This window comes from Rhinolophus sinicus, chromosome 2 (genome assembly GCF_057876585.1).
Source record: "Rhinolophus sinicus isolate RSI-liver-muscle chromosome 2, RSI-T2T, whole genome shotgun sequence".
In the NCBI taxonomy this organism is placed as follows: Eukaryota; Metazoa; Chordata; class Mammalia; order Chiroptera; family Rhinolophidae; genus Rhinolophus; species Rhinolophus sinicus.
Window position 1 is genome coordinate 170,558,261 of NC_142502.1, and position 1,036,740 is coordinate 171,595,000.

The 1,036,740-nt window shown below is 43.5% G+C and overlaps 6 protein-coding genes and 1 long non-coding RNA gene across 12 annotated transcripts in view; 2 read left to right on the top strand and 5 right to left on the bottom strand.

Annotated features, from left to right (window-relative positions):
• Positions 1-16,406: 16,406 nt before the first annotated feature.
• LBH (LBH regulator of Wnt signaling pathway) lies at positions 16,407-40,975 on the bottom strand. Its single transcript, XM_019735332.3, has 3 exons — positions 40,719-40,975; positions 38,029-38,131; positions 16,407-19,054 (listed from the first exon to the last, which is right to left on the bottom strand). Exons 1-3 carry the CDS (start codon positions 40,742-40,744, stop codon positions 18,866-18,868), a joined length of 318 nt encoding a protein of 105 aa, XP_019590891.1. The 5' UTR covers positions 40,745-40,975; the 3' UTR covers positions 16,407-18,865.
• Positions 40,976-91,599: 50,624 nt separating this feature from the next.
• Positions 91,600-106,821, bottom strand: YPEL5 (yippee like 5). Of its 3 annotated transcripts, XM_074331844.2 has the most exons (4): positions 106,650-106,821; positions 105,026-105,270; positions 95,039-95,203; positions 91,600-93,523 (listed from the first exon to the last, which is right to left on the bottom strand). In XM_074331844.2, the coding sequence occupies exons 3-4, from the start codon at positions 95,177-95,179 to the stop codon at positions 93,299-93,301; spliced, it is 366 nt and encodes a 121-aa protein (XP_074187945.1). In that variant the 5' UTR covers positions 95,180-95,203; positions 105,026-105,270; positions 106,650-106,821; the 3' UTR covers positions 91,600-93,298. The 3 variants fall into 3 exon arrangements, with proteins under 3 accessions (XP_074187945.1, XP_074187944.1, XP_074187946.1); XM_074331843.2 differs by lacking the exon at positions 105,026-105,270 and having other exon boundaries at positions 106,650-106,812; XM_074331845.2 differs by lacking the exons at positions 105,026-105,270; positions 106,650-106,821 and adding an exon at positions 105,568-105,706.
• A 165,028-nt stretch (positions 106,822-271,849) lies between these two features.
• Positions 271,850-913,799, top strand: ALK (ALK receptor tyrosine kinase). Its single transcript, XM_074331841.2, has 29 exons — positions 271,850-273,504; positions 458,289-458,408; positions 476,805-476,969; positions 617,056-617,257; positions 753,901-754,028; positions 802,513-802,644; positions 810,036-810,167; positions 811,847-811,947; positions 829,845-830,014; positions 847,069-847,163; positions 847,334-847,462; positions 865,618-865,780; positions 874,857-875,007; positions 880,932-881,063; positions 881,755-881,899; positions 883,539-883,721; positions 884,948-885,046; positions 885,557-885,709; positions 886,712-886,816; positions 888,694-888,880; positions 889,574-889,664; positions 889,779-889,843; positions 891,245-891,374; positions 894,555-894,652; positions 898,378-898,470; positions 900,482-900,583; positions 904,544-904,678; positions 905,369-905,459; positions 907,718-913,799. The coding sequence occupies exons 1-29, from the start codon at positions 272,838-272,840 to the stop codon at positions 908,402-908,404; spliced, it is 4,851 nt and encodes a 1,616-aa protein (XP_074187942.2). The 5' UTR covers positions 271,850-272,837; the 3' UTR covers positions 908,405-913,799.
• On the bottom strand, positions 832,257-832,962 carry LOC148758955 (uncharacterized). The gene is made up of 2 exons (XR_016019861.1): positions 832,861-832,962; positions 832,257-832,381 (listed from the first exon to the last, which is right to left on the bottom strand). It is a non-coding gene; the product is annotated as an uncharacterized LOC148758955 (long non-coding RNA).
• Positions 913,800-916,826: 3,027 nt separating the features above from the next.
• Positions 916,827-973,615, bottom strand: CLIP4 (CAP-Gly domain containing linker protein family member 4). Of its 2 annotated transcripts, none has more exons than XM_074331840.2 (16): positions 973,500-973,615; positions 966,508-966,655; positions 960,312-960,451; positions 959,427-959,520; positions 957,975-958,136; positions 956,097-956,215; positions 952,424-952,660; positions 948,433-948,568; positions 947,190-947,330; positions 942,961-943,050; positions 941,987-942,130; positions 939,678-939,812; positions 935,410-935,533; positions 931,304-931,368; positions 925,785-925,857; positions 916,827-919,686 (listed from the first exon to the last, which is right to left on the bottom strand). In XM_074331840.2, exons 2-16 carry the CDS (start codon positions 966,638-966,640, stop codon positions 919,365-919,367), a joined length of 2,115 nt encoding a protein of 704 aa, XP_074187941.1. In that variant the 5' UTR covers positions 966,641-966,655; positions 973,500-973,615; the 3' UTR covers positions 916,827-919,364. The 2 variants fall into 2 exon arrangements, with proteins under 2 accessions (XP_074187941.1, XP_074187939.1); XM_074331838.2 differs by lacking the exon at positions 973,500-973,615 and adding an exon at positions 971,944-972,172.
• A 19,739-nt stretch (positions 973,616-993,354) lies between these two features.
• Positions 993,355-1,003,135, top strand: PCARE (photoreceptor cilium actin regulator). 2 transcript variants are annotated; one of them, XM_088794602.1, is made up of 2 exons: positions 993,355-997,034; positions 1,002,695-1,003,135. In XM_088794602.1, exons 1-2 carry the CDS (start codon positions 993,355-993,357, stop codon positions 1,002,876-1,002,878), a joined length of 3,864 nt encoding a protein of 1,287 aa, XP_088650728.1. In that variant the 3' UTR covers positions 1,002,879-1,003,135. The 2 variants fall into 2 exon arrangements, with proteins under 2 accessions (XP_088650728.1, XP_019590826.3); XM_019735267.3 differs by having other exon boundaries at positions 1,002,698-1,003,135.
• A 10,398-nt stretch (positions 1,003,136-1,013,533) lies between these two features.
• The window catches only part of TOGARAM2 (TOG array regulator of axonemal microtubules 2), a 48,725-nt gene continuing 25,518 nt past the window's right edge, over positions 1,013,534-1,036,740 (bottom strand). For both annotated transcript variants that reach the window (XM_088796236.1, XM_088796235.1), the window contains 12 exons: positions 1,036,698-1,036,740; positions 1,036,309-1,036,473; positions 1,033,995-1,034,148; positions 1,033,195-1,033,300; positions 1,031,944-1,032,179; positions 1,029,909-1,030,067; positions 1,026,550-1,026,667; positions 1,026,060-1,026,154; positions 1,023,691-1,023,883; positions 1,022,593-1,022,809; positions 1,018,145-1,018,231; positions 1,013,534-1,013,968 (listed from right to left, as the gene is read on the bottom strand). The exon at positions 1,036,698-1,036,740 is cut by the window's right edge and continues 108 nt beyond it. In XM_088796236.1, coding sequence (XP_088652362.1) covers positions 1,013,712-1,013,968; positions 1,018,145-1,018,231; positions 1,022,593-1,022,809; positions 1,023,691-1,023,883; positions 1,026,060-1,026,154; positions 1,026,550-1,026,667; positions 1,029,909-1,030,067; positions 1,031,944-1,032,179; positions 1,033,195-1,033,300; positions 1,033,995-1,034,148; positions 1,036,309-1,036,473; positions 1,036,698-1,036,740 — 1,830 coding nt within the window. In that variant the 3' untranslated portion in view covers positions 1,013,534-1,013,711. The remainder of the gene's footprint in view (positions 1,013,969-1,018,144; positions 1,018,232-1,022,592; positions 1,022,810-1,023,690; positions 1,023,884-1,026,059; positions 1,026,155-1,026,549; positions 1,026,668-1,029,908; positions 1,030,068-1,031,943; positions 1,032,180-1,033,194; positions 1,033,301-1,033,994; positions 1,034,149-1,036,308; positions 1,036,474-1,036,697) is intronic.

Consider the following 1,036,740-nt stretch of genomic DNA (forward strand, 5'->3'; position numbering starts at 1 on the left):
CAGGGAAGGTGGGGATTTTCATAGAGCAAGAGGAGCTTTAGGAAAAAATGCAGATTTTTGAGAAGCCAGTGAAGGGTGGGCTGATTCAGAGTAACCAGCTCAATAGGAAAACTTAAAAGGTAAGAGGAGGAGGAAACAGGAAGCAGAGAGCTGCTGGGTGGAACCCAGGCTGGGTGGGACTGAGGTAGAGGTTCAGCCGCAGAGCTGAGTGACAGGGCACGAGGCCAGGCAAGCCAGCTAAGCCACCGGCTTGTGGTGGGGAGGGGGGCCGCCTGGGGCAGGGTCATAACCACTTGCATTTATAGCATTTGGCAACTGGAGAACTTGTCCACATGGGTTCCCTTGTAATCTCACAAAAGGGTGGAAAGGCAGGCAGGGCGGGGGTTACAGCCTTCACCTGCATGTGAGAGGTAAAGAAAGAGAGGCTCAAGGAATGCAGGTGACACGTTCATGGTTATGCAGCTAGTACAGGGTGGAGTTGGACGGTGAACCTGGGGTACCTTGGTCCAGGCCGGTGTTCTCTCCGCTTCACCGTGCTGCTTAAAATGAGCAGGGTGCAGGCCCGGAAGGCCCCACTCCTCCAGGGATACAGATGGACAATGGAGAGAGTGCCTGCTAGTCTGAAGAAGCAGCAGCAAGGAGAAGAATCCCAGAAGCTGGGCTCTGGAGCTCACTTAGGAGAAACGAAGGCAGATGTGTGAGTCATTATGGAGATACAGAGATAGCTGGTGGCATCAAAGTGTAGGAACGCAGTGGGGCCTCTCCAAGGAGGCATGGGAACCTGGAACCTGAAGCTGTTAGGAACCCCAAAGGCAGTCTCTCTTCCTCTCTCCCAATACCCCATCCCCTAATCTCTCTCCCCGCACCCCCGGCCCATGTCAAGCTCTGTCTCTGTCTCAGGCCTTACCTCCTTCTTTCTCTCTGCACATCTGCTTTACCCACTGTTCCCTTGGCTTCTGTGAGTGTGCGTATGTGGGCTGCACAAACGGGTCCACCCCATGGCTCTAGAGGCCACGTCACAGCTCTACCTGAGAACAGACCAGACCACTAATAGAATCTCCTGGGCAATAGGATCCAATAGGCCGAGGGAGAGCAAACGCAACTGCCACCCATGACTCCTAGAACAGGGCATCACTGTGAGCTGGGGCCTGAGAACTGGAGTCCACAGCACGGAGTATAAGAGACTGATGCTGTACAGAAGAATCAGGGACATGAGGGTGACTCATCTGGCCAGGCCTGCTCCTGGCCTCAGGTCTTTTCACTTGCAGTTTTCACTGTCTGGAATGCACTTCCCAGATGTCCCTATGGCTCTGCTCCCTCAGGTCTTTGCTAAATGTATCTTTTCCTGTGACATCTTTTATGAACACCCAGCCTAGAATTGCACTCCCAACCCCATTCGGCATTCCTTATGCCCTGCCTCATTTTTCCTGTTAAATATCACTATTATTATTATTTTTTTTATTGTCTATTCCCTCCTTCTAGAATGTAAGCACCACGAAGGCAGAGATTTTCAACTGTTCTGTTTACTTTTGTATACCCAGTGCTTAAGCCTACAGTAGGTGCTCAATGAAGTTTTGCTGAATGAATTAATAAATAAAATATCTCTTGTCTTTCCAAACGTCCTCTCCCTGGAAAAGTAAATGTAAAATGACTGTCTTGTGAGTGGGGTTCCCTGAATGAAAAAAATAAGAAAGATTATGAGCCCAGAGACAGATCTTTAGAGAGGAAATCTTTCCTTTTCTGATTCTTATGGGTTGGCAGAATTAGCTAATGGTTTGGGAATGAAAACAAATAGAGACTTTCTAGGTAAAATAAGAATAATTAGAGATGTGACAAACTCCATGAAATGGAAGAAGTGGTGTAAATGTTATCAGTGAGGGCTGCCATGGGGAGGGGATCACCATGGCCCTTGCAGTGACACCCCATAGGCAAACACCTAGCCTTTTTATGACTAACGCTGGCTTCCCTCAGCCCAGACTCCTTCCCTTAGTAACACAAAGCGTGCTACCAGATGAGGAACTCTTGGCCTCAGGTGTCATTGCTCAGATGCCAGAAAGAACCAGGTCAAGACTTGGGCAGGGCCAGGCCTAGGGTGAGGCAAGCCAGGTGCCCAGGACACAAAATTTAAGGAGGCACCTGCTCTGGAGTCAGTAACAGTGCGGGGTCAGTCCTTCCAGGAACCTGAAAATGAGAGCCTCCTTAAATCCTGTGCTCATAATAGGATGCTCACTCTTAGGGCAGGATTCATGATGACTTCCTTAAAAAATATGTATTAAAAATTCTATTTCTGAATTGCATTGATATAGAGACAAATATAATCCAAGCCAGATTATATTCACTTTCTTTCTTCTGATTTTAAAATAAATTAAAACTCTTCATGGCCCCTTACATTGTCCTGGACCCCAGGCACTGTGCTTACTGTGCCCTGGGGAGGGGGTCACACAAATCTGAGAATGAGTCCTCAATTTTGTACCCTAGATGCCTCACTTGCCTCACCTTGGTTCCAGCCCTGAGCACAGGAATATTTACAGTCCTTAAATTAGCAACCTCCATTGGGTGATTTCATTTCCTTTATTTTCTGAGTTTCAGTATCCTCATGGTTAAATTGGTTATAATCGAGTCAAGAGTTATTTGTCGCAACATAAATAGGAGAATGTAATAAAATCACCGTATGACCCAGAAATCACACTCCTAAGTAAAACCCAAAAGAATTGAAAGCAGGAACTCAAACAGATACTTATACACCCATATTCATAGTATCATTATTCACAATGGCCAAAAGGTAGAAATAACCAAAATGTCCAAAAACCAATGAATAGGCAAAATGCAGTACTATATACATACAATGGAATATTATGCAGCCATAAAAGGGAATGAAATTCTGATATAGGCTACAACAGAGATGAATCCGAAAACATTTTGCCAAGTGAAACAAACCATACACAAAAGGACACATACTACATGATTCCACTTATACGAAGCACCTAGACTAGGCAAATTCATAGAGATAGAAAGTAGTTCCGTGTTTCTGATTGGGATGATGAAAAAGTTGCACAGTAGTGATGATGGTTGCACAATATTATGAATGTACTTAATGCCACTGACTCGGACACTTAAAAATCGTGAAAATGGTACATTTTATATATATTTTACCAAGTACAAAAAAGAATATACGCATACGCACTTTACACAGGGTAAAATGTCATGCAAATGTAAGAAATCGTTATTATCATTATTGATAATTACTGTGCTGCTTGGCAGACAAGCGCTTCAAAGTTCCCAGACAGACAGGCGGGGCATAAAACTGCTTCGTCAACACAGACTTCTCCAGCCTAGACCTGTTCCTCACCGCCCGCAGATTTAATGGCCAAGTCAGAGAGTCAATGGACAATAGCCGAGATTCTAGAAGCACTGGGTATCACAGCGTGCACTTTCATCCTGGAAATCTGTCTTTCTTTGCCCTCCATTAGCATTCCCTTTGGGGGACCAGGGATTATGGGCTTGGCCAAGATATCTAAGATAGTCTTGGTGCTGGTGGCACGAGGAATGACCTGTGAGAGGCCAGGCCCTGACAGTGAGCACTTTGTGCTGAGGCTGGCCTGATCCGATTTCCTGGTGTGGAAAGAATGTCCTGGTAGCTGAATGAGCTAAAAGGAGAGCTCTGGGAGCATTATGACCTGGGACAGGGAGGGACCCATAGACCTTAGTGTCGGAGCAGCTTCTCTTTCCACTGGCAAACCCTATTGGCCAAGATGAAATCTTAGAAAACACACAAAAGGGGTGAAGGGGGAGAGGGATCCCCAGGAGAGGAGGACACTTCGCAACAAATCCACCCGGAGTTTTTCAGAAAGCAAGTCTGTCCGGTACAATTTGGGTTCCAGGACACCCCACCTCTCAGCGGAGCCTGTGAATTTCCTGGAATTTGTAAGCAATATGTGGTATTTGACGGGAGAAAGTCTATAGCTTCCCTCAGATTCTCGAAAGAGTGTATGGCCCCCAAAATGCCACTGTTTCTGTGAATTTAAAATGTGACCTTAGAGATCAGTGTGTAACTTCTAGCCAGTTTTCAGGGGGCATATTGAATTTTTCAAATGATGTCTTAGATGCACATATCTGGAGACAGAAGAGGTACAATGCTTGGGGTGGGGGAAGAGACTGCTCAATCCTTCCACTCTCTTCTAAGTGAAGCAACTGGTTTTTAAACAAGCAAGCTTTACATCTGGCACAAATGCTCACCCCAAGGGACAGCACATTTCCTTAACACGATTCCTCCCGACTTTTGTACCTGTGTGTAAATGACACGCCCAAATCACCAATCAGACCAGAGCACTGAGCCCATAAAAGAATGACCCTCCCTGTGCCACTGATCCTGTTCATAACTCTGTGCGGTCTATTTTAAGTTCTCCCAAACAGATCTTAGTTGATCCGTAGGGACTTTTGTCCAGGCTAGCAAGTGCCAGGCAAAAGCCAGCTTGCAGGGCCCTGTACTTTCCTGCACAGGGAGGTGAGGCCATAAGGAGAAGGGTCGTATCGAATGGGTAATGTACAGGCTCTAAAGAGTGACTCAGACATTCCAATGGGGCTTTTATTTTTCCTTTTTGTTAATGTGTGAATGTAATCGTAGTAATTTTTTCCAACAAGTTGAGTTGATAAATAGCGATTATCCACGGCAGCTTGTGAGCGGGAGCCATCATCGTGGATGAGTCCACGGGCCAACATGCTTCTCTCTCCTACCCCCCACACCTAAGAGAACCACCCCAAGCCTGAGGCTAGAAGTTTCTTGGCCCCAGGAATTTTAGCAATGATGCAGGCTGCCAATGTCAGAGGAGGCTCTCTGGGAAGGGTGGCCATAGAGGGGAGTTGGGAGCTTGTGAGCTCAGGCCTGACCTCCAGCACCCCCCCTACACACACACACACACACACACACACACCCCTTTGTTACTAGGAATGAAGGAAAAGCGGATAAATGGCTTGTTCTGCATCACAGAGATGGTCATCAAGAAAGGGACAGGAGACATAACATTTGGTGAGCACGTTCTGTGGGCCAGGAGCTCAGCTAATAGACCATTTTCACATGCATCTTTTCATGTAATCCTCACAGCAGTAAAGAATTGTTTAAACCTGAATGCATACTAGATGCCAAACATTATATATACCTGATCTTTGCAATAATTACCCCACTCAATTATTACCATCTCCCTCTAATTTGCAGACAAGGAAAATGAAACACAGAGAATTAAGTCACATGGCCTGTGAGTGAGTGCTGGGGGAATAGGGATTTGAATCCAGGTCTGTTTAACTCTAAAATCCATCCTCTTGCCATTGCACAAGGCTGGCCCCCCACCTGAGAGCTGGCTTTGCTGGCCCATGATGGCCCTGCATGCCCAGCTGTGGCAATTTGGTAGCACCTTCCAAAGAAGTCATGCCGCGTAGCTGCTCATGGTTCCCTCCTACTAACCACAGAGACACAGACTCCAAAGAGCACCTGCTTTTCTCCTCACTGGTCCTGGTTAGCAGACCTGCTAAGGAATGACAATGGGCAAAACTAGCTGGGGCGTCCTGCAGGGTGGCATTGCTATTTGCTGTCATTTCTCCTGCCCTAGGGGAAGGGGTGAGAGAGCAGTTCCTTAAATTGGTATCACAATGCCAGGGACATAGCCCTCACCTCCATGGAGAAATTCTCTTTGGTGGCAGGACTGTTGAGGGACCCTCGGGCCAGGACTCCACTACTCCAACTAGCCAGTGGTGTGTGTGTGTGGGGGGGGTGCTGTTTAAGGGTATTCTAGCTGGATGGCTCTCTCTAACCTTCTTGGTGAGACGCCCTGCCATACCAGTGGGGTCAGGCTAGTGGTGAGAGATGGAAGGGACATTTGGGAAGGAAGTGTTGGTGAAGGTTTGACTGGGCCAAGCAAGGAATCAGGGGACTCAGAAGTGAACACAAGGTCTGAGGCAGAGATTAGAAAAGTGGCAGGACCTTTGTCTAGTGAAGTTTGTACTAAAGACTGGGTGAGATTTGGACGTCCATGGTCAATTTTTAATTAGATCCAAAAGCTTAACACTCACAATTTTAAACACAGATGGGTAGGGAGGGGCAGGTGATTTAGTCAAGAGAGTCTTGGTGCCTTGGAGTTAAAGCTGGCAGTAGTACTGTGGGTCTCTGCACTGCTGTTTCTCATCATTAAAATGGGGTTACCACTCCTGAAAGGTGGAGTTTTTAGGGGGTCTGGAGGTAGCTCAGGAGTCACTTTAATATTAATTCCACTGAAGTTACTATTTTTTTTTTCTTTCTGGCTGCTTTTAGGATTTCTTCTTTGTCTTAGGTTTTCTATATTATAATTTCTTGTGTCTAGGTTTGTATTTCTCTTTATCTTTCTGAGGAGATTCAGCAGCCTTCTCAAATCTGTGGAGTGTTGTAGCTAACCACGTATGACAAATTCTCATCCACTTTCTTGTTAACTATCGTATCCCTTTCATTCTCTTTCTCATCTCGTTTGGAAGCCCCAGTGGATGTACATTAGATATTCTTTCTCTGCTCTCTGTGTCTATACTCAGTGTTTTCATATTTTTAACCTCTTTATTTCTCTACCCTCAAAGTTGTTGATAATATCTGGCACATGGGAAGCACATGATAAATCATTGTACCCTTTCCTAGTAAAGGTGGGTACATATAAAATTATTTGGGTGGGTGATTGAGCCTTATGTTTGAGACCAAGTGAAAGACGACTCATTGCAAAACATACTTATCTGAAGAAGCTTTGGGGCGGCAGAAGGACAGGGGCAGAACAGTCCTTTGTGTCTTTGTTCCTCAAGGTGTATTTCCTGGACCTCACCAGTAACACTAGCATCTCCAGGCAGGTTTGCAGAAGTGCAGGATCTCAGGCCACATCCCAGACCCTCTGGAATAGATTCTGCATTTGTGACAAGAGCCCCAGAAGATTCCTATGTAAAGTTTGGAGGCGCTTCTGCTTTACAAACTTGGGTAAGAATATTGGAACCTCCCGAGGAGTTTTAAAAACTACTGGCACCTGGGTCTCCCTCCCAGAAACACTGATTCCCCTGGTCTGGGGTGAGGCCGGGGCACTGAGATTGTTTTTAAGCCTGCCTATGATTCTGATATGCAGCAAGTATTGAGAACCACAGCTCTGCCACCCTGTAGTTTCAGGCTCCAAGGGGCATCTGGTGGGGGAGGAAGAGAAAATGCTTGCCAGCCTTTCCCAGGCAAAACCCTCCTGGCCTGAGAGTCCGCCTTGACTTTTGCCCCAAGGAGGCAGCAGGGCTTAAAGGAAGGATGCGGCCCTGGGATTCCGGGTTCTAACTCCAATTCACCTCTCCGAACAGGCTGTGTCCCTGAGCCCAGTCACTACTGGTCAAACGACAGGTCTGAACTGTGCCTCTCTGAAGCCTGGAAATGAAGATTCGGGATTCAAATGAGGCTCACTTGAAAATGAGGCTATTTATTCCCTCCAGCCATGAGGCCTAATGTTTCGCTACATTCTCTGTCCCGTCCTGTGCCATGCTCTTGCTGAAGTGGACTTCTCCCAGCCGGGCTGTCAACACCGAGACCATTAGCAGCTTCTGGCATATTCATATAAATGGACATGATTCCATTTATATGAAGATGGCTGGGGTCAGAACAGTGTTACCCTTCGGAGGAGTAATTGACAGTGAAGGCCCACTTGGAAGCCTTCTGGGGAGGGATAACATTCTATATCTAGACCTGGGTGGTGGTTTTATGGGTGTATAAGCCTTCAGTGAGCTATTCACATGGGAATTGAGCTCTTTATGTAAATGATGCCTCAATTAAAAACAAAGAGCAAGTAGTGCTCTACAGGCACCCAAGAGAATGAAAAGTTCAAATCACTTGAAGGCCAGGAGCTGGAGACTTCGGCTAGCTTGGGAGCTGAAGCAGAAGTTGGGTAAAAGGGGAGAGAGTGAGAGCCAGAGAGAGACCCAGAGAGACGTGTATACACAGAGATGGACAGAGAAGGTGCTTATGGGAATAAGTTGACCCAAATCCTAGGCAGTTGAATTAGTCCTAGGTAAAACAGGCAGGGGGGCTTCCCATGATCCCTAGTTTTACCACCAAAGTCTGGGAAACGTCTCAGGCCAAAGCAGTGGGGACTGCTTATCGCCACAATCCCAGGCCAGGGACTACGGCTGGTAGGGAAATGGAGCAGGCCCAGGGAGAGACCAGCCTACCCAGGGCTCCATGACTGTTCAAGAGAAGCTGTCAAGGGGTTAAGTACCTGGGCTCTTTCCTCCTGGGTCAGAGGTGGCTGTGAATTCACCGAATCTGAAATGAGGTAGTGGCTCCCTGCTTTGTGGCCCTGTCAGGTATTCCCCAACTATGTCTGTCTATAGCTCTCCACCTGCACAGCACCCACCAGGTTAGTTTGCAGTTGTTTATTTGCTCATGGGTTTTTTGACTTGGCTTTGAGCCCCTGGGGGTATGGGTGAGGCTTCCTTGCTTTTGCACTCTCTACTCCAGCTCTGCTCAGGCCCCAGCACCAGTCTCAGGGGGATTTTAGTCTTTTTGTGCAGTGGATCCTTTCAGCAACTTGAAGGAGTTTTAGTCCTCTTCTCAGAACAATGCATTAAATGCATAAAATAAAATGCAGAGCGTTGCAAAGATGATGAGACCCAGCTATCAAAATATTTTTTAAAGAACGCATTTGTGATAACTCATAAGTGTCCTCCTTTATTAATGCTTTACCTAATGCAGCCCAGTAGCAGGTATGATGTGGAGGTAGCAGTGACTGAGTGGCAATTCATGACACCTGCCACAAGCGTACTGGGAAGACGAAAATCGGTGTGGCTCTTATTGGTGACAATCAAAGGTACTACTGACACCACTGTGCTTTGTTCTCTACGTTCCTAATAGCAGGAAATGTTAAATTTCACTTTGTAGTTAATGAAAATATAGGTGTGATTTTTGCTCAACCAGATTCACACACACTCCTCAATTCTACCCATGTGCCAGGTGAAAAAATGCTGTGTAAGCTTTTGCAAACTGGAGCGCAGTGTTCTTGTGAATACGGTGCATCTCCAGGGGTGTGGGTGCTTCTGAGATAGGCGGGGGGTGCTGAAAAGCAGGCTCACACCAGATTACTAGCCTGCAAACTGGGAGGCCAGAAGCAAACAGGGGAGTCGGGGCTCTGTGTTTCCAGCTCTGGCTGCTGATTCTCACTATGCTTTGTTGTGGTAAAAATAATACTTGGTGTGACCCTTGCCTCCTCCCTCTATTCCCCAGTGTGAGGGAGGATGGATGGCTTGCAGAGCTCCAGCACTGAGGGAGCCTGTCTCTTCCTCCTGGAGAGGGGCCTTCGGGGAACAGCTGGAGGTGCTTTGGGGTCAGCCCAGGGTCAGTAGCCAAGGGAGAGGCTTTGAGGGCTACTGGGAAGACCTCCATCCTCACAGTGCCCTGAACATACCCATGTGAGACAAGCTTCGGGTAGGCCCTCCTGGGACCCTCTTTTAGGATGGAAGTCCGTCTGGAAGAGGTGATGCATTCAGAATGTAAGGTCTTAGCATGAATGATTTTTCATATCTCCCTGTGCAAGAGAGCAGAAGAGCAGAAATCCTGGGGGCAAGGGGCCCCACTCCTGGCACCAGCCCAAATGACCGCCAGCTGAAAAACTGCCCTCTAATTAGCAATCAGGAAATCAAGGCATAGCACAGCACCAAGCAGCATGACCCCAGCCATAGCCTGGTGACATTTCGGCTCTCGGGACAGCATACCCCTGCCCCTGCATGGCAGAGCTGCAGACCCCATGGGTTATTTTTATCTAATGGCGCTATTGTTGGTTGTCTGGTACTGCTGTGGTGGGTTCCAGCAGCCGTGAGCTTGCAGCCAGGATTTCCTGTGCAGCTTCCTCCTCCTCCCTCATGCAATGTTCCCTCCCTCCTCCAGTGCTCATGAGGCAACCAAGAGCTGCCTGGAGCCTAACCCTGGCGGTGGGGGAGACCAAGGGCATCATAGTCTTCCATGGCTCGTCCCCCTACCCGCCCACACACACACTGGCCACCCAGGCTCTGCCCTTGGGTGCCCCAGCCCCATTTCCTCTGCAGAGAGGGGTATAAAGTTACTTTTTCTAGTTGCCTCTCCCACCCCACAGCTCTTTACAGTAAAAGCACTGCTTTCTAGAAAGCTAGGTTCACCAAGTCAGTGACTCTCAAACTATTTGGACTGCGACCTATACAGAAAAGTATCTGTTTTTTTCATGACCCAGTACACACATCCATACATATGTAGGAATGAAACAAAGGTTTCAGGGAATAACACATAATCTTTTCATGTCTGCTGTACTCTGATTTTTTTCCTGTTCTATTCTAGTCTTTTCTGTTTGTTTTCTTTCTTTTAAAAATTCTAGTTGCAATCCACAAATAAATCAATTTCACAACCCAGCAAGTACTCATGGTTCATTTTGAAAAAATACGGTACCAGACACTTCTTCCTAGAGGATTTCTCTTTTCTGACTGGAGGAAGGGCACTCGAGTTTATAGAGGCCTCTGAACTAGGCATTGCCCTGGTTCTAGAGTTACATCCATTTTACAGAAAGGGATGTTAAAGCTCAGACAGGCTGAGTAGTTTGCCTATGAAATCAGCCATGGTGGGAGTACTTATACTACAGAAACTGGCAAATGCTACAAATGAGGGCTTACTTTTTTTGTGCCCCTCAGAGAGCCAGCTCTTTCACATTTACCAGCCCTTTCTGGTTCCAAAGTGGGTATATTTTGAAACCCTCTGACCTCAGCTTATTCATCTGTAAAAAAACATTTAAAATGCCAGCTTCATGAGGAAAAATATATTCATTCTGGTAAGAGGGACAGTGACTGGAAGGAAACAAAAATGCAAATAATTGGTTGCTACTGAGATAGGATTTGAAAGATGAAGTCCCCAAATTTCATCATCTTGTATGATTTCCGTCGTTGCTAAATGTAGTTTGTGCAAAAAACAAAAAATTCTATACATGAAAAACCACACTTTGCCAAACTGTTGTAAATTTTTTAAAAAGGAATGTAAACCTACAGCCCAGTGCTCCGTAAATGGTAGCCATGATTTGAAAAGAGTGAATTCACGTTTTTTAATTGGAAACGGCAAAGGAAGTATTGCAAATGAATTGCATTTCCAAGTAGGACCTTCTATCGACGACGTAAACGGAGAGAAGGGAGTATTGTGAGGTATAGACCATCCTGATAAACATATCACATATCAATTATTAATTTTTTAAATTCTAGAATAAGGGCTTTACAGCCTCAAATTTATCCAGTCCCAGTGCCGTAGTTCTCCCTTCATTGACAGATACCTTTGGCTGGTGACACCCAGAGACGAAGCTGAGCTTTAGGAAAGTGTGGGCCCCAGCTGCTGGAAAGTGGCCTCAGCCTGCCTGGAGCCCACTCCCATTCACTGCCACTCTGCTGTCTGAAGCCACACAGGAAAACTCTGTATCATCATCATCAACAACATCACCACAATTATGATAACACTGGTTGTATTCATTTCCTATTTTGTCTGTAACAAATTGCCATCAATTTAATGACTTAAAACAACATAAATGTATTATCTTACCGTTCTCGAAGTTAGAAGTCTGAAATGGGGTCACGGGGATAAAATCAAGGTGTTTTCAGGTTTGCTTCCCTTCTGGGGGCTTTAGGGAGGATTGCTTCCTTGCTTTTTCCAGCTTCTAGGGGTGTCTGCATTCCTTGGCCAGTAGCCCCTTCCTCCATTTTAAAGCCAGCAGTGTCTCATCTTCAAGTCTCTCTGATTCTGACGCTCATTCTTCTGCCTCCCCCTTTCATTATATTGGGCTCACCTGGATAATCCAGGCTCTCCCCAAGCCAAGGTCAGCTGATTGGCAAACTTAATTCCACCTGCAACCTTAATTTCCACTTGCTATGTTATATATCATATTCACATGTTGCTGAGACTAGGATGTGGGCATCTTGGGGAGTGGGGAGCATTATTCTGCCTATTACAATGGCTAACATTACTTGGGCACTTACTATGTGTCTGGTACGGTTCTAAGAATGTTGCTTGTAATAATGCATTTAAACCTCACCACAACTCATGTGGGGACAGAGTCCCAGAGAGCAGTTTCCATGCTCTCGGCCTCATGTGGAAAGATGCTGGCTTGGGTAGTGGATGGACATCGGCTGTGGCTAGTTGGCTGTCAGCTGTAGCCAGTTAGCCAATTGGCCACTGATATAATTGCCGTGGCTGCACTGGTTAGTGAGTTGAGTCGAGGGGAGTCGGTTGGTTGGCAGGCAGCAAAGAGGACAGCAGGTCACACGTCCTGTGAATCCAGCCTCCAGTGAGACCATAGTGGTATGACTCCCCTACCTATGGCTCCGTGGGTGTTCCTTTTTGGCCTAGCCACATTCTGCCTTCTTATGTGGGGAACGGGACCAGAGACCCTGCAGGCCACTCTATACGACAACTCATTTAACAGATGAGGAAAGTGAGATACAAAGAAGAAAAGTAACTGTCATGCAGGGTGGCATGCGGGATCTCTGGTCCCGCTCCCCACATAACACAGGACATGGTGAAGCCAAAAAGGAACACTCCCAGAGCCATAGATAGGGGAGTCATACCACTATATTCTCGCTGGTGGCTGGGTTGGTGACACAGGAAGCAGGAGCCACAGTATCCGCAACTTGCCGTCCACTTCTCTCTGCCACTCTCTTTCTCTGCCAACCTCACTTGCTAGCTGCAATCTGCCATGCTAACTGCACTCTGCTGTCCTAACTGCAATCCGCGCATGCTAGCTCAGCCACCATCTTCTTGCTAGCCCCCATTTGCTGCTAGTGTAGCCACGGCAGTTATATTAGTGGCCAATGGCTCACTGGTTACAGCTGACAGCCAACTAGCCACAGCTGATGGCCATCCAATCACAGTTGATGGCCATCCAATCACAGCACCTTTCCATGTGAGGCCGAGAGCCTGGAAACTGCACTCCTGGCTCTGTCCCCACAGTAACTTTCTCAAGTAACACAACTAGTAAGGGACAGGACTGAGCTACACATTCCAGAGTCTGATCTCAGAACTCATTCTGTTAGCCACAACCACCCTTCGGTAATTGGAGGACAGATGTACAAACAGAACTCTACTTGATTTAATCCTTCTTTGATGACCCAGAAGCCCCTTCAGGATATGACAGTGCATCAGGTCCATCAATGCTAACTGTCATTTGTCAGGAGTCAGACAACTTTGGATGGACTGACCAGTAGACTTCCAGGCGCTGGGATGCTTGATGAGCCTGCTTCTTTCTCCAGAGGGCTTCTCACAATGGGTCATAGTGATTCTCTGTGGTATCTGTCTGCAGCTGCTCCTATTTCCTTGCACTCCAGCCATGCCAGCTTCACAGATATTGCTCAAAAAGGTCAAGTCAATTTCCACCGCAGAGCTTTGCACTGGGTTTCAACCCACCTGGAATCTCTCCCCAATCTACACAAAGCCCAACCATCACCTCCAACTGGTCTCTGCCAAAGGATTACCTCTTTAAAATAGGAGCCAGGCATCTGGCCCACCTTGATGGGAGATATCTTCTTCTTCCCTCTCTAATATTTTAGTGGACAGAAGGCTTTAAAATTCCCTTTTTCTCCCTGCTCTCCACCCCCCAACACCTGCAGTGATGAACAAAATGGGCAGACTAAGGGAGTTGTGTCTGCAGGTAGGGAGGTCTCTTTACCTTGAAGCTCCCCTTGACTCTGGTGTGCACAAAAGACCCAGAGCAAAAGGCAGGGCAGAGACGGCAGGAGTTAGTTCCACAGTCACCAGATCTTCAAGGGAAACAGAACAAACCCTGCCTTGTGGAGCGCCTACTGAGTGTTCAATCTTCACAACCCTGGGCAGGAGGTACTAGTCTTAGCTCTGTTTCATGAAGAACACTGAGGATCCTGGACATTAAGAAATTGGCCCCAAATCACCCATGAAGGGGCAGACCGAGCAGGGGAATGCAAGTCAGACTAAACAACATGGCAAAGTTCACCAGTTGTCACCCAATGCTCCTCCTTTAGGGAGAGAAGAGGTGACCTGGTGTGGAATCAGAACAGTATTAAAGCAATTGGCTAACCAGGAAAAAGGAATTTTTTTCTAAATGAATAATTATTCAATTTAGAAAATCACATGGAGGAAGCCAGTTTGCTCAGTGGTTAGAGAGTGATGTTCATAACACCAAGGTCGCCGGTTCGATTCCCACATGGGCCAGTGAGCTGCACCCCCCCACAACTCGATTGAAAAACAACCACTTGACATGGAGCTGATGGGTCCTGGAAAAACACGCTGTTCCCCAACATTCCCCAATAAAAATTAAAAAGAAAAAAAGAAAATCACATGGAAACAATAGGAGACAGAAGTGAAGACTCATGTTTCCACCCCAGGCATATGGACATCCAATTGTTTCAGCACCATTTGTTGAAAAGAATATCCTTTCTCCACTGACTTGCCTTGCCACCTTTGTCAAAAATCAATTGACCATAGATGTGTGGGTTTATATTTGGACTCTCAATTCTGTCCCATGTATCTATTTGTTTATCTTGATGCCAATACTGCACTGTTTTGATTACTGTAGCTTTGTAATAAGGTTTGAAATTGAGTTCTTTGTTCTTTTTCAAACTTCATTCTTTTTCAAAGTTGTTTTGACTATTTTAGGTCCTTACATTTCCATATAAATTTCAGAATCAGATTGTCAATTTCTACAAAAAAAAGCTTGCTGGGTTTTGATTGTGTTGAATTTATAGTTTGAAAAGAACTGACGTCATAACATCATCTCTTCAGATCCATGAACATGGTATAGCTTTCTGTTTAGTAGGTCTTGTGTAATTTCTCTCCACATGTTTTGTAGTTTTCATTGAAGAGGTTTTGCACTTCTTTTGTCAGATTTATCCCTAAATAGTTTATATTTTTTGATGCAAATGTAAGTGGTATTTTAAATTTCAATTTCCAATTGTTTATTGCTACTACATAGAAATATAGTCAATTTTTGTACATTGATCTTAGATCCTGAGACCATGCCAAACCCACATGTCAGTTCTAATAGCTTTTTTAGAAAGATTTCATAGGATTTTCTACATAGATGATATGATTTATCTGTTAATAAAGACAGTTTTCTGAGGGACTATATTCAAGGACACTGGGTTCTAATAAACTCCATCTTTAGGCTATTGGAGGAAAATAAAGGGACAATCCAAATCGAGGGTAGTCAAAGCCTGCGTTATCCTCAGGGCAGCAGATCCATAGATCTAATGGTTTAAGTTAGGCTAATGTTAGAATAGATTGATATTCTATTAACACTGGGGACACTCTCAGCACAGATCAGTTGATTATCTATACTCACGATGGTCACGAGCCCAGATGTAGGCTGAGTGAAGGCAAAAATATCCAGCCTCAGGTTAGAAAAATGTCCAAAAGCCCCTTGCACGAAGCACCACCTTCATTCTGACCTCCATGAAGCCTCCTTCCTGGTCTCCGGGCTTTCCATCTTGCCCCCTCCAATCCCATCTCCACAGAGCCAGTCTGTGTAAAAATGTAAAATACCATTCTAGGCCCTGGACTTAGAATAAAATCCAAACTGTTCACCCAGGCTTAAGCAGCCCTGCGTGCACTATTTCCTCCTCTCCACCTCCATTAGTCCAGCTCATTCCAAGGCTTCTCTCTGCCAGAAGCACTCTCTCCATGCATCTAGCCCCCCACTTCCACTCTGTCACTTCTTCAGATGCCCTTCCTGACCCCTTCAACAAATACTCACTCTCAGAGCACCCTACTGTCCTTTCTCCTGCTTTGCACTCACCATATTTGTCATTTAATTTTACTCTAAAGCAGTTCATTCAGGGCTGCTATTTTGTTTACCCCAAACTCTTAACAATGCCCGATACGTGGAAGGCACTCATGAAGGGTCTGGATGGGTGCTGAGCTCGCTGTAGCTACATACACACCCCTCTACTCACCCCCAGTCTTTGTGAACAAACTTACAACGTATCTTGGGTATTTCTCTTCCCTTAGAAAAGTAGTTTAAACCATGGCTGTATGTTAACACCTCTCCAGGTGATTCTACAAATATTAATGCTTTCACTTCCCCCCTGCCCATCGAAATCAATTCTTGGGGTGTGGGACTCGGGTATTTGAATATATTTTGGAAGGTCGCTTGGTGATTCTGATGCGTATCCAGAGTTGAGAACAACTGACACAGAAGAAAAGTCTGCTTTCATGTAGCCAAGTGATTAAAAATGAAAAAAAAAAAATTAAAACCACGGGTGGGCTCACCCCGGAAAGGCCAGCAGGTAAGACATGTAAGGAACCTCACATGAGGCTCCCCCTAATGCAGCCTCCTATGAGAGTTACAGCTTGGTTTCTTTTGTGCTCTCTCCATTCTAATGGAGCAGGAAGAAAGAAGGAAGCCAGACCAGAGTGGAAAGCATTTTCAAACTTTATTTACAACTGTCACAGTGACAAAAAGTAGTTTGGAAAAAAAAAAAAAAAATGCTAGATTCTCCCTGAGCCTCAAAAAAGAACAGATAGAAGTTACAGGAGGGTCATCTTACAACAGGCATTTTTACTGAAATACTAAGGGTTTTTTTCCAATACAATCAGTTAGAAATACACACAAGATACTTAAAAAAAAAAAGAGGAGGCCGGACAGGAGGCTCAGCCACTTGTCCAAGAGCAGCTGGGTCCCCCCAACAAGCTCACTGCTGAGGGTCCTGACGTTAGCTGGTCAGCCTCTGGCCTGCTCAGACTCCAAACGGTCATACAAAGGGGTCTAGCGACCAGCAAAAACAATAAACCACCCCCATAAACACACAAATACACAAAATAGATCTGTTATGCAGTTTACAAGCACGTTCCCATCACACGGACAGATGATACAGGGGCGCAGATGAGAGGCGGACACGGAAACACAGAATTTTAAAAGGCAAGACCCCATCCACAAGGGAGGCACAGGATGAGAAATGCTGCTGTGAGGGAATGAGAGTCAGGAGGAAAGGCTCGCTGCAGCCAAAACAGAAGGAAAGGGAGAGCAAGAGAGAGAAACACCCAGCAGTGCAGGCTGCAGGCCTCTCCCACTTCCTCAAGGAGCTGGAAGAAGTTATTGCCATCGGTGTGTGTAACACAAGCAGACAACACAGAGGAAGGGAGCAGTGGGGCAGAAGGGGGGAAGGGGGAGAGGCAACTTCCCAAAAACAAATCCTGCTCATGTGTCAACAGCACACACTGGCCCTACTGCCCAACGTTCCCGAGAGCCACACAAACCTTGAGGTATTAAACACAACTCCACACTCAAGTCCAAAACCAGGGTCAACCTGGACTGACCAGAAACCCAAGGGGGCACGTGGGTGCCTTGGTTGGCCCAGTTCAGCCCCAGGGAGGCTCTCGAACCCACCTCTTGGTGGCATAATCTGTTCTGAGATGGAGATGGTTTGAAGAGTTTGTCCTGCAACCTGCTGCTCCTGGTGGTTCAGAGCTCTGAGAAGCAGCTCTCAGTCCAAGGCTCTCTCTCATGCAACTGTGCCCTTGCAGGGGACAGGTGGGGGAGGTGGGAAGGGAGGAGGACAACTGTTCCATGCTCCCTCACCACAGCGTCCTCCCACCTGCATCCAGAAACACATGGGGAGAAGCCGAGGATCTCATGACGCCCTTCAGTTTTAACCTTGATCCCCAGGCTGCTGCACGTGCGCCTCCTCACCCCCACCTAATAATTCCCAGGCTTTGCCAGCTCTTGGGACCTGCAGTAAAGCTCACCTCCCCACAAGAAACAGAAAAAGCTTCCTCTGGTCTCCACTCAGCTCTCACCAGAAAAGCAGGCCAGGAGCCCCCATGGGAGTGGGTACTGTGGCTGGTCGGGCTGGCTGGAACCCACTGCATGGCTGGGAGCCACCTTTTCCTGATGGCTGTGCCTGGGGGTGGGAAGGAGAAGGAAGGGCCAGCCGAGGATTGCCTGCCAGCTCTGCTAAGACTGAAAGCAAGTCTGGGAGGAATAGTTGGGAAGGAAGCTTCGTGTCCAAGCGTCCACCTCGGTCCTCCAACAAGGGCAGGAAGTATTCTCACTACTCTCCAAAGGGCTAGGGGGCAAAAAGGATAAGTCAGGGGAAAGAAGCTCAAAAACCCTGCCTCTTAAAAGAAAATCTCCAGATTACCTCTGGTATGTGAACCTGCTACAGCCGAGAGCAGAGGGTACGTGGAAAAGGAATGGGAGGCCTTTTCCTTTCCCGAGCCTCTCCTCCAGCTGGCTTTGCAGGCAGCGAGCTTCTACTGCACTGCTTCACCCGCGTCCCCTGAAACAGACAACACACCTGGAATAAAAGCAAAGGCTAGTGGTGGGTGAAGCCCGGGAGAGAGATGAAGATTTTGTTGTCTGATGCCCCAGCAGCCAGAGTGAACGCTCACTGAGTAGGACTTCCTGGCTGTACTTCTCTGCTCAATGTTTTCTTTCAAACGTGTGTTTTCTCTTTCGTCTCATGTTTGTGTTCTTACCTCAAATGTTCCTTGTTCGCTGTGCACATTCCCCCCACCCCGCCCCGCCCCACCCCCAGAGCCCACTGGAATCCCACCACGGCCTCGAGTTGCTTGCGTTCAGATAACGATCTCAAAGACACACAGCTTCCCGCACCCCCCACCCCTGCTCGAAGCAGCTTCCCTTCTCAGAAGGCCTTGCAAAGTGTCCCAGAGGGCTCCACGGCCCGACACAGTTCAAGAAAAGAAAAGAAAAGAAAAGAAGACCAACTCAGTGATTGCAGGTGCAAAAACGAAAGCCATTGTCTGACATTTCAGAACGCTTGTGGCTCACTCTCTTCTTCCATCACAATGGGAAAGAACACAGTTCAGGTACAAATGCTGTCTGCTGTGACCTGCCAGGCGTCCGCGAGGACTCTACTGCTCCTTGTTCTCTGGCGCTGTCTCTTCACAGTTGTCCTGCTCATCCTCCTGGACCAGGAACTCCTCGGGGGGCCATCGGAGCTCCCCACTCTCCACCTCCCCCTCTGTGGGCTCCACCACTATAGAGGGCAGACGGTCCTTCAGTTTGCAGCAACGGTCGAAATCTGACGGGTCGGGAAAGATCTGAAATAAAAGCAGAGCAAGCACCCAGTCACGTACCGGTCTGAAAAGAGAAATTCCATTCCTTCATTTCACACACACACACAGGACTGAGCACCTGCGACGTGTCCCGGACTGTGCTCCTCCTGGGGATCCTGCTCAGGGGCGGAAGGCAGGAGCCAGGGAGCAAATCTGAGGGCAACATGGGAAACCATCCCTCGGGGCAGTGCCATCAAGTCTAAAAGGTGGGGTGGCTCTGTTTGTACTTTTTGTTTCATTTCAGTTTTAGATAAAATGATTCAAAATCATGTCATCCATAGTACCGTGTTTCCCTGAAAATAAGACCAGGTCTTATAGTAAGTTGTGCTCCAAAAGACGCATTAGGGCTTATGCTCAGGGGATGTCATCCAAAATCACGCTAGGGCTTATTTTCCAGTTAGGTCTTATTTTCGGGGAAACACGGTCAGTCACATCTCTATCTGCAGCAAGCATTTAACTGCAGCAGTCCAAAGCATGGCCTGGAAACGGGTGCTGAAAGGAGATTCAGACCCACATGTTTGACTCCCAGGCCCCAACACCACCTGCCCTTCCAGTAGATGGGTCCTCATCTCAGTGCAACTGTAAAGTAAAGGCCAAATAAGGGTTGAGGGTGGCCCCCAATCACAGGCAAGCTGGGAACAAAATCTCAGGCTGTTTCACCTGTAAACAACTCCTGATTCCTTGACAGCTCTACATCTGAGTTTACTTCTCTTTCTAGAGTCCCATCAATGAGGCTTTTTTTCATGCCTACTGTGTGTTCTGCCTGAAGTTGGAAGAAACCTCAAACTCCGGGCCCTCAGGCTATAAAGTCAAGGGCCACATCTGGCTCTGTGGATTCCCTTTGCTCACACTGCCCTGTGACTACAGCTGACCCAGTTCTTTGCCCAGAAGCTTAAGCACTTAATTCAATGGGCTGCTGGTCCCTTGCCATTCACAGCCCTCAGTGACACACCAGAGAGCCAGAAAGAAGAACCTCTGTCTGGGACACTGGGGCTCACAGAATCACAGGGCACCTTCAAGGCCATCTCTTCCAACCTCTCTATTTGATAGATGAGGAAACTGAGGCCCAGAGTGGTCAGGAGACTTGCTCGAGGTCACACAGCTTGTTAATGGTGAAAGAAAGGAAAGCAAAACCCGGAGTGGGTGGAGACGTACATTTGAAGAGATCCTGGGGAGTGCCCATACCTGGCTGAGACCCAGACAAGCCCATGGCAGCAGACAGGTGTCCTCTGTTCCCCAGAGGTAGAAGTGCTCGCCTACAAACTTAGGCCTTCCCAACTTCCGTGGTGTTATGAGGGTGCTTCATCTTACTGCACCCCAACCCCAAGCAGTGCTGTCCCAGTCAAATCACTGACCATGTCACAGGTCACATGGGGCTGCTGGGAATCACGGGCCTCAACAAAACCGCCCCAATTCCTGCAGACAAGTGATTATTAACCATTTATCCAATAAAGCCCTATTGCTGGGGATTAAGTCTTAAGCCAGCTGCACAACCAGGCATCATTAAAGACTTAACAAGCTTTACGAAAAGTACCATAATGGCAGCCAGGAGGAAAACCAGGCAGGGTAGGGGCTTAGGTGAAGGGGGATGAAAAAAGGCATGGGGAAGGTTGACCGCCACTGCGGGCTTTGTCTTCCTACGTGGCCAGTCCTACAGTTCTGCCCTTGGGCTGCGCGGTGCACACAGACCCACATGTACAGAGCAGGGAGAGGGCCGAGTGGCCTCCTTGGGCCCCTCCCCACGACTCCTCATGTGGAGCTGGTGCTCTTCCCTGTAGGTGATGAAACAAGGTGTCCCTCCAAGCATGAGCCTGGGATGTGAGCAAGGGGATCCCCAATGAGTGCAAAGCATGCTACAGTGTATACAGCTCTTTCAGACAGCATCTCCCTTAGGCCTCACCACCCCCTAGGAGCAGTGAGACTCTGAGGCTCTGACAGTCACACGGAAGAGCCAGGATTCAAACCTGGATCTGCTTTTCCAGTGCCAGTGCCTTTTGAAAAATGAATGGATGCTACTGGGTCAACATTCCCATTTCATAGACAAAAAAACTGACCAGAGAGTGTGGACAAGATTCTGGGCTTTAACTGCCTATTCAGCTGCTGGAGGCCCGAGGGTGACCCTCTGAGCAGCCTGGTCCAGAAGCTGAACTTGCCAGTCAGAACAGTTGTTCTAAATCTTCAGCACCTGAGATAAATATCAAGCGGAGATGGACACCTGGCCCAGGACAGACTTGGGCCCCTGTGTCCACCCTCTGACCTCAAGCCCAGGGCTGTGCCTCCCTTGTGACTCCCCAGCTGAAGAAGGTGCCAGCTGGATTCTAACTATCTTGATCACCCAAGCTGAGGAAGAGTGAAAGGGACAAACAGCAGTAAGGCCAACAGGAGGAGGAGGAGGTCGGTAAAGGTGGAAAGCATGGAATTTTGTTTTGACCTAGGAATAGGTCTTTAACTAAAATTGAGGGGCAGGTGGATGTTAAAATATTGATGATAATGGACGATATGTCGGGCATATTTGTTGAGCAGAATCTCAATCTTCACAGTAATCCTATGAAGTGTGGAGTGGTATGATCCCTGTTTTACAGATGAAGACACTGAAGCACAGAGAGGGCAAGTGACTTACTCGAGGCCACAAAGCTAGGAAGTGGCTGGTAGGGAACCCAAACCCAGCCCTAAAGGACTTCAAGTGAGGTGTTCATTTGATAACACATTGTGTCAAGCCACAGACCCCAGATTCTCGCTATGTACTTGACATCACTTATATAACCCTAGCCAAGTCCTCTCAACCACCTGTGCCTCAGTGTCTCCTTTTGAGAAGCATAGTGACCTTCTTAGCTCATTAGATGGGTACAAGGTCTTGGCAAATACAAAGATGATAAAATGCTTTGAGGACATATGCTAAATTTAAATTGGAATGTCCTTTTTGGAACAGTTTCAACAGGACTACGGTAAATATTCAATCTCTAAGCAAGAGGCAGCAATACGAACACAGTAATTAAAATAACTAAACAATGCCTTTTACACCAAGAGCTGCACAATTAAGTCTTTTAAGTCCTTGGGGGAAGTCTGAGCGTTGAACTTCTGATTCTGCTTAGTTGCCAGAGAACTTTGCTCCCTGAATTGTTCAAGGCAAGCACCAGCCAAAAAAAAAAAAAAAAAAAAAAAAAAAAAAATTAACAAAGCTTAATTACTTTTTTTTTAAATCACTATAATAATCTAATGCTTCCACCAGAAATTTTACTTTATTATCAGATAACACCAATTTATGCCTCTGAAAATTTCAGTTCTCTCCAAAGACAAACAAAAGGCACCCAGAAGCAAACAGCTTCTCATTTCCTTACACACAGACAGAAAGCCTTGAAAAGTATTGCTGAGTATTTTGCCAGCACAATCTTATCTACAACAGCTGCTTAAGAGGCTGACCCTAAAGAGGTCAAGATTTTTCCACTAAGTCATGCTTTTTAATCATCTAGGCAGCAGAAAAATGAGAGGTTGCAACTGTAATTTGACAGGGTGGGGAAGGCAGTGGAAAAAAGGACTCAAGTCAGACTTGCCAAGCACATGACAGGTACGGTTGAGGCAGCAGGCCAGCTCGGCATGCTGTTTGCCTGCAGGAACTGGCAGGGAATAAGGAACTGCCCCGTTCCAAAAAGAAACTGCTTCTGCTTCAACCTGTTACCCCAAAGTGCCCCTTCTCTCGGACAAGAAAAAGGAAAAAGAAAAAATCCTTTTCATTCTGCAGCAAAGGCTCTTGTTCAAGAAGTTGAGAAAGGATGATGGGGAGGGTCTGATAGGCATTTCTCACCCTCACCCCTAGGACAGGGCAGACCTAGAAGCATCCATACCCAGCTGTGATTCTTTCAGCTCTGCCCCTTCCTCCCTCTGCCAGCACTGGATTCCACATCCAGCTGTCACATTTGGCGGTCAGGGCTGATGGCCTGGATGAAACTAATAGACAGCAAGTTCCCTCCTTTGTAAATGGAGTGAAGTTTTGAAGATCACACACACCAAGAATATCCCAGGTCCCATATGTCCCACTGTGTAGAAATAGCAGGCATTTGAACTTGGTAATGGTACATTTTATAGGAGACACATTTTCAAAGGTAATGCCAACAAGCCCTGACGTTTTGGGAACTCAAATGGGTTCACTTGAAAGGTCTAGGGAACTTTAGGAACTTCTACGAGAAAGAAACAGCCTGTGAAATGTAGTTTGGATACCAATATACTAGAACCATGTTTCCCTGAGAATAAGACCTAGCCGGACAATCAGCTCTAATGCATCTTTTGGAGCAAAAGTTAATATAAGACCCAGTCTTATATAATATAATATAATGTAATGTAATGTAATATAATATAATATAACATAACATAATATAATACCTGGTCTTATTTTACTATAAGACCCAGTATAATATAATATAATATAATATAATATAATATAATATAATATAATATAATATAATATAATAACGGGTCTTATATTAAGTTTTGCTCCAAAAGACGCATTAGAGCTGATTGTCTAGCTAGGTCTTATTTTCGGGGAAACACGGAATTTCTGGTTGTGTAGATCAGAGCTGTCCAATAGAACTTTCTGAGATAATGGAAATGTTTTCCATCTGTGCTGCCCAACAGTAGCCACTAGCCACATGTGACTATTGAGCAATTGAAATGAGACTTAAAATTTTAATTTTCTTTCATTTTTATTAATATAAATTTAGGATATATGTAAACATAATATAAATTTAAATAGCTACATGTGGCTAGTGGCTGCTGCATTGGACAACACAAACATAAATGTTTAAATATGAGGACAACGAAAGCAGGACTGTCCAGGAAAACTCAGGCTGTTTGGCTGATGGACCAAAACGGGCAGCCTCAAAGCAGAAGTCTGGGGTTGAGGGCGAGCCCCTTGGAGATGAGGAATTAGCAGGTTTTTTGCTGAAGTATAAAAGTTGCCAGTTAGTCAGCTCCCATTCTAGCCATGGAGGGGAACTGAAAGGCAATACCAGGGCTCCAAAGGCCCCAAATTTGGGGGCCTAGCTATCAATTGCCTTCCTCTAAGCCAGGTGACCTAAACCTGGCTATCTGTGGGGTGGGGAGAGGAGAGAGATGTCTGGCACACAGGATGGAAAATGTGAGTGATTCTGGTTGAGCAGCCCTCCCCTGTGTGCGTGCGTCCCTTAGCCATCATCCCTGACAAACAAGCTGAGCTGGCCACAAAGAGGGCGGAGGGCTCAGCAAAGAGCTGAGAGATGCTAATAGGGAAAGCGGACACCAGCAGGTAGAGGAGATGAAAGGTGGTTAACTGGACACAAAGGGCTAATTACCAGGTCTGCAAGCTGAGACTTTGGGAGCTTGGCATCCTGCTCCTCTCTGCTGGGACAGAACAGAGGAAAGAGGCGTGCTGGGGTGGGGTGCACAGGGGAGGTAGGGCAGAGGGCCTGAGATGAATAACCAGGTAGCTCCCCAAGGCACTGAGAGAGGTCTGCTTCAGTGCACAAAACCACACAGTTACCTCCCCCCTCTCTGGTTACAGAGTGGGGAGAAAAATCAACCTCCAGTCTGCTATAGAAAATTGCCACTCCCACAGATAGACCAGGAGTCTGAAAGATCGGGCTCTGACTTGGCCCCCTGTCATATTGTCTCCATGACCACGGTCAACTCAGTTTAAATTCTCTGAGTCTCAGTTGCCTCCTGAGTAAAATGAGGAAGGAATTTCCACTTTACAGTATTGTTGGAAGGATTCTCTGATACTGCATGTTGAGTGGCAGCACAGTCAGGCTCAAAGATGTGGAGGCCCATTCCCCGCCCCTCTACCCCCCATCAGCTATAAATTGGGATTAATGCTCATTTCTACCTTATAGAGATGGGAATTAAATACAGGTATGTGTAAACATGTTCTGTAAACTTTCGATGCCTAGTGATCGTTCTTATTAGGTGAACCTGGGGTCTCCAAGGAGCATTTAGAGTGAGGGACTGGAAAATCAATAGTTATGGCTTGTGACAGGAGCAAGTTAGGAGCTCTCTTGGGCTTGCACGCACCAATTCTAGGAGAAGTGGGTTGACTTCACCACTTCCCTTCCAGTGCCTCTGTTTTCCAAGGGCATGGATTCGGCCAGCTGGAATGTCAGCCACCGCGAGTCCAGACCCTAGTCTTTCAGTGGAAGCCCCTACAGCCCGAGGTCCTCCCATTATGCACCTCGCCCTCAGCCTACTGCAGGGCAAGTCAGACCCCTCCTGCCCCTCAACTTCCCAAAGTCTGGGTTTCTTATTTTTCCTGGAGAACAACAATGAATTGGCCGTGTGTGTTTATTCCTTCTGAGGAGGGGCTGGTTTATAACAATCGGCAGATCTCTACGAGCATCCTGCTTTCCAAGGGCCGAATGAATGAGCAGCAACCAATTCAAATAAAAAGTACACATTGTTTTTTACGCCCCAACAGTAGGTGAAGGCAAGAAATATGTTCTTTGAAATACTTGACTCCTGTCATCTTATCATCATCATCTTTTGCATTTTAATGACTTTTCAAAATGAAATGTGGCTGGTAAAACCAGAAAGAACTGTACAAAGGGGCAGAGTGGCTATTGATTGGATTCAGAGAGAGAATAACATTCTCCAGTCTCAGACCATTCAGATTTGAGTCCCCTAGTTCTTCACCCTGGAGACCCTCATGTCACTCAAACATCCCCTGGACTGGGGCTGTGGAATATCCACCTCGCCATCTCCTGCTCTTCTCTGGTATCTTTAATCCTACAGGAGACTTGAGCAGAGATTTGAGGCTTTGTAACAACTGTTGGATCTCCTTCCTTTAGATTAAAGATTCTTAAGTCTCTGGCCTTGAAACTTAAAAGAAAAGGAAATCCTCTGGATAAGCACATCTTTCATAAACATCTCTCAAACACACACCCATCCTGCAAGTCAAGAGTTCCAAATTCCAATTAATTAGCACTAATTAGTACTGACAATTCTGGGACTGGTCAGCTGATGGGGCTTTTGGAAAGTTAAAGTATGCGTCTCAAAGTTCTCCAGGGTGAGAAAAGACGGCAGTTATCTGGCATAGATGATTCAAATACCTGCACCCTACAACTATATCATCACTGCCCTTGGAAAGAAGACGTGCTTCCCAGCCGCCTCTGGGGATGACAGATCCTCTCTATCCTTCTCCATGGGTGCTACCCAAATGTCCCACAGACACACCTCCTCTCAGAAAGCCCAGACTGACATGCCTGCCATTTTTAACCATTCCCTCATTCTTCATTTTGGCTGAGCAAATGAAGATTCAAGATATTGAATCTTGAATCTTTAGCCTGGTTCCACAGCCATCCCATCCTTGTCTGAAGTTCCCTTCCTAACCCGTACCACATGGCTTCCAAACACATCCCTGCATGGAAACAACTCTTTCAAGTGTCTAGGACTTCCTCACAGCCCTGCCCCATGGCCTTTGCTCAGCCTTCAGTCACCACCACCTCTGCAGCACATGGCCAGGCCAGTGAGCCTGCTTTGGGCCTTACGCTCTCTCCTGATGCTCATGACCTTGCTCAGGTTCACCTGACCTATCTAGACTCGGTGTCATCCTAGGGTTTTCTCCAGACTCAGGCAGCTTCCTGTCTTCACCTGTACACCTCAGGCTGAGAATTCTCTAGTCTACTGTTGCATTTCCACCTTCCCACCATCTGTGAAATATCTCCACTTGGATGAGATCCATCACCTCCCATTCACCTTGTCCCAAAGTGAGGTCATCAGCAAATTTACCTGTCTTTCTTTAAGTTAAAAACTTTTTTCCCTCCCAAACAGGAAGACTTGCTTGATAGTAGGTCCTATAAAAGAGGCCTGGAGATTATAGTTGATCACAACTGCAGTACTGATGCTAAAAAAACTGAAGCAAACAGGGCTATATTCCTAGTGGTCACGCATATCATGGGGGCTGTCTAACAGGGAGATCGGGTCCCTCTGTTTTCTGAAAAGACATGTTCTGGTCAGCCTAGAGCAGTGCTTCTCAAAGCTCAAGTCCCAAGCTCCTTTCAGAGAGGAGGTGTCCATGGAGTTAAATATTTTCTTAATAATACTAAGATGTTATTTGCTTTTTTTCTGTGTGTTGACACTTGCATTAATGTTATAAAAATCAATGGTGGGTAAAATTGCTGGCACCTTTGGTGAAAATTAATGAATGCAGCGGCAGCAGACTATAGTCGTATCATTATTTTCATCCCCACCTCACGCTCAAGGTTGAAAAAAAACACTTAATATTCGTGATGAAGCAGTAAAAAATAATTTTTATAAATAATGACTCTTAAGGGTATGTTGTCTTCAGATGCTTTGTGATGAAATGGAAAGTCAGCAAAAAACACTTGTGTTGCATATCGAAGCACAGTGATTACCTCAAGGAAAATAAAGCACTTACGGGACTGAGTTACAAGCTGAACTAGCCACTTTTTCCATGTAACACCATTTTTACTTAAAAAAATGACCACTAAACAATGGTTATTCAGACTTGGCTATTTGGCAGACATGCTCTCAAAAATGAATAAAACAAGCCTGTCACTTCAAAGAAAATGAGTGACGGTATTTGTTATCAATGATAAAAATAGAGCTTTCAAGCAAAAATCAGAAATTTGGAAAACTTGTATCAACCATGGTAAGCTTGACAATTTCCTAATTCTTGAGGAATTTCTGATGAGACCAGTGGAGATATTAACAAATGTGACCTTTTTAAAAATATTATATAATGAAATGTGTCAACATTTGGAAGATCTGCATAATTCAGTGAACATGTATTTTCCAAATGATCAATGCACCATATTATGAAACCAAGCGTGGGTAAAAGATTTATTCAAAGTGCAAGACAGACTAATAGATTTTAATGCAAGAGTACAGGAAGTTCATTGATAAGGTTTCAGATTCCACATTGCCACTAACCTTTAAGAAACTACTATTTGCTGAGTTTTGGTGAAATACCAAAGAAAATATATGAAAAGGCTATTGAAATACTTCTTCTTTTTTTAACTACCTACCTGCAACAGGCCAGATTTTCTTCATTCCCTTCAACCAACACATACCACAACAGACTGAATGCAGAAGCAAATATGAGAATCTAGCTGTCTTCTTTTAAGACAGATACCAAACAGATTTGCAAAAATGTAAAACAATGCCTTTCTTCTCACTAAACTTTTCTTGTTTTGGAATATAGGATTGTTGTTATTATAAACTGTTATTTATATTAACATGTAATGGTTTTATTATTTTTAAAGGAATTGTAAATAAACATTTTAGAAGGTATAATCCATAAAAGATATAATCAAAAGACATAATCCACATAAACAAATATCTCTGGGGATCCTAAAACATTTTTAAGAATGTAAAAGGGACTGAGACCAAAAAGTTTGAGAACCGCTAGCCTAGAGAAAAAACACCCTCAGGATGATGGTAAGTCAAGGTTGAAGGTCAATATATTTTAAAACTGGAAAAGGTTTGAGGGAAACATAAAAACTGCTGTCAATATCTGAAAGGCTGACATCAGGAAGAGAGATTTTTAAACTCCAGGGGCCAATCTAGGATCAGCATGGAGGATTTCACCTCATTATACAAAGTTCTAACAAAAATGGTACAAGCAACTCTCCCTAACAGACGGGGACATCAAGGCCCAAAGAGGTGATGTGAGTTGCCTGATAATGATAAACCCAGGACTAGAAACCAGTTACTCAAATCCGTGGTCCATAATCCTGCTGTGGTGAGCGGATCTGAGCTCCGTGTCACTGGCAGTGTCCAAAGAACAACTAGGTGACCCAATGCCATGCTACTAGAGGGCATTCTCACATCTGATGGGGGACAATCTCCAAGGTGCCCTTCCATCCTGAGATGCTCTGGTGCCACAGTTTTGATTCCAAGAAAAGTGTGTATGTCCCAGGTCTCCAAACTTTTTGTTTGTGTGCTCCCTAAAGGAATTTTGAAAAACTGTGTCTCCTTTCACATGTTTTTAAACTGATATCCTTCTGCTATATTATAAATATTAACATTTTAAAATAAGACTTTTATACCATTCTTTTCAAAGCACTCAGAGGCTTATCAATGTCATAGTGATTTGATAGCAACATCACCTATTAAAAAAAAAGACGCATAAACAAGCTCTTAAGTCAAATCTGATTTCTTTCTCTATCTGAAACTGTATTTCCAGTGTATTTCCCTATAGGATTTTTCTTCATGTATTTTTATGTTTGAAGGTGTTTAGTCATTATCTTTCCATACTTCTCTGCAATAAAAAGATGTGTGTATGTATGTATGCATGCATGTATATATGTATGTATATAAATTGACATTTAATAGTTTTATGTCTCATGACCCTAAGGCTTGTTAAAACAAACAAACTCTGGATTGGCTTATTGTAGCTATTAGTACATAACCAATCAATAAACATACCACAAATAATTATTAAACACAATGGTCCATTTTTTGAGATTGGTTTCTTAATGTGATCAATGGGTGGGATTTATGGAGCTTTCTAGACAGTAACATCTTGAATGGTCCATTTGATGTCCCCAAAGTTTCTATATCCTGGGAAAAAGCACTTTAAAAGATTCAGGGAGGCAAGAGGCACGTCCTTCTCTGATAAGGGGGAGGAGGGCAATTGTGACAGGAAAGGTAAGAACAGAAAAGTGATGAAGCCTGCCTTCAGGAAATGCAATTTTAGAAAAGCAACAGAAGGAAGTTGAAGATGTGGAAATTGATTTTCCAAAAGTGCTCTCTGCTGTCATATCCCTTGGAAAGTTTCCGTGAACCCTAGGGGCAGCTGTTCTCCGGTTTTAACACTTTGTTAAAACGTGAAGTAGTATATACACAGAACATTATTAAAAAGTAATTTGGCATGAAAACCTTCAATCGTAGGATGCCAAGAATAGACAGGAAGGATGCTCAGCTGCCATATCCAAGTGGGCAAATGACCAAAGAAATACAGATATCGTAACTGAGTACTCGCTAATCTTGAAGAACGCTTCTATCCAAGAGGATACATTCAACTCTTGAAGAAAAAACACTCCTTCATGGTTACAGCAGTGACGTCAGCCTCTGGAAGTCGAACACCACTGTCATCCTTCCTTCACACCCAAGCACACATTATGGCTCAATTATATTTTTCCTTTACTCACTTGCTTGAAACATTTTTTTTTAAATGAAACTTCACTACATAAATGGAAAACCAGTATTATTTATCATAGGTAGTAACCATAAAAACACACTAACGTTTGTAAAGCCTGTCTGTGTAACACCTCAATTCACTTTTTCGTCTGTCAGAAGTATGTGGACCCTCCTGGAACAATGGCCTGGGCTGTTGACTTGTTGTAAAGCACCTGGAGCCTTGCGGAGTTGTTGGGTAGAAGACCCTTGAGCACTGGGCCCAAGACTTCCATCATGTCCAGATCTACTTCAAAGAGGCCTGTAGCCTTGATTTCACGGAAGCAATATTTTTAAACCATGACCATTCCATGAGCCAGACCTGGAACCCCAGGAAAACCAAGATGGCTCAGGGGACTAAACGTGCATCTGTCCAACCTTCATGGGTCTCTAGGCTGAGGCGACTTCATTGGTCTTCTTTAAGGTCACACGGTGCTCCAACGTCATTAATAGAATAAAGGAGATAAGTAGGGAAATATATACATATATGTGTGTGTATATATATATATATATATATATATATATATATATATATAAATGTACATTTGTAATCCACAGAGTATGTCAACATACCCACTGTAGAACAAGAACATGGTCACCAGCTATTTTGTAATGCTGGCTAATTGCCTAAACATCACCAATTGTCATCATCTCAAAATAAGCAATTAACAAACTAGAAGAAGACGTACAACATCTCCTAACCACTTTAAAATAACCCAACACCTTTCTGACTCAATCTACGAGGCTCCTCCATTATTCCATCTCTGTGGGTTTTACACCCCTGAGAGTCTATTTGCTAGAGCTTTCAACGCTGGGAGCTTATATTTTGATACTCTTTTATTTGTTTTCTGTTTTTAAGATAAGAAATAATCAAGAGGCTTAATGAGGTTGAATCTCTTTAAATCAGTAACTCCACTTCCAGTAATTTATTCCAAGGAAACGAAGCAGACCTGTGTGGAGATTTCTATAAAATGAGGCTCAGAGCAGTATTCTTTGTAAGAACAAAATATGCCACATCCTAAATATTCAGCAATAAAAAGTGGTATATAACAAAATGAAACGTCACTTTACAAAGCAAACCAAATGACAGGAACATAGTCACAATATTATAGCAAGTGAAAAAAAGATTCACTATAGCATAGACAGTGTTATCTCAATTTAATTTTTTAAAATATAAATGCATAGAAATACACTGGGAGTAAACATACCAAAATGTTCAGTGATAGGAACATGGGTGTTTTTTTTTTTCTTTGTACTTTTCTGTATTTTCCTGTTTCTAAAAGGAATAAATATTACCATTGTAATTATCACACACACACACACACACACACACACACACACACACACACACACACACACACACCTTTGGGAAAGCCAAGGATGCCTCTCAAATCTAGGCTAAGCAAGTGTTTCCACTCTCCAAAGTAAAGGCAGAGGGTGAATTCAAGGTCTACTATCAATTCTGCCTGGGAACCACCTTCAGATTCAAGTTTGGAGAAAGTCAGACCTAGAGACCAAGCACCTCTGGACTGAGGTTTGTGAATGCCCTCCTTGCTCAGGCCAATTTTACTGTGAGGGAGCGATCCAGAACCTTGATTCCCATTGGCTCCAATAAAATTCCTGATCAAGACGCAAGTAGTCGATGCTGCTTCAGCTAAATGCTTGGGTGCCTCTTCTGTACAGTTTACCCAAAAAAAGCTCCTGACAGAGGCAATTAATTCTAGTGAAGATGGGGCTAAGAGAGCTCCCAAACATCCCTTGAGGTCAAAGTGCTAATTGGACAACAGTCTGGAGAAACTTTTGGCTAATTTTAATATTTTTTCAAAGACAGATCTGTGCGATAAGGGGCCCTTCCCTAGCCGAGGAATGAAGCAGCAGACACAGGATTTGATTTACTGATAAAGAACCCTCCTGAGCTGGGCTCAGGGACAACGAAAGGGCAGGTGGCGAAGTGAGAGGCAGGAGGTGGCACAGCAGCTCAGAGACTAGGAAGGAGTAAAGCCCCGTCAACTCTGAGCTCTGTATGAATGAGTGCCTGTTTTCATATCCTCCGAAGATTATTTCAGGACGCGGGCCTGAAAGATCATTTCAGGACATTCCCCAGACACCCAGGAATAGCTCTTGGCTCCGGTCACAAGATTCACCACCCAAACTCATCCCTTTTCCTAATGGTACAATTCTCCTTTCTATCCAACTTGGGAGACTGGGTTGACATAGAGAAAATGCTGATCCTACAAAAATCTACACCAACGATGGTCAAGGTAGAGGTATCGTTCTCCTCTCCTCAGGTATCCTCTCCTCAGGAAAGGGCGGGAGGAAGGGTCCAACACGTGGCTCAGCACTCCGTCAGCAACTGTTGTGGGACATTGTGTCCAGCATTGTAGGAACAAAGCACAGCCTAAGGCACAGACCCTGCCCTGGGAGTGATGAACACACAAGCATTTCAGAGGCATCAGGCCTAACACAGGCCCTTTGAGAAAAACTCGGGTTGTATGGTCCTAGTGTGTAACGTGTTGGCTTAGAAAGTGAAGAAAGCTTGTTCTGTCCCTGGCGGGGCTACAGACTCACTGCTGTGACCACGGTGTGTGTGCTGGGGGGGAATCCCCATGGGAATAATTCCAGCCCTCTGCAGGCCCTGACCCAGGGGCATTCCAAAATGGTGAACACGATGTTTGTGTCAAGGCTTTGGGCCTGGGAAGGAAGGTGCTGGATCCCTCATACAAAGTAGACTTGACCCGCACAAAGTACACATGGACTCAAAAGGAGGCAGTGTGTGCAGACCAGGCCCAGCGCCACTCAGAGAAACAAACTCCTTGTGCTTCTGAACCACGTGGCCCTAACTGTCTGCTTTGTATCACATGATTATGATTTGCACCAAGGAGGGAGTGGGGTGAAGGGAGAAGGGGCAGGAGAAAGAAAACTTGTGATTCCAGTAACATGTCGTGTCCAGGGCTAGACGTCTCCTGCCAAGTGCTTTGGAATTTTAGTTTTAAGTCTCTCCGGGGACGACTGAGGCTTTTTAAGTCTGATGTTGTGAAAGATGGTTTCCTGGTGACCATGGGACTTCCATGCGGCCGCTCAGCAGAATATGTTGGGTACCACAGCTGGGGGGCAACCAATGAGACAAGGCGCGCGCGAAGGAAGAGACAAAGGTAGTTGATGAGTTATGACCAGAATGGCCTCGTGAGCAGGGGCTTGTGGGAGATGGTGGCAGGGACACAGAGCAGCAACCTCTCTGAGGGCTTAACCCGGGGAAGGAAACTCAAGCCATCACTTATTTCAACACGTGCATTTCCACAGGTGGGAACAGCACAGGGAAACCAGGCTCAGGGCATCTTCGCTGAGGAAGGCTCTGCATAGATGGGAGTGAAGACCAAATGCCGCCTGACTTCAGTGATTAAACCGAGCCTGTTCTTTGACCGAGGAGTTACTACTTCTGATAACGAGTGAGGGCGGGGAGAGAAAGGAGCTGGCTACTGTTGGGCCGGGGAGATAGAAGAAGCTGAGAGATCCTGCCCAGGGAGAGGCTAGCGCTCAGCTAGCACAGTGCTTTGGGCCTGTCCTAGAGCAGAGCTAGGACCAAGACCCTTGTACTGCCAGAAACAAATGGCAGGACTGTGGCAAGCAGCGGTCACCCTCTACTGTCCCTCCTCCCTACTGTATAAAACGCCAGGAGATGCCTCCCTCCTGTCCTGGGAAACGCGGGGGAAGACGCAGGGAAGCTCTGAGCTCTGTGGATCAAAGGCAAGGCACGGGGCATGAGGCACAGTGGCATGTGAAGACCGAGCTCCCTCTGGTTTATAGCACGTCCTCTCTGGCTTTCCTGGGAAGCAGAGCCCGCTGCCTGTGTGACTGGTAGATGAACATCAGATGGTAGGAGTACGTGACCAAGCACAGCAGAAGGAATACAAAGGGCAGCCCATGAGGGACATGTGTGCTGATCAGAAAGGAATTTAAAGAGCCTAGGGAAGGATAAAGTTATCAGATCTTGGTCTAGATGCTTTAGAAAGGACAGTTTTAAACGCAAACCAAGGAGCTGTATCTCTATCTAGAACTTAGCAAGGGCGATAAAACTGCAGAAGCGTCAGCATGCTGTACTGGGGCCCTTGGTTTGTGGCATCATCAGTGTCCCCAGGCAAATAAATGCCCAGAACTCTTCCCCATTCAGGATCCAGGCTAATCAGGGGCAGCATTCAATCAAGGAGACCCAGTCAGAGAGGCATTCCAAATGCCACATTCTTAGAGCCCCTGGAACCAAGGGAGAGCCCTGCAAGGCAGCCACTGACCTGCTTCCTTGAATCAGGAAAAGGAAGAAGTCCTTAGGTGGCAGATATTCCTGTCCCGGGGGCAGGAGAACAGGAGGCCCCCAGGTGCAGTGTGGCGAGAGAGCTGTAGCCATCAGAGCCATAAATGTCCTCAGGGAGACCTCCCACTCAGCTCCAGTGAGCTGGCTGCCACCCACAGCCCGCCCAAAATGTACTCAGACTTTCTAGTAATCATTTACTCACCCACTCGGCGGGTGTTATAATTCATGCCAAGGGAGTGTGCAGACATGGATTTCATGTACTGATTCTCTAAATAAATGTTAAGACAAAACAAGGCATTGGCTCTGTTGATTTTTATACAGGCTCACAAAATGCACTAACTTCCTAAGCACAAGAGACAGGGCTTACCTGAGTCTTTCAGGGAATAAAAAGGCATCTATGTGAAGCTGTGACAGAATGAGCCTAAGGAGGCCCTTCACAGACCCTAAAGCAGAGGTGAAAGTGGGCAGCTTTAGAATCAGGAGACTGGGCTTCGCTGAAAGCACCACCGTCACTTAGGGCCTGCTCTGTGAAGGTCCTGAGCCACCAGGCACACTGGGTTGGGGAGGGGAGCGACAGGGGTGATGGCTGATGGCCACAAAGAGGGTAAGAAGTCATGTCCTGCCCTCAGAGACCTGCGCGGGGAGAAGGTAGGGCAGGACCCATACCCTCCACACCTAGCACAGCATCATTTCAGAGCACAAAATGTCACAGGTGTTGAAAGAGATCACATCTGGGGCAGAGAAATCAGGAAAGCTTCACCCTTGGTAGGTCTGGACGGTGGAGAAATGATCGACAAAGTCCAGTGTGCCTATTTATTTTACGACCTCGTTTCAAGGTCAAATGACAAGCCTGAGATTCTATTTCATCTGCAAAGTTGGGACTGATGTCTCCTTCCCACTTTTGGTTCCTTGGAAAAGCAGGTCTCGGTAAAAAGCCATGTACTATTATTACCCTTGGGCAGAAAGCCAAGAACCGAGCTCTGAGATCTCCCGGCCCCAGATCTGAGCCCAGCCTGAGCATGCACAGCAGACGGGCTCCGGCCAATCCCCCGAGCTTTGGTGGGAATGTGTTTAATTGAATGGCACTAGCTTTGAGTGAATATCAGTCCTATGGCAATTGTCAGGCCAGTTCTCCACAGAGCCCTGCACCTGAGCCAAGAGGTATCTGAAGGAGGTGCCCTGTCAAAGTCCTAATTTTTCTTTCAAGTCCCAGACCCAGTTTGACCTCCTCCCAAGCTTTCTCCTTGCCATCCATACCTGGATTGACCACGGCTTTTGCATTGCTCCACCAGACTGCCTGTGTTCCAGTTGTTACGTACCTGCTGGCTTCCCACGTGAGCCCTGAACCCCATCTGTGCAGACGCCAAGCCAGCACACCACACATAGCAAGTGGCCAATAAATGTTGCTTGGTTAAAGGTTACAGCCTCTCCCCTTTCTCTTCTTCAGGCAACCAGAAGACCTTTCTGAAATCTTGTGACAGATTGCTTTGAAGTTGCAGGTAAGATACTTTGGAATCGGATAGTGGCCCCAAGCCAGGCAGCAGGGACAAGATTCTTGAGGGGCTGTGAGAAGTGGGGGGACCCTCAGGCCAGCACCACAGGGAAGATTTGAGGGCCTCTTTCTCAGGCAGCACTGAGACATTTCAGGAGCCCAGAGGTGATTTTATTTAGCTCCTGCCACTGCAGCCCCCAATCAGCCTTCCTCACCCAGTGCTGCAGCTCCTTCCTCCATTGTCACCCGCCCTCACCCTCAGACTCAGCAAAGCAGCCTTAAGGACTTGGAGGGTTGAGAAAAGTGCTCTGTAGGACCTGGCCCTTTATCCTGGGACATATTCAAAAGGAGAATATAAAAAGCACACATAGCACATACTGACGACTGTGTTTGGAAAGGTTCTGTGATAGAAATCTAAAACTCAGAAGTGAAAGAAAATCTCACCTATAACCACAAAGAGATTCAGTCTGATTCAGTGGCTTGGAAACTGGTATCTAAAAACACCCCAGCTGCTGAGCCAGGAAACTTCTAACCCCCCACAGGCTGTGGAGCCTTCAATTGTCTCGCTCAGACCCACTCTGGGCATGGAGGGAATAAAACTACCAGGAAAGGGTATTCCCCTCTCCCCTGACACCCCCTCAAGCTACCAGAATATTTATTTCCAGCCAGCAAAAGGGGTTTGACTACATTGACACAAAACAAAGGGGCCTTCTTGAACCTCCCAAGCATGTCTGTGGGTGACTCTTTTGTCACCTGCCAAGCTGCCTTACCCAACCTTAGCTTTCATCTAGGCAGTCTTGGATCCCCTCCCTCACTGCACCCACATGGCTTTCTATTTGTTTCTTCCTTTACAAAATAAATGCCTCTGGAATGGGTCTAAAGAATGACTAGCCAGAGCAAGTCTCGATTCTAGCCAAGAACCAACCCAAGGTATAGACACATGATCCATCATAAGAGCAAGGCTTTGTAGTTTGAGACCCAAGTCACCTACTCAGTCTGTCTGTTTCCTCATCCATGGAACAGAGCAAGAATTCCCACCTCAGAGCTATGGTCCAGAGTGAATGCGAACCATCTGTAAAGTGTGTGGCCCACAGCAGACATTCAGTTAACATCTGCAGAATGGGTGCATCACACCCCCATTTTTCTTCCCCAGGCCAGCCACCCTACACAATTTCCTTAGCCCCAACATCTTCCCTAAAGACAAACTCTTTCTTCCCCCAAATGTAATAACCTAGGAACTCTCCTTGGAAACCTTAAACAGTTCAATGACGCACAGGTAACTGAAGGTGTTCTGAAGCCGTCTACAGGCAGTGGAAGAGCAGCATGTCAGTACAGAAAGAGCACAGTGCTAAGAATCTAAAGCTCTTACTTAGGTCACTTTTTTTTTCTTGGTCCTTTATGGATTTGGGATCTACCGCACAGGACAATTTCTAAGCTAGTGGTAGCCTCTCTTTGGGGAAAGCTCTCCTCAACTCTAAGTAGTTTAACGTTAACTGTTGGAATTAGTTGGTCAACTCTCAACGTGAGGAAGAAAGCAGTATTCGAAGGAACTATTCCTCCACCATACCACCCTTCCCCATAAGTCGCCCCGCAGAGCAATGTTCCCACTGTCCAAGTGGCTGGGAAGGGAAGTTATGTCTGAACTGAAAGGACAAATGACTTCCTCCTTAGCGGCCATGAATGGGAGAGTCCACAACCACCAGGATGACTAATTAATAGCAGTGGCTCATGTTTGCTGAATCCTTAATGTGTCCCAGGGACTATGAATACCTTATACACATCCTTTCATCATGTTGAATTTTCACCATGATTCAATGCGGTAAGGAGTATGGTTGCTCCATTTTAAAGATGAGGAAACTGAGGCTTACTGGCATTAAGGGACTTTCCCAAGGTCACACAGCTCTTATAAGGGGCACTGGGACACAGAACCAAGTCTGCCTCCAGCCCCAGCAAAAGCCACTAGGCTGTAAAGGGCCAGAAGGAACCCAATACTGAACTCACCTGATAGGAAAGGCCATCCTTTCGGGGGTTGAGGCCAATCTCTTCCATGGATGGGGTGCTCATCATCACCTCAGTCATCTCGGCCGATCTCAGATAGTCAGGGCTGTCAAGAAAGCCAGACCCAAAGTTAACAAACACATGCACTTTCACATTCCTACTCTTGGTGTGCTCTGCTGTTAGATCAGGGGACTGTCTGGAGGCAGGATGAGAGGTGTTCAAAACAGAACACGCAGAAAAACAAGCTTACACCCGGAGGAAGTGCCTTCTAAGCCCAGAACATAGGGCTGTCAACCTCAATCAACAAAGGCCATTGTCTGAAAACCTCTCTGGCAAACCTCCTCTTCCCTCCTCTCCTGTACTAGTCTGCACTGGCACAGAGTGACTGGATTTTAAGTGACAACTAGAAAAAAAACAAAACAGTAGGTAGCTGAATCCGTCTGTCTATATTAAAACCAATTCAACTCTTCTCAGGGAACTGCATATTATTATTATTACATAATAATAACAGGTCAACCTCAGGGAAACCTATAATAATGCTGCCTTCCTAAATTTCTCTGTCTCTCTAGTGTTCCTTTTTGCAAAATGTCCCACTTAAACGTCCCAAAGGGTCAGCTTTCTACAAGCTTCACATCTGCCATCCAACCCCCTTCTCTAGCTCCAGCCACAGCAGCTGCAAGCTCACAGCTTGAAAAACATCCCCTGGATTAAACGCCTTAAGGATACCCGGACTCTGATTGCAAAGGAAATTTCCAGAGGGGCCAAGCTGGCCCACCAATGGCTGACATGTGAAAGTGCTTTGTACTCTGTAAGCAGGATACAAACGTTCCATTATCCTCACACAAGCCATGGGCACATGCAGGGTCCCAAAAGCATAAAAATGCCAAATGGTACATACCAAAGTCACTGTCCTCACTACACAACACCCAATGTTTTCACCATCATAGCTTTACACATAGTTTTAAAAAAAAAAGTGGGGCAGGCTTTATAAAGACTACGTCTAAGGAAACAGGGGTACCAAACTCTTGTTCATTTTATGCTTACTATAGAATAGAGATGGCATGGGGTTTGGAAATGGAAGCGATAGGTTCTAGTCCAAGCTCTGCAACTCAAGAGCTGTGTGATCTTGAACAAGTCACATAATTTCTCTGAGCCACAGGTGCCCTGTTTGTGGGTTACCATGGTGCTAATAATGCATATGTCACACTTATGCTAAAAAAAGGCTAATGGGGGGGGGCGGCAGAGAAGAAGTGTTACAAACTACGAAGTGCTAATCAACTATAAAATAACCCCCAACCTTAATTTCTCTGGGGATAAGAACCCCGATGGGCTCTAACACCCACCTTGGCAAGTTTTGAGTGGCCAGGAACACAAAGTCTCCAATCCATATGGCACCTGGCTGTACACACACCTCCGGAGGTGGGAGGGAAGGGGCACCCAGAAGGAGAAAGGTATGCAAGCCTCGGGGGTGGGGGAATTTTTACTTTGTTTTTAGAGTTCAGTCTCTTATCTAAACAAAGCCAGGCTGGGATGAGGGGAGGGGAGACTAAGAGAAGATGCTGGGTTTCGGGGCAAGTTTCCGGCCAGGAGCCGGGACTCCAAAGGCAGTTTTCTCCGGGGTCAAGGAAAGGCTGCCGCCGACCCCGCAAAGAATTGGGCCAGAAGAGCGCGCACAGAGCTCTCACCAGGCTCTTCGACTGATGTAGGGGCGCTCGCTCCTCGCTCGGGGCTGTGGCGCGGGCCAGAAAAGTTGAAGCGAGAAGCATTAACTTTCCGGTGCCTGAGCCGAACAGGACCGCGCCGAGCTAGAGCTTGCGGGGACGGGCTCTCGGCGCCCTCACCTGAGAGCGCGCTCCGGAGCCGCCAGCGCTCGCCCCTCGGCCGCTCCTCCTCTTCCCCAGAGCAGGAAGGAAGCAGCTGCCGGCGCGCTATCCTCAGCGGCCTGGGGCCTCGCTCCACAACGAGCCGGGCGCCGTGGCGCATCCCTCTGAGCCCCGATCCCCGCTATGGTGCAAACCCCCTCGGCCCCCTGCCCGGCCCAGGCTCCTTGCAGCCTGGGCCGACGGGGGCGGCTCCACCCGAGCGCAGGCCCCCACAAAGACGCGTCGGTTTTGGAGGGGCTATGGGAAGGGAAGGGGTCGGGAGGGTGCAGCATGTGCCTGTGCCGCTGCTTGTGGCTTCAGACCCGTTACGTGTGGGGAGAGCGTTTTTTCCCCACCCCTTGGAAATCTGTAAACGCCGCCGCTGCACCAGCTCAGCCCCACTGCCTCCGGCCTCCACGCCGAGACATGCATACAAACAAAAAGAAAAAGGGGAGGGGCTCGAGGAGAGCAGGAGTCCGTCCCCCCACCCCCCGGTGGCAAGCAGGGCCCACGCCTCCTGCAGCCCTCCGCATTAGGGGGTCAGAGGGGTTCAGGCGTGACCCCTGGTTCTCCCCCACCCCATCATCATATACCTTCCCAGCGGTCCCTGAAGTGAGGGCTTTGAGTTCACTTCCTTTGTCTGGATGCTCTCAGCACCACCTCCCCCACCCCCACCTTTGCAACCTTGACGTTGACTCCTGCACCGGCTAGGGTTACTGCCCGGCGCCCGTGCTGCCTGCTACCCTCGCACCCAAGCTGGCACGAGCAGGCGCCAGAGTCCCGCAGCCACTGCCGAGAGATGGATGCCCGCCGAGGGCGCAGGATACTCACCAGTGAATGGGGAAATATACAGACATGAAGTCCTAGGGGAGGCTGACCCACGCCCTTGTGATTTAAAAACGGTCACTGAGTCCCGAATAAGGATGTCACGGACGCAGACAGGCGCGGCAGGCAAGGAGCAGGAGTCCGAGTGCCGGCACTGGGCGTTCGCCCGTCCGCCTTCCGGAGACAGCCCCACTGCCAGCTGCGTCCGCAAAACAGACCGAGCTCTTGGTTCTCCACCGAGCTCGCGGCCCCACAAAGAGCCCGGGAAGCCGTATTTATAGGGGCGGGGCGGGGCTCGGCCCCGGGAGGCCCCGCCCTCCCTCGCCCACTCTTGGAATAACGTCACCAAAATCATGAATGGCTTCAACGATCGCAGATCCTGCGGGCGACGGCTCGGGGACGCGCTCAGCTCTGGTACCGGAGAGCCGCGGTTTGTTACAGCTTCTAGCCCGGCCCCCTCCCCACGATTCACACACGCAGGCACGCGCGTGGATTCGCACGCACCGGGGCTGGAGTTCAATGTCAGTGCCGCTTCGCGCTTACAAACCCGCCAGCGTCGGAGCCCCGCTCCCTGCACGCACCTCCGCGGACTCGCGGGTGGAGGACTGTGGGCATGAAGAGGGTACTGGGCCGGTTCCGGACGTGAACGCTTGCCGGCTGCGCTGCGCCGGGGGAGGGCGCCATGCTTCGACCCTAGTCCCTTGGTGCCCGAGCCCTCCTTTGCACCCACTCGCTCTCCCTAGCCCACAACTCGGGACCCCGCTTCATCATTTATCTCTCAAACTAGGCCTCTCCCTGGCATCCTCGCCCGCGGCACCTCGATCGCTGCGCGGGAGGTGCGACCCCTCTATATCCTGCAAGCTGCGTGGAAATGGGAGCATCGCTAAAAAAGAAGCGTTGGGAAGACGGGAGGAGCTGGGAGGACCGAGAGCCTGCGGGGGTCTCCTTAGCTTGCGAGGGGCTAGTCTGCATCCCTGAGATCTATGGAGGGTTTTATTTCTGTGAGAAAGGAAGTGGTGTCGTCTTAGGGTTTTTCCACTGGACACATACACTCCCGCGGAGCAGGACAGGGGTGCGGCTGTGCGCCGCTCATGCACACCCCACCAGCCTTGGCTCCCAGATCTGCTCCAAGGAGAAGAAACAAAGAGCTTCAGCCGAACCCCTCCCACACTGCTCAGGAATTGCAACTTTGGAGGTCTGTCCAGGCGGTCAGGCTGCACAGCCCCCAGAGCCTGGATAGGAGGCTGCCCCTCTGTGGCTGGAGTGCGTTGCTTCACACCTCTGCTTCAAAACTCCTGTGAATTGGCCTTACAACCCTGACCAAAGTGTGTACTGGGGTCGGATGAAGTGTGTGTGGGGGTGGGGAGTGGAGGAGGGTATGAAAAACTTGGCAAAATTGAATGTGCTTTGAAGTCAGTCAGCTCTTTGAAAGGTAGTGAATGTACAGAATCCATTTTTATGTGTTTAAAAGTGGAAATACTTAATCCTATCTTAAGTAAAGGATGGTAAGGTTAATGGTGAGGGTTTAACAGAAGCCCTCATAATTTTCATCAGCATTCCTAAGCCAACCGAAATAAAAATAATCGGTAAGAATTGACAAGGATAATTAAATTTAAAACAATTTTGCTATTTTTACTCATTCATATATACAACCTGAGTAAAAACAGTGTATTTCCTAGGAAAATGCAGCTTCAAGACAAGCCCCTAGTTGCTCCCTACAAGTAGGGAAATTCAGGAGCTTCTCCCCATCCCTGCTCCACAAAATAAATCAGAAATTAATGTGTGCTGCCAAGTACCACCTTCACTCTGCTCCTTTGGAGGTACTGTCCCGAGGGAGGTCAATGCTTCTACAGACAGGAGCTGATAGGGGATACTCCAGGTGTGGGGTTACTGCTAACGTGGGGGCTGTTTGTGCCTTTTGCGTAAGGTAGGAAATCTTCTCAAAGGCTGGCTGTGACATGCTGTCATTTTCGAAGCTAAAGGAGAAGTCAATGCTTCGAAAGCTGGTTTCTAGGCTGGGACATTTAGGGGCCTGAGGTAGGTCCTGGGCAAGCAGAACTGATACCTTCTGCCACTGCTCCCTCAGAGTAATCCCTGGAAAGGCCTGGATGAAAGGACGATCTCACCACTTTTACATGCTAACAGCCCTGCATTTCATATTTGTGATCATTGCTTTGTGAAACTCTCAAAACTCAAATAGCCACCCTTTCACCCCCTCCACACACACCTGAAGTATCAAAATGGCCTCATTTTGGAGAAGAGATGGGACACAAGGCCTCCGAGAGCAGATACCTGGCCTCCAGGAGAACTCTCTACACTGGCCAACACTGAGGTGATTACCTGGGGCCTACTCTTGAGGAAACATATTAATGCCCCTTTTAACTAAATTTCAGCTCTGTCAGTAACTTGGAGTGGAAAGTGAGCCTGGGATGTGACCCCAAATCTACACTTACCGTCTCCTCTCTAGAACTGCAATAATACGTTCATTTCATTTGAAAATATCGGAGGCATGGGGCTAAACTTTGATACAACCATACAAGTATGCCATTGGTCAATCACAACACTTTATATAGTGCCTGGCAGTTTTTGCAAAGCATTTCATTATCTCAGCTTTCAAAAGAATGTAATAAGAGTAACAGCACAACTTACAGTTCCCGGTTAACAAATATGCAAACTGAGGCTGAAAGAAATTAGGGGATTCGCCAAAGTTCACTTAATATGCCTATATTTCTTTCAGATCTCTAAAGACACATAGTATTTGTCATGCAGACTGACCATTTCTTCTTAATATCCTATGAGATAGCTTTCCTTCTGCACTACCTTTGAATAAATGAAGAAACAGAAACACAAGCAAGTGAAGCTACTTAGAGCCCCAGAACCTTAGAGCTGAAAGAGACCTTTCAAATCACCTAGTCCAGTCTCCTCGTTTTACAGGTGAGAAGACACTTAAGAGATTAAATAGCATGTCCAAGGTCATCAGGCTATTAAGTAGTGTAGATGGAACCTGAACACAGTCCTTCAGAGTGATGGTCAAATGTTCTTTCCACTACAACCCTATGTCTTGCACTGCGCTTGCCAAGAAGTCAGCAGCAGAAGTCAAATACCTGACCTGGACTCTCTAAACCACCCCAGTTCACCAATAACATTTATTGAGCATCTACTATGTGCAGATCAGTGATCTAAATACCCGTTCAGAGGCTTCTGTGCTCCCTCCCTTCTCCCACTTTTGTCCCCAGGAACTAAAGGGTTGAATTGCAATTCTGCTTCAATAAAAATCCAAGTGTACCAGAACTGCCTTGCTTTCCAACATTATATAAATCCAGGTTTACAGTTCCTTCTCTCCCTCACCTAAAATAAGGATTAAAAAAAAGAATGAAGGTATTGAGCTTTATATCTTATAGGAGTCACCTCAGGCACCACTGTGCCATGCACGCAGGACATGTAGCTAATTATTCATCAAGTGAAAAAAAGTCTCCACCTAAGTTCATTTAGCAACGCATTCCCACACTTTATCTCCCTTCTGGCTTGCCAACAGGCAGAATTGCATTTAATTTGCCTAGTCATGGTGAAAGTGTTCCTTTGGTTAGCTGTAAGGGACTTCACAAAGTAGCTGTCTGATGAGTGAGGTACGCTCAGATCTGTTGACACACTTATGCCTCATGACAACTTTAAGACATAGGCACTATTGCCCCATTTTACAGATGAAGAAAGAGAGGTTCTCAGAGGTTAAGTAACTTGGGCATGGCCACCTGACTCTCAAATGACTGATCCAGAATTTGACTCTGGGGCTTGTTGGTTCCAAAGCTTATGTTTTCCCCACAATGCTACACTTATCCTGGCCTCTGGTTTTGTTTGTTTGTTTTAACAGCTAAATTATAAACGAAAGACAAAAGCGTTGGTTCCAGTAGCAAAGTCCAGGACTATAAATGTCCATCCAGGGGGGCAGGGCTGGCAGAATAAATAAATTTTCCTCCCTGGGAATCTGGGAGCTTCTTGAAGATATCAGTCAGAGGCTTGGGGTTTAACAAAAAAGAAAAAAATAGTGAGTAGGAGAAAGGGAGTTTCTAGCCAATTTTTTGGTGAAACTCGTTTGAGTACATAAGAAATGTGAAAGGCAAGAATTTGTGTGGGTTGATGTGAGGCTGAAATGAGATAATGTTATGAAAACACTCGGTAAGTTGGAAAGCACTGAGCAGACACATGGCTTGTTTTTAAGGTGTTTGGGGGGAAAAGGGGAGTTTCATCAGAGTTGATTGCATCTGCTTCAGTTTTTCACTCATTTCAACCACAGACTGCCCCATTTTCCCCTGGAGCCCCTTGACTGAAGTTTCCAGCTTTTGGGAGGCAGAGGCAAGCAGTGAAGCTCTGCCTGGTGGGCACGGCTGTGGTTCCAGGGTCCCACCATCTCCCCTCACACCCCGCAGTTCCTCCTGTCTTGGGGGGAACTCCCACAGGCGTCCAGCTGCACACACGACGAATGTGCTACGCCTCAGAGTGTGGTCATGCTTTCCCACCTCAGCAGTTAGGGAATTAGCAGTCCACAACACAAGCAACCCGAACCCACCAGCCAGAAATTCTCTCGGCTTTGATTGGCTACGCTGTAAGTCCTCAGGCAAGTTGCATGACCTCTCTGTGTCTCAGACTCCTGAAGCAATAAAGCAGGCAATAGACGTTCCTTTTTAGCTCTCAGGGTGCTAGTAAGGCTGAGAGAAATTGCTTCTGTAAATGCTCAAGAGGAAAGTGCTTTGCATCCTATCATCAGGGCTCTGCGGCCCAATATAAAGCCTGTGGGTACTCTCACCGTGCGCCATCTCAGCAGAACTCTCCTTCTTACTGCCCAGAGCCCTCTCACCCGCAAAAGAAGCCTGGGATCTGGCGACTCATGAACTCTTCTTCCCTTCCCAAATATCAAAGAGATTCAGCCCTGGCTTTTTCTTTATTTTTATCAAGGGGCCTTTGAACCAAAGGGATTTTTCAGAGAAAGAAAACTCTATGGAATCTTTAGGGTCCAGGCTCTTAAGAGAAAACACGAAAACTGGAAGCAGTCCAAGGGTCTTGTGTCCAATTAAGGAAATACTCACATTCCTGTCCTAGCTCTGACTCTAGCATGCTTTCTCTCTTTCCACAGCTACACAGGAATGCACTTTAACAGCCAGAAAAGAGGTTACTATCACCAGGACACATATCATATAGCAGAGGGCTCCTTGGCAAAGGCTCAGGCAGGCTGATCCCTTCCCCAGATCAGACAAAGAGCATGGGCCACGGAACCGTCCAAATTTCCTTCATAGTACGCTGTCCGCCCCCAACCCCCGTGCCATTTCACCCACAACTCTGGACCAGAGAAACTCCATTGTATCTGTGGGGTCATGAAATAAAAAGAGGAAAACACTTACAGTAGTTTCTTGTGAAGAAAAGCACTTTCAGTTTTCTTTTCAAATATACAGGATGTCTGCTAGCTTCCTCCAGGGGCAGCTGTGTCCCTGCTGATTTCACACCCACTGCCCCTCCTTGGAGGAGCAAGCAGTGAATTATGCACAGAGCCGCAGCTCCTCCTGACCGCCTCTGCCAGCTCAGTAACCCGAGCTCACCAGCTCGCGGGAGTCCCAGGTGTGTTTCACACCCACATGGTGCCCAGCCTTGGGATCAGATACCTGGGTCCATATTACACCTTTCTGCCCTTTCAACAATTGTACCAACAGGTATTAAGGACCTACTATGTGCCAGATGGGGGTGGTTCCGAGGAATCACCTTAGGAGAACTTTGGTTCTCTCCCGTCTCCATCACCCCCAAAACTACCCCAAATAAACACAGTCTAAGTGACAGACCAACACAACTTTAAGACAAATTCCCTAAATTGCTTTAGTGATCCCCTACATAGTCATAAAGCTGAGTGAAAATGGTACACACGCTATACATTGCAGTTTGCCTGGAAGACTCCTAGCCTCTGCCCTTCCCGCCAGATTTGCTTCTCCTGAGTTCTTTTCTAAAGAAATCAGTGGCTGCATCTCGCGCCTGGCATGGTATCCGATACTGCGGACACTGGGAGAACCAGAAGCCAGCCCCCTCTAAGACCATATGATAACTGCTGCAAGTAGAGTCATGTAACCATGGGGGTGATCACTCTTCTCTTGGGGAGAGGAGTGCTGACCACCAGATTAGAAATTCTGGAAAGGTAAGGATTGAGTCTCTTTTCTTTACTGCGGTACCTCCACCACCTGGAAGAGTGCCTCCACATAGTAGGCACTCAAGAAATATTTGTTGAATGTATGAATGAATGAATGAATGAATGGTATCAGGAGAAACTAAAGGGAAAGGATGCTGTTGAGCTGGCCTCGAAGAATGAATAGAAGCCAGAGAAGGGCCATCCTAGCAATAAGCACGCCATAAACAAAGGCTCAGGGGTGAGAAAGTGCCATGGGTGTGTTGGCAACTAAGAGTGAGCAGAAGAATCTAGATCTTGAGATGGGGCACTAGACCCCTCCCCCCTCACACACACACAACTTCAAGTCTGCATGCTAAATGGAATACTTCTTTGTTAGTAAAGGGCCTTGGGCTCTGCTGAATGGATTGTGCACAGAATTCCCAGCAGGAAAAAACAGTTGTCACTTCTGTTTGCAAAACCAATCCAGTTTCCCACCCCTCTACCTCATTTGAGTTAACATCAACATTTCTCCTGCAGTTAGGTGGGGCCTAAGCCGAAGTGTTAAGTAGGTCAAATTGAGGTCATGTGAGATGAGTCTTCTGAGACTGCCCCTTTCCATTCCCTCTTCTTTCACACCTCTCTTTGACCGGGCCCAGACACCCACTGATCTCAAAAAACGGATGCTCCCTGCATAACAGCTTTCTAAACTCCAAAACCAGCCTTTTCTTTTCCATTGAAATGTTCATCCTTCAGCTCCCTCATCTCAGTCAGCTGCCAGGCAAGCAAACTTGATCTGACGAAGAAATTCACAGTATTGTGAGAATGGCATGCTCGCAATACCTCGCAGGCCTCCGTCCAACAGTGGCATTTCAGGCAGGGTAAGTGGGCGAAAGGGAAGCTCTCTGTGGTCACGAAAGCTGATGATGGTTAGTGGTTGATGGTCGAAGTATGAGGGAAAACCAAGCCATGGTAAGACAGAGAAGGGCTGGGGTGGGTGCAGCCAGAGAGCACATAGTATAGAAAATGACTTTCCCCACTGGTCCCAGCCCTTCTGGAGGGATACGATTGGAATCCTTGACCTCAGCGCTAATCTGATGACAACATTTTCATTCATTAACTCCAGTGACCAAGGGGGGTGGCGTGGAAAAAGTCTCAGCAGACCCTTTTCTTCCTTCCTTTTCAGTAAGAAGGGACAGAGCTTCAGACTGAAGGACACTCCTACTAATGGGCCCCGGGCCCCAAGCACCCTTGCCCAGGCCCAGGCCAGGCCGAGCAGCCCAGGTGTGCACCAGGAGAGGTGGCCCTGACCTCACTGCAGAAGTCCTGTGCCACCTGAGTAAAGCTGATGACAGGTCATGATGGCGAGAAAGGCCTAATGCCTTTTCACGTGCTTAATGGGGCCCTACGGGCGGCAGAGGCTTCCAGGAAGGGCTCCTAAGCCTAGTGAGCAGATGTTGTGGCACATCTGGGGCTCGGAGAGAGTCAGTGATGTGACTGCTTGCCAGCTCTGGAGGACAGTGGGGCATCTGGCCGCCTGCACCTCCAGCCCTGACGTCTGAGGCCTGTATGACTGCAGGAAACTTGCCTTGCACTCCCCACCTGCCCTCTCAGCTAGTACCTGGCTGCCTGTTCCTCCTTATCCAGGCCTCATTTTAGGAAAGGAAACCAGAAAGATGGAAGGTGACTCTCCCGAGGCTGTTTTCTAACTTCATTCTTTAAAGCCTCTGATGTTACTATTGAAAAAAGCTAGATCATTATGTGTGTTTGAGTCTTTCTGGACGTTGGGGGCCATGCCCCACTCCTATCCACCCCAATCTTTTTTATTTGGGGGTGGTTGGAGAGTGCACTAGTGAAAGCCCTGACTCATTTTGCTTCCAGTTCCACACTAGAGAGGGTCCCCGTCACACAAACTCCCCAGGTTTATTTTCCTGTTATTGCCTCATCTCCAGGACCCTAACCTTCCACAATGCTTATTCATTTCTCCATTTAAAAAGAAAAAAATATGAAGACTAATGAATCACACACCTGATATGCTGTTTGACATTCTTATTAAGAGAACAAATAGCTCTCTTCACTTGTCTAGCCTCAGTTTACTCTTCTGTAAAGTGGGCCTGATATTCCCAGCCCTCAGCTCATCACACAAGAAGGGAGCAATAGTGGAAAGCACTTGGCTTCCTTGACAGAAAGGTACAGGATTAAATTATCGTCTGTTAGATCTGCTTGAAGATGCACAGTAAAGAAGGGAAGTGAAACCCACATCGATTATTTCATTTTGTTGCTTGTTACAGGAAAACACAGCAGAGGCAGCAACCTTCTCTTGTTTTCTGAGAAAGAACAAGCCAGTTCTCTTAGAAGAGAATGATGCCAGATATAATGGTTGATATCCCATCTCTCCCTCTTCCCGGCACATTTCTTGGAGTGTTTGCCCTGGGTCTCACCCTTGCCAACACATTGGCTGGAAGCACGCAGGTGTGTGACGGTGTGTGACTTGCTGCCTTCCCATGGCAGTCCAGGGTGGTTACACTAGCCCTCGTTGGCAGGCATACAGACTCCCACCTTCACAGCCTGCCCGTCCACATATGGGGACATGGGCATCTTAAAGCTATTTGTTCAACAAGGAACATTAAGAAATACCCTAGTATCGGGTGCCAGCAAATAACCCTACTCTTTTGTTCTTGGGACCTCCACATGTCCACACAAGCACATACACTTGTATGCCAGGGGCATCACGGCAGTTGAACAAGTGCTCTGTTTTCTGGATCTAAGTTAGGGAAATAACTCTGACCTCAATCCCAATGAAAACAGAAACTTCTCGTCCAATTCACATTGCTTTACCACCTTTGTTTGTGTTTGGGTATTTGTCATAAGCAGCAACGAATACCTCCCAGTGACTTCAGGGGAAACAGGTGTGAGAGACTGGTGTGACTCCAGTAGGTCTAGCATTCTCTTCCTTCTGTAGAGCAATGCCAGGGAGCAGCAGGAGGCATCTCTGTGACAGGAGCCCACACTGGGATAACCATCTGACATAAGAAAGGAGGGGGTGACAGGAGAGAGGCAAGTCAGTGAGGGGGCAGCTGCGATGGCCTGAGAGGGAGGTGGTGTTGGTAGGAGGTGCGGGTGATGGTGATTGGCAATGCAAAGATGGAGGCTTCAGAACTTTGCAACTGTTTAGAGGTAGGAGTAGGAGGGAGAGGGAATTGGAAAAGGCTTGGAGTTCTTGAACTTGGGTGACTAGAAAACTGGCACCATTCACGGGGGAAAAAGCAAAGTGTAGAGGGCCTGGTTGGGGGAGAATAGGGTCATGTCTGTTTTAGACGGCTCGGCCTCCATGTGACAACTGCCCGTTGAGTTGCAGCCGTGGCTCCTAGTGCTGTCATACCAGTCATGCTAATTGTTTCTCTTGCTCTTGGGTCCAGGTGGCTAAGGCTTCTGTTCTGAAGGGCATGTGCCTGGCAAGTCTCTGTGCCCTGAGTGCTGGGCCTGTTGCAGATTGGGTTCTTCAGAGGCAGATGCAGAGATAGGGTTTGGGACCAAGATCAATGAAAGGAAGGGGAAGAAGCAGGCTTGGGATGAGAAAGAAGCCTAATTGAGATGTGGGTTCAACAAATCTCAGCCAAACCTGGAGGGAGGGGGGCGGGGGGGCGTGGCAAATATTACCTGTCAGCGTGTCCTGCCTCGTGACAAAATGCCTGGGCCTACCACAGACCCCAAAGTTCACAACGCTCCTTTCTTGCCTTCCTTCTGTTTGCATTGCATTGCGGAGGGCTGTGGCTGGTAGAATCCTCAGGGAAGGGGCAGGCTAGATGCTAGTCCATCTCCTCCATTTTGCAGACAACGGAACTAAAGGCCCCTAGAGAGAAGGTGCCTTTCCTCACTTCTTACAGTCAGTAAGTGGCGAGCTCAAGACCAACACTTGGTCCGCTGGCTCCCTGGCCTGTGCCTCCCCCCAGAAAGGAGACTGCTTCATGCTCAGTGGGTCATGCTGGGAAGATCATTGTTCCGAGCCTGTGGATGGGCTACATGTTGTACCTTTTGGTTTAGCTTTCAATGTCTTCAGGTTGGCTGGGAGCACTACAGACTCACACCCCAAGTCACTGAGTAAGGGTGGAGACTTGGGGAGAAGACTGAATTCACATTCCCAGAGAGGTAGGGTTGGTGGGAATGGGAACTTAGAAATTGGCTCTCCAGATTCCTAAAGCAGTTCCTTACCTTTGATTTTTCTCCTGGGATTAAGTCAGCTCAGCAGGGGTCATGCTGGAGTCTTCCATCATTTTTCTTGATGGAGGGCGTAGGCTTTGGCATGGCCATCAGCCTGCATTGGGGTGTTATAGGAATCAGTCCCATGAAATGACCGACAGGTTTTCCCACAGAGCTGCTGTGAAGGATACTCTTCATGACATGCTATGGTGTCTTCCAATTGACCCTTGATTGTCCCTTATGAGGCTGCACGGGGAGCCCCAGCATCAGGAAGAGATGTTCTTCTCTGAAGCAACTGTTTCATTTTTGGTATCAGGTACAGTGAGCGCCGTACACGATTTTCTTGCACTTTTGCTTTTTAGGTTAGGAAGTCACAGCTAGGTTTGACGGTACATTAGTCCAAATACAAGGACGTTATAGTATTACCTGGTATGGTAGTAACCATACCAGGCTTTGTTCTCTTTTACCTTTTATTTTCCCTTGCCCTATATTCTATTTAAAAAAAAAAAAAAACTTTGCTCTATTTTATGTGGTTTCTGTAAACTCCCTCAAATACTTTCCAGAATGATGTAATATGTAAATAAAAAATTAAAGATACCTTCTTCAGAGGCCTTCAATTTGCCCTGGGACTTGTTGCCCTAAGTGTGTTCTTCCAGGGATGGAGTTGTGATGGAGCCCCAAAAGAGACTGTACAAATCATGGTCTCATCTTGTAACCATGGTGAATGAGGTTCCAATGCTGATGGAGTCCTGGATCAGGCCCAGTTGTGGAGGGGTCACCGGAATTCAGGTCTTCCAAGGGCGTCAGGGGAGTCTCGTAATTTCCCCCCTTGGCCCTGTGTGTAGCGTAGAGCCACGCCCAGCCAGGCAGGCCACTTACTCCTTCCGATCCTGAGGTGATGCAAGTTCATACCTGGAAGCTGTCTGGGTTTTGCAAGGGCCCATCATAGTTCTTCGAGGTACTTAATTATCTCCAGGTGGGTCAGTTGGTTATCATTGCCTTCACTTTGCTGTTGCCACAAGCTGGGGCATTTTTTTTTCCTCTCCTGAAGTCCTGAATGGCCCTTAAGAGGCATTCTTTCCAAGCTGACTCATCAAAGCATCTCCACCTGGTACTAAGGATCCCAAATAGCGTGTCCTGGGGGTGAACACATCCGCACTAGAGGGATTTGAAAACCACACTCGTCCACCTTTCTGACCAACTCTCTCCTCTGTTGAGGCCAGGGCTTACTAGGTCAAACATTGATTCTAGAAGTCCTGAATTCCTGTGCTTGGACCCCAGGATTCTGTACAAAAGGAATTACCCATTCTCGGGTATCAAGAGGCCCAATGGCCATAAGCAGACAATGCCCAGCCCTACCGTGGGGTGTTTATTATCCTTTGTCTTTGGGTTATTTCATATCATTAGGAAAGGGAGGGAAGGTAGCAATAGAAGCTCTTGGAAGTGTCACATATGTAGCACAAATTAACCTCCTTTAGCTTCAATCTCCTTGCCTGCCAAAGAGGGGGCAGGGACAATAACACCCACCTTGCAGAGCTGGTGTGAAGAGTAAAAGAGCGAGGTGACAGAAAACAGCTGGTACAGCACCTGTCACAGAAGCAGATGGAGCCCCTTAGACAGTAACTATTTCGACTGTGTGAAATGGACACGGTCACCTGAACGTTAAGACTCGGCTAGCTCACAGGGTGGCCCTTAGACCAGCACCATCAGTGTCACCGGGCAGCTTGTTAGAAATGCAATTTTTCATCCCTGCCCCAACTTGCTGAATCGGACACTGCGTTTTAATGAGATTCCCCAGGTGACCATGTGCATATTACAGTTTGAGAATCATCAAATTAAGGGATGGCCATTTTACCTGTGAATCCAGTGGACTTGACGGCATTTCTCTTGGCAACCAACAGTCAGTAAATGAGTACGTCCATCAAATCTAGGCAATATTTACCCAACACAGCCTGCTCCCAGGCCTGGCTGGCTCTGCAGTAGCTCTGGCCAGCCCTCAGCTCACCCTGCTCACCTGCCTCCGGTGGTCACCTGCTCAGTGGCCAAGGCTCCAGGGAGATTGAGGGCTCCTTGTTTACTGGGCAAGCACAGATAAGGTTTCTCACAGCCCCACCTGAGCGCCTGTGCCAAGGTAAACTTGCTCTCCAGAATTGCTCCCTGACTGGAAAATGTGTCAGTCTATTTATTTCTCACTCCCACTGGAAAAAAGGTGGGGTCGGGGGGGAGTGCTTGGTCATGATGTCATTCTTTCCACGGAACTTCTCAAAGGCATCACATTTCACGGTAACTTCCAGGCACCTCTTGTGTTTCGCTGCAAAGTACCCAACAGAACTGGCCAAGAGCTTGGAGTTTCTCTTTCTTCTCCCAGCACTCTGACCCCTCCTGCCACCTCTTTCTGGGGTTTTTACTCCCTGAGGGTTTTGCGAGCAGCCTAGGAAAGGAACCTGGAAGCCAAGAGGTGTGGGAAAGTTTTCTTAGCATTTCTTTAAAAAGGTGACTAGGTTAATAGTCACTGGATGGTGGGAATGGAGGGCAGGTGTTGGCTCTAAGACAACAAGGAAGAGACTCCCTGGGGGCAGCCTATTGCTTTCTGATACATCAGAGCATTGGGAACAAAGAGGGAGACATTTTTCTGAAAGGCTTACAAAGAGTCAGCAACAGTTGGAGCCAGTAAATTTATCACAATTCTTGTTTACATTACTCTGGAGAAGAGCTAAGACTTTCTAGTTGGGTTTCTGGCTCTCACATGCTGATGGCTAGCACTGCAGGAAGCCTGGACTTGTGCTGGGAGTGTGAACCCATCATTCATTCCTCTGATGAAGGTGCTCCTGTAGTTCAATTCTGCTTCCATCCCAAGTTTGAAGTAGTTAAGAAAACAAACGTTAATAAAATAAGAGAAGGGCCTTGCACAGACCAGTCAAGATAATGTGCTGTGAACTGAGAAGTATGACTAATCCAGTCCAATTTTAAAACTGTTTTAAATTTTTATTTGTAGTATTTTAACATGTAGATAAAACCAGAGACTAATACAGTGAACCCTTGTGGACCCACTTCCCAGTTGTATCAGTCAGAACAGCCTTGGTTGTGCTGTGGTAACAAACATCACCAAATCTCAGGGATGGAAAGCAACAAGGGTTCACTTCTCACTCATCCACCTGTCCTCCATGGATTGCCTAAGGACAGCATGCCTGCTCAGGGACTGAGGAAGAGTGAAGCTTTGTCTCTGGGCTGCCAAGTCGACTAAAGCTTCTGTGCACTGTTTCGTGGGGCCAGAAACACAAGTCACTTCCACTCCAGTTCATTGGCCAAAGTAAGTCTCTAGGCCATCCCTAACTTCAAGGTGGATGGGAAATGCAATCCTACCAGGGGCCTGGAAAGCAGAGAGTCAGAAATATTTGGTGGACAGCATCAATGATGGCCACATCAGCTTTAGCAAATATTAGCATATTGCCTTATTTGCTTCAGGTCTTTTTACTTCGGAGAAAGTAAATATTAAAGACATAACTGAGTTTGCCCCTGTGCTCCTCCCCATCCCACTCTCCTCCCTCACTTCCCAGAGCTGAGCACTGTTTCGCTGTGTTAATCATTCTCATGCATGTTTTTATGCATTTTTGCTATTTTTATTATTTTTATGTATCATAAACATTTTAAAGTATTACTATGTTAGCTTTTAAGCCGTGTGTGTGTGTGTGTGTGTGTGTGTGTAGTATTATATATACAGAGGGTGCCAAAAAAAGTATACAGATTTTAAGAAAGGAAAACACTATTAAAATTGTAATATTCAATATATACTGATAACAAAAGATGAATACAAGTCACGTATGACTTCTGCAATTACAAGAGGTGCTCATAGTGGTGACCATCAGTGTCCAGACACTTCTGATGACGGCAAACTACTGCTTGAGCTACGTTGACAAAAGTGTCCACTTGTATACAATTTTTTGGCACCCCCAGTATATAGTACAATCTTCTGCAATGTGCAGTTCTCCTTTAGCATTGCAATTGTGAGATTTTAATCTATGCTGACACATGCTGTATTGTATAATACAAGTTTGTCATCTATTCTCTTATGGACGGACGTCTAAGTTGTTTCCATGCTGCAACAAACATCTTAATACACATTTCCTTGTGTACATATACAAGACTATATTCCTAGGAGTGGAATTTCTGGATATGACCACCTACAATTTTACTTTCCAAAGTACTGCTGTCAACTTCCAGTCCCACCAGCAGTGACTGAGGCTCTGTGATTTAACAGATCTTTGCTAACACTTGGCATTGGCTGACATAAATTTTTGCTGATCTGGTGGGTGTGAATGGTATTTCATTATTGCTTTGATTTGTATTTCTGTGATTTACAGTGAGAGCAAGCATCTTTCTGTATTTTTATTGACCTTCTGGGGTTCCTCTTCTACAAATCAATACTTTATGTTCTTTGCCCATTTCATCTCCCCACCCCGTGTTATCTCTTTCTAATTAATTTGAGAGATTTCTTTACATGTTATATTCATTGCAAATATCTTCTCCCAGGCTATGGTTTGTTTTGAGTGTGTGTTGTTGTTTTTTTTTAAGGAGGGCACAGCTCACAGTGACCCATGCAGGGATCGAACCAGCAACCTTGGTGTTATTAGCACCGCACTCTAACCAACTGAGCTAATCAGCCATCCCCTATGGGCTTGTTTTTCACTTTGTTATAGTAACCTTTTGTTGTGCAGAAGTTAATTTTAATGTAATCAAATCATCGGGGTTTTTTTGTGTGTGTTTTTAAAAGAAATCCTTCTTTATCTTAAGATAATGAAGAATTGTCCTATACTTTCATCTTTTGTTTTAAAGTTTTGCCTTTTGCTTTTTGTTGTTTTTTCCCCAAAAAATTTATTGGGGGAATATTGGGGAACGCTGTGTTTCTCCAGGGCCCATCAGCTCTAAGTCGTTGTCCTTCAATCTAGTTGTGGAGGGCGCAGCTCAGCTCCAAGTCCAGTCGCCATTTTCAATCTTTAGTTGCAGGGGGCGCAGCCCACCATCCCATAAGGGAATTGAACTTGTTGTTGAGAGTTTGTGGTCTAACCAATTGAGCCACCCAACTGCGCTGCCGGCAGCTTGTTGTCTTTAATCTAGTCGTGGAGGGTGCAGCTCACTGGCCCACGTGGGAATCGAACTGGCAACTCTGTTGTTCAGAGCTCACACTCTAACCAACTGAGCCATCTAGCTGCCCCTTGCCTTTTGTTTTTAGCTTTTTAATTTACCTGGACTAAATCTATCTGATCTAAGGTAGAAATCTAATTTTGTATTTTCCATATGGATAAAAGTTGTTCCTAGGACTCATTTATTAAATAGACCATCCCTTCCACAGTGCTTTGTAACATCCTCTCTGCCTTGTATTGTTTTCACACATGAGTGAGCCAGTGTCTGGGCTTTATTGTTCTCCATTGGTCTATTCTTTTTCCCAAACTCTATTGTCTTTATTAGTAAATATTTTCATAATAAGTCTTGATAGGGCAAGTTCTTCCACCTTGTACTTTTTCAAAATTGCATCTCAGTTATTCTTGGTCCTTTGCTCTTCCAAATCAAATTTGGGATCAGATTGTCTAGTTCCAAACAAAACAAAACACAACACCCTGTCGGACTTCAATTGAAATTCTATAGATGAAATGGACATCTTTATGATTTCAAATGCTCTGTTGTATTAATTTCCTTTTGTGTGGCATGTGCTTGTAATTTCCAGTCCCTCCACAAGTCCCCTCATTTCCTCCTCTGCTCCCCTCTCCAACCCTCCTTACTTTGACTGAAACATTGCTTGCTTCCTGTTTCTTATTGTAGCGTCAGTTTCTTACAGCAGTTATCTCTTTCAAAGGTCTCCTAATTCTTCCAACGCTTGTCGGTAAAACCCAGACACACAATATAAGGGTATAAGAGATGGTAGAAAAAGCATGAAAAGGTTCTAATAGTCTCCTCTGAGGAGCTATGACAGCATAATTACATATGGGGGGGGGGTGCACAATCATCTTTTCTGAGCTTCAGAAGGTAGTACGAGTAGTGGTTATGAGGCCAGACGGCTGAGTTTGAATACCAGCTCTATCAATTACCAACTCCAATCTTGGGCAAATTACTTAACCTCTCTGTGCTTCAGTTTTCCCTTCTGTAATACAGAGATGAAACTATTAATTAGCTCATAGCATTACTGTGAGAAATTAATAAGCTAATGTGCGTAAAGTACTTGGGACAGTACCTGGTATATTGTGTGTTATCTATTATTGTCATTACTAAGATAGGATTTCCATGGCATACCAGGAATGTGGTTAGTTTGAATGTTCAAACTAGATAATGTCAGAGTAAATCACTCAGCTTAACACCAAAGTATTGCTGTTTAGTGTTGCATCTTGTCATTAAGCAGAAGGGCACCACCCACATAGTTGAAAGTTTAATCATGAGTGATCCTCTGTGGTGCTAGTTTAGTGTTAACCGTGTTGCAAATTTCACAGAATCAATCAGTTCAGGGTTGGATGGGGCCCAAGATAATCCAATTTCCCACCTCATACTTGAAACCTCTTAAAATAATGCTATAAAAAGGAAGACTTTTATGAAAGAAGATCAGAAAGGCAGGAATATTGAAAGGGCATCAGATCTACTTAAAAAATATAAAACTGAGGAGATGGTAGAAAAAGCATGAATTGATAAAGGTTCAAGGGCTGCTGGGAGGGGCCATTAAAAGAAGCTTAAAGTGAGGCGGTGGTTCTAGAGAGCTGATAGCCTAGGTCCAGGAGAATTTCATCCAGAAAAATGTCTGTCTTGGAAACGAAGGCAGTATTTCTCAAGATTCTATATCACTGTCTAAGTGGGCTATTTGAGAGGCTTACAGCATCTTCTTCCCTTCTCCCTGACATCTGACATTTCTACCACTTGCGCCCCTTTGGATTAAGACTTTGGGTGCCCTATTCGAAGAAAATGTATAGAACTTAAGAGGAGTAAGCCTATATCATCTACCATCCAGGAGACACACTGAATTCCTCAGCTTAGGCCTGAGAGCAGGGTCACACAGTATATAGCAAAGGAAGTTCTGTTGGACAGAGGGGAAGAGAAATGCTCAGAGGGTGGGGCTGTCTCACAAACAAGGAAGGCTAACATGGAAGGCTCAATGTAACTAGACGAAGGGATGATGGGGAGGACGGAGCTGGGAAAGATAGTACAAGGGTGTAGGTGAAGGTGGAGGAGAGGGTGAAGGGCGGACAGAATCACCAATACGGAGTTGCTTCTCCATTGGGATAGCAGCTGACTCTGGTTCCCAGAACTTTCTTCCCAATGATATAAAAAGCCACAAACCTACGGCAAGTCTTGCCGGCTTCTAAGGAAGCAGGATTAGATCAAGGACTCCCTATCACCGTGTGGGATCTCCCTTCAGAACTCAGACTCCAGGCTAAAAGTTCTTACACGCACTGTGGTCCATGTCTGATAATAGCAGCACGTGGTTGTGTGCAGCTCTTCCCACTTACAAAGCACTTACACATCTCTTCTGCTGCTTCTTACACCCCTGGAAGCTGGACAGGGGGTGATATTATCCCCAAGTTATGGAAGAGAAGAGTGAGGGAGAAAGAGGAGGACAACTTGCCACAGCTGGACAGGAGGGAGCCAAACAGGCCTGACCTCAGGATCCCACAGCTGTCAGAATGGAGTTTCCGGCCAGATGGAGAGCTGGTTGAGCAAACAGTAGGTACTCACCCTAGGTCATTATCTCAGAGCATGGCTGGGCTGGGCTGTCTGCCTAGGTGCTAACTCCCACAGGGAGGGATGTGCTAAAGGGGCTGCCACCCTGATAGAGGTCATGCACCTGGACACACAGGACTGTCATGCAGCGTGGTTGCTGCCCTGGCCTCATAGCACCTCCTGCTCCAGCCCTGTGGCCACCCCAACTCCTCCATGCTTAGTTCATTCATTCATTCATTCAACATGCAGTGGGCACTGATGCACGAGAAACACAGAGACAAAATAGGACCCTATCACTGCCTTTTACAATGTGGTGGAAGGAGACAGTACCTAAACAGACAAGGGCTATAAAATGTCGATTCTCTTTTTAGAGAGGGAGAATGGTATAGTGGTCAGGATCACAGGCTTTGGAGCCAGAACGAAAATGAATTACAGAGAGAGGATATATTTGAAGGTATAATGACGGAGAATTTCTTAGAAATAAAGAAAATATAAAACTTCAGATTGAAAGGATTCAGTGTTAAATAAGATAGAAAGAAACTCACACCTAGATATAGTGTGGTAAAATTTAAGAACATTAATGACAAAGAGAAAATTCTCTAAACATTTATAAAGAAAAAGAAGATCAACTATAAAGGAAAAAGAATCAGAATGTCATGACACCTCAATAACACAGCTGGATAAGGAGACAATGAAGTTATTATTTAAAGGTTTGATTGAAAAGGATTTCAAACCTAGAGTTTAATATCCAGCCAAACTATCATTTAAATAAAAGTAAAATAAAAATGGTATCAGATATATAAGGTTATATAAGGCTTCAGATGGCTTATCTCCAAACTGTTTTTTAAAACATTCTTGAAGTTAAGTTTTCAATGCAGGAAGAAATCTAGAAAAAAGCTCCAAAATAAACTTAAAAATAAAAGAAAAGCAGAAGATGAAGAAGAAAGGAAAACATATATAAGGTCAGCAGAGAAATAGAGTGCAGCAATAACAAGAAATTAAACAAGCTGGTTTTCTGAAAAGGTTATAAAATATACAAATACATGACAAAATTAAAGGAGAAAAGAAAGAAAATGTAAACGTGCAATTAATACTGAAAGAAACACAAACACACAAAAAAGTCTTAAACTAACAATTATATTATGAAGAATCGTAATTTGGAGACTTAGTAAAATTGATCGAATTCTGGAAAAATATGAAATTCCAAAATTGGAAGAATAGCAAACTGAGTTGTCAAGTATTCAGTTAAGAATTACAATATAATCAAAGACATGCCCCCCCCCACACACACACACACACATACCTACACTCTTCCTGCAAAGCCCTAGGCTCAGGTGGTTTTATAGATAAGTTCACCCACTTGTAAAGATAATTCCCTGACATATATAAATTGTTCCAGAAAATAGAAATCACTTTCTCCTTTGTTATAAAATTGGTCAAAACTTTATTACAAAGTCAGATAAGAATGGTTAAAAAAAACTATCATATTTGACTATGGATATGAAAATTCTAATTAAAATATTACCTAACTATATGAAACAATGTATTTAAAAAGCTGTGACCAGGTAATGCTTATTTCAGAATATGGGATAGTTTAATGTGAGAAAAAAACAATTAATGTAATCTTGACCATTAATGAACTGAAAAAAATTTTTTCATGATTATCTCAAGAATTTTTTTAAAAAGCATTAAATTTTAATTAAAATTAAAATTTAGCTCCTTAGTCACACAAGCCACATTGCAACTGCTCAATAATCACAAATTACTAGTGGCTACCACATTGAGCGCAAAATATATAGAACATTTCCGTTATGTTCTGTAATGGACACCACTGCTCCATCATTCAACTATTAAAGAGTATGTTAAACTTGAAAAAGGATCAAAATGAAAGCAAGAATATCAGTGATTTCTGACAGCCTTATAAGGAATTCACTCAGACTTTTATGGGATGGTTGAGAATTGACTTGAAGTGATTCATTCTGGACAACAGTGTCGCCAACTTGGATGAAGGACTCAAACGCAAGTACAGTGAATAAACAAATAATACAAAACAAGTAGGGAAACAACTCCAAGGTGATAATTAACATCCAGAATAAGATAAAACAAATCAGAAGCCAATAAGAATAAAACAAAGTAAGTAATATATTTAGCAAGTAATATATTTAGGGATGGGAGGAGTGGGGGATGAGTAAAGCATATAAGACGGGGAATTACTTGGAGTATAGCAGAAAAAGGACCAGAGGTTTGAGTCCATGAGTGGTGAACAATAACAAAAATGCTTGTCAAAAGCATTATAAACACAGTATAGGTCAGAAATGTATCTGGCTCAAGCCTTTGAATGAATGAGTGAACGAACCAACCAACCAAATTGAGGGGGTGCTCATTTGTGGGCAAGAAGGGGTACAACAGAGTGGAAACACAAACTGGGGATGATGGGAAAATGAAATAACTAAATCAAGCAGCAGAGGATCTTTGCATAGCTCGATAATGATAACGTGTCCTAAGTTGAAAATGATGGCCTTACATATCTATACCAGAAGTGAAAAGAGAGAGAGAGCGAGAGCTGCTGGAGAGATGGAAGATCTCTGTTGGCGGAAACATTAGTGCAAGGTGGTGATTTTAAGGCCATAGGTCAGGTTCTGAGTTTGTTTTGTTTTGTTTTGTTTTAGCCACTGTGTGACTTTGGGCAAATCGGTTAAGCTTGCTAAGAGTTTCTTCATCTTAAAAAAAATGGAGTTAAAGTCATATTTGTCCTACCTGCCTCTCAGGATTGTCGGCCTGATGAACCAAATCACGAATGGGACAGTGAGTTGTGCTCCTGGGCAGAACTGTAAACTGTTGTTACTGTGACAAGTGGTACGTGTGGGGTACCTGGTCTCTCTTGCTCAGCCTCACCAGCAGCTTTCCAGTTCTGAGCCATCAGGCTGAGAGGGGACTCCAACCACGACCCCTGGGGCTAAGGGAGCTGAGTCACATTGCTGAAACTCAGGCCTCTCAGCTCCTGCCCAGGGAGGTTCAGGGCTCTCCTCTGAGGACACAAGACCCCAGAGATCAGGCAGCCGAGTGAAGCACAGCACATTGGGAGGGAATGTCCTGAGGTCAATATGACTCTGACCAGAGAATGGGGGCAGTAGCATCCCCTTCTCCCTCTGCCTACTACCTGAGTGCCAGCCCCTTCCCCACCCCCAGCCTCCCAGCACAGGTGGCATCTGACCACCTTGTCAGCAGCCCATGTGCTAGTGAGATACTATGGGGAGCACTTTTGAACTTACCTCAACTAACCTTCGGGCACGTTTTATAATTGGCAAAGTGCTTTTACCTAATTATTCCAATACTCCTGGGACATATTTGTTATTATTTTCTTTTCATGGATGCAGAAGCAGACGCAGAGAGGGAAAGGGACACAAGCTAGGCAATGGCAGACTGAGAACCCAAATCTTGTGCTTTCAGCCTTCTGGGTGCAGGCCACAGAGGGGAGGGCTATTCTTCCCATGTCCCTGGCTCTCAGATGCATGCTCCCTGAATCCGGCCTCCACAGCAGTCCACACTGGCGCTTTCTTGCTTTTTCTTTGGGCTCCTCAGTGAAAAGGTCTTAAGACTTACTCCCAGATGGACTTGAAAGGATGTAAGCATCTAGAATGGCAGGCTTCTGCCCCCTCCTGGTGACGCATGAGCACTGCCCTGACAGCTAACCCATCCACCCAATTCTCCCAAACCCGGTCTTCTTCGAGATAATTTTCTTTCTTGAAGATATATATGTACTATGGATATTTTTTTCAGCTCTTACTGTGTCTGAATGGCATACAAATCATGACATCATACTATGAGCATCAGATTGAAAGCCCGGAAACCCGGGCTTAAACCGCTTGTCTTTTGTGGAATATTGGGCAAATCTTCCAGCATCTTTGCGCCTCAGTTTCTTTATTTGTAAAATGTGTATAATGTCTACCCTTTGTGGTTATTGTGAGGGGGAAGTGTAGAATGTATTTGAGCATCACAGAGTGGATTCGAGGAGTGTCCCAGTTAACCTTTGTTCATCGCTCCTCCCAGTTAAGGATTGTCATCGCTCCTCCACTTGAAGGAGACCTCCTGAATTCAATTCAAATACTTCAAAAAATTGTAGAATTGGAAGGCAGTGAAAGGCAGGCCATCAGGGTTTTTAGAGGGTCCCTGTAAGGTATGTGGGGTGGGGGGTGGGAGATGAGGGTAAGGGGGATCAAATATATGGTGATGGAAGGAGAACTGACTCTGGGTGGTGAACACACAATGGGATTTATAGATGATATAATACAGAATTGTACACCTGAAATCTACATAATTTTACTAACAATTGTCACCCCAATAAATTTTTTAAAAAATTAAAAAAAAAAATAGCCAACATCCGACCCATTGTTCAAATAGTCCTGCCCCAAAACATCATCCCATGTCCTCACACAAGGTTTCCAGTGCGGAGAATCACCGTCTCAAAAAGCAGTCCAGATCCTCTTTGGCCAGCGCTGCCTGGGAGCAAGCGCTCCTTTCCTTGTGAAACAGGACCCCACGTGACCTTACTTGCTGAGGCCAAGAAGTGAAGTCAAGGGGCAGCCTGGGGACAGGTGCTATTTTTTGTCTAAATCTATTTGCTTTATTCTGCCGTTGATTAAGTTGGGGCTGCCTGGTGTTGCATTTATTAAACGGTCTCATTCTTGAATCCCCCACACTAGGATGGCTTTTGGAGGAATAGATTCCTATGTTACAGAGCAATATTCTTGAGCCGGTCTTGGCCATTCCTAGCTCGGTATGGAGTCCAGCCCAGCTCACTGACGCCTGCAGCACAGGTCAGAACTATCACTGGTGAGAGGTAATCTGGGGACAGGTAAGCCTGGAGGCGGTGAGGGGCATAGAACAGGGAGCGGACCGGCTGAGGCCCTCTGTGAAGAAGGGCACCCAAAAGGTAGGGGCTGCTAGAAAAAGAGGTGGGAGGATCACAGAGAAGATGATTTTAGTTACTTGACAGTTTTGGCAGAGGAGCTGCTGGTGTGGGAAGGTTTTGTATTTCTGAATTAAGATTCACCTAGTCTGGAAGGCTACACACCTTAGCCTCCCAGTGCCCTGCCCATTCCCCCCCAGAATTCAAATCTGAGAGCCAGGTATCTGCCCTGCAACTTCACTGTGTTTCTACTTGATCTGTTTTCTATTCCCTCTGGGAGGAAGGGAGAGGAGAATTAATATGGCAGGGAAGATAAACACAGGTTAGCCCATTCCTTTTTCTTTTATTTGTATTGGCAGGCAACATTACCCTGTTTCACCCTTTGTGGGGCCTCCAGGTAAAATTAATTCTGCGTGTTTTATCTCCCTTGCTAGACTGTGGGAACCTTCGAGATAGAAACTGGGACTGATGTACTCATATCTCTGAAGCCTCACATGGTTCCTGGCATTCAGAAGCATGCAAAAATGTGGGTTGAATTTAAATGAACAGCAAGTCATCTGAATAGTTTAAAGTTGGAAACTTGACATCATTTAGTCTAGTAGTTCTCAAACCTGGATGTGCCGTAAAATCATCTTGGAAGCTTTGAAAAATAAAATTAGTGCCCCACTCCCTCCTCAGACCAATTAAGTCAGAATCTCTGATGGCAAGATTTTCATAGTTAAATGCCTAGAAAGACTTCATCACCTGAAGACATGCTGCAGTGAAAACTGATTTATAAAACTGATAGCACTTTCTAGTGCACAATAAATATCCATTCTGTTTGTTATCATATAAGGCATGTTCTTAAAGTTGAGCCCCTGTGTACAATTATATATATATATAATTTTTTTTTTTAAGTAACTAGGAAATGTATAAGGGAAAAGGTAGTTTTCACTGGGTATTCAGAGACTTGCCCATTTGTGGAATGGCAAAAAATTCAGCCTAGTATCCTAATGATTGAACTGAATTTCATTAAAAAAAAAAAAAGACAAAGCAAAGGTATGGAACGGAGTGAAAGGAGAAAGACTCCCCCCCTCCCTACTCCCCCCAATAAAATACTTCATGTGACCTGTTGGGACAGATTCTGGTCCGAAGACACCTTCTTTGGGAATCTGTGTATATCTGAATGACCTTCTGTTTAAAGAGAGCAGGAGTGATAAAAGCCTAAGTGTGGGTTTGAATTATTTTCAAGTATCTGCTAAGAGAAGCTCGCTTGGCCAGCATCTTGCCTGCACAGACCCAGCTGCATGAAGCATTTATTAATCACAGCATTTCAGGCCTAGAGCGAGGTAGAGACAGGAAGAAGCTCCACATCGGTTTCTCTGAGCGTGGTCCTGAACCGGCAGAGTGGACCTCATCCGGGAGCTCATTAGACCTACTGAATCTGGGTCTGCATGGGAACAAGGTCCCTGGGCGATTTTCAAACACACGCAAGATTAAGAAACACTGCCTTAAAGGGTGCTCCACTCAGCCCCTTCTGATGACTGCTGCTGGCTCCACGCGGAGAGGGCTACGTCTTTTCCTTCTCAGCCCAGTAGCCAGTATGTAATAACCCTTCCAATATTTTAACAACCTTTCTGAGCCCTCCTGACTTTTTCTCTTTACAGGGAAAAGAAAAAAATAAATAAAAAAGAAATGAAATAGCTGTCATCACTGAGTTGAGGCCCAGAGGGAGAGAGGAAGACATCGAAAGTCAACATCTGTGATTCTGCAAATAGAAAATGAAACGTTTCCCAGGCAGGCTGGGAAGCAGCTCTCAGGGCTTGGCTGGTCCTCCAGGATCCCATTCAAGGTGGCTGTGCTCAATCCAGAGCCTTTAAAGGAAGGCACAGGGCTGACCGTCATGGAGCAGTGGGAGCGCTCAAACTCCCGGGTCTGCAAAGGCCTGGGTACCAGGAGAGCGGGGCACTGTCAGCCCTTCTGCTCAGTGGAGACCTTTACGATGGAGCGGGATGAAACGTGACCTGGATGTGGGACACTGCCCGTTACCCCCCTCCGCACCCCAGCCCTGAGTCAGAGCCTCGTCCTTCCTTTCTCTGGGGACCACGACTATCTGGGAAGCAGAAAAGTGATGCAGAGCCCTGAGCCTTCTCTCTGGTGTTCCTGTTACATTGTTGCTCGGAGAGAAAAGCCAGAGTGTCGCAGAGTAATCAAGCAGCCCCTGTGCTGGGCTGGGGACAGACATGGGGGTGGGGGAGGTTGTTGGGGTGTGAGGAAGTTAGTTCCAGAGACTAATCCCTGTGGTCCATACCTGGATGGGCTTCCCCATCAGGGCTCTCGGAAGAGATGACGGAAGCAAAAGAATGTTATAACAGGCTTTAGTGAGCTTTTCCTGTGGACCAAACATGATGCCAGGTTCTTTGCAACCACCCTCCCCGATAACCCTAACAGGAACCCTAGAAGGCAGGCAGCCCCATTTACAGAAGAGGAAAGCTGAAGTTCCAAGGACATGCGCACCAAGCTCAAGGCACAGCTGAGGCAGAGGCTCACAAGGCAGAGCTGAACGGGAGCCCAAGGCCTGTGATCTTTTCCCTACTGCAACTGCCTCTGTATCCAGGGATTGAAAAGCAGCCAGTTCTCATCCCAGTTCTTTAATTTATTGGCCCCGTAACGTTAAGCAAGGCCTTTTGTTTCTCTTGGCCTTGGTGTGCTCATTTGTAAGAAGGGGAATATTAATAAGCCTCCCATGTATTGTAAAGCGCCTGGCACATAGCGAATCCTCAGTGGATACTGGTTTCCTCCTTCTTCCTTTTAAAATGAAGGGATGGCTTTGGCCCTGAGATGTAAGTCACAGAGGTTTAAGACGCTGTGACTGACCACCCCCAGGCCAAGACAACTAGCTGGGATTGAAGTTCCCGTGTGAGTCAGCCGGCCCTGTATCTCTGCTCTCCTTCACCATCACACCTGGCTGGCAGCTCTGTGTGCCCTTCTCCTCGAAGCCCAGGGACCTCCAACCAGACAGGTTCACCTTGGCCCAGATGCAGTTTCCTTTTCCCTGCTCTGAATTCCAGCCAAGAGCAAACGTCAGATGCACTGGCCTCAGGAACGTTGGTCCAAGGCCCCCTGGCAGTACTCCCAGCCTGGAGGGCTCCTATGAGGAGGGTGCTGGGAGCTAGGTCCAGAGCAGTCCCTGCGCTCTGCCATGAGGTATCATCCCCACCTGCATTTCCTCTCCCTGGTGGGGAGAGCACATGTCGAGCTGGGGAGGGGAGGCCTGGGAGCAATCAGTACGAGGGGCTCTGAGCAGAGTCACCTGGCACTGCTGGGCTCCTGCCTTAATTACTTAAGAAGCAGAGCTGGGTATCACTGAGCAAATATTCATTTCTGACCCAGTACCAGCCAAACAATCAAAATCAGATGCATTACTGGCTTGAAGGTTGAGGGTAGAAAGAATACTTTCTTCCTTCGGATATTTTTTTCTAGATGTTTAGGTTATGGTTTGTTTGGGGGATAAAAGGATAAAACTTTAAATGTTGGTGCTTTTTAACCAATAATTCCATCTTTCTGGGGACATCTTTAGGGATATGAACTATGATGGCCACATACCGGCATGTATACGACACTGCCACTTAAGACGGTGAAAAATTGAAAATAGCATAAATTTTCAACAGGGAAATGGTTAAATAAATTATGATAGAGCTTTATGATGGACGATGATGCCCACTAAAAGTGATATTTTCTAAAAATGTTAATGGTTAGGAATATACAAGAATCACGTTAACTGAGAAAGTGGGATTCGGAACTGTACAAATGCACCTTTGTTCTACAGAAACACGTGTCTCACAGACATTCACAATCCAATTCCATACACATTTATCAATTGTTTAGTACGTGCTGAGCCCGGGGGTGGGAATTAAACACATAGAAGAGAAAGTCTAGGTTTCATCCTTCCAGTTGCTCACATCTTGCTGGGGCACAAGAGCCATGGGTGTGGAACCACAGACTGGAAGGCAGAGCTAGGAGAGGCCTCCCAGAGCTTGTGGACCCTCCCACCCCCGTTACAAAGAGGAAACTGAGGCCCAAAGAGGTCAAGAGTACAAGGTCAAGAGCCAGAGTAGGTGGCATAGAATGTATTAAGTGTTGTAGGTAGAGAAAGGAAAGGGACAGGGTGGGGCTATTTAGAGCCCCGGGGAGATCTAAATAGAGCTTTGAATGTACAGGAGGCAGCCAAGCAAAGGACAAAGGGGGGGGGGGGACCCAGGACACAGGAGAAGAAGCAAACCACCTGGCGACCTTGGTGCTCAGGAAGCGACAAGTCTGGGACCCAACCTCTCTGCTCCTCAATGTTCTCATTATGAACTGGGAAAACTTGAATTCCTCGTATGTCATCGTTGGGCGCTGTGTGTTCGACGAGATGGTGGGTGTTAGAGCACTGGTATGATGGCTGGTGCAGAGCAGACATTCAAATGGTAGCTCTTCATGAAGCCCCTTCAGTTTTGCCCTGAGCCCTACGCAGGGTCTGATCAGCTCTGTTTGCCAGCGCAAGGAAACAAGGGACTGGGAGAGTCAGGAGCTGCACCCGGCGTGCCCACTCGAGGCTGAGCTGCCTCCACTGCCCACACTCTCAGTAACCAGGGAAGGTGCTACTGTCCCCATTTCACACACAGGGACTAAGGCTCAGGGTCCCACAGCTCCATAAAGGAGTGGGGTGATCTTTAGACAAAGTTGACAACCAAGCAATGCATGGGAAGTGCCCAGCATGGCTCCTTGAATGAGGAGGAGGCAGGGAAGATGGGGGTAGCAGGGGGGACAACCCTCTCTCTGCTCCAGCTCCTCCCTCCCCTGGTTTTGCCACCTTCAAGACACATTCATTCAAGGCCACTGTGACTTTCCCCTCCCTCATCTCTGTGTCCCTCTCTGCTGCCCAGCCCTCAGCCCTGGGATTCCTGACCCTTTTACCCTCAGTTTGGGATGAAACTGACTGACACACACATCTGCTAACAGTCAGTTCACGGAGCACACGGTGGTGTGTGCTCATGATAACAAGTGCCCCCTCCTCACACAAGACACGTCTTTGTGTTTTCAAATTAAGAAGCACTGGAATGCAGCCAGCCTTTCTTCTCTCTCACGTGGACATCTCTTTCCCTACCCCTGGCCTCAGTGTAACCCCGCCTGCTGGCCACCGCAAACAAGCAACAGTTTGGTAACTAGAGAGGGGAGAGCTAGGAGAGGCATTTTTCAATTTCCCAAGAGCATCTCATTTTTAAAAAAATAGACTCCAAATTTTATAGTTTAGGTTCACAGCAGACCTGAGCAGAAAGTGCAGAGGTGCCATATACCCTCTGTCCCCACACATGCACACCTCCTGCCACATCAACAGCCCTTCCCAGAGTGGTACATGTGTTACAATTGATGAACTTACACGGGCGTCATTATTACCCAAATCCCACAGTTTACATTAGGGTTCACTCTTGGTGCTGTGCATTTTATGGTTTGGACAATGTATAATGACACATACCCATTGTTATGGCATCACACTGAGTGTTTTCCCTGCCCATTCATCCCACCCCCTAATCCCTGGCAACCACTGATCTTATTACTGTCTCCATCATTTGGCCTTCTCTAGAATGTCATAGAGTTGGAATCATATAGTGTGTAGCCTTTTCAGGATGACTGCTTTCACTCAATAATATGCATTTAAGGTTCCTCCATGTCTTTTCATGGCTTGATAGCTCATTTCTTTCTAGGGCTGAATAACATTACATTGTTTGGATGTACCACTGTTGATCCATTCACCTACAAAAGAACGTTGCGGTTGCTTCCAAGTTTTAGCTATTATGAATAAAACTACTACATACACCCTGTGCAGGTTTTTATGTGGACATAAGTTTTCCAGGCACCTCATTGTTAAGAAAGTACAAGGCAGAGAGAGAAAAAGGTTTTATCATATGTTGTGAGTGAACTGGAGGTGATTCCATAACTTGTGATACCTTTTTCTGGAAATATGGAGACCAAAATTACTTTTTACAAGTGGCAGTGAAAAGATGACATAGATTTCCTCCTCTAAAAGCCTTTCCTTGAACTTCCTTCCGGCCATCCCCAGCTCCAGAACCCTCCAGGTCTTTCTCAGCAGTATCAGCTTCTGACAGCTCTCAGGCCCTCCTGAGCTTACAACACTCCATCGTCCACACCAGACTGAAGGCCTTGAGGACAGAGACTGTGACTTATTCTCTGTGTGTCCCAGATACTAGCAATTGTTCAAAAAAAAATATTTGATGGATACACATAGGAAGGACGGAATTCTGTCTTTCCTCTACTCTAGAAGCTGAATCCCAATTTCCATCTGTCTCTAGAGCTGAATCAGTTTGTGTTTTATTAACTCTGCTCCATGGTTCAAAGGGCCTTTTAAAAACGTATCCAATTTTTTTCATGCCTTTCAAGGTAGAAGGTGATGGTGTTATTCCCGCAAGGATGCAAAATTCAAGGTCGCAGAACAAGTCCCCAAGCCAGGAAGAGACCTGGGTCTTGTGTCTCCAACCAATCCCTTCTCCCCCCAGCTTGAGCCCAATCTTTCTGGAGCATCACTCTCTAGACAAAGAATGAAGTTGTTCTTGACGTCAAGGAGGGCCCAACTTCAGCCAAGAGCATCATTACTCAACAACACGCCAGCCACTACTGTAGCTTAACTGCAGCTGAAAAGATGAAGAACTGGCCAGCACTGCTCCACGTGATACCGAGGTGAAGCGAGAAGAGTAACTCAGAGCCTGCTGCCCTCCCCCAGTCCAGCCTGGGCCATTCCCTTTCCCAGAGTTCAGCCCAGGGGTCCAGACCTCGGAGCTGTACCTGAAGGCCCTGGTTTCATCCTCACAGTAGGCGAGGAACTGCTATTACCCTGGTCTGTAGATAATGGATCCAAGGACCAAAGAAGTAGCTTCACGTGCCTGATATTATCCTTGTAAATAACAGAAATAAGATTTGGCCCCAGAGCTAACAAACTATTCATTTCCTGTGGCTGCCATCACAAAGCACCACAGACTGGGGGGCTTAAAACAATACACAGGTATTCGCTCACAGGTCTGGAGGCCGGAAGGCTGAAATCAAGGTGTCCGCAGGGTCACCTCCCTCTGAAGGCTCTAGGGAAGAATGCTTGCTTTGCCCTTCGCGTGTCTGGTGGTGACCAGCAATTCTTGGCGCTCCTTGGCTTGTAGATACATCACCCCAGTCTCTGCCTCAGGCTTATGTGGACGTCTCCCCTGTGTGTCCGCATCGCTGTGTCCAAATGTTCCTCTTCTTATAAGGACACCAGTCCTATTGGATTTAGGACGCATTCTAATCCTGTATGACTTCATCTTAACTTGATACATCTGTAAGGAACCTGTCTCCAAATAAAGTCACATTCACAGGCTCCAGAACATATTTTTGGGGAGACACAATTCAACCCATAGCACCATGTTTTCCTTATGACATCAGCCACTTCATATCAAAGGACTAAAATGTCAAATGCCTCCCTTTCAGGCACTATTTGTTCTCAGTTCTGCTTGAAGACGTCATCGTATGATGAAAAGAAACAAGACTGGTCCTTGAACTGTGGGTTGTGATCCCAACTCTGCTGTGTACCGGAAGTGACTGCTCTCATCTACTCTCCCTGGTCCTCAGTTTCCACATACGTAAAATATAAATGTCGGACTAGATAGGCAGTAAGGTCCCTTTGGAGCTTGATATGATGGGTTACTATAAAGACAAAATCTCACATAGCCCCTCTCTCTGTCCAAATTATAACTATTTTAACCCAATTCAATAAATATTTACTTAGCATCTCTGTATGTCCTTCTCTAATTAGCCTGCACTTCCCACAACTAGACGTGTTCCTTAGGGCAGTGATTATGCCTGGTGCCTACTGTGGGCGCAGGAAATGGTAGAGTAGTAGGAACGCAGAAAAGAGAGAATTAGAATATCAAATCCTGCTGCCTACCGAGCACTGCAAGGGTTTATGCCTGTTTTCCCAAAGGGTATGTAAGCTCCTGACGGACAGCATCTGCCTCTGTTCTTAACAATGCCTGGAACAGGGCTACAGACAGTAGAAATGCAACACATGGTTTAATACCCTTATTGATTTTTACATAACACATAATTTTGATCATATCATACTTGGCTGGTGTTTTTTTTTTTTTTTTAATTGTCATTCCCTTTTGTTTGGTTCTTCTCTCTTCCACCCTCTTCGGCACCCATCACCACCCAAAATCCTGCTGGAGGTAACTGATATTAACAACCTGGTATGTTTCTTTTCATAGTTTTCTCCATACAGCACATGCAGACTCACATACAGGTACATATACATGTATATAAGTATTCATGGAATTAAATGGGAAGGTTGTTTATCATTATTTTATACGGTAGGACTACAGCTTAGATGCTGTAAGAGCTAAAGTATCTTGTTTTTCTCATTTAATAATACATGATGGAAATCTGTCAATTCCATCGGTGTAACTCTAATTTATACTTTTAGATGGACACACACCTTTTCATGGTGTGGGTGTACTGTAATTTATTCAGCTATTCGATGGCAGATGGGCACTATATGATTAATTGGCCACTTAATCCTGAGGAGGAGAGTGGCTGAGAAGTCTCTGATCTTACAGCCAAATTATGCTGTCCTCATTGACCATCTTCCTCCCCCAGCCCCCAGGTGTCCATACGAGTCTGCTGGTGGTACTCGGAGTTCTGACTTCTCCCATCAAATCTGAATCCACACAGTTCTCAATATGTCATCTTAATGGGATCTGAGACTTTTAAAAATGGAATCCAGACTTTCTGGGCTGTTTCCAAAGGAGATGACTTTTTACTTAATGGTATCAACCCCACTAATCCTGTCTGAAATCTAATCAACACATCAGACAAGGGACGAAAATGCTGTTTCTCCTGTGAAGTGGAAGGAACTTTCCACAATAAAATGTGCCTCCTCTTAATCAGGAGCTCTGACATGATGGAGGGGCAATTTCCAGGGGTTCTAATGGGCTGAGGGGGAGGGGAGGGAGGCGCTCCTTGCAGGGAGGGGCAGCAGAGCCTGACCCGGGTGCTGGCCCCCTGAGCTAAAGCCACTCTGCCTGGGGGTCCTTCCCAGAGCCTGAAATCTTCAGCAGCATCAAGAAAGCAACAACTAAGTTGCCTGTTAGATTGTTTAAAACTTTTTCTTTAAATTGTAAAACATAGCAATATATACCGGGGGTGCCAAAAAAAACGTATACACATTTTAAGAAAGGAAAAAACTGCATTAAAATTGTAACACAATAAATGGCACTACCATTCATTTAATTAACACCGTCTTTTGAGCGAACATCATACTACACATTGCTATGTAATTCAATTCAACTTTGGAAAGTAATACATAGATAAAATCTCTTAAAATGTGTACATTTTTTTGGCACCCCTGGTTTATGTAAGTGTATAAAACATAAGTGTTATGAAGAGTTTAAGGAATTACTACAGGGGACCAGCATGCAAACACCCCTAGGTCAAGAAATAGAATATTACCTGCACTCCAAAATATTCCCCTCCTGCTCTTTCCTAATTACAACCCGTTTCCTCCTCTCTAAAGGCAGCTGTCCTGACTCATGAGAATCAGCTCCTTGCATTTGGGGGGAAAAGAGAAGGGGGCTTCTTTTGCTCAATATTATGGCTTTTTAAAACTTTGGCCTTTTCTTATTGAGTTATAACATACATACAGCAAAATGTACAGGTCTGACTGAATTTTTGCAGATGAATATACCTGTGTAATCACTACCCCACTCAATATAAATATGATCATCCAATCAGTTGAAAGCCTCTGAGCAGAGACTGAGGTTTCCAGAAGAAATTCTCCGTAAGACTTCAATGTAGAAACCCTGCCTGAGTTTCCAGCCCCCTGATCTGCGGCACTCAGACTCAAGACTGTGGCATCAACTCTTAGCCCAACTTGTAGCCTGCTGGCCTGCCCTGTGGATTTGGACTTGCCAGCCCCACAGTCACGTGAGCCAATTCCTGAAAATCAATTAATCTCTCTCTCGATATACATACACAAATATCTATATATACATCCTGTATATAGTCCATTATATATATATATATATATATATATATATATATATATATATAATATATATTATATATATGTATTCTAATATAGTATATATATTGTCTGTTTCTCTGGAGAACCCTGACCAATTAATATATTCGCTTCATCTTTTAAGCCTTAATTTGCTCATCCATAAAATAAGAGATGATACAATCAATCTTGCAAAGTTGTGAGGATCAGATACAATGCATATAAAATTCCTAAAAACAGATATTTAATGGGTATTTAATAAATGGCTGCAACAAAGCAAAACACCTTATTTATGCTCAGTAGGTTGAAAAAGTGGTATCTGCCGAGGTTGAAGAAAAACTTAGTAGAACGAAAGGGTATAAATGAAAAATAGCTTTCTCTCAGTCCAGAGAAAGCTACTGTTAATGGTCATGGGTAATTTCTTCTGGAAATCCCTATGCATAAACATGCATAAACAGAAGCAAACTCTACCAACAGTTCTGGCCCTTAGTTTTAGTTAAAAACATGCAATGCATAAAAAACTGTCTCCACATGGTCCAAATTCTGAGCAGTGTCCCAACCAAAGAAATATCCCCCAAACCAAAAGGTAATTAAAAATAAACTCAGGTTCATAATTGTATTTTTTTGAACCACATGAAAGGTTTGTCTTAGAAAATCCTGCTTTTCTCTGTCATCCACTTGGCTCATACACCTGAGCTTTCCTGAACTTCATTCTTCAAAATTCCCTGAAAAACCACCTCAGCATGAGTCCTGGTTCTTCTTCCTTTCCTCCTGGTCCTCTCCTCTCACATAGGAAAAGCTCACAGAAACTTTTCTAGCAAGGCAGGGCCCCTCAGAGTTTCACCGAGAGGGGGGACCTGAGTTGGTTTTTTTGTAGAGGCAGGGGGAGGGGAAAGGCTAGTGACAGGGTAACACTAACCTGAACACGATGTGCCACAAGTCACGCACTGCGTTACCTGTATCTCTGAACTTAATTCTCACACAGACCTTATGAGCTGTGTTTTGTTCTCATTCACATTTTATGGATGAGGAAACTGAGGCTCATGTCCGCTAAGTGGGCTGTGTTCAGTCACTTGTAATTTAAACAGCTAGCTTATCCAGAGGCAAGAGTCAAAGCCTGGACATTAGACAGGCTCCTGCGCACATGCTAATAGGTTTTGTCCAGTTCCTCTTCCCCTGAGTTGATTTTTTTGTGGACTTTCCTAAAGAGATGTCCAATGTCTAATGATGCCTCCTATTAACTCTCCCTATTGATAGCTAAAACCTCCCTTACCTGATAATCTTCTTAGGACCATATTTAATTCTCCTCCGGGAATTCTTTGGGTAGTTATAGCTGGAGGCTGAATGACTGTCTTATCGCCTTCTCACATGAGTAAATGTCTTAATGATATCTTTCAATCCCTACACTCTTCGAGCTTCAACACCTTAATTATGGTGAGGAAAGGGGAAAGTGGGGAGCAAGCAGCCTTTCCATGCCCGTTTGTCATAATCCATGTAACAAGGAGGCCTGTGGTGGTTCTAAAACAGGTCCACGGATTCTTTGATATTCCTCTCTCCAAAAGATGGAATCTAATCTTCCCCTTAAATATGGGTTCCACTTAGTGACTCCCTTCTAACAAATACAATGTGGCAGAAGTGACACTATGTGACTTCCAAGGTTAGGACATCAAAAGGATATAGTATCTGCTTGGCTCTCTCTTTGGGGACTCTTGTCCTTGGAACCCAGCCACCATATTCTGAGGAGCCCAGGGCCCATGGAGAAGCCACGTCAGTTTTCTGGACGACAGCCCAGCTAGGCCTTCAACCTATAGTGAGCGTCTAGCGTGTGAGGGGATGAGCCTTCTGACCATCCCAGCCCTAGCCTTTCTCCTTCCAGCTAAGGCCCCACACATGGGGGAGCAGAGACAAGCCATCCTCACTGTGCTCTGTTTGAATTTTTGAGCCCGGGAAACTGTGAGTGATAATAAATCCTTATTGTCTTAAGCTACTAAGTATTGGATTAATTTGCTGTGCAGCAATAGACAAGTCATACAAAGCCATCTCGTCAGTTGTTAGGGTTTCCCACTCACTGAAATGTCAGAGGGTGAATGACCGGAGTAGTGTTCTCATTCATTGACGATTCTAGCATATGAACAGCAAATTAGAGACTCGATCCCAGTGCTTGAGAGTCCTGGGCCTGGAACCTACCTGTCTACAGCCCTGAGAACTGGAATGCCAGGGATCTGTCCTCAGAGGGGGGGTCACAACACCCTTGGCTCTGACTGAGGCCTGCCCGTACATCTCAGAGCTGAGCTCCATTTCTGTCCTGCTTCTTGGTGGCTCTTAGAATTACTTCTCCTTCTTCCTCAGTGAACTGGCACTCACATTAGATGGTCACTCAGACTCCACATGAGAGCCAGTACCCTGTGGTTTGCTCATTGCTGGCTGCATGTCATTGCAGCAGGAGCTCAGTGAGAGCATGCATGGACCTGCCAGCCTTGTCCTGTGTGTCCCAGGCAGAAAGCATACGCGTCATTTTGGGAGACATCAGCGCTTCCGTCCCTAGTACCTGCTGTAAGGTTATGAATGTGACATTCCTCCCAGTTGCTACTGACTCTGCCATATGCTCATTTCAGAGCAGAGAGGGTGACCCGCCCAGAAATGCCGGCCTGTCACCTCTCCTCTGGGTGTGGCCTTGGAAACACTCACATGGGCAGCAGCAGCTCGCTGTTCTGGTGCCTCTTTCTCCTTGTGCTGTCTCTGTAGAATGTTCTAACCCCTTCCCAAACCTTTGCTCTGCTCCCAGCAGAGGGCTCCCTGCAAATCTTTCCAGCAGAAAGTCTTCTGTTCCGGGGCTTCCCAGATGTTCAGTCCCCAAGGCTGTGGCCGGCGGGCGAGCAGGTGGCTGGCCCTGGACCAGCCTGAGCAGCCGACTCTGATTCTAGGGAGTCTCAGAGACTTCCTCAATTTACTGACTCACACAATCGTCCTCCACTTGGAACATCCAGTTCTCAGCCAGGTCGTCTCCCAGAAATTGTAATTCCAACCTTGGCCTCTACAATGTCGACAACGTCCCTTCAGCATTCCAGTGGTGTTCCAGGAAATTCGTTTATCCTGGGTCTTTCCTCTCTCCCCTTTCAGGTGGCCAGGATGAAAATGCAATTTTGGCTCCCCTCCAGGGGTGTGATTTTAATTCAACAAGCAGCCGGGCACTGCCTCTTAATTCCAAAATCCTTAACAGCAACTCTCTCCCCCAAATTGTAACACTCGCAAAGCCACCCACACGGTACAGATTTAGAGTGGTATAATGATTAATGAAATACAGTGTATTGTTCTACTTCATTTAATTTAATGGCTGCATCATGTACCATGGCTCTACCATAATTTGTTTAACTAATCCCCCATTGAAGAACATTAAGGTAATTATTATTGTTATTAGACGAGCAGCTGAACCATGGACACACATTCTTTCTGAGGAAAATGAAGACGCGGACTATTTCTTATCAAGCTAACCTTGCCCTCGGAGATTACCATCCCCCAGCCTGAGGTTCACTAGCATTGTCAGAGGTTGGTACCAAAGGAGTGGGCCACTCAGGGACACTGGGGTGGGAAAAGACTGACAACCAGCGCGGCCTTGGAGGAATGAATTTTCAAAGCAAAGAGAATAAAGGGCAAAACTCTAAAACATCCATTGCTGAAAAAGTCACCAAAGCAACCTGTATTCGCTTCTGATTATAGCCCTCTGAACTCGCCTTTACCCAGCCATGGAATGCTTTCTGGATACGCTGGTGGCGGGTGTTGCCTCCGCCTCGATGTTCACAAAGGACTACTTGCTATAAACAAGGGAAGCCTTCCTCGGGGAGGGCAGCTCCTCACCTTTGATGTGCCATGTTTTGTGTCTTGTGACAGTGCTTCGTAGCCAAAGCAGCCAAGAAGAAAGCCAGAGGCCTATGAGAAATCTCCATCTAGAAAGCAAGTACTGAACAGTGACAAAAGACCTCATCAGCGCCCAGGCCCGATGAGGGGACCACAGATAGATGGTGTAGAAGCAGGACAGCTGTCAGCAATGATTGCTATGTGTCAGAAACTCTTCTAAACTCTATGCATGTTCTGACTCCTTTCATTTCATAACACTCCTAGGAGGTAGATGCCATTATCCCCGTTCTATAGATGAAGAGACTGTAGCACCCACACAAAAAGAAAAAGTTACTGTTACATAACCAGCACAAAGTAAGTACCTAATGGCACTTAGCTATGAACCTGGCAGTCTGACTCATGCTTCTACCATGACACTGGCTGTTTTTCAACATAATTGAAGCAGAAAGAGTGGGGAGCCTTTACAAATAGATAAACAGAGTTTTGTGACTGCCAAGGGGACTAGGCTAGAGTCAGGAACTAGGGACACCCATTTCTGAGGGGAAAACAAAATGACTAGGTCACCAGGACAGCTGATGGTCCCCCAAAGACAAGGAGCCCTTGTTCCCTGCTCCAGGGGACGGGTGGGGCATAGCTGTGGTAGTTTCCCAAGCTCCCTCTCAAGGATGAATTAGGCCTCAAGTAAGAGGAGCCAGTCTTTGTTTCCTAGGGCCTCAAAGAGCCTAACTTACTTTATTATGTTAATTGCACAGATAATCATTATGAGAGCTAAATGGACACAGAGAAGAAAAAAAGATTAGGGTAAATAAACCAGGAGCTCCTGGGCCCAGCTGAACAGCAGATCAAAAGACAAAGGAACTGTGGTCTTGGCAACTTTAGGTCAGACAAAGCCGCCTCTGTAACTACAGGAGTCTGTGCATCAACTGTACCGCCAATTTAATTTCCATTGTGTTTCACAGGCTCAATAGTTTTTCATGTCTCCTTTTTATTTGTCACATCAACCCTCTGAGGTCTGCCAGATGGGTATTATGATCTCCATGTGACAGATGAAGAAGCTGATGCCCAAGGAAGGCGGGTGGGAAATGCCCAGTGTCATGCAACCAGAGAGCCGCAGAGCCGAAACTAGAATCTATGGTTTTTCCCAGTGACGTGTGGAAGCCAGGTCCTATCAGCTCTCCAGAGGCGAATGCGTGCCTCTCCTTCCAACTCCACATTTAGTGACATCACTTCGGTAGCTTGAAATCAGTTGTGCTGGGAGTATTTCCTTACACCATGGAAATCAGCAAACACCACAAATCAGGGCTCCCTTACCCCCACTCCACTTGTTAAAATATTTACCAGTACACCAGCGAGAATAACCCCGTAATTTCTCATTGGTGCTAAAGATAACGGAATGGCCCTTAATCTCATAGGTGATGCAAAGTAACCAAAATAGGAAGGGCTGTATTCCGACACCCTTCAAGTTCCCCCATTGTGGCTGCAGGAATCAGAAGAACGGACACTTATTTTGTACTTGGTAAGTGCTAGGCTCTGTGCTGTGTGCTTTACACATTTTCTAATTTATCCCTCATTACAACCCTTTTCAATAGATGAGGACACTGAGAAGTTGCTTAAGGTCACACAACTAGAAAGTGGTGAAACTGGGATTCAAATCTAGGTTTGTCTGAACTTCTTAGTCATGGTGGCACCATCTTAGTTACTATTATTTTATAAGTAGAAGAGACTTTTCTTCTCAGTTCTACGGCACCCCTCGCTTCTCCCACCTTGTAAACATAATGGAATTACAGCTAAAATCAATCAAGACAACTAATTTCTAACACACAGTGAATATTTTAAGGGCCATTTCAAATCTCAATAAAACTCCATAACCTATTAGACCATTTTAGCAATTTATATTCATGGCCTAAAGAAAATGTCAGAATTAATATTCTGCTCTCTTATTATTTCAACGATTGGAGATATCTTACATGATAATTGGCTCTTAGCAGCCACAATCTAGTTTAATTTATTTATGAATACCTTGTATTTATATTTCATGGATATTGTTTTAATTATTAAATCACTACATCTTGGAAAGAAATGTAATTTTGTTACAGAGCAATTATTCTTCATGTCGACAACTGAAATGCCATTTTAAAAGGAGGATAGGGGAGCATTTGAGATCTTGTTCCCCAGCATAATGTCGTCAGTTTGGCTCAGATAAACTCTTATAAAAACTCTGTTTTAAAAAAGGGTATGAGGATAAAAATATTGCCTAGGTTTCAAAGACAAAATTTCTTACATTTTGCTGGAAAATATTTTGTCAGAAAATAAATATTGTACATGCAGAACTACTTAGATATCTAAAGTAATTATCTTGACGATTAAGGAAAAACCCCACCTGCTAATGCCCTTTCACCTATAGTGTCCAGAATTAATAATATCCTAAGTCAGAGAGAAGGGCTGACTTGAATTAGATAATTAAGTCAGGAGGGCAGTATCGCTTAGTCAACAGAGCCTGGACTTGGGACATGGTTTCAAATCCCAGATCTGCTTTTTTCCATCTGTATGATGCTGGGTGTGTTACTGAACCCTCTAAACATCAGCTTCCCATTAGAAAAAGGGAAACATATCTACAAAGCAACGGAGTTGTGGTGAGAGTTGGACTGATTATATAATTTGCAGAGTACCGTGAAAAATGAAAATGCAGGGTCCCCTGCTCAAAAGTGATTAAGAATTTCCAGACAATAGCAGAACAGTAAACCAAGTGTGGACCCTTCTGAGCATGGGGTCTTATGCCCAGGAAGCCGGCCACAGGTAAGGATTACATTAAATGCCACATGTGAACTGCATCCCACCTGGGACGTACCTGAAGAATGCCCACTAGTTGTATTTTGGCTCAGTTTGCCAACTGATTTTTATGCATCATGAAAAAGAAATCTAATAGCCCCCACCCCGCACCCTCCTTTTTTAAGATAGGTGCAGGTCAAGCTTCGCAGAATAGATTCATAGATATCTAGCACTGAAAGGGTTCAAAGACACAACAGTCCAGGGCAGAAGGGGGCACAGAACCCAGGAGAGCCGCACCTATGCCCAGGCTGATGTGCCTACCCTCCTTTAGTTGTCAATTTTTGGAAAAGGAATGGAGAACATGAGATTCTGTTTCCTAGCAGAGGTCTTGAAACCAGAAAGCTAATTTCATTGGGCTCCCTCCATTGAATTAAATTCCTGATTCTAATTTCACCAAATAGGGTTACTGGGAGAATAGGAAGTGAAGCTCGATAACTGAGTTCCACTGTCCAGAGGGAGTCGGGAGAGAACAGAAAATCAATTTCCTTACTGTGGAGAAGTGGGTGAAGCTATTTCGATCTGTGGGGAGCAGCGTGTTTCTTTGTAAGGAGGTAAAGACACTTCTGACCGAGAATTTTCACACAGAGAGGGGCTATAATGATTTTCTAACCATTATTCTTTTGGGATCCTCTTCATTGTGGGCTGGTGGAGCCTTCCCTGATTTTCTTTGTTCTTACCTGCCCTCTAAGTAAAAACACCCTGACTAGACTAGGGATTGGAAAGACAAGTGTCCCTGGGGTGGAGGTATTCACCGTTCTCAACTAGATATTCCAGAAAGTTCCCTTTTGGATCAGTTATTTTAAAAAGTTAGGTGTCTAGCTTTTCAACACCTACCACTTTGATTCACACAGCTCCCCACTTTCTTGCCTGGACCTGAAGGGACTACCCCCAACTTCTCAATGGTTTCAGAGTACTTTCCATTTTGCACACTGCTGTGCATTTGCACCAGCGTAACTAACAACTTAGAAGTGTACTGATCTGAGTACTTTTACATGTGGTATCTTGTGGAGAATGTCTGTTCCTCACTTACTTTAGAATCTTCTACAACACTTAGCACCGTGCCTTATGTTTAGTACTGTGTTTCCCCGAAAATAAGACCTAGCCGGACAATCAGCTCTAATGCGTCTTTTGGAGCAAACATTAATATAAGACCGGGGATTATATTATATTATATTACACCTGGTCTTATATTATAGTAAAATAAGACTGGGTCTTACATTAATGTTTGCTCTAAAAGACGCATTAGAGCTGATTGTCCGGCTCGGTCTTATTTTCGGGGAAAGATGGTAGATGCGCTCAGTCATTATTTGTTGAATGAATATATTCCTAGGATACCATTTCTTTCATTTGTTTAGTTTTATCATGGCCTCTAGACCATAAACCTCTTGAAGCATTCATTTATAAAAATACTTATTGAGTGCTTGCTATGTGACAGAAAAGCATGAGCATGAGTAACCCTATCAAATATTCAAAACAGTCACGGCTGGTGTATCTGGAGAGGGAGAGCCACTTGCTGGGCAGGTGAGAGTGGGTTCAGTCATCTTACGACAGAGCTTGCCAGGGATGAGTTTACCTCACTGCTGAGACTGAGATCTGGGAAGGGCGAGGGTCCCCATGCAAGACACAGGACGGAGATCAGCTTTGGATACTTTGTGACAGTAACCACAGAATCACACTTGTGGGGCGTCCCCAAACAAGGTGTTACCTGGTTCTCTTAGTCCGTTTGAAATGCTAAAACAAAAATACCACAGACCAGGCGGTTTAAACAACAAACATTCATTTCTCAGAGTTCTGCAGGTGGGAAGACCAAGACCAAGGTCCCAGCGGGTCTGGTGTACACACCATATCAGGAGAAAAGAGCTATGTCTTCCCTACATGTCCACAAGCCCCCTGGCGGGGGGGCCTGCCTCCTACCCAGTTCTACTGCCACGGGGAGCAGGTACCAAGGGTCATTCCGGGGGCTGGGATCTTTACCCTCTCACCCCTTCAGATGACCTCCTTCCCCCGACCCCTACCCTGACTTCATACACCAACAAGAAATGGGGTGAAGCATCCAAAGTATGTTCTACCCCTTTCATCCTCCTCTGCAAAGTTCTGCCTCTCGTGGGCCAGGGAGATGTAGCAGAAGGAAGTGGAAGGCCTTTGATGCCGAGTCTCCAGCTCAGAGCAGATGAGGGCCATCAGGACTGTTTTTTCTGGAGGACACAGGAGAGCAGGGAGGTGTGCTCAGCCATCTCACTCACCTCTGTAACCTCCCAGCAGGAACTAGGGCCCCTACTCCTGGAGGCTGGGCCTGGGTCTGCAAGGATGTGGTGAGGGGCCCTAAAGTCTCAGGCCTGAGATGGAAAGTGTCAACTGCCCTCCTGCAGTGGGACTCTCACATGCCAATCATGAGGCAACCACAGGGTGCTTACTGGCAGGGTGGGGGAGGGGGTACACCAGGACAGCAGAGGGAGCAAGACCTGCCACTTGGGCCAGGCTCTCTTTGGCTTTCTTCTCAGGGGCAAATAAGTCACTTACAAGACACACAGGAACCCTTCCCCGAACAGTACCTCATGGCCACAGCACCTCTGATGAGGGTCTTTGCTCAAGCCCCAGAATGGGAGCTTCAGTCAAGCCTGCCCTAAAATTTAAAGCTGTGAAGCAAAGTCTGAGTTGTTATCAGCTTCTTGGTTACAGGGGCAAGGGGCCTGCTCTGATTCTTGGGCCCAACTGTTTCTACGGGACAAACAGCAGCTCTGCCCATGAGCAGGGACCTGACGTGGCTAGCCTTTTCCTGGCGGGTCTGGCACTTCCTCTGGTCCAACCGGGGTGTGTCCACTGCATGGGGAAGAAACCTCACTCACAAACAGACCAGAAAATGGTTCAATGGTGCCCCCTGCTGTTCACTTGCTTGACTGCATGAATTTGCAGCTAGAAATGACAACCTGTTGCTTCTCGTTCAGAAGGGAGAGGAGACTAACATTTTAAGGCACTATAATTAATTATTGATGAATAACAAATGAGCAGCTTAGACTGAAAATACAAATTTATGATCTCGCCCTATTTCTACGGGTCCAGAATTTGGTTTGGCTGGGCAGTTCTAGCTCGGGGTCACCCATGAGGTTGGTATCAGGTGTCATCCACGCCTGCAGTCATCTCAAGGCTTGGCTGGGTCTGAGGATCCACTTCAGGGGTAGAGCCACTCACAGGGCTGGCAAGTCTGTGCTCGCTGCTTGCGGGAGGCCTCAGTGCCTCTCCATGGGGGCCTCTCCCCAGGCTACTTGCGTGATTTCATGGCGTGAAAGCTGACTTCCCCCAGAGCAAGTGGGTCAAAAAGCTAAAGAGGAAGCCGCAATGGCTTTTATGACTTGGTCTTGGAAGTCACACGCTGTCACTTGCACTGTGTGCACACAAACTAGCATGATTCAATGTGGGAGGAAAACTACACGAGGGTATGAATTCCCGAAGGTGAGGCTCCCTGGGGACCACCTTTGGAGGCTGGTTGCAAGCAGTAGGTAGTATACAAGTAACATATAACCTCGTAACACGTAATCGGAAATTATGTCATGCTTACTATGTGTCCAGATGCTAAATACTTCCCCTGAGTTATCTCACTGACCCTCAAAATAACCCTAAAGCTTGGTCCTGTTATCACACATTGAAGAGGTTAGGAAATTGGGGCTTAGGGAGGTTAGGTACTGAGGTCACACTGCTAGTATAAGTGGGTGGTTGAGAATTCAGGCTTTGTTCTATAGTCACTCCGCTTGAGTGTCTCCATAAGCATTTACAGTTAACAACCAAGGAGGTAAGCACAGATGAGAAACTGAAGCTCAAAGGGGTTAAATAACATACATGGTCAAGGTTACAGAATTAGTCAATTGCAGTCCCTAGCAGGATTTGAACAGAGGCCTAACTCCACTGCCCATGCTCTGTCCACCCCACCACATCCTGAACAGAGAAAAAAAGACACAGAAAGGAGAGAACAACACGAAGACTGGTAGCCGGCTCATCCAGCACCTTTGCGCCTGTCAGAAAGCACGCCCCCTTCTGGGCAGCTGAAACTCTGCAGGCTGGCAAGCTCTGTTTCTACTTTCCTCCTCTGCCAGGTGCTCTAAGCCAGAGCAAAATCAGAGTGTGGCAGTCCTGGAGCAGGAAGGGAACAGGTAGACAAATGGGAGAGAATTGGTGGTAAGCATAAGAAGGTGGTTGCAGGGGGGGGGGAAAGAAAGAGGGAAGAAAAAAAATAACCAGGAAAAAACAGAGAACGGAGAGAGAAAAATCATGAGATGAGGAAAGATGGGAAAAGGACAAAAGAAAAACAGACCAAATGTGTGGGGTCTGATTAGTCCTTCCAGGCATACGCGTATTCTTGGGACGTCCTCAGCGTGTGGCTGTGGGTTTCAGCACAGCTTGTGGCCGGCCAGGGAAGCAGGAAGACTAAGTAGGAGGCTGGAGGCCTCCTCCGAAGCCAGTTCACGTTCCTGCCCACCTCCCTCTCATTTCTGTCACTAGTCGGGGGAATGGGGAAAAAGAAAAGATGCCCCAGCACGCAGCTGGCCAGATGACCACCTAGTTTCAGGTAAAATGGGGTGGCAGCAGGGTGAGCAGCCTCCGGGGGGACCTAGGGCGACCCAATCCAGAGGATAATCACTAGAGCATACAAGAGCTGATTAATGGATTAAGAAGGTAAAACTAGAAAGTATAACTGGGTAAAGTACAGCACAGGGAATAGAGTCAATGGTATTGTAACAGCTATATACGATGTCAGAGGGGTAGTAGATTGGGGGGTTATCACTTTGTGAGTGGGGGGTGTAAATGTCTAGTACGTTGTTTGGTACACCTGAAACTAATAATAAAAAGGTATAATTGGTGGCTTCCCCACAGTGCTTCTCTTTGCAGTTTGATCCCCAGAGCTAACTGTTATCACGTTCAGCTTTGATTGTTAGTGGCCACTGATGAATTAATGTCTCCTTGCCTGTGTGTTTGAATCTGCCAAGTTTTATTCTTCACAATAGAATAGGGAGTCAGAAATCACCTGGAGGAGCTGATAATTTCAAGTAAGTATGAAGCGTGATGAGGCTCAGGAGCAGAAAGACTGGATTTGAGTCATTTTACGACCAGCTGTAGACGAGGCTTCCTCACCCCACCCTAACAGCCCCAATGCTCCCAAAATAAATTTTCGCTTGGGCTGCCTCTCCTGAAAGGTTAGCAGTCTCCCAGAAGCCATTCCCTAGGAGAGTGAAGCAGAAAAATTCCTTTTTTCCTGCCTCCAGCCTCTCCCCACTCCAATAAAATCTCCCAGTTGCCAACTGGCTTTCTAAAAAAATACGTTTATTTCACTCTTCTACTTATAATCTTTCAATGCTTTCCATCTACCTATAGCATAAAATTCAAATTCCTGAGCATGGCAAGTCGTTCCCCTCACAACCTTTTTATCTTCGATCAGTTCCTGTGTACCTTGTCATCTCTGGGCTTTTATGTGGTTCTTTTATTGAGAACACCTCTCTCTCTCTTCGTGGTACTCTCCTATTCAAAACTTCAACTGATTATCCATCCATCCATCCATCCATCCATCCATCCATCCATCCATCCATCCATCCACCCACCCACCCATCCATCCATCCTACATCCGGAAACTCTACTTCAGTGCTTCCCAAGCTTGTCCACACATTGCAATCACCTGAGGAAATTTGAAAAAATACTGATGCCCTGTTCCACTTTCAGAGATTGTGACTTAATTGGTCTTGGGTATGGCTTGGGCTTTAGAATTGACCACTGCCTCACTTTGTACCAGATATTGTAATAGCCTCTGATGACTTACAGATAAAAATTGGTTTGGACTAGAAACTGTACTTAGAAAGGGAAATAGATCAGTAAATACATAATTACCCAACAATGTGTGCAAGTGCTACCTAAGAGGTAAGCCAGAAGATTCTTGGGAAGGTAGAGGAGCACATAACCCATACTGGCGGGACAGAGAGACACGTGGTCAGAGCTGCTCAGTCTTCAAGGACAAGGAGGCATATGTCAGGCAAAGAACTGGGTAGGGAGACATCCTAGTCAGAGGGCAAACTGAACAGCGCATTGAGTTAGAGGAAGTATGTCACTTTTCAAGGGTGAACAAGGAACTGTGTGATGAAGCTTTGCAGAGGCAGGTGGGGCCTTGCGGGAAGCAAGGAGTGGGGGGCCAATGATGGGAGGGCCAGGAATGTGACCTGGTAGGACTTTGTGGCCCCGTCTGCAGGGGAGGTAGAGCAGTTGGTGCAGAGGTGTAGCAGCCAGTAGGAAAGCTTCCCTATTCCAGGCAAGCCTCCCTCACGTCTTCTCACCTGCACACAACAGAGACCCTAAATAAAGTTGTATGATCTTGACCTCTAAGCATACATTTTGGGCCAGTCACTGGTCTAAGCACTTTCCACATGTTAACTTATTTTTATCCTCACAACAGCCCTAGGTAGCCATATTATTATCCCCATTTTAGAGGTAATGATGCTGAGGCACCGAAAGGGTAAGAAACTTGCCCCACAGCACAGTGTTAGAGCTGGGATTCAGGCACCGGCCCTCTGGCCTCAGAATCCATGCTTTTAAGGCTGTTCCTTCCAAGGCTGTTTTGAAAACGTGGTAACTGTGAATGGCATTGAGCACACTCAGTTGTGTTGAAATGCCTCACCCCGAAGTCTCTCTGCTATTTACAGTGAGAACTTGGCTCAGTCACTTCCCCTCTCCTGGCCTTCTCGTTTCCAAATGTCTAAAATGAGAGGTTGGCCTAGATGTGGGATATAAACCAGAGCCCTGGGAGCCAAAGAACAAGCTGTGTTTGGCCAGCTATTTTGTTTTAAGTTGAAAGTGACTGTCTTTAAGTGGTCTCTCCCTTTTCACCCTGGAACCACCATTTTCAATCGTCTTACATCAGGCCCACTTTCCTTAATGAACTGTCTGGCATCCGAAAGCATTGCAGTCTGAGATCATGAATCATACAATGCCTAAATCTGAGACCCTATGAATGTACATTTCTTTCACCTTCACTTTTCTTCTCCCTCCCCCACCAAGCCCACTTAAAGAACACTGTACCTGGGATGTTTCTTGTGCAAAGGCTCGGAGCCTTGGCTGCCCACCTCTGTTGTGGAAGTAAGTCCTCTACTTGGCATTGGCTGTCAGAGGTGAGCCAGTGTTCTTTCTTGCTGCCACGTGACCTGAAAATGTTGATTTGTATTTGCTTCTGGAAGGGAGACAGATGAAGCTTGTTTTAGAATATAAGGTTAATCCAATTTCAGAATCCATTGCACGTGGAAAGATGAATTCTGTTATTTTCACGTAATCTGGAAGGTTGCTTCTTTTCAAATTTATAATCAATTGCTGGAAGAATGAAGGCCTTTTATTATGCTTCATGAGCTTATGCACCCCCATGTTGAATGCCTTTCATTTCCTGCAGCAGGAATACATTCAGTATTGATATAGTGGCTCTGAGGATTTTATTGGGCTTTGCAAACATTCTCTCATGGCCGCTGCAAAGCAGGTACCAGGTGTTGCTGACTATTACCATATTGCCTGACACTCTTAAAATGCCCTCAAGCATTGCTGAATAAATGATTGAGCAAATATTTTCTAGCAACTGGAGCCTATGCTAGTTAATAACTCACTGAACTTCACTCATTTTATAGGAATATATTTTTAGAATATTGTATGGTTTATAAGTTTTCACACATTCTCTAAAAATTATTTTGTGTTTTACAGTTGAGGAAATGGGGTTTCAAGAAGTTAACTAACTTCAAAGTTACACTGTGATGTTTAATTTTCTGACCTCAGGGTGTCGGCATCAAAATAAAAGCAAATTATCAAAACACAGTTGTTGGAAAAAAAATTTTGAAGTTGTGTAAGCTAAAGCTTTAGGTACTAAAACAAACATGGCAGAAAAAATGACATCACAAAAACTGGAAGCAGTACTATTATTTGTACTTCGCAGTTTGCATTTTCTCACGATTTCATTTGACCCCCTCCCCGCGACTTTCTCTCTCTCTCTCTCTCTCTCTCTCCCCCTCATTGGAGTAAAATCATCTCACTTCAGGTTAGCCAGCTAACAGCAACAATAACAAACTGCCCCAGATTTTCTTTTCCAACACGGGTCAGGCTGGCAGTTAAGACTGAGTTTCTTGCATACTCATGCCATCTACTGGTACTTTTTTGGTAGCATGGGTTCCAGCTGATTTTATATTAAAAAATATTTTTTCTTCAGTGTAAACTTAAGCAGGACCACTCAAGTGTTTTACTCATTACTCAAGTCCTTAAAAATACCCCTTCCGAATCTTTAAAAGTTGTATTCTAAGGAGCCTCCTCTAAAACAGGACCCAAGACGTACTTAGGATCTGAAATTTTTATTCTCTGGCAGAGTGAAGGTTTTAGAAATGCCTCCGAGCACCTTTCAATTGGCTTAGAACCTGGGGGAAGGGATATGGCTTAGCTAGGGACAGAGGACACTCATGGAATTATCACGCATTCATAGTAAGGCCTCCACTTTGCCCCCTATTTCCTGGGAAGGCTACAGGTAGAGAGTGGGTTAGTTGAGAAGTAGGTAGTGAGGGACTCCATGGTGACTCAACAGTTGGTGGAGGAGGAAATTCTGGAGAACAGATAAGCCAGCCCCCTGACTCGGGCACACTAGAGTGGTTTCTCAAACTGCACCCATCCCTGAAAACCTCTGGCCAATCCTCAGGAACACAAATACCTCTTTTTAAGGCTGGGCTTTGCTCTGGATGTTTTTTTGAATTATTAGGTTACATTTGTCTTTGCTTTAAGTCCAAGGACAAGAGATGACTTGTTCTTCTTTAGGGTAAACCGGCAGAGGATTAAGATGAGATGAATTGGTATATAAACCACTTTTCTCACAATCTTAGAGGATTCTTTGAAAACTAGACTAACAGTATTATAGCAGTGGTGTGAAATAGGCTGAGACAAACACAGGAGAAACGAAATTTAGTATGAAAAGTAACTAGTCAATACATATTAGTGGAAATTCTTGCAGGATTCTTTGGGAGGAAAAGAGGCTTTTTTTTTCTTATTTCCATTATCATTGAGGTTGTAATCAATGAACCTTTTATCTTTCTTCCTTTTGCTCCATGGTAGGAGAAAAATAGGAGCTTTGATGATTTTTGAAAGCAAAGCAAAATGTCTACTGCAGTAGATTATGAAAGATCCTTTACGGCAAAAGGTCAAGATGGTAACATCTGATAAACAGATTTCATGCCCTATCTGCTTAAAGGTTTAACAGTAAATATCAAGACCAGTAAGAATTTAAAGAACTTTGAAAGCATTCTGGTCATTCTCTAGAGCAAAATTTCAGGTTTCTGGATTACTATGAAGGCTATTAGGCTCTATAGACTTGTCAAAATCAACGCAAACTGAGGATAGGCTGAAACAAAACAGGATAGACTGAAAAGCTTTGGAAAGCAGTATTTTTAGATAAACTGCTTCATTTCCCCTTTTAAAACACAGGCTGATGAATTCTGCATGAACACACTGTGAAGGGTTGTTTATCAGGAGTACTGGAACGAGTAAGTATCCCATATATTTGCATAATAATTAACAGGCTTTTAGGCCAAATATTCACTATATTCTAACAATCATTTAAGATAGGGCTTGTTTCTGTAATTCCTACTTGCGCAAACTAGGTTTCAGAGGTTAAATCACACACTTCCTAAAGTCACACAGCCAATCGATCAGTCACCATTGAAGACAGGTCTTTAAAGTCTAGTGATCTGTCTAGAAACTTTCCTAGAGACTTTGCCTCTCTTTAAAAGTGTATCTAACTATTGTATTATACTTATCCATTTTTAAGTCAAGTTTATAAGCAGGTGCAAATCAAATTAATCTGGTTTTCCTTATTTACACTTCTTAGCTGTGGGCCTCTTGTAACAAACACCTACTTTTACCAGGTTGGTTAACACCACAACCATGCAGTATTTTGAATTTGAATAACCTTTTGAATAGTAATTCTCAAGAATTAGCAGATAGGTTATCGTTGCAATTTGGCAAAAAAAATCTGGACTTCTTGGCTCTACCTCAGAGACCAATTCAGTATTAGGAAAAGGAATGGGGGCTTATTCACAAGACTCCCAAGTGGTCAAACTGCAGATGATCTAAAAACCACCTAAATATGTAAAGCAATGCTCAGGACCACACCACCTTCTGGCGTTGTGCTTTTGGAATGTACATTTTATGCCTAAACATAGAAGTTGCAGTATTTTAAAATAAAGAAGCCATACATTTCACACCCAATTTAGGATGTGTACCCACCCTAATTTCTCCTTAGTTCTGCTTTATTTCTATAACAGATCTCTTCATATCAGTGCTAAGTACTAGCCTAACAGTTTTTCGTTTAATCTTGCTCTGTTTCCTATTCACAGCTTCCCTAGATTAGAAGTAAGAGTTTGGGTTTTATATGGCCCCAGTTGGGAAGCTGGTAAGACATGCAATTAGTGGAAATACTTTTAAACTGTGAGATATTTTTATAACTTGTGGAAATGAATCATCATAAACATCTCTTAGTATTTTGTAATCATTAGTTTCCCAATCCTGCCAAATCCAATCCCAAAGCACCCCCTCACAATTGTCACTTAAATCATCACAAAATTGCTAACAAAAATTTAACCCAGAGTATTCATTTTAGGGTCCTTTTAAATAAAAGCACTCATGTTAAGATCAAAACAGCTTACGGTCACTGTCACCTAAAATTACGAGGAAGGATTCTAAAATTTTCGAAGGAGAACACTTAACCTGTACCCCCCGCAGTGACCCACTTCCTATGCAGCATGTTCCCCTGCACTTGGTTCACCTTCCCATCTGAAAGCAAGATCATTTCCATTAGCGGTCTTCCATCTCACATGAACAATGTGTTTGCTTCTGTGTAAAGAATCCAATCTGAATGGATCTTCCATATTGCTTGCTGTGGTACCTGCCGAAGTCACCTCAAAAGTCACCCAAGCAATAGGGTATTTTATTTGTTCATATATACGAAACTGTAGTTGTCAGCATCTGAGGCAAAATCATCTCAGGGAAGTTAATACTGGTAAATTCAATATCTCCAGGTGTAAATTAGGTAGAGTTAACTAAGCCAGAATGTCACCTGGCTGCCAAATGAAGACAAGCTCATAGATAAAAACTAAGACGAGATGATTACTAGACAAGGATCAGTGGAAAATAAGTAGCAGTGTTGCACCAATGCAAGATAAAATATACTTTATTGTGACAGCAAATGCACATAGTGCTATATAGGTAAGGCATGCTACTGGGAATCTGCATATAATCAAAGGCCGGTATGGAAAAGAAATGGAACGAATGCTGTTTCTTAATTAACGCTTAAAGATTTAGACCATGGTGAAAGACAGAGAAGAATTTGTGTCCACTCATCTCAAATGCAGTATTATACACCTACTTAATCAGGTCCCTATACCTCTAACCAAGGGCCCAAAGGCAAATAAGAGAAACTTAACTGAACTTAGAGGAAACTTCTAATATCAACGACAGGAAGATTTTGCTAATTGAGGCAAATTTCCTCTCTAAACATAGACCTAGAAATTGAGAACTCAAACATCCATTCACTCATTTAAATTAGCCGATTTTAATGGTATTTACTCTACTAGAAACATATTAGACTATCTAGAAATAGTTTGGATAAAGAAACATTTCCATTTTAATACTTCATAATGTTGTAAATTTTGGGCTAAAATAACATCCTGAGTCAAATTTGATCCCTGTCTATTTGAAGGGACCAAGTACAGTTTCAATTTCAAAAGCTGAATTTCTTAGGGAAGATCTGAGGAAACAATGCTTATGAGAGCTAGTCCTTTGATGAAACTATTAGGCTCTAAAGACTTGTCAAAATCAACGCAAAACAGAGGATAGCCTGAAACACAAAACTGAGGACAGGCTGAAATGCTTTGCAAAGCAGTATTTTTAGATAAGCTGCTTAATTTCCCCCTTTCTTTTAGAACACATGCAGATGAAAAGCTTTCTGCATGAACGCACATTGACATTCTGTTCAACTGTTTTCTAAATACAATACTGTGGGTTTAAACAGCATGTTTTAATTTAAACAAAGTAATATACAGTCAATTTAGCTTTAAGAGATGAAAAGAAACACTACTACGAAAATTACTTACCAAATATTCTACTCTTTCAAAAGGTGTTTTTAAAAGCAACACAGGACCAAAAACATCCAACTATTACTTTATTTATATTACTATGCTTAAGTTACATGGAAAAGACAACCAAGCAGTTCTGCCCCATTTCAGGACGTTTCCAATCAACACCAATTATGTGGTGACATAACTAGGAATGGTGACATCTCTGGGTCAAGGCTGACAAGGAAGAATGAGCTCTGGTGCTACGGTTCATCTCCAACAAGAATATGGCACAATGGCCAGCACAAGCCATACTGACACTGAACCTTTAGCTCTGGTCACAAATTCGGATCTCTTCTCTGAGGCCAACAAATCAAGTGAAATAACTGGGTTTAAAAAAAAAAAAGTTTTAAAATGAAGCCCAAATAAGTTTAAAAACCATGCTCTTGACACATTTTCCCTTCAAAATGTACATAAAACACACTTTTTCACTCTACTAGCCCAGATTTTTTTCCTCACATAGCCACCATGTAGCTGCAGATAGACTATTCTGCCTCACGATGTAAACAGGGGAAAAAAATTAACGGCATCTGCATAATATTCTCTCTACACACTGCTGTTGGATGGAAAATAGAAAATTTTAAAAAAGAAAGAAAGAAAGGTTCCATCTTAGATGCTCACAACCTCTTGTTCCGCAGTTCATGAATCCGACTCTGATGCTAAGGTGACAGTGTATGTAAGTAGATTTTTGTTTTCAGTGAAGGAGACCTGGGAAAAGATGGCGTTATCTCTTATTCTTCAAGAGTTATCAGATGGTACATGCTCCTCAAACCCCTCACTCTCCCGGACCAGAGCACGTTCCAGGATCACACGGCCTTCCTTATAACGCTGGCTGTCTTCAGTGGCAAACTCATAGATCCATCCCAGTTTGCTATTGCAGTTTTTGCAGCTCACGTCTCGAACCATGTGGCGGCCAGTGAGCATGACCCGGTCTTGAACTTCACTGTACTGCAGGTTAACTACCTAAGAAACATGTGAAAACAAAATTGCAAAAGCATGTCAATTGTTTGCCACAAAGTACACAATATTTGGTTGGTGCAATAACAGCAACTTCAGAAAAGCAAACAGCAGTTACTTTAGTCAATACCCTTCCCCAGAGCTATTTTTTAAAAGCTGCTGGGACAGGTAAACCTCTGGAATCACAACTGGACATCTAATGCGATCACAATCATGCATTATTGTATTTCTCCAAGCCACACTCTATACTATCAGTTCCTTGTCTGCACTACAGTGAAGAGTCCTTGACTTAGAGTCATGAAATGTAGGTTTGTGTCCAACTGCTATTATCTACCATTCAATGATGAGTACAAATAAGGCAACCAATGTAAAAGAACCTAACACACAACAGGTATTACATTAAAAAGTTTGCCAAATTTATTCCTGAAAAATACATTTTATATATATGACTGGGCTAGACTACGCCTATGATAGATCATACATTGCAATATACCGTTTTCAAGTGGGTTCAAAGACTCAGTGAAGAATTTCCAATGATTCTGAACACCAAACAATCCTCTATACTTTACTTTTCCGTAAAGGGCCAGATAGTTAATATTTTTGGCTTTGAGGATTACATGGTCTTTGTTGTAAGTATTTAGCCTGCTGTTGTAGCACAAAAGCAGCCCCAGGTAATACATGAATGAATGAGCATGGCTGTGCTTCATTAAATTTACAAAAGTCAGGCAGCTGGTCTACCGTCCTACCGTAGTATTCCAACCCCTGCTACATACCTAAGTAAAGAGCAAGGGGGTATACACTATCAATTCTTTGACAGAAAAACTTGTTTTGAAATGGAACAGAGGGGTGTCCACTGGGGAAGTCTAGTTGACCTTCTAAGAGCCAATACCCTTGCACTAGTTCTGTTCCTTAGCCTAAAAGATTTGGAAATTCAACTTTGCTACTACACAAACTCCAGAAGGCAGAAATCACATCAATTTCAAAGCAAGGCAGAAATTACACAAGCAGGCAGACTAGACATTTATTTGTAAATCAGGAAACGCTCTTCCCATTGGCAAACCGATGTAATAAACTAAATCATAATCAGAAAGATGATTGGTGAGCAGAAATTAGAGCCAAGGGAAGTTGGTTAGATGATTCTTATTCACTTGCATTGTTAAGCTATAAGAGCTTAATACAACTATCTCTCTATAAAGATAAATCAGTGACATGGGTATGGAGGTGTCTCAGCCCCTTCTTCCATAGTCTGTGAAGTCATCAAATTCTTACAATGAATGTTTTCTGAATGGAGACCACCATTATTATAATAGTCTTTATACTTCCAAGATTAAAAGTCACATTCTAGTAATGTCTTCCTGAGGTCCGATCAAAGACAAGCTAGTGGGCAATTATTTCTATAGATCACAGCTCTCATTCTGACTCTTCCTGGTCTCTCCAAGCTCTGAGGGATATTCTGGCACTGCTGTCAAAAATATCCACCACTGAACCCACTTAAGAAACGAATCTGGTTTTCCCACCAACCTTGTTAAAAAGAAATGCTCTGCCAGTGGCTCCTGTGAACCGAGTAGAGATGAGTTCTGAGCGGTTGGTCAGAATCGTATCACAGTTTGCACAAGAAAACAGACGGGTACCACCAATATGATCAAGGAAAATTCTGCCCATTTTTATAGTTGAAGTTCTAAAAACCTAGAAGCAAATGGAAAGAAATGCATTATGAGTAAAACATTTGGTTAGTTACCTACTTGGCGGGGGTCATAGAGAACCATTTACTCAACATGTGAGATAGCTGGCTCTGAGCAAAAGGGTCCAACGTCCATACACTAAACAACAGGCACACGCAAGCTAAGGACATTTTAGAAGCAGGGAGCCAAGGAAATAAACATGCTTAGGCAGAAAAGGAATGGTAGCACTTCTTTTTTGGTTGGTATGGAAAAAATAGGAAGAAAGTAGAATACCAGAAACTGAACGATGAAAAGCACAAAGAGGTGAGAAAACAGGTTGAGCGTCAGTGTTAAGTATGCCTGCTGAGTATGTGTAATTTGAGAAAAGACTTGTGGGGCATGAGTGAGATGATCAGGCAGGATTAGAAAGGGGGCAATCAGAAAACGAGAGGGTAGTGTGGTTTGAGAGCATGGGGGGAGTGAGTGGGTTTCTGGTCACCAGGTGCATCTACACCACACGGTGATGGCACCAACATCAGTAAGGCTGAGTCTGTGGAGAACTGTACTAGGTGCTGCACTGATTTCAACATCATCGTAACTCTGTGAGGTTGTCACCCCCACTTCAAAGTTAGTAACTGGTCAGAGTTTACACAGCTTTCAAGCACAGAAAGTCCTAAACGGAATACAGTTCACCCAATTCAAAGGCAAACTTCTTCCATTACCCTGCACTGCCTTCTCTAAGAAGGTGGCACACAAGATGGCCCAGGCTGGGCGTAAGGCTAAGAAAACAGGAACACAGAAGAAGGAAAAGCCAAACCATTATTACATATTTAATAAATTGTACTAATGCAGTAAGTCACATAAGTGCTGAAATATTGAGGGGAAAGCTGTGAATCCAACTTCTGAAACAAGGCTAATTAAACTTAATTATTTCAAAAGTGAGAAGACTGAATGTATGTAACTCTTTAAGTTCACAGCAATTAATCCCCTCAAACAGTATTTTTAAAGATCTAGATATAGTCAAGAATGGACTAAAGTTTTCATTTGAAAAAGAATTTATTCCTTTTCAGCTCCTGTGTTTTAAATATTTAATATTACATGTCTTTAAAATGGCATGCAGAGCTGATACAGCTGCCACTATGAAAAAGAAACCTATAATCTATGTTTGTAATAAGAATCCACTGTCATCTTCAATTTGGGGACATCCCATTACAAATTAAAAAGGAAGTTCCATTCCTTTTACATCTGTGAACTTCCTCAGCTATTAGGCAGTCCTAATGCCATCAGAAATGGCATTGTCATGAAGAGTATTATGACTCCCATTAAACCTTATGATATGGAAGTTTAATAAGCAATGAAAAACAAATGGTAACCATAATTACCATTTATAGCTACTAAAAGGAAAACTAGTGCACTAACAAGAACATCAATGAATAAACCCTGGGTAAAAACACAAGACTTAAATTACATTTAGCTTTCTGATTACATTTCTGCAAAATGACAGCAATAGGTAAGACTTACTTAAGCCCATTGTTTCAGCCTTTAAGAGGATAGCATTACTTTTTCCAGATGCTTAAGAACACAATACTGTTACATACATAAAGGTCAGAGATTACAAATTTACAGGCTGAATTCATTTGGTGGCATAGGGATATAGCGGTAAATGAAACAAATAACCCTTCCCTCACAAAACACATGTGGACATGTTTTGTTTGGCCCACACTGTTTATTTTTTATGTATTTTTTAACTTTTTATTATTTAAGTGTGTTCTGCCAGGACCCATCAGCTCCAAGTCAAGCTGTCGTTTCAATTCAGTTGTGGAGGGCGCAGCTCAGCGGCCCATGTGGGGATTGAACTGGCAACCCCGTTAATAGCACCGCACTCCAACCAAACTGGCCACTCCCCAGCTTTTTATTCTTAACAAAAAAATTGAGAGATTTCATTAAAGAGCCTGTATTTGGGGCCTTTTTTTAAACAGTGGGGAGACGTGGCGACATGGAGCATGTATTCTCATATGGCAACAACTGACTAGAGTTGAGTGGTAGCTGAAACTTTCCCCAAAAGGTTTGCTCAGTCTCCACTCTGCAGTTTATGACTCTTGATGTAAATAAATAAAGCATTCAGAGCCCCTATGAGCAATTGATTTGGTCATATTTCTTAATATTTGTTCTTTACAGAAAGGAATCAACAGCAAAGTTTTACAGTCTTGCCTCTTTAAGACACAATCCTCATATTCTGTATTTCTCTGAAAACTAGTATTTGTGCAGTGATTTAGTCTCAGCTTGGGCTTCTGCGACTCATTACCAATTTTCCTTCAAACTTTTAAAATACAATGTTCACATAGTAATTTATTTCAATCACAATGCAGGAGTAACTAGATGTTTGGAACTGACCACTGCAGACACAATGCTACTGTGGAAAATGTGCTCGATTCAAAATGAACTCTCCCTATGCCTTCTGCCTGCAACATTCTAGCTATGACCCTTGCTGCTAGATAAGGTAAGCTCTTTATTCCCAAATGGGGTACATAGATTTAGCATGCTTTCTCTTCCCTCCTTCAAATTCAGTCTATTTTTCCCTCTTTTATCCAAGTATTTTTATTGGATTCAATTACACGATTCATTCAAGACCAAAAATATAAGCGCAGAATCACCATTCCTAGTAGCTGTGGTTGCCATTTACAGAGTACTATATATATGTATATAAAATGTAGTGTTAGCTTTATTTATTAGAACTGAAAAATATAGTTTTTATATGGAAACTCTTATTTGCCAAGAGATAAGCTAGAAATGCCATGGAATCTGGCAAAAGCCAGCAAAACACCACTTGCTGTCAAAGTTCTTCAGGAAGTAGACACCATTGCAGTGTCATTAGTTCCCAGTGGTAAGCCTTTGATTTGCAGGGTTAGAAACACAATCTACTACTGATTTACATTATCCAAACTCTCAAGAGGATGGCATCCATCAGAATGCCACTTTGTTATTTAATGGGGCAGGTCATTAAAAAGCTAAGACATGATACCGGAATCAGGCTTCTCTGAAGCTGGATGATATATAATGAACTCTGCCTCAGGCCTAATAATTATTTAGTGTCTACACTGTATGGAACACTACACTTGGCACTTTACATACCACATTTTATCTTGACAATTTCTAAAGTAGGTATTTATTACCCCACTTTTGTAGAGGAATAAAGATTGTATGACTTCCTGAAACTGGCCGAGCTGGGGTCTGAATTACATCCTGTTCCAGGTGTTTCCACTCCATTCACTCGCTAGTGACCAGAGGGCTGCCCGATTCAGTCTTTCTCCCTCAGATTTACCATGTACCCCTCCTGCCTCTATGCCAATCTTCCTGTATTTTCTATCTTAGCTGGTGGCAATTCCAATCACACACTCTCCTAAACTAGAAAAAGAAACCCCTGGCAATTTCTTAAAAGAAATTGCAAATTTGGCAATACCTCCCGACACCCCATCAACATCTTACTTCAAATTCACACTTCTTGATAAACCTTTTGTGGTCAGGGAGCATGTATAGTATTATTAAACGCAACATACAATCACAGATGCCACTACATTTGTGCTAAATTAGATAGTGCTACAAAAATAAGGTCAAAGGCATGTGCTTAAGCCATCCCTTTGCAAGAGCTCATAGAGACCACAAACTTTGAAACATTTTTCCTGACAGGCTAGAATATTGCTGATTCTTAACCAAAAAAAAAAAAAAAAAAATTTAAAGGAGTAACTTACATACCATACAATTTAGCCACTCTACGTGCACAACTGAATGATTTTTAGTAAATTTATAAAGTTGTGCCACCATAATCACAAACCAACTTTCGGATATTTCCATCTCCTTCCCCAAATTTCCAGAAACCCCTATGCAGTCAATCCCTCCTCCCACCCCCAGCCACAGACAACCTACTTCCTGACAATTTTACATCTAAAATATTTCCTAGATATGCTAAACACCTTGCTTGGACTAAGAATCTAAGTCCCAAATCTGTTCAGCCACAGTTTTTCTAAAACATCTTGAGTGAGCTGACTAATGTTCTCTTTTTGATTCTGAGGGCATCTTACTGTGTCCCTACGTAGTAACGTGCATGTTTTGGTAACAATGTGGAAGTTCAAATTTATAACCAAAATTAAGGCCAAACTTATCACCGTTAAAGCTTTAAGATGTTTTCTTCCTTTTCAACTTTCAAGCAAAAAGTCATTTCATGATCTTAATTTTTATAAGTAGCATTCCCAAATTTTATAAATAAAGCCTCTTTGGTACTAGCTTTTCTTAGTTCTAGGTTATTAAAATCCTCAAAAGGTTGAAATAAGAGAAGTACCAAACTTGGTTGTTTAACTGGCAGCCTATTATTAGCTTATTTGAAATTACTGGAAACAGTGAAGGGCCTGCCAGGTTGAAAACATAAGTGAAATTCACACACGATATATAGATCATATTTTAGTAATTGTTTTCAATTTCCTCCCCCCTTCAACAAATAGCACATTTAGCAACCTAACATTTCCAACTTCTATTTTAATAGGAGATTCTTGTCAAGCAATCACATTTTTAGGACCTCTAGTTTATTACAAAATTAAAAAAAAAAAATAACAGGATCTATGAAAAACACAAAAAGGAAACCCAGATTTTTCTGTTTCAGAAATCCATGAAAAACAAAGTATGTATTCTTTTCAAATTTAGACATTATGGACTATATACTATATAATTCCTGGTTTGAGTCGTGCCTGGTCAATAAAATAATTTTCTAAAAAAGACTTTCTAAAAATTTGAGATTTAATTTTTTTAGAGCAGTTTTAGGTTTACGGCCAACTATTAGGTAGAGCTGTCCCATATGTCCCCCGCCCCCACACATGCACAGCCTAATTATCAACATCCCCCACCAGAGTGCTCCATCTGTTACAATTAATGAACCTATGCCAACACATCATCATCACCCAAAGTCCACAGTTCCCATGAGTGTTCACTCTGTTTACATTCTATGGGTTTGGACACATGGACGCATATAATGACACATATCCACCATTACGGTATCAGAATATTTTCACTGCCTTAAAACTCCTGTGCTCTGCCTATTCATCCTTCTCCCCATCAACCCCTGACCTTTTTAACGTCTCCATAGTTTTCTGCCTTTTCCAGAATGTAGTTGGAATCATACAGACATAGAGTATGTAGCTTTTTCAGATTGGCTTCTTTCACTTATACATTTTAGGTTCCTCCATGCCTTTTAATGGCTTGACAACTCATTTCTTTTTAGTGTTGAATAATATTCAGTTGTCTGGATGTACCAGTTTATTTATCCATTTATCTACTGAAGGACACTGGGGTTGGTTCCAAGTTTTGGCAATTATAAATAAAGCTGCAATTATGATTCAATTATGAATAAAACATCCACGTGCAGATTTTTGTGTGGACAGAAGTCTTCAGCTCCTTTGGGTAAACACCAAGGAGTGCAACTGCTGGATCATATGGTGTGTTACCTTTTGCAAGAAACCACCACACTCTCTACCAGGAATCAGTGAGAACTCCTGTTGCTCTACATTCTCGTCAGCATTTGGTGTTGTCAGTGTTCTGGATTTCAGCCATTCCAATGGGTGTGCAGTGGTATCTCATTGTTTTAATTTGCATTTCCCTGATGACATACTTGTATGATGTGGGGCATCTTTTCATACAGTTTTCCGTATGTGTCTCTTCTTTGGTGAGGTGTCTGTCAAGCTCTGTGGCCCATTTTTTAATTGGGTTGTTTTCATATTGTTGAGTTTTAGGTCTTTGCGTGTTTTGAATCACAGTTCTTTATTAGACATGTCTTTTGCAAGTATTTTCTCCCAGTCTGTAGCTTGTCTTCTTATTCTCTTGATGTCTTCTGCAGAGAAGTTTTTAATTTTAATGAAGTCTAGCTTATCAATTATTTCTTTCACGGATCATGCTGTGGGTGTTGTATTTAAAAAGTCATTGCCATTACCATCTAGATTTTCTCTTCTAGTTTTATAGTTTTGCATTTTAATGTCTGTGACCCATTTTGAGTTAATTTTTGTGAATGGGGTATAAGATCTGTTTCCAGATTCAATTTTTGGCATGTGGATGTACAGTTCTCCCAACACCACTTATTGAGAAGACTATCTTTGCTCCACTGTATTGTCTTTGCTACTCTGCCAAAGATCAGTTGACTATATTTACGTGCATCTATTTCTGGGCTCTCTACTCTGTTCCACTGATCTATTTATCTATTCTTTTGTGAATACCATACTATCTTGATCATTGTAGCTTTACAGTTAACTCTAGAAGTTGAGCAGTGTCAATCTGCCAACTTTATTATTCTCCTTCATATTGTGTTGGCTATTCTGGTTTCTATAACTTTAGAATCAGTTTGTTGATACTCACATGGTAACATGGGATATTGATTGCGAGCTGCATTGAATCTACAGATCAAGTAGATACAGGTCTTCCTAACAACTGACATCTTGACAAAATTGAGTATTCCTATTCACGAACATGAAATCTCTCTCCCCTTATTTAGTTCTTGATTTCATTCGTGTTTTGTATTTTTTCTCATATAGATCTTGTACACATTTTGTTAGGTTTATTCCAAAGTATTTCATTTTTTAGGATGCTAATATAAATGGTATTGTTTTTCATTGCAAATTCCACTTGTTCTTTGCTGGTATTGATATACACGTATTAAATGTTATGGTATCTTGTTCTTTAGTCTGGCTCATTGCTAAATATTTTTCTGAAAAGCAGGGGTCAGTAAACTAGGGCCTTTAGGCAAAATTCAGCTCACCACCTGTTTTTATACTACCCACAAGCTAAGAATTTTACACTTTTAAATTGTAGGGGGAAAAATTTTTAAAGTATTTTATGACACATGTAAATTACATGAAATTCAATGTACAGTGTCCTAAATAAAGTTTTATTGAGACACAGCCACACCTATTTATTTATACTTGGCTGTTCGCTCACTACAAAGGCAGAGTTTGAGCAGTTGCAACTGAAGCCTTATGGCTTGCGAAGTTCACAATATTCACTGTTTGGCTATTGACAGAAAATGTATTGACCCTTACTTAAAAACTCATTTGGTCAGAAAAGAACTTTTCATTTAGAAAGAAAGTCTCAGAAAAAAAAAGTAAACTTGGTTGGCATTCAGGTTCAAGGGTCAAGAGAAGTATTGAAGAAGGTGAATTTAATCCTGCTCCCTTTTTCTTCATGGATTTTCTAGCTAAAATCTTTAACTTTCTGTAATCAGTCCAGCATGTTGAAGATCAACAATGAAAAACTGTAAACATAGATAATCTATACCCAGCTTCAGCTTCCTTCTCTTCTCACTCCCAGAATTTAAACAACGCAGCCCAGGTACTTGAACTTGAGTCAGACTGCCCATGTCCAAATCTCAGCTCTGGCGTAAACTTTGGGTACGGTATCCTCCCCTTCCTCATCAGTATCCATCTGAGTTGTGAGAATTAATTGAAGGTAATACATTCTTAGAACAGTGCCTAGCACACAGTAAGTGCTAAATAAAGGTAAATCTAGTGAAACGGATGACCTTCAACATTCCCCACTCCAACTTCCCTCTCATATTACAGATGAAGAAAGCAAGGCTGAGAAAGGATAAGAAACAAATAACAATTAACCGGCTTCACCTCATGTTAATTACTGCAAAACTACGTGACCAGGTGACAGAAATTACAAGCAAAAGAAAAGTTAGAAAGCTTCTGAAGCTTCTTAGCGTCACAGTTCTAGGTCTTAAAATAGGTACTTGCCCTCCCTGTAATTAATAATCCAGTTCCATTCAACCCTAGCAAGCAGAATTCCCTGAAGGAGGTAACAACACATTTACCAGCCCTAAAAATACAGGAGGAGAGCAGTAGGTATTGATTTGCATCTCTAAGGACCCTCAGTTGGGAAAACACCCAGTTCTCAGACAGACCTTTCCTTGGTAATAATTACCTCAGAGCATTTCCACAGCCCACAAAAAACACACACCACCAATACTGAGAGTTTTTCCAATGTACCAGAAAATGGTGATGGGCAAATGCAAGGTACAAAACCTCCCCTGCTGGCAACTGAGTGTGCAGGAGCCTAGTACAGAAAGGTTTAAAAGAACCTGCCACTCAGGGAAGGCTGTGGTTTGCAATGGTTTCACTAAAACGGGAACATGCGTTGTTAGCATGCTTGTGTATCTCGTTTTCAGTCTCTTCTCTCTCCAAAACAGAGAAAAGAAAACCCAAAGGACTTTTAACAGCATTGGGTTGATTACTATAATCAACATTTAATGCAATGCAAATCGTATCAACTATTTTCATACTGAGTTTTGTGACTAAATTCTATTGAAAATCTACAAAGGAAAATAAATTGAGTTGGAGCCATAAAACCAATTTTCCAATTTTTGTACAAAATATTCATCAAGCCAAGGTTTCAGTGACATAAGAAAACTGTGTTTTATTCTTACTAATTCTTTTGCAGTACCAACGAGTTTTCCTTTGCTATAGCAAATGACGTTCTGGTTGTGGTATCAGGTCATTTGACAGTAACTTTCATATTTTTGTTCTGGACCCTCAAATAATGTCTTTGTTGTTGGTAAATGTTTTCCGAGTTTACTGTATTTCCGGAATACTTTCTGTTTAGTCATCTCTAGAAAATAAGACTAGTCATGTAACTCAGTGAGTCAGCTCAACAATCTGAGTTGGTCATCTTCCCAAAACGTCCTTTGGCAAGACAAATTCAAGATCTCCTGTTTTTTAAGATGCAATACCATGAGTCAAAAAAGCCTCTAACTGAATAGACTGGAGTATACTTTAACTGGTTTCCTGATTCAGATGTCAAGTAGCAAGTTCATGTCATAGCTACTGAGGTCAGTTCCTACATTACCCAGACATTACTACACAGGATTACCAGAGAAGCTGATATTGATTTATATATCCATTTAGGCACTTCAAAACCGAAAATGATATCCTGGGCACAAATAAATTTAGGACTCAAGTTTTTACCATCTCATGAATATTAGTTAAGGACTAGCTTCATGTCTCATGGACTGGTTTTTGGGAGGGTAGCAGCTAATTTAATTTCTTTTTAGACTTAATTTTGGCTTTATTTCCTTTCCCTTTTTATTGTGTCTAAACGTTTCTCTCTCTTCTACCACTTAAGGAGAACAAAATAAAAGGCAAGTAAGTCTAGGAAAAAGTCCTCAATGATCCAACCAGATATTATTTTAGAAAAACCCACATGGATTTTACTTATCTTTTTAGAAAAGTTGTTAAAATCCAATTTATTTAATTCCCCTGTCAAGTTAAATAACTTACTTGAGGACATTTCATCATCTCCCTCTTACAGGTAAGATGGTTCCTAGAAATCTTAAAAAAAAAGAGTCACCCAGTAGGCCTGTACTGGGCACTGACTGAGCTGGGTGAGGACACCCTCTAAAAAGGTAGATATTGGTCCTTTCCAAGGAACTACATTCTACTTGGTCTTCCAGTACATACCCAGAAAGATAATGGGACATGTGGAAAATATTCCATTGTGTGCCAAATTGCACAAGAGCCACCATCTCAGTGTTTGTAAATGCTCCAGGCCTGTTTTTCCTCCTAGGCCTCTGTCTGCTTTTTAGCAACCCAAAGTCTCTTCCATTTGCAAGTCTGATCAATACCAATCCACTTAAGAATGCTTCCAACTTCACCTTCCTTCATTTCTCACTGCCCCATTTTTGAACGCTGATGACACTCATTTCATAACTTACCAACATTTAACTTTGTATTGTTACTCGAATTCATGTCTGTGACTTTTTACTAAGCTGTAAAAGCTTTAAGAGAAAAGATTCAAAATTTTGCAATTTCCTTCTTACCTAAAGAGTACAAGTATGCGATAAATTTTTAGGAAAAGAATCCACCCAGGCACTTCACATCTGGCACAAATATGTACCCTGGAAACACTTCATGTGTTTTGCTTCCTCTGTGTTGAAACGCAGCTACAACACTGTGCAGTTAGCCAACATCCTATTACCGCCAGTGACTTCACTAGCAAGTCTAATTTTCCAGGAACACAAGGTTAGCCTGAGGTTACTTTAGGTTTTCCATCTGTCAAGGAGACCTGGAATAAAAATCCTCAGATTACCAACAGGGCTCTGTAAACAGAAAAAGTTTAAAAATAAATGAGCTGTACACCTTCCCAGACTCTCACTTGAAGGGAGGATTAATAGTGGTGTCAGGATTAAACAGATCTTTGTAGTAGTTCAGTTTTCCAACTCCTGCTGTTCATAATACTCTTTGTCCTGTCCCATCTACCTACACAGGCCCGTAACACTCCTGTCCTACGGTATCTATCTACATAGGCCTGCAGAACCGAGTGCAGAATAAAGGGGTTGCAAGGGCACGCCTACCCTCCCACCTGCCAAGAGAAAGGACGCTGCTCGCCGCCGGGCAGACAGCCGGCCCCGCGACCCTGGCGCCGAGTCAGTTCTGCCCGCAGCCGCCCGCCCCGCGAGCAGGGCCGCTGCGCAGCCCACGGCCACGGCTGGTCCCAGCTGATTGCGGGCACGTGACTGCGCGGGCCAATAGGGAGGGGCCGGGGCGCGGCACCGCCGAGCCTCCTTCGGCACAACAAACATGGGCGGAAACAGCTGAGCGGGTGGCGGCGCGGGGTCCCGGCCCGCCCGCTTCGGCCCGAGGGTCCGGGACGATCCAAGGCCATCCAACAGCTGCACCATGCCCAGTGCCAGGCCAGCGGGGGTCCCCTCCCTCGGTTCAGGGGTCAGCTGGGGAGGAGGGCGGAGAGGCGGACGTTCAACCCGCTGGACAGAAAACAAAAGCCAAGGAAGCTCCCCGCCCGAAGCAAGTGCCAGTCAGCCCGGGATGTGGCCCTTTTTAAGGACCGGCCACGCCAGGGCGTAATCACGGCCCCACAACTCGGAGTTCGCACTTCACTTCGGGGACAGTGGGGCGGCGAAGCGGCGGGGACGGAAGGCCTCCCAGGCGACCGCGGCGGCGCAGAGCCCAGGGCGCGCCCCCGACACTGCGGCGGGGACGCGGCCCGTGGGGGCGGGGCAGCCGACGCGGGGGGGAGTCGCCGGCCAAACTGTCCGCAGAGGGGGCTCCCGAGGCCTCCGAGGCGGCACCGGGGGTACTGGCTAAAACCGGAGGGTGCGACGGGAGGCCGAGGTGAGGGGTCGCGGTTGTGGCAGTCGCGCCGGTCGTCCAGGCTGCGCAGCGGGGGCGGGCAGACGGCAGCCGCCGCGCCCGGGCCTCACAAAGAGGAAACAGCTCTGCGCGTCGGCCTGCAGCCCCGGTCGCCGGGGCCCGCCCAAAGGGGCCGGGGTCGGCCGCGCTAGGACCCCGAAGGGAGCACGACAAGGAAGGGGCATTTCTTGCCTGGGCCCCCGGACCGATTCCCGAGTGCTTCCAGGCTGCCGACCTGGAGGCCTCCCCAGCCCCCAGCGGGCTCCGAGCCCAGCTCCCGCCCGTCTTACTTACCCCTAGCGGCTGTGAGGTCCGTGGCAGCCTGCGGTTCTTGGATCCTCAGCTGGGATGAAGCCCCTCGGCTACCGGAGTCTCCAGGTTTAGTCAGGCCCCGGCCTTGGCCCCGCCTCTCCCTGGATGGGCCTCAACGTCAATCACCCAGCGTAGCCCCGTCCCTCGAGCAGTCGGCTCTTCCGATTGGTCCAGAATGTCCTTCATTTCTAGGCCCCGCCCCTCTCTCAGACACCCTGCCCCTTCCGCTGAGCTCCGCCCCTTCTCTGGTTTACCCTCCCCCCCACTCTAGCCACCCTTTGCGTCGCGACCCACCCCTTCCAGAAGCTGCAGACCCAGGGCAGGCTCCCTGCAGTTCGCCCCGCCCCTGACCCAACACCACGGACTGTTACAGCCAATCAAAGAGGAAAGCTCTACCCCTTCTCCAAAGGTGGCCAATGTGAAGAGACTTAGGATCCACCCCCTTCTCAGCTGAGAGCGCACAACACAGCATCCACGTGAGTCAGCTTCTTAAAGAAGACGGCTCAGCCTTTCTAATTGTGGCAGCTGTGAGATACCACGCGTCACCATCATTATCAGGTGCTGGCTAAGGCCTAGCTTCCTGAGACCCAGTGATGACAAATGAAAACAACAGGCTGTTTTCTAGGCAAAGCAGCTGCCTAGATAGTTAACTTGCACCGTGTACTTAATTTTTGTGAGCTTGCTTACTCTTGCCACTCCTTACTATAAAGGGCTACCTTTTATTTACAAACCCAAAAACCCTTTGAATCTGAGCATATAGGAACTCTTGAAGAACATCTATGGAAAAAAAGGATTTTTCAAGTTTGCCCGACTTTATTTACAACTCCCTGAGTTTTCTCTTTGTAGTGGAAATGAGTATCAAAAAGATGAGAAAATTCGGTCTTAGAGATTTTCTTCTTTAGAGTCTGAAATTTGTTAAAAAGGGTATCTGTTCCTTTAAGCCTCATCAATGCTTGAGATGGAAAATTTTGCGTCTCCATCCCATTAGAATTTCCCAGGTAATTACATTAATGACTTTCAAGATAAAGCATAAATACTTGTTGATGCCTATTTATCGGGTAAAAAATAAAGGCTAACATTTGAAATTAATCTGCAAGGTGTTTAAAGCCACCAGTAGTGGGATAGAGGTTTTGAAGCAAATCCTAGCATTTGATTCCTCATCAAACCCAAATTCACCAGTATTTTCACTTAGTTCAGATAAAAACCTGAATATCAAAGGCAAAAGGACTAATTATCTTTTGATAAGAGAGTTTTCCAAGAGATGAGGAAGTTTTAAACATTTTTAGAAAATGTTTTTCCTCGTAGCTTTAATTACAAAAGTTACACATGCTCATTGTAGGTAGGTCGTTCAGCCTCATTTCAGAATAGAGACCCCTGTCCTCTGCTTACACCTTCATGTTTATCCTTCCATTCTTCCCAAGATGAATGTGCACGAAAGCATAGTGTACCTCTTATTCTTCAACTTGCTTTTTTTCGCTCAGTATGTTACGGCCATCCTTCCACATCAAATTTATATTTTATCTACAAATTTACCTTTGTTTCCATAGTTTTCCATTGTATGACCTCACCATCTTTTATCAAACCTTTTTTCCCTGCTGGTAGACACGTAGATGCCGTTGATCTTTTGCTATGAAAAATACTGCTGTAATGAACACCAGTGTTCATCAATAAAATATTTGTCAAATATTTATGTATATAATCATTTGAAAAGGCATACAATGCCTAAAGCCACGGGAATGAGTTTTTCTCTAACAAAAAACAATGGGGAAATATTTATTTAATCAATACATATAAAGTGCTTTCTGTTCTAAGTGCTTTAAAATTATTAACTGAATTTTATAACAACTCTGTGAGGTAGGTACAATTATGCCCGTTTTACAGATGAGTAAACTGAGGCATTTGTCCAAGGTCATGCAGTAGAGTTTTTGAACACGATATTTTTAAACTTGGAAGAAAATGATGAAAATCATATTTTAGAAAGATTAATCTACATGATGGATGTACAGAGTTAGAATCCAAACATGAGGTAAGGAGAGCAGATAGGAATGGCACTGAAGGAGCAGGTTTAACTGACAAGAATGGCTCACAAGACTGACTAATTGTTTATAGGTAGACAAAGAAGAGAGAACTTTTCTCTCTTCTTTGATAAACCAGAGATTTTTATCCTAGATGACTGGTAGGGTGATGATTTCCCATTGCTAGATATAGGGTGGTTGGGAAGGTTGATTTAAGGGGAAACATGATGGGTCTGAGCTGATGGTGGCATGCCCATTAGAAATAAAGAATATGCATTGAAGATAATATAACTAACATGGAAGAGAAATGAAAAAGAAATGGTAAGAGCTTTGAAAAATATCTTGTTGGGTTTTTTATTACAGTTGTATTATACCTACTCATTTAATTTGGAATAAAGTGGCACTTTAAAATACTGACACTTTCCCACCAAGGACAGTGTATATTTCTCCATGTATTCAAGTGTTATTTTAGGTCTCAGTAAAAATTTCATGGTATAGCTGCCTTCCTTTATGTTGTTCCTGTATCTTCTTCGGGTTATATTTAGGTAACATATATTTTCTGGGCTGAATTGTATCCCCTCACCCAAATTAATATATTGAAATCCTAACCGCCAGTACCTCAGAATGTGACTGTATTTTGAGATAGGTCCTTTAAAGAGGTGAATCAGTTAAAAAGAGGTTGTTAGGGCTCCAAGACAATCTGACTGGTGTCCTTATAAAAAGAAGAGAGAAGGACACACGAAGGAACACTAAGGATGTGTGTGTATGTAGAAAAGACCAGCTGAGGACACAGAAGATGCCTGCAAGCCAAGGTGTGAGGCCTCAGTAGAAACCGGACCTGCTGGCACCTTGATCTTGGACTTCCAGACTCCAGAACTGTGAAAAAAAATTTGTTGTTTAAGCCGCCCAGTCTGTGGTGTCAATTTGCTGTGTCAGCCCCTGCAAACTAACACTGGGAATTACTGTGAATGGGAACTTCTATTATATATATTATAACTCTAGTTGATTGTCATTTTGTAAGAAAGATAATAATTTTGTAGTTTATTTTCCTGAATTCACTGGATAAAAACTGTCTGAAAAATGATCATAACTTTGCACAACAATGAATATGTTTAATAATATTGAACTGGTGTCCTTATAAAAACCTCAAAAATGGTTAAGATGGTAAATGCTTTGTTCTGTGTATTTTACCACAATTAAAAATAAACTAGGTTTTCTAACAAAAAAATAAGCAAAAAATGGAGGTAGGAGAGTCAGAGAAGGAAATGTGATGATGGAAGCAGAGATTGGGGTGGTACATGGCCACGAGCCAGGAATGCAGGCAGCCTTCAGAAGCTACAAAAGGCAAGGAAAGAGATTCTCCCTTAGAGCCTCCAGGGGGAACACAACCTTGCCAACACCTCAGTTTTAGCCTGGTTAAGACCCATTTTGGACTTGTGACCTCCAGAACTGTGAGGTAACAAATCTGTGTTTTTTTAACCCACCAAGTTTGTGGTAATTTGTTACAGCAGCAATAAGGAAATTAATACATCACCTCATTTTTCTAAATTCGTATTTTATGTTGATTTTCTTATTACCTGGTGCTATTTATGATTATTAGAGTTTTAATTTTGTTACAACACATAACTATATTCTTGCTAATGTTTATTGTATCTACAAGTCTGACTCCGCAAATGTTAAAGTGGTCAGGGAACAGAACCTCAGCCCACAAGCCCCTAACCCTTGCACCAGGTGGCACCAATTAAGAGGATCCTATAATATCCTCCCCTAAATTTATTTTAAAACCAACAACAAAAGCTTTAGTAAAATTTCCACGAATTTTCCCAACAATAAGAACTTTTACATCTCATAATCTGAGTTCCAGGGGAAGGGATAGATAAATGTCCCAAGTTAGGTGGGGAGAGTTGGAGAGCAGAATAAACTGGTGAGGAACGTGAACTTTAGAGTTTTTTAATCTGAGGCCAAACTCCAGGACTGCCACTTCCTAGACATCTGACCATGGGTGAGAGCTTCCATTTAATTACTAAAGATAGTGATAATCTTAGAGTTATAGTGAGCATTAAATAATATATTAGGTTGGTGCAAAAGTAATTGCGGTTTTTGGAATTATTTAACCCTTTAAACCACAATTACTTTTGCACCAACCTAATAACTGATATCAAGTGTCCCTGATACCTATTCAGAGCTTAATAAAAGTTGCTATTGTGTTACTTCTTGTTATTATTTCCATGAGTCTGTGAAGCTGAGTCCAAAGAGCAGGTTTTGCTGTTTCTCATGTACTGTCCACATTACAGAATGTTAAGCTCACAGACGGCCAGGCAGATGCCTGATAGCACTCCTGTGTAGTTCAGCCCTGAATGCAGAGAGTACTTCAAATACTGCCAGTCCTCTGACATGATTTATATCACGGAGGTGAAAAATGAGCCATCCGGCTACTTTCAAAATCTGTCTGCACACTAAAAGTCGATAACAAAGGTCTCCAGGTTCTTAGCTAGAATTCCATCAATGAGATAATACTCTAGTCATTTCCACCATTACTAATGATAGTCATTTAGGAGGACACACTTTGGATATAAAATAAACATTTAAAACACCACCAAGCACCAAGCAGATCTATATGAACTGATACATCATGATATCCAAAATACATTAAGTGGAAAATGCAAGCTGTAGGATTCTATGCATAGTCTGACCTAATTTTTGTAAATGACAAGGTCATTATATGTATTCATACACATACAGACAAAAATCTGAAACTTTCATTTTCTACACTGTCCTAGTTTTCATAAACATATTTTAAAATGCATACGTTTAACTTGAGCAATAAGAAAACTGATACCTTTTAGTGCCACAGTCATTTTAAAGTTTAGTTTGCCTTCACCTTTTATTGAGAGCTGATGCAAAAAATGATCATGTGAAGAATTTGCATCTTCTGCAAAACTACTATTATAGTATCAGTCAACATGGTAAGTTGTAAGTAACGGAAATCCAGCTTGAAGCAGCTAAAGCATAAGAAGGAAATTATTGGCCCACACCACCAAAGAACAAGAAGAGCGATTTGATATGGCCTTAGGGAACTTGGAAGCAGCCAAGACTGGCTGATTTTGTTTCCATTTCTGTTTCTCTTTGCAAGCTGACTCTGCACTTCCTTGCCGTGGCCTCAAGTAGCTCCATGCTTACTTACATCATTATGGCTTCCTGAGCAGCAAGGAAAGTCTTTCCCCTGTGATCTCCAGTTAGGAAAGTCCCAGAGAAGGATTCTGATTGCCCTGGATGGATCAGGGACCAGTCACCTGAGCCAGATGTGTGGTCTCATGCAAGGCAGCCCCCAGACCTCACCAGTTGCATAAGGTTGGAGTTGGGGAAATGGCTGGCTTAGTCAGTGTGGGCTACTATAACAAAGTCCCATAGACTAAGTGGATTATAAACAATAGAAATTTGTTTCTCACAGATCTGGAGGCTGGAAGTCCAAGACTTGGGTGCCAGCAGGGTCAGGTTCTAATGAACCATATATAAATGTGTATGTGTATGTTTGTGTGTGTGTGTGTGTGTGTGTGTGTGTGTGTGTATACACATTTATCAATCTCTAAAAACAGATTCATTATAAACTATTGCTCATGACTATGGAGGCTGAGACGTCCCACATTTATCATCTGTAAGCTGGACACCCAGAAAGGCAGGTGGTGTAGTTCAAAGAGCTGAGAGCAAGAGAGATAGATGACAGTGTAGATTTTAGTCCAGGTCTGATGGCCTGAGAACTGGGAGTGCCAAGGACAGAAAAGGATTGCTGCCTCAGCTCAAACAGTAAAGCAGAGAGAGGTTAATTTCAACCTTCCACTGCTTTTTTGTTCTATTCAGGCCCTCAGTGAATTGTATGATGCCTGCCCACAATGGAGAGGGCAATTCGCTTTACTAAGTCTACCAATTTCGTCTAATCTTTTCCAGAAACACCCTCACAGGCACACCCAGAAATAATGTTTAACCAGATATCTGGGCATCTCACGATCCAGTTAAGTTGACACATAAAATTAACTATCATGATACATTTACATTCTTACTGTAATTCTGAATTTTAACTGGTGCTAGCTGGCTAAGCTTTGATCTGAAAAAATTCATCCTTTGTAGTTCATAGAAAGCCCTTTGTTTTGACAAAAGCTATATCAGTAATTTGGGAGGTAGTTCATGGCTAGCATTTTGTTTTGTTTTTTCACCTCTGCAGTTGTGTTCTCTGGCTCCAAAATGGACCTCGGAGAATGAGCAAACTGATCACTTCTGGGGGGGCGGGGGGGGGGGGGAGAGAGAGAGAGAGAGAGAGAGAGAGAATTTCAAAGATACAAAGATAACAACCACATATTAGATAGAAAGTGAAATCACTGCTTGTTTATCAAGTATAAATAGCCTTCTTTTTCCCCAGTGCCACAGCCATGGTGTTCCTGGGAAACCTCACATCTCTTAACATGTACCAGGCAAAGAGGTTTAAGGTACCCACGGTAACAGCTCTGTTTCGCCTAGTGTGGCTTCGCTCAGTCAGAATTCTGCAGCAAGATTCCAAGCAGGGCCGAGCTTTGTCTTTCATGGATGTGCCATCTGAATTTCAAGATGGACACACTGTGAATAATAACCAGTGCCTTTTGGTGATGCCAGTACAATACAGTGGCAACCTTTTTTTTTTTTTTAATTTTCTCAGAGCAGCATTATGTTATTGTGTTTATTTCCTAGAAATCATTAAGAAATATCAGGGTTTTCTTTTTTTATCCAGTTTTTGAGTGACATGTAGAATATAAAGTAGTATTCTGTCTGACATGTGAACAAGTTGAAAAGGATTACAAATTACTAAGGCATGAGAACGCTCAGGTAAAGGGGAAGGAAATGGTGAGAGACAGATGTTTATAATTTATGAAGACGTGAGGACTCTTTTGTAAACCAAAAACAGTATCAAGAAGTATTTCGTTAGCTCTGTTCTTCAGTAATGCTTTATATGCTCCCAAATAAATCACAACAATAATAACAGTAAGAATAGCTGGTACTTACACAGGATTTACTATGGGCTATTCAAGGAAGGGGTAAGCCTGGGATATGGGATGTATTCTCTGGCTACAGAAGGCTAGATTCCAGCAGAGAGAGAATTCTTATCCTGTCCTGTACCATTGTGTCTGGATCCAGCCAACTTTGCTTCCATTTAAACTCCTTCTTCAAGACTGAAAGGCATTATTGTGAATAGTACTAATAATATGACTACTATTTACTGTGCGTCACTATGTTTCCGTCAATTTACATGTTTTACTGAGTGCTCATAACCATTCTGTGTGGTAAGAATTATTATTCCTCATTTTGCAGATGAGCAAACTGAGGCTCAGAGAGATTAAATAACTTGCCCCAAATCTACAAGCTACCGAGAAGCAGAGTCAGAATCAAACTCTTGTGCTTTTGCCACTGTGCTGGACTGGACCATCTGCCTCCCACTCAGTGGGGTCTCACAGCTTAACAGAGTCATTATTATGTCACACACTCACTCTATGCTCTATACAAAATGAGACTGTCACACGCAATTTCTGTTTTAGTAAAGAATTTGGAAGAAAATATTTCAAAATAGCTCCTTGGGTTATTTCTAGATTGTTAGAGTTATAGGTAATTTTGTTTTCTTCTATACTTTTCTGCATTTGCCAACATTTTACAAGAACATATATCACAGTATTAAATAGAAAAGAAAAAACTGTTAAAAAGAGAAAATAAACAGACACAAAAGATTGTTCCAAAGTGAAGTCAGCTGTCAGTGGGCAAAGTGTGAAAAAAACACACAAAAAAACACAACAGAGTCCAAGAATAGACATCAATTATGTACTGTATCCACATTTGCAGAAATAATTCCATTTATGTATTAGATTATGTATTCTTAAATGCTGATTTTCCTAAGTTGAAGATTATTTTCAATAGGCTAGGAAAAGTACTTATATAAATAAGTATTGTAGTAATTCCCTGTGTAAAGTTATAATAACACATTTGTTTGCACTTTACACTTACAAAGCATTTCAATATACTCTTTAGTTTGACTCTCCCAGCATCAATGTGCGAGGCATTGCTTTCTTTCTTTTTACAGGTACTGAACCAGCGTGAGGGTCAGAAATTTTCAGTACGTTGACTGTCAACAGCTAGGGAAAAAAAAATCCATCTAGGACTTAAATTCATGTCTTGTGACTGCTCAACCTGGTCTTCTCCCAGCTTTGAATCTACTTACTTAAAACTAATTTCCAGGTCTGTTTGAAGAGAGTTTGTTTATAAAGCATTTCTTTCCTTAAGTCACTCTAAAGCTATTATGTGCCTATGTGCCAGGCCTCCTCTCTTGCCTAGCGATTCAGCAGTGAACTAAATTGACAAGATCCTAGTCTCTTGGAGTTTAGTGTCTGCGGGCCAGGGGTTGGGGGCCTAGGAGAGAACTAACCGAACAGGATCTTGTCGAGTGGTAGTTAAATACAATAAAGATGTCAAGCATGATGCTAGAGCAGAGAGACTTTCTGGTGTGTGTTTGTAGACGGGTTCGCTTCAGGGTCTTTGGGGGCTCTTTCTGAGGGGGTGGTATTTGCACTGTACCTGGAGGAGGAAGCCAGTAATGATTGATGGGTTAGAGCATTCTAGTAAGAGGGAAACATAACAGCAAATATCCTGAAATGGAGGGAATGGTCTTGGTTTGTTTGAGGAACCAAAGGAAGGTCTGTATGACTGGAGTGAGGTGGGGTGGGGGGTGGGGGGCAATGGCTCTTGTAGGCCCAGTGGTGGCTAAGAATTTGGCTCCTAACTTACTTTTGGCTTCCCACAGAGCAGGGAGGGGTCCCAGGCTTTTCTCAGAGGCTTTTGTGTGAGCAACCGCTGGTGTGGTCTGGTGGGTTCCAGCCTTGGCCTGGCACAGACTCCATCCAGTCTTGGGTAAATAGCTCCCTCCATTCCCAGCCTCAGTTCCCGCATCCATGAAGGACAGACGTTGTCATTGTCCTTCTCTTCTACAGAATTCATTTTTTTTAAGATCCCCTTCCTCACAAGATTATAAGCTCTGGCAAGACAGGAATGAGGTCTCTGTTTTATATCTAATTTCTCCATACCCTCAACCCATCCATCTACCCACACTCAAAAGCATTGAGTCCATTTTTGTTAAATCATGACAAATCAACTGATACAGAAAATAGGGATTTAAGAAAAACACAGGCTAGAATAAACTGGATTTGTTGACCATGTGGGAGAGAAACAAACTTTCCTCTACCCTCAAGGTTCTTCTGGCTGGTCTAATAATCAAATAGACATGAGACCCATTAGCAAGAGAAAACAACCACATTTAATGCATGTGTATGGGAACCCCACATACATGAGAGCGTCAGAGACCCTACATGCACAAGAGGTTCAGAGATAGAAAAAGGGATTGAGGTATATAGGACGTTCTGAGCTAGGGATGAAATAATGCACCTTGGGGGCTTCAACAGGTCATTGCAGGTTAAGAAGAACAGACATTTAATAAGAAGTTTGCCCTGCCCTATGGATAGGTCGAAAGAAGATATCTCTGATTATCTTTTATGGGCAAGGCCCTTAATTCAAATTCTTCTAGGTAGTTAAAGGGAGGGGCAGAAATTTCCCTTGAGCCTCCTGCTAAAGTTGCCTTTAGCTCAAAACAATCCACATGCCACAGAGGCACATCTTGGGGTGGCTCACTCTGAACCCCCACATCCAATTGTAAAAACTAGCAGTAAATTTAGCTATAAAAAGAAAAAGGAAAAAGCTCCAAACTCATTAAAGGAAGGAAAAATGGGACCCTTTGTCTTTCAAGGATTTTATGGTATTTAAAAAGGCAACGTCTGTGGTAAATGAGAGCAGCTAAATTGAGGTCAGACTGCCTTTGGAACTTACAGCTTCCTGTAAGTGGGAGAAGAACCAAGCTGGGCCCATAAGGAATCGCACATGAGATGGCCACATATTTGTGCTGTATCCAGTTTGTTTGGATCTTACTATCATATCGAAAAGATTGCTTCTACCTGGACAGTTGGGTGAGTTTTATCGGGAAGTGATTGGAAAAATGATTTTTCTCCTTGTGAATATGTTTCTGATTAGTAGTTTGGTTCACTAATAATTGTGTAAGGCCTTCATAAAAAAATAAAGAAGGAGGAAGAGGAGGAGGGGGAAGGATGAGGAGGAGCACGAGGAGGAGCCGTGTGTAGGCACACTGCAGCCAGCTTGCTGCTAGCTCCCAGCCAGCCCTGACCAGCTGGGGCTGGTGGGAACAGCCCCATTCTCCAATCCTCTCCCTGGCTCAGGTGATTTGCTGGAAAGAAATGTGCTTTCTTGTCTGATAGGCTATTTAAAAGTTGGGCCTCCTGGTCTGGAAGTCTTTTGGAAATAAGATTTACCTACTTGAAAACCCATTTTTCATGCCTATGGCTCCATCGTAACTACACTTTCACTGAAGAATTTAGTGAAAAAAGGGAGTAGATACTATTGGTTCAGCTTCCTGCTTGGGAATCAAAGGGAGAGCTTTTCAAATTCAAATCTGATCATTCACTCTCAGCTCTCCCGGGGCTTCCATTACTCTCCAATATCCTTATAAAGACCTTTAAGGTTCTGCAGTTCTAGCTTCCGCCTCCCCCCTGAGTGTCACCCTGCACCATTCTGCTCTCTTGTTTTATCTTCCCGCCTTTCCCTTAGTCCCTCATATTGGCCATCCTGACCTCTGTCCCATGACTGGGCATTCCCTCCACCTTTCTCCTTTGCCCCTCTCTTTGGCAGGTGAAGTTGTTCTGTCCTCATCCTTCATGTGTCAGTTTGAAAATGACTGCCTTTCAGAGGTCCTACCTGAGACACAGGTTCTTCTGTGCCATGTTCCCACAGCCCTCCAAGTCTCCCGATGCTGGCTTCTTGTCACAATTTGCCTTTGATGCCCAAACTCTTTGAGGGCAGAGGCTGTGTTTGTTCTGTTCACTTGGTGGCCTTTCTTCCTGCCTTGTTCAGGTCTGGCATAGAGACGACAAATTTTTGCTCAATGGCTGAACAAGCGAACCAGGAAGGCCTTTGATGCTTTTCAGCATTGCTTAGATTTTAAGGTGTAATTTTGGGGATCTCCTAAACTTTTGTTTCTTTGACTCTGGCAGTTGTTAAAATGAACAGGGCTTATGGCTGAAAAGGGGATGGCGAGACAACAGTAACAATGACAACATTTTTAAGCTTTTGCCTTATATTAGACTCTACTCTTGTCTCTTTACATGAATTATCTCGTTTAATCTCCCAAATTGCTGTTATTATCTCCACTCTGCAGCCAGTCCTGAAGGGTGGAATGAAAACCAGGAAGTAAAGCAGGTGCTGGAAACTTTAAAAAGAAAGAAAACCAGGCTCAATCTTGGATCTGTTTGAAGAAACGGAAGGAGCTGGGAAGTGATTCTGGGTTCCTTGGTCAACAATAGACAGGGTTTACCTGGTGCTAGCCAAAGGCTAGGCAGTGGGCTAAGAGTGCTTGATGTGCATGCTTCATCCAAACTGCACAACAGCCCATGGAGAAAAATGCGTTCAGAAAAATGCATTAAGTCACCTGCTCAATGTCACACAGCTGGTTAGTGGCACAGCTGCAAACTTGAGCCCAAATTAACCTCCATGTTAGTCAGCTCAGGTTGCTATAATAATATGCTGTAGGCTGGGTGGCTTAAACAAGACATTTATTTCTCATGGTACTGGAGGCTGAGAAGCTTGAGCTCAGGGTGCCAGCATGACCAGGTTCTGGTGAGAGCCCTTTTCCTGGCTTGTAGACAGCTTAGCTGCTTTCTTCTTGCTGCGTCTTCACATGGGGGGGGGGGGGGGGAGAGAGAGAGAGAGAGAGAGAGAGAGAGAGAGAGAGAGAGAGAGAGAGAGAGAGCTGGTCTCTTTCTCTTCTTATAAGGGCACTAATCCCATCAAGGGGGCTTCACCCTCATGATCTCATCCAGACCTAATCACCTCCCAGAGGCTTTACCTCCAAATATTATCCTATTGGGGATTAGGGCTTCCACATATGAATCTTGAAGGGAACACAAGCATTTGGTCCCTAACAACCCTAAAATCCGCTTGCTCACTGGGGCATCCTAGATGGTCAAGGAAGCACCGAGTTCCGGTTCACTTTTTCAGCATAGTTGAATGCATTTACTGGAAGCACTGAGGCTATATGAGGGATTTATATGAAAAACATACTGCCTAGGTCAGCAAGACCAAGTCTGTAAGGGTAGATGCAGAATGCACTTTTGTCCTAGTAGGAGACAGATGATTTTAACTGAGATCCTTCCGTCTGGAGGCCCCAGAGAATCCCGAGTGTAGCCTGGACTGTTGATCCAAGATATTTTTGGCTATTGCTCCAAGTAATTACTCTGCTCCCTGGTTGAGCCTCCTCCCTCTGATATCCACAAAGCCCAGTCTCTTCTATAAAAGCAAAAGTTCTCTTTCTTAAGCCAAGTCTTCTGCCCCCAGCCAGATGCCTGTGGTCTTTTCTTTCTTAGTTTCTGCTTTCATCTCTCCACATAGGGTGACCAAGTCATCCCTGTTAGTCCAGGTCCTTCCTGGTTTTAGCATTGAAAGTTCTCTGTCCTAGGTTCCCATTCAGTCCCAGGTAAACTGGGATGAGTGGTCACTACACCAGGAAAAGGGAGAGGAATGTTTTTTCTCATCTACACACCATTTCTTTAGCTCTTAATGTATATAGACTGTGTGATTGTGGGACAAGCTTTCATCATCAGTCCCAGAAACTGACAGGATAGGAGCAATGTGCTTTTTAAAAAAATTGTTAACTTTATTGGGGTGACATTGGTTAATATTGGTTTCAAGGGTACAATTTCATAATACATCATCTGTACCCAAAGTCAAATATCCTTTCATTACCATATGTTGACCCCCCTTTACCCTTTGTTTTTTACCTCCCTAACCCTCCTTCCCTCTAGTAACCACCACACTGTTGTCTGTGTCTATGAGTTTGTTTGTCTTGTTCCTTCATTGCTTTCAGTTTTATACCCCACATATGAGTGAAATCATGTGGTTCTTGAGTTTTTCCATCTGACTTATTTCGCTTAGTGTGATATTCTCTAGATCCATCCATGTTGTTGCAAATCGCAGTATTTCATCTTTTCTGATAGCTGAGTAGCATTCCATTGTGTATAGGTACCTTATCTTCTTGATCCCATCATCTATTGAAGGACATTTTGGTTGTTTCCATTTCTTGGCCACCATGAATACTGCTGCAATGAACATAGGGGTACACATATCTTTATGAATAAATGTTTTCAAATTTTTCGGATAGATACCCAGTACAGGGATGGCTGGGTCATATGGTAACTCTATTCTTAATTTTTTGAGGAACCTCCATACTATTTTCCACAGTACCTGTACCAATTTACAGTCCCACCAGCAGTGTTTGAGGATCGCTTTTTCTCTCCAACCTCTCCAACACTTATTACTTGTCTTATTTGGCAATAACCATTCTAACAGGTGTGAGGTGATAGCTCATTGTGGTTTTGTTTTGCATTTCCCTAATAGCTAGTGAAGTTGAGCATCTTTTGATATATCTGTTGGTCGTTTGTATTTCTTCTTGGGAGACATGTCTGTTCATGTCCTCTGCCCGTTTTTTAATTGGTTTGGAGCAATGTGCTTTTGCAGACATAGTTGACTTCTTTCATGCCCGCATTCCCCCTTTTGCACACTAGATGGCAGCCTCTGCCCCCTTATCTGTAGAAAGACCAACTATCACTTAACAGGCCTTTTGGAAAGTGCTAGCCCTCTGGGAAAACCAAGAGCCAGAGGATTACAAGAGAGAAGTGAAATATATATGTTTATGGGACAGACTGGAATAAGCACATTAGTGTGAAACAGCAAATGGTAAAAAGCAAAAATAATCAGATTCAGCTTAAAAAAGCAGTTAGAATTTAGGGTGGGAAGACGCGTGTTATTTCCCTGCAGAGTGGGTCTATTTTCACCAGCTGATCCAAATAACACAGCCATTGCGAATAAATTGTATAAAGGAGGAAAAAAAGCTAACTGGAGTTAGAGAAGCCAAACACAGAGAACAGAACATCTTCTGGGTCGATTTAATCACCGCTTTGGTTCTCTGGGAGAGTGAACAACATAATACAGGAGACATCTCTTCAAATATGTTTACCCCGGCCCCACTGGCTGGCTGAAGACAGGCTGGGACATTGGGAGGAGGTCCCCTCTGGAGGCTGAATGACTCATACCACCTGGAAAGAGCACAGTGGCCATGAGCCTGGCTCATCCTCCTCTAGGAGCTAAATTTATATTCTGAGAAAAGAACACTGGTGTTGCAGCTGGCAGGAGGGAGCAGGGAGGACAAGCGAAAGGACCCTGGCATCATCTTGGGGTGGGTCCCAGTTGCTTTGAAATGGATTCACACTATAAGAGCTTTGTGAGTCAGCCCAAGGGATTTTTCATGGAGAAAGTAGTGTACGAGCAACTCTAGTTTACTCTTTAAGCATCTGCCTCCTTAAAACTCAGGATACCGGGGGTGCCAAAAAAGTGCGTACAAGTGGACACGTTGGTCAATATTGCTCAAGCAGTAGTTCACCATAATTAGAAGTGTCTGGACGCTGATGGTAACCACTTTGAGCACCTCTGGTAATTGCAGAAGTCAAACGTATGACTTGTATTCATCTTTTGTTATCGGTCTATATTGAATATTATAATTTTAATACAGTTTTCCTTTCTTAAAGTATACATTTTTTGGCACCCTCTGTATATTAACATTGAATGGACAAGGCCCCCAAATTATGCTACTGACACCCCCTTCCCATTTCAAAACCTTATTTGAGTTAAGGATTAATATACTACCCCTTATAAACGACACTCACCAATCCAGGAACGATGGAGCTGGGTAGGCCCTCAGTGGCCCAGTGGCCCAGGGGTTCTTCAAACTGTTGGAGAGTACTAACTATCCAGAGTTACTCCGGGGTTTCCTTAAACAGTGATGCATTTGATGATGCCCATAGAATAATTTTAAAATGTCTAAAGAAACTGTTACCACTTTTATTTCTTTTATTGTAGGCTCCGGGGGAAAATTGGTTTGAAAAAAAACCAAAACAATCCCTTATTAAAAATAGAGGTTTGAAGACTAGGTCCGCCAGAACTCTTCTCACTAACCCAACACCTAATCATAGTTCTTTCTCCTTCACTGGTCACTTTTGTTGCGATTGTCTCAGTCAGTTCTGGCTGCTGTAACAAAGGGCCATAGACGGGGTGGTTTACAACAAACTTTTATTTCTCACAGTCCTGGAGGCTAGAAGTCTGAGAGCAGGGTCGAGTCCTGGTGTGAGCCCTCTTCTGGACTGCAGTCACCAATTTATTGTATCCTTGCATGGCGGAAAGAGAAAGCTAGCTAACTCTCTGGTCTCTTCTTATAAGGGCACAAATCTCATTCATGAAGGTTCCACCCTAATAATCTAATTACTCTCCAAAGGCTTCACCTCCTAATACCATCACATTGGGGATTAGATTTCAACATATGAATTTGGGGGGACACAATCATTCAGTCCATTAAACCTATACATTTCTGAGAACAGTCCCTTTCCAGATGTTTTTGTATATATATATATATATATATATATATATATATATATATATATATATATATATATAAAGATAGATATATTTCTATCTATCTATCTATCTATCTATCTATCTATCTATCTATCTATCTATCATCTGTCTTTCTGAACTCTGTGAACACTTCTTGAGTATTATTATAGTTAAGATTGGTGTCCAGAATTGGTGACCAAAACCTGGGAAGTTCTATTTTATAGTGAATGGACATCATGTTGGCTGTTCTCTCTGGGCACCCGCAGAATGAGCCTTGTGCCAGGCTAGACCCATTATTACACTTTACCTCCTTGGCCACGATAATTGGTCAATGGAAGGAGCATTGAGTAAGGCTAGGCGGGCAGAGTTCTTCCCTGGGATGTTTCATACAGTAATTGAGAAAATCTGGTATCTCAGATTATGAGTGAGGTAGATATTTTTCAAAGACCCTCACGATGTCTCCCTGACTACAGCGCTTTTTATGATGTGACTTTTCCACTCCTCCTATTGAGAAGTGGGGTTTATGTTTTCTCTCCTTGAATCTGGGTAAGTTTGGGACTATGGAAATAATGCTTTGTGATATCCGAGGCTATGTAAGAAAGAGCAATGCACTTTTCACCTCATTCTTTTTGGATACTTATCCTTGGAACTGAGCCACCATGCTGGTGGCCTGAGCAGCCACATGGAGAGGCCATGCATAGGTGTTCTGGCTGGTCATCCCAGCTGGGGTCCAGTCAACAGCTAGCATCATCACCAGACAAGTGGATGAGGAACCCCACAGATGATGCCAGGTTCCAGCTGTCAAGTCACCCCTCGTCTTTGAGTCCCAGCAGATGAGAGCCCTGCCCTCAAAATAGATTACAATAATAATAATTATTATATATTTGTGAGCAAAAGAAATTATTGTTGTATTAAGCCACCAAGTTTATTATGGCTTGTAATATAGCAATAAATAACTGAGACATGGAACTTGATAATAAGAATTTGGAATTTTCAGCAACCATGTCTAGTATATGAAGAAAATTTATTTGTAGGAGGGGAAAACAATGCCAAGCCAAGATAAAAGTGAAAAGAGAGAGACAGAGCTCCAATGATGATTGAATCTCTACATTCAGTCCCTGAGGTCCTCTGCTCTTTACCTGCTTCGGTAACTTTTCCACTCACACTGTGAGCTACATACTCTAGTTTCCTTCCAACAAATCCATTTTCTTACTTACGGTGATTTGATTTCTTACTTAAGATGATGTGGGTTTCTACCACCACTTTTACAAAGAGGCCTTTATAACGCTTGTCTTCTTCAGCATGTGTTGAACGTCATTTTTATTCAAGGTGTGGTGCTGAGATCAGCAGCAGCCTGACACGTGAGGTTATGGGAATGCAAATTTCCAGGCACCGGCCCAGACTTACTTACTGGGCCTGTGGGGGAGGGACCTGCAATCATATTTGAACAGGCTCTCCAGGGGATTCTTGCGCATGTTTCAGTTTGGGAAACTCACTCTACATTATAGCAGGGCCCTACTTTTCTTACCCTCATGAAAGTATTGGTTAGAGGATGATGCAAATGACATCCAAAGGTGCTGAGTGAAGCAGAGTCAGAAGTTGAACTTTAGAGTCTGCTGTCATTTGCATCACCTTCTAATCACCACTTATCCTGTAGTGTGGGCTGGGTCCTGACGAGTCTATCTAGGTATTGACACAGCTTCCATGCCCACGCAGTGAAAGTTTAGTTTTAGGAACATGAGCTGAAGGAAATAATTTAATTATGCACTGTATGTAGTTCATGCCAAGATAGGGCCGTGCATCGTGGGTAGCCTCTATAAGCACCATATCAACTGTTTTATTCCCTGGCCCTGTACACTATCAAGATGTCCTCCAAAATCCAATTTTTGAGAATTCAAGCAACATTTCCCAGACTGCCTTTCACATCTGTCAAAAGCATAAAACTCTAGATCCACATGTCCCAATTTTGTGTTTAGAAATATAGCCTCTATAGGTAGGTTTTTAATGAAAGGAAAGATAAATTGTTGTCTGGTGTTGAAGCCAAGAGAGGATTTACAGAGGATGTAAAATTAAGCTGGGTCTAAAAGGATGGGCAGCGCTTGGATTCTAGGGGATGGGGGAAGGGCAACCTAGGGTGGAAATGAACCTTGTAACCTGAAGAGAGCTGGGGAAGTGCGGGGAGAACAGCCAGTGGGCCTGTTAGACTGGATTGTAGAGGAGAACAGCTGGAGAGAAAGAAGATGGGTACTGTATTTGTCCATGAAACAGATGTGGGACGACAGGAAATGGGAGAGTAGGGGCTCGTGATGAAAATGATCCCAAAGAAAGATTATTCGTACAGAGGCACCAAGGATGAGTTAGGAGAGATAGTGAAATAACTCTTAAGGCTTTGCTGTGTCCCATGTCATTTGTGTCTCATTCTGTTGGGGGGATGGCACTTTGCTTTTCAGGGCCTTTAATCCCATAAAAAAATAGTTCCAGGTTTATGTTACCTGCTGTCTTTCCCAAGTGGTTTGTTCCTTTCAACCTGTGCTTCAATTCAAAATGCTGACAATCTCTAACCTGTGCACATTTTATCCTGCACCTTAGGATTTTCCCCCCTCTATGTGTGGCATTCTCTTCTTGGATTAGTGTTTGGCAAACTGTGGCAATTTTGGAGCACATTACAAAAAACTTTATTGAGGTATAATTGATGTACAAAAGATTGCACATTATTTAAAGTGTACAATTATACACACACACACATATATGTAAAATCATCACCACAATCAAGACAATGAACATATACATTACCCCTGGAAGTTTCCTCATTCCAATTAGGGGGCATTTTTAGCTACATTTTGCAGGAAGAGTATCTTCCTGACAGGGAAGAGGTGATCAGAATACAAAATGGATACCCTTTGGTTAGAAACATAGACTCCATGCCATTTCATGAGACATTCCATCTTTCACTCTCTCTCCTTTACCTCCTACGGCCCCCGCAGAATTTAGGAAGTGGTCTGAATAACCATTTGGTATGAGGTTAGCAATAGTGACAATTATACATCGATACAAAATGCACAATGCCTCACCTATGCTTTTTATTTATCTGTATTCTTCTTCCCCACTAAAAATAAAAATACCCATCATTTTTGATTGCCTACCAAAAGCAAGCTCCTGGGCTAAATGCTCTATGTACCATTTTCTACTCAATTCACTCTTCTGAGGTGGGGTTTTGGTTTGCTTTGTGTTGTTCTGTTTTCCCTCAGTATACTCTTTCTGAGGTAGATATTAACAGAGAAGTTAGTGACTTACCTAGGGCCCCACAGTTGTTAAGTAGAGGCGCTTGAATTTTGATGACTGCAAGCTGGGTCTCTGTGTACAGCAGCGCAGGTTGGGCACTGCACATCTCCAGGAGCTCTCATTCAAGGGGACTCCAATAACCTTCATCAAAGTTCTTTCTCTTTATACTCTGTTATTTTGCCTACATAGGGGAAGCTATTGTTTCCTTTTTCTAAATGAGCTAGGTAATAAAGAAGCTGTTGGTGCAGAGGAATATTTCTCAGAAGAAGCTAGTCGGACATTAGACCTCATGCAGTTTTATGTATTGTAGTGAGTTCACCAAGGTCCAGAATCTGGCTCTCAGTTTTGTAGGTCCAAAACTGATCTTTCACTGGGCCAGAATCTTCAGTCTCCAGCATTCTGACCCACCCTGGTTAAGCCACAACACTTAATGTACACCAAGTATACAAAGCTTTCATGTTGGCCAGATCAATGCATTCTTTCCTTAGGGACCATAGGAAACAAGATTATCAGAGGGTGGCTTGGAGAGCAGGGACTGCAGACACAGAGAACTAATTGTATCATTTGAATGCTCGATGATGTTAGGCTGAGATAACCCAATGCACCCATTCCACCACTGCTATGGACTGACTTCATATGCTGAAGTCCTAACCCCAGTGGGACTGTGTCTGGAGACAGGGTCTTCAGGAGGTAATTAAGGATAACTGAGGTCATGGTCATAAGGGTGGATGGGGCCCTAAACCCATAGGACTGTGGCCCTTAAAAAAGAGAAAGATCTCTGTCTCCTTTCTTCTCCTCCTTCTTGCTTCTCCTCCTCTTTCTCCTCCTCTTCTTCCCCCCCTCCCTTTTCCCCCTTTTCCTCTCCCTCTGCTTCCCACTCTTCCCCTGGCATGTGAAGACACAGAAAGAAGGTGGCCACCTATAAGCCAAGAAGAGAACTTTCACCAGACCCTGACGATGCTCTTAGATTTCCAGCCTTCAGAACCGTGAGAAAAAAAAAGTCCGTTGTTTAAGCCACCCAGCCTATGGCATTTTGTTATGGCAGCCCGAGCCCACTAAGACAAGCACAGTTATAATACCTGCAGACCGGATTTTGTTTCTGCCTAAGGTGGGCATATCCTCCTTTGGGCAGTGCTTAAATGGGCCCAGATCCTTCTTGAGCTCCAGACCCAGTGAGCCACTTGGATATCTCGCAAGAACCTCAAAGCCCTCGCGCCTGAATCAGAACTCATCGTCTATACCGCCAACCTCCTCCTCCTCCTGGTTCTCCAACTCAGCAATTGGCATCACCATCTATCTACCTGGGAACGGTGTGTCGGTCCTCCTCACCCACCCCTGTAGCCAGTCAGTCACCAAGGCCCACCATCTCTCCTGCCCACTTCTCACTTCCTTTCTTCCAGTGGTTACTCCCTGAGTTCAGGCTACAGTTATCTGTCTCCTAAATGGTTTTTATGTTTCCTACCTGGTCACCTCTGGTCAATTCTCCTTCCAGTGGTCAGAGTGACTGTTCTGAAAAGTGAATCTGACTGTGTGACTCCGAAGTTCAAGCTTCGTAACCTGGCTTTCCACGCCATGCAAGATCCGGCCCTTGCTTGTACCTCTTGCATCTCCTTGGACCACTTTCCCCTCAGTATAGGCGGCGGTCATGCTAAATTCCCTTCTTGCCATTTTTGAATCTGTTGTGTTTAGTATCAGAAAGTTTGCACACACTGGTCTTCCTGCTTAGAACACCTTTCTTTTATATATATTTCTAGTTTTAAATTGTATTGTGGTAAGAACACTTATTGATAATACGAGATCTACCCTCTTAACAGAGTTTTACGTATACAATACGGTGTTATGAACTCTAGTCTCAATGTTGTACAGCAGATATCTAGAATTTATTCATCTTGCAGAACTGAAACTTTATAACCCCTGAACCTACTCCACCCATCCTGTTAAACTCTAATCCCTTTCTAGCTTCCGGAGCACGAAGTACTTCTGTACTATGGCCAACGTGCTAGTTCATCATATTGGTTTGCTTAGAAGTGAACCGAAAGCACTGTCTTCCCTTTTGGCTGTAAGGCCCCTGGAGGCAGGGGTCCTGAATGTCAACCTCACTGCTCTATCCTTAGCATCTAGTGCTGGGCCAAGTGCCTAAGTGTTTAATGAACATTTGCTGAATGAGTTTAGCTTTCTGACGCTCCTGTCTACGCTCCTCTTTCTGAACACTTCCTTCTCAATTTACGTTCTTTCCTTAATGGAATAAAACAAATGGTAATGCTAATTTTTCTATTTCAGGAGCCATTCTGCCTTTTACGGTGACTGCTTATCTCTGCTCCTATTTATTATGTGTTGGTTTATACTTGAACTTTCAGAGGGGAAGCTTACCACCCTATCCGAGTTCTGAGAAGCTTCACTATTGCCAGAGGGGTATCACTTTCCCAGAGGTGCCATCACACTGCTCCGGTATAGAGCATCCCATGAAAGCACCGTCACCTAATCTTGAACACCAAATGTAACCAGAAAGCATCAAACCCTAAACTGCTAATAAGATAGGAATGCGCTCAGCCAGCCATGTTAAGTACCAGGTAGGATAGGCTGGGTTGTGCTGTGGTTAAGAAAGAAAAAGAACTCAGTGATTTAAAACAAAGGTTTATGTCTTACTTTTGCTACTTGTTCATTGAGGTTGGTGGGGCTTCTGTTCCATGTCACCTCACTCAGGGCCAAGGTGGATGCCGGCTTGACCTTCCAGAGCATCCGCGGTTGCAGCATCCAGGGAGGTAGGAACATGGAGCATTGTGCACCAACTGGTAAATGCTGACACTTAGAGGTGACACACATCCTTTTTATTCACATTTTACTGACCAAAATGAGTCAGATGAGGTGGCAGAGAGGTATAATCCTACTGTGTGCCAGGCAGGAGAACTAGAAATATTGGTAAAAAATACATTGATGTTTATAACGGATACAAAAAGAAGATACACAGAATTTCGAGGTGATGTATATACCCTGCCCACTCCAACGTAGAGGCAGACAGGAAGCACAGACTTCTTAGCAGGGATGCCCCAAGCAGAAGGCAGGGCCAGACGGGGATTGCAGGGAAGGTCAGGTCTGGGTAGCAAGAGCCGCAAAAGGAGTTCACTAGGAGGTTGTAAGAAAGAAGCCAATAATCCAGGGCCGGACAGGCCTCTGCACCCAGGGAGAGCACAGCCAGGTGGGACTACCGTGTTTCCCCAAAAATAAGACCTGGCCGGACATTCAGCTCTAATGTGTCTTTTGGAGCAAAAATTAATATAAGACCTGGTCTTATATTATGTTAGATAAGACCCGGTCTCATATTATAGTAAAATAAGACTGGGTCTTAATTTTTGCTCCAAAAGACGCATTAGAGTCGATTGTTCGGCTAGGTCTTATTTTCAGGGAAACACAGTATTTTCTTTGAAGAAAAAGGGACTGTTCTTCAGGTGGTGAAGCAGATTAAAAAAACACTTAATATTTTCATCCTAGCTCATTCGCAGGCTAATGATTCAGGAGAAAGTTTTGATTGGATTAGGCCAAAGATACTTAATATATATTTTTTTCCCCAGAAGGGAAATATATTTTTTTTCCCCAGAAGGGAAACATTTCAATGTAGGTTGTCTGTTTTATTTTTTAACCTCAAGTTAATCCAAAATCCTTCAGAGTAAGGCAGTTTATTGCTCTGGGTGTCAATTTAGCTCACACAGATATTTGTAAACTTCGCTTGTGAATGAAAAGCGCTACTTCCTTCTCAACCACCTATTATCATAAAAGCAGTGCAAAGGAATAGAGCCATACCCTTTTTCCTGTCAGTTCTTTCCCCAGTGTGAAAGGCTTTTCTTGGTTTTGGTCCTCTATTCAGGCAAAGGCAGCAGACATCGGTTCTAATTCAGCTCAACACTAACTGAGTTTTTATAATGGTTGCTTAAAAATCCTTATTAGACATCTGTGTCATCTTCGTGGTGGTATCTATTGTCTTTTCTCAATCAAGTTGAGATCTTGGTATGTTGAGTAATTTTTGGATTGAAAGTAGGACATTTTGAGTCTTATGTTATGAGACTGGATCTTATTGAAATCTTCTGTTTTAGCAGATCTTTGACTCTGCTTTGGTGGAGAAAAAGGGGAAGCTGCCTTGTTACTACTGCTGGTGGGGACGGATGTCCAGCTTCTCCTCCTGCCTCAGTGGAAACCTGTGGGGGAGACAGATTCCTTGTTACTGCTGGGCAGTGGTGGGAGTTAAGGCTCCACTGAGGCCAGGGGGCTGCGGAGTGGGCGTGGGTTGGCCTCATTATGACTGAGTGGCGGTGTAAGTCCCAAGCTCCATGAGGCCTTCTCTGCTTCTCTAACACCACCCAGCATGGAAAGGGAGGGGTGCTACCTTGTGGAGACAGAAGGCCGGGATCCCCATGTGGTCTCCACTGACCCTCCCACCTGGTCAGAGATGCTTGTTACTGCTCAGCAAGAATGAAAATCCCAGCTGCCCACTTGGTCTTCTCTGATACACACCAGTTGGGGTTAGGGCGAAGCAAGGGAGCTGGGGGTGTCTGGCAGAACCGGAAATCCAGGTTCTCCATTCGGCCTTTACTGGTGAGAGTGGGGGAGGGACTGCAGCTTTTTCTGTGGTATTTGGCTAGAATTGAGTAGTTTGTCTAAAAGTTCTCTCTGTCTGTCTCTCTGTCTCTGTCTCTCTCTGTCTCTCTCTGTCTCTCTGTCTCTCTCTCTTTCTCTCTCTCTCTCTCTCTCTCTCTCTCTCTCTCTCTCTCTCTCTCTCCTCACTCTCTCTCTTTCCGTGCTTAATTGTGTTTCCAGCTTGCCAGTTTCTCTAGTATCCAACCTTGAGGCAAAAAAGAAAACTCAGTGAACTCACCGTTGTGTAGTTTCTTGGGTCCTGAGGTCCCTAGTCTATCCGCCTTCTTCTTTCTCTAACTTTTAGAGTCTTATGTTATTTTATATCTAGGGTTTTTATCCATACTTAGCAGGAAAAATAGGGAAAATTATATCTATTCCATCTTTCTGGAAGTGGTAGTCCTAGGGTCAGTTTTAACTCTAGCGATCTATGAGTCTTTGATCCTGGAGCCTGTGGAATTAGTTACGGATTCAGTGCCCCAGTGGTGCCTCATGGCTGAAAGGTAGTTCAGCCCAAAAGATGACTCTGCCCCGCTGCTTTGTGACCCTGGTCAAGTAACTCTCTGATCCTGATTTGACCTGGGTTCTAGAAACGTAGGGTCTTCAAATTCAGAACATTCTTTTTGCTTTTCTTATCATTAATCCTGGCCCCATTCCTTATTATTATATTTGCCCTTCTTTTTTTGTCTTTCTTTCCTTTTCTTAACCTATTTTCATTCTTTTTTTCTTGTTTTTCTGACTTTACTTGTAATGTGTCAGACCAATTCCTGAGAGCTTACCTTGTTCTTTCCCGGAGTAAGGAGAGTTGAAGGACTCTTTTCTGTGGTGATGCTCATGTTTGTTCTGCCCAGCATATTCAGGGTACATATTAGTGAGTGTCTGTTCTTAAATAAGGTTGAGGGATTAATACCTTCAGGGATCCCGGCTAAATATGTATGAGGTGCTTGCACCTAACTTTGTTGAATATTGCCACCTTGTGGAGTGAGAGAGAAACTCAGATGAGAGGAGACTCAAGGACAGAAGGATATTCAACAGTATGATAAAGATATACCCTGAATAAACTGTCTTTCCTGGATGATAACTTTCTTTTTTTGATGTTGTATACTCATTTTAACCAGTTTGTGATTCTGACTCACATTCATCCTTTTGAAGGAGAGTGCAGTGGGAAGCTTAAAAAGTAGACTTTGGAGTTCCAGAGAACTAGGGCTGAATCTCAGCTAAGCCTTGTAGGAGCTATGTGATCAGGAGAAAGTCCCCTGACATTGCTGAGCCTCTGTGAAAAGGGTAATCACAGGGTGATTCTAAGAAGGGCGGGTAAAGAGAAAGTGGCCTGGCATTGTTCATTTTCTTCCTGCAGTGACGAAGGAAGGAGAGTCCGTATGGGAATCGTTAAGAGAAAGCATTCTGCCTGGGTCTGGGCATCATGGCTGAAACTGGATGCACTGAGTGAAAGGAGGAGGGGAACTGACATTTACCGAGTTATAAAGTGTGCGGTACTTAAATGATTTCCTTTAGTCCTTGAACAACTCTTACTTTATAGGTGCTAAAACAGAAGCTTGAAGACATTAAGCCATATCACATGGCTAATAAGCAGAGTAATTGTGGAGTCAGGTTTTGAATTCACCTGCCTTTTTCTCCCCCTTTGTCACATTCATCTAATGAGTGTTGGCAAGGATAGTATTCTTTTGAATTCTGGTTTACTCCTAGGTTACCCCATAATATCGGGTTTAGAGCCTGATAAAAGGTCAAGGTGGAGGGGCTCATCGTTTGGCTGATGCCCACCAGTTTCACTTCTTCCTCCACCCTCTGCTAGGAGGGGAAGGAGGGGCTGTCTAAAGAAATTCGAGTTGGGGGCTGAAGTGGGAAAGAAAGGCGCTGAGGAGATGGGTTGAGCTGGAAAAGTCGGAGAACGTGAAACTTATCTGCGTGAAACTTGTCTGACTGGGGAGAGCTTTTTTGGGATCAGGCTTGTTAGATATTCCTGGAGATCTGCAGAGAAGAGGATTCTGTGCTAGGGGTGGTTCTAGGAAATCCTGGCAGACTAAAGATTTTGGGAGTACTGTGACTTAGGTGGAGATCTCAGCTGTGCTGGGGGATGGTGGGAGTATGGGTTGGTAGACATATATTCGGGGACATCACACTGTCAGAGGAGGCCTGGGGAAGCTTTTAGGTTGCAGGCACTGCTGGAGCAGTAACATTGTGGGGAAAGGAGGGAGCATGAGTCAGCAAAGGAACACAGATTGTCTTTAACATTTGTGTAGTACTCGTTAGTTTAAAAAAGTTCTTTCACATCATTTGAGCTATTATTTAACCACAATGTGGGTTGAGTTTACTATCAGCCCAGCATTATGCAAGACACAGGGGTTCAAATAAGGAATGAGGTAGACATATCTTCTGCTCTCCTAGAGCTTACGGTCATCATTACAAGTCTGAAATGGGCAGATCAAGTATGAGCCCATTTTCCAGATGGGAAAACAAAGGCTCTGCAAGGTTAGGAGACTTGCGCACTAGTCTATGGCAAGTTGGGACCTGAACTTAGGTTTACTTTCTCAGGGGACTGGTGACCCTTCTAGTACACCATGTAAATGCTATCTGCATTTGGGTCTGCTGTGAATTTTCATTGTGGAAATAGACTTAGCTCAAACAACTACAAAGGAGTCCTCTGCGGTGTGTGTATTAACACTGCAAAGGCAAACACAAATCCATCCCCTCACAACCTAGTTGAGTGAGTTCCTTTTATTTATTTGCTGAATTCTCTTCAACTATGTTTAACTAGCCTTTCTGGAATGCACCAGAGTCCTGCAAATAAACCACCCATTTTCTCTTTTTCATTTCTTTCTTTTGGCATGAGCTGGGAGTATCTTAAGCTTGCAGTTTGGTATAGAAAAGGATTGAAATCATAAGAGAAAAACAACCAATTCATTAACTATATTTATTGAGATTATAATTACAAAATCACCTACATATTTATATATACACTCAGACACACAGTCAACCTTCGCTGACTTACCTTCCTCAGGTCCTTCTCCAAACTTCATGGCCAGCCAGCAGCATCCTTACTCTGCTGCATGCACTCTCAGATATCTTGCCACCCCCTTTTTAATTAATTTTATTTAATTTTACTTTTTTTTTTATTGGAGAAGGGGTACAGGACTTTATTGGGGGGACAGTGTACTTCCAGGAGTTTTTTCCAAGTCAAGTGGTTGTCTTTTCAGTTTTAGTTGTGGAGGGTGCCGTTCAGCTTCAAGTTATTGTCCTTTCAGTCTTAGTTGTGGAGGGCGCAGCTCAGCTCCAGGTCCAGTTGCTGTTGCTAGTTGCAGGGGGCGCAGCCCACCATCCCTTGTGGGAGTCGAACCAGCAACCTTGTGGTTGAGAGGAGGTGCTCCAACCAACTGGGCCATCCGGGAGCTCAGCGGCAGCTCAGCAGCAGCTCAGCGGCAGCTCAGCTCAAGGTGCCATGTTCAATCTTAGTTGCAGGGGGCGCTGCCCACCATCCCTTGCGGGACTTGAAGAATTGAACTGGCAACCTTGTGGTTGAGAGCCCACTGGCCCATGTGGGAATCGAACCGGCAGCCTTCAGAGTTAGGAGCATGGAGCTCTAACCGCCTGAGCCACCGGGCCGGCCATCTCGCCCCCTCTTTTGCTTCGTAGTATTCTCAGAGCAAAACTCTAACCTTGGTTAAATGTAATTCTCTGTCTTCTCTGTGCCTGTACTCATGTAGCTGAAGATAGCTGGAAAAATACACAAAACTATGCTGATTTGTCTTACTCTAAATTCATTACTACAAATTTCAACAGACTGCTGCTCCTGCTCAGCAGTCCTATTATATTTTTTATAGTCCACTTGCTGTCTCCCACTTTCATTGGTGATATCTTGTCCATATTTTCTATTATCATTATTATTTTAAAAGAGTATTCATAGCAGCTCTCTTTGTAATTGCCCCAAACTGGAAACAACCAGAACATCCATCAATAGGTAAATACATAAACAAACTAGCACATCTATTTAATGAAATACTGCTCATCATTAAAAGGAATGAACTATTGATATATGCATAAACATGAATGCACCTCAAAATAATTATGCAGAGTGGCAGAAGCCAGGCAATAAAGAGTAAATACTGTATGATTCTATTTATATAACGTTCTAGAAAATATAAACTAATCTGTAGTGTTAGTGGTTGCCTGAGGGGTGGGGGAAGCCAAAGAGGGCAGCCTGAGGGGTGGGGGAAGCCAAAGAGGGCAGAAGGGAAGTATGATAAAGGGACACAGGAAATTTTGGGGAGTGCTGGGTATATTCACTATCTTGATAGTAGGGATGGTTTCATGGGTGTATACATATCTTAAAACTTATAAAATTGTACACTTGAAATAAGTACAGTTGATTGATTACATGTCAGTTATACCTCAACTAAGCTCTTAAATTTTTTTCAAAAATAAAGAATAATAAATCAAATTAAAAAAATCTGTCTAACCAATGTAAAAACCTTCATTCATGTTGACTCAGAATTTTCCTTTTGACTCTGGACAAATTACTAAAAGACCTCCACAAAATCGGACCTACTGCTTAGGAATATCAAAATACACGTTCAAGTCTTAGGTCTGAGATCCTTGGAATTTTTCTGCAATTTAAATCTGGTACATTGGAAAGAAAACTTCACATGATTTTGATAAAAGACACTAAAAACTGTTTCAAAAGGAAATGGTATAAACGAGGGCACTATGAAAATTATGCTAATATTTCTGGGCCTGCACATAAAATCCATGATTGCTAGTGTACCCATTTCACAGCCTGCTGAGGACGGAGAGTGCTGGGGACTATTGTGTCACAGGCAAGGAGGGGGGCGGGGTAGAGGGGTGGAGGGCTGGGTGCACTCACAGTAAAACCTGCTCCATTAGGCCACAATGAGTCCATATAAAGAAATTTCCCACAGCTTCTCATTTTCCTACCATATTGTGGATCCAAACTCCTTTGGCATGCAGTTTAAATTTGGAGGTTTTCTCCTCCGGCCTTTTCTTGTTCCCCATTTGACCAATGCCATAGATTTATTTCTCCGCGTGATGCTTTCTGTAATGATGTTCACTGCCCACATTGGTCTTAGTTTATAGGCATTGAAGGATTGTAACTGATGACTGGCTCAGGTTTGCTAACAATACACTAAAGCGATGCTCTCAATATCTGAGGAGAGGACCTGTGTTTGAAAAGGAGACAGAGAGACTAGACAGTTGCTACCTACCATGGCCAGGATGCTGGCTACCTAGCGTGTCCAGGACACTTCCTCTGGAGCCCCGGAACTCCTCTTATCGAGGAGCTGTGGGTGCACACGGTGCGCATGCCCACAGGCCCGTGGGCACGTCGGAGGGGAGGGGCGGGTGCGCATTTCCCCTGCGAGCCTGCGTCTCCCTCCGGTGAGCTGAGGTGGTGGGACTCCAAGGATGAGGCAGACCAGCCCTGAGTGACCGACCTGTCGACATTGGAGCCCAGCAGAGGTGAGTTGCTCGGGGTCGCGGAAAGAGCCCTCAATGTCTAACGTACAGGATGCGCCTGGAGGGGCGCAGGTTTCCTTAGAGGAATGTAACCAGAGAACTTTTCCAAGGCACCAACTACTTACTCTCTTTATTGACCAAAGCTGTGTGCGTGGCTTCAGGGTGAACGTCTGACCAAAAGCGCTCATCCTTCAGTTTGGGGGCTGGGGCCCTGGTTTGGGAGGCCGGGGGATCCTGTTCTCTGCTTATAGGGATGGATCTACTCCTTGAATAAGTGGCATGTAGCCTGCAAGCAGCTCTGCCCTTTTCTTTTCATGTCCTTGTTGAGTGATGTCACTTTCCCACAGCTCTAGCTGGGGCTTGGCTTGCGCTGGGCCTGGGCCTGGCCCCGGTGGCGCAGGTGGTGGTGGCTATGCCTCTGCTTAGCCAGGTCACCTTTTCTGTTGTTGTTAGCTCTCTACTATGACCTGCAACATCACTTTCTCACACAGTTGGAGATCTCGCTTCCTATATCTGTGAGACAATTGACGCTACCAGAATACCCACCAATATCCACCACCTCCCCTTATGCTCCCTCATCCCTCCTGTTAGTCTTTCATTCTCAGGGCCCTAAATTTGGCCATCTTTGACGTTCTAGCCTATCCCCTCATGTCTGCTCAGGGGAGCTCCTTCTGTAACTCTCCTTCGTTTCTATTCCACTTCCTTCATTTTTCTCTTCACTGGATCATTCTCATTAGCATATAAGCATGCTGGTTTTCTCCCTCTTACTGTTTTTTTTTTTTTTAAAACCTGCTTTTGATCTCAATTCTCCCTTCAGATTCTGCCCCATTTCTCTGATTCCCTTAACAACGAAACTCTTTGAAGGAATTTCTCTATTAAAGAAATACCTCACTTTGTCCATTTCTTTCTTCCCATTCTTTCCTAAACCAATTACCAAGAAGGCAGAATAAGGAAGTGCTATTTTCTGAATCCTATGGTCGATTTTCATGCTTATCTTACTTAATCTATTATCAGCATCTGCCTTGAAAAGCTTTTTTCCCCCCCCTTGGTTTCCAGAACCCCATCTCTGATTTGCCTCCAGCTTTACGTTCTGTTCCTCAGTGTCTTCTCCCATCAACCTCTTAAGGTTGGAACATCCCAGGCCTCAGTCATTGGACCTCTCATCTTTCCATATACACTTTTTTCATGATTTTCCAGTTCTGTGTAGTATTTAAATACTATCTATAGTATGTCTTACAAATTTTTATCTCCAGCCTAGACCGCTCTCCTGAACTACATATTTATATATCCAAATGTGAACAAAAATATCTCTGCTTGGATGTCTAATAGACATTTTAAATTTAACATGCCCCAAATAATTCTCCTGCCCTAAAACCTGCTTTACTTTCAGTCTTCTGCATCTTAATTAATGACAACTTCAATCTTTCAGTTCCCAGATAAAAATCCTTGGGGGTCACTTTTGATTTCTTTCTGTCTCACACATTCCACATTCAATGTCAGGAAGTTATATTGGCTCTTCTACCTTCGAAATAGCAACAGTCGTTTCTCAACACAGCAGCTTAAATGATCCTTCAAAACATGAGTCAGATGATGTCATTCCTCTTCAATGATTTTTAGACGCCCCCCCAGTCTCCTCAGGGTAAGAGCCCATGTACACAATGGCTGCTGAGGGTCAACACCATCAGCCCAATTTACCTTTCTGGTCTCATCACCTACTGTTTTTTCCCTGAACTCAGCTACACTGGCTTCTTTGCTTTTACTAAAATATGCCAGATAAGCTCCCACATCTGAGTCTTTGCAATGGTTGTTCCCTCTGCTTCGTGTGCTTTTCCTCAGATATCCAGGTATCTCACTTCCTTTCCTCATTTAAATCTTTGTTCAAATGTCACCTTCTCAGCAGGCCTATCCTGACCCAAAATGACCACTCTTTCTTCAAACTTGGTTTCTGGTACTTCTGTCTCCATTGTCTACTTTATTCTTGTTCATATCATTACCACCTTCTAAAATACTAAACACATTCCTTATTTATTTTGTTCATTTTCTGTCTCTATTAGAATATAAGCTCTAGAAGGGCAGGATTTTTGTTTAACTGTTGTGCCCAAGGCATGCGGGCTGTGCATTGCAAAACTGCCGGGGAGCTGTGCTGCTAGACCACCAAGCCTTGTGGCATTGCTATGTGGCATTACTGCCTATGTTCCTGTTAGAACACAATGTGATTGGTTGTCCTCGAACTTGTGCCACTTGGCACCTTGGTTCTATTCCCAGGGCTAGAAAAATGCCAACTCACACATGGTAGGTGCTCAACAAATGCTTGTTGAATGAAAGAATGACTAAATGAATTTATTTATTGAGGTTTCCTTTATGGTCTGATACAAGGTCTGTTTTTGTAAATGTTACCTGTGTGCTACAAAAATTATATTCGCTATAGTTGAGTATAAATTTATAAATGCATCAAATTGCCAGCATGAGCACATAATTTATTGTTCAATATAAGACACACTTTGAGAGTGGAAAGGGGTACTATTTATAATTAGTCCCAGCAACAGGCATTAATTAGTACTATTTGGGGCAAATCAGAGGATAGAGTCATTTTGCTGATTGTTCAAGTTTATTAATTGTATTGTTCTAATGTTGGATATCTTTTCTTATATCTGTCTTCTTGATTTATCAGCTTTTGAGAGGGATATTTAAAATCTGCAATGACAAATGTTAATTCTCTATATTTTGATATTCTTATATTTCACTATAGTGTTTGGTGATCCTTGAGCCCTTTTAAACTTGTTTTATTTTTCTTTCATTATAGGAAACTTATCTCCGTTATTTCTTCAAATATTTCCTCATCTTTTTTTCTCTTTTTCTGGGGCTACTATTTTCCAGATGTTGGCCTTCTACTACTATCTACTTAGTAGATAGTTAAAAAAAAAAAAAATTCTTTATCTCTTTAATCTCTTTATTTTTCCCTGCTTGATTTTGAGACAATTTATCAATCTGATTTTAAAACTCACCAATTCATTTTTTTTGAATTGTATTAATCTTTCAGTTTATTCCATCTATTGTGATTTTTATATCAACTATTGTAATAATCAAATCTAGTACTTCTACTTGGGTTTTTTAAGAATCATTTTCAAAATCTGTTTTGTATTGCTAACATCTTTACTTGTTTTAATGCTTATTTAAAAAAGAAACCCTTGGTTCATCTGTTCTAATATTTCTATTTCGGATAGGTATATGTTTCTTTAGTTTGTTGACTTTCTTTTGAGGTTATTTTAACTCTCAGGTGTCTAGTTATTTTTGCCTCTGAGCTCAAGCTCCTCTGAGGATATTGGCTACTCTGTTTGATAGTGTGCATTTTAAAAGTGGTTTTGTTTGTTTCCTTTGTGTGTTTTTGAATTAATTATATTGTGATCAGAAAACGTGGACTATTTCATGCATAGTCTTTGAACTTTATAGAGACTTGCTGTATGGCCTTCCTAATATGTGGTCAATTTTTGTAATAGTTCAACATGAGATTGAGAAGAATGCATACTCTAATTGTTGATAGAAGGGTTTTATAGCTGTCCATTACAGTAAGCTTGTTAATGTATTGTTCAAGTGTTCTGCAGCTTTATTAATATTTGAGAGTTTGTTTCTTTCAATAACTGTGAAAGGTAGATTAAAAGATTTCACTATGATGTTAAATTTATTAATTCAGTCAATTTTTGATTGGCATACTTTGAAGATAGGCTATTAGTTGCATACAAGTGTAGAATTATTATATCTTCCTGAGAATTGAAACTTTTATCACTAGACAGTGACCTTCTTTATCTCTAATAATGTTTTCTGTTAAATTGTATTTTGTATGATACTACAGTAGAGCTCTCAGTTCTACCAGTTAATGTAGGCCTGATATATCTTTTCCCAATCTTTCACTTTCAAATAGTCTATGTTATATTTTAGGTGTATCTCTTATAAATAGCATTTAGTTGGATTTTGTTTGTCATCCAAAATAACATTGTCTTTATTTTAACAGCTGAGTATAACCAATTTTTCTTTTTTATAATCATTATTATATATTATACTTATGTGTCATCTTTGGACTTTCTATTTGCCCACATTTTCAATGCTTTTCCCTCCTCCTTTCTTAGTGATCTTAGGATTCATTTATTTTTTGTTTAATTCCCTTTTGTCTGTACTGTTTCAGAAATTGTATGCTTTGTTTTTTTTAATTTTTAATGATTTGATTTTTCTGTAGTTACTCTTCACATTTTAATATACATGTTGAACTTAAAATTAAAATTATTAAGCATTTTTAGAATTTTCCTGAGAAATGCAAAGATATTATTTCATCGCAAATCCAATTGTCCTTTCCTATATTAGATGTTTTATGTACTATATTTTTAATCATTTTAAAATTCTACAAATTAGATATTATTACTGTTATTTTACATAAGTAATATTTGTGTAGATTTACCCACATGTTTATCAATTTTTTTCCTTTTTTCTTTTTGCAACACAGGAAGATGTTTTCTTCCTGAAGTATTTTTAGAGGTTTCTTTAGTAAAGATAGTCGATGATAAAAACTCTTAGTATTTATTTATCTGAAAGTGTATATGGTGTGAGACATGGGTTGGATTTTTTTTTTTGTATGTTTGTTTTTGTGTATGGATGTTTAATTGCTCCAGTACCATTTGTTGAAAAGGTTATCTTTTCTCCATTGGATTGCCATGACATCTTTGTTGAAAATCAATTAATCGTATATGTGAAAGTCTGTTATGTTTGTCTGTTTTGTTCCACTCATCTGTATGTCATCCTTTCACTAATACCCAACTATCTTGGTTACTATAACTTTATATCAAGTTTTGAAATCAGGTAGTATGGGTCCTCCAACTTTGTTCTTCCTTTACAAAATTGTTTTGGTTAATTTGATTCCTTTTGCCTTTCTATATAAATTTTAGGATCAGCTTATCAATATCTGGGAAAAAAACCTACTGGGATTTTGTTTGGATTGTATTCAATCTACAGATGAATTTTGGGAGAATTGACTTTTTAACAAAATGAGTCCTTTAATCCTTTACCTCATTTGAAAAGTACCATTTAAAATAGCACCAAAAAATGAAATAATTAGATCTAAATGTATCAAAATATGTGCAAGAGTTGTATACTGTAAAATAGAAAACAAAGAAGAAAGAAATCAAGGAAGACATAATTGATTGGAAATATATACCAGTTATTTTAACAGAGATAATTTAATACAAAGAATTGTTAATGAGGTAGGAATTTGTTGATTTCTGAACACGAACCAAAACAAAAGGGCTCTTAAGTGTTAGAGAGGCAGCAAGTGCAGATACCATTCCTAAAGCTGGGGGAGCAAAGGTCAGAGGTTAGACTGACTGAAACTTACAAGCTTGGAGGGGGGGCCCCATGAAGCCGAAATGTAGACTTTTGGGTAGTGGGTACTGCTGATCTTGTGCCGGTGTCAGTGAGCTCAGAGGAAGGGCTTTACGGGTCTGGGATCCGGCCCTCTGAGGAGGGGCCAAGCTGGCTGGTACTGGTGTCTCTGAGGGTATGTAATGAGGCTTGTTCTGCTAGAGCTGTAAAACCGCAGACTGAATTCATCTGCTGCAGTGGGAAAGCACTCCTGCGTCGGTGAAGAAGAGGCTCACGGGAATAGGGAGCAGATTGGAAGTCAACAGGAGAGTCTTCTTCCTCCTCCATCCTTGTACTCTGCCTCTGGCACCACCTGTTGGCAGAGCTGAACTAGGAGCCATCTGGTAAGACAGAAACGTGGTTTACCGGGTCTCAGCCATAGCATCACAAAGTATAGAAGGTTTAGCTTAATAACTGGACCAATCAGAGAGCAAAGAAAATCACATAGACTGTTTATTGTATAAAAAGTGTGATTCTGCAGCAGTTGAAATACTGACATTAATATTAAATAAAAGCAAGTTTTATGTAACAAGCCAAATAGGAAAGACTCAAGGGAGAATCCATGCATGAGAAAGTTAAGGGGGATTCAGCAAATTTAGAACTTTATACAAATGACAGACATGGAGACATGGCACAAACACAAAGTCTTATGCTAAGTTAATTGTCATTGTATTAGGTTGATGCAAAAGTAATTGTGGTTTAAAAGGTTAAAAACAATTGCAAAAACCACAATTACTTTTGCACCAACCTAATAGTAAGATTAGACATTGCAAGCATTTTCTAGGCAAGTTCTCTCCAAAAGTATCCACTCCTTTTTCAGATGCCATTGGTTGATCTGTACGAGGATACAACATTCTTGGCTTGTGCTCAAACTTTTTGGATAGCATTTTAGCATTCTTTTTGACTATGTTGGATCAGAAGGCAGCTGTTTACTACTGGCCTCACTGATGGCTAGTTGTGTGTACATATTTCTCTTTGGGCTGGCTCCCTGCTTCCCCTGTCCGTTGATGGTGCCTAGTGAGTTCTGAGATGTCACCCCTTCTTTACTTAAGTTCATGGTTGCTGGTTTGACCATTTTTGATGTGTGCAGACTTCTCTAGAACTGTGTACCTCTGAAGGTCATTGTCTGCCTCTGCCCTTGACTTGGCCCAAAGGCAAGTTACTCCCCATCCATGGGCTTTGGGGTTTTAGCTGTTTCCTCGTTTCACAGGAAGTAAATTTTCTTTTCCAGTTTCCATTCCTTTTGGAAAGGAGAGTGGTGTGTGGAGGTGTCCAGTGCACAGGGAGAGCACTCATGGAGCTGCCCGTGGCCGAGGCCTGGTGCCCACGTCTGGACCAGGTGTGCCCTTGGGTCCTCAATCCTACTCGGGAAAGCTGTGCTCCCCAGGCCCCCTGGGCCTGCCTGTCGCAGACCCATCCCATCCCATCTCTTCATGCTTGTCTGCTTCCCTGGCTGGATTAAACATTTCTTCAGGGCAGGGACTGGAGTTTGTTCTTATACATGTACTGCCTGGCACAGAGTTGGTGCTCCAGAAGTATTTGTTTACTGAATGACTTCAGGGTTGCTTGGAGGCTGTGTCACAGCATTTGGGGCTCCAAATGTGGGATTCTAGATACCCACCCCCTTTCCTAAGGCATCTGTGGCTAAGTTCTGATGATGTGATGTTAAGGAATGAGCACTTGTCTTAGGACCGGGAGAGCTACATTTGTAGAAACTTGTTAACTTCTCTGTGGTTTAGTCTTCTTTTCATAAAATGGGGTTATGACAACTTCCTGTGCCTACTTCATAAAGTTGAGTGAGGGTCAAATGAAGAAATAAATATGGAAGTGCTTTAGAGACTGTCACGCTCTCTCTTTACAGGTCTCATCGTGGAAAAGGAAGAACTGGTCACTATGTGTTTCTCAGGGTTTAGTTAATTCACACGCTGCCACTTAATTCTAACTACCCCTTCAGCCTGACTTGCTTTCTTGACCTGGGAAGCCAAAGGGCAGCCCTGGCTGGGTGTTTCCTGGGAATGTCAGCCTTTCTTCTGGGTCCTGCACCGAAAAGAGAAGTTGTTGAATCTGGAGTGATCTCTATGACCAGTAGGTGTCACTCTTGGTCTTAAAATAATGTATTACCCCCGCACCACTACACACATGTCCTGTTAATTTTCCTCTTCTTGTCACCTTTGCTTCTGGGCATTGAGCAGGGGCTCAGATGTCTCCTATATTTCCAGTATGTGTCTCTTATAGTTCTTAAATTCCTGTCATCGACACTTGGAGCCATCACAAGTACACTTAGGCCTGTGCTTTCAGGTAAAGGGTGCTTGTGCAATTCCAATTTATTTTTAATTTTTACCTAACCATCGCATGATCAGAAAGGTATACCCATGGCTAAAATGTTCAGAAATTAGATTTCAGGACCAAAAATTAATAAATTTTTGTAAGCCAGCACATTTGGGATTGGTCATTGCAAGTCTCCTACCCGACCTTCTTCCTTAAGTTTTTGCTGTTAAAACATTGTTTAAAAAAATGCCGCCTCAATGGGACCTAGGAATGCTAAAAGAAAGACAAGGAAGAGAAATCTCTGACTTTACTTCTGCCAAGATTTTCCAGATGGACAAAGCTAATGGATGCTTCAGTTTAGCTTTTATCTTTGTGGAGGTCTCTGAAGGTGTTTACTCTGGTGATTACTCTTCCCTTTTAAAAACTCTCCCTCAACTTTTGTTCACAGTTTTCTCCTGGTGTACTTTCTAGTTCTCCAGTTGTTTCTTCTCAGCTGTCTTTCTGGGCTCCTCTGCACCCAAGATCTCTCACTGTTTCCTGGGGGCGCTGTGTTTGGCTTCTGTTTTTCTCCTTTATACAATCTCCTAACCCATTGGTTCCAAATCCATACTGTATATCCACACCTCTGACTATTGCCATCTCCATGTAGGTGTCCCCAAGGACATTGCTTTAAAAAGTAGGTTTACTGGGATATTTTCATGCAATAAAATTCATTCATTTTAGATGTATAATTTCGTGAATTTCGGTGACTGCCACTTGCATGAAGATATGGGTCTTAGAAAAATGGACTCTCTTTCACTCTGTAAAATTTCTTTCTCACATCTTAGCTTTGGTTTTCAGTGTCCTCTAACCCTAAAAAGTTTCCTTTTGACCCTTTGCAGTTGGTCCCCTGCCCTGACCCTTAATCTCCTGGCTACCATTGATCTGCTTTCTGTCACGATGTGGGTTTGCCTTCTCTAGAAGTTATGAAAATAGAACCAAATGGTACATAGTCTTTTGTATTTGACTTCTTTTGCTTAATCTAGTCATCGCATTTGACAAGTGCAAGAAACAAGCTCATCTCTTGCTCCAAGTTTCTCTTGTGATGGCGATTCTATTTGCCTTGATATCAAAGCCAGAAACCTGGGTGTCATGCTACTGGGGCCTCTTCTCCTTCACCACCCCCCAGCCCCCTGCCATGTGCAATTAATCAGGAAGTCCTGGAGCTTTTTTCTCTTCTCTATCTCTGAGTCTACCCTTCTCTTCATTCTGAAAGTCACTGACTTAATTGAGGTACCATTTACTTCTTGCCTCTCCTAACTAGTCTTCATGCCTCCAGACAGGACCTTTCCAATCTGCTCATCTCACAACTTCCAGTGTGAACTCCAAAACACAAATCTTATCCTACCACTCCCTTCCTTCAATGGCTTCCCATGGCTTCTTAGCTTAGCAAATGCCACCCTCCCTGATTTCATTTATTTCTACCTAAATCTCTACATCTTATTTTCCAGAACTTCTACAAATGCAGCCTATGCTCAACTATTACTTGTGATTTTCTTGCAAGGGCCATGCGTGCTCACGCCTCCCTGCTTTGCACATGCCGTCGTCTAATGTGGATGCCCCTTTCTTCCCTTTCATCTAGCTGACTCGAAATCATTCTTTAAGACACAACCCCTACGACTCCTCCTCTGCAGTGCCTTCCTGGCCCCAGCCCCAGACTGTGTTAGGTGATCCTCCAAAGAGTTTTCTCCATCACCACATTTATCATGAGTCATACCGGATTGTGTCAATCCATTTGTTGAGTTAGTAATCTACCTCTCCCACTGGACTAGTTTTTTTGAAGAGTTTGTGTTCTATTTGACTTTGTAGCCGCTGTTACTAGAAAAGGGCCAGGCACATGGGTGGCATCTAATGAATGTCTTCTGAATGATTAAGGGAGAATGGAGGGAGAGATCTAGAACTTCATGAGGACGCAGCGGTGAGGATCAGGAAGACCTGGGAAAACAAATGCCCCGTTTTGTCTGGTCTCAGTCATAGGTAAACCTGCCTGTTGCGAGAGGAGAAGAGTAAGGGTGGGAATCGTGGGGGAGAATCGATGAAGGGGAATGAGTTTGGGAAGGACGTTCACACGTCTGGATCTCAGGTTCTAGCGGTGAAAGTGTCTGACTGAGGACAAGGGACCACTTTTTCATTTTTTAACCAAAAAGCTTTAAAAGATTTTAAGTGAGGAAAAGTCAAGAGGGAAAGAGACCCTAAGCTATGACAAAAGCAACAAAAATGAGAGACGTAAACATTCTTCAATTCCTGCGTGAGAGAGCAACAGTACCAAGTCCCAGACAGCGTTCTTTTGACCACCTCACACAACTGCATGGGTCACCAATGTCGTTTCTTACTGTGAGCAGTGTGTCGCTGTTTTCACAGTACTTACTTTCCCCAGTGTTGTCTCATTGCATCTGCACACCAGACCCAGGAAGAAGGTGTAGCTGCTATGATGAGTCCTGCTGAGCCAAAGAGGAATGGGAGGCCCAGGCAGTCTGGCTGACTTACTCATGCCACAGACCTGGAACTCTTCCTGTTACAGCTTCTGTCTCTACGGTGAGACCCTGGGCTGAGTTGCCAGTATCAGGTGTGTTTAGAGATGATGTGCCTGAGAAGACCTGTGGCTATTTGCAGACTATAATGAGACAAGAGAGACCTGACAAAGAACATCCTCTGGCGGAAGCTACTGTAGGTTGGAGAGCAATCTCTGAGTCAATGAAATGTTAGAACACTTTAATATTAGATTAACAGGAGAACTGTGAATTCCCCAAAGTCTTAATGTCTTCCAGTTGCACAGCTGGGGCAATTGGCCAAGGAAACTTTTGATTAGCTGGAGCTTTATGGGATGAAACATTTCCTGTGACAGTGCTGTTTTCTTTTTCTTCTTTAAAATGAAAGGGAAAAGAAATGATTCTCAAAAGAGAAAAGGGCTAGTTATAAAAGGAAGTATTTTTCTTTCCCCTCTTTAATAGATGTTTTTGTGTTAAATGGTGTTGAATCTTAATACTCTATTATCAAACTATCACAACATGAAAGTTTTTGTTTTGAGTGTAAGATCAGCATTATTCTTAGTCTGTAGAACCCAGAGCTGAAGAGCACAGCCTCTGGTCTCACAGGGTCTGAATTCAAATCTTGGCTGTACCACTTAAGAGCTAGGACCTCTGGCAATTTGCTTACTCATTCAGTGACTTAGGTCTGTTCCTACCTCGTGGGCTTACTTAAGTATTAACTGATATCAATAGAAAGAACTTAGCATATTATTGATAATACGAGATAGTAATATTGGCTTATATTTGCATGTAACTGGTTTTCACTTTTTAACTTTTTTGCATGTAGCTTATATTTGCATGTAGCTGGTTTTAACTTTTTAAAAGCCCCTCCATTTCATTCTTATAACAGCCCTCTGAAATAGGCAGGATGGGGATTACTGTTGCTCTTTTGACAGAGAAGGAAACTGCAGCCCAGAACGATTAGGTGATTTGTGAAAGGTCATAGCACTAACAAAGGTTAGTGTCCTGGATACCAGCTCAGGCTTTTTACAGAGATGGCAGGATTGGGAATTGTTGCTGGTGAGTGAAAAAATGGGTGTGGTTGGGATCTTAGCCCCTCTCATACTCGCTGGTCTGGAGTTTGTCTTCACTGGGCTCCAGATCTTAAGTAAGTGTTTGAACATCAGCTGAGGCTCTATAAAGTAGATTGTTGTGTGTCAGATCCTACTCATTGATTTTAGAAATGAAGCTTTTTACATTTTCCTTGATTTCTTCTTGGGATTGTTTTGTATACACTTTATTATCAAGTTTTAACTGATTAGAGCTGGAGTCCATTCTAGTCTTTCCATAAATATTCATTGAGTACCTACTATGTGCCAGGAAATGGGCTAAATGATTTCACACATATTTTCTTGTTTAATCCTCACAACAACCCTATACATTATGGTAAATTATCTCCATTTTATAAAAAATGGAAATAGAAGCTCATAGATGTTGAGTAATGTACCCAAACCAATTATGGACCAACACAAGAAATTACAGGAAAATCTCTCCTTGATAATGATGTAAAAAGCCCAACAAAATAATAGCAAACTGGTCCAACAATATACAGAAAAGATAATATATCATGACCAAGTTGGATTTATATAGGAAATCCAGGTTGGTTTAACGTTCAGAAATTAGCCAATGTAATTTACCAAATTAAAACAATAATGGAAAACAGTCATATGACCAATTCAATAGAAGAAGTACAACATTTGATAAAGTTCTATACCCATTCATGGTTTTAAAAAAACAAAAAACCTCATAGCTACTTATTCAGATAAAAGAATTTACAAAAAGTAATATAAATCTACAGTAAACATATTGAATGGTGAATTTTTGAAAGTTTTCCTGATAAAATGAAGAAGGAGACAAAAATACTCCCAACACCATTTCTCTCCAACATTGGACGTGGATGTTGCAGCTGGGAAATAAGTCAAGAAAAAAAGACGAACAGAAAGGAAGAAATAGAACACTCATTATTTGCAGATGACACAACTGTGTTTGCAGAAAGTTCAGAAGATTCCACAGATGTGGGATTTGAATTATTAGGTGAAATTGATCAGGTCACTGGACACAAGGTCAGTGAGTTCAGTGGTCAATAGCAAAAAACAATTAGAAAATGGAAATTAACATACTATTTGCAATAGTGTCCAAAACATCAAATATGTATTAAGAATAAGTTTAAAGAAAGATATGGAAAATCTCTGTCAGGTCTCCCTCTTCAGTGTGTAGAATTTCATTTGTTAACACTGTTTTTACTGAGGTACCTGACTCTTGTTTTCTCCCAAGTCTGGTGTGCTCAGGAAAGCCTCTCTGGTTGTTATATTAGTGGCAAACCTCTGTTTTTCTCTCAAAGTAGTGAGGTGTCGTCACTTGGTTACTTGAAGGGGCGCTCTTAATGGCTTTCAATCCTCTCCTTGTAACCCCCATCCTTTGCCCCAGACATTTGACTTTTCTGATTTTTCCCAATTCAGAGCTTTTCTGTGGTTCCAGGTGCAAATTGGTTTGCTTCTTGGTGACTTCTCTCTCTTCGTGCTTAGTTTTCAGCTTTGCTTAGTTCCAGCTTTCTCTGTATTAAGTTGGCTATCACTTCCATTTTCCAAAGTCTTGTTGATATCTTTGTCAGCTGCCATCCTCTCTCTCTTTTTTGTCCTTATGGACTCACACTGAAAACACACCTCTTTTACTCTTATTTTACTAGCGTTGAAGGAATGTGTGGGTTTACTCTGCCATGTTTAACCGGAAGTTCCATGCCAAGTTAAATAAAGCAAAATTGCTAAGCAGTGTTTGTTATGCTTGAGTCCTATACGAGCCAGTGAACACCTACCACAGTTCACGGAGCTGCTCCCTCTCAGGCATTGACTTGAGTTTGTTGCTGCCGGAAGAGGTGATCTCTGGGGCTCAATCCAGCCTTGAAAGCCTGTCCTGACATCGTGTCCCAGAGGGTGCTCTTAGCCATGAGGATCCGGAGCTGACTGACAGGAAGGGGACTGCGATCCCCGAGTCCCCTATTCCCCACTCTATTCATGAGGTTGTCTTTTGGGGCCTGAAAGAACACAGACCAGCTTGAATAATGTCATTAATTAAAGCATATTCTAATTGATTGGATAATCCCTAGGTAGCTTAAGTTTAGGGAGCAAAGGGATAAAGGAAACCGGAAGAGATGTAGAAACCTAGTTAGAAAACTCTCTTCTCTCAGGCTCATCCCTACTCCAAGCACCTGATAAGAAAGGTCTTATCCTGTTACTTGCTGAGGGAACAGCTCTCCCCCTTACCGTCTCCTGGCCTTTCTTCTGCCCCCAAACAAGTGTAGTGTCTCCTAACTGTGAGGTTGTGGAGTACAGTGAGTGAGTGTGAGAATGAATGTCTGCATTCCAATTATGCTTCCACCCCTTACCAGCTCTGTGACTTTGGGCAAGTTAATTTACCTCACCGTGCCTCAGTTTCCTCATCTTCAAACTGTCAATAATAATGCCCACCTCATATGGTTATTGTGAGAATTAAACATATTCGTATGTAAAAGTACTTAGAACTGTGCCAGGCACATAGTAAGCACTTGATGCATATTAGCTGTTACTATGATGAGTTCTTCTTGGCAAATGAAATTGAAAGACGTCATTACACTCGAGCTCACCATCTACATGAATAGGCAAGATGGACGAGTATTTGAGTGCATAGGATGCTGTGAGGCAAGGAGGGACAGTCACTAACTCATGGCGGACTGGTGACTGGTGGTTGTGGGAGGGGAGTGTGGAGGGGACATTGGGAAATTATCCTAGAGCAGGTAGTGATTCTTGAGTTGAGCTATAGTGGGAGAGTATGAGTTAGCTATCGCCTGAATGTAAGCACTGTGAGGTTGGGAACTTATTCCCAGTACCTAGAACAGTACCTGCCACATGTAGGTGCTCTATAAATATTTGTTGAATGAATAAATGATTGATTACCTGGAAGGGTGGCCTAGGAGAGTAAAGAATTCCGGACAGAAGAAACAGTACATGGGAAAGCACAGGATTCAGAGAGTCCATGACAGGTTGGGGGAAGTGTAAGGGCACAGAATGGTAGGAGCTCAGGGTCTGTGTCAGAAAGTGGAGACCAGAGAGGGTGCAGGCTCAGGATCAGCAAGAATGCAGAAGATGCACTTCATGAGGCACAAAACGAATGAACTCATTTCAGTAGCAGATGGGCCCCAGATTCTCATTTTCTTAGATACAATGTATCCATTGCATTATCAATATCAAATAATATCACTCAAGTTTACATTTTTATAATGCTTTCCACTCTGTAAAGAAATAAAATACTTTCACATGTATTATCTCATTTAAGAATCACAATATCTTGTGAAGTTGGTGATATCCCCATTTTACAGATAGGAAAACTGAGGCTCAGAGAGGTTATTGGATTTACAAACACGTTTTTCAGTTAATAAGTTGCAAACCTGGGATTCAAACTAGGACTATGGAGAGCACAATGCTTCACTGACTTTTCTTGTTGCAGAAACAAGTTCATAATATGCTGAATAGTTTTAAAATGAACACCCGTGTAATTGTCACCTAGGTTAAGCAATAGAAACATAATTAGCAATCCCAGAAGGTCCCCCTGTTCCCCTTCCTTCCTCCAGAAGTAATCACTGTCTTGACTTGTACAGTAATTAATTCATTGCTTTCCTTTCTAGTTGTAGCACCTATTAATGCAGACTTGTTTTTTGATCAATCAAATAGTCATTTATAATCTGGGCATTTTTTTATTAGCTTGTAAATTTCTTGAGGGACCACCTCTGTGGCTTAATGCATAATTATTCTTTTAAAAGATGTTTGGTGAGCATTTCTCAAGAGCCCAACTTCTGGGTTCTGAAGAGCTAGGTATAAAAATAGGCCTGTCTTCAAGTTGGAACAACCTGACGGGCTCTGCTTTAATAATTTGTATGAGTTTTAATTAGAAATGAAGACCAATAACAGCAACAATGACCCCCAAGCCCTCTGGGATGCAACTATCCATTGTCATGTGACTTCACCAGGTGTGCCTTCACCTTGCTGCCTGGATTGGCCTTCTCTGTTCCGCGATGGCGAACAGGGCAACCAGAACACCAGCTCCTTGCTTTGACTATGTAGTATCATGTTGGCAATGGACATTTGTAGGTATTTTTCACCTTTAGATATCCATTTACTGTTCAGTGTTTCTCTAACTTGAAAATTTATAGGCTTCTGAGAATACAGCTGCATATTTCCAGCTTGAGAGATTTTTCATTAAAAGTTAAGTGCTTGTAGTTCTGGGTAATAACTTGGTGTCAATATGATCAATGCCCAGTTACAACAATAACATTGATTCTTGTGGTGGTATTCAGTTATCAGTGACCATCCGTGAGATACAGAATAACTTAGATTAATTTTTTAAAGGTTTTCACAAAAAAATGAAAATAGAAAAAAATTCTTACAGAGAACTTTCAAGTTCCTGAGGGTATTACTACAGACCTCAGTTGGAGAAACACTGATGTACTTTGTCGAAGGAAAGGCATGAACTCCCATGTTGATTGGAATTATAGATAAACCCATGACCAGTCTGCTTTTGGATGCATCTTGATACCTTCAAAGTAGGTCTACCTTCCAGTTATGTTTAAGTTACGTACTTGTAACACCTGTTGACTACAGGGGAAGCTGTGCTGGGGGTAGAGGGTGTATGGCTTAGGGTTGCAAATTGTTCCTGGATAATCTGTGGGCAGTTAATAGCATATTAAGTCAAGAGACCTGTCGTTGGATCCCCAGTGGAATTTTTATTTTAGATTCCCATTGAAGAACTGGGAGGTGATCAATTTTTCCAGTCTGGTTGCCTGGTAAACCAAATGCTTTAGTTTTTGCTTTGTTTGTTATTTCTCTTACCACCAAACAACCTCACGGTGCCAGTTTGACCTATGTCTGTTCTAACATGTGGAGCAGAGTTAATGAGCTTGTCATGACTACTAGAAGGATCCTATCCAGAGTCATGGAGTTTCAGAGTAGGACAGAAAAGAACTAACATTTCTTAACTGGATTATTGCCGCAGCCTCCTAACTTGTTTCCCTGCTGTCATTCTGCACCAGCCTCAGTCCATTTCCATAGGGAGCATAGTTGCTTTCTGTTGGGTTCCCTAGAAGCAGAGCCTATCTGGGCTTTTAGGGATGCTGGTGTGAGTGATTTATTGAAAGAGTGCTCTTGAGGGAAGCAGGACGTGGCAGGGGAAAAAAAGGAAGGACATGCTTCAGTTGAGATTAAATTTTTTGGGGTGCCCTTGTCTTGGTCAGGACTGGCCTGAGGATTGTGTGGGGCTGGGCCTCCAAGGCTGTGTTCAGCAGGGCTTGATGAGGCAGGGCTGATAGGAACTAAGCTGTGAAACACATCTTTAGTAAGAGACAATATTTCCAATTTAAGAAGCTCAGGTGAAGGCTTGGGTTCCCAGGGGAACTGTATTAGTTTGTTACAAACTAGTTGTTGCTTCATTTTGTTGAGAAGTCAGCTTTTTTTCTAAAGTTGCTGAACGGTTTGAAGATCTCCGGAACAATTATAGATGTGATCTGGAAGCTGGTGCCAGATGAAAAGAGCTGTCCCTGTGGTCCGTGTCCCCGTGTGCTTTATTGACTGGCAAATATGGCACAGAGAATTTCAAGCATAATGACTGCTCAGCCAACTAGATCAAATCTTATTTCTGAAAGCTATTTTCTTTCAGAGCGTAATATGTTTGTTCCTGACTCCTTCTGATCAGTGGGGCATCGAGTTGTAAGGAACAGATTGGAAATTATTTTATTGATATTTTTTCTTTTTTCTTTACCAAAGGTGTGAGTGAACTTCTCTTTCCTGAGAAGTGTTGTTTAGATATGAGAACAGCGAGGAACATTAGGAGGTTTGGGAGAGTTGATTTGGAACCATCGCATCCTGACTTTGCTGCCCTGGCACATAAGTACTTGGGAAACTGCCTCGTGGGGCGTTACAGCGACTTCACTCAAACTGTCTAAAGGGCAAAGTCACCTGTTCTTTCTGGCCCAGCTGCAGTGATCTCTGGGAGCTCTGAACCGCCTGTGTCATTAACGGGCACCCCACATAGCCCCAAAGCCTCACTAGCACCCTCAGGTTCTGCATGTGGGATGGCACAGGTGGCTCTCTGGCTCAGGGCCTTTGGATTTGTCTGGTTCGGACTCATTCGCTCCTCCCTGGCCCCCAGTCTTTCATCAGGAGGGAGAATGAGAAGAGTGGATTTCTGTTGAATCCAGAAGAGCTTTCCTCAGTGTTCGGTGAGGAACAGAAAAACATTTTTCCCCCCTCAATTTTGTCTTCCTCAGGGACTCTGGCCATTTCCTCTAAATTTTTAAAAAAATTAACAGTGAACTCCAGTTCAAAAATCTTTATGCACCCCTATGTTTATTGCAGCACTATACACAATAGCCAAGACATGGAAACAACAGAAATGCCCATCGGTAGATGACTAGATTAAAAAACGGGGGTACATTTATACAATGGAGTATTACACAGCCATAAAGAATAAAGAAATCTTACCATTTACAACAACATGGATGGACCTAGAGAACATTATGTTAAGTGAACTAAGTCAGACAGAGAAAGACAAATACCATAGGATCTCACTTATATGCGGAATCTAAAGAAAAGAATAAGTGAATGAACTAATCAGAAACAGTTTTGGAAACATGGAGAAAAAACTGAGGGTTGCCAGACGGGCTGGGGTGTGGGGATAAGGGGGAAGGTGAGGGGTTTAGAAAATAGACGGTAACCACAAGATGGCCATGGGGTTTTGAAAATTAATTTGGGGAACGTAATCAATAATGAAAAGATTTTGTAGGGTATCCGATGGACACGTGTCCCATTTGGGAGACCACCTCAGGGATGATGTAGATGCCTGATCTCTGCACTGTACACCTGAAGCTGAACAATAATGAATGCCAACTATAATTTTATATATATATATGTATATATATATGTATATATATGTATGTATATACTTACAAGAAGCGGAGTACAGCGTTAGGAATAGAGACAGTGGAAATGTAATGGCTCTGTGCGATGTCAGAGGGATAGTGGATGGAGGTAACGGGGCTCACACAGTGTGAGGGATATAAATGATAAACGTCTAAGTATTACTATGTCTCGTGCACCTGAAACTAATAAAATAAAATAAAAAAAATTAACAGTGAAAATCATGTTAAGCATATCTTTACATGGCCCTCTCTAATTTTTCATTCCCCTAAATGATTCCTAAAGTTATGCAAAGCGCAAACTTTCTGTGCACTATAAGCAAACAGTAATTACTTAGCATAGCACTGTGCTAAGTACCTTTCATGCATTACTTCATTTAATCCACAAGAGAACTCTGTAACTGAGGTGAGCATGATTGCCTCTAATTGACACCACTGGGAAGTGTGGAAGCTGGAATTCACAGAGACATACGCCCAGCACGTCACGGTCCACGCCCTTCACCATGACGCTGTCCCACCTCCCAGCTCCCTGAGGGTGAGGACAGACCTCGTTAGTGAGCCTGCTGTGGGGGCCTGGCTTTATGCTACAGCCCCACCGAAGTTCACTTCTAACTATTTATACTACCCCGTGTGGCACACCCCATTCACGGGGAACAGGTGGTACCGTGTTTCCCCGAAAATGAGACCTAGCTGGACCATCAGCCCTAACGCATCTTTTGGAGCAAAAATCATGATAAGACCCGGTCTTCTTTTACTGTAATATAAAACCAGGTCTTATATAACATAATATAATATAAGACCAGGTCATATATTAATTTTTGCTCCAAAAGACACATGAGAGCTGATGGTCCGGCTAGGTCTTATTTTCGGGGAAACACGGTAGAAGCCAACTCTTTAGATGTAAGAGAAGGATGCACACTGGCCTACAAAGAGCACTGCATCATCCTGACAGAAGGAAGACCGTTCATTATCACGGCGGACTTGTGGATTACCTCTTGCTTAGACCTCAGAGTCTCGAAGTGGTAGAGACCCTGGAACTAGTGTTGAAAGAAGTGCTCTGCTTTCCGTTCCCTGGGTGCTCAGACCATGATGAGCCCCACAAGCGCATCTCTTCAATGCTATGAAAATGTTCAGATGTTACAGATGTACTCCATTAAGTTGAATCAGTATCCCATTAACGTGCATGTGTTTGATGCGGCCTGTTAAGTTGATAAGCACCACCTATACGTCATTTATAGGTAGAGACATAAAGATAATAAAGCAGTCGTTCTCAACCCTGGATGCACATCAGAATCACTTGTAAAGCGTAGCAGTGCCTGGGCCCTACCTCAGACCAGTTAAATCAGCATCTCTGGGCGTGAGGTCCAAGCATCGGTATGTTTTCAAAACTCTCCAGGTGATTCTAATGTATCCAAGGCTGAGAACCACTGCACGGAAGCTAAGTCAGCTGTGACACTGTGCTAATAAACTGCCCTAAGGAAAGTCTCATATATGTGTGAGCTTAAGCATTAGTGTGCAATTTCATTGCCCAGCTGAGAGGAGGTGTTGGTAGTAGCAGTCAGGTGACCCATAATGGTAGCTTTGTGGCAGCAACGTAAGGGACAGGTTGAGAAAGAGGTTAAAACGATTGAAGCGGCTTGAACTCGGGGGCAATAACTGGCTGAGACTGTGCAGGGAATGGAGTCAGGTGGCTGTAGTCGCAGCCAGGTGATGGGTAGCATTGGTGGTATGATTGTGTGAAGGTTTGAGGGTGAAGGGGTGCTGGCACATAAGGGTGTAGCAGCTGTTGGCATTATGGCAGTCTCACTGAGCAAGGTCACAGGCCTTGGAGATGGAAGGTAGTGGCAGCAGCCCCAGGCCCAGAGCAACGGAGATGGAGCTGGGAAGATCAGAAATACAGGCCTGGTGGCTTTCCAGGCAGGTCAGACAGGCACGAAGGCTTCTGTCCTACTGGAATCACTGTCTTTTGCTTTTAACTGCTTTAGGAAAGCATCTCTTAGGAACATTTAAAACTGCATGTGCAAGTTTATACAATGATAGCAAATTGAGCACATTGTAGAGGATGTGGTATTATTCAAAATGCTCCTTTGCATATTCTTCGTAATTTATTTATGTGCAACCTCTGTGCTGCCCTCCCCCACCCCCCAACAAGAATAACAATGCATTGTAATTAGCCCAGAATTACAGGCTAGGAGAAGGCAGACTTTTGGAAGACTCCTAGAGGGAAAACAGGAGGAAAAAAAGCTTCTATCTCTGAACCTAGACCTTGTTGTGTCTTATGGAATCTTGACTTGTTCAAGCAGTCACAGATGAAGGAGCTGAAACAGAGTGCAGAGATGTGGCTTGGGCTCCATCTGTGTATGAATGGAGACTGGCCATTGAAGCACTGGCTGTGCTTGGAAAATTCCAGGTCGGAGAGGCCCAGAGAGCATAAGGCAGGCCACATTGTCATTTCATGACATGGTCCCATCTCCCATCACCACATCACTATAGCTCAGTGTCCCTTAAGGGACTCCAGCCCTTCCCCTCAAGGAACCCACAGTGAAATGAAGTGGAGGGAGAATGTATACAACCATCTATAGGACAATGCAAGTTTGTCCAGTAAGGTAATGCTTCCTCGTGGTAATACATCCTCACCATGTTATGAGAATTAGTTAGCTAACATAAGTATAAGGTGCAATAACAGTTAAGGTGTTAGTATTATCAAAAGTCAGGATATTAAGCTATACTTCAGCAGCATTGCCATATTTTTCATGTCAGAATCTGATGTCTAATGCAGAATCACCTACCCTTTAGAAATGAGGTGAAGTCTGCAGGAACAGAAAGTTCTTGAGCACTGTGCCAAGTGGATGCCCTTACAATATTTATACATGTTCTGCTTTAAACTGGCTCCTTAACTATAGTCTTTTTCCATGCCTCCCTCCTCCAAGCAAAATGATGAGACCAACTTTGACATATGGAAGAATTTTTGCAGTGCAAATTATTCTGGAGCAGAAAAACAAAACATGATTTGCAAATGCTGTCAAGGAAATGTTGCTTTACAAAGGCTACGAGCAGAACAGAGTATGTAGCCGTATGTGAGGATTGTCTTGTGGCTGTGCTTGGCTGTGAATGAAAGGGCCATGGTGATGAGTGTGCCAGGTACTCTACCCATGTTTTCCACCTGGATGTTCTTCTGTGATATTCTGTGATAACCCCAGCATTGTCACCTTGAAATCCTCAAGAAATCAAACATTTCAGGACACCAAATCCCTACACCCCTGCCTTTCATCATTTGTAGATAGGATGACCCCTGGGTGTCATTACCCACCTTGGTCATGCTCTCCCAAGAGCTGTCTATTTTTGGATGCCCTCGTGAATAGCCTGGAAAGCATCCTTAGAGGGAATGTTTGAATTATGAAAACCATCTCATTTTCCCCCAGGCTCTTTTCAAGTGAATTGCTTTGGTCTTATGGAATGGGAAATGGAGCAAAGGAGAAACAATGATGCTTTTATCTCCCAGCATGTACAGATAGATGGACAGTGTGTGGGCGAAAGGAATCATTGCCTTGGTGACAACACCTCAACCAGGGTCGTACAACAGCCACCGAAACAGGGACCAGATTCACTGCGGAACAGTTTTGCTATAAACCACACAAGAAGTAGAAGAGTGTAATGGATAGCGGCACAGATTTTGAAGCCTGACAAAATTGGCTGTCACTTACTAATCAGATGATTTGGGGTGAGGTACTTAATTTCTTATGTTGTAGTCTCCTTAGCTGTAAAATGGAGGATAGTAACAGTTTCTACCTCAGAGTTGTTATGAGGACTAAGTGTAATAATGCATGGAAACATCTTTGGCACAGGGCGTGGTGCATTGTAAGCACTTGACAAATGTGAATCGAGTCCTACTGAAGATCTGAAGAGAGTGAGGCTAGAGCATTTGCTTTGCCAACTGATAAAATAAGTACTGTCATGTCTATAGCCAGATGAGAGGTTATAACAGATAAATATTCATGTATGCCTGCCGCAGGGTGTTCAGCTCCTGGTTTGAATGTGTTTCTTTATGACGTGTAGTTGGGAACGCTCCAAATTACGTAATAGACGCACAGAGAATGTTACAAACATGTAGAACTACTGGTCAATCACTTGAAGCTGTCTTCCCAAAGTCAGAGTGAAAACACCATCAAGAGTGAAAAAGTAATAAAAAGTTCTGTTGAACAAACCAATAACTTAGTGGCTTCTTAGAAACGTAATTTTAATTTTTGTCAAATTAGTACATATGTATAATTTAAAAAGTCAACTAATACCACAAAGTTTATGTTGAAAAACTGTAGGTCTCTGTTCACCCACTTACTTTACCATAGGCAAAGACTTTGAACTCTTTACTTTTAGTTTTTCTATATATCTCCTACATCTAGTGACATACAGTATATTGTTCTCAGTGAGTTTTCAATTTATGTATTATTTATTGACATTCATTTCCTCAAATGTCTGATGCTTCTTGGCCAATCATTTATATTGAGTGAGGCCCTAGAGAGTGGATTGGATTTCCCAAGAAGCGGAAGTAAATAAATCCGAAAACCAGGTTAGGATTGAAAGGCAGTTGCTGACTTACTTTTCATCTTCAAAAAACTTTGTTGATACAGTTTTCTTTGTGAACCTATATCCTTTTTATTCTTTTACTGCCATGTTAGTGAGGTTTGAGTTGGAATCAGACATAAATGCCAGGATTCCATCTACCTGCAAAATCTCATCCATGACTCGTCAATAGCCTTTGAGAGGCTACTAAATAACAATTTGAAAGAATAACCTAGCAGTGAAATTTTAATCAGTGGTTTCCTTTGGGAAATGGGAATTCAGTCAGAGTGAGGGGAGTGGATTTTACTTCTCATGCTACATACTTTTTAATATATACACACATAGATATATTTAAATCAAACCATTCATGATAAAAACAAGGACACTTCAAATAATTTAATCATTTTCAGTAGTTGCTCAAAAATTATATTTATACCGGGTGACAAGATTGTGGTTAGGATTGAAATTTCCATTATTTAATTCCCATTTGATTTCTTCAAAGTTCTGAGAAAGAATTTTTTTTTAGGTTATTTTTATGCCAGCTTAAAATGGCTTTTGGGACGTTAAAAAAGATTTTTACTCAATTTGAACAAAAATTGATTAGGCTTCTGAAATGAAAAACAATATTTTGTATGATGATGTCTTCTGGACTCTAACTACATTCTAACTACAGAATGATTGAACAGATATTCCAAATGTACTGAAGACAGTAAAATTAAAGCTTTGAGTAAGGCATGAGAAGCAGTTTTTCTGCTGTAAATGTCCTGAGTCCAGAGTGAAAGGCATAAAGGCAGTAATATCAGCTGCCGTAACTCACTAAAAAACCCACAGAAGGTGAGAGTCAAAGCCACGATTTCGACCCCTGTAGGTCCATCTTGGTTTTAGCCACCACACTAAACACAGGAACCAAGTACCTTGGAACAATTCTGAGTGATCAGAGGATTTCATTCAGCCTGGGATGTGTGTGAAAAGCTTTATCAACATTGTCACCCCAATAAATTTAATAAAATAAAATTAAAAAAAAAAAAAGGGACATCTAGACTGAGTAGCAGTTTACTGCTCTCAGAGACAGGGTTTACTTACGATTATTCACAGGCCTCTGTGCATTTTAGAAGGAATGCATTTGTAGGAGGTAAAGGACTTGCTGGCACTCTTCCTGTTCCTCATTATGCATAAAGATATTCTTGATTTCCATGCAAGGAATGACTCTACTTAGAAACTTAAAATCACTGGACTACAAAGTTATAGTGACCAAGTGAGCATGGTATTGGACTAAGATAGACTTGTAGCTAATTGGCACAGAATTGTGAGTCCTGAAAGAGTCTCCTTATATAGTCAATTGATTTTCAAGAAAGGTGTCAAGGTAATTCAGTGGTGAAAGGACAGCCTTTCATAGGTGGTGCTGGAACAATTGGTTATTCTTGCGGACACTCTTCCTTTTTTTCACTAGTATATGATAATGCTATTCTGGATATCCATAGGAGAAATGACTCTACTTAGAAACTTAAAATTACTGGACCACAATGGAATTAAATTACATTTAATTTAATTTGAAAAACTTCCAAGTATGTGAAAATATAAGTAACACATTTCTAAATAATCTGAGGATTAAAGAAGAAACCACATAGGAAATTAGAATGTATTTTGAACTGAATGAAAAATGAAAATGCAATGTATCAAAATTTGTAAAATTTCGCTAAAGCAGTGATTAGAAGGAAATTAATAGCTTCAAATGCTTCCATTAGAGGAATGGAAAGGTTTAAAATCAATGATCTAAGCTTCCACCTTAAGAAATAACAGGCAAATTAAACCCAAAGAAAAGAAGGAAGAATTAGGGTCAGAGAAATCAATGAAACATAAAACAGATAAGTAATAGTGAAAATAGTTGAAATCAAAATCTCATTCTGTGAAAAGATCAGTAAAATCAATAATACTTAGATTGAGAGAGAAAGAGAGAGGGGGAGATGGAGAAGGAGAGAGAAAGAGAGAGAGAGAGAGAGAGAGAGAGAGAGAGAGAGAGAGAGAGAGAGAGAGTTAAATTAGCAGTATCAGAAATAAAACAGGGACATCACTATAGATTTTACAAACACTGAAAGGATAATGAAATAATAGTATGAAAAATTTTATGGCAGCAAACTTAACAATTTCGATAAAATGGATACATTTCTTAGAAGACATAAATTACCAAAGCTTGTTCATGAAGAAATAAACTGAATTGTTCCATATCTATTGAATACATTGAATTTATAATTAAAAACCACAAAACCTTCAAGCCCAGATAGTTTTATTAGTTAATTTTGTCAGGCATTTAATGAATAAATAATACTAATCCTATACAAACTCAGAAAATTGAAGAGGAAGGACCACTACCCAACTCATTTGATGAGGCCAATATTACCTTGATACCAAACCCAGAAAAGACATCACAAGAACAGAAAATCACAGATTAATATCCCTTATGAACATAGATGTAAAAATCTTAAAGTATTAACAAACTAAATCAGCAGTATGTAAAAATGGTAGTATATCATGACCAGGTAGAGGTTATCCTAGGAATACAAGGTTGATTTAACATTATCAAATCAGTCAATGTATACACCATGTTCTAAAATAAAGGGTAAAACTCATTTAATTATCTAAATAGATACAGAAAATGCCTTTGAGAAAATTCAACACATTTATGACCAAAACTCTCAGCAAACTAGGAAGAGAATGGAATCTCCTCAATTTGAGAAAGGGCATCTATGAAAAACCTACAGTTAACGTGACACTTAATGATGAGTGTGTTCCACCAAAGATCAGGGATAAGGGAAAGAACCTGCTGTTACGACTTCTATTCAGCATTGTAATGGAGGTCTTTGCCAGTTCAGTAAGGCAAGAAAATTAAATAAAAGGCATAGAGATTTGAAAGGAAGAAATAAAACTTTATGTGAAAACATCATTATTATGTTTACAGAATGTTCTAAGGAATATTTTAAAAAGTTACTAAAACTGATAAGTGACTATAGTAAGATTGTATGATGCAAGATTAATGAACCAAAATTAGCTGTATGCATATTTCTATATACTAGCAAATAGCAAACCAGAAGTAAAATTTGACATGTTCCATTCACAATAGCACAAACTACTCAGAAATAAATTTAACAAAAGATTTGCAAGATGTCTACACTGAAAAATATAAAACATTGCTGATAGACATTAGAGAATACCTAAATAAAAGGAGAGCGTTCCAGGTTCTTTGACTGGAATACCCAATATTGTTAAAATGACTGTTCTCCCAAACTTGTTGTGTAATTTCAATGTAATCCCATTCAAAATCCCAACAAACATTTTTAAAATTAGAAATAATTAATGAGCTGATTCTAAAATTTTTATGGAAATACGAAGGATCCAGAAAAACCAAAACAATTAAAAATAAATTGAAGGACTTACATTTTCCGATTTCAAGAATTATCTAAAGTTACAGTGATCAAGTCACTATGTTATCGGCAAAGGATGGACTTGTCGCTCTTCGGCGCAGAACTGAGAGTCCTGGAACAGGTCACTCTTATGTGGTCAATTGATTTTCAATAAAAGTGTCAAGGCAATTCAATGATGAAAGGGTAGTCTTTTCAATACGTGATGCTGGAAGTTTGTTATTTATATGGAAAAAATGAACTTTGACCCTTACTTCAAGCCTTACACAGAACTTAATTAAAAATGAATTAATTGTTAAAATCATAGTATACTTATATGCAAATATAAATCTTTCAGATTTGAGTTAGGCAAAGATTTCTTAGGACAAAAAAGCATAAACCATAAAAGTAAGAAAGTATAAGTTGGATTTTGTCAAAATTAAAAACTTCTGCTCTTATAAAGGCAATTAAGAAAATGAATGAAAAGCTATAGATTGGGAAAAAATATTTGCAAAATATATATCTGATACAGGACTTACATACCAAAGTGCAAAGAATGCTTACAACTCAATAAGAGAAGACAAACAATGTTAAAAATGGGCAAGAGATTCAGACATTTCACAAAAGAACACATAGAAATGGCCAGCAAGTGCATGAAAAGATGCTCAACGTCATTAATTATTACTGAAATGCAAATGAAACCACTATGAGATACCACTCAGACTCCTAAGAGCAGCTAAAAAGATTGTCAATAATAAAGTGTTGAAAATAATATGTAACAACTGAAATTCTTATATTGCTAGTGGAAATGAAAAATGACATAGCTTTCTTCAAAACAGCCTGGCAGTTCTTTTTTTAAATAAATAAATTTTAAATACACACTTACCATATGACCCAACAGTTCTGCTTCCTGTCTATCCAAGGGAAAAAAAATGGCCACACATGGAGGCATTGTTTCTAAAAGCCTATAATTAGAAATAACCTAAGGCCAACTATTGTAACTGATTAATGGATAAACAAAATATGGACCATCCATGCAATGGAATACAACTCAGCAATAAAAATGAAAGGACTATTAACGCACACAGCAACATAGATAAGTCTTAAAACCATCACGGTAAATTAAAGATGCCAGACACACAAGACTCCATATTGTATGATTCCATTAAGATGGAATTCCGGAAAATGCAAAACTGTGGTTGCAGAAAGAAGGTCAGTGGTTGCCTAGTACCCCAGTGCCAGGGATAGACTACAAATAGGTACAAGGGAACTTTCAAAACTACAGACTAAGTGGGTGAATTCAATAAAACATTAAAAAAAATACTGCAGAAAGCCACTTACACAATGGCTGTTTTCTTTTTCTTTTTTTTCAGGACTGTTAAAAGTGTTTTAGGTATGGTGTCAAGTGGGGTACTAGACTTATCAGGGAGAGCACATTGTAAGTTATATATAAGTGTCTAATCACTATGCTGTACACCCGAAACTAGTATAATACTGAATGTCAAGTGTATAAAAAAACATTTTTTGAAAGTGTTTTAGCTCTAATTGCTTTCCTTCCTTCATGGTGGCAGTATGTGGTGGCATGAATTCTCGTGGCTCATTTACAGGACTTTTGATAACTTGTGCATGTGAACTCTTAGGTGGCGTTGAGCAAACCTGTCCTGGTGGTATTGGGGTAAAGTGAGGTAAAAACTTAAATCCAGACTTGATTATTTTAAGAAACATTAAAAAATACACTAGTTTATGTCAGAAAAAAAATTGCCTGAAAGTTTTGGCTAGAGTTCTTTCCAGCAAAAATGTACATGCTTGTTTATCTGAATCTTTGTAGATTCTACAGTGCCCTCCTCTTCCGATGCCCTTGTTTAATGTGCTGGTGAAGAGAATGATTCCCATCTGTCTCCACAAATGGCCACATCTTAAGCTTCTGGAGAACAAATGATGAGAATGTAAATTTTCTTTATTGAATGCTGATATTTTGGCTACTCTGTGGTTAATGATTATTTTTAGAGAATCTCCTAGAGTCCAGGGCTCAACAGTGAGAAGAAATAGTCTTTTTGTGTCTTAGGCAAAGAAGAGTTGGAATAAAACAAGAGTTGGATTAATGCTTATGAGAAATGATAATTTTTGTCTTGATTTCTTTCAGTCTTTTTCTTTCTCTCACTTCCTGCCTTACTCCTTATCTTTCACACACACACACACACACACACACACACACACACACACACACACTTTCAAAACAATTGGAGCCAGAAATGAAGAGAACAAAAAGAAGTTAAAAAAAACCTAAAGCATAACTTTAAGTATTTCCACTTCCAGGATTTTATTCTGAGAAAAAATTAAGTACATGAACACAGGTTAAGCTGTAAGTTTTTCTATCTCACTTTTGTATGTAATAGTGAAAAACTGTAAACAATCTAAATGTCACATAGGGATTTTATTCAATAAACTACTGTAAGTTAATGGAATAGCATGCAACCATTAAAAACCATGCTGTATAGAGACAGTGGAAATGTAATGGCTGTGTGCGATGTCAGAGGGGTAGTGGATGGGGGGAGGGGAGTTGACACAGTGTGAGGGATATAAATGATAAACGTCTAAGTATTACTTTGTTTTGTGCACCTGAAACTAAAAAAAACAAAACGAGACCATGCAGTAGAAGAATATTTACACTACCTGGGTAAATGCTATTCTGCTAAGTATAGCATCGAGTTTGTTTCTGTGACTGTGGTTGGTCCTGGCCAGGTCTACTATGGGACCAATAACCCTCTAAGAAACAGAAGACGACATGCAACAGGAATTGCCTCACATAATTTTAGCATTGACCCATGAGTGCTGGCAACCCCAATGCCAAGTATCACTTGCTTCTTAAAGTGCAGTCCATGGACCAATAGTTTCCTGTCTCCTGAGTCTCGTTAGACAAGAATGATCTCAGTCCCCAGATGTACTGAATCAGAATCTGCATTTTCACAAGAGCTCGTTCCTGGGCACATTTAAGTTTGAGAAGGCTTGCTTTAACCTTGACTCTGTGACGGCGCACACATGACCTAACTTTGGGTACCCATGGAGAGCCACGCTAAGTCACGTGTGCCCTTGGTCTCATGAATAACTTTGCACTGCTTGATTAGCTGCTTCAGAAGTCAATCTCAGTGGAAACAACGTGGATGGAGTTCAAGCCACTATTCTCTCCCATCTTTGAACCAAACTAGCCTTAGTCGTCTAGACTGACTAGTTCCTATATACGATTCTAGATGAACAGTTCCTAAATGTGTCCCCTGGAACACTAGCTCATTCATTTTCTCAGTGACCATTTATTAAACCATGACTGTATACCCAGCTCTAATACAGGCGCTGGGATGACAGCAGGGAACCACGCAAAACCTGTGCTCTCATGGGGCTTATGATCTAGTTGTAAAAGGTATGAACAAATTAAATAAGAGATAGCAGGGATTTGTGACCAGATATATTTATTAACAACAATTTCTCACATGCTTAGATGTATTATTGAACATTATTATCAATTACTACAGGGGTGGAGAGGGTAGGGTGGGCAGAGGTTGAGGATATGCGATGCAGCATTTTAAAAATCGGCTTGACAATGGAGTGGAGCATCTTTATTAAGGAGATTCTGGCAGGATTCATGTTCTGCAGAAAATACTTTGACAAATGTAATTCCAAAATCATTAGAGTGAGAGGGTTTCTCATTGTTATTGTTGCAGGAGCTCATTAGGGTAGAAATCTATTTTTCATAAAATTCAGAGATATTTATTTCTTCTCTCCTTTATTTTCAAGTGATGACACTTTATACTCATTTACCAACTAACTTCACTGATGCTTAAGACACACTGACGTTGCCCCATAATGATGATAAGGCCGAATGAAGTGCGAGAGGCTGGTATCTTCACTCACATGTAATAGATGAGAAAATGGTGAAAGAAGGAGAAACAAATATTGAAAGAATAACTATAATATAATGTGGCAGCCAGAATTCTTAGGTGGGCCCCACAACCTTCACCCCTCATCTTACTGTTGCGATTGTGTATCTTACATGGCCAAAGGGATTTTGCAGCTATAATTAACATTGCTAGTCAGTTTACCTTAAGGTAAGGAGATTTCCAGGGTGGGCCTCGCCTAATCACATGAGCTCTTTTAAAAGCAGAGTTTTCTTTGCCCGGACACCTTGATTTCAGCCTGCGATATCCTGAGCAGGGAACCCAGCCATGCTGGCCTGGACTTCTGACCTGCAGAACTGTGGACCTTGTTTTAAAGATGCTAAGTTTGGCAATTTGTTAACACAGCGATAGAAAACAAAAACACGGAGCTAGAACGCGACCATGCCTGTCACTTGACAAACGTAGGAAGTGAAGCCTGTGGTTTGGCTAATGCGAGTGTCTTAGAGGGTCTCTGAAGCTACTTCTGGAGGCCATTTCCAACTTTAAGATGCAATTGTTTTAACATTCCCTTCTCCTTCTCCTGGGAACTTAAGGAGCAGAGTGTTTTCATTACTCAGACGGTGTGCATTGGACACAGCCGCTCCCTTCAGAGATTCAGGAGTCTGATGAGGGCAACAGCCAGGTACACAGAGCCAGCATGTGTGCAGTGCTGTACAGAGCTGTGCGCAGAGATTGGGGGGCCTCTGCTTCCTTTTCGTGGAAACGTGTACGCTTTCTGTTAGGATCTTGGTGATACGTGACAGTGTGAAATGCTGCTATCACCTGTGAAGACTTCTGGGGGTGAGTTCATGGACTTTAGGCTGGGGACTGTTGCTCTTTTTATTGATGAGGAAACCAACTCCAGGAAAGGGGTTATGATTTGCCCAAAGTCACAATGTGCAGTAGTTCAGAACCGGTTTATGAACTTAGACCCACTGACTCCAGGGCAGAATTTCTTCTGCTACACTTCTCCCCTGCACCCCGCCTCAAAAAAAAAAAAAAAAAAAGAAGGCCAATCTCTCCCCCTCATCTGTAAAACTCTACAAAGGACAGCAGAAGACTGTTAAAAGAAAATTTCCACAGACAATTTCCTGATCTAGTAGGCTTTTATTCAGCAATTCAATGAATGGTCAGCATCCAATGTAGCGGACAGAGAGGAGCTCTGAAGAGCCCTACAAGGTGAGAGGTTTTCATAGTCCCAAGTGAGCAGGAACAAGAAAGTTCCCCTGGTCTGGTCATTTGCTGAGTGGTTACAGCAGGGTGACTTTCCTTCTGTGGGGCAGGGGAAGGCTTAGAGCCGGTCAGATAACTTGTGCTGAGCAGGCAAGCACTGATGGGTGGACCTAGGACTGCCTTTTCTGGGAGGTCCGAGCATAGAAACTTAGTTAAGTTCTGGTTTGCTGACTTGGGGCTTAGCATGAGCAACTCCATTTTGGGCCTAATCTGGCTACAGAACAAAAACCTTTAGTCCAGAATTGTTCCATTTCAAGGAAGAGAAACTTATTCAAACAAGCTCAGATCCTAGGGGAGCTCCTAATAATGGAGCTTGGCTTCTCACTGGGCTCAGAGGAACCTAATGCTGTCGGCCCATTCTATTCTCTGTTCCCAGGGCTGCAGGGGCCACTTTCTCTGTCCTTTTGAACATCTGTTCCTATATCTATTCACCCAGAGTCCATCCTGGCCTTCATGATGTGCAGCCTCTTAACCTAAACAACACCCAGCCGAGTTCCTCAGAGCTGACTGGCTCAGTCTCTGATTGTCCTTATTTGGCATTGCTGGTCATTGGGGGTGGGGGTGGGATTGAGGCACCTGGAACCAGGTGTCTACTCCTGGCCTGTGGGTGGTGCAACTCTTTAAGAAGTTATGGAGATTACTATTGCAAGTGCCTAGTGAGTGTGGCTGTTGGCTGGCTTGGTGCAGCTCTTTTAAGAAACTGCCTCTGCCCTGGTAAGATACACCATCATTATAAAGATCCCATTTTGTTCCCTCTTGTTCTCTATAAACCCTGTTATCCAAAGACCGTTTATGTCATTTCTTTTGTCACTTAATCTATAATTCAGCCTTCACCCTTCAGCTCTTTGTCATTGATGCCTTTGTCTTTCTTTCTTGGATTAGAATATCCGGAGGGCCTTCAGGGACATACATTTATTTCATGGCTCTAAATGGTCCCTGGAACCTTCCCTTTCTTCATGTATCCAAAGAGCAGCCCCAACCTTGGTGTGTCCTGGCTTCCAGGGCAAGGGTCAAACAGCTGTGGCTGGAACAATGGTGACCAGATGGGACGATGCTAGTGATATTTGTTCCAAGGGCCCAACTGCTTGGCGGATGTAAATGCCAGGTGATGGCCATGAACGTGACGACCGCCTGAGCTCCAGGGCCACATTCAGCCCTCTAACTCTTCCTGCCATTCACTCTCACTGGGGGCTATTGAATAACTACAGTCAGGGTAAGGTACTGATACTTGACCCTGAAATTAAAATGCTTTCCCAGCCTAGGCACTTTATGAACTGGAGGGAGAATCAGTGACGGGCTCGTTTTGACCCAGGGCTTCCTGCCTAGTGCTCCTCCCTAGGCCATACCATCCAGGATCAATCGCCTCTGCCATCTTGGAATGGACATAAAAATTGCTTTCTGTTATTATGCATTCCAGATATGTATTCCTCTGCTCTACAACAGAGACCTATATCCTTTACGTCAAGGTGATTGCAATCTGGCCTTTGGAAGATGGGAGAACAATTAATGACAGCGATTTGGGAAAGTCTGACTTTGGTAAGCTAATAGCTGTGATGCTGTTAGACTCCTCATCGGTCTTTAGGGACATAAGTATTGCTATTCTGTGTTCGTTTGCTTAACTGTATCCCTAAGCAACCCTTTTTACTGTGTCAAAATGTTCCTTTGCTTTCTTTGTTTCACATTTGTCTTTAACTTTTCTCAATTCCATCAACTCCTCAAAACATTTCCTGCGAAGAATTCAGTTTGATTACTGTAGATGAAATGTCTGGGTTTGGCTTCAGAAGATCTGGGTTCTAAGCCTGGCTTGGCTGGTGAGCCAGTATGCGCTTGGGCAAGTCACCCTGAGGAGGAGGAAGGCAACGTAGCCCTGCCTCTCACTTGGCATCAAAAGAGAAGACTTAGCAGAAGCCACTTTACTTTTATGAGTCAGTGCCCTCATTTTCAGGAGTTGGCATAGTTGTTACACATACAGTGGCTTTTGAGCAGACAAATGTGGATTCAAATCCCAACAAAAGCCCTGATTAGCCATTGGTCTTGGGCCAGTTTGTAAGTTTCATTTTGCTTTTCATCTGAGAAGTAGGGAGAGTATTACCTTATTCCATTATGTTGGGGTTCAATGAGGTGATTTAGATAAAACATAACATGCATTATATGGCAGCCTCCCCCTGACTTACTAGCACCTCCTGTCCCCATGACTCACCTCTATTTTTTTCATAGCATTTGTTAGTTTTTAGATTTGATATGTTTCTTTCTTTTGTTTCATAGCTGTCTCCTTCCAAAGTACCACAGGGAGAGTTTGTTGTTCACTTTGTTTACTGCTATGTCCCTAGTGCCTCAAACAGTATCTGGCATATATGAGTATAATAAACATTCCATAAAAACTTGTAAAGTGAATGTTAAATGAATGTGATTCTTGTGGAGGAGTAAAAGAAAAGTCAGTAGACATTTTTTTATAAAGAGCCGGATAGTAAATATTTTAAGCTTTGTAGGCCAGACAGTCTCTGTTGTAACAACTCAACTCGGTCGTGTAATATGAAAGCAGCCCCGTAGATAATACATAAACGAATAGGTGCGGCTGTGTTCCTATAAAATTTCATTTACAAAAAAACAGACCTTGTGCGAGATTTGGTCTGCAGGCTATGGTTTGCCTGTCTCTGCCATAGACCCATTTAGTAGCTCTGATTTCTGATTTGTCATTCCTATAAATCTTTATGTCAGGGGCAGCCCTGGTTTGGCCCCCTATGCTGAGGAAACAGGCAAGTCCCACCTGCATAGCCTTCCTTTGCCCACCAGATGCAGTGTCCTTTGTCCATACTGTCTGGTCCTAGGAAGCTGACACCGGATGGCTTTATCCAGTCCCTTTGCCTTCTGGCTTCTGGTTGATTTCAGTGCCTTAGAGACGATGGCAGGAATTCAGAGCATGGGAGGAGAGTTGGGGTGCTTATTCCCACTCCCTCTCTGCTGGCGGTGGTTTGGGGAGATGGAGTTCCTTTCCAACAGCCCCAGCTCTTTGCAGCTTCCAGCCCCACTGTTTGTAGACCCAGGACACTTTCTCATTTTTTGGCACATTCTCTTAGCTCTTTTCATACTTTTGTAAACAGTGTGCCTTCATTAAGCTTGCTTTTCTTACCCTCTTTAGAAGGGGCCATCTGTTTTCTGCCAGGCCCCTGACTCATGCATTGTTCAAAGGAAGAAACACAAAGTGGGAGCCAACTGCGACCTCTTTCATTCCCCATCCGTAACTGCCTGTGAGCCCAGCTCTCCAGCAGCAGCTTCAGAACTCTGGTTTGGTTGAGACTTTGGTTTTTTCTCTTTTACTGACAGGAAGAGCAGATAAAAGAGGAAATGACTTGCCTGAGTGGTAGGTTGACAAAGAAGTGAGAGATTCTAGTTGTTTCTCAAATTCATAAAAAAACTGAGAAATGGTGTCAGAATTTTTCGGTTCTAGACTCAGCCTTTTCACTCAGTAGCCCTGTGTTTTTAGACAAATCATTTAACTTCTTTGAACCTCAGATTATTCATCATTAAAAGAGTATAATAATCCCTACTATGTAAATTTGTATATTTGGTATGATTGCAATATAATAAAGAGGAAAACCTAACAAAACTAATTCATAAAACGTTAAATCCCATTTAAAAATCTTAAGCATGAAACTGTACAGGTAGTTTTTTTCCCTTCCTTTATTTTCCAAATTTAATAAATAAGTGATAATTATTTTTAGTATGAGGAAAAAGGAACAACATACGCTCCGACAACTCTACAAAGTGGCTCGAGAAGTAAAACAAATGTTATATTCAAATGGACTTTGGAAACTGCAATGTGCCATGAGGTTTAGAATTATTGTGAGGAATTTACCCTGTGGGTGTGAACCACTGTGCTTCAGTGGGTTTCCTTTTGCTTGTCCAGAGCTGGCCCTTTTTGCCAGGCCTTTTGTTCTTGGGTCCCCAAAGCTCAAGGAGACAGTGCTGGAGGTTGGCAGAGACCCTGGCACTCTTTCATTTCTGCAGCAGTACTTACTACTCACCCCTCAGGCTGACCCTTTCCCATGGTCTGTCCTGATTTCTGCACCAGTTATTCCACTAACGTCCTAAGGGATTTCCAGAAGCACCTTCCACAGGTCCAGGCTCCAAGGTCTTTTTGCCGTCTGCATGAGCTGAGACCCTGCTAGACAGAAGTAGCAGGTGCCACTGTCCTCGCCACCACATGCCTTTGCCTGAGCAACTCCTGTGCACACACACGCCTCGGCCCTCGAGTTTCTAAGGGACGATGAGAGACTGGGGCACCAGGGGCATTTTTCACTGACCCTTTTTTCTTGTACTTTTGTGGCTGAAACTTCCCCTTTGTGCTGTACTGCACGGTTTTCAGTGTCTGCCCACACTTACACCTCCCAAAGAAATGACTCATATAGATGGCCCTTGGGACGGACGTTTTCATCATACACACCGTGTGGGGAGAGGACAAGTTCCATTTTCCCCTTTTCTTAAAGTCAGCCACTGTCATGGAAGGAATTTGGGTTTATCTTTGATATTCCTGTAATGCTCTGATTTAGAAGTGATAGATCGCATTTGTGTTTGTTTGATTGTTGCCATGAACAATTTAAAATAAAAGGTTTTGTTGACGTGTAGCATACACCCAGAAGTTGCTCAAATGCCAAGTTACAGCTTGACCAATAGTAGTGTGTGAGGGTGGCGGTGGGCGCAGCCTACGGGGCTTCAGGCAAAAGGGGGGTTTCCTGTCTGTAGATAATTTAAAAACTAGAGAATTGCAGTCAGCCTGCTTTTAATTATCATTATGCATTGGATATTCTAAACAATGCCAATGATAAAATAGACATCCTGGCTGGGGCAGACCACTCCCATGGCCCCCTACTTTGGTGTCCCTCTTCAGCTTGATAAACATCACCCAGTGAACACATCCACGAACCACTACCCATATCTAGAAGTGGCCCCGCACCCTGGAAGACTCAGCTGTAAAACCAGTCATTGTACATGTGTTTTCATCTTATGTAAATGGAATCATATAGTACATAGACTTTCGAGTCTGACTTCTTTTGTCCACCATGTTTGTGAAATTCATCCATATTATATATAGCAGTAGTTTGTTCAGATTTCTGTTGTGTACTATTTCATTGTATGAATACACCAAAATGTACTTCTCTGTTCTTTGATTTGTTAAGATTAGGGTTGATTCTGTGTTGGGGATGAGTCTGCTGGGAATGTTTTTTTATGAGTCTTATGGTGCATATGTGTAGGCATTTCTGTTGGGCATATACCTAGAAGTGGAAGTGCTCAGTCATAGAGTATGTGTATGTTCAACTTTAGAAGACATTGTCACTTTCTTAAAATGGTTATGCCAATATACACCCCCACCAGCAATATATAAGAGGTTCAGGAACTTTACATGCTCACCAGCACTTTGTGTGGTGAACTCCTCAAGTTGTAACCATTTGAGAAGTATAGTGATAGCATATTGTAGTTTTAATGCTCATTTCTTTGATCTCTAATGAGTTTAAGAAACTTTTATATGTTTAGTGGCCATTTGGATATTGGCCTTTGTGAAGTGCCTACTCACGTCCTTTGCTCCATTTTCTGAGTTGTCTGTGTAATTGGTTTGCAAAAGTTGTTTATATAGTTTGAAGGAGCTCATTTTTTCCAAGTTATATATAATGCCTTTTCCTCTATTATTCAGTGTTGTGCTTTGAAGCACAGCAGTTTCTAATTTTAATGTAGAACAATATATCATTTTTTTCATTATAGTTAGTGCAATTTGTGTCTTGTTTAAGAAATCTTTACCTACCACTGAGGTTAATGCGCCTATGTTACAGTCTAGAAGCTTTACTGTTTTGCGTTTTGTATTTAAATCTATCATCCACCTGGAATTGATTTCTATGTGTGGTGTGAGATAGGGGTCAATTTTTTTTCCCCATGGGAATATCCAATTTACCCAGTAATGGTAAAGTGATGGTAGTAACCATCCTAATTTTTCTCTGTGTCTCTGAGGAAAAACTGAACAATTCACAATTAAATGCAGTGTTGGTTGTAGGATTTTTGGTAGCCATCCTTTATCAGATAAAGAAAGTTCCCTTCTGCTGTTAGCTAATAAGTTAGTTTTTTTCTTTTAAATCATGAATTGATGTTCCTCAGATGGTTTTTCCTCATTTATTAAACTGATTATACGTTTTCATTATTTTCTATTAAATTAGAAGATGACATTGGTAGGTTTTTCTAAATGTTAAACCAACCTTCCTTTCTGGAATAAAACTAACCTGATCTTAACATCATATATTCTTCTTGTGGATTATATTTTAGTTGTTTCATGCTTGTGGATGTTGTCCCCATCCCCTTGAGGCCAGGGGTTGGACACTCCCAACCCCTCAAGTGCTGAGCCCGGAGGACATGCTCAGTGAATTCTTATGGAGGTGAAGTGCCAATAATCCAAACAGTTATTTTTTCTTCCTGAGATTCTCCCAGTGGCTAATGAGCAGCTCAGGAATGCTAATGAAGGGCTTCCTTTTGCTTGTCTCTTGTGAGTCAGCAAAGGGGCTCTGTAACTTAGAGAGCCAGAAGTTAATTAGTGACCCAGTATAGACAGACACTGATGGAAATAAGGGAATTTTGCTTTGTCAGAACGGAGTACAAAGAAGCTTGGGAGGTAAGGCCAGGATTGGCGATGTGAGGTGCAAAGCGAATGGAGACCAGAGCGAGGGTTTATAAATAAATGTTAATCCTGAAGCTCTGTAAAGGAAACCAGGAGCGGCCAGAACACGTGACATACACAGGAAGAGAAGTGGGTCCAACATCTGGGGATTGCTGACATCAGAGGAGCTGTTGAGTCACGTCTCACTCTTGTGGCAGAATAGATGCGAGACATGCAGGAGATGTGTCCAGTACAAACAGCTGAAGCAGATCACCTGCCAGCAGGTGGTGATGGATGAGGGATGTTAGGTGTCTTATGCTCCTTGTTCATTTTTCTTTGAGACAGGATAGAAAATCGAAAACTGCATCTGCTTACAACTTTACTACAATGATCCAATGGATAAATAATTTGCCTGGCCATACCATGGAGAATGTACTCTCATTGAAGTCGAGTAGACTGTAGACATCAAGCAAAGGTGAAAGATTGGGGCCTTCCTGGTCGAGCTGCATAAGTGATGTCAACCGTGAGTTCTGGACTTGAGTGTGCTGGGCATGCTCATGGTCCCGGAAAGGCAACTTCAGCCAGAAGAAGTAGCGCTCCCTTGGCTTAGGCAGATACCTAATTAGGTTAGGAGAAATGCCAAGAAGCAACCTATTGAAAGCTAAACTATGGCACTGCACCATGAGTGAAATATGCAAAACGTCACTGAGGCAGAAATAAGAAAGCCTGTAGAACAGGTGCGACATAAAACTAACCTGCCAGGGAAATTTAGTTATACTTCCTCTTGAAATGAGTTTAATTTCTGCCCATCCCCTGCCCCCACTGTAGAAGCTCTGACTCCTTTGTCATTTAAGACCCAGAAATAGATCCTCCCATCTTCCCCCCACCCAGATTTTAACAGTAGGCTGTAGGCTGAAGATGGAAAGGGGGCTCCTGATTCTTCCCTGTCCAGGTCAGGGGTTCCAGCCATTCTGTGCTCACCAGGACACGCTGCAGCATGGAATGGCGACATACCAACACTTTGCCCAGTTTAAATCCATTCTTTGGAAGTTTAACTATTTGAATGAATTTGCGATACTCATTTCTCATTGCAGCAATAATCACACAACAGTGACGCCAGCTGGGGCCTTTGTAGCCTGGGGAAGGCCAAGCCTGTAGTCATGGTGTCTGCAGATCCCCAGGGGGGCCCACTGTCATGGCCCTCAGCTGCCCTGGAATAGTCAGATGTGAAGTGTGGCCTCATCACACACTCCACACTCTGCTTAGATGGAGGTGTTTTCTTAGTAGTTTTGCTGCAGATAGGAGGAATAGTGGGGAGGGGGCATTGGGGGCGGGGCCATTGTATTCTGTCACAGCCTCTCTCATGCTCTTCTTTGCCTTTTGTTTTAGAAATCTTTCTTCTTGTCTCATGCAGAGAAGTTTCACCCCCTTCCCTGAGCCCCTGGTACCAGTAATATCCATGCCCTACAGGTAGTACATAATTTGGAAGAGCTTCTCAGGGAAGTTTTCCTACAAGGAGTCCTCTCTAAGACATTTAGTGCCAGTGCTGTTTAGACCCTTTCAAGTGAGTATCATTTAGCCCCATTTTACACTGGAGGAGACTGAGGCTTGGAATGAGTTGCTTCACACAACAGGCCAGGATCCTGAAAGAGTTTGCTTGACTCCAAATCTCGTGCCGTTTCTACTACTCCATGCACTTTTAAGGGCCCCTTACAAGGATTTCAGAGCCCTTTATCTACGTGGTCTCTCTCCTGTGGTCAGTGGGAAGAGGGAACACTTTCTCAGCCTTCATACCATGTTGTTGCATAGTGTTTTTGCCCATTTTATTTTGTTAAAGTTTGACAATAACCCCTGTGAGTAACCCCTCACCTGTGAGTAACCCTATTTTAAAAAAGAGGAAGCTGCAGTTCAGAGACAGAAGTGACTTGGCTGAAGTCCCACCACTGGTAAAGAGTAGACCTGAGTCTCAAACCCAGGCTTCTGCCTCCAAATGGTGGAAACACAAGTGAAGGGTCTGAGGTTTATAGAATCCTGGCAATTTCCACTTGGTTTTTCAAGTTGGGGTTTTAGCCTAGACTGGAAAGGATAATGATCTCAGTCACAGGTGCCAGTTTATCCTGCCCCTGCTCCCCCCACCCCTCAGCCCAGCTCAGGTCTAAGTCTGTCATCTCCAGGAGCAATGGAGAACGCTGAACCTCTCTGGGCAGATCAGAAGAGACCTGAATGGCGGGGCCTTCCCATTTGTTTTCTTCCCTTCCCTTGGTCTTTTGTGGAGCTGAGCCTATCATTGATCAGGCTAGGAAGCAGAGGAAATAAAAAACTGCCTTGGAAAGTACTCATATTTATTTAAAATTAAAAAAACAAAACAAAAACAGCCCGGAAAGGACTGAAACATGTTTCCAATATACTGGATTTGATTATCTTGCTGTGAAGAAGGGGATGTAGTCATTTAAAATTGAAGTTTAGATATTTGGCTTTAGAGTTTGTTTGATGAATCAATTATTCTGGGAGGAGCCCCCACCAGTAGCAATGGTGAGGCTTCCTTTATCTTCTCTCTGTACATTCTGAGGTGCTTGTTAATTGCTCTGATTATTCGATGTCACTGTTTCACAAGGGCAGGGGAAGGGATGGAGTCAGAGAAGTCCAACATCCTCAGCGTATGGGTTTGAACAAAGCTTTTCATCTGAGCAAGGGAGCCCTGGGTTTCTTCCTTAGAAGGGACCATTAGACCACCCTCCCTGCCAATGCTCCAGCCCAGTTGCTTTTGATTTTGGTGGTATCAGTCAGGAACATGACCCTTATTTAACCAGGAACAAACATGAATGCATCGTTCAGACAGTAGAACAGAATGCAGGAAAGTAGGAAGCAGAGGATATTATTATTGTTCTCTAGGGCAGTTCATGGAGGAGAAAACCTGGCAATGAGCGCACAGGAAGCAGTAACTGGCGGATATAATCCTGGCAATATGAACACTGGGACATATTGTGCAGTACTTTCAGTTGAATTGCAAAATGAAATCCCAGAGGACAGGGGACCCCCGTTTCTATGAACTCTTGCCCTCCCCTTCCTTGCACTGCGGTGTTAACAGCAGAGTGCTCTTTCACCCCGCTTCCAAATGAACTTTCCACAGGTACAGTTCTGACTGTGTGTCCCTCTCGTTTAGGAATCAGCAGGGGCTCCCTCTTCTCTACAGAGTAGAATTAACTCACATTCAAGTTTGCTTTACCATCCTCTCCTTGACTTGTCCACTTCTGGTCTTTCCACCTATCACACTTGCTTCCCTTCTTGGACCCTACATTTCAGCCAGATGGAACCACTGTGTTCCCCACACCTGCTTTCCCTCCTTTTTCAGTTCATGCCTTTCCTTTCTTTCCTTCCCGAAAAGCCCTAAATTCCATCTTTGCATGCCACCATTCTTCCCATGATTTTAGAGCCCTGGTGAAATGACACCTCCTTCTTTGATACCTCTCCCCCCACTAGACACCCCTTCTTTCTCCTCTGGGCTCCCACAGTACTGTGTCTTTCTTACCACAACACCCATCACCTTCTACTTTGTATTATAGTTACTTGATGTGTTTCTTTTCTTTTTTTTTTTCTGCATGCCTTACCCTATATGTTCTTGGAAAGCAAGGTTAAGTGATTTCTTGTGTCCACTCTGGGATCAGGCTAGATGCCTTGGGCAGAGTAGGCAATCAGAAATGTTTGACAGATGAATGAATACGAGGTTTACCGAGGCAAGGGGTAGCACTCTTTGGCCCAGGTTGACACCTAATGGTTGCATCTATCCATCTTTTCCTTCCTTCTCTAGTTCCCCCTTTTGCTTTCCCTCTTCTCTCTACTCTGTCCTTTTCCTCTTTTTCATTTCACCTGTCCCCAAGCCTTGCTCTTTAAACAGGTCTGCTGGTCAGACCCTATCTCTCCAGGGGCTGATTCCTGCTACAGAGGAGATTTCCATGGTCCCAAACAACTTTTAAAGAAGAACAACAGAGAAACTGTAAACTCAGTATGACCTGGTATCAGGGAAATGGGACTTTTTTCCATATGATGCTTATTTACTTTGGAGATTTCTATTTGAAAATATGCATTCATGAAGTGTTCCCTTGTCCCCCCCTGGGAAGCAACAATTGCTCTTTCCTGGCCAATGTGTTTGCTTGTCTCCAGTGGAGGGTAAAGCATGGAGGAGGCGCGTGAGCACAGCACTGAAGAGCAGCCAAGCCTCTCTTCTTGCTAAGATCCCTCTATAAACCCCAGCTCCCTGTGTGGCCAGGATTAGTGGACATAGTGGTTTGGTTTACAGAAGCAGGAAATCAGCAAGGCTCTAAGGAGAGAGCAGCAGGGTGGACTTGTCTCTGGCTCTGCCACACACTGGAATCTGCCAGCATCTAGGGGCTCAGTTTCCTCTTCTGCACAGTGGGGGAAGGCGTTGGATGATCTCTGGGGTCTTTTCAAGATCAAATACTCCAGAATGCCTGATTGGAGATTCCAGGTCCCTCTGAAAAGACTGCTGTGGCTTAGCCCGAGCCAGGGCCAGGGCCCGGGGGAGCGGCACCTGCCCTGTTCAGAGCCCACAGCCTCAGCTGCAGCCTCTGGGCTGCCACTGCTGAGGGACTGGGGTGGACATCATGCTGCTCTCTAATTGGGACTCTTTAGTTACGTCCCACTGCAGGTTGTTTGTAATCTGCTGGGTCGTGACTGCCGCAGGACTGCCAAGCCCTGGCACAGGAAGCACTTACTGTTTCCTCTCTGCCCGAAGTCTGACTTCACCTGGTGTGACACATGCAGACCAGGGTACACTCATTCCCAATGAGGCCCCAGTGACCAGCTCATATCCGGGCAGCTCGCTGGAGCTCCTTGACGCAGGCTTGGGTCTCCCCCAGGGCAAGTGAGAGATGCGTCTGTGAGTAAGCGCCTGTGTTCGCCCACTCCTGTCTCTCAGGGACCCCTGTGCTGGTTCTAACAGCTGCCTTTGCTCACGGCAAAAATGGAAATGCCTGATGCCAGGCGTGACTGATCTGAGCCCAGAGAAATTGATTTGGGGGCTGTCCATCAACTTGTGAGGAGCTTTTGCTAAATGGGGCCGGACATAGACACTTGGAATACAATAGGGTGTCTGAATTGCAAGGAACCTGTGAGATAATCTAATTCAGTGGTTCTCAAACCTTGCAGGGCAGCATCCAGGAAGCTTGTTAAAAATACATACTCCTGGGCCCAGCTCCAGTCCCACTGAATAAGAACCTCTGGGGCCGGAACCTAGGAATCTGTATTCCGACAAGCTTCTTAGGTATGTCTAATGTAGCTGGTCTGCAGAGAGGCATTTAGGAGCCACAGTCTAGTCTATAAAAGTACAGTAAGGGAGCTTATTAGAAGTACAAATCTCTGGGGTCGAGGGCAGCACTCTATTTTAACAAGTCTCCCGGTGTAGGGGTGGCCAACTCATCCTGGTTTGCCTGAGACTTCCCTGCTTTTCACACTAAAACTCGATATTCTAGGGCCTCCCTACGTCCTGAGAATACCTGGATTGTTGGTTTCCTTTCGAGGTGACTTTTCTGCCTGCTGACGTTTGAGAGGCACTGGAAACAATTCATTTCCCAGTTGAGGAAATGAATCAAGCCGTTTGCCCATGGACACGCAGTGAGTGAGTGGCAGGGATGGGACAGACTTCAGCCCAGCGTCCTTGCTACTCTTGGGAACATCTTGCTGGAAGCAGCTGCCTCCTTCTTTCCTCCTCCCCACTAGGAGCTAACCCTGGAGGAGCTCATTACGGAGTGGCCGCATTCAGGGTGAATAATCTGTATTCTGTGGCCTCGCTGAATGAGGTGTGCGACAATGACAGGTGCAAGTGCCATCAGACTTTAATGAATTCTTCCAGGACCTCTCTTAGCCCAGGTGGGGAAGGTGGTTTACAATGCAGTGCATTTCCATTTGGCCGTAGTCCCTGGGATAGCAGCGTTGCTGAGATGGAGTCTCCTCGAGAAGGCATCACAACCTAGGGACTATGGTTCAACCAAGTCAGAATCCTTGGCTGCTCTGCTGCCTCCAGACTTCCCCCAGAGGCCCTGGATAAATTCTAGCTTGGCTCCCTCTGTTCTCTCACCGTTGGAGGCCACGACTTGCCATGCTATGCCTGATTATCTACATCAGGTTTGATTTATTTATTCCAGGGTGTTTATTGCATTTACCAATTAGCTAGGAAGGGAGTAACAGGCCGGAAAGCTCTGGTAATACAGTGGTTTTCAAACTGAGACCTGCAGTAGACTCACCGGGAGAGCTGGCTAAAGCTCAGATGGCTGGCCCTATCCCCAGAGTAACCTTAGACTGCTCCATTATGAGCTCCCGAGTGACTTTGTCATGTGACACTCATTGTTGATGTCCCCCGGCTGGCCTGACTGTATAAGGCAGGGCACTAGATTGCTAAGGGCTCTCCTAGCAATAGAAGTTTTACTTACAAACAAAGTAGATAGGGCTTTACATATGATGTACTTTCAGTATCACTCTCCCCCTTACCCTAAGTGACCCTGTGTGGAGGCGAATTCTTAAAATCCCATAAAGAGAGAGTAATTGTTTTGATGTTAAAGGTTTAACTTCATTAACATATAAATTTCTAAGGGTAGGGGAAGAAAGAAAACTAACATTTATTTAGGATCTCTTTTGTTCCAGTTATTACAAGAGCAGAAATGTTAAGACTTACAAGCCATTTGTACTTACAAATCTCTTAATCTTGGTGTCTGTGGTATGAGAGTCTTCTGATTTCCTTCATACCTCCTTGGCCATTCTTCTCAACCCCCTTCACTGGCTTCTGCTCTTCCTGATTTCTTAATATTGGTGTCTCCAGGGCTTGGTCCTGGGGACTCTCTCCCTGGGAGACATCATCTGTCTCCTTAACTTAAAACTCCATTAATATGCTGATGACTCCCAAATTATACCTTCAGTGTGAACCTCTCCTCTCAGTTCTAGCTGCCTGCCTGATGGCTTCACTTGGCTGTCTGCAGACACCCCGCTGAAACATGTTTAAAGCCATATTCTCTATGAAGTCCATCCATTTCTCCACCTCCACGCCTCTTCCCTAGTCGAGGCCACCAGCGTCATCTGTCTTCCGGACAATTCAATGATCTCCTGTTTTTATTCTACAGTGGCCAGACGACGTTCTTAAAATAAAAAGCAGCCAGTTTGTCCATGCTGTAAACTTTTTAGAGACTCCCCATCCACACATCTCACCATGGCCCACAAGACCCGGCGGGATCTAGCTCTGCCTACCCTTCTAGTCTCATCTCACATCGTGTTTCCTAGTAGCCCACACACTTTGTTTTGGTTTCTGGAGCACAGTAGACTTTGTCACATCTTTGTATGTGCTGTTCCCTCTGCTTGGAATGTATGTTCTTTCCTTGTCTTGGTCTAGTTGGCTCTTTTTCATCCTTTAGATTTCAGCTTAAATATCATGATCTGAAAACATCCTTCTCTGACCGTCCCTTTATAGTAGGTGCCCCATGACTTACCGTTTTCTATTTCAGCATCCTGTTTATATTTGTCTTTGACCTTACAATCTACACGTATTTTATGCTTCCAGTTTGATTACTTGTGTCTTGTCTTGCTCCCTCACTGGGTTGTGGGCTCTGTGAAGGGGTTGATGATGGAGAAGAAGCTGACTTCATGCCTGGTGCACAGAGTAGGCCCTTAAGAGAGTGAGTGAATATATCAGATACTATCTAGAGATATAACAATCCTCCTAAGGGCACCAACCATGGGCTAGAAGGAAGGCGATAAACAGAGGAAGGGAAAGAAGATTTCAGATGTGGGAATCATGCACATCGGCAACAAATAATGTGGCCTCACAATTATGATGTAGATTGGCTCGGCTTGTGGTTTCCCAGATTTTCTGGACATTTCCCAACAAGGTCCAGTCGTGAGCCTGCCTGGAACATTTCACAGACCGTCTTCCTGTGGGTCTTACTCGCCCCTGAGCATCTCAATGGCCTCTCTTGGCGTCCTGCATGAATTTAGTTCCTGCTCAGATCTGTGCCTTTCAGAATGGGTTTTGGGGAAGGAGGACCTTACTTGTGGGGAGATATGCTTATGTAGAGTAGGCAACCACTGAGAAGTTCCCATCACTTATCCATTAGTTTGCGTCTCTTATGCCTGGAATACCCACCCAAGAAAAAGCCCCATGTCCCAGCAACTAGAGAGGGCAGCAGATGTGGAAGGCAGTGTTGTATATTTGAGAACTACAGGAAGCGGTTCTATGTGTGAGCAGTAAAAGAGGGTAGTAGATACAGAGAGTTTTGTCTTTGAGGATGACATGTCAGCCTCTTAGCTAGGCGTGGTCCTGGGTATGAGGACCACAAGGTGGTCTTGGTGTCTTCTCATCATTTATTCATTCATGTATTCATTCATGCAGCAAACATTTATCGAGTACTTGGCAATTGGTGCTTTTATACACCTTATGGAGACAAAGATGAATGGCATATAGTCCCTGCTCTCAAGAATCACAAAGATTCTTACCGTTCATTATGATAAGAATAAGAATAGCTCTATGCACAGATCCCTATGGGAGCACAGAAGAGGGGTCCTAACCCAGCCTGAGGGGTCAGAGAAAGCTTCTGGAAGGAATTAACACCTAAACTGAAACTGAAACTTTGAGCAGAAGTTACCTAAATGAAGAATAAGGCAAGTAAGGTGCAGAAATAATTTATTCATTCTACAAACATTGATTGAGCCCTACTCTGTGGTAGGTATTGTGTTACTCATTTATCCTCTTCTTTTGGAGGCTACCCAGGAAATTACAATTGTGTGGGAAGTGCTAAGCTTGGGGGTAAACAGGGAGCTATGGGAGGAGCCTAGAACAGTGATTTAAAGCCTGGATTCTGATCAGACAGAACTGGAATTGGTTTTACATCCAGGCTTTCTCCGCTCACTGTGACCATGAGCAGGTTGCCCAAACTCCCTTCATCTTGGGTTTTTATCTGTACAATGGGGGCAATGATACTACTTGCTATTGTTGTGAAGATACAATGAAAAATTCATATTGATGCATTTAACATGAAGCCAGCATATAGTAAACAGTAAATAAGTGATAAATATTATCACTATCATCATTTTTATTGTAGTGGATTGTATAATTAGCCTCAATTAGTTTCTCCTCCTTTTTCAGTAAGGGATTAAACATCCTTTCCCGTTTCCATGTGATTTAAAAGCAGTGTTTCCCTGTGGGAAGAGCATATAACCCCAGTCCAATGATGGTTAACTTGGCCATGTGATACGCTTTGGTCAGCAGAATGTGAGAGGATGTGATGTGTACGATGTCTGAGTAGTTTTTAGAGGCATACCAAGTTTCCACCCCAAGAATGTCGTGTCAGAGATTAGGATTGTTCCATCAGCCTGGGTCCTAAAATGAGAAGACCCAAGTAGCAGAGCTGATCTGTAGCTACTGGCATGTATATTAAGTGCTGTAAGCCACTGAGATTTTGCAGTTGTTATTGCAACAAAGCTAACTAATAACATTATTATCCTCTCATAGGAGAGGAGAATTAAGGAAGATTCTTTGGAGGAAAGTATTTTCAGGTTAATCCCTGAAGATGAGCTAAATACTACTTAGGTACAGTGGATGTGGATGGAGAACATTCTAGGTTGAGGGGAAAAAACTAAAAATTCTTGAATTCAGGAGAAAATGTTGCTTATTACAATACTGTAAAAAAGAAGTTTACAATAACTGAAGAATGAAAAAGGGAGAGTGGTAATAAGTGCAACTGGAGAAAGAGTGAGGACCACGTCATGAAGGGCCTTGTAAGCCATGATAGGAAATTGGCACTTTATCCTAAAGACAATGGAAGACCATTTCATGATCTGTTTTGTCTTTTAGAAAGATCACTCTGGCTGATTACAAAGGGGCAACGAGACTATAGAGAAGTCTGGCAGAAGTCCAAGTAAAGGATGCTGGGCCGGGGAGTGCAGAGGGAAGTGGACAAGTGTGATGTGTGTTTGGAACAACATGGCAAATTCCTTTGTGAGAGTTGAGGAGTCAATGATGAGGCCCAGGCTTGGGAATTAGGTGGATGGTGTTGATGGAGAGCACAGGAAAGGAGCAGTGTAAGGGAGGAAGATGACGAGTATATTTTGGCCATTTGGGGTTGCAGGTGCCTGAGGAACCCTGTGACATTCCTCCGAACAACAGCAATGTGCCCAGCTAAAAACTACATTGTCCAGCTTCCCTTGCAGCTAAGGAATGGAGAAGTCAGGAGGAGGTGATGGTGCCAATGACATGAAAATAAAAACTTCGTGAGTTCCCTAATAGACTTCAACTTGTCTCTCATTAGCCAGGACAGTGTCAAATGTTTTAAGTTTGGTTTGTATTCCCCACAAACATTTCCCTTGTTTGCATATTTTACAATAGCGTATTTTTAATACAAATGGTATATTACTTGTACCGTGGTTCCCTGAAAATAAGACCTAACCATATACCATCAGCTCTAATGCATCTTTTGGAGCAAGAATTAATATAAGACCCAGTTTTATTTTAATTTAATATAAGATGCAGTATAATATAATATAATATAATATAGTATAAGACTGGGTCTTATATTAATTTTTGCTCCAAAAGATGCATTAGAGCTGATGGTCCAGCTAGGTCTTATTTTTGGGGAAACACGGTATTATTCTGTAACTTGCTGTTTTTAAAACTCAATAAAATATCTTATAATCTATGTTGTCACATACAGACCTCGACCATTTCTTTTAACTGCTGCGTAGTATTCCACTGTGAATGTATTACTGGTTGTCTGATCATTCTCCCACCGATAGATGTATATACAGTTTGATTTGTTTCTTTCCAGGTTTTTGGTACAATGCTATGAGGAACTTATTTGTACTTTCTCCTTCTCTTTCTTCTTCTTTTTGCAAGTGTTTGGAGTTTCTTATAAATATACATCTCACAAATAACGTCTAGGACAAATAATGGAATAAGAAGGGTCAGCACATAGGCATGTTTTTACTTTTAACAGATACTGCCAATTGGGCTCTAATGTGCTTATATTGATTGTTTACTCCCACCAGCAGTGCAAGAAAGTACATTTTTCCCCCATATTCTTGCCACCACCTGATATTATAGTACTTAACTTTTGGATCACCTGATGAGTGAAAAATAGTATTATTTGAGTTTATATTTTCCTATCTATTAGCAAGTTTGAGCATTTTCTATTTATTTATTCATTTATAAATATTCTATGAACTATTTGTTCATATTTCCAGATACTTTTCTATTACATTATTTATTCTTTTCTTATTGACTCCCAGGAATTCTTTGTATATTCTGGATACTAGTTCTTGGTTAATATTTGCAAATATTTTATCTCAGTTTCTTAAAATTGTTTAATGCTATATTTTAGTATTTAATATCTGGAAATGTCACATGTATCTATCTTTATGATTTTTACTTTTAGCATTCTTACCACCAAGGATGTCAAAATATTATATTTTCTTTGACTTCTTTTGTAGCTTTCTGTTTTACGTTTAGGTATTTATTCTATCTAGAAGTTATTTTTCTTACAGCATGACACAGGTATCTAACTATTCTTCCTCCCCAAAGAGAGAGCCTGCTTCGCTAAAACCATTTTTTGAGTAATTCATCTTTCCATTTCTTATTAGAAATGCTACATCTATCATTTATCAAATTCCCATATATACAAAGGTCTGTTTCTGACTATGTGTTCCATTGATCTATTGCTTACAATGACAGATAGGTTCTATTTACTTCTCCAGATCCATTCTTTATCCTTTTTCACCCTTCTCACTGCCCTGGGAAGCTATAACGAATAGATGGTCTGCATCAAGGGGCACTTCTGCATTTGGGCTTCCAACTGTGTTGGGCCAGTGAGGGATCTCCAATAGAAGAGGGAGAAAATGAGGAAGATGAGGTTGGTATATTTATTCCCCTGGCTCTCTTCCTGCAGGGTTGCTTTGGGCTGCCTGTGTCCCACTATAGAAGGTCTCACATCTTCTCAAGATAGCCATCTTCTCCCAACTCCTTTCTGGATTTTGGATTCTAGATTCTCTTTCTTCTCCCAGCTTCTGGATTCTAGTAATTGCGCTCTCTTTTGGCTTCTTCAGGCCTGTGTTGGTAATAGCCTCACTGTTGCTTGCTCTGCGGTATGGCAATTTTCCTTGTGATTTCCCTAGACTGTATCTATATTACCATAGCCCATTTATTAAAATCTGTGTGCAAATAGCCCATTTATTAAAATCTTCTGGAATCATCCTAATCTGAGTGTGCTGTTAGTTTTCTGCTGGGACTCTGAATGATACAGTTACATTGAGATTCTGATGCAGTTACATTGAGATTGAATTGATTGTTTTGGGGAGAAATAAAATAAAGTATTAAATCTCTCCATCCATAAACATGATGGTCTCTCTATTCCCATCTTTAAAAAGAGTCTTTAAATAAGTTTTATGTTTTTTTATCAAATATGATTTTGCATATTTTTATTAAATTTATTTATAGGTAGCTTATAGCTTTCGTTTCTATCATGAATAGGATTTCTTTTCTAAAATATTCTTAATTGATAAATGCTAGTTTATAGTAAAGCCAATTTTTGTGTAGTGATTTTGCATCTGGATTCTTTCTGAACTCTCTAATGAGTTTCAAACATTCTTCTGTTGATTTTCTTCAATTTTCTAGGTATAAAATCTTATCTATATGGATAAGATGGTTAATCTATGTGGATAACGACAGTTTTATTTTCTTTTAAATTTTTAATAACTTTTATTTCTTTCTCTTGTATTTTTTTTTTTTTTTTGGTACTATGTTGAATAATGTTAGTGACAATGGACATTCTTTTTTGAATGATACTGAAAGGTGTATTCACCAAATTAAGGACTTTAACATTTATTGATCATTTACTGAATGTTTTAAGAATAATAAACACGTGTTGAATTGTATCAAATGCCTTTTCAGCAGTGTTGGTGATTATCATATTTTTTATTTTAATTCTTATTGAATTTATACGTGTATACATGTTAAAAAGGAAAACAGTCTGTAAAGCTTCTAATAAAAAAATAACTTTTCCTAACTTTATCCTTCCTGCTTCCCATTTCCCAGAAACAACCATTTGCTGATTTTTTCGGCTGTTTCTTCTGGGTATTTGCCGCCATAGTGTTTAATTATGTGCTTATGCTGCTACTTTTTACTTTTGAAAAATTTCCTCCACTGAATAGGAAGTTATACACTTTATCTTGAGTTTTCCAGGTCTTTCTTCCATTCTGGCATGCTATATAAATGTATATTTTTCTAATGAAGTATAGAATTAATTAGTATTTATATTCTTTCTCTGAATATGACAAAAAAAATCCTTTTTTTTGCCTCTCCATTATCTAAACCCCATGTTGCTATTGACTAGAATTATGGGTTCAGATTTTTATTAAAATTTTTTTCTTTTACAATCAATAGTTACTTAGATTTAACAATAAGCTTTTCTAAATTCTTTCCTTCCTATTTCTTCTTTATAAACATCATTTGAAATTGTTTTATTAAATATAGAGTATATACCATGTTTCCCCGAAAATAAGACCTAGCTGGACAATCAGCTCTAATGTGTCTTTTGGAGCAAAAATTAATATAAGACCCGGTCTTATTGCACTATAATATAAGACCGGGTCATAATATAATATAGTATAATATAATATAATATAATATAATATAATATAATATAATATAATATAATATAATATAATATAATATAATAATATAATACCGGGTCTTATATTAATTTTTGCTCCAAAAGATGCATTAGAGCTGATTGTCCAGCTAGATCTTATTTTCGGGGAAACATGGTACAAAATCATATTTATAAAATATGTATAAGATAGAAAATAAAAATACAATGAGCACATAAGTACCCAAGATCCAGTGTAAGGGAAAGAACATACAAACCCTAGAGTCCAACTATCTTTATTTGAATCCTGGATCTACCATTTATCCAGTGTGTGGCAGTGAGCAAATTATTTGAACTCTTTTGCCTCAGTTTCCTTATCTGTAACATGAGCATAATAATACCTAGCTTATGGGGCTGTTAGGAATGAGCTAAAAATGTAGTAGTGTTTACAGTAGTACCTGATATACTATATAAATATTAGTTATTATTGTTATATAAATATACCATAATTTACGAGTATTTATCCATTATGAACATTTTTTACTGTTTCAAACAGTGGTTCTATGAATATCCATGCCCATGCTCCATGGACCACATGCATAAATCATAGGGCATAAGCATCGTTAACTGTACAATGCCAAATTGTTTTCTGTAGTGGTTATAATAATTTACACCTCAGCTAGCGCTCACAAGTATTCTGTTTGATTCATATCTTCATTACACTTCGAATTAAAAGATTTTTAAATGCTTGTCAACATGGTGTCTATGAAATGGCATCTTTTTGTGGTTTATTTTTCCTTTCTCTGATTAGTATTGTATTTGACCATCTTTTTATTTGTTGGCCATTGTGATCTGCTTTCTTCTATGCAGTGCCTATTTGCTACCTTCCCCAGTTTTCTACTCTTCTTTTTCCTTACTGCTGTTTAGAAGTTTTAAGAAATGTATATGGAATTCTAATCTCTTGTCAGTTATATGTATTATACATTTGAGCCTTATCTTGTCACTTCCTTTATAGTGTTTTGATAATCAAAAGTTATTCAACTTTATGTAGTTGATTTATTAATTTTGTCCTATGATTTTGCTTTTTGTGTCATTTTTAAGAATCTTTCCCTCACCCTGAGAACATACAAATATCCTCTTATATTGCCTTCGAAAAGTTTGTTTTTCATTATTATGTCTTTAATCCATCTAGAAGAATTTTATATGGTGAGAGGTTTGCAGTTCAACTAAATTTTTCCCATATAGATGACCAATTGTCTCAGCAGTCTTTATTGAAAAGTTCAACCTTTTTCTACTGATGTGCAGTTTTATAAATCAATTACTTATCTTGATAGTTTTTGTCTTTTGCTGTAATATTTTGGTCCATTTCATTTACTGTAAACACCAATTTATTTGGATATACTTCTACCATCTCATTTATTGCTATCATCTTATTTGTCTTGACTTTGCTATTTTTTTCTCTTTTTACATTTCTTTTGATAGAATGTAATTTCTCATTCCACTTTTGCTTCTATTTTCTATTTTCAGTAGTTTCCCTAGAAATGTTAACATGTATACCAAACTTATCAAATCTAAAACTTGTCAGTATTTTAAAATCTCATTTAGAACAATAAAAGGACCTTAGAACAGTTTAACTCTGCTCACCTCTTCCCTGACTTATTTCTGTTTTTGTTGTGAATTTTGGTCATTGTTCTTTATTGTTAATATCACAAGATGTTATTATTGTGTCATGCTGACCGTATTTCTTCAAATTTACCTCTATGTTTACCATGTCTGTGCTCTTTGTTCCTTCTTACATCTCAGATCTCTTTTATCTGAAGTATACCTTTTCTAATTCCACTTAGCAATGGTCCATTGTATCAAACTCTCATCTTTTGTTTGTCTTAAAATGTCTGTTTTGCCCTGTTTTTGAAAGATGTTATCCAAGTTGTTTTCTAAATTAACGGGTATTTTCCTTTAGTCTGTTGAAGATATTTATTCGCTGTTTTCAGGTTCCCATCATTGCTATTTGGAAGTGAGCTGTCAGACTAATTACCATTCTTTTCCCACCAATTTGTTTGTCTCTCTGCAGCTTTTAAGATCTCTTTACCTTTGGGAGTTTCCATTTCATTATGATACATCTATTGGTCAAAGCAAGTAATGGGGCCCACCCAGATACAAGGGGTTGAGAAAAAGATTCCACCTTTTGATGGGAGAAATATTATGGCTGTATTTTTTTAATGTGTGCATTTTATTAGTCCACAAGTGCATTTTATATACTTTAGAAAAATATTAGTAAATAAATATAGAAGATACAGTCTATTTAAAGACAATATTTGGTGTGCAGGCGGATTTTCAGATAATTAGCCCACAAGTTAGGAACCATGAATATAGGGAATGTTCTTCAACGTGACTTCCAAAAATAACCATAACAGCAAAAAACATATATTTAGTGTTTACTCTGTATTAGACCACGTCCTAAGTGACTTCTTAAAAACTTGTTATTTTTATATAATTTTAGATATACAGAAAAGTTGCAAAAAATACTACAGAGAATTTTAATATGTGCTTCATCCTGTTTTCTCTGTGTTAACATCTTACACAGCCATGGCACAGTTCTCAAAACCAGGAAACTGACACTGAAGCAAACTAATCTACAGACCTCATTTGAGTTTCATCAGTTTTCCCACTAATGTCCGTTTTCTGGTCCAGGCTCTAATTGAATTCCAGATTGAGTTGGAATGTCTCCCTGACTCCTTCAGTCTCAGTTCCTTAGACTTGGTTTGCCTTTCATGACCTTAACATTTTGGATTGGAGGAATCCATGCCAATTATTTTGTAAGAGTCTCTCAATTTAGGGCTTGTCTGATATTTTCTTTTGAGTAGATTGAAATTAAGCATCTTTGTCAAGAATACCACAGAGGTGATGTGCCCTTCTTATGCATCATATCTGGGGTGCGTTGTGTTGATATGTCTGACTATTGGTAATGCTTTACTTTGACCATGATCAGGATGTGGCTTGTCAGGTTTATCCAAAGTAAAATCCCCATTTCTCCTTTATAATTAATAAGAATTAACTTATTTATTAATCTGTAATTAATAATCTTGTGGGGAGATACTCACCTGTTTCTCATCAAAACTTTTATTCTACCATACTCTTATTTTTCTGAATTCTAGATAATTGTTACAGATTTATCTTCTAGTTCTCTAATTTTCTCTTCAGTTATATCTACTCTGCTACTATACACTTCAATTATATTTTTAATTTCAAACTTTCTAATTGGTTCTATGAAGGAGTTGCTCATTTAAAAAAATCTCTTATTTTTATTTTATTGATAAAATTTTGTATTTCATTTCTATGAGGATTTTAACGGTACTTTTGAAAAGCCCTTTACATTCTTTTCTATTACTATTTCCCCCACATGGAGGTTCTTTGCTTTGTTGAAGACTTACCTGTAATGTTCCCCTTAATCTGACACTTAGTAATTCTTGATTCTGAATTCATTTTCAGTGACAGCATTCTCCCCTGCGATCCTGGGTCATCCTGATTTCTTTTCTGATAGCTGGGATGTCCTCTCAGCTAGTGTCATCAGTTTTTTGGCATGGTAGGTGAGACAACCCCTGTCCTCCCCTATGGTGACCCATCTGTTTACCATGCAGGTCTTGCGTTTTCTTCCCAGGCAGTGTCAGGATATACTGTGGAATCTTAGCTGGTAACAAGCCTTACCATCTACTTCTTTTTTTCCGGTATGTGTCACAACTTCAAACACACCAACATTTCCTCTATTTATATGTACTTATTAAAATAAAGTTTTAGGAGTTTGGAGTGGTAGGATGGGAGAGTTACCACTTATATGACTCTTAACATATGCTATGCACTATTTTAAGTGTTTAACATAGATGAACTTACGTATTACTTACAACATTCCTATGAGGCTATTCTGCGTTCCCATTTTAAACATTAGGAGAATGAGGCACAGAGATATTACTAAGTGGCTTCCCCAAGATCACAGAACCGAGTATTGCTGCACCAAGGTCTTTGAAATCAGTTGTAAACCTTGCCCTTGTGCTATCCTGCGCCTTATCAGCCGTGGGCCCAGCTCTATAGCCCTGACCCCCCAGCATCCCACCACTCACGTTAAAGCCTGCAATCGTACAGGCTGGAATTACAAGAGCTGCAGTTTGTTCTACTAATACAGCCCAGTGACCCTACGGGCACAATGACAGAATGGATTTTGGACCTTGTCTTCCCTACTCCACCTCCCTGCTTCAACCACTGCTCCAGGACTGTGTTGTTGAAGTAAGATTATTGTAGGTATCAATTCCCCGTGAGACCTTAGGCAAATAACCTCTCCTCTGAGCTCGCTTTTCCCACCTGTAAATAAGTAGAGGGCTCAGGGGGAACTGGAAGAGGGTAGGTTTCTTTCTTTTCTAGCTCTGTGGATTCTCTGACTCTATAATTCACACATGCTCATATTTTCATCATTTTCTTTCATTGTATTTTGACTTGTTTGTATCCCCCTTTATTTACTTTCTTTATGTTTTAATCAGTCAAGCATTAAATTAATACACATGGTCAAAAAGTGAATAATACACAAGTGTTCAAAATGAAAACCAGTGTCCTGCTTTCCACATCTTCTCCTCTCAAATATTACTCCCTGAAGATGCCCACTCATGACTGTGTGTGGTTTTAGTTCTGTGGAGGGTATTTCCATACACATTCTGAATAGTGTGTATATTATGGGTACTTGATTTACTAGCCCCACACATCATCCATTGCGCCCTGCTTTGAAAGATGAGGCTATCGCTCAGTATGATGGTCCAGGGCTGAGAGCCCTGGCCCCAGCTCTGTGAGCTCAGCTAAATCCCAGAGGTGGTGCCTCTGCAAGGTGTGAAATTGCCCCAGGATGGCTGCTCGGGTGCTGTGGGCGCCTCATTCATGTTTGTCAAGCTGAAGGTGGCAGCACAGGAGGCAGTGGAGACAGCTCATGACTGCCCTCCAAGTACGGCTTTCTACTCTGGGGAACCATGTCTTGGTTTCTAAAGAAGTTAATCCAGAGGGAGTGCAGTGATTGTCTCAGATCAGCACACAGTTTATGGTTCCCAAGAGGATCAGCGGCATTGGGGAGTCAGGAATAGGAGCTCTTTGACTGTAATTGATGGTCTGCTGTTGTTCTCGGCAGTGGGAAATAGCAAGGTCACCTGAGATAGGAACAGCTGAGCGCCCAGAAGTCCTTTGGCCCTGCCCAGTGACTGGCATGGAAAAACATGGTACGTGACCTACATCATCACAGTGGGCTAAGTTTCCTCCATCTGCTGGTGACCCGGAGAACGTCATTGGGAAGCTTTGGGGCAGAGGCTGTGGATGGGGCTGTAAGCAGATGGCTGTTCTCTGACAATTAGATGCACCACAGCAGGCTGGGGAGGAGTGAGTCACAGAGAGGACAACTTGCAACTCTGATCATCTTTCTTAACGGGTGAGTTTAGTAGTTCACTGTGGGGACAGAGCCCCAGAGAGCAGTTTCCAGGCTCTCGGCCTCATGTGGAAAGGTGCTGGCTCGGGTAGTAGATGGCCGTCAGCTGTGGCGAGTTGGCTGTCAGCTCTAACCATTGAGCCATTGGCCACTAATATAACTGCCGCGGCTATGTTCGGGAGTCGAGTCGAGGGGAGTCGGTCGGTTGGCAGAAAGTGGACAGCAGGTCGCACATCGTGTGACTCCAGCCTCCAGTGAGACCATAGTGGTGTGACTCCCCTACCTATGGCTCCGTGGGTGTTCCTTTTTGGCCTCACCATCTCCTGCATTCTTATGTGGGGAGCGGGAGCAGAGACCCCACAGGCCCCTCCGCACGACATTCACAGAGAACACTGTCACATGCCTGTCCCCTGTGTCAGCCTCTACCCCTTCAAGGCTCACTTTGCCGGTTTCTATGGAGAAAGAGGGAGTGTGACTAACAGCTGCTACCGGATTTCAGTGCCCACTGGCATCCACTTCTCTGCGATGTGAGTGCTCCCCTCCCAGCTCCATCACGAGTCCCCTCGCGTCACTGCTGTCATTACCTAGAACTCAGGGACTGCCATCTCATACACAGTGATGATGGGACAGCCCTGGAGGCCTCAGCAGAGGGGCGGCTTGGGGAAGGCCACGTATCTCTATGCTGCCCTGCCCTGTGTGTCAGGCTGAATGGCTGGTGGCAATAACTGCAGGAATTCTAGAGCTGGAGGAAAAACAGTGAACCAATGTTTTCTTTGACTTTTTTCATAGTCAAGGGGAAAAACACTCAACCAAATAATTAAGCCCTTCACAGACTTCATTGGCTACACCCTGATATCTAGCCTCGCTCCCTGTGAGTCTTCAAATATCCAACATGCAAAACCTCCACCTTTTTAAAAATTAAAACTCACTCCCTCGATCACAGAAGTTGATCTCATCCCAGAATCTATTCTTCTCACTATACCTCAAATCAGGGACTTGAATTGGAGGGGGTACTTGCATGGGGTAGTCCAGTCTGGGCTTTGGCGCTCCAAGGTCAGATGCTCTCTGGCGATCCCTCTCTCAATGTGAAGGTTGGTCCTTCTTTATTTCTATCCTCAAACCTTTGTGTGCGTGTGCACATATGAACGCACACACGCACACATACACACACACACATCTCACAAAGACACACAGTATTTCTCTAAGAAAGTGGTATAAAGGAAAAAGAAACATATTTTCCTGTGTAATATCATCTGCATACATTGTGCTGCCAGGAGCAGAGAGAGGGCCTTGTGAGTTGCTTTTCGTTCATCCTGACATATGTCACAGACCCATTGCTCTAGAGAGAAAGACTGTCAAGGACCCTGGACATTTTTTAAAAAATATTTTTATTAAAAAATATAGCTAACATACGTTATATCAGTTTCAGGTGTACACCAGAATTGTTCAACATTTACATACCTAAAGAACTGATCACCAGAAGTTTAGCAACTATCTGACACTGTACATTTTTCTTTTTTTTAAAATAATCACTTTTCTTTACCTTTGGCTCAAATAAATTCTCAGGCACAGCATCATCCTTCCCTAGTCTACAGCAATCCTCCAGAAATGGTGGTGGTGGTGGCAGCAGTGAGGTTTTCCACTTGCACACGTGAATTCATCTGATGTCAAAACAGTCTCGTGATGCTGGTATATTATCCCATTTTAGAGATCAGGATGTGGAGGCTTTTCTGGTTCTCCCAAGGTCAGGTGTGGCTGAGCTGGAATCAGAGCCCAGATTTGGTAAGTCCAGGCCTAGAGCACTTTCTACCACATTAAAATGGAAGAGAATATTACTGAATGTACATCTTGTTAAAACAGATTATTACACCAGTAAAGAAGAAATTAGTGTGAGAGTGTGCAAAAGACACGGGGAACTAGGCCTCAAAACAGATCAAGATATCACTACATTTTATTTTCCTAGAGAACCTAAGGGAGAGGATCCTATCTGTAATCTTGTCACAGGAGGCCTTGGTTTTACCCTTCAGCCACATTTTCTGTCAGATACTTCAAGGAGACCTTAGTTTCTTCATCTAAAGATAGGAAAGATTGCATTGTGATCTGCCCTTTCCAACCCCAGCATTCTGGGATATAAAAAACTCCTATTAACACATAATATGAAGTAAGGAGAATGACTCCATTGTCATGTGTTGACTCAGCGATGGTCAGTGGAGTCACAGCAGCACAGCTGATCTTATAGCTGTCGTGCATTCAAGGGCATCAGGGGAGCCTGGTTCTGCACCTGCACTACAGTGAAGGTCAGTGCTTTGGATTTCATGCTGGTGGAAGATGATTGGCCATTTTCAAGAGCCAAGGACTCATGTCAAATTCTCTGTGCGATTAAACAAATATTGAAATGAGACAATGGACGTATAAAAGGAAGCTTAAATGGGTCAAGAAGAAGAGCTGTGAGCTGATACTGAAGTATCCACGAAGGTCAGATACACGTGTGAAGAGGGGGACCATCATCTGTGAGACTGATGACAATTTTAAAAGGTCAGAAATTTGGTTTGTACAAATAGACAATTATCTGTGAGAATGATGGTTGAGTACCTAAACTGAGATGAAAGAACAGATTCATTCTGAGAGAACACTCGAGGAGGAAAGTTTCGGTGAGGCTCGTGCTACGCATTTCATTAATGATCAGAAACAGCCAGGACTTGGCATTCGTCTGGATGTCTCAAGGGAAGCTGGACACAGTAAAGGAATTTTTAGGAAAACAGTAACTGGTCAAGCAGTACCTTCTATCCCTGGCTCCCCTTTCTAGTGTGCTTCATAGTCCCAGCCCTTGATCTGGAAGTACTCATCGAACCCCTCTCCCCCAAAAAGTACTCATCAACCCCCCGAAAAAAAAATAAAAACAAAAAACAGGGATAATACTCGTCTCACAGATTGCTGTCAAAATAAAATGAAATGATTTGTATGAAAGGGAACGGCAACTTGAAAAGCCCTTACCTAATGTTATTGCTGTGTTTTAGGGGGACTCACAAGGAGGGGGCGAGGCGGCAGTGTGGTGTTGGTGAGAGCTGGGGCTTTGTCATCAGGCGGCCTGCGTTCTAGTCCTTGCTCTGTCACTCATGGATAAACCACTTAACACCTGGAGTCTCCTATGCCTCATCCATAAAATGGGGATAACAAATCCCACTGGCACAGGTGTGTGGCTTAAAGCCCAAATGAGTAACATATGGGGAGACTTTCCAAATGCTAAAGTACTATATACGCGTAAGTGTGAGGAAGTACACACATGATTATTATCGCGTGGGTCCCCATTTTATGGGATGGAAATTCAGCTGCATCAATGACAGATAAGTGGGAATACATGAATGAGTACCCCCAAAGTATACTTTTTCTCCTTGCCACCTATCACCAGTAAAGATTTGATTTACATTTCAAATCTGGCAACCTTGAAAACCATGAATCCGAATAAATACTCAGCATGCTGCAAAGCAAACTATCGCCCAGTCAGAGCCTCCAGCTGCCCTGTGGCACATACCTTGTGCATGTGTTGACAGACTCCTTCGCTGCTGGTGCTGTCTGTAAGGCCCTGCCCATCAGTCCGTCAGCAGCCTGGCGTAGGAGGCCACCGTGTGTGGAGCAGCTTGCAGCATCCATGGGCCACCACAGGGCAAGGACAAATGGTGTCCTCAAGAGCTAAGAGTTTCTGTCATGGATGATTGTTGTTTCTGCCCATCCAGCCTTTATGTACCATCTTCCGGTAAGAAAACCTCAGTTTTCCTTTTGTTAACCACCCTTCCCCCCACCCTTGCTGGTGTGGTATTTGGGAGAGGCTGCCCTTAGGCCCCTGCTCTAGAAGGGGGCACACAACCCAGGCCTTCTAACTGGAGGGAGCCCTGATGATTGGTTGTGGGAAGGTCAAGTCCATTTGGCCTGTTGAAGGGCAGCTCTTGCTCAAATGTGGAGGAAAAAGTCTTTCCTGAGCCTCAAGATAACCGTCAATAGCTTCTTGGTGACCCTTTTGAGCACCTGACTCTAGCTGGGCCTGAAGCTTGTGTTAGACTTGGAAGCTTACCCTGGACTTTGGAGCTTACCTCAACCAATGAATTCCTTTTATTTTCTTATTCGTTTGTTTGATGTAGTCAGGATTGTGCATCATGGCTGTGTTCAGCCCTCCCGTCTGTATGGGACTTGTTGGCTACAGCCTTGTGTCAGGCCCGGTGCAGGGAGTTTTGAGACCAAGATGGGCTTTCTCCTTATGGAGCTTGAAAACTAGTATGGTAGACGCAGATTATTAAAATACAATATAGTAAATATAGTGAAGGACATATGTATGAGGCATTAAAGAGCATAAAGTAGAGGTCAAGTGTGGAGGATCTGGGAAGGTATTCTACTGTGTTTCCCCCAAAATAAGACTGGGTCTTACATTAACTTTTGCTCCAAAAGACGCGTTAGGGCTTATGTTCAGGGGACGTCATCCTGAAAAATCATGCTAGAGCTTATTTTCTGGTTAGGTCTTATTTTTGGGGAAACATGGTACCTTGAGAAAGTAAACCTTGAGAAGCTACTTAAGGCTTGAATAGGAATTATCGTGGAAGTGATGGAGTGGAAACAAAATACATGCTTGTTCTTACCTCTGAGACACAGAATGTGTGTGTGTGTGTGTGTGTGTGTGTGTGTGTGTGTGTGTGTTAAGGGTTGGGGATGAAACAGGAATTATAAGCAGATCCAAATTTTTGGAATGAAAATGTAAAATCTCACTGGCAGAATAGTGAAAGTGAAGGAATAGTAAAAATGATGGGATAATGGAAGGAACCAGAATGATGAGAGGAGTTCTTTCAGCCATGGGCTTTTCTTGAGTTTTGACTTCATCCTGTAGGTCAGCCTGGAAATGCATTAAGCAGGAAAATGTTTTGAAAGATCATATCAGAAGCTATATGGAGAATGGATTTAAGAAAGACTCTTGGAGGGAAGGAAACCAGTGAATAGACTCTTGCCCTAACCTCAATGAGAAGCCTAATCAAGTGTGAAAACACTAATACAGATTAAAGAAATATTTCACAGGTAAAATTTGTAGTATTGGTGTCTGGATGCAGGGTTGAGAAAGAGCAGAGTCTTTTTTTTTTTTTTCTTGGCTTGTGTGACTAGTGAAGGTATGTGGCCAACTGAGATGATTAGTTTTGTTTTGGACATGCTGAAGTTAGGGTACGTGAGGGAAGACTAGATAGACAAACCCAGGAGGAAGTTGGATATGTGAATCTGGTTTATTACAGAGGTCTACGTTGGAGAGAAACATTTAGGAATTATCGACGGATAGTTTAAAATCATGATATCTAAGGAGAAAAGTGGGGTATACAAAGCAGAGCAGTTTGGAAGAACCCTGGGTATGCCAATACTGAAGCATTGTGCCGGGGTAAAAAGATACCTCAAAAGAGGCCCTGAAAGAATTGTTGGAAAGACAGCAGAAGAACCAGGGCTGTGTGGTTTCCTAGAAGTCAAGGAAATAGAGCTTTAAGACAGAGGGAGCGATCGTCAGTACCACATGAAGTAGAGTATAGATAAACATATGGTACCCAACACTACCTATGGCATTTAAGAGTCCGTAAGTCATGTAGTGGTTGTGGAGTGGGTTCAGTAGAGGACGGATGGGAGTGGGAGCCAAAGCAGAGTGAGCTGAAGTCGACAGAATAACTGACCACTTTGTCAGAAGTTTACCAGGAAAGACAGGAAAAAGATGAGATAGTAAATAGAAGTGGACCCCGTACTGAGGAAAGGAACTGCGTGAACATATTTCCAAGATAGCAGGAAAGAGAGATCTACCAGAAAGGGGAAAGTTCAAAATATAAAATTAGAAGGTTTGGACATGTAGCAAGAGCCTGGAGAGAGTGTGGGGCATATGGACATATTGGCCTTGGAAAGTAGGAGGGTGTCTCGGAATTTTTTTTAGGATGAGTATGGGTTTTAATAATTGGGTGGGGGAATCTTTAGGAAGAACACACATTATGGCTCACAGAAGTAGGAAGTAAGGAGGGACAAGTTTGGAAAGTTAAGGGAGTAATACCAGATAACTTTTTTTCTCTTTAATGTGGCCAGTTTAGTCTCTTTGGCCAGGAGTGGACAATGACAAAAAGACTAAGTAACTGAACGGCACATGACTCAAAGGCCTTTCTTTTAGTGAGATACAATTCACATACCATAAAATTCACCTTTAAAAAGTGGTTTTTAGTATAATCACAGTTATGCATCTATCACCAACTATCTAATTCCAGATCATTTTAATGATCCCCCAGATAAACTCCATACCCATTTTCAGTCACTACCTATCCCCTTCATCCCCAGCCGCTGGCCACTGGTAATCAATCTTCTATCTCTATAGATTTGCCTATTCCGGACATTTCATATGAATGGAATCATACAATATGTGGTCTTCTTGGTTGCTGACTTCATTCACTTAGCATAATGTTTTCAAGGTTCATCCATGTTGTAGCTGAATAAAAAGCCCATTAAATGGATAGTCCCCGTTTTGTTTATCCATTCATCAGTGATGGACATGATTGGTTTCACTTTAGGGCTATTATGAATAGTGCTTCTATGAATAGTCATGTGTAAGTTTCTATGTGGACACATTTTCAGTTTTCTTGGGGATATACCTAGGAGTGGAATTGCTTTGTCGTATGATGTTGATGTTTAACTTTTTGAGGAGCTGCCAAAGTGTTTTCCAAAGCAGCTATACCATCTTATTTTCCTCCCAACAATATAGGGTTCCAATTTCTCCATATTTTCACCAATATTGCTATTACTTTAAAAAATAATTATCTTAGTGGGTATGAAGTGGTAGCTCATTGTGATTTATATTTGTATTTCCTTGAAGTCTCATGATGTTGAACATTTTTTCATGTGCCTATTGGCTTTTACATATCTTTTTAATAGAAATATCTATGCAAATCCTTTTCCTTTTTTTTTTAAAATAGGTTATTTGTCTTTATATTGTTGAGTTTAAGAGTTCTTTATATAGTCTGGATACTAGATCCTTATCATATATAATTTGGAAATATTTTCTCCAGTTCTGTGGATTGTTGTCTTTTCATTTTATTGATATCATCCTTAGAAGCACCAAAGTTATTTATTTTAATGCGGTCCAATTTTTCTATCTTTTCTTTGGTTGCTTATGTTTGGTATCATATCTAAGAAACCATTGCCTAATCCAAGGTCATGAAGATTTACACCCATGTTTTCTTGTAGCAGTTTTATAATTTGGGTTATTACATTTGGATTTTTAAATTCATTTTAAGTTAACTTTTGTATATAGTGTGGGAGAGAGGTGCAACTGCATTTTTTGCATGTTGATATCCAATTGCCCCAGCACCATCTGTTGAGAAGACAAATGGTACTAGCACAATTGAGAAGACTTTCCTGCATTGAATTGTCTTGGCCCCTTATAAAAAAATGAATGAACCATAAATGGTTTATTTCTGGATTCTCAATTCTGTTCCATTAATCCGTTTGTTCTTATGCCAGTAGTGTAATCTTGATTGCTGTAGCTTTTATTAAGTTTTGAAATTGGGAAGTGAGTCTTCCAGCTTTGATCTTTATCAAGATTATTTGGGCTATTTTAAGATCAGCTTTTCAATTTATGTAAAAAGTCAGCTGGGATTTTGATAAGGATTGTGTTAAATCTGTGGATCGCTTTGGGAATTGTTGCTATCTTAGTAATAATAAGTCTCCAGTTCATGAACACAGGATATTCTTCTATTGATTTAGGTTTTTAAAACTTTCTTGCAGTATTTTGTAGTTTTCAGTGTACAAGTCTTCACTCTTTTTGTTAAATTTATTCTTAAGTATTCTACTCTTTTTGGTAATATTGTAAATGAAATTATTTTCTCAATTTCAATTTCAGGTTGTTTTTTGCTAATATACAGAAATACAATTGATATTTACATATCGATCTTGTATCCTGCAACCTTGCTGCATGCACCCTGTTTATTAGTTCTAATAGTGTGTGTGTGTGTATTCCTTAGCATGTTTTTATATACATGATTATGTCATCTATAGATGGAGATGGTTATACTTCTTCCTTCTAATCTGGATGCATTTTATTTATTTTTTGCCTAATTGCCCTGGCTAGAATGTTTAGTACAATGTCAGTGGCAGAGATAAACATCCTTGACTTATTTCATCCTTGACTGATATTAGGAGTAAAGTTATTCTTTCACCATTAAGTATGATGTTAGCTGTGGGTTTTTCATAGATGTCCTTTGTTAGGTTGAGGAGATTCCTTTCTATTTCTTGTTTGTTGAGTGATTTTTATCATGAAAGGATTAGATTTTGTCAAATACTTTTTTCTGTATCTACTGACATAATTGTGCAGTTGTTGTCCTTTACTCTATTAATATGATATATTACATTGATTGATTTGCATTATCAATCGATCTGAATAACCTTGCATACTGGGATAAATTGTACTTGTTAGCTGGATTTTAAAATGTTGGATTTGACTTTCTAGTATTTTGTTGAGGATTTTTATGTCTATATTCATAAGCAATATTGGTCTATAGTTTTCTTTCCTTGTGATATCTTTGTCTGGTTCTGGTATCAGGGTAATATTGGCCTTATAGAAATTGAGAAGTATTCCCTTTTATTCTACTTTTTGGAAGAGTTTGTGAAGCATTGGTACTAATTCATCTCTACATGATTGGTAGAATTCACTGGTGAAACCATCTGGTTCTAGGTTTTCTCTGTGGGAAGATTTTTTTATTACTAATTAAATTTCTTAATTTGTTATAGATCTATTTAGATTTTTTGTTTTGTTTTGAGTTAGTTTCAGTAGATTATATATTTCTAGCAATTTTCCCATTTCATCAAGCTTATATAATTTGTTGGCATACAATATTTCCTTATAATTCTTTTATTTTTATATGGTTGGTAATATTCCCTTTCTCATTCGTGCTTTTAGTAATTTAAGTCTTCTATTTTTCTTTGTCAGTCTAGGTAAAGGCTTGTCAATTTTGTTGCTCTTTGCAAAGAACCATCTTAGTTTTTTTATTGTCTCTATTGTTTTTCTATTTCGTTTATTTCTGCTTTAATCTTTATTACTTTCTTTCTTCTGCTTGCCTTGAGTTTAATTTGCACTTAGTTTTTCAATTTCTTAAGGTGGAAATTAGGTTACTGATTTGAGATCTTTCTTTTTTAGTAAAGGTGTTTAAAGCTATAAATTTCTCTCTAAACATGGCTTTAGCTGTACCTCATAAATTTGGTATATTGTAGTTTCATTTTTATTTATCTCAAATTATTTTCCTGTTTCTCTTGTGGTTTCTTCTTTGATCCATTGGTTACTTAGGAAAGTATTATTCAATTTCCACCTATTTATGAATTTTCCAAATGGATTTCTATAATTATTTTCTGATTTCATTCCATGTCATCAAAGAATATTCTTTGTATGATTTGAATCATTTGAAATTTATTTAGGCCTGTTTTGTGTTCTAATATATGGTCTATTCTGGAGAATACGAGGTCTGCCAATTAAGTTCACGAACTCATCCTAGAAAAAGTGCTACATACCTCATTGCTGAATATCACTACCTTCGAAGTACTCCCCTTGGGAAGCTATGCACTGACACCAGTGCCTAGTCCACCCTTCAAAGCAATTTTGCAACTCTTTTTCTGGAATGGCCATCAGAGCTGTCATCAATGTTGATGTCCTGAATGTTATCCAAATGTCTTTCTTTCAATATTTCCTGTATCTTCAGGTAAAGAAAGAAGTCACTGGGGGCCAGATCAGGTGAATAGGGAGGGTGCTCCAATACAGATATGTTTACTGGCTAAAAACTCCCTCACAGACATTGCCGTGTGAGCTGGTACATTGTCATGATGCAAGAGCCATGAATTGTTGGCGAAAAGTTCAGGTCATTTAACTTTTTCATGCAGCCTTTTCAGCACTTCCAAATAGTAAGCTTGGTTAACTGTTTGTCCAGTTGGTACAAATTCATAATGAATAATCCCTCTGATACCAGAAAAGTTAGCAACATCATTTTGACTCTTGATTTGGACTGACAGAACTTTTTTGGTCGTGGAGAATTGGCTAACTTCCATTGTGCACTTTGATGCTTTGTTTCAGGGTCGTATTGGTACACCCATGTTTCATCACCAGTGATAACACGGCCCAAAACATCGTCTTGCCTCTCCAAAAGGTCTTGGCAAACTTCGACTGTCCTTTGCTTTTGTTCATTGGTGAGCTCCTTCGGGACCATTTTTTGCACACACCTTTTTCATGCCAAGATTTTCAGTTAAGATTTTCCTGTTTGTCTATCAATGTTACTTGATCTGCTATGCTTCTCATAGTCAGCCGGCAATTTTGATGCTCAATTCGACCAATTTTTGCAATGGTTTTGTCAGTTCTGCTCGTTATTGGCTGCCCTGACATCTCTTCATCAGTGACATGTTTTCTCCCCTCAGAAAAACATTTAATCCATTTGTACACTGCCATTTTCTTCATCGCATTATCCCCAGAAACTTGGACTAACATGTCTCTGATTTCACTTCCACTCTTGCCAAGTTTAACAAGAAATTTAATGTCTGTTCATTGCTCTAATTCAGGCTCAGACATTCTCATGATGCCACACAAAAACATGCAACAACAATAATGAACAACACTCAGCAAGACATCGCCACACGTCGACACAAACACAGTGAGAAACTGATATACCAACGTTATGAAACCTTACCAAGCTGTTTGTACAGTGCTGCCAATGTAAGCACATGGTAGCAAGTTTGTGAACTTAATTGTCATACCTCGTATTCTTGTGCATTTGAAAGGAATGTGAATTCTGCTGTTGTTGGGTGAAGTGTTCTATAAATGTCTTTGTTTAGTTGGTTTATAATATTCTTTAAATCTTCTATTTCCTTGATCTTCTGTTTAGTTGCTCTGTCCACTATTGAAAGTGGGATACTGACTGTTATTTTTGCATATTATTTTCTCCTTTCAATTCTGTCAGTTTTTGCTTCTTTTATTTTGAGTCTCTGTTGTTAGATGCAAATGTATTATTGTTATATCCTCTTGATGAATTGACCCTTTTATTGTTATAAAATGTCATTCTTTGTCTTTCGTAACAATTTTTGTCTTATTGTCTATTTATCTGATGTTAGCATAACCACTAGAGTTCTATATTGGTTATTGTTTACATGGTGCACATTTTTTCTTCCTTTCAACTGAGATGTTTCTCTCAATCTAAAGTGTGTTACTTGTAGACAGTATATCCTTGGATCATGTTTTTTTATCCATTCTGTCAAAGTCTTCCCTTTAACTGAGGCATTTATTCCTTTTATATTTAATATAATTACTGATAAGGTAGAATTCACAGTGCCCATTTTGCTATTTATTTTCTAAATGTCTATGTCATTTTTGTTCCTCTATTCTTCCATTACTACTTCTTTGTTAAATAACAATTTTCTAATACACCATTTTAATTTCTTTATCATTTCTTTTCTTTTCTTTTTCTAGTTATTTTCTTAGTGGACACCCTGGGGATTATTATTGGCATATTAATTTATAACAATCTATTTTAGATTAATGCCAACTTCATTTCAATTATATATGAAATCTTTGCTCCTGTTTATCTCCGTTCCCATCTCCCTCCTTTGTGCTATATTGTCATACAAACTGAATCTTTGTATATTGCATGCCCAGCAACACAGATGTATAGGTATTGTTTTATGTAATTGTCTGTTAAATCAGATATGAGAAAACAAGAATTACAAACAAAACACATTTAGGTTTTCTGTCATATTTACCTATGTAGTTTCTTTTACCAATGTTCTTCATTTCCTCTTGTGTATTTGAGTTACACTCTACTGTCTTTCCATTTCAGCTTGAAGGGCTCCCATTAGTATTTCAGGCAGGTTGGCTAGCAACAAATTCTCTGTTTTGTTCACTAATTCTTCAGTGAAATTCAGAACTATTTTCACATTCACGAATTTTTCCTCTGCCTGCTCAAATCTGCTGTTGGGCCCCTCCAGTGAATATTTTCATTTAAAATATTGTACTTTTTGTCTCCAGAAAGTCTATTTGGTCCTTTAAAAAAATGATGTGTATGTACGTATGTATGTATGTATTTATTTTTTGTATCACTTCATTCTCATACTCTTATTAGTTCTTTAGACACAGTCTTTTAATTTTTTGAACATATTTAAAGTAGCATATTGTCTAGTAGCTTTTGTCTAGTAAGCACAAGTCTGAGCTTCCTCAGGTGCAGGGAAACTGAAGCTTAGAAAAATTTTTATTTGTCCAAGGTCATAGAGCTAATAAAAACAAAAGGCAGCCAGGTTGCAATTCTAGGACTGACCAACTTGAAGTTTGTTGTATTTGTTACCTAACGCTTATTTCTTTCTATTACTCTCTGTCTTCAAAGAGCAACTCTATTTCAGGTGTCAGAGATGCAAAGGATGCAAAGATAAATGAGATAAATAAGCCCTGGTCTCAAGGAGCTAACACATTAGTAGAGGGAAAGAGATATGCAAATAAGTGAGACAGAGTAGTACAGTGCAGGCCTAGATGCCTATACGGGGACCCTTGGGGTACAGAAGCAAAGATGAGGTGGGGGCTTATGAAGGGGGGAAATTCATTCACTCTGTTCTCAGGTGCTGTCAATAGCGTCTGGGTTTTGCTACCCTGTTTCCCCAAAAATAAGACCTAGCCGGACAATCAGCTCTAATGCATCTTTTGGAGCAAAAATTAATATAAGACCTGGTATTATATTATATTATTATGTTTATTTTAAAGACCTGGCTTTATATAATAGTAAAATAAGACCAGGTCTTATATTAAGTTTTGCTCCAAAAGATGCATTAGAGCTGATTGTCTGGCTAGGTCTTATTTTCGGGGAAACACGGTAGGTAAATGGGATGCCGGAGGGACCTAGTGGTCATTGTGGCCATGTGGTTTTGATATAATACTCTTCTGTCCCCTCTGTGAGGGTCACAGGCTCCTTTCTTCTTTTTCATTTGGAAAAAGGGAAAAGTATCTTGGGCTCAATTTTTTCTGTCTGTGTGATGGGGGCTTGACACAGAGCACTGCAGTTTCGTTGCTGGAATGGCTGGTGCATTGAGAGAGAGAGAGAGAGAGAGAGGCTTTCAGATTTTCAGAAATAACAGAGGGACTAAGGTGGCAAAAGGGCCTACTGGAGCTGCAGTGATGGGAGGACAGGAGCCCCACCTAAGGTTGGCAGTATTGGCTCAGGCAGCTTGTTGACATACAGTATTGAGGGTTCAGTTTCTCCAAATCTCCTGATTTTTCAAAAGAAGCTGGAAAACTAGATTTTTAAAATGAAATCGCTCAAGTTTTATATGTGGGCATTTTTTTTTTTTTAAGACTAGGTGGGTTATTGATCTTTAGGCCAAATAATAAATCTGCAAATAACTCTCATCAAATCGTTTTGCAACCAGGACCCAACCATTTTTGGCCTTGGGGACCAGCTTTCAAAGCACACAGGAGTCCAGGATACCTTTTTCCCTTAGGGAGCAGAAGCGCACCTCTGCTGGAGTGCGAGTTTTCCCTCCTGCCTGGGGTCTGACTGACTCGCCCTTACTTGCTCTTCTTGGCTTTTGTGGTTTGCTGTGCTTTATGCCTCTGGTTTCCCCAGAGCCCTTTCTTTGCTAGTCGCTTGTGACCTTGAAGCAGGCATCTCTAGAATGACTGGGGGACACAAAAGAGTGTGACTCTTTGGTAATCCCACCAAGACTATGCTATGCAATATAGTGGTAGTATAGCTACTAGGCGCATGTGTCTATTGAACAACCGCAATGTGGCTAGTCCGAATTGAGAGGTGCTGTAAATGTAAAATATATACAGGATTGCAAAGCCCTTGCTATGAAAAAAACAATATAAAAGACCTCAATCATTTTTTATATAACTTACATGTTGAAATGATATTTTGAATATGTTGGCTTAAATAAAGTATTAAAATTAATTTGCCGGTGTTTACGTTTTCTAAAATGCAGCTACTAGAACATTTAAAATTGTGTATGTAGGTCACATTATATTTCCACGGGACAGCATTGCACTGAACTCCTCCCGTTCCCGGGGTAAATTGGGAAAAGATGACGCTCATTCTAGATCATGGGAACAAGCACGGTGAAGCTCATGGGAAAAGATGGGATTGTTGTGAGAGGAGTAACCAGGCCCATCAATGTTGGTATCACTTTAGACAGTTGTGCCTGTGAAACAGGCAAATATCTGCTCTCAGAGTGGCCACTGAGCCCTCAAAGGAAGGAAATGGCACTCTAAGGGGACAACGACAGGATGACTGCCTCTCCACTGATCCAGGACTTGGTATTTCCTTTCACTTTGACCTCTGAACTTGTAGTCTACCTCTCACTGCTCTCTCAGGATCTGGCATATATTTGGGGTTGAGGGAGTGGCCAGGGCCATTTTGAGTAACAGCCCTTTTGTTCTGCAATCAGCCTAGAACTGAGTTTGTGTGAGTAGGTTCAGGGATGAGAGGGTCCACCTATCACCTCGTAGCCAAAGCACCAGCACTGGAGACCCCTGTCCTTGGTGTTGGAGGCTGGTTAGTAGCCTCCAACTACTCTGCCTCTGGATGAGAGATTTACATTCTCTTGGACTCCTGACAGAAGTTAGGAGTCTGTGCAGTAGAAAACCTATGCTACTCTCCACTCCATGGGCCCAGGGGTATCTAGAGGTTACTGACAGAGGCAAGGAAAACCTAGAGCCGAAGCATGCTCTGTCACCCGGGAGTGCTTGCCGAACACACGTGCCGAGCCCTGGGTGTGCCAGCAGGAATTTTAACCAGCAGAGGAATCAAAGCAGTAGGGATGAGGGTACAAGTATTGGATGCAAACATTAGAAATCATTTTTAACAACACTGTGCTGCATACTGCCACCAGCAATATCATAGAAAGGTCCCTTTCCTTTTTCCCTCTTGCCTCCTTGCTTTCTTTTTCCTTTCTTTGTGCTGGGGCACGAACCTGCCAACATGTCTTTGCAATCTATCAGAGCCCTGATTTACACTGCTCAGAAGTTTTGCATGGCTGTCACCTCATTAAGGTATTTATATCCTGGCAGAGCCTGAACTTGAATCTACCTTGAAGGTGTAATTGTGTGTTGCTAATGTAATGGCTGAAATTGCCCATGCAAAGAGCAACATGAGAAAGGTCACTGGGAAGAATGCAAGGTCACAGAGCCACCTGAAGGGTGCTCAGGGTTGATTTGCTCATTTCCTCCAATCCCCAGGAGGAGAAAGCTCATGACAGCAGGTAGGGCTTACAGAGGGGAATGACTGCAGCATGGGCTTGTGCAGATGGGAAAGGAGAGGAGTTTATTGTGCTTTCCAAATGGCTAAAAGCCTCACTGACAATCTGAGCACACACACAGCAATAGCCCCAACCCAGATGCCCATAAATATGTATGAATCAATGGTAAAGGTGGTTGCCTCTCCCCTAAAGATGGCTGGCTATTTCCCTAGCATTAGCAAATTTATCTGCAAAACAATGTAGGAAGATACTTTTATTTTCAGAAATAGATACAAAATCCAGGCTTGCTGTCTTGCATTTGGTTTATTTCCCATATTCATTGGGGTATGTGATGTGAGAGATGCGGCTGGATTGACCACTGTGATGCTTTTCTTCTTCTCCCGTGTTTCCCCGAAAATAAGACTGAGCCGGACAATCAGCTCTAATGTGCCTTTTGGAGAAAAAATTAATATAAGATCCAGTCTTATTATAATATAAGACTGGGTCTATAATATGATATGGCATAATATATAATATAATATAATATAATATAATATAATATAATATAATATAATATAATATAATATAATACCAGGTCTTATATTATTTTTTGCTCCAAAAGATGCATTAGAGCTGTTTGTATGGCTAGGTCTTATTTTCAGGGAAACACGGTACCACACAGGGAGGGGTGGCTGATTGTGCGACAGAGGCCTCTGGCCACCTAGATTATATAAATTTATGAATTCAGCTAATATTTATTAACCACCTGCCATGAGATGTACCAGGTGCTGGGGATACAGAAGGAAACAAGACAAGCATGGAGCCTGTCCCCCCCCCCCCCACCTCCTTGACTAGCCTAGAATGTAGGCAATTGGATTCAATGAGCTAAGTGCTGTCAGGAAGGACACAGCAGGGTGCCAGAGCTGCACAGAGAAGGGGCATCTCATTCATACCAGGTGACACAAGGTAAGCTTCTCAGAGGTAGAAGACCCTGTGAATTGTACATTTTTAGAATCATGGAAGGACCTTAGAATCCCTTTCATCCAATACCTGCAACAATGAAGAAATTAATGATTCAGAGGGCTTTTCCAAATGTACTTTGGAGTGTACAGGTGATAAAAACATTTAGAGAAGAGATTCTTTCCTATAATTATGCTAATTTAACAGTGGCAGCATGATTTACTGAAATAGCACCTGGGCTTTGTGAATGCTATGGAAGTGGCATTTTCCACACCCACCAAGGCCTCTGTTTCCTCACCCCAGGAGCTTCTGCAGGAAGCAGAAGTTCCCAGCTACCCCAGGAAACAATGGCTCTCCTGGCTATTGTTTGCCAGAGTCTATGCTCCAAAGGGGAATATGCAAGAGAAGGGAAGAAGGTAGAGGCAAGTGTGTGGCATCTGAGAGGCTCAAGAAGTTGAGGCTGCCATAAGAAAAAGAAGATTTTAGAACATTCCCTAAGACCTGGGCAGAAAGAAAAGTCTTCAGGTTCATAGGGTAGTAGGCACCAATGTCTGTTCCCTGCAGGTACTGCAGGGAGTGGAAGGATCTCAGGAGAGAATGACTCTTTGGGTGCCCCAAGGAGACTAGACTTGGCATCTTGGACATTCAGTCTTGGCTATGAGCCCAGGACAGAGGAGATGCTCCCCTTTGTTGGATTTTTGGGCTTGTACAATGACCATATTAGGGACCGGCCATGGACCAGAGAGCCATTCCTGAATGGCATACTCTATTGCGGGGCCCTGGGAACTTTGCCAACCCTGAGTGAGGAAAGTCCCCTCCAAGAGTGACTGAAATTCTCTTTGTCACCATCTCAGTGGAATGGGGACTCAGGAAAGAATACATTTTATTTCAAGAGATAAAAATAATGTGAAATGTCTTATGTTCCGTGTTGTAGAATAAAAGTTATACATGCTGCACATGGGGACCTCATCTAGGACTGTTAAGAATCTCAGCGCAGAACATATCTGTCCACAGACTGATGACCACCCTAGCAGTGGGACCAATTGGTCTTGAGAAAATGGCTGTTTCCCTATTGGAAAACTGGTGGGCAGAGATGAGTGTGAACTTGCAGAAGGCACAGCTGATTTGGGGACTACCATGTACAACTGATAAAACTGAGTTTGAAGAGTATTATATTATAGAAGGTTTTAAACATCTGGGTTGGTACAAAGTAGCTTATATAATGTTTAGAAGGAAGAAAACCCAAGTGTAGCTTTGTTAGATTATATTGACAATATTAATTTCTCTGAGATTCCCAAGAGAATCAAAAGACATTTTAGACTCACAGAAGGAGAAATTTAAGGCCCTATCTCTGATATTATTTTTAAAAACAATCAAAATTTAACCTCTTTCCAGGATAGAGAAATATCAGAGACTGATATTATCAGAGTCTCTAGTAAGAGAACTCTTTGTTTCCCAAGGGTCATTTTGGGTGGAGAACAGACATCCATGGATGATTTTAGTGGCAGTCTTTCCAGCTCTGGGCACACGGGATCTTAAAATAGAAGATGTAATGGCAGGGAGAGGAAGAGACCTGCACCCATCTGATGAGGCCATTAAGGAGATGCTGGCTGGGTATGAATACATATGACAGCTACCTCGTGCTTTGCTCCTTAATGGAAGGAGTTGGTTTTAGCCTCAGGCTCCAGGTTCCACCAAAGGGTCCCAGAGAAGTCTAAATTAATATACGAATGCCTCCCCACCCCCAACCCTACACGCAGAAGTTTGGCCTGGAGCCTGGGGCCGAGTAATGACTTAGAAGATGTAGGGTGCGTGGTTGAACACTTGATTGGGAAGACTCATTTATTTATGCAATAAAAATATTTTTTGAGCACCTGTTGAGTGCTAAATGCTCTTCTAGGTTCTGGGGATACAACAGTACACAAAATAGGCAAACATCTCTAGCCTCATGAAGTGTAGCAGATTGTGTTTTCTAAAAAGGACTCAATATTGTTAAGAAATCAGTTCTCCCCAACTTGATCTGTCGGCTCAATGCAGTCCAAATAAAACTCCCAGTAAGTTATTTTACGGATGTTGACAAACTGATTCTAAAGTTTATATGGAGACGCAAAAGACTCAGAATAGGCAAAACAATACTGAAGAAGATCAAAGTCAGAAAACTAGTACTACCAGTTTTAGGTAAAGTAATCAAGACTGTGGTGTTGATGAAATAGAATAGAGTCCAGAAGTAGACCCACACAAATACAGTCAACTGATCTTGGACAAAAGAGCAAAGGCAGTTCTACAGAGAAAGAATTGTCTTTTCAACAAATGATGTTGGAACAACAGGACATCCACATGCAAAAAAAAAAAAAAAAAAAAAAAAAATTGAATCTAGAACTGATCTTACACCTTACAGAAAAATTCATTCAAAATGGATCATAGACCTAAATATAAAATGCAAGAACTATAAAACTTCTAGAAGTTAACATAGGAGAAAATCTAGGTGACCTTGAGTTTGGTGATGAGTTTTTAGACACAACACTAAAAGTACAATCCATGAAAGAAAAAAATGGGTAAATCGAACCTCACTAAAATGTAAAACTTCTGCCTTGTGAAAGACACTGTTAAGAGAATAAAAAGACAAGCTAGACTAGTAAAACACCTATCTTATAACGGATCTGTATCCAAAATATACAAAGAACTCTTTAAACTCAGCAATAAGAAAACAAACAACCAATTAAAAAATGGGCAAAACATTTGAACAAACACTTCACAAAAGAATGTATACATATGGCAAGTAAATATACAAAAAGACACTCGACGTTATGTGTTTAGGGGATTACAAATTAAAACAACAATGAGCTATGAGTATAAACCTATTAGAATGGCTAAAATCTAAAAAACACTGACAACACCAAATGCTGGTGAGGATGTGGGGTAACAGGAACTGATTTATTGCTGGTGGGAATGCAGAATGTCACAGTCACGTTGGAAGACAATTTATTAGTTTCTTACAAAGCTAAACATAGTCTTGCCATACGAGGCAGTAATTGTGCTCTGAGGTATTTACCCAAATGATTTGAATCTTAGGTCCACATGAAAACCTGTACATGAATGTTATTCATAACTTCCCCAAACTGGAAACACTGAAGATGTCCTTAAAAAGTCAATGGATAAACAAATTGTGGTACATCCAGACAATGGAATATTATTTGGTGATAAAAAGAAATGAGCTATCAAGCCATGAAAAGACATGGAAGAAACTTAAATGCATATTGCTTAGCTAAAGAAGCCAGTCTGAAAGGTCATGCATTGTATGATTCCAAATGCATATTTAAAGAAGCCAGTCTGAAAAGGCTATGCATTGTGTGATTCCAGCTGTATGACATTCTGGAAAATTGACCATGCTGTAAGGAAGTCCCAGCTACAGGGATGTATCATGATGACGTTTCAGTGAACAGTGGCAGCTAACGTCCCAGATGACAGCATCAGCTACTAGATATGTGAGTATATGACCTTCAGATAATTCTCCTCCTCAGCTGTCAGGACACCGTCAGTCTTCTAGTCTTCCCGGCACCAGATACGAGCAGAGACAAACCTCCCCACTGTGCCCTGTCTGAACCCCTGACCCCCTGACTCCACGAGCATAAAAAAGGCTTGTTTTCTACCAATAAATGGCAGGATAATTTCTAATAAATAACTGGACTATAGAGCTTAATAGCAGTAGATAACTGGAATACATATCTATTATGGCTACCATTTCAATGGTAGAACATTAATTTTTACATGGTGGCTGTCAAGGAAGACTCAGAGACAAAAACATTTATAAAAGAAAAGAGGCTGACTTGCAAAGAAGTGCAAGATAGTCAGAAAGACTGGTTTTCTAAATTACAAAAAACAAATGAATTGAATTCCTGTATTAGTTCCCTATGGCTGCTGTAACAAATTGTCAAAAACTTAGTGTCTCAAAACAACAGTGATTTATTATCTTGAGTTCCGGAAGTCAGAAATCCAAAATGGGTCTCAGGCTATAATCAAGGTGTCCGCAGGGCTGCGTTCCTTCTGGAGGCACCAGGGGAAACTCGAGACTCTATTTGCTTGTCTTTCTCTAGCTTCTCAAGGCTGCCCACGTTCCTTGGCTCATGGCCCCGTTCTTCCTTAAGGAAAAAGAAGAGGCTCAGCCTCTAATATCATTGTACCAGTGAGTAGAAAATAAGGAAACAGAACAACTTGCCAACAATTGAAAACTGTAAATATTTCAGGATGAAATGAATCTAGAATTGGTCAAAAAGCGTTTGATGAATAGCTTCAGGGATTGAAATCCTTTATCAGCATAGTTACTATTGTTAATGCCCATGTATTGAACAATGGTCATGCTCGGGTCGGGCTACCAATAAGAGTATTTAAAGGCATCCCCTCCCCAAGGTCTGCAATTAAGGAGATTGAAAAACAATCCAAACAGTGCTAAGGGGAGAAGGGGGTGGGATGTGAATTAGAAGACTCCCAGATTTGGAGGCACTACTTAGGCCCTGGGGCTCAAAGTCTGAGAAAAGAGATGAGGAACTGACCCAAAAGAAAGCAGTGAAAATGATCAAATGAGCTCTGAAGGAAAGTTAACTCTTCAGGTTGATTCTACTACAGAAGAAGGGGTTGAGGTTTGTAACACTCCAACTGTCCATTGCACACTCATCCATCCCATCCATCTCCTCTCAGCTATTTCCTCCTCTTCCCCTCTGGACTCTTCCTGGTCAGTTTCCAGTTGTACCAGAGTGCAAGTCCTCTGAGGACAAGAATCCTATCTTGTTTTTATAACTTTACTCGACAATCAGCAGTTAGTTCTCATCCACATTAACTGTTTGTAGATTTTGGAAAGTGGTGACAGGTATGTAGGTAACCACTGTGTGGAGCTTGTTTGGTGCATCTTTACCTTCACGACGTTCTCTGGACAACCGCAGCCAGATGCCATATGCTACGTGCCTCTTCCTTTGGCCCAGAAGCTTTGTTGAGTCTGGTGTCAGCATGTACATGGGGAGTTCCCATGTCCTTCATGGCACATTTCCGCATCTATTTGGGGCACGCTTCTTGAAACCCACTCCATGGATGTGCTTGTGAAGGGTGACGGTGTGTTCTCTGGTCACTGCCTTGTTGGTGGCACAGTAGCCCTTCTACTTCTTGCCCCCCATTCTGCCAGGCCCAAGTCGGAAAAATGCGAATCATATCTTATTTGTCTTGCAATCCACTGGTGCTTGTACAGAGTAAGGTGCTTACTGCATGTTTGCTGGACTATTAAGTGACTAGAAGGGAGGAAGGATGGGGACTGTCCAGGCCACAGCTGGCTCAGAGGAATGAGAAAGTACAGACTAGTTTTTACTACTCAAAAAAGTGTCTTGACACATGGAGGGGGTGGGGGAGAGTGGTTTGGATGTTTCAGTGGCCGTCTGCTGGTTGCTCACCTCGCATCCGCTCCTGCCCTGTCCTCTTTCTAATAGTGCACAGTTTCCTTTCTGTGGCCGAGGTCAGGATTACCCCACCCTCGGCCAATCAGTGTAATCTCTTGTTCTTTCGTATTGTTCTAGGGCCAGGTGATCACCCAGCCTAAGCTAGTCAGCATTTGGACGTACCTTGGCCACTCTGGTTTTTTCAGGTTGGTCCAAATCAGAGAAAAGCTTATTAGTCTGTTCCAAGTGCTGGAGAAGAGGAGGTTCATGTCTCTCTCTTTTCTCTGGGTGATGTCGAGCATGAATGCTGGGTTGGCATCCCTGGAACCACTTTGCTTCAGTCAGAGATGAAGCAAGTACAAGGCTAAGGGCAGAACCAGGGAAACGGAACAAAAGGCCGAATCAAACGGCACTGAAGACAGCGCTACAGTATGCTTTTCTGTACGAATCAGTACATGCCCTTCATGTTTAAGTCAGTTTGAGTTGGAGTTTATACATATTCATAACAATGAATGCTAAGTGATGCAGCAGTAATGTTGCCATCAGAGTTGGAAGCTGAGAGGCAGGGGCACGTGGTTAGGAATTCAGGTCTGGTCCCACTACTCCATCACCAGCGCTGACACTGGGCAAGTTACTTGCGCTTCCTGAGCCTCCTATGCAGGTAGGAATAATAGCCTTGTGAGGGTTACATGAGATAATGTGTGTTCACTGCTAAGTGTATAATGGGACCTCAGAAGAGAGGAGCACGGTAGTACTCACATAACTACACAACCTCGAAGGGTCCTGCCTGGGACTTCACATATCAAATGATATGTCTTGACTTATAATTGAACTTTCTTGTCACATTCCTCTTCCTTAGGGGCTCATTATTAATAACACTGTCCATTTTATTGTGCTTTACTAATTGTATTTTAGTGAGAAATACTAATTGTATTTCTCCAGAGAAACAGAACCAATAGGATGTATATAGAGATAGAAATGGAGATAGAGCTATCTATAGTTAGATATCTGTATCTGTATCTATATATCTATATCTAGCTCAATACATTTATTAGAAGGAATTGGCTAACACAGTTGTTGAGGCTGAGAATTCCCAGGGTCTGCATTCAGCAAACTAAAGACCCATGACAGACAGTGGTATAAGTTCCAGTCCAAGTCTGAAGACCTGACAACCAGGAGAGCTGATGGTATGAGTTCCAGTCTGAGGGCAGGAGAAAAGCAATGTCTCCACTCAAGCCATCAGGCAGGCGAAGTTCCCTCATATTCAATCTTTTTGGTCTATTCAGGTCTTCAACTGATTGGATGAGGCCCACCTACATTGGGGAGGGCAATGTTTTACTCAGTCTATCATTTCAGTGTTAATCTCACCCAAAAACACCCTCACAGATACACCCAGAATAATGTTGAACCTAATATCTGGGCTCCCAGTGGCATAGTCAAGGTGACACAATTAACTGTCACACTCGTTAATCCAATAATATTTATTGACTACCTCCTGTGTGCCAGGTATTGTTCTAAGCACTGGGGATAAGGGAGTGGGAGAGAGAGAGAGAGAGAGAGAGAGAGAGAGAGAGAGAGAGAGAGAGAGAGAGAGCCCTATTTTCATGAAGGTTTTTTTTGGTGAAAGTTTCTTCATGGGTTAACAAGTTTATTTTTCTATATTGTTTCATTTAAATCTCATAATAATCTTGTGAGGCTGTTTCAACAAGTATTATATCTTCACCATACAAAGGAGGAAATAGAGACACAGAGAAATTAATTTGTTGACTTGGTCAAGGTCATGGAACTCTGAAGCAGTAGAAACAAGACTAGAATTGAAATACCTTGAATCAAATGTAATACTATTTTCACTATTCTGGATTTTTTATATACGTGTTTACCTGGAGAGAGCTGCAAAGTTGAGAAGAGTCAATTTACAGAATTACCTATCTCTATTCTGCAATGTGTTTAGGGACAGACAGTGCAATATGAATTGTCAAATCATGTCTAATTACTGTTATTACTCATTCGATAACCCAGTTTAACAGCCTTTCCTGCCTTTTGTCCAATGGGCAACTGCATGTGAGAAATGCAGGCATCAGTTGACCACTTAATTCTCAACCTAAGATGAGATCTGGCTTCATTCTAATGGCTCTCAAAATGTTGACATGCATGAGAGCACAAAACAGCACTCTTTCTTGTTTTTCCCTCCTTCTAAAACCACAAAAAATTATTTAAGGAAGTTTTAATGAAATGTATCTGTCACTTACTAAGATGGATGGCTGGAGTGCAGCTTTCCATTACTGGAAATGGCAGAATCAAATTAGGAAATAACAGTCCTCAGCATCTTCTCCAACTGGCTTTTGCATAATGTGTCGGGAAAAATGCCACCTCGGCAGAAAACTGCTATTGTGAGGAACAAGGTTCTTTCCTCAAAGAGGTTATGTTTACCAGTGAGGTTCCTCTTTCACTTTGGCAGGTGAAATGGCTGGACTTGAGAGTGAAGCTTCCTTGCCCACGACACTTTTTGGTGTCCCGAGGTTGGAGGCTCTGTTTCACAGTCAAAGAGGCTCGAGAAGCGTCTATGCTGTATGTTGCCCTAAGTCGGAAGCCCTGGCTTTTGATTTGCTTTTCTAAGCATCATTTCTTATTGGGCCTCACATCAGTCAGCAGATACTAGATGTCTACATATGGCCAGCGCTCTGTTGAACGGGGGTTTCCAGCAAGGACTAAGCAATGTGCTTGCTTCATGTTGTTATTACACTAATGGGGACACAATAAATAAAGCTTAGATAGTGCTTCATGCCATCATGGTAATAAAGCAAAGCCACAACGTTTAGAGAAGGTGGAGGAGGGGTTCAGAAAATCTCTTTCTGAGCGTTCTGAATAAAATCTCTTTCACAAGGCACGAAAACCAGGACCTCATTTTGGGATAACCATGGATTTTTTTCTGTCTCCAGGGGTAGCTGTGCAGTTAGCATTTTTGTTGTTGTCATTAAAAAGAATTTTTGAAGCCATTTAATTCATCTTCCATCTACACACAGGCGTCTGTTTTTCAATATCCCAGTACATGGTAGTGGACTCGTCACCTTTTCCTAAGTGCATCTAGACTCAAGTTTCATTTCCCCAGGAAGAAGTCAACTCAAGGTGTCCGTTAATCCATACAGTCTTTCAGCAAACCTTTGGTGATCCTCGGCTCTGCACCAGGCATGGGGGGAGGTCCTGGGGGGAGGGGGGGCAAGCGAGCAAGCTGCAGAACCTCACCAGCATGCCACTCATTTCCATAGCATGTTATCACCATGAAGAACTTACACGCACAGCTTTTATCCTTTCAACCAGCCTGCAGAGTAGGCAGGACAAGTATAATCAAGACATTGAGGTTTATGATTGTCATCAGTGCATTTCTCTAAGTATTTCTGCTTTCTTTTATGCAGTTGTGCTGGTGTGACATGCTCTGGCTAATGACAGAGGAGGAGGTAGGATCATGTCATCTATGAACAGAGGCTCTAAGAGGACTTTTCCCTCCCCATGGATGTTTATGTGCCCATCACCGGCTCGCTGAGTAACCACAGTGAGCAGAGATCCCTCCTGCCCCACACGGGATGGGTAGTGTGAGAAGCAAAACGTTTGCCATATGAAGCTACTGAATTTTGTGGTGTTAGAACTAGTACCCCATAACCTGGCCCCAACGAATACAAGATTCCATCTGATCACTTTTCCTCACTGGAAGTTTGCTATCTTGTGAGGGAATTTGACATTTCAGAAGGGGTCCATCTCATTGTTAGAAAGTTCTAATTGTTGGAAAGTTCTTTCTTCAAAATTGAAATAAAATCAGCTTTCCCATAATTCCCTCTTACTCTACTCCTCACACTTCCTTCCGAAATGTCGAGGGAGAAACCTACACCTCCTTCTGCATGAGTGCTCTTCATGTAATATGACAGCTGTCATGTCTTTCCTCAGATCTCTTTCTCCAGGAGAAATATGACAATCCCCTCAGACTGGTTCTTTTGATGACAAGGTTCCCAGATGCCTCATTATTCTTATTTCCAGTCCCTAGATACACTACAAGTTATCAGTGTCGCTTTTAAGTGGGGAAATGATAATTTCAGACATTTTATGACCATATCTGCCATAATGAAACCTCAATTTTTTTTATGCTTGGTACTAAAGTTAAAAAAAATTATTAAAAGATTTCGTAATCTTTTCAGATAAACTCACTCATACACTTCCTGCTTAAAACCCTTCAAAAGCTCCCCATTGTATTGAAGATAAAGCGCTGAAAAGACCCTAAGTGATCCTAAGACAGCCTTCTTTCTGTGTTATCTTTCCCAAGCATCCTTCCCTGTATTAGTCATTTTCCTGTTTGCCCACTGATCCATTCCTTCCCCCTCCTCTGGTTTGTGTGGCAGTGGGACTGAAAGAATGCGTTCCGGGGTTCCTGTATATTGGCTGGATTACACCTACGATTGGCCCACTGAAGACACTGGTGGGAGATGAAGGGTGGGTGGGTATTTCTACTCCCCCACCACTCTGTCTCAGGTGGTATCTCCAGAAGTGGCTACATGTCCTCTGTCTCCTTGTGGCTACAGCTCTGGGCTACAGTCCCCCCACTCCTCTGACTTCCTGCTGTCACTGATCTCTGAGGTGCTTCTCTATCCTTTGTTTATCTTCCCAACTCTTCCATTACAGTTATAAAAAATTCCCTCTATTAAATTTCATCTATTTGAAATACCTTGAGAGATATCTGTTTTCATGACTTACATCTTTCTAGCATTCTGTTCTCATCCACGGTGAACATTTTTCTGTTCTTGGAATAAGTCATGTTCTCTTTTGCATGTCTGAAACCGTTTTATCTTTTCCCTCCTAAACATGACTAACTTTTATTCATTCCAGTTTTCAGTGTAGGTGTTTCCCTCTGGGTTCCCTCAGCACTCTGTGCTCATTTTTATCAGTACATTCATTTACTATTGACTTCACCATTTCCCTTTGGAATTATGAGCTCATGGCAGGCAAAGGCCATGTCTGCCTTATTCTTGTGTAGCAATCTTTTAAGACAAATTCAATCATATACTTCCTGCTTAAAACCCTCAAAAGCTCTCCATTATGTATTTTGAAAGTGAAATGAGTGCCTTGGTAACTGTCAATAATGTCTGGAACTTTGAAGGTGATGAGGAATGTTTTGGCCAGGACTTGTATTGTGGCTTTAGTATGTGCAGAGATATGTGTGACTTTGATTTATATTTTAAATAACTGAGAGGCAAGAAATTTCCTGGGTTTTTTAAAAAAAATTTTTAACCACAAACGGGGTAAGGTGAGATGGTGATGTCTTCATCAAATAATGCCCAGAAATGTTATTGAAGTGGTAGAGCCTTGAATCTTATGGGGAACAATGGCTCAGCCCTAACTGGAAACATTCTATGACAAATGTTTATATATTCTGTGTGACTGTATCCTTTGAATCTCCTCAGAGAAGGGTGTCATCAGTGTGATGTCATACTTGTGTTTCTGGAGAAAATTGAATGCAGTTAAGATCTTGCCTGAAAAGACTGAGTGTGATGGCAGGGCTGCTGAAATAGCCCATGGGAAGCAAATATCATGTTCATTGAAAGGTGAGGGAGGGCAAATTTCAACTGAGATTCTGTCAAAGTAGGCACTGAAAAGACTATATTAGCCAAATCTATAACATCAAAACACTTTCCGATTGCTGATTGAATAGAATCGGTAATGAGGATATCATGGTATTAGAGTTACAGTAAACCACTGTTAGGTATCACTTATTTTCTTCAGGTTTAAACACTGGCCAACTTGGGTCATTAAAGAGGGAGACAGTAGGAGCAATGGCCTCTTCCTTCCATAAGTCTTGTATACGGGCTCTTAATTCCCGCAGGTTCTTGTTTCAGAACAGATTGGGCTATATTAACTATTTTAACCTGGTGGAAGGAGGGCGTGAAGACTGTCTGTGGAATCCCATTTGGCAAAACCTAACTAAGTGCTGAAGACTTAATTTTATTCAGATTTTTCACTCGTTCAGTCAGGGTGTCCATGCACCCAACCAAGGGGATATTTTAGGGCAATGAATGCTCTTACCATGGGGAATTTAGTTAAGATAATAGTGCTGATGGTTAAGGTGAGGCATACCTAGTTGCCCTATATTTTATGTCTTCTCATTCTCCTAAGAGCATAGGGGGTATCTTGTTTAAATTTTGTGGGATCCCAGATATAACTGCAATGTGAGCCCAATATTGTTAAAGGCCATGAAGATTTGCCAGTTGTGGGGAGACCAGTGAACCACTAGAGAGAGATAGGGTCATTGTTCCCAGGTGGTGGCTGGTACCCAGGGGAGATGCTGAGTCTCTAACAGGCTTGTGGTGGTTACCACTGCCTAAGATTAGGATGTTGGGTGGTGGGCCCTTGGGTGGCAAGGCCATGGGAGTCACAGAGGTCTAGAAGCAACTTGCTATATATCTATTGTCGACTGGCATTTGGGGGGACTTGTTGCTTCCCCATAGTCTGCTGTAATAAAGCCTGTAACTCTTCAGGGCTTGTGTTTAAGATGAAATGATTTGGGAAACCCAGATTTTGGAGTCTCCAGTATCAGGCCTTTTGATGAGGATCTTGGTCTTGGGAAGGCTGATTGCCTGGAGGTCCCTTGTGAGGACCATTGCCTCCTTTATAATTCTTATTCTTTTGATTATTTCCTTGATAGGCAAACATTTATTTGTGTTTTATCTTGTTCTTCGGAGGCAACTAATAACTCTAGGCCATCTAATGCTTTCTTAATAGAGGCAGCCTGGCTAATGTGGGAAGGGTGGTGAGGATGCTCTTCATTTGGGGGTGTCCTTCTTTAAAAAAATTGCCTGTATCAGCACCGAAAGCCCCTGCTTGGGGCTAGTAAGAGCCTCTGGTCCATTGGGATGTTCGACAAAATAATAATAAACCTATTGGACCATGTCAATTTCCCCTAGCAGCTGTTGTCCTTCCTCCAAGGTAAGCATGAGCATTTACGATGATGGCAGTGGGATGGGCTATTTTCCATGCCATGAATACCCAGTGGACAAGAGAGACAGGGAGATGGCTCTAGAATGCTGCAGAGTTACAGATTATGAATCATTTCAATAGATTTAAGTGGGTTTCTTAATAAAAGATTACCTTTTACAAGGGATCATGAGATACGCCTGCCAATTGGCACATCTCAACAAATGTTAAAGTTAACTCTGAACTAGTGTTATAGAGGTGTAAGAACCAATTGGTTCCCTTGTCATCTTCCCAATGGATAAATTCTTTTAGTTCATTTTCGATTTCCGATTAGGTCAAATCATAGACCTTTGTGTCAGTTTCTGTTTCCTCCACTTGAAAACTTTTTTGAGTAGTTATGAGGAACACTTCAGGGCAGGTCTTGCCCTTTGCTGCCTTTAAGCTTCTCCATCCAGAAAATCCCAGTTAATGTCCTCAGGGTCAGGAATTCTGTCCCTCGCATCACCTCATCCCATAACCTGTTTTGTAGCCATGGTGGAGTGGGAATGGCCACTTAGCATCCCAGACTGGGTGGTGGCACCCAGACTTTCAATTTTTTCAGTATTTTTCAATTTTCCAATACATTTATAGTTTCCTCTGGGCCCTTTGGGTAAGCTAGGGTGAAACATTCTGGGCCATTTTCATTAGGGTCTGTGCCTTGGGGCATCAGGGAGTTCCCCTCTCTAACACTGAGGCTCAGGATCTTTCTTGTGACAGGTGCAAAGAAGCAACAATAGCACAGGCATTTTCAACCTCACAGATGCCTGAGGAGCCAAGTGCCCCCTGGAACTTGTAGCTCAATGTACCACATACTAGTTGTTTTTCCTCACCTGAGTGACCATCTGATGGCACAGGTGTAACAGTTTGTCCTTGAGTGCTGTCAGACAGGGGTCCACACCTGGGTGCCCCACACAAACAAGTCACGGGCCACAAGTCCCTTGCTGAGCCTGGAGTCCATCTGTCCTGTGGGGCATCCGGCGGGGTCTCTGCTCCCGCTCCCCACGTAAGAACGCAGGACATGGTGAGGCCAAAAAGGAACACCCACAGAGCCATAAGTAGGGGAATCATATCACTATATTCTCGCTGGTGGCTGGGTTGGAGAAACAAGAAACAGGAGACACACAATTCTCAACCCTCACTGCGCTGCTTGCAGGCCCAGCCACCATCTTCTTGCTAACCCCCATTTTTTTGCTAGCGTAGCCATAGCAGTTATATTAGTGGCCAATGGCTCACTGGTTACAGCTGACAGCCAACAAGCCACAGCTGATGGCCATCCAATCACAGTTGATGGCCATTAACTACCTGAGCAAGCACCTGTCTATGTGAGGCCGAGAGCCTGGAAACTACTTTCTGGGGCTCTGTCCCCACACCGTCCTTCAGTCTCAGTTTATGGTGAAATCAAGACACGCGATTTAATCTGAGACACATAGATTGATCTGGGCCATGGCACACTACCCAGGGAGACTTTAAAGAGGGCACCAATCCCACTTAGGGACACCTGTTCCTAATGCCAATTATCAAAGCTGATTTAGGTCAGCTGAATGTATAACAGAGTCTCAGTAGCACTCGGCGTGTGCAGTACGAACTAGCACATTCAGACGGCAAGCTCGTCAGCAGGCAGCAGCACAGCTCAAGGAGCACAGTGCCCAGCAGGCAGCAGAAGTGGTTAGCAAGCCAAGAACAAGAGAAGAAAGACCCTCGGGGGTGGTGGCCATTGCTCAGCCCGTCCTGCTCTCAGTGCCTGCTGTCTCGTGGTTGCCGTGGAGCGTGGGGTCAGCCCCTCCCCCAAAGTGGCTAGGATGTCGAGAGTGATGATGTTCCATAGGCACCAAGAGGGTATGGAGAAATGCATTACTCATGAGGCCTTCTGGAAAGAGCAGGGCGTGCACCCAAGCTGGGCCGAAATGACGTGATGAAACGAGGGGAGAGTGGCTTTGGTTTTTATGGGGTACGAGGTGGGAGCAGGCTGAGTACTCCTGTGCTCCGTCAGGGATTGTGTGGTTGGAGCTTCTTTGTTGACCCTCAGGGAGAGAGCACCAGGGCTTTCTTCTCACCTTCCCCAAATTGGGACAACAGGGAAAGAGAGAGAGGGCAGGGCCATCAGATATTAGGTTGGTGCAAAAGTTATTGCGGTTTTCACAATGATTTTTAACCTTTTAAACCGCAATTACTTTTGCACCAACCTAGTATAAAAAATGGAGTCAGACTTTGTATTACAGACACAAAATGTTTTACAAAATTCTCATTTTGGCTTGACAGCTCAAACTGTATCATTCACAAGTATCGTCAGGTGTTTTCCATGAAGTGACAGTCTTACTTTGTTTGCTTTTGACAAAGTGTCTGCGAAGTACACGAGTCTGAGTAATCATAGTTTGTTAGTCCTTTCAAGTATCACGATGTTCTACGGAAGACGTATCTAGCACAGCTTGCATCTCCGTCACGCCGCGCTTTTCCTCATGACAACTCCTGTGTTTGGATAGGTGGCACGCGTGCGTTAGGCTTACCTCCCTTTCCCTCACACGGCCTTATTGAAAGGGCGTTTACTCAGGCATCAAGATTTAATCCAAGCAGTCCTGAGTAAACACCATGACCTGAGGCTTAGTCTCATCTCTGCCTTCTTCTCTTTAGCCATTCATCCATGCATTCTTTTAGTCTCATTACATTTACATCAAGCACCTACTAGATATTTTTAGAGAGTTGCCTCTTACTCAGGATGGCGGGGCTTAAAAATCTGAAGTGGAGAAGGTAGAAAATTACATGGAGCCACAGTCACCTCTGAAAATGCCTTAGATCACCCATAAAGTCCAATATATATGGTTTTACGATGACATGATGACTTGGTTTGGAGATCCACGTTGCATGTAAGGAAGGACCTTTAAATATCAGCCCTGCTGGGAGATGCTAGACTATGAGAGGCAGGTGGGAGCTGAGACCAGGTGAAGGAATCAGATGCATAGGTTCGTGCTCGCTCTCTGAAACATTAGCACTGAGAGGACTGCAGGCAGAGGAGCCTGCACATTGTAGCTCGTTCTTCCTTTTCTCTCACACGTGCACACATGCTCCATACTTGAATCTGTATATAGAAAATGCAGGTACCATGAGACTCCCTTCTGTTTTGTCCCTGGTCTTATTGGCATCATTTTCTGCCACCTTATTCACCACCCTGCTCTGGCTCCGGGACTGCTATTAGAGTTCTCGATAGCTGGCCTCCTGTTCTGGTCTTTGCGTGCTTCCATCCATTTTTGGCACCAGAGTCAGTGGAAGCTCCTAAAAGTTCCTTGATTTAAAGCCTTTCATAGGGTCCCCCAATGCCAAGTGGACACTCACAAAGACAACTTTGTACTATGCAATTTTCACCTCTCTGACTTCTTTCCCCAACCAGAATGTTAGGTCTCTGCGGGTAAAAATCACCTCTTCTTCCCTCTATCTTCAGACTCTCCCCATAGTGGGACATCCATGAGTTCTGGACTTTTTTGATGATGGGGAAGATGACATTAAAATGTACATTTTGCCCACTGCATGCAAATTGACGTTCACTTGGATTTTTTCCCTTCCTGTGCCCACACAGCTCCTCCTTCCCTCTGCCTTAAGATAATTAATTATCTGACAATGATTACTCACTTTGTGAGCACTCCTTCTAGAAACCTAAAGCTGTCAATCACTTGTCTTTTGCAGATCTTTTTTTCAAACCTGATTCTCTTTAAGTCCCTAAAGCAAGGGCAACTAGTTTGTAAGCATTTATAAGGTTGTTTTCCCCGCATGGGAACAGTCACTCCCTGCTGAGTACATTTTTCCTTCTTCCTGGAGGGACTGTGTGTGGAATGGAACAGTGCTTGCATCAGGGTGACTTTTCCGCGTGCCTCCTCCTGGTGTGTGAAACAGCAGGGGGACCTCCATCTATGCAACACTTCACAGAGTGGAAATGTAACAAATGTTGCTTATTTGTGCCCAACTTCTTTCTAAGAAGAATATAGGGTAGTTTACAAAGAAAAATAAATTAACCATAAAAAAAAAAGCGGCAAAGAGAAAAAAATTTCAACTGTGTAAGGTGATAAAAGGTTGGTGAAAACACGCACACCATGAAAACCTATACACTTGTAAAATGGGTCGTTTATTTGCTCCTGGATTTCTTGCAAGACCCTGCAGTTGGAACTGTCATAGTCATAGAGCCTTGACGTTAAAACAATGCAGTCAGTTGAAAGAAGCAAAATTCCTCTTACTGATCCCAAAGAGAAATTTCTCCCAAGGATTTTCATAAAGAGAATCCCTATAGTATACAATGTCCTCAACAACATCCTTACAATAGAATGTTGATTAAATCAACAGTAGTGGGTTTCTTAGGGCTGTTTCTTATAATGTCCCCAAATATAGCCTTAGAGGGAATAGGGTGTCTTGGAGAAAAGGGACCTCCTCTGAGCCTGGTGGGATGGGGTAGTCCTGCGCTAGGCTGGTCAGGGCAGGGCAGGGCAGGGCATTATGTCCCAGGAGGGTGGGATCCCGGGTATAACTGGGTGGGCAGGGCTGGCTGGGCAGAACAGGACTGGATTGAGCAGAGCTTAGCTGGGTAGGGCAGGACTGGGCAGACGGGGCAGAGAGAAGCATGGCTGTGATGTGCTGGGCAGCTCAGGGCAGAGCTGGGCAGGGCTGCTAGGGCTGGGTGGAGCAGGCAGAGTAAAGCAGGGCGGGGCAGGGCTGGACAGATGGACAGGTCTGTGCAGGGAGAAAGCATAGTAGGACAGGGCCTTGGGCTCTGAAAGGAGCTGCTGCTCCCAGCAGTCCCTAGAAACTGCAACCCCACAATTCATCCTCTCTGATGAGTTGCATAGATGGAGGTCCCCTGCTGTGTCAGGAGGCTGTCTGCCCTGTTCCCATTGAGCCCATTCCATTCTAATGTGTCCTCTGACTGACAGGCCCTTCTTCCCTGGAAAACTCCTTGTTCTTCAAGACCCAGTGCCAATGGCACTTCCTCTGTGTCACTTTCCTGATGCCTCAGCTCTGCAGTCTGACTCTTTACCTGTATCTCCCTTGGAGCACCAATAATTTGTACCTGTGTCATTCCTACTGTTGGGGGGAATTCAATCCTTTTTCTCCTGCTCATTCATTATGAGTGAGAGTGATTTTATTTGAATGGTCTCTAATTTGTCACACCTAATGTTAGTCACAAACTATTTGTAATATGTCTCACAACATGTCGGGACATCTCTACTGGGAGCCACTTTCATAGGCTAAGATTTGACTACAGGCTTAGGGAATAGAGACAGAAGGGTCCTTAAGAGGTCTTATGAGGAAACTGAGGCCCAGAAAGGATAATTGACTTACCGGGAGTCAACCAGAGAATTTGGGGGAGAACCTAGGCCAAACTTATCCTAACTCTTAGTATGATGTTTTCCCTTGCAGGACTTTTCAAAAACGTGTGACTTTACATATCTCTGGGCACTCTGGGTTCATGGCTGTGAAACCCAAGATTCTCTAAATGTGGGTCAGTAACTCCCAGGATTTGGGAATTTGTAGAAATTTCTCTGGGGTGTCACTGCCCAACCTAAACTCATAACCCTTTTCCACTTAATCCAACGGAGTCCCCAGGGGCTTCTTCTCCTCTTAATGGTTTTGCTAAGTTACTCTAGGAGCCCATGGAGTTGAGAGAGAATCAGCAGTAAACACTTCCAGTCAGCCTCGTAGAAGGAGGATGGACACGAGTCAGATAGACCTGGGTTTAGACCCAGGCTTATAACCTGAGTGAATCATTTGCCATCTTTGAGTCTCAGTTTTCTGATCTGTAAACCGGAGTATTTACCTCAGAGGACTGTTAGAGGAATACCAGAGATAATGAATGCAAAATGCCTAACACAAAGTAGGTGCTCAATAGACACGTTTTCTGCCTTTCTCCTGAGAAGAGCCCGCAGATATCACTTAGTAGTGTGTTCACGCCAGAGAGGGAGTTTAGAACAGCAGCTACTTAGGAGTGCAGGCTCTGACGTCAGACCCAGCCCTCGTTCAAAGCTTTGCTGTCTCTTACAGGCTTTGTCAACTTGCATAGGTGAGCTTTAATTTCCTCATTGTCCCTCCTTCATAGAACCATTGTGAAGATTAAATGAAATACTGCGTGAAAATGATTTAGCAGTGTACTGCTTAGTACCAATCAATGCCAGCCACTACTGGCAGCAGTTTCACCCCAGTGAAACACTATAGACAGATGACGGACGGTAAGAGTCTTCCAAAGGCTGGGTCTCCCTGTGGCAGATCAGCAACTGCTCCTTGGATTAGCTCTCTCTCCAGGCCTGGCCGAGCCCCGCATACACCTCCTGCCTTTGGGCTTGATCCTGTAGCCATTACAAAAAGGAAGGAGGCCTCCTGGCGGCTGCTTCTCCCTCTCTAGACACCATGAGCCCCAGATCTGTAAAGCGCTCAGAAGCGTGTCTGAAAACTGTATGTAACAGTAACATGTGGTTAAACCAAATGTAAGCACAGGGTTCCCTTACCTGCCCCTCCCCAACTCTGGACTCTCCCCCACCCAGAAATGCTACAACTCTGTCTTCCCACCTTCCCCCACCAGCTGGGAGGCCCATGATTAGCACTACAGATTTTCCCAGCCAGGACCGGCCTGATCCACGGTTTGGGTTTGAATTTTTACCCAGATGAACACTTAATGAGCACCAGGCTCAGCAGACTGTCTTGAGAAGGTCAGGAGTTGGGGGAGCAGGCCCCAGGGACCTGGAGCTAGAGAAGCAGCTGCTGCTCCCCACCCTCCCCTCTTCCAGTCTTGGCTCCCCCAGCAGGCTCCATGACGGTGCGCCCCGGGCTGGCTTCTGGCACCTCGGAGCTGTGGCTGCAACTCTCATCAAGTCACGATCCCCTCCTGCTGAAGCCGGGGCAAGGGGGAGGACCACATCCGTGATATAATTGGGGGGCCACCGGCAGGGCTGGGCTGACAGGACAGGAGGGCCCCTCCAGGAGCCGCCTCCTTGGCCAATTTCTGAGAAGGTCAGGGCACCAACACTGTACTTTGTCTCCTCAAGATGCTGTGCTTGGCTGGCTCCTAGTTTGGGGTGACTCGGAAGAATGATGAGGTCCCACAACATAAACCTGGAAAGAGGGCATCTCCAGGGACCTATGAAACACAATAAAAGGAAACCACTGCTTTGGAAACCGTTTTCATACCTTATATAATCATGTTGAGTATATAGTATGCCAGAGAAGTAGGCGGGGCACATATATATTCCCTTATGGATGGGGACCCGAGGCCTAGACAAGATGAGTGAAGGGCCTGATGTTGCTAAGTGAGTCAGGCAGGGCCAAGACTAGAACCGGAATTCAGGTCTTCAGCGCTCTTCCTAAGAGAGCTGGCTGCCCCATACAGCTCCACCAGAGGTGTCCTCTGCTCCTGGGGAAGGTCCTCAGAGAGGCTCTAAAATTCAGCTGGGCCAGGATGTTCGTTAGCATCCCTGACATGAGTGCTGGGCGGGCTCAGATGGGAGCAAAACGAGCTCTGATTCCCCACTCAGCCAGGCAGCCTGGGTGGTCATTTACTCCACAAACTCTTTTAGGTCCTCTGAAGAATGGATACATACAGAGCTGTTCCCCGGATAGCCTGGCATTGTTTTGACAATAAAATGAAATGAGATGAGTGTGAAAGTGTTTTGTAAATTATAAACAATCATATAAATGAACAGCATAATTAATACAGAGTCAAAGAACCAGGCTGGGAAACTTATAAAGGAAACAAGTTAAGAAGAAAGGAGAGTATGAAAATAGGGCTGGTTTCCTTTCCTTGTCTCCTTCCATCTTTTATCCAAAGGCTATCCACTCTTTCTTTGCGGAAGGTGCTGACATATTTCATTTGATCCAGAAACCCCAAGACCAGCTTTAAGATGAAAATTATTTCATGAGGCAAAACCACAATATACGAGTATATTCCTAGCTTTCCTTGAACTTTAGATTTTAAGCATGTTATTATACTGGTATTTTTAAAACCACTCTCTCTACTCTCAAGAATAGAAATTAGGTATTTGTTTGACTATGCATTAAAATAAAAGCAATTTAATTTGGAAGTGGTAATGTAATTTGCACACAGGTACCACTTAAAAATCATGTCCTAAAAATGTCAGACTTACTTTGAACAAGTTTTAGTGGGGACATATTACAAAGCAGAGGGAATAAATGCATCATATAGAAAGTTGTAAAATATAGAAACATTAATCAGTTGCAAGTTTAGACTCCAATAAAGGAGAATGATGATATGTGAATGAATAATTATTTGAAATATAGGTATAACTGGGATTCCCTTTTGGCTCACATAAAATATTATAAAACATGCGTTTTATGCAGCAAAGACATTTTGTTATCAGTTCCCACTGTTCCTCATGGAACATTATTGGAGGAAGAATGACCTTTGCTAATGACCGCTTGGAAAGATGTAAGGAAAGATGTAAGGGGATGGGTCCATATCGTTACCTCTTCCCTGAAGAAGGACCGGAAGCCTGGAGAACTTAGGTAAGTTCTCAAGCTCACGCTGCCAATCGATAGCAGAGGCGATTGTGTCGTCGGAGGACCCTGACTTCCCAGCTGGTGCATGGGTCTCTAAAGTTTACATATTGCTTTTCACTATTAGTTTTTGTTAGGAATGTCACCTGGTGCTATAATCTCCTGTTTGTTTTTCTTTTTAAACCTCATTTGTAGAGCTAAATATGGTTTTTGTTAATCCCCCACCCCTCATGAGTTTCAGACTATGTTGCATGGAGACCCAGGGTTCTGTGATGTAACTTCACCCCAGTATGTGACTGTGTGGTTGGTAGAGAGGGCTGGGGGTGGGGAATAGTGATCAATCCGTGGGGGCCTTCATCCCCTTTATCCAGAACTGCTCCCATATTATTTGTCATCTAGCTTGGATTTCAGAAAAATTTTGAATTTGAAAAGAGGATTCCATTGCCAATATATTAATAGGAAAACCACCACCAAAAGGAAACCACGCCCTTTGGATTGTCTCTGGGGTTGTGGGGGGTCAACGGAGGGAAACGAAGGGCAGGTTTCCAACCGAGGGCAGGAGGGGGAGCCCTGCAAAGAATGGGACTGTGAATATTCTCACGTCAGGTGTGAATCTGGAGGAATCCGGAAGCACCTGCCTCTCCCAGCTGCTCTGGGAGGTTCTGTTGGCTCAGGAATCCAGAGTGGCAGCCAAGGGCTGCCTCAGAAACAAACAGGCTGTCTTCAGAAAATAGGACACTTGGTATCTTTAAAGGCAGCATCCCCCCAGCTCCCCGTGTGGTGTGTTCACTTTAAAAGGGAGCAAGATTACAGAGATGTGCAGGGCTGAAGGAAGGGTTCAGAGACACGTGACATCCAGCAGTTCCAAACTCCATGTTTACGGGCCCAAATCCTTTCATCTTAGGATCTCAAAGCACCTTACCTGGCATTAAGGGTGATTACTTCAGCTTCACAAAGAAAAAATAGAGATATGATACAAGAAAGAACAGAGCCTGCGGGATGAGATAGTGAGGGGATGATGAGGCGTGTGAGTAAATCCTGGGGCTGGAGGGGACTTTGAAGAGCTGTTGGAAATTTGATGGGATTTCTCACCTCGCACCCCACTTGTGGAGCTTGAAACTAAGCAAGGTGAGGTTATGTGCTTTTGGATCTGAACTTCATTTCTCTTTCTTCAAAACAGTGCCAGTGAAATAATCCTAAAGTGAGGGTTAGATGATTATTAAGAAACTTGAAAAGCAAGCACATCGCACCCTTTGAATAGTTCCTGATAGAAAATAATGAAAAATATACTTTGCTTCACTGTTTACACACCAATTCTCACCCCACGAATTTATTGATAAAACATCAGCAAGAGACTGAGCCTCTGTAGCTGTGAGGCTAAGCAACGAGTCTGAAATGCAGGCATACCTGGGAGATATTGCAGGTTTGGTTCCAGACCACTGCAATAAAATGAGTATCGCACTAAAGCGAGTCACACGAATGTTGTGTGTTTTCTATACACAACATGCGAAAGTTATGTTTATGCTATACTGAGGTTTATTAAATGTACTATAGCATTGGGTCTAAAAAATGTACATACCTTAATTAAAAACACTGTATTGCTAAAGAATGCTAACCATCGTCTCAGCCTTCAGCGAGTCGCAATCCTTTTGCTGGTGGAGGTCTTGCCTCACTGTTGATGGCAGCTGACTGATGTGGGTGGTCGTTGCTGAAGCTTGGGGTGGCGGTGGCAGTTCTTAAAATAAGACAACAATGAAGTTTGCTGCATCGATTGACTCTTCCTTTCACTTGAACACTTAGAGGCCATTGTAGGGTTATAAATTGGCATAATTTCAATGCCGTTGTATCTTAGGGAATAGCGAGGCCAGAACAAAGGGAAAGAGACAGGAAACAGCCAGTGAGTGGAGCAGCCAGAACACACAGAACATTTATTGATTAAGTTCTCTGTGTTATATGGGTTGGTTCGTGGTGCCCCGCAACAATTATAATAGTGGCATCCAAGTGCGCTGATCACAGACCACCAATAATGAAAAAGTTTGAAATATTGCGAGAATTACCAAAATGTGACCCAGAGACACGAAGTGAGCAAATGCTGTTGGAAAAATGGTGCTGGTAGACTTGCTTGACTCAGATTGCCACAAGCCTTCAATTTGTAAAAAACACAGTATCTGCAAAGCACAATAAAGTGAAGCACAATAAAACAAGGCATGCAAGTACATAAAAATGAAAGCTCGGAGTCCAAGAATCCAGTGATCACAGCATAACAAGAAGGTACTAGTGACAACTTTGTGCCCATTTCATAGCTATGTCGTTTCATCCTCACAATATCCTGTAGAGGTAGGTTTCATCATCTTTATTTTATAGGTGAATAATCTGAGGCTTAGAGAGGTTATAACTTATTTAAGGTCACGTGGTAAAGAAAAGAAAGAGTCAGTATTTGAATCCAGGTTTTGTTGATTCTAAGATCCATGTTTTTTTTTTTTTACCCTGCCATAGATGAGTTTTGGTTTGAGGCTAAAGTTTAATGCTGCTAGACTTTTAAATGTGGTTAGGGCAACAAAAAAGATAAAGTATTTTGAAATAAACTTAACAAGAAATTTGCAAATCTTATTGGAAGGAAACCATAAAACACTCCTAAGAGACACAAAAGTGGACATGAACAAGTAGAAACACATCTCTTGTTCTTGGCTAGGATATCTCAATATCATCAACATGAGGGTTCTCTTTAAGTTAATTTATAAATTTGACATGATCACCATAAAATTGTTACCATGTTGTTTGCAGCTAGACAAGCTAAAAGTTTATGTAAAAAAGTAAACATAAAAGAATAGCTGTGTGTGTGTGTGTGTGTGTGTGTGTGTTGTGGTGATGGGGTGGTGTTGGAGAGAAGGGATCAGGCCTACTAGGTATTAAAACACACTACAAAGTTTCTATAATTAAAATAATGTAGAGAACGTATTGAAATGTAAAGAGATGGACCAATAGAATAAATAGAAAGTCCAGAAACAGACCAAATACATACAGAAATTTAGTGTCTATGATAAAAATGGCATCTAAAAATCACCGAGGAAAAGATAGATATTTTAATAAGTAATGCAAAGCACCTGGATAGCCATATAGTAAAAGATAAAATTAGGTCCATACAGTGTGTAGGAATAAGCTTCAGACGGATCAGAGGAGAGCAGAACTTCTGGCTATGGTGGCATCAAGAATTTGTCATATGCTTCCCCCTCAAAATAAAAAAAATCATAAGAAAAAAATTACTTAAGGGACCTAGAGACTGACCAAAGGCAGGCAAATATTGAGATCATTTATTCATGAAAAACTATTAGAACCTTGGACGAGAACATCAGAGTCTGCAACCCACTTGCTGGGGCTGTATCATCCTCACACCACCATCCTCACCTTCACACATGAATCTTTTGGCAAGAACTGTGGTTTGGTCGTTAAAGAATTGGCCAGGAAAGAAGCAGCATTGCTGCCAAGCAGGTTGGAGTCGATAAGGGGCAGAGGACAAAAATTTAGGGTGTTGTCAGTAAAAGTACAAAACTCACTATAAAATGAGTTGGGGAAAACCTATAGCTCTGCTAACCTGAGATTGTGGTTCAAGAGCAAGTTGAGGCAAGTGGTGGGTCAATCAAATATTTAAGAAGGAAGCCCTGGAAATGACAATTAGAAGGGCTGGATAAGCTCTCCACCTGCTGTTGACCACGAAAGTAGGTGTAGGGTGAGGAGAGACTGAAGAGAGCCCAGTGGAAAGCAGAAGTCAAGGCCGACTTGAGAGCTGGCTGAACTTGGAACGCTTTCTAGCCTATAGATAAATAGATCAGTAGAAGGATGGCTGGAAGCCTGAAGAGATAAAGGTGTTTGAGAACAGTCTTTACTCAAATTGTTGATTATCCGCTAAACTGCATAATCCCTAGAAAGCTAGGTTAAAAAATGAAGGTAAGAATAAGAAAACTGATGAGAGATATCAATGTTTGCTCACCATGGCAGAGAGAGATTCTGTAGCTTACATCCAGGCAAGTTACTGTCTCACTGAAAAACCCCAGAAAAACAAACAAACAAACAAACAAACAAACAAAAACACCACCTCAGGAAAAATCAGAATCTGTAGTTGTTATAAAATATTATCTAAAATGTCATTTTCAACAAAAATTATGACACATGAAAATATTCTACAATTGATTGTGGTGATGTTTGCACAACTCTGTAAATATATTAAAATTATTGAATTGTATACTATAAATGGGTTAATTGTATGGTATGTGAATTATATCTCAGCAAAGCTATTATATTTATATATTAAAAAAAGAGATGTCAGGGGCAGCTTGAAGGGATTCTTACTGGCCAAATCTGGGAAAGTTGAGCATCCAAGTAAATTAGGACAGAATGGATTTTAGCCTATTGAATAAAGCAAGTATCCATGAGTCCATAATGATAATAAATATATAAGTAAATAAATAAATGGGGGAGAAAGAAAAGCTCTTTTTACAGTAAAATGCCAACTATTAAATATAGAAGAAATGATGGTGTTAGAAAAGCAGCATTTTGCAACCATTCTAGTATAAATTGATTCAAGCAGATATCGTCAGTTGTTCTAAATCTGGCAAGGGTGGGGTGGGGAAGTTTTATGGAGCACAGGATACTTATGTAGTCTCAGAATATTTCTCCACAACAACATATTGATTTAAAAGAAAATATGAATGAAAAATGAACAACAAAAGTAACAACAATGAACAACACTTGAAATAAGTGATCAAAATGGACATTGTGAATAAGGGGCAAATAGACATATAGCGCCCGATGTGATGCCTGAGAGTGGCATGTGACTTATATAGTCTTCAGCCAAAAATACATAGCACGGATCTCATCACAAGGAAAGGAAACATCAAACAAACCCAAATCGAGAGAAATTCTATAAAATAACTGACCTGTAATCTTCAAAAAATATCAATGTCATGAATGACAAAGGCCAAGGAACTATTTCAAGTTAAAGGAGACCAAAGAAACACGAGAGCTGAATGCAATATGTGATCCTGGACTGGGTCCTTTCCTGGAAAAAGAAAAATTACTGTAAAGGATATTATTGGGACAATTGATAAAATTAGAAAACAATCTATAGGGAAAATATGTTAATGTTAAATTTCTTGAATTTGTTAACTGTACTATGGTTTTACAAGAGGAGATCTCTGTTCTTAGGAAAGGTACATTGAAATCTTAAGGATGAAGGGATATGATATGTATGACCTCTGCTCACATGGATCAGAAAAAAATTATTCTCTCTCTCTTACTCTCTCTCAATCTGTCTCTTTCTCTCACACACACACACACACACACACACACACACAAATATGGTAACATGTTAAAAAATATGGGTAAATCTCTGGAAGTTTTTGTGCGTCTTTAAGTTCAAAATTATTTGAAAATATATAATTAACAACAAAATTAATGTGGCTAAGAATAATATCTAAAGCTCTGTTAAGGTTTGCACTGAGTTTTGTGTGAATTAGATTGCCCTTTAGTCAAAAATTAGGAATATACCACATTTTTCATGGACTTTGGATTTTTAAGATTTTTAATAACACTTTTTTTTTTAAAGGTTAAAGACCGACAGGTATTTAGTTCTTAAGAGAAATCAGGGATCATTGACAAAAGAGATTTGGCATCAGGAGGAAATGTTTTAACCTCTGACTTACAAACACGGAGGGGATACAGTGGCTTGATGGATTATCTCTGTCCTTCATGCAACCATAACTCAGGTTCTTCTCAGAGGTTTCAGTCATTTGGTTATGCAAAACATCAATATCTCGGCAGCGAAACATATTGAACAAAGTACAATGACACTAAGCAAAACAATTTGCAACCCACACCTTAAAATCGCTCTGAGACCTTTTGGGAGCCCACTGAAAATGTCAAAACATTTTGCAATCCTCACTAGTCATGGACACTAGTAGCAAAACTGGAATGCCCCTGAAGGGATTTGGCAAGTTGAAGGAGTTTGTTAATTTCTGGTTGTACCTGGGAAGAAGTATTGATCGAGGTACAGCAGGAGGTATTGGCTATAATAACATTTCTGAAAATAATCTTTCTTTCCTTTAAAAAAAATAGCAAAACTAGTTGTGTGTGTGTGTGTGTGTGTGTGTGTGTGTGTGTGTGTGTGTGTGTGTAATGAAGCCAACCCCGCTGGTCTACTCCCTGCCCTTCCCATTCTCAACCTCAGCTGTGCTCCTCAGAAGCAATCCCTTTGAACCTTTCCTTGATTTAGTCTGGCTGCTACCATGTGCTACACATACGGCTCACTGACACCACTCTTATCAGTTGACTTCCTCCTATGGTGAAGGAAGATGTAGCTTCTTTATTCTCTCCTCCTCCCCTTTCTGTCCTTCTAGAAGAATGATGTCACTACTTTCCATTCCTTTAGCTTTAACGCCCCATCTTTACTGACATAACTGACATACAACATTGTGTAAACTTAAGGTGTGCAACACGATTTTATACACATATTATGGGATCTATCTATTATATTGCAAATGATCACCACACTAAGGTTGGTTAGCACAACCATCACACCTCTCATAATTACCTTTCTGTGTGTGTGATGAGGACATTTAAGATTTACTGTCTTAGCAACTTTCAAGTGTGAAACACAGTGTTGTTAACTATGGACACCAAGCCATGCGTTAGATTCCCAGAACCTGTTCATTTTATAAACGAACTGTCAGTTTGTCCCCTTTGACCAACATCGCCCTATTTTCCCACCCCCACTCCCTGGAACAGCCATTCTCCTGTCAGTTCCTTTGGCTTTGAAATTTTAAATTTTGTACTTAAACCTCTGAGTCTCCTGATAGCAAGTGAAAGACCATGCTTCTTAACTTCTAGTTTTGTAAAATGAAACATCAAGTCCCCACCCCTCCCTTTACTTCCTCTTCCTTCACCTCTCACTTTCTGTGAGCTGAACCTTGACATATTAGCTTCAGCTGAGAGTATCTATTAGGTTGGTGCAAAAGTAACAGCGGTTTAAAAGGTTAAAAATAATTGCAAAAACCGCAATTACTTTTGCACCAACCTAATACATTATATTTTGGAATTATAATTAAGAGTGTATTTGTCTTGAATATAAGTTGATTCCAGAAGTGGAAACCAACGTAAACCTTTGTGGTTATTACGAAGAGGCTGAAGAGGTGCTGACTATTTATTGTGAAGCCAGGTACTGTACTCTGATTATATTTCTTTCTCTATGGTTGCAATGTCTTTACTCTTTGCAACTCAAAGGAAAAATCCTCAGATGGATTATTTCTTACATTTCACCGTTGCTCAAAATCACGTCTTATATAAGCTGATTTCATATTTGGACTTTGCCTTTATTGTGTAATATTTGCTCCTCCTCACCCGCATCCTGATACTACAGATTGCTTTAACATTTTTCTTGTTAAGGGAAGAAATGTACGACTTTTCACTTTATTCCTTTATCACTCAGTCTTTCTAGTGTTGAGAATCCATTTAACTACTTCTTCAAGAACAATTATCTCCTGTTTTGTGTTAAACCATCTGCTTCATATTTGGACCATAACTTTCTTGAGAGCTTTTCATTTTTCTTGGAGTATCTAGGTGCCTACCTTTATTTACTCGCCGTGTGTGTGTGTGTGTGTGTGTGTGTGTGTGTGTGTGTGCTTTTTTTTAAAAAAATGCTTTTATCATTCCTAATGTATTTTCAAAATTTTCTCTTGAGTCTACATTCCCACCTCTCCTCCAACTCCTTTTTTTTTCTTTAGAATCTTCCTTCTTAGAGGTATCAGTCTCGCTGATGCATTCACTGGTTGCTGGAGCTGTTTCACAGCTATCACACTAGGAGTTTTTATATTGTTATCTGGGGTTGTATCCATTATTTATATCTGGATCCTACAGCTTCCTCTTTCTTTATTTCCATCCCTAATTTGTTGAAGTACCTCCTGAAGTAACTTTTAAGAGAGGATACATGGAATATTACCTTTCTGAAGTTTTGGATGTGTCAAAATACTTTTATTCTTTTTTCATACTTGAATAATCAATTTCCTAGTTACAAAATTCTAGTTTAAAAACATGTTTTTCTCAGCCTTTAAGATATTCTTCCATTATATTCTAGAATCCATTGTTCGTGATGAAAATAATGGTGTCAATTTGAATTGTTTTCTTTTGTAGGTAAACTCCCCCCGCCAACCCCCCCCACACAATAATTTTATTAGCTTCTATTTAGGCTTAGTGGTCATATGTCTGAATGTAGGTCAGTTTATTTCATCCTCCTTGACACTATGTTTTCTCTTTTAGGAACTCTGTCTGTTGAATCTAGATTATCTGAAATGACTACTATGCCTCTTTTTTCTTTCATACATGTGTTTAGTGTTTTGTTCTCCATTCTGAAAGTAGTCCTTGACTTTATCTTCTAATGATTCTATTTATTTTTTTGGGGGGGAAATTATGTTTTTGATTTACAAGAGATCTTTATTTCTCGATATTTTAAACACGACATTCTGATCTTGTTTTATTAGTGCAGTATTTTCTTGAATTCCACTGGGGACATTTTCTTATCTTGATGTTTCTTCATTATGCTGCAAGCTTTGCTTGTCTAATCATTTTGGTTGAGGCTGGGAGAAGGCAGATTGGGAGCTCTCTGTACTTGTCTGGGCTTCTTGACTGGCAGCTTTCCTTAGGGTGCAGAGTCTCGGAAGCCCTTATACTGGGGGCTCCCCAAATACCCAAATACCCACTTTGCTTGGGACACAAACTTTTACAAGAAAGGCTGTAGTCCTCCCCATGTAGTTTGTTCTAATACATTAGAAAAAGAAACTTTCTTTTTTAATTCTTTGCATGTGACGAAGGCCTAGCAGCACCCAGTATTCTGCATATGAGAATGGAGACATATTGTTCCATCAACACACCTGTGGGGACAGAGCCCCAGAAAGCCGTTTCCAGGCTCTCGGCCTCACGTGGAAAGGTGCTGGCTCAGGTAGGAAATGGCCATCAACTATGATTGGATGGCCATCAGCTGTGGCTCCTTGGCTGTCAGCGGTAACCAGTGAGCCATTGGCCACTAATATAACTGCTGTGGTTACGCTAGCAGCAAATGGGGGCTAGCAAGAAGATGGTGGCTGAGCTAGCAAGAGCGGATTGCAGAGAGGCGGATGCCGCCAGTGTTAATATAGTGATATGACTCCCCTACTTATGGCTCCGTGGGTGTTCCTTTTTGGCCTCACCATATCCTGAGTTCTTATGTGGGGAGCGGGAGCTGAGACCCCGCCGGTCGCCCCCCACGACAACACCTTTCCTCTTTGCTCCATTTTGAATTGACTCCAGGTTTCACTGTACTTGCCCCTCGGGAGTTTTTTCTGAAATTTTAACTCCTTCCTAATTTGTAGCCGACTCTAAGAGTATTTTAGGCCGTGGTTTCACCTGTTATCAGTCAGTACTTACCAAGTGATTTCCTTTTCCCTTTGTTGAGTACTCTGGTCTGCTGGTGGCCCCTTCCCTGTTCTGTTTGATCTTTTAAGAGGTCTTGGGAGGAATGAGAAAGTGACTCTGGCATTGGGGCAGTTGGGTGAGTCAGCAGGGTGGAGCTGCGCAGCTCACCAGACCAATCAGATTCACATCTAGCTGTGTGGGGAGCGGGCTCTATGCAGGAAAGATGGCGCCCACCTGCCAGCTGCGGGGAAATAGGACTCACAAAGGGAAAATGCTGACTCTTCTCCAGCCCTTGCCTTAAAAGCAGCACAACTCCATCTGCCTCCCCCAGCGCCCTTATGCCTCCAAGGCCCCCTGAGTTACTGTCCCTCCGCTGGAGCCCAAGGTGAGTGCCTGCGGCGAGCGAGTGAGTCTGTGTGTGGTCCCTTTAAGAGATGTGTGGGTTTCCCGCCACCTTCTGTCCCACCTGGATGGTCAGAATCTTCACTGTTTTTCACAGGCAGAAGTTGTGGGGTTCCTCTTCCTGGTATCAGCACTCCAAGCTGGGGAGGCCCGTGTGGGGGTGGGGTACCTCTGCAGCCGAGATATCCCTCCTCATTCTGAACCTCCACATGGAGGTTTGGGGCCAGCCTGTTTCGTTCGCCTCTATGCTCCTCCTACCAGTCTCGACATGGCTTCTTCTTTATATCATTAGTTATAAAACTTGTGTTCAGCCAGACTTCAGATGATTCTCCAGGTTGATTGTTTTATAATTTAGTTGTAATTTTAATGTGTTCATGGAAGGAAGCAGTCACAGTGTTTATCTACTCTGCTATCTTGGATCTCTTCCCCCCCGCTCTTCTGATTTTAAATTCTCTCTCAAGTGTCGGGTACCTGCCACAGGTAACTGTCTCCCAGAGCTTAATCCTGCTCAGATATAAGATCAGAGGCCAGAAAACATAAGGTTTGATTTAAGATTGTCCTGACTGTAACTAATACCCTTGGGGCCTTTTGGGGAAAACAAACCCATTGCTTATTGGCCTCCCAAGTCTCTGTTAGCCTCAGCAGCTGGCTTCTGTTCTGAGGAGGCCTGGTTTCCTCATCTCGCACCTGGACCAGAGACCCATAAGGCAGGGCCCCAAGTGCTGGGCCCAAAGGGAGGTATATACACAGGCTCTAACCTGCAGCTCACCGGCTGCTTGGGACCTGGGCTTTGTATAATTATCGCAAACCTGCTGAGGTTTTTTTTTTTTTTTTTTTTTTTTTTTTTTTTAAATAGTACTGGATACTTAAGTTCAGCAAGGGGGTGGGAAGAAGGAGAAAAACATTTATTTGTCATTGGCAATGTCATTACCAAAAGCAGTTGGCAGTTTCCAGGCCAAGGTTGTGCTGGAGCAAATCTGGAGCTCCGTCTGGCTCCAGGACAGAGGAAAATGGAGACAGATATATAGTAGGAAGGGAGCTCTGGGCGACCTGAGGGACTGCAGTGCTACCTGTTGCTACGGGTTAACGAGCATCCAAATACCTGGGCATAAGGCAAGGGTCTAGCAGTGGTGGGGAGGGAAACACAGGCCCCAAGTGCCAGTCTAAGGGAACCTGCAAAAATGCCAGCTTTTGCAAAGTGTGGCGTAGGGAGCACAAACACATTATATTGCCCTTGAGCATTGTGTGCCTTTCTTGCTGTACCACGGAGCAGAGAGACCACCTCTGGGAAGGCATAGCTGCCCATATTCTTCCTGACAATTTGCCTTTATGTCCATGTAACCTTCTTGAATCCATCAAATTCGATCCCCAACCCTATTATCTCATAAACTCTGAGTGAGCAATGGGTGAGTGTGTCCCAGGTTGGAAGAAAGAAGCTCATATTACTCCAGGAAGGGCAGAAATGTGTGAAGAGGTTAGGAGCAAGGGCTTGAAAATCAGAACACACACTTTTCCATCTCCATCTCTGTCATTTCCTATCTGTACAAACTTGGGCAAGGAACTTGGTTTCTCAGAGCCCCAGTGATCTATCTATGCAATGGGGCTAATGCTGCCTACCTAGTCATTTCTTGTGAAGTGTAAATTAGATAACATTTAAAGGGCACAAGACATGCGTAAGTACTCACTGAATGGTGGCTATTATTTGAGCAAGGACTCTTGGTCTTGCCCATGAATAGGCTCAAGGGATTCTTTCATCCTCAGTGGGCCCCAGACTGACAGTCCATGCCTATTAGACACTTTCTTCCCCTTCCTGGATTTGGATGGGTCTTAATGATCCTAAAATATTCAACTTAAGAGATTCTCTCTCTGGAACTTTCCTTGACCCCTACCGTGTTTTCCTGAAAATAAGACCTAGCCGGACAATCAGCTCTAATGCGTCTTTTGGAGCAAAAATTAATATAAGACCCAGTATTATATTATACTATATTATACCGGGATATTATATTATATTATATTATATTATATTATATTATATTATATTATATTATATTATATTATATTATATTATATTATTATATTATACCTGGTCTTATATTATATAAGACCGGGTCTTATAATAATTTTTGCTCCAAAATATGCATTAGAGCTGATTGTCCGGCTAGGTCTTATTTTCGGAGAAACACAGTAGTAGGCCGAGCCAAATGCCCCTCCTCTGGGCTTCATAGTTTGCCTTATATACCACATTGTTTTGGAATGAGCTGTTTACATTTCTCCCACTAGGTAGTACACTTCTGGAGGGCAGGGACTACATTTTTCTCTTTGTATCCCAGCGTCACTCATAGTTTGTGGCAGAGAAAGGCCCAATATGAACAGAACTGAATTCAGGGTCCAAGTTTGTCCCTTTCTACAGTGCAGGGCAAGGTGCCTGCTCAAAGAGTTAGGGTGACAGCATTGACTGTGCCTTTAACAGGAGAGATCCACAGGGAAGTAAACCCTTATTTCTGCATGCTTTGTTTGAGCTGGCAACAGTAGTGGGGGCTTTTGGCAGATCGAAGCCATTACAGGGAAGAGAACAAAATGAGAGGAGAGAAAAATAAGAGAAACACGAAGAGGATAAGCAGATCTGTAATTGGTCTATTACAGATCTTTAATGATTGAGCAAAATGATTGTTGCTTGAATGAGCATGAAAGGGGGAGAGAGAAAGAAAAGAGTGTTAGGGAGAGGACGACCAAGTAATGCCTTTATAGACTTACATCCATCTATTTCTGTGCCTTGTAGTAGATAAGCTCCAGTGAAGTTTCAGCGATGGGAGGAGGAGAGTGTGGGGCCGAAGTGCTCCAGCTCTGGAGTCTGATTGTCTGGTTGGGATCCCGCTTCCACCAAATGACCACTCAGCTGGTTCTTAGAACTGTATTTTCTGAGTTATACAGTGTGGATAATGATAATATCTATCTTGTTGTAAGGATTAAATGAGATCGTCAGCATAGAAGCACTTGTCAGAGTGCTTGGTAAATAGTAAGTGCTCGATAGATTATATTAATTATATACATGTTGATAATTTTTTCTCAATGTCTTGGGCCTGACTCTGGGGCCTCAGAGAGTTGGGGCAAAAGTGGGATGAAGGGAAATCCTTCGATAGAGGCTAATACGGCCTAGAAAAGGTCTCCTCTCCAAGTTTATATTCATTAAGACATTTTTACTGTGGATCTAAGGGAATTAGCTATATGGAGAGAGAAAAATAACAGCAACAATAGTGGAAAGAATGATCTTGGAGTCAGGACTCCTGAGTTCTGGTCTGAATCCCACCACTGCTCAGTTTTGCGTCCTTGGGCAAGTTCCATAAGCTCTGGATCTCCGCTCACTCATCTGTTAAATAAAGGAATTGGTCTAGAAGCTCTCTCTCTTCTTTCTCTCTCTCCTCTCCCTCTCTTTCTCTCTCTCATTTTTTTGGTTATAAGAATCATTGATTCTAATATCCAGCCACACTGAGTTGAAACCTTTTTTTCCTGTTTGTCTCTGTTTACTTGCTACCCTACCCAGTTGGCTGGGGCCTATAAACTGATGAATAGGCAAAGCAATCCTCACCAGACAGGATCTTTGCAAAGGGAATTGATGGTGGAATAAATACAAGTTATAGCTAACATTACATGTTTAAGTTATTAAGTTTAAGAACTGGGGCAGATTTCTGGGGCAGAGGTAGCGGAGGGGTGGGGGTGGGCATGAGAAAGACAGAGTTTCCTCAGAATGCAGTGCACGATCAGGCACGTGTGTGCATGCGTCCCCCTGTAAAATACGAGCAGTGACTGAATAAGACAGGAGTTTCCATCTCAGAAGACAGAACCAAGAGCAAACCACAAGGATTGATTATACATAACCAAAGGGTTATCTGATGGAGGAGGGTACGGCCTCCAGGGCACTCCAGGGGAGAATGATGACCACCAGGGCAGATTTCCGATTGCAACGTAATGTAAGAAAACACATCCCTTCCTTTAAAAACGGGTGGGGAAATTTTTCTGTAGAGGGATAGATAGTAGAAATTCTAGGCTTTATGGGCCATACAGTCTTTTGTCAAAATTACTGAACTCTACCATTGTAGTGTGAAAGTAGCCATAGCCAATACATAATAAGCATGGCTGTGTGCCAGTAAAGCATTATATACAAAAGCAGGTGGCAGGCCAGATTTGGCCCATGAGCCATCGTTTGTGGAGCCTTGCATTAGAGGAGCTCCTGTGGGATTGGGTGGCTTTTGGAAGTAAGTGCTTAGTTCCCTCTCCTGGAGGACAGTGTTCCAGAAGAGGGTGACAGATCCTCTTAGTAGTGCCGGGGTGTATACACCTGCGTTGGGCAGGGGTTCTGATTAGAAGGCCTGTGGAGTCTCTTTTAACACTAAATCCCATCATATTTAGAAGGTGGACGGAGGGAGAAACCATGGGGTCCTAAGTGCCTGTGAGGGGGGCAGAGGACCTTGGAAGGAGAAACTGGGGCTTATAAGACAAACTTCACAATTAACCTGGGGCTGCTGCAGTCCACTGTGACACTTTTCCACTTCTGATTCCTCTCTCTTTGGCGGAACATTGTCCTGGAAGGATTTTCTTTTCTTACAAGTTTGGCATACTTGAAGGAGATCTCATGGAGATGGTCAATTACTAATATATCAGATGGGAAAAAAATTCCTTTCTTGTTTCTTTTGATATTTTGGTTCCCCCTCACCCCATTTCCCCGAGACACACACACACACACACACATACACACACACACACACACACACACACACACACACACACACCATGTTTACATGTTCATGCAGACCAGCTGAATATAGAACAGGTACTAGGCACCCCAAAGAAGTGCAGTCTGAGTAGAAGGCTGCCGCTCTGTCTTATCCCCACGGCCTTCTCTCCAAGGTTTGCTCTTTCAAGACATCATGCCCTTTTTGGTTTTCCTTCACAATCCGTTCAGTCTTCTTCAAAAATGTAGCAGGACTTGAAGCAGAAGGAGGGATTTGGGGTCGCTGGAGGGAATGATAATAGTACACACACCAGGCTGCCAGTTACCTGACTGCAGGCGCCAAGCACTGCTGCACGTGGAATGTTAGGACACTGGGCTCTTGCAGGGGCTGCCACAGCTCACTGTGGATCCTGTAATATAAATCGAGTGCTTGTAAAGCCCAGCTCAGATGGAGCCAGGTAGGATTCTAGGTCTTTATCTGGCCATTCCCTCTGATCAAGAGCCAGCTGGGAATCCTTGCAGGCCTGCGTCGCGTTCTCTTTCAGTCTCGTGGGGTGGCTGATTGCAGATTGCTAAGACCTGGCCAGTGAGACACTGGCATTTCTGCTCTTTTAGCATGTGCAGCATTTCACAGTAGAAATATGATGGGAGTAGAAGTCAGACCATTTGGGTTCAAGTCCTGACTCAGTCACGTAGTAGATAGGGGGCCTTGGGCAAGTCTCAGGCTTGTGAGACGTAGGTTCCCCATTTGAGAAATGGAAATTTGAAAGTAAAGAAAAAAGCAAAACCATTTCAAGTACAGTGGATTTTCTTTGTTGAAGGTAGTTATTTTCTATAAAGTTACCATGAGTACTGAATTTATGAATCCTAAACAGTGTTCCTAGAGGAAATGTAGATTTAGGTTCCTATGAACCTCTGGCCATAGCAGGTTAATCAGTCTATCAATACATAACCTTGTTTTATGTGTGCTTCTGGTTAGAGGTATCTTATGTAATATATATTGTTGATTAATTAATATTGAACTCACGGCCAACAGCACAGGAACCCATGCCGGAATGGAGCTAACCTAACATGAGTTTTCTCTGTAAGGCACCTCACAGCCTTCTTGCTGTTTAGGACTCCAGCACTACACCTGGGGACTATTGTAAACAGTGAAATAACCAACACAAAGCATAAAAATGAGAAAAAACGTGGCAGTAAAATAGATGGCAAAAAGGGCACTGGTTTCCAGGATGAGAGCTGAAGCAAATAGGCAGGGCATCGCCCTGTTTGACCTCAGCTGGGAACGTGCACAAGAATCTCCGCTGCTCTATGCATGTGTGTGAATGACAGTGAAAGTGCTGCAGTAATCGATTTTGGGTTACAAAGAAGGTTTAGTGAGTAGGAAGATTCACAGATATCCAGTCTGTGAATAAGGAGGATCGACTGTATTTCAGAGTCATCTTGAGAGTCTATTGTGATAAAGTCCAAAGGACTCCAGCTACTGTGCCAAGCCCTCCAAGATCTATCCTTTGCTTGCTCTTCTAGACCTTTCTCTAGCTGCTCACTTACAATTACCCCATTCTCCAGCTATCCTTGTTGTCCTCTGGTCAGGGAATGCTGTTTCTTGCCTCTGTGCCATTGCACAAACTGTGTTTTCTGACTAAAACCCTTCTTTATCCTCACAAAGGTAAGCTATTATTCTTCTCAAGGGATACCAATACATAGGAAACCTGATCTTCTACACAATTCTAGTGTACAATTCTATAATACATCATCTATATATCACATTGCGTGTTCACCACCCAGAGTCGGTTCTTCCATCACCATATATTTGATCCCGTTTATCCTCATCTACCACCCCCATCCCCCCTCACTCTCTGGTAACCTCTAAACTATTGTCTGTGTCTCTGAGTTTTTATTTCTTTGTTTGTTTGTCTTGTTCCTTTGTTGCACTCAGTTTTATATCCCACATATCAGTGAAATCCTGTGGTTCTAGACTTTTTCTGTTTGACTTATTTCACTTAGCGTAATCTCAAGATCCATCCACGCTGTTGCAAATGGCACTATTTCATCTTTTCTTATGGCAGAATAACATTTCATTGTGTACACATACGACATTTTAACATATATTTTTGGGGCATACATAAATCATGGGAGAAACACATGGAAATTTCTTTTTGTCAGGGACCTGTTTCTTCTGTTTCTCCTAATCATCAGTCCCTGGTGAATGATGCCAGTGTTGGGGCTTGGGGGGAAATTCGCACTCCACTTTTCCAGTCTTTTATACTTGAGATTTGGGGAACCCTCACTCCCATCCTGTGGTTTCCAACAGGATCCAAACTTTTATCACATGAGGCCTGTCAGAATGGTGAGGGTGGAATGAGCATCACCAAACTATCATCAGAAATCAATGCCAACCCTTTATGTCTCAGAATGATAGTCCAGCCCTCAACCCCGGTTACTCCAGGTCAGGGCTGGACTTCATGAAGATGTGGAACCTGTAACTCAGGGAGCCCTATGAGTCTGGATCCCAGGTAACTGCCTCCGAGCAGCTTGGCTAGATGTCACTGCTAGTTGGGTTTGGGCTCCCATCTGTTCTGCCTAACCTTTGGATGTGCCTTAGGGGACAATTGTAATGTTAGTAATTTATCTGCATTTGTCTGGTCCTGGGGCTTGTTTCTGTGTTTGATTCATCTTCATTCCAGCCAGCTAACTTACAGCTGCTCCTGGCTTCTCCCACCTACATAAACTGCATTCTACCACCCTTCCTACCAAGGATCTGATAGTGCCATCTGACTCTAAGAAAAGGTGGTGCTAGATAGTGAAAGAATACTGAGTTGAGAGTTAAGCAGACATGGGTTCTGGTCCTGTTGCCACCTTGTTATCTGGGTGTATATATAAGTCCTTTATTTTTCTGTGCTCCAGTTTCTCCATCTGTTAAGTGAAAGTGTTGACTAGATTGCTAAAGGCTTTCCAGGATTCACATTCTATGATGTTATGAGTCCTCAGAAGGGAGATAGGTAGGATGCACCTTATTTGTCCATAGGTGGATAAACTACCTTTGACTAACTCCAAGGCTAATGAAAAATTGGCTCTGTCATTGTTTGCTTGAAAAATTCAGCCTATGGATATACATCTCCCCAGGCTGGGTGGTGACACCACCTGTGTGAGTGCTGTCGACAAATATGAAAATTAGGCAGAAGCAAAAACAATATGGAGGGTACATTATTTGATTTTCAACGTAATCTCACATTTATTCATTATTCATCTTTTGGAGGAGAAAAACCTCTCAGGGTATCAGAGAGAGCCTTACTATTCACTTTTCTAATGTTGCTTGGTGGTTCAGAGATTGGCTCCAAAAAGAAACACAGTCAAATGTCCATGAATCAAGGGAAGAGAATGTTCACAAATTTGGGGCATTTATAATTTAAAATGAACAACACATGATGATAATGAGGAAGGTGGTGGTAGTGATGATGAGGATGGTGTTGGTGATGGTCAGGAGAGTGATGGTCATGATGAGATGGTGGTGACAGTGGTGATGATGGTAATGATGATGATAATACCCGGTACATACAGAGTGTACAGATTGTGTGCTGGGCCTGTGCTCAGTCTGTGTACATACCATCTCATTTAAGCCTCTGAGCCGCATTGTGTTATCCAAGGTCACACTAATGAATAAACAATGATACTGTATAAAAAACAAACTCAGACTTGCTTAGGGGACAATAGTAATGTTAGTGATAATAGCATTTTACAGTTATTTCTAATTTATAAGCCATTTCTCATCTGTGATACCTCTTCTGTTTTGACTTCGGCAAGAGATGGAAAGGGTGGATGTATCGCATGTTATAGATAAGGGAATTGTGACTCAAAAGGATAAAGTTATGGACCAACACACACCCGAGAAAGAAGTGACAAAAGAGCACTTCAGGGGGATCGCATTGGGGATTCTAGAAGGACAGTCTCCTCATGATTTGCACAACTTTGTTTTCTTTGTGTTGTACACGTAGTTAAAATGGCCGTATTACCCAAAGCAATATACAGATTCAATGCAATCCCCATCAAAATCCCAATGGCGTTTTTTTAAGAAATAGAAAAAAAATCATCAGATTTGCATGGAATCACAAAAGACCCAAATAGCCAAAGCAATCCTGAGAAAAAAGAACAAGGCCAGAGATATCATACTCCTTTACTTCAAATTATACTACAAAATGACAATAATTAAAACAGCACGGTATTGGCAGAAAAACAGACACATAGACCAGTGGAACAGAATTGGGAACCCAGAAATAAATCCACACATATATGGACAAATAGTTTTTGACAAAGGAGCCAAAAACATACAATGGAGGAAAGAAAGCCTCTTTAATAAATGGTGGTGGGAAAATTGGAAATCCACATGCAAAAGAATGAAACTAAACTGCTGTCACCATATACCAAAATTAACTCAAAATGAATCAAAGACCTAAACATAAGACCTGAAACAATAAATTGCATAGAAGAAAGCAAAGGTACTAAATTTATGGACTTTGGGTTTCAGAGAGGATTTTATGAATTTGACCTCAAAGACAAGGGAAGTAAAAGCAAAAATAAATGAATGGGACTATGTCAAACTAAAAAGCTTCTGCACAGCAAAAGAAACCATCAACAAAACAAAGAGGCAACCTATTGAATGGGAGAAGATACTTGCAAACAACAACTTTGATAAGGGGCTAATGTCCAAAATATATAAAGAACTCATACAACTCAACAACAAAAACACAAACAATCCCATTAAAAAAATGGGCAGAAGACCCAAATAGACACGTCTTCCAAGAAGACATACAAATGATGAACAGATATGTGAAAAGATTCTCAACTTCACTAGCTATTAGGGAAATGCAAACCAAAACCACAATGAGGGCCGGGCTGGTGGCTTAGGCGGTTAGAGCTCCATGCTCCTAACTCCGAAGGCTGCCAGTTTGATTCCCACATGGGCGAGTGGGCTCTCAACCACAAGTTTGCTGGTTCTGACTCCCACAAGGGATGGTGGGCTGCGCCCCCTGCAACTAGCAACGGCAACTGGACCTGGAGCTGAGCTGCGCCCTCCACAACTAAGATTGAAAAGACAACAACTTGACTTGGAAAAAAGGCCTGGAAGTACACACTGTTCCCCAATAGAGTCCTGTTCCCTTTCCCCAATAAAATCTTAAAAAACAAAACAAACAACACAATGAGATACCTACCATCTCATACCTGTTAGAATGGTTATCATCCACAAGATAAATAATGAGTGTTGGAGAGGCTGTGGAGAAAAAGGAACCCTCATATACTGCTGCTGGGAATGTAAATTGGTACAGCCACTATGGAAAACAATATGGAGGTTCCTCAAAAAATTAAGAATAGAATTACCATATGACTCAGCAATTTCTCTTCAGGGGATCTGCTCAAAAAATCTGAAAACATTTATCGGTAAAGATATATGAACCCCTATGTTCATTGCAGTATTAGTCATGGTAGTCAGGTCATGGAAACAACCAGTGTCCTTTGATAGATGATTGGATAAATAAGAAATATATATAGTAAGTTTGTGAACTTGTTTGCAACGATGTTGCTAACCTTTTTTGATATCAGAGGGATTATTCATTAGGAATTTGTACCAACTGGACAGTTAACCAAGTTTACTATTTGGAAGTGCTGAAAAGGCTGCGTGAAAAAGTTAGACGACCTGAACTTTTCGCCAATAATTCATGGCTCTTACATCACAACCGTGCACCAGCTCACATGGCACTGTCTGTGAGGGAACCAGTAAAAAAATAACTATTGCAATACCCTCCCTACTCACCTGATCTGGCCCCCAGTGACTTCTTTCTTTACCTGAAGGTAAAGGAAATATTGAAAGGAAGACATTTGGATGAAATTTAGGACATCAAGGGTAATACAACAACAGCTCTGATGGCCATTCCAGAAAAAGAGTTCCAATGCTTTGAAGGGTGGACTAGGTGCTGGTGTCAGTGCATAGCTTCTCAAGGGGAGTATTTTGAAGGTGACCGTAGTGATATTCAGCAGTGAGGTTTGTAGCACTTTTTCTAGGATGAGTTCGTGAACTTAATTGTCTGACCTCGTATTATAGAATTGTGCACTTGAAACCTATATAATTGTACAAACCAATGTCACTCCAATAAACTTAATAAAAACAATAAATATTAATAAATAAAAAACTCAAAGTGTTTACTGTTGTATTGCAAAAGCATTTGCTTAATTGCATGCCCTTTATCTATGTTGAAACCTGATTTGGAAATATTTGAGACTGAAAAGTTCCCAAAATTCTTTATAAAGAAAGTGGTTCCCCTTCCTCTCCATGACCTTTCGTTTATTGTTTTTCTGTCCTGGTGGGACTCTACCCCGCCTGCCCAAAGCTCATTCTTTGGGTTAGCTGAGAGGGGTTTACTATATTATTGCAACTATTGCTCCTCTTCATCCCTCAGTAACGGGTGCTTTTTCTGCTGAGTTTGTCTTTGAAATCACTGACCTCTGAAATTCTAGGCCTGCTTGCTTCCTCTCCAGCTTGTGTTACCTCAGTTGTTGTCCAACCATTAACCCAGGTGCTGTGTGCAATGGAGTAATGGGCAGTGGAATGGTGGAATCTGGGACTGGCGCTTCTGCTCTCCACTCTGCTTTCATTTCCCCCAAGGTCAGCCAGAGGTCGCAGACAGGAATAAAAGATGATCTTAGTGTACTCACTTCCCGCTTCTACATTCAAGAACTTTATGAACTGATTTTTAAAATCTTTCTTCACATTTCTGCCTTGTCTCAGCTTTGTACCTGTGCCCTTCCGAGTAACTTTTCTTATTTCATCTTCTAGGTCATTCATAAGGATATTAATCATTTAGAAGGATGGAAGCGTTCCCTACCTGGAGAATGCTTTTTCCAGAACTCATTGAGAGTCTCTTTGATTTGCCCAAGAACTAAGAAAATAAAATCTAGACTAAGTGGGAAAATATTCTGTGTGAATAACATATTTATAAGCGCTGGGTGTTATTTCAAAATCCCCACATTGTGGAGAGGCCTGTGGGCTGCTCCCCTTTTCTTTCCTCTATAATGTGTTTTAAACTTTGTTAGGAAAAGCTTCCTGCCTCTAGGTGTATTACCTTGGATTTTGCCATGCAGATGCAAAGCTTTTGTAGTGTTAAATATCACCCTGTAACGTTTGTGTGAATAAGGGTGAGAACCTCTTAAAGTCAGAATATTCCTAAGGCTGGTTTCCCGCTAGAATTGTGTTTGCTGGGGGTAACAGAGTCCGGATTGGGTTTCCCCAGGTATAGCAGATGCTGTTAGTGCACTACCCCTGCCTGTCTACGGGTTCTTACTGCTACTGCAAATGTCCCCAACTTGGTCCTAGGGCTTTTTCAGGCTGCAGAGCACCTGTGGCCTATGTGAGGGCAAGCCAGTGTGCTGGATAATTAATGCCCTGCAGAAGCAGCCCTCTCCCAAGGATGGGTGGGATTTCATGGATGCCTACCCCTGCCTCTCCTCTCCCCTTGGTGGGGTGTGACGGGCCAGCCGTCACGAGTCGGTGGGTTCCCGAATGGGGGAGTGGGAATGAATAAAAGACACTCTCACATATGATGATGGCGATCGCGGACTTCAGTGATCCTGAAGACACTAAGTTTATTTTACTGCACCCATATAAGCAGTTTGAGCACGTGCAAGTATGTATTAACATAACAAATGTAAATTCTTTAGCTTTCACATAGAGGATACAAAATTCACCGAAACTCACAAGTAATTATCTTATCAATTGCCCTGATAGGCATCAGCCTTCTGTGTCCGGGAACTGGCCGCTCCCACCAAATTCCTTAGCAGCTTACAAGCTCAAGCTCCCCTCAGGTGCAGGCAGAGACAATTGCCTCAGGGGGAGGAAACAGGTAGCATAAACCGAGCCATTCTGCAAAGCTCAGAGTTTCCTGTAACCATGGCTCCCCACATCTCCCCCTTTTTTATTTTATATGAACAAAATCCATCCAGTCAGGATGGTGAGGTGACGGCGCCTGTCTTAGGCATCCCAGGACGCCTGCCTCAACTTACCCGTCATTGGTACTCATATTTTATCATACAAGCCCTGTCTTAGGTGTTGAAGCGGCTCCCAAGTATTTGCCCGTCCTTGACTAACCCGTCCCTCATAAATGCACAGGGGTGAGAGTCTTAAGACTTGTCTTAAGCTCAAGCTGATGGATGTCTAATGAGGATGGGGAGTAGGCACAGAACCGAACAGACACAGAAGCCCAATAAACCGCTTTGGCCTACTCAAAGCATACTCAATTTCTTTAAAAACCTGGAAACCTTTTTTAGCATACCAAGGTCCAGAAATATTAACAGGAAGCATAACAAAAGATGGTTGTTTAAGCATCATAACATGAGTTCCTGATGGTACCCAAGAAATACAATTTGCTGAAGAACAATTACTACAGGATACACTAAATTGATTTCCTATAAAGTGTACATTAACATTTCCAATCAACAGCGCATAAGGAGAAGGAACACAAGCAGATATATTAACAGTCTTAGCAACAGTCGTCCAACCTCTAGTCCCATCTTTCAAGACACTCACATGACTGCAGGGAGTGCCTGATTTACAGAACTCAACTATTTGAACAACTTTACCTATTACTCCCATAAGTCTCCATAATGAATTTTGCTGATATTGTGTATCAGAAGTCCAAAATCTAGAAATCAGTTCTCGGTCCCATCCTGACTGGTTACTTCTTGACCAGTTAATGATGTATCTGCCTGTTCCAGGAATGTCATAACGAACAGGATCATTGCCAGGACAGTCTCTCCATGGGACAGTCTCAATATTTAATTTCAATCTTTTATTGCAAGATGGATGTGATGGAGGGATGGGCAGATTTATTCTGCGTCCTCCTGACCAATCACCTAGCATATTAAGACGAACAGTCCATCCAACTAAAGAGTCATTAATGTGCATAGTGACAGGAGAACTACGCAAGCACCAAGATGTTGACCTATTATTTGCAATACAAATAGGCAAACCTGTTCCTATACCATTATAAGTAAAATTCTTCTCTAGTTGTTGTTTTATGTGTCCATCAGAGGGCAATCCTAAACGCCTGAGTATCATTAACATAGACTGGAATCTCAGGACCGTCCCACACAGCGAGGTGGAGGATTGGTGGATCAGGTACATAGGCCCAATACGTCTGGTCAGGTTCCGCTTGGCAAAGCATCAGTAGCATCATCAATGGGCTGAGGGTCCACATGTCGCACCAATCTTTCTGGCAGCCACCAAGGGCCTTCTGCATCCTGTGGAAAAACACATACATGTCCTCGTCCCCATATGAGGACTGGATCTGGGCCTTGCCAAGAGCCCGTAAGTGGATCTTTCCCTTTGACCAAAGCCTGAGGAGCAGTGGAAGGATGCCAAAAGCGCTCCGCAGCACTTTTGCCATGGGCATCCAAGGTCAAAAAATTTTGAATAAAGAGAGAATGAGACAAATAATTATGAGGCGTCAGGGGGTATAACTCCCCCTTTTTTATTTTTTGCAAATTAACTTTTAATGTACCATGAGTACGCTCAACAATCCCTTGTCCTTGGGGATTGTAAGGAATGCCAGTAACATGGTTGATTGAAAATTGCTGGCAAAATAGAGCAAATTTTTTGTTGGTATAACCTGAGCCATTATCTGTTTTAAGTTTTTTAGGAGTTTTAATCATGGCAAATGCAGCAAGACAATGTCTAATAACATGAAATGTGGCTCCTTTCCATAATATTTTCGAGCTTCCAAGCGGCTCTCCTGAATTAAACTGGCCACAAATTCATAATAAGGTGTAAGATTTTTTTGTGCAGCCACATGGAGGTGTATCCATCTAAGTGGCCCTTCTTGCCACAACACTGCTGTGGGTGTATGCTTGGTGTCTAAAACATACACATATAGAGGTTTAGAATAATCTAAAAAAGAAACATGCTGTTGCTGAATGGCTTCCTCAACCTTAGAAAGAGCCTTCCGTGCAGGCTCAGTAAGAGACCTGGGCGAGGTCGGATCAGAATCTCCTTTTAAAATTTCAAACAGTGGTTTAAGATCTCCAGTAGTTAGTCCCAAAGAAGGGCGCAGCCAATTAATACCTCCCAACAGTTTCTGAAAATCATTAAGAGACTTAAGATGATCTTTCCTAAGCTCTATTTTTTGTGGAGTGAAATACTGAGCAAATAACTGAAATCCCAAGTAAGAATAAGGCTCACTTCTCTGTACTTTCTCAGGTGCAATAATAAGACCTGAGGCTAGAAGGTTTTTTTTCATATCTGCAAAGCAAGCTAACAACATTCCTTCTTTCTTACAAGCCAATAAGATGTCATCCATATAATGAATGATATACACAGAAGGAAACTGTTTTCTGGTGTTATCAATTGCTTCACTAACAAACTTTTGACATAAAGTGGGGCTGTTTGCCATGCCTTGGGGAAAGGCAAGCATGAGCAATAAGCTTCCAATCCTCTGGAGGGGTGGCTTTAGTAGACAGAACATCCAAAATTGCCATGGTAAAAGGGGCAATAGGTCCATACTGCACACAAGCCTCTTTCAATTCTTTTATCTGCTTCCACTGGAAAGGCCTCCAATCCCTAACCCTACGTCCTGTCTGATCATATCTTTCAAAAATAGGATATACGCCAAACTGCTCTGTAGATTCCCCTTGTTTGTGAGCCTCTTCACAAGCTATTTGAAGAGGGGATAGTACAACAGAGTCCGATCCTGGCTTAACATAACTTGGCGAAGGCTCTGCAGGCATGTCCCAAACCGGGGACTGCGGCGGAGGTCTCCACCTACAGGACTCCTCAGGAGGTGGTGCAGAGGGATCAACTATGGGGGGATCTTTACTCCGAGGACAATTTCCTCCGTCTACAGCAACTTTAAGTTCTATCAACTGTCCCTGAATCTTTTTTATTTGATCTGCAAGAGAAAGTGCAGTATCTGCAAGTTGCTGGTCCTCCCGAGCCACAGCCACTAAAGGAGGGTTTTTGTCTCTATCATATTTGGCTCCCTCATCTTCTAATTTTTCCTGATCCTGAGGTTTTAAATCTTCCCGGTGCTCGACCGGAGTTTCCTGATAAACAGGCTCTTTATTAACCTTAAGAACTCCCTCTAACAACTTTGCGCTCTCTCCCTCCTCATCACCGGCTTGTTTCACTTTCTCTAATTTGCATTCCTCATGTTTAAGGTTCAAACAGTCTCGGATCAAAGTCCACAGTCCAAATGTTTCAATCGGAACCTGCTGAGGCCCGTGGTCAGTGTAAAAATCCTTTAACTGTTTTCCCACTTTCTGCCAGGTTCCCAGACTGACCGTTCCTTCTTCTGGAAACCACGGACAAACTTCTTTTACAAATTCTAAAAACTTATCTAACTGTTCTCTGCTCACCCGACAGCCATGGGTGGCAAGCAATTTCTTAAGTCCTCTAACATACAGGTCCTTGCTGCTAGCGTGACCCATTCTTTTCCCTAACTCGGTCCTTCTTTCAAACAAAGAAACAATCAGGTGCCCTTCTGGATTGGGGCCCAATCAAGCTCCGTGACAAAAAGTCGTGGAACTATCAATCATTCACACATTCATTCGACCGAGGGGATCGTGTCTCACTCACCGTGCATCCACTGATTCAGCTCTAATGAGCCGGGGCCCTTTCCACGCGGTGTTCCTCACTGTTACCCCCGTATTCGAGCCCCACGTTGGGCGCCAAGTGCGACGGGCCAGCCGTCACGAGTCGATGGGTTCCCGAATGGGGGAGTGGGAATGAATAAAAGACACTCTCACATATGATGATGGCGATCGCGGACTTCAGTGATCCTGAAGACACTAAGTTTATTTTACTGCACCCATATAAGCAGTTTGAGCACGTGCAAGTATGTATTAACATAACAAATGTAAATTCTTTAGCTTTCACATAGAGGATACAAAATTCACCGAAACTCACAAGTAATTATCTTATCAATTGCCCTGATAGGCATCAGCCTTCTGTGTCCGGGAACTGGCCGCTCCCACCAAATTCCTTAGCAGCTTACAAGCTCAAGCTCCCCTCAGGTGCAGGCAGAGACAATTGCCTCAGGGGGAGGAAACAGGTAGCATAAACCGAGCCATTCTGCAAAGCTCAGAGTTTCCTGTAACCATGGCTCCCCACAGTGGGGAAGCCTGGTGTGTGTTCTACCGTCTCCCAGACATTCCCTCAAGGACTAAGCTCCAGTTTCCCGCTGTGTGTCCCACATGGCTTGGTGACACACCGTTCTTGGATTCCTTCCCTTCCCTGTGTCTCTTCCTATCTCTCATGATTCCTGGGATTACTTCCCCAATAAACTACAGTTGAATTCTTGTCTCAGGGCTGCTTCTGGGGAAACCCAAACGTAGACACCAGGTAACAGGAATTGGGCACAATCCACGGGGCATAAGGACCCAGGCTACTTCTTCCATGTCTACCACTCGAGTTCGTGATTGTCAGTGTCATGGTAGCAACAGACGCGCTGCCCTCCAGGCATTAGACCTGTATTTTAGACAGGAAAAAGGAGAAAACATCAAAAGCCAACAGCAGCCAAAACCTCCTCCACCAGAGGTCTTGCCATTTTAAACAGGAAGGGGTGCCTTCTTCAGCAAGTTTTGCCCACACCTCTTTTTGTCAGAATTACGTCAGCCCTACTCCCACTACAGTGAAGAGTAAGCAAATGACCTTGCCAAGCAAACCTGAGACTCTCTTGTAAAATAAAAGGAGAATGGATATTGGGCAGGCAAGCAGCAGTATTTGTCACAGAACTTAATGGCCTATTATACCAACACCGAAGTGTGGCACAGGTTTATTAGATCCACGCTACTCAAAGTATCTGACTGGCAGCGGCATTACCTGGGTGCTTGTTAGAAATGCAGGACCACGGGCCCACCCAGACCTACTGAATCAGAATCTGCTTTTAAACAAGACTCTCTCCCCTGCCCGCTCTCAGGAAACAAAACAAAACAAAACCCCAGGAAATGTGTATGCACAATCAAGTTTGATTCAAATTTGTCTTAAATCACTTTCCTTGGTGCCAAGATGAGCAAGGGAATCCCTTGCTCTTGATGTTCTTCCCATGGCCTGTCCAGCACCTTGTCGGTGGTAGTTTCTGCTGAAGGACTGAATGAATCGTGCCAGTGCAGGCTGGGGGAGAAACTTCCTTCCTAGCCCCTCACAATCGAAGTGATCCCCTCCCCTTTGGACAACCCCTGCTCCCCCTCAATGCCCTTTGCATCTCTTTTCTGTATCTCAGTCAATTTTGAACATCTCTCATTGTTCCCGTAGAACAAAAAGCCTAGGATCTTACCTCATTCATCTCCTGTATCCTTCTCACCCCGTCCACTCCCAACAACCAGCTAGGTGCTTTGCTAGGTTAAATTGAGCTGAATTAAACCTCCATACCTAGTTCTGCCTTTGTTTTTTTCATTGCTTTGACTTCATTTCCATGTTCCTTTTCTTAAAATGAAGCAACTCCTACAACTAACAAGGTAGTGTTTTCTTTCCGGATTTTCCTAGCGTTGTTTTAAATGGCTGTGGTATTTGAATAAATAGAAAAGTGTAATGCAGAGATTTCAGACATTTTTTGGTAGCAGGATTCTTTCTGCAAACATAGAAACTCGGTGCTTAGATTGGAGGCAAGCTTTTGTGCTTGGATGAAGTGGTGTGGGGAGCCTGGATCCTCAGCCATGGGTCTCCCCTGCAGCGCCCATCCCGACCCCATAGTCCTTAAATGTTTTTGATTATAGTCCACTTACATGAGGCAAAAGACTCCATGATTCACCGATTCCCTTTCAGTGATGGATAGGAGTTGGTGAGGATAAGAATTGGAGAAAAACAAAGTCAACGAATTGTGGTAAACTTGTTGCTGGTAAGAAATACATATTCCATATTATTCACACTGTGAAAGAAGAAAGTGACCATATACAAGTCTGTGAATCTTGAACACAGACTGCTTTAAACACAGACTGCCCTGTGGTCTTAAAACAACCCAGTGATTTTATTACACTTTCTTTGACAGAAGGATCAGGTTATCCCAATGGCACAAATTCACAGGCAGCACATTACAATTTAAGTGTCCTTATAAAAGCAAATTAGTACAGGGATATAGATGATTAATATTAAGCTTTAATTATTGGCAAAACTATAGTCCTGAAATACTGTTAATGCAACTATATATCACTACACACTATAGGCTTAACCAAATAACTGATAATACTCTAAATTGATAATGAGGCTAAATGAACAGCAATTTATATTAAAAAAAAAAAAATCAAAGTAGCAGCTCTTGAAAACCTCACCAGCTCAAAAGAGTTGTGTTAATCTTGTTGCTAGTAAGAAATGATATGGAGTATTATTTGCGTTATGAGTGCAACTCACAATAACATGGAAGCCCGTGGCTAAGAAAACCAAAATTGTTGCAGCGGGTCAGAGTACAACTACCTGTAAGGAACTGCACGCACGGTGAGCAGGAGCTGGGAAACATGGCCAGGCTTTGCAAGGCATCCTTCCTTTTTAGTGGATACTGAATTAAGCTCCTCAGCAAACTCTAATAATGAGCTGCTTTTAGTTTATGAATGCCAACATTTAATAACTTCCATAACTCAATTTAAGTTGTTACCAAGTAGCCCGTAGGCCCATGTCATGATTAAAATCTACAGAACAGCTCATCATTGCCTGGAAGAAAGGGAGACCTCTTGCATTCACCAGGCTTTGAAAATCACTGCTGTAAAGAAAGCGGAGAGACTGGCTGGAAAAATGCTTTGCTCCCCCCAGAGGAGCCTCCTTCATTATGCCCTGCTGCTGGAGAGAGAAGCCATACTCACCAGATGAGCTCCCTTGATGGGCCAGGCACACGCTCGTGTCCCTGCAAACTTGCCTTGATGTGGTGTGACTTGCCGGGAAGTAACTGGCTGCAGTGCGGAGCATTCATTAACCGAGTCCTCGAAGGCCCCAGGAGGCCTCAGTGGGACAGCTTCTGAGTGAGTGTTCCTTCATGGGCAGAGCTACTTGACTCCTTTGCTCAAAGACCAATTTAAAAGCAGTGCAGCAGTTCTGCCGCTTCTCGCTGCCTTCACCACAGGGGCGGCCTGTGGGTCTCCTCAGTGTTTGAAGGCTACTTCTCGAGTGACCCTGACTTTGCATGTGAGCAGTAGACAGCTTGTAAATATGGCCGTTCGTCTCCAGGGATGCTTGTCCTTATCTGTGGCCGTAACTCAGGCAGGCTGCAGATGAGACCACTTCATCATCAGCTTGTGGGGAAATGAGGAAGCAGGAGGAGGGCAGAGATGGGTACAGGACAGCCAACCTTCTCCCACAAAAATGGGAGCCAGCATATCAGGGGTGGGACAACCAGGGGAGATTCTATTTTGGCTCTTGTTAGCCTTAGTGTCTGAGGCAGTTCGGAATAGGCCTGGGGTTCTGAGACACTGGGAATAGAGACGGACTTGCTCTGTAGATGAGGGGTTACAGAGCCAGCCTTGGGCACATGCTCTCTGTGGCTGGAAAGATGTGCTTGTCATAGGCTTTCACGGCCCATCGCAGGTAAGGCTGATTTCCCTAAAGAAGTTTCCAAGTTACTTCATCTAGTTCTGAGTTTAACCGACATGCCTTGACCACTTCCTTTAGAATGTCCAGTAGATCTATCCAGAGATGATTTGTTTGCAGGCATCTCCATCTTCACATAAATTCATGAGAACCCTCGGTGACTCTGGGTCAAAATAATTTAGAAATAGTGTTGTTCCTTCTAGGTTAGTCAGAGCACACTTAAATAGTTCTAGAGACAGCCTGGTGATTTAACTTGGACCTGGAAGAGTTGAGGAAGAAGGGTGGGACCTTCTAGGCCCTGGGGGGAATTTCATCAGCTCTTGTAACAGTGATGGGACTAGAAGGCAGTGCTTCTCCTCAGAGGTTGGTTTGCTGATCTCTATGGCCCAGGATTCGAAAGTTTTAAGCAAGCGTCCCAGGCTACTCTTATGTTCATTGGGAAATACTGCTGTGAAGTTTGGTTTTACAGCCTACATAGGGGTGGGATTAGCTGTTGTGGTGTCAGGATAGAAAGTGTGTCTGAAATGACTTTTAGGCCAAGGCTGAGATATGTGTTGTAAGTCAGACAGGCAAGGACTTAGGGGGGGCACAGGGGAGAGAGGGAGACTGAGCTCAGATAGATCAATGGTATATAATAGGTCTGGGTTTAAAGATTTTGCAGGAACAGCACCTTTTCCTTAAATGTTCCTTGAAAACTAGTCAGGCCCCAATAGCAACTTCTTACTCAGCACCCTCACCTGAAATTTGTGCAGTGCCTCCTTTTTGGTAATCCCTGTTAGAGTGAAATGTTTAAAAACGTCTTATCCTCGTCCTCAGGCCAGGGTTCCTCACCTGATTATAGACAAGGAACTCTTTTCTCCAGTTTAAGATGTGCACACATTGTCTGGCAGTGCAGGATAGGGGGCCACGGTGATTGATTGGGGGACCTGAAATTTTGATAGGAGCATGGAGTTTGGAAATGTAAGAGTTGTAATTCAATAAAAATGATGTATTTCTCAAGGCCAATCCCAGCATCAGGTTTAATGGTGAGATATTAGAATCATTCCCATAAAGTCAGGAAGAACACAAAGCTCTACGCTACACTCACTGTGATTTACTTCGGTGTTTGGAGGAACTAGCCAATAAAATTTGATAAGAGAAGGAAAGGTGGTATAAAAAGCAGAGGGAATGAAGCAAAATTATCATTGTTTGCAAGTGATGTAGTTGTATTGGAAAATCCAAGAGAATCCAGTGAAAAAGTTTGTGAGCAACAAATGTATCTGGTTTAGAAGGCTGGGCACAAAATGAATACAGAAAAATCAATAGCATCCCAAACAATAACCCCAATAATCAGTTAGAAGCTGTACTTGAGTGAAAAAAATATCCCATTTACAACAGGAAAAGGAACAATAGGAATAAACATTACAAGGAATATACAAGAACTATATGAAAAAATTGGTAACTGTTGCTAAGAACATGGTTAAAAAGAAAAAAGACCTTCTGTGTTCTTGGATAGAAAGACAACATAATAAAGATGCAGATCTTCCTATGTTAATTTGTTGATTTTAAGTGAGCTCAATAAATAAAATAACAGGACTTTTTAAAACGAGTTGAGTCAGTTCTGAAATTCATATGGCAAAATAAGGGAGTGAGGACAGGTCAATTCTGTAAAGGAAGAGTAATTGGAAAGAGGGGACAGCTTTCTGCTTATTGTACTCCTGGGGGGTGGGGGGTGGTAGACAGATGGAGCCATGAACAGAATGGGGGAACCAGAAAGAGATCCAAATACAGGCAAGAAGTTATTTTAAAATAAGGGTGGCATTTCTTATCGGTGAGGAAGAGATATTTTAATGAAATAAATATTGAGTTTATTCAGTGATCTGCATATAGAAAGGAAATAAAAAAAATAAAGTTGGATTCCAATCTAATTCTTTACCAAAAATCCAAATACATTAAAAAGATTAAAACCTAAAAACTCATAAACTACTAGAAGAAAATATGGGGATAAATTTTAAAACATTGTGTGTGTGTGTGTGTGTGTGTTCGTGGTGGTCTTGGTGGGGGAGCTTATAACCCAGAAGCCATAAAAGAGATTATTAATTTGATAATTGCAAAATTATTTTGCAGGGTAAGATAAAATAATCAAAGGGAAAAAGGCAGAAATGGGCTAATTTCCTTAGTATGTAAAGAAATGCTACTCAATAAGGACGCACCAACAAATCAAAAGACAAGTGTGCAAAGCACATAAGCAGAGGCTTTCCAGAAAAGATACAATAGACTTTTCAAAATAGGAAAATATGCTTGATCTACTCTTAATGGAAGAAATGGAATTTAAAACTACAGTAGGATACCATAGTTGTAACTATCAGATATTAATGATCCAAAGATTGATAGCATCCTGTGATGGTGAATATACGAGGAAGCAATCACTCTCAACTATTTTGGGTATAAAAATTGTCATATTCTCCATGGAAGGCAATTGGGCAGTACCTATTTTAAATGTGTACACTCTTTTAGCCAGCAATTCCACCACTATGTATTTACTATAAAGATATACAGTAGTCTTCCCTTATTTGCAGTTTCACTTTTCACGGTTTCAGTTACCCATGGTCAACTGCAGTCTGAAAATACTAAATGGAAAATTCAAGAAATAAACAGTTCATAAGTTTTAAATTGCATGCCATTCTGAGTAGAATGATGAAATCTCACTCTGTCCTGTCCTGTTTTGGGACATGAACCATCTCTTTGTCTAGTGTATCCATGATGTATAATCTCCCCACCCATTAGTCACATAGCAGCTGTCTTGGTGATCAGATTGGTTAGGAGAGAGAGAGAGAGGCAGAGAGAGAGGGAGAGAGGGAGAGACCACAATCACATAACTTTTATTACGGTATATGGTTATAATTGTTCTATTTTGTTATTAGTTATTATTGTTAACTTACTGTGCCTAATTTATAAGTTAAACTTTATTATAGGTATGTATAGGGAAAAACAATATATATGTACAGAGTTCAGTACTATCTGTGATTTCACGCATCCACTGAGGGTCTGGGAGTATATTCCCCAAGGATAAGGGGGACTACTTTACTTGCATTTGAATACAACAAAGAGCATGCAAGGTTATCCCATGCAATATTGTTATATAATAGTACTAAAGAAAGCAAAAATTGGAAAAAAAACTAAATTTCATTGGTTGAGTACTAAAATACAGTTACTTAAAAACACCAATGCTGTTTTATAGCTGCTGAGATAAAATAATCTCAAAGATATATTGTCATATTAAAAAAAGCTACAGTATTTCATGCTACCAGGTGTGTGTGTGTTTTAAGGTCTGTACCAACAGATCTCAAACAGTTTGGTCTCAGGAAGCCTTTACACTCTTAAAAATTATTGAGGACCGCAATCAAAGGTTGTCTTAGAAAATTCTAGAAAACCCAAGAATATACAACCACATGTTCTATTAGCTGTTAAAGTGATGATATCATCATGTCATGCAGCCTCTGGAAAATTCCATTGTATACTTGTGAGAGAATAAAAGTGAAACAAGTGAGTAATGCCCTTGGTATTAGGTAGGTGCAAAAGTAATTCTGGTTTTTGCAAATTTTTTAACCTTTTAAACTGCAATTACTTTTGCACCAACCTAATATTATTATAAGAATACTTTGACCTTATGAACTCCCTGAAAGTCTCTTGAGGATTCCCAGGGGCCTGCGGACCACACTTTGAGAACCCCTGATCCACACATATGTGATTATATATGCATAAAAGAATTCTGCATGAATACCCCAGAATGGTAGTGATTATTGCCTCTGGAGAAAGAAACTGGGAGGGAACTCCAGTGGGAGAAAGATACAGTTTAACTGCGTAACCTTTTTGTAATTTTTCAATTCTATGCATCTGCTAGTTATTAATACATTTTTTTACAAAGAAACTTAAGAATCTAAAGAAATGAAATGCAAACAGATTTACGAGCTATAGAATTAATCAGAGTCATGGACTAAGATTGATGTACATGAATATTTGTCACAGAATTATTTATAACCTCAAAGACTTGAAAACAACTCACATATCCAAAAATAGATATTGGTTAAACAAATCATGGTACATCTATACATTGTAATTCTATGCAGCCATTAAAAATCATAAATCTCTAGAATGTCCTGTGATATGGGAAAATGCTCACAATCTAATGTTAAGTTAAAAAAATATAGCAGTATATAACTGCGAATTGTACTAATTTAAAACAATACTGGAAGGAAATATACCAAAATTTTGATCATTATTTTCGGGTGGTGAGATTCTGGGTTTTTTAAACTTTGTTTAAATATATTTTTGAATTTTCCAAATTTCCTGTAATTAATATGTATCACTTTTATAATCATAAAGAAAATGCTATAAAAGAAAAAAATGGAAAGGATTTATTCCCAGGCCTGTGAGGGATGTGTAGCTTATGTCGCAGGTACTGATAAAACAGTGAAATGTTTTTGATGGGTACCCTGCCTCTGGCTACTGAGTGACCTGGTCTGTAGTGATGAACCCTGCCCTGGGCTGTTTGGGCCTTGGTGGGGCCAGCTGTGGTGGATTGGCCTGCAATGGTATGGCTTGGCTGGGCAAGCAGCTAAAGGGGAGGCAGAGGAAGCTGGTGAATTGGAAGGAGGGGTAGGGTATTCATTATCTATTGCTACACAAAATATTAACCCAAATTTAGCAACCTGAAATAACAATAAGCATTATCATCTCACAGGTTATTGGAGTCAAGAATTTGACTTAGCTGAGTGTTTTTGGCTCAGGGTCTCTTATGACATTACAGTCAAGGTATCAGCTGGAGCTGCAGGCATCTGAAGGCATCTGAAGGCTTGATTGGGGTTGGGGGATCCACTTCCAAGGTGACTTAGTCTCATGCCTAGAAAGTTAGGGCTGGCTATTGGTAGGAGTCCTTTGTTCCTTGCCATGTGGACTTCTCCCTGAGGCTTATTGAATATCCTTATAACATGGCAGCTGGCTTCCCACAGAGCAAATGATCCAAGAAAGCCACAACATCTTTTATGACCAAACTCAAAAGTCATACAGTATCATTTCCACATATCCTATTGGTGATACCAGTCAGTCCTATTCAGTGTGGGAGGGCAAGTCACAAGGGTGCAAATGTAAGGCGATGGGGCCATCTTTGAGGCTGGTTACCACTTGTGGACACTTACTGGTCAAAGTAATGGGCAAGACTCCAGAGCTTGGCTAGTGTCCAATGGCCAAGAATCCTGGACTGGTGGTAGGTTTGAGGGTCCGTTTTGCCGAGTGGGGACTATTTGGGCCTTACTGGGCCTGCTAAGCCACTGGAGCTATCAGGCATGGTTTATGACTTGGAAAGGAGAAGGCGGTGTAGATGAGGCTCTTCCCTCTTGAAAGTAGATGACTCTCCCTGTTTGCAGGACTGCTGTCATGTGTTGAGGACCCAAGTATTGGTCATTGGTATTATAACTTTGCATCTTGGTTGCTTTGGATCAGCGTGATGTAACTTTATTTCTCATGAATCCTTGAAATAGCTGCAAAACAGGAACGTTGCAGATCCAACTTGCTTCTTATTTGGAAACCTACTATACACAGAGATCATATCAGATTACACGTCCAGATTTATGGCTTTGAGAATATCGTTCTTGTAAGCCTAGGTTTCCCTAGTGCTGGCCAACTCCACCTGGGTGCTCCATTCACACTCATCCAATTGAAAGCAGAGGACTCTAGACTTGGTCTTCATGGGATAAAACAAGCCAGTCCTGGACAGCAGGGTGAGTAGTTCTGGGGTCAGAGTCTCCTGAGCTTAGAGAACAGTATGTAGGTAGGGTCTATTCAAGGAGTCAATGCCAGGAAGGACCAGTGAGAGGGAAAGGGCAAGTCCCCAGCTTGTCTCAGTTAGATTTTCCAGGAGCAAAGTCCATCCCAAATTTGCCCAACAACTGAGGTATTCGTTTTAAGGCCACAGATCTGACGAAAACCATCAGTCCTCAGGAAAGGGGGCATTCTAGTGCCCCACTATTACCATGACACAGATGTCAGTTCCACAGGCTCTTTGCTTCCTAGTTGAAATTTTGGAGAAGGAAGCTGATGAGCTCAACCTAGCCTGGGGATTGGCTTCTCTAGAGTCAAATGTTCGTCACTGGTCTAATCAGCCATGGCCCTGGCCTGTGTCTGATGGTAATTAGTGATGCTCCCTCTTGGCTGCGGGCCCAGTCAGAAGGGGAAAAGGAAGAAACACGGGCATCCCTAGTTCACATCCCTGGGAAAGAAGACTGGGAGCTAGTATGTACACACCTAGGCCCACAAGGGATTGGCCTCAGGGAAGCCAGTCAGTGGGAAGCAGACTTCAGAGAAAGGGTGTTGCCTGGAGGGGGTGTCTTGTAAGCACATGGCTAAGCCCAGCCCTTTAAGAAATTAGGGGTAAGGTGTGGCTTGGTCACAGGGGCAAGACAAAAATGGCAGGTGTGTGAAATAGGACTCAAAGTGAGAGGATGTTTAGCCTGAGTCAGCTGATACTGAGCCTTCTGATCTTAATTGTTCCCAAGTAGAATCAAGAACCAAGATTGGTCTCGGAACTGGGTAGGGCTCAGTCAAGGGCTGAGTCAGCTCTGAGTCTGGGTAAGAGAAAGGCAGGGATTGAGGACCAGGCAGGACACAGATGAGAAATGATGGATCAGTAGGACTGGCTAGTGGGAACTGTGTGTCATTTTGATCATTAAGACAACTGGAGCAAGTCAATTAGATGTAATCCATTGCTTAGAGATTGACTTGCCTACTGGCTGTCTGATCTATCACGTAGACATGGCAAGGCTCTCCTCAATGCCACAGGCCAGCGCACTGACCTGAGTTGGCTGAAAGTCAGAAAGAACTGAATGAAATGGATACTGTGCTTTGGTGTGTTGCTCTTTAGGAGGCCTTTCAATAAGATTATATTGATAAACAAATCATCCCAAAGTTTTACTTCCATCTTCCTCAGCTGAAAAGAATATTTAAAAAGACAAGGAAATACTAGGATAGCAGTGGGTGATAAGACCAACACATGGGAGTTACAGTAATAGCCCCTGCCCTTTTCCCTAACGCACGGAGCTTCGCAAACAAACACAGGGATTGCTGTGAAATACATAGTGAACTGTTTGCTTTGATCTCTCTTGTTGTTTCTCTTCTCTTCAGTAAACATGAGATTGTTTATAGTTTCTGGGAGAGAGCTGTCACTGTCTGGTGTTCAAAGGGCTTTTTCTGTGGCTGTGTGGCTTCTCATTTGCCTTGGGGGAATGAAAGTAGGCTGAGCTCTTTCGTTGTTTGCATGATGATATCGTGATGATACAGCACTGACAGACCGTGCTGATGGTATCTGGGCTCCTCACTGGGCTTCCCAGTGGATCCCAGGGAACTAACATTTTCTTCGGGGAACTCCAGTCTTCTAGACCTCTCCTGCTTTAAGTTGTCTACTGCAACGCTTGCACGTTTTCTTCTCCTTTGGGAGTCAGCATGGCTATTTGCTAGATATTTCTGACTGTCTACCTTTTGGGCCCTTTCATGAAAGGTTAGGACCATGTGGATATTTCTAAGCAGAGTTGTGAGTGGAAATAAGACATTTCCAGGCTGGAGTATTTAGTTGTTGGTGTAAGACTCTCCAAGTTCTCAATAGTGGTTGCTCCAGCAGCATGGATCTCTAAATGATTTTGGTGACTAGAGTCCTCTGCTCACCTGAAAATGGATATGGACTGTGAGAAGAATATATTTCATTGTTTTTAAGCTACTGAGATTTGTTTGTTTTTTGTGTGTGTGTGTGTGTGTGTTGTTGTTGTTATTACAACATAACCTGGCTATCCTGACTGATACACTTTCTTTATCAAATTCTATTATTGGAGGAGTCAAATTCTATTATTATTTATTATGCAAAACCATTAGAAGTCATTCATAAAAAAAATTACCCACAATTCTGCCACCCCAATAAGTCTGTTTGTCAATATTTTCCTCCAGGTGTTTATATTTGTAATTTTTGCTTAGTTGTAGCATAGGCAGGAATTCCGTTTTATATCCTGGGTTATTTCATTTAATTTTATCAAGGCCTTATGATGGTAGGAACCTTGACTGTTTTATTCACCACAGTATCTCTCCTTGGCACCTTATGCAAAGCCAAGCACGTAGTAGGTACCTAATAAATAATGGCTGAATTAATAACTTTAACTGCTTTGTTCTTAGCATGATGGTTATTAGAAGATACCTTATGCATGACTGGTTGGCAATTTGCAGGTTATAGATTCTAGGCTCAGGTTTGTTTAGTGCCAGAGACGTATTTTTTTTTAAAGAAGTCTTTGTTGTGTTTTTCCTTTGTCCAGCATTAGATCCATGCTCTTTTCCTGGTTCCAATGGAAGTTCCTTCTCTCCTTCTAGTATCTGTCGACTCTAGTCTCCAGTCTTAGATGAGACCTTTGGCCACTTGGAGAGTCTCTCACAGAATTTCAGAGTGGGCATGTGTCTGAAAGACAATACTTGGCCTTTCTTCTAATTTAATACATGAGCCCAGAGAAATCAAGGGTTTTCCCAAATTCACAGAGCCTCTGAGAAGCAAGCTTGTGATTAAAATCCAGTTTCCTGAACACAAAGCCACGGTTCATTTGCATGTGTCTTCTGGGTCCCAATTCCTGCTCTTGGCTCAGGGTAAGCTACTCAGGTTGTCGATTTCCAAATGTCATAGCAGTGAGTATCTTCTAATGTCTAGCTTCCGCTCAACCTACTGATTTTTCTCCGGCCTTTTTTTTTCTTTCTCCTTCTGCTTCCTCTAATTCTTTCTTTCCCTTTCCGCCAGCTCTTTCTCCTCCTTCTATGTGATCATCAGAATGGCTCACTTAATTAACCCTGTAGGTCTCAGTCAGATTTTGAAGTTGTGGGATGTGTTTTGCCTTATGTCACACTGCCCGAATTTGAAGTGCTGTTTTTATTATTGCTTTCCTCATAGAGACTTCCGATGCCTCCTTAACTGAGCTGTCCACTTCCAGGAATTGGGGCCGTCCTCAGGAGTGTCTTAGTGCTCTCAGTGTCCAACTTGGCCCTTTCCTCTCCTGGGACATTGTCTACTCCCTTCCCCCCTTTCCAACTTAACTGTCCAAGCCGTCGGCAAGGGATCCAGAGCAGCCCACTCACTAACTGTGTCTCCAGTGCTGCCCTCCCTGCCACCCCCGCCCCTATATCTTTCCTTTTGAGCTGGGCTTTGAGTTTCTTCCTCTGTTCACCTTTGCCCACCTCAATCTATTCCACCCACTCAATTATCTCTCGTGAGTTTGCCCAGAATTTGAAAGCATGAAATTCTTAGTCAGATATCCAGGTTCCAGTAATTTAACACATCTTGTTACCTGTGTAGTCTTGTTAGGAAGTTACCCTCTGTGAGCTTCTGTTTGTGATCGGCAAAATAGAGATATTATTACTTCCCCTCATAGTGTTACTGTGACTATTAAATGAGAACATGCATGATAATTATTTTGAACTATGCTGGCCCATAGTAAGTATACAAGACATGTCAGCTATCACTTCTGCTCACACCTTTAAGCTTTCTGTCTCTATTTCACTCACTCGCTCTTGACTGTCCTTTCGCATCTCCCATCCTCTAGATGGCAATGATGCAGGATGGAATTGTTAAAATTATAGCTATCTGCACGAGGAAAAGGCCTCATTTGTTCGAGTGGGATGTGTAAATTTTGGAGGAAAAGAATTCCAACTCTGTGATTACTTGCTGTTTGACCTTGGACAAATTATTTTGTCTCCTTGACCCTTAACTGTTTTGTCTCTGTAATGGAAATAATAACATATTTTCTCCCAAAAGGCTACTGTGTGGTGTGATACACACACACACACACACACACACACACACACACACACACACTTCTACAGATATGTAGAAGATCTACATATGTAGCTCGCATATGTATAGTGATCGATACACTATTAAAGTTCATTCCTGCTTCCTTTTTAAAATTAATAAGCAGAGGACATTTTTGAGATTCGGTGAGATTTAATCTACAGTAAGAAGCACTTGTCCTTCCTTGGGGGAAATTTGAGAGAATTTAGCAAAGCATGAGAATTAACGGAGACCCCTGTGTCCACTAGGTGCAAAGGCCGTGGTCCAGGATGTGATCTGGGAGCATGTGAAACCCTGGCTCATCTGAAGTTTCAGGTCTCTGCCGCCCTCTAGTGGCCACTGATTGTAGCAGAAGATCCATAGTTACTGACAAATTGCTGGAGTCAATTTGACGTTGGACAAGAATTATACAGAGAATAAGGGATGGAGTGGGGATTGAAAGGGCCTACATTTTAGTCTTTTAACCATTTCAGTAGAAAATTGTTCTTCCATCAGTGTGCACGCCAGTGAAATCTGATGAAAATCCAAATATATATGCTCACATACTAGGGAAGTATCAACCTCTATATCCTTTCCTTCCTCTTCGCTTTCTCTCTCTCTCTCTCCATGACTTCCTTGACCTAGGTTGGAGAATCATGTTTTTTCCTTGAGTCATATCATTCTTTGTCCTTCAACTCGTAAAGTCAATGTACCCAGTTTGAGTTCCAAGGAGAGTCTGGTTGCCTGTCCAGTTAAGAGAGTTGCCAAACATGAAGCCAAGAGCAAGCCACTCCGAGAATCAATATTTGTCTGTGATTAGGTCTTCCGGTTGCCAAAGGCAATATGACAATTCTTGAGAAACCCCAGCCTGGAAGAGCAGGGGCCCTGCTTAGCCGCCACGTCCCGCGGGGCGAGGCACGTGTTTACAGCCACCTTCTGCTGCTCAGGGAGTGAGATTCAGCTCCACTCTGTCCTCTGACTCTGAGGCAGCGCCTTTGCTACTTGCCAGAAGCAAGAGGGATTTGTATGAACCAAAGATTGTAGCTTTGTCTGCAGTTCTAGTGAACCACTTGTTATAAACACAGCCATTATCTGAGTTCTGTGTTGACAGTTTGGAGAGAGAAGGGAAAGAGAGACCAGAGGTGCAGTCCTTATTTCACAGGTAAAACAAAACAAAACAAACAACAAACAAACAAACACACGCCTGTGGCTGGGAATTCTCACTCCAAGGCTGTGAGCAAGAGTGATGGATCATTATTCCTTCCAGCTAAGTCACCCCTAGATCTTCTTGACCTGTTACTCCTGGAAGCCAGTGGCAGAGCGGTGCTTAAGAGCGCACGAGGAAGGGCTTGGCAGGCACGTCGTATGATTGTGTGACCCAAGGAAAATTAATTAAGATCTTTGCGACCCAATTTCCTCCTCTCTAAATCTAGAATTTAAAATATTTACCTTGTGGAGACTGAAAGAGGTGACACATGTAAGCACTATTTTGAGAAAACGCTGGGGGACTAGCAGCTCTGAAACGTGTTTGTTGCAGCTGAAGGACTCTGTGAGATCACTGCCACTCCCCACCTTCCACCCAGCCAACTTTCCCTGTGTAGATGGTGGGACCGCAAGCTTCCGAGGAATGCGTGCAAATAATGGAAGGATCAGAGGAGAGTCTGTCTCAGGGCCCTAATCCAAGCTGTCCTCGGATTTGGCAATGTCGTGCTGCCCCTCCTCCCTAACCATCGCCTCCAGTTTTATTCCACAGCCGGATTTTCCGAAATCGGAGCAGTTTAATCTCTTAAATGCATAATTAGGGAGAATGGTTGATTGCAAAGGCCTCTTCCAGTTCTCCCATTTATTTAAAACACACTCCTGTTCACACAGCAGAGAAATAGGGCAGGAAATCTGGGGGAGGGAAAGGCAGGAGAGAGGAGAGGGATGGAGGGAAGGCGGGGCTGGCTCTGTGCTTTTATCAATGAATGCCGAGGCCTCTGCAGATTTGCATAGGAGCCGACATCTCCACGCAGTTGGTTGGCTGATGCAAGCGGGGCGGGGCGGGCCTGCGTGGGTCTGGCAGCCGCGGGGAGTTGGCGTTCGGGCCCCGCCCCCGCCGCGTCCCCACCCCCTCCTGGCGCGCGCTCGCGCCTCCGCCAGCTGCAAGTGGCGGGCGCCCAGGCAGATGCGATCCAGTGGCTCCCGGTTTGGCAAGGGCGGTAGCAGCTGGCACCTCCCGCCGCCCCTGTCGGGAGGGTCGCGGGGCACAGAGGCGCCTTCCGGGCGCCCTCCAACCAGCCACCCGAAGCCCCGGGGGCTGCTGCTGGGTGAGGAGGGGGCAGCCAGATATCCGGCTTTTCTGCCCTGAATGCTTTCACTCCAAAGCTGCCGCCGGGGCCGCTTTGGTGCCTGAGAACTCTGAGGAGACAGGCGCAAGAGGAGAGCAAGGACACTGCAAACTTGCACCGCGGCTGTCTGAGCCTCCGTTTCATAGAGCAGAGGCCCAATTTAAGCCCAGAAGTTTAGCGAGTAGTGCAATCGGAAGACTTCCCGCAGCGGAGGGTCGTAGGAGGGTGAGTAAGAAGGCAGTCCCCGCCCTCCGTTACCCTACACCGCCCCCCCAGACGAGGGCCGAGAGGAGCTCAGAGGAGCTGAAAGGAGGGCAGCAGGCGGCCAGGACAGCAGACCACAGCTCGGAACCAACGTTCCCAGCTGGAAAGTTGCAGAGGATTCGAGGCCGCTCCGGAGCACGCAGACCACAGCTCAGGCCTGGGGGCAGGAGAGGACGGTTACTAATTACCATCTCTGTTCAACTATAGTAGTTTCTCTCTTTCCGGAGCGCAGCGAGCTACAGACGGGAGCGCAGCACTCAGCAAGAAGCACAGGGTCCCATATGCTGAGCCCAATGTGCTTCAGGGTCTCGATACAACCCTGAGCCTCGATTTATTGAGACTCCTGCTCTCCTCCTTGCAGTTGGAGGAAAGCGAGAGAATCGAGTGCATGCACAGTTCTCCAGAGATCAGGTGGAAGGAGCGTTTCAGGACCAAGGACTGTTTGGAGCCCCTTCTCATTGGGGGGAAGCAAAGGGCGAGGCTGGATCTGGGAGAGTCCGGAGACTAGTACAAACAACATTTCTCTGGCGGGATGGGGACCATGGGACTGCTTTGGCTGCTGCTGCCCCTGCTTTCCGCGGCAGCCTCAGGCTCCGGGACCCGGACGGGGGCCGGCCAGCGCGTGGGCTCACTGGCCGGAGGACCAGCGGTGCAGCCCCGAGAGCCGCTGAGCTACTCGCGTCTGCAGAGGAAGAGCCTGGCGGTGGATTTCGTGGTGCCCTCGCTCTTCCGTGTCTATGCCCGGGAGCTGCTGCTGCCGTCGCCGTCTGCGAGGGCTGGCGGGTCGGAGGCACGCGGCTCGCTGGCTCTAGACTGTGCCCCATTGCTTAGGCTGGTTGGGTCACCACCTGGGGTGTCCTGGACACCAAGAGCCAGCTCGCCAGCCCCGGCACAGACGCTGTCCAGGGTGCTGAAGGGTGGCTCGGTTCGCAAGCTCAGGCGCGCCAAACAGTTGGTGCTGGAGCTGGGAGAGGAGGCAATCCTCGAGGGCTGCGTGGGGCCCCCAGAGGAGGCGTCTGCGGGACTGCTCCAGTTCAACCTCAGCGAGCTGTTCAGCTGGTGGATTCGCCAAGGCGAAGGGCGGCTGAGGATCCGCCTGATGCCTGAGAAGAGGGCGTCGGAAGTGGGCAGAGAGGGAAAGCTGTCTGCAGCGATCCGTGCCTCCCAGCCCCGCCTTCTCTTCCAGATCTTCGGAACTGGTGAGCAGCTCCCGCCTGAGCTTGTCGGGATTTGGTTTTTTAGACACATCAATTTGCAACCCATGTCAACTGTGTCCTGTTCCAAAACCTCAGCCTCTGGTTCTTAGCCCTCTTTCCTCCTTCCACAAACCTCCCCCAGTTAGACCATATTTCTTAATTTCTCCACGAATGCAGTTATTCTCCAAGGGTCTTCCTGCTTCTTCAGCAGCCAAGTTGGGAGAAAAGTTTCCTTCTCTTGGCAGAATGCTTCCTTGTACTGACTAACACAGGGTCCCAGCCAAAATTGGATACCCTTCTTTGGGGGTCCCTGGGGCAGCTGAAATGCGCCTATCCCAAGTTTAGTTCTAGATCTCAAAACTATTGCCCTTCGTCCCTTTCCCTTGTTCCTCTTTCTGGCCATCACAGATTTGGATAAATGTGGTACACTTTCTTATGGAATATAGAATTCCTCGCTATATTATTGAATTCCACCCATCTGTTTCCTTCAAATGTTGGGTTACCTAGGGTTATTGCCTCTTCTTCATTAATTCATCCTGTTTTCCCTACCCCCAACCCATCTACTGTCCAGTCTTAGACTCTTGTTCTTCCTCTCAGATGTCATTGGGAGAGTCCCAGAAGAACTAAGGGACAGAGATGTGAAGAGAGGAAGCAAAGTTGCCAAGATGGTCTTTTTTTGGGGGAGTCACAGTGAAGTCAGAGAGAGACAGTAGTTGGTTTCCCTTGCTTCCTCTGCCCCCTGCCTTCCCTCCAATTCTTAGCTTGACTGTCTACAGCAGCAGCTCTGGATAACTCTCTCTGGCAGGCCTGTTTCACTGCAGAGCTCTCTGCTGGAGACTCCTGAAATGAGGTTTCTGTTTCATTTACTCTCTCATTTTCTTCTCATATTCACTGAGTTGTGTGTGTGTGTGTGTGTGTGTGTGTGTGTGTGTGTGTGTGTGTGTGTGGAGGCACTTCCTACTAACTCTTCCCATAGTATCCTTTGACTGGAAAACCAGGTGGTTTTGAATGGATGGTTCTCTTGTAAGACCACTGGGGAAAGACTTGTGAATAAAATATACAATGTAAATGAATGAGAAAGCAGAGAAAAGAAACCATGTCTTTTAAAAGCCTACTCTAATTCCATTGAGCAAACCCAGTATCTGTCATATCATTCTCATCTTCAGAAATAAATGAAATTCTTATGCTCCACTGGTTACTAATGCTGAGTATTAATTGGATGGAAAGCATGGGGAAAGCCCACTGTAGAGACACAAGTATCTCCCCCACATAACCAGTGCTGTCATGCAGCAGAGATATTCAGAAGCTGCAGTTCCCCAGGCATTGCATGGTAAACATACTGGTATGTGGTCCCCAAGGAAAACAGAGTCTGGATGCATATTCCATTGGTGACATTGGCACCTAAAATGACCCCTTTGTGTTCAGTGTTCAGTGTTGGACTATGTATTAATCCATAATAAGAGGCAGGGTCTGATGACTTTCATAGCGCCTTCTGTGAACTGAGATAGGAGACCAATAGTGTTGTCTCTCCACAGATACTTTTGTACAGAACAGCTGTGCTTTAATGTCATCCTGGCTTCTGTGGTTTATACATGCAACATTCTCTTTTAGTGCCTAATGTTTTTGTAATGGATATAAAAATGACTTCTCTGGGAATGCAGATTTTTTCCACTTTGATGTCTAGGAGCATTTCTAGAGCTTTTCCATCACCTCCTGTTAAATGACCATAGGCCCCAGCAATCTAGATCAGCGGTTGTCAGGTAAAAGGCAAAAGTGGTCCTTTCTGCAGCCCTGAACTTGCCTGCTATAAACAGGCAGGTTGCATGAAGCTATCAGTGGGTGTCTTTGTAAGAATCACATGTTTCATGCATTTGAAGAATATCCTCTAGTCGAGCCTTAGATAAGGAGTTGAAGCTGCAGAAGGGGGGGAGTTTCCTGCAGCGAGGAGTGTGCTTTGAGGGAAGCACTGTCAGCATCCCAAGTTCTCCCTCAGCCCCACAGTCCATTTGGCAGCTGGACCAAGCCCTTATGCATCATTTGACACGTCTAGCAATCCTGGTTTCCGAAAGAGCCAGGATTCTGCCATTAAAAGGCTAGAAAATTTGGCCAAGCATTTTTCAGCAGAATGGGGATCAAATGATAATTGATGAGATCAAATAAGACACTAAGTATTACTGGATGAGCTCCCCATGACCTCCGCAGAGACAGACAGCTTATTGAAAAGCACTTCGGGGCTTGTGGTGATCACACTTGGAACAGGCTGGGCTCTCCTGCTTTGAGCCATGTACTGTCTTCAGTGAGGCAGCTAGCCATGCATGACTAGCCTCTGGCCTTCCCACTGCCTCCCCAGCCTCATTCGGATACAGTCTCCACTGCAGACCTCCCCATGGAGGGAGTAGACATACCCTGCTGTATCATGTTTCATGTTTGGGGCAACATATATCATTGTGGTTGCATTCATTTTCTTGTATGAAAATTCAGGCTTAAGTTTTCTCACTTGGATTGATTTTGCTATTTATCGTGTTTGAAGAAATGGGTTTATTCTTTTTTTATATAGGCGGTGATTTATAAAAGAGGCATTTAACTCTTCTGTGGCATAGGATCTTCGAGTACACAAAAGGCAAATAGGCACGACTCAGTGTATTTCTCCCTGCTTCTTCCCAAGTGACTGGTTGCCTGGTCTAGAGGGGCCCACCCATGCTGATGGGTCTACGTGTGGGGAGGAGATCTGGTGATGGGTGATCTGGTGAAGGGCCTAGAGCAGCCCATTTGTCTCACTGAAGATAACTTCCTAAATCTGACTAGAACTATTACTGGGGGCGTGGTAAAAATGGAAAAGTCCCCACTCAGGACAAAGTCATACCTTTGTATTGCTTGTGGTTTGGCTTGTCTGAGAGGACAAAAGGATGTCTGAGAGGCCTGAGAAAGCATGACTTGCTAATGGTTTTTCCCTTGTGGGTTGCTTTCACTCATCAATGGGATCAGCGTTTCAGAGACCGAGGCAGCTCTATAGGGCATCCATTCATGGATACGAGGTAAAGAAGCAATTGCTGGGACTGTGCAAATGGTAGTGCACCATCCTGGGACAGCCCAAACGTCAGAAGAGGTGTCTACGTGGAGGCCACCACATTGCTCACAGCTCCACTTGGCAGCCTGCTTATAGATGTTTTAACGTCTTGCTCTGCCATCTCCCAGGAAGGGGCCTAGAGGATGATGACTTGTGGGATAGGAAGGCATGTTTCCCTGCAAGCGCCCCACCCCTTCCCACTCTAGGGAAGTGGATATATGACTGGGGATTTTACAGGTGCTATGGAGAGGCCTGAGCAATTTACAGTAGATGTATGCAATGCGGTACACTGGAGACTTGACCTCACATACCTGTCAGTCCCTTCCCACTTCATTGCTGGAGAGGGAAAGAGAGTGAAGGAAGATAGAGAAGAAATTGGAGCTCCCAGAAGGGATAGCAGTTATTGGAGGTAAATTGGGAGAATTGGAACAAGTCCAGAGAAGAGCTGATTTAAGAGTTGAAAGGACTGATTTATGGTGAAAGATAAAAGAATGAAATATATATATGGCTGGCGTAAATGGCAATGCCGAGAAGGCTATGGTAACAATCCACAGGTCTCTGAAGAGGGAGAGGGGCAGTAAAGGACGAGTTATTCAGTGTGGTCCATAGAAGTAACAGGATGAAACTTGCAGAAGGAAACTTCAGGTTGGATATCAAGGAAACCTTATTTTCTGAAACTGATACTCCTGGACTATGGAATGGAATTCTAAGGGATCAAGAGTAAGGTGAGATGTGGGTCAGATAAGCCACAGCATTCATAATTAATCAGTTCTGTATTTTCAAATGTTAAGAAGACACAGTTAAGGCAGGAAAGCTGGGATGGGGGGCAGTGGCAGGAATCAGGATATTTAGAGATACAACTCTTTTTCTTTCAGTTTTATTTATTTTTTTAAATCTTTTTATGTTTCAATTATAGTCGATATACAATATTATACTAGTTTCAGATGTACAACATAGTGATTAGACATCTATATAATTTACAAAGATATCACCCCGATGGGATACAGCTCTTGAGAGCCTTTGGGTGTTGATGTTTCCGGGGGAAAAAAGAAAAGAATTGCTTTGAAGTTGGTGGGGCATACTTATAAGAAGATTGTTAATAAAAAAATTATTTTGAAATTACTGGGTTTATTCTTTTCTGCTCCCAAATTAAACACAGAGTATTTCTCTGGGGTGTTGTCTGTATATCCGGGGGGGGGGGGAGGCACACTCCCCAGAGCATTATGCATCGAAGGCACATCTATAGGTCTGTGCATCATCACGTCGTTGGGCGGGCGGAAGGTACCTGGGTCTTGAGAAGATGAGACCAAGTCCAGATGTGGTGGACATATATCCCTATTGTCCTGCCTACGTTTCAGGAAGTTAGACCTTGACCTTGGTTGTCTCGGAAATACCCTGCTTTTCACTACTACTGGTCACACACAGTCAAAGTTGTGTTGGAAATGGGGTGGGGGATGTTATTCTAGAAAAGAGAGCGAGAAAAAAAGGTAGCTGCCTGAAAACACTTTGAAATGCTGGGAATACATATGGCTATTTGAAAGGTGAAGTTCATCTAAACCCAATTGATCCTCTCACAGATTTACAAAAGAGAAAGAAGGAAAATGCATGCGGGGTTTTTATGTGGGGAAGAAAGTGTCATCATTAGTAAAAATGAATGTCTTTCTAAGGACGTTTGTGTGCTGAAGGTCAGGAAGGACTGGCCTGCAGGTTGGAGAAGGGGAGAGGGAGAGAAGGGTCAGCAGAAGTTGCAATCCCTGGCCACTCAGGATTCCTGCCTGATAACCTCACTTCAGAGGCATTTGCCAGCATAAAGGGCATTGTGCCTCTCTTTATAACCATTATTCATGTCCTGCTACAGTTGTATGGAACTTAACAATTTAGAAAGCCCGTTCACGTTTATTATTTTTATCAATCCTATTTGTTTTTGTTTTACTTTATAAATGGAGTAACTGAAGTCTAGATGTTTGCTACTACTTTTACGAGGTCATGCAGGTAGAAAGCGGTCGACATGGAAACTTGCATTTATGTGTTGAGAGGTTATGTGATGCTGGGTACTGGGCTAGGTACTGACTAGGACCACATATCTCCTTTCCTTGAAATCAGGGGGTCATCTCAAGGTGCCAATTACAACTAAGACATGTGAATAGATGAAAAGCTTTACATTATCTTTGTTAGAAGGCCGTGCAACAAATATGTGGGGTTTAATAGCCATGACTTAGAAGCGTTTCTTAAAATCTTTGATGCCCACTTTTATTATTGGAAAAATGGGGATAGTAATATTTCCTATTTTAAGGTGTAGTCATGGAGATTAAATCACATGATACGTGTAGATCCTTAGCCCAGAGCCTGAAACATAATAAAGTCCTCCATCAATATGAACCACATGGTTTTTCCTAGCAGCAGCCACACCCAGCGATGCATATACATTTTAGTCTATTTGAACGGTGCCATCTGGAGTTGCACAGTCCTTATTTGTGCCCATATGTGGCAACCCTGGCAGCAGCAGTTGTGATACTGTGGGCTCCCCTTGCAATTAACTTCTAATTTCTAAGAGATGAGAGGTGGGATTCGGTGGAAATGGAGAGATTGACTAGGGTGGTAATTTGTATTTTCTTGCCACGGGAGGTCTGTCTTTCCAAGAAATGTGGAGGAGAAGCAGGATTGAGGTGTGGCATTTAATTCATATCTATCAACTTATATCTTCTGGTAGGTCTTTTGACTTTGGATTCAATCCAAAGACAGGGACTATTTTCATGGTCCAATTCTTTGTTCTTCTATAGAAAGAAACCAAGCCTTAACTTTATGAAAGTATGAAATCTAATGCTGAGGAAGAGCAAGATAGAGGCATTACAGATGAATAGTTTTCAGATAGTGGATCTTTCCTGAGAGCGATCTGTGCAGTTCAGGCCCCTCCAAGCTCTGAGAGGTGCTGGGCCACAGGCTTCGGGTAACTCCTTTGCTGTAATTAGCTGTGCTCTTTCCTTACATTTCTAGCCTCACCATTCATTGTCAAGTGGAAGTCAGGAGAGAGGTACCAACTCTTTAATGGGCACGAGCTAATTAAGAACAGTTAAACCTTTGAGATTTCATGGAGACACACAGCCCAGGGACTTGAGTGGGAGGCTGTCTCAGGAAAGTGCCTCATCCTGAAGAGGCTGTTAAGCATTTTATAGGTGGTGGTTTTTAATGAGCCATAGCTGAGCGTTGCCGCCAAAAGAAGCACATGGTCATCACCTCTGCTTGGGAGTAGATGAAGAACAGGGCATGTTCACCACCCAGAGTCCGTTCTCCTTCTGTCACCATATACACAGGGCGCCAAAAACATGTATATACATTTTAAGAAAGGAAAAAAGCTGTATTAAAATTGTAATACAATGAATGACGCTAGCATTCATTTGATTAACGCCGTCTTTTGAGCACACATCATACTGCACATTGCTACCGTAATTCAATCCAACTTTGAAAAGTAATACATAAATAACATCTCTTCAAAAGTGTACATTTTTTGGCACCCCCGGTATTTGACCACCTTTCTCCCCTTCTACCCCCCCTCCCCCCTTGTACCCTCGGTAACCACCAAACCGTTGTCTTTGTCTACAAGTTTTTGTTTCTTTGTTTGTTTGTCTTGTTTGTTTGTTGCTTTCAATTTTATATCCCATACACACAATGCAATATGTAGATGATATGTTATAGAAATGTACACTTGAAACCTGTATAATTTTACTAATATCACCCCAATAAATTTAATAAAAATTAATAATTACCCCAAAAAAGAATAGGGCCTGTTGGTGAGGGTGGTTATAGGTGTCCAGGAGTTACATGGACAGAGCTGTGAATAAAGCTGTCAAGCAGCCCTATGAGTGCCTTCTTCTTTCGAGCCACCGCTTTGTCCTCTGGTCTAGGATGCGGTCAGTGATTCTTAACCTAGTGGTGACCGGGCTCTTCCACACAGGTCAAGGTGTGAGGAAGGAACAGTTAAAAAAGAGTGTTGGCCTGAGGTAGTGAGGAGGTGAGGGGTATCCCAGCTCCTTTTTTGGTGACTCAGATTCTTCAAAAGAACTTTTTTTTCTTCAGTGAATCTTGTGATGAATTTTCCAACTGGGCTATTTAGAGCTTGGGTTCTTTCCCTGGAAAATTCTATCAGCATCACTTGATGATATAATGTAAGCATTCCAGAAAGTGGGAGGCCCCAGACTGGACAGAGAGAGAGAGTTCTGAGGGGCAGATATACTCAACCACTTCTTTAGTGGTTGGTATATCTTTAATGATGAGTCCTTTTTCCTTGACCCTTGCCTTTGTGGCTAAGTAACAACAGGTGCATGGAAAGGTAGGCAGTCAGAATTCTCTGGAGTAAGGAAAAGGTTAAAGGGAAGGGATGAACCACAAAGGAAATCTAAGCAAGCTTAAAGGCAAAGGAAGTCAAAAGGAAAATTGAAGCCATTGACTGTGTTTTTGTTTTTCTCTTATTTACCTTTTATTCAGTTTTCATTGGAATATGGCTCATGGGCCTGCGCATGGGCAGGTCTCCTTTATGTATCTTTTCCACATTCTCAGCCCAGATAATTGCGGTTAAGTGTTCTGTGGCAGAAAGGACACTAGGTTAGGAGCCAGAAGACTTAGATTCCATTATATTTGATTTGCCTTTTATTAGCTTTGAAATCTTATGCAGCTCCCTTAACCTTGTTGAGCCTCTGGGTCTTTGTTCTTAAAGGAGATAATATATTATAGAACTTGTGTTGACTACTACTTCATGACATCTCTAGAGCATTGGATGAGATGATCTGTGTGAAAGGCTCCAGTCTGGATTATTCAGAAATGAATAAATAAAGCAGGAGAAGAATGAATATACAAGGTCATGAAAAGTACTGAGATTCTGCTTCATCCACTCATGGTTTCAACCAACCCGTGGCTTTAGGAGCAGCAGTACAAGGTCCCAGATTTTGAGGCAGGTCCTGGGTTCAGTTACAAGCCCAGCAGCCCCGAAAAGGGGTTATGTGGCCCCTCCCCAAGGTTTCTCAAAATGAGTTTTTTTCACTGGGCTCAGTTTTCCTAATTTCAGAATTTTTATGGAAATGAATCTCTGGTAGTGGGACATACCGTGCTTCCCCAAAAATAAGACCTAGCCGGACCATCAGCCCTAATGTGTCTTTTGGAGCAAAAATTAATATAAGACCCATTATTATATGATATGATATGATATGATGTGATATGATATTATTATATTATAAGACCCGGTCTTATAGTAAAATAGGACTGGGTCTTATATTAATTTTTGCTCCGAAAGATGCATTAGAGCCAATGGTCTGGCTAGGTCTTATTTTTGGGGAAACACGGTAGGAACCTGTATTTTAACATCAGAAAATGATTTTTTTTAAAAACATTGAGGGATGACAAATGCAATAAAGTGCATTAACCTTGTTTACAGTTTGATGATAATTCTCACATACAACATCCATATATCACCGTCCAGATAAAAATACAGAACGTTTCTAGTATCCCAGAAAGTTCCCTCCTGTCCTTTTCCAGTCTGTATCCACGACCCACCCAAGGCAACCATCCTTTTGATTTCCTTGTCATCAGTTAGTGTTGCTTATTTTTGAACTTTGTGTAGGTGGAATCATGCCATGTGTACTCTTGTGTCTGGCTTCTTTTATTAAACATGATTTCTGTGGGAGTCATCAACGTCATTGTCTGTACCAGTATTCTTTCCTTCCTTCCTTTCTTTCTTTCTTTCTTTCTTTCTTTCTTTCTTTCTTTCTTTCTTTCTTTCTTTCTTTCTTTCTTTCTTTCTTTCTTTCTTTCTTTTTTATTGCTGTGTTGTGTTCCTTTATGTGAATATGACACAATTTATTTATCTGTTTTCCTTCCAAGGAGTTGGATTTGTGGGAAATCAAAAGTAAAAGAGGCTATTCCAAGTAATGGGAAGCATCAGTCCTAGATAAGGGGTTGAAGCCCTGCTCTACCATTCACTGGCCCAAGGCTATTTATTTTGTGTATTTGAACTTCAGTTTTCTTATTTGTAAAGTGAGAAAAATAATTCCCATCTCCCAGGGTTACTGTGATAATTAAATGGGATAAGGCAGGTAGTAGGCCCGAACACACTTTTGGTACTCAGCAAGTGTTACTTTTTCCCTCAGTTATTGATTATATTTCTTTTCCTTGGTGGCTAGAATGGGTCCTTCAAAAATTTCCTGAAGCAGGGAATGGGAACATTTTTACAAGTAAGGTCATTAACTCACAGAGGGAAACGTAATAGCCAAGGACCATGTAAATTACATATAGTAATAATAATTTTAATTAATACTTTTAATTATAAATAAATAAAATAATTTTAATAAAACACAAATGTTTCTTACACTAAGTTTTAGAATTCACAAAGAAAATAAGCTATTCAATAGATAAATGAAAAATTAAAAAAACTCTTTGGTCTTACATTCAGATCAATTAAAGAAAAGAGAAAAAAGTGTACAGGAGACCGAAAAAGATGGACAGAAATACAACTGTATTTAAGAGAGACAAAAATGACTGAGAATGACAGAGATATAAGTGGAGAAACAGAGAAGAATGTGTAAGAAGAGGCAACCCAGGAAAACAGAAGGCAGGAATTATCTCCTGGACACTGAGATGCAAAGATATAGAAAAAGAGACCAAAAGAGTGACAGAAAGAGAATGGGGGAGAACACTTGATTACATTTTGATCTGGAAGGGTTCTGACCTGGTGTCAAAGTCTGCACTCTGAAACTATGACCAACATTGTTGTTTTTTCAATTTCATTGATATATAATTCACATACAATAAATGCACCTATTTTAAGTGTACAGTTTGATTTGTTTGAGAAATACAAACCTGTGCACCCACCACCCTAATTAGGGTATAGAACATTTTTATCAACTCCCAGAGGTCCTTCCTGACCTTTTGAAATGAACCTCCTGTATATCCTGCTCTAGGCAATTTCTGATCACAATAGATTAGTTTTGTCTGTTCTGGAGGTTCATGTAAATGGAATCAGTATATTCTCATTTGTGTCTGGCTTCTTTCACTTAGAATAACTCTTATGATTTATTTGTGTTGAGTGTATTAGTTTGCTGCTTTTTATTGCTGAATAGTATTTCATTGTATGATTATACCACACTTTTTTATTCTTCCAACCATTCATCTGTTCATGGACATTTAGGTGGTTTCCAGTTTGGGGCTTTCATGAATAAAGCTTTTTGAACATTTTGTGTACAAGTCATTTTGTGGACATATGTTGTCAGTTCTCTTAAATCCATTATGGAATTGCTGGATTGTATGATAAATGTGTGCTTAACTTTATAAGAAATTGATGAACTGTTTTTCCAAGTAGTTTATACCACTTCATCCTCCCAACAGTAATGTATGAAAGTTCTGTTTAATCCATATCCTTGGGAATACTTGGTATTATCAAAATATGGTGGTATCTCATTGTATTTTGAATTTTTCTTTCTTTATATTGGTTATCTAATATTGCATAAGAAATCAGCTTAAACGTTAGTGGCTCAAAATAACAACAACAACAACAATAATGATGATAATAATTTATTACCTTTTATAGTTCCCGTGAGTTACGAATTTAGGAACAGTTTTACTGGGTGTTTTTTACGTGGTCTCTCATGAGATTGCAGTCAGACGTCAGCCATCACTGCAGTCATCTTAAAGCTTGACTGGAGCTGCAGCGTCTACTTATAAGGTGCCTTACTCACATGGTTGGCAAGCTGATGCTGGCTATTTGTGGGAGGTCTCAGTTCTTCTCCAGGTGGTCCTCTCCACAGGGCTGATGGAACATTCTTGTGTCATGGAGTCTGGCTTCCTCTAGAGTGAGCATCTATTGAGATGATTATATGATCTTTCTTTTCTTCTGTCTTTCTTTCTTTTCATCTTTCTTTCTTTCTCTCTCTGCTTTTTTCCCTCCTTCTCTCCTTCCCTCTCTCCCTTCTTTCCTTTTGTAAATATGATGAATGACAGTGTTTGAATTTCCAATGTTGAATTAGCTTTACATTCCCAGGATAAGCGCCACGTGGTCATGATGTATTATCCTTTTTGCATATTGCTGTATCAGCTCACTAATATCTCACTGAGGATTTCTGCATCTTTTATTCATAAGGATTATTGGTCTGTAGTTTTCTTGTCTTTGTCAGGATTTAGGGTCTGGGTAATGCTGGGCTCATAAAATGAGTTGGGAAGTGCTCCGTCTTCTCATTTTCATGGAAGAGAATTGTAATTTTTCTTGAATTTTTGTTTAGTAGAATTTGCCACTGAAGCCAACTTGGCCTGGTATAATCTTTGTTGGAAAGTTTTAAATTACTAATTAGATTTATTTTATAATAATTATAGGATGATTCAGATTATCTGTTTCTTTTTTTAGTGAACTGTAGCAGTTTGTACTCTTCAAGAAGTTGGTTAATTTCATTTAAGTTATTGAATTAAAGCAGGTAAAGTTGTTTGTAATATCTTCTTATTACTTTTTTATGTCTGTAGGGTCCATAATGATGTCTCCTCTTTCATACTTGACATCATTAATTTGCATCATCTATCTCTTTTTATGGTCATTCTGCCTAGAGGTTTACCAATTTTATTGATTTTTTTAAATTAAAGTTTATTGGCTTGACAATTGTTAGTAAAGTTACATAGATTTCAGGTGTACAATTCTGTATTACATCATCTATAAATCCCATTGTGTGTTCACCACCCAGAGTCAGTTAGGATTTTTTTCTTTTTTAAAAACAGCTTTCTGTGGCATCAATTTCTTTTTTCCCCTAATTTCAATTTCATTGATTTCCGCTCTTTTTAAAATTTTTTTTTATTACCTTTCCTTCATTTTGTTTGCCTTGGGTTTAATTTGCACTTCTTGTTTCTAGTTTCTTAAGGTGAAATCATAGATCATTGATTTGATATCTTTCTTCTTTTCTAATACAAGTATGTAATGCAAAAATTTCCTTTAATAACTGCTTTAGCTGCATTGTACACATTTCATTATGTTTTAATGGAATTTCATTTACATTCAACTGAAATGTTTTCTAATTTTTCATTTGGCTTTCTCTTTGACCCTTGGTTATTTATGTGTGTTTTATTTTTGGATATTTGGGCATTTTCCAAATATCTTTCTCATTGATTTCTAGTTTAATTCTGATATCGCCTGAGAACATACTTGGTTTGATTTCAGTTATTTAAAACATTTTAAGGTTTTTTTTATGGTTCAGAATGTGGTCTATCTTGCTGAACATTTCATGCACTCCAAAAATGTTCATGAAAAGAGCATTTTTTCTGATGTTGTTGGGTGGAGTGTTCATTCAGTGTTAAGTTAGGTCAATTTGGTTAATAGTGTTGTTCCGGTCCTTTGTATCCTTATTGATTTTCTGTCTGTTACATGTATTATCAATAGAGGAATGCTAAAGTCTCCACGTTTTTGTTTGGCCTATTTGTCCTTTCAATTCTGTCACATTTTGCTTCATGTATTTTGAATTATTAGGTGCCTACCCATTAGGATTGACTCTTCTCTTGGTGATTTGACTCTCTTATTATTGAGTAATATCTTTTTATCCCTGGTGCTATTCATATTTTGAAGTTTATTTTTATTGATATTAATATATCCACTCAGGTTTCTTTTGATTAGTACTTGCATGGTATATTTGTTCCATCCCTTTACTTTTAATTTATGTTTTTATATTTAAGGTGAGTTCCTTGTAGAAAACATATAATTGGATCTTGTGTGATTTAAAAAAATTCAATCTGATAATCTTTGTCTTTAATTACTTAATCTGTTAGGCCACTTGTATTTAATGTTATAATCAATGTGTTGGATTTTGGTCTACCATTTTATTATTTGTTTCTTTTGTTTGTCTCCCTGGTTTTTGTTCTTTTCTTGCTTCTTTTCTGACATCTTTTGGGTTATTTGAATATTTTTTTACTATTCAGTTTTAATATCTATTGAGGTTTTTTTTTGCTATATCTCTTTGTATTATTATTTTAACTATTGTAGTGGTTGCTCTAGGGATTACACACAAACACAGTTTTACTGTCAACTTTGAGTTGACATTTTAGTACTTCAAGTAAAGTATAGAAACCTTACAACCATATAGGTCCCTTTACCCTTCCCCTTTATATTATAGTTGTCATATGTGTTATAGCTACATAATTAAAAACTGTATTGCTTTCAGCAGTTACACATATTTTAAATAATTTAAGAAGAGAAAAATAGTCCTTTATATTTATCCAAATACATACCATTTTTCTTGTTCTTCCTTCTTTCCTGACGTTTCAGTTTTCCCTATTTTTATTTTTTATTTTTCTTTATATAAATGCAAAAGGGCATTTATTTTAGAGCAGGTCTGCTGGCAACAAATCCTCTTAGTTTTTCTTTATATGAGAACGTCCTTATTTCACCTTTATTTCTGAAGTGTATTTTTTGCTGGACACAGAATTCTGGGTTGAATTTTCTTTCCTTTTCTTTTCTCTGCTTTTCTCTTTTTTCTTTTTCCCTCCCCTCCCCTCCCCTCCCCTCCCCTCCCCTCCCCTCCCCTTCCTCTTCACACTTTAAGAATGCTTTACCTCTGTCCTTCATAGTTTTGGATGAGCATTCTGCCATTAAATTGTTCTTTCCTATATGTAGTTGTTTTCAAGATTTCTTTGTCTTTGGTTCTCAGTAGTTTGATTATGACTAGTCAAGCATGGTTTTGTTTGACTTTATCCTGTTTGCAGTTTATTGAGATTCTTGAATCTGTAAGTTTGTCTTTCATGAAATGTGGGGAGTTTTCAGGCATTCTTTTCTTTTCTTTCCTGCATAGTGTCCTTCTCCCCTCCTCTGGGACTCCAATTATACAACTATTAGACCTTTTTGATATTGTCTCACAAGTTCTTGAGGGTCTGCTAATTTATTTTTTTCAATTTTTTTTCTCTCTGTTCTGCAGATTGGATAGTTTCCATGATCTATCCTCATGTTTACTGATTCCTTTGTTTCTGTTTGCTATAATTTTTGATTTTTGATATATCTTTCAGTTTAAAATTTCTGTTTTCAAAAATAATTTCTATTTACCTTAGAAGTGCCTTTCCATTTTATTTTCCAGAATGTTGACTTTTACCTCATGGAACACAGTTATAATAGGTAGCTTCCTTACAGTCTTTGTCTGACAATCCCAACGTATGAATCAGCTTGTTATTGACGTTTGTTGATTGTCTTTCCCTTAAGAATTGGTCACATTTTGTGTGTGTGTGTGTGTGTGTATGTGTGTGTTTGTTTTTCTTTCTTTCTTTTTTGTATATTGAATAATTTCAGATTGTATGCAGGAATTTTCAAACGTTACTTTGTTTGGTCTCAGACTTGGGTGTGGTTTAAACCTTACTTTTGTTTGTTTGTTTGTTTGTTTGTTTGTTTTTTCTTAAAGCCTTTGTTTGCTGCTTTGAGTCTGTCCATGCATGTGCTGCTCAGAGATGAGCTGGGACCCTGGGTTAGCTTTTTCACAGAATTAGCATATTTCCTGCTATAGCTCTCTCTCTTCTTTGGAATTCTCCCTGAACTCAGTTTTACTACCTGTACATCTTTTGCACAGTTTCTGCCAGGGTTGTTCTCAAGTAAAACAGAGACAGAATAAGGACAAACAAAACAGGGAGTCTCTTCATACTCTTTGGCCTGCGGGGGCCCCTCTTTCCAGTTCTTTGGCCTGAAAGGTATGGTTTCCAACAGAGTTTCTGTAAGAATTTTGGCTGCTGACATTGCCAGCTATGCTGACTCTGTTGAGGACGCACCATCATGAGATAAGAGAAAAAAGAGAAGAAAAAACAAAGGAATGGAGATTTTCCTCCATACTGTGTAGATAACAAGGCTCCTTTTCCTGGTCTTTTTCTCTGGAAAGAAAGGATTTTTCTGGGCATTTTAGCTGTCTCTCTGTGGCCCCACCATCACAGCTTTGCTGGGTGCCTGCATTTGGCTCATTTGCTGTGCAGGAGAAAAGCGGTGAAAATGGAAAACTCACCTACATGTGGGTTGCTTTTCCATGTTTTGACTCTTCCTCAGTATCCCTAGTTTTATTCACTTTGCAGAGTCCCTTCATAGTGGGTTTCTTTTCCTCTTCTTTTTTTGTATTTTGTCCCCAGTTTTTGGTTGTAAGCAGCAGGATAAATAGGATTCAGTGGGTTTACTCCATCTTGCTGCACTGGAAGTCCCTTGGTCCTTTTTTGAATCAGAGTTTCCATCAACAGTATTTTTCTTTCAGTCTTTAATATTTAATGTTGTGCCATTCTTCTGTATTTAAATTCTTTCAGCTCTTGTTTGCTGAAAGTGTCTATATTTTGCTCTCATTTCTGAAGACAGTTTTCACTGGATATACTTTCTGATTGATAACACTTTAATGATGTTGTTATATTGTTACAGGGTTTGCATTGTTTCTGATCAGATGTTGGATGTTTCTTTATTTACGTTTCCCATATGTCTCCCTCCGACTCCCATGACGGCATTAGGATTTTGTCTTTATCCTGGGATTTCAGCAATTTAGTGATGATGTGCCTTGTAGTTGTGTGTGTGCTTCCCATTTGTTGAGAGGTTTTTTGTCCTGTGGGTTTATAATTTTCATCACATTACTAAAATTTTCACATATTTTTTCTGCTTTCCTTTTCTAGATATTGAATTACAATTATATTATACTATTTAACGTGTTCCCCATTTTATTAAGGGTCTGTTAAGTTTTTCAGCCCTCTTTCTCTTTGTACCTCAGTCTGGGTAGTTTTTATTGCTTGTCTTAAAGTTCATTCTCTCTTCTTCTGCAGTGTCTAATCTACTGATAAAACATCCCATCTAATACATTTTTTAGTTTATGTATTGTATTTTTTCACCTGTAGAATTTACACTTCCATTTTGTTTCTCTCCTCATTGTGTTTATGTTTTTAGGCTGCTTTGGAAAAGAACGTTAAAATAGCTTTATTATAAATATGATGAAGGACTTAAAGAAAAACACACAGTTTCTCTCTGTCTCTCTGTCTCTCTGTCTCTCTGTCTCTCTGTCTCTCTCTGTGTCTCTGTCTCCGTCTCCCTCTCTCTCTCTCTCTCTCTCTCTCTCTCTCTCTCTCTCTCTCTCACACACACACACATGCAAATACATGGATACAAGTAGTTATAGTGGTTCGGTGGAGGCTTGGAGAGGTGTGATTGGAGTAGTTTCATTCTATACCTCCGGATCTCAAAAACCCTGTGGACTGGTGGTATTACTGATAAAGAAGATAGTTGGGAAGAGGATCTGCTTTGAGGGGAGAGTGGCTGACATGGTACCAGTTGTCGTGGGCATCCATCTGAAGATGAGGTTATCTGGTAGGCACATGAAGATACAAGATGGAAGCAGGAACAGGTGAGAGGTCCAGAGAGAAGATATGGATGTTGGGAGCTATTTATATGGACCTGGTGGTTTAATTCTTGAGAGTAGATGCATTTTCCTGAGAAGAAGAAAGAGGAATGAGGTCACACCTTGTATTTACAAAGTTTATAATTAGACAGGGGAATGGAATCAAGACATCACCAGAAAGAAGGAAGAGAAGCCATTACATCGTGTCGTGTCATGGAAGTTAAGGGAGGCAGATGTTCCAGAGCTGGAGGGGAAAGGCCATTGTGTTTGGCCTAGAGCCTTCTGGAGAGCAGGCATAGGCAGAAGGAAGTGTAGAGGGAGTGCTGAAGAAAGCAAAGCAAAATGTGATTATGTAATCATTCAATCTGTGAAAGGAAGAAGAGAAAAGAGAGAGAAAGGAATGTCAGTGATGTTAGAGGGTTCAGCAGAATGAAGAAAAGATGTATTAAGGGTAGATGAAAATCAGAATGGAAATGTTGAAAATCAGAAGGGAAAATGCTAAAGAGAAAGGTTTTAGGAATCAGAAAGGGTGGGGATAATTGTAGCAAGATCACTCAATCTGGGCATTGAGTGTATTCCATCTAGGTTCCTGTCTACATTTGCAGTCTCTTCTTAAAACAGAGTCCCTGCCATCTCATCTTTTTAAATAAATCTGGGAGATGGGGATCACTGATTTATGAGGCTGTCCTGTGTTTGCTGAACAGATCTGTTGGGAAGAAATTTAATACTGGCTAAATTCTACACCTTTGTAACAATACTAATGATAACAGCTACCATAGAACCGTTTTAGACAGATTGTTTAATCCTCACTGTAACATGGTAAGGTTGATTTTATTATTATTCTCATTTTTCAGATAAAGAAACTGAGGCTGAGGTAGGTTAAGTAACTGCCCAAGGTCACATAGCTAGTAAGGATCTGGTATTTGAATCGCAGCCTGTTTAACTCTACAGTAACTTATAATCTCTATGTCTTATTGCTCCTATTTGTGACTGTCATTCTGCCTCCAAGTATTGTCCTTTCTTCAACATGAAGGCCCTTTAAATGTTTGGAGTCAGTTACCCCACATATCCTGGATAATTTCCATTGTCTCCTCCTTCTTTTCTTGTTCTTCCTCTTTTTTTTTACCTTGTTTTTCTTTTCTTTTTAATTGTTAATTCAACAAATATTATTATTAAAAAAGTTAAGACTTTTATTAAAAATATAGCTAACATACAATATTGTATTAGTTTCAAGTGTACATCGTAGTTATTCAACATTTATATACCTAAAGAAGTGATCACCATGGTAACTCCAGCAACATCTGACATAGTACTATGTTATCACAGTATTATTGACTATATTCCCTATGCTGTACATTACATCCCCATGACTTATGTGTTTTATACTGGCATTAGGAACTTTTATTCCCCTTCACCTCTCCTTTTAAAAATTTTCAATTACAGTTGACCTACAATATTATTTTATATTAATTTCAGGTGTATAGCATAGTGGTTAGACATTTATATCATTTAAGAAGTGATCCCTGTAACTAGTCTAGTACCCACCTGGCACTATACGTAGTTATTATGATGTTATTGACTATTCCCTGTGCTTTACTTTACTTCCCATGACTATTTTGTAACTAACAATTTGTACTTCTTTATCCACTCTGCCTCTCACCCTGATAAATCTAGTACCCATCTGACACCATACATAGTTTTTACAATATTATTGACTATATTCCTTGTGCGATACCCTATATCCCCATGACTACTTCGTAACAACCAATTTGTACTGTTTAATCTCTTCCCCTTTTTCACCCACCCCTCCAGCACCCCTTCCATCTGGCAACCATCAAAATGTTCTCTGTATTTATGAGTTTGTTTCTGTTCTATTTGTTTGTTTATTTTGTTCTTTAGATTCCACATATAAGCGAAATCACATTGCATCTGTCTTTATCTGACATACTCCACTCAACACAATACCCTCTAGATCCATCCATGCCACTGCAAGGGCAAGAACGCATTCCCTTCCCGCTAAGCAATGTTCCATTGTATCTATGTACCCCCTCTTCTTTACCCATTTATCCATGGATGGACACGCAGGCTGCCTCCACATCTTGGTCATTGTAAACAATGCTGCAATGAACATATGGATGTACACATGCACTCAATTTGGGTTTCTTGGGATAAATACCCCAAAGTGGGATTACTGGCTCCTTCTTTGTCTCCTATTATAGCCTTTGTTTTAAAGTCAGTTTTGTCTGGTGTAAGTACCGCTACCCCAGCTTATTTTGTCATTGCCATTTTCATGAAATATACTTTTTTCATCCCTTTGCTTTCAGGCTGTGTGTGTCTTTCAATTGGAAGTGAGTCTCTTATAAGCAGCATATGTAAGAGGCTTGTTTTCTTATTAATTCAGGCACCGTATCTTTTGATGGGAGCATTTAATCCATTTACATTTAAAGTAATTATTAATAGATATGTAGTTATTGTCATTTAATTACTCATATTTTTCATCTTTTCTTTTTTCATCTTAAAGAAGTCCCTCTAAGATTCCTTGTAATACTGGTTTGGTGGTGATGAACTCCTTTAGCTTTTTTCTTTTCTGGGAAGCTCTTTATCTGTCATTCAAATTTAAATGATGCCTTGCTGGGTAGAATAATCTTGGTTGTAGGTCCTTACTTTTCATCACCTTGAATATTTCGTGCCAGTCCCTTCTGGCCTGCAAAGTTTCTGTTGAGAAATCAGCTGACAGTCTCATGGGAACTCCCTTGTACTAGGTAGCCAACTGCTCTTCTCTTTCTTGCTGCTTTTAGGATTCTTTTTTTGTCTTTAACCTTTGGCATTTTAATTATGATGTGTCTTGGTATGGGCCTCTTTGGGTTCATCTTGTTTGACACTATCTGCACTTCCTGGGCTTATATGTCTATTTCCTTTGCCAGGCTAGGGAAGTTTTCCATCATTATTTCTTCAAATAGGTTTTCAATTCCTTGGTCTCTTCTCCTTCTGGTACCCCTACAATGTGACTGTTGGTACACAAGATGTTGTCCCAGAGCCCCCTTAAACTATCCTCATTGTTTTGGATTCCTTTTTCTTTTTGCTATCCTGATTGGGTGTTTTCTGCTACCTTATCTTCTAAATCACTGATTTGATACTTTGCTTCATCTAATTTATTGTTGAGTCCCTCTAATGTATTTTTCATTTCAGTTATTGTAGTCTTTATTTCTGACTGTTTATTTTTATGTTTTCTATTTCCATTTTTAAGTTTTCTGTCTCTTTGTTGACATTCTCCCTGAGCTCATGGAGCATGCTTGTAACTAGTGTTTTGAACTCTGCATCTGGTAGATTGCTCGTCTCCCTTTTGTTTAGGTCTTTTTCTGGAAATTTGTTCTGTTCTTTCATTTGAGATATATTTCTGTGTCTCCCCATTTTGGCTTCCTCTCTGTGTTTGTTTCTGTGTATTAGATAGGGCTGCTATGTCTCCCAGTCTTAGCAGAGTGACCTTATATAGTAGGTGTCCTGTGGGGCCCAGTGGTGCAGTCTCCCTGGTCACCTGAGCTGAGTGCACCAGGTGTGCCCCTTGTGTAGGTTGTGTGTGCTATCCAATTGTAGTTTAGCCCTGTTTGCAGGTCAGTGGGAGGGATTGGCCCTCAGGATGATTGGTTGTGAGAACTGGCTGTGGCTACAGTGGAGGAGCTGTGGTGCAGGGGCTGCCCTTTCAGAGTGGGATTTGCTTTAGCAGCGCTCTGGTGCCTGCACAGTCTGACCTTTGGGTGTGTTGTCCTTGGAAGTGGCTAGGTGATGCTCTGACTTTGTCTGAAGCTGGCCACTGGACTTGCCAGCCCTGGGACCACCTGGGAGAGGACGTGCTGCCGGCCAAGTTCAGCCATAGCCTGTGTCCTGCCTGGGGCCACCTGGCATGAGCCACAAAGCAGTCTGCAGATGGCCATCACCTGTGCTGGACTTGGAGGTGCCTCAAGAGGCCAACCTGTGAACTGAGGCTGGCTGCCACTAGTACTGGGCCTGGAGCTGCTCAACAAGAGGTACAGGATGTGACAAAGCCAAATGCTACTTGTTCGGGTTTTGCGAACCCTTGAGAGATCTTAGGAAAGTTTGCAGCATGAGCCAAGATAGGCTGTTTTTATGGAAAAGCCACTGGAAGTGCCTTGGGTGTGCAAGTTGAGTGGGGCTAGATCTCAAGGAATCACCAGTGTGGGGGCGGACAAATGGTGTTGGTTGAAACCCAGATATAGTGGCCTCCAGTACCTGCAGGCTGGGAGTAGGGAGGGCTCAACAAAAAAACAATGGAGTCTGCCAGCTCTTCTGTCTGGAGAAAGCTGCCCCTCCAGCCCGCGTCCTGAAGCCAAACAATGCAGTTCTTCCCTATATATCCCTGGTGCCTTTCAAGTTGCTGCCCCAGTGCTGGAGCTCAGAGCAAATGATCCTGTCAATGAATAAGTCCATGCATGGGTCCTTTAAGAGGAGCACTTGGGACTCTAGCCACCCTCTGTCTCACCAAATTACAATCTCTGCTGGTTTCCACCCCAGAAGTTATGGGGACTTCTCTTAGCACTGGAACCCTGGGCCAGGGAGCCTGGTGTGGGGCTGGGACCCCTTGCTCCTCTGGGATATCCCTTCTAATTTTTAACAATCACATGCTGGTGTGAGGCCAGCTTGTTCCCTGTCTTTGTCCCTCCTACCAGTCTTGAGGTGGCTTCTTCTGTATGTCCTTTGTTGTAGGACTTCGGTTCAGCTAGACTTAAGCAATTCTCACTGATGGTTGTTCTGTAGTTTAGTTGTAATTTTGATGTGGTCATGAGAGCAGGTAAGCACAGCATTTACCTACTCTGCCATCATGCTGGAAATCTGAATGAATAATTACTGAGCAGTTTCAGTGTATTAGACACTGTGCTAGGAGCTGCACAGATAGCAATGAACAAAACGAATCAGGGCTTTGCCCTCATGGGATTTACAGACTAGTGAGGGAAGCATATTAAATGAGCAAATAAATACACAATAAGAAATGATGATAAATGCTCTGAAGGAAACAAGCATCTCTAGCCTCCCGTGTCAGTCTTCCTCATACGCTCTGGGTTTCAGAGAGCTCACTACGCTTTCTTCTCTCCTCCCGACATCCTCTCCTTTTAAGGGGTGGACTTCAAATGAAGACAACTTTCCCCCACTCTAATCTGACTGTCCTGGAGCACAGTGAGGCCTTAACTGAGAAAGCTTGTGTTACTGCCGCTTAAAGGTATAGTCACAGCAGGAGTGACTGGAGAGAAGGAAAATAATTCTCTTCTCTGAGACAAGAGCACAAATGTAAAGGGGCCATGCAGAGACAAAAGACAGAGAGTTCAGGAATGGGGCCAGATGGTCTCAATACATTCCATGAAGTATCACCAAAGGTCATATTAAAAAGATCATGAAGCCACGCATCCCTTTCCATTCCACAGATCCTGCCTTTCCCGTCATGCTCCAGCCCTTCTGTATCCACACATATACTTGACAAATGTAGCCGAGGGGGGAAGCACAAAGGTTTACTAAATACAGCGAAGATAGGAAGACCCTCCCCTCCCCACCTTCCCCTCCCCCCTCTTTCTTCCTTCCTTCCTTCCTTCCTTCCTTCCTTCCTTCCTTCCTTCCTTCCTTCCTTCCTTCCTTCCTTCCTCTTTCTCTCTCTCTCTCTCTCTCTCTCTCTCTCTCTCTCTCTCTCTCTCTCATCTCAATACCATAATTTGGAAAAATCTGGTTGAAGAAAAAAATGTCAAGAAGTATTAATGCAGATTTGATACATCTGACCTTTCTTCTCTGTAGAACAATAAATGTCAGCTTAAAATGACAGCCAGGATGGCCAGAGATATTTATGTGCTTAAATAGTTAGGGAAGAAATATAGTTTAGACTTAAGTCTAATTTGCATGAAGGTTCTGACCTATGAGAATCATATGCACTTTTAAGGAACCATCATAAGCAGTGATGTTTACATTTCAGAAAACAGAAATGTGAACAATCAGAATAGAATGAAGTGGTAAATGACTCCTGATAGGTAATGAAGACGTTTGATAACATCAAGAAAGGATTTTGCAACACAAAATTGCGTTTAGGGTTTTCATACCTGCGTGGTGTGGTATGGTGACATTTCATAGAAATACCCGCAATCCAGTTGTCCTATCCTTTGATTAAATACAAAATATTTTATAGTATGCTCATTTTTACATGTATCTCTTGGCCCCATTTTACTGAAGACATTTTATTGTTAAAACAGAAGGAAGGAGAATGATCTTGCTCCAGCTGTGTAAATCCTGATAGAAGTGTAATCCTCCAGCCTGGAGTGTAATTCTCTACTCAGCCTCATACTCAGTTATCATCAAAAGCAGCAGTGTTCCTTTCAGAGTGGAGTCTCTGAAAGGTGTTTTTTTTTTCCTTCTTAAACTGTGAACATTAGTTAACCCATTTACTTCTGAAAGGACACAGTATTGTATTGTGTTAAGAAAATAGAATCTGGAGTTAGTTCTGGGTCAGGTACTCAGCTCCAGAACTTGCTAATTAAAAGTTCTTAAGGTAGTAAGACAATAACTTAATTTTCTGCTCCTGGCATCCTCATCTATGAAATAGAGATTATTATAACACTTGCTTTATAGGATTCTTATGAGAAGTAAATGAGATAATTAAAAAAAACAACAACAAAGAGTGTACTACAGCACCTGCCACATGGTTAAAACACGGAAAATATTACCTATAATCTTCTATTTTATTATTGTTGTTGTTTTATTAATAAAGAGGTTTCTCCTAATTATTTGTTGTGGCTTTTCATATTATCTTTGCTGAAATGAGACTATACTCAAAATTAGTTTATGTTGTAGAAAATAAATGAAACAAAAGAAGGACCCAAAAGAAATGTTTAAATATTGTAGACTAAAGCAACCTATTTGCTCAAAGAACTAATGTAATCAGAAAATCAGTGCCATCCCACTGTGCGTTTCCTAAGAATTCCATATGGAACCAGTATGTCTTCTATTTATTTATTTTTAAATGTCAAATAATTTTAATTAAGTCATGAAGATTATTTCTAAACTGAAGTTATTCATTATAAGATCTTTTACTTTCACAGCAACAAAAAAAAAAGTTCTTTATTTCAATAATGAACTATGAAGTTTGAAAAACTACATGAGCTGTGGCATTGAAAGGACAGAAGAGAGTTCTGAACCTAGAATAGGAGTCATGGCATTGGGTTTTCATTTTAAGATGTGCCAAGTTGTCCTTTTTCAACCTGGGAAAATCACCTAAAAACTGCCTAGCGTCTTCATGTCTGTCATATGAAATAAGTGAGTTCTAATCTCTACTATCCCTTTCATATTAAAATTCTGTGATTGTAACCTGTTAACAGGGCTGGTGTTGAAGCATTACTGGGAAGATGCTGTTTCTATAAACAGTTGGGGGTGGGGGTCATTTAGAATTTCACAGAGCAGTGATAATAATAACCTTCTCCTATTCTTATATGTTTGGTAACAAGCAGGTTCTGATAAGATCTGTTTAGCTCTAACTAATACGGGGAGAGAATATGATAAGATTAAAGGAATTTATTTTCCTTTCCACTCCAAAGGAAAACCCAATTTATTTTGGTGCTCTTCTGGATATATAGTAAACCATCCAAGATGCTTTGTTCTGGTTTTCTGTTTTAATCAATACAATTAGTCAGGAACAAATTGTGTAGATAGAGGCGATAGATGATAGATAGATAGATAGATAGATAGATAGATAGATAGATAGATAGATAGATAGATAGAAATATAGATAGCTATCTACCCACACACATTAAAAGCTGTACTTCTTATTCGTAGGGTTTACGTTAGGGGCAAGGTTGAGGGATAAAAGAATATTTGCCTCATCTATGTCAGTATGAGGGACACAGAAGGTGTTCAGTAAATACTTGCTGAATCAATGAAGCAAAGAACAAAGAATGAATGCGGGATGAAAATATGGTATGTGACAAAGGCTACTTGAGCAAGTTCTTTGCATCTTTAATAGCCCATGTCCCAGTGAACAGTGTGTGTCTTACATGTTCACTTGATTGCTTCTTAATGGCTCATCAACTCTTCCCTTAACTTCAATTTTCCATTTAACATATAATCATAGGGACCTCCTGTGTGTTGAGAACTTTGTAAAGTTCTATATAGTAAAAGAAAATTACAAAATGTGGTCCCTGGCTTTAAAGGACTTATAGTCGAATAAGGAAGTCCAAAAATATGGGATTTGGAGGCAAAAGTTGGAGCTTCAAGATTGGACACCAGCGTCATTTAACTCTGTGATCTTCATTTAGAACACTTTTGACTCATAGTGTCTAAGTGCAGGGAATGATTGCGTCCTCACAGGGTTGTTGAGGAGATTAAATAAGATTATATATGTAGACGAGTGCTCTGTAAAATAGAAAGAACTGTAAGCATTACACAAGTATTTAATTAGAAATAGTACAAGAGAGTATGGTCTTAAAGGCTAAGTGTCTTGGGGCAAAGAACAGTGAGTTCAGGTGATCAGCATGACTTCCTTGTGGAGCGGGTGCTTGATGGGTCCTGGAGGATGAATAGGGTTTGGACAGTCAGCGTGAAAGAAAGAGCATTCCAGGCCGTGAGCAGGGAGCAGGGAGCACAGAGCATGGAGCGGGGACGGAGGGCTGCTCAATTCAGTTTGAGTAAATCGACTGTTTCTCCTGGAGTACCCAATATGAATCTCATGCTCTGCTGGGACCTCTCTATTGGGAGAAGAGATTCTATGTTGGAAACTACAGTTGGATGGGCAGGATGGAATCAGGACATGACAGGAGGACCTTGGCGAGAAAGCAAGCATGTTTGACCTTCTCATAGCAAGAAATAGGCAGCCATCAATAGGTCTGATGTGAATAGCATTTTAGGAAGATGGAATTGGTAATGGTGCAAGGTCTGGATTACTGTGTAGAGACCAGAGTCAGTAATCTGGGATGGAGGGAGAGGGACGATTTGGAAAATGAGATGGCAGAATAAAAAATGGCTCCATGTGCTCGCTTCGGCAGCACATATACTAAAAAAAAAATGGCTCCAGAAAAGCTTCATAGACTTTGGCTTCAGAGGCAGAAGAGGGAAAACTCCAAGTTTTTCTAGAACTTTCTGCCAGCAAGATTAGAATAACAGTGGTTCATTTGATAGGAAAGAAGAATGGGGGAAGCAAAGAACTTCTCGGGAGGAAGAGTTGAGTTTCATTTGCACATGGGGAGCTGAGATGATAGCCAGCTCTGGGCAGCAGCGTCCTGCGGGCAATTGAAAGGGTAGGACTAGGACTCACGTAAGAAGTCTGGGCGGGGCAGGGGGATTTGGGCATCATCGGCTCAGAGACTCCTCATAAATTATGCGCTTTGCTTAGAACTTAATTTCATGTTTTTTTTAGAGGATAAGAGGAATGACAAGCTTTCTGAATTATGGATTATGCAACTGTATTAAAAGTTATTCGCCCTTTCCCCCTCCCCTCTGCCTCCCTGGTGATGTTTGTGTTCTTTCTTCCCTCTGATCCACTCCCACTCCCCCTAATACTTTATAACTGAGGGACACAATAATCTTTATTTCTGTCAGATCAGAAGATTGTCAGTGAAGAGATTAAGGTGATCGGGAATGTTCACCAGAAGATACGAGGGCCCTCAGCAATCCTTCAGAGATCAGAGGGATGCAAGTTTTCTCTAGAGGAAAGCAACCATTTATATTTATAGGAGGCAATGTTTAAAGAGATAAATTCTCAGTTCCCTGGACAGGACGGTTGTTTGATTTGCAGCTTCTCTTTAAAAAAAAGCACTGATTCTCAACAAGAGACAGAGCTGCCCGGCAGATAATGTGATCAGATGAAGTTGAGCTTGCAGATGTGGTGGATGGGCTTGAAGCTGGGCCTCCTTTCCTGGCACCAAGCTTTCAAGCTTTCGTTTGTGGTTTGAACTGAGTTCATACAGCCGGTGCCGCATTCCAAAGTCAAATTTTCTTGAGTTTAAGCCTCTTCTTCCTCCTCTTCAAAGAGAACTTACCCAGCAATTTACTTAGCTCTTCTCAAGCATTACCTGGCACAGACAGTATCAGGCTTAACATTAGATAAGGTAATGATGGGGAGGGGGAGTTGGTGCTAACATTTATTGAACATTATGCCCGGTACTTTACAGACATTCTCTTATTTAACCTTTACAACTGCAAAAGGTGGCTATTTTAATCTCTGGTTTGCAAATGAGGCTCTGAGGGGTTATATGACTTGTCCAGGTCATACTAGTAAGGCGCTGAGCTGGGATTTGGTTCCCCTAACGGGGTTTAGGTTTAAGCACCTGAAGATCCTCTCCTTGTTCTAAGCTTGTGCTTTCTTCCCATCCCTATTACAAGGGAAAAAATATTTTTAAAAGAGACACTTGGTTATAATTTTCCAGAGGCCCACGGAGTAGGACGAGAATCCAGTAGCGCTCATATCCATTTACTCCTCAGCTATGTCACCCATTTCCCTGTTCCCCTCTCCTTCCTGCGTTCTCCTCTTTTACCTCTGCCTATCAGAGTGGGACGCACGCTTTGATTTTTTTCTCTCTCTCTCTCTCAAGGTGGGCGGGGTAAAGGATGAGGGGAGTGGGGAAGCAGCACCGCATCAAGTCCTTCATCTCTGCATCCGGTGCACTTCTCATTGACCTTCTGTGGAGCCTGGTCAAGGGCCGGTGGAAGCTACACTTTGGCTGCATTACAGCTTTTTAAAAATTGAATTTATTGGAGGTGACATTGGTTAGTAAAATTGTATCGGTTTCAAGTATATAATTCTATAATACGTATCTTCATATTGCATTGTGTGTTCACCTCCCAAAGTCAGATCTCCTTTTGTCACCATATATTTGACCCCCTTTACCCTTTCCTATTTCCTCCTTACCCCTTTTCCCTCTGATAATCACAAAACCTTTGTCTGTGTCTGAGTTTCTGTTTGTTTGTTTGTCTTGTTCATTTATTGCTTTCAGTTTTATATCCCACATGATTCTCAAGTTTTTCTATCTGACTTATTTTGCTTAGCATGATATTCTCAAGATCCACCCATGTTGTCACAAATGTCAGTATTTCATCTTTTCTTATGGCCAAGTAATATTCCATTGTATATATGTACTATATCTTTTTTATCCAATCATCTCTTGAAGGATACTTTGGTTGTTTCCATGTCTTGGCCACCATGAATAATGCTGCAATGGACATCAGAGCACATATATCTTTATGGATAAATGTTTTCAGATTTTTTTGGGTAGATGCTCAGAAGATGGATTGCTGGGTCATATAGTAATTCTAGTCTTAATTTTTTGAAGAGCCTCTGTATTATTTTCCATATTGCTGTACCAATTTACATTCCTACAAGCAGTGCATGAGGGTTCCTTTTCCTCCACAACCTCTCCAACAGTTGTATTACTTGTCTTGTTGATGATAGCCATTCTAACAAGTGTGAGGTAGTAACTACAGCTTCTGATTTTAATTTTGACTGTGGTGAGACATTGAAAGAAATACCTACTATGTGCAAGGCACCACAGTAGGTACTAGAAAAAAAATTACTTTGAAGTGATTAAATTGAAATTTCCTTAAAATTAAAAAGAAAGAGTGCTTAAGTTTTTGCATATTAAAGAATTATGGACTAAGGAGAAAGGAGTGGGGAAGAGAGAGGGTGTGGGGACAGAGCCCCAGAAAGTAGTTTCCAGGCTCGCGGCCTCACATAGACAGGTGCCTGGCTCAGGTAGTAAATGGCCAACTGTGATTGCATGGCCATCAGCTGTGGCTAGTTGGCCGTCAGCTGTAACCAGTGAGCCATTGGCCACTAATATAACTGCTGTGGCTACGCTGGAGAAGAAGAGAAAAATGGGGCTAGCAAGAAGATGGCGGCTGGGCTGGCAAGCGTGGATGGCGGTTTGCGGACAGTATGGATCCAGCCTCCAGTGAGAGTATAGTGCCGCCAGAGAGAATATAGTGGTATGACTCCCCTATCTATGGCTCCGTGGGTGTTCCTTTTTGGCCTCACCATATCCTGCGTTCTTGTATGGGGAGCGGGAGCAGAGACCCCGCAGGCCTCCCCGCACGACAAATGGAGCACTCTGCATGACACCCTGCATGACAAATGGCGCAGCGAGCAGGGTCTCCCGCATGACAGAGGGGCAGGCAGCAGCCTTGCTTAGGCTACCAAATACCTGGAGATAAAAGTCAAGGACAGCTTGATGTGTGGCCCTGGCCCACTTCATGGTCACTGCGTGGTCCATACCCTCATGTGTCCAGGGCTACCTATTAGGCAGCCCATTTCCATGGACGTCCCGCAGGTGGCACTCTGCAGATTCTCTACTCCCGTTACATTTTTCTCCTCCTCTGAAATCTAACACATGAATTTCTGGATGAGTTGGCCTAGCCTCAGGGTAGATGTAGCTGTGCTTTCCAAAACCCCTTAATCTGGGCAAAACAGGGAAAATGGAGTGGCCCCGGCCCCTCTCCCCGCACCCTAAGCACTGCCAGGTCAGTCAGTTCGTGTTAACTACAGCCTTCCAGAGAAGCGTTGCTACTATGAGGATTTTAGGTCAGTGAGGAGACAAGGCCGGCTGTGAAGATGAACTGATTGATGCCACGAGCCCCTGTGAGTCACCGCAGCACTTGGCACATGGTAAGTGCATCATAGATGTCATTGCTGCTGTGATTGTGCTTATTCTCATCAAGATCGGCTCAAATGCTTCTGGCTGCAAGTACCAAAGACCCAACTAAAAGTAGCTAAACAGTCTCATATAATTAGAGGTAGAGAGTGTGGCTCCAGGGTTGGTTAATTCAATGGCATATGACAAACTCAAGGACCTAGGTCCTTCCTTGCTGTCCACTCTGCCTTCCTCAGGGTTGGTGGCTGCAGAAACTCCAGGCACCTTCACATACAGCTGACAAGAGGCAAGTGTTTGTCCTTTCTTCCTTCATAAGCAAAAGGAAAACTTTTCCAAAGGCCCCCAGTGGATTTCCTCTTGTGTCCCATGTGCCAGGGCTGCCTCACATGACTTGACCTAAATGAACTGGAAATCTAGAGGAAATAACACACTTCCCTTAGTCTCAAACTTGAATGTGCAACAGAGTCACTGGCAGGGCTTGTTAAAACAGACCTTACTGGGCGCCATCCTCAGTTTCTGATTCAGTAGGTCTGGGGAGGGCCTGAGAATTTGCATTTCTAACAACTGCTCTGTTGGTGTGGGGACTACACGTTGAGAAGCACTGGCTTAAACTAGTCAGCAGTCCTGTCCCAGGTCTGAGGCAGCGCCCTTTCAGAATACAGATGCCCCCACCCTGATCAAAGTCCAGCTTCTGCTAGTGAGAAGGAGGGGAAATGCCTGTTGAGTGGGCACATCATCGTTTTTAATTTTTGGAGTTAGAGAAAGGGCAGCCGGTTCCAAATAAGGTTCTTGGTTTTCTCTGGGATGTATCTTGTAGGGTCCTTTCCCTTCATTTGGGACAAGCGCGGAGAGTATCTGGATGGCAAATCCAACTCAGCTGAAGACAGGAGAACTTTCGCTCTCATTCTGGGTCATCAGCTTCTGGATATCAAACGTTTATTTATTTATTTATTTATTTATTTATTTATTTATTTATTTATTTAAAAAAATATTTTATTGGAGGCAGGGGAACAGGACTTTATTGGGGAACAGTAGTGTGTTTTTCCCAGGACTCATCAGCTCCGTCCAAGTCAAGCTGTTGTCCTTTCAATCTTAGTTGTGGAAGATTCAGCTCAGCTCCAAGTCCAATTGCCATTGTTAGTTGCAGGGGGCACAGCCCACCATCCCTTGCAGGAGTCAAACCGGCAACCCTGAGGTTGAGAGCCCGCACGCTCCAACCAACTGAGCCGTCCGGCCTCCCCTCCAGCAGCAGCTCAGCGGCAGCTCACTGACTTCATTCTAGTTGCGGAGGGTGCAGCTCGCTGGCCCATGTGGGAATCGAAACGGCAGCCCTGTTGCCCAGAGCTCGCGCTCTAACCAACTGAGCCACCCGTCTGCCCCCTGGATATCAAACATTTAGATCAGCAGCCACTGGAGATGTTGGTGGTGGCTTCCTCCCCCCTCCCTCCTCCTTGCCCTCTTCTTCTTCCTGCTTCTTTTTCCTCCCTACAAACTTCAGGGTCATCATATGAAACTTGTACTTTCCATAAGATACACTTTCTCCTTGCCCTGCAGTGGGCACACCCAAAGGCCCCCACTTTGGGGGTGTGCAGCTCCTGTGGCCGCCGAGGCTTGAGGGCCGTTCAGCCGGAAGCGGAGCAGCCACAGGTTCAGTCATCAGGGAGTTTGGTGCTGCGGCTGCTTCTAAATGCAGGCTCGTTATTGATGCTAATTGAACTTGTAGTTAATGAAAAAGGATTATTTTACAGGGCTTAAGTCAAGGCCAAAATTGTTATTACAGGTTAATTATTCTCCTTAAAAGGTACCATTACAGCCATGATTGTTTTTTATCAGCTTTTTCTCTCGTGCTGAAAGAGATTTCTTTGAGAGCAGAGTCCTGATATAATTAGTTACTTCATCTAGTTCTTAACCACCAATCATTTCTCTCCAGATAAAGGTTAATTAAAGGTATATGAGTTGGATATTCTGGCTTAATTGCATTTGATCAGTTTCAGAGAAACCCTTTTCTCTCCCATTTTTGGTTAGGAAATGTGGTCTTTCCCTCTGCTTTTAAACCTAAAATCTGGAAGAAGGACTCAAAATGGGCTGACAGAAGGAATGTACCTGCCCTGCTACTGGTGGCAGCAGGAGATGGACATCTCAGGGTGTGCCGGGGGCTGGGGTGGGGGTGGGAGGGAGATTCTCTTTGTCTCTGTCGTTGGGAATCAGTGACATAGAAACTGGGTCTTCTGTTATCCTTTCCCTTCCTCTCCTCCCTAATTTCTTTCTTTTCATGTGTGTGGAGGGGGAGTGGGGTGGTTAAGGCTTCAATATGAATTTGGGGGCAACACAATTCAGCCCATAGCAACACAATTCATCCTCACAGCTCTGTGCTTTTGTCAAGTGGTTCCCTCTTTTGGGGTGCCCTTTCCATTCCTCTCCATCATGGGAAATGCTCTTTATATCTCAAGTTTCCGCTCAAATGTCAACTCCTCCATGACACAGAGTCTCCGCAGCCCCCTTCCTACCTCCACAAGAGACACCCACTCCCTCCTTTATGTTCCCCAGGAGCCTGAGCACATGCCTTGTGCTGTTTCTGTGGCAGGGTCTGCGTCTTCTTTCACTCCCACTCCCACTGCCACCCTCCCATTGCAGGGAATAGTTTGTGAACTCCAAGGAGACATTCAGTATGTGTCCCATCCTTCAGGATGGAAAGACTTGTGCCAGAATCTTCTGGCACCAAACGCAATACCTGGGAAATGCACTGAAGGCCAGGGTAAGAGATAGACCCATAACCTATAGCCAGCCCCCTTTCTTCACCCTGGGCCATTGAGAGTGCTGGGGAACCATGGGCTCACTCCGGTGGTCCTCCTTTCAAATGCTCATTGGCCAAAAACAAAGACTCCTGGGAGAGCCATACCCTGGCTGGTAAGCCAATGATTGACCAGATTGAGGCTAATAGTTAACTGTTGAATTGAGATGTGAGGGGCCTCCTGAATTAAGCCACTGGAAGGGACTACTAAAATGCAAATATTATCTAGAAGGAATAAAATAAAACTACGGCCAATCATGTAACACTCATTTACAAAGACCATGAATTCTTTTCCACATTATTTAACCAGTCACCCAGTAGGTTTCTGAAAGAACAGTGCAAGAGGTGGACCGTGGTTGAGCTAGGCCGACAGCCACAGCACAGGGATTCCTAGAGCTGCAGCTTCCTGCTTCCATTCTCAGTTTTTGTCTTTCTGCCAAGACTTTCAGTCATATAACTTTCAACTCACAGCCCATTCCCTTTTAGAGAAAAGCTTTGTCTTTTAACCTTTGCTCACTTTCAGTGTCTTTCAGGATGAACAAAAAGGTTTTGTAATGGAATCCTGATTCACTCCAGTGTGGTCTGCTTTCCCAGGTTGTCACCCACTCAGTGCAAAATGCCAAGGAGCAGGCCATCCTGAGTAGTAACTTTCAGAGCTAATTAAGGCTTTAAATCATTCTAGAGAATTAGGACCAACCTGTGGCCCTCGTGTGTGCCACTGGAACATGCCAACCCCAAATCCCACCTTATCTCCAGGCATAAAAGCCGCATTAAGTTTTAAGATCTGACTCAAATATGCATTATGGATAATGATGACACCTTGATATTCAGTCTTCACAAACGGGCCTGGCCATATGATTTGACATATTGCGGTATTACCACTGATAGAAACATTAGGATTTTTATGGTTTGCATTGATTGCTAAGCAAAAATACTACATCTTTCCATAGGAAATATTGACCCCATGAGTGCATTTTAAGAGGGGTATGTGTAAATGGTGTGGTTTGGGGTGAGTTTGTGTGTGTATGTGTGTGTGTGTGTACATGTTTGAAGCGTCACCAGTCTCAGATATTGGCAGTTTCCCCTGTCTTCCTCATAACAGAAAGCAAGATACTTTAGAATTTAAAGGGAGTCGAGGAATATACCGCATTAAAAAAAGTGCTTAGGAGTAAGAATGAAACAGTATATAATTTTGTAGCACCCTGATGTTTTAAAATTTTATTTTTCTGCAGTAGAAGAAAGTATCCTGGCTCGAAGTCATGCTTCTTGGGTTCTCATTGCTCTCCCATTAATTCACTAGGTGATCTTACATAAGTTACTGAGAGTTTTAGGGCTAGCCTTTTATTGTATCTTTGAGTTTGGTTTTGCCTCTGTTTCTCAGGCTTGGAGAGGGTTAGTCACTGGCCAAGTGGCAGAGCTGGGCTCTGGCTCAGGCTTTGCCGGCTCCTGACACTTGCCATTAGCCACCATGAGTGCGACAGTACCACCCACAAGAGCAGCATACACTCAGCGGCCTGCGGTGAGCCAGGAGCCGGGAACGGCATGGAGACAGACGTCGCCCTGCCCTCAGAGCTGGCAGACGAGGACACCTAAGATCTCTCCGGGTTTCTTGATCTTCTACTTAAGAAGAAGAGTTCAGATTCTGGACATCCCTTTCAGTTTGAAGACTCAAGAGTGTTTAAACTCTTTGCAATGACTACCAGTCTTCCATTTCTTTAGTATTATTATTAGTCACGTACTTTCTTGGTTGGCTGTCATGTGTGAGGCACTTTCCTCAGGGTTTGTATAGGACTATTGCATTTAGTTTTTGTACCAGTCCGGAGAGAGACCGCTAATGAGGAACAGGAGACTCAGAAAGGTTATTTCAGCCAAGTTTGTAAATGGCAGAGCGGGGATTTGAATCCAGCGCGGTCAGCCTCATCCTTTCCCCATGTAAGCAACTTCCTGAGCTACTGCTCTTGAAGTTTCACAAACTCCATTCATTTACACGAGCTAATTTCTGTTACTACAGATATCGTGGACACAGACATCTAGGTAACTGAGCAATCCTGGAGCCTGGCAGCCACCCGCTGACTGTAGGCAGTGTTGTACCCCAGAGAACTCAGACCTGGACGGCCTCAACCCTGGTGTGGGGTGTGTTGGAAGCTGAGAATGAATCCAGGTACCATCAGAGCAGGGAGTGTTCACATTTCACCATGGGGAATCGAACGTGGGAAGTTGTTAGTTTTAAAAATAACAACAGCCAAGAACTAGTATTTATACATCTCTATAGTTTCCCAGGTCCTTCCACATCCATTGTCTCATTTGGTTAGAGGAAAAGAATAATGGAATGAGTTGGAAGCCTGCAAATATATAAAATGATATTGAATCTTCCAGGGACTAACTCAGGGCAATGAGAAAAGGGAGCAGGGTCACTCGTCAGAAGGAGACGGGCTTATCTTTAAATACCTGATCAGGAAGGCGGCTGGGCAGTAGATAAATGTAAAAAAGGACCGTGTAGCTGAGAATAAATGGAGTAATCTTTTTCTGAATGGAAAGTAGCTGAGATTCCAGGGCCAGGGATGGGGAGGAGGGACATATTCAGAAGTTATGGCCTGAGAAGAATCCCTAAAGCTGTCAGGCAGCAGAGGATGAGAACAGCCCATCAGGAGTGGCCCAGAGTAGATGGGGCTGTAAATCAAGGGGAAGCGTTATGGCCATCACAAGACACCGCTGTACCCTAATGGGGAATGGGCTGCAGGGCTTTATAAAGCTGGGTCTGCCGGGCTCTGGGCATGATGGAATTGACTGTGTCAACCTTGGGAAGGCTCAAAATTCAGCTTGCTTTCAGAAATGGGCTTGTGGGGTGTTTAGATCATTCTGAAGATCCACAAGTCATTTCCTGCCCCTCTCCCAAGAGCCTATTTAACTTTTTTTTTTAACTTTTATTTATTTAGGTGTGTTTTCCCAGGACCCATCAGCTCCAAGTCAAGTAGTTGTTTCAACTAGTAGAGAGCACAGTTCACTGGCCCATGTGGGAATCGAACCGGTGACCTTGGTGTTATGAGCACCGCGCTCTAACCAACTGAGCTAACCGGCCGTCCCCCCTCCCTGCCCCACCCCAAGAGCCTATTTAAAATAATAAAGGTTGTATTCTGTTGGGAGTAGTATGTTTGTTGGAGCAGGAGAGAGATCCTGGGTGCCCAGGCCCCTGTCTATTCCACTGGTGCCCACAGAAGCAATCTGGAATGGGGTGGTGGGAACCTGGGCTCTGACATGGATGGTCTTGGTTTCAAGTCCCAGATTGGCCACTTACCAGTTATGTGACCAATCGCTTCAGCTCTCAGCCCTCAGATTTTCTCAGCCTCAATTTTATCACCTGTAAAATGGGGGTAATATTATCTCAATTATCGTTCATTGTGAGGACCAAATGAGCTAACGATTGTAAAGCACTTAATACGGTGTGCAGTGCAGAGCAAGTGATCAAAAGCAAATATTAGAGGGGAAAAGAAAACAGGTGTATCTCTTCATTCAGGAGTCACAATCCAACACATGAAAGTGTAGTAGACAGTTTTCTCTGGGTTGTGATACATCCGTTACCTCAAACTCTGGTTGCTTTACAACATTTATTTCTCCGTCATGCCGCTGGTTGGTGACATAGGATGGCTGCTGCTGCTCTGTTCCAGGCTGTCCGTGTGTCCAGATCTGCTCCGTGTGTCTTCTCATTCTGGGATTCAGGATGAAGGGGCACTTTTTCTTTCTTTTCTCAGAGCCTCAGTATTCTAATGGCAGAGGAAATTAGTGCAAGAGAGCTCTGAGAGCCTCTGCGTGGAGCTGCTATCTTGACACTTCTACGTACATTCCAATGGCCAAAGGATATCCTGAGTCCAAGGATATACTTCCCTGAAGAGCAGGGCAGTGTATCCTCCCATGGGGGATGGGGAGGGGAGACAGAGTATTTGTAGGACAATAAGAGTTCCCCTCAAGAGGTATGTTTGGGACCATATCTGTGTGTACAGTCATTTTAGACGTCAGGAGGAGACGGGTTGAACTCAGTCAAACCACTGTTTACCCAAGCAGTGAACGTGTGGTCAGAAAATGGGCTTTTGCCTAACCTTGTTCTTGGCTCTGGCATTGTGTGGAGAGAGGTTGCATGTCAGGAGGGCTGTGCTGGAGTTCTCCCCACCCCTGTTGCCTTTAGTTCCTGCTGCATTTGTGCCTCTACCTGTGACATGGCACACGTCCCTGGCCAACCCCTTCAGCTCTCAGCCCTCAGGTGGCAGTTCCAGGCCTTTGTGAGTTGATGGGGAGCAGTGTCTCCTCAAGCAGCCAGATGTAAATGTCAACACTTGTTTCTAGGCAGCAGCAGGATTCAGCAGTCTCTTATCATTCTCCCCAGAATTATAAAGTGTCCTTCTTTATGGGCCTCAGACTTGTCATTTTTAAATGAGATATGGCAGAGTGATCACTAAGGCCATTTCCAGTTTCTGTGGTCTATGACCATGATGATTTGACACGTGTTTAGGAGGCACATATGAAATACTTGATCTGAAACTTCCTAATGTAAGTTAAGTGTTAATGACAATATTACACTCAATAAAGTTGCATTGCTTCACCCACGTCACTATATAGGGGTGATTGTCAACCAGCATTTTCTCCAGGTCTCCTGTTACTCTGGGGTGCTTGTTTCTTCTACGTCCTCCTCTTTCAAAAAATCTGCTGAGATGCAGGGTGTCACTAAGGTATACATGAGTGATCATTATTTCATTATTCTTAGAGGAGATGAGTCTTTAAAGGAATGACTTCCCAATACCACTATGTGACAGGTATATAGAGGAAGACATTTTAGGGCAGGAAGGTCCCTCTTCCTCCTTTTTTCCAATTTGATAAATATTTATCGAGCACTCATGTGTTCTCACCAAGGTCTGTGCTTTCATTTATGTTGGCTCACTTAATCCTCATACAAACCTCTTGAAGGCACCCCCATTTTATAGATGAGAAAACTGAGTTCCAGAGAGATTAGCTTACCAAAGTCATCCAGCCGGGAATGGCAGATCTGGATTGCAAACTCAGATCTCTCTCACTGTAATTTCCATTCCCCTTTGACTACATGTTGATGAGATGTGCACTGAGCTAAGAGTTGGGGGCGTCTGCCTAAGACCTGCACCTGCTTCTGGCCCATGTGACCTGAGTGTGGAATCGACAGTGTGAGATTGAGGCAAGGGAACATTTAGCTACTAGAAGACTTTTGTTTTAGATCCAGGTTCACAGCTTATCCATTCAATGACTTTAGATTAGTCACATACATAAAACAGGATACTTACCCAACCCAACTCACAGCGATTCTGAGGGAGTCTGAGGAAAGAATAAATGTGAAAATACTTTGTAAACTGTTTAAAATTATTCAAATATATGGCATTGTTGGTGGTTCTCCTTAGAAGGAGATGGGAACAAAGCTCACTGCCACTTCTCCTTTTAAAAGATAAAGGTTCTTCCTGAAAAGGATATCCTACCCCAAAAAATGTTTGTTTTGAATGTTCCAGGACATAGAAGAAGGAGTATCAAATCTGTACCTTCTCTGTAGCAGAGAGTACCAAAGACAGAATTTATTTCTTTTTTGATAATTTTTTAAATTAAATTTATTGGGGTGACAATGGTTAGTAAAATTACATAGGTTTCAAGTGTACAATTCTGTAATATATCATCTATATATCACATTGTGTGTTCACCACCCAGAGTCAGTTCTTCCATCACCAAGTATTTGAGCCCCTTTACCGTCTTCTACCATTCATTCCCTCTCCCCGCTTACCCTCTGGTAACCACTAAACTGTTGTCTGTGTCTACGCATGAGTTTTTGTTTCTTTCTTTGTTTGTCTTGTTCCTTTGTTGCTTTCAGTTTTATATCCCACATATGAAATCATATGGTTCTGAACTTTTTCTGTTTGATTTATTTCACTTAGCATAATAACCTCAAGTTCCATTCATGTTGTCACAAAAGGCAGTATTTCATCTTTTCTTATGGCAGAGTAGTACTCCATTGTGTATATTCCATTGTGTATACCCATCTTCTTTATCCAATCCTCTATTGAAGGATACTTTGGTTGTTTCCATCCAAAGACAGAATTTTAAACTCACTTTTTGAAAACTTAGTGAACGAAAATCCAGATTTTCATCAAAGACATTTGGGGATTCAGGTCCAGGCTTGTTTGACTTTGGGAACTCCCTCTTTTTCATCCTAAAACACTGCTTAGGCTAGGTACTGACAAAGGTTACCAAATATAAGGCATGACCCCTTCATTCTCGTGACATTCAATCTGACTGGAGTGGGAAAAGGCACACTTATGTAGAACATCTAAATTACAGTGCAAAGTGGTGTGAGGTATGGGGTCTACTGCCAAAATGATGGCTGGATAAGAGGAGGGCAGAGCTTCATTTCATCTCTTCTACTTATAGGAGCTCTATGTTCAACTGAAAGTGTAAATGGCCTAGGAATATTTGTTGAGGGGACTGAAATCCTCCAGACGAATACACACTTTGAAGCTTTTCTGTACAATGTAAAGCACCGTTGTCTTGTTTCATCAGCTTACTTCACAATAGAAGCCAGCAATAGCTAGTTACCCAGCTGTTGTTGTTTTCCTTTAACAAGCTGGGTCACAAAGAGGTGAAATGACTGCTCGGTCATCCAGGACTGAAAAAACCCAAGCCCACCTTCATCACCCCCGTTTCACACATTTTCCTAGATAGATAGATAGATAGATAGATAGATAGATAGATAGATAGATAGATAGATATAGATAGATCTCCTGCCTTCTTTTCTCTCTTCCTTCTGCAGAGAAACCATTGTACATCTCTGGAAACACTTTGTTCTATTCAAATGTGCTTTTAAATATTAGCAAAGTAAAAAGAACTTTTAAAGAGAAAGCTGCCAGATTAGTTTTCTATTTAAAGTCACTTATCAGTTTAATTTCTACCCAGTGGTTTCCAAACCGTGTCCAGAGATGGAGATGCCCCTGCTTTTGATTCCACCATAGCTACTCAATTTCATTAGTTTTATGCATCTGGACTTTACTTGACAAAATGTTCTGACACAAATAAACAGCATGCAAATTCCTCTTTTACACTAATAGTGAGTCCCTGGGAGTCAGAAGGAAATGGTATACTGTGTGTTACAGTAAGGTTTTCTTTAAGTGATAAAGGAACCATCTTCAAAATTGGCTTGTAACTTGGTATTTTTTTTCCAAATCTTTTTTGAATGAAAATGTAAAAGATGCAAAAATTATGGGTATAGTAAAAGGAAGTCCTTTTTTTTGGGAAATTAATAGGAAGCCACGCACATGTCTCAAACTTTACTTGGGTAAATTAGAGTGCTCCAGAACTAATATGGTATATTGATAAGAAGCATTAGTGATTTCTTCAGCGTAAATTACAGCATACAAAAGTCTGACAATTAAGTTCACGAACTCAATTGTTCGTGTTAGTGAGGTATGTAGCAATAAAAAAATTGCTACATACCTCATTACTGAATATCACTATGCTCACCTTCGAAGTACCCCCCTTGGGAAGCTACGCACCGATGCCAGTGCCTAGTCCACCCTTCAAAGCAATTTTGGAACTCTTTTTCTGGAATGGCCATCAGAGCTGTCGTCGTATTATCCTTGATGTCCTGAATGTCATCAAATGTCTTCCTTTCAATATTTCCTTTATCTTCGGGTAAAGAAAGAAGTCACTGGGGGCCAGATCAGGTGAGTAGGGAGGGTGTTCCAATACAGTTGTTTGTTTACTGGCTAAAAACTCCCTCACAGACAGTGCTGTGGGAGCTGGTGCATTGTCGTAAGGCAAGAGCCATGAGTTGTTGGAGAAAAGTTCAGGTCGTCTAACTTTTTCATGCAACCTTTTCAGCATTTCCAAATAATAAATTTGGTTAATTGTTTGCCCAGTTGGTACAAATTCATAATGATGTAAAAAAAAGTTAGCAGCATGGCTGCAGCAAGTTCGTAAAGGCACTTTGACAATCTGACCCTCCTAAGCCTAGATTTCCGGCCATCCTTGCCAAAGGGCTAAACATATGAATGAAGCTACCATGGGCCCTCCAGACCAGCCCACCCACCAGCTGAATGCCACCAATCCTAGCTGATGCCACAAGGAGCAGAAGACTCACCTAGCCCAGCCCTGCTTGAATCCCTGAACCACAGAATTTGTGAGATACAATAAAATGGTGTTGATTTCAGCCACTATATTTCCATGGTATTTTGTTAGGCACTTGAACTGTATTGTACCTGTACCAGGTGAACAGTATGCCAAATAAAAATTTGAGGAGCACTAGACAAAATAACAATAATAAATCACGCAGGGAAGTGTTGAGAGAAATGTGCAGAATAGTCGGTTTGCTAGGGTGGGTTAAGATGTTCATGATTTCAAGTCAGAAATGTTTCTCTTCTCATCTTACTGTGTAAACCATGACAAGTCTTATGATAAGAGTTTGAAAACTGACATCTATTAAGTGTCTACTCTGCCAAACGTTGAGCTAAGTCCTTTCCTGTATTATATCAGCTACTCTTCATAGTAACCCTATGAATTAGGTGTAATTATTCCTATGTTATAAATGATGGAACTGAAGCAAAAGATATAATTTGCCCAAGGTAAGCCACCCGGAAGTTAAATGTAGGTCTCTCTGATTTGAACGCCTCTTTCCCCCACATTGTACCATCTCTTGATGGCATAGGGTTTTCCTGCATTTGTCCTCAGGCCAGACAAGTTACTGTCAGCTGAGGGCACTCTTCCTTCTCTTCCCTCCTGGAAAGAAATGGACATGATTGGTACAACCGGCCTGAGTTTTGAGTTTCATCTCTATTTTTTCCGATGCAGGGCTAGCAAAGACCAAGATGCAGTTGACTAGAGAGGTACAGGACCAGGCGCTGGCCACATGTGATGGGCATTTCTTAGGCAGCACTCTCAAATGTAACTAATTGACCTAAGAGAAAATTCTGTGTCACTCTTCAAAGACTGAGTAGGTCTGAGCCTAGTTTTGCCCCATTGAGTATGAGTTACTAAGCTTTTCTGTATTCATGTCTTGGGAGAGAAATGCATTTCAATTCAGCATCTTTTACTGAGTGTCACTGTATGTCTGGTGCAATGCTGGCACTGTTGGTGGGGATACAGTGGTGACAAAGACTTAGTACCTCCCCCACCCACCCCGGACTTCGTCATTATGCATTAATAAATATCACTGGGCAGAGGCCAGAGGACGGACAGCCTGGGAAGGGCAGGGAAGGTTTTCTAGAGAAGGTGGGCCTTTAGGAATGTCACAGGCAGATAGGGTTAAGAGTATTCAGCCAGAGCAAAGGCCTAGAGTAAGGAAAAGATCAGAGGGATTTGGGGAATGGCAAAAGACCTCAATGGCTGGAGTTAGTCCCCGCTTTGTGTGGTGTGTGTAGATGGGGTGGGAGACCCCCATTCTGTTCCTTAACAGGCAAGTAAGGGACTCGCTTTTTCCTTTTTTGAGAAAAAAATTCCCTGTCTATATTAATGGTAAGCTTACTTGTTTTTTTCATTATGACCAAGGGAAAATGTTCGGGTACTTGATAGAGTTTCTAGAGTTAGCAAATAAAAATACAGGATGCCCAGGTAAATTTGAATTTCAGATAAACATATTCCCTACAATATTTGGGATACTCATGAGCTAAACATTTATTTGTTTGTTTTTTATCTGCAATTCACATTTAATTGGACACACTGTATTTTATCAGACAACTCTAGTATTAGGAAAATATAAGCAGCCTCTTTGACTCCTCATGTCTATTCCACAGGTGAGGTGAAACCTACTTGGTATTGTCTAGGTTTTATAAATGAATGAAATTTTAATTTAACCTGGCATAATATTTTATGTCTAGACATCATGTTTTGTTTATATATTATTTTTGTTTCTTTTTTTTTTTTTAACAACCTGTTTGTAATTTGTCACTTGGTTTCTTCCTGTCTGCCTTTATTCTGCTGATTTAACCCTTTCAAGTCTGACAAGCATAGTTCTGGAAGGTGTTCTGCCTCAATCCAAGGTTGCTGTGAGGGGACTCTAACGCTCTCATATTTATAATCCTTCACAAAGTTTTGTATTTCACAACAAACTTGGAAATTACTATGTTTATTTACACAATCTCAAATAGCGTCCCTGTTTCTAGATGGACAGATTGGGTGAGGGCTGCAGTGTGGGTGGGGGTCTTCATCAAGCTGCTGAAGAGCTGACGGTGAGGAAGGGAAGGCTTAACACAGAAGTGCCTGCCCCACTGCTAGGAGCCCTAGGACCTCCGGGATCGAGCAGCCTCTAGTTGATTCTCCCTCCAATTGGATAGCAGTAGGAATTATAGAGAATTTGAGGATGAAAACTAGGGAAAAGGAAGGCGTTACATGCCATGAAGATAATGATGAGAGAGTGATTCATTTTGACCTGGAGAAGGTGAAGGGGGTGCCGGAGGGTGAGGAATTAGGAAAAGTTTCATGGAGGAGGTGGCATTTCAGCTGAGCCTTAAAAAGGTGAGAAGTTTTGCCCCATTCTTGCCTATAGAATCTCATCCACTCTTCCCGTCCCATCCCATCACTTTGTGAAGAGTGTAATGGCCCAAATTGTAACAGCACACAGAGGAGTCAGGGAGACAGCCAGCAGCCTGTTGTGTCTGCATGAGCTGGCAGGGGAGCCTGGCACACAGCACACACGTTTGCTCTGCCCACAATGCCACCGTGCCCTTTGCTCCAGAGTCAGAACAGTTCAGCTCCATCTGTCTTCCTTGCTTCCTGTAAGATACAGAAATGCTGTTCTTTGAAACTTGATGAAAGCATTAACCTGCCAATCAGAAGAGGAAAGATCATAATTAATGATAATAGCCCTGTTTTAATTATAGCTATTTAGCAAGTTAGCAGAACAATACCAGTAACACAGCTCGACACTGAGTAGGTCGGGAGCAGCCTGCGGTTTCTCAGCATTCCCGCCGTGCCCCTGGAACTCTGCAAGGCTCAGCTCCTTGTAGGGAGGGATTGGGAGTGAGAGCTAAGCAGTCTGCATCTCCCCCTTCCCCAGCAAGCCTTTCTTCCATGCTGTCTTCCATACAACTTGCATCTCATGCCACGTGCATCTGGCTTGAGTCTCTCAGGCTACAAGGTTGAACATTCTGTGGGGATCGAGGCCGAGAGCCGGGGCGAGCAGGTCCCAGGGATGCCCTTTCTGAGCTCTTCATCCTCTACTCGTCTCTGTCCTGGCCAGACCTGGGCTCCTACAAAGTTAGCTCTGGAAGGGACCTTAGGAATCCTTTCATGCAAAGACTTTCCAATTTTTTAAGGCCAGAAGAGCTACCGTCTGACTGAAGGGAGGGGTGAGAGAATGTCCATGAAACCCTGCTCCCCAGCCTCCATCTTGCTCTGGCTATAGCCGCCCGATGCTCCATGGAACCCTTAAATCTCCTTGAAGAAATTGTTCATCACCCCTCGTTTTTATGATGGGGTGGGGACTAGAGGAAATGCAGCTTTCCCACACCCAAACAATGAGGTACTAGAAAAATCAAAACCCAGATCTCCTCCCTCCTATGCATATGCGCTTATGATAAACCCACTTAGGTTATTCTTTCAGCGCTTAAAATCCAAACCCATTTATTCATAGATCCCCAGGGACCTATAAAGGAGGAGCCTAGGTAGGCCTTGGGGTGGGGAAGAGCCCCCAAGTCAGTGGCTTTTAAGCTGTTGGAGAATCGTGTATGTGTGCGTGCGCACGTGTGTGTGCATGTAGCACTTACGGGCACTTTTTCCTTTGTTGAGAAGAGGGTACATAGTTTTCATCAGATTTCAGCAGGATTCATGACGCCCAATTTGTAAGAAGCACTGCCCAAGGTTCCTCAGCGAGTCCGTGAAGGGCTCTGCCAACCCCCGAGTTCCTGTTTGCGTTCCAGGTCAAATCAGCACGTCCTCCCGCGCTGGGACACATCGGCCTCCCCAGCTGGTTCTTCCTACTTCACAGCCAATTCCAAATGACCACAGACAGAATCCAGATAGAACCTGACAGGTAGCCAAGGCGTGAAGCACAACGGACAGGAGCAGGTTCTTCCCCCAGGCAGACAGGGAGACATTTGCTCTGAGAGATGACAAAGTGGCCTTGTCATAATGAGGCAGCCATCTCTCCAAGGACGGGTCTGCAGAAAAGATGGCATTTCCACAATCCCTTTTCTGGCAGCATGCGGCCACTAACAGATGCAGAAGAAACCTATAGGATGGGGTTTCTTGGACCTGCCTTTAAATCTGCCATGGGACATAGGCAGTCAGAGAAAATCATCTCAGGTGATAAACAGTTGGATTAACATCAGGTGACTCTGAAGTAATAATTCGTCCCCTTGAAATAATTCAGGCATCCTTTCTTTTCTGTGACAGGTTCAGCCCATGAAGTTTTGGGCTTAATCGTTATCAGATTTACAGGAAACTTACTGGCTGCTTCTTACCAAAGGGAAGATAAATTCCTCTAATAGACTTTGGCCTGGCAATCCTTCCTCTTCTGATTCATAAGTGGGCATGGCCTTTTTTGTTTCCAAGGAACAATAACTCTGTTGCTTTGGAAGCAAAAGGATAGAATAAGATGTTACATTACAGCCACCCCATCTTTTCAGACAAGATGAATAGACCATTGCCTAGGAGGCGAGTACTCAACACCCCAACTTCCCACGTTGCCAGCCTTCTGGGGCACAAGTAGAACTGCAACACTGGTTTGGGAGAGGGAGGAAATTAGTCCAAGTTGCTGCAGCAGACTGGTTTAAAACAGGATGCCTGTTCACACAAACGGAGCAAACTCATTGATGAGATAAGTATCTTGCATCAGACTGTAACTCGTCTTCACCACTAAATTTGAGAGTTAGTTCAGTTGACATGTATTTTTTAATTGCAAGACCTTCTTGAAGGAGGATGTGTGTTGCTGCACGCTCAGTGTATACGCCCTATTTCGTCCTAAGACTCACACTTATAGAAGCACTGGTTGAAAATGAAAATATTGCCATAAGCTTCTTTGTTTAGATGTTGGAAGTTGTCCAGGCCAGATGTTTTCTGAATCTTGGAAAATTGATTGAAGGAGGGATTCTTGCCACTAGGTCAGATCTCTGTGTCCTGGGGACCCCAAGACAGCCCAGGCTACATGTGAACATTTGCCCATTAGGACCCTGCAGGGGAAGCTGAGTGCCCTGGTTCATTGAATTCGGAGGATCCTGTGATTCTGGAGTCTGTTGGTGAAAGATGCCGGTGGAGCTGCCTTCCCCGGGGGCACGAGGGCCCCCCGGGCTCAGCGTCAGCCCTGTTTCTTGCTGCTCACTGCTTGGCCTACCCAGCCCGCCTGCTGTGTTCCCACACAGCTCCTTGCCCTGGCCTCTGTCGCTGCCCATCTACCAGCCCTGTCTCCCTGACTCTGGATTGCTGGCTGGCGTGGTCTCCTGATGCTGCTTCCCTCATAGACCCAGTGACCCTGTACCTCATATGCCTGCCAACTGTAATGCTCCCCAGTTCCTCAACCCACCTCTCTACTGGGCCTGGTGCCACTGTGTTGGCCCATCTCCCCTACTTTGGAGTTAGTTCTCTTTGCTCCCTGTGGCAAGGAAGTTCATCACAGTGATTGGCAACTGGTTCATTCTCCAGTGTGGGCTGGGAATCCCAAGGCCCCAGTAGTGACCTGGGCCTGCTGGTGACATCCCAACCTGAGCTGGACAACATTGTGTTATAAAATGCCACAGCAGGACAGCTCAGCATATTTACTTAGGAACGATGAACAAAATTTAGGTTTGGGATTCAATCCAGTACTGATCGTTTACTAGCTGTTGGAGTTCAGCTAAGTCATGTGACCACTGAAGCTCAGTTTGTCAATCTATAAAATACGGATAATCACAGGAATGTGTGAGGACAATAGTTTCCATTGTAATCACTCAACCGCCTGGAGACCTAAAGACCCATAACTTTGGCCTTTGTCTTTTCTCTCCGATTTCTGCACTCCCGCAATCCTCAGTGGGTGGAATACTGCAGCTCCACACTGATATTTCTCAGAGGCAATCAAGTCCCTTTACAAATGGTAAACAGGTGGTTTCGTGGTAAACAAAAAGCTGTGTACTTGATTTATCCTGTAATCCAACAAAATGAAAGAGACAGCTTTTCATTCTGTACAATAGCAGAAAAGCCATTCTCTCCAAACAACACTCTTCTTAGCTTGTCAGCCAAGTTTGGGTGAGTGGGATAATGGCCCCTACAGACTGCAGTCAGCAGGTGGTCCCCCCACTCTCTGATCTGGTGGTCCTGTCTCCTCACTGGGTCTCGGAAGGAGGCCAGTGTCCTGGTGCTGGGCGGAAGGATGAGGGACTTCCTGCCTGTGCTTCCTTGGGAGCCACATGGCAGCGGGTCATCTCCTGGGAATGCAGCCTCCTGGGCAGCCCCCTGCATTCTCCCACCACCAAGCCAGGGGCAACCACAAGGGGAAGCCCTCGCCCTCGTGCTCCGAGGGCGGTTCCCAGACCATAGCCTCCCAGAGCCTCTGTGTAGGAGGAGTGGGGCAATGGGCATCTTGCCCATAATTTGCCTTTCATTCTATGAAAATCTGAACCAATTATAAATCTGTGGTGGACTGGGGCCTTAGGGCTTCATTCAGTAAACAGCTGACTGACTCACCGACTGAACGAATGAATGAGCACGAGCAATCATTGGTTTAATACCCACCTTGTACGAGGCATCATTCCACACACTAGGAGAACAGCAGTGAACAGAACAGAAAAAGAGTTCCTGCTCTCACGGTGTCTATATTCTAGGAGGGAGAGCAGACAACAAGCCAGGAAATGTATCGCATACCAGGGGGTGACAATGGATGGGGAAGAAGCATAGCCTGGGAAGGTTGGGGACAATGATGGGGGGGGGGGGTGCTCATTTACTTAGGATGGCAGGGCAGGCTCTGTGACAAGTGATGAGAACGATGTGAGGGATGGAGCCAGGAGGATACCTGGAGGAAATGTCTCCACGCAGACGGAACAGCAAGTACAAAGTGTCTGAGGTGGGAGTGTTTTTTGGCCCACATTGGCCTCAAACTTTAGCTTCTAAACAGGCAAAAAAAAGTTCCACACGTATTTCTGATATGTAAGTGTGACCCCAGGAGTCCAAGGAGACACCGATTCTCAAGGAAGTTACTTCATTGGCTCTCTCTGGTTTTGCCTTATCTAGGAACTTCATATCCGTGGACTTGTACAATATCTGTGCTTTTGTGTCTGGCATATTTCACTTACAATATTTTCAAGGTTCATCCGTGTTGGTAGTATGTGTCCGAATTTCATTCATTTAAGGCTGGGTAATATTCCCTGGTATGTATATAGCACATTTTGTTTAGCCAGTCATCTGTTGATGGATGTTTGGGTTGTTTCAAGCTGTTAGCTGTTGTGAACAGGGCTGCCATGTACATCGGGGTACAAGTGTCTGTTCAGGTCCCTGCTTTCAATTCTTTGGGATCTAAATCCAGAAGTAGAATTGCTGGATCTGTGTTTAACTGTTTTCCGGAACTGACCAATGCAGGTATGTTTTTTAAAGCTCCTCGGGTGATTCTGAGGTGCAGCCAGAGTGATGAGGGCCGACTGGCTGAGGCCTGCGGAGGAGGCTCGTCGGTGGACCGGAAGGACAGAGGTAGGAGGCAAGCACCCCACGGTAGTTCAGTCCAAGGTGTCTGTGCGGACTCACCTCCAGTATCGTTGATTACGTTTCCTATCTCCGATGTGAGAATAAACTGTGTGCAAGTCCAGAATCCACTCTTGGCCTCCCATTGGCTTCTCGTAGGATTTTCTGAAATGATTTCCCCACGTCATCCTCAGTTCATCATGTGAAAACCCGTATCCTGCCTGCTCGCTTCTCTCTTCTTGGCGTGTCGAGAAATGACAGTGGTCATACGCAGGCAGAATCTCTGAAGTGTGCTTGCGTAATAGAAACAGTATTTTCTCTGGATGCCTGTGTGGGCCAAGAGGTCCTGTCCATGGTATGGTCACTGCTTTCCAAGGGCTCCAGCAGTGTCTCTTACTTTACACGTCGGAATTTTCTCACTGATTTCTGAGTTCTTCTCAAAAGAGAGGGAAACGTGTGATCTGATGTTTCTAATATTTCACTTAGTCTCTTTGGATTCAGCTCATCATTGCTGAGCTTTCTTTCAAGTATGTCAGCCTTTGTCGCACCGACAGAGCATTTTTTTTGTACTGAGCTTCAGTGGACAGATGTGAAGTGTTGCTTGGTCCTGGATGGGGTGGGGGGGGGATGGGGACTAGTGAAGGAAGCCATCGATAAGGAGATAATCTCACAATATTTTAAAGCCACAAAAGAATCATACCAACAAGTGGTTTGGGATGCACAAATTCTGGGCAGTGGGAGAAGAGTGTTTGTACCTGTCTTTGCATCGGTAGATGTGGTCAGTAGTTGGTGGCTGCTTTGATCACAGAAAAATTTCTACTTATGGTTGGGGAGTCATTGTAAGAATGCCCCTTTATGGGATCTGTATTTCTCTACTGCTAAATTTGGGCCATGCAGAAAGGGAGCTTCCAGAATAAACCAGGTTCCCATGGCACATGGGGAAATATCTTTTTTATTGGCCAGAGGCCATTGCTTTGCTGGGGACATTTAAAGGGTCAGGCTTTTGAGGCCCAACTCCAGAGTGGAAGTGTTTATCTGTGGTCCAGGCAGTGAAGGAACAACAGGGGTTCTGATGGTTCTGGTGGCATTTCCATATCACAGGAGCCCGGGTAAGGTGACTCCAGCTCCATGGGCCACTGCTTTGCCCAGAAAGAGGCTACTGTGAGGCATGTGCTTGTCATCCGCGCTCTCCACCGGATTCTCCGCCTGTGTCTTCTCTGTTCTCACCCCCCAATGGGAAGTGAGGCCACTGCTGTTTGGACAGCTGCACACTCTTCCATCCTCATCAGCTGTCGCTGTGTCATGTTCTTTCACCACACTCCTCACTCACTTGGTCCTCAGGACAACCCTGGGAGGCAGGAAGGCCAAATATGGAGGCCCCCATTTACAGATGAGGAAATTGAAGAGGCTTGCCCATAGTTGCAAAGAACAGCAGCTGGAGTTCAGATGCCTTGACTTGGAGTTGGTGAATTTCCATTTATGGGCCTTAATTTCCTTCCGATGTTGTAACTGTCATTGTGACTCTGGGCTCCTTCTTAGTCTCTTTGTTTCCGTTTCCCCAAAAGGGAATTCCAAAACATCCCAAGTTGCAAGGCAATTATAAGCCTTCAAGTTGTCATGGACAAAACAGTATTGTTGCAATTCATGAGATCTGTTGAATGACATGAATAGAGCAACAAAATGGTTGAATATCTCTTTAGTATAAGTGAACATTGTAATTCGATCAAATTACCTTCCAGAAATACCACTTTGACTATTCTTAATACAGAAGTTACATACTGAGCAAATGGCCATTTTGGGTACGGTCCTTCTACTTCTGCTTTCTATCTTTACTCTGGAGTTTGAATTTTGACAATCTCGCTCTCTTTTTCTTTTCTTTCTTTTTATTTTTTTTAAGGACTAAGGTTCCTTGAAGGAATGTGAGGACACAAGAAAATAACTTAATTTTGTCATCTTTGACGTGCTTGTTTGAGCTCTGGTTCTCTAAATTGGGGACTGTTTTCTACAATGTTCCCCTTCAGCTTGTCGTTCTGCTGTCGTGGATTGGAGTGTCCTGCAGAACGTGGACTGGGCTGGAGATTTTCTTTATGTGAATATATTAATTCTTCTACCACCCTCGAAGCTGTCATCCAGTCCCAGTCAGATAATGAATTTTGCCCTTCAAATATGGAGCCAGTGTATATATTTCAGCCAAAAGGTAGAAACTGGCTTGTTTGTTAAGTGGCAGAAAGACTTAGGAATGTAGTTTTGACAGGTGCCCTGGGTTTCCAGTTCACACCGCTGTCTATGAACCATAGAGCAGAGAGGCCAGGAGCAGACAGCCCCGAGGAGCCTCCTGGGGGTGCCTGGGGCACTTGTGTTGCCCACATGGTTATTGCAAGAATTTCAGCGTTTCAGACAGCTGACTTGTACTCCATGTGACACGTTTTCCATAGGCCTTTGAGGACCTTTCCCTTCAGTCCCTTCTTTGTTTTAGTCTCTCGCAGCCCCTTTAATCATGGATTTGTTTTCATCTGCTCACTCTAATTCCTCCTTATTTAGGTTTTCTCTAGTCTACACTAGGGCCTGGTAAATCTGCATATCATGGTGATTAGCCTGGGGCATAGGGAGGTAGCTCATAAGTTTAGCCTGTAAACAGAACTGGAGTTTAAGCTCCTTATTACCATAGAAATTAAAATTTCTTCCACTCCCATGTAGGTTTGGTCCTTAGACAAGGTCCACTAAACCCGCCAACTCCTAGTGGGCTGTGAGAGCCTGTGCCTGCCACACATTGAGCTGGCATCTCCTTCTGGGAGGCTCAGAGCCGATAGCTCCCACTGTGCAGGGTCCCAGGGCATTATGTAATGTGCTGTCAAAAGTGGCTCTGTAAACACCAGTGGGTTTCACTGCCCTTCCTTTCTCTCCCGTTACCGGTCAGTGGGTGTGAGTTCAATTCCTGGAGCTGAGCTGTAGATGAGAGATAATGTGGGGGAAGAAGAACCTCTCTTCCCAGGAGCGAGGTGGGCTCCTTCCACTTCCTGGGGGATGAGAGGAGCCCCCTCTGCCGCCTCTGGGCAGGTCAGGGTCAGTCTGCAACTTCCCCTTGCTTTCCCCCGTGCCCTTGTCTTTCTCTGCCCTGTAAAGAAAGACACTGATGTTGCTGCGGTTCTAGAAACAGTGGAAACAACTTAGTTAAAAAAATAAATAAATAAATGAAAGAACCCACCCCCTGACAAGCACTGGTCAGATTCCAAGGCTCCGATGCTGAAGACTGGCTCCTGCCTCCAGGGACCCTTGGGCTCCAGGAAAGCCCCTGTGTATCCACAGACCTGATTTTAAGTTCAGTTCTCTCTTACTGGCAATGTGACTTCGGGCAATAATAACAATAGAAGTAACAATAATAACTCCTGTTTTTGAGCACTGTGTGCCAGGCATAATGGTAGGTGATTACACACGCATTCTCTACTTAAGTAACGTGGCCTTTCAATTTTCAATTTCTTCGGATTAGACTTTTTGGCAGCCCAGCTCTTTCGCCATCACAGTACGCACACCCACGTCCCCATGGCCGTGGTCATGTGACCTAGGGATAGATGTCTGAGCAAATATGGACGAATAGTTTCCTTATCTTGGAATTTAGGGACAGGATGACTTATATCGGTGGGGGTCACTGTGGGGGGGAGAAGAAGAATGTGAGTCTGTGAGTCTCTGTGTGTGTGTGTGGATTGTTACACATCAAACTCAGGAGCAGCTGAGGAGCAGAGGGGTCCGTCCATGCATGAGAGACGTGTGGAGCAGACTGGCAGAAAGGTGGAGACAAAAGAAGGAGCGAGAGGCCAGGGAGTCTCCAGCCCAGGTACCAGTGCTCTGGATGTCCCCCTGGTGGCCTGTCCTTGCACTCTGTGAGACAGCCCGAGTCCTAGCAGAATCTTCCCTTCTTGGCTGGAGCTAGTATGAATTGGTTTTCCAGCCATTGTAACAAAAGGTCCTAAGTAACACATTTCTTTTTTGCCAGGGGGAATTGTTGTCAAAGTTAAATGAGACCGTGTGTCTGAAGATGCTTTATAAGCTGAAAGGATTTATTTAAAATGCCAGGAATTGTTGGATGACGATGGGACCATGATGATGACAAGAGTGGTGATGATGAATATCACACAGTGACAGGCGACTTGTGTGTAAGATGTGACATGAGGGGGATTCCCCAGGAGAAGTCAAATGCTGCTGGTGTCATCTGATGTCGGGTGGAGTCACTTTGGATTCGGTGCTGGACCCAGTGACTTCCAGGATGACTTGGTTGCTGATCTAGAAATTTGAGCTCAGTGAGGATGGAGCCTGGGCCATGAAAGCCCCATGAACTATTGCCCTACATCTGCCAGAATGGGTCTCCCTCTCTCCCAAGAAAGGATCTGTCTCCTCCTGCTGCTCCTGACAACCCCTGACCCTAACTCTAATCCCACCATCTTGATCTAGCTCTGACCAGCTGTTCAGTAAGAGTGGGGGCTCAACGGCAGTCCCTGGGAGGGCACGTGCCCTGAGTAGGTCACATTAGGGTGGCGAGGAGGTCATGGCTTTGTTGGGAAGATGTCATTGAGCCAAATCACACCAGCCACCAGCTCTATTATTTTAATTGTCAGCAGCAGAGTTCTGCCTTGGGCTGACAGGGGCAAACCCATTGAACTCAGTAGCGTCAGGCCAGAATATGGCTGAAAGGCTTGGGCTGACACCTCGGCCACCTTTGATGGATATCAGCCCTGCTTGATTTCCAGTGTCCTTCAGGGTTGAGGATGGGAGGTGTTTGTCATCGTGATGTGACTCGCATGTTGAACTGCTAACTTTATACACATCTTTTCTAGGAAAAACATTGCCGTTTCTACAAAGATAGGGAATGTTCTCACAGGCTGCAGTCAATCAATAGCGACACCCTGGCACTGGAGGCCATTTTGGGGATGTGAGGAGGCATCTTTTCCCCCCCTCAATGAATTTAACCTTCCTCTTTTATTTCCTTTGTGTTTTCTTACCCCTGTCATTAAATGAGACAATATTTGTGAGAAAATGCCATGTACACACATTCATTCACCCATTCATTCATTCACTTTATTTATTCAACAAATGTGTACTGACTATGTGTCAGGCACTGTACTAGGATCTGTCAATACAATGGAAAGAGAAAGACACGATTCTTGGCGTCATAGGGACTTACACTCTAGGGGCAGAAACAGAACACTTCAGTAGGAAAAAAAAGGCAATAATCTTATATTGAAGTGAGTGCTGTGAGGGAAATAAACCAGGGGCAGAGAAAGAGAAAAACAGAAAGGATCTACTTAGGGAGGACAAAGAGTACTCCTCTGCCAAGACCTGAAAGAGGAGAAGAAGCCAGCCCTGCAAGAGAAGAACGTTCCAGATAAAAGAAACAGCATGGGCAAAGACTCAGGCAGGAAGAACTAGGTGTGTTCAAGACGTGGCATATGCCCAGAGTGGCTGCAGTGATCTTGAATAAGCACTTCACCATTCTGTACCTCATCTGGAAAATGGGGACAATAGTAATTACATCGTGGGTTATCATAATTATGAAATGGGGTAAAGCATTGTGTTCATTCAGCTTTTCTGAGAAGCAGATGCCAAGACCAGATTAGATATGCAACAGATTAAGTAGGAGACACGTGTTGAAGGATAAAGGTGAGAGGGTCTTCAGACCTTGATGCAGGTCTGACGGCTGTGAAGGAGACAGGGAAGGAAGGTGTTCCAACAGAGATTTGGCAGAGGGGAGTGCTTGAGCCAGCGCTGCTTATTGGAGGAGTCTCACAACTCCACAGGAATGAGCCTATATTGGTATCACTGCTTAGTCATTGGCTGGAAACTTGCTGTGGACTCCATGGCGCCAGAGGGATGGCTGCTGGGGCTCCCACAGTGGGGGACCTGAGCACTGCTGCCAACACTATGGTACATAACAGTTTTTGTTATTGTTATTATTACTAAGACATCTTAATAATTATGGTTGCTACCTTATCTCTGTTTTTATGATTCCTTTTCTGTTTCTTTTTCTCCTGCCTTGGCTGTTCCCTAGCCAGCTGCTAGAACCTCTGAACATTACCCATCCTCATGGCTGAGTACGGGAGTTAGTTCCTGGCAAGAGAGAGAGCAGGCAGTTGTCAGGGTGGGAGCTGAGAGACACCACTACATCTGCCCTTTCTTAAAGAGAAAGCTAGCACACTACCGGAAGTTCCATCATTAAGAATTTCTTTCTTTGGCACGAGCCTAAAAGCACAGCTCCCAAAGGGAAGATTTCAAGGATTTACCCTTGTAAGTCTTTATCTCTGTTCTGGTCAACCATTTGGAAACTCTCAATGTTGCTTAACCTCTCCTTGAAATTCTTAACCTCTCCTCTTCTCTTTCATGGGTCCTGCCATTCCGATGGTCCCGACCCTCCTCACCTTCCTTCGGTCCATATCTATGTTCTTTGCCGATTTCTCTTTTTCCTTCCATCCTTTGGGAACTCTAAGGCTCTCTTAACACCCTTTCCCTCAGAAAAACACTATGACTTCCATTAGCCTCATGACCGCCAAATCAGTGTCTCCAACTTTTACCTCTTCCACGCTTCATACCACATCTCTCAACTTTTCCATCATCACTTCAGCTAGAGAAAGCCCTCCTGGTAACCCAGTCTCAACGTGACCAACCATCTTATCCTCCTTTTCCCTCCTCTGGGCTTTTTGTTCACTCAGGCTGCACATCTGGTCACTTCCATCTTCTTGGTCACTCAGGCTTCAAACCTGGGGTACATGAACGATTTTTCCCTCTCCTTCCCCTCCACTTCCAGTCACTCCTGAGTCTTCTGTCTATTATTTCACAAGTGACCACTCCCTTCCCTCCAGCTTCTCTGCAGTTATTTTAGTTCAGGTTCTCTCCTTCCACCTGTGGTTTCGCTGGGGCCTCCTCACCAGTCTTCTTTCTCCCCGATTCCTCCATTATATTTGGAACTGTGTGTTAATCATTTCATATAGAGGGGTGAAGTCAAAACGGTTTTCAAGTTCTAGAAAATGGTTTGTTCTCAACAACTTCGGCCACTTTCCGCCTCCTTACACCATCACTTGTGCCCAGGTCTGGGCCTCGGGTAAGAGCAGAGGCCACCTCCAGTTCCATGGCCTTTCAGGCCCATCTGGCCCCATCCCAGACTGGACCACTTGCTGACCAACTGTGTCTGCACCTGACCTTTCAGACACCGACTCTTATTGTTGATCCTTCTCCCATCCATGGGGGGGCCCTATTCCCAGTGCCCAGCCCCGCTAGTGGGACATATCCAATTCCTAGCCCCAGTCCCTCTTCTAAATCCTGCCCCACCCACTCAGGTTGTTAAATAAGACAAAGTGGCCATTTCCTGAGCATGTCAGAAAGTCCGACTGTATCAGGTCCATTGTCTGTGTAGCCCACCATCAGTGCATAAGAGATATTTTATGAAAGGGGTAGTTCAACTTTTGGGTCTCAATTTTTGTCTCCAGGGACGTTCCTCATCCTTAATTATGTGCTGTTGCCCATAAAATGTTATTTCTCCTTTGATTCCACTTATACAGCATTATTGAAATGACGAAATTATAGAGCTGAAGAACAGATTAGTGGTTATGGGGATTGGGGATGGGGCGGGAGGGAGGTGGGCGTGGTTATACAAGGGCAGCGTGACACATACTTGTGATGGATGATGGAAAGGTTCTGTATCTTGACTGTGGTGGTGATGGGTACAGGAACTAACATGATAAAATTGCACAGAACTAAACGTGTGCATGCATACACACACACACTCACATAGAAGTACAAATAAAACGGGAAATCTGACTAAGGTGGGTGGATCGTATCACTGTGAGTATCTAGGTTGTGCTAGGGTACTATAATTATGCAAGATGTTACCATTGGGGAAACTGAGTAAAAGATAGACCACCATATCTCTCCGTATTATTTTTTCCAACTGCCTGTGGAGCTACACTTACTTCAAGATAAAAAAGTTTAATTAAAAAAAATGTTAGCACTCCTAGTTCTAATACTCTGTGGTATTTGTTGAATTGAACCATTTATTCTTTCAGCCAGTTCTGCCTCTTGAGAGTAATAGATTTCATGGGATTTCTGTTCTCCTAATGATAGACTGTTTCCACTTTCCAAATGTAGCTCTGGCTTCAGCTTCTCCAGCGTTCTCCTTAATATTATATTCATGATTTTGTAGCCATCACTCACACCTCCCTTGGTTCTCTCGCCTGTGAACTGAAGAATCCTGATTATTTTCGTACATCCTCAGTGTTCCTTTGGTTGTTTAAACTGCTCTTCCGGGGTCCCTCGTCTGTGCATTGTTGCCTTCTGAAGGTCCTGGGGCCAGAAGCCCATGGTGACTGCACTGTGATTTGGCACCGTCAGCATGGGGTCTTCTGTTTGGTTTTTGTTTTCCGTCTTCCTCTTTGTTTTTTTCTTTCCAACATGTTTGGCTACAGAAATGCATTAAATGGAAGTCTGTGGGGTCCAGTGTGGGAAAGACTCTCAGGTGAATTCCATGGGTCTTAACTGAGAGCTCAGAGCTCTGGCTCCATGAAGTTGGAGAAAACTCCCTGCTGCCTTTCCACGCCCGTCCACGAGTCTCACAGGAGCTCGTGGCGTCTTCCCATCAGTTTGCCATTTCAATATCCAGGAAAACTTAGTGTCACCTACAAAACCTGAACATGTGCTGCACATTCCATCCTCTGACTAATTTATAAATAAGGTAAACAAATTGGAGTCCACTTCTAATTCCACAGAGACGTGCGTTTACCCCTTCCAGTGGTTCCTGCCTCGGGGCCGGCATCCTGTATTTGCCAAATCCCATCCCTCCCCACAGTTCGCTGCCCAGTCCATTCAGTTGCACAAGGAAAATGAAGATGACGTGTCTAAAAAGTATAATTAAGAACTTTGGTCTAACTTATAACAAAACCCTAGAGGCAGAGAAGACTGAGGTCATCTAACGTCTGATGCAGCGCGCTACCTAACGTGGGAACTTCAGCTGTTAGACAGTCTTTCTTACGGGGAGTCCACAGCTGTTTGCCTCAGGAGGGACACAGGTCCCTCCACCTACGATACTTCTCTACTAATTGAACCCCGTCTCCTCAGTGTTATGCGTGCTTGTTTTTCCAGCCATTTTGTGCACATCAGGGGGAGTCAGATGACATCATCAGTCCTTCTTTTTATCCACTTACATATGAGTGTCTCCACGGAAGTGTGACTTGGTGAAAGTAGCCTAATGGTAGAGTGACATAGATCTGGGTTTAAATGTCTATTCCTGTACCTTCTAACTGGGTGACGTTGAGCAAATAACTAACTCACCCAACTAACTTTACACGTACTTCTTCACGTGTAAAACTTACCTCAGAAGGTTGAGGTGAGAAGTAAGATCAAGTATGTAAAACACCTGGCACATTATAAGGCTTTCACTGTGATGGCTTACATTACTAGTAGTAGCTGTAGTAATCTATTGAACACTTGCTACATGCTAGATATTGCACCAAGCACTTCACGTGCTATATTTATTTTTATTCCTCACAACAACCTTAAAATAAAGTTGCTATTTTTATTTTCCACCTTATGGATGAGAGAACTGAGGCTGGGTGAAGTCATTTGCCCAAGTCCACATAGCTGGAAAATGGTAGAGCCAAAATTCAACCCAGATTTTTCTGACCCTTGAGGAAGGAGTTGTAACTCAGGATTTCATGTCATTCGTTTTTCCCCTTCCTCCCTCAGAGAACCACAGTCTATTAGGCAGGCAGTCACCTCACATCTTTCTTGGGAAGAGACAGCATATCAGTAAAGGATATGCATACTGTAACTGTAAGGAACCACAATATCTCTCACTCAGTGTTTATGTAATTATCATGAATTTCAAATTACTGTCATCTGAATTAATGGGGTCACACATTAAAGAAACAAAACATGATCTTTAGGGCACTTTTTGGTTTTAAAATTTGACTATTCTATACACATAGAAAATTAAAGGGAGATAAACAACTAAATAATTGAAGAATTAAGAAGATGCAACAGAGGCTAGTTTTGATTAGGGTTGTTTTAGGAACCACAGAACCATGGCTGTACTGAGACAAAATGGACAGGGCCTCCAACTGTCCAATTCTCTCTGATCTGGTGGCTCTAAAGCAAGGACCGTAAAAGACTTACAAATTCCTGTAACTACTTCAGGAGGCATGGAGGCTTTTGTCAGTGTGTTGATTTCTACTAATTAATTTTTAGAAGCTCTTCTGTTAATTTTTCCTAAAGTTCAAGGGTATACTCTTTGGATATTGATCAATTAATTAAAGGTTATGTATGGGCCTATTAATTAAGGTTTTCGTCTTTACATTTCCATGTCCCCAGGTATGTGAGGCAGCAATCTCTTGGTAGAAAGAAGAGGATAACTCGTCTAGTGTCATTCCTAAGAAATGAGCATGACATTGAGTCAAGTGATGGGTCGTTTGTGCATCTAGGCAGCAGCCCTGTGCAGCAGGAAGCCGAGACTCAGACTGACTCAGGTGTGAGTCTCTCGGCCTGTGAGCCTTGGTGCATTCCAGTGTGGAAAGGACATGGTCATGTTACAACAGGGCAGCTGTAGAGATGAAGTGAAATTGTGTATGTATGCTAAGGGCCATGGGGCCTGCTCCTTCACTGGTTCATTCAATAAATATTTATTGAGCCCTCCGTGTGCCAGGCCCGAGCCATATACCGGACTACAGTGGATCACATTGTTTACAGTAGAAAATAAGGCCGGTTGTTCCTCCCCTCAAGGAGCTCACAGTCTATACTTGCTGCATGCTAGATATTACACCAAGCACTTCACGTGCAATATTTATTGTTATTCCTCACAAGAACCTTAAAATAAAGTTGCTGTTTTTATTTTAATAAAATATATTTGTATTTGTAATTATATAGTTTAGTCACAGATAAAATATATAATTACAAAGTGTGATAAAGGACATGGGAAAGAATACAAATATAAAAGAGAATATCTCAGGGGCTGTGGGGATTGGGAAATGGGAAGTTTCTGTTCAGTGGGCGTAAAGTTTCAGTTTTGCAAGATGAATTATGTTCTAGAGATCTACTGTACAACACTGTGACTTAAAAAATTGTTAAAAGGATAGATCTCAGGTTAAGTGTTCTTAGCACAATAAAATAAATATATATTGTAGTGTATTTAACTACCACAATACATCAATGAATTGATACTAGTATTTAGAATATTGACTGGTGCAGAGGAAGTGCTGCATATGTGTTTGTTGACTAAAATAGATAAGTTCAATTATTAGGGCTTTATTCTAAGAAAATAATTGTGGCATGAGCAAAGATTTAATTACAAGGATGTTTAACCCCAGGATTGTTAATATAAAGTTGGAAACAACCTAAATGTCCAACAATGATTGAATAAGTGAATGATACTAATTCATAAAGAATAAATACATACAAGAGAACCCAGGAAGTGTTAATATAGATATTGGAGGCCCCGCAAAGGCCCCTTTGAGGAGGTGACAATTAAACTGATCAACGAAGCATGAGAAAGACCCATCCTGCGTGGGATGTGGGGGGCTTTGGGGCTAGAAGAGAACATACCAGTGGAGGGAACAGTGAATGCAAAACCTGGGAGGTGGGGAGGGGCGTGGCAAGTCTGAAAAATGAGCCCCATGTGAGGAGAAAACTGATGGAAGAAGGTGAGGTATCAGAGAGGCTGGAGAGCCAGGCAGGGTCTGAGCCTGCCAGGTCTCCCAAGCCGTTGGCATGAAGTTAGATTTTATTCCAAGTATGAGGGGAAGCCTTTGAGGAGATTTAAGTTAGAGGATGGCATGATCTGATTCATACGTTAAGAAGACTGCTGAGATGGCTGCCTGGAGAATAGATGGGGAGGAGGGCAGCGGGAGAATCCAGGAGTCCAGTTGAGAGGCTAGATGAGGTGGCAGTTGGACTGGCATGCAAGGTGGGGAGAGTAAGGGGTGGCTCTGAGATACTGGTTGGAGTCAGAACCCACAGGACTCGCTGATAGACTGGTTATCCACATGAGAGATGGTAAAGGATTAAGGACAAAGCCTGGCTTTTTAGTGTTTAAGTATTAGGGAGAATTAAGGTATCATTTGGAAGGCTGGTTTGTGGAGAGAAACAAACAGTTTAGCTCTGGACATGTTGGATTTGAGGTGTATGGTGTATGCGAAATACTCAAATGGGGCTATCAAACAGGCCGTGTACAAGTTGGGATTGGAGTATGAGTTTGGAAGTCACTATATTCCTATTTATTATAACAATAGCAACTTCTAGTGGATGAGTTTTCTCTGTTGTTCTTCAGGTAGAGCTGTCAAACACACCCTAAATTAGGTTGTGTACCATCAGAAGTTGTCACTGAGTGACTTTGCACAGGGTGAGCATTTGTGGAGGAAGATTTCATAACTGTTGGAATTATCTGCTGGCCAGGCTGCTCCTCCAATTCCAACTCCGATGGCTGGGATTTGAGAGATCTGTCCCATGGTGTGAGACTTCCTTGATGTTTCAGAATGCATTAGCATCGACTGTCATACTCCTAGGCCTACCTGGGGTGGCCCGTCTTGGTGAACCTAGGTGATGATGGGTGAGGCTGCGGGCCTGTTTTGTTTGAGTCCGGAGAGGTAGTGAGAGCCACATGGATTTCCCTGCAAAGGACAAGGTTCATAACCTCTGCAGTGACATACCTTGGCTACCTGTCAGATTGTCACATGGCTGTGACAATCGGTCGAAGGCTGTGATGTCCACGGAAAGGACAACATTGTAGGAATTATTGGTCCATTTCTGCCTTAGCAACCTTAGCACACCCCCCTCTAAGGAATCAGACTTTGTGCCATAGGTCATGGGATAAATGCTACAAAATGGCCTGGAGTTCTTATTCCTGTGCGGCCACCTAAGGAAGCGGAAGAGAAAAATCAGTAACAGTTTTTGTTCTGTTCTTTCTCTGCCCCCACAGGCAGATAGGGCCAGAACAGAGTAAGGATATGAAAACGTTCTCTTGGGCTGAAGCGTAAGAAAATGCCAGTTCTAGCTCTCATTCTATTGCTTACTACCTGTCTGACCTTACTTTTGGAAGTCCCCTGAGCTCCAGAATCTCAGCTGGTCCATCTGAGGAATCGGAGCAATCCATGTCTGCTCCTCCCTTTTCTTGGAACTGTTTTAAAGATACAATGAGAGATGTTGAAGGTTTTCCGGTAACATTAAAGTGCTGGCAAGGGCATTTTCAAAAAGCGGGGGATACCTGTATGCCTGTGTTCAGCCACAGCCCTGCCCTCGTGGAAGAGGATAAACACCAAACAATGCAGCGTGGCCATAAAGGGGTGAGAAGAGGTGTCTTTGGAGACTGTAGCAGGCGGGGCACTTGGTCTGGACCAGCAGTTCTCACATGTCCCCACACCAGTGGCAGCATCACCTGGGAACTGGTTCAACATGCAGATTTCCAGGTTCCACCCCACACCTGCTGAGTCAGAAAGGCTGAGGGCTTGTGTTTTAACAAGACTTCCGGGAGATTTTGATTCACGCCCAAGACAGAACCCCTGGTCATTCAGGAAGGCCTTCCTGAGAAAGCGACTTCAACCAAACGGGAGAAGTACTTAGAATTTAGTCAGACAAAGAGGAGGGGCAGCCCTGCTGTTCCAGAGGAAAGTCCTGGCACTGGAGAGAACTCGGGCCTTTTCAGAAACTGAAATAAGTCCGATGTGGTAGGAGCAAAAAAAGAGCAAGTGGAGGAAGGAATGGAAGGAAGCAGCCCAGTGGAAGGGGCCTTGGAACGTTGGGAAAGGTTTTGCAGCTCATGCTCAGGTCAATGGGAAGATGCTAACAGATTCTAACAGGGAAATACTTTTTCTGGTCAATAACATACTATTGTCATTGTAAAACATTTCCTTACAATCCAATAAAGGCAGTTAATTATCCTACTTAGAGCTTACATTCTAATTCAGGAAAAGGCACAATATAACTATGGGGCCAATTCATGAGTATGTATTCACCACTAATTGTGTTTGACACCATGCTAGGCACAGTGAAGGATGAAGAAATGACATTGTTACCTTGCAAAAGGTCTAGCTGCTCACTGCTTGAAAGCCAAAACTTGAGAGGTGAGGGTGGTGGAAAGAAAAGCAGCTTTATTCCCAAATGCCAGCATTAAGGGAAGACAGTGGACTCCCTGTCACAAAGACCGCCTTCCCTCTCTTAGTATCGCCAAAGGTTTATAGACACTCAAGGAGGGCAGAGCAAAGGAAGGAGAAGTTGTCCAGGCAACTTCAGGAAAAAGCGTTTCCTAGAGGCTGGTCTACCCCAGGGTCAGGAGTGAATCCCATACAGATGCAAAAAATCCCTCCCAAGTTACCAGGCCAGGCGTGCACAGTGAGTCGGGCATGCACACTGGCCCGGGCGTGTACACTGAGCCAGGGATGCACACTGAGCCAGGCGTGCACAGTGGCCCGAAATAAACAGAACCATTGAAACTGGTTTGCCTAATAAATGTATAGCAAACAAAGTTATTAGGGTTTGGTAGGAGAGAAGGGCAGCAAAGCAAAAATGTTCAAAAAGTCCCAAGCCAAACCTCAGTCAAATCAAATTGCATCAGAGTTTAAATCTCAAAAACAGAAGATAAAGTGTCACTGTTATAATATGGCTTCTTCTATCATAGGATTGAGACCCTGTGTGAGAAGACAAAAGAACACACACATAACTCCCAGTGAAGGATGCCAGACATCTGTCTTCATGTTAAATTCCTAATGGCCTGCGTTGACAGGATTCCGGAGACCAGACAGATACAGAAGTGCTAGGGCAGTTTGACAAGGCTTCCTGGAGGAGGTGGGACACCAGTGTGGCTTGGCCAAGGAGGAGGACCTGGGAGGAAAGCATAGAGGCAGAGATTTGCAAGGAATTTATCTGTATCCTGGGGAACAGGGTGGACAGGAGTTCACAGATCTCAGTGGGAAGTACTTGAAAATACTTGGGAGCAGTGACTGAGTTCAGACTGTGCATCCAGCCTAGGGAGAGGAAGCTCCCCAACCTGGCTATATAGGCCCGCAGACTAGCCTGACCCCAAATGAAGTCATTCTTGGGGTCATTGGCAAGGGCGCAGATGGGAGGCCTCAAGCAGGGTAATGGGAGCCATTTTCTGTAATCGCTGCTGAGAATGTTTTCTCCACATTTTACCCAGGCTCTTGGCATCCCTGATAGTTGATTGCTCTGCACTTGTTTATAAATCCTTTTGCTGAAATATACTGAGCATAGAAAAAAGTGCACAGATCTTAAGTTAACAGCATAAAGAATTTTCCCAAATGAACACACCTTGGTTAACCCCACCATGAGCAAGAAACAGCCCCCTGAAGTCTCCCCTCCCCCATTTCCCTTCTAGGTGCTCACCTTCTAGAGAATCAGTGTTCTGACTCCCAGGTTGCTTCTTTTTGTACCTTATGGGCTCTCAGTTTCTGGCTTCCTGATGACTAGTTTGTGAGACTATTTTTGCCTGTAGTTGTAGATTATTCCTTCTCATTGCTGCAGGATATTCCACTGTGTGAGTACACGGCAATTTTCTTACCCATTCTTCTGTTGATGGGCATTTAGGTAGTTTCCAGTTTGGGACTATTATTTTCTTGAATTTTAACCTTTGATCTGGGTCTTTCTTTTCAGTCTGGTCGGATTCCCCCTACTGTCACTGAATTCATCTTCTCTAAAACTTTGAATGCTCTCTTGTATGTGTGCTTGGCAAGGCAAATAAATAGAAAATAATTCTAAATAAAAAATGACAGCAAAAGATAGGGGGTTCAAGAAAAGCAAAACTGCTCCCTCCATTCTCTGCCTCCTTCCTCCTCCTCCTCTTCCTCAGGGAACCCAGGTTCAGGGAGGTTGCTGCCACCTGCCCAGTGGTGCGGGCAGCCGGGCGCCCACACACCCAGACCAGGTGGATTGCTCTCAAGAGCCTGCGGAGGGCGGGAAATGTATCTTGTTCATGTTCACAAATGGCTTGGTGTAGACGTTTTGTAAATGTTTTTTGACTGAATGAGTTTCCAACAGAACAAAGCAGACAAGTTGCTGTGAATCTGTGACGTGCCAGGTAGACCCTGAGAATACGAGGTATGAAATCCTGCTACTGAGGATCTTTTGAAAAATGTCTGTCAAGGACTTCTCCCCATGCCAGGCAATGTTCAGGTGCTTTAGATCTCCGGCCTCCTTTAATTCTGACGCAGCTCTGTGGGGTGCTTACTCTTCTTACTCCCATGGGCAGAAAGGCAAGCCGAGGCCCAGCTGGCCCAGGCAGCGTGCACGCAAGGCTCATACTCACACACAGAGTCATAGGTCACATCCATAGCCAGCTGGTGGGGCTCCCATCTGTGCTCTTAGCCGCCATGGCCCGTATCAAATGAGCACAGCCAGCAGCAGGGGTGATCGGAGGAAGGGCAGACAGGGAGCCCTTCCGAGGTGAGGCTGTGGGAGCCCCAGCTTCCCAGGGGAAGTGGGATTTGGGTGGGCCCTTCGAGAAGGGGTGATGCTTGCTCAGGTGGAGAAGAGCAGGAAGGTCCTGTGAGATGGGGAACCAGCCTGAGCAGCCCCGTGAGGTGGGCATGGGGATGAGAAAGCTAGAGGCCCAGGGATGTTAGCAGAGTGCGTGGGACTACGGGGAGAGGAGAGGCTTTTCCTGGTTGTACTTGGAATACTCACTCGTGGAGGACACTGTGGCGATCAACACCAGGTGCTGCCCAGTCATTATTTCCTGCTTCAGTGTCTCTGCGGTTTGGCCGCTGTTTGGCCCTCTGGCTGCCGAATCTCTGTGGCCCTGACTTCTGCATTTCCTGTGAACTCAGCTTCCCAGCCAGTCTCCTAAGGCAGCTGCTGCCCACCGCCCCCAGCACTTGGCCATCTTCGAGGCCGTCACCTGGACCCTTAGGTCTGCCCCATTTCGTCCTCCTACGGTAGCACCCAGCAGGATCCCGGTGTCAGGAAGCTCAGAGTCCAGACCGGCCTGAGCTCCTCCCTTCCCACAGACCTGAGAGCTTACCCGCACTTGCCATTGTCCTGCGGGGCGGCCTGCGGGGTCTCTGCTCCTGCTCCCCACACAAGAACGCAGGATGTGGTGAGGCCAAAAAGGAACACCCACGGAGCCATAGGTAGGGGAGTCAGACCACTATGGTCTCACTGGAGGCTGGGTTCACACAATGTGTAACCTGCTGTCCCCTTTGCTGCCAACCGACCCACTCGATTCTACTCGACTCTCCTCGACTCCCACTCTCCAGCGCAGCCGCGGCAGTTATATTAGTGGACAATGGCTCACTGGCTACAGCTGACGGCCAACTAGCCACAACTGATGGCCATGCACTACCCGAGTCAGCACCCCCCCAGCACCCCCCCACGTGAGGCCAAGAGCCTGGAAACTGCTCTCTGGGGCTCTGTCCCCACACCATTCTGAGGAACCTTGAGGGCAACAAACAAATCCATGAACATTTATTAAGGTTTTAGAGCCCAGGTATTAACACTCTCTGCAGAAACCCTGCAGGCCAGCAGAAACAGTTAGGGTTCTCTACTCATCCCCCTCTCACCACCAGCAATTTCATAGTTATCGTGAAGATTGTATGGTTGGAAAGCCCGTAGAGAGATTCCTTTCCTTCCTCCATTTAAGTCGAGCTCAGTGGTTCTCAAACTAGCTTGTGAAAAAGCTTTCCTGAACCAGGTGGTAAACACGAAGCATGTATGCTGCACTTTATAGGCAGTTTAAAGGATTTTCAAGCATAGTTTTGATTCTATGTGATGCTTACTTTTTGTGCTGACTTTGGAATTCAAACTGTACTGCTGAGTTAGCTGGGAAGAAAAGCCCTACTACCGCCCGAGGGCACTTAGGCACCCTCTGCCCCTGAGCCCGCAGGGGCGCTGGCAGCTGTGTACTCAGCCTCCCCAGCAGCCAAGAGGACACTTCCTGGAGACTTGGAAATCCCTGCCATTTATGGAGGGATTTGAATCCAGTTGGCTCCTGAGCTGAGCCTGTATTTTGGAGCCAGGAGTTTGTCTCCTGCACTAGACAATGAGCTCATCAAAGACAAGACTGGTTCCTCTTCACTTGTCTTCTCCCACACTCCCCCTCCTCTTCCTTCTTCTCCTGCTTTTCCTCCTCTTCCTCCCCCTTCATCCTCCCCACTCTGGATTTCCACCATTGAGCACAGTGCTTCGCACAGAACAGCTGTTCTATAAAGTTTGATCAATGAATGAATGAATGTCATTATTTGGCTTCAGAGGAAAATTCACTGGGGTGCTTGCAACTGGATTGTCATGTTCACCTTTCTGTCTTTTTCATTATTTTCTGAAAGCACAAACTCAATTTAGGCTTTATTGAAAAATGCAGAGCATTAGACCAACCTTTTAGAATTGCTTGGTCAGTACTTCCTGCTGCCTGTACTTCATGATGCTGTCATCACCGGGTAATTAGAACATTAAGTATGTACCTGATCAGCAAGTTGCTTTAATTAAAATCCCCTGTTGGTTTTCTAGCTTCTCAGGGCTCCTAGAGCATTTGTTCAGCTCCTCGGGCTGCTGACCAAGTTGCAGCTGCAGGGGGTACGGGGGAAGACTTCCAGAGCTCCTGGTCAGTGTATCCCCCCAAGTGCCTCCCCCAGCTTTCCCAGTAGTATTTTGCCAGCGGTGTGGTGAGCAGTTCATCGTGTTTACCTCTAGAAGGGAGCTAGCTGTCCATCGACAGGGGAATGCTGAGGCCCCGCAGAGAACGGAGGGACCGCCTGGGACCAGAGCTCTTGGTGATTCCTAAACCACATCCAACCTGCAGTGGGATTCCTCCCTGCGCTTTAGCTGGTGGCCCCTCTTCCCGGGTTTCCATGCAGGGGAGCTGGCAAGTGTGGCAGAGCTAGTTGTCCTATTCCCTTCATGTGTGTTTACAGTTCTTCAGCTCAGCAAGAGTCTGCTTCTAGAGGCAAGCCCATCTGCTTCTAAGTCCCGAGACAAGTGATTGTTTTCTGAGCTTCATTTCCTCATTTGTAAAATGGAAATAATAGTAGAACCTAGCTCCTGGAATTCTTGTGAGGATTAAATGATAAATGTAAAGAGCTTTACATGTTCACATGTTCCTGGCATCTAAACGCTCAAAAAGTGGTGTCTACAACTACTACTACTACCACCACCACTGCTACTACTGCTACTACCACTGCTGCTGCTGCTGCTGCTGCTGCTTCTAACACTACACTGCAACTACCACAACCACTGCTGCTACTACTACAACTACTATTACTGCTACTACTACAATGACTACTGCTACCACTACTACAATGACTACTACGATTGCTACTACTACTACTCTTCCTACTTCTACTACTGCTGCTGCTACTACCACCACCACCACCACCACCACCACCACCATCACCACCACCATCACCATCACCACCATCACCACCACCATCACCATCACCCCCATCACCACCACCACCACCATCACCACCATCACCACCATCACCATCACCATCACCACCATCACCACCACCACCATCACCACCATCACCACCATCACCATCATCACCATCACCACCACCACCATCACCACCATCACCACCATCACCACCATCACCACCACCACCACCACCACCACCATCACCACCATCACCACCATCACCACCACCACCACCACCATCACCACCATCACCACCATCACCATCACCACCATCACCACCATCACCACCATCACCAGCAGCAAGCGGCATTTCCTAACAACTACCCAGTAAGGAGGCTGTGGCTTTTGGCGAGCTCCAGAGGAGGATGGCCTCCCTTTCTTGCAGTGTTGCATGTCCGTCAGTGCCAGGGAGAGGAGGTGGGTGGTGGACCGCTCAGAAGGCTGTGGGTAGAGAAAGGAAAACCTTTGCCAGGGTAGACTCAGAAGGCTGTGGAGCCTGAGAAAGTCTACATATGGAGCAACATCCATCTTTGAACACCAACATACGTGCCAGTAAAATTCACTTAGACCTAAAGTAAATGCCTAGTTCTTTTTGCCAAAGGATGGTACCACCCTCACCCACATAAGCAACACAAGTGATGTGTTACTGTTTTATTTCAATCAGTGTTTGCTGGGCACTCGTATCTAGTAGATATGATAAATATTTATTCGATCGCTGAGTGACGTTTTGAGTGCCTCCCCTGCGTTGGGTGTAGGCGTACAATCATGAGAAGCTGAGCTGCTGCACAGAAGGAGGAAACGAGGCACAGAGAGGTCAAGAGCCTTCTCTAAGGGAACACAGTGGTAGAATTGTGATTGACCCCAATCATAAGCTTCGTTTTGCTCATCGCAGCCCCCTTTCTGCTACACTGCACTGACGACAATAGTCTCTGCCTTCAGGGGGTTGTGATACTTCCTAAGGGACAAAAGTTACACGCAGCAAATCGTTGAGAACATTCATTCATTCACCAAATGTTTATATACCTGCTATGGATGAGGTTCTGGGATGAAGAAAGGAGTCATAGTCTTGTTTTCATGGAGCTTCTATTCTAGAGGGAAACACAGTCAGTAAATACACATATAAATAGGTGAACAAGGAAATTTTACGTAGTGTTAACTACTGTGAGGAACATGAAACAGGGCACTGGAACAGCAGGCAATTTGGAGAAGGGTGCTGTTGAGTTCAGTGGCGGCTGAGAAAGAGGCAGCCAGCATGAACCGGCTCTCATGGGGTAGAGGAGGCGGCAAGGGCCAAGGGCTTAGAAGTGGAGTGAGTCTGACACGTTCAAGAAGCAGACAGGAGTCCAGGTGATTGGCCTAGAGAGGACGATTCCAGGTGAGGTCAGATAGACCGGCAGCGTCAGACCATGGAACATAAGACCTCCCATTCCCGAGTCCTCATTTAAATTTCTTATACTAATGGGCCAGAATGTACAGCCCAGCCTGTAAGCACTAAGTGTGGACTGGACCATCGGAGAAGGCTTCCTTCATCAGGCAGGATTTAATATGAGCCTTGAATGGGAAATAAGGGTTACACCTTGTGCTGAAGAGAACCCCGGCATGAAGCAGGGCATGGAGACTTTTTCGGAGCCTTTGGAGAGTCACATTTCCCTAGATCTGCCTTGGAGCACAGATGCTGCGAGATGCTCCTCACCCAAAGGCTTCTGGGAAATTCTTTAAAAAGTTTAGGAAAATTATAAACTAGATTTCCCTCTCCAGGGTTAAAAAAAAAAAAAAATGCCCTAAAGGGTTGGGGAAGTCTTGCAGCAGGGACACTTGCTTCACCTTTTGTGATACAAAGTATCCCAAGTTTATTTGACCATGAAATTATTTATTTTCTAACATCCCCTAGAATTAAGGTACCAAGGAGCAGCCTTTGGGAATCACTGCTGAAGAAGACGCTGGGGTTTCTGTAGGCCTGAGGGATCATTAGCTTCAGCCCCAGGGTCCCAGGATGAATGAGTCACCACTTGTGCCTACGATTGTTCACGCTGATGATCCCCTCCAGTGACTCAAATCATTGCATGTCAACTGTGCCTGTGTTGGCTCTGATCCACTTGCTTTATTTTCACTTTGCTAGCAGGACAGGGGAGGGCCTGGAGAGAGGCAGTGAGTAGACATGCATTCATAATCCCCCAGACTCAGCGGTGACTGAGCTGATTATGAAAATGCTCTCGGGCCTTAGATGACAGCTCTGTGAACCCCCAGTGCCAATCTTCTGAAAAGGTCAACATCCATTGCCTGTGAGGGGCCACAGCATGAGAGAGAGAGAGAGAGAGAGAGAGAGAGAGAGACAGAGAGAGAGAGACAGAGAGAGAGAGACAGAGAGAGAGAGAGAGAGACAGAGAGAGAGAGACAGAGAGAGAGAGAGAGAGAGAGAGAGAGAGAGAGAGAGAGAGAGAGAGAGAGAGAGAAGGGAGGGAAATCACTAGGAATACTCTGATGCAAGCACTTGAAACCCATGTTTTCTAACTTTGCGCTCTAATGGCCCTGCTGCTGGCAGTGAACCTTAGTTTGTCAACCACTTGCGTGACTCAGGGTTGGTCTTTGGTCCCTTAGAGATGGAAGGGACCCTCGTGAGAAATCACCCAGTCTCCTCTCCCAATAAGAATCAGGACTGTGGTTCTAACCTTGGAGGATCATAGGCCCCTTTGGGACTGTAATGACAGCGATGGACCTTAACCCTGGAGGAAAAGCACAGACACATATTCAAATAGCATTTCACCTACGACATCAGAGGTTTACAAACCGTTTAACGTCTCTTATCTATAATATATTCAGTAACCCTTTCTGAAGCACCTATTTAAATCCCCTTAATTGGCTCCCTTTGCTCTTAGGATAAGGTAAAACCATTCCTTAAAATGGTTCACACAGTGCTGCATGTCGTGCCCCTGCCCCCTCCCCACTGGCACGAGACCTCTGCTCCGTTCGCTGCCCATCTAGCCGCGCTGTGATCCCTCTGAGGGTTCTCCTGCTCATCGTGCTTTTACTTTTACTTTCCACAAGGCCTTGGCATATGTCGTTCCCTCTGCCTAACACGCTTTTCCTTGCCTTGTTGCCCAGACAAATCCTTTTCATCCTTCAGATAGCATTTCAGGGGTTACGTCCTCAAGAAGGTTTCCTTGACTTCTTTCACCAGGGGTCCTATATGTCAGATTCTCCATTCTGTGTTCTCACAGCACTGTGGACACTTCTTTCTAAAGTGCCTGTCACAGTTTGGTTTTTGCTCTCTTTGTGCGAGGAGTGATTGATGTGTGGATCCCCCAGTAGGTGGTAAGCTTCATGAGGGCAGGGGCTGCGTCTTTGGCACATCGCAGCTGCTGGGTAGGGGTGAGGGGTGGTCTTTGGTCACCAGTGTGCACTGTAGCTCAAGGTAACCCACTCCATGTTCCCAGGGCTTCTCTTGGCTTCTGGTTTCCACAAGTGGCAATTTATTGATGATGTCCATTACACGGACAAATGATGAGAGGTTTTGTCCTTCTCTAGGTAAATCAATGAACGCCTCAGTCTTCACAAAGCTGTTGGCTAGATCTCTACAATATAAATTTCCCTCAATGAATAAATCTATAGGCAGAGCTTAGACTTCACTCTGCCCACCCTCAGGCTGCAAGACCATATCACACCCACCTCCATCAGCAGCCGTCCACACAATCACTCCCTTCCTTTCTTTTTCCTTCCTTCCTTTCTTCCTTCCTTCCTTCCTTCCTTCCTTCCTTCCTTCCTTCCTTCCTTCCTTCCTTCCTTTCTTGTCTCCTCTCTTCTAGCAGTTGCATAGGCACCTTCAGAAGTTAAGAAGTTGTACACACACACGCACACACACACACACACACACACACACAACTCTTAGAGGAAATTACGTGTATGTGTGTACCTGGTGGGTGGGAGTGGGTGCAAACATGACGGGCATATTTATGACGGGCATATCTCACCCCCTCCTCCCAGGGGGTGAGAAACCAGCGGCCTCCCCTTTCTCGTGTCCTCTGCCCTGAGTTTAGAACACTTATTAGAATATCCCCTTCCCCTCAGCCTCCTGCCACCCAAATATCTGTGGCCTTTGAGCCCCGTGCTTCCCCAGATGAAACTTACCTCCCCACGTGCAAGAGAGGAGTGCGGCTGGAACTAGGGGTAAAACGCTGTGTTTGCACAGCCCCAGGTGCTCGGAGCACACTGCCTTGTTGCGACTACACAGCCAAGTGCAGCGCTTCTCTGATGAAATGAGCCCGGCTAGCTCAGCGCCTCCCCACCCGCTTCCCTCCCCACGTGGTCCAGTCCCAGTGTTTGGTCCCTGCTGTGGAGGCCTGGAGGCTGGTCCAGAGCCCTTAACCACCGCTGCCCCTAACCCGGAAGCACAAGTGTCTTCCTTGAAGAGTTGAGTGTTAACCGTGTGGTGTAGTGGGTGAGAAAGTCCATTGTTAAGTGAAAAAAAAAAAATCCAGACACATGGGAGCACTAGAACGATGAGTGAGCCCCTAAAACACTCCCCGGTACAGATTCACCCTCCAGTTTCTGCTTTTTCTGAGGTGTGATGGTGGAGCTTTTCCTGTACTCATGTATCCTCCCAAGAAATCCTTATTACTTGAGGTAACTCACTGCAACCCCAAGAGTCTAACTAGCTACAACTTCTCCTGGGGTCCTTCCTATGCTTAAATAGTCATAAATGTCCCTGTCATGTTTTCCCTATCAGATTGTAAACTCCTTCAGGCAGGTTCCAATTCAGACTCATCTTTCTAGCTTCTGAAAAATTTGTTAGAATAAAGAGAGAAAGGGAAGGAGAGGGAAGGAAGGAGGGAAGGAGAGAAGGAGGGAGGAAGAAAGGAGGGAAAGGGGAAAGAAGGAGAGCGGGAAAGAGAGGAAGAGAAGTGAGACTAAGAAGGAAGGAGAAAGACAAGGTTGGAAGTAAAGATACTTTTTAGGAGGTATGTGACCTGTACAACTTGCATGTCACCACACTGTACACCATGGCTGGGGTAAGAGGGGGGGAGGGGTGGGATAAGGGTGCACAACAATTATTGGCTGAATTTTTCACTAAGAAAAGCCAGACAGGCTCTTGATTCAGAGCCAAGTTTTGTTTTTAGAGAAATTAGTTTTGATGGATATTTTTAGAAGCTGAGAAATGGAAGTTTATTTCACCGCCAAGTCTGCTTATTTCAATTTGGCCAACAGATTTCTTTACCCTGCTTTGTTTTGGATGGCACCGAAATGAGCAGCACTGGCTGAGATGGTTGTTCAGTGCGTAGAGCTCCCCGGGACTCACGGAGCGCAGTTCCCAGCGGAGACTGCTTGCCATTCCCCGGACAGCCGATAGAGGGCTCCTGAGAACATTGAGCAAAATTGGGTGGAAGTCACCACGGAGAGGTTCAATTAGGATGGCACTGGTTATTGTGGTTACCCAACACACAAATGGATGGAGCTGGATTCAGATGGTAAAGGGAAAAATGAAGGAATATCTGCCATGAATGTAATAGAAGAAGTTGCTGCATTGAAGGGAGCTCAAATTAGATTCGCTTGTATACAGTATGTATACAATATGCTGGGTATGTTAAAACCTTGGTTCTGTGCACTATGTTATCTTGGAAAAAATCAGTTAATTTCTCTAAGTCTCAGTGTTCCTACTTAAAAGTGATGAAATAATACTGAGACAGTGAGATTCTGGCTTCCTAAAGTCTTTTAAAATGTAACCTTCTAGTACTACTACTTACAGAAACCACATTCAGGAATGGTCTGATAAAATACGGCTTACTCGAAGGGAAGAGTGCTTTTCCTGTCCTCCAGCACAGGCTTGACAAAATGGGTCACTTATGTATTATACACTTAGAATAATAGACTAGGAAATGCAGTCTTTGATGACCAATGAGCTAGATACAGTATGATGTGGGTGAAATATAACATTAATTATAGCCAAATGACTTAGATTGAGATTTTGACTTTATTTACCAGCTAATCACTTTACTTCTATGAGTCTCAGTTTACCCATCTGTAAAGTTGGAATAATCCATATTGCCTTGCCCACTCCAAAGTGTGGAAGTCAGATAAGATAATACAATGGAAGAACTTTGCCTACTGTAATGTCACACAAGTGTTCAGCTATTAATAGATGTACCAAGTTTAGTGACATAGTATGTGTGAATGCCTTAGTCCTTTCTTTCCTGAACTTAAGATTTCTTGAACTACGTTATAGCCATAGGTTTTTGTTTGTTTGTTTGTTTTTTGTAATCTTCTTCTAACAGAAAACAAATTAGAAAAGAGACATAGAAACATTTCTGAGGTACAGAGGAACTGGAACTACTTTTGCAGATCTTATAACTGGAAGGGAATTCAAGAGACTGAGTAAAACTAGGTGATTTATAGCCAATATTGAGACTATGTTTGAAGTAGGAACAAAATTTGTTTGTGTTCATTTATCCATTCAGTCTTTCACTTCAGTTGCTTAAGGTTCTAGGAGTACAAATTTTGGAACTGGGGAAAGAATTAGAGTTTTGCAATGGGCTTGTCTATCTGTCCATTCCTTCGAGCACATGTCGAAATGTACCTATTTTCCAGATACCATGTGAGACGCAGGAAGCAGTACAAAGATAGCAAATCATGATCCTCCCTTGCAGGAACACTGAGCACTCTGCCTGTCACGTAGTAAGTGATACAGAGATAGCAATAGCAATATGTAGATTTTTGTTTTTGTTTGTTTTAGGATAAATGAGACATGGCTGTCAGGAGGTAGAATAGTGGTTAAGAACAAGGCTATGGAATCAGACAGCCTTGGGTCTAATGCTACATCTGCTACGTAGACTAGCTTTGACCTTGAGCAAGGTGTTTGGCTTGTCTAAAGCTTGGTCTTCCTGTCTGTAAGTTGGGTTAATGCCGCTACCTTGAAGAGGGGCTGTAGCGGTTAAATGAGCTGATGTGTGTAGCACAATGAGTAGCGTGTAGTAAGCCCACCATACATGGCGGTGATTATTGGTAGCATCATCACTATTGTAGCGAGCTACAATACCAAGCCATGCTAGGATGTCACAGGACAGGCACTGGGAGCCATGGGAGGTCAGAGGAGGGAACACTCAGTAAAGGCTTTTGTGGGGAATGACCCTGCAGCTACTTAAAAGATGAGAGGGTGTTCCACTGGCATATATAAGGGCAACATCATTGCAGAGGATGAGAGAGGGGGAGAGAGAGAGAGAGAGAGAGAGAGAGAGAGAGAGAGAGAGAGAGAGAGAGAGAGAGAGAGAGAGAGAGAGAGAGAAGCAAAGGAGAGAAGCAAGAGAGAATGGCAAGTGCTCGGAATGGTGAGACCTTCATTCTGCCATGAACAAAAAGCTCATATTGTGATCTACTCGATGTATTCATTCTGACTTCGAAATTTCTGTAAAGATATCTTGCCATCTCTCTCTGCGTAGGAAATTGCCTCAATTATCTTAATGTTTTGCTGGTCTGAATTGGAAAGCAGTTATGTGAAATCTTGAAGATGATGAAATTTGTCTTCTGACATTCTCAGCTACTTTTCCCTCTGCCAGTTTTCCATCTGGCTGAGGCCTCCCACCCTGCCCAGTCATCGAGGATCTCCGTGTACTTAAACAAACAAACAAACAAACTTCATTTTTCTTAATACATAAGTAAATTATGTTTATTGAGGAAAAACTAGAACACACAAGAAAAAACTATCTCCTTTGACCCCCATGGTATTTGACCCAGCCATCTCCCACAACACGTTCTTAGAAAAGGCCCTGATAAACTAATGTATAATAAAGTGAAAATGGTTTTCATTGTGACCTCATTAAGGGTCCTTTGCTTTTTGAACAAGTATAGAGCAAGTCAGATAAATGAATTGGAATTTCAGGCGTACATAGGCTCACGGGAAAGTCATTTTGAATAGTAAAGGTGATACCAGAGTGTACTTTAAAAATGAGGGTGTATTAATGACCATTTATACATAGATGTTGATTTTCTTTTCACTTAAATATGTTTTATTGACAATAATATATATTATTATAAATATATAAAATATTATAAATATTATATATCTATCATGAGATACACATGTTTTTAGTGTGCTGTTGGTTGCATGTACCTGCCTACCCCTCATCCCTGCAAGACATACATGTCCATTACTACAGAAAGCCCCTCATACCCCTTGCCAGTAATGCCCCCTACAAAGGCAACTACTGTTATTTCTTTCAATATAGGTTGGTTTTACCTGTTCTAGAACTTTATATAAAATGGAATAATACAAAATGTGTTCTTTTTGTGTCTGGCTTCTTCTACTTAGCATACTTTTACAAAGTATTTTTTTGTGTCTGCCTGCTTTCACTTAGCATAATAGCTGCGAGATTCATACATGTTGCGTGTATCAGTTTGTTCCTTTTTATTGATGAATAGTATTCCATTATATAATTATATTACAAATTGTTTACACATTCTCTTGTTGATGGATATTTGAGTTATTTCCAGTTAGGAGCGATTATAAATAAAGTCACTGTGCACATTCTTATGCAAATCTTTTATCGCTCTATCATTAGTTTTTTAACAATTTAATTATACTATGCCCTGGTATAGTCTTATTTGTACTTATCTTGCTTAGGATTCATTGAGCTTCTTGGACCTCTGGATTTGTTGTATTTTTCATCACACTTGGGAACACTTTTACCATTATTTCTTCAAAAAAATTTTTTTGACCCAACCTTTACTCTTTTTTCTGTTAGACTTACTACATGTATGTTACATTGCTTATTATTTTTCCCATAAAACCGAGGCTCTGATCATCTTTTCTTGTGATTCTTTTCTTTGTTTCTCCCTATTTTTTAGTCTTGATAGTTCCTATTGACTGGTTCGCAAGTTCTTTGATCTTTTCTTTCAGAGTGTCATCTGTAGTTAAGCCCATGCAGTGAAAATTTCATTTTAGATGTTGCATTTATCTATTCTAGAGTAGCCATTTCATTATTTTTTTTACTTACCATTTCTCTGTTATGATTTATTATTTATTTCCTCATTAAGTTAATATATTTTTTAAATCTTTGAATACAGGTAACCCCTGTATAACATGGCAATTCGCTCTAACACAGTTCTAGAATTGGGGAAAACCCGCATACAACATGGCATCCTAGAACACGGTTTCACTTTAACACGGTTTAAGAATTAGAGAAATCCCCGAACAACACAGAGAGTAATAAAAGCTTTTAAGAGCAAAAAATATCTCATTCAAAATTAGGGAAATCCTCAAACAACACGGAACGTAATAAAAGCTTTTAAGAGCAAAAGCTATCTCATTTGAAATTTTTCATTCGAGCGTGGATGTCGTATCAGATTTGACTGCAGAATTTTAAAATTTATTAGAATTTTAAATCCACTTTATTTGTGGAGTATTAATTTCAGAGGATGAAGGTATCTTGTCAAAAAGAAAACGCCCTCAGTTAATGGTGCTTAGTGGTGATGACAAAGAAAACATTATTGAATACATACTAATATGTTATACTTTTGGTGAAAATTGCTTTAATAAAGATATTTCTCTTAATTGTAAAAATATAATAGTATGTATTTTTAATTTTTGGAACCTAACCTCCTTTTTTGTACTAGTTCTTTGTTTTGTATAACACAGATTTGCATAACACAGCATTTTTTAAGAACCTAACAACCGTGTTATACGGGGGTTACCTGTATAGTTGAAATACCTATTTTAAAGTCATCAACTTGATAATTCATTCTTCTTTATTATTTCCAATATTTCTACTAACTGACTTTTTCCCTGGTAATGGATCACATTTCCTTGCTTCTTTGCATATCTGGTAATTTTTATTTCATGCTAGGCATTATTGTGCTGCTTTGTTGACTGCCTTGACTTTGTTGTCTTGCTTAATAAATTGTTGAATTTTGTTCTGACAAGCAATTAATTTACTTGTGAATCAGTTTAATACTTTTGAGACTTGCTTTTAAACTTTCTTAAAGAATACCTAGAGTAGCCTTTAACTGAGGACTAATTTAGACCAACTCTTAAATCACAGACTTTCTGGCATCTCTACTGAATTAAATGAGGATTTTCCACTGTGGTTGGTGAGAACTCTAATGTCTTCCAGTCCTGTGCAATCTCCAATGGATTGGGACACAACCTCTAGTAGACATAGACATAGTTATCCTCTGGTAATTTTTCTTTCTCTGATAGGTATAGCTATCCTGGCCCTGTGAAGTCTTGTCCCACACATGTGGAGCTAGTGTTCAGCCAAAGACTAAAGGAGACTTATGCAATTTAAGGATCTCCTTCTTTGTACAGCTCCCTTCTTTCTTGTACCATATCCCACAAATTCCTGAACTCAGTAACCACCTCAGTAACCCTGAACCCCAATATCTGTCTCCTGGACTCACCAACATCATGTTTGGGCTCCTTCTTGTTTTGCCACAATCCAACATGTGTCTTCAGATAGAAAACAGAGTCAACTGTGTAGGTAATCTCATGCTTTCCTTTTCTCAGGGATTACAGTTTTTTTGCTGCTTACTGTTCAATGTCTGAAAATAGTAACTTCGTATGGATTTTTCTGGTTTTATAAATGTTTTCATTAGGATGTATAGCTCTGTACCAGTTATTCTATCTTTAACAAAATGAAAGTAGTTCTGTTAGTTTTACCTAAGAAGAAACCAAGGCATTGACCAAGGATTATGTCTGATCACCACATTATCAGCCCATGCCAAGACGGGATAATAGCAACAGTTTCAGCTCTTGGTTTCTTTAACCAACCACACAGTCTCTTGTAGAAAGTGTATGTAAGCAGATTATGAGGATAAATTGATACTCATAGAAATCAAACTGTATTTCATAGAGAGGCAACAGACCTCAGGGTTCTCAGCTCTGATTGAAGCTCTGCAGGGTTCTCAGCTCGGCAGTAGTCATTAGTGAAGTTTGCCCCGGCCCACTTTTACTTGGATGGAGCCATGAAACTTGTACAGGATGATGAGTTGTTAGCAGAAGCGATTTGTGTTAATTCTGAGTGAATACTGGCTGTTGTCTGAGTCTTCCAGCTTTCTTTTCATGACGTCATGGTAACTGCAATGGTCGAGATGATGGCTCTGTTACCCTGGGTCTCTGAGTGATGAAAGTGAGCAGAGATGGCTTCTTAATTCTTATTCTAAATGGACAGGTGGCATGAACAAGAAATAAACCTTTGTTTTAAGACACTTAAATTTCATAGTATAACAGCCTATCCTAAATGATAGAGAGAATTTTGATGACACTTTGTTTTCTTAGGTTTGTTTCCCAGAAGCATTGTTTAGATGAAAATGGATATGCAAGTGACTAATTAAAGAAGCATTACCAGGGGTGATGCTAAAGCAGTGGGGGAAGCAGGATATAGGAGGGAAGAAAGGTGTGTTTCAGACAAAATCCCTCAGAAGGTATGCTGCAGCCTACTACTGCCAGGGAATTCTGGAACTTAAGTTTTGCTTTGGTGTTGTCCCAACTCAAGACAGGAGAATTGGGCTTTCTTATGCCCACATATAGCCAGGTTGTGGAGGGGAGGTGGTATATACAGAATCTCGAGAAGGTGCTAGAGGGGTGTCGGTGAAGTACCAGCATGGCTCACTGCTGAGACCATAGGCGAGGAAGCAAAAGCTCTGTGCCTTAATTTTCAGTTCTGTACAACAGCAAGGCCCGTACTGTCTTATCTCTTATAAAGTGACATGGAATCAATTAACTGCAATATTATTTGAGGGTAGAAATGCTGGTGGTTGCAAGAGTCTCGAATGGAAAGGCCTTTTCCTATGTCAGTATGGCTTGACTGCCAATAAACACTCCGTAGTATAGCCATTGAATTTCCCCCAAAAATATTTGTATTTTTCTTCTACTTTCTTAGCCTATGAATCAACTTAGAGCAAAAGAGAGCTTCAAAATTCACCCTCAAGTCTTGTTATTTATTATTTGCTGGTTGGGTGCTGAGACCCCTTTGCTATACAAACAGACATGGTGCACAACTGCTTGTTTCCTTGTCACCACTTGATTTACCCCCTTATCAGCCTGCAACGTGCATCACTGTTGTGAAAATTAATTGAAATAATTCATGTAAAGCACGTGTGCTGTGCCTGGCACATAGTAATTGCTCCATGAAGGACAACTGTTATTCCAGGTACTGAGTGACCCTTGCTGTGGGGACTCCTTCATTATGTTTAACTTCAGCCTCTTTTATGAGCTCAGAATATTGAATTATTCAACCCAACTAGTGCAAATTCAGACTGTAGAGCATGGGAGACCGTTATGTCCAAAGACTGACCTGATCACATGAAGAGAGCTAGATTTTTTTTCCAATCTCTCTTCCAGATTCAGGGCCAAGCCTCAAGGCTGCTACATTATTGATCAAGAGATAGTTCTCACAAGGTGCTATGAGGGGTGGTGGTGGAAGATGTAGACATAGGAATGCAAGGTGCATTTTCATCACTCTTTCCGTCAGATACCTACAGAGATTCTGGCAAAGGAGAGGAGAATAGGGACCTGGTGCTCACTGGCCTTCTGGGCATGAAGATGCCTAAGTGGCTGAAATCTGGTGGCTGCCCTTTGGTCTTGTCCTCTAACAGACCTCTCTGTCCCTTGCAGTGCGACTCTACCTCTCTGCCTCCAGTGCTCTCTGGGCTCTCCACCCCACCCATGTTGGCCTTCTCTTGGCCCTCTTCCCTTCCCAATCCATTAACTGAAATACTTAAGTGTCCTACTAAAGTGGTCCTACTAAGGAACATGGTTGGTGCAGGAGAGGTAGATGAAGACTTGGAAGTTGAAACCAAGGAAGAGTGTGAAAAATACGGCAAAGTTGGAAAATGTGTGATATTTGAAATTCCTGGTGCCCCTGATGATGAAGCAGTACAAATATTTTTAGAATTTGAGAGGGTTGAATCAGCAATTAAAGCTGTCGTTGATCTGAATGGGAGGTATTTTGGTGGACGGGTAGTAAAAGCATGTTTCTACAATTTGGATAAATTCAGGGTCTTGGATTTGGCAGAACAAGTTTGATTTTAAGAACTAGAGCACGAGCTGCAAGCTGAAGCTGAGCAGAGAAGAAAAAGGCGGCAGCCAGCCCGCTTGGCTGTTGGGTACAGAGACTCGCAGAAGGACTGCTGAGATATATGTTGATTGATCCCTTTTTTATTTTGTGGTTTTTTAATATAGTATAAAAATCCTTTTAAAAAAAAACCTATTGAACACGCTGTTCCTACCCCTTGCCAAGTCAGTTCCTACGTATCCTTCAGAGTTCTGCTCAAATGCCACCTTCTTGGGGGAAGTAAGCCTCTCCTGACTTCTTCAGTACATCAGATTTCCCTTATATGCTCTTGTAATAGAGTGACAATTTTACATTCATTTATGTGCTTACTTGATCTGTGTCAACTAGTCTTTGAGATCCATGAGGGTAAGCACTGCCTCACGCAGAGCCTGGAACATGGTAGGTGCTCTATAAATATTTGTAGGCTGGGTGGATACATGAGTGGATGGGTGAATATTAGGAAGCAGACACAACGGTCTATGGCTGGCCCATTGTGCTGGAGAAGCAAGTGCTCAGCTTTTCTACCAGCTCTCAGAAGCTGAGTTCAGAAACTTTAAGATCCCTGGGCAGAACAGCCACACGTGTCGTGTGATGAGGCATGACAGGGAAAACTAGGGCTTTCGTGTGCACATGCCCTCACTCTCATGTGTATTCTGTGTATGCCACCTCTCCAAAAACAAGTCATTTGGGCTTCTTGGTTGTTGTTCTTTGGTTCATCCCTTTGAGAGATTCACCCCTTTCTCTTTACTTCACCACACGGTTCCCTGGTTCTGACACATGGTCTCTTTGTCTGCCTCTTGGACACACTCCTGCTTGTGAGATCTCCTGCCAGGGACTGATGTGATAGGATGGCCCACTCTCAGCTTTCTGAAAGTGCTACCTGCTTGCCCCATATCCCTGCTTTCTGAGTCCTCCGCCCTCTCCCTTCCTGTCACTGGTCCAGAGTCCTAGGGAATTGGCTTCTGAGTGTCTCCCTTGAGCTGAGTAAGATGTCTCACACTACCTTCCCTTGCTTGTCCATTTCCATAGAGATGACAGCGGGGGGACCTTACCACCCAATACAGTAAAGACTCATCCTTACTCAAGATTCCTTTCCTGTTGGAGACGCTCTTCATACAGTCTGTCAAGTACACTGAGATCTTTGAATGAGAAGATCTTACAGAGTTGGAGAGCATTGTGAAACCCCAGCTTTTCTAACAGTCTCCGAAATAAGCCTGCGATGAAAATGGTTCGCCCGTTCAGAAGAGAGTGGCATTAACCCAGACAGATGCTCACAAGTAATGCCTTGCACTCCCTGTGTAATAATGAGTGCTATTAAATATGGATGACCTCATTTGTCCTCCTGGCGTATGTGTCCCATAGAGTGTGACACAGACATATATCGCCATTTAGCATCTGGGGGAACTGTAGCCAAGACAGGTTAAGTGATTTTTATCAACAACTAAGGCTAACTATTAGGTACTGAACCTTGGGAAGACACTGCATTTGTTGGACTTGTGCCATAAAAGATGCAAATTAGAGTGGGGGTGGGATGAGCAGCCAAAAGTACAGATAGACTGACTTGGGTCAGCAGTGTTGGGACTGGGTCATCATGGGACATAGTGCAAACAGTAAAAACAGGAGAGGAGCTGATTCAGAACTAGGAGCTCAGCCTGTAGTGGAGTCCTCATGCCTAAAGGCTCAGCGGAAAGAAGATCTAAAGCATGCGTCTCAGAGTTTAATGTGTGTACGAGTCTCCCAGGGATCTAGTTAAAAAGCAGATTCTTACTCAAGTCAGAAGTGAGGCCTGGGACTCTGCATTTCTAATACGCTCCCCCGTCATGTTGATGCTATGGGTTACTGGATCACTTTGAGTAGCTAGAGTCCCAGGAGCCCTGGGCTGGAACAGGAGAATACCTCGCACCAATAGGACTCCTCTTAATTGAAGTCTCTTTTGAAAGCCTTGGATCCACTTCCCCAGTCGGGTCGTCCGATGTCCTAGGGGTGGGGAGGTAATGACTGTCCATGGGGCATATTGGTATGTGCACATCCTGGAGATTGACCAGTGATTTTTCTGCGAGGCTACAGTAGCAGCAGCCCTACTTTTGGAAGAGTGTGAATTATTTTCTCCTGTAATGATCAATTCAGTTGAAAGGAAAGAGAGCTCTTTGCCATTGGTGTCTTTGTGAAGGACGGAGAATCATTTGTTCACAGAGATGAGAGAAATGATTGAAAATAAGTTTTCCTAAAGGTATTTACAGCCAAGAGCCTCACTAAAACATCCACTCCACATTGAATAGAGGGGGTGAGAGGCTACACAAACACTTAGTCTTCAAAATTGGAGCCAAGTCAACGTTAAACTCGGCAGCCAGCGGCGCTACTCCACTTGGGTTTGCCAAGGGAGTGAAGAAGGGTGTCCAGATTGGAAAGCAAACACTTGGGAGAGACAGAAAGTTATGGCATCAACTTAATGGAAATCTCACATCTTTACCCAGAGGCTGACAGCTCCTGTGCTCCCACAGCCTGGAGTGTTTGCTGACACTTAGAGCTACTGAGAAGAGAGACCAAAGTCCAGTGAGACAGAGAGAGCCTCACAGATCAGGACCATAGTGGGCTGAGGAAATGCACGCACCCACCGCTTGGGACAACAGGCTTCAGAGCATCTGGGACAGCCTTGCAGCAATCCCAGGTACCCCGGGAGTTTTCTAGCACAGATCTCAGTAGTAATAGCATGGGTTCACTGTTCACTGAGAGTTAATCTAATGAAGAATGTACTTCCTTTTATACTTGGAAATAATCCTAGTAATGGACCCACTTCATTCATACAAGTGAAAACCTATAATTTCATTCTAAGTAAACTGTCCCCCAAGCAACTGTGACAAACCTAAAGCATGCACAACCTTGCTTGGTAATGGTCTTAGGCGGTAGGACTGAGAGTGAGGCATGTTCTGTCTCTCTGTCCCTACAAACAACCACCCAGCTTCCGTGTCTTGGCAGGATCTACAAGCTCCGCTTCAGTTGGCCTCAAAGAGTACAGCTGGGTTAGTGTAACCATATCCACCCTTTATCCCTGGGCCCCTTGCAAAGCCAGCAGTGGGAAGTTTTCTTGGGCTGTGGAACTAGTTTCTCAGTAGGGACACTAAATCATCTCAGATGGGATTTGCGCTTTCCAATGAAGTTCCTGACCCTGCCCTCAGCTAACAGAGCTCACTAAGCAGATTGACTAAGTACTGGAAATAAGGACCAGAAAGCATCTCTAATATGTAAACTCTGCAAAGAACTCATCATAAGCAGAGAACACCTGTGCATGAGAGAACATCAGAGCATTGCAGTGAACCAGAGGGAGCAAGTGTGTTCTTGCTGGCAATTTGGCTTGTCTCTTTTTCTTAGAAGGTCAGTGTGGTTTTGCATTAGACAGTGAACCACAAATTAGGCATTTTGAATAATTCCTTAGCCTCTCGGGACCTTGACTCCTTATATGGAAAATGATCTTGGAGGTCTTCCCTTCCAGCTCTGATGTTCTTATTTTCCTGGGCTTGGCAAAAGCTATGCATCCAGAACTGCTTCTGAACTGTGTGCTGTGCTGAGACCGTTACTTGTTATCTCTAAGCCTTTCTTTCCCTTCTAGTAATATTTGTTCCATCAAATATCTTATGATCATTGGTTGATAGATACTGGATAAAACTGATTTCTCTGTTAGTCTGCAACACTTGGATTTGAGTCCGTATATTTGGAAGTCATTCCCTTGTAAGGGTGCAGGAGCTGAAGGGAAACCTTTCTGAAATGTCCCACCATTAACAAAGAAGCCCCCTTAAATGGGCTTCCAGTTTGACGTCTAGTATTAGTGTACCAGTTGTGTGTAGAATTGCAGCCATACATTTAGATAAAAGCTTTCTGAGTGCCAGTTCAATTCTCTGTTTTTTACAGCAAAGAAAGCAGATGATGCCTTCTCTTCATTGCTCAGTCAGTGCTTGGGGGTCCCAAGGAGGTGGCAGGTAGTGGGGGGGGGGCGGGGGGAGGGAAGGAGATCTGATTTATTGCTCCGAATAATCATGGAGGGCAAGACAGGAATTGCTCTGGTGTCGTACTTTCTCCTGAGAGTGTAAGAGCTTATTCTCCTCAGTCCTTGCACACCAGGAACATTTGCTGCACAGAAAGGGTTGCATAAACATTTTAAAATTGCATGAGGCTTGTATAAGACTGACTGAGTACATGAATGCTAAACCCTGACATATAAAGAGGGAGGAAGAGAAGGAGGGAAAGAGGGAGGGAGGGAAGGAGAGACCTAAGATTTCCTTCCTTCCTTCCTTCCTTCCTTCCTTCCTTCCTTCCTTCCTTCCTTCCTTCCTTCCTTCCTTCTTCCCTGCCTCCCTCCCACCCTCCATCCCTGCCTCCCTCCCACCCTCCATCCCTCCCGCCCTCCCTCCCTTTCTTCCTTCCTTCCTTCTGTCCATCCATCAACTGAGAGGCTCTCTTTAGTAACTCAGAATGTTTTGATGATTGTCATTGTAGAATTTTGTCATGGTGATATATCAAAGCCCATGATACATCAAGCCCAACTGGCCAAAACTATAGGGATAATTCCTGGTTTTGTTTGATTTTACATGCAAAAATGTCTTATAAGATCACAGCTACTCTGTCTTCCTTTTTCTCCAAGAGTTTGGGATTTTACAGTTGGATTTCTACTACCCCAGATGGAGAGGCAGGCTTCCTGTAGATTTCAGAACTGTGGTCTGTTTGTCCTTTCTACAGAACTGTAGGGTCATGGCAGAGCTGCCGAGGAAAGGGAAGTAGGGCAGCATAGGGTAGGCCAGTCCCAGGTGGGTACCTCTCACCTGAAAGGGCCCCAGGGAGAGCAGTTGTGTAGGGAAACTTCGTTTGTTTAGCGCTCAGTGAGTCACAAGATGAAGCCATGGGTTGCAGGCATCCTTATCATTCCTGTGAAGCCTCCAGAACATCTTTCTTACCATCACTCTCCTCCAAGCCCCACCACTGTCACATTTAATTGCTCTTTTTGTTGTTTTGATTCTAGCTTCTAAATTTAATTTCTCAGATGCTTCCATGTTTGTCCATCTCCATCCTAGTCCAAGTTCAAATCATCTCCTGCCTAGAACACTGCACTGGTCTCCTAGCTGGTTTCCTTTATCTTCATCTAACCGATCCCTGCCACACAATAGGATTTTGTCTTGTTTGTTTGTTTGTTTGTTTGTTTGTTTTATACACGAAATGATCTTTTCAAGACAAAAATCTAGTTGCATCACAGCCATGCTTAAAATCACTCAATGATCTTTTTTTAGGATTCCTGTAGATAGAAAACACCATCCTTAAACTTTAGATCTGCCTCCTGCCTACTCCACCTTCAACTGCCACCATTTCCTGCCTATACTTCGGGTCAACCCTATTGACTGCTTTTTTTACATTCCTTAAGGTTCCAAGGTCTCTCGTTCCTCTGGCTCTTCACACACACTTGTGATATTTATTTAATTCTCTGCCTCTCTTCGACCATAGTTAGCACATAGACCAAACCAAGCCCATCTTTCTCATTGTTACATCCCAGTGCCCAACAGAGAACCTGGCCACGTAATAGGCACTCAATACATATGTGACGATTGAATGGACAGACAAGAGAAGAGATGAAACAGAGGGGAGTCAATGTCTGGAACAGACTCTTTCTAGTATAGCACCTTCCATGTGCTGTCACTGAATTCAGAGATAGAGGCAGAACTGGAAGGGAGCTTGGGGAGTGTATGACCAACTGCATCATTTTATACATGAGAAAACCAAGGCTCTGACAAGTTGGGTGATTCACCCAGCATCATACAGCCAGCTAGTGTGCCATATAGAATCCAGGTCTTCCCACGCCTATTCCAACAATCCCGGATCCCGTGCTATAGCTCCAGATATTTCATAGTTAGCAACTCCTAGAACTTTAGAGATGGGAGGAATCTCTGTCATTTCCTGAGTGAGGAATGTCGCTGAGGCTCAGAGAGGCAGAGGGCCTTGCTCCAGGTCAGTGCCTGCAAATTGCCGAAGTCCTAGAGAACACGATGAGCATCAGCCACTCCGCTGCAGTGAGGCAACCCGTGAGCCAACAGCGTCACTTTTGATGACGTAGGAGGCCAGGAGCAAAGGTCAGAATTCATATTCAGCCACACCTGTTTCACTTTTCCTCTGCCCTCCCCCAGCCGAGAGCTGCTTCTGCCTTTGTCTTCCCTCTGCCTACTTGCCTGAGCACTTTAGCTCCCTAGGCGGGTTCTGCACACCACTAGCAGACGCTAGGTGATGGTCCAAGACCAACCAGATGGAATTCCAGGTCTCCCCCTTGCGTAGTGCAGAGATGTGGGACCACTCACCTTTCTGTGCTTTCGCTCCTCCCTCCGCTGCATCAGGAGGCATCCAGAGCCTGTGAGCTGATTTGACTGGATTCCCAGAAAAATGTGGGTAAAATCCCTTGGACTCCTTGGGGAAAAGGACAATGTAAATGCCAGACATTATTTTTATTCCTTCCAACAGAAGAAGGATGGATTTCAGGCTTAGAAGTTAATCAAACAGGGACTGAGAAAGCTTCGTGAGATCCTCTAACTTCCTAACAGGCCACGAAGAGTGTCAGGAAAATGTGTGGAGGGACAGCCACCTGGGAGTGGCCCAAACTGTTCAAGAGAAATGTGTCAAGATGGTGCTTGCCTTCCCTCAGTCATCCTAAGAGGTAGATTCTTGAGCTCCAAATCCCCCGGCTGTGCTCGTTGTTTAGGAGGGAGAATGTGGGGAGGGGCCGCTCATGCAAGATTGATTTTCCTTTGCTGAGCCCTAATCGTGGATGACTGAATCCCTGTCTTCTCCCTGGTCTGATGAGGGGAACACAGAGGGAGGCCAGGACGCTTCGGTTTGTGAAATGCATTCGAGCGGTCTTCCAGTCAGTGCTGTGAAGGTCAGCAGCCTCGTGGGCTGGAGTAATGTCCAGATGCACTTCATCAGGGGTGGTGGCGCGGGCTGGCTGTGGGGCTGGTTCCTTTTCATTCTTATTTGTGAGGCTTGGTCTTGACCCTTTCAGGGCAGGAGGGTTAAGTGACAGGACCAGGACTTCTCACTGGAAGGGCCTCTTGGTCTCGAAGTTCAGGCTCTCTTCATTTTTATCTCCTGTTCAAGAGAAATGTGTCAAGATGGGTGCTTGCCCTCCCTCAGTCTTCCTAAGAGGTAGATTCTTGAGTAAAGAGGAGAGGAAAACCAAGCAGGGTGGGACAGGGTGGAAGGCAGGGGAGGGGAGTTCCTGCCATCACTCATAACCGGCCTCTTCTTTCTCTGGCACCGTGGATGGAAGAACATAGGATGGGTTCCACATGGTTCCACATGGTGCCAGTTTCAGCAAGCACCACCAGACATGCTTGGTTTGATGGCACTCGTGGTCACTGCTCTGGTGGTGGCTTCAGTCAGACCACTCCCCTCGCCGGGCAGGCTCCAGATCGAGTATATGTGCCATCCCTTCCCTCCCCCTTCTTCACAGAGCCTCCGTCTCCCCTCCCCCATCCCATGATAGCAACATTGGTCCCCAAGGCAAGCAAGTGTACTGGGGTTAGGTTAACAGCTGTGTGGGATCTGAAAGTCAGAGAAGAAAGAGGGAGAGGAGAAGCATTGTGTAGGGGTAGCAGCTCCAACCCTCGGAGACCCGTATGTTGGATCTCCGACGTCACATTCTCTCTATTCTTCTGAGAGAGGAAGATCAGTTAAGGGACCCACCCAATGCCACAAAACCAAACGTGACAGAGCCAGGGTCAGACTCAGGACTTTGGGCTCTAAAGTCTGTATCTTTTAAGATTACTCAGAATTCAAGGATTTCACAAGTCCTATCTTCTCTCGTGGCCCAAGTCTTGCTTCTTTTCCAGCTGGGTCCCTATCCGCTTTCATGTCTATGCATTGCTCAGGCTTTCAGAAGACATCCATTTGGCTTGTACCAGGCGAGTGTGTTAGTTATCTCCTGGTGCGGACCAGAGTTCCCCCAAACTTAGTGGCTCGAAACAGCAACAGACTTTTACTGTCTCACGCAGTTTGGGTGGTTCAGTCATCCAGAAGGGCTTACGTAGCTGCTTGGTTTGGGCTCAGGGTCTTTCTTGAGGTGGCCGTCAGGTTGTTGGTGAAGGCCAGTCATCTGAAGCTTGATGCAGGCTGGAGGATGTGCTTCATGATGGCCCACCCGCATGGGCTCAGGTCCTCCCCACGTGGACCTCTCTGCGGAGCTGCTGGACTGAGCTCATGACGTGGTCACTGGCTTCGCTAGAGCAGGAGATGTAAGAGAGCACGGAGGAAGCGGTCCTGCCATCTGTAACTTAATACTCGCAAGTCACATCCTGTCACTTATATCACATTCTGTTCATTAGCAGTGAGTCACTAAGTCTTTGTCACTTTCAGGAGAGGGGAGTTAAGGTCTGTCTTTTGAAGAGAGGAGTAGCAAAGAACTTGTGAACATATTTAAAAACCACTATAGCCTGTTCCCCGAGTCACCCCAGTCACAGGGACGGATGTTTTCCACTCATTCCAAGTGAATTGCCAGCTCCTCCCCTGCAGGGGGCCCAATCCCAAGAAAGAGACATTGCATTATGGTGCCCTGGGGCCGGTGGCATCATGGGTCAGGGGGTGTGCGTGATGGAGAGCAAGCAGTCACTTCTGGTAACATTTTTTAGTGCCCTCCTGTCAGTGAGGAGTCTAGTCTTCAGAATGAAGTCCTTTTAGTGAAGGAGAAAAAGGGTTCATACATTCTGATGCTGAGTCTACTTGTTTTAACCCTTTCCTAATGCCTTAACGTTACCACCTAATTAAGAGCATCAGTTTGTCATGGCAACAGATTTTTCTGTACGTGGCAGGGGGATAGGAAAACACCATGGTGAGTGCAAGTCTAGGGGTTCACCCAGCCATCCTTCTCATGGTAATAATTAATAACACTCAGAGAGCACGTACAGTGAGCCAGCACTGTTTCAAGCAATATTAACTAACTTCCTTCACCCAACAATTCTGTGAAATCAATGCTGTAATTCATTTTATAGATGAGAAAACTGAGACACAGGATGTTGTATAACATACCCAATGTCAAATAAGCAACAGAGTGGTTTTGACCCAGGCAGTGTCTGAAGGCTGAATCTGGGCTCTTAGCCATAATCCTAGTGGCTTTACACATGGCCTTGGATAAAAAAAACAGGAGAATATGACAGTGTTTCCCGGTCTGTCATGTGACTAAAGTTCCCCTGGAGTCCAGGGGAACCTGTTCGAATGAGATTCTTATTCAGGGTTCCTGTTGGGCATTGAGATTCTGCATTTTGAACAGGCTCCCTGGCGACATTGATGGGGTGGGGTGGGGACTACCCCTTGAGTACAAGATGTCCCACCCTCTTCTCCCCATTCTTCTTCTGTTGAAGTTCTCCACCGAGGCTGGAGTATGGAGATGTTAAAGAAAAAAAACAAAAATGAAAACAAAAACAAAAACAAAAAACCAAGAACCTTCTGCCCATGTTCCACCCTCAGATGTTTTGACTCACTTGGTCTGGGGTGTCTTCCTGGGAAAGCAGTATTTTTTAAAGCATTCAAAGTGATTCTCATGTGCAGCTAGTGTGTAGAAGCAAGACCCTAGGGTAGATCTGCAGTCCAGGACATGGCCAGGCTCATTTCCCTTTGCAGAAGCTGTGGGACGGGGGTCTTCTTGACGAGGGCTGACCCACGCTGAGCCAGGCGATACCCAACCTTTATCTGCTGCCTGGCTACTGAAGGGATTAGGGACAGAATAGCTCAGAGCCGTATTACTTGGCAACAGAATATTCTTGGCACACTATTAGGCGGCCTTGCTTTGGGGGAGAACAGCAGGTCCCAGCCTGGAGAACCTGTGCACTGTTCCGGCCAGCGCGTGTTGGAGATGCAGTGCACGTGTGCCCAGCCGGCCTTCCTCTAACATCTCATTTTGCATAACAGTTTTTGTTTTCATTATGCCTAAATTTGGCCTGCCCAGAGAGCGTGATTAAAATGAAAACCTTATTTTAATAGAGCTTTGAAAATGGGAGAAGGAAGCTAAAAATAGGCCACAGAAAAGGGAAAAACTCAAATGGGATAATGACCAAGTTGTTTCGAACACACACACTGGCAGTCGCTTCTCTGGGAGAGAGAAAACAATGGTGACTTCCACACAGGTGTCTGTATAATCCAGGTCAGATCAAAACTGTCTGTTTTACAAATTCAAAACCCTGGGAGAAATGGAAGCAAACAGTAATAGGAGATAATAAGACGAGTAATAAGTCTCCTTCCCTGCCTCTCGCACAGCAGAATTTGGTGAGCCAAGAGGTATCTGTAGTGCACTTTGTTCTCTGCGCAGAAATGCTTAGAGAACATATTGTTAACATGGTCACACAAAGTCTGAGGCGGACTGACCATGGGCACGTGGGTTTTGGTTTCGTTCTTTGCTTTCTCTATAATTAGATAACCCACAATTAAGAGCTCTGCTTAAACTGACCTCCGGCAGAAGGCATCCTCTAGCCCCCTGGCCTAAGGTAAGTTTTCCAGCTCCAATTCCCGGCACCCCTTCCATCTCTCCATTAGGGGATTCCTTTCTCTTTACTACTTTCATTTAATCTGTTTAGCTCAGCCCTACATCTCCCTGGCCTTGTACAATACAAGGCACATAAGACATGCTTAGCATGAATGAATGAATGAATACATGAATGAATGCATGAATAAATCCCTGGGAAAGTCACTTAAGTTCCTTGGGCCTTTGTGTTCAAGTCAGTAAAATGTTGGTGGAGAAGTTTGGCAGATGAGACCTCGAAGTTCCCTTTCTCTTCTTTAAAAGATGCTCCATTAGGAAGGCTTTCATTTTTCTGGTTTAGTGGTCTGTTCTGTGGGGACAGTGGTCAGCTGGGCAGACCAGTAGCGGAAGACATGGCCCTAGCCTTGTTGCTTCGAGGAGCAGAAAAGCCCACTAGAAAAGATGCCATCTCGCAGTCACAGGGCTTACTTACCTCACACCTTGCCCCCCTCCCACATTCCTGCCTGTGATCTATAATTTGTTCTAGTAGTTGTGTGTGGACTGTGTTGGCTCAGGGATCTTCCTGCCTGGGTTTAAAGCTCCTGACTAAGCTGTGTGACTTTGGGCAGATTACTACTTACCCACCCTGTGCCTCTGTCTTATCCCCTGTAAAAGGGGGGGTGATAATTTTTCAACCTTGTAGAGTTGTTGTGAGGATTTAATGAATGAATACAGATAAAGCACTTTAAAACAGGGCCCAAAGTAGGCACTCAATAAATGTCAGCTTTTTTATTACTCCCTCTCTCTGTGCATTCCCGGCTCTGCCTCTGCACCTTTATTCATGAGCTCCTACTCCTCTCCTGAAACCTGATTCAGCTTTCAAGGCCCATCCCCTCCTAGACCATAGATCACTGCCTGTCAAGCTGGGAGGAGCCATGCAGATAATTGAATTCAACCCCCTCATTTTACAGATGAGAAGTCAAAGGCACAGAGAAGCACAGCCAGTTGCTGAAGGTCGCAGAGCCAGCTGGTGCAGCCCCAGCCACAAACCCACGGGGACTGACCTTGCAGCCGTGGTTTTCTTTCCGACACTGAGTAGCCTCCCTCTTTGAAACTCAGAGCTCTTCTTGTTATCGTCTTTCCTTCTGGTGCTTGCTCTCTGATGAAGCCTTTTTACTAGGGTGCGATTGGTGATCACTTGTTTGATTAATCTTACATCCCCATGTGCCGAGCATGTTGTTTTGTCCATATTAAGTATTCCATAATAGTAACAAAGAACTCTATTGGATTAGGCGGTCATTATTTACAAAGTACTTCAGATATATTACTATCTTATTGATGCAACAATGCCAAGAGGCAAGGATTATTTTTATCTCCTCTAGAGAGGAGAAAACAGGTTTAGAGAAAGGAAGAGAATCGCTCAGGGCCACTCAGCCCAGCATGGAGGGGAACCCTCTGTCTGCAAATGGCCCTGCTATTCTTGCTAGCCTGAGTCAATGAATCTGTTACTTAATGTTTCATGTGGATTTGTCTTATTTTCTTCCCTAGAAGGTTTGGACCATGTGTTAAGAATTCTTTGTATTCCCAGTCTACAGTAATCACAGAAGGCTCACAATATGTGTTTGTTGAAGAAATTAGTAACAGTTTTTCACTGCTGCCTCTAACCCCGAAGAGATAGGTTCTGTCCAGACACAAATATCGTTGGCTGTGTGGCCTGAATCCACTTACTTCCCAGTCTGTGTTTTTCTTTCTCTGCACAATATGGTTTAAGCTATTTGTGTCCTTTTAAATTCTTGATGATGCTTTGAGAGCAGGCTGGCAACTAAATGTTTGTGGGCTCCTCAGGCTGTTTCACTACAAAGGGGCAAGAGTATGTTTGGGAGCTTCAGAGGCTCAGTCTTGGCACCAAGTGTTCCAGGAGTACATCAGGAAGCAAAGTTGGGGGTACAGGGACAGGAGGTGGGAGGGAGGCATCTGACTCACCTGTTCCCATGTCGTTTCCTTGATCTTTAATTCCATCCTTATTTCATGAATTAATGATGGTACCACCACTTTAATATTATTCATTAAAGCAGTTGGTTCCATGCAGCTCTGCGTGGCCTTCTCTGAATCCCACCAGAGAGACCTCTCCACAGTCTAACCCAGAGGCTTCAAGAGCAAACCTCTCTTCTCTGGAAAGGTACCAGCACAGAAGGGGCCGACACAGCCTCCAGGTGCCTTCCTCACTTCTGGGTCCCAACAGAGAGAACTGTTTAAGCAGATGGTGGACCAGGAATAGTGGGATTACTCCAAGACTTGAATGAACAGCCCCTATTTTATTTTTAAATAAATTTGGAAGATCTGTAACAGCAGAAAATTTTAATTGAATCCAAAGGGCTCACACATTTAAATGCCCATAGGTGCAGGCGACCTATGCAATGCAATGAAAGCAGGAAGAGAGCCCAGTCTGATTAAATGGGACAAGCTAGTTTGAACGAAAGAGGGCAGGGTAGGCTTAGGCCAACTCTTGCCCTATGGGAATCTGGAACCATAAATGAAAGTTCCCGCTTTTAAGTCTGGCAATTGACTGAACAGAAAACAAAATAAATATCACACACACACACATACACACACACACACACACACCCCACGGGACATGGAGGACTGACTGTGGGGCAGGATGCAGCCGGGCGGCCTACCAGTCTGAGAGATCCAATAGGGGCGACTGCATTCAGGTGGCTGATGCCAAAGGACCTCGCCTTGGGAGGAAGAGAAGTTGTTCAGGAGGCCAGAGAGTGTTGGCTACTTATTGATTTATTACTGTTATTATTTTTTTGAAGTATTCACCTAAGAGGGGTTAGTAGTGACTCTATAAAGAACGCTTTACAAACTTTCCTCTTATCCTCATCATTCCGCAAGTTGGCTGTCTCCCTTTGGCAGCGAAAAAACAAAGGCTCAGAAAGCCTGTGTAATTTAACCAAAGTCACACAATTATTAAGTGACAGAAGTAGGATTTAACCCCAATTAGAGTGCTGCACCAGGACTATCTGAGGGTCTGGGCCCAATGCACAAAACACTAGAGTTTTATGGTTCTCCGTTCACAGCCTGCGACACCCAGCATAGCTGTGTGACATTCTGGGTCTCACACCTTCTCCTTCCTTCAGGTGCCTGTATCCCCCTGGCTAACACCTGGTAGGCACAAGGAGACGTGGAGGACCTGAATTACTACCATTTAACAATGGGGGTTTACCTTGTCATCTTTCAGATTTGTAAGTGTTTTTTTCCCATTTCTGTCTTCTTTCCCCTGGTATCCTCTATTTAATTTTTTTCCAAGCCTTTATTTGTGCCATATCTTTGCCACCTTAGCATCACAGAATCTGGGAACACTGGAACTGGAAGGGACTTAGACATCATCTGGTACCTAGGAAGGCAAATACATGTAATTCCCTGTACCAAATTGAATTCACGGACTGAGGTTTCCTTGTGTTGTTAGTCTGTACCTGAGCTCAGAGGGAATGAAAGCCGGGATCAATTACTTATGTCTGCCAAAGGTGTGGGGTTGGAGAAGCAGGACTGGCTTTGTACATGCCATGTACTTTCACACCCTGAGTTCAATCCACTTCCTGAAATAGGTAAGAAAACAGGATCGAAAGGGTTAAATGGCTTGCCAGTGTCACACAGCTATGTTGGGATTCAAACCCAGTCTTTTCCCAATGGCTTCCTTACCTTGCACTTCATTTACGCAAAGAGTTATGCAGCCTTGAGGGAGGAGAATAGAATCACCAAGAACTTAAACGTTAAATCCAGATCAGAGCCAGGAATGGAGAAGCAGAGAGATTACAGACCTTAACTCACTCTACCATCCTCTGCTTGGTCTTCTTGCTTTTGTGCTTCAGAGTCACCTCCTGGTGTGGATTAGCTTGTGTTGAGAGAAGAACAAGATATTTCCTCTGTAAAGCAAATGATGAGTCCCATCTCTCACCCTGTCAGTGAGTCACACACCTGAAGATTTGAAAGCTCTGCCTATGCATAGCCTTTGGAGTCAGGGAACACCCAGTTTGGAAGGACTGTTATTACATTTGGTCTAACCCTCTTCTCTTGAGAAGTGGTTCAACCTCACGATGACCTAATGTGACTGCTATTTTAAAACATCTCACAGGTTGGTAATCCCCACATCTCCATGTAAGATCTGTACTCTCTCTGCTTTTCTGATCCTCATTCTGATCTGGATTTAAAGTTCAGGTCCTTATGGGAAGGACCTTGACGCCATGCCACCAAATTTCTCTCCACTGTGCTACCTCCTCAAGCTACTCCTCTGTCTCATGTTCTTCAATTCCAAAGCAGGAATCAAAATGTCCCCTCCCTACCTCTTCACTTCCCCCTTGCTCCCTCACGCCCTGGCCTCACACGACATGAATGCTCCTCATTTGTGTGTCACTTTACAACTCTTTTTATACCTTCTCTCTTTGGACTCTGCTCAGCTGCCATAACCAATACCACAGACAGGGTGGTTTAAACAACAGAAATGTACTTTCTTACCGTAATGGAGACTGGAAGTCCAAGATCAAGGGCCTCTTAGGGTCGGTTTCTGGTGAGGCTTCTCTTCCTGGCTTGTGCGTGGCCGCCTTCTCCCTGTATCCTCACATGGCCTTTCCTCTGTGGATGCGTGGAGAGAGGGAGAGATCTCCAGTGTCTCCTCCTCTTCTTATAAGGACACCAGTCCTATCGGATTAGGGCCCCACCCTTATGACCTCATTTAACCTTAATTACCCAGTCTCAAGATACAGTCACATTGGGAATTAGGGCTTCAACCTGAATTCTGGGAGAACACAGTTCAGCCTATAACAGACCCTTAATATAAGGTCCAAGAGGCAGTCAGGACAATTGTGATTGCCATTTTATTAGTACAGAATTGGAGGTTCAGAGTCGACAGTGGAGTCAGTGGACTCGCACAGGGTGCCAGGCTGGTCAAAGGGAAGCTGGGGAGAGAACCTGAGTCTTCTGACTCTGCCTCGACCTCTTCCCATTGTTCTCCCAGGATCTCCAACACAAGTCATCTCCAACTAAAAAGTACAACAGTCTTTTCTTAGTCCTTATCTCCTTGATAACATTTAACAAGATGACTACATACCCATTATTTTTTAATGATGGCATCTCAATTAATTTAAATTGCAAAGAAGACAATTTTACCCAAACACCACTGTGTTGATACCATCACTATTCTCCTTTGCTTGTGTCACTTTTCAAGTTGTATCCATATGTGTTCATTAGCTCAATTGTAATGAATAAGTTGGAGCAGGAAATCCACAGGCCTGTCAAGCTCTTCCAATCGGTGACTTGGGAGGATTCGAAAGCCACAGGCAGGTACCTGCCTATGCAGTAGAAATTGGTTGCACAATGACAGGTCCTTTCCCATGAGGTCAGAATGTCCAGCAGCTACTTTGTTTGCTCTCTTCCCAAATCAGCTGGCCAATACTGGTTGCTTTCTGGAATTTTCGGGCCTTTATGTATGTCTCTAGGAAGTAATAATTTGAATTCAGGGTAGGGCAGCAGAAGACATATCGAAAGCCCCATCCAGCCCACGTTGTGACTGTATCTCCAATGGGAAATGGGTGTCATTGGGATTTCACATGCTTTTCCAAATTTCCTGCACCCCTAACATCAGGATAGGGGGCTGGGAGGACGCAACGCACCAGGCGAACACAAGAAGCGGTAGCCCACCCTGCTCTTAAACCGAGCTTTCTCCCTGAGAGGGAAGTGGTGACATAGAATAGCATGAGAATGGATGGAGTCAGACCAACAGTAGTTCACATCCGTCCTCTGCCATGTGGCCCTTCATTTTTTCATACCCTCTCTTGTTCCAGCAAAAGCAAGGCTTGCCGCCTTGCTACTTGCTATGGGGTGACCCTCGGAAGATGCTTAACTGATTTTGGCTCTCAGTAGAAATGGCAATATTAACAGCCACCTTGCAAGGCTGTTTGGAGGATTAAACAAAATAATGCATGAAATTTCCAAGTACAACATGTGGCAGATTGTAGGTGCCCAATAAACAGTATCCATTATTTAAAAACTGGAAATGTGTGATAGCTTTGTGTTTGCGGAACCTTGTATAAGAAAATGTCCCTCATCCATCGTCTTCTTTAAAACTCATACGCTCTCGGATGCAGTTTAGCTTCTGCTTAACGTTTGTGCTGCTCCGGCATCATCAGTAAGGATTCATTATTTTGTTGGTTTGGTGAAGCAATCCCTGGAAAGGCATCAGGATTTGGGAATGGCAGGTCATTATGGATGGGGCTAAATTATTTACTTCATCAAAGGGTCTCTGGGCTTTATCAGGCAGACCTGTCATAGGAAGCTGTTCATAAAGATGAGTAATAGTCCCTTTAACTCAGGGAGCTCAAAGGTCGCGGGGGCCGTGGCAGACGCACAGAGCTGTGTTCGCTGCATCCATCAAGCTGCAGTTGTGTGTGGATGTGATGCATGGCAGGCAGCATGAGGGTAAACTTCTGGTTTCCACTCTGTATTCCCATCACGCTGGGCTGCCATGTGGCAAAGCAGCGATTAGCTCTCTGGAGGCCCAGAATCCTGTCCTTAGACCATTCTTTGCAGCCACTGCCTCCTAGGGGGAGTATTCAGGGCATTACGGGTTTGGAGAATGGACCAGTGAGTGTAGGGTCATGGATGTCTGTTTTTCCATCTGGTAGATGTCCTGGCGTGAGTTCAATTATTATCTCCCAGGGTCCTAGGAAATTGATAGAAAAGGGAAAGAAAATGAGGCGAAGTGACTAATTCTGTCACTGTTGTGTGACATACCTTAATGGGGGTCAGTTGACTCTTGGTTATTGGTTTCTTGGTCTGAGAAGAAGGGACCAACTCCTGCTGAAGATCTGCGGACCCAGAGCTTTAGAGAACTCATGTGCCTTCTCTGAGCTCCACATGCTTCCTGGGCGAGGCTGGCTTTCACCTCCATTCCTCCTTCATAGGGTTCCAGCAGCAGGAGTGGAAGACACCGACCAAATGTGCCACTGTGGGCACGTACTTTCCTGCTCTGGGCCCAACAATTTTATTCTCCAAACTCCACTCACGTTCGTGCCACCTTCATCATCTGTGTCCTATTTGTGTAACATGTACTTAATATTTTTCCAATGGACTAATATTTTATTTCAATAAATTTATTTTTAAAGAAGAAACCTTATATTGTTATAGGAAGTAGATATAGAAAATATGTGAAGGAATAAATAAAATGAAAACCAAACAATGAGATTAAATTCTTTCTAGATGCTTTGGTCAAAACAAAGTTTCTACACCTGAAGCTTGCTCCCTTTTTGTTAAAAAAGGAGTTGGCAAACGTTAGAAGTGTTAAGGATATAGTCGCACCCAACAGAGACTTCCTCTTTGAGATGCTCAGAAAGGATAAAGGAGAATTGAAACAGGAATAACTTTCTCACAATGTAACTTAATATTATTTAATAACCCATCCTTGTGTCGTTAAGCATTTTCTGGATCATCTGAAATCATATGTCATATTAACAATGGTATGAATCCTACCCTTTGGGGAAAACTATTAGGAATCTTTAGTTCCCTGCAACTCCAAATTTTTATTTCTTTTATCTAGTATCCCTAATGACCACCTAATAACCATTTCTAGTTCTACTTTCATGACTTAGTTATGGCCTGTATCAAGCTGGTATTTATTTGAACTGCCCACCTAGCACTTTGCAACTTCAAAAAACTTTCAAGTCCTAATTAAAAACCATTGGCACTTAAACTCAGCAAGTTACTGGAGCCTGGCAGCAGGCCACGGAAAGAGTCTGAGAATCTCCCTGCCCCCCTCTCCTGGCATGCACTGGGACCATGAGCACAGAGCCCTTCCCAGCGGAAGGAAGCCTCCTTGCGCCCTTCCCAAGGGCTGCCACCATTCCAATGAGTAATGTTTTGAGACAGATGCAAAATCGATAGCACTAGACTCACACTGCTCTGGTTATCTTCCATTGTTTTTCATTCAACCTCCCTTGGCTTCCCGAGATGAGAGTCTGGGGAGAGATTCATCTCCTCCCTTGTTTCTTATTATATCACTGTGGTAGCCACAGGGACGAGAGTGACTGATATTTCTAGGTTGTCAAGGGAGAGATAGGAAAGATGAGCTCCTTGTAGCACCTGCCAACTCACTATGAAGACTCAAAGTGCTATTTGCAGGTTTAAAAAAATTAACATTTTAACTGTCATTTTCAATCTGCACAGATTGTAATCCTTGCTGAGGATTGCTCCCGAGTGAAGTTTGAAAGTACTTTAGGTGGTTGGGTTGTCTGAGATCTCTTTAAGGAGGGTAGGTGCACGTGTGCGCGCGCGCGTGTGTGTGTGTGTGTGTGTGTTTTCCCTGACAGTCGTCGAACACAGACTGTGATCTTTTCCTCCAAGATCCCTGCTTGTTCTTCTTACCACTAACTCCAGACATTCCTCTGTGCCTCCCTCTTTTTGCTTCCTGTCCCTTAGTCACCCAAATGGGGCCCCCTGTCCAGGCCTGGATGCTCCCTGTGAGGTGGGGAGAGCTGTCATGAAGCAGTTATTCCCCCATCTGACCTCCTCATGGTGTCACCAATTCTTCAGCATCCCCCTGGGAAGCTTTAGGTCCTCACTTCTCTTTTTCTCAGTCTCAGAGTTCAAATATTCACATTGCTCAGATAGAAAATCTTGCCAGGAGAGCACATGGGAAAGATGGCCTCAACCAGCCCTTGGTCCCGCCCAACTCTGCCAGCCCACCGCCTGCTCTGCCATCTTCAGGTAGATTTGTGTTTGTCCACATGGCCTTGCCGCTCCTGCTCCTTAAATTCCAATTCTGTACCAGTAGAGTCTACAGCTCTCCTGCCATTTTGCTGAAATGTCCTTAGCTTTCTGTCTCATCTCCTCTTTTCTAAACGGTTTCTTTCCTCTTCCTCTACCCCATGGACCTTTTTCTTCCAATGTTAGCAGGTTAATCTTTCTCCAATGTTGTTAAGAAGCTAGTCTCAGGCTTTCACCATTCCAGACCCCTCCCCCCAACAACAGTCGCAGTGGACACACACACACACACACACACACACACACACACACACACGGCTTTAGGTCTTTTCACTCAACTCTCAGTGACCTTTGTCTTCAGCTTTAAAGCTCCCTAAAGGATTCAGGCGTTTCCATATGGCAGCACAGCTAGGAGACAGTGGAAAAGTATAGCAATGCATTGGGATTTTTAATTGAACATCTGCATGTTTGAAAGGTCCTGGACATTACCTACTGAGGCCTGAGGTTGTATGAAGTCATCTTTAGTTTGCCCACATTGGTACAGTGGACATACGTGTGCATGTGTGTGCGTGTGTGTGTGTGTGTACACACACGCACACTCACACATAGACCCCTCCATTTCACCTCCTCATTACATGTCCATTCCTTGCCCCAAACGCTAAACTCCTTGTGAGTGGGGCTCCGTATGGCCCAGCTGGTATCTTTGTCTACCTAACGCAGCGCAATGAAGAGGGTGTGCAGATAAGGAGAGAAACAGGAGGCGAAGGAGCAGGGATGGGGAGGGGTTGGGTTCGGGAGAAGCTAGTAGCCTGATACACACACACAAATGGCTGGAAGGGGTGCAATGGAAAAATAGTGCTCCCCGGGCCTAATGCCTACGTAGACAGGGTTCCTGTCTTGTAGACCTTGTGTACGTGTGTGAGGCTTCCTTGTCTATTCTCTCAGCTGCTCCCCATGGTCACTCTGTGAGGTTGGGGAGTGGGCAGTATCCTTCCTTCATATTACAGGTGATGGCTCTAAGACAGAGAGAGTAGGCGTATTCTGCGAGGTCATGGGCTGGCCCCCCAAACCCCGGCGAGCGGCTCCCACCCAGTGCTAGCATTCCTCTAGAAAATGGAAAGCAGCAGAGGCATGGTGGGAGCCACGGGCCCTACCTCCAGGTAAGGAGGTTACATTAGCTCGATCACCTGTCTGAACTTCTGTTGCCGCCTGGGCTGAATGCAGACGGTTGTCCTGGCCTTACTTACCGCACGTGGCCGTGGTCCTAAGCGGCATCTGAGGTGAGGGTATGAAAGTCCTTTGTGATCTAAAGGCTCCTGTGCAAATGGAAGGCTTCAGGGACTAATGCGTAACCTGCATCCAGGCCCACTCTGCTTCTCAGATATCGTATTAGTTCCAAATGGAATGAAGTAGCATCAAGGGGTACAGAGTGCTGGCTGCCCTGCCTTGCCCCCCAACCTGTGACCCTCACTTGTCTTTCTGTGGGGCCCTGGGCAGCAGGCAGGCACCTCTAATGTTCACTTGGAAATTTGTAAATGTAATAGTGAGCTCTTGGAAGAGGAGACTACTGTTCTGAAAATGTTCTAACTGCTGGCTTCACAGATAGGCCGTCTTTTACATTTGCAGTGCAGTAATGAGGAAAGAAGAGAGATTTCGTTTTCCTGGTTTGCCTCTGAGTATTGCCTAATTGTCTTGAAAAACAATTGACGTGGTGTTTCTTACTCAGCTTCTAACACTAAGTATACATATATTATGTCTCCCAGCTTACTTATCTACTGTTGCTGTTGCTTGGGGAAGGTTAATTTCTCCTCAGTCTAAGTTGTTTGTTTCCTGAAAATGCCGCCTTTAAGAGACAGGGGGGCTGAGTCCATATGGATGAATGGGGACACGGAGAGCTGGGTGATTTACTGAGGCTCAGAAGTTTCGGACCTCGACCCCCACCCTCGACCTACAAGCTGTGCACAACTGTCTTAAATCTGCATTTCACGATGTAGACAACCCGAGACAATGTTTATTCTACGTGAGTGAATCAACCCCGGTGCAGTTAATTTATTTCTCTTAGTAGGATAAAAAGACAAGTTCCACAGGATGGATCTGATCTAACATGCAGCAATCTAAATTAACGATTAAGGGGGAAGACCGGCTCCCTGACAGCCAATGTTATTTTTCTTTCTAAACAGAACCAGAGACAGTTAAAACTCTCTACTTAATTTTCCACACCACGACTATGAAAAATTCCCCAAACGTGATAGTGGGGGCAGTGGATTTGTGCAAACAAGCAATTACTGTTTTAAAGAAGTTAATAACCAGTTACTGCTTTTTAATTATTATTAAACATCTAGTTCAATTCAAGCAAACAGGGGTTTGCTTGACTATATTCAGCTTTTCCATAATAGCTTATGGGAGCTCGATCACTTCTGGCCCTTTCCCTGCCCAAGTCAGCTGCCTAATGAGCTAAGCTGTTCAGAACCTCATGTTAATAGAGTCATGGTGATGGCAGATTTCTTTGGTCTGAATTATGTGGACAGTTGCCCAAATTACTACTTTGTTTTGCTGGCATGGGCATAGCTCATTGAGAGTGAATACTGTATCTCCCTGAGGTTGGTTTAAAAAAAGATTTGGCATTTAATAAAAGCAATTCCTCACTTGTGTTACAGTCCAAGCCTTTTAGATAATTAAGAAAGAATTCCTTCGAATACCTCTTAACTATTTTTAAAAGTTCTCTCTTTTTTTTTTTTAAACCCCATTTAGGTTATTTGCATGTTCCAGGGGAAATACAGAAATTGGACTTAAGCCAGAATGCGTGGTTTGGGAGTCAGTGTTAATAGGATGGCTAGAACTGGCTAAAATGTGCCTTGGACTTCTTTTTTGGTTTTCAGCCTCCCCTTTCTTTGTCATTGTTGTTACAAACCACAGCTGCTAACCAAACAAATTAGTTTCAGTGTTCTGTTTCTTTTCACCTTTCCAGTATCAATAGGAACAAGGGAATGGAACCATGAGCTAAAAATCATATTGGCAGAAGGAGATGGGAAAAGCAAAATCAAAGATTCAGAATGATCTACCAACTTGACAATCAGCCCCTGAATACAGAATTGACTATAGTGGGTTTTCCTCTCTCTCTCTGTCTCTCCTGTCTCTCTTGTCTTAATTTCTCATTTTCCAGTCTCCCACCTCCCTCCTCCCTCTCCCTGTCCCTGTCCCTGTCCCTCTCTCTTCCTTCCCTCTCTCTTCCCCTTGCCCTATAAGCAAGAGCATGGAGTTGCCCACTGCGACAACCAACTTTTAAGCTTTTCTCTCCACTCATTCAGTTTCCATACTTGACTGAGCTTAACTGGGTGACTATTTGGAGAGATATGTGTGGATTGCTTATGTGACTGAAGAAAACATATTTATCTTAATTAGGTTTGGGAGATTTTATTTTGTTTTGTTTTGACATTTAAACGAAGTAAACATTTAAAGCAGAACCATTTTACTTGATAGTATAGTTTACCTTATAGAACTGGGGTAAGGTTTGATTTGGAATCTATTATGATTATTATTATGATTATTATATTATCATCATCATCGTCATCATCATCATCTATATCCTTCTAGACCTCGGGGTTAAGAAGTTGTTAACTCTGTCACGTCCCAAACCGATTTGCCCTGCAACTGCATTGCAGTGCTGCAGTAGAAAGACCATAGATGAAGGAGCCAAGTAACCTGGATCCCGGAGCTGACTCAGTAAATAACTGGGACTCCAGGCTGTGATTTCTCCACCTTGATTTCCTCACTATGAAATGCTGGGTTACTAGGAGATTTCTAGAGACTCTTTTAACTTTCAAGGCCTGTGTACATTCAAAAAATGGAGCGATGTATTTATTTCATCCTGGAAAAAAAAAAAGTCAGGCAGAAGGAAAGAATAGAAAACGAAGAAGTTAAGGGAAGAAAAGAAGGAAAACAACAAGGAATAGAGGCAAATTTCTATGGAAGTGACTGTGGTTCCTGGGATCCTTGACGGCTGGAGGAAGTGGCAGCATTCACAACCGCAATGCAGGCACGACGTCCGCGCCGTGAAGCCGAACCACAGTCATTAAAAGTACACACAATGGGATTTATAGATGATGTCATACAGAATTGTACACCTGAAATCTATGTAATTTTACTAACAATTGTCACCCCAATAAATTAAAAAAAAGTGAAAAAAATATGAAAAAAAGAAAAAGTACATGAGAAAACTGAAGCATTGCTCAGTACAAGTAGAAACTAGAACACTCTGTGTTTTAAAAAAACAAAAACAAAAAACAGTCTCTGGGACCAAGCGATAGATGACTAGTCATTGAGCTTAAAAAATTCTGTGCCGTTTTCAAATTAGGTGCAATGAAGGGGAACTGCAAATTGGGAAAGCAAATGGGTTATTGTTTCCCATGTTTGTTGTTTCCTTCTCTTACTCATGATGGGAGACATTTTCACACCATCCACTAGGTATTATATACAGTTTTCTTTTTCCATCATCAGCTACGTGGGGGAAGGGTTTGCTGCTTCTGTACTTGTCCCTTCCTGGGGAAGGAGAAGGCAGCACATGCTTTAGGGTGCTCTACCCTTAGCTGTGAGTAGGAGCCACCTGAATCTAGACAGGAGGGGTGGGGGGGGGAAGAGAGAGAGAGAGAGAGAGAGAGAGAGAGAGAGAGAGAGAGAGAGAGAGCGCGCTAGAGAGCCAGTGCATATGGGAGCCAACAGAATGGACGTTCCCAGCTGCCAGGCTCTGCCCTGTCACCACATATCACAGTTTTAAAATGACTGAACTCCCCAAGTTGGCTTGCTCAGGACCTGGGGTCCCCAAGCCCTGGGGAAGTTCCCTTCCGTCCGCATTCCTTGATGGTGGAAAGGGGTCGGGCTAGACTTTGTCCAAAAGGACTCTTTTTGGGTCTCAAAGAGAAGAATCTGCGTGTGGAGGAAGCTGAGTGTCCCGGCCTTTCTCAAAGATCTCTGGTTGCCGGCACTTCCCACTGGAAGCTTCTGGGAGCCCCAGTCCCAACATTTTTTAGGGGGGGAGAGATGATTATAGGGGATTGTAAGCAGTCGTTCCAGTTGACCAGCTGCTCTTAACAGGAACCCTGTTCCCAAACTCCTCCTTCCAACTCACTTTTATGAAACCACGTTAGATTGCTTTTGAAACAAGGGAGGGTATAAATAACAAATAAACCGATGAATGGTTCAGGTTCCATGCCTGAGCGTCAAAAAATGCTAGGAATGATGAAGATACGTGCAAAGATTTATTGTGCTGCCCAGGTGAAGGCTAAGTGCTGATGAAATCTGGGGCCTTTCCTTTGGTCAGCATGGTGGTGGCTCAACCTACCTCAGGTCTTTCTCCTCTGAGAGGCTGATCCTGCTGTCCCTTAGCCACAAATGCCCTGCCCCACCTCTCACCCTTTTTAGACTCAATTTAGTCATCACCTTCTCCAAGGGGGCTTCCGTGGTCCTCCACACCCCTCACGTGTCCCTCCAGCAATGTGGGTGTCCTCATCCTGGTGGCTGTCATTTTTAGGGTACTGATGGCACCATAGTGAATACAGTTGTTCTTTGCATATTTACCTCCCCTATTTGGAGGAAAGGTCTTTGTCCTCTTCTGCAGCCTAATGCCGCACAGCCCAGGCACAGAGAAAAGTCTGCACACAGGTGCACTGAGTTCATAGATGAACGTATAGTCCACTGGCTCCAGCCATGACCATTGGCTTCATGCCTTTTTGGGGTCCACCGTTGCATTCCTTGTGCAGTCAAATGTGATTTGTTAATGATAATACAATAATTTCTTATTTTGAACTATTCTTTTATAATGATTTCTTATCCATTTCTCTATGCCTTTTGCTTTTTGGCCAACTACTCTCTAACATAAAAACAAAACAAAATCCAAATACTAAGGTTCTTAAAGTGATGCATGGTCATTCTTTCCAAACCATCTTTTCCCGATAGCCCCATTCAGAACCACTTACTATCCTCCTCGTCACCCTACTGGATCTTACTGGATCATTCAGGAGGGTTGTTTTTTTTTCTTTTTTCTTTTTTTAAAATCAGACTAGAAGCTTCTGAAAATGCTGCTTCTTTAGTCGAAAGAGAAGTAAACTGAAAAATACACGTATAGAGGAGATCTATGGAAACTGCTGGTTCTGTTGTAATCTGGTTGGTGAGAAATGCCACATCAAAATTAGCTAGCTGGTAAATAATATTGAATGTCAACAAAAAAGAAAATAAATTTAAAAATTTAGCCAGTTGGTGCAGCCATGGGTCAGACATTTTTATATCCCCTCATCTCACTGATAATTCTGTGAGGTAGGTGAAGTAAATATAATATTCCCATTTTAAACTGAAACTCAGAAAGACTTGACAACTTGTTCAAGTTCTCTCTCTCTCTCTCTCTTTCTCTCTCTCTCTTTCAGATAAGCTGCAGAAAAGTCAGCACCCTTTGCTCTCTGAGACCTGAAGCTTTCTGCACATTCTCTTTAGGGGTGGGATAAAGGCTTCTCTACCTAAATGGGGTTTAAAAGATAAATGGAGTTCTTTGAGTTATTATTATTCCAACTTTGGATGTCCCTGGAAGCATGGCATGTTCTCGATATGGTGGCAATTTATAGAACGTGATCAGGAATTGTCCCCTGCTTCTCAGGAGCCTCACTATTCCTTAAATGCACGTGGAAGTACCTTTTCTGGGAAGAGCGGGATGATAGGAGCAGGGGTTTTGTAGTCTGTTATGCGAAAACCAAATTCTACATGTTTTCTATCCAACACAAAATCTTTCTATGTCATGTATAATCTCTCTCTCTCTCTCTCTCTCTCTCTTTCAAAATGAGGGCGCAGCTCGCAGGGATCCAACTGACAAGCTTGGTGCCATCATCACCACGCACCAGCCGAGCTAACAGGCCACCCCTGTCATGTATAATTTCTAAACCCTGACTGATGGCTGTCATCCCAGCAATATTTGAAAACAACCTTCCAACTGCAATCAGATTCCTTTTGATGTGACTTATGTGGATAATTTTGTCCCTCTGTGTGAACCTATGGCTTAGAGCACTGAGCTATTCCAAAATAGAGGGGAGCTAGTGAAGGTACTGATTTAATAATAAAGCACCCACAATACTTTCACACATGAGCAAAGAAAGGGGGGATTTGGCCACGTTGTAATTGCTGAACTGGTGGCAATTATTCCCCTTTTCGATTTAACTTTCTCAGCCTACTTCCTGATTAGCTGTAAAGGGTACTGGCAAGTGTGGGAAATCTATCTACTCACCCTCACCATCCCAGATCAGTGTTTGATGGCAATGCAATGCAATGCTCACCCTCAAGATACCTGGTCATTAACTCTCAGGCAGCTCTACACGCCCCTCCCCCCTCCCCACCATAAGACTTGCTTCTGACCAGGAAGATCAGAAGCTCACTGCCCCAGAGTCTTCTGCAGATGGTCCCACACACTTATTTTTACCTTTCTCTTGTGCCCCTTGGTTGGCTAGGACTAAAGCTTTACTTGGCTCAAACTCTTGGGCCAGTGACTGCATGAATAAACAAGTCTAGTTCTTTGATGAAAGTGAAAAACTCCTCGCATTTCTCTGCTCTTTTTTTAAAAATACATATTCAATTTGACAGTTATTTATTGAGCACCTACTTTGTGCATGGATATGGACATGAGTAAGTTTCACTGAGCTTAAGGAGATTTAAAATCTAAGAATAGACACATAATGCCTGTTCTAGGCATTTGGATATAGTGATGAATGAGATGGAGCCTATTGTCCAGAAAGGGAGAGAGACAATTAAGCAACAATAATAAGGAACAGTGAGTGGCTGGATTGGGGAATGAGAGCGTGGTCTGAGATCTCATACCCAGGGTGATTGCTCTAATCATCTGGGTCTTCAGAGGGACTCAAAGGCAAGAAATCAAATGTAATTGGGGATGGAGAGGCAGACATCAGAGGATGCTTCAAGGAGAAGCATTTGAAAAAAAACTCTTCGGAAGATCAGTGAATAATAGCAGGAGGAGAACATTTTTGGTGGAGGGAATGGCATAAGCAAAGGCAAGGAGGTGGGAAAGCAGAGAATGTGCTCAAGAACTAGAGTTATCACTGTTAGAATATAGCGTGCACACCCAGTCGTGGAAGTAGGACAGTTACAAGAAGTTACAGAACAAATCCTTTTTAAAAATTATTCATTTACTTTTTCAGTTGCAGTTGACATTCAACATTTTTTTTTATTAGTTTCAGGTGTACAGCATAGTGGTTAGACATTTATATAATTTATGCAGTGACTCCCCTCCCCCCCATTAGTCTCATACCAATATACATAGTTGTTGCAGCATTACTGACTATCGTTTCTATGTTGTACTTTACATCCCCATGACTATTCTATAACTACCAATTTGTATTTCTTAATCCTTTCACCTTTTTCACCCAGCTCCCCAACCCCCCTTCCCTCTGGAAACCATCAATTTGTTCTCTGTGTCTATGAGTCTGTTTCTGTTTTGTTTGTTTGTTTGTTTTGTTCTGTAGATTACACATAGAAGAAATCCAAAACACTAATTTGGAAAGGTATATGCACCCCTATGTTCACTGCAGCACTATTCACAATAGCCACGATATGGAAGCAACCCAAGTGCCCATCAGTAGACGACTGGATAAAGATATGGTACATATACTCGTATACAATGGAGTATTACTTGGCCATAAAAAAGAATGAAATCTTACCATTTGCGACAACACGGGTAGACCAAGAGGGTGTTATGCTAAGTGAAATAAGTCAGACTGAGAAAGACAAATACCATATGATCTCACTTATATGTGGAATCTAAACAAATTGTTTTAAAATTTAATTTATTCTAAAAATCTTTTAAAGATGATGCAAATCTAAAGGAAAGTTGCTAGAATAGTATAAATCTCCATATAAACTTCTGTTAGATTTTCCAATTCTTAACATTTTGCTGCATTCTCCCCTTTCTATATGCATCTCTATATGTGTTTGTTATTGTTGTTGTCATTGAACCATTCGATAGTAAGTTGTAGACATCATGACCCTATGTGTATCTCTTTAAAAAAAAGGGTTTTATTTGCACTTTTTCTTTTACATTAAAAAAAACATATATTAAAAGACAGCTCAAGCGTCCTTCCCTCTCCCATGACGTTCATTATATACTGTTTCCACGTCCTCCTTCCTGGCCCTGCAGCCCCAAGTTTCCTTTAAGGTAGTTTCATCTCCACCTGCATCTTTCTGAGCTTGAAATGAACAGCTGCTGAATAGCCAGGTTGATTGGAGAAAGAAACAAGCTTAAACAACTCCAAAATCATTCGCAGTCTCTGCTGGGTTGGAGTAGACAGGGCCATCTGTGCTTTCTGATCATATCTCAGGACCTGAAAGAAAATTGTCTATGAGGCTTAGGAGAAAATAACATAAAATGAATCCGTTCTGCTGTCAAAGATCATAATGAAACTGGAGAAGTGGTACAAAATCAATTCATTCTTTTTATAATTTTCTGATTGCCATCTTCCCGTTTATTCAGATGTGGGTCTGATGGCTCAAATTGGTCTTCGGAATATTTAAGGAGTTTTTTTGGTCCCTTAATATTGGCTTATCAGTTCCAGCAATTTTACCTCCCAGAGTGAAATGGGCTGCTACCATTTGAAGGAAATCCATGCTATATCTTTTTGTAAGTTTTGCTGATCGTTACCCACCAGGCTACAGTAAATGCACTCCTGGCTTATTAGGAAGACAGCCGCGGAGACGGACATTTTATCACAAAAACTCTGGTCATTCCAGGAGCTGTTCCCCAGCAGAGAGAGCCTTTGTCAAGCATTTGTCTATTTTTCTTCCTGCATAATACCTTAGATCTATTGTTTAGAGGAAGTCTTCCCATTTGGCTGCTAGGATAAAACAAGAAAATCAGGCCTGTGACACGTGATCCTTTTATTTCTCTTTTAAGACCGCGTGTGTGGACTTCATAGAGAGAGTTAAGAAGGAAGAGAAGGGTAGAAAGAAAGGGTGACTGAGTTTGAAGACTCAATCCCATTTTTCTTAGGTTGCAAAGTAATAATTGGAATGTATATCTATGTTCTGTTTATAAAACTATTAATTATAAAAATATATGTTAATTTTAAATAATTGGAAAAATAGAAAATAAAATAATTGTGTATAATTCTACCAACCAAAAATAACTGCTTTTAACAATTTACTATTTCCTGTTAGTCTTTACTTTGTGAGTTTTAAACATAGAGTTTAAATATATTCCATATAATATTTCTAAGATGATATTTTCACTTAACATTGCATAAATTCTTAATAAATATATTTTTTAGAGGTTACCTGATGACTTATCTTGTGGATGTCCATAGCTTATTTTATAATTTCTTACTTCAGGCAGCTAATTTGCTTCCTCGTTGTTCTGGTTTGTTTTGTTTTGTTTTTTTTTCCTGTAAAGATTGGAGCAATGAATGAATATACTTACGCCAAAAGCTTTTGTGTGTATATCAGATCACTTTCTTGGGATGGATCTCAGTAAGTTAAATTACTGGGTCAAAAGTAGGCACGTTGTAAAGACCATCTATATTTGCCTTCAGAGAATTTTTTAAAATGCTCTGCTAGAACAATTTTATTCCCACTAGCAGTGTATAAATATGCTTATCTCAGTGAACACTTACCAGAACTGAATATTGCATTTAAAAATATTTTTTAATTTAATAGGTAAAGAAAAACGCCATCATATTTTAAATTGCAATTCGTTTTTTACTAGTGAGGTTGAACAATTTTTTGTGTTTTTTAGCAAGTTGTGTGTGTGTGTGTATATATGAATTTTCTATAATGTTTATAGCATTTTTACCTGATAGTCTTAGTTTTTTTCTAAATTATTTGTGTAATATCAGGAGTAGCCCTCTGTCTACCATGTTTGTTGTACATTTTTCCCAGTTCAAAAACCTTTTATATAATTTGTATGCTGTTTTAAAATTTTACATAGTCAAATTTTCTTCCTTTTTCTTTTTTAGGTTGTTTCTTATTTCTTTTAATCTTTGGAAGTCCTCTCTTACCTAGCGATGCATGAAATACTACTTTGTATTTCCATTGATTTTTGTTATGGATTAAGTTGTTGTTGTTGTTTTTTTAACACTTAGTTTATTTTATCTGCCTTTTATTATGGTGGATGATTTGAATGTAGTTTCCTCAAATAGTTAACCAGTGGTTCCAGCAGTATTTATGGATTAATCCTACCCTCCCTACTAAATTGAAATACTTCATTTATTATACAGAATGTGCCAAAAAAATGTGTATACATTTTAAGAAAGGAAAAAATTGTATTAATTGTAATAATACATACTGATAACAAAAGATGAATAGTCACATTTGACTTCTGCAATTACAAGAGGTACTCAAAGTGGTTACCATCAGTATCCAGACACTTCTGATTACGGCGAACTACTGCTTGACCATAGATAACATCTCTTAAAATGCGTGTACATGTTTTTTTGGCACCCCTGGTATATTAAACTCTTATGTAGACCTGAGTCTGTTTCTGGGGTCTCCATTCAGTTCCACTGATCTATTTTTGTGTCAGCACCAACTTTTTAAGAATTAAAACTTTATAAACTATCCTAATTATGGTAAGAGAATTCCCCATCTCTTCATTAATTTATTTTCCAAAAAAGGTTTAAACCATTTAAAACTATTTTTCATAACAGGAATTTTAGAATCATTTTCCCAAGTTCCAAAGAAAACCTATTGGTGTTTTGGTTAGAAATGTTAAACCTGTACGTGAATCTAACCTTTAAGGTTCCAAGTTAACTTTTATTTCATCACTCATGTTAGGATCAGAATTGCTGACTCCTAAACATAGAACACTAAATACTGATTTTCAGATAACTTGGTGTATCTCTATCACCCTGATTACTTGGCAAGAACTCTGGATGGAATGTTTCAAATTCCCTAAATTTCAATTATTAATTGATCATTAGTGACAAAGTCTGTCTCTGGGACTATATTGGTCAAAACATAAAAACTAGTTGAAAGCAAGTCAATAAATGAATGAGATTACAGATGGGCTGTGGAAAAATAAAAAATAAAAAAGACCTGGCTTACCAGCGGGCTTCAGTGCCAGCTGGGCAGAGTGACTGTTACTTTGAAATCCCTGTTATCAAGTCTGATAATATCAACCAATGGTTCCTCATTTATGTACCGAGATCAGAAACTAAATATTTATTGAGCTATGCTAGACATTTTGCTAGGTGCTTTTCATGTGTTATTTAATAAAAGAAAATAAGGTACAAGAAAGGAAGAGACTTGCCTCGAGGACCTGGAGGTTGTAAGAGGAGAAGTCAGATACGAATTCCTAACTCTTGGTCTCCAGAATCTTTGTGATCCATTCCAGGTCCTATCACTTGTGCATGAGCAGGTCTCATGTACAGGTTCTTAAAGAAAGAAGATTGTTTCACCTGTTCCAATTTCAGTGTATCAGAAGTAGCATAGGTTTGTGTTTTTTTAGAAATAGAATCCAACTGATGATTATTTACTCTTGGAAAAGACGCACAAGATTCATGTTTTGTCTCTGTTATATGGAAGTAGGTCCACAAAGACTTGGGCCACAAAGGAGTCTACTGGTGTGTGCTAGAGGACCAGAGGGTTCTGCATAGATTAACATTTTTTAAGTTCAGCCCACGTCAATTGTGATTGCATAGACATGTCTCATGAAGGCTTAACTGGCAGCTAGTCTTAACAAGAGCAGACCTGCTTTAATCTACTTTCTACCCTGCTGCTCTCCATCGAGGCTAGATAGTCTAATTATGGCAGATGCAGGGTTGTGAACTGTGGTTTATTCTTCCTAAAACAAATGACATTCACGTTGCTGTAGTCATTCTTTAACTGCACACATTAGAGATTCCTTCCCCAGAGCCCAAAACGCTTTGCAAATTTGATCTCATTAACCCACATGCCAACCTTCTGTGGTAGGTCAGCTGTCCTGGTGGCATTTGGGAATTGAATTACTCAAAGAGAAAGTGGTCTTGTCAGCGCTGCCCGCCAACTGGGGATGGGATCAAGATTGACAGGGAATCTTAGAACTGTGCAGGGCCCTAGATATCACCTGGTTCAACATCCTCATTAAATAAAGGGGAAACTGAGGCCCAGAGGGGCCATATTGCTAAACTTCTCAGTCATGGCTATAGGTTGTTATCACCTGGAAAACTTGAAAAATATATACCATTGTCCAGGTTCAACCCTAGACCAAATTAATCAGTGTTTCTGGGACCTCCCTCCATCAGTGATTTTAAAAGCTTCATAGATGATTCTAATGAGTAGCCATAGTTGAAATTTAGCCGGACAAAGCAGACTAAGAGGGCAGTCTGTACACTCCAGTTCAGGATTTGTCCATGGTTTCCCTTTGTCATTTGATGTCATACAGTTTAGCTTATGGCAAAAGTTCTTGAGGTTTTAACAATCTAGGCTGGTACTTTCGATATAGGAATATTTTGAGTAATTTCATAGCTTTTCACTTCATTTCACCAACAGAGGCACATTGCAAAGCTGTGGCAACACGATGCTGAAGTAACTTTTATTCTGCGAAGCTGGTCAATCAGTGAGTCATTTGTCTGGAAAAAAATCAGTCATATCAGTTTGTTGGCTGACTCAGCCATTTCAGGTAGAATGGTCTGGTTAGTTGTCTAAGTCTCCATTCAGTAATTCAGTGGAACTGAATTACTTTTCTAGACTTTGCCTTTTATAGGGAGTGTTATGATACTTATTTTCTGACATGAACTCAGTGACAGGGAACTCTGGAGAGTCTCCACATTAGCCCTCTACAAAAAGGAGTGAAATCTGATCCTTTGGCCCTGTAAGAATGAAAGATTCAGGCGTTCATCGTGGTGGCCGTAGTAGGTATGAGATACATGGTAATAGTTACTACAGTCTTACTGTCTCGGGATATCACCAGATCCAGACAGGCACTTCTACGCGCGTGCACGTGCACATACACACACACACACACACACACACACAGTGTACCGGTATGGAACATGTTTTTAGACTTGACTATTTGCAAAACTTTGCTAAAGTTGAGGGTAGGAGGAAGAAACAACCAGAAAAAAAGTAGCAGTATAGAAAGTGTAATTGGTGGGGGAACTGGAAACACAAACAATAAGCACAAAGCTCTGTCTGAATAAGAAAATGCAGTTACTCTTTTTAGCTTTACATGAGGTACAGTGTAGTGGACCTCTTGGCTCCTGAAGCTAAAGGCCTTTGACCCTGGAATCCGGGATCACTTCTGCCCCCCAGCTCAGGAGCTCTGCTTGTCCCTTTGAGTTTTATTAGTTTTGACAGTAAGCCAGTGTCATTGAGGGCCTGCCTGGACCTGTGCTCTGTTCCCAGTCACTTGACTCTCACTTGATTCCTGTGAACCTTCTCCTCTCTCTTACTCAGGAACTGGGCCCTTGTCTAGTTCCCTCCCTTTCCCTTTCTGAGGAGCCCAAGTCCCTATATAACCTCTTAGTTCTTCTGGGGCCAGGAATCCTGCCTCTGCATCACACAAGCAACAACAATGGAAAGAAAGTGATCTATGCTCCCGGTCTCCAGGGCAGGCTGTTGAGGAGACCTCTCTGGTTTCATCAGCTACATCTCTTCCTTCCCAGATGAAGGATGTTATGTTAGTTAATTTGTCCACCGAAACGTCCCCTCACTGCCTACTTCCCATGACACTCTCTAGTCCTTGTTGTGACAGGAGCTGTGGCTTTGTGGCCAAGTTGTGAACCACATCACTGAGGCCCTTGACAAGTTATCACTAGGCCCGTTAATCTAAGCAGCTGTTTCACCATCAGATGGCCGAGGAGCTAAGACAAATCCATTCCTTGTCTCTAAAGACAGGTCGCAGCCTAACGACCAGGCAGAGGCTACGAACCAGGTCAGTGATCAACTACAGTCACTACTTGCTTTTAAAACTCTTCTGCCTCCATAGAAATCCTTAACATCTGCAGCAAATGAGGATGTGTTTCCATTTGCACAACTGTGCTGACATGCCGCAACTAACCAATATTTTCGTGTACCAACACTTTCATTAAAGGCTTAGATTCTAATCTTGCTTTAATGGGATTCATGCTTACAGATGACTGGTGAATTTGATACCATTCTTCTTTGACATGGGGCATGGTCGGTTATTTATTCCCACGCAACTTTTCAGCATCATTTCCTGCCGTTCCTTCAGAGAACCACTTAAGTGTTCTCCCTTATGGAACCCACCCTGCTCTCTCACAACTCCATATTTTGATACTTGCTGCTCCCTGTCTCTGGACTGTCCTTTTCCCATTCTTTTCCTGGCTAATTCTTACTCATCTTTCAAACCTCAGTCTACACGTCAGCGCGCCTGTGAAGCCTTCCCCAAGCTCTCCTCGCTGTCCCCATGTGAGTGCCTCTCGTGTGCATACATCCATGGACCACCTATCATATTTCTTTGAGATCTTTCAGGAGAAGCCTGGGTATCATTTGGTTTCACATACAGGATATACACAGTATGAGCACAAACAGTGTTTTGACTCAAGTGAGTACATTTAACTGCAAAGTAACAAACACTGGACTTTATGTTGCCATCTGTTACTTCTGGCTCAATCATGGAAAAATGCTAAGTGGCTTGAGGAGTGAGACCCTGATTCATTTGTCTTTGTATCCTTCACCCAACACCTAGCACTGTGTCTAGTACATAGTAGGTGCACAATACATGTTTTCTTAGGAGTGGATGCTGGACAAGGGTGTAAGGGAGTCGTTGTTTGGAAGATGAATGAACCATCGCCAGATAGATTACTGTGGTGCCACTGTGCCCTACCTAAAAAATGATGTTGGCTTGGGTTAGATTGAACCTCATAGGGAACATACAGGAAACTGGACTTCAGGAGACTTTCCTTTCTGTTGAGGGGATTTCCATCCCCTTTCAAAAGCTCCCAGGGCAATCCTTAGGAATTCCTCTGGGCAAAGTTAAGATGCAGAGGGAAGGAAAGGTAGCTTCATTTGCATTTAGTTTTCACCTGGACTTTGGGCTCCACCATGGAGACTCTGACCCTCCTCCAGTCTTGGGACTGTGTGTTATTTCCCATGAAGTTTAATTTCCTAGCCCTGTGCCTGGTACACACTTGGTGCTTTATAAATGTCTACCAAAGGAATGTGCTCTACGTTACTTGGAGAAACCTTCAAGGACCGTCTGTCCTAGCATACATTTTGGTTTAACATTGATCATTGTGGATGCCATTTCCTCTCCAGGTGAAGTTATATGTTCAAGTGCAACTCACTGGCCTTTGGATTGTCTTCAGAAAAGAATCTCTGATGGTTGTGCTGATGCTTTAGTTGAATGGAATGAAGTGGTTTCCATTTTCAGATTATTGGAATCTGCCGCTTGTGTTGGTTCGCGGGTAATGGTCAGAGCTGGCGGCAGCCCTGTCGTTTTAGGGCTCTATAGAAGTTTCAGAGAATGTGAGGGAAAGAGAGAAAAGATTGGACAGAAGAAGGGGGAGAAAACTAAGCTAGGTAAAGCAAACGAATATGAAAAAAAGTCACCAAAGGACATAGAACTTGGTGGCAATCATTATTAAAACGAGGCGCATCAATCATTCCCAGTCTCATTTTATCTTCATTGTATGTGTGAGTGAAGGCGCAAGTAGAAATGACAATGGTGAATAACTTTTAAAAGCCACTTTCTCCTGGAACAGTGAATAAAAAAGATATTTAGTTCCAACCTTGCACGTAGGGTAAAAAAGAAATCTATCAACTCTAAAACATTATCCCCAGGGTGGATGAAATTCCTCTGAATCGTTCCTGTGCTTTCTAATATCAAGTAGTCGGAACCCATAGGAAAGTGCCCAGGGGGATCCAGGGTGGGGGCCCGTGGTGGTTCATGGCTGTAGTTCATACTAAACTCTTTTTCCTGCTGCAATATTCATTTTTAGTCTCATCTGCTTTCTTTCTGGGTCTTAGCCTCGTGGCCTGCACAAATTTGCATGCTGTGCTTCTTGTTTTACACATTTTCCCAAATCACACGGGCTTATAACCATGTAACTCTCCTTTGTTAACGCAAGGCTGTGTGAAAGCTTGTGGACAAATGGAACTTTTGTAAATCTAATCATCTTTCAAATGTACTCGGGAGCTTTCTGTTTAACAGAAGCCAGGCTTGAGTCTCGCACAGAGAAAGGCTTTAACAATCCCACTCACATACCAGTTTGTCTGCTCTGAAAGGTTGCTTTTTTAAAAAAAAAATCACCAATTTTCTCCCAACTGCGTCTGACTTTGCTGAAGAAATGAATAGGGGTCTGCCGTTTGCAGGGTGTCAGTGTCCTCTGCTGAAACAGTTCTGATCTCCCCTCTCCCTTCACTTACTGCCAGGAAGTGCCTGGGACAGAATACCTTATACCTATTAGCACGTGTGCACCCAGGTTTTCTGCAGTGCTTGGAGGTAGGGCGAGCAGGACCCATGGAGAGCCATGGAGGAGTCTAGACCAGGCTCTCCAGGTATCTAACTAGTGCTTGTCCCTCCTTTTGTCATGAAAACATAATAGGTTTCATCCAAAAATGTGGTCCTTCTTATCAATGCGTTAGGACTTGTTCACCTTTATCATCCTCTACATCAAGGGCACAGTCAAAACTGCTGAGGGATGAAGATGCTGCCTTTATGAATTTTTGACAAATCCTGTACTTGAACTAGGCTTTATCAACTCAAGCAGAAGAGAGCACTGGTCTCTTGCTAAACAGTTGGGAAAATGGTTTAGGAGGCAGTATAACATTGTGGAAAGACTGACTTGGGTTTTTGGGTTCGACCATGGTTTAATTAATTATTAGCAGTGTGAACTTGGACCAGTTTCTTAACCTCTCTGAACCTCATCTTACAGATAGATATATTAATACTCACCTCAGAAAGCTGTGGGTGTTAGAGAAAATGTATATACAGCATGGTAGGTGCTGAATAAATAGAAGCTATCATCACTAGTGTCCATTAGCACGAAAGTTATTTGGACCTCGTCTTTGTCTTCTCCTTACCTCCCCACTTTGTCTGTTCGTTGACTTCTCATGTGCTTGCCTATAGACATTTTCTGTTTTATGTCTCCTCACTCCCTAATTTCTTCCTGTCCCTTTCTTACTTTCACTCTTGCTGTCTCACACATCTAATGTATTCCCTTTCCCTCTGCCATCTAAGAATCATGACATTTTCTTTCTTTCTTTTTTTTTTTTTGTAAACATATTTTTTATTTGTCACACTGAAGAATTTGGACTCTATCATCATAGAGTAATTAATGTTTTTGATTTCCTTAATACTAATTTTTTAAAATTTATTGGGGTGACAATTGTTAGTAAAATCACATAGATTTCAGGTGTACAATTCTGTATGACATCATCTATAAATCCCATTGTGTGTTCACCACGCAGAGTCAGTTCTCCTTCCATCACCATATATTTGGACATTTTCAAAGCTAACATGGCCCTCAGAGGTTTCGGGATCCAGCTCCTGTGTGTCAGATGAGACAACTGAAGCCCAAGGAAATTGACATCTATACAAAGTCACCAAGTAGTGGAATCCCGGAGAAGTCAAGTGTATGCTCAGTGTACCTGCATGAGTCTCTGTCCCTGGGGATGACCGTGTGAAGGACGTCTGTCCCCAAGGAGCCCGGTGAGGACAGTTTTCAGTCTCCCTAAGGGATGATGTTTTTCCTCTTTTCTTTCTAATCCCTCAGGAGCATTTTATATTTCAAAGCTCTTTGATAAGACAGCTAAACCAGCTCATTTCCTGGGGCAGCACAACTCATCTGAGATTTCTTATGATATTCTCTTGTTGGACTGGGGGTATTTATATTTTTTTCCTGCAGAAAAATCTGCAGTTGCTCAGCATGAATAATACGTCATGAATGAACAGGAGTGGGCCTTTGATGTAATTGATGTGTGTGTCTGCTTTCTCAATAATAAATGGGCTTTTGTTATGAGATAGGTTGACACTTACTGAGTTTGCTTTTCATTGGTCTGTGGTGAGATGGGAGCAACTGAAGATGTATTCTCTTTTCTTAGTCCTATAGCAAAACTGTGCCTTGACACATAATTGGACATTGTTGCTTAGGCCCTTTCAATATTCTGGGCATTGAAGAAAGAGAAAATTGTGTTCCATCTGGGAGAATAGCATCCAAACTAAATGTCAGGTGACAATTTAGCATAGCAGTGCCTGATATGATCCATCACAAAGGAGAGAAGAACTATTGATTATGATGCTGAAAAGAGAAAAACACATCCTGGAGAAAAAGAGCAAAAAATATAATGTAGCCTTCTATCTTTAAGTCACTGCCCTTGAGTAATGACAAATGCCTTTCACTGACTCAGATTTCTTTGAATCAGCCTGGAAATGGAGCCCAACACCTCTACCATCAAAGGCAGCAAGATGATGTTAAAGAAAGCTATTCTGAGTAATGATAATGAACAGCAGAATGGCTCAGACAACAGGACAGCCATCTAGAATGTGGTTGGAGGGCACGCTGCAAAAAAACCTGAGAATGAGGACCAGGGGAGAGGACCTGGCGTGAACATATGGAGGATGCTCATTTGGCTGTGCTCTTGAACGGGCGAGGTGGGAGGCAAAGCCGGAGGCTGGCTCTGGGGAGTTTTAATGGTGTTTGGGCCCTTTCACTTTGGTGCAGGTCACTGGTTCAATTCAAACCCTAACTGCTGGAAATTGTTACAGCTTGATGGCTGATGGGAAATTAGGTCCTGCCTTTCGGTTGGCTTCCTAAATGTATTCGCTGTAATTGGTCTCCCTTCCTGGAAGACTGCTGAAGGGCTGGGAAGGGCGACAGGTACAGAAGTGTTCTGACGCCAGGAGAGGATTCTGCTGGGATGGGGAGGCAGACAAATGCTGGGCAGGCACAGAGATGAGAGGCAGTGCAGTGGAGGGAGGAAACCAGTGTATTCCTCTCGCCCCTGAAAGTGTGAGTGCTGCAGGAATCCTGAGGCCAGCCCATAGGCAGACCAGCTTGGGGGCTGGACTGAGTCCCATGAAGGAACTCATGCCTGACCTACAGGCTTCTTTGCCTCTCTCTGGTTCACCTCTCTTCGTCCTTCCACCTCTCCAGACTTCAGAGTTCTAATCTAATTTAGTGGTAGGGGAGCATTATTTGGGAACTGACTTCTGATCTCTTTTTTAAGCCTTCAGCCCTTCAGGTCTTAGGCTATTGCAAAGCCCAGACTCTTGTATGGGAAAAACTTAGCTCTTAGATTTCAACCACTTTTTTTTACTATTGTCACCCCTCCCTTGATGCAGTGAATGGAGACTAGGGAGTGTCGATAGGTAAGAGGAAATATATGGAATAAAAAGCCCGTTAGTTATTATCTTCAACTGTCACCCTGTTCCACTTCGTTACATGTATTTCTTTCAACACTTACCTTATTTATGGGCTTTCAAAGCTTGCATCCAGGTCAGCTAGTGGACCCGTCTGTGAGTACATCAGCGTCTTGACAAGAAGGAATTCTTTCTGTGGGCAATTCACAAATCCAAAAATCCTGCAAAGGTCTATTTTGTAGAGTGAGATCGGAGATAAAAGACAGGAGATAGAGGAAAGAGCCCATGAAAAAACTGGCTGCATCTAATATTGTAGGCTTACAATTTTTTGGTCACAAGCATGGGAGATGAGAGGGAAAAAAACTCAATACAGCTCATCACCCATCATAAAAAGTAGGCAGTGTCATTTTTATATAAGTGAGATAATTTATTGACTTGCTTTGGTTTCATGTCTCTTTGTAGATAACCTATTTCTAAAAAGTGCCTAGAATTTCACGCATGACTGTGAGCGTGTTCTCTCTCCTCCGGGAGGCAGGGTGGGGACACTGATGTGCTGTCACTACCCATAAACTTGGGAGAAGCCCAGAGAGTGGTTTCCACTCATCTCTGGAACACAGCATTTGTGTAAAAGCTTCAATGCTGGGGCACAGCTCTGTGAGGGGATAGCCCTGCCAAGGCAGAAGGTGGGATGGAAAACAAAGATGGTGCTTCCCAAAACTCACTGCTGCATTTGCCCTCAGTCTCAGAAGGAGGCAGGTATGTTTGAAATATCTGTGTGTAAGTGTCTCCTTCATTCCATCTTGAACTACATGGCAGCAGTATCTGAGTCATTTCTGTTCCCTTCATTCCTAGCAGCTGCCAGGCACATAGTGGGTGCACAGAAAACACTTGTTATAAGAATAAGTGAATGGGAAGAACAGAACTTGGGGTCGTGCTGTCTTTTCTGAAGATGATACTTGGCTGCCTTGACAGATTTTCAGTCAGTTCCTATTTGGCCTGCTCTTCAAACTACTCTTAAGCATCCAGAACGTTATTCAAAAACATTTTGCTGAATAGGCAAGAAACAGATCTGAAAAATTAGAACTTAGGCTTCCATATGATGATAATAAGGCCAAAGCTTAACCGACAGAAAAGATGTTGGAGGTATTTGGGGAGACTTCTGTCAGATCACCTTCCTCAAGGAACAGAAGCTCTTCCTTGTGGTTTTAGTTCCCGCCTATAAGCCACCGGCTGTGCTACGTGGCCCCTCATCTTCAGCAGAGGATGCTGCTCAGATCATCCTCAAGTGTCCAGGGTTTAGCTTCCCCCCACACCTGGTTTCCTTCTGCACACCGGTGACCCCAAGTGGCCCTGTCATGTTACAGTTAGGCCAGATCGATAGTCTTTTTAAATAAGCTTTGCCCTTTGAAAACCAGCCCCAAGCATTTTGCATTCCTTTCCTGTTTGAAAAGTTCAGTTTTGGTCTATGATCAGGTCTAAAAATACCCAAGTGAGCAGGAGGCCCAAGCCAGTGCAGTTCAAAGCCGTTTCAGTAGGTGAGGGTGTCCAGGGCTTGACGGTGAACTCGTTGGGGTGAATTCATCACCTTTAGGAATGGTCCTTGTGGAAGAGTAGGAACGTGAGCATTGTCACCTGGCGATCTCAGTTCCATGTAAGGCAGCAGGGCACCAAGATCCTGAAAGTTGTTGAAATGCCTGAGTTGAAAATGACTGTGACACGTCTCAAATTTTTTTTTCTTCTCAAGATGGATGCAGTGTGTGGACCGTATTGACTGCAAGTCGATTGATGATCTTCAGTCTGTGTTTCTGAGTGTGGAGATCAGGAGTCGATACCCATTGTTCTCAGGGCTAGGATGCTTGATCCACAATTGATGCTGTTATTTGGTTCTCAGCATTCACGAGATCAAGGAGTCTTATCCAAAAGCCCCGTAAATGAAAGACTGTTGATGGGTGTGAGTGAAATAATACACTTGTCCCCTTTGCTTATAACTGTCCCAAAGTGGATGGCAGAGGACTAATCTCTGTTTTGATTCCATGTCATTGGAGAATAAAGATGCAAGGAGATATATGCGGTTGAAACACTAAGCTTTTTGCACTCTGTTTGTCTGATTCTTCTGTCTAATTAAAGTTACCTTCTATTAATATATACTTGGTTGGTTTTAAAAGCCTAATATTTGGCAATTAAACCTTCTTTATTCTAACAACGGGGTGGTAGTTCCCTGAGTGACTTAGCACCTGATGTATTATCTGGAGAACCACGGACCGACTTTCTTGGAGACCTTCTCTTGCAGAATTTAATGTCTGGGTGGCCACTCTGAACACCCAATCCAAAAATCTGCAGAATAGAATTCTGTGGATTCATGTCAGGAATGCATGGGGCTGGTGTGGGGAGAGCCTTGGCTTGAATTAGGAATCAGGAGACCTGATTTACTGCCCAGTGAGGTTGTTCTTCTAGAGCTCCTTGGGTCTTGGAAGGTATACTGTATCCATGTCTACCAGTCATAGCCAGAGAAGCATGGCGGGTGCTGGTAGAGATGCCACCCTGCCCCCACCGTCACAGTGGGCACTTAGCCCAGGCAGTCTGGGTCTGTACTAAGCATCCCTACTGTACAGAGCATTGGATGATGGGATACCAGAGGATCTCGGGATCCCAGGGCTGGCAAATTGGACTTGTTAAGACTCTCGGGGTAAATCATCTCCACTTGGTCCTTCCTGGGAGCCCAGGCAAACCACTACAGGGATTTGCTTTATTCCATGTTTTCTCAGACAGGAAAACCTAGAGCAGGATATTCAGGGAGGGGGTGGGTACCAAGACCATCATCATAACCCCTCCCCTGACCTCCTATTCAAATTTGTTAGATTTTTGAAGGACAGAGTTTTAGTGTCATCTTTTCTCGGGAAATAAAGAAGAGTGGTTACCTTTCAAGTGGCATAGAAAGGTGGATAAGAAAATGACAGCCATTTTATAGAGCGAGAATTACTGTTTGCCTCTTTCTCCCCGCCTTGCTCCTGTTGCCCTCCCAACACACACACACACACACACACACACACACACACGCACACGCGCACACATTCCTGTGCACGCACACACACATGTACGCACACACACATGTACGCACACACACATGCACAGAGCCTGGTGTCTGCAAAGATGGCAGATCTGAGCTGTCTAAGAATGCATGGTACTGTCATTCTGGTCTATTCTTGCTCTGGTGGGAAGACATCTTCTCCGACTCTGGCATTTGAACTGAAGTTTACTCAGTGACAATGGCCCTTCCTGGGATCCTGGTCCAACCATATGTCCCAGGTGTTTTTTATTTGTTTGAGCATGTTTTCAGTCTCTTTTCCTCACGTGAGTCCAGAGCGATGCTTAAAGGAGGCTAAATTATTGCCACCAACCCGATCTAGTTCAGTGTGAGGTGATTAGCTCTGCCACCTGCCACCAAGGACGGTGGAGAGCACCGTAATGTGTTTGTATTTCCTGTCCTGTGAATGCAAATGATTTAGGGGGTTTCTTCTAGACTCTTTCTCCTTTCCCGAGGACTCCCCTGGGGAGGGTAACTGGAGCTATTGAAGACCTGCTGTAGTCATTCTGGCAGGTTTGTCAGCTTCCTCAGCCACACCGCCTGCCTGGCGCTGGTGTCGTCCTTCCCCTGGAGTCCTTCCACATCTGAGCTCATTGTTTTCACCACATGGAAGACTGGGCTGGTGTGTGGGGACAGCACAGAAAGCAAGTGGCTTGTAGGGTGACCCCTGAGACTGTATTGTTCTGGGAACTTCTGGCTGGGATGGTTCTGCCTCACAGGCTTGGGGCACTCAGAACTGACAGGGTCTCGAGTTCCTTCCTACACTCTTATGGCCTGAGGCTCAGAGACGTCAATGTCATCCGGGAGCTTGGCGTCATGCAGATTCTCAGACCCCGATCAAGACATGCTGAGTCAGAATCTGCACTTTAACAAGAGCCCCAGGTGGTCTGTAGGCGTGTTAGAGAAAACAGTCCGTCAGCTCACTCATCGTACAGGCTAGTCTTTTTAATAACTGCCCCTCTGAGACGTACTGTACTGAGAAAATGTACACATGGGGAACAGAGAGGAAGCCAGCCTGCAGGAATTTGCAGATGGGTTTCTGACTCTGGAGTCTCTGTGGCAGATGGATGAAGTGGTAGGCAACGGGAGATGGTGACTTGAGAGGGTGCAACAAGAGATCTGAGTGAACACAGACTTTTTTTTTTTTACTTTAAATAATGTTTCAATTACAGTTGACATACAATATTATATTAGTTTCTGGTGTACAAGAGTACAAGATAGTTATTAAACATTGATATACCTTACGAAGAGATCACCCCATTAAATCTAGTACCCATCTAACACCATCCACAATTATTACCATATTATTGACTATATTCCTTATGCTATACTTTACATCCCCATGATTATTTTGTAACTACCAATTTGTACTTTTTAATCCCTTCACCTTTTCCACCCAGTCCCCCAACCTCCCTCCCATCTGGCAACCATCAAAGTTCCATAAAAAGAACTAAACAAAATGGAGACAAACAATCTACTAGATGCAGAACTCCAAACACTTGTTATAAGGATGCTCAATGATCTCAGGGAGAACTTCAACAAAGGGATAGGAAACATAAAAATGGGGATAGAAAACATAAAAAAGAACCAGTCAGGTATGATGGATACAATAATTGAAATAAACGATACAGTAGAGAGAACCAACAGTAGATTAGATGAAACAGAGGATCGAATTAGCAATTTAGAAGATGAGGTAACAGAAAACACCCAATCAGAAAGCAAAAAGAAAAAATAATCCAAAAAAATGAGGCTCGTTTAAGGGGCCTCTGGGACAACGGACATAGACTTTCCTGACATCCCTTTCTCCCCTTCTCTTTCCCCACAAACCAGCTTCCACGGACCTCGTGGGTGCCCACTTCTAGGCTGGGTGATGATTTAAAGAGACCCTGGTTCCTAAGAAGTTTATGGCGTACCCATTCCCCTACGCCTGCCAGAGAATTAAAAATAAAATACCTTTAAACTATAAAACAGGTATAAAAAGTCTAATGAAATTTTAATTTCCCCCTTGATGAATATTTTGATCTATGCTTTAAAATAGCAAATGTAAGTTTCGTGTGTGAGCCCAGCTTTGCTGGTACCCCAAGCTAGTCACTGCGGCATCAGTCCCTGCCCACTGTACCCTCGTCCTGCCCTCACTGCAATTAGAGAAAACTCATGCCTGACCCAAGATGAGGAGACTCGGCTCCTAGGTCTGTGGCTCCCTCCCCGTGACAGAGCCAGTTAATAGTAGATCGGGGACCAGAACCTGGGTTTTAGGGTTGCACCTGGGGAGGTGCTTCTACTCAGGTCCCAAGTAATTCTAGGTCCACATTGGCGCAGTGGGTGCCCTGAAGAAATCATGAAAATAATGCTGGCTTCCGGGGCTCGACACAAACTACGACCTGTTTTGAGTTTATCCACGTCTTAGTGTCTGGGTACTGAGGAAAGGCAGACCTGACTCAGACTGGACATTAGCCAACTAATCACTCCGCCACCAGCATTTCACTACATGCTTGACAAGGAGTAGAGGGACACATTGGCTCCCTGACAGACCCACAGGAGGTGTACCCCAAGGCATGGGGGCCCTGACAGATCCATTCTGAAGGTCAGCGTAACCAGGAGGGAAAGAGAGAAGCTGCCCTCCTGGAGGTGGTCCTCAGCCTCCCACTTAACACTGAATCAAGGCTGAGAGTGGAAGGACCGAGGAGGGCTTAAGAATCTTGTCTGCTTTTGACATGTCAATCAGTTTTTGTTGAATATCCTTTTTGTCCGTGCTTAAATGGCCAGCTTGCTTATTACAAAGTCTTGCGGGCAGTAAGCTGTCTTCCAAAATTTTATTGCTTTTTTAAAAGTTACAGCTTTTTAAAAAGTTACAGCTAAAGGATATATATTGGGATATATATATATATGTGTGTATTTGCTATTTATATATATTTGCTATTTATATATATATATATATATTTTATATATATATATATATATATTTTTTTTTTTTTTTTATATTTATCAAATCACATATATATGATTTGAACCCAAGAAGTCTTTCTAGAAAGAGCCAAGCTATTAACCACTGTGCTATCATCTGTTAAAGGTATATGGACCCCTTCTTTTTTCATTTTATTTTTTTTTCTTTTTAACCTCTGCTTTAGGTTTTTAGCAGGGGAGGGAGACCACTCACATCCTACATGGTGGGACAGGTTTCCAAGTATGAGGAAGAGGTGTAACATTTCAGTTCTTCATCTCATCCCTCCATGTGGTTTTTAGTTACTTAGGAGGGATTTCCTTCTCTTCTAGTGGCATGACTCTCTGGTTCCTTTGGTTAGCAAACTAATAAGACCCTGTCATTTTCCTTTAGGTCAATTGTTTTGGTAACAGAAATACTTAGCTTCAGTGAAACAGTACCTTGACTTCCAAGTTAGAGAATGGTTTTTCTCAGAGTTAGTCTAGACCTGAGGTTATAAGGGATTTTAAAGGTTCTTTTGTCCTAATTCCCATCTAATTTATGACTTTCCTTTATAATCTTCCACCAAACATCATGTTGTATTTTGGCTTAACTTTTAGTCAGTCAAAAGTCGCCTTGTGCTTGTTGACACTTCCAATGATTAAAACAAATCTTTTTTTTTGCCATGTGCTGAATCTTCAATCTAGCTGTCTTTTTGTTGTTTTTTTGTCTTCACCTATTTGTCTGTTGACATGAACATCTAGGTTAATTACATCCAGGAAGAAATCCCTTTTTTCAATTATAAAATGATTAACTATGTAAATGTAAATCAACCCATCCCCAAGTCAAAATTGTGAAGTCATCTTTTGTGGAAACTCTGGTGAATTTTGTTTCATCTACTGATTTTTCTTGGGAGTACAATTATGTCATTCATGTTCAAAGAGAGGCCATGTATAAACAACCAAAACTGTCTCATTGCTGTCTCTGGTTTGTATACATTTCTGGTTCACGGAGTGGGGCCTTTTGCATTCTACTAGAAGAAATTTCTCAGATGTGTAGCATTCTATTTTTACCTCTTAGGCCCACCTCAGAGTCCACATGTCAGCATTTTATGGAAAAAACACTGGGCTAGAAGCCCAAATAACTGAGTGAGCCCTAGTTTGGATTCTGCCCTGGGGCCTTGGTTAAGGCATTAACCTTTGGGAATTCTGGCTTCATCCTCAGGAAAATGGGTACTCTGCCAGTGCTGTCCTTGTCATAGGATTGTCGAGAGGCCCAAAATGTATGTAAGAGCACTCAGTAAACTGGATACAGGATGGCAAATATAAGGCCCAAGCCCTGGGTTCCCAAAATGGTGATGAAGTGGGTAGGTAAGGAGATGGGGAGCCAGAGCACAAGAGAACTCCAAACTCGCAACCTGACGGTTCTTGTCTGTTTAGAGTGTGTGTCTGCAGATGTGTGACGGGGGTTGAGATTAAGTTGCCTCAGAGCTGAGCGTACCTCTCAATCAGAAATGTGTCAGTCAGGGAGTTTCAGAGTAACGCGTAGAAAATCTGCTGACAGCCATTTGTACAAATGTAATGAACACTAATTAAGCACCTGAACACTAATTAAGCATCCTGTTCATATAGCATAAACCTTACCTGGGCCATTTTAGGAGGTGGCATTAACTAGAGTGGTGGTCACTCCAGCCACCACTGTGCACCAGTGCCTTTTTTATATCTTTTAGACATTTTCTCATCAAGACTAGCTCTCGGTTGGCTATTATCTTACCAAATTACATTTTCCCTAAGGTTATTTGTTTGTTTGTTTGTTTTTTAAGGAGGGTGTAGCTCACAGTGGCCCATGTGGGGATGGAACCAGCAACCTTGCCGCCACTAGCACCATGCGCTAACTAACTGAGCTAACCGGTCAACCCTTCCCTAAGGTTTTTGTACCTGGTGCCATCCTAGTTGTAAGACCTTCTCTTTAAAGAAGTCTTCATGTTAAAGAAGTCTTCACAGATCCTCTTCCTTCTCCTTGCTCCCTTCAAGATTTTCCATTAAGCTCTTCCTTTGAAGTCCTATTTTTTTACGATGCTTTTGAAAAGAATAGAATCTCATGAGGAAATTCATGAAACTAAATTCAGCCAAAATGCATTTAGTGCTTAATGCAATAAATAGGTCAGTTGTCATATCTATCACCTTTTCCCCCATGGATGAATGTTTTACTTGTATTTCTTTGAAAAACAATGATTCGTCCTGTTATCAATAATTCTTAATTTTATGCCTAAGATACCCGTGTTACGTAGTGAGTTTTGCCCTCTGTGGGCATCAATGCCAGTGCCCTTTGGGGAAACCCACCAAGTTGCTAATGGGTGAAATCAGAGCTGAGACCCTCCCTCCCAAAGGGCAGAGGAGTCCTCACTCCTGAGCAATAGCTGTAGTTTCAGTGGTGTGCTGGTAAATGTTTACCGACTGGCACTCTGGAAAGAACAGTGTGTGTGTGTGTGTGTGTGTGTGTGTGTGTGTGTGTGTGTGCCCCTACATACACACACGTTTACTATAAATGGTACTGATCTAAAAGATGTGTACTGCACAATTTACACATAATAATAAAATATTCTTTCTCTATGTAAATTCAAATTGATTCTCTGAATTCTTGCTTTTTGCCAAAATTTTTATTTGTAGTCAGCATGTGGTTGTAATTTCGTGAACGAGTATAATTTCGACATCAATGCTGGTTGATATGTTTGTTTACATAAACAAGGCAGACAAACATGAAACAACATATAGGTTGGAACTCCAGTCCACTGTCCTGTGAGTCCATTTTCCCAAAGCTCTGAGGAGAAAGACGTTTTCCCACTAAGTCTGAGCCAGAGTCCTCACGTTGCACATGAAGCCTGTTCTCTGCTTCGAACATGAGAACAGGTAGGGAAACTCTTAGGACCCATGAAAGTGAAGGGCACTTGAAGAATTGAGATTTATTCTTTTTTTTTAATGTTCTAATATTTTATCAAATTTCATAATGCCCATAGTTAAAAAAAAAAAAAAGGAAATAAGACTTGCGGTGATACACAGCAGTCCACTGTCCTTCACCCTCCATTTCCTCTCACCAGAGAGACTATCTTCAACTCATTTAGCTGATTTTGGGGGCAGACAGCTCTATATCTCTAAAAAGGGTGGTTATATTGTCATTTCTTGATTTGGAGTTTTAAACACAATCTGTTGACTTCCCATTATGGTAGGTGAGGAATGGATTCTTTCATGTTCCAAGAGCCCACTGTCTCCCCACTCCCACTGTACTGTACATGCCAAAGTGTGCCTTTTCCCACCACTCACTCTCCCAATAGTGTTACATTTTAATTTTGTTCAAATCAGTATTCAGTGTTTATGTTATATGGCAATGCAAATGATATTGATGTCTAAGGGTTTACTTTTTCCTTTTATGCACACTTTTATTTTCCCTAGAGGTTTGATTTTGATTTTGTTTTGTTTTATATTTACATTTAGATTACATTATATCCTTTTGTATTAGCTTAGTTTCCTCTGAATTTATCACCGTTTCAACCCCAAACACTCTGCAAGCTGTCTAAATGTTTTCTTCACATATCAGATACCTCTGTTCTGCCTCCAGTCTTATCTTCTTTAAGAAATCTCTCCTGGAGCCTTCCGCCCTGCTGTGTTCCGGATGGATGGGTTACCCTCTGGCATCCTGGGCCATCCTAGGAATTCTCTTTTTCTCGCCTATGCTCGACTCCTCTCTTCCAGTATCCCACTGATGCGAGGGGAGCACATCTGCACACAGCTTCCTGAGAATGAGTACAGGGAGATAAAACAGTTGAGACCTGTGTACCTGACAGAGCCGTTGTTTTACCTTCACAATTGATTAGTAGTTTCTCTGAGTATAGAATTCTCGGTTGGAAATCATTTCTCTTCAGATTTTTTAAGGCATCACTGTGATTTTCTAGCTTCTGGCTTTGCCGTTGAGAAATTGAAAGCCATTCAAAGTCACAGTCTTTGGAATGGGACCTGTTTTTTTTTTTTTTTTCTCTCTCTCTCTGGAAGTTTATTTGATTGTGTCTTTGTCCTTTGTATTCTAAAATTTCATGATACTGTGACTTTTGAGTTTATTTTATCTATATTGCTATGTGGACCACTTAATCTTGAAATTCAAGTCTTTCAGTTTAGGGGCATTTCCTTGGATTATTTTATGATTTATTTCCTTCCCTCGTGTGTGCATGTGTGTGTGTGTGTGTGCGTGTGTGTGTGTGTGTGTGTGTGTGTGATTTTTTCTTTCTGGAACGCTTATTATTTGCATGTTGGCTATCCTGAACTCATTCATTTTTTTTTTTTTTTATCTATCCTGTCCTATTTTCTATGTCTTTATAACCCTTTGATGACCTTTTCTATTTCTACTATAATATGTTTAATTTCACCAGTCCTGTTTTACTCTCTTGGTATTCTTTTTTAAAATACTATCCAGTTCTTTTCCATAAATGCAATATATCTTCTTTTATATCTCTCAGGATATTAAATATATCCTGAATATAAAATGCTTTTCTTGCATAATCCCCATTAGGTTGCATTTATCCTATTGATTTAATTTCTATCTTTCATGTTGGAGACTTTTCTCAAATGTCTGTGAACTCTAATTTCTGCTCCTATGAAGTGGAGCATGCTCAGATGTGGTCTGGAAGCTCTGAGCTTGTCCTTGGGGCTTGTCACTTGTGGGCTTCACTGTAGGGTGTGGTTGGGCTATTTTGTTGGAGAACCTAGATGTCAGTATCTTTTGATCTCTTTCCTTTTGAGCTGTTCACATCCCCCTGGAAAATTCTCCCAGGCTGCTGCCTGCAGGTATAAGCCGGGTGGCTATATTTGTGGAAATCGCTTAGAGAGGAAGGTTGGAGGTTTCAGCATTTAGGATGCAAATGCTCACTCCTTCCCCATGTCCATTACTCTGCCCTTTCTCTCTAGTTGTACCTGGTGTCCCCAGGGAGTCTCCATTTCTCCCAGTCCAGAGAGCAAACAAACCTCTAGTTCCTGCTGTGGATAGGGAGGGTATTTGTGGATCCCACTACCTCTTCAGTGGACTTTGATCAAGCGACTTTACTTAGCTTCCCTCCCTTCCCACAATTGCAGACGTTGTAGAGTCAATTCCTCACTTTTTTTTTGGGGGGGTGGGGGTGATGTCTCTGCTGAGAAAATAAGGCAGCTTCTTGGCTCCCACACTGTCAGTTGAGGATACAGCTTTCTCAGATCTCTGAAATCAGTTGGATATCAGTCGAGTCCTCCATTTGCTGCCCAGTTTCCAAAATGTTGCCGTTGTCTGCTTTCTCATTCCCTTTGTCCTAGTACGTTTATACCCCCCATTTTCTCCCATAGCATTTCAGTGCACGTTTATTTCACTGCACCTCATTTGTGTGTTATAGTTCACTTTAAATCTGTCTAATCTCTCCTCTGAAGAGGGAGCTCCTCTGAAGGCTGAGATGCATCCCACATATTCAATAGCCCTCAGAACTTAGCAGTGAGAGGTAGCTGTGTGTGAAGTGTACCTACCGTGAGGTCAGTTCAGTGGTCCAGCTGGGCATGGGGCTGGGAGCTGAGGCTCAGACACTGGTGGGTCCAGTCTCTGCCCTCAGGGAGCTTATGGTTAAATGCTGTTTTCCCTCCTCCAGTCACAGGGAGTCTGGTTCTGACTCCAGTTTCTTTGCTCTCTTAATCAGAAAAGAGACATGGGAGAAGTGAAAGGTAACCTAGAAACCAAGAGACACAACATTCTGTGCACTGGTAGGAAAAGTAAGAGCCGAGGTGAGGATGAAAGTCGAGAGGCTCCAACCCATTCCATATTCTTTTTTGCCCTGTTTACATGAAAAATTGTTTTCTGATTTGAGAGTCATGCAAGTTCATTGTGGGGAATTTGAGAAATAAAGAGAAGTAAGTATAAGAAAAAACTTGAAATCGCTGATAATTTCACCACCTTAAACATTTTGTTACAATTGTATGTGTGTGTGTATATGTATATATATATGTGTGTATATATATATATACATGAATATATATATATACATATATAATTTAATGACATTAAAATCACACTGAATACAACAGTATTGTGTACTACTTTTATACTCAATATTATATAGTGAGCTTTTCTTTTTTTCTTTTTTTAAACTAAACTTTATTGAGCATTTTTTCATATGTCTATTTGCCATTGTATGTCCTCTTTGGAGAAATGTCTCTTCAGGTCCTCTGCCCATTTTTCAATTGGGTTGTTTTTTTTGTTGTTGAGTTGTATGAGTTCCTTGGATATTTTGCATACTCTTATCGGAGGCGCTGTTTGCAAAAATCTTCTCCCTTTCAGTTGGTTGCCTCTTTATTTTGTTGATAGTTTCGTTTGCTGTGCAGAAGCTTTTAAGTTTGATATAGTCCCATTCATTTATTTTAGCTTTTACTTCCCTTGTCTTTGGAGTCAAATTCATAAAATGCTCTTTGAACCCAAGGTCCACAAGTTTAGTACCTATGTTTTCTTCTATGTAGTTTATTTTTTCAGGTCTTATGCTTAGGTCTTTGATCCATTTTGAATTAATTTTGGTACATGGTGACAGATAGCATTCCAGTTTCATTCTTTTGCACGTGGCTATCCAGTTCTCCTAGCACCATTTATTGAAGAGGCTGTCTTTCCTCCATTGTATGTTTTTGGCTTCTTTGTCAAAAATTATCTGCCCATATTTATGTGGGTTTATTTCTGCTGGGTTCTCAATTCTATTCCATTGGTCTCTGTGTCTGTTTTTCTGCCAATACCATGCTGTTTTGATTATTGTTGCCCTGTAGTACAAGCTAAAGTCAGGGAGTGTGATAACTCCAGCATTGTTCTTTTTTCTTAGAATTGCTTTGGCTATTTGGGGTCTTTTGTGGTTTCATACAAATCTGATGATATTTTGTTCTATTTCTTTAAAAAATTCCATTGGGATTTTGATGGGGATTGCATTAAATTTGTATATTGCTTTGGGTAATATGGCCATTTTAACTCTGTTGATTCTTCCAATCCATGAGCACGGAATGTCTTTCCATTTGTGTCTTCTTCAATTTCTTTTTAAAATGTCTTACAGTTTTCAGCATATAGGTCTTTCACATCCTTGGTTAAGTATATTCCTAGGTATTTTATTCTTTTTGTTGCAATTGCAAAAAGGAATTCTTTTTTTTTATTTCTTTTTCTGAGATTTCATTGTTAGTATATAGGAATGCAGTGGACTTTTGTATGTTGATTTTGTAGCTGGCAACTAGACTGTATTTGTTTATTGTTTCTAATAGCTTTTTGGTGGAGTCTTTAGGGTTGTCTATATATAGCATCATGTCATCTGCAAAGAGTGATAATTTAACTTCTTCATTCCCAATTTGGATGCCTTTTATTTATTTCTCTTGCCTGATTGCTGTGGCAAGGACTTCCAACACTATGTTGAAAAGCAGAGGTGATAGGGGGACAGCCCTGTCGTGTTCCTGAATGTAGAGCAAAGGGCTTCAGTTTTTCACCATTAATTATGAGATTAGCTGAGGGCTTGTCATATATGGCCTTTATTATGTTAAGGTATTTTCCTTCTATACCTATTTTATTAAGTGTTTTAATCATGAATGGATATTGTATCTTGTCAAATACTTTTTCTGCATCAATTGATATAATCATATGATTTTTGTTCTTTATTTTGTTTATGTGGTGTATCACATTGATGGATTTGCAGATGTTGAACCATCCTTGTGCCCCTGGGATGAACCCCTCTTGGTCGTGATGAATAATCTTTTTAATGCATTGTTGCATTTGATTTGCTAGAATTTTGTTTAGGATTTTTGCATCTGTATTCATCAGAGATATTGGTCTGTAGTTTTCTTTTTATGTGTTATCCTTACCAGGTTTTGGTATCAGGGTAAGGATGGCCTCATAAAATGAATGAAGGAGTATTCTCTCTTCTTCAATTTTTTGGAAGAGTTTGAGTAGGACACGTATTAGATCCTCTTTGAAGGGTTGGTAGAATTCACTAGTGAAGCTATCTGGTCCCAGACTTTTGCTTTTGGGAAGGTTTTGGATGACTGACTAATTTGTTTACTGGTGATCAGTCTATTTATATTTTCCACTTCTTCGTGATGCAGCCTAGGAAGGCTATATGTTTCTAGGAACTTGTCCATTTCTCCTAGGTTATTGAGTTTGGTGGCATATAGTTCTTCATGGTATCCTTGGATGATCCTTTGTATTTCTGTGGCATCTGTGATAACTTCCCCTTTTTCATTTCTGATTTTGTTTATTAGTGTCTTTTCTCTTTTCATCTTAGTGAGTCTAACCAAGGGTTTGTCAGTTTTATTAACCTTTTCAAAGAACCAGCTCTTTGTCACATTAATTTTTTATTGTCTTTTTGTTCTCTATTTCATTTAGTTCTGCTCTGATTTTTACTATTTCCTTTCTTCTGCTGACCTTGGGTTTCATTTTTTCTTCTTTTTCTAGTTCTTTAAGGTGTAAGGTGAGGTTATTTATCTGGGATTTTTCTTGCTTCTTGAGGTAGGCCTTTAATGATATAAATTTCCTCTTAAAACTGCTTTTGCTGTATCCCAAAAGTTTTGGTAGGATGTATTTTCATTTTCATTTGTTTCTACGTATCTTTTGATTGCTCCTCTAATTTCGTCTTTGACCCAATCGTTCTTTAAAAGTATGTTGTTAGTCTCCACATATTTGTGGTTTTTCCTGTTTTGTTTTGTTTTTGTTTTTGTTTTTTTTGCAGTTTATATCTAATTTCAAAGCCTGTGATCAGAAAATATGCTTGGTATGATTTCAGTCTTCTTAAATTTACTGAGGCTAGTTTTATGTCCCAATATATGGTCTATCCTTGAGAATGTTCTGTGTACACTAGAAAAAAAATGTATAGTCTGATCTTTTAGGATGAAGTGCTCTATAAATGTCAATTATGTCCATTTCATCTAATGTGTGATTTAGGGCTGCTTTTTCTTTATTAATTTTCTGTTTGGATGATCCATCCATAGCTGTAAATGATGTATTTAAGTCCCCTACTATAATTGTGTTTTGGTCAATTTCTCCCTTTAGTTCTGTTAGTAGTTGCTTGGTATATTTTGGTGCTCCCTGATTGGGGGCATAAATATTGATGAGTGTTATGTCTCTTGTTACCTTTTACCTTGTGATCCTGAACTCTGTTTCACCTGATATCAGTATGGATACACCTGTTTTTCTCTGGATACCATTTGCTTGGAGTGTCAATTTCCACCCTTTCACTTTGCGTCTATGTTTGTCCTTGTAGCTGAGATGTGTCTTTTGGAGGCAGCACATGGTTGGGTTTAGTTTTTTGATCCAATCTTCTACTCTGCCTTTTTATTGGTGAGTTCAGTCCATTTACATTTAGGGCGATTATTGATATGTGAGGATTTCCTATCATTCTATCTTTGGATTTCTGGTAAGACTGTGTCTCCATTGTTTCTTTGCCTTTTTGTTGTTATTTGTTATCTCTGTGTGGTGGTATTCTATGATTTTTCCCTCTGTTTCTTCTTTTATTACGTTACATATTTCAGATTTGGATTTTTTTTTTTTTTGAGTGGTTATCATTAAGTTTATGTAAAAGAAAGTTTCATATTTAGGGTGTTCCATTTTCTTCAGCATGCTTACTTTCTCCATTCCCATGTTCTGGTTCAGGCTTTTACTCTCCCCTCTTTTATGTTTTGGTTGTCACCAATTATCCCTATTTCTGCTGGTCAAATAGCCTTCTTCTGTATTTCTTGTAGTGCAGGTTGTTTTATAGAAAATTCCCTCACCTTCTGTATATCTGGAAAGGTGTTTATTCCTCCTTCATATCTAAAGGATATCTTTGCTGGATATGTTATTCTTGGCTCATAATTTCTCTCTTTCAATAGTTTGAATATTTGATTCCACTCCCTCCTGGCTGGTAGAATTTCTGCTGAAAAATCTGATGATATTCTAATGGGCTTTCCTTTGCAGGTTACTGTCTTCTTTTCCCTGGCTGCCTCGAGGATTCTTTCTTTGTCGTTAATTTTTGACAGCTTCAATACAATGTGCCTTGGAGAAGGCCTGTTGGCGTTGAGGTAATTAGGTGTTCTATTTGCTTCTTGGGTTCGAGCATTCAGTTCTTTCCACAAGTTTGAGAAGTTCTCATCGACTATTTGTTCGAATATACTCTCTGTTCCCTTCTCTGTTTCTTCTCCTTCTGGTATGCCCATTATTCTTATATTGCTCTTTCTGATGGAGTCAGAAAGTTCTTGTAGAGTTCTTTCTTTTAAATCTCAAGTCTCTTTCTTCTTCCATCCATGTCATTTCCAGATTTCTATCTTCGATGTTACTGATTCTTTCCTCCATCTGGTCAACTCTACTACCTAAGCTGGCTATTTCATTCCTTTTATTGAGTTCTTAATCTCCAGAAATTCTATTTGGTTCTTTTTTAAAATTTCAATCTCTTTGGTAAAATGTTCATTTTGTTCTTTGATTGGGTTTCTGAGTTTATTAAACTACCTGTCTGTGTTTTCTTGCATCTCGGTGAGTTTTATAAGAACTGCAATCTTGAATTCTCTGTCATTTAAGTCACATATTACCATGTCTTTAAATTCATTTTCTAGAGACTTTTCATTTTCTTTCTGAGCTGTCTTGTTACCTTGGTTATTCATGGCTATTAATCATTTATTATTTCTCTCTTCTTAGACATCTACAGGAGTGGGTGCTGCAACAGGTTGATAGAAAGAGGTTTTTCTTTCGTCTTCCAGTAGGTGTTGGTAGAATATTTTATTTTCTCTCCGATTGCAACCTTTTATTCTCTCTCACACTGTAGTGTTATAGTTTCTCTACACTATTACAGCTTTTCACACAATGGGGAGATTCCCTGGAAGGCGAGCTTCTCCTCCCTGAACAGCTCACCTGGGTCATAGGGTGCCACCTCCATCGGGGGATGTGGAGAGCTTCTGTAGTTCCAAAGCTCTTCCTGCACCAGATTCAGAGTCAGTATGTTTCAGCAGCTCTGTTTACTCTTGCAGGGATTTGCCCAGTTAGGTGGGGACAGGGGTGGGGTGGGTTGTGAGAGGTGGCCCAGACCAATGGCAGCAACCACCACCACAGCTGGTCCTGCTTCCATGGCTCCCTCCTCTTTGCTGGAACTAGTTGGTCTGTGAGTCTATGTCTGGACCACTGTTCTCAGAACTGCAAATATTCTGTTCTTTTGATCTGACGCTGCTACTGTTCCTCTTCTAGCACTGGGCAGGTGGGGGCGGGGCGAGCTCTGGGAGGGTGGGGAGGGGGCGGCTAGGCTCCATGCCTATGCCTTCCATCCTCTGCTTGGCAGTGAGGGCTTAAACTGTGATTTTCACCCTTCTTCCCCCAATCTTTGCTCCAAGGTCTCTGCCATGTGTGTTGGGTTCAGCCATGTTATATGCTGTCCCCTCAGTCCTGTGGGCCATGAATGGAGCCCTAGCAGTCTGAGTTCTTCCTTCTCCCGCAGCTGCAGTACTTCCCGGATGCAGCGAGCTGGGAGCACTGAGCTAGGTCTGCGTCCTGCGTCTGCGCAGCCCCGTCTCCACACTTCTCCCTTCCCTCCTCCCCTGCTTGTGCAATTTGCCCACCTTTAGATGATTTCGGTAGTGGGCCTCTTCGTCTTGCCTGTCTGCTGCACAGGGAGTCATAGTTGTTCAATTTGTTGTAAATTCCATGGGAGATTTCAAGAGGCTCACCTCATATCACCATTTTTATGATGTCTCACAACCATAGTGAGCTTTTCTTATATCATTCAGTTTCCTTTGAAAGCATGATTCTTAATGACTGCAAAATTTTACTGTGTAGATATATTTTGCATTTTAAACTCTTTAGGATTTTAAAAATGTTTCATTATTATAAAATGCTGTAATAATCATGTACAGTACCACTTAGCTCATTTCTTATTATTTATTTAGAATTGATAGAAATGGATTTACTGGGTTATAAGGAGTAGACACTTTCAAAGAGCTTAATGTATATTATCAGACTGCCAAACAAAAACGTTGCACTCATATATAGTACTGTCAGCAGAGATTAAAAGAGACTATTTCACCAGTCCTTCACATAGTGTGTGTATTGTATGTGTGTATATGTGTACGAGTATATTTCACAAGCAAATTCCATTTGTAAAATTTGTAATTCCATATTTGGTTAAACTGTTATCTTTCTTAACTTTTTTTAGATATTAGGTAACTTTAAAATTAGTATTTTGTTAATTTTGCCCAATTTAATATTTCAAGGTTTATCATTTTAATCTATTATTAAGAACTCTATATATTAATGTTATCAATCTTCTGTTGTGTCTTTTCCTTCAGTTGTTTCTTTTTTACTTTTGACATTTTCTGATCTAGAAATTAGTAGATTTTATGTAATCAAAGTTATACTTTTCTGTAATTTTGTCTCGTTTTATACTAAGAAAGTATATTAAGTAGTTTTCCTGAACAGAGGCCATGAGTAGGGTTACTTCTCCAAAAGCCATCAGATTTTCCTCAGTTGCTCCATCACCATTTCTTAGGCTCACACTTACTTAGAATCTGATGGCTCTCTCTGATACTGGATGTGAAGATTAGGCTCTTTGGAGCTCTGGCTCCCTTTGCAAAATCTGTCCATTCTCCCCTCTGCCACTCTCAGAGAGGACCCACTGGCTACTGGCAGAACCATCGACATTGCCACAGTTCTCATCACATTTCTAAACCATGAAAATTCCCCAGCAGCCCCTTGGGATACTCCAGCCTATATGCACCTTAATTTGAAAGTCCTACAACCCTCCCCAGAAGACTTGCTCCAACAAGAAGCAGCAAAGACCACTCCAGGCACCAACGGGCAGCCGGACAGTAGCAAGTGATTTTTCTCTCTTTGTAGCTAGCAACAAGTGATTTTTCTCTCTTTGTAGCTACCTAATGAGTAATCGTCATGACTTCCCCAGACTGGAGCTAGGAGATGAGCAGTGTTCTGGGAGCGATGTTCTTTCATCTTGCCTGTTTAACATCCCTGTTGACAGGACACTAGATGCTGGGCCAGATGGTGCTAGGCACATAATACAGATGAGTGGCAAGAGTCCAGGTGTGCTGAGCCAGGGGAGGAGGCAGAGGAAACTGAGCATTTCATCACTGGAGTGTACTAGAAAAAACATCCAGTGGCGGTCTGTCTTTTCTTGAGAGCCTGAGTGATTGATGTTCAAAACAGATTCTGAAATGCCTGTTTCACTAAGGGCCCAGGAAAGATGAATACACACATCCTAATGACTTCATCTTCCAGTATGAAGAGAGAAAGTACCGTTTGTGGTGGAAAGGGCTCTGTGCGAGGAATCAGAGGCCCTGGGTTCGACCCCCTCCTAGGCTGACGACCATCCTGGTTTGCCTGGGTCTGATGGGTTGCCCAGGACCCAGAACATTTCGTTTTAAAATTGCAACAGTTCTGGGCAAACCGGGATGGTCAGTCTCTTTATCTAGCTACATGGGCTTGGTCGTGTCATTTATCCTGCAGAGCTTATCTCTTGACATTTATCCCTGCTCTGCCTTTAAAGAGTTGAGGAAAGAATCACCAAGGTATTGGGAGGCAGAGCAATTCATAGGTTGTATGACCTTGATTAGGTTACTTAATGTCCTTAAGCCTGACCTTACTTCTTGGTCTCTACAATGGGGGTAATACTAGTGACCATGTCATCAGATTACTGTGAGAATCAAATGAAAGGTGAAAGATAATTGTAAATTCCTGACCACAGCGCCTGCCACATAGTAGGCCTTATTAAGTGTAAGCTGTGGCTCTCATTTTCAGTGCATGTACCACATTGTGAAAAGTGGCCTACACTGATATCATTCTTACTGGAAAAGCCCTTGGATTTAGGAAAGTCAGCTCTGCCCTCTGGAATGGATTTTTCTCATCCAGAGGAGTCAAGAGCCTCAGAAGGCCAGGGTGTACAGTGGCTTCTAGAAGAGCCTTCTGGAAGCTGGGCTGTGGGCAAGTTATTAGCCACACTCAGAAGCTGGCAGTAAGATCTCCTCTTCCCTGGATATGTGTTCCAATTCTGTCAAAGATGGTTCCATGTTCTTTATTAGAAAGTAAATGCTGAAGTGAAGATGGAAAAGTATATAAAGGGTTTTATTCACAGTCATTTATTAAGCTCTAGCTCGGCTCTAGGCCTGACACAAGTTGCTATGCACACGAAGATGAGGAAGACTCAGCTCCTATCATATCTTCGAGGGGGTGCGTCCTGTTGAAGACAGATCTGCACAGCTTTAGGCCATAGACATTTGTTTCGGTTCCATAACAGAGGTGTGGATGCAGTGCTGGGAAGCCCAGGAAAAGTACCGACTGCTCGAGATATGGCTTGAACAATGGGTAGGGGATGGTGGGGAAGAGAACGGAGTTTCAGAGAATGGAGAGAGTTCAAACATATGAGGCATAGTCTGTATGGAGAATACAGAGTGATTCATGGTGGCTGGGGAAGAGCATGGAGCCCGCACCTGATAAATTTAAATCCCCCGCTTGCAGTTCTGAGAGCTCCAGAGCAGCCTGAAGGGCACGGAACACCCTGTGAAGGAGTTGGACTTTGTAGGTGGTCCAAGGGGAGCTGTCCCAGGTGTTTAAAGAGGAGATAGAGAAGGTCAGATTTCTAGATTTGAACTTGCTTTGTCTACATAGATTTATCTTCAGTTCTGTTCCCCATGGCATTGTTTATAGTAGCAAAATCTAGAAAGTTTTTATGCATTCTGTTGAGTCAATTATGCACTGATACAATAGAGTATATATACAGCTATTTAAAATTATATTGGTGATGTATATTCATTGGCATAGACAAACTTTAAATAATGTGTTACAAAGAAGAAAGTAATAGTTCCATATTTCATTTAAAATTATATGTGCATTTTACAGTGGTGTCCTAGAGCCAACTCACATGAGCTTGAAGGAACCAATTGTTAGCATCTCTTCCCAAGTCCATGTTCTGTGACAACAATCTAGTAGCTTGAAATCAGCTCAGTGAAGTATTATCAAGGATATTGGCAGATACTACAAATCAGGGTTTTTTATTATTAATAGAGAGACACTTATTAATTTACCAGCACATTACTGTGTATATACGAAATTTCTTTGCTTATCTATATTTTCCAATTTTTTAAAATCAACATGCACTACTTAGGTCATTTTCGTTTTATTTTTATTTTTTAAAAAAGGATCACTCTTGCAGCATTGTCATGATGAGGGATGGGATCAAGGAAACTAATTAGGAGGTTATTCTGACCACTCGGGGCGAGCTCATGAGAGCCTGAGATAAGGCGTTGCTGGAGGGGATTGCATTAAGATTTCTGAAAGAGTCCACCCTATAACTTCAAAGACTCTCAGTCATTTTCAGGTGAGACATCTGTGGCGAATGGATACTTGGCCAATATTTTTTATACAATCCATCCAAGGAAGACCAGAAACAAGTATCATGAACATGGAGCATCCATGGCTTTGAACGTAATTGCTGACCTTTATTCTAGCCCAGAGTTTCAGATACTCTCCCAACCTCATTATGATTGAAGCTGATGACAAAAAGCAAAATGGCTGGACTTGAATGTCTTTGCTCTTGGGAATACCCATTGACCTTATGAGGATAGATCAAGCCAGTGAAAGAACAAAAGACATAAGCAGACAAGATCCATTATCCATTTTTATCCATCTGTAATGCTTTGCACAGTGCCTCACCCAGAGTGAGTGCTCAAAGGATGTTTCATGAATGCATGAATAAAAGATGGGACTACTGCCCCCGTGGTATGCTGGGAAATGTTGAACAACCAGCTCTCTAAAGAAAAACTTCCTTATTTGTGTCATTTGTGGCATAAATACTCCCATCGTGGCCAATTTCAAGCTATGTGTGAAGTCACCAAAGTTGGGGTTGGACGTAGGTGAGCACAGTGGGCTCCTGGGAGCCGGTAGGAGCAGGTCCAGCTCACAGCTGTCCCACTTGGTAGCCGGTCTCTAGGCACTACCTCCGGGCAGCTCCCTGGCCGTACTCACCTTCCCCCTCATTGCTTGGAGAGCTCTGCTTTGCTCTCAGCCCTGTAGTCGTCTCAGGGCCTCTCCCTGACCTTGAAGACACTTGCTGTGAATGCTATGGTCCCTGAACAGAGCCTACGAGAAGTCAAGGGATTGACCCTAAATTGGGAGTCTATTGGAAACACTGGATTAGACTTGAAGGGAATCGGGTTCTGGTCATGGCTGACCACAAGCAGATCACAGGAGTTGTCTGGTTTAGTCCTCTCGCCTGTCCTTTGGTAACTAGTAATGTACACCTCCCAAGGTGGCTGTGAGGGTAAAATAAATGAGTTGTTACTGGAGGCAGTTATAAGAATCCCTGAAAGGAAGCATGGACGCCCGGCAGCCATTTCTTTCCCTCCTCCTTCCCCCTTCTCCCACCAGCACCCTCCTGCCCAAATTGGCTGGAGCCTTTTGTATGGGAACAGGAGGCAAAATTTCTTTTCAGTTAGTGTCCTGGGGTTAGGGGACATGGATTAAGGTTTCAGGGATCCCAGGGGGCTGAGACAAATCATAAATAAGGGGGTGGAGTACAGCCCTTCAAGCGAATGTAAAAGGGACAGCAGGACAGTACCCTCAGCCCTTCTGCTACAGTCTGTGCCCTGTCAGGCGGGGCCAGCTGGTTTCCTCACAGCAGAGGTGCTATGCGCTCCTCCAGAGGCAGCTAGCTGTGTCTCCAATGGCCAATAAACGTGGGGGCTGAGCCTGGTTTGATGGGGAAACATTTAATGCCTGATTTATGAGGCGTTCATTTTTATTAACTGTCCTATTTTTATTAGGCCTCATTCACTCATGAGATGGGAAAACCCCTATCCTTGTGCTTCCTGGTGCCAAGCTCTCCATCCAAGCTGAGGGAGGTTCAGGGCTCGTGTCCGGGGGGAAAACTGACTCACAAAGTGACCGACAGGAGATAACGGCATTTATAATCATTGTAAGAATACTATTTTGGTGCCTACTGTGATCCTGGACTGGTGCCTTATATGGCATCGAATCCTTCCAGCAGCCCTATGTGATGGATTTCATGACTTCCGTTATCCAGATGAAGAAATCGAGGTTTATAGCAAAGGTCTGCAACTTGTCCCATGTCACACAGCTAGAAAGTGGTGGTGCAACACCTATCCCAGGTCATCTGATTCCAGGGCTCATTACTGAGGCACTGCCATAGATTCTGGGAGTGAGGGAAGGGCTTACAGCTCTCTCCCGCAGTCACCTTGTGTGGCTGGGAGCCTTTAGCTAGTTGCTTAAACATCCTGGTACCCTCACTTCCTTTTCTGTTTCACAGTCCAGAGTCACTGTGGGATGTGTGTCCAAGAGCTGCTTTTCTTTTAAGGGCTAATACCATCTCACCTATAACTGAGCCCTAACCAATCTTTCATTTTTTTCCTCTCTCTCCTGAAACATGGATCTGCCTCAAAGCTTTTCTCTTGTCAGATGGATGGAGGGCCACAAGTTGTTCTGCAATATATCCTTATGGGGCAACTGCAAAAAGCAACCCTCTGCTCAGCTATTAAAATAACCTTCCTTCCCTCTGTAATGGATTAGTTATTTCAGCAATGAGGCCCATTTAAAGGGAGATCATGAGATAATTGACTGTCAAACAGTTGAGCAATGTTAAGGTCAATTGTAGTGGAGGTCAATTCATTTGAACAATGGGCTTGCTTCTGACAGGCCTCATAATGTTGATAATAATAACTTCGGTTTAATGGAAGTGTTCAATGATGTTAGAGAAGAATGAACTATTAGTCGTTCAGATTAAGTATTGTCTAAACTCAGAAGGTTTGGGAGGCAGTTTGGTCATAGCAACTGCGAAACCCTCGGCTAGGGAAAACCAACTTTAAAGAACAGCTGGATTTAATGTCAAAGGCAAATGATTTTCTTTCCCCCTTTACCGATTGACTTGAATTTACACTGCGCAGACCGTGATTATTCCCCAACTCTATATTTATAGCTCCTCATTTGCATTTTCCAGAATAATTAAGAATTTAACCTAGAATGGGCCATTTTTCAGTAGAGGTGAATGCTTTCTGATTTTTAAATGAACCGTCTAAATTAGATACTAAATATACATTGTATTCCCCTTGCCTGCTGCTTCAAGCCCTTCTAAACTTCTGGACTCATGACTGGAGCCCAAGGGGAGAGATTGCTCACCCCACCGAGAAATCTGTCTCTGTCTGCGAGGGTGGCTCATCTGCAGAGGACGAGCTGTTTCACAAACGTGAGTCTCTGTCTGTAGGTGTGTAGAGCCAGAGGACCAGCCCGGGTCCCCGAGGGACTCCCCGGTGAGTACGCAGCGCATTGGGGAGGCAGCTCGTAGTCTCTGCTGCAGTTCCACTGGAAATCACTTCCAGTCGATTTTGCTTTGCTTGCCAGTCCTGGCTCTTCCTTGTGCTTTTAAAGGATTCACTTCTCCAGGAAGAGTGTAACTGCGCCGCCGCCCCCCCGCCCCCCCGCCGTCCACTAGCATTGCATCCTGGTTCAGCTGAGAAGGGGACAGTTCATTGTCAGGACTGCCTGCTTTTTCCCTGCAGAATGTCTTCTTCTTTGTTATTGTCCCCATTTGGCACAGGAGGGCTGAGGCTCCAAGGCGAACCAACATGCCCCACTTTGTGAGGGGGCTGGAAAAACCAGGAGCTTGACCCACTTCCATCTGCCATACACGGCTGCTTACTCTGTCTCTCACCTATGCTACCACCCACATTTATGAATGGGGCCTAATATCCTGGTCTTCAGCAATGAACCTGGTGCGTATCTGCTCTCTGAGTTTATTTTCTGTTAGTGGGGAGGGGGCCCTTACGGCCCAGTTGACCTTGTAGCTGCAGGATTCTGCAATGTAACAACAAACTTCCTAAGAGAGGGCATGTGTTCTCTCTGGGCACCTGGGCCCTGCATCCCTGGCAGGCATGATCAGGCTGCAGAGAGAATGCATCAGAGCCACAGGCAGTTGTTTCTTCCCTTAGAGCAGAAGGGAAGGCGGGGGCACGATGAGGCTTTGGAGAGGCGTAGGGATGAAAACAGTCAGAGGCTCCTCCAGAGGTCCAGGGTATGTTGAGTCAGGTGTGTTGAGGCATGCTGAGCTGATCTCACTATAGGTTGGCAAATTGTCTGCAAAGTTTTCTGTATAGTGGATTCCAGGGTCCAAAACACTCCTGCACCCTAGATAATAATGAGCAGTAATTAATGTCTGTAATGCCCATTGCAGGAGAGACAAATGCCAGCCATACAGGGTAACCCACTGACACTCACCTGCACCAGATCATAGGCCAGACTACTTAGCAAAGACCATTGGGGAGGGTTTTAGGAGTCCAATGAGTCCATTTTGCTGTTGAAGTCCAGCACTTGGGACATCCCTGGGAAGGATGGGCTTCGTGAGGCTCTGCATGGGGAGAGCTTGACTAATAATAGTAATAATAATAATCGCTAATATTTAACAAAACCTGACTGTGGCAGCCAGGACTCTGCCGTGCATTTTCTCACTTCATCCTCACCCAGTAAGGATGCAAGGACTATTATTATCCCCCATATCTAAATGAAGAGACTGAGACTTGGAGGGCTAACTAGCTTGCCTAAAGTCACCCAGATAATGAGTGCTGGAACAGGTCTCTCTCAAGTCACTCAGATTCCAGAGATAGGCTGAGAGAACAGAAAGGAGAGAGAGAGAGAGAGAGAGAGAGAGAGAGAGAGAGAGAGAGAGAGAGAGAGAGAGAGATGAAAGGGGAGGAGATTTTGCCTCCTTCATATTGGTCTTAAATTATGCTGGCATTCTTGTGACTATATGGAGAAAAAAGCAAATATATACAGAAATTCCCCAAATGGACTGTGTTTACCGTTGCTTTCTATGGTTAGGGCTATCAAACACAATTCTCAGTGTAAATGGTGATGCGCCATTGCTACATGGACTTCTGTTTATCTGGAAGGCTGATATAAAATTCATAGCCGGAGTGAAAATATTATCAAAACTAGTTTTCCAATATCAAGGAGAAAGAAAATAAAATTCATACGTGCTCAATGAGTAGGCCTGTCCTGAGGACCTTCTAAGTAACTCTCCTTTAGAAAGAACTCATCTTTCCACTTTCCGGCTAGACAAAATGAGGCCAAAAACTTTCCCTGGCCCGCAAGGAGGAGCAGAATAATGGCCGAGTAAGATACTTGTAGCTTAGTCACACTTCCTGTGACAGGAAAAAAACATGACTTTACCTTTATGAGAATCAGAGGCAGGGCTTCAAAAAAAAAATCCTGTAATACTTTCTTTGTTTTGGCTTCAAACATGCTGTTGATAACAGCTGTTACCACTGTACAGTGTGTTTATTGTTGAATAATTATGTTTTGCTTTCATATTGGCAAAGCTATTATTTGCACTCTTAGGAGCTGCAGACATCTTGTATGCACAAATGAATTAATATGACAATGGCTTTTGACTTTGAAAGCAGTGACTTACTAATACTTTCACCTGCAGTGTTGTTAAATAAATACTAGATCTGTTCATCATACCTGTCACTAATGGGTTTCTCCTGCTACAAATTCCACAAGATCAACCACACAACCCAAAGGATCAGATTACAGAAAAGAGAGAGAGCGAAATTATGGACATCGCTCGTATTATGATTTTGAATCCTGTCCAAAAGCCCTAGAGTGTTTCTGATTTAAAACAGTCAGATTGGTCAAAACCACACTTTGGAAACTCCCCAGAGAGGATGTCAAGGGATGACTCCTGCACTGTATCCTGTCCCTAGAAGATAAAATCAAAATGACATTGCTGTCCCCCCCACACACGGATCTTTTATTTTTCTAGAACTTCCTAAGCACCTGGTGGAGGGCGCATTCAACAGTATTGCGTGGCTCTGTTATTATTACTTACCATTTCTCGTACATCAGGCACCATCCAGTTAGCTAAATCACCCACTAAATTGCCTAAATGGAAAGGCAGACAGAAAACCTAAGTTAGGTGAAGGATGATGAATATTCTCAAGGAACAGGAAAGTATAGTAATGAAGAAAAAGGTCTTGTGTGAGGTTCCTGTAGACTTGCATTCAGATTGGTGAACTTCAGAAAAGAGATGAGACTGGCAAGTAGCAAGGATGCAGCTTAGACACACAGAGAAAGGGGATGACACGTGAAATAATTCCACTTGACAAATATCCTAGTGCCTTCATTATGTCCAAAAAGTGTGGATTGTAAAAAAAAAAAGAGGCATGCTTTGAGTTCTTGGAGAAGTCAAATAGTAGGACAGTGTACACTGTAGTATAAAGAGGTGGTGAGTCCCATGCGTATGAAGAGGCCTGGTAGCGTATAGTCAGAACAAAAGGAAAACAAGGCTTTGCCTCTGAGACTCTTCTAGGAAAATCTGAAAGGTCCAGAAAAAGGGAAACTTGAAGATCTGATGGAGGACGAGATGCATTTTGTCTGAAGCCTTTTTCGTTAGGAGGAGAAGAAAGGGGAAGCAGCAGCAGAGGCCAGGAGGGGGTCACCCAGGGGATAGGTGATGAACAAGGCAGGAGCACAGCCTGGGGAGAGAGGAAGACGCCAACAGGGCCCTGGATACCAACACACAGAGGGATGGGGAGCAGAAAGGATCCCAAGGAGACGGGTTCATAAGCTGCCAATTCTGCTCATCTCCCATATATCCCATGGAAGCGCTGGGATCAAATCACCATCCCAGCCCCAGCAAGGACAAGCCTGATCCTTGGAGAAGGATTATCCGGTTCCTCATTAATCAGGAGCCATGGCTGAACCATAATGCCAAAGTGGGTGCCGACTCGGAGGCCAGCAGGCCGCTGTTCCTCTAGTCAGTTAAACCTCGTACCGCAGCCGAGCCCCCTGTGCTCCCCAAATACAAGCATTGTGGGTAGGGTGTGAGTACTGTCTCTTAGAAACGTTCAAGGGTTTTCTCGAATGCAAAGAATCCAGACCTAAGTCAGATCATGTCTGTCCAGAACCTTCTAGCTCAAGGATCAGAAACTGTAGCTGACATACCCTGCGAGCTAAGATGGTGCCTCAGTTTTCAAAGCGTTGTTAAAAACATACAACAGCCACCAAAAACAAAGAATATTTGACAGACGACTATGTGGCTTTCAAAGCTCAAAATATTTACTGTCTGATCCTTTGAAGAAAAAGTTTGCCAACCGCTGCTCTCGTGGATTTCAGCACATTTAGGGAAAACCCAGAGTTTTTTCTTGGCTTACAGGTAGTGTTGACAGATCTGAAAAAACAAAACAAAAAACCACTGATGAGAACAATAAAAACAGATGCCCACACAATATTTGGGATGTGCTTCTACTAAAAAACGACTTGCTGTTTATCTGAAATTCAAAGGCAACTAGGCATCCTGTATTTTATCCGGCAACATTAAGTACAGGGCATGAAAGGGTGGTACAGCAAGAGCATGGGCTCTGGAATCTGACTGCCTGGGTCCAAAGCCCAGCTCTGCCACTTACATAACAGAGTGGGCAGTTGACCTTTCTATGCCTCAGCTTTGGCATCGGTGAAATGGGGATAATGGGATCTCAGAGGGCGCCTGGAGCAGTGCCTCACTAATAAGAGTTAGGAGCATCAGCTGTTGTAATTCCATCATCTCGCTCCAGGCTACTCCTCTGACTTTACCCCCTGCCACACTCCATTCCCAGACTTCACTCCAGCCACAGTGGCGCCCTGGGCTTCCCAAGCCCCTGCCACATGGGCTCCTGCCTTAAATTCTGTGCACTCGTGGCATCCTCTGCCAGGAACTCTCTTCTTCCCAGCATCCCCCGGTGTTCACTCGCTCCGTGCATGCAGGATTCTGCTCAACCTCTCTTTCCTCGGAGGGCCTTCCCTGGCCACCCAGTCACTCTCTAGCCCTTTATTCTGCTTTGCTGTGTCATCATAGCTTTTATCACTCCCCGGCATTATAATCTATGCTGTTTGTGCCTGGTCTGCACTTCCACTAGAATGTCAGTGTCTTGGGGCTGGGATCTTGCTGGTCTTGTTCCCTTATGCTCCTGCCCTCCAGCACAGGCTCTGGCACTTAATTGAAGAATAAGTGAAGGAATCAGTGATGGAATTTACTTCCAAAAGGGGCTTAGCTCAGAGTCCGGAGGCAGTTATAAAGCAGTCAGCATGTGCTTACGAGGGTCTACTGCAGCAAGGGATCGTGTGGTAAGAAACAGGGGGTCCTGGCCCCCTGTTGAGTTTTCAGCCTAGGTGGGAAGGCAGATAGTACACAAGCACCTGGAATGAGAAAGTAGAAAATCCAAAAAGGGTCATCAAGGAAAAGTCCTGGGGGCCTTGAGAGTATTTAACAGGGAGGTGGGGAAGTCTTCTCAGAATGGAACCTCTGAGCTGAGCTGTGACTACAGACCAGAGGTTAGCCAAGTAAAGAGGAGGAAGAAGAGCACTGGAGGCCGAGGAGACAGCACGTGAGGAGGCCTGGAGGTGGGGCAGCCCCAGCGTGTCCCGGGCGTGCGCAGGCGTCTGAGATGCCGACAGATGTGCGTGCAGCATGGCCGTATCCAGCAGCCTGTCGGCCGGTGTGTGGTGTTGGGTGTTGTGTTCCGGCTCAGTGCTCACATCAGCAAGACTGACATGGATCTGGGCTAGCACGCAAGGCAACTCCTTGCACGTATTTTTCAAAACTTGTGTTTGTTGTTCTTTTAGTCATTTTAGCACTGGTGTGAAGGGATGAACTGACAGCTCTGAAGATTGATCTGTGGGTTGATGATGCGGCAGGTACCATGAGGGGCTGCAGCCCCTTCGGTTGTCATCTTCTCAGTGGGGACAGCCAGTGGGAAGAGCCAGGCTTCCAGCCTGCCCTGGCTGTTCCGCTGACACGCTCTGATATTGGGGACATTAGCTACCCTCTCTGGACCTCAATTGTTCCACGTACAAAATGGGGAGGTGGGTATTAATATGGCCTCCTAAAGTGAGGAAGAGAATTACATGAAAAGGGATATAATGTGCTTCATTTGTTGCCTTCCACAGGCAGGGCACCCAGGGATGCTGAGCCCATCTCCCGCTTCCCCTTTCTCAAACCCAGCCTTCTTTGATTTGGCAGGATACATTCTGAGGAGAAGAAAGACGTTAACTTAGCATTTTCCACCATGTGCCCTTTGAATCCCAGTCCTCTGAGAGAGTCTGTAGAAAGAGGTGCTGTGGTAAATAGGTTGCTAGAAAATTCCTCCCCCAAAACCTTGGCATTCCCTCTCAGCACCAACCGGTGGATTTGTCTCAACACAGGGTCAAGGATGTGTGGGTGTTTGGCATACAGGAGCCTCCTGGTGAAGTTGTTTTGTGATGCAGCGTGGGTCCTCCTCATCCAGGGCCACGCTCCTGTGGAGTCAAGGCCTGTGAGAACACGGCTGAGAGGTTTGGGAATAAAGCAGGTTCACGCTAAAAAAAAGTCCCATGAGGGAAGGTGGGGCTACGAAGCAAACATCCCACTAACAGGGTGTTGGCTGCCAGCTTTGGAATGAAATCACCTCATTGTGAAAACTGCCAGGGGACCCCTCCCAGCCCCTCCCCTCACCCGGAAATTAGAGCTGTTAGAGAAGCTGCTGGTGGAGACACCTCATAAATATTCTTTCATAGGCGGTCAAGCTCAAAGTCACCTGTCCATGCACGCTCCATCCCAGCATTGGGACTAGGATCTGGCAGAAACGGCCTTGCCGTCTATGTATCCGTACCCACACCCAGCGGCTCCTTAGATGGACAGAATATTGGTCCTGCACATTGTATCCTATGTTTTCTCAATGAATTTAGAAACTGCGTGGTTAGGGAAATATAAAGTCATTCCATTGTTTTTCTTATTGATGAATAGTATCGTTGACTACTAATGTATGCTTATCAACATGCAGGAGTTGATAAAAATGTTTAGCCTAAGAACAGATCTTTATTCCCAAATAGGTTTGGAAAGCTGCTTCAGAATATTTCGTATTCCTTCATCAGAGATGAAGAAACAGTCAGGGAGTGGCTGGTTTCTGTCTGTTGTCCACGAGGGTGGGCAGGGGATATGTGTGCTAGTGCATAGCCAGAGTGATAAGGCCACCCTTCAAACTGCTGTGTCCGCCAGTGCTCCGTCTGCAGGGAGACGCATCTGGGGAGGAACGGATGCTGTGTTCTGCGTGCTTGCTCATGGTCACCTGATCACCTTGCTGCTGGGGCCTTCTCTGATAAGCCCACTCCTGTGTTTGGGCTGGCAGCCCCTGCTAAGGTGCATGGCAGAGCAGAAAGAGCACTGCACAAGGAATGAGAAAACCTGGATTCTAATCCACTTTACTGTTTATTATCCTTGCGGCCTGGAGCCACTTGATTCATCTTTTTGTGTTTCATTTCAATGCTCACATCTGTATAATGGCGGAAAAAATCTCCCTCGTCTTCCTTACAAAGATGCTTCAAAGAAACTAGATGTAAAACACTTGGAAAACATTTAAAACAATTCAGCCACTGACTGTGTTTAGGTGTTAATGCCCAAAGCAAATGTTTCCGTTTCTTGGGGCATGTTTAGCCTCAGATTCTTGGCCTGAAATTACCAAACATTGACCAGAAAAAGTTTCTTGGAGTCTTTCAAGGGCACCCAGTGATGGTTCCGTTGAGTTTAAAGCTTGGGAAGTTGCACGATGAAATTGGAAATCGCCCTGGGTAACTGAAAGCCAAATTGGGCCTTCGAGCAGGGAGCAGGGTGACTTATTTTTTAATGTTTCCAACATGAAAGAACACAATTGATTTTTTTTCCTCCTTAATCCTTCCAACTCTCTAGCTTTTATTGTTTCTAAAATAAGATAAACCAAGCAGGTGTTATTTCAGCTCTGTAAACAATCTTTATTTTTCAGGCTGATAGGAATAGAAATTGAGATGGAGACTAAGACTTGCTGGAGGGGGAAACAAGGTAATCAAGGAAATCATTGATCTTAAGACTCCTACCACTTCTGCAAATGCTCACAGTGGTCGTGCTCCCTATTCCCCAACCCCCCAAACACACCCTCCAGTCTTTGTCGATACCTCAAGAAAGTTCAGAGCCTCCGGCAGCGAAATGTTCAAATGCTCTGGTGCCTTACATGGATGAAATCACACTCATTATTTTTTAAGATTAGTAGCCGCTCTGAAAATGACTTCACCTTCTCGATCCAGGCAAATAATTGTCAAATGATTTTAGTTTAATGTTTCGGTGCGAGGAGCATTTAAGGGGTTTCCATTTTATTGCACATTCTACAATTCTCAACCTGTTTCTCCTCCCTTTGTGTGTTTCTGCCATGGGGGGAACTCGCTGCGCTTCAAAGGCCTTTGCTGAGTTGGTAGACCCTCAGCAGTATGTTGACACAAGAAGAAATAAGGCTGAATGGGCCTAGCCGAGGAAACAGTCGCTTTATCCTGGGCTTGGAACGCACACAGCCCTACTCCCTCTAGCCTCCGGACCCAGTGGCAGCTGGACACATGTGGCACAGAGGATGGCCCCGTCACCTCCACTTGCAGACCCTGGCAGACCGCCAGCTAGCGGCTGCTGGCACGTAGGCATCCACCCCGCCACGCCTCAGTCCTGGTTCCAGCTCCAAATCCCCTTGTTCAGCCCTGGGTGTGTCCCTCGACTTCTTAGGGAGTGAGATTGGTGTCGCTGGCTGGGATGATGAGACTGTTTTTCTTCCTTCCTTCCTTCAAGGGCCATTCTGCCATGTCGGTGTGGTATGTGAGGGGAGAAGCAGCAGGGTATGGAAGACAGGTGCGGGCTTGGTGACAGACAGACCCAGGTTAGATGGAGGTAGCTGGGTGCAGTTACCGTAGTTTTCCAAGTCTCTGTTTCCTTATCTCTAAAATGGTGACAACATTACCTGTACCACAGGAATCTCAGCAATGTTAGTTATGTTTATCATCATTGCTATGATATGGTTATTTCTGATAATATTTCTAGGGTTTGTGTATATTTTCATCACCAAAGATTAGAACTTGCACTCGAACAAGAAGACAGAATATCTGAACCAGAAATTGTCCCCAAAAATCTAAAACATGAGAACATGATGAGCACTCCCTCTGCCTCTCCCTTACCTGGTCACAGGTCACCTCACGGAAGATGGTTCCTGCCTCAGAACTGTTCCTGAGCTTTGGCAAATTGAGGCCCTGTACAGGTGGGGCCTAACAATTGGGATCGTGTGCTGCCTCGGAACCAGTTGTCTGGGGTAATTCATGAACTCAGGGCAGCAGAAGTCAAGAGATGCAGAAAGTGAAATCATTATGTAGAAATAAAAAGGAGCTGAGATGCTCATACTGGTTAAGTGTGAGGCCCAAGGCCTTCGCCAGCCACCGCCAGCCACCGAGACCACAGGGCAGTCTACCCCTACCATTTAGCCCAGAGAAGCAGAGATTTAGGACTCACTTGACTCATTCCTTTGTTTCTAATTGGTTTCATGTAGCTCTCCAAAAAGGGCCTGCCAACAATCATTTACACCTTCGTGTGAATTGAGGTTAATTTAGCTTTTGTTTGGGTCTTGACACCTTAGAAGGGAAAGGTTGAGAGTGTTCTGATAGGCTCTAGTCTTCCATTGAAGGAAATCCAGGCATCAACAGCACATGAAAATGCGTTTGGAGATGGGGCTGGTCTAATACGGAGCCTTCCAGGAACTACTGAGGTCATGTCTGGTATACCTGGGCCTAACCTCTGACTTTTGCTGGTTGGTTTCTCTTTTGTGTTTCTGGGAGGAAAATGGTTGGGCTGATTGGTCTCTGAGGGTCTTCTCAATTTGGGAATTCTATGGAGTATTTGTTGAGCATTCAGTCTGTGTTAGGCCTTGTGCTGGACATGAAGGGGATGGGTGTTTAAGATGCTGCTTCTTCTGGTTTCCCAGGCTGAGGTGGGGAAAGGGACAGAGACGTCGGCCCTCCATCTACAATCTCTGAGATAGCCTCTTTCCCTTCAAAATCAATGTACTCACATGGTGACTCACTAGCATCTATAAAGAATATAATGGAAACCTCCACTTTAATTGGTGTGAAGATACTCGATTCATTCACTTATTCAATAATTTTAGTTTAATGTCAACTACTTGTAGATAATTGTTCCTGAGATTTGTTTTTAGGTTTGATTATGGAAACAATCTTTCTCAGGAGCACCTGCTTCCCAAAGTAAGATTTAAAAATTTCAGAGTAGTTGGAACATACCATTATGAGTAAAGCACTGATTAGAGGAGAAGAAATGGGCTACTTTTCCTCCAGTTTCTTAAAGGGCAGATTGAGGGAGCTCAAGTTGAAGTTCTAAATAGAGAGGACCTTTCTGTCGATCAGCATTGGCCACTCATGGATTAGAGTGACCCTCCCCACCCCACACACACTTAGAACCAGGTGGAGGAGAGACAGAAGGGTCAGCTGTATTGGCAAGGGCTTTGAGATGGGGCATGGACTTGGTGCCCTCCTGAAGTACCTTCCAACCCTGAGATTCTGTGAGAAATATAGGAATGCGTGAGATTCATCTCGGGGACTATGGTTCCTTTAGCAATAACAACATCTACATGGCTTATTCCATTATGTTTCTGCAGGATGAATAGAAAGGCGGGCAAATGCAACATAAATTCTATTTTTCTCTCCCAGGTGAGAAGACACTGGGAATATGGGTCAAATGTAGTGGACTCAGTAGAAAACATAAAGGCTTAGAGTACAGTAGATATCTCAAAGCCAGCAGCTGGGAACAATTATAGGCACTTTTCTTCCTGAATTCACCTGAAGTCCTAGAGTTGCAGAGGAGCCCAGAAAACATCAGGTTTCTCTCACTAGCAGATCTCCTAGCTACACGAGTGCATCAGTGAGACGTAACTAGGAGAGATGCTAGAGGTGGCACATGGGCCACGTTCTGCATCAAACCCTATCCCTGGGTAAACATATGAGAGTTTAGTGTAATTTTCATGAAGTCATCCTCTTATTAAGAGGGTTCACGCCAAGCCTAACCTTTGCACCCCACTTCTTGTTCGTCTTCTGAAGATCCAGCCTTCCAGAGACTCATGAATGCTGCTCCTACAGTTTGGGTACCTGTCACCAGCAAGCAGGGACCCAGTCCAAATACTAGCTTGATGTCAGGAATGCATTGCCAGAGAACCCGATATGCAGTTCTCATTTTTAACAAACATTGTTTACATTTAATCTCCAGTTCTTCTTTAGCAGACCTTTAGGAAAGCCGTGGTTGGCAGTATTGCCCAATGTCAAAAAGATCAGGCTGTGAAGTCAAATAGTCCTCAGTGGGAATCTTAGCTTTCATTCTTTCTAACAGCGTTAACATAGGGCAAGTTACATATTTTCTATGAACCTCAGTTTCCTCATCTATAAAATGGGAAGAATTCAAACACATGTGCCCCAGGGGTATTGTAAGGATTAAATGAAATAACAGAGAGTGCTAGCAGAGTATCTGACTCACAGTAAGTACTTTATTTAGGTCACTATTATTGTACCTGATTTTTTCATAGTGGGGCTGAGGCCTTAGCACCCTGGAGGTCAGGAATTGATCTCAAGATCGTCACAGTCTAGGATCATTGTTTCATCATGTATTTGTTCCTCCAACAATTATTTATTGAGCATCTATTCTCTGCTAGGCACTATATTAGACACTTGGCATGGGTGAATAAAATAGACACTGTCCCCCCCCCATGGAGCTTACAGTCTTGGAGGGGAGTCAGACAGTGAACAAGTGATGAATCTGATATGTAATTACAGGTTGGGATGGAGAATGTGAAGGAAACAAACAATGAGCAGTGATGGAACATACCAGTGTCCAGGCACCTCCTCTGATAGGGTGACTCGGGAAGGACTGTTTAAGGAGGTAACATTTAAGCTGTGCCTGAAGGACGACAAAGATCGAGCCAGGCACAAAACCACTGATCCCTGCATTAGCACACAGGGTAGACACAATGTCACCAAGAGTACTCCATCCACGTTGAGGCCTCCAGTTTTCTGCCTGTCTGTATAAGGAGTAGACTTTGCCAGCAACTCTGAGAGAGATTTGCTAGTTGTAGTACACGTAATGGAGGTTCAATCATATTACAGTTCTCTAGGGCTCAGCAGTTTTTAGGATGTTGCACCATGTATTAGTGAGGAGAAACAAAACCAATAGGAGATCATCTATCTATCTATCTATCTATCTATCTATCTATCTATCTATCTATCTATTATCTATCTGTCTATCTATCTCTATCTCTATACACAGATAGATATAGATATACGTGTGTGTGTGTGTGTGTGTGTGTGTGTGTGTGTGTGTGTAAAATGAGACTTTTTGAGAAGGGATTGTCTCATGCTATTATGGAGGCTGAGAGGCCCCAGGATCTGCCACTCGCACCCGGGAAACCCAGGAAAGCCACTGGTGTAAATTCCAGTCTGTGTCCTAAGGCCTAAGAACCCGTGCTGTACGTTCCAGTCCAAGGGCAGGAGAACACTGGGTGTCTCAGTTCAAACAGTCAGGAAGAGAGAGAAAATGTTACTTTCCTCCCTCTTTTTGTTCTATTCAGACCCTCAGTGATGCCCACACACATCGAGGAGGCCAGTCGCTGTACTGAGTCCCCCAGTCAAATGTTAATCTCTTCCAGACAAACCTGTATAGACACACTCAGAAGTAATGTTTAAGCAGATACCTGGGCATCGTTGGCCAGGTCAAGGTGACCCATACAATGAACCGTCACTCATCACCAGGGTGCAGTTCCTGCCCACTGCTGAAGAGATGTAACTGTGAGAAGAGAACGGGCTTTAGATCCAGATCTGGGATACAACCTTTCTCTGCAGTTTCCTAGTTGAGTGAGTTTAGGCAAGTTAACCATTCTCAGAATTTCAGTTTCCTCATCTATAAAATGTGAGCGTGGCTTCTGTTGTTGTTAGGATTGAAATGGAAATGAGATAATGCATATAAAAAATTCAATACAGTGCCTTTTATGGAATAGACACAGACTCAAGCAAGTTTTCCTGTGGGATTGTTTAAAATAGTGGAAACCCACCCCTATTTTCTACCCCGTGTGGTAGAAAAAGAAGTCTTTGGCTATGTGGTGGCTTTCAAACATGTCTGAATCCTTTGACTCTCCTCCCTTCTTGAAGTAGGCTCGAGTGGGTTACTCACACCTAACTAATGGAATGCAGCAGAAGCGACACTGGCTAACTTCTGAGGCTACATTGGAAAGGTAATAGCTTCCATCTGGCGCTTCTCTTTCTCTGTCTCTCTCTCTGTCTCTCTCTCTCTGTCTCTCTCTCTCTCTCTCTCTCTCTCTCTCTCCCACACACACACACCCTCCCCCAGCCCTTGGAACCCAGCCACCATGCTGTGAAAAAGCCAAGCAGCCACATGGAGAGGCCAATTCTAGATGTCGCAGCCACTGCCCTGGCTGATGTCCCCCAGGCCAGCCTCACCCACCTCACACCTCACGTGAGTGAACATGGGAACGACCTTTGCATGATTCCAGCCCCAGCTGAGCCTGAGTGGAACAGGAATGAGCTGCCCCCGCCAAGCCCTGCCCAAACTACAGATCTGTGAGCAAAATAGATGTTGTCGTTGTTTGAAGCCCTGAATATTGGCGTGGTTTCCTACAATCAGCAGATAACTGGAATAGCACACTTTCCCTTCTTGGTCAATCCTGACTCCTACCCAGTCTCCCATCACCTCAGGCCCAGGGTAGCAGAGAAGGACCCCGGACGGTAGTGGGATCTTGTTTCTTCCACCAACACCCTGCAAAGTTTGGGGCAAGTAGCTGCTTCCCTGTGGACTTGTGCCCTCCTGTGTGGTGGCTTTGGATTACCTATTCTCTCAGGAATTTTGCTAGTCCTAAAGTCATGTAGGAAATCTACATGGAAATAGGAAAAGTTACAAGCTTTAGGTATTTTGGATTGCAAGCCTAAGTTTTACATGCTATGGTATAGAAATCCATTGTTCTCTGAGAGCCTTCGTTGCGAATTTTCAATTAGAGAAAACATAGTCTAGGCACTTTCGATCTGAGAGGGAGATTTTTGCCTGACTCAAGACCTCTGTGTGAACCACAAAATGGGCTTGGTTGGAGCCTCCGAGGCCTGTCCCGATCCAGTAATCTAGTGACTCTCGTGGAGTCCTCATTAGAACCTGTGCCCTGAAGAGGAATGCAATCCTGGGCACCCGTTGAACACCTGCAAATTCTCTTAACGCTTAAACAAAGAGTGGCTAACAGAGTTTAAGTCCCCATCTGTTGAGTGGTTTCTGGCAGATGGTCTCTAAAGGGTGCTGTGTGTTTTATCATTTCAGTTTCTTCTGAAAAAGGATTTCAAATCAATTTAGGGGTCATGTTCGGGGATTTTGTCAAAACTACAAGCTCCGAGTCAAACAGGAATCAGTCCTCAGGGGCTCTGTGATGACAAAGGGAAAGTGAGCTGGGCTGTTCTAAATATCCTTGTTCTCACCCCCTTCCTTTGCTGAGGGGCTGGCTTTTCTTTTGAAATCTATTGCCTCCTTCATTTATTCTTTAATTTCACACCACTGGTGAGTCCGCTCTCTCTGTGTACGTAACTGCTGTCGTGGGCTGGGTTCCTCTGATGAACAAAAGCTAGTCTGAAGAGGGGTGCTTTGAAAAGCGGGTCTCTATGCCGAGCATCACACCTCTAAATGAAACAGGAGAAACTTCTAATTAAAGGAAACTTCTGGGCAAGCTTTGGAAAGAAAACCAAAAAAAAAAAAAAAAAAAAAAAAAGACTGTGCAGATTTTAGAGATCTCAGCTAGCTTACGGGATATCAATATGGAAAAACATAGGCTTGTTGGTTTTTCTACACCCCTCCCCAAACCCACATCCATGGATAGGCAGATCATGAAACTCAATGTCACAAAAAGTCAACACTAAGAGCCCAGCAAGAACACAACTTGTTCTTCCTGGTTTAAGGCTGTTGAGATTGGATTCTATCCCTGGGATATTGGGTTTCTCTCCTTCTACCATCTGGAGCCTGGCTGTCACTGTGATTTGGCAGAGATGTTGCCAGAGGGCAAGAGATGCTCTGTGTTAAGAGTCCTTCACTTCAGGATGGCCAGCATATGAAGCGCCCTGTTCATCAGCTGGGCTCTGCCGCTGTCACCCTGGTGGGGCTGCAGCTGTGTGTAGGGTTGGCTTTTGCTCTGGGATGCGCTGTCTGTCCTAGAGCAAAGGAAGAGGAGGGAATACACAGTTTGGGGTTGGAATCTCTATTGAGATTGCAACCGAAGGCATCTTTGCTCACCTGACTAGAACGAGAGAGTAGGTCAGGTTTGACGTCCCAGGCGTCTCTTGCCTGGTGGTCCCTGGCCCTGAGCTGTGGTGGTTGGTTTCTGTTGGTTAGAGCACTAGACGAAGGAGTCAGCCTCCAGTGTTGGATCCCTAGCTGAGTGGAGGATCTAAGATATGGATGTAAAGGCCATAGGTAAAATCAGAGCCAGGAGGGACGTTAGCAACCAATTATTCTAGCCCCTTTACATTACAAATGCAGAGCTGAGACCTATAGCCACAGAGTGATTTTCCCTCAGCCTATAACAGGGGCAAGGCTGCTGGTCTCTTCTGTCAACTCCAGCCCAAGTCTCAGTTCAGGTCAGTCAGCCTGTAAATGTGGGCCCTTGATCATAGGGAAACCAGAGGAGTGGTTAGCACCATTCGCCCAGACCTGCGAGGGAAAAGCAATTTAGAGCCCTGTCGGTGTCACCAGTGCCACCTTACGGTTAAAGGTGGCACCTCACATAATGAACCTGGCCCTGCAGTCTCCTCTAGTGAGTGGGCCTTGGGAAAAAGAACCTTCCTACCCAGGTCATCCATAGTCATGCAGACCCTGCCCGAGGTGAAGCGGAATGGAAAAGCAGGCCCTGTCATGCAGTAGACGTGTCTCCTAGTCCCACGGGAGCCCTGTGGCAGTGAAGCTGTTGGCATCTAAGAGGCCAATATGCTCATTGATATGGGAAGCAGATTTTTTGTTTCATTGCAAAAATATTTAGATTTTTTTTTTTCCATGGATGACTGAAGCCGCCTGAGTCCCAGCACGTGGGCTAAGTGGTTCTCCTCCCCACCCGAGCTCCTCCTCCCAACCCTCTTTGGACCCAGTCAAGTACCTGACAGGCTTTGCAGACTAGAGTCCCTCTGTAGCTACACAGGAGCCCTGCAGCTTGAATTCAATCCAGTCTGTCTGTATGGCGCCTTCAAGTTTTCCCAGAGGTTTTTATCAGTGGAAGGGAGCCAACAAGGCTTTTTCTTCTTGGAAGAATCATCATGAATGATTTTTGAATTCTAAGAGAGGGGTCAGTCTTGGCTCCTGAGAGCTTCCCAGTAACTAGGTGAATGTCACTGGGGGAGACATGGGCTGATTAGCTTGGATAACCAAGCAGCTTAACTGAAAGGCTCAGAAAGGATCTGACCTCTTTTTCAGATTGTGTGTGTGTGTGTGTGTGTGTGTGTGTGTGTGTGTGTGTGTGTGTGAAGATTGATTGGCTACAGTATACAGATTACAGATATTTAAAAAAATCAAATATACTTATATTGATATGATTCATCTATTTTATTTGACATTTAATATTGACACTCTTCATTATCATTTAAAACCTAATGCTTTCTCCCATTTTTAAAATGTTTGTTTCAATAACCCATGAAATAGATAAGAACTCTCATGGTCTAAAGATGAGAACCAGAGGATAAAAGAACAGTCTCTTTGTCAGTCTGACTATCCCTCTGTCTAACCAAGTGTCTCCCTGTTTCATTGTCCCTTTGTCTTTCTGACAGTCCTCTGTCTGTCTGTATGACTGTCCCTCTTTCCCTTCCTCTTTCTGACAATATTCTCTTCTTCCAACCCTTCCCTCCTCACATTCTTTTTTTTATTGAATGCATATTTGATCTGCTGCTATGTGGAAAACACTCTTTGTTAATTCATGAAGCTGAGAGCACTAGTTTGTACTAATGTGAAGCTTAATGGTCAAGTAAACTGCTGCAGAGTTGAGGACAGAAAACTTCTCAGTGTCAGGACGAGACTGGAAACACCAATCTCTGACCTCACATCAAAATTCAATAGTTCTCTGAAGTTCTCCTAAACTAGAAAATGAATGAATATGGATGGTGTAGACATTCAATAAATGTTTGCTGAATTGAATGCAATAAAAATGATAAAAGAGACATCATAGATGCATTTTTTAAATCTTCATTACATGTACTAAAAGACGTTTTTGACATTTTATCTACATCCTTAGTTACATCCCTAGCGCCAGACACATATGACGGTAGAGTTCCCTCCACTGCCATGTGACTCAACTGGCTGCAGAGTCAAAACCCCGGCTGGCCTCCAATAATTTGACGCTAAGGGGGGGAGGGGAGAATCACATTGTACAGGCATTGATATGTGTTTGGCATTTACAATACACATCTCACAAAATCTTTTAATATTCACAGAAGGCAGACTTTTCATCCCCATTACATTTTTTAACAGATGAGAAAATTGAGACTCAAGTGTGTTCATTAATTTGCCTCACTCACATACCTAAGAAGTAGTCAAATAGAAACGTAAATCCAGGTTTATCAAACTTTATAAAATATGTCACCATGCTTTTTTTTTTACAGTGTTCTGTGCATCCTTGAAATCATATGTCACAGAGACTTTCTTTCTTATTTTTTTTTTTTTTGCTAATCTGGATCATCAATAGCAAATATCCTTCCATGTTCTGACTTAGAAACATTTCATTTTGAGTCTTATGAAATTGTAAGCTTCAAATAGGGCAAATGGCTCATGGTGTTCTTACCATGTTTTAGCTTTAAGTCTGAGTCACACTTTAATGAATTCAATCCCAGTAGAAGAGAAACAAGTTCAATAGTCCCTGTTTGATTCTTTCAGTTTTTCATTAAACACCCTTTCTTCATGTTCAAAAGTCTTAAGATCTATATACGGAAATCACGCCTCAAAATTTTCTTGGTCTTAAAAACCTGGTCAACCTCTTCTAAATGATCAGGGATTGAAACATGAGCTATATTAGCACCAGCCTATAATTCTGGAGTGACAACAAAATAGTAGATGACAGTGCAAGTTAAAGAATTTGCTCCGTGGGATCGTAAGTTAAATTATACTATCAGGAAATAAACATAGAAGCCTATTTTATGATAAAAAGCAATGATACGTAGAATTTGAGCATGATTCCCCTGCAAAAAGAACATGTAAATTTGTAATGTGTCATTTATTTTTCAATAGAGCCCATTTGGTTGTTCTTTTTCCATTGACACAGGCTCCAAGGTCTGTGAGGGCCAGAGCCACTTGGGTGTGAAACTCAATGTTCTCTCTGCAGCACTCAAGTACTCAGGTGGTATTTGATGGAGAAATGAGTATAGTACAATATGAGTTCCTCCCTGACCTGAGGCACTTTAAAAACTACTGTCAAAGCCATCTTTGTACTCTGCTGTTGCTGGCAATCTCTCCACTTCTCAACTCCTCCCGTGCCAAGACGTGAGCCTCAAGGCTCTCCGCAGGCCCAGCAGGTTTCATTTTTGCCCTGTTCCCTCATCTGCCTGTCTTTCTCCTTCTCACTTTAGCTCAGTTACTCTCGTCAGAACCTTTCTTTTCCTCCTGGGTCTCACTCTAACTCCATTTCCCACCCTCCATGCAGACACACTGTGCTATTCTGGGGAACTAGTCCAGGATGTTTCCTAGTGGTAGATGCTCAGGAAGGATGCTGTAAAAGGAAACAGGTACCAAGTTGGGAAGGATAGTAGAGGTAATGCCTCCCAGTAGACGCTTTTCTTCTGGGCAAACCTTGCTCAGGGCAGATGTCCCTGCCACCTGCTGCTCTGCTCTGGACTCCCTGGTTTGTTGGTTCTTTTCCTAAAATAATGCAAGAACTGAATGCAGTATTGTCTATGTGTTTTGCCCACTGCAGAACCCAGAGGAGTCACTGCTACCCATAGTCTGGAGGTTTTGCTGCTAGTGGTGTCACTTAAGATTGGAATGAACGTTTTTTCAGCTGCCACACTGCATTGCTGCATGTTTAGAGCTTAGGGCAATCGAACATCCAGATGCTTTCTTTCTTTCTTTTTTTTTTTGTACATGAGTTGTTGTAAAATCAGCACCAACTGTGACACCTCAAAATGCATTCTATGGTTGTATAGAGGATATTTTTACATTAAAAAAGTAATTCACATCATCATATAAAAAATACAAACACATAAACTACCCATCATTACATCTTACAAAGATATCCGCCATGAACATTTTAATGTATAGCCTTCCAATCTGCAGTCTATGCATTTATCTCTAGCTACTTACCACCTGTGTATTTTAACCAAATTAGGATCATGCTGTTTATATTGTTTTATAACCTGACTCTTTTACTTAACATATTATGAAAATATTTCAACAGCAATAAATAAATTCCAACAATATCCTTTGATAATATTCTAAGGATACCCACAGTATATTGAACCTATCACCTACTCTTACAGGTCTAATTGTTTCTAACCTTTAGGTGTTACTAAGGGAAATTATTGGGGTGTTTCTAGAATCAGAAAATCAGTGGATGAATCATTTTAAGATTTTTGATACATAAACAATTGATACTTTGGAAACTTTAATGAGCATTTCATTTTATCTGAATTTGCCTTAGATAATTTCAAATCTTGACACTGTTTTCTGTTGCATCAGTTATCACCACACATTCTATAAGCAATTCTTCCATGTCTTGTAATTGATTAAAAAGATATTGAACAAGATAAGTTTACTCATTCTGCATATATTTGCCAAAAGGTAACAGTACATAAAGCACTATTAGATACTAGGGTATAAAGGGAATAGAAATTCAAGAACACATAGCCTTAATCTTGGTTCTCTTTTATTTACTTAGTACAAGAAGCATTGTTCCATTAATAAATAATTTGAGACATTTTATACTAAACTTGTTCCCTTTCTTAATGCACTAAATATAAGTTACTCTGTCAAATGTTAAAATACATTGTCAAAATGGAAATAAGGGTAATTTGGCAGGAGTGTGACTTTCTTTTTTTTTTTACCCTTTTTTTTTTTAAAGGCTCATGATTATTTTAGTAAATTAGAAAAATTCAGAAAAGTATAAAGAAGAAAACAAATGACTCATAACCAGACCATTCAAAGACAATTATTGTTAATTGGTATATTTCCTTCCAGACATTTTCTTTGTATATTTTTTACATAGCTGAGGTAATATATGTGCAATTTTGTAAGCATATAGTGTAAATATTTCCTCAAGTTATAAAAAACTCTTCGAAAACATTATCTCTAATGGCTCCATAATATTCCATCACGGAAATGAATTAAATACATAGAATTTGATGGTTAATAGTGGAAGCTCTGGAGTAAAGTTCCGTGGGTTCTAGTCCCCATGCTGCCATGGATCAGGTTACTGCTTCTGATCTCAGGTGAATTACTTATCTTTTCTGTGGCTCAGTTTCCTTTTATGCAAAATGGTGATAATTACAATCTCTATCTTTCAAGGTTTCTATAAGGAATACATGAGATGATTCAAGTAGAGCTTAAACTACTACCTGGCACATAATGCGCATGCAATAAAAATTATTACTATTATTACTGTTATTTTCTTAATCATTCTAACTATTGCTAGCTATTTAAGTTGTGTCCAATTGAGGTAGTATTTCCTATTATAAAATTACTGAAGAATGTGGTTGTTCACAAACATTTTTATGACCTCTGAATATTTTCTTAAAAATAGAATCAAAGTCAGTGGTATGAACACTCTTAATACTCTGAACATTGCCAAAATCGCTTAGCTATGGTACTATTATTCTCAGCAGGGAGATAGTTATGCCCAAATCAGAATCACCTGTGAGACTTTTTCACCTCTCCTCTCATCCTCTCCCTATCCCTCCACATCCTCCCTCCCCCAGATGACACATAAGAATTAGAATCTCTCTAGAGCATTTGAAGCTCTTCTCCTCTTAATGTCTCTGTATGCAAATTGGGGTATCAATATGTATTTCATAGAGTTGTGATAAATGAATAAAATGATTCATGTATATAAGGCTTTGCACATAGTAAGCACTCGTTGTTAAGCCGTTATTACAAATAATTAAATTGATCATTTATATGCCTTCCAGGAATGTATAAAATTATTTATTTCATTGCCCCTCATCAGTGTTGGGCATAATCATTTTAAAATTTAATTTAATTTTAAAATTTAATTTACATTATTTTCTAATTCAGTAAATAAAAAGTAGTATTTCAGTGTTTTAATTTGCTTTGCTTTGGTTACTGTTGGAGTTGAATTTTTCTCAAAGATTTACTAGCCATTTATATTTCTGTATGTGACTGTGTGTCAGAAGGAGGGAAGGGGAGGAGAGAGAGAGGGAGGGAGGGAGGGAAAGACAGAGGGTGGGAAGGAGAGAAAGAAGGAGATCAAGATGCATTTATTTTATAGGGGCCTTGATTTTGTACTTCTTTCTCTTTTTTTATTTTCCGATGGGGGTGGGTGTGGGAGTGTGTTGTTCTTTTGATAGTAAGGATATTATCCTTAGTCTGATCATGTCTTATTCCTACTGAGCTAGTTTTGTCTCCCTATGATCAGCATATGTTTCTAAAGGTTTCCAAGCCATCTGGTTAATTATCCATTTTAGAATTTTGCCAGAGACCATTGCTAAGCTTATAAGTGTATAGCACCTGAACTTCCCCCCCCCGTTGAAACATTAGCCAATCTCCTATCTCTGGCACAACTTGAAATCTCCGTGATTGCTCAGAACTTCCAACTGTTAATGGATATTTTCTGTAGCACTTTTTGTTGGACGTGGATGTATATGGGCTAAGGGGAATGACTATAAAGAACAGAAATTACTTGATTACAGTCAGTGAATCTGGGACACATGGTCAGAAGGAGGCTGACATCTGTGCCCAACTGTGGTTACGTGCCTTTTCCCCTGTTTGTTCTTCAGGTTCTCCCCATTCCTTCCACCCCCTCCTGCCACAAACGTATACAAGTGGGTCCCTAACTTATTCTCACCTTGGTAACCTGGTTTATGCTCTTCTGGCTCCCAGACTGACAATCTACCGGGCACTCGCTACCCTTTGTAAGCATCAGAATTCCAAGTGCAGGCTGTCTACTGTTGGCCCCTTTGATACTGGCCAATGGTCTTTGAGGATCTGCAGACCCAAGCTCCCATTGCCACCTTTTCCTGAGACAGTCCCTCCACCACCACCCCCGTCACCACCTCCTCCAGCACCACCGCCATTAGGGATGGTGCAGACTCTTCTCTGAAATTTCAGAACTCAGACCTCTTAATGGCTGGCCCAAATTGTATCCAGAATTTGCTTTATTTACTATAATATAATAATAATACATTATTGTGTATGCTGTTATAAATAACATTTACCGAACACTTAACTCTAGCTAGGCATTGTGCTGAGAGGTTCGTAAGCATTCTCTCATTGCATCTTCAAGACAAGCATATGAGGTTGGTCCTGTTATTGTTCCCACATCACAGACGAGGAAAGCAAAGCTTAGGGAAGTTACAGCTTGTCTGAGCTCACACTGGTGGCAGTAAGTGCTGGAGCTAGGAGTTGATTTCAGGTCCATCTGATGTCTAAGCCCATGACCCAAACTCCAAGATGGTATGGCACCATCTGGGATTCCCCATCTGGCCTCCTCTTCCAAATCTAGTGTACAGCCCCTTTCATAAACCTGCATTCCTATCAAATATCTCTACAAGCAGTGACAATTCAAAACTGGAGAGGCCCTAGCTGCCATTTCATTCTACTTGGCTAACATTAGGTTTTCTCCTTGCTGGCCCTGCTCGTAATTCTTGTGTGACTTCCAGGGAGCCTGGCTGGGTTCCTCGTCATCAGTGCCCCCCTCGCAGGGTAAGGGCCCCATGGCCAATTGTGTGTCTTCCTCTTTAGTGTCCCACTCTCCTATTTGCTCTGTGAGTGGACTTCCTTCTACTCGCTAGCTGCGTGCTTTGCTCCCTGGGAGGCTGCTCCACATCCTAGAGCTTCTCTCTGTTTCTCTTATGTCCCTTCCACTTACATCTCCCTTGTGGGTCCGAAGCTCAGTGTCTTTATCTTTGGAGTCTCCCTATCTATTAGCAATGCACAAAAAAAGCCTTCCTCAAATCTTTTCATGTCAGGGGTAAGTAAAACCTACTATGGATATAATGACTACTAATCTTGGACAGGAAAACTGCATAGATCTGCAAATGTGGACAGTGAGGAGACCGTGGATAGAACTTCTGGGTGTGTGCTAACAGTCACTGCCTCCCCCGCCCGGTTCAGAGTCCGGAAACCCAATATACTCTCAATGGACCTCAGTATTCCTGGAAAAGTGACTTTTATATCTGGTTATAGTCCTCTATCTTTCATATTCTGATTACAGCAGCTTCTCAGTACTGGCAGATTCACTAGTCACATTTTCTACTATTTACAAGTGACCCCAAATTTCCTGATACGCAGTAAGTTGTCATTTTGCTGAGACAAGAATTGGAAAGTCTCATACTCTTAGGCTGGGTGTGGTCACATTAGTGCGTGAGAGTTATTTTCTGCCCATTGTGGCAATGCCTTTTACGGAGGTAAAGATACGCTACCGCACTATTCAAGGATGAGGGGATTCCAAAAGTCTCCGGGTCCATCTGCACAAAAACCAAGGGTTTCCCCTGTGTGCCAGGCGATGCCACTCCTCCCCACCCACTGCTGATCCGTTGCCCAATGTGAGCAATTAGCAGCGACTTGACTTCATCTTCCTACAACACCTTTCCAGGTCATTGACAGAACTTCCCGGGAAGTCAGGCGCGCTCTTTATGCACAGTGACCGGCAATAAAAGTGGCATTATCCAATTAGCCCGCGTCTCATTCAGCGGCTCCAAATACGTTCAGTGCTCACTCCGGACTGCTTCTCTTGGGCTGGACTGGTATGGGGCACGTTATCCTGATGAGAAAGGAAACCTTTGGTTTGCATTTGGAGATATCTGGAGACCTGAGGAAATATTTTCATTTTTCCATGCAGAGGTTTAATGGTGTGTAGATGCTGCCTGAGTGTAACCTCCTCATATCGAATACAACCTTTTATTCGGCGGGCTAGAAAGTTTAGGTTCTCACACACCTGGTGCTAGCAGCCATTATGCCCCAGTACTGCCCAGAATCTCCAATGACAGCAAGACCTGGGAAGTCTTGGGGAGATAGAGTGTCACTTGCAGGAAGAGTCCATTATCTTGGAAGCCACTCCTGGAATCACTGCCGAAAGCTATTTCTCAGTGTTAATGCTGAAACTGTAGAAGGCTCCTCCTGCCACTGTGATTGAAAGAGCAAAGCCATCTTGGTCAGCCAATGTCATCAGTCATGATGAGCCACTAATCCCGATGAGACTTCTGATAAGACTCCGGTATGATGACAGATGAGGCCGTGTACAGCAGTTAACTCAGTCATTTGTAATCATTACTTGTTGCCCATGCTGTAACCATCCTATGAAATTATTTTCTGAATTTCCCAGAGTAGAGAAAGAATTTTACCCGTTTTCTTTGGTGAAGCATCCCAGCAGTTTTTTAGCGGCCCATCAGATCCAACTTCAAAACCCTTAGTCACCCAAATCACCTCCTTTGCATGGGTAATAGCAAAGCGTGGGGCATACCTACTCTTCTGACTCTGCCCATAGAGTACGCCCAGGATTCTTCTATGGCTCACATCTCTATTGCTGTTTCTAGATGTCCCCAGGGCAAGATGCCAGGTGTGTGACACTCTCTCTTGCTTCCCGCAGTGTGACCATGGCCACATCTCTTGGTCCGGAGCTTCCTTCCCCAGCAGTGTGCACCGGCCATGCGTGTGCTGCCAGGGGCCAGCAGGTGTGTAGCGATACCAAACTAGTGAGCCCCTCAGCATTCTGGGAGGCTGGGGTGGGCCAGGAGTGGCTGAAGCCCTCCAGCCAGTCGCCTCTTAACTGTAGGCAGCCTCTTCTGTTTACCCCAGTGGGCCATACAAATATTATCATTTTCACTGCGTGTCACGATATGTAAAAAGGTTAGTGTGGGGACAGAGTCCCAGAGAGCAGTTTCCAGGTTCTCGACGTCACGTGGAAAGGTGCTGGCTCGGGTAGTAAATAGCCATCAGCTATAACTATTGGCCATCAGCTGTACCAGTTAGCCATTGGCCACTAATATAACTGCCGTGGCTGAGCTAGCAAGCACGGATTGCAGTTAGCAAGTGCATTACATTGCGGATCGTGTTGCTCCTACTTCCTGTGTCTCGCCCGGCCGCCAGCGAGACCGGGGTGCAGGAAGACCCCTTGTTGGGGTACTGGTGGATGTTTGCTTTTGTGTCTCAACCCACCGCCTTCGAGAATATCATGATACGACTCCCGTATCTATGGCTCCGTTGTTGTTCCTTTTTGGCCTCGCCATATCCTGCGTTCTTGTGCGGGGAGCGGGAGCTGAGTCACCGCATGACAGTTAGGAAGCTCTGACTTAACCTCTTTGGTTTTCATTTTACTCCTCTGTAAGTTGGACTTTTAAAAACAAATATCTTACAAGGCATTGCGAGGATCAGACTTGAATGCATACGAGGGGCTTTAAGAGCTGCCATACATTTGTCAGGTGTGTCACTGGCCACAGAGATAGGACTGTCTCCACTTTACCCTCCCTGGCTGTCCCTTTGAGAGTGGGAGGGAATTCCACATTTTTAAAATCTTTCTCAAGTCATGAAATCAATGTACTGCACCTATCATTGAAGTTCAAGCCCTGACATTCATACATTTTGCATAGTTTTTGGTTCCTACGACTCCTTTTAAGGCATCTAACAAAGCAGAAGTTCCTTGTCCCTCTGCCCAGTGATGCTCAGGGTACACAGCAGTGTATCTACCTCTTCTGGTCTGTCTGCATTCACATCCCAGATGCTCTCAAGTCTATCCAGGCCAAGGCCTCCCTTCCCGATAAAGACTGGCCTTTGCTCTCCCCTGAGCCTGTTGCCTCTGACTGCAGGCCCCTGTGCTGGGCCAAGAGCATCTCAAGTTTCCATGGTTTCAGCCTCTGTGCTCCGGGACGGGAGCTGGCTGGTGTTGACCCCACCGGTGGTCCCAGAGAATGATTTTGGCTGGCAGACAGGGATCTCACGAGTTGAGATGAACTCTCTCCTATCCTTTTCCTCATCAAGACTTAAGCCAAATGTTATCTTGATAAGTGGGTGAACACCAAGTCACAAACCAATGTACCATAAAATGTTAACACTGGTTTTCTGGATGCTGGGGGTATGGGTCATATTAATTTTCTTCGTTAGACCTTCCTGATTTTTTCAGATTTCCTATAGTGAAGCTAAAAGTGTATTAAATTATATTTCGAAAAGATCTACTCAAGATGTGCTTCATGAAGGCAAATAACAGGTCTGACATTCCTTCACACTTGCTGGCTCAAAATTACTGCCTCTGCCTTCCGAGCCAGGCGGTTTGGAGGGGGTGGAAGTCAGGAGGGAGGCAGGGAGACAGCACTGTGGGCCATTGAATTTCCTCTTCAGACGTGGCTCTGGCAGCTAATTCCAGGGTGCTCATCTGTACGGCGGCAGTGTGACTTTCATGCTTTCCCCAAGGTGCTTTATGGCCTTTTTACAGTGGTACTTTGAATAACTTTTTCTTGTTACTTCCAAATAGTGGAAAATATCAGATGATTTCTCTTTCTCCCTCTCCACTTCTCTTTTCTTCTTTGTTTCTGCCCATTCCTCATCGTTAGTCTCGTCACTGTCTCTTCTTTCGACTTCCTCCCTCTTCTTTTTGCTCTTTTCCTGCTGCCCCCTCCTCCCCGCCTCTCAACTCTCATCACCTAATATTTAAAGCAAAATAAAATTAGTGGTGAAAATGAAAGGATTTCCTCATGTTATCTGGGGCCATGTGAGGGGAATACGAAAACGAGTTTGTCATTAGGAACTAGATGGCTGCAAGAGTGGTCCAGGGGCAGTTTTATCCCTTCACTTTTCCAGAAGGTAATCCAGTTTTCAGATTTGTAACAACTGATGCATCTTCATTTGACTTCATCCTTAAGACTGGGGAGGACTGCCTCAGAAATTGATGCTTGAGCTGGGGCCCTAAAGTAGACTGGCATGGGCGGGAGGCCAGAGAGAGCAGGGGTCCATTGAAGCCCACGTCTGGCTCAGTCCAGAGCACCTGCTTCTTATTCACCACCAAGAAAGGTGAGGTATTACTGAGGACGCCTGCTGTATGGACCAACCCGAGATCCCACCGATCCACTCAGAATCTCCTGGAGATGATGCTGATTTCCCTGGAGAACAGGAACATTGAATTCGATACAGCAGAGAGACTGATCACATCACAGATCCTTGCAGCGTTCTCCTCACTGAGGATAAGACCTCCTTCAGGGCAACAAGAAAGGTCACCTAGACACATTTACCTTCAGTCAGACAGCTGGCTCTCCAGGGCCTCAAGCTCAGCCAGCACTGTTTCCATGGAAACCACCAGCAGGCCTGGTGCCTGCCCCATAAGAGGGGACCTTGGCTGGTCCAGGGGAGGGATGCTTAGGGTAAAATTTGTCAGCGGCCTGACAGTCTGAAAGGAGACGTGCTAAGGAGGAAACCCTGGGGGATTAGACCCTCAGAACTCAAACACACAGCCATACACCGAAGGGAAGGGCCGGGACCTGGTCTCTGCATTCTAGGCCCCTTCCCTACAGGAAGCTTGGCCAATAGGCTGGCTATCACAGAAGAGGCAGGGGGATGACTAATAGGACAGGGCAGTTCTGCCAACACGGTGGAGCCATTCTAGGGGGCAGTTGGAGGTCACCTTCCTGGTTGGCCTGAAGGAGGTCTTGTTCTCAGTTAGGGGAATGCTGCAGGGTTCTGTGATCTGACCGGTCTCTCGGCTGTGTGTAATTCAGTGTCCCTGTTCTCCAGCACTGTCGATGGTTCTGAGTGGATCGGTGGCATCTCGGGTTGGTCCATACAGCAGGGGTCCTCAGTAACACCTCACCTTTCTTGGTGGTGAACAAGGAGCCGGTGTTCTGGACTGAGCCAGACTTGGCCTTGAATAGACCCCTGCTCGCTCTGGCCTCCCACCCATGCCAGTCCCTTTAGCTAGTCAACTCTACTCATCTACTTTAGGGCCCCAGCTCAAGCATCAGTTTCTCAGGCAGTCCTCCCATGGCCTTAAGGATGAAGTTAAGTCCCTCTTTTATGCAGTCTCGTAGAGCCGTGTGTCTCTCCTTTGCACAACATACCAACACTGAGACGTGGCAAGGATTTGTGAGGTTGTTGGACTGCTGTCTGCTGCTCCACTGTACTCTAAGTTACTCAGTCTCTAAGCTCTAAGTGGGTCATGTTGAATTCTGCTCACTAATGCATCCTAACTGCCAAAGGCAAAGCTGGGCACAGAGATGCTCAATAAATATTCATCAGTTGAGTTAATTTCCCTTAACTCCATACCATTTGGCTCTAGGACCTTGGGCAAGTTCCTTAACCTCTCTGAGCCTCAGGTACCTCAATAGAACTGGGAATAATAATCCCCCATTCAACAAATTGTGGGGTTTACATGGACAATGGTTGTAAAGCACCCAGTATGGGCCTGCATATGTAATAGTCACACACAGGAAATATTGATTTTTTTCCTTATTTTCTTTTTTATCCCTGAGTATTGCACAGAGTAGCTTTAAAGGTTTAAGGAGGAAAAATACATGTCCCCCTATTTCTTTCCCCTCCTCCCTCCTTTAATATCTTCTTCCTTGTTGGGGTGAGACATAGACTGCAGGGTCAGAAGATCAGATTCTTGGTTTTTCACTAATGAGGTGACCTTGGCTAAAGCACTGGCCCTTCCTGTGTTTCAGCTTCCTCATATATGTGATGGGAAGACATAGATATATGGGTTTTACAGTCCTTCACAACTTTCTCACCCTGGGTCTCGGCCTAGGGGTCAAGGGTAACGTGGACCACTGTTGTTCACAGTGCAAGATGAATGGAAGCAAAAGGGAAATGCAGCATCAGGACAATAAGAAGCAAATTAGGCTACTGGCCTATCTATTTTTAATACAAGCTGAGTTTATTTTAGTAATATAGGTGAAGAATGTTTTAAAATGTATCGTCATGACAATGCCCCTTGGTAACAGCACAAGGATTTCTAGTGTGTCTTCCTTCAAAAGAGCCTGAGGGCTTTGTATGTACTGTCTCATTAATTCTCAGAACATCCCTAAAGTTGGATGGGAAAGCATGATGAGTTCTGTTTTATATGCAGAGAAACAAAGCTTCACAAAGGTTAAGTAGCTTATCCAAGGTCTCACAGTACCATCACTGTTCCCAGGAACCCAGTTGTCTATCTAGCATACCAGCCTGTTAGAACATTCTGCTTCCAGTCTCTGGAAATGTGCCCAGCCGTGGGTGAGAGGTCTTTGCTCTGAGCAATGTGATATTTAAAAGTGCGGTTTCCTGGAAGATAGACTCTTTTCTTGAAATGAGAGGAGTAGATAAAGAAGAATTGAAAGGGCTGGAAGTTAGTGGAAAGTTTTCTTTCCCTCTGCCTCCCCCCATCCCAAACATCCTTTCCCTGGACCAGCTAAGGCCCTATCTCTGGGGCCAAGCATCATACCTGGTGGTTGCCATGGAAACAGTGCTCGCTGAGCTTGAGCCCCAGAGAGCCAGCTGCCTTGACTGAAGGTATGTGATTCTAGGTCACCTTCCTGGGTGACCCGAAGGGATTCTGTCGTCCTCAGTTAGATTGTTGCAGGCATCTGTAATCTGATCTGCTTTTCTGCGGTTTGACACAGTGTAGCTGTTCTCCAGGGCAGTCAGCATCATCTCTAAGAGGTCTGTGTTGGCGAGTGGCATTGCTGGTTGGTCATATATCAGGGGTCCTAGTGAGATGTCCTATCCTGACTCTCACTCGCTAGCCATGTGAGCTGGGGTAGGGCGGTGGTGCTTTCTGAGCCTTCATCTTCTCATCTGTAAAAGGGGTTAACTAACAGGACTATTGTGAGGGCTATGATAGTGAATGGCTCCGAAAGGCATCAGTGAGTCATAGATCATAATGAATGTATAATTAGTTAGTATCAACTCTTCTGTGCGGCAGCTCACCAATTCTTATGAAAGTAGGCCATGCCCTCCCCTGGGGTCACCCTGGTAACTCACTTCCCAACTTGAAACATCAAGTCCAGAGATGAGCCAGTTGTTTCTGGATAGTTTGTTAACCTCTTATCTAATTTACACAGAGACAGGGGCCTCACTGGTGGGTGGTCAGCCCCACAGGCACTCCCTGGCTCTCAGAGAGCAAGATCTTTCCTTGATAGACTTGGTTTTCCCAGCTGCTGGGTCTTTGTGTCACTTGCAGTATATTAATTATTTAGTGCCCGATAAAGCTCTCTGAGATCACGACATGGAAGGCCTGGTGGCAGTTCAAAGTCTTCCTTCCGATTATTATTCTAGTCAACATGTTTTGGGAGGAGAAAATAGGCTTGAAACCACAGTAGAGTAAATTTCTTAAAGAGTAGATAGAGTACCAGCAAACTACAAACTTGGGCCCAGAATAGATAGTCATGTAGCCCTGCTCATGGAAGCACCGGGCCTGGGGGGTGTGTGTGTGAGTGTGTGTGTATAGAATAGCGCTACCTGGAGAGTGATACCATCTCCACTACTCTCTTGGATTAGTACAAATGCCAGTTAGTCTTCCTTTGCTACTGCCCTGAGAGTCCACACTAGCTAGGTAGGTAGGACCCGTAACCAAGAACACCTGGAGCAGAGACCCCGGCGCGAGAGGAGATGTTACAGGGCTCACAGGCCAGTCAGGAGCACCTGCTTGGGAAAGTGAGGTCATCGCTAGATAAGTCAAAATGTGGCAGATTCTGAAGGAGTGGCATCAAGTGTCACATTGCCTTCATTAGCTGCTTTGGCAATGAATTGTGAGTCACTGGTGGCCTACATAGACATGGTCAAGAGATGCCTCTGATTTGACCCTGACCTTGACCCTGGGAAACATATTATACATGAGACTGAGCAACAGCCACCATGGAAAGTATTTTCCTAATTTGTTCTAACTGTGAGTTTGAGATTTGTAAGTGAAATTAACATAGTATGGTACTCCATTGTCAGGATCAACCAAAGCAGCTTGAACAACATGTTTGATAAATGGCCTAAATGTCACTGTCCTAAGTGGAAATAAGCCTTGGTGGTTAAGGAGGCAGGAAGGCCCAGCTCACATTTTTTTGGCCACTCTGAATCCCAGTTCAGCTGCTCAGTTGGGGCTTCAGCTGAGGGAGGATGGGGAACCTTGGAGAAGGAAGGATTTGGGTTGGGCCTTTAAGAAGGGGTAGGATTTAGGAAAGCAAAGGGTAAGGAAGGATATTCTAAGCAGATATCAGCATGGCCAAAAGTTTGGAGACTTATGAGTAGTTGAAACCATGGAAAGTGAAAGGATCATGAGTGGGAAATAAGGCTGAAATAGTGAGTAGTGGCCAGAATGTGAAGGCTAATTTTAGCCATTTCTGCAGGACCCACTTTGCGATTCCCTTATTTGGTGTGGGTCTCGTATACCCTGCAGGTAACGCACTCACCAAAGGCAGAGGCCGTGTGTGGGGCCAAACCCCAAAAAGTAGTTTCCAGGCTCTCAGCCTCACATAGACAGGTGCTGGCTCAGGTAGTAAATGGCCATCAACTGTGATTGCATGGCCATCAGCTGTGGCTAGTTGGCCGTCAGCTGTAACCAGTGAGCCATTGGCCACTAATATAACTGCTGTGGCTATGCTAGAGGAGAGAGAGAGAATGGGGGCTAGCAAGAAGATGGTGGCTGGGCTGGCAAGCGTGGATGGCGGTTTGCGGACAGTGTGGATCCAGCCTCCAGTGAGAGTATAGTGCCGCCAGAGAGAATATAGTGGTATGACTCCCCCATCTATGGCTCCGTGGGTGTTCCTTTTTGGCCTCACCATATCCTGCGTTCTTATGTGGGGAGCGGGAGCAGAGACCCTGCCGGCCTCCCTACACGACAAATGGTGCAGCGAGCAAGCTCTCCCGCACAACAAATGGCGCAGCGAGCAGGGTATGGTGCCCGCCAAAGCTCTCCAAAAGACGGTGGAGCAGTTTGTGCGTGTGAACACCCAGTCTGAGGAAGACCAGGAGGAGCAGCTGCCGGAGAGCTGGACCCCCGTGGAGGGGTGGGAGGACGTGGACGGTTCTCCCACCAGCACAGGAAAAGCCATGCAGCTGCTGGAGAGATGGAGCCCCGTGGAGAGGTGGAAAGATGTGGACGGTTCCCCAACCAGCATAGGCCGGAGAAAGCGAAGGTCGTTGCAGCCCTGTGGGCCGGGGAAGTTCCTGCTCAGGCAGCCCGGATGCAGGACTTGTAGTCCCAGGAGGTAATGCTTGCTGAGTCCTCCGTGGGAGATGAGGGTGAGGTCAAGGTCGTCCCTCACCCCCAGGACTGCCCTGGTGAATGACTATGGACTATGGGGAATTGCCTTCCATCCCTAATTTAATGGACCGCTTGACTGTTTGTTTGGGAACTGTTGTTAGTGGAACTGGGGGATATTTGCTTTTGTCTCTTGACTGGCCGCCATTGAGAATATGTAAGCACCTTGATTGTGAGTCGCTGTTGTTCCAGCAGGGTACCCCGAGAGGCCCAGAGAGAGTGGCAGTGCCCTGAGAGCCCTGGCTGAGTCCAGGAAGTCTGGCTGAGCCCTGAAGATACCCTGGCTGTACCCAGGAAGTCGGGCTGTTCCCAGAGAGAGTGGCAGTGCCCTGAGGGCCCTGGCTGAGTCCAGGAAGTCTGGCTGTGCCCACAGAGAGTGGCAGTGCCCTGAGAGCCCTGGCTGTGTCCAGGAAGTGTGGCTGTGCCCACAGAGAGTGGCAGTGCCCTGAGAGCCCTGGCTGTGTCCAGGAAGTGTGGCTGTGCCCACAGAGAGTGGCAGTGCCCTGAGAGCCCTGGCTGTGTCCAGGAAGTGTGGCTGTGCCCACAGAGAGTGGCAGTGCCCTGAGAGCCCTGGCTGAGTCCAGGAAGTCTGGCTGAGCCCTGAAGATACCCTGGCTGTACCCAGGAAGTCGGGCTGTTCCCAGAGAGAGTGGCAGTGCCCTGAGAAATCCTAGCTGTGCCCGGGGAAACTAGTGGTACCCTAAGAAGTCCAGGAAGTCTGGCCGTGCCCAGAAGTACTGGTGGTGCCCTGAGAAACCCTGGCTGTGTCCGGGAAGACAGGTGGTACCCTAAGAAGTCCAGGAAGTCTGGCTGTGCCCAGAAGCACTGGTGGTGCCCTGAGAAACCCTGGCTGTGTCCGGGAAGACAGGTGGTACCCTAAGAAGTCCAGGAAGTCTGGCCGTGCCCAGAAGTACTGGAGGTGCCCTGAGAAACCCTGGCTGTGTCCGGGAAGACAGGTGGTACCCTAAGAAGTCCAGGAAGTCTGGCCGTGCCCAGAAGTACTGGTGGTGCCCTGAGAAACCCTGGCTGTGCCCAGAGAGCCTGGCTGTGTCCAGGATATTGCATTCACCCCCAGGCTCCTCGCACAGGTCCCCTCGCGGAAGACGCTTGTCGCGTAGATTGTGAGGCGAGAGCCTGTAGGGGTGGAGTGTGGGGCCAAACCCCAAAAAGCAGTTTCCAGGCTCTCGGCCTCACATAGACAGGTGCTGGCTCAGGTAGTAAATGGCCATCAACTGTGATTGCATGGCCATCAGCTGTGGCTAGTTGGCCGTCAGCTGTAACCAGTGAGCCATTGGCCACTAATATAACTGCTGTGGCTACGCTAGAGGAGAGAGAGAGAATGGGGGCTAGCAAGAAGATGGTGGCTGGGCTGGCAAGCGTGGATGGCGGATTGCGGACAGTGTGGATCCAGCCTCCAGTGAGAGTATAGTGCCGCCAGAGAGAATATAGTGGTATGACTCCCCTACCTATGGCTCCGTGGGTGTTCCTTTTTGGCCTCACCATATCCTGCGTTCTTGTATGGGGAGCGGGAGCAGAGACCCCGCCGGCCTCCCTGCACAACAAATGGTGCAGCGAGCAAGCTCTCCCGCACAACACCGTGATAGCAATTTCCCTTGTATCACCCCCAAAAGTCCTTAATGCTGTGCCTGGGGAATGGGCGCCTGCTTTCAATAACTGACTCATGTTCACCACTGAATGAACTCAGTAACTGTACATGGGTCCTTTTGGGGTTGGGGAGAGGCAAGAAATGCATTGAAATGATGACTTTCAACTGCACAAGAGAATATTATAGGAGGTAATAATTTTTGCTTCAGGATCGCGCTACCAAGAAAGCGCAAACCTTCCCTGGCAGAGTGGGAGTGGGGCTTAGAGAAAGGTGAGATGCAGTGGGGGCTGTTTAGCTCCATTCAGGTTCCGCCCCTGACACTAATAGCTCCTCTCTGAATGAGCCAGCTGGAGGAAATGTGAAAGCCAACTATGGAGAACCGACAATGTGTGAACTGGAGAGGACCTTAGTGAACAGCGAGCTCAACCCTCTCATTGTCCAGGCCGAGAGAAGGTGCAGAGGCCTGTGTGTTTAGAAGAAAGGCCACATCTGCTAACTCTCCCGTTCTTTACTCTGAAAATCATCTCTGCTTTTCAGACTAAATGAACTGCCTGTTACAACTCTAACATCACCGCTGACTCTACCAGTTGTCTAAATTCACAGAGCTTTCTTTGGCTGAGCAGGTATGGGCTCAGCACGGTGAATCCTGAAACCGGTTCTCTGGGGCTGCCACTCCCAAACAGGAGCCCTGCCCTCTGTGCCCGGCCTTGCTCTGACTGCTCGTCACCACCATTGGACATCCAGACTGCTATTTATTCGGCCACATTAAGCTTTGCTTTGTGTGACACAAAATCATTGTACAAGAATGCATTATTAAGTGTGTTTTCAACTAAGGGGGAAAGACTAGCAGACTGTCACTGATTGTTTTATTGTTGGACGGAAAATAAGTAAGTAAAACATGTACAAGGCGAGGCAGGAGCAGTTCCAAGGAGTGTTGAGAAGAGAGGCATTTTTACATTTTATTGATGTAGGTTTGTAAAACATGCTTGCAAGTGAACCCAGGACATTCGTGTAAATAACCATCACACACACAAAGCTCTTTATTATTTATACCAATGTGTGTATGATCTATTCACTATATTTTATACATTGGCTTAGGAATAAATAGGCAGAGTGAGACATGTAAAAATAAAGAATGGAAACAGGGACGTTGCCAACGGGCTGAAATGGGGGTAGCAGAGATCACGGGCAGTTGGCAGAGCTAGTAATTAACTAGTGAATAATAGAGAAGCAGCTCTCTGGGAGCACTTTTGATTTCAGGACGTTGCATTCAGGATCCCCGGATATAGGAAGTGAACCAGGAGTCCCATTCATTTTGGATTCTGAAGCAGAGTTAAAAAGCATAAAACTTCAAGAATGGCATGCCTGATATTTAAAGAGTATGTCATGCACACATTATCTCATCTGGCACTTGCAAAACCCCGAGAGGTGGTAGAGTATACATTATTCTTGTTCTTTTTCAGAGCATGGAGGTTCTACACAGTATGTGATTAGCCTGAAGTTCAACAGCTAATAAATACCAGAGCTAATAATTTTCTTGAGGGCTCTGGTTTCATTCATTTGACAAATATTTATTGAGTGCCTACTATGTGCTAGGCTAGGGGATGTAGTAGTGACTGGAGATACAGTCACTACTGGAGATACAGTGCAGGACATACACAATAAACAAATTAATACAAATATAATAAATAATAAATGCAGGGCAAGAGGAGAAAGAGTAGCTTATGGGGGCGTGATAGTTTTCTACAGGATGATCAAGAATCTCTGAGGAAGTGACACTTGGGCAGAAACGTGGTTAGGGAGAGGGCATGACGATGTGTGTCTGGGGACGAGGAGCTTCCCAGGCTGAGAGCACTACCAGTGCAAAGGCCCTGAGGTGGAGTGTGCTTGGAGAGTAGGAAGAACAACAAGCAGGCCCATGGGGCTGGAGCTCCATGAACAAGGGAGAAATGGTTGGGAATGAGGTCAGAGAGGCCAGACCCCTGGGCCAAGTCATGTGAGGTCTTCAAGGGGTAGGCCATGGCATACCTGTGAAAGCTATTTCAGGGCTGAAGTGTCCATCTAACTGCTATGTGGAAAACACCCTAAAGGTGAGCAGTACTGTAGTAGAATCAGGGAGACCCACTGGGAGCGCATAGCAGTAGTGGGGATGAGCGGTGATGTGGGAGAGATGAGAAGGGGGAAAAGTCAGGTAAAGGCATCAAGATTTGTTGATGAATTGATGTGGGGTGTGGGCAAAAGAAAGAAGTCAAGGATTCCTCCTTGGTTTTTGGGCCAAGGAATCACTTTCTGAATTGGGGAACACCTAGGGTTTAGGTGAGAGACAAGTATTTATTTTTGCATGTGATAAGTTTGAGATACTTAGACAATAAAATGAGGATTTCAGACTGGTAGTTGGTTATATATTCTGCTGTTCAGGGGAGTTTGGGACTAGAGATATAAATTTGGTAGCACTGATATATTGATGGTACTGAAATCTATGAAATTAGATGAGCTCGTTTTGGGAGTGAATTTAGATGGAAAAGACAGAAGGCCCAAGTTCCCCAACTTTTAACTACTGTCAAATAACAGAACAGAGGACCTTTCCCTGAATTAAAAAAAAAGAAAAAAAAAAGCCAAGCTTATTTATGTGTCAGGCAAGGAGAAATTCACTGAGTAGTTCTCTAAGGAATAAAAGTCAGTTTTTAAAGCCTCAGGAAGAGGGTTACATGGCGGTCGTGCTAATATCAGAACTGAAAATCAGCACTTTGGATAGAAGAAAATGAGCTCATAAGTCTGTGTGTGATTGGTTAAAATGAGTCCCTTGTTCACTGAGGTCCAGGAAGGGTCTTGTGTCCTGAGGTCACTTGGAATTCATGGTCATTGATCATTGTCAGCTGGTTAAAGCCACTGTGATGAAAACAGGATTCAGCCATGAAATCTAGGCATTTGCTGCTGGAAAGTAGACCATGTTCCTTTGGTACAGCCTGGAAAATGGGGAGGATCTGACATAAAATAGGAAAGAGGACCTGCCACTGAATTAGGAGGCGAGGACGGTGGCAACCAGGGACCTTGTGAGGCAGCCAAGAAGCAGGGATGGTTGGCAGGTCCAGCTCCGCGGAGACGTGTAGTAAGATGAGGACTGAGACATAGCCATTGTATCCGCAACTTGGGCTTGCCAATGACCTTGGCCTGGAGTAGTGGAGACAATCTTAATTTTATTGAGTCTAAGAGAAAAATGGGAGGGAAAAAGTGGAGACAGGAGCATAGACAAATCTTTTAAGAGATTGAGCTGTGGGAAGAGCAGAGTAATGGGACAGTGGCTGAAGGAGAGTGTGAAGGTCGGACATTTTTATTCTCTTTTTCTTAAGATGGTATTTATTTGCTGCAGATGAGATTGACTCGGTAGAGGGGGAGAAGGGAATTGCTGATGGAGGAGAAAGGGGAAGGACTATTGCAAGACTAGGTTCCTTGAGAAGGGATGAGATTGGCACCTAAGTGGAGAGGCTGTGACTGCTTGTGAGTGTACAGAGTGTATCCATTATAACAGGAGAGAAGGTAGCATATATGAGCACTGACCCCTGTAAGTTGGTAGACTGACTTCTTTCTTCTCAGTGAAATAAGAAACAAGGTCAGTAGCTGAGAATGCGGAGGAGTGGGGGCAATTGGAGGTTTGAGGGGTAAGAGAAAGTAGGAAGTGGTGGTGCTGGAGAGAGGGAAGGTGAATTGAATTTGTCAGGGAATGCAGTAGGATTCCTGGTCAGTCCTGAGGGTTCTCTTGAGGGTTGTGGTCATGAATTTAAAGTGAGGCTTGTCACCACTGTGGTGTATTTCTCCTCCTCTCCTGCTCCCGTCCTCTCCCACCACCACATTCAGCTGCTCAGGACAATTGTGAAGGAGGAAGGAGGCAAAGGAGTTGCCGTGTTTGCAAGGGAATTGTTGTAGTGATGAACCCTGGGACCTACTGAGGACACGAGGTGATGCACAGTGGGAAAAGAGTGGGTTTCACCCTGCCTGGAAAGGACTCAGGGTATCACAAAAAGAAAAGAAAAAAGGAAACAAAACCCTAAAACAATCCTACCTGTAGCCAATCAATAATGTCCTCGGTCCAGATGCATTTCTTTGCTTTGCTTTCCTCAGGGGGTCTCGGCCATCACCCGTTGGCCTCAGTTGAGAACCTGGAAGCTCTTGCTCCTACTTTCTCCTCTGCTTGCCTTTTCACCACTCTTTTCCAGGGTGCAACATACACTCTTCTTGAGCCAGCGGGTCTTTTTTTTTTCTGTATACAGAGGGTGTCAAAAAAATATATACACTTTTTAAGAAAGGAAAACGGTATTGAAATTGTAATACTCAATATATACTGATAACAAAAGCTGAATACAAGTCACGTTTGACTTCTGCAATTACAAGAGGCGCTCAAAATGGTTACCATCAGCGTCCAGACACTTCTGATTATGGCGAACTACTGCTTGAGCAACGTGGACCGACGTGTCCACTTGTATACATTTTTTTGGTACCCCCGGTATTTACCATTTTTTTCTTTTTTTTTTTTCTTTAAAGTAAATTTATTGGGGTAATAATGGTTAGTAAAATTACATAGTTTTAAAGTGTGCATTTCTATAATACGTCATCTATGATCACAATGTGTGCTCACCAACCAGAGTCAGTTCTCCTTCTATCGCCATATATATATTTAAATTAAAGTTTATTGGGGTGACAATTATTAGAAAAGTTATGGAGATTTAAGGTGTACAATTCTGTAATACAGCATCTCTATATCACATTCTGTGTTCACTACCCAGAGTCAGTTCTCTTTCCATCACCATATATTTGATCCCCTTTACCTTCTTTTACCATTCCCCTTCCCCCCTTACCCTTTGGTAACCACTAAACTGTTGTCTGTGTCTATGAGTTTTGTGTCTCTGTCTTGCCCCTTTGTTGCTTTCAGTTTTATATCCCACATATGAGCGAAGTCGTATGGTTCTCGACTTCTTCTGTCTGACTTACTTCGCTTAGCATAATAACTCACACCTTCATCCCAGACTTCGGTGCTGGTCAGGGGCATTTCACTCTGGATCCTCACATTTTCAGAAGGAAGCACTAGAGAAACCAGCTTTCCTCTTGCTTAAATGAATTGCTTCTCATGGCATCACTTTTCTCTATGCTGGAAACCCCTCTTCCCACTAGGGGTCAGGATGGGAAGGGGAGGGAAAGTGAAGGACAGGCCGCCTCTTCTCTGCACTTGTTAAATGCAGAAGTACTTCCTTCTTAATATTCTAAATTTATAACTATTCCATGAACTTTGACTAGAACTCACATCTGTCTCAGTGCGTCTGATATTGGCAAACAACTTCATTCATGTGGGCCATGCTTTTCTTGGTCTTCACCTTCTCAGGTGAAGAGGCTCATCCTTTTGGTTGATCTCTCCATTAGTACCCCAGCCTCATCCCGTAAATCACTCCCCACCTCCCTCTGGGGATCATGTGAGCTCAGCCTGCTGGCAGAAATTCTAGGAGTTCCTGTAAGGGTGAGATAAAAATTCCTGCTTTCTCTCCTGTATTCAACTTTGAACACGTCCAACAATTTTTTTGGCATTTTTTTTTAATACAAAATGCTTTAAGCTTGTCTTTAGAGGTGACCCACAGTGACGCCCATAGCTCCTCTCTGGGCCATGATTCAGTCCTCAGAGCCCTTCCTTTTTCAGATTTTTATATTATCCCTGAATATAGAACCTGGCCCTTGTCCACAGTACAAGTCATCCGTCACTCTCTGCCCACTCACAGATTCATAAGTGCTTCCTGAAGTCCAGCCCCATCCGCTTGGGGCTTCACATCCAGGAAGAAGTCAATACCATTCCCCAACTGCACGGTGAAGAAAAATGACCTCACTTGGAAATAGGGAAATACAGAGAGGCTTGATCTTCCTGTTGCTTCAAAATTACTTAAAATTTGAGCTACGCTGATGACTCAGACATAGAAATGCCAATTTTTAGTCACATGAAAGTCATTGTGGGGGTTGGTTGCCAGCATGTTCTCAGACCCCTCACACTGTTGCCTTGTTCTGGAGCATGCTCAGTGGTGACCTCTGACCTTAGCCATTGTCCTGCGGTGGCCCTTAATGGCCCTGTAGCTAACTGGGGAACCACCTGCACTAGTCTGTGGGGGGCCATGAAAGCTGGTGTAGCATCAGACCAACCTGGTCTGTTGACTCTGATCTCCAACCTACTCTCCTACCTACTGTGGCCACAGTCAGAACATCTAAACCCTCTCTGCCTCAATTTCACTGGCTGCAAAATGAGGACCAAGAATAGTATTTATTCGCCAGGTTGTTGTAAAAAGTGAATGTAATCACACATATAAAGCAGTTAGCATAGTACCTAGTTCATATGTGCTCTGTTCATATTATTAACTATTTAAAAGTCTAATAAACTCAAGCCTGCCCCCAAGTAGACCTGTCTGGCCTTGAGCCTCTCCTCTCTCAGCCCCATTGCCCATCTATAAAGCAGAGATGATGTGAGGGTGAAATGAGATGGCTTCTCTCTGACACTTACGAGCATAGCTCCTGAGCCATTTTGTAGCAATGCGACCAGAAAGATGAGTCTGGGCTCCACATGTATTTACTACACAGAACTTATTTTCAAACGCTTCCTTCTTTAACAGAAAAAGCTTTACTTGCCATAAAACATTAGCAAATAGTGACTGCGTTGGGAATTTCTGGGAAGAACTGCGTAAGGGCATGCAGTGCATGTTCATTTGATTTGTAGATTAATTTAATTTTTTAAAAGTCTAATAATCTCAAGCCTGCCCCCAAGTAGACCTAGATGGCCTTGGCTGAGATTACTTTTCACCACATAAAATCCACCGGAGGTACCGTTAAGCGAAGGAATAATGTTGCTTTTGCTCCTTTTCTCTCAGTCCTTCTTTCTCTCATACAAATCAGAAACATTAATCCTTTGTGGCTTTCTGACTCTTGAATGTGGGAAAACCCATCACCCCGCTTTTTCATTTGTTTGTCTTTGGCAATAACATAATTGCCCAAAACTCATAACTTCTGAGTGCAATTTCAACGCTCTCATTGATAAGACGATAACCCACATAAACAATATTAGGTGAAGTTACAAGTCTGAACATAAAGTAGAGGTGTTATTTGGATGAGATGGACTGAAGTTCTCTATGAAGTCAAACGAATGCTTATGGGTAGAATAGACTTTGGGTAGAACTCGGACCAAGCCATTAAGGAGCCTGGCTTCTAGTTCGTCTCCCAGCGACCTTTGGCATGGCCTTGGTCATAGGCTTCAGACTTCTTAGGTCTGGCTGCCCTTGGTAGAAAATGTGCATTGAGGTCCTGAGGTCAATTCAGTACTCTAGTGGCTCAGTCTTTCCCCCCGCATTTTCCAATGGATGTCACGATAGCCTCTTATGAACTTTCTGTTATAAGTGATATGAGAGACAGCTAAAAGACACATCCCAAGCACGTGGATTAATATTCTCTTTGTTTTTATGTCCAGGTCACAGCTCCTTAGCGCCACCGACAAATCTGCCTTCTCTTCCTCCTGATTCTTTTGCCTGGAATCTGACCTGGATAATGAAAGATTCCTTCCCTTTCCTGTCTCATCGCAGCCGATATGGTAAGTGTATTTTTGATAGTTATTTGTGATGCACAATCACCATCTCGTAATTAAGGAAGCTGTGATGTTCAGTTTGTTATTCATGTCTCTCCATGGACCCCTCAGCAACTTATATACAAAGGAAGTTTTTCTGTGCCCTTAGTCTTCCTTTGGCACCCAACGCCACCAGACCATTCCACTCAGGCCTGTCCTCTCCAGACTCATAGCTGCGATCTGTATCCTGAAGGAAGCCAGGGGCTTTGTTGCTGCCATATCCCATTCTTCCCAGCCTTTACGGTGTGTGGTATTCCCAGTATCGCCTTACCAGTTATTAGATGTTGTGCTTATTTGCATGGTTTTCTAGATATAGAATTCTAACCCTTGAGTGTTTCTAATGATGGTGATCTCTTGAGAGAGGATTGTTATGATGAGGGTTGCAGGTCTTCTGGGCCTCTCCAGTGACTCTCTTACATTTGGGTAACTCCTTAAAGGTACCTAGACATGTTCCTAGATATTATTTCAGCTCCTTTGATTCTGCAACAGCCTAAGAGGTAAGGAGGCCAGGTCCCATTCCATTTTTACAGATGTAGAAACTGAGCTTAAAAAGATCACATAGAGTGGATTTTCCAACTACAAAACCAGGATTCTTCCCTGTGTTTACTTTTTCTCCCAGGGGGCTGCCTACTCAGCCTGCTAGGTCGTGTCCTAGGAGCCCCCAGGAGGCCATATTTACATGGTAGGATTCCTTAGCCTCCGTGCTCATCCTCACAGCTCATAGGAGCTGAGCCTCCGCGAGGAAAGAACAGGTGTGGAGGACAGCTGATGTGTTTCCAGGTGGACATTTTTTCTTCTCTTGAACTTCTCTAGAGTGAACCCCATGAGGGCAGGCACTAGGCTATTTGCTCTTCCCTTTATCCCAGCACATCGAAGACACCCAGAAAGGTTGTGCATGATGAAGGAATGAATGTAGACGGCTTCCAGGGAGGAACTCTCTCATCCGGCCAGATTCAATGAAGTATTTATGAACCCTGTACAGCGCTGAGTTCTAGATCCCCTCTGGGCATATTTACTTATTCCATATACTGAGTCTCTGCCCTTGGGCCTGAGCTTTTTAAAATGCACCTAACGGAGATTTTCCATTCACTGCCGTCCCTCATCCATAATGCAGTTAATCTTGGTTAATATTAACTGTACCTTTCATTTCAAACTTAAAAAAATAAATGCCTCAAAAACCCTAGGGCAATTTAGGATTATACTCTGCTGGGATGTTTCCTGCTACTCTTAAGCCTCCCCAGTGGGAGAGGAAGATCAGTAGTTGTCAGGAGATTGCAGATAAGAATTATTTCTTGATTTTATTTAAGCCAGACGTTGAATGTCATCTTATAATAAGGGCAAGTGTCTATAAATAATTGAAATCTGGTCCTTCTATTGTTATTGCCGTTTAACCAGATTTGTGATAAAGCTGGTCTTGGGATACAATTTTTGAATTTGCTTTTAAAGTCATTCAGTATCTCCACGGGACGACACCTTTTATAAAATGTAGAATGTCCCAAAAAGGCAGGTCTACCATCCAGCGTGACACAGAGGGCCTTAACGTTTGTTCTCTGTGGAGCATCCAGAAAGAGGTTGCAGGGAGAGGAGAAAACCACTGGAGCTTATTAAGCTGCTCCCTACCACTGCGTGGCTCTGATACACCTACTTTCTCTCCCTGGGCCTCATCTTTCTCATCTGTAAAATGAGAGTGGGGTGGCATGCTGCCTTGGAGAAAAGGAGTAGGCCTGAAGGATTCCCAAGATCTCTTTTAAACTCTCCTTTTACCTGGAATCCTCATGATTTCCCTTGACAGAGGAGAGGACCCAAACCACTGGCCAGACATCATCCAGGTGCTCGAGGAGGGTGCCAAAATCAGCACCATCATTGCTGTTGATTGACAGGGTGTGAAGAGCTGATTCTTAATTGGTGGCTCCTTGACTGGATTCAGTGGTAATTTCAGAGTCTCTTCATCTTATATATTTAATTCCGCTGAGACTCATAAAGACCCACCTCATCCTCCGCCACACCCCCGCCATTACCACCTCTGTGTGCCTGGTCCAGTGCCAGATGCTGGAGGTGACATAAATAGAAAAATGAGTAAGACTTGCTCCTGCCTCAGAATCCAAAGAAATCATTCTGTAGGCAGCTAGGCTTATTGCCACAAAGAATGCCTCTGGGGGCTTACGCCAGAGCACAGAGGTTGAGGACTCACCCTGAGACCTACTGCAGAGCAGACTGAAGGCAGAGTTAAGGCCTAGACTCTTGTCTCCTTAAGGATGTTTGTGGGGGCTCAACCCAGGTCTCTCTATGAACCAGAGAGGCCAGCATGCTCACTGGTGATAAATCCACACCTTTCAACTGCCTGCCATGAAAGACATTTTAAGAAATGTTAACAACTTCATTAATTTTAAGGCCTCAAACTTGGGCAGAGAAATCTGACTGGAAAATTGCTGCCTGAAGGGATAGTTCTTCAGACAGTGAGAAGTAACCAAGTCCCAGCAAGTCGCTGTGGGCACTTGAGTGACGGAGCTTTGCACTGGGCTGTCTGTCTTCACCTGCTGCTGGGGAGAAGGCAGATGGGGCACTGGGAGTAGACATTGTGATGGACAGTGGCAGGTCCGCCCCCTCAGGCAAGCTGTCCAGTCCTGAATTGAGTGTGGCTTTCTTCTCACCAGTGTTTTATGACAAGAGACAAGGTGGAGAAAGGCTAATAAGATTTACTCACCCTGAGCCTGTAATTATCTGCTTGAGGAAAAAGTTTGGCCTACCTTTTTGAAGTCTCTCTATATTTCTTCTCATTTATGTTGGGGCCTTTTATGTTGTGTAAAATATATTATCTTCAGTGGCATTTGGTATCAGATTCCATTTCTTTCTCACCTCTTGTCTTGAATGATGGGCGCGTGCTAATTTCATCATCAACAAGCTGACAGCTGTACATTCCTCCCCCTAGGCTTTGAAGGAGGGAAGTCACCTGAAGAAATACTTTTTTTTTTTTTCCTTTTATCATCAGCTCTGATGCCTTAAGACTTATTTATCAGCTTGACTACAGGATTGGGCTCTGACTACTTACCCAGATAAAAATCTGTTCCATCCAGTAGCACCAGGTGCTAAGAGATTAAGGCCACAGGGGGGGACAAGGGGGGGTTGATGACCTACTGGAAGTTACTGAGGTCTAGAGCCACAGAACAGATGGAATCCTACCCAGCTGTGATTCACGTTTGCCCTCTCTGGATGTGGTAAGAATCAGATCAACATTTAAAACAGAAGAACCAAAGGTTCTGGCCCAGATGAAGAGGAGAAAGAGAATTTTCATTTATTTAAAAAAATAAGTTTGGTACTTGACAAAACCCTTTCAGATCCCCTTTTCTCTCTTAAGCTTGTTATAAAATTGTGGTGGGTGGAAATTGTTTTATATCACATTTTTATAGAAATGTCAATTGAGGGCCAAAGAAGTTTATTAATGTGCTCCCAAGTTATGGAGCAAGTGAGCAGTTAGGAGAGACTGAACCCACATTTTTTTTACTCCAACTTGAGTGCTCTTTCTACTACATCACAAAATGAATTCAAAGATGAGGTCTTCCCCTTCGTGACAGGACTGTCATTTCCTCAACAACCTGGTGTTTGGACTGAATGACCAGTCTGATATCCAGGATCTGGGGAGCTGTAGGACCCAGACTTCATGTCACCAAATTGAGACTATCTCAGGAGAGCAAGGAATTCACCTCTTCCTGAACATGGCTTAGGTCCTCAGGCCCCATGGGCTGTCTTGCCTTCACTCCCATAGACTACGGTCCCTGTGATGGGTTGAATTGTGTCTACCCAAAATATATATTGATCTCCTAACCCCTAGTACCTGTGAATGTTACCTTATTTGGGTCTTTGCAGATGCAATCGAGTTGCGTCTGTACTGGATTAGTGGGGACCCTAATCCAATATAACTGGTGTTCTCATAGGAGGAAACAGACAAAGACACACCCAGGCACAGGATGAATGCCATGGAAAGATGGAGGCAGAGTTTAGAGTGATGCATCAACAAGCCAAGGAATGCCACAGATTGCTGGCAGCCACCTAAAGCTATGAGAGAGTCATGGGAGAGATTCTCCCTTAGAGCTGTCAGAGAGAGCATGGCCCTCACGACACCTTGATTTTGGAGTTCTGGTCTCCAGAACTGTGAATGGAGACATTTCTGTTGTTTTAAGCCACCCAGTTTGTAATACTTTGTTATGACAGCTTTAATAAACTAATACAATTCTTCATCCCTCCAGTCCTCCAATGTCCAAAACATTGACTCTTGGAAAAGAAAGATTCCTCTCCACATCCCAACATCAGGGCACAACAAAACCATTGTTGGGCTTTAAATAAAAGTTCTATTAAAACTTTGTCTGCTTTCAAGCCCATGGGACTCACCCAATTTAGGAACTGGTGCTTTTGGAAAGAAAGAAAAATTAGACTTTTTAATTACTGTCCCTGCTGCTGCTACCACCATCACCAGTCCTGTTAATGTATCAATGTCTTTGATTGAAAAGACTGGGTAAATTAAATATACTTCTACCCCCGCCCCATACACACACACAAAGTGAACCTACCGCAGAATCAAAAATGGAAAATGAAAAGGCCCTCCAGCCCCCTGTGGGATATGCTTTACAGCTCCGGCAGGAAGTCAGTGTGATCACATTTCTGAAATTACATATTTAATGTGCCTGGCCGTGATCAGCCATTCTGCCCTCAAGAGCCTGGCATCGGTGAAAAGCAGCTCCCAGCTCCCTTGTGGACCATTGTCAGGGCTGAAAGTTTTGTTTTGTTTTGTTTTTAACTAATTCTTTTGCCCTGATAGGCCAGGCCTTTTTGTGTTCTTTTCCCAGTCCTGCTCCATTGAACTGGGAAGTCAAGTTCTTTCCTAGTCCATGCCTCTGTATTTTTATCTACAACATGGTAAGCAAGAGGCCTCTGGAAGCATTGACCATAGAGGCTGAGTCCCAAAGGGGACAACAATGCTGGCAGTCATACAAGACCAAGAGCAGGGAACAGGTGTCACCCTGAGGACCACTGGCCTGCTGGGAGCCAGTGAACTCCATCCATGGACGTGACATAGAAAGCAGTTGGCTTAGGTGTTTCAAGGAGAGACTTGTGTAAAACACTCTGCTTGATCATATCTCTTACCTTTAAAATGAAGACTTATAGATCCACTCAATAAATACCAACAGTTTATCTCTACGTTAGTGGCAGATTGAGTAAAAAAAGCAGCAGAAAGGAAACAAGTTGGATTAAAAGATAATAAAAGAATGATTGACCAACTGACACAAAGGCAAGAAAAGCAAGTCAAAAGAGATCCATTTAAAACAGTTGTCACAGAGAGGGAGAAGCATTGACAAAAGGGAAAGAAACAGAGAGACAGGTGAGGGACAGAGGTAGAGACACCGAGAGTGAGAGATACAGACAGAAGGACAAACATGGAGAAGATCAGGCAGGGCTGTCTGAGCTTCTGCCCATGTGTTCTTTCTCCTACAGACATGACCTCAGCTCTCACTCCTGGGCAGGTGGCTGGCTCCCTAATGCGTAGTCCAGTTTTGACCTCCCTCCTGAGGGTCATTTCTGCATCCCTACCTGCCTGCATCATTTTCCTCTTAGTGTGTTTTTGACACAGAATGAGAAGATGGGTATAAACATTCTGTGAGCACCAGTGGTATGCCTGGTTATGCTCTAGGCATGGCAGTAATAAAGACAAATAGGACACACTCCCTTCCCTCAAGGCGCTCTCGAGGAAGAGGCAGACTTTCCTGCTCTATGATGGGTGCAGTAACAGAGGCATGTTCAAAGCTCCCTGGAACAGGGAGAGGGCCAGTTGTGTAGAGGACTTAGGAAGGTAGACATTTGGACATGGAGACAGCTGAGCTGGGGCTCGGGCTGTAGGGACCACTGAGACCAGTGGGAAGGGCTTTCCAGGCAGAGAGAGTGAGTGTGCAAAGGTATGTTCAGGAACAGTTTGAGCTCAGTGACAGGATGTAGAGGACCTGGGAGGAAGCAGCAGGGGTGAGCCTGGAGAAAGTTATTTCTGTGTACTTGGGGTTTAGACATGATCGTACATTTGGAGCATCGGTCGGAAAAAAAGGGTAGGAGAGGAATCTGGGAGAGATTCTGGCCATGGGCTAAGCATGTCTTGGTTGCCCACTCAGGAGAGTCCAGCTTGAACAATGAACAGATAGAGATTCTGTTAACTGAAACAGGAAGGAGAAGAAATATTTGGCAAGGAGAGATGGTGACCAAAACATCTGGGGGGAGAGGAGAAGGCGGTGAGATCGGTGTTGAACAGGCTATATTTGAAGGGCCTCCAGGACATCCGGGTGAAGATGGCCAGGAGAGAGTTGTAAATCCAGGTCTTGGATTTGAGAAGAGAGGTGAGATGGAGTCATTAGCATAGAGACTCTGGTTGAGGCTGGTGGTTGGAGGATGAAGACCCAGAGGAGATCCAGGGTGTTGCATTTAGGAAGTAAGTAGAGGAAGAGGAGCGGGGCAAACAGAGATGGGGAAATAGGAACTGTAGGAAGGTGGTGTAGCCGCAGAGGCCCAGGGCACGAAGAATTTTAGATGAAGGAAGCGTCTGTTGATGTTGCCCAGAGATAGAGTAGAAAAAGGACTGTAAGAAGGCTTTTCCTCACCCTGGCAAATACATTTTATATTTTACATTCTTCCTTCCTCCCCCGTTTCCTACATTCTCATTCCAGTTTGTCCCCAATTGGTTTGTATTTCCTTCCCTCGAACCTGTGTCCCTAGAGCCTTCCTGCTCAGCTTGCAAGGCTCAGCTCAACACTGCCTCCACCCCAGAGCTTTTCCGGAGTCCCCAGGCTACCCAGATACCTCTTTCTACTTGGAGTTTTTTGGTGGAAAAACATCGCTGGAATTTTTTGACAACACTAGGGTTGTCCCCCTCCTGAAATCTGAGAGGATGCTGACGCGTACAGGGAATGTTATTCCCGAACATCCCAAATTCTCCAATAATCCCATTGAACGATGCCCATCCTCACAAAACTTGGGGCTTCCCTGATGTATCTTCTCAACCAAATCACTTTCCTAGTTTGCATTTCATCCCTTTTATGGCCCAAATGTAAACTAGGTCACCTGATAAAGCAATCGTGGATGAGTCTAATTTATACAACCTGACTGCAGAGAAGATGTTAAATATTGCATCTATCTATCTATCTATCTATCTATCTATCTATCTATCTATCTATCATCTAGCATTCATCCACTCATCAAATGAGTGTCTACAATTTGCCAAGCTACTTGCCCCTGACCCTCATAGAGATTCCAGCCTAGTTCACTTTTATCACAGGTCTAAGATGGTTCCAAACATCCATCTGGAAGGTGCTTCTTAAATTCTTGTTGTATGATTGTTTTATATGTGTGCGCAGTAGCCCTGGGTCTGAGGAGCCATCAAACCTGATGGGAAGGTTTGCTTGGGAAATAAGGCTTTTCAGTTTTAGCAATGATATAGAATGTCTGTTGTAGGAGAGCTTCATTTTGGAAACCAGGTAGTGAGTATCCACAGCCAGCAGCTGGTGACCACATTAACCCTAAATTAGAACAGCCTGCAAGGTTGTAGACCTCCCTCTTTCCCCACTTTCTCACCAGGAAAGGTTATGCCATGCCTTTCCACAGCACTCTGTATGTCCGATGTCACGCTTTCCCTCATATCTTAGTTATTTGTGGCCCTGAATCCTAAACTATAGGCTACTAGATGTTAAGGAATCCACATCTCGATCGCTTTTACCCTCCCAGTATTTAATCTAATGCTTTGTCCTCAGTTGGGTTCTTAATAAATAGAAATTAGATGAAATTGCAACATTTCCTGAACAATCCAGGGGCAAATTAGAGTATACTCAAGTCTCTCAATTCCCACCCTGGAGCTTTCCAGCCCCTGAGGGTCTCTGTTTGAGTAAAATACAGGGATGTTCCCACCACCCCTTTTATCCCGAAAGTCATATTAATTCGTTTCAGAAAAGACATGTGTCTGAAGGGAAAATAGTACCTTGGCTCGACATACTTTGGTTTAGAATTCAAAGCTGATTTAACTACTCTGGGAAGGCTTTTTTTTTTTTCCTTAATCTAAAAAAGCATATTCAGCATACATGAGTGAGCTGAGGAATTTTTGTTTTGACAGCTTTGGGACATCTGAGATATTATACACAGAGCATTTCTAACCAGCTTAGAAAGACATGTGTCGAAAACAAATGCAGGAAAATGATTGATCAAGAGTGAGAAAAATGAGAGGAAATCCTCTTAAAATGAAATATTTTGTCAAGAGCAGCCTTGGATGTAAAACTATGTCAGAAGAGACCTCAGATTAACAGAACATTAACCAGCCCATGTGAGGAAATGACTAGACTAATTTGGTCTGTGAGAACATCATGGAAATTGTGAGCTGTCAGGACCCATGGCAGTCCGGTCAAGTAGCCTCATCTTACAAATGATGAAACTAGGCAAAGAGAGGTCAGTGATCTGTCCAGGGCTGGTGGCAAAGCTGAGATTCAAACCCAGGCCATTCGCTTGGCAGAACCCACATCTAAGCCCTCCAGAGCAGAGGCCAGATGACGGTTCGTTATATTCTCTCAGTGCTTGGACTACAAAGCATTTCCTCACATGTCACTCCTGTCTATTGCTTTACCGATCTCATCACTTTAATTCCTTGGGTCTCCGTCTGTCCTTTGGGGTCACACTGTCCTAAGGGTTGCATCAGTTTAGTGTCAATACCAGTCTGGTGTGGATGAACCCATGGCCGGGCTCAGCATAGTTGCCTCATGCTCACCCACAGAGCTTCTTAACAACGAGATTCTGGAGTCTAGGGACTGTAGGACTAGGTTTGGGAACCACAGGTTTTCATTCACCTCCTCATTACCTGTTTAAATCTCCTTTACAACATCCAAGCCAGTGGTCTTCCAGCCTCTGCCAGAAAGCAAAGCGTGGAACCGTGGGGAAGAAACTCAAGTTGGGATCTGAGATGTGGAATTCCTTCTCAGATCTGATTCTTGTGAGTTATGTATTACCTTCAGCCAGTAAACCACTCTCTTTGATTCTGTTCGTCATGCGAAACATGGGAATGTTCATGATTTCCAATTGACAATATCACTGGGAAGACTGTCAGGACAGATTTCCATGTGCTCAGAGCCCGGGTGCCTTCTGAAGAGGAATGAAGGGTCAACAGCCTCCATTTTGGTGGCATAGCTCTATTTGTTAGAGGGTTTTTCCTTTAAATCTTTAAGTCCCTAGTTTTTCCCTTTGGGACCTGAAAGCACTTTACCTTTAATCATGATACTCTCCAAGCTAGGATTTAATCCTGTGCAGTCCAGCTTCAAAATGTGTACAACTACACAAACATAAACAATCCTAGTTCCCCACCTGCCTGCAATAACCTTATTCCTTCCTCTGTTCTTAATAAACTTCCTAGCTAACCCATGGCCATCTGTCAAAATCCTTTCATCCTTCAAGATGGAGCCCCAGAGTTGCCTCCTCCAGGAGCCTCTGGTCCACCCAGGCAGAAAGTCTCTCTTGCTCCGTGTCCCCATGGCCTCACCGTGCCTGCGTACTGTAAGAGTCGGGTGTGAGGACGTCCATCTGTCCCCCTGGACTGGGAGTCCCGGAGGGCAGGGAGCCCATGTCCGGGCAGCCTCGTATCTGCTTGCTTTGAGAGACTGGCATCAGGGAGGAAAGCCATATTCACCTCCGACACCCAGACGATCCTCACCAGCAACGACAGAAGAGTAAGTGTGAGGGCCATGTTGCGTATTCTGAGGTACAGACCTCCCATGACTATCAGCCTTCTCTGCTCGTCGTGGAGGCCACGTTACTCAGGGCTCTCCTCCAACTTTCCGGCTTCTGGAATGATCCCATCTGGATGGATGGCAGGCTGAGCAGCATACATACTCCTAGGGTTTCTACCATGTTCTCTGGAGCCTGCTTTATTCTTTTAGGGATCCCATGTTTTACAAGAATACTTTCTGGAAACTGCAGGCAGAGAACTGGACTGAGTCCAATCTGCGTTCTGTCTTCACTCTTACTTCTCCAGACCCTAGGCTATTCCACTCGGCCAAGTCACTTCACCCTCCTAAGCTCCAGTTTTCCCATCTGTGAAAAGAAGAGGCTGGCCTAGTTAACTTCAGAATACCTGGGATTGTAATTATTTTCAATTTTCCATTCTGGGATGAAAAGCAAAATCCCATCTCTTCATTCAGTAACATTGTTATGGCTACATATAAGAGAAACAAGAATTAAACTTTTGGTGCTTATCTCCCACCATTGTGGGCATGCGTGCTACATACCCTCTTCCAAGACTGCCTTTCAAGGCTGTGTTTATATAATTGATTGATTGAAGGAGACATGGCCCTTCTTCACTGCAGCTTGATTATAAGTGAGCTAAACAGATGTCTTGAATTGGGTGATTGGTTCCCAGATGCATTCTAGGGAGCAAGCTGGTGGGAAGGAAGTGAATGATTTCAGTTCTGGGGCCCCATGACAAATGAATAGTGGTTGTGGGAGGGGGCAGGCAGAGGCCAGATTTGGTACTTAGTTTTATGAAATGAGTGACCAGATGTTGATGGCAGCTGGTGGATTGATATCAAAGGTGACTGGGGGGCTAAGTGCCCCTTTAGTAGATAACCTAGAAGGGGGAAGAAGAAGCCCATAATCATCTGAGCATGGGCTGGAAGTCAGGACCATGGGGATTCTGCTGACCAGCTAGCTAGAGCCAAGTTAGAGAGCTCATTTCCGCCATCTGTCCAAAAGTTGAAATTGGTTTTAAAATGGCAGAGGAGGAAAAGACCTGAGAATCATTTTATTCACCGCATCATTTTTCAGATGAGGAAACTGAGTCCTAGAGGGGTTAAATGATTGGCTGAAAGTCACACCACAGAGCCAGGGCTAGAACCCAGCCCTTCTTACTCAAGATCTAGTGTGACTTCACTTCCAAAAGGAAGCTTGATCAGCATGTGAGAAAGCAAAGATTGATAAGGGGTTTCAACAAGGTTTGACAGAGTCAAAGCTTCCTGCCTTCAGTGCTGGGCATGTAGACTTTGAACTCACCTCTGCCATGCTGACCCCTGGAGACACCTGAAGAGCCAGGGTGATGGCTGCCATCATTTAATAGTAAACTATGTGCGAGTCACTACAATAGGTGCTTGATGCAAGTACTGTTGCATTTAATCCTCCTCACAATTCCCGGAGGTGGTCCCTGATTTAATCCCCATTTTGCCGATGAAAAAACGAGAGACAAAGAATTTAAGTAATTTGTCCTGAGATGCGCATATACTAAAGTGACAGCCGAGTTTCCCCTTGAGCAGCCTGACCCCATGCAGCACCTATGCTCCCAATTATTCCCCCAACACCTGGGTGTTCCCTGAAGTTTTGATACAAAGCAGAGAAAAGGGAGGAGGGTACTAGCACCAATCAGCATCTCCTGGGTCCTCCAAGGTCAAGTCAGTTCAGCACATTCCTCCATTGCTGGTGGTAAATCTGCGACTCAAGGAGACCAAGGTGGTAAGAGCATCCACATACAGGATCGCTTAGTTAAGAAAGCACTTCCACATTCATTTCCTTATTTGGTTACCACAGCAGATATGATTTTTATCTGCATCATTATTGTGATAAATCTCTCAGGTTTACACACAAGAAAACCAAGGCTCAAGTGGTTAAATGAATTGCCCAAAACCACAAGGCAGATCGGCCCAGAGCTGGAAGTTTCCAAGAGTTCTCTAGTGATCTTCCCCCTTTGCTCCTAGGCCACTGCTGCTTTCCCTCCCTCTGTTTTCACCGTAGCTTCTGGCCTGTTCATAGACCTGCTTTCCAGCAGGGAGCTTTGCAACCATCGAAAAGCAGCTTGTTGGCAGAAGAGTACCTATAGAATGCGAGGATCCAGAAGGCCTTGCTGGAGATTATTTGAGCCATTGACTCGTTAGGAGATACTTGAAACCTAGCCATGTATGTTTTTGCTAGCTTATTCTAGAAAAACATAGTCTAGATTTTTGAGAGTTTTCCTAATTGTTTAAGGTATTGTTTTCTTTATTTGTTACCCACAGCTTTAAGTAATAGTAATAAAAAAAAATCTCAGGGTTAGGAACCGGATTTTAGTACCTGTTTTGCAACCCACCCACTGTGCATCCTTTGACGAGCTCCACCCTGTCTCTGGGCCTCAGTTTCTCCATGTCAGATGATCCCCATGGTCTAGTCAATGATTGGGAATCCCTTGAGAAAAGGAGACCCTGCCTTGTGCTTTCGGATTGGTAGCAGCTGAGGGAGTTCCCTTGAGCTGGATACAATCTTTAAGGAGTGACAGTGTTTTGAGAATGCTGATTTCTGGGACTCTATATAATGAGCTATAGGTACAAATATGATGCTGTCTTATATGACCTGTAAAGGCCATCTGTAAGAGAATCGCCACATGTGCATGACACTCCATATGCTTCTTTGCTGAATACACAAATCAGGCTTGTCAGGAATATGCTGGCATCTTCATATGCCATCCACAAAGCAATCCAGCCTCAGCTTAAATGCGCCAGTAAGCTGAGCCTGAGCAAGTGAAAGCTGGTGATTTAGTAACTCTGCCATACAGCCTGGCCCAGGCCTGATGCTGCCTGGAAAGGATGGCAATCGGAAAGGCCTCCGCAGCCAGGGGAAATGCCCTCCACTCTGTGTGCAGGACTCTCTGCCCAGCCACGTGGCCCTGGGCAAGTCTTTTCCCTTGCCTGGGTCTTGGTATTTTTCATCTGTCCAGTGGAAGAAGCGGTTAACCTGAAATGTGATTTCAAGTTTAACTGCCTCTGCCTCTGTGAATATCACCTAAAGGCAGACATTCCAGCCTTCTCAAGGTATAACAAAATACTTAGGGAATGGCCATGTGCCATCGGTTAGAATACCCCATATAAATACTGTTTCTCAGTAAACGTGAAACTGTTCAAAAAGGGGCATGACTGTGTGAATTCTGAATCAGCTGTTATGTGCTGGGAATTTCTCCATTCCAAGCATGTGCATCGTCTCATTGAGTCCTCGCAGCAGTCCTGGGAAGTTAGTCTTATCACTGAGATGACCGCAGCTCAGAGAGAGGGAGAGAGGCGCTGTACTGCACAGATGACAGGGGGCGGAGTGGGAGTCAAATCTTAGGTCTTGTGCTGTGTTCCCGAGAAAGAATCATGATGATGTTAGGGTCACTTAATGAATAACACATATGGGCATAGACACACAGGGAAAGATTGTAGGGCTGGGTGGGACCGAGGAGACACCATTCAATAACTGAGGAATGTCAGGCCCAATGTCAAGGCCATCTGCATCCTGGCAGTGAAATATCAGGTCAAGAGAACCAGAGACAGGAAAATAATCCCAAAATAAATTCACAATCATATTGCCATATTTTAAACTCTCAGCAAACTTGATAATTCTGTTTTTCAATGCAGATCCCATGGCCAGTTATCCAATTGGATAAACTCTTTCATGGGCCCCTGATGGCCATAGAAATCTTGTCCACCCCACCCTCAGCTCCCTTAACTGGGACCCTTAGCCCCACCTGAACACAGCAGATATCCCGGAATACGTCAGGAAACCTAGATGGGAACTTTGAGCCCTGGTCCTTATGTGTTACACGTGGAGCCGTGGCTTCCTGAGTCACACACAAGCTGGGGGTAAGACTTGCATCCTGCAAATGTGGACTCTGACTCAGTCCTCACCCAGGGCATCCCAGGTCCACCTTGATAAAGGTGGTAGCTGGTCCTTCAAGAACAGCTCGGGTACTCTGGCTTCTGTCCTGCCTCCAGCTTGGGCCTGCCTATTCCTCTAGCGGCCCAGTTCCTGTCCTGTCTCACTCACTGCACGTCTCCTCCCTTATCAGTGACTGTGGCTGTGAATGACGGGAGCTGTCTCTGCTGCCTTTTCAGTTCTCAATTTGCTGTTGGTGAGGTACTGACATCAGCACCTCAGGGGTCCTAGGGAGGAAGCAAGTCAATGATGGTCCCCTCAGTCACTTCCTGTTAGTAACCTCAGATGGGACTTCCCTTCTCTAAGCCCCAATGTCTTTGTTGGATGGGGCTAGGATTCCTGCCTACTTCATAGGGATTAAATAAGACAATAATGTAGGGTGCCTGGCCTCGCATCTGACCACAGAAAGCCCTCGGTAAATGTTATTAGTTATTTAACAGTTATGAAAAGACTTCCCAAGGCTTTCCTGGAGGTCCTTCCCTTGAGACTTGGGGCTCTTCCATAAATACACACCCCGTACTGCCAGAGTCAAGAACTTAAATCTAACCTCAGGCTTGACTTTGGAAACACTTATGATAAGAGACAAAATGAGGAAGGGTGAAGTATCATGGGATTAAATATGGCGTCCTTTTCTTTTTCTGTAACTCTACTGTTCACTCTGCAATATTTGCTTCCAAGCCTCGTGATGGGCTGAGACTGAGTGACATTAACCAGTGGTTCCTGTAGACCTGCCCCAGAGCAGCTGCTCTTAAGCCCCCCGCCCCATGGTCATCTGGACATTGGCCAACCTGTGAAAAAATGTCCTGAAAACGAAAAGAGTTGCTTGTCTCCTAACTTGAGATTGACTGAGGTGACTGAGGAAACAAGTGGGAGGTCTCTGGCTTTCCAGGGTCAAGATCAAAAGGCATAAAAGGCCTTGACCCAGGGAATTGTTTTGGAACCTGAGGTCAGTCTGGAAACAAAGGAGAGCTATTGGGTTTTCTAAGCCCACCCACAGGGAGACCTGAGTGTTCGTAGTATACCACCGCTCCCAGCTACCCCCTTGGGGTGGTGTGGACACTGCCTGGGCAGGCGCCGATCTCTGTGTGAGTGGCTGATGCTGGCTTCCCAGCACAGGTCCTGCTCATGACTGCTCTGGTAGTCTCACCCATTCCTAGAGGCTAGATGTCCATGCTCAGACTCTGTGTCAGGTGGGTACTCACTGTCAGCTCCCCTACAGACAAGGGGGTTTGATAAGGGAACCCAGCATCATTCTAGGCAGGGTCACCACAGGTTTTTCTGACCAGTTATCATAACATTCTTCTAAATGGCTGCCTTTTGTACTAGGATAATGCCCTGAAGCTAACTTGTAATGGATTCAGTTTTTGACATGTGTCCCATACCCTGGAAGGTTCTAGAATACAGGTACAAACTGATAAAAATGCATGAAAACACACATTCACACTTGCATTCACCCTAGAACAGTCATCTATAAAACTGACCTAAACTTTCCTTCTGAATTTTTTGAGAATCTTGAGGTAAACTGAGTCCCCACTGAGTGGTACACACACTCAGCCTCCTTCCACAGGACTCTGCTTCTTGGGATGGCCACAAGCCCTCATTTACAGGGGGTGGAGTGAAGGTGACTGACAGCCTGTAAGGTTGGCGGTGCTGACCCAGAATGAGCCCTGCAGAATCAATGACCTTCACAGATAGAGGGCACCATAGAGGGTATATGCTCCATTGCCTTCATTTCTCAAATGCAGAAAACCAAACGTAACAGGAGAATAGACCTTCTGAAGTCTCTCATCTGCTGCGGTATTTGCAGGACTGACACTGGAACCATCCTCACTGCTCTGCCACGACCTTTCTCTTCACAGCTCTTGACGTTCCTCTCAGCAGGCAAACGGTTTCCAGGAGATTCCATTACCTTATCTTTCTTCCATGATGGGAGTAACTAGAAAGTCGGCAGCAGTGATTTCAATTATGTGATCAGCAGCTTTTGGAAAATGTGTCGTTTTCTCATTGCGTTTTCAATTGTTAAATTATCTTGGGTACTAACAGGTACCTAAACTAAGGTTGAGATCTCTGGATTCTTCTGACGGTCATAGTCACTTTGCAAAGTGGGTCTGACACAGAGGAAACGTTGATTTGTCCCCTTAGGGTAGTGGAGAAGCCTTTGCAGGTCTGAAGAGGTCGCAGTCTTTGGGTCTAATAACCAAAATATATTGGATTGAGATTGTTGAAGCCTTGGAAATGGGATGGAAAATGGCTGGATCTTTGTCATTATCCAGCCATGGGTCACATTCTGGTTCTGCCTCAGGGGTAGTCCTTTGATCAAGTAGAATAAACTTTCTAAGCCTCGGTTTCCTCGTCTGTAGAGAGGCCATCTACTTGTCAGGGTTTTTCTGCAGATTAACTATAGTGACATAAGGAAATACCCAGCACAGTCTCTGGCAGGTGGCTGGGACTCAGCAAATGTGATTTCCCGCTCCGTCCACTAGGTGTGGACTTGCCTCTGCCATTGGGTTACTTAATGCTGAACACTTCACTGAAGTCCTTGACCCCTCTGAGTCCCATCTGTAAAATAGACTGTACGGTCCCTTTCTCATAGGGACTGAGCCAAAGGAGTGTTAAGGAGAGACCGTCAAGAAGCACCTGGGTCTAGAACCTCAGAAAAGACCCCAGGAAAGTGAGACTTCACCTGGTGTTTTTGAAAAGGCTTGTCCTACGTATTATTACTCAGAAGGCACCGAGGTTACCTCAGGAAAAAGAAACCTGTTTTATGAGAAGTTAAATCAGAATGTAGAAAAGCCTAATTCAATTTAACCCAAAATGAGCAGTAACATTAACCCCGTTCCTATTTAAAGCCAAGGAGTACAGCTTTGACAGCTAAAGGGAAGCTTCCTCGGAGGAAGAATTTTAAAATGAATCTATTTGATAATTGGAGTAGCTGCCTAGCTTATTTCACTAGGCAGGGTCTGATCCAAACACAGCTGATGATCAGACTTTCCAGAGTTCAAAGGTCCCAGGATTGATGATGACTCATGCTGCGATTGTACATTCTGTTGTCTATTTATCTAATACGCACACATGGCACATTTGCCAGGCAGCACCGGAGCGTGCATGCCACACTTCTGTCCCAAGTGGAAATAGGATGACTTTAGTTGGAGGAGAAAAATCAAGATAGAGAATGGGCCCCAGAAGTTGAAGCTTTGGGAAAGGTACCGATGTGGGTTGGGGGTGGCCTGTAGCTTTCTCTCCCACCTCCTGACTTGGTCATTCCCTAACGTGGATTTTTTTTTTTTTTACTCTTCCCAGAAGAGCCAGATTTAGTGGCTACACCTTTCATTATACGGATAAGTTTTGTACTACAGAGTACAAAATATTGGAGCAGTTTTCTCCTTGCAATCTGTTATCAAAACCAGGTGGCTGGCAAGAAAGTCTTGAAGACTAAGGCAGCCTATAATTCATGGATACCAATTCGTAGCAGCAGCTCAGCCCCCAGAGATAGGTAGGAAGTCTTCAAGGCTGATAAAATATGGAGACAGCAAGTGTCATGTCAACTCAGACAAGGCTAGTCCTGCCTGTTTCAGCTCACTGGTATAAAGGTGAATTGTCTGAATTGTGAAAGGGCAAGTGGTATTAACCTGAGGACCAGAAGAATGGCAGCTCCTGGACAGCAGCTGGTACATAAATCTCTGCTGGCCGAGAAGCAGAAGGATACTTAATACAAGTGTTCATTGAAGGTGTTTTCCTCCCCACCTCCCACCAAACTTAGATAGTTTGGCTAGTGTCCATGGGAATTATTTTACTCCCTCTCCAGGGTAGGGCCAGCTACCCCCAGGGGTGACTGACGGGCAGTCCAGTGACTGGCTGCCTGCACTAGAATTGGCCCCACTTCTCCTCTGGGTTCTGAAATTCTCAACACTAGACTCATCTTGGAGATCAAGGTAGAAGTGGCCCCAGAAGCAGCTATCAAAATGCACAGTGATAATTGGGAGTTAGCACCCATTAGACCACCACACTGATTGATTTATCAAAATAGCTGTATAACCCTTCTGAGAGCAAGGACTTTGGAACCTTAAAAAAGTCAAATCAATATGCAGCTTTAGAAAACAACCAGTCTAGGTCTCATTTGGAGGAACTTGAGGCCCAGCGAGGTTAAGTGGCTTATACAATGTAACCAGCAGAACAGTGGCAGAGCTGGAACCCAGGTTTCATTAGGTACTTATTTCTAGAAGCATCTAGTCTAAACCCCTTGTTTTGCAGATGAGGGCACCGGGTTCCACAAATGTCTGGCTGAGCCAGACTTAGATTCAGACCTATCTGGTTTCAAAGCCAGGCTCTGCCCTTGACCTCAGGCCCTGTCCATGTCACCAGGTAACTCGCAGGACGCAGAACCTTTCATGGTCCAACCTGTTAGCTCTTTTGTTACCAGCCTTCTCTGAGGACGCCTCCCATAATCTGAGTTATGTGAAGAACAGCTTTCTCTCTTAGTCCCCTTTCCACCAATATCGTGCTCACCACCTGTGGAGTCGAGAACTCGCCGCGCCTGGATAGGGTGAAGGTGTGGATGGGATGAAGACCGCCTTCCTGGACTGGAGCGGTGGGGCTAGAAGGTCACATTTGGGGACAGTTTGCTCCACTGACTGTTGGCTGTCATTGCAGGTCTGGAGTGTAGCTTTGACTTCCCCTGTGAGCTGGAGTACTCCCCTCCACTACACGACCTGGCGAACCAGAGCTGGTCCTGGCGCCGTGTGCCCTCTGAGGAGGCCTCCCAGATGGACCTGTTGGACGGGCCCGAGGCAGAGCCGGCCAAGGAGATGCCCAGAGGTAAGGGCAGAGGCCACTTCCAGGTGTCCTGGATGGGCCGGGATGGGGCTGGGATGCTGATTCCTGTTTGAAATGTTAAGGCTTCCCCACTGCTGTTCTCTCCTGTTTCCTTTGAAAAGTGCATTGAATGTCTGTGTTTCTCTGTGTCTTCTTGGGCCATGTAAGTCCAATTTCAAGATCAGTCGATCCCTTTACTCTCTTACCAAGTAAAGGAAATAGGATTTCACAACGCTCTTTCCTGCAGATTTCCCAGTGTACGATGTAGTAGAAAGTGCTGATCTGTGAGTCCATTTGGAATCGGGCTGCCAGATAAAATACAGGACACTTGGTTAAACTTCAGCTTCAGGTGAACAACAAATGATTTTTTTTTAGTGTAAGTATGTCTCATGCAATAGTTGGGGCATAGTTATAATTTTTAAAAAATTATTGCAATTATACTGAAGAATGTATAATGAATGGAGTGTTCTGCATTTTTATTTGCTAAATCTGACAGTCCTAATTTGAAGGTATTGTGCAACTGGGTTAAATGTTAGTTTCAAAGCCCATAATGAATATCCAGGCTGCAGGGTGTTTTGCAAGGTTCTTCCAGGAGTCTGCTCCATTTATGAACATCTCTTTCTGAATTCTCATGAACTGGAACAGGTAAGCGCTGGATGAGTAGTAGGTGCTTGTTAAATATTTGCTGAGTTTTCAGAGAGAGATGTGGAGGCACTAAGGCCTCCTCCTGCCTTCAGGTCTCTCTAAGGCAAATCTTAAAGCTCCTAATTCTTTGGGCCCAGAAATCTGCTGACTGAGAACTGACAGCCTATGTTTCTGGATTTGAGGAAGAAATAATAACTGACATGGTAATGGACTGACTGGACATTCTGAGTAGTGCTTTCAGTTTGCAAAGCCCTTCTGCCTCCACTGTCTCATGGGATTCCAGTTTTATGAGGGAGGCAAGGAAGATAAGAAAGCTAGGGCTCAGAGAGGGAAGGTGACTTGCTCAAGATCACACAGCTTATACGTGTGGGTTCAGGGTTAGAAGTCTGCTATGGTGAGTCTTAGACGAGGACACTTTCTACCACATGTTTCATTATTTGTAGCAAAAGCTATGGCTCCAGCCTGTCCTGTGCCCATTGCTTGGGGCTGAGTATCTCAGGCTCATGTTACTGGGAATGTAACAGGGACAGGGCCCAGGTAAACTCATGGGGTGGAGGGAGGTGGCACAAAAATTATTTATGCTCTCAGGCTTTACCTCAGGCTTGAACCCGGAATTATGAGAGACCTTTTGTTTCTACACACTCTCCCAGACTGACCTTTTCTTTTTTTATGATTCTTTTGAAATTGCTTGACCTTGATTTATATTTTAGGCTGGATACTGATGCATATTGCGGAGTGTGTGTGTTTGTGTGTCAGGGTGCAGCGCTTAACGAGACAGTGCATCCAGATTTTCTGGAGAATTTATTAAAAATACTGCATAAGCCCCACAGCCTGAGATTTTGATTCAATAGCTCTGATATGGAGCCTAGAAATCTGTGTGTTTTTAAATTTATTATAAAATTTAGCATGTGCAAAAAAAGTAGATATAACATATATACGTAGATTAAAGATTATGATAAAATCATCGCCGTGTTCTCACCACTAAGTGTAAGAATTGGAACACTGTCCATCCCTTTTCAACCTCTTCTGTTCTCCACCTAGATCAGGAATCTCTTCCTCCCCTCAGAGGTAACCACTGTCCTGCATTTTGCATTAAGCATTCATTTGTTTTCGTTTATGACCTTACCACTTATGTATGTAACCCCAAACAACATATTGACTAGGTTTGCAAAGTGCTACATAAATGGAATAATACTGTTTTGTGATTTGTCCATTTTGATGCATGTAGCTATGGTTCATTTGGTTCTAAATCCAGTGTGTGAAAATACTACAATTTATCTCATCTACTGTCATTAGACATTTGAGTTGTTGCCAGGTTTTTGCTATTACCAACAGTAATGTAAGCATTTTTATATATGTCTCTTGGTGCATGTGTGTGTCTAAGAGTTTTCCTAGACAATAGAACTAGGAATGCGATTGCTGAGTCATGGGGTGCAGCTTCCATTTCAATAGGTAATGCCAATCTGTTTCCCAAAGTGGTCGCACCAAGTTATACCCCCACTAGTAATGTGTTAGTATTTCTCTCCAGGATTGTACATCTTCACCAGTGCCTGGTATTGTCAGACTTTGTCACTTTTGTTCGTGTGGTGGGTGAAATACAGCATCTCACTGTAGCTTCAATTTCCATGGGACTGTTTTATTTTGTGTTTTGATAAGTGTTTCAGATGATTCTGAGGTTAGGTCACATTAAGTACTGCGACAAAAAGAAAAGGAAGAAGGAGCGGAGGGATGACCGCTCACTTTTCAGTGCCCCTCGGTGCAGAAATATATTGATGCCTTTAGGTTTTGATAAAGCTGGGTCTGAAGGATCAGGATATGTACTGAATGTGAACCCTTCCCCAGTAGATGAATGTCAAGATTGGAATATCCATGTTTTAGTAATTGTCGCCAACTTACATCCCTCTGAAAAATCATTGTTCTCCGCAACATGATACTAGTATGTCTCCCGAACACATACTAAGGATAATGATGTGAAGAACGCTGACAAAAGCCACTGTAGATACCCATCTACTTTATCAAGTTCTTTAGTGAACAAACACATCCAAACATAAATAGCGGGAATCTCTCCACTCGGAAACTTGTATTTATTTTTCCTGGGGTCTAATGGGGGAATCTATACTCACATAGCCTTGATCAGTCTTAGAAATAAGGGACCAGCCTCCCAGCCTTCACAGGGACACTTCTAGAATGGCACTGAGAGGTGTTCAGAACTTCCGGTAATGGGCTGCTCATTGCTTTTTGAGTCAACAAATTATATCACTACCTGTTTCCTGAAGTCGGGTTGTTCCTCATGAAGCAGGCCAATGTATCTTAATGTCCTTTGACCTTCAGAGAAAGAGGTAAAGATGAAGGGAGAAAAAAATGACATGCCCTGTTTGCACAATGGCAAAGCAAGGACCTACATTCCAGTTCTGATTCCCAACTCTTTAGAATCTCACCTTCTCTGTCATTTTGGCAGAAAGGATGCTGGTAGTAGAGATAAGGAGTGAAGGGTATCCTGTAGGCTAGTGTAGTCTACTAGAGTGTTTTTTCTTTAACTCAACGTTTACTGGTTGGATGGTATTTAGGCTCTATTGCAATATTTCTTGTCAGAGGATATAGAAGGGCCAGAAAAAATCAGTGAGATAATACCAATCATAGATAATGAGCTGTAAGAGTATAAATTCTGACTGATTTTAATTTATGGCCCCTGTAGATGAGAATAATAAGGGAGATACAATTCAGAGCAGCAAGATAATAAAAAGTGATGATCTTGATGGAACACAATATTATAAATTAATAAAATATTGAATCATCAGGTTGAGGCATTCTATGACTTTTAAGAAGTCCCAGGGGCATGTGTGATGTCTACTACTTCCGGTGTTTTGGAATGTAGTCAAAGGAACATATTTTTCTTATCCAGCAAGTTTGATCTCCAGCATGAACCCTAGCTTTAAAATGGAAAACGATTAGTAGCTCTTCCCTAAAGTCCCTTCCCAGCCCCTCACTCATATGCCTACACACACAGGAAGAACAGGAGTAGACTCAGCTGGGAGGGCGTGACATCCTTCCTCCATCAGTTCAGCTCTCTTCCAGGGCACTGATTCTCAGGTTTTTGTTTTGTTTTGTTTTGTTTTATTTTTGATGGAGGGCCTGGATGGAACTATACTACTGAGATTCTTCTGTTTACCAAGATGACTTAGTTTACAAAAGGTTGAAAAACACGGTTCTGGAGCTCTGGAATAGCTAACAATGCTGCCACAGGTGACCATGGTCCTGCAATGCCAGAATGAGGTCATCCGGCCTTTCGGTCCACTTCTGTTACACCTTTGTGTGTTAGTTTCTTATAGCTGCTATAGTAAATTAATATGAACTGGGTGGCTTAAAACAACAGAAATGTATTCTCTCCCAGTTCTAGAAGTGAACAGTCCAAAATTAAGATGTTGGAAGGTTTGGTACCTTTTGGAAACTCTGCAGAAGGATCTAGTCTGTGCCTTTTCCTGGTTTCTGGTGATTGCTGGTGATCTGTGATGTTCCTTGGCTTGTAGCTGCATCACTCCAACCTCTGCCTCATCTTCCTATGGCCTTGTCCTGTGTGTCTCAAATCTGTTGTAGGGACACATGTCACTGGATTAAGGGCCCACCTTAAATGTAGCATGATCTCATCTCAAGATCCTTAATTACATCTGCAAAGACCTGTTTCCAAATAAGGCCACCTCCGCAGGTACCGCAGTTGAGGATTTGGGCATATGTTTTGGGGACCACTATTTGACCAACTACACATTGATTTTTCTCTCTTTGTGTATAGGTTGACATGTGGATCCAGTGTGTCTCTCCCGGTACATGTCAGTTGTGGGTTCTCAAACCCTTCAGGAAGTTAGGTTAGGCAGGTTCAGAGGAGTCCAGATTAATACCAGCATTTCGCACCCTTTCTTCAGTTTCTCCCCTCACCACAAGGGTTTGCAATATTCTTAAAAGAGTCCCTAAACACCTCTCAAGTAGATTCCATCCCAAGGGTAGCTGGAACCTGGGCCACCTTTGGAGCTGCAGGTGCAGCCCTGATGGGAAGTTTCTCTCAGGGCACAGCCCTCTTTTCACCAGTCATCACTAGAGGCTGCAGCGGGCTGATTGATTGGCTCTCAGTCTCATGCTCTGACCCTTGACCCTTGACCCTTTGGGGTGTTGATAGGCAACTGGAGTGATGAAGGTCTACCCAGCACATCCTCCTTCCTCCAGAAGTGTATCATTAACCACCCATTTTTGCCCTCAGACTTCGTGGGCTCATTGGCTGGGACCTCATAAATTAGCCTCTTCAGTTACTGATACACTTACATGTGAGTGGGATTAAACACGCACACACGCGCACACACACACACACACACACATACACACACACACACACACACACACACTGGGACAGAACAATGTTCCTTTCTTTTCATTTGTCTCAAACGAGATGATCCAATGATCCAAACTGTCCATGCCAAGTGTTCACGGGCTCCAGCCCCCCAAAACCCCGTTCCTGTGTTCCTCACTATATCTACCATGGAGTTTCTGTTTTAAGGAGATGGTCTCTAAACTTCATTTTCTTGTATGCACCATCAGTAAAATATCTCAGAGCATGCACCTCTACTGTGTATATATCCCTCATTATATGCATGTATTTGTTCCTGTGTAATATTAGCAGTAAAGCTTAATTTCTTTCTTACTTTTTTAGATAAAAATAAATGTAACCAGGACATCCTTTCAAGACTGTTGTAGGGCATCTGTCCTTTATAAATGGGCTCAGACTTCCAGGTTCACTAAGGCATCTCACCGTGGCCCCAGGGTCACTGATGTCTCTGTCTTTTTCAAGTCCTTTAAGGAACCTTCTAGGCTCACCTCCTATCACCTGGGCTGTGCTAGTGTGGCCTCACAGGCCTAGGCCTCATGGTCTCTTCTCAGAATCTACATGGTTTGGACAGGAAAGACTATCCCATCTGGGCTGACAGCACTACCTTACTCTCAAGAATCAAAAGGCACCTTTCTCTATACAAATTCTTGTTTCCATTTCAATTGACAGACCTAAGGTACAAGGTTTCAACCAGATATTTCCCACTGGCTTATCTAAAAAACTATCTTGGTGGTGGTGTTTACATTGGTAAAACTAGGAATAATTTAAATGCTCAAACAATAAGGAATTAACTTAAAAATATAGTATACCTAAAATATTATGCACCATTACATTTATGCTGTGTAAAAATATTTAATAATATGGGGAAGTATTCAAGGCCTATTATTAGGTTAAAAACAAGTTGAATTATGTGTATAATATAACTTATTTATGAAAAAGAAAACTACATATATGTATATAAAGAAAAAAAACCTCAAAGGAAATACACCAACATAGTGGCAGAAGTTATTTCTAGAAGACTGAATTATCAGTGACTTTTATTTTCTTCTATGTGCTTTTGGTATTTTCTAAATGTGAGTCCATGAATATACATTAGTTTTATAATAAGATAAAACATTTTTTAATACCAGGGGCTCCAAAATTCTCATTTAATATTCTATTCAATTATTTTAGACTTTTTTGGGGATAAAAACATGTTAACTGCTTTCTGCCACAGCAACAACCAAAAAAGCCAGCACCACTGGCGAGGGTGAGACAGATAAGCATGTTACTTTCCTGCCTGCCTGGATAGTTAGTGTACAGGGCACCGCATGTCACAAATCCAGAGTACCCCCACCCAGCCTCTCCCTGACCAGCTTTATCCTTGAAGGGATGGAGGGTAACTGGAGAAACCACATGTGCAGCAGGCCCAGGAATGTACCTGGGACCAAGTACGGAATGTAAGCCGGAGTGACATAAATGCATCCGATTCAATTCAATTTTTGCCCTGCATCAGAAGGGCTCTGGCTGGTCATTGCCTTTCATTTGAGCATGACATCTCATCATACTAAGGTTACTGGGGGGATTTGTAGCCTCGTAGCCCTGCCCCTCTTCTGGAACTTACCATAAGAGGTCACCTTAGTTCTCTGGTTCTGTCCCTTTTCCCCCAAGCAGTGAGGTCACTGCGCCTTACATCTTGACCCTTGAGCAATCCCTTCAACAAGCTGTGACTGGTGATTCTGTCATCCTAATGAGATTCTGATGCCAAGCTCAAGGCAGTTGGAACTTGAGCTCCAGAGAGGGACTTGACTTAATGAGCCAGCATGCTTGCCTCAGGAGTGGGGTGTCTGATCCTCCCCCCCAGTACGGGCCTCTCCCAGGGTGTGACCTCTGTCTTCTAAGGGTAGCCTTCAATGGGAGGGGAGGGAATGGATTACAGTTATTTGGTAAAAGCTGAACCTAACAACCGTGCTCACAGGGCAGTGGGGACAGAGGCACGTCGAGTGAGGAACACAGGACACATGTTAGAGGTAGAAGGGACTTGGGCTGTCATCCCAGCTCTGCCATAAGAGATGTCACTTTACTTCTCTGGGCCCTGGCTGCCTCATCTGTAAGGTAAATGTCTTAGATTAGATTGCCACTAAGGCTATTTCCTGCTCTGACATAAGACTGGGATTAAGCATATCCATTGCAAAGAATGGCCATGTACCTGGCACAAAATCCGTGAACCACAGAAATCCCCACCAGCCCTGGGAGAGATACCCATCACCCAAGGTTTGGACATGGCTTCTGGAAGCCTGATATCCCCAGGTTCAGCTCACTCTTTGGACCACAGCATCAGGATTGCCTCTAGAAGCCTCTGTGCACCCTGGAGGACAGAAGAGGAGCTCCTGCACCCATTAGCATAAACGAATTTGTCAGGTTAGCCCCTTGAGGCTAGGGAGCCTGAGAGACGTCACAGTGTAATGCTGTGGGCTAGTGTGGCAGATAAAATGATGGCCGCCCAAAGAAGTCGGAGTCCCCAGAACCTGCAAATATGTCGCTTTACATGGCACAAGGGACTTTTCAGATGAGATTATTCTGGATTGTCCAGGTGGGTGCAATAAAAATCACAAGGGTCCAAATAAGTGGAAGAGGAAAGCAGAAGAGCCAGAGTCAGAGTAAATATGATGACAGAAGCAGAGGTCAGAGAGACAGAGATTGGAAGATCATTTAAATTATGTGCTAGTTTGTATCAATTTTTAAACTTTATTTATTCTTTGGATTGTATATTTCTTTATTAAACCAACAATTGTAAGCTCCTACTGAATGCAGGGCACTGCAGGTTAAGATCTAAGTCAAGGGGACATCTAAAATCAAGGGGGCACAGTTCCATGTAAAGCAGTAGCACAGCAGCTGTTGGCATTGAAGGTGGAGGAAGAGGCCCCGAGGGAAAGGAATGCAGGCAGCTCCTAGAAGCTTGAAAAGAAAGAAAATGGATTCTCCCTAGAATCTAGTTCAGAAGGCATGCAGCCCACCAACCCATTTTAGTCTTCTGATCTCCACAACTGTAAGGTAATAAGTTTGTGCTGTTTTAAGTCGCTACATTTCTGGTAATTTGTCCCAGGAGCAATTGGAAACTAATACAGCTGGTCTTGACCAGTATGGAGGAAAAGTGCTATGTTCTTGGGCACCATTCTAGACCAAGTAGGGCTCACAGGACTGACTGGGCTTTAGAGCAAACTTCCTTGTAGTTACTGTAGAAGACGTCCAATGAGTTATTGCTGGGAGGGCAGACTATAGACTACCGCACCACTGCGAACAGAGCAAACACTTTTGTGGAAAGAAATGGAACAGAAATCGCAGCAGCAGGAGCTGAGGCTAGAAATAAGCAGCTGTGTTTGGGAGTTTGGCTCCTGCGGGTACGAAGGACTGAAGGCAACCGTGGCGGGGGCCCGGAGAGGTTCATTGCCTGAAATGGGGTGAGCCTTCCTTGCCCGTGGAAGGAAGCTGTGGCACTGCTCGGGGCCGTTTCTGTGAAGCTCTCATGTGCGGGTGGCTGGAGGAGGCCGTGAAACCACATGCACAGGGCCTGCTGGGCTCAGGGACAGGCCCTGGGCTTTGTCCCAGACGAAACTGGCAAGAGCTTCAAACTATAAAGTGCTTTTCCATCCACAATCACGTTTGATTTTCACAACATAGTGAGATGGGTGTTATTAGTGTCCCTAACTTATAGGTTGTTAAACTGAGGCTAAATACGTAGTAAGCTTCAGACAGGAAACTCGGTCTTTCTCTTCTATTTTGGTGTCCCAAGAACCCGGCCTAAGTCCCCGTGTAAAGTAGATATTCATTAACTGTTTCTTGACCCCCAGAGGGAAGTTTAGAGAGATGAAGTAAATTGTTCAAGTCTACAAAGCTAGCATGTAGCGGAGCTGGAGCTTGAATTCGTTTTGGACACCAAAGCGCATGGGCTTTGTTACATCAAGCTCTCCCTAAAACACAGTGTTTCCCAGGCCTACTACTGCGTAAGACTCACGCTCATGAATTGTCTGGCAGTACGTTCAGAAGCTTACGGCGTTCTTCACCTTCCGGTGGTGACCTGGGGAGACTCTCTCTGTTCTGTGACACAACCAGATTATGTCCACTGCGGTGTCTGGTGAGGGCAGTGTCTTCAGAAGGGGCTTGGGAAGCCCGCTCTCACCTGTATCTTCTTGTTGATGGCCAGGGCAACTGCAGCAGGAAGCTGCCCTCCAGGCTACACAGTGATGCAGTCAGTGAAAGAAGGTGGAATCGGGTTAATGTAACCAGCATTGCCTTTTAGAAATGAAAAGGGTGACGTGCTGAGAGCCAAAAGTATGTAGTAGGTCTGCCATTGGCTGACACGTGACTTTAGGCCTCAGTTTTTGAACTGGTAAATTGAGTGGGTAGGACTGGATAGTCTCTCCTCGCGTGTGAAGCTGTCTTTCTGATGTCCTTACTTCCTCTCATTAAGAACCGTTTATTAGTGTTACCTGGAGTTTTTGACCTCACTGATTTCTATATGTCAAATGATTCAGATAAGACACATCTTAAGGAAATATGGGCTCTGTCTGAGAAAAGCCGTGAACTGCTCTGAATTTATGCTTGAAGAGAATTGAAGGAACGCTAGGACTTGGCAAAGAGAAATGAAATAAAATTCTCTCAAGTGGGGATAACTACGGTGTAATCCTACCTAGAGTGGACAGATAATCTTTATGCATTCAAGATGGAGAAAGACTGGTTCAATGTAAGTTGAAGAGAGATCTGGGGGTCATTTTACCTCAGTGGCTCTCTTTCCTGACTTGTTATAAAAATCAATGCAAATGATGCACCAGAGACCACTCTGTAAAGAGGAAAGTAGCACAATAGGGTAACATGTAGCCCAGCCTGGCAGCAGTCACCCCAGCCACAGCAGCCTGAAGCAAGGGATTCTGTTCTGTCTTGATTTAAGAATTGTGACCCTAAAAGGCAAAAGGCTTATTCAGCCCAGGTATACATGTATGACATTTCCAGGGGTATTTTTCAACTTAGCACTTTTTGGACATGACAAAAGAATCTGCTGAGAATGACTGAGCCCTCACCCACCATGGTAACCGTGCACATTTACAAATGCAGTTGCAGGCCCTAAGGATTGCACAAGTGTTCAGATCTCAGTACCCAGTTCTCCCTACTAAACAGCTGATAAGAACCTTTAACCTTGGTGGCTATGGTGGCGTCCAGGTTATTCTTATCTGAAGCATTATGATCTATTTTTATTCTTCCCACTTCTTTAGAATTCTTAGTACTGTTTGCTAGTCATGCTTAATCGATGCATATTTCTTGGGTTTAGGTCTTTCCTAGTTGATTTATATGGAAGCTATTATTATTTGGAGATCTGCTGGATGCAGTCTTACTTGTTAATGGAATGGGTTGCATGCATGGAGTGGCAGCTCCCTGTGTCTCAGTTACTGAGTTCCCCGACCTGCAACTGTCTTCTCTCTGATGTAATCAGCGTTTCTGCACCTGGAAGCAATGGAAGAGATATTTGAAATATTATGCTTGCAACAGGGAATTATTTAGTCCTTATACATAAAATGGGAACAGTCTCTTCATTGTGAAGTAGAGAAACATTAAATTCAGCTTGGCAGCAACAGCATAGGGTGTTCACCACCCTCATCTCCTGTGTTGCTTAGTCTACACATTGAAGTATCGTTCCTTTGATTATATACTGCCCCTCTCCTAAGAGTTCTTTGTCTTCACTTATTAACACAATGCATTTTGTGTTTATACCCAAAAGATATCCATTCCATAGTGGTGTGTACTCAGGGGGCCAGGTGTGGGGAAGTCTGCAGTTGCTGCCATCCATCCCTTGTTCAAGCTCTAACACAGATTATACCCTACTTAGAGTCTTTAACTATAAGTTAGATCAAGAACATTGAGACTATAAAAAATAAAACAATCAGAATAATGAATGCTTTCAAAGCGAGGATTTGGGAGAAGGTAAGTGTCTCAGTTCTTTGGCGTGGCAATCTTCCAGAGATCCCATGCAATTGCCCAGCCCTCACACGAGTGCTTCATTCCTTTCTCTTATTTTTTTTTGTCTTGCTTTTCCCTCTCTCTTCTATCCTGTGTCCTCTGTTCCTCTTCCCTCCTCAACCTCTCTTTCTCCTCCAAATCCAAATGCATCTTTCCCACCTCTAACTCTGGAAGCAGAAAGATTAGCAGGATTGGCTAGCACATGGGCTGAAAGTGGGCTTCCCCTGTCAAAAAGACAAATTCAGACCCATTGGCCTTTTGTGCGACGCGTGTGTAAGGATAAATTTGAGAAACATTGCTTGCTAGAGAAACAAGAAACAAGAGAGTTAGGTAAATTCTGGAAGTCCTCTGCTCCATGAGGAAATAATTAAAATAAAAGCCTCATGTCATAGAAAAATAAGCTGAGTTAATTGGCACCTTTATCCAGGAGGTCAAAGGCAAGATGGAAAAGCATTGTCCCTCAGAAGGAAACCAGGTGTCTTGACAGAGGGAAAGAAGGATCCTATGTCTTTCAGAAGGATTTAGAAATTGAGTTTCTGCAGGAAATCTAATTAGCAATATTCTTCCAACACCCTCACCACCAGCAGCAGCACCTCACAACTTTTTAAAACATTCATCCTTCCATAAATGCATGAGTGAAGTCATTGAGTCTGTATACCCTGGAAAAGGGAAAGTAAAAATACAGGTGAAACAACCAAAGAGCATGAGATTGATAAGGAACTTTTGTGTGAGTATGTTGCGCCAGCTCAAGATAAAGGACTTCATCTGCACCAAGGGCTAGGATTGAAGGAGGAAAGGCAACGGGAGCCACTGTCCAGGGACCAGCTAAGCTGTACGGCACGTCTGTGTGAATTAGAAAAGAAACTTGCCTCCTCTGGGTGAAGGCATCAGGAAAAGATGCTTCCTCTGGCTACATGCCGCCAGTTGGAGAACTCATAGCATGGAAAGCAGAGCATGAGCTGGATCTCAGCCCCACTCACCCTCTCACTCAACACATTGGTGTGGGGCACAAATCACCCAACTGTGTACAATGACTCTGTCAACATTTATCAAGGGCTTACTTTATACCAAGGACTTATCATTGTCTTATATGATTCTCATAATAACCTCATAAAATAGTTTCAGAAACATGGATGTCCATGATCAGAAGTAAGGTGAGGCAGGACTTCCAGTTATGGCCAAGTACAGAGTCTGGCCAATTCTCTCCCCAAAACGCAACACAAAGCTGGACAAAACTGACAAAGCAACCTTTTGAGTGCCCTGAAAATTGATGGCATGAATATAACAATCTGAGAAACATTTGTGCTTAAGCAAATGCTGAACTTCTATCTTCCCTGCAGTGTGTGGTTGTAGATGAGGCCCAGGTAAGAACCATGAGAGCCTGTGACATTCTGGTCTGGAGCTTCTCCTGTCTACTTCATTCCATCTGCACAAAGGTCCTGCCAAAGTCGGGCATACCACGAAGACCAAAAGCTTCTATGCTGCAGTTAAATGGAGGTTCACTTGATTTGAGGGAGGAGGCAAAGTATATGCCCAGCAGTGTTATAGTCAAAGGGATGATCTACTCAACAGCGTGAGGCTCTGTCATGGTTGGGACAGGCAGTCACGATTGAGATGATGTATGTTCCTGGTGGAGATGGGAAAGGGTCCAAGCTAGCCACAACCTTCTAGCCAGTCCTAAGACTGCATAGGAAGACGTGAAAGAGATCAGCAGCTTGAGCACTGAACGCACTCCCTTACCCACATACAGATCTATTGGCAAAAGACGGAACTTTTACTTGTCTGCTAAGCTATATACAGATGTCCCAGAGGAAGCCAGACTGAAAAATCAAAACAAGAGCATTGAAAAAAAGAAGCCAAACAGAGATATCGGCAATCACACACTACAGGGAAAACGGATTTTACAGATACAGCTCAGCCAATTCAACGGGAATCGTCTTTTCAACAAATAGTGCTAGGATAATTGGATATCCACATACAAAAAATAAATAAATAAACTTAGACCCTTACCTCATATTATATACCAAAAGTAGCTCAATATGAATCATGGACTTAAATGTGAGAGCTAAACTATATAGTGTCTAGAAAAAAAATAGGAAAAAATTCTTTGTGATCTTGCATTGGGAAAATACTTGTTAGATATGACACTAAAATCACAATCAATAAGTGAAAAATTGTATCTTATCGAAATTCAAAACTTTTGGGCTTAAAAGACATCATTAAGAAAATATATGGTGATGGAAGGAGAATTGACTCTGGGTGGTGAACACACAATGGGATTTATAGATGATGTAATACAGAATTGTACACCTGAAATCTATGTAATTTTACTAACAATTGTCACCCCAATAAATTTAAAAAAAAATATTTGCAAATCATACATCATATAAAGGACTTGTATCCAGAATATATAAATAATTCTTATAATTCAGTAATAAGACTAAAACCTCAACTAAAGATGAGAGTCATACCATCCACTTCAAAGAGATTTAGTGAGAATTAAACAGGATAATGCACTAAAGCTCTTTTTGACATACGTTTGGCATATAGTAAGTACTCAATCAATGGCAGCAATAGTTATGATCAGAAAGGTTCTAACTATTTCATAAATAAGCTGAGCTCCAGAGAAGGTAAAGAATTCACCCAGAGGCATTCAAGGTATAAGCAGCAGCATGAAGCAGCCTCCAGTTTGAACCAGTGTCCAAGGAGGATTTAGAAAATTCCACAGTAAAGTTCACACTGGGTGAATGAAAGGTGCTCCTCTGAGCCATTCCATCATTCAATGTGACCAAGGATGGGGCCTCACCTGGTGTCTGTCCCCTCAAGTTCTGCTATTAGGGAAGGCTGGGGGGAGAGGAAGAAGGAGAAGCAGCCTGCTTTTACTGGGCATTGCTCATCATCTCGCAGTGTTCACCCTTTCTCTCACTGATTTTCATTCATTGTTCAAACATTATTATAGGCATTATCAGTATTATTTGCAATAGAGAAGAACTGGAAACTACTTTAAATGACCATTAACAGAGACTGGTCAAATTAACTAGGATTTATCCATACAAATAGAATTACAAGATTCATACATACTTATAGTGAAAAAATTGTGATAGATATATGTACTGACATGGAAGATATTGATATATAGTTAAATGAAAAATGTGAATTGTAAAACAATATGCCTATCATGGCATCATTTTGGTTTTCATATATTTATTTACATACAGAAAATATCCCAGAAGCATCTACATCAAACCATTGTCACCAGTTATGTCTAGAGAGTGGCATTTTGCTTGGAGACCCAAGGGGAGAAGACAGTTTTGTATCATTTGAAGTTTTTCACATATTTCTTTTGTAATTGAGAACTGTATGTGTGTGTGTGTGTGTGTGTATATATATATATATATGATTTAAGATGTTTTTATTTCAAAATTCTTATTTATTTCCCATAAAAAGAGAAATGAGAAATAAAGTGACTTAAAGTCACAAAGCTAGTAAATGGCATACTCAGGATTTGAACTCCAACCTGGGTCCTCTCCACCATCTCATCCTCCTTTTGAAGGGACCTGGATGAGAAATTAGGAAGTACTTCCTGAGCATAAGGTTGTGAATCATTGATTCAGTTATCAAAAGAGGTCTCAGACTCTCCTGTTTGGGAGACATTGAATAACAGGTAGTGGTCTGGAATGGCTCACAAAGGTGATGAGAGCTTTGTGAAGAAATGGGGCATTGGCCAAATGACGCCCAGAAGCCCCCTTTCTTATTATTCTGATTCGGCAGAATAAGGAGATACCATTGTGTTGATAGTATCAAATTAGGTAGCAGACTTTCAAAGCAGCAAAGGAAAAAGGGATCCTAGAAATGACCATCTAGTAATTCAATCCCTGTTATGACAGTGGAACAAATATTAAGAGGAAAAAATTCTATCTAGGATAATGGAATTATGAGCAATAAGCATTATGGGTTTTAAAAGAACAAATCATGCCAGACAAAGTTGATTGCTTTTTTGATTAGTAGACTAAGGGAATAGAGAAGATGTAATATATCTTGATTTTAGCAAAAGGTTTGATAGTGTCTCGTGAAATTTAACTCAGGAAATTAATTGAAAATGGCCTACAGATGAGCACAGTTGCGTGAACTTAAGCACGGTGGCAGGACAGCAGAAAGCAATGAGAAATGGCGATGCATCATAGCAGGGAGATGTGGAGTGGGGAGGTTCAGGTCAGGGGTCAGTTCTATTTAATTATTTCATTACTTCTCAGGAAGAAGAGGAGGCAGCTCTTACGTGAGTGAAATTTATAGTATATCTTATCTGTGTGCTTTAATGAAAAAATCCTTTGAAAGCTAGCAAGTCTACCTGGTTTCCAGTCCCAGGTGTAGCCTTGTTCTGGGTCTCAGGCGAAGCCCTATGGATGCAAACAATAGCGTGTTGTCCCATAATGAACTTTAACTCTAATTCTGAATGATGAGTTAAGTATAACGGTCTTAGCCAAGAGCTCCACGTATTTTTGTCACCATGTCTTTATCCTGCATAGGCTCCCTCTCAATCCATAATACCTGGCAGCCTTCCAACACCTTGGACCCCTGCACTCAGCCCTCTAATCAACTACCTGGTACCTACTTACTATTTGTCAGGCTCATGGTAGACATAAAGGATAAATGATGTCATACATGTATAAGACATAAAAGACAGTTCACGGTTTAGAGTAGGTGACAGACACATTAAACTGGTAGTGATCATTGCTGTGATCAAGTTTAACAACATTCTGTGGAAAAACAGAGGAGGCTGAGAGTAACATTAGGTGGGGGAGAAGGGGAGTTTGGGAAAGCCAGAGGTTGCTGAGGCCAGCTTCAAATAGGAGTTGATGTTTGACCAGGGGCTTAAAGGAAGGGTAGAATTTTTATATAGGGCCGGAAAGGAAAAGGGTAATTCAGCCAGAGAATAGAGACTCATGAGTGCACTTGGACAAGTTATTGAACCTCTGTCATGAGCTGTAAAACTCTAATAGGAATCATACCAGTCCTAAGTCCTCTGTGAGGATGAAGTGAAAGTTGTCTAATATAGGTCATAGCACCGTGCAAAGCAGACTGAAAATTCAATTGTTGGAAGCCATTATGGGTGGGGACAAGGAACAAGGTAGGGTGGTGTTATAGTGACACATGAGGATGGAAAAACCGCTTGGTTTAGAGCCATCTTGTGAAGAGGACCTTAAAAGTCACATTAAGGAATCTAGACTTTGTAGGACAGACAATAGGAAGACATTAATGGGTTTGTAAACAGAGGGGTAACTTGGTCAGATCTTGTTTTACTGAGATCACTCTGACAGTGATGGATATGAGGAGAGAGTGGCCAAAACAGAACCAGGTAAGAGGCTGCTCAAGTACTCAACTGACAGATGAAGACCCAAACCAGGGCACTCACATTGGAAGGAGAAAGAAGGCTATGAATCTGAGATCTGCCTTGCTAGCTGAAGAAAAGAAAGTCAATATTAATTTAATTGTATAGTTCAGACAACTGGATATTTAGTAATACCACTATCTAAGAAAAGGAACTCAGAAACAGCAGACCTTGAGTTTGGTTTTTCATCATTCCACAGAAAGTCTTTCTGGACTTATGCAAATCAAGACTCTGAACTATGGTGGGAATGCCATTCTCATCATTACTACCTTTGCTCATAGAAGTGAAGTCTTAATAGGCTGACACTGAGCTGTCCCTACTGGCTCTCAGAGACATTGGCAATTGGAGCAGTATTTGTAGGACAAACATCTCTGGGGGTTTTACCTGGGGAAGAATTGTAAAAGTTGTACTATGCAGGAAGAAGTAAATGAGCAATCAAGAAAACAAGGGCATTCCCAGAGATTTACCCTCCTCTCTTCTAATCTTCTTTTGTTGTTTCAGTGTAACAAAAAATGTTTCAAAAGTCCCATGGAGGCAAATATTCCATTATTTCTCTGCTTGACATATAGGCACACTCTAGAGAGAAGCATTGTAAATGTCCTGACCTGAAACACATCAGGTTTTAAACTAGACTGACTTGCTATGATTTTCCTGCATTGTTACATGGACCAAAGTTTAAAATTTCACAACTGCTGATGTCCAAAGGTAGATGTTGTCCTATGCTTTCCTTTAAACGTTAAACAAAAGAGAATGAAACTAGTTGAAGATATTGCCTGATTCATTGAAACCTGTTGTGAGAAGCTATTCAGTGTCTTAGATACGTGACACAACCATGAGTTACCCAAAAGACAATCCCTCTTGAAATGACCCTCATGAGGTTAAATTCAATAGAGGGAAATTGTGGCAGGATCTCACCGTTGTCATCACTGCTTCTGCTCTTTCTTGGGTGAAAGTTGCTGAGAGAATGGGGGAGGGAGTGAAGGAGGACAAAGGGAAGGAGAAAGGGAGGGAAAGCAATCATTTTTGGACGAAGAATTTTCTTTCAATCTTTTCCTTTAAAGCTTTGACTGATTATGTTTACTTTGACTCTCCTGAAGTGATTAATAAGAGCGTAGCCACATGAAAGAATATTGTGTCAGTGTAATCAAGACATTTTTACTTAAACTTTTTTCAGTGTCCCCAAGACATAATCACTAGGTCATTTTGGAATCATGTTTTATGGTTGCTTGGGAAGATGAATATTATGAGTTTCAATGGGGGAAATTAGGCCCATAGTTTAGTCTGCTCTGATTTATGAATTGCCCTTTAAGAAAATATAGTGTTAGCTGTACATGGATTTATGTGAAGTCAGTGTTGTTCAGAGAATGTGTTCAGTGTAAGGAGTATTAATCTAATAGCCAAACTTCCTGTGAGTCCATGCACGAATGTACAATTCTCTGGTTTCTCGTCAGTCATCAAACAGCTTTAAGCACCAAGTATGCGTTAGCACTCTTCCAGGCCTGGTGGGGAGTACATGGCAGTGTAAGACATGGTACTTGTTCCAAGGAGCTTGTACTTTCATCAGAATGATAAGTCACAAACATGAGGCAAGGGTCAAAAACGGTATTATGAAAGCTGACACGTGAATTCCTCTGAGGAAGAAATTATCTTTATTTGGAAAAATGTCCTCATATGAATTGCTCGAAAGGTAGATACAGATCTGAAGTCATGGATGTCCATATGTTCTGGTGAAAATAGCGAGAGGACAATTGCTGAAAGCAGAGAGAGGGGAGAGAGCACCAGGGAGGCCGATTTTGATCGTTCCTTACTGGAGTGGTGGTTGAAGCACTGTAGGCGCTGGCGTGCCCAATGTTCATTTTGACATTGCATGCATTTCCCTGATATAAATTCTTTATATTTATTGTTGCCCCTGCCGCCACCACCAAATCTTGTAGTAAACACAGAAATTTCTTTCTGTAAGTTGGCTTTCGGATGGAACTCAAGGAAATGGTCAAGTTTCAGTTTGGGGCCAACTTGTTATGAAACAGATTGTGAGACATTGGCACAAATGAGGCAATCCAGGAGTTTGAAGCCAGCCATGGCCGTGAGCACTTGGGAATTTTGGAAATCTTAATGAGAATTTGAGAACCTGAGACTTCCACCAGGTATGGAATTGGAGTTTTAGGCTCCTCTTCTTTAGACCTCAAAGGTCAGGGAGGCAGGCCCTAGTCGACTTTGGCGTGGCATATGTATTGCAAAGATATTAATAAAACACCCAGTAGGAAACCTGCTAAATAAGTGAGAGTTCAGTGGGTAGGAGAATTTCTCACATTAGCCCCTGTTGGACCAAAGTTTCCTGCTATGCAGATTCTAAATGATGCAGGCCACCTATTTCAGTAAGTGCTTAAGGGGAGTACAGAGTAGTTATATGAACCTAAACAATCACTGTTCTTTCTTTTATTCGAGTTCAACGGGATTTCACACTCATGTGTCCTCACACCAGTTTTGTAAACTATTCTTATGTCGATCGTAGAAGCGGAAACATTCATTTATTTTTCACTAAAAATGTAATGACCAGACAGTGTGGTGGGTCTTGGGGACATGCCCCAAGTGCCAAATTACTTTATCATCTATAAGATAGAAATAATAATACATCCTCATAGAGCTATGATATGATTTCAATGAGTCAAAATACATAAAATCTCTAGTCCAGTGCTTAATACTCAATAAAGATAGGTGTCTTCCCTCTCTTTCCATAATTATGTTGCAAAGAGTCAGCGGGGAGCAGAGGGGCAGTGAGTGGTTTTACTGCACAGGAAAACGCCCAACATAAGCATTTTGTGGAAGAAATCAACCCCATGAGAAGTAGGGCAGCACCACGGTTTCTACCAGAGCCACATGTAGTGTGATTCCTCTGTGTCTTTATGGCTAAAGCAGTGCTTCAAGGGGGTGGGAGATGGCTGTGTAATCATAGTCAGAAAGAGACAAGAAATACAGAAAACAGTGGAGATGGAGAAATTCCCAAGGGAGGAAATCAGTGCAGTTTCGTTCAGCTGTGTACACTCTTTTATTATTATTATTATTATTATTATTATTATTATTAGTTTCAAGTGTACAAAACAATGTACTAGTAAAGATTTTGTAGGGTATCCGATGGACACTTGTCTTATTAGGGAGACCACTTCATGCACACTCTTGACTAGAAGGAAAGTTCCAGTCTTCCCTGGCTCCCCGCCTGCTGCCTCTACTCTCCCTTCTTACCCCCACTTTTGCTCCCCTTCTCCCCTTGGCTCTATCTCTTTATTTCTGCTTTTTTTTTCCTTTCCGGTCTTCTCCTGGTTTCCTTCATCCCCTTACACCTGCACTTCTTCCTGTGTGTCTTTCTTTCCTTTCTCATCACCACCCCATCTCTTGGAAAGGAAAGAGGGGAGAGCATTAAGCGCTGGTCTGAGGGTTGACAGAGTTGGGTGGGTTGCATACAGGGAGAGGCCTCGCTCCCTTAGGTGACTTTCAGATATGAGCGGCCTCTGGAGGGAGCAGGTGAGACCTGCGTTGGCCACTCTTTTTGGGCTACTTGTTCCAGACTCTGAGCAAATCGGGCACAGATGACTCAGATTTGAAAATGTTCTTTGGTCTATGTTCACAGTCAGTCCACATACTTTCCTTATTCCGTTGGTACAGCTTCTCCTGGACCAGAGTTCACTCACATAAACCGGTCAGCAAGCATGTCTGGGGGTATGTAGGTACAGAGCCCGGGCTGGGCCCTGGGCCCCAGGGGCACCATCCTGGGAAGAGTCTCGGTGCCCCCATTTTTTATGGCACATCAGGGACACGCTTACTAAATTCAATGCTTCCTTCCAAATCTGTGTATATTAAAGGGCTGTTTATTTTCTGATGTCCTGGGATGGGAGTGTTGATCATTTCAAAAGATAGATTCTAGCTAATACTACAGAAAATGAGGCTATGTAAGAAAGAGCCATATTAGGGTAAGGAAAAAGGAAGACGGTTGGAATAGGAGAGAAGAGATAAGATAAAGGGAAAAGGTGCGAAAGAATATGAAAAGCACAGATAGGATGAGAAAGGAGGGAGGAAAGGTAAGAGATTGATTAAATTGCTTATGTTAATTTTGATGAAGAACAAGACCCCAAAATAAATATAGATACATATATTCACACATGCATGCGTAAATACTAAATTACATTTTTGAAAACTAACATCCACACTCACTTTTCAAGTGAATATTGAGTCACTGTGAATTATCCCTGAGGACAGATCATTGTAAATGTAAAGATGGGTTGGTTTTTATTTTGCTGTCTCTTTACCTGGTAGGCTGCTGGAGTTTGTTTTTTTATTTGTTTGCTTGCTTTACTATCTTGGGTCTAGTCTCGGCTCCAAGAAACTAAGTAATTCACTTCATCTCTCTGTCTGAACTTTCAGCCTCCTAAGGGATAACACAGCAGTTCGAATGTCTCCCCTTCCTTAAGGGGCTGCTCATATAAAGTGTGTGGCCAGCTTTTATGAGTAGTCCGGGTCCTATGCAGGGCTAAGTCACAGTACACAGCAGTGGCAGAAGAGACTCCCCAGAACAGACCCGGAATCCACCAAATTAATGGTTCTCTCCTCAGCTCACTTTCCCAAAGCAGAGGAGCCCACCCCCAGATGCAGTGTTGTTAGTCATACATACTTGCCTGGCCTAGGGACCGTCATCACCAGCTGATTTGTCATGGGACATGAAGTGCTATCTGTAAGTGCAACATTTATTTCATTAAGTAGCATTGTTCCGCTGAGACTGCAAATCTGCCCATCAGCCACTAATTCTTTTGTTTGAATGGGTTTGGAGGGTCCCAATCACTCCTGGTAACTACCTGCCGCAGGCTTGCCAGTGGTTGTATGTGATGGGGGGAGGTGGAAGGAAAGGAAATCTGTAGTTCACAAGCACCTGGACAGACATTAAAACTTGGCCTTTAACTTCATATTCTCCTATTGAAGAAAAGGGGGAGGGAAGGCAGTTCTGGGAGCCCAGTGATGTATGTGGTAACTGGAGAGAATGAGCCCCTCCCCAATTTGATTTTTTTTTTCGGTTTTGCTGAAAACTTTATAATTTTGAATAAAATATAAGAGATTTAAACACCATAACAGCTCAACAGTAGCTTAAACTGGCCCAAAGAGGGGCTTAAACTTATGGTCTCTGCTTCAGTGTAGTTTATGAGCCTCTTTATCTTGTTCTATTCGGGGGGTGAGTATGTAATAAATATTATATATGTGCATTATATATTATGCAGCATACATAATTAAGAAAATTTGTATCACTTAATCCACCCTAGAAAATAAATATGCTAGCATGAATATTCATGCTTAACAAGGTGGCATTCATTGTACTTGCATATTCCATATCTTTTTTAAAAAATGCTAATATTTTTTGAGGCCAGGTCAACCTCCGGACAAATATGTGGGTGTTTATTCAAGCACTTTCTTAGCCCTGGCTCTCCATCTCAGGAGAAGGGCTATATCAGGCCACTGATGTCTATTGGAAAGGGGGTTTGGTAGTATCTGGCAAATGCTTGACATTTCTCTGAGAAAGGATATATTTATGACTTCTGATTTCTTAACCCTAGAAGGGATGCCAAATGAGCTTCTTTCCATGCAGGTGGGCAGTTCAGGAGAGCTACGAGAAGCCTGGAGAAATTAAGCCCCCTTCTCATGGCTCCAGAGGCCTACAGCAGGGGCGGTGGGCCTGCCGGCTCTGTAGTGTTCCCTGCACCACACATAGCACTCTGCTTCTCATTTGAATGGTGGGTGTACAGAGGCAGAAATCACCTCATTCTGAGTAGTTCTGGTTCCTTTGTATCTCATAGAATTACAATCCTTTGGCCTGGCTAGAGGGATCATGGGAGGAAAGGATCAGGAAGAGTGTCGAAAGCTTCTTTTTTTTTTTTTGGCCTTGTAGTTGGCCCCACCTCCTACTCTCAGAACCAGGACATATGCATGGACTGGAGACACACTCGTCATCCCTCCAGCTGTTCAGTTGAGTGAGACAGATGAGCCAGCCCGCAAGTGACCTGAAGTGACTGGAAAAAATTAATTAACTTGCTGCAAAATTAATAATAAGCTGCCGGTTTGTTTTTTCTTCTCCTAACACCAGTCGCCACAGAGTTTTTCATTAGGGGCCTGAATGCTTCCTTTGTAACCAGAATAACCTCGTTAGTTACAGTCCCATCGTGGCTGGAGAGTTAGACAACAAATCATTGTCTCCTTTTCAGCCACCATGACCTAACTCGTCATCTTTCATTGTCTTGCTGGGAGGGGGGGAGTTTATCCCCCCCTCCCAGTGTTCTCCATCCCTTCTTCAAGGTCTCTTTCAGAAGTGACTTTCCAACATACCTACTTACAGGTGTTTCCTTGACAGCAGAGCTGTCTTGTGTTTGTTGACGTGGACATTTGTTCCATGTTCGTCTTCCCAGCCTCCCTGGCTTCTGTGGCCAGCCACCTTCAGTTGGTGCTCTGCCATTTTAATGCAGGTTGGCAGGGTGCTTCACACTGTGCACATCAGTTTCAGAGATATCTTTAGTTTTCACAGCCTTGCTGTGCTATCCCCATTTTACCAATGAGGTCAGTGAGACTCACACAGGTAATACAGAGTCGCGCTTCTTTTGAAAGATGCAACTGGTCTGAAGACCACGTGACTTCTGGCTCCAAGTCAAGTGCTCTTTCTAAACCACCCCAGCTGCCTCTTGGTTGCTTGTTTTCCCCTGTTATCTTTGCAGTCCAGATTTTCCATTCCCCTCCCCTACTCTCTTTCACCTTAGCCCTGTTGCTTTTGTCTTTAAGACTTTTGGGCCCAACTAATTGTCTAAGCCACCATGAGTAGGCGGCAGGGCACTGGATGCAAAGGACCCGCCCAATTGGCTCAACTTCCTGTGACTTCAAACTGGCACAATACCCAAAATGATGCTCTAGCCCTTGATGGATAATTTGTGTGAGTGCTTAGTGAGGAGGAGAAAATGAGGAGGCCGATCAGGGAGACATTGCTCTTTGTCTAACCAGGAAATGATTTCTTCCCTGAACAATTTTATTCCAGGGGACAGCAGACTCAGGGGCACACTGCCCAGCTTTAAATCCAGGCTTCACTATGTGCTTGCTGTTTGACTTTGAACAGGTTACCTAACCTCTCTGTTTCAGACTCCTTGTGTGTAAAGTTGAGACAATAATAATCTTAACTTCAGAGGGTTGTGTTAAATAAATTAATATATGTATATTGCATAGAAATGCTTGGCGTATAGGAAATATTTAATAAATATTATGAGGTCGGACAATTAAGTTCAAGAACTCATCCTAGAAAAAGTGTACATACCTCATTGCTGAATATCACTATGGTCACCTTCTAAGTACTCCCCTTGGGAAGCTATGTACTGACGCCAGCACCTAGTCCACCCGTCAAAGCAATTTTGGAACTCTTTTTTCCAGAATGGCCATCAGAGCTGTCGTCATATTACCCTTGATGTCCTGAATGTCATCCAAATGTCTTCTTTTCAATATTTCCTTTATCTTTAGGTAAAGAAAGAAGTCATTGGGGGCCAGATCAGCTGAGTAGGGAGGGTGTTCCAATACAGTTATTTGTTTACTGGCTAAAAACTCCCTCACAGACAGTGCCGTGTGAGCTGGTGCATTGTTGTGATGCAAGAACCATGAATTGTTGGTGAAAAATTCAGGTCGTCTGACTTTCTCACACAGTCTTTTCAGCACTTCAAAATAATAAACTTGTTTAACTGTCCAGTTGGTACAAATTCATAATGAATAATTCCTCTGATATCAAAAAAGGTTACCAACATCCTTACAACAAGTTCGCGAACTCAATTGTCAGACCTAGTAGATAGTACTATTACATTAGCTAAGAATTGAGATATTAACATTTTTTTATTTTAATATGTTCCCCTAGGTATGAGAAGAAATGTGTATACATATGTCAGCCAGGTTTTAAAACATGTTTAACGGTCATTAGTTCTCCTGTTAGTGTTCTGCAGCATAGAAATTTAAAGTGCTCGATGTAGGATGGTTTAAATATATGCATATAATATTACAGTAGGAAGAGACTCTAATATAGTTCTCTCTCTCTCTCTCTCTCTCTCTCTCTCTTTCTCTCTCTCTCTCTCTTCCCATATATATATATATGTATATATGCATGTATATATATGACTCATATGTCATTCAGTCAATCTCTCTGTAGTATTCAATGAAGACATGAAAGCTAGACTTAATCAGAGGCCTTTGCCTTTAAGAACTTTATATATATTATATGTATATGAACTTTATTTATATATGTATATATATTAGGTTGAGTGTATTTAATGTAAACATTTACATTTGTAAAATTCACTTTCTGTAGTGTACATTCTCATGAGTTTTGATAAATACACACAGCTATGAAACCACCACCACAATCAAGAAAAAAAATTTCTCTCACCTTAAAAATTTCTGTCATCCCTCTTCTGTGTATCTGAATTTGTATGCACATATATGCTTTTGACCCTGAGACAGAATTACATATTCTTAGAGGAAGAAGTCTATGGATATAGAGGTGGAGATATAGGCGTTAGTGGTACGGACTCAACTCTGACCCAATCTCCAGCTACCTGATCATACGTCAATTAGTAGAGAAATGCGAGAAGTTTTAAGAAACTTGAGATTTAATCCAGCATTTCTCTAAGTTGTTTAAACTCAATCCCTCAGAAAAGAGAATCTGTTATGTTTTCTTTTTTCTTTCCTACAAAGAGTATTTAGACGAATTTATAATTATTCAAAAGCAATACGTGTGTGAGCTTGTTATTTCATGAACCTGGTCTCTGAAACTAGTTGAGCTTCTACAGCACAGGGTGAAGGTGGCAGAGTGCAAGGACTATGGGCCTGTCACCCAGAGGGCTGTCTTGTTGCCCTACATGGTCATTACTGAGCCTCTCATGCCTCCCTGGACAAGCGCAGAACAACCAGAAGGAGCACTTGAGGAGTTCCTCGTGGACTGTTACATGAGTGTGGATCTCCTAAGGTCCTTTGTTCAGTATCTTTTCAAGCACCCAGGAGACCGGCTTGGAGAAACACCATAGGGAGCTGGTATATTATCATTTTCTATTCCTTTGGCCATCTTGATATCTTCCAACAATCATGAAGCTCAAAACCATTCTATTAGGTCCCCAGAATGTACAGTTTCCAGTTCTCCAAACGTCTAGTTTATTAATGCCACCATATTCGGTGCCCACCAACATTTCTGTAGTATCTCAGAGTTGCCATTTCCACCTTCAGGAGCATTCTGAGATCGCTTTTGTCTAATCTAGGTGCAGACTACCTTCTTAGATGCTGATGGTGGATAAATCAGAGACAAACATGACTTGTTCTCTTCCGGTTTTGCACATTTCTGTTAGTATTTTTGAATCTTTCTCTGAATTCTATTTCTGGAAACCAGTATCTGGTCTTCTAAAGCTCAGATCCATTAAGCTTCTTGAAGATGTCTCTAGTTGGTGGAACAAAAGACCTTGTTTTATTGGCCTATACACTAAACTGACAATGACAGAAGCAGCCAATTTGTCATCTTTTCTTTATTAGCAGATGTCAGAGTAATTGATGAGAGCTTTTTTTTTTTTTTTCAACCTCTGGTATATTTTTTAAATGGATTGATTCTAGGGCATTTCAGTTCATTTACTGACAATGTCTTAAGGAGTAGAATGTGACTATAATCAATTTTCATTATCATTGTGTAGCTAATCGGGCTAAAAATAAGAACTCTTAATTTGCTGTGGCATGATTGATTATTCAAGAAGAATATGGAAATAGTGTCTTTTAATATGCCTGCAGAGTTACATTAGACCTTTGAAATTTTTATCCTCAAAACATATCACTTCCTGTAATTTACTCTCCACCAATAAAACTCAGGACTCATAACATCACTTTTTCTCTGGTTCTTCACGTCAATGGGTGATCTCCAGTTACAACTGTTAGACTCAGTGTTGCCCAGTACACAACCTCATGACCCAAGCTTTCTTTTTTATAAATCCTCTTCATCCTTGTTTGTCTTGAAATAATTGTTAGACACCATGCTAGACCTGGAAGACCCACAGCAGCTTCGTAGAGTCCTGACTCTGCTTCAGTAAGTTTTCTCTAGACCACAGTAGGTCTTCTGGAGGAAGGAATTCATCACAGAGTCCCCGAGGTAGGGTGGTAAAGACAGAAATTTGAAGACCTTGGGCCTCAAGGGCAAAGTACTGGGCTGAGAATAAGGAGACATTGGGTCCAGTCCCAACTCTGTTCCATCATTTAGGCCAACTCTTTTCATCTTCGGAATTTCAGCTTCCTCATCTGAAAAACGGAAAACTAATGTCTGTCCTGTCTCACAGGGTTGTTGAGATATGCCAAGGATACAATGTACATAAATTTTCATTGTAACTATAAAATTCTGTATATTATTTTTATACATATAGTATTTTTATACTACTCCTTCTCAAGTTCTTTCCCTAATTTGCATCCTTTGTTCCTGGCACCTTACATCTTTCCCAGTTCCTTTATCTTCCAATTAAACTTCGGTTACCTTTTGTTCCTGCCTAGTATTTATTGAACATCTGTACGTATCTGGTACTTTGGGATACACTGAAGCATTTAATTCTCGCAGTAACTCTGTGGAGTGCTTATTGCCATGGCCTTTTATAGACAAGAGACTGATGTTCCACTTACATGAACTTAGGTAAGCAAGTGGCAGAGTCATGATTTGAACTGAAGACTATCTAATTCTGGGGCACTGTTCCTCAGTGAGGTGCTTCTCAAGCCTAAAAGACATTGCTACTTCCTGGCCTGGTCTAAGTAACAGACAAGGTGTGATTAGCTCAAAGTCTGACCCAAAGGAACAGAAGTTGGAGAAAGCCCCAAATGGGTGAATTGGTGACTTTTTTCTCTTTAGCATCAATGTTTCTTGTGGCCTTCAAACTGTCCAGGAAGTTTCCATTATGGACCACCTTCACTGTTCTTCCCTTTGATTTTGAATTACTGTTATACAAAGAGAATTTCTTAACCCTGTATTATCCAACCTTAATCATTTTTTCACTCAACCATGGGCAGGAAACCCTAAGCCAAGGGTTCCCAACCTGAGGGCTATTATGCCTACAGAGCAATGATAAGGAATCCCAAAATCTGTCTATGGACTAAAAAGATAAAAAGCCTCATACCTCTCGGTGCTATTTTTCAAAAATATATAGAAGCAATAATGAAGAACAAAATACAGATTAATTTAAAAACATCACTAAATTCACAGTACAGTAGAAGCTCTCTTAATTAACCTCTATGTTACCAACTCAGCTCACTGTATTAAACGGCTCCTGCTCTAACGCATTCGGATTGGTGCCCATGGCAGCCCAAACACTCGAGGTCAACAGGCGTTTTTCAATGATACCTGCACACATCTGCTGCCATCAGTTAAGATGTTAGCTTCCCAAGAATCCATTGTATTTGTTGTCTAAGATATTTATGGTAATTAAAAAATACAGTTGCAAGAAGAGAGCTATTGTTTCCATGAAAGTTTAGTTGAATGCTTTGGAAAGATTCAATAAAGGCAGGCCACTGAAAAAAGAAGTTGCTGCTGAATGAGGGAGGGCCACTGAGAAAGGCTCTGCAGGTTGTCACTGCACAGCTCTAAGGAGCACCTTGATTGATGCCCCCTTGAGCTGCTTGGGGCACAACTGCCAAGACGTACACAGAGCCGTGGCTTTGGGGCTAAGATGACGAGATAAGTATGAGTATCTTTAAGATTTCTCTATTCAAAATGCTCCACAATTTTTTTTTTATTTTTTTTTTAGTTCATATTCCCCTTTACATAAGCCCAAAAGAGAAATCATAGACAATACATTAAGGGTGGGTGAATGTGAGATAGATGACTCAGAAAGAGAGGGCCCAGACCTTGGCCTTGGTCCTATATGGAAAGATTGATGTATGCCTATATGTATATGAGTATGTGTATGTGGTTTTCAGTTAAAAAAGAATGTTTAAGGTATCCTATTTTATGATGCTCTGACTTAACTGGCTCTTTTGATTAACACGTGAACTGCTAGTCCTTGGTGACTCGAGCCTTTGCTTGTTGTCCGTGTTTTCAACCAGCAAATACTCAAAGTACAGCCACTATCACGTCATGAAGGGTGATCTGTGAAAAGATTTGAAGTTACAAAGGAAATTTGTTTCGGTAGCACTCAACTAGTTCTTAACTGAGTGCGGGGCTAGGTAATGCTGTCACTGTCAGAGGGTGTGAGATTCCTGCAAACACCACAGCGGTTCCTGTGCAGGCCACACACTCCCAGAACAGCTCACCCGACCGTTGTTCCAAGCTCCAAGACACTGTGAGGCGACTAGCAGACTCTGCATTCTCCATAATTACACCCAATTTTCCAATTGAATTATCGCATGATTTAATTCGTTCACTGCATCTGGAGAGCATCAGCATTGTGCAGCTGTTGCAGCTTCAAGAGCTAATTGTTGCTAAGCACATTAAAAGTAGCCCTATTGCAGTGCATTGGAGTCAGAAGGGAAGGGGTACAAACTCTCACTTCCCATCTTCTCTTTGGTTGAATCATCACCCAGAGAGCCTGAGGGGGGTACAAAACATTTAAGCCCTGTTAACATGGAGACCTCATTGTGTATGGTTACTGTCACTGAATGAAAGCCCTTAAGTGAGTTAGACATATCTAGATACCAAAATACACAGAGACCTGAAAGCTTTATTTGGCATGTCTCAGAGAATTGTGACAAATAAGATTAGGTTAGAAACTAAAGGCCTTGTTAAAGGGGAGGAAGTACGTCATCAAAAAGTATTAGGAAGCCAATTATTGATGAGGCATCAAGACCTCTAAAAACCCCCAAATCTTAGTTCCAGTAAGAAGCAACCATCTACTTGCCACCCAACCCAAATGTTAAATTCACCTGAATGTGTTTCTGTAGAGCATGTACTATGTGCATTACTCATGTGAAGTATTTAATGAAATAGCTGAAATATTTCCTAATGTTCATTTTCAGTCTATTGTTTTTTTGTTACTTTTACATGTGTTTATTGGCAATTTGTATATCTTTTTTTAAATTAGTTCCAGGTGTGTAAAGCAACATACCAGTTAGACGTTTATACCCCTCACAAAGTGACAACCCCCTCCCCCAATCTACTATCCCTCTTATGTGGTATGTAGCTGTTACAATACCATTGACTGTCTTCCCTATGCTGTACTTCACATCCCGTGACAATATGTATAATTATAGTCAACACTTAGTATTATTCTACTCCAACGTCAGGTGTACCACGCAGTGGTCAGGCATCTGCACCGCCTATGAGGTGATCCCCCGATAAGTCCAGTGCCCATCTGGCACCTACATAATCTTTACAACATTGTTGATTATATTCCCCAAACTGTATTTCAAATCCCTGTGACTATATCGTGACCACCAATTTGTACTTTCTAATCCCCTCACCTGCTTCCCCATCCCCACCCCTCCCATCTAGCAACCATCAGTTTTTTTCTCTGTATCTCTGAGTCTATTTCTGTTTTGTTTGCTCATTTATTCTGTTCTTTAGATTCCAAATATAAGTGAGATCATATGGTATTTGTCTTTCTCAGTTTGATTTATTTCATTTAGCATAATATTCTCTAAGTTCATCCATGTTGTTGCAAATGGAAAGATTTCATTCTTTTTTATGGCTGAGTAATACTCCATTGTATAAATGTACCACAGTTTCTTTATCCAGTCATCTATCGATGGGCATTTCAGTTGTTTCCAAATCTCGGCTATTGTTACTTGCTGTCTTAAAGTCAGAGATCTGAAACTCTGCAAGACATTGAAGGGCACTTCCCTTTCTTTAATCCCTTCCTTGTGGTTCCAAGGATGTGGAGTTTGATTCCTAAAGGGTCTCAGTCCTCCCCTTAAAATTAGGGGCTTACACATAGGCTCTATTTCTTATGTGAAGGATAAAAATTATGAGTTCATTAAGAAAATATCAGGAATATTATGTCCCATGGGGGAGACATATGGAAAGGCTGAAGGGTACAGTGGGTCAACTGAAGAAACGAATAGAGGAACCCAAAATGGCATCTGAGGACAGAGACCAGGAAACAGGCAGAGGTGAGAGCTCGGGTTGTACCATAATACCTCCTGGAGAATTAAGGGAGAGTGTCTATCCGAATGGTGAGATTCCCTAGCCTGTTCCTTCCCCATACCCCCAGGCTTCAGAAGAGTGGCAGTCAGACTTATGCCCTCCTACCCAAGAAGGAAAGCAAAAGGTTTCTCCTTGAGGAGCCTGTGATATTGACATGGAGGATCCTTTATTGCAGTGATTAGGTCCTGGCCTGATCAGCCTCCCATAAAACTCACAAAGCAATAATAGCTCTCATCCATGCAGACAGAAATTCTGGTTAACTTTTAATTTTTTAATTCCCAATATTAAATAAGAAAGGGCAACCAAAGACCACCAGACATTGAATGATAGAGTTCTAACAGAAACAAACAAAACAGAGATCAAAATCAAAACCAAGTAGCAAATCAAAACAAAGGGGTGGGGGAGAGGGTTCTCAGAGTCAATGTGGGGAAGAGGAATAAATTTTAAACACACACACACACACACACACACACACACACACACGATAACCTATGATTAATTCCAAAATATAAAACTCATACACAATAGCATATAATTGTGAAATTTTAAAACACTAGAGAATAAGGAAAGATTGTACATTTTTCAGAGGAAAAAATATAGACCACGTGCACATAATAGGGAACCAGAATAATTTCTGCCTTAACATCTGCAATTTGGGGTTCTAGGAGTCAATTAATAAATGCCTTCAAAATCCCAAAGAAAATGATTTCTAGCCTAGAATTCTATACCCAACCAAAAATAAATAACTATCATTAAATGTGAAGTTAAAATAAAGATACTTTCATAAAGGCAAAGTCTCTAGAAATTTAACTTTTATGCACCCTTTATTAAGAAGATACTGGAGGATATGCCACATGGAAATAAGGGAATAAAACAAGGAATAGGAAAACATGGGAACTGGGAAACAGAAGCTCCATCCCAGAAGAGAGACATTGTGCTTTTCACCAGCATAAAGGTGAAAAGAAGTCCTGGGGTGAATTGAAAAGCTTACATGCTACAACATGGATGAACCTCAAAATCATTATGCTAAGTGAAATAACCCAGTCACAAACTGACAAATACTGTATAATTCCACTGATATGAGGGACTTAGGGTAGTCAAATTCATAGAGACAGAAAGTAGAAGGGTGCCCGCCAAGGGCAAAGAGGATGGGGAAATGAGGAGTTATTGTTTAATGGGTATAAAATTTGAGTTTGGAAAGAAGAAAAAAGTTCTGGAGATAAATGGTGGTGATGGTTGCACAATATATGGTTGTACTTACTGCCACTGAACTCTACACTTAAAAATGGTCAAAATGGTAAATTTTACATTGTGTATATTTCATGACAATTAAAAAAAAAAAAAAAAGAATGGAAAATATTTGCTCTGGGGAGTGGGAATTAGGAGGGAGGGTAACTGCTCGCTGTTATAAGCCTAGAGTACTCATTGACTTTTTAAACTGTGTATGTGTAATGCTTTAATTTAAGAAAATGCTAAAACTAAATTTTTTTTTACAGTTCCCCCAAAATATTTATTTAAAATTCTCCAGAAGTTCAAAATCCAATTTTGAGAAGTGCCATTCTAAGAATGATGGCATAATATTTTAATTCATAGGGCTTCATACTTTTCTAACTGAAGCAAGTACGAAAAAAAATCATGGTTGTGATATTGTTTTAAAAACTGCATATTAGATCCTTTATTATAGTTTATACAGCAAAAATGTTAAACAGAAGTAAAAAAAAAAAGTCTGCTAAAACTACATTTTAATTACAATAAACATTCTAGGCAAAGGGAACTGCATGAACCAAGCCATGGAGCCCTGAAACGGCATGGGTTGCACCAGAAGAAGTTCCATGTCCCAGGGAGTGTTGACTAGGCCATAGGCAGGAGCTGGGGCTTTGTTCTCTGGGCCAGTGCTTCCCACACTGTGGTGGGTACTCACAGATGTACCCAGTCATTTGTCATTTGCATAATTACATATTCAATTTTAAGGTTAAGTGGCACTGATTTCTAGTTTATGGTGGTGATGACAGTGACATAGATTCTTTAAACTAAATTTACATTTATAAATGTGAGTTGGTTTTAAGAAAACATTAAGTGAATAACAATAGAAGAGGCATACAACTATGGCAAAAAGTCGTGAAGGCGGCACGTGATGACCGAGAGAGAAGAAGCGCTTTTCTAGGATGTAGGGAGCCCTTGATGGTTTATGTGAGGCGGGATGTCCATGCCGAGTCTGAGTCTCACATAGATCGGGGGAATATGAACTGTCTTCTGCAGCTCCCTGGAGCCTGGAGACAGCTTCAGAGGCCGTCTTGAGGTGGGGGCAGGTGGTGGACTTCAAAGAGAGATTCTCTGTTCTATGAGTCTGCCTTCGAGTAAAAAGAAGTGGCCACTAAGAAATAAAAAATCGCAGACCATGGAGATAGAGCATTCGGGTTGATGAGAGTGGGGGGATTGGGGAGAAAGGCTGAGGGTGGGCAGACCCGTAGAAAAGCTACTGCAAGTGACCCAGAAGGAGCACTGGGGGGGCTTGGGTGGGGTAGGAGGAAACTGATTGGAGACGTGGAGATCCTGACTGAAGCCCAGTGTTCACCTGGTGGCAGCTGCTCTGAACTGCAAGGACAGCACTTAGAAAGAAATACGCAGGAAACAATAAGTAAAACATACAATGTGTTGAAAGAGAGTAAGTGCTATAAAGAATTGTGAGAGCCAGGAAGGCACGACTTGTGGGTACAATTTTTTAAGGGTTGTCAGTGAAAGCCTTGTGTGAGGGTTACCATTTGAGTAAAGACTTTTAGGAGGTAAGCTAATGAGCCACGCAGACATTTTGGGGAGGAGCATCTGGGCAGAGAGAATAGCAAGCACAAAGGCCCTGAGGCCGAGGGATGCCTGGCAAGTCCAGGAGTAGTCAGGAGGCCTGTGTGACGAGGGCAGTGTAAGCCAGGGAGAGAGTGGCTGTGGCTGAGCTCAGGGAAGTTCTGGGGCAGCAGGCTGCATGGGGTCTTGTAGACCACTGTAAGTACTTCGGCTTTTACTCTTAGCGAAAAGGAAAGCCTTTGGAGGGTTTGGAGCAAGGGGGTGACATACTCTAACTTACATTTTAAAAGGATCTCTTTAGCTGGTGTGTTGAGATGAGACTATAGTGCAACCAAAGCTGAGGCTGCTAGGTGTGATAGATGTATAGAAGGCATCTGCAAAATGCAGGCAAGAAAAAAAGATAACTTGAATTGGACACTAGCAGGGTAAGGGTTAAGAAGTGATCAGATTGGAGTCACATTAGTGACTCCCATGCTTTTGGCCTGGAAGGATGGTGTTACAACTAATTAGGGTTACGAGTGACTATGAGTAGATCAAGTGTGTGTGGCTGGATCATGACTTCAGTTTTTGACATAGAAAATTTAAACATCTATTAGATGTCCCAGGGGAGATCATAGGAAAACAAAGAGATAAATGGAACTCAGGGGAGTGGTCTGGGCTAAAGGTACAACTTTGAGGTCTTCATGAGGGGGATGAAATTCCCCAAGAGAATGAGGGTAGCCAAAGAAGAGCAGAGGTCCAAAGGTTGAGCCCCGGGGAACTCCAACTTTGAAAAGTTGGGGAGCTGAGGAGGAACAGCTAAAGGGATTGAAGAGAGGACAGTGAGGTAGTAGGAAAACCAAGAGGGTCCTGTGTCCTGGAGGTCAAGTGAAGAAAGTATAGGACTGGGCTGATCAGTTGTGGATAAACGCTGCTGACGGTCCAGGAACAGCATCTGAGGGCTGAGGACTGAGCAGTGGGTTTAACAACATGGAGGTGACTAGTGATCTTAATGGGAGCAGCTTGATGGGGGGGGGGGGGGCGCAAAAGTCTGATTGGAGTCATAACTGCTGGACTCTGGTCCATACCACTAACTTGCTGGGTAACTTTCGATAAATCACACAAATTCTGTGGAGTCAGTTTCCTCATTGTCAAGTGAGGGTATTTGAACGAGAAGATCCCTAAAGCTTCCTCTAGCTCTAAAATTATAAAATTCTATGATAATTCTAATGGAACAGGTATTATTCTTTTTGTGAAACTGATACCACAAAAGTATTTGGAATCTGAAACTTGTGTGTGGGGCTTCTCTTTCCTCAGAGTGAGGAAAACGAGGGTGGAAATGAAGTACATTCAGTAAGCTGACGGTCATTGTGTTTTACATGAAAAGGTCCAAGTTAGTTTGTAGTTGGTTTTATAGACAATTTAGCACACACACACGCACACACACACCCTTTTCTGACTTTTCCCACAAAGAAAGATACCTCATTTATATTTGTATTTTTGTTTCTGTTCTGTGTATAATATTTATCCTATTTAATTAAAATTTCCAGAATCTCATTGCACAGAGTTTGTTTTGGTAATTTCCTTCAAGTGAGCCTCTACACTTTGATATCTCCACCTTTCCCATGGACGCACCTACCTACTACCACCTGGTGGTAGCAAAAACATTACAAAATAGAGCAGAAGAGGAAAAGCAAAGTCCATTGCTCTCAAGGATGGTTCCTAGGTCTTTCCAGGCATATTGACTTTGTAACATCTCTGAGAATATGGGATCTGCAAGACCCCGTGGGGCTGACACCTGGGCTTGGCATCGGGTCCTCTAATCCAAAGCCAGTGAAATCCAGACATGCCTGGATATTCCTGGGGAATGAACCAAGTTATTGAGGGCCGTTAAAATTAATCCTGGTTTTCAGAAACCACTTTAACTCTCTATTCATGAAATTGTCTATGTACGCATTGTTTTCATAATTATCTTTCTGAAGAAGTACTTTTAAAAACTGTTTTTAGTAGAGGTTGAGTTTTTGTATTTTTAAGGTCTTCCATTTGTGTCAGAGATAAACTGTGAGCAAAGCTGGTTGCTAAGAGCTATAAGACCTCTTTAAATTATCAGTAAAAATAATAGCTAGCAACTGGTTTCCTACATGAATGGAAAAGATTTTAGTATTCCTAGAGAGAAAAAAACAAAGCAAAACCAAAAAAAAAAATTAATTTGGAAAAAAAAAGTTACTGGGCTTTATTCTGCTGGTGCAAAGATGCACCAACATGATTATAATCTCTGTGTGTCTGAAACCACAGGGAAAACTGCAAGCGGTTCTAAGCAAGGAATAATAAAAGACAGCAGGAAACGGCCAGGTTTCTAGCACTACAGCACCCCACGTCCTCTCGTCTCCAGATTTTCCTGAACCAGCTCAGAGAAGAGGGTCTGACTTAGAAGACAGAGAGTCAGAGTTATGAGTGACACTGAAGAGAAGGGAGATATTTTTCCTAAGGAAGTCTGTATTTTCTTGAACAACCCTAGGATTCAACACCTGATCAAATAGTGAGATAACGATATTTGAGTTTCTCTTAATAAAGGAAGCAATTCAATATCACATGAGTTTAAGATCACTTTAGAGGATAACTTTACCTGCGTATTTATTTCTTGAAATAGTTCTGTGTAAATGTATAATAGCTCTGTATAAAAGTATAAAAGTTTTAAATTGTACTAGGTAATCTTTGGGTGGCAGTTTTGCTAATCATGGCAAAAAAATGAGAGGAAATAAGCAAACTCCATCTAATGATGGAGACCTAAACACACTACAATCCAATTTTACAATTTGATGTGGAAAGAAATCAGAAGTCATTGGAAGCTTGAAATGATCTTAGTTGAAGCAGCAGGGAGGCCAACTAAATTTAATAGTAGAGGTGTCAAATGATCAGTGATTTGGCCTGGAAAGGAGAAAATGTAGCATATTTAAGCGATGTCATAGTCAGTGAAACAGCTGGTCTTCATTATCTCCGTGTCACAGAGGAAAGACTCGTAGATTTAGACTGCTGATCTTCTGGTCTACTCCTCTCCACTTTAGATGCAAACTCAAGGCCAGAGAAGTAGGATTATCAACCCCAAATCTCAGGGAAATTAGTGCAGAACTAAGACTAGAGTCCGGAATTCCCAGATTAGTGTTCTTCCCAATGCTTCAATGGCATCTTAACCCCTTTAAATGTAAGACTTAAAGGGCATGTCTAAATGAGGAGCTTTTATAGAGATGGGCAGGGAAAGCTGCTGTGAAGGATGGACAGATGGGGGTGGGGGGTAGATTAGAAAGAATTTTCAGCTCGGCCATATTGATTTTAGAACATCCAACTAAACAGTCTTGGTGCCATTTTCTTCCCTGTCTTTCCCTTGTCTCATTCAGTCCCATGGCCTTAACTCTCATCTCTAGAAAGGTAGTCTCAAATCACTGTCTTCAATCTCTTCCAGTCTCCAATTATATATTTCTAATTGCCTGCTGGACATTTCTTCCTGGATTCCCACCAGCATCTGAATTTACTCAATTTATTTATTGCCTGTACCTCAAAATTAACATCTTGTTTCCCTAATTTGTGCCATCATTTTCCCATACACCCAGATCCAAACTTTTAGTGTTCCTTTTATCCTTTCCCTTCCTTGTAAACCCCTAATGAACTGCAACATCATTCGATGCCAATTGTAGTTTCTTTTATGACCATTACAACTCTTGCCTCTGACCCCTCTTCTCTGTCTGCCCTCCCTCTGGGTTTTCAATGTTCATACCCTTTTATCAGGAGTTTGCTCCAAAATCTCTGATTTGGCTGAATCACTTCTCTATTGACAAAGCCTTCAGAGGCTTCTGTTACTAATAGAATGTTCAAATTTCTTAGCCTAAAATCTAAAACAATCACAATCATTCCAACATATTTTTCCATTACTTTGTCTTCATGCAGGGGCCACTCAAGTCACCTTTGCTAGATTCCGTTGTCCACTAACCCTAATGTAGCAACCACCAGACCTTCGTATATGCTTTTCTCTGTGCTGGTGATGTCTTTCTTTCCAGTGCCAGGCCTGGAACACCTACCTATAGTATTTTCACTTGTCAATGCATATTTCAAACCCACTGTGACCCCCAAGAAATCTTTATTATTTTTTCCCCAGCCAAATATGTTCCTTCTTTTGACTTTCTTCCAAACTATTTTGTCTCTTTCTCTTTTGAAATCTTCACTTTTCACTTTCTATTAGGGGCGATCATTCCTGAAGTTTAAAGCCCTAATAAACTATGAACTCCCAGAGGATAGAGACAGGTTTAATGTAATCTCACCTAGTATGATACTTGGGGTATCATACTAAGTAGATGCTCACTGAATGCTAGTTGGACGAATGACTAAATGAATGTTAATGGATAAATTCCTGAAGACAGTAGGCAAATTGAATGCGAGTAGAGAGGTGAGAATGGAAAGAATATTGCGATGGAAAGAATTACGGCAGGTTTTGTGGCCGTTGTTGCTTATTTTGTTTCCTGTTTTTAAATAACAGCTAAAAAGGTGAGATTCAGGTCTGAGATGAGGGCAACTGCAGAACATAGCCCAGGATGAGAAAGACCCAGTGGAGAAGGAAGTTGAAAGGGAAAAGGATATACAATACCCCTGAGGAGAAATTTATGCAGACCCAGATTTAAAGTCAACCTCTGATTATCTACTATTTATATATTTTAAAGAAATATGCACAGATTTTAGTGCTCTCTTTTTTGTTTGTCTCCCAATGTATGCATGAGCCAGCACAATCCAGGACTTGATTTACCTTTGCTGATTCGGCTTCTTTTCTCTGAGCTAATTTATGGCTGTGCGAGTGGCATTGTGTCCTTGCTGATAAAGGACGGCCGAACTGTATTCTAGGCTCAGCCGCTGAGCTGCTGTACGGCCCCTACAAAGCTGGTTTCTTCCCCAGCTGCCAATTTTCCCTGAACTATAGGAAATGAGGACCACATGTGAAAGGTAGAGTCCTAGGTTAGAGCATCTCAAGTTTTAATCTGTATTCACTCTCCTGGGGCTTTTGTTTTTTTAAAAACGGAGATGTGGTTTTGGCAGATCTGGCGTGAGGCCTGACATTCTGCGTGTCTAACAAGCTCCCAGATGTACCACACTGAATAGCTGGGACCCAGACTCTTGAAGAAAGAAAGAATCTTAGCGCTTAGCCAAGCGAGGTTCACAGCCCCAACTGAACACCGGGAACATCTTAGAATACAGATATCCAGGCTCCATACCCAGAGTCTTGGATGGGGCCCAAACAGATGAGTTTCTAATAAGCTCCCTAGTTCATTCTGATGTACAGCAGAGTTTGAGAACCACAAAAATTGCCTGGACCCCCTCACCCCCCGACTAGGGATGGCAAAACTGAGGCCTAGAGACTACTTGAATTCCATGAAGAAAACATCTGTTAATATGGAAGGCGTTTTCCTAAAAAAAATAACCCCTATGCATTTTGCTACCTTAAGGGAAATTTCCCCTTTAAAGCCACAGAAGTAACTGGTTCCTGTATACGTGTATATTTTATTTCTTGAAATCCATAACTCAAAATAACCCATTTTTTTTCTGACTCTTTTAGAATGAGAAATACTCTAGAATATTTCAGTTTCATTGGAATGGTTAGTGGATGGTGGTGGTGGTGGTGGTGGTGGTGGTGGTGGTGCTGGTGGTGGTGGTAAGGAATGGCTATTAAGCAATTATGCTGTTCAAACACATCATTATTATTATTACCGTGATGAGTAGGCTCATTTTAATTGAACAATAGCAGCATGAATGACTTTGCATTGTTATTAGTGTCTGTCTCAGGCCCCTGCCTTTCCCAGGGGCTCTTGTGTTCGGCAGACATGATTCACGATGTACCGTACTTGCAGTGATAAACTTGCAAGCTATGGGATTGGTTTTCGGAAGCCAATGTATTCACCTTTTCTTTCCTGGTGCTGACCTTTTGTTCATTCAGGACTCTTCTCTCGTTCAAGATTCTTCCCTCCCAACCCCCCTTCCTAATCCTAGGAAGACGTTGGTCTCCCTGCCAGGGAGGACAAGAGTGTCCTCCATTCTTTTTTCACACAGCAGCTAGTGAGCATCATAATTGTGAACTGCACTTATAATTCCCTTGCTTAAAACTTGCCAATGGCTGCCTGTTTCTTTCAGGATAAAATAACAATCTTTGGCAAGAATTCCCAGGCCCTTAATAAACTGTGCGACTTCCTATAAGCAGCCTCATTAACTGCCACTCCTCCTCTCCCTTCTTCCGGACTATTTTGGGCTTCTGGAATGTTGGAACATCTCCAGTTTCTGGAATGTTCTAACATCTCTCACCTAAGGACTTGTACATGTTCTTCTCCTTTTCTCTATGATTCCTCTCCCAGCTATGTTCTGTTTATCCTTCAGCTCTCAGCTTAAATTTCTGTTTCTCAGCGAGCCTTCTCTGACCACCAGACTAAATTATGATAACACCCCCGGTAGATCCCTTCCGTAACACCTGGTGCTCCTCTGTTGGTAATAGTGACTACACCAGTAATTACTTGCTCATTATCCTTTTTCCCTCATGATAAGCCCCCAAAGGACCTGGCTATTGTCTTTTTCAAAGCTAAGTCCTCATCGCCCAACACATATCAGCCTGAATAGTTATTTGTTGGAGGAATGAGTGTAAGAATCCCCTAGGCACCCAAACTGGTCAGACAGAATCACGGGGATCTATGGGGACACAGAAGCACCGGGTTTCCCTTCTCTGTTCCCCAGAGTTAGGTACTGCCTTTCTTTTCCCAGTATATACATCTTCCCCTCCCTCGGCCACCAAATATGTTTTAAAAATCTTTAAGTGATTGAAATATTATATCCCTAAATTGAACATCACAACTCAGCATATTGGGTCTACGTTTCCTAGACCTACTGCTGCAGTGTTACTCTAGAAAGACACATGGGTGGAGCTGTGTGGGGCCCAGAGCTGTACTTTTTGGACAGGTTGCTAAGGGTGACCTCTGCGACAGCACTCGGAGACCCGTCCAGAAAGGCCCACCCGAGAAATGGCTCTTTTCGATTTAAGGGTCGGGAAGAGCTTTGCTTCCTTCAGAAACTGCTGAGTGTTTCCTTACATCCACTGAATTTGTGTACCACACTTTTTTCTCTTGGCTTTTGCTGCTCCGAAGCTCAGAGCCACATTCTCAGTTCAACATTTGTAACTGTGGACGTCTATGGCCCATATACTTGCAATATAACTTTGCTCGATTTTCTATTCTAAATATGTTTTCTCTGGTCTTGATTTATTAAATTATCTATAGCTTTCTATTTTAGAGTATGAAGCCTTGTAAGCTTCCTCAAATCCTCAGTGGAATGAGGCAGGGAGATATAGAAAAGAAAGAAATTCATGAGGCTCTGAGATTGATTCCCTTCAAAGTGAAGAGAGTTTCTTTCTGCAGGTGGTATTGGCGGGAGCAGTGAAAGCAGAGTCCTGCTGGCAGGGTGTCCCTTAGCCATGCAAGGACACGGCAGGGCTTCTGGAGAGAGGAGCCTCTTGGAACAGCTTGTTGCAGTAATTTTGTTTCTGATCTCTCGCCAAAGCTACCCTTAGGTGATCCAGAAATGTGAGTGACTGTCCTGGTTGAGGTCTGAACCCTTTTCTGGGGAGTGGCTAACTAGAATGAGCCTTGTAATCTCTCCTGAAATTCTGTGCAAAGGCTAGATTTCCACTGGCAACTGATCTTCTATGATAAGGTCAGAATTAGAGTCCTTTTGTTAGCAAGACTGTAATTTCAGCTACTTCCCAATTGTCCTTAAGTGTCCAGCATTGCAATGGAAACCCTGTTTACTTGAAGAAGCTGGCATTCATTTCTGTCTCTAAGAGAAGCTCTGTGTTTTTTTCTAAAAGTGTTAGAGTTTCACATCTTCTATTTAAGTTTGGATTAATAGATACCCAGTTGCTCCAGGACAATTTGCAAAGGCTCTCCTTCCTCCACTGAATTGCCTTTGCACCTTTGTCAAGAATATGGGCATACTTTGTGGGGGTCTCTTCCTGTGTTCTCATTCTGTTCCACTGATCTGTTTGTCTGTCCCTCTGTCCCTCTTCCAATACCAGTCTGGATCAGTATAGCTGCGTATCATCTTCAAAGCAGGTAGAGTGATTCTTCTCACTTTATTTTTCTTTTTCAAAAGAGTTTTAGCAATTCTAATTTCTTTTTCTTTCTATATACATTTTAGAATAATATTATCTATATCTACAAAAATCTTCCTGGGATTTTGATAGGAATTGTGTTAAACCTTGTATTAGTTTTCTGTGGCCAGTGTAACAAATGATAACAAACTTTAATGGCTTAAAACAACAGAAATGTATTTTCTGAGTTCTGGAGTCCAGAAATCTAAAATCAAGGTGCCAGTAGAACCAGCCTTCCTCAGGAGGCTCTAAGAGGAGGATCCTTTCCTTGCCTCTTCCAGTTGCTGGCATTCCTTCACTATATTACTCCAAGCTCTGTCTTTGTTGTTATATCACCTTCTCCTGTGTGTGTGTGTGTGTGTGTGTGTGTGTGTATTAGGTTGGTGCAAAAGTAATTGCGGTTTACAATGTTAAAAATAGTTGCAAAAGCCGCAATTACTTTTGCACCAAACTAATATAATTGTCATATGCCACTGTCTTATAAAGGACACTTGTAATGGGATTTATCCAATCACTTGGCTAATCCAGAATTTCCCCTTATCAGGATCCTTAATGCAACTGTTATCTGCAAAGACCCTTTTTCCTTGTAAGGCAATATTTCATCTATAGGTTCCAGGTATTAGGACCGGATATCATTGGGTGGTCATTATTCATTCCTACTATAAACCTATGGACTCTGCCAATTTGGGAAAATTGACATCTTTATTATATTGAGTCTTCTAATCCATGAACTTGCTATGTCTCTCTGTTTATTTTGATCTTTAGTTTTTTTCATCAGCATTTTGTAGTTTTCAGTATATAAGTTCTGTACAGGTTTTGATAAATTTATGTTTAAGTATTTAATTGTTTGAGCAATGGTATTTTATTTTTAATTTTGATGCCTATACATTCATTGCTGGTATATAGAAATATAATTGATTTTTATATGTTGATCTTGTGTTGTGCAACCTTGCTGAATTCACTTACTATTAGTTATACAATTTTTGTTGTTAGTTTCATGGAGTTTCCTACGTAACTTTGAAAATAGGGACAGTTTTAGTTCTTTTCTAAAACATATGCCTCTTATTTCCAGCTCCCCCTTCCCACCCCCACCCCCACCCGCCCTGCCCCCCATTGGCCTGGCTGTAACATCTAGCACTGTACTGAATAACAGTGGTTAGAGTGGGTATCTTGTTCTCACTCTTTGGGGGAAAGCATTCAGTCTTTTACCAATAAATATGATGTAAGCTATAGGATTTTTATAGACTTTCTTTTTTTAATCAGGTTGAAGGAGTTTCTTTCTATTCTTAGTTTTCTAAGGATTTTTATCATGAATGGGTACGGCATTTGTGTATTGTTTTTTCTGCATTAATTGATATGATCATGTGATTTTCTTCATTAGTCTGTCGATATGATGGGTAATGTTGATTGATTTTCTAGTATTCAATCAGCCCTCCATCCCTGGAATAAATCCCACTTGGTCATGGTACATAATTATTTTTATATATTACTGAATTTTATTTACCAATATTTTGTTAAGGATTTTTGCATCTATATGCAGGAGGGATATTGGTCTGTATTTTTTGTATACTATCTCTGTCTAGTTTAAAGATCAGGATAATTCTAGCTTTATAAAATGAATTGGGAAGTATACCTCTTCTTCTATTTTCTGGAAGAGATTGTGTAAAATTGGTCTTCATTCTTTATATGTTTGGTAGAATTCTCCAAGGAAACCATCTGGGATTGGAGATTTCTGTTTGGGAAATTTTTAAATGGTGAATTCAGTTTCCTTAATACTTATAGGACTGTTTAAATGATCTATTTCATATTGGGTGGTAGTTTGTGTTTTGAAGAATTGGTCGATTTTATCTACAATGTTAAACTGATATGTGTAGGATTGTGTATAGTATTTTTTATTATCCTTTTGATGGATGTATGATCTGTAGTATCCCTTGTTTTAGTCCTCGTATTGGTAATTTGTATCTTCTGGTTTTTTTGTTTTTTTTTCCTTTGTTATTCTTGCTTGGAAGTTTGACAATTTTATTGATATTTTCAAAGAACCAGCTCTTTGATTTATTGATTATTCTATTGTTTTGTCTGTTTTCAATTTCATTGATTTCTGCTCTTCTATTTATTATACACTTCTGTTTGCTATGGGTTTATTTTTCACTTCTTTTTCTTGTTTCTTGAGTTGGGAGCATAGATTATTGATTTGAGAATTTTATCCTCTTCTAATGTAAGCATTTGGTGCTATCAATTCCATTTCTACACTGCTGTAGCTGTGTCTCAGAAATTGTGATATGTTGTTTTTTCAGTTTCATTCACTTCAATGTATTTTTAAATTTCCTTTGCAACTTCTTCTTTGAGCCACAGGCAGTATTTGACATGGATAAAGCTATTCCCCACCTCCTAAGCACATACCCAAGTAGAGCATCTTCATGTTCTAAAGATAATTTTAACATGATCAGTTATGATGATGATGAAACAGATTCTACCATAGGAAGAAATGAGAAATGAAGCCCATTCAATTTGTAAGGCAGGTCATCACAGACTTAGTTCACCCTCAGCTCAAGATGCAGTATGTACCCCTGTTGTCTTAGTCAGCCAGCCAGGGCTGCCGGAACAAAATAGTATAGACTCAGGGAAGGGGGCTTAAACAACAGAAATTCATTTTCTAATTCTGGAGGGCAGAAGTCCAACATCAGGGTGCCGGTGTGGTAGGTTTCTGCTGAGAGCCCCCTTCCTGGCTTGCTGATGGCTACGAGAGAGAGAGAGAGAGAGAGAGAGAGAGAGAGAGAGAGAGAGATATCTTCCCATTATAAGACTACTAAACCTATTGGATTAGGGCCCCATGCTTAATTACGTTTTTAAACCTTATTTATTTAACTTTAATTTAACCTTAATTATTTAACATTACCTCCTCAATTACCTAAATTTAACCTTAATTACCTCCTTAAACCTCTATCTCCAAATACAGTCACAATGGGGAGAGGGGGAGCAGTAGGGCTTCAACATATGAATTTGGAGGAGGACAACAGTTCACTTCGTAGTATCTGCACAAGCGCCGCGCCACACCCTGAGAGGAGAACCTGGCTCTCGCTCAGCTCTCACAGGTTCAGTTTGGCATCACTCACTTTTATTGACTTCATTCATACTCTGTGCAAAGCTCTGCATCAGACAGCCTGGAGGTGGAGAGGGAGCAGTCTCAGCCCTCTAGGAGTTAAACATCTACTCCAAGGAGAGACATTCAGAAATTACCCAGGAGGCAACACTGAGACAGAGCTGGACTCCACCATTTGTTGCAGGGGAACTGTGCACTTCGCTTATTTCCGCCCTTATCTGCTAACTAGAGACAATCCCCATTTAGTCCACCTCAAGGGGTTAAGGTGATTAAGGGAGATATGTAAGAAGTATGCAAGTGAAGCACAATAGAGTATTATGCACAGTTGCTATATGGAAGAAAATGATGATTTGATTCATGTTTTTAGAGCAGAGGATACACAGATCCGTGGAGAGGAAACTGAGGACAGGGTACGTGGGATGGGACTGGATGGTGTAGGGCATTGCAGGTTATGTTGCAAGATCTGATCTTTATAGTCTTGAAACAGGTTAAGGGTGAAGTTCAGTGCACATCTGTTTTACCGCTTTCAGAAAACCTTGACATCCATTTTCATTTGATTTACAAACAGTCCTTTTGCACAGGAAGGTACTATTCTCTCAGTTTTAGAGATTAAAAATAAAAATGGAGAAGAAGCTCAGAGTGGTTAACTAATTTGCCAACGTCAGGCAGCTGGTAGCTGGCAGAGCTGGGCTTTCTAACTCTTGTCCTCGTCCTTCACCCACTGCCCCATCTAGGCACTGTAGGTGAGCACCAACAGTCCTGCCTGCTGGATCCAGAAGTAAAGCCCACCTTCCTTGTCATGGATTCACACTGTCAGCCAAGCCAGCGCTCTTTTCCTTTTCCGCAGCAGCAGTATTTCCCTGATTGATCGGAACTCTCTTGGATTTAGGAACAGCAGATACGTCCTATGTGGAGTGACGATAAGGGCTAGGTTTCCTTTGATTTGTCGAAGTTTAGACTTCATCTGTGTCACCCTCATCAAGAGACATGGCGCAATGTCATCACTTGTTCAATGGCATCGACTAATGAGAATTTTTCTTAAATGAATCTTAATGAATAACATTTATAATGTAGAGAATGCACAACTGCTTTCTCAGTCTTAAAGCTCCGGATATAAGCTTGTTCTTCTCTTACGTTTTTATTTAGTTTATGCATATTTAGTGGAATTTCACTTCGGTCATTTTAGCTATAGGCCTGTGAATTGGCTTTTTTATTTGACTGTCTTGAAGGTGTACATTTCTAAATCCTCATCTTTCATCAAGAACATAAAGTACCAGGTACTATACGAATCACAGCTAAATACGTGTCTATCTATCTTCAGAGGGATCAGTAATGGATCCTTGATTAATGACAGTCAGTGATGCTGGGCTTATAAAGTTAGCCCCCAAGAAAAAAATAAATATCAGTAGGCAACTAGTATATGAAGCCTGCAGTGAGAATGCCAAAGTTCCTCAAAGACATAGGTAACCAAATTCCAAAATATAACCTATAACTGTAGTATACATTTCCTGTAAAAATATGTCTTTGTTAAATAGGAGAGCATAATCTCGGAGGATCACTAATACTTGGTGATTTGCATAACATTTTTTGTGAGACCTTTAAAAACAACTTTCTAAAAATTATGTTAAAATTGTAAATACCTAGTACACTCAGGTACTTAATAATTGCCAGCCTTGATTCTATCTCTTTTTTCCTTTTCTGCTTTCAATAAAACTTTAGCATTTTCTTCTCAGTTATAGTAGGTTTGGGTGTCAAAGTCCCTAAGCGACCATATAATTCCCTGGTGCTACAGAGACACTATAGCTGGGCTTAATATTGCTTGCAAAAAAAAAAAAAAAAAAATACACTGAAATAAAATTTCTTATCTTTGATGGCTCTATGAATACCAGAAAATCCCTAAGGTCACCTTTTAGCTATTGTTTTACTTTGCTCCTTCACAAGGAGGAGCAAATTTATTTCTCCCTAGTGGCTTTGGAAGGAGCCAGAGAGAAGAAATACCTACAATCCTCTTTGGGTACATCCCTGTGCATCCAAGTATTGTTCTCCACTCAAGTGTCTTTTCACCTCACCCTCTTCCATGCCAGCCATCAGCCTTCTAAGTTACATGTAGCCATTAACATTGAATCAAGTTTCTGTCTAGACTCCGAATTGTAGTTGTAGTGCCTGAGGAAGACAATTGATATGAACTACCTAAAAAGGTCCCGTTTTACTATTTAGTGTGAAAGCGCTTTTATGGGCAATGGTGTGGAGTAGAATGGGACCTGTGTTTTGGGGTATACTACTGCCTCTAGGGTACGCCCATCATTTTATAGGTCTAGGAATGTGAGGCTGACCCGCGTTTGAGTCCTGACCCACTACCTGCCACAGTGTGACTCACTGCTCTAAGCCTCCATCTGTAAACAGGAATAATAACATACTCGCCTCAGAGGGTACTTAACAAGATTAACCAAGATCGTGTATGTAAAGGACTTCTCATCGTGCCAGGCAACTCAATGATGTGCGATGCTGTTGTTGTTGAAAGACAGATGGTGGTTACTAAGTGGACAGCAAGGCCTTGGATTGTGGTTTCTTGAAATCTGTGCTTGGTGGAGTAAAGAATTATGGGAGCAATTTAAGATTATTCAATTTAAGATTCTCCTATAAACCTTAGCTTTAAAAATCCGATAAGAAAAATCTGACTACTATGTGGGGAAATTCAATATTCCATTTCAAGAAAGGTGCAAAAAAATAAAACTCCTGTTGTAGGCCATTATATATTTGTTCACTATCATAGATGCCTGCTTGAAAAAACACCTGTGGTTATAAAACAGTTTCCACTTGCCCTACTCTTTGTTTGAACTTTCTAGCACTTGTATACAGAGTTACTTTGTAAAATACAATAAAGGTTTAAATAGTTGATATGACAACTTAGTTTAATCATAGTTAACAAGCAGTAGTCCCATAGATTGGCTTGGAGTGTGGGGCTTCTTAAGTACCCAGAAACGTGTGTGAGGGGGGAATTCTCACAGGGCGCCCAGGTCTAGATCTGGCCCCACTGCTTTAGTGTATGTGTGACTAGACGGAGAGCTGTGTGCCCTCTTTAAATAACAACTTGCAGCTTATCATAGAACACGTGTACCTTTGCCTTCCAAACACTTCCATGGCAGCCTTAGGCTCCATTCTAGTTTGGTTCCTTGCATCTTCTCTCTGTTAGAAATAATGGTCCCAGCGCATGGGACCATTCTGTGTTTGGGGTTTGGGTGGAGGGTGGTTCTTCAGTTTCTGTGGAGACACAAATCACAGAGTCTTGAACATACTAAATCTATATCGTGTAACTCTTCTATTATGGTCTTTTTAATGGATTTTTCTGTTTTAAAGCTTCATTAATTTAACTTATTTGCTATGAATTTCTTGGGATTACACATAAACTATTTTAGTAAACAGGTTTTGCAGTCTGGTCTGTACCAAACGTTTGGTTTTAGTTATGAAGGTGGCCAGATATATTTTTATGATTCAAACATTTTAGACAAAATTTTGCTAAGTTTTAAAACAGAACTGTAAACCAGTTTCTTTATAACAAACACAGTATTTGCTATGCAGTAACAAATGATTACAGTATAATACTTGTGAAGTGGTACAACTGAATTCTGTCCAAGAAAACTCTGCCATATGGTTCCTCCAGCTCATAAGTTTGGCAGAAATCCTGAAGCATTCTCCTGGTAACTATGGCAGCTAATACACTTAACTCCCATGGAGTCACGAAAAATTGCGGTAAAGTGAAGATTAGCTATATAACATATTTTAATGGAGGATGTATGTGATTCATCCTGAATGTGCTAAGATTATATGGGAAGGTGTACATTTTTCTTACGGTTTTGTGGGACGATTTAATGCTCATAGATTGCATGTTGACAAAGGTGGAATGCTTGCAGTGAATCATAAGAGGCCTAAATGGTGCTTTTATTGTATTTTGGGGTCTCAAGGAAACATATCTCTGAAATCATAATGGAAGTCAAAGTGAAAAGAATGTAGCTCAGTGCATACTTTTTAACTTTACACATAGCTGTTTGGGGACTGTCTGAGATACATAAAGTAAGATCGAGCTTTCCTGAATTTACCAATTTTTCACGTAAAGAATTCTTAAACTAAGCCCTGTTGATTTCTCAACATAATGCTGAAAGAGAATTAATGATATTTCCCAAGCCAAATCAAGGTGTGATGCTCTAAAGATTATTTTACTCCTTTTCCCTTTTTCAGCACTTTCTTTCAACTTGGGCCTTTTGCAGTGCCATCCAAAATGGAACACACTAAACTTTTCTGTCTTTATACACACAAGATCTCTTCTTGCTTAAATGGTAATGAATAAATTACTTTCTGCCTCCTGACAGAAAGATGAATTGTTTAGCACTTATTATGCAGCCGTCTACTTTGAGCCCTGATTACAGTTCAATTCATATTTGATTCATAGAGCTTGAAGTATTCATCATTCCACCCTCTTCCCCCCTTTGAAAGGTCCTGGGACATCTTCCTGTTGTAACAAACAAGATGTGACTCATGCCTTCTCATTCCTCTCTCCTGCTGGGGTCTTAGCAGTAAACCAGCCGGAGACACGTGTGCAAGAAATGAGACTTCAGTAGCTTCACAATTCCCTGGCCCGCTGCAGTTCACACAACATAAATACAATAATCACCTTCATTTGCTAAATTAGGAAATGGAACTGGGCTACCTGCCATCTCATGCAGAAATTTGCAGCATCAACTGTAAGCGGTGTTTGGGGGGAGACGGAGTGGAGAGCAGGCGAATGTTCTCCCTTGTAAACAGCCCTGCTTTTACAATGCATGAAATGATGTGTTGTCCTTGCTGGGTACTGTGTGGATGGCGACTGGGGCTGGAGAACAGAGGAGAATTTTCTGTTATAATTGGGCTAGAGAGAACTCTTTTATAAAACCGAGCCGTGGCGGTCTGGAAAAGGCTGCTTGTTGTGTGCCTTCCCGAGCGTGTGTCACGTAGCTGAGCCTCCTTGCGTCAGCCAGGCCTCAGAGCCACAGCGGCGCCGGGCATCCAGCATTATTAGGGGATGATGGGCATGATTACCTGACACTGGTCTCTTTCTCCTTTGGAAACTGCAGCCAGGCCCCTAGAAGCAGGTGTAACACCTGCAGTGGGTAGATTGAGGTGGTTGGGAGAAGCCCTGGGCACAGGGATGTTTGACAGCTGGGGAAGAAGAAGAGGAGCTTTCTTTTCACTGCGAGGCTCTCTTATTCCTTTGGGCTTCCGTCATCATCTCTGGCAGAGATGGAGGCCTGTCTTGCTAGAAGGCAGTCATGTTCAAGGCAGAACGGTAGAGTGGAAAAAGTATATTATATTCGTCTTCGTGGAATGCTGTAACAAAATACCATAGACTGGGGTACTGGGGTGCTGAACAACAGACATTTATTCTCACAGATCTGGGGGCTGGGAAGTCCAAGATCAGGGTGCCAGGGTGCCAGCCTGGTCGGCTTTTTGGTGAGACTCTCTCTTCCTGGCTTGCGGATGGCTGCCTTCTTGCTGTATCTTCACACGGTGCAGAGAAAGAGAGCTCTGGTCTCTTCCTCTTCTTATAAGGACATTAAACTCTTCATGTGGGCCCCACTCTCATGACCTGGGCCAAGCCTAATTGCCTCCCAAAGGCCTCACCTCCTAATACCATCACAAAGGGGGTTAGCACTGAACATTTGAATGTGTGGGGGACACAAACTCAGTCCATAATACACACCATCAGCTGTTCTCCAGAGCCCTGCTGTTTCTCCCAGCTTTGCCTTGGGTGGGTTGTTTCCTCCACTAGAAATACCTTCATCTGTCTGGCTTTCTTGGCAAACCCACATTTGGAAGATGCTGTTTCAGGGGTCCTCAAAGCCTTCCCCAGCCTTCTCCCAGCTCCCAGGTGGAACATAAAGCCCCCAGTATGTGCCCCATCCCAGCATCCTCCTTCCCTCCCCCATGGCACACAAAGCACAGGGCCTCCTCTCCACCAGTGGGGGAGGGGGACAGCCTCTGATTCCTCTGTGTGTCTTCAGCACTGGCCCTGTCCTGACCTGCCAACACAGTCAGAGAAGGTTTGCTGGATGAATGAGTGAGTGGGATTGACAGTCAGAGGAAATGGGTGCATGCATTTACTTTGCCACTTCTAGTTTATTTCTCTCTCATACTCTGGTTATCATTTTTCTAATCTGTACCATTGAGGTAATTATAATTGCTACTTTTCTGGGCTATTGAGAGAATCAAATTAGACACCTGGGGAAAAGAGCTTTGTAAATGGTAAAATATTACTCGATTCAAATCTTTGGAAAGCTTTTTAGGAATATATACATACATCCACGCATACAAATACGTGTGGGTATGTATACTTCCTTCTACCTATGGATTTTGAAGTTTAAACAGAGTTAATTTTGAAGGAGAACTCCTGCCCCTTTCTAGCTCTGTAATCATTAATGGTTAATTTTCTCATTTGTAAAATCAAGAAAATAAACATAGGATGTTTGTGAGGATGACATGACATCAAGCAGTGAAACCGCTTAGCCCAGATGGCCGACGCGCGTCCTTACCTCCCACACGCCCCCCACGCCCCCCTGACCGGGGCCTCATCGTGTCCATACCACTCACACTGACAACTCTCCCACCCGTGTGGGCCTATCAGTTACCTTTTCTCTGGCGTTGACCTCAGCACCCCAGTGAGTGTGTCTGCTTCCCGAGATGAGGCGCCCCTGCTTCATCCAGCACCACCTGGCTTTGCCCACGGTGAACACCCTCTCTGTAAATATCAGTTGAATGGATGTCCCTGTTCATGATGCTTTGGAGTGGGGACTGGGTTGGGACACAGGAGCCGTGAGTCTTAGGCCCTGAGTAATGGTGATGGCGTCACTGGTGTGTGTGCCATGCTGCTCCACGGGAATAGTTCCTCCAAAGCAAGGCCTGCCCTTGTTTTCTGCAGCCCTGAACACTGAAGTGGATCAGAGACCCTCCCCACCCTTCCATTTCCTCTCTCTTCACATCCCTCACACCCCTTAGCATTTCTCTCCTTCTTCTACAGGCACTAAACCTCCCTTTGTAACAGAGAAACAATTTTATGCAGGAGGTCAAAGAAGTCCAGAGGGTTGGTTCTGCTTTTTTATGAAAGACCTCAAATCAGATGAACTCAGAAGAAAAGTAAGGGTGAACCTCCTTGTACCCCTGAAACAGGCACAGCTCTGGTCTCTCCTCACACAGCCCCACCCCAGCAGGTCACTCAGGAATCCGTTTGGGGTTTCTCTGAGCAGCTGGAGCAGGGCTGGTGTTTGAGCGCAGGGGGAACCCGTCTCCCTCACCCCTGCCCTGCAACACACAGTCAGCGTATTTTGCAAACTAAACGCATGTGACATGGTCTGACAAAGGAGTTTTTCCTAACTAGTGAGTTCATTTCTTTCTATGAAGAGTCTTCTAGGGTATAAACATCTAATCCCATATGTTACACATTACAGTGAATATACTTTATTGAAACGGAAAAAAAATACATGAGCAGAAATACAATTTTAGCTTTATGTGTATCTGTGTGCGCGTCAGATAACTTAGTATTTAAACATTTTTATTCAAGTCAGCTCCAGAATATTTAACTCAACAACTGAACAACTGTTGTAAACATGCTTTGCAAGTAGACTTTTGAAGATTTCTATGCTATGATTAAGTTTTTAAGTTTTTATTAAAAATGTTGTTCTGTTGTCAAAGTAGTATAAACACTTCATAGAAAAGTTTAAATAGAGAAAAGTGGAAAGTCACTTATATTTTCACAACCTTAAAAAAGCAAAAGCATTTTGTTTATTTTCTTCCAAACTCTGGATGAATTTTATATCATAGGATGAAGAACACAGTCTCTGGACGCAGACTGGGTTCAAATCCAGGCTCTATCACTTACTAGCTGTATGATTTAGGGTAAGTTCCTTAACCTCTCTGTGCTTCTGCCCCCATCTTCTAAGCAGTGGAGATATTAACAGCACTGTTAAGAAAGGTATTCTTGACATTTGTTAACAAATAGTAAGGCAGACTTTATTCAAGGGAAGCCTACGACAGTGGGGTTGGTAGTAATAGAGAAGATTGGGCTCAGCTCTGCATACAGCAAGGAAAAGGGAACATTTTTAACCAAGTAGCAGGGTGGAGGTCAGTGGATGGAAAATGACTAAGAAGAAATATCAGGGGTTAGGGAGGATTCTGGCTAAACTACCTAAACGGATTCTTGCTGAGACAGGTCAGGGCACTCAGACATCCCCTGGGCGTGGGTGGGGGATGAGGACCCTGATCAAATAGTGAGAGTACTGAGATTTGGAGGGCTTCTGCCTAAACTGAGTTAGCAGTATTCTTACTAGAATTGGACTCTACAAAGAAGGCCACAAGAGCCCAAGTTTGGGCCTGGTCGAAAAGAGAGCTCAGGAAAGCCTGCCTAGAGTTTGCTTGCGCGGAGAATCTTTGTCAGCACCTGCCACATAGGGTTTTGTAAGAATTAAGAGTTAATACATGGGAGTGCATGGATAAATGTCTAAGTTTTGCTTTGTCTTGTGCACCTGAAACTAATTAATAAAAAAAAAAGAAAAAAAAAAGAAAAAAAAAAAAAGAAAAAAAAAAAGAGTTAATACATATAAAGTATTAAAGTGAACCATCGTATATGTGTGAGCTACTATTTTTACTTTACATAGTTATCATCATTCTGTACATTTACATACATTTTATATATTTTCCATTTAATGTTATCATAATTCATTTCCACATTTGACATAGGTTTTCATAACCATAATTTGTAATGGTTGCAACACATTACATCAGATGACAATTTAACCATTCTTTTATTATTGGACATTCAAGTTCATTCCAGGTATTTTCTATCTTAAATAATGTGGCCCTGAGTATCATCATGGTGACCACTTTTTCACAATTTGTACTCTTTCCTAAGAAGAGATTCCCAGAAGAGGAGTGCCGGGGTCAGAGGGGATAAAGTTGCGATTGCTCATGCTACGTGGTGCCAAATGGCTTTCCAAGGGCCTTGAATCAATTTATGTTTCCACCACAAAGTAGAACATGAGTGCTTCAGCTCACCAGACCTGAGTCTTATTATTTTTTAATCAGCAAATTATACAGGTTAAAAAAAAAAAAAAGGGTTCCTTCACAATAAATATTTTTCATCGTTTCCTAAGTGCCAGGTATTGTGACTTACTACACTGGGGGTGCCTAGGTGGAGACTGTTGGTTCTGCTTATGCCTTAGAGGAAGAGACTGAACACTAGACAGTTACAACCAGAGTGGCAAGTGCTGCAAGGTGCAGGGGAGGGACCCAGCTAGCCTGGAAAGTCAGGGAACGCCTCCTGAAGGGACGGGCTGGAGTTTAATCTTGAACGAACAATAGTGGTTAGCCAGGTAGAAGGGGCCATGAAAGGTCATTCCATATCAAGAGAACGCATGTGCCCACGTGGGGGAGGTGTGAGAGGGATGGCACGTTTGGGGAACTACAAGAAATCGGATATAGTTATGTTTGAAGGAGTGTTGAGAGATGAGGCTGGGGCCAGGTCACGCAGAGAAGGTGGGCTCTGTTAAAGCCACCATCTTTAAAGCTTGTTTGTTTGTTTCTTTTGATAGTAAAAGCAGCCGCAGTAGAAACCTGCAAGAGCGTTTCTGGCTGCTTCTGATCAGATTTACCAGCTAGGTCACAGTATTAAATGATCAAGTAATTTAGCTTTATTGATGCTTCACTAAATAAAGTTAACCTGGAAACTCCCAGTATTGCTGCTTTTCTAGATGAGCTTAACCTGTATTATAGCCCGCGTGGCAGAGTCGTGAGGCTGGCAGAAATGATCTTCAAGGTCTTTCCGACATCCTACTTCCCCCGTTTTGTTCTTCTCCTCCCCCCTAGTTCCCACCTCAGGTTTGGAGACATGCTCTGCCCAGTTGTCTCTAAATAATCTCTCAATACATGGAGGAGGACTGTTTGGACAAACTCTTTCACCCTGAGATGCTAGTGATTAGTTAAGAGGTCCAGCTCTCACCTTTCCAGAAACATTTGGATAATAAAGGAGGTCACTTGGAGAAAGAAATTCTGGCAACCCAAAAAATTGCCAGTGGTGGAATTTTAGGCCAGGAGGCGGGCCAGTGAAGGAGCTATTTGGGGAATGGGCAGGCAGTGCTTTCTTGGCCCCTTCCATCATCCAACAGACCGGAGAAACTTGGTGCCGGACCAGGCCCTTTGTGCCACTGCTCAGGGTTGGCTTCAGCCTCGGATTGCCAGCCTCTACCGTGCCTTCTATAATCGAGGGAGTGTGGAAGCAGGGAGGGAGTGTGCCCTGTGATCGCTGTCTCCGAAAGCTGGTCAACACCAGGACAATGGCCGGTGGTGAGAGCGAGGGCTTCTGTGAAATGGCCACATCTCCATAGTCTCCACTTCACCCACATTTTTAGAAATTAATATCCTTTGTCCACCTTCTAGGTAGAAAAAAGAATCATCTAGGACAGTACTTTTTTCTTACCTCAGGAAAACATTGTAATTCCCTCTCAGAAGGTTTCCTGGATCTTGAATATGATCTCAAACATTTATGCATGAAAAATTAGAGGCCATGAATGATGCATGTGTTCTGGAAGGTCTGCTCATAAATCTCCCCTCCCGCCTTTGGAAAGCCCCAGGATGGCAGCCAAAGCCTCATTTCGAACCCCTATTTCGGAAGCCACCTGAGAGAAAATTTCCTATTTGTTTTCGACTTGCCTGGCCTTTGCATATTCAGCCCTCCCTTGTGGCAGATAAGTCTGCTATTATCTTGTCTGAGATATTGTTCTTTTACTTGACCGGATTATAGCACAATTGTCAGTTTGCTCTTTAATAATACTACTTCACAGGGGATTTGTAAGGATTAATGAAATAATGTCTGAAAACTACTTTGAATTTGTATGCACTCTTTCTACAGAGGCTCTTTGGTTATTATTTCTTAGTGTTTATACTGTACTTCTGTGTAAGAAGTTTAAAATGCTTTGCAAACATCTGGATCCATTTCAATTAGATGATGAAACTATTGACACTTAAAGCTGAAGGGGACCTTTGAGACGATCTAGTACTACTTTCAGACTGAGAAGGTTAAGAGAAGCCCGAGGCCTAGAAAACGGACTCCAGATACCCAGTACCAGACAGCTGTACCAGATAGAACTGGTTTGAGAATCCAGGTGCCTTGACTCCTTGTGCAGTTCTCCAGGTTTGGTATGGATTGAATTGTGCCCCTCCAGAAATTCATACTTTGAAGTTTTAACCCCCCAGTACCTCAGAATGTGATGTGATTTGGAAACAGGGTGTTGCAGATGTAATTAATTAAGATGTGGCAGTTCTGGACAAGTGCAGGCCCCCAATCCAATATGACTTTGCATCCTTATAAAAGGGGGAGATTTGGACACAGGCACACACAGAGGGAGAATACCGTGGGGGCATGAAGGCGTCTGTCTATAAACCAGAGAGAGAGGCGGGAAGAGATCCTTACATTGCAGCCTTCAGAAGGAACCAACCCTGTCAATATCTTGATTTTGGACTTCTGGCCTCCAGAATTGTGAAACAATACATTTCTGATCTTGAATCCACCCAGTTTTCATTACTTCTTTACAGCAGCCCTAACAAAGAAACACCAAGTCTCTCCAACTTTTAATACTAATGATTGCCATTTAGCACAATCAGAGATTGAGATAGGAAGAAAGGGAGTCATTTGGCCCAAGGCTGGAAAGCCAAGTAATGAACCCAGAAAGCCAGTCCCTTGTGTTCACTGTCCCCAGGGCTTCTCTAGGGACTGCTGCTGTTGGGCAGCCCTAGTTTGATACCCCTTGAAGGCCTTCACTGTGGGTGTACATGCCTGCTACAGCCCATAATGATATGCCAGTGCCCCAGGGGCTGCTGCTTGGCGGTCCTCTGATGTCCTTCCTGTCATTGGAAGGCTACCGGAGAGTGACTGAAGCCGTACAGGGACCCCTGCTGCACATTGTTTGACGATCCAGGGAGTCTTAGCTCTGAATGAATGGAGCTAGGTTCTGAAAGTCTTCTTGTTAATGAGACACCTGGACATGAGAAGCCCTTCTTCCGGGATAAAGCACACCATACAGCAGGAGGGTTCCTAGGCCTGTTCACTAGCCCATGCAAATCATACTGTTCTAGAAGCTGCATACTACCAGCATCGCTTTCTGTTTAGGAAGTCACAGTGATGTGGAAGAGGGCTCTTTTAGTGGGGTCATCAGGCAGGCAGGCAGACTGTGAGAATTTTAAGAGAAAGAAGGGGTGAAAAATCCATTACCCTGGGAATCCACACACTCATAAGGAAAGGAGAGAACTAGGAGAACTACAACTGGACAGTTCAGTCCACCCAAAGAGCAGCTTAGGGAGTTTGTTTCTTACTACCCTGGAATACCCAAGCACATTTGAAAATTAGGAAAGGAGCCAGCCCCATGAAATCACAAATGAGCCCAGAGGAGCCCAGAAAGGTTAAGGTATTTGCCAAGGCCACATGGTAAGTGTGTGGCAGAGAGGGGACTCCCAAGTCTCTCTATTGTGCAAAGATTGTCCAAACTTCAGTCCGTTGTTTCCAAAGGCTTGTAGCTCTCTGCTGTCATTTACTTGGTATTATTATAAGTCAATTACTAATAGCTTTTTGAAAAACACTTAAATATATGTAACCTCATCTAAAGCAATAATATCCACAAAATTATGGGTGTGATGTGGTAGTTATGTCATTTTGTTCTTAATACATATTCAAATACATGCCTACCAGCTTTAAAGTGTCTTATTTTTTAATCATCTTGCACGTGATCGGTGGCAACCACATACCTGTTCCGTAGTTTGGACAACTCTGCACCGGAAGACAGCAGGTGGCAGGGAGAGGAGAATGAGGGGCAGGGCAGAGTCTTCAAGTCCTAGAGGAGGAGGAGTGGACAGGCTGGGAACACAGGGGCGGGGTGAGCTATGGAGTGGAGAAGGGACTGGGTTCCCCTAAAATGAGGGCAGGTAGGTTCAGAGACAGAGCACCATTGAAATTGAGGTGATAGGAGATGACAGAGCTCATGCCCACTGACCTTGGTTTTTCCAACAAAGCAGTATGACAAACTGATGACAACTTGAAAGGAGCACTGAGCTTTAAATTTAAAATTAAAATTGTATTTTAGTTCCCTGAGACTCAACCTTGTGTGTCAAAGGGCAGCGGGAAGTTGTTTCAGAAAAAAGGTTGGACTTTGAACTTCAACTATGGTTCTTGAACCGTTATTGTAATTGCTTCTGGATTGGGTTTTAAGGTTGACCTTTGATCAGAAACACTGGCTTCCTAAGATGAGGCCTCTCTCTGAGTAAAGGCTGGTTTGATTGCTCTGAACTGGGCTGAATATGGGTCAGAGACTGGGAGCAGCTTTTTAAGCACTGGCCCAGCCCCTCCTCCACAGGTCACCATATTGACCGTGAGGAAGGGGGATGATGGATGTGCTGGAGCAGACTCTGTAACCCCTCTTCCATTTGACCCAAAAGCACCTACCTGTAGTCACCATATAGGGACAGGTCTTCCTGTGATGCCAGGAAGGAAAAGTTATCACACGCCTCTGGAAGTGCTGCCTTTTCAACCAGGAACTAAGTATACAAATTTCACAACCTCTTGATCCCTGAAAGAGAAGAAAGATAATGGCAAAAATCTTTGGCATGTACTATTCAAGAGGAATTTTCCTGACACTTGTTAAAACAGTAAGGAAGACTTTACTCAAGACTATTGAAATAGGAGAGAGAGATCAGGCTCAACTCTGAATACAAGAAGGACATGTGGGGATTCATAGCCAAGGAGCAGGGTGAGGGGGTCAATGGAGGGAAAATTACTAAGAGGAGACATCAAAGGTAGGGGGATTCTTGCTAAGGCTGAGCTAGGTAGGCCAATGACAGGATGGAGGCAAAGGGAGGCCTAGTCGAGATGTAGGCTCAGAGGAGCCTGGCTAGAGGTAGGTGAAGCAGAGCCATTGTCAGTACTGAGTGTTCACTAGGTGCCAGGCACTGGGCTATAGCCTTTGAAACACAATCATTACACCACCTTATAAAGTAGGAAGGCTTATTTCAACTTGATGAGAGAGGAGACTGAGACTCACCCATTGCCCATGGCCTATAGCCAACCAGATGTTAGATTTGGAGTTGATTTCATTGACCCCTGATTCCTCAAGCCCAGAGTTCTCCCACCACATAATGCTTCCTGACACCATATGTGGACTTCTTCCCCAGGGATGTTTGTAGAAAGAGAAGGCACTGATGTATTAAGAGTGCTCAATACAGACAGAAACAGGGATAGACTACCTGGTACAATTTCCTCACAGCTTCTTCAAGCCTTCCATTCCTGAATCTTAAATCATCCTACCTCTTGTCACTGGGAGCTCTATGAAAGCTCAAAAACAGAGCCTGAGTTTAATTCCTAGATGGAAACTTAAGCAAAAATATGTGGCAGTTCCTTCGTCTTTCCTTCCCTCTCTTTAATCATTGGTGACAATCCCACCCCATCTCTTTAAGCTGACCTTCCCCCTAATTCTGAGAGTAGAAATCTTGCTCATCTTCCAATTCCAGTGCTCATGACACCTCCTCCAAAAACGTCCCAGGAATTCCAAATAAGAGCTGCTATCTCCCTCCTTAGAATTCCCATGTCCTTTCTAATACTCTTGAGAACAGTGGCCACACTATGCCTTGTGACATAACATAGGTGACTATGACTCCACCATAGAGATGACGGCCCCACCAGAACATGGTCTGGATCTCTTCATCCATGATTCGAAAAGTGTCTTTGAGTAGAGGTCATTTAGATGGGATCCAAGCCCTGGTCTCTACATAAAAGACATGCCGTATATTAAATGAAATATGGAGGTTAGGCTCAGAATCGTCTGCCTCATCCTCCTCAGCGCTAGCTGCTTTGACTTACAGAGGTGACAAGCAAAGGTGTATGCCTAGTGGTTCAAGCACTATTTGAAGTCCCCTCTTAAAATACAAGTAAACTTATAAATTTTGGATATTGACCCCTTATTGGATATAAGGTTTGCAAATATTTTTTTTCCATTCCATAGGTTGCCTTTTCTTTTTGTTGATTGCTTCTTTTGCTGTGCATTTCAGTTTGATGTAATCCTACTTGTCCATTTTGCTTTTGTTGCCTGAACTTTTAATGTCGTTGCCAGAATAAGTATTGCCAAGCTCAATATGACCCAGCAATCTGGACATGTAGCCAAAGGATCTGACATCAGGATCACAAAGACAGCATTATTCACAATAGTCAAGGTATGGAAACAACTTAAATGTCCTCTAATAGATGAACTGATAAAGAAAATGTTATACACACACGCACATATCTCATTAAATAGTCAACCTTAAAAAAGAGGGAGATCTTGCCACTTGAGAAAACATAGATAAAGCTGGAAGACGTTATGCTAAGTGAAATAAGCCAGACATAGGAAGACAAATGATCTCACTTATAAGTGGAATCTAAAATAGTCAAACTCATAGAAGCGGAGAATAGAATGGTGGTTGCCAGGGGCCATGGGGAGAGGGAAATGGGGTGATGTTGGCCAGAGGGTACAGAATTTTAGTTACATAAGATGAATAAGTTCTAAGGATCTAACGTACATCATGGTGACAATAGTTAACAATACTCTATTGTATGCTTGAAATTTGTGAGGGGGATAGATCTTAAATCTTCTCACTCCCCCCCCACACACACAATGGTAACTATGTATAGATGATGGATATGTGAATTAGTTTGATTGTGGTGATCTTTTCACAACATACACATATATCAAAATATCAAGTTGCATACCTTAAATATATACAATTTTTATATGTCAAAGATATCTCAATAAAGCTATTGAAAACTACCAGTAAACTGTCAAAGAGGTCATATTAAACTGTTAGCATCCATCAACGCCTTCTGTGAACCTTTGTTAGATCTTCTGTTATCAGCACAGGGACTGAGTATGCACTGTGAGCCATGGTGATGTGATGCTGAGGAAAAGTGCAAAGATGGATAAGACCCAGCTTTGCTAGTGAGGAGCTTCCTGATCGAGGATTGGGGACTGGCAGATAGTATTGATAACAGTGATAATCATAAAATATGAAAAGCATTCTGATAATAGTAATAATAATAATAATAAAACTTATTAGCATTTACTATGAGCCAGACACTATGTCTAAACCCTTAATGGAATTAAAACATGAGTAAAACAACTCAATGTAGTAGGTAGTAATATCCTTATTTTTTGATAAGGGAACTGAGGCACAGACAGGTTAAAAAACGTATGTGCCCAGGGTCAAAAATTAAGAGAAAGGTGGAATTGAAATTTGACCCCACTGTCTGGTGCCAGCCCTATATGAGATAGGAGTTGGTGATGGAGATGGGAGTTGTCCAGTGAAAATTTCACAAAAGATGTGACATTATATCTTGCAAAGTGAATATCATTTAACCAAACAGAAAAGAGGAGAACAGGGAGTAGCATTCCTAAAAGCCACAAGCAAGAGCACAGATGCTTGGGGTCTTGTTCAAGAAAAAAATGGTCTGTGATACTTGTGAAGGAATGATAAGGCAGACGTTATTCAAGAAATTACAGTAGGGGTTTTACAGTAAGGGAGAGAGATTGGACTAAGCCTGGAGTACAACAAGGAACAGTATGAATTTATAACCAGGAGCAGGGATAGGGGAGATGGAAAATGACTGAGAGGAAACATCAGGGATAAGGCGGGAGTCTGGCTAACTGGGCCTAACAGGGCTATTGCTGAAGGCAGACCAGGGCAATCAGATACTGAGGATGAGGGATTCTGGCTTAACCATCTCGACAGGATTCTTGCTGAATTGGGCTCTTGGAAGATGGAGCCCATTGGGCTCAGAGGAGCCTGACTAAAATTTGGTCAAGGAAAGAATACTTGTCAGTCTCTGAATCATTTGGAGTGAATGGAACATGCTGTCAGTCTACAGGGAAGAACCTTGAAGAAAAGAGACAAGGTAGGTGAGTCTGCAGTAGGGAGGGAATGGAGAATAGAGCGGGAAGGGAACTAACCATAACTGAGCCTTTACTGGTAGTCTAACGTCGTGTCAGGCATTTGAAATAGGTTAAAATTATTTCCCAGCTCTATTGAGATATAATTGACACATGACATTGTGTAAGTTTAAGATGTACAATGTGATGTTTTGATACATTTATATATTGCAAAGTGATTACCATCATCGTATTATCTATAACCTCCATTCTATCTCATAGTTACCGTTTCCTTTTTGTGGTGAGAACAATCTAGATCTACTCTCTTAGCAGCTTTCAAGTATATGATAGAGTTTTGCTAGCCATAATCACCATGCTGCATATTAGATCCCCAAACATTCTTAACTTATAACTGGAAATTTGTACCCTTTGAGCAACGTCTCCCATTTCTCCTACCCCCAACCCCTGGCAACCACCACTCTACTCCCTGTTTCTCTGAGTTTGTCTATTTTAGATTCCACATATAAGGGAGATCATACAGTATTTGTCTTTCTATGTCTGACTTATTTCACTTCGCATAATACCGCTAGGTCCATCCATGTTGTCCCAGATGACAGGATTTCCTTCTTTCTCATGGCTGAATAATATTCCATTGTATATATACACCACATCTTCTTTATCCGTTCATTCATTGACGGATACTTAGGTTGTGTCCATATCTTGGTTATTGTGAAAAACGCTGCAGTAAACATGGGAGTGCAGGTATCTTATTGATAGTCTGCTTTCATTTTGAAATTGGATAAAATTTAAACATGAGGTGTGGATTATTCTCCCTATTAAGCAAACCCAACTTCTGAAAGGTCAAATAACACAGAGCTGGCCAGTGGCAGAGCTAGGATCAGAAACCAGGTTCCACGATGCCAGCAGAACCTGGAACCTGCCGCAGGGGTTACTGTCGAGGAGTGTTTGGGAAGCATGTGGCCCTGGTTAGTGGGTGTCTAAGGACCCAGGGGCCTAAGAAAAGCAGGGCACTGGTTTAGGGACAGAAATGGTAGAAGGAAACTAACCCTGCCCCCAGCTCCTCTCCACTTTTTCCAATCCCTGGCAACCCTGGTGAGTCTTCTTTTGGCTCAGTTGCCTGGGCTGGGTCAACATTGGTTGGAAGCAAGATGGCGGAGTTAGGTGCAAGCACTGTCTTTTGCCGTATTGCCTATTAACTCCTGCACTGTCAAGCTCATCTTCTCCCTGACTCACTGAAAGTGGATCTGTCTTTACTTAGCCAGAGAGAAAAGCAAGGCCAGCTGAATCTGCACAAAGCTAAACAACCAGGTTACCCCAGGGTAGGAGTAAATCAATCTTGATAATCACATTTGGCTGTATTCAAAGCCATTTTGCTGGGACAGTGCAAATTCATTTTATGTTATAAAATGCTGTTTATTTGTTGTGGAAAAACACCGAACTTTGGCCCACTACCTGGTTTTCAAAATCTCCATTCCACGAAGAACAGAGTTTTACTTTCTTAGTAGAGGAAACATGGATGTGTAAGGTAGTTGTGTACCTATGTGCTACATGCCCTGGCTGAAGAGCAGTGTCAGGGGTGTCCACAAAGTGAGGAACAGCCAGAACCAATAGACTATGTTTCCATTAACACTCAGGTGTCCGAAGCTGAATTTTTACAGGAAGGGCTGATTCCTTGAAAGGAGGTGTCAACATCTGAAAATATTAGCTAATTTGACTTCTGAGGAAAAGTACAAAAGGGATTGCAGTAGTTTATTATGTTAAATCTCAAGTAAACCTGGACAATTACAAATGGAAAGGGAGCCAAAACTAATTAAAAGCAGAAGAGGATGAGAAATGCCAGGCATCTGAGATAAATTGATGATTACAGTTGAGCACTAAATTTAGCTCTACGCTTCCTTCTGGCACAGGCATTCAAAAAATAATTTGGGTTAATAAAGTTATTTAGGTTCGTTTACAGAAAGCCACTGATGACCACAAACATTGATGGCAGAACACTTATGACTAAACAATGAGCTTGGGGATTGAAATGTAAATAGGACTAAACTTTATGAATTTGCTATCAATGTTTTTCTTTTCTAACGAGGCTCTTGTTCAGTTTTGTACCTTAACATATACAGTCAGACCACCTCTTGTGTCAGCACTCCCAGAGTGAGAGGAGGTCGTGCTCCTTAGGTTTTTAATTTGTTTTGATCCCTTTCTTTCCAACTAGTCTACAGTTGTTCTGAGGAAGATGTGTAGTACAGAACTGTAAAAGACCGAAGGTATTTGCAGAAGTGCCAGAGAAAACCAGAGCTGAACAGTAGGTACAGTGGTAAAAGCAGATTTTACTCAGGGACAATGCAGTAGTGGAAAAGAGCAGTGGAATTGAGAACTGGGGTCAGTTCCAAACACGACAAGGGGAGGTGGGGATTTATAGCCAAAAAGCAGTTGGTGGATGGAAAATTACTAAGAGCGTCAGTTAATTGTTGTTACACTGATCTAACAGGATTCTTGCTGAAGGCAGGCTGGGGTGATCACATATTACCCCGGGGACAGTAGGGGGAAAATAATTTAGTCAGATAATGGGGGTGGCAGATTCTGGCTAACCCTACTTGACAGAATTCTTACTAAATTGAGCTATACAGGCCCCACCACAATGGACACTGGAGGTCAAGGCCTATAGGGCTTCCAGGAGCCTGACTAGAGTTAGATCAAGGAGAGCGTCTTTGTCGTCAGACAGGAGAGAAGAGAGCAAAACTGCCTGTTCCCAGACTCACTTCCTCGTTAACATTAACAGTTCAACCCCTGTGGCTCTCCCATTTCCATGCCCACTCCCCTCGTGAGCGAAACCACCTGGAGAAGTTGTCGTCATGGACCCTCCACGGTAGGGCCCGCCTTCAGGGCTTGGGGCCAGTGGAAAAGAAAGAGCAGGTCAGAAGAGCAGTGGCTAGAAAGAGAATGACCACAAGGGAGACTCCTCTGGACAAGGGTAATTCCTCTTCAGCTGGCTCAGTGCTGGTTGGTACAATAACTTTGGGAACCAAAGAGAAACTATCCACGTTGCGAGCAGAATGCCTACATTTGTCTTCATTGTGGAACCCTGAAATGTGAGTATGTCTGCCAGGAGTGAGTGAGACCAAGAAAGCAGAGTGAAATGAACTTATGAGGAACTTTAATGGTCATCCAGATAAAGATTTTTTTTAAAAAGCTTGAAGCTAAAACAAAGAGGGCAGATGTCAATTATATTATAGAGGCTGAATTGTTTAAATTTCTTTATGTTTAAAATTGGAGACGCTGTTAGAACACTACTGAGATGGTGACAGCCACGGTGTATCATAAGCACAAAGGCATTAACCAGATCAGTAATGTGGAAGGGGAAGGAGGAGGAAGCGTGGGGACTGTGCTGCCTTGGTATCAAGCCCCAGTTCTGCCCTTTCCCAGCCCCTGGCCATGTGATTTGGGGCCTGGATTTGCTCCCTTAGGGAGGTGCTGGCATTCATGTTGTACAGGAAGAAACTATTTGTCTGTCTGATGTTTGTTTGTTTGTTTGTTTGTTTGTTTGTTTGTTTGTTTGTTTATCCAGCCTCCATCTTCCTCCTGGTAAGAGTTAATGCTTGACATAACCATTTAATCAAACTGCTAACAGTAAACAAATAAACAAAAACATTAAAACTCTTCCTATCGCACAAGTTATAATGAGGATTAAATAAGCTTCTGCTTTACTGTTTGGATGGGCACATAGTAGAACCCCAGTAAATATTTGTTAAATCTGAAAATATGCTCCATCCCGTGCAAAGCGAAGCCCTGTGGCTTCTGCCCACAATGCCCCCAGGACAGCTGGAGATAGCCTCTTCTGCGGCTGCTTCCTTTCCCTATGCATGATGTGTCGCCCCACACTTTCATCCCCTCAAGGCCTGTAACTCTGAGCGAGGTGCTCTTTGCTGCCATTTCCTCTGCAGCCCACCCATCCCAGGTGATGGTCAGGTGGAGCGTGTTTGAGGTGTGTGGCAGCATTTCCCCACCTGCCCCGCTCCCATGCTCTGCAGCTGTTAGTGAGGTTCCATGGAGGAAACTTCTGTTCTGCCTTAGGAGCTGAAGCCTGAGAAGTGGGTTCCAATGGGATCTGGGAGAACCAGTTAATGGTTCCAGACACCTCAAATAAATTTTTCAATGAGGTCCTAGGGAAAGTACAGTGTCAGCAACTGCATACTGATTTCAGTATAAGTGAAATGTATTCAAGGAACAAAATTCACAAGCAGACCTAGAGCGTGATTTTATCGGGTCATTTTTTAAATTATTGTTGAGAGGCAGAACCTAGTTACAGAGAAACGATTTGATGTCAAAACCCAGATTCTAGCTGTAAAATGAGATACAGGGTAACATTTGCCCAATGACCTTTTCCTTCCATGGGACAATTAATAGATCTTATTTTTCTAGAGCTATGATCTTGTCAGTTTAAATCCAGTTTGCTGACCAAACTGGAGAGAAACCTTTGTCTCCAGCAGACCAAGTGCTTCTGTCTGCTGATGCCGGGAGTCCAGTTTGCTGGCTGGTGTGAGTGGAATTTCAGCTTTATCAGGCCAGCAGTGGAGTGGAAATAATAAACATGGGATTCGAATGAAAGGAAAGCAGAAAGTAGAACTCATCTGAGAAGAATGAAACCCTTTAAATGAAAGTGCATCTTTCTCAATAATAGGAATTCTAATGTTGGAGTTTTTGTTATAATAGTTTTCTCTGGAGTTTGCAGTACATTAGGGGATCCAAGTCAGAGCAAAGGCCAAGCAGCCCTGAGTCATTTCTCTACTGAGCCAACAGCAAGTCATCTGCCACCCATATGCCTTGGTGTCCCCATCCGTACACGGGTAATGGCAGTACTTTAGACCCCTGTTGTAACCTGTGGGTAAATAGAAAGATTTACTAACCTATATTTGGTTCAGTAGCCAACAAAGTTATGCTGGTATCTAGATCCAACATGAGTGGAATGAATGCTTTTTCCATACTCACAGGTCTATTGGAAGACATGACAAATAAGTAAAAAGTGAGATTTACGTGGAACTAGGTCTCAAAGACAAAACTAAGACCAATGTATGGAGGCTTTAGGGAGTTTGTTTGGACTCAAACTAAAGAAAGTTATATGAGAGTGACTATATTTTGTTTCTAAAGAGCTCAAGTGAAGGTTACTCATATGTCACAAATGTTTCAGGGGTCACTGCATTGGTACAAAATGGTGGGATAATTCTGATGTTCAGAATCCCATCCAAATCTGAGTTCTATGGTATTATTCACGTTGAATGTGTAGATGAGTGAGGGAAGATGTCTAACACGATGGTTCTTCACATTTTTTTTCTGTGGGCCACAAGGATGGGGTAAAGATCTCATAGAGCCCCTCGCTCTCCCTGCTGGCAACTGTAACAGAATTTTCTCAAAATGGAAGGGCAGACTTGCAATGCTTTGGACTAGACACCAGTGAGGGTGAACAAAATTAAAACTTTTCACCTAGGTAATGTATGAAAAACTGGAAATGCAAATATGAAAGACCAACCACTAAATACTGGGACAACTACCAAATCACACATGATACCCACCACTTGTTAACAGCCAGAGTTTAGAGAGCTGAGGAAGTTGCCTTGATGGTGAGGTGTAAATTCATTTCCTGCTGCAGAATCCTCTAAGATTTATGCCACATGAAGGAGTGATGGCTATTTAAGGAAAAACATCTTCTTGGTCTCATTATGGGTCATTATGATGGTGGTGACAAGGGGCCATGAAAAGAACCTAGCCTCAAGTCAAGGGGTGACTTGCCATTATCTGTTAAAAGTAGGTCTTCACTGAAATCTCCATAAGAGAAGAAATGGAACCTGTGTCCCACTGGCCATCACAGTGCCTAACACTTAGAAGAGACTCAATAAATGACCAGGTTTCTAATATCAGCTCTGTCACTAACAAGCCATGTGATTTGAGGCAGAAAAAGAAAAAAAACAAACAAAAAGCAATCCTAAACTTAATTTCCCTTACTATGAAATCATGTTGCATTCTACAACCTCAAGATGGAAAACTCACACCTTTATTCATCCATCCTAAAATATTTACTTAATGCCTACCATGTGTCTTCCAGATTTCTAGACCCTGGAGTTAGAATAAAATCGTCCCTGCTTTCATGATGTTCTAGTGAGAGAGAACAAACAACTAACATATAACTAAGTAGATACAGAGGATATCAGATGGTAATTAAGTGCTAAGGAGAAATAAAAGCATGGTGAGGGCTCCGTGGTAGGCAGGGGTGAGGAGTGAGGGTTGTTATATATATATATTATTATATGGAGAGAGAGAGAGAGAGAGAGAGAGAGAGAGAGAGACAGAGACAGAGACAGAGACAGAGACAGAGAGACAGAGAGACAGGATCAGGAAGGACCATACTGATAACGTGATATTTTAGCAGAAACATGAAAGAAGTGAGTCAAGCAAATTTCTGGGGAAAGAACATTCCAAACTGAGGATGAAGATAGGAATGTGAGAGTCATTAGTACTTAAAGTCATGAGAGAGGATGAGATCATCTGGAGAAAGTGTAGATAGAAAAAGCAGTCCAGTGAGAGGTTTTGAAACACTTCAACACTTGAGGTCAGGAAGATGAGGGTGACCCACTGAGTCACCCTCTGAGAAGGAGGGGCCGCTGAGGTAAAAGGAGAGCCAAAGGAGGATGGGATCCCAGAAACCAAGAGAAGGAAGTGTTCTGGGGAGGAGGGTTATTATCTGTGTAGAATGTTGCAGATATTTTGAGTGTGATGACTGAGCCGTGACCATTGGAGTTTAACCACATGGAGTCATAGTGAACTTGACAAGAGCTATTCCAGGGGAGTGGTGAGGGAGAAAGCCTGACTAGACGTGCATTCAAGAGAGATGAAGAAGAGGGGATTGGGGGAAATGTGTATAAACAATGCTTTAGAGGAATTCTGTTGTAAATGTCAGCAGAGAAATGGGTGGTAGCTGCATTGGGATTGGGTTCAAGAGAGGGTTTTGTTTTGTTTTGGGTACATACGAAAGATAGTATATTATCTGCTTATAGGAATGATCCAATAAAGAGAGAAAATATGGTTACATCAGAGGAGGAATCCTCTTGCCTACTGAGGGTTCTCTCCAATTTCTGATGCTACCACCTTCTCAGGGAGAGAGGCACTACACCCTTGAACTGTTATGGCCTACGGGGAACACCACAGCCCTCCCCCTCAGATCTCATCAGTGTAACTGTCACTAGACTGGAAAATCTAAGCAAGGCTCATCCACAGACACAGAAAAAATAGAAAGAAAATCAATTCAAAGCACAGTAATAAGCAAAAAGATTGGTGTTTCGCCGAGTGTGCTCCTTATGCTCCATGGAATGTTGATGGGGTCAAGTGAGTCTGAGGAATGCTGAGTTAAACAAAGTTAAACAGACGTGTGCTGCAAGACTTCTTGGCGCCTTTAAATGGCTAGTGAACACCTTGAATTTCTAAGAGGGGCATCTGATGTGAAGAATTTCCCCAAATATATTTGGGAGAGTATCACATAGGACTAGTGTTGCAAGGCATACAATAGAGGAAATAGTGAAGGTCAAGGGTTAGCAGATTTTTTTCTGTAAAGGGCTATATAGTAAATATTTTAGGCTTCTTGGGCCACAGTCACTGTCGCAATTACTCAACTCAGCTGTTGTAGAACAAAAGCAAACAATAGGTAAATGGATAGCTGTGTCTTTCTTTCAATAAAACTTTATTTACAAGTAGGAAACAGCTGGATTTGGCCTGAAAGTCATAGTAGTTTGCTAAACATTAAATGACATAATCTACCTCAAGAGATGAACTCATGGATTTCTGGTCAAGGTAGTGGAGTAGGTAAATGCTGTGCTTGCCTCCTCTCATGATCGTCAAAGTCACAACAGAACTACAGAACAATCATCATTGAGAACTGCCTGAAGTCTAACTGAACTGAAGTCTTACAACAAAGGATGTACAGAAGAAGCCACCTCAAGAGTGGTAGGAGGAACGGAAATGCAGAAAGCACTGGTCCCACACCTGTGTGACGTTTAAAAATCGGGAGGGGTATCTTGGCTGCAGAGATTCCCACCCCCCCTTAGAGGAGCAAGGGGTCCCAGCTTCACACCAGGCTCCCCAGCTCAGGGTTCCAATGCTGGGCAGACAAGTCCCTATAACTTCTGGCTGTGAAAACCAGCAGAGATTGTGGCAGAGTGGGATGGAAGGTGGCTAGAGTCCCAGGAGCGCCTCTTAAAGGGCCCATTGGACTTATTTGCTGATGGACTCACTTGTTCTGAGTTCAAGAACTGGGGCAGCAGCATGAAAGGTGCCAGAGACATATAGGGAGGAACTGAGTTGTCTGGCTTCAGAGCCAGGGTTGGAGGGGCAGTTTTCTCTGAGACAAAAGTGTTGACAGAATCCATTGTTTCTCTCCCCATTCCTGACATCCAGACCCAGGCTGCTGCCATATTTGAGTCTCTATCAACCTAGCTAACTCCAATCTGCCCTAAACTGGGGATTCCCTGAGACCCCACTCCACTCAACTTTGGGATACACCCAAGCCACTTCCAGTGGTTTTCCATACAAATGGCCTGTCTTGGCTCATGCTGTGGACTTTCCTAAAGTCTCTCAAAAGTTCACAAAACCCAAACAAGCAGCATTGGCTTCAGCAAGCCCCAAACCTTTAGCTGAGAAGCCCCAAGCCTGGCACTAGTGGCAGCCAGCCTTGGTTCCTGGCTTGGCCTCTTGAGACACCTCCAAGTAAAGCACAGCACAGGTGGTGGCCATCTGCAGATCACTTTGTTACTCATGCCAGGTGGCCCTGGGCAGGGCACAAGATGCAACTGGACTTGGTCTGAGGCGGTGCCCCTCCCAGGAGGCCCCAGGGCTGGCATGCCTGGTGAGCAGCTTCAGACAGAGCCAAAGTACCCCCAGTCTCCTCTGAGGATGACACACCCAAAGGGCAAGCACCAAAGCCCTCCTATAGTGAATCTTGCTCTATAGGGTCAGCCCTTGCACCACAGCTCCTCCACTATAGTCAGTCAGTCCTTAGCCTGAGGGTCAGTTCCTTCCACTGACATGCAAACAGCAACCAAGGCTCAACTACAAGAGGAGGGCACACACAACCCACACAAGGGACACACGTGGAGCACCCTGCTCAGGTGACCAGGGAGAATGTGCCACTGGGCCCCACAGCACACCTAATACATAAGGCCACTCTCCTAAGACTGGAAGACATAGCAGCTCTGCTGAATACATAGAAGCAAACACAGAGAGGCATCCAAAATGGGGAGACAAAGAAACATATTCCAAATAAAGGAACAGAACAAAACTCCAGAAAAAAGAAATTAAACAAAATGGAGACAAGCAATCTATCAGACACTAAATTCTAAACACTGGTTATAAGGATGCTCAATGATCTCAGGGAGAACTGCAACAAAGAGATAGAAAACATAAAAATAAAGATAGAAAACATAAAAAAAGAACAAGTCAGAAATAAAGAATACAACAACTGATGAAGAATACATTAGAAGGAATCAATATTAGATTAGATGAAGCAGAGGATCAAATTAGCGATTTAGAAGATAAGGTAGCAGGAAAAAAAGAATCAAAACAACAAAAAGAAAAAAGAATTTTAAAAAAATGAATGTAGTTTAGGGGGCCTCTGGAACAACATCAAGAGTACCAAGAGTCATATCATAGTGGTGACAGAAGGAGAAGAACAAAGGCAAGGAATTGAAAACCGATTTGAACCAATAATGTTGGAAAACTTCCCTAACCTGGTAAAAAAGTAAATGGACTTATAAGCCCAGGAAGCACAGAGTCCCAAACAAGATGAACCCAAAGAGGCCCACACCAAGACACATCATAATTAAAATGCCAAAGGTTAAAGACAAAGAAAGAATCTTAAAAGCAGCAAGAAAGAGAAAAGCGGTTAATTACCTACAAGGGAGCTCCCGTAAGCCAATCAGCTGATTTCTCAACAGAAACTTTGTAGGCCAGAAAGGATTAGCAGGGAATATTCAAAGTGATGAAAAGCAAGGACCTACAACCAAGGTTAGCCACCAAGGCTATCATTTAAAATTGAATGACAGTTAAAGAGCTTCCCAGACAAGAAAAAGCTAGAGGAGTTCATCACCAGCAAACCAGTATTACAAGGAATGTTCGAAGAACTTGTTTAAGATGAAAAAAAAGTCAAAATATGAATAATAAAATGGCAATAACTTAGCTATCAACAATTACTTTAAATGTAAATAATTAAATGATTCAATCAAAAGGCATAGAGTGCTGAATGGATAAGAAAACAAAACCCTTATATATGCTGCCTACGAGAGACTCCCTTCAGATTGAAAGACACACAGACTGAAAGTAAAGCGATGGAAAAAGATATTTCATGAAAATGAAAACAAACAACAACAACAAAAATCTGGGGTAGCAATACTTATACCACACAAAATAGACTTTAAAACAAAGGCTATAGCAAGAGACAAATAAGGACCCAATACTCCCCCTTCTGGATATTTATCTGACGAAACCCAAAACCCTACTTCAAGGGGACATGTGCATCTACCCATATGTTCATTACAATACTGTTTACAATGACCAAAATGTGGAGGCAGCCTGCGTGTCCATCCATGGATAAATGGATAAAGAGGAGGTGGTACATGTATACAATGGAATATTGCTCAGCCAGGGAAGGGAATGGGTTCTTGCCATCTGCAGTGGCATGGGTGGACCTGGAGGGTATTGTGTTGAGTGGAGTATGTCAGACAAAGAAAGACAGATGCAACGTGATTTCGCTTATATGTGGAATCTAAAGAACAAAACAAACAAACAAAACAGAAACAAACTCATACATACAAAGAGCATTTTCATCATTGCCAGATGGAAGGGGGATTGAGGGGTGAATGAAAAAGGTGAAGGGATTAAGAAGTACAAATTGGTAGTTACAAAATAGTCATAGAGATGTAGGGTATAGCATAAGGAATATAGTCAATAATATTTAAATGACTATGTAATGTATCAGATGGGTACTAGATTTGTTGGGGTGATAGATGGGAGGGGGTCGGGGGCAGGGTGAAAAAGGTGAAAGTGTTAAGAAATACAAATTGATAGTAACAAAATAGTCATGGGGATATAAAGTAAAGCATAGGGAACATAGTCAATAATATGGTAATAACTATGTATAGTGCCAGCTGGGTACTAGACTAGTCAGGTGAGGTGAATCACTTCTTAAATTATATAAATGTCTAACCACTATGTTATACCCTGAAATTAATATAAAATAATATTGAAGGTCAACTGTAATTGAAATTATTTAAAAAGTGTGTGTGGGGGGGAGTGAACTCATTCTCCTTCAGCCCAAGTGCCCTCAGGGATGTCCAGTTTCTAGCTACCTCTATGTGGCAGAGGCTATTCTTTCTTTACCTTCCACTTAAGAGCACTCACAAATATACAAATTCTTGGAAGTCCAGCACAGTGGCCCAAGACTTGGAATGGCCCATCTAGGTTTCCTCAAGATAACTGTTGGGTTGAAATTGAAAGCAACTCTTAATGATCCAGACTGTGGCTTATCCAGTAGGCCTTTTACTTACTTGCACCTCCTCATTTCCTCATTCCTGAGAGGGAGACAGGGAAGGGAATGGAGTGAGCATCTACCACATTGGCTGCTTATTGTGTCCATGGAAAGCTCATTGGAAAAATGAGACTTGGAACCATATCACATGAAGAATGCTTAGAAAATATTAGCTTGTTGTTTCTGGGAAAAGAAGACTGGTAAGGTTATGGGGAGGTGGCAATGGGAGTGGGAGGTGGGGTCAGGTGAAATCATTGTGGGGCTGTTTTATGGAAGGGAAATTAGACTTTTCCTTTGGAACCCAAAGTTTTTCTTGGGAGTCAAGACCATCAGGTTGGATGTACAGGGAGTACGTTTCAACTGATGATCAGGAGTCATTTTTATATTGTCAGAGGGATGAGGAAGCATCATCACCTGGTCATTCTTTCTTTCTCATAGTCTAGACAGAAATCCAAGATCAAGGTGCTGGTAGATTTGGCTCTGGCTAAGAGTCTTCTTTCTGACTTGGAGATGGCCACCTTCTCTCCAGCTATGTTCTCAAATGGTAGAGAGAGAAAGAGTTCTGGTCTGTCTTCCTGTTCTTATAAGGGCACTAATCCCTTCACAGGGGCCCCACCCTCATGACCTCATCGAACCTAATTACCTTCCAAAAGCCAAGCCTCCTAATACCATAATATTGAGGGTTAGGGTGTTAACATATGAATTTTAGGAGACAAATATTCAGCGTATAATGGCTGGACAACCTTTTAAGGTCCTCCAATCCTGAGAGTTTATGAGATCAAAGGTATCAACTCAAACATAATTTTCCCTGGGCTATAGATTATTGTCTTCCCCATAGGTTCCTCCAACTACTACCCTGGTCCCCAATATCATTAAGCATCACCTCTGTTTATTAGTTGGAGTGAAATATGCCAGAATATCCCAACAACGATTGACGGGAGCATTCACTGGCTTTCAAGAGACTTGAATTAACACCATTGTCACCACCTTAATGTAGCTCTGGTTTGAGCAGGATGAGCTGAAGCAAAGCACTTTAATCCCGGGACATTTGTCTGCACAGGACTGTGTCTTTATTCATATGTCAGAGATATGGACAGGAACAAAAGCAGGATCTGAAAGCAGAGCAATGTGGCCTCAGAACAGGAAACTCCTAGGGTAGTTGCATTTTGTAATAGAACGGATACCGATCTCAACTCCAACACAAACACAACATATCAGGCCGCTTTTCACCAGAAATGCTTTTATCCCTCTAAGTGCCTTTTCTCAGGGAGGTGTTCAAAGTGGTTTATAACAAAGCACCTTTTATCCCTCGGAGTATTTGCCTATCATGGATATCTAGAAAACCAGCTGATGGGGTCCACATCAGATTCTGGGCCACAGTTTTTGCAGTTCTTGTTGCCACTTTGGAGAAATTCAGTAAGTGGAAACCCTGCAGGAGTTTGAAAAGTCTGAGTTTAATCCCTGGCATATGTTTGGACTTCAGCATGGCCCTTCTCTGCTTTTTTTTCCTCTGTTATAACTACTCACCTCTGCCATTGTCATGTGAAAACAGCCATAGTCGATACGCAGATATATGAGCATGGCTGTGTTCCAATAAAACTTTATTTATTTTATGAAATTTCAATTTCATGTAATTTTCACATGTCATGAAATGCTCTTCTTCTTTTGATTTTTTTCCCCAACCCTTTAAACAGTAAAACCTATCCTCAGCTCTTGGGTCACACAAAAACAATCAAAGGGCCAGATTTGTCCAATGGTCTATATAATTTGCCAACCTCTGCACTTGACCTTGGGTATACAGAGGTGACCATGAAGGGCATGATCCTAGCCTCGTGGCACTTACTATTGGTGGGAGAGATGGATATTAAACAAATAATTAAAGTCACTTTTATGTAATTACTAATTGCATAGAAAGGAAAATAAAGGGTGTAATTAGGAATTATAACAGGGAAATATTTAAATTGGGGAATCGGCAAGTGAAATGAGAACAGAGACCTAAGAATGAGTGATATTCAGCCCAGAAAGAGTGGATAAAAAAAGGATGTATTCCAGGCACAGGGGAATCATAGCTCAAACTGATAAACTGAGCAGTGGTTTTTATCCTTCTTTGCAGTCCTATCAGGTAAGCAAATGCTCCAGGAAGTTTTCAGAGAGAATGTGGTGCCTCAGAGTGAAGGAATGACCTTGTCTCCAAATGTGACACAGGAAATGATGTTTCCTGTACTTCCCTTATTGTCATTATGTATTTTCACAGCAGTTCAGGCCTCTTTATCCTGATCTTAATGACTGTTATTCCTCCTCTGGGAGGCAGGTAAGGGGCAGTGATATTATGAAGCCGAATAGCGACTCTACAAATGGGAGTTGGGGGCCCTGAGTCTAGATTCAGTTCCGCCACCACCTTATCATGTGGTTCTAGGCACATTACTACACCTTCCCTAAACTGAAAAATGGAGGGCTTTTAGCATCAAGAGTCTCCAGGCAGGTACCGAGGAATGACTCCAGGTTCTTTCAGGGCAGCTTCATCTGTATCTGTTTTATAGATGAAGGAGTTCATTCAGAAATAGAGTTCCATAAAATGTCACTGGACCTGATGGCTGCTGGGTCCTCCCCAGGCCTGGCCATCCTGGATTCTGTGATAAGAGTCTCTTCTCTAAGGTCATCCACATTGGATCCTGAGCTAGGAGAGAACCCGGGTCTGAGGGCTCCCTGGGCAACTGGATTGTGGGAGTACCCATCCAAGCTCTCTGCAGTGAGAATCAGGGAAAATCAAGCCTTTTTTTTTTTCCAGAAGAAAAATGATAAACCCCATCCTGCTGGCAGAATATGAGGGGAAAATGTATGATTCATATCAAGGTTGTTCAGCTTTCTATTACATCGGTGACACCACAGGCAATTAGTGACATAAACTAGATGGCAGGCCTTTAACTTCCCAGTAAATCAGCATCCTATGGTGAGAGGCTTACAGCCCAGAGAATGCTGAGCCAGGCTGAGTTCCTGTCACCTTCGCACCTTCAGGTGTCATTGGAGGCAGCCAGGGGACCTGTGCCCAGCTCTGTCAGCTTCCTTTGGTGCCACCTTAAACAAGCTTCCATTAGAGCGTCTAGCTCCCCCTCGGTCCTGATTGGCTGGCACGCTTCACCTCTGCGCCTGGTGAGGGGCATCCAGACAGCGAATGCCAGGACAGGTTCTGGACCCTGTTTTTGGATATTTTCCCAAACTGTGTTCTGAGTCACCTGAACCCAGCATTGCTCCTCTGGCCATTTGTTTCTCCTCCTCCTCCTCCCCCTCCTCCTCCTCCCCCTCCTCCCCCTCCCCCTCCTCCCCCTCCCCCTCCTCCCCCTCCTCCTCCTCCCCCTCCTCCTCCTCCCCCTCCTCCCCCTCCCCCTCCTCCCCCTCCCCCTCCTCCTCCTCCCCCTCCCCCTCCTCCCCCTCCCCCTCCTCCCCCTCCTCCTCCCCCTCCTCCCCCTCCTCCCCCTCCTTTTCCTCCTCCCCCTCCTCCTCCTCCCCCTCCTCCTCCTCCTCCTCCTCCCCCTCCTCCTCCTCCTCCCCCTCCTCCCCCTCCTCCTCCTCCTCCCCCTCCTCCTCCTCCTCCCCCTCCTCCTCCTCCCCCTCCTCCTCCCCCTCCTCCTCCCCCTCCCCCTCCCCCTCCTCCTCCTCCTCCTCCTCCTCCTCCCCCCCTCCTCCTCCTCCTCCCCCTCCCCCTCCTCCTCCCCCTCCTCCTCCTCCTCCTCCTTCTCTTTCTCCTCCTCCTCCTCCTCCTCCTCCTCCTCCTATCTCTTCCCACACCTCTATTCACTCTATAAAACACTCAGAAGCTGAGTGAGCGCTGTAATTCTGTCTTCTCCTCTCCATGCAGCCATCACGCTGAGAAAAACCTCTCTGGTACTCTTGACGCTGCCACTGAGATGAATGAAGTATTCAGAAGCAGGTTCTTGGGGTACACCTCCTTTCCTTGGGGATCCCGCCACCCCAGCCCCTACTCTGGTTTCACATCACAGTTAACAAAGTCTTTTCATTCATATCCTTGCAATGGACACTCAAGCTAATCCGAATAGGTAGGCAGAGGAGAGACATGATTATCCTCTATGACACATGGGGAAACTGAGGCACCAGAATCCAGTTATTCAGTAGGGGCGGAGCTATAACTGGCACTCAAGGACTTGATGAAGTATGACATTAACATCACTAAACTGCTTAGAACCAGTTTGGGGGCTTGCTGCAACCCCAGGCTCCCGCTCCTGGTCCCCCCACCCGGTATTTCTGTATTGCCCATGGAGGCCATTTGCCAGGCTCTGAATTGGCTACTTGGAAACTACTTCTATAAGGGGCATTGGACAGAGCAAACTCCTCTACATGCACGACTGCCTGCAAATGCAATTCTGGTTATTTGGAACTATTTTACAGTGAATTCGAGCTTCAGAAATGAGTGATTTCTGGGGAATTATAAAATAGATTACAAACCCAATTCTGCAACCTTTAACCACATATAGTCAGTGGCCCGAGCAGTCCTCTCTCTTTCCACCTGGATGGCATCCCTCTGGACTTGCCGGTGAAGGAATCCGCCGTTATGCTTCAGCAGAGACACTTAGCCCTTTTCTTGTTCTCCAGGCTAACCCGCCTATTTTCAAATATATGACCTGGCTCCTTCCTACCCACCCCACCCCCCACCATACCTCTCTGCTCTACTAATTTCTATTCTAGTTTATTTACTACCCTAGCTTTTAAAGTGCCCCAGCTCCTCCCTTTGAATCATCTCATTCTACCGCTCATCTCCCACCAAGTTCAATCTTGCCTGAATCCAGTGAGCTCTCAGGGGCTCATTATGAAACCAACGCCATTCGCAAGCAGGGCCTTCTCCTGGGTGGCTCCGTGGCCTCAGTCTGGACAGCTCGCCTGGTCTGTCTCCCAGCACGTTTCCACCTGCTTCTCTCATCCCAGTCTTCCCATTGCTTCTCTTCCAACACCAGGAGTTATGTCTTCAGCCTCAGCATTTCGTTTCCCACGTAAACAATGATTTAATTTTTTCTTCTACTTTTACAGCCTTCACTTCCAAAATTTCTATGAATTTTCTTTTTTGGAACCACCTCTTCTAATGCCCTATCTTCTATTCTTCTCCATGGATGCAACAACCTCCTTATCTCTTTGGTGTGACCCCTCCTGGATGGGTGGTCTGAGCGCTGTCCTTACTGGTGCAATGCAGCTCGGGGTCCTGGTCTCCTGTGACTGGAGCTTTCCTAACCTAGATATAGGTGAGCAGTTTCACATCACCCCCACCCCACCTTGGGCAGATGGCAGGGATGGGGGACAACACAAACTTAGTTCTCATTATCAGTGAGGACCATGACCCAGCCCCCAGCCCATGAAGGTGGTCTTGACCTCACTGTAGTCAGAAAGCCTTGGCCGTATTGCTCATGATGGGTTTCCTTGGTTCTCTTACTTTTTGGAGTTTACTGAATCCCTATTTTGGTCTAATGAGAAGTCTTTCTTGCCTTTGAGTATGGACTTTTGTATTTGTTAACTCCGAGACTCAAATACTTTTCTGCCTTTTCCTGTGTTTGATGTAGAAAATGCGGTGTCAGCTTATGCTCAATTTGCCCCTTTGAGCAGAAAGTTCAAGTGCAAATTCTACTCTTCTGGTCCAGGCAGGTCCCTGAGAACCTGCATTTTCCTGCAGGCTGTGCAGACAAAGCACTGTCACCCTCTCGTACCCCAAGAACAGACTCAGTCAAGAGCTTAATCTAAAAGCCCCCTTGGTATGTCGTCATTCCAGCCTCCAGCTTCCATCATGACAATTCTTCCTCCCCTGCTCAGGGATTTTTCAGCTTAAAAACGTGTTATCAAGTGTAAGAGCCACCATCCTACCCATGGCTGTCAGTCCCTCGTTGACTTTGAAACATTAAAAACTACTTAAGAGCTCCCATTTTTATTTTATCACATCTGGGATTGTCCCTTATGCTAAAGATGTTCTTGTTACACCATAGGCTTTTCAATTACATAGCACTCCTCTAGGACCGAGTGTAATATTTTTTTTTTTTGCAGAGTCAGATATTTAAGTGAATTTTATTGTCAGGTTCACTTTGTAGTCATTTTAAAGCCAGTCACTGTTTCTTAAGCTACCTCTGAGGGTAACTTATCTACTGATGACACAGCTATATCTTTTTATAGTGTTCCACACCATACAGCTTAAGTGCTTGGCCATCGTTATTTTAAAATAGAGAATTTTTTTTTTGTCTATGATTTTCTGTATCATTTTACATGTCATTTAAGATATCTATGTATTTTGTAATAGGGAACAAAAGATACGGCTTAAGGTACCTTATAATTTAAAAGGTAGTATTTATTTGTATAATATAAATTATGTTTATATTTTTTCTGTTATAAAAACAATCCATGCCCATTAGAGAATATGCATCAAATACACAAATGTATAAAATAAGAAACTGAAAACCATTCATAATCAACCAGAAGCTGTTAATCACTACTAATATTTTGGAGCATTTCCTTCCAGTCTTTTCTCAATGTATATAAATGTACATATATATATATATATATATATATATATATATATATATATATATATATATATATATATAAATAATATATTCCATAATTGGAATCTGTGAGTGTGTGTGTGTGTCTGTGTGTCTGTGTGTGTCTGTGTGGTTTTTACAGTCCACTAGTTTCACTTAATGTCATGTCATTTTAAATCCAGAGCCAAACGCCCTTTGCTCTCTAGATCCATTTTGCATCTCCTTTCCTTCTCTATAATGTGGTGAAGCCATGAACTCTCATGCTATTTCTGTTACTTGTTAAAAAGTATTAGGATGAGAACAGTTTGCGTTCGGATCATACAGAGCCTTAGCGTCACCCCTAGTCTTTTACACTGGGTCCTGCTACTGTAGTCCATGTGCAAAAAAACCCACAAAAAAACAAGTCTTCTCTTTTTAGTTTTTACATTTATTTTTCAATTGCAGTTGACACACACTATCATATTAGTTTCAGGTGTACAACATAATGAATAGACATTTATGTAACTTATGAAGTGATCCCCCCAATAAGCCTAGTACCCATCCAATACTACACATAGTTATTACAATATGATTGACTAGTGGTCCCTTCTTAAAAGTACTCTCTGGACCTCAGTTTTCTCCTCTATAAAGTGAGGAGGTACAGCAAAACTTTGCCTCATCCCCCCTTGGTGGACGCTGGCATTAGCACCACCACTCTCATGCAAATTGTGCTCAGCCTCCCTCCTCTCTCCTCTCTCCTCTCTCCCCCTCCTCAGCCCTGTGTCCCCTACCTGCCCTGCTGTCCTCTTACTCCCCGCCAGTTGTTCTGCATTTCTTCATCTGTTAAAGAGAAGAGAGAGCATTCATGGCTTTAAGTAAACATGGCTCCAGTCAAGCAGCAGTACATATTAAAACTTTTATTAAAAATACTGCTAAGGTTCCTGCTTAAGGTTCCCATTAATCAGGAAGCCACGTCTTCCCTAATGGACAGAATTGCTCATTAGATCATTAGAATCAGTTGAGACCTCTCAGCTCGCAGGATTTTTTTTTTTCTCCCCCTAATGCAAAATCTGTATGAGTCACTCTCATGTTAGGATTTAATCAATTTATTATTATTTGATTGCTTATATAATTTTAAGAAAAGGGCACCTGGCTTTGTTGAGGCATTTCTGATGACTCCATGGAGAATGGAACAAGTTGGCACCAAATTAACAGCATTGATTCATACTCTTATTTGATTGATCATATTTCACATGCTCCGAAGCACAGCAGATCTGATGGCTCTGGGAATGAGCACTAAATCCCTCCTTCACCACCTTGTCAAGAGTAGCTACTTAAGTGGAGTCTGATTTGGGAGGCTGGCCAGGCTCGCTGTCCACTACCTCTGTCATCACCAGTCAGAGCACTGGCTTTCCAAAACGCTGTCCCTCTCCTTCCAATTTCCATCACCTAACTTTTAATAATCGTCTCATATTTTCAAGGCACTTCTCTGTAGCCTGAGAGGCTTTCGTGGCCTTTGTCTTATTTCCAGTCTTGGAGTGAGTGGTATTTTCCCGTCCATTTTGAAGTTGGGGGAAGCTAAGTGATACAGGTACTGCCTGGCCTATCGTTACACAAATTAAAGATCCAATGGTCTAGACCTGAATGTTCCCTCTGGGGAGGAATTTAGTACCCAGCAGGGGGCCTTAGGATCCCACCACAGGGGTCATGATGAAAGACCCCAGGGACCACTTTCTGAGGTGTGACCTCATTCCAGACATAGTAGTCACACCAAAATCATTCCTGGGAGGTTTGCACATGCTCTCGATGCTCCTTATTGCAAGTCAGGGCCTGTCCCTATGTGCCTGGGGAATTCTCAAGTGGTCAGAGTCTTTGCCATCATATCAGCCCTCTTCTAGAGCCTGTTCTTCTCCAAGGCCCTTTTGTCTACAGCCAGCCCCTTACTGTTAAGAGCTGCCCGCTGGGCTCCTGATCAAGTCATAAACCTTTAACGTGGCTGAATGCCCACAGAATCTGGTTCTGGTCACCGCTCCCTTTTCCCCTCCCCATCTTTCAGCCATTCTGAATTTCTGTAATTTCTTTAGATTTCTATATTCTCCTCTTGTCTTCAGTCTTCAGACATATTGCTTCATCTGCCTGAAACACTTTTAGGTAAGGAAAAATGGTTTGGGGAAAGAGATAGTGAGTTGTTTTGGACGTGTTGGGCGAAGATGACAGAAAAACATTCAAGATACCTATAGTCTACTAAAAATATAGGACATGAGGAATGCAAGAGATTGAGACTCAAGCTGTAGACCTAAGGGTCATTTTCATAGAGAAGGCAATTAAAGCCATCAATTGGAATATAGGGAGAAGTGCATAGAATCCAGGACAGAGCTTCTAGTGGAGTTTGGGGAAAGAAACATCTAGCAAAAGGGTAGGGTGGAAACAGGTCCAACTGAAGGAGATCAGAGGTAAGAGGAAAATCAAAGTAGTGTGTGATTTTAAGAGACAGGGGCTAACATTTGTTGAGTGTCTAGTAAGTACCAGCACTATATCAGGTTATTTGTGTACATGTAGCTGAAATTCAAACCTAAAGATCATGCTCTCTCCAAGATATCACCCGAGAGATGATTCCAGTGCCAAATAGTACAGAGATATCAATAGGATGAAGACTGAGAACAGTCACTGAAATGAGCTGAGGAAACTTTGATAATTATCACCAGATGAGAAACTGTTGAAATAAGGTCTAGTTTTTATTAATGTTTATCATCTTTGGAAGATGGTAGAAGAAGCACTGGGCTAGAAATATGTAGGTTCTACTCTTAACACGCCCATTAAATAAATAAGTCACTAATGCCTCAGTTTCCACAACTACCGTGTTTCCCCAAAGATAAAACCTAGCTGGACCATCAGCTCTAATGCGTCTTTTGGAGCAAAAATTAATATAAGACCAAAATAAGACTGGGTCTTATATTAAGTTTTGCTCCAAAAGATGCATTAGAGCTGATGGTCCAGTTAGGTCTTATTTTCGGGGAAACACAGTATGGAATGAGGTATATTATTAAAGGATTTGCTCCTTCAGATTTTAGTGGAATCCATAATCCTAATTTAGTAAATTTTGCACCTTACATATGTCCCTGACCCACTACTTGGTGAGACAGAAACATTATTGTTTTCGTCACCATTGTGTGTTCAGAATCAGAACAGGGCCTGGAACATAGTGGACACTAAATGTGTATCTGTTAAATGAATAAATTCAAATCATCTCTTATTAATATAAAACAAAAATGTAGCTATTGCCATATTGGGAACCTGGATAGTTTAACACAGTATATTAAAATCAAACTTCAAGAATAACAGGTAAAAATTACTGAAATTACAAAAGTGAATATTCAGATATATTTTCATTCTAGGTATAAAAGAATGTGAAACCAGGATTGAAATTGAGGAGTTGGGCAAAGAAATATAAGAATCACTGGTCTAAATGGTTGTACCTTTGAGGTATTAAAATCAGAAAGATGTAAATCAATCCGAGTCTTTACTGAATATCTAAAATATTAGTAGTATGATAGGGTGTCAATGGTATTGGGGAAACAAACCCAAACCACAGCAAGGACAGTTCAGTGCTATGTTTGGGGCCAATCATTTTGAATTACATCACAACCTGGGGAGAAACAGACTGCTCACATATATATACTTATGTTTATTTTCTCTCTTTTGGAAGACAACTTTTTTTATCTGGATTTAATTACCTTCTGTTTGTGATAGAACATTTTGAAAATATAGAAGCACAGAAAGAATAAAATAGAAAGTCCCTATAACCCTAGCTAGGAGTGATGTCCTGCTTTACTATTTTGGAATGTTCCTTCTAGTCTAATTTTTCATGCAGCCCCTCAAGCTGAGGCTGACTTGGCCAGTAGCGGTAGACTGACAACTGGGAGTCCCAGCTTGCGCACCCACCATCCGCCTTCTGGAGAATGAAGATTGGGTTCAACTGTCTGGGCTCCTGGGGTCTGAGTGGACTCTCTTTTACTCACCCCTCATGAGTACAGTCCTAGCCCCATTTTCTCGTTGTCCAGCCAGCTCTCAGCTCCTGGAGTGCAAGAGGCCTGATTTCAGACCGCAGTTCACGCCTGGCAGTGTCCAGGGCTCTCTACTCAGTTCCAGAATTCTCTCAGCTTCCCAGAACCTTTTCCCTGTTCTGCATTCTCTAATCCACCACTCTTTCTCAGACTCATTCATATATTCAGTTTTAAAGTTTATAAAATTCTTTTTTCACTTGAAAATGTTTTGTTTTCTGTCTCTTTCTTTCCCACTCCTTCCCCCATGTTTTCTTATCGAGAGAGACTCTAAGTCTGTTACATCGCAGAAAAATTTCAAATTATTCACAAGATAAGTAAGTAAATCTGGATAAGGTAGCCACCGTGTGGTACCCTGGCTTCCAACTTGCATCACTCTGAAACTAACTTCTACTTTAGCGAAAGTGAAATTGCTTTCTAATATCTGAACAATAAGAAAAAAAGAGGAAATCATCTTAATATTTCCTAATATTGAGATATGATGCTTCATGTAATCTAAATATTCAAATATTCATCTACTTGTCATCACAAAGAAAAGACATCTGGGTGAAGGATTGATTTTCATCCAGATGTTTTGACAGTGTAAAAAAGATAGATTTAGATGCATGACTTCCTTTCCATTTAAAATTATCTTTTGTGAACACCTTATTCCATCGGTTTCCTTCCTCTTGCATTTTTATCAGGGACTTCATTTTTCCAGTCTCCTTTGCCCCCTCTGCCTGTTTTTGTTTAGAAAGAGAGGTCTCTACTTCACTGTGTTCTTTTAAGAAAAGCAAAATACCAGAAAATCAGTCACCCTACATCCATATTTTCAGTGCTTGCCTATTTCCATGGTATAAATACTGCCACCATGGCTACTGACATGATTTTACTGAATGTGGAGTTGGAAAGAGATGTACAGTTCACACCATTACATAGTATTTCCCAATACACATATAATATGTATATAAATGTATAACCTGAAAAACACAGACACTGGTAAATAATTAGGAAGTGGTGAATTTTGATGTATTCGTCACCATTTTTTTTTTAACTGAATTTATTCAATTCAGGATTTCTCAACCTTGGTTCTGTTGATGTTTTGCGCCAAATAATTCTTTGTTCTGGGGGGGCTACCCTGTGATTGATAAATATTCAACAGCATCTGTGGCATCCACCCACAAGAGACCAGTAGCACACCCCATTGTGACAACCAAAAGCCTCTCTAGACATTGGCAAATGTCACCTGGGGTAGAAAATCACCCTGGTGAGAAGCACTGGTATAATCGTAAGTCTGTATACTTTAATTGTAATAATAGCTGTATTTAACAACCTTCTCTGAAAATTCCTGAAAATTTACCAGTCAGCTCTTGCTCAGTCATCTTTACATGTATGTCCCTTATCCTGAGAGAGTAATGGTTTGCCATGGGCACATAGTGTATGAGAGGAAATAAAAAGAGGGGAGTTCAGCTACGCTTTCTGACCTTTTTGGTTTGTACATTTAACCACTGAGTTCTCCTCATCCTTTATGCAGAGCAACACTTTCTTTCATCATGTTTTTGGTTTTCTTTGAAGTAGAGAGCATCTTGGCTGACTGCCCAACTTCCTTCCAAAGTGGACTTTGCTCGGTGCACAGCGCTCGAGTTTTCTCTCAGGTGAATGTGATTTTCTGCTCAGCCAAATGTAGGGACCTCCCCACAGCCTTCATGAGCTTTCCAAGGAAACCAGCTTTGGAGTGGGAGGTGAGAGGCAGAGACCAAAGGGAAAAAAGGCCACTAAGCAGAATTAGACAGTAATCTGGGTGAAGAAGGCCAACTTTCCCATTCTCAGCAGAGCCTAACGTCCTGGAATAAAAAATTCTAGCCTGTCCCCGTTTCTCTATGTGGGGGCAGAGCCCCAGAAAGTAGTTTCCAGGCTCTCGGCCTCACATACACAGGTGCTGGCTCAGGTAGTAAATGGCCAACTGTGATTGCATGGCCATCAGCTGTGGCTAGTTGGCCGTCAGCTGTAACCAGTGAGCCATTGGCCACTAATATAACTGCTGTGGCTACGCCAGCAAGAGAAGGGAGAGAAGAGAGAAAGAATGGGGGCTAGCAAGAAGGTGGTGGCTGGGCTGGCAAGCGTGGATGGCGGTTTGCGGACAGTGTGAATCCAGCCTCCAGTGAGAGTATAGTGCCGCCAGAGAGAATATAGTGGTATGACTCCCCTGCCTATGGCTCCGTGGGTGTTCCTTTTTGGCCTCACCATGTCCTGTGTTCTTGTATGGGGAGCGGGAGCAGAGACCCCGCAGGTCGCCTCGCACAACAAATGGCGCAGCGAGCAGGGTCCCCCGCACGACACTCTACTCAACGGGAAGGGGAGATGGAGTGTGAAACGTGTGCACTGAGAGCTCTGCCAAGGCATGCGGTGGGGGTGGGGCACTTCCCGTCTCATCTACAGTCAGTGAAGTCAGCCTCTGCAGATATTGAGATCACCACCAACCATTTCCCTTTCTGGACCTTTCCTGACCTCGGGATGCCCTGCCTCATCCTTTGCTCCCACCAAATGCCTGATGGCCCATCACAGACCAAAGTTACCTTTGGCTTCATCCAAAGCTCTCACTCCATGTGCCAGCCCGGCACAGGATAACATAACCTGTGTGTCCCAATGTGTGAAGGCAAGTTCATAACGCTACCGTCCTTGGCGTGTCAACAGAATCGATTCCATTATTGGCATCATTTGCCGAGGGGGATATATTAGTATCCTAGGGCTGTCACAACAAAGTACCACAAACTGGGTGACTTAAACCAACAGGAATGTATTCTCCCATAGGTCTGTAGGCCAAAAGTCTAAAATTAAGTTGCCAGTAGGGCCACGCTCCCTCGAAGTCTCCAGGAGAGAATCCTTCTTTGCCTCTTACAGCTTCTGGTGGCTGCTGGTGTTTCTTGGCTTGTCAGTACAACTACCTCTCTGCCTCCATCTTCACATGTCTTTCTTCGCCGTGTCCCAAATTTCCCATTCTTGTCTCATATAAAGACACCAGTTATTGAATTCAGGGTCCATCTAAAATTGATCGCATCTGTAAAGACCCTATTTCCAAATAAGGTCACCTTCACAGGTACTGGAATTTAGGACTAAGGCACATCTTTTTGAGGGACATTATTGAATCAACTTCATGGGGGTTAGGAGTAAGGATTGTTTCTCCTGCTCCATAGATTGCACAACTTGTCGGGCCACCCAACACTAAAAGTAGCCAGGGAGTGAGGAGAACGTGACTCTGTGGCCTCCAGCTGGCCCTCTCTCCAGGTGTAGGGCGGAATTAAACACACTTTCACTCCCTCCTCCTTCTGCCAGCTTCACGTTGGGCAGCTAGCCCTGACACCTCAGTCAGGAGGGACCCCTTCTGTCCCCAAGCAGCCTGTTTATGACAGGAAAGGTGAAGAAGCAGAGATAGCTTGCAGGGCTGGCTCAGGCCTGACCTGAGAGAAGCAGGGACCTGGATTCCAGGGTGCACAGTGCTTCATCACCATGTCCCCAGAGCAGCACAGAGGGTGATACGGCTGCAGCCAAGGCGAGGGTGGCCTGTGGTACTGCAGGAACAAAGAATGAGGATGAGGGATGTGAGGGTGAGAAGGAGACCTGGAGGGGAAAATGGTGCTTTGGGGTCCCTCTGAGCCCCCAAGGAGATCAGCTCTTGGTGACTTCCCTACCCTCATTCCACTCCCTCAGGCCTGTCCCTGAGGATTTGTCATGTGAGTGTTCTTGGGGTTGGTTCTCAGGTGACAATTTCTCCAGCCTTAAATGTTGGTAGCCTTGACTTTGTACCTGAGCTAGAGATTGGCAAAAAGGAATCTTAAATCAAAAAGGATAAAGACAGACCGATGAGAAAGACAGCAGAAAGAATAAAACCCAGAATTAATTCGGGTCCTGAAAAATGTTGGCAACAGCCCAAAAGATTTTTTAGCTCTGATAACAGCCCCTCTGGAATATACATAAAGAAGGTTCTGGAAATTCTTTTTGGAAAAAAAAGTTTTCCTCCCTTCTTCTACTTAGACCCCTCCTTCCCTTCTTTTCTCTCTCTTCTCTCCCTCCCTCCCTCATTCTCTCTCTCCCTCTCATCTATCTCTCTCTTTCCTGCTGTCTTTCTTTGCCTCCTTTTTCTCTGACTTTTAAGAAAAATCTGAAACAGTCTAAGGGGTTGCTTTGGAATTGTGTGTTTATTTCTATCTCTTTAAATTCCGGCAGAGTCCGGCCTTCACCTGTGCTCCGCTGGTGTTTTATATTCTCCTGTCTCTAACCATCACCTTCAATGTTCCACAGCCTTGCAGTGTAATTGAGGCAGCGATTCCCACTTGCCTAATGTCAGCGCTCTACATACCTCTCTGTCTTGCTGTCTGTGCTTCCCTTTGTGCACCATACTGGCGGTAGTTGGCTAGATGCTTTGGTAAGCCAGACATTCTTTGAGATCCCAAATTTAAGAGGAGCTTTAAATTTTTGAACTTCTTTCTAGTGACTAAAAAGAACAAGAGAAGAATTTAGCTTGTCAGAATGAGGAACTCCAAAGGACCTAGTGAGTGAAGCTGATTTAGATGGCATTGGTGTTCTAATATGAGGGTTAGTGAATATGAACGTGAGTTTGGATGTAAAACATTCAACCTTTAAAAATGACCAACTGAAAATAAACACCAGAACCAGGCATGATTTTGGGTATACCAATACAGACTAATTGATGCAATACAAATTAGTGACCAATTTTCAAGTAATTAAAATATAACAAGATTACCAATAGCATTATGTTTAGAATAATTAAATTGGGTTGTGATTAAGAATGCACGTGTTCTTCTTAGATGCCTCTAGTCATAATTTTGCACATCAGTCATCATTGCCCTCTAGATGTAGGCGTGTGTTGGCTGATGAAGTCCTTTCGATGACAAATGACACAAGCTAGTTTTGACTGGCTGGCTGGCGTTCCAGGGGCGATTCTTTCCTAATGTGCTCAGTAATGTCTTATTCCCTGGCACAAAGAGAGTTTGACTCGATGACCCCCAGAGTCCTTCCTGACTGGTAAGTTGACAAGCATGCCGTAGGGTACTTTGCTGTTTACTTTCCATTCTGCCAAAGAGTTTCCATCTGGCACACAGATAACCACTCCCTGGTCACCAATTCTGTTTTTGTTGACATACTGTATGCTGGTTCTCTGAATATCGATTGTACCCTTTTGATCTAGGTCATGTTTTGAAAATGGTTTGCTCATCCATAAAATGGGGATAGTGTAACTTTCAGTGCTCATGTCATGGATGGAAATGTCTCAATTCTGTACAATAATGGTAGTTACCCAATGCTGTGGAGTATTGTTGTCACTGTCACAGCCTGAAGACAGGGGTAGTGAATTTTTCAGGTTTTTCTGACACCTGTGATACTAAAAGTTGTATGGTGTAGTAACATCCACAAATTTCAGGAGTCCAGAGATCTCTGTTAGAGTTCCAGCTCTACTGCTTAGAAGCTGTGTGACCTTGAACAAATTGCTCGGTCGCTGCCCTTGAATTGCTCAACATGCCAACTCAGGACCACCACATCTGTTTTGAAGCCTTCCTTGTCCAGGGCTATTATGAAGACCTTTCCCCATCTGAAAAAGGACAAGGTTTGACTAGGTTAGAGGTTCTCCACCTTCTCCCATCAGGCAGCTCTGGGAGATCCGTGACAATTTGCCCTGCACATAGACTTCACCTGTCATTCATGTTGCAGCAAGCCCCCCTCTGTACCCTAAAGAGAGCCGATCAGAATGCAAATGAGGGAGAACAGCATTCTTATAATGAAAGCGTCAAATCTGCTCTAACTTATAAATAGGCATAAATCACTTGCAAGCTTTGGTAGTTTATCATCAGGAGCAAATTACTTAGAATACACCTCACCTATCTCCGCTCCATGCTGAAAATTGCAGAGACGACAAGATTTCTTCCACCTCTGAAGATCTCAGACCTCGTGCCTGTGTTCAGGTTATATAAATGTAAGTGCTGACAATGATGAAGCCAAACGTATACAGAGCCCCCTTCTTGAGGAGAGCAAGGTGCTTGTCCACCAGCACCCATGTGTGCTCACATGGTGATAGAATAGCACAGGGGTCTGCTACGACCTGCGGGCCAAATCAGGCCCATGAATGAAGAATGGCTATTACATTTTAAATGGTTGGAAAAAATCAAAAGAAGAAAACTATTTTGTAACTCCTGAAAATTATATAAAATTCAAATTTCTGTGTCCATAAATAAAGTTTGATTGGAACACAGTCAAGGTCATTTGTTTACGAATTGTCCATGGTCACTTTCCCTGCAGCAGCCGAGTTGAACAGTTGCAACAGAGACTGTCTGGCCCATAAGTCCTAAAATATTTACTATCTGATCCTTTTTAGAAAATGTTCGCCAACTCCTGAAATAGCATGTGACTCACCTTAACTCAATCCCAAATCTAGAGCGAAAAATGAGAGCTTAAATTTCTACTCAGGCTCTTTCTCCACAAACAGGGTAAGTGCATAATTTGTTGTCCAAACTGAGACCTTTTGGAGAGGGTCTTAGTCCATTTGGGCTGCTCTCACAAAAAAACACAGATTGGTAGTTTATAAACAACAGAAATTTATTTACCACAGTTCTAGAGGCTGGAAGTCTGAAATCAGGGTGCCCCCACAGTCAGATGTGAACTGTCCTCCTGGTTCTGGACTTCTTGTATTCTTACATGGTGGAAGGGACTAGCAAACGCTGTGGGGTGCTTTTATAAGGGCACTAATCCTACTCATAAGAGCTCCACCCTCATGACTTAAGCACCTCCTAAAGGTCCTGTCTCCCAATACCATTGCATGGAGCATTAGAATTTCTTTAAAAAAACAAAACAACCTTTTCTGTTTATTTTTGTTGTTGTTTTTATTTTTATTACATTTGTGGGGGTGACATTGGTAAGTAAACGTATATAGTTTTCAAGTGTACAATTCTATAATACATCATCACCTTGCATTGTGTGTTCACCATCCAGAGTCAGTTATCTTCCATCACATATATTTGAGTCCCTTTTCCCTAAAAGTCTTAGAAAATAATCACCCCTAACTCTAGGAGCCAACTCAGGGATTTTGCCTCCCTGGCTTTTGGTTGTTGTTTGTTTGTTGCAATCTAGTAGAAAGAAAAGGAATACATGTCTACTGCTGAAATGGGGGTCCTGTCCCTAGATGCTAAAGGTACTATACATACAATGATAAATTCTGGATTTTAGCTAAATTTAGTTAAATTTAAAAGATCAAAGCATTTTTGAAACTTTAAATATATATGTAGACAAGAATTAATCTGTTGGGATAATTATATAAGAATTAAAATCCTATTGTTAAAAATTATAAACAAAATGGAAACACATATATTTTCCAAAAATACTTAGGAAAATAGTTGATATTTTTAATATATATAAAAAAACACATAAATAATACCCCAAAAGAAAAATAGGCAACTGATATAAAGCAAAAATTCACAGAAAAACACATTAAAAAGATTCATAAAGAGATGAAAGAATGATTCAGATTCTAGTAATCAAAAATGCAAATTAAAAAATAAGTCATTTTCAACTACAAAATTAGCAAAGTTTTTTTTTTTTTTGTTTTTTTTTTTTTTTTTTTTGTGGGGTTTTTTTCTCTTTCAAAATTAGCAGAGGTTTTAAATGGTAATAACATAATAAGGCCGGTGAGGTCATGATGAAATTGGCATTCTTCCTATGCTGCTCTGTGTTTCCCTGAAAATAAAACCTAGCTGGACCATCAGCTCTAATGTGTCTTTTGGAGCAAAACTTAATATAAGACCTGGCATTACATTATATTATGTTATGTTATTATATTATATTATATTATATTATATTATATTATATTATATTATATTATAAAGACCCAGTATTATATTATATTAAAATAAGACCGGGTCTTATATTAATTTTTGCTCCAAAAGATGCATTAAAGCTGATGGTCCAGCTAGGTCTTATTTTCAGGGAAACATAATAGTAGGAATGTAGAAAGATATAATATTTTTGGAAAGTAGTTGCACAATATTTATCTAAAGCATTAAAAATGTCTATATCCTTTCACCTATGACTTCTCTTAGGAATCTACCCTAAAATAATAATTAGAAACTTGAAAAAAATATTCTGGGAAGGTCTGTAATAATATTACTTATAGCAAAAAAACAAAACAAAACCCTGAAAACTTGCTAAAATCACTCAAATAAGAAAGTGTTAAATACAGAAAATATTTAATGTCATAGAATATGAGATATTGTAAGTGGAAAAAACAAAATACAAACTTGTATGTAATATATAATTCAAATTTTTAAAAAGTGATTGACAGAAAATACATAAAAATATTGGCAGTGTATAAGTTTCTCTAGGTGTTAGGATTACAATTGATTTTCACTTTCTTCTTTGCATCATCACTTAAAATGAGCATTTAAAATTTTTCAGCCATGCATTTATTCCTTGTCTTATCCCAAAAAGAACTCAGGGTCTAAAAATATGAATAATTGAGCCAGATAAAATATATTAAAAATAATTAAGAAATTAAGAGGAAGTAGAACATGTGAATAAGAAAGTTACTATGGATCTTGGAATGTTCTTAGTACCAAAAACCATGCCATGTATTCCAATATACTGATAGAGGAAGCCAGAGATTTGCCCATTAGCTTCCTAGCAGCCCTCACAAAGCATGAAATGCTTCCAGTTATAAGATTCACAGTATATTTAAAGTAAAATCAGATCAATTGCTTAATTAAAATGTGTATGATCTAAAACTGATCAGATAAAAAGGGTTTACATTGATCCTTAAAAAGAAACCAACACTAAACATCATCTGAATAATAATCACAGCAATGCATTTTAAGCAGTATTGCTTATAATGACCTTTAAATGTGGGCTGACGATGTCATTCCTAGGTGTAAATCAGAAAAGCAATTCTAATCATTTGCCTGAACCCAGGGGTAGACTCTAGGACACCTAAACCAGCCATGCTAGAATAAGTTCTGCAGATGCTTGATGGCCCAGTTTCTCCATGAGGAAAGGAAGTGTTTCCATGGTCATAGGGGTTTGAGGACACCAGTGTACCCCAAGTGCCTTTCAGAGAGCCCCAGCACATGTTATCAAATCAAACTTTAATTCAGGTTTGCCCAAATTTATCTGACTAATTTCTTTGCAAAATTCCTGTTTGGATCCAGATGACCCAACCGTTAGTCTTTCTCAGATTTTACTTTGGGAAAAATTCCCGAGGAACATTTATTGTGTTTAAAAGCAGAGGATTATCATTTAACAAATAATAAAAGAGGAAGCTCCCTGTATCATGGAGTGAGTCCACATGGTATCTTATGGATTCACTACGTCTTTCCCATTGCATTAAATCCTACTAGAGTTGACTCCAGGATGGTTCTTAGGGACTCATCCTCATAGAGACCCCACTCAGATTTGGTAATTCTTTGGAATTTTTTTTTTTTTTTTTTTTTTTTTTTTAGGTGGGCTCTGTCTTTTAAACTTCCACCCCTCTTACCCCAATCCTTCGTGGCTTTTTTGCCTTTAACACTGCTTCCTGCTGCTCCGGGGCCAAGATCCAATAAAGACAGAGCTACCGTTTTATTATTATAAACCAGGGCTGGAGTTGCCAAGAGCTGGAGGTGGTGAGACCTTGATAGACACAGAGTAAATAAATCAGACCTCTAATTAAATTTACATGATAAATAAATAGGTTGTCTCATTTATTTAGTAAACAAATTTGAGCAGATAATGAGATTTCAACTGGAGGCCTAACAAAGCCCCAGAGGCTTATGCCAGCAATCACCCTGTTAACATTCATTGTTTTCTGTAGAAGGGTTTATCTGACTCATCAGGTGGTTGTGTCTGCGAGAGATGGGACAAGTGACAAACAGCAAGGAAGAAGCAGGTACATGGGGGGGGGGGGGGGGGGGTCTGGGGCGGTCTGGTCTTCCATTTGTGGCCACAGAAGAAATCAGAGAATAGAGTCCAAGAAAGGGTTTTGTTGTTGTTGTTGTTTTAGGAAAAAAGGAAGCAGCTATCTCATGGTTCGCCGGAGACCAAGATTGGTCTGTTGGTTTATTTGGCATGTTTGAGCTGCGGGAGGTCAGGCTAGAGCAGAGGGAAAAGACCGTAACCTCTCCAAGCAAAGAGGGGTGTGGAGTTTCATAGGAGAGGGTAAACGAGGCCGTTCCCTCTTCAATGCTTCAGGGGTTTTTGTTAACAAACGGTTTCAGGGCATGGCCAAGCCCTCCAGCTCCACACCCTGTTCCCCAGTTGCCCAGGCCCCCCAGCCCGGCTGATCACAGGCCCCTGGGAGATGAAACAAGACAGGATCAAGACAAGATGGCTTTTAAGATAAGGTTTCTGCTCCTGGCCAAAATATGGCTTAACAATGGTAATTGGAACAAAAAATAAAAGCATGAGAACAGATGGAGCATTTTTATCTCAATGTTAAAATCAGGAAACTAAAGTCAAGAGAGGTTGGAATTAGAATCAAAACATGACTGACTCCGTGCTCTCTGAGCAGGGCTGTACTGTGACCGGCGGTCTAACAGAGAGCCAGACTTCCGGTTGCGTGGCAGAAGCTTTCTTAAATCACCAGAAGCAGGCTGTGGGATTTCCCAGTGAGCACTGGGTGCGCTTAAGCAAATCATCCCACATCTGTGTGACTTAATTTCTTCATCTTTAAATAGAGACTAATAATGGTGAAAGGATCACCAAATTGTGAGACTTGGAATGCTGTGCAAATTGTAAAGAATGATGCAAATATTCAGTTTTAATATATTATTGTAAATAACAGCAGGAAGCAAAGTACAGTGGAAAGAACAGTGGAATCCCAGTTTCCTGGGATTAAGGAGTGCTGGTCTTGAATTCTGACTTTGCGTTATTTTCCCTGTGTGAACATGACATTGAAAAACATCAGACTGTCTGATTCAGCCTGTCTGTCTTTGTATCCATGTCTTGTATACTGCCTCCATCATCCTGTCTCTCTCTATTTCTGTCTGTGAAACAAATGTGACCACTTCTTGGCAGGAAGTCTTGATGTCAAACTTTGGAGAATCGTGTTCTCCAAAACACAAATGCCCAGGAGAACATTCTTTTGAGCACCACCATAGTAACTAACAAAATGAGATGGCATCAGTGTCCCTTTAATTTGCAAAACACTGTAGCCCTGTAAAAGCCTGGCAGATACAGGACAGATGAGAATATCCAGGATGGAGTACATGAACACTCTAATATGTCTACATCCCCCACCAAAACCCAAGCTCCCAATTTAGGTCCTACCGTGTTTCCCCGAAAATAAGACCTAGCCAGACAATCAGCTCTAATGTGGCTTTTAGAACAAAAATAATATAAGACCCGGTCTTATTTTACTATACGACCGGATATAAGACCGGGTCTTATAATATAACAATATAATATAATACCCGGTCTTATATTAATTTTTGCTCCAAAAAACACATTAGAACTGATTGTCTGGCTAGCTCTTATTTTCGGGGAAACAGGGTAGTTATCACACTGGTCCTATGAGTCCTGCCTCAAACTCACAGACCGTGTTATTAAAATACAGGACAAAATCCATTATGCATTTAGGAAAACACACAAACGCACGCATGCACACACATACTCACGCACGTGCACACACACAAGAGGAAAGTGAGATTCAAATTCTTCCAGGGTTTGGGATGGAGTTTCTAGGGTCTATTCGTAACTCTCCCCCTTCCATGGGCCCTTCAGGATTGCCTCAGCCAGAAGTCCATTTCCCTCTGCTTCACCTGCATAGTGTTTTGTTTCTAACATTCTCAGGCGCTCAGCCCATCCTCTCCTCCAGATACGGTTTGTCTATGCAGATCTTCTCTGCCTGCAAACAGCACGCATTCAGGGACTGCATGGGAGATATTTCTATGTCTTCACCACAGTGGCCTCATGCCTTGCAAAACAGACAGGCATTAATAAATGCTTTTTGAGTGAATGGTTGACTTGTGTCTGCAAGAACGAGGGCAGAGGTAGAACTGCACAATGCAAGGGCACTAGGTACTCACCCACACCCATGCCTCCTTTATCCCGGCCTTTCACACCTTTCTCTCTATTTAAGAGATGGAGAAATGAGGCAGGGTGGGCATGTAAGCCATCATTGGGCAAAAACTTGGAAGAGCAAAATACCAGCTTTCTCAAAAATTATTCCAATTTGGGAAGAAGAGAGGAGAAAGAAAGAGCCTCTCCTGATTTGGGAGTTGAGGGGCTGGGCTGCCCTGCTCACCTAGATGGTCATCATTTCCTGGAACTCTGGGTGTTGGTCCTAGGGACTCCTACCTCTCTAGCCTTGACCTCTAGCCTCTAGACCTCGAGGTGCCCCCAGGCCGTATTTCACCTTCCCATCCTCTTCTCCTCAAGTGCTCTGACAGCAGGGAGTGGTGAGAAATGGGCGCCACACAGTGGTCCTAGCTGGCGTTCCCATGGCTCTGGGGCTACGAGTGGATTCCACAGTGAGACCCTTCCTCTGAGCTGTTGCTGTGCCCAGGCTCTGCTCCATGCAGTTCTTGGCAGATGCACCCAGTGAGGCCGTAGAGCTATGTGGAAGACCTTGACCTTGGGGACAAAGGCATGTCCACCAATAGTGATTCATCCCTTAGTCCTCGTCTTGACACTTTTTTCTCTCTGCCTGAGACATGAGGAAACTGAGACCGAAAGGACACTTAAGGCATCACTCGGCAGAACATGACAGAGCTGACCACTGCTGAGCCCAGAGTGCGAGCCTGCCATTCAGCCTCTGAGGCTCACCGCCACTGGCCAGCACGATGGCACAAATAACCCCAAACCATGTCAGGGCCTGTCTTTGTTCAAGCTGAACCAAACTGTCCTGTGCGCGGCACCTTTCCCCTCCACATCTGTTGACGTAATTTAACCACAGCCCCTGCCCCTCCACGATCGGCGCCACATGTTGTTCATCTTCCTTATTATCCAAATTGAAGTGTTGTCTGGTCTCTGGATTCTCTGCTTTGACTGTAATAATGGAGCTCTAATCTGACTCCCAAACTTGGGGAGAAAGCTTATTGAATCGGAGGGGAATTATGTAAACGCGATTTCCACGTGCTCGCAATGCAAGAGACCTTCACTGTGGCGGGGCCTGAAATCCCAGGCTTCCATTAAAACACTGTTCAGATGCCAGTGCTGGTCTTGCGGTTTGGCTCCTGTGCATGACAGAGAAAGGGAGAGGGAGAGAGGACACCGGCGCGAGTGCATCTGGGCTTCATTAGTTGCAATGTAATTTACAAAAGGCAGCTTTTCAGATGTTGGGATAATCAGCCGGCTGTTATCGAGGTAGCGCACGATAATCACGGGTTGACACGAGCAATCCATGCTCAGTGAGATAAATGGGTTTGACTGGCAGGGGAGCGGTTGGACTTTAATAAAAAACAAATTGAATTTTTTTTTCCTGTGGCTTAATATAAGAATCATCTGGACATATGCATAAAACCCACACAGTAGCAAAAACCTCTGGCAGAAAGAAAATGCCATAGCGCTGGATCTCAGAGCCAATTTCTGTGTTGTATATTCTGTGGAGGTTTGGGCAGTGGTTGAAGCAGGGTGGGTGGGGTGAGGATGAGAAAGCAATGCAGGGCTCTCCAATCCTAGCATAAATCATATAATAACAGACAAGTAATTTAATACCATTCTGAAGCCTCAGAGTGAATCATGGCTTTTTCCTACAATGAGTCTGGGCTTTGGTGGGTCAAGAACTTGAAGCTGTTGACTCCTAGAATTATGCGCGCTTTGGGGGCAATATATCCATGTGCCGAGCTTGGTCAAGACTGAAGTTTTGCTGAGGGGTCTGTTAACATTTCCTCTACATATCCAGTATCCAAAGCACACGGAATGGCCTTCAGTCTGCCACAGGTGCTATCTCCACACCCCTAAATGCTCCATGGGGGCCCTCCATCCCTCAGAGAAGGTATTTCTTAGTCTGACTGGGTGGCTGTATGTATAGTTTTTCAAGTCTAGCTCATAGCAGGTGCTCTTGGATGAGCCTCAGAATGGCCTACATAAGCTGAATTAGTTTTCAGGGCATAGAGGTAAAGAGCCAAATACCAGCGAAGGGAACAGAGGGCATAGCTGAGAGTGTCCAGGGAGGCGCTCGGAGCTTCCTTTGCGTGTAACAATACGCGTGATCGTCAGAGCTGGGCTGAACATTTTCTATCATGTCATGCCCATGTGGACCAGAGTGTCACCTTTTTGGAGGTCAGATTAAATAAGCCATGGGGATCTTTAAGTCACCTGAAGCTTGTGAGGATGGAAAGCAGGAGCGAAGATGTATTTTTTTATGGCAAGTTGATTTACAATACAGACATTGGTGCAAGGATGAGGTGATTGTTAAAGATCAGGGAGAGCCTAGAATTCTAAAGCTGGAGGGATTTTAGAAATAATCCATCCATACATGAGGAGACTCAAAGACAAAATTACTTGCCCAAGGTCACACAGCAAGTCGGCTGCAGGAGCCGAGCAAGAACCGTAGGCTCTGGGCTCTTTGGTGCTGCTTTGTGTCCTGTGGAGTCCAAGACCCATTCAGCGGGGCTTCCTACAGATGCTGAAGGAAAGGCCTGGCAAACCAAGAACTCCCCCAAACACCGCACTGCAGATAGCTGCTGCTTCTCCAAGCCTGTGCATTTCCACACTGCTTAGACTCCATTGCACTTGCCACATTTGGCTGTCCATGTCTACACTTCCTGGCCTCACCAGCCAAGAAAGCACAGAGGTAGCACTCAGATTGCTTGTGTGGCATGTAGGAAGGGAGTGGGGGAAGAGCTCGACTAACTAGCTGGGAGCTATGCTGACCAGCTGGTGACCTTGGGCAAGTCTCTTCAGTTCTCTGGACTTCAGCTTTCTTAGACCAAAACGTGGACATGGAACAAACCATCTCTGGGTCCCTAGTGGCAGTTTTTGATTTGCTGTAGTGGAACCCTTTTATTCTAGGGGAACCCTTCATTGGCCACACACCCCCAGCATTAGAAGGCAGGCAGGAACATGTGTCTTCTTCCTCTCCTCTGTAGCCCCCAAGCAGGCCCTGAGGCCCTTTCTCAAGCTCAGGACTCTGCAGAGTACGGTTAGAAAAACACTGAAATCAGCTCTCTCAAAGGCTCTTTCAGCTTCAGCATTTTATGATTCTATTAATAGCCTGCACTCAGGTGTCTGAACAGAGACAGTATTAATACAGGGCACGGTACCCTGCAACCCCTCCCTGAGCTGTTGCAGATTGAGAGTCTCTCTTGCTCTTCTTCACCCAGGGCAGAGAGCCCAGGGCAGCCAGGGGGTGCCACCCTGCGCCTGCCCGTCTCCACGGTACCTGCTGCCTCTCTTTCTCAGCTTTCCCCTGAGAGAATTGGCTTCAAGGATTGAAGGCCTATCCTGCAAGAAGGGGTCTAGAGAATTAGGTTAGACTGTCCATTTAGGTTGCTAGAAAAAAGTCATCCCCTGCCATTTCCCATGAGAACTGGGGCAGAGATTCACCAAGCACATGATTTGCTCTTGGATCAGTGTTTTAGGCCATCTGGAGAAACAAAGAAGTTGTGAGGAACGCTCTTTGCAGATCACACGTGCTAGAACAATGGTTCCATGATGGGCAATGATGCACAGAGCTGCAGCGTGCCCCCAGGCCATACCCTGGTCTCCTTTCTCTGCCTTTACTAGTCCTTCACCATCTCAGCCTTAAATCTTCTCCGTGTGGACTTTCTAACCCACCGCTTGCACCCATATATTATTAGCTATGTTATTTAAGGCAATTAGACATATTCCCAGCAGTGAACTGCTCACTAAATCCCTTCTTGCCTTTTTCACACCTCAGGAAAAGGAGTGAGAGTTTTTTCAGTGACTGCTGGGTGCCAGCACTGGGCGTAAGGGGATTGCTAGGCGTGTCATCTGCTTTCAGCTCCTTTGGAGTGGATATCTTTATTTCCAAGTGAGAAAACTGAGGCTCAGAGGGGTACAATGGCTCAAAGAGAATAAAGCGTAGGCCCCAGATTTGTGCCCAAACACACTTGATTTATTTCATGAACTTCCGATGCCACTTGATGCACCGTGGTGGATAAAGTCTTGGTCTTCCAAGGAGTGTGAAGGGTCTGACAGGAACTTGGAGGTTTGAACTGCCACAGAGCGCCTGCTGAGGGCGCTTGCTCCTTCCTCCCCACGTTGGGATTGGCAGTAGAGCGGGGGAGCTGCCAAGCTAGCCTGCGTCAGAAGGGAGTGTGCAAGGCGCCAGGAAGGAAGCCAAGGGAGGGAAATAAAGAGCAGGACCCAGGCTGTGGCCTGCAGCCACAGCCCGAGAGCAGGCAGGAAACGGGGACATGGAGTTTCTCCTCCTGGTCTCAGAGCTTAAAGGGCAGTTGGGTTTGGTGCAAAGCACACTTGTAAATGGGATCATTTCTGAACATTCTGTGATTATTTGGGGATATGTAGGCACCCCTACTTTTTTCCCCCTCCTATCAGATTTCTTTGTTTCATTCATTTCACAGTTTCTAAAAGGTACCTCTGTTTCAATTCAAAAGCCCTGCACAGCGAATCCATCAGCCTCAGTGCCTGACCCTACGCCCTGTGCATCACGTACCATCTAATAGGGGATCATTGCAGGCTCTTGCCTGGAGTTCCTCCATGTTCCGTCTTCAGCAGTGAGACCGTGAGACAGGCAAGAGCCTTTAGACAGTTCATGAGTGGGGAGGCTGAAGAGGTGTATCACGTGTTTTCAAATAAAACATTTTCCCCGCAGCACGCTCTAGTTTTCAGGGTGTGCCTCGCAGGAGAACATCAGCCACGTCCCTAATGCGAAACCCCCTGGACTCCATTCTGTCAGCGTTTTGGCGAGCCTGGCACTAGGTAAACTTGAACACCAGAAACACCATTCCAGGCCACAGCACTGCAGAGCAATCTTCCTCTTAGAAACTTTCCAGAGGGCCGGGAACTCACTTATCTACAGGCAAAATTGCCAACTTGGGGATTCAGCACAGCTTCTCTGCAAAAGGAGATGCTGAATTACCCCACACTTAACAAATGGTTGCCCAGCTCTCCTAAAGCTGCCAACACAAATTGAATTGTATTTTTTCGTTGGTGTGTACAGTGGGTGTGCTCTAGAGCCAGCACTAATTTCCCCCAAGCAAGATAAATGCACAGACCTGAGCCTTCCTGCTTACATTCTGTCTCATTCTAGCAAATTAAAATGTCACAGTGCTACAGCAATCCTTTAGGAGATCTGGTCAGATGGGGGTGGTGCAGAAGGAGTGGGGAGGCTGGCATTTGATCCCACACCTTGGCTGCCACTTCAATAACTAAGGAGAATGAAAACCGATCAAACCTGGTTAAAATACTCCCAGTTTGACATAAAATAAGAGTCTGTAGAAGGTGGTGTAGATGGAATCTTCCAAGAAGCAAAAAGCTATTATTTTGGCAGTTTTCTTAAGAGTTATTTTTACATTACTGATATCCTCTCATGGATTTTCCTCCATTCACTCTTATAACCCACCACAATCAATTTGGTTTAATTGAAGTCTATGAAAATTTTCACCTAGAGTGGCCACTTCGTGAATCAAAGTTCATGAGCAAAAAAAGTTCATGCGATCAGAAACGGAGTTTGATTTCGAAAGGTTCCCAGAGGGGAATTGCAGTAGGAAACAAATTGTGTTTGCAGCTGGAATGGCGCTGGTTGTGCGCGCCTGGCTTCTGAAGTCAGGGAAGAATGGGTATTGATAACGTAGTACCTGCTTTCCGCATGCTCCTTCTCTCCCGGCATCTCCCAGGCACTAAAGGGCGTTGCAGCAAGCTCACTTTTGTCTTGAAGCCGTCCTTTTATGAAAGGGGGTGTGTAGATCTATGCCTCATCTCATTTTTTTCAGAGCAGAAAGCACAGGCCCACAAAATGATCCTGAGGACCTGAGCAGTGGCTGAGAGAGGAACCCAGGGCCCCCCCTCACCGTGCCCCCACACCCCCACCCTTTCAAATCAGCAAATCCAAGGAACTTTTGCTTGTTCCGGCCCAGTGCCCAGAGGTCAGGCTTTTCTCACCAAAACAAGGGTCTGCGAAGGGGTACTTCATGTGAGAAGCAGTCAAGAGATGTAGTTTGGAGGCTGAAATAGGGACTTTCTGGGACATTTCAATAGTTTATAGGGCGAGTGGGATCACACGTGAAATCGAAACTATCGCAGAAAATTCAAAGTAAATGGTAGCCAGCACATGGGTGCTTACAATCAGAAGCAGAGAACACCACCAAAGGCAGGCAGGTAGAAATCTATCATAGTGATACTTAACCCCCTCACGCACATTTCAGTTTAGAAAGGGCCTTGATATTCTTGATCAACCTCCTGGAGGTGGCCCAGGAGGAGATGTCATGGCCCCTTAGGAGGCGGGGCTCAGCTGGAGTGGCAAGAGCAAGTCTGAGCAGAGCTAGGATCCGCACACAGCTCTCTGGATGCTACTGCGGCCGTGTTCTAACCACTGCCCCACACTCCCTCTCCACACAAGACTAGAAACAGTGGAGCTTGTTGGTGCTGCTCCAGCATGGATGAGAGCTGCAAAGACAGTTTTCAGATGGATGATTCTGGCCAAGGATTGTCCTCCCTCAGGGCCTTTGCACTTGGTGTGCCCAATGCCTGAAATTCTCTCCCTTAGCTCTCCAGGTCTCCCTCCTATACAGCCCCCGGTCTCTGCCCAACTGCCAGCTCACCAGTGAGGTCTTTTCCGACCACCCATCCGTGCCCCGCAAATTCATCCTCCTTTCTCTCTTAAAGTTTCCCCCTAGCATTGCTCATTTTTTGTCAGTGGCCTGCCTCCTTCCTCCAAGTCCAGCAATGAGAGATGAGACTTTGAGACTCATTCTAGCCCAGTGTCCTGATTAGGAATTGGCTGTTTCTATAAAAGGCTGGATAGTAAATAAGTTAGGCTTTGGGGGCCATATATTCTCTGTTGCAACTACTCAGCTCTGCCATTGTAGTGTGAAAGCAGCCATGGACAATACATACACAAGTGGGCATGACTGTCTTTCAATAATATTTCATTTATGGACACTGAAATTTGAATTTCATATAATTTTCATGTATCATGAAATATTCTTCTCGCGCCCCCCCCCCATTTCAAAATGTGAAAAACATTTTTACCTGTGGGCCATACAAAACAGGTATTGGGCTGTATATGGCCTTTGGGCCATAGTTTGCTGACCTCTGGTTTAGATCAATGGTTGGCATAGGGGAGGCATGCAGTAAATAATTATTGAATGAGGAAATAAATAAATACATAACCATATTATGCAATTGCTTCAAGTAACAGGTGATCAGCCATTGGGTGTTTCTGAAGCAGTGAGGTGCCATGAGGTGTGTTCTGGAAGTCAGACTGGGCCCTGTGCTCGGAGAGCCCATGATCTTGTTTTATATTAAGGGGAGGGAGGGCAAGGAAGTTGCTGTAGGAACTCTTTATCAGGACAAGAGGAAGCTAGGGAGTTACCCCATCTTCCCTGAACTTAACCCAGAGACCGGGTCCCCTTCACAGAAGCCTCGTTGGTCCTATGGAGAGACAGGATGGTGAGCGCAGAGGCCAGGGCCTGAGGGGGGCAGTGTCGTCTCAGGAGCCTGGTTCTCTAGAGACACTGCAAACCACTTGCCCCCAGAGATACGTAGACATCTCCAGTGCTACATGTCTAGAACTAGGTGAAGAAATGCCCTGGGCACTGTGAGAAGGCAGGGAAGACAGGGTGGGTCAGAGGCACTTTCTCTGTAGGAAATACCATGTGTTGAGAGGCCCTAGATAGGAGCTGAAGATAAGACAGGCTTGGCCTTTGCCTTTGAAGAACTCCCAGTTGCAAGGGGTTCATAGACATTACCCATTCTTTCATGAAACTGGCACTAGGTACTATGGAGAAGAAATAGAGGGTGCTATGAGAATATACTGGCACTCAGATGAGGTGCCAAGGAGGGGATGAGTCTGACAGAAACGGCATGCAGGACATGTGCAAATACCCAGTGGCATGAAGGAGCCATGAGGATGGCTGCCCTGTGAGATCTGTGCTGGGCGTGGGGGTAAGGTCCCTCCCATGAGGGAGTGCCCAGCTCACCCAGGGCCTTGTCTGCTATGCTGAGGAGTTTGGGTTCAGCCTGAGTCTAAAATTTTTTGTGTGGATGGTAGCCAGCCACCTCTCTGGGTGGCCTAAATCTTGAGTTCTCCATCAAGGGCTCAAGACCTCCCAACAAATCTGCCTCACAGGGCAATTTCCAAGAAAAGAAATCCCCATCTATACTTAGGGCTTCACAAACCCAAAACAGCTTTAAGCGACATCACCCAAGAACCAGGCTCCAGAGACGACACTGCCCCCCTCAGGCCCTGGCCTCTGCGCTCACCATCCTGTCTCTCCATAGGACCAACAGTTTCTGTCAAGGAGACGCGATCTCTGGGTTAAGTTCAGAGAAGATGGGCTAACTCTCTAGCTTCCTCGTGTCCTGATAAAGAGTGTTTAAACAAAGTACCACAATTTGGAAATGATGCTCTGCACACTGGCCTGTTCTTTAAAATGGGATGTGACTCCACCCACTTTGCAAGATGAGCAGTTCAGAGCTGTCTCCAGTGACAGTGAGGGTGGGATGGTTTTTCTCACATTGGCTCTTAACCTTTTATCACTCATCCTAAGAAAGTCCAGCATGTTCTTCAGCTGGGTTTTCTTTATGTTTGCTGTTCTTGTTCATAAACCACCCCGGTGTGTGGCTGAGCCCCTGTGGGTCTCTGGGTGGCCCTGCGGAGGCCTTCTTCATTGGGTCCCTCTGCAGAGTGGTCCTTAAGGGGAAAGGAAGCATGGATGCCCTGCCGCTCCCATCCCTCTGGGCCTGTAGACCCCTCTGTGTTCCTCTGCTTCCATTTTTCTCCTCCAGCTATCTCTGTCTCCTCCTTTTTCCCCTTCTCCTCTCCCTGAGTCTCTGCTTCGTAATTACCCATAATATAAACAGAAGATTTTATTATTTTGTTATAATTATTTGAAAAGATTTTATGTTTCCTGATTCTAGTTTAAAAGGCTGATGAGAGAACAGAATTATATTCCTCTCTCAGAAACAGGTAAATAAGAGTTTGTTTTTGTTGATGAGCCCTCATTGGATAAAATGTTCACCATCTGCTCCCCTGTGCCAGGGGAACTCTTCTCCTCAAAATCACTCTCGAGCAGCCAGCTTTCTTGTGGAGAAAGTGAAAAGTCCAAAAGAGAAAAAGCTGTTTGTCAGAGGCTCAGAGGATCCTGACCCTGGAGTTGGGGTTCCCCAGTTCTGAGAGAGAGCTTTCTCCAAGGGCTCAGCCTTAGCGTCCACTCCCTCTGAGACTGTTTCTATCTCAGTGTGAGACCCTGTGGTCTGGGCCTGGGTGGTCCTATGAGCCCTTTCAATCCAGAGCATGTTCACAAACACAAACACCTTCTGTTCAAACGGTTCCCTTTTCGCACACAACACTCCCAGAATTTTCACATCCTTGAGCATTATCTATCGTACCTGAGCAAACTCACCAAACTCCCTCAAGAGGTCCTTAAAAAAGAAGCTAATTTCATATGCAAAGATAGCTACATAGGCATATATCCACTCTTTCCCTTAAACGTCATCTTCCTTGCCCATTGTCTCTATTATCTTCAGAATCTTAGTTGTTTATCTTCTCTTTCTTTTTAGAAATCCGTTAGAATCCTAGGTTTTAATAGTTGTTTCCTTGATATAAGGAGTTTAATTGTGCAGCTCTTAGCATGCCCTAGAGAGTCTAATGAGAAATAAATAATCCTCAATAGCTTCCCTTAGGAATGAAGGATAAACTCTTTACCCAGAGGCTCTTGTTAAGGAGATTTGCTAATTGTTTCAACAGTGGTAGGCTACTCCCCAATTAAGTAGGAGGCTCCTTCAAGGCTGGGATCATTTATTATCCTACTAGGGTATCCCCTTAAGTCCTTAGTACAGCCTCTGGGCAGAGGGGAGTCTCTGTATGGCTCCCAGGAGCCCCTTTGTCCCCTTGATGTTTGAGCAATGGCTAAGGAACTCATCAGTTTTCTTGTTGCCTCCATGTCCGTTTCTATGAAAGGCCTGTCTCTGGACCATATTTGGGGGAAGAAAAGGGAAAGGAAGTCACATTTATTGAGCATGAGTGACAACTTGTGTTGCGTCCTTTCCCATCTGTCATTACCCCTCATCTCTATGAGGCACATGTTAGCATGCATCCCATTTTATAGACAAGGAAAGTATTGCATGTGCATATATCAAACTATACTACAAGGCTATAGTGATCAAAACAGCATGGTACGGGCGTAAACACAGACACATAGATCAATGGAACAGACTAGAGAGCCCAGAAATAAACCCATTTACTCTATGACAAAGGAGGCAAGAACATACAATGGGGTACTCAGTAAGTAAAGCTGAGTGATTTACTCAAGTAATGCAGTTATTAAGTGATAGAGATGGGATGAGGTCACTTACTCCGGGTAAGGACCTAGACTTGCAGTGGCAAGGACACAGTAGGTGATCACAAAGCTAGGCTATTGGATTTCCAGGCTCAGGCCCTAAGGGTGCATGAGAGGAAACACGCAAAATCCATTGAGATAGGATGAGGAGCTTTACCCATTGGATGAAACTCAAGTAATTTAAGCCACATCAGGTGCAAATTAACAGCCAATGTCTGAAGGGCTTGCCAGTGGGGCTGTATGATTGGAAGTCTTCTGGGCATTTAGCTGCCTTCCTTGAGTGGAAAGAGGGGTACTGCAGAGGGGCCAGGCTACAGTCTCTAAAGAAAGATGCACCCCCCCCCCACTCCCCACTCCAAGGAGTTGAAAGAACCAGTATAACTTTGGAGAGCGCTCTGTTGGTCCCTCCTATAGACTGCACGCAAGAGCCAGGTTGAGGAGAGGGCATCCCCCCACGTCCACACCAGTGCCAAGCAATTGCTTTTCCCACCCAGCCCCATAGAGAAAATACAGGCAACAATTTTAGGACCCGGAAGGGCAGAAATGCTTCCCTCCAATTCAAGTTAGTTCTTTGCCCTCTCATCACCATCTCCTCCAACCCTGTGCCCAGTGCACATTTTCTCTTCCTTTACTTCGGAGGCTGTGGATCAGTGGTGGGGGGGGGGGGGATAGAAGGGGAGGGGGTGGTAAGGAGTTACTTGGCTAAGTCTACTGGCGGTGCTGTACCTGGGGACCCCTAGGAACCTCAACTTGAAAGACCTGCCCTACGCTTGGAGTCACCCACTAGAAAAGCACACTACACATTCGGATTGACTGACTGAAATCTGTTCCCAATTCAATTTTCTCTGCCCCTTCTCATTTCTAGACTTAGGCAGTGACACTTGTTGCCACTACAAAATGTGGCAGTGGAAAAAAAATGTCTCTGTGCTGTTGACAAAAGAGGCAAGGCACTCTGTGCAGTCAACTGTGGGAAAGACTGAATTATTTATACTGCCTTTGTCAGTCACTGGGAAAGGTAATTTCATTGCTGAATTTTAAGTTTTTCATTAATTAACCACTTTTTCAGTTCAGTGCTCCACAGCTAGGCATAAACCCACGCCAGAGCCATTTTGGAGGGGAGCTGATGAAGAAACTTGGCTTTGACCCTGCTGTTCCCGGTGACATATGGATGTTTTCGTGTTTTTGTTTTTCTGCAGTTTCTTTGGCTCTGTGCTGGTGCAGATATTAGATGTTTCATTTAAGACTCAGAGCCTCACCCAAACTGTCTGCAATTTAATATGTCACAATATATATGTGGGTAAATCATCTCTGTGTCATCTTTCTTAACGTTCTGTTATTAAAGCCCATTTTTCATGGTAAAATATTCCTCCAAGAGATGGCAGGAGGTGCACATATCCCCCTGCCTAGTATTTAACGCTAACAGGCTGAACCTTCTTTCTGAAACTAAACTGGGAATTGAGAAAATGTAGCAGAATGAATCAGGAAAATGCTTTCTTGGAAATGGAATGAGATTTAGACTAGATAGGAGATTCAGAAGAAAGCTGACATTTTACCTGAACTCGCCAGATAATTGCTTCATCTTTTGCACTTCGCTTGGAAAGTAGACTTGCCTAGGGAACAGTGAGTGACTTATTTCAGGGAGTCTGTGCCATGGCGCTCCACAAGGAAGACGCGTGCAAACTTTTCAGAACTTTTTGAAGTGCGGCTATAAGTTGATGATGTCGTGTTATTGTGAAACTTCCTTCCAAAGGCAAGAGTCTAAAATGTCAGTCCTGCTGGAAATAGCAGATAAAAGCTTCGTTGATTCAAAGGAGATACCTGAGTGCCTACTATGCACCAGGCACAGAACAGGTACTAGGCCTGTGGAGAAGAATGTGGGCTTGACCTCTGCCCATTTAGGAACGACTGCATTGAGATGGAAAATGCCAGTAGGTACTGCTTGTTGGCTCTTGGCAAGGCTAATATTTCTGGGCCCTCATCACATGATCCCACGGTTTCAATAAGCCGTAGGCAATCCTTGTCAGCAAGGGTGGATGCGCCGAGTATCCATTGAGTCTGTCATGTTGTGAGAATACAGAATGCAGTAAGACAACCAAGTGATGTTATCTAGTTTCTGTTGCTTTTGGTCACTGAGTGACTGGATTTTCTTAAAAGTTCTTCCTACAGTAGGACTTCTTCATTTATATAAGACACCACCCAGAGTTCCTTGCATCTTAAAAAAAAAATCACTTTTATAATTTATTTTGATTAAAATAACATTCATTGTGGGGAAAATGAGAAAAAAAGATAAGCATAAAAATGCAGAAAAATTACTCACAAATTTATGACCTAAAGATTACCACATTTAACATTTTGGTGCATATCCTCCCAGTCTCCTTTTTTTTTTCTATGCATATATTTACATACATAGTTTATATATCATACTACAATTCTTTTTTGTGATCTTTTTTATTACATAGAATTATATCATCGTCATCTCCAGGTTATTAATTGTTCCCTTCCAACCTTGTCTCCTATTCCTATTGTACGCATGAATTACTTCACTTAATCATTCTCCTTTTTAGGGTGTTTCTCTCTCTCTCTCTCTCTCTCTCTCTCTCTCTCTCTCTCTCTCTCTCTCTTTCTTTCTCTCTCTCTTTTTGCTATATAACCAATATTTCTTAGAATAACTAAATTTCTTAGGAAACTAAATTTTTACTCACCTCCATAGCATTTCCATTAAACAAATTATGAAGTTTGAATTGCAGGAGCAAAAATTTTTATCAGATTTTAAGGTTCTTGACAAATTTTCCACCAGAAATCTTCAGCCAATTTACATTCCTACCAGCAATGTATGCGACAACCTGTTTTTCCACACTCTTGTCCTGGTTTCTTGCAAGACTTAACTTCTTAACAATATGTGAGTGTTTTGGGGATACCCTGCCTCCAAATATCGTAAAAGTTTTATGCAGGCCCGTCAGTAGAACAAGAGCATCTTGTATTGGGATATAGCAAGTTGATTTTGCTACTATTGCTGGTTTCTTAAATATAATGAGGCAAGCTAGCAGGGCTTCCTTGATGTTCTAGTGAGTTTTACGTAAACCACGCTGTCCAGACCAAGCATGATGTGACCACTCAGATCACTTGGATACTAATGACTGATTAGACGTCAGCCAGGGGGAGTGGCCACCATCAACAGGCCCAATAAATTGATGACTCTAAAGTGATCCAGGCAGGGTGGCTCTGGCTCTGCCTCTGCTTGATTTCCTGGCCTCGCTTCCCTCCCTGTAAAATTGCAGCTCAAGCAACGGACACAGGTTCAACTCGCCACAGTGGACAGTTTCGGTAGCCGCTATGATTAGACTGGAAGTCTCTCCAGGCGGTAAAACCTGATTTGGTGCCGATACACAACGTCTTGAGTGTTAATTATGGCCCCTACACCCGCCCGTAGGTTTTTCTCTTTCTTTTCTCTTCTTTTTCCTTCCTTTCTTCTTTTTTTTTCTTTCATTTTTTAACTGCTCTAATTCAATCTGGCCAAATATTGACTCATATGCGAAAGGTGATAAAATCCTTTTAAGCGTAAAACAGAGTTTATGTTCAGAATGACAATCTATCGATTTTGCAAGGTGCTATGAAGTTGTCAATGTGTGATGTTGACTGGATGAGGTGAGGCTGGCTGCCTTGGGCCTCTCTGCTTTTCCTTGTGATAAACCAAGCTCAGGGATAGATGGCTGCCGACAATTAGGAGAGCTGGGCCACTGCCTTAGAGATTCTCCACTGAATAATCTGACTGGGAAGCAGATCCCAGGATTCTTCTCATTTGTGTAGGCTCTGTTGTTGTTTATTCAGTAGCTATTGACTACTACTTTTCCATATCCACTTGCTTGATGCTTGGTTTCTAATAACACTTCGTTGTTTTTTTCATTTGTTTTTTTGTTTGTTTGTTTATTTTACTTTATTTATTTATTTTGCCTCCCTTTGCTCTGACCACCCTTCCCTCACTAAAGGTAAGCTGCCCTTGGCTTGTAAGCAGCTAAACAGGGCCTTGGAATATCTATGCCCATATATCTATATCTATATCCATACCCATACCCACATATCTCTCTATCTATCTTCATACTCACCATCTAACTATCTTCATGCTCATCATTAGGAAGATACATTGCTAGTAAGACCTAGGTTTAAATCTCAGCTCTCCCATTTAGGGTCTTTCTTTTCTTAGACTTGAGCCTTCTTTGTCTCAGTGTTGTCATCTGCAAAAATAGGTATAATAATCTTCTCTTCCAGGGGGTTAAGTAAGGATTATAGGAGAATACACTAAATCATCCTGCCATGCAGGGCCACAATTACACACAATCCCAGAGGGCGCAGTTTCCATTGCCAGCTAGAGTTGTGTCGTGCAATCATCCCTTCTCCAGCTCCATGCCTGGCACAGAGTAGGTGGTCAGTAAATGGAAGTTGTGATTATTGTTGTTGTTACTATTTCTACTTCTTTCCTAACACAGCCTAGCGTCATTATCCCCTAAGGGTGTTCTGGTGGATGTTCCTGGTTATGGTTATACATGGCCTGCAAGCCTGGGGTTAGCCATCCTGCCTCTCTGGAAAGATCCATGAATGTTAGACCTTCAGGCAGATAGTCTTCTCCTTCCCAAGGAGGAAAGCACCGTGCCTTTGAGGGCTCATCATGTGTTCACTGTTCAGGTGGAGTAGTCTTACAGAAATGTTACTTATACCTGTGAGAGCAAAACTGGTTGCCTTTCCTGAGCTGCCCTAAAATTCTGTCAGCAGGTCACTGCGGTTTACCTGGAACCCTTCAGTCAGATGTCATGGTCAATGTTTGGAACTGATCTCACTACCAAACTGTGCAATTCCTGGATCTCTTCTAGAAACAATGCTTTCCAATAATTCATCCCAGTGGCTCCCAAATTTATCTGCACATTAGAATTTCCTGGAAATTAAAAAAATAAAAAAAAATTGTCAAACCCCAATTCCCACCTAGGCTAATTAGTCACGATCTTGGAGGGATCACAGACACCAGTGTTTTTCAAGCCATCAGGTGATTCCTATGGCAGACCAGTTTGGGAAGCACTGGTTTAGCCTAAGGTGGAAAGGTGGGTAAGGCTGTGCAGTGGCTCAGAGCCCAGCATGGTCCCTTCCTGCCATTATCTGGTCCACCATAGTGCTCCCTCCCTTGAGTAGCGTTGCTGGGAAATTTGCTATGAGGTTTGTTTGGTGCCATCGATCGTGATGCTGTTATGTCTTTCTAAGGCCACCTTGCCACATGCATCATGAGCACAGCACCTATTCTGTGTTTTTCTGGGAAAAACTCAGCAGATCTTTTGCAAATACCATAGTCAGAGCCTTAAGAGAATGTAAACCAGAGTGAAAGTTTTCAATCACTCTGCCCTCAGCAGGTAGTTCTCCTTCCTCTGGTCTCTCTGTAATAAAGCACAAAGGCACAGAGGTCCTCTCAGATCAAACCTTGGAAGAACCAGGGAAAAATCAAGTTATAACAGCACAAACACACCAAGAGATAAAGCAACAACCCAAAGATGACAGGAGTGGCTCAACCTGTCTTTGATGTAGAGTGGAACTTTACATGCTACCTCCATTCTTGGGGCGTCGAGTCTTTACTCATGATGATCTCAATGGATCCTCTGAGCTCTGCCATTCCAGGATTCTGCAAATACTGGTGCTTTTTACTATTTTCATTTATTTGTTAAGAGGGAAATGGAGAAAGAAGAGAAGTAGATGGGAGGATAGGCTGACCAACCCAGTGTGAGGCATCCCCTCACGATGACCATGGTAGTGACAGGAAATCATGGAGGAAATGGGCATCTTGCCACATGGTCTCAATAGATCTAGGAAGCAGCAGTCTGTCCCCCTTTACTGGGGGTGGGAAGTGGTGGTGGAGATGCTCCATGCCAGGCACAGGGCTGGGTGTTCTATGCCCCCTCATTTTTATTGGAACATTTATTTGACAGTGTGCGTTTCTCTGTTGATTCAATATTGTTTTGATTTTGATAATTAATTAGATAAAATAGATAAGAGAAAGTGCCTGTCACCCCTTGTGATAGTCCATTGTGAGTTCAAGTTGGAATGATTTGTTCCTAGGGTTCAGAAGAATTATCCCCCGGGAGGGTGTATTATCGAGGAGGGGGCAGGCAGCACCCCCCAGCAGAAAGAAGCTATTGGTTTGTATGTTACAAAATTATTGGTTGCCCTCCCTGGCAACCCTTTCAGGCTCTGCCATGTCTGTCTGTAGAATTTTGCTAATTTGAGAAGGGAGGGAGCCATGATCCGGGTGAGCAGAGTCCCTGTGGGAGACGATGCGTGAGGTTTTGAAAATGGTCTTCATCTCTGAATAGTCTCAGGATCAGGCAGGAAGAGCTAATATTCCTGAGTTTTTCTGATACTTCCCTGGACCTTCTCCCAACTCCAATATCAACCCTCCACCCCCCTAGAATCCAGTGATCTTTTCTGAATAGCAGTTGGTGTTTCCCTTCCATTCTGCAATCCAAGTTACCCCACTGCAAAAAATTGAAAATGTCTGTGTAATAAACTATGGGTAAAGCCACCCTACCTAGGTATCTAGCATAGAGTGAATATTCTATATAAATAAATTGAATTTGAAATGAATTGTCTTTGGAGAGAGAAGTAATTAAGCTGGCTAAATAGCAAATACCTTCTACCATGGTCTTGGGCCTGTGCCAGCATGGAGGACTCAAACATGGCCGCCGCTCTTTGGGAGGCCATGTTTTTGTCAGCAAAGCAATGTATGGCCCAACTTCAGTTCACAGCATGGAATTTGAATGGGCTCTCCAGGCAGATGTGATTTGCATTTGATTTGAGCTTATCTTTGGGAACCAAGTCATTTTTCCAAATGGAATGTACTCTACCCAAGATAGACCCATCTCTTTCAGGTCTGCTAAGACCTCTGCTGAGTATTGTCATTTTGCCAATATCCCCAAACTTTGATTGCTGGAACATTTGATGGAAGGCTAATACCAAAGAAATATATTAGAACAATGAGAATTCCTTTTGCTGCCCACAGTCCCTCCATTTTCATAAATTGGATTCACATTCACTCAGATGAGTATTTTGTGAAGTGCTATACTCAAACATTAAAATTTTATAGATGAAAAATTTCAGGAATCTAGCTTTCCCTTTTTTTTCTTTCTTTCCTCTCTTCTTTCCAATTGTTCTGCTATTGAGCCAATGCAGTGTGGTGATTGCGTTACTAGGAATATAATGGCCTTATCAAGGAATGTAATTGTCCGGCTCTACTCAGCCCTGGGCAGATACCATCTGGAGGATGAGCATTTGGAGTCTCCACGTGGTAAAGGGGATACTGACAAGCTCGTGCTGAAAGATGGGGACAGGCCTGGAGAGGGGGCCATGTCGGGAACAGCTCTGGGAACTGGAGGTTTGTAGTGTAGAAAAGAAAGAACTTAGAGATTCTGGTAACTGTTTTCAAATAGTAGAAAGACCATTGTGTGGGGAACGGATAGACTTATCAGTCTTGTCCAGATGGCAGGATAGGACCCACAAGTGAATGTTAGAGAGCAGCAAGCTTGAGCTTGGACTAGGAAAGACACAGTTAAAGCGTGTCCAACACAGGAGGAGCCGTCTCATAAGTTTCAGGCAGCATCTTCCTCAAGGTTCTTCCGCAGAAGTGGACTGCCGCGGGGAGTGCCCAGGGGACTCCTGCTGTGGCTGGGAGGAGGATGGTATTATGGTTTACGGCGCCTGTGGGAGTCTGTGGTTCCTTGTCCATCTCTTCCTCCTCCTTTTTCCATTAATCCAAAGTCTATTATTAAGAAGTGCTTGTCGAGCAAGGCCCCGGATTCGGTGACTCTCACACTGGCCTATATTAGAGTTGCTTTGAAAACCTTTCAAAACGCCATTATCAAGACCCCACCCCAGACTAGTTAAATACAAATATCTGGGGATGGGACCCAAGCTTCCACATATTTTTAAAGTCCCCCAGATAATTTTAATGGAAAGCTTGAGCTTGAAACCATGGGCCTCAGTCAAGGAGAGAACGTGATAATAACCCTGTTTCTTCCACACCACAGGCCACTAGCATTTACTAGTTTAACATGCTGTATGATATATTTTTAAAATAAAATTCAGTTTTGTCTTAATAAATCAGTAGCATTTAAGCATAGATCCTCCTAGATGGTTTTAGTACTTTCTATTCTTAGATTATTTTAGCAGGTAATACTGGCATTGAAAAATATAAAAGGTGTGCGGACATGTGGTTCTACAATGAATATGATCCATTTTGGGGATGGATGCTGTACTGACATTGAACTTGGTTCCCTGTAAGCTCCTGTGCCTTAACTGGCAAAGGGCCACACCTTCTCCCACGCTCAACCCAACACCCCTCCTCCAATCACTCGAGTACTGGTGTACAGTCAGTGGCCTAAACAGCTGCAATCAGGGCAGTCCCCCGCCATGTTAGAGTCTTTTGAAGGATGCCAGCACTGTGTTCCCGTATGAAGCTGGTTGTGAGCCCGGAAGAGGGAAAGCACATTCTTTGAAATTGAACAGAGGTATGGGGAGTACTTCATTAGTATCTTGGGACCTTCTAAAATTCTGCTGTCCAATAGAAAAATAACGAAAGCAATGTAGGGAATTTGAAATTTTCTAGGAGCCACATTAAAAAAAGTAAAATTAGCAAGTGAAATTAATTTTAATAATACATTTCATTTAACCTAATGTATTCAGAACATTATTTCAATATGTAAATGATATAAAAGTATTACATTGTAAGTCATTACATATTAATGAGATGTTGAGTACGATTTATATACTACCAAATTTCCTCATTTTAGGTATAAGATTAGATGATTTTTAGTAACTTTACAGAGTTGTGCGACCATTATTACAATCTAACAGTTCCATCATCTCAAAAAAGAAACGTTCAGCCCATTTGCTGTCATTCTTAGTTCCCATCTCCAGTCCCAGGCAGCCACTAATCTACTTTCTATCTCTATAGCTTTAAAGGTAATCATAAAATATGTGGTCTGCTGTGTTTGACTTCTTTTATTTAACATAATGTTTTTGACATTCATCCATTTGTAGCATGTATCAGTACTTTGTTCATTTCTATAGCTGAATAATATTCTATTTTATGGATATACCTCATACCATTTACCCATTCTCAGGTTAATGGACATTTGAGTTGTTTTTAGTCTTTGGCTATTACGTATGACTAAAACTGTTATGAATATTCAAGTACAAATCTTTGTGTAGCCATATGAGTGTTTTCATTTCTCTTGGGTAGGTACCTAAGAATGGAATTGCTAGGTATATGTTAACTCTGTTTAACATTTTTAAAAACTTCAAAATTGGTTTTCAAATAATGAGACATTTTACGTTAAAAAAAAACACACAACAGAGTCTTCAAAGTCTGGTGTGTATATTTTATACTTATGACACATTTCAATTTCGACTAGCCACATTTCAAAAGCTCAGTAGCAACATGGGGTTTGGGGTTATTGTGTTGGACAGTACAGATCACGTGTCTCTGCAGACATCCTATTCAAATCCCAAGACAAGTCAGGAGAATGTGTTTTGCAGACCAACACACACACACACACCCATATACACACACACACACAACTACACACGCACACGCGTGCATCTCCACACATACACGTGCACGCACACATACACATCTCCACACATGCACACATCTCCACATACACACACATACATGCATCTCCACACACACACGTACACACATGTGCACACATCTACACACACACATCTCCCCCCGACACATACACGCATCTCCACACACACATATACACTTACCATAAACACACGCACAGCACTCCGCCCTCATTACTCTTCATTCATGATTTATTCATTTGCTTTTACTAAATGTTGTAATAATTAGACTGTGCCAAATAAATATGCTTTGCAATAATTTATCCATGGCTTGCTGAAATGTATTTCTCATGGGACCAAAAGTGATCAATTAACAGAAGTATATCCCTCAAAATGAAGACATAGAACCTCATTAGGGTTAATGGCAAATATTAAGAATGTGGAAAGACAACGAAGATTAGAAAGCTGAACGTATTAAAAATTGTGTCATAATTCCAGATATCGCTGTGACTTGTCAGTGATGGCAAGTATTCAGCCGGTGAGCCTCTATTGCACCATTAGCAGGAGTTTGAGGCCACTTCTCTTACGTACTCCATCATTCTTGCCCAGTTATCCAAGATCCCAAGATGTTTGGTCTCTTGGCTTTCTGAATCCCTAACAAATAGCCTTGGACATCATTCTGAGTCTCCAAAACCACCTATAGATGGTCCCAAGGCCATCAGATGGATTCCCCTTCAATACACAGGTTCCTGGAAAGGCTGTTGAAGTTCAGTTTGGGGTTTTCTGTACCACTTCAGCTAAGCTAAAGTCCATACAACTTTTTAGGAACTCTCTTTGCTTTCAGCTCAGGGTTGACCTGTCTGAATCCTTCAAAGTGTATCAGGTACTGGATGCATGTTGATTAGAAAGATAGCTTTCCCACCTGGTAGGGCTCATGGGCAGGAATTTATAAGTTACCCTCTTAAAATTTTCAACTTTGATCTATTATATAGCAATTAATAGATTATTTCACATTCCTAAACCTAAATTCTATCAGTTTAATTCAGAAGTCACTTATGGATATTTACTATGTGCCAGGACTAGAGTAAATGCTGGGAAGAATGAATGAATGAATGAATGAATGAATGAATGAATGTTGAATGAATGAATCATGATTCAGAACCTTGGGAAGAACATCAACTAACTGGAAATATAGGCATACAGTCATTATAACACACTAAGTTTTGGAAAATATTATACACAAAGTTGTGGATGTAGGAAAGGAAAACAAGACTAACTTTGCTTGAGGAAGTTGGAAAAGGCATAACCCAGGAGACAGCCTTGAAGGGTGAGTAGGAGATTTCTAGGTAGACAAGGGGAGGAAAGGCATAGAAGATGATCTGTAGCATTGGAGAAAGTGGTTCATTGGATGGCAGTGGCCAGCTTTGTGGATTGGGGGCTGGGTTGTGGCGTCAAGAAGGAACTGAGGTCAGGAAGGTGGAAAAGGGGTGTTGGGCCAGACTAGAGAGTTTTGGCTTCGTTGTGGAGGCAAGGCTAAGAGTAAAAAGGACTACTGGAGAGGCAGAGTCAAAGCGTTTCACCAGGGACTAACCGGTGATGAGCAGGACTGTGTCAGCATGGAATCAGCCGACAATTCTAATTCTAAGAGTCCTCCCAGGTCCAACATTCTCTGATTCTGTAAATGATTTGAAGTGTCATAACACTTCATAAGCAGACAAACATAATGAAAATGAAGAGAGAGGCCCATAATTAGGGACAATCATGTAGTATTTATATATGCCAGAGAAAGAAGAACTTTTCAGATCAGGTTTGGCTGGCATCAGTATTTTCCAGCAACCAGAATTTTTGAAGCAGAAGGTCTCAAACGGGGAATGCAGTGCACACATCACTGGTCAGACAGGGAAGGAGGAAAGAGAAGGTCTTTCATCTCTTTAAGGGCCGTGTGGACGCCTGGCCCAGAAGACCCTTTTGCCAGGGCTTCAGAACAGCACTGCACATAAGCGCTGGCTCCCGAGTCACCTGGAGGAGAGGGCGCAGATGACTGGACGTATACGAGTGTCCAACCTTAACTCACAACCTAAAGTCCCAGCGTCCACGATTTCATAATTCTTTGGCACCTGTGACCTATCTGGGCCTTTTGTTTCGTTCTTGCTTTTCTTTTCACTGTACTGTGTGTTCCCCGATAACAGGAGGGCATATATACCACTGTAGAGACATACCCCACCTGCCTCAATATAATGTTGTGGATAGTAGATGCTTAAAAGCTACTTCATGTCCTATGAAATGGAGGAGATTGCTTTCACTTTAGGCCCTTTGTCAGTTCTCTCATGCCCAGCAATTAGGTAAGGGGTCAAAGTAAAAGATTCTGACCTGCCTCTGCTACTGATTCCCAGTCTGTCAGCCTGCCGAAACATTCCTCTTGCCGAGTACCCCAGGATCTGAGCCCAGTGAGCTCTGAGCCCTGATGATCAGATTGGAATTATTTTAAAAGTAGTTCCCTCAGAGAGTGTCAGCATCCTTGGCTAGATGGGAAATAACTACATTTCTCATGGCCATTTGGTTCCTGAAAACCAAGCACTTTCAATATGTCTTAGTGTTTCCAAATGGGCTGTTTGATGACCTGCTCTAGGCTACTTGCAAGCAGAATTTAGAGGATATGTCTTAATTTCAGGCTTATTCCTACTTCCTTTATTCTTTTCTTATTTCCATTTAAAAAAAAAGTTGAATTTGCTGTGTTTCAGTCATCAATCACTCAGTGAACACATACCTGTGTAGGACCTACACAGAACTTAGAGAACAAAGTATAAGTGATTTTATTATACATTTGTATGAAAAATGTTCCTATCCATGGAATAGACCACATGCTATATGAAATATTGTAGACGGGAGTCAGATAGTAAAACTGAAACACTTGTAAAGGTGTTTCTTATTTAACCAGTTGCTAGGAAAAGAAGGAAAAAATCAAGATATGGAAATGTAATTTACTACCAGTTGTCTGGAAGAGACATATTTACAACTTATGACATAAGCTAAACTGTGTATGTTTATGGGCTCCACATGGAGGCGAGCTCAGGTCCCTTGAGGCCTCGTAACAAACCCTGAGAAACCTAGGAACTGTCATCAGTATAAACCTGTGCAGGTAGAATATTGATCAGAAAACCTTAAGCTGAATGCCACTGCCAGATTGAAAAAAACCTGGATAGTTCTTATAGGCCCCAAATCACTAGCAAAACCTAAGGCTTCTTGATAATTACTTCTGTATTTAAAGAAGAATGAACCTATGAAATCACAGTGGCTGCCTTTCTAATCCCCCTGGGTGGGCTCACCCCCATTCAGGTCCCTATACAGTGACTGTGACCTTGAGAATTTATACCTGCTGCATCTCTTTTATCCCTCATCATTAAAAGTTGTCTTGACAGCAACACAAATGCTCGGGCCAGTCTTGTTTGTGATCGTAATGATTGTGATGACAGTAATAATGAGAGTGAACAGTTATTGAGCCCTTGTTGAATACCAGAGAGTATGCTAAGTGCTTTTACGTGGCTTTCCACTATGAATCTTCACCACAGCTCTTTGAGAGTGGCCTATTGCTGTTTCTATTTTACAAATGCCTTAGAGAGGTTGTCAACCTCATCCTGCAGTAAGACCACACGGCAGGGAATGCAGAGACAAGATTTGCCTCCAAGTTCTGGGGCCATAACCACTCTAAACCGCAGCATCTCCCAGGTCAGCTCCCTGGTACCAGGTAGACCACCACAGGTACAGAGCTCTGATCCCAAGGTCCCCTTGGGGTTGATTTTGACCATCTCCTCCCTCAGTGGGGATGCAGCTGCTCAGGATTCCAACCCCCCTCTCCTATATCAGGATCCTTTAGCCTCATTCTTCACGCAGTTTCTTTCTGCACAAACTCACACCTTTAGTAGATAGAAAAGTCTTTTTTTTCTTTCACAACCAAAAGTGTTTTTCTAAATCCTATTTAGAAATGTTTAACAGTTATTCTTTTCTTTTTTTCTTTAGTCCTAAACAACTGACTGATCTTTGATGCTTATTTTCTTCAGATTTTTGAAACTCAAAGCATTCTTGTTTTCCAAAGGAACTGAGAGTCTGCCTCTGTTTGTTTACCTCATGACCTATGGCTATTAGGATGTAAGATACAAAATACCAACTGCATCTTTAGGGTTTTGCAAGGGGGTCATTTCACCATGTACTTATTTAACTGGACTTTAGGTACAGAATTTTTGAATTGAAGTCAATATAAATCATATTTATTAGAGCCAATGGTGTAGCAAGCAGGCAGTAGTTTCCACCTATAGAAACAGACAGGTCAAATACTCACAAATTAACCGTTCCCAGTTCAAAAGCACTGGATTTAAATGTAATCTTCATAGCTCTATGGTTGGTGAGAATTCCAAGCAGATTCTAGGAACCTGATTTGATGTCCTAAACCCAAATTCAAATGCCTACAGCAGCCTGGCTGACAACGTAAGTGAGTGAAGTGGGCCGAGGGTTAGATGATACATGGATACTGCTCCTCATCCTCAGTGATGGGATACTAGGGAAAGGTGGGGACTGTGGGAAAGTGAGAGCGCATGGCCATCTGAGGGGGTAGCAGATACTCAACTGCAGCTAATTGTTGTCACCAAAAAACCAGGCCCATTGTTGCTAGATCTTCCTCCTCCCAACCAACACCCCCACCCCCCAGAACAGCTGGATATGCAGATATTCGTGTGATTGATGTTTCCTACCTTTTAAACATTGACTACCAATCCAAATTTAAAAGCCAGTGCTGACCAATGCTTGGGCCAAAGGAAGGCCACCCTATAGACAACGGGCACTGAGGGCTGATGATTTGCAAGCTCTTTCCTAAACCCTCATCTCCTGGCAGGACCATTGCTTTGCAATTTAGATCTCACTTGAAATTTAGAGCTTTTTTCTTTCCCTAGCTCTAATAGCTAAGGAAGTCCTAAAGAAACCTCAATTTACAATACAAAATTCAATGACTTAACTTAGATTTTCCTGGGGTTTTTTGTTGTTGTTGTTTTGTTTTGTTTTTTCCACTTAATGATTTCTAGGAATACAGTTATGCTTAAAAGTTTCATTGAAAGACCCATAAAGCAACTGGTATACCTTTAAATGCAGTGATTATTCTTATCAAATATTATTGAAAGTAATACTATGGAAAGCCATTATAAAATATTCAAGTTCATTAATATCAAAAGACAAGTCGTTAAACTTAATATATAAGATTGGATAGTGTAAAATTGCTGAAATATTTTACATTAAAAACAAAATTAAATGACAAAGAAACAATGGGAGAACTTTCTTTTAGCAAATATAACAGACAAAGGGTTAATAGCCTCACTTTAAAGAATTATTACAAATCAATGAGGAGAACACCAAGCTTCCTATAGATAACAGAACAAAAGAAATACACAGACAATTCACAAAAGAGGAAAATAACAAATTACGGAACATATGGGGAAGCAATTCAACCTCACTAGTAATTAAAGAAATGCAAATTGAAACAATAAATGTTATAATCCCAAGTGCAGGCAAGAGTTCAATGAAACAGGTACCTCTGTGCATTACTGACAGACAAAATAGAAAGCCTTCTTGGTAAGCTATTAGTTAATGTACATCAAGAGTTCAGTCCTGATAAGCAAACATTGAGCTTCTCTGGGCTAGGAATTGGTATATGCAGATGGCGAAGGCCCACCCTTACTCTCAATGAGTTAGTGTGTCCTGTGCAGGAGAGAAAGAGGTAACTCCATCATTAAGTGAGGCGTCCACAACATGTGGCGAATGCAGGAGTAAGACCATTGCTCATCCGGGAGTGTTTGGAGGGATTATTTGAACAAATGATCCTGAGCTGAGTCTTATAGGGTGATTAGAATCGAGTGAGACGAAGAAGAGCAAGGAGGAGAAAGAAAAGAAGGGAAGGCAATCTCTGCAATAGGCTGTCTGCAAGGAGGTTGGAATTGTTGCAGCATCGGGTGTCAGGTGGCGAGGCTGCAGAGGCGAGGCTGCAGAGGCGAGGCTGCAGAGGCGAGGCTGCAGAGGGAGCCGGGCTGGCCTGTCCTTTGGCAGCATGAATTTCATCCCAGAGGCAGCAGGGTGTATAAAAGTAGGGAAAGGACACAATTAGATATGTGTTTTTTTAAATTCTGCATAAAAGTCACTGTGGTTTATTTTCTTATTTAAGATAGAGCAAATGAAAACAAACAACCCAATTAAAAATTGGGCAAAGGACTTGAATAGACATTTCTCCAAAGAAGATATACAAATGGGCAATAAACACATGAAAAAATGCTCAGTATCAGTAGTTATCAGGGAAATGCAAATCCAAACCACACGACCTACCACTTCGTATCCATTAGGGTGGCAATTATTTTTTAAAAAAGTAAAGTAACAAATTTTGGAGATTAGGAAGAGAAATTTGAATTGTTGCACATTGTTGATGAGAATGTAAAATGGTGTAGCACTGTGGAAAACAGTTTGGCAGTTAATCAAAAGGTCACCCTTAGAATTACCATATGACCCATAAAGTCCACTTCTAGGTATAGACACAAAAGAATTGAAAGCAGGGACCCAGACAGATACTTGTATACTCATGTTCATGACAACATTGTTCACAGTAGCCAAAAGGTAGAAAAAACCCAACTGTCTATCAACGGATGAATGAATAAACAAAATGTGGTATATACCTACAATGGAATATTATTCAACCTTAAAAAGAAATGAAATTCTGACATATGCTGCAACGTAGATTAACCTTGAAGAAATTATGCTAAATGAAATAAGCCAATTTCAAAAGAATGAATACTATATAATTGCACTTATATGAGGTACCTGGAGTAATCAAATTCCTAGGTAGGAAGTAGAATAGAGGTTACTAGGCCCGGGGAAGGAGAGTAATGATGAGTTTCTGTTTGGAATGATGAAGTTCTGCAATTGGATAATGGTGATAGCTGTACAGCATTGTGAATATTACTGAATTATACACTTAAAATGGTTAAAATGATAAATTTTATGTTCTGTGTATTTTACTACAAAAAAATACAAAAAAAGTAACAGATGTTTTTGTAAATTCAAAAAAGTATGTAGAAAAATATTTTACCATCCAGAGTTACCCGTTTTACCTGTTGGTGAGTACTCTCAAATGTCTTCTTTTTTCATGTACATATTCACATATATGTTATATTTGACTCAACTGGGGTCACACTATCCATGCTGTTTTGTAACTGCCTTTTGCATCTAATGATAGATGGTAAACATCCTATAAATAGAGCATTGTGGTTAAGGGTTTAAGCCCTGGAGATAGAGCACCAGGTTTGTGTCTTAGTTCCATTGCTGGGTTACCAGCTGTGTGGCCTGAGACATCATTCAACCCTCTAAGCTTGTTTCCGCATATGTACAAAGCAGACGATAATAATAGCACCAAACACATGGGTTGCTGAGGATTAAATTAGATTCTGATATAAGCATAGTGCCTGGTACTCAGTAACAGAAAGCTATTGTTATTATTTATTATTGTTAATACTTATAATTCTCACCAATTCTTTAAGACAGCATGTCTTACGGTGTATTATTGCATGGATACACCATACATTACTTAGCTAATCCCCTATGTCCAACATTTACTATGTCTAAATATTTGCTCACATAAATAATGTTGAAAAACTTTGCAAAGCAGTCTTTATAGATATCTCTTTTTTTTTTTTTTTTTTTTTTTTAAAGCAAATTCCTAGAAAGGGAATTATTGGATTAAAGAATATGCACAGTTTAAGGGTTTTGATACCTGTTGGTGGAATACCCTCCAGATAGGCTGTAATATTGAGAGGAGCAGGAGAAGAAGTTTATCTACAACAGCAAAAAATTGGAAACAATTTACTGTCTAAACAAAAGAAATAGTTTAAATGCCATGTCCACTTATTGGAATATGATACAAATATTTTATAAGTATGTTTGCAAAGCCTACATAGGAACACAGAAAATGCTTATGACATAATTTTAAGTGAAAGTAAATGTTATAAAATATATGCGTATGTAGTGGAATTATAAATTTTAAAAATCCTATGAATATGGAGGAATGAAAAAAATAGGACTTTTGAGTAGTAGGACTACAGATAAATTGTTTTCTCTTACCAATTATTTCCTAAACTGTATTTAATGAGCATACACAATGCTTATAACAAAAGAAAAATTATTTCACCAGGAAAGTATGATTTGTCCATATATTTGAAGGCTGTTATTGAAATTTAGTTTCACATTGCAAATAGATCTTTAAATTAGCACCCAGAGTAATAAAGCCCATATTTCCATTTTCTGGCTGCAAATTTTTTAGAAACAAAGTCACCTTCTTGAGCCTTATCTATATATTCAGAGATTGGAGCTTGGAAATTTCTACTGTATGGTGTTAGAATCAGCAGCCAGATCAGCAGACATTATTTCCCAAAGGAAATTAATCTAACAGGACTCTGGGAGATACAGCTACATGTTACCTAAACAGAGCTCAGCTGCTTCTGTGAGAGGCACGGTCGAGGGAAAGGCCTCAGGTGTTCAGGAATTTGTGTGTACTTCCTAGGCTCTGGGCCTCTCTGTCTATACCACCGTGAGCAGGTTATTGACATCTCTGAGCCTGAGTTTCCTCATCTAAAAAGTGGATGTAATGATCATATAGCTACCTTATTGGGTTGTTGTAAAATCAAATGCAGTAAACCATGTAAAACATAAACCTGGTGCCCAGGACATGTTAGTCACTCATTATCATTTTTATCATCCTCCACTTTACACCCTGATTTTTTTTTTCTTGTATCTCTTATTATTCCCAATTTTTAAAATTAAAATTATTGGGGTGACAATGGTCAGTAAAATTATATAGTTTTCAAGTACATAATTCTATAACACATAACCTGTATATTGCATTGTGTATTCACCACTCAAAGTCAATTCTCCTTCTCTCACCATATATTTGAACCCATTTACCCTTTTCTATAATTCCCCTCCTTACCCTCTGGTAAACTGTTGTCTGTGTCTATGAGTTTTTGATTGTTTTGTTCGTTTATTACTTTCAGTTTTATATCCCACATATGCGTGAAATCTTATGGTTCTCAACTTTTTCTGTGTGACTTCTTTGGTTAGCATGATCCATCCATGTTGTCGCAAATGGCAGTATTTCGTCTTTTTTATGGCTGAGTAATACTCCATTGTATATATGTACCATATCTTCTTTATCCAATCTTCTATGGGAGGACACTTTGGTTATTTCCATGTCTTAACCACTCTAAATAATGTTGCAATGAACATATGGGTACATATATCTTTACAGATAAATGTTTTCAGATTTTTGAAGCAGATACCCAGAAGGGGGATTGCTGGGTCATATGGAAATTCTGTTCTTAACTTTTTGAGGAACTTCCATACTGTTTTCCATAGTGGCTACACCAATTTACATTCCCACCAGCAGGGTGTGAGGGTTCCTTTTTCTCCACAGCCTCTCCAACACTTGTTATTACTTGTCTTGTTGATAACAGCCATTCTAACAGGTGTGAGGTGATATCTCATTGTGGTTTTGATTTGCGTTTCCTGAATAGCTAGTGAAGTTAAACATCTTTTCATATATATGTTGGCCATTTGTATGTCTTCTTGGGAGAAGTGTCTATTCAGGTCCTCTGCCCATTTTTTAATTGGATTGTTTGTTTTTTTGTTGTTGGGCTATATGAGTTCTTTATATATTTTGGATCTTAGCCCCTTAAGGGGGTGTTGTTTGTAAATATCTTCTCCCATTTAGTTGGTTGCCACTTCGTTTTGTTGATGGTTTCTTTTGCTATGCAAAACTTTTTAGTGTGATATAGTCCCATTCATTTATTTTTGCTTTTACTTCTCTTGCCTTTGAAGTCAAATTCATAAAATCCTCTCTGAATCCAAGGTTCATAAGTTTAGTACCTACGCTTTCCTCTATTCAGTTTATTGTTTCAGGTCTTTTGTTTAGGTCTTTGATCCATTTTGAGTTAATTTTGGTATGTGGTGACAGCAGTTTAGTTTCATTCTTTTGAATGTGGCTGTCCAATTTTCCCAGCACTATTTATTGAAGAGACTTTCTTTTTTCCATTGTGTTTTTCACTCCTTTGTCAAAAATTATTTGCCCATGTATATGGGGGTTTATTTCTGGGTTCTCAGTTCTGTTCCATTGGTCTGTCTGTTTTTCTGCCAGTACCATGCTGTTTTGATTATTGTTGCTTGGTAGTATAATTTGAAGTCAGGAAGTATGAAACCTCTGGCCTTGTTCTTTTTTCTCAGGATTGCTTTGGATATTCAAGATCCTTTGTGATTCCATATAAATCTGATGATTTTTTATTCTATTTCTTTAAGAAATGCCATTGGGATTTTGAAGGGGATTACATTAAGTCTGTATATTGTTTTTGAGTAACAAAAAGAATAAAATACCTAGGAATAAACTTAACACAGGATGTGAAGGGCCTATACACTGAAAACTATAAGACATTATTCAAAGAAATTGAAGCAGACACCAAGAAATGGGACGATAACCCATGTTCATGATTTGGAAGAATCAACATAGTTAAAATGGCCATATTCACTCACTAATTTTAAAGATAAGGACAGCCAGGCCTAGGGAGAGGTGACTTGCAGTTCAAGGGGATGAGTCAAGTGACCTGGATTGTCATAGTGGTTGAAGCACTTACTCATCAAGTGGCCTAGGGCAAGACACATTATTAATCCTTAGAGAAGTGCTGTCCAGGAGAAATATAGTATGACCCAAAAATGTAATTTTGGATTTTCTAGAAACCACAATGCAAAAAGTAAAAAGAAACAGGTGACCTTAATTTTAGTAATATATTTCATTTAACTCAATATCTCTAATATCACTTTAACATGCAATCAATATAAAAATTATTCATGAAATATTGTGTTTTTTCTATACTAAATCTTTGAAATCCAGAGAGTATTTAATGCTTACAGTGCATTTGAATTTGGAGGCTAAAATTTTATCTGAACTATTTGATCTGTAGTCCATAAAATGTATAGTTGAAAAATTATATTCACATACCCAAATTGTTGCAAACATATTTTTCCAATAATTAAATCAGGTTTCAATTTTTCAATTTAAATTGATTAAAATTAAATAAAGTGAAGAATTCAGTTCTTTAGTTGCATCAGCCACATTTCAAGTACTCAAAGCCACATGTGGCTGGTGGCTGCAATATTAGACACAGCTGCAACTGGGGATAACATCTATTTCACTGAGTTGTTATAAGACTGTTTGTATGAGAGAATTTTATAAATGATAAAATGCTGTCCAGATAGATTACTTTTCCTCCCAAAGTCACCCAGCTAATGAGAGGTGGCTCAGGGACATGAACTGAGCCAGTGTAATTTCCGTATATGGACTTTTGAAATTTGAACAATACTCATCTCAAGCCTTTCAATTTTTAAAACCGTGATCCACAGTAAGAAATATATTTTACATAATGATATGGTACACATAAATGTGTGTAGGCACATATAGATTAGCAGCCATTATTTCCCAAAGGAAAATTACAATATGGATATTTTAAATTTCATTCTATTTTTTTTCACCTCCTGGTCCCCTCCTCCTTCTCCTTCTTTTCCTTTTTATTTAATGCCGGTCATGACCCACTAAATTGATTAATGGCCCACGAATTGGTTACAAACCACAATTTGAAAAACACTGATCTTAAGAGTCCAAACTTACGAGCATTTGAAAAATGGATTTGTGTTGCAAATAATACCCCTTCTATAGCTACCAGTCAGTTCAAATGGGAAAACATTCTCCCCAATGTAAATAAGAAGGACACTATTTTAGATAAGATATAAAGAAACAAGTAAATTACCTGCTTGTTTTATTTCTTTATCCTTTCAGCAAATGTTTATTGAGGAAGCATTGTCCCTGTCATTGTACTGGGCACGAGGCAGCTGGCCCAAGACAGAAAAGATCCCTGCTCGCAGAGCATCCGCTGCAAGACAACAGGAGCCCTCGCTACAGGGGCTTAGTCACATCAAAGTCTTGGGGGTTGAGTTTTATTTTCCCCCTAAGAAGACCAGAGACAGGCAATGAGGCGGACGTCCAATCCCATTAGTGACTCAGCTCTCGTTACCTTTCTATTCCGTGTGTCATGCTTCTCACTTCATGATCACAGGACAGTTGCCACATCTGTCCATATTCTAGGCAAGAAGAAAGCAGCAGAGAAGGGAGTTTTCCCCCAAACCCTCCAGCGTATAGGGTTGCCAGTTAAATGTGAGTTTCAGATCAACAACAAATAATGTTTTTTGATACTATTTGTATTTTTAAAAAATATTTATTTGTCTGAAATTCGTATTTAACTGGGTGTGCTGTATTTTTATTTGCTAACTCTGGTAACCCTATGAGCCCAATTCTGCTTACATTTCATTGGCCAGAACTGTGTCCCATGACCACTCGTGTCTTCTACAAGAAAAGCCGATCGAATCAAATCATTTTCTTTTTTTTGTTGTTTTTTTTTAACTTCCAGTCTCAATAAAAGAGAAAGGCAAGAAAGAAGAAAGTTGGTCAGGAAGTTGAGTAAGCCAATGTATGGTGTCTGCTACAGGTCAGTTCCCCTCTGATCTTCCTTGTAGATCATAATAAGGAATTCAGATTTTAATCTGTGGTCAGTGGGAAGCCTTTGAGGAGTTTGAAACCACTGAGCGACTAATTAAATTATATTTAGGACAATGGCTCTCACTGCTCAAGGTATATGGGGAGAGGGTAGGTGAGAAGTAGAAAAACCACTTAGAGGAAACCCAGATCATCCTAGAACCTTTGAGAACTCAGTCTAGCCATCTTGCCATGCCCAGCCTGCCTCAGGCATGTACCTTAATTTCCACATGTGTTTCTTTTTATGAAAAACGAAGAATTGGGAGGATGGCCTCTTGGTGCTCCATGCAGCTCTCCCAGAGTGGCATGCGGGTAAAACAGTTGCTCTTCAGCTACATGGTTTGATTGTCGTCAATGTTTCCCCATGTTTTGTGCTTGCTTCTGTCGTTGTACTGGGCACTAGACCCACTAAACAGTGTGTCTGAGAGCCACAGTACATGGCATGTCAGAACTTACTATTACAAGGCTGGGACCTTGTAATAATAAGGCATGGGTGAAAAATTGCTTTTTTAAAATTTTAATTTAAGAAAAGCAATGAAATTCACAGAAAAGGTAGTGAAATCTGCTACCTCTTAGCAAAATTTAAGAACATGGAAGATTTTTATACCTTGATATCGGAGACTTAAAGCGAAAATTAAGCAATCTGATTTCCAGAGCTAAGAACCTATATGGAAAAGGGAAATGCTTCTCTGTCTCCAAAGTGGATTTTGTTACACCAAAGGCACTCTGGTCCCCTAACTCCCTTCCTTACCCCACCTGCAGCAGATACTAGCTCTCCTTCCTCCCATTTCTCATTGAATTAAATCAATGGTCTCGTTTTCATTGGGCTTCTCCTTTCTCCCACTCGTCAGATCGGGTGCTTTTCTATGTGCCTTAAGGATTATCAAAATGAGCTCTTAGGGAAAGAAAAGGTTTCTCAACACTTTAGCTTCTGTTTCTATTTATTTTGCTTTGCCTTTTATTATTTTATCTGTCTTTTTTTTTTTCTGGCACCGCAGGAGGACACATGCAGTATTTAGAGATTATACTGGCTTTTCCCTTTTTCCTAAATCAAACCTGTTGGTTAAACACACACACACACACACACACACACACACACACACACACACACACACACACAACCTATGTGTCTTCCCTAAAAAGGTTTATTCTCCTTAACAGGGTCAGAGATCTAAAAGGGGAGCAATTTAACATACGCACAGATACATACATATGCAATTGCTCCTTGAACATTGACCTCCCACACAATCAAAAATCCATGTAACTACCTTTAGCCATCCCGTATGTGAATTCCCAACCATGGAGTTGACCATTGAACCAGGAAGGTTTGAACTGTGTGAATCTATTGAACTTTGGTCAATTGAAAAAGCTCCCTGTGTAAGTGGACCGGTGCAGTTTGAGCCCATGTTGTTCAAGGGTCAAGTGTACATATATGTATGTATGTAATAGATATAGCTATATATATACACACACACAAATATACATATATTTTCTATATACACACAAGCATAAGTATATTTTACCATTTCTAGGAAACTTTTGCCTCAATTAAATTGGACCCGAGAGGTAGTTTACAGCATGCCACCAAACAAGCAAATGTACTACTACTTTAGGTTACAACTGAACTCATTATGTTAAGATGAATAACACTGTCAAGAAAAGTCAACTCCCTCTACTTCCCTTCACTCCCTTAATGAACAGACTTGGTTTTTCTAATCATTGATCTCAAACACTGATACCATTTTCTTTTCAAAGTGCTTCCCAAAGAAGGTGCAGAAAAGCATTAAATTTAAGTCCTGGTGGCAGAGGGTAGCAGAGCTAATTCCAAACATTTGACACGATGGCAGAGTGAGACGGTAAACTGCACAGGGCAGGGACTGGAGGGGCCGGGCTGGGTCCTTACACAGCTCAGCTGCCCGGACAGAACCCAGGCATATCCCTTCACCGCATTGTACTGAATGTCCTCACCTGAAAGGTAGAAAGGTTGGATTAAATGGCTTCCAAGAGCTCTGTCTAGGTCTCTGATGTTCTGGAGTCCTAAATTATCCCACCGTGAGGCAAACCATGTCAGTGAGGATGATCCCCGCTTTTCTTTCCTCTGAATTTCAAAATTCTCTCAGATCTAACACCTGAGTTGAGGCTACATAGGTAGTAGAATTAGAATTTGAAAAATAAACAATAAGGGATCTCTTGCAGTGGCCCCAATTTGCTTTGGCCACTTCATGAGACCACATGAACACAGGAGACCCTCAAATACTGCCTAGCAATTGGGGACCACGCTAAGATCCCATGAGTGATTTTCAGAGGAGGACTTGTATGCCTGGGTCCCACCTGCCCCAGCGTTAGCCTGTGACCTCTAGGGACAGTCGGATGGATGGGCTTGAGATCATCTACTGGGCCTGATCCTCAGAGCTGTGAGAGTGAAAAGAAAGGAAAGTGATATCTTGGGCAACTGGGGACCAAGCCATAGGACATTTGACTGAAGACATCACGGATTTCTATCACGGGCAGGCAGATACCTGGCTTTCCACTGGACAGGGAGCCTGAAAACCTTGCCTCTAAGCACAGATCCACCACTAATATGCTGAGTGACCTTAGGCAAGCCCTTAATTTCTTTGCTTTTTGGTTTTCTTCCCAGTATAGCAAGGGATTAAGCTATGTGACTACCGTGTTTGTTTCTAGCTCTGATGTTCTGAAGGTCATATATGGAATGTAGCATTTGTAAGTCACCTCAGGTAGAGAGACCAGTGCAGTAACTCAGAGGAGCCTTTCCGAAAGCATGATTCTGCCATAAGGAACTTAGTTCTTGAGAGGACAATTTGAAAGTCAGACAAACAGAAAAGATTTAAGATTTAAGAGATGATATAAATGTAGATATACATATAGATACAGATATATTATTTCCCCTCTAGAATACCCTTTTTCATGATATTTTTTTCTTTCATTCTTTAAATTAAATTTATTGGGGTGACAATGGTTAGTAAAATTACATAGGTTTCAAGTGTGCATTTCTGTAATACGTCATCTATGATCACAATGTGTGCTCACCACCCAGAGTCAGTTCTCCCATCACCATATATTTGACCCCCTTTACCCTCATCTACCATCCCTCCTCCCCTTTTACCCTCTGGTAACCACAAACTGTTGTCTGTGTCTATGAGTTTTGTTTCTTTATTTGTTTGTCTTGTTCTTTTGTTGCTTTCAGTTTTATATCCCACATATGAAGTCATATGGTTCTCGACTTTTTCTGACTTATTTCGCTTAGCATAATAATCTCAAGATCCATCCATGTTGTTGCAAATGGCGGTATTTCATCATTTCTTATAGCAGAGTCGTATACCATTGTGTATATATACCACACATTCTTTATCCAGTCATCTATTTTTTCCTTTCTTGCTTCTTGTAAATGGTCTCTAGAGCAGAAATAGAGTAGTAGAGGGTTTCCAAAGCCTATTACATGGTACCTTGTACGTAATGGCAGAAGTTCTGTGCCCAGAGGAGTTGGAGAAATCTTCATTTTATATTCCACTCTTGAAGAGTCACAACTTTTATTGTCATATTAAGGTTGTAAGAAATCCTGCAGTGAAAGAGCCTGTTTATTTTTGTTTAACCCAATAATCTTCAAACTTACTTGATCCCAGAGCTTTCTCATAATACCTATTAACACCTTGTGGGGCTGGTGTTCTGTGGAGCATCCTTCCCTGCCACTGCATCTAGTGGTAGAGGCTTGTATGCACCCCACGGCACTCCTTCTGTTTATATTTCAACCCATTAAACTTCTGCTATTCCTTACTTAGGTCCCACCTAATATGAATAGCATTGTGACCACTTGAATGAGTAATCGTTTACAATAATGATCTAATAGTTTAATTGCAATATGGACAATTGCCAGTGGTGCCAGGATCGTGTGGGATTTATTGAGATGGAAATCTGTCCATCTATGCATTTGTTTATTCATATTTTCACTCAAAGAATATGATTAAGAGGTTTCTGCTTCTTAATGGTGGATTGAGCACATATTTGTCTCCCCTCCTTCAATCCCACTAAAGTACTAATAATAAAGGTTTCAAGGGAGGAACACAGTCTGAATAGCAAACAGAGCAGAGGGGAGCCATGAGTGATTTCTAGGGCACAAAGAGGAGATGAAAGCTATTGATGGAAGAAATAAAGTGGTCATAGCTGAAAAGATGCAAAAGAGGTTTAGTGCAAGGAGGGAGCCCATCTGTGGGGAGGCACCACGCGAGTAATGGTAAGGGACCCTCTGGAAAGGAGGATGAGGCTCAGGAGGAAAAATGAAATTCCTCTGGTGTGGTTAATCCTTATGGTCTCCAGTCCCTTTTTAACTCCATTTTCCAGACTACAAGGTAACAGGATGCTTAACTACAAGGCAAAGAAAAGGGGAGATCTTTTATATAAATCCAAGTGGACTGAAAGATCTAGGGCTGCTAGTGGAAGCAGAGTGTTTGTGCCCATGAGGCCAACATGGACAGCAAACCTCTGAAAGTGGCCTGACCCTGACCCCGGCCGTCAGGCCAATTCTGACACAGAGAATAAGCATCATCTGCGTACACAGAAGTTCCTATCAATGTTCCTAGTCGCTCCTGTTTAAATATAAGAGGCTGACTCAGGATCACCCAATATATTGTTAAAAAACACAATTCAAATGAATGAATTTTAATCTTGTTGGCTTTATTCAATGATTTATGAATCGGACAGCATCCCATCTAGCAAATAGAAAGGAGCTCTGAAGAGCTATACAAAATGAAAGACTTTTAGATTCAGAAGCTCACAGGACAGGGAAGTTATAGTAGCAAAAAGCCGTTTGTTTGTTGTAAGGGTACTATCTATCCTGTAGAGGAAAGCAACATCTGTCAGGCAGATTACATCCCTAATGCTGACCAGGAAATTCCAGATTGACTGATTTAAAGTTCCATTCCCGGGAGAGGCTAAAACCATGATTCAGTTAGGTATTAAGTCTCGGTTTGTGATGTGGGGCTTAGCACAAGTGACTCCACGTTGGGCCTGTTGTCTCTTTTTTTAATAATATGAGTAGCTGGCAGCATGTAAAACAAATATCAATGTACAAAATTGACCCCAGGGAAAATAAAGATAAATTTAAATAACAAAGGTTAACTTGAAAGATAAAGCTCTTCAGAAAGAGTCAAGACTGAGAAAAGGGGGAATGAAAGTATCAGAGAAATAATAAAACAGATTTATCAGAGATAAAAGAGAGATGTGTTTTCTGATTGAAAGAGCCCACCAAAGGCCACAGAGGAATTTTTGAAGAGATCCATACCTAGATGCATCATATTGAAATTTCAGCACAAAGAAAGATCCTGAAAGCTTCCAAAAAGAGAAAAACAGATTGGCTACAAAGAAATTAGCAATAAAACCAGCCTCAGACTTCTCAGTCACACAGATGCTGGACAACACGAAGGTAGGCCTTCAAATTTCTGAGGCACAATTTCTAATCTAGAGACTATGGCCAGGAAAGTTATCAACTAATGTGAAGACAAAATAAAAATATTTCAGGTATTCAGAGATCCACAAAGAGATTTCCCCCTGAGGAAGTTTCCTGAGGATGGTGGGACTAATGGAAGAGTCCCAGTGAAAATAAATTACAGAATAATAGCTTTACTGGAGGACCAGAAAGCAATTGGTGCAAATTAAAACAGGTAGTCAATGTCTTCAAGAAGAAGAGAAAGATTTTCCAAGGAAGATATAGAAGTGTTAGTGATATAGCAAAAATAAATAAAAAATAAGATAGATAGAAAATAAATAAAAAATAAGAAATAAAAATAGAAATAAGAAAGAAAGAAGGCAGACAGAAAAAAAAGGAAAAGAAAATAGCAGCTAGACATTTCTGGGAAAACAAACTGCAAGAAAGTACAAATATAAGGAAAATTAAAATGCACCACAATTTTGAGAAGTGACAATGAGAGAACGAGAGGGAATATTCATTTGACCTTGATGCTGGAAACATTTTCCGTGGAGTGAGATGTATCATTGGATCTATAGAAGAGATTATAACTATAGCCCTCATTCACCGCAGTGAAAACATATATAGCTATCAGTATAAAAGCTCTGCTTATTGATTTTCGATGTTTAGCCTCAACCTGTATACAAAGCACAAGACTTAATCATTCTCACACAACCTTGACAATGGAAAAGAAAAGCGCAGCTGACTTGGGAGGCAGCCGTGGAAAAGGGAAAGTGCAGAGGAGGGTGGGAAGACTCAGAGCCTCATCTTCTAGGGAGGAGAGTCTGGCTAAAGCTGACGGAACAAGTGATAAATTTGCCATGGAAAGTTAACAAGGTAAGTAATAAAAAAGCAAAAAGGGATTTTAACGATCAAGTATTAGAAAGAGGATGGTATCATTTTTCTTACTGTGCCATAATATTTAGGATCCTGAAGGCAGCCACCAAAAGAAATGAGAAATCCTTAAAAATATTTTTGGGACTCGGGAAAAGGAGCATGATTTGGGGATGATTATAATTATTATGATGAACTATTTGGAACAATTTTACTACTTGCCAGTGTGTGTGTGTGTGTGTGTGTGTGTGTGTGTGTGTGTGTGTGTGCGCGCGCGCGCGCGCGTATGTATGTATGCATACTCAATGCCTTTTAAAAATCAAACAAACAAATGAGAAACAGAAACTCATGGACACAGACAATAGTTTAGTGGTTGCCAGAGGGTAAGGGGGGCGGGAGATGAGGGTAAGGGGGATCGAATATATGGTGATGGAAGGAGAACTGACTCTGGGTGATGAACACACAATGGGATTTATAGATGATGTAATACAGAATTGTACACCTGAAATCTACGTAATTTTTACTAACAATTGTCACCCCAATAAATTTAATAAAATAAAATTTAAAAAAAAACACAAAAAAATCAGTTTTATACATATATATATTTATATACATATATTTATATATATTTATTTATATATAAATATAAATATAAATATAAATATAAATATAAATATAAATATAAATATAAATATAAATATAAATATAAATATAAATATAACTTTGATTTTTAAAAGGCATTGAGTACCTGCCACGTGGCTAGGCCAGCATCGTGTTATCCCAGACATTTAGAAGTGGCACTAACCTTATAGCAAAAGCATCTACAGAAACAAATTATTCTGAGGCAGGAGCCCTTCCGAGAGATGGATTTGTGTAAATTGGAAGAGAGGAAGCAGGGCGGCGAATCACAGTTCACAGATTATTTGTCTAATTGACTGAAACTTGGTATAGAGAACCCCAGAGAGGTGAATTAGGAGAAGAAGTCTTTAGGACTTGGGGGCTTGGAGACTTGACAAGGTTCCTTTCAATTGATAACATTCTGGGCATGCAGATAGTTTGGACGGTTTGGAGCCTTAAGGATCCGTAAGGATCCTTAGAGAGACTGTCCAACCCTTTGATTTTACAAACAAAGGAAGCTTGGTACTGGCGACACTAGGGTGCAAATTTAGTCCTTCTGATTCCAAGTTTAGTGACAGATAAAAGGAGCTCCCTACCAAGACACCCCTAGAAGCAGGAAGTCACCATTTATCACACACCTACTGTATTGGCCACTTCATGTATGTTATTTAATTTAATCTCCACAATAGCCATGTGAGGCAGGCTATACCCATATTGAATTTGAACAAACTAAGGTTTAAAGAGTTTAAACAATTTGTCTAAAGCCTAGAACTGGATAGAGACAGAGCCTGGATATGAAAGAGTCTGTCTGACCTCAGGCTTCATGGTCCTTGGTTTCTGGCTTGTAATTTGAGCCCTGCTTGCTGAGAGGAGAGCAACACATCCCTATCACGGTGACCAAAGGTAAAAGTAATAACCATTTCATGTTTAATCATTGAACATATCAATACAACCCAAAATACTAAGGAAAACACTATCCTGGCACCACATAAGCAGGGCTCTTTGATCTGCTTCATCACTCCCCCATGGCCCACACCGAGGGTGGTCTGTGAGCTGCCAGCCCATCCTTCTTAATTAGAAGGGACCCCAGGAGCCTTCACATAGCTCCAAGCTATTGTGAGTAAAATAAACAGGAAACAGAAAAGAGGGAGAGGAGAGATAAATTCTCACTGACTTTAAAAGATTTATACTGACAATATCCCAAGGAGCTTAGGAAATGAATTTTTCTTTCTTTCTTTCTTTTTTTTTTTTTTTTTTTTTTTTGTTGTTGGAGAAAAGCTGCTGATGAAGAGATAGCTCTCAACCATAGAGTTTCATTGAGAGTGAAAATACGTTAAGTTCAGTCTCTTATTGATAGTCCAGTTGTACAAAATAAAATTCATATAAACATCATCTCACATATTAGAAGTGGAAAAATCATCCATCTTCCAGTCAGCTTCGAAGGAGTCCCATTACTGAGGTACTGAATTACAAGGAAAGAATTGAGATGTGTCTCCACCCCCAGGAAGGAGGAATGGTGGTGCCAGAGGGCCCCAAGTCCAACCCCGCACACACGCACACATACATGTAAGTAAGCTTTCTGAGAAAGGGAGCACCTCCTTTATTTTGCCCACATTCTTTCCTTCAGTAGCTCCAAAATTGGTTTCAGTCCAACCTTCCACATGCTAGAGTAGGACCTCAAACCAGGACACCTTATGTGTGACACGTGTGGCTTCATCATTAACCCCAGACCATGCCCCCAGAGTGTCTGGAGCAAAACTCTTGTCTCCAGAAGTGCTTCTAGAACTCTCACCTGGTCTGGACAGATACACTTTAATCTAGCACAGAATTGGAACCCCCATTGAAACCCACAGGCCATCGTCAACATGGCACCTTTGCTCACAAACACCTCACATTTGCATGTAGTCGCATCCTTGCCTGGTGGGGACTGGTGGTGCAGGGTGAGGTTGGGTCAGTACTGACCCCCCCACCCCCACCATACCAGATAAATCTTCCTGAAGCACCACTCTGATGATATCACTATCCTGTTCAAAACCCTTTTCTGGCCCCCTATTGTCCACAAAGATCTATGAGTTAAATGTTCTCTGCGGTCTGGTCCCACACACCCACCACCTTAGCCTGTTTTATTTCCCAGCCTTCTCCTCGTCATATACCCAACTCTGCAGCCAAACGCCACTACACACATTCTACATTTATGCCTTTACTCTGCCTCTCAATTCCTGCACAGCCAATTCTGCCAATATCTCTGTCTTCCTCGCCCTTTAAAATCTAGCTCAAAGGAATCTTCTTTATGAATCTTCCCAATGGAACTTAAGGTCTCCTTCCTGGAGCCTCCCAAAGTGCTTTACCTGTATGTGTCTGATGGCTTTAGAACCTCTCCTTTTGATAGTAGTCACTGCAGACATCTCATCACCCTTCCTGGTCCTGGACTTCCTTGAAGGCCAGAACTGTGTCTGGTTCATGTCTGTGTCCCCACAGCAAAGCCAGTACTTGGATGTTTGATCACAGTCGGCATCCCATAAATGAAATCTGAGGGCAAAAAGGAATGAGTAAGGAAGCCAGCGAACAACTGGATTTGGCTCAGTACCCATCTGCCTGTCTTTCCCCCTTCCCATTCCTCTGAGTTCTTGAGCTACACAACTTGACCACAAGGCATCCTGATCATATTTTTGGATAAAGGTACAGTGAGATAATGAGAAACGAAGAAGGTTAAGAGCACTGGTTAGGAGTGCAGAGACCTGGAATCTGGTCCGGACTTTGAATGTAAGGCTTTGGACAAGTCATCCCATTCTGCGCTCCAATCTGCTTCTCTAGAAAAGCCAGGGTATTATTATATTACATGATTGTTAAGTCCTTTTTAATTCTGAGGTTTTGATTCTAATCTCTTTTTTTTTTACCTCTGTGTCCATGACAAGAATGTCTCCCCCACCATAAAACAGGGTAATAATATAGCTTATTTACTGAGGGTTGCAGAGAACTTTTCAAAGGCCCACGTGCCACACTAAAACTTCCTAACAATCACAGAGGGTTCAGTTTCTAGCAGTGACCCCGTGTCCCCCATCCAGCTCAGAAACAGTCTTGTGCTGACCCCTCCTGATTTTAACCGGATGTCACATTTACCTACTTCCAGAGTATTGCAAATCTCCAACCCTGACCCGATATCTTCTTGTTGGAAAATGCTTTGCTTCTCGTAGGAATCTCCTTTTTTCTTCTGCATCATTCTCTATTGCAGGCTGCTGCTGTAGTTCATTTGCCTACTTGGTAAATTGGGTTTGTGCAGAAGGAGACTAATTTGCAGTGCGGGGACAGGGGGTGCTAAAAAGGCTGAGCACTCAGTTGGTTCCCACTGGCGGTGTGAGGGACCTTGATAGAAAAGGCTTCCGCTGCAGGAGGAGCGGCATCTAATGGTCCAAAACTTCAGTGCAGGAGCATGGAAAGTAAAATTAATGCATCAGAAGGAATGCCCAGAACAATAAAATGGTGCTGTGCTTTTATACTGTCAGTAATCCCCACAAATATAAGTTTCTTGTAGGTCACTTGGCCTGTTCTACTGGAGTCAGGGTTGGCGTGCCCCAGAGGGAAACTGCCACAGGCACAGCCCCAAGGGGGATTTGTAGGGCTTTCTCTGTGGAGACCAGTTGCAAATTCACATGACTCATAGACTCAAGAGCAGAAATGGATCTTAAGAGATTACTGAGTTTAGCCAACCCTTCTCAGCCTATTTTATAAACAAGGAAACTGAAACCTGAGAAAGTTCATGCTTTGCCCAAGATCGCTCAGCTAGTAAACAAAGGAGCAGAAACCATGATCTTAGCCACTACATACACAATAGGTGACCCAAATGCTGCCTTTCCAGGCCACCCACCTCTCAAGGAAAACCTTGAACTGGTCAGAACATTTGAGAGCCTAGAGCCAACCCATACGTTGCTGGGAAACTCTAAATTGTCCAGCAGAGATAAAATGAGTCCCAAGTTGGTTTAAATGTGACATAGAGGACTCGGGTCAACTCTGTTTTAAATCATGACCTATAGGCTGGCCTGGGATAACCGGAGTGTCCTGGTTTGTGGGGTGTGGAGGTACCCTACATTGATGTTTGCAAGATGGCACTGATGTCCTGGCCCCACTTTTGGCACTTTTATGGAGCGAGTGATTCTGTTAGGCTGTCCCCCTAGACCAGGATGTAAATCTATCAGAATGTCTTAACAGTTGGGATGGGTTTCCCACTCTGGTCACTCTTTAGGGATTAGGTAATACATACTATTCTTTCCCTGTTTCCTATGGGACTTTGTTAGTTGTGCCTATTGGCTGGCAAAGAATCTTTGAGCCGTTGTCTCTACTTCAACTTAGAAGACAATCGAAATAAAACAATTGATTAGTTAATAGGGTGCTTCCTTCCTACCTAAAACTGGGTGAAGTGCTCTCCATGCTTATCTCACATAGTCCTTACAACCACTCTCTGAAATAAATGTTTTCAATCCCATTTTACAAGTGAAGAACCTGACACGCAAGGACATAGAGCTAGACATAGGGGTAGTAAAGTGAGAACCGTGGTGTGCCTGGTTACAAAGCCCAAGTCCCCAGTCACCATTCTCTTGCTTCAGGCTCAGTTTTTACAAAGACCATCTAAGGGAGAGGGAAGAGCAAAGAAGGAGAGAAAAGCCCCCAGCATCTCGGACTTTGATGCCACTGGTCTCTAAATCCTGCTGTCGAGCTGCTGCTGTCTTCCTCTGGACACACCTGCAGAGTCACTTTCCCATCTGTTGGCAGGCTCCTTCCTCCTCCTCAACACGTCAGCCAACTCCAAGCACACCATCTTGAGCCCATGGATGAGGAGCAACAGCGAGCACTGCAGACTGGCCGTCTCCGTGCACAGGCACCTGCAGCCCTCGGGGAGGTACGTCGCCCAACTGCTGCCCCACAATGAGGCTGGAAGAGAGATTCTCTTGGTACCCACTCCGGGGAAGCATGGGTAAGTCCTTTCCCATTCCAAAATCGATTCTATCAAAGGTGATTTGGCTTTTGGCTGCCGATTTCCAGAGTGTATGACATCGACTTCAAACTTGCAGTTGCCCTTTAAGGGGTAGGGTCCTGATTAAGCCATGACTGCTGATATTCCCTGGGTTGTATCTCAGACACTGATCTGTGGGGGCCCCTGGCCACCCAGGCTGGCAGTCCTTCCAGAGGCCAGAGGACCAGCTGGCAGAGTGGGCATTTAATGAGTGGGTGTTAAAGATATTCATTTCCCAAAGTCCAGATGGAGCCAAGAAGAAAACAGCCAAGGGGAGTGTTAAAAGGCCAAATGAAAGTAATTTAATATGCTGGAAAGTGGGTTTTACCAGCAAAATTTTGGCAGGAAGGGAAACAGCAAACTATTATAGCAACCCGAGCAGGTCCTACAGGAGTGTGGGACCCCAGAATCAGGGAGACCACAACAGTATCAGTTCAACAGAGATGGGAACAAGCTTTGTTCTAGACCCTCTAAGGCTTCCATAACACTGAAGTCACACCAGTACCCACGTCAGTGCACTCCCCTAAGCGTCCAGGGGATACTCCCCTGCTTACTCAGTGATCCGTTGTGCCTCTAGAAGTGGCGACATTGGAAAGCAAACTCGAACTAGGGCATCTCTGTGCCTGCTTCCTTTTCTCATTCCATAAGATAAACACCATTGGAAGGCCCCAGTTATGAGGGGCACCAGATATGATTACTTTCTAATCAGTAAGGGTCAGAGATCCTTACAGAGGGCATGTTTGCAGGAGAAAGATCTCTAATTTCTAGCTAAGCTTAGACTTAGCTTCTCTCTAAGAAAAGACCTTGCAGAGAGGCCCCATCTGAATGACGATGCTCCACCTCCATGGTGTGCTGCATCTGGGGCTGGGGAGCTCTGACTACTGCTTTTCCAGTCAAGTTATATAGCTTCCTTAGGAATGTCTTGAAAGTCTCCACCCCACTCCCCTGCTACTGACTCATCTGTATTTATTGTGCTTCAAAAAACTACAAGCTGCTACCATCCCAGTAGGAATGAATTCTTAGCTTCAAGAAGGATGCACTCCCCAGACATAAACTCACATCCATCTTCTTGCCTCTGACATGCCTTTTGGACCGCCAAGTGCCTCATGCGCTCTTCATCAGAAGTCAGAAATGTCAGGTGTCTGGGCTGCCTATAGTTTTGGATGCGCTGTCCTCTGGGGCCAAGCCTCCCTCCAGCCCATCATTTTGATCATTTATTGAAATTGATGCCTCCCTGTCTTGTGAGAAGCCCAGATGGTAAGGTCTCCCACCCAGGGGCGGGGCTGGTGGTGGCCTCAGCCACTGTGCCATCCTATGGGTGTTTGCCCAGGCTCATGAGATGTTCCTTCTGCCTTTGTACCCAACACTCCTGCCCCACCAAGACTGGCAGAGACCAGAGAGTGCTGCTCAAGGCTGCTGGGTTTCACACAATCAATCCGTTGAGGGTCAGGGGTAAGGGGATTCCCTGATGTCACAGGGAAAGTGGAGTTTGGGGGAATCCTGAAATGTAGGCTAAGAATGTGGATGAGAGTGAGAGGAAGAATGCCAGAGGCATGTTGGCACTTCCTGAGCAGCAGGGTCTGGTCCTCTGGATGGCATAATCAGGAGGACGATAGCTCCTCAGTGTGAGTAGCCATGGGGGCTCGGTAAGAGTTTCCCCTCCTTATCTTCCTGTGCTCAGAACTACCAAGTGAGTTCTCATTTAACAGATGAGAAAACTGAGGCAGAGACAAAATAGGAAGTGATGTGACCCAAAATGGACTGCAGGCCTCTTCTTTCTTCATTTGTGATCTTTCCAGGAAATGCACAGCCTCTCAGCAGGGACTCAGGGGGAAGGGTGGCTTCAGAAAAGAGGAAATGGAAAGTGAAGGAACCTTACAAAAAGAGATGATCTAGATTCTTTGGCACCTCAAGAGCCCAGGGGCATGTGATGACAGCCTTCCCTATGTGTGGTGAGAACGAGGAGACCAAGACTGCACAGTGTGGGAAGCTTGTTAACATCCCCTGAGGCTCGTCTGGCCACCAGTCCCAAGGTCCACCCCGCCGGCCAATGCATTTCTTCCCTTGGTGACTCTTCCATCAGCAGAGGTGGTCTGCCCTGTGGAGGGTGGCAGTTGAGGCAGGAGAAGGGGAGCGGGGATGCTAGGACAGGCCACTGACTTGATGTCTTTCCCATGGCTACCCCTATACCTGCAGGGGTTTTGCCTCAGGCTGCGCTAGTGCATCTCTGTGCAGAGATGCTCTCCCCTTAGCCTTGGCAGGGCCATCTTGGAGTTTGGGGATGAGCAGGAGTGATTCCAAATTTAAATTAAAGATTCCTGAGCCAGCCTCCCCACCTCCAATAAGATCAATGTGGTAAGGGTGGAAGGGGGCATCTGAAGGGGCAACGCTTAGACTTCTGTGCTGGGTGGAGGAACTCTACTGCCCTGGGCACCTTGGCAAGCTACAGGACACAGGCACTTGTCCAGAAATTCAGAGAGCTCTGGGTATTTGTGTAGAGTCAGATCCGAGTTGCTCAGCCTTGACGCTATTGACGTGTCGGATCAGACAATTCTTTCTGTGGTCACTGTCCTGTGTGCAGTCCCCAGCTCCCCAGGCCTCTACCCACTTGATGCCAGTAGCACCTTCCCTGGTTATGACAAAAAAAAATCATATATATATATATATATATATATATATATATATATATATATATCTTCAGACATTGCCAGATATCCTGGGGGGGGGGGGGTGCAAAATCATCCCCATTGAGAACTACTGAAATAAATAGAGCTTTTAAGAGCTGGGAGGAACCCTGGGATTTACCTGGTTCAACCTCATCAAGTGACAGGTGTGGGAACTGAGGCCCAGAAGAAGGAAGGGGCTTGCTTCATGTCACATGACGAGTGTCAGTGTTGGTGGACAAGTGTCTTGAGCCCTATACTCATGTGTATGTGTCAGCCACTGTACTAGGTCCTAGGTTACAAAGATACATAACACCAGTCCCTACCCTTGAATAATAATAACTATTGCTAACACTTATTCAGCACTTCTGGATGTGCTAGCCAGTCACTGCTGTGCACTTCACATGCATTTTCTTATTTAATACTCAACAACACCAGGAAGCAGGTACTGTTATGGTCTTCTGTTTTATAGATGAGGAAATTCAGTGAGGTTAAATAACTTGCCCAAAGTCACCAGCTAAACAGGGTGGGGGTCTGAACCTAACCAGCCTGACTTCAGAGTATTTTTACCCGTTGCTGGAAGAGCTCAGCTGGTCCACAGTAGTGCAGCAGAAAAATTATTATGCTGTGAATCAAAGCCCTGACTGTAAGTCATAGTTCACTATTCAATCATCAGTTCAATGAACCATCATTTATTGGCTACTTCCTATTTGTTAGGGTTATAGGGGTGCAAGAGATCCAAAAGCCCAGCCTTTGAAGATCCACGAAAGGATGTTCTATGAAAGAGCTCTATGACTTCAGGCAACTCCCATCCCCTCCCAAACCTCAGGCTACCCATCTGTAAAGTGGGGATGATGATGCCGGGCCTGTTCACGGGGTGGGTGGAGTCAGTGCAATACTGGGTATGCGAAGGGTTTTGCACTCCGAGCTGGATGCAAATGTACGAGGCCATTAATGGTTTACTTAATCTGCTCTGCTCCGCTCTGCTCAGAATTGGGGCACAAAGGATTGAGACTCGTCCCCTCTCTAATTCTGGGGTCAGTGTCAGTCTCAAGAATCCTTTGGTTTCGACATCCTCAGCAGTTTGCGTCTCTGGAAGCTCACCCCCTTCAATGTCAGCGAGAACCCCAGGAGCACAATCCTCAGTGTGGCAAGGGGGACACAGTGAAATCCTGGCTGTGATGACAGTGATGATTACAAATGGGGCTGGCTCCTTCTCAGAACAGAACATGGTGGTTTGGGGACTGATATTTGGAAAACAACATTCAGTGTTTATAGTAACAAGGGAGGAAGTTGTCATAGCAAAGTGGGCTGGGGAGAGCCTGACACAGTAGTCTGCTGAGCAACAACAAGTCAGAGAGGCCACCGATTCCCCCCGGAAGCCACGAGTCGTGAGCAGACATCAGGGGGAGTGGCAGCCTGTGTGGAGGCTGCAGGCAGGGAAGGCAGTCAGGGAATCCCAGCAGCTGCTCTCTTCCTTCTGGAAAGCAGCAGTGTGCTTGAGGTCTAATGAATCACACAGTGTGGGTGCTCATCTGCTACAGTGGCCTGGCTTTAGCTGGGATCTCCGAGGGGACAGATGACGACAAAGTGTGCCCAGCCTGTTCATCTGCTCATCTGGCTGGCCAGAAGCAAGAAAGCAGAGAAATGCGCTGCCAAACAGCCCAGCCCCACTGGCCGCAGAATCCAGCAGGCATAGTACATCTTAACTAGAAATTAAAAGCCACCAAGTTCCCACGAATTGAATGAATAAAATACCTACTTAATATGGTGAGTTGTGAAATAGCATAAGGAAAATGGCTCACCATTTGCCTGATTATAGTCGCTGCTTAATGCATTGTAGATCCTCTTCAATTCCTGCATTCATTTAACAGCCATGGATTGGGCATCTCTCATATAATAGGGGCTGAGAATACACAGCCAAAGACGACATGGGCACGGCTTTCAAGGAGCATCCAGTCCAGCAAGGAACACACAGGCAAATAGCAACAGCATACAATTGTGCAGATGTTTTGAAATTGGAGCCCAGAGAGAGTAAAAGGCTGAGCTAAGATCACAGCCAGCACAGCCAGCCCAGGCAGCCCAGCTCCTGCCTCTGCCTCCTACACGTCTCTGCCTTTCGGCTGAAAGCTGTTTTAGAAAGAGCAATCCCAGAGCAGTGGGCAGTGTGAAGTCAGTGCCTTCCTGAACTCAGGAACACAAACTCAAGGGTTAGTGGTGTTTCGGGCTATAACAGCAAATCAGGGCTCCTTGCTGGACATCCATCGCAAGCCTTCCTTCCTCCCCAAGCGCCCGGCTTTCTCCTGCAGTCTTGGGAATCCAGGGACTTTATTACGTGTGACCAGAACTACACAGTATGTGGAGGGAAGAATTGGGCCCTGGCAGGATAGCAGTTGCCATTCATTTGAATTATTAATACTTGAAAAGATGTTTTAAACCTAAAGGATTTGATGATACTCAGGCTTGAGCCAAGATAAGCCGTCAGGGCCATTTCATAGCACAAACAAGGCTCATTCCAGAGGGTGGCAGAGAAATACGTAAATAAGTCACCTGGGCACAAAGCTTCACCTTTCCGCACCCCTACACTCAGGGAAGACTTGAGCTCCAGTTCTCCCGTTGATTTCCTGATGGGGGAGCCAAGGCCTAGAGGCGTGATGGGATGAAGGTCAAAGTGCACACTCCTGGCACAGCCAGGTGCCCATGTTGACCCTCCAGAGCCCAGCCGCCCGTGCTCTGTCTGTCTGTCTCCCAGCTGAACAACTGTATTCAGAAGTCCTGAAACTCACTGCCCTTAGATTAAAATCTGTGGCCAACCTCCCTGGGTGAAGAAAAGCCCATATCTGTGCACGGTATCCACACAGCTGCCACGTTTATGGAAACCAGTCACTTCTGACCAAAGATCCCAGCTATCAAACCAGTAACAATCCTAATGGAGACCTGCCAATAAATTCAACCCAAAGTGATGCTTATTGATGGGCATCAGGAGGTACAGTTGGTTCCACTGCTAATCTGCAGCGTGGCTAGGGAACAACCACAGCCCTTCGCAGCCTCTGCTTCTTGCCTTCTCAAGTGGAGGGTCCAGCTGCACTCTGCCCAGAGTGGATGCTTCCTCCATCTTGCAACTGCAGCAACCCCTCCTTAGGGTGCCACTCAGGACTGGCTTAGCAGGACATGATTTTCCCCACCCCAGACTCCTCTTTGCCCCACTCCCATTCTGGCAAACAGGACAGTTTACCCACTACTGACACAGAGACTTTCTGCCACTCATGTACAGAACCCTGAATTTTCCTGTAAACAGACCGGCTGGTCTCAACAGGTTGAGCGAGGAAAAGACTCAGTATAAGGCAACACGGAAAGATGCCCCAAGGCATTTGCTTCTGAATAGATGCCTGACTGCCTTTGCAATAAGCTCTGCTGGTTTACCTGCAGTCAGTCCAGTGTGGCGTGGCAGGGCTGGCCAGTGTGGGGAAATCAGAGGCTTGTGGCATTCAGCGTCACCCAACGTTCTCCTTGATCCTGCCTGCATGATAAACGGACCGGGAATAAAAAAGGTGATCGTTTATTGAAACTGATGCCCTCGAGTGGCAGTGTCGCAATGATTTAGTTTCAGGCCCAGCATTTTCTCACTTTCAAAGCCATTCATAGTGTCAGCTTCTCTCTTTGTCCCCCTGGTCTGAGTAGCACACTGATAAATATACAAGAAGGGCTTTAATGCTCGAGTGATTTACACTAAAAAGAGCGAGCCCTTCAAAGGATTTAAAGACAATTTTTAAAAGTCTTCAAACTCATGCCCAGGCTTGTCAGGGGCATATTTCCCGGGCATGGGAATGGTCGTGCAGCTGGAGTTCTCTGAGCATACTGCAGTCATGAGACTCAGGTCCTAAGTGCTGAGAGGGAGCTCCCACACACAGTATGAGCTTGGGCAAGTCTTTGAATCTCTACGAGCCTCAGCTTTCCTAGCTGTAAAATGGTAATAATCGGCTCACCTGACAGGGCTGTTGTGAGGATTAAATTAGATAACACACAGAGTGGGTGCTACCGTGTTTCCCTGAAAATAAGACCTAGCTGGACAATCGGCTCTAATGCATCTTTTGGAGTAAAAATTAATATAAGACCGGGTATTATATTATATTATATTATATTATATTATGTAAGACCCAGTCTTATATTATAGTAAAATAAGATTGGGTCTTATATTAATTTTTGCTCCAAAAGATACATTAGAGCCGATTGTCCGGCTAGGTCTTACTTTCGGGGAAACACGGTAATAGTGCTCCCCCCCCACCTCCTACCTTCTTGCTGCCCCTCTAAAGGGTCCAGGGCTGCCTTGGGTGGTGGGGGAGTGGGCATGAGGGGAGTCAAGTTTAGCAATTTCACACTTCTCATTCTCGGAGTGACCACCGTGTTCCTTAAGTTGGACCCCAGAGTACCAGTCCCACTGAGTGTGCCTGAGTACCATATTTCTCACGCCTGTGAGCAGTAATATTGAAACAACTACTAAAGTGCTAGTCCTTCCTGTCTAGAGCACTTGGACTTTAAGTCATTAACATGATAGGTCTCAAGTTTTGGGGATACAAATCAGAAGCATGCATTTCACAAAATTCATATGCCTGAGTCCCATCCTGACTGATTCTTATTTTATTAGTATAGTCTTGGGAAGGGGCATGAGCATATGGATTTTAGAAAATGCCACAGAGATTTTGGTATGCATTGAAAATTAGGAATCAGAGCTAACACTTCAGCTGGAATTGGTCCATCATATAAGCTGGTAGCTTTCTTATAACCATTTACTAAATACTAAGGAGAAAAGTCAAAGAGGAGGCTTGGAGAGGTGGGATGGACTTGTTTGAGGGTGGAGAATCGGTTTTCTTCCTTGCATGAGTGTGCAGGCTATGACGAGAATGTCTACCCCTTGCCTGATTCTGCCTGTGCAGCCCCCAATCTAAGGTGACTGGTGTATATGTAAGGCCATGTATAGGACTGGTCTCTGCCAGCCAGTCCACTCAGGACACACCTGTCATTATCTCTCTAAAAATACTGTGGTTTTCAAGGCCAGAGGGGCCTGAGAGGAATACAGGGTGGACTAGAGAGATCTAGACCTTTTAGAGTAGAGGAAGCCTCCATCCATCCACCATCCATCCCCTCATCCATCCACCCTCCACCCGTCCATCCACTCATCCACCCATACACCCATCCATCCATCCACCATCCATCCACCCATCCATCCATCCACCATCCACCCATCCACCACCGATCTATCCATCCACCCATCTACCATCCATCCATCCACCCATCCACTCATCCACCCATTTATCCATCCACCTTCTATCCACCATCCACCCATCCACCATCCACCATCCATCCACCCATCAATCCATCTACCCACCCATCTACCCATCCATCCATCCATCCAACCACCATCCACCGTCCATCTTTGTTCTTCAGAATGCCATGTGTTGACTCTCACCTGGGTCCCAGGTTAACAGAAGAGCCATGGCACTCCTTTGTGTTTTCAGGGGGCAGACACTGTGTTAATAGTCATAGTGAATATGTGTAGTGCACGTTCAGGTTACCAGGTTCAGCAACATCCATCAACTCATTTCATCTTCACTGTGATTCATGTTGTATTTATTATTACCCTCATTTTACAGATGAGTACATTGAATCTCCAAGAGGTTCAGTGATGTGCCTGTAGTCACAGTAACACACAGGGGAACACAGATCTTTGGGGTCTTTTCTTTTTTCTTTTCTCATGTCGTTTTCACAAGGAACCCTTGCAGTTGAACCCTGGTATCATGCCTGGCTCTGAGAAAACTGAGACCTGGTCTCATCAGTCAGAAAAAGTTCTTCTCGGGAAAACTTATCTGATTTTTGGATCTCTAATTCTGGGCCACAAGTTTTGAAGTTCAAGACGTTGGCTTGTACATCTTCTTATTCCCCACAGCACCTGGTACAGCACCTAGCACACAGTAGGTGTTCTGTGTTAGGTGAATAAACACCAGGTCAATTTATGGTAGTTCTACAATGTGATTTTTCTTAAATCTAAGCTCTGGGTCTGAAAATTAAAGCCCAGTCCAAAATCACAGAAGAATCTCCAACTGACAACAAGATGAAAAGCATTTTTATCTACCCTCTATCCACACCGGGGGATACTTGTGTAACCCTCCCCAGGGCTCAGGAAGCAGCTGTCAGAGTATACCTCAGCTGTGAAGGCTGCCACTAAGTACAAAGGACAGTTCCTTTCCTGGCAGGTACAACTTTTACTCACAATCATTTTCATTGATGGGCGTCAGGAAAAATAAATGAAAAGACCACTGGCTTCTGCCAGCTTTGACCTTCAAGATTTGACAGCCCAGGGCTTATAGTGGGGTTCTTTTGAGCAGATTACTTTCGTTTTCTCACTCTGCCTTGGATAGTTGATGGATTGAACACAAGGAAGATGAGAGAATTGTGAATACCTGTAACCCCTTGGCTTGTCAGAATGACATCTTGTCAAATCCCATAATGATTAATATAGGTTGTATACAAAGAGAAGTCAAAATGCATAGAAGCAGTCACTTCTCATCGCAGAACTGTTTACTGAGCCTCCACCATTTCCCGGTGGGGTGAGAGATATTGCAAATAGGTGGAGGATTTTGGTGAGAGACCACTGGTGTCAAAGAATTCACTCATTCATCCCATCATGCATTTTGTCAACAAATGTTTATGAGTCTTAATCTGTCCCAGGCACTGGTTGGACTCCAATGGCTTCAGGGGTTCACGACGGGGTTTGGCATTGGATGACAAGGGACAGTTAGGATGTGATGGGGAAGAGGCTGTAATGGGTGTATGCATGGGTAACAGGCTGCAGAGTGCGTGACGGAGAATGCTGGTGGCTGGCAGGCAAGCTGGTCCAGAGAAGACAACTTGAGCTGGCTCTGAAGGGAGAAGTGGGTGGTCAGCTACACAATGAGAGGAAGGCATATGTGCCAAGGCTTGGTGGCCTGAGAAAGTAGGCAGTGTGCTGTGTCTGCACCATCCTTTGGGTTTGTCACTCAGCCTCCTTGCGCCTATCCAGTCTCTGAGAGTGCTCACACTTTTGTGTCTATGTGCCACCAGCTTATGTGGCAACAAAACCTAGTCCCTCCCCACCAAGACAGCCTCCGCACAGAAATGTCTCATCCCTGGGCCCCAGCACCCCCCTCCCCACACCTCTTCTTGTAGCAAACGTCCTGCTGTAAGTACTCAAGAGCTTTTACCCTGGGTCCCAGCACTTTCCTCACTTTCTCCTTCTCTCTGGCAGGATCTTCCTCCCCAATGAGGGCTCCAAGTCCCTACAGATGATCCATGAATGCAACTGTTGTCTACCTCAGCACAGGTGGATTTCAGAGGACACGCTATTCTGATTTCTTGGTTACATTGGTCTAGTCTCCAGGGCTTTCCTGTCATCCGTCCGTCCCTCCCCCTTTGTAGGAAGAATAGCTAAGGTGCATTATTCCGATGACGTGCTCTTTCCTGCCTTCCCCACCAGAGAACCCTTACTCATTCTTTAGCACCCAGTGCAAGGTCTCCCCCTCAGACAAGCCCCTTTAGGCGTCCACAAATGGCACTGGCCCCGTGGGCCTTGGGATGGTCCAGCTACCAGCCTGTGTCTCCCGCTAGTGGACAGGGACCCAGTGCCCTTTCACTGCTGGCTCCTAAGTGCCAACACGTAAAGAGGGTAGGGAGAGTGAGGCTGCTGGCTGGGGCTGAGCCTGGACCCTGGCAGCCAGAGTAGGAACTCACCCACTTTCCCGCACGCCCCTGCATTTGAAGAAGAAGAAGAACAGCAGTGAGGAGGAGGGGAAATGTCTGTGGTCTCCTGTAACCAACTACCACTGACTGAGTGGCTTATAAACAACAGAAATTTATTTCTCACAGTCTTGGAACCTGGAAGTTCAAGATCAGATGCCAGCATGGTTGTGTTCTGGTTGGGTCCCTCTTCTTAGTTCCCAGGGTGCCTCCTCACTGTGTCCTCACATGGTGGAAGGTGACAAGGGCGCTCTTGGGAACCTCTTTTATAAGGGCCCTAATCCTATTCATGAGGGCTTCCCCTCCAAAAGTCCCCACTTCCTAATACCATCACCTTGGGTGTTAGGTTTCAAAATATGGATTTGGGGGACATATTCAGACCACAGCAAGGAGTAAGAGAAATAGTTACTTGGTGCTTACTCTGTGGTGCCTGGGATTGTTCTACGAGCCTGCCGTGTATCATCTCGCTTTACAATATGCTCACCACCACTCAGTGAGGGAGGCACTTTTATTACCTGCATTTTATAGGGAGGAAGCTGAGGCTCAGTGAGGTTAACTAACTTCCCAGAATCACACGGCTATTACGGAGCAGACTGCATTTGAACCCCGATAGTCTGGCTCCAAAGCACTATGCCATGGGCCTCCTTATCACCAAATAACCATTAAGAAAATCATTGTGTAATGATGAACCATTGTTTATTCTCAATAAATACCGAGCTGCATATTTCCTGTGGTGTATAAGTAATGCTTGCCATCCAAAATAAAGGGCAAAATTCTAAGGCTTTGTCCCACAGCAGAAGCACAGTCTGGCGAGCAGGCAGCCCTGAGAAAAGGGACTAGAAAGTTTGATGCCTGGTCCTGCAGAAAGTTATTGAACATCCATTGAGAGAGCGTGGTCTTGGCTTCCCTGTTTCCTGAAGCTCTATGCCAATCCAGCCCCCCTCGCCTGCACGTACAGGGCTGTCCGTGGTGAGGAGGCAGTCGGGGGATGGAATCATCAGCTCTTTTATCTATACTGGAAAAAGCCTAAGCAACCGGTGCTGATGCCACATGAGTAAAGAAATACCACGGCCTGCTGAATAGCTCAGCTCAGCCTTGCTTTCACTCCAGGCTTAAAGTTTACCTCCCTATTTTCCATTACCTGACCTGCTTCTATTTCCATGTCTCCCCTTTGTTTTGTTTATAGCACCACACTCACTTATCTAGCTAAACTCCTTGCTTTCTATAACAGAAATGCATTTTCTTATGGATCAGAGCCTTAGTTAAGAGCTATATCAGCCATGGGATTTCACATTTAAAAGGCTTTACAAAATCTACACGTGGATTTGGTGCAGCGTCTATTCCTGAGAGGATCTTACATCACTAAGCTCCTAGAAGGAGTGCTCCCACTGCTACTTTCAAATCACTGATAGCTTTCTCTCTGCCAGTGGGTAAGTCTTATGGTGGCCAGAAAGGGGGGAGGGCATGCAGGGGAGGCCCCAGCTTATTAACTGAGAGCAGACTGAGCCCCGGCACCAGAACTACCATTGCCAGTGGCCTGGAAGTTTCTTGAGACCCTGCCCCCAAGAGCGCCAGGTTACCCAAGGGTCTGGAGCCTTCCTCCACCCCACCGGGCAACTTCACCCAAATGGCTGGTAGACAGTGGGAACCTGAGGTGAGAGCTGTGTGCTGTGCTCTTCCCTCCTTGGCTCTGCGTCTTGACCCAACTTTTCAGTTCATCTGAAGGAGTGCGAGGTTCTTCTGTGTTGTTAATTCTGTGAAATGTTCCTTGAAGTCTGAGAATGGTAACTTTAGTGACTCTTCCTGGGCATCAGGAAGTGCCAAAGTGGGGCAAATCAAGAACTTGATGGGAGAACTGGCAAGTGAACACTGTAGGCTATTAATCTTCTGCTTGGAACCCTTCTGTGAACCCCTGTGGGAACCCAGGGTCAAGTCTGAGCTCCTAATTAGCAGGGCACGTGACCCTGACCTGGCCCCACCCCTCTTGAGCCTGGCTGACTGATGCCTTTGGACCTCACAGTTCCCCCAAGTGAAACAAGTTGTTTCAAGCCTTGTTGCTTTCCCCTGCCTCCATGACCACCAATTACAATCCTTCTCTTCCTTTAAGAAACAGTGTCTTAGCTCCCAAACCTTTCCTGAGACCCTAGACCCATTCCAAGTAGCATTGATTACACCATCCTTTGCACCAACTTTTTTTGCCCATTCCACATCTCTATTACATAGAGTTCTCAGCACCATGCCACATTTGTTCCTTTACATGTCATTCTCACCAGCTCGGCTCCCTAAAAATAGGGATGGGCATTATTTATCACTGTGTCTTCAATGCCTAGCAGTGCCTGATGCATAACGTGTGTTTAAGAAACGCTTATTAAAGGAACAAACCCTCAAATTAATTGGACCAGGGACTCTTTGAGAACTTGAGACATGGTTTTAAGGAAAAAAAATGCATCTAGCAAGCTCTTGACCAAAATTCCATCCCCATCCTCCATAACAACTCATTTCCTTCTACCTATGCCCAGGTGTAATGAGTGTCCTAACGATGGCCTGCGCCATCTCCTTTTGTATCCCTAACCATTCACTGCTAAGCAAATGCTGGCATGCATTAGCCTTGAAATAAGATGGTTCCCATGCTTTCTGATTGCCTTCTCTGTGACCCTTTTAGCATCTCCGATTTTCTGGGTAATTTCCTATATACCTTCCTTTTTTTCCCCCGTAATCTTCTACAAGAGATTTTTACTTGGTATTTTCCTCCCAATTTCTCCCTCTCCTTAGTTTACTACTCTACATCCCCACTTAAGCACATGCACTCCCGTCGAGTTTTTATCTTTTCAGACAAGCTAGAATGAATTCCAATTGTGTTCTCTCCAACTGTTCCTTAAATATTCCCTCCATTATTTTGTTTTTCTCTCCCAGGACTAAAATTCCTCCCAGACTGCATGAAATTCTAATTATTATTCCATCGGCTGTTTACCGCAGGCCTCAGAGTGAGTGCTCTGTCTGGAGTTTCCCCACTTGGTCACTTTCCCTCGGGAGCCTCTTGTTGCCCGTGAATGGTCATCCTCTCAATAGACCCAGATGATTTCCATTTCTAGAAATCTTCGCTTGTCTATCAACTCTCTTGATTAACCTTCTGCTACCTTGTCTAACTTAAGGCTGATCTCTGGGGTTTGGGGGGAGATGGTGGCAGCAGGTTCATTGCATACGGTATTGAGCCAGGAAATTTGGTGGTTGACAAAGCCAGAGTTCAGATGAAAATAAAAACTCCTGTATTTCACGGTATATTCATGGTTCTTGAGTCTTGGCCTTCTTCTGGGGCTGCCTCTCGAATTTCACATTCCCACATGACTGTTTATGCTAACATGGGTTCAAGACATAGTGTAACTAATAGAACTTGAAAAATATTTCAATCATAGAATCACTGAGCAGAAAAGAACCTTAACAGTAATTGAATTCAACCCTTGTTACCCATGTCACCACCCCCAGACAGATGCAAGAGCCCGTTCCAGAGCTCATCTGGCTTTGGCTTGCCTGTCTGAACCAGTAGGTTGCTCACCATCTTGCAAAGCACCCCACCGTAGGGCAGCCTTAGCGGCTAGATGGAAGAACTTGCGAATGGCCCACTGGCTTTGTAACCTTGGAGAGTTATTAAGTGTCTCTGAAAAGTTATTTAATTTCTTCAAGCTTCTGGTGACTCATCCATAAAGCAGGAGTAGTAGTACCTTCCTTTTAGGAGCTGTGGGAGGAGTACTGCTTGTAATGTTCCATGGCTAGTACGGACTGAGTTTGCCACGTGCTAAGGCGCAGGCTTGCATTGACTACCACAGCTCCCTGTGACGTAGTACTATGCGAATGTGTACAAGGCCCCTAGAATAATGTGAGCAGGCAATGTGCTAGTCCCTTCTCCGATTTCATGATCCAGTTGAGCCTCTTTCTTCTCTGGAATCACATAGAGCAAGGCTACTTTATCCTAATAAGGCAGATTTTCATCCCTTTGAGGATAATTTTCACATCTCTTCTTCACTTTTTTTCCCCAGGCTAAACAATTTTAGTTTCTTCTACAGCATATTTTTTCAGCGCCACATGCTTCCAGCGTGATCTTGCCAGTGACGGGGTCAGTGGCCTGCTCAGTGATCCAGAAACCTCTACCCACCGACATAGCTTAAACTTGGCTCAGTCTTTCACTAGCTGCATCCTGCTGTTTGAACCCCAGACACCCTACAGCTGACACCGTTAGGAACCAGGGAGGCTGCGGAGCATTTCCTCAAAGCCATTTCTTAGACTATTTGCATCTTTTCTTCCCAGTTAAGAATCCTCGCATTTGTCTCCCAGGCAAAGAGGGCCTTTCTTGTTTGCTATTGACATTCCCAAAAACATCGGATTCAAAACGAAATTTAATTCTGTTCCCAGCTTTCATGGCATCTTGCTTTGTTTGTCATCCTTGTGGTCTGCCAGCTTTGCCCCTTTGTTCCCCTAATTGCCAGAGACATTTTTATACTGAATAAATTGCATCAGGCCCACTGCAAAATGAATCAATTTGGGATGAGTATGAGCTGCACTGTTGTCTTAAGTGTGCATTAACATTTAGATACGTTATTTAAACCGGGTCTGGGGTTAGTGCCAGGGAGACAGCCTCATGACTATTCTGACTCATTCTTTGCAGCCAGACTCCACAGAAGGAAACTGGGGAATCCTATAACCCACCCCCAGCCTTGTTTTATTCTCCGTCCCTCTAGGGAGGGCTAGAACTAGGTGAGATCTTTTAGGAGCTCAGATTTAGACACTTGATTGACACACTTGGTGATCTCAGAGTGAAGCATGGCCAGGAGTAAGAGACAGCGGGGAGGAGAGATTCTCTCTCTGTCTCATCATGCATCAGTCACGCACATGACATCTAGGTTTAAGTCCAAATCAGACAGCCAGAAGTCTTTGGCAGTAAAATAAAGCACACACAAAGAAACAAGAGACACCAGCCAACATTCTCTAGTGTAAAAATTAAACAATGTTCTAGAAACCGGTGAGAAAGAAAAGCTGCACTCCAGATGATCACCTGGTGATTCGATGAGCTAATTCTTTTATCATCAAGAGAGTCAGGTAATATCTCCATTAGTAGCAGAGGTTTAAAAATTGGAGAGAGTGGCAACACCAGGACAATTGCCTGATTTATGCTTTTTCTATCACCTGGGCTCGTGGCCTAAACTGGTAATGGACTCCATCCATCAAAAAATTATTCCATCTGGCATCTTGGTTTCCAAAGAAATCTGGGCATCCTCAGAGAGAATTGGCTACATGACACAATGCATGTGAAAGCCCTTACCACTGTCCTCAGTAAAAGGCACTATTGAATCTATTGTCTGTTTTAATTTTACATTCAGAGGTATGATGGTGCATTGGATACACAAGAGAATTAAAACATCAATTGTATAATGCCATAATTAAGATCCCGAAGCCCTGAGATGCACCACTATGAGATTGTAAGTGTGGCAGCTTCTCAGGGAAACCCGCCAGGACACCTCTGACCCTGGGCATCCCCTTTATCTTAGCCCTGAAGACCCTGAATAAGTACCATCTCCAATCCCATGGAAACTCACCAACTGTATGCTATTCTGCCCATTTCTCCCACCGGAGTCTGAACTTCATGCAGGAATACACTGTGCTTTCATTGTGTGTCCCCAAAGTCCAAAACACATGCCTGACACAGAAGAGGTATTCAATAAATGTTTGTGGACTGAGTGATTAGCAGTCAAAAATATTGTCACACTGAGTTGAAGTAGACGCTGAATAAGGCTATCTTACACCTTTGTGCTAGGCAGGAATAAAGCAGTAGGAGACTTGACCAGGGATAGAAAACAATGCATAAAGACTTACAGTAAGGTGGCAATTGCTGTAAGTGCGCCACCTATATTTACCCATTTAATCTCATAGTTGTGCATCTCAGGGCTTCGGGATCTTAATTATGGCATTATACAACTGATGTTTTATTTCTCTTGTGTATCTAATGCACGATCATATCTCTGAATGTAAAATTAAAACAGATAATAGATTAAAACAGTCATGTGAAGTAACATGTCATTATTTTCCCCATTTTATGGATGAAGACACTGAACTTGCCCATAGCCCTACAGCTAGTGATGATCAGACCTGGGATTTGAACCCACAGCGTCGGACCCCAGAAGCCATGACCCCCACACTATATGATGTGACCTCTCCAAAAGAGATGTGAAGAGGCAGGGGAGCTCACCTGTCAGCGGAGCTCACCTGTCAGGTGACATGTCAGTGGACAGCGACAAACACCAGTGAAAAGAGACTGTCTTCTCTACGTGTTCCATGTAAACTGCATCCTCACTGCTTACCCACCACTCCCTGCAGAGATGTAGGCCCCTTAATTCAGCTATTACCATATTAGGCCCTGGGAGGAAGACGCCATGCAAAGCCTCACGTATGGTGTTGGTTTGGGGAAATTGAGAGCTCAATCATCCTAAGCTTTCACTGGGAGCTGGAGAGAAGCTTCCAGCAGAGCGCTGCGTCCTGAGGACACGAGTGGGGAGGGGGAAGCAGAGGAGGATCAGATGGGGACTCAAACCAAACTCCCAGTGGTGCACTCAGTCATTTCCTCCTATTCGTAGGTGAAATGGAATAACAAACCACTAGGAGGAGGGATGCATACATAATGTCTTATTGGATAAACTGAGGCAAGATGGAAATCACAAAGTCTGCATGCATCCTGCTGCCGAGTGGGACTCATGCTGAGCTGGGACCCAGCCTCCAGCTCTCTCACTGCTCGAACCCCCACTCAAATCATTGCATGGTGCTCTCTCCTCAGCGCTGTGCAGTCAGGCTTGAACTGGCCTTTCACATCAGTGTGAATAGGATTTCCAAAAGCTCTAGAGGAAAAGTGAAAAAAAAAATCTCTCTTTTCCAGTTGGCTTATGAAAATACCCTCCTCTAATTGAACTTTCCCCTCTTGCTTATGCCTTTTGAAGCCTGCACTTAATTGCTTTCAAACAGGAAGCTGCTGTGATCAGAGAATTCAGTTACATCTGCATCTTTTGTGCTGAAACGATTTTACCATATGCTTCTAAACCTGGTTACAGGTTGATTTTGATGAGAGCAGTGTAGGTCCCACCAGTCTTGCTATAATTAGTTGTCTGCTTACATGATTGGGGAAAGAAAATTATTTATTGATTCCCAATTCGGAAAGAAAATCATCAAATGTGTTTCCCGCAACCACACGATTTCATTCTGACCCCCGTCTTAGTGAGATCGTGCCCCTTGGCCTGCCCCCTTTTCCCTTTCCATCCGGGGTTGCCCTTCTTTTTGTCTTCATTCATTCAGTCATTCTTTCATTCATTCAGTAAATACTTATCTCGGGAAGTATTCCTCTACCACATGCAGGGAAATATGCTAGAGGGTGAGAATAGAGCTAGGAACAAGCAGAAACAGTTGCTGTCTGAATGAAGCTGACCTTCTAGAGGGGGAATGAGCGTTGCATTGCTAATCACATGTTTGATCAGGCAATTATCTTAGGCATATATGACGGAGGAGTACAGCTTCTATGAGCTCTTATAAGAGGGGACCTGCCCCAGGCCAGGGGATCAGAGAAGCCTTCCCGAGGAAGTGGCATTTGAACTGAAGTCTGAGGGAGAGTGGTGGTATGACAAAATGGCAACACTCTTTCTGGGAGTGGGAATAGCATATGAAGGCCCTGCAGGGAAAGGGGTGAGACATTTTTGAGGAAATCGAGGAAAACTGAGGCCTCTGGGCCTGAAAGTAAAGAGAGGCCTGGCTGGAGAAAAGGATGGGGAGAAAGACAGGCAGAGGACAGGGCAGGCACATTTAGGATCACAATGTTTATCTTCAGAGCGAGGAAAGCTGATGGAGAGTTTTAAGGACAAGACTGAGTGAAGTGGAGGGAGGGCAGCGGTGGGTATGGAGAGCCCAGACCTTTGCAGCAGCTCAGAGAACAGGAGGGGAGTCCTGACTAGAGAGTGAGGTGTAGAGAGACATGAACAGGCTTGTACATATCTATGTACAAGGTGCAGTAGACAGGTGTAGTGATGGATTGTCTATAGATGGGAGAGAGAGGAAGGTATTTTTGCCTTGACCAATTGGGTGGATGGAGCCATTCACTGAAACAGGCAAAAATGAAGGAGGCACAGGGGTGGAGAGGAAACTAGAAAGTTCAGTTTGGAGGTGTTCAGCTTTTAGAAGTGGATATGCAGGTGGATATGGTGGTCTGGAGCTCAAAGCAAAGATCTGGGCTGGAGAAAAAAATAATTGGAGTTATTGCCGTGTTGGTATGACCTTGGAGCCAATAGGAGGGTATTAAAATGCCTAGGAAATTAACTGGTAATGAAATACAGACCTACATGTAAAATCTAAAACTACAGTGGGTTCTCAAATAACATCATTTCTTTAGGACATTGATGAGAAAAAGAATATCAATTCCTGGCCAGCAGCACTGTCTGTGTGGGGTTTGTGCATTCTCCCCAGGTCTGTGTTGGCCTCCAGTTTCCTTCCAGGTCCCAAAGATGTACACGTGAGGTGAACTGGTGTATCTAAATTGCCCCAGTCTGGGTGAATGTAGGTATGTGTGCGTGGCCGAGTGATAGCAGGACAGCCTGTCCAGGGTGAGTCCCGCCTTGTTCCCTGAGCTATGGGGAGAGGCTCTGACCACCTGCGACCCTGAACTGGAATAGCATGTTGGAAGAGAATGATCCTACTTGTTTGTATTAATCTTTCTCAAATGTATGTAGAGCTCACATTTATTTCAGTGTTTTAAAAAGATTTTTTCTTAAAATATAGCTAACATGCAATATTATATTAGTTTCATAGTTATTCAATGTTTATATACGTAAAGAAGTGATCACCATGGTAAGTCCAGCAACCATCTGACACTGTACCATGCTGTCACAATATTATTGACCATATTCCTCATGCTGTACATTATACCCCCACGACTTATGTGTTTTATACCAAGAAATTTGAACCTTTTATTCTCCTTCACTTCCCCGCCCCCCTTTTTAATTTTTTAAAATTATAGTTGACCTTCAATATTATTTTATATTAATTTCAGGTGTACAGCATAGCGGTTAGACACTTATATAATTTAACAAGTGATCCCCCTGACTAGTCTAGTACCCACCTGGCACTATACATAGTTATTACCATATTATTGACTATATTCACTATGCTTTACTTTATATCCCCGTGACTATTTTGTAACTACCAATTTGTACTTCTTAATGTCTTCACCTTTTTCACCCAGGCTCCCAATCCTTCTCCCATTACCCCAATAAACCTAGCACCCATCTGACACCATACATAGTTATTACAATATTATTGCCTATATTCCTTATACTATACCCTACATCCCCATGACTATTGTGTAACAACCTATATGTACTTCTTAATCCTTTCCACTTTTTCACCGTTCCCAACTCCCCTCCTGTCTGGCAACCATCAAAATATTTTCAGTATCTGTGAGTTTGTTTCTGTTTTGTTGGTATATTTTGTTCTTTAGATTCCACATATAAGCGAAATCACATTGCATCTGTCTTTTGCTACCTGACATACTTCACTCAACACAATACCTCCAGGTCCATCCATGCCACTGCAGATGACAAGAACCCACTCCCTTCCATGGCCAAGCAATATTCCATTGTGTATGTGTATCACCTCTTTATACATTCACCCATCGACAGACACCCAGGTTGCCTCCACATCTTGGCCATTGTAAACAATGCTGTAATGAACATATGGATGCACACATCCCCTGGAAATAGTGTTTTTGGTTTCTTGGGATAATTTCCCAGAAGTAAGATTACTGGGTCCTTCTTTGTCACTTATTATAGGCTTTGTTTTAAAGTCTATTTTGTCTGGTATAAGTATTTCTATCACAGTCTTTTGTTGTTGTTTCCATTTTCATGAAATATCTTTTTCCCATCCCTTCACTTTCAGTCTGTGTGTGTCTTTTGATCTGAAGTGAGTCTCTCGTAGGCAGCATATATAAGGGTCTTGTTTTCTTATCCATTCAGCCTCCCTATCTTTTGATTGGAGCATTTAATCCACTTACATTTAAAATAATTGTTGATAGATATGTAGTCGTTGCCACTTTATTATATTTATTTATTTATTTATTTATTTATTTACTTACTTACTTACTTACTTACTTACTTATTTATTTAGTCTTAAACAAAGCTGTCTAACATTCCTTGTAATATCTTGCTTTGGTGGTGAGGAATTCCTTTAGCTTTTTCTTGTCTGAGAAGCTCTTTATCTGTCCTTCAATTCTAAATAATAGCTTTGCTGGGTAGAGTAATCTTGTTGTAGGTCCTTGCTTTTGATCACGTTAAATATTTTGTGCCAATCCCTTCCGGCCTGCAAAGTTTCTGTTGAGAAATCAGCTGATAGGCTTATGGGAGCTCCCTTGTAGGTAACTAACTGCTTTTCTCTTGCTGCTTTTAAGATTCTCTCTTTGTCTTTAACCTTTGGCATTTTAATTATGATGTGTCTTGGTGTGGCCTGTTTGGGTTCATTTTGTTTGGAATGCTCTGCACTTTCTGGGATTGTATATCTATTTCCATCACCAGATTGGGCAAGTTTTTAGTCATTATTTATTCAAATAGGTTTTCAATTCCTTGCTTTCTCTCTTCTCCTTCTGGTACCCCTATGACGTGAATGTTGTTATGCTTGATGTTGTCCCGGAAGCCCCTTAAACTCTCCTCAATTTTTTGAATTTTTTCTTTTCTTTTTGCTGTCCTGATTGGGTGATTTCTGCTACCTTATCTTCTAAATCGCTGATTTGATCCTCTGCTTCAGCTAATCTACTGTTGATTCCCTCTAATGTATTCTTCATTTCAGTTATTGTAGTCTTTATTTCTGACTGGTTCTTTTTTATGTTTTCTATCTCCATTTTTATGTTTCCTATCTCTTTGTTGAAGTTCTCCCTGAGATCATTGAGCATTCTAATAACCAGTGTTTGGAGCTCTGCATCTGGTAGATTGCTTGTCTCCATTTTGTTTAGTTCTTTTCTGGAGCTTTGTTTTGTTCTTTTATTTGGTAAATGTTTCTTAGTCTCCCCATTTTGGCTGCCTCCCTCTGTTTGTTTCTATGTAGGGCTGCTATGCTTCTGGTCTTAGTAGAGTGGCCTTATATAGTAGGTGTCCTGTGGGACCCAGTGGTGCTGTTTCCCTGGTCACCAGAGCCGGGTGCTCCACGTGTGTCCCTTGTGAGGGTTGGTAAGCCTTCCTGTTGTAGTTGAGCCTTGTTTCCTGTTTGCATGTCTGTGGGAGGCATTGACCCTCAGGCTGATTGGTTGTGAGGACTGGCTGTGACTATAGTCAAGGAGCTGTTGTATGGGGGCTGATCTTCCAGAGCAGGGTTTGCTTTAGTGGGGCTCTGGTGGCTGCCCAGGCTGCCCTTCGGGTGTGTCATTTTTGGAGGTGACTGGGTGATGCTCCAGTCCAGTCCAAAACTGGCCACTGGGCCTGCCAACCCCTGGGCCTCCTGGGAGGAGATCTACCGCAGGCCGAGTTCAGCCACAATCTGTACCCTGCCTGAGGCAACCTGACATGAGCCATAAAGCAATCCAGAGATGGCTGTAACCCATGCTGTGCTTGCAGGTGCCTTGAGAGGCCAAGCTGTGAACCAAGGCTGATTGTCACTAGTGCCAGGCTTAGGGCTGCTCAGCCAGAGGTATGGGACACACCAAATCCAGATGCTGCTTGTTTGGGTTTTGTAAACCTTTGAGAAATTTTTGGAATGTCCACAGCATGAGCCAAAGCAGGTCATTTATTTGGAAAAGCCATTGGAAGCGACTTGGGTGTGCCCGAAAGTTGAGGGGGGTGGGGTCTCCAGGAGTCACTAGAGTGGGGCAGACGAAAAGTGGTAGCCTGTTTGATAGAGACTCAGATGTGGCGTCTGCCTACATCTGCATGCACAGAGGGGAGGGCTCAACAAAGAAACAATGGCTTCTGCTGACTCCTGCATCTGGGAGAAAGCTGCCTCTCTAGCCCTCCCCCTGCAGCCAGACAATTCAGTTCCTTGCCGTATGTGACTGGTGCCTTTCAAGCTGCTGCTGGAGCTCAGAGCGAGTGAGTTTGTCAGCAAGCAAGTCCATGCATGGTCTTTTTAAGAGTAGCACCTGGGACTCCAGCTGCCCTCTATCTCACTCAGCCACAACCTCTGCTGGTTTGCACAGCCAAAAATTATGGGGACTTCTCTCCCAGCACTGAAACCCTGTATTGGAGAGGGGCTGGGGCCTTTTTCTTTTGGTTGGAACTTCCACAGCTGAGATATCCCTCCCAATTTTTAATGGTCACATGTAGGTGTGGGCCCGTTCCGTGTGTCTGCTCCTCCTATGAGTCTCAAGATGGCTTCTTCTGTATGTCCGTATGTCATGCAGGGTGTCATGTGGGGTCTCTAGTCCCCCTCCCCACATAAGAATGCAGGATATGGTGACGCCTAAAAGGAACACCCACAGAGCTATAGATAGGGGAGTCATACCACTATAGTCTCACTGGCGGCTGGGTTGGAGACACAGGAGGCAGGAGCCACACGATCCGCAACCTGCTGTCCACTTGTCTCTTCCAACCAACCTCACTTGCTAGCTGCAATCCGCCTCTCTGCAATCCATAATCCACAGTCCACCACACCACAACTACACCACTTTGCTAGCTTAGCCGAGGCAGTTATATCAGTGACCAATGACTAACCGGTAATAGCCGATGGCCAACTAGTCACAGCTGATGACCATCTACTACCTGAGCCAGCACCTTTCCATGTGAGGCCGAGAGTGTGGAAACTACACTCCTGGCTCTGTCCCCACACCATACTTGTAGGGCTTCAGTTCAGCTAGACTTCTGGCAAATCTCAGTAATGGTTGTTCTGTGGTTTAGTTGTAATTGATGTGGTCCTGAGAGGATATGAGCACAGTGTTTATCTACTCCACCATCTTGACCAGAAATCTATTTCAGTGCTTAATATTAGAAGTGTTTAGGGTCTTTATTTAGAAGTTTGGTGATGTTTTTGTGACCAGAAATATGTTCAGGAACTTAATTAGCCTGTGGTAACATTGGTTTCATTATATAGCGTTTTACTTAAAGTTGTAATTTTGGACAACCTATTGGTGATGGTAAGTGAGGACTTACTGTATAAAATTACTGAAGAAAACCTAAGAGAAAATCTCTGTAAACTTGGATAAGCAAAAATAGATAGCACACAAAAAGCATAAACCATAAAACAAAGTATTGACCAATTAGAAATAATCAAAATTAAAATCTTGCTCTACAAAGGATTCCATTTAGAAAATGAAGAACCAAGTCACAGAATAGGAGAACATGTTGAGAAGCGAGGTACAAAGATCAGGGTGTGTGTGCTTCCATTCATATACAATTCCAAAAAAATGCAAACTAACCTACCAATACAATGACAGAAAGCAGGACAGTGGTGGCCTAGGGACCAGGGCAGGACTGACTGCAAAAGCACAAGAGAATTTTTAGGGGGTGGTGAGGAGATAATGGATTTATTCTCTATTTTGAATGTGGTTATGGTTTCCTGGTGTAACAACTATTGAAATTCATCATATTGTACACTTTAACTGGATACCATTTATTACACATATATTGCACCTCAATAAAGGTGATACACATATATTGCACCTCAATAAAGGTGATTCTCTCAATAAAGAGAGAATACAGTGGGAAGACAAAAGAGGTGAGAGTAAAAGTAATGAAGGGGAGATGGGCAACTGGGTGTGCCCGTGTAGATGATTAGGTTGAAGAGCTTAAGTGGGAAGGTTGGTGAGAGGTGGGCACTGGGAGGGCAGAGAGATCAAGGCTGTTTATTCATGTCCCACTTATTCCTTGGTCTGACATGCGCTGCTCAGAAACAGTCAACATGAAGCCCCTGATTCACGAATCACAGCCCTTATGAAGGCTTCCCGGGAGACTCAGCCCACTCTGTCCTCTTCTTTTCTCAACGCTGTAAAACTGTCTAGACTACAAAATAACACTCCAGTGTCCCGTCTGATCAAACAACACTTGTAGGTTGCTATATTCAATTCTTTGTTTCCTTAGTCCATCAACATCCCCGTGCTATCTTTGTTTACAAATTTTTGTGTGTGTAGGTGTTTCTGGTTTCTCCCAAGACTGTTCTCTTGCTACTAGTTATTGAATTTCTGCTATAAAAATATTGTACATATTGAGCACTTGTAACATTCTATGAAGTATACATTACTAACTTCAGTTTACAGGGAAGAAAACAACCAAGGCTCAGGGAAATCAAGCAACTTCCCAAAGCAGTAGAACTGGGACTTGAACTTAGGTCCTTGTGGATTCTGAGTTCTAAAGCCCGTTCAGAACCACTGTAGACGGGGCCTTCTTCCAACTGCGGCATATTTTATACTTATTTTGTACACCTTTGCAACTGGTATGGTGCTAAGCACATTGCAGATGCAAAAGAGATGTTGATTTATTCATTGATTGATTCTCCCCTCTAATATTTTTCTGCTTTAAAATAGCAACCACCTTCCACCAAGAAATCTTAAAGGGCTTTGAGAATGTCAGTTACTAGGTACATTTCATCCTGGCTGGAGCAGATTAAGGAATTAAATAAAGGGGCCCCAGGCTTTTTGTCACTCCCTGGTTGGGAGACAAGAAAGGCAGGTCCGCTTCCCCTCTCCTCATCTCAGCTGTCTTTTCACCTCATCTGGGACTTCTTCCCCTTCTCTTCAAGAGAAGCTACAGGAATGTCAGGAGATGTGGTCACTTTCACTGGTCACTTGGGTCCAGATCAATCTAGTGGCTTCTATTACACCCATGACCCCACGGGAATCCTGGAGCAGGGAGGGGTGACAAGCCATTACATGGCCTTTCTTCTGATTGCAAAGTGATATAAATTTGAAATTTGAAACACAGATGGATCACAATTGCTAAAAGTAAAAAATACCTTTCACTTGCCTTGCAAATAAAGCTTTCTCTCTAGTCCTCTCTCTTCCTCCCTCTTCCAACTCCCTCCCTCCCTTTTTAAATGTCTCTCTCCAACCTTACCTTCTTTCTGGCTCTCTAATGTCCCAAAAACTCTGCATTATAATTGTTTACCTAAAAGGTTCTTTTAGTTGTAAAAGGCATTCTATTAGAAATACATTTGAACTGGAGTTGCAACTATGTGTCCTTGATTTTTGCATAATTTAGGGTGAGTCACTAATTTTTGATGAATCATTGGGGGGGGAGGAAGTGTTAAGAATTCATTCATGAATGAAGGTTTCCAAGGATTCATGAGCACCCAGAGTGAGATAACTTGCCTAGCAGGTAGAAAGGCTCTTTTCTTTCAGATTTCAGAGTTTATGTTCAGTGAAAAGCATGAGAGTAGGAGGGACTGAAAGGGATTGTAAAAGTGAGTACAAAAAGCTTTTGCTGATTTAATTTGCTCTTAAAACAGCCTTCTCCATGGTTGAAGGAATCTCTGTTCTCCTTAAGCCTTCCTATCTTGGCTACATTCTTAAAAAGTAAGCTTTTTTTTTAATGTATAGGGGGAAACCAGGGATGTTTTGAAGATGCCTCAGTGAGAGATGAGCTGAAATCAGTAATACTGGCAAAGGTCAAAGTCAGAATTATTTAAACGGTGAAGTCTCAAAATTTGCTGCAAGTTGCTTATAAACATTCACAAAAATTAAGGCCCTTTTCCTCTAGAAGCTTTTATTACAAAGAAGCCTCTTGCAAATGACCATTGGCACCGTGGGGTATGTGCATGTGTCTCAGAAACAAGTCTTTTTATACCATATCTTGAGTATCCCTCTTCCTTGATGGTTCAAACATGGGGTTAGCTGCACACACTACTCACATCCCATTACTAACCTTTTCCCCTTTACTTGAAAGTAAAAATAAGTACTGAATCAGAATCACCAAGGGAGGAGCCTGGAAATCTCTTTAATAATGCACCCCAGATGCCTCCCACGATTGGGCAAGCTTGGTAAACAGGAATTAGATGGTCAGAAGCAAAGCTTCTCAGGGTTCGTTGCACATATGGTTCACCTGGGGATCTAGTTAAAATGCAGATTCTGTTTCAGAGGGTCGGGGATGGAGCTGAAAATCTGCATTTGCAACAAGCTCCCGGGCAATGCTGACATTGCTGCCACCATTTGGGGAAGCAGGGTCTAAAGGAAAAGCATCCGAATGTCCACAGATATTAATTGGACTAGAGGTGAGAATAATTACAGGGTCTGAGTGCATCTTCTGTTCTCTTTGCTCATCTGATGAGTGACAGCAGAAACGATTTGCGATTCTCAAGAAAGCCAACCAGACCCCGCAGGATGGCAATTTCTGAGTGCACTTAGCAAGTTCTAGATCAGACCTTCAGTTTTGCAGGGCCAGACATGCTCAGGACTCAGGCTAACCACACTCCCAAAAGACATGTGTAAGTCATATGTGCTAATTTTCAAATGTCCAATAAGACATATGATGACTGGCGAGAATTCTCTTAGCCAACCAAGGTGTTCTCTGCCTCCATGCAGCTCCACATGGGCAGCCTAAATAACAGAAAACAATCAGCCGGTGACTTGGGAAACAGGCTTTCAGAAGCGTGAGCTGAGCGATTTTAGTGGCCTCTCGCTACCATGGGGACACACCTGAAGTCATGACTCAATCAGATTGGCCTGTCTTTCCTGCTCCTATACTGAGAAGTTTCTGCTTCTCAGTTTTTGGGTTCAACTCATTCCTTCATCCCTCAAACATGAAACCATCCTAAGCCACAGATGGTGTGTGGGGCACTGAGCTCACAGAAATGTTCATGAAAATTCAGCGCTGCTTCCCTGATTTGCCTCTAGAAGCCATTCTGTCTCTTACTTTGTTTTTCTTTTTTAAATAATTTTTAATCTTTAAAAATGTTAATAGTGGTAAGACATGTACAATTTGTCATCTTAATCATTTTTAAGTGCACAGTTCAGTTGTGTTAAGTACACTGACATTGTCATACAGCGATCACTACTGTCCATCTCCAGACTTTTTCATCATTCCAAACTGGAACTCTGTACCCATTAAACACTAAGTCCCCAATCCCCTCCCCCTGCCCTGGTAACCTCTATTTTACTTTCTGCCTCTATGAATTTGACTACTCCGGGTACCTCATATAAGTGGACTCACACAGGTTTGTCCTTTTGTGATTGGCTTATTTCACAAGGCATAATGTCCTCAAGGTTCATCCATGTTATAACATGTCAGAATTTCATTTATTTTAAAGGCTGAATAATATTTCATAGCATGTATATAACACATTTTGTTTATCCATTCATCTGTTGATGGACATTTAAGTTGCTTCTTTATTTTGGCTATAAATTGCATGTACAAATAAATTATTGATGCTATAAATATGCATGTACAAATATCTCTCTGAGACCTACTTTCAATTATTTTGGATATATACCCACAAGTAGAATCGCTGGATCATATGGTAATTCTATTTTCAGTTTTTTGAGGAACCACGATCCATGCTATTTCCGTAGTGGTTATACTATTTTCCATTCCCATCAACAGTGCGCAAGGGCTCCAATTTCTCCTTATCTTCACCACTACTTCTGCTTCTTGCTTTAAGTGACTTTCTCAGCTATAAGTTGGGCCATTGCCACAATGTCCCACCTGAAATACTCTCTCAGTTTTCACTGCTTTCTCCAAATCCTGCTCAACCTCTAAAGCCAAATCAAGTCCCACATTTCTAAAAAGTCTGATGACATTAGCCCCCGATAAACTCACCTTGTCTATGCCTGAGACCAGTCCTATTTTCCCTTGATAATGAGTGTGTCATTCTGTGATCCCCTCCTATCGCTCCAGATAGAAGCCATGTTCTATGCTCCTTGGTTTAACCCAGCAGTAAAAGCAATTGCTATTTGTTCTAACTTATATGATAGAATAATACCGTGTTTCCCCGAAAATAAGACCTAGCCAGACAATCAGCTCTAATGTGTCTTTTGAGCAAAAATTAATATAAGACCCAGTCTTATTTTAATAAAAAGTTTAAGACCTGGTAATATACTATACTATGCTATGCTATGCTATGCTATTCTATGCTATGCTATGCTATACTATACTATAATATATATAATTATAATATAATATAATATAATATAATATAATATAATATAATATAATATAATATAATATAATATACCAGGTCTTATATTAATTTTTGTTCCAAAAGATGCATTAGAACTGATTGTCCGGCTAGGTCTTATTTTCGGGGGAACACGATATAAAAAAAAGTAAGAAATGTGCAGACTCTGAAAAAGGCATCAAATGCCAAAGCTCAATTCCCGATTTGAGAACTCTGTACATGGAGAAAAGAAACTGAGTCCTGTTGCCCCAAAACACTGTCTCTGCCAAGCATCCTTCCCACAGGCACAGTCCCCTCAGAAAACCCTGGCCCAAAAGATGAGCAGGTGAGGAGAGATGCTCCTTGGGGAAGGACTGACAGTGGGAGAGCTAACCACAGTTCCAACAGGCCCGAATTCATTCGTTTAGGGGATTGCTGTAGGAGCCCATGTGGGTTTCATTACAACGTCTGCAGCCACTTACTTGCACAACGTTGAGTTTTCTTCCATATCCATTCACCCCATGCTGGATATTAGTAAACAGCCCTGGTGGGACTGCTGCTGGCTGCGGAACCAAACAAATGTTACTTTATTTTCCAATGAATTTGCCCCCTTTTGAGCTTAAAATCATCTTGACCTCTCACGGTGTTCTCTTCAGGGAGGCTGGCTTATGTTATAGAAGGAGCTGAATGGCTGGGGTTGGCCTCTTGGGATGGTGATTTCACTGCTCTGATGTGTGTTGTGGCCTCTGCTGCCCCTGGCTTGCCCATCACCCATGTATCAGTGTGAAGCCACTCCCTGAAGTCCCCAGCCACCGCAAACAGGGGATTGGCAGCAGAGGGCCCACTCCCTTTCAAACTCTTCCATCCAGAATGGAATTCCAATCATGTCAGGAGCGCTGGCCCAACACAGAGCTCCTCCCAAGCTCATCAGAACTGGAGCAGAACTAGAAACTCGGACAGGAAGGAGACTTTTAGGACATAGAGTACAACTTCCAGCTGGTATTTGAAGCCCCTGCTAAGTGGTTGTCAGTCTATTTGAACTTCCATGACAGGGAATTCACTGTCTCCAAGACAGTTTAATCATCTCTGGACAACACATGAATTCTGGTATCACTGATGCCCTAGAAGCCCGCTGAGAAGGAATGGGCACACACCCAGGGAGAAGTAACCACCGGTCCAGTTCCGGGGTAACAGCAGGTCCCTGGATACCTGCCCCCTTCCTGATAGCCCTGGGAAACTATGCTGAAGCCTGGGGAGGGGCCTGGGTGCTACAGATGGTTAGGAACCTGCCATAGGGTGCTCCACCCAGTAGGGAAATCATCAGCTGTCCTGCCCTGAGAGCCAGAACGCCTCCCAGCTGCTCCCCAATTATGTCCCAGTGAAGGCCCCAAAGGTTCTGGAGTTATTTTTGGCCCAGCTGGCTTCCCTTACCCTGGTCCCATTACTAACCCCTCCCTGACGAGAACCACATTTTCCTTCATAATCCAAACAGAGCAGACACCTGGGGTATCAGCAGACCATGAGCAGCTTGGGGTCTCGGTCCTATTTCAGGCCCTCATCACCTCTTGTCTCAAATGTTACAATCACTCTGGACTCCTTCCCTGCCTCTAGGCTCCTTGCCACCACTCTCCACCCAGGTGTCAAAATGACCTTCTGAAATGCCAGTCTGACCATGTTATTCTTCTACTCAGCATCCCTGAGTGGCTCTCCATCTCTTGTGTGATCCAGCCCGATCTTGCTGCCACGCCTCGAGGTCTCTTCCTTCTCCATGTTGCTCCACCCTGGATTGCCTCCTCCACTGCATCTAAGGAAGAGGCTCAACAGCCAAGCATTACCCAAGGCTCAAATTCTTCCTCATCTCCTTCTTTACCCCTCATCCATGTCCACCCATCAATTCTACCTCCAAAATATACACCTACCCACTTTCATCCTCACTCCCAGCACCCTGGTCCACGCCACCACCATCTCTCGCCCAGATTATAGCAGTAGCCTTCTAACTGGCCTTCCTGCTTCCACTTTCACTGCCTTCTAATTCATTCTCTACATAGTAGTCAGAGTAAACTAAAATGACACGTCGAATTATGTGATTTCACTATAATAAAACCTTTGAAAGGCTTCCCATTGGTCTTAGAATGAAATCTTGGCCCAAAGCCCTGTATGACCTGGCTTCACCCACATGTCTGACCCTCTCTCATACCGTTCTTCCCAGAGTCACTGCCAATGTGTATCTCCTAACCACAGTCCCTTTACACTTACTGCTCCCTGAGCACGGAACATCCTTTCCTTGGCTCTATTCTATCATCTCCTGCTCATCCTTTAGGTCTCAGCTGAAACATCACCACCTCAGGAATGCTTGCTGTCATCTGTTTTTCTCTATCACAGCACATTGTTTAGTTCCTTTTAGCACTACTCACAAGCTGGTCATTTATTAATTTATTTGGGTCTTTGTTATCTAATTCCCTCCCCTCGCTAGACAGAAAGCTCCATGAGGGCAAGGACCTTCTCTCTCTCATTATATTTACTCCATCAACAGCTTCAGACACAATTCATAGTACTTGGTGGATGGTCCCTAAATTTTGTTGATTGAATGCTAAGTAAATCTAGCCCCTGCTACTTCTCCGGTCTTTCTTCCCTACCACTCCTCACCCCTACACCAGTGTTCCAGCCCTACTAGCAGGAATTCCCTGAAGATGCAGCCCCTATACCTTTGCACATGCCCCTCGGTTGGGTTTCTTAAGTCGTTGTGTTTAGCTAGAAAACTCCTCTCATCATCTCTTCATCGAAACCTTTCTAGCCTCACCAAGCAACTTAGTCCCTCAGACCTCCATGTGCCCAAGCATGGTGCCCATGCCTCTATTCTTGCTCTTGGCAACGTGGTTTGAAGTATTCGTTTTCAAATCCATATCATCTGTAATCTGGGATAGCCCTGAAGAAGAATATTTTGTCTTCTCCATCTTTTCAACCTTCACTCAAATCAAGTTCAGAACCTGTACAGAACATATTAGTTGCTCAACAAATATGTGTTGCAAAGATGAGTGAATTAAGTAGAAGAGCAGTCCCTGTAAGTAAATTCAATAGGCCAGGTGACTAATCCCAGCTCCCTGATAATTCAAGTGACTCATTCAAGCCACTTTGTGTTTCAGTTTCTTCATCTGAAAATGGAGAATAATGATTCATTATCTATCTATCTCATAAGGTTAATTTAAGAATAAAATAAAATAGTTTGAAAATGTTAAGTTCATTGACTTCAAAAATATTTATTGAGCCCTTATGCAGTGTAAGACACTCAAGTTGCAAATACGAAGACGTGATCCCTTAAAGAGTTCTACTTCTTCAAGATGGCATTATTATCAGTAGCGATCCACCATAAAGATACGTCTGCCTCACACCATCTTGGTTCTTGGTATGTAGCATCTTTGCATTAATCCTTTGCTCTTAGACTCACTGCATACCTGTTTATGCTAGTTTTACTAGAGGCCTCTGCCTGCGTTCCAGCTGTAAGCATGGCTGAATGATTTCCTTACCAATCCTGTTCCACTTCAGGAAAACTGTCAGCAGTATCCACAGCACCAGGCCCATCCATCTGTGTAAGAGATAATGTAATTCTAAGACAATATTTAACAATGTGGGACGAGGCATAAACTCAATATGTTTTCAGGCAGAATAGAAAAAAGTATGTCCTCTATCTCATTAATCACAATAAGAATGAGGGATGGGGCAGATACCCAGGCCGGTGCTGTTCCCTCCAAGTTAATCTGTCTTAATACTAGGCCCTTGATAAAACGAATGCCCATGTCGTTGTTTTGCTTGTTCAATGGCAATTTACATTGGGGAACTCAAGATTTATGGAGCAACAGGAACCTCTCAGTAATAAAAACTTGAATGATCCATGCTGTGTTTGGAGGCAACTCCTACTGCAAACACTCTCTGGGGATGAAACTTCAAGAGAAGGATTTCAAAGTATGTATTTATAAAACTGGTCTATTCATAAGTGTTTACTGGGTTCATTCATTGACTCATTCAACAAATTTTTACTGGGCACCAACTCTGTGCAAGGAGTTCTATTAGGGGTTCGGGGCTGCCAGAGGGGCCAGATACGGTCTGTATCTTCAAGGGACTCCCATTAGGGGAGATGTGACTCATACCCAATAATGAGGGTATGTAAGCTCCACATACCCTCGTATACTCCACAAGGACAGTGATGACGTCTGTTCACTCTCCAGTGTATACCACTGCCTGGCATAGAGAAGCTCATTGAAAAGTTGTTAAATGGCAAGAGTCCACCAAGCATTGAATGGATGAGCAAAAAGGTGGTACATATATCCAATGGAATATTATTCAGCCTTAAAAATAAAGGAAATTTTGATGCATGCCATAACCTGGATGAACTTGACACCATTATGCTAAGGGAAATAAACCACTCACAAAAGAACAAATACTGTACAAGTCCATTTATATGAGATACCTACAGAGGTCAAGTGGAATGGTTGCCAGGGGCTAAGGGTAAGAGGGAATGAGGAGTTACAGTTTAATTGATGTAGTTCCAGTTTTGCAAGATGTAAAAGTTCTGGAGAAGGATGGTGGTGATGATTGTAGATCTAAGTGAATGTACTTAATACCACTGAACTGTACACTAAAAAGTGGTTAACATGGTAAATTTTATGTTATATATACTTTATCACAACCACAGCAAAAATTTTTAAGGGCTGGCAAGAAGTCCAGAGACAGCTTGAGGCAGGAGAGGCAATGGAATGTTCCACAGAGAAGGAATCATTGAGAGGACATGTGCTTTCCCAGGGAGGAGGAAGAAGAGGGCACAGAATTGTGCTGCGGATGCACTTGAGAGGTGTCAAGAAAAGGAGGCCAAGGGAAGAGTGGTCAGAACTTGCAGGAGCAGAGGGCCAGTTAGGGCCATGGGAATGAAGGGTCAGAGAGTTCCAAAGAGGGTCTTTTAGAGAATGACAGCAAGACCAAGTGCTGACAGTGAGAAGACGGGAACACTGGAGAAGAGCTGGCGAGTTTGGAGCTGGTGTTATAGGGAATGTGGACGCGAGCAGTTGGAAAAGAAAGCATTGGATCCAGCTGAGATGAGAGCCCCTATGTGTATGAGGAGACCAATGGGCCCTGAGATATAGCAATACTGAGCTCCTGGTGACCTGAAGAAAGAGAGCAAATGGAAGATTTGCCCAGCTGGCGGTGGGTGAGCCAGGGTCAGCAGTAGGTCAGAAGGCCAGTCCTCCCCAGGATAAGCAAGGACATGGATAAAACCGCTATCCATGAAATCCAGGCTACATGATAAGGAAATCGGGACCCAAGGGAGCTAGGAGGATGTGAAGTCAGGGCCTGGAGTTCATGATGAGTTTGAGGAGATGGTTCTGGAAGAGAAGCTAGGCCAGGATGAAGGAAAGGAAAAGGTAGCCAGAGAGGTACCTCGGAGTCTGAAATCATAGTCGAGGAACAGCTGTACAGGAGGGCAGGGTTTGGGAGAGTGGTGCTGACAAGTGGACACCATCCAAATTTAAGTCCAAGAACTGTGAAGTGCAAATATTTGTGGAATGTTGGAATGTCCCCAGCGATGGTGACAGGGCGATGAAGTGGAGACAAGTGTTAGATGAATAAGAAAATCAACCACTGGGGAGAGAGGAGAATGTGAAGGAGAAGGTTTACTTGGTTGGAAGGACAAAAAGAGGAAGAGCTTGCAGACAGAGGTGCAGCTACGGGGCGACGAGGACACCAGAAGACCCACCCAGTCAGTCAGTCCGGAAGGGCTGGGAGCATGAATCAGCTTCCCCTAAAGAGGGGGTTCACTGTGGAAATAGCAGAGGCCACCCACAAAGGCAGTAAGTTGGAGGGAGAAAGCTGGAGTTTGGCATTTATTGCTTAGCAATAATTAGGAATAAGCCAGATGGCAAGGCAGGCTAGAGAGATGGGAGAGGATTCAGGGGTGGAGTCGGGGAAATGTGTGGTGAGGAAAGTGTCAAAACTCCAGGTATCTGTGAAACTGGTCAACGCTCAACCTGAATGTGGAGAGAATGTCGGGTAAGAAGGTCCAGAGGGTGTTAGATTCTCAAGTGCCCCCAAACAGGGGTGACAATCATGTCTTGAGAATGGAGGAATCCTGCTCCTAACGGGCTGGGTTATCAGTCAGGATACCAGTGTTCTCGTCCCAGCTGCCACCAGTCAGCTTTATGAACTTCATCATAAGCCTCTTTTTGTTTTGAGGTTGGGCGTAGTTATTTTGAGTCTTGGACTCCTTTTCTGCAGAATGAGTCTTTGGAATAGGTAGGTGATCTTCCAGCTTCAAATAGCTCTAATCTGTGAATGTGTGTCCTCGGCCTCTTCATGCCACCATTTCTGCCTGAGTTCAATTATAATGAATGATCCAACTCCACATTCTCTCCGCTGGTGGGAGGGATAGACACTCAGTATGAAAGAGTGGAGGCCCTTGGCTGAATAATAATGTCATTACACACTTATCTCAATCAGGGAGGCTGGTAGCACAAACAGCTCCTTCTTTCAAATTAGGAAAAGGCCCCCAGCTCTTGGCAGACAGATGAGCAGAAGGCTGTGGAGTGGCACATGGAGCCAGACTGGCTTGCCGGCCCCGTCCTCCTCTCAGCCGGGTGTTCCACTGAAATCCCCAAGTTGCACACCTGCAACCCCAATTTCAATTTTCATGACATCAGAAGTGTCACTGACAGTAAGTCACTGTACTGATAAAGAAGTCAGAATGCAGAAAGCATCAGTAATTTCCCCTACATGCCTTGGCCCTCCACACACATACCGGACCCTACTTGCCTTAGATTCCTGAAAAGGGTCGCATTTCAAAACTATTCTGTTTTTGTTTTTGTGTATTGTATATCCAATTGTATATTGTATATCCTTACCTAAATAGCGTAACACTTAATGGAGGCTATCACCCCCTCACCCCCAACCTGGGAACCATGCCTCCTGTCCCACTTTTCAAACCGTATTTGGACGTTAATCATATTACCCACAGTCAAAATGCCATCTCTTCTGGAAGGAATATAGTTGCAATGTTAGGAAAGCATAGAATAAAGACTGAAACCCATCGTTCTTTACCATCCTCTCAGCTCCTGTACACACTTACTGAAATTCATTTCACTAAATGAGAAGGAGGGGGTGATAAAGAAAAATGAATCCTAAAGAAGTTAATAGTAATGGCATAAGAAATTGCATTTTGACTTACGCGTATACTATTATTATATATTATACGTGATAATATAAAGATATCAGGAGCTCTCAATTAGTTTTGTGTATTTTAGAGAGAGAAAAATATAAATTTACTTTCTCGACTATGAGAGCAATAATCATTTTATGACTGTATTCATTTTCTTAGCCTCAGATGAAAACGGTGACCAGGGACTAGTTATAACAAATGATCATGCTTTATTTGTCAACTCCCCTTACATGACCAAAACAATATGGTTTGTGGAGTTCCTATGTGAGCTGAGTACTGAACCTAAATATAGAAAAAAGATTTTCTTCAAGGGATTTGCCTTCTTGATGGGCATACCGGGCCTAGACACATAAAAGAGTTCTAATTAGTTTTACAGAGACTTACAAGTCACCACCAAGCGCCGAGCAGTACGGAGCGTGGATTTGTGCGGCGCTTAGAGAAGAAAGAGGGGACCTGAGTGAGCTGAGGTCAGTGAGGACGTGTGTAGAGCTGGGAGCCCAGGTCTTCCAGGTTGTAATGTCTGCCACAGCCCAAGGCTTTGTTCATATTTGATCAGTATTTGAGGCAGAGCATAGGTTGGTGGAGAGACGGGAGCCAGGTATTGACAATACAGAGAGAATGGTAACCTGAGACGTGAAGAACATTCCCAGAGCTTTGGTGGAAGTTTTGTGTTCTTGTAACAACAGTCATCATAACGTTCCAGGCGCTATAGATTCATCGTCTTGAAATCCTTCAAGACAACAACCCTCAGGCAGTGACAGCAAATGATGTCAGCCAACATGCCGACTCCATTTGGTTGGTAGTGGTTGCCTAGGACATGGTGTGGGTTGCATTCGGACTTGGTGAGAAACGGTGTCATGATGGGTTACTGGGGTCTGCTGTGGGCAGAGTGTTGTGGCACCGACGGCAAATATCTCTACCCCTATTCTAAGGGATGCCCCCTGATTAGATTAAGAAACCAAGGTTATGTTAAGAACTTCCAGAAACTCACATAGCTGCTTTTTGTGAAGCTGGGAGAGAGTCATATTAGGAAAACGTATCTCTTCCTCAAGACGTTTTATTTTCATCTGTTGTAAAACTGTCATAGTATACCGATTTTAACAGAGCCCCTCTATTACCGTCTTCTGGCAAGCTGTCATAAAAAGCATAACGACCTATAGCATCTATGCTGTGACTGGCTTAGGTGTGACATCCTCGTGCAGGGGACGGCCTGCGCAACTGTACCCAGTGACCATGAACCAGATTTGAATCGAGATGGCCTGTATTATTAGTTCCACTACCCCACACTGCCTTCATGAAAAGTGAGGGAGTTTTAGAGGAAAGGCAGTAAGTTTTTAGAGGCTTTACCATTTTGCCTAAAGAGCTTGGATCTGATGTAAAAGATAATGAGCAAAAAAGCTGTTTATATGCATGTGTCCTCCTTAAATCAAATATTTATAGGTTGAGTACCTATAATGTTTCACATTTTGTGAAGCATGTTACACTTTTTTAAATACTTCAGATAAGTTATGTCATTTGATCCTTACATGTGGAGGTACAGTACCTACGGGAGCAAAGCATCGTCATGAGCTGAGGGGAGGGTGGCTGGAGAGGGGACTCTCAGAGCAGGACTTATATAAAACTTCCCTCTTTTAAAATAAGGTGTATGAGATTGTGCTCTTTTCCTCAACTAGGTTTGGATTCTCTTAACTGAAACTGAAATGTGCATTTCATTATTGAATTTATCAGCATCTTGAGTAGACATGCTAAACCATTGCTCCATTCATTGTATGTGCCAGCATAATTAATTACACTGTGAAACCTTCTGACAGCATTTCCTAGGGACTGAGAAAAACACACACAAGAAAACAGGAATATCTGGGTCAGTTTTCTATATATTCATCATGGGCTTCTTCAGTTTGAGTCCTACCTTCCTGTACTGAGCGACCTTGGGAAAGTTACTCCCTGAGTTTCCTCCTCTGTCAAAATGAGGAGGTTGAAATAGATGGCCTTTATTCAAGGTTACAGGAGGAAAGAGATACAGATTCAAATTGGATCATTTGAGGTGAGTTGAAGAAAGGAGATTCTTTATGAAGGTGTTAGCAAGGTAAAGAAATCACCAGGAATAGAGCAGAAACCCAGGGCCAGTAACCACAGGCCATGACTGCCCCAGTCCTGAAGGGGTAGGGGGCATGGTTCAGAGAATGCAGAGTGAGATAGCAGTGGAGAGAAGGCTGTCATGAGAGGGGCAGTGACCTTGACTAAGGGACAGACAACAGCAATGCCACAGCAAGGGAAGTAGAGAAACAAAGTCCCCAAGGCCCCTCTCCTCCCTTCCTCTTCTCTCCTGCAATGCTCCCTATGGCCAAAGCCAACCAGTAGCCAGAAAGCCAGGGAGCTGGAATACACTCCATGCGGCTGTGTCCTACAACGCAAAGCAGGGAGGAAAAGGGCAGAGGGTAGGCCTGGCGGTGGGCAGGAGATACCCAGCACACTTGCTCAGCCCATCTCAGCAATATGAACTTACTTAATGTACATTAAACACCCTGTCCTCTTAAGCCTACCAAGTAGAAATGTGTTAGAAACATTTTTTTGAGTAGAGAATGTGCTAGCAACTTAGGGCAAATGTGGTGTAAAGCATAGAGTCAAACTAAGGAGGTGAGCAAAATGTATTTACAGAATGAATAAAATAAATGAAAAAGAAAATAGCTTCAATAACTGAGGTCTAGCAGCAAGGAACTATGCAACTCTATATATACACACACACAGACACACACATTTTCTCTCTCTCTCTCTCTCTCTCTCTCTCTCTCTCTCTCTGTCTCTCTCTGTCTCTCTCTCTCTCTCTCTCTCTCTCTCTCTCTCTCTCTCTCTCTCTCAATCTCTCTCAAGTACTTTGAGCTCCTCACAATAGCATGGAATTTTCTAGGCATTGAGTCAATCCTGAGATTCTGTCCTTAAGTCACAATTATTGAGGCTCCCAAAGGGCCCCCTGCATGTCACAGGCCAGGCAGACCTACAATCCTAGGATTTTAGATCTAGGAAGGACCTGAGGGGGCAGCCTACCCAACCCACTGCTTCCTGTTCCAGGTTGGGTTGGGTCAGGAGGCAGAAGGGCCTGACTTGTCAGATACCTACCTTGGGAAAGTCACCTCCTTGTACAGAGCCTGTGTTGGCCAGGCCCAGCCGCCACTTCCCCATCAGCCCCTTTGAGGACTCAGAGCCTCATTCCAATATCTCAGCCCTCCTGAGTGTGGAAAGGTTGCTGGATTTTAAGATCTCACAGCCCCAAACTTCATGGACCTTCTAAACAACCTCTGTTTAGCAAGTTCTCTGCATTATTCACATTTACCCTTCATCATACTTTCTCCCACAGCTTCTGTTCAAGTTGCTTTTTTAACTGGACTTCCCCTTACCAGGGTCTGAAGAACCTAATACCAAGTCTATAGACCCAAAGTTTGGGGCTGTTCTTAGTGCTATTATTGCTACAAATCACTTTAAAAACTGCCATTTTGTTTAGTATCTCCTGGGTGCCAGGCTCTGACCCAGGCAATCTCACATACCTTATCTCAACTAACCCTCCCCAGACCTATCGGGTTGGGATTCTGCTTCTTATTGCTCATAATGACATTGGAACCGTTTCTCCAGACACCGAGCAACCAGCTGAAGACTCCATGACAAGTTAGCAGGAGACCCAGTGTATCTCTCTGCATTGCCCTTGTTGCCTCCCCCTCTGCTCTGCCAGTGTCAAAAACCTTCAAGTGTAGGAAGAAGCTGGTACTTCACCATGTGTGGGGCCATTTTTGTCCTGGCAGTGATGGCCTTGCAAAGAGGTACTCTGAGGACTGCATCATTAACCTCTGCATGGTACCCCTAGGACTCCTTACAACGTGCACACCCTAGACCTGGGTGCTGGAAGATGGGAAGCAATTAACATATATCAAGAGCTTACTCTGTGCTTTAGTGCTTCAGCTAGGCTACATATGTAATCTGCTCACAGCCTAGTGAAATAGGAGTTGTAATTCCCATTGTACAGATGAGCAAACTGAGACTTACCAAAGCAGTAAAGAATGAAGTCAGTTCTGTTTTGAAAGCCAGTATTCTTTTCATTGTACACCAATGCCTCAGATAAGAAAAGGGAAAAAAGGACAAACAGGAAAGCTTTAGAGAGCATCTCAGCTAACTTTTCACTGGTCTAGAGACCTCCTAGAGAACGTCCCAACTAGGACCCACATTGCCCTTCCAAGGCAGCTCATTCTGTTTTGAAACAACTGGAGAAAACACTCATTCTCTGATGTAATATGCCTTTGGGGGACAGAGATTTGAAAGAAGGGGCAACCAGGGCCTGGACCAAAGAAGTCCTTGAGGCAACTCAGGAGCGAGCTAGTACTTGAGTGGAGCCATCTGAAAATCTGATGGCAAGCCTTCCAGTCCTCATCCCAGTGTTGGATAAAAACCTTCAAAGGGACAGGGAAGAGGACACAGAGACATTAATCCACACTCCTTTGCTGTGGACTCTAAGTAACTGTAAATCCACTTACTACACTTATCAACTAATCCACACCTATCTCATTACTTGAAAGGCTAGCGGGAAAGATTTCATCAAAAGCTGAAATGAGATGCATGTTCTCTACGACATTACTCCCCAACCTGCCGTGTGCCATGATTATCAGAAGAGAAAACAAAATTGGTTTGCAAGCCTGATTCTGAGTTTACCCATGTTGGCTTTCCAGTGACTCCTGCCTTCTTTTGTAAATGCTTCCAAACCATCTGGTTGGAAATCTGTTTTAAAATTTGGCCAAGGATTATACCAATATTGCCACTTGGAAGTTGATTTTTTTTTTTTTTTTAATCAGAATACTTACCTACGTCTAATCTGCAACGGGCCCCTGCATAACCAGATAGCCTTGGATTACCTCCATAGCTTAGAAAACCACACTCTTGATGTTACATCTGACATCAAAACTCAGCTTTAAGAACCTTTATGAACAGAAGGCAGTTCCCCATCTGTACTTTTGGGTTTGTTCTTATTAGGTAGAACCACTGAACCAAAGTGAAGCCATCAAAACTTTTGCTAAGTGCTTCCTGTGTGTCACACGCTGAGCCAGACACTAGAGAAGCCTGGAAGTGAATAGGACCCAGTTTAGGCCATGCAGAGTCTCGCCCTGAGGCCTGATTCCTTCCATTCCTAATACCTTTATCCCCACTCTTGTCACACAACTCTGACCTGAACCGCCAAGAACTTGCACTGTTCTTTTCTCTCCTCAAGAGCAGAGTAGAGGCTGTTCTATTTCTTGATGCTTCCGCAGTGGTGAGCCCCATGTCTTCCAGTATACTTGTAAAAATGGTGACAGTGTTGATGGGTTGGGCCAGAAAGACACTGCCTACAGATAAATTAGTTTCTGACTCAGAAGGAAAGGGTTAATGGAAGCACATTAAATATAGTGTTGTCGATTAGTATGACTGATCTTGCTGTACTGTAATTTGGAATGGTAACCATGCCAAATTTCCAGTCAGGACAAGGGTGATATTTTTCATGATTAGCTTTTGATTAATTCTACCAGGTAGGTATTTCATTTACAGCCTATACATGTGTTGTTAAGGGTTTAATTGTTGATGCAATATATAAGCATTAGAATTGCTCTTACGTAAATGAACTCCCAGCATCCAATTCACCTTTAAGGTAATTAAATGAAGTATGGTTAGTTAAGAATATTAGACATCTATGAAAAGCCCCTGAGAAAAATTTGGTTTGCTCGGATGAGAAGGTGGCCTCCGACGTCTCTTTTCCCTCATTTTGTATTTCTCCCGGAGCCTCTCCCCGGTTAGTCCCTGCCTCTCCCCTTCACAGCCGGCACCACCTAATTTGTCAGTTAAAGCGGACACTTGTTGAGCAGAGGTAACAACCTGTCTAATAAACCAGCTCTACTGCTTCCAAGAGAAACCAGAGGAACTCGTGCTCCTTGCTGTGATGCCCCTCTCCTCCATTTGTTGAATTGTTTTCCAATTTTCGTGGAATAATGTTGCTCATGATATGTTTATTCAACATGAATTTTCAAATCAAAGCTCAGCTGTCGTGTCTAGCAGATCAGGGGATTGAATTTCCCTTTCCTGTCTCCTGGGTAAATAAGAAATGTCCCATTTTAATAGTAGCATAGAATAGGTGGGAGTAGAAAGAGGCACGCGGGTGTGGCTTTCATTTAGTCCCATTCAATTTATTTTTTCATTCAGCAAATACTTACTGAGCGTGTACTATGGACCCGGCCCTATTCTGGGCATTGGGGACAAACTAGTAGATTATCCAGGGAAACCTGATTACACAGTGGCTTTTGAACCTGCACTGTGTATCTTACTAACGGTGTAAGACGTTGGATATATTTCTTCGATTCCCTGAGCATCAATTTCCTCATCCATAAAATGGGAATATTAAGAGTAAGATTGTTAAAAGAATAACATTAGATGATGTTTATTCAATATTTATACCAAAGGTCTTAATCCTGGGTCCATACATCCTCAAAGGATTGAGGATAGAATTGAAAGGTCTATGACCTTGAATGGAAAACGTACACCTTTATTTCTACCATGTGTAATGGAAATTTAGCATTTCTTCAATTGTGAATGTAGGCAATAAATCTAGTACTGTAGTAATAGTAATGTATGTGATTTTGTCACAAATACAAATCTCGTTACCGTTATTACAGACATCACAAAATACAGTTTAAGCTCATCAGTACTTCAAATGTACGGATATTATTAGATCTGCCATGAGATATGTGTTAAGAAACATGCATACATATGACTATATCATAGCTTTATATATATTGATAACTGTGTTTTTGTATAGTTTCCTTTGTAGTTCTATGCATTTTACTTTATGTATTGGAAAACACTGCTCTAAGAAGGGGTCCGTAGGCTTCACCGACTGTCAAAGGGGTCCGTGACACACACGCAAAGGGAAGAGCACCGGACTTAGATGTGCCTGCTCCAGCGGTTCTCAGGTGTTGAAATCACCCAAAAGGTTTGTTAAAACACAAGTCGCTGCCTCCCACCCATCAAGTTTCTGATACAGTAGGTGTGGGGCAAGTCCTGATAATTTTCATTTCTGTGAAGTTCTCAGGTGAGGCTGATGCTGCCGACCCAGACACCACAGTCTGAGAACCCTGGCCTAGTATGTAATAGCATTTATGTGTTGTTTGTCCCCCACATTGACCCGGCGTGTAAACATGGCATCGGAGTGCTAGCAAATGATCCAGAGCAACACATGAATACACTACGTGATGGCTGGCCAGGCCCTGCTGGGCTTTAGCCCCTCCTCTTTCCATGGGGAGGGTCATGTGACCCTGCTAATTGCAAGCTCAGTCCCTCCCCTGCCTCTAGCTCCAATTCTGACTTATGCAGGGGCAACTTAAGAAGCACTGAATATTCTGAGCTTTAGCCTCAAGTTACTCTTGCTGCTTGGCCAGCTCTAACCCCTTGTTCCTTATCCCCAGGGATGATACCAGGCTTCTGCTTCTTTCCATGGTACATGCCCTAGCCCCTGTAGACTGGTGTCTGCCCCCAGGCTCGGGGTTCAGAGTCTTAGCCTGGATGGAATGCAGTGACTGAGTCCCTGCTACCTATAGAATTCCTACCTTCCTGCATTTACTAACATTGCCTGCTATTGGTCTTCTTTTTGATGTGTTTCTCTCTTCTGAGGGGCCATGTCCTTTTCGGAATAACCAGCTTTCTATTGGCATGTGCTTCAGATCCCAGATCTTGGGCCTTTCCTGGGCTCAGCACCTGAGACAGCTCCGCATCCTGGAGCAAGCATCTGGGGTCCATGTTCCACCTGCTTCAGTTAACCCATCCTTCTGCAGTCCACTGGGACATGCCCCACCATGCCCCAGATGATATGTTCATCATGCTTTTTTATTTGGGGCAGGATCAGGCATCAGAGTAGTATAACATCTTTAGAAGTGCTTATACATGTAGAATATAAGCGTCTATCAAGTACTGGGTATCACACCAAGCCTTAGGAATAGAAAAGAGAAAACTAACATACATACTTTGCTTTAAGAAATGTGCAGACTAATATGAGATGCAAACATGCACATAAATAATTGTGGTCTCTTTTCATCTCCTGTGCATATTCATTTGCATAGTTCTGCTCTAGTTAATAGTTCATCTCTGATTCTTCTTTGAATAGGCTTTTTTTAAAAATCCTGAAGATGACCAGTGTGAGTTTTTCTCTGGCAGAGTTTTAGTTCTTTTGCTTCCATCTCAGAGTTGGTGGCCCCACTGACCAGTCCAGGGACTCCAGTGATCCCTGGTGTTGAGTTGGCTAAGAAAGTGACGTTCCTCTCCTCTGCTCCATAAAACCAAAGTTATGAGCCTGGGCGAGGACAACAGCCTTCCCAGCTATAGGAGAACCAGGCTGTGATCAAAAGTGCTCAACTAACTTCACTTTCCTGCTAAGTCTGCTGGTATTTCTACTTCTAACACCCTCATCTCTCTTTGAAGATACGTTGTGGTTATGGGCTCCCCTGGCTCTGAACAACTTGACGTTCTCCCCATAGACCATCCTTACTAAATAAGGGGTGGAGATCATGAGTAAATTATGAAGAAAGAATAAGTTAGATGTTAGTTTTTTTCTAGTCTTTGCCTTTTCAACCAACTTAAGGATAATTGATAAAATACGACCATGAGAGCTATCTGGACTCTTACCAATATCATCCGGCCCAAACCAACCACACAGCTCCAGTGCGATCCGTCACGCCAGGGGAACTGCTTGGCATACCCTGAACTAGGGCTGCTCTGCTCCAGTGCTGCGGTGATTAACTAGACGTTTGGGAGAGAGGGTGAGTCACCGGTGTTTGCGCCTCAGTTTGGAGGGTTAGAGAGTGACCCCAGAATTCTGCTGAATACAACAGCATGATGAAACAACTTATGCGACAGGAAGTAGTCACCTGGTACAGCATGGTGACAGATTATCAGGGAGTGAAGAACAGGAACTTGTCGGTTACCTAAAAAGCAGCCTGCAAAACTAAGAGACTGCACATAGTTGACGCTCTTACATAGACAGATACAAATAGCACCTGTTTTGCCCAGAGAACTGTCCTGGGATTGCCTAGAACTGCATATGAGATGATCGCAGCTGCTGCTATGAAGTTAAGTCTAAGTGGGGCAGTCAGAATGTGGAAGGCTGCTGGTGTGTGTCTCTGTGTGCGTGCACGTGTATGTAACTGTTATGGAAGAGTCCAACAGAAACAAAGACAACAATCACAAAATATATGCCGAGCAGAGGAGATCAGAATGTCTCCAATCACACCAGGCCCCTCTGGCCTTGGAATGTAGGCTGAGCTCCAGGAACAAGCGCAGGGTAACATGCAGCCTCCGGGGAGGGGGCAGGCACACAGGATGCGAGTGCTGGGTCTGACCCCACCTGTGGCCCTGATTCTGCCTCCGTAAAGTGACCACTAGATCAGTAAATAGGCAGGAAATTAAAGGAAAGCACGTTTAATATGTAGTAAGGTGACAGGTACATAGTAGGCACTGAACAAATGTCTCCCCATCGCCTGAATCATCTACCATTCACCCCATTTACAGATTAGGAGACTGAACCTCCAAGAGATTCAATGACCTTCCCAAGGTCACAGCTGTTAAACTATAGAGACGGGACTCTGAACCTTGAATCTGGTGCTCTGAACACTATACCACCTTGTCTTCCATTTCACATTTTCACAGATTAAGCATCTCAGCGGAAGTTGGAGTTCATAAATAGCACAATTCTAATTGGGTGCAACTAGCTTTCCTCAAAGTCCAAACTGGGACTTGGAAAAACAGTCCCACCTTAGGATCTAACCTGAATCATGTTCCCCGAGCTGCAGATTCCGTCACAGCCGCAGACAGCTGCCTGGAGGTCCTGCAGTTCCTCCCACACTGTTCTCCCACCTCATGCTCAGAGGAAGCTCCCACATGCTAATCTGTTTATTTCAGTCCCCTTTGGGACACGATCCCAAACTGGCAATCCTTCAAAACCCAATTTTTGTCTACTTTTTTGATGACTCTGAAGTTCAGAAAGCTACTGTATTGCTTTATAATTAATTCCACTTTCCTGAAACTCAGAATGCATAGTCCTGCTTACAACTGTCCTCTCTAACTCTACTGGAAAACGGACATGGACCTGTTAGTTGGCATTGTTTTGGGTCATTGTTATTCTCATAGGACTCTGCTTTAGAAAAATTTGCCTTTTTAAAATTGCTGTCGTTTAATTCCATAAGCAGTTGATTTAAGCTTCATTTTTTTTCCATTAAATGAAAATTAAATTAAGCTCATTATTGCATTAGACAGGCATTGATTGTACTCACTTTGGTTTTAATTAAATGCTACTATTCATTACTTCTTCCCATGTAGTGCTTTTAATTTTCTTTGGTATATAATTTGGAATAACAACAATATCAGTAAATTATTTCTCATAAATAACATTCCAAAAGAAAGACATACAAAACACACTGTGAAAGCAATTTGAAGGTATTTGCTTATTGTTTTTAATTTACTGGTAGAATATATAGCAGGGACTATTTTTCCATGTTGCTGCTTTGTGATAGAATAGGGCATGCCCATATCTCTTTTAAGCAGCTCTGACTTTTGCAGTTAATGGCTGACTTCAAGATGTCATTGATCTTAAAAATGTGCTGACTTTATGTGCAGCACTGAAGTTACGGTCCAGGGGGTAGATGTTTGAATGTAAGTCTAAGAACATTATCACAGAGGTTCAGAAAAATGTCCAGAGAAGCTTATTTAGTTTTTCCATGACATTTGTGAAGCACTCATTTCATGCCAAATAGCCTCCTGGGTCCTGGAAATGCATGGAATGATAGAGGATCAACCCTCTCCTTCTGGTGCTTCTATCCTAAAGGGTAGGACAGACTTCAGCCCTCTAAGAAAACAGGACTCCCCGTTAACCTGCTGGCAGTGCCTGGGCCATTCTCTGCAAATCTAGACTTTGAGCAAGATCGTGTATTTTGCATTCCCTGCCTGTAAATATATCACAGTGATAGATATGGAATGACAACATGCTCAAAAATGCAGACACCATCTGTTAATCCAGAACAGAAAGGGAAAGGAGAGAGTACATCAAGCTGTAGGCCTGCTGGGCTCTGGACGGAAGCAGTTCATACAGCTACGAATTTGGTCCATTAGTGGTTAAGTATGCTAAGGGTGACCACCCAAGATGAGAGCTCATCGCTCAGTGATTGCAGCCAGGGTTGACCTGGAATAAACTCCCCCAATCATCAAGGGAACCTAAAAAGTGCCACTGAGGCGACTATGGTTAGCAAACTGCAGTCTTATGGACAATGTCTTGTGACCTGGAACTGAACAAACTTACCCAGTGCTTGGATCTGGTTCTGGCCTTGAGGCAGGAGCAAGCAAGGCTAACATGAACAAGTAGACAGGGAGGTGTGAGCCTGCTTGGAGAAGGGGTGGGGAGCAGGGAAACAAACACCCATCACTCCAAATGAGTCTAGCCTTCAAGTACAAAATCCTAAAATGTAAAAAAAAAAAAATATGCCAAGAAGAAAGTCTAAAATCAGTGATCAGAATATGAATGCCCTTCAGATTTAAAACAAAAAAAAGAAATCTGTACCAGTTTGAGTGGACTTTGAAATGAGCCCATTTAGGATATACTTGAATAGATAGATACAGGAAGAAAAACTTTTGTTTAAAAAGTAAGAAAATAAAAGCAAGCCCACATGAAATGAGAACAGGGAGATATGAAGAACTGATTATAAATATTAGAGATAAAAAAGAGAGTCATTAAAAATAAATTTTAAATAAAATGTAACAGTTCAGTAGATGACATGAACTCTGGAATGGTCTTATTCAAATTGCAGTTAGTAATTGGATCATTACAACTTAAGGATCTACCCAGAATGCAGCAGAGAGAGAGATAAAGAGATTTTCTAAATTTTTGAAAAAGCAGTTTTGAGACGTGGAAGATAGAGAGGTTCTTATGTATTCTACCAGGGTGTCAGAAAACAGTGGAGGGAGGGAGGAGAATTAATATTTGGAAAATTATATGAAAATTCTCCAGAAGTGAAGAAAAGCACAATTATTTAGATAAAAATTTCACTCCAAGTATAGATAGATAGATGATAGATAGATAGATAGATAGATAGATAGATAGATAGATAGATAGATAGATAAATAGACTCCTAGACAAATCATGGTGAAACTTTAGATTATCAAGGAAAATAAAGAGAAAAAGAATTTTTAAGTTAGTCAAATATTTTAAAGGGATTATCTATAATCAGAACATCAAACTTCTCATTAGCAACAAAAGATACCAGCAAACAGTAGATCATAATAACTCTGAAGTCCTGAGGGAAAAGAGTTGTCAACAAAGAATTTTAAAGCCATCTCAAGTATCATTAAGGAATAAGATCAAAATAACAACATTTTTCAGGTTTATAGTGACTAAGAGTTTACAATCCATAGACTCTCCTGAAAAGAATATTAAAAGATATAGTTCATCAAAAAAGGAAAACAAATCTAGAGGGAAAGTATGGGATATAAGAAATAATAGATAGTACAGAAATGATTAAAATGTTAGTAAATTTTTAAATATTACAGTTAATCATTGATCATAAGAAATAATTGAAGATATTTTAAAAGATAAAACTAAAACTCTAAAAAAAAAAGGAAAACAAAGTTGGAAGTGGTGTCCAGTGTGTCCTTTAAGGATACTAAGTTATGCATTATTTGGGGAGAAAGACAGAAACACTGACAAAAATTAAATTTAGTTTTCTTGAAGTATGATTAACAGATTATAGTTAAGTATGTATGTAAAAGTTTAAGATTATTTCAAAGAATATAAAGATAGTCTATAGCTTCTAAATGAACTGAGGATAAAGTGAGCAAATACAAGGTCAGCCAATTAAGTTTGAGAACTTATCTTAGAAAAAGTGCCACATACCTCGTTGCTGAATATCACTATGGTCACCTTCACAGTCCTCCCCTTGGGAAGCTATGCACCCATGCCAGCACCTACTTTATCCTTCAAAGCAATTTTGTAACTCTTTCTGGAATGGCCATCAGATCTGTCCTCGTATTAACTTTGATGTCCTGAATGTCATCAAAATGTCTTCCTTTCAATATTTCCTTTATCTTTGGGTAACGAAAGAAGTCAATGGGGGCCAGATCAGGTGAGCAGGAAGGGTGTTCCAATACAGTTATTTGTTTACTGGCTAAATATTCCCTCACAGACAGTGCCGTGTGAGCTGGTGCATTGTCGTGATGCAAGAGCCATGAATTGTAGGCGAAAAGTTCAGGTCGTCTAACTTTTTCATGCAGCCTTTTCAGCACTTCCAAATAGTAAACATGGTTAACTGTTTGTCCAGTTGGTATAAATTCATAATGATTAATCCCTCTGATATCAAAAAAAGTTAACATCATTGCAACAAGTTCGCAAATGTAATTGTCGGACCTTGTATATAGTATATGAGTACACTTTATAAAGATATATAGTATAGTATTGATTTAACAGAAGACAAGGGGAAAAATAAAAGGAGGAAAATTGTAAAAAATCAAAAAGGTGATGATGGCAGTTGGTAGAAATAAGTCAAATATCTCAGTAATCACACAAAAAGATAAATGGACTACTGATAAATTCACCTATTAAAAAGACTTTCATAGTAAATTAAAAAAATAAACAGAATCCAGCTACCTACTCTTTATCAGAAGCATACCTGAATAAAACCGGAGAGATTGAAAATAAGGAGACAGAAAAAGATTCACTATGTGACCAAAAGAAATAATTAATATCAGTCAAAGTAGAACTCATAGCAAAAACTTGTAATATGGATAAGGGACACTACAGAAATAATAAAGGAAGACTCTAACAAGAAGACCTAGTAGCAATAAACTTCCATGTACTTAATGATATAGCCTTGTAACGTATGAAATCAAAGAATGCTGCCTGAAAACGATGAGGAACTGACAAAGCCACTCTGTCAAAAATTTGAAAATCAAACAGAAAAATAATTAGTAAATATATAGAAGACTTGAACAGCAAAATTGACATGCAACATCCTATTATGAACCCAACAAATATACATTCTCTTTCCGTCGACACATAGAACAATTATAAAAGTTTATCACATTACAAATCCAGAGGAAGTCATATTTCAGAGGACTGATGCCATAGAAATCATTTCTTACCACAGTGCAATTAAATCAAAAGTAATAATAATAACAATACATAGTTAAAAACAATACCAACATGGGTTTGGAAACATTGGAGAGCACAATGGAGATTACCAGATATTTAGAACTAAGAGACAATAAAAGTACAGATGAAAATTTGTGAGAGGCAGCTCCAGTAAATTTTGAGGTCAAATTTATAGACTTATGTATATCCCGCCTCCAAAATTATAAGATTCCACTCAACAAGCTATCAATATAAAACCTAACTAAACTTAAAGAAAATGTAAGAAAAAAGTAGTAAAGAGTAGTTAACAAATCTGGTTCTTTGAAAGAAAACTAATAAATGAGACAAAAGAGAAAAAGGAAAATCAAGCAATAACTACAGATACAGTAGAATATTTTTCAAATGAATGAATTCAATAAACAATTTTATGTCAATAAATTTGAAAACTTAGATGAAATACATATTTTCTAGAAACAGCTAAATTGCCAACATTGACTCAAATAGAAACTGAAAAAAATGATAGCCATCAATAAAAAAAAATCAATCAACCCCTCCAACACCCCACAAAAGACACAAGATCCTGACGGTTTTAGGCAAGCTTTTCTAACCCCCAAGAAACATATCAGTAAATCTTATCTTTCATAAACTATCTCAGAGAATAGAAAACAAGGTCAAACTACCTAACTCATTAAATATGGCCAGTGTACTCTGGATAACAAAACTAACAATAAAGGAACACTTCAGACCAATCTCATTTAATGCCATAAGTCCTAAATAAAACGCAAGCAACTAAATCCAGCAGTGTATTTACAAATGGTATATATATGTGTGTGTGTATATATATACACATATATATATATATAAAGTAACCCAAATGTGTGTGTGTGTGTGTGTGTGTGTGTATAATAACCCAGATCCCAGTATGATTTGTCCCAGGAATGCAAGGATGGATCAACAACAGAAGGCCTATTAATTAGGCAAAACTATTTTATATCTGTCTATCTATCTATCCATCCATCTATCCATCCACCTATCCATCCATCCACGTACCTATCTCTGTATCTGTCTAATTACCTACCTATGTAATAATAACATAAAAACATTCACAAAATAGAAAAATACCAAAGTCAGGATAGTGAGTACATCTATGAAAAGAAAAATATAGGAATGAGGAGGAATACACAGAGGAGCTGCAACTTAAAGTATATGGTTTGTTGTTGCTGTTGTTGTTTTCATTAAACAAAATCTAAAGCAAAATGGTAAAACTACAGATTTGATAAAACTGGGTTGGGTACATGGTATTAATTAAATTATTCTCTAAGTGTTTCTATGTGTTAAAAGTATTTTATAATTTAAAATACAATGTTATTTAGAGATCGTCTGTCTTGGGGCTTCTGAAGCTTGGACATACATGTGAATCATCGGAGAATCTTGTGGAAATGTAGATTCCCACTCAGTAGTTCCCTGGACTGGGGCCTGAGATTCTGCATTTCTGAAAATTTCCCAGGCGATACTGTGCATGGACCACACTTGGAGTAGTGCAAGTGACTCTCAAACCTTGGACATACATTTTAATTATTTGGAGAGCATTACAAAGCACCTGATGCTTTTGCCCCAGCCCCAGAGGTTCTGATCCAACTGGTCTGAAATAGTGCCTAGACACTGGTACTTTTGAAAGATGCTAGTATGCAGGCATGGTTTAAACCATTGAGCCAAACTCATTTTATAGCTAGAGCAACTAAGACTCTAGGAGAGGCAAATACTTAACCCAGACTTTACAACTTGCTGGGCACTAGAACCTACTCTTGCAATTCCTATTCCAATTCTCTTTCCAGGTGCAGATTTTTACTTTAGTCTCTTCCTAGTTCTTGACCTTCAGGTTTCCTACTGTGTTTCCCCGAAAATAAGACCTAGCCAGACAATCAGCTCTAATGCGTCTTTTGGAGTAAAAATTAATATATGACCCAGTCTTGTTTTACTGTAATATAAGACCCTGTGTTATATAATGTAATATAAGACCGGGTCTTATATTAATTTTTGCTCCAAAAGACACATTAGAGCTGATTGTCCAGCTAGGTCTTATTTTCGGGGAAAGAGGGTATTGTAGGATGTATGTTGCTCGTTCACTCTTAGCCCAACAACTGTGTAGTCATAGCTGAGTGAAATAGACTTGGGCAGATCCAAAGCTCGGTTGTAAATGAAGTCAGGCTGCCATTGGCACTCTCCAGCCACCTCCCTCCCAATCTTTTCCCTTCCAGACACAAATGGAAATATTCCTGGAGGGCTTCTTGCCATGAATCCAAATAAATAACATTACGAAGGAATAAAGAACTTTCTTCTCCCAAGACCAGGTCTCAGAGTTTTTCACTTCTTTGTTTGTTTTGTTTTGTGTTTTTTTGCTTTGGTTTCTCTTCTACAACACTCTCATTCTCTCTCATTAGCTGAAGTATACAGACACTGTACTCATTCCATTGCACCGACAACACTCGTTTATGTGCAAAGGACCCAGAGATCCACCCCATGGATCTCATGCTGACAAAGCCTTCATACACGACCTTATGTCACGCCATTACCTTCGGCAGAGGTTTAAAATATTAGGTAAACTTTTCCCAAGTGTTCCCTGTTTTCATTTTTCTCTTGTAGACTTGACCACTGCTCTTCCTTACTAATCCACCGTGATTTGATACTCCCCCCCCCCATATGTAGGTGTAAACATCTTTCTCCCTTAGTTCTCCTTGACCTTGAAACAAGTAGGATTTATACCTGCACTCCAAGTCTACCTTCAGATACAGAATCCTAGAACTATATACTGTTAGAGAAGAAACTAGAAAACCTTGCAGACCAACACCTTTTTGTAAAACCAAAGCCCTGAATGGTAGTGTAACATCCCCTTCGGCTTCCTTCAAGGCATGCTGTCCGGTGGTATATGTCACACTGACCAGCTGGATCCTACCACTAGCACTGTCTTTCCAAACCCAGAGAGAGCCTTTATAGTTCCCACACTAGTGAAGTTTTATTTCCAGTACTGGTCTCCAACCAGGACTGTCTCAGGGGAAAGAGGCAATAGCTGACCAGGATTTACCCAGGGGTTACACTAAAGGTTTATACTTTGTCCATTTGAGATCTGTGGTCATGAGCACAAAGGGAAAGCCACAGTTGGCTTGATTAAGTTTTCTAACAGGCCCACTGCACTGAGCATATTCTGTCTTCAAAGGCAGATAGGACGAGGGGCAATTAAATATGTTCTCTCTTTGTGCGAAGCCCTGAGGCTTAAGAGCCTTTGAAAATCAATCCACAAGTCATTCTGTTGCTGGGTTTTAAATAGTACCTGGACCCTCTTTCCTGAATATAAAGTAACTACTGTATCAATAGCCCTTCCTTTCACTTAGCACTTTTCTGGGCAGGAAAGCTGTGAACCACGTACACGGGAAAATGACAGCTGGAGACCCAGTCCCAGAAAACCATATTTAAAGTATACAAAGAAGCAAATTCTGGACTCAAAAACTATTAAAACTGAAAAGACCTTGGAGACAATGAGTCCAAAACCATTTTTAGGTGAAGAAATTGAAGCCTAAAGAAGTAGCTTTGCCAAAGTCAGAGATTCTAGAAAGCCAAAGAAAAACTGGGACCTAGGGTCTGGCAGGGACAGAATAATCCTTTAAGGTTGGCCTTTATTTATGCAACGTGTGCTGATAAAATAGTATGTGTACATCGATTTTGGTAAAATCTAATTATATGTGAGGTCTAAGATGGGAGCTTGCAGTTTACAGGAATCCCATGATAAAGACTGAAAAACAGTTGTTTTTTTCCTTCCCCATTGCTCTTTTATTTTAAATCTGAGTTGGTCTTCCAGGGAGTTGCTTAAAGCCAACTATACTGGCAATTCAATGAATTCTTACTGTTGAGTTTGTTTTCTTACTAAGATGAAAATGATGAAGTGCTAAGATATTGAAAGCACTGAACTACACAGATCAAGAATTCAAGTTCTAGCTCAGATATACCGCTAATCAGCTGCATGGCCTTGGGCGAGTCACTGAGCCTCCATGGGCAGCTATTTCCTCACGAGCTCTTCTAGAATAATCTCTAAGGCCTCCCCTTCATTAAATCTGGAGCTTATGATCAGATATAGGAGCACAGGCTCCTGTTAGAAGAATATACCCAAGTGCTACATGGGTAGCTCAAGTGACCACACTGATCTCTTTTCTTCTTTAGAACCTCACTACTCAAAGTGTGGTCCTTGCACCAGCAACAGTGGCGTCACCTGGGGGCTCATTAGAAATGCATAATCACAGGCCTTACCCAGACCTGCCAAATCAGAACCTGCATTTTAACAAGGCTTCTAGGAGATTCATACCCACATTTAAGTTTGAGGAGCATTGGCTTAGGATACGTGCTCTAGTTTCCCAGGTGATAGGTGACTTTTCCTTGAGCTTCCTCAGTGCCCAATTTGCATCCACTTCTGTGTGGCTAAGAGTGCCTGGCGGGCTCTTGCCTGACCCAGCCAGACCCAGTTCTGCTTCCCTTCCTCTGTCTGACTGGATTCTGTTCTTGGCTGGTGAGTAAAGTAAGTGGGTAGGTTGACTAACAACAGCCAGAAATGTTAAGGTGTCCTGGGGGCAAGGGGACAATAAGAAACAGAGACAAGAAATACAAATAGACAAGCTAGCTGGGACCACTTAGTTTAGCAATAAACAGTCCCAATCAACTCGGCAAATTGAAAATACTTACAGTACAAGAAAAGGCTTCAGTTACATCTATTTAAGGAGATGTTATACAAGATTTTCTAGTTCAAGAGTAAAAAGGACAAGAAAGAAAAGAAAAATAAGTATATAAACAGGCAATTCACAAAAGAAAAGGTAGAATGGTTAATAAATCCATGAAAAGATGCTCAACCTCAGGAAATTCAAGTGAAAGCAATGAGATTTCATTTTATACCTCTCAATATAATGTTTATTCTTTTAAAAATAATATTTTACTTTTAATTGTGAAATATTGCAGACGTACAGAAAACAACATATCAGGTATAGTAAACACCCATGTACCCACCGCTTAGAATTAATAGATTTAACATGTTGCCCCATGGGCTTTGGTTTTTTTCACCCCATTTTCAGTAAAGCTAAAGCTTTACTCCGTTCCAACCCTTCATCCTCCCCCATCAATTTCCTGAGGGTGCTGGGTATTATTCTACATGAGACTTTATACTTTCCCTGTATATGAATGTGTCCATAGTCAATGCATATTCATATATATATATATATACACATATACATATATATACATATATATATATATATATATATATATATATATATATATATATATACAATGACATATATATAATAATGATACAGTGTAGACTGGAGAAACACAACTTCCAAAAGATTAGATATAGATATAGATATAATGATATAGCTATAGATACAGATCTTTTGGAACTTGTGTTTCTCCAGTCTACATTGTTTTGGAGGTTGTTCTGTGTATAAATAGAGTTTAAAACTGCTATTTTGTATTTAACTGAATAATTAAAACACTGAGGGACAGTCAGGTTCAAGAGAATGAGAAAGGCTGAAACAAACAAATTTTAGTTATGTGTCTAGTGTAGTTTAGGTCAAAGATTTTCTGTGCCAGATTCCAAGAATCCCATTCCCCTTTTCCTGGTCGAAACCTATGCCTTCTACCCCTGAAGAATGTTCTGGTCCACATCTTTCTAAATTCTCCTGAGGTCATTGCCAGAGTAGCAGCATCCATGCCTCTGGGTGGCAGCAGGAGGGCAGAGGACAGACAAACCCCAGAGCCCACAGCCAAGCTTCCTCAGGTCGCCCTGCCTTGTTCCAGGGTCTGCAATCAAAGTGCCCATGACCGGAGAAGGCTCAACTCCCAGAATCCAACAATACATGGAGGAAATGGGAACACTTTATTGCTACAATTTATCCTAAAGGAGATTTGCAAAGCCTCATGCCTGAGATTTATGGTATGACATCCAGAGATTTCATGCACTGTATTTCTCATTTATAGGCCTCAATTTAGTTAAGAGAGAAGAAGCTTCCTAGAGCAAAAACACCTTAAAGCTTTGGTAAAATGGGATATTTAATTAATTCCAAAATTGCCAAGCATGTACAGGGTGAGTCGCAGACCTGTGTGTTTAAGCGTCCCAGGGACCTGCTTATTAGCTCCCTCCTAGGTCTTGGCAATAGAGCTATGCGAGGAGAAAGATGTGCTTAAGGACTCAAATCCTACAACTCTCCCACGCAGGCCTGCAGCCTAGAAAGCTCAGGCTGGAACCTCTCCCTAAATAACCTGGTGGTGGGAATTGACTTGCATATGCAAATGACTCCTTCCTAGTAAGTCTGTCGGAGCCTGGAGAGCACAGAATAAATCCTCTAATTCAAAGCTTGTCTACAAGGTGGCACAGAGTAAGGGGGTAGTGGAGCGAATGCAGCAGCCACCAGGGAGGGAGGTAAGTCCTCCCCCTGTCCAGGCTGCTTCCACGCGCATACACAGATGACAGCACCTGCCCCACCTTTCTTGGAAGGAGCTTGTGTGACTCCTGGCAGACAGTAAATGTGAGAGCTGTTTTGAGGCTCCAATGCACTTTATACAAAATAAGGATCATTGTAGTCATGTGTATAGTAAAAGATGGTTTGTTGATTGACTTTAAAAGGAACGTGGAGTGAGCTGTCTTCCCCCAGAGATTAGAGGAGAGAGACAAGTACCCAATTCCTATGTCTGTTTATTTTTTATATTTATGAATGCATTTATGTTCACGTGTGTCTTCATATTTGCGGTTATAGTAATATTCATATTTCTGTCTATTCAGTCTGGAGCCAAAATCAGGGAACCTGGGGAGCTCTGAGGAGATGGAAATGATGTCTCTTCATTTCTTATGAATGGAGAAACATACCTCAAGCAGGGCAATGCTTTGCACAGCTTATCCATATTGAACTTACACTCAGGAAAATAGTCCTTTTTCTCTTTTGTTTAAAATCAATGTTTTATCTGCTGGCAAAAGATCTTCCCTTGCCTTGCCTGTATGCTCCGGCACAACACTTTCAGCTAGAACCCAAGCTTTTGGGTTTTAAATCACATTCAGATTCGGCTCACATTTCCTGACCACTGACTGTGCTGGCTGAGTAACCAATTTGCCCTAAGTCATCCAGCCACATCGGAAGTGCCCACATGTCTTATTGCCCCTTACCACACAGAGACCCCTCTTTCCTGCAGGTCCCTCCACGCCCCCAATGCCCGCCATCTCTAAAGGCATCTCCAAAACTGGCAGCCAGTTAAGATCCATCACCCTCAGAACTGCTGTGCCCCAGAGCAAAAACAGTGGGAACCTTTGAGGTCATCCTTTTATTTGTGACCTTCAAATTCTGGGAACCATTCTGGGTTATTAAGCACGTAACTCCTCTGAAGAAATAGCCTGACCCTGAGAGTGGGGACTTAATGACCTGTTTAGCTGGGAAGGAAAGAAAATCTACATGAATTGAACACACATTGTGTGTCAGGCACTCTACTAGGCAATTTCGTGGTTTCCATCTTCCTAAATCCTCATCACGACTAGAGAGGTGGGTATTGCGATTTACTTTATGATAGGGAATCTCTATGTTCAGAAGGTGCCTCCGACCGAATGGCTGGGAAGTGACAGAGCAGCTGGCTCTGTTGCTTGCTGCTGCCTCTGGCTAGTGGGATATGGTGGCATGAGGCATATTGATGACGGTGATGTAATTGCCAGGCCTCATTCCTGTCTCTGTGACCCGCTCAAACCTTCTGAATCATCTCCCTGCTCTTCTTCACATACCCAAACCTTACCCAACCGCACTGCTCAGCTCAACTCTCCCTCACCGATCACCTCTTCCTGTGGACACCCACAGCCTTCCAAGACGGGGTATCCCTCCTGCATCTTGTGCCCACCAAGTGGTCAATGGGAACCCAGCCTCCCCTTTCACCCAGGCAAGCCTCTGAAGGCAGAGTGCAGGGCCCAGGAGGGGCTTAAATATGGGCCTGATGCCAGCTATCTGGGGTCCTCCATTTGGCTGAAGTCCGTTATTAGCATTCATTTATTTAGCTCAATCGTTTATCGTTTCTAATAATGCACTAAGCCTTATCAGGCATTTACATCCTTCTTTGATCTCACTTTGTGAAAGCAGTTTTGATAAAGCGAGGAAGAATTCCCTTGGAGTTGTTCAAGGACAGTTAAAAGGAGAATAGCAGTTGAGGGGAGAAGGAGATGGAGTGGGAGAGGGATGAGAAAGGTCAAGGTTGACCTCACCCTCTTGCCAGGACTGATTAGTCAAGGGTTCCAGAATGAGAGAAGTAGAAGAATTTTTAGGTATCATGTAGTCCTGTTCCTAGAAATTACAGGAAAAGAAACTAAGGTTCAAAAGAGGCAGCTGTCATCTTTTTAAATCACAGATCTGACCGTGCCATTCCCATCCTGCAAACTCTTCAGTGCTCTTGGCCCCAGCAGCCGGGCTTCCAACATGACAAGCCGGTCTCATGCATGGCACACGTCCATGGGCATATGCAGATTTTGACTTTTCTTCCATTCAGGATATACTTTTTAAATGCTTAGTGTGTTCCAGCCCCATTAAACACCAACTGAAAGGTAATTTCATAACTCCTGGTTTAATGAGCCCTCCCCATGCAGAACCCCTGTACTGTTCTTTCACAAGATTTGTCACCATTTGTAATGAAACATTATAAATGTTTATTGATGTATTTATTTGTTTAAAGTCTGCCCCTCTATGATTGTAAACTCCATAAGGCAGGAGAGTTTATTCATCATAGTGAAGTGTGTCAATACTCAGACACATAGTAGGCACTCAATAAATCCTTATTAAGTGAACTGACAGTGCTAGGGGCTGCGGGTATAGCAAACATTAAGACACTATGGACTCTGCCTTCACAGAACTTAAGTTTAATCAGGGCAGGATTAGGAGATAATTATCAATGGGGCAGGAGTGACAATACTGAGGCTCACCTGGGGTGGGCCACCATCCCTGGTCTGCTCTCCCCCTTCCCATTACTCTCAAGTCCATCAGTAAGCAAACCAGTGAGAGTGAGGTGCTTAGTGACCGATTTGAATCTACTGTAATGTAAATTAACCATCAAAAGGCAAGTCAATCAATTCCTGAAGAGTCATTAGTAATAATTACTGGCAGCCCATCTCCCTACTGCAGGGTGACAACACAGAGAGAAAGGCTGCTGATGGGATGAGAGTTCTGCAAAGGACCTTTGCAATCGGCCTGACCTGTCTTTTCAGTCCCTCCTCTCACCTCCTCAGGTACATGAGCTATAGCCATACCTAAATACACACCTCCTTGTCTCTGCATAGCAGGATTATGTGTGGTTTTTACCTTTTTGATACTATTTCAGATACTTTCTATGTTTTCCCCAATGTATCTTTCCTACAGTTATCTCTATAAATGGAACAAATTGCAGGTGTTCACAAAAGATTGTGGTTATTTTATGTCTAGTGCTCCTACAATACTATGGGATCGTCACGGCCAGAAACCAGGTCTTTTTTGGTTTTACTTTTAAAGCTTAAAACCTATTATGTGCTTGTTGTATATCAGATGAATGAATGAATGAACGAATGAATGAATGAATGAGGAGAAAAGAGCAACAATTGAATTGACAACTGAAGACATGGATCCAAATCTCAATTCCTCATCTGGAAAACAAGTAACAAATCCTATTGGTCTCTGCATCATAAACTAATAAATTGTCCCTAGGGAGTCTCGTGACCATTGTCTCCCATAGCAAGTGTTGGTGGGCACGCAGCTCCCTGGCTGAGGTCTCTGCCCCGCTGTCCCCACCCTATCTGTCTGAGGCAGCCATACCTGGCCCAACTGAGACTCTTTTTTCATTGCAGTGACTTGATGTCACTGGTAGCATTTGCCGCCTATCTGGGATTTTATAGACATGCTCTCTCTGTTTATTATGATGTCACTTTGCACAGTTTCTCTTCAGGCGCTCAGAGCCTTTCAAGCATGAAGCTCCTAGAGATGAATGAGCCTTTATCGGGGGCTCCGTACTCTTTACTCAGTGGGAGCCAGCTGTGTTCTCGGCTGTCTTAAATTTCCAGCCAGATTTTCTAAACCTTTGACTGAGAGGACGGGACCAAATGGAGACTGGCCCCTGGGGTTCGCCCATATCGCCGTCGTGCCAGCAGGGATTCAGCCACTCAATAAGCTGGAGCAGTGAGGACGGCGACAGCTGCCTCTCTCTGGTGCTGGCTGAGAGGGCCTGGAGGTGTAGTCTCAAGCAGCTAGCCTGCTGCAACCCAGAATGTTCACCAGTGTGGGACCTGGAGAATGGAGCACCCTCCACACAGTAGAGCAGGGGGCTCTGGGATAAGACTGGAGAGGCAGCTTCTGCTACCCACATGACCAGGGACAGGAGACTTCACCTGTGAGCCTATTTCCTCATCAATCAGATGGAAATAATGTTATCTGAGATGGAGTACCTCGTAGACATTCGGTAACGGGAGCTCCTCTTCCTTCAGTGCTGCTTTGGGCTCCCTGAGGCCCGGGTTGTCCCAGAGAGGTGCCCCTAGTTCAGCAAAGGAGGGGATTTCTCTAGGACTGGCTGCTGGGCCTCTGATCTCACCTACTGCCTTCCTCGCTGTTTCTCCTCCACTCTCTCCCCTCTTGGGTTAAGGGTGGGCACTGTGGCTCCATTAGGTGAGCTAAAGGAATCAAAGGTAGAGCTGATGGCCGAGTGGGGCAGAGAGGAGGGGAATTCAGATGAGACAGAGGAGCCACAGTGTCTGCTTCTGCAGAGACATCAAGTGTTCCCTTAAGGTGTCCCTTCAAAGGCACACTGAAACCTGAGCCCTGACAAGTGGCAGGGGGGTGGACAGCCTGAACTGTCACAGTGCTTTGGGCAGATAATTAGTTTAGGCCTTTGTGCTTTCTTGTCTTTGCCTTTCAACTTGATTTGATGAATCACCCCTCCCCACACTCATCTTTCTCCACCCACCCACGTTTGTTCCTTTGGAAAACCACCTGAACTCAACTTCCTCAAACCCAACAGAATCAGAAATGAATTCAGGAGTAAATTTCTATGCTGCAATGCTGTCCTGTGAAAGAGCATATTCCTGAATTCACAATTTTTTCCCAGAGGCAAAATAGTCAGATAGTGTTGCTCTAGAGTTAGTTCCACAGTGGTAACTGCAACTCTGTATGTGATACTTGCATGGAGCCTGCTCCTTGGGCAGTTGGACAAATACACACGTCTGACTAGGAAAAGAAAGTCATCACTGTTGACCCTCCAGCCGTCATTCACGTTTTTTTGGTTTTTTAATTTGTAAACTCTTTTTGTGGAGTATTATATATACACACATATATATGTGTGTGTGTGTGTGTGTGTGTGTGTGTGTGTGTGTGTGTGTGTGTATATATACACTAAACACCACACATCAGTGGATGAATTTTTACGACATGAAGTCATTCGTATAACTACCACACAGACCAAGATATGTAACATTACTAGGCTGAGAGAAGCCTCCATATGCCCCCTCCAGTCGTTGCAGATTCCTTAAAGATAATCAGTATTTGGACTTCTTTTCCGATAGATTAGGTTTTTCTTCTTTTAAAATGTGTATAACTTTATATGAATCAGCATATGAATAGTAGTAACTATTTGGTGTCTGTGAGGTACTTCCATTTAGTGGGATGTGGCAGTAATTCAATTTTCATTTTGTGTAATATTCTGTTGTACAAACATATCACAATTTATCCAGTGAATGTGGTTGTTTTGTACATGTCTTTTGGTGCACATATGTGTGCATTTCTTTTGTATATTTACTTAGGAGGGTCAAAAATATGTGTCCATTGTGCTTTAGAAGATATCTCTGAACAGTTTGCCAAGTGACTGTACCAATTTACACTCCCTCCAGCAGTGCATGCGACTTCCAGCTGCTCCATATTCTCCGCCACTTGGTAGGATCCGTTTGGAATGGGGGGTGTTTTTTGGGGGGAGGTTGTTCTGTTCTGTTTGTTTGTCTTTAGCCATTCTGGCAGATGTGAAGTGGTATTTCATTGTGGTTTTAATTTGCATTTCTCTGATGAATAATGATATTGAACATTTTTTCACATGCTTATTGGACCTGTGCAAATCTTTGGCTCTTTTGTTGTTGTTATTGTATTATCTATATTTTTCTTGTTGATTTCTAGGGGTTTTTTTAATGTGTTCTTAACAAAAGTCCCTTGTTAGATTATACATTGTTAATATTACAAATATTTCCCCAGTCTGTGGCTTGTCTTTCCATTTACTTAATAGTATCTTCAAATAAGTTTTTAATTTTCAGAAGTCCCACTTACCATTTTTTTTATGATTAGTGTTTTTTGTGTCCTGTTTAAGAAATCTTTACCTATCCCAACATCACAACATGTTATCCTATGTTATCTTTGAGAAGCTGAATTGTTTCACCTTTCATATTTAATACTGTAATTTATTTAAAGTGGATTTTTATGTATGTCATGAAGCAGAGATGCAGACTCTCTTTTTCATATAGATATCCCTTTGGTCCAACACTATTTGTTGAAAAGATTATCTTTCCCCATTGCATTACAATAGTAATTTTGTTATATAAAATTATATATTCTTATTTTAGATTCATATAAATCAGGTGATTATAAAGGTGGGTTTGTTTCTGGACTCTGTTCAGTTGGTCTTTATGTGTCTGTCTTTGCACCAATACCACTGTTTTCATTAATGTAGCTTTATAGTCTATCTTGATACGTGGCACTCTAAGTGCTCCAAATTTGGTTTTCTTCCAGACTGTTTTTGCCATGCTTAGCCCTTTACATTTCTATGTACATTTTAGAGTCATCCCACATTTAAAATATTTTTAAATTAAAAAAATAAACCTGCTGAGATTTTGATTGGGATTACATTGAATCTATAGGTTAACTGGAGGACAACTGACATTCCTATATTATATTCAGTCTTCTAATCCATTAACATAATAGAGCCTTCCATTTATTTAGGTCTTTTATAATTTTGCTCAGTCAGTAATATTTTGTAATTTTCTTTGCATTCTTGCCAATCTTTCTATATGATTCCTGTGTGATTTTTAAAGTACTTTTGTAAAGTTGTTTTAAAAGATTCATTTTCTTTTGTGACTAAAATTTTAAAATATAATTTTTGTTGTATACTGACTCTGTATCCAAAGACCATGCTAAATTTACCTACTGATTCTAAAAGTTTACAGATTATTTTGGATTTTTTATCCTGTGATGTGCCAGAGTTGATAGCTGTGGTTTGTTTGTTATTTTCCTTTTCTAAACAGTGTGTCTTTTATTTCTTTTTCTTGTGTACTGTATTGCCTAAGAGAGCCAGGAAAATGTCGTTTAGAAGTGGTGATAATGAGTAGCATTGTTTCATTGCTTAACTCTGAAAAAAGCTTTCAATATCTCATCATTAGGTATGATGTTAGCTGTAGGATTTTCAAAGATGTCATTTATCAGGCTGAGGAAGTTTCCTTCCCTTCCAGTTTCTGTTGTTGCATCCCAAAACTTAGTGGCAAAAAATAACCATTTATTATGTTCACAGATTCTATGGGTCAGGAATTTAGACAAGGAACTGTACGGAAAGCTTGTCTTGGCTTCACAATGTTTGTCTGGGGCCTCGGCTGGAAGACTTGAAGTTGAGGGGTGGAATCATTTGAAAGCTTGTTCACTTATTCATCTGGTGGTTGATGCCAGCTGTCGGCTGGTCGCCTCTCCATACACGCTTACTTGAGCTTTCTCATAGCATGATGAATGGGTTCCAATGGTGAGTATCCTGCAAGAGAGCAGAGCTGGGTGGAAGCTGCATTGCCTTTTATGATTAGCCTCAAAAGTCACACAGTATCATTTCCACTGCATTCTATTCAACAGGATAGTCACAGAGTCCTGCAAGTGGGAACAGAAATATTGCTATGGCCGTTTTTTGGAAAATAGTCTGCCACAACTTCTGTTCCTAGTGTGCTGAGGGTTTTAATAATGGATGGGTGATAAATTGTATCAAATATTGTTTACATACCTATCAAGTCATCCTATAGTATTTATTCTTCTTTTCTATTAATATAGTGAATTACACTGATTGAATTTTGAGAATTAAACCAATTTTGTGCCTGGATAAGCCCAACTTGTTGTGCTGGATTATCCATTTCATATGTAACTCGTATTGATTTGCATATATTTTGTTTAGAACTTTTACATCTACGTTCATGAGAGAGATTGGCTTGTAATTATTTCTTCTTGTAAGCCTTCTTAGCTTTTGTTATCAAAGTTATGCTAACCTTATAAAACAAGGTAGGAAATCTTCCTTATTTTTCTATTTTCTGCTAAAAATTTGTCTGAAATTGATTTTATTCCATCTTTAAATATTTGGAGGAATTTACTGGTGAAGTCATCTTGGCCTAGAATAATTATTGTGAAAAAAATATTTAATAATGTATCATACTAAATTGCTAGTTATATATTCTTTTATTATACTATTTGTTGCTACCCAGGGATCATTATAATATATCTTAAATTAGTATGCTTACCATTCTTGAACAAGACACCTTAGATTACCAAAATTCCATTTATTCCCACTTTATCTTTTGTCCTTTTGTTGTCATGTATTTTATTACTACACGTATTTTAAATCTCTCAAGGCATTATTACTGTGTTAACTAGTCAAAATTCATTTATATATTACCCCATATTTTCCCTTTTCAATGCGCTTTAGTCCCTTGTATTACTCTGCTTCTTGCTGGGACCATTTCTTTTCACCTCATGAGCGCTCCTTAATATTTCTGTTAGGGAAGGTCTGCTGGAAAAACACTTAGCTGTTTTTTTCTGAAAATGTCTTTATTTTACAATCATTTTTGAAGACTGTTTTCACTGTGTAAATAAGGCTTGGCTGGCAGTCATTCTCTTTCTGCACTTAATGTACTCACTCTGTTCTCTTCTGGCCTTCATTGCCTCTGTTGAAAAGTCAGTTTTCAGCTTTATTGATGCTTCTTTGGAGGTAATGTGTTTTTCCCTCTGGCTATTTTTAAAGGTTTTTTTTTTTTTTTTTTGTCTTTGATTTTTCAACAAGCTTTATTATGATGTGATTAGATGTGTTTTTCTTTATATTTATTCTGTTTGGGGCTTATAAAGAAACGATGTTTTTTGTTAATTAAAAAAACTTCTCAGCCAGTATTTCTTCACATGTTGCCTCTGTCTTTTCCCCTCTTTCTCCTCTTTGTGGGGGTCAAGTGACATCTAATTTAGACCTCCTCATTGTGTCCCATGTGTCGCTCTGATTTTTTTCTGCATTTTCCATCTTTTTTTTTCTCTCTATGATTCAACCTGGATATTTTCTACTGACCTTTCTTCTAGTTTACAAATTCTCTCTTCTGCTGTGTCCAATCTACTATCAAACCCATCTATTGAATTATCTATTTCACTTATTACATTTTTCACCTCTAGAATTTCCATTTGATTTTTATTTTATAAATCCATGTTCTCTGATGAAATTCTTCATATTTCATTGATTTTCTTGAACATATTCTTCAGGTAATTATTTTAAAGTGTGTATTTGATAACTTTAGTACCAGACTTCAAGATCTGTTTTTCTGTGTTGTTTTTTACCTTGGCTTTGAGTCATTTGGCCCTGTTTCCTGTCATTACTGGTAGTATTTTATTGAATTCCAGAAGCTCTGGATGATGTTGTTCTTCAGAGAAGTTTCATTTTCTTTTGGCAGGCATATTGTGTTGATCCAATCAAGGAGTAGATAATTCAGGGCTGTGGAGTCGCTGTGAAATACTGCGTAGAATTGGCAGGAATCAGCAACTTATTGAAAACTGGAAAGGGGATGATGATTCAGACTGGCAAGAGACAGGGAGTAGTCAAACACTCCAGACTGGGAACCTCAGTGACAAGAAGGAGGATGCCATTAAGAGAGCTGCAAGGAAGACCAAAATTGGGGAAGATAGGAAGGGATTTGATTGCCACAGATTTAGAACATGCATGTGAAAGAATGTTGGGGCTGGATAGACACAGTGATTTTAGATTGGGGGGGGGGGGAAGCCTTGGAATACAAGTCAAAAATTAAAGTGAGAGAGACCTTATCAAAATACATAGGCTAATAAAAGCTGTAATATCAGAAGACCACCTGCTACTTCCTCATTTGATATTCCTGTTGACATTACTGGCTCTTCTCAATCCCTGTCACATCAAATGCTCTGAGTATTGAGAAGTCAATTTGGCACAAGCTAGTGGCTGATGATCACTGATTTGGATAATTCCTTGCATTGGTCCGGCACATCCACAGATGTGAATAGATTGAACGTTCGTCATTTCATTATCTTGTTTACGGGATGCCTGCTCAGATTCGCAGTAAGAGTAGCTTCCTTGGAAACCTTCTTAACTCCATCTTTACCCTCTCAGGCTTCATCAGTGCTGGCTACTTCCAAGACACGTCAGCCTGTGCCGTTAATGGTGAGGCAGTTACTGCAGTTTGTTTTGTGCCAATTCAGTTTGAACCAGGAACTTTTCATCTAGAAGGAAGAAAAGTATGTTCATGAACTTAAATCACTCCAGTAAGTTCACGTTCTTCTAATCTGTATCTCCATGATTCCTCATTTTCACCATAAAATATTTCTATTGACCTACCAACTGCTCAGCCCTGGTCTAGATCAGCAGTTCTCAAGTATTTTTGTCTCTGGATCACGTGACACTCTTAAAAATTATTGAGGATCCCAAAGAGGTTTGTTCATGGGTGTTAAAGCTATTGATTTTATCATAGTGTATATTAAATTGAGAAATTTTAAAATATTTATCTAGTAATTCATTTACAAATCATAATAAACCCATTATATGTTAACATAAACAACATATTTTAATGAAAAGCAATTATATTACCCAAAACTAAAACAAATTTAGTGAGAAGAGTGGCATTGTTATACATTTTTGCAAATCCTTTTAATGTCTAGCGTAATAGAAATCATACAGCCTCTGGAAAACTTTATTATGCACTCATGAGAGAATTAAAATGGAAAAGGCAAATAATATCTAAATATGATTATAAAAACCATATTTCATAATTATGAAAAAAGAACAATTTTTGCTTTTGTCGACCCCCTGAAAGAGACTCAGGAACCCCCAGGGATTCCTGAGCCGCACTTGGGGAAGCTCTAGTTTAGCCGATAGGTGTTTACACCAGAAAGAGTGAGGATTCCAAGTTCTGGTCTTAAACCAGGCTCTTTTTTTAAAATGATCCTCTTCACTTTTAAAATCAGAATTAATAGTGTTTTTGAACTCTTCAAAGTGACAGCAATCTCAGATAAATTAAGTACAAAAGGAAGATTAATTGACTCATGGAACTGAAAAGTCTAAAATGGTCTTCAGATTCCACCCTATTAAGGGGCTCAAGAATTCCCTAGAATATAAGCATTTAGAGGGTTGTTCACTGCCATATCCCCAAGGCCAAGAATAATGCTAAACATATAGTAAGTACTCAGTATATATTTGGTAATTTATTAAACAATAGATTGATTACTATTAGCAGGACTCCGTTTCCATTCTTCAATTCTGCTTGCCTCTTATTTTTTCTATTATCACTAAGACTCTATGGCACGAAGGCCCCTGGCAGTTCTGGTCAAACATGGTTCTTCATGCTCATGATCCCAGAAAAAAAGCCATCCCTTCCCTCACACAGCATCCATATTATTCCCCTGAAAAGAAAATTATTGTGTCTGTTGGGCCACATGCCCAAGCTGAATCAATTGTTGTGTGTGAGAGGAATGGGTATTATCAGCTTAGAAGGAGAAGAGGGGTGAAATTATTAACAACCCTACCAGAATCAAATGAAGTGAAAATGTGGCATTTCCCAAAAAGAAGGAACACTGAGCATGCATCACACAAAATTACAGATGTCCACTGAAGATATCATAACAACCTATCAACAAATGGCTTATGTAATCAAGTGTAAACTCAATTATGTGTAATATGTGGTCTGGCCACTTCAATGATCCAAACAGAGAACTGTCTGTCAGCCAAGTTAACAACTGAGTGATTGATTTATGATTATTTGATTTGGTCTCAGTCACTGAGCCTCACAACAAACCATCAGCTTTTTCTACCTCACTTTCACCAGATGTAAGATGTGTGAGAGTACAGCTGTCATATGTCACACCATTCAGAAACCATCAGTGATTGCTGGTTACCTGTAAGATTCTGAAACTCTCAAGGACTTTAGTCTGTCACAGTGGTTCCATGGTTCCCAGTCTTTTCAACATTGAGGAGCCCTTTTCATGACTCCCATGTGCTAGAAGTTACTTGTTAATCACAACATTAATTGATTTAAAAAAACACATGATAGCAAGTTCTATAAATTTAATAACTTTAAAATAAATTTGCATCATGAGAGCATCCAAATGTAATTTGAAGGTTGTTTTACATATATTTGTGAGACATATTTGACATTCAGTCTCCAAATAAAGCTGTGTGTGTGTGTGCATGTGTGTGTGTGTGTGTATGTGTGGTTTCCATAACTGTCTGGACATAGAATGACAACAGACAGTGAGAGCTGAGATATCAACACTGTTTTAGGGGTTTAGAGATTCTTTTCTGAGGCGTGTACTAATGTTTTCATGGCTTTCTAGAGAATAAGGAAGAAAACTATCCACATGGTGCCCAGAAGCCCTGGGACCATCGAGAACTTCAAATTACTTGAATTTTTTAATTCCATTTAGGTCCACCTGTGGTTTATTAGCTGTACCTCTTTGTTTTTATATCTTAGTGGGTGTTATAGGGTTTTTAGTATTCATCTTAAAGTTATCACAACCTTCCTTCAAATAACATTAATTCCTGTGTAGTATCAGATTGTTATATTAGTATATGCCCAATCCCCACCCCCCCAACCTTTGTGCTATTGTTATACATTTTAATTCTACATAGTTTAGAAACCCACACTATATTGTTATTATTTTCGCTTTAAACAGTCAAATCTTTTAAAGGGATTGAAAATGAGACAGAATATCTCATATTTACTCATATTGTTCATTCCTTTGTGTAGATCCAAATTTTCATCTGGTATCAATTTTCCTTCTGCCTGAAGAATTTCCCTTAATGTGTCTTGTAGCAAAAGTCTCTATCTATCACCTTTTGATTGTCTGCAAAACTATTTTGTCTTCATCTTCAAAAGACGTTTTTGCTAAATATAGAATTTTAAGGTGACAGTTTTTTTTCTTTCATCACTTTAAAGATGTTACTCTATTGTCTTCTGGCCTGCATGTCTTCAAACAAGTTAGCTGCCATTGTTATGTTTGCTTTCTTATACATACAGTATCCTTTAATCTGGATGCTTTAATGATTTTCTTTTTATCACTGCTTTTAGGGAATTTGATTATGATGGACACTGATGTAATTTTATTTATGTCTCTCCAGTTTGTGGTTCCTTGAGCATCTTGGGTCTGTGCATTTACAGCTTTCAACAAATTCGGAAATCTTTCTGCTAGTATTTCTTCAAATAGTTATCCCTCTTTCTGGGACTCCGATTACATATATGTTAGATTAGACCATTTGATAACTGTTGCATAGCTCACTGATGCTCTGTTAAGTTTTTTCAGTCTCTTTCTTTCTAAGGTTCATTTTGCATAGTCCCATGCTGCTTTGTGTCATGGAGCATATTTATAATAGCTGTTTTAAGATCATTGTCTACTAATACTATTATCTCTATCACTTCTGGGTTTGTTTTCATTGACTGATATTTCTCATGATGATGGGTCATATTTTCTTCTTTAAATGCCTGGTAATTTTGGGTTGGATGCTGGACATTTTGATTTTACATTTTTGGAAGCTGGGTATTTGCTATATTCCCCTAAACACTGTTTGTTTTGTTTTGTTTGTTTGTTTGGTGTGCAGTTAAGTAACTTGCAGGTCAATTTGATCCTTTCAAGGATAGCTTTTAAATTTTTCTGTGTCAGATTCAGAGTAGTCTTTATTCTGGGACTAATCTAACTCTCCTTCTACAAAAGTGTAATTCTTCTGAGAACTCTACTAAATGGTATTACTAGATCTCTCCAGTCTGGCTGAATGGGACAAAGACTATTAATAGCGTTGGCTCCTGGAACTGTTCAGCCTAGTATTTTCTGGTACTTCTTTCTTTGTCCTGTATGGTTTTCTCTCATGCATGCATGAACTAGTACCCAACCAAAGATACCAGAGGACTCCTCTGCAGATTGCTAGGTCTCCCATTCTCTCTCTCTGCCCTCTCCCCATCCTGCCCCCAGCTTCCCCTCTGGTATCTTCCTTGAAGACTGTGGATACTTTGGCCTCCCCAAACTCTCATCTCTGCCTCCTCAACTCAGCAAAATCACCATGCTCTTTTGGGTTAGCACTCTGAATTGCAACCTGGAAGCTGCTGAGAAAATTATAAGGCTCATCTCATTTATTTTCATCCTCTCATGGATCACAGTCTTGTACTATATGTTGTTAAATATCTGAAACACCATTTTGTATAGATTTTTGGCTTTCTGCTTTGTTATGACAGGAGGCCAGTCCTGTCGTAGTTAATCCTACTGAGCAGAAGTACAAGTCTCTATGAGGGGCTTTGAATAAACCAAAGCAGTAGCAGATGTTTACATTTAAAATGTTTTTATCCATATGAAAAATATTACACCTACCATTGTGGACCGCTGAACAACAGTCATCATTTTCCGTGGAATTTCAAGTGAAGGGAATATTTGGAATACTTCTGCTTGCTACAAGAGTCGATCTAAAAGAAGGGAATGCATAAGTACTAATTTCCTTGGATAGTTCACTCTTACAAGAGGAGAGAGTATCTACATGTCCTGAAAAACTCCATCTGAAATCTCAAAGAAGCAAATACAATTATCACTCATTACATGTTTGGGATTTATTATTGTTAACATGTTAGTTTTAGGTCAGATTTATGGTGTAGATTTTTATGTTTTTATGTTATATGACCACTTTGATTATACAATAAGCCCAAATGTACTATAATTTGTTCAATATATTTATTCCCATTTTATAGAACATGGATTTTCATTTTATTATTTCAAATGATATTACATTTTGCTCTTGTGCCTTATTATTGGCTCTATTTATAATTAATTGGATCCTACATCTTTGGTGAGGAGCACAACCCTTTTTATGACATAATTCCTATGGGGGAAATAGGAATCATTTTGTAATGATTTGCTTTATAACACTTTTTCAGGGACATTTTATAGCAAAAAGTAGCCATTGCTTTAAACAGCTTCAGTTTAACTCTTGCGTTGTTTCTCAACATGGTGTGTGTCTTATCTCCTCAAGTAGACAACAAATGAGCTCAGAACAATAATCAGAGATTGTAGTTCTTTGTATCTAAAATGCCTTACGAATTGGAAGAAAGCAGCATGGCATAATGCTATTTTATTTTAAACTGTTTTTTACATCAGTGGAACCCTTTTCTTTAAATTACCTTGAATTCTTCTAGTTGAAGTGGGATAAGGAGCCCTAAGCCTCACGCACTGGGTTCCTTCTACTTCTATTGCAAGGTACTCATCGGAAGCCCTTTATTGTGCAGCAAAGCTCCAGAGTAGATGGCTCAGGATTTGAAGTAAGCCAGTCTGAGTTCAAGTCCAGGACTCACTATTTACTTGATGAGAAATGTTGAGGAAGTTACTTAACCTCTCTGAGGCCATTTTACACAAAACAAAGATTTTAGTAATTATAATACTTCAGAATCAATTAAGAATGCTTTCAGCTGAAAGTAACAGAAAAAGTCCAATTTATAGTGACCTAAACGAACTTTATTTTTCTTGATTAAAAACAAGTTCAGATGTATGCATTTGTTGAGGTTTTTTTTTTTTTAACAAATTAAGTATTATTGTTGGAGACCCCCAACTCTTTTTATCTTTCTGTTCCACCATATTTAGTATTTAGGTTTTGATCCCAATGCTTGTTGCTTCAAGGTCACAAGATGGCTAATCATTTATGAGTTTCAGAAAGAAAGAAAGGGAAAAGACATCCACCTCAGGAAGTTACTTGTTTTTGTTTTGTTTTGTTTTTTGTTTGTTTGTTTCATTCAGGAAGGGAAATTCTCACCATCATAATTTTTGTTTTATATCTTATTAACTAGCTAGAACATGCCTATCTTTAGCCAATCATTTGTCAAAAGTAATGAGTTTGTACCAATAAAAGCATTTTGCCCTGGGGACAGGCTAGGGAACTCATGTTCTCAGTGTTCGTGGGATTTCCAGCCCAACACCTGAACCTATCAGGGTCCTCGTGGCAGGGGAGAAGGAGAAGTGGAGTGCTCTTTGGTGTCTGCCGTGTCTGCCCCCCATGTCTGCCTAATGGAGTTTAGATGGCTGGTATGAGCTTCAAATGAAGGTGTATATGAAAGTGACTTGTAATCTATAGACGCACCATACAAATGAGATTTTTCATAATGCTAACCTCTTAATGAATGTTTGAGAAATGAGTGAAGGGGAAAACTTCAATAGAGAATAACAATGGCATTGGAAGTCCCAAGTCAGTGATTATCAAAGTGTATTTTCCATGATACCTCCATTAGAAGGCATTAGAAGCATAGGTAATTAAAAATATAAATTCAGACCTACTAAAGGCGAACTTTTAGATGGGTCCCAGGAACCTATATCTTAAAACATCTCTTATGCCCACTACAATAGAGAAACGTCACTCTGCACAACTGGGGACAATCCAGTGAGGTAGAACCAGGTATTCTTGGGTAGATGTGCACCTACAGTAGGTATTTTGAGGCATGAGAGAGTGCAACATCAAAGGAGCAGGCTATTGAACTGTAACCATACCTTCTTTTTAGCACAGCCCCTTACAGAATGTAGGCACTCAATAATGTTGGCAACTTTTATTGACAATTTTCTCCAGCACCAGGGGACCTAGATCTTAATGGATACCTCAGCTATGGTTCAGTTGTTCAGTCACCGTCTGTGAAATGAAGTCACTCTCACCCAAGTCCGCTAGCAGTAGACACCGATGAAGTTTCCTAATTCAATCCACAGGGAACAATAAGAAGTTTCCAATGCAGTCTATAGGTCAATAAGAAAGTTCAAGCCTTAAGATTGTTTTGAAGGTATTTGCAAAACTGATGTAATATCTCTAAAGGGTATAGTCCCTGAAAAGAAAGACAACCTGAAACAAATTCTAGGTCATCTCCTTAGCCCAGAGTGTTGGGATGGATAGATGATAAATTGCTACAAAAGCCTTGGCAGAAAGTTAACAAGTTCTACATAACATAACATAGTATGTCTGAAGCTAAGTATCTGGGTGTGATTGATCAGATGCTTTCCTAGTTGACTTTGGAACAAATTAATCAGATTATAGATGATCATTCCACCTGTGTGTCCCAAGTTACATAGATGGACCTGAAATGATTATCAAATGCAAATATATATATATATGTGTGTGTATAGATATAGATATAGATATACATATATATGTATATATGTATGTATATATATATATATATATATATATATATATATATATATATGCACATGTACACATAGCTACCTAAATTTATATATGTGTATATGTGTGTGCGTATATATTTAAATTTATTTATATACACACACACATTGTAAACATACTGTGGGAGACACATGGTCAACGTGGTTATTGGTTTAAAAAGTATATCACATTTCTCCATTTGTTACTCTTTGAACCTTTTTTCCTACAGGCTAAGCACACCTCTAGGGCTTGCACAAAGGCTATTGGTAAGTGTAGTATCTGAGACCTTCCTAAACTTCCTGAAGTGTTGATAGTAACTTTAAGATGCTGAAAAGTTAAGAAGGGGAAGGGGGAAAGCATATGGAAATAAGGAGGATTTTTTTTTTTTAACTTTGGACAAGGTACCTAACCTCTCGCAATTTTAGTTTCCTTCTTCCTGACATGGGAATAATAATAATCCAGCATCAACGGGTTGTTATGGGGATAGAATGGAATAATGTATATAAAGCACCTAGCAGTACAGTCTCTGACACATCATAGGCCCTCGATAAACCAGTCATTTTTACCTTTATTACTCGCTATACTTACATATGATATGTTTGAAGAAATGATTTGAGGCCAAGTTTCTTGGTTCATAGTGCTCGAAGGCACCATCTGAGAAGGAGAGACATACGCGTAATTAGGATGGCACCACATCAATGACAGGATTCCATCCAGTCCAACCTGGCAAGGTGTGCTATAGGGCTCAAGGCCTGGCCCTGGCTCTTCCTGGAAGAGTTCTCCCTGAAACCTGCAGGCTGCAACCTGTCCTCCAACAGGGAGGCCACAGCTGCACCGAAAGTTGGATTTGGAAGAAGCCTTAAAGAAGTACTCTTTGGCATCATCCCTTGAAAGTCCAGGGGCCTGTCCTTCAATTTACCTCCTCACCCTCTTTCCGAAGGTCACCCGAGCATAGGTGGGCAGGTGTAGTGACTCTCCATCCAGAAACACCATTCATCAGGGTGGGTGAGATTCCGGTTCCCACACCTGAATGAAGCTGACACGGAAATGTTTGTTGGCGCAGTGAACTAGGTAGGTAAGGATGCTTTCCTTCACTTTTGAGACCTAGAAAGGTATTTCTCCCTTCCTATTTAAACCGGAGAAATTTACAATGGTCCCTCAGATGTGCCTTTCTACATTCAGTTAGCTTCAAGAAGTAGATTACTCTTAAGGCATAAAATGGAAGGAAGCAGGGTCTCCAAACTGACCTGTAGTGAATGTCTTCCCTTTCCAAGTGTGGTCATCTTTGTGTAGAAATGTTATTCTATACCATCTCCACCTGTGTGGCCAGTTATACTCTCCTGACTAAGAAGGCAAAGAGAGGCTCCATGTAAATTGTATGTGCTGCCTGGAGAAGGAAACCAATATGTGTCGCAACTACTATGTGACAGGCATTGTTCTAGATGTTTTGTATATGATACCTACTTTAATCTTCAAAATAACACTGCAAGATAAGTGTTAATATTCCCATTTTTTTATTGTGGTTTAATATACATAACATAAAATTTACTATTTTAAGTGTAAATTCAGTGCATATTTTTGTGCAACCATCACCACCATTTATCTCCAGAAATTTTTCCATCTTTCCAAGCTGAAACTCTGTACCCATTAAATACTAACTCTCCATTCTCCCCTCCTACCAGCCCTTGGAAATCACCATTCCACCTTCTGTCTCTACAGATTTGACTGTTCTAGGTACCTCGTATAAGCGAAATAATACAGTATTTGTCCTTTCGTGATTGGCTTATGTTTCTTAGCTTCATTTCTTCAAGGTTCATTCATGTTGTAACATGTGTCAGAGTCCCCTTCCTTTTTAAGGTTAAATAATGTTCCATGATATGGCTGTACTGTATTTTGTTTATCCATTCATCTGTTTAAGGACATTTCGGTTGTTTCTACCTTTTGATTTTTGTGAATAATGCTGCTATGAACATTGGTATGCAAGTATCTGTTTGAGTCCCTGCTTTCAGTCCTCTTAAGTATGTATATATCTAGGAGTGGAATTGCTGAATCATACGGTCATTCCATGTTTAACTTTTTGAGGGACTGCCAAACTGCTTTCTTTCTACAGCAACTGTACCATTTTACATTCCCACCAGCAAAGCATGAGGGTTCCAATTTCTCCACATTCTCGCCAGCACTTGTTATTTGCTGGTTGTTGTTGTTTGATAATATCCATCCTAGTGAATGTGCCGTGGCATTCCCATTTTGTAGTGGAAGAAGCTGAGGTTCAAACATGAGGGGTAACTTATTCCTCACCAGGCTGTATTCCTTACATCAGCACGATGCTAGGAAGGCAGGGCCCTCACGAAAACTACAGAGGAGAGGGTCTGTTTCAGAGAACAGCCTGGTTGAATCTGTTTTCATGTCCAAGAGCCAACCAAGCAAGAGTGGACAGGCTATTTCCCTGATGTAATTGCCTGGTCAAGAGCACAGCTCAGGACTTCAGTTTCCACAGTTACAAATAGAGGCTGTTGAATTCCCTTACCTCCCTTATTTCTCTTAACTTCTCTTGGTCAGTCAAGTGGTTTTTGACCTTTCCTCCACCCAGATTAAGGTTCCCCCTGGGGACATTGTGCATGTTCCTTTCTGTAGCCAATTAGACCTTTTTGATTGTGAAGCTAACAAACAGTTCTTATTTGAAAACTTGGAGTGTGTGAGAGAGAGAGAGACAGAGGGACAGAGAGAAAAACAGCTAAATAGAAGCAGTGAGGCAGAGAAAGAGAGAGGGTGATGAGATTGATGTAATTAGCATGGCATCACATTTCAGCCAGTTAAACAGCTTCCGTATCTGTCTCCGGCATACCGGGCAGGAGTCTCCTACAGGAGACCAGGTTTAAGCCCTCGTCCTGCCACTCTCATGAGGTTGGAGAAGGTTTCCATATCTTTATCTGACAGGTGGCACAGCTAAGGCTCAAACAGGCCAAATGCCTTGACTGAGATCCCACAGCTAAAATTATAGGAGAGGCAAGACAGGATGCCAGTCTGCTGACTGTCCCCCAGGCTTTTTGCACACTATCTGGCTAGCCTCAGGCTTTTGTGAAAGAGACCCTGGCCAAGGGTTCCTTTCTCAAAGTCTAGTCTATCTCACCTGCTAATGCCTATTGTTGGCAGCATAAAAGATGATGGATCAAACAGTGTAGAGTTTCGATTAGATGATGTCTAAGACCCTTTTCAAGAGCTTTGGATGAAAGACAGCTGAGCTTGAGTTTCTGGCTTCACATCTTTAAGGTTTTGCAAATTAAGACCAGTCATTTCACCTCTCTGAGCCTCAGTTTCCTCATCTGTGAAGCATAAATATTAACAATATCAAAGGGTTTTTATTATGAACAACTAAGAAAGTATATGAATAGATGCTAGGCACACAATTGTTAGTTGATACATAGAATTAAAATAATACTCACTGATGAAATTTCGTTCCTTCTACTGGAAAAATGCCCCAAAATTTTGAGCCTTTTTTATGTCCCTTAGATTTGGAGGGCAGCACAGCACCTAACTTTATATATCCTGCAATTGAAAATAAATTCAGTTCTGCAGGTTATCCCAGGATGGGCTATGTTTCACTGAATTAATTTTGCTCCAATTTCCAACAGTCTGTAGAGACTCACTTCCCCGAGCCCTCAGGACCCAGGTCTCAGACTGTGCCCTTCTGTTCAGCCAAAGTTATTAATCTGCCCACCAAAAGCTAGAGAATTCTCTTGGGAGGGCATCACGTGTGTTAATCCAACCATTGCATTTAATCTGAGTCATTAACTACTTTAATTAAATTGAATCCACAACGTGTGTGTACTGAACGCCTAGAATGTGGCGTGGCACTAGGCTCTGGGGGCACAAAGCTAAATAACCACAGCCCCTGCTAAGGGATATCCCCATGCCTTTGTGTTTCTATGGCATGTGACAGGTGCTCTGGGTGAGCCTTTTTCTTGAGACCCTTAACAAGCCTATGTGTTGTGTCCCATATCTTCTTCAAGGAATGCTTCCAGTCTTCCCAAAGCCATACCCTCTCTTCTTCCCACATGTCCTTCACTCTCTTCCTGCACTCCCTCCCTCTTTCCCTTCACCTGTTCCTCCTTTCCTCTGTGCCATCTTTCCTTCCTTTTCATCCTTCCTCCCATTTGCAATTAGTTAATACCTACCATGTAGTAGATGCTATTCTAGAACAAGACAGATAAGCCCTTGCTCTCAAGAAGCCTATCTTTTTAAAGAAAATCCTTTTATTTTTAGATAAATTTAGACTTACATAAATGTTGCAAAAATAGTACAGAGAGTCCCTATATACGCTTCATCTAGCTTCCCATTCTGCCAACATCTTGTATAACCGTAGTATAAATACTGAACCCAAGAAATTAACATTGATGTATTTCAATTAGCTATCCTACTGATATTTTTAGAATTTTTCCAGTTTTCCTTCTCCCTTTTCTGGTTCAGAAGTCAATCTAGTTTTCTGTATCGTGTTTAGTTATCCCATCTCCTGAGTTTTCTCCAGTCTGACAGTCGTTCAGTCTGGGCCTGTCGTGACCTTGACCCTTTTGAGTAGAACTGGTCAAGTATTTTGTAGCATGTCACTCAATGTGGGTTTACCTAATGTTTTCCCATGATTAGACTGAGGTTCTACATTACTGGGAGGATACGCGAAAGTGCTGTATCCTTCTAGTGCATCGTATCAAGGAAGTACGGAATGTCAAAATGTCTTATCACTAGTGATGTCAATCCTGGGTTATGCTTGGAGAGGTGAACCCTTGGTAAGGGTGGTATCTGGTAGTTCTTCTCCTCTGTAATAAAGTCACTGTTTTCTCCTTCATAATTAATTAATATTTTGTGGAGAAATAGCTTGAGACTATGCAAATATCCTCTTCCTTATCATATGTTCACACACTTATTTTATTACACATTATTTTGTGAGCACTCCCTTACTCAAGAAGTTTACCTTTTATTAGGAGGAGTTAGACAATAAAAAAGTATCAAATAAAAAAGTATCAAATGAAATGCTTTACTTTAGATACTGAACATGTAAAGAAAAAGAAGGTGGAGTGACAGAAGGAAAGGTTTATTTAGATGGCACATCCGGAAAGTCTTCTCTGAGGAGGTGACATTTGAGCTGAGACCTGAATGACAAAATCCCAGCAGAATGAGATCTAGTGGGAAAGCACTCCAGGTAAAGCATACAGCAAGAGCAAGAACCTGGAACCCAGAACGAGCAAGACCTGTCTGACAAAGGAAATAAACAGGCCTGGCTAGAGTGAAGTGAATAAGGGGCCAAGTGATTGGAGCTCAGGACGCACAAGCGGAGAGAACCAGATCAGGTGAAGCCTGAAGGCAGATAGTTTGGAAATTTCCTAAGTGCAGTGTTGTTAAATATGTTCACTAGCCACATCTGCTACTTAAATTTAAATTCCGATTACTTGAAATCAAATCAAGTAAAAAATTCAGCTCCTCAGTCACACTAGCCACATTTTTTAAGTGCTCAATAATCATCATTATCACTAGTGGCTGCCCTGTGGGACGTTTCCTTCATGGCAGAAAGTTCTATTGGACAGCGCTGTTGTGTATGCTTTCTGGAAATTATATTATTAGTTTCTAGGAGAGAGAGAGTTACAGCCCCTGTTCTCCAGTAACTTCAAGGTTAGTAGACAAATATGCAAATAAACACAATACCAACGAGCATGGATTAAGACCATGGGCACGGCACAGAAAAACTGCTCTGGATTTACATGAAGCACTCATAACTGGAAGCGCAGAAAAGGCGTCCTGGAGAAGCTGTCTAGAAGGATGGTAAGGTTCCGATGGGTTGAGATGAGGAAATGCTTCCAGACGAAAGGTTTGGTATGAGCTGAGGTTTGAGCGCATAAAGCACAAGGTGAGGGTGGCGAGTAGTCCAGCTTGTCTGGAGTTTGGGGGTGTGTGTAGGAGAATGTGAGGTGAAGATTGGCAGTGGGTGGGCCATAGGGTGAGAAAGGCCTCAGAGCCGGGCTCAGGCGTTTTCTCTTTGTCTCATGAGGAGCGGTGGACGGCCTTTACCAAAGGACTAACCTTATCAGAGCTGTGCTGCAGATCGACAGGGCCGCGTGCGTATATGAGATGGACCGGCTGCGGAGAGGACGGCCGGGAGGGGGTTGGAAATTCACCTGCAGGAGAGCAAGCGTGAAGTCACCGCGATTCCAGCATGCATTTTTCTAAAACCCGAAAGCATTCTCAAGCACATACAGATAGGAAGCTTGACATATGACATGCAGAAACAAACTTTGAGATCTGGAACTATAGCATTCACTCTTGATCACAAGTAAACATCTTGTATAACTATCGTGTAAATACTGAAACCATGGAATGAACATATAAGACCCACAGGATTTGATTCCGCGATTTCATAAACAGGTGTTTTTGGTGCATGTTTATTCACAAAAATCAGAAGTTTTTTAAACTTTAGTGTTCGTGCAAATCATCTGGGAAGCTTGTTACAGTGTGGAGTGGGCCCCACCCAGAGGGTCTGATTTAATAGATACGGGATAGGACTTAGGTACCTGGACGTTACAAAAGGAACAGTAAGCTGAGAAGCACCCAAGGAACACTGCCCGGTCCCACTTCCTTCTAAGCTTTCTGTCCTCAAGTTAACACATTCTCCTTCTCAGTGTTTATGGGCTGTAGCCTTGCAGATATTAAAAAAAGAAAAAATGACCCTCTCCCATTATGCCTTTTCTCCCCACCTCCATGAAGTAATGGATTTAAGAGAACTGTAACATATTTTGTCACGTACAATTTCTTTTTATTTTATCCCCTTAAAATCGGCTTAAAGACGTATCCCTTCATGTCTCTCTTTTTCTCCAAATGTGGATTTCCAGAGCTTGATCTGTTTACCCTTCACCCACACATCCCTTATGTTGCTGACATTTGTTTTGCTTTGCCCTGTCTGCCCTGCGCAACGGAAAACCCTGTGAAGGCAAGGACCTTGCTATAGTCACTTCCATGAACCCTGCAGGGCCCGGCAAGTGCCCTGGCATCACCACAGTTAGTACTCGTATGGCCCTCAGACCTCTGGTCCAACTGGTATGAGTGTTCTAATAACCCTGCCAAACTGGAGTCCTTACCAAAGCCATTTCACAGATGAGATGACCTAATGTCAGAGGGTTTAAGTGGCATTGTCAAGGGCATCCAGTAAATATCTGGGTGGTTTTGAACCTACGACTCTGAACCTAGGACCCCACAGGTTTTGCTCTCGACTATAGATAGGAGCTTGGTGCTGCTACTGTTCTTTCTCTGGGGTACTAGGGGCGCTGTGGCCAGGGGGAGCGCAGGAGGGTGGCAGTAACTTCCCCTTTGCCCTTTGGGTTTTGCTTGCTGTCATCCACTTCCAACTCTGGCACTTTCTCTTCCGATGTCTCCAGTGCCATATGTCCAGGCACCATCTGCACTAACAGGCAGCTGTTCCATTAGCCCATCTTCAAGAGGAGTGTTCCCAATTCACAGGTACATGGGGAGCCCGGAAGGTGATAATTATGGGCCTTTCCTCCGATTCCACACAAGTAGGGAGCTTTCACAATTTAACAAGGCCCCTTTCTTCCAATATATCATGTTGCAGACAAAGTGCTTGCAAAAGGAGCCTCAAGATTTTCTTTAATAAGTCCATGCCTCTGTGAAACAGATGGGGGTTTGAGACAAGAGGCTCATCTTTACAGACAGTTCCAGTAGGGAAGTGACTGGGGAGGGAACTCACATCCACAAGCCCTCCGGTCCTACACCCTTCTCCCAAGGGTGACCCTGCTACAGGTGAAATGCCTCCAGGTTGCATACCCAGGTGAAGCAACTTGGGTCTGGACCGAGAGCGAAAAAGTCCCTACTAGTCTTGATTGTCAGAGCCTACATTAATGGAGACCCCCCCAACCCAATGTCTGGGCAGACACCAACATCCAAATCTCCTGATGAGGAGTTTGCCAAACAGCTTGAAGAGTAGGGAGCAAATGCGCAGCCCTTGGGGTCCAAGACCAGAGCTACCACCTTAGGAGGCCTTCTCTGCTTCCAATTACCACCCACCCAGTAGGCAAATAAATACGCTTTCCAGAGGACATTGTTTAGACCTTCAATTACCACAGTAAATTCAAATTAGTTGGTTAGGTATCTGGGTCCCTAGTATATTATGACAGCAGATCCCTCATCCACATCATATCTCTAGATCTTGGTTTCTGGCACATAGTAGGTGCACAGTACCTGTTCAGCTAATGAATGAACAAATACATTAATGGCATGGCATGACAGCTATCTCCAACTATTGAAAGATTGTCATGCAAAAAGGGATTGTTTTTCCCCTTAGGATCAAGCAGTAGATGCTATGATTTTAACAACCTGAAGTAGGGGTTTGTTTTGTTTTTTAACAGTCTGGACATTGAGAAGTTGAGATGGGTCAACTCTCTTGGGGGGGGCGGGCGGGGCAGTGAGATCCCCAACATGAAAGGGATTCTAACCAGAAACTGGAAGAGAATATGCAAAGATGTCCTTAAGAGGATTCAAGCATGGGCGTTTGGATGGATGGGTGGCTGGTCTAGATACCTTTAAGCTTTCTTCCAACCTTGAGATTCTGAATTCAGGATTTGTTTTTATTCATCTGCATGGCCTGAATATATATGGGGATATTTTTCATCTTCCAAAGTAATTTGAAGGCAGCCTCTCCACTTACCTAAGGAGCTTTTGGTGGGCAGCGTGGATTGACTTATAGTGGGCCTGACTTGCGTGTTGCATGATTCACTGTGCTCTATAGATGCCCCCAAACGCATATATCATTGTGTCCGCTGTTCCAAGATGACACTGTTATTTCCCACCTGTGCAAATACAGCTGTAAAAAATGATGCATGGCCAGCCATCCTTTCCCCAGAGTGTAGACAGAGAGCACACACCCTCTGGCTTAACACACCCATGAGGCACACACACCCTTTTCTGAATTTTAAGTCATTTTCAAGCCTGGTAAGAAGAGGTAAGAATTACAAATGAACTCACATTACCAGCACAACCAAACCAGCCTCCCTCCTAAATTACTTTGTATATTAAATCTGTGGACTACAGAAGCCTCTGCATCCTCTGTGGCATCCTGGAAAATCAAAATGGTTTCCAGCAGTTTCAGCAAACAAGTAGGCTCTGAGCCTTTCTCTTTGTTAGAGATTTGATTGAAACTGTGTCCGCTAGCAGTGAAATACAAAAGGAAAAAAAGTCAGTGTGGTATAACTTTGAAATTTTTAGCAAGCGCCATGGGAAAGAATAACAAAGCATAAATTGCTGCATCTAGCCTTAAATTTGTAAAGAAAACAATACTGCCAGCAACCAGAAGTGTTACTCTTCTTTGTTATTAAAAAAAAAATAGTTTCGACTCGTCATTACTTTTTGTTCACCCTTTTAGTTCATCAATTGTGAAATTGCATCAATAGTAACATCCATTTCTCCCCACCCTTCCATTAGGGGATACATTTGTGCTGAAACATTCACACAAATCCAAGTAACAAAGAGACTGGGGAAAATTGAAAGTGGTAAGGCTCTCCACCCCAAAGACATGTATGGGTTTCCGGTTAGGGAGGAAAGGCAGGAGCTCACCTGGAGGATTTCTGCCGTTGAACCTGGGGTTTAAAGTGGCCATCTGTGTTCAAGGTGAAGTTCCCTGCCCTCTCCTCCTACCACTCTCTTTTTACCAAAGGTGCCATTGACTCATCTCATCTAATAGAAACAGACTATGGAGAGTACAGGGCCAGACTCCATTTTCTTTTCTTTTATGTGTGCTCAGCAAACCAGGACCAATTCTATTATATTTCATTCATTCGGGGCAATCATCTTGGACTGCATTATAATAAACACATAGGATTTCCGGCCTCCCCGCACCCCCTCCGCCCCCCCCCCCGCCCCAAAGCCATTGCTTGCTGTGCTGCTCATGATAATTTCCCAGTCTGACAAAAGCACCACATGGCAGCAAACCCGTTCTGTGTACAAGCTCTGTCCCCATCCTACTCACACGCTCTGGTGGTTTCATCTGAGTGCTCCCAGCCCAGCGGTGGGTGTACCTACCAGAGAGGTTTCTGCAAGAAATCATAACAGGCCACAGCAATAAGCAGCAGCAAGTGGCCTCTGGACAAGTAATAGGGCCTGCCCCCTGAGGGTCGCGGCTCAAGTGAGGTCTGTGCCCGGCTTGCTCCTTGAGCCCAGGGTGGGAAGCAGGACGTGGCCAGATGGCACATCCGTGTTGCAGCTGTGCTGTCATCGCAAGGAATGAACCAGATAGGAGGCAGCTTGGCGGCAGAGTCAAAAGACACAGGCCGAGTGTCTGGGCACAACAAGCCTTAACTCCTCTCTGCAGCCTGCCTCCTCCAGATGTATTAGAATTATTGGTACCTGGCCCCACCCCGAGGTTCCATTTAATTTGTCAGGGTGGAGCCTGCACCCTGATAGCTTTCACATCTCCCCAGGTGATGTTAGTGTGCAGCCAGGGTGGAGAGCCTCTTGTCCAGACTCTAGAGAAGTGGAAGGTTGGACAGTGCCCAACCCAGAGTTAATGGTCAGTGTGCATGAGCTGCTCTCATGACTATAATTATTGTTAATCCAAAGGCTGGTTACACTTCCTGGGAGCATTTCGATTGTAACCCCCTGGAGGGGATGGCCTTGTCCCAGAATTTTAGTGTACCCTTACTAGTTTCCACCTAGGACAGATGTTTAATCAACATAGCGTGATTTGTTAAAATGACCCCGAGGAGGCGGATCAACTCTGTTTTGTCTTGTGCTTATGGCTATGAGCCACAGCCATGAGCCGTTGGTTATAAAGAGTGCTCCAGTCGGGTCACTACCCTTGGGTTCTTGTTCTAGCTCTACTACCTTGAGCAGATTCCTTCCCTTCTCTTGGCCTCAGTTTACCCATTTGTAGAACAAGGGTATTGGATTATGTGATTGATTACTAAAGACTCACCTGCTCTGTCTTTGGCTTTAGTAGCAGAAGTTAACAAAACACTCCTATTTGTCTACTAACAGGAGACCCAGGCCAGGAGTATTTGGTATTTGGGAAATAAGCAACCTCTCAGGCACAGAGCAGGGGGTGGAGTCAACATGTTTGGAAGAATACTAAATATTATATAGTAAACATCTGGGAAAAGCAGAGATGGTGTGAAGACCGGAAGGTGGAGAGCTGCTGGTGGAAAGGTCGGTTGGGGCTAGGTTGGGGCGTGTTGAGTGCCTCGATCAGGTATTTGGACTGTATTCAGAATGGAACCTGGCATCCACATTACCAGGGAGGCCCTTAAGCGGGGCCTCATACCTCACTCCTCTTCCGATCATGATGTGCCTGGCACCACCGTTTGTTGAATGGTTCATGAACGGAAGACTTTGCTTAACTGATGTTAGATATCCTGATGGAGACTCACAAAGGGGAATAATGACCCAGCTGGCCACAAGCTAACTTCTAGGTTCTCTATATTTTTAAAAAATATCTGGAGGGACCACTGAAGTTTAAAATATTCTTCCCGATTCTGGTGCCTATATAAACAGCCTTGAGCCACCAAAATTTTTTAAGCTAACACAGGGACACTATTTGAACATTATTTTGCATGAAATGTAGTTATTTACATACATTTGCATAGCGCTTTCAAAAAGCCTTAATTCCAAGTAAGTCAAATAAAATAAATGAATGTAATCTAACTGCCATTGTATGGCCGTCCAGCTTGGGGATCTTGCTGGTGATGGGACTAGCGGGTGGAAGAGCAAAGAGACAGCTTTTAGGAAGCTGTGACCACCCCTAGCTCAGTATATCCAAGGGAGTAAACAGACACAATGACGTGTGAACACAGGGAACTCTCTCGGGCAGGGTAAAGTCTCAGGCATCTGGACAGCACTCTGTAGTTCACAAATCCCATTTACATCCCTTATTTCGTTTAAGCCTCACAAAAGCCTGTGTGCTTGGTAGGCCTGGTTTGTTACGAACTTTTAATTAGTAAGAGAGAGATCAGAGAGGAGCAGTGATTTGCTCATGATGTGTGAGTAAATGGTCTTGGTCCTCAGAGTCTTGAGGCTCTGAGAATTCATCCAGAGCCCCCATTTTCTGCTAATCTAGCATCTCTTCAGCCGCCATACGGCCATTGGGAAATTGTACGAGGGAACCTCTGATGACTCCAGGACAGAATCGCCTAGCTTATGATGCCGCTGGCCCTAAGTAATGGCCTTTTTATCATTTGAGACAGTTATTTGGATGTTATGGTAATGGGGTGAAAATATAAGCAACTTACAGTTTACTAGAGCATTAATTCTCTGGGGATGACTTCTTTTTCCCTCTGAGCATCTTTTCCATTGCTCTGTGGGACCTTTTCCATTACATTATGTAAAATTTATTTTTAGACTTTTCTCCCTATGATCTACTATCACTGATCCACCCTCATCTAATTACTACTAATTTCCATATTTGCTAAGATATATATATAGATAGATAGATAGATCTGCTAAGATGTGTACATATGGAGATATAGCTTAGCAAATCTGGAATTTTATATATATAAAATTGGGTCATATATATATATAAAGGTTTCTGCTGCAGGTCCCAGACAGGAAGACCCCTGGTCTGGGGAGTGGTATTCAGCAGCAGCACAGATACACACAATGGGAAGCAGGAGTTAAAATCTTGGGCTTTGGACAAATGGAGCTAAGTTCAAATCCTGGCTTCTTCATGTCTGATAACTTGACCTTGGCCTCTCTGAGCTTCAGTGTCTTCATCTGTCAGGCAATGGTGCATCTGTACCCCCTAGAAGCTCGAACTTGTGCTTTGACGGTATTCCTATGAATTTGGGTGAGCCTGGCCTGAATGGGCTGGGAAAACCTGAGGGGTCAGTTACTGCAGCCAGTGAGCCTGGCAGGCAGAAAATGCTCCCCAAGGCACAGTGCCAAGGGCCCACAGTGCTTTCAGTTCACCGTGTAAACACTGGAATTTCTTTTAGAATTGGAAGAGGGAAAAATAAGCTTTTAGGTCAAATAAGGTTTTAGTATATAACATTAATATATTTGTCTGTATACTAAAGCAATTGTAAAACAGTATTTTTACCTTTTTTGTGTGTGTGTGGAGAAGGGTCCCACGAAGGCAAAAGTACCTGGACCCTCAAAAGCCATAAAACAACTCTCCTGCCCGGCCCTCTGTTGTCCCCTGGGCACCCATCCTTCCTCTGCTCATTTAAAAAAGAGAATCCAAATTGGAGACCTTGGGTGAGTCAGCCCCCAACATTTAAGATGTCCAATGAGAACCCACTTTTTCTGAGAATGTCATTTATACCAAAACAACCACTGATTTCTTGGCTACTTGCTTGTCCTACATCTGACTCCAACCAGTGTCATTTCACTTTCCCCATTGTCCTCATGTTCCTGCCTGCAACCCCCCCAACTGCCTCAAGCCAGGCAGCAGAAGGGCCACAGAAGAGAGAAGGTGTTTGGGTAACTGGGAGCGCCCCACTACTATTCCATGGTATACCTTTGTCCCCTGGCCTCATCATTCAGGAACTGTTTGAGCAGCGTAATTTAATATTTCATGAGCAATCACGTTGACCTTTACCATAGTTTATGTGGCATAAACCGTTGAGAAAATAGGAGTACAAAAACCAATTCATGATGTGACTTTTTCCTTTCTGTGCCTCAGTTTTTCCATCTGCAAATTGGGGCTAATAAGAGCAGCCTAGCAGGAGTAGTGGGGAAAAGAATGAAACTACAGCTGGGAAGGTGCTGAATGTCTTCAGAAGAAACATTCTGTCTGAACTAGGAGTTATTATTAGCTTGATTATCAGTGAGTTCAAGCTTCTCAGAGTGCCCAGGGCACCAGGACTTCCTGTATTTATAGGGCTAATCTTCCTCCTCCACTTCCCTTCCTGAATTACCATAAATTAATTTCATCACTGCTGCAAGGGCCCTGATTTTCACTTACACCCAGTCCACACCCATGACCTGTGCAAGGCTGAGTAAGCCAGGGATTGGTTCAGCTTGGAGACTTAGCAATGCCCCTTCCCAGCCATTTCTGAAATCCTTGATCAACCTCCTGGCAGGCCTGAAGTCTAAGGGACCAGGAAACAGAAGGAAAGAAAGAACAAGAGGAGAAAAGAAAGATAAAGATGTCGTAGGGAAAGGAAAGGGCACCCTCATTGCCTGAGTGTCCCTCCAGCATTGTGCCCTCATTCTCCATGGCCTGGTCATCCTGTGAGCAGGACACTCAGGAAGGGTTCCTGAGCCCCTGCATCTTCATTACATTGTGAGCTCCAGGTGGCCCCTCACCTTAGCCAGTGGTAGAGTCATAGCTTTGCCCCTTCATGTTCTAAGTTAGAATCAGAGATCTCTGACCTGGGAAGTGGGAATCATTTGTCCGACACTGGCTTTTTACAGATGAGGAAGATGGAAGCCCAGAAGCTTAAGAGACGTGTCTGAGTTCGCACAGCAAAGAAGTCAGGACTACAACTCAAGTATTCTAATGCCCATTTCAGTGTCCATTTCACTGTAGTGCATAGGGTTTTTAGGGGCGTGTGTGTGTTTGTACATGTGCACGCATGCGTGCACGCACACGCACGCACACACACACGTACATATTTCCACATGCTTGGGAATCCAGGTGTGCTTTCATTATTGTATTCCTCCTTATAAGAACCAGGCCCGGAAAAGAGTAGTATGTCCCCATTTTTACCAATGAAGCTGAAGCTCCAAAAGGCCAAGGGAGAATATTCAGAATCATCCCGGTGCCGTAGCAAAGCTGGTCTAAAACCCAATCTCCTGACTCCAGACACAGTACGTCCCTCCACCCCACACTGTCTCCACACCAACTCTCCAGAGCCTTTGGCTATGGCTGCTATGAAGGAGCCAGGATTCCATCCATATTTATAGGAAAACTTCTGGCTTAAATGCATTCATGCTTAGATGTCTCAACATTTTTTTTTTTTTAATTTATCAGAAGAGAGTAACAATGGAGTTGATGGGCAATCCGTGTAATTAACGCCCAGCGCTCCTGGTACTATAAGGCTTTTTGATTCAGTGCGTTCTCTGACAGATGCTCTTTTTACTGGTCAAGTGGCATTATCACAAGGATTATAATGGAGGGGAAAGATGCCTGCCAGAGGAGAATGGAGGGTAGGCATGATTTGGGTTCGTCGTTAGTGATTTTAGGTATGCTTTGTTGTACCCATAAGCCGCCTGCTTCCTGCAAAAATTGGAGTGATGAAACCAGTGAGTTCTAGACAAGGAGTAGGACATCTGCTTCTCAATTAGTGCAAATGGAGCTTGTTTGGAAATGATTTGTGTCTCAACAAGACAGCATAACTGAAAGTTGTTTTCTTTGCTCTGACCATAACCTTTTAGTCTTCTCACAATGGGCCAGATGGATGCATCAGAGGGGCCTGGCTGGGCTGCGGAGGAACGATGGATATTCCTGTTCCTGCCAATGTTCACAAAGACATTGCCACTCCTTAATCTCAGGACAATCATAATACACAAATCAAGGTCTGAGAAACACCTAGCCCCTTCCAAAGTGCTTCGTGGAAGCATATAATTGGCTCTTCTGAGGTTGTTAAACTAGGACCGATATTCAGATGGCACACAACCCCTGCAACTGTACTGGTTATTAAAACATTGACATATTTCCAGATCAGTTGGAAAACAGCCACTTCTCCAGGCCCTGCAAATGCCCCATCATTTCCCTAACTGCCCCCGACTCAGGGAGCCCAGATGAGCAGCAGTAAGGGGCTGCTCAGGCACTCACCAAACTGCACCTGAGGCCCCCATGGCTTTCTGTGCCTTCCCCACTCCTGCACGGCCCCCAGCTAAACAGGCTGTGCCCTGCTGAGGAAGAGAGCATCCCTCACAGTTACAGTGGACCCCATCCGGCACATGCCTCCTCTGTAGTTCTCCTCGAGGGACTCTAGTGACTGGTGGCTAAATGGTTTTAAGATCACACTGGTTCAAACTCCTGAGCGAGGTGCACAGGGAAGTGAGTGCTTTTCACAGGGGCCTCTGCAGGTGCAAGACCCTCTTATTGGCTGTGAAGTTGACATAGGCAAGGCCTGGAGCAGACCGGGCCAAGCCCTGCCTCTGACAGTGGTCGGGTGGACGGTGCTGGAGGCTGCGTGCCCAGACTCTGACTGCAAGGCCAGGCTGAGGTCTAGTGTGCTGGCGAGTAGAGGTCCAAAGTGACTGTTGAAGCCAGAGGCTCTTGATCCAAGAGTTACCAGTCATGGCCCAGAGCCAAACAGGAATCAGAGAACCAGAGGAGGCAAGAGAGAATGAGAAATAGACAAAATCTAGTTGTTTCTATCCCTCAATTAGAACCCGTGGACCCACAAAGGTCTGTGAATCCATGGACACACAAATAATTTAAGTGACTTGTTTTCATTTTGATGATAATCAAAAAGAAAGGTATTTTCACCTCTGCCTTTGGGAGTATGAATATGTTTTCAGTCACCAAGGAGTGATGCTTGAATTGTCATGACACACGAAAAAAGAAGTGAGGCCGACTTGGCAAGGGTCATGCCCTTGACAGCCAAAGAACCACAGGGGACTCTGATAAGAAAAGGGTTTGCTGCAGCTGGTGTAGCAAAAACTCTTGGGAGAACTGATACATCACACCATATAGTATGGGCACGTCAACCTGCAAAGACCTGCATTCGTTTTCTAGGGCTGCTGTAACAACATACCACAAACTGGGTGTCTTATTCTCTCACAGTACTGGTGGCCAGAAGCCCGAAATCAGGGTGTCAGATGGGTCATGCTCCCTCTGAGACTCTGGGTAGAAGCCTTCCTTGCCTCTTCCCAGCTTTTGCTGGTGGCTGCTGACCCTTGGCCTTCCTTGACTTGCAGCTGCATCACTCCACTCTCGCCTCTGTCGTCACATGTCCTCTCTGTGTCTTTCCCTTTTTTCTTCTTTTGTTCTTATAAGAACAGTCATATTGGGTTAGGTGGGTTAGGGCCCTCCCTAATGACCTCATCTTAACCCGATTTCACCTGCAGAGACCCTACATAAGGTCATGTTTACAGGTCCCAGGGGTCAGGACTTCAACATATCTTTTCGGAGGACACAGTCCGACTCATAACAGAACCTGAGTTGGAACCATCTGAGCCCAGTTGTCCTGTGAACAGTGATATTGTTTCAGCAAATAGTACCTTCCCTCACATTGAATTGATCTGTTCATTTGAATTGCATGGCTTTACACTTTTGTTTCTATTTACCTTGTAAATAATTATTGGGTTGTTTTGTTTGGTTTTAATAGCCATGCGAGAGCTATAATCATAAGGAGTTTATACCCACTTTTATGTCGTACATTTATAAATAACATAATCCCAATAGTTTGTCAGCTCAGGTAGTCCTTGACAGTTTTCCTTTGTTCTTTTTAAAGTAGCTGCATGTTGTTTCAGTGCTAGAGCCCCTGGGGTCTACATGAATTCTAGACATGAGAGGAGACACAGTGTTTTTCCAAAGCTTGTATTTATGAGTAGATCTATTAAAAGGAACTTGCCCAGGCATATGGTCAGATTTCAAATTCCCTGAAGGCCTGTGTACCTCCTATGACCTGCATATGCCCCCTAAGTAAATGTTGGGCTTTGACATGGCCTGGAGCCAAGATCAGTTCTTTTAGGGAGTGCTCCCCTCCCTCATGCTTCTCAGTAGTAATAGCTAAGCCAGAGAGGGGGCAGATTCTGGCTTGAGTCCCACAAGGAGGGCTAGTCTGAAGGTAACCAAGCTCCAAAACCTGGGTAGTCCTTGGAACCCTAGAGAAGAACTGATATCTAGGACAAGTCCACAGCTTCCCTCCCCAGAATCAATAGGAGCCCCAGGAAACACTGTACCCTACTCCACTGGCCCTCTGGTCGTGAGGGTAGTTCTGCTCCAACAGGAGAACCTGACTGTCAGTTCAAGGTGTTTGCTTCATGCTCTTTGATCTAGAAACAGATAGATGGACAGTAGACAGAATTCTCAGTTCAATCCCTAAATGCAGACCCCTGGAGGGTGGCGGTGGGCATCTGGGAGGGTAGGCTTAAGCCACTTATACAAATCATGAATTTCTTTGCTTTCTTTTTATCTTTAATTTTATTTTGTTTTGTTTTGTTTTAACTCCAAAATGTTTAAACCTTATTCTTTTTAAAAAATTAAACTTACTTGTTTTCTCCACAATCTTGGGTTAAATTGATGCTTTTGAAACATATTTTAACCTCATTCCCTTCTCACCTGTGTCCACTGAGTATAAGTGAATCAGGAGGCTTCACTAGAATTAAAGGACAGTTTTATTCAAGGGTCTTAAGGTTTGCAAATCAGAAACACTACCAAGTAACACGCAGAATGTTCCAAAGAAAAGAAAAGTTGAGAGTTCTCATAGTAAAAAGTACATTCTTGAGAAGAACCAGTCCTGCATTCTTTAGCCTCTGGATTGTTCTGAAATAGTAATCGTCCAGATGTCTTATGGTCTGGATAATGGATGTCATGCAGTCCATTCTCATGAACATTCTTTCCTAACTTCTTCAAAGGGTGATCTGCAGGATATATATACATATCCATTTCCCCAGGCATTATGCACAACTGAAAAGTTCAAAAGTTTAAGTCCTCAGGATAAAGTAAATTAAAATCTATTCGTTATGTATCAACCCATTCTGATTTAAGGAATTTTGTTAGCATGGCTATGGGGATTCCATTTTGTTTCTTCAGTCTTTCCTCACCTGTAATCTCCAGTTGATGAATCACTAAATAATTAATTGAGGGACTTGTTTTTTCTATGAGTAGTCAAGAGGGAAATAGCATGGAAGACCAAGCAAAAAAACTTGGCTCAAGTCCTGATTCCAATACTTAATAAACCTTTGAACTTATGTAACCCATTTAACCATATTGAGCCTCAATTTCCTAATCTGGAAAATGGGTATAATAATAATACCTGCCTGTCTTCTGCATTGTCATGAAGATTGAATAAGTTAATGGATGTGAAAGCTTTTTAAAATGTAAATTGCTGTTTAAATGTCAATTATTTTTGCCACTTGTCAATGCCCTATAGGCAAAGACCACCAGAAACATGCCTGTAGTTTAAAAAGCTGACTTTATTACTAGTCACTCGCAGTACAGAACAAATACCATGCGAGCCATGAGAAGTCTCAGTGAGAGGGTGTTATAAAGAAACTGTCGTAGGATTTGGGCTTCAGTTGGATAATTTGAGGGAGGGTCTAGGGAGGCAGGGGTTTGCTCTAAATTGGATGCTGTAAGAAAAGGGGGCAATATGATTAGGTATCAATAAATCTTCTCTATTGGGAGGGAAGACTAGAATGAGTATAAAGCTGTAATAGTGATTGGTAAGGAAGCAGGAGCAACTCATGTTGGGCGTTTGGTATTTTGTATGCAGCACAGTGATCTTTTCCTTTTTGTTTTCTTTGCCTGTGCTTAGAAGTGGCCTTGCTTTGTCTCATTTTATTGTAATCTCAGAGTAACCTTGTCTGAGCTCCATATTCTGTGTTCATGTCTGATAGGAGAGTAACACAGCTGAGCTGTGAATGCCAGGCCAGCTTCTGAATATTAGGGACTACCCTTTCATTCTTTCTAACATGACACATGTTCAAACCTACAGATTCTCTACAGAACCATGGACATACATGGGGCTTCAAAATTAGATGTACTCAGAGTAGGTACTGTGTTTCCCCAAAAATAAGACCTAGCCAGTCAGCTCTAATGCGTCTTTTGGAGCAAAAATTAATGTAAGACATGGTCTTATTTTACTACAATATAAGACCGGGTCTATAATATAATTAATATAATATAATGTAATATAATATAATACTGGGTCATATATTAATTTTTGCTCCAAAAGACACATTAGAGCTGACTGTCTGGCTAGGTCTTATTTTCAGGGAAATATGGTAAGAGAAGGAAGAGAGAGGGAGACAGACAAGGAGAAAGGAATGAGACACTGAAAGGGGAAAAGAAGTTTGGAGGCTGTGGTTTGTTTGCACTTCCACCAAGACTCCAGGAACAGAGGAAGAACTCAAATGGTTTGAGTTGATTCTGCTTCATGATAGGCCAAAAAGGTCACCCTAGAAGACACCAAAGCCACTCAGTTCCCTTTAAGGTGCACCAGTTTAATCAAATCCTGGGAATGGCTATGGTTTGGGCCCTAACTACCTCTCCCACTCTGCCTGAATTCTGTGTCACACGGATTTTGGGGTCTGTGCTTCCTGAGTGGTTTGAGGAGGAGTCCACAGCCATTTTCTCCTCTGGCTGGTCTGTGATCAAAGTGCACAGATGTGTCATAAAACTTAAAATGACTAAGCCATTTACCTCAGGTGGCTAATCAAGCAGGTTTAAAGAATTCCAAGGTATCAAGGAACCACAAGTGCAGAGTGGAAATTGAATTGCGCTCACAAATACGGTTTAGCCATTAAAAGCTGAACCTGATGGGCTAATAGACAGTTATCAGCTGATGAGCGAACGTCAATATGATAGCAACAAAATTGGCCTCTGTTGAAAGGGGCTCTTTTCAAAGACCTCATGATCCCCAGCAGAAGATGAACTCTTGATACCGGCCATATCTCAGTTAATAGCTTCATTCGAATCAGAATAATTTAAAGAGGCTAATGAAAATGATGTAGGAGAAGAGTTTGGAGGTGATAATTTGATTTGGAGACATCAGATGAAAGATGACGACAGTATGAAACCAGTGTCCTGAGCAATAGGCACTGAGTATTGGGAAGTGAGAAGGGAGCAGAGGGTTCCTGCTTCCTTTCTGTCAGTTCACCACATATCACTCAGGAAGATGTGGCAAAATTGGTTGACATTTATCACTGAAAAACTTGAAACGACTATCAGATTCCTCAGGAATTCAAATCTTACTGATGAATTTATAAAGTATGGATTCTGCATTTTTCTTGCATTACTAGAAAAGTTCTCTGGCTGTACTACCTGTGCCTTTTTGGCCTCTTGCTACCAAATTTGGGGATCAAAATTATACTCAACACCAAATCTTGGCATTATTAAGGCCTTGTCTTATACAGAAAAATAAAACACCTAAGACGAAGGTGGAAATTAAGTGGTTAGTGAGGAGTAGGAAAGAACCTTAATGGCTAAATAGATCCCACCTTTGCTACTTGTTTTAATACGCTCAGGCTGCTATAAGAAGAATACCACAGAATGGGTGGCCTAAACAACATTTTCTCATGGTTCTGGAGACTGGGAAGTCCAAGATCAAGGCGCTGTCATTTCAGTGTCTGGTGAGGACCCACTTCTTGGTTTGCAGATGGCCACTTGCTTGCTGTACTCACATGGTGGAGAGGGGAAGCTCTGGTCTCTTCACCCTCTGTCAAGGCCCCTACTGCTATCATGATGGATCTACTGTCATGTCTTAATCACCTCCTAAAGGTCCTGCCTCCAAATGTCTTCATGGTAGGGATTTAGGATTCAGCATATGAATTGGGGGGAGGGGGACACATTCAGTCTATAGCACTATTTTAAGAGTGAAAGTTGCCAAGTCCCTTCTAGCTCACTGTTCTTGACACAGGTCCTCAATCAAAAGGGCAAATCAAGAGCAAAGCTTATATTGACTCTGGAGTCAACTTGACCTGTATTCAAATCTTAGCTCCAACTTTGATTACCTCTGTGACCTTGGATTGACTTTATGAAACCTTTCCAAACTTCTGTATTCTTAGGTTTATTTTGTTTTTAAATATGGGGAGGGGGCAATACTTCAATGTTACCGCCAGAACTAGGTGCGATCATGGATATGAAAGCACCCGGCGCTGCACGTGGAGGTTCAAAAACTTTTTGATGTTATGTCATTCTCAGTTATCCTCTTGGGATAACTTGGCTCTTGGCAGATCCACCTCTGACAGATGCATAAAGGCATTACTCTTGAATTAGACTCAGCAGAGTGGTTTGGGGGGTCCTGAACACTCCTATGAGTCTTTCTGCTGAGAAATGAGGTTTGAAGTTCTGGGTAAGGGAGCTCAGTTACTCCCTTGATTTAATCATTTGAGCGCCTGGCACATAGTATGCTCGATACATATTTTGTGTAATGAATGAATATCAAGTGGTAGAGACTATTTGTTGCTTTTAATTGATTAGTTTATTCCCACCATGTTTTGGATCAAAGCCACAAAAGTCTGTTGGTAAAAATGGAGCTCCCACTAAATTGGGAGCTTCCAGGGGCATTGCTTGATACAAAGCAGGTGCTTTCTTGCACTGTACTGACCTACCAACCAAGACAGCTGGGTGATGACCTTGGGCAAATCAGTTCAGTTCTCCAGGTCTTAGTTTCTGTATCTATCAAATGACAACTTTGGGCTGGAAGATTTCTATTAGTTCTTCCAGTTATAATGATCTGTGATCCAAAATTGACTGTTCCCTTATACATGGATTCCCCAATGACCGAATAGGAAAAGGTACAATTGCCTCATCACTCAACTGTAAGCCCAGGAATGTCCATTAGAATTGGGAGGTGAGTCTCCATTGTAAGTGGATATTATACATGTTGGGGACTGATCGATGCCTTTCCTTTGTGGGTGAAGTGTTATTTTGATAAATGCCGATCGTATGAATTTTAATCATGTGGTTTGTCAATACTCCTCAAACTCTAAAGACCAAACTATTGTTATTACTTATTGACTGATTTAGAGCCAGGTCAAAGAAACAAGTCCCAAACGTTGGGCGCTAAAATATTTACGATGCACCCAGCATTGCTTCCAAGTAATGTACGCTATATTCAGGAAGCAACGCATTATGGCTAGCCAGGGCTTAAATTGATGACCATGTTTCCATGTTAGGCATGCAAATCATTCATCAGAGAGCAATCAATATGAATTTGATATTCCTAGGAGATAAAGTAGGGATGGGAGTGGGCCTTAGGGCAGATTCTACTCTCTCACCCTTCAGAAAAGGAATAAGCTATTTCCAGTATTCGATCATAGCCCAATCCCATTTTCATTAGTCCCTTATTCACCTCCATTTTTTTAAAGGGCAACATGCCTACTTGAAGTGTCGCATATAAATATATAAGATTAAGATTAGGAGTTTTTTTTTAAATATTCAGTTAAAAAAACGTATGCATTCCCTTTCTAACCAAGGGTAACACATTGGGAATTCTTGTACAGGTGCAAGTGATGACGTCATAAGGAAAACAACCCTTACAAAACTGCAGGCAAAAGCATACATCCACATGCCCACTGCTTCTCCACACTTTGTGAAAGCATACTGGTTCCAGTTATTGGGAGGTTGAGGTCAAAGTAGCTCTGAATTTTCAAGTATCTTGTAGATATTCCATTAAATATTTTATATATATATATTCCATTGGCCTAAGAGATCCAGAAATTCTTAACAGGAATTGCCAACAGGATGGGGTGTGATATTCCAGGGAGGAGAAGCCATTTGAGTATATTGCCCTAGGTAATGAAGAAGGAAATAGATGCATTTTCTTCTACCTTTTAACAAAAGAGTAAAATCCACCAATCAGTGAATAAGCACTTACTAGGGACCTACTAAGCAAGCTGTTCAGGTAAGCACTTAGAGAAAACACAAGTTAGTTGAAATGTGTAGTATCAAGCCTCGTAATACCAGTCTCATGTCTGCTAATAAGTACCCTCGAGGACCTTACTACTCAAAGTATGGTCAACGTCAGTGTTACCTGGGAGCTTGTTAGAAATACAGAATCTTCAGCCCCACCTGGACCTGCTGAGTCTGAATCTGTATTTTCACTAAATCCTCTCATCACTCACATGCCCATAAAAGTTTAAGAAGCACTGTTGTAGACCACGAGAGTCTGAGAAACAATCACTTAGCCAATCACAGAGTACTCACAGCGGGCATCCTGAAGTTCCTACCATGCATACAATATTGTCATAACAGCCTCTTAACAGTCATTAAACATTGCCTGGTTACTTGGGAAATAAGTAATTATGGATTCTCACTAAGGGTCTGATGAAGAGGGCATTTGTGTAGATTAGGTAAAATTATAGATGGTGAAGTTGGGAAGGATCTTACTGACTACTTATTTCTTTCTGATAGAGATAAGGAAATCCAGAGCAAGGAAATGATCAAATGGCTCATAGCTAGTAAGAAAGAGAGCTGGAGCTGGAACTGAGGTTTCTGAATGTATTATCTAGTGCTTATTCACCTCCACTGAAAAATGAAGTCAGAGGCTGAAGGGCATGTCTGCATGAGTCACTTACAAACCAATTGCTGCACAATGGATCAGACCAGTCATTAAAAAATGATTATATCTCATTTACCATTGGGTGATCCATTGCTTAGAGACAAAATTTCTCAAGTGGAGAAAATGGAATCGTAGGAATATGGCCATTTTGTACCATAGTTAGTGCCATGGCATGAGTCAAGGAGAGCTTGGAGACTGACCAAGTTTAATCATCAAATAAATGACCTAGTTATCATACAATCTAAGGTATTTACCCCCAGGAAATAAATGTGTCAGAGAGAGGACTACCTGTAACCTAGGCCACAGGAATTGATATGCGGGGGGTGGGGGTCTCCTTAAAGTTTCTTTTGTGCTAGAATGTCTTCCCTCAAGCCCCATCTTTCAAGGGCCAAACTAAAATGCTGCCTCCTCCACTTAATAATTGGGAATGGAATACGCCAGAACACTCTTTCCTCTATTGGCCTGGGAGCTCCTAAAGACAGAATGTATATCTGATTCATATTTGGGTCCCCAGAGCGCCTAGTATCTCGTATGCTCTTAGTCCCTATTTGCTTGTTGGAACCTTTAGGGGGGCTATTTCATAATTCACGTATGGACTCAGCTTCCATCACTAGAATGGCTATAAGAACTTGGGAGAACCTCGTATCTCCTGGCAGCCATCCCCAGGGGTACAAACCTACCTGAACACCTCCAAAGCCTCGGATGCTGTTTCTGCTTGCAGGTGGTGTGGTATACATGCTTGTCATTCAGCTGAGCCCAGGAGCAAACAGGCAGTGTGCACAGAATCCTAAACAAAAAGAAAGCTTTGACCAACTGGATTTGTCAGTTCTCATGTGCCTAGAATAAATCTTTATGAATGGAAAAAATAAGTCACTTCAGTGGTTTTTATTTGTGATTTAGTTTTGGCTAAAATTCAGTCAGTTGGTTACAGGCGTCAAGAGGATTAACTCCCATCTCCTACTTAATCCATTAGCCTGAAGGTTCTGCTTTCACACTGTTGTGTTGTGTCTTGTAGACATAGCCTTCGATACACATTAATGATTCTTCAGGGATATAACCTGAGAGCATATTATCTCCCCAAATATATTATTTGGTTTGTTTTCCAACCTCCTAGGTCCCTTTGTGTTCAATATCAGAAATCATTTGATTGAATCACCTAAATCAATTATCCTTCACTTTCCCCTAGCTTCCTGTTGTCCTTTCTGGTTCATAGCTTATAATGATTCTCTTGTGTCTAGCATCTCCAAACATCTTCTGTGGAAGTGATTATGTTTCCAAGAACTCTTAATTTTGTCCCTCGTTATAGAAAAAAGGCTTCCCTTTGCAGCATAGCCTCCTCGCCCTCACCTTGCATTTCAGCCCTGCTGCATTCAGCCTAGAATACTGATAGCGTACTAGCACAGCCCTGGGTGGGCTGTCTCCCTCCTAAAGCTCTCAATCAAAGGGCCACAGAACACAGGGTGTCAGCAGATTTGTCTGGAATCTAGCCTCAGAGTACATGGGAAATCGTACGCAATATGTGACCTATGCCTTGCCCCATTCATTTCTTTGTTCCTTCATTAGCACCTATCACAGTCTAGGTATGTCCATAGATTTCATGTTGTCTCCAGAATTGTCTTAACTAACTTTACCTTTCTGTTGCATTTTTTAATACTTGCTCTAGTGCTGGGGTTGACAAACTGTGACCCACAGGGCAGCCACCTGTTTTTGTAAATAAAATTTTATTGGAACACAGCCATGCTTACCTGTTACAGCTATTTTCTATAGCTGTTTTCATGGTACAAATGGCCAAGTTGAGTAGTTTTAAGAGACTATGTGACCCTTAAACCTAAAGTATATACTATATGGCCAGAAAAAGGCTCCCTGCCATTGGTTTACATCATCTTTTGCACATTTTAATTGGTTTATATGTCTATTTATTATTGAGTTGTAAGAGTTCTTTATATATTCTAGGTACAAGTCCCCTATCAGAAGTATGATTTGCAAATATTTTCTCCCATTCTGTGGATTATCTTTTCATTTTTCTGATGGTATCCTTTGAAGCACACAAGTTTTTAATTTTGATAAATTCCAATTTCTCTATATTTTCTCTTTTGTTGCTTGTACTGTTTGTGTCATAGCTACTAATCCATTGCCAAATCTGAGGTCACAAAGAATTCTTCCTGTTTCCAAGAATTTAATAGTTTTAGCTCTTACATTTAAGTCTTTGAATATTTTGAGTTAACTTTTGTGAGGTAGGAGTCTAACTCCATTCCTTTGCACTGGAGAGCCAATTGTCTCAGCAACATTTTTTAAGAAGACTGTTCTTTCCCCCCATTCAGTTTTCTTGGTACCCTCTCAAAAATCAATTAACCATTAATGTTACAGTTGATTTCAATTCTGTTCCATTAATTTATGTTTATCCTATGCCAGTACCACATTGCGTTAAATACTATTGAATTGTAACAAGTTTAGAATAAGGAAGTGTGAGCTCTCCTACTTTGTTCTTATCACAGACTTTTTTGGCTATTCAGGCTACCTTGCAATTCCACATGAATATTAGGATCAGCTTGTCAGTTTTACCAAAAAGTCACCTGGGATTCTGAAAGGGATTGCTTTTAATCTGCAGATTGATTTGGGGATTATTGCTATCGTAGCATTAAGTCTTCCAATTCATAAACATGGGATGTTTTACCCTTTATTTAGATCTTCCATGTTCTCTTTCAACAATGTTTTGTAGTTTTTCAGAGTGTAAATTTTGCACTTTTGTTAAATTTATCCCTAATTATTTTGTTTTTGGATACAACTGTAAATAGGATTTTCTTAATTTCACTTTTGGATTGTACATTGCAAGTGTATTGGAGTACAATTGCTTTTTGTATCCTGCAACTTTGCTGAACTCATTTATTAGTACTAATATTTTTAGTAAATTGCTTAGCATTTTCTATATATTAAATTATATCATTTACAAATATAGTGTTACTTCTCCCTTTCCAATATGAGTGACTTTTATTTCTTTTTCTTGCCTAACTTCCCTGGCTAGAACCTCTAATACAATGTTGAATAGAACTGGCATGAGCTGATCCTTATCTTGTACCTGATGTTAGAGGAAACCATTCAGTCTTTCATAATTATTACATTACCGTGTTTCCCTGAAAATAAAACCTAGCCAGACAATCAGCTCTAATACATCTTTTGGAGCAAAAATTAATATAAGACCGGTATTATATTATATATTATATTATATTGTACCTGGTCTTGTATTATATATTATATCATATATTGTATCATATCATATCATATCATATCATATCATATCATATCATATCATATCATATCATACCTAGTCTTATATTATAGTAAAATAAGACCGGGTCTTATGTTAATTTTTGCTCCAAAAGATGCATTAGAATTGATTGTCCAGCTAAGTCTCATTTTCGGGGAAACATGGTAACTGCGGAGTTTTTTGTAGCTGCCTTTTATTAGCTTGAGAAAGTCTCCTTCTATTTCTAGTTTGTTGAGTGTTTTATCATGAAAGGCTATTGGATTTTGTCAAATACTTTTACTGTGTCTATTGATATGGTACTGTAGTTTTGTTTTTATTCTACTGATAAGGTGTAACACATTAATTGATTTTGCATATTAAGCAAATCTTGCATAAATCTCACTTGGTCATGATTTATAAACATTTTTTTATGTTTCTAGATCCAGTTTGCTGGTATTCTGTTGAGGTTGTTTGTGTCTATATTCATAAGAGACAATAGTCTGTAGTTTTCTTGTGATATCTTTGTACTCAGTATCAGGGTAATACTGGCCTCATAGAATGAACTGAGTAGTGTTCCCTTCTCTTTTATTTTTTGGAAGAGTTTGTGAAGAATTAGTATTTCTTTAAATGTTTGATAGAATTCAGCAGAGAAACCATTTGTGCCTGAGATTTTCTTTGTGGGTAGTTTTTTTTTTTTTTTATTACTAATTTAATCTCTTGTTATATCTCTATTAGCTAAGTCATCTAATTTATTGATTCACAATTATTTTTATAATACTCCATTATAATCCTTTTTTATTTCTGTTAGGTTGGTAGTAATATCCCATTTTCATTCCTAATTTTAGTAATTTGAGTCTTCTCTTTTATTCTTGGTCAACCTAGCTAAAGATTTATCAATTTTGTTGAGCCTTACAAAGAACTAACTTTAATTTCCTCTATTTTTTTCTAGTTTCTATTTCATTGATTTCTGCTCTAATCTATTATTTCCTTTCTCAGCTTGATGTAAGCTTAGTTTGCCATTCTTTTTCCAGTGTCTTTTGGTGGGTGGTTAGGTTATTGATTTGAGATTTTTCTTCTTTTTTAATATAGGCATTTACAGCTATAAATTTCCCTCTAAGCCCTGCTTTAGATGCATCCCATAAGTTTTGGTATGTTGTTTCTTCATTTTAATTCATCTCAATTTTCCTTGTGATTTCTTCTTTAACCCACTGCTTATTTAGAAGTGTGTTGTTTAATTTCCACATATTTGTGAATTGATTTTTAATTTCATTCTGTTGTGGTCAGGGAAAATAATTTGTATGGTTTTAATCCATTTAAATTTATTGAGGCTTGTTTTATGACCTAGCATATGGCCTATCTCAAAGAATGTTTCATGTTCACTTGAGAATATTTGTATTCTGCTATTGTTGCATTAAGTATTCTATATTCTTCCGTTAGGTCTATATGTTTTATAATGTTCTATCTACCTTATTGATTTTCTGCCTAGTTGCTATCCAGTATTGAAAGTGGGATATTGAATTCTCCATCTATTATTGTGAATTTTCTATTTTTCCTTCAATTCTATCAGTTTTTGCTTCATGTATTTTAGGACTCTGTTGTTAGGTATGTATATGCTTATAATTTTTATGTCTTCCTTATAGATTGACCTTTTTATCATTATAAAAGGTCCTCTTTGTATATAATAACATTTTTGTGTTTTAATATCTATTTTTTTCTGGTTTAGTATAGGCACTCTAGTTTTTATATGTTTGCTGTTTGTATGATATATATTTTCCAGCTTTTTACTTGCAACCTGTTATATTTTTAAAACTAAAATGTGTCTCCTGTAGACAGCATGTAGATGTATCTTGGGTTTTTTACCCCTAGTCTGACAATATCTGCCTTTTAAATTAATTGGATTGTTTAATCCATTCACATTTAATGTTATAATTGATGTACATGGATTTATGTCAGCCGCTTACTATTTTTCCCTTTATGTCTCATTTTTTCTTCTTTTTATATTATACTGTTTTGTTTTTCATTAAATGAATATTTTCTAGAGTAACATTAATTTTATCTGATTTTTTCTTTATATTCTTTTGAGTTATCTTCTTAGTATATAAGGTTTACCATATATATCTTAACTTCTGAAAATCTACTTCAGATTTATAGTAACTTAATTTCAGTGAGATCTATAAATTTTGCTCTTATATAGCTCTATTCCTCCACTTTTTATGCTATTATTGTTATACATATTACATCTGTATGTGTTACAAACTCAACAAATACATTGTTATACTTATTGCTTTATATAGTTTTATGTCCTTTAAGAAAGCTGGGAGGGAAAAAAAAGAGCCAGTATACATTTATAGTATTAGTTATATTAACCTTCTTATTTACCATTTCTCTTAATTTGTTCCTGTGGATTAAAATTATTTTCTGGTGTCATTTTGTTACTCTATTACAGCTTTGCTACACCCTCTCCCATATATTTTGGGCTATTATTATAAAAAATACTACATCTTTATATATTATAGGCCCAACAATACAATTATATATAGATTGTTTTATACAACTGCTTTCTAAATCAGTTAAGAGAAGGAAGGAGAAAAAAATATGCATTTACACTGTCTTTTATATTTACATATTTACCTTTACTAGTGTTCTTTGTTTTTTGTGTGTGTGGAATTACTGTCTGATGTTACTTGCTTTTAGCCTAAAGAATTTCCTTTAGTATTTCTTGTAAGGCAAACCTGCTAGCAACAAACCTCTCTACTTTTGTTTCTCTGGAACTGTTTTTACTTAACCTTCATTTTTGAAAGACAGTTTTGCTGAATATAAGATTCTTGGTTGACTGTCTTTTTCTTTCTTCATTACGTTGAATGTCTTCCCACTGCCTTCTGGCCTACCTTGTTTCTGAGAGAAGACAGCTATTAATCTCCTTGGGTACTTTTGTAAGTAATGAGTCATTTTTCTCTTGTTGCTATTAAGCTTTTTTATTTGTCTTTTACTTTAAGCAATTTTACCATAATGAGTCTGTGTGTGGGTGTTATGGGTTTAATTATTTCCCCTCAAAAAGGTATATTGCAGTCTCAACCCCCAGTACCTGGGATGTGAACTTACTGGCTTTAGTGAAGTCTCTCCTGCAGTGTGAAGCAGCTGATGTCACTCTTCAGAGGGTGCACTCTTGGTCATGCTAGGATGACATCCTACAATAACAGTGGTTTTAACGGGGCTCTCTTTGACTATCTCTTTCCCTGGTCTCTGTTAAGCTGTTTGCCTCTGTTGGCATCACATCCAGCTGTTGGCTTCCACTAATTGTGAGCTTATTGGCTCCATTGTTTCTGGCCAAAGTCTGAGGCATATATCGCTCCAAGTATGATCCAATTGAAATTGAGTCCCTTTTTAGTCTTTGAAGTTTCTTTTGAACTCAGATTGGCTGTTCTTTGATGTCTGTTCCCCTGGTTCTCTCTGGTAAAATTTCTGGCCTACTATTTAGTTTTTTGCTGTCATGAATCTACCATTCCAAAAGTGGAAGCCTTCTGCAATTGTTCCTTTATTTTTCTCTCTGTCATACCAGAGAGAGCTTCTTTAGAATAGAGGAGGTCTCCAAATAATAAATGCTTTCCACATTTACTCTGTGCCAGGAACTATGCTACTCTGTGAATATTATCTCTAATCCCCTCAATAGTAAGTTGGTTATTATAACCACTTCACAAGTGAGAAAACTGAGGCTTGAGAGGTTAAATAACTTGCCAGAAAGCTCACTGTTAGTAATTGTTGGAGCTAAGAGTCTAAAGTCTGTGGTCTTCCCACTTCGCCATGCTGCCATTGTATCTCTAGCACCCTGCATAGTGCTTGTGGTACAAGTGCTGGGTGAATGAATGAAAACATTTATAAATGAATGAATAAGTAATTGGACTCCTACATACAAGAAGCCTAAGAATATCTATCAGCACACAGCTATTCTCAACTCCTTTTACATTTTGCTTTCAGGATGATTGATGCACCTTCACAGCAACCTCTCTGACTTTGCTAATTAGTTCCTTTGTCTTAATGGCAATCATAACATATAAGAACAACTTTAATCCTAAATTCATTAAATTTGATCCGTGGGTATTATACAGCCACAATGTTCAGGAAATATAATACTAAGCTCTCTGGAATTTGCAAAAGGTCTTCCCTTCAAGTTTATTTCAGTAACAGATCACAGTAGTATGCTTTTGAACTATTTGATTTTTGCATAATTCATCAGTTTGGCTATTTTTAGGTTGGCAATCTTTAAAGCTGTATTGTTAAGGAATTCAGGTCAGATATACCTTTCACAGAATTATACCTGAGTCTATTTCTGATGATTACACTGATCCGTTGGACACCCTAAAAGTTGAATCAGTAGCTTCATCCCAAAAGTGAGCTTTATTTTTTTAAGATCCACTTTTTCTTTCTCTCCCTAGAATTCAATTTTTATTACCCAAGTAGCCACATGAATTTATTGTCCTTGTGAAAATTTCTATGGATGTGTATGTGTGTGTGTGTGAGAGAGAGAGAGAGAGAGAGAGAGAGAGAGAGAGAGAGAGAGAGAGAAAGGCCTGAAAATATATATTCCAAACTTACTATAGTGGGTACTTCTAGGGATGGAAATAGTTGGGATGGAAATAGGAAGGGGAAGAAGGAAGCCTGCTGGTCAAAGAGAACACTAGGCTCATCTGTAATGTTTTAATATTTTACACGGAGAAAGTATCCTCTTTTCTTCCCTTTCCTCACTGTGATTCTTCGTGTAAATATGTGAGCATGTGCATATCCCCAGGTGTATGAGGTAAATTCAGCCAGAACCTCCTAGTAGGCCCTCAGTGTCCTGAGTTATCACTCACCCCTTCTTAATTGTTCCGTCTCGAGTAGCAAGAATGGTTTATCATTATTCTTGTCCGTGCCTTTTTCATTTATAATGTACATTTTCTATTAGCTTGGTCTGTCACGGTTTATGGCAGTTTTATTGCTTAGATTATTTGCCAGTAAATACTAGCTTGATATTGAAGAAGCAGAGAGAATTGAAGAGGTACTTCTAAAGGCATGTTCCGTTACCAGTAGCGAGCTGCTTCCTTGCTTGGAGATTCGACCTGAGGCCGGCTGTGGAAGACAGACTGGGGTATGGCACAAGTCAGGCATGCATTTTGACCATCTCCCCAGTTGACACTAATTGCTCCCATGTAGTCAGTCACAAAAGGATGCAGACTGTTGGCTAGGTCAGTGCAGTGTGGTGGAGAGAACAAGAAATTTGAGATTTTACTCCTGGTGCAACTCCTAGTTACATCTCTACCTGAAGGCTCATGGGCAAGTCACAGTCTCTTTCAAGTAAGTTTTAGTTTCTTCCACCTCCCCCTCGTCCTGCTCCTTTTCCTCCTCCTCCTCCTCCTTCTAGAATTAAATGGAATGACATAGGAAAGAACCTAGTTCTATGAATGCTGGGGCACATAGAGATATTCTGTGACTGACTGTCAGTTTTCTTTCCCTGTGCTAAGGACAGAAAAAGAAATTCTTTCTCTTTCTTCTGGCATGCAAGTGCCCTCTGTTTCTCCCTCTAAAAATATGGGGAGCAGTCTTTACCCATGCCCATCTCCCATGACATAGTTGATGACACTTACAGATAAGATCCCTTAGACCGAACAGAGAATTGGTGAAGAAAAAAATAATAAAATACCAAATGCTGTTCTGATTGAGGTTTGCACTTGTCACAGACCTGGGCACCACTTCTGAGATAGCTCCTGACAAAGGTTTTAGGATGAAAGATTTCTAATATCTGTGAGAGGGTTAAGACCTGGACTCCTGGAGGAGCAGTACCCCCGGCCATGCCAAGTGCTTACATCCTTTAGACTGGGGACTCTCACAAAGAATCAGCAACTGGCAGAAAGTGTCATTGACATTTCTTGTTTCCATATTATAAATGTGATATAAAGGATATGGAATATAAGGGCTCTTCTTTACCCCAACCGTGGCCACGATCTGTGCAGAGGTTACTCCAGATGCCTAACCAAAGCCTGGCGCTTAGGATTCTCGTGCCTGACTCAGAAGCTCTGGCTGTCTGACACACAGGAGGCAGCCATGCTGAGCACGAAGCAGTGAAGGAGTCAGGACCCACGTCTCTAATTTGGTGCCCCTCTGATGGGGTCCGAGAGCCCAGTCACCACTCACAGACAGTTAGAGTGGGAAGGTGCCATAGAAATAATGTCCAGCACCTTCACTTTTAAAGCAAACAGGCTCAGAGAGATCATACGGCTTTCCAAAGGCCTCCTCTCCCAGCACTTCTCTCAGGGGTCCCATTTATCTTCATGTTCTCAGCTACCAGCATGCTTCCTGACGCACGATAGGTGCTCAACAAATGTTGAGTGAATGAGCACACATCGTGCTGGTGACTCAGAGGCAGAGCTGAAATTAGCACACAGGACTCTTTCCTACCCCTGTCACTCATCAAATCAGCACTCAGCACGACTTAATCAGCACATTCAAGCGCAGCCACTTGAAGCCAAACAGACTTGCAAAAAGTGGCTGCACTCGGTCTGGGCAGCGTTTCCTCTCAGTGCCCTCTTGCCCTCTGGATGGAGGGGGCTGCAGCTTGCAGTACCAGCAGAGGATATCCATGACTTAGGGAATGGATTAGAGCCAGTATCCCCTTTGGATGCCGGGACAAAGGGGACCAACAGTGCTAGTCTGGCGGGGGCCACCCTGGGCTGAACACAGACTAACAGCGTGGAGACAAGAGGTGTCCTGAGCCACCCGCAGCCCCTTTGGCCATTGCTTTCCTGACAGTTTCCGTGATGGAGGAGGACGTGCAGCCTCCAGACCGCTTCTGCTGCTTCTGCTGCAGTTCTGGGCGTGTAATCGCAAAGCAGAGGTGGCAAGTGTGTCGCTGTGAAAGTAAGGTCTGGACAGCATTCCATTTCCCCAGACTTTTTAAATAACAGGCTGCGAGGCTAGCATTTCTCCTCTCTGTGGTTATTATCTGTTTCTTTGTGCAAAGCAAGACATTCCCGTGAAGGGCGCTGAGACCGCAAGGCGGGTCATAAAGGGTGACAAAGCAGAAAGAGAGGCGTCCGCAGTCTCCTCTGCTGACGACTCACTCCGCCTGGTTATTCAGCCGCGCAGAGGAGTCGCGGGCCTCACTCTTAAATGGCTTCATTCATGATGATTGACTTCGGAAATTTGCCTGTGCCTTTTGCAGAATGTTAAGCAGGGAAGGATCCTTCCCTCCTTTGAACCAGCTCTGTTAGGAAGCTCTGGTTTCACAGGCCTGGAGTGGGAGGCTGGCAGGAAAAATCAGCCCTGGCGAGAAAGCTCCTCAAATGAGAATAATCACTGAATAAATATGGTAATGTACCTGGGAGCAGCTGCATCAAAGTGAATTTGATGCTTCTACACACTCAGGTAGTTTTCTGACCAATTCTTAGCAGCATCTAAAACTTTCAAATACCAACCAGTAGAAGTTTGTTTTATTAACATACTATTACTTATATCTACTGACCACCTTTGAGCCCTACATTACAGAGGTTGGGGAAGATCGGAATTTAAGCATTGTTTTTTAGAAATGCAGTATCAGGTGTATTCGTATAATGTCTTGGAGATCTTTCCAGTGTAGCCCCCACCTTCCTAGTCAAACTATCACCACCCTCGTCCAAGCCTTATCCCCTCAAATCTTGACCCTTGCCTTAGTTTCCCAACGTGAATCTGTCTCCACCCTTCTCAGTCCCCTTATCAATAAATATCTTTATTACTGCTACTGCCAAGACATTTTTTTCCTATAGACCACTTTACTTAATATAACTTCCCTGATAAGATAAACCTTCATAAGCTCCCTACGGACTCTCAAACAAAGCCAAACTTCTTCATAGAGCAGGTAAGGTCTTTTGCTTTGTATCATACTATTTTCTGCACTCTCCATGTCAGCCAAACAGGTTCACTCCTCATTTTTAACCAACCGTTACACCTCCCCACTCTGCCACCTTTGTTACGATCATTCCTCCACCTGGAAGGCCTTCACCTCCCATCTCTGCTCATCACATTCCAACTCATGGGCTTGGGTCAGGAAATCTTTATTGGTAACTCCTGTTACTGAACTCCTTGTATTATAACATATGAGTAAATATCTTGTCTTCCCCACTAGAATATAGGGTTATGGAGAGCAGGGACCATGTCATTTTTTTATTTATACCCTACGCCCTCAACTATAGTAGTCCACTTTGCATGGCACATACACTTAAAAAGTAGTTTTTAAATGATGACTATTTAAATGAATGAATGATCAACAAATTAATTAGTTAATTCATTAATACTTGATGAACCTCTTTTTAATCTCTAGTCTCTAGCTTCCTATGCCACCCAAAGCAAAGAAAGTCACCTCTTAGTAATGTGATTTGAAAAACAAGATTATAAAATATCTGTTACTAATTATGCTTTTTCTCTGAAATCTTTGGTTGCAAAAATACTTTAAGAGAACAGAGCATGAAAACTTGGAACTAATCGCTGGGTTTTCGGGCCCCAGGAATCCCCAAGGAGTGCTGTGGTGTAGAGATTGGAAAACATCAAGAATTTGACCAGCCAGAGCACACAGATTGACTGCTTTCTGGTCTGGATGAATATTGTTTTAATTGCAGAGTTGATTCAGTCCTCAAAGGTCATAAACTGGGAAATCTAGCTTAAGGACAGATTACTCAAATTAAGGACTAATCGAATCCAGCCAGCAAAAGCGAATCCAGCTCTTATGGGTTGTGAGTATAGGGTAAGAGAAGGAATCCGGGAAGCATGAACTTAGAGGGGTGCCCTGCCCCAGGGGTGCAAAACTTAGAGGTCTCTTCTGTTGATTTGCACAAATAGAATTACAGCCATCCTTGTGAAAGATAAAATGTATAAATTAAACATGGCCTGAAGCATACAATTTGCAAGTGCAGCCACTAGGGTAAGTGCACTCTTGATCTTAAACATGGCTTTAGGCTGTGTTCCAGTGCTCGGGACCCTCATACTTAGCAGCTGCAAGAACTGAACACAGCAGTTCCAGTCTTTATGTACTTAAAGCACAAAGGATGAGACAGCCTTGGGGAACAGTCTCTCTTCCTGGTGTCATATCTGGGTTAGAAATTGTCTGCTTGGTGATCATGGGATGTAGGCTAGAGGCTATTGAATCGGAAGAAATAACCTTGCCTTGGAATGCACACCTGTCACGAGCTATGTGCTCTTGGGCAGGTCCCCTCCCTCTCCACCAGTCTCCTTGTCTGGTGAACTAAGGGATTAGAACAGAAGTTCCTGAGGTCTCCTTTCACACCTAGGGCTCCCTCGTGCATGGAAGTCGATGAGTCTGTGAGTGTTTGTGTTTTGCAGCATCTACAGGACCACCACTTCGCACTACATGTTTGCCTCTTGAGATACGCTAAGATCACATTCAGGAATTTTGAGGCAAGGAAGGAGAAAGTGTTTCAAAATTTGATTAACAAAGCAAGGAAAAGATGTTAACCTTGACTGACCTGCTAGAATGTTTAAAATGCACCAAACATCTATAAGGCAGGAGTAATTCTTGTCTTAGGAGCAAATATTTATTGAGTCCATACTACAGGGCAGTACTAGGGGTGCAATATGGCGCTTATAGTCTAATCCCGTACTACAGATGGAAAAGCTGACATTGAAAGAGGTTAAGTAACTGATACAAGGTCGCGTGGCTATTGGTGGGTGGAATCAAAATGTGACCCCTGATCCCTCTGACCTCTGCTGTACGTCATATTGCATTCTGGGAACTGAGACAAAAGGACCAAAGGAGTAGTGCCTGGAGCCTGAACTGGATCTGACGTCTTCATATGCTTCCTAATGGAGCTACCAAAGTGAGCTTTTTGTGCCTCCTGACACCATCCCCAACGGCTGACAGTCTCCAAACACCCTCACGCAGCTGTTGGAGGGTCGCACTGAATAATTTTTGTTGAAGCATCTTCTGCAGATCAGCTAATCCCTTCTGGAAAATTGCTTCTGGAAAACTCAAAACTAAACCTTTCCAGCCTGGCCCTTGGTGTCACATTTGGCAGTTTCTAGAAACTAAAAGAGGACTTAGTCCTATTTCAAATCACAAATCAGGTACTTGAAGAAATAGCTAAAAGATGGATCTCCTGCAAATTAGAGTTTCATTCCCTAATTCCAGTCCCTTGCTTTTGGTTAATTGGCATATAGGCATTCAGGCCCCCGGAAGAGATTGTGAGGTGCAGCTGTAGAGCTGGTTCTGTGCTCCTCCCACCCTCCCTCTCCTTCTGACCTGCAGTCTTCAGGCCTATATCCTCAACACGGTGGTTGTGGCCAGGGAGCCTGCTCATGCCAACCCATTGGACTGAGGCAGTGCTGCACCGTCCTAAGAAAACTCCTTGCCCACTGTCTCCTGTGGTCCTGCAGGGTACAGACCTGAAGGGTGTAATGGATCAGGGTGGGGGCTGGCGGAAAGCTAATGACCTGAGTTTAGAATCCATCTTATGCTAAAAGGATAAAAGAGTTTCTTAAGGACAGCATGCTAGGTTAGGTGACTAGACAGAGCTGCAGTAGAAGAAACTAGATTAGGGGTAAAGCACACACTTTGGGGGCATAGTGGAACGATAGTGGCTTTGAATGCCAGCCCGGCATACTAACCACGTGCCTTGGATTGCTGGGCTTCAGTGTAGTCCTCCATTCAATGGGGATAATAACACTTCCCTTGGAAGGTTGTGAAGATAATTGCTAACATGGAGCAAAAGTCTAGTCTACAATAAAAGGTACCCGCTATTCTGTTTGCTTTCTTTGTATTATGCCTCATGAATCAGGCAAGATTTCAGACCTAGCATGTCAGCACCGTGCCATTCTGGATAGTCACTTGTTAGTGAGGGAAGCTTAACTGTGAACAGAAACATGTGATTTGATTCTGCTTTATGGAGATATAAATATCTATATATAGATATATGGAGATATACATATATATGTATATATACATATATATGGAGATATATATATATGTGGAGATATTTATGGAGATGATATATATGGAGATGATATATATACATATATATATATGTATATATGTATATATATCCTGAGTGTACGTACATGTGTCATGCCCCTGGGCCTGCAGCCACACCTTTATATGGCATTCCCTGAATGACTGGGGGTTTTGATAGCATCTTTTCTCATGCAGCCTGCCTTGAATGTGGCACTTTGAGAATCCCAATTATAGACTTGTCTCAAAACCGCCTGGAAAGTTTAAAGACAAGCTTCACAAATATTGTCTCATTAGTTCAGTAAAACCTTACTAATTTACCCTAATTGTGGGTAAGGATCGTTTGCATGCAGGAAATGTGTGAAGGGGCCTGCTTTAATAAATAGACAGGACTTATTTGTAATTAGTGGTGCCACTTGCACACAATCAATGTGCTCAAGTCCTTAAAAACAGTTTATTCTCGTAAGTGGGTTGCACATTCTCACTGTCATCTTGAAGCTGCTTGTGTAAGAAGTAACCTGGGAGCAAGGGACTTTTACTTTCCTTCTTATATCCAAGGAAACAACAATCTAACAGACGGCCAAGGGGATGGAGCTAGGGCAGGGAGAGAGAGAGACAACGGCAAAGCAGAGAGTTTGGCAAGAGTCAGGACTCAGAAGACCTAAATTCTAATCCCAGCTCAGTCCCCCAGACTGTCAAATTACTTTATCTTTCTGAGTCTCCGTTTCTCATCTCTCAAATGAAATTGTTTAGCTAAATGGTCTCTCAGTGCTTTTAAATCAGAGCATTTCAGAGCTGTGAGAGGTCTTAGAGATGATCTGATTCAACTCCTTGACTTATATGTGAGTACGGTAAGGGGTTCTTCCCCTACTGCGTTCCTCTGAGGGTTCCTGAACTACAAATTATGAAGATTGGATATGTGTTTAGTGATGTATATGACTGAGATTTGCTCAGGTAAGAGGCTGGGACTGGAAGAACTTTACCCAGGTCCATGTCCATAGACCAGATGAGAAGATAACAGAGCACACGAAGGACGGGCAGACAGAGAAGCCAGAAATGGGAAACGAGGTAGAGAAGTAGGTAACAGGGCGGGAGAATACATATATCAAGGAGAAAAATAGGTCTGGGGTTACCAACGGGGCAGACAGGCAGGCAAGAAGCCCCGTAGGAGTCAAGGACCCAGATAAGAGTCTTGGCAAAAAAAAGCAAAACTCAGCAAAAGTATTGGCTCACAGCACCAGGGCATCAGAGAAGAGGATGGTCCTACTAATGGTGGTAATTACAAGGCTGAAAGTTCAAAGGCATCTTCTCTGATTAAAGGAGATCAAGGAAACCTTGGGTTTGTGAATTGTTTCCGACCCTCTGGAGATATGTATACCCTCTGGAGAATGGCTAGAAGGACTGGCTGATTGATGAAAGGGAGCTCCATGTAGTAGAGGGCTTCCAGGTAGAGATGGCTCAAAGTTGCAGGAAATGCAGTGCTGATGGTCCAGATGAGCCATTGGATCAGAGCTGGCGCTGAAGATCTGAAAGTCATCCCCATAGAAAGCAGCACTGTACCTGTGGGAATGGACAAGCTCTCTGCAAAGAGAGAAGGAGAAAGGTCAATGGTCTTAGCGAACACTCCCATTCTAGCTGGGCAAATAAATTAAAAAGTGATCTAACCTCTTACCTTACTAGAGATTAATAGTGAAGTATATATTGAAGATGGGGGAAAAAGGATGGGTGGCATTTTCGAGGACATAAGAATAACTATGGGCTTTCCTCCTAGAGTTGTATGTTATGAGATACACATATCTGTGCCTCTCCTTCACTTACATTATTGTTTGTGATGAGATGGCATCTCCATTGTCTCCAGAATGCAAACAACAACAAAACAAGTCTCAAGTTTTCTTTTCCTTCAGAGAGTGTAGGGTGAGATGTGGAAACCACAGAAATAAATCAGCCTCTCGATAAGGATATTTGTTTGTTTCCTTCACCCTCAGCAATTCCATTCCAAAGAAAATACCAGTAAGTCCTGCTTTTTTCTTGATTCAGCTTTCTAACTGAGCATTCTCATGCTCAAAGCTGGTGACCTTGAGGCAGTCAGCTAAGGTGGCAATCTCAGAAAGGTCTGCCTGCCTCTCTTCTCAGCCTAAAACTCATAGAACTAAAAATTACCTCATCTAGCCGTCCCCCATTTTGTTTTTTTCTTTTTAAACATGAAGAACCATTCCAAGAGAGATGAAATGGCTTGCTCAAGGCCATCAGTGCATGTAATGGATTTGATAGTATATTTCAAATCAGAGTATTGTATGAGCCCCTGTTAAAATTTTTTTTAAAAAAGGATATTTTCTGAGTCCCTATAATACATGCTTATCCCTCCAGGGGACCCCAGACTCCAGGTTAAGAGTCCAAAGACTAGTTCAAGGTGACTGGTGACAGCTCCTGAGGAGCTTGGCTGAGACGTGTTCACACTCCTGCCCCACGGGCGTGCATCCTGAGCTTCAGTTGACCTTTGCCCTTCATGGCCACTTCCATCATAAGCTCCTGGCAGGTTCTATAAAAAGGTTATTTCCTGAATGCTTCTGTCTGCAGGCATCTTCTAGGACCCCACCCTGAAGCCCGCTCACTCTCTCCTTTGACCTTGGTGGCATACATTTGTCTGCATCCGGTCTCTGCAGCTTTGGGTTTCCAAGGCCACTTCGCTAGGAATTGGCCTGTATTTGACTCACTGTCTTTCTCCGCTCCACACTCATGTAGAAGGTAAGGAAGACAAAGATGGAGGTTGCCAGGTAATGTGATGGCCGGGCCACCATGACATGGCACATGGGGATAGAAATGTCCGTGGCCCAGTAGGAAGAAGGCACGACCCTGAGAAGGTTTTTTAATAGAATGTGAGGTAGAAAAGGCTGCTGGATAAAAGAAGGGGTGTGAGGGAGGACTCCTGCATGTGGGAGCAGGAGGCACCTAGGAAGTCCTAGACCTGCCCCCTTATTTTGCAAATAAAGAAGAAACCATGGCTCCATGTGGACTGGCAGGCAGTACTGGGAGTGTTAGCAGCAATGGTTTGGAAGTCAGGCAGACCTGAGTCCTCAGTTAAAACTCCACATCTATTTGACCTGTGTGATCTTGAGCAAGTCACCTAAATGTCCTCAATTTCTGTTTCCTCGTGATAGAGCTACCTCATACGGTTGTGAAGAACTTGAATGAAATAATGGACATGAAGTGCTTAATATGATGTCTGACACCTAATAAGTACTCGATAAATGTCAGCTGTAATTAGCAACAAAGGTAGGATTAGAAACCCAGGGTCGCCTGAATCCCTCATCCGGGATGTTGCACATCTCACCCCAGGAGACATTCAATTCACAAGTTTATTTATGGTGGAGCCTGGTGGCAAATATGTTCTGCTGAGAAGATAAAGAACTGCCTCAGAGCAGAAAGTTATGAGTTCTAGGCAGCTAGAAGTGTTGGCTGCAGAGTTGAGGGACAGTTCTGCCGGCCCAGGACTGAGCACGCAGCATAGGTGATGTATGTAGATGCCACACGCAAAATAAGATGTGCCGCTAATGCAGACAGCTGGCACTTGGACAAAAGTCAGAGCGTGCCAGGGATGGGGGAGCTGAAAGTCCTGCTTCCCAGTCCTTCTGCAGGCCAGTTCTCCCTGCCATTTCCTGAAAATTCTGTTTTAACTTCCTCACCTTCTGGTCCGTGAATCAGGCAGCCCTCTCAGCTCTGTGCATGCTCTGCAAATGAGCAGAGGTACAGTCAGCAGTCAGTGGGCTGGACTTCAAGAGGTGTTGGTCATCCCCCAGACTAAGTCCTCTGAGCCTAAGAAGAAGCTCGTGTTTACTGAAGGCAAACGAGGACGGGCTAGGAATAATTCAGCTCATAGCCTCAGAGATACTCATTTAACCTCAAATCCAAAGGAATCTCAGTGCAAAGGTTCTGGACGGGGGAATGGAGAATGGAGAGGGTGGCAAAGGGGTTTCAGGAGGTCAGAGTTCCTACGGAAGACTGGGGAAGACACAGGCAGCAGATTTGGGAGAATGATGCGTTCAATCCTTTGGCCTTTTCTGTGGAAGATGCCCTGGCCTTCCCTGAATTGCGTCCGAGGGAACCGTAGGGGTTCTCCCAAGGTCACGTTCATCAGTGACAGGGATGGAGAGATAGATGTCACTCTGGGCCTTGTTGACTCTGTAATTATTCAAATGCTTTGCTTATCATACAATCATCGCTCCTAGCTCTGATTAGTGGCGTCATCAGCATCATCTATTAATGGATTTTGAGCTCCTCTGGGTACAGGCCATTGTACAAGATGCTAAATGGTGCCAAATACGGATTCAGAAAGTGAAAGACAGACGCGAGCAGAAAGTGGACCAGACCGGGCAGACATCATTCTGAGTAGCAAGATCTAAATCAGGCTGAATCCATTCATGTGAGCTAATTTTAAGGGGCCAGGGCCTTCTAAATTCCAGAAAGACATTCATTATTCTAGGGTCTTCTTTGTCATCCCTGTCTTCATTATTTTCAGCTGCCTACTTTTAAGCAGAAGTATTTAAACGTCTATTAGTTTTTCTTTTATCCCTTTTGTGAAATAAACTTCCTCTTTATCACCTATCAGCCTCTCCGGGGGGAGGGGGGACAGAACTAGCAGAAATCCAACAGAACAAAATAAATAGGTAAAGGAGGACTAGCCTCCCAATTGGCCAGACCTTGCTATGTTTGCAAGTGGCGCCTTGCTACCTGGAGTTTCTACTTGATGGTATCTTAGGAACTCAGCACAAAGTGAGGAGACACACTTTGCTGAAAAAGCCCCTCACCCCAGCATGAAGTGCACTCAACCCAATGCAGAGCTCCAAACATCTGTTCTGCCTTCTTTTGTGCATGTGCTTTTAAGCTGATGGTGGGAGACAGCCTGCCAGAAACGTCTGAGGTTTCACCGAAGACATATTGTAGGTTAGAAGGCAGACGGCTGCTGCTGTATTGAAAACCTGTTCATCAGAGTTTCCAAAAAGAACAGATATGAAAGGTTCAAATGAACCCTTCAGGGTTTCTCCATCTAACCAGGCCTTAAGCTCTGCCTCTCATTAATCTTTAATGAACAACAAAGAAAATATGTCGCTGGCTAATTATTGTGTAGGATGGCAGATGCTGAGCAAGAAAAAGTCCCCAGAGTCACATCATTTAAAGGAACGCTGTCAAAAAGAAAGTCTTATTTTGATACGGACTCCCTGATCTGTAACATTATGTATTTCTTGTTAAACTTAAATTACCATTGTCTTTGTCTGGGGGATTTGAACTTTAAAAGTCTGGAGCAATCAGGTGATAGAATCCCAAATTTATGCCCCCACAAGAAATTCTCCTCCTTGCTCGCTGGAGCTGGATGAAAGAACTTACATGTTGCTTTTCCTTGTGTCGTGATGCCTGCCTGGAATGTCTTTCCCCGGTCTCTATGTCCTTCAAATTTCCCTTTCCCCCATTACAGTCATGCATCACATAACAACATCTCTGTCAACAACATATCACATATACAATGGTGGTCCTGTAAGATTATAATGAAACTGAATTTTCTGTAAAAAAGGGAAGGGTGTGTGGTTCAGAAGTATTTTGTTTTCTCTGACGGGAGCCATATCTGTGGGGCTTGGCAATAGATTCATCTCACTCACAGAACCTCAATTCTGAGTGCACAGGTTACATCCCAATCCGTCAGCCAGCCACTAACTTGTTACAGCACAGAGGACCTGTCCCCTCAGCGCCATTGCAGATCCAGCCCTCGCCACTGCTACAGCCCTCGCAGACCCAGCCTGATGGTCTGCAGAGCACACAGAGTAAATTCTTTGTTGAGGACCTAAGATCCTGTGCAAGGACACAGGTCCACAAGAGCTGGCTTAACAAGTGTCAAGTGCCACGGCCACTTTAGGAAAAGTGTTCTGTGGTGCCGAACCAGCCTGTCCCTGTACTTAATAAATGTTTGCAGGTTGTAATGATGGAAAACTTAGATACATTTCATTTCTTTCATCAATTCGGTGCCAGAGAGAGCCCTTTGTGCCAGATAGGGTCAGTGGAACCAAAAACATTTTCCAAAGTCAAAATATTGAGTACTCAGTTCTACACCGTCTCCATATTAAACACCCTCGTGTGTGTGTGTGTGTGTGTGTGTGTGTGTGTGTGTGTGTGTGTGTGAATACCACAAAGTTCCTTAATCTGACCACTGCTCCAACATGCACTAGCCAAAACCATGCTGCCATGACAGCGCCCTCTCTTCCTTGGCCTCTCCATCTTGGTTTCCTTTTTCCTCCTGGTCCTCAGACCACCTTTCACTCACTCCTGAAGTCACTATCATGCTGATCTATGCCCGACCCAGCCACGTTCTCCTCAGTTTTTCCAATCAGTCCAGCACACGTCCCCGTTTATGGAGCAGAATTGACAGCTTTGATGCTCTATTTCTGATCTTGTCAGAAGGAAGCAGGGGGAGGGCTTGCGGGACATTGTTTACCAATTTTACGGTCGTGTACAGTAGGTCCCAGCCCTTCACATTCACTCAGCACTCACTCTCTGACTCACTTAGAGCAACATCTAGTCCTGCAAGCTCCTTTCATAGTAAGTGCCCTGCACCGGTGTGCCCCTTTTTTTCTTTTATACTGTATTTTTACTGTGCCTTTTCTATGTTTAGAAACATAAATACTGTTGTGTTATAATTGCCTACAGTATTCAGTACAGTAGTGTGCTGTGCAGGCTTGTAGCCCAGGAGCAATAGGCTGTGCCATGTAGGTTAGGCGTGTAGTAGGCTATGCCATCTAGGTTTGTTCGCACAATGATGAAAAAGCCTGCAATGCATGTCTAAGGACATATCCCCATCATTAATGACTCGTGGCTGGAATTAATTAATCCTGTCATGCTGGACAAAGTCCCTTACTTTGAATTGTCCCAGCACTTACACCATTTAAATATGTGAATTCTTGAATATAAACTCCTTCAGGGCAGGAACTATGTCTCATCATCCGCATCCAGTACCTACCACATGCCTGGTACACACTCAATAAATGTCTGTTAAATTCAGTGAAATCGTAATATGTGCTTTAGACTTATTTGTTATTCCATACTGCCTCTTTAGTCTTCACAACTAAAAACTCCTTAAGGAAAAGATTCTTATCTTATTCTTCCTTCGTTCTACCACTAGAATGCTTGCTACAGATTTATATAACGGACACTCCGCACATTGGAAGGCCATGTTAATTGTTCTTTAAAGTCAGTTTTTTATACCAAGCCAGCATGAACTACAAAAATGTTCTGTTGGAATAAATAGTTATATGCTCTCTACATAAGAAGAAACTAGGCTAGTCTGAGTAGATTTCCTTTTATAGCCAATTTTATTTTTAGATTTAAATGCAAGGATCTCAATACTATATTTTTAGGATTCTGTTTATGTCAGGAGTCAATCAAAAAATGTTTGCATTTCAAAACATTAGCCCCAGTCATATTCTAAACAAGTTGCTGAAGAAGTGGTTTTGGAACTTTTAGAAAAGAATGCAGTAATTCCAAGAGTCAACACAGGCTTACCACCTGAAACAAGTCCTGGAAAATACCTTCTTCAGTAGGGTCATGAGTTAGTAGGATAAGGGAATATGACAGACACACAATAGCTCGAGTTAAGCAATACATTTGACAGTGTTTCCCTTGATAGTCTGGTAGCTGGGTCTTCAGCAAATTGAACACTTGTACGCAAAGAGTCATAGTAAACGAGCTTTGTCCATCTGGAAGGTGTCTCTAATAAAAACAATAAAGGACTGTGCCTGACCTTTGGCTCTCCCATGTTTTTAAGGCATGTCTGAGATGGTGGCAGAGAGAGAATCTAACATTTGTTCAGACCTACTGGCCACCATGCTAGAAGCTGTACGTTCATGATCTCATTTCCTAGGAGGCCTGGTCTGCTGATGACTCCCACCTTGGTAGGAGAGCTGATACCACAGATGACAGATTCTAAACTCTAGAAACCAAACCAGTTAAAATTTGCTGCAGGAAATGTCATAGTCCTGCATTCAGGTTCAAAATAATGAACTGCTTTGAGCCACAACCTATAAGGTCTGGAAAATTTGGTTTGGAAACAGTTTATAGGAAAAAAATTAGGGGTAGCCTAGAAAGGGGTGCGAGGGGGAGAGATTGCAATTGATCACAAGTTAACATAAAGCCACAGTACGTGGCAGCTGCCTGAGAAGGTGCGAGGCTAAGAGGCTACAGATGCAGAACCCACATCCCAGGGAGGGTTGACCCTAACGTTCCCTGCATTGGCCAAACCAATACCAAGCCCTGCCATCAGCCTAGTATCCAACTGCTGAAAGGAGCTTCAGGAATCTTCTAGCTGTATTTTGTCGACAAATTTTCAGGGTATCAACTTAAAATAAGTCCAGGGGAGAGTGACCAATTGAGGAAAGCACCGGGAACCAAAACAATAGAAACCTATTATAACATATATTTTTGAAGCACTTTCCTATTCATTCTACCATTTGATCCTTCCAACAATCCTGGGAGGGAGTCCATATGATAGAAGAACCCTGAGCAGACAGGTGGAGTGACTTGCCCAAAGCCGTCCAGCCAGTGAAGCGGCGGGGTCATGAGCCAGGATGTCTGGACTCTCAATCCAGTGCTTTTCCTCGGCTCCACGCTGCCTCTCCACGGCAGCTTCCAGCCCAGCCTTCACCCAGCCACTGCTCACTGCACTGTCTGGCCCAGGGCAGCTGCATAGCAGGCAAAGGCCATTTACACCTCTGCCTTTAGCAGAGCTTAGGCTGGAGTTCACTGGGAAATGGCCCTGCCAGGTTTTCACTCAACACCCCTCTGTCAGGCCCTCCTCCCCTTCCTTCACTCATCTCTTTTGAAGCAAAGGGGTGTAAAACAACCAAACTCACCTGCGGTTCCGCCAGCCCATCCCTCAGAGCTGCCCCTACTCCCAGAAACAATACCCTGATTATCATTCATTATTTCTGCTTCTTAGTATTAAAACCCTTTTAATATGGCATTGCAGACCATTGGGGAGTTTTAAATTTCATGTCAGACCAGGATTTATGGGCGAGTTCTGAAATTTTACCTCTGGGCTCAATAATTGCAATTCCATTTTAATCGCTCTCTTAGACACCTCTGTTAAAAGACTTCAATTATTTCCACACAGTGGCCCCTGGGACTCGGCCGGCCAATCTGAACACTCAACTTTTGTCACCTCCGTTTGGAGGACTACACAGGAGGCTTTAGCTGCGGAGCCGGCTTTGAAGATACCAGGTCTGACAAGCAGTCCCACCAAGGAACCTGGGGGTTCCTAGGAGAGGAATCTCCCCTCACAAGGAGTTGCGAATTTAGGGCTCATGCCCTGTCCAGCCCTGCCCTCCCACTCCCCAACAGGAAGCAAGAGATCAATGCGTTGGGATGGGCACATTCGCCCATGCCTGTTGCGTCAGCTGTACAATTCTGAGAACTCACAAATGCATATTGGGAAGCCTTCCATGGGAAATCGCTTCAAGGAATATGATGCAGAGTCCGGTGGGAGGCTCGGGGAGGGGAGAGGTCCTTCCGCTGTGACCTTGAGGACTTTGTGATGTTTTGGGGGAAAGGAAAAGCACATGCTACCTGGGGGGTATTGGAAAGGGACCCCCACCACCACCAAGGATAGAGAGGACACCAGAGCAGCAACAGCCTGCAAAGGGCAGCTATGTCACAGGGAGGACAGATCTGGAGTGGCTGCAGGCTCTTACCCTGCTCCCAAAGACCCAGCTGCATCAGGGTGGAGTAAAGGGGACCAAGGCAGGGTGCTGGGTTGGGAGTAGCTAAAGGAGCCACCTTGGAGATGCCCTTTAGTGCTTTGCATCTGGTGACAGCATTTTGTATGGGAGAAATGCAAAACGCTGCATCCAGAGTCACGAACAGCTGAAAGAAAGTTTAATTATGGACCAAAAACATCTGCTTCTGCTGGGTACAGGACTGAGCTCAGGCTGGGAACAGGGAAAATTCACCATAGAGGAGAAAAAGAGAAAAACTAGAGCTCAGGGCCTCATTCGTATACTGATGCTCCAAGACCTGTCCTTAGGTGGAGGCAGCCAACAGGGACTGAGACTCCTGACCTTGCAAGGAGATGCCCCCAAGTTCTCTGTCATCACCCCTTCGTAGGCTACATGAAGGATTGCCAGCATGGCCTGTTAGAAGGCGATTAATGGACTGGACCAAAGCAAGAAGCGCCTTCATCACTCATGAGTGTTGATCTTCTAAAACAGCAACAGGTTAGGCCAGTGCATCTCCAAACAGAGCAGTCACTGCAGAAGCATGCAAATGATTAATGGGGGGTACTAGTAACATGACTTCTTATATGTATTACTCATTTAAAAATAAAGTCTTAAATTTTACTAATGTTTAATATTAGATTGACAGCAATATATGGGCATGCGCAAAAGATTTTATAATAGAGGAAAATAAGTAATACAATCTTTTATTAGGTTGGTGCAAAAGTAATTGCAGTTTAAAAGGTTAAAAATAATTGCAAAAACCACAATCACTTTTGCACCAACCTAATAAACTTAATTATGTGTTTCATACTAAAGGACTCAGTGACATATGATGTAATTCAACCTGGGGCTCCAGCCTCTGGCCTCTTCCCCAGACACATACACACAAACATCCATGAAAGCAAGTATCTGTACTCTTGCCTACCTTAAAACTGGGTTCCATTTCCTTCTGCTTTCCATGACCTGTTTTCTCATCTGTAAAATGGGGACATTTATCCCTGTCCTGTAAGAACTGATGTTTATTTTCTCCCATGTAAAAATGCCAGGGAAGAAGGAGACTCCCAACTCAGCTCTGTCTCAGGCCCCCCTACACATATATGCCCCTGCAAGGATGGCTCTAGGAACAGGAGAACGTGATTGGTCAGGCTCAACATGTATCAACACCAGGCAGACAACATGCGGCCAATCCAGACACTCTGAGGCCCTTCCTGTTTCCAGGAGTCTTCAAGACATAGTTAGGAGAACCCCAGCCTTGGAATCAAAGAGCAAGCTCTAGCACTTCCTCGCTAGTCCTCTGAGCAAGCCCTGCAACCCTTCGGGCCACACTACCTGGCTGTGTGCCGAAGGGTGATAAGAGCACCTGTGTGCTCAGGGGCCTGTGAGAATCAGTTGAAAGGGTGTGTGTGGAGATATGGCGTCCCCTCTGATGGGAGCCAGTGTACCGAGGTCCCATGGCCATGCCATGAAGCATGCGCCCTGTGAGCCTGAGCTTGCTGAGCTGAGGTTTCATCTTTAGATGGATACAGAAACTATCGCAACCGTCTCTGGAGTACCTCTCAGAGGCTCTGGAGGTGTGGGGTCTCTGATGCCTGAGGCCATCCTCCCTCATCTTCTGCAGCAGCCCGCGCTGCCTCCTGTTTCTGTAGGGAGCTGGGGCACATAGAGACAGCTGTGGAGTTGGAGTCTGACAAGCCTGTGTTTGCATCTCAGCCAGCTACTTACTATTGGGTTGGTGCAAAAGTAATTGTGGTTTTTGCAATTATTTTTAACCTGTTAAACCACAGTCACTTTTGCACCAACCTAATAAATGGAAAACAAGATGGTTCACCTGCTGGAATCTCGGTTTCCTCATCTGTACAATAGGACACAACTCCTGCGCTTACTCTCCCAAGAGGCTTAAATGAGATAGCTGGGAAGAGCTCCTGAGATGCTATGGTGCACAGTATCGGCGTCCAAGGAGTGGTAGGCATTGTAATAAGTATCATAATCAAGCAGCAGTATTGCAATTATTACCATCGTTGCTTGGACGGCACCACTGGCAAGTTTCCTAAGCCAGAGATGCTAGCTCTTATCCCTTCCACATCTTTCAGGATCCATCCACAGCAGCGCCTGCCAGGCACACAACCCCCACTCTGTGAGCATGAAGAACTGGAAATGTGTCCACCACTGGCTTGGTGCAGAGCCCACCAAGGCCTCGAATCAAAGCCTTGGACTGTTTTGAATGATGTCTCAACCTGCTCTGAGCTGTCGGCAAAGCTTTGAAACCACCCACAGAGCTCTTACGAGCCAGGAGGCTCTTCCGGCCTTTGTCACAGTCTGTTCCTGAAGTCCTCTGTCCTTTGAAGATGCTGTAGACTGAGAAGAGAACTTCTGCCCTCCCTCTTGACGTCATGAAAAACACGCGGAACAACTGGACAGGCTCCAGCTTCCATGATCTATCAGTAACACGCCTGATCTATCAGTAAAAGATGGCTTTTACAACCTCATCCCCAGGAGTCAGTTTTTATTTACTCTTTGGAGATTTCTGCTTGGATTGGTTTTTACAAAACTATGTTGCAGGCTTTCCAGTGGCTTGGTGACATTTACAATGCAGTGGATATTCAAGCAGCCCTTTCTAAGACACTTTGCATACATGTCTTGGGAGGCAAGTTAAAGGGAGATGGGCTATTCCTGCTTGTAGGTGACTGTTCCCCAGGCCCTTATTGATGAAATAATTTAATGAAGAACTGAACTAGCCACAAACCAGAAGCCTGGCCTTTTCAGAAAACCACAGCTTCCAGTGTATAGGATCCGGGACAGCTCAAAGAATTGTGAGTGGTCAGGGCTTTCTTGCTGTAAATACGCAACGTCTGAGAGGAATCAGGAGATGGGAGGAAAAGCTGGCCCCATGCCTGGGGAATCTTGCCTCCCCCACCCAGCCCAAATCTTCCTAACTCACCCAGGCACCTCTGCTTCTAGTGCAGGCCCAGCATCCCTTAAAAATTCCAGGTCACTATTTTGAGCTGACCTTCTAATGTCGTATAAAAATTGGTAGTGGTAGTTCTAACCCAAAACTTGGCCCCCAGGTAAACACGTCATTGGCATAATCTCAGAGCTTCTCAAGCAGTTCTGTCTGCTGTGTTCCGGAAAGCTTCCACATGGCTGACACGGTAGGAACCTGAAGTCCAAATTCCATTCGTGTGCTCAAGCGTGGCTTAAAAAGGTCTGAGCGTCACCGGGGCAAATCTAATGGGCCCATGATTCCTGGGCCTTATCAAGCACTTCGTATCATTCGGCAGTGGGGCGTCCCTAAAGACATGGCTGGTATTTTTCATCTGGAGGCAGAGATGAATGTGTAGAAAAATGTCCTGCGCTCTTTCTGGCCCCAAGGAAAATGCGGCTCCTTTGTGAGAAACGAGTTGTATTCCCACAGGCTGTGGGCAGCCTGTCATGGGCCAGTCGTCACACAGAAAGATGATGCTCTTCATCAAGAGTAAGTAAAAATAATTTAGAGTTTGTTTCTCCACTCAGGGGAGTAGTCAGCTATATCAGTTTGTTAAGGCTGCCATAACAAAGACCCTCGAATTGGGTGGCTTACACAACAGAACTTCATTACCTCCCAGTTCTGGAGGCTAGAAGTCCAAGCTCAAGGTGTCAGCAGGGTTGGTTCCTTCTGAGGGCTGTGAGGAAGGATGCATTCCATGCCCCTTTCCTCGTTTCAGCTGTTTGCTGGCAGTCTTTGGCATTCCTTGGCTCGTAGATGCATCACCCAAATCTCTGCCTTCATCTCACACAGCATTCTCCCCGTGTGCATGTCTGTCTCTGTGTCCAAATTTCCCCGTATTATAAGGACATAGGTTAGAGTAGGGCCCACCCTAATGGTCTCATTTTAACTTGATTACCTCCCTGGAGACCTTATTTCCAGGCAAGGTCACATCCTGATGCACTGGGTGATTAGGACCTCAGCATGTCTTCTTGGGGGGACACAGTTCAATACGAGGTAGGTATGTCCTCCGGCCTCAGTCCTTCTCTGCCATGTGAGAGGATTAGACACGGTGGTTTCCAAGAGTCATGCCAGTCATACATCTTTCAGCCCCACCGTAACTTCATCATCCATGACAGTGGCCTCGGTACAGTACAGGAGCTGTAGCAGGGCCAACGTCCACCTCTGTGCCAGGAGCTCAGGTCCATCAATGCCTCTGGCAATTTCCTCCGCATCCCTGCATTGCCACGCCAGCAAAGGGGCGGGGCAGGAGCAGTGTATGGAACAAGAGATCACCTCCGATGGGTACAAGTCTGTGGGCTGTTCTTACCCTTCTCCCCAGGCCTTTTCAGCCTTTTCCAGCTGACCACTATCCAGCCCCAGAGTTTGCTTACAGGGCCCCAGTTTATGGCCAGGTCTACCCTACCATATAAAGTTTCGGCACAGTTGCTTGACTTGGCCAAAGATTTATGACTGAAATGAAACCTCTGAGCTTGGGTGTCAGCATTTTGCTTGGCTCAGAGGCTTGAGTATTGAACCAAGCAATACATTAATGCATTAAATGGCATTGAGGTTGGCTTTCTAGGAAGCAGGATGGGTGACTGGATATCATTTGAGCATGGATTGCCTTGAGGCCAGGGAAATCCTAGGTATTGAGCTCTGAGGTGGGGGTGCAAGATAAAAGCTACCAGCTCAGCCCCGGGACTCAGGGCTCAAGCTGGAGGCAGACTGGGCTGAAGGAGAGGGGTCCTGCAGAAATAGCCACTTTTCAGTTTCAGTGTTGTCTTTTTCCTTTTCCCTGGGGAGGATGTATTAAAATAAAATAAAATAAAAAAAATAACTAACTGCTTTGAGCTGGCTTGAAAGAAAAGATTGTATTTGAAAAGAACAGATGGTGCTAAAACGTTATTGGAAGGAAGAGAGTTAGGAAACCAAATTCCAGATTCCCCCTGGCTGCTGGTGGGGGACATGCCCAAACCTCCTCATGGGAAGAATTAGAAAGGCAAAATGATCACCTGGGATGCTACAGAAAATCCACCACCCACCCTGTCAGAGAGATTGTCTGACAGATCTGCGGAGTTCCCAGGGAACTTCTGGGAATTCTTGTGCTCATTTCTGTAATTTTAAATGATTTCTAGAAGGCCAACACCAACCAAACTTTCTCTCCTCTCACGTCCCCTGCCCAGAATCCAGCTGAGTCCTTCCCCACCGTCCCCCCTGGTGAGGGATGTTTAGCAGATGCTGGAGGAGGTGGTAGCTTGCATGGGACCTAATCCAAGAATCAAGAGAAACTGAAAAAGTAACTTCAAGATTGTCAGGATTACTATTCTCGATTTGAAAAGTTTTCTCTCTCTTGATTTTTGGCCTGGATAAACAGTGTTCTTTAAAAAGAAGAAAAAAATACTAGCGAATCCTCTATGTATTTCTTTATACAAGCTAGAACAAAGAAGAAGCCCTCTTAGACAATAAGCTTCGGACCAATAGTTGCTTGGAAATCAATTTACAGCCTTAAACACGTTATGTTAATGTGCAACTTCTAAATGTATGCTAATTCCCCAAGCGCTTGATGTAGAGCCCTGACCTTTGCTTCCAGAATGGGTCTGTTGATTGGAGTTCTGTACTTTCTGCATAAATCACATTCATGACACCACTACAGCCACGATTTTCAGCTTTAGTTTTTCTAAAACAAAAATAATTTTAGAACACTTGTAAACTAATCTGAAGGCTTTTTGGGTTTTTAAGTTTTTGGTTTTTGTTTTTTTTTCCCCCTATCTTTTCTGTTGCTCCATTCACACCTAATTAAACAACAACTATTTTTAGTGACTTATCCCTAATAGTCTTTACTAAGGTAATTCAAATTTTTCTTGCTCATGTTACAGCAACTTAATTAGTACAACTGGCATAAAGAGGCTTGGGAATAAGCATAATTGACTCTTCATACGTGTATAATTCAAGTGATAGGAGTAGAAGGTGTAGGAGCACTAGAGAGTAACCTTGAACGTTCAGAGGACACAGCATGTTCCATTAAATGTAGAACGTAGAGATTGTGCTAACCCAGCAAGCGGATTGGATATGGAGGCCAGTTGAGGACACTTCTACTATACTTGTTCCTTACAGCTGCAGCCATGTTGAGTCTAGCCCTCCCCACCCTACCCCCAGTGATGTAGGGCCTAGGTGTGTAGAGATAGACTCTCATTCTCCTCTCTCTGGCCTGGTATATATGTAGAATGGGAAAAAAAAATCTCAGCCAAGGATGAGGGGAGATGTCTACCTCCCACAAACCTGTGTGTTCCAACCTGGATTATGATGATGTGGAACTTGAGTAGAAAAGGAATAGGATAACTTGGGGCAACACTGGGGAGAAGCCAAAATATTCCTCGGATGCATCCTTTTCTGAGCACTGCTCTTCTTCAGATACCCATCGACCCACTAAAAAGCGCCGAAAAACTAATCATTTACATTTAACAAATTTAAACCTGTGCAATATAGTAAACAGTGCAAGAGTTTTTAAGATGACTAGCCTTGGGTTCATATCACCTCTTACCATTTACTACATGGGCAAGTTATACAAACTCTCTGAGCCTCAATTTTCTCATTTATAAAATGGGGGTGATAATATCCATCTCATGCATTTATTGTAAAAACTAAATTAGATAAATAAAGTAGCTGCTTTAAATCCTCTCTGGAATGAGGCAGAACATAAATCAATGTATATACAAACAAATGAAATGTGTATCAAGAGCCTGACATAATATTTCCTGGGATATCTGCATTTGTACATTTGTCTCTTCAGTTCCATGTGGGGGAATGAAAGGAATCCCCAAAATCTCTGTGCCTTTTAGGGTGGGAGTCTCTTCCAAATCTCCAAAATACCATCATATGTTCCTATTTCACCTTCTTATAAGGTCATTCCTTGTAAGGTCATCTTCCACAACAGGTTTAGGGGAAAAAAAGCAATACTAACTGTGGGGACGGAGCCCCAGAGAGCAGTTTCCAGGCTCTCGGCCTCACATGGAAAGGTGCTGGCTCAGGTAGTAGATGGCTGTCAGCTGTGACTAGTTGGCCATCAGCTGTTACCAGTGAGCCATTGGCCACTGATATAACTGCCGCGGCTGCGTTGGGGGGACTGATCGTGTGGCTCCTGCTTCCTGTGTCTCCAACCCAGCCACCAGTGAGACTACAGTGATATGACTCCCCTATCTATGTCTCCATCGGTGTTCCTTTTTGGCCTCACCATGTCCTGCGTTCTTATGTGGGGAGCGGGACCAGAGACCCCGCATGACACTAACATAACAACAATGGCATTAGCTAAGTGCTCTACAAATCTTAACCCATGTAATCTTCACAACACCCCTATAAACTTCTGTCATCATCCCCACTTCTCCATGGCAGGACTCAGGCACAGAGAGGTTAGATTGGGTAGCTGGGCAGAGGTCACAGCCAGTAAGAGGCAGAATTGAGATTATAAAGCAAGAAGTCTGGCTTCAAAGTTCGAGCTGTTAATCAGTATATTTCTCTTGAAAGAAGGAAGGAAAAGGAAAGGGAGGGAGTAAAGTAGGAAGAGAGGGAGGGAGGGAAGGAAGGAAGGAGAGAAAGGCGGCAAAATTAAAAGTTAAAGAGAGGCCAGGGAAATGAGCCCAAGAACATTCATATTTTTCTTAGCTCAAAAGCATGAGAGAAGAATGAGAGGAAATGCACATTGTGAACACCTTCTTAGCCCCCACCCTGGGAAAGTCGGGCCACCTTCCAGATCCCTGTCACCCATACAGCATATCTGATGTAAACCAAACCTGCTTTCGAACCACCAATGCTAAGCTCTCCACCGACTCACCTTGGCCCCAGCGAGCCCATCCCTGCCTCAGCCCCCTTTGTTCCCACAGCTCCCCTCCAGCAGAGCCAGAAGCCACACGCAGCCTCAGGGCAGCTCTTCTCCATCCTGGGCCACTGGGAGCCACCCCCTGAGTCAACCTGTAACCGCCTTTCCATCGAGGTCTGATCCTCTGCAGGGCATGTTTATCCAACTTCTGGGAAACTGTGAAGGGCAAGAGAATAACAAAGTCAAGGCTACTTGGATAAAAGGCCACATCCAGAGTGCCGTTGTTATTACAGAAAATTAACTAGCCACAAAGGACTCCACACTAAAATTTACATTGATCTGGCACTTTTTTTCCCTGCTATCTCCCATAAAAATGCTTTAAATGCAGGCTATTTAATGGAAACGATAAAAAATAGTGCTGAATGTTTTATATTTGCCGCACAATTACTACGAGGTATATTTTAAGAAAAACTTGAAAGCTGTGTGTGGTTTTTTTCTTTAAGGTAAGATTAGGGAGAGGAGTGCAATTGCTTTTTTTTTTTTTTTTTCTCCTGTATTGATCTAGATGAGCTCCCACAGGCTCAGTTCCTTGTTTCTAACAAATCTTCACACCTTCACACTCACGTCCAGACACTTGTCAAGAGAGTCTTAGCAAGGAGACATGTGGAGGAATGTCAGCTGTGTGGCCTGCTCCTGACAGTGATAACCATGTGACTGAGCTCTACCCGCAGGGGACATGGCCGGTCATCTAATTTATGCAGTTGCCACCATCCTCAACCTAACCCTTGAGTTTGGCTGTCCTGGCAGGGGGGTTAGTCACCATGTGAAAGCCTTGGCTCTGGTAACCACTACAGAGCATGAGAATGGCCACATCTTTTAGCTTCAGGGCCCCAACTGTGCTCACCAGGGCCAGAAGTGGAAACAAAGCCTCAGGAAGACACAGTTTCTAACCTCAAGAAGCTTAAAATGGCAGTCAAAGGTCATACTCGTAAAGACTGTGGAGTCACAGTAACCTGGGTTTGTTGAAAAGGCAGCTAGAAGCAGAGCCTTCCATAAATGGTAACTGTTGTTAATCATATTATTCGTGCTGCTATTATTATTGTTACTGTGGGTAATATTCACTTAGTTCAAGGCTGAGCTACCCTATAGAGAACATTCATGGATCAGGTGCGACCTTCCCTAGGTGAGAACTCAGGTCCCCTCCACGACTCAATTACTGTAATTCTCTGATTCCTTCATTGGGTTCCAAATACATGAACAACAGTGAATTTGATGACTGCTTCCCATGGCCCTGCCCCTTTAAAGAAGGGGCTTGTGAGCAAATGGGGAACATGGCCTAAACCAAACCCCCAAATTCCCTTGTCCTTAGTTTCCTCCTAACAGGGAAGTCATCATTATCACTCGAATGGGTGCCAACTAACAATAATGAATTGACATGAACTTTCAGATTAACTCAGCGCCACTACAATATAAATTTTGGCCAAGAATGTCAGAGTCTTGCCGGATTTTACAGAAATCTGTTCATGCATTTGTTCTCTCATTCAACAAATATTTGTTGAGCATCTGTAATGGATCAGGCATTAGAGACACCATGATGAATGATTGGCCATCCTGGCTTTAAGGAGGTTGGAGGTGGGTTGGTAAGAAACAGGGACCTCCTTCCAGTAGAGGCCAATGGAAAACGTTGACTCTCACAGAATGGACCACCTCTTCTCTGAACACACAGCCTGGATGGTCTCTGCTCAGATGCTTATACCAGCCTGTCTTTCTGCATTGTCCTCTTCCCATTCCTGCCCCCTCTTTATAACCCATCTTCAAGTACACATCTCCTGACCACCCACTCTGAGATCTCTAATACATGGTGCCCTCTAATACATAGTGCCCTCTAATACATAGTGCCCTCTAATACATGGTGCCCTCTAATGCATGGTGCCCTCTAATGCATGGTGCCCTCTAATGCATGGTGCCCTCTAATACATAGTGCCCTCTAATGCATGGTGCCCTCTAATACATAGTGCCCTCTAATGCATAGTGCCTCTGCCACTTACTTAGCTTTTCCATGCTCTCATTCACTATGAATTTTGGTACATACTTTTACTCTTTCTCACTAGTCTGTAAGCTCCTGGGATGCAAAACTAAAGCCAGACCTTTAAGCTCCCCAGCACATTTAATACTTTATCTAGTGTGCAACAATGCACCAATAAATACCTGAGAAATGGAATTCAATTAAACAAATTCTAACCGAAGATACAAGGCACCTTTTCACATGCTATAGGAAGATGCAAATGTAAATAAGAGGCCTTTACTACAAGTCAGATGGGGTACTTTGGAGGGTTCTGAGCAGAAGGTTGATCTGCTCTCATAGTCCAATCCGAATATATTTTGTTGTGCGGGTGTTTCAACATATTTGGGGGGAGGGGGTGCTTAACACATGAAGAGTCATTTAACTAAGAATATTTTTTTTTTTGGTTTGAACAAATAAAGTGGCTGCTACTCATGAATTGCAAACATCTTTCTCATCTTCTTTTACCTACATTCCTTTCCCCCGTGAATGTTATAAATGAGTTGAGATGCAGATAGTTTCATGGACCAGTGCCATTGCATAAAGAAAGCTGTGGTCTTCTGTAAAAATATCTCCCACTTATTGAGCTCCCAATAAAGATATTTCTTTGCATACTTCCTTCTCGCAAATTCTCACAACAATACAGCAAGATAGGTCTTATGATTTCCACCTTAAAAATAAGGAAACCGAAGATCAGAGAAGTTACATCATTTGCTTAATGTCACTGAGCTAGTAAATGATGGAGCTGAGAACTGAATCTAGGCCTCATGGGATTGCAATAGCTAAAACCATCTCAGAAAGACGTCCTATTGCACAGCATGTAGGGTTCGAGAGCCCCCTTCTGTGAGCCAGCCCTACATCAACATTACGCCCACTGGAATGTCACACAGCAGCAAAATATGCGTTCCTCTGTCTTGTCAACTGCCATGTATGGCCCTCATATGCTGTCAAAAGTGTCCCTTCACTCTGGGCTTGAAATAACTTGGTGCCTTTGTCCTCTTGAGATGACTGCCAACCCTTCAATCTCATCAGCAGCTTGTCTCACATCAGACACGCCAGACAGTTTCCGTTAAACGTGTGGGGACCAACCGAGTAGGGAATGGTGAGAGCCTTAGAGGTTCGTTTTGTTTCCATGCCGGAGCTTCTTATGAATTTTTGTTTGGTGTGTGCATTTTCTGATACTGTATTTCACTGTCTGGCTGGCCTGTCTATCCACAAAACCCAGACTGGCAATCCCTTTAGCAATGCTAAGTAGACATATCCTTTTCTAGCGCCCTGATTCTCGTGGTATGAAAAGCAACTGAATACATACACTGGTCCATAGTTTGCATTGTCCCTGTTCTTGCAGACGGGGAGCAATAATATACTGGATTTTAATCTTAGTTCTGCAGGTAACCAAATGTGTGACGTTAGGTAAGTCTCTGCATTTCTCTGAGAGGCTGGAACCGAGTCTCTTTGCAGAAGTTCTGTGGTTTTTATGACGAATCACTCTTCTTCCTCCTTTTGTAGAGTATTATTTGTCCATGGAAGTTTTCAGGCTTTTCATAAAATGTTTTGTCACTAGGACTCCTGAAATCTGCATGAGAAGTACAGGTACCCGATAAACTAGGGACCTCGGGGAACTTTTAATTCAATGCCCACGTTTTGCTGATGAGGAAACTAAATCCCCAGAAGGTGTAGGGACTTACCCATGCAACTCCAGGACCAGAATCGGTAGCTCACTCCCAACAGAGCGGCCTTTGTACAGCTACTTCCAACCACCAGGTCAGACATGGATCTTGATATTCACAAACCGACTCTCCTGCCTTTTTTGATGGACTCTAATGTGTTCATTAGGATGAAACTACTCAGCAAAAAATGTGTGGTCAGTTTTTTTTTCCTCAGCAAATTCACACAAAGTCGAAGCCATTTTCTGTGGCTAAGAATACAATTGATCAGAAAACATCCAAAATTCCGGGTATTTAGAGGAAAGTGCCTTGTTCAAAGTCATCAGGCAAATGAGGAACAGGGCCAGTACTGGAAATAGAAAGCTTCAGAGAGACACCTGGAAGATAATGGATGTGGCAGGCTGTCCATACAGTCCTTCCGGCTTCCCAAACTCCAGATGGACTCCCCACACTGTCAAATTGATTGATTGAAACACCATTGCCAAGGTGTTCTCAAATCCCCAGCACATGGATATGGCTACATGTTTGTTTCTAAAAGACTCTAGGTCAGAACATCACCTTCCCCCCTTGCAAGCGTCAGTAGAGTTGCCACCAGCTAAAGAGGAAAACAGACCCTGATGAGCAAGTTCCATGACCACTGGGATGTAAGTAAAGAAAATTGAGGCAGACAGAAGAGAGAGCTTGGATTTGTTTTTCATGGGGTTTTTGGCTGTCTCTTAAACAAATCTGACCCTAGGTATAAGCTTGCCCTTTTTGGTCCCAACTTCTCTGGTTATAAAATATATGTTTGGCAACTGCTCTGAAAGTTATTAAAGTTGCAGCAGTAAACTATGGGAGGCCAGAGAATTTCAGACAAAAGTTATTGCATCAGTAACTCAGAAACTAATTCCTAAAACTCTTGACACATTTATCCAGAGGGCTAGTGCCAATATAAAAATGGAAATCATTGTCAAGGGCCACTGTGTACCTAGAATTAAAATCCATCATTCCTCAGAGCAGAGAGCAACGATTTTGGCAGAATATGAATAGTCATGCCTTTCACCACCATCTTTCCTCAAAAATAAGGTCCTTTCTTTTTCAGAAGAACAAGAAAAATTCTGCTTTCTTTTTTTTTTTCCTTTAGAACCCCTCGTTTACATTTTCTTTTCAAATATTCGTTTGACAGTTTAAACCAAAAAGCCTCCTTGATCTTATTGAATTGCACTGGTTTTAGTTTGGATAGAAAACCTGCTGAGTACAGTAACAGAGAACAAACTTTACAACAGCAATAATCCCTTCTACAGCATCTATTGTGGGGAAGCTTAATATGCTTTTATTAAATGGCTGAGGCACTGGCTCCAGTGATCTGAATTAACTACAGAAGAGCATACAAAGGTAACAGAACTACCTTCTTCACTCAACAGACTCCCACTGCACACCCAGCAACATGGCAGGGACCAGAGACTCAAAACTGCCATCCAGGAAAGCCCCATGAAAAGACCATCAATTGCCTTAGGGAATGCCTTCGTCCCTGAAAGTTAGCAAAGATGAAAAGACTTGATGGGTCCCAGCGTTGCAACCAAATAGAGAAATGGGCCCTCAGATTCACTGCTGGAAGATTGACAGTATGCCTCAGTTTTAAACATGCGTGCACTCTGACTCAGATTCTAAGAATTTGTCCTCAGGCAGTATTTACATAAGTACACAGGGTTGGCTTCAGCGTGATCATAAAGAGGAAAAATCAGGAGCGATGCACAAATCATTAAAAAGGCAATCATTGAACTGGTTATGTAATCTATATTTATTGTCTCATAACAGTAAAACATACCGAGACACACCATTGAGTGGCAAAGTGCAATCACAGCACAGGTGAAATTACAGCTGAAAAGGGGTTCGCTGAGGTGTTGACCGTGGTTATCTCTGAATAATGAGTTTCTGGGTGACTTTTACTTTTCTTTACCAACTTTTCTGAATTCTTGGATTTTTAACATTTTTATCATGAGTGTCACGTTATATTTGTGGTGGAAGATGCTTTAAATTTTTCTTAAACAGAAAGCTAGTCTTTCCCTAAACTCCTTAGCACTGGCACTGCCCTACCTAAGCCCAACCTAGTGATACTGTGATGAGTTCACGCATGTACAGTGGTCCCCCCTTATCTGCAGGGCATAATGTTCCGAGTGGATGCCCGAAATCGTGGATAGTACTGAACCTGATATAATACTATGTTTTTTCCTATACAGGCAGACATCTATGATGAAATTTAATTTATAAATTAGGCGCAGTAAGAGATGAATAACAACCAGTAGAAAAATAGAACAATTATAACCATATACTGTCATAAAAGTTATAGGAATGGCTTTGGGGCCATTATTAAGTAAAATAAGGGTGACTTGAACACAAGCACTAGATACCATGACAGTCAATCTGATAAGCTAGCTGGCTGCTGAGTGACTAAGGGGTGGGTAGTGTATACAGCATGGATACGCTTCACAAAGGGACGATTCGCATCCCGGGCAGATGGAGCAGGACTGCCCGAGATTTCATCATGCTACTCAGAACCACATGCAATTTAAAACTTATGAATTGCTTGTTTCTGGAATTTTCCATTTCATATGGGTAACTGAAATCGCAGAATGCAAAACCATGGGTGGGGGAGGAGACTACTGTATCCATATATCAAAACTCATCCATTTATGTACTTTAAGTCATCAAATTGTGAACTTTTAGTACATGCCATCTATTGTACCTCAATTAAACCTCAAAAAGTTCTCTCTAAAAGGGAAGAAACTATGTAATGGTCCATGTAATTTCCATTCTCTACGCAAAATTGTCAAAATAACTGTACTTTTTTTTAAAACAACCTGAATCAATGTTGGAAAGTAAATTTGATGTTCCAATCAGTGACAGGAGGCTATTCTGCGAGGTTAAAAGCCTGAGTGAGGTGTAAAAGTGTTCATTTAGCTTATTCTCGGTTCTCCCACGGTGTCGTATCCTTGATTATAGATAGATGCAGAGCTCACCGTGTGACCTGCTTTTGTCTTTCTCTGTTTTGCACTTTTTGCAGAGTCCACGTCAATCTTAGGTACCTTTTACCTCAAAATATATGCTTCAGTGCACTTTAATTTTCCTGCAGTGAATAAATAGCCCTTGCTAGCTTCCCTTAAGTAACTGCAGAGCAACCCTGAAGACTCTGAGACTTTGGGATCAGATAAAATTCTGATAACCAAGCATTCTTTCCAGAGATTATTATGAATAGACAGACAAATGTTTTGAAGACTATTCCTTCACCCTGCAGCCATGTTTCCTCAAGTAGATATACTCTGTTCCTGTAAGACTAGCCACTAAAATCGTCCAACGGTCTGTAATTGCCTAAAGAGAATAATATGACAAGAGTAAAGAAAGAAAGAAAGCGTGGCCACGGTGGGTTTGAGAACTGGGTCTCGGAGTTAGCCAGACCAGAAGGGAGCAAATGCTGTAGGCCCCTCTTGGGGTCACTCTCCTGAGAGCCACTGAGGGTTCCATCTCTGGATGGCAGGTGCCTTGAAGAATAAGGGCCCTGATGTCATGGCAGGAGCAGGCCCTCTCTGCAGGGGAGGCCCACTTCTCATCACTGTTTCCCCTCTGCTTTCCCATGCAACCAGCTGGACAGTGCTGCAGGGACGAATCGGGCGCCCAGAGAACCCATTCCGAGTGGCCCTGGAATACGTCTCAAGTGGAAACCGAAGCTTGTCTGCAGTGGACTTCTTTGCCCTGAAGAACTGCAGTGAAGGTATGTGAAACTGGCATTCCCTCCACTCCCTGATAGCTCGTTGTCTTAAGTGTGTCGAGAACCTGCCACCATGATGGGCTGGCAATGTGCACACTTCTACAAGAACGTCTACAGTGCTTAGGGCCTTGTTCTCAATGTTATCAAGAGCTTCATAGCCCAGCTGATCAATTTTCAAAGGCTGAGTGTAACATTCTACCTGCTTAACTTAAAATGTCACCAAATAGAATATAGTCTTTATAAGAGAACATAGTAGCTTAAATTCCCTGGCTGCCAAATGATATCAGCTATATATATATATATCTATATATATATTTAATTTTGATTGTGGAAAATTTCAAATGTGTACAAATAAGCAGAATAATGCAATGAACCCTCATGTACCCTCAACCCAGGTTCAGTAATCATCAACATCCTGCCATTTTTGTTTCAGCTATAGCTCTACCCACTCCTCACCCCACCAACTCGATAATTATTATTATACTTTGTTTTTCCTGAGGCAAAATTTACAACTAAGTATTTGTAATGATTGGGTTTAAACTATTATTAAAAGACAACATGGGAAATGGTTATATGTCAAATTTTTCACTTATTTTGTAAAAATCATTAGAGCATGGCCCAGTGTCATTGAATTCCTTTTGCGTTAGTCTCACATTGTGAATTTATTTCAAGAGAAGGCATATCTCTCTGGAAGCATAATTTGTTGATTGTTTTCTTCTTTTTGCCTTTGTTGCCAGGAAACTCTAAACTAAATGCAATCCTCTATCACAGTGATTATATCTGTGTAATCTTTGGATAAGCTTCTTTCCCCCTCCCTCTACAGAGTTTTTGATCTTCTATTCCTATTTTCAAGATCACATTTTATATGTATCTTTTATTAGATATTGCCTCAATTCTGATTGGGAAGCAGGATGAAATGGATCGTCAATCAATATAGGAGGTTGATCTTTCCTTGACTCTTTAGAAGGCTTAGGGCCATAGTCATAAACATCCTTTATTGTTTCCCACATGTAAAAGGTATAGGAGACAGGTATAGGAAAATCTTAGAGAAAAAGTTGCTTACATTGCTGCTATACTGCGGTGTCTGCCTCTGCCCGGAGGTTCACTGGGGAGGGAGCTCTCATCTGTGCTGTGGAACCCATGGTCTGAGGGGCCCCAGAATGAAGTGTGGACAGGAAGAAGGCTGTGTCACCCTCAGACCGAAATTCTCAATATAGACTGTTCATGAACAGCCATGAAGGCCCCTCACACACAGCCATCTGTTGCATGTAGAGGCCCGGTTTTGAATCTCGTGCCTCTTGGAGCTGGTGTCCGAAAGCGACTCCCTTAGGTAGGGAGCTCCACTGATCACCCAGCTTCTTATGCTTCTGTGGCACTTCATTTATTGCTGGCTTTGCAAGAACATTCACAAAGTGTTTTTTTTTATCTTCAATCAAAACTGGTTTATGTGTGGGGAAAAGAAAAATCACCATAATGTGATAGATTGAACTTCACTTCAAGTTGAAAAGGTGGTTAACCTGTGATGTGAGGCAATGTACAAGAAACATGTGGTTTGGGAGAAAGCCAGGAGCTTGTACAAATGTTTCCGCACTCACGAGCTTGGGGATTTGTGAATGTCTCTCTGGACATCATCAATCCTCGCAGATGTCAAGGGTCTGTGTACCGTCCAAAAGAGGCCATGTGTTGAAACAGAGCCAGTTAACAGGAATGTGACAGGGAAAAGGTATCAGTTCCCAGCATTGACCTAATCTCATTGGAGGAACATTAGGAGAAGGGAATAAGAGACTACAAATCTCCAGACATCAGGCTCAGCACAATTACTCCTGCAAAAATTCTTTGTCCTTTTGATCAAGGATCTCAACCAGTTGTGCAAATTTTTTCTTCCTTACCCCTACAACTCCCTTTTACCTACAAAATTCTTCTTCTGTAGCTTATGTTGCATTTGCAGTGAGTCAGTTGGAGAGTTTAAAAGACCTGTTTCTTATCTGCTTCTCTACTCTTATGAAACCAAGAGAGTTGACCTCTCTAACTTTCTCTAATGATCCAGAAAGTGTTTCTTTTGGCAGGACACTTTCTGAGGGGAGAGTGAAAAGAAGTCTGCCTCTGACTCACTAGGGAAGGTAGGTTGGCCAAGAGACCTAAGAACATTCTCATGGTCCCGTTACCTTTCTTCAGAGGCTCGAGGTCCAAGAACAGATGATCTCCATGGGGGGCAGATGTCCTCTGTGCTCCTTCTCTGGCTGGGACTCCTGTGGTCACCAAGGGGGTGAAGGGATTCGTATGGATGTGTAAGGCAGAGAGCAGAGAAGAAAAAAGTGATCACAGTGTTTCCTGAGAATATCTAACTCTTCACCCCGCAGCAGAACAAATTTAGGTACACATCAGTTGGTGTGGACAAGTTGCAAACATAAGAAGCATCCTGAAACTATACTCAGCGTATTTAAAGAGGAGTTATTTTCGAGGCATACTCAAGGCCTATTTGATGTAGACAAATCTGTGTTTTCTGAGATCAGTGCTTTGGTTAGGTCACGAAGGGGGGGAGGTAAGGGAAGAGAAGTGTGTCTTTGAGAAGGGTGAGCAGGGCTGGTGAAATGCTGACCGGGGTTGTAGAGAGGTCTACAGGATGGCTGGTCTGTTTTCTGACAGTAACTTGGTCCCCTCGTATGAGGCATAGACAGAACATGAGGGAAACACATCTGTAGAACTCCACAGCTCTTCCTTGGCCCACATAAAGAGAGGTGCCATTTTAGTTAATCCAGAGGAGCTTTACAGGGGATGCTGGAACAGTTCTCCGTGCATAGGAAACGATATCTGTCTGTGGGTTTCATCAGAGCAGCGTCCCTGCCTCTGTGCTCTCTGAATCATGACACCTATCTATCACAGGGCATAACACTTAATAGGTGCTCAGTTGATAAGCAATAAAAGCTAACATCAGTGGAGCACTTACCATGTGCAAAGGCAAAAATATGTGTGCTTTCTCATGTGAGCTTTACAATAATGCTCCATATTCAGCAGGGCGGGGTTCACATTACCCATGAGGGTTATTTCCCTCACTTCTCTAGCTCAGAAAGTGGAGTAGGCTAGGGGGAGAATCCAAGGTGAGAAACGCAGTCTCACCCCCTGAACACCTTAGAAATATGTCCCAAAAGACTTGGAGATGGACAGATATCTTAACTGCTCTGGGCCTAAAATGAGGGCATTTGAACTAGATTCATGGTCTTCAAATGTTTTTTAGAACATAGTCTTGTACAGAAGTCCAGTATATAAAATTACACAAGCAGATCTGCGCTAGTGGAAGTGAGGATGAGGGGCTCAAGACCCACCTACTCCGCAGCCTTGACACTCCCTTACACACATGGTGTTTTATGAAATACAGTTTGAGAACCCCTGGACAGTCTGATTTTCAACTCTCCTATTAACTCCAGCTCTTTGATCTTACAATTCTGTGCTTACATAAAACGTGACAGCCAAAACTACTTGTATTAACCGTACTCCTTTAAATGATTAAAACTAAGCACAAAGCTATTGTACTTTGAATATGGGTCATTTTCACAAGACAGGTTCCTGTCCTGGTGGGTCCTAGCTTTGCAGGGCTGGATCTAGTACAGATGCTTCCAATAAAAAAATGTGTAGCATCTGCCAGCCCGTCTCCTCTCCTACTCCACAAAAGGCAGTGAGGGGCAGTAGAGGATGTCATCCTTAGGCCAACAGGAGACACGAGAAAATGAACGAAGCAGAACAAATAGATTTTAATCTTTAGCCAGCCATGTGGAACCAATCAGCCTCTGGAGTAGGCTCCAAAATCCAACTGCGTAAAATCAGGGATAACCTCACAGGCTCCTGGCAGCCTGGCCCCAACTGGGCACTTTCTGTTCCAACAGCAAGCAAGGCCCCGGCAGGATCTTCCATCTGTCCTTGTAAAACAGAGGTTACTGTGGCACTCTGTCTTGGGGCTGCCAGCAGAAAAGTCTCTGTGTAGCAGACTCATCCATCCGTCTATGCATTCACTCATTCATTTGACAGACATGGAGCAAATACTGAGAAGCATGCATACTGACACTGACGTGAACGGGCTGCTGCCATCTTAGGACTGGGTTTTGGTGTGGTGGCTTTAAGCTCTCCATTCTACTTGACACAGAAACTGCTCCCCATAGGGGATCCCTGAGTTACATTTAATTTGCACCAGATATTGAATAGGGGCTCCATTTGCAGAGATATCTTCCTCCAAACTAGTGCCAACTTGCCTTTCTCAGAAAGTCCACACAGAGTGATCACGGATGCAGCAATCAGAGGATTTAAGTCCCCTTGCCACCTCTTATTTGCCATCGACTAGCCAACTCTTCAGATCAGAAGGGATATTGAAGGTCTCCCCCAGAACTGGAACATCATTTTTTAATTTAAAATAGGAATAAAAACATGTCAATGGTTGTTCCCAAATTGACCTTAATCGTGAAGGTCAAATGGGAAGACGGCTGTGGAGGTGCGTTGTAGGTGATGCCCTGTGCTACCTGACCTCTCTGGGTCTCACCTGGCCTGACGCTTTTAAAGACAGAGCTGTTCCCTCCATGCTGCTCAGTTTCTTGTGGAGAAAATACTGTTCACGAAACAAACTGGCTCTTCTAACGCCTCCTGCAAAGAATGACAACCAAATGCCATGGGGGTGATGAAAGCCACAGCACTGCCAACTTGAGACTGGCATCGAGACGGCCCCACCTGGGTTGGTCACCTCAAGGGACTGAATCAGCTAGGCAGTGGTGGGATCTATTGCTTGAAAGTGAAAGCCGCTGAGAAATTGTAGCCGCAGCCTCGTGTCCTAATTTAGTTCTCGTTGTATCCTCCAGGTGGAGGTGAACCCCATTTTCAAACCACTCCCCTCCTTAACTCCCTCTTTCTAAAACTTCCTGCCCATAATTTCTCTGTGGATTGTGCTATTTAGAAGATAAGCATTAATGATGATTTTGTCTAGTCTCTGAGATCTGTTCACATTTCACCAAATACCTGCCTACATCACACCTTGTTCTAACGACACCACCCAAAGAGTGTTTTCCCTCTTTGTCTTTCATTCTGTCTTTCAAAGTCCTGCACTTCTTTCAAATCTCAGCACAAATACTATCTTCTCTAAGAAGTCTCAGCTCAGAATTGTTTCCATATATTTCTATTTTTAAAATAATTAAAAATAGAGAGGTGCCACAGTCTACTTCTTTCCAGAGTTATTCATGTGTCTTATTCAGGAGCTGCTAAGTTCGTAGAATCAAAGACGGGGTTTTTTGCCTTTTTTTTTAAATCTCTGTATCCCAGTTAGCAACTAATGGTGCTTTTCTCATGGTACACACTGAATGAAGAGATTCTTGTTACAAAGTAGGACAGAGATTACAGGCTTTGGTATCAGAACGAGTGTGGAATCCCAGCTCTATCACTTACCACACTTTTGAGCTCACAAGTTTTTAAAAACCTATGAGTTTGGATTTTCTCATCAGTAGATGTGGCTAAGAACGCATCATTATAGGCTTGTTGGGAAATGAAAACTGATACTGTGTGTAGAGCCCGTAGCACCTTGCTTGGCACAATGAATGCCGTCGCTTTCTCTCTCCTGCATCCCTCAACTAAGCTTAATGGCCTCATTCTGGAACCAGGGCCGAATAATTCTGCACAACTACTCCAGGGTACACTCTGATCTACGTTCTGATTTTAAAGGGCAGCTATTTCTCTTCCCCCCACAATCTATGCTTTTATCTCTAATAAAGTCAATTTTTTTCCTTTGTGACAGGGTGCACAGAACCCATTGTGCCACACAAAGGAGTAGGACTTTATAATCCTGTGGGGATGATTGGAGGCCAGGGAAGAGCCTAGAAGTCTTTTGACCTGTTTATCACACTGCCTTCCTCACGCAGACTAAGCCCAGGGTCTCAAACTGCCAGGCCCTTAGCTGGTAGAACAAGGCAAAGATTTTTGCCAGTTCTTCCTTTCCCTGCTGAAGTACAGCTGCTGTTGGCAGAGACTTCCTTACTCTCAAATGACTTATTCATAATCTAATAAAGCCAATTAAAAAATGCCCCACAAAATGCTTAGGAACAACCATTGCTGGGGCAACTATTTTAAATATTCGACCATTAGAAATTGCCCGAAATGGGGGTAAACCGAAAAGGTTTTTAAATAAAAATAAACAAGGAACCAGTGTGCTGAGGTCATTGTATTCCCAGAAGAAAATTATTTTCAAATTACAACTACATAAAAGAAATAATCAAAAGGATTAATCACACTAAAATGATTGGTCTATTTTACAAGTAATTTGGAGCAATATTCAGTCATTGCCATCAATGTCTAGTAGTAAAATAATAATGAATTTCATTCTCTAATGTATTTATTTTATTAATCACACTAAATGGTGTTGTTATTGCTTATAAATATTTCATAACTTTTAATTCATTAAAGTGTTCAAAGAATTTCCAAAAGTATTTATTAGTTTTAAATCATCCTTAGTATTCAATTATGTGACTGCAACTCTGCCTAAGTAATTTTTAAAAATTATTGTTTTGGGTAATGGGAGTCTCTTTGAATGTGAAGGATTAAACCCCAGTTATTAATGAGGCTGATGTTCCAGCTGATGATGAATGAGGGGCTTGGAGAAGTTGTGTTCCCTCTTCGGATGTCTAAGGACCCTCTATAGCCGTTCCTTAAAGTCTGTGTCCATGAGGAGAACAAGGTGGACCCAGATAAATTAATTCCAGAGATGATGAGAGAAATGCCAGTGTTGACATGGGTTTCAACCCCCACCCTCTCCGTCTTCCTGAAACAGCTAAGAGCGAATTCATTCATTCCAACCTTACCTCCTCGCTATTTCCTTCATTCTTTGATAGAGGCTCTAATGAATGAAATGGGCAAAAAGATGTGATCAAAAGGAAAACAAGGGACACTGTGTTGTGAACAGTGGAAAGCAAACAGGATTGGGATAAGAAAAACAAGAATTTGAATCTTTAGTTGTGTGAGTGCTATGTGTCCACTGCACCCTGCAGTGCAAGATAATTCATGGGTGAAATGAAGACAATGGTCCCTACCCTGGCGTCTGGATTAAATATGATAGTGTGTGTGCCGTGCGTGACACACTGCCTGCAGCCTGGTGGGAAGTCAAACGGCGGTAGTTCTGCCTCTCTCTGAGTCCGAGCGTCTCATGGTAGCATTGACCAAGCGGCCTTGGAAACTCTTAATTAACCATGGTACAAACAACTGATCCGAGTTATCAGGAAACACTGGATTAACAGTGAATGCACAACCCGGGGCTTGATGAAGTCTAAGGACTTGCCTGGGACAACTGGGCTGACTGTGCTCTTAGTGCTGTGCCCCCAGATCTGAGACCAGCCTCTCTGCAGTGCCTCCAGAGCCTCGGAGCCCGTCCACACAGGCTCTGGCTAAAGACGTTCAGCTGTGGGCAAACTGGGAGGCGCCAGGATCCAACAAGTGGGTTGGGATAAAGTGGGGCCAGTGCTTCTCACACGTGGACACTTAGACCTCAAGGATATGTAGTGGTGTTTTGAGAAAGTGCAAACTCACTGATTCAACATGGTACATCTTTCCAGACCTTCGGTTTTATCAAAAGATTGCAGTGGAGGGACATTTTTATAGGAAAACTAATATGGCTACATATTGGGCTCTGATGCAGACTGCACACAAATTTTAAGATAAAACAAGCGTTTTAAAGACCTTTCCTGCTCATAGTAATCTCCAGATTCTGGGAGGTGACTCCACCCTTCTCTGCCATCTGGGGCACATCAGAGAGATGTCGGTGAAGCACCATTCCAGGGGGACAGAGGGACATGGGTAAGGGAAGGAGGTACAGCCAGGCCTAATATCACCTGCTGGAAAGCTGAAGCCCGTGAGCAGGTATCCTCTCATTACGAGCCACAGGTGGGCGGGATGGCAGGCAGAATCGCATGGTGACACCAGAGACAGCAATGGGGTCCTAATCTACCAAATCAAACAGAGAAGGGCTCAGTTCCTAAAACTGAGGTACAAGATCAGGGGCAGATTAACCAGTATTAGATTTTAAAGTCCCCTGTGCATTGGCCTAAAGCTTCTGAAATTTCCCAAAGGACAGAATTGACCTCAGAGTTTTTGTTTTTTGTTTTGTTTTGTTTTGTTTTTTGTTTTGTTTTGTTTTGTTTTGTTTGAAGGGGGACCCAGAGAAGGTTACTAAGTTTCATCTGAAGATCTGGGAGACATTGTACTTCCTCCCCGCCCAGACCCTTGGACAGAGCCCCTCAAACCAGGGGCTGTGAGAACCGAACGTCAAAGTCCCCAGGAGTGGAGGAGCCGAATGGGGGCTGGGGGAGCATTTGCTAGCTGATGGGCGTCGCTGGGAGTACAAGAGCTGGCATTGCTGGGATGAGATGCTTTTTCTCTTTTTACTCACGGTTGGTTTGAAGATTTGGGCATTCTCTGTCTGCTCGTTATGCTGGGAGCACAGTTTTTGTGGAACTTTCGTTTGCCTTAGTTGTGATTTGTATGGGGAGGAAGCACCGGGAGACGTTGCTCGGCAACTGCCCTGAAGGCCCCACAATGCACAGCTCGCAAACTGCAGGGCCAGTGGTCTCTGTGACCCCTCCACTCCAACCTTCTGGGATTCTCTGAGCAGCATTTGGGTGGATGTACAGTCTTTTGGATTTTGCTGCTTCTGCTCTTTCATTTAGCTCTTAGCCAGCATTTTGTGTCTGTAAAACGCTTAACAAACATTGACTAATTATCCCTCATTAATCATTCATGCAACTGGTAGACCAGGGTCTTATCATTTCCTTCAAGAACAGGGGTGTAATATCCTGCCTGGATCCCAAGTCACATGCAGGGGGGTGAGGAGGCCATCATGGCAGCACTGGGATCCTCCCAAGCTCACTGGGGGAGTGGGCCGGAAGGTGGACATGGGCTCTGTGAGGCTACAACCACACTGGGATGCCTTTTTGTTCTAATGAACAGGAAGGACGAGCCATATTGCTGGCCACTGGCAGCTGAGAGGCAATAAGCCTTAATTAGAGGCTTCTTCCTGGAAATTCACTTGGACATAATAAGCCTGTTGTCTTAAAAGGCCCAGAGAGGTTGAATGCCTCAACTTTCTTTTGCTTTTATAAGCTGATCTTTTCAATCATGTGCGAAATGTACATATAATGAAAACATTGGCTCTGATTAGCTCCCCAATGCTATAGGGACAGGCAGTGGGTCAGGAGGCAGGCTGTCTGTAGGTTTATGGTTCAGGAACACCCAGCAGGGCAGGTGAACGAGCTGTCACAGCTGGGAACAGCAGTACAACAGACCTCGAGAGAGGGTCAATTTGGTCTGGGAAGGGCTGGGAATGGAGCAAGCTCCCTACTCTCCACTCCCCAAAGGTCAAGGAGAGCTTGTAAGCAGCCCAAAGCCTCTGTCCTGTGGACTTGGGCTTATGAGTAGGTAAAGCTGGCGTGAGAAATTCCTAGAATTACATTACATAGATTAGAGCAGAAAGCAACAATTACAAGTACAGATGTTCTCTATTTTTCTTCTTAACTTACCATCTCAGGACTGGTATCTTTCTTTCTTGCTAGTGCACAGACACACACACACATTTGCTGGCTTTCACATGCTCTCTCTAATATATATATATATATATATATATATATATATATATATATATATATATATATAAACATTAGAGGGCTGTCCTCCAGTCCATTTGCATATATACTTATATGTGTATATACTAATATGTACAAATACTGATATGTCCTCCTGTCCATTTGCTGCCATTTTTCCTCCCATGGCCCTTTTGCTCATTTCTCCCCCCCCCCAACCTGTGGCTCTATGTAATGCCAAAGCATCTACTCCATTCACAGTCATATCATTTGTTTACTCTGTGTGATAATAAACAGGTAAAGGCGTACACATCATTTCCCTTCTCAGCTGTTTGTTTTGGCATCTTGTGGACGGCCTCTCTCTACATCTCCATACCCTCAGCCTCTCTTTCCTCTGCTTCGCCCAGACTCTGGATGTCTGTGTCTTTTTGCTTGTCTGTTAACTCATTCTCACTTCTCAGCTTTCTTCCTCTCCTTACACGAGGCAAATTGGTCACTTGATCCCTGTGGCCACACCTCAGTGATCAGCGAAGCCTGCTCTGCTTTCCCTCCAGGCACAGACCTGAGGCTCTGTACCCGAGGACAACAGCTGAAATGGTCAGACTGGCGGGCTATACAGGGGCCAGGTCCGGGGTGTGCACTCGTAGATTTCTCCTTACTCTAAACGTACATTTTCTCCTCCTTTTTCCCTTCACCTATTATTCCTCCCTTCCCTTCATGTGCCTGTCATTCTCCCATTAGGAGACCTCACCCCCCACACACACACATGCACACACACACTTACAAGCACATATGGACACATGAACAGTGGGGCTCTGTGGGCCATTTGGACATGGTGATCCCACAGAGGGCCTCAGGGCCAGACCACAGCCCTCAGGTGGAGAGTGAGGTCTTACCTAAGGCCCAGGTGCTTCCTGGTGTCCATCATATGGCAAAGGCATGCATCTATGTTGATAAGATGGCCCAGCATTTTCCTCCGAGGGTCAAGAAATTAAACTGGAGTGAGCTCCTGGATAGTGGCGGTTGAGGTTGCACTCAGTACATCAGGAAATACTAGAAGCTAGGAAGAAGAGTCTTGGGAAACCTCTCATCAGCCAAGCACAGAGTCTGAACTCATGGCAGGCACTGGAGGTTTTCTCTTTTGTCTTTCCCAGTCTTTAGTAAAGTCACATTGAACATTCCAGCTTACCTTGGTTGGACTCCAAGAGTTTTTTCTGGACTTTGGCCAGGGTTTTAAAGGATTTAAACATCACTCCTAAAACTAGATTGATGATGGCAGTAATGATCCATAGGATTCTCCAAGGAAATGACAAATCTCAGAAACAAAGAGGGAGGAAGGGAGGAAAGAAAAGAGGCTGTGAGTTCTAGCCACTCCCCCGACCATGTGCCAAACTTGGAGATTCTAAGCTTGTACGGACTAAGGAAGGTGGAATCTCCCTACCTGGTAACTGTCCACTGCATAAACTGGGCTCCTTGTTTCACCACCATTTAGTAACCGGACTCCACAACAGGAACTCATGCTTCCATAACCAACGCTAGAGACGTTTAATAAAGTCTCCAAAGAACCCAAACTCTTCGGGATTTTTTAAAAACCCATATTTTCATTCTTGTGTTATTATAGTATCTGGTGCAACTTTGTCGGAAGCCCCAGTGACCTATGAGGTACTACCGCCTCTTATCATTCGCTGTTGCTTTTCAGAGATTAAAAAAAAAAAAATCACACAGTCACCATTTGATGGGCTATTTTGTCAGGTGTAGAACTTCCCCTGCACTGCCCCCGCCCAGCCCAGCCCTTGATTCCAGGGCACAGACAACCCCATTGAGTGAGGTATGAGGGGCAGCCCAGTGCTCTCTCTACGGAGTTCTAGCGAGGCTTCGTAGAACTCAGAAGGACTGTTCAAGTACCACAGCCTGTTTGATCTTTGCTTGTGTTATTTTTCCCTCCTGCTAAATTGCAAGTCTTCCACTTCATCTCTGCATCCCTGACACGTGGCTCAAAGCCTGGCACCCAACAGGCTCCATGGATTTTTGTAAAGTGTTGAGTGAGTGAATGAACAAATGAGTCAAGCAGGAGTGGAGTGGGGAAGTGTCTTTGAATGCACAGTGGAAAATTGACACCAGTAGCTAGAAAACGTACACAGGCAAATACGTCAATATTTCAGATGATTTCAGATATCTACATCATCACTTAAGGGCATTCTATTTTCTAAGTATACGCCAAGACAAGCATGCCCAATTGCATGAGCTTAAGTTCCAGATTCTCCCCTGCCAAAATAATAATAATAATAATAATAATAATAATAATAGGAATAGTAATCGCAAGTGTGGGCCCTCCAGTACACACCATCTAGAAACCCCTTCCCCAAGGCCCCAAACTCTGCCAGCACTACCCAGGATGGTGATCAGAGGTGGATACACCCCTATGTGATCGCTTAAGGTGGCATTCGGCCACTGCTCTGAAGATGTTACAACAGATCTGAACAGTAAATACACTTGTATTCGCTGTATTCCATCAACTTTCTTCCCTTTGGGGGCTTCAGTTAACAATACAGTTCTTCACTTTTGAAAATCACAAGTTTCATATGAGTTTGTATCTGGGAAGGGCATAAAGAATTTTTTTTCTTCCTTCCTCCCTCCTAATTTTACAGATTAGCAGACTGAAGCCCAAAGTTAAGGTTCTATAATCACCAAATAGCCGAGTCATAACTTTTTACCTCCTGTTCCATTTTTCCTGCAGTCTCACCCTGCTATTTCTCAGCTTTGGGAAGATTAGAAGGTGGCTTTAACATCTTTGTATTCTGTCAGGCACTACGCTCAGCATCCAGTCCGAGTCCAGCACAGAACGTATGCTCAGTCCGTGGTCTTCATTGAAATAAATGGAATACATGGCACCTAATAAAGTTTTAAATGCCGTGTTTCCCCAAAATAAAGACCTAACTGGAAAATAAGCCGTAGCATGATTTTTCAGGATGACATCCCCTGAACATAAACCTTAATGCGTCTTTTGGAGCAAAAATTAAAATAAGACCCGGTCTTATTTTTGGGGCAACATGATGGGTGATAAGCATACTGGAAACTTATATGTCAGCTTGTATTTACAAAGACAGGACCAGCCTACACCCAGGGCTGGGTAAGCTTACGAAGGGAGCTGTGGGGGAAGAAAGCTCAGACTGGTCATGATATAAAAGAATCAGCCCATCGGAACAGATTTTAAGGTTCTTAAACATCATATAAAGGATGTAAATCTTACAGTCTACATGCAAAAGTTAAAATTAAACTTAACCCACATCTTAGGAGAACCCCCCCTATAATCCCATTGATGGCAAACAGCTTACTCTAAAGTCAGTTCTTAGAGTCAACTCTGACACGGGTGTTTTCTTTATCCCTTTTGGATAGATATTCTGACAGGTCAGAATTCTTCCCTTCTCCATTCTCCTTCCCATTCCTCTAGGGAGCAAACAAATGGAAAGGCTTCTGTGCTGTCTGATGATGGAAGAGCTCTCCATTCTGGCCTCCCCATGAGGTTCACTCCCTGTTGGGTTTGGGCCGTCGGGCAAGCCCCATGAACATGACTGAAGGAGTCCTTGCCTGCAGGTCACCTGGTCCAAGTGGACCCCTGCAGCTCCTCTACAAGCCTCCACAGGTCTGCCCATACCCTCTCAGCCACCTCCAGGCCCTGCTGGGGCGACACTGAGACTCTCAGCACTGTTCTGGGTTCCGAGGGTCTCTCCACCCACCAACTCCCAGCTGTCCCCCCTACTCTCCTGATCTGTTGAAGAGCCCAGAGCTAACTCAGGGCACATGCATCTTCTTGCTCGCAAGTCCCCTCAACCATGCTAGTCTGTCCCTCCTTCCTCCACGTCCACCAGGCCAAGTCCCAAGGAGGAAATGCATAGAACTTGCCCCAGTAGGGCCCCTCACTGGCTCTTCTTCTCTAAGCATCCCCTGACCACTGCCTCAGCCCCAGCTCTCCCTCATCCATATTTCTAAGGAAAAGCTTGGCAAAGACTCCTGAGTGGAGCTTTGGTTTCCTTGACAGTGAAAACCAGGGCACATGAAGGAATGGTTGTTTCCTCAAAGACAGCGTGTCCTTCAGAAAGAACTGGCAGGATTTCTATCAGAACCGATTTCCTCGTAGTGCAAGCATGCTAGGGCTTCCTACTTCCCTAAGCAGTGACATGATGCCCATGTGAGCCAGCCTCGTTAGCTGGCCCTTCCCCCAGCTCAGCTCCTGCCCTCATCTCACAGAAGTCTCCCCAGTTTCTCATGCTGCACCATTTCTCTTTCCAGGAGGGAACAGGAACACATTCCTGAAACCAAAGCCTGTCAGCCATGCCAGGCATGATTGTTACCCAAACTGGGCATTTCTTTTTCTGGTGTCTGCCATGGAGGTCAGGTAGCTGTCTTATAGACAGATAGATAGATAGATAGATAGATAGATAGATAGATAGATAGATAGATAATCTGGAGCGAAAGCGTCCCTTTAATAACCTCGAATCATGAAAGTCTCCAATTCAATATAGAACATGAACTCAGTAATATTTAGATTTTTCCCATTTTGAATCTGTATTTATAGCCCATAATAATGCGGGACTGTGGGGTTGTGTGACTTTTGGGGGGGGGTATTTATTTATTTTTTTAGATTAAAGTTTATTGGGGTGACAATTGTTAGTAAAATTACATAGATTTCAGGTATACAATTATAAGGGCTTAGATTTATTTCAGCGAGACCATTAGAAACTTTTGTAATCTCACTCCCAAAATAGGAGATAAAAGGAGGTTTCATACGGGAGGGAATGCCAATTCTTGCCAGTGTTACCCCAGTTTCAAGCGAAGGTATTATATTCTCCTGATGCGTTTCACAGACAGATTGCAATCTGGTTTTCACTATACTCTTCTTAATAACTTTTCTGAAGAGATGACTGAGTCTGAATTGTTGACTCAAATTGTACCCTCTTTCCAAGAATCCTGCTTTCAGAGGTGGAAATGAGGAATTGAAGAGTTATTCATTTCAATTTTTTAAATGTGTCCATCACTGAGGTCCCTGGGCTTGTGTACAAAGACTGAAAGACACAGTTCCCTCCGAAAAATAGACTGAGTCACCTGTATGTAGGCCAAGTCAACTATATCTACATAACCATGCAGTGCAGCCCCTGAGATCCAGAGGTGGCAGTGGTCCAGTGAGCTCATAGACCAAGAGTACACGTCCTGGTGGAAGCCAGGCTTTCATGAGGGTGTGAGACGAGTCCAGGTGATTTACACCTACACTTTCAAGTCAAGAGCCCAACCTCTTTAGGGCTCAGTAGTGTGACCTCAGAGAAGCACCGCCCTATGGAAAAGGCTGTGTCCCCAGTTCCCTAAATGTGCTGTTTTCCAAGAAATAGCTCAGCAGCGATGGATGAAGCCCCCTAGGAAGAAGGTAGCTAAAGCGAGGTCTCTGCTCCCAGGGAGGAGAGGTTCCCAGGAGCAACTGATTTATTGTGTTAATGCACACCCCAGGTTCTGCCTGAGACAAGATCCCCACACTTTTAGAAAAAGTCCTAGATAGCCAGGATGAAAGGGAAACTGAGGCTAACCCACTTCTACTGGGGACGCCTGGAGAGGGAAAGAGGCAGGTGCAAAAGAAAGAGAAGGGGAGGAACAAGAAGAGGGCATGGATGTTATGAATGTTGGTGAAAGCCTTCAGGAAACATCTTTCGCCAACATGGTGGTGATGTGAGGGTAATGCCAGACGGGGAGTCCATTGTTGTGGTAACCCACGTAAATGGGAACCAGTAGGAGAGAAATTGTATATGCCAAACACTTTCATTCAATGTGGGAGTCTCTGGTTTTCTGGTTTGGGGTTTTTCTTTTTGTTTTGTTTTGTTTTGTTTTTTGCATCTGCTGTTTGTTGGCACTTTGCTAGGTCCTAGACAGTATAAATATGAAACCAACTAAACCAGGTTTCTTGGCCTTAGAGAACTCAGTCTAGTGAGTATGACAGACATGGAAGGAAGTGACTACAACACAGTGAGATGAATGCAGATCAAGTTGTTTCACAGTGCTGCAGAAATGTGGAGAACACAGTAACTAACTCAGGGTCTGTGTAAAGGAAGATAATTCAACAGAGCTCTAGAGAGGAGCTGCATTAATAGAAGAGCACAGAAATTCTTCTCATGTCATGAGACCCCTCTAGTTCCATGAAGCCTCCCCTTCCCCCAGTAGAATTGATCCACTTCCCTTGCTGTGCACACACCCCTTACACGACAGTCTTTCCACACTTTGTCACACATTAAACACTCTGCCTCCTTCTAATATACTGTAAACTCCTTGCATGCAAGGACGATGTTTTATTCATGTTTGCATCTTTAATACCTAGAATATTGATGTAGAATATTGTGTGTCAGACTGTTCCTTGCTAATAAGTGTTGGAAGGAAAGAAAAGAAAGAGGGAGGGAAAAAGGGAAGGAGGAAGGAAGAAAGAAAGGAGGGGGGAAGGGAGGAAGAGAAGAAATGAATTTCTTAAACTGCCAGCATTTATTTTCATAATCTCCTATCATTCTCCTGTATTTCACCTCCTTCCATAACTCCTTCTCCAGGAGTTTTTTCCTTCATTCTCTTCTAATTCTCTGCCTCCTCATCCATGCCTTGCCCCCCCTCTCCCCTTTCATCCTTCTCTCCATTATCCTCTTCTCCAAGTTCTCATCCTTATCTAATTTCCCATAGCTTTAGTGGGATCAGAGGTCTGATGTGGGTCCTGAAAAACAATGAAGTGAGGAAAGGATGAGCCAAGTATAATTTGTTTCGACGGCAGCCAATCTGCATGGGCTCTAGGTCAATGAGCAGCAAAGAAGGACCAGGCCCAGTGCCTCCACAGCCTTTACTCTCTGGGGTTGGTGGCAGTGGAAAGGCCACAGTATCCAAAGATCATGTGACTAATCTATTTTGAGAGTTTCCAACCCAAAGCCAGAGTCATGGAGACCCCCTGCAGATCCCACAGGAATCCCCTATCCCAGCCGCCTTACGTTACAGCGTAGGAAACCCAGGCACCAGAGAAATTAAGTGACTTATCGAGGTCACACAGCAAGTCATGGCTGAGCCAAGCCCAGAACCCAGGTCTCCTGACAACAAGTCCAGCGTTTTTCCCACTATAATGCATTGCCTCTCACTCTGGCGATACATTTCCCGCATGCCAGGATTGATGCAGCTGACATACACACACACAGGGAGTCATTCTTCCTGCTGAGAAATGCAACCAGTTACGGGGAGGAAGGTGACAGCTGTTTAATAGCAGCTCTGTGGGATGGTTCTGGACTTAGAATGTGGAATATTATCTCCCGCTAATGCGTTAGAGGAGACACAGAGAAACAGAATGTAATTACGCAAACGGCTGTTTTTCCCGGATACTAAAGCTAATTCTCCCGCCCTGGTGAATAATGCTGAGGGGTTTTTAACAATTGGTTTATGCCCCGTCTGAAAGCTGTCACCACTTCTAATAGCACAGGGACCTGTTTTGCCAATCAGGAGTATCGATTTGAGACTGCCTCAGATCAGCTCACGGATTCATCAGTTTCCTGCGGGCTCCTGGGAGTCTCTCCACCAAGGAGGATCCTGGGAGACTTTGCTGCTCAGCTTCTGACAGCATGGCCTCCAGGGGCCCTCCCTCAGATATGGCCATTCCTCTCTACTTCCCTTCCCTCTTTTGGAGCCCCTGGCAGCCTATTTGGTTCCAAGCACCAGTGATGGGCAGTGGCAGGGCACAGGGAGTGGGGATTTAGAGAAACACTTCATTCTTAAAAGAACCCAGAACAGGTAGGCTTCCAACCACCTCTCTTTAAACAAACCTCATATACAAGCATCTCAACTATAAAGCACCTAAATTAAGCATAATTAATTCATTTCTTCAACCTAGGAATAACTTCTCCTCCTCTAAATGTCTGCAGGCTTCTGTTTTTACCACCATTATGGCACTTACATTTTACCACAATTTCTAGTTATTTGTGCTCCTGTCACGTAGATTGCTACTCATTGAGGATAAGAGTCAATAAATTATCTGTATTTCCGCAGTACCTGACACTTCCCACAGAACCATATACACGGAAGATGCCCAATGAATAAAACCTTAACATGAAGTAACTGACAGAAGCATGCTTCAAACATGGCTTTAGAGAAAAGTGTACATTGTGTGTAGAGTGAGCCTTGTGTAAGAAGCTCTGGCTGAGGTATGCCCTTTGCACTCCCCACTCCACAAAGGCCAGCCAATTGGCTACACACAGGCTGGACCTGTGATGGGGGAGGATTTCCTGGCCAAGTTCAAGACTGTGCAAACTCTGCAGCAGCTCCTGATCCAGAAAGAAAGAAAACAGAGCCCACTCAGGCTAAAATGGAGACTAGGACCCAGAAGACTTGCGCATGGCTGTGTAGACTCTGCCCAGTAAGGGGAGGTCAGTGGACAGCAGAAAGCCAGGGACATTTGAGCTACACCAGAAAAGCTGCAACTCGGGGCTTTAAATCTGGTCAGGCTTTCCGACTGTGGACACCTACTGCCCTGGACATCAGAAGGGAGTTGAAATGCACGTCTTCATTTTCACACTGATGTGGAAGCATTTGGACAAAGTCTGCAAACACATAGGCACCACCAAAGGACCAAGCTGCATAACCTCTGTTAGGTAGAATTTTCTCCATGATGGAGAAAGGAGATAAAAAGGTGCTGAGACCACCCAATCAGGCCATCTGCTCAGGAGATTTTCACTCTGGGAGGAACTGGGTGGCGCTGGCTGCCTTCTGGGAGGTAAGCTGGCAGATGCAGCCCACTAATGACACACCAAGAGCTGTTATGAATTAAGTCTCTGGAAGTCCAACTAGAGAGTGTATTGATCCCAAAGTCACCTCAGGTAGAACAGCCATAAATTACCAGTCAGCTTTTATTATGTAAGGACGTGCACATTCTAAGGGTTTGACTTTCTCCCTTTTATTATCCTAATGAAATACCATGACTTGGCCCAACCACTAGAGAGCATCCAGTGGAAAGGGAACAGGATTTCTGGGCTAATTGACTAAGCTCCTCACTGAGAAGGAGCTAACCTGCCAGGAACCCTGCTGTATGTAGGGGATAATCTGAAAAGTGAATGGCACAGCTTTGGTGAAGCTCGAAGGGGGTGAAGCCTGGAATTTGGGGTGCAGAGGAGCACTGGCCAGTCTACACGATCCCCTCTTTGAGGGATGGGGAACTGGCTGCAGTACAAACCCTCACTCGCTGATCTAGGGTAGACACCAATCCCAGCTGATATGTGTGCGGATACTACAGTGTAAGTGGGAAAGGTTCCTTTTTCATTCTAGTGCGGGTCACCCTTCTAGATAAACCTAGAATGTTCTTAATTGTTCATCCCTTAGTTGAAAAAGTCCTATTCCAGAACCAGTTACTTATTAATCCCCCAATCATTTATTAATCATCTATGAATATTCACAGCAGGAAATTGCTGGTCCTCACAGAGCTTTATGGCAGTAAAGGCGAAGGATGTAGGACAACTAATTATTAGGTTGGTGCAAAAGTAATTGCAGTTTTTTGCAACTGTTTTTAATCTTTTAAACTGCAATTACTTTTGCACCAACCTAATTTAACGGCGTGAAGTACCACCCCGGGGAAAGAACGGGAAAATGAGCAGCTGACCCCAAATGGGAGACATGGCGTTGGTGCCACCTCTCACTGAGACTACACGCAGTTTATTTGGTGGAGATGAGGATGAGAAGCTGCACAGAAAGGTGGGTACCGACCGGCAGAGGAAATCCACATTCGAGCGGAACTGGTGAACTATCGACTTTCCTGATGCTTGAGCCAACTTAAGACTGAAACAGTTCCTCCGGAGCCCTGAGGAGAATTTGTTGTCAGCCAGACTGCTTCCTGGGCTCCATGTACCGGGAGACTTATTCTTATTTGGAGACTAACGAGACTGGGAGCCCCCTAAACAGAAGCAGGCTGAATCCCTAGCGTTCTGTGTGAGGTTCAAATAGTTATCTGAGTTAGGTGTTTTCTCCGTCTTTATTTTTCACCTATGTCCAGAACATTTATTAAAAAGTATAGAATTTGGTCAGCCCTATCAGTCATCCTTCAGAGATTTAAATTTCCAAATAAATAAGATAAAATGCCTTATGAAACATGATTACTTATTTCAAAGAACAACGCCCATTTAAGGACAATCGTTTTCCTTGGCGACATTTGCAGGTTTCCTTGTATAAGTTGTTCATGACACCAGAAAACTTCAGAGGGACCCTGACAAACTCAATGTCATCTTGGTTAAGAACTCTGGCTTTGGAGTCTGACGTTCTGTGTTCAAATCTCCGTTCCTCTGATTATCAGCAATAAAAACTTGGCCAGTTCCTTTGCTTCTCTTAGCCTCAGTCTATCCTTCCAGAAAATAGTGGCGATAATAGCGTCTACGTCATAGACATGGTGAGTGGAGTAAATGAGATATTGCATTAATATATTTGGTGTTTCTCACAGTAACTAATACATAGGGAGGTTTGCTAACTAGTCATTCTTTTATAAGGACCCAGGAAAGGGCCAACCAATGAGATATCATTAAGCATCTCAGAAATTAAGGGGAGAGTTTCTGAGATCCAACCTTGAGCCCCTCATGCAAGAAGAGTACTCTTTCTTCTCATCCCAACAGGAAGTCCCTACTAAGTCAGCCTGCAGATTCTGCAAAGGGGATCACTGACATGAAGGAACATACCAGATCGAATCCCAGCTGGAGCTTGGCACTTGACATGAGGGACCTTGAATATTCCAAAGGACAGGGAGACCAGGGGCTATTGCTACAGCTCTCACCTATGATCAGAAAGACAGAATGGAAGTTGACTCAGGCAGTGGTGCGACCCTAAGTGGCACAGGAATAATATAGCCGGCCTGCCTAGAAGCTAGAAGCAGTGTTGTGACATTGTGTGTGAAGGGAGAGAGCAATCGCTCTCCCTGGAAGAGCCACAGAAGTCTGCAAAGAAGTACAGTATGAGCAGAGTCTTGCCGGGGTGCAACCTGAACAGAGAGAGGTGGCAGGTGATCCAAGTGCAGAGACGGTGAGGACAGTGGCGAGGACTGGATGAGGACAAAGCACTAACAGCAACTGTGCCACCATATCCAGTCCTGGCCAGGTACCAAACTCTGTGCTAAGCACTCTAGAGGGGTTAGCTCGCACGCCTCACCATAACCCATGTGGTAGCACATTATCCCAATTTTAGATAGAAAGAGCCTAAGAGGCAGAGGCTTTAATTAGAGCTAATGTGTAAAAACGTAGGTGAGAGCCACGGACTGGCTGACTCTTTTCATTCAGTTTTATGGAGGAAAAGCCTGGGGCTTGTTTAGGAGACTGTGAATGGTATGGGGTGGCTGAAGGTCCAGAGGGTGGGATTGGAACTTTTTGAGGAAAGGTAGATTTGGAGCAGTCCAGGGTGCGTTACAAACGGCAGGGAAGGCATCGGCCACTAAGGTTTCAGCTCATACCCAGATACTCTTTACCCTTGACTGAACTCAGGTCTCTCTTCTCCACCCCAAGACAGCCCAGAATAAACAGCACCCAGCAGCTGCCCAGGCGTCTGTGCTGTGTGCGGGGCCCAGATGGTGCACTTGATTTTCTTTATTTATTTAGATGTCATTTTCAGCATGATTGAGTGGTTCCACCAACCCAGTGGCTCTGCTCAGTCTCGTCCCCAAACCAGACAGGAGTGGAGCAAGTTTGGGGTTTCTGAAGTATACTTATCATTTATTGATTGCGCCAACTCTGAGCAAGCAGCTTCTACTAAATTTCAGGACCAGAGGCAGCAAAGTGCAGGAAGGTAGAAGGGAATACTCAGATCTCTGGATTAACACTTTAGAGAAAATGTTAGCTGATTTTCTAATGTTTTGGGGTTTTTTTACCTGAGAATTTTGTTTTCCCCAAATTAAATCTGATGTGGAAAAACAATAGCGCAGAGAGAGTAAGAATGTGGTTTAAGAGTCAGGCTGCCTGAATTCAAATCCTGGTGCCACCCTTATGAGCTGTGTGATGTGAGGTGAGTTATTTGACCTCTCTGAGCCTCATTTTCCTCATCCGCAAAAAGATGGTTAATAATACTACCTGCTCTTGGCGTCATAGAGATAAAATGAGTCAATACTTATAAAGCCTCAGCACAGAACCTGGCACGTTTAGTACTCAGTAAAAATCAGCTACTGCTTATTATTCTGTAGAACAGACAAAAGCATGTCTGCTCAGGCTGTATCATGACCATGACCAAGGGGCCTGCAATACTACCCCTTCAGCCTCTACCCACACTCCCCACACAGATTCTTGTGGTACCTCTGGGGGCCCTGGGCCGTGGTGAGATAGCAGATGTTTAACAACTGGCTCTCCAGAGGGGTAGGAGAAAGGGAGCCCTGATGTTAGCGTTTGCCAATTTCTGCGGTGCGTACACGCCCAATAGTGGCCAATTGTAAGATACGCACCTGAGGTCACTGCACACAGACTTAAGGAGAGATGGGTGCACACAACTGGCTCCAGCACACCACTGGCCCTAGGACTCAGAGGAGCCTAGTTTGGAACCCAGAGAATCCTGGAGGTCCCTCCGAGCTCTGGCTTTGTATGTTCTACCTTAGAGAAGCCCAAAGTTTGGAGTTAAGCCCCCAATGGCAGGGAATTATCAGGGAATGGGCAGAGTATGGAGCAAGAACAGAGGTTGGAGAGGTCAGGGTCTTGGTTTTATGCCTGATCCAAAAGGCAATCTGTCTGACAGTTCGGTGACTATTAATTAGATGAGACTGAATCAGCAGAACTGCTTCCTGTGGCTAAAAGGCTTTCTCTTAGCTTGCAGCTACCCAGTTACTGCTAGGGCCCATTGGGCAGCGAGCCTCACCTGAGAGATGGGAACATAGTAATGGCAGGCATGGCAGAGACCTTCAAGGACGGTGTGTGTGTGTGTGTGTGTGTGTGTGTGTGTGTGTGTGTGTGTGTAAGGGGAGCACAGGCCAGGATAGGCTGAGATCAGTGGACTTATACATACAGCAGTTACCCTAGTAGGAGATAACCTGAGAAACAGAAAGACCACATAGAGAAGCACTAGCCCTGGATTTTAGGCCCAGCACTGTGTGACTTTGTTTCTCCTTCTGAAAATATGAGAGTTATGATGCCTACCATGCCTTCTTCACAAGAATATTATAGGATCAAACGAAATAATAAGCTATGAAAGTTTTATTCAGATGGAAAGGACTAAGCCCTACTCATCAGAGAAATGGCAAAACATCCAGGGGTTGGCCAAAGGCCTCTGAAACCAGTCAGTTGCTAAGGCAGGTATCAGGCACCCACTCCTTTCACCACCAAGAAAAGTGGGAGCATTGGAAGGGTATTCACAGTATTGGACTGGAACCAGAAATTACACACGACAGGAAAGTGATTCTTCATCTTACGCCTCAACACCTCACCTCTGCTCCTGTGTGTCAGGGATCATTACAGCCTCTGAGTTTTAGCTTTCCTGTGTCTACAATTGGGATGATGAGGAGAAAGGATGAAGAGGAAGATGAAGAGCTAGCGTGGCATCCCATGCATGGTTCCTGCTTCTGACGGGGCACTGCCCTGCTCGTCTCGCTCTGATAAAGGGCTGCCTCGGCCCCAAATCCACGCCAGGACCTCACAACCCTCGCTGCCTCGCTTTTAGATTCTGAACAAAGACATCTGACTGGCCCTGATGGGCCTTTTGAGCAATGCCACATAAGTCCTGGGTGCTTGGCCAGCCTGTGCAAGGGCTGCCCTTCAGTTATGGCCGGAAAGGGATCACAGCACAGAGAGAACCGGGCCACTTAAGACAGGGCAGACTCCTTTAGAAGCGGTGCAGGGAGCAGGCCACAACCAGCCTCTCTGGAACCTTCTGCCTTCCCCGGACATGTTTCCAGTCATTTCATGGCCCCTACACCCTCAGAAATAAAATTCTGAAAGACCTGTGGCCTGCACACGAGACCACCGTGAAAGTCATACAAAAGGTGCAGGTGTCAGTGAGAGGGTAGTTTGGGAAGTTTGAGCTGTAAGTGAAAGAAATGCCTCAGTCTCAGAGAAAACACTCTCCTGTAAATAAGGACCACAATCGCTGTCCTTTGTTGAAAGTTTTAGCATTCATTCATTTCTCTCCCTACCTTTGAGTCTCACTATCTTAATCAGGCAAAAAGAAGTAAAGACGATTTCTTTGTGGAATGTTTATGAAAAATTCAGCAGCATCTGTATGTTTTCGGTTGAATCATATGATATTGCCATGCTCATGGGTCCAGAATGGTCCAATGTCAGCAATTTCAACCTAATAGGAAGTTTTCAATAAATACTTTCTCTACAGTCTCTCACTCCACCATGACCTCCTCCACCAGAAAATATTAAAACCTCAACACACTGACTTGAGGTCACTTACAGCTCAACACAAGTCGTAATGGGCAAAACACCTCTCCCCAGTGTGCAGACAGGAGTGGGCTTCAGCTGAGACAGCACTTTGCATATTCCCTGCCCTGTGCCCGCTCGAGCTGGGGGCATGCTGCTGATGGTGCCAGACCCAGACTTAGCAATGCAGCAAAAACTCTGTGTTCTCAGTGCTCAGGTTGGGAAATTCCAAAGATGTTCAATTGTCGTGTTTTTTTGTTTTGTTTGTTTTTCCTCCTCTCTGGAAATTGGGGCAATTGCACATGTAAATATACAAAAAGGGAACAATTGATGGTTGATTGACGGGGAAGAGCAGTGAATCTTCCCTTGGGGCAGCCCCCCGGCCAGCCCAGCAGGTGTTCTCAACCACTGCCCCCCTGCAGCTCTGCCACCCAGGGCATGGTGGAGGATGTGGGCACAGAGGAATGCGAGGTAGCTGAGGCAGAACCCAGAAGTCACCGGCCTGAGGGCCGAGTCAGCCACCGACACCAGGGAACTCAGGGCTAGTCCCTTTCCTTCTCTGGGGCTCAGATTCCTCCCTTGCAAAATGAACAGTTAGGTGTCCTCTCACCATCCTGTGATCTCTGCAGCATCCGTGATCTTTGAGAGGGGTGCACACAGTCAGATAACCTGGAAGGAGACATGACAGCCGGGGTGAGCACAGCGTCCACTTTGATGGTGAACTAGTGGTCCCCATTCAGCCCCACACCCTGACCCTCTCCACGCTGCCCTCTTCCCAGACAGCCCTCCCCCCAGGCACTATCGGGCTCCACTCCCTTCCCACAACCCCTCCTGTTCCTCGGTAACCCCCAGCCACCACCCTTGGCCTCTCTTCTTCCTCTCACCCATCTTGGGTCCTTGGAGACACTACTCTATAGATGGATCTGGAAGTGCCTGATTTGCTGATTGCTGATGAATTAGTCAACATCACAATGTCACATAACCCCTGTGGGCCTCAGTTTTCCCCTCTGACATTCTGTCCTCTGTCCCTTTGCTTTAGCATATTCAATACTGCCACTGCACAGGCACATTTTGGGGGAGAGTTGGGACAGCGAGGCTGGGGAGGGCCCCCGAGCAGTGGCCCCCATGATGCATTTCCTCGAAAGCCGCATGTTCCACCTCAGCTGGAGACTGGCTCACGTAGCTCCCCCAGCGTCACCAGCCTCCATGTGGCTTTTAAAGGTATTTCTGGCTTTCCTTCTTACCTGCATTTCCACAGCTAATACTAGTAATAAGTCTATGCCACTTGGGAGGGTTTACCAGGATCTCCACATCTGCCCATCTCCTCTCCAGAACCAGAGATCACTGATGGACTGCTAACTTCCACAGAATGTCCACTCTCATCCAGCACGCTGAATACAATAACAAAGTCACTTTGCTTTATAACTTCTGTCTCATCCCTTCAACCATGTCCGATCGACCCGCCATGGAATGCCCTGAAATTGTGCCACAGGACAGTTTTGATCCCAGCAACCCTGTAGGATAGATAGGACACAGATGATTTATGCCCATTTTACAGATACAAAAAGCAAGACTTGGAAAGAGTAACCAGGTGTCCAAGTCTTCACCCTCAGATCAACAGTTCAGTTGCCTTGCCTGTTGGACATGCTCTTACTGACTCTTGGCATCCACGTTGAGTGTGTGATGCCCCCGTCTCAGTGACTCTTCCCTTGCCTCATCCCTCCTGACCAGCCTTCTCTAGTAACCATGGTGACAGGGACCCTACAGGCACTGGTTCTCTTTGTCCAGCTTGGAGCCTTCCCCACAGGCCTCACCATGTACCCCAGGCTGCTCTCTGCTGGGCATGGCATATCCCCAGGTATTGAAGGTATACACCATGTCTCCATCTGTCTCCCAACTCACATGTCGCCTCTCCATGAGCTGTCACCTGGGAACCTCTACACGTCCTTCATGCCACCTGCAAGGTGCTCCTTAAGAGCTACAAATAATGAACGGAGAGGCCACCAGCCAGGGCACCGGCTGCCACCAATTTTTGCACTGGGGGGTTGAAAACAGGCCCGGCACAGTGGAACGCTGCTTCCTGGATATGGAGTTGTTTTGTGTCTAAATGAACCTCTCTTCAGCTGCTGCCCCCTACCCTCGTCGACACCATGCCAGTTGCCTCTGCATAATGCACTCTGATTTCCCTACCGTGATTCCTCATGGACTATTAAGCCAGTGTTGCCCATGAATCTCAGCCTACAAGGCAGCAATCACAAGCAAGCAGTTTGAAATTACTTTCCCTGGATGAGGCCACAAACAGGCCAAAACCCAGGCTGAAGCCTCTTATCAAGACACCAGTCAGAGTGGGGCTAAGAATGAAAGGACAGACTGTGTTGCAGGTCGGGAAAACCACTGCTTGCTGGTAATTAGGACCCAGCAAGCCCCATAGAAGAAAGCTGACTCCACTGTCTCCTTCAGGCTGATGGAGATGGCAGCCCCTGCAACCCTATTCGTCAGGGGGAGTGGTGGTAATGAGCCAGCACTCATCACGCTTTCCTCGGGGTCAGGCACACCAAGAGTGTTATGGACGCTGACTCAGTTGCTCCTCACAGAGAGCCGATGAAGAAGGTACTCTTTATCTCCATGACACACCTGAGAAACTGAGTCTTAGTGAGGACAAGCCGCTTGCCCAAGCTTACAGAGTGCGTGTGTGCGGAGCAGAGTCAAACTCAGGCAGCCTGTCTTCAGAACTCAGCTCGGGACCCACTGAGGGGTCCTGACTGAATCTGGGCCCCTTTTGTGGGGCATCTCAGTGAACACTGTTAACATGAAGGGAGCATTGAATTAGGAGTCTGTCCTGACAGAAGGAGCTGTGTGTGACTAGAAGAAAGCGGGCTGCCTTCAGCTCCGCCCTATTCCTTCTCTGTGATCGGGACAAGAATCAGACCTCTCAGTGGCTTTGTAACTACCTCACGGAATTGTTACAAAGACTGAATCTCATGATATCGTTCAGGTGCTTCAGAAACCATGATGTTGACCCCAGAAGCCGTAGTACTGGCTGTCGTATGAATAAACCGTGCATGAAGAACACTGGCCCTGCTGCTCACTAGCTACCTGAGCTGTCCCAGCTGGCGTGGTGAGCCCCTGAGCTCTAGCTTGGCAGCCACAGAATGACACTGGTGACCCATGGCCATCTTCTTACCTTGCTTCCTATCAACCTGATTGTCCAAGTGGCAGCAAAGCCCCAGTGAGCTGAGGCCCACGGGTGGCTGAGGACACACAGCACACCATGTGAACGGAAAGCATTTATTATGACTGGGCTTGTGTTAAGATGCCCTCTCCAGAGATCTGCCAGCTCTTTACAGATACAGTTAATTCATTCTCATAAGCAGACCCAGATGGACCACCCTGGGGGACCATCTGGCTGGGTAGAGGTGCCAAGTCAGCCTTGGAGAGATGGGGAGACTCTGACTACTGGGGTGAGGGTGGAATCCTATAACTCATGCTTTCAATCCCTGCCCAACCGGGCACAAACCATGTTGCCTCTGTGAGAAGGGAGCAGACTCCTTCACCCCCAAATTTCCCCTTGTCCTGGGGGATCAGTTTGTCAGCCTATATCAAGTTTGTGGGAAAGTCTTCAAGGTGACACAGAAAACCCCGACAGCTGTCCTTGCAGCCAAACCCAAGGTACAGTCCCAGGAGTAGCACCGTTAGAATGTGCATAACTTGAAATGCCAGCTATTAGGCTCTATCCTAGTCCTACTGTATGAGAAATGCTGGGGGTTTAAGCAGCATGATTTTAACGCATGCTAAAGTTTGAGAACCACTTCCTTGGAGTAAATCCCAGTTCCATCTGTGGCTCACGGAAGGCACTCTGCAGATGTAGAAGGTAAACTTTATGGCAGCTCATTTCCTGAGCAGTCATTACTCCCAGGGCCGGAGGCTAAAAGGCAGTGGAGGGGAAAGTACCCCTCCTTTCCCCTGCCCTACGTTCCCCTCACTCCCCAAGTAGTGTCTGCATCTTAGGAGTGAATTGGACTATAAATCAGTTCTTTTATCATTAACAAGAGGTAAGAGGAAACAGGCCTTTCCCAAATTCTTTTCTTTGGAGCCCAGAATCTAGACCTAAATGTCTCTACCCTCTAAGAAAGATGCCAGGATCTTAGCTGCAGGCAGACCCAGAAGCTCAGAGCGTGAGCCTGTCATGCCCTCCCTGCCACACACATGTACCCCATCCCATCCAAAGCAACTAATTATCTGATTGTCTTTAGTGGTCCTGTTCAGTATTTCTCCCAAGTGCTAATGGAGCTGCTCCCGCCTCTCATTGCTAAGCATAGAAATCTGCTCTTGACAGGTAGCTCCAGGTTAATTAATAACCAGGACATGATCAGAAGCAAGCAGGCACACTTTCTGTTTAGCCTGGCATCCCCCAGCATACTGGCATATCTGACTTGGGAACCTCAGGGGAATAAAACATGCCATGTCTCATTTATCTCTAGTCCCACATGGCATGTGGAGGTGCTCGGTAGTTGTTTTGGTTGAGAACACTCTGAGCTCACGAGAGTGTTATCAGCAGAGCCTGGGTTGAAGAGTTCAGTGCTGGGCTGTGACCCGGTGGGTGGCAGTACCTGCGATGAGGACGAGGATCTGATTCATGGTGCAGATCAGGGAGAGCTTAACACTGGCCTGGGGCAAGCAGGAGTTGCTAACAAGGGAATGTTGACATTGACGTTGGCTGGGGTGATAACCCATTGCCATGCCACGGTCTTCATCATTCGATATCTCTATGCCCATCAGGAGGCAAGGGACAAGAGAAAGCTCAGGATTTGGAGCCTGAAAGATGATACTGGAACTAAACAACTGAGTGATCTTTGGCAAGTTACTAAATCCTCCAAAATTGTTTCTCATCTGGAATACGGAGAGAGTAAAACCTGCGTCCTGGGGTTGCTGTGAGACTCAAGGGAAGCTCCTTATCGTATAGGGTCGCTGTCTGTTCTCTCCAGGCCCTCTTAGGACTCAGTTCTTGGAAGTAAGAATATAGGAATCTTGGAGTCCTAAAATTCGAGGAAAATAGGTTCCAAATTAGCTGCGTAAGGGCTTGCAGAATGAGTCAAAGAATGGCATGGTCTGGCCACCCAATCTTTGCAGCTAGGCTTGTGCCCACAAGCTGATGGCCACTGGCTAACAGTGGTGGCTTCTCAGAAATTTGTCACGAGTTCCTCCACCTACAGACGCTAACCTCAAACCAATGCTTACGCATTGCAATTCCCACCCCACCCTCCAGGGTCTGGTCACTGAGGTCAATAGGTGACATGATCAAGAATGGAGAAGACGACACAAAGGAGTCAGTACCATTGATTCTATTTATCTAAAATGCATTCCTCTAGCAGAGGAGTGATCAGGATTCTTCTCCTCAAGCAGGGTCAGAGAACCCCACCCGTAGAATATTCTAGAAAGTGTACTTCCTAGATTGGCACCCAGGAGATCACGATTCTCATCCCTCTCTACCCCTATCTAACCTTGAACCAGCTTCATTTATAAAACCAGGTGACGGTAACATGTCACAGAGTTGTTGTCAGGATCAAATGAAATCATGTATGGTGTTGAGCTTCAAAAAGTGGAGTGTGCCAAGCAAATGAAGGTCTTGATTATTCTGAGTCACTCTTCAAGGGAGACAAGTGAGGTCAGGGGAGCGAGTGTAGACCAAGTCTGACCAGCAGTGCAAGAAATTATGAGCAAAATTATCCCACTGATTGAAACAGAGACCGAGAAAGTGTATAGCAGAATGAACGACCAGCTCTTGGGCCTGCCTAGCCAGGTCTGCCGCCTCTGATTCACTCATCTCCTCCCAGTTCTGAGACTGACAGATGGATGCAGGAATTGCTTCTTAGTTCCGTGAGTGAAATGGACACAGAGAATAGTTTACAGTTTACCCCGGGGCCAGTAAATCCAAACTCCTCTGCACTGTGTTGTGCCTGGAACACATTAAATCTGGTATAAGATGAGGCATAAAATATAGCAGAGTTTAGTTGATTTGTTAATTTAACTGTCAATGGAAATCAGATGTCGAGATTCACTGCACGGCAAAGTGGCAATTTGTACCTCTGTTAGAAGTACAGTCTAAACCGTGATTTAGAAGCCTTGCCAGCACACCGTGGGCGTCTCAGGGATGCCATGCGGTAGCCCGGAGAAGTGTCAACAGCTTGGCAGTCCAGCATGTGAGGTGGGTCTCCCCATCCCTACCCGTCCTCACTTGCGCCACCAGGAGGTTCTCAGGCAGGCAAGGGTCATGGTATGAATGAGGTGTACATTCCTAAAAATAAAGCAGAGACTCCATTCAAAAGGTACCTTCCTATGGATCTTTTTTTTCCCCATCGAAAAATGGATTGAATCCCTACGCTGCCTGCCACCTGCAGTGCTTGTGAGACACTAATGAGATAATGGAGGTGAAAGTGCTTTGAAGAGTTTCATGAATAGAAATGCAGAGTGAATAGGTATCCTTAGAATGTAGGCATAGGTCTGGGAAAAGAGAAAGGACGCTTCGTTTAGAGTAACTACTTCCTTTTTTATGATTTTAAAAGGTATATGTGCCCATTACAGATCACATAAATTCAGAAAGGTAGCAAAAAGAAAACCCAAAGCATTCAGCTCAGAGGTAACTTTGGTTAACAATTGGATGTATTCCTTCCAGCTTTTCTTTCTGTGTGTATGAATGCATTTTGCCATGCTGTTTCATGTCTTAGATACAGGTGTGTGTGTGTGTGTGTGTGTGTGTGTGTGTGTGTGTGTGTGTTTAATTAATTTATCATAAAAATTTTCTCATGTTAGTGAAAGTTCTTCAAAAAACATCTCTGTGTGAGGCAGGTGTGCCAGTTTTAGTACCATTCCCGTATCACTGGACTTCTTGTTTCTGTGTTTTTACTTTTATGGTTATATAATCTGCTATGCATAGTTTTGAGTCTAAGTCCGTGGATAACTCTCTTGTTTCTTCAACGATGTTTCCTAGAAATGAAACTCTGAGGTCTAAGATGCTGAACAAAATTTTTAAGGTTCTTGAAACGCATTGCCAAACTTTTCTGGAAAAATTCTATCAGTTCACACTCTCAGCAGCAGTATAGATACTGAATATTATTTTTAAATTTTTGCTGGTTTAATGCAGCTCAAATTTTTAAAATCTAACCCACATGTGCTTATGTGCTTCAGAGGTAACACTATAGAAAATGGCTAAATGAATGTGCTATTGTATGACTACCCAGAAGCAGGTGAAGATGGCATCAACTATAGCCTTTGGGACGGCCCACAAAACAATTTTTCTTGGAACTCGGTGTCAGAAACAGCATTCATCTTTCTATGAACACTTTGAATCTTATAGTTTGGTCCTATTTCCCTTTTTGCTTTGGCTTCTAGGAAGCACAGACGTGTGCATTAGCCAAACTTTAGTTAGCATATAGAAACCTTATGGCACATTTACACTAAAATATTATACTTAGGTCACCCTAATTTATTTATTCATACATTTTTTATTATATGTAGTTATAGGTCACTTCAAATCATTTCTGGAACAGTATAGAAATAGTTGAGTTTTTCATCTATTATCTTCAAAGACCTGAGCTTATTTATTTTCATTGAAGAGGTAATTTTGCCATCAGTGAAACAGACTTTATAAGAAGTCCTGACTAGTGGTCCTCACCTCTATTTCCTTTCTGAAACTTAAACTCAGAGTGATGCACAGAGAAGTCTCCAGCACTAGAATCCTGGTAAAATTCAAACGTGGTTAACTAGCTCACCACCCCACTGTGCCTACCCTTCCTGTTCCCTTCCTCCACTGGCAGGAGGCCTCAGAGGTTGGACTTGACTGTTGCAGGAAGTAGGCAGCTTAGCCCAATGGTGTCCTGTGGCACAGCTCTTTCTGAGGATATTTTCTTTGCTGAGCCTACTTTTGACATAACACATTCCAGGCCAACAGGGCTAGCCCTGTGGATAACTTGGATGAGTCCCAGCCATCGACACTGGTGGTGCTGGTCTTTGTCCTGACCTCTGCAATTGGCAAGGAAGCTGCTCTGCCAGCACGTTGGCTATGCTCCAGGGAGGTCCAGAAGTGACTCTGCTGCTGCTTCACGGTCCAGGATCAGGCTTCAGAGCTGCCCAAACCCGAGAGGTCTGAGCCAGCATCCTCCCTTCCACTTGGCGCCTGCCCTCTTCCCTTTGCAGTGCCAAGCACTTCAACAGAGAACCACTAGGGGGAGCCAGCACAGAGCAGCCCCTCTGAAGCCAAGGCCTGCCATCGTCTACCAAGAGGCGGGTGTGTGCAGAGCACATGAGGGCTGCTCTTGTCTGCCCAGAGAGCTGAGATGACAAGGCAGGCCAGTGGCCGCCCATCTGAGCTCAGAACAGAGCTCCCTGCCCATTCTTCTCATTGGTAAGATGGAGTGCCAGGTAGAAGGACTGGAGAGAGAAATGTTACAGGCCAGCCTCTCTCTGGCTGCTTTCCTAACATCTACTTAGTCCTTACAATTTCCCTGCAAGAGAACAAGACACTCTTCCCATTTTACAGAAGAGGAAACTGAGTCTCAGAGGTTGGACCATCCAAGACCATACCAATAGTAAGTGGGTGAGCTGAACTTGAACTAGTTCTGCTTCTACAGATAAATGTCCCCCATTGCCCAGATGCTCAAGCCCAGATGCAAGTGCCATCTTGTACTGCTTCCTCCATCATCTCATAGTCTTATCCTAACGATGCTGCCTTTGAAACAGCTCTCACCAGCCCCCTCCTCCCCACCCCACAGCCTTGTGCTGACCCAGGCCTCTCTGAACTCCTGTGATGGCCCTCTGGCCACCTGCATCTCCAAGCCCCTCCCCACCCCACACCTTTCTCCACACCCCTCTAGGATGTGGTCCTAGCCCTGTCTCCTGCTCTGGTCCTATCCTTTCTTCAAGTACATTAGATATTCTTTGTCACCTGTGGTCTTATAATCCACAGTCCTCCCTCTTGTTTATTCCAGAGGCTTCTAAAATGGCCTTTTCCACTCTGATGGGTATAGTATATCGATACAGAGTACAGGCTTCAGAGTCAGGCAGGCCTGCTCAAACCCCGGTTCTGCCAATACTCTATGACCTTGGGAATGACTTTACCAATGTTGGATCCCAGTTTCCTTCTCAGGACAGTGGAGATGACAGCACCTACTTCATACAATTGTGTATGGTCTAAATAAGGTAATGCACATAAAGCATAGAGTCTGGACTCTGCTCTGTCATTCAGGCTGTCATGACTTGCTTCCTGTTGTTTTGCCAGCTTGCCCACCCGGCCACCCGGGTCACCCAGACAACCTCCTGTTCCCTGAGCATGCTGTCCTCTTCTTGGGACTCCCTTGTCCTTTCTCCTTGTCTAATGAACTCCTGTGAATTCTCTGAGCACAACTCAGTGTCACCTCTTTTCTAGTGTCTTCCTTTGCCTCATAGTTAGACACCCCTTCTCTGTGTGCCTGTTACTCATACATTTCCATTATTTATTTCTGAATAACAAATACTCCAGAGTGTAGCTGCTTAAAACAACTATTATATTTTGTGGGACAAGAATTTGGTCAGGACTCAGCTGGATAAATTTTTGTATCATGTGGCATTGACGGAGGTCATGCAGTGCGATTCAGCTGAATCAACTGGTGTGCAGGCTTCGCTACACGGGCAAAGACGGTAGGGAGGCTGAGCTTGGCTGAACTGTCCCCTGAGTGCCTACCCTTGACCTCTCCCGCATGGTAGCCTTGAGGTATTCAAGGTTCTTGCATGGAAGCTTGGGGCTCCAGAGACAAATGTATCCATGAGCAAGGTGGGAGGTGCATAGCTTTTATGATCTAGTCTCAAAAGTCACATGGTGGCTTCCAGCATATGCTATTAGTCCAAGCAGTCACAAGTCTGCATAGATTCAATGGGAGGAGACAAATCCCCCCACCCCTCAATAATCTTCTCAAGAGGATTATTAAAGAATTTCAGATACGTTTTTAAAACTGTCATAACACACACCTATTTTAACACTTTATCTTTATTATTATTATTAGCCCACATATCTGCCCCAATATACAAGATGGCCTCAAGAATGTAGACTATGTTTTCATCATCCACCATTTACTGAACACCTACTATGTACCAGGCACTGAGGCGTACCTATTATTTTTCTAAACCTTGAAAAAACCCTGTGAGACAGATGCTGAAGCTCAAGGCAATCGAGTACTTTAGACAAGACCAATTGTTGTAGTCAGAATTCAATTTCCATCCATCTGTCTCCAAAACCAGAACTCTTTTCCTTAGCCTCTGCGTGTGCTCAGCAAATTACAGAGACCGGTGGAGATTCAGGACAACCACAGAACTAAACACTCTTCATCGAGTCCATTTAAAATATGTCGTCCTGGCACTCCCAGGATACCACGCACAAAAGCTTTCTTCTCTGGACCCTTTCTGACCTGAGAGGAGGCATGTGCGGCTGCTCCTGGAAGGTCTGCCTGAGACCTGTGAGCATGAACCGTCCTGTAAGTGTCCTCACAGACCTGTCCCATCAAGTCTTGTCTTGTTTTCTCAGCTATTTTCTCTAAACGAAACTGTAAACTCTATTCATAGCACTTCACTCTCAAGCACATAGTACCTGGCAGAAAACCTCCCGGGAGTTCAGGAAATACTCATAAAAGTGGAAATGGAGCCCTGTGTGCCGGGGGACCTGCTGGGCCTGAAGCAGCCCTCTGTGTGACATGCTCCACATTTAATAGCCAGAGCGGGGGCTGAGAGGATTCTCGCTGAGCTGGGAGTCTCCCGTAGGCTTTCCAATTTGCCATCCACATTTATCACTATTATTAGATCTCCCTCCTCTCACCCTGGCACCTTCCACCTCCACGTCGAACTCTTCCCCACTGTTCCCTGTTGTTGGCTGAGAACTTGACCCACGGCGGAGGGGGGATCAGGGCCCCTTAGAGCACACCTGCTCCAACCCCATCATTTCACAGATAAACAGCCTGCAGCCAAGAGAGGACACATGTTCCATCCAGTGTCACTCAACTAGTACATGGCAGTGTTGGGGCAGACCTGAGGTCTCCTCACTGCCAGCCAGTGCCTCACACACCAGCATATTCCACTGGAAGCCAAACAGAAGGGGCATTTCAAAGAAGTAAGAGAAGAAGAAGAACCTGAGCTCCTCGCAGGCCACAGCAACAGACATGTCATTAGGCCATTTCGATATCTCTTGCTCTGCCATCTTAATTACGCCTTATTTTTCAAGGCCCTAATCAGGCATCTTTTTGTTTAATTGTGGCAAAAGCATATAACACAACATAAAATTCACCGTCTTAAAAACCACTTTTATGAGTAGAGTTCAGTTGTGTTAAAAATATTCATGACGGGAAACCAACTTTTAAAACTTTTTCATCTTGCAAAATTGAAACTCCATACCCATTAAACAACTCTCCTTTCTCCCCTCCCACCTGTCCTGGAAACCAGCATTCCACTATCTGTCTCCATGAATTTGCAGTATTTGTCTTTTTGTGACTGTTTTACTTCTCTTAGTGTAATGTCCTCAGGGTTCATCCATGTTGTAGCATGTGTCAGAATTTACTTCCTTTTTAAGGCTGAATACTATTCCATTGTATGTGTATACCACATTTTATCTATCCATTCATCTGTGGATAGACATTGGGGTTGCTTCCACCTTTTGGCGATTGTGAATAATGCTACTATGAACATAGGTGTACAAATATCTCTTCAAAACCCCGCTTTCAATTTTTTGGATGTATATACCCAGAAGTGAAATGCTGGATCATATGGTAATGCTATTTTTAATTTTTTTGGGCAACCACCATAACATTTTCTATAGTGGCTACACCATTTTACATTCCCACCAACAGTATACAAGTGTTCCAGTTTCTTCTCTACATTCCTCCAATACTTGTTATTTTCCATTTTTTATATTAACCATCCTAAATCACTTATTTTCTTGTATATTTCATTTATGTCCATTCAAGGAATCAAGTGAAAGACAATAACACGTGCGCGCGCGCGCGTGCACACACACACACACACACACACACACACACAATGGCTGGTACATAGTAGGTATTCATTGAATATTATTTCTTTTCATTATTGTTTTCCATCCTTCCTCCCTGCCTGTCATCCAGCTTTCCCTTTTCACTACGTTTCTCCGTTTTGTGGTTCTGAGAAGATCAGAGCCTAACGTGAGAGTCTTAGAAAAGAACTAAAAACTCAAAAATATAAAGACATTCTTGACTTCTAGCCAAAGCAAGTGATGTTGATCTTTTCCTAGGAGCCTCTACCCCCTTTCCAGATGTCTTTGCCTATCAAACTGAATAACGTGGAAGCTCCTCACATGTCCTCCGAGGAAACCCTACTTCCTCCTGACTTCACTGCAAGTAGCCCATCCACTGAACATCGATAGCTGGGGGCCTGGTCGCAGCCTCCCTCTTGGTTTTGAGCCTGGAAAGGGAAGTCTTTTCCAACCGTGTCCCAGATTCTCACTACTTACGTGAAGCACCCATCACTTCTCTCTGCCATGTGTGTGGGGCTCCCAGCAGCCCGTGCCTGCTGCAGCTTCCTTACCCCACCCCGTTAGTGTTCAGTGTGCAGTCGTCATCCTAAATGGAGTTGGCAGCACTGAGAAGGTCTCTAGGAACAGTCACTGCAATGAGCCTCTTACGTGATCTGTTCTTTATATGGACAGATCCTAGCTTTGTACACTTGTAGCCATGGGCTTGGGACTATATGGAAGTCCCCTTCAGTGAAATGCCTTTTCTCTGAAATGCCAGTTCTAAATTGTGAATAAAAGAAAACTCCTGCCTCTGAATCTATTGCCCCAAATTATTTATGAAAGAGATACATTCACCTATTCTTTCAACAAACGTTTAGCGAGACCCCACCATATGCCAGGCACTGTTCTAGGAACTGGGGATTCAGCCGAGAAAACACAGACTAAGCCCTCCATCCCATAATGCTAGTGGGGGAGAAAGACTAGTGACAAAACTAGCAAGGAAAGTGTCGATTGCCCAAGTGTAAGTAGCAAGGAGAAACAGTACAGCAGGGAAGGGAGATAGGAAGTGTCTGTGCTTGGGGGTTGGGGCAGGGGAGAGATTTTAGATAAGGTCACCAGGAAAAGCCTCTCTGAGAAGGTAACATTTCAGTAAAGACAAGGAGGTGAGGGATTGAGCTTCTACGGCTTTGGTGAGATGCTATATGAATGTCAGGTGGTTTGCAATAAAAATAAAATCTTAATCATTTTCTGGTACTCAGTGGTTTACAAAGTAATTTTCCATAACTATCTCATTTGACCCAATCACCTCCAAGAGAGATGGGATTTTTGCCTGGCCTAGGAAACAAACTATGAATTCTGATATTCAGTTCCCATCTTCCCTCATGCCTGGACGCTGTCTTAGCACCTGCCTGGTATTATCATTCCCCTAGAAACATTTTTTTCAGCCTCTGAGGGACTAGAAGCCATCCAGCCTCACTCTCCATGCCTCCACGATCCCCTGACGCTGCCAGCTTTCTTTCCCTGGCCTCCGTCTCCAGCCTGGGGCACACATTTTCTCTCGGGCGCTCCACTGGCTTGCAGTCCACAGTCCTCCCTCTTGTTTATTCCTGGGGCCCCTGATACGGCCTTTTCCTCATGGTGGGTCTAGCATATTGATTAACAACATGGGCTGCAGATCAGACAGACATAAAATCCTGCCTCTAGGACCTCAGGAATGTCTTCACAAATCCTTGGATCCTAGTTTTCTTCTCAATAAAATGGAGATAATAACAACTATTTCACATAGTTGCTGTAAGGTCTAAATCAAGTAATGCATGTAAAGCCTTTAATGCAGAGCCAAGAGTATAAGCATTCAATAGTCAATGAATGGCGGTAGTTATTGTCATGATTGATACCTGCAACAGCACCCAGGGCCATCTTGTCTCGTCAGCAGGCAGCCAAACCTTTCACCATGGCTACCACGGATCCAACGGAGGCAAGATGGCCTCCCATCTGTATTCAAGGGGCCGACTCTACCCAGCTTCCTTTGGTGGAGGCACCTCAACCCATGATTGACACTCCTGCCTCTGCTCCTCCAGTCGGAATGACGCCGGCTCACCTTTGCGCTCCGTTCCAGGCAGCCTTCCCCACAGCATAATCTGCTTGGTCCTTGCACTGGTCTCAGTTGTAGCTATAATTTGTTTGTGATCATTAGTAATTCTCCAAGGTATGATTGGAATTGTTCATTGTTTCCTGAACAAACAAGAAGAGAAAAGCAACGTATTTTATGGGAAGCTGTGGTGCAGAATGGTTAAATATCACCGCTTTCCAGGGAGACTGATGGTAAAGTGTACACAGAGGTCATTTATAATATTAAAAGTAAAATTATTGCTATGTCTTTTCAGCAAAGCAATGAAGATAAATGCCGAATAGGGAAACCTTGGGAAAAGGGCCATGCAAGAAAATAAAGGGACTGTTGAGGGTACAAAGGAATAAGAAAATTTTTACTTTCTTCGGAGAGCTCAACAGTGAAATGAAACACATGCTGTTTTCCTACTAATGGCCTAAGGGAATCTTTGCGGTTCTTCGTAAATTTATATGGAGACCGACTTTGTTCAAGGAATTGGGATTTTGAAACAAACCCTCACTGGCTCCGTCGTGTCAGCTAGTGGCCCTGGTTTCATCTGAGCACCATCCTTAGTGTCGCCCTGTGTCTCACCCTCACCTCCAGGCTGTCGGCCCTCCTGCCAGAGTCACCTCTGACGTGTAACTCACACAACTCACTTCTCTCCGTCTCCACTATCCCCAGCCTCGTGCAAGCGGCCTTCATCACTTGCTTGGTTGATTAAAACAGCCTACGAACTGGTTTGTGCACTTCTATTGCCCTCTCCAATGCATGCTCCTTAAATTGCTCAGAATGATCTTTTATAAAACTAATCAAATGGCTTTCAGTCTCTTGTCTAAACTCCTTAAACAAAATCCACACCACGTTCCACAGCCTGCAAGGTCCTGCCTTGTTGGGCCTCTGCCTCCTTCCCTGGCCACCTTTCACAACCCTCACGACACTCAGTGACACTCTTAAGCCGCACTGGCCTCTGCTCTGTTTCTAGACCAGAAGTTTCTTTTCCCAGTCCCTACCCCTCACCCCCAGTGTTGTAGGTCCTGCTTCTCCACAGGCGTTTTACCTGGTTGGCTCTCTCTTATCCTCCAGTATCAGCTCAAATAGCACCTCCCCAGAGAGGACTCATGGGACCCATCTATCCAACCAGATCATCCATGTTACCCTCTGTTCACTACCTGAACCCCAGTGTCAGGCGCCTAGTAGAAGCTCTGAATATAGTTGTTCACTAATCCAAAACTTAAATGGAATGGGTGGGAGGGGGAGGTGGGGAGAATTTCTATGGTATAAGCTAAAGGAATTAGCAATTTCCGGAATGCAAGGAAATTCCACCTCTCCCCCTTCTTGGTGATCTATTTTGCACACCTTCACCATGCATTCATTAGTGCTCACTGTGTGCCAGGCGTCTCCAGGAGATAAGTAAGATGGACCACCTGCCTCAAAGAATTTAGAATCTAGTGGGAGAAGCCAGCAATGCAGACGTATCGCACAACAGGGTGAGGTGAGCACACAGTTAAAGGTGTGCAGCGATTACCAGGGCACTCCACAGGGAGTCACATGTCTTCCTTAAAGGAAGAAGAACGAGCCATTGAGAAAGGGACATCTGAATTAGGAGGAATTGTTCAAATGGAGAAGCTGATTCTAAGCAACTGAATCGGGTTAGACAAAGGCTATGGTGATGGTTACTGTTCAGGAAACGGCAAGTCACACTGTTTAGCTAAAGATGCAAAGGACACAGTGCAGCCGGGGATGGGGGTTGTGACAGGTGTGCAAAGTCTTTATTTGGATTGAATGCCATGGATACCAGCAAAGGTTTATAGTAGGATTAGGGCCTAAAAGGAGCTGGGCTCAGAAAGCTAACTCTGGTGGGTGGGTGTGGGGGGAGGTGGGGGTGACTCCAGAGACAAAAAATCTTGAAATTTCATCATTGCAACTATTATTATTCATAGCTATTATTGTATTGCAAATCACTATTGGGTTTGTTTCTATCATCGTTTTGCTGACAGAGTCTAGCCTTGTAGAGCCTCTATGATGGGATGTGAGGGATTCCCAAAGGTGCTGTTTGTCCCCAAGACTCGGCCTGGCCAACCCCCTTATTGATCCTTTCCCACCCACCCTCCATGGCCAATTTTCCCAAACCCTTTGGGATACTCTGAAATTAGCTCATAAGCACCCCACATATTATTTATGTATATAATTTCATTTTATCCTCACCAAAATCCTATCAATTAGATAGCATCCCTGATTTACAGAAAAAAGAACCCTGTGAACTGTGTCAGAGTTCACCGCTAGCTAGCAGAAGAGGGGACTGGAACGGAATATTATTTTTTCTAAACCTGAGCGGTTTCAATCAATACAAAGTGATAACTTAGGCCGCTGGAGAAATAACAGAAATAGAATCCAGGTGTGAAAGGAACTCTGAGAACCCTGCCCCCAGGTGGGAATTGTCCTAGTGACAGGGTGTGTGGGGCTGGAAGGCTTGGCTTCTTCCAAGGGAAAAAGAAACTGAAGATCCATTTATTCCTCCAACACTAGAGCTTCTCAGACGTTGCTGTACCCAACTGCCACCAAGAGAGCTTGCGGAGCATACTGGCCCCAGGGTTCTACCCCCAGGTATTCTGACTCCTTAGGTGTACAAGGGGCCCAGAAAGCAGCACGATTACCAAGTTCCTGTGTGACTGTTGCAGGGAGCCTGTGGACACACCATCAACGCAATAGCCTGAGCCCATGGTGAATGTGCACATCTGGCTTTAGAGGTTCCACACACAAGGAAACCAAGGCCCAGGAGAGGAGTTCCTTGCTGGTGGCCCCGGAGGCCTTGTAGCAGAGCTAGGCCTCCAAGCAGCTCTCTCCGTTCCCAGCACAGTGCTTTCTTACCCAGCTTACTGGCAACCCTCCACAGCTAGGCCCTCTCCTCACCCATTTATATTTGAGTAGCAACCCAAGATGCCAGCTGTTTAATGAGGTTGTCCACACTGCAATTTATGAGGCCCAAAGCCCTCTGCAGGGCCGGTCTCTGCCAGGCGTAATTTACACGGTCCCCGGGCCTCCCAGCACCCCCATTAGCATGAGCACGGCAGGAACAGCTGTTAGCCTGTGCATGCTATTTGACTGCGTCTTCATCATGTCACCATCCATTTCCATGGCTCTGGGCTTGTTTGCCCTTACGTACCTGATTCTTCTCGTCCCGGAAAACATTAAGTTTCTACCAGCAGGTAGGAACCTGGCCCAGACCCTAGGTTCCAGCTCCAGCCCCACTCCGGGCCTCCCCACCCTCCAGAAGCCAGACTCTTCCCACGTGCCATATCCCCTTGTCTTTCATTTAAGAGAAAGACCCCCCCTTCTTACTGAAGCAGTGCTCAATTTTCCCACCTTCAACGAGTGTCATTGGTTAGGCAACAGCAAGCAGGTGGGAGACGGCCCAAAAGCTGATACAAATGTGCCTCTTTTAATGCCACATAAATCACCTTAATTAAAACTTAATTAACTGACCTAAAATTTGACAGTCATTTAAAAAAGGAATGTGAGTACGGAGAGTTGTGTAGATTTTGTAGCCTCAAATCTCCAAGACATGATTGAAGGAGGGGAATGTGTTGGGTTTCTGCTTTGAATGCACAATTAGGGGGAAAGGAGCATTCTCAGCAAGTGAACCCAATAAGTCACTCCTGGTGTGGAACAGTGATTCGTGTAACCTGACCTGGGCCACACGTATCTCAGGTGCAAATGTGAACTAATTTCTGCTGCATTGGAGAGGAGATAAATGGGCAAAGAAATTTGGCACGCTGTTTCAGGAGACATGTTCCAGGATGCAAATGACAGATGAGTAAGACAGGAAAAGCCAACATGAGGCAACTATGGGAAGCTGGCTGGGTAAGTGGCTTGGTAAAGATGCATAGGAAGGCAGAAGGTTTCAGGGGAGAGTCATTCAATGGTCAGCCTTAATAAGGATGGCACTAACTATATCACATCAACCTGAAAAAAATACAGCCACCAACAACCATTGCCCAGAACTCCAAAATCAAGATGTCGCAAATGGATGGTGGTCTTAAAGGTTGGATTTGAGGCCTCACCCTCATTGTACCAGGGGGCAGTGGAGACCCATAAAGTTACGTAAAGGACGCACCCAAGACACATAGGTACTCAGGGATAGATCCTCCAGCCCTCTGAGGAAGTGATTCTCAATCCTATGCCCATGAGAATCGCCCAGGTAGCTTTTCAAATCACCGATGCCAAGGGCCTCTCCTTCAGAGATACTTATTTCATTGGTCCAGGTGGGGCCTGAAGATCAACAGTATTTCTAACTTCCCAGGTAACTCCCATGGGCAGTCAGGGGGCTCTCCAGAAGGTGATCTAATCCCAGTTGTGGGAGAGGAACCTGCAATCATCTGACCAGGTTCTGGGCTGGGCCTTTCCCTGTCGTTTACTTGCTGTGAGACCACAGGCAAAGCACCTGGCAGTCACTGTTTGCATTTTGTAGTGCCTTACCGTTTAAAAAACATTTCTCAGCATATTATTTAGTCTTTCGAATCCTCAATTTTCTCATTAATCAAATGGGAATAATAACTGTGCTGCTAGGTTTTTTTATAAGATTCAAACAAGGAAGGATTAGGAAAGCACATTGTAAGCTATTAAAATGCTATACAAAGGTAAGAAATGATGACAATTTACTATCCCCAGTGACATACTTCGTTATTCTGGGAAGAACAGCTTTTCCAAAGATAAATAAATTTCCACAGAGAAGACCCTTACTAACAAAAGATCCCCAAGCATCACAGCAATTTCTGGGATGAGGGTATTTGGTGTCGGGAATCAGTGACACCTTGAGTGGAAAGCATCAGCAAGTGCCAGCAGGAAGTGGGAGCTGGCTCTTCTTGTCCACGCCCCGCCCCTTCCTCGCAGCTCGGAAGCTGCAGGGGTTTGGCCACCCAGGGCCTCAGGTTAACATACTCCATAAGCTGGAACAATCATTTCACAACCACAGAGAGGTTGCTGTTTAAGAAACTCAGGCCCTTGATTAAAACCATTCACCAAGGGTCCTTCCCCCCTTGGAATTTATGGGCCCCATAAAAAAAGAACTTGAGAAGACAGAGTGGTTGTTTTTTGTTGCACCTCATTAGTTTTGCGTTTGGACTGGCAGTATAGCTCAGAGTACCAGGTTTCCATCTAATTGAATCTCTCACAAGCATAAAGTTCCCTGTGGTACAGAGGAGGCAATGCCAGGGAGCCTGGACGGCTCCAGCCAGGGAAAGGAGAGGGGGAGGAGCTGGTAGAAGCAGAGCTGAAGGAGTTGCTTCTCGGGCTGTGACTGTGCTTTAGCTGAGAAAAGAGAGGTGCTGGGGATAAACTCTAGGGCATCGAGAGAGTGAAAGCAGCACTAACCTCCCACTGCTGGACCCCTCCTTTGTCAAGGTTTGGGGTGAAGGCCAGGGATGCCGACTTCCTGCCCTTCTGTACCCACTATCATGGCTCCTAAGGACACCCGTCACCCAGGGGGACCTCACAGGCAACTCAGTACAAAGGATCAAGAACAAAATGTCAAGAATGTGGGGTTCCACCAGTCCCTCAGCAAGCCATGTAACTGCTCTAAGCCTTTGTATTCTCAACTATAAAATGGGTATAATAAAACCTTCCATAAATGATACATAGGAGCTATTGGGGTGGGGAGATCTCAATACAAGGTACCATTGTAGACTCATAAAAATTTGATACCTCCCTTCCAGTCACTTCCAGTTTGGTGAGGAAGACAGGCATACAAGCAGCTAGTTATAACATGAGGCAGAATGTCCGCCATGTTACGTGCAAGAAGTAATATGCTGTAAAAGTCCAAGTGAAAGGAAAGTTTCTGGACGGGGAGAATGGAAGTATCCACAAAAGTGTTGTGGATGAGGTGGTGAGGTCTAGGTCTCCATTACTGAGAGATGAGGTGATGCTGGAAAATGTTCCCAAATGAGAAGGCAATTCAAAGACGACGAAAGCTGACCCACGTATTACCACTCCCACGTGGCGCAAACTCTTTAAGCATAGGAGGAAAAAGAAATCACCCAGGAGAACAGGATAGGCTTGGATTACTACAAACTTAAAACTCCAATATATCAACATTATCACCTGAATGAAAATACATATAAGGGACTGGGGGACATTGTCAAACATATAATAATAAATAGTTTCACATCCCTATTATCTCATACAATTCCATATGAAAACATGAAGAACCTAATAGATAAATTGGCAAATGGAAATGGGCAAATTAAAAGCAAAACAAAGCTAGTAACGTGAAAAAAATATTCATCCTCACTAACTACCACAGAAATACAAAAATAAAACAGCAGGGAAATACCTTTAGTTAGAAGTAAAAACTATAGTCATATTCAGGGTTGGCCAGCTTGTAGTAAGAGGGCAATGTATGTATGCACACAGCTGGCGAGAGCGCAAATTGGATTACCTTCTAGGAAGTAATTTAACAATATATATCAAGGGCCTTTAAAATGTTTATACCCTTTGATTCAGTAAGTCCACTTCTGGGAATGTATCCTATGAAAATAATCTGAAATGAAAGCAAAGGTTTATGCTCAAAGTTATTCTTCAAGGTGTTATTATAAACAGTCTAACAATCCAGTCATTGAATAACGTTTAAATAAAAGATGGTACATATCCCAAAGTATTGTAGCCATTAAAAAGTATTCTTCTGGAGAATTTTTCAACCTTTGGACAAGCTCGTGATATAACCTTAATTATTTTAAGGCATATGTGCACATAACACAATTATACACACTGTTACTTATTTTCAACTTTATTAAATTTATTGGGGTGACATTGGTTAGTCAAATGATATAGGTAGGTTTCAAGCATAGGCCTAAAAAACGAAAGAGAAAACTTCTGAGATGTTAAAAATGATGGCATCTAGATAATGGGATTCTAGGCATTTCTTTTGTTTATTTTTACCCGGATTTCCAACTTTAGACAGTAGGCATCTATTTTTAGAAGGAAAGTAAAAGAACTGTAAGGGAATGACAAATCATTGGTGCGTGGCAACATGTGGAAACATGTTCATGAAAACACTAAAAGAAACAAGGCCTAATCATAAAGTGTGAATAAAACACACCACAGCTTACATGTGTTCCATAGGTTGAGGAAGACATCACAGGTTTTTTTATTTTGCTAATGTTTTCTTCAGTCGACCTGAGAGCGAAGGAAACAAGGCCCTAACTGTAATTAATGATCCCACATGAGGCATAAGAAAAATGCTTTGGGAACTAGAAACCACCAAGCAAATGTGAAGAATTTTTCTTATTATCCTAAATACCTTTACCCCAAAAGAGGGGCAGAGAGGACGGGCATTGTCACTGGGCAGGCAGGGCCCGCCAGCTAAGGTCATGCACCTGTCCGGCCCTCACAGCCACCACTCTTCACCCTCACTTAATTGGGATTGGGAATGTCCCCCTATTGAGTGGAAATAACAGAGCTGCCCTGTCCTGGTGGTTATCAAGTTTAGTGAGCAGTCAGGTAAAGTGCTGGCGCTGTGCTTGGCGGGTGGCAGATACGCCATAGATGAATCCAGGTATCCTGGCTGTGATCTTGTTCCCTGGGACCAAGTCCACAACTACCCCCAGCAAAGCCCCCGAGTCCTCTCTTCAGCGAGGCCGCCCTCTGCAGGGGGAAGACTGTGCCTTCTGGGGACCAGCACCAGCATCTGAGCAGCATTTTATTCCCCAGCTTCCAACAGAACGCAACTGACCAATTGTGTTTCCCTGCACTTAGAATCAATAAGGGATTTGGAGAACACATTGGCTTAGCCTGTCTTGAGGCCAGGGATGGAAAGGGGTAGCATTTTTCCTTCTGTGTGAGGAAGAAAGGGGCAGAGGTGACCAGGGAACCACAGAAATCTAGTCACTGAGCAGTTGATGTAAAGTTTCTGGGCTTCAAATGACCGAGACCCCGGCTGACTTAGTCTGCCATTGCAGCTGGAGTCAGGGTTAGATGGTGCGGTAGTTTCCTGTTGCTGCTCTAACAAGCTACCTCAAGCCTGGTGGCTTAAAACAACACGAATTTGTTCGCTTAGAGCTCTGAAGGGCCGAAGTCCAAAATCAGTTTCAGGTCAAAGTCATGTTGTCAGCAGGGCTGGCTGCCTCCTTCGGGAAGCTCTAAGGGAGAATCCATATCCTTGCCTTTTCCAACTTCTAGCAGCCTCCTGCATTCCTTGGCTTCTTCCTCACATTACTCCTTCCTCACGTTACTTCAAACTCTTGCTGCCACCATCACTTCTCCTGCTTCTTACTTGGACGTTCTTTCCATCTTTATAAGAACCTTGTGATTACACCTGGAGAATCCAGAGTAATCGCCCCGTCTACAGGTCCTTAACTTAATCATATTAGTAAAGGCCCTTTTACCACATAAAGTGACATATTCGCAGGTTCGGGGGATTCGGATGTGGGTCTTTGCGTGGGTCCATTGTTCAGCCAGCCACGGATAGGTCCCCTACTATGCAGGCTTCTTGTGGTACACATAGAGTGCAGGGAGTGGCTGGAGCAGAGGGGGACAGAGGCTCAAACAACTTGGTGAAGAAGATGGGAACGAGAGCTGGTTCTAGAGCCAGGCTGCATGGAACCAACACCAGATGATTCTAAAGCACAGAGCTCATGGGGAGAGACAGAAAGGTAAGACAGGATAGGAAATTTGGGCCCAGATCACAAAGGACCTTGAAGAGCAGGTGAAAGAACTTGAATGTGATTCCCTGAAGGAAGCAAGGCCTGTGTTTCCCATATCCAGGAGCTATCGAGAATGCCCAGCCAGGCTAGAAGCGCGTCTCACAATGCCAGGTAGCCATCGTCCATCATTTGACAAATTGAGTCTTACCTGCACTAGTCTGGAAAAGACAGCCCAAGGCCACCTCCAGCATTCGCCTTCCAGGAGATGGAGAGAGCAGCTTTGCAGTCTTGACAGACTAGGTCTGAATCCCACTTACCAGGTGTGTGACCTCAGGCAAGTCATGGAACCTCTCTGACTCAGTCCCCCATGTAGGAAATGGGCACTGCTAAGACTTTCCCAGCTTCTTTACAGAGCCAGATGTGCTGAGGTACACAGAGGGATTCTAGAAGTAAACAGGCTGAACTTGAGGAGAACGCCCGTGCTATTGGGAATAGTGCACCGAACCAGAAATTCATGGATTTTTAGGTATTAAAAATCATCTGACTTAGAGAGTCCCACATCACAGTGATCTGGGAGGTTTTATGAAAATAAAATTTAAAAAACGCAAGTCTAATTTCACAGCCAGAGTTGAAGGAGCCCACCCCTGACATGAGGCTCGGAGAAGCTGTGGGCCTTGTCCAAGGGGGAGTTCTGGTTCATCCTCTCTACCACCCAGGCAGGCGGCCTGGGGTGGGGATCCTGCGGAGGCAGCAGGTGCCATGGGGATGGAGCTAGAAAAAGGGACAGGGTGCAAAGCAGCCATACGTGGGGTGGGCCCTGCCTGTTCATCTCCACAGGGGCTAAAAGCTCCCCCATCCCACACCAACCAAAAGCTGTGTGACAGGAGGTGCTGTCAGAAGCACCAGCCAGGTCCTTGCTAGGTGGTCTCCAGGCAAAATGCCCATTCAGTAGGACAGGGTAGGCCAGGCCAGCCTTCTCCTCCCTGCACCTGGCTCTCTGGGGTCACAGTTAATTAATGACCATAATGCATTGTTGTGGATACAGGAATGAGTAACTGCTAACAGGTTCATTATAAACTCCTGCCCTCTCCCTTCCTCCACTGGCTAATCTGATTTATCTAGAATTTCAGAACTGGAACAGACCTTAGAAATATCATTAAAACTCTCCTTTTGTGGATGGAAAGACTGGGGGCTAGTCAGGCAGGGACACACAGCTGGTGTGTCAGCATCACACAGCCAGTCATGGAGGACGGTCCAAGCCTGGCCTCTCACAGGGTGCTTTTCCTGTTCCACGACCCAAAGTGCTGCGTGTTTCAAGACTCACTCCAGTGGTGGAATCTGGGGTCGAGCATGGGGGAGATACACTGGGCCAGATATTCCCTTCCTATTCCAGATGTGACCTTGAGAATAGATCTGTCTGTGCACATGAGACCCCACCTGCAGGCTGTCTACCTGACACACTAAAGCCATGGTTTGAGGACCCATGAGTTCCTCCAGAGTGTTGGGGGAAACTTGGACCAAACCATGTCCACTCTACTACTCACCATCGCTAGAAAAGAAGAACCCCTGCACCCTCGCAGTGGGCTGGGGGCGGCGGTGGGGGAAGTTAGGGTTTTGACTTCCTCTCAGCCTCCTGGTGTTGGCCCTGGCTGTGGCCAGATTGAGATGCTGGTGTCTCCATCAGGCCTTGGGATGTGAACAGCTGGATGGAGTGATGCTCTCCCTGAACCTTCCGATGGGACCACCCAAACTGACCAGGGGCGTGTGTCTCTGTGTGTCTCCAGGAACTTCCCCAGGATCCAAGATGGCCTTGCAGAGTTCCTTCACCTGCTGGAATGGGACAGTCCTCCAGCTCGGGCAGGCCTGTGACTTCCACCGGGACTGCGCCCAGGGAGAAGATGAGGGCCAGCTGTGCAGTGAGTAGATGGGGTCTGTCCCCACCCGCCTCAGCCCAGGCCATGCCCATATCCCCCTCCGGCCCCCATCACCCAGGCACTCGGATTTGGACAACCTCCCTTACATCCAGTGCCAATTGTGTCTCCTCTCAGTGGCAACTTTCAAAAGCTACACAGTCTTCAAGAGACAGAGCTAAGATCTGTGGTCCAGAAAGAGCGTGTAAGTTAAGAACCAAAACAGGTCTTGTAAGTTATGCTCTCATATCCTCATGCACAGAGAAATTATTCAGGCTAAAGCCCAACTCTAACGTGACATGAGAAGCCCTCTAGGCCCAGATTCCCTCACTTTTCAAGCCTGTCTTTCATTACCCACCTGACTCTCCATCCTCCCAATCTTCCATGTACCCCAGCTCCAGCCATAGCAAACCGCGTCTCGGCTCCCTCACGCCTCTGACTGTGCTCGTATGGTATCCCTCGCCCTTCCCCTTCTCCAGTCACATCCGCTCCTTTGAGACTCACCCCAAGAGTCGATTCTTCTGGGACGCCTCCTCTGCCCACCCCCCACACGTACAGTTGGTTCTTCTTCCTTTGGTCCCTCCTCCAGCTCAGGGTATCCATCATCCACCAGAACATCCGTTCTTTTTAACAGCTTTTTTTGAGCTCTCGTTCATATACTGTACAATTCAACCATTTAAAGTGTACAATTGAGTGGTTTTTTTTAATGTAGTCACTGGGTTGTGCAACCATCACCATAATCTAGTTCTAGAACATTTGTATCAGTCCACGAAGAAACCCCTGGCAATCTTTCCCGATTTCCCTCCCACTCCCCTCCCCCACCTCCACCTGCCTCTAGCCCGACGCGACCTCTGATCTGCTTTCTGTTTCTATAGATTTGCCTGTTCTGGGCATTTCGTATAAATGGAATCGTACAATGTGTGGTTTTTTTGTGATTAACTTCTTTCACTTAACATAATGTTTTCAAGGGCCATACTGTCGTAGCTTGTCCTTCGTGGCTTTTTTATTGCCCACATTATTTCACTGTATGGATATGCTACATGTTGTTTATCCATTCATCCATCGATGGGTGTGTCGGTTGTTTCTACTGTTTGACTATTATGAATTATGCCGGGGTTAACATTCATGTACAAGTTTTGTGCAGACAGATGTTTTCATTTCTCCTGGGTATATACCTAGGAGTGGAATTTCTGGGTCATATGGTAACTCTGTATTTAACATTTTGAGGAACTGCCAGAGTGACTAGAAAACAGCTTGGTAGTTGCCTTATCTTCCCACCAGTAATGCATAGGCGTCCTCATTTCTCCACATCCTCGTCAACATTTCTTATTACCTGTCTTTCTATTTTAGCAAGCCTAGTGGGGCACATCTATTACCTTTCACAGAGGTGGTTTTCGCGTCTCTCTCCCTCCCTGTGGGCATGTTGGGTCTGGCACTCTTCCCTGGACCAATATCTCAGGTGGTTCCTGGCATAGCATAGGTGCTCACTGACTGTTCATTACAACGAATCAATGAGTTTGGACTCTTGGGCTCCATGAAGGAAAACAAATTGCTGAGGTCTCCCTGGGAATTAGCAGCAGTTAGACACCCAGCCAGTGCCCACTCCACTTGAACAGTTTTCTCAGTAGCTGCCTGGCCAGGGGTACACACTCTAGAGGGTTTGACATTTTTGTCAGGGAAACTAGAACACATAACCCATATATAATGTGAACTGGAAAATATGCTACATCCTGGAGCAGAGATGAATAACACAACACCTGCCTTCAAGGTGCTGAAAATCCATCCCAAAAATCCGGCTGGGAAGGATGCAGACATATGTGCCTGGGGTGCTTTGGGGCCCAGACACAGGAGCAAATGCCTCAGTTCTCAGGGACATGAGCCCCAGGATGCTGTGGCCTGCAAAGTAGCTTTAAAAAGTTCACAGTGTTTCCCAGGTCATCTGGAGGACAGATTTCCCCTTAGGGGGAAAAAGCAGTTTTATTTATTCTCTTTTAAATGAAGCAATAAAAAAATCCATTTTTCAATTTGAAAAACTCCCTTTTTATATGAAACTTTCCGGTGAAGTTTTCCAATAATGGTGGGATTGTGGTTGTTTAGATAAAACTCAGCAAAGAGTTGCAGGTAAGCATTTTCTTTGTCCCACACTGTTGGGCTCCTGGCCTTTCTCACAGACCTCTCACTGTACAAGGGCACCAAAATGAAGCCAACCTGCCCACGTTGCCCTGGGCAGAGGCTTATGTGTTTCTCTCTAGTTATTTGTCTCTGCAGTATTTCCAGCAGTGCTTCTGAGCTGTGTAATTTTGCTTTTGCCTTTTTAAAGTGTTTTGGTACCCACCTCCCAACAGGGATACAGGTCAGGCAGGGCATGCTCTGATTTACAACTGGGAAAATGAAAGCACAGAGAAGGTAATTGATTTGTTCAGGGTCACACAGCACATCAGGAACAGAGTCATGATTAGAGCATTGAGGCTGTAGGATCCAGCCCATTACTGTGGGCTCGGGGCAGTTTGTTGTTCTGGGGCTTGCCATTGAGGGGTTTCCAGGGCCAACTCCAAGCTTGAGGGAAACCTGGCTCCAGTCCAGAGGGCAGGTGCCTGGGCCCTGTGGCCTTTTGCCACACTTGAAAAGCTGCTCTGACCAGCTGTCAGAATGACAGCTCCACACTGGAGAATACCCACACTGAGTTTTTTGCTCTAGAAATCGGTTGCTAGGAATTCAGAAGGAAGGTTATTCTGATCTTTTTCCACTCTGAGCAAACACGCTTTCCCTTATTTGTGTGCCTCATTCTCTCTGGGATTTTAGATGTTTTTCTCTATCACATTGACTGTTGTTGATTCTGGATACCATCACCACGAAGATAACGACAATAAAGATGACAATAGTAATAATAATAATAACAACAATAGCTAACACTTATTGAGCAGGTACTATGTGCCAGGAGCAGCTGCAAACACTTTTCATGTAACTTACTGAATCTTCTCAACAATCCTGTGTGATGCTATGATACCCATCTTAGAGACGAGTCACCTGAAGCTCATACGGAGACTGTTAGCCAGTGGCTGAGCAGGAATTCAGACTCAGTCTGACTCCAAAGCCCATGCTCTGGACCACTACAAGCCAGACTCATTCAGTCTATGAGTTTCCAGCAGTCAGTTGTGCCAAGCACAACCCCAGGTACACGTCCATCCAGGAAGAAGGGGCCAAGAAAAGTCAGGGAAGGTGCAGGGTTCTGCCACCCCCTTCCTGGGAGAGGGGCTGGAGGAAGGAGGAGATCATTCATCCCCACCTCTGGGCCTCAGTTTCCTTATCTGAAATATGAATTGAAACACGATGCCCCCTGATGTGTGCATGCGTTTAGGACAATGCTCTGGACCTCACCTGGTCCTTCTGAGGTAGTCTGGAACCTATTAGATTGTTTTCTGTGAGCAGATGGTCACCCCCAACCCTGTTGGGGATGTCCAGGTCTTCTAAGGAACCCCCACAAGGGTCACAGGGTCACAAATCTTGGTCCAGTGAAGTCATCCAAGCCCTGCCATGGTTGGAATTTGGAAAGAAACGTGGGTTGTATCCCATCAACTCTCAGCCTCAACTTCCCACATTTTCCCCAGAAGGAATTCTCCCCCCAACACACACACACACACACACGAGCTTTATTCAGATTATCAGTGTCAACCCTGAGCAATATTTCTGTCCGGGATGAGTGGCGGACCTGAAACGGAGGCGGTGGCATTGCCGTTGCCTGTCTCCATTCATCCTGAATGTGCCCATTCACGTTCTGGCCTCCAAACCACACGCCATCCTCCTGCCCTTTTTCCAGTCAAACATTGCCAATCTAACTAAGACAGTCCAGGATGCTATAACCTATCAAAAGGGTGTCTTCGGGGTTCCCTCTGTGTTGAGCAATGGTCTCCTTGTAATGTGGCTCCCCAAAAAAGGGTGACGTGTCCCCACTTCAGCCCCTGGATGGGTCATTGACCAATGGGGTATTACAGACAACTGCCTTCCCCTCCGTGTACTCAATAATGTTAACTGTTTTGTGGGGATACTTTTCCTGCCAGGCCAAAACAGTTTTTTAAAAGTTTCTTTATTGTAAAATAAAACATGTTGGTTGTAAAATACTTGAAAACTCTAGAAAAGTACACAGGAGAAAATAACTATCGCCCATAATCCTCCCTCTCAGACATTCAGAGATAACCATAATATTTTGATGTATTTCTTCTAACATTTTTTCCCATGACTCTATATTTTCAAGGAAATGTATAACACATATTTATCAAAAATGTTAACAGAGTTGTCACAGAGGAAGGAAAAGAAGTGGTGTCATTTGGCCTGGAGTTTATACTTGGCAGCTCCCGCAGCTGTTGCTGAGGTCACATCTCTGTGACTCTGCCAATTTGTCTCTCTTAGAGTGGAATCAGTTGTCATAATTGCCAAATGTTACGGGATTGATTGACCCACACACAGCCCAATTTGGCCATCTAGCCAGTGAAATACCTGGCTACAGCCCAAGGAGAGGGTCAGGTAGAGCAGTGCTTCTCAGACATTAGGAAGCACCTGGAGATGGTTAAAAATGCAGATTCTGATTCAGTAGGGTGGGGGTGGGGTGGGGGTCCTGAGATTCCACACTGCTAACAGTTTCACAGCTGATGCAGATATGGCTGGTCCCTGGACCATATTTTGAGTGGTGAGGGGTTAGAGGACTGAACCCACTCCCATTTCATCCAGCACCTAAGTATTGAAATCCTACAGGGTACCAACAACTGCACAGGTGCTCAGGGTGAATGAGAGGAGAAAGGGATGGTCCGAGGAGGAGGTGACATTAGACCCAACCCTGTGTGCCGACATTGTGCTCAGCAGTTGGCCTTAGTGGCAATTTCCCAAAACCTGATCAAATCCACCAAGGGTCTTTGTGCTAATGCCCACACCCACCAGCTTCCTCAGGAATGGCCTCTTGCTGAGCACATGCCCTGATGTGCTGGCAGTAGTAGAAATCCTCTCGTCACCCCCTCCCGCCCTTCAAGGTTTTAATTATCCCATAAATTGCCCATTGACCTATTTTTGCCTACCTCCTGTCCCTTTATGGAATCAGCCAAAAATAAAGTACTTCCAGCTCACCCTGGATGCTATGCCAAACTACAACAAGGGTGGGCTTCCCAGAAGGTGCAGAATGCCAATGGCTCTCTTTATTCCTGTCCAGGTGGAAGGCGTAGGCAGAGCTACCACAGGCATTTCCAGACAGGCAGCTCAGGAACCTGTCTGTGCCCCCAGAGCGGTGTTGGCTGTTTCAACACATCCCCTGATGAGTTCCCCACCCAGGTCTGAAGGATAATTCATAATGCCACCACCACCCTATATTTGCTCAACTTTCTCCTCAAAACAGCCCTGTGAAAGAGATACACAGGTATCTCTTTCACAGGGCTGTTTTGAGGAGAAAGTAAGGGACAGAGTGTGGAAACTTTTTGTAATTTTACCCCATTTTGCAGATGAGGGAACTGAGGCTCTGAGAAAGGAAGTGACTTGCTTAATGTCATCTAGCAGGAAGTGGTGAGGCTGGGACTAGAGGCCAGGTGTCCGATTCCAGGACTTTTGAGACCCCAACACCCATAAGTCAAGATAACTGCTCTGCCTCCACCTCCTGAGAGGGTAAAGATGGAGTGGTATGCTGTGCAGGCCCTAGCGTAACCCTGCCTCCTTCTACCAGCAGCTCATCGCCTGCTGGAATCTTCCATTGTGGTCCCCGGTTAGAACATGTTTGTAAAGGACACTTCCTGGAAGGTCACCAGTTAGTTTTTGCAGAAGAAGTGCATGTGGGATCCCTTGAGGGGGGCATAAAAAATAAAACAGAAAGATCTCCTTAGCTTTTGGATTTTTAATCAGAGGAACATGCAGGGCTTGAGGGAAAATGATTTCTTCAGGGGGGTATAAATGGGAAGAGATGCTCAAAGTCAGTGACAGCCTGTTTTAATTTATAATTCTTCCTCTGTGTGAAATGCACAGAGAATCAGGGGGAAATGAGTAATAATTCACTAAGGTGCTGTCACAGCCAGGAAGCGTTAGGGCCCTCTTTGTTAGCCTGCTGCTGCCAAGAAGGCTGAGACAGAGGAAGGACACCAAGAGCAGTGAGTCCAGCCAGAGTGCCTTTCCCCTGTGCAGACACAGCCCTGCTGCTCCTCTCCCGCCTGGCCCAACGCTGTTGGGCGCAATCTCAATAGCCTGGAATGGCCCACTCAGGGCGGGAAGCCTTCCTTCAGCCATTCTATGAGGAAGCTGGAGCACGTGGACCGTGAGCTCTCTCTAACCCTCGTTTCTTTTTCTCCTCCCTCTGTGGGCAGCAGGGAAATATATGGTCTATAAAGCTGACTGTTGCCTCTTCAACAGGACCTGAGGTCAGTCAGATGCAGAGAAAAGGATAACGGGGTCCTTTAAGCTGAGCCAACAGATGATATAATGAGGCCCCAGTGACTGGGATTGCTTGGTCAGGATAGGCGAGGTTATGCTGCAGTAATAAACCATCGCCAGTTTCAGGGGCCTAACATCACTTTTATGGTCCCTGTCCACTAAGGTTTGGGTAGGAGGGGCCTCTGCTCCACAGGATCTCTCAGGGACACAGACTGACAGGGGTTCCACCGTCATACAGCAGCATCCCCAGCAATGAGAGCTCTCCTTGGCCGCTTCAGCAGGGGGAGAGAGACTGAAGAATCGCACAAGGGCTTTCCACAGCCTCAGTCCAGAAGAGACACATGTCACTGCCACTCGCATTTCATTGGCCAGAACGGCTCATGTGACTTCACATAACTGCAAGGGGAGTGGGAAGTAAAGGGGGCAAACAGAATGTTCAGGGTGCTATGTGTCTTTCCAGGCAGGGCTCATTTAAAGGAGACCCACCAACTCCTGACCAACACCATCACTGCTACTGCCACACTCTTGTCATTGGGTCAGCCGTTGGAAATGGGTTCCAGGGAGTTACATGTTGACTTCTCCTGGAGTCACACTCATGGGTCAGTGGAAAGAGCACAGAATCGAGAAGTGCAAGAGCAGTTCAAGTCCCAGCTGGGTTACCCAGTGGTTCTGTGACCTTGGTCACGTTGCTTAACATTTCTGAGCCTCTGCTTTGTTATATATAAAACTAGGTTAACAATACCCATTGCTATGGAGTTATTATTATTATTATAACTATTTTATTTTCTCAAGATCAGAAAGTCATCAGCTGTCACAGGCACAAGGTAGGGATGGGGGCTTCGTTTCGTTCTTCTCAGTATCATTAGACATCAAGGGTCTGGCTGGGAGCTGTGATTAATGAGGATAATTCAGTCACACGTGGCTAATTTTACTTGACTTTGGCATATTTTGCTTGTAGCCATCCTGGAAATGACTATGTCCCTGTGCTCTCCCTGCAGGTAAACTTCCTACGGGTTTTTACTGCAATTTCGAGGATGGCTTCTGTGGCTGGACCCAAGGTACACTCTCACCCCGCACGCCCCAGTGGCAGGTCAAGACCCTCAAGGAGGCCCGGTTCCAGAACCACCAAGGTACTGCCACTCTCCTCCCTTCCCCCTGGTGCCCACCTGGCCAGACGAGAGATGTAAGGCACCACCCAAGAGCAGCTGGATCTCGCCCCACCTGCAGGGCAAGGCCAGGTGGCTGCCCAAAGCTTGCCGTGGGGTGCTCCCACACAGTTTCCTCTTCAGATCTGCCTGGGATTTAGAGTGATTAAATCATGCCCATGTTGGTGTCACCTTTTGTTCCTTAAAATGAGAACCTTGGTGAAGGATGTGTCTGAAAGATAAGAATAACAGCAACAATAAGAATCCATTCATTCAACAAGTATTTATTGAGACCTACTATGTGTCAGGCCCATAACTCATTGAGAGGTAAGGAAACTTGTAGCCCTCTTTATGAGTGGGGAGGCTGAGGCACAGGGAGGCCTGTGTCACTTGCCTCAAGGTTGTGCTCTGGGAACCTTGCCCCACAGCTGATCCATTCAGCAGGCGTGGAGGCCCGAGAGCTCCTGCTTCTCCTCCCAGCCTCCTCCCCACACTGCATCATCCTCAGCACCCTGTCTGCAGGGGCAGAGGAGACAAATGGAGCTCAGAGCCAGACATGATCTTCACAGCTCTGCTCTCAGTTCAATAGTCCCCCGACAGCACCACAGTGAATCAGTGTCCAGCGCCTGTCAAAGATCTCTAATGCCTCCTAAAGCTGCCCGTTCCGCTGATTGTTCTGAATCACAGACCAGTTTTCCTTACCTGAGATAAGCTCCACCATCTATAAGTTCTACTCATTGACCATGGTTTCTGTTTCCTGGAGCCCCACAGAACGAAACCACAGCCTCTCCCACAGAGGCAGCCCCTCGGATATTTGAAGACACCCACCATGACCCACACGCCGTATGAGGTCCTTTCTCTCCCCAGTCACATAACCCCAGCTCCTTGATTCTTCCTCAAGGATGGGCGGCTTGCTTTCTAAGATTTCAGGCCCATCCTGGTTACTCTGCTCCAGACCCAACTGACTTTGTTACTTGGTAGTAACTCAGTAACAGATTTTGCTAAGAGGTAGAGAAAAGTAGAAATGAATGACTAAAGTTCTGCTTGGGGTTCTGAGGGGTGTCTAAAAAGTTGTGGGCTCACTCTGGCACCCGTGTCCATAGCACTGACCATCTACAAAATGCCTGCAGTTCCTGGTGGTTTACAGATGCTTCTCCCACCACCACGTGGGGTTGGAGCTCATGTTCTCCCAAGTTTTCGGGCAGGTCAGTGCTTAGAAAACACAAGAAATGAGTCTTCCTGGTCAGGGCCTGCAGCACAGCATGACCTGGGCTCCAGAAGGGGAGAAAAGAGTGAAGGTTGCAGAGTGAAGGTGGGCAAAGCACTGGCAAGACTGGAAATGAGGAGCAGTGGGGCCAGGGAAGACCAGTGTGCTCAGGCTGCTCCTGGGCTATGGGCTAAAGCTGGTGACTTTGGGAAAACAGAGATGCAGTGACACAGGTGTATGGTGCTCGGACATAACAGGCCGTTTGGAATGAGCCAAGCTTGTTGACAGGGACAGTAGGCTGTGTCGTCCATTGGAGGTAGCAGAGAGCCATGACCGCAAAGATGTCCTGAGGCTAGAGAAGATTGTTCCCATTAACCCTGCACTCTTAACTCTGCCCCCCAGGGACCTTCAGTGCAGGACGACTGTACATTTTTTACTTGTTTTCTCTCTGCCCCAGGCCACGCCCTGTTGCTCAACACCACTGAGGTCCCTGCCTCGGAAAGTGCTACGGTGACCAGCGCTACGTTTCCCGCACCGATGAAGAATTCTCCATGCGAGGCAAGTCTCAGTGTTCCTCTCATTCTCTGACTTCTCCCACCTTGCACCTCAGCACTTCCAGACGAACTCAACCAGACGAGCCAAGTAGCCGGGCTGGTGAGGCTGGTTGTTCTCCTGGAGGGAGGACAGTGGGGCCCTTTGTGCCATGTCCTATTCTCTAGGGACCAAGAAGTATGCTTAGACCCCAATGTGGCCCCTGGAATCAACTACCTGAGTCCAAGCCAGGTTGCAACCCTGACTGGTTGTACAATCTGTTTGTGTAATTAATGACCTCTCAGGGCTTCTGTTTCCTCACCTGGAAAGTGGAGGCAATAAGAGTGACTACCTCACAGAGGCAAGGATTAAATAGGTTAGTGATATATGGAAAGGGCTGATCACAGCCCCTGGCACCAAGGAAGCACTGCAATAGTTAGCCAGCAGTGCCTGGCATCCTGTGTAAACACTCGGAAAGAGAAGGGGAGGAGAAAGAAGACGTCAGCCGAAAGTCAGACTCCACTCTGGGAGAGCCGGCCATGCCCTTGCTTCTTTGCATCCCCCACCATGGCGCCTCGCACATGGTAGAAAGCCAACACCTAGTGTAGATTTGGCCAGTCTTGTCTCTCTCTGGAGACTCACAGGAGAAATTCTTCGCTGGCTTCATTTCAGGAATAGCTATGCTCCCTCTGAGCGATTTGTTTCCCTTCAAGTCAGGGACATGGTGAAAATGACGAGCTTCGCTTCCCCTCGCCGGCTGGTAGGGGTCCCTGCCGCTGCGGCTCCGGCCAGCGGCCACGCACCAAGCAGGCTTCCCTGCTCAGGGGTACAGGCCCAGTCAAACTCTCCAGGCTTTTTGTTGTGAAGTAAAAACTCAGACATAAAACAAATGAGAATAGAAAAGACGTCTCAATTTTTTTTTAATTAAATCTGAGGCTCCTCTCTTAATAAGCCAGTGGGGGTTCATGAGGTGTAGTTTGTAGCAGCCTCACTCTCTGTTCCACTTTCTAACAACATTTGCCCCGTCTTTCTTACCCTCTTCTAGTTTACGTCATCTGACCAGATTTTATGCCTCTCTGTAAGCCACCTTAAATCCTTTCGGGAAGAAGTCAGGGCCTCAATAAATAGATTCGTTACATGAAACTGAATGTGAGAAACCACACATGTGATGCAGATGGTAGAGTTACAGTCATGTTGATATTTCTCAGGTGCTTCAGAGCAGCCACTTGAGAGGAAGGCTCCTTAAGAGGAGATCTAAATGAGGAGAGGTGGCCCACCTGAGAGGTGAGAGGGATCCTTAAAAGCATTTGATCTTTAAATTTACTTTTCACTGAATTGAATATGAGTCTGGTTTTAGAAAAAGAAATGTCAAGGTAAAAATGATATTTTTCTAACATTTCATCATTTCTCTAATAACCTTTGGGTTGATCAATAGCTTAAACAGGTGTTTTGTTTTACTGGCCTGTTTTATTTTTCCTCCAGTCAGATTTGCTCTGGGCTATTTCTGCTATTTCCTGCCCTTTTCCAGAACTTCACTCGGCAGGAATAATGAAGGGGAGGCAGTGAGTCTGTTCGACTCTCCAGCTCACAGTTATTTCACATTCAGGTTTTCAGACCATTCATCTAATACTGATGGGTCTTTGAATTCCCAATGTTGGGAGAAATGTTTTCGTCGGAAAAATAAATAACCAAAGTAGAAATATGCATTTCTAGGTTTGTAAGCCCTGCCGTTTATGTTATACAAATCTGAATGCAGAAAGCAGGAAGTTGATTTCCTTCTCAGGTTGGCTGAACGTCGGTGACAGGGACAAGGATGTTGCATTGCCATGTGAGACTGTGTGAGGTTAACTGGGGGCCTTTGAACTCCTAAAGGGACCTCAGTGGGCTGTGGGGCCCGAGTGCAGAACGGGGGACACTGCCTAGAGCCAGGGGTGAAGGTCTCCGAAGACAGTCAGACCCCTAGGCTCCTGGCCAAGCTGAGCGCCAGGGCTGACGCCTACCACCAAGCGTCTTCTCTAAACCCAGGCTAGACCTGGTCCACGGGACCTCCAGGGAGTTGAAGTAATTGCAGAATATCTCAAAATGCTCCCTCAAGAAACCCCACAATCATCCATGGATTCCCATAGGGGAACTGGTCTTGCCTTCAATGCATTTCTCGATACAAGCTAACTAATAGCTCAATGTTTCTCCAGTTGCAGTCACTTGGAAAATGTAATAAATGCAGATTCTTGGGACACACCCTGGACCTCCTGAATGACGTCTCTGAGCAAAGCCCAGAATCTGCATTTCCAAACCCCACCCTCAGTGATTTGGATGCACGATGAAACTTGAGGTGTAATTGCCAATTGTGACCAAAATTTATTCTGAGCCCATGCTGAGAGTTTTCCTCCATTACTTGTGGCCCAAACAGTGCAGTATAATATAATTTGCCTTTTAGCAGGATGAGTCAGAGAAGGAGTTAATAATGACAACGTGGGGGACAGAAGTGGTGGAGACAGACGGGGCTGGGAGAGACCCGTCCGAGCCCACATGGAGCCAGGTCAGGTGCCCACGAACGATGGAGACGTAGCCAGGGTGTGACTTTGTGCCAGCCAGCTTCCAGGGCACTCCAGAAGCAGGCCAGCTCTGGCCTCCTCCCTTCAGATGCCTGAGCCAGTCACCAGAGCCAGCCACCTCTCGTGGGCTGGCTGTGGTGCAGGCGCTGCATATGGGACATGAATATTTAAAGAACTCTGCCTAGCCCAGCCACAAACAAGAGAGAGCTTTTGTGAGGTTTTTGCCCTCCACCCTACTCCCCACAAGCTATTCCCTGTGGGGGAAGCCACAATGTATTCAGATTTTAGTTTATTTTTATTTTGCTGAGCTCCAGTTCAAATAATTAAGGTTGCCACCGGGAAGGGGAGCTTTGCGTGGCTTATGTGTTGCTTGCTGTCAGACCTGCTCGCATTGCCTTGGTTGGGAGACACCCTCGGATGTGTCTAGCATTGCAGCTGCTGGTAACAAAGAGGGCAGGAGAGTGGCAGAGGCCGTTTCGGCCCCGCCCCCTGCCTTTCACACATCCTGGAAGCCTGAACGTCTCAGCAAGCCCCATGTGGTTTGAAATTCTGTTTTATTTGAATAGCCTGTCTGTGACTGGAATATTTTAAACCATGTTCTCAAGACAGAACATGTCCTGGGGGGGGGGGGGGGTGGCGGTGGGGGAGAGTGGGCTTCCCTCATTCTCTTCTCCCACCACCCGCCCCACTCCCCACCCGAAACATGGAAGCACTTTCCTTCTATGAGCTGCAGGAATGAAGGAACCCAGGAAGTGTGGGGAGACCCACCTGCCCTATGAGGGCAGGTCAGTCCCAGGCTGCTGGTTGCCTGACCTTACCAGAGCGCCTGCCACTGCTGTCCTTTCCCTACACACAGTCACTGGGATCCTGGAACACAGCCGAACCTTTCTGCCCCCGATGTCAGCTCTGGTGATAAAGGGTCAGCCTTGATTAGCCACTGGCAGCTGCTGAGATCAGAGCAGAAGGGGGCCGGCCAGCAGGCTCCTCCGTGGTGCGTGGGCTATCTGGCCTGCAGGAAAGGAGACCTCCACTCAGTGTCATTAAGAGCAGCAAATGGCCCAGCAGGACAGGGGAGAGGAGGCTGGCATCTGGACTGCCCCCTGCTATCTGTTAAGTAAGCCCTGCTCAAAGCCCCACTGAGAAGAAGCCCCCCCTTGACAGGCAGCGTGCCAAAGGCTGGAGGCCAGCGAGTCTCAGCAAATTGCTCTCCGGCTGATTTTGTAAGACTTTTCAGGGTGCAGGTGACCCTTGCTGGACACAGAGCACAGCCTGTCCCGGGGATTTGGCTGGTGGGGGCCTCTCCAACATCTCGGTGTAACTTAGAAGCAGAATAGGTGACAGTCATGGCTGTGTCGATGGGGTGTGTTCAAGCCGGTCCCAATCCCTCCCCGTGGGCAAATAGGATGTTCAGACAGGAAGAAAAGAGCATTTGTTCTGACTGCTGTGTTTTAAATGTATATTAAATTCAATGGCGAAATCCCCCATGGAAAGGTAAGAAAAGGAGCATAAGCTTAATAATTAGTATTATATTATAGGATGGCTTGAGGTAGAGGAAAAACAAAAGCAGAAGCACGCTTCCTTTATCAGCCCCCACCAACCCTCGACAAGAGGATTTGGGGGATGAGCTGGAATATTCTATTCGGCTCATGTCTGGAGCAGATCTGATGTGTCAGGGGTACCCCATGCATGATCTGGGTTGGGGAACGTGCAGGCTGCCCAGGTGGTAGGAGCAGCCCATCTCAGCAGGTAGGAATGAAATGTACCCAGAGACCCACAGCCCGTAAGTACAAAATCAAGCTCAAACCCAGACCTTGTGATGCTGAGCTTCACGCTCCATCACAATGCTCTGCCCCTGTTGGCGACACACAGTACCTCCTCAGCTTTGGGGGAGTCAATAAGGGCCACAAAAACATCCCTCCGGATTGGCATCACTCTCACCTGATCCAGAACCACCCCGCCTCACCATAAATCCGGCATCTCTGGAGGCAGGAAGGAATTACCTACCTATTTTGTAACACATTAGTTATTCACTTAGTCTCTCAGGCCAGGACTAGTCACTGGGTCTAATTCCTGGGCACCTGCGGGGACCTTGCTGCTCAAATACAGGTCCCAAATGTTATTTGTGCCTTGTGTGTCCCTTATTCTTAGCCTCACGTGCTCTCACTTGTTTTAGCGAATCAGGAAGGAGGAGCTAATCCGAGAGGCCTTATGGGCTCAATCCTAAATAAGATTGTCATTTCCTGGATCCATTCTACCTTCTGCAAAGAATATGTGCCCATCTCGGGAAGAAGGAAACCTCCCCCTTCTCCTCTCCCCACTCACCCATCCTCCCTGTGTCTCGGCCGAATGCTTACCAGTAGAACAGGCCAGTCCCTTCCAGGGCCCACCTGGGAGCAGCCTGTGCCTTGTGTGGCCAAGCAGTGCTGCATAAACACCATGTAGTGGCTGTAGAAACCAACACTCTTCGTAAATAGTTAGGGACCCAAGCGAGGGGGTTCCAGGGTAACATCATCCCCAGCTATCCTCCCACAAGCCTGAGCGCGCTGAGCCAGGTATTTGGGGACTGGGCATCTAACCCCACCTCATCTAATGCTATAACATCCACTGCAGGGACAGAATGCTCACTGATTCCAGCTCACCTTTGGACAGCTCCAGGCCTCAGTGTTTGCCTCAATTAAAAGCAAATCCAGCTAGACTTGCCAGGGTTTGTTTTCACATTCTGTTCTCCGCACCACTCCTCTTCCTGCTTTGGGAACCTTCTAAGAACCAGTGGCAGGACTCCATGCTATCTATGTGACATCCAGCTGGGTTGTCCACTCTCTGCCCGGGAGGACATAATGATGGGCCCAGCGTTAAGCACAGTGCCCCTTTGGCTCCCTTGGGGTGATGCTGACCCCTGAGGCAAGTCTGAGAAAGGTGGGCAACTGCAGGGCCTGGACCAGAGAGGCAGCATGGAATGTGGCCGAGTTGGATGGGCACGCAGGTGCCTGGAGGAAGGGGTCCTCTGTCAAACAGTGAGCCAAGAAGTACTCATTTCAAACCGACATGTGGCCAGCCATGCTGGAGACGGACTGCAAGAATCTAGGATTTCTTTAGGGTGTTTATTCAGCAGAAAAGTTAAGAATACTGATTTTCAGTATGACAGGTTCTGGTCTCCAGGTTACATATGGACCACTCAGTTGCATTACATTAAAAAGCAAGCCAAAATTCTTAACAAGAGCCCTCAAACGCCCTAACTCTTTGCACTCCTAGGAGAAAGAAACCTTCCCTTAGTTGGGAGCTGAGGGAAGGAACACCTCACAACTGTTAAGCCGACTTAGGGAGTATTTTTGAACTATGGATCCCTTACTGTGTGGCTGGCGCTGTGCTAAGCCTTCCACTTGCTTTATCTCTTTACCAGAACAGACCTGTGAGGGCTTGTTACCCCCCTTTACTGATGCAGAACCTGCGGCTTAGCCTAAATGACTTGCCAAAGATCACACTGTTGTAAGCGGCAGAGCAAAGATTCAAATGAGGACTGTCCAACTCCAAAGTCAACTCTGCACACGAGCGAAGCTCACTGAACTTGACTTAAGTCCCCTGAGTTTGAATCCCAGCTCTGCCACTTATGAGCCGTCAGACCGCAAGCGAGTCACACCCTCTAACTGGGGATAAAAAAAATACCTGTTTTACGTGCTGCGTGAGGCTGTTGCAAGGATCAAATAAAAATGTGAAAACTCTTTGTAATCTCTACCATACTTTTGATGACAGCAATTATTATTACCATCCCTCTTCTTACTTTGCACAGGCGTGAAGAAGTCACCGCCACCATAAATTCAGATGTTGTGTGTGTTCTTCTTTCTCCTCTGGGTCAATTGGCAACATGCAGGCAGGGTGGGAGCAGTATTTTGCACAGAGCCTAGCATTAGCACCAGGAGGTTGTGCCCAATGAACCCACTTAATCAACGGTTAATTAATTGGGCAGCCCCTCAATTGTGAGCATGACACCGGTCCAGGATAAGAGTTCACGAGGAGACTCCTCATTGATTCTCAAAGATCCAACAAGTGTGGCCCTACTGAGATTTCTGAGCCAAAAGCAGTCTTACCTCAATACCTAAACCTGGGAAGCTGCTGGATCCTAGCATTCTGTCACCACGTACTGTGATATAGTTGATGCTAATGGGCTCAAGTAATCAACAACAATTGTAATTGTGGTTGGACATAATTAATGTAAAACGTTTGAGCCATTCAAAATTAATACCCCTGCCATTACATGATGAGACAAATGAAGAATTACTGTCAAGGCTCATGGGTGTGAATAAAATCCTCCTGGGCACTTAGCAGAGATGTGGGTCCCCTTCAAAATCCACAAGTTACTGTGGACCTTCGTGGCTCCCGCTGGTGATTGTTATAACATATTCAAGGCACCCAGGTACAGGAGCACACCCTGTTGCCCTGTTGAAAGCACAGACTCTCCTCAGCTGTCAAAGAATAAATGCTTCCCAGGTGCCTGTGTCCCTGCAGACACTCCTGGGCTGTCCGTAAAAGTTATGGGAGTTTCATTGCATAGAGTCCATCCTGTACCCCAGTCAGAGGATTACAAAGCTATTTTACAGCACCATCCCCATGACACACAGAGAAACTGAGGCACAGAGGAGGCTGTTTGCCCAGGATCACACCATTACAATGTAACTCAGAAGAAAATATCTTTTTCTTCCCATAAGACTGGAAAGATAATTCTCTGGGGAACCTGGAAGATAAAACACTGGCCTGAAATGTTTAATATAGCATCCTTCACCCTCTCCTATTGTTTTTTTGTTTTGTTTTGTTTTTTAATTTTTTTTCTTGGGGAATATTGGGGAACAGTGAGTTTCTCCAGGGCGCATCAGCTCCAAGTCGTTGTCCTTCAATCTAGTTGTGGAGGGCGCAGCTCAGCTCCAAGTCCAGTCGCTGTTGTCAGTCTTAGTTGCAGGGGCGCAGCCCACCATCGCATGTGGGAATTGAACCGGCAACCTTGCTGTTCAGAGCTCGCGCTCTAACCAACTGAGCCCCTTTCCTATTGTTTTTTGTGAGCCCTTTCTCTCTAACATGGAGTTCCCTGCCTGTTCTTTCCAATACAGAAGAAAAGAACTAATACTGAGCCAAAGTATTTGGTGAGCAGGGCACTGGGCTCACATAGTCTGTGAAAGTCTCCCAGTAACTCTATAAGGACAGTACTATTGGCCCCATTTTACAAATAAAGACTAGGGACCTGAGATAGGACATCATCTATAAAGACAGGACCGCTCTCTCTGATTTCAAAGCCCCGGTTCTGTCCTCAGCATGACCCCACCGCATTCCCCTGAGGTTTCCACCTTCCTTGGGCTTCCTCGCCATTCAGGAGAGAGAACCTGCCCCTCCCTGAAGTGGGCAAAACGATATCACTCTCATTTTCCACTTTCCAGCAACATTGGAATCCTCCCTCGCTGCTTCTTTTAATATAGTTTATTGTTTCTTCTGATTACAAAAGTGCTCTATGTTTATTATAGAACATTAGGAAAATACAGGAAAGTGTGTAGAAAATTGAAATTGCCCACAGTCTTACTCCCCAAAGATAGACCCCTGTGACAACAGTGGCACATTTCCTTCCAGACAGATGAACGTAGATTTGAGCGGAGTGATAGATACAGAGTTTCTACATTGAGTATCACACCACATAAGTATTTTGTGTCTTCTTTCTCTACTTAATATTGTATTTTCCTGTATCAGTATCATTCTTCATAAACATCCTTTTAATAGATACACGCCCTCAATTTCTTTTATTGTTTTTGTTCTAGTTATCAAAAGTAACAGATGTGCATTGTAAAAACTTTAGAAAAAACCAAAGAAGGGAAAAGGTATGTGTAACTCCATAACCTCACCAGTCGGGGATCCCGCGGTTATTATTTTTACACAAAGCACTCATGTTTCCTTGCTGTGTTTTCACAAAGGGGGCATGTGGATATCCCTGGCTGGGTGTGCTCTGGCTTCGAGGTGATGCCTCAGAAAGAAGAAGACGTGGGGTGCTATTTTCAGAAAGCATCTCAATCTTTTAACTCTCTTACCTGGTCAGGAATCCAGCATTTCTTAAGCCTTCATAATTGCAAGTATTTGCCAGCTATTTGATTTGCTTGTTATCAGAAGTCTGCATCTGGCCTGCTTCTTGCTGTGTTGAGTTGATTTTTCATTAGGCGCTTTATACCTAGAGAGTTGGTGTTTATTTGTTCCAGGTGAATTAGGAGATGGTGTACAAAAACACTGGTTTTTGCAGTGAGTCAATACTCTCAGTTAAAGAAGAGACCATGTTGAAACCAAGGAACTCTTAAAATTACAAGTTCACACCCAGAATCACAGCCCTGTGACATCTTAGGCCAGTTAGGATCCTTACTCTCCATCCAATGGTTTCATGTCCCTGGCAACAACCCCAAGCCTGGCTATCCAGCAGCAACTGGATGTGCAGAATATCTGGGGAGTACCCACCACCCACCTCAAGCAAGCTCATCTTTGAGCAGCTCTGTCTATTAGAAAACATTCCCTTTTGTGGAAGTGAAATATACACTAGAGTTCCCATCTTTGGGTTTGTCTCTACTATGGTAATTCATGCAGCCCATCAGAAATTCAAGGACAAACAGCACCTCCCCCCCACATATCATGTCCTACATTTGGGGGTGTTGCATGCAGAATGGACATTATTTGACACCTTTGATTCTCTTTTGTCCAACTTCAGCCTAAATTCCCTGCTGATATTTTTTTTTTTTATGGGCTCAAGAGATTGTTGTGAAGTTGCCACGAGGTATGCATAGCAAACACGGGGCACATTCTACACATAAAATTGCAGTAATTACCTCTGGAGGAGGAAAGGGCCATGAGAGATATAATAGCATTAGGCCTAGCCACAATGCTGCTTCTGCTTTACATACAGGACTTTAATTAATAAAATGACAAACACTGGTAGCACATAATTGGAAAGTCTATCAGGGCCCACTGAGAGGGAAGAAAAAAGGCCCTTGTGAAAAGGCTTGCTGGAGCCAGAGATGTAATTGCTGGTGGCGTGCTCCTGGCGTTGTCTCTTTTCACTTGTCTCGTTTGCTGTCTGCATATAAAAGAGTTTATTAGTCAAAAGCTGTCATTTATAACCTATATCTATTAGGGCATGTCTAGGAGAATCAAAAATTGTATCGTTACCGGCCCCAACAAGTGTTATTTCTCATAAATATTATTTAGGATTTGTATAAGATTTCCCATATGTGTGTGAATACTCTCGTTTTACACATACACATATATGCCTATTAATTGTTTGGCAGAGACAGTGGTTATACATGGTTTAAAATCCACGATCTCCCTAATTTCCCCAATGTGAAGTTATTTCTGGGAGGAGATCTTGTTAAAATATAACTTCTGACTCAGCAGGTCTAAGGTAGGGGCTGAGACCCTGCATTGCTAATAAGCTCCCAGGTCATGCCAACACTGCTGGTCCACAGAACACACTTTGAGCACCAAGGCTCTAGAAAACCTTCACAATACATCCCAAAAGATATAAGTGTGTATTACTATAATATGTTACATGTCTATAACACTGTAGATATGGTAGAAACAGCATAGGACATAGAGGGGAATCCAGGCCTGCAGCATATTGGCTGCAGTGACCAGAGGTGACTTACAGAGGTGACTTACTAAATCTAAGCTTCAGATTCCACATCTGAAAAAGTGGGTATGATAATACCTACAGGAAGGAACACTGTGAGTATAAAATGAGACATCACATGTACAAGTGCCTAGCTCAGCTCTCTGGTAATCAATACATAGTCAATGAACACATTACTTCATCCAGATAGAAACCGCTCTTATTAAGATCAAATTCCAAAAGGTTTTACCTGAACCATGATCGTCGAGATCAAGCCAGGTCTATCTGGCATGGATAGCGACACATAACGATTATCAAGGGGTTGTTCCACCTAGGAAAATGGAAGACTGACGGGGACTTGAGCCTGGGATCTGCTCAGGGAACGACAGATAGTTGCTCTATACACTTAGATACAAGTAATTAATAGGGGCCATTCAGTAGGAATTGACATCAGTCCTCCAGTTTTTCTAAGTAAGAAATTGATGAGAACCTTACCTTGTAGGAACGAACGAGAGGATACTTCTGGTCCCTTTGCACCCTCACACCCCCAGCCCAGGGATCTATCACTCTCTAGTTGTGCTCACTCTTTGCCCAGGAGTGATGTGGCAGCCACATAAAACCCTCTGCTAAGGGCTGTGTCCTCCCCCTGCAGGAAAGTCACTCTTTCTACACCTTGGTGACGGTGGGCCCATTTAAAACCATTATTTACTTATTAAGACCTGCCGGCCGGCCTGGTGGCTCAGGTGGTTGGAGTGCCATGCTCCTAATGCCTAGGTCGCCGGTTCGATTCCCACATGGGCCAGTGAGCTGCGCCCTCTACAGCTAAGATTGTGAACAACGGCTCTCCCTGGAGCTGGGCTGCCGAGAGCAGCCAGAGGCTGCCATGGGCTGCTGTGTGCTGCGGTAGGCCAGCGTGAGTGGCCGCCAGCGTGAGTGGCTGGCAGCTGAACTGCCATGAGCTGGCGACTGACTGCCTCAGCTGAGGGGAGCGCAAGGCTCATAATACCAGTAGGGGCCAGGGAGCTTTGTCCTGCTGCTGAGAAACAAAGGCTTGAACGAGGGTGGGGGGTGGGGGGAAGAAAGGGAAAAAAAGAATTGCCTCTTACTCAAAGTTTCAGATGAAAATGGACCCCTCACTGACCTGCTACTATACCAGTGGCCTCAACTGAGTAGACTCACGTGGAGCGATTTGAAAAACTCATGCCCAGGACCTACCCAAGGCCAATTAAATCAGTCTCTGGGGTGGGGAGTCATGAAAGCTCTCCAGGTGATTCTCGTTTGCAATCCACTGGTTTAATTTAACCATTTCATCACAACATGTGAGATCTTTCTGCTCCCACCTTCTTTATCTCACTCAGTCTGTATAACCACCGTATGGTTATTTTCGCAGGTTTGTCTATAAGAAAATAAAAGCTCAGAGGGGGTAAGGGGCTGGTTGGCTTAAAGTCACACAGTTAATTACCTTTGGCCTTGGAGCCCAAACTCCAGGTTATCCCATTGTCAACAGAAAAGGAAACAAGGAGAGTGTGACAAGTGTGGGGGCAGAGCCCCAGAGAGCAGTTTCCAGGCTCTCGGACTCACATAGAAAGGTGCTGGCTCAGGTAGTAAATGGCCATCAACTGTGATTGGATGGCCATCAGCTGTGGCTAGTTGGCCATCAGCTGTAACAGTGAGCCATTGGCCACTAATATAACTGCTGTGGCTAGGCTAGGAGAAAAATGGGGGTTAGCAAGAAGATGGTGGCTGAGCCTGCAAGCGGCACAGTGAGGGTTGAGAATTGTGTGGCTCCTGTTTCCTGTTTCTCCAACCCAGCCACCAGCGAGTATAGTGGTATGATTCCCCTACCTATGGGTCCGTGGGTGTTCCTTTTTGGCCTCGCCATATCCTGCGTTCTTACGTGGGGAGCGGGAGCAGAGACCCCACAGGCCGCCCCGCACAACAACAAGCCACCAGAGAATGAATGCTGAGACAGAGGGCAGATGCTTCTGATGCATTCTAGAACGGACGCGGGATGAGTCATAGGAGCAGTCGTGGGCCCCAGAGGCTGCTGTCTAGCTTCGTACGTCTCTGCAGATTCTGCTGCAGTAGGTCTGGGGCCGGGCCAGTGATTTTGCATCTCTCATGAGTTCCCAAGTAACACCAATGCTACCAGCCTGAAGCTCAGACTCTGAGTAGCAAAGCACTGACTGACTCTTAGCAGCAGAATCTGGAATAACTAGGGATAACTACAGGAGAGAAGTAGGCCAAGGGGAAGACCACTTGTAATCTTGAGGAAGAAAAGTATCTGCCTGGATACATCACTTTACCACATAATCAGTGGATTAAAAAAAAAAAAAAAGACCAAAAACCAAACTTTGCTGGTCACTCACTGGCTGCCAGTTTGCAATCTTATTCCATTTTGTATCTGTTTCTAGAGCAAGATTTTGTTGAATCTCAGATATTGCACTCCCTGGCTTAAGTTTGGCTCTACATAAATGTTTTCTGCTATAAACATAGGTGGTTGTATGATGAGGTGAAAGGAAAGTCAAATTTTTAATTTTCCTTTTTACCCATGGCTCTGAGCAGTTGGGTTATCTTGACTCAAGTCCTGACTGTATAATGTCAAATGTCTTCACTCTCTTATGTCTTATGTCTTCATTGTCAAGTGGCTTTGATTACTTCTCCTTTTGCTACACTCAGCACAATTGCAATTATTCATTTACATCCAGACTTCCTGGCTTGGGTGATAAGCAACACGAGGACAGGGAAGATACACATAACATGCCGCACAGAATAGCTGTGCAGTAAGTATTTGTTGAATGAATGGATGGTCATCTCCCTCAAGGACTGAGCCCAAGAGGGATCCTGGCGGACCTCAAAAGCTAAGGATGCCCGTCTTAGCTCCATCCTTGTCCAGGTGGACTGGCCTAAAATATATAGCGCAGGAAGATGGAGACAGCTCGGCAGTCAGCTGGTCAGTGGCCCCAGTGCTGACATGACAGGGCTGCATCTCACCAGCATGTTTAGGGCACTAGCAGACTCCTTCCAACTGAAACTTTCCTAGTAAGTGGCTGAGAACTGGGCAGTTTGGATTAGAGTGTGTGGCTGTGATTTGAGGGGATCCTCTCCCCTTTCCTGGAAGCTGACCCCTAGAATTCAGGGCAGTGCTAAGGAAAGTCATAGGATGGAAGGTGGGTTTCTGTCCTTGAGAGGGGCACCTGGTAAAGCTAGGAGGGTCTTCCTGTAAATCTGTACATGTAGACATTTCTTCTGACATTGATTGGCTCCTACCCCATGCCTTCACTTGGCAATTACTGAGAATTCAAGGTCACTAAGACATTCCCTGCCTTGAAGGAACTTGTAGTCCAAGGGAGATGGAGGGTTGAGAGGGAAGCCATGGCAGCAGAGCTCTGCCCCGTGATGGTCCCAGTAACGCCAATTACAAGATTTCAGAGGAGGCGGAGATCATTTCTAAAGTTGATGATAAGAAAAGGCTCCCTGAAAACAAAAGAGACTTAATCTTTTTTAAGTGGAAATAAGGAAAGAGCAGGTAGAGGAAATGGAAGGATCAAACGCAAGAAGCAGAAAAATGCTAAGTAGGTGCAAAGCTGGCAGGTAGGCTGCTGTGGAGGAGAGTGGGAACCAACATTCATTGCGTCCCCGTGTGTAGACGACTGGGTGAAAACTCTGGCAGACCCTCCTACTTATCTGGTTGCTCTAAGGTAATACAGACAGTTCTTCAGTCACTTCAAAACACAAAACACAGCCTTACTTAGAAATCAAAACGCCCACCTGATCTAAACTTCAATCTTTCTTTAAAGTCTGGGCTTCTTTCCCTCCCCACCCCCACCACACTTAGCCCTCTTGCAGATGAAAAGCCTGAAGTCAGGGAAAGAATGGGCATTGATTTCTCTGCTTCACCCAGCTCTCTTCTGTGCCTACCTAACTTCCTTTTTTTTTTTCTTTGAACTCTCCCTTCCAATTTTATTGTACATGTTATTTCTTCCACTTTATATATGTACAGCTTCTCTTTTTTTATTTTTTATTTTTTGGTGAAAATTGCTTTAATAAAGATATTTTTTATTAGCTTCAGGTGCACAAAACAATGTAATAGACATTTATCATTTATATCCCTCACACAGTGATAACCCCCCCTCCCCCAATCTACTACCCCTCTGACATCGCACACAGCCATTACATTTCCACTGTCTCTATTCCTAATGCTGTACTCCACTTCTTGTAAATATATATGTGTGTGTGTGTATGTGTATATATATATATATATATATATACACACACACACACACATATAAATTGTAGTTGACATTCATTATTGTTCACCTTCAGCTTCAGATCACTGTGCCTTGCTAACTTCTGACCTTTCAAGGTCATAAGTGCAGGGAGGGAGGAGACATAAGGTGAGCAGTAGAGCTCTTACTTGACAGGGACTGTTGTGGCATTGGTATTCTCCACATGTGACAAAAGTTTAAGGCTTACTGTGTCTCACCGGGGCACTTCTGGGGTTTCTTTGGAGATCTTCCTTTCTCCTCACCCCCTCCACTATGACTGGGAGTCTTTTACCTTGACTGGGACTTATATGTCTCCATTCCAGGTGGTCACGTACTCCTTCCTCTGCCCTTGGGCATCTCAAGATACCTGCAGCTTCTTTTGACTGACTTCTGTTTACTCCTCCAAGTAGCCTCTCAGACAGGATCTAAAATGACCCTCATGGACTCCCTTATACGCGGCTGACTCTCATCTATGTGCAACTCTCATGCATTTTTTGCCCCAGCAAACTCTGGGAGTGCAGGCCACCCAATGCTGCCATTTCTCCTTTGCTCTGCCATCACAGCAGTCAACCAGCCTCTTGTTCATACTTAAGATTTTCCAGGTAGGCGACAGACACCAATCCACCATGCTCCCCAAACTGCTGGGGTTATCATGTGCTTCGTACAGTATCATTAAAATCACTCTCTCTTGATGAGGATGAAGAGGGAACCTTCTTAGCAGAAGGGTGAAGTTAGGTAGAAATCGTGATACACCAAACGCACATCCCAAAGACTCTCTTTTGATAGTCAACCACCAGCTTTTTTATATTCAAATCATGGCTGAGGAATTAAGAATTATGTAACCCATGTCATCCACCGCCCTTGAAGGTTCAGCATCACTGTGCTCGCAGACTGCCTTCGAAATGTAGTATCTAGTGCCTCAGTGCTTCAGCCAAATTTCCTTTCCGACATTTTATTACATTACGTATTATCTCATTTAATTATCATTATAACCCTATAAGGTAGATAAACCTATTCCCATCTTAGAGAATAGAGAACTGAGTTTCAAAATGACTAAAGTGGTAAGACCTGGTTTTGAATTCAGACACCTCTGCCTCTAGAGCTCTTAGACCATTCTAGAATGGTGGACACATGTGGCTCAGCATAAGTGCTCAATAAATATTCATTTTATGGACAAAATGTTGGATTGCTTAGATTATAAAGGAATGTGAATGCTTTGCTATTAATTGAGAGGGAGTGAGAAACCACTGAAGAGTCACAGGTTGCAGTGATAAATGGGAAAATGTGACAGATATACAAAAGAATTGAGAAGGCAGGAAGAGTGGAGAGGGAGAAGCACTTTAGGAGGCGATGGAAAGTGTTCAAAGAATAAGTTATAAAGGACATGGTGAGTGTTGCTTTGTTAAAGTGATGAGGATAAAGTCAGGTTGAAAGAAATTAAAGAGAGAATGGATGACACGGAAATAGAAGCAGCAGTTACCTACCAGTTATCCAAGAGGTTAGCATCTGAATGGAGGTACAGAAATAGGTTGCAAGCCAAAGCAGCTAACAGGATCGAATAAAGGATATTTTTCCATGGTGGGTAAAACCTTATTTTATTTGTAGGCAGAAGAGCCAGAAGGTAGAGAGACTCTGAAGGTGCTGGAGAAAGTAGGAGAAAGAATTGACAGAACAAGGACTAGGGGGCGGTGAAGTGATTAGGGGTTAATGTAGAAAAAAAATAAAGGCTACATCTTCCTCTAAGACAGGCAAGGAAGAGAGGAGGTAGATAAATAGATATGCCGAAGAAGAAGGAAAAAAAAGAAGAAGAGGCTGAAGGAGATTGTACCTGGTATAGTAAACGTTTTCAGTAAAGTATAGGAATCAAAATAATGGATCAGGAATTGGGGATCAAGAGGTGACAGCATCTCTTTGAGGAAGCGTTTGAAACACCCATTGTGCTACATGTGTTTAGAAATCAACCGTGGAAATCAACAGTGGATGACTAAGTACCGCCAACCATCCAGGGCATTGAGGTTCAACAGTCTGATTTCACAGAAGTCCAAATCAGCAATATTCTGCAGCCAAGAAGCATGTGGCAAGCATTATCCTTAGCTGGGCACAGCAGAGCAAGGGCTGAGGGAATTTAGTTAGCAAGAGTAGGATTGAAATTTCCAGTCACAGCATCCAGATTGCACAAGAAAGCCAAGTGGCACCAGAAAAAAATGTAACAGTCTTGTTAAATTATTGTGGAAGGTCTCAATGGAGACAGGTATTTGCCACTCTGCATTCGGGGAAATAGAAAGGGTAAGTAAAGAGGTTAGGGTTATAGACCAGGCTTACCTGACTCAGGGTCTGAGAAGTAGAACAGCACCTGGACGCCCCAATGCCAGGTGTGGCCTTGGTGGTGAAGGGGTTGTATGCAACCTAGGAAACTTTCTGCTTCAGTGCCTCATGGCCCATAACCTCTCTGACCAAATTGTGAGGCAGCCGTGAATTCAGGGACTGGGAGACAAAGCAGCAGTGATTTACAAAGAAGGATGTCTTCAAACAATGAGAATCAGAGAAAAAAAGGCGCCATAACTGATGAGAACTCCAGCTGGCAGAGGGCATATTTTACCTTCCTTTCTGGAGAAGCAACTTTTATTACAGGATCTGAACAGGATTATTTGGGGCAATGATATGCTGTAGTTGTCCTAACTTTTAAATGATGTTTGTGAATTGTTTCTATCAAACATACAATCTCTATTACTTTAAACACAAAGACCAGAGACCTTGTATATAGTGTAGACGGCCTCTGGGCATGACTGCACTTAAACTTTCTTAGAAACATTAGCCACGATTCCCTTTCAGAGGTCTAGTGAGCAATGCCATAGAAACCTTTAATAAATACACACTGAAAACATATGACTGTGGCTTCCTTGTGGCAAAGTGGGCATTCTCATTCTGAAGGACAACCAGATTAAAAGATCTTGATATGCAGATTTTTTTCTCACCTTTGCTCACCAATGGCCACAGGTACCAAGTCATAGGGTCTCCAGTTAGCTAACACATGACATGGTAGCCTTCAAATAAGACTATTAGAGTCTTTAGGAAAGGAATGAAAATCTATGATACCCACATACTCAAAGAAATGGAGTCACAAAATCACTTGCCCAAGGTCACAGACAAAAATGTTTGGGTCTTCTTTAGGAAGTTCGTTTAATACCCCCATTGATCTTGCTATGACCTCAAAGGCAGAATCTTGTGAACTTTAGGGTGATGACAGGAAGCTGAACAAAGTTCCAAAACTGCCCATTGGTTGCCCCTGCCCAGCTCCTTGCACCTTAATTAAAGTCCTTTGGGAAACAGTGAGCAAGATCAGGTTGTGGGCATCCAGCTCTCCTCGCTAGGCAGACCTCTGCTGAGTCTCCAGAAAAATCCTTTAGGGTTGAGAACTCCAGGAAGGGACCTAAAATTTCCTTTCCATATCATGTCCTCTGGCTCTTCTCTCCCTTGCAGCTCCGAATGTCTTGGCTCATCCGTGGAGACTTGCAGGGAAACGTCTCCTTGGTGCTGGTGGAGAACAAAACTGGGAAGGAACAAAGCAGGATGATCTGGCATGTTGCCACCAATGAAGGCCTGAGCTTGTGGCAGTGGGCAGTGCTACCTCTCCTCGATGTGGCCGACAGGTGGGTCTCTACTCATCTCCATCACTCTCTTTCCTTCTATCAGCCGAAATGCAGAAGGAGGGCCTGTCTTCCCTCCCCCGACCCCCTCTACCCAAGACACACATCCAGAGTGCACATACACATGTACATACACAAATGTGCACATACACATGCGTGCACACACACTTTCTTCATGCTTACAGAGAGTACCATGTTTCTTTAAGGGACGTTGATGCTAATGAGTGTTCACCTCTCACATCTCTGGCCTGGCCTGATTGGCTGTCTCCAATATCCTCAAGAAGAAATAAAACGGAAGAACTCATATCACTCCCAAATAATAATTAGGCTTTTTATCTATATAGCATTTTTTCTTACTTAATAGATTCTTCCTTACTCTCCCTTTTGACTATTTATTCCTTATTGACAACAACAAAATCTCTGATGCAGGTAGGATTGGTCTTATCACGTTCCCCACTCCTGCCATTTTGACAAGGGAAGAAACTGAGAACCAAATTGGTGAAGCACCACGCTGGCATCAGAGTGAGGACAGACGCTCAGGTCGATCTAAGTCCAATGCTGTGTGGCGTCAGGCCCCAGAAGCAGGCGGATGAGATGAATGACAAATTCTTCAGTAAACAGAGTAGGACTTATCAGGGGCCCTGCTTCCTATTTAGATTCTATCACTAATGACCTTTGTGACCTTTAACTTCTCTGGGCCTCAGTTTCCTCATCTTTAAACTGAGTGTGTTGGACTAGAAGAAGATCGTTAACTCCATGTGGCTCTGTGGCACTGTAGCAGTAACCGCTGAGTTCAGCTGTCACTTGTCTCCCCAGAACGGCACCAGTCTGCCACCTGCAGTCGGCCTGGAGTAAACAATGCTTGAGTAAAGATGGCCCAGCATAGCGCAGCTCACATGACACACTGGTGTATCACGTTGAAGCCTCGACACTTGATGCTTATATTCTCCAGACCAAAAAGGGCAGGGGGTTATATCTATAAAGTGGGCAGGTAAATGGACCTGGAAAGGGAAGAGTCACCTTTAATAGGCTAAATACCAAATCCTACAAGCCTGAGCAACCTCTGCATTAGACCCCTGAAATAAATTAAAATTTCCAGCCTGGTAGATCCACCTTCAAAAAATGAGGGCAAAGGGCTTAAGGCAAGGCAGAGGGTGATTTCAGCTGGTACACAGCTTTGCAAATGTAAAGCTGAGTCTCAAATTTCTCACCAAAACTTCATAGAGTCTGCTCTTTCCATGAGCTCATAACTCGAGCTGTGCTGTCAGAGGGAGAAGCCATTGGCCTCACTCTGAGCACGAGCTTCTCATTCCTTCCATGTCTGTGGGTTAAAGATCAAAGCCTTTGGACATCCTAAGGCTCAGTGTCCCCAGGACAAATGGATTTAATTAAAGTGAAGGAAGGGGCAGTGTGGGCGCTTCCCACCATCAACTAGTCTTTTGTCCTTTGGGGTTGTGGGGCTGTGTGCAAGGGATGGAGGTCAGGAGGGTGAGGCCAGAGCCCTCCCTCCTGGGAGATGCTAAATTAATTCAGATGAATCAAAAGGATTGTTTTTCACCTCAATCGAGCAAGTCCTCTCTCTTTCGTGGCCACTCCAGGGGATTTATAGCAAGTAAGATGTTGATGCTATTCACTCCCATCCACTAGAGTTTTGTCTGAAAAAGACTTTGTTCTCAGCCTCCCCCATCCCTGTTGAAGGCTGTTTACCAGACTGACATTTCCAATATTGATAATGAGGCCACACTCTCCAGTGCAGATCCAGACAAAGACCAGCTTGGTTTGCTGATGCCTCATGACTTAATAAGTGTGTGATTACAGAATACACAAGTGCCCCCATTCTCGGGGAGCCTGCAGACCACTGAAACACTCTGATGTGGGAAGCCACCCCTGCCCCACCCCCATCCCACCCAGAGCTAGAGATGATATATGAAGATCAAGATCCAGAGACAAATGGAACTGCAGGAGGATGAGGCACAGGGGTTTTCACTTGCTAAAATCCAACTAGACTGTAGATGTGACTGGCCCATAAAACAACAAAAGCACTGTGGATGAAAGAGCATAGGCTTTAGAATCAGAAAGTCCCAAGTTTAAAAACTGGCTCACCCACTTACCAATTGTGTGACCTTAGCCAATTACTGAATCTTGCTGAGCCTCAGGGCCCACATCTGTGAAATGTGTATAATAACAATAGGACTTCACGGGATTGTTATGAGACGACACCCAATGACTATCAAAACCATCTATATATAGTAGGTATCAATGAATTTTATTTCCCATGCCCTCCATTCTCATCCCCCAGTTATGTAGCCTCAGATAATTTATTGAAGAAATAGCACAGATCACGTCTGATCTTCCAAGTCAAGCCATGTCCTATAAAAGAGCAATAATAACATTTACCGTCTTAGGGGGTTGGGGAAGGAAAGTGCTTGGGGAAATGCCTGCCCACATAAATGCTTAGTCACTAATAACTACTAATAATAATTATAATAATAATAACATCTCCTCCACATAATGTCTCCCCCACCTAAGTCCTCCGAAGAGGCTGGATGGCCAACTTAGCAATAATAACTAGTCATCCAACCCTAAGATGGAATGAGGGTTCTTGTGAACTTGCTGTCATCAATGCTCTGTTGCCTCCTTATAAGGGTAAGTCTCTGATAGAGAAGGTGCAACAGGCACACTCGTTCCTCTTTCTTCCAGGGAGAGTGAGGTCTAGCTGCCCAGATTGGCAGAAAATGAAAATGCGAGAAGGGAAAAGGTAGAGGAAGGAAATCAATAAGGCAATGAGACAAAGAAAATAGATAAAAGACAAAGAAAAACCAACTCCCTTCCTCCATTGGTGTTAGCACCTTGCACCACCTGTCCACAGCCCAAGAAGCTTCCTCAGGCAGGTCCCACATAGTTTCAGTCTTCAGCACCCACCTCCTGGACAGCTCCCCAACCGTGGACCTGGAAGAGGCAAGAACTTGACTCCCTATGCTGTCCCAAACCACCTCTGCTCCCAGGTTCCCCAACTGCCACACTTTACAAAGTCTTTAAAGCAACTTTTTAAGGCCTTACAGGCTAGCCCTAAAGTGCTCCCAGTCTCTAGACACTAGTCATGCCCCCTGGGCGTGACATGCAACTAACTTAATTAAGCCACGATCCTCTTGCCTGGATTTGGCAGTGGCCTCCCAACTTGTCTCCTTGGCTCCATTTTGTTGTCCCCACCCAATCCAGTCTACACAAGACAGCTGGAATACACTTTTTGAAATACAAATTTAATCATTTTCCCATTTTAAAAATCCTTCAATGGCTTCCCATGGTTTTTAAGGTGCCTCTCAAATTCCTTTAATAAAACCTTTATTTAGGCCCATGTGTGATCTGTCCATCCCTAACTTCACCAGCCTCTTTTCATACCATTCTTTCTTTATTATTCTACCTGGTGACCTCACTGAACTTGTTTCAATTCAGTTGTACTGTGCTAAATTCTTACTTCCGGGCTCTTGTACCTGTTACTATCTTCGCCTGAAAAGTTCTTCTTGTACCTTTATCTCCTTAACTTTTTAAAGAAGTCTTCCTAGACCCCTAGACTATATCGTAAACCTACAATATATTCTCACGGCTATTAAAACACTCCTATGATAACTTGTCACTCTTTACTATCTGTTTTTTCCAATATCTGAACATATACCAGCAAGAGAGAGGTCAGGTCTGTCATATATATCACTGTTTCTTGAACATCTAATACCATTCCTGACACATAACATGTCTAATAAATATGTGTTGGCAGAATGAGTTGAAGGAAATTGCATATATTTCCAAATTCTAGCTGAATTAACTGAGAATTTCACTTGTTGGAATCTATCTAACGTGCTTCCTCTGTTCAACTTGTGCCTAACAAAACAGATAAAATCCCATTATAATAAATACTACTGAAAAATGTTCTGTTATCAAATCAATACCTGTGCCTTGTCAGAGGGAACCCCAAAACAGCATTTATTACTCTTGTGACAAGGAATTCTCTTTAGAGACTCGCCTGGTACCTGTGCTTTCTTTGTCTATGGTTACTGTCCTGTTGGAATCTCTTTACATGAAAGACTTTGCTCTAAATTGTGTGTCTTTGTCCTCGTGAGTAGGCAGATCTAGAGCTGAGCACTTGAGAGCCAAGTGTTATATTCAGATAGCTCCCACCTTCTGCAAAGGCTCAGAGAATTTGCCATTGGTGTATCAAGGCTGATGACAGGGAGACATTGATCCATGGAATGATACTTCTTCTGTCCATTTACAAATAGGCCAAGTGATAGAAATAATGCCATAGTCTGTCATCATTACGAAGTGATACTAACTACAACCACACCATAAGGGTGACAAGATAAATCCCCAAGAGCAGTGCCCAAGATGTTTTGAGCAGTGGCAACATCCCTGGAATACAGATACATGCTCTCAAGGTCATTTTGAAGGACAGCACCAACTCAAATACTGGCACGATGAGTGCTTAAAAGTTCTCATTGCTTTATATCCACCTCATATAACCAGTTTTCTTCATTTATTCCCCACTTCATCAGCTCCCCTTCTCCCCATTCTGTTGCCACTCTTTCTGTTGGAATTAATTCTTCCTTTTCTCAAAATGGAAGAAAGGCAAGTTCTCTTCCCTTATTCTAAATGTCAGTCTGTTGCAGGGATGTACCCCAAGTTTTCCTCTTTATCATCATATATCTTACTAAATGAAACACAGTGTTCCCACACCATCCTAAACGTTGATGCTTACAGAGCAGAAGCAGATGCTAAGTTCTTACTCATCACGAGATGGGTTTGGAAACACCATGGATCAAATCATGTCCCACAAATCACTGCAATCATATAGCCAAATAGAAAGTACATAACTTATCACACATGTGCAGGCTCTATTCCCCAGCATTATCATTATAAAGGCTTTTAGCTGTCCACTACATACAGAGTCTAACAAGAAAAAATGTTCCCTCTGGAGATATTTAGATTTTCTGTTCCCTTTGCATCCTTGCCCTAAACAATGAGTGGTATGTTTCACAAATGTGTCTTTCAAATCAGATTGGTGAAACTGAGGGTTATATCTTCATGTGCGTAGACCAGAAATTCCACAAAGCCACGATTTTTCCCATTCTTGTTTCTCATCCAAAGAATTCCCATTTTATATGGAGTGTTATCAATAACAATACTCTCCCTTTATGTAGCATCTTTCTGTGATAAGAAAGGCATCAGAGGGGCATTTTCATTACGATTTCTAACCTGAGTAGAGAAATAGTAAATTCTAGTGAATAGAAATCCAGATATTTCCAGTGAACCTTAGTTTACAGGCCTAGACACACCCCTGGAAAAGTTGTGTCTAATTCACATTTTTGTCAATTGAATCCCAGCTTTCTCATAGAGCCATGGGAAGAGTTATAAACAGTGATATTAGAGCCAGCTTTGTTGAGTACTTACTGTGGGCCAATCCCTGTGACAGGCACTCAACACGCATTATCTCATTTCATCCTTAAAACAGCCCCTTGTGGGTAGATACTATAGTTAATTCCCTTTTCGATAAGCGGAATCTGAGGTCTAAAGAGGTGAAATTATTTTCCCTTAACCCTTAGGTTAGTCAGCTTCCTGCAGACGTGCCTGAGGAAATGAGTGCACACTGCTTGGCATATAGTAGAAAATTTGATAAATGGCAGCCATTGTTAACAAACTGTTTTCGTTTGGGATTATTTTAGGCCACACCTCTTATTCATTTTGAGTTAGCTTTTTCTTCGCTTCATCCAGCCCCTGAAATTTATCATCTTAACTCTGCACCACCAGCTGCTGCTGAAGACCCCTCCCTGCCCAGCCCCACCCTGCCTGCCTTTCTTCCCTCACACCTGCAGCCCAGCAACACAGGGAGAGTCTCCCTTTTTCCTTCTAGGGCACTATGGCCCCCTGCCTGTGTGCCTTTTCAAGTCACCACACTAGCATGCCTTTGACGATCTCCAATTCGAAACTAGAGCCTAGGTTCTGATAAGCATCTCTGGTTTGCAAATATATTAATGTGCCATGTCAAACAAAAGCATAAAAATACAATATACTTAGTTTTACAGCTAACAAATCACCCTTTAAGTGGAGAAGAAAGTTCACGTCCATAAGGACTGACACAGAAGTTCCAGGCCACACGGTGGCTAACACGGTCCCTCAGAGAAGCCACCAGATGGTCCGGCCGTGCATGCGGTCTTCACCTTCCGCCTGCCTCCCCTTCCCCACAAGGTTCCATTTGTAACTGCTTTGCCTCAACCCATCCTTCCCCAGGGAGGAGCCATGGCTGTGGGAAGAGTAGATGACACACTCGGCAGCCCCCCTCCTGACCCCGTCCTGCTGCCCCGCTGCTGGGCAGGCTGCTCTGACCGTCACGGCAGCTCCTGAAGCTCCCCACACTTTGCCTTCATGGTGCCCCACTCACAGCAACCAGGCACCTCCCTTCCCTGGTGATTTTCCTTCACAACATGAGGTGCCCACTCTGTCCCACACCTCTGGGTAGTTAGGGCACATGTCATCGCCTTGTCAGGTGAGAACACTGAGGCAAGAGAGGTTACATCAAGGACCTACAGGTAGCTAAGCATAGAGACTCCTCCTTAGACCTGCTGCTTCTGTCTCCTTCCACTTCCCCAGGGAGGACCCTGTGAGGATGCTCAGGTGTAAAATGGTAATACCTTTGAATCACCTGGATATTACGGATTTATTTTTCCAGCCAACACTTACTGTCCTACTCAGTGCCAGAGGGTGAGTTACCCGGACACGCGACAGAGCCCCAGCCCCCAGAGGAAGCTGGCAGGAAAGGCTGTTGCACCAACGGGTAGTAGGTGTGGGAAGGACACAGCGAGAACAGCATGCTACCCAAAAAGGCCCAGCTGTTGGGACACCTCACTTCCAAACAGGAACCTCTCTGGCAGCCACTTTGGGATTCTCCTGTGCCGGATATGCCCACGCCAATAGAAGCCGAGAGTGATGACTGTCGTCCTGGGTGAGGCTGCACTGGTTCACTCACATCAACAGATGCACATCGGGGACTCACTAGAAGCAGCCCCACAGGCTCCAAAGTCAGAGTGGGAGCAGGGGTGGGGGGAGCCCTCAAGGCTCTGCTTCCCCAGGGTGGCGCCTGCCCCTCCTGAGGTGCGTCTGACTGCCCTGAGTACACACAGGCAACACCCAGCCCTTCCGGGGTCTTCCTCCCAGTGGATGAAGAAAACGAAAGGTGCTCTCCACTCCTAACCAAGTGTAGCAGCCAGTGTCCTTCCTGAAGCTGCAGCAGCCGAGGACCTCCCCGTGCTTAATATCATTAGGCTGAATCCATTCTTTGAGCTGAGAGAAAATGGTGGGCTCCAGGGCACTTTTAGGCCAAGCAAGGTGACTGACTAAACCCATCAAGTTCAAAGCCTTCGTAAGCAACTTGGCTTTGTCCTCCTTACCTTCCCAGAGGCAGGCAAGAATTAGCATCCCAGAGTGTGAGACCGCACTCCTTAAATCCATTCACGTGCCTCACTCAGCACGTCGCTCATCCTGGACTGGTGGAGAGTGTGCAGTGGGGAAAGGCTGTAACTGTGAGCGGAGGGTACTTCAGAGTCCTGCAGCCAGCCAAGGGCTACCTTGACCCATCACCCCACCCAGCAGTGCGTTAGTCATCAACCCAACCACGCCAAGTGCATTGAACACACCTGAGGAACTGGGCTTGGGCTACACGATATGTTAGTCCGGGTACCACTACCCAAAGTAACATTAAACCTCTAATCCTCAGAGTTGTGCAAACAGAAATGTATTTCTTGCTCACGTGAAATTTGAAATGAATGTGCCAATTGATAGGTGGCCTTCCATCTAGTCATTCAGGGACCCAGTTTCTTCTCCCTGTGGCTCCTCCTTTCTCCAGTTTTAGAAATCCTGGCATTCAGATAACCAATGGGGAAAGAGCATCAGGGGTGTTGGGGTCTAGCATAGGAAGATTTTTATGAGTCATCACTTCAGCTCATTTTCTGTTCACTAGAATACAATCATATGGTTATATCTAACTGAAAGGGATGCTAAGGAATGTAGTCTAGCTGGGTGCCCATAAGAAAGGGAAATGGGTTTAATGAAAAAAAAAAACAACAACAACAAAACAAAAAAAAAAAAACCAATGTGTTGTCTCATGGAATAACCCAAAGAATCTATCAGACTATCATTTGAGAATACTGATTCCTTATTTAGCTACTCTAAGCATTGATCAGTCTTGAACTTTGGGCTTCATACACAAAGATTCCGATTCAGTAGATCATATATTGGGCCCAGAAATATATCTATTTTAAAAGTTCCCTAGGTGATTTTGACATTTCACCACATTTGGAAGTCACTGGCATAAAATGTCACATTCAGATATCCTCGTGTGCAAGACAGGGAATCAAGGGACTGGAGGTTTTATTGGCTGTCACATTGTCAGCAAACATATATTACTAAGCCCTCAACAAGTACATAGGATGGAAAGGTGCATATGACCCAGCCTCTTGCCACGTCACAGGGCTTGCCTACTGTGCAGGGACGCAAAGCACATGCATTGATAGGCAAACAGTCACAACACATACAGCCATTGTGCAGGGTCCCCCAGAGCAGTGTTGAGCTGGTGCAGTGACCTCCATGTGTTAGGGGAGCTGTCACTGAGAAAATGGGATTATGATAAGATTCTGATGATAAGGAAAACTTCGTCTTAGGGAAATGTTAAAGGGACAGGGCATTCCAAAGGAGGCCATCAGGATAAATAGACAGGAATGTCTTATGTGGGTTCAAGAATAGCCAACTAGGTTGTGTCAGAGAATCCTGAGGAATCTCCTGTAGGGAGGCTCAGTGTGGCCATTAGGCCTCGGGGCTGTGGGAGATAGAGAGCCAATGAGCAGAGATGGGCTGGAGGCTAGGAAACCAGAGTGTGGACACTGTTGGAGGTTCTTGTGAGAGACCAAATGTGAAATGATTGGAGCCTCGAAATGGAGCTCTGAAAGAGGGAAGAGGAGCTGGAGGAGAAGAGGCCCCTTCTGCTGCCTTCCAAGTGGCATCATGGCCCAGGGCAGCCTTGGGTTGTCCCTCTGAGAAGAGGGGGCGATGTGACTGGTGGCTCAGCAATGTAGTGTGCTGTCACCAGGCAGTGACCTGTACAAGTCAAACATTCATAACTCGGGAAGGATCTGGCCCTGTTTCTTCCTCAAAAAATATCTCAGATCATTGGAGCAAGGAGTAAATTAGCAATTCTGAGCTTTACATCTTATTTCTAACACTGATTTACTGTGATGTTTGGGACCAGTTCTTGCTTTTGATTGCTAAGTTTCCACCATCAAGAGTGCAAAGCAGTGAGACAGATTCGGCCTGTGAGCCTGGTTTCAGAAGTAGTCACTCAACGTGGCAGTAAGTGAACCCCTTTTAGAGTAACAGGATGTTCAGATCTGCTCAAGATTTTCTTGGTAATATCCACATCTCAGTTTACAAGTCAACAGATGCATATGTTTTCCATAACTCTTAGTGCCTCTGAAAACGGAGCCCTGTGGTTCTCAGTCCCTTCTGTACCTGGCATGAAGTTTAGAATTTAAGGGCTAACTGGCTGCTGATATTTGAAGCAAAGCAGAATCCAATTCTCTATCCACTGTTCTCCAAGAACCTCACTGATGTTCACAGCTTCCATCCTCACCTCCATGCAGATGACTCATACTCCTGATTTCCACCTGAATCCCAACCTGAGTTTCCAGCTGCCTAATTGGCATCCCACCAACACTTTAAATGTGTCCCCCACCAGCACACCTGCCTCTGAGTGATTCTTCTGTCTGTAGCTCTGCCAACCTTCTAGGCATTCAGGTCTTCCAAGTCTTTCTTGACTTCTCTCTCACTGCCCAGATTCAAGCTCACTGTGTAGATTCTAGCTCTATGGGGGGGAAACTAAAAGGGACTTTAGAAAGAAATCCCCTGGTCAGTGAATAATGTGAATTACAAATCTGTCCAAATTCTTCAAGGTCAAGGTCCACGTTATTAATATGTATCTCTATACTCCCAGCTTTAGACACAGTGCCTGACTCATCACAGGTGCTCAAATAATTTTTGCTCAAAGGCAGAGTGGGAGATACAATACTACCTGAAGAAACAGAGATTTCTAATTAAAATGTAATATATAAAACAGGAACAATGCACTGGAACCTCCAATGCTAAAGAAAGACTTCCATTGTGAAAATACCCACATTATAGATTTTCAAACACCAAGATGGTGCCTAACAAGTTTCAGTGACTTGCCCAGGGTCCCAAGTATATAACCCAGTACCAAGTAGTATATAGCCCAGTCTTCACTTTACCTTTTGAAACTCAGCCTCCACCAAACAGAGAAGGCTGCTTATTCACCCTCCTCATAAAGGGAGAAGGAAGCCAGCAACCACCCTTTCCCTGGGTCTTCTCACCATGGGGAGTGCCGCCATCTCTGGCACCATCTCAGCCCTCCAAGATACAGGCCAGCACAGCAACAGAGGGTAGAGGACCAGGCCAGTGTTAGAAATGTCTGTGTGTCTGAGAAAAGTAGAGCAGACATCCTGTCTCTCTGAGAAGAATGGATGCAGTCACTTTCTAGCTCTGGACGGCCCTCCAAGGGGGCTTGTACTTCACCAATAGTACGGAGTACATATGAGAGACTAAATGAGATTAAAGAATCGGATAGTTCTACAAAGGATGGTGAAAGAAGTGACCTGGGAAGTGAGAGGCTTGAGTTCCCATCTTGCCTCTGCTACTATCTCCCTGTGTGACCTGGTAAATCAGGTCATGCTCCCAAGAGGTCCCTGCCCTTCCTTCTTCAGGTCTCTTCTTCTACTGGCCTTCCAGAAATGTCTGGCCTTAGTAACTCCGATGGGGTTATCCAGCCCAAGAAAAAGGTGATCTCCCATGTCTTCTCTCTCTCTCTCTCTCTCTCTCTCTCTCTCTCTCTCTCTCTCTCTCTCTCTCCCCTTCGCTCCCCTCCCTTCCTCCCTCCCTCTCCCTCACTCTGCGCCACTCTCCCTCTCCCTATCACTCCCCTAAATCCTAAATACATCACTTTTCGTCCCTCAGGACACTGGACACATTCGAGCCTAAGGGGCAGGTATTTTTGTGCACAGGCACCTCCCCCACGGAGCCAGGGTTCCAGCAAGCAAGATCTACCTTTCACTTTTCCCCCTCAAAACCTGGGGAGAGCTTAATATGTGACCCAGATGAGAGTATGAAAGAGAAAAACTAGAACTTGCTAGCGAAGGGCTTCTCCCCGCCCTGCAGTACTGTGGAACAGCCTTGTGGCAGGCCTTCCTGATTGGTGGCATGCCAGGACAAATTGGGAACGGGATCCTTCAGTCTCAGCCCCCAGAAGTGAGCACAGACAGCCACTGCCTGGAAGCCTGGGACTGAGAACTTGGAAGAATCTGAGTGATTCTTCACGTATGCTCGGCCTGACTGAAAATTCATTTTCTCCCGTATTCACTCCAAAGGGCTTCCTCACAAAGCCAGATTCATTGTGAAAAATCTCTATGGCCCTTGGCCGCCCTGGAGGCACTCTGTCTGAATTCTCACTGCTCTTAGTGTGATTAAGCCCAGAGGGGAAACCGAGTCAGGAGATGGTAAATTACTTCTGAGAGTGGGAGCCAGTGTGCTCCCAACTGCTGAGTCTGGCCTGGACTGTCCAGGCCACCCCACTTCACTGCGCAGGAGCCAAAGATTCATAGGGTCAGGATGCACATGCCTGATCCCGGCCACGGCTGGTCCTGGGAAACCAAAGCTGGCCATCAGCCCCTCCTCTTCAACGCGTAACTGAAGTCAATTACGCAGATAATAGGATGGACTCAGCAGGGCTTTTTCATCACATATATTATTCTAATAGAAAAGCATAATGTGACCCAAGCTTTGTGACAGTCCAGTTTAGAAGACTTTTGCTGATCAAATCCACTGTGCAGTGAGACATCAGAGAAAGTGTTTTTCCTCAGCAGAACCTGCCGGCTCTGTCCTAAGCAGCCAGAGCCCAGACAAGCCCCAGCTGCCAAGGGGATGCGAGCACTCCCTCCTCCCGAGCCCACTAAATGGTTGACTGGGGAACCTGAGACGTGGTACCCATCCATCAAATGTAGTCCTGCCGTTCTGCCTTGCCCTCTCACCCCATCATTCCTCTTCCCTCAGCCCACATTCAGACACACACCTTTCTGTCAGCTACTTAAAATCATTAAGTGAACTTAATTAGGTTTGTCAATCCCTAAGGCTGGCAGGGTAGCAAATAAGGCATTTTATTCACTGTCCATTAACAGTCTGTTGCCTGAACGAGACAGAATTTTTCGAGCTGTGCATGTGCAGCGTCAGCACTTTCTATGCAGAGATCTGCCCAGTGAGTCTGGGAGACTCCCAATTCCAAAGCCACCCCCTCGAACTCTGGCCCACTGCCCAAATGGCCACCTCCAAGAATCCCCCAGGGCCCACTTTCAACAGGCCTGTCTGTAAAGCTGAGCAAGACGGAGTCAGGGATGCATTCTTCATGCAAAGCCAGGCTCCAACCAAGATCTCTAGCCAAGTCTGTTTTAACAATGAACTCTAAACACCAGTGGGCAAAAAAATGAAAAAGCAACGACAACTCACGCAATTAAAAGTGTCCTCTTTGGAGAAACGGAAAGAGCTCAGCAGGTGTGAACTATAGAGGGGCAAGGAGTGAGATCTCCACTGCTCAGGGGAGCTCAGTTGCCATGTTCATAAATAGCACAAATCAGTGAGGGAGCTGGGGGAGCCCCAAAGAACTGGCTCTTCCCTTCTCCTTGACCAGGCTGCCCACAGACAGGGCGGATAAGCCTTTTCCACCATGGGGACTCAGCTTCCTTTCCCCTTGCAAGGCTAAGGATTTGGGGTAGGGGCAACCGAGTAACCTGGATGTTCATTAGAGCCCCCTGGCCTCTGCGACCCTGGCAGTGATATGGCATGGACCATGCTTTCCCCCAAACCCAGAGTACTCCACCTGGTACATGCTAGAACTTCCTCTTGGTCCCAGAGAAGTCCACCTGGCACGTTCTAGAACTTGAGAACTGAGGCCCTGGCTGACTCTGGAGAGTGACTTGGTATGCACACTTTTGGGGGGCTCAGCAGGAAAGAGTGGAAAGACCAGAAAGACTCTGAGAGCCTTGAGGAAATCTCACCCATCTGCAGCAGGGAGAGGATGAGCAGAGACAGGAGCTCTTCACCTAAGGTTCAGGTAAAGACACACAACCAGGTACCATCCAAAGTAGAGAAGCCTGAATCTGGGTGGTCTCAATGGCCACTCCTTGGCCAGTGCCCCCACAGAAAAGAAACTTCTAGATTGGTTCTGCTGTCCCCTCCCCACCCCATCACCTACCATTCTCAGACTCCATTCCTAGACTGCCTCTGCTTCACCCCTGCCCTTCCCACACCTTTTGTCCCACCTCTCCCTTCCCTGTAGCCTATGGAGTCTGGAGCATTTGGGGAAAGGTTGGCGGTGTGGCCTCCTGGGTAGACAGCATCGCATGTTTACATCTGAGTCGACATCTGATTGAGTCTTCCCTGATTGTTGTGAGTGTTCCTAACTCAAAATATGTGCAATTCCCAGTGTCAATCAAACTCTTTTAAACAGCAGCTGCCACTGCCATTGCCTTACAGAGCACTTTAGAAACTCTTCTATTTAGCAACCATTCCAGCCCCAGCTTGCATCACGTCATCCATGCTAAGAGTCCCGGTGGCTGGTTGAGAACTCTGCAGCTCTAATCTCTCAATAAGGAAGGAAGGTAGGGGAGATGTCCAGTTTCTCTGGAAGGGCTGTTTAGGGACAAACAGGGATTTGTGCCCCTCCCCACATGCTTAGTAGGCACACATAGGTAATTTACTGGCTCTGGCACTCCAGGCCTTTGGGGATGGTACACCCGTGATGCAGCTCAGCATTGAAATCAGAGTCTGGCATGGCCCATTGGCCTATGGATGACAGATTAGGAGGTGATGACCCAGTGGAGAATCAGGAAGGTGGGCTACGGGCCCCTTACCCACTGCTGTGCAGGAGCTTCGGGCTGCTTTGCCTTCCCGATGCTTCCATCCACCGGGGAACAGGTTCTTTCCATTCACCATCTCCAAGTAGCTCTGAGTGCCTGTTCTCTTGCGGCCTGGGAGCAGCATCTCCCTAACGCTGGCAACTGCTGTAAAGCGATCGGGACAGCAGTATGAGGGCTGTGGTTTGCCACTTGAGAATCCCAGCCTAGCTGTGTTCCGGGGTTACACAGGCCCAAGCCGGGGACTCCTCCATAGACTGTGTTCCCCGTGGACATCCGGGGAAACCGGAGCTGTGAGTCTGCCAAGACTCGGAGAAACCCAGTGTAGGCATGTGAGACACACATGCCTCTCATCACCTTTACCTTCTTCCACATGCCTCACACGCAAGCCAGAGGGGCCCTGTCCTGCTCTGTCACATCCCTCACGCCAGTACCTCTACTGGAGATGCCCTCTCCTCCCCGCTCCCATCCCCACATCCAGATCTTTGAGTCCTTTCCTTCCTTCAAAACCTCCTCTGTGAAGTACTCCCCGTCTCTGCAGGCTGATGGGATTCCTGCTTCCTCTGAGCAATCGGAGCATTTTATCCACATCTCCCATGTGGCACTTCCTCCTCCTACCTCATCCTACTCTGACATATATACCCTGAATTTCTCCACTAGACAGTAAGCAACTTGAATACAGCGTTCCTGTCTGATTTCTCTTAGAATCCCCCATAGGCCTTGACTGGTCCCAATACAAGATAGGTGTGTACGAAATGAAAATCCAAGGTAGGTGCTTATCAAGATTGTTATGAAAGATGCCTGTCAGATGTACATGCTCAATCGCCAAGAGTGGGCTGGGCAGGGCGGGCGGTTTCTCTTGCTGCCCGTCCCTCATGCACACTCATCCAGCATCCAGGTGTCCCAGAACAGGATTGGGAGATTTTCCACGGGGCTCCTATCTACCCATGCCCAACCAAGCACCAGCCCTTCCTGCTGCTCTATCCTGACTAAGGGCAGGGTGGGATGGAGACACCACCATGGGGAATGTGGCCAAAAGAGCTGCAGTGGGCTTGGCCATGGGTAAAACAGATTCAGGAATTTTCTCTTTAGAATTGAACCAGATTTGGACCCTCTAATTGCGACTTGCAAACAAGGATGATTTGATGAATGAACAGATTTCACAAGATGGCTGAAGGCATAGATGCGTTTGCTATGTAGTTCAGTCAAGAATAATCAATCACAAACATACTATTTGCTTGTGGCTTCAATTCTTTCCCTCATAGAAGGCAGTAATTGTTCTCTGGCCAGGAATAGCCAAGCCAGCATCTAACCCATTATGTGTTGATCAGAGGTCATCTGCTCGTGGGCACAACGGGGGTTTCCAGCCCCGGCCAGCAGTTCACTCATTGACTGTAAAGTTGTGCTGCCCTTCCTGCAAATCACGAGTGAACATTCTTTCTCCTGCATGTTTCTTTCCTGTGGGCATTTCCCCTCTCTGTTAACACTCTGTATCCTATGTTTCTTCTGCCCTCTCTGCCCTGCCATCTCCACTGTCAGTCTCCCACTCCCGCCAACTCTCCAGTTTTCTGCTCTTGCCAGCCCTAGCTGCCAACATGCTACTGTGTGGGTTCCCTCTCTCTCCTTTTTTCTGACAGCTTTATTGAGCTATGATTTCTATACCATGAAATTCACCTGATTTAGGTGTACATGTCAATGACTTTTCGCAAACATACAGAGTTGTGCAAAGAGCACCATAATCCAATTTTAGAATAGTCTCATCACCCCAAAAACAACCCTTGTGCTGGTTTACAGCCAATACTGTTCCCACCATGCCTAGCCCCCGGCAACCACTACTCTGCTATCTGTCACTAGAGATTTGCCTATTCTAGACATTTCATGTAAAAGGAGTCACTCGTATGAATGGAATCATGAGGTCTTTAACCTATTAACCTATTGTCTGTCTTCTTTAACTTAGCGTGATACATTTGAGGTCCATCTATTTTATAGTCTGTATCCTGGTCTATTCTGTTATATTGGGGAGCAGGATTCCATTGTACAGCCATCCCACATGTAGTTTATCCTGTCGCCAAGTGAGGGCACGGGATCCCTCTTTTGATGTTTTAACATCCACACTAGAAACTGCACATTCTTCTGCAGGTCATTCTGGGTTGACTTTCTGAAAGGTGGGAAAGGTTTTGAAAGTTCTCAGGAAACGTTCATGTGGCAGCAGGAAAGGTCTGGCTGACTGACAGCCTTCCAGGAGAATGACTCCCCAAGAGTGAAACAAACCAAAGGAGTTTTCTGTTTTGCCCACTCCACGGTCTGCCATGGCCACTGTCCAAGGACCTGACTCTGCAAGGCTATGAAAGAGGTGGAAAGCAACAATATCTCAGCGGTTTACTGTTAATACTTATGATCCTCTGCATTAGTTACAAACACCCCCAGGGACCGTAGTCAGATAATTTAATATTTAACAACCAGCTGGGCACTGTCCAGACCAACCCCAGTCAGAACTAATGCTGGACACTGGGGATCCTTGAGACACCCGCCCCCCACCCCCCGTGTGAGGGATTAATGTTTTGTTTGCTGGTTAATGGGGAAATTCAGGGGACACCAAGGAAGTAGCCAGGCTGCCTGAGGCAACAGGCAGGGGCTCTCAGGGGACAGTGGCCCTTTATCAGTTGGTACAGGAGCATTTTCATATTTGATTGATTTCAACTCTACCTGGGAGCCCCAGCTGAATATAAAGCCTACCCATTTCCACCCACCTGGCACACCTAGAAAGTGAGCGAGTTCTCCTCAGAGTTTCCATGAGTCCTAGACCCAAGCCCCAAACTCCAAATTGGATTAACACACGGAACAATCCTCAGAAAGGGCAGTACTCTGTGCCGGACATATAGGGAGAGATGCTGACTGCTCCCCTCTTGCAATTGCTCTGAGGTGAGGTAAGGCTGCTAAAAACGGTCAGGCGCAGGGTATCAGCACTGTTTGCTGGATGCTGAATCCTAAGACATGGCCAACCCAGGTTGTTCCTCACACACACTCCTTTTAACACACGTACAGGTTCTGGCTGCAGATTGTCGCATGGTGGGGACAAGGATCCAGAGCCACCGTGGCTTTTGACAATATCTCCATCAGCCTGGACTGCTACCTCACCAGTGAGTGCGCCCTGTCCCTGGCCCTTGTGCTCCAACCCAGACCACCTCGGGCTCGCTGTCCCTTCTTGACCTAAGCCCACTTCCTCTTCCACCTTCCCTGGGGCACAGTCATCTCTCTCCCTGCAACTGAGCCTCACTTAACTCAGCCCATGGGGTCTTCTCTATTCTAGTCAGTGGGGAAGACAAGATGCCACAGAATACAGCACTCAAATCAAGAAATCTGTTTGAGAGAAACCCAAACAAAGAGGTGAAACTCTGGGAAAACACACCAAGAGAGACCCCCATCTTTGACCCCACAGGTAAGGGTTCAACTGACAAATTTGAGCAAAGTAATGTTTTTGTTGCAAAAAGCAGAAGAAAGATATGTGCTGTGATGGGGGTGGGAGCTATGTTTAAAGAATAAAATAGTCAACCTTTAGAAGGAAATCACCTACACCCTGGGTATGGGGCTCCAAGAGGAAGCTGTTTGGTTCTCTTATTACCAGGGCAAATGGAGCTTCCAAAAGTTGAGCAAAGGAGCATCTCTCCTCCGTGCCTGGGGAATAGCCTGGTCCTGACACAAACGCATAACCAAGCTGGTATCCTCTCCTCAACTCAGTCCCTTGAAACCACTCCCCATTTACTGAACAAAGCAAACCTTCCATCAGACGTTTTTCTCCTCATAAAGAGGGTTGGGACCAAGGCTAAGGTTAGCCGTCGCACAAAGGCAGGCTAGCCCGTTGTGGGTAAAGCCCCAAAAGCTTCAGGTTCAGTACATTTACCCAAAGCTCAGCTCTCTTCCAAAGCTGCTTGATTCAGCAGCCCCCAGGCTAAAGGACTTCTTGTGGGGGCCCTGCTGCTTCAAACACAGGCCTGTTCAGCCTCTGGCCCTAAACCATGGATGTGACTTCTCAGCGACTCGGCGTTTCAGGAGGAAATCCCTGGGAATCAGTCTGAAACGCAGTATGTCGTTCCTCAGCAGTTATTAGATCTGAGAACCAAGCGCCAGAGAAGCTGATGAAGGCCTCCAGGCCTGACACCCCACATCGAGGGGTTCCCCCAGGTGGGCCTTGGTGACTGGGTATGTGAAGCTTCTTCCTATATGAGTAACCTGGAGAAGCAGGAGTACAGTAAATGATCCACCCACGCTTTTGCCTATAAAAGACAATTCTTTATTAAAATAATTGATAAATGATAAATCTCTCATTTCTATTTATAAATACGAAATTCTTGTTTAATGCGAAATACAAAAAAAAATAGAGGCTTATACCTTTGCACTAAATTCATTGATTATCGACATATTAAATAAGTATTAGCTTTCCTTAGTTTTAAAAGAAATCCTTTCCTTTCTCTCTCCTGAAAAGTTGCCTAAGACTACGTGTCCCTTCCTGACTCCTGCCTGTTCTAACTGCTGGCAAACCAGGGGAAAGAGTTCATTGCCTTTCCCATCACCTCTCCCTCTTCCTCTCTTCACCTTTAACTAGAACCTCAAAATACCTTTTCATTTTTCCACACGAAAGGGAACTTGGCATGCTAAACTGCAATCTCTCCCCCCCCACCCCGGCCTCGTGGTTCATGGTTCATGAAAACATCTAACATGAGGGAGGCAGCCCGCTGCTAATCGTTCAACATGCCTCCCCCGCCCACCCCATCCCAATGAGTTACTGCCATTACTTCCTGGCCCTTGCTCAGCCACTGCCTCCTGCGATAAACTCAGGATGGTGCTAAGCAAACATCACGGCAAGCCCCCGCCCCACCTAACCACCAGGACTGATTACATAGCAGGGGCTCCTGAAACACTTACATATTGACGGGTGGGCACTTACTATTTGAGCTCAGCTCTCAGATGTCAGCAGCTGGCTCCCCAGCAGCCAACATTTAGGAAACAGCCATCCACCCTGCCCGACTCCCGGGTTTATTGCCATATAATTCCCACTGTCCCTAAAAGGCTAATCGATAAGGGCCTGCCCAATAGCCACTCAGACTAATGAAATCACATGGCGGCTCAAAAGCAGTGATGCCTTCCCCCCACCCCCACCCCCACACCTCCAGATAAAATTAGAGGTGAGTGAGCGGAGATGACAAGGGCTGGAACACAAGCTTCCTCTACTGCCCGGCCCCCGCCTCAGAGCCAGAGTGACAGACAAGTGGCTGTGGGTCAGCGTTCTGTCTCCAGACACCCTTCTGAAGGAGTGACCCCAGCTCAAAGGGAAGAGGACATTGAGGCAAATACCTCCCCCAGCAGCCGTAGGAGACTCCTTGGGAAGGCTTTAGAGAACCAAACAAAGAGCCATTGCTTTCCCAGGAACCCACTGCCATGTCGGGAGCAGCTCAGGTGAGGGAGAAGCTGAGACAGGCTCCCAACACCCCTCCTCCTGCTGTGTTTCAGGAGCAGGATGCGTCTCTTCCTGAGCCTGACAGACCTCCCAATCCCACCTTGCTGCAAATACTAGCAGTGTGTGGTGGGGGTGTCTCTGTCTTCATCGGGAGGATGTAGAGGGGGGAGGGGAGCAGGGCCTCCTTTGCCCACCACCCACAATACAACGTCCACCTAGCCCCCTTGGCCAGGATTCAGCCTCAGGTCAGGGAGAACAGGCCACCCCCTGGGGCCATGCTGAGGTCCACTCTCGCCAGCTTGAATCTCGACCCACCTGCAGCTCTTTCACACTTCCTCTGAGGGCACTTCAGTGCTCAGAGATGCTGGGCAGGACAAGATCTAGGTCAGGAGCTCCAAGAACTCAGTTTAGAAAAGGCGAGTATAAGTAAACAAATGATAAAGGCCGAGCAACGTGCCTCCAGTGAGAGACGCCCCAGGCAGAGGAGGGGGCCTGAAGGAAGAGAGGTCCAGTGGGCTCATGAGAGGCTGACGTGATGGCCACGCCCACTCAGAAATAATCACCCTGCAAACAGTGGCCTGGCCCCCACTTCCCATGGGCCCGGCGCTGTGAGCAACTAAAGCAGGGACCAGGGGAGCCGGTACTCACTGTTCTGACACTTCTGGCCCAGGAGAGCAAAGTGGCCCATGAAACAGCAGGTCATCACCTGCAACATGAAGCTTAACCAAGCACAGAACTTCTACCTGGGAGAGAGGGCTGCAGCCCAGGAGGGAAAGGAAAGGAAGGAGACACTCCATGAGTATACCTGACCTTGGGCTAGGGTGTTTCACATGTCAGCTCATCTCGTCCTCACTGTAGCCCGGGACAGCTGCTGCTATTGCCATTGTAGGGATGAGGAAGGTGAGCTAGAGGAATGTATGGGTCCCACAGCTGGGATCAGGATGTGGCCCTGAAGTCTACATTCTTCCAGCCAACTAAGCCACTTCCGGGTATCAGAGTCTCCACTCAGAGATCACCACCAAGAATGAAAAGAGTGGGGAGCACATTCAGATGAGAGCCCCTGCAGGGCTGGTAAACAAATCAATTGTCAGGGGAGACCACATAATATGATTTCCTTCCCAAAGTTCAGTGCCGTCCATTTCTGCGGGGCTGAAACAAGGACAGCTGGTGGCATTTCAGCTCTCCTCTTGGCAGGCGTTAGAGCAACTCCTGGAAATGCACAGGCCACATTGGGTTTCCAGAAGACAGTCACTCACAAAGCTTCCAAGTTTCCCTAAACACTCCTCTCTTCCCCCAATTCAGCCCTCCCCTCTGATGAGGGCCTGACCCTCTGGGTGTGGGGTTCCCTCACCACGACCACCACCCCAAGCCCACTGGCCAGAGCTGAGCATCCAGGCAGGGAAAAGCTCGTCCAGGTGCTTCACGGAGCATTCTTGGAAGCCTGAGTCACTTTAGCTAATCAGATGAAGAAACAGAGAGAGAAAATGGGGCAAGTATTAAGTCTGAGAAAATTGCATTTGTCAGCTTTGCACATACAATTACGCTAACCAAATGGTTGGGATAATGCAATCACAGAGTTACAGAACTCTATCCATACCCCCCTACGCCCCCACCCCCGGCAGTAATGAACATGAGGGGTGAGGAGGTGCAAGCCGGCTCTGCCACCCTCTCCCTCTCTAAAAGCCCAGGTAAGGACAGGCATGACCACCAGGGCCCAGTGGGGTGTCTCTGTCTCTCCCTCTCCTGCGAGCTCACTGTTGTACAGGGAGAGTGGAAGGGAATCAGCTCAGCTTATCTGAGAACCAGTCCAGACCTTGGCTCAAGCCACAAGGATCCATAAGTCATGGAGCCCTGGCGTCAAACCACAGCCTTGCCTCTGAGTTGGTTGGTGACAACTGGTTTACCATTTTCTGAGTACGTATTTCTTGCCAAAGGTGGGAGGGGGGACATTTAAACATGAAGAGAGCACTGGCCTTGGCTGGCCTGTACTAGCACGCTGTGGTCCCGAGTATTCCCAGCTCCGCACACCTTCCCAGCCCTTGTCTGACACCTGGGCAGATAACGGCTCATGTGAGAGGGACTAACGTGGACACAGACAAGGGTGGAAAAACTGGTGTTTTTAAAAGTCAAGGTTTGAAGTAGATAGTCTCCACCTCCACAATTCTGAGGGGCGAAGGGATATGGCATGAGGGAACCAGAGCTCTGTTTGGCCCAGCTCTCTAATTAACCCATGGCACCGTTAATGTGCCCAGAAATAAGGGTGACAGACTGTCCACTTCCACACACGCTCCTGGGATTCGAGAACAGATGCCAATTCCAATGAGAAACTTTTATGTGTTTCATATAAATTGATTGGCTCTATTTCTGCTAAATGCATTATCCATTCACCACAGAACAACTATTAGAGTTAATAGAATTTGTAGCCAGAGCCATTATGTTCCAAGCACGCCCTTCTGGGGATGACAACATTGTTGGAAGGCAGGCTTTGCTCGGCCAGACCCCCTCACTCAGAACCTGTCTTCTCACTCATCGGGGTCTCCGTTTACATCAGAGCCCCCTGCATTCAGGCCCTGTAGGCGCAGGGAAGCTCACTTCAGCAGCACACCCCAATATTGAGGATTCACCCATTCCTAAATAAATACGTTCATTTTAATCCAATTCCAAAATCCTATCACCTGCTGGCACTGCAAACCACCCCGTGCCAGGTCAGGGGCAGAGAGGCAGCTGGAGTCCCTGCTGTAGCCGAAGTCCTTCACTGGGTGCCAGTATTGGAAGCAGGAGGCCCCACGGCATTGGAAGCACGTAAGGGTGGGAAGGCTGGGAGCCCCACTCACTCTGGGGGAACTCAGATTAGGCTCTTGGGTCCGTTGCATCATTAACAGCTTTCCCCAGAAATGCGCAGTGACAGAATCCGGGACTCTGTGAGTGCAGTAGGAGGCAGGCCAGCCACAGGGACCTAAATCCAGCCCAGGGTTTCACCAAGTGTGTCCTCACATCATCTGCTCTGGTCACCTAGCTGGAGAAAGGGGACCTGCAAGTGCTACTTATTAAACATACCGATTCCTGGGCCCCGCCGACCTGAATGTATGGGAATGGGAGGTCAAACTGCATTTTCGATGAACTTTCAAGGAAAGCCTGATTTGAAAGAAATCTTAGGAACCCCAGATGGCAGCCCAACCTACTCGAAACGTACGAGGAGCCTGGGCCTTGGGAAGGTAGAGGTGAGCCACGGGGCACCCATTTGAAGTTTCAGCTTTCAGACCGCACAGGCCTCGCATTATGCTGTCTCCTCTTCCTACAGCAATAATGCCCAGTAGTCACGGAGCAGAGCTGTGGGCCAGGAACTATGCTGGACTCTTCCCCATGCACCATCTCATTTACTGGTGCCTAATGTGATCCCCTTTTACAGACGAATCTGAGGCCCAGAGACGTTAAGTAATTGCCCTGAGTTATAACTTGTGTGAAAGGCTAAAGAATGTTTGTTTGTTTATGTTTGAAGTCACATAAAAAAGTAAAGTTTTCTAAGCCAGGTAACATTTGGAGGGGCATCGTTGTGATAAAGAAATCTTTGCGGAATCCCACTGATGAATAGGTCTTCTAGAGGAATCTCTCATCTCTGAGAAGCCCCTGCTTCTAATGTCAGTGTTTGCTTAAACAGAGCACATCTGCACTGCCACTCCTATTCAGCACCCTAGCACACAATGCACCTGCGCACACGTGAGAAAGCTGATAATTGCAGCTAATTGGCGTCCTTCCGTGCACCCAGCCTTCATTATGCACAGGGAGGGCACGTCTGTCAGCATCCCTTCAGGTGGGGGGGGAACAACACTAAGATGTGGGCAGGCAAGTAGCCAAAGATGCACCATGGGGCCTGTGTCCTCGCTCAGCTGGCCTGCTGTTCACCCAAGTGCTGCGTGATCTCTCTATGATACTAATTTTAGATTCTCATCTATTTATAGCAAGCAAACTGGTGATGGCGCATGAAGCACCAGCCTTTACAAGACTCACAGGCCCTCCCGTGACTGACGGGAGGTTCGGTGCCCTCCCCATTAAGATGTCACTCTTCATTTGGGTGTGTCTGCTTTCCCCAAACACGGCTGTGCTCCAGGAAGAGAGGTGGCATGGAACTAATTCGAGATTCGTGATCCCCATTACTGACGTTAACGAGTCTCTTCCAGTGCAAGAGACTTTGTACGCTGGCGAGCCAGTCAGCATCCCCAAGGGGTGGCCACCACCAAGGCCCAGGGACCTCTTGGTAGCCGAGGGAGATGGTGATGGTGGTGACGTTGACAGAGTGGAGGCCCCGCTCCCTGGGGCAGAGGGCCCACCTGCCACAGAGCTTCCAGGTGAATATTCCCTGTTTGCAGGCTGCCTCCTCATCTGTACAGGGTCTATAGTTACTAAGCACCGTCGGTGTGCCTCGTTTGATCCTTCCAGACCCCCAGACTACCCAAGGACAGACATCACTATCAGGAAGCAATATGGCACAGTTTGTAAAAGCACAGACTACCTGTGTTCAAGTCCCAGCTGTGCCATTTACGTAAGTCACTCCCTTCTTTCTGTGCCTTTGTTTCCCCATATCAAAAAAAAATGGGGCCCATAATCTTTGTGGGGCCCATATTACATCTTATAGTTTTGATGCCGAGCCCTGTGCTGGGTGCCGTGGGGCCTACAGCTGGGAATGAGCCAAAGTGCCGCTTGTGAAAGCTGCACCACATAAGCCTGATATGAAGCCACTGTTAGCCCAGCACAAGAGAGACTCTGGTTCCCTTTCCAATTTTCAATCGAGCACACCTGGAATTAGGACAGGTTCCCCCAGTCCATGGCTCTGACTTTATCCTGCCCTGGATGGCGAGAAGGTCTGCACCCAAGATGGGTGCCCTGCAGGTTACACTGACCTGATCATCATTTTTTAAAAGAAATCCGGCGTCCTTTGAGAAAACAAGGAATCAGCAATGTTGATTGACTTGGAACTGCCCTACTCAGGACCCCAGTGGAGAACTAGGGCAGCGTCCTCCAACTCTGATAGGCTCAAAAACACCTCACAAACCTCTAATCTAACACTAGAGCCTAGTGGTTGGAATTATGGCAAAGCTGAAGACAAAATGCCTTAATACCATGCCGCAGCTCCTCGTAGCAGCCGAGAGGACTCATTGTCTTTCTGTCTCCCGGCTGGCCTGAGAAAACATGTTGTTTTTTCCTATTTGTTTCAGTGAAAGGTTACATAAGTGGGAGACAATAAATGATCCGCGAACTCTGGTCTCAGCATGCCTTGATTAAGATCATTTAGCTTCACACTAGCAGAACACAAAAGGACCCTCCTTCAGTGCAAGTGCATTAAGCATTTGTGATTTGGGAAGTCCACTTTTAATTATTGTCCTCCCAGGCTTGCTGGTTCTGCCTGCAAAACAACCCTGCTTCCCCTCAGAGCCTTTTCAGCTCTCTGCCTGTTGCAGCAAAGCTTCAGGGGTCCTGGGCACAGAAATGTTATTTTGTTTAAATTTATCTGGGCCTGGAGCTGGACAGAGGAACTAGGAAAAGAAAGGCTGAAATACTAGCTCTAGATGATAAAAGGGGATCCCTCTCACTTGCTCCTCCATTACCAAGAGGAAAAGGAAATAAGAGGTAGAATTACTTTAGCCATCACTGAGTCAGGGATGAGAGCGAGGGCACCGAGCAGAACTGAGCCCAGCGAGTGCACTTCACGCTGGGTTTTTACATGTAAGATGAGTCCCAAGAAACTACTGGCTGCTAGGCAGGGCCTTTGGAGTGGCTGGATAGTTATCTACTGCTTAGTAACAAATTGCCATAAATGGCTAGTGGCTTAAAACAACACACATTTGTTAAATTAATGTCAGTGGGTCAGGAGACCACGCACAGCTCAGCTGGGCCCCCTCTGCTTCACAATCAAGGTGTTAGCCAGGGCTGGGGTCTCATCTGAAAGCTCAACTGGGGAATGAGTTGTCACTCCCACGTTCACATGGTTGTTGGCAGTTCCTGGAGAAGCTGGGGACAGAGGGTCCGGGGGGGAGAGAGAAACAGGAAAGAGACTGATAGAAAGATGGAAGTTACAATCTTATGTAATATAATCATGAAAATGACACTTTTGCTATATTCTGTTAGTTGGAAGCAACCGACAGGTCTTCCCCATACTCAGAAAGAGGGGATTATGCAACGATGTGACTACCAGGTGGGAGAGACCATTGGAGGCCACCTTAGAGCCCACAGACACAAATATTCACAAAGTACCTAGTCAGTGCCAGGTAATAGCAAGATGGTGAATGGAACAGCAAAGAATCCTAGAGACCAAGTTCTAGCTGTGCGACTTGAGGAGAATCAAGCCCTCTGGGCCCCAGTTGTTTCATCATCCATTAAGTAGGGGTAGTAATTACCTGCCACAGTTCTTTCTCAGAGCCGGCTATTGGAGTGAGCAAGTGAGATCATTTCTAATGGGCTTTGAAAGGTACAAAAGAATATACTAAGAGCAAATGTTTTGTGATATTGTTATTAACATTATTGCTAAAATATATAACTGGAAATATTGGGCCAATTCACACATCCTTCATCTGTTGCTTTCTATAAATTTTCAGTGTATTCATATTCCGCCTCCCCTCCAACCTATGAACTGTACACTCTTTTATTTATACATAAGTGTGTGTTCTGGGTACATTTTTCCTCAAAATTTTTGCAGAAGTTTCAAGCAAATTTCAGTTTCTGGTCTTTTAAACCTAGCCGTGTTTAAAAAAAAAAATGGGAGGGTAGGGTGTTTTGCATTTTGGGTTCTCCTGTTCAATCAATTCTCCCAAGCCAACTGATCACAATTTGCAGGTGAAACCCTCAAACTCCACTTGAGGGAAATAAGTGACTTGTGTGTGGGGGCAGGGATACAGGATTGTCCCCAAAAGATCTGCACATCAATATAAATTAAAAGAGGGTTTTTAGTCTTTTAAGCTTGTCAAGATCTCAGTCATAATGGGAACTCCAGAACTTTTTCCAGGAGATTTCTCAAACACATCCCAGGTGATTGGATCTGGGAGGGCTGATTTGTTTTTTTAGAATGAATATTGACTGTAACTTCATAATAATGTGAAAGCAAACTTTATTCATTTAATTATACTTATTAAGTAACTGACAGATTGAACGATCCTTTTCCAGGATTAATGTTAACAAGTAAGGAAAATAAGGCATAGCTCAGGCTTGCCCAGAAAGCTAAGAATCAGAAAAACTCCCCAAGCCTCAGAACAGCTCCCTGCAAAAGAAGACTATTTTTTCCCCTCAACCAGCTTTGTGTCTTTGATCCTACTAACTAATTATTCGGTCTACCAACTGATCAGTTCCATCAACCGTCGGGTCAGGGGAGTGTCCACAATCTCAGGTGTAAGACTAGAGTTTCCTTGTAGACTGCAGGGCACCCTGGACTTCAGTAATCTGGGTGTGGGTGTGTGAGTGTGAGTGTGTGCTGATGTGTGTGTGGAGTGTGTGAAGATGTGTGCTTGCTCCTTGACAGCCCCCCTCTTTCTGCTCTGCAGTCATGGGTAGGAGACAAATGCCTCTCAGCACACATCCCTTTATACTCGCAGAAGTCCTGCGGCGCACTCCATGCTGTGCTGCTCTCACTCTCATACAGGACTCTGCAGAGCCACGGGGGCTCCCACCCGAGCACACACAGTACCCAGCATGCTTGAGCTGCCCCTTCTGGCCTCTTATGTGGGTTGGGGGCTGGTGTTGGGCCTACTCTCTCCTTTCTATTTTGTTTGGTTTTGCTTTTGCTTTTCATTTACCAAAGGTTTATTAACCACCTTCTCTGTGACCAGCACTGTTTTAGGTCCTGAAGAAAAGACAGAGAACAAACTCAACTAAGCCCCACTCTTGTAGAGTTTACCCATTAGTCGGGCAGATGACATAGACTCAAATAGTGATGTGAAGAAAATACAGCAAGTTAAGGGGACAGAGATGACAATAGCAGAGCACATGTGCTATAACGAGGGGGTTGTTCAGAGAGAAAACTTTTGGTTCCTTCAAATGTGTGTCAGAGCAGAAAAGCATAATACCATTTGTTACCAATATTAAGATCCTACTTTTACTCCGAGGTTGGCATGGCCTGGGGAAACCTCCGAGGCCCTTCACAACATAGTTACAACGCTCATCAGCTCTAACGGCCTTGACCAAGAAGTGTGCAGAGACAGAGTATAGGGGTGGGTGAAGAAAGGGGAGCAGCCTGGGCGGAGCATGCTTGGCTGGGGAAGTGACCCAGACGCCTGGCTCTCCACCAAGGAAGGCAAGCTGAAGGCCATATCCAGTGTCTAAAGAAGCACTGGAAACCCGGTCCCATTCCAGGCTGCCATTGCTCTTTGAGGGACAGCAGCAGGAGTCTCTGGTCAGACGTGTTTTCATTACAAGTAGGTGGGAGAGCCGAATTCTAGGAGGCTCCATTCAGACTGAAGTCTGAGCCAGCCAATGATGGGAGTCCAAGGAAGGGTCCAGTCCATAACAAAAATTGTCTTACAGATGACTGGTCATGTTAGTTCAGTGGCCCTACATGTGACTACTACCGTGTTTCCCCGAAAATAAGACCTAGCCGGACCATCAGTTCTAATGCATCCTTTGGAGCAAAAATTAATATAAGACCCAGTCTTATACTATATTATAATAAGACTGGGTCTTATATTAATTAATATACTATATTATAATAAAACCAGGTCTCATATTAATTAATATACTATATTTTAATAAGACCGGGTCTTATATTAATTTTTGCTCCAAAGGACACATTAGAGCTGATGGTCCGGCTAGGTCTTATTTTCGGGGAAACACGGTATCATTAGTTCAATGCCTGATCATGTCAAGACTCATATCTCTGTGATCTTCTTGATCTTTTCCTCACACTTGTTGCCTAATGGCCACTGCATCTCCAGCCACATTGCAGGCAGGAATAAGGGAGAAGTGTCTCTTCCCTTCTTTTCTCTAGCTTTCTAGTCTTCTCTTTTTGGTTCATCATTTGTCCCACTTTCCTTTCTGCCCTTGACATTTGGATTTCCCACTCTTTCATGTGTCCCTGTTCTCCAGTTCACCTTAGAGGGTCTGGAACCCAGACCCAGGAGCCAGGACATTTGTTGTTTTGGGCTCCAAATCTCTTGGCCAGTTGGGCTGCCTGCACCTGCATCTGCCCATCTGCCAGAAGTGTTACAGTCACAAAGGCCTTGTAAGGAATTCATCCTTCATGACTTAGAACCAAACAATAAGCAAGAACCACTAAGAATGAAGCAATGAAGGGTCGTGGCCTCCCACACTGTTGCCTCTCTCTCAGGAACCAGTGGACCTTAGAACTGGAGGCAGGAAATCCTACTAATATCAATCCCAGTGGCCAAGCACCAGATCAAGGCTTTCTCTCTGGTCGGCAGACAGGAGCAGATGAAGGCAGAAATCAATGACTCTTCAGGCCTGAGTGTGGCAAAACTCACAGTTGAACCACCACCACTTCCCACTTCAGCCTCAAAATCAAATCCATTATGTGTAAGCCCCCATTTGTGTGAGTCCACAGCACCGGTCTCCAAATCAAATACTTTCTTAACACAACTCTGGCCTGAAGCCAACTTGGGAATAACCAAATTAGCCCTGAGGCTTCCCTTAACTTAATTTTTATAGCTCTGCTTTCAGGATAGTGTTTTTCCTGTGGCCTTTGTCTTCTCTTATGTGTTACTGACCTTCCCTTGGGGAGCAGGGGTGGCTGAGAACACAACCTAGCAGCCATCACAGGAGCCATTAAAAACTCCCAGATTGCCGGGTGTCAGAGCTGTTTAGGGTAATTCAGTCCTGCAAGCAGCTTTTATCTCAACAGCCATGACTTGCTGCTCTGTTGATAGGGAGCTGACTCACTGGGAGCCTCCTCTCAGCAAAGGGATGTCTCCCTCCCAGCAGAGAAGGACACGGGCCTCTTGTCTTTGTTCCCTGGGAGACTGCAGCACTTTCAGGCATCCTGCCTATCTAGAGAAACTGTGTGAGAGCAAAGGAGACAAAGATGTAAAAGGGAAAAGAGACCACGTGTGAACACAGGTAATACAAAAGACAGGGCTGGTGGCATAATTATCGCTGTTACCACATCCTAACTTCTCTTCAAAAAGAAAGAAAGAGAGAGAGAGAGAGAGAGAGAGAGAGAGAGAGAGAGAGAGAACCAGAAAGCTTTGCATGAATGAATGAGGTGTGTGTGTATGCGTGCGTGCACAAATTCAGTCTGAGAAACTAGAACATGGAAAACTCACCAACTGAACAATGTGTTGCAGAAAGAGTAAACGTGACGTGTCTCACCTCAGCCTCGTTTGCTCTATAGTCACAGGCCAGATGTTTAGATAAAAGTAATAATTCTTCCCCCTTCCCTATCTACTTACCTAACATGGTTTTAAAGAGCTAATCTTGCTGGAGGATGGAGGTGCTACATACGTGTACTGTAATTAAACACACTGAAACTGAAGGCCTAGATTCCCCGCCTTGTTTGTTCAGAATCATAGTGACATCCTTTTATCTGAGATTAGACATCCAGTATCTTCCACCATCCACCAAATATAAGGACCAAAATATAAATACATTCGGAAAATAAAGGTTTGCTGCGGCTGGCTTCCCCTCAGCCTGAAACACGAGAGAGGTATAGGGCCCTCACCCAATGCTGGGTATAAGATTAAGCATAGGAGGACATGCTAAAGTACTAAGAAAACGTATCTGACAGTAAAGAGAGAAGTGAGTCAGTATAAAATATTTATATCTGGGGCCACTTAGTTGAAGGGTCAAATAGCCCTAAATAACTGGCTAAGTGCAGGTGACCCTGTCAAGAAAAAGTTGAGTTATACTTACTGGGCTACCAAAAAAAAAAAAAAAAAAAAAAGGCAGAACATGATGTAACAGCAAATTCTAGGCCATGGTCACTGGAGATGTCCATGAAGTAAAACCTGAAAAACCCCACAGCCCCAGGAATAGAAATGCAGGTGAGGACCTGACCAGGTAGATAGTATAAATCATAGCAAATGACCTCAAGTAATTCCTACATTAAAATTTTTTCAAGGATTCTGGGACTATGGCAGTGATGGCAGTAACCACACAGTTCTTTTTATCTCTCTTAATCCCTACATAACAACAGAGCAATCATGTATCAAACTGAAAACCCATGGACATATGCAACAAACTTTTTTGATAAGGTATTCACCTCCAGCCCCAAAACACAAGTGGGAGACAACAAAGCACCAACAACCACAAGACATGCATAGTCTCAGCACCTGGACAAGAGAAAGCTTAGGAAAGCAACAGGCTGCCTTACACATCTGAGAACACAAGAACCTGTAATAGCTAACAAGTATTTGCTAGAAATGACAGAAAGCCAATCTGAGAAGAGCTGCTGTAAACTGGGCGAGCCTCTGCCCAGTCCAGTGGTATGTGAGTCCCAGGGCCCCACGGTACGATCTGGAGTTAGAGTAGTCTGGTTTCCAGGAAAGGACCCACCCTGAGAAGAAATTTCTGGGAGTGAAATCAATATTGAGTAGGATAGGAATAATAGACAAAAATTAAGAGGACGTCCAGATAAAATTGGGGGGGATAAACAGAGCCAGAAACATCAGAAAACAAACTGCCATATTTTTAAACACTATATATTTTTTAAAAGAGTAGAATAGAGGGAACTCTGTGAAGTTAGCAAATCTGACCTCTAAAAGTTCTAGAAAACAAATTTCACATAGAAGTGCATAGCAGAGAAATATTAAGGTCACATACAAAATTACAAGAAGAATTTAAAAAGAGCATAGAGGACAAAATAACACCTGTACAGAAAAATGAAGGCACACCAGCAAGACATGCCCACAGGAGAGATCAAAATTACATCCCTCGATTTCAAAATGAGCTAAATAACAGTAAAACAAAGATACAAGACATGAAAACTAACATAATCAGAATTACAAAAGAGGAGAAAGTAGGTAATAGAACTCAGAAAAGAATGTAAAATGAAAGGAAAAAATAATTCAGAGATGAAGACTAAATTAGAAGGAAGGCAAGATCAAATAAACACAACAGTTAACACCTTACAAGAAAGAGAAGGTAAAAAGAGAAAAAAAAAATTTAATTAAAAAAAAATGACCTACATCAAAGCTAGGCAAAGAAGATCCAACAAACAGATAACAGGGGCACCTTAAAATGAAAAGCAAAGTGAAGCAAAACAAATACAGCTGTAATTCCAGAAAAATTTTCTTATTGAAACTACTTATTACAGAGCACTCGGTGTATTTAAGACTACTGATCCTGAATGAGCAATACCAAAGAATACAATAATAAAGTTGCCAAACTATCAAAGAAAAAGAAAAGAAATACTTGGGGCACCTAAGCAAAAACAAGTGATTTATTAAAGAATAAACTTTAGAGTATCATCAGAGTTTTTTACAATATTTTATACCAGAAGAAAATGGAGTAGCATATATAACATACTTAAGCAAAAAAAATGCTAACAACATCCACGAACTCAAAGAATATGGCGCCCATGAGTCCTTCTTAAAAAATCTACTTGAAAATAAGCTTCAGACAATAAAAATGACTAGAAATATATCAGCATGATTGATACGAGCATTTAACACATAGTACTTACAGAAGTAAGCCTAAGGACTAAAGGAGAAAGAATATCAAATGTAGTGGCAACCTGCCCAAACATATTTGCATAGATAGACTACGAGTTCAAGGGATTATGGGAGAATGGAGAGAACATATATCAACAACAACAAAAAATTATTTAACAGATCTGGTTTTTTTTTATTGATGATGGCATAGTAGTAGTGTGTATAATGAAAGATAACTATGAATAACTATAGAATATTCTAATTCTACTAGAATGTTCTTGAGAACCAAGATTCTCAGCATAGAAAAAGAAATACAGGTTAATATAGAAGTGGTTACATTTAAAACCCTGTAGTCCTTCATTTGAATTGGAAGTATCAATGTGAGCTCATGAGGTATTTTGTCATACACGTATGTGTGCATTTCACATATGTTTATGTTATATTGATACACACACATTCTGTCCACTAAAGAAGCCTAGAAACAATCACCAACCCAGTAGCAGTAAATGTCTATAGCCCTCATATTATTTAATTAAAATACCTTTTTCCACTAAAGGAAACCAAGGCTTTTGAGAAAGTGGCTGATTCCAGGTCTAGGGAAGGCATACCAGATAGCAAAGAAGCAAAAGCACTCAGGCAGTTTACTGCTGACCAAAAGTTGATAATTTGAGCTTCTAAAGGATAATAGTCATTGATTAGAATTCAAAAATATGTTTAGATTCAAGGATTCATATGATATACAAGCAACTAATTAGTCAACTTTAGAGGATGATAGAGAACCAATTCACTACCTTGAAAACTATAAATAAGGAGAAAGAACTGAGCATTTATTCTTCCTTCCCTATAGGAACTGTACCACTGGGTAACCAAATAGTAGGTGAGAGGAAACATCTCTTTATAAGTACATTCCAGCTAATAAATAAGAAGCTATAATTTTAAATATTATTATTTTATAACTCTCAATAAGTAAGTGAACCTAGGCAGTAAGCCTCTAAACAACTGCTAACATCAAAAAAAGAAAGCCATCATCAGACATTGATCATATATCTAGAAGGGGGCACTGCTCCATTGTTTAAAGAATTGAGATAGGTGGTAGAAATATTTTAACCTCACAATGGCTACAACATGTAGCTTATTTTCATTTCACCCTAATAAGGAGAACAAATTATTAATTTTCATTATATATTAAAAAGGGGGATTGCTTTTTCCAATTTATAGTAAAGAATGGTGTTGCCTAAGTTATGGATGGTGAGTAATTATATTCACTTGGATTTTGGTCATGACTTTATTTCATGGGATTTATAATGGCCATCAAAATGGTTCGATATGCCACAGCTCCCTGAAGTTCAGCTCCATCAACAGATATAGATAAAATTCACTTCCACAGATCAGAACCAAAATAGGCCAAAATATCCACATGAGCCATTCAGTACTCTCCTGCGGTACAACCACATAGGCCTTCAACATGAAACCAATCTTCGTTATTGTGATTAGTATATAGCCGAGAACTTATTTTCCTTTGCATCACGCTCTATTTCTTTGCATTCAGTTGAGCAGAGGAGATGGCTTAGCAACAGTAATAAAACCAGTACAATCACTATCTAACTTATTTTTTTAGCATTGTGCTGTATATTACTAATTGATTTGTTTCTTCTTGGACGGTGCTGCAATCTACGTAAAAGGAAACCCAGTGCTTAATGGATTTTTCTTTACTCAGCTGTCTATAACCAATCAGTGTTTTGATGTCTGTGGATTCTTTATATAATCTATAAGGTTGGTGCAAATGTTATTGCGGGTTTTGCAATTATTTTTAAGCTTTTAAACCACAATTACTTTTGCACCAACCTAATAGATGTGAAAGAGTATTAAACTACGCTTCCAGTGTGTGGTGTAAGTAAGAAAAAGAGAAAGAAGTTTTTTGTGTGTTTTTTTTCATGAATGAGTTTTAATACCATAGATTTTTGTTTTTAAAGTAAGAGAAGAGGAAAGAGCCAGCCTTCCTCCCCTAGCTGCCCCCAATCCTTTGGGCCATTTGATCCTTCTTCAGCTCAACAGAGTCTCAGGGACCAATGTAGACTCTCAGCTGGGGAAATATGAGGAACCATTGCTCTCTGATTGGCAAGTCATCATCTCACTGATTGTCTCACTGTGACCTTGATCTCTCCCAAAACCAAGGTTTTACTTGTTGCTTATGACCAGTCCCTCTCTCTTATATCTCTGCTTGCTGACCTTGTAAACATTCCAGTTACTGCATTTCCCTTTTGTCACCTCCTGGCCTCTTGGGGGACCAGAGTCCTGATGCTAGCCCTGGTGTGTGCCCATGATCCCCTAAAGCCCACACTGTCAGGGCTAAGCTACTATTGGGGACACAGTGGGACTTTCTGGGGCTGAGGGTTCACCAACCACAGTACCGACCAGACTCTCACCTGTTCCATTATGGTGGCTTGCCTATTTTCTGGGACTGAGCAACCTTGATATGGTCTGTCCTGGCTCTAACTGAACTCCAGGCTCAGGGATTTAGTCACTTCCCCTCTCTAGAATGTTCCTTTGCTATATGGATGATGAGATAGGTGGGAGTAGTCACAAATCTGGTTGATTCTCCTGGGAAAGTTTTTACATAATGCAAGTATCGTGCCCTACCCTTTCCCCCCCCGCCCGACCCCAACCGAGAATTTATCATTCCAAATCTCCAGGGCTCTGGGATCTGTATTTTTAAAGGTCCTCAGGTGGTTTGGGGATCACTGAATTCAGTAATCTCCAAGGTCCCATCTTGTTGTGACATTCTCTGATGTCTATGAAATTCTAGACAGAATGAACAAAGGGAACCGACCCAAATGGTTGTGAATAAGGAGGCTGAGCCCTATTGAGAGCCTGACAGACAGACAAGGACACCAGCCAGAAGTGCAAGACTTCCTACTCTACCACTGTCCTGGGTCCCTGGGCCATTAGGGGTCATGGAGCTGACTCTGTGTCTAGTTTACTCTTTCGATCTTCTCCAAGCTAAGAAGATGCTATATAAAGATGTCAAATCTTTGGGATCAGGTTTGAGGCAGTCACAGTAGCACAGCCTGAGTGTCTGCTGTTGGCCCAGCACTGTGCTGGAGCTGGTGAGAAACCAGGAGAGGGCCCCGCCACTGCCCGGGCCTGTCTTACCTGGAAGGGGTCTTTTCTCCCGCCTCGAACTCTCACAGTGCAGTGTTAGCTGGACCTTCCTGGGGCTTTTCTTTTTCTTATTGCCCTGTATTGTGGTTGGTTGCATCCCTTTTGGTCTCCCTTAGTAGGCTGTGAGCTTCTTAAAGCCTGGGTCCAAGTCAGCTCCATCTGTGTCTCTCCCCTGACCCATTTCTCACCTGACCTAGGGCCTGGCACATAGTAGAGCCTCAACAACAGTTTCCAGGTTGAATGACTGAGTGATGTTTCTTGCCCCAACCTTGGTGCCGTCTTGGAATGTGGGCTTGGGTCCGTGGAGCAGACAGCTCGGAGGCAGGCCAGGGAGGCCCATAGAGGAAGGAAGGCCAGGCTAAGTGAGTGATTGTCTTTCCTCTTGTGCCACAGTTCACTGGCTGTTTACCACGTGCGGGGCCAGTGGGCCCCATGGCCCCACTCAGGCCCAGTGCAACAACGCCTATCGGAACACCAACCTGAGCGTGGTAGTGGGGAGCAAGGGTCCCCTGAAGGGCATCCAGACCTGGAAGGTACCAGCCACTGACACCTACAGGTGCGTATGGGGGAGGGGGAAGCCAAGGGGCAGATCCGCCCTCCTGAAGAAGACTGGGGTTCTGCCTATGTGTGCATGCCCCCGGGGTACCCAGGTGGCACACCAAGGCACAGAGGCCACAGAGTCTGGCCCAAAGCAGGGTGTAAGAACCGGAGATGGGGAGATATGAGATAATGGAATATGGCAGCCAAGAAGATGTGTCCTCTATCCTCACGGAAACCACAGACTATCTGTGGAAATGATATACATGCATGAGCTGGCTTCAAAACATTCTTTATCTTTATTATTAATAATTATAATTATAATGGGTTTTTCTTTGACTATTACTTGATGCTGTTCCAATGAGGCAGTGCATCTAAATATGTTTGGGAAACAAAAGTATGATACAAATGAAAGCCAACGTTCTTACCCTTGAGCTTCCTTTCCTGGGCCTTCACTATTGTCAAGTAAAGCAACTGTTCTCGAGCTCTCGTCCCATGTCCAGCCCCTTGCCCAGAGTATGCCACTAGAGCAAGGCCAGGCTGGAGGGAAGCCTGACTCCCCTCGGCCACTTTCAGGCCACTAAGAAAACTCAGGAGGAGCTTAGACCAGTGGTTCCCTTCACTGAGTGGCATCGGAAGGACTGAAGGGCTGGTTAGAACAGTTTGCTGGGCCCACTCTTGGAGCACCTGATTTTGTTGGTCTGGAGTAGGGTCGGAGAATAAGAATGTCTAACAAGTCCCCAGGTGAGGCTGGTGCAGCCCCTGAGAACCGCTGAGTTAGGTCAGACCCTTGACGGGTCCTCACATCGTCCTGTGACGTGGGCAAGGCTAGTGCTGCAGCCCTTCCTTTACAAATGAGGAAACTGAGGCTCAGAGAGTCAGGAGCCCCCGACAGTCCAGGAACTGCCTCCAACCCCAGACTTCTGCGTCACAGCCTCACTGTGGCTCCTTCCACCACACAGCCAGACTGTTTAAACAGGAAGCATCGTAATTCTGTCCGTGTTGGTGCAAATGGACCCCAGGGGCTGAATGCAGTGGGAAATGAGCTCTCTTTCCCCTCCTGCAGCCCCCAACCCCCAGCATATCCTCAGCCCCCTGGGAATAAACGGGGCTTCTCAAGTTGCCCTGTTTTCTGTGGCAGTCCCACTCCTGGGACCTCGGTATAAAAGTGTTTCAGGGAGAGCCCTAAGTGCTTTTTAAATGACATTCTGGGCAGGAATGAAATAACAAGGTTTGGCTGCAATCAGATTAGTTGCTCTGGGTCCCGCATGCTCCCAGTAAATGGACGAAGACATGCAGTCACCACTGATCCCACCACCCCAAGCTGGCCAGTCCCCCCCTTCCTGCCTGGCTGAGTTTGCATGGGCCACCCACTGTCCCAGAGCAGGAGTAAAGGACTCCCAGGGAGAAGGGGATGGATGTTTGTTGAAGATCTACTAGGTATTTCTCCTTCTTTGAGCAGCGAGGTAACTGTCATTGTTATTATTATTATATGAGTAGGACACTGGAGTCAGAGAAGCGTCACAACAGATCTCGGGCCACGTGATCAGACAGCAGCCAGAGAGCATTTGCAGATACAGATGGATCCTCACACAGTAGCTTCTGACTTTCCTGCTTCCAAGGACTTTTTCCTGACTTCCTCAGAGGGACCCCATGGTTTGAAAGATTTTGGCTGCCCGGTAAACGGCACTATGAAATAATAATTAATCCATCATCCCATTTGTTGTTAATAGCAGCTGTATCTAAGTGTAGCCAGGTTTTGATCTGCATGAATTGCCACAGTATGGCCATGCTCTGTTGGTATAAGCCCAGCCCAGGTTGGAACACTATTTCCACGTCTCTCTGAAATACAGAGGGTGCCAAAAAAATGGACACACATTTCAAGAAAGGGAAACTGCATTAAAATCGTGGAAGTGTATGGGAAACTGCTCCTGGAAGTGTATGGGTGCTCAGCTAGTGCTGTCTGGCTGCTGCCTGAGGCCTGGTACTATTATTGCTCCAGCCGACTTCTCTGCCTACTGGTCAAAGGAGTGAAGGAAGGGGAACTAGTACTTACCAAGCACCTGCGGGATGCCAGGATGGGGCCATTATTGCCTGGGACTTCCTCAGGGATGCACACAGGTGAAAGCACCCCCCACTTCTAACTACTCATTTGTCCTGGGTCCGTCTCCCACCAACTACTGCTTTGCCCACCACTACAAAGGAAGAGGCCCAAAAAGAGGGAGGATGAGGAGGCTGGGGAGAAGACAGCACATGCGGGGATGGTGTGTGGAGGGGACGATCAGGAGCAACACGCAAATCCCTATCCCCCCAACCTCTGCTTTCCTGCCCGGGGCTTCCCTTTCCCCTGGATTTGCCACTTCCTCTGTCAAAACAGTAGAGGTGATGCAGCCACTCCCTCCAAGTACATATGTCCTGGTGCCCAGACCTGCTTTGCAAATCTCCGTGGCCATATTAGGCACCAGTAAGGACACTGGGCCTGACACAAGTATACAAAGGTGATGCAGTCCCTGCCCAAGAGGAACCCAGCCTACGGGGGTGGACGTAGGAACAAAGCATTTCAGTGTGATATAGAAGGTACCACAGCGGAGGTTGGCACAAGGCGCTGCTGTCGGAGGCCAAGGTGAAGGTCTGAGTTCATGAGTGGCTTCCACAAGGAGACAGCAGCCCAAGTTCAGTCTTAAAGGTGATAAAATTGTTTACAAAGAAGAGGGGAGGGCCTTCCTGGTGGAAGGAGCTCCTGGGGCAAGGCCAGGCCAGCCCGACCTGAGGCAGAACCTCCCAAAAGCCTTTAGCTCCCTCTGGTGACAGCCTGGGGTGGCAGTGAGAGAAACAAGCCTGGAGGCGTGGCGAGCAGATGGAGGGCTGACTGGGTCATCCAGGCAAGAATCAGAAAGGGCTCCACCAGGGCAGGGGAAATATGGATGGCGAGAAGGCACAGGGCCCTTGGGAGGTAGAACCAGCATGATTGGGGGGTTGGGGGACAGGCAGTGCCCAGGACGATAGCTATGCTTGGTGGGGGCGGAGGGAGCCAGGACAATAAGTGACAGCTCCGTCTCATGGAGCTTGATTGAGAAGGACAGGGAAGGATTCAGCGGAGGGTGAGAAGAGCACCTGATTAAGGGAGATTTCTGGGTCATGGCTCTGAGTGATGTCTAGTGTGCCCATGGGGGTGGGTGGCTGGAGTGGGTGACAAAATGAGCATTGATAATGGGGTATGCTGGGGTGAACGAGATCCTCAGCCTTGCCATAAAGTGGGGACCCAGCTGCCGACACAGCCTAGCTCCGAGGGCTGCTGGGGATCTAGTGTGATTCTGTGTGTGGGGACATCCCCACACAGAGGCCGTCCACACTCAGCAGATGTTAGCCAGCCATCTCTCAGTCTTCCTGTCTCCTGCCCTGCTCATCCCCTTCTCTCTTCCTCCAGCCTTCCTTCCTTTCTTCCTTCCTCCCTTCTTTCCTTCCTTCCTTCCTTCCTTCCTTCCTTTCTTCCTTCCTTCCTTCTTTCCTTCCTTCCTAATTCTCTAAGGCTTAGCATCCTTCCCAGCCCTCAGTCCTCCCCCCACTACACACACACACACACACACACACACACACACACACACACACACAGTATGAAAACATTTGTCAAGCATGGCCCACAGCTCCTGATGGCAATTCTTTCATGGTTCACTCATTCCTCAGACATAACGTACACGAGGCCCCAGATCCCAGCTGGAGCCAGCACGTCCGGCATGCCAGCTGACCAGGCCACAGCTGTTTCTGACCATCTCCATCACTGACACTCTTTCCTCACCTGACTCCAGGGACCAGCACATGCAGCTGGATGACACCATCCTTCCCCCCAGTCCACAAACAACCACAGAATTCCTACTGTGTGCTGGGCACTGAGTAGGTGCTCCAGGACTCATAGAGAGGACTGAGCCTCTGCAGACCGCAGGGCAGAAAAATGAAACGGTCCACAATGCCCGTAAAGTTCTAGACAATTATAGGAAGGTCACAAATCATGATTAATTGTTGGAGTCACTGTGCAGATAGCCATCGCCAAGAGCACAGAGCAGGGAAAGTCGGGGGGTGGGGAATGGTGCGAAGGTCGATGGGCTGCCGACAGAATGGAGTTTGGGTCTAATTTCTGCCCCTGACACACTGGGTGACCTTGAAAGTGTGCTTTCCCTTCTCTGCAGTGGCCCCTTCTGTAGAGGGAGGAGTTGCAAAGAGGACAGAGATCTCTTCCAGCTCCAATATCCCCAGGCACTTAGAGCTGCACTGGTCAGGCAAGTTGTGGGGAAGAAGTGGAATAAGCCTTGCTCCTTGGTGCAGTCTGGAATGGAATTTGCACAGCAAGCAGCAGGTCCCTCCGAAACGGGCCCTTCACTGCTGACCCCAGAGGCATCTCCTGATGGCTCGAATGACCCATCTGGATAATCCAACTGTACATCTGAACAGGAATTTCCCACTGACCAAGCCCTGTACATACTCACATGTATCCCGTGAGTATGTACATGTACATGTCTCACAATAACCCTGTAGGCTAGGATAGGCAGGGAGGGTCTTACTATCCTGATTGCACAGAGGGGGGAACCAAGACCTGGAAGAGGGAAAAGCACGCGCCCAAGGTCCTGCTGGGAATTAGAGGCAGAGCCCAGAGTGGGTGCAAGAGAGACATGAGGTGCTTCATGCTTCTCCAAGTGGGGTCCACTCCCTCCTTGCCCTCTGCCCCGCCCCCTGCATTCCCTCGGAGGTGTGGTACCGACACTGCCACACTGTGCACACCAGCTGTGCTCTCCTTTCAGGATCCAGCAGGCAGCCACTTTGATTTGCTGCTAATTCTTTATTTAAAAAAAGATTCACAACTCAATTACATCAGGTAACAAAAGCTCGCAGTCAATAATACAAAACGCAAACCCAATAAACATCCATTTTGACCAGGGGCCATGGACTTAGAAGAGAAAAAAAAAGAAAAGAAAATTACAGCATCAGCTCGTTGAGAACAGTACCTTGTAATTCCCAGTAAATTAGAATGACTGCGAGTCATTTTCCCCACTTGAGTGGCAGGTATATTAATTTATTGTCATTTGTCAACCATCAAAAATAAATTGTTTACAAGGGATGGGGAGAAAGCTTCAGAGACTCAGGCTGAGGTTGTTATCATAATATTATGGCACGAGTTTGTGTAGCATCACTCACAGGGTTTGGGGTCCTCAGAGCTTGCCTGTGCTTCCACTGGCTCCCTAAAGAGGTGGGTCCTGGGTGAAACTGAATAGCCTCAACTCCAGATCCCCTTAACCATGCTCTGCTTTACCTATGGCTCTCTAGAAATCAGGGCCTCCTTCATTCACCCCACTTCTGCCTCCCAGAAGTCACCCCTGGGAACCCAGGACAGGAGGGGGCAGACTCAGCCACAGACGCACTGTTTGTCGCTCACTGGCTGCCCTCTAGGCACTGAATTAAGTCTCTGATAGGCATTATGTCATTTAATTCTCAAAACAGTCCTTCAAATAGATATTATTATCATCACCCTTTTATAGATGAGGAAACTGGAGCTAAGGCCGGGTAAATACCTACCCAAGGTCACACAGCTGGTTAGTAACACTGGCAAGGCCAGGACCAGGGGAAGTAAACGGGTGCCTTGGACACAAAATGTAAGGACGCATTGGCTCTCGGGGTCAATCAAGTGCAGGGTCTGTACATGGGGTGGGGTGCCTCACCTCACCCTCGTCCTAGGCCTGTCTAACAGAGCTTGGGTTTGCACCCAGGTCTGTCTGCATCAAAGCCCTTGCTTTTTTCTCTATGGTACATCCCACTCCAGAGGAGCTCATCCTCGTAGTAGCAACTAGAAGCTTCCAAAAGCGTGACGCAATGCGGTGGGGTTTCGGGCCTCAGGGGGCTGACTACGGAGGCACTACTTGCCAGGACCCCTACAATTAGTCCAGAGAGGCAGTTGCTTGCTCCTCGTGACTTTAAGAAAGTCCATAATCCAGGTTAAAAATGGGGGGCTGAGGCCCTCATACAGTTAAGTAAACTCAGGCTGCTGACAGCTGCTTGCCACGCTCTACTATCTCCTTTGGAATCTACAGAGCTGACCCCAGGCCAGAGTCTCACCCTGCACTTGGCATCATTTTGCAGTCTTTTCAAATCCTCTACTTATCCCCATGAGGGCAGGGCTTCTGGTCCTCATTTTTCTCCTTGGGAGGGAAAGCTGTGGTTCAGAGAGGTTAACCAACGTGCCCCCGGTCACACCATCAGCGACCAGACCAGCGTATGACTCAGACCTCAGGGCTCGTTCCTTCGCACCTCACTGCCAAAAACTAGGTCAAGACTCAATGAGGTTAGCATGCAGACTTGGTCAGGGGGTGGGCGAAATAAGAAAGATGGCTTAGGTAGGGGGCAAAAAAACCAAGTCAGGAGCAAACAACTTCTAAAATATAATAATTTGGCTAAATTTAAATGTGTGAAAGGGTTCAGAATGATTCATAATGCATGCAGATTGATGCAAATGACTTGCAAACGATGCAGAAAGAGATGAGAAGCATACAGCTTACCTCTCAGCCATAAGCACGAGTGGGCAGGACACGAGGACTCCGTCTCAGGCAGCAGTTTTCCAAGCAAACCACACCTTCAGGTTAAAAGGACTTTCTGATGCAGCCCGACAAAGCCCCGGAACCTGGAGTGGTGAGGACAGAGGAGGGTCCATTGCTATCTCCAGACTCTACAGTCTCTGGGACCCCCACCACCAACACCACCCCTGCCCCAGGCTTCCCTTCTCTGAGCTAAATAATTCTCCTTGCTTTCCTTTCACCAATAAGCCTTCCTTTTTTTTTAGTCTTTTAGCTGTCCTCCCACCTTCTCCATTTCTAACAAGTCAGGAGGGAGGGTTTGGCTGCGATCTGAGTGAATTAGGATGGGCCAGAAACTTCTCAGACCACCCTCGCTGTATATCCATATAAGCCTCACAGCAGCACAGAGGGAAGAAAATGGCCTCTATGAGGGGAAATATGGGGGTGCGGACCAGGGCCTGCCAGCTGTGTGGCCTCAGATGAGTTACTAATCCCTCAGTTTCCTCATATGTCAAATGAGATGACTAACAGCTACTGCTTATGGCTATTGGGGGGGGGCCATATGCATTCATGCCTGGTACATTGTAGGGTGCTCAGGCATTGGCCCCTACCTCTCTCTGCAGCCCTACAGCGCCCCCCCCCCACACACACACACACACACTGCAGCCACCTGCTGCGGTCAGATATACCCCAGGCTCTCCTGAGTGCACGACCATCCACACAAGCTGGACTCCTACCCTCCGCCTCCTCCTCCTTGTCTGAGAGTCCTACCTACCCATCATCTCCACCACGAGGCCAACTTCAAACCTCACCCCACCTGTCCTGCAACCAGCCAAGGACTCCCGCGTGCCCCACCTCCGTGCCTGTCACAGTCATCTGTCTCCCTCCCAGGCCCTGAGCACCCGATGGCCCTGACACTGTGCAGAGATTTCCCACTTTCTCAGGGCTTTCACCCCATTCTCTCCTTTGAACGTTGAACCCCCACTATCCTGTGAGTTCGGAAAAGAAGATATGGTTCTTCTTTGACTAGGGAAGAGGTTGGGGTTCTGAGAGGACACACAGCTGGGAAGCGGTCCACTCTAATCATAGACCCCAGAGCCCTTTGGTCCCTCCACCATGCCTCCCCAGTACAGCCACCCTTACTGGTGAAGTTTCTCTTTTCAGAACTATGGCCACCTCCCCACTTTCTTTGTAAGCCCCTTGGTGGTCTGGAGCCATCTCAGGTCTCCTCATATGCCCACAGCCTTATGCCATGCCCATGTGCTGTGAGCTCCAATCAGTGCCTGGCCGCTGGCAGGGCCATGGGCCGGAGACTCTCCTCTGAACTCCGTGGACACCTCAGTTTCTCGCCTGCCACATTAGCAATCAGTCAGCCCTCCAGGCTTGTCTCTGTAGAACAGGCCTGGGCTCCACCTTAGGAAGGCCCAGGAGGCCCCTAACATGCTTAGAACATGAGACACGTCCTAGAATTATAGGAGGAGAAGCCACCGTGTGTGCATATGAGCAAAACCGCCTTGCCTCGCTTCCTGGAAGCTTTTCATAAGGACCCTGAATCTGAATACATGGGGACATGAAAACCTCCTGAGTCCCTTTCCCTGGCAGCCGGTCTCTGGGGAGGCATTTGTAGCTAGTATGCTAGCTGTCTTCAGACATGCCGCTCTTCAGGTACAGTTCACCAATTGAGTTATTTTCCCCCCCATCCTTGCTTGACTTTATCTCAACAACCTAAGAGGCAGCAGAAATAATCCCGCGTTTTTATTTTCATCATGATTGGTTGCTTGTTGTCTGCACACGTATTGCTCCAGCAGGAGTTACTGGTGGGGTAGGAATAAATAGTCTGGGCTTGTAAACACCACTCTCCTCAATCATTCCATGTGGGACCTCCTTCGTGTGTCTACACACCCATGGGGACACTTTAAAGCTCTCTACCAAGTCAGTTTCTGCTACTCCCTCCATTAATAATAATAATCATAAACACTTTTGAGTGCTTCTTAGGTGCCAGCCATAATTCTAGGACTGCATGTCTTAATGTCTTTAATCCTGATAACACACATGGGCTAGAAGGCTGTTCTCTTATTATCCCCATTTTACAGATGTGGAACAGATGTGTCTAGGGTCACACGAGTACATCGATTGTGGACAGGGAGAAATATCCATAATGGGGAAATCCCAGGTATTCAGAACAGCCTCACCCCAACACCCCACGTTAATAAAGACTCTCCCTCTCCTCCCCGCCTCTCTTTTTCCCCCACCCCTCTCCTTTCCTCTCTCTTTCTTTCTTCTATCCTTTTACTATTTCTTTACCTTCCTAGCTCTGTGACTGAAGCAATTCACTGTCCGTGTCTAAACTTGACAGTCCTCTCCTGACCATGGGGAGAGGAATCCTCCTTGCTCACCTCCCAAGCTGGTGCGGTCAGGCTCAGAGAACCATCAGGACCACGACAGTGGTGCACTTGACCCCCTGTAGCTGCTGGGTTGGCAAGAAGGGCGTCAGTCTTCAACGCACGGCAGGAGCCCATGTGCTTTGTCCTATTGCAGCATCTCGGGCTACGGAGCTGCTGGCGGAAAGGGCGGGAGGAACACCATGACGCGGTCCCACGGTGTGTCTGTGCTGGGCATCTTCAACCTGGAGAAGGACGACACGCTGTACATCCTGGTCGGGCAACAGGGGGAAGACGCCTGCCCCAGCGTAAGTGCCCAGAGCAGGGGTTTCTCTTCCACATTGACCCAGGATCCAGGCAGGCCCCTCGGAGGGCACCAACGCCCGACACACCCCTTTGGGGAGCTCACGTTCCGGGTCCATTTGGGTGCATGAGAAAGCGGGTACTGTGGCTGTTAGGGTTTTACATCCCTACAGGGACCAAGGCTGAGGCACGGGTCTCACGAGTAACCTTAAAACTGAAGAACTGAATCCTATTTGAATGGGCAAATGGTTGTTCCTCGGAGCAGAAGTACAAGATGAAGAGACTTCCTAAACTCTCTTGCTAGGGCACCGTTGTTTTTAGCCATGTTATTACAAACAGGATAATACCAGGCTAAACAAACAGGAAAATACCAGGTTAAACAATTCTTGTTCAGCTCTTAGGCACATATATGTCCATAACTGGATAGGAAAAGTTCTGAAAGATACAGCTAACAATGATTGCTTCTGGGGAGAGGACTGGAGGTGAGGATGCTTTATCAGTAATGCCTGATATAGTTACAAAAAGAATGTGTTCATGTATTATTTATTATTAGTGTGATTAAAACATTTTAAAGCACAGATCAAAGCTGGAAGACCATGTAATCAACTTCCCCCATTTTACAGATGAGAAAATGGAGACCACAGAGGTGAAGAGACTTGTTTAAAGTCACTCATGACACAGCACAGAATAGGGACTCTGGCTCCTGTTTTTGCTGTGCCTCGCACTTGCTTGGGCCTCGGTTTTTATGGCCTTTCTCTCTTTTCAACTTATAGCTCATCACTGGACAAGCCAGACTGCCACTCTCTGCAGCCCCAGAGACAGCCTGCCTTCCTTCTGGTTTCTGAACCCACTGGGGTGTCCAGCTGTCAAACATGGAGAGTTCCAACAATAGGAGTTAAAAATACTGATAGTGGTCTAAAATTACCAGGAGAATGAGAAAGTAAGGACTGATAAAGCAGGAGCCATGCAAACTCCCAGTACCCAGGAGTTTGCCTCTAGTCTGTGTTGAGCGGAGGCAGGAGCCTGTAGGTGCGGGCATTCAGCACCTTGCAGGGCATTTCCCCCATGAGCCAGGGCCCACTCTCACCTGAAGCACAGCTTCCGCCTGGGGGCTGTGGAGGCAGGGAGCAGGGTTCTAGTGCCCAGGAGCCAGGGGTTCTCCAGGAACCTATCCAAGAATAGCCTTGGAGGACAGATGTGGTAACAAAGGCTACCGAGAAAGCAGTTCAATTCCACAAAATAAATTCAGGGCTCCTGAGAGCTAGGCGCTAGGCTGGGAGCAGAGCACAGCCTCCCCCTCCCCCACTACCTTATGGGTTTAAAACAAAGCAACAGGAATAAACTTAGGTGCAACCTTGTGCATGAGAAATGTCTGGACTCCAACTTTTATTTAGCAACTATAATCAGGACTTTCCAGCCTGATATATTAAGTCATTAAATTACAGGCTGCTGTAATTTTCACAGGAATTTATTGAGTGCTAATGTAATTCTTTCATCTAAGCCGAAAGATTGCATTGACTTTTGCAAGGGACTTTTACTTGATTGGATTGTAATCAATTATGTCTTTTCACAGGACTGCTTCCTTTTTTTTTTTTTAATTCAATTGTAATCTACTTGTTCCTCTGGGCTGCTGCACTTTATCATTTCATTAATCAACCTACTTGCTCTCAAACTTTGTGGATGCACAAGGAGTTTCGAAGAAGCCAGTTTTCAGCCAGGGACAGAGGGCAGCCCCCTCTGCTGGTTGTGCCCGGCATAGCATGGGCTTGGGGAAAGGAACTGGTGTTGCCGGTTACTCCACACCTCCATCCCCCCAGGAGTCATTGGGAGAGGGAGAAAGACTGTTTACAGGTTCTACCTCAATCTCCAATCCTCCCTAGGCAGAAAAATGGTGCTCAGAGAGGATCCTCTAGAGGACGACGTGGACTCTAAGGATTAAACTGCAGGATTTGGCAGCTTCGGTGATTCAAACGCACATCCGTGTGGAATCACTCTTTCTGTGTGCCGTACTCAGCGCAGAATGGGCTCCAGCTGCCGGAAACTCACACACACACACACACACACACACACACACACACACACACACACACACACTTGCCTCTGCTTCTCCAGTTCCTTCCTAGCCTCATCTGGTGGCATAACTCAGGGTTTCTCAACATCAGTACCATTGGCATTGTGGAGCAGATAATTCTTTGTGGTAGGGGCTGCTCTGTGCAGCGTAGGTGGTTAGCAGGATACCTGGCCTCTACCCACCAGATGCCAGTAGCACCCCCAGAAATTACAGTCAAAAAAGTATCCAGACATTTCCAAATGTCTCCAAGGCAGCAAAACCATTAATCTAATTGTTAAACCTCACCACGACCATCACTCACAAGGTAAATATTGTGAAGGGCAAGCCCACACCCAACAGTACCCAATTCATTCAATGTATTCAGCAAATACTTATTGAGTACCTACTATATGCCCATCACTGTTCTAGGAACTTGGGATATATCCATGAACAGAAGAAATATCTTTGCTCTCAAAGAGCTTACGTTCATTCCAGGGGCACAGGGCCGAATAGACAATAACTAGTTAATCGGTTAATAAGTTAATCGGGACGTCCAAAAGTGAAAGTGTTAGGGTGCACAGAAGTAGGGTAAAGGGAGTCGAGTGTGCCAGAGTTCAGGGATAGGTCGCAATTTGAAACAGGGTGGTAAAGGAAAGCCTATTGAAAAAATTTCAGCTGAGCAGAGTCCTGAAAGAGGTGAGGGCTTGAACCAGGAAAGTATCTGGAGACTCCAGCAGAGCAGGACCAAGTACCTGAGGTGGGAGCATGCCTGGTGTGGAGTGGAGGCAGAGTAGGTAAGAGATGAGGTCAGGAGAAATGCGGACCAGTTCAGGCCATTGTAAGGTCACGTTTAAGCCCTAGGAGACCTTTGAGCCAAATAGTGAGAATAGAGCCCGGATGCAGTTTGTGTATCTAAATGATCACTGCTGCTGCAAAGTGGAGAATAGACCACATGGGCTCAAGCAAGAGTCAGGGCAATGAATTCAATGGCTATTGCATTAACCCCAGCAAGAGAGAATGGCGTCTCAGACCAGGATGTTAACAGCGGACGGAGGTGGTGAAAAATGGTTGAATTCTGGGCATATTTGAAATGTAAAATCCAAAAGGATGTCCTGCCTGATTAGATAAGAAATTGAGAGAAGGGAAAGATCAAGGGTGACTCCAAGAATTGTGCCTGAGCCACTGGAAGGAAGGAGCTGCCATCAGCTGAGCTGGGGAATGCTGTGGAAGGAGCAGGTTTGGGGCAAGATCGGAGTTCAGTGTCAGACATACTGAGTTGTACAGCTCTGTCTGATAGATAGCCGAGCAGGGACTTCCAGAAGACAGCAGGAATTCAGGAGAGAGATCTAGAGTAGAGATACAAATTTGGGAGAAATCAGCATAAAGTTGAGACAGGCTGAGATTGCCTAGGGAGCAGTACAGATTGAAAAGACCAAGGACTGACCCCTGAACACCCCCAACATTTATAGGTCAGGGAAAAGAAGCCGAACCAGCAAAGGAGGCTGAGGAGGAGAAGCCAGGGATGTTGGAGGAAATTCAGGAGGGTGTGCAGTCCTGAAGGTGAGGTGAAGAAATTATATTATGAAGAAGTGATCAACAACACCAAATGCTGCTGCTGGGTCCAGCAACATGCAAGACTGCTCATTCCGTGCCCCTCAGTCGACTGAAAGGAGACTCCCTAGCAGGGACAGCAGGGGACAGGCATAAGTCTGGGCTCCAGGTAGACCGAGGCCACCCTCCAGCCTGACTGCTCCCTCCTTCCCACACTTCCAATCTCCAGCCATCTGCAGCTTCTATTCACAGGAAGAGGGCATCCCCAATGGGTGGAGGCCACACTGCTGCCAGGTAGAGGAGAGGAAGAAAGGGAGCAGGTCTGAGGGGATGGACCATCTTAGCACCATTGATTCAGACTGGGCAAACCCCCATTTACAGAGGAGGAGGCAGGTCTGGGGAGGTGAGGTGGTTCAGCCAACCTCTGGCAGGGCCTGTCCAGAAGCCAAACTGGGCCCTGTATTCTGTGCTCTGCTCTGCCCGGCTGATGGCCCACATTTCCGTCCAGCATGCCTCTGGCCTATCGTGCCTTCCCCAAGCGGCAGTTAGCAGGGTTTCCTTCCACCAGTCTGACCACCAACCCCACAGTCCTGGGCAGCACTGCACATATGCAGGAGAAATGTCAGCTCTCTACAGTAGCAATTCACAGCCTTCCACCCACACTAAATCCACTATAAAAAATATCAAATTATTTCCATCATTAAATCCAAAATGCCATGAAACAAATTGCATCTCAGCTATTTATCTGAAAATTTCTCTAGGACTCATTGCCAGCACCCCCGAGTGCTTTAGCATAAGGAGTGGCTAAAGATGAATTGCCATGTCCGCTGGCTGGTTGCACAGCAGCATTCGATGGAAATTTGATGTTTTATTGGCCTTTTTTCTATTAAGTAAAAGAAAAGTCATTTTCCTCTGAGGTCAGGTCGATCTTTGGAGAGTTCCTCTTAGCTGCTGTGGCTGATAAGCGACAGCATGGCTATTCTCGAAGCACTGTGCTGTCTTTATTCAGAGATTCCAGGATCTGTGTCACAGGAATCCCCCCAGCCAGGGACATCCCCAGGGACTCACAGATGCCTGGGCTCACGCCAGGACCATACGGGGCCCAGAAGTGAATCCAAATAAAACAGCAGCCACTTATTGAGTCCCAAACACGTGTGAAACACCATCCTGTACTGCCCACAACCTGTGGTGTCCTCATTCCCATCCCACACGTGTGGGTCAAAGAGCTTGAGTGAGGCCTTCTCCACAGTTGTTCAGGGGTGTCTGTCTGATTCCAGGGTTCACACCCTGTTCTCCATGGCGGACACAGAGAGCGCTATTTAGGGCTGTGCCAGGGAATTTCTGGAGGCAAGAAATGGGATGCTAGCTGGAAGGAATGGAGAAATGATTATCCCAAAGATGAGCTGGGAATAAAATCCAAGCCTGGCCTCCCACTGGTTGTTTTCCTCTTTCCATGAGGCCTCAGAACTGCAACTTCTCAAAAAAAAAAAATAAATCCCAGTGGCGCCCCACTGCCTAGACAATGGAGTCCAGCTTCTTCTCAGATTATGTCCAAGGCCCCTGTCCAGTTTAATCTGACTGTCCAGTTTAACTCCTTCTACCCACCCTCACTTACATGCCCCCTAACCCTATCTCACCGCTTAGGGCCTTTGTCATCCCCTCTTAAGAGACCAGGGGATCCTAAAAGGTCCCCCTGAACCATCTCTCTGTCCTAAAATGGACTTTTCTGAGCCAAGGAGACTCCTTGGCTTTTTCCCCAAATACCCCACTCGCCCTGTGGGCTCATGCTGCTCTCTCCCACTGGCATACCCTAACTTTCTCTCATTCTCTGTGTTTAAAAATCTCTCTATCAGATGTAATGTACAGCATAGGGAACATAGTCAATAATATAACTTTTTACAGTGACAGATGGTTACTAGACTTACCATAGTGATCACTTCCTAAGGTATATAAATGTCAAATCAATATGTTGTACACCTGAAACTAATATAATACTGTATGTCAATTATACTTTAGGGTTTTTTTAAAAAAAAAGTCCCTATCCTTCAAGGCCCAACTAAATGTCACCTCCTCCAGGCAGTCCTCCCTGATCATCAGAAACAAAGACTCACTCTCCCTCCCCCAGCTTCTCATGCATTTGCTATCCAAGCTGTCCTGTGGTCCTTCTCGAATTCTGCCCAGAGTGACAGTTATCTGGGTATGTTTTTTGTCCCTTCAATTCAACTGTAAGCAATTGAGAGGTAGGCCCTATCGTTAAGCATAGAAGATCCATCTGCTGGGAAGTAGAGAACTCTGAGCGCAAACCTGAGGTGCTTTTTGTTTCCACAGACAAACCAATTAATCCAGAAAGTCTGCATTGGAGAGAACAACGTCATAGAAGAAGAAATCCGCGTGAACAGAAGTGTGCACGAGTGGGCAGGAGGGGGCGGAGGAGGGGGTGGAGCCACCTACGTATTTCAGGTGAGGTCGGTAGTGCCAGCTCCCCAAGGGCAGTGACTTCTGTGGGTCATGAGGTTGGAGCCTCGCAACAGCTCTGGGAACAAAACGCCTCTCAGCCCCATTTAAAGATGCGGAAACCGAGGCCCAGAGGGATGTAGGGCTCCCTGTCTGTCCAGGAAAGGACAGGCTCTTCTCTTGCTGATGTTCCAGCCCAATTTCACCACGCAGGCTTTTGCCATCCCTGCTTCAGAGCTCCAGAGGGTCCCACTGTGCCCTCCCCTGTCCTAAGGTGAACTTTTGTGGCAGCATCGCAGTCAGGCCAAAAGGCAAAGACTTCCTGTGAGGTCTTCCCACAGGGACAGTGATGCTGAGGGCTTAATCTTGAGGTCATGTGGGTCAGAGCCAGAGACCCCCGAGAATGGAGAGAGCGAAGAGACCTGTGCTACCACCAGCACCCAGACCTCTGAGGCTATGTAAGCAGCCTCTAAGCTCGAGCCACACCAGTGGTTTTGCTTCTCGGCTTGAACCCTGACTGCTATAGGAGCTGGAGGGGTGGCTGGGTTGTTGTAACAGGAGTTCAGAGCCCACAGACCACCGAGATGTCACCCACTGCCCAGCACTCGGACACATTTAAACATTTAAACTGGGGCTCAGGGGTCTCCAACTGGAAGCCCGGCTCAGTTTCTCAATCTGTGAATGTCTCTCCGGCCAGATGAAGAATGGTGTACCAGTGCCCCTGATCATTGCGGCCGGTGGTGGCGGCAGGGCCTACGGGGCTAAGATGGACACGTTCCACCCCGAGAGATTGGAGAATAATTCCTCGGTTCTAGGGCTCAATGGCAATTCCGGAGCCGCAGGTAACACGCTACAAGCACCCCCTCTGCCAGGTCTGTGAGAGTTCCAGCTCGTCCCGGTGCATCACACACCTGTGGGCCTCTTAGTAACTGGGACTTGAGAAGCTGGGAGCTCTTATATTGGTACCAGCATCGAGGAGGAAGGGCAGGCAGCATCTCTGGGCACCACAGACCACCTTGCTAACAGGTTTGGATTTGCAGAGGTCACTGAGAAAATGAAACAGGCAGCAGCATTCGGACAGCCAGCGCAGCCCTCCCTGGGTTTTACCAAATGCAACTGGGTGTGAGCAAACGGAAGAATCTGGGCCCAGTCAGGCACCCCAGGCCCCTGTGATTCATACCTCCAGACCCCGGGCTGCCAGCTCTCACAGCAACTCACTGGAAAAGCTCTTTCTGGAATCTCCATGGCTGAGCTTTCTGTGCTGGTTAATGAGAGCCAGCCACACAAATAGGGGACAGACATTGAAAGGGAGGTAGATTCTTTGATTCCTCTGAAATCAGCCATCTCTAAAGAGAAAAGGCAATTCGTCTTTGTGTTTCCTTTTTCCACAATCAGACTGAGGGAGGATTTTTGAAGGCATTTAAGATCTGAGATTAATTAAAGCAAATACTCAAACTTTCTCTGTAATCAAGAGATTGCTAGGGATAGAAGAAAGAGTAGCAACAGGTGTTGGGTCCCCGGTGAGGAATTACCCCCAGCAGTATTTATAGTGCCCCTTACGCCAGTAGAATTTCATAAATTACAAAGCACTTCCACATCTACTGTACATGTGCTTTTCAAAACAATCCTGTAAGGTTTTTCCAGAAAGATACTATTACTCCCATTTTACAGAAGAGTCTGTGAGCTCATACAAAGTCAGTGGATTTTTTTCACAACATGGACAAACTGTTTCATACTGAATCCATTTTTTAAAACATTGTTGTTCGTTTATATTTATTTTTATGTCCATTATTTTATTTTCCACACATTTGCTTGAAGCCTGCAAGATGGAGGGGGGTGGGGCAGTCATAAATCACCTCAGCAGGGGACTGTGCAGGAAGTGAGGGCAGGAGGGTTGGGACAGGGTAGGGAGGGCAGACGTGGGTGGCGTCAGGCCCCACTCGTCCTAAGATATTTACTGTGCCCATGGCTCTGCGTGGCCGGCCACCAGAGCCCACTTCAGGTTCCTGATGGAGCGAGGGGCCTTCCCTCTGTCACCTGACTTCAACAGCTATGACAGGCCCACACCCCATCCTCTGCCTGGCAGAAAAGAGCCCAGACACTTGAAACCCAGGCATCCCTGTACCTTCTGAAGGTGACAAAAGGTCCCTGGGGGCCTTGATTCAGCTCATTCTAGACCTGGCCAAGAACACTCGGCTTTTGAACCAGAGGCCTGATGGGAAGCAATGGTCCGAGGCTCGCTCCCATCTGCATGTGCTGGCTGTAGCCAAAGCAGGTCTCCCTAGGACAAAGGGCACGCTCCTGGGTTTCCAGCTGTGGACTCTGTAGCCCCCAGGCCCCCTGAAGACCGGGCCCCTGGGCTCTGGAACTGGAGCAAGCACCCCTCATAATGCACCTCGTCCTGCTTCCTTGGCCAGATCCCGCTGCTGACCTAACCTAGCCTGCGTCCTCACTCAGCGCTGTCTCCCTCTCTTCCTGCAGGTGGTGGAGGTGGCTGGAATGATAACACTTCCTTGCTCTGGTCTGGAAAGTCTTTGCTGGAGGGTGCCACCGGAGGACATTCCTGCCCCCAGGCCATGAAGAAGTGGGGGTGGGAGACCAGAGGGGGTTTCGGAGGGGGTGGCGGGGGGTGCTCCTCAGGTGGAGGAGGCGGAGGATACATAGGTAAAGACGATTCGTGTTCAGGTGTCGCCCCTCCCCCCCCGTAGTCCTAGGTGCCTCCCTCCCCACCCCTGCCTGCCCTCGCCTGCCCCCCCCCCCAGTGTAGACTGTGATGTAGCGTGCACGCCTCCCTCTCAGCCTGCGGGGCCAGCCAGAGGCAGGGTGTTGGCTTCCGAGCCAGCATCCCGCCTCGCGGCTTCAGTAGCAACAGCATCAAGGCCCTGTGTGATTCTTGATCACCCCAACGCCGATGATAAAGAGGCTTTGGCTTCCTGGACTGTTCTCTGAGCCACCTCCGAGGTCACGCTGGCATGAGAATCCTGGAGGCCCGACTTCTCAACCCCGTGCCTCCCTCTGGATGGCCTGGCCCATGTCCTTGCTCCCTAAGAGCCTGGTTTGTGGCTTTCAGCCTCAAGGACACCTCACTCTCCCTTTCCTGTGCCAGCCCACCAGCTCCAGAATGGCACCACTCCCCACGCTGATGGGTGCTACCCCTGAGGGCACCTGCGGGCAGCCCCGCGCAGCCCTCCAGCAAGCACCTGGCCACTGGCCCCAGCTCCCCTCTGAACCTAGAGCAGAGCAGAAGAGCCTTCTGGAGCTGAGCGGCTGGGAAATGATGGCTCCACCGTCCCCACAGATTAGGACACAATGCATGCACACACTGTGATGTTCTGTCTGTGTTTTGCTTGATGCTGTAGAAGATGCTTGTGTTAACCAGATGCTCTTCTTTTCCAAGCCCTGGGTGGGTGGGAGGAGCCCCAGGGGGGGAGCCCAGAGATAACCCAGCCCCAGCTGCATGGAGGGACAGGAGCCTAAGGGCACAGGGGCCCTTCCCCACCACGCCCCAACACTGACCCAGTGGGACTGGAAAGAAACTCTCAGTGCTACTGCCCTGGCCAGTCCTGGAAGAGGCACCAAGGAGCGAACTCAGCCTGGGAGACTAGAATTTTTCTAACTCTTGCTCACATGGGCTGCTTTCTACAGGACCCCAGTAGAGCGGGGACTCCCCAGTGGGACCTGGCCTTGACCTGGAGGGGAAAGTGGCCCCCGCACCCAGCATCTACTGAGCCAAGCCCAGGGCAGCCCCTGTGCCCTGAGCCTCCCTTCCCTCCCCACGCCCCGCCCCCCAGGCCCCTCACTGACCTGGCTGCATGACCCGCTGATGCACACGTGTGTTGAGACTTGGGCACCCACCCCTCTGCGTTAAACTCTTCTTTGGTTTGCCACAGGGGGCAATGCAGCCTCAAACAATGACCCCGAAGTGGACGGGGAGGATGGGGTATCCTTCATCAGTCCACTGGGCATCCTGTACACCCCGGCTTTAAAAGGTACACCCCCTGCCAGATGCAGAACCAACTTCCTTAGACCAATTCTCCCACCCAGCTAAAACCCTTAGGGCTGTTCACCCGAGTCCAGGATACAAAGGCATGACTACGGGTCCCAAGGTTGCCTGGTGCTCATCTCACCAAGTTTTCTAGAAGTCAGAAGGTGTGGTCTGATATGGACACAGAGGCAGAATAGTGACTACTAGGCACGCTGGTTCTAGAAAACGCAGCAGCAATAGGCCTTGTACCTGTACCAGCCAACCTAAGCATCAGGTGTGTGGACCCTCCCACCCACCTACGTACATGCTCCCACACGTCCTCTGTCTGAGCTCCACTCACCAGATGCACCAGGCACTTTCCTACATGGAGCGGTGCTTCAGTGGTAGTGGGACATAGAAACAGGGACCAGGGAACCCTCACTGACCAGCTAGAGATAAAGCAGAGGCTGGGAAGGGGATGGAGGTCAGTCTTCGCAGACTCAGCCCAGGGCTAACCCTCCCTCTTTGTCACCAGTGATGGAAGGCCACGGGGAAGTGAATATTAAGCATTACCTAAACTGCAGCCACTGTGAGGTAGATGAGTGCCACATGGACCCTGAGAGCCACAAGGTCATCTGCTTTTGTGACCATGGAACAGTGCTGGCTGAGGACGGCGTCTCCTGCATTGGTGAGAGGATAGGGGTGGGGGGCCCCGAGCTTGACCCACAGTTGGTTTCCATGGCTGAGGGACCCAGGTGCAGTTTTGTAAACTTCCTGACCCCCCTCGGTCTCTCCCTGCTCAGGTGCTCTGACAACTATGCAGAGAACACTGAGTGTGAAGTGTGGGTCATGGCTCACGAAGGAATCTTACGTCATCTAGTCCCACCCACAACCCAGGGTGTGAACCTTCACATTCCCACCAAGGGGCCATCCTGTCTCCACTGGAACACCCCCAGGGCCAGGGACCTCCACACTCCTAAGACACACCCCTCCACCAAGGGTTAGAGCCAGACCCTGTTCCTTTTAGCTTCCACTCTTTGGTTCCCTATGGGCAACAGACTTTCAAGTGTGTCCTCTTCCTGCTAGTATTTTCCAAATGAAAACCCTTGTGTCTGGATCTATTGACACAAGACAGCGTTTTATGTCTCCTCTCCACCCTGGTGTGCCATATTGGCCGCTGTTCCATTTGTCAGTGCCTGGGACCAGGCACAACAGCTCGGTGTGCTTTGTGCCAGTGTGGCACCGGGGACCTCCCTCCCATGCTCTGGGCTCAGTGCGCTCAGGACCAGAGGCAGAGAGTCAGCCTCAGAGTGCTACTGGGGGCACACTCTACTGTTGGGTACAGTGAGTGCATTGTCTCCGAAGGCCCCGGATCTCTTCTGTAAGCCATTGTTGGCCCAGCTTTCGTCCGCCTCCTGTCATCATGCCATTGATATTTTGGACCCACATCCAGAATTTAGTATGTGGCCCTACTACGTGTTCCCTCTACCCCAAAGCTACTGTTGAAAGCTGTAAAGTCAGGACAAACCTGCTCATCACCAGGTCCTCCGAAAAGGAAGGCGGACAAGGTCTCTGGGGATGGGAGGAGCAGGGGGCTTTTGTCCTGGCTGGGGAGGGTATTTCTGACTTGGGACTGGCTCAAAGGAGAATCGGCATGGTCACTGGTGCCCTGTGGGGACCTGTCTTCCAGTGTCACCCACCCCAGAGCCCCACCTGCCACTCTCGCTGATCCTCTCCGTCGTGACCTCTGCACTCGTGGCCGCCCTCGTCCTGGCATTCTCTGGCATCATGATCGGTGAGTGTGCCAGACCCCGGGGGCTTCCACAGAGAGGCAGGGAAGGCAGATCTGGCAGAACAGCGGAGTCTTAGGCTGTGCCACAGACACCGAGATGTCACTCCACGTGGGTGGTAATTGTGGCAGCCCAGGCCAAGCCAAAGCAGAAGCCCCCCGCCTTCCTGCCCCCAGCACAGCTGTGGTTCCTTGGGAACCCCTGATTCCTAACCTCAGCCCCATATACAACCTCCTGGCTGCTCGAGGGGTCGCGGGGGTGGGGAGACACTCAAGCTCACCCCAACCCTGGACTTCACTCCCAGCTCCCATCAAACGCAGGCTTCAGCAGGCACTTCTACTTTGGCTCACTCCCTGTGTAACGCCTCCAGCCCCCACTTCCCCACTCCAAGCAGAGAAAGCAAAGTTGATTTCCGTTAGGCCTGTGAGCAAGGTAAGCTGATCTGCAGGTCACAGAGGCCTCAGTATGGTCCAGCCAGGCTCCTACTACTGGAAATGCCTGGGGCAGGTGGGCAGGGACAGGAAGGAAGACAGAGGGAAAGGCTCAGCTCTGGGCAACCCTTTCAGACCAGCCCGCTCAGGAATGAGAGCATCTGGGAGTAGCCAGGGAGATGACAGCATGTGCGATTCCCACATGTCCCTTCAAAGGGACAGGATGACAAGACCGAACACTTGTCGCACACTTACGATATGTTGGGCGATTTACACATTTTTAGTTCACTAAATCCTCAAATAACCCTGTGATCACAGTTGGTACATTTCATAGAGGAGGGAACTGAGCTCATAGCAGTTGACTCACCTGCCCTGGCCCATAAGTGGTGGGGCCGGGCATTAGAGGCAGAATCCACCCTGGCGAGTCACAATTTTGTGCTGCCGCCCCTGGAGTTTGCTTACAAAACATCCTCACGTGTACGGTATCAGTGATAATGAGCCCTTGTATTGGTAGAGTTCTTTAGAATTTTTTACAACCAATGTATGTTGGTGAATTCATTTCCATATGATAACCCCAGGCGGAGGGGAGTGGGGACAGGGGACAGAGCAGGAGTTACTTTCCCTGATTACAGAGAAGGAGATGGGATTCGATGAGGTCACCTGACCTGGTCAGTGTCACTCAGCTTGTAAGTAACAAAGGTGGAATTAGAACTCAGGTACTTGGGCAGCCGTTTGGATGGCAGCTTAGAAACCTGTTGTTCAGTAGCAGCTCTTCAGCTACGTGGCTTGACAGTTCTCCAACTGCAGGAAGCACAAGTCACCGAGAGCCCCAGCTGCTCTCATGCCCATTGCCAGGTTTGCTCCACCCGAAGACGGGGCATAGCACAGGGACAAAGCAGGCCTATCCTGGGAGACATGGGACTCCTCTGCTGGACAGCTTTGGCTCCAGAACTTTCCAACAGCCTTACTGGAACTTCTTTAAACCACATAGCTATCTGGGATTTTTATTCAACCTTCCCTCACTCTCTCCTGCAAGTGGGGCCAGACTTTCAACACAGTCTGATGGTTCTCCCAGCCTTCCCAGGCTCCCTCCCCACTTCCTCTCACAGCCAGTTGCCCTAATGAAATCCTTGTATGTTTAATCTCGTCTTGGGTCTGCTTCTCGGGGGACCCAAACTCATATGTCTCTGCCTCTGTATGATACAGTAAAATCTATTCCATTTATATGATTTTAAGCTTTGCATTTACTTTAAATAATCTTTCAACTAAAAGTGCACTTTCACATCTATAATCATTTTGTTAGTATTACTAAGTGTGATGAAAAGGGTTAGATCTCAGAAGAGGAGATGGAGATCCAAGAAGGCTTCCTGGAGGAGGTGGCCTATGCTGGGTTTCACGGGCCAGGCTGCCTTGTCCAGGCCACGCTGAAGTTGACCTCCATCTATCTGTAGTGTATCGCCGGAAGCACCAGGAGCTGCAAGCCATGCAGATGGAACTGCAGAGCCCCGAGTACAAGCTCAGCAAGCTGCGCACCTCAACCATCATGACTGACTACAACCCCAACTACTGCTTTGCCGGCAAGACCTCCTCCATCAGTGACCTGAAGGAGGTGCCCCGGAAAAACATCACCCTCATTCGGTGAGTGTCCCCTGCCACCCCTCAGGGAAAGGGGGTGTCCTAGGAGGCTGGATGTCATCCCAGCACCGTGGATTCCTCTGGCCATAAGAGGCCAGCAAAGCCAGCCCTAGGCCACCCCCAGCCCTCCCAAGGGGAGATTTCATGTGCAGGACCATTTGGGGGTATTTAACACCCTGTATATTCATGGGGTTTGTACAACGAGAGGAGAACTAGATGGGAGGAACCGGACGCTCCTCACAATGCTCTCAAGTGCCCCCTGAGCCTTGCTGGCCTCTGTCTCCTCCTGGTGGAGCCCAGTGTCCCTTCTCAGAGCACCCAGAGCACCCTGTGCATGGTCTGTCACTCGCTGAGCACACTCCACACAAGGGTCGGCCAGCGACCTATCCCCCACCCCCCACAGAGTGCAAACCTCCCGGGCCAGGGCCAGGTCTGACTCACCTCTCTGTCCCTGGCAAATATCAGAGACTCAAGTCTTCACTGAATAAATGTTCAACCACTGTCTTGAATCCCCAGTTGGAGCACCTCTTGCCGGTTTCAGATAAAGCCATGGAGGCCCGTGATTGTGTAGGAAAGCCAGGTTAAGCATGTGACGCGAGCGTGTGCATGCCCTCCCGTGGGCATCCACTAAATGTGCCCGGCCTCTTTCTCCTAGCCCACTTGCCTCTGCCTCATCTTCCCTTCTCCTTTGCACAGGGGTCTGGGCCATGGCGCATTTGGGGAGGTGTACGAAGGTCAGGTGTCTGGAACGCCCAACGATCCGAGCCCCCTGCAAGTGGCTGTGAAGGTAAGAGGGGCTCCCTCAAGGGCCTGACCTTGGTCAGAGGTCTCTGCAGACCAGGCTCTCTGCTGACTGCCTCTCACTCCTGCTGCTAACGGCCTTCTCCCCTTCTGCGCCCAGACGCTGCCTGAGGTGTGTTCCGAACAGGACGAACTGGATTTCCTCATGGAAGCCCTGATCATCAGGTACTGTCACAGAGACACACTCCCCACCTCCCCACACAGAGATGTTTCTAATAGACATGTCTCTGAGAGAAACACCCTCCAGCATGCCTCTCCCTCTCCAATAGGAGACTGCCCCAGATTCTTAGCACGTCTTACCAGAGTAGAAAGCTCCAGATGGTTGACTCAGAAAAAAACACCTCTGTGGCCTAATAATCTAGTTGCTATCACTCTGCCTTCAGCCAGCATCCCTGTGTCATCCATTCCTTCCTTTCCCTTCTTCAGAAATAGAGCACGTTAGGTTTTGACAGTGGAAGATATCATCTCCCACCAGGTAATTCTTCTGCCAGGCCTCTCACCAATCCCAGCTCTCAGGTCTCATGTAAAGAAAATGTGATGGAAGGCCACCCCACATGGGTCCACACAGCTGGACTGCACCCTTCAACGTGTGGCTCTGGGGTCCCCAACTAGGAATCTCGATGTCTGGCGCTCTGAGAGATCACTTTAAGGAGGACGAAGGGGTTTGACCTTGAGATCTGGCTGGGTTCACGGCCTCATGTTGCACTGGGGAGCCTCAAACATCCTGACAAGTCAGGGTGGCTTGGGCTCTCCCTTTGGTGGAAGTGGCAGAGGGAATGAAGGCAGCACAGTGTGTGATGTGCTCGTGGGCTCTGGAGCCACGGGAGGACAGTGGGTTTGGTACCTTGCTTTAAAAATAACTTATCTGATTACACATGTAACACACGATTATTCAATAAAACTTGGAAAATACAAGCTTATATGGAAAGCCAAATCACTCAGTCTTACTACTTGGGAATAACTAAGCATCGCTATATTTCAGTCTCTAGTCACATACTCTGTCAACTTTGCATGTGTGTGTGTGCCTGTGTGGAGTTCCCTGGCCCCGCTGTCCTGTGTGTCCTAGTAGGTTCACATTAACAAGAAAACCCAAATCCACATGCCCCTCTTCCTCAGTCTCCTTCACATGAAGTCACCTGGCAGGTCTCACACAGTCCCTTGTGGAAGCAGTTCCTCCAACTTCCGCCTAAGTCCTGCCTCGGGGGACTCAAACACAAATCCTAGCAGGCAGTCCATGCACCGGTCTCCCAGAAGGACACACCACGCTCTCCTGTCCCCCCACCCACTTTCTCCCCCAGGTGCCTGTGCGACATCCTCCCACCTCCAACCAAATACTCTTGTGCAGACTGAGCTCCTGCCAGGCCTGCCCTCTGATTCTTCTACCTGCTCAGTGATGAGATAGGTCTTGGCTTAGGCTCAGCATGGAACCCCTGCCACCCACATTTACAGAATGCATTTACATAATGTGGCTGCTGAACACATAGCTCCGTATCCTGCTTTCCCCCACTTACGAGATTTTCCCAGACTCAGCTCAGTGAAATTTGGTTACTGCCCTCTGCTCTGCAGCAAATTCAACCACCAGAACATCGTGCGCTGTATTGGGGTGAGTCTGCAAGCCCTGCCCCGATTTATCCTGCTGGAGCTCATGGCGGGAGGAGACCTCAAGTCCTTCCTCCGGGAGACCCGCCCTCGCCCGGTGAGTGAGAACCCCCTTTCCCCAGTGCTTGTGCCAGGGAGCAGAGCCGGGGTGGAAGAAGCAAGAATGGGCAGCCTGGGAAGCAACTCGTCTATGGCATCAAAGGAGTTAGGCCCTGGGCTGGGATCTGGGCATGGCCAGGAGAGAATGGACAAAAGGTGGACCATGGCCCCGAGAGCTCATGCAAGCAAGCCTTGTGCAATGGATTCTCCTGCCTGAATCCCTTTTCATGGCCTGCTGACTATGGAAAACCAAACTAGGGACAAGCACAGAGAGGGTCGTTCATGCCAGCCGGGTACTAAGTCAATCGGCCGACCTGGGGCAGCTCAGTCTACCCCACCGTTCTGAGCCCACTGTTCTCTCTCAGTGGCACCTTCCTGACCTTGTAGTTTTACTATCCAAATAAAGTGCTGACGTATTTCAGAAGGTGCTGCATATGTGCTATGGTCAAGGGGCTCAGGCTGGGGAGACTGAAAAGACCTAGTGATCCAGGAAAGCCAGCCACATCCCAGCCCTGCTTAGCCAGGAGACAACCACGTGGCTTAGGACAGACGCTCACTCTAAGCTCAGGGTCTGCAGTGTGAAGTGTGAGGCCTGCACTGGAACATCTCAGAGGAGTTTCTAAATTATATAACGCAGCATCCTGGGGGGACCCAGAGTCCAGCCGCCTACTCCTGTCACTGATCAGTGCCCTGAGATGCTTCACACTCACACGCGTTTGAAAGGATTCTGTGGTCAAACAAATGCCAGAGCCACAGCAGGCTCCCTCATTGGGCCTCAATACACACCAGTGTAGAGCAACGTCGCTGGTAACTCCTGTGATAAAGAACCTATTGAACCCAGGAATTCCCACACCTGTTTGACTGAATTCCATCCCACAAGCCCGCTTTGGGAAACAATGGACAAAGCCTCTCTGAGTACTGGACAGAATACATCCACAAGCACGACGGGCCTGAGGAATGCCTGGTTGCCAAAGGAAGTGCCACGCTCGGGTGAGGGGTCGCTGGCAGATGGGGTGAGGGGACCCCGATTCGAACTCCTTCTTTGCCCAGGATGCACACAAATGGCACTGGGCACCCTGGCTACGCTCTGCATAGCTCATTGAAGTATCAGTTTTGCCACAACGCCCAGACCTCCCCTGGCGCCCCACTCACACACACTCCATGGACTGCTAACTACCTGCTTCTGTGCAGCATGGTCAGTGGAACAGTTCATTTGCTCTGAGCACCCACAGACAGGGAACCCAGATAAACCTGGCACACGGGTTAATGCCTGGGAAGCTTTAGTCCCTGCATCGCGGCAGGTTCATGGGGCATTTGAGACATCAAGGGCCCTCGCATCCTGAGTGACGGGCACAGAGACACTCAGGGGAAGCCCGGAGCAGGTCTTCCTTTGGTGGGAACAGAAAGCATTTTCCTGGGGAGAGAAAAGATATTTCTAATACTACAGCAAGATGGATGAATATTCCCCTCAGAAATAGATTATTGTTCTTTTTCCCAGGAAATGGGGACTCTTTCTGTCACACTGCCCGGTATTTCTGACCCTAACAAGGCCTCTGGAGAAACCAGACACATGGACCATTTTCTGAGACCCCCCACGGCCCTCCACACCTCAACGCCATCGATGACTGCAGATCCCTTTAAGAAGGATTCACTCTGTGCCTCTCTAGACCCGCGTAACAATCCAGTGAGGCTGTAGTGTCATGCCCCTTTCACAGATGAGGGCGCTGTAGCTTGCAGAGTGGCAGAGCAGTTAGCCCCAGGTCACACAGCCAATGAGGGACAAGGAGGAATGAAGCCCAGGTCAGCTTGACTGACCATTGAAATAATCTGCTCCCTGCACTTGTGTGCAGAATTGTGCATTCACCTGGGCTCTGGGCTCTGTGTTCACAGACTCAAGTCCCTTCTCTGACGTGCTCTCCTGAGGAGCTCAATTTTAATTGCTAGAATTCTGCCTCCCCCAACAGATCCTTAACGCCCACCTCAGAGCAGTTTGGGCTCCACCCTTTTTTGGCTGTGTGAACTGGAGTGAGTCATTTTGCCTCTCTGAGCCCTCAGCCTTCCCACCTTTAATACAGAGACAACCTTCTCTTCCCTACCAACTACACGGGATGTTGCATTGAAGAGATCCTGGATTTGGACTTGCTCTGATGCACGTAAGGCCCTGCCTGATGCCACGGGCAAAGAAGAGTCCCCTCCTAAGTTGTCTCTTCCAGAACTGAAGCATGCCCTCAAGAAGCACGAGTTCTCTCTGCCTCCCCAGACCCACGCTATTGCTCCAACGAGTCCTGGGGAGGCCCTGATCTGCGGCAGAGAAAACCCCAGCCATTATCTGGGTAAATCCTAGTTCAGCTGTAATCAACCAACCCCTCAACCTTCATTGAAGCACTACAGGGTGCCAGACGTTGTGTGGGATGCTGTGGACGCTGAAGTCCCTGCCTTGGGGACAGGGTAAAATCAACACAGAACAACAAATATGCACATCATGACGACATGCTGCTGCGGACTTCCGGGGTTTCAGAATTCAGTGACACTAAGACAGGATGTAGCCATTAGAAAAGGCTTCCAGGGTCTCAGCAGGCTGTCCAGGCAGAGATGGACTGCACCCCAGAGGTGGGACGACGTCCATCGTTCAGAATAGCTTGAAATCGCTCTTCGGTTGCCTAGCTTTTCCCAACAGCTTTTCTTCGTCAATCCATATTAAGTCTGGATCTTCTTCAAGAAAATTAATATTTAAAAATATTTTAAAACATTTAGAGGATTTTAAAAACATTATCCTCATGATTTTCTGACAGGCTCGTTCATAAGTTTGGGGGATTCAAATGTAGATGAAGATTGAGGTGGAAGACTGTGCGGATGAATGAACAGGGGAAATGACAGGTGGCCACCTGGGTTCCTGTACTTTGCGGTTCCCAGCCCTGGCTGCCCACTTACTCACCTGGGGCACTGTGAAACATACAAACGCTGTGCCCTTCTGGGGAGATTGATTCGCGGGTCTGGGCTGAGGCCCAGGCATCTGTACTGGCTGAAAGCCACCAGGTGATTTCTAATGGGCCACCAGGGCCCGGACTCCAGGGGGACAAGCGTGTCAGGGTTTGGCCTCCTTGCACTTGAAGCTAGTGTTTCAGATCTTCTCTCTCCCAAGAGCTGCACGTCAGTGGATCGCTCTGTCTCCCCACAGAATCAGCCCTCCTCCCTGACCATGCTGGACCTTCTGCACGTGGCTCAGGACATCGCCTGTGGCTGCCAGTACTTAGAGGAAAATCACTTCATCCACCGGTGAGTCAACATGCCTGTTGCCTCCTCCTTCTGTATGCTTCCCTCTCGTGTCTCAGCGCCCCCTTCAGAGGAGAATGGTGGGGCTCTCTCCCAACGTGCTGGGATGATCCAGCTTGTCTTTAAGACGACTACTGGTTCTGCCAGGTCTTCCTTTGTAAAATGGGTGTCAAAATGTCCACACCAGCTCTGGAGACTTCGATGAGCCGTGTTTGGCCTCCTGTGGGGACCACTGCTTGTATCTTGCAATGAAACGTTCAAGTCCTATAACACTTTAACGTTCCCCCATCTAGAAAACTGAACTCCTTAAGGGAAGTTAAAGGAGTTCGTATTTTCACATATTTGATATGGGTAGTTCGAAGGCAAGGACCCTGTGTTATTCTTCTTCGTATCCATGGCATACAGCGAGGCACAAGAAATGTTTGTTGAGTAAATTAATTTTTTTCTAAAATACTCTGAAATGAGCATAATGATTATTTTATCTATTCCTACACTTGATTTCTTCTACTGTATATGACCCTTGTGTTTAGATGGTGTTTGGACTAGGACTTAAAATCCACGCATAATGCTATAGACATAACAGATTACAGATTTCGTTCCATGTGGATAATTGATGACTTTCTCATCTGACAGCTTGACTCTGAAATCTGAAAAGTCAAGTAGATTGTTAAGCTCTTTGCAAAGCTCTTCCTGATGATTTTCCTCTAATTTAGTAAATAACAATCTGGTGAACTAACAATTTTTATTAGTTCACGTCTTCGAAGAGTATAAGGCATATTCCTAATAATTACAGTAAGTACAAAGTAGAAAATGAGAGATGCTGCATGAGGTTAGACATAGACACAGATGTAACAGATAAGAAGCTATGCTTTCTCCCTAATAAAAATGGGGAAATTAAAGATCAAGAAGTACACTTGCCCAGGTTCCCAAAGCCATTCCCAAAACAAGGCAATAGGGCCGGCCCGGTGGCTCAGATGGTTGGAGTGCCATGCTGCTAACGCCAAGGTCGCCGGTTCGATTCCCACATGGGCCAATGAGCTGCGCCCTCTACAGCTAAGATTGTGAACAGCTCTCCCCGGAGCTGGACTGCCGTGGGCTACTGAGTGGCCGGCAATGAGCAAGAACTGGTGACCGACTGCCTCAGCTGGGGGTAGCACAAAGCTCATAATACCAGCATGGGCCAGGGAACTGTGTCCTACACAACTAGACTTAGAAACAACGGCTTGAACCGGAGTGGGGTGGGGGGAGGCAGGAGAAGGAGGGGGGGAAAAAGCAAGGCGATAAACTCTTGCAGTAGCTTATCCTTTTACTGTCACTTCATCATTTGGTCTTCAGCTCTTCCTCTTGATTCTAAACCTTTCCAACTTGTGGATGATTTTTTTTTCTTGATAGAAATAGCAAAGGCAAAAAAGGAGCTGGGACCAGTCCTGTATATTCTCATCGAAAGCTACGTCCTCTGCTTCAAAGCACAGGACAGCCCTGCCAGTGGTGTTCTTGCCATTTCTGTTGTGCCCAGAATTTTCCATACATCTTACCTCTGAGCTAAATTGTTGCTCAGACATTACGAGATTCTGCTCTTTTTGGAATTCATCCTTGGTGACAGCCATCTTTCCATCTTTGCCTGTGTCCTTTAAGTCTGGACTCATCTGAGAGCAACCTGTGCAATCACCACGTTGGTGACTTCAAATGTCTCCCTTTGCTTCTCCCTGAGATCATTCCTGCTTTTTCATCTCCGCCCCTCGTTAGTCACCGAGCATACAGATTCTCTGGCTGAGGGATCACAGCCATCTTTCCTCTGACGTTTTGAAATCTGCTTCCCTAGAGCCAGGATACATTGGGCCATATCCAGTGCTCTATTATTAGAAATAATAAGATAACAGGATCACATTCTCACAAGATTCCTATCACTTCCATACCTGTGAATAGTTACCCAAGGTCAAAATGAGATCCCAGAGTCATCATTTGTTTCTCCTTTGATCCTTTTTTGAGGAATGAAATCGTCAAAGATCAAATCAAGAATGTATCAAATGATCTGCTTTATAAGCAAAAAGGTGACCTGTAGCAGATACTGACCGTCCCAGTCCAAGCTTTTCTTCTGGGGTAACTGGTATTAGGAAAGCATCTTTGGCACCTTCTAACTGGCTCGGAGGTCTACGGCACACTCTCATGACTGTCCCACATCTCATGCTCTCTCTCCCACCGCTTTTTTACCTCACCAGTCACAGGCTCCCATGCAAGTACACACCTCTGGAATTCAGAGCAGCACTCCCTCCCCAGATCTCACACTCCCATTTGTCTACTATCTCTGTTTCCCTTGGTCATGGTTTATCGCCATGTCAAGAATTATGTATCATTCTACCAATTCTCGGTGTGTTCTATGATATCACATTTATTTTCTTGCCATTAAATCCAAGATCATTTTTTTTAAACAACCATTCCATGCACATTGGCATAAAGACCTTTCTGGAGGCATAAATATTGTTCCTGGTCTACTTTGCTGTATTTCTCTTGAGAAGTAGTAGCTATATATGCCACTATTTTTCTTCTTTTTGATGTCATGTCATACCTATTATGCTTCTGTAGTTTTATTAGGGCATTTTATGCACCATCGCTCCTCAAAATTCAATGTACACCTTCTGGATCAGGTCAGTGGCGTTAATAACGTCCATATCCCTTCCCAGCCCATTGTTCTGGCATCCTAAGCCATGGGCCCCCACCTAGGTCCTCTGTTTTTAACACTATCCCGTTGTTTATTTTCCATGTCCTTCTCGACCAAAGATGAGAACCTTTATGAAACCAGTTCAAAAATATGAAAACACCACCTGTGGCTCCCCAAGTACTACTTTTTTGTTTTTCTGTCCTGGACTTAAATATCATTAGAGACCACTTCAGACTTCTTCTGGCTGCACCCTTCATTCCCACAAGCATGTCAAGAAGGGGTAAGCAGGCAGTGAGTACAAGCTAATGAGTGTTGGAAAGCTTCTGATCGTGCCTTCTAGGCACGCTCCAGGCAAGTAGGCCATCTGGAGCACAACAGCACAAATAAGACAGCTTTGTAACTTGAAAGATGTGATTCTTCTCCCTCTTAGCTATGATATAGACAGCTTAGCAAAGGCTTTAGATAAAATCATGGATGTAACAACCATAATGGCTCAGTAAAAAGGAAAACTATAAATATTTGGGAATACCTTAACCTACTTGAATTTGATAGCATGGAAGTCACGCTGTTTCAGAAGATGTCTTCAAACAGCTGGCTGAAATCGATGAGCAATCTGTACGAAACAATAGCTTAAGGACAAATGGCATTTCTTATGTCCCTCTAGTATTTGCTTTTAGCTTCATTTTTTTCAATAAAATGAGGACAATAATAGCACCTTGTATCTTATAGGATTGTTGTGAGAATTAGATACGAAGCACTTAGAACAATACTTAGTACACAGTAAAAGGTCAATAAATTCTAGTTTCTATTATAGTTATTTTCATGTTATTATCCTATTAAACATTTCCAATCATCTCCCTAATCATTTCCCATGTCCCTGTTAGTTCTGAGGCCAAGAATTGGCATAGTTTTTTCATTCATACTGAAGTATAATGCAGGAAGAGAAAGATAGAGCAGACGAGGTAACTATTTGAACTTCAGAATGGAGGTAAAAATCTAGTGAATATTAGACATTTACTTTCCCAGGGATAAAAGAAGGAAATGCATTTTCTCCTGTTTTTCTTACCAGGGACATTGCTGCCAGGAACTGCCTCTTGACCTGTCCAGGCCCTGGAAGAGTAGCCAAGATTGGAGACTTTGGAATGGCCCGAGACATCTACAGGTGAGTCAAGACTGCCATCGCCCATCAAAGCCCATCCCAAGAGAATGGGACGTAACTGCTTGTGCCCTAAATCATCTCTGGCACCTTGTCAACTCGCCACCTAACGTTTCATTAAGTTCCTTTTCAGGATATGGGAAAACCTTAATTAGTGCCCATACTGGGTGGTCTAATTAATTCTAGGATCACACTGCCTGCCATAATTGACACCAAGTTCTTAATTAGGGTATCTCTCTGGATCCAACTCCCTAATCCTAGCATATTCTGAGACACAGGATAACTTGGATATGTGATATGGAAAAAGTTTCTAAGTAACCTTTAATTTACTTCACCCTTCTCCTCAATACTCAAGAATTCTAAATGATCTTAACTTCCATCATGTCAGGCAAGAGCACCCCAGAACTGATGGGATACTGGGCCCAGCTCCTTGGTCATCTTTGCCCATGCCAGGAGACCCGGGAATATAGTTCAAAGCCCATAGGTACTTAACTCAGCTTCATTTCTTTTTCCCTGCAATCTTTTCAAGGCCACATTTGAAAAATGAAACAAATTTAAAAAATACTTCTATTGCACTTTCTCTCACATTTCTTCTTTGTCTAATTATTTGCATCATGGAGCAAGTCACTCATTTGCATGGCCACTAATTACACCTTCCCTAATCCAGAGGAGGGTGGTCCCTCTCTAGAGTGGGGTGATCATGTAGAGCTTTCACTCTTTGGAGAGTAAGGGAGACCCCTCACGGCCTCCATCAGAACAGGTAACAATCTTCAGAGGTTGAGAATGCTGTTGACATATTGTTACCACAGGGTAGCAGCGTGTGGAAGATTATGAGTTAGTCATGTTCTTAGCCACAACCATCCACCTCTGTGCACCACCTTATACCTTGGTTTGCTGCACTTCATTTTCTCTTACTACCCAGAGTCTCAGCATTCCATCCCCTCCTTTCTCAGAACACCCCAGGAAGGCCTGTGCTTGGCGATACAAGAGTTGCAGCATGACTGAGTAAGCCCTGGGCAATCTGGCCCTTCCTCTCCATCCTCAGCTCTGACAGCTCCCCAACTCTAGGCTTCACCACCCCAACTTATCCACTTACCCACTGTTCCCACATGCCCTGAACAATTTCAGGTGTCAGGAATGGTCTTCCAGGAGAGCTTCTTGACCAGGTAGCTCTATCAGCTCCCTCTACAAAACATTTCCTGTACTACCCCCACCTTGAGAACAGATCAGTTCTTCACCTGTCACTCAGCTTCGTTCACACCTACATCATTTTATGTGATGCTCTGTACTACAGGTGTTCACATGTCTGTTTCTTTCACTAAACCCTATCCTTGGAAGAGTGTGACTATGAGTTATTTATGTCCTCACGAGATGGCAGAGAACCTGATACATTCTAAATACTCAGTACATGTTTGTTGAAGTAATTAATTAATCAAGGCAGCTAGTGGGAAGCTGCCTCCTGTAGCACACTCTGGTAGGAGAACAGAGGCTAGGGGTGGAGCTGGCTTCAAAGGTATGACTTAATTTATTAGTTTTTGTCAGTGATGTCATTTGTTATTCATTGAGTGCCTATACTGAACTAAATGCTGTATGAGTGCCACGGAGGAGTAAAAGTGAATGAGACACAAGCCCCGCTCTCAGTGCTCCCATTTTGGATTTTGCATGACTGTGGAGCATCAGGAACAGGCTGCACTTATAAGGCTGGAGTAATGTTATTCATTGTGGCTTACAATAAACAAACCCAGCAGGGAAATCTCACCATCCTCTAGTGGGCATTTTAATCATTGCGTAGATCTTTTTTTTTATGCCTCTAGTAGGCTGTTTTGTCTCTGATTAAATGACACCAAAGTTCTTAACCAGATAATCTGTGTTCCCCTGCTCTCCTCCTGAACCACAGAACCCTTGTTAATTTCAGTAATTTAATGGGTAGATCTTGCTGCCACTTTCTCAAGTTGCCTGGAGCTTCTGCTCAGAGCCATCTCGGAACCAAGTTTGGTTTTCCTCTCCTCTCCCACAGAGCGAGCTACTACCGAAAGGGAGGCTGTGCAATGCTGCCAGTGAAATGGATGCCCCCTGAGGCCTTCATGGAAGGAATATTTACATCTAAAACAGACACATGGTGAGTCTTCCTGCTGCCCTCCCCCTCCTGGTCTCACTGTAGGCCGGAAGGTGGTGCTCCTGGACCAAATGATCCCACACTGTCAGGAGGCCCTGTGTTAGGGGAAGGGCCTCAGGGGAAGCATCAACATACCTATATAACAGGGGCTCTCCAACAGTGGCAGACGTCAGAATCATCAGAAAGCTTGTTAAACACATATTTATGGACCCTTTTGCTGAGAGTTTATGATTCAGAAGGTCTGAGGTCGGGCTGAGACTCTGCATTTCTTACAAGTTCCCAGGTGACGCGATGCTGCTGCCTGGCGGGGACACATTGAGAGCTGCAAGTAATATTTTTTTCACATATCAACGAAGTTAGGTTTATTCCAGGAATGCAACATTGAGTTAAGATTAGAAAATTGAGCAATGAAATTCTCCACATTAACAGAATAAAGGAGAAAAGGAAATATTCATCAGCACAAAAGTACTGCTGGTGGTAATAGTGATGAGGCCCTTTCTACAGCTAAAAATAAGTTTGGGGAACACTGTCTGTGCATTAGCTCCCCGGAACTTAATCGCCCCGCATAACTGAAACTTTGTGCTCCTTGACCAACATCTCCTCACTTCCCCCTCCCCCCCAGCCCCACCATTCTGCTCTCTGCTTCTATGATTTCACATATAATGACATCATGCAGTATATTTCTGTGTCTGGCTGATTTCACTTAGTATAATGTCCTCCAGTTTCATCCATGTTATCAAAAATGGCAGGATTTCCTCTTTTTTTTTTTTTTTTTAAGGCTGAATAATATCCATTCTGTATGTACACATATATACATATATATGAATGAATAGATAAGGAAAAGGTGGTATATATGGTTATACACACGTGCATTAACATAGGTAATATATGTGTATATTAGTATGCATGTATTAATATATATTAATCTAGGCAGCTGATTATTAATAATATTATTAATTAATCAAAAGGACCTCCATTCGTACATACCACCTTTTCTTTAGCCATTCATGCACTGATGGACGCTTAGGTGATTTCCATACATTGGCTCTTGTGAATAATGCTGCGATGAACATAGGAGTGCAGCTATAGCTTTGAAATACTGATTTATTTCCTTTGGATATGTGTGTATACCCAGAAGTGGGGTTGCGGGGTCATAGGTAGTTGTTTTTAACTTTGGCCTATTCTGACCCAGTGGATCTTGGAAGTGTGGTCCAAGAATCAATAGCATCAGCGTCACCTGGGAACTTGTTAGGAACAAATTCTCAGCCCCCACCTCAGGCTAAGGAAACAGAGGAGGTGGGCCCAGCACTCTGTGTTTTAACAAGCCCTCCAGGCGATTCCCAAGTGCACCAACATTGGAGCACTATCAACCCACCTTATGTCCAGGTACGGAGAGGAATTTAGGTACTTAAGTGCTTGTTCTGAACACATGCTATCCTGTGACCCAACCATTCTACTTCTAAGTTTCTATGTTAGAGAGGATGACACAAATAGACTCGGACACGGAGTTTCATTTGCAACAGTGTTTGCAATAGAGAAAAAAAGCCAAAACTACCCAACTGTCTCCTAAGTAGCGGACAGAAAAATCAACTGTGGCTTACTTACATCATTGGAAACTGTTCAGCAGTATAAAGAACACACCAAACCTACATGTATCAACATGGATAAATCTCAAAAACTATTTAGTGGGGGAATAAAGCAAGTTCCACAAAGGAGTAGGATATCATTTATGTATAATTTTATAATGAAAAACTTAAGTCTATAAAAGAGTTTATTGTTCCTGCTTTCACACATTGTAAAAAGGTGTGAAAACGTACATGGGAAGGATACATTCTAACTTCAGTGAAGGGGAGGCAGAGAGGAGGAAAGGATGGAGGGTGGGGCTTACTTGTATCTATTTTCTTTTTTTTTTAAGATTTTATTGGGGAAGGGGAACAGGACTTTATTGGGGAACAGCGTGTACTTCCAGGACTTTTTTCCAAGTCAAGTTGTTGTCCTTTCAGTCCTAGTTGTGGAGGGCGCTGCTCAGCTCCAGGTCCAGTTGCCATTGCTAGTTGCAGGGGGCACAGCCCACCATCCCTTGCGGGAGTCGAACTGGCAACCCTGTGGTTGAGAGGACGCTCTCCAACCAACTGAGCCATCCGGGAGCTCAGCGGCAGCTCAGCTCAAGGTGCCATGTTCAGGGGGCGGAGCCCACCATCCCTTGCGGGACTTGAGGAGTTGAACCTGCAACCTTGTGGTTGAGAGCCCACTGGCCCATATGGTAATCGAACTGGCAGCATTCGGAGTTAGGAGCGTGGAGCTCTAATCCCCTGAACCACCAGGCCGGCCCACTTGTATCTATTTTATTTCTTCAAAAGGAGAGGGAGAACTGACACAAATAAGGCAAAATATTAACATCTAGATATATATCTATTTTATTGCTTTTCATTTTTCAAGTTGAGATTGTTTCATAAAGTGCTTTAAAAAATAGTAATCACATAACTTCAGATACTAAGAAGTGCTATCGAGGCAAAAAAGGATAAAGAGTGTGGGGTGGAGGTGCCAGAGGAGGGTGCTGTTTTAGTGCTGATGGTGGGGGAAGGGTCCACGCAGGAGGGGAAAGTCCAACACCTGAATGACAGATAGGCATACCATGGAAAGATCCGACAGAAAGGCTTTCCAGGCTGAGGGAAAGTCAAGTGTAAAAGGCCAGTGGCAGGAACAAGACTGGTTTGTTTGAGGAATGAAAACAAGTCTTCATGGCTGGAGCTAAGGGAACACAGGGACCAGTGGTAGTTGAGATGGAAGGGGCAGGCAGGGACAGAACACGGAGGGTCTTAGGACCCAGATTAGGGAGTGTGGATTTTATTTTGAGTACAGTGAGATGCCTCTGAAGGATTGGAAGCAAGAATGTGACACTGTGCTTTTTTGAAAACGATAAATCACTCAAAAAGATAAATCACTCACTGCAATTGAAAATAGACTTGAGTGGGGCAGGTGAAGCTGGGAAACCAATTAGGAAAATACCGCAATTTCTAGATATGGGATGAGAGGGGCTAGGCTTGGTGGTGGCAGTGGAAGCCATTAAAAGTGGTCAGATTCAAGTTCTGTCTTGAGAGTAGTTAACAGGCCTGGTACAAGTTGGATGTGGATTGAGAGGTGTGGGAAAGAGTGAGATCAAGGGCTATGCCTAATTTGCAGCTTGAGCAAATAGATGAATTGGTAGTACCACTGAACTGGAAAGAATGGAGGAGATGGTCTGGGTGCTGAAAGGATACTCAGTGTTGGTTGAAAGTGCTCTGACACCTTTTTGTGCAATGTTGGTTGATGATCAGAGTGCTACATTTGGAAGTCAAGTGGACAGTATGTGTTAAGAATTTTTCAGTGTTCATATTCTTTTTATGTAGTAATTTCATTAGAATTACCCTAGATTTTATGAGGTTATCCTAATTGTAAATTTGGGGAATTTATCCTAAGCAAATCGTCCTTTTTAGAAAACGCACATAGATGTTCATCACAGTATTTCAAATATTTTAAAAATTGAAAACAATATGGAAATGATGTGGCAAATTACGGCACAACTACTCAGTGAAATGTTTTATAGCCATTTCAAATTCTATTTATAAAATGTATTAGCATGGAACATGTTTATGCCATAATGGAATTTGCAAAAAAAAAAAAATCAAGGTTCAAAATTGCATATTGACTATAACTACAATCATGTAAAAAAAAATCTAAGTAATTTGACTGGAACAAAAAAATAACATGCTAACAATGGTTAGCTTTTTATGGAGCACCGCATGTGGTTTTCTCATTCTTTAATTTTTCTCCATACGAACAATTTGCTATTGTGGAAAATATGTAATAAAAAAATTAAAATTTTACATCTCTGTGTGTCTATATGTGTATATGTATGTGTCCATGTGTGTGCACACGTGTGTATATGTGCATCCACATCCATCTCTCCTGTCCTGTGCACAGGTCCTTTGGAGTGCTGCTGTGGGAAATCTTTTCTCTTGGATATATGCCATACCCTAGCAAAAGCAACCAGGAAGTTCTGGAGTTCGTGACCAGCGGAGGACGGATGGACCCGCCTAAGAACTGCCCTGGGCCTGTGTACGACTCTTTTAGGAACATTTCTACAAGTTACTAAGCACGGTTCTCCTTTTCAAACAATATCTGCAGCCACATGTGCTTTTGTAAGATGGAAGGGCAGATGGCTGACCTCATTTAATAAGCCCCAATACAGGCATGTGTCTGTGATTCCAGGGAGACAGCTTAGTCTTCTGGCCCCAAAAGCGATAATGTCACACCCATAATGGTGGCCTTGGTCAGACTGGAGGCAGTGGACTCACCAGGCTCACCCTCTGCAAGCACCCCCCAGGAATTTGTGTCCCGGCCTCCACAGCACTGTCTTCAGTCTCCTTGAAATATTTCCATTCCCTGCGTTTCTGCTGTCCTGTCTGGCATCCCTCACCTGCCTCCCACAAGCGAGGCAGATGGGCAATATAGACTATCCCACCCCAGAGATGACTTTCATTCGGGAATAGAATGAGAGGAGCCACATTTAATGGCAACACCAGGATGGCTGTGTTCATGAGCTTTGGTGTTACAATACCCTTACACTTGGCACAAGTGCTCAGCCCATCAGCAGAGGGCAGCATATGCCAATCACATGGGACCTAGATGAGTTGCCACCCTCAAACTCAGTGCCATGCTGGTCCCATTTGAGAAGTGCTGGGGAAAAAATGTATTTTTCATCCTTCTTTCTCTTGACCTTAATTAATGAGCTTATTCTTCTCTTAGATATAGGATCATGACCCAATGCTGGCAACATCAGCCTGAAGACAGACCCAACTTTGCCATAATTTTGGAGAGGATTGAATACTGCACCCAGGTATAAACATGTTTTCTTCTTGATAAGCATTTATATAGAAAGGTCATAAGATTGCAAATACCAAAATGTGAAATAAAAGGTAGAACAACCAGAAGATATGAGTTATGATCATGAGAATGAACATTAATTATCTATAAAGTAAAATGGTTCCTCTGTTTCCATGTTTTGTAAATAAATACCAGTAACTGCCACCTTCTTCACCAGCACAACACACTGACACTCAATAATATTAGGGCATCAATTCAATTCACAGGTATTAACTAAATCCCTACTGGACACCTAACGTTTTATTAGACAAAACTGGAGCGTCAAAGAAGCATGGTAAACAGCTGCTCCCTAAGAGTTTGGAGCCTAGCTACAGAGACGGTAACATGAAATAATTAGCAGTATATAATAATTTGATTATTGTATGTCCATTGATATGTGTTAGAGGGATGAAAGGCAAGGTCAGAGTGATCTGAAGACATTTTATCATCATCAAACAGCATCTGTAATACACACACCATTTTCCATGTATTTCACCTTATCCTCATCGAGGTACACAAAATATCCCCCCTTCCAGATGAGGAGTTGGGGCTTGGAGAGGTTGTCCAAGCCACACGGTTTCCCAGCACTCCCTCTGGGCCCAGTGCAGACCCCGCTCCCATTTGCTTCAGGAATCACTCTAAAGTCTCCCTTTCTCCCCCATTTTCGCAGATGACTATGCCTCCTAACTCCTCAAGAATGGAGAGGCTATCGAACGAGACTCCCCTGAATGTGCTCCCTGTCTCTGCCCCCACACCATTCCCACCACCTCCCCTTCAAAGCTGCCCCCTGTCCCCCAGGGGCTGTCATTCCACAGTTACCTCCTCTCCACCGTATCTGCTTTCTTTCCCTCTCTCTCCGTGCTCCTTCTGCTAGGACATCTAATTCTGGAGAATATTTTAGAAGTCAGACAATAAACCGCTGCCTCTCTAAATTCCTTCGTTTGAGTTGTTACAAAAGACATAATACATTTTCAAACTATAGTCATTTCCTAGCCTCACGATTCCACCCTTTCAGGTCCTGTCAGCTCAGAAGTAGGTGGACTGGCATTTATCTGGATGGACTTCATTTATCACGTTATTTGGGGTTGTTTCAGAGAACTTGATGTTCAATGACACTTCAGGTTACTATGTTGTAATATTAATGGAATTTACCCACTTAAATAGATATACTTTGGAGTAAATTTTTTCAAAGAATATACCATCCCTCCTAAAAGCAGGTGGTTCTACAGACGCACATTTTGAAGGACTCACTAGAGACACTAATAATTAACAGGGAAGGAACTGAAATATAAAAGAGAATCAGAAGGTAGTTATTTTTTATTATTAAACCCTTTACTGATGAATGCTGGACCAAAGTACTTTTCTGTTGAATGCCAGTAATGGTTTTCCCAATTTGTATAAAATACTAAAGAATTAAATTTCGCCAAGTTTTAGTTTCCTCCCACAAATTTTCCTCAAATCTCTGGCAACTGCTTTTGCTTTTCTATATTACAATCTGTGGCTGTGATTGAGCACAAAGTTGGTTTTGTAAACGGTCTTCCTCCCAGCACTTCAGTATTTCCTGGGTCTCACAAAGGGCGTCATCATATCCAAACTCGTTACAGAACCACTGCATTATGATATCTGCACATGCAATGATATGATGACATAACGTAGAAAAAGTTGTGATTACGTGTAGCCCATCCAAATATAAGAAAAACAGGAGGCAGCTAGGAAGAGAACAACAAGTACGCCTTGTAAACCAACATGGTACGTGTGTGTCTCTCTCCTCTTCTCCCTTCCCATCCCTTTGCCCCCACTACACGCACATACACATCTGAAGCCAGAGTTTCCTTTTCAGTTGGAAAGATTTCATTGGGAACAGAGTGGAATAAATTTTTTAACTAATTTACAATTTTTTTAAAAGTCCACTGGCCTTTTAAGACTGGCCCAACAGTGGTCTCTGCAAAGCTTTTCCTGGCCCCTGGCCCCGGCACCGGGCAGTTGGGTGCTTCTAGGACCCAGTACACACGCCTACTCCAGAGCGTCTCTTCTAAGCTCTTCAAGGACGAGGAGAATTTCCCATTCATTTCTTATTCCCTGCTGCCTATAAATGAATATATTCCCAATAGACAGGGAATGGTTTCCTCATCTGTAAATTAAGTTGGGGTGAGATTTTCACTCAGGAATCTTCCAGATCCAACGTTGTTTTGTCTGATTCAGTTTTAATCCATTCATTTCTCCTACCTATAGGATCCAGATGTGATCAACACTGCTTTGCCAATAGAATATGGCCCACTCGTGGAAGAGGAAGAGAAAGTGCCCGTGAGGCCCAAGGACCCTGAGGGAATGCCTCCCCTCCTAGTCTCTCCTCCACCAGCTAAACGGGAGGAGGGGCAGGGCCCAGCTGCCCCGCCCCCTCTGCCTTCTGCTTCCTCTGGCAAAGCCGTGAAGAAACCAGCAGCCGCAGAGGTCTCTGTTCGAGTCACCAGAGGGCCAGCCACGGAAGGGGGACACGTTAACATGGCATTCTCTCAGTCCAACCTGCCATCAGAGCTGCACAAAGTCCAGGGGTCCAGAAATAAACCAACCAGCCTATGGAACCCAACTTATGGCTCCTGGTTTACAGAGAAACCCCCCAAAAAGAACAATCTTCCAGCAAAGAAGGAACAACACGAGAGGGGAAGCCTGGGACGTGAAGGAAGCTGTACTGTCCCATCTAACGTTGCAACGGGCCGACTCCCAGGGGCCTCTCTGCTCCTAGAACCATCTTCACTAACAGCCAACATGAAGGAAGTGCCTCTGTTCCGGCTGCGTCACTTCCCATGTGGAAACGTTAACTACGGCTACCAGCAGCAGGGCTTACCTTTAGAGGCCACCACTGCCCCTGGAACTGGTCATTATGAGGACACCGTTCTGAAAAACCAGCCTGGGCCCTGAGCTCATCAGCACTCATTTCTCTTCCTTGGGAATCCTGAGCCCATGAAGGGGGGACAGGTAATGGCTCCTCCACACCCCAGAGACCAAATGTCACTTTTCATTTTGTGCCAACTTGTTTTGACGTGCCACATAAGAAGCTGTATTTTCAAAGTGCTTTAGAAAGGTTTTGAGCATGGGTTCCCCCTATTCTTTCAAAAGAAGAAAATATCACAGAGACAAGTGAGACTACGAAGCCCGGAGGGGGCTGCCTAAGGTTTTGTGCATGGTTGATGTCCGCGTCCTCATGCTTCCTTCCAACCCTGTGTGCTCTGCTTCAATACGGTCAGAATTAGCGGCTCCTGTGTTTCCTAGTTGGAGTCCCAGACGTGTCCTTACCTTGTTGCTATGGACCTGGACCACTTGAGGGGACAGGGAACAGAAATAAAGGAGCTATTTGCAATGAGTCAGCATGGGGAAGGACATTCTTTACTTGGAAAAGAAAATTCATAGACAACTAACTGCAACGCCAAGTTAGATGACATTTAGATGCTTTCGATTGTGCTGATTCCCCGATGATCCTAAAAATGTAATGACTAGTGATGGTAGAACAGAGAAAATGTGTATATACTCATCTAAATGAAATGCAAACATTCCAAGTGCTTTGAGTATGATAAAACCCCAAGCCAGAACCAGAGATTCAAAAGCATTCTATTAATGTGCCTCATGCCTTAAGAAAACCTTCCTACTAAAAGTGAACAACTGAGTGTGAGGTTTCCTACTGAATCGAACACTCGAGATTTAAATTACTAATTACTTCTTTTATAACTGTCCACAAATTAAAATAAAGTCTGATCATTTAAAAACAACAATTTGAAGCAGCAGGGATCCATCGAAGCATAGAAACATATCCCCACATGAGTGTAAGTGTCAATACGTCTTAGGCCAAAACTTTCTAACAGTTTCATTCACGAAAGCCACCAAGTTGACGTTTCTACCTGTAGCACTAGACGGGTCGTTGGAATACCAGGCCCTCCAGTGGTCCTAATGAGAGGTACTAATGCAGTATCCTGCCTTCCAGTGTTCACCTGCGTTTTCTCTCCCTTAATCACGTGATCCTAGCATACATGGGAACACAGCTCTGCTGAAATATACATAGCATAATTTCTATAGCTATCAAATGCAAATTAAAAGAAAGAATCTTTCCTCTGGGGCAATGAGTAAAAGAATTAAGGAACATCTGGAGTGCTGAGTTTGACAGTGACGTTATTGTAGGAGTTCTGAACTTGGTTTTCACAGACAGAATTTATTTCCATGGAAAGAAATTGGGGACCTATTAAATTTTACACACATACTTATGTAATAATGTTTCACTGTGTAAGTTTTCATTTCATCCCTTCTCTCTGCTTCTCCTCCATGCTCTTGTCCAGTTTTTTTCCAGGTAGTCGCTATGCCAAAGCATCGCTTTGGGAGGAAAGCATCTTTTCTTTCTTGCTGGACACTAAGCATTCTCCAGCAAAAGGACTGGATATCTATCTACCTTTTCCCTACCTTCTGAGTTTCACCTACATCAAAAGCATCACTTTCTGTTCTAGGCCAACAGTAGACAAGCATTCGTGCCTCCTACACAGACGCCTTGCCCTAGTTGGTAGCTCTGCTCCTCTGCAGAAGCAGAGGTGGCACCCCGGACACCACCTTTCCTTATCTTCTTAACTGCCAGCATATTTTCATCAGACACACATCTTCATGGACACATCAACGAACTCATCTCGAAATAATTGTATCAGGAAAGTTTGGGCTCGTGCCAGGTGCAAAAGTAAATAGTCTAATTATATAAACTTAAAAAAAAATAGTCAAATTATAATTAATCTAACTCATCAACCCCCTGGAGGGTCCCAGGAATCACACTTTGAGAAACAATCTCCTAAAGGACAATGACAGAGGAACTGTCAAAAACTGAGAAAGACAATTTCATTTCACATTTGTAATACCAATAACCAATTAACCAGGGAGCATGCTACATAGTTCAATACCCAACTCTTTATCATTATTAATGGGGAGAAAAATCCTATCCCTTTCTCTTCTTAAAAACGACAAATCCATTCTATTTTCAGGTTGCACCTTACCACCACTGAGAGAGGTGTGTCGATTCTAATCATCTATATCGGTCTCAATTTTCATGTCAATTTTCAAATGCCAGTCGAGTCTTAAAAGCCTGTATACACAGATAGGTAAACAACTCCACGCTGAGGTATGATGCCCTCAGGAGGTTTCATTTAACTCACTGTATGTCCTCAGCATCAGCGTGGTATTAACCTGGACCTCTGTCCACTCAGTATTGCTGCAGCCACATGGAGACGGCAATTCAGACAGAGGCTGTGGCCTCTCACATTTACTATGACAGAAAGTTCCACATAGAACATGAACTGGCACAATTAAAGTTTGCAGAAGCAATGTCAGTTAAACCACAAGCTAGAATGATTATTTCTATTCCATGTCTATAAAGAAGCTCCTCAAAAGTCCACAACCGTTCCCACTGGGAGATTGGCAGTTTGTGACAAATGACCAGTTTGTCAAATGCGGCACCTCAAAATTAGAGCAAATCAATATAACAAAAATAAAACTTAATTTTTTTTTTAAAGAATGTGATCTACTTAGTAGTCAGAATCCTGGATTCTCTTCCCCCAGTGAGGGTGTAAGTCCTGGTTTTCCCTGGGTTACTGGGCCTGCCTGTACCTCAGTATCTCCATATATGAAATAAGGATAGTCACGTCCCTTTCTCACTGCCCCTTGGGGAGATTATAAACAGTGTGAAAGCACAAGCTCACCCTCCCATACCTCTTGAATTCCAAATGATTTGGGGTTGGGTGTGGGGAGAATTTCACGTCAGAGTGTGTCTGCTTGCCTGTCCTCTGCCACCACAGCTCAGTGGCACTTCCTGTACCACCCGTCTGGCCTACTTGGCTCTCCCACTTGTGCCATGTTTGACTTCATCTGTCACTTGTTTGATGACAGTAGCAAGAACCCTACCAGAACCAATCCTTTTCGGCTCAAAAGATGAATATAAAACCCTCTACCACACTTACAACTAAGTGTTAAAAATAAGCATCCCAGAAAGGAAGATGTTTAATCAATTTGAGTAATCCTTTTTTTTTTTTTTTTTTTTTAATTTCTGGCATCTCCATATACTACTTGGTAAACTCTATGGCTGCAAGTTATTATGTAACTCTACATTAACTTTTTTCCACTAAGAAATTCTAAGTGATCAGGCTACTTTAATAGATTTTCTCCAGTAATAGTAGGATGAAAATTCACCTGAGCTTTATAGACCTAAAACAAGACGTGTATGAATTCAGACGACTCTGAATAACAGACTCCCATGACACGATTCATAAAACTGTATGAAGTGTGTTGTCAGTCTTTAGCTAATGATTTTTAAATGGGTCCCCAAAGAACATAAAGCTGACCTCGCTAATTTCATTGCCGGAGATGGTTCCCCATGTCGTGTGAACATACAATACAGAGGCCAGTGTCCCCATAACTCTCCACGAGATGCCCTAAAAGATGATTAACTGAGAATAGCGAGACTTCTCCTGTAAGATTCTATTTTCATTTGGTATCCTGAGTCGGTATTCACTTTTTAATGCACTACTCATGTACAAAGCTATTTTCAGCCCTCGCCCAACTTTAAAACATTTGAAAAGCTCAGAATAAGAACAGACTATTACCTACAAGTGGGGGGAGGAGGAACATGAACTATAACCACAAAACCAAAGCAGCAACTTTCCTCTCTTCAGGTTTCAATAAATATAAAACAGTGGGTGGCCCTTCGTATACAGATGACACCACCAGGCTCACCTTAGAAAAACTGCAAGGACTGAAGCGTTGGCAGTGCCGGCTCACGTCCACTTCTTAGACCCCTCTGCCTGACACACTCGAGCGGTCTCTCCACTGCATTGGTTCATTAAGGCCGACTGCCTCCTGGAAGGCAATTAACCCTCCAGCACTACCACGCTGGTGCAGCAGGCATGTATCAGCTGGTAGTAGTTGAAAGGCTGTCTTATTAAACTCAGCCTTAGTAACCAATGTATTAATGATTCCTTAGGATATTTACATGGTAAGACATCATTTGCCAACATAGATGGATATCAGATTGATAAAACTTCAGACCATGAGAACATTTTGAATATTTTGGATGGTGTGGCACTCATCAATTACTTGAGAAACAGCAAGCAGACTGCGCAGGAGTTAAGAGACCCAGGTGTTAGACCGCAACTAGCTACCCATGTGACTCAGGCAAATTATTTAAACTCTCTCATTTAAAAATATGAACGATTTGGTCTCAAAGGCCCCTTCCAACGCCGAAGTCTGATTCAGTGAGACTTCCTCTATGTAAGGTAAACCCTAACCACGTGTAGGACGTGATGGCTGTGTGTGTGTGTGTGTGTGTGTGTGTGTGTGTGTGTGTGTGTGTTTCTTCTTGACCGTGACTCCTCATTCACCTAAAGCCAAAGCCGATTAAGTCGGTGCCCAATCCGAGCAAGCCAAATGATATTTCATCTCTATACAGAAGTAGACCAGAGAGAAGTTTAGTGTCAGGTCGCTGTTTATTCTTCCTATTCAAAGACCTCATTAACAAGTCAGAAAAATCATTGGCAAAATGAGGTTCACCAGGGGTGGTTTCCTGGAAGAAGCAAAGCTGACAGCACAATGAAAATCATGTCCGTTTAGTGACCTTCCCGCCAGCCATGTCGCACCACTTGTTTCTCTTTTGTTGCCTTTGCTATAATTGCAGCCTTATTAGCAAAGTCAAGTTATAAAGCTTACCTTTTGGAGGCTATCCTTTTACACACCTAACATCTGATAACAGATGAGACACACGGTCTGTCAGTTGTCAATTTGCACCTCCCAGAGCCCTTTCCCAGCATGAAGTCACAAAGCCCAGAAGAAGGTGCATGTGGGAGCCCCGAAGGCGTGTGTGGGTCAGGCTCCCTCAGTAAGTGTTCTGGTGCGTAATGATGAGGACTTCAATAATAACTGGAGTCCTCCCTCCCACTCACCAGACAATTGGACAGAATCTCTCTTTTCAGAGTTACAGGCACACCCACTGCCATTGGATGGCAATGTGGGGGAAACCTGTTGTGAATAATACAGTGGATCTAAAAATAGGGAATCCCCAAAAGACAGCCAGTTCAAACATCCCACCCAAAGATAGGACTGTGAAGATTGCAGGCAAATTACCTACATTTCAGGGCATCTAAAAGTCGAGGGGAAAAAAAAACACTAAATCTTTTTGCATTATTTCAAAGTAATGTTTATATAGTACTTCACAGCTCTCAGAATAAAGTAATACTAAAGACAGAAATTATTTTTCCTCATGTGTGTGCCAGTAAGCAGCTGCTGATGTTTTAGAAAAGGTTAAGAAACAAGCAGAATGGGACACTGGATTTCCCTAAGTCACACACCAGGAAGTGTTAAGTGAGGCCTCAAGAAATCTCATGCCGTTTCTTAATTCCCTAAACACCGTATTCCCTTCAAGAAAAAGATCATTTGAGAAAATTACATTTTAACTAATATGTATAACCTATTGGAATTCTTCCTAGAAACACATTTTTATTGACAGGTTCAAAAAAGGGGACTGAAATTTTCCACTTTTCTCTCACTGTTGTCTGTAATGCAAAATCCATGTTCCCTGCCACCAATATGGCACTTGTTATGACTATTAAGATTCATTTTGAAATCCATTTTGGGATGTTTTTTCCAAAACTATTGGACAGCAACACCCACCTTTCGTAACCTGACCTGTGGGGGTCGGGAACATCATTAATACTGCTGGCTGAGATTTACGCTGAATCTCAGAAGTCATATTAAAGAAAAAACAGAAAGAGCTTGTGACTATACTTTTAACATGATTTATTTCCCTGTCAGTCTGATTTGATTTGTTGGGTGAAAAATAATGAGTTCAGTCTCCAGGAAGGTAAGGCTACGAGTAAAGTCACGATGAGCTCTGTGAGGCCAGAGTTGAAATAACCTCCATGAGACTGACGGACACCAAGGAGAACACAGCATCTGAACTTGTAAACTTCCTACACTTTAGAAATGCTTCAAATTCAAACTCAGTCAGTACAAGTAGAGTTCTGAGACGCCCTATTTAATTTTATTTATCTGACACAAACAAGTCTGACTAATACCCAATCCAGACACCAAATTCCTCCGGACAAAGAAGCTTAACAGGGTGGACGCCCATGTAAATACTTAAATATCTAGAGTAGCAACACACTTGTATTTCTGGGTTCATTTAGGATTTTAGAGCTGAACTTAAACCAGACTTATGAGCATTTTTTAAATGACACCATTGATCACTGAGAACAGGTTATATTTTAAGCTAATAGCCTCAATTTAAACCCCTAAAATATCTTTACTGATACAATTCTGAACTTCCTGCCCCCTTCTCAGTACCACACGTCCCTATTTGAACTGTGTAGTAAAGGAGGAAACTTGCTGCTGCTTTATCATGAAAATTCTATCGGATACAAGACATTCTAAAGGGATAAGAGGGAAAGAGGTTCTCACACCTCTTGGTGCCTTTCTCCTCCAGGAAGAGGCTGTAAGCAGAAAAACAGTTTCATTTCTACCAAGCACAATGAAAACATATTGTTGTCAGTAATATGTGCCCAGCTACTCTAATTCCTCCACATATATTGTCTTTTTCCCTCCTGTAACAAGGACCATTAGCAAAAATTTGGGTAGAAAAAATTCTTTTTGCCTATGGAAAGGCATCATATCCTGCTCGTAATAAAACCTTAACGTGTCCACACACAAGCTTCATTAGGTATGTCTGTTGTATATTCAAGCAATTTACGTGACACTGTTTGTAAATAGGGGCCTATGTACCAAGGGGCATTATTAAACAATTACTAAAAATCTCTGTGATAATGTGAGTTTTGTATTAACTATGTATTTGTATTATAAATAAGTGTAGTAAAGCAAAGGGCATGAAGAAAAATAAAAAGTAAATTCTCCTATTGGTTTGCCATGTGGTAATACGTAGTATATGTCTCTGAGTCAATCATTTAGATAACACATGTCTGGTGGGTAGTTAAAATTACTAGATCTGTTTCTCAATTAAGAATGATTCTTAACACATTAGGTCTCAGGCCATCGGTCGATGTGGCTTAAGTAAGATTATCACATATTCTACACAGGTAGATCCAAAATAAAACTCTGAAATAAAAATGCTTGGCACTGGAGACCAATGCTGGCACACTCAGGTGAGATTCAGTTCTTACTCAGCATATTAGACCACACATACCGTGTTTCCCCCAAAATAAGACCAGATCTTATATTAATTTTTGCTCCAAAAGACGCATTAGGGCTCATGTGCAGGGGATGTTATCCTGAAAAATCATGCAAGGGCTTATTTTCAGTTAGGTCTTATTTTGGGGGAAACACAGTATTACTCTGTTCTCTAAATTATCATCACAGCAGAATAGAAATTCAAAGCTGGCCCCAAGAAAAACATGTAGGCAGCTGCCTTAGGTGACCCTGTTGTATCTTTCTTGTCCCCTTTTCTACCCAACACCCAACATTTTCTAACTCCTTCATGTCCCTATCTTGGGGTAAAGTTGAGCTACTATGATTCATTCAAACCTTTCTTGCCCTCTTTCCTCCCTTACCTAGGGATGAAATTTACCTGTTCCATCACCTGGTCTCTCAAAGCCACCTGTCGAAAGTCAGCTGGATAATGTCTCTGCTTTAAACAACCGATGGCCGGCACTGCCTCTGTTAATTCAATGAACATTTACTGAGCATCTCCTAGGTGCCAAGTATTATTCCAGGTGTTAGGGACAAAGCAATGAACGAAACAGTCAAAAATCCATCCCACAATCCAGTGAGGGAAGAGAGAAATAATGAGCAAAAAAGTTTACCATGGCCAAGGGTGATAAACGCTCAGAGAAAAATAAAACATGAAGGAAGGACTCACACCAAGATTACAATGTCTCAGTTCAGATTCAGCAAACATCCGAACTCTTTCAAGCACTCAAAAATATTCCTGCCAAATTAATCTAAACTATAGAACAGAATTTTTAGTCAGATGTAGATAATTATTTGTATATTTTTAAAACCTAAATTGAAAATGTTCTATCCTACCTTAAACAAATGAAATCCCACTGGTATAAAAGACAGTTAAGCAATTTTAGAAAACTGTAGAAACACATTCTTTTCTTAAATGGCTCTCTGTCCATCCAAACAAGATATATAATACAGGGTGGCTAAAAACATCACTTGTTGAGTAGAAAGCATGACACTTTTTAAGGCTCTTTTAAAAGGATAGGAAAAATGCAACTTATTACTGTAAGAACAAAAAACGTTAAGTACAAACCATCTGTACACTTGAGTTACTGAGAAAAGCACCATTGCAGGGAGGGTAAATGACAACATACCATTCCAAAACCAAACAGCTTCCCTTTTTATTAATACTCAAGAAGTGAACTTTGAATGACATTTCACAAGCAAAACACAAATGAAAACACAGAATTTGTATGTATAGTATCTGTAAACATACACATTATAGGCATTTAATAATCCTAGTCTAAATATGAGAACAATTGGTTCTCTGACCTCAAAATAAATTCAGTGTTGGCATCACTGTTTCTAACTTACAGTGTTTTATATTTACCAGGAAGAATTATAGACACCCAAGTTCAATATAGTCAGGCATTTCATGTTAAGGTATAAATAGAGTTTTTAAGAAATAAGCTGTATAATAAAATAAGTTTACTTTTAAATTGCAGTTACAGTCATTTTTCTTCAGTCAATAAAAATATTCCTTGGTTATAAAGCAGGCTTATTTTGCAAATGTATTTCAGGAAAATAGGTTTAGCAATATTTGAAATACCACACTTTAAAAAAAAAAAAAAGGCAGCAAAACAACAGAATTTAGATTTTAAATAGTATATTGCAAAATAGTTCAACATATTATTTCTAAGCAAAAAATTAGCTCCATTCTGAAGGATGCTTTCAACTTTATAAAGCAAACTGTTCCAGTATTTCTGCTGTAGTTTAAAGTCTAAATAACTACAATTAGAGACAAATCTTTACATATGTAGGACCTAAACTTCAATGCGTATCCGTAACCCAAATGTTTTGCATTATTACATCACTCTATTATGAAGCTTATTTTGTTAACGTGTCCAACAAGGAAAATAAAAACACGATACAGTTCTGTACCTTTATAACAGGATAGTTTGCAACAATTGAAAATATAAAAAGAGCAACAACAGCAAACACCAGCTTTATGAATTATAAAACAAAAAAAATTGAGAAATCATGAACATTTAAATGAATAACTACTATGTTCTTCCTTATACATCTTAATTTGCACTCTTCTCTTAAGTGTAGTTTTTTAAATGTTTTTCATATCCCAGGTAGAAATGATGACAAAATTCTCTACAAAAGTGAAAGTGCATCATCATGTTTTAAAAGTGCTTTGTGTGTGTGTGTGTGTGTGTGTGTGTGTGTGTGTGATATGTCCAATAAGGAAGTTAAATAAGTATGTGCAAAAATTTCTCTTTATGACTTGAATTCATAAACCTAGTCATAGTCTTTTGTAATTCATCCAGATGAGGCAGTCACCAACACAGAAGAAAAATCCGAGTTTATACACTTTTTATATAGAAGAAAGAGCATGAGCCACAGGTCAGAAGACCCACGTTCTGTTCTTAGCTCTGTTAACCAACATCAGTGACCCTGGGTAAGAGAAGAGCTGCTTTAGACCTTCACTTCCGTATTTGGCAATGGGAGAGTGTCTAAGTTCAAGAGCACAGCAGGCCCCAGCCAGCGCCAAAATTCTAACATATCTTTAGATGAGGCACTCCTGAAAGGGCAAATAATTTTGCCAAAAAACATGAAAAATACACTAGTCACATAGCTTCTATTATTGTACCGATTAGCACAGAAAGAAAGAAAAACTCCAACAGTACTTGGCAGAAAAGGGTCATGTGAACATCATATGTTAACCAAAGCTAGTGAAAATCTTCACAATTACAGCAAATGAAAATTCCAATATTATGTGCAAAAACGAAACAGAGTTAGCAACATCAGTCGGTCACCTAATAGCACATCTTTTCCTAAGTCTCAGAAGTTTCGTGGGTCTAAAGCTTCAAAAGCTTTTAAAAAGGCTTATTTTAAAATTATCTTAAGGGCACCATGACTCCCATAGCTCACATTGCTAGCTTTTTAAAGGAGTCTCTCTGAATTGTTATGATGATTTGTATGAAGCTAGCCGTATGTTCAAATTTTAAATAATGGCTAAATAAAGCCAACCATTTGCCACAGACTATTTTACACCATATACGAGGTCTGACAATTACGTTCGTGAACTCATCCTAGAAAAAGTGCTATATACCGCATTGCTGAATATCACTATGGTCACCTTCGAGGTTCTTCTCCCCTTGGGAAGCTATGCACTGATGCCAACGCCTAGTCCACCCTTCAAAGCAATTGTGGAACTCTTTTTCTGGAATGGCCATCAGAGCGATCGTCATGTTACCCTTGATGTCCTGAATGTCATCAAAATGTCTTCCTTTCAGTATTTCCTTTATTTTCAGGTAAAGAAAGAAGTCATTGGGGGCCAGATCAGGTGAGTAGGGAGGGTGTTCCAATACAGTTATTTGTTTCCTGACTAAAAACTCCTTCACAGACAGTGCCTGTGAGCTGGTGCATTGTCGTGATGCAAGAGCCATGAATTGTTGGCGAAAAGTTCATGTCATCTAACTTTTTCACGCAGCCTTTTCAGCACTTCCTAATAGTAAACTTGGTTAACTGTTTGTCCAGTTGATACAAACTCATAATGAATAATCCCTCTGATATCAAAAAAGGTTAGCAACATCGTTGCAACAAGTTTGCGAAGTTAATTGTCAGACCTCATATATGTACGTACACACACACACACACACACACACGCACACTTCAGAAGTCTAACTCAACAAGTCTCATCCACGAGCTTTGACCCATTTATTCCCCGATAGGTTACTCTGCTGGGCCGAACGAGGACGCCGTGGTTGGGCTTGCAGGTGAAGTAGCGTGTGTCACCCACGGCTCCATCGTTCTTCCCCTTCGCGCTTCGAAGCTCAAGTCCAAGCCAGGTCCCTGCAGCAAAGTCAGTGGGGCCCACGTACCTCACGGTGCCCATCTCGCTGGAGCTCGTGAGGAGGACCTGGGAGCCCTCATGCAGCCTCACGGCCCCCTCAGCACCGCCCGGGCTGCTAGTGCTGCTCCAGCTGCGACGCAGGGCAGCTTTCGATCTGTCCACAGGGAAGAGCAAGAAAAACTCTTCAGTGCAAAAGGCACAGAAATGCCATTTATCATATTCATGTCCACTGCCAGGTTCTCAGTTCAGTCACAAAGAGAATACTTTATGTTTACAACTTGATTTTTTTTTATTCTAAATAGCAATATTAGAATATACTTTTGTTTAACATTTTAAAAGTTTGTCTTTTTTGACTATTTTAATACTACACTCTTCTGGATTTAAGATTTATATATATGCGTACAGTTGACGCTTGCACAGCGGAGGGGTTAGGGGTGCCAAACCCCCATGCAGTCGCAAATCCATGTATAAGTTTTGACTCCCCAAAAACTCAAGCTGTCCCTCAGTATCAGTAGGGGATTTGTTCCAGGATCTCCCATGGATATTAAAATCCACAGGTGCTCACGTCCCCCGTATAAAATGCTGTGGATCAATGCATACAGTCAGCTCTCTGCATCCCTGGACTCCCAACAGGTATTTACTGGAAAAAAGTCCAGGTGTAAGTCAACCTGCACCGTTTTAACCTATGTTGTTCAAGCATCAACTGTGTATACAGCAATTAGAAAAAATACATCTATACCTATTTTATTGCTACCACATTTCCCCAAAAATAAGACCTAGCTGGACAATCAGCTCTAATGTATCTTTTGGAACAACAATTAATATAAGACCCAGTCTGATTTTACTATAAGACTGGGTATAATATAATATAATATAATATAATACAATATAATACTGGGTCTTATATTAATTTTTGCTCCAAAGGATGCATTAGAGCTGATTGTCCGGCTAGGTCTTATTTTTGGGGAAACACGGTAACAATATTAAAGAAATAAAGCAAAAGGAAAAGAACCTTGCATTTTGACTGTGGTAAATTAAAATTACCTTTTGTTCACTTTTTAAATATTTCTTTACATAAAAATAATTTTTTAAAATTGTCAATCACCACTTTGGAAAATGTATGTACATTTTTATGAATGAACTCCAGTTACACTTAAGGGTTTACCACCATCCCTGCCACTAACAGTAAGAAGGAGCTTGGTTGCCTGGCGCAGGAGTCCTCTCCTTTGCTCTACAACAAAACATCACTTAGCATGTACTGCTTCCTGGCACCCACCACCAACCCCACCTGGTAACGACAACGGGACACCCCCACGTGGAACTCAGCCAAGGCCCCAAGCCAATACTGCCCCAGAGCTTCCTCCACTGTCACCGGAAAGTAGGAACTTAGCCACAATAGAAACATTGCCAGAATCTCATTGCCCTCTGACCTGAGACCTCCCAAAACAGTTACTCAGACACCATCACCAGTGGCACCTTCACCCTCTGTCCACAGCACCTCTCCTCCAAAAGAAACCCTTCTCCCTATTCCCACAGTACAATCAATGCAGAAACTGTTATCAAAACTGCATGGTACCCGATAGTGAACAGAATCTGGGTCCTGCTTATTTTCTACTTCACTTTTTGTATTTTTTAATCCACTATATCACAAACAATGTCTCCTTGCCTCCCATTAATGACCCTGTAAAAAAAATAAAAGAGCACTCTAATTTTGAGGTTAGGAAAACTGAGGTCCAAAGACTTGCCCTGAGCCACATTCACCAAGAAGTGATAGAATTCTAGTTAGAAAATATAATGGAAAAAATATTGTTTACCATGTCAAATCTACAATACGAGGGTAAAGTGACAACAAAAAATACTTATTAGAAAAAGTATAAATCTTTACTGAAGAACATATAAAACACAAAAGAGCTTTATCCCAAAATAGAAACATATGTATGTCAATTCTCCCCAAATTCACCCCTGGGATTTTTGCAACCTGCCAAAATTACTCTAAATTTCACATAAATAATGACAATATCTATCATTTCCTGAGCACTTACTGTGTGCCAAGCACTTCACATACATTATTGCATCTGACCTCCCCCAAACCAGAAGTAGGTATTATTCTCTCCTAACGAACGAGGAATTTGAAGCTCAAAAAGCTTAGGTTATCTGTCTAAGGTCAGAGAGACGATAAAGAGGAGAGGTGGGGCGCAGACCCAAGGCTTCCCCCACAAAGGCCAGGTTCTTACAACCATAATGGGTATTATTAATTAAGACAAGGTTGGAAAATAATACAGCAAGGTTTATATTGCCATTTTGTTAAATTATAAAGTTACAATAATTAAAACAAGGTGGCTCTTCCATATGAATATACTTTTAAAGGAAACAAAAAAGACAGCTTAGAAAAATACACATGATTATTTCTTATGGGATAAAAAGTAAAACTTCAAATCAGTGGGAAAGGAGTGAACATTCAATTAGGAACGCTGTAAAAAATAGTTATTGGGGGGGGAATGATTCTTACCACCCACTATATGTTAAAATAAATTCCAAATAAAGAGTTACATGCATAAATTGATAAAAGAAAGAACTAGAAGAAAATAAAGCTGAATATTTATCTGATGTCACACACACACACATACACACCTGGAAAGGGAGGGAGATAGACACCGGTTCATGTTTTAAAAGTTTGGGATCTACTATTAGTTACATTATTTTTTTCATTTATTATGCCATAAAAATGTTTCCAGGGGGCAGCCAGATGGCTCCGTTGGTTAGAGTGCGAGCTCTTAACAACAAACAGGGTTGCCGGTTCTATTCCCACATGGGCCAGTGAGCTGAGCCCTCCACAACTAGATTGAAGACAATGAGCTGCCACTGAGCTTCCAGAGGGGTGGCCAGATGGCTCAGTTGGAGTGCGAGCTCTCAACAACAAGGTTGCCCGTTCAATGGTGGGCTGTGCCCCCTGCAACTAAAGATGGAAAACGGTGGCGACTGGACTTGGAGCTGAGCTGTGCCCTCTACCATTAGATTGAAGGACAACAACTTGGAGCTGATGGGCCCTGGAGAAACACACTGTTCCCCAATATTCCCCAATTTAAAAAAAAAGTTTCCATATCACATTACAGTCTTTTAATACATTGCAAAAGTCACACTGCGGAAAACTATTACAGGATAGGGGATGTATTAAGGGGGAAAGCTTTCAAAGGGTATGTAGAGTATGACTTGTCCAACTTTGCTTAAGTTCAGATACATGCTTTAGGGGAAAAATTTGGAAAAGCATATACCAAAATTTCTAACAGTGATAATCTCATCTAGGTGATAAAATTACAGATGATCTTTATCTGCAGTTAGTGTTTTGTAATTTTTCAAATTTTGCACAATCAACTTTCATAATCAAAAATTTTTAGAGAAACAAGTAATAAATGAATTCAATACCTAAACCAAAAATTAATGGTTTGGATAAAGACTTGACATTCTATTAAGAATGATTTGACTCAAGTTATCCCAAAGCTCTAAAATCCCAGGGAAGTGAGAAATTTAGAACTGACCTGCATTTGAGAGCTATGTTTACTGACCACCTATGAAATAGCAGGTCCAGAACTAGGTTCCAGGATTTGTGTATTATCAGTAAAATGTTATAGAAATTGTGACGGAGACTCTGTACAGAGCAGACGGAGCACGAGAGAGGAGGGAATCCATGTTCCCTGAGATCTCAGGCAAGATCCTTCAGGGAGTAACACTTTGAGTTCACTTAACAGGTGAGCAGATGGAAGGGGGAAGCAGACAGAGTCCTGAAAGCACACTATGTGTACTGTGCGTATTATTTTTTCCTTTTTTATTTTTGGAACAGCACAGAGAGTATAGAGAACTGCTAGTCACTTGTGAGGATATTACCACAAGAGAGAAGTCAGGAGAGAGACAACCCGATGATACAGGCCTTCACCTGCAGTGCCAATGACTCTGGGCTTTGTTCTGGGTTCAAGAATTCAAAAGCTTTAGGGGACAGGCAGAAAACACAAACGTATGATGTGAAATGATGGAGCCTGCGGCGAATGGGATTATATGAGTTCTACCGCGAGACATTCAAATTTCAGCCAACCAAACAAATCGTGTCAATAGGCTGGATTCCACAGACAGGACACTATGAAGACTTTTAAGCGGACACACTGTAATGACACAGAGAGGAGCTGAAATAAGCTGGTAATGAGGGGAAGAGGTGTAGCGACAGATGTGACAGGTCACAGGCTGGATGAGGACAGTGTGAGAGACGAAGCCTTGCGCCCACCAGCTTGTTGCAATGCCCTGTTTCAATCTCAAGCTCCCCTTTCTTCATTACCCTCGATCTTGGCATTCAGTGTATATAGAATGCTGAAGACAGAAGAAATGCTTCCAACCCCCTTTCCATCCTTTTTTCCTCTGAAATGTACTCATCTCAAGAAATGATCTAGAAAAACAAATCCTGTTCTCTCACACAGATGGTACGGGAGGCTGCCCCACCCCCTTGCCTTGGTTCTGTTTCACTCACGTGAGACAAACACGTCTTTGCCCCAAGTCCTTTGAGTTTCTTACCCAGGAATTTCCATTATCTCTGACTATGTTTTCCACGTTTCTTCTGGAAGTGTAATTTATTCCAGATGAATAAATAAGAAAATGGTGCGTGTTTCGGAAATCTTAGTAAACTTATTTTTTCAACCTATGTTCTTCAGAATATGTCATGCTTCCAGGTTAGCAAAGCACAATGTACAATCAACTCTGTCCCCTCAGCAGGAGGTGTCACCCCATCACTCTAATGTCTCTCTCACCACTAAGATAGGGGATACGTCTCCTAGGACCAGCCAACACCTAAAGTCTTCTTTTGTTCCTTACAACACTGATCACCACACATTTTGGTCACATATTCTATAAATAAAAATAATTGAGTATATATCTTCAAACGTATGTTTATTTCTTTGTTTTAAGCAGGTACGAGTATCAATCTGTACAAGTCTCAGTAAAGCCTCATTCATTTTTATTTTCATAGAAAACAAACAGAAGTACTGATATTTTCTTCTCAATGTCAACAAATCACCTGTGCACACCCAGACCTGCTGTATAATTCCCATGGCTCAGGGTTTTTTTCCTCCTTCCCTGTTTCTCCCTGTTAATTAAAGCTCCACTCACCACATCTCGACACTGATTTTGATACCTCCCCCCTTCAGAATCCTTTACATCCTGGTTGCCTCTCCTTAGTAATTTCTTCCATTCTGCCGGAGACCTCCAATATCTTCAATAAACTGGAGCATATGTTACTGCCCTTAAACTCTTTCATCTACTCAAGTGAGGAGATCAACTTCAAAATTCTCACCTTCGGAGAAGGTTTTTAAAGAAGGGGGGAAGAAAACACCAAACCTACCCACCGTGCTAAAACAATACCTGACAGTGCCTTTGGACGAGTCAGGGCTCTCAAGTGCGATTTCAGATCTTTGTGAAGCCTCCCAATAACTCCACACCAGGTTATGACAAGAACACCTGCCTGCTGCTCAGCTGATGGTCAAGTTCTAGTGCCTGGGCTCTAACTTCTAGTGGCTTCTAGTGTCCCACTACTTAAGCACACATGTGCACTGCCCTACTCAGCCGTTTTTGCACTGTTCGTAGATTCCTTGGAATGATTTAGAATTAAAAAAAAGAACTCCTTAACCCAACCAGTCCGTAAGAGCCTCACATTCCTCTAGAAGTGACAGAAAACTATTAGGGGGTGTAAAGTGGGTGTGGGGGAAAATAAATGTAAATGAAAAAGAGAAAAGGACTCTCTACAGAGAAACAAACCAAAAAATAAGCATTTTGAACAGTATATTCTACAAGACGAAGTGGGAGTATTTTTTAAAAATAATACTAAGATTACATTATGCAAATAGGCCTGACATTTCTTTTAAGTATTGCTGAGCACATTGAATCAAATCTCTGACTAATTAAGTAAACAGTTTAAAATCAATCTGCCTTATTCAATAATAACACAAAGTGTAAATTCCTCCAACTTCTATTAACAGTACTAAACTTCTTTGAAAACATATGCAGTATACTGCTTTAGTCACTGGTGACATTTTTAATTGAGCTCGCAAAGGAGGGAGGAAGAACTCTTCTCAACACACTCATCACACCTTTTCTCCTTAGGTGTTAAAATTCTACCAAGCAATGTAAAAGGTACAAAATTTCACTTTTCTTCCTTCATAGAATCCTGTCATGTTCCCCTTGAAAGGTGTTTTTCTAAATCTTCTTAATACTCACTTGGAAAAAGCATTTCTTCTGTTAATCTCTTTTTGAGAAGAAGCAGAAGTTGTACTGAAGCTTCTCCTAAAACCTAAATACGAAAGTTAAGGTCAGAAGAGGAAAAGTAAATCACCAATTTGCAGTCCTTATTAAGTTATCTTTTATCATTTCTTCTATACATGTTCATTATATCTAATGTTTCTTTGGAAATAGAAAATAAAGTAAGAACATATAGAATATAAAAGTAGTTCAGATTTCTGGACAAATTTTGATCTTACCTTTCTCACAAACGATGCACACGTATGAATAAGTTAAAATCATGACATTACTAGTGGATGTTTTATTATAAAATTTCTTGAAAACCAAATAAACCTGAATTATACATTGATAAAGCTGAATCTTTTTACTCTCAAATATTATAATCTTGATAAATCATATGAAAAAAGAAAAATGATTTAGGAAACACTATAACTAAATATATCGAATTTATAAAATATTGAGTAATAAATTTCAGAACTTAAGATTGTTGTCATCCTCAAATGACAGAGCAATTTTTTTGCTGTTGTTTAATTTCACAGAAAGGTAGAATTTCTTTAAAATGTTTTTAAAAAGAATGGGATTTCCAGTTTGGCAGTTAATGGCAGACCAGATGTGCTGAATGAATCTCTTGATTGAAGCGAGTATAATTTAAAACAACTATAATTTTTTTTAAATGTTGAGCTGACACAAAAGGCACAACTTCAGAGAGGCCGAAACCAAAAAAGAAACCATGGGAGGTAACCAAGCACTAACGCAATCTACCATCTTGCACCGCGGGATGCCAGTGAATTTAGAGAACTTGGGCTTCTGCCTCACTGGCTGTGCAGGAGCCAGGGACGGACAGAAAGCCTGCGGCCTGCCAAGACGTGGATTCTAACAAGACTACTGGTTGAAGTGAGGATCCCACACAGCTCGCCTTCAGTGTAAGGTTAAATGAGAAACAAAATGAAACACCATTTGGACAAAAACAAAGGAAAGTGGCTTCGGTCAATGTTAATGCTCAGAAGAAGGCAAAATTGTCTCCCCTCAAAATTTGTGATCATAAGTGAATTTCATTTTATCTGTGTTATATTGGGAAAAAAAAAACTGCACAGAATATAAATTAAAGTAGTCCCAGGTTGGCAGTGCCTCTAGACAACTGGTAGAAGTAAACATAATCTTTTCTGGAGGTATCAACCCAGGCCTCAAAAATTCCCATACATTAAATTCTGAGTAAAATTATCACCTCACAATAATAAACTACAAAACTTACAAGGATAAAAGGGACCATAAGTTAGGCTCAACAGAAACAGATGGTAGAATCAGACTCACAAACACTGCAAATATTGGATAATTTAACATAAAATAAAAGATAACATTTAAAATGTTTAAAGACATAAAAGAAAAACTTGAAAATATGGGAAAAGAATAAGTGACAATAAGTAACAACCAAACAGATTTGCAAAAAAAAAATAAATAAATGAAAATTTCATAATTAAAAAATTTGTGGTGATATTAAGCAGGAGAATAAACATAGCTGAAGAAACAATCAGGAAATGAAAAGACAGATCTGAAGATATCCAGAATGCTGTCCAGAGAGACAAAATTGTAAAAAATATGAAAGAGGCAAGGGAAAGTAAGAAAGTCTACCATACAATTCATCAGAGTTTCAGAAATAAATAATAAAGAGAATGAAGAAGAAAACATTTTAAGTATATGAAGAAGAATTTTTACAGAAATGATCAAAGATACGAATTCCCAGATCCAAAAAAACTCGTAATGCCAAACAGATGAATAAATCTCCACCTACACACATCATAGTAAAACTGTACAACACAAAGAAAATAGAGACTTTTAAAAGCAGTAAAAAGTAAAATAAAATAAAAATTTAAAAAGTAAATCATCTACAACAATATAGATTAAACAGACATATAGCTGACTTCTCAAAAAAAAAAAAAAATGGACAGAAGACAGAAAACAGTAGAATTATTCTGTCAATGTGCAGGGAGAAAATATCCTCCCAACTAAAATTTTTACCAATTTTTAGTTTTATCCAGTAAGACTATCATTAGAAAAGACAAACAAAAACTGAGAGACTTTGCTACCAACAGACCCTTTAAAAAGGATTTTAAAGAATATACATGAGGTAGAATTAAAATGATCCCAAGTGGAAGTTTTGAGTATTAATGACTAGATATTGGTAAGTATGTGAGCAAATCAAAAAAATATTGGTTATAAAAAAAATGGAACTACTTTTGCAGAAGAAAAAAATATATATTGGTTATATAATATAAAAACCATTATAATAATGTGAAATTTGTAGGGGAAATAAAATAAAAACTGAATAACTTGTTTTCTAAAATTTTTCTGTTATTTTTGGAAAGAGTAAATATAATAATTAACTTCAGACTTTGCTAAGTATGTATGTCCAAGTACCTATAGTAATTGCTAAGAAACAAATTCATAGGTAAAACTTTTATATACACAGAGAATAGAATGGAAAGAAGAGGGGTAAGACTATAACCAGAATGAAGTCAAGAAAGAAAAACATTTAAATATAAAAAAAAGTGAAAAAGTAGAAAACAAATAAAATAGCATAAATAAATCCAAATATATTAGTAATTAAAATAAATGGAATAAGTGAAACTCTAACTCAAGTTATAAGACAAAGACTATCAAACTATAATTTAAAAAAAAAAAAAGAAGTAAAACCCAACTATATTCTATTTAGAAAATATTCCAAAAACATAAGAACATAGAAAGGTTACAAGGCAGTGGATAGGAAAAATATATATTAGGCAAATGGTTAACAAAAAGAAAGCTGACATAAGATAAAATTATTATAAAAGCATTATAATTATATTAACATCAAGAAGTGACGTAGTTGGTATAAATCTAATAAAACATGTAAAAAATCTATATGAGGAAAACTATAAAACGCTGATGTAAGAAATCAAAGATCTAAATAAATGAAGAGGTATTCCATGTTTATGGATAGGAAGACTCAATATTAAGAGATCAGCTCTTTCCAATTTGACCTATATATACAATGTAATACCAATCAAAATCCCAGCAAATTATTTTGTGGACATCAACAAACTGATTGTAAAGTTTATATGGAAAAGCAAAAGGCCCAGAAAAAACAGCAAAATAATGAAGGAGAAGGTCAAAGTCAGAGGACTGACACTACTAAACTTGAAGAATTACTATAAAGTTATAGTAATCAAAACAGTGAGGTATTAGAGAAAATAAATAAATCAATGGAAGAGAATAGAAAGCCCAAAAATAGAGCCACCTAAATAGTCAACTGGTCTTTGACAAAAGAGCAAAGACAATTCACTGGAGAAAGGACAGTCTTTTTAATACATAGTGATGGACAAGTAGACATTCACATGCCAAAAAAAAAATCTATAGACACAGACCTTACCCCTTACACAAAAATTGGCTCAATGAATCATAGATCTAAATGTAAAACGCAAAACTATAAACTCCTAGAAGATAATACAGAAGAAAATCAGGGTGATCTTGGGTTTGTCAACACCAAAAGCATAATCCATGCAAAAAAAATTGATAGTGGATTAATTAAAATTAAAAACTTCTGCTCTGTGAAAGACAATGAAAAGACAAGTCACAGACTGAGAGAAAATATTTGTAAAACACACTCTGAGAAAGACCTAGTATCCAATATATACAGACTTCTTAAAGCTCAACAATAAGAAAACGATTTAAAAATGGACAAAAGAACTGAATGGACAACTCACCAAAGAAGATGTACAGATGGCAAATAAGCATGTGAAAAGACCCTCACCACCTGTTATGGGCTGAACTGCATCATTCCCCCCTACCCCCCACCAAAAAATCCTATCTCCACATACACTCACATTGCGAGATACTGGGGGCTGAAATCCTCGCCCCCAGTATCTCACGATGTGAGTATATGTGGAGATAGTAGTGAAGTGGCAGTTAAGGAAAGATGAGGCCATATGGTGGGGTCTAATCCGATATGACAAGTGTCCTTACAAGAAGAGATTAGGACACAGACACAAACAGAGGAAAAGACCACATGAAGACATGGGAGGAAGACAGCCGTCTATAAGGCAAGGAGACAGCCCTTAGAAGAAACAACCTTGCCGACCCCTCAGTCTTGGACTTCCAGCCTCCAGAATTGAGAAAATAAATTTCTGTTGTTTGAGCCACCCCATCTGTGGTAGTTTGTTATGCTAGCCCTAGCAAACTATGTCAACATCATATGTCAACACCATATGTCATTAGGGAATTTCAGATTATAATAAAACGAGATACTACTATACACCTATTTAGAATGGCAAAAATCCATAGGTCATAAAGTTGACCTCAACAAATATTTAAAGATTGGTAGTACACAAATCACTCTTTCACCAATGGCTATCCATATGGAAAAAAATAAAATTAGATCCTTACTATATGCAAAATCAATTGCAGGTGAACTGACAGAGAGGAAAAGCAAAAATAGAAAACTTTTAGAAAGCAATATAGGAAAATATTTTTATGATGTCTGTTTTAGGAAAAAAAATTTAAGACAAAATATGCAAAATATAATGGTTTGCTATTTTGACTACTCAAAAAATAATAACTTCTGCTCATCAAAATATACCAAAAAAAAAAAGGGAGGGAGACAAGTCCGAAACTAGGCAAGATATATGCAACACACAAAAACTGACAAAATATTAGTGTCCAAAATATATAAAGAAACTTACAAATTAATAAGATAAAGACAAACCAACCGAAAGGAAAATGGGCAAGAGACTTGAACAGGTACATTATAAAAGAAAAAATGTATATGGCCCATAAACATGAAAATAGGCTCAACCTCATTTGTAATCCAGAAAATGCAAATCTGAACCTCAATGAGAGACCACTTAAATCTGTCAGATGGGCAAAGACTTCTCAGTCAAATCAGACTAGCATTGGTGAGGTGAGGAGCAGCAGAGACTCATCCGCTGCTCATGAGAATGAACACTGCAAACAGTTCAGCGTTACCTAAGAAGGCTGGAGACATGGCCACCCCATGCCTGGCGATCCTAGAGAAACTTTTGCCAATGTGCACAGTGGTAAAAACAAGATATAATCTAAATATCCATCATGTATAGAATGAATAATATATTTTAAGGGAACACTAAATAACAAAATAGCAAACACTCAAAACCAAACAAGCATATTTGTTGATGTATCTATATATAAGTGATAAAGATATAAAGGAAATAAAAAGAATAATTAACATAAAATTCAAGACTCACACCTGAGGACAGGGTATATGAAAAGGGAGACAGAGGAGCTAGGGGGATACACAGGGGTTTCTAGAGCTTAGGTAGTTGTCTCCTTTAGCTAGGGGGTGGGTAATAGATGTCTGCTTTATGATTACACAAGCCACAAATACATTTTATACACTCTTTTATACAAATATATTTCACAATAAAATGCTTCAATAAGTAAATAAAAGCAAAGGAATAATTTTTAGGAACATAAAACTGTAATCTTACCAGGGTAAGAATGATTCTGTTTATTCGAAGAAATTTCTGAAAGCGTGTCCAGGGAATCTGTTACTCTGTGAATAAAACAAGTAATGCAAGCCTCATTAGAAGTAGCTGGTTTTTGGATTTAACACTGGCTCTTAACTGAGGTTTTCACACCAATGGTTCTTATTTCATTCGTTCGACAAGCATTTATTGAACATCTATTATGAACCAGGAATGAACTTCAATCTAGCATCGGAGACAGGCAATAATCAAACAGAAAAGGTCCTTGTAATCTAAGGATAATTAGTACAGGAAAAGTCAACTTCAAGTGAATTCACTTAAAATAGGGACCTGACTTTATTTCTTTGAAACTTTATCTTCAAAGTTGAAACTAAAATATATGAAAATAAATTTATTTCATATTAAATTTAAGCAATGTTAGATTATAATTGTAAAAACATCACATTCTTAAATTTGAAAAAAAGGTATCACCTGAGTCTGTGTATATGTGTGATTTTTCTGATAAATTGTATGGCCAATACAATTAAACATTTTTTACTTTATATTTGACTCTAAGCCCAATCATAAAGGTCACTTTCTTGACAGGTTTCTCTTTATTTTTTAATATTCAGATCATTCTTTATTTTTTAAAGGCCAATCCTAACAGTTTCATTTTCTTTGAATTGTTTATTGACGTAACCTGCAAAGCCTTCATTCTGTCAGTCTTTTCCTCCAGCATACTTCGTTACCATCAAGAAATCCTGAAATTCTTGCCATATTTGCAATTTCATCTTGCAATTCATATGCATCTTTTTTTTTTTACATGATATGCAACATACAGCAATCAATGACAGACTGACGAACACAAAAAAATATGACTGGATGAAAAGGAGAGATACTTGAATTAAGTGGTGATGGATAGTTGACAACTTAATTTTTTAAATATCAGTTCATTAGTAAAAGGACCTATTTATTAGTGAGAACTAAGAATAAGAAAATTAATACTATCCTGATGAAGACTACTTGGACAAAAGATAGATAGATAGATAGATAGATAGATAGATAGATAGATAGATAGATAGATAGATAGATAGATAGATAGATAAATATAAATATCTAGTCAGTGAGTTTTCTTAGAATTTCTCTAAAGCAATATTGATTGACTTACATGTTAATAGAAGAAAAAATATTACCTAGATGAAAGTCGGGTGATAGCAGAAAGCCATCCAAGCAGAGGAAATAACAAGTGCAAAGATTCTGGGACAGGAGGCACAATTTTTAAACATGAAGAGTGGGAAAAAAGACCAGCTACAATCTGGGAGGAGCTCTAAAATTCTTCCTTCTTGAAGATCAGTAGTGTCTTTAAAGAGCTCCAAAGCTGGTTTAAATTAGAAACTTCTCAAAATCAGGGACCATGTCTGTTTTATTTGCTTATAGAATGCCTAGCACAGCACAAAGTACTAAAAGACACTTAATAGTATTTGATGATGATGAATGAGACAATCAGAAGATGACAGGAAGACAGCTGGATTGGAATAGCAGTTCATTTAGAGAGAGCACTGTTTCTTTTAAGAAGAGGGAGCTGCTATTAAATGAATCACCTTAAAGAAGACCAAATAGAAGGCAAGAAAAAAACGTAGTAGAAAACGTGCTCCGTTCACAAAGCGAGAAAAAGATGAAACTGTAAGTGGCTTCACAATATAAAAGAGAAGAAAAGCAGTTACAGCATAAAAAACACTACACTAGATTTGATCAATATTTACTGTGCCTACAGTATGCCAAACTGTTCTCTGGGTAATCAAATATGAAATGAAGAATTCCGGTCCTCACAACTAGGAGACAAATTAAAACTGGTAAGAGTCTGCAGCGGTGTGTTAATGAAGATTTGTCCAAAGTAATATGAGAACCCAGAAGACGGACTGGTGACTCAGCGAAGATTTCACTCCCAGATTCGTCGTTTATAAGATACTGAGCCTCTTTTAACCGTTACAGGGCAATGGTTAAGGGCAAACATTCTGACGCTAGACTACCTGGGTTCAAATCCCATCCTGGGAGCTGTGTACAACCGCACAACTCACTTACCCTCTCTGTGGTTTACTGTCCTCATCAGTGAAATAGGGATAATTACACCACCTGACCCACAGCGTTGCTACTGCAATTCGTGCAGCGCAGCCAAAGCAGTGCCAGCACACGTCAGTGCTGTTCACTAGCTGTGACCTCTTTTTCTTCATTTATAAAATGACTACCAAAAAACAGCCAACTGTCTAAAAGCAGGGGCTTAGGGAAAAACAACAAAATAACAAACCCGGGCTGAGTTCAGCTCCACCATTAACTAGTGTAGGAGATCAAAATATGCCACTTCAAGCCATGCCACTCTGGCATAGGGATGGTTTTAAGCTGAAGACCTATGAGAACCAACCAACACAGGCAGAGGCTTTCTCTGACTCTTTATTCGCCTAAAACAGAGCCTCCAAAAAAAAGAACTCATTTGTCATTAATCCCCTGCCCCGCAGTTTCATCAAATAGGAAAGACTGACTCTTATTATCACAGGAGAGGAGATGAGAAGTCAACACCACACCCAGACAGACACTGCCACAAACTACCCAGCCAGACATTGTCACAAATTATCGTGTCTCCCATCTATTTTCCTAAGGGCCTGTTTGTCTTTCCTAAAAATCATTTGCTCCTTCCCCGCACTTTTCCCATTAAGATAGTCTGTAAACTCTCAGATCTCACCAGTCTTGAGTATTCACTTCTTTCTGTGATGCCCGTGCAGGTAAAATGAAATAAATTTGTGTTGCCTTTTCTCCTGTTAATCTATCTGTTGTCAGTCTGAATCACAGACACACATACACTCCCCCAACCCCAGCTACTGACCCTAAGAGGGTAGAGAAGTTTTTCCTCCCCTACACTAGCTATATGACTTGAGCTAAATTCCTTTACCTCTTGAAACTTTTCTTCCCCTGCAGAATGGGAATGATCAAAATACCTCACTAGGTTTGGGGTGATTAATGAGCTATGCACCTAAAGGGCACTGTACAGAGCCTACCACTTAGTAAATGCTCAGTAAATATCCGTAGCAGCTATTGTACATTTCCAGCTCACCTGACCAAATACTTACTAGGATCAAATGAAACATTTAATTGAAGACACTTTGTAAACTGCAAAGCATTATATGTTAAATGCTATGTTATCATAAATAATAAGCAAAGAATTATATCAAGTACATCATAGAAGAAGAAAAATAATACAAAAATTAGATGTAATTATACCATACGAAAAGGAAAATGAAGAAGAAAGTGGATGTAAAAACTGATAAATTTGCCAGGAGGTAGTCACACAGTCTAATGGGAAGTAAACCGGACAAGACTCCCAGGTTGTGATCACAGATCTAGTCTCATGAATGTGATTACACCACATATGTTATTTCCTATTTAAAGATTAGCACCCCACTTGCCATCCACTGAAAAGCACACCAAACCAACCTCTTTCAGCCCATCAGTCATCCCATATCACGGTACCTGGAATTTCATGACGACTTAGTTTCTGCTCAACTTATTTTTTAAAACCAGAGTGAGCTGGTACAAAAGTGTACTATTTTAAGGAGAGACTCTAAGGAGGTATATTATATATAAATCCTTAAAGCTTCACTTCCCCCAAAGATCTACTGCCTATCTATTTTTGAAAACTAAAGAAATCAGAGGAAAAAGCCATTTGGGTTCCATTAGGTTTGTAGGAGAATGAATGGGGTGCCTGCTGGCAGGAAATTTAATGTAGTTAGGCTGTGACTGCAGCAATCAGAGAGCATTTTCACTTTTGTTTGCATGACAGATTAAGCGGCTGCTCTCACTGTTCTTAGCTGCAAACGCCACTTGTAATAGCCTACACATACTCATAGGGTTTGTAAATGAGGAATAAAGAAGGTTTTTAAAATTGCAAATCCTCAGCAAAGCAAATTTATCTTTCCATGAGCCTTCTCTCTGAAGAAGGTGGCTGGTTGGTCAACCCCTTGAAAAAAGACCAGAGCTGTCGTCAGTGCAACCTCCTCAATACAAAATTAGGGACTGTAACTAGAAACCACCACAAATTACAAGTTCTTGTGAATAAACATGAATTCCACATTTCTCACCTTTGTACCCTGGAAGGGGGAGCAAATATTCCATATCTTGGAGAGCAACTGAAATACTGCACGCCTCCAACGGAACCATCATTCTTGCCGTGGGGTTTCTCAAGCTCTATACCGTACCAATATCCTAGAACAAGAATTGGAGGTTTAAAAAGCATCTGCACCGTATCCAAAGCTGTTATTCTGATATACAACCCAACGTCTAGATGGTTTCACATTTTCACAAACGACGGAAATGACGAAAGATCATCATTAAGCTTTCAAATGATAAAATTTGGAAAGTGGAAAAATGAACAGGAAAAACACTTTACAAGCTTAATTGCAGAGTAGTACATTAAGAGAGAATGAAAAAAGGCACAAAGATTTGGCAAGGATTAGCTGCTATGCAATTAGGATGTGACCAAAATATACCTAAAAGCTATAATGAATAAGAAACTGTCCCTGACTCGGTAATACAGTGTGTTTCAGTGAGAGAAGTGTAGCATAATCTGGAGACGTATAAATCATAAAATGAACATGCGATCTTTTCATTTCACTCTCCCAATATTAGAACACCACAAACAGCTCTTGAACAATTAAAGCACAAAAATAATACGGAAAATATGACTAGACGTCATGTTGATTCTTATTTTATTTTTCCCCACCCAGGATGAAAAGAAATATTCTTTTTAATCTAAATGAAAAGATTTAGGTTAGCTAATAGGAAGAATTATCTGGAAGACTTTTAACTATTTAAAAGGATCCACTCCGAGGACAGTAACAGGATTTCCTTTTCTAGAAACCCTAAAATTAAAGTAGAGGGGTTGCTTTTAATGTGATAAACATAAGGTAAATGCACAAATACTCAAAAAGATTCTTGAATTGAGGGTGCCTCAAGACCAGTTAAAAGTGCCTAATAATCCATTCACTTTTTATTTCAAAGGAGAATACAGTAGTAATTGCATCTGGTCTCTTACAATCATTATCAAATAAAAATAGAAGGACATAGGTATTGAGAAACATTGCAAGTTACAAATTCCAAAATACGAAAATATTGTTTCTTTCGGATTGCTACTTCGAAGAGTCAATTATATAACATCTAAAAAGACAACCCAGAAGTTCTTTTGCCTGTTATGCTCAAAAAGATGATACTCGAGCCCATTTCCAGATATTGGAGTTTTAGTTGAAAAGACTAATTGCATGACCATGTCTTTCATACTTAAGCAGTCTTACTATGCACAAGTAGAGAGTAATGTATACAAACCTATTGCTTAGATACTAGTGCTCTGAAAATAGGTCATCACATTTCTGAATGTCATTAACCAGGTTAGCCCAGTTGCCATTGTTATTTCTCTGCAGAGTGCTAGAGTTATAATTTTCAGAATTTTACTTCCCCCTCTGCCTTTGATGCTTTTCTATATATTTTTTTGCATTTTCCCATTTGAATATACCATTTAACTGCTATATTTACCATATAACTCTTAAAAATGTGTAACACAAAGGACAGACATTATGACAAGTGTTAACAACAGTGATGGCACATTGTCTGGTAGTGGTGAGGTATGGATATCTTCCCATTTACATGGTATTGTATTTCCCCGAAAATAAGACCTAGCCGGACAATCAGCTCTAATGTGTCTTTTAGAGAAAAAATTAATATAAGACCTGGTCTTATTTTACTATTATATAAGACCAGGTATAATATAATATAATATTAATATATATAATATAATACCTGGTCTTATATAAGACTGGGTCTTTTTTTTTTTAATTAAAGTTTATTGGGGTGACAATTGTTAGTAAAGTTACATAGATTTCAGGCGTACAATTCTGTATTACATCATCTATAAATCCCATTGTGCATTCACCACTCAGAGTCAGTTCTCCTTCCATCACCATATATTTGATCCCCTTTACCCTCATCTACCATCCCTCTACCCCCTTACCCTCTGGTAACCACTAAACTATTGTCTGTGTCTATGAGTTTTTGTTTCTCTTGTTCTTTTGTTGTTTTTGGTTTATATACCACATATCAGTGAAATCATAAGGTTCTCTGTTTTTTCTGTCTGACTTATTTCACTTAGCATTATAATCTCAAGATCCATTCATGTTGTCACAAATGGTCCTATTTCATCTTTTCTTACCGCCGAATAGTATTCCATTATGTATATATCACAATTCTTTATCCATTCATCTATCGAAGGACATTTTGGTTATTTCCATGTCTTGGCCACCGTAAACAAAGCTGCAATGAACATTGGAGCACACATGTCTTTATGTATAAATGTTTTCAGATTTTTTGGGTAGATACCCAGGAAAGGGATTGCTGGGTCATACGAAGACCGTCTTATATAGTATAAGACTGGGTCTTATATTAATTTTTGCTCCAAAACATGTATTAGAGCTGATTGTCCGGCTAGGTCTTATTTTCAGGGAAACACAGTAATATTCTTTCAGAGGTAGCACTGATAAAAATGCTAAAGAAGCTAAACAGTCCTCTCTCAGGTCTAGATTTTATAACCTGTAAAAGTCTAGATATTACCACTTGTCCATAGAACTGATCAATCAACTTTCAGTGCCATAAGAAATATATATGCTATTACTTTCTAAAAGGCAGAATGATTTGAACAAAAAAGTTTCTAAATTTTATTATATTTCCTTGTTACTCCCAAATTTCTAAATGCTTCACATTAGGAATTTAAAAATTAAAAGTCAAACTAAGTGATCAATTGTATCCAATGAATCAAACCATTCCAGCCTTGTCTAATATAACCCTGGAAAGGAAACTCCAAAGACATACGGTGATTGAGAAAATATAAACCTACATTGGGACCCTAAGTTTTTATTTCAGAACTATATTAAGAACATCCCAACTAAAATCAATTACTACATGGAGACCTAAAAGAAACATTAATTATAAAACATACAGCCCATCTCAAATCAATTAGTTGGACTCCAGTTAAAAGCGCTGTTAATGAAACAAGAATGCGTTGGGGGCGGCCGGCTAGCTCAGTCGGTTAGAGTGCGGTGCTCATAGCACCAAGGTCACCGGTTCGATTCCCACATGGGCCCCTGTGAGCTGCGCCGTCCACACTAGATTGAAACAACTACTTGACTTGGAACTGACAGGTCCTGGAAAAACACACTTAAAATAAAAGTTGAAAAAAAAGAATGTGTTGGGAGACAGTTCTCCATGGCGCTCTCGTGTTTCTGCATGTTTTATGGACAGAGGCATTGTGTCTTTTCATGGATGTTTGTACAGAGGGCAGCCTTGGAGGAGAGAGACAGAGTCCCTCCCCCCATACGATCCCGTCTGGTATATCGGTTCAGGTTCCTTAAGCTCACGGCCCCTCTCCTACAGCGTAAACGGCTGGGTATGCAGGGGTCTGGGCCCTCTCTACACATCTCACCCTCTGGGAACTGTTGCTCTGGGAACAAGTGTAAGAAAGTGCTGACACTCTGGCTACCGCTGCTGTTGTGAGTACTAAAGTCCTCTGTCTCTGACCCAGGAGCCCAGCATCTTCTGCCAGCACCTGTGCAATGGTAGCAATCTAGCTCATTTAGTTACAAATAGGAAAATGTCAGATCCTTCACAGTTCTTGACAGACTGCTGCAAACTTTTTTAAAAATCCAAGTTCTAGGTCACCTGTTCCTTACATGCTGCTATGCCACCATGTGTCAAAATAGCATATTGCTTTTTAAAACATATAAGCATGGTTTCATTCAACTGGCTTCTATTTGCAATGACAATCACTAAAAAAAAAAATGCAAAAGAAAGAAAATCTTTCTTTCAGAAACGTAAGTATAGATTGGAATGAATATATAAATATACAAACGTGTATTTTTAAGGTCCCAGGGTATACAAAAGCTTTTCCATTTTCCTTTGAAGCCCTGCTTGCTTTTCTCTCCAATCCATTCTGATCAAAGCTACATGCAGTTAACGCATAAGTACTCATTTTCAAGATTATCCTGAGAAGAAATCTAATCCTACAATGTTTTCTCGGTTATTAAGCACACTTGGCAATCAGTGACAGTAAACTTGAAGAGTGACAACTAATTTTAACACCAGGCAATTTAAAATACAATTGGAAAGAAAAATTTTTGGATAACAAACAGTCTACCTGAGTACCAACCGTCTGCATTTTAACCCTGTTGTGTATTTTCTGCACCATAGCTACCAAGAGCTGTTAAATCAAGAATTCTTTATTCTTAAATAGTATTCACATGTGAAATTCTAAATCTTTTGTATTCTAAAGGATGCAAATTGAGCAAAAAGCATACAGAGGTGTTACCTGGAGCAAAGTTGGTTGTCCCGAAGAACTTAATAGTGCCAATTCTCTGGCCAACCACCAACACTCTATCTCCAAGTTGGAGGTCTCCTTCACAAGGGGTCTCATTTGCTACCGATGTTGCTGAGGAATTCAAACCTGTTTAATTGTTTGGTGGGGGAAGGGGATAGGGTAGGAAAAGAGAAGAAAACAAAATAAAGGGAACAAAACTCAAAAAGCACATTAGCCAAAAAAAAATCACTATGTATTCTAACCAGTCTAGTTGGTGGGAGAGTTCAATATATGATGCCTTTCATTATCGATGTCATCTGCAGTTCCGTTTCTCACAGGTGATGTCAAGCTACTCAAAGGAAATGTGAAAGATTTCCTCAGAAAATTATTGCCACAGGAACTTAACACACATGTCCCTGATCAACGCTATCCAGATTGCCTGGTGGCAGTCTCTCCAAGAACAGAGGTCAGACACTTTCTATCAAGGGCTAGATAGCAAATATTTCAGGCTTTGCAAGCCATATTGCCTCTGTCACAACTACTCACGGCGGCTGTTGTAGCACAGAAGCAGACATAGACAGAATGGGCGTGGCATGTTCCAATTAAACTTCATTTACAAAAATAGATGGTAGGTTGGATTTTAGCCCATGCGTTGTCCCCGTTCTAGTAAAATGCTACTATTATAGCAGTTCACAGGGATTCAGTATAAATGATACAGACAGGAATATGATTTGCAAGTGAAACTGCTATCAGGTTCCAATTACCTCAAATTCATTTCCTTATTAGGAACAAAATCGCTCCCCCCTCACCTTGAGTCAAACCTAAACCCTGAAATGCCCACCATTAAACCTCAGAAGTACTGGAGAAATACTGTCTGGAAAGCTGTTCAATTATGACAGAGAAGAGGTGGGCCTTTGAGGCTTCTCCCATCAGTCCATAAACAGATTTGGATAGCGGTCATCTGGGAAGGCCTAGAGGACTCCTCGTGAGGACACGGGATAGAGGATAAGTCATACAGTTAGAGGGGGAGAAACTGAAAACAGGGCAACCAATGAGCAGCCGCAGATGGCACCTGTACAGAGAGGCACTAGCTCAGCTCTCTGCCAGCCGCCCATGAGGGGTCTGCAGACCCAGGAGCATGAGGAAGAGCGAAAGGTACCTGGGATGGAGGCAGACTCTAAGCACAGACACACCTGAGGGCAAAGCCCACATGTGCCATTTACAAGCTGCCACTGCCCACCATGGCTCACCTCCCTAAGGCTCGGTTTCCTCACTCAAAAATGAGGATGATAATAACAGTACCTACCCCATAGGTTTATTTTGAGAATTAAATGAATTAAGGTACATAAAGTGCCTAGAACAGTACCTGAAATAATAAGTACGAGGTGTGATTACAAACGATAGTGAATGTTTAAAAAAAAAATTATTACAGTAAAAGACACATTGCCATTGATCCCCCTCAAAATACTCCCCCTCACTTCAAACACATTTATCCCATCGTTCTTGCCACTTTCTGAAGCAGTTCTGCAAGTCCTCTTTCACGAGTGTATTTACTTCATCTTCTATTATGACAATGCTCCATCACTTCTGGTACGGCAATTTCTGTCAAATAAAAACATTACAGTGTGTCCTCATCCACCTCATTCAGCGGATCTGGCACTGTGCGACTTCTGGCTCTTCCCCAAAGTCAAAGTGACCATGAAAGAAAAACGTTTTTAATTGATTCAGGACATCGAGGCAGCCATGACAGCACAACCAAAGACACTCACAAAAGACTTCCAGAACTGCTTCAGAAAGTGGCAAGAACAATGGGATAAGTGTGTTCGAAGCGAGCGGGAGTATTTTGAGGGGGATTAATGGCAATGTGTCTTTTACTGTAATAAATTTTTATGTAAACATTCACCATATTTTTTAATCACACCTCACTGTATAGAATACATATTACTTATTATTATTATGAGGTTCAGATGAGAAAAGAAATAAGAAAGGTAACAAACTATACAGTTTCTATTATCTGAGAATCCATCATCAAGTTCTAAAATGAATCATAAAGGGTTGGAGCTAAGCCTTAGACACACAGGGAAGGAAGTCAATCCAGACAAGGCAAATGGTGTGAGCACTAAGAGAAAGGCTGAGAAATCCGGAGCACGCTTACGCAGGGGAGGGAAGTGGGGTCTGTGGGGGAGACAGGGAAGGATGCAAGAGGTTCAATGCGACTGAAGTAAAGGGTTCCTTCTACACATTTAAAAAGAGCAAATCTACTTACAAACAAACCAAGATAAAAAACACCAAGAAAGCCTGGTTGAAAAAGCCATAGATACCAGCAATGGCTCTAGATGAAACAGACGGGCTTTTGCTCGTTGTCTTCTTGCTATTGCTACGTGCATTCAGTTTCTTGGGGTAGTTCTGTCTGTGTTCCAAAGAAGACGAAGAGGATGAGCTGCTGATGGATCCAGGCAGGTTAACTAAAACAGGTGAAGGAAAAGAATAGATCAAAGCATGAAAAAAGTTCATCGATAAGGTGCTTTTCCGGGTAAATCTTTCTGAAACTCTCCACTTCGCTTCTTCAATTAGGGATTATCTAGGGTTGAATTAAGTGCTTGGTTGCATCCAAATATATCGTAGTTCATACATGAAAGATTTTATAACCCAAGCAACTGTATTTTATGGATTCATACCATATGATAACAATCTTATATAGGAAAAGGTCATCGCATCAATTAACTTAAACTGACTACTTATTTCCACCCACCACTCTCTCATCTCTCATTTTACATGGGACAGTGGCATCCCACCTTATTTATATAAAAAGCACTATTAATATGTGTTAAGGCAACAATGTTTACTATTAAAGTGTTCTGAGTTAACCTGAAGGCAAGCAGGAATACTTTCAAATTTCCTATTCATGCTCTATTCACCCAGTGACTTGATAGCTAAAGGCAACTTCGAATATTTTTATCGAGCCATCTCCACTAAGTAATTTCTTCTTATTTTCTTAACATTTAGTCCAGTAGTTCTTTAAATTAAGTGAACATAAGAATTATAATACAAGATTTTATACATATATGTATACACAGATATAGATATAGATATAGATATAGATATAGATATAGATATAGATATAGATATAGATATAGATGAGCTTCTTAGGGGATTGTCAAGGATAAATTTTTACTATGATGATTTTTTCCTTACAACTTTAAAGTTTAGCCCCCATATAAGCTTTATTACCACATTATTTAAATGCTCCATCATGAAATTAAATTTGAGGAACAGAAGCGATAAATTATATTACCATCTTTCTCTGTTAGAGTTTTCAATTCTTCACCAGGAGGCAATGAAAGTGTGGATTCAGAAGCACTGTCTTTTTTTGATGTCATTAATCCTAAGACATAGAAACAAAACACTTTCAGCAAGAAAGAACTTTTTGGTTAATATTAAAAATAAAAATGTATTTCATTTTAAAAGTACAGCCATCCCCCATTACCTAAATCCACTTCTGAAAAGATATTGGATAATAAATTCACAGACAGCAGGGACTAATATTCAATTATTTAAAAGCCAAAAAAAAAGAAAAGAAAGAATACATTCCTAGCCCATCTGAAATCCCAATTTCCCCAAATATCACTAAAGTATCTCTTAAACCTATTTAACAATCCATTAAAGAATTCTAAATAATATAAAGCATTTAAAACACAGTTACCTAATTGTTTGATACTTAATACACTCATTCATGTGTTTGCACAATATTAACAGGTAAAGCAAACCTCACACAGCTGAGATATGACCTTTGCACACTTGCTAGGACTTGCAAATAACTTATAGAATTTCACTGGTTTGTGCGTGCAGGTTCATTATAGCAGATTTTTCTATTTAGATAGTGAATTTTGGGTAAAAATTTTTACAAATCATTTTAACAATTATTCATTTAAGTGAGAGTCAGATAGTAATAAATCCTGTCCTCTCTGCCACTGGTATTCTGAAAATGACTACCTCACTCTCTGTATACTCACCTTCCACACAAAAAAAAAGAAAAATAAAAACTTTGAAAAAGGAAAAGCTCCTGAATAATACTCTACCTTATTAAGACTCCTGTTTCAATTCTACAGAACCAAATTATGTAAATAACAAACCTGGTGGACTACACCAGGTCTTAACTTCCATCGAGCATCCATTCCAATTCTTCTCACTTAGGAAGCATGTTGGGTGAAGCACGGCACTCAACCTCACCAACATGAACAAGACATAGTCTTAGCCCTAAAGGGGGACCTTTTCAATTCGTAAGGTAGCAAGACATAAATATGAAAAACTAAAATATGAGGAGAATGTTGATATACGCACTAGCAGAGAAGGGGGAAACAATAATCATGGTTACAAAGATGACTGAATGCCTCAACAAGAAGATCACATTTTGAGATGGGTCTTGAGGGATAGGTCAGATTTGTTCTAGAGAATACTGTATGTGTGAATACTGTAGGCAGAAAGAACTGAGGACAGGCATTCTGGATGGACAAAAAGAAAAACAAAATCTTAAAAAGACAGGGTCAGATGATGAGTAACTTAGCTGGAATAAAGACCACTTTAGGATAGGCGGGAAGTAAAGTAGTGGACGGGTCACGTAAAATCTCAGAAGTAATAGGGCTGGCTAAGGAACTGGAACTCTTCGGTAAGAAACGAGCATCTCAGGGGCTTTCCAAAGGACAGGCACGAACAGAGTTACAGGTGAGTGACATGTCCCTGACGCAACGTGCAAGAGGAAACTAGAAGAGGAGAGACTGGAAGCAGAGACGGGTTGGGGTTATTACACAGGCCAGGAGAGGACCAGAACTAGGACAGCAGGAACGGAATGGACAGGTGGGTGAGAGAGATGTCATGAAGGCAACACACAGAGTGAATTTCTTAGTTTTCAGTTTTAAAATATCCATTCAGTCCTTTTTCTCATTTGAATTTTTGTTGAGCTAACTGGAGACTCTCATGTAATTATTAAATAAATAAAAAATACAGAGAGAATTCTTGTACACTTTGCCCAGTTTCCCCCAAAAGTGGCATTTTAACAAAACTATAGTAAACTATCATAACCAGGAGATTGACTCTCGTACAATCCACCGATCTTAGATCCCCCGACCTACATGTATTCATTTGTGTGTGTGTACGTGTGCGCACATGCACCATTTGGTTCTTTTAATATCTTAATTTCTCTACTGAAACTTTCTTTCCATTTGTCTCAAGAGTGTTCACCCTCATTCTTAGAATGTTCACTCTAAGTCTTAGAGCATTAGTTAAAAGATATTCTTTAAAGTCTTTATGTCATAAATATCTGGATCAACTCAGGACTGGCATCTTTTGATTGCCTTTCTTTCCTTGAGAGACAGTTTTTCCTATTTTGAGCAATTTTGGATTGTATTCTATACATGATGAATATTATTTGATAGGACTCCGGATATTGTTTAAATCCGATGGAGAATGTTGTTTTGTTTTGTATTGTTTTGCTTTGCTTTGTTTTGTTTTAGCAGGCAGCTGACCCAGTTAGGTTCAGGCTGAAAGGTCCCACCCTCCTCCTGTGATTGTGGTTCCAATGTCAGTTCAGTTGCAGAGCCTTTTTTGGATCTGCCTGATGTGTTGTGTCACCCAGTCGTTAGTCTGAGACCTGGGCAATGGTCTATGCAGGAGACGCAAGCCTGTGGTCAGAGCCATGTAGGCCCAACTTAGGAGCAAGCTCAGGAGTTCACACCCAACATTTTGAGGTTACTGTCTTGAGCTCCCTCCCGTCCATGGTCTCCCCAACACTTTCCCTTCCTGGTATTCTGGGTAGAACCCCTAGGCTTTCGTTCTCCTGCCCTGTCCCACAATCTCCTGAAACTGACTCTGCCTTAGGGGCCAAGCAGTGAGAAAAAGAAAAATGAATGGGGAGTCCATCCATGTTCTGGGGACCATAGTTTCTCCGGTCAGTGACAAGGGCTCTCCTCCCTTGGGGTTTTGGGCGCCCATCCACTACCGCTGCACCATGCAGGACTGCCTGGGAGCTGGGTGGGAAAGAACCAGAGGGGGCAAAAGCACTCAAGAAAGAAAGCAGGGGATTTCCTCCACTTCCTGTCTAGTAGGGGACGCCCTTCCCACTCCTCAGACCAAAACCAGAGGGCTTCTCTTTGAGCTTTCTTTCCATATCTGTGGTGTACTTCTGGATTTCAGGTTCAAGGATACCATTTACCACAGCTCCAAAAAGTATGAAGTACCCAGGAACAGACCTAAGAAAACAGTTATAAAATATCTATAGAGAAAATTATAAAATCTTCTTGAGATATTTTTAAAGGACCTACTTAGAGAGATATCTCAAGCTCATAATTAAAAGACTGAATATTGTAAAGATGTCAGTTCTTCCTACCCTGATTTAAGGTTTAAATGCAATACCAATTAAACTTTCATTAAACCTTCAACAGATAGATTTTAAAAGAAACTTAACAGCTTATTCTAAAACTCATATGAAAGTATGATCTATAAGGGCCAAATTGGCAAGATACTATTCGAGAATAAGGTAGGAGGCTTTCCTCTACTGGATATCAAGATTCATTTTTTCAAAACTATAGTAATTATGGAGTGTGCAGTATTGACACAGGGATATTCAATAGCCCAACGGAACAGATTAGAAAGGCCAACTAAATTCTTGGACAAACTCCTTTAATCATAGCAGAAAACCTTTTTGCTTCAAGTATTAATGAGTTAGCAAGTACAAGTATGTATCGAGCTCCTGCTTCGTGCTATGTGCTATAGTGAACCCAAAAATACAAAATACTCTCACAGTCCATTTAAAGTTTAAAATTTTGCTGAGATAAAAAATCTGCACAAATAATCAGAGGACAAAGCCCAAGGTAACAAATAACAATTGGGTGGTACGCATAAAAGTGTATATGAAGTCAGGGAATGAAGACATCGAAGCAACCTGGGGTCATGGGGAAGTTTTCATGGAGAAATAGGATCTGAATAAGGAGGTCAAGAATGGCTAGGACCTCAAAAGGCAGAAGTCAAAGGACTGCACTCAGGGAACTAGCGAGAAGAGCGAGAACAATGTGCACAAAAGACAGTTGAGATACAACAAGCCCCAGTACCACTATGGAAGCAGTCAAAGACTCCATCAAATAGAAAAGACTCCGACTGTCTGTTTCAAGAGTCGGGACTCCTTCTGATAAAAAACAAGTCACTAAAATTCTTGAACAGGTGATAAACATAAAGCTAGTTGTATCGTATGAAGATTTATTAGAGCTATAAAACCTCACTTTGAGGTTAGATTTGGGAGATGATAAAGGTATGGAGATAGAAGGAAAGGAAAGGAAGGAATAAGTCTGAAATAATCTCGTCAGAAATGACAATCATAAACTATGTTGGAAGTCTAAAAACATGTAAGATGCAGGTTTTATTAGATTCAGGTTTCACAGCTAACAAAAAAGTGTGAAGCAATCTAAATATAAGGCATTCCACAAGTAAAATAAAAATGCTGAAGAAGACATTTAACTTCCCAGTTTGACCTACCAGTATTTACTTTTGATGTCACATGAGCTAAGTCAATTTTCTGGGACCTGATGGGAGGTACAGCTTTTGTAGAAGGAGTGTGTACTGTATTTCTCCTTCGATCTTTTGCTTTACTTATCTTTGAAAGAGGTGCAAAAATACCTGAGGGAGAATGCAGAATTTTAGTGTTAAGCAATTAAAAGCATTTCAAATAAAGGGGCCAGTACAACTATACAGTAATATAAATCTTTAAGTTGTTTTTTGGTCCATACTAGATGTCCTGCAGTGAGAGACAGAAAAAAAGGGAAGGCATAGAACGTCCCCTCAAAGAGCTTAGACTCTAGTTGTCAAGACTAACAACATACACAATAATATAAGAACCACACAAAAGATACATAATTAAGTGAAATTCAGGGAAAAGAAACAAGTTTTTCCATGATATTTATTTCTGACTAAGCTTTTGACAAGCTAATGCACTGTATAATAAAAACTATTCTTCCATGTCGCTTTATCTATAGCTCCTTTCAGACATATTTTCCCATATTATAGCTACTACTGTCCATGTTTTATCTCTCTTCAAGCCTGTACCCATTTAGAAGACCAAATTCAATATTATTAATCTCTGCACTGCCCTACTGTACCTAATTGCAGTCCCTTACACATAGCAGCAATATAAAAAGCCTTTCTGAGATACAATATAATCTTCCCTGAAGACCTAGCCCTCAGGTCCTGACAATCGGAAACAATACAGCGAGTGCTGGGGAAGGGAGGCATACAGGAATAGGGGAGGGGTTGTCTACTGCAGTGGCTGGGAGAACAGAATTCCATTAAAAAAGGAGTTTAGGGGGTGGCTGGTTAGCTCAGTTGGTTAGAGCGTGGTGCTAATAACACCAAGGTTGCCAGTTCGATCCCCACATGGGCCACTGTGAGCTACGCCCTCCTTAAAAAAAAAGAAAAATGTAAAGTTGGCCTCACTTGCTTTGCCAATTTTTCAAGTTTTCCAACCCTCAGAGTTCTGTATTTCCTTGATAATAAAGTCCCTCCCTCAGTCACGAGACCACCACAAGCAGGTTTAAGGGAGGCCTACAGAGCTGGGTGTACTGGTGAGATGCCATCTCTCCCTATCACTATAATGCTCACAGCAAGAGGGCAGCCCCTGTATTTACTACCTAAGTAATCAGGGGGAGAGATTAATTTTAAAACAGTAAAAGAGTAAAATTTGATTATTTAATTTCATTATTATGTTAGATAGGCTCTTCCTTACCATATTTGGGGGCACATTTAAAGTACTGGATTTTCCCAACACTTCCATTGTTTTTTCCTTCTGGTTCATCCAACTCAATGCCGGCCCACTGCCCACTTGCAAATTCAGTTGTTCCACAAAATCTTAAGGTTCCAACCTAAAGAAAATATAAATCAGAATACTTTTTGAGTATTACTAGTAATTCTAAGTGTCCTACTCTTGCAACTTTACCATGGAAGGTTTTAAAAACCATTCTCTCAAAGTAGACTTCAGAATAAGGAATATTACACCAGGAATAAAAAGAGACATTAAACAATAAGTGAGTCAATTCACCAAGAGGACGTAAGAATCCTAAATCTGTATGCACCTAACAACTGAGCTTCAAAACCTATTAAGTAAAAACTGATAGAACTGAAAAGAGAAAGAGACAAATCCCCAATTAAAATTGGAGACTTCAACACATCTCTCAGTAATCAATCGGCCAAGTAGGGAGAATATTAGAAAAAACTAAGTCAACTTGATGTAACTGACATGTATTAAACACTCCACCCAAAACAGCAGGATACAAATGTAAAAGAATAGAAATCATACAAAATACGTTCTTAGGCCACATGGGATTAAACCAGAAATCACTAACTGAAAGATATATGGAAAATCTCCAAATATTTCGAAATTAAATAATATACTTCTAAATAACCCATAGTGAAAGAGGAAATCAAAGGGAAATAGAAAATATTTTGAATTGAATGAAAATAGCGTATCAAAATTTGTGGGATGCAGCAAAAGTAGTGCTAAAAAAGGAAATTTATAGTATTCAAATGCTTGCACTAGGGAAGGTTTCAAATCAATGATATAAATTTCCACCTTAAAAAACTAGGATGTGAAGACCCAAAGAGTGCAAAAGGAAGGAAATAATACAGATAAGTAATTAAGAACAAAAACAAAAAAAAAACAAAACAAAAAATAGAAAAAATCACTGAAACCAAAAGCCGGTTCTTTGGAAGGATAAGTAAGATTAATAAACTTTTAGTTGGAGACCAAGGGAATAAAAAAAAGACACAAATTACCAACATCCTGACTGAAATAAGGACAATTAAAGAATAGTCAATTATAGACCAGTAAGAAAATACTATAAATAACTCTATGCCTATAAATTTGACAAATGAGATGAAATGTTCCAGTTCCTTGAAAGACACAGTCAAAGCTCACACCTGAATTGAATTTTCAGTTAAAAATCTTCCCAAAAAATCCAGACTCAAATGGCCTCACTAGTGAATTCTAACAAAAAATTTAAGAAAAAAATAACATCATAAGCTCTTCTACATAAACTCTTCCAGAATATGAAAATAGGGGGATCAATTCCCAGCTCATTTTATGAAGCCAGCATTACCATGATACCAAAACTAGTCAAAGACATTATAAGAAAGCTATAGACCAATATCGCTCATGAAAACAAACACAAAAATGCTCCACAAAATAATTGCAAATCAAATCCAGCCGTATATAAACAGGATAATACATTGTGACCAAGTGCTTTATCATAAGAATGCAAGGCTAGTTCCATACCTGAGAATTAGTGTAATTCATCATATCCACAGACTAAAGGGCAGGGGGAACCTCGTTCTCTTGACATATGCAGAAAAAGCCTGTAGCACATTTCAACATCCTTTCATGATAATATTAATCTTAAAAAAATATTCCTCTCAGCAAATTACAAATAGATGGGAACTTCCTCAACTTAACAAAAGTCATTTGTACAAAATCTACAGCTAACAATTATCATATTTAATAATGAAAAACTGAGTGCTTTCCCCATAAGACTGGGAACAGGGCAAGAATGTTGGGTCTTACCATTTCTATTCATCCTAGGCAATGAAACAGGCAAGAAAAATAAAAGGCATACAGATTGGAAAGAAATAACACCACCTCTATACATGAACAACATGATTATTTACATAGGAGCTCTCAAAAAATCCACACACAAAAATAGACCAATGGAACTAAGAAATGTAGTGAGGTTACAGGATACAAGGCCAATATACAAAAATCAATTGTATTTCTCTATGCCAGCAATGAAGAATTAGAAAATGAAATTTCAAAACACCACCATGAACAGCAGCACCAAAGATCATGAAAAACTTAGGTATAAATCTAACGAACTGGTACAGTATCTATATGCTTAAAACTACAAAACTGATCAAATAAACCAAAGGCCTATTAAACAGAGATATAATGTGTTTGTGATTGAAAGACTCGACATTTTTAAGACACCCATTCTCCTCAACCTGATCTATGCTTAACATAACTCCACTCAAAATCCCAGCAAGACTTTTTGTAAAAATCTATAAGCTGATTCTAAAATGTACGTTGAAAGGCAAAAAAACAAAAAACTGAAAAAAAAGAAAAAAAAATTGAAGGCCTAAAAATATCTGATGGCGAGAATTACTACAGAGCTATATAGCAACCATGACAGAGTACTATTGAAGAAAGGATAACCATTAGAGCAATGAAGCAAAAGAGAATCCAAAAATATACCCACACATAAATGATAACTTGACACAGGTGCACAGGCAATTCAAGAAAGAAAATGGTGCTGGAACAAATGGATAGATAGATGGATGGAGGGAAGAGCAAGAAACAGGGTGGGGTGAGAAAGAAAAGAAAAGGAGGGATCCTGTATCTATACCTAGAACTCTATACATAAATAAACTCAAAATTAAACATTAAAACTAAATGTAAAACCTAAAATTATAAACTTCTAGAAGAAAACATAGTAATTTCTTAGATAAACTGAACACACAATCCATAAAAGAAAAAGTTAATAAAATGGACTTCATCAGAATTTAAAATTTCTGCTCTTTGAAAGACACTCCTAAGAGAATGAAAAGACTGAAAAGAAAAGAAAAATGAAACAAGACTGGCCACGGGATGATAAAGTTGAACCCAGCTGATGGTGTATGCATGCTGATTACAATGCTTCTACTTTTGTATAGCTTTCAATTATCCAAAATGAAAAGTAAAATGAAACAACAGAATTCACCTTTCTCAAAGTTCATTCTCAGGCATAGGACAGGAATACTAAAGAAGCTGAATAATAATCCCAAGTTTTTTTTAAAATGCTATGCATTCATGATTTCTTGATAGTTTAGCTTCACAGATAGGACAAAGAAAAACTAACAAATATCCCATGAATGTATTCTTTTGGAAGTCATTCTCAGCATAAAAGTTTATTTGTAGCTTCCCATCCTTTTTCCCATTCTTCCCTATATGAAGCAATTTTCTCAGTAAATCAAACTTCTAAATTTCAGTGTATTCTGAGAAACGTGCATCTCCTGCCCCACAAGCCCACCCAAATATTCAGACATAGCTGTTAGGAAATTCAATATCCAAGCAGGAATTCCCTGTTCCATTCTCCATATCAAGCTCCCTATTAACCCCAAATTTCTAAAAAATAACCCTCCCATATGAGGCATTAAAAAAAGAGAATGCCAAAAGTGGATGCCGTAAGAAAACTGAGGCTTTGGAGGGGTGGGTGTGGGTAGGATGCTTTTTTCCACATACGTTTTTATTATCAGGCTAAAATAATATCTATCATTTCTCTATTTGTGGAATCTCAAAGCCAAACACCCATAAATGCTGAGGTCCCCTTTGCTCCATTTCTGTGAAGCAGTGGGAAAAACACCACTGAGGAGGGTGGGGGGCTGCAAGGCAAACCCCTCAGACTAGATCATGCCCCTAAATTCACTTAACAGCTTTACTCTAGTCCACTCATTTCCCATTCAAATAAAGATGTCTTCATTATTAAGTTCAAATAGTTCATATTCTTAAATCATACTTTATAGTAAACATACATCTAAGTTTCACATTTTCCACTAAGTGTCTTTCTACCTACATACTGAACTTTTTTAAAAAACTCAAAGCTGACCGCACTGTATGCACCCTTGGCACAGAGGCAGGCCACGGACGCAATGACCCTGGATGTAGCTTTAGCGACTACAGCTACTTACTATACCTTCTGTCCTGCAATAACAACACGGTCCCCCAACTTCAGGCCAACTGACGTAAGCACTGCCTTGTTAGTGACACGATCATAACTTGGAAGCACAGGCTTGGAGATATCGCATGACAGAGGCACCGAATCTAACAGCATCTGCTTGATTTCTTTAGCAGTAGCCGCAGCATCCGCCATTTCCAGTGGCATTTCCACTGGGTCTGGAACCACATCGGCAGGGATCTGTCCCTTGTCGTTCTACAAAGCAAGAGAAAAAGTTTTCAATGCATACCCACTTAGAGCTCTACACAGTCATATAAAATTATTTGGGGGAAACTGTGAAGTTAAATTCATTCACCATCTATTTAACACCTGCTATGTGTCAGACACCATTCTAAGGGCTAAAGGTACCACATGAAGAAAACAAGAAGCCCTGCCCTCAAACAGCACACATTCTGGTGGGAGAGACAGGCTATAAATAATCAAACAAGTGAAATATGTGGCGTGTTAATGGTACAAGTGGCGGTGAGAAAAAAAACCGCACAGGGAAGGGGAAGAGAGGACACAGGGACAGAGGTGGCTGTCTGTGCTGAGCGGTCAGGGAAGGCCTCACTGCTAAGATGCACGACCCAGAGGGCCAAGGAGATGAGGGAGTGGCGGGCAGGTTAGCTGGTAGGGAAAAGAGCTCCAGCCTCAGGGAAGAGCAGGTGCTAAGGCCGTGAGTCCCAGCATGCCTGGCTGGCTGCACAGGCTTAGAGACACGTCACAGGACTGAGTGGTTTCCCAACCCCAGATCCAAGCCTCTCTCCACTATTCCAGAGCTGCCGCTTGGCTCTGTGACCTCCACCCATCCTGCCCTCTCATGGAGTGACTCAGGGTTCAGGAACAGAAACTGCATATCGTTTTGACACTTCTAAATTGGGGCTCTGATCAAGAAAACAGCTTTGTTCTCAGTATGAAGGAGAAAATGCATCCTGGGATGTATCCTGCAACAAGATAAAACAGTCAGCGAGAAGCCCACTAACACTTGCATGGTGTTTATGTAATGAAAACCCTAGCACATGAATCATCTCATTTGGTTCTCACATCAAGAAAAAGCTTGTAAATAAAACATAAAAATCCTTGCCCATTAAGAATTTATATGGTAGTAGGAGAGCCAATCACCAACCGAACAAGTAAAATGTTATAACATTTCCAGTTTGCCAATTAGGAAAATTAGGCCAGGAGAGATTAATAACTCACTCAAAGTCATTTACATGATTACTGGCAGAGATGATATTATAATCCGCGCCTAGGACACACCAGACTCTCAGCCTTTCTCCTCCATGCTAGCCTTCCCTCAAACAAGTTATTTTTCAATTATGTTCCCTAACTGAGAAACTTAGAATTTATGAGAAAGATTCCAGATTGCAATCTCCTTTTAATATGATGAATCAAGATTCTTTTGCTGAGAAACTTTTTTCCTTCTTCTCCACTGGTAATTATGTCCAAATGATCCATTATGGATAAAAGAATGACACATTTAGAATTCGCTCAGTTTACAAGCACAATTTTTTGTTTAAAATTCAAGTCAGTTTGGTACTAAGTGGAAATATGGTAGGAAGACATGTTATCACATTTCTGGGATGGTGGACTATTTTCAGCCCAGATTTCAAAGAAAAAATACAAAATATAATAAAAATATGTATAGCACTAATATGTAGTCTTGATGAAAAGAAATGGAAAATTTTAAAAATAAATGTCTGTACTGATAAGTTGTAAGCTATATTTACAATGAAAATTTTACTTCATATTTTTGTTAAGTCCTCATCTTCCTAGAGTAAGTCACACTTATGTTAATTCCTATAAAATTTAGCAACTAAAACTTCTGTTAAGAAAAATGCTATAATAATAATGATGATACCATGCTAACATAAGAAGGCCTGTTCATAATTAATTATAGATTTCCATTTTCTTCTAAACTAATGGTTATCAGAGCATGATCCAAGGGCGACTGCTGACCCACATGTGGCCCGCCTTTTTTTTTTAAGTATTACCTTTCAAAATATGGTAAGCCATTATTAATTGTGTCTTGCCTGATTTGGTAATTTACCTCAGTGACATACCTCACTGTATCTTACTAAATTCAAACGATTCTCTCCACTAATGAGGTTTTGTAAATAGTTGTCACCTTCACAGGGCGGCCAAACTGAATTACCATCCCCTAGCCTTTGTGCATGCTACTCTCTGTGCCTAAAATGCTTTGCTGACCTCCCTCCTATACATATCTGCTTAATTCTTAACTATGTTTGTGCACTCCATGTCACCATGGCCAGGAAGCATCGGGTGGGCTCCCCGCCCACGTGGCGCTCTCTGTGTACTCTGCCCGCCCTGCCTCGTAAGTAACATACTGAGTTGAGCGCACTACAGTAGAACTGACTGCTTGCTTTCTTGTCCATCCTCCCCTCTAGACTATATTCTCTTGGAGGACAAAGACTTTTACCTTATTTATTGTTGTTTCCTCCCAGTGCCCAATAAACAACAGGGAAGGGAGGAAAGAGAGAAGGAAGCAAGTGGAGAGGGAGGGAAGGAAAAAGGGACAGGTTAATTACTAATTAATTCAGTTAAACAGAAAGAAAAGTGGCAAAGAAGTAGGGAGGAGAGGGGAAATAGGAAAACAGAGACGGGGAGAGGAATAGGAGGAGAGAAGAGGCTTTTCCAAACATTTCCCATCCCTTTCCCTTCAAGGGATGGCACAGAGCCAATATAGAATCCCTGACAAGCATCTACACCAGGGGTGTCCAAACTTTTTTCAACGTTTTTTACCAAGGGCCATATGTGGTAAAATACACAAACAGCCGGGCCACTCACTCGAGGTGAAGTACGTATTGCCTCACCTGGCTTATTTAAGTAAACTAAATATATTTTTGGAATTTGCTGTGGGCCAATTAACAATGGATTGTGGGCCACATTTGGCCTGCGGGCCGCAGTTTTGACACCCCTGATCTACACCGTCCATGAAGTGGTTTCCCTAATAAGACATGTGCCCATTTTGTTTAGTACACCTGAAACTAACAATAAAAAATAAAAAACATTTTAAAAACAATCCCTCACAGACCAAGTCACTCTTATTAACATGAGGAAAAAGAACACCAAGAGCAACTTTTGTGAAGACAATAAAATACCAAAGGATTTAAAGATTATGAAATTAAATCTTGTGTATTAACCTTGTAAATCAGTAATATTACCATGAAAAAATGAATTTTTCCTTTAATTTGATTTTTCAGCTTATTCCAGTCTTAAAAGGGCATTTTTAAAAATTGTCTGGAATACATTTTTAAAAGAATTTAAAATAAAATTTAATATAGAAATATAAGTTTAATATATGCATTTGTATTTAATGGTTAAGTTTTATAAATCTCAAAAGCCTAAACAAAAGATACTTAAATTCAAAGATGACAACACTTTAAGGAACATTTTACTTTGCTGAATGAAAGTTTGTTTTGTAGAGTTGATCAACATAAAAGAACTGAAATTCACTGCTATGCCTTTAATTTACATGAGATAAAGTTTATCATCATTACTCTTTATATGGGACACAAAAATATAAATTATTTGCTTATATAAGAGTTCAATACCAACATCCAGATTCAACTCTTTAGTGGAAGGTAATTTAATTCTTTGAATATTTTTCACATTTAATTTAACCTCTTACCCTAAATGCAGGATTTGCTCCAAGCTCCAATAAGCATTTCACAGTACCTGCACACAAGTTATATGCGGCAATATGCAGAGCTGTTCCAAAATTAAAGTCACTACAAGTGGCATCCACATCTGTAATTAAACATCACAAGTGTATTAACTAAAATTTTAAATTTAGTTATTACAATGTGAAAGGAGACAAGCTGGGGGTTGGTGGGTTTAGGGGGAGGAGCTTTATTAGCCATTTATGAGACTTACATCACCCCACTAGAAATACCATTTCACAACAGCACAAAATTTTCATATTACAATCTGGTTAACCAATTCTTTTCTTAGTACAACAAAATTTCATTATAAAATGGAGAGATATTATCATGGGTTTTCCAACTATCACAAACTAAACTGTATTTAAAAGCAATTAATGGCAATCATTCATATCAGTAGAAGTAACTATCTTGACACAATCTCTCATTAAACCTCTTGCATATTTGCCATGACGACTATAATGAGGTAGTAGGGACCACTACGATAAGTTAGGTGAGGGGCCAGAAAACAATGGCCCATGGGCCAAATCCAGCTCACCAACTGTTTTTGTAAATAAAGTTTTATTGGAACACAGCCACATGCATTCATTTACATATTCTCTATGGCTGCTTTCATGCCACAACTACAGAATCAAGTGGTTGCAACAGAGACCATAAAGCCTAAAATATTTACTATCTGGCTTCACAGAAACAATGGTAGGCAAAACAATGCAGAATTTTCAAACCAGGAAGAAGTTAAAGACTAATTGAAAAAATAAATGCTTGCGTATTGTATTCATTCATAATACTTTATTCAACAAATGAATTAGGACTTTATAATAAAAAAAGGATCTTGCAATTCTAAGGGTATTTTAGTAACTTTCAATAAATTCTCCTGATGCTATATACTTAGACATATGAAATCATCCAGATTTGGGAATCCCATTTTGAATGTTTTCTATAACAAGGGTTTAATACACCTCTTACCCTAATCTAATCACACCACCCCACATGCTCTACCTACAACTGCAAACCACCAAGACATATTCAGGACAAACTCTCATGAGTTGTTAAAAACACTGTACTATCAAGAGAGGCTTCCTTCCTAACATCATTTAAAAAGTGAAAAGGTAAAAGTTAAAGAGAAATTGGACAATTATACAAAGCAGAGGTTAGAAACACACATCCTGGAAAATTCATCTATTGAATCTCTAAAACAAATCTTCTACAAATGGAGGAAACACTGTACACCACCTAAAACTTAAAGTTAATACTATTACACTTGTTCTCACTTTTTCTCAAAAGAAAACTGGTCAACTGAGAGGATTACAGAAAAAGTTAAAATACTAAGACTGTGATTTCAACATTCTGAGGTTCAATGTTAGGATATCAACGTCAAAATAGGAAGACCAAAAAAAAGAGAAAAAAAAAACAATACAAAAAATGTATCCTTCCATGGAATCACAGAATTTCAGAACTGAATGCCACCTAAAATAAATATTCTTCATGATTTCAATGCTTAGCTTTGAAGGCTTTATTGCTCTATTTCTGGCTACTCAAATAAGAGAAAAGAATTATTTAGCATAAAGATTCAACTACACTTTTTAAAATATGTTATACCAGGTTATTTGCAGAAATATAAAAACCCAGAGAATACTTTTTATTTTGTATGTCTTTGTACTAAGCCTTTTTGTGAAAGGATAGTTATTAATCTTCAACACAGAAATTTTAAACTATTTCTGAAAAAATGAGATAGGAGATTATATGGAAGAAAATGGATTAGAAGAAAAATCTCTTTGAATTATCATTTTTATGCCACTAATAAAATGTTCAATTAGTAACATCTAATGATTATTTCGAGTACTTGCCTTTTGGTTTCGATGTCTTCAAAATCACTCTTACAAGTTCAGGGACATCAAAATAAGCAGCATAATGCAAAGCATTCATATTTGTCCAGCGACTCCGCAAACTAACATCTGCTCCCAGATCAATAAGTTGAGTTGCAAATTTTACAGCTGTATCAACATCACCTAAGGAAGGTTTGCTAAATTATTTTTCTTCAGTACAAATTTAAGTTCCAATGGATGGTTATTTATTACTTCATTTAAAAAGCCAAAGCAAAGAGCATACTGAATATTCACTTATATCCCAAAACTTTCACTTACAAGGAATTTATTCTCAGAAAATAATCAAACTCGGGGATATTGATAAATATTTAGCTATAAAGATGTTCATCACAGCACTTTTTATTATGAATAAAATTCTGAAACAACCTAAAAGTACAATAATAAGAAATTGGCTAAATAAATTATGATCCATAAATGGAATATTATAAAGCCATTAAAAACAATGCACTGGACCAATGATACTCAGAGTGTGCCCCATGGACCACGGCCAGTCCCAAAATACAATTTGTTTCTACTTTTTATAACTCTTTTCTTTTTTTGCTATGTAATCATTTCTTCTGAATATATTAACTGAAATGTAATTTTATGCCTTTTGAAATATTTTATATGTCTTTATTTTGTTTTTCTATTATAAGTTCATTTTTATTTTATTTTATAAAAGTATCAGTCCATGATGGGAAAGGGGGAGAGGAAGGAAGGGGAGGGAAAGGGGAGGGAGGGGAGAGGAGGGGAGGGGAGGGGAGGGGAGGGGAGGGGAAGGGGAAGGAAGGAAGGGAGGGAGGGAGGGAGGGAGGGAGGGAGGGAGGGAGGGAGGGAGGGAGGGAGGGAGGGAGGAAGGAAGGAAGGAAGGAAGGAAGGAAGGAAGGAAGGAAGGGAGGGAGGGAGGGAGGGAACGTCACCAAAAATATTTTTAGAAGTACTATATCAGACTCTTCAAACAGGGAGAGATGTTCACAACAAGAGAGGTAGGTTTATGCAATGGTAAATAATGCACAGGAAAATATCAATTTTGGAAAATATGAACCTACATTATGTGTGTAGGAACAGACCTACAAACAGGCCTGCGACTGGAGTCTGTAAGGACTGGGATGCCTGGAAAACCGAGCTTGGATTGTCAAACCTTGCTGTAAACTCTCAGGAAGGCTCCAGAGTGTTACCAGTTACTCTCACCTTGTGGGCACACAGGCGTGAAGCCTGTTCCAGAAAGGTGGGGAGGTGCCAGGAGGCTAGAAAAACCACCTGGAGAGAAGGAATGGGAACAAGGTTTCTGGAAGAACCTAACCAACTCCTCGCCTATTCAAGGAAGATTATCATCAGCTATGCCCTCCCAGGGACTCTGGTTGGCATAAACATAGCGTATACAAGCACAAATATACATGTTCTAAGCAACTAATCGGTTTACCACATACTTACCAATACCATGAGCTCCAGATTTGCAAGTATAATGTAAAAGAGTCATATCTGTCAATCCATCTCTGTCGTTCACATTGCAACCTCTCTTAAGAATCTGAGGAAACCAAGGAAGAGATGATTACAACGTGACTACTGAAGTCAAGTGATTTCAAACTAATGCTGGGAACCAAGTTAGTCAATCTTATCTAAACTAGTTCTCAATAAAATACATAGATAGAACTGGCTTCTCTTCGGGATCGATTTTAAATCTGCACCCAACGATAATGAAAACTGAACTTGTCACCAGACTGAAGGAAATTCTTAAAGAGTATTACAAGGTAACCTAGCACTCCAAATATGTTTTTTAACCTCTCAAAGCATAAGCAAATGTTCTTTCAAATATGTGTTATGGCATTTGAAAAAAGTATAAGCTCTCTCTTCCTACAATATGACAATATGCTGGTCAAGGAATCCAGTTATTCTTTCGTCCCGCCTTCAAAAAAATCAAATATTTTTTAAAATCATATTCAAGCCTAGATCTTTACCAAACCACTCAAAAGTATAGAAAACACATGATGACAATTGAATACCCTCATGAAAGAAGTTTTTTAAAGTTCACAAAATTAATCTGTATAAAGAAAGAAAATATGAAAAACGCCTGCCCCCACCAAGTCTATACTGTCAGAACTCCAGGTGTAACGAAGTGAGGAACATGAGGGAATGACAGAAAGAACGTACAGTACTAACTCATTGCTCCATGAAAAACTGGAAATACAAAGAACATCAGAATCTTTGAAAGGTTTCCCCTTTATCATCATGTTTCCATTCAGATGGGCGGGGGGGGGGCAGAATCTATATGATTAACAACGCTAATCATGCAAAACTTAAAATGTAAGAATTCCTTACCTCATTTCCAATAATGTCAATGTTTTGCTGGACCTGAGGAACCCACTGTCTTAAAATGGCAAATAATTCTGATACAGAAGTTTTGGGATCGAAGAGAATTTCCTGACATGATGTATCATTAGGATCAAAAAAAGAAAACTCTGAAATAAAACAGAAAAGTGTAAATTAAATTTATTAAAAGATCCAAATAAATATATTGAAAATAATAAATAATAAGGCCAGGGCTTAAATGATACAAATTTTTTAGATGCTAGGAAAAGCAGGTTCACCTTAAGCAATTTTCAAAAGCAAAGTCAAGATCGCCAAAAAGTATGAGGCATTCCTGAATTGTTGTGAGAATGAGATTTCTACAAACCCTGATCTCAAACCCTGAACTTTCCAAAAACTATTTCTAAGGCACAGAAAAATCTGTCAAGTTCTATCAATATTTCACCTCTAAAAACAGAAATATTTCTTGACAGTAGATTTATAACTAAATAAATTAATTAGATAGTTCAGTCATGAATTGATAAGGACAGGTCTCAAAAAAACCTATTGATCACTAAATTAAGTTGCAATATAATATATCTATCATTTACATAAAATTACAAATACACAAAACAATACCACATATTCTTTATAGACACTCATATATGTAATAAAAGTATGATAATATGGTCTGGAATATTCACACTAAATATAAGATAGTAGTTGCCTCTGGGGAGCGAGGGGAATGGGATCAGAAAGGAAAATGGAGGGAATGTCAACTTTATCTTTCAGGTTTTATTTCTTTTAAATTGAAAAATAAGAGCTAAAGAAAATATGACAAAATGCTAATATCTGTGCATTCTGATGGTGGGTATGTGTGATATACATGTTTGCTATCACTGTTTTTTGTATTTGTAAGTGATTTCCTGTTTTAAAAAATGAAATACAATGGGGGAAACCCACACACAATAACAATAAAAGTAACAAAAAGTTTAAAAAAAAAAATGTGAGGTTTAGTTAAAGAAAACTGAAGGGGGACTGGGGAGACTTAAATGGAGACAGACACATCATGTCCCTGGTATGGAAGATAAAATATTTAAAGCTGTCAATTTTCCCAAGAACATTATTAAAAATTTTTCAATTCTAATGAAAATCTCACCAGGACTTATTTGTGGAAAGAAATAGATAAAATTATTCTACTGCTCATCTGTGCCAGAGCTTCTCAAACATTAATGTAGATAGGAATCACCTAGGGATCTTGTTACAATGTAGATTCTGATACAGTAAGTCTCAGGTGGGGGCTGGGATTGCATTTCTAACAAACTCCCAGGGACGTCAATGCTGCTAGACTAAGAACCACACTATGAATAGCAAAGATCTGGAAAATAAATGTAAGAAAGATAAGCAAGAATATTTGAACCAGAAGAATAATGTAACAATGCTTCAATAATTATATATTGAGGTAATGGTAAATTGCAGACATCTCATTTAAATATTAATAACATGTTACACTTACTAACTGCTTAATAGGAGCGCTTTACATATGTTACCGTATTTAATCCTCATAATAACCTTATGAGGTAGGTACTATTATTATTCTCATTTGATCAAAAAAGAAACAAGGGGATAAAGAAAATAAGTAATTTGCCCAAGATCACACAACTAAGTGGTTGAGTTAGGATTAAAGCCAGACTGACCTATAATCTTAAACTCTGTTAGACTGCATATTAACAGAGCTAACTACAAATCCAAATTTTAAGCTTCCATTCAGAAAAAACATTTCTTTAATCAAAAGTCAGTGGGGTTAAGGGGAAGGGATGACCCACTTCAAATCAAGATGGAGTAATGGGGACCAGATTCACCCTTCCATCTGAAACCAAAAAAAAAAAGAAAGAAAACAGATGAAACATGGTTTTCAAGACACTGTGCATCAGTCAATGAAGACAGTGATCCCTAAGAGACAGGATACAAATAAAGTGATTCTTATAATCACCTCAGGTTTCTGCCTTGAGACTTTCTAGGCAGTAGTGCAGAGTGTGGGGAGAACCACGAAAAAGCCCAGCAGACTCCCTGAGTTGAAAAGACAAAGCTGAGAGCCCAAGGAAATCGAGGCAGCTATAGTGCACAGGGCAGAGTAGCAGAGAGAAGACAGATGCATGGCAAGAGAACCACAAAGATTTGTGGAGGCTCTCCCTTGAGTATTTAACATAAGTTTGTGAGGAAACATCTGATGTAAGGAAAAGAGCAATCCAAAAGGATTACAGAGATTAGTGCCCAATACTCATAAAGGGCCTAAAACAGTGTCTGTTCCCACCATAAAGACTGGAGGGGAAAACTCACAGGGCATTGGGCAGAGTACTCAATAGTGAAAAATAATTAGCCCCAGATAAGCACTGGTCCAGAACCACCTAACAAATCATAAAAGCAAGACCTGAAAGGATCAAACTATTTCCAAGGAATTTAACTGCATCCCAGAACAAAGTTCAATAATATTTACAGGAATACGAAAATATCCAGCACAAAAAGGCAAAATTCACAATATCTAGCATCCAATCAAAGATTACCAGTCATGCAAAGAAAGGGGAAAACATGACCCATAATCAGGGAAATAATTAATTAAAACAGACCGAGAGTTGATACAAATATTATAATTAACAGAAAAGGACATTAAAACAGCCGCGTTTACTGTATTCCAAATGTTCAAAAGGTTAAATAAAGACATGGACAATATAAAAAAAAACAAATCAAGCTTTAGAGATGAAAAACTACATCTGAGAAAACTACACTGGATGAGATCATCAGCTGGTTAGACATTGCAGAAGAAAAGGTTAATGAACTTGAAGACATAGCAATAGAAATTCCAAAATGAAGTGGAACGAAAAATAATTTTTAAAATACAAGAAATGCATCAGCCAGCTGTGGGACAACATCAAATTGTTTAATATTCGTGTAACTGGAGTCTCTGAAGGAAAGGAGGGGGGGAAAAAATCTTTGAAGAAATAATGATTATCCAAACTTGATGCAAACCAAAACCCACAGATCCAAGAAGCTTAAAAGCCCCCAAGCACAAGAACATAAAGAAAATTACACCAAGGCAACCATAGTAAAATTGCTCAAAACCAATGATAAAATCTTAAAAGCAGCCAGGGAAAAAACAGAAAAAAATAAAAAAATATTACATATAGAGAAACAAAAATGATAGATTTCCTGTCAAAAACAATGCAAGAGGGAAGACAGTAGATCAACATCTTAAGTACTGAAAGAAAAATCTATCAACCTAGAATTCTATACCCAGCAAACATTTTTCAAAAGAGAAGGTGACATAAAGATATTTCAGACATTTAAAAGCTAAAAGAATTCCTCACCAGCAGACCTGCTCTAGAAGAAATGTTAAAGGAAGCCCTTCAGGCAGAAGGAAATGGTTATCAAATGGAAATCTGGATCTGCACAAAGGAATGGAGAGTACCGGACATGGCAAGCAGGTGGGCAAATAAGACTTTTTATTAGTACTACTTCAATCTTTTTAAGAATTGATTCAGGGCAGACAGGTGGCTCAGTTGGTTGGAGCACAGGCTCTCAACCACAAGGTTGCCGGTTCAACTCCCGCAAGGGATGGTGGGCTGTGCCCCCTGCAACTAACAACAACAACTGGACCTGGAACTGAGTTGCACCCTCCACTACTAAGATTGAAAGGACAACAACTTGACTTGGAAAAGTCCCAGGCATATACACTGTTCCCCAATAAAGTCCTATTCCCCCGCCCCAATAAAATCTTTTTAAAAATAAAAATAAATAAACGGACTTTAGAAAGAAAAAAGAATTGATTCACTATTTAAGCAAAAAAATGAATAAATAACAATGTCCTATGAGGTTTATGAGATAAGTGTGTTCTGTGTAAACTGGCTCTGTAAGCATTCAAAGCAAAAGATTGCAAAAATCTTTGTGAGAGGACAGAATGCATTGCAGAGTAACAATGCCGAAAGTCAACACTGAGCTGCATGTCAAAGTGTGAGTTGTTTTTCTTTGTTTCTAGGTTTTAATCTCACTCTCAGTCTCATATTCAATGGCTCCCATTACAGTTAGGATAAAATACAAATCAATGATCCTGCATTTTCTGCCCCCTCCTTTCCTCTCCAACTTCATATCCTGCCATTCTGCCCCTCAACCACTTTGCTTCTCAGCTACAGTGGCCTTCCATTAATTCTTAGAACATATCAAAGATTTTCCCCAACTCTGGGCCTTTAATATTTTATTATTCTGCCTGGAACACTTCTCTCCAGACTCTTCTCACAACCAGCTTCTTCTGATTCTTTAGATGACTACCCCATCTAAAATAGCCACTCTGCCCAGTTACCCTCTATCACACACCCTATTTCTTTTCTCCACAGAATTCTATAATATTTATACATTTTTTTATTCATTTATTTGTCTATTCTCTGTTTTCCCTACTAAAACATCTGTCGTGGTCACTGTGCTATCCCCAGCACGTAGGACAGCACCTAGCACATAATAGGCCCTCAATAAATACAATTCTGGATGCCATTTTTTAAGGGGACACTGACTACAGTGTACTAAGAAGAAAACTTCTAGAATGAAAAGGGTCTAGAAATCCTGACAATGAGGGGCTGCTGAAGGAACCAGTAATGTGTACCCTAAAGGAGTAGAGACTAAGTAAAAATATTCAAATTATCCTCATGTATTTTAAAGCTGTCATATAAAGAAGTGTGTGTTCCATATATCAAACTAGTACCAGCTGGCCAAAACTTCAAGGAGACATATACTAGAAAGTGAGCAGGGAAAGTTGAACTATAGGTCCAGATTCAGATTCTAAGATCTATAATTCTAACAATCTAGCTAATGTTTAATTTCAGTTATACAGAGGTGCTAATATCCACTATCACCTTTCATTTAATGTATTTATTCAGCAAACACTGAGCAACTAGTACCAATAAATGACTGTATTATCCCTAATGAGATAAACAAAAACAAAACATGTTTGCTACGTCATCCCAAAGAGCTATACTCTAGGAAAAGAAGTAAGACAAATATGACTCAAGGTAGAATGAGACAAGTTCCATAAGCAAGGTAGAAAGTGCTTTAGTTCAAAGTTTTTCCTATATAACTGATTTTGTTATACCTGAAAGTAAACCCAGTCAATTTATATAAGAGCTGGAAATAACTCCCAGGATCTAGGCACAGGTTTCATGTAATACTTTTGATGATTGCAAGGTAAGCTGCTATAAACTCTAAACACATAAAAATAGCATACTTGGAAATAAATGGTTATTAGAATGGATATGACTAAAAAGACAAATTTCTAACTCAATAATTTTACAGCTACTAATATTTTTAAATTGTATTAACTCTAAAACACGATTTGAAGTGGTGACCCAATATTTTATATGAAAAACTCTAACTAAATTAGAAATGTAAGAAATCTATCGAATTTATCTCCTGGTTCTTTTATTCTTTTATCAACTATCTGATAAAATACGGTCCTGGGGAAATAAGTCTATCTAGATAAAAACTAGAATACTTCTAAATCTGTATTTTACAGAGGAGATTTAGATGAACCAATTTAAACATGAACCAATCTCACTCCACATTCCAGGGAAAGGTTTCACCCTCCTCTGCCTAAGTACATGGCCTTATTTTTCCCTTCAGTTTTACTATATTTTATTTGTGTGTACATTGATCATTACCATGGGAGATAACTAAGACAGGATCCAAATGAGGCTTGCCTGTGTATTGAAACTTGTCGTTACATTGTCACCCAAGTTTGGATCATTTCAGGAGTGATTATTTACTATTCATTAGAATTCTAGCATTTCTGAGAGACAGCAGGGCCCTTAGCAATGGCTAGTTGACAGTAATTTAATGCCTTTTTTTTTTTTAGTATATGGCTTTTTAAACAAGTCAGTATATTTAACCAAAATACATCAATGCAGAAGAATGCTAAATGTCTAAGCACCATTGCATTCTAAAATATAAGATCCTCTAAATCCATCGTGGTGCTTAAAATGAACATTTTACATCATAAAAATGCTGATAGCAGAAAGTAAACATTTAGCTTAAGAGGCAGAAAAAGCAATTGTATTTTTGAAAAAGGAAAACTTTAGCAATTTTATGAATATCACAGCAAATAGTTTTGGGCAAAATTATGAGTGTGAAAAGGACATAAGACAGAAGTTACCAGTTCATAGAAAATAAAGACGGCAAGTTAACATACCACAGTCTGAAGGCATTGGTGCTGCAGAAATGGAAAAGGTGACTGGCGTATCGGAACCTGAAAATAAAAATGGATATCTTCCAATCAAAGAATTTCCTTCTAATGGAAAATCTGGAAGGTCCTCTATGGTCATCTTCTAGGAAGCCACCTTTAATGAGAGGGGGTGAAAAAAGCATATCCATTATATTTGTAAGCAACTGAGAATGAGTGCCTTCAACACCAAAAAGCCTATGCTTTTAATATCTAACCTACTGACATTTTTAACTTCAACCTTCAAGAGTCTCTTTTAGAGAGGAAGGGGGAAGAAACTTCCTTTTAACAAACGTGTTAAAGAACACACATTACTTCATACTGTCTCTTATAGAGTCCACAGCATACGTAACCTTTCTAAACAAAGCTCAGGAGTAGTGTTAGGTCAGGAGTAATATTATGTCCCAATAATAAGTAAAAACATTTTTTTAAATGCTGAATTAATCTAAACGGGTGACATTCTCTTAACTTACAAGAGCATATTATCCCTTATCAATGGATCTCGAACTTCTTGTGGAATCTGACATGGGTTATACCATCTGCTCTGCAATAGCTCATGCCATGTGCTCATCACGTGAAAATAATCTAGTTTAGGATATTGTCATTATTTCCTGACATCCCAGAAAACCTCACTGAAAATTAACCACATCACTAGTACAATTTCAAGGGCTTACTGATATCATCCCACTTCCTCACAATGCACAGGATCTGTTTATTCTATCCTAGCAGAAGATGGAAGGCCATGCCTCTTAAACCATATCGCTGATATTACCTCTTTTTCCCAGAAAATGTGAGTGCTTCAAAGAAATCTGCTCTAAATTAGACTGGTGTCGTACCTAGCCCACATAGCAGAAATGATGGAGAACGCAGAAAAAATGTTAGCAAAACTGCGCTATGAAGCCAAAAACCTTCCAGTTTCTTTTGCATCAAATCTTTAAAGTATGAAATATTATGAAACTCTCTGCTTTTAAATTAAAGCAGAAACCCGTAAAACCAAATAACAATGACTTTATATTATTTTAGTAGAAAGAACAGAATAAGTAAAAATAGTTAACTGATAGCTTACTCTGGCAGGTAACACCATGCTAGATATCCCTCACTTGGCGCCCTCTTACACTTAGTTAACCAATCCCATATCTGACTTAATCACCTTTACTCTACCGTCACCAGCCTTCTCCAAGGACAGGCACCTCTCTGAGATAACTGGCTCCTCCTTTCCAACTGGATGCTCAGGTTTTCTGAACACTAGCAGGAACTGGCAAAGAGTCAGATGCTTTCTTCTTTCTCATAAAGTGCATGTTTACAGGGACATAGATATTATTAATCTATGAAATAACCTAATTCAGTGTTACTCTGTTAAAGGTATTCAAGTTTTCACAGATGCTAAAATTACCTACCACCCAATACTTTTGAATCATTTTGACATTAACTTTGCCACATAAATAGGAAAATAACAAGGAATTGGTGTCATACAGCATGGTGAGCTTCCTCAAATACTATTAATTCCAAAAAGTAACAGACACCACAAAGACAGCCCTCACTCAACACTACAGCTACTCAGTGTTGAAGTTACTCAGGATTTCCACTTGTTGGCCTCTAGTTGCTTGGCAATAAGTTTGGCTAAAATATTCTATGCAGAGTACGAAGCATCCTTTGAAGTCAAGGAACAGAAATAAAATTTAGTAAATATCTACCACGTACAAAGAAATACACTATCCTAGGTGTTTCAGAAAATATAAAAATGAGTAACAGATGGTCCATGCTTGTTAGGTAGCTTACAATCTACCAGGGTGAATAAAATAGCACTAACAACTATCGATGATGAAGCAGAATGAGATTTGTTCCATAACATTTAAGCACAAGGAACATTTGCTACGGGAACTCTTAAGAATCAGAAACGGTGCCATGAAGAAAGCAGCACCAGAGACAGGTCTTGAAAGATGAGTAGGCAGAAACTGGGGCTGAAATTTAAAAGGGGAGCACTTAAAGGAACAGTAGGCTGGAATGTACACTACATCCAAGGAAACAGTAAGAAGTAAGGCTATAGTGGTTTTTTAGGGCTATACTCAGAAGTACTTTAAATACTGATCAGAGACCAAAACACCTAATTCCACGAGCACCGGGGAACCACTGATTATTTAAAAGGAGAGTGTCCTGCTTCAAGCTGTGTGTTAGGAAGATTAATCTGACTACAATCACACTTTTGAGACTCAGTTATGGTTTTTTATACTCGTAATTCTGCAGCAAAGTGATTAAGTGGTTATCTTTCTGAGTTGATTAAGAGGATCCACCTTTGAAAACCTCCCTGTTAAAGAGCAGATTTCCCATTCAAAATGTGTTTAAAAGTGATCCCAAGAGAACCTTTCTATTTCCTTGTAGACTGTTGAGATCCTTGAAGATAAGAATTGTATCTTATGCAACTATCACTTGCCACAGGAGTTAGATTAGTGGCTTACACATATTGAATAAATATCCAAGTCCTAGATTCAAGGTGGAAAGATGATTCACGCAACAAAACGTAACCAACTTTATAATTTTACACATTAGCTAGTTCAAGGCCAGAGAAGCTACATTACTTAACCAATGCAGTGAACATTCTTCGTATTTTGTGTCTTCGTGAAATTTTTCCCAGTCCCATTGCCTTTCCTTCATTAAAAACCCAACATTCTACCTTTTGTCCCACCAAAGAAAACTAGACACTTCTACAAAACTTTTGCATAGTCTTAGAATTCTTCCCTAACAGTAATTTCTGGATGTAAAGATCCATGACACCTGGGAATATTGGTCAAATTTGGAGATCTACTGATCTGAATTGAGTACATACTTTCGCTTCAAGTCCTACTATGGTTAACTGGTGACAATGGATTATATAAAGTAAGCCTAAGACAAAAAGTCAGCCCTAATCAACTGTGTACATAACAGATGCCAATAATTAGACTCAAATTCCCCTAACTTTGATTTATGTAGGAATCCCATCCTAATTCATCACCCCAAATCATCTCTTAGCAAGAAAGCATCTTGTGACATGACTATAATAGCTCATGATTTCTCAAGAATTCCTGGTCCATGCCCTAACACAGAATGGTGGTGAGTGGAGATGCCCACTAACTTTTTCAGAGTGGTTGAGGTTGTTATGGCCTCATTAAAGAACCTCACTGAGGCCAAAGGATTCCCTCAGATTTATTTGGAACATGGTTCAAGGGCTGTATCGTTCAGCTACTCAACTAACAGGAGACCTAAGCTGTGTCCACATGAGTTAGAATCATGAGGCCCTTTCGACTTCATACAGTACTTTGTCATGAGTCTTCCAGAGATTTCCAAAAAGAGGAATCTAACCAAAATAATCATTTAAAACATATCTCCAATAATCCATGCATTAGCTACCTACATGAAATCTGTTCAATCATTAAGTGGAGATTTACAGTATTTGATACTTAGTTAGCTCTAGGCCCTAGGAAAATTATAAAAGATACCTGCCCTCAAGAAGTTTATTTCGACATTCAACAAATATTTATCAAGTGCGTCTTACTAAATTCTAGACTGGGCATAGCAAAGGTAAAGAAATTAGATGAGCCCTTGCCCTCATGTAGATTACAGGCTAGTGTAGGATTCCTACATGAAAGCCATAACGACTGTATAATTGCAGTAAGTGCTGGATTCAAGAAGGCCGGTGACGACTTCCAGATGGACTTTTAATTTAAAGGTGTGGTGCCCAACCAGGCAGCTTCTAGCTACATATAACTATTTACATTAAATTAAAAATTAAGTTCCTCCATTGTTCTAGCTCCATAAAAGAGCTCAAGAGCCACATGTGGGCAGTGGCTACCGCATGGAATAGCACAGAAAGAACTCTTCCGTCATCGTGGACAGTTCTATTGAACATCATTGGAGGGAAACAGTGCTGCTCAAACTCCAGATGTGAAAACAATACACAGATGCCTAAAACAACAAACAAAAAAAGAATAACAGACTAAGCAAGCCCATAGCAGCATAGTCAGTTATACACGATTAACACGGGAACAGGAGGCCTAAAAGTAACCAGATATTTGTAGGTTTAAATAGGGAGAAAGAGCTGATTCAGTACCATAAAGATTCGTAGTATATATCTCAAATGGGACTTGTTATAAGCAATAAAAAAACACCATCTAAATATCACTTTTTTAAAATGCCTTGCTGGTGGGAACTGTATTTGACAAATTCGAAATGTCTGAAATGAATCCCACAAATAAGATTATGTGCCAAATCTTCTATAAAATACAAATCAACATACTAATTACATTTGAAGATCCAATCTTACAGCCCAGGTAGTCCATATGAAATGAAAGTATTTAAAAATGCACATTTATGTTGGCAAAATAAGATAGAACTAGGAAGGTTTTGCAACATAAAAATGTAGAAAGCTAGACTTCTGCCATTTTCCATTCTCTGCTTTCCCTCCATAGTTGTTGCGTGTCCTGTACCACGTGATCTTCTGCCATTTAGAGCACTTTAAATTGTGCAGAAGATTCTTAAGTGACAAATGTCAGTGTGAAAGTGAAGTACAATTTAAGTATTAGGGGGATGTTTCTAAGGAGGAGGGTGTTTCTTTATTGAAACATTTAAATTATATTGCTACAATATGAACCACACTCTAGCCGGAGCATACAGCAAATTATTATCCCATGAGAATATCACCCTCTGATACATATCAAAACATTGTCTCAGAGCTTAAATCCAAATTGCCTACATAGTCTCTGGATGAACACCCTGACATCTAATTTAAAAGACAGTTGACATTATAAATCCATCAGTCTAATCCACAAGCATGAGGTCTAAACCGTCCCTGTTTAGGACAGGTCTCAGCGCAAGTGTTTCCCCAACTTTCCTTCCCTAATCCCACGATATAGAATTAAGGAATCTCGGGGTAGCAAAAGACTGGAGACTAAGTCATTGAGTTTAGTTTTAAATTCCCACTGGCAAAGCCTTCTTAAACAATTTAATAAGCAAGGGGAGATCCGAAGAGGCCCGTTTCAGGAAAAGATAAAGAGCCGTGCACAGCATGCAGCACACCCATGCGCGTGGGAGACACTCCCAGGGCGCCGGGGCGGTCGAGGTTGGGGCGGCAGAGCTCCGCCGCCGGGTCCGGTTCGTCCCACACACCGCGCGGCCTGTCATCCTAAAGTTAAACCGTCCGTGAAGAACGGAAACGAGAACCCACATCCCGCGGGTGGACCGCGCCGCCCCCGCCTCCGGTGCCGCCCTAGGGAGGCCTCCCGGAACCGGCCACACCGGCGCCCACAGGAGGCGGCCGCTGGGCTCCAGGTGCCCCCAGCGCCTCTGCGCCGCCGTCCCGGAACCGGCAAACGCCCCTCGGGCACCCGCGCCCCCGCCCACCCGGCCTAGGGCCCCCGCGCGCTCCCGTCCCACCTGCCTCCTCTGATCCTCCGGGGGCAGCGGGCGGGGAAGGCGGGGCGCGGAGAAATGGCCGAGAGGCGAGCTCCTCCGCCGGGTGCTGGTCTCGGGTGGCTGCCGCGGTGCCTCCCGCCTCACAGCTCCGGGGCCTCCGCGGGCCCCTCCCGCCTGCCGCCTCCGCGCGCGCTGGTGCCGGGCCCACGCGGGGACGGCGCGCGCGCGCGCGCGAGGTGCAGGCGCCCGGGCCGCGCGCAGGCCTCGGCTCCGGCCCCGCGCGCGCGCCCCTGGGAGGATACAGGGGTGAAAACGAAGGAGGGGGGCGCGCTCCTGAGCCTTCCGCCTGAGCCCCCAAGCCTCTCGACCGAAGGAAGGATGGGCCTGGAGGTTAGGAACACGTAGGGGCCTTCATGGGTTAACCTTGCGTGGAGGTGGTGGCGGTGACATTTCCACCGCAGCCAGGCGCGGGCTGTCAGAGGAACCCCACCTGGCCCAGGGCAGTGAATGAGGGAAGCAGCCCATGGCACGCTGGACAGACGTTCTTCCATTAAAGCTCTTAGCTGATCGAATCTGACCTACCTCCTGGACTAAAAGCCCTCCTACCCCTTCTTAGGGGCAGAGACCGTGTCGTACCCGTTTGGGGCTCCCCAGCATCTAGCCCAGTGCACAGCCCAGAGTAGGTCCATAAGTCAATTACCTATTTGTAGATTTTGCTGTAAAACGCCTAGTCAATGCTATACCCAAAGTTGAATAATTACACCCCAGGGTGTCAGTGTAGAGGCAGGAAAAGTGAGTAGTTATCCCAGAAGTTTATTTCTCCCAGTGGTTTGCGCCCTTCTCATCCCCTTCTCTCCTGCTCGCCTTCTCCATCCCCCAAGAACCAGAAAGTGGTGAAACTGTGGCAACCAACAGACCTGAATGCTGAAATCCTGGTTCACCATCATGCAATGGAGGAAAGGTGTTACTTGACACTTAGTGAGTCCCCTTACTGAAGAAACTTGATGAGTCCATTGTTTCCCCATGACTGAGGTTTTTAACACCGATTCAGTAGTGTTACACCGTAACAACTGTCTCTGAGGTCTTTTTGTTCTGGCTCTGATCACTACACTGGACAAATTACCACACTGTGTGTCCATGTTCACCAAGCACCGTGCCTGGCAATGGTAAATGTTGAATGAACGTCTCTCCATGTCTCTGCGGAAACAGGAGGTAACGCTCATGACACACCAGAACATCTTTCCCTGTTAGAATCTGATTCCAGAGACTACAAATGATCTTGCTCCAGTTGCTTGAGTCTCCCTGAAATCCTCCCACCAAATGGCCATAGTCGAACACCTCCAATAACCAGGAATTCACTTCCTTTCAAAGCAGCCATTTTATCTTTGATCAGCCCTGTTGAAACTTCTTCCTACCTTGGGAGCTAAAATCCACCTCCCTGGATCTCCTCCTCATTGGGTTCTGTTTCAACCCCGGGGACCTCCAGATCAGATTTGACTCCAATTCAGGGTACCCAGGACAAGCATTCTCTATCCCTTAGCCTGTTGCTTATATGATATGGTTACAACCCCACTCACCAGCATCTTGAGGGATTCTGTATGATGCACCTCAGCTTGTCTAGAGCTCAGGAATGAACGGAGTGTCCTGTTGAGTGCAGAGAGAAAAGAAACTGCCACCTCTTTCTAGGTCCTATGCTGACGTCCTGAGCTATTAGCATAGCTCAATATACCAAAATAGTTGTTTGTAGCAGTCACATTGTTGAATGGGGTGGAGCTTCCCATCAACTAAAACTCATACTCTTTACGCAATGTGTAAACACCATGACCATCCCACAGGCCCTGGTCAGCTGCCAGTTTTTCTGTCCCTGCAGGTTTAGCATCTTTGTGCATTCTCAGAGATGATAATGGGACACAGATGCTTCCTCCTCCCTCTCCCTGCTCTCATCACACCCTGTTCTTGTCTGACCCCACCCACCTCTTTAACTGGTTGGCTTTAAGCAACTGTAAATGTGCCCTATTATCACTAAGCCACAGAAACTCATAAAGATCTGTGTGTAACAGGAGGTGCTATTGGTGAAGTTTCCACAGGTATACAGTTCACTTTTATTGCTAATTTAAATAATTCCTCTGAGATACCACTATTAGCAATTGACAGGGTGTGGCTAGCTGAGTTTTCTTAACAATAATAAAAGTCTCTGTTAGAACCAGCCAGGCCACTGGCTTTTGCTGCTACACCCAAACACTATGCAGTACATAGGCAAATTCCCAGGATACCAAGCGACTAGAGAGTCTTCCACTTACCTCATTGCCTTTATTCAAAAACTGAAGTTACCCTCTAGACCATCATCAAGAATGCAAGGGCCCATTGGTGTCATGCTTCCTGGAGCACCCATGGGTCATACAGTTCTAGAACCAGGTATCACCAGGTTAAGAGTTGGACTAGGCAATGATATGGGGCCAGAACTTGGAACGTGAACCATCCACCAGGTTGAGAAGGCACTTAGGGATATGGTCCAGCTGCAGCTGCTAAGATTGAATTATGTCTGAAGGTACCAGTTTCCTGGACAATGCGGTGATAAACCACAGTCCCAGGAGGAGATCAGCCATCGTGGGCCACATCAGTGTGGAGCGGCGACATTACTGAATGACCATTATGTGGCCCTTTACCTGTGGGATCTTACCTGCCTTTGCTTTACAAAGGAAGAGACAGACTGCAGGGGGCTGTGTAACTTGCTCCATGTACCCTGGGGCAGAAGTAAAATTCAGACCTAAGTCCATCTGATCTGAAGGCCTATTTTGATCCACTAGTTACCTAAACAGAAATGCTATATTGAGCAGCAGGGATCATTCAGAAATCCACACCGACAAGCAGAAAGTCAGCAATAGGAAGGTCTGTTGGCAGCTAACAGGACCCCAAATCATGAGAAGAGGGTTAAATGGAAGAAGCCAAAAAAGATAGTGTCACTGTTCGTACAGGGACTGAGGTACTAGACAAGATATCATTCAGAGGGGAGGAAGAAAAGAACTGTTTCCAGAATTTGGGTAGACAAGGCACTAGGACCACAAGAGACATCCAGCTCTCAGAATTGGGGTACTAGATTGGAGCCCAACCAGCAGAGATAGTTAAATGCAAAATAGAACACCAGACAGAGCCCCAAAAATCTTTCGATTTGTGGATGATATGATTATTAGCATAGGAAACCCAACAGAATCAACTATTCAAAGTGAGTTCAGCAAGGTTGCCAAGGACAAGATCAATTTCTAAAAATCAATAGTTTCTTCTACATCAGCAGTAAGCAACCAGGAAACATAATAGACAATGAGAGACCATTCTGAACAGCAATTAAACTCTAAAGCATAATACTCAGGAATTAATCTAACAACTTACAACAACTTGACGGAGAAAATTTTTAAACTCTACATAAGGACATAAAAGAAGATTGAATATACCATGGATAGAATGACTTTACATGGTAAAAATGTCCATTTAATCTCTCAATTTAATGTTATGACAACCAAACTTCCAGCAGAAACTCAAATTTTAAGGAACTTCAATAAAGTTGTAAAATATATAAGGAAAAATAAATTTTTAAACAGTTAAGTCAATTTTGAAAAGCAAGAGCAAAGAGAAGAAACCTGCCTGCCAGATATTATGTTATTACCACATAGTGATAAAAATGTATGGTCTAGTACAGAAACAAATAGAACAGTGGACAAGATAGAGAACTCAGGAGCAGATCCATGGGACCTCAATATATATGAAAGTGGTACCACAAATCGATGAGAAAAATATAAATTATTTAGAAGATGGTGTTAGGGAATCTGGTTTAGTTTATGAAGAAAAAACAAAGTTGGATATCCTATATCCACCATACACAAAGATGAACTCCAGATGGATTAAAGACCTACGTTTGAAAGGTAGAAAAGAAAAGGTAGGAGGCTATCTTTACGAATGTGCGGTAGGGATTGACTTTATAAAACAAGACTGCAAAGCTTAAAACAAAAGCGTGGTGGATTTGACTACCTCACAATTAAGGTTTCTTTTCAGTGAAGAATACCGTAGAAAAAGTTAACAGACAGCTGACAAATTGGCAGAAGATACATGGTATGTTCAACAGTAACTAGGGAATAACATCTAAAATGTATAAGGAACTTTCACAAATCAACAAAAGAAGTCAAAAAATCCAATATAAGCATGAGGAAAGGATAGGAATAGGCAATTCACAGAAGCGAAAGCCAGACTGGCAAGCAAGCATGAAGAGATGCTCAAACTCACTAATAATGAGAGACCAGAAATACAACAGGTGTGATACTACCTATCACCACTGGTAAGCCGGTATATATTTAAAAACCAGCTTGGGGAGTGGGAGGGAGTCCTGATTTACAGTGTTTGCCAATTTCCACAACACAAATTCCCTCACCCCTGCCAATTTCAGGCTACCAGTGTGAGGTCACTGAACAAGGAGTTGGGAAGAAATGTGTTCAATCTGTCCTCATGAGCCACCTCCAACACACCCTTGCTTTACCCATCTTCATAAAATAAGATAATCTTGGCAAAAAGAAAAAGATAACCCCAAATATGGGCACAGATTTGGGGAAATGGAAAACCTCATGCACTGCAGATGGGAACTTAAACTGGTAAATACATTCTGTAGAGCAATCTAGCAGCATTTGGTGAAAAACAATTATCGGCATGGTTTATGACTCATTAATTATCCTCTTAAATGTGCCTCAGAGAAACCCTTACAATGGTGCCATAAGAACCTTCTTCATGTGGCTTTCAGGAAGCCATTCTCTCATTTACTAGGTGATATCATCCATGGCTTTAAATACCATCTCTATTTTCATGATTGTAAAAATTCTATCTTCAGCCCTGAACTTCAGACACACATCCAACTGCTGACTTAACATCTATAGTGTATAATAAGCATCTCAAATATTATATGTTCAAAATAGAACCTTTCCCCATAACCTTCCCATGTCAGTAAATGACAACTCAATGCCTGTATTTGCTCACTGGCATCAATCTTTCTTTCTTTCATATTTCTGGATTCCCTGAACCAAAGTCCCATTCCTCATTCTTAGCAAGAAAAAAAAAAAGGTCATGACATTTATTGATGAAGAAATTTATCAATACCACTGAAATCCTTACTATCAATAGCCACCCAGGAGACCCCGGGAACTTCCTCCTACTGTTACTTGGTCTTGCTTTCCTCGGACCCATCTCCTTTTCTGTCTCAAGGCTTTAAGTGGGGACTGCCTGCTGAAGTGGACCACCAACTGAAGACCACACTAGTTTTATTACCTGAATCTGTGGTTCTCATTCCTGGTTGCACATTTGAATCCCCTGGATATCATCCACAAAATAAACTCTAACGATCCCTTCAAATATTCTAACTCAATTGGTCTCATTTAGAGTCATGCTATTCTATAAGTTTATTCTCTCTTTTGTTGATCTAGTTCCCAAGAAGACACTAACAAATGAATTTTTCAAATCCAACTTGTTCCTCTGTGGGGAACTGCTTCCCAGGTCTTCCAGTTGGTGCCACTCCCAAACATCATATGACACAACCACTTTTAAAAGTCTTCTTTACAGGGCCAATATAAAGGAAGAAGGAACAAAGGGGATGTTTCATGGGCATCACGAGCAAAACTGCCGCTATTATATAAGAACTAAATTTTTCATGCTGGCCGCCCAAATTTTTGGCCTCGGAAACACTTCCAGATACATCTCTAGCACACAAAAACAGCATCAAGCTGGTTTCCAGTAGGATGTTAGTTCAGCATAAAGAAATACCATAAACAACACATGAAGATGCAATCAGCCACATCCAAAAAGGGGGAATTGCTATAGGACAAATAACCCAATTCCTACAACCAAAAAATAGCTGAAGAAACTGGTGTGGATCCAAAGAGACTAAGAGCTCTATCCAAAACCTAGAATGTGCAGACCCTGTTTGGATCTGGATTCCAACAAAGAAACGTAAAGAAAAAATTCTTGAGACAATTAAAGGAAATTTATCCAGAATTGGATATTAAACAACATCAAGAAAATATTGTTAATTTTGTTAGGTATGATACTGACATTGTAGTTATGTTTTTATTAAAAGTTCTTGCCTGTTAGAGATTCATATTGAAGTATTTACAATAAAATGTTTAACATCTGGGATTTGCTTTAAAGTGCTCCATTAAAAAATAAGTGTGTGTCGACTCCCGCAAGGGATGGTGGGCTGCGCCCCCTGCAACTAGAAAACGGCAACTGGACCTGGAGCTGAGCTGCACCCTCCACAACTAAGACTGAAAGGACAACAACTTGAAGCTGAACGGCATCCTCCGCAACTAAGATTGAAAGGACAACAACTTGACTTGGAAAAAAGGCCTGGAAGTACACACTGTTCCCCAATAAAGTCCTGTGCCCCTTCCCCAATAAAATCTTAGAAAAAAAAAAGTGTGTGGTAGGAATGTAAATTGGCCCAACCACTATGACAAACAATATGGAGGTTCCTCAGAAAAATTTTAAATGGATCTACCATACAATCCAGCACTTCTATTTCTGGGTATTAAAGGGAAATTAAAACAGTGTTTCAATGAGATAGATGCACTCCCATGTTTACCATAGAATTATTCACAATAGCCAACGTATGAAAACAACCCAAATGCCCATCAATGGATGATGGATAAAAAAGATGTGGTATATATATATATATATATATATATATATATATATATATAGGCAGACCTCATTTCATTGCGCTTTGCTGTATTGTACTTCATAGAGGTTGCATTTTTTACAAATTGAAGGCAAGACCCTCCACCAGCAAAAAGATGATGCCTTGCTTTATTGCTATACTTACTTTATTGTGGTGGTAGCGCCAAACCTGTGGTATCTCTGAGGTACACCTATACACAATGGAATATTATTCAGCCATGAGAAAGGAGGATATTCTCCCATTTGCAACAACTCGGATGCACCTTGCATACATTATGCTAAGCAAGATAAGCCAGACAGAGAAAGACAAATACTGCATGGTGTCACTTATATGTGAAATCTAAAAAAATTAAACCTGTAAAAAAACAGAGTAAAATTGTGGTAGGGGATTGGACTGGGGCTTCGGGGTGTAAGAGTGATGGCGTTTAAAGGTACGAACTTGTAATGACTAGAATAAGCCATAGTGATCTAATGTTCAGTACTATATAGATAATCACATTGTATTATAATTATGTAATGTGATAAACATCACTACATCAGCAATCATATAACAATATATAAATTTATCAAAGTAACACACTGTAAACCTTAAACTTATACAGTGTTACATGTCAAATTTGTTCAATAAATAAAAGTATGTGGTGGAAGGGATAGGTGAAAAAAGAATGACAAAATATTGATAATTATTCACGCTGAGTAATGGATATATGATTCTTCCTTCTTTTGCATAAATTTGAATTGTTTCCCATAGTAAAAAGCTTTGAAAGAAAAAGCTCCAAGAGGGCAGGAATTTTAGTCTCTTCCTATTACTGCAGTATCCTCAGTACCTAGAACAGTATCTGGCACATAGTACAAATTCAGTAAATATTTGCTAATTGAATGGGCCTGGTTCTTTAAGATTTTGGTCTCAGTAAAGAAAGACTATTGTGTCCAAGGAATTTAGAAATCACAGAAGTCGCCTTTGTATTACTTGCAAGCACTACGCTAAAATGGGAAGCATTCACGCATCACTAAATCTTTATCAAGTTGTCTTTTCCGGCAGCTATTTACAAAACCAATACAGTTTCATCCCTGTTCACCATCAGCTGTTTTAAGAGCAACTTGATTGGGGGTCAAGTGACTGTCAGAGCCTCTGGGGCTTCCCCAGAGTTGGTGGAGAGCAGCTTACACCATGTCAACATTGGATCAAATGACTCACCCAACAAAGAAAGCCATTGACAGACCAATTAGCTCACACTGAGTCCTGAGAAAGTCTCCTTTGTGACAAAACCAGCATTGAAAATAAGATCAGTTCTGTCATTCCTCATCTAACCATATTTGCAACAGCAGTGAACAGTTGTGTGAATTGCATTATTGATTTACATGGGGTTTAACCCAAGAGGAGTAAGTTATAGTCTCTCTTTTTAAGGCCCATCAAAATATATCATAAAATATCTTTACCGTTATCAAGATAATCACAGCCATGAGGCACTGGATGACTCTTAGAAAGGCAACCAAATTGCATGTTGGTCCATCAACTCATCAGAAAAACACTGAGCGCCTCCTACCAAAAGGGCAGTATGAAGGCTATCACAGTGTAACGTTCACTCCTTGTTTTCTAGTAAAGGAGGGAGAGTCACATGCTGCAATCGTGACCAACCTGAGTTGGAACCCCAGAATCATCTCTCCCTAGCTCTGTAACCCTAGCAAATCACTGAAGCTCTCTGAGCTCTAGTTTGCTCCTTTGTAAAATGAGATAAAGAATACCTGCCTCCAAATGTTGTCATGAGCCCCAGGCCTGACTCAAAGTAAATAGCTGGGTAAAAACTAGATTGTGTGGTTATGAGAAAAGAACACCAACCCCCTTACCAAAAACACAGTGTCAGTACTAGAGGTTTCCCAAGAAGGAGAGCACATTGCAGGATGGAGTGATCAGGAAAGGCTTCAAGGAAGAGATATTTTGAGCCTCAGGAGGAGAATAATGAGATACACTTATATAAATGAGGGGCTAGCATTACTGAGTACTTAGTATGTGATGTGCATTGTTCTAAGCATTTTCATGAATTATTTTACTCCTGAAGGAGAAATATCATTTCAGTTTCACTTTTCAGTAGGAGAAATCAAGGCATACAGTAATTAGGTAATTTGCCAAAAATCACAGAGCAAGTAGCAGAATGAGGATTTGAACCCACGCAGTCCAGTTCAAGAAATTAAACTCTTAACTGTGACATTTTGCAAGAGAAAGGGTTGGAGGCAGAAAAGCTAAATGTGCGTTTGGAGGCTAGTGAAGAGTCCAGCTGGAGCAGAGCCTGTGGTACACAGACTAGTAAGAGATAAGCTGGAAACGTAGGTTGGGGCTTAACCAGGAATGGTCTCCACTGTCACACCGAGGCTGAGAGACTACCCTGTGGAAATGAGAAGTTTCTAAAGAAGGAAGGACTGAGGAACCTATTAGCACTGTTCAAAATGGAAACTCCTGCCTAACCTTTATGCCCCATGTTTGTTATGGTCTCTTAATAAAAAGCCTGAGACAAAAGCATATTTAAAATTTCAAGCATTGTAAAGTGAAATTGCACAACTAAAAATAAAGTTGCCTTGAGCGTTTCAGACTTTATCAGTTCAATTTAAATAAATATTTTTTAAAATAACAAATTATTTTTACAAATGATTTTTCCGCAGACAGCTTAGGTTTTTTTGTTTGTTTGTTCGTATGTGCTACTATACTTTACTTTTTTCATTCAACAAGTATTTATGGAGCACCTACAATGTGTGTCAGGCACTGACAGACAGCTTAGTTTTTATATTTAACATATGCTCAATAATGACCTGCATTCAAACTGAAGTTGAGACAAGTTATATAGATGCCCTTAGGGGATGGAAATCTATTGTTTCTGTCTTTCCCATCACCATCATTAACTACTTTGTAGCATACCAATCACATATCATCACAGTCAGCCACTTGGTTATTATATAATAACATAACAATATAAGAAACTTTTAGATTATTGCACAAAAGCACAGTCCCAGCTGAGAGAACACCACCCATTGGGCTTCCTTGGGTGCTGTCCATCCAGCAAGGTGCTGATGTGCGTACTGCCCGCTTACTGCACTCTACTCCTTCTGGCACCATGGTTTCGGTTTCTCCAGCCTCACCTACGCCCTAACTCAGTCTTGAAAGCAGGAAGACCTCAAGGTTCAGCTTGTCAAGCTAGGTACCACACACCTACAAGATGCATTAGAGCTGATGGTCCGGCTAGGTCTTATTTTCAGGGAAACATGGTAGCACCTACTTTATCACATAGTTCTTGTAAGAATTCAATAAGCTACTCGTATTGTGTAAAAAGAACTAAGCCTGATACTGAATAATTGCTTAATGAGTGTTAATACTGTAAATATAATCAGTAAGTACAAGATAGCATATAATGAAAGACTGAATTGGATGTTTTAGGAACAAAAAGAAAGAGATAAGGAAGAATTGGATTATTAAGAAAAGGTTCCATAGTGGTAGGATTGACAGGTTAATTATAGGGCGCTCAATTAAATTTGAATTTCAGGGGGAAAAAAAAACAGGTCTTTTGTAGCATAAGTATGTACCATATTTTTTTTTAAAAAAAGCATTTGTTGTTTATCTGAAATTCAAATTCAACTGTATATATGGATATTTTATTTGCTTAAAATGGCAACCCTACCTAGAGGAAGTAGAACTTAAATTGTTCTTTAGAGGAAAAGAGGGAAAAGAATGCCCAGCACAGAGGGAGAAACATGAGCAGCAGTGGACCAAAGACAGTAGCAATGCAAGGGATGGTCTTGTAAGGTTTTAGAGAGAACACCTTGAGATCCGAGCCAAAGAGCCTAGATCTGCTGCAGAATGTATGGGACAGTAGAGGCAAGGTGCTGGGAGGCTGGGTTAAGGTGGGACTCAAAAGGAAGAGATGCTTCAAAGAAAGAAGAAATGAGACATCATGAAGGGGAAGAATGGATCCAATGTATTGAACCCAAGTCACTGTGAGAGGGACGACACAGCCAAGGAGATCAAGTATGTGGTTGTCCAAGTAGTTCGGTGTGCCTCCGTAACTCAAGGTGGTGGCAGTAGGAGTGGGGGGAAAGAGTTGGCTGCAGAGAGATATTGTGAAAGAAAATAGTGTCTGTGGAGAGGGGGTAGTGACTAAAGTTTTGAAGATGGATGTGTCCTTTCACTATGGAAACTTACCTGAATCTCTGCAGTGTCATGACTGGTTAGTGTCATAACAGCTACCTGGAGCTCCAGAGAAGCCTCTGGAGGTAAATTAACTCAGACCAAGAAAAGAAAAAATAGGGCATTTAATGCCTCCTTTGTTCTTCCCTCAGAGGTGAGAAAAGAATAAAACAATGGAATTCATATGTTTCCCTTATTATTTTCCTCCCTGCTGAGAGACCCCATGAGGTTCTCCTGCCCACCAGAAATGACAGAGCCCTTCAAAGAGAATGAATTCAATGCAGCCAGCCAGTGAGGAGCCTGGGAGCTTAGGACAACTTCCCTTGTGGTCTCTGAGTGGCTATTTCTGAGTTCCCAAGCACGTTGCTTTCTTCCCGATGTGTGTACACAAAATTCTACTCTTGTGGCAAATGAAAAAGCTGCAGCTCCATTTGGTGGCTTTCCCCCCACAAGGGCAGTGTTTCTCTTTAGAAACACTCCCTGGTGTGAGCCTGGAATTCTGATTCAACGAAGCAAATGGTTCAGAATCTTTGCCTTGAGGTACACGTGAAACTGAAAAACCAATGGCCCTAAAAGGACCAGACCCAAAGGATCAGCTTAGAAACTCGAAGCCCTTTATCCAGCCTTTTATTATTCACACTGACATCCTACAAGATCATTTCCCACCTCTGCCTGATGAGATAAAGTCCATCCCTTCAAGCTTCCCACCTCTGCATCCCTATGCAGGCCATGCCTTCTGCTCTGACTTCTCTCTAATCTACCTCCACCTACCCTATTACCCTTCCAGAGCCTTCCTACATCTTACCTCGTCTATGGAGAGCTAGCTCCCTAACTGCTCCAAACCACACTAATCTCTCCCTTTTGCTAAGGAAGGACACATTAAAAAACCCAATTGTACTTAAAAACTATATTGTATTAGTTGCTCACATGGAAGCATTTTGTCCTTTCTGCCTCCCCAGCGAGGATGTAAATTCCATGAGGGCAAGGAACATTTCTTTTCTATGCCTCAAAGCCCTCCGTACCTACTTGTCATAGTACATTTAAAATGGAAAGCTGTAACAAATATATTACACTAATAATGTAAGATATTAAAAATAAGAGAAACTGCAAGGTGGCAGAGGATGGTTATAGGAATTCTCTGTACTGTCTGCTCAATTTTATGTAAATCTAAAACTGCTCTTAAAAAATAGTCTTTCACAAAAATTAACTGAAAATGGATCAAAGACATAAGTGTAAAATGCAAAACTATAAAACTTCTAAAAGATAGGAGAAAATCTAGGTGACCTTGCATTTGGTAATGACTAGCAATGACTTTCACATATCCATGAAAGAAAAAACAAGTTGGACTTCATTAGAATTAAAAACTTCTACTCTACAAAGACCCTGCTAACAGAATGAAAAGACAGCCATAGACTGTGAGAAAATCTTTGCAAAGCATTTATCTGATGAAGGACTTGTACCCAAAATATACAAAGAACTCCTGGAATTCAACATAAGGAAACAACCAAACTAGAAAAATGGGCAAAAGATTTAAACAGACCTCACCAAGGAAGATATACAGATGGTGAGTAAGCATATGAAAAGATGCTATTAACATCAAATGCTATTAGGGAATTACAAATTACAACAAGATACCACTACAGACCTATTAGGATGGTTCAAATCCTAAACATTGACAATACCAAGTTCTGGCAAGGATGTGGAACAACAGAAACTCTCACTCATTGCTGGTGGGAGTGAAAAATGGTACAGACGCTTTGGAACATAGTTTTACAAAGCTAAGTATAGACTTCTCTTATGATCCAGCGATTTCACTTCTAAGTATTTACCCAAGTGATCTGAAAACTTAAGTCCACACAAAAACCTGCACGTGAATGTTTGTAGCAGCTTTATTCATAATGACCAAAAACTGGAAACCAAGATGTCCTTCAATAAGTGAATGGATAAACAAAGTGTGGTACATCCATACAATGGAATATTATTCCGTGATAAAAAGTAATGAGTTACCAAGCCATGCAAAGACTTGAGGAACCTTAAACATACATTGTTAAGTGAAAGAAGCCAGTCTGAAAGGCTACATACTACATGATTCCAACTATATGACACAGTTGGGAAAAGCAAAACTAGAGACAGTAAAAAGATCAGTGGTTGCCAGGGAAAGATGGAGAGAGAGGGAGGGATGAATAGTTGGATCACAGGAATTTTTAAGGGCAATGAAACTATTCTGTATGACACTGTAATGGTGGGTACATGATAATATGCATTTGTCCAAACCCACAGAATGTACAACACAAAGACTGAACCTTAATATAAACTATGGACTTTAGTTAGCAATAATGTATCGATATCAGTTCATCAATTGTAAAAAAAAAAAAAAAAAAAAAAAAAAGTTGGATTGTGGAGCATTTTTAATACTCTATGCAGCTATTTAGCATGGAACTGACTTTTTTCACTTTCTGATATAAAATATGTCTAAATTGCATCACAGTGTATGTCCAACTTCTGAAACCCATGTTCATGTATCTAAAATAATAACACGCTTTGCCCAGGATGCTCACCTGTGCCTTAGCCAGAATGAGTTTCATTGGAAGCCTGGGTGGGCAGAGATTCAGTTTATGACACTTACCCACGTCATGTCACCGTCTTCTCAATGTCGCCCAGAAAATTTTTTTTCCGTTTCTCATGGCTCTCCCTCAGCGAGGGCCCAAACTGTTTAGCATGTTGGCTGGGAGTGTACAGAAACAGGTGTTTTCACATGGGCTCCCTCGTGCCCATAGGCAGATGCCAATTACAGAAAGCCAGGGTGGTGGTGGCAGGCTGCGACTTGCCTCCCTGTGGGGGATCCTCCTTTGAGAGCATCAGTCAGTTCCCCTGGGGCCAGCGAATACATAATAATGACAGTGCCTGTGGTGCCATGGATACCAGATTTAAAGGGCCAGAGACCATTTTTAATAGTTCAGACCCTTAGCCAACCTCTTAGGCTGCCAGCAGCAATGGCAGAAGAAGAAGAATCCTTAATGGGCCTGGCACTTCACTTCCCAGCAAGGAAGACGCCTGGGGAGCTGCAGATACTCCCCCAAAGGAGATGAGGGAATTAACACCCCGATTCACCCTTCTCCCTTCTTCCAAGCTCCCACCAAATGCCTCTAAAAGGCAGGATACGTAGTGACCTGTCCCCCAGGGCCCAAGAGGAATGGAGAGGTGTGTGCAGAGTGGGTCTGGAGTGGACAGACAAAAGATATCCAGCACAACCTGAAGTTTTATACCTTCCCGCTTCTGGCCATGAGGTCTGCACTGGGCGTCCTCAGAACTTGAAAAATGTACTTGTTCTACCAGCAAGTGTTAGGTCTGCTTTCTGATATAAACAGGACATTTTGAATGGATTTCATCATGATTTCTGATACGACATTAGGTTGACCTTTTGAGCTGCAGCCACAGATCAGGTAATAACTTGGAAGAGCAGCCCATAATGAGCCCAGGGTCTGTTCTCGAGATTTTGCTGACTCTTGACTGTCTGTAATTATTGGAGCCAGTACAAATTTCACAGTCACTGACCAAAGTGGGCAAAAATGTCTTTTTCTCTGTTCTCCTATAATTGAGTGTAATTTCTGCTTTGAGCCTCCATCCTGCCTCAAAGCAGAGAACATTTAATCTAGTCACTCTCAGATAAACTCATTCAAATTCAGTCATTTCTTAGCCAATTCAAGTTTATAATTCAGTTACAATTAGGTTTAAAATTCCCTTTCCCCCGCCCCTCTTTTTCTTCCCCAGAATTGAATCTCAGTTCTCCAGGGCTTATCTGAGGAGCCCACTTCTTGGTCTCTATCTGTCCCGTCTGACTCTGGGCATGATTTAGGTGACGTGGGTGGTCTGTGGGACCCAAGGGGATTCCCATTAGTTCTCTCCATTGAGGGGGCAGCTCTATCCTCACCTGGTTCTCATACCACATCCCGGGCTGACCCCTTGACGCTTTCTCTTTCGCTGCTAAATTTTGTTCTCCGTGGAAGCCTTGCAGACAGTGTGGCTGGCCTCTTGTGCCACTCTGATCTATGGGAGACTGGGGCGGGCAAGTCTCCCATCCTTTGTACCTAAACGTGCCACACCACCATTCCAACTCTGCCACAGCAAGATGGCATGAGGCATTTCTCCCCAAGGCTTGCTGGCTTGCTCTCTCCCCAGCCTCAGACAGTGGCCCAGGAAGGGGTCGCTGGCACCTCTTCTTCCAGGACCCTCCAGATGAGGTCTTGAGATCGGGGGTGGGGCACAGGGAGTCCCACACTCACATGTAACCCTGGGGCTTCTCTCCAAGCTCCTGCCCATTCCTAGCTCAGGAGGTATTTTGTAATTAGTGGGGTGCAGAGCAGAGGGGGGAGATTGTTCTGTTCTGTCTCCTCCAATTCCCTTGAAGAACTTTCTGTCTTATAACCGAGTGGAGCCTTTGAATTTAGAAGTCAGTGATTCAATGACATGCTCTTAGTTTCTTCACAGGGCTTTGCCAACATGGCAGTGAGAAAAGGGGCTTGAGATGCACTAAAGAAACCTGAGGAATACAAGGAAACAGAAAAGCACATCCACTGACATTCCATCTACATCCCAGGCTGCCACAGTATAGGCTTGTTTATTTCCATGTACTCTTCTACCTGTGAAGTACAACTAACAGTAATTAGACTAATTGTATTTCATGACTGAATTTAGCTCAGAAGAAAATTCTAAATGACGGTGCTGTAAAAATATATTTGGGAAATATCTACTTGTTAAAATACATGTTTACGGCCATCCCCACCACCCCATGCCCCCAAGGCCCCATCTCCCTACTCTGACTCCTCATTTAGATAGAGAGGTTACTGAAGGATGGTGATCAAATCAGTTTCTTTATTTAATAATCGCACTTCTTATCCTCCTTCTCCGTAAAACTCATCTCTCATTTAAGCACTCACTTACACATTTTTCAAGTCATCCCATTAGTTTACCATCTTGTGGTCCCAAAGAACTTAGTATCATGTGGCAGCCAGTTCACTTCCATTTTGAGAACACTTTAAAACATTAAAACCTGTCCTGGAAATCCCTAAGAGAGGCCATAATTTATAGCTATCCAGCTTGCAATACATCCACCGTTAATTGTTTCAGAGACAAAGCTCAATTTAGTCATATCCTCCCATTTCACGGGAGCTCAACTTTTAAAAATAATAACTTACCCAAAAAAAAATAAATAAATAACCTCCCAAATATAAATTTGTCCAAGTATTTTACAAAGTATAAATTTAGCCTTTTTAAAATGTGACAACAAATACAGACATGATAAAGAAAAAGACTGAAAGAGCTGATTATGTGAAATGAAAACTTCTGTACTCCCAAAAATATCATAAACAAAATTAAAAGCCAAAAGGAAAAGTTTTTTTTTAATATTGGCAACACATATGACCAGTTCAAATGTTAAAATTTTGAACATTAACAAAACATACCAGAGAGGTAAATACCCCAATTTAAAAAAATGAACAGAGAATGTACAAGGAGTCCCTGAAAGAAATTATGCAAATGGCCAACAAAGCATATGACTTTTAAAATAGGAAAATTCTCTAATAAATTTATAAATGCAAAAATGCCATTTTCCTCTTTCCAATCAAAGATTTTTTTTCAAAAGGATAATATCCAATGTTGGCAAGTTTACACCAAAATAGATATGTTTTCACACCACTCCTGGGTATAATCTTCCTGGAGAGGAATTTCTCAATTTGTACCAAAATCTTGTAAAAAGTTTATATTCAGGGGAGTATTCCTCCCCACTCCATAAGCATGCTCCTCACAATACTCCCAAAGACTACAGTAGAGAAAGGTAGGGGGATAACTTTACAATTGAGCAACCTGACACACACTACATCAACCAGGTGGTCAAGGTCAACATCAGCAGTCATAAATCATGTTAATAGTATGTACTCTCGATATGATGTAATAAAAATGGTACATTACCTCTGTGATCTTCCTCTCAAAAACCCATAACTCCCATCGAATCATGAGAAACACATCAGATAAATCCCAATTGAGAGACATCCTATAATATGACTGACACTTCTCAGAACTATCAAGGTCATTAAAAACAAGGCAAGTCTGAGTAACAGCCAAGAGGAGCCTAAGGAGTTATGACAACTAAATGTAATGTGTTGTTATGGACAGGCTCCTGAAACAGAAAAACTATAGTAGGTGAAAACTAAGGAAATCTGAATAAAGTACGGACTTTAGTTAATCATTATGTATCAATATTGGTTCATGTACTGTATCAAATGAGCCACACTAATATAAGATGTTACTAATAATAATAGGGGAAACTGTGCAGGGGACGAGCAACTCTGGATGGATTGGTCTAAGGTATATAGCAATAGCCACCTTAATTTTTCAGTGATGGTTAATGATTCTCCGCAGCAAAGCAGGGGAGGTAAGCCAATGAAATGATATGTGTAAAGTGCCTAACCCAGTGCCTGGAACACAAACACCAGCTCCCTCTTCCTGCCAGCTCACTACAGTAGTTGCTTGCTTATCGCCTGTTCATCCACATCTGGACCAGGCAATTCTGTTGCAAATATCATCCCTTCAGATATGACCAGGTATGCCCTAAACCTTGGCTAGTGGGAAATTTTTCTCAGCTTTTGCAATTCAGGAGAGCTCACTGGTGAAGCTGATAGAACTTGTGAGATACGACATTTTCTTCAGGTTGCTTAAATGACCTCCAGTTTTGGCTCAAAATTGATACCACCTTAGCACCATCTTTTGCTGATCGATTAGGTCATGAAAATAAATGGAGTGGGATTTATTTAACAAGCTGAAGGTCAAGGACAAGCCTTTAGTAAACTAATGCTTACTGTACAAATTTATGTTTTGGATGTCATGGTGTGACTTATGATATGTTCACTTTTTTTTTAAGTGACCTTTTGAATGTGGAGCCTAATTTTTCTCTCTTTGAGTATGAACTGTACTTAGTTACTGACTTGTAAAGAACATAATGTGGAGTAAGTAAAGATTAGGACAGAGTGGCCTCCTCCTTGCTCCCTCTTGGATCTCTTGCTCTGAGAGAAGCCTCCTGACGTGATGTGAGGACATTCAAGCAGCCCTGCAGAGAGGTCCATGTGAGAAGCATTGAGGCCTCCTACAAACACCCAGTGAAGAATCAAGGCCTTCTGTCAACAATCATGTAAATGAGCTGCCTTGGAAGCGAACCAACCAGCCCCAGTCAAGCTTTCAGATGACTGTAACCCTGGCCAACATCTTGACTGCAACATTATGAGAGACCCTCAGCCAGAACCACCCAATGAGCTTCTCTGAAATTCTTGACCTAGAGAAACATTTCATAATGAGGCAATGTTTGCTGTTTTAATCTGTTACATTTTGAGTTATGTGACAATAGACAACTAATACAGGGGCCCTTTTCCAAGACCAAGAACATTATAGCTGGGACTTTCTTAGGCACAAAGTAGAGCATACGATATTGATTTTAGTTTTAGTTAAGGGTGTGTGTGTGTGTGTGTGTGTGTGTGTGTGTGTTAACATAAAGTGCACAACTTAAGTGTACAACTCAAGGAATTTTTACCTATGTACATATCCATGTAACCACTACCCAGGTAAGATACAGAACATTTCCCTTACTCTAAGAAATTTCTTCATGCCCATATCCAGTTAGTAACTTTTCCCAGATGTAGCCACTTTTCTGAGCTCTATAACTACAGATTAGTTTTGAGTGTGCTTGAACTACATATAAATGGAATCATTCAGTATGTGCTCTTGTATGCCTGCCTTCTTTCACTCAGCACAATAATTTTTAAATTTATGTCATTACATGTTTCAATAGTCTGTTCCTTTTATTGCTGGGAAGTATTCCATTATACAATTATGCCAAATTTATTTATTTCCCTGTTGACAGAATTTGAATTATGTCCCATTTGAGGCTATTATAAGTAAAGCTAATATGAATATTCTTGTACCAGTCCCTTTGTAGACCTCTACAGTCAGTGCTCTTGGGCAAATTCTTAGGAATAGACTTGATGGCTCATGAGGTGCGTATATGTTTAACTGTCAAACCATTTTCCAAAGCAGCTGGGTCATTTCACACTCTCACTCAAATATTTTTTTTTTTTTTTTTTAAGCAAACCCAGTTTGAAAAGAAAGAAAAACAAAAATTAGTCTTAAAAATGAATGGCAGTGAATAAAGAGCTTTCTAAATTATTTGGAAGAGACAAGAAAACCAGTCTACAAGGCACAGAGCTATCTGACAGCTGAACCTCCAGGAAAATACTTTTGTTTTGATCATTGGTTTGGAAATAATTGTAGCCACTTTGATCAAAGGTTTTCACAAAGATAATTGGAACAGGGGCCCAGGCCCACGTCCCAGGAGGAGAAGAACTTACACAAAGAACCCCTTCAGGTGAGCTGTCCACGCTGTTAAGTGGAAGGGAAAAGACTCTTCGCCCATGGTGCTCTTGTTTACTGGGCCAGCTTAGCGCTGTGACAAGTGAAACAACTTCTTGATGCTTAACACAACTTGCCCCCAGGCACTGAGTCAGCTTTGTGTTTCCCATGAGGTCTGCTTCAAATAAACAGGTCTGAGCACTTTATTAATGATGCCCTCTGGGGCACCGGCTGTGACAGGCCTCAGGCCCCAAACACAGCCCCAGTGGCCAGTCACACGGCTCCAGCTTGTTCACGGCAAACGAGGTATCGCTAAGTCCTTTCTGGTTCTGAAAACTCCACGACACCCACCGTGTTATTTTCATGGGTTGTATGGGCTTCAGTAAGAGAACATGAAAACTAGAAAGCCAGAACATCAGCTCCAATCCCAGCAACTTCCGGAGATGCTCAATGAAGTATTTCTTCCATTAAGAAACTTCAAAATCGGCAACGCGCTCTATGTCCCAAAATGGGAAATGGTTAAATAAAAGCTCCTCTTCCTCCTACAGTTAATGGGAAGTGTGTGTTTAAGAGCAGAGAAATGATACAATGAGGCCCTAGAAAAACCCTGAGGCAGGAGTGTGCTGAGCAGAGGGCCTTTCTGCACAGACAGAGAATGGCGAAAATCCTGGATCCAGGGGCTCCAAGTCCACCAGTAGGTAATTATTTCCAGACAACTCAGGAAAGGACTAGGGCGTGGTCCTGGACAAACTGAGGACTTTTGTTATGACTTTTATTATGATATGTGGCCTGGATGCCAGCGGGAAAGGAATAAGAAATTCCTTTTTGTTTTTATCCTGAGTACCTACCACTTGCCAGGCACTGCACCAAGCACTTAAGCATTAATTAATCCCCACAACAGCCCCATGAAGTAGATACTATTATCTCCTTGTCAAAGATGAGCTGTGCCTTAAAGAAGTTCAATAACTTGTGCAAGTTCCTCCAACTAAAAGGAGAGGGAGTCGGGATTGAAACCCTAGTCTCCCCACTTCAAGCGCTTGCTCTGGACTTTACTAACAGCAAGCAGAGGTTAAAGGGAGATTTTAGATGGGCAGCTGCTATCCTTAGCTATGGACAAGAGGACCACACACGTAGAGCAGAAGCTGTGCTTAAAAAGGAAAATACGTTTTTCCCTTTAAGTTCTACTCCTAATGACCAAATGGCTCTCCACGGCCAGTTTTAGCTTATATTCCTATGGGAAAAGTTTAATCAAAAAGCCTCTTCCTGTGAGAGCACTGCCTCCCTGAGCCTCTGTGCTCCTTACTGACTGGGCGTGAGCTGCATGTGGCCGTGAGTTTCTCTGCTTTCCCCCTCTACACCAGGGAGGATGGCTTCCCTGCTACCTACCTCACTGTCCTGGTGTAAAGGAAAACCACCTCGTCTTTTTTATTCACTGTCTTATTTAGGGGATTTCTCTAGCACTAGAGTCATGGTGTTTTTGTAAGTCACACAAACAAGAATGCATTGCTTCTATTACTGTCTGTGTGTGTTTGGGGATCTTCTTGATAATAGCCGGCTGGTTTGCCTGTATTAAACTGTGAAGGTCACCCCTCTGCCAGGATCTGTCATCGGTGAGCTCTTGCTTCTTTTCCACCAATGTGTCTCTTCCAGAGCTTTTTGCAATTATGGCTCATTCCTCTACGTTTCGCATGGCAGGCGTGTGAACAGAATTAAAAGCATAAGCACGTGCAAAAATAATCGGCTTCCCAAGATAGTAAACGCTGAGAAGTTCTATATTAGAACACACTGGGACTGCTGACTGGCTAGAGCGTGATTAACCTAATAGGCTTAAAGTTCCACTTGCCATCCACATCTGTCAGGATGGAGCAAAACACAGGTCCCTAATACACGACACTGAGGTCCTTTACAATTGCCCTGCTGCTCACTAACAGCAGAGGGTTCAAAACTTCGAACAACAGGACAACAGACAGCATGGCGGGGCCAAAGAGGTAAAGAAAGCTCGTGCTGAGTTAAGGACATTGTACCATGGACTTCAAAGGATTCTGACCTGGAAATGGCCTGGATGGACTAGTAAGACTGCCTTTTGTTCCTATTTCAGATATGATTCTCTGGAAATTATGAATCTTATGGGTGGGAGATGACTACAAGCTGAAATCATGGGGTGTACGCCTTCCCACAGTGGCATTGTTAGCAGCGTGGCTAAGAGTGGCATTCAGTTTTTTAAAAAGCCCAAAGCCATTCTGCCAGCAGGTCAGGGGGGCAGTGAAAGATGCTCTGTCCCTTTGCTGGTTCAAAGCTCCACCTGCTGTGACTCTGGGGGTGACTTGTCCCAGGGACAGATGCCAGCAGAAGGGCAGCCAGGTCCCAGATGGACCCAAACTATGGCCGAAGGTTGTCAGCTCACAAGAGATTCCACTGTAGGCAAAAGGAAAGATCTGGAAAAACTGATCACAGAAACCCAAACCACCGCATCCCAGCTGAACAAGTCACAAAGCCACACGGCTAAGGACATTCCATTCAAGACCCACAGGTCCCAAGGAGCAGCCTTTTCTGGGGAGAGTGATACCCAGGAGAACTTCAAATGGGAAAAGGAGCTGAAATGCCACAGGTCCGGCAATCAGGGCCATCGCAGCCAAACCAGCCTTCCTGCTCATGGGCCTGAGGGCAAAGTGGACTTTCCTGAGCCCCTGGTGAAAGCCCACCAGCACGCTTACACATATCTGCACTCCTGCCTCTCCAAATACGAAGCAATTCTGAGCCTCACCCATCAGGCCACCCAGACCCAGGAGCTGCTGCAGCCCATGGTCAGCTGCCTGCTGCTGTGCTTTGACAAGGTCAACCAGCTCTTGGGGGAGCTGTCCAAGGACGGAGAAGTGCTCCTTCAGGAAGTTAGGGGGGATCTGGCATGGCTGTTGAGGAAAGGAGAGCCCCAGGAGCAGCCAGATCTCCTGCAGCAGCTTCTGCAATACACAGTCTGCCGGCTGCAGGTGCTGAGTGGCACCGTGGCCACACTCACCGGCGGCTTCCTGGAGGGCTCCAGCAGCTACCTCCAGGCCACCGCAGGCCGCTTGGGAGATAAGCTGAGCATGAAGAGGGATGCGGATGAACGCCTCCTAAGGGCTCTGGGGCAGCTGGAGAGCTTGGCGAGTGGCCACAGCGACCCTGGGGTGCAGGGTCTCCCCTTGTGCTCCGAGGACAGTGGCATTGGTGCCGACACAGAGTCTGTGCCCCTGGTGGACAGGCTGGGCCAGCAAGGCAGCTGGGACTCAGGGTCGGAGCCTGTAGAATGGAAGCCAGGGACGTCACCCACAGTGGAGGCCAGGCTGTCGGGTCATACCCGGCAGCAAAGTTTGTCCTGGAGGGCTTCAGACAGAGCCCAGGACTGCCCACTCTCAAGGCCTCCTATGACAAAGGTTCAGCCAGCGGCACAGCATGAAGCAGGGAGCCCAGGTGCCTCCAGCACAGGCCCAGAAAATACTACCTCCGGGTCTCTGGGGCCGGGCAAGGGCACTCTGTGTGGCTCCTTTGGGACCAGGATCTCCGTGGAAGCGCATCTTTCTAAAGGCTACAGGTTGATGGATACTCCATCCCTCAGTGAAACAGAGAACAGCAGCACAGAGGAAGACGGTTTCCATCCAAGGCCAATGTCGTCACCTGCTGGCCCAGAAAGCCCATTCCAGCCACACCCCAGGAGGCTTAGGGGCCCCCAGGCCCAGGAAATGATTCTGAAGATGAAGGAAGCAATCAGTGAAAGGATCAAGTTCGTCCCTGTGCCCTCTGGGCTCCAGGACTGGGCTGAGGAGGAGGAGAGGCGCGCGGTCCCACCAAGACCGAGCACAGTCGGTGGAGGCAGGAGGACCCCTGAGAGGCAGAGGAGGTCCCAGTCAGAGGCGTGTCTTAAGAGCCACGTGGAGGAGACCACCCTCCAGGAGCTGCAGAGGGTCCAGCGAGACCTCAGCCAGCGGCTGGAGGCGTTCTACGCCCTGGGCACACGTCGGCACGAGCGGAGCAGGGACCAGGCTCCACAGCGCAGAGCAGCCACCCTGAGGCCTGACCACTGCGGCAGGGTCGGCCCGAGCAGCGCCATCAGCAAGCTCAAGGCATCGCTCACCAAGAACTTCAGCATCTTGCCGAGTCAGGACAAGAGCATTTTACAGAAACACAGTCCCCGCCCTGAGAGTGAATGGCCCCGGCAGGGGGAAACTGAGGGGCTTCCAAATGCCATCCCATCAGGGGAGAAGGCCAGGCAGGCTCCTGGGGCCACGGACTGTGGCGGCAGGGCTCACCCCACCAGGACGTCAGTCAAGAAACTCATTGAAACGTTCAGTCCCACTGAGAGTCTGAACACACTGCGGGAGTCTAAGGACTTTGGGTCAAGCCCTTGTCCCAGGAAGTGGGGGGTCCCCATCATGTCCCCCAGATTTCCCATTTACAGAGGGCTTGCCCCTTTGTACCCAAAGCCCCGAATTTCTCCAGCAGCGGACAGAGGATCTCTCACAGCAGGCCCAGGCTGGAGGCCCTTAGCTCCTATCTTTCCCGCTCTGCCGACAGCAGAGGCATCCAAGAATGAGGCCCTCCGCTGTGAAATGCAGGAAGACCCAGAGCACCTCCCTCCACCACCTCTGGAAATCCTGATGGACAAATCATTCACTTCTCTGGAGCCCCCTGAAAGCAGCGACCTGGTAGGGAGCGCCCCCGAAAGGACCAATGTGCCGGGGCTGGGAGGGACTGGCCCTGCCCGGAGAACGTGGGCTTCCCCAAAGCTAAGAACCTGCACGAGCCCCACCCCCCTGCTGCCCAGCAGGAGCCCTGCCACTTCCACCAGGCCCCACTGCACAGGGCCAGGGAGCAGCAAGAGTAGCTGCAATCCTGGAAAGCTTCCCCTGGACCTCAACCACCTGCCAGCAACCAGCCGAAACACAGAGGGGGAGGGTGGCAGGGCTCAGAGTCAGTCACAAGCAGACCGGGTCACAAGCGTCTCCAAGCAGCCCCAGAAGGCAATCCCTTGGCACCACGCCAGCCACACGTCTAGGCAGAATGGGACCCTGGAACCCAGCCTGCCCAGGCCAATTCGGGGGTCACATTCTACCGAGGCCCCAAGGCAAAGCCAGGTGAGAAGCCCACCGCTGGTCAAGAAGACTTCCCCCACAAGGGCACACTGGACACCCAGAGCAGACAAGAGGCACTCAAGCCTGCCCTCCTCTCACAGACCTGCCCAGCCAAGCGGTCCCTCTTTGCATGGGTCCCCCAGCCCAACACTTAGCCCCGTGATGAGCCCCAGGACACTAAGCCCCCCAACAGTGAAGAAAGGAGCTTCCTCGCCACCCCAGCACAAGCTGCCCAGCCCTGTCCCAGAGAGCCCACCCGCTCAGCACGAGGCCTCCAGCCCCCCTACCCAGTGCACAGAAGCAAGTTCACCTGCCTCTGGCCCTTCCCCATCTCCCCCAGTATCCCCACCTCAGGGGCACAAGGAAACAAGAGATTCTGAAGACATTCAGGCAGCCACCACCAAAGCATCTGGGAACACAGGTTCCATATTCTGCCCAGCCACCTCCTCCCTGTTTGAAGCTAAATCGCCATGCTCAACAACCCACCCACTCACCCCATCGCTGGCACCTGAAGCGGGAGGCCCTCGTGAGACCCCTACAAGGTGCTGGAGGAGCAGCTCAGGAGCACGACCAAGGGTGGGCTCCCAGCGGGGACAGGTCCTGTGTGCCCTCAACCCTCAGCCCTTCATCAGAAGGGCAGCTTCTGACCGCCAGCCGGGAATCCACCTCCGACTGCCTGTGCCAGGTGCCTCCAGCAACGCTTGTGAACCCCAGCTTGGCCCGAGCAGGTAAGGAAAGTCCTTGTGCCCTCAGGTGCCCTCAGTGATTGTAATAGAGCTGAGGGGTCCTTCGGATCACCTGGCTCAGTAGCTTTCAAACTGCTCCAAGGGAAGAGGTGGTTGGAAAAAGGATCTAGGAGTATCCAGCACCCCCCCACACCGCTCCCCCAAACCCAGAACAACTGTGTTCATCTGCCACTCATTTCAAGTTCCGAGAAAGATTTTAATTGAAAAGAGGTTCTGCTGTATTAAAAATAAAGTTTAAAACAGCCAAGTTAGTCCAACCACACAAGCCCCTTTATTTTACAGGGAAACTGAGATAAAGTGACTGGCACACACACACCCCACTCCCCCCCAGTTGAGTCACCGTCACCCTATCTAGAACCAGCAGCCTGGCTTCTGTCCTTCTTGGCTTACTGCAGTAGACCAGCATCTAGGCGCGAGGTTCTCAAACGTGGCGGTCCCAGGGCTCCTTTACACGCTTAAAAATGACTGAGAACCCAAAAGAGCCTTTGTGTATAGGGGTTGCATCTATCATTTTTTACTGTATTTAAAATTAAGGAATGTTTGAAATATTTATTAATTAATTTTTAAATGACCCTATTATATGTTAACATAAATAATGCGTTCTTATGAAATTTAACTATATTTCCTGCAACAACAAAATTTTAGTGAAAAGAGTGGCACTGTCTTACATTTTTGCCAATCTCTTTTGTCTGTGGCTTCACAGAAAGACAGCTGGATTCTCAGATCTGCTTCTGCAGTCTGTTGTGATATCACACATCGTGTGCACAGGAAAACTCCACGCTATATTCATGAAAGAATGAGTGAAAAAAGCAAATAAGACCTTAGTGTTATTATGAAAGTAGTTTTGACCTCATAGAACCCCTGAAAGTGTTTCGGGGACACCTAGGGGACATGCCTTGGGAATGGCTGGTCCTAGAGTACGGAATATCCCCCAAGGACCAGCCTCCACTCCTCATCCAATCCAGCCCCATCTCCACCTCTCCCTTTAGAGATGTGGAGAGAAGGAATGGGACTCTTTGTGAGCACTGAGCAGCAGTACCCAGGTGGCAGCGTTGCCATCCTCACCCTTGGCCGACTGAGTTACAAGTGTGCTTTCTCACGACGGCAACTGACTTGCTTGGCATTGGCCCAGCCACGCAGACAGACAGGCCCGGGCACACGGCTGCCATGGGCCAGGAGCACAGTGCACCAGCCTGTCTGAGCATCGAAAGGACTCGTATGCTCAAGTGGTTATTTTACAGAATAAATGGAGAAATGTGTCAATTGTGGCATGGGGCGGGGAATGTAAATCCTATTAGAGAGAAACTCTTATCGATGTGTCTCGATATCAGAGTAGACAGAGTTCAACCAGCATCCGTCCTTGCTCTCTTTGCATTGCCTACCATTGTGTAAATCAGCTGTTAATTTCTGCCAGAGTGACACATGTTACAGACGTAATCTGTTGAGGCATAAATAGTAATTTTTTTTTTACAAAGCACTCAGCAGTCGATTTTAAATAAAGATATTATCTGGGGAAAGTTGTGCATGATTGTAGTTATATAACCTTCCCCAGCCACTTGAAAGAAATGAAGTATTGATTATTTTTGCAAGAATCTTAATGTAACACGGCTCTTTTCTTAAATCTGAAATGAGCTTCCTACAGAACAGTGTCTTTCATCTGAGAACCTCTATAAATGTTAATGCATTATGCCTCACACTAGCCACTTATTCAGTTATTAGATTTCTAAAACTGTGCCCTTCAGGAGAAGAGCTGGAGAGAACAGGGACAATAAAACGGCATTAATTAAAAACACTAACATTTTAAAACAGCAGGAGCAATAATAAAGCAACATAAAATTGTTCAAGAAGAGAATAATGCCCTTCTCTCAGGCTTTTCCTCAGAAGAGGGCACCCTAAAATGTTGTTTTATGTCCTGAATCTTAGTACTTGGAGAGATTGGAGTGGGGGTGGGGGGAGTACTTGTAGCTTGAAAGAGGATTCTTAAACAGGAGCTTTCCCCAAGGTCATGTGGAAGGTCACAAAATGATTCTCACCCATTCCCCCATCTCTTGGTAAGACCACTCCTCTGAGCCATTCCCAACTGTGAAACTGCACACGTGATGGATGTGATGGGAAAATGCTCATTCCCTACTCCCCACCCCTCACTCAACTCTGTAAAGTTGCCATCTAGGAGCAGAGGCAGGTCCGCCGTAAGAGCACTGAGCATTTTTCTACTCTGTAGATCACAAGCATTTTTTTCTGCCCTCCTGCATACAGGAAACCATACCAGGGAACTATTCATGCAATAAGCCAACAAGCCGGTGCCAGAGAGCCAGAAACTGCTCAGAACAGGCTGTTTCCCCAGGCAAGGACACAAGTCGTATCTTGCAGCAAAGGCAGGCTTGCAGCACGAACGGGCCTGCAGCTGGATGACCACTTCTGGTCCTCCATGCTAGGCACAAGCCCCTCTTATAGGAAAAATGGTGATGTTTATATCCTCCAGATCATGGGGCCCAGAGGATGGGGAACAGTCCATTGAGGCTTATGCAGGAAGCTCAGTTACTGAGTTTCAACAGTTATTTATTTCTGTGTTGAACGCCCTGGTAGACGTGCCAGTCTCTAGGTCTCGGCATGCTGCAGCACTGTGAGCATTCAAGAAGAGTCCAGATTTTCTCCCCTAAATGCAGTGCTTTCAGTCTTTGCTAGCACCAGACTTCCCAGGAAGGGGCTCTCTGCAGAACCTTCCCCCCCATTTCCTGGAACAGGCTACCTGGGCAGCCTGCCCCCTAAACGGCAACCAGGAAAATCAACCTCCTAGCCTGAGCTTCATGCAGATGTGAAACCTGGTTGAGGTTGGGAAAGACACAGTTCTAAGACCAAATCATTAATCAGACTTTGCAGTCAGCCTCCACTGACACTACATGTCACAGCCTCTCCTCTGGACATGTCCTGTCCATGCCTGCCAGCTGCTCCAATCAGAGAACAGCAAAGGGTCATGGAGGAAGTACATGCGGCATTTGCCTTCCCCTGTTCCAGGGCACGGGGAAAAGTAAGGTGGGAGCTGTGCCCATAAATCACACTGGGTCCTGCAGGGACCTGTGATGGGGCCAGAGTCCAACATGGATGAGACTGGCTCTAAGTACCACAGTAGGTGGGTCCCTTACTGCCTGAAAAGCATGTGTGCCAGGTGTGACAATTAAGTTCGTGAACTCATCCTAAAACAAGTGCTACATACCTCATAGCTGAATATCACTATGGTCACCTTCGAAGTACTTCCCTTGGGAAGCTATGCACCGATGACAGTGCCTAGTCCACCCTTCAAAGCCATTTTTGAACTCTTTTTCTGGAATGGCCAGCAGAGCTGTCGTATTACCCTTGATGTCCTGAATGTCAAAATGTCTTCCTTTCAATATTTCCTTTATCTTTGGGTAAAGAAAGAAGTCATTGGGGGCCAGATCAGGTGAGTAGGGAGGGTGCTCCAATACAGCTTTTTGTTTACTGGCTAAAAACTCCCTCACAGACAGTGCCGTGTGAGCTGGTGCATTGTTGTGATGCAAGAGCCATGAATTGCTGGCAAAAAGTTCAAGTCATTTTTGTCTAACTTTTTCACGCAGTCTTTTCAGCACTTCCAAATAGTAAACTTGGTTAACTGTTTGTCCAGTTGGTACAAATTCATAATGAATAATCCCTCTGATATCAAAAAAGATTAACAACATCGTTTTGACTCTTGATTTTGACTGATGGAACTTTTTTGGTCGTGGAGAGTTGGCTGACTTCCATAGCGCACTTTGATGCTTTGTTTCAGGGTCGTATTGATACACCCATGTTTCATCACCAGTGATAACATGGCCCAAAACATCGTCTTGCCTCTCCAGAAGGTCTTGGCAAACTTCGACTCTCTTTTGCTTTTGTTCATCCATGAGCTCCTTCGGGACCATTTTTGCACACACCTTTCTCATGCCAAGATTTTCAGTTAAGAGTTTCTGAACTGTTTATCGATGTTTACTTGATCTGCTATGTTTCTCACAGTCATCCGATGATTTTGCTGTACAATTCAACGAATTTTTGTAATGTTTTTGTCAGTTCTGCTCGTTACTCGTCTCTTCATCAGTGATGCGTTCTCTCCCCTCAGAAAAACATTTAACCCATTTGTACACAGCTATTGTCTTCATGGCATTATCCCCATAAACTTGGACTAACATGTCCCTGATTTCACTTCCACTCTTGCCAAGTTTAACAAGAAATGTAATGTTTGTTCATTGGTTTAATTCAAACTCAGACATTCTCGCAACGGCACACACAAACATGCAACAACAGTAAGGAGCACCACTCAGCAAGACACCGCCACATGTCGACACGAATACAGCTCTGAGACACTGATACACCAAGGTTATGAAACCTCACTGAGCTGTTTGTACAGTGCTGCCAACGTAAGAGCACGGTGGAAAGTTCGAGAACTTAATTGTCAGACCTCATATATGTGAGTCTTAGTGCCACCCCACCTCACTCCCCCATTCCTGTTACAGTAGAGCTCACGGAATCGTCAAGAACATGCTGTGACAGGCAGGGAGAAGGGCGTTCTGGTCTGTGCATGTGGGGAGCTGGGTCTAGTCCTGACCCTAATGTGATTGATTGACACACTCTGACCTTGAGGGGCCCACCTGCAACATGACAGGGTGGTCTTGAGGGTCCTTTCTAGGTGTGACATCCTAGTCATGCTACAAAGCAGCACCAGAGTGACAGCTAGCCATTTGTTGAGCGCTTTCACATGCTAGTTAACATGTTTTGAGTTATACATGCTTCATCCAATACTGATATTTTTGAGTGCCCTATAAGATGGGTACTAGTATTAGCTCCACTTTGCAAAGAAGGAAACTGAGAATCAGAGAGATTAACTAACATGTACAGATCACATAGCTGGTGAGTGGAAGAGCCAGGACTTGAACCCAGACAGCCAGACCCCAACCTCCACGCGGCAACTGTAAGGCTAGCCTGCCAGCACACGCCAGTGTGGCCTTCTGAGCTGGTCCCCCTTTGGGGCCAGGCTTGCGCCATGCTTGTGACCACCCTCCACTCTGTATTCCCAACGCATGCTAGGTGTCCCTCCCCACTCAAAGCCCTTCTCACGGCGTGACTCAGCAGTGGGGAAGGTCTGTTATACCCAAATGCCAGGCCTGGGCCAAGCACTTTCCATTTTATTCCATTCAGGAAGAGGGTGGCAACAAAGCAGGGCAGGTTTTGTGTGGGGTTTTTTTTTTCTGTTATTGTTGGTGTTGTTTTTCGTTCAACTAGCTGAGACTAGCTTTTTATTAAAAAAACAAGTGCTTTAAAAACAAACACAAAATAAAGGCCCAGCTCCCAGAGCTCCTGAGGGAGTGGCTTTGTTCAAAGCAGCGGGATCCTGGGGGTGAGAAGAACAGGATTCAACTTGTCTGCCAAAATGCCAGGAGCTTGGCTCCCACGGCGCCTGGCCACAGCAAGCATGCAGCAGGACAGCACCAGTCAGGCAAGCCTGGTACAAAAAGGCAGAGGCCTGGAACCAGGGTCCACCAGGCCTGTGGGAAGGACAGACCAGGAGGGACAGAGAGTCAGGATGGAGAGTGGGGGAGGGGCTCAGAGGAACAGCAGAGGAGTCTTTGATCTGTATCTGTCCTTTCTCCCAGCAGCAGCAGTGAGGAGAGCCCCAAGAAGGACACAGAGCCATGGAGCAGCCCCTGTGCCCCAGAACTGAAGGGCTGCAGCAGGGGTGCACCTGCCCCAGAGCTCTGTGTGCTGGGCCACAGGCTGCAACTGGAAGACAGCCCTGGCCGCACCCAGGACAAGCCCCAACAGAAAGAAGTAGCCTGACAGACCGGCCAACACAGCCATACTGATGCCAGTCGCCCCAGAAGGCAAAGGGTGACAACCAAGCGTCAGGCTGCCCCACAGATGGTGGGCCAACCAAACTCCTCCTGAGGTGTCCAAGAAGGACCTGGAAGCTGCACTGCCCAGCAGGTCTGCTGAATTCTAAACAATCCTGTTTAGAGTCCCAGCTCCAGGTTTGCCTTTGAATTCAAAGATTAACTACAACTTTGGACCCCACAATGACATTCTTTAATCCTTCAAGGAAGAGCCTTAATTTAGGGGGGAAATGTGTTTATTGCTTGCTTGATGGATCAGGTGTCTTACCTGGTTTACCTCCGTGAAATCATTTCATCCTCACAATAAACAAAGCAGATATCATTCTTCTGGGTTTGCAGGTAAGAAAACCAAAGCTCCCTCCCACCCAGCGACTTGCCTGAGCTCACACAGCTAGGAAGAGAACAGAGCAAGACTTTGAACAGGTGTGCCAGCACTGGAACCTATTGTCTTCTGTTACATTTGATTGCCCACGAGTATTCCATCACTCCAGGTGCCTAAAGCACACAGTTGCACAAATGGTTGGAAAGCTTTGTTTTTCTAAGGTTAAATACCAGTACAACATTCAAGACCCGAGGGAGAGCTTTGTGTAAAAGCTGATTGCTCCAGAGATAAGAAGGCTGAAGTGGAATTAAGACACACAATCCCACCCACCCTCAGCTCAGCACCAAAGCCCTAGATGCAAAGCTTCAAGCCCACTCTTGCAGCCATGCCACCTCTCAGTCTGTATGTCTCAGAGGTGCGTCTCCAATGCTCTGCCCTACACGTGCACATGCCTCTCAGACTGAGTGGGCACGCATGACCCAGCCTCCCAAACAAGGCAGCCTGTTCTCCATGCCCCATGGGGTCTGGAGCTCAGGAAGACGTGCGCGTAAGGTGCATGCATGCACACATGTGCCATCTCCCCCAGGGGCTTCTTGGTCAACTTTATCCAGGTCACCTGCAGAACTTCTGCTGGAGTTGAAGTGAAGAATGAATGGTGGGTCATTCCTGCCAAAAACAGGCTTCTGTCAAGGACCTAGATATTTGGTGCAGATCTTGGAATTTTTCCATTGAAGGCTGTGGAGTGCTTTCCATTTAGAAAAGAATTTGCAGTAATTGGGTGATTCAATGCCGGCTCAGTGGGTTGTCACAAGACAAGAATTCTCACCGACAGGGTACAGCTAAGAGGAAACCCTCCAGATCTGCTGCAAAGCTGATTTCTTAAGTTTGGCAAAATTATAGACTTCAAGTCCTTTCTTGTTGAAACAGATCATGACTCAAGAACATGTTAAACTGCATCCTGGGGACTAAGCTACCTCCTCCGGGGTCAGCCATGAGTCCAAGTCAATGAATCCCACCTTTACTTGTCCAGTTATTAAAATAGGGGTGAAAGGAACATCTCTTCAAAGGCACTCAAGGAACAGTGATTAAATTCCCAAGACGGGCCACAACTCCCCCCCCACACACACACACACACACACACATACACTGAGAAATGTCTGCACACCCAGCTGTATGCTCACAGTTGCTATGTAACTGCACTAATCGTCAGAGCAGAGCTCAGGCAGCAGCAGGGCCGGTTCTGGGGCCCTGCTACACCCTTGGGCAGGGGGGTGGACCCTGGGAACCGCCTGGGCTGCAGGAAATGGGGTAAACCCAGCTGCCCAGGCAGGGCAGGGCTGAGGTAGGTGTGTGAGAACAGTAGGTTTAGGAAACTGCTTGATATAGAGCCGCTCAGTCTCCCTACACGGTTAGGCCTGCAGCGTGGGTAGCAGGGTGGGGGAGGGGTGGGGTGCTGGGCAGGCTGGGCACTGAGCTGAGCACGCAGGAAGCAAGCAACGTGGGAGACCCAGCTCCCAGGCAAAAGGACTGGTCGGAAAGTGGACCCTGCCCTGGGCTATGGTTTAGGGGCGGGCTTACTGGAAGTCTGAAGAAACAAAGCAGAACTCCCGCTGCAGGGAGACTGGACAGGGACACAGTTGGTGACACTGGGAAACAGCGTGGGGACGTAACCACAGGGATGATAAAGTCTAGTAACTGGAACCAGGGTAGAGCAGGAGTCAGGTCCACACGAAGGGGAAGTGAGGCTGAGTCTCCAGCCCTGGCTCCCCCTTAAAGGGCCTCATCTTAGAGGTTTGGAGCTGGCTTGAGTGTGTAGGGGGCTGAGTGCACCCAGCTGCAGCGATGGAAGCTAGAGATGGGCAACTGGGAGCCAAGCAGCCTATTAGGTCATGGAGGGGTCAGCATCAGAGAGAACACCCTGGAGGAGTCTGGAGTGAACCACTGCTGCCCTCCATGAGTGTGCCTGGCAGGAGCCGCTCTGAGACCAAGGGTTGCCCCTCCCGCAAGCTAGGCGGGTAAGCAGCAGCCAGCACCCACCCCTCCTATGCTACAAGCAGCAGTGGATGGAGACAGGGCGTCCAGGATTCATGCCATCAGCCGTGCCGCAGTGCGTGACTCCTCATCACTCTGCATTTACTGAGCACCTACTCCTGTGAGGACAGTGCTGGTCTCTGCCATGTCTCCCATGTGTGATGTAATGAGGGCGCCAAAGGTCTCCAGGCTCAGGCAGCAAAGACAACTCACTCCTGTAGACATCATGTTGCCCCATGACCCAGAGGCTTCAAGAATCCCAAGTCAGTTTACCTGGGGCAGATGCGGAGGGGTTGCTAAGGCCAAGGGCCTGGGTGTCAAAGAAGATCAAAGGTGAAGCAGTGCCAAGCTGGCAGAGGAGCAGACGGTCAAAGATACGCTTTTATGGTTATCAACTGCCAGATTTGGATCCCAACTGCCAGAGGTAGCCCAAATTAGTTGTGCATTAGCCTTTGTACAAAAGAAAGTAAATTTGCCACAACAGACCAGTTGTGTGGCATGAGGTCAGTTTCCCATCTCCTGGAGACCAGGCCTTCCTTTTCCCAAACCCACGTTTTAGGTTCTGCCTTGGACAGCACTGCTGGTGGCCCGCAGGGAAGCCCAATTCCGCAGCTTCTCAGAGGGATCACTCGTACGGACCCAAGAACCTCATCCTTGCTCAAGGGAGAAGGGAGGTTTTTGTTTTGTTCTGTCTTTTTAAGTTAATTAAGCCAATAGACCCAACCATCGAGGACTCAAGAGTCTGCTTTTGCTTCACAGGATTAGAAAACAAGAAGGAATGCTAAGTATAAAGACAAAAGTGAGCTCACCACAGGAGATCCATTTAAGGGGTACATATTACACCCATATTCTTATTTGTGCCAACTCTTGTCCATGGAAAACCCCAGAGCCGTGAAGAGGGAGGTGTTCAGTCGGCCCTTTATCCAACATATTAGTTACATAGCAAATAGTTCAGCCCCAGGGGGAAAACACAATTTTCTGGTTCGATCAAAAGGATTCAGGGAAGAAAAAAAAGCAAATATAATATTCTGATGGAACAGTGATAGCCTTTTGGAGGTATAAATACAATCTTCAAGATGAACTGTAACCTCCCTCCACAGCGTGGGTCTGAGGGGTTGTATACTACCAGGGGTGCAAAAAAAATGTATAAAAGTGGACACTTTGGTCAATGTTGCTCAAGCAGTAGTTCGCCATGATCAGAAGTGTCTGGACGCTGATGGTAACCACTTTGAGCACCTCTGGTCATTGCAGAAGTCAAACATGACTTGTATTCATCTTTTGTTATCAGTATATATTGAGTATTACAACTTTAATCATTTTTTCCTTTCTTAAAATGTATATACATTTTTTTTGTCACCCTCTGTATAAGCAGTATCTATTTTCCTTCCTCACATCATATACCCAGTTCAGAATCTAACATAATCCATGTTGATAAAAAGTTCAGGGAAAATAGATCAAAGACTTTTCTTTCATTATGAAGAGCTTACGTGTGACAAGACTTGCCTCATAAACCCTACAACATTAATGAAAGGGATTTTGACAAATATGTTACTTTTTTCTAAAACAAACCAGTGTTTTGCACATATCAGGGGAGATGGTGCAGTGAATTGTCAGTTGATCACCTGGTTGATCAATTACAAGCTGCCAACACTCACTCCATCTTCCAAAAGAAAGCTTTTCAAAGACAACACATGTGTCAAGTAGCCCCCACATCAAAGATTCTGTTAAACTGCCACGAAGTCCATGTGTTTGGAGCCTATAGTAACAAAACCTGCTGTATTGTGCTGTGTTTTACTCCCTGTGCCTACCTGAAGTTTAAATAAAGCCCCATGAATCCATCCAGACATTTTTATGCAATGTAATTAAAGAAGCATTACCCACGCAGAGAAGCAAACAGCTAATTCGCTCAGCATGCGAATTCACTTTTATGGAGGGCCCTGGACACTGCTGGCTTGACTTACACTCATGGATTTCAGAAAGTAGCCTAACTGATAGTCTGTGGGCCCTGTATCAGGTGACTATAGAACTCACCTGACCTAGGAGCCCGGGTTCTGAATGCAGTCACTGAGAAGTCGAGTGCATGAGTCAACAACCTGTTTGGGCAAGAATGATGGCGCTAGCAGGATTCAGGTAATGCCCACAGACAAACCTGGTGGACCTGCGTTAGAGGAAGAAGAAAGAAAGGAGGCATACAAGGAGAAAGAAGAAGGGATGCAGCACATGTGACGGGTACTCTCAGAAGCCAGACTTAGAATTAGGACCCAGGCGCTGGGGTTCGACATGTCCATCAGCCCCTCTGTCACCTGGCTTCCTTCCTAACCCATCTTTTGAGCCACCTTGGGGAACTGGACTCATAATCCCTCTGCCATTTTTGTTTTTCATGTTCATCGCTGTCTTCTTTGTACCTCAAGACTGTGGTTAAGGAAAGAACTCAGTACCACGTCCCCTTCCTTTCAGTTCTGCCCTTTGTTTCTTGGAAAAAGTTAAAAACAGCTGCCAAACTCAGCTAGAATTGACTTCCACCTCCAAAGGATTCCATGTCTTTCAAAGTGGAAAGACATTAAAACATTTTGCTTGCGACCACAACTACACTTGTCAAGTAGTTCAAATAGAAAAAGCAAATTAAGCTTTGGAATCCCCCGTTTATCCCCATGCTGAGTCGTGGGTGATCTGTCCCTCAGATGGTGTGAATGATTTTAGTTCCTCTGAACAACAGGCTTTACTGGGAAGAGGCCGGAGTTAAAAGTTACAACTTTTCTTTGTATGCAACACTACTTTTTCAAAATACAATTATCTACGTTATTTTACTAAATCAATCATTAAAAAGGATTTATGAACACAGCAAGTATTTTGTCGATTCCTTTTACAAATTAAAAAACAAAAGTAAGCCAAGAAATGGCTTGCTGCAAAGACACATTGCCAACAAGTGGCAGAACAGGTCCCCTCGCCCCTGGCCAGCCTTGGTTCTAACATCTTCTGAGAGCAGATTACTGGGGGGTGGGGGTGGGAGCAACACGAGAAGCCATAAGAGAAGATACCACAACCTTCTGTGGAAGAAATCCTCAGTTTTCTCCAACATTTACAAATAGGAAATTATCTTTCATATCTAGCCCAAGTCCAGTTGTCGTTTTAGCCATTCCCGTTAAACTAACTTGGATGGAAACTCAAAACAAAATATCCAAGAGAATTTTTAAAATTAATAATCCCCTTTACGTACCTTAACACTCCTCATCCCTCCCACATACACACATATAAAACAATTTTTAAGAAAGAAAGTCTTTTCCAAAAATCTTTGTTCCTCATTGTCATGACTCCCCAAAGTGGGTTTCCAGGTGAAAGCCATCACAGGAGCGGATGACACTTCAGGAGACAATGGCTACACTTTATTTCCAGAGCCCCAAAGCGGTAAAAACCAGTGGATGAGACAAAAAGGATATATAGACCCTGGGAAACAGATTGCCTTCAAGAAAATTATTTATCTAGCTTTTTTTTCTCCTTTGGAAGGAGACAGGATTGGTTGTGTTTACAAAACCTGGGGAGTTTTTAAAGCTATTGTTTAGTTAATGGCTTCTGACACCAGCTGCAGAGGTGCTGGATAACTTTCTGGATGTAAAAATTCTCCAGAAGAACCCAAGGTGACACTAATAACAGCTGTCAACCCACACAGAGGTAATTATAAAGCCCGTGATTAAAACAAAGTAAAACCTTCAAATGTTAATAGCCTTCTTCACTAAAACACCAGGTGACAGGACACAGAGAAGCCATAATGCCCCCTAAATAAGCCCCAATAACGATAAGGACCAAACTAGAACCCCTGAGTGTCCCTGACTCAGAAACACCCACCTGGTAGCAACCCATGCACAATGGGTGACGAGGATGCCCTGTCTGTCTGCCCAAGGGACTCCTGGAGACCAGCTGGGAACAGGCAACAGTTAGGGCACTGCTTCTCCAACCTGCCTGAGCTTAGGAATCACCGGACTGCTTGATAATTTGCAGACCTTTACACCCCTCATTCCAGGAAAGGATCTACAGCTGAGACTAGGAATCTGAATTTTTAACCAACACCCATCCCTGTCTTCCTCCCTCTTCCCCAAGTAATTGTTTCCATCAGCGTGTTTGGGAAATAGTGGTTTAGGGAAGCTGACTCCCAGGTGTGGGAACCGAACAACCATTGAGAGCATTGAGTCTGTGGAAGAGGTTCTTACCTTGAGGGTATGTAAGAATCACAGAGGGTTCTGATTCAGTAGGTCTAGAGTATGGCCCGGGAGTCTGTACTTTAACAAACACCAGGGGGGCTGCTCTTGCCAGCAGGCCACAGTCAGCTCTGCGCCTATATCTTTCCCATGCCAACAGTCTCCATCTGATCACGGCATGCTGCCTCCCATTTTTTCCGCTGTAAAGCGTTTCTACTCCTGTGCCTGCCCTTGAGTCTCTGCCAGTACACAGGTAATCGTGGCTGATGCCTTTGCTACAGCAAGCTCTGCATGAAGGCTTGGCTTTTCTCATTTGGTTGATCTTTGTTTATTCCCACCAATCCTATCCCCACCAAAGGCCATGGTTGGACAGTCAAGTGTCCGCAGCATGCCCTGGTCATCAGAGCAAACCAAGCAGACCCTGTCTGCAGACCAAGCAGACTTTAGGGGCAAAACTCTGGGGCCAGACTAACTCTAGGAGACCATGGGATTTCAACTGGTCCTCTCACAGGGCTCAGACTAACGCCCTTTGGGGAGGCAAACATCTCGGAAGCACAGAGTACCCCGGAGCAGGTCAAGCACTTGGGAGTCAGACAGACCTGAGCACAGATCCAAGCTCCAGCCCCTTCGTAGCTGTGTCTTAAGGTCTGACCCTCCACAATGTGGTCCCTGCAGCAGCAGTGACGTCACCTGCAGGCTTCTCGGAAGTGCAGGAGCTCAGCCTCACAACAGACCTGCTGAATCAGAATTGGCACTTTAACAAGATTCCCAGTGGTTCCCATACACTGGCTGAGGGAGCTTATTAAGCGCCTCTGAGGCCCAGTTTCCTTACCGGGAAATGGAGAAAATAATATCTTCCTTATGAAACGTCAAGAAAAATGAGACTGGGAACACTGCAGACATTCCTTCAGTGGAGAGGTTAGCTCCCCCTCTCATCTTTCCGTCCCGGGGCTCTGTTTTCCTCCCATCATTCTCAGGAGAACAGACGATCCTCTTTACTCTCATCTTCTCTCCCTTTCTTTCCCTACTGACGGAGAAGAGTTATAATGAAAGGAAAATGCTTTCAGCAAGAAAGGGCTTTTCCATCCTCCAATCCATTCTGCCCCCAGCTGAGTCAGGGGAGAAGGGCAGGGGGAAAAGTGAGACTGCCTAGAGCAGAGCTTCTAGATTTCACAGCCCAGGGTGGCTGTGAGGGACATGTCACGTAAGGAGAAGGGGAAGACAGTTAAGAGAGGGCAACTGCCCAAACGGGGAGAACAGCCCTAACTCCCAGCAGAGAGCTGAAGGTGCTCTAGCCTCTGAAACAAGCCCAGCCAGGCTGACAGTGGCTCTCAGGCTCCACAAAACCCTGAGGCACATTCTCTCTTCTACCAACTCCAAGGGCAGCAGAAACCACAAGACCCCAATGCTAGCTGCTCCTAAAGCAATGACTCCCCAAAAAAACATAAGGGCCAACATTCAAAGGCTTCCTGGGCTCTTGGCCTTGTGTTAATTAGCTCATTAATTATCACAATAGCCCAGTGAAGGTGGGCATTGCTGTCATTTCTTCCCCAGCCACCTACCCCATACACAACACACAGACACACACACAGAAAGGTTGACAAATGGGTCCAAGGCCACACATACAGCAGCAAGCAACAGTACCTGAACTTGAGTCCAGCCTCTCTGACCCCAGCACCTCACCTGTCTCTATTCTCAACAACACGACACCCCCAGGCTGTCAGGTGAGGAGAGTTGACAGGACAGATGCCTGGAGAGCCAAAGCCATGGCCACTTTTCTACCCCTTGATTTTACTGTGGTTTCAGAATTTGGCCACCCATTGGAATTACCTGAAGAGAACAAATGAGAGAGAGAGACAGAGACACACACACACACAGAGAGAGAGAGAGAGAGAGAGAGAGAGAGAGAGAGAGAATCTTCTAGAACTTGGAGGCTGTATTCCCACCTCTAAGAGCATCTTAGGTAGGTAGAGTTCCTGACCTCACACCCAGCCAAGTAAAGAATGGCTGGGCTCAGCTCAAACCCACTCTGACTCCCAGGACAATCTTCATTTCCCACCACTGGCCTTCCATTAGGCCTCTTTCTTGCAGGCACTCCCAATAGGCCCAGACCCAGGTTATTAAGGCACTGACTTTGTTTTAAAAGTAACATTGTGGGAAACCTTTGGAGACTGAAATTTCCTGTGGCACTAGAACCGTCCCATCCCATCCCCAATGGGGTTGTACCAGGGGCATCACCCACAGTCCAGGGCTGCCTGGGACTAGATTAAAACCTGAACTAGTGAAGGAAACAAAACCAGGCAAAGATTTACTCTTTGCTTTTCCGCTGTTTCAAGTTGCTTTACACTCTTGCGCCATGAGGGTGGGTACAGAGCACAAGGGATGGAAGTTTCAGGTTTATAAACGTATGAACGACAAGACGGGAATGCAGGAAGCCAGGACAATGACATTGAGCTTAATTTCTGCCTTCAAAATCCATGCCAGGCTCTACGTCCATAGGCTTCTACAGTTCTGGAAAAGTCCTGAAATACTCTGATTCTAGGTTCTGGGATCTTGACAAGAAGGAAATTCAATCTCCTTACCAAACCAAAAAAAGTTTGCTCAGACTCCAAGCAAACAAAATCAATTAAATTGTGTAAAACTTAACAAACATTTAAAATCAGCCCCCTTGGGCATCTTTGATGGCTCCCTGACTAGCAGGCCTTTTAACCAACCTGGTTCCCAGTCAGAATCAACAAAGGGCAAGGTGGTTGCCAGAAAGCTCCTGCTGGGGTCACAATTAGGTGAGAAGTGCTCACACTGGGGCTAGAATTACCCAAAGTCACACTTAAGCTGCCTATTTAAAGCCCAAGTCCCACCATGCCTGCGTCATGCCCAACCTCACCCCAGGGCACTGGGGGGAGGGGCGGCCTAGTTACACCTGGCAACAGGGCAAGATGGAAAAGCGGCCTCCTCAGCCAGAGGCACTCACAGGGTTTGGAAATACATAGGTGAGTCAATCTGGGGCTTCCCAGCCTGCCTTGGGCTGGACTCCCCAGGAGAGCCTCAGAACAGTGAAACTCTGCTGGGGGGTGGGGGATGACAGCTGAGAGAAAACATGTCAGCATGAGGCTGTGGCCTCAGGGCTTCGCAGTCTGGATCTGCCCCAGAGTGTTGCCCTGGGTCAGGGCTCCTTGGCTGGGACTGGGACACATTATCCCTTCAGCCTTCACCTTACCCATGTGTTATGGTAATGACCTGAGCTCTGATTCTGCCTGGTCACACCGTTGTCAACCTGCCACCAGCCCTAGTGAAGGCAGAGCCACTCTACCATGTCCAGAACCTAAGCCCCGGATGTCCCCCTCCCGCTGCCAGGACGCCATTTCTCTGGCTGCCCCATCAGTGGGCAACACCTTCTTTCAACTTCCTCGTGTCCTGGCCCATCCTGCATCCAACACAGCTCTCCAGCTTCATGTCTGGCCCAAATGGGGTAACCTGTGCAATTGCAGCACTTCCGCATGACATCTGCGTACTGTGTACAGCTTTACACGCTACAAAGTGCTTTCATGTATGGTATTTCACGTGTGAAGCATCGTCGACTCCTCTTTAGAACTAGCCAGGATGCCAACTTCCAGAGAAGGCTTGTAGTAATGCAGATGTCAAACTCTCCTTGCCTTTGGATAAGCTGGACAGATCTCATTAGGTTTGCCTAGGACCAGCTGACACAGTGCAAATTTTGTAAGGCAGAAGCTTCCCAGAGGTATCTGTTACATTCACCTCAAATCAGGCCAATAACAAATGCAATGAATTTAAATGACCAACTCAAGGTCTCTAGTTTTGGGGGTTTGTCCAGCCGCTCGGGGGGCAATGCCCCCAATGGCCTGCAATATATGGGTCTGTACTACACTTTTTCTCCCTTACTCTTCATCTCCGTATTATCTACAGCTGGTTTTGCTATTGTCATGTTTTGTTTTGTTTGTCACAAACCTAGTTATTGGAACATTATCTGCAGTTAAAAAAGTGGAAGATAAGAAAACCTTAGAAAAATAAGTCATTCTTTTATTTCTACTTCAAAATATACTATGTACATCTGGAACTCTAAGAGAAAGTAGACCAGGAGATAATGCCATCCAAAAAATAAAATAAGATAGAAAAAGGATGGCGCGTTTCAGATCTGTGTCTAATCCAGCTGAAAGGGGCATGAGCTGCCAGTGGTCTTGTTGTCAGGTGCCAGCCCTCTGATCTTGGAGCCACCTCACAGGGATTCCGTGTCTAAAAGCTCCTGGAGTGTTTGGAGGACTTGCTTTGGCTGGCCTGCGGCCAAGTCCTGCAGCCGGGAGCCCATCTGCTCCTGGAGGCACCTGGACAGCCGGCACACCACGGGACGGACGTTCCCACTGTGCCCAGGCAGGACGCCGTTCCCCGTCATGTTCTTCAGGAAGTACCAGAGGACCGGAAGTACATGGCGCTCCACGGCCTGGGGCTTTCGGGGGTAAACCGAGGCCACCAGCACTGTCATGCAGAAAAGAGGAAGAGTTACTTGAGTCAGGCACTCTCTCCCTCTCCCACTGCCTCTCTTAGAACCCCTACTCTGTCCCTCAAAGGGCAGGCAGCCCAGCAGGGCTGACGGATCCATTAGACATAGTACCGAGGGCTCACAACATGTTTTCATTTTTTTTTCAATCAGAAGAAAAAATATGAAGATATACAGTCTGGTCTATATTTGTGTTTATACCAACCGGTCCTAAAATACAATTTCTAATTTTTTTCATGGAGGAAGGGGTAGGCAAAGGTGAAAGTGCTCAGGGCCCACGACAGCCATCATGGGTCCCTGCAGCCCAGGGGACAGGAAGGAAGCAGACACACTGGGATTGCAATCCAACCTCTGCTATGGACTGGCTGTGGGAGCTTGAGAAAGTCACCCAACCTTTCCCAGCCTATTCCCCACTCTGTAAAGATAATAATCCTGAACCAAACTCTTGAGATTGTTAGAGATTAGATAATAGTAGGTGGGCAGGTGACAAATAGTAGCTGGTACTGGTATTGCTTTAATCTGCATGACCACCTATGAGAGCTCATGCAAACACAGAGAAAACGTGTACTAGGGAGAGAAGTCAAGACTCTGTCAAATGAAGTATTCTGGACAATAAAACAGCCAGCAGGAATTAAGACCAGTGCGGCCTCCCCAGCGTCTGGATGCCAAACCTCAGGATAAGACCAGCAGCCATCCAAGAGGCGTGAATGTGCTCTATAAACCATCATTCAGTGATGAATGTCCCCAAATCTGGTTACCCAAGGCTCTAAACCCCAGGAAACCCAGAAGCAGGCTAAACCCTCCAACACAGAGTAAATGCAGGACTGCCCTCGATGTCAAAGCCATGCCAAGGGCTATCCCAAATTGCTTTGGGAGGTGGAGTGGGGGAGGGGCTGCTCCTGCCCTCGGCCATGGCCATGTTGCCCTAAGTGCTTTCGTGCTAATAATGCTTGCTTTATAATCAGCACTCTCTGCTTGTCATCCTGCCAAAGGAAAAGTGTTGGTGAAGGCAAATGACTCTGAGAGCAGCATTTTACTTATTTATGGGGCAAAGAAACTGGAAGGTTCCCTGGGCTAAGGCATGCCTGGGAAACAAACATGGCCTGCAGAGTCCTGGGTCGGGCTCAGAGCTCTGCAGTGTGATTGTTTCATTCTCACAGCACCGTGAGAGGCAGGATGCTGGTCCATTTCAGGGCTCAGAAGCTGGCCCAAGAGCACACAGCTAAGAAGGGCAGAGCTGAGGAGAGAGGCCAGATCTGCCTTGACTCCAAAGTCCATGCTCTTTCCACCCCTCGCTGCCCGCAAACCTCTAGGGGTTCTGCATTTCAGAGGCTGGTCTGGAGTTTTATTTTTAGTGACAACCCCAATTTGTCCTTCCTTCATCAGCTTAACATCATCCAATACCTCAGGATATCTTTCAGCAGGAGTCCCACGGGGCCCCCTCTGATTTCAGAGACAGCCAGGGACAGTGGAAAAGGGGAGACGACCTGGGCCCCCTCAGCGCTTCCTGACTGCTCACAGGGCCATTTCCCATGGACTATGTGCGCTGACTTTCAGACCACACACAGTGGGGCCTCCTAGGGGTTCCCCAACATCACAGAGCCCTCAGAAGTAGAGATGGTCCTCATTCCTGGGGAAGGTAGGACTGTAACTCAGCCCAGCCACGTCCACATTCTCTAGGAAAGTCTCCCAGAGGAGAGTGGCCTCCAGCAGCTTCATACGTTGAGCAGGCTGAGAAGGGAGGGCACAGTGAACAGCAAAGCCGCCCCAGTCAGCCCCAAGAGTGGGGAAGCAAGGGCAAGGTGGGAGGGGGACAGCACGAGGGAACCAAAAGAAAATGCTTCTGATTAGCTCTTTCCTCTGAACAATGGAAAGGTTTCCTAAATCTGCACTGAATCTCACCTGCCAATGAAGGTGAGAACTTTCCCCCAAACCAGAGCCAGGCAGGGCTTCCCTGCTTCCACCAAAGGGTGAGGCGTGTACCTGCCCCCAGCAGAGCTCCTTCCCCCTCCTGCCACACCGGAACTCTCTGCCTCCCAACAGTGAGGCATTTACACTGCAGCCCCCAGGCGGCTTGCTCCTCAGGAAGAGCACTTATCCCACCGCCTACACAGTCCCACATCCCCGGCTACACAGAGGGGAGATCACCGCTGACTGGGGGGTCTCTCAGGCTGGCAGAGGTGGCAGTGGCCTTTCTGGGTGTAATCATGAGGAAGAAAACCCCTTTAAACTCAAGCTTAAAAGGCAGCTGAAGTAATTAGCAAAAGATTTACTCCTGTTAAGCTGTGCTATTATTAGTCCACACCTTGTGTCAACTGAAATTGTCTTCTCTGTTCCAGGCTGGCACCTGGTTAACAGGAGCACGGCACAGAAACTCTTGCCTTTGGAGTCTCTTGGAAATAGATGGAAAATATTTATAATAAATAGATAATCTAATGTGAGGTACCCACCCCACTCTGGGCCCATAAATTACCAAGGACAGGTAGGCTTTCACCCACAACATGCTGATTTTGAGCATCAGAAAAACGTTCCTTGTCTGGTACCCACGGGGGTCTCAGTTATGTGGCCCCATTCTCAGCCCAGGGCACCCTCAGCATGGCACTGTGGCTGCATCATCGCCCCCAGCCCTGCCTCACTCACCCCACCTACTTGGGTATGGCCTGGCACCTGGACAGGAGGTAAGGGGCCACTCCAGGGAGGCTGAGGGGACTGAACCAGGGCAAGAGGCAATTCCAGGAGCAAGAAATGGGGCGGTGGAGGAGCTAGAGTGATGCCCTCAGGCAGGTAACATGAGCTGAGCACCCCCTGAGGCCCCGATGCTGTGAGGCCCTGGCTGGAGCCTGGTGAGGGACATGCTCTTAAGAGGCACATGAAACCAGGTAGGAGGGCTGGGGAGAAGGGAGACAGAGGAAGTGATGCCAGAACCTTCTTCCCTAGGAGGGATGGGTGGAGAAAGGCTTTGCAGGCCAGGAGCCACATGTGGGCAAGCAAAGTTGAGAGGACGGGAAATCAGCCAGTACAAGGCGGGTGGCATGCTGGCACCTAGGAGGCAAAGGCAGGGCCTGCTGGGGATAGGCTGAGGGCTTGGCTCGGCAGCCAGGCTCCTGGGGATAAATCCTGGATTACTTGCCCAGGGACCTTGGGCACTTAACCTTTCTGAGCTCCATTTTCCTTATTTCTAAAAGGATAATCATGGAACCCACACCCTCCTTGAGGGCTGTTATGAGGATTAATGATCCAGGGCATATAACTGGGATTGGGGTAGGGGACAGAGCCCAGAGGGCCAGGCAATGACAGGCCTTGAGAGCCACTCCAGAGAGCCTGGTCACTTCCCTGAAGACTGCTGGGGAGGCAGACAAGGATTTAAGGGGGGGGACATGAACCATCTGCATTTTTGGGGGGCCATCAGGAGTCCAAAGAACAGACTGAGTCCTGCCTCCTTCCTGGCTGGGACCTTCCCGAGATGGGGGAGGGGGTTTTCAGCAAGGAATGATGATAAAACCAAGTTAAGTAACCTGCCCTAGGTCAGAGTTGGCAGGTGGCAAATGGGTCTGTCCACCCTGAAACCTATGTCCTTTCCACGCTGCCACCTGAAGGGCCAACAGGAGAAGATTTCAGCCTTGGAATGAAATCGCTTGAGACTTATCCTGCAAACTCAGAGCAGACATAAGCTTGGAACAAGCTTGAATAAGGCTCATCTCCACGTAATCCAGTCCCGGGCACCTGGCCAAGGGGTCAAGTGGGGTTGAAAGCCAGCCTGCACTCTGTTTGCCAGGCTGTACATGCCAAAGAAGAGGCAACTTTATCTAATTGTCACACCAGCGCTGCTGCTGACAAAGCCATGCCCCCACAAGGCGGCTCTGCCTGGGAGGCGTCAGGTACCCTGCAAGCTAGCTAGCGGCAAAGAGGAAGAAAGGCACACTGGCTTCTTAAAAACTATTTTAGTTATGTCTAAACCTGCTTCATTTTGACCAAACACAAAGATCGTCTTCTGACAATGTGGGGATTATATTTAAAAAGCAGATTATCAAAAATTTAAATGGTTTGTGATGATTTTTGGTCTAAGATTAGTGGTGGTTCAACCACATGTGGGGAGAGAAGAACAGAGACTGACTGCAAGGCAGTGCGGGGGCGGCATGTTTAGGGGTGCTCACCTGACAGACGGTCTGTGACAGCAAGCACTGCGTGGCCACTCAGGAAACGCACCCGCCCAGCAAACGCTTGCAGGAGGCAGAGGTTGTCTAAAAGAGATAGAGAGTGTCAGTGGCCTGAGCCACACGCAGCTGTTCAGTGCCAGGGACCCAAAACGCCTGGGTGGGAAAGAGGCCCGTTGCGGAGCTGAATTAATTTTTCCAGGTCACAATGGGGCCACTTTTAAAAAGTGAATGTACATAGGTTGTTTGGGGAAGAGTGAGTGGCCTGGAATAGTCAAATTGGTTCCAAACAGGCCTCGTTTCCGCCCATGGATCTGCGTCATACTGTCTGTGCTTCTTCAAAATTGCTGTGAACTTTGGGGGATGGATAGATAGACAGACAGACAGACAGACAGACAGACAGACATGATTGATAGATAATTGATAGATGGTAATAGATGATTGGTGATAGATAAATATTAGGTTGGTGCAAAAGTAACTGCGGTTTTTGCAATTATTTTTAACCTTTTAAACCACAGTTACTTTTGCACCAACCTAATAGATAGATGATAGATAGATAGATAGATAGATAGATAGATAGATAGATAGATAGATAAAGTGACAGACAGATGGATGTTAGAGACAGATTGATGGACATAAATGTGGATACATAGATGTAGTTTTAGGGGAAACTGAGCAGGACGCAAATACAATTGTGTAATAGAATCACAACCATGCATATGAACAGGCACAGAAAAAATATCTAAAATGGAAAATGCCAAGTGCTAATAATGGTTTCTTCTAGGATTTGGGACTATAAGTGAGGTTTTCTTCCTTCCAAATGCTCTGCATTTTCCATTTTCTCAATAATTAATAAGTATGCTTTTACAGTAGTGGAAAGTAAACTTTATATTTTTAAGTTAACTAGAAAGACTGCATAATAGCATGGGAAACTGGGTAGTGTTAAATGAAAGATGCAAAGACAAAACTGTATTTGCGTTACGATTTTGAACCAGGGAACTCTGTATGCATGCAAGTGAGAAATAGAAGATCAGAGACATTTTTAACCTGTTGGGATACTAGAGGGACACCATGAATAAATCTGTAAATTCCAGTAACAATATAATGTTATAATTATTTATATAATTTATATAAGGTTATAAGTTTAAAATCAGAAAGCAAAACAGCAAAAGTAGATTGGAAGCCACCCATTTGCAAGCTTATCTGCTCTTTCCAGCACTGGCCAGGAGCTGCGATAAATTAAGGGAACTCCTTTTGGTGCTCAGAAGCCTGAATGCAGAGGTCTGACCAGGAGAATGGTGAGCTGTCACCATTCGTTAGTGAAGTTTCTTCCATAACTAACCCAGTGACAGAGGCCAAAGACAGAACGAGCCAGTCAGAGCAGGAACTGCCTTCATACCTGGACGAATTCCCTTAAAATCAGAAGGTTTGGGCACTAAGCAGAGAGGATGCCACTCCAGCCTCTCCCCTGGACAGGTCCCAAGGCAGGCAGTGACAAAGGGCAGAGGTCAGAGAGCAAGGTATCCAACATGTCTCCTTCCTCACCATCCCCCCACAATGGGACATGGGCAGAAATCCCACCTGTCCTGTCAACCGAGACACCACCTGTCCCACTCACCCTAAGGAAAACCGAAAAACTAGGAGAGGTGTGGTGGCTGGTGAGTCGACTTTATCACTGAATTCCTAAATGAAGAGGGATCCTAAGAGGTCATCTACAAAGGGCAGCCTCCTGGTTTGGCTGTGTGATCTGGATTTTATACCAGAAGATGGCCTGGCCTGGCCAGGCTGTGTTCTTGATCTCCTTGGGCCCCCGTAGCGCAGGAAACAAGTACAACATGCTGAGCTCTTGCTTTGTGACTTCACAGCATTTCACAGTTCCTGGCCAGCTTGGAGCCCAGAATCCCCTGTGGGACAGGAAGCAGCAGACTTGGGAGAAAGCTCCTTCTGCTCAGAGGGTTCCACTCCACTTCCAGAAGCGGCCTCAGGGTGCTAAAGGTCCCCCCACCCCACCCCCTGGGAACCACTAGGGTCACCAGGCTCAGCCTGGGTGATATGGCCAGAAAGACTTACACCTCCTCTCTTCTGTCCCACCTGCCCTGTCTCTGCTTCTACCACCCAATCCCCTCATCAATGAGAAGTTTAATTACTTGCATCCATAGTACCCTCTGCAGGCCAGACTCAGACCATTCCAGGCACATGAGAACCACCGCTGGGAAGACTTTGACTCTATCCTTGGCACACCTGGCAGTGATAAATGCTCCTAATTGGCAACCTAAGTCCCTCCAGTTCTGGCCTAGGTGGATATGAAAATTGGCTCGTCACTTCATAGTGAAGAGCCCTTGCAAAACCAGTGTTGCTGGTGAGGCTGAAAGGGCATGGCTCGCAGCAAGGCCACGGGGCCCTGCGAGCCCCTGCCATACATACCTGTTCAAAATGACATGGAGCCAAGGCCCATGACAAGGGAGTCTTTAGCCAGAGATTTATTGGGCTCCATCCCTTTGAGGCCAACCCCATTCCATCCCAGCCTCGTGCTGCCCTAAGGAGTAGAGAGGAAGACAGGTCCCCTCACACCTGCTCCATTGTCCCTGCACCAAGTGCTCCTGCTGATGGACCAGAGGCGGCATCGTCATCCAGACTCAAGAACACTCTGTCCCAGGAAGGAAGGAGAACTCTAGGTGTCTTCCTGGAAGCTGCGACCTGCCTCAAGTTGTGGTCAGATCACAAAAGCAGACCATCCCTGGGGCCCCTTTCCAGGGTTCCCGGCCCAGGTATGTACAGCAGGACCCCAAGTAGAGGGGACCTGAGTCATGTGGGCACGTGAGACACCAGATTCGACAGCTCAAAGCTTCAGAGCTCCCATGCACTCAAGGAGGCTGGCCCAATGGCAAAAAAGGGAAAATACCTGGAGAGAAAGAGTTAAAAGCTTCTCTCCCCAGACAAGAGTGCGTATCCTCTTCAAATAGCTAAAGCCTATTTCGCTTGGTGTAGGTTTTCCCAATAAATCCAGGGCCTGCAGTGACTTACTGGGAGACTTGGGTATTGGCAACAGCAATCTCACTTACCCAGAGCAGCAGTGAGAACAAGCCATAATTTAAAGCTGGATTTATATTATTTGTTCTACAGCAACATACTCAGCAAATCATAAATTCCTTCTGAGATGAAGAGAGGAAATTGACAATATTTATGAACTCGAGAGGCGGAGAAGGGCCTGGCCCGGCCTTTGATTTGTAACTGAAACTTCTCCTGGAGGTTCCAGCCAAGGACACAGTGCTGTCCCAGCACCAGGGAGCTGGGCTCAAGCCAGGGTGCAGGGATGGGGGGAGGAGTAGGTGTGCCAGGCGGGGCTTCCAGCCTCTCCATGAGGGTGCGGTGTGGGTATTGCCCTGTGCTCCTCAGGACATACGGCAGCAAGTCAGACAAAGACGGTTCTCATCCCGTAAGCTGTCTCACATCAAGGCAAAGCCGGTTTGTGAAAACGCATCATTCTACTGATTGGGGCATAAGTCTACTCCTGTACTACGTCCTTACACGCGCCGGAGGTTTGAACTTGCACTTCAACCTGTGTACTAGATACCAAATATCCCCTTCCAATCATCCATGGAAGGATTGGAGAACAGAGGCAGATGCACCAAAAATCCCAGCTAATGTTTAAGAACCAATGTGTGATCCTGCAAAGCCCATGGGGAACTAGGGACTCTCGCCTTTCCTGACATCTCTCCCATAGATCCCTCCTTTTTTTCTTTTCATTCCCCGCTAAACCCCACTCCAATTTCACTCCCCACCCCTTACTCCAAATCCCTCCCACCCGAAGCCCTGGCCCCAAACAATCTTCCTAAAAGGCAACTCTCATCCATTCCACATCCAAAAAGCCAATGGGCTCCTGGCCTGACTCCTATGCCAGACCATCAAGGTGGCCTGCCACCCAGGCCCACCCAGCATCAGCTATGTCCTCTTCAACAGGCTTTCCCTACAGTCTCACCAGCATCCCTCCTGGTCCCCATACAAGCTACACTCACTACCACACAAGCCATCATTTATACAACTGAGAAAACTGTTGACAGCTCTTCCCAACACCTCCCTGGCCATCCTGACCCGTTTTTCCTTCCGTGCCCTGTTGTCTCACTCACTGTGGGGCTGTGTGACCCTGGGTGAGTCATTTATGTCACGTGTACTAAAGGAGGTAAGACTACATCATCTCTACAACGCCTCTGCTTCTTACCACCTAAGACACACAGCTGAATGTGACATGGAAAAGCTGCCAGCCAAGAACCTTGGAGGCGCTGGGCCACCCACCCCTGCCCTACGCTGCCTCTGGGAAAATGGTTAACCAGTGCCTTTCACCGCTCTGCTGATTCCCAAGCAGGATGGGTGGGCTCAGCCTAGGGAGGCACTAGGAAGGGAGCCAGCTGCCCACGAGAGCCAAGCGGGAGGCACAGCAGGAGGCTCACCTAGACTGTCAATCATTGCATCGAGCGCTGTCACAGCAGCCGCGTAAATCCCAGAGTTCTTGGAGTTGAGGTTATCTGCCACGGCAATGAGAACAGAGAGCAGCATGGGGTGTAGGTTCTCTCTGACGAGGGGAACCATCTTGGCGAGGGCCTCCAGTGCCCACTGGTTCACTTTCTTGTTGGCATCCTGAAGCCTTGGGGTGAAAGCATCAAAGACCTATTGAGGGAACAGAAACCAAGAGCCCATGGAACCCAGGCTGGGCAGGGGCCCCACAGCCCAGCCACCCTTGGCAGGGATTCCTCCTGCATTCCCCGCAGCGGTCTTCCAGCCTATGCCAGCACATTCCCAGTGATGAAGGACTCACCTCCTCAAAAGGGGGTGGGGGGCAGGAAGGAAGATTGACCACATGTTGAGCACTCATTGCATGCAAAGTATGAGAGCAGCTTGCTCAGTATTCTGCACTCTCTCTTTCCTGAAATGATCTTAACAACCCACAAGGCGTGTGTTCTCATCCTCACTTTACCATTAAAAACGGAACAAAAACAGAGGCTGGAAGAGGTTAAAACTTGTCCGGATCACACAGCTAGTCAGAAACTGGGGTGGAAACACAGGTCTGCTGCTTTCCAGCCTGTGTCTGAGCTACTCTGCTGTGTGGAGAGACTGTCAGCAGCCTTGCTCCCAGAAGAAGCAGGCATCGGTCCTGGTTTCCAGCCTGTGAAAGGCCTGTGCCTACTCCTAACCCACGCTCCTGGCCCACCATTTGCTCTGCCCCTAAGCATCACGTGCAGAGCTAACCAGCAGCAGCGCTCAGCCACAGCAACCTCCACCTCTGCCCTCCTCCCTATAAATCTGCTAGAGGGATAAGAGATGCCCAGTCCTCTCTGCGGTGCCTGGTGGGAGGCAGGGCCCTCACCCCCGCCAGCCACTGCCAGGTAGTCTTAGGGCACTACCGCACCTGGATAGCAAGTGCCTGTCATGCTCCCTTCACCCTGAGGGGTCTGGCACAGTGTCTAACACTATTCAGAGTTTTTCAAATTAAAGTTGCACCCACAGAAGAGAAACAGCTGTTGGGAGAGCAGGGGTGGGGCAGCACTCACCTGGGCCAGGTTGCTGGTGATAACATCTGGCTTGGCTTTGCAGTGCTCAAGGAGCCGCCCCACGCCTTCCATCCGAGACTGGTAGTCTTTGGCCTCCAGCAGCCGCATCAGCTCCCTCAGCTGCTCCACCGCTTCTGCTCCACCCCGCAGGGAGGAACGCAGTCCCACCAGCCTCCGGCCACTGGGGCCGAGCCTACATGGAAGGAGCATCTGACCGCGCAGCCCCAGGGGATGCACACACCTCTTGTCCCATGCCCCGCCCACAGACAGGTGGGGCTAAGAGTGTCACCTGCAGCTTTGTCCACCCGCAGTGTCTCCTCCACCTGCTTTTTGGGAACACTGGCCTTGGGAATTCTGGAATCCCTTTTCCTTGGGGGACAACAATATGGTTGCCTGGAGCCCCATCCCCTTGTCAGAGGGCATAGTTCTCTCTTCCTGCCTTTTTTCTTTTTCCTCTCTCTCTTTTCAGAAGACATGTGAAGAACGGGAGAGACAGCTTAGAGTGAGGGATGGGAATCCATTGCTGACCGACTGGTGCACATTTAATCGAAGAGTGGGGCAAGATCTTGCCAAGTGCCTGAATCCTGACCCCTGCCTGTCTAAGCCCTGCTCACAGTCCTCCAGTAACTAGGGAAATTTAAGAAGCCCTGTTCTCCTATGCTGGGATCATACGCCCACCATAACCTCCCTGGCCCGTTCCAGCCAGCAAGAGCTTTTTGAGCTCTTAGCCCCATAAAGACCTCTTAGCCCCACCCCAGGTCAGAGCCTGGGTCTTTGAGCTCAAGCCCTAAACCTAAGTCCCACCCAACAGAGCCCAGCACCATTCATTCCATCACTAATTTCTACATTCCATACTCTGCCTACCAAGTGCCAAGAGCTGTGCTGAGTACTGAGAACAAGGAGATGAGAGACATGGCCTTTGCCCTACGGGGCTCACAGACCAATGCAAGACAGCACAGGTCGGACACCATGGGCTGACAGAGGACTAAAGAATGGGGACCACCTGTCCACCCAGAGGACATGGGGCACAGAGTCTCAGAGAGAACTTCTGGGAGAAGGTGACAGGTGAGCTGAATCTTGTGGACTCTCGTAGAGTAAAAAGGCATGTTCTAGTCCGGCCCAGTGGCTCAGGCGGTTAGAGCTCCATGCTCCTAACTCTGAAGACTGCCGGTTCGATTCTCACATGGGCCAGTGGGCTCTCAACCACAAGGTTGCCAGTTCAACTCCTCGACTCCTGCAAGGGATGGTGGGCTCCGCCCCCTGCAACTAAGATTGAACATGGCACCTTGAGCTGAGCTGCCGCTGAGCTCCCGGATGGCTCACTTGTTTGGAGCACATCCTCTCAACCACAAGGTTGCCAGTTCGACTCCCACAAGGGATGGTGGGCTGCGCCCCCTGCAACTAGCAATGGCAACTGGACCTGGAGCTGAGCTGCGCCCTCCACAACTAGGACTGAAAGGACAACAACTTGAAGCTGAATGGCACCCTCCACAACTAAGATTGAAAAGACAACAACTTGACTTGGAAAAAAAAAGGCCTAGAAGTACACACTGTTCCCCAATAAAGTCCTGTACCCCTTCCCCAATAAAAAAAAGTCTTTAAAAAAAATAAAAATCAGCTGGCTATACTTGTGTGAGTCTATTTCTAAAAAAAAGAAAAACAACAACAAAGGCATGTTCTGGGTGCAGATGGTACTGCATAAGACAAAGGGTCAGCAGAAGCAAAGGCACAGCAGAAAGAGAGAATGTGGAGGGGCAGGAAACACGAGTGGCTCTGGTCTGGCTGAGAGAGGATGCATGGGAGAGAGAGCAGGAAGTTACTCTTGAAGAGGTGGGCAGCAGCTTCCGTGGGGTCCTTGCTAAGGAGTTCACATGTGGCCCTCCCAGGAGTTTCAGTTTGGGGCACAGGAGTGAATGTTAGACTCCTGCTTGGTTTCTACCTCCTCCTGGCACCCACCCTCCAGCTCCTTAGCCCACTCCTCATCTGTTTTTGTCCCAACTCTGCCTCTAAACTAGTCCCTTGCTGGTCACCCTGAGGGTGAAAGGATCTGCTGCTCTCAGAGAATGGAGAAATGCCAAGCTCACCCAGATAGCCTGACCCACAACAGGTCCCACCTATACTAGTGGAATTGCACCCCCTCGGCCAAGACTGCAGGAACCCACTTCCAATGGCAGAGGCTCCTGAGCCCAGGATTTGGTGTCCCTGAGATGTGCGTGAGGGAACACGTCCTATACATTTTCCCACTAGTGCCGCAGACCCAACTAGGTCTCAGCCATAGCGCCAGTCCACACTCCCTCCCAGAGCCATCACTGGCTGCCTTCATCGGCAGTCTTGGATGTGGAGCCCCAGAGAGACAAGAGCAGCCATACCTGTCCTCACCTGGCAGCTCATTCTCACACACCACCAGACTCCTCGACACCTTGCGGCCTTTGGCAGATGGAAGTTCATCACTATCTTCTATTCCCTTGAAAAATACATATAGAACTTGAGCCAAAAGGAGTACCCTCAGGGGAACTGCCAGACACTCCAGCCTAGACCATAACAGCAGAATAACCTCTTCCACCTGGGAGAGCTCCGGAGGACACAGCCAAGTCTTCCACAGGATTGGTAGTCTGGGCCAAGTAATGCGGGTCAAGACCCCCATTTCACAGATAGAGGCATGGAGACCCAGGGAGGCTCCAGGGACACGGGCAGTGAGGGGTCTGAGCACAGGGGCAGGAAATTACGTTTATCCCACCTGGCAGGTGTCATCGATGAAATAACAGCCTCTGGGGTACACCTCCCACCCGACTGGCATGAGGGCTGCCAGGCTCAGCTCTGGCTCCCCACCCCCGATGACCCACTCATGCTCCAACTCACCCGCTGTTTAATGGCCGCCATGACCTTCCGCAAGTCATGGGACGGGAGGGCCTGCTTCAGGAAAGCATCAAACTTCACGTTTGACATCAAGATAGTCACCATCTTCCGGCCATAAAACCTGCCACAGGGAGAAGAGCAAGATGAAGAAACAGCCACAGAGATGCAGCATGAATTTGCTTTACAATTTTATGTAATGTTCTGATGACAGTAAGCGAGTTTTTAATACTTTTTCTAATTATAACAATAATCGCTAACCAGTTAAAAACTAGATTCATAAAAGAATAACCAACATCCATACACCCATTACCAAGAGAAAACCACTATTACATTTTCATATGTGTTCTTATAGTCTTTTTTCCATGCACCTACATTTTTTAGTTGATATCAGAATGTGTATACAACTTGTATCCAGCTTTTTTCACTTTATCATTAATCATCTTCCTATGCCATCCTTTTTAATGGCTACGTAATATATTGTTGGATGGCTACACCAAAATGTGCTTAATTTTTTTTTTTGGTATGGGAGATTTAGACGTATTTAGAAGTCTGAGGAAGGGTGCAATAGGGCAGTAGAGGAGGGAGTGGTCAACGCTACCTGGTGAATAGTGGTGGGTGAAGAAGGGGATCAAGGAAGGCTTCACAAAAAGGTGACCCTTGGGTTGGGACTCAAAAAATGAGTAAGGGGCAGGATTAGGGAGTGATGATCCTGTCACAGCAGGACAGGATTGGGGAGTAAATGGGAGGCAGGGAGCCATTCTAGGGTCTACAAGACAGTCTGGCACGTCAGCATGTGTGCAGTTGGAGAACAGCGGGCAAGACTGGACTCAGAAAGAGAATAGGCAGGAGAAGAAGGTGGGACCAGTTTAGGGAGACGGGACTGAGTTGGGCTTTAGCCTGCAGGCAACGGGAAGCTGAGGAAGGATCATAGTTTAACTTTAGTTAAATTGTCTCTGGCAGCAGTGTGGAGGATCTTTGGGGACAAGGCTGGGGGCCAGGAGAGCTATAGGGGGGCCACTGTAATAGTCCAGGCAAGAGACCATAAAGGCCTGAACCAAAGCAACAGAGTGGGGGTGCAAAGGGATGTTCAGATTCAAGAGCTGCTAAGGAAATTGAAACTGCAGGACTTGGTAGATTGGAAGTAGAGCATAAAGCATCGAGAAGGATCATATTTGCTTAACCTACGGCTTTATTGATGGTAAAATGCACCATTAATTTATTTTCCACTAAGGAAAAACAGAAAAAGAAAACACTGGCAATGTTCACTGCTTTCAGTGACACTGCCTCGTGTGTGAAGACGACCCTTTTCTGTGCTGTCTTAGAAGCAGAAGGCAACATTACCTGGGGGTAGTGTCCTTCCTTAGGCCACGTAAAGTACTCGGAGGTTGCTTTGCAAGACAACGTAGAATTTCGGTCATTCCTTCAATGACGAGTGTTCACATTAATACCTAATTTATGCCCCGCCACTATTCCCATGCCTTTTCTCATATGCAACAACTTTTCATTTAAATGCCGAGTAAGAGTGCAATATTTCTAAGACATTTTAAACGGCAATTAAACTCAACAATTCCCCACAGAGCATCCTTGGTGACTTCTTAAAATAAATACAAAAGGCTAACAAGCAAAGAAAGGCTCACAGTGTAGTTCCTGCAATGCAAAATTTAATTCAAAGATTTATACTATGAGCAACAATGACCACGTTAGCCAATGTGCAGATAATAAAACCTAAGTCATAATTGCCGCCTGGCTAACAGCAACTGTGAGAGGCCTCTGATTATAAGATATTAAAGTGTAGGGAGGAAATGTGTCTTAGAATCAATGAAGTGTGAAATTCCCCATTTTGCATCTTAGATGCCTCAGTAAATAATAGTGACTTTTAACAATAGAGAGAACACGTCTGGAGAAGCAGGTTTGGGGATAAGGCCGTGAGTTATCTAGGGACAATTTATACTGAAGATGACGGCTGGGCATCCCCGTGATGGGTTCTATGGCGGCATCAGTGATGTGGGACTGAGAATGTGTGAGCTGGGCCAAGAGGTTGGGAAGCATCAGTGTACTGTGGCTGCAGCCACGGGAAGTGATGACACAGCTCAGGGAAAGCCACGAGAGCGGGAGGCAGGAGGGAGGCGGAGGAGCAGCAGGCTGGAGAGCTGCTGGCTATGCCTGGGCTGCATAGTGGACATGTGCCCCGACCGCAATCCTGCTCCTGGGCATTTTTCAAAGACATTCTTCCTGGGCTCCATCGGGGGCACGTACAGTGTCGGGTGCAGCACTGTTGCAGTGAGGAAGGTGGGAGAAATAGCATGCATTGCATCCCTCCAGGGCATACCCTCAAACTGTCACCGTGAATGCCCAGCCTGGGATACAACACAGAACACAGTGTGATGGTGCCCTCGGAGCTGCATGAGGTGTGGTGCGGTCTCCAGACATGGTGATAACATGCTGTGAACTGAGAAGTGTGATTAACTGCACCCCAGCCGGAGGTTTTAAAGACAATCAATCAGAACCTATCACTCTCCTGCTAAGAACCATCTAATACTGCCTCATGCTTCTACTAAAAAATCCTCCAGTGGCTTCTGGTCACACACAAACCGAAATCCTAACTCCTGACCAGGGCCCATGAGGCCTCCCTGGCCTGGCCCCGCCCACCACGGCCATCACTCACTGTGCTCCCCCGAGCCTATCCTTTCTCTTCCTTGAACACCAAGCTTATTCCCATCCAAAGGCCTTTGGACCATTTCCTTTGCCTGGGGCGCTCGCACCCAGATCCTCAAAGAGCTGGCTCCCACCAGCGATCAGGTCTCAATTGAAATGTCACCTTTAGAAAGATCTCCCCCAACTCTCAGTCTAAAGTAGCCCCCACCCCATTCTCCATTACCTCTTTTTTCTTCTCTATCCTTTCTCTGTATCTCAAATTATCATAATTATTTATTTGTTTATTATTCGTCTACCCAATAGGAGGTAAACTCCAAGACAGCCGAAGCCTAATTTTTCATTCACTGTCATATCCAAAACAATGAAAAGAGGGCTCATTAAATGTCTATTTTTTAAAAAAAAATGAATAAGTGGTCTTTGCAGAGAGTGGAGCTGGGAGGCGCAAGAACAAGACCAAGACCAAAGCGGCGAGAAAGAGACTTGAAGGTGAGAAAGTGCAGGTGGGAGCGCCGACCATTCCCTGAGCGGGCCTGGCTATGAGGCTGGGGAGACATGGGACCACAGCTGTAAGGAAAGGATGTGGCTTCTGTCTATCTAGTTGTCCCCCGGCCCGATCCAGGGAAGCCAGGGCCCGGAGGACTGGCTGGCTGCCTTCTCTGCCCAGGGCTGGCCAGGTGAGCGGCCCCAGGCCCCTGGCCCTGCATTACCTGGTGTCCTGGTTGGAGTCCTGGGCCAGCCTCACCAGGTTGTGCACCAGCACATCTGTGCTGTCCCTGGTGCCTGACAGAAGCTTCTCGGCACCTATGTGCTCCAGGACAGCCGACAGGTGCTCAGCAGTGCATTTCCGGACTAAGGGGTTTCGATGGCTGAAAGGAAACACAATCACGGTCAAGAGCTCAGTGGAGGAATGAGGTGTGGGGGTGCCCAGACTGGCACACATGGACCTACAATTGTGTATCCTTGTTTCATGCCTGTTGCAGCATGAATTCTATCCCATGTGGGCTAAGGGGAACCTTTGAGGAAAGAGCAGTCACTTCCTGACAATAGAAATCAGGATGATGACAGCAACAATGGGACAGGGAAGAAAGAGTGAAGACACTTGGTGCTGCCCACATACACCTGTGCCCGCCGTTCTCTGTACCTTCCTGAACTTGGAGTCTGTCTTTGTCTGAATGCATTTCCCCATACTTTCTCCTCCTGGAAAGATCCCACCTGGTCAACATTTCCTCTGCCTTCCCTAGCCCCAGGCAGACGGAGATGCTCCCTGGGGTAGCACTGTCCCTGTCCCCTGGGAGGTATAGGCTGCAGTTCCCAGGGAGTGGACACCTAGTCTCCCTCTCAGCTGAATCCCCAGTGCCCACTGGTGCCTGGCATATGCCAACGCTTAGTGGAAGCTTACTACGCACGCGTTGAGCTGAATTGAGACAGGAGGGAGGGACAGGGGTTGATGGGTGATTTGGTAGCTGTAACGGGGGAACCTGAAATCTTCCAGAAAAAAACCCATCAGGATGTCACCTCTTCCTTTTTTGTCTATTGAAGCAGGGCCTGTGTGTCCCCTGCCCCTTCCAGTCCATCTCAGTGGAACACAAAGGGAGACCTCTGGGCTCTCCCTACTCAGTGTGGTCCCAGGACCAGCACCTGAGTCAGAATCTGCATTTTAGCCAGATCCCCAGGAAGTCAAGGCCCCCCTGAGACACCTGACCCTGGTTCCTGAACAATGATCACAGGTTGTCGTGAGCACACCCTCGGTGCCACACACCCTACCAGGCACCTTCAAACCATTATCTCTTGAACTCCATAAGCTACTATTATTGTCATCTGGCAGGTAAGGAAGATGAGGCAAAAAGGGAGGAATCCAGGAAAAAGTACAGTTGATTTCTCCCAAGTTAATAATAGCCCAGTAAGCACTTGATGAACGTTAGGTAGAGGCAGGCATTGTTCTAAATGAACCAATCCATGCACTCCTCACCACGTTATTATGATCCCCATTTTACAGATGAGAAAACTGAGGCACAGGACAGTTAAGTAACAATTTGGGATGTGAACCCAGGCAACCTGGTTCCAGAGCCCCTGCCCTTTGCACTGGACTGTGGTGCCATTAGCAAAAGCCTGGGGCTGCTCAACACACCCCGCCCTGCGGTCTGTCTGAGAAACCTCCCTGCCCAGAGTTATGACTGGTTTACTGAGGCTGAGAGTTGTTTTGCCTGTGGGAGAAAGGACTTGAGAAATGCTTTTGGTTTTGCTTTTGGTTTGGGTTTTTATGTAAAGGGAAAGCAAATCTGGCTGCAGAAAAGCTCCAGTAGTAGCCAGTCCTTTCCTCCTCTCCAAGAGAAGGTCAAGCTGTGCCAACTAAAGGGTGAGATTTTGTGCCTTGCTCATCTGACAGCCCAGATTTCATCAGAAAGAAATGCCCCTCCCCTGGGAGAGGGGCAGGAGCTCCTCAGACTGCCTCTGCAGCCCTGTCTCCAGGGACGTTACATGGCCACTGTGAGCTCCCCAGGCTTTAGCAGAACAAAGCACCTTTCCCTACCAGCCAAGGCTCTGGGCTGCCCTTATTTCACCTCATCACCCCCCCGCCTGGCCCAGGAAAGGAGGGAGAGAGGCCGGCCAGGAAGCAGGGGTCTTTGTCCCCTGCTGAACTTTTGAGGAACTTGCTCCACACCCCCTCCCATCCCAGGGCTCCTCCGTTTGCCTCACCTACCTGGACCATTCCCACCCCTCAGACAACTGGCCACCACATACTAGATGCCTGCCGAGGTGAGGGCCACCAGGGAGCGAGCAGGGGTCACGTGCTCCACCATGGCCCCCAGGGACCGGTTGGCCGCTCTCTGGATGAACTCGCTGGTGTTCCCCACTTTCTGGAGCAGGCAGCGGGCAATTTCTTCAGCTTCCTGGTCCATGTTCTTCTTCAAGGCCCGGAAGAGGTCTCCCAGCGTGCTGATGGCCAAGCGGGACACCTTGGAGCGGAGGTTGGTGACCTTGGAGAGAGATGAGAGAGGACCCTCCAGGACCGCTGGATCTTGCCAAAGGCTCCAGAATATACCAAGAATGGGGCACTGTACCACCCTCTTCTGCCACCTTCACCCTCGCACCAGGCCTAGGCCTGGCCAGGCTGGAACGAAAACCTTGCAGAAGCTCTGGGCAAAACAGCGCCGTTAAAAAATTTTTATTATTGCTGCTGTTGTCATATCACAATTACTAATTCCATCATTATCATCTGAAATTTGTATAATACTTTGTCTTCAAAGTACTTTCACAAATAATGTTCAGCTTGATTTTCACAAGGCCCCCCACTAGAACAGTCTATTCCCAAGGGGTGGGAGAACCATGGACCCCCACCTGTAATAAGATGTATGTTATTGCCAATTGGGCTCCGCCTAGGCCGAGCCCCAGCCCCCTGGGAGAAAGGGCTTAGGAAATGCTACAACTGGCCTGGCATTTTGAGTACAGAGGACAATGCAGGGCTGTGACATAGAAATAAGGAAACCCCAGGCCTCAATCTTCCAATCTGAGAAATGGGTGGCTACTTCCCACCTCACTGGCTGAAGTCTGAAAAATAAGCTAAGGATGCCCATGTTCCAGGGAACCATGGGCCCCTCTGCGGCTGCTGTGTGGCCTGCACTGACCAACAGCGCCAGGGAAGGGGGACTGACTGGAGGGTGGGGCAAACTACATACCATGTCTCCCTGAAAATAAGACCTAGCCGGACCATCAGCTCTAAGCGTCTTTTGGAGCAATAATTAATATAAGACCCAGTATCATATTATATTGTATTGTATTATATTATATTATATTATATTATATTATATTATATTATATTATATTATATTATATTATATTATATTACATTATATTAAAGACCGGGTCTTATATTAAAATAAGACCAGGTCTTATATTAATTTTTGCTCCAAAAAACGCATTAGAGGTGATGGTCTGGCTAGGTCTTATTTTCGGGGAAACACAGTAGAACACGGTCTGTTTGGGAGGCCTTACCTCTCCAGTCACGGCCAAGGACACATCATGCAGCCTCCCAGTGAGGACGTCCGAGTGACAGGCCGCCAGGCGCCGGATGCTCACCAGGCCCTTTTCTTTCATCTGCCTGAAAAGCAAGGCCAGGCCCTGTCACAGCCAGGTGGGGAGGGAGGAGCCCTGCTCTCTCTGTAAACCAGGGGCACCCACACCACCACCCTCCCCCTCACCACAGTAGGGTGGGATTCAATGGCCCTGAAGACAGGGTTTCCTGGTTTAACACCCAGCCTCAAATCCTAACAGTCCAGCAAAAGCCATTTTATGGCTCACCCTCACCAAGAGGGAAGCCCATCCCCATGACCTGGGCCCATGCCTGACACAAAGCCAGTGCCTTCAACAGAAGGTACTTGAACGTGAGGCCTGCAGACGGGAGGGCTTCCTGCAAGTGTCTGGACCCCGGTCATTGTGTTGCCCACGACTGGATTGCGTGTCGGCTAGTACAGTGGTAGGAACACTGGGGGCAGATTGAACTTGATCTAGAGAAATGAAGGGCTGTGACCATCCCAAGACACCCTAAGGAAATGTGGAGCCAAATTTCCACTTGCCCCTCTTGGCTCTGCTGTGCCACAGAGCAGTGCCCAGGGCTGTTGGAGGTCGCAGGGCAGACACAGGAGGCTGGACTCTCACACACACACAAATACACACACACACTCCTGCTTCCCTGGGACCAGTCCTAACAGGGGGAGAGAAGGGCAGCTGGGGGGTAGGAGCCATTCTGAGCTCTCCCCCGGCCACAGCACACGAAGGGGAAGGTGTCAGCTCACCAGTCGCTACGGTCGAGGCACTGGAGGGCATCCATCAACCCCAGTTCTGGGTTTGAGAAAGGCCTCAACTCCTTAAAGCCTCGAAGATCCATCTCCTCGTCCTCTTCTTCCCACTCGGGAGACACCAAAGTAAGCACTGCAGGTAATGAGTTAGCTGTGGTCACAAAAAAAGAAAAAAAACATGGCAGCTTTCACCAGGAGAACCCAAGGCTTGGTCAGCAGCTCGGAGCCCACCATACAGGGCATCAGGGAGAAAGGACTGGTGAGAGCTGAAAAGCCAGCTCCTGAGCTCTGCTCCCTGGGGAGCCACAGAGACCACCTAGCTCTACCTTTTGTTGACTTTTTGCACTTCTGCCTTTGCCCCCCTTATTATTATAAACAAACTGGCCTGTGATCTGCTGCTGGATGTCACGTGACCTAGCCCACTGAGCCAGTGATGCACCCCCAACCCGGCCCTCTCTGTGGTTGGGGTCTGTCCAGGAATGACTCCCCTGCTCACTTTGGTGGCCCTCTAACCTCATCCCCACCCAGGAGCCTGTGGTATTAGCTTCTCCTCCTTCCATCGTTTGGTTAAGTTGTCCCCAGGCAGGTAAGCGATACAAAGGCCAACAGCCAGAGGAACCAGGGGACAATGAAAGCAGTGAGGAGACAATGTAGCTTACTGGCACCCAAGGGGTCTAGATGTGGCCACACTTGTAAGAACTGACAATAAGCAGGGATATTCAAAAACCAGATCATGTTTTCTAGGCCCTCCTTCCTTGGGGACAGATGCTAGAATTAGAAAATCCTAGAACAGGAAGTCAGTTTAGAGGCCGTCTATCTCATCTAATGCCCAAATCACACAGTTGAAGCACCAGAGGCCCAGAGAAACTAGCTCCCCCACCCCCCAACAGTCCCTCAATTCCTCTGGCAGCACAGCCAGGACAAGAAGGTCTCCTCTGAATCCAGAGCTCTCACTGCCACCTCTCACTTCATCTCCACTGACACGGTTTTCACTCTGGCGTACCCAGGAGGAGGTCCTGTGCAAATCTGAGTTGATGGGCCACCCTTTACTTAAAGCCAAACACAAAGATCTCATTTCTGCATTCTCTCCTCAGCGCTGCCATTGGAGCAAGAGTCACTAGCCAGTCTTTGTCCCTATAGGCCACCATCACCTTACGTGACCTTGAGTGACCTTGAGTCTCTGGGTCTCAATTCTTCTGTTTAAAATGAGTGGATTAGATAGGTCAATATTTCCCAAGTATCAACCATTCAATTACCAGTTTCACGGTTTTTTGCCGTATCTCTTAATTACCTGTGCTTTTATTTATATGATGTTTCTCTCGAAATCAAACCACTTTTTAAAGCCTACATAAGTTGATTTTAAAGGGAAACTTTTGCAACTACCATAAGCAATTGGTAAACTAATATTATTTGTCATAGAATATGATACTTACAGTAAATATTTACAGTAAAAGAACATTAGAAACTCTAGCTATACAATTACAGCCAGCTTCTGATGTCTCAGACCGGAAGGAAGATCCCTTTGTTTAAAAAGGATATTCACAAGCTTAAAGAGGAGCTAAAGACTAGCAGCAAATGAAGACTTTCTGCCTGATGGAGTCAAAAGCCTAGAAAGAGGATGGAAAGGAGGTGGGTCGATATTACTCCTGGCACAACAAACAAGGCTCTGTTCTACTGTCATTGTCCTACCACATCCTACACTTAAACTTGGAACCACGTTGGTCGTTTTCAAATGTCCCTTAATAGCAAAATCTTTTTAAATGAAATCTCGCAAGGACACCCAGTGTACAAAAAGGTGGGGCAAAATAGACGTTCCTCTGGGAGAACGGGGACAGCGCCTCCGTTGTCCCTCGGCACCTTTCTGAGTGTCCCACAGAAACTTTGGGTCCTCGGACCCTAGTCTGTACCCAGGACTATCCAGCCACCACATTTTATGAGGCAACATGTGGGAACCCAGGGCCTTCCCAGAATCCCTTCTTCCTCCTCCCAGTGTTTCCAGCTCCTTCCATGGATGCTATTTCCCAGCATCTGTGGTCCCAATGCACTGGCAAGTCCTCTAGGACATGTCACACAGGCTGGACACAGCTGCCCAGCCATCCACAATTCCCGTTGTGATGTCCTGGGTTCCCAACCTGGCCCACAGGTGCTCTTGACTCCCAGACTCTGTTCCTCTTTCTGGCGAGGTGACCACACCTCAGGCTGCATCAGGCAGAAGCAGAGCAGCTGAGCTCACCTTTGCCAGGCCCCAAAGCATCCAGAGACAGCACAGTGAGAGGGACACGTGCCCCCTGCCAGCCGGTCCGGGACCTACCTGAAGCATGGCGGGCAAAGCTGGGCTCCTGCTTGCTGACGGGGATGCTGGGCAGTGAGGCCCGGGTGGCCCGCTTCCTCAGGATTACACCTGTGTTGTTTCTGCGTGGGCTGCTCAGCCCGGTGGGTACAGACAGGGCCCTGCTGCCCCGGAGAGGAAGGAGGCCTGTGGAGGCAGAGGAAGCCCTAGCATGGAGTCCGTCTAGTCTGTCCCCGGCCTGTGTCCTCCTTTGGTCATGGGCCCAAGAGTGGGCTGTGACAGAGCAAGCATGGCTCCCTGTCCAGTCTCAGGATAGGGAGGGTGCAAGCTGTGGCAGCCTCTCTTTTGGCCAAGATGTTGGCTAAGAAATCTCCCCAGCCTGAGGGAATCCTGCCCCAAGCACCCAGCACCTTCATTCATCAAGGTCCTCCGGGTGGCCAGGCTCTGGGACTC

Bases quoted from the DNA above. Each gene is read 5' to 3' on its own strand.
- PCARE (XM_088794602.1), top strand. From the start codon at position 993,355: ATGGGGTGTACGCCTTCCCACAGTGGCATTGTTAGCAGCGTGGCTAAG. The intron at 997,035-1,002,694 runs GTAAGGAAAGTC...CCTTTCTCCCAG, and splicing joins CCCCAGCTTGGCCCGAGCAG to CAGCAGCAGTGAGGAGAGCC.
- LBH (XM_019735332.3), bottom strand. From the start codon at position 40,744: ATGTCTGTATATTTCCCCATTCACTG. The intron at 38,132-40,718 runs GTGAGTATCCTG...CTTTCTTGACAG, and splicing joins GTATATTTCCCCATTCACTG to CCCTGACTATCTGAGATCGG. The intron at 19,055-38,028 runs GTGAGTTCAGTA...CTTTTATTTCAG, and splicing joins AGGATGGCCTTTCCTATCAG to ATCTTTCCCGACCCGTCAGA.
- ALK (XM_074331841.2), top strand. From the start codon at position 272,838: ATGGGGACCATGGGACTGCTTTGGCTGCTGCTGCCCCTGCTTTCCGCG. The intron at 830,015-847,068 runs GTGGGTCTCTAC...ACACACGTACAG, and splicing joins CTCCTCGATGTGGCCGACAG to GTTCTGGCTGCAGATTGTCG. The intron at 886,817-888,693 runs GTGAGTGTGCCA...ATCTATCTGTAG, and splicing joins ATTCTCTGGCATCATGATCG to TGTATCGCCGGAAGCACCAG.
- CLIP4 (XM_074331840.2), bottom strand. From the start codon at position 966,640: ATGACCATAGAGGACCTTCCAGATTTTCCATTAGAAGGAAATTCTTTG. The intron at 948,569-952,423 runs GTATAGTAAGTA...TATTTTCTTTAG, and splicing joins TTGTTATTGCAGGACAGAAG to GTTGGAACCTTAAGATTTTG. The intron at 931,369-935,409 runs GTGAGAAATGTG...TTTTATTCACAG, and splicing joins CCCCCTTCCAGGGTACAAAG to AGTAACAGATTCCCTGGACA.
- YPEL5 (XM_074331844.2), bottom strand. From the start codon at position 95,179: ATGGGCAGAATTTTCCTTGATCATATTGGTGGTACCCGTCTGTTTTCT. The intron at 93,524-95,038 runs GTTGGTGGGAAA...CATGTTTCTTAG, and splicing joins GAGCATTTCTTTTTAACAAG to GTAGTTAACCTGCAGTACAG.